The sequence below is a fragment of the Schistocerca gregaria genome, chromosome 4, assembly GCF_023897955.1.
Source record: "Schistocerca gregaria isolate iqSchGreg1 chromosome 4, iqSchGreg1.2, whole genome shotgun sequence".
Lineage (NCBI taxonomy): Eukaryota > Metazoa > Arthropoda > Insecta > Orthoptera > Acrididae > Schistocerca > Schistocerca gregaria.
In genome coordinates, this window is record NC_064923.1 from 142,757,983 (window position 1) to 143,911,415 (window position 1,153,433).

Below are 1,153,433 nucleotides of genomic sequence, written 5' to 3' on the forward strand. Positions count from 1 at the left end.
TAATTCACAGACTAATAATTGTAGCTATTGCAAGTCGCATGTTTTTATGTTGGAAAGTACTGACCCATGCAAAGAAAAAACCACCAACACACTAATGTGTGTACCTACTAAGAAGCCAAATACAAAAATAGCTGTACATATACCCATTACACACTGTATTGTACTACTAGAAGCACCTGTTTCTTTCATTGGCATTGAAAGTGAAATTTTTTGATAGGTCAAAAAGTAAACAAGTCTCAGTTTGAGCACCTACTAATGTACTTCCTGCATACAGAACCAGTCCATATTTAGTGTCATCTTGTCTGTAGTACGTGTGTCAAACATCTTGGCATGTCCTGTTTCTCTTTTGCTATTCTGTTGCTGCAAGTGGTGTGAGTCCACAGATGCCTCAATGTCTGAATTAGGGAGAATATTATTCTATAAGAAAAATTCAAATCACGTGGTTACGTCGTTGTTTCTGTATAAGCGTATGTGTGAGTGCGCGCGCTTGTGTGTGTGTGTGTGTGTGTGTGTGTGTGTGTGTGTGTGTGTGTGTGTGTGTGTGTGTGTGTGCGAGCGCGCGTGTATGAGAGAGAGAGAGAGAGAGAGAGAGAGAGAGAGAGATACTGTGGAAGAGACAGAGGGAGAGTGAGAGACGAATTTCAACAGAGGGAACCAGTCTACACATTTTGTCCTTCACATCAACTCTCACTTCTTAACATCTGTGAGTGTACTTGAGGTTAAGTTTATGATAGTTCGATTCATCTGCTCGAATCTATAGCATTTCGATGGTTCTGAAATCTTCCTTTGGCACAACAATGGTATTGTTCTCTGAATCGTGAACCCTACACAGATGGATGTGCAGTGCGGAAATAGATGTGATTAGGGACTATTTGTTTTCTAATTCTACATCTACATCTACATCCATACTCCGCAAGCCACCTGACGGTGTGTGGCGGAGGGTACCCTGAGTACCTCTATCGGTTCTCCCTTCTATTCCAGTTTCGTATTGTACGTGGAAAGAAGGATTGTCGGTATGCTTCTGTGTGGGCTCTAATCTCTCTGATTTTATCCTCATTGTCTCTTCGCGAGATATACGTAGGAGGGAGCAATATACTGCATGACTCTTCGGTGAAGGTATGTTCTCGGAACTTTAACAAAAGCCCGTATCGAGCTACTGAGCGTCTCTCCTGCAGAGTCTTCCACTGGAGTTTATCTACCATCTCCGTAACGCTTTCGCAATTACTAAATGATCCTGTAACGAAGCGCGCTGCTCTCCGTTGGATCTTCTCTATCTCTTCTATCAACCCTACCTGGTGCGGATCCCACACTGCTGAGCAGTATTCAAGCATTGGGCGAACAAGCGTACTGTAACCTACTTCCTTTGTTGTCGGATTGCATTTCCTTAGGATTCTTCCAATGAATCTCAGTCTGGCATCTGCTTTACCGACGATCAACTTTATATGATCATTCCATTTTAAATCACTCCTAATGAGTACTCCCAGATAGTTTATGGAATTAACTGCTTCCAGTTGCTGACCTGCTATTTTGTAGCTAAATGATAAGGGACCTACCTTTCTATGTATTCGCATCACATTACACTTGTCTACATTGAGATTCAATTGCCATTCCGTGCACCATGCGTCAATTCGCTCCAGATCCTCCTGCATTTCAGTACAATTTTCCATTTTTGCAACCTCTCGATACACCACAGCATCATCTGCAAAAAGCCTCTTTTGTTAGAGAATGCATATCTGGCTCCTGTAACAAAGGGCTCCAGATATAGAAGGGTTACGCAGAAGCAACGACACGATTGTAAGTTATATAAATGACACCATGTCACAGGAGACAGTGATCTCTGTTGCAATAATAAATAAACAAACACCGTCTGCATGTCTCCCATGCTTATGCGCTCTCTAATGAATTCATTATGCACAGGACGCTAAACACTGATCTCCTCACTCCCCTGATCTTTCATTACAGACTACAGGTTTTAATCTGCGTAGCAGATCACATTCATGTCTAGCGCTGCGAATTGCATTTTGTCAACTAACGTTTGTTGAAAAAATGCATTTTGCGGTGCCAGATTTGAAGGTGATCTGGAACGCATATTGGAACCTTTAGTCGATAATAAAGAAAGCAACCCAGATGTTTCTAGTGAAATGCAGTCAGACTGAAACTTTCTGTAAGGAAACACGAAGAACTACGAAAAAAATTTTTTTTATAAAAGCGTGGCCTTAGAAACGCGTTATTTAACAAAACATTGAAATAAAGTAAGAAATGTATACCTCCCTTACGATAATTGTGACACTGTGTCAGACAATCCACACCAGGGCCAAGAAATACGCGTTCCGGGTTAATGAGATATTTGCAATTGGTCAGAGGGCCTCGGATGGTGAACAGTAAGCCTCGAGATTGATAACGTGTCGACAAAAGGGGAAAGCTATTACCTATCATCACGTGCACACTAAATGTTGACTTGTACCTCATCACTGAGCACCTGTCATCATACTCTTACACAGTAAGTCAGTTAAAAAAAAAGGTCACCAGACTAATACGAGGCCACATACCACACTAATACTGTCGGATATCGAAGAAGATCGACTCATTTCGGCGCGGAACAGCTTCACAAGTTTGCTCAGGCACTGTAGGTACTCATGGTGGTTAGATTCTGAAAAAGGACCAAATATTGTTGTTGCACACAGTCCCGGATACTTCCTTTGTAGCTGAGATCGACTGATTCAGGGTGCTAGTTGACACGCGATAGGGTGCCTGAGTATTCGTGAAGCCGTGAAGGCGTATCCTGTGAACAAGGCTGTTGTTCTACTGAAGGCTGGGAATGTCAGTAGCATAAGCATCAAGACGATGTAGACGAAAGTGGAACACAATTTTGAAATAGTCATGGTACGGAAACACCGCCAAGGTACACAGAACCTCCAGCAGCATGAACTACTTCCTCTATACGTTGCAGGTTAAGGGGAGTCGTACCACCCTATCTTAACAGTGCTAAACTAGCGATATAAATGACCAATATATACAGGAACTATTGAGTACATAAATATGAGATTTTTGCTAGATGATCTCTCATGTTTTGTGAATGTTTTGCTGCACAATCACTTAGGATAAAAATTATAATTATAATATATTTCTTTCCTAAACATGATACTTTTCAATGTAAATTTTCACACTTTTAGTTTCTTGAATTTTAAGTTCTAGAGTACATGCTACTTAAGTTGACTTACATCATCACGGTATTATCATTATAATGCTGTAAATAATTCATAAGTGTAGTTTTTGAAGCTTCTGAGAAAAGGGGCATTTATGCAGAAAAATGACATTTTGAGTAAACTGCATTTTAAAGAAAAAATGTAAAACACTGTAAGCTGACACATAAAAAATACGTTAAAAACCTCGTTGCGGGTAGATCTCATCTCGTCCTTCACCTTCCTCACCCATTGCTCCTTGGGTCTGGCGTCTTTTGGCATATTGTTTGCTGCAATGTCTACCTTTTAGTGGTGTTTTAACTTTTATGACTTACAAGATACACCAAAACCTTTAGTTTCTCGGAGTAGCCATCGTTAACAGTAAGGCTAGAGAAGAAAACACTGTTCGAAATTTATCTATCAGCAAAAACACTCTTTGGTATCCTTGAACATACAACGTTGTTAAAAGAATGGTTGATATTTTGCTTTTTTTTTTATTTCAGACATTACTTTAACAGCTCTGGATAGGCAATACCTTGAAGCACCGGTTTCACAGCAAATACAACAGCATTTGGTACACTACTTTCTTGTGAGAAAGTGTCCAGTTTATCTATCTCTTTTGCCTTTATGTATTTACACCACTGAATGGACCACAGGTTGTTTATTGGTTCATCATTCGTAGACAGCTTATAGATATAAACTTCCCAAAACAGCTCTCTTCATGCCAAATAAATTACCCCTGTTACTTGTAAAAGGCATACTATAAGATTGTACAATCTGATCAATTTGGTTATCAGACACTTGGCACCTCATGCTTAGACCATCTGATATCTTAGTGCTTCCCCATTGCTATTTTAGCCTAGGCAGACGCGTTCCCATCCTATTCTGCGTATGATTCATGAACTCTAGTTTTGTAATTGTCCTCATAGGGTGTACTCCCCATCAATGATGACAAAACAAAGTTCTCAGAAATATCAGTGCACGATTATTTTCAAATATTTTTGGAAATAGTAAATATTCGAACATTTCAATAAAACAAACACCAAGTGAAATATCCAAATATAGATGTTTTCTTAATTTTCATAAATAATAAAAATGTTATATATTGTCATGTTTTTGGGGGTGGGGGAGGGGTACGGCACCATTTAAACGCTCCATTGCACTGTGGGTGATCTCGACGCAGTGAATCATTTCACAAGGGACAAAATCACGAAATCATTGGACTACAATACACACTTATAATCTGTTACAGACCAGTTTATTTGTTGACTGCTAACTGAAGACGTACCGCTTTATGTGTCGTTGTCAGCAATGTCTCTATTACATGCAGTTTCTTTCGCGACGTTCAGAGGGCCGTGCGTCAAGGACAGCAGCAATTCCTGTCCGAAGCCGATTTCCATTGACAAGACTTTTCTCCAGTGTCTGTCCGTTAGGATCGTTCCAAGACTATGGTTCTTACGCCATGATATACTGCTGAAAGCGGGGCACCATTCCCTGTACAGTGGGCAATCGGCGTTGATACACCAGCTTCATTCACAGTGTGGTCATGGGCACTTCCGTATAAATATCTCCACTGCATCGCCGATACATTTTATTGTGGTGATTGCAAACAGTTGGCTGTCACATGCACATCACTCCCATGACATAAGTCAGTGGTTGATGTTCATATTACATTCCGGTGTCAGATCAACAGCATCCACACAGCTCCAAAGCGACCAGAGTGCTCATTTAATGGTGACTGAGGATGACTAACGTTTTGGGCTAATTTCAGTCAGAGCATACGGTCGCAACAAAAAGTATCGTCGTGAAATAAGAACCACTGTTGTTGAGAGCTGTCAGACAGTTACCACTGTTGTGCATGTGTATTTTGTGGCTCACTGAATGAAGTAGGGACCATTGTTGTAAAGAGTCAGCAGTCAGTTACTAGTGTTGTGGAAGTGTATTTTATGGCACACAGAAATATTCCTTACAACTCCGAGCCAGTTTAAATCGATACGTGTTTCAAACGTACATATATCGGAGCTTCCATTCTTTTGTTGACAGTATTGCTATCCTGAGTGGAAGTGAAGAAGAACTACACGATCTACTGAATGGAATGAACCGTCTAACGAGTAAAGAATATGGATTGGGCATAAATCGAAGAAAGACAAAAGTAAGGAGAAGTAGCAGAAACAACAGCAGCAAGAAACTGACATGAGGACTGATGATCACGGAGTAAATGAAGTACAGTAATTCTGCTACATAGGCAGTAAAATACTCAACGATGGACGGAGCAAGGGGGACATCAAAAAACAGTACTTGCAAAAAGGGCATTCCAGTCCAAGAGAAATGTACTAGTATCAAACGTAGGCCGTAATTTGAGGAAGAAAATTCTGAGAAGTTACGTTTGGAGCACAGCATTGTATAGTAGTGAAACATGGACTGTGGGAAAACCAGAACTGAAGAGAATTGAAGCATTTGAGATATTGTGCTACCGACGGATGTTGAAAATTAGGTGGACTACTAAGGTAAGGAATGAGAAGGATCTGCGCCGAATCACAGAGGAAACGGAATATTAGGAAAACTCTGGCAATGAGAAGGAACAGGTTGATAGGACATCTGTTAAAACATTTTGGAATGACTTACGTGGCACTAGAGGGAGCTATAGAACCTAAAAACTGTACAGAAAGAGACTGGAATAAATCCAGCAAACAGTTGAGGACGTAGGAAGTGCTACTCTGAGACGGAGAGGTTGGCACACGAGAGTAATTTGTGGCGGGCCGCATCAAACCTGTCAGAATACTGATGACTCTAAAAAAAAATCATGGTAGAGATGGCAACTGTGTAAGCCTTCTCCAACTCCTTCTAGATATCCCTCATCACTACTTTCACCAAGTCGCGCTATTCACTAGCAAAGTGGAGGTCGTACCAATTAAGAACTGAGTTTAAGTATGTGGCGCTCACTCCGTGCATGAGCTTATGTTCGTAATGAGGGCAGAGGGCAGAGTGCAGTCTTCCGTTCACCGCAGCACTATGAGAGGGAGGCAAGCCCATCACACTGGCCTCTCTTCACCTCTATTGCTCAATTTCATAGCAGGCTCACTGGATGTGTTGCCATCCTTGAGTGTCAGGCACGAGGCAAATTACCCGGTCTTTCCATGCCGCAGAAACTGGGACCTCCAAGGCCCAGGTATGGCGATCTGCTCTATTGATCACTATGATCACAAAATTAAGTGAAATGTGAAATAATCATCCACGGAGAAGCTGATGAGAGGGCACAGTATTTAAAGCCCTGGAACCGCATTTTGGCTGAATCTGATTTCAAATCCACAATCACCCATCCAGATTTAGGTTTCCCGTGGTTTCCCCAGAATGTTTTATGAGAATTCCCGGATCATTCTTTTGAATGAGATAAGTCTGATTTGCTTCCACATAGCGGTTCCAACCGAATTAGTCGATCATTCCTAACTAGTCAGTTGCCGATGGGACGTTATAACCTAACCTCCTTTCCTCTTTGCTTAAGCCAGAGAATAACACTGAGCTTGGTTGGCAGCAGGTTGACCTGTGCCAATGCTCTATGAATTAGTTGTTTGCTACCATAATCGTGGCAGCTACACACGGCATGGTTAGTATTCGCATATTCGTAAACAAAAATCCAAGACCTGATCTCTCCTGCCTTATGATCACGTTGGAGACAGTTCATACTATGTTGAGCACGTGACTCGATCTCTGAGCCATCTGTGAAGGCTAAACAATTCATCCGTGCGTGTTCACTGGGATGAATACGTTTTTGTACGGTGAGCTTATTATAAAACATTTAATACGTGATGGAGAAGAACTGAGCACGATATAAGTTTGTCAAATACCTGTTCATAATTCATTGTTTCAAAATGTAACCTAATTTGTAAAGATAAATTCTTAAGTGTTATGTTCGATCGAAGTAGGGTTCATCAGAGATTTCCTGTAGCTCGATTAACAAATGAGTGGAAAACGTGTCAACTGCAGTTACAAGTTGCTTCCTGAAAATTGCATAACTTAGCTCAACAACTGAAAACCTCATATCAAAATTTGGATTGTTTTAGTAACGACTAACTGGTATCTTACCGAGTACGACGAGCTCACGCTATTGTCTTCCGTCCTGTGTTGTCGTGCTAGGTATGGCTGAGTGGACAAAGGAATTTCCCAGCGTCTTGTGCTATAAAACATTTTTTCAGTATACAAAATAAAAGGATGTTACGAAAAGTCACGGTTAGTTCGATATCTGGCGCTGTTGGAGACGGGATGAACTTTTACGTAACTGTCTTTGATACGTGTACGCAGTTGATACCATTATTTGCAACTGGATTTAGAATCCGATGGTAGGTCAAACGGTGTAAAAATTGTATGTTAAAGACTGATAAAAGAAAATGTACTGACGGAATATTTTTTATTCGGCATTACACATTCTTTTAATTAAGAATGTGTTCGGCATTACGCCCGATGGTCAAAGATATCACCTTATACTTTCACAGCCCAACAGAGGGAAAGCTTCATTCAATGTCTTTTAAAACATTAGTTTAATTTGATTTCTTGACCGGGAAACACAAGAAGGAGCATGAACGCAGTTTGATTTCGACTTCCAACTTTGGTTTATAGACAAAAAATGAAGACTGGATACTGCAGAAGGCCAACGATCCGAAGCACCGCAGCAGGCTTTGTGGAGACTGGGAACAGGAGAAGAGTGTGCAGGTACTTGTTCAGCGCTCACAGTCGCCTGACGTTACTACAATCGAGAATGTTTGGCCTTAAAAAATGTGTGGTCTTAAAAATGAAGCTACAAGGGAAAAAATTCTCCACTTTGAAACAGATGTTAACCCAAATTCGATGCATTTTTGAGTCTCTTCTATGGGCATACGAGGAAAATTAGTTTTCAAGCACGCTGGGTGTGACTGGGCGTGTTATTAATTGCAATCGGATTTTTCTTTTGTCCACATATGATGTATGTATATATTTTAGTTTGTTGTCAAATACATATTTCTACTGATTAACAGAGTAGAAAATGTTTCGACTGTTGTTCGCAAAGGTTTTTGAACAATTTCTTCTACTACATGGTGGCAATTGGTGTGGATACATGTTTAAGACTATTTCTATGTATTTAATTTCAAGACCTCTCATATTTACCCTCATATCTTGAATTGTTGCTTTGATGTCGTCCATAAGTTTGAGCCCGACGAATGTAAACAGTAGATTTAAGGTATAGCACAGAAAAGTTAGACATGTGTTCGGCAAATAAAAATTATCGCGTAATAAGTTAAGGATTTTAGGAAACAGGTATCTTAGCATAATCGCCAATATTATGGTGATGTGCGCTGTAGCGCTAACATACAGCAGCCACGCATCATGTTTCTGAATTCCGAGGTTAAATACTTGAAGTCTAGAAATTTTTTCAACGTGGCAACATAGCGTTTAATCATTAACGTAACCGTTACAACTTCCTGACAAAGAAGTACCATTATCGCCATCTCTGCACAAAAAATTGTCACTTTGTCTTCATTCACTAGTGTTTTACACAGTATTCGTGACGTAATATCAGACAAAAAACGGAAATTTTGTTCAATTTCGTTGACCCTCAAGGGTAAGCAGCTTCATTAGTTAGTTAGTAGATACTTCTGACAAGACTCACCTCGTTGTTCATTGTGTGTGTTTGAGTCAAAAGTTGTCTGTGGTCGTTACCATGCCGGTGGCTATTTTTGCCATATGCAATTGTCTGTAATTTCATTAATGTCCACGGATTTTGCTCGTAGTGGTGACCATGCACATGGCCAGAGCAAAAGACTGGGCTATACTCAGTTCTCGTTTTGTACCAACACTGAATCAAAATTTGCATTCCTTCGTTGGAAGCGTGTCGTTCTTTAATACAAACTACACCTTCTAGAGCACGTTGGGTGGCATGGGATACATGCGGACGTGCATTGTCCTGTTGGAACAGCAAGTTCCCTTGCCGGTCTAGGAATGGTAGAACGATGGGTTCGATGTCGTTTTGAATGTACCGTGCACTATTCAGTGTCCCCTCGACGATCACCAGCGGTGTACGGCCAGTGTAGGAGATCGCTCCCCCACCATGATGCCGTGTGTTGGCCCTGTGTACGTCGGTCGTATGCAGTCCTGATTGTGGCGCTCACCTGCACGGCGCCAAACACGCATACGACCATCATTGGCACCAAGGCAGAAGCGACTCTCATCGCTGAAGACGACACGTCTCCATTCGTCCCTCCATTCACGCCTGTCGCGACACAACTGGGGGCGGGCTGCACGATGTTGGGGCGTGAGCGGAAGACGGCCTAACGGTGTGCGGGACCGTAGCCCAGCTTCATGGAGACGGTTGCGAATGGTCCTCGCCGATACCCCAGGAGCAACAGTGTCCCTAATTTGCTGGGAAGTGGCGGTGCGGTCCCCTACGGCAGTGCGTAGGATCCTATGGTCTAGGCGTGCATCCGTGCGTCGCTGCGGTCCGGTCCCAGGTCGACGGGCACGTGCACCTTCCGCCGACCACTGGCGACAACATCGATGTACTGTGGAGACCCCACGCCCCACTTGTTGAGCAATTCGGCGGTACGCCCACCCGCCCTCCCGCATGCCCACTATACGCCCTTGCTCAAAGTCCGTCAACTGCACATACGGTTCACGTCCACGCTGTCGCGGCATGCTACCAGTGTTAAAGACTGCGATGGAGCTCCGTATGCCAAGGCAAACTGGCTGACACTGATGGCGGCGGTGCACAAATGCTGCGCAGCTAGCGCCATTCGACGGCCAACACCGCGGTTCCTGGTGTGTCCGCTGTGCCGTGCGTGTGATCATTACTTGTACAGCCCTCTCGCAGTGTCCGGTGCAAGTATGGTGGGTCTGACACACCGGTGTCAATGTGTTCTTTTTTCCATTTCCAGGAGTGTATTTATATGTTGTGACCTGTCGACAGTACCTGATTCGTGATGAAATCAAGTGGCTCCAAGGCGCGATGCATACTGTTATAAATCGTAATGAACGATTAGTGAACTAAGAATATATAAAGTCGCCCTTTACCACTATGAAGCCACCATCAGCTTTCAATTTCATGAAATGCAGTAAAGGAACATAGAACGTAAGTACCTGCTTCGCAAGGTAAATTAAGCAAATTAGTGAGCAAAGATGGGAAGACTGCTTTTCATCCCCTATTTATGTGGGTGAGTATAAGATTAACTGTTTCACACTACTTACTCTTTTCCAAACAGCAACCACGAATTCTTTTTGTGGCCTTTCTGCTGAGCAGAAGTTTCCCATGTTTCTTTTCTCCCCTGAATCAGAGCTTGCCTTGAGTTACACCAAAGTATTCGGAAACAGGTTTCATTTGTCAAGGTACTCCCAGCCCAGACAAAACAAAACATTGAACTTCTATTCTGGCAAAAAATTGTGTATTTATACATTCTTGTAATTGCGAGTAGCTTTTGCTACTCGAGGGAATATTTTTTCTGTATGTGTCATAAGCATCGAAATGATACCACCAGCTCAGGATTGTTGAATATACACTGAAGCGCCAAAGAAACTCGTGTAGGCATGCGTACTCATATACAGAGATATGTAAACAGGCAGAATGTGGTGCTGCCGTCAGCAATGCCTGTATAAGACAAGTGTCTGGCGCTGTTGTTGGATCGGTTTGTGCTACTACAATGGCAGGCTATTAAGATATAAATGAGTTTGAACGAGGTGTTAAAGTCGTCGCACGAGCGATGGGAAACAGCATCTCTGAGGTAGCTATGAAGTGGGGATTTTCCCGTACGACAATTTCACTAGTGTATCGCGACTATCAAGAAACCGGTAAATCATAAAATTACCGACAACGCTGCGGCCGGAAAAAAATTCTTACCAGAACAGGACCAACGACGATTGAAGAGGATCGTTTAATGTGACACAAATGCAAACCTTCCGCAAATTACTACAGATTTCAATGATGGGCCATCAACAAATCTCAATGTGCAAACCATTCAACGAAACGTCATCGATAAGGGCTTTCGGAGCCAAAGGCCCACTCGTGTTATCTTGATGACTGTACGACACAAAGCTTAGGACTCACCTAAGCCCATCAGCACCAACATTGGACTGTTGATGACTGGAAGCATGTTACCTGGGCGGACGTGTCTCCTTTCAAATTGTATCGAGCGGATGGGCGTGTACAGGTATGGGGAAAACCTCATGAATCCGTGGACCCTTCACGTCTGCAGGGGACTGTTCAAGCTGGTGGAGGTTCTGTAGTGGTGTGGGGCGTGAGCAGTTGAAGTGATATGGGAGACCTGGTACTCCTAGATATGACTCTGACAGGTGACACGTACGTAATCTTCCTGTCTGATTACCAGCATTCATTCATGTCCCTTGTGCATTCCTACAGACTTGGGCTATTCCAGCAGGATAATGCGACAACCCACACATCCGAAACTGCTACAGAGTGGCTCCAGGAACATTCTTCTGAGTTTAACACATCCGCTGCCCACCAAAATCCACAGACATGAACATTACTGAGCATATCTGGGATGGTTTTAACGTGCTGTCCAGATGAGATCTCCACCCCCTCGTATTCTTATAGATTAAGGACGTCTCAGCAGGATTCATGGTGTCAGTTCCCTCCAGCATTACTTCACACATTAGTCGAGTCCATGCCACATCGTGTTACAGCATTTCTGCGTGCTCGCGGGGGCCCTACACTACATTAGACAGGTGTAACAGTTTCTTTGGCTCTTCATTGTGAACGTATCAATTACTCTTAAGGTAAAATAATTGTTATCTCCGAGAATTTACCAGTAAAATGTAACATTGATCTTCGGGATATGGTAACAATTCGAAGTTTCTTATTATGTGCCTAGTTTACGAGCTTTCACCAAGATACGTTTGTAAATCTGTCGATGTACTCATGCGTCTTAGTAAGAGCCGGATCGAAGACTCTCTCACCTCCGCCGTGCAGTTCAGACACATTTCTTTGCTGGCAACTTTTAGTTGTCAGTCCGTTCACCGTTGCATAGCTTCAGTCTGTGTCAAGTATCGTGCACTCATGTACTGTCATCTTTGCCAGTCGTTTTAGTGATGTTGTTTCTTGGGCAGAATATATCAGAATGAATGATGTGGTGATTTATAGATTTTAAGACTTTTTAAGTGAATCAATGTATAAGAAGGAGGACTACAATTTTTATGTAATATTCTGTTAAGTAAAGTGAAAAATACAGAAACCATTGTCAATAAATGATCTATTGACTAAAGGCGTTTGAAACGATGTGATGTTCTCACCATCGTCGCTGAAGAGAAACCCGTAGGACCAGTGTCTGCAGGAAAGGAAAAAATTCTTTGCTACGTTTGTTTCGATTAATGTTTAATGTAAGGTAGGAGACCCACACTGCTATAAACTGCGGCTTTCAGACTCGAATTATGGATCTGAATAGTAAGCACAAGAACGTGACTGTTAAATGAATCGTTACCTATTTGTGGTTATGTGATCTCTGTCGAAGAAAAACAAAAAACTGGAAAAAGGATTTTGTAATGAAACCTTTCGTACACAGTGAAAATAATTCACGATGCAAAATTAACTTAATCGACATGCAGGCAAACCCAACCCGTAACTCGTAGTTAGTACTTGTTATCCAAGCACTAATTTCGAAAAGGACTGACGAAGCAGCATATCGTCTTCTGCATACTTACACTAAGTTCGATGCCCAAAATATCCTTCTTTCTGTTAATAGTTGAGAGCTCTGTAACCAAGTCATCCGAAGTTTTTATATGTTGTGGCGTGATACAACAATAATCCATGCGTTGCGGAGGCACAGTCAGTCTCAGGGATCAGTGGAAATTGCAAAACAAGGCACTGAAAATATGTTACACACATGGGTGGAAATAAAGTAAACTTTAAAATTTTCTGAAGGTTAAGTTTCGTCCAAACAATGAAAAATAGGGCTTATCATGAAGGGATCAGACGTTCACCATATGAAGCCATGTTTGGTGTTCCCATGAAAATGGGCATTTCCATATTTGGTATTCCACATGATTAAATAAAAACGTAACATCTGGAGCAGATTTGGAACCAATACTAAACACTATAATGAGTGACTAACAATAAAGAGGAGATGACGGTCAGGGAACTGATTTCAGTGAGTGAAATACTGGAACACATGGAATGCACGTAGAAGGTGCGGCTTCAGCAGTCGAAGAAGCACCTGATACACAGGATTTGATGAGAGTTAACTCCGAGATACCGGGAACAACTAATGGTTGTGACAAGACGCTGACATCTTCCAGCTGTGTTAATAAACAGAAGTTGGTCTGAGAGGTTTTCAAAGAAGGTCTTGAAATGAAAACAGAGGAAATGAAAGCAGCTTTATGTTACAATACTTCAAAAACTTCAGATGTACTGAACCTCAAACTTAAAGTACCGAATGTAGACTGTGCATAAATTGATGCAAAATGTGTTATAGTAGTGGTGATAAATATTTAGAATGACGACTTTTATCAACCTGTTACCAAAGCTACCAGACAGAGGTCATTTTGGACGTCAAAAATTGACATTGTGGAAGAGAAATTGTATGAGCGTCGAAGAAGTGGGAAAAGAAAAAATTTTTTTACGAGTATTAGTTGGAAAACTACCTATCGTTGGAGGACAAGGGTTCAAAAAATGCAATCGTTTAAAAAGGGTTCATCTAAAAATTGCTTGCGCAAATCATTTTCTATGACATGTAATTCTTAATCTCACAACAGTCAACCTTTTTGTAAAAAAGTTAACATTTTGATAACATTTTTTGTATAACAATAAAAATTTTCACTATTATTTATGTGGAATATTTTTCATTACTATGTGACAATGTTTAAATAACGTAATTTTACTATGTGACAATGTTTAAATAACGTAATTTTACCACCAGTATCAAATATTTGGATAGTTACTAATGTGATTTTTGTAATGAATACTGTTTATTATTAGTCTGGATGGTAAATACTAGGACTTGCCAATGTCTCTGTAAAAGTTCGAAATCTATGCATTTAATAAGAAATTTCGGACGATTACCATACCATTATAGCAAATGTTAGGTTTATCTGTCAATTCTCATATTGGCCAGTCATCTTACTTTTACTGTAACATATCCATAGAATTCAAACAATTCATGGGCTATAGAATTTAGAAATTATTGTTACACCAGAATTGTAATGTGGCTAATACCAACGATACGTGAGAGTATTTCAGCCACATCAACGTTCTTTGATCCCAGTTAGGACATACACCTTCAAGATGCATTTGAATAATCAAACGCCATTAAGAGCAGCCAAAATTTGTTGGCGTGTGTTGACAGAATTGTCGGTGACTATGAGAAGAACGATTATAAATTGCAACAAAAAAGGAAATGAAATTCGACTGATTGAGGAAGAGCAAAGTAGAAAAGAAATAACAATTTACAATCTGGATCATAAATGGGCTACTTTATAGTTTTAGATACTGTGCTGATAATCGTCTTCTACGTTCTAAACAGGATGAATTACGTGAATGGTGCCACAAAATCATCAGCACCTATTCTAAGCTAAAGAAACATACAATCAAATATTTGGGCTTTATACTTTGCTGCAAACGCAGGGTATTCCCTCCCTACTTCAAGGGGCGTATCTTCTCTCAAAATTTTTATTTTCCACATACTATTTGATAACGATATTCACTGTTACATGTTCAGTTTATAATTCGTATCAAATACCTATTAATTTTCGGCTACTGGTTTTGCAACAACTACGTGAAGTTTCGTGGTAGCAAATCAAAATCAAGTGAGTACGAGTATTTCAGTACTTCTTCCTTCCACTATATGCCGACTGAAAATATTTTTGCCTTCTTGAGTCTAGGAAGGTATTTCTTCTTTAATGCTACCCACGAGCAATATGATTACAAATTTAATATTTGATGCCGTGATTCGCAGAAGGAACATGAAACTTTTTGGCCTTCGAGCAGTGGAAATTTGGATGAGGGAAAGGCACGCTAAATTCCCATCAACACTCGGCCAATGTCATATGTTTTCCTTTTCTTCTCCTTCTAATGACGATAGTTGTCGTGTGTAATGGAAGTTAAATGTTCAGTAAAAACGTATTGCTTTGCTGTTTACGTATCACAGTGTGATGGATTTTGAAAACTTCCTGGCTTTCACGTACTATTAGCAAATTTTGTTTTATCTGTGCCAATTCTTAAGCTTTTTATAAGAATATGTCACTCGTAGCTATTTATTTCACGTATCTGCGTCACTGGTACTTGTCAGTCTCGAGTTTTGGCCACTCCTGGTTTAGTTTCCGGTTACTGAGCCATCCTGTTGATGATGCAAAGCTTGTTCCTTTGTTGAGAACCATCATTTATAAATAAGTTGTCATTGAGGAAGGCTTTGCTCTTAGCGAACCATTTCTGCTGTGGTCTAAATCACCTGTTTCTAATTCTACTGCATGTCTTGATTTGGTCGTCACAGCGTTTGTTAGCGCTTTTTACAGCCGTTCCTCCATTTAGAAACAACATGTAGAAGTTGCTCCCATATACCTAAAACATGTACACGCCTCGACATATTTTCTCTCACGCACAACGTAGTAAAAAAGCCCCGCATATCTCACACGCTTTGTCTTATAAATTTAAGTAACAGCTGTTTTATTGTTCCCAGCTTACATGCATGTCCGCACTGGGACTTTATCACTCGATAAATCGGTTTTGACTGATATTTCGAGCGTGCGGAGGTAAACTGACGAACATGAGTCATGATGGAAATAAATGGAAAGAGTTCCCGTTTCAGTAAGCTTCGTAGCATAATCCTTTCGAATTACTTACTTCACGACAGCACACGAATTTCAGGGTGACCGATCAGTAGGATCGTCTAGAGAATTATCTTATTAGACTTTACACTGCGCAGTGACATTTATATAGAATATCACCCGAAGTCTCATTCCCTCTCTTAAGATCTATGTAGATGTAGTTCTTTGCAGTGCTATGATAGAGAGGACTCTTGAATAGCAATTCTGTTTTATTGATCTAATAAACTTTATGCCTATCACCCAATTTTAGGATTGCAGAGGAGTGTCCGTTGAACTGTAATGTAGACGTTCAACGGTGACTCTGAAGCAGTGCCAATTGATTTGACAATATTATAATCATATCGACCCCTCTAAACACCTCCCACGTTCCTTCATTTTACTGTCTGCAAGGCTGTGGGACGGCTGAGAAACGATAGAAAAGTGAAACAAGGGTAGCTGCCCGTTAATTACACAAAACGACACAGATAGTGAGAGAACACGTGCTTTCATTGCTTCAAAAACGGATAAAATAAGAGAACCATTATTACAATTTTTCTGTCTGACATTACTCTTCTGATTTAGTGTTAAGTAGTAAATCTATGTATTATGATGCACACGGTTCAAGTTTCCGCCAGGCGTCGGTGCTGCAGTTGCCGAAAAAACGAAGATGGCTTTGTCGGGAAATTTAGAAATGCGAGGTGGTGGTGGCGGGAACTTTAATAAATTGCAAGATGATGGATCTAGTCCACTTGTACTTTGTACACCTTCCCCCGCACTTCATATCCCTCTTCTCATTTCCTCCCGCCCTAAACCTTTCCTCTTACTACTATTTTAGCTACCGTCAAAATTAATCAGTCTACCACAGCGTAGTACTTCAGCGTGCATTAAAATGAGGCAACCAATCATTTGAATTGTATAAATACGATACCACGCTCAAACTAGATAAGATAGTTCAGATAATTATTAGATGTCTTCATATTTACACACTTCAATAGCACACTACCAAACCACTAGACCAGCTATCGAGCCACTACACTGATAAGTGGTTGTTTGCTCGACCTGTGTCGGTTGCATAGTAACAAATTTCATTCATCGGATTATTAATTTCACTTCTTAATGTTGTTACCTTTAATTATTAAAGGTAAGTCATAATTTTAATGGTTCATACAGAATATAACTGTAATTTCATGGCACTCCAAACATTTCTTTTGGGACACTTACTATGTTAAAGCCAGTGTAGTAAAAGCAGCAGTATTAGCAGTGCAACTACTGTATCAGTGTCTATATTTAGGCAACATCAGGCAGCAACATCCATGTTGGCACTGAGTATATTGCCCAATTCCTGGCCGCCAGGTTTTTATGCTGCAGTATCTGAGTCAAAATATAAGTATCTGCGCCGCCGTTTTTTGTCGCCAGTCATCATAGGACTTATTTGTTTGATCTGCCACCTATCCACGCTAAGGCAGGTCAACGCCACAGTATCACAGTATTATGGCCTTCGGGTCTGTCCACCCAAATGCTGCAGATAGTCCTTAGCCAATAGGCACCTGGCTGATAGCATTCTCGCCATTGTACCTTGAGAGGTGGCTAACCACTCCAGCTAGCCACATCTCAAACATGTCAAAGGTGACAGGACGAATTTTCGCAACAGTTAAACTTGGCCCTTGCACTTGGAGTTCAAGTCAGGAATACGACAGTGATTGCAATAGCAGTACAAACTCTGTTCTTTTATATTCAGATTCGATCTCCTGCGTAGTGTAGTAATGATGTGTAGAGGCAGAAATGATACTGTCAGAGGAGAATGAGCATTGAAGAGAGACTGAGGACCATACGACGGCTGGCCTTTAGGATGCAGGAGGCGGTGTCCTCTCAAGCTGGATAGTGAATAGTGCTTTGTGTGAAGGGTTGGGCAGCCACCAGATAGGAACCAGGCCACAGACCAACAGAGCTGGAGGACCATACAGAGAGACACAGCTTTGATACTAAAACGTTACTCCTGTATCCATTGTTCCCTGAGTATAGCTTAATAGCCATTTCATACGCCACAGGTTAACGAGAAGAACTTGTCCAACATCTCTCAATAGCATAGCGTCCAGACGCAGGTAACATATTTAGATATCTACCCAAACACCACCGAGTTTTACTTCACAGCATAGTCGTCCAGTAAGTTGTCGTCAAGAGAGTAGGACGTATTCTTTCCTTCCTGTTCTCCAGCGATGACAAAATTGTGTCAGTGGGAATGCAAAATTCTACTTTGCTATACAGCTGTGACATAGGTCCTGGGTCAAACTTTTTAGCCAGAGAGGAGTGGTAATGCAGTTAACTGCGAGAGTAGTTTACAGAGCCACTGAAAGGAGGATGAAAAGAATTAAAAAGTATGCTACTGGCCTGTATTGGTAGTAAATTTCGTGAGTGGTTGGAAAATGTGGGACGCAGCTCCCAGGCTGAGACGAGTTCCGTTGTTAAACTTTCCGTAGGTGTGCTGGAGTGAAGACTCGATTGGCAGAGATGGGAGAAGACTGTCTTAGGCTATGGAAATGATATAGGACACTTGGGCTCTGTAGAAGGGGGGGGGGGGGGGAATGGTTCAAATGGCTCTTAGCGGGACGTAACTGCTGTGGTCATCAGTCCCCTAGAACCTAGAACTACTTAAGCCTAACTAACCTAAGGACATCACACACATCCATGCCCGAGGCAGGATTCGAACCTGCGAACGTAGCGGTGTCCTGGTTCCAGATTGTAGCGCCCTGAACCACTCGGCCACCCCGGCCGGCAGAAGGGGGGAGAGAATCCTTGTTTGTTGGAAGCTACAGTCGCAGATTCGAATCCTGTCTTGGGCATGGATGTGTGTGATGTCCTTAGGTTAGTTAGGTTTAACTAGTTCTAAGTTCTAGGGGACTAATGATCTCAGAAGTTAGTTCTAGGGGACTAATGACCTCAGAAGTTGAGTCCCCTGGTGCTCAGAGCCAATTGAACCAGTTTTTGGGAGCTGTGTGATGGATGCAGCTTACTGTAACCGGCAGAATAGTCCGGTATTCATATCGAAAACAGGCCAAGGTAGTGTTTGTACACGTCCAAGTGAAGGAAACGGTCGGGAGGCTACACAGATATACCAAACCAAGTGCTATCTCAGACACCAACCTCATCACACAACATTTCATGCCCTTTTTTGCGTTTGTGTGATCATGGGTCCTTTCAGATAGACGAACGTGCAGAGAGGCGGCAGACCATGCATACACCAGATCTGGAGGACCAGGTTCTGCAACGTATTGAGACAGACCCCAGTACAAGCTCCAGGCAAGTGGCCCACCAACATGGTGCAAGCCGAACTACGATTATGAGTATCCCATGGACGCCACTGTGAACATATGGAGTGACTTGGGTGCAATCCGACTCTGTACCGTGTTCTGGGCAATTTGTTGTCTTTGCACTTCCGGCCAAATGCTCATAGGACTCTTTTTCCTCCGTTTATAATCAGGAATCCTGCCCTGCAGTTTTCGGTTTTATTAATACTCACTCTGTACAATCACAGTATTGAAATTCCAGTAGTGTCGTGTACTGTACAATTATTACCATATTAGTAAAATAAATATAAACGACGCTAGTAACATTTATATTTATAATAATCTATAGCAACAGAAAGAAAAGCTCCTGGAAAATGATTTTTGGTTTCGGAAATATCTGGTACTTATAACTGGTCAAGTCTGATCAGTTAGTAACAGCTGATAGTTCCTGCCTTACTGGGACACATTAACACCTTCTGTCACAAGAACAAAAACTATTGCCGTATTAATTAGTCATTAACCATAATAGAAGTTCATCTTCTAAACCCTGAAATTAAGAGTGAAAATTCTGACTCTAGCCCTGTGCATGGTTATAGTAATTCGGTACAGCCTTATGCAGGGAAATTATTGATCCCCGAAAGTAATTTACAAGTTTCTGATTTACACTGCCGACTATGATTATAATGACACTGGAGAAATGTTAATTTAAACTAGGGGCATTGTAAATTATGAAAACTATTGACATTCTCTATAATGATTGACAATGAATCGTACTACAGAATTATGGAGAATTGCTACACATTATTGTCAGACGCGGATTTGTATCAGAGGGAAAATTGAGGGGAACACAGATCAGCGTGTGGCGGACTCTGAGCAGAAATAAATGAATGCTAAAATGTTAAATGTTACATACAGCCAGTTATATGTGTTATGGAAACTGACAGAGAGCACTAACTTATTTGCAGGAAGTACTAAAGACCATGAATGAGTTTGTAATGGGGTGATTACAGCTTCGGTATTTAAATGGAGTGTGGAACATTACCGGAGCTCTCTTTTCTGAAAGAGCAAACAGGATTCTTACACAAACTGAAAGAATGGCCCTAAATTAATTCATTATTGATTGATTGAAGTTGATGTACCGAGAGTACTATTAATTATACCTTGGCCTTAACTCTTCGCTAACCACGCTTGCAATTATATGTTTCTTACCAAATCAGCTTGCAGACTGAAGCAACTCCGCTGGCGAAATCTCTTAAGTCTTCCGTGAACCATCTGCTGCGTCCGACAATGACCTGACTTATGCAAAGCCTAGTATCTGTGTAATACCCTCTGCATCGACATTACTTTCTATTAACTGCCACTGCTATCTGACTTTTCTCTGCATTAAAGTTGTCCTTTATCATGCACATTTACTAATCTCTATTAGTTTCCACCGCTGTGTGACTGAACATACACTCCTCAGCAATCTGTCTGCACTATCTGTAACCCTATGACCATCTGCATCTCGCCCGCGTCTTTCGGAGTCCTAACTGACCAGTCCCCTGTCACGCTTCTCTGCGTCGTGGTGTAGCCCAGTCAGACCCCGACAAGAACGCTTTGAAATGCACCCTTTCAGCGCCCTTTGACAGAGCTATGAGATGCTTCGAGATGATTTTCCCGAAAGTCTGCAGAGCTAATGAAACACCTCTCATAAAAATTTGGAAGCGAGGCTCATTTCTATACTTGCGCGTGCTCTGCGTCACATCAGCCACACAGGAATGTGCAGTTGTTCGTTCCGCCGTTTCCTTTAGTGTGCCCATCGTGTTGTTATGCCACGAAAGCTAAAAGACGCTCCCTGCCCACCACGTCAGAGGAGATATTCGCCCCAGTGCTCAGATTAACTACTGCTTTCATGCAATGCAGTGAACAGGTACAGAGTACTCGTAGAAATCTTTGGTCAGAGAGGACCCTTAAAAATAAAATAAAACACAGTTTAGGCTGACAATTCCTCTGAGCATCGGTATCACCAGTTCAATTAGAAACAGGCGAAAAATTAATATGTTACCTAGCTAAGGCAATTATCCTAGAGCTAATGAAAAATTAGAAATGTAACACGTGCCTTTCTCTAGAAACACACTACTGGTACTTATGGCATACTGTATGATAGCGCTTGACATCAGCTTTAAATTGAATATATGTGTTGCACAACGGAACAGACTAGCAGGAAGTGATTATTATCAACAATTTACTGAATACTTTTTCTTCGAGTGCCAAAACAACGAGTTCTCCATATCTCCACTAAAAATTAGAAGCAGCATTAACAATGACCGTCACTATTCCATATTGTTTGTATTTATTTAATGTGAAAATTTAGTGATGTTATGTTGTATGAACACCAACTGACTAGTGCCATATGCAGAGGCATGATGAATTAACGTGAGAACATGACTATTTTACTGTAGTTCTGAATTGTACCGTAAAATAACTATCTAAAAACGTAACTTCATGTATACATAAAATTAAATAATGTGTTAATGGAATGCAAATGAATTGCAAAGATGTGTTTTATTTGTTTAAAATGGAATATGTCGAGAAACTTGAAAGTGAAATAGAATAGTGGTCTGGAACTTCCTGTGACGTGACTACATTGGTAATTAAGTGATAGAGTCAAAGACAGAGCTAGGAGAAACGGTAGACTATTTTTCTCCATACTTTTCAGGAGAAAGTGGTCACGGATATGAAAGTAGCTAGGATGATTGCAGGTACCGGTACTAGTATATGGTAAAAATGGCAGGAGGGTGTCCACAATGAAGAAATCAAAGAAAAACTGACCAGCATCCAGATGGACTGAGGTAGGGATGGCAGCCGATGGAGAAGTAATGGGCCCTATTCCGAGCATCAAGCCGTCCGAAATGAGTCAGTGGTATTCGGAAAGGAGGTCGGTTTAAATCGCCTTCCGGCAGCCTAGCTATAAGTTTTCCAGGAATTCACTAAATAGCTTAAGGCGAGTGAAGCGGAGATTCCTTTAAAAGGGTACGGCTGGTTCCTTCCCCATTCTTCAGTAATGCCAATATATCCCCCGTATGTTACAATCCTGTGGTTAAACTGTAATCTTATTTCGTTTTGGAATATACTAAAAGACGATTTATAAAAGCACTGCCTGATCAAATATAATCCAGTCACAAGTAATGATAATATTCAATTACTTGTGGAAAAAGAAGACAACAAGGACATCGATTAAGGAAGCTGTTAAAGGTCTGTAAAGGTTAAACATTCAGAAAGTTCAGATGTTGAGAACGATACCATGATTCAGAATTTGGAAGGATTTCAAGTTGAAAGAAGCAAGAAGACTGGAAGAGCCTGGGCGGATGAACAGAAGCAACAGCACAGAATCCTTATGAAGGAATACTGGAGAAAGAGGAAACCTCAGACAAAAAGGAAATGAAACTGTAGCGTGATCCTAAGTGGTCAAATCGCAAATAAAAGAAATAGAGGACAGTGAATGAATCTTTCGCTCACAGGTACAGTTGCTCCACTAGACTTAGAGCTTGAAAGAAATTTTTTATAGCCAAGATCGCATTCAAAACTTCTCTTTTACTGACGGATTTCGACACTTAAGACTGTCATCTTCATATTTGTAACATTGTGCATTTACCTATACACGCAGAGGAAATTATTAGTACACGAGGAAAGCCGACGTCGATCTCAATCCGATGACGGCATGAGTCATCTGAGAAATAGTAGATGTACTGATAATCGATCCAGCATCTTCTACCAACAGATAGTGTAATTGTGTAGCTGCCAGAGCTCCATCTGTGCCTTCCCTTCAACGGGGAATGCTCAGTGTAGTGCAGAAGTGTTAAGAAAGCAGGCAACCATGCCAAAGATACGCGATCGAGCATCCTACAGCCACGTGAGCGAGTTAAAAGGGGTCAAATTGTGTCCCTATCTTGTGTGTTGATCCTTTCGGAGAACTGCCACACAAGTTGAAGATGTTGCGTCAGTTTTGCATCGATGCAGTTATCAGTGATCCTTGGACATTGTCACATCCGTAGACGAGATTCCGGACGTCCATGCAGAGACGCCCCCAGTATCGTCGTATTGAAAGCGCAGCAGTGGCACATCATACAGCTACCGCAGTACAGATAGGAGGGCTTCTGAGCAGAAACGTGACAACACGAACTGTTGCAAACTGGTTATCAGAAATGGGATTACGGGCATGCACACCTCTAGCCCGTCTCCACTCACGCCACAGCATCCATGTGCACGGCTCCACTCGTGCTGTCAGAGGATCACCTGGGAGGTTGAATGCCTTGCTGTGGTCTTCAACAGCCCTCACGGTCTGGGGTGCGATAAGCTGCAGCTCTCGTTCACCTTTGGTGTTCCTCAAGGGGGCGCTAATCAGCACTTAATACACGAACAATGCTGTTAGACCAGTTATTTTGCCTTCCTTATGACAGGGAGTTGAGGAGTCGATGTGTTGTTCAAACTGGATAATGCTCGCCCACACTATCCAGGATATTCAACGTGCTCAACGTGCTCAGCAACTCAGGACGCGCTCTGTTTCTGCCCCTGTCTCCAGTGGAGCACTTGTGTGATGTGATGGGAAGAAAAGTGATTCGTGTGTCTCGTCATCCATGAGCTTATACAGAGCTATGTGAATAGGCCGATCAGGAGTGAAATAACGTACCCCAGAACTGCATTCTTCATCTGTAGGATCGACTCAATGCCAGAGTTAACGCCTGCATTGCCACCCAGGGAGATTACAGCACATAGTAAATACGTATAGGTAAGAATGGGTCGATACCTGGCACCTCAGAACGACTTGAGCTGTTGATCTGTGTGTGATGTCCTTAGGTTGGTTAGGTTTAAGTAGTTCTAAGTTCTAGGGGACTGATGACCATAGATGTTAAGACCAATAGTGCTCAGAGCCATTTGAACCACTTTGTTGATCTGTAAATGTAATCATTTCATGTGGTCCATATCTACTGTTGCAACAAACAAATCTGGAGTGAACTAGAAACCTCTAAAACGGTTCTCTAGATTTTTTCTGGGAGTTTATTTTCTCTGTCATCATTACTTTTTTTTAGAAATTGTAAATGAGGTAACAAGAGTAATAAATTTACGTACCTTTAAATATATTGCTACATCTATACACACCCAGTTCTCAGGTTGAGAGCCGGGTTACATGCATGCATGGCTACTCTCCCTACGCCCCCCCCCCCCCCCCCCGCACACACACACCTCTTGATACCATCTTTCTTGTTATATGTCTTGTTATTGTATTAAAAACACATGTGTCTAGTAGGGATATTAAGAAGGTGATGAGGAGAAAAATAGGTGGCGTATGTTCTAATGGTACACAAGGTGTTTCCTTAAGAGCGTGCAAAAATACTCCACTGAGATAGGGGGCGTGGAGTCAGAGAAGCCAGCTTAAGGAGATGGGGAAGTAAACTTGTCTACCGCTTTGTCTAGCATTACTGTTTTCCAGCTTATTTATAACTAAGATGCGTACAAATTTGCACGTACTGTGCTGTTTATGTGCATGTAAATATTTTATGTCCTGCAAGAAAACGAGGAGGACTAGGCTGATTACAGGAAGTTACGCTGCAGGTTTTCTTTACTTCAACATTCCATAAAGTGGCTCCTTTGTACGGTATTTACATTGTCCCATGACAGAACGAGCTACAAATCAACGACACATCCATTCATTACTCAGCGCTATTCGGGGATGTACGTTACAATACAGCATTTCTTGGTCGATGGATTGGAAGGAGAGCTCCTATTCCTTGGCCTACGAGGTCACCTGGCCTGAATACCCTTTATTACTTCCCATGGGTATATCTAAAGGCACTTGTGTATGAGACACCAATGGGTATGGAGAGGGAATTAGTTGTCAGTGCCTGTGCTGTGAGCCGAAACACCTCAAGGATATTTGTCAGAATGATTCAGAATGTTCGTCGATGTCCTGCTTTCATTGAAGTTGATGGCAGTCAGTTTCAGCACATTTTGTAAGATACTGTACAAATGGTACGTTCACTATATCAGTGAAGGAATCTGCGGTAAACTAATATAAATAAAAGAGTCAAACAGTAATGTGATTTTCTTCCTGTTATCTCCTTAAGCTGGTTTCTCCGACCACAGTTTCCCCGCAGCAAATTGTTCACTGGAGCATCCCCTACATCCTGTAGAATTTTTCCACACTCTTGCGAGGAAATACCCTTTATATTTAGTAATATCCGACTTATAATGCATGCGCTAGTAGTGGGGGTAACTATGAGTCAGCTCCCTCTGCATTGTTGCCAAATTTATTCAAGACGGTGACGATGACGTCATCCAAGATGGCGGCTTTTGGCTGGAAAATACGCCAATTGTGGTACAACCACTAACCTAACCTCCAGAAAAAATGGCGGGAAGTTTGAATTTTATCGGGAAAATAGACCAGTTGAGCTATGTCCACTAACCTAAGCCTCCAGAAGAAAAAAGGCGGGGAGTATGTGATTCCAACAGGATAATACATGCAAAACTGTATTCGTCTTTATTATTATTCATTATTATTGATTATCATTCATTAACATTAATTATCATTTATTATTATTAAACTACACTCCTGGAAATTGAAATAAGATCACCGTGAATTCATTGTCCCAGGAAGGGGAAACTTTATTGACACATTCCTTGGGTCAAATACATCACATGATCACACTGACAGAACCAGAGATCTTGCTGGCCAGGGTAGTCCACTTACACCTACTAGAGCATGTTGGGTGGCACGGGATACATGCGGACGTGCATTGTACTGTTGGAACAGCAAGTTCCCTTGCCGGTCTAGGAATGGTAGAACGATGGGTTCGATGACGGCTTGGATGTACCGTGCACTATTCAGTGTCCCCTCGACGATCACCAGAGGTGTATGGCCAGTGTAGGAGATCGCTCCCCACACCATGATGCCGGGTGTTGGCCCTGTGTGCCTCGGTCGTATGCAGTCCTGATTGTGGCGCTCACCTGCACGGCGCCAAACACGCATACGACCATCATTGGCACCAAGGCAGAAGCGACTCTCATCGCTGAAGACGACACGTCTCCATTCGTCCCTCCATTCACGCCTGTCGCGACACCACTGGAGGCGAGCTACACGATGTTGGGGCGTGACTGGAAGACGGCCTAACGGTGTGCGGGACCGTAGCCCAGCTTCATGGAGACTGTTGCGAATGGTCCTCGCCGATACCCCAGGAGCAACAGTGTCCCTAATTTGCTGGGAAGTGGCGGTGCGGTCCCCTACGGCACTGCGTAGGATCCTACGGTCTTGGCGTGCATCCGTGCGTCGCTGCGGTCCGGTCCCAGGTCGACGGGCACGTGCACCTTCCGCCGACCACTGGTGACAACATCGATGTACTGTGGAGACCTCACGCCCCACGTGTTGAGCAATTCGGCGGTACGTCCACCCGGCCTCCCGCATGCCCACTATACGCCCTCGCTCAAAGTCCGTCAACTGCAAATGCGGTCCGCGTCCACGCTGTCGCGGCATGCTACCAGTGTTAAAGACTGCGATGGAGCTCCGTATGCCACGGCAAACTGGCTGACACTGACGGCGGCGGTGCACAAATGCTGCGCAGCTAGCGCCATTCGACGGCCAACACCGCGGTTCCTGATGTCTCTGCTGTGCCGTGCGTGTGATCATTGCTTGTACTGCCCTCTCGCAGTGTCCGGAGCAAGTATGGTGGGTCTGACACACCGGTGTCAATGTGTTCTTTTTTCCATTTCCAGGAGTGTATATCTCTAGACGAATCAGTGCAATATTCCAGTCACCTTCACATCACAAGCGGATGTACAATACTAGCAAATACAGAATACCCCAGAAGACATGACAATGTAGCAAATATAATACATCAACAACTTACCATACAACATAATCTAATAAAACAACACGTTCCCACATACAAGAACGCACCACAAAATGTACTGGAGAATGATGAATACAAATTATACTGGAACAGAACCATTATAACAGATAAAACAACACCACATAACAAACCTGACATCATACTCACCAATAAAAAGAAGAAATTAACACAACTAATCGAAATTTCCATACCCAATACAACAAATATACAGACGAAAACAGGAGAAAAAATTGAAAAATACATCCAACTCGCTGAGGAAGTCAAGGACATGTAGCACCAGGATAAAGTTAACATTATACCAATTATAGTATCAACTACAGGAGTCATACCACACAATATCCACCAGTACATCAACGCAATACAGCTACACCCAAACGTATATATACAGCTACAGAAATCTGTAACTACTGATACATGTTGAATTATCCCAAAGTTCCTAAATGCAATGTAGCATATACCGTACAGTTAAAAGGAAATCACACTTGATCTAGGTCTACGTCACTTTCCATTTTTGACCAGACATTACGACTAAGAAAAGAAAGAATAATAATAGAAGCCAACTACGTCATCATGATGCTGTGCTGCTTTTGGTTAAATGAAGTGAACACGTGACCTATCAAAGTGCCCTCTAGCGGAGAACTCGTGAACTAGATCAGTTGGTCGTTCTGCTGGATCGGAGGCAGTCGTCTCTTGTGGGCTGGGAGCTTATATGTTGTTTATTATTGTGGTCTTCAGTCCTGAGACTGGTTTGATGCATCCCTCCATGCTAATATATTCTGTGCAAGGTCCTTCATCTCCCAGTACCTACTGCAACCTACATCCTTCAGAATGTGCTTAGTGAATTCATCTCTTGGTCCCTCTCTACAGTGCCCTCAAATGCTACATTTGTGATCCCTGATGCCTCAGGACATGTCCTACCAACCGATCCGTTCTTCTAGTCACGTTGTACCACAGACGTCTCTTCTCCCCAAACCTATTCAACACCTCCTCATTAGTTACGTGATCTACCCACCTAATCTTCAACATTCTTCTGTAGCACCACATTCCCAAAGCTACAATTTTCGTCTTGCCCAAACTCTTTATCCTCCATGTTTCACCTCCATACATGGCTACACTCCATAAAAATACTTTCAGAAATGACTTCCTGACACTTGAATCTATGCTCGATGTTAAATTTCTCTTATTCAGAAACGCTGTCCTAGCCATTGCCAGTCTACATTTTATATCCTCTCTACTTCGACCATCATCAGTTTTGTTGATGTTCATCTTATATCCTCCTTTCAAGACACTGTCCATTCCATTCAACTGCTCTTGCAAGTCCTTTGCTGTCTCTGAACGAATTACAATGTCATCGGCGAACCCCAAAGTTTTTATTTCTTCTCCATGGATTTTAATACCTACCCCGAATTTTTCTTTTGTTTCCTTTACTGCTTGTTCAATATACAGAATGAATAACACCGCGGAGAGTCTAAAACCGTGTCTCACTTCCTGCCCAACGACTGCTTCCCTTTTATGTCCCTCTACTCTTTTAAATGAAATCTGGTTCTGTACAAATTATAAATAGCCTTTCGCTCCCTGTATTTTACCCCTGCCACCTATAGAATTTTAAAGAGAGTATTCCAATCAATATTGTCAAAAGCTTTCTCTAAGTCTACAAATGCTAGAAACGTAGGTTTGCCTTTCCTTAATCGTTTTTATAAGATAAGTCGTAAGGTCAATATTGCATCAGGTGTTCCAACATTTCTACGGAATCCAAACTGATCTTCCTTTAGGTCGGCTTCTACTAGTTTTTCCATTCGTCTGTAAATAATTATGTTAGTATTTTGCAGCTGTGACATGTTAAACTGATAGTTCGGTAATTTTCACATCTTTCTTTGAGATTGGAATTACTATAGTCTTCTTGAAGTCTGAGGGTATTTCGCCTGTCTCATACATCTTGCTCACCAGTTGTTAGGGTTTTTCTAGGACTGGCTCTCCCAAAGCCGTATGTAGTTCTACTGGAATGTTGTCTACTCCTGGGGCCTTGTTTCGACTCAGGTCTTTCAGTGCTCTGTCAAACACTTAAAGCAGTATCGTATCTCCATATTCATCTACATCCTCTTCCATTTCCATAATATTGTCCTCAAGTACATTGCCCTTGTATAGACCCTCTATGTACTCCTTACACCTTTCTGCTTTCCCCTCTTTGCTTAGAACTGGGTTTCCATCTGAGCTCTTGATATTCATACAGGTGGCTCCCTTTTCTCCAATCTCTGGCTTAGTGAGTTTAACCAGGTCACATTTTGAAATTTCTTCAGTTTTGATCTACCGGTCATAACCAATAGATTGTGGTCAGAGTCCACATCTGCTCCTGGAAACGTCTTACAATTTAAAAGCTGGTTCCTAAATCTGTGTCTTACTATTATGTAATCTATCTGATACCTTTTAGTATCTCCAGGATTCTTCCATGTATACAACCTTCTTTTATGATTCTTGAACCAGGTGTATGATTAAGTTATGCTCTGTGCAAGATTCTAACAGAGGGCTTCCTCTTTTATTTCTTAGATCCAATCCATATTCACCTACTATGTTTCCTTCTCTCTCTTTTCCTGCTGTCGAAATCCAGTCACCCATTAAATTTTCGTCTCCCTTCACAAACTGAATAATTTCTTTTATGTCATCATACATTTCTTCACTCTCTTCGTCATCTGCAGAGCTCATATGTGGGCTTTAGAAGAGGTAGACAGTTCCAAAAGTAGCAGATGCTTTCATGAGCTGGGTAATTCATTTTTAAAGTATTTTGTTGGAGGGAATGTATTTGGGGGACTGTGTTCTTGTTCTTATTCATATGTTCCTGGATTAATGTACGTTTCCATTCAGCATGTAGGAGGTTATGAGAGCAGTCCTCTGTTGAATACTTGCAAACTACACTGCTGTTGAACTCATCGCGGTCAGACACCAATAACCCATCGATTGAACACATTCTGCAGGATGGTCTTCAATGGTATATACGTTGTATACGAATATGCTTATGCCGAAGCCAATTGGTGTCAACTGAATGTCTCTTTCGTTTTGTGAGAGTAAATGTTTGATGGTAAATAAGCCTGCAGTTTGCGCATGGGCCTATGCTGGTTAAGGGATGCATCCTGGCTCGATTCCTCTACTTTGCCGAAATCTGCTGAACAGAATTCTTGTATTAATTGCTCCGACGCTCCTACATTATCATATGCTTCTACACCTCATGTAGTGAACTGTGGCTACAGTTCTCCCTCGAAATGCAGTTATTGAAGGCTGCTCTATCACCCACATCCATCTCTATGATCAAACACATGGTGATGGTTTGACAACGACATCTCAGCAAATACTGAATGTGCAGGAGAATGGTAATGTTAGTTCTGTGGAGGTAGCACAATTGGCTTTCTTCCCGCCAAAATCAACCATCTTTAATGACATCATGGTGGCGCTCTATGGTGGTAGGAATATGAACTAAAACAGCTGAACTGCATACAGACATGTATGATATAAATAATAATAAATAATAATTAATGATAATGAATGTTAATAAATGACAATCAATAATAATAAATAATAATAAAGACAAGTACGCCTTTTCATGAATTATCCTGTTGGAATTTAAACATCCCATCCTTTTTCTTCTGGAGGCTTAGGTTAGCACAATTGGTCTATTTTTCCGCCAAAATTCAAACTTCCCGCCATTTTTTCTGGAGGTTAGGTTTATGGATGTAGCACAATTGGCCTATTTTCTCGCCAACAGCCACTATCTTGGATGATGTCATGTGCTGTTGCGAAGTCTACATGCTGCCGTCTTCGATGACGTCATCGCCCCCATCTTGAATAAATTTGGCAACAATGCAGAGTGTGATGACTCATAGGTTGCCCCACTACTTGCGCTGAATAACAGTTTTTAAGTGAACTACGAAAACATATAAAGTTAACACTTGTCTATCATAATACTTGTCAAATGTTATACTGTGAAGTGACTGTTTATATTGATGGCTCAAATGGTTCCAATATCTCTGACCACTGTGGGGCTTAACTACTGAGGTCATCAGTCCGTTAGAACTTAGAACTACTTAAACCTAAGTACATCGCACACATCCACGCCCGAGGCAGGATTCGAACCTGCGGCAGGAGCAGTCGCGCGGTTCCGGACTAAATCGACTACAGCCGCTAGGCCACCGCGGCCGGCTTTTATATTGAAAAATTTCTTGTAAATTCATATGTAAAGAAGAAGAATGTATGAACATATTTCATGAAAACGTACATAAGATCCCTTCATCAAGTATATGCATAACTTCTCCATGTATCAGCGCCTTTCAGCTGCTGTATGTTTTCGAATGATATGGATCCAAGATATGCTTCACTCGTGAACATACACATTGGCATAAATGTGTACTTGTACTATGAACTGTGAATTTTAACAACTGACAATCATCAGAGGAGTGATACGTACGAAGGTATGCCAACATTCGCTATGTGGATTTTAGCAGCGTACGTTTTTTCTTGTGACAAAACTGTTTGTAACTTTGTTTTTTGGCAAACCTATGTGGAATATGCAAAGTACTCTCCATAGAAATGTTAACACAGCATGAGTAATGAACGCATACTGGAACATAAGTTACAACCAGAAATGTTTGTATAGGCTGGAAAAGACTAACTGCCATTTCCTCATTTTTAATGTGTAACAAAAATAGCGATGATAGATGAAGTATACGCAAATGTGTAATGTGGTAACTGTCTTACCTGTCGAAACCGGCAATAAAAAACAGTTTTAAATGCGATCTTAGCTATACTAATTTCTTTAAAGCTCATACAGATCATTCCTTCTCTTTTCTTACTAGGAGAAATTCCATTTCATTTCGTGCTTGTGGAGCGATTCACTCACACGCTAAGTAAGCTGTACATTCCTCCTCTAGACACTGTCAATTTACTCTCTGTCAGTGGCATTACAGGCTTGTACCAGGTATGTAACTACAGCGAAATAAAAGCTATATGGACAGTGACGTCAGTCTCATAGATACATTTTAGCACGTAACTATAATTTTGTATGCAGTTTTGTTACTGCTTTCGGTTAGTCATTCAATTGCTCGATATTTGTGAATTTATTTTGTTAATCTCTCCGAAGTTATTTTCATAACATTACCATGCTACAGTAGCTTTCCAAACGACTTCGGGATACAAGGCAATATTTTGGTCCGTAACTCCCATTAAAGTACTCCATGGGCAGTAATTGCCACCGTAACAAATGATCTTCCTAGACTGTTCATCTGTATTTACTAACGTAAGTGAAACAAGTTTCACAGTTGCACAGCAGAGACAAATTAAATGGAAGCCACGAGCTCTGTGGTACTAGGAAAATTAAAAGCAAATTTGTTTACCCTTGTAACTAATGGCTTTAATTACTCAGATGCTAATTTCAAGAACTTCGTCCATATGCAAATGTTCTGTGTCAACTAGCGAAATAATTTCCAGAAAAAACCTTACGTTTGTGAGCCTAAAGGACGACATGTAGTGAGGCAAGGTGCCGTCAGTTAAGGCTGTTGGTTTATCTCAAATAAAATTGAATAAATGTCTCAGCGCTAACACTGGTTAGCGTTTTTTCTGCGTGTTTTCCTGCTGGAACAGATACACTGAACTTAACTTGTTCGCAGATGTGAAAGCGTTTCTCAATTAAAATGATGTTCACTTTCGGTAACTACCTTCAGTAACTACTTCACAGGAACTAAATCTTCTAATGGCTACAAGAGGCTGTAACAGTACGGGAATTGTTTACAAGTAAAAGGAGAATATGAGAAATTTTTCTCTTGTGGTTCTTTTTTTTTAATCTTCCATGCACTGTTTTCATTTCTACTCAACTTTCTAAAACAATAGTTTCGAAAGTCCATATTTTAATCTTCTTTTTTCTCCCTGTACGGAAATTAAGTCTCAAAAGTGTACCAACGTAAATGACGATCGATCCATATAAATGATAAAAGTATATATACGAACTGAACACTACATTAAAGAAACACAGCAAAGAGCACCATTAAAAAGGACTGGAAATATATGTGTACCCAGTTGTTATAGTTTCCATGTCTGTTCCTCGTCTTAGATTTAGGGTAACACACTGATGGGTCCTTTAAATACAGGGGGTAATCGAAAGAAAACGTTAAACAATAAAAATGTAGACTACAGCTGGTGTTCCATATGACGTAAATGTTTGCAAACAAATCATATATCATAATCACAAATAGCTGCTAATGAAATAACCTTTTTTTCTCTATCAGATTACATTAACCGATTATCATTTTGTGAGAGTACAAAGTTTTTTTTTACATCTGTCTGTATGTCAACCTTCTTACCGCGGTGTTAAAGAATCAAATAAAAATCCCTTCCTTCTTCAGTATCAATGGCAGTTTCGGTGCCGCAGGACTGTTTCTTTTGCGACCACGTAAGGAGAACGTTGCCAAACAATATTATGAAAATATTTTCATGGTACCTGATGGAAAACGGTTAATCGAAACTTGCAGTGAATAAAGATTTATTTCTTGACTAGCACATAGCGATTCCGAGTATTATTTTTGTCAGATATTGGCAGTGATGGCAAAGCTTACCGCCATCCAGAAAGGCATTTTGGAAGTTATGCTTATTGATTAAGCTCATTACAGCCACGAATAGTTTACAGTTTTATTTGCCTCCTTGTACCAGACAGATTCAGTGAATGAAATGAGAATGATCTCCAAACTTACATTAAAATGTTGACGAAGAGAATATAGTCAGAGTTCTAAAATTCGACAAAGAGCAAAATTCAATTTTGTCGAAGGCCGCTTCATTGGACTAATAATAATTTTCTCGATCTGATATTGATGCCAGACACAGACTTGATGTATTAATTACACGGATCCACCTTCGCTGTGAAATATTGTAGAAAGTGACATTTTCCTGTTGTAGGTTATATTTCAAACAACTGCTGATGGCTCAGAAATCCTGATAGGTGTCACAAAGCTCATGACCGATGTCTGAAGCAGGTCCAAACAGTGATACCATAATGAAGAACATAGTTCACTTACCCTTCTCCTCATCATTAATCTGGATATGGCATTCAATTTTGCGTTTGGGTGTACACTTCTATTGGGGGCGGAATTTCTGTCCTCTACAATTCAAAACACCATGTTCCACAAATATTTCCCTCACATTGAAAATCGACATACTCCAACATGAAATTAGTATATTCAAATTTAAAAAAAGCGTCGAAGATTTGATGTAGTAGCTGTGTTTTTGTTGGTTTTTTTCTTTTTTGAAGAAAAAAGAAGCACTGTGCGTCAGGGAAAGTCAGGCCGTAGTAAAGAAAAATCTTTCCTGCTGCTGCCTACAGATTTTCAAAAAATCTGGACTGTTTTGTGAATACTTCACTGACTGAAAAGTGTAGAACACCCAGAAGTAGTTCTGCGATGCAAATGAAAGTTTGTAGGCATGTTTCTTCATCCAATAGATGAAGTATATAGAAATATGGCGCCAGTCACATGAATGTGGCGCTAGTGATGCTATGAATTAGCATATCAGGTTGGCTTTAAATACACGCTGTATCGTTTATGAGCATTTATTACATTTGGGACTGAACTAAGTGAGCTGATGTTAGTCAAGAATGTTTTTATGATAATGACGACGCCATTATCAACAGCTCGCTGAATTTGAAAGGGGTCGCATATTAGAGAACTGTCTGCAGGAAGGCTTGGCAGCAATGTAGCTAGTGTGCTTGATAGTGCAGCGGTGGTCACGGGAAGGAACGGTAGCAAGTAGACCCGATTCCTGATGTCCACGGGGCTCTACCGAGAAGGAAGACCGTCATGTTCGCCGTAGTGTTGTGGCTAATCGTACTGCGCCAGCAGCAGCAGTTAGCGCCACTGTGACACAATCAACAGTTATAAATCGGTATTTCAGTACAGATTCAAACCAATGCTCTGTAGTGAGCATTTCGCTGACCTCACATCACCACAGTTTGCGACTTCAGTGGTGTCAAACGAGAGTTCATTGCAGGGTGAAGTAAAGCTCTGTTACGTTTTCTGAAGAATTCTGGATATGTCTCGCTGCCATTAACGGCCGTGTGTTGCTTAGGAGCAGGTCAGATAAGCGCCTGAAACCAGCCTGTCTTCAGTATAGACACATTGGACGTGCATTTGTGGTTACGGGCTGGGGTGCGATTATGTATGACAGCAGGAGGTCACCACGCAGCCTGACTGAAAATTTGTACGTCAATGTGGTGAATCGGCCTCTCGTGTTGCCATTCATAAATAGCATTCCGGAGGGTGTTTTCCTACAGGATAACACTTGCTCAAGTACCGCTGTTGTAACCCAACATCCTGCACTTACCGTCGTCATGTTGCCTTCGCATACTACATCACCATATTTGTCTCCTATCCAGCATGCATGCAGCGTCATCGGACAACACCTCCAGCGTCATCTACAAACACCATTACCGGGTCCTGTACTGACAGACCAAGTGAGACGGAATGGGATTGTATCCCAGAAACTGATATCCGGCAACACGTTTGGGTACTTACATTCAACGTTTTGGCAGTTACACCGATTATTCATGTACCAGCTTTTCCAGTGGCTTCTCACGCTGTCACGTTAATCTGTGATCTTGTATCGTAAATCACGTAAATTGTTATATAGCTGTGCAGCGTGGCCGATACCTACGTGAGTTGTCTTTCCTCACGAGACGATCTTTGTCTGGCGGACACTGGGCAGGGGAGACAGGTTATTTGTGGGGAGGACTCGAAGCTGACCGGTCGGTATGAGCAGAAGTGTAGGATCCAATGTAATCGTTTGTTCCTGAGGCATGGCCAGTATTTCAGGTACTGGAATTTCCCTAATGTAGTGCTTAGAGCCAGCGTTGCGGAAGGGAGCGGTGTGGCTGTCGTCGTCGGGTGCTTGGCGTTGCCAGTGCTGTCCCGGACAGGATCAGACCTGCGTCTTTCTTGGGTTCCCCGCGCGAGAACAGAGCCCCGAGACTGGCGCCACTGACTCCCCTGTGGGCACTGTTTGCGACAGTTCTCGAAAGATGGCTGCTTAGAGCCAACCAGCTGTTCCTATAAAACAGCGCCCCTCAACTGCAGAATACTGTAGCTGGAGAGTAGGGCTACAAAATTAGGTTTACTGAAGAAAAGAACGCGAAAAGGAATGCTGTGCATGAAATTTACAAGGGAGGAATCTCCATGGAAAATTTCATAAATATCATCAACTACGAAGATTACCCTACAAATTCTTCGAATACACATGAATGAGCAGAGGAGCATTCGACTATCTTATCAATCAATCAAGTATGAATGTTTTTTACGTCATCAAGAACTTTTAACAGCCAATAAATGCTGAAGAAAGACCACATGACTAACAACCCAAACTACATACATTAATATGTAGATTGAGGCGAAGACATAACAGCTAGCGGTGGTGTAGAGGTAGCGTTCGAGTCGCGATATAAGACATTGCGGGAAGGTCGTGTGTTCGATTATGGATTCCCTTTTATATTTTAACTGACGCAGATACAATTCTGTATACAAGATTTTATGTATACAGTTTACACGGCATCGCTAAGTACATTTTTAAGGCCTTGCCAAATAACTTGATCTTTAAGTGTATACACACCTATCCCAGTATGTCTCACATATTAAATTCCTAATAATTTACAATTAAAAATGAAATTTAAACATATTTGATGAGGCGCTGTGTTAAGGCCAAGCGTTTAAATTAATCTAAATAGTCTGTAAAAGTAAAGCGTACAAAATTTTTCAAAAGAAACTCAAATGTTTTCTATAATGATTTGCCTCAAAAGTTGTTGTCGTTGTTATGGCCTTCAGTCCTGAGACTGCTTTGATGCAGCTCTCCAAGCTACTCTATCCTGTGCAAGCTTCTTCGTCTCCCAGTACCTACTGCAACCTACATCCTTCTGAATCTGCTAACTGTATTCATCTCTTGATCTCCCTCTACGATTTTTACCCTCCACACTGCCCTCCAATGCTAAATTTGCGACCCCTTGATGCCTCAGAACATGTCCTACCAACCAATCCCTTCTTCTGGTCAAGTTGTGCCACAAACTTCTCTTCTCCCCAATACGATTCAATACTTCCTCATTAGTTATGTGATTTACCCATCTAATCTTCAGCATTCTTCTGTACCACCACATTTCGAAAGCTTCTATTCTCTTCTTCTCCAAACTATATATCGTCCATGTTTCACTTCTATACATGGCTACACTCCATACAAATACTTTCAGAAATGACTTCATGACATTAAAATCTATACATGGCCACACTCCATACAAATACTTTCAGAAACGACTTCCAGACATTTAAATCTATACTCGATGTTAACAAATTTCTCTTCTTCAGAAACGCTTTCCTTGCCATTGCAAGTCTACATTTTGTATCCTCTCTACTTCGACCATCATCAGTTATTTTGCTCCCCAAATAGCAAAACTTCTTTACTACTTTAAGTGTCTCATTTCCTAATCTAAGTCCCTCAGCATCACCGTACTTAATTCGACTACATTCCATTATTCTCGTTTTGCTTTTGTTAATGTTCATCTTATATCCTATTTCAAGACACTGTCCATTCCATTCAATTGCTCTACCAAGTCCTTTCCTGTCTCTGACAGAATTACAATGTCATTGGCGAACCTCAAAGTTTTTATTTCTTCTCCGAATTTTTGTTTTGTTTCCTTTACTCTTTGCTCAATATACAGATTGAGTAACTTCGGGGAGAGGCTACAACCCTGTCTCACTGCCTTCGAAACCTCTGCTTCCCTTTCATGTCCCTCGACTCTTGTAACTGCCATCTCGTTTCTGTACAAATTGTAAATAGCCTTTCGCTCCCTGTATTTTACCCCTGCAACCTTTAGAATTTGAAAGAGAGTATTCCAGTCAACATTGTCAAAAGCCAAGTCAAAGTCTACAAATGCTAGAAACGTAGGTTTGCCTTTCCTAAATCTAGCTTCTAAGATAAGTCGTTAGGTCAGTATTTCCTCACGTGTTCCAACTTTTCTACGGAATCCAAACTGATCTTCCCCGAGGTCGGCTACTACTAGTTTTTCCATTCGTCTGTAAAGAATTCGAGTTAGTAATTTCCAGCCGTGGTTTATTAAACTGATAGTTCGGTAGTTTTCACATCTGTCAACACCTGCTATTTTTGGGATTGGATTTATTATATTCTTCTTGAAGTCTGAGGGAATTTCGACTGTCTCATATATCTTGCTCACCAGATGGTAGAGTTTTGTCAGGACTGGCTCTCCCAAGGCCATCAGTAGTTCCAATGGGATGTTGTCTACTCTGGGGGCCTTGTTTCGACTCAGATCTTTCAGTGCTCTGTCAAATTCTTCACGCAGTATCGCATCTCCCATTTCATCTTCATCTACATTCTCTGCCATTTCCATAATATTGTCCTCAAGTACATCGCCCTTGTATAGACCCTCTATATACTCCTTCCACTTTTCTGCTTTCCCTTCTTTGCTTAAAAATGGGTCTCCATCTGAGCTCTTGATGCTCATACAAGTTGTTCTCTTATCTCCAAAGGTCTTTTCAATTTACCTTTAGGCTGTATCTACACTCCTGGAAACTGAAATAGTCCTGTGGAAAGGCTTGCAATGCGAGTTCCACCTGACGCCTCAGTTGGACCAGCGTTCGTGCTGGACGTGCAGACCGCGTGACACGACGCTTCATCCAGTCCCAAACATGCTCAATGGGGGACAGATCCGGAGATCTTTCTGGCCAGGGTAGTTGACTTACACCTACTAGAGCACGTTGGATGGCACGGGATACATGCGGAAGTGCATTGTCCTGTTGGAACAGCAAGTTCCGTTGCCGGTCTAGGAATGGTAGAACGATGGGTTCGATGACGGTTTGGATGTACCGTGCACTATTCAGTGTCCCCTCGACGATCACCAGAGGTGTATGGCCGGTGTAGGAGATCGCTCCCCACACCATGATGCCGGGTGTTGGCCCTGTGTGCCTCGGTCGTATGCAGTCCTGATTGTGGCGCTCACCTGCACGGGGCCAAACACGCATACGACCATCATTGGCACCAAGGCAGAAGCGACTCTCATCGCTGAAGACGACACGTCTTCATTCGTCCCTCCATTCACGCCTGTCGCGACACCACTGGAGGCGGGCTGCACGATGTTGGGGCGTGCGCGGAAGACGGCCTAACGGTGTGCGGGACCGTAGCCCAGCTTCATGGAGACGGTTCCGAATGGTCCTCGCCGATACCACTGGAGCAACTGTGTCCCTAATTTTCTGGGAAATGGCGGTGCGGTCCCCTACGGCACTGCGTAGGATCCTACGGTCTTGGCGTGCATCCGTGCGTCGCTGCGGTCCGGTCCCAGGTCGACGGGCACGTGCACCTTCGGCCGACCACTGGCGACAACATCGATGTACTGTGGAGACCTCACGCCCCACGTGTTGAGCAATTCGGCGGTACGTCCACCCGGTCTCCCGCATGCCCACTATACGCCCTCGCTCAAAGTCCGTCAACTGCACATACGGTTCACGTCCACGATGTCGTGGCATGCTACCAGTGTTAAAGACTGCGATGGAGCTCCGTATGCCACGGCCAACTGGCTGACACTGACGGCGGCGGTGTACAAACGCTGCGCAGCTAGCGCTATTCGACAGCCAACACCGCGGTTCCTGGTGTGTCTGCTGTGCCGTGCGTGTGATCATTGCTTGTACAGCCCTCTCGCATGTCCGGAGCAAGTGTGGTGGGTCTGACACACCGGTGTCAATGTGTTCTTTTTTTCCATTTCCAGGAGTGTAGCTTACCCCTAGTAAGATAAGCCTCTACATCCTAACATTTGTCCTCTAGCCATCCCTGCTTAGCCATTTTGCACTTCCGGTCGATCTCATTTTTGAGACATTTGTATTCCATTTTGCCTGCTTCATTTACTGCGTTTTTATATTTCCTCCTTTCATCAATTAAATTCAGTATTTTTTCTGTTACACAAGGATTTCTACTAGCCCTCGTCTTTTTTCCTGCTTGATCCTCTGCTGCCTTCACTACTTCATCCCTCAAAGAATCCCATTCTCCTTCTACTGTATTTCTTTCCCCCATTCCTGTCTGTTTTTCCCTTATGCTCTTCCTGAAACTCTCTACAACCTCTGGTGCTTTTAGTTTATCCAGGTCCCATCTCCTTAAATTCCCACCTTTTTGCAGTTTCTTCAGTTTTAATCTACAGGTTATAACCAATAGATTGTAGTCAGAGTCCACATCTGACCCTGGAAATATCTTACAATTTAAAACCTGGTTCCTAAATCTCTGTCCTACCACTATATAATCCATCTGTTACCTTTTAGTATATCCAGGGTTCTTCCATGTATACAACCTTCTTTCATGATTCTTAAACCAAGTGTTAGCTGCGATTAGGTTGTGCTCTGGGCAAAATTCTACCAGGCGGCTTCCTCTTTCTTTTCTTAGCCCCAATCCATATTCACCTACTACGCTTCCTTCTCTCCCTTTTCCTACACTCAAATTACAGTCACCCACGACTATTTAATTTTCGTCTCCCTTCACTTTCTGATTTCTTTTATTTCATCATACATTTCTTCAATTTCTTCGTCATCTGCAGAGCTAGTTGGCATATAATCTTGTACTACTGTAGTTGGTGTGTTCTTTGTATCTATCTTGGCCTCAATAATGCGTTCACTATGCTGTTTGTAGTACCTTACATGCATTCCTATTTTCCTATTCATTATTAAACCTACTCCTGCATACCCCATATTTGATGTTGTGTTTATAACCCTGTAGTCACCTGACCAGAAGTCTTGTTCCTTCTGCCACCGAACTTCACTAATTCCCACTATATCTAACATTAACCTTTCCATTTCCCTTTTTAAATTTTCTAACCTTCCTGCCCGATTAAGGGATTTGACATTCCACGCTCCGATCCGTAGAACGCCAGTTTTCTTTCTCCTGATAACGATATCGTCTTGAGTATTCCCCGCCCGGAGATACGAATGGGGGACTATTTTACCTCCGGAATATTTTACCCAAGAGGACGCCATCATCATTTAATTATACAGTAAAGATGCATGCCCTCGGGAAAAATAACGGCCGTAGTTTCCCCTTGCTTTCAGCCGTTTGCAGTACCAGCACAGCAAGGCCGTTTTGGTTATTGTTACAAGGCCAGATTAGTCAATCATCCACACTGTTGCCCTAGCAACTATTGAAAAGGCTGCTGCCCCTCTTCAGGAACCACACGTTTTTCTGGTCTCTCAACAGATACCCCTCCGTTGTATCGCTGAGGCACGCAAGCCTCCCCACCAACGGCAAGGTCCATGGTTTATGGGGGGGGGGGGCGGGTGCCTGCATGTATGAAATAAAAAAAATATTAGGGAAACGTTTCGTGCACCTCATTTTCTGTTCATAATTTCGAGCATCATTCAAAGGCACGTAGAACGTTTCCTGATCTACTTATCTCTTCTACACAAATCATTTCATAAAATATTTGACTGATTTCTTCTATTTTTTACTTTCAAGTTTAATTCAGAAAGTATTATCTTACAAACTTGTCGTTTGCCTTCCTAACGTACCTAATTCTAAGGAAGCCTTTTGACATTAAATACTGCACAAATTTATCATTTTATGTGACAAATAGCTAGTCCTTGACCAGATGAACTTTTTGACACTTCATTTACATAATTTGGCAGTAGCTTTTCGTGAATTATTTCAATTTTTCCTCAACTCATTAATTAAGTTTTCGTTAGTTACGCTGATTACTTTCAAGCAGTTAAATATTGGCATGCAAAGCTAGACCTCCCGATGGTTCCTTTGATACTACGTTTACCTGTTTCTCTCCCTCTGTTTGCCTATGAAAATTTGGACAAAGCCTGATGGTGTAATTTATAGGTAGTTTTGTTTTCGTTCTACTCACGCGGTTACAAAAACGCATCGAGTGTTATTCATACGATAAAGTAGTCCTTTCTGCACGATGCCATTTCCAAAAATCGTCAGTTGGATATCTTGAACTGTTTATCAAATACGGTGGTTTTTATGATCACTTGATTCCCGAAGCGAAGGAAAGTTTCGGACGCGCTGCGAAAGACCCGTCGGCGGATATAACAACCAATATCTCAAGAATGAAGAGAGATATCGTTCCGGTATCAATTTTTAATTGCAATTTATATGTATTGGTTACATTTCGTACTCAATAATGGATGGCCTTAAATAAACTATATGGAAACCCTACACACTGCAATTTTACCTTTCCAGATTCTTAAAAAATTCGTGCAGCACGGTAACCATGACGAATAACGAAAACAAATTCAGACGTCTATCGTTTAAAGATGTCAAGGTGTAAGATGCGGAAGATTAAAATTTTTTCACCGAACACTTTTCTTAAAATCGGATGATTAGTATTTCATAGCTGCTGTCACGTCTGCTCCACTGATTTGCCGACAAGACACGTGGCTGTCGCTGTGTGTCGCGCGTGCTGCACCGACAAGATTCAAACACGTTTGAATTCAAACGTCGCCAGTTGCAGCGGGAGACAGGCAGCAACACAGATGTCGCTCACGTAGGACACTTCCGTAAGTACACCTGACTGAAGCTGTCGTGCGCTGTCGGTCGTTTCTGTTGCTTTTGTAGGACGCGGCCTTACTATGTTGACTTCAGATTCCCTACGGGTCCAAAAGACAAATTAGTAATTTCTCTATAAGCAGCAACTGTATTTCTGTTTGTTGAGATAATCATCAACCAGTCAAACAAAATTAATTATATCCGTATACCGTTTGCAGCCACCTAGTGTCCTTCTTCAGAAGACTGCACAGAATTATATACACAAATAAGTAGAAGTTAGTGCACCTTTAGCTTTGTTTCCTTGACTGTATTTCTGCTAAAACGTATTGATCTCTGTACACCAGTTCAGCGATGTGTTCTATTGTCCAGTGCTAGTTTTTTCGAGTATATTACAATGATGCAATTTTGCCCAAACTACCTTTCCTCTATAGCTATTTTCTGAGACTTAATATTAACTAATGACTCAGAATTGTCTCTCAACTTATCCCTACAACTCCCAGCCCCATGGTGCACTTTATTTTCCCAGAAAGGTTGCCTGCTAGCACTTTACATACCTCGCTACAGTTGTTTCGGACATTAGTTCCCCAATTTCCCGTCTATAGGGTTCACTATCTTTTACATTAACTTATTTTATTTATAATAAGTTTATGTAATGTCTTTATTTTGGCTTTGGTTCGCAACTACCATACTGCCATCAACGGTTATAAGATGCGAAAGAAACATAATCGCAAAAAAGCAGAATACCACAAGATGACGAAGTTAACTGGGCTCAGGCCATATAAAAATGAAGACCTCGGAAACTCATCAATTAAATTAGGATGCCGGTGGCTCTCAGATAGTCTGCGAGTAAGTTATTCTTATATTTATGAAATCGGTAGAGTAAAACGGGAACACTCGTAAGGAGGGGGTACCTTCTCACAACCAATTTCTTTTACAAGTTTGATAGTGCAGTCGTGTACTTGGAACATGCCAATATGATGTAGTAAAGATCCGCTACTGCCATTATGTCCTTGTCGCAATGTCCAAACGAGATAATCCTGAACCGATATAGGTGCGCGGGGTAACATCCGGGTCACAGCGTGACGCGAATGATGTAAGCCATGTGGCATCTACAAAACTTCACCGAGGCGAACCATTATCGCGATCTTCGACTGTATGGCGACCAAGTGGCCGCTCTGAGGAGTGCTGAGAGACATCCCATTCACAGTTCCACGCGTGATAAACAGCCTTCCGCATCGTCGATGTGAGATCCGTATAAGGAACTGGCATTGGGACTAACTGCACCCATAAGGTTTTTGTAAATACGTATTCCGCTGCTCATGCGCACTAACACGTTCATTGATGCCTTATTGCAACTGCTGCTGCTGAAGTTACTGTTTCATTATTTCATCGTACTTCCACCGACCCTACCCTGAAACTAATTTTAAGATAGAATGTTTAGGATGTTATTAGCTGATTAGCTACAGTTCTGCCATGACTTCTGCATTTGTTGTTTAGTTTTCATATGCCGTTTTTGTTAAGACACTACGAACGACATCTAAGCATTTACCTGCTCTACTTGCATATGTGCATTGATTACTACATTGCATGTTGTTCATGTATTTTCTACGAACACAGCAGTATACTGCATACGTGTGACACTCGTAATAAGTGATATAGGTTAAGTATATACCACTTTTTTTCTTTAATTTTTAAATTTCTTTCTTATATTTTAATGTTTTAACTTCAATTCTACTTATTTTTGATATATTTCTCTGTACACCCTTTTGAAGAAGATCACTAGGTGCCTGAAACCAGTGAGGGAACAAAATATATTTTGTGCCACTTGTTTCCTGTCAACAAACAAATAAAATAAAATATCTTCTCTGGCTCGACTTACGTCAGCGAAGGTGGACTAACAGATATACGACGCACTACTAGCAGTAACACGTCATCAATAACGATCCGAATCCAGGGCTGTTGTCAGTTAACGTTTTTACTATCACTATTATAGGGGTGTGGTTGTTCTAATTAATACTGTATTAACAAGTGACAATATGAAAAACAAAAAACATATTTCTCGCAGCTTTCAATGCACCGAGGGGTAGGATGTAGATGGCTATTCACAGCAACTTCCGCAGTTTCAGAAGACCACAGCCCAGGAATTACAAGACACAGGAAATCCTTGATGTGTGATTAAATTTGCTTAGTAAACGACTTAGCCGGAAGGACAAAGGACAGAGGAAACCAGATTATTTATGTTAAGGACACTTCACTGAAAAAACTGTGATTACTTTGTATATAGATGTGTAGTAAGTGACGTAGGATGGAATGAAAGAAAGTATTTATATAAAAAAAGGGGCAACACTAATTTGTACTGTAATGCTTCTGCTTTCATTGTTATCAGGTACAGAATTTACACAGATTACACCTGTAAACGCAGTTACTTCCAAAATAACGGGCTTATTGTTTAATAAAATTATTCAACAGCTGGGAGAAAAACAGTTTTTACTTATATTTTTGTGTTGATACTCTATATGATTTTTGACAGTATTCGTTCAATTGGATTTCTGGAACTTTTATGTCTGTATTCTAGGTATCGATCTGTTGAAGGTAAGACATAGTTTTAATTTCCCGTTTTGATAGTTATAGTAATGTATTTGCAGTACGTTACATTCTGTCACAAAATATAGGAAACAGGCAAACACCATACGTCAACTTGCCCTCACACTGCCCATGCTTACACTGCTGCCGACACACATGCTCCTGAACATGTTGCAAATCTCACAAACCAGTCGACACAACATACTACAATATATAACTTAGATACAATGAACTAAATTAGAAGATGTATTTCAGTTCATACGAAGAAATTAATTTCACAAAACGAATTAATTGTAGAAGGTATTGTAATTTTATGCTGTAATCACAAATATATATAACTAACATGTCTAACAGTTAATTTTGAACGCTAGAGAATCAAAGACGCAGACGATATTTATACCATCTTTGCTTAAAAAGTAAGAGTAAAATGATATATGTGATTAATGCCTACGAGAAAGAGAAACTGAACTTACCGCTACGTCATGGTGATATATAATGAAACGACCAGTACTCGATGAAACGAACTACCGTACATGAAATTTATAACAGTTCACGGAAAATCTCAGTTATTAATCGGCAACATAGCCTGACGTCGGTTTAGAGTAATTGCAAACAGGATTTAAGTCGTTTTTATTAGATGCTCTTTACTCTTTCAAAAAGAAATTTTTTTTATTTCTTTCAGTGTCGACGTAAAGCAGCATTTGTGACACAGATCTAGCACAATACTCTCCCTGAATACACCCAGTTTCGATTCGAAACATTTTCTCCTAGAATGTGCCAATGCACAAAGCTTTGATGATAGGTGTATGTTCTCCATTAATTCTGCTAACATTTGAAAATTTGTTTCACTGCTTATGTATTACATCAGGTGGCTGCACAATGTTCCCTATTAATAACCCTAACATTTTAAAATTTTTTTACTGCTTATATATTTTATCAGGTGGCTACGAAAATGCGCATAGTAATAAACCTAATGCAACCGCACACTTATAACAAGTAATTCTCTGTGTTTACAGATGACAAGTCACAATAACTGGCATATGTGAAGTATTTTGTCACAGCAAAAATTTAGTTTAGCGGAGTATCATAGAGAATACATTGTAAGAAATTAAAATTTTTCGATTAATTACTCCACGCCCAGCCCCGAATCTAATTGCCTAATCAAATTGAGAAATATTGCTGAAAACGAAGGCCATCAAACGAACTTACTGTTTGTATAATAATTGATTGCGTCTACGATCACTTAGATACACAAAAATATTCACTTTATCAATTTAAGTAAATAGTCATAACCTTCAGATGTGCTTAATTCACAAAAAGCTTATCACAGACAACTAAATATACTTAAATATTTGAATATCATCAATTCATTTAATATTTCACAGAATGTACATATCGTCGACTTTTATCGTATTACGATACGTACGGTCATTGAAACGTTAAATGACTTGATGATATTCGCAATGCCTAACCATAATCCTTTGCATCCACGATGTCTTTCTGAATTAAGCACATCTGAAGATGGCACCTATTTGTCGAAACCGGTAAGGCGAAGATTTTTTAATGCATACAAGGGATCATTGACGTAATGAATTACTGTACAAGCATTACAAAGGTTCCATGCTTCCAGTTGGAAATACATCAATTTAAAAACAAAGTAAACTTACTGTGTAACAAATACTACAAACTGTCTGTATTGTCATTGCTACCGCCCACCACTTCAGTCCCTCTAGAACAAAACAGAATTCTGAAGGACGGAAACAATCAACTTTGAACATTTCTCGTTATATAGTACATTGTAGCGTCACAGATTTAAAATTCGCAGCTTTTATCCGTATTTAACGAGTGTAATTCAGCGCAGAATTTCTCGTTATTAAATGCGCTTGCTGTGGTACAAGTGCTTTTAATTTATTGCAGCACTCACAAAAGTACGCTGCGTACTTCAACCCATACACGTGTATCGTGTACCACGCTCCAAGTTAACAACGATAGGCACTCAACTAAAAATTTAAAAAAAGTACAAAAATGCACTGTGCTGCTGAGAGACAGGCAGAGGTGGCACGGTGATGAGGAACTGAAAACATCGTCGTGAGAGGGGCTGACTGACAGACTCACTCATTGATGTATCGTCGCTCAGCCCAAACCAGTGCGCATACAAACTTGAAATTAACTGAGGGTGTTGATCATATAATTTAGGCGTCGATTAAGAAGGGATTGTTCCGAATTCCAGTCCCCAAGAGGGTGAAATAGGAGATGGAATGTTTTTAGAAGATATGTCGCTATCAAGACAAATTAGAAGCTAGACTTGCAAAAATTAGTATCTAATTTCTCGGTCGAAAATAATGAAATACTTGTTTCAGAAATTTTTGAAATTCAACCCCTGTGGGGGCAAATAGTGCGTGGTAGTTGTTTTTGACAATAAATCACTGTTAAACAACTGCTAAGGTATTTTTAAACCTACATCTCTGAAAATTGGTATTTGACTTCTTGGTTAAAATTAAAAAATACGTATCTCAGTGTTTTTGCAAATTCAACCCTTGTGGGGAGTGAAATAGGGCATGAAATGTTTATGAAATACTTCATAGTGAAAGCACTTGTAAAGCAAAATCTATGAGAATTTGTGTTTGGCTTCTCTGTTAGAAATAGAATATTATGCGTTTCAGTATTTTTGGAAATTAAACATCTAAGGTGGATGAAATAGGAGACGAAAATTTTTATGGAAATATTTCATTATGAAACGACTTTTAAACCTGAATCTAAGAAAATTTGTATTTAGCTCCTCAGTCAGAAGAAATGTTTTTGTAAGTTTACCTCCAAACCAGGTAAAATAGTGGATGACACTTTCTGTGTAAATAATTCATCACGAAATCCTTTTTAAAACTAAATCTTTGAAAATTGGTATTTTGCATTTCACTTAGAAATAAAAGAAGTATGGGTTTCACTGTTAATAGGAAATTCGACAACTAAGTGGATGAAACAGGGCATTAGATTTTTTGAAAATATTTCGTTAGTTGTGTATTAAAACATTTTGAAATCAAAATCTATTAAAAGTAGTATTGGATTTCTAAGGAAATATGAGTAAGGGTACGATAGTTTCTATGGAAATACCGCCACAAGAGCTCAGAAGGCATGATTAACAAAGACCTCTCACTCTATCTACGAAAGCTGTTTTTTCGTGAGAAATATATTCGGAAAAAAGGGTACATCTATGGCCTTAATTAGCATGAAAAGTTTATTAGATGAGGCAATTTGTGAATAACATAAAACTTCATTGAAGATAAACAAAAATATCTGTACAGAGCACAAAGTCTACACCAGCGAAGCAGAAGGCTCTGAGCTAGTTCACTGGATACTTCCAAGTGAATCTTAGACGCGTAAAACTAACCCGCAGAAAACTGTGCTCTTGTTGATGTGATCTTCATTCCAAAGACGAATTTGCTACAGCTCCCCACATTAGTCTATCCCATGTAAACCTCTTCATTTCTGCCAACCTACTGCAACCTACTCTTTTTTGCGCCTGCTTACAACAATCAAACTTCTGTAATTGTCATACACCGCAGTTACCTTCACACCGTATTGTCGATTCTTCAATGCCTCGGAATGTCTCTTACCTACCGATCCCCTCTTAGTCAAGTTGCATCATACATTTACTTGTCCCCAATTGGATTTAGTACTTCTGCAGTATTTATTCTATCTACCTACATCATCCTCGACATGTATGGGTAGAACAGCATTTAATAAGTTTCTAATATCTTCCTATCTTAACCGTTGATCGTCTACGTTTCACTTCTGTAAAAGGGTGCACTTCAGAAAATATTTCCTAAAATTTAAATTTTTTCTAACTATTACCAAATAGCCAGATGGAGTGGCCGAGCGGTTCTAGGCGCTACAGTCTGGATCCGCCCCACCGCTACGATCGCAGGTTCGAATCCTGCCTCGGGCATGGATGTGTGTGATGTCCTTAGGTTAGTTAGGTTTAAGTAGTTCTAAGTTCTAGGGAACTGATGACCTCAGAAGTTAAGTCCCATGGTGCTGAGAGCCATTTGAACCATTTGTTACCAAATAACTCTCTTTTAGACATGCGTTGTCTGTCAACAGTCAACGTATTGTTATAGCTGATTATGGTTCCCAGATAACAAATTTTTTTATAATACGTTTATCTGTCATTTACTAATCTAATTCACTCCATATTGGTTGCTGTAACTCAACTAATTTTCATCACCCTTCGTCTACTTTTCTTAACATTCAACGTATAACATCTTTTGATGGCTCTATCCTTCTCGTTAAACTAATGTTCCAAGTTCCTTGCCGCCACTGACAAAAATTACAAGTGCAAGGTGCTAGGTGTGTGTGTGTGTGAGAGAGAGAGAGAGAGAGAGAGAGAGAGAGAGAGAGAGAGAGAGAGAGAGAGAGAGAGAGAGAGGGAGGGGGAGAGAGAGAGAGACAGAGAAATAAACTAGTACCACAAGCAGTTATAAAGTGCATTTCACTATTAACCTTTGAGGTAAGGTATAAAACTGCATGTTTGAGAAATCAAACTAAAAATGCTATCTGCCAAAAAATGTACACCTTAAGAGAATAGCACACATACATGCTTACGTAATCTAGGCGCAACTGAAAAGGACCTTGAGTAGCTACAATTCATACATTAGGTAGTGAGTAATGATTCATCAAGAAGCTTGCCAGACAGCAGCCAATGCTCTACATCCCTCAGTTTGGACAATAATACCATAAACAATATTTATTTTTAGTGGTTTCCACATGCAGAATGTAATAAATTCAGTTAACAGTTTTCACACCTTACAACAAATACGTGCCACATTCTGTTTCAACAAATGTACACAACGTACCAGCGTGCCTTCGTATAACTTCTTTAAGTAAATGTAATATAAATCCTTTCATACCCATGTCTAGAAGTAAGATCTTTGATTAAAAACAAAACAGCCTCTGTCCTGCGCACGAAACCCGTCCCGGCTGAAATTTTGATTAATGGTTCAAATGGCTCTGTGCAGTCCCCTAGAACATAGAACTACTGAAACCTAATTAACCTAAAGACATCACACACATCCATGCCCGAGGCAGGATTCGAACTTGCGACCGTACTGGTCGCGAGGTTCCAGACTGAAGCGCCTAGAACCACTAGGCCACATCTGCCGGTATTTTGATTAATAATCAGCATTGGTGGCAAAGGACTTCGGGCATAAGAAGTCACCGTAATTCTGCCAATGGCCTTGTCAAAGACTGCGGAAGAGCGGAGAGAGGTTCAGGGAACTCTCTTATTCTTGGGGTGGGTAACTGCCCCTAATGCTGCAACAATTAACTATGTTTAACGGCATCAGGATGCAGAAGGCAACCGAAACTCCTGCATTAAAGACACGTATCGTGTATCCCCAGGACATGTGACCTGTAACTGTAAAAGTGCCATTGGGAAAAGTTCCGGAATATTTCCCCATTCAAATATCCGGGAGCGGACTGCCAAGGGGGAGGTGAACCTAAGAAAAAGATTGGACAATCAAGGAAAGGATAACGTTCTGTGACTCGGGAGGTGGAATATCGGAGGCCACAACGTCGTAGGGAAGATAGAAAATAAGAGTGGACGACGAGAATGTAGTGCTCGGATTAAAAAGTTTTGAAGACGTGGATCTACCCTTTCACTCCATTGTTTAATATGTACATCAATGAAGTAGTAATAGAAATAAAAGAAAGGTTCAGATGTGGAATTAAAACACAAGGGGAAAGGATATCAATGGTACGATTCGCTGATGACATAGAAATTCTGAGTGAAAGTGAACAAGAACTACATGAGTTGGTGAATGGAATGAACAATCTAATGAGTACAAAATATGGATTGAGAGTAGGTCGAAGAAAGAAGAAAATAATGAGAAGAAGCAGAAATGAGAACAGTGACACACTTATCATCTGAATTGAAGGTCAAGAAGCAGAAGAAGTTAAGGAATTCTGCTACCTAGGCAAACGTCTTCCATTTAATAAACGGGAGCAACGTATGAGGTTCCATTTGGTCACGTGGAAAGATATCCTTTCGAGTCGGAATGGCGAATTCACATTCAAAATAGAGTAGCTCGTGGTTCCAAAATCATGAAGGCTTCTCGTTGGCGGCTGGACAAAACCGACCTCATAAGGTGTGAAATGACTCAATTGACAAACGAACATACTATTCGTAGAGCTTGACTGATCGAAGCTTGCTATAGAATAACGTAGAGCTTGACTGATCGAAGCTTGCTATAGAATAACAAGTAAATTTTTGCAATGATAATATCACTGTTGCTGAATAGAAAAAAATATAGTGCGCAATTAGTTGAAATTGCAAATGAACACTCAACTTTCAAATGTCATCAGTAAACATCTAAGTTCTTACATCTCCTACCTGAACTTTGGAATCCCTTTTCAAAACTTCTCCTGTGTTTCATTCATGTCTTCCTCCAACGGCGGATCGAATAAAATCCGGGCTAGGTTGTAAACTTTTTCGCTCTGTACTCAACCATTCCTTTTCTTATATGTCCTTCCAACCTTATAGCTGAAGTCTGGTTCAGTACGAGTTTTAGGTAACCCTTCGCTGCCTGCATTTTATCCCTGTGGTGTTAATAATTCCGATGAGTGCATACAAGCCAACATTGTCAGAATCTTTTTCTTGATCTGTGAATGGTCAAAATATATGTTCACTATGTACAATTATCATTAGGGAAATGAATCATTATGTCCAGCTAGGTACCGGCAAGCGACAAATTAAAACTCGATTTTTTTAAAAAAATATTACGCCATAGATCTGATGACCATGCTGGAAAAACACGAGTACGATTCAACAGACGCAATAGTCGGCAGAGGAAGGAGTCCTTGGACAAGAATCCGTAATCAGAATGTGCGGACTTTGCAGAGACAGTTATCTAGGGCTGCTGAAAAGCAAACCTGGGACATGGGAGTGGGAAGATACCGATACCGGTACCGGTATTATAGTTCTGAATAAAGGTTATTTTTCGATACTTGTTTGGTCTCAGTTATAACAGGATCTTCTTACATCATTTTATTTTTAGTTATTTATTCTTTTTATTAATCTGGTAAATAACCGGCCTTAAAAATCGCGCATCGCCTCAGTGATAAATTATTGGTTTGTAATTGTTTTTTTAAAAAATAAGTTACATTTGTTCGTAAAATTTTCATAGCTTTGAAGTATTTGGTGGCTACAGAAAATGGGAAAAATGAGGAGTCCCATTTTAATAAAATTGTGGACACTGGTAAACTAGGAAGGAACTCATGTCGCTGGTATCGCTAGAGATTGGGAAGACAGTGGTGTACCTGTTGCGCATAGCGTGGCCTATTAGACGGTACATTTGTACGTGTTGATTGCAAGGCTTGCTCGCACTTTATCTGTACAGTAGTTGCTTGCTGTCATTCTCGGACATCGGTTGTGTTATAGAATGGTACCAACCCTATTCCACAAGTTTTTTACAAAGTGCGGTGGAAGTAATAAAGGTCACTGGTTCTTCACGTTGTCTGCCACATCATTATTTTTTTACACAAACAGCTCACGCAAAATTTCGTTTAATTGAACATATGTCACGCTTTCGGTAATAATAATCTATGCGATACTAAGTCAAATACATTACGAATGAAACGAATATCGAAATATATTACCTGTACCAGGTTGCCTTGATCTCGAATTTCACGATATGATGTGAGAAAATTGCATGCTACGTTTTCGGATTGACGCCGGGATTCACCCTGGTAGACATGGAGGATATCATTCTGTTCGAGATCCCTCATTAAACTTAAGCTTTGAGTATGTTGATGAGAGCGTTATACAGCGTGCATCTGTTTGTATCGATAAATGCTTGTGCGCGAGAGATTTCGCTATTGTGTTGCTTGTTGGAGGATTTTGAGTCGTTCTGGCAGAGGGCATGCGAATACCTGCAGAGACCACTTAACGTCGGGCGCGCCTGCGCAAGTCGATCCCTCTTGGTCCGTTGGCTGGGTGGTTCTAGTTTGCTCCCACCTCTGAAGCTGTAACTATGCACTGACGAAATGCAACCGATGTACACTCATCAGTCAAAACATTATGACCACCTAGGTATTAGCCAGTATGTCCACCTCTGGCACGTGTAACAACGGCGACGCGTCGGGGCATGGAAACAAGGAGGCATTGGTAGGTCGCTGAAGAGAGTTGGCACCATATGCGCACAGAGGAGTCACATAATTCCTGTAAATTCCGGAGAGTGGGTCGATGATCTCTGACACCACGTTGAAACACATCCCAAATGTGTTGGGTTGGGTTCAGATCTGGCGAGTTAGGGGCTCGAACACCTATTGGAACTCGCCACCGCCTTCCTAGAAGAACTTCATCACATCTCTGGTCTTGTGATATGTTGCATTATCTTGCTGAAAAAGGTCGCTACCACTGGGAGACATGGTCGTCATAAGGGGTGTACATGTTATGCAACCAGTACGATACACCTTGGTGGTCATGGTGCCTTGCACGAACTCCATTGGACTGATGTACGCCCACGTGAATATCCCTCAGAGCATAACTGAGCCGTCGGCAGCTTGTCTCTGTCCCATAGTATAGGCGTAAAGGAACTTTTCCCGTGTAAGACGACGGACTGGCCACCAGCCATCGGCATGACGAAGAAGGTATCGGGATTCATCAGACCATGTGTCGCTCTGCCACTGCGCCAACGGTCACGTGCCAATTTCAGTTGTAGTTTCCGATGCCTGGTGATAACACTGAAACATGCATGGATTGTCGGCTGCGTAGTCCCATCGTTATGTGTGCTTTGTGCATTCTGTGTTCAGATGCACTTCTACGCTGCCCAGGATTAATGTGTGATGCTGCTTCCACCACAGTTCGCCACCTGTCCTATTTTACCAGAGTGGACAGCCCATGATGTCCGACATCTGTTATTAGGGGTAGCCGCCCAACCACAGGACGTCTGGACGTGGTTTCACCTTGGTTTCACCACGAAGACACTCACCATGAAGACTTTCACCATGAAGACACACCGCGAACACCCGAGAAGTCGTGCAGTTTCCGAAATGCTCGTGCGAAGCCTCCGGGCCATCACAATCTGCCCTTGGTGGTACTCGTGCCTGCCCCATTCAACATCGGACAACACGCTCACTGTTACTACATTAGCGGTGCGTGTGTCTCACTAGTAGTATTTCGTCGCCAGATGACGCTGCTGTCGCCGAGATGGGTTTATATCGATAATAGGTCAATGCCGATAATATTCTGGCTGATCAGTGTTTATCCCCATGTGAAATGGCGGGCTAAGGTGATGAAGAGTGATATTTACCAGTGGTCACTGCTTGTGTTCGGCGCACTGCGAACCGCAACGCTGTAGCCGAGCGGTTCTAAGCTTGAACCGTGTGACCGCTACTGTCACAGGTTCGAATCCTGCCTCGAGCATGGATGCGTGTGATGTCCTTAGGTTAGTTAGGTATAAGTAGTTCTGAGTTCTAGGGGACTGATAACCTCAGATGTTAAGTCCAATAGTGCTCAGAGCCATTTGAACCAATTTGTTAAACTTCAGCTAAGCACCTATTATTGCTTGTGGTCACAATTTGGAAAAGTGAAGTAAAACAGACAGTGTCTTTTATGTGCGTTTTGTTACACCAAGGTAACCTTATTTTAGATAAGCTGTTGTACGAACGAGGCCTTTCGAAGCTTATAAACATTTTAAACTATGGCCTAACCCGTGTTTGAGATGAAATCTGTGGTATACATTCAGTTATAATACGGATAACGATACATGGTTAATTGCGTGCAAGATGTTGTTTAAACTGCAGTTATATTCCGGGATAATTTGGTTTTTATTTTCATTGGTAATCTTGAATGTGTCCTCTTTGTGTTTTCATGTATATTATTTTTACAACACTGATCTCTTCTGTCCTAGTAAATTTAGCTGCTAGAGTGGCTCTGTGTAACTGAAATAGTAGAAGCAGTCTGCGAATAAGCTTATAAAATTTTTCTGGGAATGTTTTCTTTTGAATTTATTGTCTTTCTTTTGTTAAATTTAAAGATTGTAAACACTTATTATTAATGTTACAATGTAAAGTCAAGCGCCGGCACGCCAGAGAGCAGAGAGGGATGTGAAGAAGATATCAACCAACTGCACGGTGATCGATCCCTCTCCAGGAGGACAATGCGACAGCAGCGGCCTCTATGCGAAGGGGAAATAGGCGCCGAGCCCGACTGGTCGCGCTCAGTTCTACAGCAGCGTTGGGATTAGGCACTGGTATAGCAGAGACTTAACAATTGTATATACTGAAGAGATTCCTTATTTGGTCTGTCGCCCTTTGCTTGCGACAATCTATGTAACTGTGAAAGTTAAGCATTTCCATTTGTCTTATTGTAATAAAAGCACATTATTGCGATTTCTTTGAATGTTGTCTAGCGATCAGAGAAAACAGGTTTCCTAGACTCCCTATAATTGACGACTGGGCGGCATTCAACACTTGAAATATCGAATGTTGTTCCCTAAATTGTGCCATATTTCTTTGGTAAATATGTGTAGGAAAGAAGAAAATGTCCGATAGAATTTTGTATATTGTGACCTGGCCCTCTCGCTCTCTACTCCATACACAGCTAACATACAGCCTCACGTACGCAGATGTGAGATGTATGCTGCTTCAACCTTGTGGCCAAAGATTCCTTTTTTTAATAACATATACAGTAAATTATGATCAAAAGGCTGCTAACTTCCGTACAGGATCTGACAGAGATTTTGTCGAGGGTGTTTTTCACCTCTGGCGATTTTCACCGTTTCTCAAAGCTGATAATATGTTTGTAATTTACCACTGTAGTGATCCAAATATGAAACTGAACAGACCCTTTCATCCTCCATTTATTTTAAAGCCGTTTAACAGTACTTCTTTGGTAGTTCAGCAGTTATGGATGAGGATGACTTCTAATCCATTTAGGGGATTCGACGAATCCATGTTATTAGGCATGAATGCGCTCATCGCAGTGAAATGGGGTGCTAAACACTATCTTGTTAGTGTCTGGGTTAGTCATGACCGCGTACTTATATAATAGATTTCTCACCGATGGTATATATCTCACATCCATTACCTCTGATCTGCCTGAAATCGGATGTGTGTAAGAATGGGTGTCCGAAATGTAGGTTTCTGTAAGTGTACACTTTTATAAATTTCTCACTCATACCTGCAATGTTTCCCTAACGAGCCTATCAGGTAACATTATTCGAATTAACTAACAGAGGAAAAAATTCATTTAATATAGGGAATTCCTTTGGCGTTATTAGATATCTGATCAGTTAACAGGTAAAGCAATTTTGCTGTAACTGGCGAAAAATACATTGAAGAATTGTTTGTGGAAATCGGTCTGAAAAATTTAATTTGAGGGCCAAAGGACCTGATGATAAAACAACGTGTAAATAGGTTTCATTCTTTTTATTCTATTTAGTACGGAAACACAGTCGACTCTGTAATTTCTACACACAAAAAGAGTGATTCAGCGCTTGAAGAGTACAATATAAACTTCAGTTAACGGACCACTGAGAGATAAAGCACCACAGAACTAATTTCAAAGAGTTACCGTTCTGAGGAATGCTGTAATTTGGATTAAAATGTAGTATATTGGTCGAGTAAAGGAATTCATACCGTCATACTCCCTAATTCCTCACAAGGAATTGATGTTTTACATCGGAACTGAATAAGAAGCTACATTGAGCTGTATATTGTAATAGACTCAGGTGTATGAAATATTTCAGCGTCTGTTAAAGACAAAGAATTTTACTACTCGTCTTAATTCATCCGAAATATACAAAAGAAATCAGCATCTGCATGGCGTAAGCACGTTCAGATTTTCATGAATCTGCTCTAGAAATAACGTTCATTAAGTGAAACAGGTGCCTAACATACCAGAACTGAAATTGCTCGAATCAAGTAATTCTTGTATAGCGTTAGGGCGGTTGGTTGGTTGAATTTGGAAGGGGACCAAATAGCGAGGTCATTGGTCCCATCTGATTAGGGAAGAACGCGAAAGGAAGTCGGCCGTGCTCGTTTAAAAGAACTATCCCACCCTTTGCTTAAAGCGATTTAGCGACATCACGGGCAACCTAAATCAGTACTGTCGGACGCGGGTTTGGAACCTCGTCATTCAGAATGCGAGTCTAGTGTGCTAACCACTACGCCATCTCGCTCAGTAAGCAGTTATAAAAGAAAGAATCAGAGAGAATTTTACTATTTGCACCTTCATGTGATATACTAAGCACTCCGTCTACAGGCCGCAAGTGGCTTATCGGGTGCATCCGACCGCCGTGTCATCCTCAAGTAGAGGATGCGGATAGGAGAGGCGTGTGGTCAGCACACTGCTCTCCCGGTCGTTATGATGGATTTCATTGACCCTCTACTATTCGGTCGAGGAGCTTCTCAATTGGCATCACGAGGCTGAGTGCACCCCGAAAAATAGCATAAGCGCATGGAGGCTGGATGGTCACCCATCCAAGTGACGGCCACCCCCGACAGCGCTCTGCTTAGGTGATCTCACGGGAACCAGTGTATCCACTGTGGCAAGGCCGCTTCCGTGATACAGTAAGGCCACGAAGAAAATAGTTAATGATGACTATACGATGACTGGACGAATGTTGGATATTCACTCACTTTTTGGTTGGATCACTAGTGCAACATATAAACTGATCTACGAGACTCTCTCACACTTCGTCTCGTAGATAAAACGTTGCAAGACATGATTCTGACATTTTATAATAGGAAAGCAAGAGCAAAACTTATTTGCCCATGGAGTCCAACACTTACTAAAACTGTATGTTGTGTGTAATAACATCCAAATATGGCTCAAAAACACTACCACCTTCTGTGGGAATCACTGAATATATCACTTACAGAAAATTCTAACACTTGAAGATGTACATGGTGTCCATAAAGTCCCTTTAGAATTTCCAAATTTGATTACAACGGCAGTTGTTTAAATATTTTAACAAAATTCTTTTATTGTACTCACTGTTTACTACACTTTTTATCTACACTAAAATTTAGTTTTTCAAATACACTGTTGATGGAAGTAACTAAACCACCATAAAATGTAAACTCCTCAAGAGAAGGCACAATGTGTGTCCTGGTTTACTGAGACAAAATCGGATGTTCAGACTCCACAAAAATTCAGAACGAAGTATGTAAGAGATCCACCATCACGCCCTTCAGTCCGTGCATGGCACAAAAATTTTATGTAGACAGTCACAGGTTTGGATAAAGGGAGGAGTGGATGACCAAGAACATCCGAGGAAAACATCGATCGCGTCTTAAACGTCTTCACTTGTTCACCTACAAAGTTCGTCCGCATTTCTGCCAGACAGTTGCAACTACCACGTTAAACTGTGCATAAGGTCCTCCACAAGAACTTACTCTTGTATACTTACATAGTGCAGCTGATACAGACACTTGAGACAAATGGCAAGTCAAAACGAACAGAGTTTGCACTCGACATGCTGGAACGCCTTTTGGAGGAGGAAGCTTCTCTCAAGCGAGTGTTTCAGTAACGAGGAAACTTTTCATGTTTCTGGGACATTAAACAGACACAATGTGAAAATCTGGCGATCTAAACACTCCCATGTAAGTAGGGAGCTTCACCGAGGTAGTCCAAAAGTGAACGTGTGATGTGGAAGCATGTGTAACCGAATAATTGGTCCATTTTTCTTCAACGAGTCATCAATTACTGCAGATGTTACCTCGACCTTCTGACAGAATACGTAGCATCTCAACTGATTGACTTACAACCATCTATAATTTTCCAGCAAGATGGTGCACCATCACATTGGGGACTGTTTGTTCGTCGGTTCCTCAATGAAACATTTCCAGGCAGATGGATTGTGAGGGATGTGCCAATTCCTTGGCCACCACGTTCGCCAGATACCACTACCTTAGACTCTTTCTGAGGTATGTAAAAGATATCACAAGGATTCGTAATGCCATTGCCACCAATGATGACGCTATGCTACAGCGAAAAAGACAAGAAGGCGAGTGCCGTCTTGATGTGTTTCGTGCTACTAAAGGCGCCCATATAGAGGTCTATTGAACACTGTCAATTTTTTTTAATAAAAGCTGATTACAATAAAAGAAATGTTGTTAAAATAAATCAAAAACTGTAGTTGTAATAAAATTTTGAATTTGTAAAGGGGCTTCATGAGCACCCTGTATATTACGAACACGGGGAAAGTACGCTGCTTGTAGATGATAACATTCGCGGCTGTTCCAAAAAGCTTGCAATTGCTGTTCTGAGGTGAAAATGTTGACAGGAGTGGAATACGTGGTGGCCGCACCAAACAAGTCTGAGTTAACAAAACACATAAACAGAAATAAATTCAAAATGGAATAAAAAACAACAAAAACTAAACACTCTTTCCCAAAAAAATAAAGTTTTTACTGATCAAAATAGAAAGCAAGCAAACCACACAGTCTAAAAACGTCTGGTCAATCTTACTAACATACAACTAACTAACCAAGAAATGAATTTTCTAGAGAACGTCTTAAAATACTATGTCAATATACACATTACACACAAGATAGTGTACAATCTAATCACAGAAAGTGAGTACATCATAAAACAACAAGAAAAAAACAGTAACCCAACCTTCACGTCAGGTCTGACTAGACAATTTGTTGCAGAAGAAATGAGATGCATAAGGAAAACAAAAATAACATATTGACAGGAACAAAACCTGAAGAAGAGAAAACCTCCAGAAAAATAAAGGACAAACTTAAAAACAATGCGCCACTCATTACGGGATCAGACAATGGCAGCACCATGATAATATTAAAACAGGATGAATACAAGGAAAAAACCTTAAAATTTCTGGAAGACAATAACATGACAAAGCTAACTAGTGGCCCAACACAAAGATACCAGAAAAATATACTATCACTCCTAAAAAGGGTCTCACACACATTCACAAATCAAAAATCGAAATGGCTGAAACCAAAGAACCTCCAAGCACCCATGCTGAACAGCCAACTAAAGCTCCACAAGGACGGCATTCTGATATGCCCCGTTATCAATTTCAGAAGTGTACCCACATACCACTTAGGCAGAGAAATCTGCACATTCCTACAAAACATTACATATACACAAGTAACAGAAGAATGCACAACGCTAAAGAGCTGATACAAAAACTCAAATATATCAACATACCCACAACAGCCACACTCGCAGCATTTGACACTACATCCTTGTGCACCAATATCCCCTCCACAGAAACCATCAACATCATCGAATAATAGTTAGAACTACATACCGAGATTCTCCAATCCCATATAAAAGAAATAGCTTCCATTCTAAAACTAAACACCGAGCAAAACTATTTCTCATTTGACATTCAGTTATACGCGGAAGACGACGGGCTTCCAATGGGGTCACCAGTCAAAGGAACCCTAGCCAACATGTTTTCAAAGCAAACTGAAAATAAATTATTTGAAACAGTAGTAAGACTTAAAGAATACAGGATAATGAATTGGTATCGTTATGTAGATGACATCATATCCATTCTAGATAAAACACCAAGTCGCATCCAACAAATCCACAGGGATATAAACAAATTACATCCAAAAATAAAATTCACCAGAGAAGCACAACACAACAAAAAGTTAAACTTCTTGGACCTCACAATATACAGACATAGCAACTAACACCAATTCTCCATATTCAGGAAAGTGACCACCACCAACACAGCCATTCACAAAGATTCGAATCATCCGATTACACACAAACTAGCCAGCTTCCAATAAGAAGGAGGTACACGGCTCGTGTTGTTTGTAGTTCAACCATGACTAGATGGTCAGTACCGACTGCTGTTTGATCACTTTCGCATTCTTACTTAGCGCCAGGAAGGGCTGTCAACAAGGAAAGTGAACCAAATTCGGTGTGGTTCGGACATGGAAGAGATACCGAGAGTCAGGAACTGTCAATGACATGTCTCGCTCAGGCCGCTTGAGGTCTCGGATGAACCCAGACAGCAGTGCCAACATGTTAAACAATGCTTTTCGTGCATCTACATGACGTCGTGTTACGACGAAAACTGCGCGCAATAGGCTGCATGATGAGTAACTTCACTCCCGACGTCCATGGCGAGGTCCATCTTTAGAACCACGACACCATACCGATGGGCCCAACAACATGCCAAATTGACCGCTCAGGATTATCTCTTCACCGATGAGTGTCGCATATGCCTTCAACCAGACAATTGTCGGAGACGTGTTTGGAGGCAACACGGTCAGGCTGAACGCCTTACATACTGCCAGCGAGTGCAGCAAGGTGTAGGTTTCCTGCTGTTTTGAGGTGGCATTATGTGGGGCCGACGTACGCCGCTGGTCGTCATTGAAGGCGCCGGAATGGCTGTACGATTCGTGAATGCCATCCTCTGACCGATAGTGCAACCATATCGGCAGCATATTGGCGAGGCATTCGTCTTCATGGACGAGAATTCGCGCCCCAATCGTGCACAACTTGTGAATGACTTTCCTCAGGATAACGACATCACTCGACTAGAGTGGCCAGCACCCTACCGAACATGACTGGGATCGAATGAAAAGGGCTATTTGTGGACGACGTGAGCCACCAGCCACTCTGAGGGATCTACGCCGTATCGCCGTTGAGGAGAGGGGCAATGTGGACCAACAGTGTCTTGATGAACTTCTGGATAATATGTCACGACGAATGCAGGCATGGATCCGTGCTGCTGGATATTAGAGGAACCAGTGTGTACAGTAATCTGAACCCTCAAGTCTGAAAGTCTCGCTATATGGTGGTATAACATGCAATGTGTTGATTCTATGAGCAAAAAATAGGGCAGAAATTATGTTTATGTTGATCTCTGCTACAATTTTCTTTACAGTTTCCGGAACTATAGGAACCGAGGCGATGGAACACTTTGTATATATACATGGTGGTACATTTATCGTGACCGGGTCAAATATGTCACAAAATAAGCGTCAAACGACAAAACTACAGAGAACGGAACTTGTCTAGCTTGAAGGGGGAAACCAGAGAGAGCTATGGTTGGCACGCTATATGGCGCTGCCACAGGTCAAACAGATATCAACGTTTTTTTAAATAGGAGTCCCAATTTTTTATTTGACATTCGAGTAGTACGTAAAGAAATATCAATGCTTTAGTTGGACCACGTTTTTCGCTTTTTTATAGATGGCGCTGTTTTAGTCACAAGCATATGGATCACAATTTTAGACAAACAGTTGGTAACAGGTAAGGTTTTTAAATTTAAATACAGAACGTAGTTTCGTTTGAACATTTTATTCCGGTTGTTCGAATGTGATGCATGTACCTTTGTGAACTTACCATTTCTGAGAACGCATGCTGTTACAGCGTGATTACCTGAAAATACCACATTAATGCAATAAATGCTCAAAATGATGTCCGTTAACCACAATGAATTTGGCAATACGTGTAACGACATTCCTCTCAACTGCGAGTAGTTGGCCTTCCATAATGTTCGCACATGCATTGACAATGCGCTGACGCATGTTGCCAGGGGTTGTCGGTGGATCACGATAGCAAATATCCTTAAACTTTCCCCATAGAAAGAGATCCGGTGACGTCAGATCCGGTGTACGTGCGGGGCATGGAATGGTGCTTCTACGACCAATCCATCTGTCATGAAATATGCTATTCAGTACCGGTTCTACCACACGTGAGCTCTGAGCCGGACATCCATCACGTTTTAAGTACATCGCCATTCTGTCATGCAGTGAAACATCTTGTAGTAACATCGGTAGAACATTACGTAGGAAGTCAGCACACATTGCACCATTTAGATTGTTATCGATAAAATGGGGGCCAATTATCTTTCCTCCCATAATGCCGCACCGTACATTAACCCACCAAAGTTGCTGATGTTCCACTTGTCGCAGACATCGTGGATTTTCCATTGCCCAATAGTGCGTGTTATGCCGATTTATATTACCGCTGTAGGTAAATGAAGCTTCGTCGCTAAATAGAAAGCGTGCAAAATATCTCTCACCGTCCCGTAATTTTCAAAGTCGTCGCCATGCAATTCCTGGTGCATAGAAATATGGTATGGGTGCAATTGATGGTGATGTAGCATTCTCAACACCGACATTTTTGAGATTCCCGATTCTCGCGCTATTTGTCTGCTACTGATGGGCGGATTCAGCAAGGATAACAAAATTTCATGTTCGCAATTCTCCACTTAACCAAGGCAATGGAGGAAAGTATGACAAAATTTAATCTGCAACAGGACGAACTGAAAAGATATTGCTCGATATCCATATCAGCTTCCATTTCACAAAAATGATCAAATTGTCATCTTCCGTTTCACCACATAAAGAAACCATTGCAATTTCTGTACAGGGGGTGATGGCAAGATAACTGTAGAAATATTTTAGACAATTAGAACGCGAGTGTGAAATAACCGGCACATTAACTATTAATCACTAAGATAGTGAATGAAAAATCTCATCATATTCGTCACTGCAATATCACCGAACCATCTCGCACTGACACGAGGCGAAGCCAGAGACGGAAATGACCACACCGCCTCGTAAAAGGAAAATCAGGAGGAAAAAGACGAGATCTCATCCTAAATTATGTTGCCTTGTGGTTCTACACTCGAAATCGTTTTCCACCGACTTATGGCCAAACCATACCTCCATAGAGGCGAATTTTCCGATCGGAGACAGAAAGAGAGCTTGTGTCGATTAGGCGAACTTGATTAAAGAAAATAAAAAAGCGAGTGGTTAAGGAAAATAAAAAATATGAGTGTACAAATGAAGACGCAAGTTTCCGATTACTTAAAATAGGCCAAAACTATTCAAGGGAATGTTGCTGAGATAGGCCTTTATGTAAATTATAAATAATGTCCCATCGAGAAATCTCACATGAAATTTTAGTGTTTCACAACACTGAAAACAAATTACTCGCCCGACAAAAAGAAAAATTTTCTAAACAATTTTTATCATCTAAGGAATTAACTTAAAGGCGGATATGGGAAGCATAATGTTTCACCAATACCACGAACTTGAGACATAGTTATCATGAATGTCCGATAACCAAGAACATCACGAGGAGGTACTTGCTCCAAAGAGGTAGCAGTTGACTTAGTAGTTGTATCAATACGCATTATTGCAACTGTTAACAAGCACTGACCAACAGGAGTATCAGTAACAGACAAATTAAAATCAAAACGACCTCCTCGAATCACAGTCTGCCCTTTTAGTACATCAACTAAAACGGACGAAGGACATTCATGCTATATTCGATCTCCACATCTAAGATAGATTTTAAATTGTTGGCCTATCTTAGATGTCGAGACCGAATATAACATGAATGTCAGTTCGTCCGTTTTAGTTGGAGTACTAACGGGACAGACTGTGGTTCGAGGAGGTCGTTTTGATTTTACTTTGTCTGTTACTGATAATCCTGTTGGTCAGTGCTGGTTAGCTGTTGCAGTAATTCGTATTGATACAACTACTAAGTCACCTGATACGTCTTTGGGGCAAGTCCTCCTCGTGATGTTCTCTAGATCATACAGAAGCCAACAAATGGGGGCATTTTGCTCAAAACAGTGATCAAGCTGAAACAACCATTTGAAACTTCCCTCGTACCATAAGTCATGTCGTAGACTTCAGAAGACCTGAACCAGAGTGAGGAATTTCCCGTCTAAAGGAACGTCGCCTGGTCACTCGCGGACGTGGCCTACGCCGAGGCGATTTCGGCTTCGCTGTCGTGTGCGGGTGGTAGGTGGGTAGCGCACCATTCAGGCGCACGCACGAGGCATTACGCGGCTTGTTGGCCGTTTGGGGCCGTTCCGGACGTAATGGTGTCCGCTGATCCAGCTGAAAGCTGAGTAACTGCCCGGCTGCCGCGGCCGACCGCCGAATTTCACAGCGCGCGGCCGCGAGCTGCGTGCAAATTCAATTCCCCGGTTCCGGCGCTGCCGCTGGCCCCGGCTGCAGATGTGACCCACCGTGCCACAATGGCCCGGCCGTCAGGTGGTCGAAGGGTGGGGTCGCTCGAAAACTTGCAGCCAGCCAGTAGCACAGGCACAGGACGATTTTGGAACTACGCGTCAGCAAGGCAGTGCTGCAGCGACACGACCGCATCAGATTGTTTTAGCCGATGCCGCCTGCATTGTATGAACAGGACGCAACTACAGGTACGGATCCAGTGTTCCCGTTTGAGGAGAGTAAGGGGTTAGGCCACAGTTTGTTATCGTCTTTTCGCCACTCCCCCCCCCCCCCTCCCAACAAAAAACTGAACTTGTTGCAACCTTAGCTTTTAACGTCCCGTCGAATTTAATAATACTGACAAAAAGAAATGTGAAATGTTTTTCTGTAATAAAAATAGTAATACGCTCAGAACTTAACATGATCAACAAACAATAAAAAAATGTCTCTCAGTCAAAAATAAATGAAAACATTACAAGGTGGTGGTTCAACAACATGTGACATATGGAAGTCAAACTCTTTTCAAAGCACCCAGAAAAACAGAATCGACAAAATCCGAAAAGTAGAAAGATGAATAGTGAGAAAATGCATAAATAATATGTATGAAATTGATGGACGATGGCAAATAGCGTCAAATGATGTGGCTTAGTGCCGAATGTGGCCAATTACAGATTTTACACAGAAAAAAGTATCCCTTCATTTAGTCACATAATGAGAACACAAAATTCCAGACTACGAAGAAAAATTATAAAGAAATCTTGGAATATGACACAACAAGATGGATGGATGAACGAATCAGAGGGATACAAAATGTTTAGAGTTAACCCGGACGATTTGCGAAAGAAAACAGAAAATTTTTAAAAACTGAAAATCATAAAAAAGCGTTTTAAACCAATAATAGGCAAACAAGAAACAATAAAAAATGTTATTTACAGATGGGGAACCACGAAAAAAGGTCAGAACAAATATAAAGATGCTGGGCGATCACGAAAGAAAACATACTGATGCAGACGACCATAAAATGATTGAAATGGTCCAACGAGGCCGTAATAATAGCCGAAGAAGAATAGTAATTTGTGTTCAAAGTATAAAATGAAGATAGCATTTGTCACGTCTATTTTTCACTATGGTTTACAGAAGGGGGTGAGAGAAGTGAAGACACATGTCAATAGTTTATGCAACTAATCCGAATAAAATCATTACAGATTGTTTAGATTTTGCAGACGACGTCACACCAACTGCTGTTACACTGGATGTTGCCGAAGGATGAATCATGGTACTACAAAACCAAGAACCTAAAACAAAATAATATCCAAAAGACATTATTTAGGGAAACGTGTAAATAACAATTTATATGATAACACAGTAACAGAAAGCAAAGCACTTAAACCTGAATGCACATCCCACAATGCAAAAAGTACATCTAACAGAAAAGTGTGGCACATAACACAATATTCAGGAACTATAAAATTGTGATATGTCCCGAAACATTGTATGCAGCACTAACAATTAGTCTAACAAGATCTGGAAATCTTCACAAATGGTATAGTTCAATGTAGATAAATATGGCCTGCAGGAAATATTAATACTCCATAGAAATTAAAATACGGAGCTTTGTTTAAAATTGGAAAAGCTAACTGATGTAAGGAGAAAACGTAGATTACAGTTTTAGGAAGTACACACCGAATGGACAGTACCAAATCGAGGACGCACATCTGCAATTCACTACACACCTATAAATCAGAGATCATATGGTTCACTGAGACTGACTAGGAAATATGAAATATTGCACATAGAGAGGACATTACAGATAATGCAAAGTATCTTAGAGGAGACACACGAAAAACGGGGTTTCAGGAAGGAAGAGGTCAATATATGCTCGGAAGAGGACAAGGGAAGAACACGAACGACACTCTGGAAGGATGAAGAAAGCCTGACAGTAAATAAAGTTAAACACAAAGAAACATAGACATACACTATGCTCGTCAACCCTCTAATGGACTAATGCTGCCTGGTGTGCGATCCGTACCAGATGAGCTTACGGAAGACATTGAAAAAGTTGAAAGAAGGGCAGCTGGATTCATGTTATGATAAAATTGGAGAGACTCAGATGAATATTAATGCGAACCGGAGTGGGAGTTATTAAAACAAATGTCTTCTCGTTGTCGCAGGATCTTCTCATGAAATTTAAGTCAGCAAAATTCTCCTCCAAACGCGAAAATATTTTGTTAGTGCCGAGCTACATAGGGAAGAATGTTCGTTATAACAAAATAAGAGAAATCAGAGCTCGTAAGGAAAGACTTGATTGCTCGTTTCTCCCGTGCACTGTTCGAGAGTAGAACGGTAGAGAAAGAGCTTGAACGAGAGAGGGGGCAACACGTGATGCGTCTACGAGTATTGTCGAATCTGAAGAGATAGAATCTGCATTCTCTTTCCCATTTCCTACTCACTTAACTGTGACAGCAGAGAAAAATAGTACACCTCTATAACTGCCCATTTTACAACTTCTTTATTTTACCATCTACACCAACATTCGCGTTTTGGCTGAATCCATCGTCTGAATCTGGTAGACAAGTACGAAACAAATGAAAAATGCTTCCATAGAGAGCACACAATTTTACATACGTGTTCAGAAAAGAAAATAAAACATACCACAGTAAGGGCACATCTGAAAACAGTGACTGCTGAAATTTTAATGTAGATATATACCATGGACTAGTGCTAGCTGCTAAGTGAAGCAACGTGCTTCAGACGGGGTTGTCAGAAAAAGCCTGGAAAGCCTGTAAGGGTGTTTCAGGAAAGGTTGTGATGAGAAACAACTGTTAAGAAATCAGTTCGATACCCCGCGCCTTTTTCGAGTTAATTAGCACAGAAGTTAGCGCGAGCAAATTCAAGCGACCCACCAAATACATTTAGTTGTAGTTGTTCTCACAGCATAGATGAGAGCGGCCAATTTTTGTATCGCTCTCTTGTTCGGTTTTAGGAGACCAATTGGAAAACACGTCTTTCGCGCTGTGCTTCAGTTTTCGCGCTCAGTAACCTGACTGCCTAACTTCAATGTTAATTAGTTTGAAAATGGCGCTACGTATTGAATTTTACCCTAGAAATTATTTCTCATCACAATCAACCCTGGAGCAGCGATACAAGCTTTTCAACCTGATTCTCATTACCCTCAATAAGTAAATCTATGGCCCTTAGATGGCGTTAGTGCAATACGGTCTTTATGATAAAAAATATTTTTCATACAACCATTTCTTATAAATAAAATGTATAGACATATTAAAATGTGCTATGGACCAAGGCTGCTGTGGAATCACATTAATGTAGTCTTTGATATTATGTAAGTCTGTTCAACATAAGTACTTTATAACCACTAGACGTATTGTGTTAAGCCTTTGATAAAAGAGTTATGTGGTGCATTTCATATTTTTAAATTCAATCAATAATTACGTGAAATACTGAAAATCATAACTTTGTTATTGCTGATAGCTGTTCGATTGGCAGCTTTACATGCAGCTCTTGATCGTATGATCATTTAATTTAGTAGATAGGTAATTACAGTTTTATTATTACGATATCTAGTAAGGACGTTACAATATGAATTCTTAATCACTAGTCCGTAGCACATTTCTACAAATTTAATGAATTTCATTTGAATTACGTTACTGTGGGTAAAACATAAATAAAATGAGACGTTATGTTCAAACTTTGACAGAAAAAAGTTTCTTATATTTGTACTAATCACGATTAACGATCACAGTTTAATTTTATTTAAGGCACTTAATCATACTAAACAAGTAACAGCGGGTCCAAGGTAGACTTCTACATAGTGGTGGGACTCGATGTTGTGTAACGGTGTCCCTTTAACGTGTTATTTTTCATTTAATTTAATATAAACTAAGTTCAATTAAAATTGCAACGCAGTGAAATCAGAGTTTAACAAATGTCAGTTTCGAAAAAGTGTTCTACGTGCTTCCATTTGCAATGATTAGAATTTCGACAATACTACATGCAATGTTCAGGAGTAAGACTATCTTAATTCTGTATAAATGTCAGTGAGTTCTACATTGAGATATGGCACGTAAATTTCAGTAGTTTGTAAGAAAAATGTGTTATGTGTCTAAAAGAAGGAAAATCGAAGAGTACGTGTCAGAAGTCGATAGTGGCGAGATTGCAGCCTACTGCTACAGTTGTTTATTCCTGCGTAACTTTGTTACACGCGTTCGTTGGATTAGGCCACTGTCTTAAGGATATGAGCTTGACCGGTTCAGGATGGCCATATGCAAAGCCTTAGAGCAGGACAAAAGAACACTTGTGACATTCGTAACAGCACTGTAATGAGTCCTATCAAGTTTAGATTTACTTCTGAATATGGAGAAGGTCGAGCACATAGTACAACGCACACAGAGTACTATATGACTTTATTAAAACTTGAATAGTCTGAAATGCGTAACATGGAAAACATCGATGTCAGCAGGAATGTCTATCTATGTGTTTGTTACTGTCGATACACTCTGTAACTTTCCACTTGACATAATTGAGAACATTTGTCCTCAACGTAGAGTTAACTTTTTTTTTTTTTTTAGTCTTCACTCTTCCGACTGGTCTAATGTGGCCCGACGTGAATCCCTTGAACTCCTCTCCTGTGCTTACATCATCATCTCGGAGCAGCACATGCAACCTACGTCCTCAATTGTTTGCTAGCTGTATCCCAATCTCTCTCTTCCTCTAAAGTTTTAACCCTTTACTGCTCCCTCTAGTACCATGGAAGTGATGTCTTAAGAGATGCCCTGTGACCCTGTCACTCTTTCTTGTCAGTGTTCTCCAAATATCCTTCCCTCATCAATTTTGAAGAGAACCTCCTGATTCCTTACCTTATCAGTGCACCTAATTTTCAACATTATTCCGTAGCACGACATCTTTAATGTTTCGATTCTCTTGTGTTTTAGTTTTCCCACAGCCCATGTTTCGTCATATTACAATGTTGTGCACCAAACGTACTTTCTCATAACATTCTTCCTCAAACTAAGACCGATGTTTGATAATAATAGATATAGATGTAGCCTTTTCCCATACTGTGCAATCGGTACGTGGAAGAAACAACGATGCAAATAAATGGAAGGTCCAGGAGTGGAATTAAAATTCAAGGTGAAAGGATATCAATAATATTCGCTGATCTCATTGCTATCCTCAGTGAAAGTGAAAAAGCATTACGTGATCTGCTGAATGGAATGAACAACCTAATGAGCTCAGAATAAGGTCTGAGAGTAAATCGAAGAAAGAAGAACGTAATAAGAAATAGCAGATGTGAGAACAGCGAGAAACTTAACATTAGGACTGATGGTCACGAAGCTGACGATGTTACGGAATTCGCTTACCTTGGTAGCAAAATAACAAATGATAAACGGAGGAAGGAGGACATCAAAAGCAGACTAGCACCGGCAAAAAAGGCATTCCTTTCGAAGAGAAGTCAACGAGTATCAAACATAGGTCTTAATTTGAGGAAGAAATATCTGAGAATCTGCGTATGGAGCACAGCGTTATATGATGGTGAAACATGGACCGCGGAAAAACCGGAATACAAGAGAATTGAACCGTTTGAGAGGTGGTGCTACAGATGATTGTTAAAAATTTGGTTTACTTGTAAGGTAAGAAATGCGGACGTTCTGCCTAGAACCTGAGATGTAAGGAATATATACTGACAAGGATAAGGGAGAGGATTTGTTAAGAAACCAGAGAATGGTCACCATGTTACTAGAAGGAGTCGTAGAGGGCGAGAACTGTAGAGGAAGACAGAGTTTCGAATAATTCCAGCAAATAATTGAGCACCTATGTTGCAAGTGCTGCTCTGATTTGAAGAGGTTGGCACAGGGGAGAAATTCGTGGCGAGCTGCATCAAACCTCTTTTTGCCAGGAGTGCTCTTTTTGTCAGTGTAGTCTGCTTTTTACGTCCTCCTTTCTCCGTCCATCATGAGTTATTTTGCTGCCTAGGAAGCAGAATTCCTCAAATTTATCTACTTCCGGATCACCAATTACGAAGTTAAGTTAATTGCTATAGTCATACCCGCTACATCTAATTAACTTGTCCTTTCTTCAGTTTATTGTCAAGATTATTCATGTTGGTGTGTCGAATGTGTATCACTGACATTATACCATCGGACTTTCGCCAGAACATCATTCACGCTATTCTCAAGATTGCAAGAGTCTGCTGTTGCAGAGTCTGCTTAACAGCTGAAAAATCCTACTTGCTGATAAGAATAATACACAGAATAATGGAAAAAAATTGAGGATTTGTTAGACTTTGATCAGTTTGGCTTAAGGTAAGGTAAAGGCACCAAGAGAGACAGTTGTGACTTTACCATTGACAATGGAAGCAAGACTGAAGAAAAACCAAGACAGGTTCGTAGGATTTGTCAACTTCTAAAAAGCGTTCGAAATGTAAAATTGTGCAAGATATTCAAAATCCTTAGGAAAAAAAGCGGTAGGCTGTTAACGAGAGACAGGAAACCAATTTACATTACAAAATCAAGTGTACCATGTGGGTACCACTAAACCTCAGTACCAAATCCTGGTACGAGAACGGGCTTTATATGATATGGTAGCCAACTGGGGTGCATTTGAACAGATAGGAGCTAGAAGATTCCAGAACATTCGAGAGTATTCGAGAATATTCCGGAGCATTCGAGAGTGCTCGAGACCGTTCCACAACATTCCAGAATGTTTCGCAATGTTCTACATGGATATGCGATGTTCTCCAATGTCTGGGCATAGTCTAGAACATTCAGGAATATTCCAGAACATTCTGGAACATCCCAGGATATCCTAGAACATTGTGCAACATTACTAAACACTCTCGAATGATTTGGAAGATTGTGGACTATTCTAATCCTTTTCGGCATGTTTTGGAACTCGCCACCGGTGGGGCTACCCGTTGGCAGGAGTATATCAACCAAGTCCCGTCATGGTTAGAAAGTCAGTATGTTATCAGTGACGAAGGGAGAAGTGTTTGTATGTAATTCGACACAATTTGATAGACAAATACCTTACCGTCAGGCGAGAATCGCTGCGGGGGTAAGAACCACCTACCTGTCAAAGTCCTACCAAGTGTAGCCCGAGACGCACGAATTCGCAGAATTTTTCTATTCAGTATTTGGAAACGAGAACCCTTACCGACTTGCAACCATTTCTACGCATAATTTTTAATCTTTCCGAATGTTTTTCTCACAACTTGTGAAAAATAATGAGAGAAATAATGTTCATCGCTTATTACCTTTCCGCTCTTCGTGCAGTAAAAGTACCGCATGAAACATAACGTTACAATTTATTACTTTTTTACTAATAACTTTATTAACGTCATATTTTACAGACACTATATACATATGTCACTGTATGTAAATGTAAGATTATATCACTACATAACACATAGTTTAGGAGAAATCATTTAATAAACAATGAGGTGCGTGAAGAACTGCCGCATCGTAGACGATGTTTAAATTTATTATTTCTTTTCTACTTTGTTCGCAACAAATTTAGGAGACGGTATCCACATATGCCGCAGAATCTACCTATAATATTATATCACTGTACAACAGGAGCAAGGACATCATAAATATAAAGCACTAGGCCAGACGCTGCTTTGTATGGGCGTGAACGCACTGCGATAAATGAATACCTGGACAACGAATGGTTTCTCCGTTAGTGTGTAATACTTACTAGAAACAAGAGAGAATAATAAGAGTTGAAGACCAACAATGAAGTGGTCGGATAAAAACCAGTGTGAGATTGGAATGCAGTCTTTCGCCCCCGCTGCTCAATAGGCGTATCGAAGACGCAATGATGGAAATAAAAGAAAGGTTGAAGGGTGTGATCAAAATTCAAGGTGGAAGAGTGTCAATGCTGAGATTCGCGGATGAAGAATTATAGTATCTGCTGAATGAAACGAACAGTCTAATGAATATGTAATATGGATTTAGAATAAAACGACGACAGACAGTTGTCAATAAACATCGATACAGTTCTGAGTACTAACGTAATTCGAACTGCTGTATGTAAATTACGACTCTGCTGTCGTCGTGAACGAATACTGCAGACTGCGCTCTGACGTAAATTCACTTGCAGCTGTGGTGGCGTATGATACCTATTGAGGACGAGTCAGCCCTGCCGTCTTCCATTAGGTGATGCGTCTGCCTTTGATTGACATTTGCTGTTCCATCGCGATGTACCAACTTTGATGTGTGACCTCGTTCTTCGGACGACACCACAAAAGCGATTCAGGTTCTCAATGGGCCACGAGAGGATCATACAGCCACGCCACGGACCTAGAATCAGGATATGGGCCTGTTTACAGCGAAACAAATATCCACATGGCAAGTGCGATCACGTCTGGAACGATACGAACGGTTAGCACGGCATCCGCGGGCCCTTTCCTTCTACTCGCCAGTAGAGGCGTGGGGAGGGTAGTGCGTCTATCGACAGCACTGAACACTGGAACGGTACAGCGTTGGTTGCTCAGAATCCTAGCTATGCGTACAGCGTGGTGACAGGCGTATTCGTATGCGCCGGTTCCGAGGATAATGAAAGATTCCAGATTACGAACATGTATAATGATTTCATGCCCGGTATTGACTACTAGCTGAGAAACCAAGAGTCACCTGGGTGTTTATTTACAGCTGTGCCCGAGACATCAGTTGTGTGGAATTTACTTTTCACATAAACCTTTCTATATGGCACCTTTGTAGTAGTATGATTGGGGATTTGGACAAAGACCTTGTTTCCTCACTAAGATAGGGGATAGCTCCATAGGGCAGGCGATGTGAAACGCAAATCACAGTAAGGTCCAAGCCCGCAGTACACAGCGTCTAGCCTTGTCCTTACTTTACAGTCATTGCAAAATATAAACTCGCAGAGCACTGTGCAAGTTTAAACCTAAGTAGTAAAATTTTAGCAATAAATGAGATTTGGGGTATAAAACCTCGCTCACCTGCGACAAAACCCATCAAAATCTTTGCTTCTATGACGATATGTCGAGGCGCGCAGTCCGGAACCGTGCGACTGCTACGGTCGCAGGTTCGAATCCTGCCTCGGGCATGGATGTGTGTGATGTCCTTAGGTTAGTTAAGTTTATGTAGTTCTACGTTCTAGGGGACTAATGAACACAGCAGTTGAGTCCCATAGTGCTCACAGTCATTTGACCCATTTTTATGACGATATGTTGGTGAGAAGAAACTTCAAGCCTCTCTGAGCGAATGGTTCTAAGCGGCGCTCTAGATCGGATTTACGTCACATCTCGCTTTTGGAAGGAGTTTCCAAAGAGGGAGTTAAGACCTGACGTTCTCGAGCAGCAGCAAGTCTCGCCTTAAGTCTTCATTGTGTACGTGGGAAGCTGGCCGGTGTGGCCGAGCGGTTCTAGGCGCTACAATCTGGAACCGCGCGACTGCTACGGTCGCAGGTTCGAATCCTGTCTAGGGCATGGATGTGTGTGATGTCCTTAGGTTAGTTAGGTTTAAGTAGTTCTAAGTTCTATGGGACTGACTACCTCAGATGTTCAGTCCCATAGTCCTCAGGGCCATTTGATTTTGTACGTGGAACCATATAGTCTCCATTCTCTTAGCCGTCCTGGTGCATTCGCAAAGGCTACAACCGTTTCTAGGTATTTTTATTTTTAAACGAAACTATATCAAAACCTAATGAGTGCGCACCAAATTACAGGTTAAACTTAATAAATTCATTTCCCTCAACAAATTCTACCGTTAAAACCTTTCAAAAGAAGCAAAGCAACGCCGTTAATTTTAAGCATGTTCAATAGAGTCGTATGTCCGAGGTAAGTACATTCTCTGCTACGTCGCAAAGATTAGATTGTGGGTTATAATTCTGTCACAGGTGTAAACTTCCGAGTGTAAATCTACCACTGAATTAAAAATGCAAACAGCGGCTTCTCTTGGTTCTCTGGTGTACTGCAAAACTTACAGTGTCATCTATTAGTTCTTTGGTCGACTACGCCTTGATGATCGAACATACATACTACGAAGTTAAACAGACCATTGTATATAAAATTTTAATTTCGCTGATATGATTTTGATTAAATGAATCCTATACGTTTTCCCAAACTACTCTCAAGTTGACTGTGAGAACCCCATCAAAATTCGCCTAGTAATTTTGGATATTAGCTTGCTCAAACAGATAACCAGCAGATACGATGGTTATAGATGGAACTTTAAATCACTATATCCTTTACTGACCATGTTCCGACTTTAATTAAATAAAGGCTATATATTGCTCCAAGCTATGCTGATATTACCTGTGATATACCCATGTAAAATTTTGTTGTAATTTTGTAAATTATCGTGTTAAAAAAGAAAAACAGACGAACCCGACGGTTTTATAGTTTTGTTGTAGTACAGATAGAGAAATTCAAAATTTTTGTAATTCTAGCGATTTCTTTGTAAGGTGGCATAAGAAACCCGTATTGTTCCTGTCCCTTGCGAAGTAAAATCATAATATATACGTAAATTCGTCTACTTGAGCTTTCAGTGTAACGCCTTGCCGAAACCCTATCTTCCGTGTGCTAAGGGAAACTTTATTTTTTTCAGTTTTTTTACGATAAACCTCAAGGAATTCATCTGCAGATTCCTTTGCATGTACTCCAGCAAACCTTTCCAACAAAACATGTCGTATTAGTGACTGAAATCCACAACGGCCTAGACCTTCGCTAAAGCCGAAATGTTTGTAACTGGTGATGCAATACTTCTAATGCAGCAACGAATTAAACAAATTGAAAATGCTTTCATAATCTGTTGGTTGACATTTATAATCTTAAATTAACGGCTTTACACTTTATGTCGAGTATAAATGTTAAAAAAAAGAATATAGTTTGAGGCAGCGTAAATCTCAGTCCCAGTTTACTCATGCTATATTTTGTCAACTTTAGGGAACGAGAGCTTTTAGCTGCTTCTAACAATCACTACAAATAATTTCAGGCATTTCTTGAACTTTCTGAACATCATCACCACAAAATAGTGACAGCAAAAACTGTTATGTTTAACACTTTTTTGCTATTCAGGAAATAAAACTACAGCTATGAAGTTTTAATCTGTTACTTCTTTGCTACTTCAGCAATTCGCCTCACTTTTTGAACGAAATGTCCACATAAACAACTGAATGTACCTGCAAAATTATATAATTTTACAGTAAACAGTCCAGGACATACGACATCATAAACGGCGAGCTGTGACTTTTCAAAACTTGTCGTGTAGAAACACATAAAGAGATAATCACTTTTTGGGTGTATCAGTTTTGCTTTCGCCTTTTTCATATTTCTATTGATCAATTATCCGAAAGTAATAAAACTTAAGGGCCACGGCCTTGCCGCAGTGGATACACCGGTACCCGTCAGATCATCGAAATTAGGCGATGTCTTTTGCTGGAAAAACCAGAGCATGGCAGATATTCATAGGCACTTGCATGATGTCCCCGGGGATCTCTCTGCGAACAACAGCAGGGTGAATCGTTTTGCGAGGCATCTATCACCGCAAATCAGTTCGATCAGCAGCGTGCAGGCCAGCCGCACAGAGTGGAGACACCTCCAGTGTTGGAACGTGCAGACTCATTCGAGGTGATCGCCGTATCACAAACATCTCGCTGCACTACCGGACGTCTCTGTTGGCAGTGCTAAAACACTTTCCCACCAGTTACAGTACTCAGTAGCATGTGCCCGCTAACTTCTCGCCGTCTAGCAGAAGCCCGTAAAGAGGAAGGAAGAATCATGTGTGCTGAATAGCTTGCGAGTTATGGGGCTGACCGTGACAATTTTGTACATGATGGAGAGGTTAATGATGCAACAAGGAGTACACTCCGACAATGCGGGCGCACGGGCCCTCACAGCAAGGTGGCGTAAGGCCGTCGCTTTGAACAGAGGACTGTTAAAAAACAGAGATTTTTTTTAGACAAGACAAGTATAGAGGTAAGCAGCGCTTAATTTACTTACAATCAATTATTCAATATGACAATCGCATTATTTATTTTTCCTCCAACCGGTTTCAAACCGCGATGGGGTCATCTTCAGGACAATTTACACTGTAGAGTCATAATATTCGTAAGTAATTATGTACGAAATCTTCAAGCAACTAGTCAAAGTTATATAAATAAACAGATTTTTATACCCATTTGGTCGCTCGCTGGAGTCGTCACACTGCCTTTGCACGGGTGGTAAACATGTATGGTTGCCTCTCTGCATGAGCTTAAATAACGGCCAACAACACGTGGGCAGACAGTAATGCCCTCCACGGTGACCAACGGAAGTTATATGCTTAAGCAAGAAATCGTAAATTTTAAACTTTGTTCCAGTTGTAATATTAAACATAATAAATATAACAAATTAAACGTCGAGAATATTACAATTATTTAAAATTGCCATGGGAGATAGTATATATCAAGCGCCACCTAGCCTGTGTGGTTGGGCGGCTACCATGACGACAGCGTCTCAACCACACAGTTTAGGGGGCGCTTGATATATACTATCGTCCATGGCAACGGCGTTCCTACCACAAATGATGTGAAAAATGAAGGAGACAACAGTTACCTGAATTTTAAATAATTGTAAATTGCTCGAGGTTTAATTTGTTTATTATGTTTTATATTACAACTGGAACAAAGTTTAAATTTTACGATTTTTTGCTTAAGCATGTAACTTCCGTTGGTCACCGTGGAGGGCTTTACCGTCTGCCCACGCATTATTTGTCGTTATTTAAGCTCATGCAGAGAGGCAACCGTGCATAGTTACCAACCGTGCACAGGTGGGGTGACGACTCCAGGAAGCGACCAAATGGGTATGAAAATCTGTTTATTTATGTAACTTTGACTAATTGCATGTAGATTACGTACAAGATTACTTACTGATATTATAACTTTACAGTGTAAATTGCCCTGAAAATAACCCCATCGAGGGTTGATACCGGTTGGCGCCAAAATAAATAATGCGATTGCGACTGTCATTTTCAATAATGGATTATAAATAGAGTTTTGTAGCCAGAAGAGTGGGGAATAATATGGAGTACTGGAATCATGAATAAGTTCAACTTAATTTCACAAAAATATATGTTGCTTTCTTTATTTAAAACCCCTCGTATTTGAAGGTGTAATTACTTGTTATCAATAAATAACAGTATGTGTGATGGCTGCTTCTGGTAGTACAGTTTTGTGGGAAGACTATGCAAATTATTTATAATGAAGACATTTTGTAGTAAAGAGAATTCGTGATAACTTTTCATCAATTAGTTTAATGTATTGTAAATATGACCCGAATAAAGCTTTGTATGGTGGAGTGAAGCTAGTTTTCTTGGGCTGTCTTTCCGTAATAAAACATATTTGACTTAACTGAGAATTGACTTGAGCTCTGTAATGGTTCCAGAAACATTATTCACACTCTAGCTTTGGATGAGAGACGAACTTCAGATGGAAGAAAAAGTTAAAAGAAACACTGATCCCCAAGCCTGGAGTCACAAGTTGCGAAATAACAGGTATTGTTTGAAATGGACCTGAACTACCTGTTACAATAAGGTTCGCAGTGGAAATCTATTAGTGACCTACGAATATAGATATGGTAGTAACTTTTACATCTATGCATAATTTTATGTGGGTGTACAACTGATGGCTGCCTCTCAGGTTTCCAGTTTTGTGGCAGTATTCAGATACTGCAACGTATCCAAGAACGTCGACACATCTTCGGGAAAAGTGACGAATTATGGTTAATGGCCCTACGAGAGCTGTAGCCACTCTCTCTGCATGGGCCTTGACGTCAGTGTGTTACGCACCCATAGGAAAATCGAGGGGTAGACCGCCGTAGTCTATAAGTTCACAAAATTCCCAATAACTCCTTCGCTAGAAATCTCTAGCATGGCACTCATCGAAATGTCGCGTTATGCTTCCACCCGACTCCAAAGCCGGGAAGTTTTCGTCAAGGTTTGCTCTGCCACTGGTGAATATAGAGTGTATGAAAAAACAGCGCACAAAAAAATTTATTCTTTTTAGAGGAGACAAAAGGGAACGAATTTTTATGAGACTGTAATGTCAAAGGTGCATCGTTCCATACCGATGGGGCTTTGATATTGTTCTAGTGATGTCGCTGAAAACGTCGTCCGTTTATATTAGTTCACAACCGGCGTTTGATGTACGAGACACCGAAAGACACTCGAGGAAAACTGAAGCTCATCCGTTATTTATATATTCACGTGAACGGACGACATTTTCAGCAACATCTCTAAAACAATAGTCAGAAAATGGCAGCGCCGTACCTGAACTCCACTACCATCAAAACCTTGATGGACTCTAACCGGAGTCGGCGCACCTGTGACGTTGTTGTCACTTTAAAAAATCAGCGAAACGCAGTGAAATGTTGTATACGTATTATTTTTACGACCTTTATCTGGTGACAAGGACTGATAAGGCTCTGATTTGATTGGTGAAACTGCAAACATCAGTTATAACTTTTTTATATTGCACGAAGCCTCGTAAATTTCTGTCAAACAGTATAGCTGAATATTTAAGAAATCGGCAATGGGTTACGAGTCACTCCCGGAATACAACGAGTAGAAAGTTGTAATTATCGCCTAGTACAAATGAGGTTTCTTAGTCATTGGTTTGTTCATTCGTAGGGACATGCCTACAGTCATGATGGAAATGGGTATCAGCAGTACCGCAGAAAGTCCCTAGAGGAATCGAAACAAAATGGCGGAGCTAAGTCGCGTATCGTGCGGTAAATCGAAATTCCAATGCCAAGCCGGACGAACTCTTTATCCATCTCCACAGGTGTGTAACAGCTGCCACGGAGAAAAGAATGTTACTACAGGAGACTTCAGTTTACCAACTGCCTTCGTCATGTAGTTTTGGTGCCACTACCGGCTTGCCACGATACACTAAGCGGTTCCCATGACTGCAGAAATGCACTTGCAAGGGCGTGCTTAAATTTATGCCTAGGATTTCTTTTATTGTGTCCTCAATCTCAGTTAAGATATCACATGTCATGCATATTACTCGGTCGGCTTCTCCGCTTCGCCGACGGAAACTGCAACCTTCTGCACTTAGTGGGCTCCGAATTGTGACATGTTACATGGCAGTGTGTAACGTAACTACACTATGTGCCAATGCGTGAGAAACAGTGTGCTGTAATCGAGTTTGTACCTCCAGCTAGAATCCATAGAATAATCAAAGCTGTGTACAGTGATGATTTTATTGACATCAGCATGTGCGACGTTGGATTATCCGAGCTCGTAGTGAAGGAAATGATGCTACTAACCTCAACGTGTGTGACAGAGCGGCAAACGACGAGACTCATTTTAACTACGTTGATCAGATCACCACATAAAAGTCGGATAACACAGACACAACTGTCAGGTAAGTGTGACATATGGCGTGAACGCGTATAGGCGATCATTGGAGAACTCTACTAAAGAAAACTGTGTGCACGGTGGGTGACTCATATTCTCACTCCTGACGTGAAACAGACAGAAATGGGCACCTATTAACAATTTCCTTTGCGTTTTGTGCATGAGGGTGATGGGTGCCTTAACAAATTTCTGAAAGGCGATGGAAAATTGAGTTTATCATTTTGACCCAGAAACCAAGAGTGCACAAATGAAATTCCGCCATAAAGTACCACCGACAGCAAAAATTTTGAGTACCTTGCCATCAGCAGGCAAAATCGCGCTTACATTGTTCTGGGTGGTATGTCCATGGTGTGGAGCATTTGGAATTAACCTAAAGACACCACCTTAAACTCCGTAAGGTACTGCTACCCATCAGAAAATTTAAAGCGTAAATTCAAAGAGTTCATCCAAATATGGAGCACCCTCTCTTTCAGCATAACATTGGCAGATCACACACGAGCGTTGCGACATTTGCAACAATCCGACGCTGGCCTATGTGGCCGAGGGGTACTAGGCGCTACAGTCTGCAACCGCGCGACCTCTAGGGTTGCAGGTTCTAATCCTGCCTCGGGCATGGTTGTATGTGATGTCCTTAGGTTAGTTAGGTTTAACTAGTTTTAAGTTCTAGGGGACTGATGACCTCAGTAGTTAAGTCCCATAGTGCTCAGAGCCATTTGAACCATTTTTTGAACAATCCAAGGCACTACAGTGCCGACGTAGCCCCATCCAATTTTTCTCTGTTTCCGAAACTTACAGACACGCATGAGGACTTTCTTTGTACAATGCTGATAAAGTTTGTTTCATTTGAAAACCCTTATGAGTTTTCACAAAAAAATTCTGAAGCACTACCATTCAGTACCCAGTTCAAACAAACAGTTATAACTAATATAAGTTCGCTCGCAGTAAACAACAAAGAGTGTATCTATTTTAATACGATTCTCAAATTTACTTACTTTTTGATAATGTGTGCGTGTGAGGGATTAATTCTATTTCTCAAGTTTTCTTTATTCGTGATTTTTTTTGTCTTTCAAATCCATTATTTGGGTAAGATTTTTGTTATGTCTTACATTTACCGGACACGTCGTAGTTTTAAACAAGATAATCAGATCAGTTCACCATTCTGTCCAACTACATATTTTATTTTTTAAACAACAATGTTTTGAGTGACTGATTCGGCTTTTTGTTCGAGTCCGACTTACGACGTAAATGACGTAGAATCGCACTTACAGCAGCAACCAAACTGTTTAATTTTTATTTATTTTTAGTTTTAGAATAAACTAAGTCACAGATTAGCTACACCGTGAAAGTCAATTACGAATAGGGCATCGACTACTGAAGGATAAAGAAAGCTGCGTGTAATGTGTGTTATTTCCATCCACAGGAACAATTCAACGTACCTTGTGCAGAGAACCACTGTTCACAACGGTTGTTCGTCTCTAAATCTTGTTGTGAGGACACTTAAATTAGTGTAAACGTACCGAGCTGTACCCACCCCATTCTGTCACTCTTCCTGCGTTAGCAAATTGCTTCACCAGGAATACATAGCATTGGCACTCAGCCATAACATTATCTATCCTATCGTCCTTTGTTTCTCAGCTCCTCTTGCCATCGTCGTCAAGTGTAAGGGAACGCCTTTTTCCCAATTCGTGAAATAGATCCTAAAAGCGCTAACAATCCGAGCAAAGCAGCATTTATAAGGGACCAACCGAAGATGACAAAGAACCTGTTTAACGAAATATCAACTTATGACGTGAACCGGGGGAACACTCGATAATTGTAAAACCGTTTCTCATTAAGGCAAACCTTCCTCTTTTCGTGTCTGTTTGTATGTAAGAGCAGTCTGTGTAAATTATGTTATTATTGAACAAGGTAATATGTATGTATATATCGTTATCTGCTATTGATCATACACAATGCACAGCCTTCATTAAACCTTAACAAAAATTCATTCATGGTAAATTAACGTCTCAGGGCGTCCTTATTGTATTTCACAGTGGTATATGATTATTAGTAGAAATACGAGACTTCGGTAATACACGACGTGTTTCTGTCGGACAACGACCTTGAGTTTCAAGAGGCACCTCCGCAATACCATTTGCCATCGAGGAGAAAGTTGTAAGTGGTCAACAGGAACAATTTTGGTCGACTTCACTTAAAATGTCGCTTGTGAAGCTTAGTACGCATTGTGATACTTTGTTGATCGTCGCAATTCACTCTCGTGGACTATTTATGACAGACGTTTTCGCCGTCCGACCCTAAGGATCGCGTCCACATCTAGATGTTTCGTCCTAGTAAACTAAAAGCTGAAAATTGAGTCATTTGCTGCGCTGCTGAAAGAGCGTACTGTTTGTAAACAAAACCTTGCAGAAAAATGGTTCAAGTGGCTCTGAGCACTATGGGACTTAACATCTCAGGTCATCAGTCCCTTAGAACTTAGAACTACTTAAACCTAACTAACCTTCGGACATCACACACATTCGTGCCCGCGCCAGGATTCGAACCTGCGACCGTAGCGGTCGCGCGGTTCCAGACTGAAGCGCCTACAACCGCTCGGCCACCAGCGGCCTGCCTTGTTGCAGAAATTCTTTTTGGAAAACATATTATATGAAGCACAAAAACACACGTACTTTGGATTCATATGTTGTTTTTTGCCATTCAGTTACCTTGAAATGAGTGCAAGGAAACTATTGCTTACAATTAATTGATTATTTCAAATTGTAAATCTCAGATCACTGCCTGGCGATGAGGTGGCTATCTTCTCTTTATTAGTCATGATTATTATGAAACTTACTAACTCACAAGCTGAGTAACTGTTCGAAGAATTTGCAGTGAATTAAAAGTGCAAATTTCACCTTGTAATCTCAGGTAAGCAGAAATTGGCTGTCTTTAATTGTTGTCATATTTCGAAATACGTCCTTCACCCATTTGTAGAAGCATTTTGAAATCTTCTGGACTCATCTGCAAGCAATTTGTGAAACCCATTCTCAAAAGATCGTGCCCATACCATTCTGATCTTTAAACCGACCAAATCTCTTTCTCGTCAATATGCTTTTACTAGTGTACTGTATAATTCGAAAGTGTCGAAACAAATAATATCTTTCTCCTCACCATGCAGAGAATTATATTTGGCCCAAAGAAAGCAGATAGCTGGAAGCTGAGTCATCACCCGAGCTCCTTAAAATTTTCTTTATATAAACGGAGTAAAGATGCATCCCATGCTGCGTTTTACTCTAAGCACAAATAATAGGAAACCGCGGGTTTTATCCCTCGTGTTGTTTTCGCTATGCAATTGTTCTGAAACGATTGCAATCGCTTGGGTGTCACTTAGGCGACTTGCATACTCCTAAAGGTGAGATACTGAGTAACGTGGAATCCGAGTCACGTTTCGTTTCTGGCGATTCTTCATATCATTGAGAGGTCAACGCTTGGTTAAAAAGCAGAACGGAAAAAAGCGACCCAATCTGGTTACAGTCCTACAACCTTCCGGCCTCTAGCCAAACTTCTGCAACTAGAACATTACACCGGAGACGAATTTGGTCATGGTTTTGCTGCCTCAAGGCCTTGCTATTCGGTCGAGTTGTCTCTGCCGTTGGCAACATGGCAGTCGGATGGTTTGCACAACTAAAATCATAATTAAGACAAGTTGTACTCAATATTAACCAGATATATAAAAAACCTCCCTCGAAAATCAGCGTGTTTATTAGTGGAAACCTGATAAAAATCCCAGCAGGATTTCTTGAGACTGGCTTGTTTATACAGTGAGAAGCGAGGAGGCGATTTGAATTTATATATAGAGAAATTCTTGTATTTCCTGCGAAGTACGAAGAAGGTGGTGTTGAGGTATGAGGGTGCTTTTCGTGGTTCTTGTGTAATCCGCTTATTGAGGTTAAGGAAACGCTGTACGTAGAAGGATATGAACATATATTGTATGCTTGTGTACAGTTTACACTAGAGATGCAGTTCCCAAATGATGACAGTTTTTATGAGGATGACAATGCATCCTCTCACAAGGCAGACTCGGCTAAAGCAATGGTTTTTGGATAAAAGAGTTACTGAAATGGATTGGCCTGCTAGATCCCTGCGTGATCCCGCTGGAACACCTTAAACCGTCAACTTTGCTCCAGATCCTAATGGTCTACGCCACTGCCTTCTCTGTTTTTGGTACTTGAAGAGCAATAGGACGCCATTCCGTCGCAGGCATTCGTATACGTAAACACACATTTACACATCAACATTTGAATACATTGTGTATGTTGATATATTGTAATTTCAATAAATGTTTTGTATCTGGATAACGATGTTTGTTGTGTGTTTAACAATATTGTGTCTAATAAATATCCTGAAACAATGTGCACATAATAAATCCTGTTCTACCATTCCCATGTTGCTGCGCAGGACAATAAACTCTGCAACGTACCTCTTGAGCCTACGTCAACAAACACTGAAAACTGACATGAATGTCACCTCTGGGCTTCTGTCATTACTGGTGTACATTACAGACCACTACATGCACATGACCTCAGAGTTTAAACACTTGAAAGAAACCAGTGGATGACTCGGGCTCCCTTGACCTCTCTCATAAACACGGCACACCATCAGCAGATGATTGCTTTACTACCTCTCTTGGATACTAAGCAACTCCTCTCTTCGTCGTCTCTCTCAGTCGTTAATAGTGTCTACCTTCATTCGTTCGAACAAACATACACTCCTGGAAATGGAAAAAAGAACACATTGACACCGGTGTGTCAGACCCACCATACTTGCTCCGGACACTGCGAGAGGGCTGTACAAGCAATGATCACACGCACGGCACAGCGGACACACCAGGAACCGCGGTGTTGGCCGTCGAATGGCGCTAGCTGCGCAGCATTTGTGCATCGCCGCCGTCAGTGTCAGCCAGATTGCCGTGGCATACGGAGCTCCATCGCAGTCTTTAACACTGGTAGCATGCCGCGACAGCGTGGACGTGAACCGTATGTGCAGTTGACGGACTTTGAGCGAGGGCGTATAGAGGGCATGCGGGAGGCCGGGTGGACGTACCGCCGAATTGCTCAACACGTGGGGCGTGAGGTCTCCACAGTACATCGATGTTGTCGCCAGTGGTCGGCGGAAGGTGCACGTGCCCGTCGACCTGGGACCGGACCGCAGCGACGCACGGATGCACGCCAAGACCGTAGGATCCTACGCAGTGCCGTAGGGGACCGCACCGCCACTTCCCAGCAAATTAGGGACACTGTTGCTCCTGGGGTATCGGCGAGGACCATTCGCAACCGTCTCCATGAAGCTGGGCTACGGTCCCGCACACCGTTAGGCCGTCTTCCGCTCTCGCCCCAACATCAAAATGGTTCAAATGGCTCTGAGCACTATGGGACTTGACATCTGTGGTCATCAGTCCCCTAGAACTTAGAACTATTTAAACCTATCTAACCTAAGGACACCACACACATCCATGCCCGAGGCAGGATTCGAACCTGCGACCGTAGCAGTCGCGCGGTTCCGGACTGAGCGCCCCAACATCGTACAGCCCGCCTCCAGTGGTGTCGCGACAGGCGTGAATGGAGGGACGAATGGAGACGTGTCGTCTTCAGCAATGAGAGTCGCTTCTGCCTTGGTGCCAATGATGGTCGTATGCGTGTTTGGCGCCGTGCTAGTGAGCGCCACAGTCAGGACTGCATACGACCAAGCCACACAGGGCCAACACCCGGCATCATGGTGTGGGGAGCGATCTACACTGGCCGTACACCTCTGGTGATCGTCGAGGGGACACTGAATAGTGCACGGTACATCCAAACCGTCATCGAACCCATCGTTCTACCATTCCTAGACCGGCAAGGGAACTTGCTGTTCCAACAGGACAATGCACGTCCGCATGTATCCCGTGCCACCCAACGTGCTCTAGAAGGTGTAAGTCAACTACCCTGGCCCGCAAGATCTCCGGATCTGTCCCCCACTGAGCATGTTTGGGACTGGATGAAGTGTCGTGTCACGCGGTCTGCACGTCCAGCACGAACGCTGGTCCAACTGAGGCGCCAGGTGAAATGGCATGGCAAGCCGTTCCACAGGACTACATCCAGCATCTCTACAATCGTCTCCATGGGAGAATAGCAGCCTGCATTGCTGCGAAAGGTGGATATACACTGTACTAGTGCCGACATTGTGCATGCTCTGTTGCCTGTGTCTATGTGCCTGTGGTTCTGTCAGTGTGATCATGTGATGTATCTGACCCCAGGAATGTGTCAATAAAGTTTCCCCTTCCTGGGACAATGAATTCACGGTGTTCTTATTTCAATTTCCAGGAGTGTAGATAGTGTTTGCCTTTCTCTTGCGACTTCACGCAAGAATTCGGTGGAGCCTTTAGAACTGTGTTTATCCTACTTCCCTTATATTTGTTATCGACGTGAGCCCAGAGGTACCATGTAGTGCATGCTATGGCTTGTCATAGATAATTTTAGGTAGAGGAAACATTTATTTATGTGATTCAGTGTACTGGAAGCTATTAATTAAAAATATATTTTGTTTATTTGACCTGTTTAGAAAACACAACTTTTACCTGAAAAAGGGCCTATACTAACAGTTCTGAAAATTTCAATATTTCAATGGTGTTGTATTCCAATAACTTTGAGATCGATACCCACTACTCAGAACTGTCTCAAGTTACCTCCGAAGTTTCATTCATTCCACACAGTGAGGCAGGAGTGAGTGAATGAGTGTCTTTTAATAGGTTTCCCCCTCATTGTGTGACAGCCATTTTAGCCATTTCCTTCACATTCGTTTCTTCTAATATGTGTAAGCTTCTGACATACATATGAGATAGACACACGCCATTTTAGCCATTTCCTTCACATTCGTTTCTTCTAATATGTGTAAGCTTCTGACATACATATGAGATAGACATAAGCTACTCAGGACGTTGGTATCACGTTTTTTCATGCAAGTTTCATCAATTTCGTTTAGTAAATTCAAACACCTTTTACCTCAATAAAGCAAGTCTTAAGTTCCAGACGTATTCCGTGCTTTCGGCCGAAAAAGTGGCGATTTTCACAGCTCTCCAAAGTTCGCCATCCTGTCTGTTGAACTTTCATTCAACACATCTATTAAAAATTGTAGCTACTGATTACTAATTGTTGGAAGACCCATTTAGGATAACTGTTAATAACATAACAGTAGTAAAATATTTTACCTTGCTTTGGTCGTAAGACGGTATACAAAACAGTCAATTGCACTTCACTGATATTTCAAATTTTTGGTTTACGCTTACAAGTGTTACTTCTTGAATGATATTGTGACCATTTCAGATAGTGACTCTGGATATACCTCAAAATAAAGTCTTCCCCCTTCCAGCTGTGTGTACGCAACTTCCTGTGACATTTTTCTAAGTGTAATTGGTCAATTCGAGTCTTCGATACAAGTTTGTGTAAGAGTATGCGTTTGTTGCATCGTGGTGATAATGTGAAAAATACTGAATCGTAGCGCCTGCCACCTAGCGGCTGTAAATGTCATTAATGTTTTGCCCATCTTCAAATTAGTAGTTTAAAGTATAATTTATTTTACAAATGTCCAGCGTCAAACAGCACACTGTATGCAATACATGACTTTAACAGACATGATCTACCTGGTCATTCGTGTATTTCTGTAAATGTCAAACTCGTTGGAAAACATTCACCATCATTCTCGTGTGCTAGCGTGAAAGGAAGCAGATTGTTGATAGACAGATACACTAAGAACAATAGGCGAACTGTACCCAACGAAAACAAACAGAACAGTTTAGAATTGTGCCAAGCTCTGTAGAGAAACAACAATCATTTGCACCATCGTTTCTTTTCGTTCTGTTCTGCAATAGATGGATCGACCAGCACGACAGAGTATTCGTCGGAGCTCTTAGACAGTGGGAAAGTACACATAAAGGTCCCGCTTACTGCATCAACACAAATATATTAGATGTATGATTACATCATTTCTATCCATACCATAGAACCTCGCGCCGATGAAAGTTATTACTCCGGCAGGTCTATTTACTAACCAACTTAATTCGCTTTAGTTGTTGCTCCTTTTGAAGAAAACTGAACGTGAAGAATTCCGAATAGTAAGGGCAGGAACGTGAAACGCTTATGTCAATAACGAAAAGTTACTGTTACAGTATTAATAACGAAAATTTACTGTTACAAGAGAGAAAAAATCTATTTCAAATAAGATAAGTATTACTACACTCACTTAAATTAATCTGGACGTTTTGCCTACTATCACTTTGCTAGTTTTTCTGTTTAATTTCGTAATAACTTGAAGTCTTGCGTCTCAACGTGTTCTTCAGTGGTATGAGGAACTGAATTACTGGTCGTCTGCTCCCATCTTTTTCCGTTTAGGAAAATATTTGCAAAGGGCCTGATGGGTGGATAGAGAAGCAACAAATCTTCATTTCTTCTCCATTTCACTACAGTTGACGAATCTTTCATATATTAATATGTGCCAAAGTTGGTCTCCTTTGTTGATCTGTATGCTCATTTGTGATGTCCTCACACATAAGCAGACAACGATTATCAGTACAATAATATCTTATTTCTTTACATCAATTTTATTGACAAAAATACAACTTTCAAACGTTTATAAAACACTTTACATTTATTTACATCACATATTATTTTAACCATATCAATAAAAGATGAAAATATTTACAAAACGTACAATTTGAGTGAGTCATTCTTCTTTATATATGATCTTTACTTCAGGTAGTTTCACAACATAAGAACTGATACTTCTCTTTCAGTTTACACATATTACGTCTCTATAGTAATACATTGAACATTAATTGTTTTTGATCGTTGAATAATGGCATAACCAGTTTAGAAAACTGTTTGACGGTGAAAATAGATCACGGACGAATAGAAATGAAGTCATTAAGAGGAAATGAATTATTAGTTCAAAACGAATAATGTACATTTAAAGGAAGAACGTAGATTTCGCAAACAACAACTGATACTTCGTCCCAAGAGAATCTCCTGTCACCGATTTTCTTCCATACTGGCTTGCACAAATTTTTCTAGCACAAAGACATAGATTGCTGAATGTTAACATAGACTTATAAACACCAACAGCTGTGCCTTCATTCACACAGAATTAAACAATATCACATACATTTGTCTCACGAAACACAGTTAACAATGTTCATGATCCTTACACTTTGCAATTTTTCAAACATATGTTCCGTCCGTTAAATAGGCCTTGCAGTGAATATTACCGTATTGACTGCTCACATTTCCACAAAATATCAAAATTATTCTAATAAAAGGAATATTTCGAGGCATTTTAAAAGAGCGAAGCAAGTTCTCTTCTTGTTCTTACAGAGTGTTGGCTCAGGTAAGATGTCAGGGAGCTCTAATATTCAGAAAAGATATTTTTAAAGAAAATGATTTTCTGTTGTTGTTTAAGGATATGATTTGCTGGGAAATACTTGGCCATGATAGCGTCTTAATATTTTTGTTGATTCATTATGAAATAGCTTCGGCTTTTTTATATGTTCCAGTCTCCAGGAAAAAAATACTCTTAACGGCACAACAAAATTTGATAGGCAAACATAAACACAACGCTGATTAACAATTTAGAATTTTGATATTAGTTTCATCTCTTGGGGAGAAACTTTGAACTATCTTACGTAAGTTTCAACAGCGACTTCTCCGCATCTGGAAGTCTTTAGAAACTGTCTTGAAGCATGTAATGGGAACAAACGAGAGCAGAACGTTCATAACTTTTCGAGTATTTCAGTATTGTTTATATCTTTAACAGTAGGCTAACTGCAAACTCCAGGTTCTTAGTCAGTGACTTCTAGCTTTATTGAAATTTATGTTTACTTCGAGTATCATGATCTGAAGTAAGGAACTGAAATTTGACATCACATTAAGCGAGAATTGAGAATTTTTGGGTTGCATATATAAATATCTGTTACACCATATTCCTACACCACTTTGTGTTCCTTTCCTGAGAACCGGGGGCTTGTATTGCGTTGCATCATCACGCCAAACACCTATTCAAGTACACTACATACTTTTCCATACAAAATGTATCACTGTAGCCTACACTACAGTCAAATATAGATTCCAGTTCATCCTGTTCCTTCCTAACGTGAAACCCACCAATTCCTGAGGACTACTTCTCATCATCATTTTCTCGTAACGCAAAAATTGCTCACTTTCTTCATATTCAATCGTCTACAGCACTAGTTGTGCATCGGAACCCCATATCAACAAATATTACTAGTGGCATTCTCACTGAAGAGCCTTTATAACTAATGTGTCAGTATCTCTTGAAGTATTTTATTATCAGTTTCCTTTCTCCATCGAAGCTATATTTTACAACCTTTTGAAGCAGACCGATTTCGCCTTTGACTGTATGCTTTATTTCAACAACTGTAATTGCAGTTTATACATTAATTTCGCATGGAAAATTTAATGCTACACAGAGGGCAAACATTTAAACATTCAATGCCATACGTAAACGTTTCACGCCATTATCACCACAAGGCGATCACTGTAATCAGCTCCATCCACAGATGTAGCAGCACTTCAGTGTATTGCCGTGTAGCCATTATATTATTGCTGCAAGTGACAGAGTTTGAGCTGGCAGATGATATCCAGCAAACCGACGTAGGCCCACTGCTCTGTGGACGTTAATACTGTAATAGCAGCTGACGCCTGCTGTCCACCCCAACTCTGCCAATAGGAGGTTGTAATATTGATGGTTACAGAGCAATAAACTGGCTTACTGACGCCTGTGAGGATGTAGTTGGAATGCTGGCTGATTCCAGTTTTTAAGATTTGCTACTCATGGGTGAAATGTTTGAGTTTGGTACAGGATGTACGAAGCTTTAGGCACAAAATTTCCGGTTGTGGTGAATGAAGTAAATCTGGCAGTCAAGGCAGAGCAGGAAACGGTCCCTGAAATCTACATATCTCTGAAACATGCTCAAGAAATAAATTTCAGATGAATGTCTGGTGAGCTGATTCCTATCCATAACCAACTATCCACAAAGTGAAGAAACTGCAATGATGGAAAAAAAAGCATATGACTCCAACAAGTAATTTCCTGGAAACTGGCATTTATGTTTAGAGGTATAAGTTGCAACTTCGAGTTACTGATTATTGATTAGTTGCAGGCTAAACGGCAATTTAGTTTATCAGAAATGAGCAAAACAATCTCATAGGGGACGTGAAGTTTTTATGGATTAATTATTGGTTCGTGAACTTCAGCCAATGCCGCTGCAAACATATGTCCTTGTTTTATGATATTACGGTGGAAGAACGTCCTGTCATCATCTGAGAGATGCAGTGTGAGAGTATTGGTACTGGCTCAGAAGGTGACTAGTAGTTCCACTGCCCAAATATCAGAAAAGGAGAAAAATTAATTACGGCCGCATTCACGGAATTTCTGTGGTCATTTAGAGAACGTTAATAAACTGAGAAAGTACGCTTACTGGCTTTGATTTCACGTTATAAAACCTCGCGGTGGGAAGACCTCCACTATTGACAGGAGTGTTAGATATTCTCGACGGCCGAAATGCAAACAACCTAGGAAGACATGTATAAGGAAAATAAGCATGCATCAGAACAAGATTCTTCTCTCCAGACACATGTTAAACACAGACGGTAATATAGGCCAGCCTCAGACAGATCGCCCAACAGTCCCCAACACCGCGACGTCGAGCACCTGTTGGCCAAAGGTTTCCAGTGTAAGAAGCTGCTTCTTCGGGGCTCCCCCACACCGACGTACACCGTGCACCGCGAGTGCCAAGCGAGCAGGTCGCAGCCGTCATACGCAGCTCTCGGGGCCGGGGATGGAGTCCGAGATGAGGTGGTCCTTGCGCAGCGTGCCGTTGGACGCGCGGTTAATGGTCGTCGGGACGAACGGCGGCGTCACGGTCGCCGTCGTCGCTACGGGAGACGTGGAGGGGGCCGTGGACGCCGGCGACAGCGCCCCGGCCGGCAGCGTGGCGACGCCGCCCCCGGCGGACGACGACGACGGAGACGACGAAGATGTGGTGGCGGTGGCGGCGGCGGCAGCGGCGGCGGTGGCTGGAGCCCCGGGAGGCGGCCGGATGCGTGCCGGCAGCGGGGGCGGCGTCCGCGCCGGGCTCGGCGGATACACGGGGGGCGGCTGCTGGTACGCCGGGGGCGAGTGCTGGGGGCGGCCGGCTGCGGGGCGCTCAGTCTGTGGAAGAAGCTCTTGTCAAACACAACTCCTAACAGTAGAAAAAAATCACAACATTCTCTTTAAAGATACTAGAGCAACGGTTCCCAACCTATGGTTAATCACCCCCTGAGGAGTAAATGGAAATTCTCTAGGGGGTAAAAACAAAAGAAATCGATTGCGTCACGTTTATGAAACCACATTATTCTTCTAAAGATCATTATTGTTATCACTACTTCGTAAGACTCTAATACTGGTTACTAACTTACCAGTCCTTATCTTTTTTTCAAAGACGAACGTTAACCCGCTGCCCTTTTTGTTTGATATTGATCATTATGAAACTACTAGATGAACGTCTTCTATTCACATAGTCCACTATTTCCACAGAAGCTCTTTACTGTGTGCCACGAGAGTATAATATTAGATATGCTTTAATATCTCATCAAAATACCTCCTCTGCGCTGTAGGCGGTTCCCACAATGGACCACAGATTTGTATTGCATTGTATGTATGTTAATCGGGGACCTAGAAGCGACGAAGAGGCTCCGTCCCCGCCGCAGCCTCAGTGGTCCACAACCCCACGACGACTACCGCAGTCCACTTCACCCCTCCGCCGCCCCACACCTAACCCAGGGTTATTGTGCAGATTCGGCTCCCGGTAGTAGAGCAATGGTGGTGTACGCGCACGTGGAGAACTTGTTTGCGCAGCAATCGCCGACACAGTGTAACTGAGGCGGAATAAGGGGAACCAGCCTGCATTCGCCGAGGCAGATGGAAAACCGCCTAAAACCATCCACAGACTGGCCGATTCACCGGACCTCGACACAAGTCCTCCGGGCGGACTCGTGCCGGGTACCAGGCGCTCCTTTCCGCCAGGAAAGCAGTGCGTTAGAATGCTCGGCCACCGGGCGGGTGAACCACAGATTGTTTCATTATTCTTTTGGCAACAATTCATCTAGCCGACGGCACGACGTAACAGTAGCTGCTTAATATTTACTAAACTGCTGCAGCGTCTTACAGTGTTATTATTATTATTATTATTAGCAGTAGTAGTTGTTGTCAGAAATAAAGCTTTGGCAGCCGAGGTCTTCCAATATCTACCAGTTCAGAAGTAAGTAACCCTGTAATGAAGTAATTTACAAAGAGTATGTTTAACACACGTCCTTTAATTCGTCTGCTTTTAAATGAGGGTTTAGAGTCTGGGTATAGCTAGGGTCTCTAGGGAGACGACTGGTGCAGAGGAAGTATATTTTGTAACAAGTATCTACCTTCAATGTGGATAGTCAGTTTTCTTTTCTGAAGAGGAGCTATAGATAGCACTCGCGGTGCACTGCCAAGTGTTTCATCATTCTATAGATGATGACAGAAATAAGCAGAACCATTAGTTCATTATATAATAATAATGTCATGCGGCTAGGTCCTCCCGTCGGGCAGAGCGTTCGCGGTCCGTCAGTACACATCGGACCCGCAAGTCGCCACTGTCGATGCTAACAGACCGTGCGCCGACACTAGGTTGGTCTTACGAGACAAGTCAGAGCACTGGCCAGTTCTACAGCCGACTTTAATAGGAATTGTTCACTTGTTATAGCTTCAGAGATCTCATTTGCAGAGACGCTATTTAGCATAGCCTTCAGCTAACTCAGTAGCTACGACTTGGCAAGGCGCCACATACAGGTTATGCATTGACAATTGATCTGTATGCGTGAAGCAATCAGAATTGTAAATAAGTATTTGCAGTTCAGTCTATAGCTGCACTTGTATATATTATTGTACGAAGTCAAGATCGACGTTCACCGCTGATGCTGAATTAAAGCTAAGTATTCAATTGTATTCCTTGAACTAACTTTCTAATCACCTAAGATTTTCCAGATACATCCCGTCATGTATAGTTCATTTATCTTCACGTCAGCCTACGTAATCACCGAGTGTAATTAATGACCACACCTCGTGATCAGACTATCAAATTACGTGACATCCGGGTCACCCTTTTTCCATGAGATCCATAGTTCCGATTCATACAGAACAGGATCTCCTTTTGCCTGGCGTAGTGTGACAGTTCCATGGCATTAACTCAACAAGTTTTGCAAGTCACTTGCAGAAATATTTATCCTTGCTGCCTCTATAGCCGTTCAAAATTGCGAAAGCATTGCGGGCGCTAAATTTTCTGCACGAAATGACATCTCAAATACACCCCCTAAACGTTCGATGGGATTGATGTCGGGCGTTCTGGATCGTCACATCATTCACTTGAACTACCCAGAGTGTTATTCAAACCAGTCACCAATAGCTGTGCCCCAGTGATGCACCGTCGCCAGTACAATTGCAACGTTTGTTTGGCAAAATGAAGTCCATAAATGGCTGCAAATGGTCTCCAAGTAGCCGGACATTACCATTTCCACGTAATGATCCACGTAAACAGAAACTGCACCTTTATGGAGACACTAACAGCATGCTAAGTGCCTTGTTGACGACTTCGGTCCTTTGTGAGGGGTGCGCCACATGTGGATCCTACCGTCAGTGTGTTATCAATAGAAATCAGGACTCATCTGACGAAGTCACAGTTTTCCAATAGTCTAGGGTACAACCGATATGTCGAGGCGCGGCAGACAATGTCGTGCTGTTAACACACTTGCGTAGGTCTTCCCCTTCTATAGCCCATTAGCACCAAATTTCGCCACTCTGTCCTAACGGCAACGTTCGTCGTACGATCAACATTTATTTTATGATTATTTCACGCGGTGTTCAAATGTTCAAATGTGTGTGATTTCCTAAGGACCAAACCGCTGAGGTCATCGTTCCCTAGACTTACGCACTACGTGAACTAACTTATGCTAAGAAAAACACACACGCCAATGCCCGAGGGAGGAATCGAACCTTCGCGAGGGCCCGCGCAATCCGTGACATGGCGCCTCAAACCGCGCGGCCCCTCTGCGCGGCTTCATGCGTTGTTGCTGGTCTGTCAGCACCGGTAACTCTACGCAAATGCCGCTGCTGTCGGTCATGATGTGAAGGCCGTCAGTCACTGTGTTGTCAGTGGTCAGACGTAAAATGCCAGAAATTTGATATTCTGACACTTCTGGATCTATGGATCTTGCAATACTGGATTCCGTAACGGTTTTCTAAATGGAGTGTCTAATGCGTGTAGCTCCAACCATTATTACACATTCAGTGCCCATTAATTTCGGTCGTGCTGCGGTAATCATGTCGGAAACCCTTTCACATCAATCAACTGAGTGCAGATGACACCTCCGCCAACCAACTGCCCTTTTGTACTTTGTGCACGTGAAACTACATCAGTATATTTGCATATCGCTGTCCCATGACTTTTGTCACCTCATTGTGCTATAACATGTGAGAAGGAAAGCAGTAAGTGAAAAAAGATAAAAATTCGAAATAGATAATGCCATAAGGACATGGAATGAAGAAACTGAAGAAGTAATAAAAGAAAAAGAAAACGTATTTTGTAATAAATGCACCAGAAAATATGATGAATGTAAAATGAAGAAGAGTGACTGAAAAGCTTGTACTAGGACAGCTCATCAACAAGCCCAGGAGATTCATGTAAGCAATATCTGAGATGATATTCACGGAGTCAGTTAATAGCTGAAAAGTACTAAAACACCTTGACCCAAGGGAAAAGTCACATTAGCATTAATTATAATTGTTGATAACGCACGGAAAACCACTCCCAATGTCATAGTGTAGTGAGATCAGAAATGTAAAAGATAACATTGAGTGAGAATTAAACACAGTAACACTATCAAAGTTAAGACTGGTAATAAAAGAATTAAGAACAAGAAAAGTTTGCGGTCTACACCGAAAAAGTCTATTGCGAAAATATGGAGAAATTATTTAAACTGACATCTTGCAAATTAAGAAATGAATTTTGGAGGATGTGCGACATACCATCTGCATGACGAATAACTGAATTAATATTTCCGTTAATTGAAAACGATACAGAGGGTTTAGCCTTCTCAATAGAGAATGCCATATTATAATTAATAATCACCCTAGAGTAATAACTAATCTAATGTTGAAGAAAGAATAAGCACGATTCAGCCCGGCCGAGGTGGCCGTGACGTTCTAGGCGCTTCAGTTCGGAACCGCGAGACTGCTACGGTCGCAGGTTTCAATCCTGCCTAGGGCATGGATGTGTGTGATGTCCTTAGGTTAGTTAGGTTTAAGCAGTTCTAAGTTCTAGGCGACTGGTGACCTCAGATGTTAGGTCTCAAAGTGCTCAGAGCCATTTGAACCATTTTGAACCACGATTCAGGGGAGCTTGTTTATACACACGCAACATATTGAGCCTAAGACCAATAACGCGAACCATCGATAGTTCGATTGGGGATTTCATATTTCATGTGTCACTTTATAAGATAGCGTAACCACTTGTCTGGTTTCTAATTGCTTCGGTAGGAAAGAAATTATGTCGATCTGTCTCCATAGTGATCAATGAAGCACCTCAAAAATAACTGGCCAACGAAATTCATATGAAGATTCCAGCTGAGTGAAAAATAGGTTTCGCAACTTTTACTTGACGTCATTTGTCCGACTGCCACAACTCAAGCGAACAGAAGTATTGTTAGAAAAAGTCGCATGTTTTCAACAGCAATGGGACTGAGTGTCGGATGTTGGCAAAAGGATCTCGTTACAGGAGTAGTAGTTAATGGCGTTCTGTGTGTAATACAAAAGAGATGAGGCACTGGTAAATGGCTACACAGCTATATGACCGAAAATAGAAAAAGAGAGCTACAAATTTTTGACGATATATAACGAAAGAAATTTAACCTATTACGTAATGTAATTTTGTCTGGTAACACCACGGCCATTAACACTAACACTTTTGCTCCTGAACAGCCGTGTCTTGGCAGGCGGTCGTGTTGAGATATTTTGAAGGATCATGTTAAATGTAAGAGGCTGGTTAAGGTGACGGCGCACGCTACCAACCAGGCAGTTGTTGAAAGTAAGGTTATATAACAGGTCGCAAGGAAACAGTTGAGTCACGAACCGTCAGACGTATGGAAACAGCCATTTGTAACGGTACAACGAAACACGTGAATCGGACCGATGTAATATTAACGTTATATTGCTTGTGTCGTAGCAGATCGATACAGCATCTTATCACTTATTTAGTGGCAGCAAACAATATGAGATTTCTTCCAGTTCAGTATCAAAGTGAGGAGACTAGAGCTGTACATAGCGTCATACTCCTGATGACGACTTAACACAGCTATATCTTTGTTTTCACAGGACTGGTAAAAATCTGTTTGTCCCTAGAGCTTTGTTTCTGTTGTTGTAAGAATGATATTTTCATTCCAAATTTGCGCATACATAAAATTTCCCTTCCGACGGTAAGTATTTCAATATCAAGATCGAAAAATATATTCTAAATTTTAACGACGGATCAGTGTTTTAGACTTGTAATTGCATCATTTATCCACCAATTATCCATCAAGGATGTGCGTCGGCGAAAGATGATTCGAGGCAGTTTTATATACTTTTCATCCGTTACCTGAATGGTGTGGAGATCTACATAATTAACAGAAACACACGTTCCGCAGTGACATAATTTTTGTTAATTGTGCAAGGCATCTAGCTCAATAGTATTCATGGAAATTTTAGTCACGTAGATATGGAGTGAAAATTAATTTTAATCCCTCCGCTATGTCAGTCTATGAGCTCGAACGTAATAATGAAAGGTTTTTGTGCCCAGACTCATGTCTCCAGCGGACTTGTAATCAGTGACTTCAGTCTGACTGTGTTATTTTACAATACATCAAAATAAAATGTGAATAATTCTTTTTGGTCTACAGTCCTACTTTTCGTCAATTACTAGTTGCAGCTACAGAGATTAATTTTGTAGACGTCATAGATGCTGCCCCTGTCCCTCGCTTCCCACAGTCCTTGCCAGAGCTACGGCAGCGAATCGCAGTTACGATGGATTCAGTAACTACTCGTAACTGCCGATATATTATAGAAGAAAAGAAAAAAACCTTTCAAAGCTACTCTTTTAAAGGAAATGGTATGAAGGGAGCAAGTTGTACCATTTCTTTTGTCTGATTTTTTTAAAGAAATGAGTCGTTGTGCTTAGCCGAAATGTTCATGATGGGAAAAACAGATAAATTAGAGGTCGTAGTGAGTAATCATACTGCGTCGTTTTTATCTTCCCTCAATTCGAATACGCTGTCTTTGAACGTTTGCATTGCTTTGCTGATGCCCGATTTCTCTTCTCTTATCGTCTTCGATAAGAAAGCAAAATAGAAAAACACTCTCTCTAATTCAATTGACTAAAGCATGTTTACATGCAAACAGATAGAACCAGGCACTAATGACATTTGTTCTCAGGGTATGAAGAACTCTGAATATCTTAGAAGTTGTTGTATCTAATATATCAGTGGTTATCCAGGTCGTTAATCCAGCTTTTGTCTTAGAATTTTCTTCAGTTACGGTAGTTCAGGATTCCATTTCCGATCATGGAAAACAAGCCAGTTAAAATGTACAAGCAGAGTGGAAGCAATAAGTGGGCTACGGATGTTATACTTCATGGTAGTCGTTCTTCCATCGCACCCTTCGTTAATGATACGAAAGGAAAGAAAAGTGTCGGGGTAAGTGACGTATCGTACGACTCCACTAGCAATGCGTTTTCCAGATTGAAGAAGTAGTTGTGGATACAGATGCGAATGTAGACATAAATGTAGATATGAAAATAGGGACGAATTTAAAAAACTACACACTCTGAAAGAGTATTAAATTTTCAAATAATGTTTAGATTATACACTCCAGCAATGTATTTATTATTCGATGCAGACGTATGAAAGCGAGACAGTTAGGAAAGAAATATGTAAACTTCTTACTATTTCAAAAGTAATCACCATAACTGTTAAAACAATTATTCTACTGTGAGACAAGGCGGTCATTATGTTATCCATTTTCGTTAGACAGTATCGCAGCTGTTTTAGTGTAGGAATTACTGCGACTAACTTGTGGCTGGTTGCAGTATTTCTTACAGTGGAATAAGACGGTCATTGTCTTCGTGTAACTTGTTTGCAGTTACCTACAGAAACACGACTCTATCGAGGCATGCACCTCTTCACATCGACGGCCACGAATATCTTTCTTCAGGACTCCAAAAATATCTGAACCGCATGGGGAGAGGTTGGCGCTGTATGGAGAAGATGTAAGGATTTCTCAGTGAGACATCTGTGGTGTACTTGAAACAACGTTAACAAAATGTGGTCTAGCATTACCCTGGAAAAGAATGATGACACCCTTCAACATTTCTAGACGTTTGGATTTGATGCATCGCTTCAGTTTTTGGAAAATGTCTACGTATCACAGTGCGGTAATTGTGGCGCCTTGTTCCGGAAATTCAATGAGCAGCGGGCCCTTGTAGTCAAAGGTAAAGGTCATCATGGATTTCCCAGAGCTGGTGTGCGGGATAATGCTCACTCACATGTTGCCAAAGTCGTTTTGACAACGCTGCAGAAGATTCGCTGGGAAGCCCTTACGCATCCTCAAAACAATCCCGATCCCTCCCGACAATTTCCAGATTTTTGAGCCCTGAAGAAAGACATACGTCGCAGGCGATTTGCTTCAGACGAAGAGGAGCACACCTGGGTAAAATTATGTTTGCAAACATTTTCCCATGAAGGCACTAACCGTCTTGTGACGCAGTGGGGACAAAAGAATTAACAGTTATAGCGACTTCTTTGGAGATAACAAGCATTTCACTTACTTTTTTTCTTCTGTCTAATTTCCATTTAACTGCCCCTTATGCACTGTCGGAAAAAAGTGTTAGAGTGTTGGTACTCGATTTTAAAAGTTTCCAGTTCACTCAAGCTCTATTGCACCGCCAGTTTACAGGGCAATACCACAAGCCCTCTGAGGTTCCCGGTATCGACCCATGCTGAAACACCTATATTAGCAAGTTGTGTAGCTTCCACGGGTGCCATTGGACGCCCTGACGAAAGCGTCCAGCCGACGTTACAGATGGCGAATAGTGTGCTGAGTTACGTTATTCCACGCCTACTCGACCAGTACACGTAGTTCCCTAAGGGTTGCCCAGTCACACTAGTCATCTCTTGTCCTCTATCATTGCGCATTTGCTAGACTCGAAACAGGTCTGGAGATTGTGTTGGCCAGGGAAGCTGCGGCACGTCTTGTAAAACATGTTAAGTTTCACAGACAGTGTGCGAACGACCATTACCCTGTTGGAACAACACAGCACCTTCCTCTTGCAAGAACGGCAAAAGAACGAGTCTAACAACATTCGACATCTATCGATCGCTGGTTACTGTCCCTTCCACCAAAGGTGAACGAGAGTGGTAGCTTATCACAGCTCAGAACATAACGCCAGGCTCAGTCGCTGGTTAGTGTCCCTTCCAAAACACCAAAGGTGAACGAGAGTTGTAGCTTATCACAGCTCAGAACATAACGCCAGGCGTTGGGTCAATGTATTTTGTACGAAAGCACCGTAGTAGACTGGGCTCACCTGGTTTACGTCGTACGCCCAAATGACCACCATTTCCGTACAGAATTTGCTTTCATCGCTGAAAGCTATTCCATCTTTGATTACCTGGTGGCACAAGTCAAGCCGAGTACGTCGATGTTGTGGCGTGACTGTAAGATGGGCTAGAGGCGTGTGTGCCCGTAGTCCCACTGGTAGTAAGGTTCACTACAGTTCTTGTTGACACGTCTAGTATTACAAGCCCTCTTATCAGTGCTGTGGTGGTCTGCCACTGCCACCCTTAGAATACTACCATCCTGGCGGGCGTCTCTATGGCTTGAATCGCCGTTGCAGGTCTTTAAGATGAGGTAGCCACGTGAGCGTCGAGTCAAAAATGAGCCACAGAAACCTCACCGTGTCTTTAAAAGTAAGAATAGTGTCCCTCATCCGCAACTCAGGAAAGGTTAAAATCGAACGAGAACGGTTAACTTAAGGTTTTAAGTATTTTAAAATGTCTTAGCCACAGTACATGGGGAGCTTACAGGACTTGTCTGCTCCAGTTTTACAGGGCGTTTGTGCGATCTCGGCTCGACTATGGGTGCACGGTGTATGGATCTGCGAGGCCTTCTTACTTTAAGATGTAGGACGTTGTGCACCATGAAGGGCTTCGGTTGGCCACTGGGGCATTCCGAACTAGCCCCAAACCGAGCCTCTGTGCAGAGGCTGGTGAACCGCCACTTCATATGCGGTGTCAGCTACTTACAGTGCGCCAGGCGTACAAAACTTTGTCCACACCATACAGCCCTGCATACCATACCGTCGCTCAGCCTCCTCTGGCACAGTAATTTCATAACCGGCAACATACGACGCAGCCCTATGGGATTCGCGCACAGGATTGCCTCGCTGCGATGTCTATGGCTGGTCTTCGTGTTTTGCGTCGCGGTTGGAGCATGTCTCCACCTTGGCTCCTCCGGGGACCCAAACTTATTTTAGATTTGACTAATTTTAAGAAAGATCGCACACCAGATTTTACATTCCAATCCCTGTTTTTTAACATTTTAGATGTGCGTCACGGTTCCACTGTCGTTTATACTGATGGCTCCAAACAGGAGAGTTTCCTTGGCTGTTCTGTAGTGTTCCCTGATCAAGTTACCCGGATTCGCCTCCCTGCTGAATATACCGTTTTCGCAGCGGAGCTGCACGCGATCCTGAAGGCACTGGAGCAGATGAATCGTGTTCGGGGCGATCGATTTCTTCTCTGCTCCGATTCTCTTAGTGCCTTACAATCACTGCAGAAACTGTACCCGACTGAGGAGATGGTCCAGCTGATACATGACCAACTGTACTTGCTCCAACTGCGGGGTACAGAAGTATCCTTCTGCTGGGTGCCTGGTCATGTCGGCATATGGGGCAATGAACAGGCCGATCGAGCTGCTAAGGACGCCTGCAGAGAGCATGATGTGGTCCAGTGTGCTATTCCCTTGCAGTCAGTCATCACTGCATTCCACAGGAAGTGCATGGAGTTGTGGGAGGACGAATGGCTGGTGGTGACGGCCAATAAACTGCGGTTGATGAAGTCAACCACTCGGCCGTGGCGTTCCTCCTGCCGGTTGCTCAGGCGGGAGGAGGTGGCCCTCACAGGTCTTCGGATCGTGCACTGTCCTCTCACACATAGCTTTTTATTACTGCAAAAGGATCCTCCGTTTTGTGATGCTTGTGGTGTGCACATCTCTGTCCCGCAAATTTTAACAGACTGCATTTTATACCGTGATGCACGGGCAGAAGCACAAGTTGATGGGGATCTGCCTTCTGTTTTAGCTAATGATGAGACGTGTGTGTCTAGTGTTTTTATGTTTTGTTATGTGTCTGGACTCTGGCCTAAACTTTTAGGCTGGATGTTTTAGTGTATCGCAGAGTGGCTGACTCCTCCCCTTTTTTCCTTGCGGTCAGCCAGCCACTTCCATCTGCTACACGGTTTTAGCTCCCTCTATCATTTTCCTCCTGTGTTGTCCATGTTTTACTGCTGACGATCTGCTTCATCCCACGCTTTGGTGTGGGTGAGCACATGTTTTTCAACGAATGTTACCCATGTTTCCGTTTAGTTTTATATTCCTGTTCTGGGAGTTTTCTTGACACCGTCTCACTATGTTACTGAACGGGCGCTGATGACCTTGCTGTCGTGCGCCCAAAACCCCTCTACTACTACTACTACTACTGAGGCTTGGATGTTGAGAACCTCGTCTGAGGGTGTGAGACATTTCACAGGACCACTGATACTATCATCGTTGCACAACTGACGCTGCACGTCCAACTTGTGTGTCAGTTCTCAAAAAGGACCATGCCTTCACCCGAAACCCACTACTTGACCCCTCTGAGACGCCATCAGGTGTCTGTAGGAAGCATGGATGAGTCTCAGCGGCACAGTGCCCTGCTTGCTTCACATGCTTCCACCACACTATTTTATGACTGTGAGAACTCCCCAATAAAAGGAAGACAAAAATGGCGGTTGCTAGCTATGCCAATATGTTACCTGTTGGTGGATGACGCTGAAACCTTTATCAGTACATCTTCCATCTCTCAGGTGTCGTTATCGAGTCAAAATCAACGCCGTCTATCCAGCTGTAATAATATTTTATGCGCCAGTGTATGCTGTTCGATCGTTTCGAAAGTGTTTTCTTCCAAACAGAGTTCTTCCTCTAATCTATACTGGAAATGTACACCTGTAGTACTTACGTTGATTTCCGAGGGAAAGAAAGCGAAGATATACCGGGTGATCAAAAAGTCAGTGTAAATTTGAAAACTGAATACATCACGGAATAATGTAGATAGAGGGGTGCAAATTGACACACATGCTTGGAATGACATGGGGTTTAATCAGAACCAAAAATATGCAAAAGCTCAAAAAATGTCCAACTGATGGTGCTTCGTCTGATCAGAATAGCAATAATTAGCATAACAAAGTAAGACAAAGCAAAGATGATGTTCTTTACAGGAAATTCTCCATATTTCCACCATTATTCCTCAACAATAGCTGTAGTCGAGGGATATTGCGGTGAACAGCACTGTAAAGCATGTCCGGAGTTATGGTGAGGCGTTGGCGTCGGACGTTGTCTTTCAGCATCCCTAGAGATGTCGGTCGATCACGATACACTTGCGACTTCAGGTAACCGCAAAGCCAATAATCCCACTAACTGAGGTCTGCGGATCTGGGAGGGCACGCATGACGAAAGTGGCGACTGAGCACACGATCATCACCAAACGACGCGCGCAACAGATTTTCCGCGCGTCTAGCAACACTTGGTTTTTTTTTTAGTTGTAATAAAACCCCATGTCATTCCAAGCGTCTATGTGAATTTTTACCTCTCTATCTACATTATTCCGTGGTTTGCTAAGTTTTCAAATTTATACAGACTTTTTGATCATCCGGTATATATTTTTTTTAAATTTTCTGTTGCTGGCAGAAATATAATAATTGTGAGAAGTTTGCAGTTGTACAAGTCATTGTCTAGAAACGTTCGTGATAGTTCATACTTATCATTCTCAAATTCTCGGAAGGATTCGAGGCGAGAACTACAGTAATGAAAGTGAAATGGGCGGTCTAATCTTGGAGATAAGACGGAGGCACGCCAGGCGGTCGTTCCACGGCGCCGCTATCTGGAATGAAACATTTAGGAGAGGCGCGGCCGACAGGAAATCGAAGCGTCCAGGGACGGACGCGATGTTGACCCGCCATCAATAGTTGAAGCGCTGGGCGCAGGGCGTGCGCCCGTGTCTGGGCCCCGTGAGGTGCAAACTGTGAGCGTGTCACGTCCTGCAGGGCTTCCCGAAATGTCGCGGTTCGGGATTGCGCCCACTCCGATGAAGCTCGTCCTCTCTCTCGCTCACTGTCTGCTGTCTCACTGGATTTGTCTGGAGTGCCAACTGTGAAGTACGGAGAAGGTGGTGCTACGGTGTGAGGGTGTATTTCGTAATTAGAGTGTAGAAAATGCAAGAATATGTTAATATTTTACAACACTGCGCACTGTGTGCAGAAGAGGAACTGTTCGCGGAGGATATTAGCATGAAGGTGCATCCTGTCATAAAGCAGCATCTGTGTGGCAATGGTTTTTGGACAAGATCAATGCTGAATTGGACTGACCTGCCCAAAATCCCAACCTGAACCAGCTGGAATATCCTAAGGTCAGAACCTTGATTCCAGCGTCCATAACCACCTTCTCTGATTTCGCATCCTGAGAAAAAATAAGCAGGCATGCCTCCACAGACATTCAGAAACCTCATTGAAAGAGTTCACTGCAGAATTAAAACCGTCAGAAAGGCGAAGGTGGACGCACTCCATATCAGGGGTCTCCAAACTCTTTAGTCCGCGGGCCACATTGACTCCTCCACGAAGTAATAAGGGCCAAGATCTACCTAGTGGGATTAAAGCACCCTAGCAATCGTAAAAATCTGAAAAATGGCTCTGAGGACTATGGGACTCAACTGCTGTGGTCATTAGTCCCCTAGAACTTAGAACTACTTAAACCTAAGTAACCTAACGACATCACACACATCCATGCCCGAGGCTGGATTCGAACCTGCGACCGTAGCAGTCGCACGGTTCCGGACTGCGCGCCTAGAACCGCGAGAACACCATGGCCGGCGCAAAAATCCAAGGTTGTGGGAATAGCTAGCAGTGAAACGAACTACGATTTTTATTTAATTACATAATTTTGATTGGTGGACGTACCTGACCGAAATTCTGGCGTATTTCACTCTGGCGAATTTCACCGACAAAAAAGTATGTCATTGCACATTCTTCACGAAAGAGTCCTGCAAAGTTAACGAAATCTCAAAATCATTGTTAGCAACGCTATTACTGCTAGACGTAACAAAGGTTGGGTATGTCAACGCATTGTTATTTGAAGCGGCGCAACAATAAGTTTAGTTACGCATTGTTGTAGCGAGTAGCATAGCCAATGTCGCAGTGTTTTGGTCGCGATAGACCTCGAAACTCAATTGTTGGCAGTATAGGTACCACCTCAAATATTTGGTGGGCCGTATACCGGGGATATCCGGCCAGCTAACGCGGGCCGGTTTGCCAGCTCTCGCAGGCCGGTTTCGGCCCTCGGGCCGTAGTTTGGAGACCACTGCTCCATATCAACGGCAAGTAACAAATACCCGCAAACTTTTAATCAGGTTCTGTGTAAGGAGACTGTTGGCAGTACTGAAATAGGAAATAGGCTTAACCAAATGAAAATGTAAATTTATTCATCCAGGATGAAGTTGTCAAATGACATCGGAAAAAAGGTCACATCACCTTAGAAAACTTTTTTGACAGTTTTCCCACACGCGTCCGAAAAGTGACCCTTGCCTGGAAATGAAGCGCAGGAAATTAATTAGCTTAAAAACGATGTTGGAACCAAGTGGCTCCAGTTAAAGTGCAAGTACTCACAGCAGTCCAGCGTCGGCTGTAGGTATCACATGGCAGTGAAACGTGGTAGATACGCTAATGTGTTAATGCCGAACCGATTTAGGCTTGGAAAAAAATAGTTCAAATTTTGGCCACTAGGTGCACTATGACCGCTATAAAGCGGTATAGAAATATGGCAAACGTAATAGATTAGAAAATAACATGAGCAGGAAAGGTCAAACAAGCGAGAAAGGTGTAAAATTGATTTGTTCAATACGATCACTGATGTCAACAAAGCACCAGATTTATATCTGGTGGCCAAACTTGGAACTAATTTTTTTCAGCGGATATCGGTTTGCCATTTACGCATTAACACAGAGATCAAGTTTCGCTGCCATACGATAATTGCGGCCCATATTGGATCTTTGTGAGTAGCTGTACTTTAATTGTAACCACCCGGTACATAGCGATACTACGAGAGGATTCCCTCAGCGAATCTCACCAACAGAGCGAATACTGACGTTTTTTCGTGATTATCTGATGCGCCCTACATAAGCTGGAAATTAGATTGGTGGGTACTTACGATGGCTTCCGAATCTGGCGGGTTGCTGAGCCGCAAGCTCGGGTCCTGTCTGCGAGACGCCGCGTCAGCCAGTACCGAATCCGCAGCTGAAACAAAGTAAAACACTCTTTGCTGCAAAGTAGTACTTTGAGGATAGTACTCCTCACTACTAATGTTATCATAGGTAGTAGAAGTGTAGGTATTTAACATGCAACAAGGCACATCGGATATTGTCGTTTTATGGTTCCAAGAAACATCTTCGATGACATTCGTAGCATCTCTCTGCCCCTCTCCCTCTCTCTCTTTCTCTTACACACACACGCGCACACACACGCACACACACACACACACACACACATACATTCTCTCTCATAGGTACGTGCAAGTGAAAACGGAAGAGTGCACACTCAAGCACAAAAATACTCGCGTGGAGCTCTCAAAGACACATTATTCTTCGCTATACATATAATTACGGTACTCACCACACAATAGTTTAATGGCGCATCCTACCTTTCCACTTGATAATGGTTTTATTTTATATTTCGATTTATTTATTTTTACGAACATCATCGTTTTTTTAAATAAATCATTTTGTGGACGATAATTATCGTCTAGTAGGTGCAATGGTGCAAGGAATGACGAGGTAAGGGTGTCTGTTCCAAAATATATTTGTATTCGGAAGAGATGGAGGACCTTATGCCTGCCAAAAGATAGTTAGAACACGGCCATTGCTGTCCATTCATCATTCTCAGTACTCAATAACGATACAAAGGTCATAAGTAAAACAGTTGCATAGGCGCCTACGAACGTGTAATTTTTATTTCTGTTTTCCAAAACAATTACAGAAGCCCAAATTATATTAACTCCATACTCTCTTTCTTTCTTACATATCTACAACCTCCCCGACCCACCCCTCCCCCCTCCCCTCCCCCCTCTCCTCCAGTAAGAATTGTTTGCCAGTTTCCCATATTACTCACCTCCTGAAGTCGTTTGGAACTTCTACGGATGCGCTATGTATCTCGTCAACAGCTCCATAAAATTTCAAATGGCTCTGATCACTATGGGACTTAACATCTGAAGTCCCCAGTTCCCTAGAACGTAGAACTACTGAAACCTAACTAACCTAAGGACATCACACACATCCATGCCCGAGGCAGGATTCGAACCTGCGACCGTAGTAGTCACGCGGTTCCGGAATGAAGCGCCTAGAACCGCTAGGCCACCGCGGCCGTCACACCTCCATATCTCACCTCTGATAGACATATGTTATGCAGTTAAGAGAGACCGTTTTCGCTAAACTGTGACAGAAAACGTTGTAAATATCCTGATGTACGTAAAAATTATAACAGCCGAATGTTGACACAATTTTTTTCTTTCAAATAGAACTATATATTTTTTTCTGTTGGAATGAAAGAGCTCTGAAGTGCATTTCTAATTACGTAAGCTGTGTGGAACCTGATGAAGTAATGACAAGACGGTAACGCCACAAAATACTGTCTCTTCATACGAGAAAGTCGTTTGCACTCTTCCGAATGCAAGCAAACTTATAACTCACGTACGGTTGATGCATTTTTCATTATCACTCTCATAAAGGAGCTCAAGAAAAACAACATAGAATCATGCTCTAAGTAATTTCAGAAGGTCAATGCTGCAGGATAAATTTCATCTGGCACGAATTGTACAACATTTCTGGTCTTCGCGGGTAATCAATGCATCTTTATAGACTGCATCTTTCATTTTATCTACAGGTATAAATCAATATTAAGTTTTGTGTGTTTACAAGCGAATTCATCTTCTCTAAATGATCGATGAAAAGATCTCCCAATACTCTGTTAAGGAAATAGGCAACTGTATATGAAAAATAGAAAGAACAACATGAAATTTGATGCCACAAAGATTGCCTCATGTTCATTCGATAGTCTTCCAGTAACTGCAGCTCTATAGCTACCAGGAATCGTAGATACTTGTGACTCGCCAGTGATGAGATTCCTGAAAATCCATCACCACATGTTTGCAGACAGAGGGCACTGTGCATTCACTTACTGCGGTTCCATAAATTTTGCATCGACAGGTACTACATATGGCAATGATTGATATACCCAACGTAGATAAACGGTGTTTCATCCTTAAAGTGTCTTGATTGAATCTGCTGAGATACTTTCAAGTAGAAACCATTCAGAGAACTCTAACCATTGGATACTACACTTATTGTATTCGATAATTAACCTCTGAACTGAAATAAGTCAAATTCATGCTTATCGATTTTCTATGTGTACCAGGGACGAGAGAAGATGGAAATGATATAACATTCCCTCTGTACAGCAAAAACTTTGGAACAGGTTAATCTGAAACACAACAGGCGATATTGCATGCGTTTTTCGTTTAATATGGGGATAATTCAGTAACTGGACTGGAATCCAACACCAAAGTTTTTATGAAGATATCCAGATCACAGTGATTGTTGATACAGGACTCTTTGTAGTTTCCTTTCTTTCAATACAGCGCTGGACTCCAATGGTTTCTGGATGACTTCTATGGGTGTGAGACGGCTCAGAGCACTGGATTTAGGACAGGCAGGGCAGTGAAGGTAGAGAAAAAAGTGGCGTTTTTGCTGTCAGCCCAAGCTGTTTCGACGGAAACCAGGATGCCGTAGCCTGGCAAGAGGGTAGCAGTCCATCATCCATTTTTACAATCTATTCCTGGCCAGCAGTCGAAGTGAGGATGGGAGGCGAGTCCAGCAGCAATAGAGCAGTGGTTTCTCATGTTTGGCAGACAGCGTTTTGAAGACAAGTATTTTACAGTTTTCGAAGGAAACGTGGTTTGCCGAAAACAATTGCTAACCTCATGATCAGCCTTCTAATTTCAGAGGACCTCTGACACAAGACTAGTTTCCGGATACGAAAACGCATCATCGGTAAATTTATCAGACATGCCACGTAGAGGGGAGCTGAAATGGCAGTAATGGCAGTCTTTTAGGTGTAAGAGTGCGTTGTGGAATTTGACTGTCATTTTAAAACAATGAAGTGCTTGGCAGAATTTTGTGTGCATTAAGGAACCCCACTGCTGGGCGGACCTGCATGCATTTTTCGCTATTGTTGGGAGTGTATGATATGGCGTGAAAACTTCGGTGAGCGTAAGGTTCTGTAAAAATATTGAAGAGGAGGTGGATAGACATGAAAGAGACGGGACGTGTGTCCATGGCAAGACGTGCTAGCTAGCGCAACTTGAGAGTTTCTTTGGAGATTTCGAGCTTTGTGCATCGAAAGCATATTATCCGCGTGTCTTGGAGAAGAACAGTGCCGCATATTACCAGATTAGCGGGATCCAGAGTTATTGTGACGATGGCGTGACCTCGACCTATACTGCAGAATCATTCACATGATGGCGGCATTGTGTACGGTTGGCGGTTAACAATTACAGTGAGCAAAATTCGCGGTACTGGCGTGATAGGGCTGTTTCTTGCTCTGCACATTTTGAAATCAATACCATTAACAGTCGCTGGCCCATGACTGCTGCAATGAATGTACGAATGTTGCAGTTACTATCAGGTCAACAGTGACTCTTTGTTGTTTGATGTGTATGTACGAATTGATAAGGGACCAAAATTCTGAGGTCATCGATCCCTAGACTTACACACTACTTAAACTAACTTATCCTAGGAACGAGACACACACCCATGCCCACGCAATCCAAGACATAACCACTCCGCGCGGCTGTTCTTTGGGATTCACAAAATTAGAGAGTAAATTTCAGACAGCTATTAGTATAAGAGGGGCGTTACCTTTTTTGTTCAATTAACGACGTATATCAACATATTAATCAGCTGGAGTTCGCATAATGAATTTGTAAAGCATCTCACATCCCATTCATCGTCTCTGTGAATAATTATGTTTTACCGAATAACTTGCTGTGTTAATCGAGAGACTGTTTATCTTAACACCTATCATTAATAGATTAACACCTATCTTTCATAGTAAATAATTTATCTGTAGAAACCTCTGCTGTAGGATCTATACCTAAGGCCTTTAATAACACACACATTAAAAAACGATTTGCATCACCACGGTTCCAAGTGTTCCGGAACCTGTGCAGAAAATTGGAGTAGAGATCAACGTAAACACCATTTCCTCCCTTCTTATTGCATGTAGTACCATCATACAGTTAGACCTACGGAGGTGGTGGTACAGATTGCTGTACACACCGGTACCTTTAATACCCAGTAGCACGTCCTCCTGCTTTGAAGCATACCTGTATTCGTCGTAGCATACTACTCACAAGTTCATCGACGCACTGTTGGTCCAGATTGACCCACTCCTCAACAGCGATTCATCGCAGATTCCTCAGAGAGCTTGGTGGGTCACTTCGTTCATGAACATCCCTTTAAAATCTTTTCCAGGCGAAAGGCAACGGTTCCTAGGTCGAGTCTCGGTCCGGCACACAGTTTTCGTCTATCAGGAAGTCTCTTATCCAAGGCATGTTCCAAAGGGTTCATGTCTGGAGAAAATGTTGGCTACCCTAGTCAATCGATCAAGAAGGAAGTCATTCATGATGTGCACCATGGGGGCACGAATTGTCGTCCATGAAGACGAATGCCTCGCCAATATGCTGCCGATATGGTTGCACTGTCGGTCGTAGGTTGGCAGTCACGTATCATACAGCTGTCACGGCGCCTTCCATGACCACCAGCGGCGTGCGTCGGCCCCACATAACGCCACCCCAAAACAGTAGGGACTCTCCACATTGCTGCACTCGCTGGACAGTGTGTCTGTGGCATTCAGCCTGACCGGGTTTCCTGCAAAAATCTTTCCGACGATTGTCTGGTTGAAGGCATATGCGACACTCATCGATAAAGAGGACGCTTGCTAATCCTGAGCGGTCCATTCGGCATGTTATTGAGCCCATCTATACCGCGCTGCATGGTTTCGTGGTTTCAAAGGTGGACGTCGCCGTAAACGTCGGTAGTGAAGTTGTGCATCATGCATTCTATTGGCACAGTTTGAGTCGTAACACGACGTCCTGGGGCTGCACGAAATGCATTATACAACATTGTAGTGTTGCTGTTAGGGCTCCTCCGAGCCATAATCCATAGGTAGCGGTCCCATCTACTGCAGTAGTAGTCCTTGGGCGGCCTGAGTGAGGCATGTCATACTCAGTTCCTGTCTCTCTGTATCTCATCCATGTCCGAAAAATGTCGCTTTTTTTCACTCCGAGAAGACTGGACACTTCCCTCGTTGAAAGTGCTTCCTGTCACAAAGTAACAATGCGGACGCGATCGAACGGCGGTATTGACCGTCTAGGCTTGGTTGAATTACAGACAACACTATCCTCCTTCCTGGTGGAATGATTGGAACTGGTCGGCTGTCAGACCCCTCTGTGTAATAGGCGCTGCTCGTGCATGGTAGTTTACAACTTTGGGTGGGTATAGTGACCTCTCTGAACAATCAAAGGGACTATGTCTGCAGCCAATGTGTGTCTTCAGGAGTTCCAGAAACCGGGGTGATGCTAAACTTTTTTTGATGTATGCAATTTGCGTTATCCATTAAAGCTGTGCACACTAATTTTTTAAAGGTGAATCCGGGATTAATTAGTTTTCTGGGTCGCGGTAACATTACACATGCGAGGGGGTCATCAATTTTAGGACACACCACTTTAAATTATATTTATTGGTGGTCGTCAAGATGGTGGTGACCATTAGAATTCCTTGGTTTGAAGAAAGACTCCAGGAGCGCAGGAATCCATTACTGGGTGATAGTTTTCTGTCTGGACTTTCGAGGTGAAGGCAGCCTTACAAATTTGGAGAGTTCCCTCAGAACTCGCTGGTAAGAAAGTCCTTTCCTTTTGTAGGAATGGTCGTTTTGGGTCCCTATGGTGACAGTCTACTGCTTTCTTGTGATACTGAGTTTTTAGATACGGTCCAGCATGGTTACTGAGCAGCTATTTTGTGCATGTCCGTGTCGATCACAATGGACCGACATCCGCCTATATATGCCAGGCAGCGCACAATCAAGCTCAACTATTGCTCCTCATTGCTTGCGTTTCTCTCTCGTCTCAGATTTGTACGGATTTATTTCGTTACATGTTGATAATATTTCATCGTCATCATCTTCATTCAGTATATGGTCGTATTTTAGGATCAGTTCCTCTGGCTTATTTTGCCTCGAAACTCTTTAAGGGAAGTCCAGCGTTCCTCTTGCGATTGGATTCTTCTCTCTTCCAACATTAATTATCAATAACAAATGGTTCAAGTGGCTCGGAGCACTATGGGACTTAACTTCTGAGGTCATCAGTCCCCTAGAACGTAGAACTACTTAAACCTAACTGACCTAAATACATCACACACATCCATGCTCGAGGCAGAATTCGAACCTGTGACCGTAGCGGTTGCGCGGTTCCAGACTGTAGCGCCAAGAACCGCTAGGCCACCCCGGCCGGCTATCAGTAACATTTGTAATGGATTCAACATTTAGTTCTTGCCTAATATCGATGTTCCTTTTATGGTCAAACAATGAATATCCCGCTACAAAGCGAAGGGATTTCACCTCTCATGATTCAGTTCGTCGAATTGATCAGATGTTAGGGTCCAACATATTCAATTCCATATAGCAGCAAAGGCTACATTATTTCTTGGTAAGCTAAATTAATGTTTATTTTTTGTTCATTACGTTGTAATACACGTTGTATAACTCCTCTGAAATTTATAAATCTGGCCAATAACAGCTTTACATTATCTCACGTTGATAGTTTAAAACTGCACCCTACGTATTTAAACTCTCTTACTTGTTCAGTTATTTCTCCATCCATAACAATATTGGCTCTTGTGGATTCCAATCCTGAAATACCATCACTTTAAATTGATGTGTCGATATTATCACTCCGTATTTATCGGCAATTTGACTCAGTTTATGTTCTGAAATTTGAACATTTTCTGCAGATGCTTCTATCATAATTTCATCAGCCGTAAAAAGCATCGTCATAAAATCGAAATTATCCCTTATTGAATGCGTCACTTAATAAAACGGCCAATTTACAAATGGTATTGTCAACGTAAACATAAGAAAGAGTGTGGGACCGTGGGCAGCCTTGTCTTCTTCCTTGACTGATATCTGCAGATTTTGTGCCATTCCTCACATTACGGATTCTTATTTTATTATTTTTGTATAATGCCTCAATTTCTGTAATCAGATGTAATTCTCATATCATTTTGCGCTTTGCCTTGTCAAATGCCTTTCCATATTCGATAAAAATATATAAAGCTGGTAGCCTAAATTCCCTTCCTTTCTCAGTTACTTGTGCCAAAAGGAAAAGACAATCAGAAACCGGTACCTTTTCGAAAACTACGTTGCACCTCTAACACACCTGCTTCCGCCATTGGTAATATTCTGTTGTTTACGGTTTTAGCACAGAGTTTGTATTAGGAAGTTAATAGACATATTTGTCGATAATTTTTGAATTGCTCGATCCATTCGTCTGCCACATTTGTGCTCAGCCAGCATACAATCAAAATTTAAAACTCTGTGCTGTAGTTTATTAAAGGTAAATTTATCAACTCCATATTATCAGTACCTGACGACTGATTTTGTTTCTTTGATCACATTTTGTAGCACCTCTGCTGTTATCAGAACTTTTAATTTAAGTGGTGTTTGACAGGTGCGAACTTGATAAAACACTAGTGTATTATTTGTTTACAATTTCAGTGCTGAATTTTCGTGTTCTGCTGCTCTATATATTTTGAATGCAGAATACATTGCACTGAAAGTGTCGAAACTCTGTCCTTCCAGGTGTCATGATTGTGATACTGCGCTTCCTGTTCACCGACATCCCCATGATGATTTCGATTAATCAGATTCGCAACTACAGTTAGGAGAGTGCCAGATCCTTTCAAGGAGACAATGTAGGCCTTCACTTTCGTACAGCACTGTTCAGTTGCAGAAGCGCTGGGCACTGAAGGTGTAACACCACAACAGATTTTGTAAGTCATTGTCAGGAATGTGTACACGACATTGGAATATTATATTTTTGCATTTCGGTCTTTTTATTGATTTCTCCTACACATAAAGCTGCCTTCTACTGACATGTACTTTCCGTGTTACCGCCGCTAAAATACGAGGCGCGTTCAGTAAGCAATGTGGCCTTCAATAAGCAGCGTAGTCTTCCAAACAGTGCCTGAAACGGAGGGACTTTCCAAGCAGAGAGCTTTAACTGAAATTCTTCTGGTGGAAAGCCACAGAACTGAAGATCTTCATAAGCGCTTGTAGAATGTGCACGGAGAAGGCAGTGAACAAAAGCACGGTGAATCTTTGGGCGAGGCGTCTATCATAGTAGCAACTAACCTCTCTGATCTCCTGCGTGATGGTAGGCCGCACACAACTGTGGATCCTCCAATGTTGGAACGTGAAGGCACTGTCGTTCGAGACGATCGGCGGATCACAATCAAACACCTTGCTGCACAACTGGACTCTCTGTTGGTAGCGCTGACACATCCGTCCGCCAATTGCAGTACTGAAAGGTGTATGCCCACAGTGCTTCTCGCCGCCTAACACTTACTATGGATAGCAACGAATGTCTATCTGTGCGGAGCTTGTTGTGCATTACGAGGCTAGTCCTGACAGTTTATGTCGAACATCGTCACAGGTGATGAAAAACGGATTCATCGCTTCGAACTTGCAACAGAAGGACAAGCCGTGGAGTGAGGCAACACCACCTCTTCTTCAAAGAAAATGTTGAGAGCCGGACTCTCTGGCAGTAATGTAGTGGCCACGTTCTTGTGGGACTGTAAAGAGGCTATTCTGTTTGATGTCCACCCTCATGGAGCACTGATCAACTCTGAAGTGAATTGTGCTCGCCTCAAGAACTTGAAGAAACGGCTTCAGCTTACCCGTCGCCACAAAAATGAAAACGAACTTACCCTTCTCCGCCGGCCGATGTGGCCGAGCGGTTCTAGGCGCTACAGTCTGGAACCGCGCGACCGCTACGTTCGCAGGTTCGCATCCTGCCTCGGGCATGGATGTGTGTGATGTCCTTCGGTTAGTTAGGTTTAAGTAGTTCTAAGTTCTAGGGGACTGATGACCTTTGAGGTGAAGTCCCATACTGCTCAGAACCATTTGAACCGTATCCTTCTCCATGGCAGCGCAAGGCCACCATACAAGTCCACACACCAGAGAGGCGACCACAAATACTTCCTTGCACTGCCCTTCGTCACGCACCTTACATCACGGATCTCGCACCTTCAACTTCCATCTCTTTGGTCCAATGTAGTATGAACTATGCGAGAAGCAGGGCGTGGATGATGGCGATGTTTCTGAGACAGCAGGACTTTGGCTCCCAAGTCTGATCCTATAGTAACGAAATCGACCGACATACAAGCCCTCCCAGTGAGGTGGCGTAAGACCGTCGAATTTACCGGAGATTGTGCTGTGATTTTTAGCTAAAAAAGGGGAGATTAATATGGTGTATTGGAATCCTGACCAAAACCAGCCTGCTTTCATAAAAAAATCTGTTTTATTATTTATTGAACGTCCCTCCTATTACTTGCTGTTCTCTCATCAGTTGCTATTCAGTGTCAATGGCGTCTTTTATACCACACACTTCGAAGTTACAGAATTTTTTACGATGTTTCCAGAGAGATCGTGATAGCCTGGCATGCGCATGACACTTTTAATCAGAGAGATGCAAGCGCATGGCCGCTGTGACTGTAGGACGTCATTCACCATGAACTAAAATCAGTAAGTAGAGCAGTCGTTAGTAAGATAACATCTCCTCGCAGCGGGATAGTGGTTTCTGCTACTAATATCTTGTTACTGACTGTAAAATGTCAACTTTCACGGACGGAAAAGTCACCATAAATAAAATGTTCCGGCCTATTAAGCCTTGGCCGAATGGATTCCACCTTAAAACCCTACGTTTCGCCTGCGGAGGACATTTTCAAGGAGGTTCGTAGCTTCTTCAATGTCCGATTCCCACCTTGGCTCGCTACTGACTACAGCAAAATTCTGCCTCCAAGTGCGTCCGCGCGATGGCGTGACGTCACATATTACGAAAGCGAGAGCCGAGTTCGCCGTTTCTATCACCCCATGGAGGAAGATTGGTACATATCTTCTTCAGCACCGCAATCCAGATGTCATTCAGTTTCACGTCATCCTCCTTCCTATTGAAACTACGGGGTGTTTCACCATCTCTGTGTCCTCTCTGTATAACCTTTCATGGTACCCGCTTGTGGCTGCCATTACTTAAGTCCTACGAAAATGAATACGATTTTCTCCTAGTTACGAAGCATGTTCCACAGTAGATGATCCCTCAATCTCCCTCTTTCACACAGAGGCACACAGACCATTACCTACATCGGCATTCGAATCACAACCCACAACAAAAGCGAGACGTCATAAAGACGTAGGCGGATAGGGTGAGGAAAAATCTGCGAACCAGAGATGCTAGATGCAAAATTTAAACACCTTACCAACTCGCTGATGTGAACAGAACGTTAAGACCACCGCTTAGAAATCAATGCAATGCACAGGCGCCGGTCTAATTAAAATTTTCCTGTATTTCATTAAGGACGTTACAGGCCGTAAAGGAAAAATCTTGAAGAAGCGAAACGTATTGGTAATCTGCAAACCCACCTGTAAGATACAAGATCATCTAAAATCGGCCAAGAATGCTCGCCACTAGCTGGAAAAAGCAGGAATTAATAGGAATACGTGTGGTTATGTGGGGTGTATGTGCATACTACAGAAAGAACTGTCAAAAAGCGACGAGAAGAGCACGACGGTAATTGCATAAGAGAGGAGATCTACAGATCAGCTGTTGCGGAACATTTTTTTGAGCCAGGAGACCACCACATTCGTTTCGTAGGACTCAAGTACTGGTAGCCACAAGTAGATATCATGGAAAGTTGTACAGAGAGGCCATAGAGATTGTAAAACCCCCTACATCCTCACTAGGAAGAGGATATTCAGCCTTCTTTCTTCACCCATAATATGCGCGGTGATATGCATCAGTCCTTTCATGTTTAATAAATTCCTCGTTTCGCTCTCTGTGTAAAAGATCTTTCCTTCTTTTGTCTTCTCCCCAGTTACTCTCAGACATTGTCTCAGATAACATTCATTTCACTTTTTCGTAACCATAAAACCAACTAGTTTACCCCTCAGATTCAAAAACTGAAACCTGACACCTTTTTCCTATCTTTACTTTCCCGAACTCACATAGGTGTCATTGAACTAAACCCACCGATTCCCTTAACCTACATTTCCACAAAGTCAACGAGGGTCATCGTAGATAAAGATTAACTCCACTTGCTAACAAAGTAAAGCGGCGACAGAATTTTGTTTACAACAAGTCACTGTTAGCCAAGAAACGACTTTTCCTTTTTTAAAAAAAATATTCCTGCTGCGGAACTATATGTCAAGTCAATGTTTACGTGCATACTAATTTTGACGATTTCAAGGACGCACATATTTAAATCATTTCACAATTCGATGACGTTAATTTTGAAATTTTTTCAAGACTCTTGGCTAAGGAATCAGTTAAACTGTTTGTGTTTACCGCCATTTTATTGTAACTAAATGTTAATTAGGAGAAGAAAAGGGCTGTTCGTGGTAGAACAATCTCATCTTCAGGAAAAACAAATTCGAAGCAGTGAGGATTTATATACGTTGTCACCATGCAACACTTATCACCCATAAGATGTATCAGACGACCACGTCTGCGAACCTGTATAACGTTTATCGACCATCTTCGTTGAAGATGGCCACGTCAACGAGATGGTATAAAGTTTATCGGCCATCAAATGTACTAGACGCCATCTAAGTGATATGGTGCGGACGTAGATTGCTTTCAGTGTTGTTGACGTGGGGAATGAAAATTTACGCTAGCCGTAAAGAGTTTGTTCCTGCGGACGTTATGACTGATAAAACCCCAATCTGATGAGGCAGGCGAGTTTTAGCTTACATCAGTATCAAAAATCTACATGTGCGGCATATATTCCACAGTGCCGGAATATCCGCTAGGTCTTAGGTGCCGAGTGTGCGGTTTCGGCTAGCTGACAGTCACACTAAATACGTGATTCTAAATATAGTTAAAAATATGGCGTGGCACTTAGCTTGCAGCAATAAAAAGCTAACACTGTTTAAAATTTAACCGTTTCTCTCGTACATATCAAACACACATTCCAGTGTAAACAGTGCAATGGCGTCTGGCGACGTATTTGACACCATTCACAACAAGCCACAAGAAAAACAAAAGGGAACTGAGTAGCCGGGATTTTCATTCGTATATCTACTTCAAGAGCTTGTGATCAGCTCTTATACAGAGCGGACTACCGAGGTTGAATTAAGGGCGAAAAAGAGGCAAGTGAAAAGCTAGAGAAGAGGTTGATAAAATTGTACCATGCACACGTCTATAGACTGGCGTAAATAAATTATTCAAGTATGTGGCTTCCTTCCTTATAATGCACTGACACTACCTTTCTTGCTTTTATATAAGGGTTGATCAGAAAGTTTCCGTTAGAGGTGGTTGTTGCAGCGTATACGCAACGAAGCGCAACTTCGGTGCGGGTATATATGCAGCGACATGACGGCAACGGACTAATGTGGAATGCGTGCGGTGAACACGGAAACGTGAACTATGGCGACGCTACTACCAAATGCATCCGAACAGGAGCAACGTGATGTTATTCTTTTCTTGCTGCCTTAGGACAAGCTCCTGTAGATATCCATCGGAGAATGAAGAATATGTATAGGTATGCATGTCTGTCGGAAATCCTGTATGGAAAGATTTTGATTGCCCCTTACACTACAGAATCTCTAAAAGTGTAAACGTGATCCAAGACAATGTCAAGTCGGTGACTACCTTGGTATTGTTTGATCTTATATATATATATATATATATATATATATATATATATATATATATATATATATATATATATATATATGCTCGTAAGCCGCTGGATCTAGTTGAACTAAGCGTGGTAGACATGAAGACATGATAGTTAATACCTGGAAGAATGTGGACTGATAAGGGAAGGAATAAAGAGGTTCTGTGTAGAATCGGAGAGGAAGGGAATATGTGGAAAACACTAATAATGAGAAAGGTCACGGTGATAGGACTTCTGTTAAGACATGAAGAAATTACTTCCATGGTACTAGAGGGAGCTGTAGAGGGCAAAAACTGAAGAGGAAGACAGAGATTGGAATACATCCAGCGAATAATCGAGGACGTAGGTTGCAAGTGCTCCTCTGAGATGAAGAGGTTAGTACAGGTGAGGAATTCGTGGACGGCAGTATCAAACCAGTCAGAAGACGAAAAAAAAATTGAATTAATCACTATAGTGGTAAGAACCAGCTGTCTCTGAAGGGGATGGGGATGAGGGTCAAAAAGCAGTGTACCCAAGATTCGCGAATACCTGTACGTCATTCATCAATTTCTTGAGCTTCCACGGAACTTTACAGTTTCAAACCTTTACATTTTTTTTTTCGCTATCACCTAACACAAGATGATATAAGGAAAAGAGTTTATCGCATACAACATTATCGCTGCTTATGCAGGAAAAACGCAACATTAATAAAGACGATATACTTTACTACTACTTTACTGCTTACTGTATTAGCGACACACTTTGCGAGTTTCAGTCAATATAACACTGAATGTACTAGCAAAATAATATCATTGTACGAAAGATAGCTCAGGACGTATGACGTCATACACACAGAAACACGTTAAAAACTGCCACATCATGGACGACGTTTTAATCTGTTACTTTTTTACTACTAACTTTATTCGCAACACATTTCGGCAGACATTAGTCACTTATGCGACTGGGTGTACCTGCAAACCTATATCATTGTGCTACACATAATTCGGGAGGAGATACGAGTTTATAAACATTGAGCTGCGCGAAAATGAAATTGCTTAGCTGAAATTCGCTGATGAAGTTTGGTTTCCTTTGTGGTGGCGCTCAACTGTATTTACACAGTCCAATCTAGGCACTGTCACGAATGATGATGATGACAACACAAACACCCAGCCCCCGGGCACAAAAAATCCCAAACCAAGGCGGGAATCGAACTCGGGACGCCGTGATCCTCAAGCAACGCGTGCCACATTTTTCCCCCTGTTATGTATATTGCTTGTTATTATTCGTTGTATTTAGTCGTAGCGGTTGTCAGATGTCACTTGCTGAAGTTCGTTGTTGATCCCTTCATTCAGTTATGTATTACAGTGACCAGCCAGCTCTCTAACCGAACACGCTGAGCCTCTGTGGCGACGACACTAGACCAAGAGCTGTGAACTGGGATACAAGTTATCTCAAAATCCTGAAACGATATTATCTAAACTGATATAATTATTATTTATGATCTGGAGGGATATGCGAGTACTATGGTGATAAGAACCATAAGCCTTCTGTTGGGTTGGGGGAAATAACGAACAGAGAAGAGGAAGGAGGACATATTCTTTCGGGGGACGGGGAGATGGGAGGAGAGAGAGAGGAGAGATGGCGATGGCCAGAGAAAGGAAAGAGGAGGAGACGAGCACTAAGAAATGGTTCAAATGGCTCTGAGCACTATGAGACTTAACATCTTTGGTCATCAGTCCCCTAGAACTTAGAACTACTTAAATCTAACTAACCTAAGGACATCACAAACATCCATGCCCGAGGCAGGATTCGAACTTACGACCGTAGCAGTCGAGCGGTTCCGGACTGAGCGCCTAGAACTGCTAGACCACCGCGGCCGGCGAGCTCTGAGAGATGGAGGAAGTGACGGACAGGGAAAGCGAAGGAGACGGTGAAAGAGAGAGGAGGGGAACAGGAGGATATGTCTGGTATCCCAGCTCGGCATGTTTGAAAACCGCCGGATGGTATGCACATCGATGAAGTCTGCCAGGGGGCACTGTTTAATTGCGAGCGCTGCAGTCGTAGATGTAAGCGTCTTTATGGAACGCGTGATTTCGGCAGAAATACGTTCGACCTCCTGTGGGAATATCAGAGTAGCGAGCTTGGAAGAAATGGACAGGAAGAGGACAGGTGCCGCTCGGTGAGAATGTAGCTCAGACGCGAGGCGTGTCCTAGTAATCCCCACAGATACGATAGCCCTGTGTCCTGGATGGCGCAAAGGCTAACGCATGTGCCTAATAAGCAAGAGATTCTGGGTTCGATTCGAGGTGTGGTACATAATATCACGCGTCGTCACTGATTCCGTGTAATGTCCTTTCCTTTCTTTCCTCCCCACCTTCAATTTTAATGTAATGTTAGTGCCGCCATAAGCCACGTTTGTCTGGCGTACCTATCAAGGCTTGCGCCCGTCCTACAAAGACATCGGCGTGGCGTCCTACACATCCAGGGCGCCTGGCGCTCCATCCGTTAGTTGTGATTTCTCTGCGTGGTTGTATAGATGTCACTAAATATAGGTATCTTCGTTCAGAATTCGCTACATCTTAGTGTTGGATCTAGCTTTGCTCTTTGAACTTGTTATTCTGCTGTTTAACGATGCAAAATACGTTAGGGACAGTGGCTGAATCAGCACTCCACCCGGTATCAGTTGTCAGATGACACTCTCCATTGTCCCTTTTTCTTGCTAAAGAAGTTGTCTTCATTCTTGAGTACGGCTGTGCTCATGTTCGAAGAGAAGTGTTTGTTGCTGTCGAATGGTTATTCAGAAAGATTCCACGTGGTCCCATCGCACCTCGTGTACAATCAGTCCCTCCAGCAGCGTGATCAATCGTACCGCTCATATTTGACGGACTTGCGGCGTTTGAGACGACACTGTGATTCCACTTATACAAAGACGACTTGCAAAGCTTCATATGCTGAGTCACTTATCCGAGATGTTGTTGTCCCGTTGGCTCCCAATCCGGTAATAGGTACTGCAGCCTTCAGACTGGATATCCACTTGACAGACTATATTTTGGAAATCACGCCCAATTTGGGATCTTACAGGCTGCAAACGAACGCCCCAAGGTTAGACTTCAGGTAGCACCAGTTCAGCCACCGTCTCGGAGTCGGAATTCTCGTAAGTAATTTTCCCGTGATAATCGACTTCGGATGTCTCCATTGGCTCTGAACAGCTTGTTAGGCCTTGTCGAGTTACGCAGCGGGATTTACCATCATGTCCTGACTCCCACGTGTGGACAATTTGGACTGCTGGGCGCACTGCATCCTTTCTGCGAAACATTGGCATCTCCGCATTGTATGTCGTTAATTGTCGACTCAGTCCGAATTACCCGCCGCATGCATGACGAGTATATGCATCAACTTCAGAAAGTTGTTTCTCAGGGTGATCCTTCCACCATCCTTCCACTTCTAAGATGTTTATTACCTTCACATATATTCTTCCTCGCAATATACAATTTTAAACAAAAATTCTGTACACAATTATGTGGTGTTTTGTTTTATTCCTCGTTTGTTTTACAGAAACCAGGAATGTTATATTTATGGGTTATCGGCTCATGATCAGAATATTGCTACGGAATATCAATAGCCCCTACAGATTTTCATACTTAAACTATATCAAACACTATCACTGACATTACTATCGCGAAGCATCCAGCAGCTGGTGGGTTCTTTCATACCCCATCTGCCAGTGATGACTTACTTTTTCATTTTAAGCGACTTAAAATTCAAATCTACGTTTGATTGGGAATAAGACCCATGGTAAGAGAGAAGGAGGGGAGAGGGGAGGAGGGGAACAGAGGATGGAGTAGAAAATAGAAGATGGACAAAGAGTGGGGCAGGAGAAGTTGGACAGAGAGGGGGTGAGAAAAGAAGATCAGAAAGTGTACTCAATTTCCATACATATTTAGCAACTGCAAAGCTTTCTCGAGTTCACTGGTGTTACTATATGTTCGTTTATTTTAAGGATGTTGTTAGCCATTGTAGTTTCCACTGATGACCTGTTAATCATTATACCTTTCGTGACAACCTCTAACGACGTAACCTTCTCGAACTAATCTTCCCAGAATGCGTGTTAAATCCAAAGTAATCATCATTTAGTATTGTGGGAATCTTATTGGTTTGGATATTTCAAAAGTAGAGTTGTCAAGTTTTATTTATATATTCGGTGGCTTGAAATACTCGATAGTTCGATTCCCTGCAGTTCTGCTAGTTTTCTTTGTCACACACCATGTCTTCCACCATTGACTAACATTGACTACTATTGTTAAAGTAAAAAATGCAATGCCACGCCGTGATTCCCAGTCCATATTAAATAGCAGTGCCTACCTCTTTTAGCTAATGGGTAAGTTATATCACTAGTATTCAAGAGTCCAAGTGGTCACGAAGAAATCCTTTGGCGGAGCGCATGGTGTCTGTCCAAAGCGAACTGTCAAGGACTACCCACTTCTAGAAGCTTGGGTAATGGATGTTGTCAGTATGTCGAAAGATGTGTGGGAGAAGCATGTAAGAGCATGATCGACAGAATTCCGTAAAATGTGGCGAGAGTTAGCTTGCCGATATGAGCACGTGCCTGAAAGGAAGAAAAACTTGGGGTAACCACTGGGGTAGTCGTCTAAGCTGCTGGGCCGCTCCTGGAAGAGTCTAGTATGCGAGTTATCTTCCTGGAATAGGATGTGCCCCTAGGCATAAAGCACGGTAGGTACCCATACCTTTGCATGAAACAACACTATCCCTGGTCGTCAGGACAATGGGCAATCTCAGGCAGTAAAATACGTGCGGTAGAGGCTAGGCGTAAGCAGTCTCGTCCGTTGTTCATCAAACCTGCTGGGACAGTGGTGGTTATAAGTCAAATGGTAAGAGTAATAAACATGCACCAGAGTGCTAGTTCAAGTCCTGGGCACGTAACAATTGGTGCTACGGCTAAGAATCTGTGACTCACTTGGATTTGCTGCGTAAAACCTGATGAACTGCAAGATACCTCGACAGTCGGTAGGGCTGGGCATCTGCGAACTTTTATGGGCAGCAAATCCGACTGCAAAGCGTACTGTGCAGATACCGATGCAGAGGGGTGAGCAGTGTGAGGGCCGTCTACATGAGCAATGACTGGCAGAATCAACTCAGATTCTGTGTCTAAGTGCACCCCTCAGATTGTGAGTCTAATCTTTACAGAAATCGAGTTTCTGTAAGCCTGGAACTGCACGTGGTGGTGTAGCTGGACATTGGCTCTCCCCCAGTATCGATGCATACACCAGTTGCTACGAGTCAGGAGCACAACAGAAAGATAGCGATGGCGATCACATAGGGCAACGCAGAGGGAAGGTTTCCGGATGATTTCGTTCCTGGTTCTCTGTAGAGTCTTATTGTCGAAGTGTACAGGCAGCGCCTGTGACTTCACATGTGTGTCCCCAACTGAAATGTTACGCTGACTTGTCTGGAAGTGCATGTGGAATATTTGCGTACCTTCATTCACTTACTGGATTGCACCTGTAGTGTAAGGTAGATTTTCTGTTGAAGATGCTAAAAAGACATTTTTTTCTTTTAAGATAATTTGTTTGCCTGAGTATCACCAGTGCATACATTATTCTTATGTTACTCCTATTGGTAGATTGTGCCATACATGTTACTTGTGAATTTTTTCACTTTTTCTTACTCCTAATTGATATCATGCACCTTACTTAGATATAACCCAGTTCTGTTTATTAATCTATCTTGTATCTTGTGAAGTTGTTACCTAGATCTACTTGCGCTCACTCAACTCCCAGCACTTCCACTACATATACTATCCTGCTGCAAACCAGCACCATTTTTGTATGGCTAAGTCAAAGATATGCAACATCAAGTACGAATGTGCATAATCAAGTGCTGTATTCAAATCAGTCTATGGAATAACGATAGCTTTAAATTCTCATTTTGCGTATCTCGTGAATTTTGCATAATGGTATGCGAAACAATAGCTGAGAAACCGTGCGTACCCCTGGGAGACTTGAGGATGTCCGGCTGCCGGCCGTCGACGACGCAGCTGTCCTGGGCCGTTTTGAGGCGGTAGGAGACGACGTAGCGCTCGTGGCCGTGGTTGATCTCGAGCATGGAGCCGTGCTGCGGCGGCGGCGGCTGCTTCTCGAGCTGCAGGGCTGGCGCGGCGCCGCCCCCGCTGCAGACGCCGCCCCCGGAGGCGCCGCCACCGCGCGCGCGGCCGCCCGCCGCCTCGTACGCGCGCCGCCGACGCACGGCCAGCACGGCCACCAGCAATACGGCCAGACCCGCCGCCAACAGCGCCCCCGTCAGCAGCGCCGCCAGGGGCACGATGTCCCAGCCGCTGCTCTGCGTCAGCTCTGCAACCGGCACACGGCACGTACCTGACAGCCGCGGCTTCACGTACTCCGCAAAAGGTTACACCCTTATGAAATCACGGTTACGGTAGTGGCGAGTTTCCTTTTTGCCTCTGTGGCTGTGAGGGTTCAAACATGGCTATCAATCAATCTGTAAAATCCTTTCCAAAAATCTCTCGTAACAATACCCACTCCTACTTTTTCCAGCAAGTGCACAGGTTCCGCAACGATCGATCCGTTTACCACTCAATAACCTACCACACATAGACTAAATAGGCATGCATGTAATTAGGGAAGTAGGGGTTCTTTTCATTTGCTGGTACAAAGTATATGTGGTGAAGGGTAAATGGATAATGAGAGTGAGGTGTGGTTCTCAAGAGATCTCGGGGGAGGGTAAGACTTGGGAGACCTTTGATGCATTTTCTTATGTGAGGATGGGCCACTGAATAATTTTAGCTAAAACAATGTCTATATCGCAGATGATGCTTATTTTTGTGGTAAGTGGTTTCAATCGTTGACAAACCTTCTTCAGACCAGCATTATCTCCATTTGTCACGTGTGGGGTCGATGCATACTGTAAAGTAGCACCTGTTATAAACTAAGCAGTAGCTTCAGCGCTAGTTCCATGTACCATTTCTGTGCATCACTCATGAACAATTACAATAGAGATAACCCCATTGGTGACACAATCTAATCGTTTTTGTGAAATTACTCACAAATCGCTATTGGTTATAGTCAGGACATCAAAAATTGTCAGTCAGTACCTGTTAGAAAGCTTTGTGTCCTCGTGACCTCTACCTCACAATGGACACTCATCTGTTTCATCATACATAACACTAATAGACTCTATGTCCACTAAAACCTAGCCTGGACTCCCAATCTACTAACTGCTTAGATGGAAGCCTACAAAACTCCTCCGAAACTCTCCCAGACAGACCATGAAGGCCCAACGGTACCGACCGGCCGCCATGTCATTTCCGCCCATAGGTGTCACTGGTTGCGAATATGGAGGGGCATGTTCTCAGCATACCGCCTTTTCCCAGTCGTATGTCAGTTTTCGAGACTGGAGACGCTACTTCGCAATCAAGTATCTCCTCAGGTTGCCTCACAATGGCAACGTGCACCCCACTTGCCAACAGCGCTCGGTAGACTGGATGGTCACCCATCCAAGAGCGAGCCCAACCCGACAGCACTTAACTTTGGTGATCTGACAGGAACTGGTATTACCACTGTGACAAGTCCACTGGCCAAATAGAAACCTACAAAAACTAAAAGTACTAAAAATAATTCCTTGCTGATTATTGAGGCTGTGTCTTTCAAGTATTATTCCCAGTTAGAAAAATACCATTATTTGGCACAGACCTCCCAAGTCTTACCATGCCCTCAAAATTCCGCCCACTTACAATTCCCCACCTATGTTTTATACCGCTCATGAAAACCCTGGAACTCCCTCAGATACATGCATGCTTTACCAGTTTATGTCTCACAATAAGTAGCATAAGAGGACCCCATTTTATCCTCATGTCTTGAGATCTCTAGCCATCTGCTGCACATCTATCTTCATGACCCAAATACTTTACATCCCCATAGCGTTCCCCTGACATCACCTGTTACCAACACTACCTTATCCATTTACAAATATAAGCTTCATTCCACCCATCCATGCCCACTGCTTGAATACTGCTCAACAGTGTGGGATCCGCACCAGATAGGGTTGATAGAAGAGATAGAGAAGATCCAACGGAGACCAGTGCGTTTCGTTACAGGATCATTTAGTAATCGCGAAAGCGTTACGGAGATGAAAGATAAACTCCAGTGGAAGACTCTGCAGGAGAGACGCTCAGTAGCTCGGTACGAGCTTTTGTTAAAGCTCCGAGACCATATCTTCACCGAAGAGTCAAGCAGTATATTGCTCCATCCTACGTATATCTCGCGAAGAGACCATGAGGAAAATCAGAGAGATTAGTGCCCACACAGAAGCATACCGACAATCCTTCTTTCCACGTACAATACGAGACTGGAATAGAAGGGAGAAGCGATAGAGGTACTCAGGGTACCCTAAGCCACACACCGTCAGGTGGCTTGCGGAGTATGGATGTAGATGTAGATGTAGATGTAGATAATTGTTATGCTGCCCACCACACACCATCGCATCTCTTGACCGTTCCCAGTGCTAACGCTACATTCGCTCTGCAAAATTCTGGTATGCTTCGTGCTCCACAGCTTAATTTTTGAAAGACATGTTGCTGTACACTGCGAGCTGCGTGTTACATATTTAATTGCTAAGCATGTATTCAGGCATACAACCAATTATCAAACCCATATGTTGCATGTAGATATCAAATGACATGTACCTCTAGGATGTCGGAATTGATTTGGATCTCTGCGACACACAGGTATGTATACGTTAGTACTATGAAACGGTGGACAGCCTCGTTCTCTGGTCTCCCTGAACCTCCTCTTCTACTCCACACTTTATCCCCATGGGTGTTCAGTCCATTCACCACCTCATCGTCACAGCTTCCTATTTCCATAACTAGGCTCCCTTCATATTTAATTCATATCCATCATAGTTTAACCTTTTTTGTTCACTGAGACCGGCAGATGTACCGTTCGACAGATGTAACATGTACAGATGGCGACCTGTTGGCTTCAAAGGGATTTTATAATTGACATATATTTCATTTGATATGGATGTTGTGACGTTATTGACTCTGAGAGCCTTAGCGTTCACTCACATACTTAATAACTATAAAGATTTATTTTAGCTGATATGACGTAATGGCTGGAGTGAGATATAAACAATTTCATTCTTTTATAGGTAAGTTCTGATTTGATTGACAGCCATCATGGTGAAACTCATTAGAAAGAAATTATACACAACATTCATATTCTTTCAATTACACTGTTTTAGTAACTGTAGGCTTATGATTCAGTGCAGAAGAAGCGCTTTGTGTGACCTCAGGGCGACAACAATGATTTCAAGCTACGGAATTTGGAATGGAGTGTGGTAAGTGAAAGGGTGAGTGCCTACTTGAGAGTGGCTACGCGTTTCAATGTAGGCAATGCCGCACAGATTTGCCCACCGAGTATGTAAATATTAATACACCACGAATGTGCATACAATCCAGAACAGATTGAGAGTATTGGACTAATTTTTGTAATGTGTTATACACAAAGCTATTTGGGTTGCTGCTTCATTGTTAACAACTAGGAGTAGAAGTATGTAACCGGAATTTCCCTATAGATGGTGTTAGCCATCTGGAGCGCCATCTACTTCCTGTAACGGCTGACTATGAATGTCAACTCACAGTAAACCAAGTTCCATACATTGGTGTCTCTTTCAGACCGGTAAACATGTAAGAGTTTTGAGACTACGAATTACGAATTGCTGACAGCTTATGGTTTCTGTTACCATGTTATGATTTGAAGGAAACTGCTGCCGAATCATATCGAAATCTTGTTGAATTTGGGAAAACACAGTGTTTCGAGTGGTTCAAACAATACAAAAGTGGTGATTCTGACATGGGAAATCACAGAAAAAGTACAAAGACTACGAATTGGAGGACTTATTGGATGCAGATGATACTCAAACTCAACAGCAACTCGCGGAACAATTAAATATGACGCAGAAAGCCGTTTCTCTTCAGTTGAAAGCTACGGGGAAGATGCAGAGATTGGGAAAAAGGGTTTCGCGTGAACTGAATGAAAGACAGCAAGCAAATCAAAGGGCCACTTGTGAAATGCTGCTAGCTAGATGCAGAAGAAAGTCGTTTCCCTATCGAATAGTGACGGGTGATGAAAAGTTGATATACTTTGAGAATCCTAAGCGTCGTAAATCATCGGTGAATCCAGACGAACCATCGACATCCACTGCAAGATGAAATCGCTTTGCAAAGAAGACAATGCTCTGCGTTTGGTGGGATCAGAAGGGTGTCATCTATTGTGAGCTGCTAAGATAGTGAAACAGTTAACACTGATCTATAGCAACAGCAAATGATCGATTTAAATTTAGCATTGCGTGACAAAGGCAACACAAAGTCATATTGCTCCATGATAACATCCCATTACACATAGAAAGTCGGTTCAGGGAAACGACCGGTTGGGAAATACTAGGGCGTGCGGCTTATTCTACAGACTTGGGTCCGTCCGATTATCATCTGTTTGCATCACTGGGACATACTCTGTTAAACAACGCTTCAATTCGCATTAAAATATACGAAAATTTCTCGCTGACTGGTTCGCTTCAAAAGAAGAACTGTTTTTCTGGCTTGGTACTCATGGCCTGCCGAATAAGTGGAAGAAATGTGTAACTAGCCGTGGAGATTATTTTGAATAATATATTATCAGTTTCGGACAACAGACGTCTAATTAATGCAACCAAATTCCGGTTTCATACTTCTACACCTGGTATATGAACAATATAAAATGTGACTCTAAAGACGAACATTTATTATATCCACTGCAAACAGTTTTCGGCTTTGTCCGCTCTTTCATTCTGTATTATTACAGCTAACGGCTCCCCTAAAATTTAAACTGAATAGTTTGAGATCCATAATCAACTCACTACTAGCTTTCGTTGCCGCCACACATCAAGAGAGGAGTACAACACGACGTACAAGATCCTTCTGTGCTGGGATAACATAATCAGCACATCAAGTTGGTGGACTTTTAGAACTCTCGTGCGTCCTACCTTTACGCAATAGGACACAACTACGGTCAACAACACACTCTGCAATCAAAAATCAAATGTGGCACGCATGTGTAATCTGTGACAACATAGAGGAGGGAATAAGCAGGACGCTAGTCAAGAACGTTAACTATTTTTCATGTAAGGTTGGAAAGGTCAATGTGTTCTCATACAATTTTTATCCAGCACATTAGCTCACCCCCCCCCTCCCCCTCTCCTGATACTACCATGGATCCCTGGCAAGTGCAGGAAAAAGATGTACACATCATAATATTTCTCACACCGGCCTGCGTCCGTGAGGTGCTTCTCGTTTCGGGCCGCTGTTCAGCTCGATGAGAGCGATTATGGAGGCGACCATCGCACAGGTGTTGCAAAAATGTTATTCACCAGAAAAGTCCACACGTTTCTACTGATAGTCGGTCGAATCCCGATGGCCCCGAACACTCTGCAATCGTAACTGACGTTGTCGTTGGGTCAACATGTGAACAAGTAGGAGTTGTCTGCTGCAGAGCTCCATGTTCAACAATATAGGATGAACGGTGTCCTCCGAAACACTTGTGCGTGCATCAATATAGTGCTCTTGGGGTATAGACGCCACAGATCACCATCTGTCCTACTGTACTGAGCAGACAAGCCTCCGAAACCCTCGTTCTGTGAAGAGTCGTTGACGGCCACCCATTTTGCGCCTGGAGGTAACTGCACTGTCCTTCTGTGCATGAGAGCAGCACAAGCATTCGACTAGCTTCGCCATTTCCGCGATACTCGTTCACAGGCTCTGTGTAATAATAATCTGGCCCTTGGTAAAGTTTCTTATCTCAATGGATTCTCGCTAGAGTGCTCCCCAGCCAGTGTCTGCTCGGCTTACATACTTTTGTTACCGAGTCACTTGCCCGCAACACCACCAGGCGGCATCCTACCTCGTGGTGGGTGGTGGTCATAATGATTTGGCTTAACATTGTATATCCATCTTGGTTTAATCTTTTCCGTCAACTGGCCGGCCTCGGTGGTCTCGCGGTTCTAGGCGCGCAGTCCGGAACCATGCGACTGCTACGGTCGCAGGCTCGAATCCTGCCTCGGGCATGGATGTGTGTGATGTCCTTAGGTTAGTTAGGTTTAAGTAGTTCTAAGTTCTAGGGGACTGATGACCACAGCAGTTGAGTCCCATAGTGCTCAGAGCCATTTGAACCATTTTTACGCAAACCACATCTTCAGCCCTAACTTTAATTCTACCTGCGAAGAGTTCTTCCGGGTTGTATGGCCGTGGTCCATGGGACTCTCCTATCCCCGACGTTTCGTCCAAAGCTACGATGAACTTCGGAGGTGCTCCTGGTTGTGCTGAGTCTTGCCAACCGACGAGTCGAACGTCTAAGAACGGCCTAAATACCGTGGAAAGTAGGCGCGGTCTGGATTTCAGGCGATAGCAGAGATAAACCTTGTCAAGGATAAAAATAACTACCGATCATAGAACTTGTCATCAATTCTGTAGGGCCACTGCCGGTATATTCATGGCTTTTTCTCTTCTGTTAAAATTTTTACCATGTTTATATATCTCGATGGCGTCTCTATATAGTTGTGGATAATAGTTCGTCATAGTATATAAAACTTCACAGTATCGAAAATTTCACAACGTGATCACCCGACTGAAGTGCATGTTCCACCACGTTTGACTTGCCTGCTTTCCTTAGTCGGAAAGACTTTTAAGTTCCTTCAACCACGAATTAAAATATCTCTCTGTAGTTACATGGTAGAACCTACCACAGGTACACGGAATCTTGTATACACCACCTTTAGTCAGACGGAGACGTATATCATTGACCGAACGAAGTGCTTAGCCTACTTCCTTAGTTGGTCTGAAATTTTCGGAAACTGAAGTTTAATGTACTATGACAAACTATTATCCACGGATATATAGAGAAGCTATCGAAATATATAAACATGGGGATAATTTTAGCAGAAAAGAAGAAGCCATGAAACTCAGCGACATATGGACAGTGACACTACAGAATCGATGAGGAGTTTTTATCTTTCACATACTACGATCGATAGTTATATTTTATTCTTGACAAGGTTTATCTCTGCTATCACGTGACATCCAGACCACGCCCAGTTTCCACGGTATTTAGGCCGTACTTCGACGTCCGACTCGTCAGTCGGCAAGATTCAGCACCACCAGGAGCACCTCCGAAGATGTCCAACGTAGCTTTGGACGAAACGTCGAGGAGAGAAGAGTTCCGTGGAGCAGTGCCTTAGAAGCCGGAAGAATTCTCTGCAGTTGAAGCACTCGGTCTTGAAAGCCTTCATTGTATGTTTAATTATACCGCTACAACAAAGTAACATGTTTGTCTCTAACATCCACATCATAAACCCAAGAATAAACTTATTCAACTATACCCCAACCCAGCAACGCAACAATTGCTTTTATTCTAAGTAAAGGTTTCCATTAACCCCACCGCACAACGAAAATGACTTCCTGTAGCTTTCGCTAAACTGACAACACCCGTCCAGTGGTTGAAAATGGTTCACATGCCTCTGAGTACTATGGGGCTTAACTTCTAAGGTCATCAGTCCCGTAGAACTTTGAGAACTACTTAAACCTAACTAACCTAAGGACATCACACACATCCATTCCGGAGGCAGTATTCGAACCTGTGACCGTAGCAGTCCCGGGGTTCCAGACTGCAGCGCCTAGAGCCGCTCGGAAACCCAGGCCAGTCCTGTCCAGTGGCTCGAGGCGAGGTCGTCACCAATCAGTCATGGCGTTATATTATACGTTTCATGTAAGTTAGTGTCGTATGAAACCTGTCATCTTGTCTAAAGAATATGCGATAATTACGTTCAGAAACTTTTCATGGGGTCAGTTGACATAATCATTATTATTATTCATTCCAATTAAGTTTAATGGTTGTTTATATCGTTAATTCATTAATCTGAGGCTATAATTATCGATAAAATCACTTCTTACAGTTTCAGATAATGGAAATACCGTTAAAAATTCCAGTGAACTGCTGTGATTGCATAACATGTTCAAAGTTTACGAAACAAAATCAATCACCATATTAAAATGTTTGGAAGGTAGGAGACGGATACTGCCAGAAGTAAAGCTGTGAGTACCGGCCGTGAGTCGTGCTTCGATAGCTCAGTTGGTAGAGCACTTGCCCGCGAAAGGCAAAGGTCACGAGTTTGACTCTTGGTCGGACACACATTTTTAATCTGCCAGGAAGTTTCATATCAGCGCACACTCCGCTGCAGAGTGAAAATCTCATTCTGGAAACATCCCCCAGGCTGTGGCTAAGCCATGTCTCCGCAGTATCCTTTCTTTCAGGAGTGCTAGTTCTGCAAGGTTCGCAGAAGAGCTTCTGTAAAGTTTGGAAGGTAGGAGACGTATACTGGCAGAAGTTAGTTGTGAGTACCAGGCGTGAGTCGTGCTTCGGTAGCTCAGTTGGTAGAGCACTTGCCCGCGAAAAGCAAAAGGTCTGGAGTTCGAGTCTCGGTCGGGCACACAGTTTTAATCTGCCAGGAAGTTTCATATCAGAGCACACTCCGCTGCAGAGTGAAAATCTCAGTATGGAATCACCATATTGTCCACGGTGCTAAGTAAGGTCAGTCTCCAATGACCATATTTTCGACTGGAAGTTAAACCCTCGTCTTCTATATGCTATCTAAAGAGAAGTGAATTGATTCAGCTTACCTCGCGAACATATAGTTGATAGTAGTTCCCAATAGTCAACGTGTAATTTAATGTGTGGAAACTGTTTTTATCCTTCTCAATAAATTGTCAACCGAATTTCGATTTCCTACTATGTATTCATCAGCTCATGAGTGTTATTTGCTTGTGTCTAGCTTCTTGGCTGCATTCACTTCTTATTGTACCAGCCATGGATCCCTCTGGCCATTGTTGTCTCTTAGATACCTCCCTTCCATGTTATATTTGGGTACCCTTTTTACTCCTCACTTACGAAGTTCCACTTCAAAATTTTCTTTGACCAACTGTCATTAAGCATCTTCCCTAGGTCGACGATCCACAATATCTGTTTTGTTTGTATTGCATCGTTAATCTTCCTGCTAGTTCACGTTATACATATCTGCTATTGTATTCTTGTTCACATGGAAAAACTTCTAAGTGAACCGCTTCTTCTTCCAGTTCAGTAAGCCTTTCTCTGTCTCTCTGTTGTTCAGCTTATATGCTGTAACTCATATAACAACCCACAGAACGAGCTTTTAAAAACGCTTTGCTTCGTCCTTTCCGTTGCACTGATATTCTAGAAAACATAAAGATTTGTTTCAGCTTTGCCCTTCCATGTTTTGTTATTTATCTCGACTGTGCTTCTGCTGCTTGTGCTAATGGATGAGAGCGTTAATTCCGTATCTGAAATCATCAAGTACTTTTACTTTAGTCAGCTATAGGCCCACCTCTTCTACATTTTTCTCTTCTGCGGGTAAATATTCAATTTTATGAGTCTTGAAACTCAGTTCCCGTCCTCCGTCTTCTTTCAGCTTTCGCTTGTATCGTTCTTTCCCCTAGCTACATAAAACTGAATCTCAGCGAAGAGAAGGGTGAACTAAGTTATAACACTTCTTCCACCTTTAAAGGTCTTCCTATAACTAGATTTCTAGGAAGGTCGGTGCTGTAGGAAATCCTTGCTACTGCTCCTTGAAGACTGGGAAAGGCTGAGAAAGCTTTTCCACCTTAACCTGTACAAAATGGCTGTGTAGCTTTAACTAAGACGGCGTGCTGAGAAATAATCCCCTAAAATATTTTATGTGAAACCTTTTAAGACTTTTTGAATAAAATAAATGTTATCAATCTTCTGCATCTTTCTTCTTGGGGTCTACTATTAATTTATTAACATAGCCACGATGGCGACATACACTTTTCTCCCAACGAAAGACCAGTTTGTTGATTGCGTCACTGTAGAATATTTGACTCTGCTGACGGACCCTCAGTCTTGCACCTCTTCATCCCTATTTGTTCTAAGTTTTGGAAACAAATAAAAATCAAATTGGCTTAATTAGGGACTGTACGTTTGAAGGGTGATCGAAGACATTGCACACAAGGTGTCTGATTATTGCATATGTGGCAGCGCTCGTGTGAGGTCTGGCATTGTCCCGCTGAAGAAGACGGTGCTCCATGTATGGAGGATATCTTCGAATTCGAAACTCGTTGTACAACACTGTTTCCCACGCAGCATCAAAGTTACGTTATACACGGTCATATTACACGTTAAAATTTCGAGCTCTAGCGACAGAGGACTGCAAATATGTAGGCATGATGAATAAATGTTTCGAATGTTAATCAAGTTAGTTTTATCTATATGGCGTTAAGAGTTTTCACATTAAAAATGTCTAAGCCTTTCCTTTGCAGCACACCCTGGTATTTGTGCGAAACATATGCACTTATCACGTAAGTCCAAAATCTATTTCGTGGTGCGGTGTCATAAACCCTATAGCCCTTATTTCAGATCCCCTAGACTAAATGCATCACTATGCCCTTACTGTTTGTTTCTTCAAGAAATTCTGCCATATTAACGTCTAAACATGACCGTCGCGGCCTACATGGGTGCACGTCTGTTTCATGTACATCCAGTCCTTCTCTTAGTTTCAAAATTCGACCATGTTACAGTGTCAGCGTTGGCATTCCACTAACTGCTGGGTAGTTATGACAGTCTTGTATCCATTAGTTTCTTTTAGAAAATATGGAATACTGCAGACGAAAGCTTCGTAACGATTAAGGTCATAAACCGCAAAGTCGTGTTATGTTCCTAATACGGGAGGTTACAGTTATGAACGTACTTTCCACCACAATATGTATCATCAATAACACTTCCACTACTTGTATCTGTTACTGACTTTGCCCACTTGTAATTTGAACGTTCTTGTTAGTAACTCAGAAGTACGAAATAGGTCAGTGGTAGCCACCTCGCGAAGCTGCTGCGAATTTGAGATCTTGTCTAACCCTGTAATCTCCTGGAAAATTACAGGGTGCTTTTAAGTAGCCCACCGTATCTTCGAGAAAAATCTTAACGACTGTAGTTAGCCACACCACACTCATTTATCAAACGTTATCGTGTATTTGTTAAAGCTCCTATGGCTGGTTTCTAAAGACAATTTTTCTTTACTCCATACGTTTACGAGATATCACACGGTACTGCTCACATATCATATAATAGGTAAGTTCAGAACCAACACATATAGTGCGATTATAAGGAATTAGGGTAGGAGGAGAGGTGGGGGTAGTTAAAACTAGAAAATTATCAGCAGTGGTAATCTGATCCTCTGAGGAAATTGTCTGATTTTTTTTTTTTTTTTTTTTGGGGGGGGGGGGGGGTGTGAGAAGTGAATCTGGGAAGTTACTTGAAGTGTCTCGCACGGGTTAAAGAAAAGGACAGTTATGTTCTTTCTCGCTCATTTAGCTCCTTCTTCTTATCTTTCTACAGTCTCTGCAATTTCATACCGCATCAGATATTGATTGCTCATATACCATTGCTACCTGATGCATCATTGTTAATGGTGTCAGATGAAAGGTATTCAGAAAGTTTTATCCGATTTCACATGACTGAAGAGAGGAAGTGAGGTCTAATTTTGACTTACGCATCGAAAGTAGAGGTCCACCATGCTTCCAGCTGTACGAGTAAGTTGCAGGAGATTCACATGGTTGGGGATGGGATCGCTCCGTTGCTAGAACACGCGAAGAGTTTCATTTGTCAACACGATGGAGCTCCACTCCATTAGCACATGTGCGTGTGAGTAACTTTTAATTATCTCATTGATGAAATAGCGTTATAGACTGCAGGCAGTGTCCGGATCTTGTATTGCAGCATTGGCTTGCAAGTCACATAATCTTAAGGCGTGTGATTTTTTTTCTTTTGATTTTCTCCCCTTGCAACACCTTAGAGCGGACTGCCACGGTACGTCGTAACACCTGTGAGTAGCTGCCCGTACAGGAGCAGATTTTAGCTACAGACCATTGACATTTCTGATTCTGCTAACCCCTCAGGATTCGCTTGAGCGTTAGTGGAAACAAGGTCTGCAGTGCGGTACCTGCAGTTGTCGGAACTGGCGAAGCCGCCACATCCGCCGAGTAGACACGCTCCAGTTTCTGTGACGTCTGACGTACAAAGATAGGGATTTTTCCTGCAGTTTCCAGGTAAGAGCTAGTTTTGGTTCCTGTAAGCGTACTGAAGGAGTGGACCAATGATGATATCGAGAAAATTCGAACATTGTACACTGCAATACCTTGTTCATAGGAATGTCACAAACGCACTACACGTACAATGTTGTTAAAAATTAGGGCGTATAAAGAGATTGTTGCAATTTTCTTAAATGTTTTCCAACTGGGGATCAAAATGCAATAACATGCAAGGTACAAGATTTGAATAAACTTTCAGAAAAAGAAATTATTTATTTGCGTAGACATATTGTCTGCAACTGATTTATAATTAATGTTCGTAAATCCGTCTTTGCGACTACAAGAAAACGCGCATATTTTTATTCGAAAGCCTTTCATCTTATTGAAATAAAATATCGTCTTTGGTCTGAAAGAAATGTATTTACAATTTAACGTTCTTTCTAGATCCAAAACAGTTAGATACGAAAGATTTTTATTTTACTTTGGGATTCTCATGGCGGAATTTCGTTCATTTCAGGGAACACCACCTGCTTGTCCGTTTTCCTGGTACTCCGTCGTTTGGCATTGGTTTCTTTCGCATAACCCCACATTGCTTTGCACAATTACACATTTGTCAGTGTGAAACATGATGTGAGCCACATGAATCAAAGAACTCGGTAATGATCTTTAACTTTGCCCTCAGACTGTTGTTAAGCACCTAAATACGTTCTTTGCTACTGGTAAGGCACTAATTGCTGTTGCTGACGTGAAGAACGCTCGTGTGTCTACATAGATTCGCACGTCAAGCCACGTAATTTATAAATCAATAAAGCAATGAAACAATGTGGGAGTAGGCTCGAAACATTAATGACATTTTAGGGTATACTACAAAAAATTGCAACGAGACAGTTTCTCCTATTGCGTGAAAAAATCTGACATAAAATACCGTAAGTAAAGCTAACATTTCTGGTATTGAACTCTCTTTACTGCTTAGATGATGTTTCAGTTGTGATGACATGTTTTTGTTACACGATTGGTTTAGGAGATTGTTACTTCATCATAAGGTATCACACACTTCGACAAGAAGTGGAGGGCATCGTACAAAACGGCGTTAACATTATAGTACAGTTAAGCCTCTTATGGTACATCAAGTCGTCGGTGGGCATACGTCACATTAGGAAACCGCAACGGGAAACGCTACCAAACGGAGGGACACGCCGCAAATATAAAGCTGAAATATACTGACTGAAAGAAAATTGCAACACGAAAAAGTCATTAATGTAGAGTAATGAAGTTACGGGAATACATTTGTCTAGGAAACAAACAGTACTGGCCATTACAATTGCTACACCAAAAAGAAATGCAGATGATAAAAGGGTATTCATTGGACAAATGTAGTATACTAGAACTGATATGTGATTACATTTTCACGCAATTTGGGTGCATAGATCCAGAGAAATCAGTACCCAGAACCACCACCTCTGGCCGCAATAACAGCCCTGATACGCCTGGGCATTGAGTCCAACAGAGCATGGATGGCGTGTACAGGTACAGCTGCCCATGCAGCTGCAACACGATACCACAGTTCATCAAGAGTAGTGACTGGCGTATTGTGACGAGCCAGTTGCTCGGCCACCATTGACCAGACATTTGGTATTGGTGAGAGATCTGGAGAATGTGCTGGCCAGGGCAGCAGTCGAAAATTTTCTGTATCCAGAAAGGCCCGTACAGGACCTGCAACATGCAGTCGTGCATTATCCTGCTGAAATGTAGGGTTTCGCAGGGATCGGATGAAGGGTAGAGCCAGGGTCGTAACACATATGAAATGTAACGTCCACTGTTCAAAGTGCCGTCAATGGGAACAAGAGGTGACCGAGACGTGTAAACAATGGCACCCCACACCATCTCGCCAGGTGATACGCCAGTATGACGATGACGAATACACGTTTCCAATGTGCGTTCACCGCGATGTTGCCAACCACGGATGTGACCATCATGGGCTGTAAACAGAGCCTGGATTCATCCGAAAAAATGACGTTTTGCCATTCGTGCACCCAGGTTCGTCGTTGTGTGCACCATCGCAGGGTCTCCTGTCTGTGATGAGGCGTCAAGGGTAACCGAAGACATGGCCTCCAAGCTGATAGTCCGTGCTGCTGCAAACGTCGTCTAACTGTTCGTGCAAATGGTTGTTGTCTTGCAAACTTCCCCATCTGTTGACTCAGGGATCGAGACGTGGCTGCACGATCCGTTACAGACATGCGGATAAGATGGCTGTCATCTCGACTGCTAGGGTTACGAGGCCGTTGAGATCCAGCACGGCGTTCCATATTACTCTCCTGAACCCACCGACTCCATATTCTGCTAACAGTCATTCGATATCGACCAACCCGAGCAGCAATGTCGCGATACGATAAACCGCAATCGCGTTAGGCTACAATCCGACCTTTATCAAAGTCGGAAACGTGATGGTACGCATTTCTCCTCCTTACACGAGCCATCACAACAACATTTCACCAGGCAACGCCGGTCAACTACTGTTTGCGTAGGAGAAATCGGTTGGAAACTTTCCTCATGTCAGCACGTTGTAGGTGTTGCCGCCGGCGCCAATCTTATGTGAATGCTCTGAAGAGCTAATCATGTGCATATCACAGCATCTTCTTCATGTCGGTTAAATTTCGCGTCTGTAGCACGCCATCTTCATGGTGTACCAATTTTAATGGTCAGTAGCGTATTTAAGTGATTAAAATTGAAGGATCACAGGTTAGTGTAACAGCTATTGCAAATGTCAAATGCTGGTGCATTAATAAGGGCTTAACCGTTAGAATGTGTATGCAACCTTGCAGACGTACATCTAATGTGTTGTATAGATGCCTAATGTCAGACAGTGGGATGCAGTTCTACATCTGTTACATTTGATTGCTCAGTGCTGTTAATGGTGGTTGTGGATGACTCTTCAGTTGTCGTGCGATGATATCCCACATTTCGACGCTCTGCAGAGGATTTAGGTTACAACAGCGGTATGTTGGCGAGAGTTGGAAACAACTCCTTGAATGCTGTTCATGAATGGAAGCACAAGAAGTCGAATGGCCTACCAATTGGGAGTCAGGGTGCGTTTGATAACCACGAGACTGCTCCGTGCGTAAGCCCAGTGTGTTTAACCAACACCGACTCAAAGGAATGCCTCGGCTCTAGTTGGTGACGTCACGCCAGCTAGGCACGGCGAACGCCAGGTCTGTTGCTGGCAGAAACGCCTGGGCGTGCTTATCACTATAGATCTCTAATTTTGGGAAAAAACTTTTGGTATTGTTTTGGATTCTGCAGTTTTATTTAGATTGAAGTTCTTCTTACTGTGGTAAAGGTACAAATGTAGATCATAGTTCTGTATTACTGAATCCTGTCGAAACAAACGTAGATCAATGGGAGAAGATGCTTTGCCCCATTGCAAGCTTCGGAAATTTTACATTCAAGTAACGATATTTGCTTGACCCATTTTGCTATCGAAACTTACTCCAACCCCCTTACAATTAACTCGTTTCTTTTATTTATTTACTTATTTTCGTTTGACATCGTCACTGGAAATGTGAACTAATTTACATGTGTAAATGTCCAACTGTTACCAGTCATTAGATTACACGAAATAAAATAGCTTCAAACATCGAAAATACTGCTGAGCTTAAACTTTTTTAAACATGCACATTAGAAAAGATAAATATTCCCCTCTTGCAACTTAAAGGAGCAACTTTATAAGGAAAAAAAAATTCATAAAACCAGTATATCTAATTCGCCTCTTCTTCTGTCCCCCACCCCCTCCCCCAACTTGTACAATCTCAAGGTATTTCATTAATATTCAGTGCTCCTCACCCCATAGTCAACGAAGGTACCTAAAGAACAGCAACAATATCTTCACAATTTCTTGTAAAAGCAACCCAGTACAAACCCTACTTACTCAGATTTACAAATAAGGTAACGAAGCACAAATTCTGTTGCTGCTGGACCATGAAGTTGTTTTTGTACGTCAATCCTTAAAGTAGGTGGAAATTTAAGTTCAGGAGTACACCATTTGTTAAGAAGTGCAATGAATTGCAGAATTAATTGACTGCAGAAATCTCTCAGAACAATGTGTGCTGGTCAACTACCGCCAATAGTTTCACATTTTCCTGTGTCAGAGACGGAGACACCACCATTATGAGTATGCTTGCAACAGACCTGCCGTTCGCCGTGCCTAGCTGACGTGACGTCACCAACAGGCGCCGAGGCCTTCTTTTGAGTCGGTGTTGGTTTAAACACGCGGACAGGTTGGTTGCAGGCCCTCAACTGGCTTCCTTCTAGCCAATAATCTGGCACCGGTACCGAACCAGCTCTCATCAGAAAACAAAAAAAAAAAACGACGCACCGGAGCCATATGCCGAACACGATAGTCTTCCACCCCGTTAGTGCCACGTGGCTGTCTGGAGCCCGGTCTCCTAGCGACCGTACATTCTAGTCAACAACACTGCCAGCATACCTGTACAGTGGGTATATTCCTTCCAAAGTATATCTGAAATATCGTAACAGGAAGAACATCCAGCTTCTCGTAGCCCTATTACAGAAGATCGTTCAAACGCAGTGATGAGTTGATAATGACATCTTTGTCGCCTTAATGGCATTCTTGACTAACATCAACTCACCTCATCCAGTCTCAAGGGTAACGAAGGTTCATGTGATTTTCTTTCTCACTTATACTCCATACGAGTTAAGGAGGAGCCCGTCTCACCACTATACAGGGAACTAAATGATGAAATCTGTTGGCTTACCGGCTGGGCGTAGCAGCGCAGGAGACCGGTAAATGAAATGGTGTAAATGGAGACGGGAAGCAAACCGTGGAGGTTGTAAGCTTGCAGGATTAACTGGGCTGTTCAATTTAATTATTATAAGAAGCATACAACTAAGATGAAGTAGAACAATGGTGCAATGTAAAAGATGAGATGAAAATAGATGCAAAAGGAGTGTCATACAAAACGGAAACCAAATATTTAGGCAATTAAAAAGGGTAATGCATGAAAAAACAACACTCAACTGATAAAACGCCATATTTAGGCAACAATGCTGGGCTACGGAGTAGTGAGGTGGTGCAATGTACAGTATGCCTGTCTATAGTGCTCACAGGGACAAAGAAATGTAACGAACATCTGTTAACAATTAAGAGTGGGAAAACAGGCATGCGAAGCATGAGCCCATTGGCTGTAACATCTGCTGGCAGCTAAAATATATGCTCTGGTGGTCAAAATTCAAACAGGTATCAAACTCACAAGATCGAAATGTATGTACACAAATGTAAAAGCGCTTCGCTACGTGTCAAATAGGTATAGTTAAATCTAGCCTAAGCTGCGGCGCACTTGATCAGAGACACAAAAATATGAAAATACGGACACTAAAAGTGTATTATATTTATGACGTGACTATGTTACACTGACGTACTGCAGTAATAACCCATGAACACTAGACGACGTGTTGATATATAAGTTTGGGTACATTGTTAGACGTACAGTCGTCATATTATACCATACATTATTCTAGACTAGACACCGGAAACGTGAGAGATGTGGGCACCAACCTCTCGCCCCAATTTTTGGTCAAATATGGGTTTCTCACTTAATTACGACGATTGTTATGCGAGTCTTACCATTATACTTTGCGCATTACATCATGGTTGTGTCTCACCTTTGTTGTCTCGGCCTTATATTAATGTAAGCGAGGTCTCCGAATCACATAGAGCAAAAAATATATCGTTCACAATTGAAACGGATACATCAGTTAAATTAATACGATCCTCAGTTCCGGTTTCTTTTCAAGTCCCACTTTGTGCTATATACAAATAAAGCCTAATTCTAGATTTGTATCATTACAGACCAATAAAGCTGTCATATGACAATAAAGCAACACGGTCATTTTCTTGTGGTTGCAGAGACGGATCTAAAATAATGTCAGAAATTTTAGAATAGACGTCAGATAGTTGCAAGCCTCTTGAGAGAAGCGGATAAGGTGAAGGTGAATTGTACAAATCGCACTGTGGAGAGTGACCGTAAAAAGTTGCTTGAATTATGTTCATTACTGTATTGCCCATTATGATGCAGAGAAACTTTACAATTTGTAAAAACGAACGGGCTCTTCCTATAATATCGAACCTTCACGATTCTCAGAGGAATACCCACGGTTCTAAGTCATATCCATATATGTGATACTTGCCTTTCGTCATCTTCAAGACATTTTGTGTGATATCTCTTATGTTTCGAGAAATATTTGTCTACATAGCGTACAAATCGCTGGCGACTTCTACACTTGTCTTCCTACTATCGTCCATACCCCATGCTTTCGACGATATAAAGGAGTCAGGTATTCATACGCCAGTTATGTATAGCATAAACTCCTCGTTTTCCTTTCTAAATCGTACAAGTACTCGATAGCTACCAACAACCCATAGACAAAACTTTTCAGGATGGTTTTTATGGGATTAGCAATCTGTAAGGGGCTAGAAGAATCTGTATTGTATTCTATAGTTTAATTTTCAACTGAGGTATATGAGAAATTAATTTTTCTGCTATTTCTTCTGTTGTGTGATGTCCTAATCTTAGTTAGGTTTAAGTAGTTCTAAGTTCTAGGGGACTGATGACCATAGCTGTTAAGTCCCATAGTGCTCAGAGCCATTTTTGCTATTTATTTTTGAGTGTGTGAAATTTTTCAATCAATTTAAAGCATTTCGTTGAGAATGCAACAGAGGCCTGTAATAAATTTCGTGTTTACTTCAATTTCTGTTCTTGTGAGTTGTCCAATACACTAAATCCTCTTACGTATATATTGCGAAAACAGCGCACAGGTAAAAATTTGATTCCAGCTCACGCGGAGGCTTACCAGCAATCGGTCTTCCCGCGAACCATCCGTGACTGGAATAAAAAGGAGGTCATATTTCATACGTGTTAATACACCACTACCGACAAACAGAAACACAAGAAAGCAGCGGATTCACACATTTGAAAATGCATGTATGTAAATTATATTCTTTCTTTCTTTCACTGGTGCCGTGTATCGCACTGACGCAGGGTTGGCAAGGTTAGTATGAAGGGATGGCCCAATGCCCTTCCTGCCACCAGCCCATACCCCCCGGGATGGAATTAGTGTACCCCAGTTGTCTGCGTCTAGTGTATTTTATGGAATAGCGCGAACGTGTTCAGGTGTCGGCGAGTCGGGTAGCTGAAGCGGAACGTGGAGAGCAGCCCGGTATTCACCAAGCGGGATGTGGAAAACCACCTAAAAACCACACCCACGCTGGCCGGTACACTGGCCCTCGTCGGTAATCTGCCGGGCGGATTCGATCCGTGGCCGGCGCGCCTACCCGAGTCCAGGAAGTAGCGCTTTAACGCTATCAGCTATCCTGGCGGGTATGTAGGTAAATTATATACCGTTGTAAAATTGGATGGTTCTTTAGAAAACAACATCTGTGTATTCATAAGCGTAAATTGAATTTCACCCCAAATAGGTATCATCATTCATTTAGGAGTCATAGGCTTGTGAAATCGGATCAATGTTTTTAGAACACCTGTAACTGGGACAGCGAGTGACGTGCTTGTTCCTGTATTTGTTCACTATCATGTAAACAATCTCTTCCGTAAGTGTGGGATGCCGACGACCATTTGAAATTCTGTCAACCCTACAATTGTTTTGTGACGCTGGGCGTTACAGTTCTAAACAATGATATTCTTCTTTAGTATTATACTCGAAAACTATCGTGGAATACGTTCGATACATATCAGTATCGTTATTTGCACGTTGTGTTCGTGAAATATTCCTTCTCTGAAAGTACCATTATTTCTACGTTTTCATCTATAGCTCGTAGGTCTGCAACGTTCATTCAGCTACAAATGTACTACTTTTTTGGTTAACTTTATTGCATATCCAGATGCAAATTTCATCCAGAATGCCGGTCGGCATGTCTAGAAACTGTATTCCATATCGATTAGATGATAGAGAAAAGCAATTAAAAGGGCAACACTCTGTCGTAAATGCGTGGTAGCCAATAGTGTACAGTAGATGAAAGTTAAGTAATGGTGACGGAGTAAAGAAGTTCCAGATGGCAAACTTCAACCGCTTTGACGAATGTATGGGCTACTGGACATAAAATGTGGCATGGAGTTTTAGACGAAGCGTGTACACCAATGTGTTTGTCGCCTCCATCAGTACAAAGCACCATTTCGTAGTAATCTTTCCTCCAAATATATTGTGAGAATGCGCAAAATATTCCGTTACAACACTCCCTTTACACAATAAATTTACTGAGATAATATTTGATTTATGAGAACAGGAAGAATCGGATGGAAGCCAGTTTCACTGTCAAACAAGTCTCAGTCGTTGTACCGGCATTATCCCCCACAATGCCGACATCGGCGTATTCAGGACGATGCAGCATATGATGCCGGAAGCATCGACTCGCGTCAATCACGAGTATATTGTACACGCGCCGTGCTTCCACGTGGTGTACTGTGCGATGCCGAAAGCATCTATAGCCGTCAGTCAAGTCAATGACCAATATCCGTTGACGCCGTAGGTTATTAATCATATCAAGCCGTAGATGAACAGGGAACAGCTACACACATGGCTGGTTTTGCGTTATTATGAGGCTCAGTTCCCAACAGACTTCCTCACCAAAATTTTGACGTACAATCCATTTATTTACGGTTGTAGCTCATGTGTTTCCTGATATTTATCCCTATTTTTATGATTCGTTACTGCAACTAGAGTGTTCTCTATCCGAAATATTCAAAAAGATATTGTTCTTCTATTGACGTCTCTTACGTTGATAGCATTCTTATGCTCATCACCTTAAGCAATATTTAAGCCAAAAACCTTTAAATATTGTAATTTTCAGTTTTGCCCATAGTGTTTTCGTATTTCATCATTAATGTCCATAAAAACTGAACGCTATAAAATCAGAGTTAACCATAATAACTCAATAAGAAAAACGGGGTAGAGTCTTCCGAGTTTTCTACCAAATTTTCTGCCGATATTTTGTTATGATGAAATAGTTCAACACCTTGAGGTTTGGGTGATACATGTCTACCCATTAGTATGTTTACTCAGACCAATGTCTGAAACATTTGTTGATTATTAATGTGACAACGAGCAAGATGCCTGTCGTACAGTTTTTACTGTTAATCACTTTCGCAGACAAGAATTCCTTTGATATCAAACCGGAGAATCCACCATGAATCACATATTTTATGCTGTGAAGTTGTAAATCGTCTCAATAGATTTATGCGGCCCGACAAGATGTCTTCTCTGCCTATTTCTTCTTCTCAGTGTAGTAGCTCCATCTACAGCTACGACCAGTATCCTCAGTTACTCATCGTATTTATTCAGTTTTCTGTTTCCCTCCGTAATTATTCCTCTTGCTCTTACTATCATGAGAGGTAGTGCATCTCGTCTTCACACTTATCCATTCTTCTTACAGTTTTTTTTTTAGGATATTCCTCGACAATTCTGCCGACAAGCGCTTCATTTCCAATAAGTCAGCTTAAGATTCATCACGCTTCTGCAACAAACGTCAAATGCTTCAATTCTTCTATTCTCCACACTATATGATCCAGTTACTTACAACGCTGCACACCAGAAATACATTCTCTCAAACAACTGTCATAAATGAAGGCCCATTTGTGGTACTAGTCGATATCTTTGGTGAGAAATATTCTCCTTGTCTCTGATAACCTCATGTTGTGTTCTTCTTGCTTAGTCCTTGGAAGCTGCCTATCACATATGTCAACTTTCCGTTTTTACTATTTCCTGCTTTTGTTAACTCTCGAGATCAGTGCAGCCTATGTCGTTAAAAGACTGCTGTATTCCGAATAGGAGCCAGGCATTACTCAGTCTGGTCAGAAAAAGTCTGCTGTAATGCGGCAATCGGAAGAGGGAGGTTGGCTAGTTGCTGCTTGTGTCTGTATGTGCAAGGTTTGCCCTGGCACATTCCTTGTTAGGAACTGCGAGTTACAATGAGGTAACACGCTGCACTGGACAGCTGAACGCATTATTTCATGGCAAAGTGTTCACTCCTGTACTGAGGTATTACGAGTGACAGGGTTCAACATGGTCTATACAGTGATGTGCTCAGTCTCGGTTTCTCTGCATAGTACTGTTGTGCCGCAGAAAGATACTGAACATGGACAAAAGAGAGATTTCCTTAACGTTTCCTGCAGCTAGCGCTAAGCCAATTCAAACCAGACCAGCGGCCTGTAGAGCAATTAAAGCGACAAATAGACACTTTATGGATTTTTTTAAATAATAGATTTCAGCTGTCAGTCGTCCTTTTCAAATATTATTGTCAGATCTAGATTTCCGCTAGAAACTAGCCATTCTCAATGCACTATCATTTTTTATCAATGCACGTAATGCCTGTTGGTCGGGCTTCATCCACAGTATTTACTGAACTGTGGATGAAGGCTTATCAACAGGCATTACATGCATTGATCAGAAATGATAGTGCATTGGGAATGGCTAGTTTGTAGCTGAAATCTAAATCTGCCAATAAAATTTCGAAAGGACGATTGATAGCTGAAATCTATTATTTACAAGTCAATATAACAGTCGCTGCGTCCAGTATCCTTCTGAATGAAACGTACCTTGATGTTATGGGCTGTTTTGTGTGAGCATCGTGCTGAATTATACCTTAACAGCTTGTATGTCCCTTGATCAAACTTAGTTTTAAATTTTATTTTTACTTTTTCACACATTTCAAACACTAATTAATGCACATCTACGAAATTTCGGGAATAAATAAGTCTGGGTAACATATTTCAGTGATTAACACTGCAAGATCACAGGTTAATGTAAGTGCGAAGTACGTTATTGCAAATGTGAAACGCTGGTATATCAATAACCTTAATAACCAATGTAACTGCCAGTATGATGAATGCGTGGAAACGCGCATGAATTATGTTGTACAGGTACTGGATGTCAGTTTATGGAATGAAAAAAAAAAAATGGTTCAAATGGCTCTGAGCACTATTGGACTTAACATCTGAGGTCATCAGACCCCTAGAACTTAGAACTACTTAAACCTAATTAACCTAAGGACATCACACTCATCCATGCCCGAGGCAGAATTCGAACCTGCGACCGTAGCGGTCGCGCGGTTCCAGACTGATGCGCCTAGAACCGCTTGGCCATAGCGGCCGGCTATCGTGTCTTAAATGTCTTTGGTAAGTCTGAAGGCTATCTGTATTTAGCAACCGATCGCATTATTAATAATGTTCCTAATTACAAAATAATGGTTTTTGGAAGTATATCTGGTGATTTCATGATTATGTTACAAAATTCAGGGATTTGGGGAAGGGTAAATGTGTCGATCTGAGAAAAAGGGCGCTGGTCGGGAAAGGACAAAGTCGAAAATTTTAAGTGAAAATCGTTTTGCTACCTCTGACAGTGGCCCTCTTCCAGCCATAAGCTCTCCGCTTTCCATATAAAATAAGAATGTGTAGCAAACATGGGCTGTAAGGTGCCGACCTTAAGTGCTATGGGAACGTCTCTCCAGGTAGACGTTTTAGAGTCCATGTTTACCAGACAATGTTTTTCCAATTTTGATCCATACCACCTCCTCCGGAAATACGGCAAGAAAACAGCCGACAGTAGAAGAGGTCCACAGTAAGAGGTATCGGAACGATTTTCGCGTATAATGTTGGTCTCAGTCGTTTCCGGACCAGGGTCCTTTGCCTCAGATTGATACCTCTACACTTTTCCATCGCCCCTGCAAGTTTTTTACGTCAGTACGAAATTACCAGTTTTGCTGCCATCTTTATCTTCTTCTTTACTTTAACCTCTGTGTAAGATTCGGTAGTCTTATATATACAGGCATTTCATGCCGTTATTCAGCTATTGAGACAATTCCCGAAGTAGGCTGAGTAAACATCGCGCCCTGTCAACTAGACAAAAGAATCTTGAACATTTCGTGCTGAGGATTAATGCGACAACGAGCAAGACGGTTGCCCTATAGTTTTTACTGTTAATCACTTGCCAGACAACAATTCCTTTGATATCAGACTGGAGAATCCAACATGAATCACATACTTTATGGCTTTAAGTTGTCAATCTTCTCAATACGTTTATGGGGCCATTAAGATTTCTTTTCTGCCTATTTCTTCTTCTCAGTGTAGCAGCTACATCCACATCTACGACCAATATCCTAATTTGTTCATCGTATTTATTCAGTTTTCTGTTTTCCTCCGTAATTTTTCCTCTTCCGCTTCCTCTTACTATCATGAGAGGTAGTGCGTTTCTTCTTCACACGTGTCCATTCTTCTTACAATTATTTTTGGGATATTCCTCGTCAATTTTGCGGACAAGCGCTTCCTTTAATGTCAGTCAGCTTAAAATTCATATCGCTTCTGTCGCACACCTCAAATGCTTCAATTCTTCTTTTCTCCACAGTACGTGATCAAATTACTTACAATGGTGCAAACCAGAAGTACATTCTCACAGATAACTAACAAAATTAAGGCCTATGTGTGGTACTGGTCGATATCTTTGGTGAGAAATATTCTCCATGTTCCTGGCAATCTGCTGTTGTGTTTTTCATTGTTCGTCCTTGAAAGCTGCCTATCACATATGTCAACTTCCAGTTGCTGAGTGTGTTAAAAAAATCGCCAAATGCGTTATCATATGTACGTTACTACATCGAAATCGGTATCGTACTAAATGAACATCTTTAGGTGACAAAATATGTTGGAGCCATGACTAAAAAAACGCCTAATAGCCAGAAAAATCGCTAAAAGCCACATGATAGAGAGTACGATGTGGTCGATGAAGAGAATCATTGTGCTCGTCGCTGAGACATTTTTGTGCCATGGCACCGGCAGATTTTGCCACCTCAAGATAGATCATTTGGAATGAAATCGGCTGTTGCGTATTAGACATAAATGTAACAACAGCTGTAGCGGGTTTAACCAACAGTTGGCTATATAAAATTCTCCCATGACGTCCCGAGAGCAGAGAATTAGCTGGAAAGTAGCCATCGGAACCTGCGCACAGGTTGCTTGCAGGGCACTGGCTGGCTGCCCCAATTACGGCAGCCGGGTCGGCACAATCGCCGTGCTCGGCCATATTTCGTCCTCCCCGCTCCGACCCAGGGCTTTCAGTATTCACGTTGGCTTCCCCCCTACAAATCCGGACCGCACTTAAAAGATTAAGTCCCATTCGCGGCTGGCCCCTGTTAGCCCTGGAGGGTGTCCTCTGGCCCAAACAAACGGCTGGCCGCCAACTGCTGGAGCAATCTAATCACTGTCCGTCACCCTGATGGCAATAGCGGCTGTCAAACAAGTCGACGGAGGGACTCCTCCAACAATATCCACCTGAAAAGTTATCGAGCGCGCGCACTCAGCAATTACGTCCGCCGTCGAAAGCCCCACCAAATTGCCAGCAACGAGGCTGTCTCCGATTCGCTTCATCCCAATAATGTGGCTCTTTGCTGTCAACAGTACAAGGTAACAACAAGCTGAAGGCGGAAATGATAAACTACCGAATTCCTCAGCGCGCATTTCTGTCACTACTTGAAATACAATGTCACTCGTTCCTTACTTTCTAAAGCCCCGTCAATATTCACAAACTCTCCTCTGAAAATGGTGATTACGTAATTTTGAACCTACAGTAGCTGTGTATTAAACATGGAGTTATAATGCCCTGTCGGCACACCCAGAATACATATTTTACTGTGACCTCACTGTATAAAACCATTGGAGGCATTTATCACTATCTCTGAGGAACAACATAACTTACGTACTTTTATCATTCGGTGAACAATTGAAATCTTTAATATATGTACGTGCTAAATGGGCTTCAATTGTTATTTACAAAAAATATCACCAATGAAAATTTTCAGCAGATCCTTGTAATTGCTAAGGATTGGGGAAGCCAGTTTTTCAAATAAATTCATTTTAAGTGTTTTCCATGTTGTTCGATCAAAATGAGTATCGTGCTACTGCATTCAGGAAATGCACGGTTCCGTTTCTCATATAACTGTTAGGTGCCGTGAAAATGTGCAGCTGAAGCTGGTTTAGTACTTCAGTTGCCTAGCCTGAAGAACATTAGACAGAATAAAATGTTAGTTGCACAACCTGTTTAATAACTCTAATTAATTGTCAAACACTCCTTGAGTCACACAGTAATTAACTGATGTGAAAATTTAACTTTTGCTTGACTTGGTTGGATAAAAAAAAGACTTTCCGCAAAGTTCAAATTTTTTTATTTGCGTTATTCGTCCACACATGTTGGCATGATATTACGATTAATGATGATGTTGTAAGATGTGTAACGCACAGGACATAATATTCATCATAAACTTTAAATATGCCGTTGACAGTTCCACCCATTTGTTGAATAAACAAACTAGAAACTCATGTTTGAGCGATAGTTCATGAACAGTATGAAATTTAACATCTTACTTACAATAATTGATTCAAATGTGTGAAATGTGATGCAGTTCCTCTTTTCGATGTCATTATTAGGAAGTCCTTTCCTAATAAAGTAACTAGAAAAAATTGGTTTTTGGCCAGTGTAAGTAACATAACATGAGTTACATACATAAGAAATACCTGGGTAAGCACCGATGTGTACATCTGCTCAAGAATTAGCGGATACGAATTTGGTAATGAAAAATTCAACAATGGGCAAAAACGATCTCAGAATGTTTGAGAAAAATTACCGTCCTCGCCCCCTCTCTCCACCCTATCCTCTCACTTATGAATCCCTCCTGTCTTTTCCTCAGGCTACAACGACCTTAGTTTAAAATTTCCTAGTGTCTAAAGAAAAGAAAGAAAAAAACGCTCTTTGTCCTGTAACATGGTACCTAGCGCCGCCGTAGCTGGTCAGAAGCCTTTTCGCAAAAAAGAGAGGAAGGGCGAATCCTTCATCTAAAATTAAAAAAGGATACATCTGTTTCCAGATTAAAGCGCCCTGTAGTAGCTCCTTCGTATGGTTTCACTTAAAGAAGACCGAAGACTTCGCTGACTCAATAAAATGGTCACTTGTGCGGCAAAGGAAGAGGAGCAAGCAGGATTGTGACTGCAGATTGACTTTTTCTGGTCAGGAACAAAACTTCGAAATAGATTACAACAATATATTGTCTCTTCAGTTCCTATGTATAGCTGTCACTGAGACAACAAATAATAATTTTGAAATGACTCATCATACTACTTAGAAACCATTCTCCGTGAAGAGCATGGATGAGATTGCCCACAAGGAGGTCCTGCCTCAGTATCAAGAAAAGAATTAAACCGGAGATTATGTTAAGGGAAAATTTTGGGATAAGGAGAACAAGAGAACGTCGAGGCAGAAAATAAGAGCCCCATCAGTGATACAACTGACGAGAAATGAGGAGGAAAGTGCAAAATATAGAATAATTCTAGCAACAAGCACGGACTTCAATAGCTGACTAAGGTTTCACGTAATACGAAATAATCGATGAATTTTCTCACCTAATTAGGCTTTTGAGAACATTCGTGAAACCCGCGCAATTTGTTGTGGGTTAGCGTGTCACGAAAAACTATAGCGCTACTTTTACTCAGTATTCGAGACACCTCTCGACTCTCGGTTATTTCCAAAGGCTCCTTAGTGACAGTGCGAAATTTCAAGAGGAAGAAATCTCCGCAATTATTTCAAAAATTTACAGGAACAACTACTTCTTCTATTACACATTGGTTTATCGTTACGAAGTTATTCTCAGTTTCGTACAACCTGCTTCTAATGTAGAGATTTGTGCTCTTTAGACTTTTAAAACATGTATTGGTGACGTGTGTTCTAAAGGCATGTTCTTCGCCTGTAGTATACTAAGAGTTGCTTGTGAACTATCCGCGTCGTAAATTTACTTTTCATGTCCGTGGCAGCAGGGTTGTGGAATTTCTAGAGACCTAAGCTCAGAATATTCCGCGTCGGAGATACCCGGACGCAAGCACAGTATCTATAATGCAACACCTGAATCTACCTCTGCGTATAATCTGGTCCGGCGCAGACGGCATTAACCGAATGAGGACCACGGATTAGTGGTGGTTGTGGGCGGAACATGGACAGCGACGTACGTCACACTTGAGTGACGTCCTCTACGGACCTCTACTGACATTTCCACGTCGATGTCCACACCAAGACAAGGCCCAGATATAAATAAACAAAGCTTTTCAAGCCCCTGTTTGCACATCTCAAGTGCATAGGTAGGAAGCTGGTACTAGTACTTCCATCCTTCCATGTATGCTTTGGTGAAATATTTTCTGTCCCTGACGGCATATGCTATTCGATTTATCAATACAAGTATTCAAACGTACTTGTTATAACATGATGCATTCGTTCCACTTTGCAGAGACCAACTCGGACGATTTCCTGTAACACGTAACAATTGCTGTGGATAGCGAAGTGCGTCAGTAGCTAAGACAGTGACTCACATTGGGGAGTATCACGTCAAAACCCTGATTCTACCATACAGATTTAAGCTTTTAGGTGTTTCCCAAATATGAAACTTCCTGGCAGATTAAAACTATGTGCCCGACCGAGACTCGAACTCGGGACCTTTGCCTTTCGCGGGCAAGTGCTCTACCATCTGAGCAACCGAAGCACGACTCACGCCCGGTACTCACAGTTTTACTCCTGCCAGTCTCCTACCTCCCAAACTTTACAGAAGCTCTCTAGCAGGAAGTTTCATATCAGCGCACACTCCGCTGCAGAGAGAAAATCTCATTCTGGAAACATCCCCCAGGCTGCGGCTAAGCCATGTCTCCGCAATATCCTTTCTTTCAGAAGTCCTAGTTCTGCAAGATTCGCAGGAGAGCTTCTGTAAAGTTTGGAAGGTAGGAGACGGATACTGGCAGAAGTAAAGCTGTGAGTACCGGGCGTGAGTCGTGCTTCGCTAGCTCAGATGGTAGAGCACTTGCTCGCGAAAGGCAAAGGTTCCGAGTTCGAGTCTCGGTCGGGTACACAGTTTTAACATGCCAGGAAGTTTCATATCAGCGCACACTTCGCTGCAGAATGAAAATCTCATTCTGGAAATTTCCCAAATAGCTCTAGTTGCTCTGAGAAAAATGTGATCGATTTCTTATTGTGTCCTAGAATGTCCAACAGCTCCATCGATGAAGATGTAAAGATGATGAGTGAAGGATGTAAACATGTTGTGAGCAAATGTATCCGGACACCTGTAACTCTGGTGAGGAGACTGTCAGTGGGGTTTCTGAAAGTTGTGGTAGACCACTCTTCATCAAGAGCCGGAATCAGAAAAAGTAATGTTGCTGAAGTCGGGAGTGAAGTCGACTTTCTATCTTCCTAAATGATGTCAAAGGGGCCCCACTGGGCTCAGGTTGGCTCTCCAGGCAAGCTAGTCCACTTCCCTATGACACATTGATTCGTCGTTCCTATAACAATCCTTGTCTCCGAACTATTTCTCTACTGTACTCTGTACTCAATGCTGTCAAACGTGTTTATATCTATCTGCCTTTAGTGTTTTCTTAGGCGCAGTAAGCGGACAACACCCCAACCACAAAACACCCTCACACCATACACCACCTCTTCCGCCCTTTACGTGTGACATTATACATGATGACAAGTAACGTTTCTTCCGCATTCGCCAAATCCTAATTTTCCAGTCGGATTCGTAATCACTAAAAATCACTCGTTTCCAATCATTAAGTGTCCAATTTTCATGTACACTGCATCAACGTGTGAAATGAATGATCAACTAACACTTCTCATGACGTCTTGTGACGCGTTTCTACTGCATTTGCTTCAGTTTACAGGTTTCAGTGTATTTTTCATAATATTTGAAAGAAGAGTGGTTGCAATTATTAATGCAGTTTCCCAGGTTTGTGATTACATTTGAAAATGACGGCTCTGTGCGCCGAAACTAGTTTTGTTACCTTTTATAATTTTATTGCGTTTGTGGCTTGACGACCGTTTGTGGTGTCAAATAAACATTTTAAAATTCACCGTCAAGCTGCTTTGCTCTTTACAGCGCTTCAACCGTTGCTTAGCGTCAACAACAGTGATGTGTGGTTTCTGTGCTGTTGCCAAGGAGACCTCAGTGACTCCAGGTCGGCCATTGTATAAAAATCTGTTTAAAATGCTACTCACAGTCATTGTGCCAACTGGAATGCTGGTAGCACTGTGGAAATCACGGGTGATTCCTTCCTCTAAATTCATGTCATTTTTAACAACCACCTTTTAAAGAGCTCGCCAGTTTGGTTATTATTGCTCCTCTACTGACAGGACAACTCATCACGTCTCCTTTCACACTTGCTGTTCCGCGTCTCACATCACAACGATGACTTGTATGTTTGATTCTTTACAAACACTGCAGCTTTTTGAACAGGAAAGACTACAGATTCACTTACAACACACATGTATCCCCCGTTAACTCGATGAACCGAAATACTATCCTGTCAGAAAGAAGCGAAAAACCAGATTTATGGAATTCAATGAAACCAATCTGCCTGTCATGAAATTAATTCCAATAACAATCCAAAAAGCGCCATGGTGAGTCAAACACTTCCAGCTCTTTCGTGTACAATTTTCTAGATATTTCATGATTATAATCTGTAAGCAATATACCAATGTACTGAAGGTGCATGATGATCTATCCCACTGCGGTGTAGTGCAATGCTTATTGCTATAATGTCGTATACTGCAGCACCGAGTTTTACGAGTTAAATTTTGTTGCCTAACTGTTCTAATATAACTATGTAGCAGAGAGGTCAGTGCGGCTGATTGACAAGGAGGGGGGTTGGGGTTCGATACCTAGCCTGATTGGAGATTTAATCCGCAGATTTTTGTGTGGTCCTCATCATAAATTCATCATCATCGACGGTCTGACTGCCGCAATAGCAGGAAATGAAAATGCTTGCACTAGGCGGCCGAAAAGTGTCAAATGGATCCGCTGGCCAAAACTGCCATACGATCACTTCATTTCAATAGAATAATGTGTAACAGCTTTCCAATGAGGACTAATCAGTAAGAGCTTTTATTGGAGCATTCTGAAAACAATAGACGAAGATAAAATTCAAGACAATTTCGAATTAAGTACACAGCTAAAAGGAAAATGATGTAACGATATGCACTATCAAGTTCAGGAGCTGACAGAACTTTTAGAATTAATGGTTATGCAATAGAAAAGTAAATTCTATGTGCTGTTTTCTTTTCGAATCTCATAAAAGTTTCGTGTCTTCTGCTCTTTTAGAAACACGTCACATTTTCTATTAACAACGCACCAGTAACAGCCATCCTTCTCGTCATCGCTCCTTTGAAGAATCGAACTCGCAAGTATGAAACAGCTAGTTTTCCAAGCGGTTTTATGTTTATGAATTCATATCTTCTGAACTACGTGTAGCATTATGATATAACTTTTCAGGTAAACTGAGAGTAATAAAGAGGTAACAAATTAAAACATACCTTACGCTGAAATTTTACTTCAAGCACTTCTAGACCGTTGTAAGAGATAAACTTTTTCCCTTTCATTATTTTGTGAGCAATGTTAGCGGGAAAATGTTCCCAAAACCTTTGAAGTTATGTCCAAAGTTCGTTGGAAGTCGTTAAATGCTTTCATTCACGATTACCTGATGAATATACGAAGTTCAGTTACAAAAATTGCCCGCTTACTCATATAAAATTCATTATTTTTACTTTTTTATAACTTTCACATTACCTCCTTAAAAATACACCTCTCCAGTGTCCTTGAAACGCTCGATTCGAATTTTTCACCGCTGAAAGCAGTGTTTGAAACTATCTTCCGAAAGCGTGTTGATGTTCTCGGGCGCTTGTTATTTCACGGGTTCAGCTTTCTAAAACCTTGTTCGTTTCAGTGCTGATTTCATTTTCTCGAACAAAAAAAAAATCCACATGGAGCAAAATTTGGGGAGTAGGGTGGGTGTTACAACATATAGATCCCGCTCTTAGCCGAAAACGACTCGAAACACGTGACGCTCTAGACCTTTGTATTTAAAAAAGTTCCCTCGTTTGAAAATGTAAAATCTACACGAATGTTTCATTGTCGACCTGTAATAATACTCAGTCGACGGCTTTTTCGGAATAAATCCTCGGTTTTTTCTATGATTTCATCCGTTGTTGGCATCGAGTTTCGTCCTAGCCGTGACTCCTCTTCAGTCTCTTTTCGTACCTCTTTCACCCTATTAAACAACTCAGAAACTAGAGTACTTGGAATACATTTATCACCGTACCCTTGCTTCAATAAAGCTTCTGTGACTGTATTTCCAAGGTTCGCTTAAAATTTAGCACTAATCGGTTGCTCTTTACATTTTTTCGACTTGCAGCGAATTCGTGGACTGAGAAAAACGAACGCCACGGCATTGCTGAAGTGTCACCAAGTGAACACTGACTGATAAAAGAAAGTGAATTACGAAGAAGGCATGATAGGTTGTCAACTCAGCTTCCCAGATATAAACACCATTGGTAGATATGTAAAGTGTTAGATTTGTTACTATCCGTGGCTAGTGTTATCTATATTTAGTGTTGTTACCAAGTCTGGTAGGGAATATGAGTGGCGTGGACAGCGGCAGGTATGAAGGAGGTGCGTCATACTTGTGTGAGACATGGTTATCAGCACCGGATAGTCTTTGAATGGAGCCTCATTTAGTGAGATGGTCAAGTCATGCAGCTCCCAGTCTTGTGGCGTATATGGATGTGACAGTGGCCCATGCTGGACTGCATGTGAACATGAGGGTAGCCAAACCCTTCATCACTGTCTTGTGCACCAAGTGCACCACAATTCCTTCGCATTAGCGTTTGCCATCTGAGAACAAGTAGTGGACTACTTGTAACGCACTGCGTCATAAAGTACCATTGGTCACAGACTAGCAACAACCGGATTGGGGATTTACTGTCCCTTGGGTAGGATGCCGTGAGCGGCACAAAGCAATTGGGTGTGTTTGGACTGATACTCGGCTCCTTTTCTCCGCCTCAGGAAATACGACACACAACGTTCTAAGATTATAACAAACTGAGCAAAGGTTGCAGGATTCTCTGACCAACTGCACAAACGATTTCCACCCCGTACGCTAACTGACGAGTGTTGGGATAGAGCATCTGGTAAAAAAAACATTAAATTGACACAAATTTTCCAAACCACGAATGTGTTTGGGCTGTAATACCGAATAAGAGTTTGACAAAGCAAGATTATAACTGATTTTCCGGGCTGTCCTCAAACTAGCTCTATTATGTTCTTCCATTCTTTTTGAAGTTTGTCTACTCTAAACACAGACAACATTAACAGAAAAGGTATAAATATGGATAAGCTCTACTGTTTTCCACTTAACGATGTTTTCTTTAGGGAGAAGTACAGATTTTTACTCTCATTAGCAACCATGACAAATTTATCATAGGTTAGAAGGAAAACATCGATCAATATCTACTGTCTCAATTCTAAAACGAAGAATTACGAAAAAAACCTGTAAAATCGCACTAAATATCGGGCTTAAGTACTGATCCTATCCGAAAAAGAGAAATCTTTGAAAATATTCTGAGAAAGCTGCATTAAAGCATTACACATCCTAGACTAGTCTACAGACAGCAACTTGTCTATTTAAGCATTTTGAAAGAACATCGAATCAAAACTTATTTACAGAAAAGGCAAAACTTAATGGCACCTTCGGCCCAGGTGGAATCTAGGGGTGTCAACATTTGGCATTTGACATATTAAACCCACTCTTCTCCGCAAGTATCTTGAGTGAATTTTCTATCACCAAAGGTGTAGGTTTCTTCGGTCAAGTCTAGTATACCCCCATCAGGACAGGAATTTCATGAAGAAACGAATTGTTTAGTAGGTGAAATTTTCTTTTTGTGAAGGCCTTTGCTATTTCTACCCCTGCCCACTGGCCAGCCTCTCGCCCGGGGAAAATCTCGACTTCTTCTTCACAGTACTTTTGTCAAGCGATTTGTTCAACTGCAGCTTGTGTGGAGTTCCACTGATAAGGACAGCACAAGATACTTTGCGCCCCCGAGTAATGGGCCTGTTCCTAATGTTGGGGACAGAATATATTTTGCACGGAAAAAATGGAATTTAACGCCCCATGGGGGTATTGTGTTGCTTAAACGAGAGCCCGTTTACTCAACTTAAACAAGACGGCCACTACTACATGTAACAGAAAGGTGAGCGTAACTAAAGACGTGGACGTATTTTTAAATGTAGCTTGGGATTCTGCTTTAAGCATTCACTGTCAAGTTACCTTCTAATCATATGAAGACGCTCACATACCTAACAAAGGTTAACAGCCTGAAACAAACACAGTTCACAAATAACCGACGCTGCATCCACATTACTTAAAATCAATATTCCAACTGCTCACTGGTACAATTCACTGTTATGGCTACCAATCTAAATCATCTGCCATATCACTTTGAGGATGGTTGCCCATATTTAAACCTGTGTTCCAATTTACATCTTCTCCTCTGTGTATTAGGCAAAATAAAGACGTAGTCGATTAACACAAACCCTTATTTCAATTCCCAGCTTAATATACATGGCTGGATACAGAAATTGCTGCAATAGGAAGGGTAGCAGAGAAATAATTTTTTTACATATACAGTACTGAAGGAAAAAATATATGCTTACGTTTGCGCCCAACATAGACAGTGTTCACTGTGTGCGAAACTTCTTACGTCACGTCTGGTGCCAACGACTTTTCTAACCTGAGTGAGCAACACGTCAAACTGAACTTGGATGACAGAAACTGGTATATCAGTCAGCTTTTCTTCAGTCCTAAGAAAGAGTTCAACCGTGGTGGCTGACAACTGGAAGAAGTCAGACTCTCTCCAGTCCATGACTACACATTTCCCAAGGGCAAGCGTTTTGGAGCATACAGTGAAAACGGTAACAGTCGAACACCTTCAGCATAGTGGTTGGGTCAGAAGAGCATGACAGTCTCTCGCTATCATTTTGATGAGAGCCAACATCAGGGAAATATTCAATATATAATCCAGCCACCGGCGCTAACACATGAGAAATGTAACGGCTGCTCAAGTAACTACTGGCTAAGCGAATTAGAGGTGATCATGGTGTGTAGCCAGTAGCACCCCAGTACATCGGATATGACGATGACGAATGGAATCCGGCAACGCTCGTACTCGGAATCCCATAGCATCCACAGAGTCAAGACTAGTTTGAAAAACCGAAGTGAAGCCAATTGAATGTCCAGTGTTGGGTTTGTACGCCTCACCCCTTTCCTCCATCAAGAGATGTCACCGTTATGGTCATTTACGATGGTATGCTTCAACAACATCATCTCGGTTTACAAGCTGCGTTACGTTGAATAAAACGCGGGAGATTTCGATAGCTGTCTTTGCCATAGGCATTGAGGGTTAAAATCGTAGACTGCCCTAGACTGGCAGGGTATTCTACTTATGAAGTTGCAATAGCAGCGCCGGGAACCTTTCAGAGAGGGTCGGTGTGATACAGGCATGGAAGGAAGGTTGGGCAGCTCCTAGCAGCTCCGTCCCACCGTGGGAACAGGACGACCGCTTCAAACGTGACGGTACCTCTCCCATCGCCTCTCCTGCACATGTCCAACAAGATAGAAAGACTACAGGGTATGCATCACAGTACGTGACACTACAGCTCTTAGGAGCTGCTGCGACTGTTTCTGACAGGAAGTGAGTTACTACTTGACACCAATTTAAAACTTCATAGTTATGTGTTTAACCACTGTAAACCTCTCGACAACATGAGGCGAAGTTCAGATCTTGTTGTTATCTTTTAATTCACATGCCAGTTTCCTGTCTGGCCCTGGATGTAGCTGAGCATCCAAGGTGTTTTGTTGAGCTAGGCAACTATTGTGACGTCACAAGTCCACTGTGGGCCCATATTTTCATGGGTCCAAGTCCTGAGGTGAGACGGAGCTTCTAGGACCTGCCCAACTTGATATCGGTGTATACATCGCTCTGGCCCTCTTTGTAAAGTTACAGATACTCCCATTGCATCTATGCAGTACTTCTACGCCTTCAAATGTCACCTGCAAATTTGCATATTGTCCGCCCCCAGTAACTGAGTGGTCCGTGCGACAGAATGTGAATCCTAAGGGCCCAGGTTCAGTTCCCGGTTGGGTCAGAGATTTTCTCGGCTAAGATACCAGGTGTTGTGTTGTCCTAATCATCACCATTTCATCCCCATCGACGCGCAAGTCGCCGACGTGGCGTCAGATCGAAAGACTTGCACCCGGCGAATGGTCTACCCAATGCGAGGCCCTAGTCACGCGACATTTATATTTATTTACTTTCATGTTCTGTTACTCTCTAGACGCAGACTATTAATCCTACAATAAAAAAGAATTAACCTTATCTTTCTGTAGGAAATTTAATGCAGCTAAATTTTATAATGGAATACGTTTGTGTCGGAGGCCACATTTTTCGAATTATTCAAGGAATACACATTTGAAGGTAGTATTCTATGCTTTTCTTAAATATTTTGAGAAATGCATCTTCCAGAAAAAAAGCATCGCAGTAAAAAATATAACTACATCAAACTTCCAACGAAAAGGTCGTAACCGTTAATTGTTTGCCTGTAGTGAGGGAGAGAATATTTGAAGGTGTTGCAGGTTGCATAAAACGCAGAGGTAGGGGCAGCTGAGTGATTCTGTATAAGCATAACACCGTGACAGCCTCGGCAGTCAGTGATTGTTAACTCAAGATGACGATGGCAGGCACAGGTGTCGAACGCTCGAGTGTTTCGCTCGAACTGATGTGGCTCCTAAAATGAGAAGACTGAACGCTCGCTGCCTTAGCAGTCCACGGTGCTTGTGACGTTATTTCTCTGTCCTTGTGAATACATTTATTGCTACAATGAGGTCCTTTACCTTCGTCGCGAAAACTGACGTAGGTGTACGATCTTGCACTGCCACGTGATGAATGTGTTTCATCATTTCGGACGCTTTTCGGTAGGGGCTGTAGAGTATGACATCGATTGTATCCGTTGTGCATCTGTCGATACCATAAGCAAAGAACACTCATGGGATCCCGATTAAAACGAGCAGAAGTCTCGACAGGCGATGATCTTGCCGCTGTCAAAAGCTGACTTACGACATAGAACTATCTTTTCACATACATCCAACATACAAGTGCGGTTTCTGAGTGAGATGCCGGATGAGCGATCTGCTCTTAGTTTCAAAATGTACATGGCGTTACCTCTTGCTGCTCTGTGCGTCTTTGCTGAAACTGCTAATTATTTGCACGTAGTAGGCTACATGCCCGTCTTCTTTGCCACCTGCTTTGTGTTGCAAATTTTAATGTCCGGCGGGTATATGCACTTGCAGGGCCTGCCTCTGAATTGTGCACTTCCTTGTGTCGACGGCCGCGAATTTGTGCAGACTAACATAAATCGGAGCGCCTTCGGTAAACGGCAGTGCACTCGCCGTATCGACAGGAAGCTGATATACGCGTGCTCTGTGTGAGTACAGCTGTTGCCGTCTGCAAACAGGGTTATTGCGCTTCCACTATCGCGTGTGCCGAGCGCCAAAGCACGTTTTATGTGCTGCCTTCCACTGCTTCGATTAAAATAAATTGATATACTGATACCAATCACCATTTACTGAATTCTCTTCTCGAGCGTGGCACTTGTTTAAACAAGGACAGCGTAATTATCTTTTGTTGCCCTACAGTTCAGCGTTCTGATCATTTCACGGAATAGCGGAATACTGATCTTTTGCGGCGACACGCGCAATTTCATTGCGGCAAAAAACTGCACCGCACTAGCTGGGAACGGTGAATACGTGGCGTTAAATTGAATGCAAATATTCCTGTGACCTTCATTCGTTCCAATGATGTATTAACTTGGAATTATTTTACATTCATCTTACTCAAAAATTGTGAAAGTTCACCTTTAGAATTCATTTAAACTTTTCCATTTAATTTTGGGACAGATAGCATGTGTAATTATTCTTGTCAAATTAAAGGATGTACCTAAAATCCCCTATGTGAAATATTGTAGATGGAAAAGGAACAAAAATAAAATCACTCTGATATATCACAGTCTGACGTCACAGTCTGCATGACCATGTATCACAGTTGCTTCGCAGATGTGAATAACAGAACAAAGGAGAGGAAACGCAAGAGGCTTTATGGAATGAAGGGCAGGTTTACAGCGTCTTATCAGACGATTCTTTTCCACGACAAAGAAGAATATCCATACATACTTATGTATGTGTGTATGTTCCACGTCTCCTTTTAAACATCTGTACTGATTTCAGTTAAACTTCGTACACAAATCACATTTCACCACCGAGTCGGGAAGCGCAGTCGTATGCACACTGGACTAGCATCCGAGAGGACGACGGTTCAGTTTCCCTTTCGGCCATCCTACTTTAGGTTTCGCGTGATTTCCCTAAAGCGCCTAAGGGAACTGCCAGGACGGTTCCTTCACAGGGCGTAAAATAATGATCTTCTTTTGCTTTATTCAACCAGTGGTTGAGAATGAAAACACTTAGTGAATTACAACAAACTTTACACATAAATTCAAGTTTTTAAGAAATATTTTCTCGCTGACAAACGCCACAAAATTATGAAAGGAAATGTTTATCGCTTAATAGAATTTCGCTGTTCATGCAGTAAAACAACCACATCAGGCAAGACATTTTATTGTATTGTCTTTTTACTTCTGACTGTATTCACCACATATTTTGCACACAGTTTTCACATAGACCACTGTACCTGCAAAATTATATCATTATACGCCACATAGTTCAGGAGAGATGACGTTATAAACACTGAGATGTGTGAAAAACTGCGGCATCATGCAAGACTTTTAAATTTATCACGTCTGTACAACTGATACATTTTACATCAAGTTTGGCAGACAGTATTTAGTAATTATCTTCAGTGTACCAACGAAATTACATCGTTTTACTTCACATAGTTCAGGAGATACGATATCATTAACGCTGCGCCTCATGGAAAACTGTTGCACCACGCATGACGAATTAATTTATTACGTCTTTGCTGCTAACTCTAGTTGGAATAAATAAAGATAAACATATGCAGCGTGAGAAAATAGCATAAAATCAGACGGTAGGATTCAGGTCTGTACATTTTCAGAAACGAAAAATTTGAATAGAAATGGGGTCCAGCAGTAAGAAAATTGTCGCTGTTCTCGTAATCAAAGAACATCTTAAAATTGATTTTAATACAAATAGTATCAACACCAAGAAATACTAACAAAATCATTAAAAAGACATTGAGCAGTCCATCTAATTTTAGCAACTATTTAGACATATCAGTACCCCTGAATGAAATGTGCGCTGTGTTAACTTTGAAAGAAAGTGAAGTAGCTTTTCTAAATAGTTCGTTCTCTATATATGGCTCATCGATAAACGTTATTTCGAGGAGATGACATAGAATCATCTTTTACATAGTTGGTGTAGCAGTAACTATTTCTATTAGGATTTATTGATCGCTGAAATTCTAGTTTCACTCCTTTATAGCTAGTAACTGATATGGTGACACGTATTTTCTAGCAGGTGCCGGCCGGCGTGGCCGAGCGGTTCCAGGCGCTTCAGTCTGGTTCCGCGAGACCGCTACGGTCGCAGGTTCGAATCCTGCATCGGGCATATATGTGTGTGATGTCGTTAGGTTAGTTAGGTTAAAGTAGTTCTAAGTTCCAGGGGACTGATGACCTCAGATGTTAAGTCCCATAGTTCTCAGAGCCAAATGAACCATTTTTTTCTGGCAGGTGTTGGAAACAGACTTGCGAAACGTCACGGCAGGAAGCTGCATTTGACACATGAGGAGAACGGAGTTGCCAATAGAATTGCCTGAATTCTGCTCGTAGCCTAATTGGCAGAAAGACCTCAATTTTGACAGATAGTTGGAGCTCGCAGAGTCAAAAAGTCGGTCTGCCATACTCCTGAGTGTTGGAGGCACTCTAGAGTCAATTATTCTTTGTGAGCAGTAAATTTTTATTTCCATTACGGAAAACTTTCAGGAATTGAAAATTTGGTCCTGTACGGTGGTGTGATGTTACGGTTAGTTTCTTCGAGGCGGTTATTGCAGTTTCGTGAGTATTGAGATGATAGTAAAATGTCGAATCATTAGATAGGTTACACAGGTTGTTAAGGTGTTTCGAAGATGCGAAGATGACTGGATAAGACCAAGGCGTCATTGCTTTACTGCAACTGAAAGAATCCACCACGAATCCCACTGCACTAAAATGGTGTGCCTCATTGGTGAACGTCAGACGCTCCCTTGTAAGGAAATTTGCACTTCTGTAGCTAAATTGAGAATTTCTAACTCAATCATTCGTTGTATTCCCTCACAATTTACCATGAAATCAGTATCCATAGATTTTTATTTCACCCCATAGTTTGCGGACGAGCAACAGCTTATCCACTGAATCGCCAAACGACGGTTAGGTTGCTTTAACGACGCTACGCTGGCGGCTGCCTTTGGAATGCTGATGTACTTGGAAAACGTGTACACAATACCAGTACCAGAATCATGGATATCGAGTGACTGTTGCAGTATTTGTGGGCCAACTAACAACTAAACGTACATGTTCTATTATCTACTTTAAATATACCGATAGTGCACATTACAGAAAAAGGTTTATGATTGTATAATGCTGTAGCAAATGACCTTTCCTCAGGTAAGGTTCGTAGACGTTTGCTCTCATCCACGCATTTTATTACTTTTTCATTTCGATATTTACCCGTCTATTTTCTTTTTAACTATAGTCGAAGACACCACATTTCAAACGCTTGCAGTTTCGTCTTTTCTGGATTTCCAATGGTACACTTTTCAAACCTGTGCTCGAGACATTCACATTCACGAAATTGTTCGTCATCTCCGCATTGATATCTTACATCGGCTTGCCTATTTTATTGATGAGAGGTACGTCCCCTGTACTAATCTACTTCTGATATCTTTCTTGCTTCGATCATCCTACATAACATAACTTTTTAGTCAGGAAAGGTCTTTCACTTTTTCCACTACTGCGTCGTTTTCATCTTTGATGCGAAGCAAGTCGTCATTCCTCTTTCATCCACTCTTCCTCAACATTGTCTTTATTTTATCAATCCTTACGGCATATTTCTTTTTCTAAACATTTCCTCCACAGCAAGTGAAACATAGCGTACTTCAGTACGTCTTCAAACTGTCTTTATGAATATTATTCTTCACAACCATCTAAAAGCGTGACATATCCTACAGATCGTCACATTTATCCGAACGTTCCTTCTTTGGTAATGTGATAACAATTGTTTTCTGGAAATCTAATACAAAACACTCGTATTTCACTCTAGTTCAAATAATCTTCTACTTTGCACCTCCGATTAGTTTCACTAAGACTGTAGATGCTTGATCGACATTGGCTGACTTGCTTGAGCTCAGCAGCCTGTCAAATTCAAACTGCATTACTAAATCATTCATTTCTCCCATATCAGCTTTCTCCTCGTATCACAGTTTTGGAGAATTCGCTTCATCCCACAGATCTGGCACCTATTTGCCATTTATTGCACACTTAACAGTGACTTTCCATTTGAATTTCGTAGCTTAACACTTCTTTAATTTTTCTGTAGGCCGGTTAGACCAATTCGGTGATTTACTCATTTATTTTTTATGCTTCTCAAATCTACTATGAAACAGCCTGATTTCACTTCCAGCTAATTCAATCAATAACCAACTCATACTGCTGTGTTTTCACTTAATTCCTAAGATTTTTTACCTTGACTCATAAGCATCAATGTTTCCATTGACATCCGTTTCTTCCTCGCCTTTGCTTTCACATGCCTACCGTGTCCCGTCACGCCTTCACTTTTTCTGTCTCTATATTCCACGTCCCTTTCACTTAACTACTCTCAGCGCCTTTACTCAGGCCTCAGATGACTTCCAGTTCATCTTAATCTGTGCTAGACTCCATTTATCATATGCTCCTCTTTCTTCACTTTCTTCAGATTCATTCGCGGTTCGTCACTACTACGTTATCCTCCACGTCTGTGCATGGGTACTACTAGCAGTATCGATTTATGAACCCTGCTCTAGCGATATCCTAGCCCAATTGATGTTTCCCACTGTCCTACGGGCTACTTCAAGTAAAATAATTTCTCTTGTGGTTTTGGATGAGGGTGTTCACTACAATTACGTTGCGTTATTTGGAGAAGGAGACCAGACAGCAAGGTCGGTCTCATGAGATTAGGGAAGGACGGAGAAGGAAGTTGGCCGTGCCCTTTCAAAGGAACCATCCCGGCATTTGCCTAGAGCGATTTAGGGAAATCACGGAAAACCTAAATCAGGATGGTCGGACGCGGGATTGAACCGTCGTCCTACCGAATGCAAGTCCAGTGTCTAACAACTGCGCCTCCCCGCTCGGTACAATTAGGTGAAACCTAGAGCTGAACTCCAGAATCCTCTTCTTCCTCTCATTTATCTTCATCATCGCAATAAGAAAGTTCGGTTGTTAGTACCGACATCACAAGCAGGAAGTAACAGAAAAGAAACAGGACAGAAGTGAAATTATAGAGCAGTATCTAATGGGACTTGAAACCGTAATTATCGAAGGGAATTATAAATAATTATATATTTGCAGCAGAACTACTGGAGACTGCGGGTTTCGGTATTGAAATAAGAGATGAGTAACAATCTAAGAATTCTGCAAACAAATTTCAGCTACTTATGCCCTCTTCTGTGAACGCAAGAGGTTGGAATCCACTTGAAAGACCCCGGCAGACACAGTAAAGCTGAGTTACACACTAGAGCCACAGAGATTCAGAAACGTATTTAATGGTAAGGCGTGCCCAGGACCACGTATGGTCTTAAGTCACAGTTTAACAACGATCAAGAGGTAATGACGTTCAAAGAAACATTGACAAGTATCGGTGAAGCGTGTTTGGGGTATTAGTGAATGTATTTTGATAATCGGTACTTAAATATGTATCGACTCCAGTGTGTTAGTTGACTTTTCTTTGCTTCTAACAGTCTTCCCGCAAACACATCAGGTCATTTACTACCTAATGTTTTCTGTACTGTCATAGCTGTCCCACAAAGTGGACCACGCCTGTCAGTATAAACTGCCCCTTTTGTCTCCATGCGTCCACATGTCAGCACCTAACCTATTGCCCAGAGGGAAATAACGATTAATTGCTCGCTTTCGGCACTCTTAGATGAAGCTAGTAGCCAACCCAAAAACGTACTACTAGCAACAGCTACTGTTATTAGTACGGAAATTAATCTGCACTTATACTACTAATACTGTATTTTATGGTGTATCTGAACAGTACGCTGCAAATAAATTATTTTGGTAGATGTAGGATTCGAATTGCACAGTGTTGTAGTTTCCAAGCTTGACCATTACGAGAACGATCAATGTACTGGAAATCGGTACATAAAGTGCAAATCAAAATATTTGGTGCCACGCTACATGTATTGCTACAGGTACATTACCAAGGACCGAGACGTTGAACAGTAATATAATTGAGCCAAGTCGTTAGTCTTGTGAACAAACAAAAATCTGAAATACGACAGCGTATAAAAATATCCTGCTGACTTCTCGTGCAGAAGTTTGTGCACAACACGTGGATACGAGTAGCAGACTACAAGATTTGAACGAGAGAGCACATTTAACAGAGACTAAAGGACATAGTCCGAATGTCAGAAACTTTAGGAATAGAAAATGTTTTCCGAATTATGCGTCAGATTATGCACGAGGATATTTAAACGAGAGCACACTATAAGTACGAACATAAATGCGTTTTAGGAAGTTGCTACCCCTGTAGGACTCAGTTAACTTTCAGAAACAGACCAACGCTGTGAGAGTGAAGTCAAGTCCTTTACTTCTGTATTATTCACTTTAACATGTAGTATTTCCGCTGGAAGACAGTTGTTATTCTCAGACTGTAATACAACGCAAGGTTTACAAAGATATGAAGTGAAAAATCTTTGTTTTACGTTGGTGCTGTAAACAAGCACTGACTGCCACACGAAAGAACTTCCTTTCCTGTCGCTCATTTTAACGTAGAGTATTTATGGCCGTAGCTTACAGTGGCGAAACATAAAATCTTCGTTAATTACATACCACGTGAATGGACAAAAACCAGTGGCGTCCCTTTCCGTATTTACGTTTGCCAGTTAATGAATTTAATTCCGCTCAAAGTACGGACTGCGAGCGCAATAAACGCGTTCTGTATGGTAATCGCGGCAATTTTCTGGCTCGCCACGACAATTGTTCATTGTTATAGCAAGTAAATGGATATTCGCGAGCAATAGATTAGCAAACAATACTGATTGCGCTTTTGCATTAGCGGAATTTCATCAGCTAAAAGTACGCAGTACGGAAAATTGCGGATGAATATTTTCGCGCCGGCCGAGGTGTGTGTGGATACGCGAGACTCGGCGGGGCTCAAATGGAGATTCGCTTTTCAGGTCTGTAATTAAATTAAAGTCGAGGCTCATATCACTGCGAAATATAAAGTTAAAACGCTATAGTATCAAATGCATTTTACCCATTTTCTGCGATTAACTCCGTCCGCGTCAAAATTACTGGGATCAGATTTATTTCGAGCACTCGCTGCAGTGCGCGTATGCTGCTAAGAAATTAACTTACGTTATTTTATAGTCCAGGTGTGTGTTGTTTAATACATGATTTCCTCGCGGAAGATAATTTTAAAATGCGTACGGTGTTTATTTCTGCTTTATAACCTTTTTTTGTGTGACTTCCATTACAATTGCCTTTTACGGTTCTTATTACTGAAATAGGGCTGTTGTAATTCCTAGTTAGAATACAATTATCAATTTTCCAAAGAAGAATGTCAAGATCACCACATGATCATGGACTCGAAAATTTGAAAAATTTCATTTGCTGTTCTCTGAATGTGGCTGTTCTTCTACAGGGCTACAGCTTAACGTATCTGGCATTCGAACGGGAAAGTAGTGAAGATATACCTGTATGTAATGCAATTAACGAAAATCGGACTTGATTGGGACCAACGGGAAAAGTTACCGTAGTTCAACAAATTTTACGAGACCACGGTTGCAAGCTCCTTGCTGTTAGATTTCGAATTGTCGTTAATACTCCACGCAGCATAAAAACTTCGATATAATCAGACCAAAATGGTGTAGTTGATACCGTATACTCTAACATTCATTGCCATGAGGCTCCATCCATCACTGCAAGTATTTATGGCGGCGTTGTGATAATCCGTCTCTCCAACTCAACAACGCACCGTCATTGACGTAAATCCGTGATGATGGTGATGATGATTACGATGATGAGGCATGGTTTTGTGGGGCGGTCAACTGTGCGGTCATCAGCCCCCGTAGAAGGTCCCAATTTTTTCGTAGTCAAATTTATTTACACAGTCCAATCGAGGCACTGTCACGAATGATGATGATGAGTATGAAACAATAAGGACAACACAAACACCCAGTCCACGGGCAGAGAAACTCCCCACCCCTGCCGGAAATCGAACCCAGGAACCCGAGAACCAGGGGCACCAACGCTAGCCACTTTTCATTTTCACCTCATGATCTGTGTTCTTTCTTTAACATTTCTTTAGTATGTAACTTTACCCAGACATCACGTTTTAAGTTCTCCTCAATTACAGGTTATATAATTTTAGACATGTTTGCTACGTGATTCTGTATGCAGACAGAGTTACATGGTATCTGCACCCATAACGAAACACCAGATAAACCTGCCAGTTAAACATTGCAACTAGCGGTGCATCATCGCTGGAAGTGGCAAGATTTGTGTAATAAAATAAGCCTTACTTAACACATACGTTAATATGGTCCGGACCTTATGAAGAAGTGACTGTGAGCGACGGTCGTGTTCAATGATTGCTCCCTGAATATTATCCGTGACAGACTTACAGTTTTACCGTAGCCATAATGAGCGGACAACTGTCAATTAGAACACCTAACGATCGATATCGGGTGACCTTCAAAGCCCATGGAATCTCAACACCGTCAAATCCCCGGAAACTGAGTAGGCGACATTTCTGGTCATTAATCCGCACTCCCGTAAGGCGACAAAATACATCCAAAACTTCCTTCAGCAGTGGTATATCATCATGGGTACGGAGAAAAACCATAACGTCATCAGCATATGCAAGAACGGTAAATATTTCAACAGCAACCAGCCACCAAAACGAGTAGCTATAGAGCGCACTAAGGATTCGAGAAACAGCATGTAGAGTTAGATAGATAATGGACTCCCTTGAATGACGCCCTGACACACGGCGATGGGGGAAGTAAGACGGCCACTTACGTCAATTGACACTCGAATACCAGTAATTAGATAGCTAGACAGCCGTCGGGCAGCATCGTTAAAACCAACAGCCATCAATAATCGCATGAGGAACGCGGTCGAATGATGCGTAAAATATATGAAAAGTAAAGCGCTTGGTACGGATATGGTGGGTCGATGAAACTACACTAAGTAAAATACACTCATCACGCCCTTCTGTCCACAACTTCCGGAGGCGGTGGAAAGAAGGTATTAATCTAATCCCCCCTACCGGAAGCCGAGGAATCCTCATTTTTCTTTTTACGAGGCGCGGCTGCACGTGCAGGTTCAAAACTCTGTTTCACACCGCAAAAACATACACTCTTGATGTGGAAGAGCTGCTGTCCCATCAAGCTCCGATTTGATAGAGGAGCCATCGCCACTGCACTCATCGGAAATCGGGGAGCAGAACTCAGAACGACCAACAACAATATCAAGCACCGGAAAGACAGGTAATGCAAAGCCAGCGTCGGATGGCATCTCCTGATCATCAGGAAGAGAACCCGTAGAATCCTGTAGCTCCACCGTCTCAGCGTGGAATAGGGGTGGTACTTCACTTGAACACTCTAAAGATTGGCCTGCAGACAACGTCTCTAGTGGGAACGTCTGAGCTGACGGGAACAGTCTCGTCCACGGATTAAGCGGGGACGCAGATTGAACACACATTTCAACGTCAATAGAAGCAGATACATCATCTCTGGTAATACTAGAATCACAATTAACGTCAGTAGACAACTCATTACCGGTAAGAGGTGCACCCTCTGTCAACGCAGTATCAGAAGAACGAGTCTGGAGTGGGGCGTCATCTAAACGTGTACCGTCCTCAGTCCGCCGACGTTTGACTCGCGCTGCTGGAGCCGCCGTCCCCTCATGGGCAGAGGCCGCACTGGGACGCGCCGGTAACGGTGGAAATTCGCGAGGAGTACGGGGTAATATGGCCCTTACAGCGCTTAAGGCTGGAAATTGACTGACAGCTGAGTGGGATGACACTATGTCTGCTAACGTTAAAGGAAGACGTTTTTGATAAGACGACGTCAGAATAGTGGTACGGCGCGGACAATCAGATATGAGATGCCCGCTTTCGTTACAGAGAAAACATGTTCCTTCTTGCCCTGCGTACGTAACATGGTTTTTGTAACCACAAACAGTCCACAGTCCGGTTACCATTATAAGACTGGAAGCGATGTTGTGCTGACCAGCGTTCCCATAGGATATGCCGTATGACTCCAAACGCAAGCAACGCTGTTTTAAGAAATGAATCATCCACTTCAGGAGGAAGGTTATATTTCTAACCGGAGTATGCTCGAGTGCCGCATTTCCAAGGAAGAGTTGACTAGCGGAACCATCTCGATGCGTAAACAACACCTTAGAACCAACACGAGAGAGAAGCCGTTCTACATGAGCGGGATCATAAAACTTCACAAAGAAAGTATACAAATCAGAATCAAAGTAAGCAGTATCTACCCGGTCAGGTTTGACACGGATGACATCAGCCGACCACGCGTACTCTTGTCAAAACTGAAACGAACAGTAGCTGGACGAGGAACAGACTTAGGAGACTCGACAGACGGCACGGGGAGAAAACACCTCCGTCGACAAAAACGACAACAAACTCCGCTACGCAACTGCGATGTGGTTCCGGCCGATACTCCAACAAGACTGAGTATCTTCGACACTACACTCGTTCGTCCTCTGTTAGAATATTGCAGCGCGGTGTGGGATCCTTACCAGGTGGGATTGACGGAGGACATCGAAAGGGTGCAAAAAAGGGCAGCTCGTTTTGTATTATCGCGTTATAGGGGAGAGAGTGTGGCAGATATGATACACGAGTTGGGATGGAAGTCATTACAGCATAGACGTTTTTCGTCGCGGCGAGACCTTTTTACGAAATTTCAGTCACCAACTTTCTCTTCCGAATGCGAAAATATTTTGTTGAGCCCAACCTACATAGGTAGGAATGATCATCAAAATAAAATAAGAGAAATCAGAGCTCGAACAGAAAGGTTTAGGTGTTCGTTTTTCCCGCTCGCTGTTCGGGAGTGGAATAGTAGAGAGATAGTATGATTGTGGTTCGATGAACCCTCTGCCAAGCACTTAAATGTGAATTGCAGAGTAGTCATGTAGATGTAGAAGTGGCGCTGTGGCACAGGCTGAACTTTAACTACAACCAGTTCGCTAGACGCGCTAGGCGACTCTAACCACTGCTCCACGAGCAGCGCATGTAAATCCATCAAGAAATAATAAGCGTTCCCAAGAGTCACTTTTTACAATATGACTATACATTCTCACTGGAGTACGGGTAAATAAGACAAGCACGTACATATTGGAAACATAAAGATTGTTTCTGTCCTACTGTCGTACGACCTGCCGGAAACTTCGAGAAATATTTCACACTTGATGATTTTCCACAGATGAATATTTAAAAACCCGCAAAAGGCACTCCATTGGAATGCTAACCATTTCAAAATAAATAAATAAAAGAAAATAAAACCGCATCTTGGCATCGTTCTGATATTCCCGTACGAATATTACATTAACCTACTGTCAAATTATGTGCATCCGTTTAATCGCCTGCAGTATCAAGCGCCGGACCGTATCTATAGAGAGACATGGCACCAGTCTCTGCCAACGGCCTCATAAACACTACACATTAACATGATCATCTGGAAACTATGCTACCAAGCTTAAAGAAATTGGTAAGTACCTGCATATATCTATATTCAATATATGGCAGATACATGTATACGACCTTGAATTAACATCAGGAAGGAAATGAATGCTACTTAAGTTTTTAAGAAATGAGAATTATGGCTCTAGAGTATTGGCTGACGTCCGTTTTTCCGTAAGCCCTCAAAAACTATAATGCATCCCCACCGATCTCCCACAACCTAAGTAATCTGCTCAATTCGTACAAGCGCTAGCCAATTGAGTTTGGACGTCTATCTGAAACGGCATCTGGATTAAAAATTTAGAGGCCAACGGTATTGGTCTTCAGCCCTGTGGGAAATTCTTCCTATTGAGCATATCCCAGACTCCAATGGCCGATGTGTACGCTTTTCGTTTTCTTGTGAACCATTGTATTTGGTTTTGCTTGGCTGTACGTCTAACCAGGATCAGGATGTCGCCCCTTCAGTTTCGGCAAGTCGCTTTGCTGCTTCATCATGAATAGTGCTATAGAATACGAGGTAAACTGTACCTGCAGAAGAGAGAGAAGATCTCATAAAAAATAATCTATTAAGAAGTACAAAACTAGGACAAGCGGAAATCGTAGAACCTATAAAGCAACTGACGCTGTGTCGTACAGTTTCTGCTTTTTAGATGACAAGATTGGGAAAAAAATTTAAGTTTTCTCCTAAATGGCATATGATCGTCGTAGCACTTTCATTAATGTACATAATAGCTTAAAATTTACAATTGAAATCGAAGTAACCAATGGCATTAACGTTTTAGATATCAGAATAATAAATGCTAATAGTAAACAGGTATTCATTATATTCGGAAAAGAAAAATCCGATTGTCTTCTCGCCACTCAGAGAAACATAAACATGCCTTTCTCGTTGCGGTAGTCGATCGATTAATAATTAAGCTCCCTCTTTCGGATGATAATCGACGAGATTTATATATATTACTTTGTATGTGAAGATTTACTATATTTAATTCTGACATAGCACAGATATTATTTAACAGAACAATGAGGATTCGTGAAAACCGAAATTACTCTAAAAATATAGTTTGAAGAAAGAAAAACTAGTTCGTTACTCTTCCATATCTCGGGTAGTTATCCGATGAAACTGGGCACATTTTTCGCAATAATAATATTGTAGTAGCCTTCCATAATATCAACATCATAAGAAATACTATAGTACACACCATCGATAAACCAGTTCGATGAGTGACGAGTAAATTGAATTAATTGCAGCTATTGTGGTAAACTCTACATAGGAGAAGCCGGACTGGAAGTACGTATCCGACACTAAGAAAATATTTTCAGAAACGATAACAATCAGACCTCAATCTCTCTATGCCTGAAAAAAGAAAATCATTCTATTTCCAGTATGAAGAACAATTTAGAACCGATGTACAAAATTGACAGCACCACCGCATGGCTATTTTAGGAGGACTGGAAATTTACACAAATTTGGAAAAAAAGACTATACTTATTTTTAATGAGTAAAGCAATCTGAAATACAGGAATTTTACGGCCAAATTTCAAAGACATGCTCCAGAGCATGTAATGGTTCCAATAGCGACATCCATATTAACGCTCTTAATATTATTTTTGCAGCAAATATTCCATCTAGTTCACCCACATCGTATATCATTGATCTGTTTAAAGAATGAAAGAATGTAATTTCTCTGTTTTTATTCATTTTAAAAAGAGCTGTGAAAGTATCAGCAGTATGTGTTTTGCCATGATGCCTTACTTTATAATATGTTGAACGTGGTTAGGATGGCATGCTCACTGCACTTGATTTTCTTTTGATATGATTTATTCTGGTGCTCAGAGAACCTACACAAGAGCTCTAATTACATGTGTTATAATACGGAACATTTAGTGATCCTATATTATTTCACCCTCTCTGCAGCGTGGTTTTAATTCAGTGTACTGTTTTTTCTACTATGTTAAGACTTTCATTGGTCATACATAAGCGGCAATTCTTGTTTTAATTTCTTACGTGACATGTTGGTGAAATCAATAGTCTATATTAAAAGCGTTTTACATCTGTTATATCGTAATGTATTCAGTCAGTTCTTGTACGAATGCAGTTTATGTATCTGGCCTTGAATCATTGGGTTTATCAGCTTGTAGAAATAATAGGAAATATACTGTCAGCTCAGGTTGGTCGCACGTTTTATGCATCTGTTATTGTAATCAGTGACAATGTAATGTATTTAGGCCAACAGTGTACAAGAGAACATTGTCTTGTATCATTGACAGCATTCTCGTAATGGGTCCACATCCGAGTATACTGCCTTATTTATTTGGTATTGGTTCACCATGCATGTTACCATTTCGATTAGGTTATTGGGACCCACATTTACTGTATTTCATACTGTGTGGAGCAGGCGACTTATCATACTTCAGATTTAGTTTCTTGTTGTCGCAAGCACTGTCGGCTGAAGTATGGTTTGTTCCTCAAAAGTCGCCGGCCGGGGTGGCCGTGCGGTTCTAGGCGCTATAGTCTGGAACCGCGCGACCGCTACGGTCGCAGGTTCGAATCCTGCCTCGGGCATGGATGTGTGTGATGTCCTTAGGTTAGTTACATTTAAGTAGTCCTAAGTTCTAGGGGACTGATGATCTCAGATGTTAAGTCCCATAGTGCTCAGAGCCATTTGAACCTCAAAAGTCGCTGTATAATGGCACCAGTGCGCTTGTTGAACAGGGCTGTAGCTTGTTTGACACTGGCGTCTGACTGTGTATGTCGATCGTTTCTTTTATGCATTATGTTTCTGTCACCGCAACTGTGCTCGTAACACAAGTAAGTTGCTATCTGTTATAACAGTCACTTCTCTCATTGTAACGTACAACACACGAAGTATGTAATCGTAAGATGGAATAACACTGGAACTAACGACGTATACAGATCTCTAAATCACCTTTGGTTTAACTGGTGAATAGTGATCAGCTGTGCAACTACCACTATGAACAACGCCTTCGTACCTGGTGCTAATTCTGACTTTGTAACATGAATACAAATGTTGTGTGGAGCTATTCATTAATGACGGTGTAACTTATACCATTGTGTGACAAAAGGGTAACTGAGTACAAAGCCAGTGCTTGCTTACTTTCCCTTGAGGGGAATTCGTTTGACGTTTGTTAAGCTCTGGTTAACGTTGCTCTAGTCCTCCTTTAAATATTTATGTGACTTTAAGTGCCGCGCCAACGAACTTGACACCTGTCATGTCTGGTGTGTTGATGATACGTCGCTGTTATTTTAACGGTTACAAGACGGTCGGTGTTAGTAACATCAGCTGGTTCGATTCCCGTACATGCATATCCTATGAAGGGGCTTGCCTGTTGTTTCAAATACTTTTTTAATTGAGTATTAGTAACAGAGTGACGTTGCTCTTGCTTGCCTAGCAGCGCGTCCGGATATAAATTGCCTTAGTTCACCAAATAATATTTCACTGGCCGCTGGTGCTCATATTTATTGTTTTATCATAAAATTTGAATAAATGGTTATGTTTCGCTTGTTTTTCAGCTTAGATTTTACTGTGGGTCACTGAAGCTAGATATGAAGTTTTTTGTCTTCGTGTCTTTCGAACCTGTCACTGGTTGTTAGTTGCATATCATGGCTAAGGCCTTAATAAAATTAAAAAAGGTAGTGGAGCTAAAGCCCGATGCGGCTAAAGCAGTTCACTTGCTGTATTTAATTGTCGGCTTGTATGTTAGGTTATGCTTCAGCGTATGTGAATTTCTAAGTAAGTGGCGAAACACGTATAACCTTAAGCCCTGCAGAGCGGTAATGTGTGGCTGAATTGCCGTAGTTGGATGTTGGTTCTAATCATTGACTTAGGTGTTGTAATTAGAGGCCGTTCAATCATCGTGAAAGCGATAAACCTCAGCCATCCACTCAAGTAATGCTCGTGGAACAGAGCACGTGTTCCAACACTCATTACTGAATACCAGAGAATTCCACCCAGTGCCATAGCTGCATCCGGCTCTGTTGTTTTATTTCTGAGATAATCAGTACATGACACTTCAGTTCAGCTACCAGAAATCTGTCACCCGATGTTCATGGCGAAGGTGTACGTAAAATTCTACCTGGATTTCAGCTGTCTCCTCTTCATAGCTAAAAGCGCATTCCTCCCAGAAGAAGTTTACTAATATCAAAAATTGCCCTTAATTTGACGAAGAAATTTCTGAGCATTTACGTCTGCAGATCAGCTTTGTACCAAAGTGATTCATTTATTTATCTACTTTTTTTATTTATTTAACCTGATCTGATTACAGTCATCAAGCCACCTCCTACAATGGACCAGAGTTCCACACATACAGTACCCTCTTTACATCACAGTTACATAATTTTAATATAACATATAGTATTAAAATGATTTGAGTGTCAGAAGTGAAATGTGAGTAAGTAGCAACGGTTATGTACTAATAAAGTTAATACTAGGAGTAGTTGTACTACTGCGGCTACAGCCATTAATAGTGATAATAGTAATAATAATAGAAACAATGACAGTGCCAAATATAGAAAGAATTTATAGGGGTACAAAATAGATGCTTTCTGCTATAGTGAGTTCTGGGACAGGAAATTTAAGAAGATTGCACGAGCTAAGAATAAAGGGAGATGAGGGTAAACAAGAGTAACTAGTGCGTACAGGGGCAATGGTAAAGATTACTGCTGATTCAGTAGATATGTCATTAAATGTGTACTGAAGCTAGAGACGTCATTCATCTGTCTAGTATAATTATTCCATACTTGGATTCCTACTACTTAGAAGACTTCGAAAAGTGGCTGAACGATGAAGTGCGACAGAAAGTATTTTGTTCTGATGGGAACAGATTTTTCTGCCCTGTTGTTGAGACAAGAAAGTTACGGTCGAGGAGGTATATCAGGGACATTGTACGTTCAGTGTAGAAGACAGAAGGTATGTATATCTTTGCCCGCCTGCTTGGCGGTGCGGTCTACCGCACGGCTTTCCGGGCTGGAAGGAGCGCCTGGTCCCCGGTACGAATCCGCAAAGCAGATTTGTGTCGAGGTTCGGTGAACCGGCCAGTCTGTGGATGGTTTTTAGGCGGTTTTCCATCTGCCGTGGCGAATGCTGGCTGGCTTCCCTTATTCCGCCTCAGTTACACTATGTCGGCGATTGCTGCACAGACAAGTTCTCCATGTTCGGGTACACCACTATTACATAGGGGTGTACGGGTGACTCTCGTTTGGTGTGAGATGTTCCCCAGGGAGGGGGGGGGGGGGAGGAAAGATGTGCACCTGGGGCCGAACCGCACAGTAACCCTGAAAGAGTGGTTCGGTGTGGGGCGGCGAAGGGGTGAAGTGGACTACGGTAGTCGTCGTGGCGGGGACGGAGCCTCTCCGTCGTTTCTAGGTCACCGGTTATCATACAATCCAATACAATACAATGTAAATCTTTACGCTTGCCAAACAGGACAGCTGTGCATGTGATGATGAAATAAAACCGAAGAGTCGAACAGCAGAGATATGTCGAATACAGGCACACATTACCAGATCCAGGCGCGGTGAGCTTTCCTAAGAAAGACGGCGGAGCATAAAATTGCTTTAATCAATAACGTATTGGAAGTATAAGTGTACGCACAAGTTTCTTTTTCAGGTCAGGAAGAGGTTTTTAACTTTTTTGCAGGGCACCAGTCCAAGTTAAAATTTCACCTATTATTACTCTTAGTGTCTTTGCTGATGGAGGGAAGTTGGTATTTGTCCCATTTAGGATTAAAGATGCTAGGGATTCCCGATATTTGAGGCTAATGAGCCTAGAATGACCATCCAGTACCACTTGCGTTTTGGATGGAGTCAGCTTCAGCCCATATTCTGTGTCCACATGGATGGTGCACACAGGTCAGTTTCGAGATGATTAACAGCTGTCTTCAAGTTTATTGGTTTTGTACTTAGGTACAGCCGAGGTCATCGACGTAATCATGGTACTTGTAGTTGGACAAAACTGATGACCCATCATTGAAATATAGTGAAAGGAGTATAGGAAATAATGCCTAACTCCGGGGGATGCCTCATATTACCTGCTGTAGTTGTGACTTCATGGTGCCGGATGTCATGCACTGCTGGCGAGGCGTTAGGTGTGAGCGAAATCATTGCACTGCATTTCGCAAGAAATTTTTGCTCCTAAGTACGGCAAGTACTATTCGCAACTGACCTTGTCAAAGGATTTGCGGAAGCCTAAGAAGCACATGATCTGTGACCGAAGCTGAGAAGAAGAGAATCGATGAGTTTGAGATGTTGCGCTACAGAAAGATGCAGAAAATCAGGTCTCATAAGATAAGAAATAATGAGCTTTTATGCTTAAACAGCGAGATTAATTGACAATAAGGTGGGTTAGAATGAAAGGATACGTCTTAACAACAACAATAATAATAATAATAATACTAACGGCAGCGTACATAGTACCAGAGGGAGTTGTAGAGAGTAAGAAATATAGGGGAAGATAGAGATTGAAATATATCCGGAATGTTATTGATGACGTTCGGTGCTGCTGCTGTGGTCAAAGGACAAGGTGAAATGATCGATGACCACACCCTACCCTAAAAAAAGATTCACGCTTTAGTCAGCAGTTCGCAAGGACATTGAAATAATGGAGTATGTTTGGTAGAGACCTTTGAAGGTTTTCATTTACATTGTTGAGGATCGTCGGTATTTGCTTTGAACGGACTCGAAATATTACAGGCCAATATTCGTAACAACGGTTTCCTGCAGAATTCTTGAACATATTCTCAGTTGGACTATAATTTCTTTCCTTCAGGAAAATTTAACAGCCAAGATCGCCTTCAATACTATTTACTCGCGCTGATCGATTTCAACAATGATGACTGTCATCCTCTGATGGAAATTCTAGGTTTTCACAGCTGTAAAGAACTTGTTGTTATACGTACTATTCCATTATGGCAGCATTCTGCATGCCATGTTGCAGTTATAGTGGATAGTATTAAGCACATTCCAAAACAGGTTTAAAAAAAAATTCAGATCAGGTTCGTCTCTCACCTCCCCCAAAAATTAGACAGCTCTCAAGACTTATGTCTTGTTTTAGGGGTCTCTCGAGGATATTAAGTAGCAAGCGGAAAAACAGATACCGATAGTATGTATGTTGGTAATGTACATGATAACACAAATATTAAAATCCTGCGATGTCTGTAAAGAGTATTGTAAGCGAAAACTCTATGTGGAAGTGTATAAAGATTTATTACATAAAAGTCAGTATATTTTCAAATTTTTATGAATTTTTCTCAAAGATATTTGTAATTTTAAATGAACTGAAAACGAATATGCGGTTTGTTATAAATGTGCTATCTGGTTTTCAGGCACCTACGTAAGAGCCACCTAGTGGCTGCAGCTATTTGTAGAGCTACTTGATTGAGAAGTAGCGGCTCCGGTCTCGGAGACTGACATACGGCCGGGAGAGCGGTGTGGTGACCAGTGACACCTATGGATGAGGATGACACAGCGGCAGGTCGGAACCGTTGGGTCTTAATGGCCTTTTGCGGAGGAGTTTCTTTTAGTATTTTTAGCTGTATAATTTGTGACTAGATATTCTGAACATCAACAAGCTAGCAGCCTGCCTATTCCCTTTAGAGCGAGAACTGGAAGGAAAACGATGCACGTTCGCGCTTGGCGGTAGCCACTTTGCTGATAATGGTAACTGCGTGAAAGTGGCACAATAAAAGGTGTCCAATGGGGCAGTCGTTCGGTTTCGTTACATGTCAGGTTTGTCCGGAACACTTCCTGTCGACTTCCCTGTTTTTATTGTTTGTTTGTTAATGCCAACGCCAGCGCTCTTAGCATTAGTAGTGGCAAAACTGCGTGGTGAAGTTAGATGTTGGAGTACCTAACGCCGAGCGCTCATTACGTCCACATGTCACCGCCCACCGCAAAGACCAATCTCGTCATTTAGATTTTTGTTCATAATTTTCAACTGTTTCCGAACAATGCCCAAGTGAAGAAACAGCACACTAGTTGCGTTAAAAACTGTTTTCTTATCGACACTGATGTGATATTCCTTCACATCAGAAATCTTCTTGTTCCATTCACACCGCCATCCCCAGTGTAATTGGTCCTCTTCTTTCTGCCACATATACTTGCTTCACACAGTCAGAGAGAATGATTGGAAGCGATGAAAGCTCAAAAAGTAGGAAGACTCGTTCACACAGTGGAATTAAAATGATGTTCTGTTACTATTTCAAAAGAACAATTTGAAACACTTGCTGAAAATTGCGAAAAAATGTAATATGAAGTAAAACTATCGGGGCTCGTTGTGCCATTTCGGTGTCGATATATCGATACATAGCGAAAAGAATATCGCCGACCTAGATCTATGTTCCTGGAAATAGTACCGATATGTCGATATATCAATTTTTTACCAGCAGCCCAGTTCTGCAGTGACCACGCAGACGTCTAGGATCATAAATTTTTAAGCAACATAGTTGTGTGGAGATAACAGCGATTAAATTACTTATAATCAATTAATCAAAATGACAGTCACAATCGCATTATTTATTTTGCCGCCAGCAGATTTCAACCCGCGTTGGGGTCACCCTCAGGACAATTTACACTGTATGGTTATTATATTAGTAAGGAATCATGTACGTAATCTACAAGCAATTAGTCAAAGTTACTTAAATAAACAGATTTTTATGGCCATTTGGTCGCTCGCTGGAGTCGTCACCCTGCCTGTGCACGGTTGGTAAATATGCACGGTTGGCTTTTTTTCTTTATCATCATTATCATCATCATCATCATTTAAGACTGATTATGCCTTTCAGCGTTCAGTCTGGAGCATAGCCCCTTTATAAAATTCCTCCATGGTCCCCTATTCAGTGCTAACATTGGTGCTTCTTCTGATGTTAAACCTATTACTTCAAAATCATTCTTAACCGAATAAAGGTACCTTCTCCTTGGTCTGCTCCGACTCCTCCTACCCTCTACTGCTGAACCTGTGAGTCTCTTTGGGTAACCTTGCTTCTCCCATGCGTGTGACATGACCCCACCATCTAAGCCTGTTCGCCCTGACTGCTACATCTATAGAGTTCATTCACAGTTTTTCTTTTATTTTCTCATTGTGGACACCCTCCTGGCATTGTTCCCATCTACTAGTACCTGCAATCATCCTAGCTACTTTCATATCCGTAACCTCAACCTTAATGATAAGGTAACCTGAATCCACCCAGCTTTCGCTCCCGTACAACAAAGTTGGTCGAAAGATTGAACGGTGCACATATAACTTAGTCTTGGTACTGACTTCCTTCTTGCAGAAGAGAGTAGGTCGTAGCTGAGTGCTCACTGCATTTAGCTTTGCTGCACCTCGCTTCCTGTGGGAATATGCATCCTAAGTACTTGAAACTGTACATCTGTTCTAACTTTGTTCCTCCTATTTGACATTCAATCCGTTCATATTTCTTTCCCACTGACATTACTTTGGTTTTGGAGATGCTAATCATCATACCATAGTCCTTACATTTCTGATCAAGCTCTGAAATATTACTTTGCAAACTTTCAATCGAATTTGCCATCACAACTAAGTCATCCGCATATGCAAGACTGATTATTTTGTGTTCACATATCTTAATCTCACCCCGCCAGTCTATTGTTTTCAACATATGATCCATATATAATATGAACAACAGTGGAGACAGATTGCAGCCTTGTCTTACCCCTGAAACTACTCTGAACCATGAACTCAATTTACCGTCAACTCTAACTGCTGTAAAGACCTTTAATTGCTTGCAAAAGTTTGCCTCCTATTCCATAATCTCGTAGAACAGACAATAACTTCCTCCTAGGAACCCCGTCACATGCCTTTTCTAGATCTATAAAGCATAATAAAAATCCCTGTTCCAATCATAACACTTCTCCATTATTTGCCGTAAGCTAAAGATCTGGTCCTGACAACCTCTAAGTGGCCTAAACCCACACTGATTTTCATCCAATTGGTCCTCAACTAATACTCGCACTTTTCTTTCAACAATACCTGAGAAGATTTTACCCACAACGCTGATTAAAGAGATACCTCTGTAGTTGTTACAATCTTTTCTGTTTCCATGTTTAAGGATTGGTGTGATTACTGCTTTTGTCCAGTCTGATTGACCCTGTCCCGACTCCCAGGCCATTTCAATTATCCGATGTAGCTATTTAAGACGTGACATTCCACTGTATGTGATGAGTTCCGGCTTAATTTCCTCCACCCCAGCTTCTTTACTGCACTGCAATCTCTTGACCATTTCCTCCACTTCCTCAAATGTGATGCTATTTCCATCATCATTCCTATCCCATTCTACCTCGAAATCTGAAACATTACTGATCGTATTTTCACCTACATTTGCAACTCTTCAAAATATTCCCTCCATCTGCCCGAGGTATCCACAGGATTCACGAGCAGTTTTCCTGACCTGTTCAAAATACTTGTCATTTCCTTCTTACCTCCCTTTCGAAGACTGCTAATTACACTCCAGAATGGTTTTCCAGCAGCTTGACCCATAGTCTCCAACCTGTTTCCAAAATCTTCCCAAGATTTCTTCTTGCATGATGCAATTATCTGTTTGGCTTTGTTTCTTTCTTCAACATAACTTTCTCTGTCTACCTGAGTTCTAGTATGTAGCCATTTTTGATACGCCTTCTTTTTCCTTTTACAGGCTGCCTTGACTGTGTCATTCCACCAAGCTGTTTGCTTCATCCTACTTTAACACACTACTGTTCCTAGACATTCTTTAGCCACTTCTGGTACTCTATCCCTGTACCTTGTCCATTCCTTTTCCATTGACTGTAATTGACTACATTCAAGTGACTGGTACCTTTCTGAGATCGCTGTTATGTACTTGTGCCTGATTTCCTTATCCTGAAGTTTCTCCACACTTATTCTCCTACATATGGACCTGACCTCCTGCACTTTCAACCTCACAATCCCAATTTCACTGCAGATTAAATAATGATCAGTGTCATCAAAGAATCCCCTGAATACAGGTGTGTCCCTGACAGCCTTCCTGAATTCCTGATCTGTTATTATATAGTCAATTACAGATCTGGTTCCCCTGCCTTCCCAAGTATACCAGCGAATGTTCTTATGTTTAAAAAAGGAGTTTGTGATTACTAAGCCCATACATGGCACATATATCCAAGAGTTGTTTCCCGTTCCTGTTGGCCTCCATATCCTCTCAAAATTTACCTTTTCATACCCTTCTGTTCGATTTCCAATCCTGGCGTTAAAATCCCTCATGAGCAGAACACTGTCCTTGTCCTTTACTCTAACAACTACTTCACTGAGTGCCTCATAAATCTATCAATCTTACCTTGATCCGTCCCTTCACAATGCGAATATACTGACACGATCTTAATTTTCTTGCTAGACCCTGTCAAATCTATCCATATCAGTCGTTCGTTTACATACCTTATTGCAACTACGCTGGGTTCCATTCCTTTCCTGATGTAAAGCCCTACACCCCATTTTGCTATTCCTGCTTCGACTCCTGACAGGTAGACCTTGTATTCTCCCACTTCCTCTTCTTTCTCACCCCTTACCCGAAAGTCACTAACAGCTAACAAGTCCAGCCCAATCTTACTTGCAGCCTCTGCCAGCTCTACCTTCTTCCCAAAGTAGCCCTCATTGATATTAATAGCTCCCCATTTCATTACCATTTGTTTTCCAAGTCGTATCATACTAGTCCCTGGTTTGTCAGTTAGAGGTGGGAATCCGTCACCTCCAAAGGTCCGAGCATTTTGCTCTATTTGTTGCCAGCATCATATTTAAAGTACCAGGGAAGCAGGTTGATAGCCTTACTTGCCCCGAGTCACATTGGGTTTTACCCCTAAGGGTTGAGGGATTAACCGGTGGATTTCGTAGACTTTGCCGTATGAGCACAAAGGTGACCACGCCTCAGAATATGTCCAAGACGCCCAGCCTTATTTCAAAGTAACTGGTATCCCGACTGTCAGGAACACTTACTTGGCCACTCATACGTTGCCCATGGTTCATGAACTAGGACATGACTACAGGAACCCACACCATGAACCACCTCTTCTTTCTCACCCCTTACCCGAATGTCACTAACAGCTAACACGTCCAGCCCCATCTTACTTGTAGCCTCTGCCAGCTCTACCTTCTTCCCAGAGTAGCCTCCATTGATATTAATAGCTCCCCATCTCATTACCATTTGTTTGCCAATTCGTATCTTAGGAGTCTTCTTTATTGTTATTTTAAAACCTGTACAACAGGCAGCCTTTCAGCAGCGTTCTACGTTTCTCTTGAGTCATAGAAACACGGTTGGCTCTCTCCATGAGCTTAAATAACGGCCAACAACACGTGAGCAGACGGTAACGCCCTCCACGGCGACCAAAGGTAGTTACATGCTTAAGCAAGAAATCGTAAATTTTAAACTTTCTTCCAGTTGTAATACAAAACATACTAAATAATAAATAATAATTGTAACTAATTAAATTTATAATTATTTAAAATTCGGGTAACCGTTGTCCCATTCATTTTACACATCATTTGTGGATAGAGTAGAGCCCTCTACCTTTTGTGGTAGGGAAGTCGTTGCCATGGGCGATAGTATGTATCAGGACGCCCCTAGCCTGTGTCGTTGCGACGCTGTCTTCATGGTAGCCGCTTCGTATAAGTCGTCTGCTGTAATATCATCTTTGCGCAGCGTTCGTTGTCGTGGTAACGGCGTACCGTAACGACTCTTCCGCCATGTTGTTGTTAATCGATATCGTCTTTTGATGCTGCGTTATCTTGGCACAGCAAGCGTTGTCGTGGTGTGTTCTGGCTGCTATCCATAAAAGTTGTTCGTATTAACTAGTAAAAAACTTCAAAATCGGTGTATTCTCCGTTATAAAATTAATATTTTAGAAAAAAAATATATCAATTGCCCCTTAGCGTATTTGGCTATGATTCCGTCGTCATAGTAGCCTCGTCGTAAGTGTCGGCAGCTGTAGCACGGGATTCGATATCGTAGCATCGGTGTACCATAATCCTCGATTCATCATGCTGACGTCGATTTACATAATTCGTTATGTTACGGATACTCACCCACAAAGTTGTTTATGAATTATATATTAATATTTTAGAACTTATATAAAGTAATATTTAAACTTTGTAGGTCTTCATTATAAAATTAAAACACATTAATAAAATTAGTATTAATATACATCGTCACACAATATTAATGTAGCTGAGAAGGAGGAACAGTATCGTCATGAACTAATAATATTGGCGAAGATTTCAAAATAATTATCATCACAGTTCACTATTTGCTCATTAAAAATTGCCGTTGGATCCTGTTTATTGTGCAGGATGGTCTCTAAATTTTCTAAGATGTCCATAGTGGGTGCCTTCTGGGCTACATGCAACACCCTTACATTTTTTTTCTATATTAATTTAAGTGTGATTCTCGGCATCTAGGTGTTGTCCAAATAGTGATTTATTGCGTGCCATTCCCGTGATATGTTCTTTGAATATACACTCCTGGAAATTGAAATAAGAACACCGTGAATTCATTGTCCCACGAAGGGGAAACTTTATTGACACATTCCTGGGGTCAGATACATCACATGATCACACTGACAGAACCACAGGCACATAGACACAGGCAACAGAGCATGCACAATGTCGGCACTAGTACAGTGTATATCCACCTTTCGCAGCAATGCAGGCTGCTATTCTCCCATTGAGACGATCGTAGAGATGCTGGATGTAGTCCTGTGGAACGGCTTGCCATGCCATTTCCACCTGGCGCCTCAGTTGGACCAGCGTTCGTGCTGGACGTGCAGACCGCGTGAGACGACGCTTCACCCAGTCCCAAACATGCTCAATGGGGGACAGATCCGGAGATCTAGCTGGCCAGGGTAGTTGACTTACACCTTCTAGAGCACGTTGGGTGGCACAGGACACATGCGGACGTGCATTGTCGTGTTGGAACAGCAAGTTCCCTTGCCGGTCTAGGAATGGTAGAACGATGGGTTCGATGACGGTTTGGATGTACCGTGCACTATTCAGTGTCCCCTCGACGATCACCAGAGGTGTACGGCCAGTGTAGGAGATCGCTCCCCACACCATGATGCCGGGTGTTGGCCCAGTGCGCCTCGGTCGTCTGCAGTCCTGATTGTGGCGCTCACCTGCACGGCGCCAAACACGCATACGACCATCATTGACACCAAGGCAGAAGCGACTCTCATCGCTGAAGACGACACGTCTCCATTTGTCCCTCCATTCACGCCTGTCGCGACACCACCGGAGGCGGGCTGCACGATGTTGGGGCGTGAGCGGAAGACGGCCTAACGGTGTGCGGGACCGTAGCCCAGCTTCATGGAGACGGTTGCGAATGGTCCTCACCGATACCCCAGGAGCAACAGTGTCCCTAATTTGCTGGGAAGTGGCGGTGCGGTCCCCTACGGCACTGCGTAGGATCCTACGGTCTTGGCGTGCATCCGTGCGTCGCTGCGGTCCGGTCCCAGGTTGACGGGCACGTGCACCTTCCGCCGACCACTGGCGACAACATCGATGTACTGTGGAGACCTCACGCCCCAAGTGTTGAGCAATTCGGCGGTACGTCCACCCGGCCTCCCGCATGCCCACTATATGCCCACGCTCAAAGTCCGTCAACTGCACATACGGTTCACGTCCACGCTGTCGCGGGATGCTACCAGTGTTAAAGACTGCGATGGAGCTCCGTATGCCACGGCAAACTGGCTGACACTGACGGCGGCGGTGCACAAATGCTAGCGCCATTCGATGGCCAACACCGCGGTTCCTGGTGTGTCCGCTGTGCCGTGCGTGTGATCATTGCTTGTACAGCCCTCTCGCAGTGTCCGGAGCAAGTATGGTGGGTCTGACACACCGGTGTCCATGTGTTCTTTTTTCCATTTCTAGGAGTGTATTTTTTAAAATTTTTCTTGTCTGTCCAATGTTGAAACCGGTTGGCGGCAAAATAAATAATGCAATTGTGACTGTCATTTTGAATTATTGGTCTAGGATCATATATAAAGCTCAGTTACGGTACAATTCTCTGATCTGGACGCCGACAAAACAAAATCTGCCGCTTCTGACAACTGGCGACGCGACTAGTGGAGCGACTAGTTGCAGTGCCGGCCCGGCGACCGACCTGTGCGCATCTCGGCGTCGCCGAGCGCGATGTCGTCGAGCACGGTGGCGTCGCCGCGGCCGCGCGCGTTGGCGGCGTACAGCACGAGGCGCAGCGTGCGCCAGCCGAGCGCGGCCAGCTGCAGCCGGAAGCGCGGCGCCGCGCTGCTCGTGTTGAGCCGGACGCCGCCTCCGGCCGCCTCGTGCGCCTCCAGGAAGAAGCGCTGCGGCAGCCCGCCGTCGTGGCCCGCCACGCACTCCACCACCAGCTGCGCAGACGCCGGCGCGGGCGCCAGATCCGGCCCGCCGGCGGTCGACGCGTTCTGCAGGGCAGCAGCCGCCGCCGCCGCCGCGGCCGGCGAAAGCGCAGAGGCCGCCGGCGTCGCAGCCGCCGCCGCGCGCAGCGAGCAGTTGCTCAGCGCGCCGGGGCGCTCTGCAAAGTACGAGGTGCCACTAAATCAATATGTCCTGTGTATGTAGTGGTTCACAGCTTTTACACACGGACTGTAAGGAGGCAGCCTACTCACGCCATTTAAAGTTCATATGCTTTCCATTTTGAGCCAGCCTAGTCCGCTCTAACTAGTTATGACGTCACGAATGTTGCCCAATACCTTAAAAATAAAGTAAATAATCTGAAAAGTTGATAGCCGCGGGGGATTAGCCCAACGGTCTCAGGCGCTGCAGTCATGGACTGTGCGGCTGATCCCGGCGGAGGTTCGGGTCCTCCCTCGGGCACGGGTGTGTGTGTTTGTCCTTACGATAATTTATTTTTAATAGTGTGTAAGCTTAGGGACTGATGACCTTAGCAGTTAAATCCCATAAGATTTCACACACATTTGCACACGAACAAAAAATAATTTTGGTACCAATCCAGAATAAATCGTCATTCTCCTCTCCAGGGGGCACTGCCTTAACAAAGCACAGTCCTACGGGCGTGGAGGCTTACATGCACCTATAAGGCTAGGGACTAAGTGGACGATACAGGGTGACAATTATTGAACTACATGAAACAAAATCATCATAGCTTCTGAACGATTTGCCTTAGGACGTTGAGATTGCGAGGTCGCCCTCGAGGGATGATGGAAATCAGTTGCGCGTGATTACGCACCTTGTTTCATTTGGTTGGATTTGCAATAACCACATTTGGTGCATTTTGGGGACTGATAATCTGCATTCGCGATCGAGAACTCTCTCCACCCTCAAAGGGTGACTGTTTGGTGTGCAATGTCCAGTCATGGAATAATCGGTGCAACATTTCTTTTTGGTCTGGTGACTACCGAACGGTATTTGAAGTTTTTGGAAGATGATTTCATCCCATTATCCAAAGTGACCCTGATTTCAACAAGATGTGGTGCATGCAAGACGGTGCTCGACCCCATAGAAGCAGTGGAGAAGTACTTTCGGTTCCGCATGCTGCCTCTTGGGTACCCAGAGCCCACTGGCATGGGCCCCTATTGGCTATCATATTATCCGAATCTGAACACTACGACTCCTTTTTGTGTCTTTTCCTCATCCGCAAGTGCCGTTTGGAGAACAAAGTAACTCAGAATCTCTTGGCATCAACAGCTATTTCTTTCCCATCATCGTCAGAGTAGCCTATGAAGAACGTACTGGCATGCTGAAGCCAGTATTCTGAAAGAGGGAGAAACTTCAGGACAAATCCTGGTCTGGTGTGTCGGTGATTGTCCGATGGGTCGTCAGTCAGCTAAAATATCGAATAATAGGCCTCGTTTTTTGAATGGTTTTGGCGGAATCCGGCAACGGAAACTAAAACAGACTTGGCGTCTTCGTATGTGGAATAAACAGGGCATCCGGACTGTGCGGGAGGAGGCGAGGGGGGGGGGGGGGGGTTGGTGGGAGGGACCAAACAGTGAGGTCATCGGATTAGGGAAGGATGGGCAAAGAAGTCGGTCGTGGCCTTTCAGAGGAACCACCCTGGCATTTGACTGAAGCGATTTAGAGAAATCATGGGAAACGTGAATCACAAAGTCCTGAGGTGGGATTCAACCGTCATCCTCCCGAATGCTAGGCTAGTGTGCTAACCACTGCGCCACCTCGAGCATCCGGAATAAAGAAGATGTTTTAATGTGTTTAAGACGGCAATGCACTAACGTAGCTGTGCCTTCCGCAACAAAAAAAATAAGGTGCTGGTTGTGAATACCTGCTAGAGTTCACCCATTATTTTAGTGGCGTGGATAAAGTCAGCTGGGTGGGAAAAAGATTATACTCTATTCTAAAGAAACTATCATCAAAAAATTTATCCCCTTAAGTAGAAGTTAATGAAAGGTTGATCCAGCTCAGTCTGAGAGCTATATACACGAACATAGTGACTGTAGAAGTGTTTGCGCTCCTGAAAATCCGCCCATGAACGTAGAATAAGACTTTGAACAGATCAGATCCTGATACAGACTATATAAACTGACATTGGCGTAAACTTTTAAATACAGAGTAGGGAAAGAGAGGAATCATAATCACATTGGGATGTATGGGGAAGATGCTAGGAATGAACATGGGGAAAAGACGTGTAGATTCATTCGAACAATAAGAATTGGCTGGAAAATGCATGCCATGTTGACACAGAAATACATAAATTTATATTTTATAACCTCACAAGAGGGCTGAAATAAATAGCTGATTATCTAATCTTGAGGCGAAAGGTCAGTCTAAAAATTAAAAATGTCACATTTACGAGCAGGTTACGAAAGTGACAATCATCTGGTAGAATATAAAATTTTTATCCCCGGTACTTTCAGGAGCAGTGGCGAACACAAGAGGGTGCAACGTGCTGATCATTCTGAGATCATAAGACATAACTTGGACCATCTAAGGGGCATAGTATTAAGTACGTATACAAAAGCGAAGTCAAAAAATTTAAAGAATTCAGTGAAAACAGCAGGAGAGGAATATGAGCATAGTGAAGTTGCAAAATAAACACTTGGAGAATATGAAAAGATGAAGGAATCAGTTTGGTAGGATGTAGAAATAGAACAGATGACTGAAGAGAAAAAAAAAGCTTATTTTATGTTCTTGACTGTGAATGACAGTCAAATAGAGTCCGATTTACGACCCTAACTGGAGAAGTGTAGACAGAAATGTTAAAAAGGAAATACTAGGAGTGGGAAGAAACACGTAAGTATGTAGGAAGAATGACTGGTGTGGTTCGGAATGCTGAGGCGTGGAGAATAGTAAAGTCAGTGCGAGTATGGACTAGTGACAAGTTGCTTCAAAATAATATTGTCATGGTCAGTGGTGAAAGTATTCTAAGGATTTATTCCAGGCAAATCTGCGTGACTTTTCATACAGTTGTGAGGTGAGGATGTAGATACAAAAGTTCGTCGACAGGCTGTGAGGAGAAGTAAGACGAAGAAAGAACGTGGATATAGAACGAAATATCAGGAACTGGAGATCTCTGGATCAGCGAAATTATTGGAGATGCTAAGCAATCTGTTTGAAAGAGTACTAAATAAAGAATGGAAAAAATGTTACATAAGACAGGTGAATAAGAAAAGGTTACGTAATGACCCAAAATTATTATGACATTGACAGTGATACGTTTTACTGGAAGACGTTACTGGAATGTGGTTAAATATCTAATGAAAAAGAAACATGATACAAGTAGCAAGTGAAACAGAAAGTATTCCGAACAGGAAGACCGAAATGGAAAACATCTTAACGATGAAACTAATTGATTGATTTATGTGCCCACTAAGAGACTATATGAAATGCTGAAAGAGTTGTATGAAAGACTCCGAAAGGCTGTTATGAAATAATATGAAAATAATACAGCAAGAGCAAGACTGGATAAAGACGGACAGAAGAATTCGAGCCGAATAAATGTCTGTGACAGCCACTTGGGCAATATAGAGATAATTTCCCTGTATTTTGCCACTAACCTACTTGCACTCGAACTAGCAGAAATGACGATGATCTGAGTTGCATTACAAAAGAGCTAAAGGTGGAGTACATAAGGTTGGCCTGAGGATAAACATGAAGAAGTATGAGTTCCTGGCCTTTGATATGGCAAAAGTAAATAATTTTTTGGCGGACTTAGAAGTAAATTGTAGGTGTGGGAAAGGTGAATTACCTTGGGGTAATATTTAATAAGAAGGGCGCTAGAAATGCTGATTCCACTAGTAAGGACGATCTGTGAAATCGGCAATGATCTCTGCTCTGTGAAACAAACAGATAAGGACAACAACGAAGGAGAGACTGTATAAGACCATTATTCAGAGTCTGGGACGTTAAAAAAAAAAATAAAAAAAAAACCTCTTACCACTGAGACGAAGCTTGAGCTGCGCTAAAACGAATAAGACAAAAAATGTAATCTGACGAAGGATGAAGATGGATATAAAAATGTGTGACGATATCTAAGAGAAACATCAGATGTTGTTTGACCTATGAGCAAGATGAATGACGGCAGAATACCAGTATGAAACCACGATACATACCGTCTCAGACGAAGAAAAGCAGTCACCCACGACACATCTGTGAATGAATTAGTGGAAGTTACTTCAAAATAATATTGTCATGGACAAAGGAGAGAGCATTCTAAGGATTTATTCCAGGAAAATCTGCCTGAAGTTTCATACAGTTGTCAGGTGAGGATGTAGCAGTAATAGTTTTGGCCTGTAGATATAAAAGTTGGTCGACAGGCTTCGAGGAGAAGAAAGATGAAGAAAGAACTTGGATGTGCATCGATATATCCAGAATTGGAGACGTCTGAACCAGCGAAATTATAGGAGATGCTAAGGAATCTCTTTGAAAGATTACTAAATAGAGAATGGGAACAATTTTACATAAGACCAGTGAATAAGAAAAAGTGAAATAATGACAAAAAAATTTTATGAGATTGGCAGTCATACCTTTTACTGTAAGACTTTACTGGAATGTTGTAAAAGATCTCACGAAGAAAAGAACATGTTACAGATACAAGTAGAGCAAAATGGATTCCGAGCAGGAAGGTCGAAATGGAAAACATCTTAACAGTGAAACTAATACGTGAAAAACGCACAAATGGTGGACTATATGAGCACTGAAAATAAGAAGATGGCGATTAGAATCGGAGAAACGTTGCAAGCCGTAGACAACCCACAAAACGAAAAATTAGAAAAAGACATTATTAACTCTGTAACGAGTCACCGCGGAACAAAGGTCCATTATACCAAAGTAATCTGAAAATGTATCTGAGCAGCCTCCAAAATGTTGTCGGTGAATTATTGCTTCACTCTGTATACCGTGGATTTTCTTACTTGTCACTATGATCACGGGAACTAATACCAGTTCATTGTTGCGGGTATGGTTTCGGCACTGATCTGCAGTCCACATGGATACGAACATTTTTAGAACAGTTACATAATAGTATCTGTAATATTTGTATGTCGCTTCTTCGTTCAGCCGTTATCGAACTGCATCAGGAGCCGGCCTAGGATCACCTAGAGTATGGAGTCCGCTGCCGACTCCTAACACACAAATACAGCATCAGTGCAAGCGTCAGACATCAGTCCTCAATGCACATAACGATGTCCGCTCTAATCGATTCACAACAGAATCAAAATAGCCATTCACCATTTGTCTGCGGAAAATGAAGACTCAAGATGGCTTGTATGTCATCATTTAGTTTTTTTGGGGGGGTCATCAGTCTACTGACTGGTTTGATGCGGCCCGCCACGAATTCCTCTCCTGTTCTAACATCTTCAGCTCAGAGTAGCACTTGCAACCTACATCCCGATCTCTGTCTTCCTCTACAGTTTTTGCCCTCTACAGCTCCCCCTAGTACCATGGAAGTCATTCCCTCATGTCTTAGCAGACGTCCTATCATCCTGTCCCCTCTCCTTATCAATGTTTTCCACATATTCCTTTCCTCTCCGATTCTGCGTAGAACCTCCTCATTCCTTACCCTATCAGTCCACCTAATTTTCAACATTCGTCTATAGCACCACATCTCAAACGCTTCGATTCTCTTCTGTTCCGGTTTTCCCACAGTCCATGTTTCACTACCATACAATGCTGTACTCCAGACGTACATCCTCAGAAATTTCTTCCTCAAATTAAGACCGGTATTTGATATTAGTAGACTTTTCTTGGCCAGAAATGCCTTTTTTGCCATAGCGAGTCTGCTTTTGATGTCCTCCTTGCTCCGTCCATCATTGGTTATTTTACTGCCTAGGTAGCAGAATTTCTTAACTCCATTGACTTCGTGACCATCAATCCTGATGTTAAGTTTCTCGCTGTTCTCCTTTCTACTACTTCTCATTACCTTCGTCTTTCTCCGATTTACTCTCAAACCATACTGTGTACTCATTAGACTGTTCATTCCGTTCAGCAGATCATTTAATTCTTCTTCACTTTCACTCAGGATAGCAATGTCATCAGCGAATCGTATCATTGATATCCTTTCACCTTGTATTGTAATTCCACTCCTGAACCTTTCTTTTATTTCGATCATTGCTTCCTCGATGTACAGATTGAAGAGTAGGGGCGAAAGGCTACAGCCTTGTCTTACACCCTTCGTAATACGAGCAGTGGCGGGGATCGAACCCGGGACCGAAGACGTTATGATTATGAATCAAAGACGCTACCCTTAGACCACGGGTACACCCATTTAGTTTTATAAGGCAAATTATGGTAGTACTGTCGGAGAAACACTGCCATCCTATGTTCTAGGTGTATACATCTTCTACATGTAAATCATGATTAATCAGTAACTAACTGGTAGGGAGTAGTGGAATGTGAAATGGAAAACACAACGAAATTTAAGGCAGAAAACGCACACGCACGTAGTCAGTGCATCTAATCAGAACGACTGCTGCGCAAAAATCGAAGTGACAACACTCACCACATCTTGCACTCCCAGAGAGAGACTTTTGGTGTCAAAAATTTCGCTTGAACGTAGCTGTTGGAGTATATCGCCATAGAATGCACAAAATTGTACCTATAACTGCTCTGCTAATAGAGAGTAATGAAACTATGTAGTACCTGTATCTGAAGCGACGGTGAACGGATGAAGAGAATGGAGCATCAGTGTACCTACTCCTTGGTATGAAGATTTCCTGTAATGCTTTTCAACGCTTCAACAAATATTTAGATGTTTTATTGAGAAACGGGTGTGCATTCAGAACATTTTGCTGTAACACGTAGATCTCTCTTCAAACGTATATTTCCCATTTACATACTACTATCAGATTTTGAGTGTTTGACTGAGTTTGCTTTGACATAATATTTCAAGTAATTAACAAATGAATAAATTAGAACTAATTTCCTTAGGTATAGGCAGAAGAAAGGTAATTAAAATCTTTAAGGATTCTAGATTAGGAGCGAAAATATGATATATTTCGAAATTCACTTGCATTTCCAAAGAATAGTGAGGATACGTACGAGGGCGTCCTGAAAATAATGCCTCCGAATCTATCACTGTGGTCTCAACATCGGCTGAGATATTACATGTCATGATTATTAGTCAGTCGACTTTCCCGCTACGCTGATGCAAGATGCCACTTCCTGCAGCTATATGAGCCCTAATTGTGGGTTGTAATACGGCGGTGCTTGACATAACTATGTCGGTGTGTGAGAACGTGCTGTAATATAGTATCTAAACGCAGAAATCATGACTGCAACTGAAATTAAGAGATGAATTAAAGCTGTGTACAGTAATGATGTATCGACATCAGTAACGTGCTCGTAATTAAGGAAACGGTGGTGCTAACCTCAACTTGTGTGACAGAGCACAATCGATCACCGAAGACAAAAATGTTCAAGATTATGCCTTCACGAGGCAAAGTCATGTACACAGTGGTCGGGTGTGTTCAAGTTGTGAGGCATCTGGAATTTATGCCTAAAGGCACCACCATAAACTCCGGAAGATACTGTGAGAACCTCAGACAAATGAAAGCGCGGAATTCTTAGGTGGAGCCTCCTGTGCTATAACATCACAAAGGCTCATTACACACGAGCGCTGCGACATCTGCAACAATCTCATGCCATGGCTTCACTGCCATCAGTCATCCTTCATACAGTCCCGACTTGCTCCCATCCTATTTTCATCCGTTTCCAGAACTCATGAAGACCTTCGAGGACATAACTTTGATAGTGATGAAGCGGTGAAACCAGAGGTAAGGTAGTGGCTTCACCAACAATGTCAAACATTCGACTGTGACGATGTCAACAAAATGATCTCACATTGGGAGCAATGTCTTCGTCGCCAGGGTGAAATGTTGAGAAACAAGTATGTATACGTGTAAAAATGTAGCATGGTAATAAAGTTAGTTTTATTTAAAAGACTCTTAGAGCTTCCACATAAAATATTCTGAGGCATTATTTTTCAGCAATCCCTCGTAGAAAAACCATCGAAATTCAGCGTTTCTGTTTAGAGGTCCGGGTTTACGTCGAGACATGATGCACACATGAAAATATACATTACTTTTATACACGTTATATTACAGATTTAAATGTAGGTGCTTTTCATCGCAGTACGTTTCTCAGGCTAATACCTAACAACGAAATGCAGAAAAGGTGTACCAGAGTTGTGTCTGATATGAAGTGTACAATAGGTTAGCATTAGACCGACTGATTTCAAGGCAAAATGTCGTTCTTCCGTACTATTACCCGACGCCAAAATTAAAAATCTCAAAATTCAAAATATACATTTCTCAATTTGTATGAATGGTTTCAAATTGTAAAGTAATATTTTTGAAATTACGTGAATCGTTTCTCATTTTGTACCCGCGAGTATGTCGGTATCTCTGATTGGTCAATCGTTTGAAGGTTCTAGAGAGACCGAACACCTGTGTGATTATATTCACCATTGGAATTAGGAACCGGCTGTATTTTTCTTATATAGAATTCTGTGTATCACATATTATCATTACTGTAGCAGTACGCGAGAAAGTATGAAACTTGATTATTCTTTCCGCAATACCCTATGTTCGTATTTGCGTTCATCATGTTCGTTTAATGTCGCTATCAACGTATGTACGTAGCACAAAATCCATAGTAGGAGTAACGAAATGTGCTTTATGTTGAAACACACCGTAGAAAGCCCGGCGCTTAAAAAGTTCTAAAAGGAATATAACACATTTTCAGAGGAGACTGAGGCTGTCTTATGAATACCAAAGTCTTATGAGAGCAAAAGACATGTATGCTATGGAGAAATGTAACGTCAATCAGTGAAAACACAGTACTACGCCAGTCCTACAGTATATAATTAATTATTTTACTTCGTTAATTTTAATGCTTAATTTCCCTCGTATATAACTGCATTATCTTATTTTAAGGGCACAGGATTTACTTACAGTTATTCGAAACAGAGTGAGGATGATGTAAGTTATTTTACCAATAATACTCTCGTAAATATGCAGTGCATAACGTATTTCATTTTATAGAAAGCCATTAAGGATTTTCTGTGGATAAAAACCCGAATCTTACGATTATAGTGTCCAAAATACGACAGAAACACGGGAACTCATCACATTAACCACTAAGCTCTGCGGCCGAAAAGCACTCAGATGATCAACCACCGCAAACATTATAGCCGCCGCGATCGATGGATCTGACCTCAGCAGCGAGAAAATGGCGGCTATTTCCGGAGAATTAGGTACGGACAACATAATGTGATTTGTAGATTGCGCTTGTAGCTAGCACTTTGTAAAATAACATGTGAGCATATGTCCAGATCGTGAGAACGGAACACTTCACTGATATTCATAAATTACAGGAGAAAAAAATCAGTTTCGAAACAGACAGTGTATATAAAGGAACTGTTATTGACCAGGAAAAGTTCGTCATCATTATCTTCATCACCGTAATCATTATCACATTAATCGAAATTAAGAATTAGTGTTGTAAGAAACGTTTGCAAATGAAAGTTCTCAACGTTGGTCTTTTCGTCTTGTCTACGGTCTTCCTCTACTGAGAGAGTTCCCAAATCTTTAAATTGCACATTATTCTTGGGTAGAGATACTTCCTTCCTGGTTCTCGGTTTTTGTTTCCCTATCTTAATGAATTGCCTTCTTTGTCATGATTCCCAGCTCGCGATCTAGTGTTTAGGTTTGCTAGGTGCAGATCGTCTCATGTTAGCTTCCAGCTGGATCGGAAATTTTCTTCGCTCGGGGACTGGGTGCTAAGTTGTCAGGATCATTTCATAATCATCGAAGCGTTGGCTGCTAAAGTGACGTCAAGAAGAAAGGCCTTCTTTTGGCGTTCGAACTGCACCAGAGGAATTGACACGATCAATAAGGCAATACGATCATGTTTTTTAATTGAGACGTATAAATTAACATCCGTTCCATATTTCCCTGCTTCAGAAAATTCATGGCAATGAATTCAAGAAAAGAATACCTTTTTGCTGTTGGTTGCTTCAATCGAGTAACGTCTGTTGCGCTGACTTTCACGAACCACGGTACGATTAATTGACACAATACGCTTTGCTGAATTGCAGAAAACAAACTTTTGTTACACCAAGTTAACATCTACATCCGTGGAATGCGAATTTTTAGTGCTGAACGATTGGTGGCGAACTCATTTGTCCATTCTTTATCTACGACAACTTGAAAGGTGATCAATATCGAACAGTCTTGAAGGACGACCTTCCAATATTGCTTGAAAACATTCCCGTGGTTGTCCAGCACCTTATACTGTAAAAGCATGGAGAGTATCAGATATCGTGTACAGTCGTTGGTGAAGCGGAAGAGGTGGTCCAGTGTCTTTACCTGCAAGATCGCAGCCGGCCGCGGTGGCCGTGCGGTTCTAGGCGCTTCGGTCCGGAACCGCGGGACTGCTACGATCGCAGGTTCGAATCCTGCCTCGGGCATAGATGTGTGTGATGTCCTTAGTTTGGTTAGGTTTAAGTAGTTCTAAGTTCTACGGGACTGATCACCTAAGATGTTAAGTCCCATAGTGCTCAGAGCCATTTGAACCATTTTTGCAAGATCGCCACATTTCTCTTCGGCTAACTTTTGTTTGTGGGTTACTTGAAGACTGGAGTTTGTGATGAAGTGCTAACAACGCATGATAACATGATTCAGCGTATCACCAATGCATGTCAGTCGATTACATAGCTAACGCTTCTCATTTCTACCGACTCATTCCACGTGTGGATAAATACGTACTTCGGAAAAGGCGGCGGCATTTTCGAGTAAAAGCTGTGCAATAATCCTTACACACAATTACCTGGTTTGTTAGATGTGAGAAGACACACCTCAATCGGATAGCCCCTTGATGAGAGTTGAGTGACGTCAAAGAAGCTTCTTCCACACTTACTGAACACGCCTTATTTCCTTTCTTTTGTACTGTGCATACAGGTTTCGAACTTAAATGTGTTATTTTCGATTACAGCGCCAGCTATCGCGCAACGACAAAAGTGTTACATATTGAACGTACGTATTTTTCCCATATAATATGAATCTATAATAAAAGCAGGATGTTCCTATTTAGGATATCAAAGTTGCCCTCCACCGCAATGCAAGGTTGGCATCGCAGGATAGCATTTTTAAACAATGAACATGTGTTTTGCGCCATTTAATCCGTTGCGTAGTTTTGAGGTACTTCGTTGTCTCAAGAAAAAAAAATCACTTTTTATAACAGCCCTAGTATCCATGCATACGCATGTGCGTGTCTATCCCTGGCATAAAAGCTTTTGCTATAAAGGCAGAGGTTAATTTTGTTTCACTATTCCACCGTGCCTTAGCAAATTATTTTGCTTAACTTTGAACCGAAATCTTTTATCGCACCGAACATCGTGCTAGCGTGCCAAACTCGGAGTGATGAATGGAGAAAAACAGCATGTAGGTGACTGTTACTTCTCACTTCGATTAATCAATACACGCATGTGAGTTGGGAATTGCGTGCTTGGGTCAGATTTAAAGCAGAACTTTATGCCATTAGCGGAACGCTCTCTGATTTTCATATGTCAGCATACCTTGCATTGCGTGATACAGCACATGTTCATTGCACAAACCTTCAAGATTCAGTGAACTGTGGTGTGAGGCACAACTGTAATTAATGAAAGGAAAAGTTCGACGCTGTCGGGAAGCTCGAAATATTCTTTCACAGATACGGTACACAAAAGAGCGGTTTTATTGACCTGACATGATGCAGGTACACTGACACGCCAGAAAGCGAAAACATTGTGACCAACGTAGGAAGCGAAACTGAATGCCTCCTGAATGCTTGTGGGCCGGCAATGTTGTAAGAACAGTTTAAAAGGGGAGCAGAGGCGAATAAGGAATCATCCCACTGGTGATTCGGGCCAGAAGTGGGTACATACACAGACATAAGAGACTTCGACAATGGGTAGATAACTACGGTCTAGCGCTTGGCAACAAGCATCACAGAAACAGTAATGCCAGTCGGCTGTTTGCGAGTTATTGCGAGTACCCATAGAAAGCGTTTTACGGTCATTGAAACCAAGTTTAGGTCACAAGTTGCTGGGCATCGATGGTTCATCACAGAATGTGGGGGTCGCAGTCTTACCCACTCTGTAAGGCAACATACGCAGCTATCTGTCTCAGATCTGACGACATAATTCAATGCTTGTGCAGGAGAGAGTGCTTGGAACATCACGAATACTTCAGGGTGGGACTTGTCAGGAGACCAACCCTGCGTGTCCCCAGCTTGACTCAAAAAATGGCTCAAATGGCTCTGGGCACTATGGGACTTAACTGCTGAGGTCATCAGTCCCCTAGAACTTAGAACTACTTAAACGTAACTAACTTAAGGATATCAGACACATCCATGCCCGAGGCAAGATTCGAACCTGTGACCGTAGCGGTGGCGAAGTTCCAGACTGAAGCGCCTAGAACCGCTCGGCCACACAGGCCGGCAGCTTGATTCCAAGACATCGTTAATTATGGGTACGGTGGACATAGAATCATCGAGACTGAACAGTATTTGAATGTATAGGTGTCGCCTGGACACCCTTCATGAGACACCAGGTCGACAGTCGTTGCCAGATACGCTGGCATTCAGGCGAATAGCTGCTAGAGACATGCACGTTACTGAAAACCACCTCAACTGCTTCAGGCTAGACGATGGAAACGGCATCGTCCAGCAAAATAACTATCCGTTGACAAAACCAGATTACCGAAAATTTTGAGGAGCCTGGAAGGGAGCTCACGTTGATGCCTTGACCACCAGATTCGCCTGATATGAACACGACGTAAAGTATCTGGAACGTAACTGGGAGTCATCCGGAAACCACTAGCCCCGTCATTTACGGGAATAACGTGACAAGTGCATAGGCACCTGGTGCCACGTACTTACAAAAACCTATCAAGGACTTGTCGAATCCTAGCGGCGCAGAATCGATGCTGTTTTGCGTTCCCGACAGTGCACTATTAAGCAGTTGGTCAAAATGTTTCGGCTCGTCATTGTATTTATAGTTGATTCCATTTTACTACTGATCAGTTCATTAATTTTTGAAGAGTGGAAATACCATGAAGTAACCTTGTATTTGCTTAGGTTCCTGATCATCATTTCGTGTGTTTTAGTTGTATACAAAGTGTTGTGGGACGAATGGCCAGTATTCAGGGATACGACAGGGGCGTTAATTCAAAATCAAAAACTGTGGTAAACATGAACTGTAAAATTCGTATTTTAGGAGCTACGGTCATTTCTTCATCTTCGATACTGTGAAGTAAATCTCTCTTGTGGGAAGCTCTTTGCTTTCCATGTTGTGAGAGGTGGTAATATAGACCAGAACAAGAATAAGATGCCATTAAACATGGGCTCGAAACTGTATATCGTAAGAATTATGAGCGCTTATTCATCATATTGTAGTGAAACACATCTCTTGTACTGATTATGTGCTCACATCTCTTAAGGTACTGTAAGATGGCGAAATATCGGAATGGGGAAATATCGCACACAAGGCTTATTTCTGACGGGAACAGCTTTTGAAATTCTTCCAGTCCTTATGTGGCAGACAGCAAACAGGTGCTTAATAATATTGGTTAAAAAGAGTCTTGGTTGCAATTTCATTTTTCTATTTTTCAAACGACGCGTTTCGCCTTATTTAGGCATCTTCAGGTTATCCTCCCTAGATCGATGCGAGAGCCACCAAGATCTGCAAAACGCGTTCCCATTCATAGGAGCGAGCAACAGAGTAAGTGGGGGCTCAGGTAGTAAACACCATGCTGTGGTGCATTATGCTTACTACCTGAGCCCCCATCTTACTCTGCTACTCGCTACGGGAGCACGTTATGTAGATCTTGGTGCCTCTCGCGTCTATCTAGAAAAGATAACCTGAAGATGCCTAAATAAGGCGAAACGCGTCGTTGAAAAATAAAAAAAAATAAAACTGCAACTAAGACTGTTTTCAACCAACACTGGGGACTGCTTTTCTCTGTTCTTACGTTGGTATCACTGAATGCAAGCTGCTATTTCACACGCGCGTTTTGCTGTTTACACCTTACGTATTATCAAGCATACACGAACATGTTGCAGTTGGAAGTTGAAACATTGGTGTGTAGCGGGCTACAGTGCACTGTACAATTCTTGCTAGTTATTTTGATGCTAATACTTTCGCCATTGTAAAAGAAGAGAAAAGATTGGCAAGCTTCATTTGCTTATAGATTACTTGCTTATATGTTAAGAAGTAAACGTGAATACAGTTTGTCTCCACATATCACTTTCGCTAGTGTCTAGTGAACTATTTATAGCAAACCACACACGTTGGGATAGTATCGGGCAATGCCGCGTACTTACAAATGGATGATTGGTGCTGTTCCAAGTCGCAGCTATGTTCCTGAAAATATTGAAAAGGTGGTTGCTGCTATAACCATTATTGGAGGAGGCATAAAGCTTATTAGCTCAAACACTGTCGTTAGCTAGCCAGGGACGTGTATTATAATCAAATTAACTGGTGCATGTAACAAGCATCATCAAGGGTGTACATGGGTTTGATGGCTGCACTGGATTTCTTCATCCCTCCAAAAATTATAAGAAAGACCACAAAGAACATAGATATAGTACCATCTGATTTCAACTAATTCTATGAAGTCGACTGTCTATTTACCAAGACTACCGTACATGTCAGTAACTTCTGACAATACCCAGCGTAAATATCTCTTGGGTTCTGGACAGCAGTAGTGGTGGTTGTGGTTAGTGTTTAACGTCCCGTCGACAACGAGGTCATTAGAGACGGAGCGCAAGCTCGGGGTAGGGAAGGATTGGGAAGGAAATCGGCCGTGCCCTTTCAAAGGCACCATCCCGGCATTTGCCTGAAACGATTTAGGGAAATCACGGAAAGCCTAAATCAGGATGGCTGGAGACGGGATTGAACCGTCGTCCTCCCGAATGCGAGTCCAGTGTGCTAACCACTGCGCCACCTCGCTCGGTTGGACAGCAGTAATATCCAACATTAATCTAAGCTGAAGTTTGGAGCCAACGCACATTCATGGAAAATGGCTATCGAAAGAAGCGTGGTGATAAATTAATTCCATCTCACTGGAGACGTCAAGAGCTTGCCCAATTAGGATTCAGCATCCGTCACCTACAGAAACGCTACAGTCACAAGCGCCACTATTGACTGTAATATTTATTTTAAATTCGTTCTTAAAGTCATTACCATACGGTCTCAAACTGATTCGTAAATTCCTTCCCAATTTGTTTAAATAACTGCGTCAATCTGAACGATACAATAATTTTTGAATGAGAACCATGAAAGGTCATCGCAAGAGTATGCACCTGTAAAGAACATCTTTAAATTTATTTGTGTGGATATATAATTAGGTGGTCGAGTTACTAAAGCACTAATCACAGTCGTGGGATCGGTACCAAAAGGAGCAACAATAGCGCGGAATGACAAACCACAGCCCTCAGAGTCCACCAACCTACCACTGTCGAATTAAAACAAGCGCTGGCGGAAATTTTTCCATTTTACACGCCGCGTAACGCGTTCTCCTTGCAAAGAACCAACATTGCAACGCAAATTTTAAGTGAGGTATCCGCTGCGTAATCGTCGCACATGTTCATCTGGTGGTAGCATCGCTTGCAAAAAAATGGTTCAAATGGCTCTGAGCACTATGGCACTGAACTGCCCTAGAAGTTAGGGCAACTTATACCTAACTAACCCAAGGACATTACACACATCCATGCCCAGGCATGATTCGAACCTGCAACCGTAGCGGTCACGCGGTTCCAGACTGTAGCGCCTAGATCATCTCTGCCAGTCCGGCCGGCTATCGCGTGCACAGTGTGTAAAAGGACACTGTATTGGTGGTGCTGTCATTAGTATGCAGGTGAGTAAAGTAAAAAGTTTTCCGATGTGATTACAGCCGTACGACGGGAATTAACGGATTTTGAACGCGGAATGATAATTGACGCTGGACATATGGGGCACTCCATTTCGGATATCGTGAGGGTATTCAGTATTCTGAGGTCCACAGTGTCAAGAGTGGAACGAGTAGCCCGAGTTTCAGGCGTTTCCTTGCAGCACGGAATACACTGGGCCGACAGCCTTCACTTGAGAATCAGCATTTGCGTGTAGTGGTTAGTGCTAACAGAGAAGCAACACTGGGTGAAATAAACTCAGAGATCAATACGGGACGTTCGATGAACGTGTACGATTGGTCAGTGCGGCGAAATTCGGCGTTATTTGGCTGTGGTAACAGAAGACTGACACCAGCACCTTTGTTAACAGCACGACTTCGCCTGTAGCGCCTCTTCTGGGCCGGCAGTTGTGGCCGAGCGGTTCTAGGCGCTTCAGTGTGGAACCGCGCGACTGCTACGGTCGCAGGTTCGAATCCTGCCTGAGGCTTGGATGTGTGTTTGATGTCCTTAGGTTAGTTAGGTTTAAGTAGTTCTAAGTTCTAGTGGACTAATGACCTCAGATTTTAAGTCCCATAGTGCTCAGAGCCAGCCTCATCTGGATTCATGACCATTTCGGTTGGATCCTAGACGAAAACGGTGGCCTCGTCAGGTGAGTCTCGATTTTAGTCGGTAAAAGCTGACGGTAAGTTTCGAGCGTGGCGTAGCCCCTACGAGGCCGTGGACGTAAGCTGACAACAAGGCACTGTGTAAGCTGGTCGTGGCTCCATAATAGTGTGGGCTGTGTTTGCATGGATTGGACTGGTACAACTGAACCGATCACTGATTTGGGGACCATATGCAGTCATTCATGAACTTTACGTTCCCTAACAATGATGGAAGTCTTAAGCATGACAATGCGTCAAGTCACTGAGCCACGATTGTTCGCGAGTGGTTTGAAGAACAAAATTTCGGCCACCCAGATCATCTGAAATGAATCCTATCGAGCATTTACGGCATATAATCTAGAGGTCAGTTTGTGCACAAAATTCTGCGCCGAAACACTTCCACAATTGAGGAGAGCCGTGGAGGCACTGTATTGTTATATATTTTAACTAACTCTAGTAATTATATTAGATCATGACTTGGTAAATAAATTTACTGAAGTTCTTTCAATTACAGTTGGTGTAAATCTGTGCTGTGCTCCACAAATTTCTGAACATTGAATAGTGCAGGTCGATATGTTGTGAATGTCCCTTCGTTTAGTCGTCCAGGTGTGGCGTCAATTTTACAATAGAGACAGCATGGCTCGTTGTTTCTGCAGGGAACTTCCAACGAGTTGTTGAGTGCACGCCACGTCGAGGCGCTGAACTTGCCCGAGAGAAAGAGATCCGACCAAATGTTAGCAGGTGTCCAAAAACTTTTTCACTTCACTGTACAAGCCGAAGTTAAGATTTAATATTAGATCGTGGCATCAGCAAATAACGTTGGCGTACTTGATAGATTATTTAGAGGCAAGTGGACATCAGCAGCTGATTTTGCCAAAGGGGACCGAATAATTAAAGACATGATAAAGCAAGAGTAGACTTCAAAAACCGAAGAATAGTTAGTATGCAAAGTTTACAAAAATTTAGACACGTTTTGTTGACGGAGAACAAACGAAGGCTATGGGGAAAGAACGTAGAATGAAAATAAAACCAGTCTACAGAAAGCGATGGCATGTGATAAAAAAGAGATAGCCATAATTAGAATTTAAGAAGGTGTCAAGCTACTTGACCAAGGTGACACATTTAGTTATTTCTGAAGCCAGATCTATATAGATGGACGGATCAAAGCAAAAATCAGAAGAAGAACTGCTCAAATAAAAATTACCTTCAACGACAATAAGAACAAAACAAGAACTGCCTTCAACAATAAGAAGAAATCACCAGCACTGAAAATAGGAAAGGGAATAAACTGAATTAATTCGCGTGTCGATGTTATAGCCGCATGCTCGAAATAAAGTGGGTACGTCTACTTACGAAGTGGTTCTTAAAAGCGTGGTTGAGAAGAGAAGGATGTTGAACCCAGCTTTCAGAAGAATAACGCAACTTATTGGCCATCTAATGAGTCAGTGAGGACTCCTGAATGCAGTAATAGAGGGGAAATGGAACGTGACCGAATTCTAGAAACACAGACCAAATTATGAAATATCTGTGTGGTAACACCTACATACAAAGGAAGAGAAAATCTAAAGGACGTATAGTACGGAAACCTTCTGCCAAATTAACTGCCTCCAGTCACTCCTCGGCCTGGTTATTACAGGGAAAGAAAAATTATAGAAACCAGAAATATAGGGCAAGACTTTAACAGTATGGTACAGGGAAACGCAACTACTGGAAAGGCAGGAAATATGGAACCATATTTCTTTTTAATTATACATCAGTCTGAGTGGAGAGCAAGCTGTTATGAGAGTCCGAGATATATTAAAGACGTGTGTCAAGAGGGGATCGGTCCCAGACCTTTGCCATATGAGCTGTCCACATACACCTCACAGCCTCGTGTCACCACTGCCTCCTGCTACTCTGGAAAGTCAGCAGTACGTCTCCATGTCAGCTATTTACTTTGCAAGTAGTACTGCTCCGAAGGGAGTCATGTCGGAGGACGGCGTGTCACAGGTTTTGTTTACAGCATAAATATTTCGCTCCGCGTCCTACTGCTCGCTGGCTGATTAAAACAGTGTGGTGGACTGGGGCTGAAACCTTTGCGTTTCCCTTGTGTTGGCAGCAGTGTTACTGTGTAAACTACCCGTGCACTCAACGTGAACGAACTCACCGCTTTCATGTTTCAGTGCTTCTCTCCTCAAACGATACGTCAGGCATCGTCCACTATCCCATGAAGTTAACAGGATAGCTCAGGAGGAATGGTCAATATGCAGCGGTATCACACAAACGATCATTTGAACCAAAAGATTCATATGGACATGTGTCCTTTTTCGTATGGTTTAATAGACAAGAAAACATTTACTGTACATTGTTATTTATTTTTTGTATTGCTCAATACATTGTTCTGTACGAGGTGCGACAATAAAGTAACGAGACTGATGCGAAAAAAAATGTTGCTTAGCATTTTAGTCACGTTTAGTGTTGTTTCCTTCAAAGTAGTTCCCTTCTGATTGCACACACTATTTCCAGCGTTTCTGCCACTAATAGTAACATTTCTGGAACTCATCATCTATAATATCCTCCAAGACCCTCGTCACAGCTTTTTTGACATCTTCTGTTGTTTTGTAAGTGGTGTCCCTTGACAGCCGTTTTGACTCTTTTCTAAGAAAGCCGCACGAAGCTGTATCCAGTGAATAAGGTGGCTGTGGTAGTACTGAAATTTGTTTTAAGGCTAAAAATTGCTGTACGGACAGAGCAGTATGGGATGGCGTGTGATCGTGATCCAGAATCGAATTATCAGCAATGTTGGCAGGGACACGCAGAACTCTTTTACGAAGTCGTTCTAAAATTTCTTTGTAGTAATACTGGTTATTTGTTTGTCCAGGAGGCACACACTCTTTATGAACAATTCCCTGGGAATCAAAGAAGCAGCCGGCCGCGGTGGTCTTGCGGTTCTAGACGCGCAGTCTGGAACCGCGCGACCACTACGGTCGCAGGTTCGAATCCTGCCTCGGACATGAATGTGAGTGATGTCCTTTGGTTAGTTAGGTTTAAGTAGTTCTAGGTTCTAGGGGACTGATGACCTCAGAAGCTAAGTCCCACAGTGCTCAAAGCCATTTGAACCATTTTTCATGCGTTTCTTACCTGCAGCTTAGCACAAAATGCTTCTTGGTGTAAAAAGCAGTTTATCCCATCCGTCGATCGTTAAAATTTTTTGCTAGTTTTGTTATTTGCTGGAAGTTTAAACAATTTATGCACGGCACTATAATGCCGTTTCATACCAAACTTGCAGTACGTATTGACTGCACAATAGGCATAGAAAATTCTCAGCCCTCTCTCCTATCATTCCGATTCATTTTTAAGGTCTTGTGACGATAGATCGCTGGACTGCAACTTTTCGTGCAGACAGCCACTGCAGCTATGTACATCCTTCATACCACAAACAAACAGCGAACGGTAAAGAGCAATAACACCACGTTTCTGCCAGGCAGGCTCAGTACATCAACCACCACGTAGGCCGTATTGTATACACAAACACAGCGGCTACCAAAATTCTCCGCGTGACTATCACGTGAAATGTACAGTGCCAGTCTCACCATCCATGGTGCGCGTCATGTTGTCGTTAGCGGTGTTACATTCGTGGGCACCACTTCACGTTTGCAGACCACCTGTCAGCCGAGCACGAAACAGGTATCCGTCCACCGAGCGTGTTCATAAGAAGCTGCTGGTCAGTAATGTTCATCTGAAGAATGCTGCTGCCAATCTCCCGCCAGTCGAGATCCAGGGAGTATCCATATCACGAACCAGGGTGGCGAAATGCCCTAGGCAAAATACGCAAATGGTGAAAATGATTGTGACGTCAGGAGGACAGATCGCAGGAAGAAGTTCTTTTGGAAAAGACAGGTGAATCATACAGTTCTTAGAGTTTGTACGCGGCGGTTTTTCTGCGTGGGATTTCTGCGGAAGATGTTGTATTGCCATTGTTAGACTGAGTCTTCTTAAACTACTATTGGTTGTCATGTCTTATTTGGCGGGAATGAAGGACCAGGTTGTACGATGGAGTAGTTCGTCTTGGGTCTTGGCGGTGAACGTCACCGCTTAATTGATCGCTGTACGATGTGGTCTGGGAGTCCAGAGTTCGTGCTGATGATAGCACTACCATCGCCCTGAACTTCAGGGAGGCTATTGCGATGGCAACTCTCTCCACATCTCTTGATAAGTATTATTAGGAGTACTGGCATCTTAAGACAATCCTTGGTAGGAAATTTAGTAATGTCATTGCAGTTATATGTCCCACGTCCACCTGTAAATTGGTAGCTGCATGTGTTTCTCAGTCTGGCAGGTAGACATTGACTGTATTTGCTTGTCAGAAACTCAGATGACATTTTAAAATGTCGTTCGCATCTACACGGGCACGTCCCAAAACATTGGAAATCACTATTAGAACAAGCAGTTTCCTTAGTGTAAAGTATACATTGCAGTTTTGTAATGTTAATTCAAGAGTGTGAGTCAGCCTGATGATTTTCGTGTTTAAGTTTTAACTGAATAAATTAATGAGTTCATCTAAAGTCTTTTTCTGTTCACACGTTCAATGTATCCCTCATTTTTTTAATATTTTGCAACTGTCCGCTTTAGGATCCTCGATTAGGGTTTTGTTAGTTAACCCGTTTGCACATAATAATTCAGTTTGGGTCTGAAAGGTGTGTCTGTCTGGTAATAAACTATTTGAGACTGACATGGTGCGTATTGCAATTGTCTTTGTCACAAAGCCACGATCGTGTACATGATATTGAACTCTAATAGGTGACGTTACCACCAAATGCGCTTGATCTGAACCATATGGAACACATCAAGGGCACTGTGAGCGCAAGAGTAGTGTCAACAAACCACCGAACCATAATTTACAGGAATTGTTTGACGAGTGCACCGCATACAAATGGGAAATATATCGCCAGTCTACCACAAACCATACGGAATACCTACCTAGATGCTAGCATCCAATTTCGGAGGGATTTATGGATTAAAAGATGCAAGATGGAATAATTGAAGAAAATAGTAGTCCCGCCAGCCAGGAACAGTCATTGTGCAAAGAAAACAATGGATGGAACATGAAAACGCAGATTTCGATGTGATAACAGACACCTAAATGCAAGAATCTTAATGGGCACCTATCCTTGGCCAAACATTGCAGAAACCTTGGATCACTGATGGTTTTGTTACAATAATGAATTTGAAAAGTGACTAAAGCTAGATAGATGTTGCACCATATGAACGGAAAAAACAGCATTTTCGGCACGCTGGGTAGACTGCCAGTTCGGAAGAATACCATTCAGATTAGAAAATGCACATGCACCGTTTCAGAGATTGCTTGATGGAGTACTCAGAGGGTCAAAACCACGAGAATTATTAGTGCATGCGGTGCCACAATCCATTCGAAAACCTACCAAGAATTTGTCAAAACCACGCCACGCAGAATCTTGCGATCCACTGCTGGGTTAGGCCGCTATTAACGAGGTCGTCACAATATTTTGAGATATCAGTGTAGACATCTATATTTTGTATGGTTTCTACGCTCGTCCGAGGACTGTCAATGTACCGCTTCTCGCCCTCCCTGAGATAAGGGTAAAGGAACGGACAAATAGGCTATTCCGCAGTTGTTGTTGTTGTAGTATTCAGTCCGGAGACTGGTTTGATGCAGCTCTCCATGCTAGTCTATCCTGTGCAAGCTTCTTCATCTCATAGTACCTACTGCAACCTACTTCCCGCTGTATCTGTTTAGTGTACTCATCTCTTGGTCTGTTTCTACGATTTTTACCCACCACTCTGCCCTCCAATACCAAATTCGTGATCCCTTGATGCCTTAGAACAAGTTCTTCCAACCGATCTCTTCTTCTAGTCAAGTTGTGCCACAAAAATCTCGCGAATCCTGTTCAATACCTCCTCATTAGTTATATGACCTACCTATCTAAATTTTAGCATTCTTCTGTAGCACCACATTTCGAAAGCTTCTATTCTCTTCTTTTCCAAACTAGTTATTGTCCATGTTTCACTTCCATACATGGGTACACTCTACACAAATACTTTCAGGAACTACTTCCAGACACTTACATCTATACTCGAGGTTAACAAATTCCTCTTCTTCAGAAACGCTTTCCTTGCCATTGACAGTCTACATTTTATATCCTCTCTCCTTCGACCATCATCAGTTATTTTGCTCCACAAATATCGAAACTCCTTTACTACTGTAAGTGTCTCATTTCATAATCTAATTCCTTCAGCATCACCCGCCTTAATTCGACTACATTCCATTATCCTCGTTTTGCTTTTGTTGATGTTCATCTTATGCCCTTCTTTGAAGACACTGTCCATTCCGTTCAACTGCTCTTCCAAGTTCTTTGCTGTCTCTGACAGAATTACAATGTGATCGGCGAACCTGAAAGTTTTTATTTCTTTTCCATGGATTTTAATACCTACTCCGAATTTTTCTTTTGTTTCTTTCACAGCTTGCTCAATATACAGATTGAATAACATCGGGGAGAGGCTACAAACCTGTCACACTCCCTTCTGAATCACTGCTTCCCTTTCATGTCCCTCGAGTCTTATAACTGCCATCTGGTTTCTGTACAAATCGTAAATAGCCTACCGCTCCCTGTATTTTACCCCTGCCACCTTCAGAATTTTAAAGAGAGTATTCCAGCCAACATTGTCAAAAGCTTTCTCTATGTCTACAATTGCTAGAAACGTAGGTTTGCCTTTCCTTAATCTTTCTTCTAAGATAAGTCGTAAGGTCAGTATTGCCCCACGTGTTCCAATATTTCTACGGAATCCAAACAGATCTTCCCCAAGGTCCTCTTCTACCAGTTTCTCCATTCGTCTGTAAAGAATTCGTTTTAGTATTTTGCAGCTGTGACTTATTAAACCGATTGTTCGGCAATTTTCACATCTGCTAACACATGCTTTCTTTGGGATTGGAATTATTATATTCTTCTTGAAGTATGAGGGTATTTCGCCTGTCTCATACATCTTGCTCACCAGATGGTAGAGTTTTGTCAGGACTGGCTGTCGCAAGGCCGTCAGTAGTTCTAACGGAATGTTGTCTATTCCCGGGGCCTTGTTCGACTCAGGTCTTTCAGTGCCCTGCACCTAAGATAATGCCGTCGTTGATGCACTGAAAATGAACAGGTTTTACCCGACCGCATTCCTCTGAGTTAATCAGACAAGCGCATGGCTTCAAGAACTATGACAGGAAGGCGGTAAGTGAGAGTGGTGTGGAGGGGCCACTCACCGGCGGGCAGCACCTGGAAGACGCAGGGCTCGGCCTGGCGGCCTACGGCGTTGCGCGCCCAGCACGCGAGCGTGCCGTAGTCGCGGTCGGAGGCGGGGGCGTAGCTGAGTTCGCCTGCGGCGGGCCCGCTGGCGTTGCCGAGGCGCGCGGGCGGCACGCCGAAGCTCTCGCCGCTGTTGTTGAACTGCCACTCGAAGGAGACGTCGTCGGCCGGGTCGGCCGCCACCCGGCAGCGCACGCGCACCGCCTCTCCCAGGGACGCGCCCACCAGCAGCGGCTCCTCGTGCGCGCACACCGGCGCGACTGCCAACACAAGCACAAAGTGGTCAGCCACCTCTCCGACGTAAAGGAGGGAACAGTCCAAAGGATTTTACACCAATCACACTACTGTGCCGCGAAAGCAAACTGCAAGAGAGAATGATTCAGGAGTGCTAGTTCTGCATGTTTCGCAGGAGAGCTTCTGTAAAGTTTGGAAGGTAGGAGGCGGATACTGGCAGAAGTACAGCTGTGAGTACCGGGCGTGAGTCGTGCTTCGGTAGCTCAGATGGTAGAGCAGTTGCCCGCGAAAGGCAAAGGTCCCGAGTTCGAGTCTCGGTCGGGCACACAGTTTTAATCTGCCAGGAAGTTTCATATCAGCGCACACTCCGCTGCAGAGTGAAAATCTCATTCTAGTCTGTTAAATGATAATCAAAATATCCACGGGTGTACTGCCAGTCTATAGTGTCCAACGGACACAATATTTCGGGTATCAAACATGTCGCCATCATCAGGTGAACTGACGGACTGAGCTCCTGTGAACGTGCCGGCACGGAGATCCGTACGTTATGACTGTTCAGGGGGAACTGGGTTCGGTCGCGGCGGCGTCCGATTTAAATACCCTCCGCCCGCGGCGCGCTCCCTCCGCCGTCCGCGCCCCGCGCCACAGTAGCGCGGTGGAACAGATTGCGACGGCGTCTGAGATGACGTCGGTGTGATGGCTCTGTCCGCCGTGGTCGTCACAACTATGCGTTTTCTCGATTTACTCTTGATTAACCGAATCGCTGGTTCCCAAGCCTTGCTAAGATTATAGCCACAGTCACGGTTTATGAGGTCGTCATTGGTGCGAATTTCGATGGCCTCTCTAACAACGCTGTCCCAGTATCTCGACGTCTGTACCAGAATCCTCGTGCGGCCATACTCCATAGCGTGATTTTCCGACAAACAATGTTCAGCGACCGCCGACTTGCTCGGATACATCAGTCGAGTGTGCCTCTGGTATTCACGGCATCGATCCTCGACGGTACGCATCGTCTGACCAATATACGACTTGCCACATTGACACGGAATCTGGTACACGCCGGCCTTCCTCAAACCGAGGTCATCTTTGGCGCTCCCCACCAGTGCACGAGTTCTATTCGGAGGACAAAACCCAGTTCCGATCCGGTGTTTCTTCAGAATGCGGGCGATTTTGCCCGAGAATGCGCCTGTGTATGGAATAAATGCAGTGCCTACCTCCTCCCTCGTGACTTCATCCATCTCAACCGGTTGTGCTGCAGTGGTTGGGCGGAGAGCACGTTGGATCTGCCACTCTAAGTACCCATTTTTTCGAAACACAGTTCTCAGAAGCTCCAATTCCTGGGGCAGACTCTCTGTGTCAGAGATAGTGCGCGCCCTATGTACTAGAGTTTTAAGTACCCCATTCCTCTGTGAAGGTTGGTGGCACCTGTCTGCGTGCAAATACAGATCAGTGTGTGTTGTCTTTCGATACGCCACATGACCAAGGGTGCCGTCAGCCCTTCTCCTGACTAAGACGTCAAATCTGTCAAATGTTATTTGAGCCGCGGCGGCTAGGGTTTGATCTGTGGAACTTACCGCGTACAATATTATCGCGGAGGAAAGAGAGAAGTGGCGCCCCCTCGTGGGGGAAGTCAGCGATCCACCTGTGACAGTCGAGTCGTTGGAGTTCGGAGGGCGAGGAGAAACAGTGAGATAGGCAGTAGTGCGCGGAGCGTGAAGCCGTGTCTGCCGACGCCGTGTGTGGTGGAAAAAGGAATGTTTGCCGCGTTACCTGATTGTGTTTGGGCGTTTGCGGCGGACTTGGTGGGTAGAGGCGCCGATGCTGTCGGAACATACTGCTTCCTTGCTTATGATGGATTTACCGTTTCCTTCTAGTGACTACATTCTCGTCTCTATGGCTCTGTGACTGATGTGATGCCATTGCGAGCACGGTTGGTTTGGATATAAACAGCGTTTTGCTCTCAGTGTCCATCGTTCTGGCGATTACTGAGTGTGCTTGCCGTTGTGGTGTATTTATTGAGTAGTGTCCTTTGGACGCTTGACCTTACTATTAGGAGTCCATTGCGTAAGGCCGCGTTCAGCCTGTGAGGACTTGTGTTCTGAATTTAAAAACTTAGTTGTTGTCAGTCACTGAATTGCTCAAATGCATTCATACTTCTCTGCTTAAGTGTTACTGTTTCACGCCCCTCCGAATGTGAAAATGATAAATGGCCTTACTATTACTGACCTTCTTGTGTGCCACTAACTTTGTTGTGTTTTTCAGCCACGTAATTTGTGCCTTTATTGTAACGAACCGATGTCTGCTTCTGATTAATGTTTCCCTGTGACATTGAGTGTTTATCTTGTAACGAACACTGTTTTAGACATTTTAATCACTGTGTTGCAGGACATATCCTATTTGTGCCTCGCAAGCCGAGAGCGGAGGCGGTTTATTGGCCATGATGATGTGTTGGTAGATCCATTTGAGTCCAGGCGAGTCACCCGGAGATTTAGAAGTTGTATGTTGTGTTACGTTAATACTCCTTATTTTAAACGTAGTGCGCTCATGCATGAAGTTTATGTGTTTTTGCGCAGATCGCGCGGTATGTTTAGATGACTCAGAATTCACAGTGTTAAGAGGTGTCCTCTGAGGTGCTGGAAGTAGTGGACAGACAGCTGTTTTGGAAACGTTGTATATGCAAATAATTTATGTCCTTATTACGTTGGTTAGTTGTTTGCCCTTTGTGTCACAGGTGGTGGTAATTTCATTAATTTCGCCACCGGCCTTCGCAGAGGTTGCGGGAGGAACTGGCCCAGTGTGGCAAGCAGTTACGTAGTCGCGCCCGCCCACCGTAGCAGGCTTCGTTTCCTATCCCGACACCTTCCTGTACTGGGAGGCGGGAGCGTGTTGACTGGTTTCTTACGGCTTGCAGTCTGGGAAACCGTGCCTTTTGTGTACACGTGGAAGACTTATGTTTTGCTTCCAGTACCTCATAGTGGCTCTATGTGGGTAATGAGAACTACTTATGTTGTTGGTGGCTCAGGTCGAAAGTGGTTCATTTGCTAAACAGAAGATGTATACGCATTTCTTTCCCATAATTCTGTAAACATATTTAGGTGGTGGTGTTAATTTTTTATTTTTAAGTCAATTGAATTGTTGTTCAGAGGTTAACATGTGTGGCCATTAACTTACGCAGACAATTAATTGCAAGGATGTGTACTGAATTCTGGTTTCCAGTTGTGTTGACTATGTGGGGGAATTGCTTTGAACAGGCATTTAATTAATTAGTAATCAACTGAATGCTATTTGTGAGTTGAAGTTTACTGTGTTCCTAAACATATTATTGTCAGTAGTTCACTTACGTAGTTAGGCGATTTACAAGGCCTGTTGTGTTGTTTCCTTTGAAAAGTGTTATCAATGTTATTAATAAAGAAATGTGTTGTAAAAAGTAAACAGTGAATGAATTGCCTTAAATCCCTATGGTCCACACCTTCCATCATTCACTCTTGGTGGTATTAACAAACCGTGAAAGCCAATTTCATTATTGATACCTTGCTTATACCTCAGCGACCTCGATTCCGTATGGAAGATGGTTTGAAGCCCGCAGGGTAACAGGAGTGGTATTCGTCAACGTGACTGCAGCGTACGACACCGTCAATTACCAGTTACTGTTGGACAAGGTCTCCAATCTAACCGAATATTTCAGCCTCACCAGGCTCATCAATCTTCTGCAGAACCGAAGGTACTTCACCGAACTACAAGGTCAGAATGGCGGAGTCGACAGAAAAATGGGAAGTGTGTAGGCTCCAGTTCTGTTCATTATACACTATGTGATCAAAGGTATCCGGACAAATGGCTGAAAATGATTTACAATTTAGTGGCGCTCTCCATCGCTAATGCTGGAATTCAATATGGTATTGTCCCATAATTATCCCTGATGACAACTTCCAATATCGCAGGCATAGTTTCAATCAGGTTCTGGATGGTTTCCTGGGAAATGGCAGCCATTCTTCACGGAGTGCTGCACTGAGAAGAGGTATCGACGTCAGTAGATGAGGCCTGGCACGAAATCAGCGTTCCAAAACATCCCAAAGGTGTTCTATAGGATTCAGGTCAGGATTCTGCGCGGGCCATTCCACTACAGGGATGTTATTGACTTGTAACCACTCCGCCACAGGCCATGATGTACAGGTGTTCGATTGTGTCGAAAGATACAATCGCCATCCCCGAATCGCTCTTCAGCAGTGGGAAGCTAGAAGGTGCTTAAAACATCAATATAAGACTGTACTGTGATAGTGCCACGCAAAACGACAACGGATGCAAGCCCCCTCCATGAAATACGGCCACACCATAACACCACGCCTCAGAAGTTTACTTTTGGCACTACAACCCTCTTCAATGGTAGGCGGTCTCTGTCAGTCTACAGACGAGGTCAGCCTGTATCCTTCTGTGCTGCACGTATCCCTTCACGTTTCCACTTCACTATCACATCGCAAACAGTACACCCATGGATGTTTAGGAGTGTGGAAATCTCGTGTACACACGTATGACACAAGTGGCACCCAATCACCTGACCACGTTCGAAGTCCGTGAGTTCTGCGGAGCGCCCCATTCTGCACTCTCACGATTCCTAATGACTGCTGATGTCTCTGATATGGGGCAACTGGCAGCACAATGGACCTAATAGGAATAACCTATGTTTTTGGGGGTGTCCTGATACTTTTGATCACATAGTGTATATACTAACTACCAAGCCACAGTCCCCAACTGGAGGAGTTTCTTGTATGCTTATGATCTCGCTCTAGGAACCCAAAGCACAAACTTCGATCCAATATAGATCACCCTGAAGAGTGCTCTTAATCATCTCTCAAAATACTACAGAGTAAATCAGCCTAAACATAAACCATCAAAAACCCATGTGTGTGCTTTCCGTCTGAGAAACAAGAAAGCCACCTGCAAGTTAAAAGTAGAATGGTCAGGAATTAAATTGGAACACTGTGACAATCCAAAATACGTAGGAATAACCTATCACTTGACAGATCTCTGACGTTCAAAAAACACTACATGAATTTCAAATAAAATGTCTTCTCTAGGAGCAACCTACTGAGAAAACTGGCCAGATCGCAATGGGGCAATCAAGCTGAATCCACCTGCAATGGCATTATACTACTCCACTGCAGAGTGTGCCTGTCCTGTTCAGTATAACTCAGCATATGCCAGACTGGTGGATATTACCCTAAACGAACATGCCGAAATAAAATCGGCTGCTTGAAGTCAACTCCAATCGTGTGGCCCTACCAACTTGCAGAAATTGCACCCCCTCCTGTTCCAACAGTAATAACAGCAAACAGGGCAAAAACGAAACTGGAGCACTAAAAAAAAAGCATACCATGCAACCGTACCCACAACGACTAAGATCAAGAAAAGATTTCCTCAGAACATCGGAGAAACTAACAACCACTGATGAAGAAACCAAGCTGCAACTGTGGAAGGCTGAGACATCTCACCTCCCTGGTTGGAAAAGATTTCCAGTATTTTTACTGCCTGATCAACCTGAAAGTCCTTGAATAGGCATGGGTTAACCCATCCAAGTAGATATTCATTCATGACCATCACCAGGCAATGGAAAATGCATTGGAGTGGCAAAATTTTGGTCAAAGATTATATAAACTGTATTGATCTGTCAACAATTGTATAAAATGGGTTTTATATGTGCTTCTGACACGAGAAAATTAACAATAAACTCTCTGAGATCACCTCAAATACAGTGTGATCAACAAATGCCCCCCCCCCCAATTTTGAAACCCTGATCTCCTCAAATGCAGTATGATCAACAAATGGCCTTCCGATTTAAAAGTAAAGTTACCTCAAAACATAGAACTACAACTGGACGAAACAAACAGTTTGATTATTTTGAAAGCCATAAGAATTTTATACAAAGGTTTCGAAGTAGAACTTACAAAACTAGCCAAAAAATTATTCTAAAATCGCTAAGCATAGAGTCCGTCAATAACGCTCCTAAGGAGACAGCGATCAGTTTCACTACTGTTATGTGAAAGGAACTTGCGTACTAAAATCTAACGACATGCGCCAGAGGCAAGTGCTCACTGCCGGAATAGAGACACGTGGCGTAATACACTGGTGGACCACTATGTCAGGTCGACCACTTAAGTACCATGGCCAGTCTACCTGTTCAGTGACCGTAGAGTTAGCATAACCAGATACGCTTCGGCACGTGGCGTACCTGATGTTTGTGGCGGCCACTCAATAACTAAGCTGCATTTTCACACATAATTATTGGCGGACGCCCGAGACAGGGCGGTGAATCAGCGAGTCGTCGAATCAGCGTCCACAGCGTCCACTGTACTACTCTGTGGCCGCCACTGCTCAGCCGTCATCCTAAAGGGACCACCAGCCTGCGGGTCCATCAGCTAAACAGATGAGCACCCCGTCCACCTGCCAATCCACTGGGCGACCAACATCGCCAGAGCTCACTAGCCCAGATGTCTCTGTCGGCTTAGTCCAGGACTATTCACCAAACAGCTCTGATTATGGCTAAGTCCGATCGAGTCATATCTACCTACAGCATAACCAGCACCACCTGTAGCCTCACTGCTATACTGAGCCAGATGTAGTGACTGCCGACTGCATCTCCTCTACACACCAAGGACTGAGGGCCACATGTTCTATGATCACCATATGTCCATCCGTTTATTGGTATAAATATTGGGAAGTAAATAAAACGTTTTTACTGTCGTCTAGCCACACAAACACCTGTCAAAGACACCCACACACTACAAAAAGGGTAACGTTGAAATGAAGTAACCAATTGAACATTGTATGTTTTTCTTTCTAGCATGTCCCAGGTTAGAACACACTACTGCAGCAGCAAGGCTAAAACGTTACAATGTCACAAAGAAGCCGAAGTAAAAACCATTGGCAAGCTATTCTACAAATGCTAACCTTCAAGCAGTGTGTCTAGTCTTGTAGGGCACGTTGGCCTCATGTTATTCCTGAAGATGACGCCGTTAATGCTGGGGTTCACAAGCGTACGAGGAAATAAGCCGACAGAATTGCGAAAGAGAGATATCTTAATCATTCCAGCAAGTGCACGATATTTAGAAACAGTATACATATGTTTCCTTTCAAAATCGTAACTCACCAGATCATATTCGCAACCGCTGTTCAACAAAGCGCTGACTATGGAAACCAGAATCTCACAAGCATTAATAATGAAGAATTTGTTGTTGTCTATGTCAGGGGCACTGATGATTGGAATCGTGAGTGTACAAATCCCTATTTGTGAGAAACGAAACCATTGCATTCTCCGAATGTTATCGTTTGGACTATGGTATGCAGCGTAGGCATTGTCAGCCATTTTTTCATGCAGGAATACATAAGTAGTGACCATTACGTTCCACTGCACTGAAATAATCGGCACACGGCAAGGATCGATGGGTGGACCACCTGAAAAGCTGTTCGTGTAAGATGGCGCCTGACCATATCACACCAAGCAGGTGGTCTGCATTCTCGAGCAGAACATTGAGAGTAGGGTCATTCCGTTGCATTATCCCGAATTCGGTAGCGCTGGCATAGACTGGTCTCAGCATTCACCCAGACTCTTTGTGAACATACACTCCTGGAAATGGAAAAAAAGAACACATTGACACCGGTGTGTCAGACCCACCATACTTGCTCCGGACACTGCGAGAGGGCTGTACAAGCAATGATCACACGCACGGCACAGCGGACACACCAGGAACCGCGGTGTTGGCCGTCGAATGGCGCTAGCTGCGCAGCATTTGTGCACCGCCGCCGTCAGTGTCAGCCAGTTTGCCGTGGCATACGGAGCTCCATCGCAGTCTTTAACACTGGTAGCATGCCGCGACAGCGTGGACGTGAACCGTATGTGCAATTGACGGACTTTGAGCGAGGGTGTATAGTGGGCATGCGGGAGGCCGGGTGGACGTACCGCCGAATTACTCAACACGTGGGGCGTGAGGTCTCCACAGTACATCGATGTTGTCGCCAGTGGTCGGCGGAAGGTGCACGTGCCCGTCGACCTGGGACCGGACCGCAGCGACGCACGGATGCACGCCAAGACTGTAGGATCCTACGCAGTGCCGTAGGGGACCGCACCGCCACTTCCCAGCAAATTAGGGACACTGTTGCTCCTGGGGTATCGGCGAGGACCATTCGCAACCGTCTCCATGAAGCTGGGCTACGGTCCCGCACACCGTTAGGCCGTCTTCCGCTCACGCCCCAACATCGAGCAGCCCGCCTCCAGTGGTGTCGCGACAGGCGTGAATGGAGGGACGAATGGAGACGTGTCGTCTTCAGCGATGAGAGTCGCTTCTGCCTTGGTGCCAATGATGGTAGTATGCGTGTTTGGCGCCGTGCAGATGAGCGCCACAATCAGGACTGCATACGACCGAGGCACACAGGGCCAACATCCGGCATCATGGTGTGGGGAGCGATCTCCTACACTGGCCGTACACCTCTGGTGATCGTCGAGGGGACACTGAATAGTGCACGGTACATCCAAACCGTTATTGAACCCATCGTTCTACCATTCCTAGACCGGCAAGGGAACTTGCTGTTCCAACAGGACTATGCACGTCCGCATGTATCCCGTGCCACCCAAAGTGCTCTAAAAGGTGAAAGTCAACTACCCTGGCCAGCAAGATCTCCGGATGTGTCCCCCATTGAGCATGTTTGGGACTGGATGAATCGTCGTCTCACGTGGTCTGCACGTCCAGCACAAACGCTGGTCCAACTGAGGCGCCAGGTGGAAATGGCTCGGCAAGCCGTTCCACAGGACTACATCCAGCATCTCTACGATCGTCTCCATGGGAGAATAGCAGCCTGCATTGCTGCGAAAGGTGGATATACACTGTACTAGTGCCGACATTGTTCATGCTCTGTTGCCTGTGTCTATGTGCCTGTGGTTCTGTCACTGTGATCATGTGATGTATCTGACCCCAGGAATGTGTCAATAAAGTTTCCCCTTCCTGGGACAATGAATTCACGGTGTTCTTATTTCAATTTCCAGGAGTGTATTTTATGGAGCACACTGAAAGACATTCTTTGCTAGAACTATTGTAGCACGCTTCATAAATTTGAATCATCGATATGTGAGGCAAGTCAATCCATTTTCATTGAGGCACTACAAGATGGGATGGGAAATTTAGCTGCCCGTTTGCGCCACTTCTCTTCTGTGAGCGAAGGACATTTTGAAAAATTGCGATGTGAGTACGACGATATTTTGCAGAGTATGAGAGGAAGTGAGTGAGTGAGAGAGAGAGAGAGGGAGAGAGAGAGAGAGAGAGAGAGAGAGGGAGAGAGAGTGAGAGGGAGGGAGACAGACAGAGAGATACGAGTCAAACAGCGACTGCAATCCAGGAACATGTTCATCTGGGGACCCAGGTTCGCATCCGGAACAGAACATGGTAATGGAACAAAAATAAAATGAAACCTCTAAAATCTGGGCAGCCTCCCAAGAGAAAAGCCGTCCTCTGACAGTGATTTCACACTACACTACATAGTGAATTGTTAACACAAAGAAGGTGAAAGTACGGTGCTGTCAGACTGACGTGGAAAATTCGGACCTTCCAGATGAAGCAGAAGGCGAAGTGAAAGATCCTGATCACTCTCTGAAGTGTCGTCTGTTGGCTGAACTATTCACATTGCATATACAACTTTTTTTTTATAATCATCAAACTTCTTACTAGCTTAAAGCGGCTAGTCACGAATTCCTCTTCTTTGGAATCTCAGAGTAGCATTTCCATCCTAAGCCCTCAATTATTTGCTGGATGTGTTGCAATGTCAATGTTCCTCTATAGATTTTAACCTCTACATCTCCCTGTAGTGCCATGGAAGTCATTTCCTGATGTCTTCAGATGTCCTAAAATGGTTCAAAGGGCTCTGAGCACTACGGGACTTAACTTCTGAGGTCATCAGTCCCCCTAGAACTTAGAACTACTTAAACCTAACTAACCTAAGGACATCACACACATCCATGCCCGAGGCAGGATTCGAACCTGTGACCGTAGCGGACGCGCGGTTCCAGACTGTAGCGCCTAGAACCGCTCGGCCACCCCAGCCGGCTCAGATGTCCGGTCAAATGTTCAAATGTGCGTGTGAAATCATATGCGACTTAACTGCTAAGGTCAGAAGCGTACACACTACTTAACCTAAATTATCCTAAGGACAAACACACACACACACACACACACATGCCCGAGGGAGGACTCGAACCTCCGCCGGGATCAGCCGCACAGTCGATGACTGCAGCGCCTGTGACCGCTCCGCTAATCCCTCGTGGCCCAGATGTCCTGTCTTCCTGTCGCTTCACCTTGTTAGTGTTTTCGACATGTTCCTTTCCTCTCCCGTTCTGCGCAGAATCTCCTCATTCCTTATCTGAGCAGTCCACCTAGTTTTCAACATTCGTGTATAACACCACTTCACAAACGCTTCGATTCTCTTCTGCTCCGTTTTTCGCACAGTTCATGTTTCACTACCATACAATGCTGTGGTCAGAGAATTCTTTTTCAAGTACGGCCTACGTTTGACACAAGTAGACTTCTCTTGGACAGGAATATCCTTTTTGCCAGTGCTAGATGGCATCATTGCACCTTCCATCACTGATCATTTTGCTGCCTAGGTAGAATTCCCTAACTTCATCCATTTCGTGACCAGTAAGATACTCGATGTTCCCATTTCTGCTACTTCTCGTTACTTTCGGTTTTCTTCGATTTACTCTCAATCTATATTCTGTACTCATGACACTGTTCATTTCATTCAGTAGATAATGTAATTCTCCCCCTCCCTCCTTTGACTCAAAATACCAATGTGATCAGTGAATCATATCATTGATATCTTTTTATCTTGTGTTTTAATTACACTCTTGAACCTTTCTTTGATTTACGTAATTGTTTTTTCGATGTACAGTTTGAACGGTAGGGGCGAAAGTCCGCAACCCTGTCTTACGCACTTTTTAATCCGAGCGCTTCACGCTTGGTCGTCCACTATTATTATTCCCTCTTGGCGCTTTTATATATTGTATATTACGTGTCTCTCCCTATAGCTTACCCCTATATTTCTCAGAATTTCGAACATCTTACACCATTTGACACTATCGAACGCTTTTTCCTATGTATAGCTCACTGTATAAGGATAGGAAATTAATGTACGTACACCGCAGAGTTCTATGATAACAGGGAGTATGAGAATGCCGCGGTAGGCATCATCATCATTAGTAGACGGGTTCGTCGCTATGGAGAAGCTGAGGGACAAATAGGGGTGTCTGACGCAAAGTGGAGTTGCCGACCAGCGACTGCAGTGTCTTCAGACAACATACAAATTGAGTTGTTCTGGCTGATTGTTCGAACAGGAGTTCTGTCCAAAGCGTGAAAACACTCAGGAAGTTTAAGGCACGTCTACAGCGAGTAAGTCTATCAATTGCAACTGTGGATGTTCTTTTATTCCACGACAATGCAAGACCTCACATCATTAACTACGACACTAGTTATACTGCAAAAAATTTACTTTGAATTCTTGTCTCACCCGCCTGAGTGCCTGATCGTACAGTCTTCGAAGAACTCTAGATACGAACAAACAAAGTCCGAACAGGCCTTCAAGGCCATTCAATACCAAATAGTACTGACCAGCCTTCGTGCAATCCTCAGCCCTTAATCGTCACCTGATGCAGATACAGAGCGGCATGTGCTCAGCATACCACTCTCCCACCCGTTGTCAATTTTCGTGACAGATATCACTACTTCTCAAGCCAGCATTTTTCAGTCAAGTAGCTCCTCTGTTGGCCACACAAGGACTGAGTCCACCCCACCTGCCAACAGCTCTGGGAAAGCCCAGTCTGTGACCCATCCAAGTGTTAGCCAAGCCCAATAGAGCGTAACTTCGTTGATACGACGGGAACCAAAGTTACCACTGCGACAAGGCCGTCGAAAATGCAGATACTTAGAAAAATTCCGGGTGCCAATGGGTGAGGAAGCAGATCCATGGTTTTTACCACACACGTATACATGGTTTTGTCTCAAAGAATAAACAAACTGTGGAGAAAGGTGGTGATTACACTGAAAAATGGTAAATGAAACGTGAGTGTTGTTTATAAATTTGGAAATTTGTGGTAAGTTCCTTTGGGACCAAACTGCTGAGGTCATCCGTCCCTAGGCTTACACACTACTTAATCTAACTTAAACTAACTTTCGCTAACACAACATACACCCCCAAACCCGAGGGAGGACTCGAACCCCCGACAAGGGCAGCCACGAGAACCGTAGCAAGGCGCCCTAGACCACGCGGCTACCCCGTCATGAATGTTGTAGCTGTCATTATATGTGTAAGTTTGAACTCATAAGTGATTCTGGAATGCTGATGTTCAGTCCAGTACCTATTTCAGATATCCATGCAGAGACACCACGTGCAGGAATCAGGAGCTGTATTTATGGATCTAACAGCACCTTACGTTACAGTTAATCATAGAATACTTCTTATGAAGCTGTACAGTGCCATTGGAGACTCCCAGCTAACCTGTTTCATAAGGAATGTCCTTGAATATAGAAGATTTTTTACGTCAGGGCAAGAGAAGCAGATAGAGATCACAGAAAAAACGGATTACCCCAGAGAAGTGTGCTTGCTCCATCTTTGTTTAACATCTACACCAATGATCAACCACTACTTGAAGGAACACAGAGCTTCGTCTATGCAGATGATTCTGCTATCACCGCCCAAACCCACTGCTTTCATATTGTTGAAGAGAATCTGTCCAAAGCACTGAGAGGCCATCTAACTACATGAATAACCAGATGAGACCAAATCCTAGAATAACACCGTGTTGCGCTTTCCATCTTAAAAACCGGCAGGCAGCCAGAACCCTCAAAATCACCTGGGAAGAAACATCACTAGAACACTGTTCGTATCCCAAATACCTAGGGATCATCCTTGACAGTGCAATAACATATAAAAGGCACTGCCTAAATACCAAGCAAATAGTGGCAGCCAGGAAAAATATCTTCAGAAAGCTAACAGGCTCAACGTGGGGAGCACAAGCCAACACTGTGAAAATCTCTTCCCTTGCACTGTGTTACTCCGCCGGAGACTACCCAAGCCCAGTGTGGTTCAGTTCTTGTCATGCCAAAACAGTAGATCTCGCGGTTAATGATACTTGTCGTATCGTCACCGGGTGCCTGAAGCCTACTCTTCTGGATAAACTGTACAGTCTCTCGGGAATTGCAACGCCCGACATCCGCCGAGAGGTAGAAGTGAGAACAAAAAAATCAGAAACGTCTGCTGCTCACCCCTTATATGGCTATCAACCTACAAACCCATGACTAAAGTCCAAGAAGACCTTCCGCAGATCTACCGAGGCTATAGTTATGGCATCACAGCAATGCCGAATCGAACTATGGCGTGCAAAGCTTACCAGTGCTGTGGGATGGATTACACCAAGCGAAAGACTATCACCCGGCTATGCAGAGAATTGGAGTACATGAAGATCCCTCAACAGACTACGTTCGGGTGTCACGAAATGTAAGAGCAGTCTGAGTAAATTGGGTTTCCTAGAGGAGCTGCCACTCTGTGAGGCTGGAGCAACGCAGACGATCTTCCAGCTGCTCCAGTGTACCCAACGTCCGGCAACATGCACAACAGAAGACCTGCTATATCGAACGCCAAATGAAACTGAGGTTGCTAACTTCTTGGTGGCAAAAGTGTAAATAAATGTCTTGTAAATACATATACACACGACATGTAAATATTGTACTTTATTTTATACATTGTAAATGCTTCTTTCAAGAAGAAATAAATAAATAATATGTATAGGGGATTTACTTTTCTTGTACGATAAAAATAATAAAATAGGAGACGTTACGTCATGACTGGCCATCGTAACGATAAAGAGGATCAAGTTGGAGTGTTACTCACATCGCACCCTGAGGAAGACGGGGCGGCTGGCGGTCTCGCCGCGCTCGTTGGCGGCGACGCAGGTGTAGCTGCCGGCGTGGTGTCGTGTCACACCCTGCAGCACCAGGCTGTCCGTGCTGAGGATCACGCCCGCCGACATGTTCTGCACCACCGGCACGCCCTGCACCACACACGCGACACGCACGCCTCGTTACACACAAGTGTGCGCCGTTGCCAGGGTACATGTGGAGCCACGGGGCGTTAGGCGCATGTTATTTAGGGAAAGATAGGGTAGTCGTGAACATGGAAGCATTTTATTTAAAAATTCGTTAGAAAGTGGTCAAAATAAAAGTTGCACACTGTTTTCTTGTCAGTAATGTTCGAAATGCTCAAACGTGTGTGAAATCTTATGCGACTTAACTGCTAAGGTCATCAGTCCCTAAGCGTACACACTACTTAACCTAAATTATCCTAAGGACAAACACACACACCCATGCCCGAGGGAGGACTCGAACCTCCGCCGGGACCAGCCAGTGTCAGTAATGCACATAATACGATGTGTGTGAGAGAAGTAATGAGACTGGCAACACAGCGAGCGACCTGGCAGTGCTGCATTTTTCTATTTATGCAGACTAGTGTGATCATTCCTTCCAGAGGATGAGTCCGAGTTTCAGCTCCATAGACTCATCACGTGAGTTTTGAGAGCGCTATAACTAAAGCTGTGCATTTGTCGTGTGTTACAAAAATTGAACAGCGGAATTTAGAGCACCGTCCTTCATCGCAATTCGTATTGATCGTGAGGAATTTGCAAGTGCGACCTTTCAAAAGTTCAAACTGGCTTTTGGGGGACATTTCTCATCAATAGGAGAAGTTTTTCGCCGGCGCAGATAATTTTTGAGTGGCCGAGAACACGATCAAGACGGACATCGCCCAGGAAGGCCTTGAAATTCAAAAACAAAGCTGGTTTGCTTTTTTAACAGTATGGGTATCCTGCATAAAGAATTTCTTCCTACACGACAAACTGGCAATCAAGTAAATGGACATCGCCCAGGAAGACTTTGAAATTAAAAAACAAAGCTGGTTTGCTTTATTAACAGTAGGGATATCCTGCATAATGAATTACTTCCGCCACGACCAACCGGCAAAGAAGTATTTTACAATGATGTCCTTGGAAGGCACAGGAGAAGGGTGAATCGAGTGAGACCGGACATTGCATACAAGTGGATGCTGCATCCTGACAATGCCCTATGTCACAAGGCCACTTACATAATGGATTTTTTTATCTTAAAAGGCATTACTCTTCTTCCATAGTCCCCCCAACCCAATTCCTACCCAACTGATCCCAGTCCTCGCAAATTTTTCTCTTTCCTAAATTGAGAAATGTCTTAAAAGGATGTCAATTTTGGGCTACGGAGAATATTCAAAAGAATGTGAAAACATGGAAAAGGCTCTACCAGTTGAAGCATTCCGGCGTTGCTACCAAGACTGGAAACAGTAACTCCTCCAGAGTATAGCTGCCGAAGAGAACTACTTTGAAGGGGATATTATTGTAGTTTGAAACAAAATTGGTAGGTAAATCATTGACCTCATTACTTTTCTCATGCACCTCGTAGGAAATAAAACTGATTTTTTCTGTTGGGTACAGTTATAAGTAAACAATTATAAAGAATATAAACGCATTTCCACTTTATAAACACAAGGAAATAATGATAAAATAACCTTACAAAGGTTCCGCTCCTAGAACCACAAGTTCCTCTCACTAACATCTTGCATGACACTTTGTTTATAAACCTATTGGCCCGAGTCGTGGCTGGAGACGCTTTTGAATGCGATTACGCGTACTCGCTACGAAATTGTCGAGGTAAGCCCGGGTGATATAGTCCTACTCCTCTACAGCGACCTCTTTGATGCCGTGAAAGGTCTAAGATGTGACAGGACAATTTCAAACCGCTCGTTGTAGCATGCTCTGTACATTATCGATGCAGTGAAGATCAGGAGAATATGGAAGTCGTTCCATCCAGTTGGTGTTATGCTCCATTTTGAAGGTGTTGTGTCTAGGAATCCAGTATGCTCGGTTCACTACACTACTCCAATTAATGAGTTTTATTACAAAAGACATTTACATATACTTTACCTGGATATGTGTCGCAAGCAAAGGGCGACATAAATAATCAGTCTTCTTCAGACTAGAAGAACAAAAGTCTGTGCTACATGGAGATAGCTAACGAAGTGGCTAACGTTGAAGCTACTATCGAAGTGGGCTGCCACCATTCGGGCTTGTCGCTTATCCTCTTCACATAGGGGCAACTGCTGTCACGTTCTCATCCAGGAGGGAGGACGGTCAGTTTGCGATTGGCTGACTTCTTATCAAGTGATCAATACTATGTTACTTTGCTTAACAGAAGTATGAAACTTGATTTTCGAAAGTTGTTAGAGAAGTATTTTTCTCAAAATCTTTTAAAGGTCAAGATCGCAAATAAAAACGTATTAAATGACAACTAGTTGCAGCTGTTCATACAAGCATCTTCATATCTGCAATAATAAGCGTACAGAAAACTGCTTTAGGGAAACACTGAGTGAAGATATTGCAGGAAAATATTCTAAACAGGATCATGTGAACAATTCATTAACATATCAGTTATGAAAACACGTGTTGTGTCAGCTGGTAAAATGATACTACGACACAATGTGTGAAAAAGTAATTTCGCTGCCGAAAGGTTTTGTTAGCACCGTAAATGATTATAAATTTCAACCTGTCCATAAGTCCATCTTAGTTTGTCAAAGAGGTCTTATTTTCTTTAGCTTCATCACCTTGTGAAGGTATTTGTTGTTCAAAACAGGAATTACTAGAAGCCTGTACCCGTCTGTTTACGTCGTCAGCGGACTACCGATAGATGAAATTCGGAAACAACGGTTCTCATTTGCAAAATGATACACTTGTTCCTTTCAATCATCACATAAAGTTTGCGTCATCACACAATTGAAGGGGTCCACCCACACAGTGATGTGGTCCAAAAGTACGCCTGATAAGGGAGGTGAGCGGTGAATCTGAAGATACATTTCCGCAAACCACAAGGGGAGGAAGAGCCCTGACGAGTCTTTGGATTCCAGTTAGTAAGTGTATTAACAGTGTGCGTTGAACTTTTCTTTTTTTTACTTTATTGTTGTTAGCAGCAATTCTTCGCGGAAGAAACCATTAATACAAAAAATAAGTCAACACATCCTGTTCCATTAACTTTTGAAAGCGTAGTTTTTGGGTGTACAGGTTGATTCACACCCTTCTCGAACTCACGTGCTTCTTCCAAGATCGTCATCAATGCAAAACTTAAATCATTTGACTTTCCCCATTATTGGGCTGATAGACTTTGTTCGTCCTTCTTTTCCGTAACCTTGACCTAAAACACACACACACACACACACACACACACACACACATGGGCACGGGTTCACGCACACATACACACATGCAAGCACGCGTGTGCGCACAACACACATACATACACACACACACACACACACACACACACACACACACACACGCAGTATACAGCGTCTTCAAGAATGTTTACTGTTCATTAAACAGTCCCCATTTTCATAATTTTCATTGTGTCGTTTGTACTAACACAGCCAATACAAAGCTGAATAGCTCAGTAAATCTGTACTATGGAGCATATTAAGTAACCAGTATCTGACTGAAAGCACAGTATTTTCATCAAATCATAATGCACGTCTCACCGTTGACAACCTTCACAGTGCTAGACTCGGAAAAGTAGCATCTAAAATCCGCCTTACTTAGCAGTACCAGTGACTACGACCGAAATTACAACTTTGATGCTCCTTCTGGCCTTCAACTGTAGTTTACGAAACTGTCGCTTTAGTCGCGCCATAGAAATCTCAATGTGTGAATTATTAGTGAAAAGATCTTTTTATTTCTGCTAGGTAGAGGGAAAGAGTCTTACTTAAGTTGGTTTCATTCTATTAATCCAAAAATATAACAGGAATGTAGATGTGGTGTTTCATTAACCTACAGAAGTAGAAGCTATTCATACACTTTCTGAGCACAGCTGGGTACTTACGTCATGCAGCCACGCGATCCTGTGCTCCTTGGGGTTGGCGCGGATGGAACACTCGAAGTACACGTCGTCGTTCTCCTTGATGTCGTCAGGGTTCAGGGAGTTCCCCAGCTGCAGCCTCACCACTGGCGCATCTGGCAGAGTGCGAAAAGCAAAGAGACGTGAAGAGATCCAGTTCGAACAAGGAATGAGATTTTCACTCTGCAGCGGAGTGTGCGCTGATATGAAGCTTCCTGGAAGATTAAAACTGTGTGCCGGACTCGAACTCGGAACCTTGGCCTCTCGCGGGCAAGTGCTCACCAGGAAGTTCCATATCAGGGCACACTCCACTGCATAGTGAAAATCTCATTCTGGAAACATCCTCCAGACGGTGGTTAAGCCATGTCTCCGCAGTATCCTTTCATCCAGATGTGCTAGTTCTGCACGGTTAACAGGAGAGCTTCTGTGAAGTTTGGAAGGTAGAGGACGAGATACTGGCAGAAGTAAAGCTGCGAAGACGGGGCGCGAGTCGTGCTGGTGTAGCTCAGATGGTAAAAACTAATGCAATGACGTGGCTTCGTAGACATGCAGTGAATTATTTGTTTCAAGACGGCACTAAGGACACTTTAGACTTTTGGAACTATTTGCAGGAAAGACATTGCAAGATCCCCCGTAACCCAAAGTATCTACAATATTTTTCCAATTTTTTTTGTGGAGTGCGTTCCATGACCCTCCACGCAGCCGGAACATCACGGGTAAGAGAAGCTAAAATTACAATACGATGATAGAACACTACACGATACAACGTGGGATCTGCTTTCATCTTTACGAGAAGTCATACCTGGATGATACAGCAGATGGAGAGTTTCGTTGTGAACCCTCACACTCTGTAGCAGTATTTGCCCCATTTCCTCTTCTTGTCCCCGGTGCGAAAAGGTCTTCGCAGTTTTAGTTTTCCCATCCGGTGCAAGATGTAGCACTGGTTAATGGTGGTATGGATTCCACCCTTCAGTTTTTTTTCATGGTTTCCTTCGTCCCGCATTTTGCTCTCCTACTTTATGCCTTTTTCTACAACTATAGCATGGTTTTAGTTATGTGCGTCCCCAACTCGACGCAACGAGTGCGCTTACTAGTTTCCAGTTGCTTACAGTAAAAAAAAGTAAATAAAAACAATGAAACAATTTAAAAACAAATTAAAAATAAATAAATGAATAAATAAAATAAAAAATCACAATAATACACCAATTGCATCCTTTGTACCACATCACATACACAGGATGGGAGGGAGGAGACATCGTTAATTAAATAAAAAAAAGATGGATAGAGCGTAGGCAAAAAAAGAAGATGGTAGATCATTTGCCCTCGAAAGGCAAAGGTCCCAGGTTCGAGTCTCTGTCCGGTACACAGTTTTTAATCTGTCAGGAAGTGTCAAGGTTTTACACTTAAACGACTGTTAGGAATTTCGAAATGAAATTATGGTGTTGTATGGAATATAACTTACTTAAAATGTTCAATTTGGTCCAAAGGCAGTTCCTGTGAGCAGGTTATTAAAGCATCATGAGCGGCTGAATGAAAATATGGCGCGTCGAATCATGCAGGAAAAAACATTGAGTCCTCGCAGAATCGCGAAAGAGGAATAGGTTTTTTGAGTGCCCCAAGTTTTATGTCTTCTTCACAGACCATTATCATCAGGTAAGCTTACTATCACTTATTCTCTCATGCCTTTCATTCGCCCTAGTCCTCCCTCGCCATATCCCGCTACATGCTTCATTAAGCTTTGCAAATAACCTTCCCACATTCGGTGGAAGTATCCAAACCTCTTCAGCTGTTGATCTTAGACGTATTTGCCAGATGCTTTAGAACAAAATTTTTCCAAATGACTGTCTTCCGCATTCTATCGCTCGTATTGTTATTTTCTGTTTTCCTCATGTTTTCTAAATTTTAGAACTGACGTTACTCATTTTCCGAGACAGGCTGCCTTTGGTCAATGTCGGCTAACTGTACCCCTTCAGTATCTCTTTGCTGTCGAAAGGGGTTCATCTGACTGCCTCTTTTATTTCCCTAACTACATTTTCCATCCACTCATATGTATTGATTACAGACTACAAATACTTACATGTTTAAATCTCTCTTAGTAAGTTTTACTCACGTGTGTCTTTCTTCCTTGTAGTTTATTATTATTGTTTTTGTTTTGTTGAACCCAGCATTCAGGAGGACGACGGTTCGAACCCGTGTCTGGCGATCCAGATGTAGGTTTCCCGAGTTATGCTCAAGTCCCAGTGGTAGCAGCGGTTCCCGTCATTTCACCGAAGTTAAGCACTGTTGGGCTTGGCTAGATCCGGGATGGATGACCGTCTGGCCTGCCGAGCACTGTTGGCAAGCGAGGTGCACTCAGCGCTTGTGAGGCAGATTGAGGGGATACTTGACGAAGAAGTAGCGGCTCCGGTCGCGAAGGCTGAGAACCTCGGAAGAGCGGTGTGCTGACCACATGTCCCTCCATGTCCGCATCCAGTGACACCAATAGGCTGAGGACGACACGGCGGTGGGTCAGTACCGTTCAGTCTTTCGACACCTGTTCGGAATAGTGGTAGTAGTGATATCCTCAAGTCGGTCAAGGCACGCCCCGGGATCGCCCCTTTGATTGGACATTGCCGATTTCCTTTCACATAGTCGAAAAATTTCGGGCTTTGTTTATATTTATAGTGACCTCCCTTCATAATTGGCGATTATCAGTTTCTTTAGTTTTCTATCATATGCCCTCACTACGTAAAGTATCGCGCAACAAGCAGGGGATTGAGGCGACAGCTTCCTTGACCTGTAATGTACTCAGCAGACATCAAACGTGATTTAATTATTTAGTGTTCAAATGTGCATCAAGTCTCCGTATCGATCTACATAAAGTCTGACTAGCGGAAACTTCGAGAAATTCCATATATGAGCTGTCGTAAACCTGTTGGATAGCTGCTTCAGATTCAGAAATGAGGAATTCTTTTTATTCAGAAATTTTTGTTAGGTCTCCCACTATGGATGAGATCTTGGAGGCCTACAGTTGAGTAAGTGCCACTGTCTCCTCTAACTGTATTGGTAATTACATAAACGGGATAAGGCAAGAAATCTGTTAGACTGATTAATATAGGTTTCTTTTACGCCATTTCTGTAAAAGAATGTGATACATTTGTTGATTTTAAACGCAGGGTATACTACCACAGGCACAAGGGCGACCGTGCTCTGGGGCTAGAGAGAGACATGTGTCCTTCGCCCCCTCCCCTCTACTCAATAGCTCTCAGGGAAAGCAAACTATTTAAATGTTGATATTACGCAGTCTTTTTACAGGGACGGAAAGGGAACTTTTTTATGGCCACTTACAAGTCGCCATTCGTCCTTCAAAATATTACAAGTTCTTCATATCTCTATGTCTAGCATCTCCCCCTCCCCTACAAACTATCTTATCTGTGCCCTTGCGCAAGCAACCTGGCCGTTTCAGAAACAGAATAAGTTCAAATGTCCAAATGTGTCTGAAATCTTATGGGACTTAACTGCTAAGGTCATCAGTCCCTAAGCTCACACACTACTTAACCTAAATTATCTTAAGGAAAAACACACACATCCATTCCCGAGGGAGGACTCGAACCTCCGCAGGGACCAGCCGCACAATCCATGACTGCAGCGCCTCAGACCACTCGGACAGAATAAGTCAGCTGCGCTGAAATAATTGGATGGCGCGCACAGGACAGCCAATAAAGTGAGTTCCGGGGAATGGTGGATGACCTGATGTAGCAGACAGTTCACAGGAAAAAATAGTTATCATTGGTAAACGTAATCATAATGAACGTGATTATCGCCGAAATCAGAAAGGTGAATGTTTGAAAATATCAGCTGGGCCTGTAAGAAAGTATCGAGCCTCCACACAGGAGATTAATATCGGTAAGATGCAAAATTAGTGACAAGAAAGCATTACAGCCTGACCGTAAGCGCAGTCCACTAGTGATAACGGTCGTCTATTTGTTTCCATAAACAGGTGAAATGTAATATTAACATTAGAACAGTGGAAAACGTGATACCGATGGAACAGAGTGAAGGAGCTCTTCGACCCTGAATGATATTATCGTTATAAATCTACTACGGTGGTTAGAATAAGATCTATAATCGTTTATATTTTATGTCACGTAAACATTTCATTCAAAGCTTTACATCGAAGCTCGAACACCTTTAAACAACTGCTTTGTCACAATGCTTTGCTTATCTACCCCGAAATGTTACCTATTTCAACAAAAAACCTTGTTTATTCCCCTTGTTTGTTTCTAATTATTGAAACCAGAGTTTAACCTTTACTTTCACAATTGAATTCGGAACTTTTTTTATTTTACAGATCCTACAGCCGCTTCTTCGTTACATTGAGTTTCTTGTTTCTGTCCCGCTTTTAATTTCTCTTACTTCCCAGAGCTTCAGTGGCGATCAAATATTTCCAGCATAAGAAGGCACCCTCAGTGTGGCAACAGCCTTGTCAAGAAAGGTGGAGAAGTGGACAGAGATTCATGGCATTCTCTTGCACTTGCTGATGTTACGCGACTGCCCCAAAGAGGCGGCAGAATCAGTTATTATCAACGGCATGAGGATGCAGAAGGCAATGGTATCCTTTACATTACAGATACGTAACATGTACTCAAAGTACATATGGCCTATAATTTAAAACAGTTTATGATGATCTCTCCATTGGCAAAGATTCCGGACTAGTCGCGCATTCGGATCTCCGGGAGAGGACAGCCCGAAGAGAGGTAACCACGAGAAAAAGATTGAATAACTGACGATAGGGCTTGGCTCTGCGGTCGGGTCGTGCAGTGTCAGAATATTGAATATGGTAGGGAAGATGGAAAAACTGGAATGGGAGATAAGAAGATTCATTATAGATATGGCGGGGGCAATGAAGTGAAGACGAGGATTTCTACTCCGTTTAGTATGAGGCAATATTGACAACAACAGCAGATGATATAAAGGCAGTAGGATTCGTTATGAATAGGAAGGTAGGCAGAGAGTGAGTTAGCGTTTACAGCTCAGTGATAGGTTTTCTGTCATCAGAATCGACAGCAAACAAACATTGACAACAGTAGTTTAGGTATACGTGACTACGTTGCAAGCAAAGGATGAAGAGAGAGATGAAAATCTGTCATAGGAGGGTGGATTGGGGTTGCAGGGGGAGGACTAGAAGCAAGATGGACGGGAGACTAAGGGGCTTGGTAGCAAAAATGAGAGAGTAGAAGGACTAATGGAGTTGTGCAATAAATTTCAGCTAGCAGTAGCAAATACGCTGCCGAATAGTCTGTGCAAGAATCGCAGGAGAGAAGGTATACTTGGAAAAGGCCTGGAGTTACGCGAAAATTCCACTTAGATTACATCATGATCAGGCACAGATACCGAAATCGGTTATTTGATTTTATTGCGGGCCAAAACGCAGACATAGACTCAGATCAACAGTTTGTAGTGGTAAAGAATGGGTGAAGTTTACGAGATTATTCATGAAGAATCAATGCGCAAAGAAGTAGGATCCGGATGTACTAAGAAATGAAGAGGTGGGCTTGAAGAGACTCAAATTTTCGTAATAATGAATAATTCAGTAGGCAGTTCAGTTAAAGACGAATGCACGTTACTGAAACGGGTGCCCTGGGAATTTGGAAGGAGAAACATACGTATAATGAAGGTAAATGCGAAGAAACCATTTGTACCGGAAGAAATACTTCATGTGATCGTTGAAATAAGGAAGTAACAGAAAATGTTCAGGGAAGCTCATCAATATACTTCAACAAGTCACTTGAAAGCGAAATAAATAGGAAATGCTGGGAAATTAAAGCGAAATGTCCACATGAGAAAAGTGAAGAACTCGAAAATAATTCATAGTCCGGAAGACTGTCTCATAATATAAAAAAGCCAAAACAACTTTAGGCAGAATCAGAAGAAAGGGCGGCGACATTAAGAGGGCAACCGTAATTCCACTCTTAAATACAGAGGAGAGAGTGGAGAGAGGAGAGCCATGTAGTTGGCAAGAAAAATGTACAGTAGAATGGAAAAGAAAATTGAGGATATATATTTGATGTCGATCAGTTTAGCTTTAAGAAAGGTAAAGTCACCAGAGAGGCAGTTCTGATGTCGCAGTTGGTAGTGGAAGCTAGACTGAAGTAAAATGTACACAAGCCCATAGGATCTACCGATCTACAAAAAACGTTCGATAATGTAAAATGGTGCAAGATATTCGTAACTCTGAGCAAAACAGGGATAAGCGAAAGGTAAAGACAGGTAATGGTGCTATATGTACAGGACGCAAGGGGCAACATAAGACGGGAAGGCAACGAAGTGCTTGGATTAAGAAGGGTGTAAGCCAATGCTGTAATCCTTTGGTCCTACGGTTCAATCTATTCACCAAAGAAGCAATGACGGAAATGAAAGAGTTGAAGGATATCAATGATAATATTCGCTGATGATATAGCTATTCTCCGTGAAAGTGAAGAACAATTACAGGATGTGTTATATGGAGTGAACAGTGTGATGATAACAGAATATAGATTGACAGTAAATACAAAAGTATTTGGAGAGGTAGAAATGATAACTGCGAGAAACTGAACATCAGAACTTTGGATCACAAAGCAGACGTAGCTACGAACTCTCCTATCTAGATAGCGGTAGCAAAAAGAGTATTCCTGGCTATGAGAAGTCTACTAATATCAATTATGAGCCTTCGGAACAGAAGAGAATCGTAGCATTTGAGTTGTGGTGCTAGGGTGGATTGTTGACATTTAGATTGACTGATAGTGTACGAAATGTAGAGGTTCTCCGCACAATCGGCGAGAAAAGGAATATGTGGAAAACGCTGACAAGAAGAAGAGACAGGATGATAGAACATGTGTTAAAACATCAGGAAATAACTTCTATGGTGCTAGACGGAGCTGCAGAGGGTAAAATTTGTATGGTAAGATAGATATTGGAATATATCCACTAAATGACGGAGGAAGTAGGTTGAAATTGGTACTCTGAGATGAAAAGGTTGGCACAACGGAGAAAATCGTTGTAGGCTGCATCAAACCAATCAAAAGACTGATAACAGACACGCAAGAAGAGAATCATGTTCGTGATTCGTTTACCAGCTCAGTAATGACGAGCTTTTGGTTACCTGAATCTTCATTGCTAACTGATATTCTGTTGTTCTGTGAACAATGAGAGCCTAATTTCTCTTGGTGCACTTAATCACGGTTCTATCTGCCTTATCGAAATTTCCCAAAGTGGAGGTGGCATCTAAGTGAAAATTGTTACTTTTTGCACCGTTGCAGATTTCTCCACAAATCCTATTCATTGTTCTCATTAACGCCGTTTTTCTCTGTTGTAGTTACTTGGCAAACTGAATGGATGTGAAGCTGTCACTTTCTTTCCTTTGTTTATTATTGGATCCATGAGGTGCAGAACGACACATTGCCACTACGGCTAGGTGTTTGGTCGGCCTTCCACCTTACTAACGTACGAAAAACAATTTAAACGTATTGTATTTCACGTCTGAAGTTTTCTAAAGCTTCAGTCCGTATTTGAAAAGTTCCTGTTACAGAAAATGGATGCACCTGCACTTTGCTTTGCTCGGAAATAACGGCAGACCGGTTGCAATGTTTTCACCATAGCCGTAACAAAGGAAGCAGTTTTGCACCACCTTTATCCTAATTTCAGATATAAGAATGAACTTCTTAGTAGGAATGAGTTGAGTTTCCGATGACTTGTCATAGAAGCAGAGAACCATGGTAAGTTAGCTGAATGTGTCTCTTTTTATCCCCTATGAAATGAAACATCCGAGAAACATGACGAAAGGTATCCAGAAAAACACATGTAGTACAAAAAGCACCTCTGGCATTCATGATCCCAATCATTGTCAACGATATGGTGTTTCTCATTTTATTCTGAGCATTTTATTCTGTGCGTTCTTTAGTTTCCTCAAAAAAGAGACGGAAAGCACTAAAAGTAGAGTCTACCACTCGCTGATTGGTATGCGCAGTGCACCATCCTCCCCCTTTCGGGACGCTCAAAGCAGTCCAAGTGACAGCACGATATCAAACGTCCATCCCTTCCATTCCATCTATCACCTTCACTGCTGCACAAATTCATTCTTGGGACAGCCGTCAAAAGAACTGAAACGGGGTCATATATACTAACTCCTTTACGGTCTCCTTATTTCATCCTCAATGTTATCCGACAAAAATCCCCACTTGAATCCGGTAACATTTTCATATTCAGTATCTGAGTCGTCCATAATACACGAAATCTCTTCATTAGTGAGATCACGCTGATGCGACGCGGTTGAAAACGATTGTTAAAGGAAGAAACCGCTATCTAACACAAGCATGGGCAACTATTGGTGACCCATTTGCTTGACTCAGTTACTTAAGCTCACAAACTTGCTCACCACGTAGCGTGTCAGGCAATAACTAATTTTTATGGATCAGTGCACCGATATGAATGGTACCCATTTCCCAGCATGTCAAGTCAACAATTCGAACTTCAAAACACTTTATTTTGCGGGTACATTCATTTCATGTTCACTTCGTCCTCAGATGATTACGTTTATTTACATGTCGAAAACATTGCTTTTACAATGTTGTACAACAGATGTCTGAAAAAATCCCGCTGCAGAATTGTGCAACGCCGTTAGCAATTAAACAATGTCAATGCTAAAAAAATGTAAACATGTGAAGATGAAATACCAGTCATCTTCAAATGTCATCATGTAAGAACAAAGGCACTTAAAAGTTACTGGATGCAGCATATTCATTAGTAATTACATTCAGTTTTAACAGCTGCATTGTTGTAATGCGTCCAAAGAGGAAAGGAATTATTTACTAATTTTTATAGTTAAAAAGAACAGAAAAACAAAATACAACAATGAGAGATGCAATCTGAATAGACTTGCAGATAGGAATCAGTTTATCATTTTTGGCAACAGGTAAGTTATTTAGAGTGTTTAAAATTTAATGTGTTTCATCCAAAAAACGGTATTATCATTTTTTTCAAATATTTGTCCAAAAGCACTTAAGATGATTCATCTCATATTCTTGGCTTGATTTTGTAATACTGAATAAATTGAACCTTTTTTTGTTCATTTTAAAATGTGCATCGCCTGAACTTCGCGTTTATCCGCTATATTAGACGGAAGGCAAACTAGAATAACGCTAGCGACAGAAAGCTGAATATCCGAAATTGCGCCACGCACGGAGTACAGTGCGACCGCCTCTCCCTCTACAACGAATTTCTTCCGCCGGTCGGATTCAAACCAATTGCAAATAGGATCCGGCCCGTGGGCCGCCGGTCACTCATACGTGACCTAACAGATGAAACGAATAACAGCAGCAACACTTGAAATACGGCTGAAAAGTTAGGTCGCACGTTCCATTATGGAAACCTTCTCGGCAATACGTACGTCATTATTGGAAGCACGATTCTTGAGCAAAATATTGCAGCGCAAGTACCTTTGTAAACATTATGACAACAATATAGAGTACTAAAAAGCAATTACGCCAGCATTCACTTGACCGTTCCGTCTGTTGTAAGTATAGGAATGAAATTTCTACAAATTCGGAAAGTTCAGTAAACTGCAATAGACTACTGTTAAAAGTAGAAGAAATTAAGAAAAGTCACTAGTCTGGTGGAAATACGTTAAAACTTATTTATTTATTGCCCTAATAAAGGTATAAATGTTAATTTTGAACCCTTTCACTGTTCGAACTTTAACATGTACGATTCAATTTTTTCAGATGCAAGAAAGGTATTTTGAGAGAGTGAAGGTCTTACGTATGCAATTACACCTACAGAAACATACGCTAGAAAAAATGAACACGATATTCACTTCACAGTTTTGTAGATAATAAAATCTAGTCGACCAACGTTAGAGAGGGCAGTTTTAAGGAAATGTTCATCGAGATGCCATGTCATTACAAAGAGAGAAGTGAATAAGAAACAATTTGGTAATTCGTAAGCTGTAAGCTAGAAGCATGTTGTGCGATTGTGTAATCTGCTCTGTCACGGAGAATTCCCGGAATACGGATGGGAGTTGAATTAATATTGGAATAACAGCTAGGAGAAAAATTCCTTTAGCTGCAGGAATATATTCAGTCTTCCCCAGTACTCATTACTACGGCAAAACGATAAAAGAAACAAGAGCTTGCTCCAAAGTAATGCCTCAGATTCTTTTATATGAAAACTCTTCAAGCGTTTTAAATAAAGCGAACGTTTTATAGTGAAACATTGACCTGAAATGAGTGAGCAAGTAGCGCTAACATTGTTCTTTTGTTATGCCTTGATTAATACAGGGCGTCCTAGCACACCAAAACAGATGATGGTTGAAAAATACACTTCACAGAGTGTTTTCACATAATACGATCGATGCTGTTGTAAATATTACGCGAGTATGAGGAATATGCAGTAAAATGTAAACGAAGATTAGAATTTTAGGTCCTGTCGTCAATGAGGTCATTAGAAATGGACAACTATCTAGGAGTATAGCAGCATGAGGAACGAAATCGGTCATGCCTTTTCTGAAGGAACCACCCTGGCGTTTAAGTTAAGCGCCTTCGGGAAGTCGCGGAAAATCCTCAACTGGCTGGCCGGACGAGACTTTCAAGAGCCGTTCGGTAAGCTCTGTATAATGTTGCTCCGTTTAAAAAGGAAAATGGGAGCAAGTACTGTATACTTAGGCACCACCTGACTACTCTCATCAGCCTTGCGATTCACATTTGGTCGCTAGAGCATCGTGTAACATTCGCGATCCTTTAATGAGATATTTCTGCGTCCGATACTGAGAGAATAACGGCGGTAAGGACGTCGCGTCTGTTCTAGCCCTTAAGCCCACCCTTTACCTCGATCTGTGACGAAGGCCCCGTATTTTTAGTATGTAAAAGAAACGTGGCTTGGATGAAATTTAAAATGGGGTGTTGGAGGGGATGGACCACTCTGAAAAGTAGCTGTTGCTAGGAAATTAAAGTTATTGAGGTAGTATGTCGCGCTACTCACAGACTACGTTGAGGTGTAGCTGCGCCTCGAGACCAGAGGCCGGGATGCGCGGGTTCTCGGCGTGGCAGCGCAACACGTGGCCGTCATCGTCAGGCAGCGGTTGAAACGTCAGCCGGCTCAGCACCACCGTCTCGTTTCCGTCAGTCTCCACCTGCAGAAACAGAAATGTCCCGTGGCACTCTCAACCTGGCATGTGGGTTTCCGTGTATGCCAATTACATATACGAACAAGAAAAAGAAACGCCGAAAATTGGAGCAAAAAATCAAAAAAATCACGTTTTTAATAAAATTTACAATTACAATGATGTAAGTAAAAGTGGATATCACCTGAGTCTGTCGGTAAAAGACAGTGTTCATTTAGGAGAATTCTGTTTTATGGCTATTAAACCGTGGTCCAAGCCCTATTATTGTGCTCCTAACGCCAGAGACATGATCAACGGATCTAAAGACTAAGGTAGACGCTTCAAACGGAAACAAGTGTAGCAAGATAGAAGTTGAGGGTGTAACCATCAAAAGCTGTATCATTGTTGTTAATTAAATAGTTCGATAAAGACTTCGTAGAAGTTGAATCAGCCGTCTCCAATTTTGGTTGTATTCTCGCGATTTTTAGCTTTTGTTCAGAAACTCAGTTTTTAATTATTTTGTCTTGGTGTGCTATTTCAGGAAGAGTGGTGTAAGATTCCCTTGTAAGCCATACACGACTTGCTTTTACCCATTACGATAAGAATTGGAAGGGTTTCATCGACAACAGTTTTCCAATACCATATCAGGCATGGTAATGTGTTGTTTTTCGATGCTTTTATACCTTTGTCTACCCCCTTATATGATGCACACACTATAATGGCTGTATCAGTAATCGAAGTATTTTAAATTGTGAAAATCTTTTGCGTGATTTACAAATAAATAGTTTCAATTCAAGAAGGTTATCAGCGTGAAAAATTAAACCGAACGATATTCTGTAAAGTAAAAATATGTTTTAATGTAATAAATCATTAAACGTAATCACAATTTCATCGATGTCCTCAAAAATACAATTAATATTTATTTTAGTGAAAATACCCTCATACGTATTTCTGATTTGTATAAACTTCGGTGTTATAATTCGCACCTTTACTGTGATATTGTGAGTTGAAAGTTGGTTTCAAAACAAGAACTATGGTCGCTCATAGTTAGAAGCTTATTGCTATGAAACTACAACTTAAAGTATGAGTACTTAGAAAAATATATCTGGAAAAGTTATTCGTTATGACTTGTGTCAAGTGCAAATAGACAAGCTCCTTACTAGTTAGTTCAAAAATTGTGTCAGTACCGTGTCTTCTTAGCATTCTGTTGATGGAACGTTAATTGATATTCCGAATCATAGAAAAACTTTCCCTTAAGTTGGCTGCTCTAAATGTTTTAGGATGTAGTGGCCTGTTTGGTAGAAGTTCTTCTAAAAGTAGTTCTTAAGTGACCAAGATCTTCCTTCAGATGCTCACAGCAAGCATTACTGTAACTCCGTCCACCGCCAATTTAATAGCTGCTCTTTTCCGCTTGGAAAGTGTTGCGCTATGGTTTCATACTAATATTTCTTACATAACTTATTTTAACAATAGACACAGAGTATTGCATGCATCAGCTTCCTACTTTGTTGCGCGTTCAGATATGAGCTATAATTATTATTCCTATTGGAAATATTTTTAAGTCTTAAACCCAGAAACGGCCTACAAATGTTAATACTTTTTAATATTTTTTTTGTCAGAAAGGTAGCACATAACGCACAAAACATTAGTATAATGGAAAGAACTTAAGCTACTGGTGTAAAATAAGTACCAGCTTAACTACAGCTTTAGATTTTTATTTTTGGATGCCCTCTTTTGTGATGATGAAAACCATAAAACGAAAATAGTTACAGTAAGGAAGCTTTACGTTATCGAAGTACAGATCAGCTTTGTATGCCAGATTTATCGAGTACCTAGTTTCCACTACAGAAATGTGAGTGTGGTAGGGTGACATCAGCATTTCAAGTTAAGGGGAAAGTAGTTGAGATTGTTAATGGCACGAGTAAAACATCATTACAACGGTGGCACACAATTTCGCAATCAGGAAAGCAGGGGATCGGGGATCGTAAAAGTCGAAATGTTTAATCTCTTCATTGACTGTGATGCCCTCACTTCCTTTCACCTAACCGAAAGTTCCATATACTGGAATACGTTTGCAGTCCGCTAGAGCTCATGCGCACTAGTTAATCTAGACACTGGAATGAAAAATACTCCCTCAAAATGTGGTGACCCAAGTAGCATCATTACTTTGACTTCTTTTTTTACTAAGTGAAATTGTGAGAGGCCTATTCATACATTTTTATCTCGCTGTTTCAAAGATATGTTGGCCAATTTTAAGAAACGTTTTGCTAACAAGACTACTCGTCATGTTGTTGCAGTGAGCTAATACTTTCATCTACTCAGAATGATGTATACTTTTCAGACGACCTGCCAAGAGTCGAATACGAAAGATCAATAGCGCTGTAGGATAACGAAATTGTTCAAGATACTGTAACACTTGTATCTCCACCACCATTATCATCATCATTATCATCATCCTTCCTCGTCCCTCTCTATTTTAACCATTTGGTTGTATTGGAGTAATTCATTCCACTGATAACACTTCTTAATACTGATGTTCTGGGTCTGCCTCTTGAATTTTTCCCAAGATTTACCTTTCCTCATAAACTAACATGTCATATCAACTGTCCAATTAAATGAGATTGTCTTCTCTGTATCACGTTAACGAATATACTTTTCCTTTAATTTCTTTGGTATTTTGTCCATTGAATTTTATTTCAATACTGGGAGTCTCTGTGACTCTCATTCTAATCCTCTTCTTTAACGAATCTAATTTGATCTTGTCTTGTTTCCCCAAAATTCACTCTTCACAACCAAAACTTGTTTAATCTTTATTAACTTCTGTGTCGTCTCTAAATTAAGATGGTTGTTTGTTATTAAATTGTAGTCATTTCTGAGTACATGTTCCTTGTAATATTCATTACACTTTTGATGTTACTCATTATTCTACTTCCTAAGTAGAAAAATTTGTTTACTTTCGTATCATTGCATAATTTCATATTATAATACTTGTCCTTACTTGTCTGTAATCGTTATTTTAGTTCTTCTTGCGATTATCTTCAGTTTGTGGTTATCCAACGCTTCAGGAGAGAATTTTTAACTTATAGTTGGTATCCTTTTCATAATAAATGGGTCTGAGCACTATGCGACTTAAGTTCTGAGGTCATCAGTCGCCTAGAAATTAGAACAAATTAAATCTAAGTAACCTAAGGACGTTAGACACATCCATGCCCGAGGCAGGATACGAACCTGCGACCGTAGCGGTATCTCGGTTCCAGACTGTAGCGACTAGAACCGCACGATACTCCGACCGGCTTTTCATAATCAATTAGGACTAGGTTATCAGGAGCGAATTGAAAACAGTGGATTCCTTTGATTTTTATCCATTTGGTGCTACTTTTCTTTTTTTGTATTACTCTTTGTATAAATAAATTCAATAAATAAGGAGAGACTAGAAAATATTGCACTACTAGTGATTATAGAAACTTCTAGAACCAGTCGCAACGCTTAAGTATGTAGAAGAGTGTATCTAGTCATGCGTAAATCAGTTGAAAGATTCAGGGATGTTACAATCATCGTTTGGAAATGTAACTAAACCACGAAAGATGTCTCCCGCAAATCCCTAGTTAGACTTCTTTATTACTATTCGCCATACTACACTCCTGGAAATGGAAAAAAGAACACATTGACACCGGTGTGTCAGACCCACCATACTTGCTCCGGACACTGCGAGAGGGCTGTACAAGCAATGATCACACGCACGGCACAGCGGACACACCAGGAACCGCGGTGTTGACCGTCGAATGGCGCTAGCTGCGCAGCATTTGTGCACCGCCGCCGTCAGTGTCAGCCAGTTTGCCGTGGCGTACGGAGCTCCATCGCAGTCTTTAACACTGGTAGCATGCCGCGACAGCGTGGACGTGAACCGTATGTGCAGTTGACGGACTTTGAGCGGGGGCGTATAGTGGGCAGACGGGAGGCCGGGTGGACGTACCGCACGTGCCCGTCGACCTGGTACCGGACCGCAGCAACGCACGGATGCACGCCAAGACCGTAGGATCCTACACAGTGCCGTAGGGGACCGCACCGCCACTTCCCAGCAAATTAGGGACACTGTTGCTCCTGGGGTATCGGCGAGGATCATTCGCAACCGTCTCCATGTAGCTGGGCCACGGTCCCGCACACCGTTAGGCCGTCTTCCGCTCACGCCCCAACATCGTGCAGCCTGCCTCCAGTGGTGTCGCGACAGGCGTGAATGGAGGGACGAATGGAGACATGTCGTCTTCAGCGATGAGAGTCGCTTCTGCCTTGGTGCCAATGATGGTCGTATGCATGTTTGGCGCCGTGCAGGTGAGCGCCACAATCAGCACTGCATACGACCGAGGCACACAGTGCCAACACCCGGCATCATGGTGTGGGGTGCGATCTCCTACACTGGCCGTACACCTCTGGTGATCGTCGAGGGGACACTGAATAGTGCACGGTACATCCAAACCGTCATCGAACCCATAGTTCTACCATTCCTAGACCGGCAAGGGAACTTGCTGTTCCAACAGGACAATGCACGTCCGCATGTATCCCGTGCCACCCAACGTGCTCTAGAAGGTGTAAGTCAACAACCCTGGACAGCAAGATCTCCGGATCTGTCCCCCATTGAGCATGTTTGGGACTGGATGAAGCGTCGTGTCACGTGGTCTGCACGCCCAGTACGAACGCTGGTCCAACTGAGGCGCCAGGTGGAAATGGCATGGCAAGCCGTTCCACAGGACTACATCCAGCATCTCTACGATCGTCTCCAAGGGAGAATAGCAGCCTGCATTGCTGCGAAAGGTGGATATACACTGTACTAGTGCCGACATTGTTCAAAGTCTGTTGCCTGTGTCTATGTCCCTGTGGTTCTGTCAGTGTGATCATGTGATGTATCTGACCCCAGGAATGTGTCAATAAAGTTTCCCCTTCCTGGGACAATGAATTCACGGTGTTCTTATTTCAATTTCCAGGAGTGTAGAAGAAATTAAGGATTCTCGATGATGGCAACGGTTGTGAAAGAGCAGTCTAACGGAGTGGATAGTCTTAAAAAGAGATTAAAAGATAAACAACAACAAAAATAAAAAAGGGTAATGGAATGTCGTCGAAATAAATCAAGCGACGCTGCCGGAATTAAACTAGAAGGACGACACTAAGAGCAGCAGATGAATTTAGCTATCTTGGCAGCAAAATTGCAGATTACAACCGGTGTAAACATGATGTAAAATACAAACTGGAATCAGCAAGAGAAATGTTTTTGAAAAAAAAAAGAATTTGTTAACATGTAATACAAGTTTAAAAGTTAGGAAGAATTTTTTGTACTTCGGAGTGTAGCCTTGAACATGGGTAACACATGGGGCATACGCAATTCAGACAAGAGGTTGTTTTTTTTTGTGGTCGTCAGTCTACTGACTGGTTTGATGCGGCCCGCCAAGAATTCCTTTCCTGTGCTAACCTCTTCATCTCAGAGTAGCACTTGCAACCTAAGTCCTCAACTTTTGCTTGACGTATTCCAATCTTTGTCTTCCTCTACAGTTTTTGCCCTCTACAGCTTAGTCATTCCCTCATGTCTAAGCAGATGTCCTATCATCCTGTCCCTTCTCCTTATCAGTGTTTCCCACATATTCCTTTCCTCTCCGATTCTGCGTAGAACCTCCTCATTCCTTACCTTATCAGTCCACCTATTTTCAACATTCGTCTATAGCACCACATCTCAAATACTTCGATTCTCTTCTGTTCCGGTGTTCCCACAGTCCATGTTTCACTACTATACAATGCTGTACTCCAGACGTACATCCTCAGAAATTTCTTCTTGAAATTAAGGCTGGTATTTGATATTAGTAGACTTCTCTTGGCCAGAAATGCCATTTTTGCCATAGCGAGTCTGCTTTTGATGTCCTCCTTGCTTCGTCCGTCATTGGTTATTTTACTGCCTAGGTAGCAGAATTCCTTAACTTCGTGACCGTCAATCCTGATGTTAAGTTTCTCGCTGTTCTCATTGCTACTACTTCTCATTATCTTCGTCATTCTCCGATTAACTCTCAAACCATTATGTGTACTCATTAGACTGTTCATTCCGTTCAGCAGATCATTTAATTCTTCTTCACTTTCACTCAGGATAGCAATGTCATCAGGGAATCGTATCATTGATATCGTTTCACCTTGTATTTTAATTCCACTCCTGAACCTTTCTTTTATTTCCATCATTGCTTCCTCGATGTACAGATTGAAGAGTAGGAGCGAAAGGCTACAGCCTTGTCTTCTTAATACGAGCACTTCGTTCTTGATCGTCCACTCTTATTATTCCGTCTTGGTTGTTGTACATATTGTATGTGACCCGTCTCTCCTTATAGCTCACCCCTACTTTTTTCAGAATCTTGAACAGCTTGCACCATTTTATAATGTCGAACGCTTTTTCCAGGCCGACAAATCCTCTGAACGTGTCTTGATTTTTCTTAAGCCTTGCTTCCATTATGAGCCGTAACGTCATAATTGCCTCTCTCGTGCCTTTACTTTTCCTAAAGCCAAACTGATCGTCACCTAGCGCATTCTGAAAGTCAGATGTCGCCAGACTCATATATTCTACACACAAACGAGAATAGTCGTTTTGTTGCCACTTCCCCTGATGAATTTAGAAATTCTGATGGAATGTTATCTATCCCTTCTCCCTTATTTGACCGTACGTTCTCCAAAGCTCTTTTAAATAACGATTCTAATACTGGATCCCCAATCTCTTCTAAATCGACTCCTGTTTCTTCTTCTATCACATCAGACAAATCTCCACCCTCATAGAGGCTTTCAATGTATTATTTCCACGTATCTGCTCTCTCCTCTGCATGTAACAGTGGAATTCCTGTTGCACTCTTAATGTTACCACCGTTGCTTTTAATGTCACCAAAGGTTGTTTTGACTTTCCTGTATGCTGAGTCGGTCCTTCCGACAATCGTATCTTTGTTGATGTCTTCACATTTTTCCTGCAGCCATTTCGTCTTAGCTTCCCTGCACTTCCTATTTATTTCATTCCTCAGCGACTTGTATTTCTGTATTCCTGATTTTCCCGGAACATGTTCGTACTTCCTCCTTTCATCAATCAACTGAAGTATTTCCTCTGTTACCCATGGTTTCTTGGCAGCTACCTTCTTTGTACCTATGTTTTCCTTCGCAACTTCTGTGATGGCCCTTTTTAGAGATGTCCATTCCTCTTCAACCGTGCTGCCTACTGCGCTATTCCTTATTGCTGTATCTATAGCGTTTGAGAACTTCAAACGTATCTCGTCATTCCTTAGGACTTCCGTATCCCACTTCTTTGCGTATTGATTCTTTCTGACTAATGTCTTGAACTTCAGCCTACTCTTCATCACTACTATATTGTGATCTGAGTCTATATCTGGTCCTGGGTACGCCTTACAATCCAGTATCTGATTTCGGAAGCTCTGTCTGACCATGATGTAATCTAACTGAAATCTTCCCGTATCTCCCGGCCTTTTCCAAGTATACCTCCTCCTCTTGTGATTCTTGAACAGGGTATTCGCTATTACTAGCTGAAACTTGTTACAGAACTCAATTAGTCTTTCTCCTCTTCCATTCCTTGTCCCAAGCCCATATTCTCCTGTAACGTTTTCTACGACTCCTTCCCCTACAACTGCATTCCAATCGCCCATGACTATTAGATTTTCGTCCCCCTTTTCATACTGCATTACCCTTTCAATATCCTCATACTCGTTCTCTATCTGTTCACCTTCAGCTTGCGACATCGCCATGTATACCTGAACTATCGTTGTCGGTGTCGGTCTGCTATCGATTCTGATTAGAACAACCCGGTCACTGAACTGTTCAGAGTAACAGTCCCCCTGCCCTACCTTCATAACGAATCCTACACCTGTTATACCATTTTCTGCAGCTGTTGATATTACCCGATACTCATCTGACCAGAAGTCCTTGTCTTCCTTCCACTTCACTTCACTGACCCCTACTATATCTAGATTGAGCCCTTGCATTTCCCTTTTCAGATTTTCTAGTTTCCCTACCACGTTCAAGCTTCTGACATTCAACGCCCCGACTCGTAGAACGTTATACTTTCGTTTATTATTCAATCTTTTTCTCATGGTAACCTCCCTCTTGGCAGTCCTCTGCCGGAGATCGGAATGGGGGACTATTCCGGAATCTTTTGCCAATGGAGAGATCATCATGACACTTCTTCAACTACAGGCCACATGTCCTGCGGATACCCGTTACGTGTCTTTAATGCAGTGGTTTCCATTGCCTTCTGCACCCTCATGTCGTTGATCATTGCTGATTCTTCCGCCTTTAGGGGCAATTTCCCACCCCTAGGACAAGAGAGTGCCCTGAACCTCTATCCGCTCCTCCGCCCTCTTTGAGAAGGCCGTTGGCAGAATGAGGCTGACTTCTTATGCCGGAAGTCTTCGGCCGCCAATGATGATTATTTATCAAAATGTAGGCAGTGGCGGGGATCGAACCCGCGACCGAAGACGTTTTGATTATGAGTCAAAGACGCTACCCCTAGACCACCTTAAAAAGGTGGTGATATTGACGAATGCCGAAGGGTCTTTGAGTAGATCGTACTCACATCAAAAAATGTTCCGAGAGTTCCGCAACCTGTACGGAAAATTGGAGTAGAGATCAACATAAACATCATTTCCACCCTTTTTATTGCTTATGAAAACACACATTGCGTGTTATACTACCATACAGCAAGTCCTTCAGAGGTAGTGGCCTAGAATGCTGTACACACCGTTACGTCTAATACCTAGTAGCACGTCCTTTTGCATTGATGCTTGCCTGTATTCGTAGTGGCATACTATACACAAGTTCATCAAGGCACTGTCGTCCCACCCCTCAACGGCGATTCGGCGTAGATCCCTCAGATTGGTTGGTGGGTCACGTCGTCCATAAACAGCCCTTTTCAGTCTATCCCAGAAATGTTCGATAGGGTTCATGTCTGGAGAACATAATGGCCACTCTAGTCGAGCGATGTCGTTATCCTGAAGGAAGTCATTGACAAGATGTGCACGATGGGATAGATAGGTCATGAATGCCTCGCCAGTATGCTACAAGGTTGCACTATCGGTCGAAGGATGGCATTCAGGTATCGTACAGCCTTTACGGCACCTTCCATGACCACCAGCGGCGTACGTCGGCCCCACATAATGCCATCCCAAAAAAGCAAGGAACCTCCACCTTGCTGCACTCGCTGGATAGTGTGTCTAAGGCGTTCAGCCAGACTAGGTTGCCTCCAAACACGTCTCTAACGACTGTCTGGTTGAAGGCATATGCAACACTCATTAGTGAAGTAACGTGATGCCAATCCTGAGCGGTCCATTCGGCATGTTGTTATGCTCATCTGTACGCGGTGCATGGTGTCGTGGTTGTAAATATGGACCTCGCCATGGACGTCGGGAGTGATGTTGCGCATCATGCAGCCTTTTGCACGCAGTTTGAGTCGTAACACGACGTCCTATGGCTGCAGAAAAAGCATTATTGATCATGGTGGCGTTGCTGTCAGGGTTCATCCGAGCCATAATCCATTGGTAGCGGTCATCCATTGCAGTAATAGCCCCTGAGCGAAGCATGCCATCTCTGTATCGGCTCCATATCCGAACAACATCGCTTTGGTTCACTCCGAGACGCCTGGACACTTCACTTGTTGAAGATCAAAGTAACAATGCGGACACGATCGAACCGCGGTATTAACCGTCTAGGGCTGGTTGAACTACAGACAACACGAGCCGTGTGCTTCCTTCCTGGTGGAATGACTGGAACTGATCGGCTGTCGGACCCCTCCATCTAATAGGCGCTACTCATGTATGGCTGTTTACATCTTTGGGCTGGTTTAGTGACATACCTGAACAGTCAAAGGGACTGTGTCTGTGATACAATATCCTCAGCCTACATCTATCTTCAGGAGTTCTCGGAGCCGGGGTGGTGCGAAACCTTTTTTTCATGTGTGTTTAATAAGGAGGTGGTACAGAATCGAACTGTGGAGAAACGAAATTTACATCTCAACTTTTGTAAAAGGAGGGTTCACGGTATGAGACACAGCCCCAGGCACCAAATAAGAGTCAGTTGGGCAATGGAGAGACAGCAGGGGTAAAAGTTGTAGATAGGGACATAAGCATGAACACAGAAGCCATATGCAAATAGATGTAGAGGGCAGTAGTTATTTAGAAAGGAAGAAGCTTGCACAGGATAGACTAGCATGGCGAGCTGCATCATACCAGTCCGAAGACGGAAACAACAACAAGAACAAATACAGCTACATGCAATTACACTCATACAATAAAAGTTCAAGATATGTGGGTGGACTGAAACAACTAAACGCTAACGATAATTAAATCGTTGTCATCCCGTTCGAGCCTACACCACTACCATCCTGTGTCTTAGCAAGCTAATCATCTTTGACAAACAATAAAACGTAAAGTATTCAATAAAACTGCGTACTACCATTTCTCTACATCTATATTTCGTAGGCTTCATTGGCCGTGTTGCGGAGGGTAAATAATGTTCCAGTCTATTTTCTCCCTTCCTGTTCAGTCTGTACAAGGTACGTGGGAAAAGTACTGTCTTTAGTCTTCTACGTATAACTGAATATCTCACTCTCTCTGTCTTTGCGGTTATTATTCGAGAAATATGTTGTAGGAAGTGCTACATTTACTGATTTATTCTGTAACATCTACTCCAGGGTTCTGTAAGGTAGTTTTATATAAGCAGTGCCTTTATAGTAGTCTCACACTGTTTTTTAATTAGCATCTCTGTGGCAATCTCATTGCGACAAAACAGGTTCGTGACGAGCGTGATGCTCGTATAGGGATCTTCCCAATCTCTTCCATTAATCTTACTTTGTAGCTATTATACACTTCTGGAAATTGAAATAAGAACACCGTGAATTCATTGTCCCAGGAAGGGGAACCTTTATTGACACATTCCTGGGGTTAGATACATCACATGATCACACTGACAGAACCACAGGGACATAGACACAGGCAACAGACTTTGAACAATGTCGGCACTAGTACAGTGTATATCCACCTTTCGCAGCAATGCAGGCTGCTATTCTCCCATGGAGACGATCGTAGAGATGCTGGATGTAGTCCTGTGGAACGGCTTGCCATGCCATTTCCACCTGGCGCCTCAGTTGGACCAGCGTTCGTGCTGGACGTGCAGACCGCGTGACACGACGCTTCATCCAGTCCCAAACATGCTCAATGAGGGACAGATCCGGAAATTTTGCTGGCCAGGGTAGTTGACTTACACCTTCTAGAGCACGTTGGGTGGCACGGGATACATGCGGACGTGCATTGTCCTGTTGGAACAGCAAGTTCCCTTGCCGGTCTAGGAATGGTAGAACTATTGGTTCGATGACGGTCTGGATGTACCGTGCACTATTCAGTGTCCACTCGACGATCACCAGAGGTGTACGGCCAGTGTAGGAGATCACTCCTCACACCATGATGCCGGGTGTTGGCACTGTGTGCCTCGGTCGTATGCAGTCTTGATTGTGGCGCTCACCTGCACGGCGCAATACACGCATACGACCATCATTGGCACCAAGGCAGAAGCGACTCTCATCGCTGAAGACGACATGTCTCCATTCGTCCCTCCATTCACGCCTGTCGCGACACCACTGGAGGCGGGCTGCACGATGTTGGGGCGTGAGCGGAAGATGGCCTAACGGTGTGCGGGACCGTAGCCCAGCTTCATGAAGACGGTTGCGAAAGGTCCTCGCCGATACCCCAGGAGCAACAGTGTCCCTAATTTGCTGGGAAGTGGCGGTGCGGTCCCCTAAGGCACTGCGTAGGATCCTACGGACTTGGCATGCATCCGTGCGTCGCTGCGGTCCGGTCACAGGTCAACGGGCACGTGCACCTTCCGCCGACCACTGGCGACAACATCGATGTACTGTGGAGACCTCACGCCCCACGTGTTGAGCAATTCGGGGGTACGTCCACCCGGCATCCCACATGCCCACTATACGCCCTCGCTCAAAGTCCGCCAACTGCACATACGGTTCACGTCCACGCTGTCGCGGCATGCTACCAGTGTTAAAGACTGCGATGGAGCTCCGTATGCCACGGCAAACTGGCTGGCACTGACGGCGGCGGTGCACAAATTTTGCGCAGCTAGCGCCATTCGACGGTCAACACCGCGGTTCCTGGTGTGTCCGCTGTGCCGTGCGTGTGATCATTGCTTGTACAGCCCTCTCGCAGTGTCCGGAGCAAGTATGGTGGGTCTGACACACCGGTGTCAATGTGTTCTTTTTTCCATTTCCAGGAGTGTATTAGACGGCATCTATGGTTCCCCCTAGACATGCATGCATGTTTCTACCATCTTCTATTTCTCCTCTAACCGGTCCTGCTTAGCTGTTCTGCACTTTTTCGTCAATATAAGTTTTTATGCGTATTTATTCTCTTTCGCATGTTTCATGTGCGGCACTTTCCTGTTCTCTCTTTTCAACTGTTAAATTCAGTATATCGTATGTTAATCAATGATTTCTCCTCTTTAATTAATTAATTAATTTATTATTATTATTATTTACTTATGTGATTCAGTGGTGTCTTCACCACTTCATCCCTCAAAGATTCTATTGTATTCCTTTCCCTCTTTCAAAAGTTTTTGCAGTTTCTTTACTTCTAATGATTTAACGTGCAGTTCATAGCCAATAAATTAGTCAAAGGCCGCATTTACTCCTGGAAATGCCTTCCCCTTCATGAAACTGCATTCGAAATCCCTGTATTACAATTATGGAAATTTTCTGAAATCTTTCAGTCTTCCCAGATCTCTTCCGCCATACAGTCTCCTTAAATGGTTCTTATATCAAGTCCTTCCAATGAACAAAATCCTGCCAAGTGGCTTTTTGTCTCATTACTATCCCTCCAGTCGATTTTCTCCTACTATTTGTGCTTCACTTCCTTTACGTAGTGTCGAATTCCAGTCACCCATCAGAATTAAATATTTCTTCCTCTTTATTGTTTTAATAATTTTCTCTGTGTCCTCACATATTCTTGCAATCTCTTCTTCATCTGCAGAGGTAGAAGGCAAATAAACCTGTACTACGGTCTCCGTACTGGGATTCTAACCTGGTGCCTTTTCCTTTCATTGCAAGTGCTCCACCAACTGAACGTTCCGAGCACGACTCACCACCTTCTTGACATCTTTACTTCCGACGTTACTTCGTCTTTTACCTTCCGAACTTTACAGACGTTCTTCCGTCTAATTGTCAGGAATTTCACTCCTGTAAAAAGGAATATTCACAGATATGGCTTACGTACATTTTGAAAATGAAATTTTCAGTTTGAACTGATTCGAATCTATGTGCCAGATTAAAATTGTGTTCTCGAATGGGTCTCGAATTCGATACTTTTGCCTTTCGCTGCCATGTGCTCTAACAACCACGCTATCCTCATTGCCTTACTTCTGCCTGTACTTCATTATCTACTTTCGGGTGCTCCAGTAGCTGAATCTCAGTAATAAAAAAATTCTGTGAAGTTTTCATAGATGGAGTTGGAAAGATGTTATGGGACGTCCGCACCCAACTACTGGCGAAAAAAGATGGAACTATGAACAAGAAGAAAAATAAGTGGCTTGAGTACCTGCAGGCAGAAACGAAGGTCCAGGGTTCTAGTACCGGTCAAATACATAGTTTTAATCAGCCAGGTAGTTTCGTATAAGCACTGTAGAGCGAAAATTTCATCCTCTTAGTATTGTCGTGGGACTTGGATTGGCCTACGATAAATTTTGGCTAAGCTGTTCATAGTAAGTTAACCTTTTATCTGATTCATTCTGGAACCTTCCCCTGCAAGACCCGTTTAGGACTTTGTGCTGAAAGCCCTACACTGACCTGATCAGATGTCCCTTTCCGCCTGACATCCATTTCACTAAGTCCCACTTTATATAAATTCAACGCATTGTATCTCTGACCTATCTACCTCACTAATAAATGTAACGTTGCACGCTGCGTCCCGTAGGATGCCAGTTTTGTTTCTATAGATGACGAAATTGTCCTAAGTAGTCTCCACCAGCAGGTCCGAATGGGGAGACTGCCTCCGGAATGATTAACTAATGAAGAGGAGTGGTGTGCATACTGTAAGACCTTCCGTACACACACCATCAGATTATTTGACTTGTCGCTCTAATAAAGTAGGCGAGTGTCAGCAATATGTCTCGTGATATTATTGTGGCGTGTTTATCTTCTGCCGTTAGGCCAGCGATAGAAATGCCACTTGCATGCTTAGAGTAGCAGATTGACGGTGCCCAACTTTAAACCGAACTTGATTAATTTTCACGCACATTTATTAAAATAATAACAAACATAAACATAACGTAACTGGATTCTGGATGCTATTTACAATTGACAATCTGAAGTTCCTTTGGTCTTGGTACGTTAATCTTATTCTCAGATATCTCTGATACTTGACAAAGTGTCTATACATTTATCTTCATGGCTATGTACAGGAATATGATAATATTCTTAGGTGCAGACTGAAACTTGACTATAGACTGGTGCAGACTAATGCAGATTGGTGCAGACTGGTGCAGACAAATGCAGACTGACTAATCGGAGGTCTGTACACTCGTTACAATACCTCGTGTGTTCAGGTATCACTTTGCGAGTGTGATCCGTGAGGAGAAAAGGTTCTATGTTAGCAGCAATCTCATTGGCTGTGTTACATATTAATACGCGGATCGGCGGAAGCAGAATTTTGTCCGTCTCTAATGCAGCGCCATCTCTTAGTGCGGAGACGGACGAGCGCTGCGCCTGCGATGTTGTTCTTAGCGAGGCGCGCTCTAGTTCGAAAGTTGTGTACGCGCTGACAAGGCGAAACTATGTACACAACAGGAGGCTAACATCATTAACCCATATGACAGAGCAGCATAAACGCAGTAAGAAAATGAAAGTTGCAATTTCCCCTTATTTGCAGCAAAGCTATGCTGCCTGATGTTCCAAGGCAGATCAGCCAATCAGACCAGTTGCTTTTCAACCACTGAAACTCCTGCTGCCCTCACGGTGTTGTCTTGCCCCTTCACAGATAAGCATCCCTTGTGATTGCACCTACGGTACGGTATTTGTACCGTTGAGGCATCCAGAGCGCCCCACTAAGGCAAGATTGATGGTTCACGGGGGAAATTCGTGTGAAATTATAGTTGCTAGCACTGCAATTATTCTGAGTGAGTTAATTTGAGCTTACCTTGGAATTTAATGTCAGTATTCGGTTCAACGCCTAGCAAATTAAATAGAATGTATTAAAATGATTTCATATAAAAAGTGGACCTCCTAAAGTAAAACTAATGGCTGAGCACCGTCTGTCACTGAAACTTAGTTTATTATAAGGCTTTATTTATTAGTAAAATGAAGAGCCAAAGAAGTTGTTCCATATGATTGTGTTTGTGTAACCGTAATAATGGGATTAAGAAAATAATTTTATAGAAATGCTTCACCTAAATTTTGTGTGCATGATGAACCTGCCTTTCACGCAAGTTTCGTTTTGAGAGAATACATTTAAGGCATCGACTGCGTTAATCGACCACATTATTATTTCACATGGGAGTGAGTGCTGTTCGTTCGATTTATCGTGAGTATTTATCGTCATATTACACGAGGACCCACAGACCCACTTGACAGTATATGCACAACTGTTTTAAATCATTCACAGTACTAATATTTTCCTTAGTCACCGCTGTATTCGTTTAGTGTAACGTCATTACGTGTTTCCGACGACGGCCACAGGAGGCCAAGTGCAATTATATCATCGTTCGATAGTAACAGTGAAATGATTAACATATTTTCACAAATGGAGTCACTTTGCTATGGAGCCTAGAGCTCTGCAGGTAGCAGTGAATTAAACACGGTGGTGGCCCACTACATGGCAGCCTTTGTTTCTCTAAAAGGACGCTCTCTCTGACAGAACGCCATAAACCCAACTGACACGTTTAGGAAAGACAGCACTGCGGTAACACAATATTGGTTACACGTAATATTACTGCAAAGCATTATATCCATCACAAATCATGATACTCAGCAAAGCGTAATTTGGCAATTTGGGTCCAATTGTTAACTGAAACAGATAGCTGCATTAGTGACATTCTAGGTTGTCTGTAAATGTAAATGTCATGTTGGGGACATAAAGCAAAATGAAATAAATTTTGAAATAGTATTACGAGAGTTCTTTGCGTAATTTATCACAGATTAAAATAAGACGATCAACGCAGTAAAACAGTACTTCTTATTTCTGAGCCACGTGTCAAAACTGCTGAAAGTGTAGACTTCAGTACTGGCTCCTAAAATTTCTCTCAGCGATAAAGTATTTCCTGATACTTGATTATAGAAATTTGGAGACGCTGTTTTATACCGTCAGTATCAAATGTAAGTAGGTATGGTATTTTCAGAATACACTGTAACTTGTGACGCAGGAATCGGGTGTCTTACCTCCCACTTAAGTCACTTTCTTACCAGTAAATCAAACAACTTAATATTAACTTAATATTTTACTATTCATTCTACATTTGGTATAAGACACTAGTTACAGTGATCTCGTTGAAAGTCTGCTACTATAGTTAGGAATATTATACTGCGTCATTACGAATAGTGTAGAAAAATTAGTGGAAGGCAGTGTATCTAACTGAGTAGAACACAAGCCTTGAAACGTCCAGATCAACTACTGTGTCTTCACTCGAATAATGCGAGACGCTTATGGTAAACCTGGAAACTATTTTATTAGGTTCATACACCACTGCCTCAAAAAACTTTTTTCTTGTGGATCAGCGCATTTGGCAACCCATTGGTTTTACGATCACCTTAAATCGTCATTAAAAACCAGAGAAGAACAAGTTCATTTATGTTTGACTTCATAAAAGGATAATTTGTGTCGGATATTAAAATAAAGTAAATGCAGATCAAAATTCTTCGAGTGTTCAGAAACGCTCCAAGAATTGTGATCTGCATGTGCGACATTTTAATATGTTCAGAAAATGTTCTCTGTTGATCTATCGGAAAAATTTGCGTATCACCGTAGAAACGACATACACAAGACGTCAAAAATGGCTTACTTGCACAAAAAGAACACATTTCCTACCTATGCTAGACCTATAGCGTCCTACTTGAAACTAGTGAACGACTTATGCTGGTCGTACACTACATTATTTTGTCACGTTGAACTGGTAATACGGTACTGCTCACAAACCTATGATAGACAACTTGTGAATAATCTTCAAAATTAATATTTGAGGAACGTACTTCTTTCAGGTTGGACTACCATACGTAACACCCATTTCAGTGTTTCCATGCTAAGAATATGTGGATGAGCTAAAACACTATGCCCTGAAATGTTGTGAAAGTAGTTGTGGATCTGCACTTTGGAAATATCTGATTGCAGCTGCTTCTATTCCCTTAACCGTAATCAGTCTCTTTTACGAAAATTCTTCTACACTCCTCAAAAAGAGCTGTCGCCAGATTCAGCGGCATTTCCTACGTCTCTACAAAATTTTTACTAATATGAATTCGTGTGTCACCGGGGTTGGTCTACCGTTGTTAATTTTATTCTTTGTTTTTCAGTTACGAATTATCTGTGACAATTTAGTATTTTCCTTTTGTCCAGCAAATTAAAAAGGAGCGACAACTGTTGTGGCGTAGAGGAGACGCATTGTCTTGATGTCCTCTAATTAGCTCAGTGTCTAACAATGCCACTGTACCTTAAATATAGAGAGGGGGTGTTACTGAAACACCAGTGTTCATGATTTCTGATACAACTTCCAACTTTTATTGGGTTTTGAGTTTCTTCGCGTTATACTCAAAACGAATACTCATTGCAGTTGTTATGTAATACTCGCATGCAAGATCATACTAGCCTCCTTCCGAACCATCACACTGTCGCAGATCATATGTCGCTGCCAAATTAGTGGTAATGACACTCTGTGAACTAACCTAAGTACAACTGAGTGACGATTAAAGTGTCAAGCGTTTTTTAGAGTCTTTAAAATACACTGAATTAATAACTGATAATAACGTAGCATCCCTTTCTTACACCACAGAACGTCTGATATTTTTACCAAAATATTTCGAAAGCGTTGATCTGCGCATCAAAATTCCTACCACACGCTTCAGGAGGTTACAAGAGAGACACATTAAATAATATTTAACTTAGAAATTACATCACATTTCAGCTCTCATAATAACAAGTATCATACTACGAGGGCTGTCCAGAAAGTAAGTTACGATCGGTCGTGAAATGGAAACTACTATGAAAATCCGATAAAGCTTTGCAAAGATGTGTTGGGCAGTGTCTTTAGTGTGACTCTAGGTAGAATTATGTCGCTCTTTTCATTCCTGAGCTCTTAGTGAGCGCATAAAGATGTTATAGAAAATAGTTTCTCCCGCCAAGTACGAGAGCCTGGAGAGAATTTTCCCCTGAAGCTATGCAACCAACATTACATAACTGTCGTGCGGTTTCTTCTTCAAGAAAATTCTCAGCCTCATTCTGAAGGGGCAATGAAAATGTTCCTGCATCATATCAATTGGAAATGTTTGGTTACCCACAAGACAACCCGTATTCGTCTCCCACTGACTTTCAGCTGTGCTCAAACGAACCCCTGGCTATGAAGACAACATTTTGGCACAGATAACGAGCTTTAGGCCAGCGTAGAGAATTGGCGGAAAGCACTGGCTTCTGGCTTCTATGATGAGAGTATTGAAAAGTTGGTACAACGCTACGACGAATGTCTGATTCAGAACGGCGGCTACGTAGAGAAGTAGCTGAAAGGTGTAGCTAACTCTTACAAATGAAACATTTCTGATTTTCACAGTGATTTTCATTTCGCGATCAATCGTAACTTACTTTCTGGACAGCCCTCGTATAAAAACTGATTTTATGGTGACGTTTATGATCGTTATACGAATTGTCTAGGAGGTCCCTGGAAGAACGGATAATACTCAGGAATATGACAGGAACGAGAATTTGAAGCAAAGATCTTCATACAGACATATGCACTATTCCGAAGGCCTGCCGAGACAGAACACATTTAATGTACTTTGTTATCTATCTTCTGTATTATCCAGCACATCGTCGCAATTACACACGAATTACTGCGTTTCACAAGGTATCAATTGCGAGATACATACTATTTAACATTTTCACCCCTGATCATTTCGTGCACGTCACAAACTGTTGTACAGATGACAATAAATGCTCGAATGTGCAGTTGTGCACTCTTGAGAGAACGTATTGTTTTTGTCTCTGTGTCTCACTGCCTCTGAACTTTCCATTTGAAGCCTAATGGCCGAATCATCCACGATGCCAGCAAACAGTTCATCTCCAGTATTCACCTTTTGCCTTTATCCAGCTCGATTCACAAAAATCTAGTGGAATAAGATCTGGAGAGCTTGGTGGCCAATTAACTGTACTAAAATGAGAAATACAGCGTTTGCAATAAGTGTGGTCTGCATATTCCCTCACAATTTCTGGTGAAATGTGAAGGGGTTCCGTCAACCTCGAAGTACATTTCAGTCCTCTTGGTGAACGGAACGTCCCCAAGGTGTTCAACAAAAATGCAAGTAATTCTGTTCCGTCATTAGATTTTCTAAAGTCATTACATCCAGAAACATTTTACGGGTCATACTGTAGCTACTACTGATCAATAATTGAACTTGGAACTTGGTTTCCTCTGTAGCGTGTGGATTCTAGAGCGACCATCTATGATTATTACATGTATGTTTTATTCCACACAACGTTAACTTTGCTTCATAAGTGGAAAAAATCTGTGGAAGCCAATAACGATTGTCAATTGTTGTTGCTGTTGTTGTTGTGGTGTTCAGTCCAGAGACTGGTCTGATGCAGCTCCGCATGCTACTCTACCCTGTGCAAGCTTCTTCAACTCCAAGTAACTACTGCAACCTCCATTCTTCTGAATCTGCTTACTTTAATCATCTCTTGGTCTCCCTCTATGATTTTACCTTCCGCGCTGCCCACCAGTACTATATTAGGTATCCCTTGATGCTCAGAACATGTCCTACCAAACGATATCTTCTTCTGGTCAAGTTGTGAAACAAATTCCTCCTCTCACCAATTCTGTTCAGTACCTCCTCATTAGGTACGTTATCTACCCATCTAATCTTCAGCATTTTTCTGTAGCCACACTTTTTGAAAGCTTCTATTCTCTTGTTGCCTAAACCATTTGTGGCCCTCGTTTCACTTCCATACGTGGCTACACACCATACAAATACTTTTAGAACAGCCTTCCTGACGCTAAATCAATACCGGATGCAAACAAATCTCTTTTCTTCAGAAACGCTTTCCTTGCCATTGCCAGTCTACATTTTATATTCTCTCTGCTACACCATCATCAGTTATTTTGTTCCCCAGATGGGAACCACATGTATACTACTTTAAGTGTCTCATTTCATAATCTAATTCCCTCGGCATCACCTGATTTAATTTGACTACACCCCATTATCTTTGTTTTGCTTTTGTTCATGTTTATCTTACATCCTCCTTTCAAGACACTGTCCACTCCCTTCAGCTGCTCTTCCAGGTCCTATTCTGTCTCCGACAGAATGACAATGTCATTGGCAAACCTCAAAGTTTTTATTTCCTCTTCATGGTTTTTAATTCCTACTCCAAATTTTTCTTTTCTTTTCCTTTACTGCTTGCTCAATATACAGGTTGAATAACATCGGGGATAGGCTACAACCCTATCTCACTCCTTTCCCAACCACTGCTTCCCTTTCATGCCCCTCGACTCTTATAACTGCCATATGGTTTCTGTACAAATTGTAAATAGCCTTTCGCTCCTGTATTTGATCCCTGCCACCTTCAGAATTTGAAAGAGAGTATTCCAGTCAACATTGTCCAAAGCATTCTCTAGGTCTACAAATGTTAAAAACGTAGGGTCAGTACTGCCTCACGTGTTGCAAAATTTCTACGGAATCCAAACTGATCTTCCTCGAGGTCGGCTTCTATCAGTTTTTCCATTCGTGTGTAAAGGATTCATGTTAGTGTTTTACCGCCGTTGCTTATTAAACTGACAGTACGGTCACTGTCACACCTGTCAGTACCTGCTTTCTTTAGGGTTGGAATTATTATATTTTTCTTGAAGTCTGAGGGTATTTCACCTGTCGCATACATCTTGCTCACCTAATGCTCAGAGTCCATATCTGCCTCCGGAAATGTCTTAATCTGTAAAACACGGTTCCTAAATCTCTTTCTTCCACTCTCTGCAGGCCTCTTCCACGAACACAACCTCCTTTCATGATTCTTAAATCAAGTGTTAGCAACCATTAAGTTATGCTCTGTGCCAAATTCTACTAAACGGCTTCCACATTCTTTCCTTACCCCCAGTCCATATTCACTTATTACATTTCCTTGTGTTCTTTTTTCCACCCCCCCCCCCCCCCCTCTGAGGTTCGAGTCCTCCCTCATGCATAGGTGTGTGTGCTGTGCACAGCCTAAGTGAGTTTAAGTTAGGTTATGTAGTGTATAATGTTAGGGACCGATGACCTCAGAAGTTTGGTCCCGTAAGACCTTACCACAAATTTCCAATTTTTTTCTTTTCCTACTATCGAATTTCAGTCCCCATTTTACTTTCCCTTCACTATTTGAATAATTTATTTTATCTCATAATACCTTTCTTCAAAATTTTCGTCATCTGTGGATCTAGTTGGCATATAAACTTGTACCACTCTGGTAGGCGTGGTCATCGTGTCTATCGTTGCTACAATAGTGCGCTCACTGTGCTGTTCGTAGTTCCTTACAAAAGCTCCTACTTTTTTATTCATTTTTAAACCTGCTGTAGCATTTCATTTAGTATTTATAACCCTGTATTCCTCTGAGCAGAAGCTTTGTGTCTCCAGCCGCCGAACTTCAGTAATTCCCGCTATATCTAACTTCAACCTATCCATTTCCCTTCTTGAATTTTTTAACCTATCTGCACGATTGAGGGATCTGACATTCCACGCTCCGATCCGTAGAAGACCTGTTTTTGTTCTCCTGATAATGACGTCCTCTTGAGTAAACCCCAACTGCAGATCCGAATGGGGAACTATTTTACCTACGAAATATTTTACCCGAGAGGACGCCATCATCATTTAACCATACAGTAAAGCTGCATGCCCGCGGGAAATATTACGGCTGTAGTTTCCCCTTGCTTTCAACCGTTCGCAGTACCAGCACATTACACCAATGGCAACGCCCATGTTTCATGGGTGGGGTTTGTCATTTAACCAGTGATAGATTTCGAGTTTTGTAGCAGTGTCACCAATGTGAAGATTGTGGACAAGCTGTATGTGAAATGTGTACTTTTCATGTTACATCGTTAGGTTCATAAATCCGTCGTGTGCTGGTTGTAGGGCTACACTGCATCTTGTGAACAATTTATTGTGTTCCTGCGTTCAGGCGAAAATGGGAACATAAATGATTATCTCTTCTTGCATATGCTAAAGACTCTACGATTAGCAGTTCGACGTTTCGGAAAGCACTGATGCATTTTTCCACACATGCAGCAGCACTTCCGTACAAGAGTTATAAACGTACACCATATCAGCATATTCTTCATTGGTGAAAATGTGTGAAATATTAGGCAGCGCTTCTACGAATACGGTTAACTAATATCTCCCTCTGATACCCTCTCAATCTCTCACACTACTTGAATCACAACACACTAAGGACAACTGCTCGTTAAATGGGCTAGTTCAATGGCAGAAAGATGTGCCGAGCAAAGAGACTGAAAGGGACGATTTTGGTTCGGCTAGAATAAAACGTCAGTCTGTTGGGTGGGTAAGACACGCACATGCTCGCCGCTATCCCAAAAACAAATGTACGTTAACCTCGATTACTAAATCGTCTTAAAATTTACGACTACGTTAGGATATAAAACAAGGATTTGTACTTAATTTGGTATGTAACATTCAACTGTAAATTTAATATGTGTAATTAACTAATGGATAACCTATATATTATGACTTCTTCGAATAGAACGTGGAACAGTAAACTTTACGATGGTTCAGTAGCAATGTAACTTTTCCTGCCTTTAGTGTTCTAGGGTTAAATGTTTTTTATTTCTGAAACCAGCTCAATAGGACATACTAAAATATGAAGTTTTTTGCTTCAAATGAGCATTCCGGTCGTATACCCAACTATGGACCACTTCTCATGGGACGTCCTCCCCCTGCTCAGTAAAGACTGATGTTTACAGTGAGCTAATCCTCATTTTCACGCCGGCCGCGGTGCTCGTTCGGTTCTAGGAGATTCAGTCCGGAACCGCGGGACTGCTACGGTCGCAGGTTCGAATCCTGCCTCGGGCATGGATGTGTGTGATGTCCTTAGGTTAGTTAGGTTTAAGTAGTTCTAAGTTCTAGGGGACTGATGGCCTAAGATGTTAAGCCCCATAGTGCTCAGAGCCATTTTGAACCTCATTTTCACTGAATCACGACGCACCCAATATCATTGCAACAATGTTTTCGTAAATGATGCTGAATATGTGGGACTCTCCGGGAGAAGGCACCAAGCGAATAAAGTCTTACATTGCCTCTGGTCGTGACAATGGGTTGAGGTCGGCACCAAGATTTTTCAACTTTACTCAGGCATATTTCATGATTAGAACCCTTACGCCTACCTAACTACAGGTAAGTTGATGGACGAATCCACCCACTGTCCAAAGTCTCCTCAGATACTTTCTAAGTGATTAAGATCCGGTGACTTAGCAAGTGAATCGGCGTGCGACAGTTTGTCTGAGAATTCGTCAAATCAGAATTCGCTCTGCTTACGGCTGTTGTTATCTCCGAAGACAGGTGCGTCCACTGCACACTAATAATGAAGTAAGGTCTGCAGCTCGTTACTATGAATGGTTCATATTCACGGTAACAGGAATCCGTGGTGCCATATCGTGATAGGTAAGTCCAGCTCAAAATAATAAAATACTGCAGACAGGATAACCCATCTTTGCGAAATATTTTCCTTTTCTGGAACCGTTCATTTTTATTTGTTCACTATTTATTTTTTATCGAATTGCGCATGCTACATAAAATACTTAAAATAATTTACAGAAAGAACCAAGAACGCACAATTATTACATCTGCTCGATAAATTCATTGATTATCTCATGATGTGAGTTTGTTTACTTCGATTTCCTTAGCTCAATGCGTCTTTAGAAAACATTACATTAGTCGGCTGAAGTGACGAGACAGTGACCGCTAGGTAGGCAGGCGCACGCCAAGACAGGATGAGAAGATTATCGGATTACAGAACCTGTTTACGACCGAGCGCGAACAATCTCGGTCGTTGTTCACTTTGTAAGTAGGCTGTTTAGGTTTTCTTATTGGTAACGCCACATAGCGCTCTGTATGAAAAATCACTGACTGTGCTGTGCGCAGTCTGTGGCTAGTTTGCATTGTTGTCTGCCATTGTAATGTCAGGCAGCGGCAGCTGGATGCTAACAGCGCGTAGCGTTGCGCAGTTGGAGGTGAGCCGCCAGCAGTGGTGGACGTGGGGAGAGAGATGGCGAAGTTTTGAAATATGTAAGAATTGGTGTCACGAACTGATTTATATATTATAACTATTAAGGTAAATACATTGTCTGTTCTGTATTAAAATCTTTCATTTGCTAACTATGCCTGTCAGTAGTTAGTGCCTTCAGTAGTTTGATTATTTTATTTAGCTGGCAGTAGTGGTGCTCGCTGTATTGCAGTAGCTTGAGTAACGAAGATTTTTGTGAGGTAAGTGATTTGTGAAACGTATAGGTTAATGTTAGTCAGGGCCATTCTTTTGTAGGGATTATTGAAAGTCAGATTGCGTTACGCTAAAAATATTCTGTGTCACCTTAAGCACAGCCTTGTAAAATTTTTCTAAGGGGACGTTTCACATGTCGACCCTTAGCCGAGGATACCTCACTGGAATCTTCTGATTTTTTCCTTGTACTTTGTGTAATTAGTGTAGCTTTGGTTTATTGCAGGCGCGTAATCATAGAGAGAATTTCCTTTGTAGTTGCAGTATTTCATGGTTGTACAGCAAAATAGTTGTGGCATGCATGTAGAGTTGCACCAAGTATTTCGCAGCTGCGCTTACAATTAACTAGATATTATTTTCAGTGCTATGTTAATGTGTCCTCTTACCTTTGTTCTTCAAATTGTGTTTTTCTGTGTTGTCGTGTGAAAAATTGTGACAATAATGGCGTGTGAAAAACGTAATACTTGGCTCCAAAGTAAACTGAGAAATGACAGTGAAGACGAAAGCAGTGTGTTAGCGCCACCATGTAATGAATTAACTAATGTTCAAAGTAGTAATTTGGTAATTGTGTATAGGGAAATGGAGCGGGTTGCAAATAATGGTGTAGGCAGTGAAACAATTAGTGAACAGGGAAGCATTATCGATCGATCGGTCGGCAACAGCTTTCCTCAGGATTCCGAAATGACAGGACACAATATTGCAAATACTGTAGATTCAGGTTTTGTGTCCTCACCGTTTTCTCAAATAAGTCAAGACACATTTTCTGTTTTTCAAACTGCGAATATTGCCGGTGCAAATGCATTGCCCAACAGGACTAAGGAACATGTTTCAGACACCAGTGCATTGTTATTAGAATTAATGCAACAAACGGGACAAAAGCTTCAAAAGTTAGACACAATGGAACAAAATCTTCAAAAGTTAGACACAACGCTTGAACAAAATCAGAAACAAATGGGACAGAATAACTTAAGGCGCAAGGGTCCACCGCGCAGTGATAATTCAGGGATAAATTCTCCAACACTTGACCGACAAACAAGAAGCTATGTAAACTACCGACAAAACGACAGACCTGAAATCCATCAGAACTGGCGAACTTCAAACAGGGCAGGGCCTTCTCGTCAAGGTGAATTTGTAGAAGTTAGGTCTCCTAATCCCAATAACGGCGAGCGCCAACAAAGAGACAATGACTCGCACCGCAGGCAGCCGCGTGCTCCGGCTGGCGCAGAGAAAAATAACATAGACGCTAACCTTGAGCAAAATTCCAGTCTTCCTTACCGACGTAATCACATGATAATTGCTTTTCAGTTGACAGTCTGCGTGCTAAGAAGAGTAAAGGTTTACACCACATTTCACATGTAAAACCATTTATTGAAAGATAATCTGCTTTTTAACTTTGTCTTTGCCATAAAACATTTCACTTCACATTTCTAGTATGCTTTGTCACACTTAGAAACTGTTAACATGCAACAATGTTTTGAAGTTCACTATCCAGTCTAGAACCTATGGAACATATTTAGACAGTATTTACGATTGCATTGTTATAGTGAACAGACATCACTGTGTTATTTCGTGTGTACATTCTTGCTTGTTAGTTGCACGATTACGTAACGACTATAAGGCTCACATACTTAGAACATTTACCAGTATTGCTAATGAGATTTTAATGCAACATTATGGTTTACTTGAAAATACATTCTGGATTTAAAGTACTTTCTGTGAAATACCAGATGATACAGTGGTTAGTTTATGTGACAGCTACACGATTTTTTCACGACGCTACTAATGAGTGACAATTTACAATGTTGCTTTTGCAGTTTATCTGTTTTATATCGGCACAGTTTTTCTGAATTTTTCTGGAAAGTAAAACATGTTTTAGTAGTAACGTTTGTGGTATAGCTACAATGAGACAGCCTTTTCTGTAGCACAACAATACGTACAGTACAGTACTTACTTCATCACGGCAATAAGCGTAATAACTAAGATATCTATACGCAAAGCATTTCAATTTCGTTTATCATGAGGTAAGTACATTGACTTCTGCAGAACTTAGCTTTCGGAGGACAATAACTACGACACTTCCACAGAGATTGTCTTACAGCAAGACGCACAATTAGCGCTACAGGACACGCATTAAACTATTTATTTTTCAACATATTTGAATTACAAAGAAAGTTTTCCGTGATACATTTCATTCCAATTTCATTCCATTGCTGTAATCTGTAACACCTGAGGATATAATTACATTAATCCTCAGGGGGGTACACGCTTACTTTGTGTATCATGTGTTTGGCAAGCACAAGGAGCCCTAGCTAATATGGTATTTGTTTATACAACTTTACACATCGGTACCATATTTCTCTAACACATAAATTACACAGCTATCTGATCATTTAACTGAGAGAGACAAACATTTACTTTACTACATCAGTGACAGATGTTTACGTAATTACACCATTGGATAACTTCACAGTTACGAAGTTGTATTTTGTCTGTACTGTGTGAACCCTTCATATTTTTTTTCAGAACCATTGTGATGCTATGAGAGCTTTGAATGATGTATTTGGTATGGGATCATGATTTGTAAAGTACGTTTGAGGCAGATGACACTTTTGACATGAGCAGAGAATTTTTTTTAGGTTTTGAAATTATTGGAGGAAGCTACGGAGATTTTGAGAATTTGACTGTGGTGTTATGATGTTATTATTACGACGACGATGTGAATTATGCTGCTGAAGTATGCTTAAGCTGATGCTATATGAGTTATTTGGTTATGCTACGTATCTGTTATGATGACATATTGAAGAAGTGTCGACGAATATACATATGTGTAATAAGGTAAGGAATAATGAGTAGTGGTTAGGGACTCTGGTTTGCGAAAAAGGATGTTGGAAACCCAATAATCTTACTTTAAGAGTTATGAAATGTGTGTATACGCGTGAATGTATCACAAGGCCGCCAAAAATTTTTGAACACTGTTATATTTACAGGATTTTGTTTCTACATATTTGTAACGCAAATGCTTCACCTGTGAAATTTTTTATATGAGACAGCCACTGTAGCGGAAAGTGGTGTCGTAAATATTTCGGTAAGAAAGTTAAGTGACCACCTGGACGTAATGCGTCGAGGGCGCCCAGCTGGGCGACAGCCACCAGGAAACAAGCCATTAGTGTGTGCCTTTCAGAGGCACAGGTAAAAAAAAGGTGTCCTTATCCTCGCTGTTGACATTTCTTTGTAGAAAGCGTCGCAAATACGACACGCTCAAACTTGAAAACATATGATTACACTGTGGAGCTCTTAATTTATGATATTTACTAAAATGCCTAATGAAACGACGAGAAACATTTCATGGCTATTGTCCTGCTAGTTGAGAGAAATGCCATGTGGCTTGCTTTATGCATTTATTTACTCATTTTGTTTAATATCTAGTTTCTAACTGCACTGAAGCATTGGTTAAAATAGATTTTATGGATGTACTAATATAAATATTTTATGCCTGCAGATCCAGTAAATAATAACTTTATGATGTACTTTAAAAAAACAAAACGAAGTAGCACAAAAAGACATTTCCCTTCACAGAAATTGCATACAGTATTGTCTTTTCAAGTACATGGTAATATTTTTTTACAATAAATTTTTGTGGTGCACCACTTCAATTGCATAGACATTAAGATGTGAATAGACATTGTCCTTATCTACATTGTTGTCTTTAGTGTAACATTTTTTTCTGCTTGAGCTTTGTCATGTTTAGGTATAAGTTATAGCATTTGCTGCAGCTGTTTGCCATTCATAGTGCTACTGAATGTCACTTTGTATTACTAGGTTAAGCCAATTTTATTACTGATTTATTTTTCTTGTTTGCAGCGCATTGCCTTATATTAGTTGTAATATTGCTGCCTTTTTTTGCCAATTTCCATTTTTTTATCATTGCTGTTTGTGTAAATTGTTTTGTGCTGCTGCATTCCCTCGTCCCTTAGTTAAGCATCTGAGCTCAGTAGATTTAAGTTAGCTTAAGTGGGGGTAGCCTATATAAGAGAATGAGTTGCTATGGATTTGAAGAAATGCACTGAGAAGTTATACGAAAAAAGTACAAAAAGCAGGTATAGATAGGACTTTTTGGAAATAATGAAGAACGAAGGGAGATCTCCGAGAAGTAAAGAAAGTTTTGTTTGCAAAATACTGCAGTAAAACAAACCCTGTCCTTTCTTTGTGTTATTTCACTATGTGTTTGTGTACCCTTGTGTATTTGTTTTCTTCCTGCCTCTGTGTACTGTTTCATAGAATTTTTCTCTTGTAATACTAAGCTACATTCACTATGATGAGGAATACTGTTATCCTCAAATATAATTTGCATTAATAACATGTTATTTACTTTGTAAAGATGTTTACACATTATTTATTCTGTTTTGTTCTAATGCTCATGTGTGAAGTTGATGTTTCAAAAGTTATTCTGATCTTTTATGTACGTACTTATGTCGTAATTTTTGTAACACTGATGTATTAGCTATTTCGATTCTTTTGTAAAGCCTGTACTACTACAAATGTTATCTGTATTGTTATGTTCTTTAAAGATGTATTTTGTACCTTTGTTATTGTATTCTTATGTTATAAAATTGTAATTGACACCAGTTCATCAAATTAAGTAACTTGTAAATTACATTTCACAGCACACGATTCTGTTGGTCATAGTATATGGACAATATGTGAGAAGTAGGGACTGATAGTGTTTGCACATGTGTTAATAACTCAGTAAGGGACTGGATAACAGCATTGCTGGTTCTAAGGACATTTCAAAAACAATTTTTCTGAGAGCACAAATGGTGGTTATGGACTTGTTATATTATCCGCAAGACTCTTCAATGGTGATTGTCCGCCTGCACAGTCAAACAGATGGATGCTGGCCATCTCTACAAGGACTACAGTGGGTCTGCATCTTTGATGGCCCACCAATACCATTATTTCTACAAGGACTGCAGTGGGTCTGCATCTCTGGTAGCCCACCAATACCCTAATCTCTACCAGGACTACAATGGGTCTGTTCTGTGATGACCTAAGTACCAATAGTCTTCAACTTCGACTGACTCTGCTGTGGGTTTGCTCTGTTGTGGCCCATTACCTGTTTGCATGTCAAGAGTCAGCACTATCTTTCCGTTGGAAGGACAACACTACTTCTTCAAGACTGCATGGAAATCCACTACTTCCGTGTGCATTTTCTTTTATTACTCAGACTTTGAGAAAAACACTGCAATTTTACTTTTATGAATGATCAGGACTGTCTTTATGGACTGTGAGAAAATTTTAGCTTTTGACCAACATTGTATCGATAAGTGTGTGCATTTCATTTCTTTGTTATTTTCATTATGAAAAAAATTTTCAAATCTGTATTGGCCACTGCTGAAAATAATTTGTAAATTTTTTTGTGGGGAGCATGGGGGCTATGTAAGTAGTCTGTTTAGGTTTTATTATTGGTAACGCCACATAGCGCTCTGTATGAAAAATCACTGACTGTGATGTGCGCAGTCTGTGGCTAGTTTGCATTGTTGTCTGCAATTGTAATGTCAGGCAGCGGCAGCTGGATGCTAACAGCGCGTAGCGTTGCGCAGTTGGAGGTGAGCCGCCAGCAGTGGTGGACGTGGGGAGAGAGATGGCGAAGTTTTGAAATTTGTAAGAATTGGTGTCACGAACTGATTTATATATTATGACTATTAAGGTAAATACATTGTCTGTTCTGTATTAAAATCTTTCCTTTGCTAACTGTGCCTGTCAGTAGTTAGTGCCTTCAGTAGCTTGAATATTTTATTTAGCTGGCAGTAGTGGTGCTCGCTGTATTGCAGTAGCTTGAGTAACGAAGATTTTTGTGAGGTAAGTGATTTGTGAAACGTATAGGTTAATGTTAGTCAGGGCCATTCTTTCGTAGGGATTTTTGAAAGTCAGATTGCGTTGCGCTAAAAACTATTGTGTGTCAGTTTAAGCACAGTCGTGTATAAATTTTACAAAGGGGACGTTTCAAATTACGAGAAAAGTGTACAACGTCTTGCGTTGGGATTTTTAGCATGAAATAACTGAAAATACACCAAAATAAATAGTTTCTTTTTTTGTGCAAGTGTGTAAATTAACTACGCATCGGAGTAGCATACTATCTACAAGCGGGGTGAAGATTTATTTGGGAAAATTGGTCAGATGCGAGTAGGACTCGTGCACGAGGCTTGCGGATAAATTTACTTAAGTATACAGACAGTTCATACATTTAGGTACTCGAGAATCTCGTCTATTTTTGCCTCTTATCGACATTGATACTGGAGGGATATCGATCCCAGCGATTCTGAGACTCGGGAGAGCATTTTAATTTCTATAACATAAATGTGGCATGAATACGTGCTCGGGGCAGGTGACCATTATTATCATAAACAGCATTTCTACATTCAGGCTGATTAGGCCGCAATTTGCATGAATGGCGAACTGCTGATTGTTTTAATTGTTAGTCTGACGTCGGATAACAAATGAATAAAAAATTTCTCGTGGTATATAAATACAACTTAACAACTTTAAGACATTTCTTTTATCTACTCGTACGGTGAAAACTTACCTCTTGCCAAAGTTCATCATTGTAGGTCAATAGGAAGTACCCCATAAGTGTTGATGAGTGATTTTGCAAGCGTCAAAATATGTGACATAAATTACAATGCCTTCTGACTGCACTGACGTAGAAACTCACTTTTATTATACCGCAGATAGAGTGACTAAAGATTTAAAAATATGACTCAAATTTGGCGTTTATATTGTTGCCCATTTCTGAAAAAAGGTTGGACAGACAGATAATCATCAACGAACTACAAAAACACTTTTTTCCTTTGGTATGCAAATTTTCAGTTTTGTGATGTGAACGTAAGGACAGAAGACAGACAGGCAGGCAGGCAGATGGACAAAAAGTTGTCCTATGAAGGTTTCGCTTTTAGTGAGTGAGACACGGAACTCTAAAAATAACGGTTTCAGACGCAAGAATTGAGAAATTGCCTAATAAAATTAGAATTTTTTAATCAGCAAAAAGTGAAAGACACCAGCCTTTTTTTTCAAAACCTTAACAGTGTATCACACATTAGTGCTTTAGAGATCTATACCACTGAAAAAGATAGGGTTTGGTTAGCCGTCAGTTGATAGAGGGCCCAAGATTCATGAATGGAATCAATCAACTGTTAATTGAGAAAGAGAACTTCTGAGCGAGCACAGGTAGGCGTTAACAGACATGATGAAACGAATATTAAATTCAACAATTCAGTACATACACTCTACTGGACTTAACATATAAATTTTGCACACAAACGTATTTGAAAATAAGAGTAATGTTCACTGCTTGTTCACTACTGATAACTTTACGCACATTTCGGCCATTTAACTTACTATGGAAAAGGGAACAAAAAAGTTGTCAATGACACTCGCTCGTCTTTTTAGTTAAATTGTTAGTTTCTGTCACAACAGCATAACACTTTTAGAGGTTCTCGTGTTTCCTGAAAACACTTTGGAATAATTTATCTGGTATTTGCCTGAAGCCATAGGTTTCATAAGAGGATTATATTGATAATTCTTAATTAATTTCGATTCCTCTTCTGTAAGAAACATCAAGTATTTTTCCGTGCTCCAAGCGGATCCAGCATGTAAGATAGACGCCCGTTTATACCTTGAAAAATTGTGTATTCTATGACGAAGGAGAATTATAACAAGAAGTGACTGCCATTCTACTTGAACTTTCCTTGCCAGTATGTATGTCGAAGCATGATTCTGTGCTGCTCCAGAAGCAAAAGCTTAGAATTTCTATTTCAGAATTCTTTCGAAACATTATATAATATATCAGGTGGTGGACAACGATGTCCCGCATGTGGTTTTACGAAAACCGACCTTTCATTTAGGGCACCTGACCCCTGTCCTGTCGTTTTCACCTTCTGCATCAAAACTAAGAGCTGTCACTACAGTACTCTGAATAGTGAAGTAGAACCAACACGAGACAAGTAGGAATCGACAAAACTTAAAAAAACTAGGGCTAATGGACAGAGCGGTTCTTTCCTAATAAAATAAGATTATCTTTAAACAAATTTCACTTACGTGACAAGTTCCTTAAGATAGATTCTTCACAGTGGCATGCAGATAAATATGTCATCAAAACTATATATCCATTTCCTAAACTAGAAGTTGTAAAATATCGATCGGAAATTCAAGAAAGCAAACTAGGAACAAAATCTATATATACCTAAAGTTGTGTCTGAGTATCCACGTAAGGTTCCAGGACAACAGACAAAGACTTTACCTAGGAATAAGTATGCCTAAGCAAAATGTGATGTTTTTGGTTCGTTCTGACTCACTCATTTAGTAAACAGTAGGTCCATCCACATCTACTTCTATATCTATACTCAGCAAGCTACCCAACGGTGTGTGGCGCAGGGCACTTTAAGTGCCACTGTCATTACCTCCCTTTTCTGTTCCAGTCGCATATGGTTGGCGAGAAGAACGACTGTCTGAAAGCCTCCGTGCGCGCTCGAATCTCTCTAATTTTACATTCGTGATCTCCTCGGGGGGTATAAGTACGGGGAAGCAATATATTCGATACCTCATCCATAAACGCACCCTCTCGAAACTTGGCGAGCAAGCTACACAGCGATGCAGAGCGCCTCTCTTGCAGAGTCTGCCACTTGAGTTTGTTAAACGTAACGCTATCACGGTTACCAAATAACCCTGTGACGAAACGCGCCGCTCTTCTTTGGATCTTCTCTGTCTCCTCCGTCAACCCGATCTCGTACGGATCCCACACTGATGAGCAGTACTCAAGTATAGCTCGAACGAGTGTTTTGTAAGCCACCTCCTTTGTTGTTGGACTACATGTTCTAAGGACTCTCCCAATGAATCTCAACCTGGTACCCGCCATACCAACAGTTAATTTTATATGATCATTCCACTTCAAATCGTTCCGCACGCATACTCCCAGATATTTTACAGAAGTAACTGCTACCAGTGTTTGTTCCGCTATCATATAATCATACAATAAAGGATTCTTCTTTCTATGTATTCGCAATACATTACATTTGTCTATGTTAAGGGTCAGTTGCCACTCCCTGCACAAAGTGCCAATCCTCTGCAGATCTTCCTGCATTTTGCTACAATTTTCTAATGCTGCAACTTCTCGGTATACTACAGCACCATCCGCGAAAAGCCGCATGGAACTTCCGACACTATCTACTATGTCATTTATATATATATATATATATATATATATTTTGAAAAGCTATGATCCCATAACACTTCCCTGTGGCACACAAGAGATTCAAAAATGGTTCAAATGGCTTTCAGCACTATGGGACTTAACATCTATGGTCATCAGTCCCCTAGAACTTAGAACTACTTAAACCTAACTAAGGACATCACACAACACCCAGCCATCACAAGGCAGAGAAAATCCCTTACCCCGCCGGGATTCGACCCAGGAACCTGGGCGGGGGAAGCGAGAACGCTACCGCACAACCCACTAGATGCGGGCGCAAGAGGTTACTTTAACGTCTGTAGACGTCTCTCCATTGAGGTCCATGGATTGCATTATGGAAGTTAATGTAGCAATACGTAATTAATAAGTAAGTTAGAAATGTAAATGTATTTCGTTAAAATCGTACTTCTGAACAAGAAATTTGAGATAAAAAGTGGATACTACCTTTGCAATTTTCGAATGGAGAGGCACGCTTTCCCGTTTGCCTACTAAGCCAAAGTCATGTACAACTCACTTCTTTGTTTAATGAAACTAAACTACCTGTTACCACAAACCAAAATAATACCCTCCCTAAGTGTTGTCTTTTAATTTTTGAACAAATGCGAAAATCGCAAGTTTCATGTTAGCTTCCTTACAGTACAGTTTATAAAATGATTAAAAGTCATCTTAATAACTAGTAAGTGAAGCAGATCAAACGTATTTAAGAAATATTCTGAGAAGTAGGGAGAAATATTGTTCCTTGATTGTAGTGGATTACACTTTGTAGAGCGACAAAGCTTTTATTATTGTAGGAAGTAGGACCTGACGTATTGCATCACTTGATGTAACACAGGCATTAAATGCTACACCCCTAATATGGATCGTTCACGGAAAACAGCTGAGTAGAACTCATACTATATGTAAAGCTGGCGTTTGGGCACTGGGGGTTGGAGCTATTGAAATAAACCACATGTTTCAGGGCCGTAAATAAGGCGATCCGCCACAAAAATTTAACCGATATTCTTAGCATGAAAGAGTACTTCTGACATTATAAAGAAAAAGGAGAGAAACTGATGACACGAAAAAATACACACTCCACTGGAGAAACTGGTAGGCTTGAAACATAATAACTTAGCCTGAGTACAAGATATTCCCTTTGTGGTTGTGCATAAATGGTCGTCTGAGCACTGACCTTGCCTCTGTCTAGCTGGTAGTTGTCCCGCCACCAGGAAATGACGGCTTCCGGCCTGGAGCCGACTGCCTCACACTCCAGCACCACCGTCTGCCCCGCTTCCAGCACACTCGGCCTCTCCAGCAGACGAGTCTTCAAGGGCCGTACTGGAACAAACACACGACCACTTACACAGTGCCCGCTGGAGTGTCGAACCAAGAAAAACAGTGGTGCAGCTATGGCTAATATAGAAGCACACGCCCCGTGTACCCTCTCGCAGCATTTTCGGAAGAGTTATTGTACTCTAGGTGGAGTTGGTCATGATCAGCACAACGATGTAAATGGATGAAGGCGGAATTTAAGGGAGTTATCCACATATTTTCCTTATTGGTTTTCCTAAAACACGGAAATATCTAACAAGCAATTCACGATTGTAATAGAGGATTGGCGTCTAAATCACAAAGCATGGTGCTACTCGATGAGTCGTAGTACGAAAACTTGATGTCCCAGGAGGAAAAGTCAGTGTTCAGAGATTTGGCAGGAACGATTGTTCGAAACAAAATCGTCAAGTAAACGTGTTCTTCACCTTCAGTACTGTGACAAAAATATCTTCTACTGCAAGTTCTTTGCTTGACATATTTTTAGAGATGGTAGTAAGGACAAAAAAAGAAAAAGAAGACCAGTAAAAAAGGACTCAAATGACTACGCACTATGGAACGTAACATCTTAAGTCATCACATCAGTTCCCGACACTTAGAACTATTTAAACCTAACTATCCGAAGGATATCACACGCATCCATGCCCGAGGTAGCATTTGAGCCTGCGACCGTAGCAACAGCGCGGTTCCGGACTGAAGCGCGTAGAATCGCTCTTCCACCTCGGCCGGACGACCAGTAAACATGGGCTCTGAAACGCACACGCAAAGAGCTATAAGCACTTGTTCATCTTTGTAACGTTTATACACATCTTTTCTACTGAGCGATTGCTCATAGCTTTAAGGTATGCGTATACTTGATTTCTTTGCTCCGAATGATTGTCTCTGTCATACGCCGAAATATCAACCATTCCACCCTGGGAAACTCTGTGAATGAGTGACAATTGTTTGTAATTTTATTTCAGTCCCTGGCACAATGAAGAAATTACAGATGGAGACATACACTTCGACTTGATTCATGTGCATCCAGCGCAAATAATAACCAATTTCGGTTATTTTAGATCGTATTGAATCCCTAGATCTTTAAATGAAAATTCAAAGCTCTGAAGATAATCCGACGGAGAGAAACTTATTTACGAGTTAACACGGCCAGTCTCCAGCGAGCTAGCGTTTCAGATATGGGTGGAGTGACAGAATCGTTGAACTGTGCGATTTAAACCACATTTATCTTCTCCTGACGAACACAACGCGTGACCTGGCGCACACAATAATGTCTTCTACTAGGTAACAGTGACGTGCCACACATGATAACGGCTTACGGAATATGTGATATTAGTAGAATGTTATATTACCTGTCACTTGCAAGGCTACATTTGCATTTCATGCCTTCAAGATAAGATCAGTGACTTGCCGTCATTACGAGGTACATATTTAGATCGGGGCTTTTTTCATTACATGGCTTAATTATCCTCCTTATTATTCCTATACACTTACCAAACCTCGCAGTTTTTTTCCTGAAGTATCTACCTTCACCAAAAAGCGTTGTTTTAAAGCAATAAAGCAGTAGTATTTGCTACTACGGCTAAAAGTGTCTGTAAAATCAGTGCGTCTGTCTGTATATTTATATTGATTGGAATGTTACCGTATTTTCTCGATCTGAAATATCTAAATGTAACGTTCAAGCATTCGTTTGTACACGGTGATTATTCGTCGCATGTGGAGACGTCACCTACAGAAATTGCAGACAAGATATAGACTGATCCTCCATTTTCTTGTTTGACGTATGGATTAGTCATCAACTGACCTCAGCAATTTGCGTTCATAGGAATGACCTATGGGAACTAGATACTTGGAACAACCAGGAACGCAGGACACTTCTTGCTTCATGACGACGACGACTAAAAGGTGCGAGAAAAATGGAGTTCACCACATCCGCTTCATGACACTATCAAAATAAGGCATCCTGCCACGTCCGGACGAAGTACAAAGTTTCACAAACTACAACTGTCTTACACCTCGTTCACTACTGGAGCTTTCCGTGCATTTTGTGACGCATTTTCTTCCTTTAGAGTATAGGTAATTTACGTATGAGTTAGCTGGTTACATATTCATCTGGCATGTCGATCGCGAGCTACAGAAAAGCAGCTTTTTGATTCCTTTCAGCATTTCTCGTAAGTCATTACGTTATTCGTAAGTTTGCTTGACTTAGTAAATTAGATCTTGTGAAAAATCAACTATTTTGAAGGAAACCAATTTAAATTTAATATTCTGACAGCTATAGCATCGTTTGCAATCTAATATCATTCCATTTTTACAATCATTCTCCTGTATTGGTTAGGAACTGTAGCTGTTCTTCTTGTACAGACCAAAAGTGACGTATATTTCTTTTTTGCCTAAAGGCGTGCTTAGTTTTATTTTTCCGATTTTTAGTACCTGTTTAATGAGGTATGTTGTGCCGTGTCTTCGTAAATTTTCAATGCAGAGCTATATAAAAAATGTGTCAGGAACTTTAATGATTTGTTCGTGACATCAAAAAATTACAAAATGTTCAAAAGAAGATGGGCCACAACCCTTCTTTAGACTGTCATGAAAATAATTTTCTTTAATGAATTCTGGTCGTGTAATATATCTCAAATGTGCGTATTTTATTTGAACTTTGTCACGACGTCTGTATGTTTTTGTCTGATCGTCATTAGTTCTGTTTTAGAGCAGCTACCACCATAACATCGCAACGGTATACTGATTGTCCGAAATGACCCATATGCACTACATGTAGCAGATGGTAATGCAGACGCAGTAATTCAACTCTGTTCATGAGGGGGTTACTTTGCGCAAGAAGTTGGTAAGAAGCAAACAACGCTCACAACCGAAAGGCTCATACACTATTTGATCAAAAGTATCCGGACACACCCAAAAACTTAGGTTTTTCATATTAGGTGCATTGTGCTGCCACCCACTGCCAGGTACTCCATATCAGCGACCTCAGTAGTCATTAGACATCGTGAGAGAGCGGTATGGGGCGCTCCGCGACACTCACGAACTTCGAACGTGGTCAGGTGATTATGTGTCACTTGTGTCATACGCCTGTATGCGAGATTTCCACACTCCTAAACATCACTAGGTCCACTGTTTCCGATGTAACAGTGAAGTGAGACGTGAAGGGACACTTAAAGCCCAAAAGCGTACAGGCCGACCTCGTCTGTTGACTGACGGAGACCGCCGTCAGTCCGGAGTGGCCGAGTGGTTCTAGGCACTTCAGTCTGGAACCGCGCGACCTCTACGGTCGCATGTTCGAATCCTGCCTCGGGCATGGATGTGTGTGATGCCCTTAAGTCAGTTAGGTTTAAGTAGGTCTAAGTTCTAGGGGACTGATGACCTCAGAAGGTAAGTCCCATAGTGCTCAGAGGCATTTGAACAATTTGAACCGCCGTCAGCTGAAAAGGGTCATAATGAGTAATAAGCATACATCTATCTAGACCATCACACAGGAATTCCAAACTGCATCAGGATCCACTGCAATTAATTTGACAGTTAGGCGGGGAAGAGAAAACTTGGATTTCATACTCAAGCGGTTGTTCATAAGTCACACATCACGCCGGTAAAAGGCAAACGGCGCCTCACTTGGTGTAAGGAGCGTAAGCATTAGACGATTGAACAGTGGGATAACTTTGTGTGGAGTAACTGATCACGGTGCACAATACGGCGATCCGATGGCAGGGTGTGGGTGTGGCGAATGAACGGGGAACGTCATCTGCCAGCGTGTGTAGTGCCAACCGAAAAATCTGGAGGCCGTAGTGTTATCGTGTGGTCTTGTTCGATTGCATCTTTCAACACCGTCGAGCAGCTGTTCATAATGCACTTCCTGTGGCGGGGTGGTTACACTACAATGACATACCTGTAATGCACTGGCCAGCACAGAGTACTGACCTGAATCCTACAAAACACCTTTGGGATATTTTGGAACTACGATTTCGTGACAGGCCTCACCGATCGGTGTCGATACCTCTCCTCAGTGCAGCACTCCGTGAAGCATGGGCTGCCATTCCCCAAGAAACCTCCCAGCTCCTGACTGAAAGTATGCCTGAGACAGTGGAAGCTGTCATCAAGACCAAGAGTGGGCCAACACCATATTGCATTCCAGCATTACTGATGGGGGGCGCCACGAATTTGTAAGTCATTTTCAGCTAGGTGTCCGGATACTTTCTATCACATAGTGTATAATCAGGAGTTGCACCACGCTATGTACGAATGCGTCGGCTTGTAAAACGGGCTCTGTGGATGAATCTCCATCAGCTAGTACAAGGATAATTGCAAGAAACGAGGTCGTTAAGCACATGATGATCCAGAACATTCGGCATGAAAATCTTTAGTGCCCGATCGCCTTCAGCGGGTGTAATGGATATGTGAGACAGAAGTTGAGGCGAGAATGTCCTTCTGTCAATACACATTCGGGCAGTGTGTTGTGTTTCTGCATTTCTTAGCATTTACATCATTCACTGATGAGTCTGTCAATTCGGGTGATGGGATCTTCAGTTATCACAGACCTAGTATTGTGACAACCTATTTCAAGTGCGAGAAGAGAGAAGTCAACACAGATTTAGCCTCAACGTGGAGGTTGTAATTATTCACGATATCTTCCCGCAAACGTATCTACAGTTTCGCAAACATGAAGCTACTCAGGTACTTCATGATGCGCCTCTAGGCTTCATGAAACGAATGGCGTTCTACCTAACTAGTAATGTTTTGATGTGCAGAATAAATCCCTGAAGATTGACATATACGAGGGGCATTCAATAAATAACGCAACACGTTGTTCTCGGCCAATTTCGGTCAATAATCGGGAATTTGTTGTGCTACATCGTGGAATATTCCAGATTCAGCCCTCTTAGTTTCATGGTGTTCCGACAGATGGCGTCGCTATACGTAGCCTTAAAGACGGCGTCTGTAACGTAAGTGCGTTCCAAGCAGTGCTGTCATTGAGTTTCGTTTGGGGGAAAACCAGAGCATCGCTGACATTCATAGATCCTTGCAGAATATCTACGGAGACCTGAAAGTGAACAAAAGGATTGTGAGATGTTGGGCGACGCGTCTGTTATGATCGCAATAACGTCGCGCAAAGCTGTCCGATCACTTGTGTGCAGGCCGGCAGCACACAACTGGCCGCGTAACAGATGACCATAAAGAGCAGCGAAGGACCGACCATCTGTGCGGAACTGTTCGCGCATCACGAAGCTGATGGTAACAATTTTTTTTTCGAACATCATCATAAGCGATGAACCATACATTCATTACTCCGAAACGAAAACAAAACGGCACTCCGTGGAGTGGTGCTAAACGACAACCCGTACGATGAGAAAGTTAAAAGCCGCACTATCAATCGGTAAAGTGACGGCTAGGATCTTCTCGGACTCTGAACGAGTTATTCCGTTTGATGTCCCCATAATGGTGCAGTAATCAACTCTGCAGTGTACTTGGATACCACAGGATAATGATGACCCATTTTATTCGCAAAAAAAAGCATACGATCTTTTTCTTCTCCACAACAACGCAAGGCAAGACAAGGCAAGACTGCGCAACCGAGAACAATATTTCATTGGACTGTTTTTCCTCATCGACCCAATAGCCCTTCACTCTGTTTGCTCGATGAAGAATGCACTGTGTGGGAAACAGTACGTGGTTCATGGGAAAGTTACTGATGCAGGATGGTGTTGGCTCACACGTCGACCAGTGAAGTGGCACCAGGCCTTCCCGGTAACATTCCGTAAGGCCTTCGCATCGAACGGAGAGTAGGCTGAAAAACAGGGTTTTGTAGCAAAGGGTGGAAAATAATACGGCGTATTTTAATCTTAAATAAAAAAACCTGCTTTCAGAAAGAAAAGTGTTGCACTGTTTATCACTGAATAGCGCTCATATTTTATACACCATGTAGTTAAGAGATTAATTGCATCCTTGTCACACTTGAGACGTGCTGCTGCTCGCGTTGGTGCTGTTTGTAGGTTTCCGCCCTCTGTTGGAGGCCGGGTGGTATCGTTAAGATGGTATGGTTGTTGTTGTTTGTCTTCTCCTCGTGTTGACTGGCGCCATTCTGTTTCGCAAGCGTTGCCTGTCCGCTAGTGGCAGCAGCGGCTGTTATCGATATGTAGTAACTGTTGCCCTATCTTTGGGGCGACGTCGTGGTTATTCCGCGTCGTGTCGGTGGGCGAGTACGGTTGGGGGCTCAGGGGGAGCCAGATCCGCGCAGCGCGAGAACACACGGCGACCGCTGGCGGCACGCATGGACTGCCGGATGGGAGGGCTCTGTTCACGAGGGTGCACGCCCTCGTGGTAAACCGGATCCAGCAAGCTTTAAGATGAGTGCATTTCAATGCAAGTACAGAAATCTCCACCATTGTGATATCTCGCGATTATCCAGTGACTTGGGTTCGCTTCACTGCTCGTAGTGTCGCCGAGGCGAAAAGCAGCGAGTGGAGTGCTTGGGGAAGACGGATCTGATTAGCATTTCTCAACTCCTTATTCCTATTTACTGCGTTCAACTTGTTACAATTTGTTAATTCAACCAGCGGTAATTTTTCTTGCCTGGTGGCCGCTAACGCCCCAGTTACCTGCTCCGTGGGTTAGTGTATGTAACGGAAGTGGACAGTTCCTCGCTTTGCCGCTGCTGTCCGGTGAGGCGTGTAGTTTTTTGGTTGTAGACCGTTAGTAACTGATTACGGCCCCGTCCACAATAGTAAAGGAATCCTGCCTTCACTAGACTTCCAGGTTTTAACACTCCTGTAAGAGTCAATTTTCCACTCGATAATTTGAACTCGGGGACAACTAAAACACTTCGCATATGCTACAGCCATAAGTCGATCCACAGAGCCTTGTCGACGAATACAAGTAAGAAAGATAAGCAAGAAATAGACAAACTGCAGCCATATCAAAGGAAAAAAAATGTTTTTGCGTTCGTTGTGTGATTATCTATTTGTCCGTCCTTTTTCTCAGGAACGAGCAGCAGTATGAAGATTAAATCTGCATCACATTCTTAAATCGATGGTCGCTCCATTTGCGGTATAGTAAACTTGAGGTTCAATGTCAGAGCCATCAAAAGGCATAGCATTTTATGTCACGTATTTTGATAATCGCAAAATCACTCATCAAAACCTATAGGGCACTTCCCATTGATCTATAGCGATGAAATTTGGCAAGAGGTAAGTTTTCACAGTACGAGTTAATTAAAAAATCTGAAAATTGTTAATCTGCATTTATTTCGCACGAGAAACTTTTTGTTCATTTTTATCCGACGTCAAACTATCAATTAAAACAAAAATTATTGCACCAGCCGGAGTGACCGAGCGGTTCTAGGCGCTACAATCCGGAGCCGCGCGACCACTGCGGTCGCAGGTTCGAATCCTGCCTCGGGCAAGGATGTGTGTGATGTCCTTAGGTTAGTTAGGTTTAAGTAGTTCTAAGTTCTAGGGGACTGATGACCTCAGAAGTCCCGTAGTGCTCAGAGCCATTTGAACCAAACATTATTGCGGCATTCATGCAAGTTGCGACACAATCAGCCTGAATGGAGAAGTGCTGATTATGATAAAAATGGTCGCCGGCCTCGTGCACACATTAATGTTATAGAAATTAGAATGCTTACCTTATTTGAAAAATGTTACTGACCGAAGAGAAAAACACCTTTACCGCGTCGGGGTGCAGCCTGTCTTCTATAGTGGTCGTAGGATCCAGGGTGTGCTAGGCTCCACTAAGGACAAGGTTGATGCATTTTAAACTGTAGGCGTTTACAAGGTGGAATGCGAGTGTAGAGAGGCATACATCTGCGAGACTGGTAGGCCAATAGCAACGCGCATTCGGAAACGCGAGCGCTATATTCGTCTAGGGCAACACAACAAATCTGCAGTGGCAGAACTTCAGCAAGACTGCGAAAAAAAAAAAAAATCGGTGAAGCCTATGTGTTGGCAAAGAAGCCAGTTATGACGAAGTGCAAAATCAGAGAGACCATCGAAATACTTGGACACGCTACTAACATGAACACGGAAGGTGGACTCAGGCTTGCCCCATCTCGGCTGCCAGCAATCAGAGCCGAACAGACCGCACGCTCAGCCCATTCGACGTGCACAATAGACAACAGAGGTTACGTTCTCCCTCCACCGCTATAACCTATTAAAATAAAGTTCCCTCTCTTTCTTCGTTAACTGACCAATGAAACTAAGTACTTTTTTAAATTATGACGTAATGGCATACGCAGTGAACAGTAACAACAAAATTTAAAGGACACTGCATAGCTAGAACGCACTATTAGACCCAGAAGAAGGCCGTTGCAACCGTGGCCCTAACGTTAGTTTTTCTCCAGCAGCAGTAGTTTTTACATTATGACGCGGTATTATAGCTACCCAGAAAACTTTTATGTCAACTGACTGTGGCCGCGGAAGCCTACGCAATTATAGGAGAAGAAATTATGTAAAAAAAGAAACTTTGTGTCCAACAGTATTACTTGCATCCTCGTTTTATGTAGTATCTGAGTGCTGGGAACATCCATCTCTTTTCCAGTCGTGTTGCAGTGCCACGAGAGCACCTCTGCCCCTGTCCCCTTTCCCCACACCGCCCCTCGCAGTCGCCGACAGCCCCTGCATCTCCCCCTCCCCGCCGCTCACCCTGATGGCGGCGGCCGGCAGGCAGGTATGCATGTGTTCGCGTGCCGCGGGTGATTTATGGCTACAGTTACGAGTGCGTTTCGCGAGGCTATTACTATGCCGCCGCGGCTAGGGCGCCGGCGCTCTTAGGGCGCTGCTGAGGCGAGGCCTGGCCAGGAAGAAACGCTGCCCACTTTTATATCGCTGATAACATCTGGCGAAAGAAAGTGCTTCCAGCGCGAAAACGGCAAACGGCCGCCCGGAGACATTCCGCCCGGGAATGGAACTCTTATCTGCGACGCCGCTGCCTTACGTTCCGGGATGCTGCGCGTAATTTATGCGTGTCCCACACTACGGGCGCTCACGGACGATGGATGTTCGCCGTGTTTAATGCCAGTGTCCATTTCTAATGACTCGTTGGAGAATATAGGGGGAATATGCTCCAATGCAGGAATGCTGATAACTCTTTCTTTGTTAACAACAACAAGAATTCTATCCTTCAGCCGGCCGCGACGGTCTAGCGGTCCTAGGCGCTCAGTCCGGAACCGCGCGACCGCTACGGTCGCAGGTTCGAATCCTGCCTCGCGCATGGATGTGTGTGATGTCCTTAGGTTAGTTAGGTTTAAGTAGTTCTAAGTTCTAGGGGACTGATGACCACAGATGTAAAGTCCCATAGTGCTCAGAGCCATTTGAACCATTTTTGAATGCTATCCTTCTATCACTATTAGGTTAGCAAACGGGGAGTAAAATTCACAATTAGGAAATAAAGCGGGTCTGTTGAACCTCGCAATACCAAGTGCGGGAGGAGGATTTGGGGGAGGCGGGTACTTTATGCACACCTCTTGAACGGTTCTAGGCGCTTCAGTCCGGAACCGTGCTGCTGCAACGGTCGTCGGTTCGAATTCTGCCTCGGGCATGGATGTCTGATGTCGTTAGGTTACTTCAGTTTAAGTAGGACTGATGACCTCAGATGTGTCCGATAGAGCTCAGAGCCATTTGAACCATTTTGCTACAAATTCGTCGGGCAATAGACCACGCCGCTCGAACTGTCAACACAACTGGCACTGCTAAGAGTACCCTAAGACTTCCACCTCGCTGGTTACGGGTTATGCACATTGTTGGTGACTACTTTGAAGGTCAGTTAAACTTTGAAACACGTATCGGTTTTGTACGAGCTGTAAATAAATAGTTGTCACTATTAAAGTTTCAGCCCTCGTATATCCATTTTCTGTGGTTTGAATTTTGTTCGTTTGCCCTGTGTACGTAAATTGACAGCACATTTGCATAGAAATATTGTGGTTATTTATTCTTTCATAATCTTATTAGCATATTATAGAGCATTTTTATTGTATCACCTTGTGTGTCGTGATTGCTAGTCACTTACTTCGACGTCATGCATTGTAGCTCTGTTCACTCCTGTCCAAGATGTAGTTTCACAGGGCCGGTTGTTTAGTTTACATTTTTGGCTTTCTAAGTAAATTTGTTGAAGCTAATTTATTAAATATAATTATACAATTTAGTTTTGGCGTACTTCGATAACTACACCACTTGCCTTGTTAAGGATTACTACACAGATTCACAAGTCATTAAGAACAGCAGTTCAGTTTAATCTTGCTTCAGTTTACAAGATTAACCACAGGAAACTTACAAAGGACTGAAGTCACACTTGGAAATACAGCAGGCAGTGGAAGTGTTGTGTCTGTACTGGTGCTTTGCCTCGGCACTCAAAAGGGTGGGGAGCTAGAGCATCGTTATGAAATAGCCACACTATCCTTCATACCACAAGCAGAAAGCGCAAATACGCCTCGCCTTTCAGGTGTTGCGAAAGGATGACCAGTCCAACCAGGTGATCGCCAGTAACCCCTCGTACACAATGAGGGTGACCCCGTCCTGGCAGTTCATGCCACGGACAACCTGCATAACCGAGAGATAGATTCTGATAATATTGTAGATACAGCCGCTCGTAAATGAAGCATCATCTGTAAGCAGAATGGACGACAGGAATTGGTTCAAATGGCTCTGAGCACTATGGGACTTAACATCTTAGGTAATCAGTCCCCTAGAACTTAGAACTACTTAAACCTAACTAACCTAAGGACATTACACAACTCCCAGCCATCACGAGGCTGAGAAAATCCCTGACCCCGCCAGGAATCGAACCCGGGAACCCGGGCGTGGGAAGCGAGAACGCTACCGCACGACCACGAGATGTGGGCATGACAGGAATTCCAGCAACATGGTGGTCTGCGCGGCTAACCAGCAACAAAACAGTCGCTACGGAGGCAAGTCCACAGGCAATGAAGCCTGCTAACGTTGTATGTGGTGCGGACTCTGTAACATTCTTCGCGGAGAGTGTTCCACACGGTCGCCTGGCTTAACCCATGCTGGAGGCCCCTTCTTCCTGGTACTGACATCAGGGTCACTTTCACAGGTCTTTGATCTTTTAAATCAAGAAAGTGTACCTATTCAGAAACGCACGGAAATATGATGTATATTGCGCAGTGATGGTCTCCTGCAGCTTGTCCTCATTCATCAAAATCATTCTGTGTAGTAGGTCGCCATCACTAGACACGAGCTTTAGCCGCCTGTAGCAACGTAGTATGTTGCACTGGGTTTTGATGTATGCAATGTTTTACCAAGACGTGATTCCTTAATTACGCCGACGTACTAATATTTCTCAATAAGTCAATTTTTGTCACATCTGGAAACTTTTTCGTTGTAGTAAGTGAAGTGCTTTTTTCTTTTGGAGAAGTGCACTTCGAGACAAACAAGCAACACAGAGAGAATAACCCAGAAAACTACTATGTACTGCCTCATAGATATTGTCTGATGTGTTTTAATATGTTTTCTTGAACAGCACATATATATATATATATATATATATATATATATATATATATAGAGAGAGAGAGAGAGAGAGAGAGAGAGAGAGAGAGAGAGAGAGAGAGAGAGAGAAGTGAGTGAGTGAGTGAGTCACTACCACGACACTTTTTGGCTTTTTTCAGTTCTCACTCCTACGGAAAATTCTATTATATGATCTACGTCAAATACATCCGATCCTAATTTTGCGTTGGTCATTAATAAACCCCACTGATCCCCTAACCTAAGTTTCACCATTCAGCATCGTACTGTGGAAATTATGTTGTTTTGACATTGTGTCTAGGAAAGTTATATTTTTGAGTCATGTGTCATCTTTAGTGGGAGATCATTGATATATACAATGTGACAAGTCATGGGACACCTCCAGATGTCGTGTCGGACCTTCTTTTGCCTGGCCTACTGCGGACACTTAATGTGAAGTGGATTCAAAGAAACTGCTGGAAATCCTCTGCCTCTGTTGTCGTCCAGAATTACGATAGTGTTGCCGTTGTCGAACTTTGTGCACGAACTGACCTCTCAATTATCACTAATAAATGTTCGGTGATATCCACGTCGGGAGATATGGGTGGCCAAACCATTCGAACGAATTCTCCAAAATATTCTTCAAACTACTGGTGAACAATTGTGGAAAGGTGACATGCGGCAAACTTATCCGTAAATATCCACCGTTGTTGGTCTCCAAGTAGCCGACATAACCACTTCCAGTCAATGACTGGTTGAGTTGAAATGCAAACACATTGCAAACCACTATGGAGAGTCCGCAGCTCGTGGTCTCGCGGTCGCGTTCTCGCTTCCCGAGCACGGGGTCCCGGGTTCGTTTCCCGGCGGGGTCAGGAATTTTCACCTGCCTCAAGATAACTGGGTATTTGTGTTGTGCTCATCATTTCATTATCATTCATAAAAGTGGCGATATTGGGCTGAGAAAAGGTTAGGAATTTGTACGGGTGCTAATAACAGCGCAGTTGAGTGCCCCACTAACCAAACATCATCACCACTATGGAGCCAACAGCAGCTTGATCAGTGCCTTGTTGATTCCTTGTGCCCGTCTCTTCATGGGGTCTCTCACACACTCGAATCCTACATCAGCTCTTACTAACTGCAATCGGGACGCATTTGATCAGACCACAGTTTTAAATAGTCAAGGGTCAATCCATACCATCACGAGCCCAGGAGGGATGCTGCAGGCGATGTGTTGCTGTTAGTCAAGGCATTTGTGCCCGTCATTAGATGCCATAGGCCATAAACGCCAAATTTCACTGCACTGTCTTAACCAATACGTTCGTCGTACTTAGCACATTGATTTCTGTGGCTATTGTCGGCACGCTCTTGACACATGGGTCTCGGAATATTCAATTTGCTAACGATTTCCAAAATGGAATGTCCCATTAGCTCCAAGTACCTTCCCGCATTCAGAATCTGTTAATTCCCGTCGCGCGGTCACAATCACGTCGGAAACCTTTTCACATCTATCACCTGAGAACAATTGGCATCTCCGCCTGTGCACTGCACTTTCATACCCTGTGTACGCCATTCTACCGTCATCTGTACATGTGCATATCACTATCCCATGACTTTGTCACCTCAGCGTATATTGTCATTAGATTCAAGGTCGCGTCGGGGAGCTCCTCCGCTCGGAACTTCATTAACATTTCAACGCCACAGACTCTAATAATTGAAATCAGTTAAATAGAATAGGTGACCAAACTACCCAGAAGAGGACTCCCAGTTAATGATGACACAAACGCATTTAATTTATCTTCAGTGACATATATCATGAAATGCAACGTACTCAGAAGAGAACACATTGGCACACACCCTTTACATGACCGCAGTAGTATTCATTTATGTTCCTCGTTTGTTGAAAATGAAAGACAACTTTCTGCTTCCAGCATGATACAGTGCTACACCAGAGCCGGCGTGTGTGGCCGAGCGGTTCTAGGCGCTTCAGTCTGGAACCGCGTGACCGCTACGGTCGCAGTTCCGAATCCTGCCTCGGGCATGGATGTGTGTGATGTCCTTTCGTTGGTTAGGCTTAAGTAGTTCTAAGTTCTAGGGGAATGATGACCTCAGATGTTAAGTCCCATAGTGCTCAGAGCCATTTGAACCATTTTTGAAGTGCTGTACTTCAGACATGCACATCCTGGAACAAGTTCTCCATTATCATATTAATATTTGATAACGCAAGAACCATTTTATTGAATGCGTGATGCAGTACTGCCGTATGTATGTACTTTTAAAGCCCATGTTGAGGTCTAGGTGAGAAGGCTCATAGTGCAGCGAAGCTACAGCTCTGTTGAATGGCCACGTGTGGAGGAAGCCGCATGCAATATGCACGACGCCTAGCGTTGTTTAAACAGCCCGCCGCAGTCGAGCACCACTCAAGCGTTTAGGGCGCATTAGCGCCAACAGCTGCCCCACACCCCACACAGTTGTTTATGTCTGCCACCTGTCAGGCGGGTCTGCCTAACCGGCGGAGGCCAGACACGTCGCTACTCCATCTCACGGCATTAACGCGTCTAAACAGATTAGTGCCAGACTCCTAACTATTCGTAATGAAAACAACTATACAACCGAATCTAGTTCCCACACTTATTTCTGTCATAGAGAAACGAAATTTTACTAATTCTACGCATTGCGGCACGAGTATTCGTAAAGCCCGGAATAGGAAAGTGATAATAAGTGGTCCCTTTTCAATCAACGTGCTTACATATTCCTGTAATATATATATAGGTGTACTGGCTTTCGTGACTACTGTCTTTGAAGGTGGAATCTTCTGAGTTGTTACTTCGCATCGTGTACGTCTTCAAATTGCTTCTTACATAATGTTTGGCTCCCTCTGCAAGGAACTTTTTGACGATATACTAGCGTCCCCGGTTAAGCCCGCACTGTCAAAATTTGTATCTATCTAACAAATATAAAAGAGATTTCCCGCGATTATTCCGGGAAAATGGCCATCGTCATTGGACAGTCAACGAAAAAGTCAGGGAAAGAGGCTGAAGTATTTACCAATAGTTATTAGATAGGTAGTTAAAGGAGACAATAATTTGATTGTGATTGCGGACTGGAATTAGATGATAAGAAAAGGAAGGGAAGGAAATGTATTAGGTGAATATGGACTGCGAGAAAGGAATGAAAGAGAAACCGCCTCGTAGAATTCTGCACAGAGTACAATTTCATAGCTAATACCTGGTTTAAGAATCTAAAAAGAAGACACCGGAAAGTTTGATTGATTATGTAACGGTTAAACAGAGATTTAGGAACTAGATTTTAAACAGTAAGATATTTCCAGAGGTAGATGTATACTCTGATCACTATTTATTGGTTATGAAATGAAGACATTGTAAAGAGGTAGAAAATTACGTGGACGGGCCCCAGATAAGGTACAACAACCAAAGGTTGTTGAGAGGCACAGAGGCAGCGTTAGGCAACAGTTGACTAGAACATGGGAAAGGAATACAGCAGAGGACGAATGTATGGCTTTAAGAGATGAAATAGTGAAAACATCAGAGGATCAAATTGGTAAAAATACAAGACCTACTAGAAATCTTTGGATAACACAAGAAATATTGAATTTAATTGATGAAAGGAAAAAAAGGTAAAAATGCAAAACTGAGATTGACAGGAAGCGGAAAATGGCTATGTCGGAATGGCTAGAGGACAAATGTAATGATTTAGAACCGTGTTTGGTTAGGGGAAAGATAGATACCACCTACACTCAGTTTAAAGAGGCCTCTGGGGAAAAGCGAAGCAGCTACATGAATAACAAGAGCTCAGACGAAAAACCAGTCCTAAGCAAAGACGGAAAGCTGAGGGGTGGAAGGAGTACATAGAGGGCCTATGCAAAGGAGATGAGCTTGAACACAATGTCATAAAAAGGGAAGTAAACATAGCTGAAGAAGAGATGAAAAATATGATACTGCGAGAAGTACTTGACAGAGATCTGAAAGATGTAAGTCGTAACAAGGCCCAGGGATAGACGATATTCCTTCAGAGCTACTGATAGCCTTGGGAGACTCATCCACGACACAGCTCTTACATCTGATGTGCAAAATGTATGAGACAGGCGAAATACCCTCAGACTTCAAGAAGAAAGAAGTAATTCCAATGACATAGCAGTTGCTGACAAGGGCGAAAATTACCGAAATATCAGTTTAATAACTGACACGACTTATTTCAGAAAATGGAAAAGCTAACAAAGCCGACGGCCGGGAAGATCAGTTTGGCTTCCGGGGAAATGTAGGAACATCTGAGGCTATACTGACACTACGACTCATCTTACAGGATAGGTTTAAGGGAAAACAAACCTGTGTTTATAACATTTCTGGGCTTTGCTTTTGTAAATGTTGACGGAAACACTCTCTTTGAAATTGTAATGGTATAAAGGGTAAAATACGGGGAATGAAACGCTATTTACTTTTGCAGGAAGCAGACGGCAGTTGTATCAGTCGAGGGGCATGAAAGAGAAGTACTGATTGAAAAGGTAGCCTAGCCTATTCCTCACGTTATTAAATCTGTACAATTAACAAACAGCAAAGGAATCGAAAGAAAATTTTTAAGTATGAATGAATGTTCAGGGAAAAGAAACAAAACTTAAAGGTTTGGCGATGACATTATAATTCTGTCGCAGACAGCAAAGGACTTCGAAGAGCAGTTGAACGGAATGGACAGTGTCCTGAAAGGAGTGTATAAGATGGACACCAACAAAATCAAAACAAGGATAATGGAATGTAGTCGAATTAAATCAAGTGGTTCAATGGAATTAGATTAGTAAACGAGGCGTTTGATAGAGTAGATGAGTTTTGTTGGTTTATAGCAAAATAACTGATGATGGCAGAAGTAGAGACGATATAAAATGTAGACAGGGAATGACAAGAAAAACATTCCTGCAGAAGAGAAATTTGTTGACATCGAATATAGAGTTAGTTGTTAGGAAGTCTTTTCTGAAGGTATTTACCTGGAGTGTAGTCATGTATGGAAGTGAAACGTGGACAATAAACTGTTTAGACGAAAAGAGGATAGAAGCTCTTCAAATGTGGTTCTACAGGAGACTATTGAAGATTAGATGGATCAGTCACCCAGCCAATTAGGAGGTACTGAATATAATGGGGGAGACAAGAAATTTATGGCGCAACTTAACGAAGAGGAGGTATCGGTTGGTTGGACAAACCCTGAGACATCATGAGATCACCAGTTTAGTACTGCATGGAACTATGGGTGGCGGAGCGTAAAAATCGTAGAGTGAGACTGAGAGATGAATACAGTAAGCAGATTCAGAAGGATGTGGTTTACAGTAGTTATTCGGGGATGAAGAGGCTCGCACAGGATAGAGCAGCATCGAGAGCATCTTCAAATCAGTCTTCGGACCGAAGACCACCACAACAACAACAGCAACAACAACAACATATTACTGTCGTGACACAAAGGAGGCTTCCTGTTATTTATTTTCCTCCCGCACTGTGGTTGAGTATTTGCTTCCTTGTTGGTGGGAAGCTACGAAAGTGAAAGGCTGTGGCCTCCACCTCTATTAAAATTAGTTTTGTTCTTATAAATATCAACTGCTACTAGGAAATTTTTTCCATCAAGATGTTACTGTATGGACTACCGCACTGTGGCGTGATCAAATGCGACCGTTTTACGTCGGAAAAGTCTTATTTTCTGTCACGGAGAAATGACGTCCTTAAACTATTTTTGTTAAGAATTCTGCCGATGTGGTATAGCACTTGAAACGATCGGTAACCTAACAAAGGGAGGATGCAATTCCTCGTGCTCTCATTACCATAATTAGTACTATTTAGTTTGAAAACCCCTCCTATGGACAAACCATCACAGCCACAGGTCTTCAGCAGCTCCTTCAGGAAATTCAGTTGCGATTACAACATATTGATGTCACTGATTCGGAAGGTATCCGACGACAATGTGTTAAGAACTGCTTTCTTCTAGGTAGAGTCACAGTTCAAAGTAGCATCAAAATAGCTGTTTGTGTTATTAGGATTTCCACAAAGAAATGGTTCAAATGGCTCTGAGCACTTTGGGACTTAACTGCTGAGGTCATCAGTCCCCTAGAACTTAGAACTACTTAAACCTAACTAACCTAGGGACAACACACACACCCATACCAGAGGCAGGATTCGAACCTGCGACCGTAGCGGTCGCGCGGTTCCAGACTGCAGCGCCTATAACCGCTCGGCTGGCTTTCCACACACAATGTTTCTTAGAGTATGGCCACATCTACTGTAGACCAACATCTGTAGAAACGGGAGACACACCTTACTTTATATCAGTGGTTTTGCTCAGTGTTTACTCAATTTTATTATTTTTTTTTAAGGATGTATACTTCATGTTGTGTGATGAATCGTAAGAGAGCTTCTTTACCGTTCACCACTATCGGGATTTGCGTGTGACACGTGAGTGAATAAGCCAACTTGCGTACTCTACAATATTTGGCAATATCAAACAGAATTGTCTCAAAAATAAAAAGCAGTAATTGCTTCTAAAGACGATAACTGTGTACGAGTGACAGTATGCGCAATCAGTTTAATTTCTTTTCTACCTTGTGCTGTTGTTTTAATCTATACGTCATTAGCGCTCCCAAACAGAAGTATAATCTACTTTGTAGGTACTAGTCAATATTTACTGGCTGTTTATTCTACTCCATTATCCATTCTCACATCAGTTTAATTATTCCCGGATGCCGTAACTGCCTTTTCAGGCATCCATCCTCAAGTGCTCTTATTGGTACTTCTTTATTTCAGATTTCATCAGCCTACTTATTGTTTAAGATCATTTGACAGTATAAAATTTCAAATGTATCAACTTCCACCTGTTCCAGGTTTGCAGTCATCTACTTCACACTTACACACACTCGTTTTCTCCATATGTACACTTTCAGCAACTTTTCCTCGTTTCCGTATCAACATCTGAGATCAGTCGAAGACTTTCAGTGAAGAAACTTTCGATCGCCATTGAAGTTTTGCCGGAAAAATCTTACACGTACCTTTTGCCAAGAAATTTACATATTTTTGGAACCCCTAAAGAAAGACATTAGTAGTCGTTTATTTCTTCGGATGAAGAGGGCACATCTGGTTACAATCTTGGTTCCGTAGGAAACAGCAATCGTTTCTTCACGGAGACACTGACCGTCTTGTCTTACAATGGGTTAAACGTAGTAGCAGTTTTACACATTACTTGTGAAATAATAAGCAGTTTTACTTGCTATTTACCGAGCGAGATGGCACAGTGGTTTGTAAACTGGACTCACTTTCGGAAGGACGATGGGTCAAACTCGAGTCTGGCCATTCTGATTTAGGTTTTCCCTGATTTCATTAAATCGCTTCAGGCAAATGCAGGGATGGTTCCTCCATAGGGCACGTCTTTGTTAGTCCGAACACTTATTTCTTGATATCACATTCCGTGTGGGTTCTTGTGCACAATGTATATTGTAAGTCGTCAGGCTTTCTGACCCATTGCCATTGAAAACAAAATTTTATGAGATGTTAGCCCGCGTCACATTTCTTCTATAGGATAGACGTTTCAACCCTTGAACTGGGATTTTCTTCACGATTTTGTGGTGTTCACAGTTATCTGAACACGTTCCTTATAAAAGTGACCTTTTCGGCGCTTATACTCAAGATGTTGTCTTACTATGCAAAATGCCTGTGGCTCGGATTGGCAGGCCGTCGTCGTTCGGATAGAAATTGGTTTTTCCGGCGCTTATGCTGAAGCGGAGTTATTGATTGAAGTTCTTCCTGTTGCTGTTCGTGGAAAATCATTATCGGAAAGAAGATAAACGGTCTGCGCGAAAGAGGGAGTACGTTTATAAAAAAGCATGCAGTGCTCAACACACTGTCTTCATGTGCCATCCGCATCAATTATTGTAAGAGTTTGACGTTGGATTTGTTAAAGAAGAGAATGAAGGCTATTACAGTTTGACCACTGACAGGGCCACTGAACGAAATGCTAATTATGCTCATAAGAAGGAAGTACAACAACCTCCTGACTCTTGTGAGTTGCAGTTTATTTCTGGTGTCACTGATGGCATCAGCATAATTTTAGGAATAAATGGAATACAGACCTATTTCATCAGTCAAAACAAAAAACAGACCAAGTGGAAGCACCTGATTATCTCCATCCTGTGGGTGTCTGTGATTTGACATGTGACTGTGACGAAGGGTATGTAGGCGAAACGAAAAGGACTGTGAGAGAAATATCTCCACATGCGGCTCAATCAAGGTGTGAAATCTGTGGTGGCAGAACATCGGTGGAACTGCGGCCGTGTCACTGAAACCAGTGTTTATGGTAGTATGGCTCGAAAACGTGTTGAGATTTTCGAGGAAGAATGTAACTTTACCAGAGAGGTCGGCTACAGGCTTCCAGCTTACTGCTTTCCCGTCAAGAAGGAAGTGAACACGTGGCCACCTTACGCGAGCAATACAAACAACATCCAGGAAGCTATCTCTGCGGACAATCTCTTGCTCTCCCCGTAAACCTTCTACGATGACTTTGGCCGTCCACCAAACGCAGCCGGAAGAATTTCAATCAATAAATCTTCTTTAGCATTAGCAAGGGCAAAATCCCTTTCTATTCAATGGCGATCGCATGCGAATTACGCTCAAAAACACCCCTTCTTCAATATAAGCGTGAGACAGCTCCCTTTAATTAGCAACACGGCACTGGTCGTTGACAATGTTCAGTTAAGCGTGGACACCACAAGACACTGACGAAAGTCCGAGCAAAAGGGTCGAACGTCGATCGTATCGAAGAAATTTGAGGTGGCCTACGAACCCAGAAGGTTTTAGCTTCATATTCTATATTGTTCGTCCTTTCCTATAGTGTAAATGTGCTGTGGATTTAGAAAGTTTCGCGGAGAGGTTGTGGTGTGAGACTATGTTAACTAGCGATAATTGTTTCTGAAATGATGGCACGCCAATTACAATCTGTCAGAAAATTTTCTGTTTTTTTTCCATTAGTTCGCGATTACTTCACTTCTGTCCTCTGCCTTTTCCTGTGTGGTGTTAACATTTTCATCTCTACGCAGCTACTAACATCAAGTATCTGATGTTCATATTGCGATTTCTTTCTGCCCCCACAACCGCACACCTCAACTGCTCCTTGCAAGTAAAATGATCCTGTACGACGCAGAAGGCGTCCCAAAACCTGGACTGCTCTTCTCGTAAGGGACTTTCCTCAAATCAATCCTTTACGTATTCTTTTTAGAACTTAGACAGTTCGTAGATCATGTGCGCTATATTTTTAATATTCATTGATAACACCACATTTCAATGGTTTCCAGTCTCTTTATCTCATGATTTCCGATGGTCCAAACTTCACTTATATATGACGATGGACGTTAAACTTCAAGAAACTTCCTCATCATATCCGTATCACCAGTCACAACAGAGGAAAGCTATCTTCATTGCTCCATCGAACGTACATTTTCTTTAAGTCATCGATGCGCTGCAAACTTCGTTCCTCTTTCCTACTGTGCTGTTACATGTTGTGTGTAATTATTCCTCTTCCAACAGCTCTTCTACACATTCGGCATCGATTTATTTATTCTTAATTCACATTCTGTACTACTTAGGGACATTAGAAAGTTTCGAAATGTCTGTCCATTGTAGAACAAGTGTGGCGTTTTGTCATACTTGAGCACTAGTCCTGGGATTCCTTTGTGCTGTGTGTACATAAAACAGCGTTATCAGCTGAAAAAAAGTACTCAAACTTAGAGTACCCTGTTCTTGTGGAAGGGGGGGGGGGGGGGGGGGAGGGAATCTACATTGGACGCAGATTCAGCGTGAAAGTCTGGCGGTGTGTGGAGCAAATGCAGGGTCGCATCCTGGCGTTATGAGGTGGTTCCAACAATTTAATTAAGGCCGAAAAGTCGTAGATGGTGCTGTTTGGCAAGGCCGGACCTTCCACCATGCGATTTACACTTTTTCGGCAAGCTGAATGAAAGTCTGTGAAGGAAAGAAGTTTCCCAGCAGTGAGGACTTTCACGCTGCAGTTCTCGAACGGCTTCGTGACCAGTGAGCGGATTTCTATTAGGAACTGTACCATTGGTAGAATGATCCGACCGTTGTTTTCAGAGACTTGGTGACGATACCAGGGTTTTCACACTCCACCCTGTGTTCTAAAACACTGTGGAAAAAGTCGTAAGAATGCGTCTTTAAACACATAAACGCTGACAGACTTACGAGTACAGTATAAGCAGATAAAATGTTACAATCGTGGAGCTTCAGAAGTAGAAACTACGACACTACTCAAAATTAGACCACTGTTTCGAAGTTTCTGAAATGTGAACGCAAGAAAAACAACGTATAAATCAGATAACTATCAAGTGACTTCCTTGTTTCTAATATCTTTGAAATGTTTTTACGCAAGTGCTTTAATTCGGTATTAGTAAGCTGTCTCCTTGGCCAATGGTTCACTAGTAGTTGCAACTGTGAAATAAGATACTGTCTATAATTAATTATATTTACTACGAATTCGTTTCCTTTATAAGGTTGATTGTCAAAGGTAATTTTTGTAAAGCAGTCACAGCGGATATATAGCTTCTCGAAAATTTCTTATGGATGGTACTGAAATGAAAATAAGATCATCCATCCTATCTCTGCTCTCAAAGAAGGAACGATGTGTTTTTATTTTGTTTTCTGCTGCTGAAGGCGCCCAATTTTGGACGTTTTTTTCCGGTTAGCGTGACTGCACTTCTGGACCTGACTGTGTTATGCTTTAAAATGCTTCCGCCGTAAGTGGGCCACCTACTCGTAATACCCGCGCACGTGCACGGCAAGTTGTAGAAGGCACGTGATCCATCACCAAACAGTCGGACCGCCGCTGAGAGATCTGTTTGTATACGGCACGCACTCCTCATTGCCTGAAAGTGAACAAATGAAAAGGAAACAAAGTAACAGTTAAAACAATAATGGGCTGTCGTTGTTCCCGATAAATGTGAGTGTCGAAATTACATCAAATGAAATAATTTCTTGAGCACATATTTCATTTTCTTCATTATTAAACACACTTCGCTCCTTTTTTGTAATACTAATATTGAATTTTAAAGACAGAAGAGAGTGATGAGATACAGGTTATTATTTGGATAATATTAGAGCGGATCTCCCTGTGACTTGAAATCTTGAAATCGTTAGAAGTTTCATTGCCAATGTGTGTACGTTTAGGGCTCCAACACGTGAAAGTATTTATTCGAGTGAGTTCACCGGAAATGTTCACAATCCTACACAACTTGCGGGGTACGAAATAAGGTATTTTGAAGTTCGTACCGTAAAGAGCATTCAGACAATTATTATGTGATTTTTTGAGAGACGCGCCCAAATAAAAGGACTGCACTCCTTACGAAAGCACCATATCAACTGCAACAATATCTCCGTAAGTCAACAGATGTAAAAAATATACCGATATCCTTACGACAATTCGGTCGTACAATAAATAACTAAACTTCTTACTGTAATCAAGTAAAAGAAGTATTTTCCAAGGGCGAAGACAGTGGTAGAGTAGGTAAAGCTGATGCAAATATGTGGTGGCGGTGATACTTAATGAGAGTCAGGAAGTAAATTGATGAACTGGACTAGTTACCAACATTACCGTTATAACTGTATGGCATTGTACTTCTGAGCAATTGTAATTGTTAAAAAAGGGCTAGCTGCATTTCTTTATATTACAGTCTGAAACTTTTTCTGGATATCTATCCTAATACACTGCTAAAATACCTAACGAAGTACATGCACTAATAAAATCCCTAGATATCTGCATATCTTGTGTTACTTTCTTATTCGTTTTTTCAAAACACTTCGATCTTTTGGTGCTATGAATCTTCTAACTGATCTGATACGGCCCACCTTGATCTCCTCAGCACCTCACAGTAATAAACCCAACGTCACCAATTACTTGTTGTAAATATTCCAAAGCTGTCTAACAAATTATTGCCCTCTATTGTTCTTTCTAGTAACATGAAAATATTTCGACAGTGTCTTAACACATTTTCTGTCATAGTAATATTCTGTCACGTTCTTTTCCTCGCCATTTCTGCAAAGATCCCCCACATTTATTTTCTCCAAACTTAACTTCTGAAATGCTTCTGTAACATCAGAACTAAGACGGTTTGAGTCTCTCCTTTTATGGTTTTCCAACAGCCTACCAGCTTATAAGCTTCTCTTTCTCATGTCGGATTCGCCCATAACACCTCTTAGTGCATAACTGCGTGAAAGGTTAGAATAACCTACTGCTGTTATTGTGATCCTCAGGCTGACGATGTGTGTCGTGTATCTCTCCACGCTGTTTTATCCTCCTCCTACCTCTACAACTACTGCAAGCTACATCCACCTAGACTTTCTACCGCCAGTTACAAATACATAAACAGAGACAAGCAGATGATGAAGTCAACGGGCTTGCCACAGTGTCAGTACCGGATCCCGTCAGATCACCGAAGTCAAGCGCTGTCTGGCTAGGCTAGCATTTGGATGGGTGACTGTCCGGGTCTGCCTACTGCCGTTGGGAAGCAGGGTACACTCAGCCCTTGTGAGGCCAAGTCAGGAGCTACATGACTGACAAGTAGCGGCTCCGGTCACAAAAATAAGTAAATTAATTAAATTAAACTGGCAATGGGCTTTAGAGCTGTGTGCTGGCCACTCCATATCCTCATCCATTGACGCGAGTCGGCTGAAGATGAAAAGTTGATCGGTCAGTGGTCGTGGGCCTCTAAGGTATTTTAGGACGCAGGTAAAGGTAGGTAGCAGTGATGGAATTCCATAAAACTGAGTGCTGGCCGATATGTACTTCTCACTTTTGCGGTCTCCGCAGACATAAGAGTACTAGAACTAGTAGTACTACAACCAGTACAGATGCCAATGGAGTGAGAGGGTGGGGGAGATGTGCGTCTCTGGGCTGAAAGCAGAATGCTTCATGCTCATGTTGTCAAAATATATCACATTGTGTTTTGATCTCGCCCCTCACTTTCAAGCAGTAACACACCATATGTACCATATTTTCTTTAAACAGGTGATTAACGTCTGTAAAACAATTTTTACGGTTTTGACTTCTTTTAGTTATAGGAAATTAGTAAAATTTTTTGTGTGACGTTGTGTGACTATCATGGCAATTTTGCTAGTCCTTCCATACGTAGTATTTGCAGACACTATTAGCAGTGTAACGTGGATTAAAACAAGGGTGGCAATGTCCCTATGGTTGGAAAAGTAAAAGGTCTACACAAGACATGAGTACACCCAATACAAGACGCAGTCAGTTTAGACGTGACTGCCGAACAGTATTCAGTAACCTGCTGAAGGCTACTGTTGCGTCAAGGCTGTTGGGCAGCAGAAGCTATTTGCGAGCCACTAATCCAAAAAGCCTCAACTTTATAGGTCACTGAGATATGGGTTACTGGAAAAAAGATACGGTTCTGAGCCGCTCATTAAAGACAAAGCTTCTGATGAACGTCTGTGTGTGTGTGTGTGTGTGTGTGTGTGTGTGTGTGTGTGTCCTTAGAAAGAAGCAGCATCATGATAAGTTAAAAGATACTGTACGAGGAAAAAGAAGTGATATCATTTGCAATGGAGGCAACATGGAGCTGCTAATATAAGGGAGCTTAGCAGAAGTTTTCATGAATTATACATTGCATTCAGCTCAGCGTCTAGTTACTGTCAGAAAAATTAATGAGTATACCTGTAAAACGTATAGATCTCTGTTAGCAATAAATACAAGATTAGTGTTATTCTAGACTGTTGTGCAAGCATAAGCTAAGTCATTTTAACCTGGATAATTTCCTTATCCGCATCCTCAGAAGTGGGTTTATTAACAGTAAACTAAAGAAATTTCATTAGTAAGCCTAAAATAACACTTTCATTTACTTGTTAATTGTAAACCAGTAATTGCTTTATAAATGAAGTAAAAATTGAACTGATTATTGTAAACTGCTATAAGTGAAATATATTAATCATAGATTCTATGCCAAGTGTCAGCGTTGCTAATATCGTTACTACCAGAAAGACTATGTTCCATATCTCCTATATAGAATATAAAAATAATGTGTAATAATTAACTAGTATTGTGATAAATGGAACAATTTATTGTTAGAAAACAGGTTCAGTCTGACGTCTCATTGCATTTCCAATTCATTCGATGATTATTTTTCCTTGGAACTGAATACGTGTACTTCTTTCGCTACTTGAAGGGAAGTTTAAGAAGGTGATGTTATTATTACAGTAATTTAATGTTTTGGTCTAGTGCAGTTTCAGAGAGGAAACCTAAGTTCTAATAAATGTTCTAATAGAACTGGCGAACGTTTTTCTAACATTGTCGCAAAATACATGGCGTGTTTCGATTGTTTTACGGTTTCGGAACTTGTGCTTAACTGTATAAATGAGGTGAGTGTGATGTCGTATTTCCGTCCAATAACCAAGTTAACATAAACTCGGCAACAGGCGTTTTAAATAACAACCCATATAGCCGCAAAAATTTATACAACACGGTCAGTTTAAAGTGAATATATAAGATTGTTTCACAAAGACATTTTTAAAAATGTAGCTACAGATTCATTACACCAAAACAAGAGATGGGTTGTAAAACACATGACTTTATAACTATGAGCACTTGTTCGTGCTTGATACTGTGAAACGAATATTCTACTGCAAGTTCTTTGCTTTCCAAATTTTTGGATGAGGTGATATGCAGCAAAACAATAAAAAAAGTCCAGTAAACATGGACTCTAAAGTGAATACCTTAACATATGTGAGCCCTTGCTCATCTCGGATAATGTGAAATACGTCTCTTCTGCTGAACTAGTTCTCATAGGTCTTACGATATGCGTTTTATAGTCCACTTTTACGGGAAATATTTATTTTCCTTTTTTGTGTAAAAAAGCAGCCCCCAATTATTTAAAACCTCATTCTGAATCACCCTGCGTATACGTTTCAATATGGAAGTTGGAAAGAGTAGCCTGCCTCTATGGACAGAGCTCTGCCTGCTTTGACGGCAGAGATCTAGAAAAATGGCCATCAGCTGACACCTTGGTCGTATCATTCGAATCACTGAAACACCAATCGGAAATGTCATTTTAATAAAAAGAAAACTTTACTTTCAAATGTGTGTCTGGGTGCCTAGGTCGCAATAGTAAGGCGCATACCTCGCCATCACTGCAGTGCGACTTACACTATTGGCCATTAAAATTGCTACACCACGAAGGTGACGTGCTACAGACGCGAAATTTGCTGTGACATGCAAATGATTAGCTTTTCAGAACATTCACACAAGGTTGGCGCCGGTACCGACACCTACAACGTGCTGACATGAGGAATGTTTCCAACCGATTTCTCATACACAAACAGCAGTTGACCAGCGTTGCCTGGTGAAACGTTGTTGTGATGGCTCTTGTAAGGAGGAGAAATACGTATCATCACGTTTCCGACTTAATAAAGGTCAGATCGTAGCCTATCGCGATTGCGGTTTATCGTATCGCGACATTGCTGCTCGCGTCGGTCGAGATCCAATGACTATTAGCAGAATATGGAATCAGTGGGTTCAGGAGGGTAATATGAGACGCCCTGCTGGATCCCAACGACCTCGTATCACTAGGAGTCGAGATGACAGGCATCTTATCCGCATAGCTGTAACGGATCGTGCACAAACAGTTCGACGACGTTTGCAGCAGCGTTGGAATATCAGCTAGGACACCACGGATGCGGTTACCCTTGACGCTACATCAGAGAGAGGAGCGCCTGCGCCTGCGATGGTGCACTCAACGACGAACTTGGGTGCACGAATGACAAAAAAAATTTCGGATGAATCCAGGTTCTATTTACAGCATCATGGTGGTCGCATCCGTGTTTGGCGACATCTCTGTGAACGCACATTGGGAGCGTGTATTCGTGAGGGCCATACTGGTGTATCACCCGGCGTGATGGTATGGGGTGTCATTGGTTACACGTCTCGGTCACCGCTTGTTCGCATTGACGGCACTTTGAACAGTGGACGTTACATTTCAGATGTGTTACGACCCGTGGTTCTACCCTTCATTTGGTCCCTGCGAAACCCTGCATTTGAGAAGGATAATGCACGACCGCATGGTGCATGTCCTGTACGGGTCTTTGTGAATACAGAAAAAGTTCGGTTGCAGCGCTGGTCATCACATTCTCCAGAACTTGGCAGAAAATCGTAAGAAATTTTGGTCCTATGTCAAAGCGGTAGGTGGATCAAAACAAAATGTCCAGACACTCTGTGACCAAAATGGTACTGAAACAGAGGATGACAGACTAAAGGCCGAAATAATAATGCCTTCTTCGAAAGCTGTTTCACAGAGGAAGACTGCACTGTAGTTCCTTGTCTAGATTGTCGCATAGATGACAAAATGGTAGATATCGAAATAGACGACAGAGGGATAGAGAAACAATTAAAATCGCTCAAAAGAGGAAAGGCCGCTGGACGTGATGGGAAACCAGTTCGATTTTACACAGAGTACGCGAAGGAACTTGCCCCCCTTCTAACAGCGGTGTACCGTAGGTCTCTAGAAGAGCGAAGCGTTCCAAAGGATTCAAAAAGGGCACAGGTCATCCCTGTTTACAAGAAGGGATATCAAACAGATGTGCAGAACTATAGACCTATATCTCTAACGTCGATCAGTTGTAGAATTTTGGAACACGTATTATGTTCGAGTATAATGACTTTTCTGGAGACTACAAATCTACTCTGTAGGAATCAGCATGGGTTTCGAAAAAGACGGTCGTGTGAAACCAAGCTCGCGCTATTCGTCCACGACACTCAGAGGGCCATAGACACTGGTTCACAGGTAGATGCCGTGTTTCTTGACTTCCGCAAGGCAATTGACATAGGTGCCCACAGTCGATTAAAGAACAAAGTAAGAGCATACGGACTATAAGACCAATTATGTGATTGGATTGAGGAGTTCCTAGATAACAGAACGCAGCATGTAATTCTCAATGGAAAGAAGTCTTCCAAAGTAAGAGTGATTTCAGGTGTGCCGCAGGGGAGTGTCATAGGACCGTTGCTATTCACAATATACATAAATGACCTGGTGGATGACATCGGAAATTCACTGAGGCTTTTTGCAGATGATGCTGTGGTGTATCGAGACGTTGCAACAATGAAAAATTGTACTGAAATGCAGGAGGATCTGCAGCGAATTGACGCATGGTGCAGGGAATGGCAATTGAATCTCAATGTAGACAAGTGTAATGTGCTGAAAATACATAGAAAGATAGATCCCTTATCATTTAGCTACAAAATAGCAGGTCAGCAACTGGAAGCAGTTAATTCCATAAATTATCTGGGAGTACGCGTTAGGAGTGATTCAAAATGGAATGTTCACATAAAGTTGATCGTCGGTAAAGCAGATGCCAGACTGAGATTCATTGGAAGAACCTCAGGAAATGCAATCCGAAAACAAAGGAAGTAGGTTACAGTACACTTGTTCGCCCACCGCTTGAATATTACTCAGCAGTGTGGGATCCGTACCAGATAGTGTTGATAGGAGAGATAGAGAAGATCCAACGGAGAGCAGCGCGCTTCGTTACAGGATCATTTAGTAATCGCGGAACCGCTACGGAGATGATAGTTAAACTCCAGTGGAAGACTCTGCAGGAGAGGCCCTCAGTAGCTCGGTACGGGCTTTTGTTAAAGTTTCGAGAACATACCTTCACCGAAGAGTCAAGCAGTATATTGCTCCCTCCTACGTATATCTCGCGAAGAGACCATGAGGATAAAATCAGAGAGATTAGAGCCCACACAGATCAATACGCGACTGGAACAGAAGGGAGAACCGATAGAAGTACTCAGGGTACCCTCCGCCACACATCGTCAGGTGGCTTGCGGAGTATGGATGTAGATGTAGATGTAGAACTCTCACCAATTGAAAATGTCTGGTCAATGGTGGCCGAGCAACTGGCTCGTCACAATACGCCAGTCACTATTCTTGATGAAGTGTGGTACCGTGTAGAAGCTGCAAGAGCAGCTGTACCTGTACATACTATCCAAGCGATGTCTGACTCAATGCCCAGGCGTATCAAGGCCGCTATTACGGCCAGAGGTGGTTCTTCTGGGTACTGATTTCTCAGGATCTATGAACCCAAACTGCATGAAAATGTAATCACATGTCAGTTCTAGTATAATATATATGTCCAATGAATACCCGTTTATCATCTGCATTTCTTCTTGGCGTAGTAATTTTAATGGCCAGTAGTGTACATACCCCAGGCTCCAGCCAACTCGCACTTTTCAGACCACCACTTGTCACTTTCTTATTGTCACGACTTTAGAATGCGTAAGCATGCAGAATCGAGAGGGGAAGGTACTCACGCAGCAGGTCGAGCCGGACCGTCTTCTCCTGGGGCAGCACCAGCTTCGTGTTGGAGGCCTGGCACTTGAAGGCGGTGTTGAGCTGCTGGCGGGACACGCGCGGCACCTCCAGCCGGTTGACCACCACGTGCCGGCCCACCGCTTGTAGCTGACCCTCCGTCAGACGGTCGTCGACGAACCACGACACCGTCGGCGGCGGTCTGCCTGCAACACGCCTGTCCCTCACCAGCCGCTCGCGCGAACAGCAGCAGATCTCGCGGAAATCATCCACAAAGGAATGTTTCTGTTATTGTACTGTATTTTAACCGAGGGCCTAGAAACGACGGAGTGGCTCCGTCAACGCCGCAGCCGCAGTGGTCCACAACACCACGACGAGTACCGCAGTACACTTCACCCCTCCGCTGCCCGACACCGAAGACAGGGTTATTGTGTGGTTCGGTCCCCCGTAGACCCCCCATGCGACGCCTCACACCAGACGAGTGTAGCCCCCATGTTTGCATGGTAGAGTAATGGTGGTGTACGCGTACATGGAGAACTTGTTTGCGCAGGCATCGTCGACATAGTGTAGCTGAGGCGTAATAAGGGGAACCAACCCGCATTCGCCGTGGCAGATGGAAAACCGACTAAATATCATCACAGACTGGCCGGGTCACCGGACCTGGACACAAGTCAGTTTGGCGCATTTGTGTCGGGGACCAAGAACTCCTTCCCGCCCGGAAAGCAGTGCGTTAGCCTGCACGGCCAACCGGGCGGGCCAAGTTTCTGTTAACTCAACGTATGCGACAAAATTAATGTTCGATTACACTGACGAGCATAAACATTACGACCATCTCTGCATAGCCTCGTAGCATACCTTCGAAATACTATACTAGTTGTAGAAGTATGAAATCGGAATTTGGCTCTAATAACTACACGTCTGTTCTTTGAAACTGATAAACAATATTTTATTCGAAATGATCTCCACTGCTATTTATAAATTTCTTCCCAACTCTCCGGCGGGCTGTGAATGCCACGTCAAAAAAAACACTTCTTCCTTTGAAGCGAACCAGTCAGTGAGCCATTTTCGTACCTGTGAAGCAAAGAGATGATAATCGGACGGAGCCAAGTCTGGAGACTAAGCCGCATGCCTTAGTATTTCCCAACAAAACGCTTCGATCGTTTCCCTGACCCGTTTTGCTTTATGTAATGGGACGTTATCGTGGGACAATATGACTTTGTGTAGCCTTTTCCGTGTTCCGGTCGTTTTTCACATAATGCTCAACTTAAATTGATCATTTTCTGTTGGTAGTTTTCAGTTTTAAAGGTTTCACCAGCTTGTAGCAGCTCACAAACGCAAATCAATGTCTTCTTTCCAAAGCTATTTCTGGGGAAGTCGATGGTTTGCCAATATTCTCTCATGATTAACGACGCTTATGATTCTCAAAATATATCCGGTCTTCGTAACCTGTCACCATTCGATGGACAAAGGACTTTATTTTGTATCCGCATTTCACAAGTGGTCTTTAGATTTGCATGTTGTGTTTCATTCAGTTCATGCGAAACCCATTTTCCCACCTTCAGCATGTTTCCCTTAGTTTTTTACTGAAGAGAAACGGATTTATGAGCCACATTAATTTGTTCCGCGAGTTCCTGTTAAGTTTGAGTATCATCTTCATACAATGAGACCTGCAATTCTTTGTATTCGTACTTTTTTGGTGGTTTCCCGCGCTCGTCGTTTCTCACGTCAAAATCGTCACTTTCGAATTTCTGAACCACTTGAAACACTGTCTCTCCAAGAGCAGGTTCGTCGATAGCTTCGACCTTCATTTGATGCGATTCTGCAGAGGTTTTCTTCAAATGATAACAGAAAACCAATTCTGTCCGCAATCGTAGTTCGTTGGCACAAAACTTAGCATATTTACTGGGTTCCAACAGATACTGATGTATGAAACTTGGGTTACTGTATGTTGTCATTCGTCGTCAGCCGTTAAAGTAAGTAGATGGCGCTGCAGACGCGGTCTAACGACTGGCACCATCTATCGGGAAATACCTGTATCATACTTTTACACCTGGTACAGCTGCCATTCTGCGTGGCGTGGTTCGACAAGTTCTTTGTAGATTTGCGGAGGTACGTGGCACCTCATATCTTAGCACAGGTCACGCAATTCCCTAGTACTGAATGAGGAGTAGGCGACAGATAACTCCACGTAGGTGTTTCATCAGTTCGATGTCAGGGGGAATTTGGTTGCTACGTTAACTATCATGCTCTTCAACCCACTCTAGGACGCTTCTGGACTGACGTCACAGATAGTGGTTTTGATGCAAAATGCCATCGCTGTCAGGGAGTACATCAGGTACTATGATGGATGCTGGTTGTCCGCAATAATGTTCACAAAGTCCCAAGATCACATGATGCAATCGATTACTACCATAGGATGCATGGAAGTCCCCAAAGCATAACACTGTCGCCACTGGCACTGGGCATGTACCTAGCCGCTATTCTTAGGATGATTTCCTATCCGAGCACGACTACCGACGATTTCCGACGAGAAACATAATTAATCCGTCCACACGACTGGTTGCTGTTGATCCACGATCCAATTTCGATGAATCAGTGTTCACCGTAACATTAATTGACGATGTCGTTGGGTCAAAATGGGATTAGTAAAGCGTCGCCTGCTGTGTAGCCCCATGTTCAACACCGTTCAGCAGCGTTTGCCCTTTCAATTTTCGTAATGGGAAACAAACCTAACCTTCCTATCACAGAGGGCGTTGCAAGCGTCGCGTGATGAGCAGACAAGAACACCCGATATTCTTGCCTTACCACGTTATGAGCTCTCAACGCCACTGTTTGGAATTAAGCCTCGTGTTGGTCAGATTTTGGAACCTCAGCACAGTTTCTTCCGCTAAAAAGCGTCATTTATAGCTGTTAGTTATTTAAAAATGCATTCATCTCGCCTTCGAGTAGTCATGGTAGTCTCATTCTGGAATGGTTTCTCCAGAGAAAATGAATGGAAATAATGGGCAGAAAGGTAATCGACAAATTAGCCAATTATCTGTAAAGGATGTGATGTTTTGGTAAAGAAAGACAACTACCCTGAAGCATCAGAAACCTCAGAACAAGAAGTTTTCTGATAAATGAAGAATTATCTCCCTTTCTCTGTAAATCACGATGTTTAATACGAGAAGATAGATTTAAAGTAATAATTCATAAATAAAAAATACTGTTTTGTAATAAATTTTTGTTTTCTAGGAAGTACGTATCTGTAATCATATAAAACACTGAAATCCCGTCACAAGTGTATGGTGATAGAGGAGACCAAACTAAATCACACTGTCCGTTGACACAGTAGAATATAGTGCGGTAATAAGGGAACATCGTAGCAACTATGTATTCTGGGTTGGCACAAGGGCGTGCCGAAAAGTAATGCCTGCGAATTTTTTTCGTTATCTAAATCTATTGAGGTATTACACGCCATGCGAGTTACTCGATCGAATTTCCCGAGTCACGGACGCGAGTTGGAACACTCTGCTGCTAGACTGCTCGTAGCGTGTAACATGGCGTGTGTGAGAAATAACGTGCTGTATTCGAATAGAGTTTTCCTACATGGAACAACCTTTCCTTCAGCTTTACGGTGACAGACCATACATGGGTGCTGCGACGTGTACAAACAACCCGACGCCCCGGGTTCATTGTCATCGATCGTTCTCTATACAGTCCAGACTTGTTTCCAAAACTTAAAGAATACCTTCGTGATTTCAGTTTGATAGTGATGAAGTAGTGAAAGCAGAGATGAGGTTGTGGGTCCATCAACAAAGTCAAACATTGTACTGTTAGGGTACCAACACAGTGGTCTCCTGGGTGACTAGGTACAGAAATAAATATGTAGTCATTAAAAATAAGAATGTAGAACGTTAATAAAGTTTGTTTGAGTTAACAATCTGTAAGAGATTTCAGATAAGAATTTGGAAATATTACTTATCAGCATGCTCTTGTGTACGTCAATGTCAACAATGAACTATCTTAGGGCACAGTGGTTGGGTGGAGCCGACGCTCTCAGCAATCTCTTCACGCTTTCTAGTGCTGTTCAATTTTATGTAAATATAACGAAGCCTTTATATGTTGTATGCTGTCTACTTTGCCTTCTAGTCGTTACTTCAAGTTCTCAAGATACAGAGGCCCTTACGCTAGCAGAAATGACTACGCTATGCTTTAACGAAAACACACACAGCTGTGAATCAAGTATTCCAAGTATGTGAATATCCGTACAGAAATTTAAGGAAAATATACTGAATCCAGGATAACAGAAGATTTCAAACGTTATTATGTTTCAGAAAATTCATTTTGAGGACGGTTCAACAATATTGTACAACCAGCTTATTCTCTTACTCTGGAAATATTATAGTATTAAAGAAAAACTGTGTTAAAGGTATCAGATTTAAAACAACTAAATTCTTACATCACGTTCTGCGAACACTTTATTTTTAAATATGTCTTTCACGTTTGAGAGAAGAGAATAGAGGCAGAAAGCAGCACTTGTTCTCTCTGCAGTTGAGTACTTTTTTTTGTAATGTTGATGTTTGTACGCAGCATTTATGTAACTTGTGCGGGACAATTCTCCGTTAGAGAACCAAATACATTCCCCAATGTAGGTCTGTATGATATGGACGCGTCGCACCACTATTGCACAGAGAAAACTTTATCACAAATTAAATAGCAATTGGCGGTATCTGCGAAATTCTAGGATACCAAATGACGTAGATTATGCAGAACAATGTGCATATGTTACAGTGCTATCATTAGACTCTTAGTTGATAAATTATTTGAAACAAACATTAAACCACATCTGAATTAAACGAAAATGTGGTTCACACGCAGTGAACAATTGGGATTACTGAAATTTTTACATGAAAAGGGTACAATGCTTTTTTTTTAGGTTGTAACCTTCTGTATGTATTTCACAATTATTTTATACAAAATACGCACCCACGCCAGTTGATTCGTAAAAGCCTAAGACAAACATTCACAGTATCACCATCCTTTTGTAATGGTGATCGGTGAGATTACAATGTCAGAATACCAATACGGTTCCAGTGGGCACATGTGAGACGTCAAACACGTGTGAACTAAAGAAACGTTATTCGAGCTGATGAAAGGAGTGAATAATTTCTTATCATGTAACTTAAGTAACTTAAATTAATTTTAAGCAAAGAGGAACTTTGGGTAAAACAAAAGAAAAAACCTTTTACTAGAAATAAAACGAGGGAAAATGCAGTAGAAAAAAAATCATTCTGGAATGTCAAACTATGGTTGCACAAGAGTCATCAAATAACCTAGCCAATAATACGAAAAGTTTTATACATCAAAAGCTCCTGCTGCGTCAAATATTTCGTTATGGGCACAACATTGCATGTATGTCAAAAACCAAAAATGAAGAAGTCGGAACTAAAAGTGTCAAGAATGTCGTAGTGCAGAATATTTGATGAATTAAATACGTAGATAAACCACGAAATCAAGACTTATTAAGGAAAACCACTTAAGAAAGTATTAAAAAGGTATCAGTAGGATATTTTAATGCGAATGACGGGACACGTGGAATGAGATGTATACACTGGGTAGTATTATACAGATAACAAAACTCTAGGTGTTCATCCTATTTACATTTACGGATTTTCTGTGAAAGTTTTGTTACTTTCGGTGGAATTACCTGCGATGGTGTCTCAGGCGTTCCACACGTCATCCACACACATTATGACTAAACTGCACGGTGGTGCATAGCTTGGCATCCAATATGCAACAGAATCTCCGAAAGCCCGAGAGAGTACATTGATTTCCATTACAAGGCAGGACTGGAGTTTAATACGTTCGCGAAATAGTTATAAAAGCGAGATGAATCACGAAGGAGCTATTCGGTTTTTTTTCTACCTCTAAAGAAATTTCTACAGAAAAGTATGGTTCAAATCAGTTGTAAATGAACAAAGAAATTTCCGCAAACCTCCCAACGAAATTCGCAAATACATGATAAAAATTGTAATAAGGTAAGTTTCTTATATCAAATGCCTTCGGTATTTTATAGTCTAGCAGAAAAAGTGTTCATAGGGTGGTGTCAAGTTACAATATATTTGGTAGGATTGCCACAAAACTTTTATACATATGTGAGAACATAGGACGTTCATGTTTCAGTACAGATGAAGAATATGGGGCAGTGGATTAAAACAACTTAAGCCACAGTTTGATGAAATTCTCAGAAACTTATTAAGCATCAGGTTTGAGGATTTGAAGCTTCTGAGCTCAATTAAGGTATTTTAATTCTATTAACCAAAAGTTAATTTACTTTAGTTTCATAATCCATTAAAATCAAATACTGAAACATCTGCAACAGAGTGTCTACTATGCATGAAGTAAGGGATTGTATCACAGTTCTTTCAATTCCTTTCTCCAAAAGTTCCATCTGATAACTTCGATTTATTATGTAGATATGAAAGAACAGCATAACAACAAATTTATGAAATAAAAATAGGTGAATGAGTAACATTTTTGTCTGGTAATCATGAAGTCACTGATTCAATTCTTGATTAATGTTTATTATCGAATCGAAATGTTAGTTAACAAATACTATCGTGAATCATAACTTTTTATATAAAGAGTAACTTCATTTTTACATACCAATCATAGAAAAATTTAGTATTTATAATAAATTGTATATTTTTAGTAATGTTAAACAATACATTCACAAAGTCCTCAAATAAAAATAAGTTTTATGTTTTATTTAATGTTTCCCAGTTTTTCTCAAAAATATTAATTCATGAAGAATATCTTACAAAGCTTACAAATTAGATATGAACATGTCGTTCTGATCAAAATATTATGACTGAAAGAACGAAATAAGCTGTTTTCTACTCATCCCATTTACAAATTTGTTAAATAAAAATGTTAGGTAGAATATTGCCACATTTAGTAAATAATTATTTGGCTTTGGTACCCTCCAACAAGAATATACATTATGATTCGCATTAATACTTTTTAGTTTACACATTAGTTTGATAATAATTATTGAATTCAAAGTAGAGTTTCAATAAATAAGCTGCTAGCGAGAATCGAGCCAGTAAACTCGTGATTACAGGACTAGTAAAGAAACCTGAATAGCTTGCGATTGAGATAAAAGTAATTAATTTTTTTGCCTAACAACAAAAGGAAAACTTCAAAATCGGTTTTTTTGGTATGTTGCTAAGAATCGGATCATACTGCTATAGGAACCCAATATCCACTTAATGTACTCACTTTCAGGTCCAGTAAATATGTAGAAAATCAAAGAAAACCCCGTCTGCCGAGCCATCCTGTTAGATAGTGAACCGCTTCTATCACATAGCGCTGAAGAGATACTAACTTTCAGAAATGTGGTTTTACAAAATAGGTAAGTGGAGCGAGAAGCCGATTTAAGTAAGATTAAATAGGGCACACCAGGTAAATCAAAGGGGTGAAGATAAACGAAGAGGCAAGTTGTCTTAGAATCAGGTAAACAGTATTAAGACACAGAAATAAAGCAAGGAAGAGTTCCAGATGTTAGCATTCAAACAAGAAGGTTAAAAAGGCAATGCAAACACTGAAGGAAGTTCAAGTAATGCATCATGATCCTAACATTCTGATGAGAGGGTAGAAGATGTCTGCAGAGAAATATATATGCTCTTACATGGCAGTAAAATTGAACTACTGTGCTATGTGATAATAGATAATTGTCAGATTCAAAAGGCAAATACCGAAGTGGAGTTTTGCAATGGGAAATTTGGCTACAGCAAAAATATCCTGTTTTCCAGAATAAATTACATTTGTCAGTTGTAATTATACTTTTATTTCACTTTACCAATTTCGATAATGTAATTTGCCTCCCATGAACGATGGACCTTGTCACTGGTGGGGAGGCTTGTGTGCCTCAGTGATAAAGATTGCCTAACTCATTGGTGGGAAGGCTTGCGTGTCTCAGCGATACAGATTGGCAAACTACAGGTGAAACCACAACAGAGGGGTACCTGTTGAGAGGCCAGACAAATGTGTGGTTCCTGAAGAGGGTCAGCAGCCTTTTCAGTAGTTGCTGGGGCAACAGTCTGTGTGATTGACTGATCTGGCCTTGTTACATGAACCAAACTGGCCTTGTTGTGTTGGTACTGCGAATAGCTGAAATCAAGGAAAACTACAACTGTAATTTTTCTGAGGGGGGGGGGGGGGGCATGCAACTTTACTGTATGGTTACATGGTGATGGCGTCCTCTTGGGTAAATTATTCTAGAGGTAAAATAGTTCCCCATTTGGATCTCCAGGCGTGGTCTACTCAGGAGGACGTTTTTATCAGAGGAAAGAAAACTGGTGTTACTAATCGGAGCGTGGAATGTCAGATCCCTTAATCGGACAGGTCAATCAAAAAATTTAAAAAGGGCAATGGATAGCTTAAAACTAGATATAGTGGGAATTGGTAAAGTTCGGCGGCAAGAGAAACAAGACTTTTGGCCATGGGAATGCGGGGCTATAAATACAAAATCAAATAGGGTATTGCAGAAGTAGGTTCAAAGATGAATAAAAAATTGGAGCGTGAATAAGGTACTACGTACAGCATAGGGAACGTATTATTGTAGCAAAGATAGACACGATGCCCACGCCTACCACGGTAGTACAGGTTTATATGCCAACTAGATCCGCAGATGACGAAGAGATTGAATAAATGTATGAGTAGATAAAAGAAATTATTCAGATATTGAATGGAGAGAAAAATTTAATAGTCACAGAGGACTGGAATTCGATAGTAGGAAAAGGAAGAGAAGGAAAAGTAGTAAGTGAGTTTGGACTGGGGCTAAGGAATGAAAGACGGAGCGGCCTGCAAGAACTTTGACAGAGCATGCACAGAGCATAACTTAATGGTAGCTAACACTTGCTTTAAGACTCATTAAAAAAAGATGCATATGTGGAAGAGGCCTGGAGACTGGAGGGTTTCAGAAAGATTATATAGTGGTAAGTCAGAGATTTAGGAACCAGGCTTTAAACTATAAGACATTTCCAGATGCAGATGTGGACTCAGACCACCATCTATTGGTTATGAACTGTAGATTAAAACTAAAGAATCTGCAAAAGGGTGGGAATTCAGGGCGATAGAACCTCGAGAAACTCAACGAACCAGAGGTTTCAGAGGTTTTCAGAGAAAGCATTAGGGAACGATTGACAAAGTTGGGGAAAGAAATACAGTAGAAGAAGAATGGGTAGCTTTGAGAGATGAAATAATGAAGGCAGCCGAGGATCAAATAGGTAAAAAGACGAGGGCTAGTAAAAATCCTTGGGTAACAGAAGAGATATTCAATTTGATGAAAGAAGAAAATACAAAAATTAGGTAAATGAAGGTGGCAGAAAGGAGTACAAACGACTAAAAAATGAGTTCAATACTATGTGCGAAATGACTAAGCAAGGATAGCTACAGGACAAATCTAAGGATGTAGAGGCATTACAACTGGGGGCAAGACAGACAGAGCGTACAGGAAAATTAGAGAGACGTTTAGAGAAAAGAAAACCTCATGTATGAATATCAAGTACGCCAATGAAAAACAAGTTCTAAGCTAACAAGGGAAATCAGAAAGGTAGGAGTATATAGAGGGTCTATACATGGGCGATGAACTTGACATTAATATTATGGAAATCGATGATGACGTAGATGAAGATGAAATGGGAGATATGATACTGCGTGGAGAGTCTGACAGAGCACTGAGAGACATGAGTTGAAACAAGGCCCCTGGAGTAGACAACATCCTATTATAATTACTGTTGGCCATGGCAGAGCCAGCCCTGACAAAAATCTATAATCTGGGGAGCAAGAAGTATGAGACCCGTGAAATGACCCAGACTTCAAGAAGAATATAACAATTCCATGCTCAAAGTAAGCAGGCATTGAGATGTGTGAAAATTACGGAACTCTCAGTTTAATAAGTGACTGCTGCAAAATATTAAAACCAATTCTTACACAGGAATGGAAAAACTGGTAGAAGCCGACCTCGGGGTAGATCAGTTTGGATTCCGTAAAAATGTTGGAACAGATGAGGCAATACTGACCTTACGACATATCTTAGAAGAAAGATTAAGGAAAGGCAAAAATACGTTTCTAGCATTTGTAGACTTAGAGAAAGCTTTTGACAACATTGACTGGAATATTATCTTTCAAATTCTTAAGGTGGCAGGGGTGAAATACAGGAAACGAGAGGCTATTTACAATTTGTACAGAAACCAGATGGCAGTTATAAGAGTCGAGGGACATGAAAGGAAAGCAGTGGTTTGGAAGGGAGTGAGACATGGCTGTAGCTTATCTCCGATGTTATTCAATCTGTATATTGTGAAAGCAGTAAAGAAAAGAAAAGAAAAATTTGGGGTAGGGATTAAAATCCATGGAGAGGAAATAAAAATTTTGAGGTTTACCGTCAACATTGTAATTCTGTCAAGGAAGGACCTGGAAGAGCAGGTGAACGGAATTGACAGTGTCTTGAAAGAAGGTCGTAAGATGAACACCAAGAAATAAAATAGTACATAAGTTTTTGTATCTGGGGAGCAAAATAACTGATGATGGTCGAAGTAGATAGGATATAAAATGTGGACTGGCAATGCCAAAAAAAAAGCGTTTCTGAAGAAGATAAATGTTGTTAACATCGAATGTAGATTTAAGTGGCAGTAAGTCTTTTCTGAAAGTACTTGTATGGAGTGTAGCCATATAGGGAAGTGAATCGTGGACGTTAAATAGTTTAGACAAAAAGAGAATAGAAGCTTTCGAAATGTGGTGCTACAGTGGAATTCTGAAGATTAATGGGTAGGTCACGTAACTAATGAAGAGGTACTGAATAGAATTGGGGAGAAGAGGAATCTGTGGCACAACTTGACTAGAAGAAGGAATCCGTTGAGAGGAACCGTTCTGAGGCATCAAGGGATTATCAATTCAGTATTGGAGCGAAGCGCGGAGGGTAAAAATCGTAGATGGTGTAAGTAGACTGTTTAGGTTTTTCATATTGGTAACGCCACGTAGCGCTCTGTATGAATATCACTGGCTGTTCTGTGTGCAGCCAGTGGCTGGTTGGCATTGTTGTAATACTCGCCATTGCAGTGTTGGGCAGCTGGACGTTAACAGCGCGCAGCGTTGCGCAGTTGGAGGTGAGCCGCCAGCAGTGGTGGATGTGGGGAGACAGATGGCGGAGTTTTGAAATTTGTAAGACTGGATGTCATGAACTTCAATATACATTATGACTTTTGAACATTACTAAGGTAAGTACATTGTTTATTCTCTACCAAAATCTTTCATTTGCTAACTATGCCTATCAGTAGTTAGTGCTTTTAGTAGTTTGAATCTTTTATTTAGCTGGCAGTATTGGCGCCCGCTGTATTGCAGTAGTTGGAGTTACGAAGAGTTTTGTGAGGCAAGTGATTCATGAAAGGTATATGTTAATGTTAGTCAGGGCCATTCTTTTGTAGGGATTATTGAAAGTCAGATTGCGTTGCGCTAAAAAAATATTGTGTGTCAGTTTAAGCACAGTCATGTATAATTTTTCAACGGGGACGTTTCATAATTGAGACCAAGGCATGAATACAGTAAACAGATTCAGAATGATGTAGGTTGCAGTAGTTACTCGGAGATGAAGAAGCTTGCACAAGACAGAGTAGCATAGAGAGCTGCATCAAACCAGCCTTTGAACTGAATACCACAACAATAACAACTATTTGTCACCATCAGAAGCTTAGTATTGGTTTAGTGGATATCAATATCCTCTTCAGAAGAGCATAATGACATGACATGCACAAAAATTTACATGTTTTTGGAGATTATTGTAAAGGCAGATTAACTTTACATTAACTTAGTCACATCCATGTATTTTTTGGAGATTTTTAGTAAGTTGCTGTTGGACCAAACTGCTGCGGTCGTCGGTCCCTCGGCTTACACACCACTTAATCTAACTTAAACTAACTTACGCTAAGGACAAAACACACACATACACACACAAACACAGACACACACACACAGATACACAAACACACACACACACACACACACACACACACACACACACAAACACAGACACACACACACACACACACACACACACACACACACACACACACACACACACACACACACACACACACACACATGACCAAGAGAGGATTCGAACCTCTGACAGGGGAGCTGCGCAAACTGTGGCAAGGCACTGAGAGCTCACGGCTACCCCGTGCGGCCATTTATGTATCTGTCAAGCTGTTGTACCAGCAGCAACGAAAAGCTAAACTAGTACTAAGGTTCTGAAGACGACAGATTAATTTGTCTTCAACGGTACAGTCAAATAACAAATAACTTTATTCTGAAATATACCGGTTAGTTATAATTAAACTTTCTCTATTTAAGACGCTATAAAACGAAAACTAATTACAGTACGAGGACAAAACTTTGTAGTATTAATGTCAGGGACTGAAACTAAAACTCTTTTAATGAGCTGCTACGCTAAACTAGTCCATTACATACTCGTGCCATTACTGCTAAAAATGCGCTCAATATGGTGCCCATCAGTGTCTACAAGAGACTGAAAGCGTAGGATTATATTTTGCACAGCAGAACGCAGCATGTCCGTAGGTATGCTAGCTACCTCTCTTGCAGCGCTTCAGATCGGCACGTGTATGTATGTACGCCTGGTAAACACTGTCCTTCAGATAGCCTCACAACCAGAAATTACAGGGAGGGAGACCAAGCGATTGTGTCGGCCAAGCATTTGGAAACCATCGACTGATAATTCGATCGTTTCCAAACGTGTTTCGGAGAAGCAAGTGAACTTCACGAACGATGTGCGGTGGTGCCCTATCTAGCATGAGAATTATTAAGTTCTAGGCGTCTCTCGCCTCTAAGGCGTGTATGACATGCTGGCGAAACATATGGGAGTAGCGCTGACCAGTCACACTGGATGTTGTTGGTCCTTGAGCGTCGACTTGTTAAAAAAAAAGGATGGGGCAATGAGGAACGAAACGTGGACCCACACAATACGGTAACTCCTTCACCGTGCAGATTAATGTGTCACAGCGACTGGAGGTGAAGACCCGTACACTCGGTAATCCTGTGTCTTCACCTCACCCGCCAGTGAAAAATGAGCGTCGTCTGCCCATAGGATAGTCCAGGGCCAGCTCTCATCCCATTCAATCCGTGCGAGAAAGTGGACAGCGAGGTCAACACGCCGTTGTGCGCCCTGTGGTGCAAGCTGCTGTACAATATATATCTTGCACAGATACCATTTGAGAACGGTTCCAAGCGCCTGCCTCGCAATGGACCACGGGACGTTTAACTTGGTGAGACAGCAGGAGCACTGTAAGAAGAGTTGGAATTGCGTGTGTCTTTGTCTGCCATTGCAACAGCAATTCCATCAACCGCCTGTGGTGCAACTGTTCGTCGGCCTCCTCCCGGAGCGATGTCCAGTTGATCGAACTTCATCATGTTCTGCACAGTAGATGGAGAAAGAGGACCCTGCCGCATTACTGTTGTTTTGATAGTTCTTGCTTCACCAATAATGTTCTGCTTTTTTGTCCAAGCTGATGTTGACACGTCAACAAGTGCACTGCGATTGTTCAGGTGTGTGAGACTATGAGTCAAGATTACTCATCACGGCACCTGGTGGCCATAGTTGGAACTGGACGTTAGCGCTTTGACGCATGGACATCATGCACCCCATACTCTCCTACCAAGTTTGGTACTCGTATGGTAAATAGTTTCCATATTATAACAGGTTAAATAGGGAAAGATTAATTGTAACCACGCGGTATATACAGTTAATGAACATTATAGTCATGAATCAAATAATAAACAACAAATGCCATATGTTACTAGAATAGGCCAAGAACAATGTGTCTGTCCTTCGCACATTCTTTCTGAATAAATTCAATAGATAATTAGTTGAAGAAGACCTAATGGAAAGACAAATTAACTACATTTTATCAAGTAATATGTACATTGTAGAGAGAAGACAGGTGTAAACTCCGTCACAACTTCAATACACCATGTATTCTGAAGATTCAAGGAGAAACATAGATAAAAAGTTCCATAGGAACAATGAATGAAGCTGGGAAGCTGTAATTGATAATCATGATAATTTATCTCAGAATATGCATGCAAACGTGATCAAGTAAGAGTGTCAACATTTTAGAAAATAAGGAATATGCATAGAGGGACGAAATTGTCTTTTATATAATAAACTTAGCAAAAGTAGTTATGGTAACAGAAAACTTCATGATAGATACAAAGAAAGCAAAAAAAAAAAAGATGTCAGTCAGACCGCGACAGCTGACATGAATATGCGATATTATCATTGTGATTGGATGCACTGAATCAATCACAACTGTTCATGTCTTTGAAGCAGTTTATGTTAGAAAAGAACTGTACTTGGGCACATTGTAGTCAAATGTATCGAGAAATCTGATTTAGTAGAAAGGGATCCCAAAGGAGTTACAAAATTTAAAAATGTCACTCCTAAACCGTTTCGCTGTTGAACTACGATTTTATAAGTCAATATGGGTGAATGAAACAACAGTCCACTGACGATCAAAGTGACGACCGAGATGTGACGACATTCTTTCTCGTCATCTGAGGGAGAGGATGAAATTACAGTTACTTCCCTCCAGATAGTGCGAAGTACTGTCCGACATGACATTTTCTTTTGGCGAATGATCTACCTATATTTGGATGTTGCGGCTTAACTTATTTAAAAAAAAAGAAAAAAAACGTTTTAACAAATTGCGTTACATGCGCTGGCTACTAGATTGGACTAGGAAACCATCGTCTTTCTTTGTTAACGATGAGTTGAGTGTGTCTGTTCATAAATGTTTTAAGAGGTCTCTAATATATCAACATATTAGTTTACTGGATAATTAGGAATTGCAAAAATCGCGATGCCACATTATCCACAGCCGTATCCTTTACATTTCAGCCAGCCGTAGATTACACAGCATTCTGAGGAACATAAATACATAAGGTAACCCAGCAACATGGGCCGTATTATTATTTATCTTGAGTGGATTTACGATAATCAGCTAGAAAGTATTATCCACATTTTCTCGAACCGATGTGGTTTTGAAGAGAGCACCGATGAGCTAAATGATTACATCAAACGGTCATACGAATATGATTGGATACACTGAATTAATCAAAACCATTCCTGTTTATGAGACATTTAACGTTAGCAAATAACTATACTTGGCCAAATTGTAGTCAAGCGTGTATACCTCGGGATCGTATTTTACTGGGAGTCACCTGAACGCTATTGTGTAAGGATAATATCCTAGAAGCCCATGTGCAGTGAATCGAAATCTTCCAGTGGAGAAAGTTGACATATGTAGGAACTTTATAGAGCAGTTTAACATACCGTCCTACGCTAAGGTCATTACGCAACATCAGTGGTGGGTTGTCTGAAAAGAGTATATGTACCGCGTATCTTACAGACACAGTTTTGCTGTGCTACGGATAATAGGTACCATCACACTGTGGAAGTGAAATGGCGTAGCAGATAGAAACATATTCCAGTGCTGACATACCCGAGCCAATATGATTCATGTGGACAAAAGGTCTAAATTGTACACAAATTCACCATCAAATGGTGGTGTTATGTGGACCGAATGAAATGTCACACCCTGCCGCAGTGAGATGGTGTCAGTAATTTCATCAAGGCCGCAGAGACGCAGAAGATTCTGATCAGCCGTAACATCCATATGATGCACCAAGCGATTTCTATGTTTCCGGCAGTCTGGAACATTATCTGAGGGACACCTTGTTTCCCAAGGATACTCAACAATTCTCGAATGTCTGCGTGACCATGGAGAGAATTTGTATCGTCTATCAGCTGAACGACGGTTGGAATATTCCGACCGTTGCTTACTCAGATTTGGTGCCTATGTTGAAAAATAATGCCATGTCTCTATGACGCCGTGAAGCGGAGTTCAGCACTCAGTAAATGTTTCTTGGTCTCCCATGAATATGTGTAACTTATTTTTCAGCCAAAGAGGGTATTTTCAACATTTTGTCATTTTGAATTTTCTAGATATTTTTCGGCAGTGAAATATAAAGCATCGTATTATATATTCTACGCCTTGCTTATTTCTGACATGGTTCGTTCGACGCACAAACACAACTTCAGTTACCTATCAAGTTTTCAAAGCTAACCCTCAGAACCCCATCACGAAAATGAGCAAGAACCTAATTTGTTCAGCCAGAAACAGTAGTATGACCCATTCACATGCTAAACTGAATCTCTCCCCACGAGAGAATGATCTTCTATTCAAGCCCTTTAGAGAGGAACTGTGGTAACGTGGAGGGACAAAATATGGACATAATCCGGGACAGATCCAGAAAATTTTTCATACAAGTGATTTATCAATTGGCACCAAGCCTCCCACGCTTTCAACCGCTTCACATTTCCCTACTAACTGTGATAAGCACTGTACACAAATCTCGCAGCGGGGCGCATGTATCATCTTAGCGCCCCCGTGATGGCTTGTGTCAACTGGGTACGAAAACCGGCGGTGGATATAATCGGGCCAAAAACACGTCAATGAAGACAAAATATTCCTTAACTCTTGATGTGAGCTTCTATACACAATATAAGCTCTACATATGCATCCAACCACCATAAGGTGCGCGGCGGAGGGTACACTGTAAACCACACCTGCACTTTGAAGAATGAAAAAGTGTGAAAAATTGTCATGTCAGTTGGAAAAGTACATCGGTCAATTAGTGTAATTATTTTAAGCTGGGAAAAATGTATCCATTTCCCTTCCTGTTCCACTTGCAAATAGATCGAGGATAAAATGACTATCTATATTAATTCGTATGAGACCTAATTTCTCTCATGCTTTCTTCGAGGTCCTTACGCGCACTGTATGTTGGCGGCAGCACAACCGTGTGACAATCAGCTTCAAATGTCGGATGAGAGAAAGGTCGACTTCCCTCCAGGAATTCACATTTGAGTTCCCAAAGCTTGTCCGTAACACTTACGTGTTGTTTGAACCTACCAGTAGCAAATCTTGCAGCCCGCCTCTGAATTGCTTCGGTGTCTTCCTTCAGTCCGACCTGGTACGGATCCCAAATACTCGAGCAGTACTCAACAACAGGGAGCACCCACATCCTATATGGAGTGTCCTTTACAAGTGCACCAATCTTTCTTAAGATCCTCCCAATACGCAAAAGTCGACCATTGCCTTCCCTAGAAAAATCCTCAGATGCTCGTTCCATTTCGTATTGTTTTGCAATGTTACACCCAGGTATTTAAAAGTTGTGGTTTGACTTTTCTACTCATCCGCATCAACTTACATCTTAGCACATTTAGAGCTAGCTGCCATTCTTTACACCACCTATAAATTCAGCTTGTCCTGTACCATCTTATAGTCTCTCAACTTCGACATCTTATTGTACACCACGGCATCATCTTCTAGCTGCCGGAGATTGCTGCCCACCATGTCCGCCAAATCATTTATGTATATAGAGAACAACGTCGATGTAAAAGGCAATTACGACTTTGATTTACCGGTATCATCGTTTGAAATTGTAGTTAACGAGACGTCTAGTATTAGACTGCTTGAATCCGGAAGGTATACTGAATATGAAAACTTGCCCTTAGTCACATGAACTTACTGTTCTGTTTCACATTGCTTTGACAACTTCATCGATAAACCACACCTGCACGTTGAAGAATGGAAAAGTGTGAAACATTGTCATGTCAGTTGGAAAAGTACGTTGGTCAAATAGTGTAGTTATTTTAAGCTGGGCAAAATGTAGCCGTAAATGATGTCAATGAACTATGTGTGTTTTGTTCTGATAATATATGGACAGTTCTCTGGATCACGGGGTCCCAGGTTCGTTTCCCGGCCGGGTAGGGGATTTTCTCCGCCCGGGGACTGGGTGTTTAGTTTGTCCTCATCGTTTCATCATAATTCAGGAGAATGGCAAGAGTAGATTGTGTAATGATTGGAAATTTGTTCGGACCCTGATAACCACCCTGCTGAGCGCTCCACAAACCAAAATCGTAATATCACTTTCGCTTTTTCTTTGCATTACCGAATTTCTTCCCTTAGACCTTGAACTGGTGATTTTGCAAATGTCTCTCGTGGTAAGACGCGCAGTTTTTCATGCGAATGTCTCATGCCCCTGTTTCAGGGATGTGCGATTTATATTCTAAGTACATTTTCGTGCAGCACGAGCGTTCTAGGTCACGCACTTCCTTCGTTACGTACGACAAGTACAAATTCGTCACTCAGTTAGGGGGTACCAGCGTCTTAGCATGTAGAAACAGCGAGAGAAGCCGAGCAGGCCTCGACTCACCTCCGCGCACCTCGCAGGTTAGTACGAGGTCGTTGCCCTCCAGTAGGCCGCTGACGGCGCCCACCACCTCGCGGCCAGAGCTGTCGTACACCAACAGTTGGTGGGGCGGCACTGCAACAGTAACGTCACCGTGTGCTGAAACACTGTACGTCATGACGAGCAGCTGAACAGAAAACAAAAACTTTATTATTCATCTGTACTTTTCTTATCGACTGTATTCTCATAAGAATTGAAATCATGTACAGATAAAGGCGGCTAATACTGGATATGTACAGGAACCAAGGTAGACAGATAGGAATGGAAGTTGAAGGGAGCAGTTCTCGGACTGAAAAAGGGGTTATTTAGTCTTCCTTGTTTACTAGCTAACTAGCACATCGCAGAAGCAGAGGCGAAATGGAACAAACGATCAGGCGTTGGCTTAATATGAAAGAAAAGTGCCATCGGTGATAAGAACACTTCTGTCCTCAATGGCAGTGAGGGAGAGTTACATGACCTGTTGCACCGAATATGGGTTGAGATTAAGGTAGTACGAATGTAATGAGGATCTGTAGATGAGTGTAGTAACTTAGCCTCAAGGCTCGGGACCACGTGGTGGACGAAGAGCAGGAGTTCCACTACCTCAGAAACAAAACAGTGTATGACAGACGAAGCAAAAGGTTTACTGGTGCTTACAAGGTCCTCAATCTGACGAATAAATTTCTGAGCCCATCCGCCTCGAGCACAGTATTGTATAGTAGCGGATGGTGGACCGCGGGGAAACAGCAAAAGAAGAACCGTTTGAGATGAGGTGCTACATGAATGATCTGGAAATTAATTAGGAAAGTAAGGTTATAAATTTGAAGGTTCACTATACAGTCGGCGACGAATCGTTTAGGTGCAAATAGTGACTACAGGAAAGGACAGGACGATTGGACACGTGTAGAGATGTAAGGTTACAACGGTGGTGGAATACTGTATTTAAATTACGTATACCAACAATTGAGGATGATGTGTACAGGTGCTGCTCTGACATGAATATTCTGGCAAATGAGAGGAAGTCGTGGTGGCCAACATCCAACCAGCCAGAGGACAAGAGAAGAGTGAAAGATTTCAGAATGACAACATTTAAAGTCTATGGCGCCTTAATGGTTAGTGATGGCATCACAAAGCAATGTAACCTTATCATTCGTTAATTTTTACACCCTGATGAAAAATGTTGCACTGCTGTTTCTACTTTTGTGTTAAGCTCTAATCTCTTATTGGTAAAGTAATTCTTCAGTTTCGTGGTAATTTCTGTGCTCGTGATGTTGACATGACATTCAATTACTTAGCAAACATAAATACCTACATAATCCTTAACACTGTTACAAAGGTTTTAAAAGGACACAGCTTTAATGACGTTATTAGATGGTGAAGAGTCTAACAGTGTCGCTTCTGTAACACATTAAAGAAATCTTTTCTTGGCCATTTTCAACAAAAATTACTTTTCACTGGTTTTTCGAAATGTTTTATGTGAATACTGTGATGCAGATACAAGAAATGTTAATGACGTTCTATCAGATTTTCCAAGCTGTATTTCGTTAGCAAATTTCAGTTAAGATACTTCCTGGCAGATTCACGACCCGTTCTATCACCTTTACTTCCGCCAGTACCTCGTCTCCAACCTTCCAAAGTGGCGGAAGTGAAGCAGTGACGATGGGTTCTGAGTCATGCGTAGGTAGCACAGTTGGTAGAGCATTTGCCTGCGAAAGGCAAAAGTCCCGAGTTTCAATCTCGATCCAACACACTCTTTTAACCTGCCTGGAAGTTTCAATCAGTTCCCACTCCCATGGAGGATGAAAATCTCATTCTGGAAACATTATTGTTAGTTTTACGTAGTTGAATGTTACAATTAAACGGAAATAAATAAATGATATCGACTATATTATAACACTTTTCCTTTGAGGAATCATGTTATTATAAATGATTAAGAGTAGCAGACGAATTAAGTAGTTTGACACAGTTTCGTACATGGGATTGTTTGCACTCAGTGACACTCAGGTGGTGTTACATGAAAGCGAAGCCAGTTACATGGTGAAATACTGTGCCCGGTACGCTACTTTAAACAGAGTTCAGTCCGTCTTCTTTCTGTGTTAGTCGGGGGACTGCATGTGAGGATTTAGTGTCAAAATTAGTAGTAACCCAGAGTGAATCTCTGCAGCAGTAGTTGATGGCTTCGACATGACTTTTATTTTTGTTTTACAACCTGTGGAGCATGGCTTATAGGAAATGTTACTAATTAAGTATCATAAGTTTGCACCTCTTTCAACGCAGCGGATCCAAGAAAATATTACACACAGTGCAAAATCTCTCAGATATTACAACCAGAGACCAAAGTTACGGTGCAATCTCTATACGTTCCATCCTTCATCCACGTTCGTATGTTCAGTGTTAGCGGGGATCCAACTCTGTAAATTAAAATATTGTGCCTCTGAATTGCTTAGTGAATAAGGGACAGTTGACGCTAGGGACGAGCTTGGTTTCGAGTCCTATTTCTGCATGAAGATTTAATCTCTACGGGCTCAAAACGAATGAATGGGCTAAGGATGAAAGAATAAATATTAAAGATGTAACGACTTATGGATGAAGAGATCTATAGCCATGCGGCAAAATTTCGCACAACAGTGACGGAAAGAATTTACAGCGCAGCCTAGATTTCGGCCTAAGCTGTTGGCGGAAAAGATATTACTCGTAAACTGGAATGGCGGGACCAAGATATGAAGCCACGTCCTGCTGATGGCGAACCCAGTGCCATATTGACTGTACAAATATTCTGTTAATTTGCAGTGTACAAAAAGTAAAGTCGTCCTGAACTAGCATTCTGGTTTCAACACATCAGTGTTTCTCTCGTAGGCTATATCCCATCAGTTACTAAATACGCAAGAACCGACTTACCTACTATTATAGGGAGACCAACAGGTCAACGAGGACCCTAACGACGGTGGAATTATTCACATACTTAAATTGAACTGCGGACTACATCTTAAACGTTACGGTGTTAAGTCGACGATATATTTGCTGAGCCAATGAGCTGTCCTCAATGATACGTAACACCAACATATTACATTTAACAAATTCGCTGCATTAAAAGGGTAAAACTTACGTTTCAGTTTTAAAAACAATCTAATGCAATTGTGTAATCGTGATTTTCAGTCAATTCGGACACATTTCGGAGGTTAACAGTTTGCTGTAGGGTAGTTGTACAATAAGAATGTTACATGATTCTTTATCGATAATAATCAGAAAATTGAAAAAGTAAGTAAGATGAAAGGTAAAAATGATACTGTTATTTTTTCAGTGGAAACAAACAAAGGAGAATATCATTCTAAAACTATGGATAAAATTCTGCAAACAAGTCATAAGGCTAAATTATCGTACGCAGTGTAACGTAGTCGAGTCACGTCAATAACTTAAAATGTAAATTTCTGCTTTCTGGCCTTAGACGGACCAGTTCGACCTAAAAAAGCACCAAGTGACTCTCTGCCAATGACGTCATCTGATGCAATATGGAGGGGCACGTGGCCAGAAAACCGCTCTCCTGGTCACTCTCGTGTTTCTTGAACTTGGAACTACAACTAATCGGTCAAGAAGTCTGCCCCAAAAGCTGAGTGGACAAAAAAAAAAGTGGTCAGCGCGGTGGTCCGTCGCTCCAAGGGCCCGGGTTCGATTCCCGGCTGGGTCGGAGATTTTATCTGCTCAGGAAATGGGTGTTATGTTGCCCTCATTATCATTTCATCATCGTCAGTGGAAGGCAACGTGAAACCACTACTGGAATCACTTCCCTAGACGCTCATGCGGTCTACCTCTCTGACGAGGCTTCTCCCACGACAAGACCTGCCGTAAGGCAGAACACTAAGTTCTTCATCGGTCAAGGTGCTCCTCAGTAGGCATCGCTATGATGAGTGGCCCCCTACCAGCGTTCCCGCCTCGAAGAACGCTGACAGTATCGGTAAACTAAACCGGAGTCCACACATGTCAGTCAGCCACTCTGACCACGCAGCTACGGAACGAGGGGGAATGGACAGTCATGTCAATTGATACTGCAGAAATTATTCTAAAATGAGGAACTAAAATTACTATACGTCTTGCTATTTAGGTATCAAACACACTGACGATGATGGAAGCAAAGAGGATTTAAATAGTAGACTAGCAGTAACAAGAGAAGTTTCTCTGACAAAAAGAATGTAAAATTTAACTGTTAGTTAAGATTTGGAGTGAGGCGTTACGTGCAAGTACTAAAATGTGCACGATAAATAGCAGGTAAATATTTTCCCATTCCATAGCGGTAAGCTGATACAGCAATCTATTTAAAAAAAACGACCTCCTTTGCGGCAGAGACTCCTTTTGTTCTGAAAGAATAGTAGCTGTTGATATATGCAGCTGTATCGGGATACAAGTCATTAAATGGACAAATCGGATAAATTTTTAAGTGTTAAGAATAAATCTCCATGGGACAAACCGTATCAAAAGTACGTTGATAACACATCCTGAACATTATACATAGACGAATCGTGGAGTTATATAACACGTATACATAATAACGCAAAATAATCGCAACACCAAAAAAGTAATAAAAGTCGAGTAATGAAATTTAGCGAATACGTTCGTTTCGGTAACATATTTAACTCATGAACATCGCAAGATCGCTGGTAATGTAAGGGCCAGATAAACCAACACAAATGTGAAATCCTGGGGCATTAATTACCGATGCTACAGCCAGAATGTTGAATGCAAGCTTGAGAACGCGCATGCATTATGCTGTAGAGATGCCGGATGTCGGTTTATGGGATGGAGTACCATGCCAATTGAAATTGGTCGATCAATGCAGGGGCATTTAGTGGTGGTTGTGGACGAGATTAGAGCTGAAATCCGATGATGTTAATTGGTCACTAATCTGATGATCGAGCAGACTGAGGCAACATGTTGAAACTATGTAGAGCATGTTCGATTACAACAGTGGTATGTCGGCCAGCTTTAACCGGTTGGAAAGCCCCCCCCCCCCCCCCCCACCCCCTGGAATGCTGTTCATGAATGACAGCTCAATAGGTCGCATCACCAGACTGACGTACAAATTTAAGGTCAGGGTGAGTGGAATAACCACAACAGTGCCGCTGGTGTCGTGTGAAATCACACCCCAGACGATAGCTCTTGTCTAGTTTGTCTACACGCAGACACGTCGGTTGCAGGTCCTCATCTGACGTCCTTCTAACCAACACACGGCCATTACGGGCACTGAGGCAGAAGTAGCGTTCATCAGAAAACATAACAGACCTCAATCCAGGCCTCCAGTGAGCTCTCGCTTGACACCACCGAAGTAATAAATAGCGGTTATTTTGGGTCAGTGGAATGCACACTACAGGGCATCTGGATTGGAGCTGACCTTAAAATAACAGATTTGTAACAGTTCGTTGTGTCACTGTGGTACCAACTGCTGCTGAAGCTGATGCAGATGCACCACGATGCGCCAGATCCATACGCCGAACAAGATCGTCTTACCCCTTGGTAATGACTCATGGACTTCCGGAACCCGGTCGTCTTGCGCCAGTACATTCTCGTGACCACCGCTGCCAGCTGTCACGTACAGTGGCTGCATTCCCGCCATGTCTTTCCGCAGTATCGGAGAAGGAAAATCCAGCTTCTCATAGTCCTGCCACACGTCCTCGTTCAAACTTACGGGGGTGTTGGTAATGGCATCTTTGTTGCATTAAAGGCATTCTAGACTAACATCAGCTCAAGACTTGCAGTCTCAAAGGTAACTAATGCTCACGATCGTTACAGCGTGTAATTAAAGGAAACCTGATTTGCATCTTCATAACGACGCTACTAGTGCTACTCTGATCTGACAAGCGCGAATAAATGCTGACATCATCTTCCAGATATAGAAACACGCCTACCAACTTAAGTTTGTCACAAATTAGCTTGTTGTTGCAATTTTTTTCGCCAGCATATGTTAACACCAAACACTAGCTGTCACGAAATCGAGAAGAAGTGAAACGGAAAATGGTATGTCAATGAGAAGACAAGTGTATAATACGAAAATTACAGCATATTATGCGTTGGACCAAACCAAATCAAAATGTCTTTGAGGAGACGTGGGAAAGTAAACTCAAAATATGAAAAGAGAAAACACTGAAAGTTAAAGGCGTACAGAGAAATAAATAGGAAAACATATTCCGTTTCGTCTGTGTAGATGTCAGATACTACAGTAACTAACAACAGAAAGACACATTCATGAGTTTGAATAATGGGTTTGCATACCTCATTAGATAATCAATTTAAATGAAAACGCTATCATTCTTGCTTTAAGGCGATATGAGTTCTAAAACGTTAATCGATAAAAGAACAAAAGGAAGGCACCTATATACAGTGGCTCAACAACAATAACTGAAGGTGCTGAAATATCAGTATAAAAGAGACTTGTTAAATTATCAAGAGAAAAACTGGGGAAGAATTTCCCAAAAGAGTAACGATGCTAGTACTATTCAAATGATTCAAATGGCTCTGAGCACTATGGGACTTAACGTCTGAGGTCATCAGTCCCCTAGAACTTAGAACTACTTAAAAGTAACTAACCTAAGGACATCACACACATCCATGCCCGAGGCAGGATTCGAACCTGCGACTGTAGCGGTCGCGAGGTTCCAGACCGTAGTGCCTACAACCGTTCGGACACTCCGGCCAGCTAGTATTATTCTGATCATACGGAGGGAGGGAGACAAGAAGCACAAAATCGTTAGCCTTTTCTTTTGCGACGTACAGGACACGTAATGAAGATAAAAGAATCGAAACAAACAAGGAACGAATGGAATTCGGAAGTTAATTGAACATTTATACGAGGTGAAAGAAATTATAAAACCGAGATAGAGTATAAATTGCCACTTTGTCTCGAATTTAATGATTCTGGCAATATTGACATCAAGACATCGTATGTAATAAATGACGAATTTATTCATCAATGCCAAATCTTTCGTTACACCTACTCAGGCAAGTAAGACACTCAAAATTGAAACAGGAATCATTCAAGGATACTGAAAACTTCAATCCTATTCATAGTAGCTACCGACAAATTTTTGAAATTCTTAAACTGAGAACAAGATAAAGGAATTAAGAGAACGTCGCTGTACGAGCTTCATGTTGCTTATGACATTTAAAAAAATGGTTCAAATGGCTCTGAGCACTATAGGACTTAACATCTGAGGTCATCAGTCCCCCTGGAACTGAGAACTACTTAAACCTAACTAACCTATGGAAATCACAGACATCCATGCCTCAGGCAGGATTCGAACCTGCGACAGTAGCGGACCCGCGGTTCCAGACTGAAGCGCCTAGAACCGCTCGGCCACATCGGCCTGCGCTTAAGACATCATTCGGTATGTTTTTTAGCTAAGAATATACATCAACAACATATTCAAGAACAAGACAGGGTATAGTTCAAAGCAAGTTTAACCTAGCGACACACACGACGAGAAGAAAATTACTATTATTAACAACAATGTCATGGAACGTGCTGGTTCTATTTTGCATTCAGGCAGCTGAAGAAATCAAATGTGTGATTAGTATAAGAAGTGTGTGGTAGAACAAAACTTGTGTCGTTTGATTTTGGTAATCAATATAATGTTACCTAAGCTATGAGTGCGCTGTACCTGATTCGGAAAGTTTATAGTCTGGAGGATCATCAGTTTTGAGACATGACAGTGAAACGTCGACTTTCACGATGAAAAGTGTTCGTAAACTAATGATTGGTGATCTGCCTATGAAGAAACTGATTACATAATAGACTGGAGTGACAGTCGTTACTATGACTAACGAATGCAACGTGGATCTTCATGGGATTGGTTGCTACATACAAGGAAGACAAATGATTTGTGACGCAGGTAACATTTTTAGCTACAAAATCATTAAAGATAGCAAGTAAAGATATTTTACTAATTGTAGGTATACGACATAGTAGGAAGACTACCTGCTTAAATTCGTAGATAATTTATTTCGTGTGGCTCAATGCCCGATTAGGCCTCTTACAACAATTTGACGCAACTGCAGAGACTGGCGGGTCCCTAAGATGACACAGTTATCTCATTGGGGAAAGGAAATAGAATCTGACATGAAATCGTAATCGTGTATGGTTCCTAACAACTCCCCACATTACTGAGAGACGAAGAGTAAATTACAGACTGAAAATAGCCGTTGTCATTCGATCTCTCCGTTCCCAGGCACTCACTTTACTACATTTTTTGTGCACATGCTGTATCGCCTTTTTGTGCTTGTGTTTTTAAATTCTTGCTAGAAGACAAGACATATCTCTAAACGTGGGTCTTTTTTTTTTTCACGTACGCAACAGAGAACACAGTCGGCAGAACCGCCTTCCAAAGATATTTTACTAATTGTAGGTATACGACATAGTAGGAAGGGTACCTGCTCAAATTCGTAGATAATTTATTTTTTATTATTATAGGCCGCCACAAGATCTCTATTAGATAAAGGCCACACTTGATGACCACCGTAGACGTGAGATTAGCATGCTAGCAAAACCGTGCCGATAGCGAGACACTTGCGGGGCGTTGCAGTATGCGATAAGCGTGTACTGCTGAAACGTCAAAACTCATCTCCACCCACCCCTCCACATACACACAGGAACAACAAAATAATGTACAAAACGAGCAATTGACCAAAACACGACATTAATATTCGACTTCAGAAAGAAGGAGAATCCCGCTGCAGGATAATGTAGGTGGTATAAGCAATGACAGAATTCCTGGTGAAGCAAGCAAGAAGCAGGAATCATACCCCTAGACCAACGAGCCCCACAGCGTGAGCGCGAATTATTCCAGCAAACTGCATCCCTCGAAGTCGTCCAGGGTTCTCTTTGAATCTGGTGCGGCCGGCGGGATGAGGCAGGTGCTCTCTGCCGGCAGTGCTGTCCTTCGACACTCTGTGTAGCGACACAATGGGTCATGGGCAGCACCGTTCTCGGAGGTGGTCGGCGGCCTTCCAGGGCTATTGGCATCTTCCCGCAACCAGAGCCAGTTAGCCAGATGACCACTGCCGGTAAATCTGAGCTGGAGCGTGTCTAAGGAACCACATCATCTAGCTATGTCACTAAGTCGAACTCGGTGCAAGCGTTGATTGGTAAGCAATAAGTTATTAACGACTCTGTACAAGCCAGCCATTGTGGCCCAGCGGTTCTAGCGCTTCAGTCTGGAACTGCCCGACCGCTACGGTCGCATGTTTGAATCATGCCTCGGGAATGGATATGTGTGATGTCCTTAGGTTAGTTATGTTTAAGTAGTTGTAAGTAATAGGGCACTGATGACCTCAGATGTTAAGTCCAATAGTGCTCAGAGCCTTTTGAACCATTTGAACTCTGCACAAAGAAGAAGCACTTCCGTCGTATGAATCGGGAGACTGATGTTAGTCCATACAAACTTCCAAGGAACACGCGGTGATTACAGTTGTTCAGCGGGACTGGAGAAGATCGTCCCGTCCCCGACAGCATGCAGGTATCGTGTGGTGACCACCTGCCACCTCAAGATGTCGTTCTCCAGATAACTGGCCACAACATAAAAGTCTCGAAATTGATGCAATTTACAATGAATGCGAACTCACTCGCTGTACGTATGAAGGGTCGTTATGTCATACTATGCAACTCACGGTTAACAATTAGTATCATTCGACGAACATAAAGTGCAGACGCCTTGTGTGTGATAATACGAGAGAGACAAGCGTCCTTCCTCGCACGCCATCTTCATAATCCCAGTAACGTAGTTTGCCGCATTTTCTTCACTAACATTTTGGGACAGGAAAAGATCTGAGCGATATAATATGCCATTCAAAAAATATGACTCCAGTATCGGTACGTTCTGCAATAGACGATGAAGTCCGATAGTTTGTAAGTGACTTGAAAGTGCAATATGTGAGAAAATTAATAGAGAGATGCCGTCCAGTGGGTTGGCGGTTCTGACCAGGTCGGACATCGAACTGATCTGAGCCTGGATCGGTGGCTCCATTCCAGTTCAAAACTGCCACAATTCATCAGCCCTAGTGGCTACCAGTTTGTGGCTTGCCAGTCTCTCGGCAACGCAAAACCAGAAGGTCTCTATAAATTGGAGATCTGGAAAACGTGGAGGCCAGAGCTATAATCGGACACGCTACGTGTGGAGGTCCGTCTTGCGCTATCCTATTGAAAGACGTCGTAACGAAGACCCCGAACACAGTGCGCAGTCACCGGCCATCAGAAATTTAACGGATGCTGTCCAAATTACCAGTTACCCTATAGTAGCCATGATATCATTTAGATCCCCATCCTACTCCGGAAGCCACACAATGGTTGTGTGGCGGAGTGCACTTCTTGTTCCACTAACTGATCACCTTTTCCTGTTCCACTAACGAATGGCGATTATTAAGAACGACTGTCAAGTGGGGAGTGTCCCAGGGATCAGTTTTGGGACCAGTCCTGTTCCTTATTTATATAAATGATATGCCCTCTAATATTACGGGCCACTCTAAAATATTTCTGTTTGCTGATGACACTTGCTTGGTAGTAAAGGATGTTGTGTGCAACATTGGCTCAGTTTCAAATAGTGCAGTACATGACCTCAGTTCATGGCTTGTAGAAAATAAACTAACGCTAAATCACAGTAAGACTCAGTTTTTACAATTTATAACACACAATTCAACAAAACTTGACGTTTTAATTTCACAGATCGGGTATATAATAAGTGAAACTGAACAGTTCAAATTTCTAGGTGTTCAGATAGATAGTAAGCTGTCAAAGAAAGCCCACGTTGCGGATTTGTTCAAAGACTTAATACTGCCATTTTTACTATTCGAACGGTATCAGAAGTGAGTGATCGTTCGACACGAAAATTAGTCGATTTTGTTTATTTTCATTCGCTATGTTGTATGGTATTATATTTTGGGGTAACTCTTCCCATTCTAAAAGGATATATTTGGCTCAGAAACGGGCGGTTCGGGCAATAAGTGGTGTGTGTTCACGAACCTCTTCTCGACGTCTGTTCACGAGTCTGGGTATTATCACATGAGCTCTCAATACGTATGTTCTTTATTGTCGTTTCGTGTTACCAATGTCAGTTTATTCCCAAGAATAACCAGCTTTCACTCGGTTAATATTCGGCAGAAATCAAACGTGCATTTGGATCGGACTTCATAACTCTTGTGCAAAAATGTAGCAGTATACTGCTCCATCCATTTTCAATAAGCTGCCACTCGAATTCAAAAATCTTAGCAGTAATCCACGTGCTTTCAAATCCAAACTGAAGAGTTTCCTCAAGGATCTCTACTTCTATTATGTCAAGGAGTTCCTTGAAAAATTAACCTGATTCTTATTGTATTGCTGATAGCGCTTACTTAAACTTATGGACTGACTTTTTTAAGGTACATTAACATATTTTTTACAGTTATTATGTTTACGTTGTAATTTCATGTACTGACACGTTCCATGACCTTGGAGATTTGCTCCTCAATTTGGTCCTACGGAACTTGACGAGTATCTTCTTCCAGTTCCACTTGATAAAAATCTCATATTGATGAATAATGCTCAAAAATCGGTTGAACAAGCACCTTATAAGCCACTGCGGTCGTGCATGTATTGTGGTTGATTAAGATTCCTATGAATCTGAGTCGGGCATCTTCTTTGTTTTATGTGGTAATTTCAATTACTGTTGCTCTGGGTAGTTGCTGCTAGATATTTCACAGTATATACTGTTTGTAGCAGTTTCTCATCAATAGTGCAGAAGCGGATTTCTTTTTTCTGCGTGTGCATAAAATGTTACATTTATTTACGTACAGTGTCAACTTGCATCATTCATGAATCCTCAGCAGATCAGTCTGCAAATCTATACTGTCTTCTGGCGTTGCTACTTTGTTATAGACAATCGCATCAGCTGCAACGGTGTCAAAGGCCATCCAATGCTTTTTACTACATCACTAATATACAATGTAAAAAGTAACGGTCTTATCCCACTTCTTTGTGGTACTCGGGAAATTACCGTTAGATCTGCTGATTTTGTTCCGTTAAGAGGGATTTCTGGATTTCTATCTGCAAAGAAGTATTTGAAATCTGGTTTGGAACACGATAAACACGTATTTTGTCACTAAACGGCACTGCCATACGATGCCAAATACCCTCCATGACGCTAGGTGCTGTGAATAAATGTTATATTTAAATGAGGGTTCTGATGAAACCTTGCTGCGTAATCATTCCTTATATACACTGAGGTGACGAAAGTCATGAGGTACCATTTAATATCGTGTCGGAACTTGTTTTTTCCGTCGCAGTGTAGCAACTCGACGTCGCTTAGACTCAACATTTCGTTGGAAGCCACTGCAGGAGTATTCAGCCACGCTGCCTCTACAACCGTCCAAAAATGCGGAATTCGTCCCGGTACAGGTTTTTTTTCCACGAATTGACCTCTCAATTATGCATCATAAGTTTTCTATATTATTAAGTCGGACGATCTGGGAGGCCAAATCAAGCGCTCTAAATGTCCAGAATGTTCTTCAGAACAGTTGCTGGCAATTGTTGCTCAGGGATATGGCGCATTGTCCGCCGTTCTTTGGGAACATGAAGCCCATGAATGGCTGCAGATGATCTCCATGTAACCGAACATAGCCATTCTATTACATGATCGGTTCAATTTGACCAGAGGACCCAGTTCACTCCATGTAAACACAGCCCACAACCTTTTGGAGCCACCACCAGCTTGCACAGTGACTTGTTTACAACTTGGGTCCGTGGCTTCGTGCGGTCTGCGCCACACTCTAAGCCTACCATCAGCTCTTCCACACTAAAATCGTGACTCATATGACCAGGCCCAGGTTTTCCAGTCGTCTAGGATCCAAACCACTCACTTTCTGCCAAAGGCCATTAGCGGCATATTTACCGTACTGTTCTAACGAAGAGTTCCTTCGTACGTCCCACATTGATTTCTACTGTTATTTGGAGCAGTGTTGCTTCTCCGATAGCACTGACAACTCTACGCAAACACTGCTGTTCCCGGTCGTTAAGTGAACGCCACGGCCACTGCTTTGTCCGTGGTGAAAGGTAATGCCTGCAATGCAGTGTTTTCGGTACACTCTTGACACTGTGGATCTCGGAACACTGAATTCCATAACGGTTTCCGGTTTTCCTACGCGTCTAGCCTGAAGGTCTGCTAATTCCTGGAGTGCTGTCACAATCACGTCGCAAACCATTTCATTGGAGCACCTCAGTGTAAATGACAGTTCAGCCAGTGCACTGCTCTTTTGTATATTGTGTACTCGAACTGACGCCATCTGTATGCGTGGATATCGTTATCCCACGACTCCTGTTACCTCAGTGTACAGTCTTTAAATAGCTTTACCGCTAACAGCTGCGACCAGTAGTGCTGAAATGTTGATCATTTGCATATTAATGGCGAAGTACTTTACAGACCATTTCAGTTTTTTGCACTTAGCTGTAATGAAATTTCAGTTTAAATGGACAGGACCCTAGCCAGCAACAAGTGTAGCTTGTAATCAAGATGCGTGCCTACTGCCACAGGCCATTAGCGGCATATTTACCGTACTGTTCTAACGAATAGTTCCTTCGTACGTCCCACATTGATTTCTACTGTTATTTGGAGCAGTGTTGCTTCTCCGATAGCACTGACAACTCTACGCAAACACCGCTGTTCCCGGTCGCGTGAAAAGTCATCTAGAACAAGGTTGGAATTTTAATAGGCAACTATTTATTTACAGCTCGTGCAAAATAGATACGTGTTTCAAAGTTCTACTGACCTAGTCACCAGCATTGTGTATAGCCCGTTGCCAGCGATGTGGAAGTCGTTGGATACTTTTTGCAGTGCCAGTTGTGTTGACAGTTCGAGCGGCGCGATCTATTTCCCGACTAATTTGTAGAAGCACTGAAGCAAATTCCGTGAAGCGTTTCCTTCAGTTTAGAAATCGAGTTGAACTTATGAGGGCTTAAGTTAGGGGAGTGCAGTAGGTGGTATAGCACTTAGCAGCCCCATCAGTCAGAGAAATCAGTAACAGGAGATATTCTGTTTAGTTTGGAAGGAAGGAGACGAGATACTGCCAAAAGTAAAGCTGTGAGGACGGGGCATGAGTCGTGCTTGGGTAGCTCAGTTGGTAGAGCACTTGCCCGCGAAAGGCAAAGGCCGCGAGTTCGAGTCTCGGTTGGGCACACAGTTTTAATCTGCCAGGAAGTTTCATATCAGCGCACACTCCGCTGCAGAGTGAAAATCTCATTCGGGAAACATCCTCCAGGCTGTGGCTAAGCCATGTCTCCACAATACCCTTTCTTTCAGGAGTGCTAGTTCTGCAAGGTTCGCAGGAGCGCTTTTGTAAAGTTTGGAAGGTAGGAGACGAGATACTGGCAAAAGTAAAGCTGTGAGGACGGGGTGTGGTTAGCTTCGGTAGCTCTGTCGGTAGAGCACTTGCCCACTAAAGACAAAGGTCCCGTGTTCGAGTCTCGGTCCGGCACACAGTTTTAATCTGCCAGGAAGTTTCAAATCAGTAACAGCTTGCACTGTACGTACTTGAGCATTGCCCTTCAAAATGATGGTAAGGTCCTGCAGAAACTTCACTTCTGTCTCTAAGCTGGTCGTAGGTTGTGTTCCAAATATGAGCAGCACAGAGACATCAGCTATGACACTTTCTGCAGGACTTGCACATAATTTTGCAGAACATTACTCAAACACGTACAGTGCAAGCTGTTACCGATTTCTTTGACTGATGGGGCTGCTAAGTGCTGTACCACCTACTGCACTCCCCTTACTTAAGCACTCGTGAGTTCAACTCGATTTATAAACTAAAGGAAACACTTCTCGGCATTCGCTTCAGAACTGCTACAAATTTGTCGGGCAATAGACCGCGCCGCTCGAACTGTCAACGCCACTGGCACTGCTAAGAGTATCCTACGACTTCGACATCGCTGGCAAAGGGTTATACACAATGCTGGCCACTACTTTGAGGGTCAGTAAAACTTTGAAACACGTATCTATTTTGTACAAGCTGTAAATAAATAGTCGCCACTATTAAAGTTCCAACCCTCGTGTAACAGAAGTGATATCTGGCGTTCCCCAAGGAAATTTTGCATGTCTTCTGCTCTTCCTAATCTATACATACGACTTAGGAGGCTATCGAGCCGTCTCGTAGATCGTTGGCCAATGATACTCTCATTTTTCCTAGTACAGTCATCAGAAGAGCGAAACTAATTACAAAATGATTTAGACAGGATACCTGTATTGTGTGAAAAGTATCAGCTGACTCCAAATAACGAAAAATGTGTGGCCTTCCACAGGATTACTAAACAAAATCCGTTAAATTTCGGTTACATAATAATTCACGCGAATCTAAAGGTTGGATATTTAATTAAACACTTAGGAATTGCATTCACGAACAACGTAAATGCAACTATCACGTAGATAAAGTTGTGGTGAAGGCGAACCAAAGACTGTGTTTTATTGGCAGAACACTTAAAGGATGCAACAGGTCTACTAAAGAGACTGCCTACGCTACGTCTGTCCGCACTCTGCTAGAGTAATCCTGTGCTGTATGGGACTCTTACCAGATCAGATTGACGGGGGACGCCAAAAAACTAAAGAGAATTGCTGCTCGTTTTGTATTGCTGCTCGTTAGTATTACCGCGAAATAGGAGAGATTTGATGCCCTAGTTGATGTGGCATCCATTAAAGAGAGATGTTTTTAGTGATGCAAGATCTTTTCACAAAATTTCAATCTCCAGCGACTTACGCTGACTGCGTGAATACCTTATTCGTACGGAGAAGTGAATCTTTGTAATGAAACTCATCAGAGCTTGCATTCAAAGATCTAAGAGTTGTTTTCTCCCGCGCGCTGTTAGAGTTTGGAAGTAATGTGAAAGTGGTTCGACATACGCTCCACCGGGCAATTACGTGTGAACTGCAAAATATTCAAGAAAATGTAAATGCAAAGACAATATTTATATTTTAACTATAGTTCAGTCTTGATCACAACACTTATGTCTCAGTCACATAGGTGACCGGTTTCGGTTATATTTATATAACCATCTTCAGACCCATGGCTTCTTTGGAGGATAGTAGGCGGAGCTCTCCTCAGCTGCTACGAAGTCAACTGATCGTAACAGCTGAGGAATGCTCCGCCTACCGTTCTCCAAGGAAGCCATGGGTCTGAAGATGGTTATATAAATATAACCGAAACCGGTCACCTATGTTACTGAGACATGTGTTGTGATCAAGACTGAACTTTAGTTCAAATGTAATAATCTATTCTTCAGTGTATTCCTAAAATGTTTACCAAAATTGTATAAAGACAATATTAGTCAATAACTTAACGGAAAATGGGTATATAACATGAGAAAACATAGATTATCATTATAATACTGGAGGCTGTAATGAGGAATTTTCTAGCAACGGCCAGCCGGTGTGGCCATGCGGTTCTAGGCGCTTCAGTCTGGAACCGCGTGACCACTACGGTCGCAGGTTCGAGTCCTACCTCGGGCATTTATGTGTGTGATGTCCTTAGGTTAGTTAGGTTTAAGTAGTTCTAAGTTCTTGGGGACTCATGACCACAGATGTTAAGTCCAACAGTGCTCAGAGCCATTAGAACCATTCTAGCAACGAATTTGAGATGTTTGATAACTCTGAGGAATCTAAACGAAATTTCATGGGTTGAGAAGGTATGTGATCTTCATTCGTTGATTTGAAAATCGAAATAAATTTACAAAGAACTTGATTAATATGAGGGCACGTATCAGTATAACGTTGCACAACCTCTGGGCAGGATGGATGCACTGATTCTTTTGGGAAGAGTCATATAAAGCCCCTCATGAGGCAAACTGGCACTGCCTTTGCAACTCGTCCTTGGTATTCTGGGAACTAGCAGTTGTATCCCCTCATGAGGCAAGCTGATTCCACTTTTGTAACTGGTCCTTGATGTCCTGGAAACTGACAATAGGACAAGGTTGACGTTCGTGCCGGTACCGGACATGTTCCATCGAGGACTGATCTATGAAGGGGGAGGGCTTTCTTGTCACAGCAGTACTTCAACTCATGCAGACAGTTCATAGCGACACGAGCAATGTGTGGATGGGGATTGTCCGGTTGAAAAATGCCGTGGAGCACAAGAGTAGTCCACCATCAAGCCACTGTCGCTTTCCAATGCCCCACAAATCTGGATGCGGCACGATTCGACCACCCGACCATCTACATCTACATGCATCTACATCTACATCTACATGACTACTCTGCAATTCACATTTAAGTGCTTGGAAGAGGGTTCATCGAACCACAATCATACTATCTCTCTACTATTCCACTCCCGAAGAGCGAGCGGGAAAAACGAACACCTAAACCTTTCTGTTCGAGCTCTGATTTCTCTTATTTTATTTTGATGATCATTCCTACCTATGTAGGTTGGGCTCAACAAAATATTTTCGCATTCGGAAGAGAAAGTTGGTGACTGAAATTTCGTAACAAGCTCTCGCCGCGACGAAAAACGTCTATGCTGTAATGACTTCCATCCCAACTCGTGTATCATATCTGCCACACTCTCTCCTCTATAACGCGATAATACAAAACGAGCTGCCCTTCTTTGCACCCTCTCGATGTCCTGCGTCAATCCCACCTGGTAAGGATCCCACACCGCGCAGCAATATTCTAACAGAGGACGAACGAGTGTAGTGTAAGCTGTCTCTTTAGTGGACTTGTTGCATCTTCTAAGTGTCCTGCCAATGAAACGCAAACTTTGGCTCACCTTCCCGACAATATTATCTATGTGGTCCTTCCAACTGAAGTTGTTCGTAATTTTAACACCCAGGTACTTAGTTGAATTGACAGCCTTAAGAATTGTACTATTTATCGAGTAATCGAATTCCAACGGATTTCTTTTGGAACTCATGTGGATCATCTCGCACTTTTCGTTATTTAGCGTCAACTGCCACCTGACACACCATACAGCAATCTTTTCTAAATCGCTTTGCAGCTGATACTGGTCTTCGGATGACCTTACTAGACGGTAAATTACAGCATCATCTGCGAACAACCTAAGAGAACTGCTCAGATTGTCACCCAGGTCATTTATATAGATCAGGAATAGTAGAGGTCCCAGGACGCTTCCCTGGGGAACACCTGATATCACTTCAGTTTTACTCCATGATTTGCCGTCTATTACTACGAACTGCGACCTTCCTGACAGGAAATCACGAATCCAGTCGCACAACTGAGACGATACCCCATAGCTCCGCAGCTTGATTAGAAGTCGCTTGTGAGGAACGGTGTCAAAAGCTTTCCGGAAATCTAGAAATACGGAATCAACTTGAGATCCCCTGTCGATAGCGGCCATTACTTCGTGCGAATAAAGAGCTAGCTGCGTTGCACAAGAGCGATGTTTTCTGAAGCCATGCTGATTACGTGTCAATAGATGTGGTTCCTTTTAAACTGTCAGGTGTTGATAACTATGTATGTCCATGGCGTTCACAATCATAACTCAACATATAATGATCTTCACGTCTCACGCATACCCTACCAGACCTTGTAAGAACACTAAACACGAACAACATTAATGCTCCCTCGTGGTGTTCTACAGATTCGCTCATCATCGTCAGAACTCCATATAACTTTTTCCTTAGTTCTTGGCACTGATCCACAGCTTCTTCCTCTAATGACCTCCAAATGGCCGTTGGTGGCTTAAACCGATCATTTAGACTGGAAAATCTTATGTTATGGTACCTGGCAATAAAGAGAACGTTATATTTTGGTAGACTGTGTGTAATTCTCTCACTTTTTCGAAACAAATTAACACTTTCATTCATATTACTCCACTGTCCTTCGCCTAGAAATCGCAAACTTATAAATTACTCTAGGTGCGGTGCCTGGTGAGGGTAGATGAGTCAATAGGAATGAAATAGCAGCGACCGATGCTGATTGTTTTATAACGATTGTCGATATCGACCGGCATATAACACATTGTTGACTGCGTCTGTAGCTACGAACCCTGAAGTGGCTAGGCCGAAATTCTGTCTCTGACTGACTTTAAAATCTTTCTACGTGTTACCACGGCAGACGCCTTATCCCTAGAGATAGCAACGCATTTTCCGTAACGGCTCCTACCAAGGGGGGTGGGGGTTGGGGGGGGGGGGATATGAGAATGGCACTATATGCCCAACTCAAAAATATTTTAAAAATTCGTTATATATTGTTAACTTTTATTGGCAAAATCCTTTTTACACAGGTACTGATGTATGTACTGTAGGTATGATCCAGAACCCGGAAATATCCTTTAGCAATATCGACGCATTTTCCATAATGTGTGGACAGAATCGATGGGCCTTCATGATCATCAGTAAAAAGTTTTAAAAACATAGATTTCGTTAACAGTCGTTGAACTTTAGTCACAACAGACTAGATGGATAAGAAGCCTTCTGAACTTGAAAATATGAATATGACATTTGTTGTGGAAAGTCACATTCACAATTAAGACTTAAATTTTTGTATTACGTTTCGCTGAAACACTCTGAACAGTTGCAGAATCTAGTATAAGAAATAGTTACAAAGAATAAATAAGTTTTTAAATTTTTAAAGTATAATGTTCATTAATGGATCACAAGATTTTCAAACAAGTGGGCAGAAACCACAACCGTCCTTCCACTTTGTCGGTATTGCGAGTGTTAAACGATGTGTCATCTGCTAACGAAATAGGAAGTACCAACTGTAATCCAGTAGCATTAGTATTTCACTAGTTTACAGTTTTGTCTTCTAACAAATCGTTTTCGGTTGCCTTTTCCCCTCCCAAACCCATGAAAATAATAATACTCAGCCCCGCATAGATCCAGGGTGAGTTCTTCGTTACAGTGTTTGATGTTCCCAGAACAAAATTTTCACTCTGCAGTTGAGTGTGCGTTGATATGAAACTACTTGAAAAATCTAAAGTGTATGCCGGACTTAGACTCGAACTCGGAAACTTTATCTTTCCGGGCAAGTGCTCTGTCGACTCAGCTACACTAGCACGACAAATAACCCCTCCTCATAGGTGTACTTTAACCACTACCTCATCTTCTACCTTCCAAACTTCACACGACCTCTCCTGCGAAACTTGCAGGACTAGAACTAGGGGAATTACTTACCCACGAAGGCAATGGTCCCTAATACCACTCTCGGCCCGACACACAACTTGTTTCTGCCAAGACGTTTCTATGTTTGATGTTATTTGCAGTAATAGTATGTACATCAGCTGCTTCTGCCAAGATGTTAGAAAGCATAACAGAAGGATTCGCAACCAATAATAACTGCCACCTCCTTTCAGTTTGCACTTCATTAAAAGCTGGAAAATAACTCTGGCTATGGATCCTTATCGAAAATGGTGCTATTGAATAAAGCGCACATTTTTGGAGAAAAGTAATAATCTTTAAGTCCTAATATAAGGCGTTTTTATTCTTCGCATTACATTTGTAAATCTGCTTCACTTCTCGGTAAAACACTTAAGCGTAACATAGACGACTTCTGGCAAATAGTTTATGTAGGTAAATGGGCACACTCCCAAGTCCCTGTTAACACACAGTCGACAGATCAACAGGGCACGATCTTAAGGAGTATTCTCTCGAACATCTGAATGTTTCGAAGATTTTTCGGCTGACAGAACTCTGTACGATGTAATATTGGTTTAAATAGGGTTTAATTAAAATAATGCTCCTCAGTTAATATCAGTTGTAATTAGATCAATTTCATTGTACGACATTTTCTAATAAGTTTTGATTTCAAACCACAAATAATTCATGATACGCTTACGGAGACGGAAAACTGTCTTGAATTGAAAATCATCCTACGTTACAACATCGTTGAAGTTACAAACTGAAAGTGAGCAAACTAAGAGATATTACTGTAATGTCTCGTACGGTAACAGCTTGTTTCCGCCTTAGGGTCGTATGAAAGAGAAAAAGAGGTCATTTAATGTAGTGCATATTAGACGTTTAAAAGTAAGCAGTATTATAACAAAAAATCGATTGAAAGAAACTGAAGAGAGCATCACAACTGAAGGTAAGTGTATATATCAGAGCCTGGTCTCAAGTGTGATTACTCTACAGTCACACTGTACAGTGGCTATTGGCAGAACTAACGTGGTCCAATCAAACAATGTTATCTGGGGCAACAGGCAACTCAGTCAAATACATTTACAAAGCGTTTCCCTGAATCAATGGAAGAAAAATATACCAATAATAGTGGCGTTAATCACTTTATCGCACTTCCTGGCTGTTTACACAGTTGTCACTCGTATTATTTCGAGATGTGTTTGTACATCCGGTAGTGACACACAAAAGTAAACTCAATTTCATTTTGCAGCTAAATATTTATCTAAAATTCCTTCCCCGTAAATGGTACCAGATCCGGTTCTGCTTTTTCGTACTTCCACGTACTGCTGCTTCCTGTGCACCACATAACTGAAACATATCATACTGTTTGTTTGGAAAACATTTATTCTTTTGTAGAATGAAATGCACGGATATTTTTAACGTAAATGTACCTTTCCGTCTTTGTTAAATAGGCAGATGGCCCTGCTAAAATCACAATGCATACAATAACTTTGTACCAATATTTACCAGAAACACAAAAAGGTAAATCAAAGTAATGTTGTCAGTTTCCGGCTACGAGAGATGAAAAAATATGTAAACGTCACGTAGTTTTTAACGAATTTTAACTTCTAAATACGTTTTTGCAGTGCGCTGTGTTACTGGATTCCTGTGGAAATCTCAAGTTTAACGGAGGCGACATGGACAAAAATTATTACAGATAATTTGAATTCATCTGAAGTCGTCCTCAAAAACAGACGTTTCTTGTTTGCGGTTCGCGTGTCTCCTGAGCCTAACTTTCCTGTAATATTGTCGTCGCTGGGTTTCATCGTGACCTACTCTGTGACTGAGGCGTTCTCCGGAACCACGACTTAACTGAAATATGTTGTCATTTAGATACATAGCAACAAACGGTTTAAATAGTTCTATCGTTCCTTTCGAACACTAGAACATGGAGTAATCTTAGTCAAATTAAGCGGAAATATTGTGGCTGTAGAATATATTACGTATTATGCCAGAATTATTGATGATTTGGGTTTCTGTTTAGTCGTTGCTCCTGAGAACTCAGTTAATAATGCACAGCGATGTAAGTGTTTAAGACGCAGTAAACTTAAGCTTATCAGTCTACGAATTCGAGACTTCCGTATTTTAGTAAAGAAATAATGATGATTATAATAATTCACTTTTCAACCCATCTTTTAAATACTACAAAGAACAAAAGATCAATGGCTTCCACATCATTTACCTTGCCGTACACATGAAACGTCCCCTTAGAAAAATTATACATGACTGTGCTTAAACTGACACACAATATTTTTAGCGCAATGCAATCTGACGTTCAATAATCCCTACAAAAGAATGGCTAACTACTGAACTACTGAAGGCGCTAACTACTGATAGGCATAGTTAGCAAACGAAAGATTTTGATAGAGAACAAACAATGTATTTACCTTAATAGTGTTCAAAAGTGGTAATATATATATATATATATATATATATATATATATATATATATATATATATATATATATATATATATTCATGATATCCAATATTACAAATTTATTCTGATGGATACACGTCCAGATCATCTGCTGTTAAAATTCCGCCATCTCTCTCCCCACATCCACCACTGCTGGCGGCTCACCTCCAACTGCCGAACGCTACGCGCTGTTAACAGCCAACTGCCCCACACTACAATGGCAGAAAACAATGCAAACTTGCCACAGACTGCACACAGTACAGCCAGTGATTTCCATACAGAGCGCTACGTGGCGTTACCAATAAGAAAACCTAAACAGTCTACTTACACACGTATAAGTCCATTTCTTCCTACCAATGTTCTCGTTCACGGCACTAAGTAGCGACATGTACGAAGAACACGAACTCTACAAAAGTTTCTTGGCAGCCAGCCATGTGAAAGTAATAGTTCTGTGTGAGGGGCAACGTGATCTACAGCAAAATCTCACCATCTGTAGTTATGGGGTGCTGCAGAGGGAAACGCCGAGGCCACACCGTTAATCTTGGCAGCTACTCACAGACTGTCTTTTTTCCAGTTTGTAGAAAATATTCTAATGCCTTTTAATAAGAAAATAAGAAAATGTTAACAGTGCTTTCAGACAAATTTATGTTACCCAGAAATTGATAGCACTTCTCGGACATTACGTAGTTCACCTCCTCAGATGCCGCAGTAGTGAATTAATAAACTGTAAATGGTCGTCAGACCTTTTCGTCTGTAATTGATGCAGAGCATGCAAGTACTCACGACGTCTTTGATATAATGCCAATAAGTTTTATCAAAAACTGATAAAAGGAGTAAATATGTCACCAAAAGTTCCGCAGGTCAGCCTAATGCTGAAGCTGAGGGCAGGAGACACAATGTTTAAACACGAAATTACACACTTGATTGTGACGTCACTCATGGAAATTCTGTTACCATACTAATATTTGATGGCTTCCCCCCCCCCCCCCTCACTCCTCGAGTGAAATACTTCCAGTATTGGAAATACGAGGGGAAGCTGGAAAATAAGTTTCCCCTATCGACTGTGGTCAGAGTTGTGTGTGAAAGGGAAAAAAATGATACAATAAACATAAGACATATCTTTATTTTTCTACATAATTTCCAAGTACATGGAGGCATTTATCACACCACTTTATAAGCTTCAAAGAGCCTTCCAGGAAAAAATCAGGGCTTTGCATACGGAAGACGAGTTGAACGGCTAGTTTGACGCCAGCATTGCTGCCAAAGCGCCTTCCACCGAGAGTCTTCTTTAAAGCAGCAAACAGATGGAAGCCACTTGGTGTGAGATCCAAACTGTAAAGGCGAATGGCATAGGCGCTCCCAACCAAGAGTTGCAATATGGTTTTGCGTTGCCGTCGCCGTGTGAGGTCTCGCATTGTCATGCAACAGCAGAACGCCAGATCTGAGAAGACCAGGCCGCTTCTTCCGAATCACCCCTTTCAATTTCGACAGAGTGGCACAGTATCGCGCCACATTGATGGTTGCGTCCTCCAGAAGGTCCAGCACGAAAACTCCTTTGGCGTCCCAGAAAACGGTGCGTGGCACTTTACCTGCAGACACTTTTAAACTTCTTTCGGACAGGTGATGTCTGATACTTCCCATCCAAGGATGCGACCTTCGATTCGGGCGTGTAATGGTGCACCCACGTTTCATCCCCCGTCACAATCAGAAACAGAAGGCCATTGCCTGATTCATGGTAACGCACTAGCTGCTCCAGGCTGAACGCCATGCGTTGTTCCATGTGTGTCGGGATCAGTTGATGGTGCATCCATCGTGCTGACACCTTCCAGTATCGAAGAATGTCGTGGATGACCTTGTGAGATCGCTCATGTCCAAGTTCTGCCGCTACTCCATCGACGGTGATACGCCGGTCCGCTTTAATCATGTCATCCACCTTCCTGACATTTGCATCTGCATTTGCGCGTCCGTCCAGGTCTCGGTATGTCCAGCACTTGCTGACGTCCATCACTGAATTACAGGCAGCATCTCCGCACCATTTGCCTCGACATCACACCTGACCCATGCGCCTCAACAAGGCGGTTATGAATTTCTGTGCATGATACTCCACGTGCGCATTAATAGCGGATAAGAGCTCTCACTTCCACATTTGACCACGACTCTAAAACGCACCTTCTCTCCATAGCTCCGGAAACAGACTGTGCGGCTGGCCACCGCTTTGCGCAGGCACAATGACAGCGCCATGTGCTTGACCGCGGTCGACCTCTACCCAATGGGGTATCGGTGTCTTGCACGTGCGCGTTCACGTGCCGTGTCGTCTTTCGCCCATATGACACACCTCGGCCCATAGTTGAGAGGGGAAACTTCTTTTCCAACTCCCCCTCTTAATATTAAGAACACTCATGGAGAACACGGCATTAGGCCCACACTAAATTTCTTGTTAGCTTCTGCATAGAATCATTTTTCCTTGTCCTAGACTACTCATAACGAAAAGGGCAGGAAAATCTACGCACAAAGGTATAGATCAATAGCCCTAATTTCCATCTACTGCAGAGACCAATGTCGTATTATAAGCAACAAATGAGCTCGAATAAAGTTTCTCTCTAATTGCCAACCTAGCTACAGGAGAACCCAGTCGTGAGGAACAAAACCCAGTGTCTTTATGCACAACGTCTTGTAAGTAAATATATTTAGTAAACGTCTCAGTTCGATGTTTCCTAATGGCGTACGATCTTGTTTCATATCGTCGACGGATATCCAACAGGGCGTATGAGGGTGGTTAACTGTAAGAAAGAGCAATACTGTGTGACTGTTATCGATTTGTAGATAAACGAAGCAGCTGTTCCGCATTGTTCGCTGATAGTTCTACTGTCTACAGGTAAGAATCACTGCAAGTAGATAAAATTAAATCCTGATATAATATCTATTTACAGCTCGCTTGTAAACGTAGCTAAATTCATTACATTTCTAGTAAGAAAATTAAAATAGTGGAGACTGGAGTTAGTTAGCATAAGGGGATAGTTGGCAGTCAGCTTCGATTTCCTGCCACCGCTGAATTAAAGCGATTGTCACCGTGATGGTAAAGAGTACGCAAAAGGTGCACTATCCATCGTAACTTCAGCCCGCTTGGAAGAGTCACGAAGGAAATCACGTTTTTCGTTGTTTTTCTGACTGATGAGTATTTTTTTCGTAAAGTTGTTTCTGTTCTGGTGAAGCTGTGGATCGAAATGACGAGCTACTGATGGCGGTTTTTGAAAGAATTGTTCTTTGTCGTTGCACTCATGCATCGTAATCTTTTGTTTCTGTTGTCTGGAGTTGTGTACTATCCGTTTCGTTTTGATATCACCGTGGGGTACAGCTAGACACAGAGTCACTTAAAAAATGAATGAATACACATCACCCCAAAAGAAATTCGTTCTCTTCGCACAGCTCGGCGACAACAGAAGCGAAACCACGGTCGAATGAGATGGTTTTCAGCTATCCTAGCAGACAGACCCATGAAGGATAGAATCGAAACTGAAAGCGCCAATAACGTAAGACGCAATGAACAGTGAAATAGGGAGACACGGTTATGGTTCAAAAGTCGAATAAAAAAAATTCCAGAAAACTTCGATTTGAATTGTGTTCTGATGATTCTGATGGCGGTGTGTCACAAATTAGCTAGGCTGTACATGACGACAGCTTGATCTCCTTTAATGACAATTCAGAGGCTGGAAAACCTTTCCATTGCGAAAAGGTTTGACTCTCAGTCTCTTCGCTAGACGAAGGTGGGATTCAGATCAAACAGTTCTCACGAATCCTGGGGAGTCTTGAATGAATACCAGCAGACCACACAGAACAAGACCAACAACGAATCTCCCACAACCTGAAGCGTCTCCTGATCACCATGAATTCAACGTAAATAACTTTATTTGGTGTATTACCGTATTCGCCAGCACCGTGGAAATATTGTCAGAACAGATGCCAAAGAGACTGACATGTCCACCATCGTCAAAAGGAGTAAAATTGAGAATGGCAAGACAGGGATGATTCAGCTGTGAGGAAATCAAACCCACCTACTCAAATAAACAAATGGCTCTGAGCACTATGGGACTCAACTGCTGTGGTCATTAGTCCCCTAGAACTTAGAACTACTTAAACCTAACTAACCTAAGGACATCACACACATCCATGCCCGAGGCAGGATTCGAACCTGCGACCGTAGCAGTCGCATGGTTCCGGACTGCGCGCCTAGAACCGCGAGACCACCGCGGCCGGCTTCAAATAAACGAATAGTTGATTTAAAACTTTGAGCTGAACGTGTTTGAATATCTAACCGCTACAATAACAAGCAAAATTTATTTTCCTCGCAGGATTCATTGTTTGTTCCTACATTGAAGTTCATACTATTGTATACAAATTTAAGCGATTCTAATTATCTTCAAGTGTTTTCCTCCACGAGAAATTAATTTTTTCAACAATTTATTCTTCGAAAAGGCAGTTACCTGAAACTGTGATAAAATAAAAGGTTTTTTCTCGATAACCGCTGTGTTCCCTTTCAGTATCCCCATACATATCGGCTAATACCAAAACCCCCATAGGGAATCCCCAATTAACACCGCACCTGCCATTATTCCGCCTGGTTGCAAGCTTTTAAGAAAAGTGTGCGTGGTAACCTAGACACGTATTTAATTAAATAATTGAAAATGACTGTATCCAAAAAGTTAAGCTATCCGCCGCGCTTACCAGGATCTCTCCGGGTATTATGCACAATAGAAAGTCGAAAAACAAAATCTACGCCAACTACGATTCGGTCTCCATTACGCAACAGTATTCGATTACAAGTTTGTGGTCGTCCACTGTGGTCGAGCGGTTCTAGGCGCTTCAGTTCGCCATTTGAACCATTTAAACAAGATTGTGAACTTGAGTTCTATGTCGCATTGCATTAACTCCTTCGGGAGATATCAAAAGGAAATCCGTAAAAGGACAGCCAAATAAAAGACACAGCTTTGTTGGAAGCGTAATATGAAACATCGGTGCATCTGTAAACAAAATAATAGCTGGTGAATTAGAACTCCACTGAATACCTTTCAATGTACCTTCAGCGACATTTTCTAAGTTCCATGATGTAACAGAACCGTGGTCACAGGGACTCGTTGCAAAATAATTGAATTTCATTCGATTTCTCGGCCCAGTTTATCTTTGTAAGTGTGTTGCACTGAAAATATATGCACAACAGCGTAAATATTGACGGGATGCACAGTATGTTTCATTTGGAAACAAAAGCCGTTCCATTCGCTGGAGCTACTGTTTACAACATCGATGCCCACATTACTCTTTGCCCTCAAACTACCATTCAGTATTGCTCAGTTCGGTCATGGGTTTGTTTTTCTGCCCGTGTTAGTTAACATCGACACACCGCAGTAAGGACAGATGTACTGATGAAGAGTGGTCCTCTGTTGCAGCTCCTCTCAATGGTTTGACTTGGTGCAGTGATCCGTAACGACACCGAAGATCAAGAGGTGCTTTTAGCAAAATAGAAAAGAAACCACCTCCCCCCCCCCAACCCCCCCTCCCCCAGCTGGAACAGACTCAGCAATTCTGTGAAACAGAAGCACGTGAGACACGTTACAGAGTCCAACTTCTCGCCTACTGATGACATCATACTACTACACAAATAAAATTAAAGATGCACTGTCAGAAAAATTAGCCGAAAAAACAGCGTAAAGTAGATAGTAGAATTTAAACATTACTCTCTCAAAGAGCGATGACGTTGCCTTTGTGACATCTCTTAATCAAATCATGTTCAGCAATGAAATGGCTTCGGCTATAGAATCCTTTTATTCTTAGGGACTACTGGTTTCACAGCACTTGCAGCTGCCTCTTCAGGTGCAGACTGGAATCAAGTCATGATTATACATAACGTACTGTGTTGGTGCATAAGTTCGTAGCGTTTTTCCATCAGTTTGACAAGAGACGCACATAACAGAAATCAATGATAAATTATCCTTCACTATTTACAACAACATGCCAACTTCTGGGTATGTTTTCGGCTCCGCAACTGTAGAAATCATGTGGTTTCGAGGCGAAAAACTCATCGAGCTACGTCCGGAGCACGTTATCATCCGGAGGGGTGTTCGTTATAGATCGGAAAAGGTGAAAATCTGGACGCACTAGATCAGGTGAATAAGGTGGTGCGAAAGTGACTTCCCAACCGACTTCCTGTACGGTGCATTCTGCCAGAATAAGGGCGGGCGTTATCTTGGAGTCGCATCACTGAACACCGTCTTTGTGGTCGTTCTTCTTGGACTCCGTTTGCAAGACGTCTCAGTTGTTTACAATAAATGTCATCAGTGAGTTACGTGGATGCAATTCCTAGGACGCCACACCGTCGCAGTTTCGCTAGGCGCACAACATTATATTTTGTGAAGTTGCTACTTTGTTTGGCCTCAACCATTCCTTTCTATTCGTTGCATTAGCACAATAACACCGTTTCTCGTCACAAATAACGATGCAGAATAGGAATGGTAGGTGTTGTTCACTAGCCAATTGATGACGAGCAGGCAGAGATGTACACACAGCCACCCGCTGATTTTTGTGATTTTGCCTTAGACCAAGCAGTACACATACATCCTATTTTTAACCTTCCCCGCTGCATGCAAATCTCTCACGAAGGTGGAATTATCACAGTTTGTCACGCTTGTCACTTCTCGAGTACACTGACATGTTATTATTGTGGATTAATGCATTTAAACGATCTTCAGCAAACGCCGAAGGTCTACCTGAACGTGGATATCTTCCTTAAAACAAGAAAGCCATTTTCTTACCGTGCTCTGTCCAATGGCATTATCCACATACACGGCCGAAATGTTCCTTGCTGCCTCCACTGCTGCCAACCTCTACTGAACGCAAAGAGAAGAATATGTTAGAAACGTTCCTGTTCCTCCACTTGGCACTCCATTTTCTAGTTTCTACAGCTGCACTCACTAACTTCAAACTACAAAATGGCAACATTTAAACTCAAATAGCAACAGTGAACTACAAATTAAAATTGAAAATCAGTAAATAAATTCGTAGCAACCGGAATACCAACATACAAACAACACCGTTACGAACGTATGCACCAACCTAAGCATCAGCCGAACAGAAATGTGTACGAGGGCGCTTTTTTTTCCAACCTTCAATCGCATAGTATAGAGGCTACGTGGGCGGCAGAAAGTGAACATGAGCTGTAGGCTACTGCACAGCTCTCGCACTACACGCCCCCTCACTGCCGACCTCAAGGCATCACTCTGCTTTGCACAACAGCCGCGTTAACATGGCTGCCATCATCGTTGCTGTGTGAATTCCGAAGTATAATCCGGTTTCTGCAATCAGAAGGGAACAGTGCAGCAGAAATTCATCGGAGAATGAGCCTAGTGTTCGATGATAACTTCATGACTGATGGTGGTATGCGTGAGTGGTACCGAAAGTTTAAAGTTGGCCGAAATACCTTGCATGATGAAGTGGGCTAAGGACGCTAGTCTGTTGTTACTGCCGACCTTGCTGAAAGAGTTGACCGTACGGTTAAAGAAAATCGTAGGTTCACCATAACTGCTTTGTCTATAGACATTCCAGATTTTTCAAGATTTGTCGTACACTATCACTACTGGCCATTTAGGCTAAAAAAAACTTCGTGCTCGTTGGGTTCCAAAAATGTTGATGGACGCCCACAAAAGTCATCTAATGGCGTCAGCTTTGAATTTCCTTGGCCGTTATCATGGATGCATCCAAATTCACCAAACAAAGCAAAAAAAAATCAAACAAAAAAGTTATGGCTACCGTGTTTTGAGACCAAAAAGGTCTGTTGCTTGTAGAGTTTATGCAGCCCGGAACCACTATCAATGCAGCTACTTATTGTGAAACTTTACGACGTTTGAGGATAGCTATTCAAAACAAACTGGGAGGAATGCTGACTTCAGGATTTGTGTTAATCCATGACAATGTTCGTCCACACACTGCTGGCACAACCCAACGGCTCCTTGAACAATGTCAATGGGACATTTTCGATCATCCGCCGTACAGTCCTCACCTGGCACCCAGCAACTTTCACCTTTTCCCTGAACTGAAGATGTGGCTTTGAGAGCAGCACTTTCACACCAACGAAGATCTTCAAAACAACGTCAATGCTCATTTGAAACTATTGGCGGCGACATTTTTTGAGTAGGGTATTGCAAACCTTTTCCATAGATACGATAAGTGTCAATGTTTTCGGTGATTATGATGAAAGTAACCATAAGCCTACAAAACTATAGGTAATAAAATAATTGTTTTCTATGATATTGTCTTTTATTTATAGCTTATAGGACGTTGAAAAAGAATGGACCACCGAAAAATTGATGTAGACTCTGAGCTGATTTGTTGCAGGCCCTCAACTGGTCTCTTTCTAATCAACACACATCCATCACCGAGCACCAAGGCGTGACCAGTTTTTACTAGAAAATGTTACAGACATCCATCCTACCTGCACTGAGCTCTCGCTTGACACCAATGCATTCGCAAATGCCGGTGGTTTGTGGTCAGTAGAATGCTCACTACAGAGCTTTCCTTGAAGTAACCGACTTTTTACAAATCGTTGTGACACTGTATTGCCCCCTGCTGCTCAGATTCCTGCTGCAGATGCAGTAGACTGCATCAAAGGCATATGCTGAACTCGATGGTCTTTCCTCCTGGTAGACCCGCGTCGCAATCTGGAGTCTTCTTGCGACCGCACATTTTGTGACTACTGCTACCAGCAGTCAAATAGAGTGACTACATTCCTGTCAAGTCTTTCTGCAGTATCGTAGAACGAACATCCAGTTTCTCTTAGCCCTGCTACGCGACCTTTTACATAATAGCGTCTTTGTCTTCTTAAAGGCATCCTTGAGTAACATCAGCTCACCACGTCCAGTAACAAAGGTAACTAAAGATTACGACCGTTACAGCGCATATTTAAAGCAAACATGAATTATATCCCCATAATGGCGCTACAAGCGCCACTCTTAGGATGCTGGCACGAAATTTAAATAAATATCATCTTTCAGATACAGGAACACATCTAACATCTTTCGTTTACGTCGCACATCTTCATCTTGGTGTTGCGATTTTTTCCCTTCGGTGTATATGGTGTCCACCTTTAGGTGTACGTGTAAGTGCTGCGAAACCGGTAGTGCCCAAGGTTTCACAGCTGAAGCGATTTTATTATGCTACAAGATTATCGCTGATGAGGTTGACCAGAATATACAGGTTTTTTCTTTGATGAAAATTTAGTTAGGTGGTATTTGCCACAGTTCTGCTGCCTTTATCGCACAAACAGATTATAATAATAATATTATAGTATCGTTTAGGACGTGTATCGTGTCATATGCTTTGTATAAATCTCGCTTAATGTCGCCTGCATAGTTTTTAGGTACTCAATTTCTTTTTGTGCATCATTTTGGTCAGTGCTCTACAGCCCACTCAACATATATTGTTTAACAAAATCGAATTTCTCAGTTTCAAGATAAGCTACTTTCTCACGCATCTAAGTTTTTTGACGTCGTATCTGCTGTATCATATGCCATAGTATATTGTAATTTTACAGGAACACTCTGTGGTACATTTGTGAGCCGTGGAACCTCCAGTTCATTTTATTTCTGTCTTCCCGTTGCCTTCTTTCACTGGCGTGCCGATAGGTGGCGCGAATTCAACTTGCAGTTTTCGTAGACTATCGCTTGCTCAGGGAGTTTGAAATAGGCCGGCACTGGGTTGTGAGGTCAGAACGGGCAGGAATGACGCAGCGTTACGGTATCACGCCTGGGTTTTTGCGCACGTTAGTTCTGTTAGCGCCAAGGTCGACTTGTCATTGCTTTGGGTAGTGGTAATCATTTTCCTTCATCGACGATGTCCTCCTACAACCTTCAGTGGATTTGCACTTGCCTGTTTATCTATGCTTCGCGGACCTGGACGCTGGCAGTTTTGCCCTCATCGTTTCCATGTATGCAGGGACCATAACTGGAAAATTTTGCCTTCAGTACTTCTAGCTCTCTGATATGTGTGCCTCTGGTGTTGTTGCCTTATGGGTCAGTGGAATATTTTAATGTATTGTGATTACGCTTGGCCGCTATTGTCTTATATCTTTGCATTTTTCTCATCACTGGAAATTTTGGGTGTAAATTAGTGACTGTCCCTTTGTTGGCGATAAAGTGGACCAATGAGACCATTACTTGCTCTAAATTACCAAGGCCATAGTCCGTGAATCATTTTCACAATCAGTAATTTATTAGTGAAGCTAAACCTTCACCTTATGCGTATGGCGATTTGGAGTTTGAGCTTTGAGGTTTAATGAAGTTCTTTACTCAGTTTTATTAAGTTAGTCATGATCTATGTGGCATACACCCATTGCGTAAGGTTTGTAATTTTAGATTTTATTTATTTCAAGGCGAATTCCCCGTATTAATATGTGTATTTTCAAATTAAGTTCTAGACTATTGTAAAACCTGTGGACTGATTCAAGGAAACACTGTCTGTAATTCTTAGCCATGAAGCATTCCCTTGTAGGGTTAACTTAATCATTGATTTGCTCTATCTGTTTGATTCAAGTAGACACATGGCCGTGCAATTTTTTGTGTAAAATTTAGATAAATTGTGTGATAGTAAATTGTTTGAAAATACGTTATTTATTATATTTTTTTGTCCTTTACTAGTGATTCTGTTATGTTGACAGAAGAGCCAACACAGTGTTACGAATGGAGGCCGAAATGCACGCGTTTTAGCTCACGCAGGCTGGCGTGAGAAGGGAAGAACTATATTGACGTGAGGTCTGGAACATGACAAGGAATTAGAATTCAGAAAGAGGGCGTAATTTGTTTAATCCATTAATGATAAACGTCGCTCTTGACGCTAAATGATTCACAGTTTTATTTGTTCAGAATAGTACCTGAATATGGCGCTTCGCTGACGTAGCTGAAGGCTATGTTAAACTGTCGTCTCTGCAAATGAAAGCGTATGTAGTGCAGTGAACCATCGCTAGCAAAGTCGGCTGTACAACTGAGGCGAGTGCTAGGAAGTCTCTCTAGACTAGACCTGCCGTGTGTCGGCGCTCGGTCTGCAATCACTGATAATGGCGACACGCGGGTCCGACGTATACTAAAGGACCGCGGCCGATTTAAAGGCTTCCAACTAGCAAGTGTGGTGTCTGTCGGTGACACCACAGATTCCTCGCTGGACGACAATAACAAATTATCTCTACTGGTCAAGTTCGCAGAAAAGATGTATTTCCAGAGTTGCTACCCTCTTTGGCTTGATTCAACTGGGAAACCATTGCGTAATTTGCTACTGATGTTTCCATTTCGGCAAAGCAGTTCCATGACACTGTTTTAACGTGGTCATTTAAGGACTAAATTATTTGATTTACGCCCTTCCGACTAGGTAGCTGCTAACAGGTAGCTGCAAATAGGTAGCTGTGACATTATAAAAGTTGGTTAGCACGAAAAATAGTATTGTAAGACATACGTTGTTACCGAACCTCCTTCATTGACTGTACGATCGATTATTTTAACTTGCTAACATACTATGTTTTGTCCTGTTTTCATTTCTGTGGGATGTTACCGACGCCCAAAGGAAGTGTCCGCTTAACGTGAGCTTCAGTTATTAATTTTTAAAAAAGGACCGTTTCTGATCAGCAGCTGGTAAGTCTGTCCCAATTCACTATAATGCATGAGTACAAATGATTGTTGGAAGGAGTTATTCTCTACTTTGGTGTAAAGCCTTTTGTGACACAATAGTTGGACGGACATGCTAAAAACCTGTGGGGGCACCCAAAGGGACACTCCTTTGTGGTCTACCTGACTCAGTCGGAGTACACCGATGTAAATACGGACAGTGGCGCAAAATATTCTGGTGAGGCGTTTAATTGGCCCATCCGATTCCTTGGCAGAAGCTTGTAGAATCTTTCTCTCGGCAGAAGGGCGTAAAAGGCAGGAAAAGTGCCGTCTTGATCGGTGGAATGAATGGAGATAACTCTGGGGATCGAGGAGGTCAGTTCCTGGTAGGGTTGGGCAGTGCTGAAAGTGCGAACCAATATTTGAACAATTATAAGATTCACATAGATTGTGTTGAGGAATTATTGAGATGAAGAATTATTTCGTTGCTGTGTATTGTCAGCTAGTAGCTGGGAGTACGTGGGAGTAAATTTAGTGCTAGTGGTGGAAGACCACAGAGGTTCCTTCCGTCCGTCACTGTCTCAGTAAGTAGTAATGGTAAGAAACAAGCAATTGTAAGAGTCTTTAGCGATGAGTTGTTGACTGTAGATTGATTTATAGCTTCCTAATTATTTTCGTTTTATCTTCCTTTGAAAGATACTTTAATTATGAGACGATTTGGAATCATTGTTTCAGCTCGTGTGAGTATCTCATTAGTTCTTTCAAAAATACTATGTTACACAATAGTCCAATCTTCAACTAGCGGAGATCTAACTTACGTCCATCAGTTTGTTTCGTACATACCCCGCAACTTCATTTGTTCAAGTATCATTGTTCGTCTTGCTCTCCACAGTTTCCTTTAACCGAGCGTGTCTCACGTTTGCATGATTAATATCGCTTGCAATGCAGTACCCGTTTCCTCATTGCACAGCGGCCCTCCCACCCTGACTTAATTTCACTCAGTTGCGAAGGTATACGGGACAGTTCGATCAACTAAGTTTTCATTCTTTTGTAATCAAATTCCTTGTCAGTTGCCCAAGAGAATGTTAATAAATGTAGTCGTTTGCACTGCTTCTTTCCAATTACCACTTTCTAGTCGTACGTAACTGTAGTCGGTAGTACAAATCAGAAATTTCATCCGAAGACTAGGTAGTCTTCATGCAACGTCAGTACCAAGTTAGCGTTATCTTGGGTAGGTTCAAATTAGTGTATCCCCAACTAATTCATGGCTTAAATAATTCATTTGCCTATGGACAGAGCTCGGTACGGCCACTGCGCTTATGGTTGACGAACGATTTCTAACTATTACAAAACAGGCCGGGACGTCTTATGAGGCGATTATATCCTTTAAAAACTGCAAGGATATGTACTGCACTTAAACGTAATAAATCATCAAGTACCTTCCAGCGCAAAACTTTTACATTCATTTACAATTCTACGTTAGCCGTTTGATTTTTATTTTATTTTATTTTATTTTATTTTTTACATGTTCAAAAATCACCTTATGTAGCAATCCATCCCGATTGTCATAGGCTGTGAAACAATTTCGTTAGTAATTGCATGAAATATTTACTAGTCACAGTGAGTCATTAGGAAATTAAACTGAAGCGCCAAAGAAACTTGTATAGGCTTGCGTATTTAAATACAAAGATATGTAAACAGGCAAAATACATCGCTGCGGTAGCCAACGCTTATACGATTATCAGACATCAAGTGTCTAGCAAGGTTGTTACATTGGTTACTGTTGCTACAATGACAGGTTGTCAAGATTTAAGTGTCTTTGATTGTGGTGTTATAGTCGGTGCACGAGCGATGGGACACAGCATCTCCGAGATAGCGATGAAGTGGGGATTATTCCGTACGACCATTTCACGGGTGTACCTTGAATATCAGAAATCCGGTAATACATCAAATCTCCGACGTGGCTGCGGCCGGAAAAAGATCCTGTTAGAACGGTAGCAACGGCGACTGAAGAGAAACATTTAACGTGACAGAAATGTAGCCCTTGCGCAAATTGTTGCAGATTTCAGTGCTAGGACATCGTGTCACCGTGCGAACCATTCAACGAAGAATTATCGATATCGGAGCCGAAGACCCACTCGTGTATCTTTGATGACTGCACGACACCTGAGCTAGACCCGTCAAGATGGACGTTGGACTGGATGTTGCCTGGTCGGACGAGTCTCGTTTCGTATTGTATACAGTGGACGGACGTGTGCGGGTATGGAGACAACCTCATGAATCTATGGACCCTGAACGTCAGCAGGAAATTGTTCAAGCTGGTGGAAACTATGTAGATGTGTGGGGCGCGTGCAGATGAAGTAATATGGGACCTCTGATAAGCCTTTATACGACTCTTGACAGGTGACACGCACGTAAGCATGCTGTCTGGTCACCTGCATCCATTCATGTAAATTGTCCATTTCGACGGACTTGGCCAATTCCAGCAGGGCAATACGACCCCCCACACATCCAGGATTTCTACAGAGTGGCACCAGGAACACCCTTCTGCGTGTAAACACTATCACTGGCCACAAACTTTCCAGACATGAACATTGTTGAATATATCTGTGATGCCTGTGCTGTTCAGAAGAGATCTCCACCTCCTCGTACTCTTCCGATTTTATGGAAAGCCCTGCAAGATTCTTGGTGTCAGTTCCCTACAGCACTACTTCAGACATTAGCCGAGTCCACGCCACGTCGTGTTGTAGCACTTCTGCGTACTCGCGGGGGTCCTATACGATATAACGTAGGTGTAGCAGTTTCTTTGGCTCTTCAAAGTATATGTATATGACATTCCTCAGGTTACTTAAAAACACTGAACTACGTTTTCTTTTTAATTTGACACAGAAGACTTTTTCATTTATACACATATAATGGCATTCATACACATATAATGGTATAGATAGCTGTGTACTACAAGTGCAAAACTGACTCGTTCCACGTGACTGAAATGGGTTGTGAGTTATGATGCTTGTAAAAGTCAGCTAACCAAAGTGAACAGTCATGAACTATTCGTACAGTAGAAACGTAAAAATAACATGTGCACAAGGCATATGATGTTATAAGACCTCAAGTGCTTGGAAATTAAGGTAGAACGCAATGATAATAATTTGGGAACCATCTGGTAACATGCTGAATTCTTTTGTTTCACCTTGTTTCAAAAGCTTTCTTCGACCTCAAGATGCCTGATTTCAATAGCGGTATGCGATGTGGCAAACGTCGAGACAATCGTGGAAATCTGGTAAGAATTTAGGAAAATCAAGTCACTACATTATTAGACGACATTCCCTGTCCTCCAAGGTCAATTTTTCGGCTTAGGTTTCCTGCTTCTAGCGCAAAGTCAAGAGTTGGCTATCCAAGACTCACTCAGGGACAATGAATAAAAAATATATAAATAATTGCAATAGAAACTACTTAATATCCTTTCTTGGATGTTCTAGTGAATATTGGATTACTGGGAATGAATCCTTGAGCCAAATGAAACACTGCTGCTTTGAAATACTGTTGTTTTAAACTAGTAACGTCTTTATGTGTTCATCATGTAACATCTGTAGAAATTGGCTACCTTCCTCCGTTTCCCTCTCAACCTGTATTAGTGACGGAATGAGCTTTTCTGTTGGAAAGGAATTTCTATGTCTCCTAATACTTTCTCCAAAATTAGACAATCTGAAACAGGGGGCGGTGAGAGTAAGATTCGAAATTAATCTTTGTTCATCTCGTTAATCCAATGTCCACGACGGTTATCGAATGTTCTTTACAATTTATGGATATGAAATTATGTGAATATCAGTAAACTGTGTAGTAAGATTAACTAAAAATGAAATCGTGTTACTCTAACAATACTCTGTTCTGCGACGAGTAAGCAGCATCGGGCGAACGGTGTTGTCGAAGTATCGGGAAACGGAATCGAGCAAATATTTTAGTTGGTCGCAGTTGGCGTTGCAACTTATCCACATTCGAAGAATAACTGCATTTTCAAAATAATCTTTATTGTTTGATGAGGCCTTGGTACTCAGTATTCTGTTATACTCAGGTACTCATTTGTGACAACGTGTGACATAGAACCACATTGATGATATGGTACATGGGGGACAGCATCATCAACTCGTTACATACACACATCGTAGGGAAACTATTTCGAGACACTAGAATATGTGTTTTATTTATCTCCTTTAATATTTTAGTATATAGCATTTCTGTAACAAAGAACCACCAAGGAAATCGAAGAGAAACAAGTGAAATACAAAGCGGAATAAGAAAAATGAGGGAAGGGAAGAAGATTAGAGTTTAAAGTCGGTCGACAGCGCAGTTATTAGAGATGGAGCACAAGCTCCGAACGAATGGATGGGAAAGAAAATCGCCCTTTCCCGTATCAAACGAGCTATCCAGCCACTAACATGGAGTATTTGGATCGTCCTTCAGCGAGTCGAGTGTGTGCTAGCCCCTGAGCCACCTCGCTTGATAAGAAGTAAACTGGAAAAATCCTACGGCTGAAGCATTAGCAATTAAACCAAGAAACGGTCTTTAATAATTTGAAACTAAATCACAGTAAAGCAACACTTGTAACAGAACGTTTATATGCTTGTGAAGGTGTAACAGTGCCTAAAGAGTTAGATGGTAAAGGAAACCGCTAATACATCCCGGAATTACATTATCAAACCATGTCTACTCAAAATGTTCTGTTTGCAGACGATCGAATAACAATTCACTTTGTAAGTATGATGTTTAGGTTTTTATGTTGGTAACGCCATGTAGCGTTCTATATGAAAATCACTGACTTTTGCTGTGTGCAGTCTGTGGCTGGTTTGCATAGTTGGAATTTGTTATTGTAGTGCTGGGCAGTTGGCTGTTAACAGCGAGTAGCGTTGCGCAGTTGGAGGTGAGCCGCCAGCAGTGGTGGATGTGGGGAGACAAATGCTGGAGTTTTGAGAGCGAATTATCTGGACGTGTGTCCATCAGAGACAGTAAATTTGTAAGACTGGATGTCATGAACTGATATATATATATATATATATATATATATATATATATATATATATATATATATATTATTTAGCTGGCAGTATTGGCGCTCGCTGTATTGCAGTAGTTTGAGTAACGAAGATTTTTGTGTGGTAAGTGATTCATGAAAGGTATAGGTTATTGTTAGTCAGGGCCATTCTTTTGTTGGGATTTTTGAAAGTCAGATTGCGTTGCGCTAAAAAATATTGTGTGTCAGTTTACTGTTGATCAGAATAGGTAAAGAGCGAAATGTCTGAGTACGTTCAGTTCTGCTAAGTTGTTTGAAAATCAAATAGTGTAAGAGGTATATCAGCACAGTGATTCATAAATTTTTCTATGGGGACGTTTCAATTTGAGTGAGGCAGAGTCTACTTAAATCATATAACCTTAAAAGCTCCTATAGTAAAACGAAAATTATTGTTTTTAGAGGAAAGGGTCCACTCAGGTCAAAAATTGCCCTAGAAAATAACATTTAGAGCTGGAATTGAAGTTAATTGGCTAAGACATGAGTTTTTATAATGATAAGGTTGAGCAAAAAATTAGCACATTTAAAGCTGTAGGTGGGTTCATTCAAAGAACTTCTACAAATAAATGTAGAAAGACGCAAAACTGGATGTTATGAAGTAGTTGATTTACCCACATTCCCTTATGACAGTGGTGCCGACTCAAAAGCAACTAAGGAAAATGCAATCAACAGAAAAGACATTCTTCAGGACTTTTAAAGGATACGATATGAATATGTTAGGAATTAACTAAATACATAGTCAGCATATTCTACAATATTAAATAACAGAACTGGATCCATCGCTTATAAAGAATGGAAACTACTAGATAGCCTAGGCAGTTTTGGGTTACTGTCGGAGGGAAGAAGAAGTCGGACATGACCTAGGACACGCTGCAGGTAACTGTCAAGCTGGAATTGGCGCTTCATCCATGATGTACAGTGGTAGAGGAAAACTGAAAACGGAAATTACAGTGCAATCCAAGAGATCAAAAATACACTGCAAGACAAAAAATAAATAAAATGGCACAACACGAAGAAATAATCAAATGGGTCGGACAAAAAAATGATTACAATGTCGCAAAAAGTGGATGATTTATTCGCGAGAAAGAGTTTCACAATTTGAAAAGGTCAATAACACGTTGGTCCTTATGCAAGCAGTTACTCGGCTTCGCACTGATTGACGGAGTGATATAGAGCCGAATTCTGTCCAATTAGCGCGTTAGATTGTCAAAATCCCAAACCGGATGGACGGTCCTTCGCATGGGGAAAAATCCGACCACCTTGCAGGCCAAGGTACGGTTTGACAATCACGAAGGGAAGTAGCAGAAAATCTCGCCCTTTCTGCGCAAGCATTATCTTGCTGAATCGTAAGCACACGATGGGTTTCTATCAAGGGCAACTTAACTTGGTGTAGAACATCGTCGACGTACAGCGGTATTGTAAGGATCCGACGGAAGACAACAAAAGGGGTCTTTCTATGAGAAGAAATGGAACCCTAGACCTCAACTCCTGGTTATCATGCCTTACTGTTGGCAACATTGAGGCTGGAATCCCACCGCTGTCCGTGGCATCTCTAGACACTACTGGTCATAACGGCTCATTTCGATGTGGGTCTCATCACTGAAGACAGTTCTTCTGTAGTCAATGACATTCCAGGCCAAAGACGTGTCTGGAGACGCCTCGGACAAGAAAGCGCATGCTAACTGTCGCAATTCAAGAAAAATGATTGAAAATCTGGCGGCGAAACATAAAAGTTGTTATGAGTACACGGTATTCTGGTTTAAGCGTTTAAACAGACTCCAAAAAGTAATTATTGATAGGTACACGTGAAATCGGCCAGTCACATTCTTATTACAAACTTCTTTTCGTCATAATGTACCATCAGCTGCCGTTCTATCTGTACATATAATATGACGGAAAGTAGGTTCTTCATCATTTCACATTTTCAACCACAGTGTTGTTAGAGTCATATTTCACTGACATATCTGTTATTATTTCAGCTGTATTACGGAATTCATTGTTAGTCTGCCTCGTTAAATATTTTCAGGGAAATGAATCTCTGGTTTATTAATGCGGTAACACAATATTATGCGTAACGAAAGTAAATTCTGATGAAATATAGAAATCTATATTGAAAACTCATTTCTTGTTTGAGGTAATAAATGTGCACGTAATTGATATTTTTTGTAACTAATAGTCGTTTGTTGGACTCACTCCCTTAATTATGGTGACTCTTAATTTGATATATGTAGAAAACGAGCGAGAATGACTCTGCTGTAGTTGCTGTTTTCATGATATGTCTCATTTGTGAGTGATAAAACTGTGTGCCATTTTGAACTCAAACTCAGACCAATTGAAGTACTATATCTATAACTTTTCATAAAACTTTGCAAGCAACTATCAACATTTCTGTGGCAGCTTTGAGAAAGTGGGAGTAGAAGAGACATAGTTTCTACCAATACAGACAGTTCCTTCCCAAATGTCACGTACAATACCAATAATTCCCTAAACATATTTTAAAAAGACTGATATTAGGTATTTTATTTCTGTTTGTTAGTAAAGCAGCAACAGGGTAGGAAGCATAATACAAAACAGCATGTTTTATAACTTAATAACTTGCTTCCTTTAATTGAACACTGTCATTTACACATACTCTGACGTCAATAATTACGTGAAGAAAGATAATTTCATGGGATCTATTGTGAACCTATATTGTGTTGATATCACATGGTTGTTAATTTCATTTAAAATAATTCACCGTGTTTTGATGAATTGCGCCATCTCTTCCCATTGCACTAATATTCACTTTTATGCGTATCTATTAGACAGAATATCTGAATAATGTATTTAGAATTTGCAGATTCTTCTCTTAGTGCACATTAAGTTTCAGCCACTGCCAACATCTAACACCCAATTAACTGCTGTTGGATAGTGTAACAGACTCTTATTCTGATATTTGTGGTAGGTTTACTTCCCCCATTATTCCTTTCATCGTCTCTACATCTTTCACTTTGCTGAAAAATAAAATTTTAACGTCCTTGAGTATCAACTCCATTGAAATGTTTTTTTCTAATCATTCCCTATTTCTCTGTTTTTCAATACTTGCACTGTTCCATTATTTTAGAATATAATTTTCAGATACAAACTTAAAAGACCTGAAATGTTTATTCAATTCTTCTACCCATCGGCACTCAGCAGTGGGCGAAACTCAAGGACGGAAGTAACCTTCACATAATGTGTCACTTCCAAGTAACATAGCACGATGAAACTAGAATCATACATAGAAAGAACATTTACAATATTGTACAAACGACAACGGAAAACAATATAAGGTGAGAACAGCAAAAAAAAGACTATGATTCAAATAAAATAATTAAACTGAAGTCACCATTATTCACGACGACAATACGAAACACGGGAGATGGCTGTTAACAGGGTGTCTGATCACCACAGACGGCAATGCAAGCTATGCGGTGTGCTCCCATGTTGCTAACAAGGCAGGTAAGGAGTTCTTGAAGTAGAGTGTTCAATTACTCCACCAGCGCAACTGAAAACTGTTGGGTGCTAATAGATGTATGTAGACGTGCTTCGCCTGCGGCGGTGGTCTCGCGGTTCTAGTCGCGCAGCCCGGAACCGTGCGACTGCAATGGTCGCAGGTTCGATTCCTGCCTCGGGCATGGATGTGTGTGATGTCCTTAGGTTAGTTAGGTTTAAGTAGTTCTAAGTTCTAGGGGACTGATGACCACAGCTGTTAAATCCCATAGTGCTCAGAGCCATTTGAACCATTTTGTAGACGTGCTTCAATACCTGTCGCCAACGCATCCCACACGTGGTGGGTGAGATTTAAATCGGGAGAATATCCACGCCATTCAATTCGCCGAATATCCTTTCGTTTGAAGAAGTCCTCCACCATCGCTGTTTGATGCGTTTGTACATTGTCACCATTAGAAACGAAGCAAGGGACGAATACATCACTGAAAATACTCACATGAAGATAGAGTACAATGTCACAAAAAATTTGATCTGTGAGTGCACTGTGTAAAAAGATCTGCATGTCTGTGAAGCCTTGCAACACTAAACCTCCTCGCACTCTATCACTAGGGCGACCAAATCCAGAATCACTAATAAAACTGAATGTGCTCTCGTACGAGAAAAAAATGGTTCGAATGGCTCTGAGTGCTATGGGACTTAACATCTATGGTCATCAGTCCCCTAGAACTTAGAACTACCTAAACCTAAGGACAACACACAACATCCAGCCATCATGAGGCAGAGAAAATCCCTGACCCCGCCGGGATCGAACCCGGGAACCAGGGCGCGGGAAGCGAGAACGCTACCGCACGACCACGAGATGCGGGCCCGTACGAGAAGAGCATGTGATCTTTCCCCTCGTTGTTCCAGTCATTATGACCTTCGCTCCATCACAAATGGTGCCCTCGGGCAGCAGCAGCTACCCTTCAGAATGTTCGTATGCGCGTGAAACAATGCTGTGAGAAATATGGAATTTTGTGGGCCGCATTTGTCACACTTCATCTTTCTTCCTGTTTCCCGTGGATTAGACCCCGTGTGAAGTAATACAAATTTCGTCCCCGGGAAATGTTATAATGAAGAACACCGTAACTGCTCCCTGATTCAGATAGTTTTTTGCAATTCCTTCAGGTGGCTCACGTTTTGGGGCCAGCCTCATTTGCCACTACAGTCAGGCTGATTACTCGCTGTGTGCTGTAACACTTTCTCTGTGGACGTCTGTGAGACTTCTGATGACATACTCCCAGACTTTCAGTCATTCCCACTGAGCAATTAATGTGCTACGTGACATTATTTATTTCATCCTTAACTTCACAGAGCAGTGTCTCCCGAAAGTAGTCAAGCGCATTTTCGCTGGTGTTACAGCAGTAATGTGGAATTTCAGTTTTGCTTTATGTAGCTGGAGTGTGCAACAGCCAGGGTCAACAGCAACCGTCGATTGTTTCCCCTTAGCCCAGCGGTCTTAGGCGTTGATCCCGGCGGACGTTCGAGTCATCCCTCGGGCATGGGTGTGTGTGCGTGTGTGTGTGTGTGTGTGTGTGTGTGTGTGTGTGTGTTTCTCCTTAAGATAATTTAGGTTAAAGAGTGTGTAAGCTTAGGGACTGATGACCTTAGCAGTTAAGTCCAATAAGATTTCACACACATTTGAACATTTTTTTTATTTTTTCCCCTTACAAACAAAACGATTTTAAAAGCGGAATTTTATGTGTCCATTCTAGAGAACAATCCCAAATCAGTCTAGTCCGATATTCGTTTTACTATTACGTGTTGATCGGGACACTAAAACACGAGGAATAACCTCCACTCCAGCACTCTGCTGCTCGTCACCACTGAGCATGCAGCGCTACTAAGTCGCTGCTGGTTTTCTCTTTATTCTTAGTGTCTCTGTTAATACATATCAGTAGAATGTAAACCGGAATGGACGAATTTGGGAGTGCTCTATAGAATGAAGAAGCAAAATTCCGACTTTAAAAATGATTTTATTTGTGATGGGAAACAAGCCGACACTTTGTAGTGTCACCGGGAGTCGTGGGAAAGATGTGATAAGCAGTAACTGCTTGGGCTGACTCCAGCCATTCAATGCAAATACTAAATAATTACTGATATCTGCTCTCTCTCTCTCTCTCTCTCTCTCTCTCTAAGCAGTCTGTGGTCTGCTGTATTGCTACATTTTATGCCATGTCAGGGTCAGCCTCCCTTTCCGTCTCCCCACTCACCCATCTTCTTTCCTTTTGCCCCCACGAACCTCCCCCTGTCGTTTCCTTTTCCCCCAACCATCTCGTTCTATCCCCTCCTCCTACCAGTCTGTAGTTGGGTAGCTTATAAATGGAAGGAACTTCAAAGATGCATTATCCTATTTGGTCTAACAAGATAGGACAGCTTGTATGATTATCAGATATCTAGCTCCCACAATACTATGTCACACATTTTTTGTTACAATTTATGACCTCTGACAGTCTTTTAATGAGTTACCCGCTAAAATGGCTGCCAAGGATTTCTCTCTCCTCCCTCCAAAACAAGAACAAAAAAAATTAATGGACCAGTGAACTGGCAAAGCTAATAGTGTTGTCATATTTATTCTAAAATAAATGTTCCTATTTCCGTAAAATTGTGAACTGTGACACATTTCCTGCATCTGCACACATGTCATATATATGTCTGATGTTCATCTGTCAACATTTTTATGCATTTATGTGCAGTACAAATGCCTATACTTCTTTTATATATTTAAATGCAATGGTACTGGCATTATGACTGTGTTGAGGGTTCAAGGCATGGTTTGTAAATAATGCGCACATTAAATGGATGATCTCAGACTACATAACATAGTATGCACACTAATATTAATACAGACATGTACACTGTCTGGCTACTTACAAATAAATACATTAATTTTCTTAGTACCAGTCAAGTCGATAGTGTGCATATGGAATGGTTTAGATACTGCGAGTATAAAAGACACACTTTTTGTTATGATGTGACAGGCTAATTGTCAGTTGCAATAAAGTGTGTAACACATGATCAGGTCTTTGGATAGTAACGTGCTGCACCATATGCAGAGGAGGAGGTAAAGCTCCGCCAACACCACTATGCAGTCACTCTGAGTATCTTCATGCATGGAAACCATTGAGGTAGCACAGTACTCATTTAAAATGATAACACAACAACGTGTGAATGGTTTATGCTGCCGATGTTGAAATTGAACATTGGCATTTTGGTGGCACGAAGCACGACACTTTTCTTTACCCTTAGGTCTCAGGACTGGATGTCAATAATGGATAGGTAACCATCAAGTCACATAAAAGTATTATAATTTACATTTTCTTACAGTGTCCATCACATATGTTTGTTAGAAAAAGATTTAGATAATGTATAATGTATGACATGGATGTAGATTGTAAACTGGACCTTTCTATATATATATATATATATATATATATATATATATATATATATATATATATATATATATATATATATATATATATATATACAGGAAGTTTTAACTGTGCAGATGTGGTTTTGGGGCCACAACACTAAACTGACCACCATCACTCCACCCTGGTTCTTCGTCAGCATGGTCACCACACCATGGACCATCATGTTCAACGTGGACACAAACTCTTCTAGTTACAGTAACCCTCTAGCTAGCAGCCGTTTCCTAGCCCCTCCTAATGCAATACTTAGTTGTGCGCCATCTTTAACCTACTCAATAAAACCAAATGCATTTCAGGTAGGACCTTGTTTGCCCATACCGACAAGAGTGTCGTTGACTACTGAAATCCAATCCTTGTCTACCAGTTTTGGGTATCAGCTTCGCAAATTCGTGTACGATCTGCAGTACCCCACCACTGTGTGCTTTGAACTTGTGTGTGACAAACTGATGCACCCAAAAAAAAAGGATGGCGATAGTGGAAAGAAAGCTATTATTAATATCTGGCTGATTTTATTCGTGGATATTATAGATGTGATATTGGCCAATATCTGGTCGGCCACGGTTTGAAATATGCTCGCCACAAGTTACTCCCCCACATTTCCTACTGCCGCCACCATGGTATGAGAGCGGTGCCACCAACGACTCCTCCACTGCCAATGAATGCAAGCACCCCCTGTCCGTAGCTCCAGCAGTGGATGTAACTTAAGCTCGAACATTCATGCACTGAGTATTTCAGTGTTTCTCAATTGAGTAATACTTACAGACCTTCGTAGTGGCTGGGGTTCTTGATCTACTGAATAGTAATTGCATTGAAGATTTACTCTTTTATAAATGAGCGGTATCTGCGAGTGTTTCACCATTCTAAGATATTATTAGTAACTGAAGCTGCAACTACAGCAACAAAGGCTGTATTTTTTACTGTCTTATACTGGATATACCAAAATATCAGATTCAGGAACCTCATGTATAAAAAATGTTTACAACGTGAAGGTGAGCGAATCTGATGATGGTGTTCTTACACACAAAGATGTTGGACCCCACATTTCTGTGAATTCGTCAGTCATTGTCAATATCATGCAGATTTTCTGCCGTTATCTCACAGTGGGACACAGGACTGTTACTGGAACAAGGACATGTCCTCCCTTACTTCCTCGCAACTGATTTAGAAACGTAATAAACGAAGATTTTGTTCTAGTTATTTGAAACAACTTATTTCCAGTGAGCCATTAACAAAGTAGCTGATGGACTGCTCCACACAAAATCCGGTATGTGTGTATATGCCCACTGAATAAAATTAACTCTCAACATTTTAATAATTCCATCACCAGCAGCATACAGCATTTGTTGTGCATACTGACAGTGCTTCCCCTGTCCTGTCGTGTGTTTTGAGGGTGATTTCCACTGCCTCGTGTAGCACCTTCACAGAACAAAACATACCATTTGTGACAGTACAGCAGGCTGTGAAGTCTAAACGGTTTTGATTCATACATTGGATAAAGTCTTGTGACATGGCTGCTCCCTGAGCCTGAACAACTTGCAAGGGCATTTAATGAAAGTTACTGCACCAACATTCTTATGAACGAAATGAAAATTATGCCTTATTCACAAACATAGGTAATTGCTGTATATGTGGGCTGCCATCACATACAAAAGGAGAAACTTCACATAGGGGTTATTGTCATCCAACTGGACAGTTTCGAGATGATACACCCAATGCATGTAATTAGGACCACTATTATGTACAATGACACATACCATTTTTGCCCTAATTTCAGTGGTTACTGTAACTTCCGTGTTCAGACGTTCCGTGTTCCTGTACAACCTACAGTGTTTATGAATCACTTCGAAGTCAAGCTCATTTATTCTTAGGGCCCACTGCATGAGTCGGTGTGCATTATTTTTCAACTGCAACCGTCACTTTGGTACTGTACGATCAGTTACTTCCTTGAATTTCTTGCCACACTGATAGCATCTAAAATCTGTATCCTAGTAAATGAAAGTTAGCGTCTCCTTCTCGGATGGGGAGAAATTCCTCTCGACTTTGTTAAACTGCAATGAGGTATTTCCACAGGATGTTCCTCACTGTGTACAACACGACTCGAAACACACTCCAGTTCCTGGTTGAAGTTCACATGACAGTACAAACTCCTCCTCGTAATGTGTAAACATCAGTTGTGATTTGGACATCAGAGCCTCTTTCAGCCTCTCAAAATCTGGCTTGAACTGCATTGCCTAGTGAAAATTCACACCCTTCTTCAGTAACTAGAATATGTGGCCATGCAAGATCCATAAACCTTTCCACGAATTTTATATAGTAATTTGCCAGTCCAAAGAACGATTATAGCTTATTACTTATCTGAACAGCTGGAAAATCCTGTACTGCCTGTACTTATGGACAACCCATCTTTAACCCCAAACATCTAACCAAGTGTCTCAAATAAATAACATTGTGCAGGGCAAAATGACACTTCTCTGTATATATCGTAATATGTGCAAAACTTAATCTGTTAAAAACTTCTCTTTCCCACTGAATATTATCCTTCATATGCCGTGAAACCACATTTATATATTGTAAACGTACAGGATACGTTGTCGAGTTTTCGAACTCTTCAGGACAACACCCAACAGCGACTTAAACGTGGGCAGTTTTATTCTACACGAGACTGGCATGGGAATGAAAGTTGGCTGCTCTTCCAGATCCATGCCTAATTGATGATACCCACTCTGTAAACCTGTAACACACAAGTACTGGCGCTGTCCCAAAGTATCAAGGGTTTCCGTAACTTCAGATATTGTGTATAGATGATGTCGATAGTTGCAACATAACCCATAATTTTTTATTCCGCTCGTATAATGCGTGACAACTCTTTCCCAAAGCCCAGTACCATCCTGCATTATGCCATCTTTCACGTTGTTGGTTGATGAAGTTTTCCATAAGAGGCTGTAAATGCTCAAATACGTGACACACGTACTGGTATACAGAGACTTCATTGGTATAGCTTCATTGGTATAGTGGTCATTTGCTTATTATTATGGCTGAAACATGAAATTTCTAAATAATATTCACCCAGGACATCTAAACTTTCTGCCAACAATCCAATGTTCAGCTTCACCCAATCAGTGCCAAAGTTCCTGTTGTCCTCTAACAGCCCCTTTCCTGAGCATGTTCAACAGTTGTCTATATAAAAGTGTGATACATCCAATTCACATCTCTTCCATCACACATACCATTTTCATTGGTAGTTCCTGCTCCAAACGTATCCATGGTAGCTTTCTGGAGCCTTCTGACACTGTATCACACGAATTAAGTCTTAGTGATTCTGTCTGTGGTACAGCTGGTTTGTGTCTTAAGGTAGACGAAACTTGTGACTGTTTCATTATCGATAGCTTCTCCCATAAAGAACATTGTATCCGAGCTGTACAATATGTCGCTGATGGTCAGTTTTCGCATGATTGTTCAACAGAAAGTTACAAACTTTTGTCATTTCTGTGCCTCAACCTGCAAACTCAACATTGCTGAACCTAGTGACTTCTCATCACTGTCTCCCACAACAAATATGTAAGTTTCTTATCCGTTACAAATCCACGACCCTCCCCCTCGAACTGTGTCTCTGTAGCATTGAAATTTAGTGGGAACGCCGCCTGTCAATTTTGGAGTTACGTTTCACATTTGACGTCTGACCAGTCTGCTCTTGCCGTTTCTGTCACTTGCATCTATAATCTCAGCGCTGTTCTGCAACCACATCACACCACTCACATTGTGGCTGAATGCATTGCCTCCAGACATGCTCGGAACATACACTTGTATAACAAGCTACGTCAGTATATAAAGCACGTTGCCTGTTCTGCATCCCTGTCGCTATATCTATTTCCTTTAGCTCCATTCATGTCATGATGGCAGCATCCAGATCTTTTGGGGTATCTGCCTGAACTGTCCTTGGGACGTAAGGTGGCAGGCCCATCCAAATGGCACCTGGTGCTCTGTCCCCAGCCTCCTTGAGGATAATCTTATTCGCTTCACCGCTTCCCATTAAAGTATGTTCTCTGACTTGGCTAAACTCTCAAGTGACTCATTGAGCTTCAGCAACATTCAGATTAATTGCGCATAAACGTTCTTGCTATTCAGTTTCTTATAACGTTGGTAGACACCCTGCTTTAATTGCTCATTTCTTCTTCGTTGATTCTTCATAATATCTAACTAACGCTTTTGCCTCCCAGGTCAAACGCGATTTAATAATTTACAACAGCTGTCAGTCTGTCCAAAACCCAACCGTCACCACCGCTTCCATATCATACAGGAAAGGCATTGATTTGGTTTGCCGAAAATGGGGGAATCGAAGTTTCAGCGGCTGGAGTCATAAATGGAGGAGAAAACTGGATGAAGCCCTATCCTCGTTCACAACAATCAACTGCCAATGAATCTCAGGGTTATCTGCTCTCAGCTGTGCTACCTGATTTACTGACGACTGAATCACCTCCTGTCTTCAAAGATTCTATGTGTGAGACTCTGTCTTAGTATAACCTTTACCCACAATACACAGCCACGCAAAACTGAAACAAGAATACCAGAAAAAATAGCGTAAAACATTCATAATTACGAACACTAACGTTTACCTTACACCTATACCTACACATAGACCCAGCACATTGGCTAATAGTATGGCCTAAACCGTGGCACATGAAGCATTCTACCGATAGTGGTTCACCACATTCCTCATTTAGAGGTAACAGGCTGCACTGGAAGCTCCTTACTGGCAGCAAATAGTGATCCCTAGTGTTGCTACGAACTGTAACGCTACGGAGGTACGCAACTCGAGTTCCTCACCCGATTCTGTCAATAATTGACCAGTGGTTAATGGATACTGTGCTTGCACATAATACCGCTACATTTGTATTCCAGCGGTTTCATATCAGACGAGTCTCCCAACCAAAACATCTTCGTACATTTCCTGTCATGCTCTTCACACAAGGATGGTCTTGTGATGCAAACAATTAGTCTATTGGAGGATGCCAACACCACTGACAAAATCATGAGGCGTATAGGGAATGAAGTAGTCCGCTATAATGGTCACGTAGTCCACAGCAGTCATGGTGTCTTCGAATAGTGCCACACGTTCCATGGAACCCCAGGTTCTTGCTCAGGACCCACAACATAATAATGCCCCCACCCGTGAGCGTCCATGGTGTGACACATGTTCCGAGCAGCCGTTTACCTGGATGACAGCGAATCTGGACATGATCGTCCAAGTGGTGAACAACATAAGTGATTCTTCCGACCAAGTGACACGTTCCCATTGATCCACAATCTAGGTCTGATGATCACACACTCACTGAGATCTTAAATGTCTATGTAGTTTGATCAACATAGGAACATGTCGTGGTCATGCGCTGCGGAGTCCCATGCTCAGCAACATGTGCTGAACGATGTGTTCCGAAAAAACTTATGCCTATAAAAGCATTGTCAGATCTGCCATTAACCACGTATGTGCTGGCTTTCAGTAGGGCGTGTTAAAAGATCGACGTTCAGTACTACTCGCCTAATCGCGATTTCACCATCTTGCGACCACTTTCTACAGGCACTCAAGCTAGTAGCACGCGAACAAGTGATCAAGTTCGTTGTCTCTGAGCGTTTAGTTACCAGGCGCCGGACTATAACACACTGCCCTTAGTGAAAATCTGTCGCGGTAGTGGTTTTTCCTGTGTATGGCTTGTGTCGTCGCTGTAAGAATTCCCCATTCGTCCCTGGTCAGCTTATATGCTCTCTTTACATCATGTATATGTATTGGTATTCAGTCTTGCAGTGTTCATAACATTTTGGATAAGCACTGTATAAAAAAAGGGAAATATGCCGTGTCCTACATTTACCACGTATGTATCTGGACAGCTCTTGCGATACTTACTACGCAGTAGAGTTCTGCTACATCACGACGTTATTAGGTGTCGCATGATCGCTTTCCAGATAAAAGCTGCAAAGGACAGTGTATCCTCAGAGTGCTGTACAATAGTTGCTAACACATTGTCAAATTCCGAGACAGGAAAGGGTGAAACATGAAACTAATTCTTCCTTATGGTGTTGTTCAGCAGTCTCATTTATTACATGAATTACAGAATGGAGTCAGTGTAGAGGAACAATGTTTTCCATTGTAAACTGACTCCATACCAAATACGATCAAATCTGACAAATTCCTCTTAACTGGAGATGAGAGCTCCATCAGGGAACCTTTTATTCGTAAAGCAATGCAAAATCAGTGCTCCTTAGCTCTCACATTAACCAGATAACTAAACTCAAAAATGACTACTTCAACAAACTGAAAGTACGGTTGTATAACTGATACGATTTATGAACAAGAGATAGTAGGGTAACATTAGAAAGAACACGATTTACATAGGCTACCACAGGTTTCCGTTAGACCCGGACAACTACATCTTCACAGGGTGGTCATAAACAGTCTGAAAAGTTTGCAGGGTAGGTTGGGTTGCGGAATAATCTTTCAGAAGAAAATTAGATACGTTGATTCGTTTCCGAGGTAATCACCATCGAAGTTACCCAGTCAGACGGTTGCGCAGATTCAGTTAATGTCAGTTGTTCACATAACTCAGGCGACAGATCACAAAACTGTTCAGCCTTTGGCTCGGGTTCATCATTACTGCGATCTCATGTCCAATTCTTGTATCGCTATTTTGTCCGGCTTTGGGAAACCAAACGAATAACACGTTTGACGACACCGTCCTAGACGGCCCACTTGAATTCACTCGCGCAACGGCCTGATTGGCTAACTTCAAGCCTAATTATCTCGGCAACGACCCAACGTGTAGAACATTTTGCTGACAACTATTTCTCAGCTCTACGTACCCTCCGACACCCTTACAAGCTATTCAGGCTGTTTCTGACCGCCATGTATAAATGAATAACGCTGTCCTAATGCATTTCTATTTGTTATAACTTTCGGGCTACTGCCATCCTGAAATCAAACCCCAGAAACTGTAAAGCGAAATGGTTTCAGTTGCAACAGAACGTAATTGGGGAGTCTTTAATAAAAATATATTAAGCTACCTACGCATAAGTGTTCCTCAAACGAATCCATAATAATTACAGAACTGCTTAGGGAATTTATAGCCTTTATTGATAAGAACTACTACTGTTTTAGTTGATGAGAAATAATATGGTCTATCTAGAGTGATGGCAACTTCATGCGCCTACTAGTGACGTGATATTGATAGACTGGAAGTGAACTGTCGATTGCTTTTCAGTTGGTCAGGGAATATGATACATCTTAGTTGCTATTGTTGACGAAGTAACGTTTGTTATGAAAATAGTCACCATCTCACACCAACGTTTTAGCGCATAACACGACACACAACTTCAGTAAGGCATACGACACATAATATTGCTCACAAGATTTATTGCATCTGTATTTCATTTCCCGAACCAGGTGGCGCTAGGGCCAATACACTCAACTAGCATCCGGAAGGATGATAGTTTAAATTGTCATCTGTCGACATAGATTTCAATTTTCTGTGTCTTCCCTAAATCGCTCTTGGCAAATGCCGTGCTCTAGTTACGTAGTAGTGTGATCATGTAAAAGAAATGAATAAGATTCGGATTGTTCAAACTAAAGGCATGTTAAGTCTCATTTAGTAATGTCTATACAAAGTTAATGGGAGTCCTGAAATCCTCCATGCAAACCAAAAGTCATGAAACGTATGTAGCCACTAACGAGAACTACTGCCAATTGACAATCAACCCAATGTATACTGAAGCGCTAAAGAAAACAACTGTCAATTGACAATCAACCCAATATATACCGAAGCGCTAAAGAAACTAGTATACACTCCTGGAAATTGAAATAAGAACACCGTGAATTCATTGTCCCAGGAAGGGGAAACTTTATTGACACATTCCTGGGGTCAGATACATCACATGATCACACTGACAGAACCACAGGCACATAGACACAGGCAACAGAGCATGCACAATGTCGGCACTATTACAGTGAATATCCACCTTTCGCAGCAATGCAGGCTGCTATTCTCCCATGGAGACGATCGCAGAGATGCTGGATGTAGTCCTGTGGAACGGCTTGCCATGCCATTTCCACCTGGCGCCTCAGTTGGACCAGTGTTCGTGCTGGACGTGCAGACCGCGTGAGACGACGCTTCATCCAGTCCCAAACATGCTCAATGGGGGACAGATCCGGAGATCTTACTGCCCAGGGTAGTTGACTTACACCTTCTAGAGCACGTTGGGTGGCACGGGATACATCTACATCTACATCTACATCCACACTCCGCAAGCCACCAGACGGTGTGTGGCGGAGGGTTTCCTGAGTACCTCAATCGGTTCTCCCTTCTATTCCAGTCTCGTATTGTACGTGGAAAGAAGGATTGTCGGTATGCTTCTGTGTGGGCTCTAATCTCTCCGACTTAACCTCATGGTCTCTTCGCGAGATATACGTAGGAGGGAGCAATATACTGCTTGACTCTTTGGTGAAGGTATGTTCTCGAAACTTTAACAAAAGCCCGTACCGAGCTACTGAGCGTCTCTCCTGCAGAGTCTTCCACTGGAGTTTATCTATCATCTCGGTAACGCTTTCGCAATTACTAAATGATCCTGTAACGAAGCGCGCTGCTCTACGTTGGATCTTCTCTATCTCTTCTATCAACCCTACCTGGTGCGGATCCCACACTGCTGAGCAGTATTCAAGCATTGGGGGAACAAGCGTACTGTAACCTACTTCATTTTTTGTCGGATTGCATTTCCTTAGGATTCTTCCAATGAATCTCAGTCTGGCATCTGCTTTGCCGACGATCAACTTTATATGATCATTCCATTTTAAATCACTCCTAATGCGTACTCCCAGATAATTTATGGAATTAACTGCTTCCAGTTGCTGGCCTGCTATTTTATAGCTAAATGATAAGGGACCTATATTTCTATGTATTCGCATCACATTACACTTGTCTACATTGAGATTCAATTGCCATTCCGTGCACCTTGCGTCAATTCGCTGCAGATCCTCCTGCATTTCAGTACAATTTTCCATTGTTGCAACCTCTAGATACACCACAGCATCATCTGCAAAAAGCCTCAGTGAACTCCGGATGTCATCCACCAGGTCATTCATGTATATTGTAAATAGCAACGGTCCTATGACACTCCCCTGCGGCACACCTGAAATCACTCTTACTTAGGAAGACTTCTCTCCATTGAGAATGACATGCTGCGTTCTGTTATCTAGGAACTCCTCAATCCAATCACACAATTGATCTGATAGTCCGTATGCTCTTACTTTGTTCATTAAACGACTGTGGGGAACTGTGTCAAACGCCTTGCGGAAGTCAAGAAACAAGGCATCTACCTGTGAACCCGTGTCTAAGGCCCTTTGAGTCTCGTGGACGAATAACGCTAGCTGGGTTTCACACAACCGTCTTTTTCGAAACCCATGCTGATTCGTACAGAGTAGATTTCTAGTCTCCAGAAAAGACATTATACTCGAACATAATACGTGTTCCAATATTCTACAACTGATCGACGTTAGAGATATAGGTCTATAGTTCTGCACATCTGTTCGACGTACCTTCTTGAAAACGGGGATGAGCTGTGCGGACGTGAATTGTCCTGTTGGAACCTCAAGTTCCCTTGCCGGTCTAGGAATGGTAGAACGATGGGTTCGATGACGGTTTGGATGTACCGTGCACTATTCAGTGTCCCCTCGACGATCACCAGAGGTGTACGGCCAGTGTAGGAGATCGCTCCCCACACCATGATGCCGGGTGTTGGCCCTGTGTGCCTCGGCCGTATGCAGTCCTGATTGTGGCGCTCACCTGCACGGCCCCAAACACGCATACGACCATCATTGGCACCAAGGCAGAAGCGACTCTCATCGCTGAAGACGACACGTCCCCATTCGTCCCTCCATTCATGCCTGTCGCGACACCACTGGATGCGTGCTGCACGATGTTGGGGCGTGAGCGGAAGACGGCCTAACGGTGTGCGGGAACGCAGCCCAGCTTCATGGAGACGGTTGCGAATGGTCCTCGCCGATACCCCAGGAGCAACAGTGTCCCTAATTTGCTGGGAAGTGGCGGTGCGGTCCCCTACGGCACTGCGTAGGATCCTACGATCTTGGCGTGCATCCGTGCGTCGCTGCGGTCCGGTCCCAGGTCGACGGGCACGTGCACCTTCCGCCGACCACTGGCGACAACATCAATGTGCTGTGGAGACCTCACGCCCCACGTGTTGAGCAATTCGGCCGTACATCCACCCGGCCTCCCGCATGCCCACTATACGCCCTCGCTCAAAGTTCGTCAACTTCACATACGGTTCACGTCCACGCTGTCGCGGCATGCTACCAGTGTTAAAGACTGCGATGGAGCTCCGTATGCCACGGCAAACTGGCTGACACTGACGGCGGCGGTGCACAAATGCTGCGCAGCTAGCGCCATTCGACGGCCAACACCGCGGTTCCTAGTGTGTCCGCTGTGCCGTGCGTGTGATCATTGCTTGTACAGCCCTCTCGCAGTGTCCGGAGCAAGTATGGTGGGTCTGACACACCGGTGTCAATGTGTTCTTTTTTCCATTTCCAGGAGTGTAGATATGCGTATTCAGAGAGAGAGATATAAACAAGCATAATACGGCGCTGCGGTCGGCAACCCCTATGCAAGACAACAAGCGTGTGGCGCATTTGTTTGGTCGGTTACTGCTGCTACAATGGCTTTTTATCAATATTTAGTGTGTTTGAACATGGTGTTATACTCGGCGTATGAGAGGTGGAAAACAGAATCTTCAAGGTAGTGATGTAATGGGGATTTTCCCATATGACCATTTCACGAGTGTGCCATAAAAGTCAGGATTCCAGTAAAATATCAAATCTCCGACATCCCTGCGGCTGAAGAAAGATCCTACAAGAAAGAGACCAACGACGACTGAAGAGAATAGTTCAAGGCGACAGAAGTGCAACCATTCCTCAAATTACTGTGGATTTCAAAGCTGGGCCACCATCAAGTCTCAGCATGCGAACTATTCAACTAAACATAATTGATATGGGCTTTCAGGGCCAAAGGCCCACTCGTGTACCCTTGATGACTGCACGACACAAAGCTTTACACCTCGCCTGGGCCTGTCAACACTGACACTGATTGGACTGTTCATGACTGGAAACAAGTTGCCTGGTTGGATGAGTCACGTTTCAAATTGTATTGAGCAGATGGCAGTGTATGGGCATGGAGACAACCTCATGAATCCATGGACCCTACATGTCAGCAGGAGACTGTTCAAGCTGTTGGAGGTTCTCTAATGATGTGTGTCGTGTGCAGTTCGAGTGATATGGGACCCCTGTACGTCAAGATACGACTCTGAGGGGTAACACGTAAAAACGCATCCTGTCTGATCACCTGCATCCATTCGTTTCCTCTATGGTGTTAAGTGGTACTTAAGATAGGTAAATAGATTAGTGAAATCAATGTGAAGTAGAAATTAGAAAATAATTGAAAAACTTAGTTTAGTTTAGAAGAATTAGACACTGGCAGACAGCGAGCAGAGCAGCGGTGCCAATGACCATGAAGTCAGCACATTCAGGAGAAGCCATCGCCCTCCCCACATAATCGGACGCTGTCGATTCAGCCGTCAGGCCATAGCCGGAGCAGCTCACGTGTTTCTCAATTGTCCCATGTGATCAAAGGCCCTCTCCTACATTCCAAGAGCCAATGATCGACGTTAAGAAGATTCTTCGAGAAGCTTTTCAACGTGATAGAAGATGCAATGACCATGAAGTAGTTTACCTCCAGTGAACTGGTGTGAATAAATACGCGAGACGCAGTGGGCCCGAGAGTAGTTTTTCAGTTCAGTCGGTGCTGAAGACCGTCATGCAGGAAGAGACTACATCGTACACAGTAGCACCAAGTCCGCCACTGGCCTTCCCCCACCACGACGCTCTGCTGGCCGACGCACAACACACGCGGCCGCATAGAGAAGAGAAACACTGCGACGCCACATCCAACGTATCACCATCCGATCCACGACTTCGTTCTCGGTAATTAAACGGCCCATTTCACTATGCGCGTCTCCAGTCAATTAGGCGAAACAGCGAAACGAGATACACTCCGCCAGGCGTAATCAGACGCAATGCAACTGGGTTTTCTCTTTTGATGCTAGTCCGTTGTCAGGATGAGTATTTCTGGAACGGGCATTTAATTCTAAAGTAGGGCGAAAAACACTAAATACATTACGTTTTCTCTCTTAACAATATATGGGCAGAGAGGGTTCTTTCTTAGCTCGGGTATGAGGCAGAATCAAGCAGCATTTTTACATAAGATAACTTTTACCGAGAGGTTTGTACAATGGTTTCCTTACTGGCTTGTTCTGGCTGGGAGAGCGGCAGCTGTGTCATGTGCGAAGCCCTCTGCTTGCCTGAGCGGCGGCGTCTGTTTACGCATGGCGGTATGTGTCTCGTGTCGCTGTTCCGCCCAGTTGACTGGAGATGCGCATCGTGAGATGACCCGTTTAATTATTGAGAACGAAGTCTTGAATGGGATCGTGATACCTTGGATGTGGCGTCCCAGTGTTTCTCTTCTCTATGCGACCGCGTGTGTTGTGCATCGGCCAGTGGAGAGACGTGGCAGGGGAAGGCCAGAGCCCCAGACTCGAACAACGGACTCCAGCTTGCCAGTCTTCAGCTGCCAGATCTCCATCACAAGCTCACAGGTGACTGCTGATGTGGGGCTGTCTAATTCCCATCCACACGAGTCACCCGGGTACGCACAAATCAGTCTTCAAATACCTTCTAACTTCTGTCTTCTGGCGGGGAGGCTGCTGCTTGCTGTTCCCTTATAGGGGCGGACTTGGTGCGATGTAGTCTCTTCATGCATGACGGTCTTCAGCACCGACTGAACTGAAAAACTACTCTTTGGCCCCACTGCATCTCGCATATTTATTCACTTTAGTTCATTGGAGGTGAACGACTTCACGGTCATTGCCTCTTCTGTCACATTGAAAAGCTTCTCGAAGAATTTTCTTAATGTCGATCATTGGCTCTTGGAATGTAGGCGAAGGCCTTAGATCACATGTGACAATTGAGAAACACGTGAGCCGATCGGGCGATGCCCTGAAGGCTGAATCGACAGCGTCCGATTATATGGGGAGGGCGATGGCTTCTCCTGAACGTGCTGACTTCAGAGTTATTGCCACTGCTGCTCTGATCGCTGTCTGCCAGTGTGTAATGTTTCTAAATTAAACTAAGTGTTTCAATTATTTTCTAATTTCTACTTCACTTCACATTGATTTCACTAATTTATTTATCTATCTTACGCACAACTCTACAATGCATGCCGACGGACTTGGGCCATACTCACAGGACAATGCGTCGCCCCAAAAGTCCAGAATGCTACAAAGTGTGTCCGGGAACTCTCTTCTGAGTTTAAATACTTTCTCTGGCCACCAAACTATCCAGACATGAACATTCCTGAGCATAACTGCTAAGCCTCGCAAAGTGCAGTCCTGAAGAGATCTCTACTGCCTCGTACTGTTATGGCTTTATGGGCAGCCCTGCATGAATTGTGGTGTCAGTTCCCTCCAGCACTACTTGAGACATTAGTCAAGTCCATTTCACGTCGTGATGAGGCACTTCTGTGTATTCGCGAGGGCTCTACACAATATTAGGCAAATACACCGATTTCTTTGGCTCCTCCGTTTAAGGAGGAGAAATGTTCATTTATTATACGTTAGATAGATTTCATGACAGAGATAATCTAACATTTCCCCTATTTGTTTCCATGGTGTGACTAATCAAATTAAGTAAGAGCGGACGTTTGTAGAGTTTGCGAAGTAAATTTTTAAACAGCAATCCAATATCATAAAATAAGAGGGAGGTTAGCCGATGTGGCGACTGCGTTTGGCTTCATAGTGTAGAAGGGTGTGCTAAAGCTAAGGCCTTCGAATGTTTCATGTGGGAACTCTTAAGGCTTTCTAAATAAAAGTGACCTTATCAACATTCTACATCTTTGCTCTTTATGTTTACATATCCGCAGCCCCCTGCCGCTAGACATCTCCTTACTACAGCGTGTGACATTGGGGTTTGTAACGAAACCATGTCGATGTGTGACAAACACCGTGATGTAAGCTCGGTTTGAGATGGAAGAGTCCACACATAGAGCACTCTCAGGGTAGTATCAGGCCACACAGGAGCACTGCGACGTCTACAATAATCCGACGCCTTGGGTTCACTGTAATCGATTACCCTCCATACTATCCCGATTTGGTCCCATCCGATTTTCATCTGTTTCCAAAACTGAAAGAAGACCTTCGAGGGCCTCACTTCGACAGTGAAGAAACGGTGCAGGCAGAGGTGGGGTTATGGCTACGTCTACGACGCCAAACATTTTACAGTTACAGTGTCAACAAACTGGTCTCCCGCTGGAAGATATGTGTTAGTCACCAGGGTGACCATGTTGAGAAATCCATGTGTAAACACAAGAATAAATATCTATTGTATTAATAACGTTTGTTTTATTTAAGAAGATCTAGCAGTTTTCTCATAAAAAATTCTGAGGCGTCACCTATCAGCATGCCTTCGTGCATGTCATACCGTTAAGTAAGTGTACCAATTTCGAAAATGCGTCGCACGTACATTCTCTGGACGGGGGATGGGTGGCGAGGTGGTTTACAATATGTGGATGGGTTTATAATATTAGAGGCTGTGGGTTATGAGGTGCGAGAATTTCCCTGTATACAAGAGAGAGGATTAAGCTCAATCAAGTTTACAAAACTGCCTCGTTTCCAAAAAAGGGAAATAAAATATAGAAACTGAAGAAGCATTAATATCATAAAAGGCCATAAGGACTAGAGTTTTGTCTACATGTGAATGATACGTGATGTAAACCGAAAAGCCTTTCTCATGAAAGGGATTTTAGTAGGTGGTGGAGGCTTTGTACACTGCCCTCTGCTACCAACGTAAATACATTTAGAAACACTAAAAACAATTTTGAAACCCATGTTTCGACCTTCTTTGCAGCCGTCCTCTTCAGAGTGGGAATTTGGATCTGGTATTACTCTTCTCTATATACCGGCTCTGGAACCTCAGCGGACATTTGTAATTCAAAATTTCTTTGAAGAGATGGTCGCACCAATGAATATTGCCAGTCCTACCACAGCAGGTGGTTATCAGCTAACATCGAAACAGCAGCTTGTGCAGAAGGTCTGCAGCAAGACCTTCGAGTTTGCAAGACATTTATCTTGTGCCCACTTGTTTAATCTTTCGAGGCCGCCGTTGAGGAGACTCTGGCTCTCTACCGTTGGCTACATGCGTTATAGTTTCCATTATTATTGTGGCGTACCCTTTGTGCACTCGAAAAATCACATTATAGTATTTATTCCTTTGACTGCTTACGGTGCCTCTCCATTTGTGTGTTTCAGATGCTTCGCCGGGTGGTACGGTGACGAATCGATTACACTGACGGTTAGTGACTTACATACCACTGATATTTTTATTTCATATAAAGTATGATTCTAAAACATGGGGTCGGATCGTTTTTGCCTGTACTTTGACAGTTTCAGGAGTAACGCTACGACGAACTGTATGACGTCTTTTTCAGGTATGCGCTGGGACATCAATTAATAATTTAAACACTCAGATATTACATCTGCAGCTGCCTTGCTGATGGTCTGCATTGATAGGTCCACCGAAATGTGAGAAGTTTTTTGTGTTGGATGAGAATTTCCTTCCTTTATGTACAGAGTCCATAAATTTCACGTTTATCGGTTGTTTATCGATTCATTCGATTCGTACGATTCTTTGTGCAGTGCTTTGGCGAGGTCGTTCTAGTCGGTGCACCGTAATTGTAGATGCCAGATATAAAAGTTTTCTGAATAGCACTTTGCTGTTAAAATTAAAAGCCGGTTCCGTTGGCCGAGCGTTCCTAAGCGCTTCAGTCCGGAACCGCGCGACTGCTACGTTCGCAGGTTCGAATCCAGCCTCGGGCATGGATGTGAGTGATGTCCTTAGGTTAGTTAGGTGTAAGTAGTTCTAAGTTCTAGGGGACTCATGACTTCAGACGTTAAGTCCCATAGTGCTCAGAGCCATTTGAACCATTTTTCTTTCAAATTAAAATCTTTGTCTCACTAATGAATGGCCTGCATTTATTTTGATATTAATAGATTTTTTAGACGCTGGGCTTAGAATTACAATAATGAGGAATGCCAGGGAGAAAGATGGCGCTTAAAAATATTGGTCCTACCATTTGTCTTGTATTGGCTAAATTGGAACCGAATCTATGCCCGTGGTAGAGGACGTTGAATAGTTTTCAGACTTGGGGGAAGTAGAGACAACAAGAAAATGAGAACACCTGTATGGGAACAAACTTATTTCGACGCAGAAAATTTTTGCAAGAATGATGTCGTTCATCAGTGCAAGTAAAGAGCAGACGATTGTAACCCTTGAACATGCCCTGCACCAACAAATAAAACATCTGTCAACCGATGTTCATTCTCTCAGGAAAAAGCTAAATAATGTCAAGGTGATAGTACACTGACTAGACAGGAAAGTGGATGTGGTACTATCTAGACAGACACAAAATAAGTAGAGTAGATGTAAAAGCAATAGTCTTTACTCATCAGTTTTCTGAATGGTTTGTTGTGGCTCGTCACGAATTTCTCTCCTGCATTAACCTCTTCATCTCAGAGTAGCACTAGTTCCGTACTTTCTCAGTTATGTGCTGGGTGTATTCCACCCCCTGTCTTCCCCTACAGTTTTGGTCCTCTGCAGCTCCCTCTCTTACCCTGAAGATTATTTCCTGAAGTCTTAACACAAGTCCTATCATATAGCCAGTGTTTTCCATGTGTTCTTTGCTTCGTCAATTAAACAGAGAAACTCCTCATTTGTTATGTTATCTTTTCACCTAATTGTCAACGTTATTCTGTAGCACCACGTTTCAGACACATAGATTCTCTTCTGTTCCGGTTGTCCCGCTGCCCATAACTCGCTACCATATAATGCTGTGCTCGAGACGTCTATTCTGAGACATCAGCAGCAGAAAGAAATAAAAGGAAAGTTAACATTGAGAATTTTCATGTATAAATAAAAAGTTATAGAGGAAAACTTTACTGAGGTCGAATTTAGATTAGGAAATGAGGTAGAAGCGATAGAGCAGAATGTACTAAATTTATGTAATGGCTATTTTCAAGTTAATGACGTTGTGAATGAAGTGGTTGAAGCAGATGAGAGTATAGGCTATTTTCTTTTTTCTAAAGATGCGGTTATGTCAGGGAAATGCGTTACTTCAGTCATCCTGAGGAGATGAATTGGAATCAAAAGAAAGGACAACTCACTCACGAAACATGTTGTGTCAAAAATTACCGATCACTCAGTACTTTTCACAAATTTTGGAACCTTGGATTAATTTACGAAGCAGAATATCACCGAGAGGTTACACATAAGTAACGAATTTGTTAGGTCATTACGAGATTGTCACACAGATATTCAACCAATTATAATGGGGTGAGATGGTCTATAACAAAGACTTTGTGCGTTCCTGAGAAATTCCCTCGCAAAACAAGTTGGTAAAACATTATAAATAGTAGGTTCGCGCCTCATCATTTCGGCACTGTTAATGAAGTTTATCATTGGCACAATAGACTTGCTTCTCTTCATTATAATGGTGGATAAATGCACGTCGACCCGCACTGTCCATTCCATCCCACAGGTAGACTACCTCTACATGCACCTGCAAACAGCGTACTCTTAATTACCTAATTTAATCAGATGGAGGTGCGAGTTAACACTTCGTTACTCCCCCTCGTAATTGGAAAGCGTTTCCTTCCTGACCCTAGTAACGACCGTGGTTCGAAATTACAAAGCTCGGTTCCTGGAGTAATCACCTCCGGGCACCGATGTGGGTCAAGACCGGTCGGCGGCATTGCTGTTTATGTTGATAGCACCCCTCTATAACCCAGACATTTTGAACTCCTTATCGTTCGTGGAAACCATAATCTAGTATTTCAGCGCTCCGTAACGATTCTGTATATCCCAAACGGGAACGTTCTGCAACCGCACAATACTGGTCCGTAAATTATAAAGTGGTTTGTATATCTTCTTGATTACTCCGTAACGAACATTTAGTGTTTGTCAGAGGGTCCACAAATCCACTTTAAGAGTGTTTCTCGACTGTTCCACTCTCGAATAACACGAGGTAAAATTGAACATATTAATGTTTCCGTATGAGCAATTGCGTCTATCATAGTACAGCAGTCATTTCTTCGTATGTAGGTGACAGTAAACATAATGATTTAGTATTCGGAGGAGCATGTTTCTAATTCAAATTTCGTAAAATGATCTCGCAACAAAATACGTATTTGCCTTCTTAATTGCCAGTACCACCCGCTTAAATTTTTTAAAATCTTATGGGACTTAACTACTACGGTCATTAGTCCCTAAGCTTACACACTACTTAACCTAGATTATCCTAACGACAAACACACACTCCCATGCCCGAGGAAGGACTCGAACCTCCTCTGGGACTGCAGCGCCTGAGACCGCTCGGGTAATCCCGCACGGCGAGCCGCTTAATCTAGCCATGACACTCCCTCCCCAATTTCGCAATAATAGGAAAAGAAAAGGTCTTCTTTTAAAATTTTCATTGTCCTCCGTTAGTCGTATCCGGTAAGGGTCGCATACTGCGGAACTGTACTCCAGAAGAGGACGGGCAGACGTAACGTATGGAGTCTCTTCAGTAGATACGTATGTGTTCTGCAGTCTTTAGTTCGTCTTTCTCATAACATCTACATCTACATCCATACTCCGCAAGCCACCTGACGGTGTGTGGCGGAATGTTCCCATTTAAGTTGTTTCTAATTGCAATTTCTATGTACATAGTTAAATCAGCAGCCGAGCGGGGTAGCCGTGGGGTCTAGGGTGTCTTGCACTGTTCGGTCGGCTCCTCCCGTTGGCGGTTCGAGTCCTCACTCGAGAATGATGTGTGTTATCTTTTACGTAAGTTACTTTAAGTTAGATTGAGTAGTACGTAAGCTTAGGGACCGATGACATCAGTAATTTGGTCACATAGGAACTTACTGCCACCGTAGTTACATCAGCAAACGTAAGATTTTTGTGGACTATTATGTAACGGAATTATTTTAGTATGAATGTGGAGGACCTCACTTTTTTGTTTATGGTTGACTGTCACTTTTCGTATCATGCGGTTATCCTATCAAACTTATTTTGCAATTGTGTTTGACCTTCTAATCGGTTTATTAGACGGCAAATCACAGCATCATCAGTAAACAATCTAAGGCGGCTGATGGTATAGTTTTCGGAATGCTTTATATAGATTTTGAACAGCAGAGGCCCCATAACACTTTCTTAGGGACCTCCAGATATAATTTCCGGTAAACTACATGTTTCCCCTCAAATTACTACGAACTGTGATTCAGCCGCACAACTGACAACGAAACCATTGAGTGTGAGGCTGCCAGTTAAATTTTTAGTAAAGCTCATTTTAAAGTGTTGTGTTAACAATGGTGACAGGAAAAATATTAGCTGCTAATGATCCGCCATGTGCATCACGAGGGCGACAGGAAATGAATGTCCAGGAGGTGCTGACCTCAGCCTACTATGGGATGTATGTGTTACACTACACAAAACGGACAACGTTGGCATTCAAAAAAAATGTTCAAAACGAATCATTAACTTGAACACTGAACACCGAATGAAAAATGGCACGCCACAGTGATCATAAAGGTTAGCAACATCTAGATCGAAGGTGAACTTCAGTTTTTGTAACAAGTGCGCCTTACCTCCTTCGTATATTCGTAGTTTTTATTATACACTATACGTTCATACTATTCCGAAATTATTCGAAATTTGTACATAATTGTTTTTCACTGTGCTGCGGATGATCTTTCATATACGTAATTATGTACTACCAGCTCCTTGAACGATTGTCCCTTAATACGTTTCACTGTAGGTGGGATTTGTGGCTCCCTGTCCGACAAGGATAATAGACTAGCACGTATCGTCTTCTTTGTGCTCCTCATGTATATTGTCCGCACAGTGGAATGTTCACACCACAAATTCCAATGACTGATCTTGCAGATAAGCAAATATTTCATGTGCATCTTCTTTCTCACTCTGCGAAATTCGTTTGTGTTCCTCTCTGACGAAGCATCAACGTTAGAAACTGTTGTTGCAGATATAATGCAATGTTAACTCTGTTTATCGGTGACACTGTTCTATTTTGTTACAGCGCCACTAGCACTGTAGCGAGTTACTTGACCACTACATCTAGATATATAGCCATACTCCGCAAGCCACCTGACGGTGTGTGGCGAAGGATAGGCAGTATAGCTACGTAAACTGAAGGAGGAGCGGCGGAAAGTTATGTGAAGATTTGGTGTCTGTTCTTTATGAAATGTCCGAAAGAAAAGACAGCGCGCTTTCATATAATTGATTCGCTTCGACGGGCAATGAATCCACCACATTCAGTGCGGGTGCAGAATTACGTCCGAATTTTCTGCGGGAATGTCTGAGTAACGAGCATGGAAGATATGAACAGAGACTGCACGGCTGGGTGGGAATGTGGGTAGGCTGGGAGGTGTGCTAAGACATTGCCCGCAGTTGCATAAACACTGTGTTAGTGTGGCGCTGTTGTGAACGCTACTGCCAGGTACGTAGGAGATCCCAGGTTCGAGTCCTGACCTGGCACATACTTTCACTCGTCGCCGCCGATACCGCACATTCCCCTGATGCAGTTGATACCAGTACTCCCTTCTGTTTCCTTCCCTTTCTCGCCGTCTTCCTTCAGTTTACATAATATGTATAATAACTGCGCATTTCGCGTAGTGTCTGTTCTTTCAGACATGTCGGATACCTCCAATCCCGTCCCCTGTTGCCATCGGCAGCCAATACTGCGGTTGCTTGGTAAACAATATGTGGGTCGTCAAAAGCCGTATACATCACTGGCCTATTGCTACATCGCACGCAAGCGATTCCTTTTATGACAATTGTTCGTAGTTAGACAAAATTATTACAAGCTGTAGCTGGAAACGGGATATAAAAATTTTAGCAGAGTCGTGTGGGATTATCCTACTTGTTGTTATACCACTAATGACGCTAATAATATTTTTTTCTTTTCCTTTCCTTATTCCTTTACTTTAGTGTTGCATGTACCGTTTACATAAAATGGCTAGTTTATTATTTGCACAGAACTTTGATTAACTTCATTTTTCATAGTGTAGTTTCCTTATTTCCGCTGACAGCTGTATGTTTCGTTCAGATAGAGACATTTTATAGTTACAATTCTTGCTATCTGTGCATCTTGTGCAAGTAAAAATTCTTGCTGGTATATAATTGTCAGTTTTCACATTGCGTTGGCTATCTGAAAGTCCTCATTCTTCTCTTACAACCAAAACGTTTTACTTCTTCTGAAATATTAATATCTAACAAGATAATCGCATCCAAAATGTTCATGTTACAGGACGCAATTCTTTCGAAATTTCACTTGTTTGAAAATACTTGGCGAGCTTTGGGAATCTCCAGTGACGCTAAAACTTCCGTCTCATAAAATTGTGCGTTTTATTTTACCGTTTTGTAGTTATGCAGCCTTTGGTTAAACAAATTCGCTTCATAGCATTTTGTGTATTCGTGGCTTTAAATTTGTCTATATTTTACGTTTACTTCTGAAATGTAATAGTTTAGATTTTAACGATTTGTAATTTCGGAAATAAGGGCTTCTGTAAACGAGCGTTACCCTCGAAGCCACAGACAGTCGGTATCTTTCCAACAACAAGTGCACAGAGCATGTTCATTATCTAGTTGTCATCATGTAATTTTCAGTCTGTCGCTGTCCACAAGCCATTATTGAATCTTTTACGTCCTTCGTACACAATTGTGTAATGTTTCGTCTCAGTCTGCGTTCGGCAGTAAACGAATGGAGTTCTGCTCAAAACAACACGTGTAATCATACTGCCGGTTGATACAGCACATTAGGGTAATAACAGCCTACGCAACTTGCTGACCTGTGATGTTAAACCGTAATAGTTCAATTATCAATGAATTTCACCAACAGCCGAGCAATTGAAATGTTATTTTACTTTATTTTGACTACCAGTTTCGGCACTCCACTACGCCATTGTCAGGCCCCATATGCGTATCTCAAAAATAAACGATATTGTCATATAGTGTCATATATTCCAGGATGTGAATTGAAAACAGTACCCTACGCGCTTCTTTCTATGACCTACAGTAATCAAGTGTTCGAATGAAGGATCTGGTGTACGGTTTTGAATTCACGACATCGAAGAATATATGGGACTGTATGTCAATAACGTTTACTTTTGAGAGATGCACATGGGGCTGGATGATAACATAGTGGAGTGCCGTAACTGCTACTAAACATAAAATAAAACATCCAAATTACACATCTGTAAGCGAAAATCATTGATAATTACTGACTTCCCCTGTCCATGAGGAATCAACAGAGAAAGAAATACTTCTTCTCGAACATGTTCATAAACTACTGGCCATTAAAATTGCTACACCACGAAGATGACGTCCTACAGCTGCGCAATTTAACCGACAGGAAGAAGATGCTGTGATATGCAAATGATACGCTTTTCAGAGCATTCTCACAAGGTTGGCGCCGGTGGCGACATCTACAACGTGCTGACATGAGGAAAGTTTCCAACCGATTTCTCATACACAAACAGCACTTGACCGGCGTTGCCTGGTGAAACGATGTTGTGATGCCTCGTGTAAGGACCATCACGTTTACGACTTTGATAAAGTCGGATTGTAGCCTATCGCGATTGCTGTTTATCGTATCGCGAAATTGATTCTCGCGTTGGTCTAGATCCAATGACTGTTAGCAGAATATGGAATCGGTGGGTCAGGAGGGTAATACGGAACACCGTGCTGGATCCCAAAGGCCTCGTATCACTAGCAGTCGAGATGACAAGAATCTTATCCACATGGTTGTAACGGATCGTGCAGCCACGTCCCAATCCCTGAGAGAACAGATGAGGAGGTTTGCTAGACAACAACCATCTGCACGAACAGTTCGGCGGCGTTTGCAGCAGCATGGACTATCAGCTCGGACACCATGGCTGCGGTTACCCTTGACGCTACACCACAGACAGGGACGCCTGCGATGGGGTACTCAACGACGAACCTGGGTACACGAATAGCAAGAAGTAATTTTTTTCGGATGAATCCAGTTTCTGTTTACAGCATCATGATGGTCGCATCCGTGTTTGGCGACATCGCGGTGAACGCACATTGGAAGCTTGTATTCGCCATCGCCATACTGGCGTATCACCCGGCGTCATGGTATAGTGTGCCATTGGTTACACTATGAAACGTCCCCTTAGAAAAAATTATACATGACTGGGCTTAAACTGACACCCAATATTTTTAACAAACGCAATCTGACTTTCTAAAATCCCTACAATAGCCCTGACTAACAATAACCTGTACCTTTCACAAATCACTTACCTCACAAAAATCTTCGTTACTCGAACTACTCAATACAGCGAGCGCCACTACTGCCAGCTAAATAAAAGATTCAAAGTACTGAAGGCACTAACTACTGATAGGCATAGTTAGCAAATGAAAGATTTTGATAGAGAACAAACAATGTGTTTACCTTAATCGTGTTCAAAAGTCATAATATATATAGCAGTTCATGACATCCAGTCTTACAAATGTACTGTCTCTGATGGACACACGTCCAGATCATCTGCTCTCTAAATTCCGCCATTCTCTCCCCATATCCACCACTGCTGGCGGCTCACCTCCAAGTGCGCAACGCTACGCGCTGTTAAGAGCCAACTGCTCAACACTACATTAGCCAACAACAATGCAAACCAGCCACAGACTGCACGCAGCACAGCCAGTGATTTCCATACAGAGATCTACGTGGCGTTACCAGTATAAGAACCTAAGCAGCCTACTTAGAACACGTCTCGGTCACCTCTTGTTCGCATTCACGGCACTTTGAACAGTGGACATTACATTTCAGATGTGTTACGACCCGTGGCTCTACCCTTCATTCGATCCCTACGAAACCCTACATTTCAGCAGGATAATGCACGGCCGGCCTGGGTGGTCTCGCGGTTCTAGGCGCGAAGTTCGAAACCGTGCGACTGCTACGGTCGCAGGTTCGAATCCTGCTTCGGGCATGGATGTGTGTGATGTCCTTAGGTTAGTTAGGTTTAAGTAGTTCTAAGTTCTAGGGGACTGATGACAACAGCAGTTGAGTCCCATAGTGCTCAGAGCCATTTGAACCATTTGATAATGCACGACCGCATGTTACAGGTCCTGTACAGGCCTTTATGGATACAGAAAATGTTCGACAGCTGCCCTGGCCAGCACATTCTCCAGATCTCTCACCAACTGAAAATATCTGGTCACTGGTGGCCGAGCAACTGGCTCGTCACAATACGTCACTACTCTTGATGAACACGCCATCCAAGCTCCGTTTGTCTCAATGCCCAGGCGTATCAAGTCCGTTATTGCGGCCAGAGGTGGTCGTTCTGGGTACTGGTTTCTCAGGATCTATGCACTCAAACTGCGTGCAAATGTAATCCCATGTTAGTTCTAATATAATATAACAATGAATACCCGTTCATCATCTGCATTTCTTCTTGGTGTAGCAATTATAATGGCCAGTAGTGTATTATAAAGTACTTTTGGGGCAAAGTATACAAATGACGTTTAGAGTTGCTAATAGTCATCAAGAAGAAGGAAAGCAAAGAAGAGTGTGTGCAAGACTTAAGAGACATAAGAACCGATTCAGTAAGTTAAAACTCGTTCTGGAGAACCAGAAATATGAAACCAACATGAGATCCGCTGTATATAGCTCTCACTACTTTTTGTTAATAAAGACACACTTACGTTGCATAAGAACAATATTTTCTTCGTCGGTAGATGTTATGTCTCACTGACAGCTTTTTTCTTCAATGTATTTCATGTTTTAGGAACTCGGTTACACTACTTATGTCTTCAATGCAGGTCTTGACGACAAAGTTATACTAATTACTGAAAGCGCAGCAACATTTAAGCAATGATTCCTCCCACGCTGCATACGTGATTGAAAAGGTGGAAAAGCCTAACAGCTGGTGCCATGACAGGCAGTGCACAGTGGTTGGCAGAGTACGGATGTAGAGTTAAATGTTTCGAAGCTGAGTAAGTCGGATGGTGGACGTACCGATGACGGTGAGGTTGACCTGGAAGTTTCTCGTGGGCGAGTCCTTGAAGTCAACGCGGCAGCGGTAGACACCCTCGTCGTCCAGCGTCACGGCGTCGATGGTGAGCCCGGCGGGCGACAGCCCCGTTACGAAGTAGCCGCGCGGACCCAGCGTTTCCGCGTCCGACCAGTACAGCGCCTTCGTGAACGGCCGCCCGCGCACGTCGAAGCTGTCGACACACAGACGTGGCGTCGTAAGAATCCAGCTGAAATGCAGTGGCCACTGTTGATAAAATGGTATTTTCATTTATATGTCTCGCAACCTCATCACTTCTCACCCTTACTCCATCTGCCAGTGGCAGCTCACTCCTAAAACTGAAAGCGGTGTCCTTACTATTGAAATGTGAACATAGAAGGAATCCTAGCATCAGACTACATAATACAACCTTGCGACGCAAAAACTGACAAGATATCAAGAATTACAAAATGGTTCAAATGGCTCTGAGCACTATGGAACACATCAGGCTTACAACCGACAAAGCAGTGAAAGTAATGCATAAACTAGAGAGACTAAGTACTACAAAATATAGAGAAGCTTGCCCGGTTAGCCATTCGGTCTAACGTACGACTTTCCGGACTGGGAAGGAGCGCCTGGTCTCAGCGACGAAACCGCACGGCGGACTTGTCTCGAGGTCCGGTGAGCCGGCGAGCCTGTGGATGGATTTTAGGCGGTTTTCCACCTGCCTCGGTGAATGCGGGCTGGTCCCCCTTATTCCGCCTCAGCTACACTATATACTTATATGGATATCGTGTTTATTCTTTCGGACTGCAGCCATATAAGTCTATAGTTCTGGCAGTACCGGCCATGACCTTCTTCTGTGCGGATGCACACATATTCACCGAACTCTTTCGGGACTTAGTAAGATGTCTTCCACGAGTAATGACTATGTTGGGGTGGGACTTACGAATGTAGTGTGTGGACACACAAGGTGAGAGTATGGGTCTCGCGGGTGGCGTGCGCGAGATAGTCCCTGCAGTCGCACTATCCTCTGTGCCCTCGGTGGCTCAGATGGAGAGAGCGTCTGCGATGTTAGCAGGAGATCCTGGGTTCGAGTCCCAGTCGGGGCACACATTTTCACCTGTCTCCGTCGATATATATCAACGCCCGTCAGCAGCTGAAGGTATTAACATAAATCTAATTCAGCTACAGTATGTCGGCGATTGCTGCGCAAACAAGTTCTCTACGTACGCGTACATATCCTTTACTCTACCACTCCACACTCGTCAGGTGTGGCACGTTGCCTGGGTATAAGGGGGAATCCACTGGGCCGAACCGCACAATAACCCTGAAAGAGTGGTTCGGTGTGGTGGGGCGGAGAGGTGAAATGGACTGCGGTAGTCTTCGTCGGGTTGTGGATCATTGCGGCTGCGGGGGAGACGGAGCCTCTCCGTCGTTTATAGGCCCCCGCTTAATATAAAATACAATAAAATGCTACACAAATATAGACTACCCATAAAGACAATGCGTAGATATCACATGACACTATTCGAATTGCAACATATAAAACCTTTGTGAGACTTGCCCACAGAATTCTGCTCAGGACGACGAGGTCCTTCGGCACAACATCGGCGGAGGCACTATGCCTGGTGATGGAAGAGCGCCCCTCTTACATCGCCATTTGTCAAAGAGCAGCAGCGAATCGGTTGAAGAAAGACATAGCTTTTTGACTCAACACCGAGCTGTCAGTCTGCAGGGTGTAGTACAGGGTGGCCATAATTAAACTTTTGCTTCTTGACCGGATCCCCCATGAAATACGAGTGACTGTAGTGTGAGGTGGAGTGTTTGTGGTTGTAGTGCGCATATCTCTGAGATGCTAAATTAAACTCCCCTTGATCGGAAAACGGAGGTAATATTCCTATCCAGTCATGCGAATATACTTTTGAAAGGCAATGAAATAAATCGCGCAATGGATAACGCCAGAATTTAACAGTAGTAGTTCCACCCTTAAACGTTAATGCGCGAAATACACGGGTCAACCACAACACGACATCAAATTTTAGAGAAGGGAGATATCTAACTACTGGACGAAAATTCACGCTTCTAAAAGACGCTATTTGTTTCCGTTAATATGCCTTCAAATAGGAAAAACCTCAACGACATAACGCTGACTGTAAAGTTAACGAGACTGTAGTGTCTAATTCCTTTCTTGGTAGCAATTTTAGAATTATGAAACTTGCCAACAATCATGTGAAGAGCTTATCAGGAAATGCTAATGAAAAGTGAACTCGGAAGAACACATATGGGGGAGGGTTGTGGGAGCATTGCTTTTCATATATATATATATATTACTTAGTAGATAGTGTCCGAAGTTCCTTGTACCCTTTCGCGGATGATGCTGTAGTACACAGAGAAGTTGCAGCATTAGAAAATTGCAGCGAAATGCAGGAAGATCTGCAGCGGATACGCACTTGGTGCAGGGAGTGGCAACTGACCCTTAACATTGACAAATGTATTGTATTGCGAATACATATAAAGAAGGATCCTTTACTGTATGATTATTTGATAGCGGAACAAACACTGGTAGCAGTTACTTCTGTAACATATCAGGGAGTATGCATACGGAGCGATTTGAAATGCAATGGTCATTTAAAATTAATTGTTGGTAAGGCGGGTGCCAGTTTGAGATTCATTGGGGAATTCCTTAGAAAATGTAGTCCATCAACAAAGGAGACGGCTTCCAAAACACTCGTTCCACCTGTACTTGAGTATTGCTCATCAGTGTGGGATCCGTACGAGGTCGGGCTGACAGAGGAGATAAAGAAGATCCAAAGAAGTGCGGTGCAGGGTTATCTGGTAACTGTGATAGCGTTACGGAGATGTTTAGCAAACTCAAATGGTAGACTCTGCAAGAGGTGCGCTCTGCATCGCGGTGTAGCTTGCTGTCCAGGTTTCGAGAGGGTTCGTTTCTGGATGAGGTATCGAATATATTGCTGCCCCCTACTTATACCTCCCGAGGAGATCACGATTGTAAAATTAGTGAGATTCGAGCGAACACGGAGGCTATTCTGCAGTCGTTCTTCCCGCGAACCATACGCGCCTGGAACAGGAAAGGGAGGTAATGATAGTGGCACGTAAAGTATAACTGTAGATGTAGATGTTAATACATACATTGTGCATCCTGCAAGGCTAACAAATAACTGCGGTCGTCAGTTACCGAAACGACTAACTGCAATGTTATAAAATACTGTGCGCCCTGAAATAATGCATGGAAAGGCATTACTGACCGAATCTCACCAAACAACTTCCAGTAGCCAGCTGCGTGCCACAGCTGTGAGCAGAAGTTAATAGCGTGCGGCCCGCGAGGCTGCCAGCAAGACCCTTGTTCATGGACGCGGAACCCGGTTTCCACAAAAACTCTAGCTTCTCGTCCGCAGCTCGTGGTCTTGCGGTAGCGTTCTCGCCCCCGCGCAATGTGTTCCGGGTTCGATTTCCGGAGGGGCCAGGGATTGTCTCTGCCACGTGATGACTGGGTGTTGTGTGTCTTTCATTATCATTTCATCCCAATCGACACGCAAGTCGCCAAAGTGGCGTCAACTCGAAAGACTTGCACCAGATGAACAGTCTACCTGACGTGAGGCCCTAGCCACACGGCATTTTCATTTCTAGCATTTCTCAGTTTTGGAAAGGCTCCAAGTCATTCTCTAATGACGGTAGCGATTCTCAGCATCGTCCAACCTCTAGCCAAGTTCTGCCAAGTTTGTGACCACAGCTCCAATGAAATTTCAAGATTTCGTCCGAGCATAGGCAGAGCAATCACTGAGACGCCTTATCTTGAAGTTCCTATAAAAAACTTAACAACCACTGCTTCCTCTAAGTAAGGGCGACACTCCTCCTTCTTGGCATCACCACTTCGCAAGAACACTTTCTAGGCACCTGGCGCACTACCTCACGTAATATTAACACGACTCGTCCAGTGTGGCCGAGCGGTTCTACGCTCTTCAGTCCGGACCAGCGCTGCTGCTACGGTCGCAGTTTCGAATCCTGCCTCGAGCCTGGATGTGTGTGATGTCCTTAGGTTAGTAAGGTTTAAGTAATTATAAGTCTAGGGGACTGATGACCTCAGATGTTAATTCCCATAGTGCTTAGAGCCATTTGAACCATTTTGATCATTGACTGGGCCAGTTCTGAGTCGGGGGCACCAGCGAGGGTGACGGCTGCATCGACCCTGAAGACCATTTAAGGCTACGCACTTATGGCCGTGGCGAAGATCGAATGATTGCATCCCTCAGCCGTCTCTCTCTGTCTGCTACGCTACTGTGCTCAATAAAAACACAGCTTCCTGCAGCCTGAAATCAACAGCTAATTCTATTCCTTGCTTTACCATAGGCGATATGTGGAATTACATGTACTTTTTGCCTGTGGTAGTACGAATTACCTCCGTTACCCATTCATTATGTTAAAAGATCTTTGGAGTTCTATTAGAGCACAAAATATGAATAAAATACATACACCGGCGCTATATGAATAATTAAACCACGTTAGAGTGGGGCAACGAAACTTTGTAGAAACATTTGTAAAAGCATGCGGAAGAGAAATAACTAATAAACCATCGAAAGAAACATTTTTATTTCCACATGAGAGGGTTATAATCTGAAGATATTGGTGGTTTCATAGGTTGGAACGATCGGTGAATAATTCAGTTTGCTCCAAATATGTTACGGGGTAATCGAGTGACCTCATGAGCAACGTGAGGCGAGGCTCCGAAGTGCATCAGAATTGAATAGAAAACATCTCTCTCCCGTAGAGCAGCGATCACACGTTGGCGAGGCAGATCATAGTAACGTCTCAATTTATGCTGGATGTCCTTGGTGCTTTAGGTCTGATTTCCTGAAAGAAAATTGCACTAATATTGCTCCAAATATGTTACGGGGTAATCGAGTGACCTCATGAGCAACGTGAGGCGAGGCTCCGAAGTTCATCAGAATTGAATAGAAAACATCTCTCTCCCGTAGAGCCGAGATCACACGTTGGCGAGGCAGATCATAGTAACGTCTCAATTTATGCTGGATGTCCTTGGTGCTCCAGGTCTGATTTCCTCAAAGAAAATTGCACTAATCATGAACTGGGGGCGTTACCACTCAGTGACACATACAGTATGCAGGGCATCTTCATGAAAGTTCGTTGGCGGTGGCGATCCATGAATGAGAGAATTGTGAGTGTTCACTACACCAGTAAGCGTAAAGTGTACGTCATCAATTCCGAGGTAAACCTTGCCAATTTCATTTCTTTCAAAAAAGATTAAAGCAAAATCTACGCGAATTTCGGTGTCATGTGGCAAAAGTTGGTGAGTAATGCGAAGTTTGTACGGACACCAGTCCACAGTTGTACGAAGCATTTTGCAAACGACAGGTTCAGCTGTCTTGACACAGCTAGTGCAGGGTTTGAAGATCACACATTGCGAGCAGCATTCTCAGTCATGGTAACAGCAAATGGCGTAGTTCGCCGTTATCCTTGAATAATCTGATGTGGAAATTAATGTGTTTCTTTCAATGGCTTATTCCACTCCTTTTTTTTTTTTTTTTTTTTTTTTGTACATGGCTGCACGTTCAGAGACCGTGAACAGTTGAAAGAAAACTGATCTCGGTCACTATTTTTAACGAATTAATCAGATGTCAACACTGCTACGAGTGTCTTTCTCAGAATTTAAATCAAAGAATGGTCTATAACATGGTCACAAAATTACGACTAAAAACGTATGATACAGAGTATCAGTACAGAATCATCGTGCCTATATTTCACAACGATTCTGTACTTATATTCTGTATCATACGTTTTTAGTCATAATTCTGTTATGAAGCATTCTTTGATTTAAATTCTGAGAAAGACACTCCCAGCAGAGTCAAAACCCGATTAATTCGTTAAAAATATTGTCTTAGGGCTGTTTCCTTAAATTATAACTACTCCTTATTTCTCTTCCGCATGTCCTTACAAATTCCTTGATCACTCCTTTTTCGTAAGGCTCCTATGAAGTAGCAAAAGATTAGTAACAACAATTCAAAACATAAGGTCACGTTGGCTGTCTCGCAATCCTACTTGGCTCCTACATCTCAGCACGTTTCGCAGTATTCCCAGATGCACTCGTACCCAACAGAGCGATACCTCTTTCCCCTGCTGCTGTAAGAGTAGTACCTTGTCTTGTATTCGTTAGATCACTTTCCCTGCTACTTATTTTGGCAATGGAGGGTCGTGTTTGGAAGTGAAAATGGCAGTGGTAGGTTAAGGCTTGAATACAGGGAGACGGTTCAGATGGGTGTAGAGGCTTGTACGGAATACGTTAGCGAAGAAAACTGAATCAAAACCGTCTTTAATCTAAAGATTTCCATAACAAAAAAAGGTTCAAATGGCTCTGAGCACTAAGGGACTTAAAATTTGAGGTCATCAGTCCCTTAGAACGTAGAACTACTTAACCCTAACTAACCTAAGGACACCACACACATCCATGCCCGAGGCAGGATTCGAACCTGCGACCGTAGCGGTCGTGCGATTTCAGACTGTAGGGCCTAGAACCGCTCGACCACCACGGCCGGCTGCCATAACATTATGATTCACGAATGCCAAAGTTAATTCTATTTAACATTGTTAAATATTTTACGACTTTCGTAGTGCGTGCTGTTCTCAAGGGCCTCTTTAACCATAAAATCTCTCCATTGTGTAGTTTCCTTTTATTCCGTTCGTGTGCTGCTAATTTTTCCGGAGTTTGCCATTGGGGCTGTGAAGATCGTTTATCTTAAGCTGAAACAACAGCCCCGTGCTGTCAGCGAGTGGTTAAGCGCCACTGAATCGTAATATACGAGCAAGGACTTCCTCAATTCGTGTTTCGCATTTGTGGGGACGCGGCAGAAGCTCCGCGACGTTTATCTCTGACTCGGTCCATTTCCTGAGCCACTAATTTCGGCCGCGTGTGCCCGTCACTTTATCACGCGGCACCCCCCTCCCCCAACCCCCTTCCCGAGCCATTGCGTATAAAACACCGGTGGCTGGCCGTATATTGTCGCGGCGTTCCGTCGCGCGCGCAGGTGCGGCATTTATGGCCAGAGATGATCGAACACGCCCATCTAAACAAATGGCCGCTGCTGTGTTATGACGGCTGAGGGCCCACACTGCCCTGTGGAGCACTCGCCCTTGCTCCTGCCCGCCATAAGGCAAACACGCGCCATTACGCCAGCCGAGGTGTGTGGGCAACCACGATGCAGTACGCGGAGCGCGCACACGTGACCGGCACGTGCTTTGATCGCGTCCGCTCTGCCGTGTAGCAACGCAAGCTCTGTACCCAAGCAATTCTGCCGATAATATCTTCACGTCAGAGATAAACTGAAGGGGCCGGCAGAAGATAGTGCTTATCCGTAAGGTAGTATTTTGGGTTTTGTAAGTTTGATTAAATTCAAAGACAAGAGTATAAATACCCTCCAAAATAAAATCACATAAATTAACTGACAGTATTTTCTAACTTTGAAAAGTAGACTATTTGTCAACAGAATGTGATGCATTTGCAAACGCAACTGATTGCGTGAGAAGACTAAGCCTTTCTAAACAGAGAGGTTAGTACTTTCTACCTCTGCTGCATTCAATTTTCTCTACAGCGATATAAGGTTTCCAAGTTGCCATGAAATTTAATAACCACACATATTATTAAAAATGGAGGTTACGTACGTGTGTATGTCTCACATCTCCTTCTACTGTGTGGCCAGAATCGCTGTGAGAGTAAGAAGCATCCACCTACGTGTACATCCACGTGATTACTCAGCTATTCACAGTAAAGTGGCTGGCAGAGGGTTCACTGAACCACCTTCATGCTGTCTCTCTCCCGTCCCACTGTCGAAAGGCATTCGGGAAAAACGAGCACTTAAATTTTTCTGTGCGAGCCCTGATTTCTCTTATTTTATAGTGATGATCATTTCTCCCTATGTAGGTGGGTGCCAGCAGAATGTTTTCGCAGTCGGAGGAGAAAACTGGTAATTGAAATTCATGAGAAGATCCCCTTGCAACGAAAAACGCCTTTGTTTTAATGATTGCCACTCCACGTATCATGTCTGTGACACTATCTCCCCTATTTCGCGATAATACAAAACGAGCTGCCCTTCTTTGTACTTGTTCGATGTCATCCGTTAGTCCCACCTGATGCGGATCCCACACCGTACAGCAATACTCCAGAATAGGGCGGACAAGCTTGGTGTAAGGAGTCTCTTTGATAGACCTGTTGTGCCTTCTAAGTGTTCTGCCAATGAATCGAAGTCTTTGGTTTACTCTACATATTATCTATGTGATCGTTCTAATTTATGTTATTTGTAATATTAGGCCTGCCGTAGTGTCCTAGCGGTTCTAGGCGCTACAGTCAGGAACCGCGCGACCGCTACGGTCGCAGGTTCGAATCCTGCCTCGAGCATGGATGTGTGTGATGTCCTTAGATTAGTTAGGTTTAAGTAGTTCTAAGTTCTAGGGGACTGATGACCTCAGAAGTTAAGTCCCATAGTGCTCAGAGTCATTTGAACCATTTTTGTAATTTTAATCCCTAAGTACTTACTTGAATTTAAAGCCTTCAGATTTGTGTGACTTATCGAGTAATCGAAATTCAAATGATTTCTTTTAGTACTCATATGAATAACTTACCACTTTTCCTTATTCAGGGTCAAATGGTTCAAATGGCTCTAAGCACTATGGGACTTAACATTTGTGGTCATCAGTCCCCTAGAACTTAGAACTACTTAAACCTAACTAACCTAAGGACATCACACACATCCATGCCCGAGGCAGGATTCGAACCTGCAACCGTAGCAGTAGCGCGGTTCCGGACTGAGCGCCCAGAACCACTAGACCACCGCGGCCGGCGTTCAGGGTCAATTGCCACTTCTCACACCATACAGATATCTTATCTAAATCATGTTGCAAGTCGTTTTCATCATCTGATGACTTTACAAAACGGGAAATGACTGCATCTTCTGCTAACAATCTAAGACGGCTATTCAGTTTGTCTCCTATGTCGTTAAAATAGTTCATGAAAAATAGAGGGCCTATAACATTTCCTTGGGGAGCGCTGGATATTACTTCTGTCTTACTCGATGACCTTCCATCATAGTTCAGAAAGTACGAGATCGTAAACAATGAGATACTTGAAAAACTGTTGCATTATGGCCGTCGTTCAAATTTATTACTTCTATGCTAGCAACACTATTCGCAACACATTTTACGGGGAGTATCCATCTATTTCCGTAACGACGGGTAACTTCCTGGCAGATTAAAGATGTGTGCCTGACCGAAGCTCCAAACCTTCGTCTTTCGCGGGCAAGTGTCCTACCTACTCAGCTACCAAAGCGCGACCCACACACCCTCCTCCCGAGGTCAGGTCTAGGCCCGGCGCACACTTGTAATCTTCAAGGAAGTTACAGTACCAACATATAAAGCTGAATGCACCTAAAAATTATTTCATTTTTATGACACTGCTTTCAGCAATGGCGGCCAAAGGCTTGCGGTATAATTCGTCACACTCATTCTGCCAACAGCCTTGTCATAAAGTGCCGAGGAACAGACTGATGTTAAGAACACTCTCTTGGTATTTAGGGTGGGAAACTGCCCCGAAAAGGTGGAAGGCTCAGCAACGATCAACGGCATCATCCTATCATCCTCATCGACTGCAGGCCGCCGAAGTGTATGATTATATGATAGAGGAACAAACACGGGTATCAGTTACTTCTGTAAAATATCTGGGAGTATGCGTACGGAACGATTTGAAGTGGAATGATCATATAAAATTTACTGTTGGTAAGGCGGGTGCCAGGTTGAGATTCATTGGGAGAGACCTTAGAAAATGTAATCCATCAACAAAGGAGGTGGCTTACAAAACACTCGTTCCACCTGTACTTGAGCATTGCTCATCAGTGTGGGATCCGTACGAGGTCGGGCTGACAGACGAGATAGAGAAGATCCAAAGAAGAGCGGCGCAGGGTTATCTGGTAATTGTGACAGCGTTACGGAGATGTTTAGCAAACTCAAATGGCAGACTCTGCAAGAGAGGCGCTCTGCATCGCGGTGTAGCTTGCTGTCCAGGTATCGAGTCGGTGCGTTTCTGTATGAGGTATCGAATGTATTGCTTCCCCCTACTTATACCTCCTGAGGAGATCACGAATGTAAAATTAGAGAGATTCGAGCGCGCACGGAGGCTTTCCGGCAGTCGTTCTTCACGCGAACCATACGCGTGGAATAGGAAAGGGATGTTATGACAGTGGCACGTAAAGTGCCATCCAACACCCACCGTTGGGTGGCTTGCGGAGTATAAATGTAGATGTAGATGTGGATGCAGAAGGCAATTGAAGCGGCTGCGTTGCATCCACAGGACACGTTGCAAGTAGCTGGAAAAGGTCAAAATTATCTCTCCATTGGCAAGAGATTGCCGACTAGTCTCCCATTGGGTTCCGCCAAAGAGGATTGCCAATGGGGCGGTGACCACGAGGGAAAGACTGAATACCAGAGAAAGGATAACGTCCTTAGAGTCGGTGCGTGGAATGTTTGAAGTCTAAATGTCGTAGGGAAGCTAGGGAATCTGAAAATAGAAATTCTGAGGCTCAGCCTAGGTATACTGTGGATCAGGTGTCCGCCACCGGTAGCAGGATGGTCAGCGTGACGGATTGTCGATTCTCTGGGCCCGGGTTCGATTCCCGGCTGGGTCGGGGAATTTTCTCCGCCCATGGACTGGGTTTTGTGCTGTGCTCACCATCATCCTCATCGATTACAGGCCGCCGAAGTGGCGTCAAATTGAAAGACCGGCAGCGGGCGAACAGTCTGCCCGACAGGGTGCCCTAGCCATACGATTAAATTTTAAAAAAATTGAGGATGAGTGAAGTGAAATGGATAAAACGTAGTCGTATTAGGCATCACCGGCCAAAAGCTGCACACTGTGCAAAAGTGAGGAAGTGTGACACGGGTGAGCACATTTCAGCCAGCGAGCAAAGCGGAATATAAACATTGGGACTGGACACGTATACCAAATGAGTGGTGACGGTTCCGCTTCCTTGTTTACGTGGTACCAGGAGCACAGAGGCACATGCAGTCCTGCTTCCCTCTGGCGACTGAAGCTTTATATGAGACATACTGAGAAATGGCGAGTATCGCAAAAAAGTAAAGAACCGGGGATCTGTCTGCACAGTCATTTAAACGCGGCAGGTGAAACCTCACATTGTTTGCTGTGCCACCGAATAATAGGCGGATAGTACCAGGTTCACGATTGTAAGACACTACAACTCATTTGGTAAAGATGATTGTAGTGTACCATACAGTGAAGAACAGCAAGCCATATTCAATGCGCTTAAGAAAATGGATGAGGTACTTTAATAATAATGTTGTTGTTGTTGTTCTCTTCAGTCCTGAGACTGGTTTGATGCAGCTCTCCATGCCACTCTATCCTGTGCAAGCCTCTTCATCTCCCAGTACCTACTGCAACCTACGTCCTTTAATAATAATAGTCATAATAATTGATACCTCTTGAACTCTTCGTTTCTTGTGTTACATTCGCATGTGTTTTACTATACAATGTACTGTTCAATTTTTCAGAATGAAAAGCACAGTACATCTGGACTGCGAGTAAGTTTTAAACTTGCATTAAGAATAGCAAGATCCAGAAAACAGTTTCCCGAAGGGAAGTTTGTGGAAGACAGTCTCGTTCATGCTGCAGAAGTTTCATGTCCCACAATCGTTTAGCGGGTTTAAAGAAATCGGCCACTCCAAAGAAAAATTGACACGACGTATAAGTGTTGTGGTTGGCAATGTGAGTAGGCGGTTAATGAATCAGACTAAGGACTTCGTAGCTTGCTCTGTTGCGTTGGTTGAAGCAACAGATCTTACATAAAAAAAACGGTTCTAACGGCTCTGAGCACCATGGGACTTAACATCTTAGTTCAACAGTCCCCTAGAACTTACAACTACTTAAACCTAACTAACCTAAAGACATCACACACATCCATGCCCGAGGCAGGATTCGAACCTGCGACCATAGCGGTAGCACGGTTCCAGACTGAAGCGCCTAGAACCGTTCGGCTACAGCGGCCGGCAACAGATCTTAGAGATATAGCTCAGGTAGTAATAAACAGTCCAAGTATCGATAACGCTCTGCCTGTAACGGGAGACGGCCGGCCAGTGTAGCCGAGTGGTTCTAGGCGTTTCAGTCTGGAACCACGTAACTGCTCCGGTCGCTGGTTCGAATCCTGCCTCGGGCATGGATGTGTGTAACGTCCATAGGTTAGTTAGGTTTAAGTAGTTCTAAGTTCCAGGGGACTGATGACCGCAGATGTTAAGTCTCATAGTGCTCAGAACCATTTGAACCATTTGTAACGGAGGATGATTTGGACTTTGAGGCTTTGAAAGGGATTACGACAGGTGAAGATTTTCTCCAAGGCGTCGAGCAAGCAATTGATGGTGACGGTACGCATTGGAATTGGTCAATGTCTGTGACCACGGACGGAGCACCGGCAATGCGAGGCCATCAGAGAGGATTCATAGCACTGATGCGCCACAAGCTAGGACACACAGAGACATTGCATGGAATTCTTTGCATTCTACATCGAGAGGCGCTTTGTGCAGAATCAGTAACGTTAGAAAGTGTCATGCTAATTTTCATGCGTACTGTAAACTATTTGAAAAACACATGGGCTAACGCATCACAAGTTTCGTCAGGAATTGGAGGAATTAGGAAAGGAGGACGGTAACTTACCTTACTTACCGAAATACACTTGCTCAGTCGAGATACAATCCTGAAATAATTTTTTTGATTTATGTTTCGCCGTAGTACATTTCTTCCACGAGAAGGAGAAGAGTGAGTAGCAATTAGAAAATCCTTGCTGGGTACCAGACCTTGCATTACTCGTGGACGTAACATAACAGCCTGAACGTCAGTTTGCAAAGTGAAAATGACTTAATTTCTGACATGTTGGGAGAAATAATTGCTTTTTGTAGGAAGTTTTCTCTCTAGGAGCGCAAGCTATTCTCTGAAAACACATCACAATTCCTCTACCCTTGGTTTGGGCTATGAAAGTCCTAGTTTTCAAGAACACTTGTCAGTAGTTGCAAGGAATGAGGAACAATTTCGTGTACTATATGTAGATTTTACGAGTGCTTGTCTATCATTCGTTGCTTTGCACGACCTTTTTCAGCAACAGTTGCGGATGCTCCGATTCGTCTACAGATGGAACTGATGGACCCGCGGTGCAATACACGGTTGAGGGACAAATCCTTAGCAGTACGAAGTGCAAAAGAATTCTTCGAAAACTTTCCGCAGCAACAATTCCCATGCTTGCGTCACTAAACTGCGAGAGTTGTGTCCATGTTCGGATCTACTTATCTGTGTGAAAGATTCTTCTTCATAATGAAATGAATAAATCAACGTTTGGATTAATTATTGTCGGAAATCTACGCAACTGCTTGCGTTTATCAACTTGCCGTGAATTTGTGCCTTACATTAACATTGTCGTTTCTCATCATCAATGATAAATAGGTTACGAATTTCGTTCTATTTCTAATTAAAATTGTTATTTACTAATTGCGCTTCATGCAGCGCCATGTTACTTATACGAACATTGTTATCTGTAAAAATTGGTATTAAACCTGTTGTTCAAGCTGTACTTACATGCTTAAAAATTATCCTTTACTTACTGAGACATGTTCATACCACTGCCATCAAGGATATGTAGGTACCTATAGTGGGCATAAGACCAGTCCAGCATACTTATGCACCATTTATTTTCATGTTTTGTTTTATGAGCAAGACGTTTGTTGACAGGGCGATGTAATAACCACTAGCTTCCCAAGTCTGCATACCATACAGTGAAAAGAGCACGAGAATGCCCCAAGTACAGTGTATCCCAGCTAGTGGGTAAAGAGAAGCAGCGACATCTGTGCCTATAGGCATATACTAAATTAGCTGTGATTGTCCGTTTCCCTCTCTGCTTGTGTGGTACGTGTGCACACGGTGGGGAAGTTGAACATGTGCAGTAATTCCACGCGTATGCAGGATTTATGGCCGACCTTCGTTTGAAGTAATATCAACAAAAGCAAGAAATGGTGTAATGGGGGTAAGACTCCTTATAGATAGGAAAGTAGGGCAGATATGAGCTACTGCGAAGGGTACTGTAATACGGTTGTTCTTATCAGAATCTACAGCAAACAGGAACCGACAATAGTAGTTCAGGTATACATGGCAACCTCGCAAACACATGAAGAGATACAGAAAGTACCTCGCAAACACATGAAGAGATACAGAAAGTATGTGACGCTTCTGAACGGATAAGTACGGAACTGGAATACGATTATAGGGGATGGAATAGAAGGAAGGGTTACGGGAGAATGTTGGTTTGTTAGTAGGAATGAGAAAGGAGGAAGACTGAGATCTACAAGAAATTTCAGATAGTGATAGCGAACAGGCTTTTCAAGAATCGCAAGAGGGGGAGGTGCAGATGGAAAAGGCCGGGAGATGCGGGAATATTCCAGATTTCATAATTGTAGGGCAGGGATCTCTAAATAAGATATTGGATTATAAAGCATACCCAGGACCATATAATAATTCAGATGACAATACAGTGATTATGAGGAGCAGGCAGAGGTTTGATATAGTAGTTAGGAAGAATTAAAGCCCAACGAAGTGTGATACGGAAGTATTAAGAAATGAAGACATACACTTCAAGTTCTCCAAGGCTAGAGACTGCGATAAGCAGGCAGTTAAGTTGAAGAAAATGGAAGTTGGGGAAAAAAACGTTGGTACATGGAAGATAACTGTGAAGAAACCATGGGTAACAGAAGAAATACTTCAACTGTTTGACAAAAGAAGGAAGTATAATAACATTCAGGGAAATTCAGAAACAGAAATACAAGTCACTTAGGAAATAAATAAATAAGCACTGCAAGGAAGCCAAGACGAAATGGTTCCGTAAAAACAGTGATGAAACAGGAAAAGATATGTTTCTTGGCAGGACTGACTCATCATACAGTATAGTAAAAACAATCTTCGGCGAAATTAAAAGCTAGGGCGATAACATAAATAATTCCACTATTAACTGCAGAGAAAAGAGCGGATAGGTGGAAAGAGTACATCGACGGCGTCCACAGTCGCTAGGGAAGAATTAGGAAATCAATTATCAGGAAAAGAATTTAAAAGATCTTCGAAAGGCTTAAGGCGAAATGAGGCAGAAGAGACAGAAAATATACCAAAGGTATTTTTAAAATCATTGACGGCTACAAACCACTGTCAAGTTTGGTGTGTTGAATGTATTAGATAGACGACACACCACGTAACTTGCGGGCAAATTCATCGACACAATTCGCAATATTGCAAGAGGTGACAAATGCAAGAAGTATCACACATTCAGCTTAACCGATCAAGCATCCAAGCTGTGTATGTGTCACATGACGATCAGTATGTCTTTAGGGAAGATAAAGGCATCAGAGAGGCTGCCCGGACGTTGCCGTTGATATATAGGGTTAAGTATGGCGAACGGGGAAACACGAGCAACACAACATATATAATACGTCTAAGAACAAAAAATGAACAATGAACAATAAGCGTGAATGACCAAGAACGAAGTGAAGATAGGAAATGTGCTCTTTCGCCCTGCTGTTGAATGTAGACACCGAAAAAGCAATGACGAAAATAATAGAAAGGTGCAAGTGTGGGATTAGAACTCAAGATGAAATAATATCAGTGAGATGATTCGCTGATTGCATCGCTATCCTCAGTGAAAGTGAGGAAGAATGACAAGATAAGTAGAACGGATGTTGAATGTAATAAACAGTATAATGAGTACAGACTATGGTCTGAATGTAAATCGAAGAAGTAGCAGAAATGAGAATAGCGAGAAACTTAACACCAGAATTAGTGATCACAAAGCTATATAGTTTCTGAATAAGTTCGCAACTCCGAAGTAACTGAAAATACGCGAGGCATTTTGAATCCTGTGGGCGTATCTTGTGCAAATTCTTGTTTGTAGCCTTTGTTTAACACCTTTCATGTAAGCGGATTAGCTGACGAATAAATGTCAATAAAAGAAGCATCATTAGTTTACAAAGGCGCCTAAATGCCCTCATTATCTTAACACCTTAAGGTGGTAGCTCTGAACTGAAGTAAAATTATTAAACTCTGCATTAGAGTTTTTCCGATAAAATGTTGCTTTCTCTTACACTCGTAGGGAAATCTTTATCCATTATGCGTATCACACAGATAATGGAACTACCTAGAAATACATTACAGTAGTTTCTCCTTTAAAAAGATACTTTTGCTACTGAGATAGGCTTTCCAAGGATTTAAGAGGTGACCATGGTATTAACAGAGAATTTATAGTTTGTTCAGGAAATCATTAACACCCAAAATAACAAAAATACATCTGGCTGTTGATTTCAGATTATTAGTTTAATGTGTTCTTGACATTAAGTTTGTGTCAAAGTATTTTACTCCCATCAACTATGGGCGTCACGGATGGTGTTCACTATGTGTATGGTCTGGTGTAATGGATAGTTTTCGTGTAGATTTTCTATGTTGTTAAAGGTTAAGGTACTCACACAAGTATGAATTATGCGTACCCCAAAGTATCTACGAAACAGTATTCGTTCTTTGTGGTAAGCAACGTACGTTTCTAATGGATAAAAGCACAACAAGAAAAAATCAATTATAAATGTAGACGCAGAACTAACAACGCACACTGATAGCAGGAAATGATTTAATTTACACCGACAGAGCACAAGCAACCCCAGGAAAATTGTGCTGACAGTTCCTATGGACCTTAAGATAAATTAAGTAACATAGCCAAGTTGACACCAGTGTTTTTCAACAATGTATTGCTTACTACTGGAAAGCCGAGGTCCTTGCACAACCTATAAAGCGTTCGAATTTTTTTAGCTTAATAATTTTTATTACTTATTTTATTAGAAAAAGACTCCACAATTACGTACTTAGTATAATACTGAAAGAGTTCGTTGCGTATAACGCCAGACCGAACAATTAGGTACAAATTTAGAAGGAATGACCAAGTGTTCACTGTAGTCTGTGACTCAAGCAAACGGCACACGTCACGGGAACTACATACATTTTTTGTAGAACCGATTTCTTAGGACCTAATAAAGAGATTAATGAGAGGTTATGATATTCGTCAGGTGACCAATTTCGTGTTAATACCCATTTTCGAACCAACTTATGCACTAAATGTATAAATCACGATGTATAAAATCACATGTCTGCATTAAGTACGAGTGCAAAGCGTAAATGGATTGCATGTCGCAAACGGTACGTAACAAGGCTTGCACAGTCGTTCGAACGCAACTCTGGCTGTCTTTTCGCATCATAATTCAATAAGAGGTGTTGTCCCATAACATCCACCATGCTGTAAGAATGCAAATATGTAGATGATGTTAGGATCTCGTCTACTTACTTCGCCACTTGATCCATCTTCATACTCATTCCCAACATCGACATCTTAAAACACTGCAGACAGTAACTTTCTCTCGGGAAAACCCTTTCTCCCAAATCTGTTTTGAGCGGTTAGTTGGGGAGCCCACACGAGGTGCAAATGATCGTGATAGCATACTTGATATCTTAACAAAAACAAATCCTGAGAATGTAGGGAATATCATGTCTGATACATGGACAGGTCACCAAAACGTCTATGTAGCGAGACCGTAGCACCCAAATCCACTGAAACCAAAGGCAAAACTTATGTATCTCGTAAATCAGATTTAAAACTCGCTTAACCCCTTCCCTAAGGACAGTCTCAGTTTCTTCGAAACTTGTAATCATAGACAAAAAGTGGCTACAGGAACTGAAAAATTTATACCAGTCAAGCTAGTAAGAGAAGACGGGACTGTCCCTCAATGGTACGTAACGAAGATCAGACACTATTGCCGGAGCAACGGAAAAAGCGTTCCAAACTGAAAAGAGAACCAGGTCTCTAAGACTGGCGATGTTTCACAGAAGCTCGAAATTTAGCACGGTCTTCAATGCGAGATGCTTTTAACAGTGTCCAGAGCGAAAAAAATTAGAAGAGATTCTGGTTGTTTGTACACCAGCGGCAAGAGACGAAAAATGCCTTTGCTAGACGATAGCAGTAGTAATGTTAGCGATGACAGTGCAGCAAAAGTAGATTTACTTATTTGGGTGGAAATTAGTAAAACAAAGACTCTTTCGTTGCGGTGAGACCTTTTCACGGAACTTGAATCACCAACATTCTCCTCCAAGTACGAAAACATTTTGTTGACGGCCACCTACATAGGGAGAAATTATCAACGTCATAAAGTAACATAAATCAGAGCTCCCGCGGGAAGATTTGAATGCCTACTTTCCCCGCGTGCTGTACGTGAGTAGAATGGTAGGTAAAGAGTTTTGAGATGGTTCCACGAACTCTCTGCCAAGTACTTAAATGTGAATTGCAGAGCCTTCATGTAGAGTAGACCTCTTGGGCTCTAGCGTTACCGTTCAACAGCCGTTCGTGGCAATACCACTGCCTAGGTTGTGCCTTCCTTCTATTTCTGCTTTTCAGTATTTGTTTCTGCTTACATCTTACTCTCTCGTTTTTTATTCCTTTCTTCCTATTTTGGACATCCACTACACCGTCATTTCACTTCTCTTAGTTCAGACCATTTACATGTGCCTTCCCTGTCCAGGCAAATATCAAATACACCACTGGCCTCCACACTAATTTTCAACAATTTCTCCCATTTAAAGTTTTGTTTGTACCTCCCTATCTGACAGATCTTACGAACATTTCAGGTAACCATTCTGATTTCTTGCAGACACGGAACTATACATGCTTAAAAAATTATAGAAATAATTTTGTGAAATCTGCCATCACGAGACACACCAATAATAATCGGTAAAGGCTAGAAATATACACAACTCAATAAAAATTAAGTACATACTCAAGAAACTCAAATACCATAAATAAAAAGTTGGGTCTTCAGTGCAGAGACTGGTTTCATGCAGCTCTCCAGGCTACCCTATCCTGTGCAAGGTCCTCCGAGGAACTACTGCAACCTACATCCTTCTGAATCGCCTTAGTGTATTCACCCTTGGTCTCCCTCTAGGGTTTTTACACTCCATGCTTCCCTCCAATACTAAACTGGTGACTCATTAATGCGTCAGAACGTGTCTCACCATCCGATCCCTTCTTCTAGTCAAGTTGTGTCAAAAATTCCTCTTCTCGGCAGCTGTATTCAGTACCTCTTCATTAGTTACGTGATCTACCCATCTAATCTTCAACATTCTTCTGTAGCACCACATTTTGAAAGCTTCTATTCTCTTCTTGTCTAAACTATTTATTGTCCCTGTTTCACTTTCATACATGGCAACATTCCATACAAATACTCCCAGAAAGGACTTCCTGATACTTAAATCTATTCTCGATGTTAACAAATTTCTCTTCTTCAGAAACACTTTCCTTTGCCATTCAGAAATTGCTCTGATCACTATGGGGCTTAACTTCTGAGGTCATCAGAACTTAGAACTAGTTAAACCTAACCAACCTAAGGACATCACACACATCCATGCCTGAGGCAAGATTCGAACTAGCGACCGTAGCGGTCACGCGGTTCCAGACTGTAGCGCCTAGAACCACTCGGCCACTCCGGCCGGCTTTCCTTGCCATTGCCAGTCTACATTTTACATCCTCTCCACTTCAACCATGATCAGTTATTTGGCTCCCCAAATAGCAAAACTCATCGACTACTTTAAGTGTCTCATTTCCTAATCTAATTCCCTCAGCATCACCTTTATTTTTGTTGATGTTCATCTTATATCCTCGTTTCAAGACACTGTTCATTCCGTTCATTTCTCTTACAGGTCGTTTCGTGTCTCTGACAGAATTACAATGTCATCAACAATCCACAATATTTATATTTCTTCTCCATGGATTTAGTTACAACTCCTAATTTTTCTGTTGTTTCCTTCACTGCTGGCTCAATAAACAGATTGAATACCCTCGGGGATAGGCTACAGCCCTGTCTCACTATCTTCCCAACCACTACTTCGCTTTCATGCCCCTCGACTCTTATAAATGCCATCTGGTTTCTGTATAAGGTGCAAATAGCCTTTCACTCCATGTATTTGACCCCTACCACCTTCAGAATTTGTAATAGAGTATTCCAGGCAACATCGTTAATTAAAAATATCATGTTCGATGAGTTTCATACTATCTGCCCAGCTATACAAAAAAGTGAAGTACATTGCTTCTGCAAAAATAACTCTTGTTTAATGACTGTTCCGACTGCAAGACATGGGGGTAAATGGTACTAGCTTTGGTTTCGTATCAGTACACTGCTTATTTAAATATTTGTCAATAATAATAAAAAATACAGAAAGGTAATAAAGGAAAAATAACAATTGCCACAATGGTTATTACAGAAGTAAATACAACTCAGTATTTACAATGATTCGGTCCAGATATGTTTGAAAGAATCACTCGCAGTAACCGCGGAAATACTCTCTCAGAACGCAACTTGAGTGATATTTTCTCTACGTTCTGCTGCTCAGTTGAGAAAACTGAATTACAGTTTTCTCAGGAGAATATGTTTTGCAAGCAAATCTCAAAAATGAACGTAGTACGTTCAAAGTTATCCTCGCCGTGTTTACCAATTATTTCTGCACTTCGGATAAAAGGGACGCAAGAGCTCTACGCAAGAGTTTCTGATCTACAAGGCCCGCGCAAATACTAGGAGTGCGGCGTTTCACAGAATCGTAAAACTCAAAGGCTTTTGCAGCGGCCACTTTTGCCGACCTAGAAAGGCAAACACCAGTACGGTAGCCACCGACAGTTAATGCAGTTGGCGTGCACACAGAGTACGTACACTACAGGAAAATTTCAAAGTTCAGATGATTTGCCTGAGTCCCTGGTTTCGCTTACATCATGACCTTTAGCAATCCACTAACTGGGAATGTCGTTTATTATTGGTTTTCTTTTGCCGTAATTGGCACTGTGCTCTTTTTTTCGATAGGCATTTATTAGCATATTTTTGTGGACTGACTGTGACGATAATTTATAGACTCAAATTACACAGTAAATAAATTTCGGCATTATGGTTATATACACCATGCTGTAAGATGCAATTTACTTTGTATACCCTGGCTTTTTAATACAGTTTTCTTTTTTAATGGTGTCTCACACGATATTGATGGCAGAGAGACGGTCAATCTGACTTTTATGGCACCACTTTTGGAAGTGTCAATGAGGTTGTGTTAAAGCTTAACCTTGTATTTAGGATCCATGATTACTTATGGTCTACAGTATTGACAAATATCCGCATTTGTGGAAGTGTGGCATTAATGTAGACTGAAATAAAAGTCGAAGTCCCGATAAGACTTGGTGTTTTAATATTTACGTTTCAGTTTTTTTCGGGTAATCAACTGAACTCGAGCGTCGCAAAATTGAGTAACTATCGTTTAGGTATCTGTTATGTGAGAATAGGCTACTAAATGAATCTCTTCTACAGAAGTCTGTACACTATGTGATCAAAAGTATCCGCCAAAAACATGCGTTTTTCATATTAGGTGCGTTGTGCTGCCACCTACAGCCAGGTACTTTGTATCCGCGACCACAGTATTTATTAGACATCGTGAGAGAGCAGAATGGGGCGCTGATCGGAACTCACGGAGATGGAACGTCGTCAGGTGATTGGGTGCCACTTGTGCCATACGTCTGTACGCGGGATTTTCACACTCCTGAACATCACTAGGTCCACTGTTCCCGATGTGACAGTGATGTGGAAACGTGAAGGGACACGTACAGCACAAAAGCGTACAGAGCGATCTCGTCTATTGACTGACACAGATTTACGACAATTGATGAGGATCGTAATGTATAATAGGCAGGCATCTATCCAGACCATCGCATAAGAATTCGAAACTGCATCACGATCCACTGCAAGTACTGTGACAGGCAGTTTAGAGAACATACCTTCACCGAAGAGTCAAGCAGTATATTGCTCCCTCCTACGTATATCTCGCGAAGAGACCATGAGGATAAAATCAGAGAGATTAGAGCCCACACAGAAGCATACCGACAATCCTTCTTTCCACGTACAATACGAGACTGGAATAGAAGGGAGAACCGATACTCAGGGTACCCTCCGCCACACACCGTCAGGTGGCTTGCGGAGTATGGATGTAGATGTAGATGTAGATGTAGAGGTTAACAAACTTGGATGCCATGGTCGAGCGGCTGCTCATACGCAACACATCAAGTCAGTAAATGGCAAACGTCACGTTTCTTGGTGTAAGGAGCATTAACATTGGACAATTGAACACTGAAAAAAATGTTGTGTGGAGTGATGAATCACGATACTGAATGTGGCGATCCGATGACAGGGTGTGGGTACGTCGAATGCCCGGTGAACGTCATCTGCGATCGTGTGTGGTGATACAAATCAAATTCAGAGGCGATGGTGTTATGCTGTGGTCGTGCTTTCTATGGAGAGGGCATGCACCCATTGTTGTTTCGCGTGGTGACATCACAGCACAGGCCTACACTGATGTTTTAAGCACCTTCTTGCTTCCCACTGTTGAAGAGCGATTCGGAGATGATTTAAACACAATTGAGCAACTGTTCACAATGCACGGCCTGTGGCGGAGTGATAACACGACAATAACATCTCTGTATTGGACTGACCTGCACAGAGCCCTGACCTTAATCCTGTAGAACACATTTGGGATGTTTTGGAACGCCGACTTCGTGCCAGGCCTCACCGTCCGATATCGATACCCGTCCTCAGTGCAGCACTCCGTGGAGATCGGGCTACAATTACTGAATTTCAACATTACCAATGGAGGGCGCCACGAACTTTTGATCACATAGTGTATTTCTGTAAGACTCACACAGTAATCTAGCAGTAGTTAGAAGCTGCTTAACTAACAGCTACTAAGGCAACAAACATTTGATATTCTGCACTTCATGTAACTACTCGCCGAGTTAAAAAGTTTTTTTAGTTGTCTTAATCTTTCCATTAACAGGTATACTATTACGCTGAGAGCTCAATACAATAAGTGAAGCACTGAAGATGGAAACTGTCTATGTGTCTTCGAGCATTGCAGTAAAAAAGTGTGGGAATTCATGGATTACTTTTACCGAACTATTCTGACAACATTCCATAAAGACCATAACGAAACCTCTACCTGGCATCACACACACACTCGTACACACACACACACACACACACACACACACACACACACACAGACACTACCGATCGCTACGCTATTGCCTATGGAAGACAACCTGTTACCTACGTAGGCGCTGAAGCCACAGAGTCGCCGCTGGAGGGACACGTGTCAACAGAAGGATCACGTGCCATACTTCCACTGGACTCAGTACTGCGGAAAAGAGAGAAATTAAGCCTTTCAACGAACGAAAAAAGACTGTATAGCTCGTTTTCTGTTACAGCGAAATGAATGTAGGGAAAGAAAGTCCATCGAATGGAACGGAGAGCAACGCCTGTCCATTGCAATTCCGTCGCTCAGTCCGACCTCAGGGACATTGGTTGCCACCACAACTCGCCAGGTCTCAATAATGACGGCGTTTACGCGTTGGACAAAGGTTTCGGCAACGCAGTTTAGTGTTCCAGAGCGTGCATCATCGCTCAACAACATCCGTCCTTATTTGAATCGTTTGTGCCACGCCTTGACCCTTCGCTCACATGTGTCATTCTTGGGTGAATTTACTTTCCTCGCATTCCTTCCACTGTCACCTACTTTTGATCATCTTCCGAAGACTTCATTCCACCGTTTCCGGCAATACTGAGGGCAGCGAAAAATCAATTCGTGTACGTATTCGTTCTCTCGTCACGTGTCTGCGCTCCAGTGTCCGTCAAGCAGCGAGTTGAGGGGTCAGCGTCCTAATAGGACCACACGTTTTTCCGTCGCCAACAGCACTACGATCTTTTCAACTGTTTTATTTTACAGGTTCTGGGTCGTTTCATTTTTAATGCACCTTACAGGGTCCCCCACCAGTCTCTCGCAAGAGTTGTCAGCTGCATTTCAATGGTTCAAATGGTTCAAATGGCTCTAAGCACTTTGGGACTCAACATCTATGGTCATCAGTCCCCTAGAACTTAGAACTACTTAAACCTAACTAACCTAAGGACATCACACAACACCCAGCCATCACGAAGCAGAGAAAATCCCTGACCCCGCCGGGAATCGAACCCGGGAACCCGGGAGTGGGAAGCGAGAACGCTACCGCACGACCACGAGATGCGGGCCATTTTCAATGGTGTCTCGTTTTTGCATAGTAGCTGGATTCAGGCCACACAAATATTGCTCATGAAGTCATTCATGCGATGCCCATTGTCGACCCAAAGCGTCTGTACTTTCAACTTTAAATGAAAAATGTTTTTTTTTAAAAAAAGAGGAACATTATGCACCGAAGCGATAGGACACTCTCATATTAATCTAAAGTAATATTCGTGTTATGGACTTCAACAGCGACTGAGCAGCGCTGTTGCGTGGTGGTAGCAATCAGCACGTTCCATTGTGTGGGGACGGGGAGGTGGGGGTGCTGTCACTGCTGGAGTACTGCTTGAATGGGCGCATGAAACTCTTTTATTTAAAAAACAGGAAAAGATTTGTTCGTAACGGGAAGCAATATGTGCATAAAACTCTCCTTTTTCTAAACAAAATATGTTTGTAACGGGAAAGAAACAGTCGATTCCTACCAACATTGTGGATCCTATGAAAGGCTTGATGCGAAGCATTTGTTTCGAATGATTCCAGATACACATTGCTGAAACGAAGTTACAAATATCAGCTTAAACACCAGAGAAAATACTCCTGACGATTCTTATGAGACACACCCGGTACATCTCTATAACAGTGCGTATTAAACGTACAATATATGCGCAGAATGAAGCATTCACTCTGTTGTAGAATCCACTGGAATGGGAAATTTCATGACAGCAAAACTCTTTTCTAAACTTGGCTTCCAACCCAGAACTTTCTATAAGATAATTCTCGGGCGTTTCTTTCTCATCGGAGCCATTCAGTAACACTACACAAATTGAAATTGCATACCTCGATACACTAATATTCGTAGAATAAACAATAATGGGTCTCCCACAGTGTTGAGATGGTTTCTGGAATGAATATTTCACTCTGCAGCTATTTTTGTGCTCTTTTGTAAAATTTGGTGCTACATTAAAATGACGCCGCATGGATAGTCGAAGCCAGACTGTTGCCTTTCTCTGGAAACGCTCCTATTGGACGAACTCTCTAGGAAAGGCTCAGAAGGGACATTCACAGAGCCAGTTTTGTATTATTGGTCTCCGATTCTCTGAACCGGAAAACTGAAGCTGTTCATGTTGTGTCGGTGATGTATTAAAAGTTTTTACACCATAGCTCGCTAAAGGCAAAGCGTCGGAATTCGAGCCACGATCTGACACACAGTTGTAATGTGCCGAGGATGGGTGGTAGAGTCTCGAGACACGGCCCAGAATGAGTTCTATTTTGGGTAATACAAGGATATTTGGATAGGATATGAAATTGATACTGGTGTTATATCGTCAGGATACGACATGAAGTTGATTAGAGTCAAAGGGTCTAGATTCATATCCTGGTCTAGCACAAGATTTTATTCTGTCACAAACTTTAACATAAGACAGTATCTCCAGCATGCTGAATACGTCAGAAATTTTTATGTGGTTGCAATAATTGTACAAGGAACCGTCTTAATCAGATCATTCACGCATTACAGGCCACACAACATGAGGATATGACACTATACATTCTAGCGTCCACACGTGAACATCGCTGTGCGTCAAAACATAAAGCGCTTACGTTTTGAATTTCAACGATATTCTAGTGTGGACGCTATATTGTACAGTGTCACATTTTCATGTTTTGTGGTGTGTAATGCGCGTCTGGCTATAACGCAAGACTGACGCACACGAATGATATGACAACGAAAGAGCCGCCCGAAACTAGTCAAATGTTCAAATAAGTGTGAATTCCTAAGAGCCCAAACTGTTGAGGTCGTCAGTCAGTTACTTAAACTAACTTATACTAAGAACGACACACACGCCCGAGAGAGGACTCGAACCGCGCAATCCGTGACATGGCGCTTCTAACCACGCGGCCATACCGCACACCGCTAAACTAGTCCTCAATGGATAAATAACATTTCCTACGCAGCTTATGACGGTTCCCTTAACACTTAATGCTTAACGTAAGACTTTTTAAAGAGGCTGTAGACTCCAGTCGTTATAAGGTCTGTTTTCTGCAACTCTCTGGGTGCATCGGCGTTAAAAATAGGCACCAAGCTCTTAAAAAATCTTTGCCGGACACCAGCAGCGGCCATTAGCAAGATGTCCACGACGCTTTTGGAACGTATTCCCTCCTGATTTTCTGGTGAAATACCGATGTCCATGAAACTTATTAAAGAAACCAGAATACTTTTAATCAGTCCAAACCGGTACAGTTATCACAGGGAGACTCGTTACAACTGCTGTATGACATCATCTTCTGGCCACACAATAGCTAAAGCAACAAGTAAACCGTGGAAATGAAGAAGCTTCTAAGCTCCAAGTCTCACATTTATCAGACGACTAAAGAAATAATCTCTCTCTTTTTCTACATAACTGATTCGTATCCAAAATAATGTGCAGGTATTTTAATACCGCAGAATTACGCTGGCCGCTTCATCACTCCAAAAAATAATGATGCAGATGAGAAACTAAATAACCCTTCAAGAACCTTCTAACTGCCACTCCAAGAAACTGAGACTTCTAAGCACCAATAAGAAAGTTTTCGTTTCAACTGCTTTTAATACTTTTAATACTACGTTTTATGTCTGCAAGTATATAAACACGTTAGCTATTTTCACTAGTGTACCTATACCCAACAAAAAGAATTTCACATTTCTTTCAAACGTTTAACAAGATAAAAACAGTTAAATTCAAGGAAAAGCAGCCGTATTGATTTTTGTTCCTTATACAACCGCTTTCACGTGATCAGATGCAAGCCTTGCTGTAAAACTTCCTATGTTGGTGAAATGGTGGCATTGTTAAGAGGTAACAATACCAGACTAAATGAATGAGAGTTTTAACACGCATGGCATTTGGAACTCCGTTGGGAAGCACTGCTTGGTGCAAAGACCTTATGCTATCTAGCAATGAATGCGTAATCAATCTCTGAAATATCTGCTCCATGAATTGAGATCTGGGGCAAGTCCAGGGACATACAAGACAATATCGACAACACGACAGCACTGAAACCGCATTTAAAAAAGAAAAAGTGCTTAGATGGTTTCACATATCCACTCTTCAGATCATCACAGTTGTCTTACCACCATTTGCCATATTGGAAAGTGTTGATGGAACAACTGTGACGAGATGCTGTGATACGTATAGTTTTGGTTGGAAGATGACTGTACACACTTTTCGAACCCGTCAAATTATAGTGACCTAGACGCATCGAAACATTTACGCATCACGTTGGGACCCAACGTTCTTCAATTTGATTATGATAAATTTAATGAACGTACTGATGTGATGCAGTCTTTGTCCAGGCAAAAACCATCGACGGGTCCAAGAATTTAAATCCTGAGTGCCATCACATAACAATGGTTACCCCACGATATACAGCAACGCCAAGAATTTTGAACAGTATGAAACAGAATATACCGCTTGGTACTCTACATTTAACGTAGCTTACGAATGTATTAATTCATTCATTTACTTGTTACTAGGTGCACACAGCGCTATATACTGAAGCGCAAAAGAAACTGGTATAGGCATGTGTATTTAAATACAGAGATATGTAAACAGGCAGAATACGGTGCTGCAGACGGTAATGCCTGTATAAGACAACAAGAGTCTGGCGCCGTTGTTTGATCGGTTGCTGCTGCTACGATGGCAGATTATGGAGATTTAAGTGAGTTTGAACGTGGTGTTATACTAAGCGTACGAGACGTGGAACACGGCATCTCCGAGGTAGCGAAGAAGTGGGGATTTTCCCGTACGACCATTCCACGAGTGTACCGTGAATGTCACATCATACGAAACATCATAGATAGGGGCTTTCGGAGCCTACGCTCCACTCGTGTACCCTTGATGACCGCACGACAGAAATCTTTACGCCTCACCTGGATGCGTCAACACTGACACTCGATTGTTGATGACTGGAAACATGTTGCCTGGTCGGACGCGTCTGGTTTCAAATTTAATAGAGCGGATGGACGTGTACCGGTATGGAAACACAACGTATTGGAAACACTGAGAGGAAAAAGAAACAGGAAGGCAGTACATCTGCTACCACATCAGGTAATTACTCCTATGGCACAAGTGGGAACTGTTGAGGGTAAAAGCTGTAAGAGAAGGCAGAGATTCTAAAATGTCCAGCAAAGAAGTGAGAAGGAGGGGTGCAAGTGATACTAGATCAAGAGGGCAGGAATTAGTGACGGGTTGCATCGAATCCTCAGAAGACACTTGTCTTGAAAAAACTATTACTAATTAACCATCGTTTTCATTAGTGTTCCTTCCAATTGTGGGTTCATTTATTTGCTCGTGGTTGTCAAAATAATGTGGCCAGGCATTTGAAACTTTATTACCATCACATTTGTGAATTCAGTTATTCGCGATCTCTGGAAGTGAGAAAGTGTGTGTTTTGTATGTGTTATCAGCCTTCCGAATTGTTTGATGAGGCCAGCAGCCATTTACTTTTCTGTTTTAACAACCTCTTCATTTCAGAATAACATTTAAACCAACAGGCTCGATTATTTGTTGTTATCTCTACACCTGATTACCTCTAGGGGTCATTATTCAACCATAAGGAGTCACAAATCAGTTAGCACAACAACAGGTTTGTCCCAGAATATTTTCCTACCCCTGAGTGTATGCAACATGAACAAACAAATGGCGCAGGACAACCAACCATCAGAAATGTAAACTCTTCTGAAGGTGGAAACGTATTGCTCAGGAACCTTTACTGAAATCAGGAAAAGTGGTGGGGGCACTTCCGAAACAACTAATAAAAATTCGATGTCTAATGAGTTTGTGACCTAACATAGAAAATTCCTAAAACGATTTCTGAGAGAGATGTAGATGAAAGCGTTGCTAGAGCTATTTATGCTTGAGGAATTTCTGATCGTGATGTAAACCTTCTATAGAGTACAAAATGCCAACAATAACTATATGAACTTTCGATATTTACGCACGTAAACTGTACTTGCATCAAAAGTAAATGCTTTGTTCACATTGTTATTCCATATGAAATGCATTTCTCTACTTAATGCCGAATGGACTCACACTGACCGACGTCCAGATTTAAGTGTGTGGAAAACCAACAAAGAAAGACAAATCTTCGGCCTCCAGTTTCTGTCTTACACATCCGTTTGTGCTTCATTCAATACCGGCGACGCCAATACTACCCGTCATCAAAAATGGTTCAAATGGCTCTGAGCACTATTGGAATTAACATCTATGGTAATCAGTCCCCTAGAACTTAGAACTACTTAAATCTAACTAAGGACATCACACAACACCCAGCCATCACGAGACAGATAAAATCCCTGACCCCGCCGGGAATCGAACCCGGGCGTCGGAAACGAGAACGCTACCGCGCGACCACGAGATGCGGGCTACCCGTCAACCTACCATTTATTATGTTACTTATGTAATGTACCTACCCGTAGTTTTGGTAGAGCGTACCCTAATTCTTAGTCATCCTGTACGTCAGGTGTGGCTTTCTTTTGTAACGCCAACTTCTCGCTCTATGAGCGCTTGTTCCGAACAGTAACATCAAGGACAAAAAGGATCTATGACAGTCTTCGAACCTCGTTAATGAGGTTACAAAATTTGTGCTCTATAAAAGGCGACAGCCTCTTTGGAAACATTAAGATGGGAGAGGGATCCACGCTTCACGTCGTGGACCAGGTGTGGAGAGCGAACGAGAGCTGCCGCCTCTGTGAACGTCGCCGCCAATGGCTGGCTGTAAAGCTGTTCTGGCCCGGCCGTTACTGGATTTAAATGCCCGGGTGCTGCTGATGCGACAACGAAATGCAGCGCAGGTGGTAGGTTGCGCCGGGAGATTTTTACTGCTTGAGGATGAGACCATTAATATACGCCCGTACTAAAATTAATTCAAGTCCTTATTAAAACAATTCACACATCACCACCGTGCACGCAGTGTGTAAACTATTGGCAAAAGGCCTCTCCTCTGTGAGCATCTATTCATCCAGCTCACAAACAAAACACCATTATATTGAGATTCGCAAATGAGATTTTCATTCCTGCCATCATCATCTACATCGACAATTAAACCCTCTTGGCTTTTTTCTGTTTAAAGGATTTTGCTCTGTTCATATCTTGATGAAAATTCTGTATTCTTACAAGTTATTAGTCAGTTAGTTTGGTTAATTAGTTCATAGAACAAATTAACGTTTTGATATGGAACAAGTCAACGGAACAAACTTGTATACAAATGGAAAATGAACGTCAAAAATTAATGTTTACAAGACTCCATTTTCTTTACTCTACTCAAGAAACGGAAATGAACAAAATACACTGAAGAGCCAAAGAAAATGGTGCACCTGCCTAATATCGTGCGGGGCCCTCGTGAGCACTTTGAAGTACCGCAACACGACATGGCATGGTCTCGACTAATGTCTCAAGCAGTGCTGGAGCGAACTGACACTATCAATCCTGCAGGACTGTCCATAAGTCCGTAAGTTTACGAGGGGGTGGAGATTTCTGAAGAACACGTTGCAAGGCATCCCAGATAGGCTCAGTAATGTTCACTTCTGGGGAGCCTGGTGGCCAGCGGAAGTGTTTAAACTCAGGAAAGGATTCCTGGAGTCACACTAAAGCAATTCTGCAAAAATGGGGTGTCGTATTGTTCTGCAGGAATTGCCGAAGTCCGTCGGAATGCACAGTGGAGACGAATGGATGCAGCTGATCAGACAGGATGTTTACATATGTGTCACCTCTCATAGTCGTGTATGACGCATCAGGAATCCCATATCACTTCAAGTGATACATTACACCATTACAGAGCCTCCACCAGTTTGAACAGTTCCCTGCTGACAAGCAGGAACCATGGATTAATAAGGTCTGTTCCATACCCGTACTCGTCCATCCGCTTGATACAATTTGAAACGAGACTCGTCCGACCAGGCAACATGTTTCCAGTCATCAACAGTCAAGTGTCGGTGTTGATAGACTCAGGCAAAGGGTGAAGCTTTGTGTTGTACAGTCAAGGGTACACGAGTGGGCCTCCGGCTTCGAAAGTCCATATCCATGATGTTTCGTTGAATGGATCGCACGCTGACACTTGATGATGGCCCAGCATTGAAATCTGGAGCAGTTCAAGGAAAGGTTGCATTTCTGTCACGTTTAAAGATTCTCTTCAGTCGTCGTTACCCGTTCTTGCGAGGTCTTTTTCATGCCGCAGCGATGTCATAGATCTTGAGATTTTGCCGAATTCCTGAAATTCACGCCACACTCCTGAAATGGTCGTAGGAGAAAATCCAAACTTCATCACTACTTCGAATATTCTGTGTCCCATCGCTCGTGCGCCGACTATAACACCACGTTCAAACTGACTTCAGTGTTGATACTTGCCATTGTAGCAATAGTAACCGATGTAACAACTGCACCAGACGCTTGTTGTCTTACATAGGCGTTGCCAACCGCGGTGCCGTATTCTGACTATGTACATATCTATGTATTTGAATAAGTATGGCCATACCAGTTTGTTTCGCCCTTCAGTGTACTTTGTTCTCTTCACATTTGCATTGAGGTTTCAAAATTCTTGTAAGTTAGAAGCCAGTTAGTTTGGTTAAATTGTTGATAGATCGAATTCACGTTATGATGTGGAACGCGTCAGTGGATCAAAGATAAAACACTTACACGCAAATAAAAAATTAGAAAAATTTAATATAGTCATAGGACTGCATCCAGGCAAAATAAATTTTTTGTTTGACTCTACTCTACCCATCAACAGAAATGAACAATATGGAACCCTTAGTTTCGTAACCCACACTGCGATGATCAGTGATGGGTAGTGGGCAGGATTGATGCAGTGGTCACGGACGAGTAGTTTGGTTCTAGAAGAGTTATAGGCACGATAGCAACACTCGGCTTACGATTAATTGTTAAAGAAAGAGTGAAGAAAGGTCAAGACACATACGTATATTACCGTAATTGACTCAGAAAAGCGTTTGATACGGTAGACAGATTTTTAAGATATCGAAAGAGACTAGCGTAAGAAGAGTAATGCAGAGACTGCTTAGAGGAGAGTTGGCTGTGATAGGGTGTGGAGAACATGAAGAAGTAACTACTATTAAGCAGGGTGAACGACAGAGTTTCTCACTCCCTCCTGTCTTCTTCAATAGATACATTCCGGGGGCAACACATGACGCTAGAGAGAAACTAGGAGCAATAGGAGGAATTAAAATTCATGGTAAGAAGGCAGAAGTGCTGAGATTTGGTGATCATATTCCAGTATCAAGTGAAGATGCAGACCAATTAGCAGCCATGGTGCCCAGATGGCAACTACCTCCAGCTATTCCTAAAATATGAAATTTAATAAAGGTAAATCAAAATTCTTTGTGGTGAGCAGAAGAAACACCGTTGCCCAATACTCACTGAACAATGAGGGACTGGAGACAGTCCACTTCTTTGCCTACCTAGGGAATAAAATTAAATCAGACGGAAGGTCAAAGGCAGGATATTGCATGCCGAATCCACCAGGAAGAAGCCGCTGTTAATAAGAAAAGAAACCTTTTCGCATCCAACAACATTGACAAACATCTCAGGGAGACCCTCTTAAAGACATTCGTTTGGAGTGTGCTATTGTATGAGAGCAAACCGTGGACACTATTAGAAACAGAAGGACGTAAAACAAGCAGCTTGAGATGTCGTGCTAACAAAGAATGCTCAGTGTTTCGTGAGAAGACAACATATCAAAAGGAAGGTTTTCCACAGACTGGAGAAAGAAAAGCCATGTCTCCTGGAAGTACTCGAACACAATAGGGACATACGGGGCCTCTGCTGAGACATAATGGTACCATTGAAGGTGTCGTTAAGAGGGCGGCCGAAAAGAGAGAAATGCATGGCGAACTGGCTGCTGACCAACTTAATGCCTGAAGACTTAAGTAGAAGACTCAAGAATGTCGCTGTGCTATAGAAGGAGCTGTCAACGAGAGAGCGCCTGTGCTTTGAAAATACTTCTGCTATCTGCCAGACATTTTTCTTCCATGGATAGAGTCCCAATGAGTTTTATAGCTACTTGTTCCATAGTTACTCATTAAAGGTTAATGTTGATCGTATTTCGTTCTGGTGTTGAACTAGTCGATGTCTCTCTAGCTCTCGAGCTTAAATGGATTGTTGATAACAAATGTCATACGTGAGTAAATGTACTGTGAGGCTGTGGTTCATATTCCAAGTTTACTTAAACAGATGCATGCAAGATGTACGTGTGTTAACCCAACTCATAATTCTAGTTACCTTCTCTTGTACAAGAAATATTTTTTGCCTAAGCTAAGAGTTACCCCAGAATATTAATTACTAAAACTTCAGTGAATGAAAATATGCAAAGTATGTTAACTTACTGACTTCTGTATTCCCTAATTTAAAGGCATGGTAGCTAAACCTAAATGTTCTACCAGCACTACTGTATATGGTCTTTCAACTTAAAGTTATTATCAATAGGCACTAAACTCTTTGTGTTCTTCCTTCTATTCTCTTAGTCTACAGCAATAACTTTGGTGTTCTCTTTCTCACGCAATCCCGTTATAAAGCCTTTCCAATTGTTATAGTAATTCACAATCTTTTCATTCACATTAAATTCCTTCCGATATCTTCGTCTGCGTTCCTATTTACGGATCTCGGAAATCTTATCTGTGCATCTACTTCTAACTACATGTACATCCTTCCTCACAATCCTCCTCATAGTATGTGGCGAGGGTTACTTCCGGTACCACTAACTGAACCCCATTTCCTTTTCCACTGGCGAATGGTGCAGGGGAAAATGATTGTCGGTAAGCCTCTGTATTGGCTCTAATTTCTCGAGTTTTCTCGATGTGGTCATTACTTGAGATTAATGTGGAAGGAAGTAACATGATGTCGGATTCTTCCTGGAATGTGCACCTTCTGTCCTTCTTTCTTGTCGCTTAGTAAGTGCCCCTTTTTGAGAGCAGTAGGCTGCTGGTGACAAAATTGATTTTTGACAAAACGTAATTTTAATGTTAAAGAATATCCTTTTTTAGAGTAAAGTGTTCTTCACAGGAAGTAGACTAAAAATATTGCTGTACATTGCCACAGGCTACATTTACTCTTCGCTGGACACAGTATTTACACTGTCACTTCACGCAAAAGTGTTATAAATCTGAGATATGTTGTGTTTACATTTCGTACAAGATAATTACATAATTAGCTGATAGGCGCAATTACTGGAGTTTTGAGTACATTTCGTCTCAATGTCTTTGATATGTATAAGACCTTTGAGTGAAGTGATGGTGCAATTATAATGTGCAGTGGAGAAAAGATATCCATCAACTTAAATGTAGCCTTTTCTGAAAAGCCAGTTTATCAACAGTAAAAGTAGAAACATAACTTTTATTTGGTCTGATGCTGTCAAAAGGCTTCTGTCTCTACACTACCACCAGGAACTTTACACAACAACTGTCCACCTAAATATGATGGTTTGAACCATCGAAACTCCTGATAGGAAACTTAACAAGTGACAGACATAGTAAATTGCCTCACCCATATTCGTCTCAGCACTCACGACGTCTTCCTTTATGGACGAAAAGTTACATTAGTGACTGAGCACAAGCAGAGATGTGCGAATGATCGTTGTGGAAATGTTTTTTTTTTTTTTTTTAGAGATAAGCTCACCCAACAAAAAATTTTAGCACCCACCGATGATTCGTTAAGTCACGTGTTCAACAGCGCGTGCATTGCTCTACGTGAGCAATAGGCAGCAGCAATCAGTGAGACATTTATGTTTTAAGCGGACGTGGAACGTAAACATGCGTAAATGGAGATACGTGACAATGTGGCAAAAAGGTGTAATCGTAATGGCCCCTGTCTATGGCAATACGGTGTGTACAGTTGTGGATTTTGGGTAGTCTTTCTACGTTCCCACAAACAGTGCTACAATACACGTCGCAACGAAACACGTCGTTAGAATTGTGGTCGGTAAACGTTCCTGTTTGAGAGGCAGTGGAGACGCTTTTCACGGCTTGTTGATTAAAATCGCTTCCAAAACCGTTAGGTATTACGGCAGGCAATGAATGAAGATCCGTCCTAATCAGTTAGGGACTAAAGATTGTGGAAACTGCATGCGAAGAACATTTGGAGTCGGCCGCCTAGCAGGAGGCCACTGCTCATACATAAAGGTGACAACAACCAAGTACAAGGAATGAAAATAATTATGGAAAACACTGACACCCGAAACACCCAGATGTCAGACACTCACATCGGTATCAAACGTTGAGTGTCGATAGAGTATCGACCAGAATACCGATTTAGTTCGTGCTGTGTGCTGTCGACCAGTAGAAGATGCGCAAACGGTAATTAAAAGTAACACCCGAACTACGGAGATTAGAGAAAACGCACCTGTGGGCTACAGATCGTCTTGTTTAAGGTCCCGAATTGAAGACCGATTGACGCCGACTTAAAAAAAAAAATAAAAAAAATAAAAAAAATAAAACCAGTTTACACGTGGAACTGTTATAATGGAGTACATTTTTCTAAGATGTAAAAAGACGTTTTGGAGTTTTTGGCAATGCTCTTTCGACAGTCTGCTTCTGCTTCGTTAGTTAAAAGTACCAACCATATAGACTACGTTCGTGTAGACAACATCACTCCTATCCATACGAAAGTACTCCATAGTTCTGCTACTTTGAACTAACTGCGTAAGCAGACTGCCAAAAGAGCATTGCTACAAACTCCGAAACGTCCTTTTACATGGCAGAAAAATGTTTTCCCATTTAACAATTTCGCGTGTAAACTGTTACAAAAGATGTCGCAGTCAGTGGGTATAGAACTCGGGAACGTAAGTGTGACGATCTGAGGGTGTACCAATTTTTATTTTATTTCTTTGTCTCATTTTGTTCGTTACTGGTCGTTATTTTTGCTCGGGGCGGATTTCCTGTGATGCTTGTTAAAGTTCATGATTGATTCATTAACTCAGTTTATTATTATTATTATTATTATTATTATTATTATTATTACGGAAGGTAGCTAACCCTCCAACCGAATACGCTGCGCTACCGTGCCCACGGCCAACTCACTTACCAGAAATCTGAACGTTCCTTACCTCACAGGTATACTTTTCCTATACACCGTAGTTTGGGTGTTACTTTTAATTACCATTTGCACACGTTCTACTCGACGACAGCACATGAATTAAATCGATGTTTTGGTTGATACTCCATCGACACACAACGTTTGGTACTGAAATGAGTGTTTTACATCTGGAGGTTTGGGTGTGAGAAGACGAAAGGACAGGATGGTAGAACATCTGTTAAGACATCACTGGATATCTGCCATCCACTAGAGGGTGGAAACTGTAGCGAAAGTCAAAGATTGGAATACATCTACCAAATAATTGAGGACGTAGCGGGCCCCATCACACAAGTCAGAAGAGTACGGAAGTAGCTTGCAAGTGCTACTCTGAGATAAGTATGTTAGCACAGGAAAGGAATTCGTGGTCCGGCGGCTTAGAACCAGTCACAAGACTGATGATTCAAAAAATAAATTTTCACAATCTCTCTCTACAGTGCTCGACGGTTTCTGTTCGGAAGTACATGAGATATGCCTGGTCTTGGTTTAACTGAGGTTATTTCTTCGCGTTTCCACTTAACAGTTACATCAGTAACTGTCGATTAGACCGCCCAGCTAGCCGGGCAGTCTAGCGCACTTTTTCTCAAGCGGGAAGGTGTGCCTCTCCCCAGCACGAATCCGCCCGGTGGATTAGTTTCGAGTTACGGTGTGCCGGCCAGCCTGCGGATGGCTTTTGAGGCAGTTCTCCATCTACCTCGGATAAGGCGGGCTGGTCCTCCTTATTCTGCCTCACATACCCTGTGTCGTCTGTTACTGCTCAAACCCTGTCTCCACGTACGCCTACACCATAATTGCTCTTCCACGTATCGTGTTACACTCATTCCCGTGTGTTTGGTGGGTAGGGGGGGGGGGGGGGGTGGTAGGGGCGGTTCCACTGGATTATGTGTGGGGCGGCGGTGGGACAGGTGGACTGCTGTGGCCGTTTGTGGGGTTGTGAACCACTGAGGGCTACCGCGGGACGAAGTCACCCTGTCGTTTCTAGGTCCCCGGTTTAAATACACAATACACAACACAACGGTCGATTTGGGCAGCTGTAGAAGCGTTTAAACGTGCCTTACGGATCTGTTTTTCAGGTGACATTCGATCACTTGTCGAAGTCTGAAGTCACTGAGCACTCCTAAGTGGCCGAAACTGCTGTTGCTGCTTCTCTCCCGCCACATTACTTCTTGCTTTCTTTTGTACTGGCACCCCCGGCTCTCGTACCACCGAGCGAGCAAATCCGCTTTACATAGTATGATATCCGTAGACATTTTATCAGAAGGTGTATATAAATCGGAACTTCATGACAAGAAGGGCTATAAAAGAGGTAATTCTGAAGAAGTTCTGCCGCAAAAGCTGTAATATAATAGTTGTAATAACGGTATATACCACAATAAACTTAAAAAATAACGACTGTTGCCTTGTCTATATCTACAAAATCGACTGGGAAGAACGCAGTCGTGTGCGTCCGTGCTGGACTCTGAAACGCAAGGATTGAGAAAGAAAGGAAGAAACAAGTGTCCATTTCTTTCTTGAGTATCGCCGGGTCTAAGTTTTCATGAGAGCCGAGCCGCGAACGTACATTGAATAATACATGAAGCACGCCGGCCAGCGCCCTGCCAGGATTAAGACGCGAAGCGAGCGCAGCGCACCCGCGCGGAGGGCATAACGCAGCGATTAACGTGCGTGCCGCAGCGCGCCACGCGCCACGCACCGGGCGCCGCCCTACGCCGGTCACGCGTGCTGCCTACCCTTGTTTGTGGGGTGGTGGCAGGGGGAGGGGGTGGGGGAGCCGCTGGCCCGGATTAGGGGCAGGCCGAGCGGAATACGCAAACACAGGGGCGCGGTCACATGGGGGTGCGGAGCTGGGAGTTGCAAACCACGTGTGGTGGCTTATACTTGCGTCTCCAGCGGAAGCTGAAATATCATCAAATTTATACTTCTGCCTCGGTTCACATAAATTGTATCGTTAAGGCACTGACTTATCAAGTTTTCGCTAGATATTCATCAGCTGAGTTTTCATCCACTGATAACTTGATAAAACGTCGAAACCACTAATAAACCAATTTTTACCATAACTAAAGATGGGTGTAGGCCCGCAATGCATATTAGCTTAAATAAAAATACATAATGTGGTGGGCTACTGTGCTAACAAGATAATATTTTTTGTAACATGGCGATGAAATTATTACTGAAAGAACTGGAAAATGTTACACCACGGGGACATCAAACGGCTTTACCAAACTGATAAGTTACTCCCGTATTTACATGCCGATGAGATCTGTTCATTAAAACGTTTTCCTCATATAAGCTGATTTCCAGTACAGACTGTGATATTCCCCCTCTTTCCTATTTCCATCTGTTGGCCGCATTACTGTCCAGTCCAAGTAAATAATAAGCAAAGTCTTTTATGAAGATTTGAGAGGAGCGAAGATCACAATAAACTTTCTACTTTACTTAGCTTGTGATGTTGAGATGGCTCCATTTCTTCTTGTCTAGGAGTCTGATTCATAAGCTGAAAATCTCACGTCAGGCCCTCACGGTTGGTTTGAACAAAATAAATGTGGAGATTTAAGTTGCAGCATGTGTTTTACGCAAATATATATTCTCACATTTTAGTGTATCATACACTATTTTGATTCTTCACAATAACAAAGCCGGAATTGCATTGTTCGTACAAAAATACGTCCGAACACCTCAGAAGAATGCATACGAGTCTTACACTGTGCGGAAATAACAATATTCCAAAGGGTTTACAATTTTTCTTAACAAATGAATTTGTGCAGTTCTAGGCGCTTCAGGCCGGAACCACGCTGCTATGGACGCACGTTCCAATCCTGCCTCGGCCATGTGTGTGTCTGATGTCTTTAGGTTAGTTAGGCTTTAGCAGTTCTAAGTCTAGGTGACTGACGACCTCAGATGTTGAGTCCCATACTGCTTAGAGCCATTTGAACAAATCAATTTCTACTAGTTTCGGTTACAATTTCAATTATTATTTTATAATTGAATCCAGAAATAAAAGTAGTATAAAGGACAGGATTGCGTGATTAATAATAGAAGTTTTAAGTATTCCTATAATAAAAGCAATTTTTAATTTTAAAAATACTTGCAGAACTAGTACTTATCGATTGTAACTTCGTAACTAAAATATTTTATACTGTAATTCATTTTCAAAACCTTTAGCTTAAAATATAATATACTATGAATAAAATTATATTAAAGTTTTCAGAAAAACAACTGAGTTAATACTGTCCAGTCTAAAATTCGAAAAACAAAAGTGGTATCGACAAGTACTATCGAGGAAAGTTAATGTTAGAGGAGGATATCCCGCTACAAGGTTGTTCCAAATAATGTTTACAAACTTTATCACGTATGTTTCAGGGAGGGGATAAGTAGAAAAATGCCATTTGCAACATAATGTCCACTCACACGTTAATTATTTTCTGTTCAATTTACTTGCTGATGAAAATGGCACAGTGTGTGGCATACTTGACAGAAACTAAATCTGATATCCAGGTACAGTGCGACTTCCCGACCCCTTCCCGAAGTACACCATCATCACGTCCGGCCGTCAGACGTTGTGTCCGATTTCCATTTCTGCTACGTATTACGTTTGTCTTCATTGTCTACAAAGTCCCCGTACGACGTTATACGTAATAAATATAAATTCACAGAGGAATGTTACTTTAGGAAAATCTAAAAGTATATCACATATTCCCTGCTACAGTCCTTACATGCTGGTTCCATTTCACATCGCTTTGCAACGTTACGTCTAAACATTTAATCGACGTTACTCTCTCAAGAAACACACAACGAACGCTGTATCCGAGGATTGCAGGTTTGTTTTTCTACTTGTCTGCCTTGATCTGCATTTTCTCACATTTAGAGCTACCTACCATTCATTACACCAACTAGAAACATTGTCTAAGATACGTTGCATCATCCTAAGGTCACTATTACTACGACGTTCAAGGAATCCGGAAATGTTACGAACAGGGGGATGCATGACAGTAAAAATGAATGACAGTGAATTACGTATGACACGACTATTGTCTAAAGTCTAACATCGTTAGGTGAATATATATTCATTATGTACACTGATCAGCCAGAACGTTATGACCACCGGCCTACTTTTGATATAGACCCGTCCAGGCGATAGCATAATCACCTGGCAAGCAATGACTTCAAGTCAGACACAAGCAAGGTGCATGTTGTATCAGTGAGTGCGCTGTCGCTGTATGGAACGCGGAAGGCTCGCGATCAATCAGCGTTTGACCGAGGGCAGATTGCAATGGCACGGAAACTCGGCACGGGCATTTCGGAGCCTACAGGACTTGCTGGGTGCTCAAGGAGTGTAGTGCTATGGAGAGGACCGTCAACACACGGTGCAACCAAAGTGAAATCACGTCCAGATGTCTTGGGGTCATTACAGATGTGGAGGTCGTATAGGCTTGCCAGACTGGTAAAACAAGACAGGCGGAGTACTATGGCAGAACTAACTTCACACCTTAACGTTGTGCGGTGTACATGTGTGTCTGAACACACTGTGTACCCAGCGCTCCTGATAATGGGCCACTGCAGTCGACGACGACCCATGCTTGTGCCAATATCAAAAGTACGACATAAGTAGCTACAGCTGAAATGGGCACGTGACCATAGGAACTGGACGTAGGTGCAGTGGCATAGCGTTGCATGGTCTGATGAATCCCGATACCTTCTTGACCATGAAGATGGGAGGGCGAGAATCCGTCGTGCATCTAGTGCACTGTTTGCAGACAACGGGCACCCCTACATGAAGATCATGTTTCCCGATGGCTGTGGCACTTTTCAACAAGGCAATGCCGATGCCACAAGGTCGGGAGTGAGATTAAGTGGTTCGAGGAACACAGTGGCGAGTTCCAATTGATTTTCTGGCCTCCCCACGTTTGAGATGTGGTTGAACATGGCATCAGAGCTTGAAGCTTCCCTCGGAATTTACCGGAATAAGGTGACGTGTGTGTAGATATGGTTCCAACTCCCTCCAGCGACCTACAAAGGTCTCATTGCTTCCATGTCTCGACGCCTCGCCGCTGTTGTCCACGCGAAAGGTGCTTATGCAGGCTATTAAACAGTTGGTCATAATGCTCTGGCAGATCAGTGTATAACATTCAACATTAAGTTAATAGACTGTAGAATCATAATTAGGGCGTAATACGAAATACATGTAGCCTTAGGTATAATTTACGACGCTTGGAGCTTCAATAGTGGCAACTATTTATTCGCAACCGATACAAAACAGTTACATGTTTGCACTTGTTACTGTCCTTCAAAGTACTCACCAACGTTGTGTAAAACCCGGTGCCAGCGATGTGGAAGGCGTAGTACGCCGTTAGCAGAGCCTGTTCTGTTGATAGTGTGAATGGGGCGGTCTACTGCCTGTCAAATCTCTTGAACAGTACTGAAGCGAATGTCACGGACTGGTACCCTCATCTTCGGATTCAAATCAAAGTCCGGGGAGTATGTTGGATGGTACAGTATTTCCCAGTCCCATCGACCGAATAGAGCAGACACTGCTTACGCTGTATGCGCCCGCGCGTTGTCGTGCAAAATAATAGGTCGGTTGCGCAGAAAGTGTCGCCGCTTCTTTCGCAAAGCTGGTCGCAGGTGATGTTCCAAAAACGAACAGTAATACTGTGCACTGACGGTCTGCCGTGGAGGAACCTAATGTGTTAGGATAACACCATCACAGTCGTACACGAGGTACACCATAACTTTAGACCACTCCATTCGCACCATCAACAGAACATGCTCTGCTAACACATCGCTGGCAACGGGTTCTGCACAGCGCTGGTGACTACTTTGAAGGACAGTAACAGGTGCAAACATGTAACTCTTTTGTATCGGTTGTGAATAAATAGTGGACACTATTTAAGTTCCACGCCTTCTATTAATAACTACAGTCGTGGTCACGTATAAGGTGTTACTTTTTATTTTTAGATAACTGGTTTCGTTTTACAACCGAGATCATCATCAGATCTAAATTCCTTGGTGATAGTCGGAATCGCTGGCGCGAAGAAGACAGTGCGTGCTGGCGTAGAGAACACTGTATACAAATTTCACATACATTGACAGAAGAATATTGGACTTTAGAAGGTACCTACAGGTGCACCATACATGAACTGTCATTTTGAATATAGTTCAATGTCAATAGTGTCATTATTGTCATCAGTGTTTTTTGCTGTCAATGGTTTTTACGGTCACTACTGGTTCAAATGGCTCTGAGCACTATTGGACTCAACATCTTAGGTCATTAGTCCCCTAGAACTTAGAACTACTTCAACCTAAGTAACCTAAGGACATCACATACACCCATGCCCGAGGCAGGACTCGAACCTGCGACCGTAGCAGCCCCGCGGTTCCGGACTGCAGCGCCAGAACCAAAAGGTCACTACTGTCATTTACATCTATGTCAATTTACATACATCAATATCTACACTGCTGGAAATTGAAATAAGAACACCGTGAATTCATTGTCCCAGGAAGGGGAAACTTTATTGACACATTCCTGGGGTCAGATACATCACATGATCACACTGACACAACCACAGGCACATAGACACAGGCAACAGAGCATGCACAATGTCGGCACTAGTACAGTGTATATCCACCTTTCGCAGCAATGCAGGCTGCTATTCTCCCATGGAGACGATCGTAGAGATGCTGGATGTAGTCCTGTGAAACGGCTTGCCATGCCATTTCCACCTGGCGCCTCAGTTGGACCAGCGTTCGTGCTGGACGTGCAGACCGCGTGAGACGACGCTTCATCCAGTCCCAAACATGCTCAGTGGGGGACAGATCCGGAGATCTTGCTGGCCAGGGTAGTTGACTTACACCTTCTACAGCACGTTGGGTGGCACGGGATACATGCGGACGTGCATTGTCCTGTTGGAACAGCAAGTTCCCTTGCCGGTCTAGTAATGGTAGAACGATGGGTTCGATGACGGTTTGGATGTACCGTGCACTATTCAGTGTCCCCTCGATGATCACCAGAGGTGTACGGCCAGTGTAGGAGATCGCTCCCCACACCATGATGCCGGGTGTTGGCCCTGTGTGCCTCGGTCGTATGCAGTCCTGATTGTGGCGCTCACCTGCACGGCGCCAAACACTCATACGACCATCATTGGCACCAAGGCAGAAGCGACTCTCATCGCTGAAGACGACACGTCTCCATTCGTCCCTCCAGTCACGCCTGTCGCGACACCACTGGAGGCGGACTGCACGATGTTGGGGCGTGAGCGGAAGACGGCCTAACGGTGTGCGGGACCGTAGCCCAGCTTCATGGAGACGGTTGCGAATGCTCCTCGCCGATACCCCAGGAGCAACAGTGTCCCTAATTTGCTGGGAAGAGGCGGTGCGGTCCTCTACGGCACTGCGTAGGATCCTACGGTCTTGGCGTGCATCCGTGCGTCGCTGCGGTCCGGTCCCAGGTCGACGGGCACGTGCGCCTTCCGTCGACCACTGGCGACAACATCGATCTACTGTGGAGACCTCACGCCCCACGTGTTGAGCAATTCGGCGGTACGTCCACCCGGCCTCCCGCATGCCCACTATATGCCCTCGCTCAAAGTCCGTCAACTGCACATACGGTTCACGTCCACGCTGTCGCGGCATGCTACCAGTGTTAAAGACTGCGATGGACCTCCGTATGCCACGGCAAACTGGCTGACACTGACGGCGGCGGTGCACAAATGCTGCGCAGCTAGCGCCATTCGACGGCCAACACCGCGGTTCCTGGTGAGTCCGCTGTGCCGTGCGTGTGATCATTGCTTGTACAGCCCTCTCGCAGTGTCCGGAGCAAGTATGGTGGGTCTGACACACCGGTGTCAATGTGTTCTTTTTTCCATTTCCAGGAGTGTATATATGTCGCAAGCCACTGTAAGGTGCTTGGCGGAGGCGACCATACACCACTACTAGCTATTTCTTTTCCAGTTCCCCTCACAAATAGAGCGAGGCAAAAACGACTTCCTACATGCATACGTACAAGTCCAATTGTTTCGTATCTTCGTGCTCCTCACACGAGATATACATTGACGGCAGCAGAACCGTCGTGCAGTCTGTTTCAAATGCCGGTTCCTTTCCACACCGATTCCGTATGGAACCTACTACACTTACTATACAGTAGTAGAACAGTTGGGCAATCTGATTCAAATGCCCATTCTGTAAATTTTCTCAGCAGTGTCTTTCGAGAAGAGCGTCGCCTTCCCTCCAGGGATTCTGACTTGAGTTCTCGAAGCTTCTCCGTAATTCTTGTGTATTTTCGAAACTACCGGTAACAAATCTGACAGCCAAACTGTGAACTGCTCCGATGCCCTCCTTTAATCCAACCAGCTACAAATCCCTGCATTGGACAGCACCCAAGAACGGGTCTTATTACTGTCCTGTATGTGGTCTCATTTACAGAAAAACCAATTTACAGAAGAACCACACTTTCCAGAAATAATCACAATAAACCGAAGTCGACCATTCACCTTCCCTACTACAAACCTTACATTCCCGTTCCATTTCATATCAGAAGAACCACACTTTCCAGAAATAATCCCAATACACCGAAGTCGACCATTCACCTTCCCTACTACAAACCTTACATTCCCGTTCCATTTCATATCACTCTGCAACGTTACCCCCAGAAATTTAATTGACATGACTCTGTCAAGCAGCATACTACTTATTCTGTACTCTAAGAGTACTACTTACTTCTCATCTTCATTAACTCAAATTTTGCTACATTTACATCCAGCTGCTATTCATCACACCAACCACAAATTTTGTTCAAATGGCTCTAAACACTATGGGACTACGGGACATCTGAGATCATCAGTACCCTTGACTTAGAACTACTTAAACCTAACTAATCTAAGGACATCACACACATCCATGACCGAGGCAGGATTCGAACCTGCGACCGTATTAGCAGCGCGGTTCCGCACTGAAGCGATTAGAACAACTCGGCCACGGCGGCCGGCCCAGACATTTTGTCTAATTCATCTTGTATCCTCCTACAGCTTCTCAACGACGACACGTTCCCATACACCAAGGCACCATAACGAAACAGCCGAACACCTTGGCATGACTCAAGTCGGCAGGAACACTTCGTTTAGCAAATCTGACAGTAGAGAAATTGTAAAAAAAAAAACGGTTTGCTTAACAGGAAAATATTGGTGTGTTCCACTTTTAACCTCGTGATCTCACATTGATGAGCTGCAAATCTTTCTAGACGTAACTAAGACTGAAACTCAGGCAAGCGATGTTAGTTCGTTAATTCGTTGATCGTCGGCAGTGGTCATACGTCTTAAAGACGTTCTGGTAGCTATTTTCCAACTTCAGGACCAGTTCTGTCTCTTCTTTCACATTTCTCTCATTGAAAGTACAATCTATCATAGGACATTGTTAGCTACGGTTAGTCCATAAGGAATTTCTCCACTGTGAGTGGTCTTCTTACACAGAATGTCCAGTCTTTCGTTTCCTTTAATGACATAGTCTGCTTTTATCAGCGCGATGCTGATCTTTTGTTGACGTTTGAAGGATAACTTTAGCAGTTCATGTTCCTTGTAAACAGGGGGATAATTTTTTCTTTTGCAAAATCAGTGCACCGGGGGAATAATTCTTCTGGAATTCCTTAACGTAAAATTTAATCAGCACATTATCTTCTGTAAACTAATAAGATCTTCACACTGAGATAGTCACTGAGTGAATGAAGATGTGGTTTGTTTATCTACACTGGCAGGGCCTCCTTTGGAGTGAATATCACAGCAAATTCCGTTTACTTGCTCCTGCACACAATGTAACTACAATTCCAGGACGGCGAATACAACAATCCTATTATTTGGTTTTCTATCGAGGCAATGCGCTAACATTGTTCACAGCAGTCATACTTCATCTTAGTTACACAAACGAAGGAGAAACAGTTTTGGTTATGGGGATTGTTGTGGCTCTCCTTTACTCCGACTCTTTGTTACTGGAAATTAAAAATACACTGACAGCAATCAGGTCCCAAAAGAATGACTTCAGTGTTAACATTTTATCACCGCTTCCTGCAATTTTTTACTGGCGTGGAGACAGGGATATACTGCAAGAGAGCGAAAAAAATCGGTATTACGCTACTGTGAGCCTTTTGTGACTGCCGGTGACTGAAGCTATTTCAAACAAACTATTACCACGAGATTAAGTGTCCAAAAGTTTCACAACAGTATGGCTGGTTGCATAGCTGCAAACGAAGACAGAACTTCAATTTCTGGTGAAATAACAACTTTTTCTCGAGAGGAAACTACGTTGAAGAGATATATTTCATTGCTGCACGCTAGACAACAGTGACATAAATTTATCTTCTAGAGCGCAGGCGCTCTGTCCGGAAGGTATTTTTTCACGAAGAGGAATGGAGAAATGGGGGAGGAGTAGATATCCTCGCGCAGCTTTTCGCCATTTCTGCAATTCTTTGCTGTTATATATCCTCAGGAAAACAGACAAACGACATGTTTTCGTCGGAACTTCTAGAGTCATATTTCAGCTGTACCGAACGGCTCTTTGTACTCAATGTAAAAATGTGACTAAAGTGTCTCGAATAAGGCTGTAAAAATCTAGAATTTGAGACGATTTGTATAAGGATTGGTGGATATTTGCTCTGTTGTTTCTGTATTAATGTAGCCGTCAAGAATCTTCGAAATGTTCTTTTCTCATCTTCGGACTAGACGAAGGATGACACTATCACCTTAGAGATACAAAACGGAAAGCCCGCATCTCGTGGTCGTGCGGTAGAGTTCTCGCTTCCCGCGCCCGGGTTCCCGGGTTCGATGCCCGGCGAGGTCAGGGATTTTCTCCGCCTCGTGATGGCTGGGTATTGTGTGTCATCCTTAACTTAGTTAGGTTTAAGTAGTTCTAAGTTCTCGGGGACTGATGACCATAGATGTTAAGTCCCACAGTGCTCAGAGCCACAAAACGGAAAGAAAGCCGACTTTTCTGAGGCTTCACACGAAATCAAACAAGGTACTTCAAATAACACGACGGTACATTTTCTTGCATCATAATTTATTTTAAAATATGTGCTAACGTATTTTTGCCATAATACCGGTATTAGGTTTTAGAAAGTGATACTATGTTGTAGCAGTGGATTTCTAAATTTTGCTGTCCTTTAAACGAAATTTATGTGACAATATCCTTCTGTAAGATATTCTTGGTTGTCTTTCATACGAACTAGACCTTTCTAAGATAACTTACATCATCTTCGTGGCGAAATATCAAACTTTCCTATTTAGTGGTGTCATGAGTTCCATTCCGCAATGAGATTATAATCGCTGTTCCGGTTAGTTATTTTGTATCGAACGAAACAAAAGATTTGGTGAGCATATAAACATACTTGTGACACTGTCATGAATAACGTTGCTTGCGGAGTACATACACTCCTGGAAATGGAAAAAAGAACATATTGACACCGGTGTGTCGGACCCACCATACTTGCTCCGGACACTGCGAGTGGGCTGTACAAGCAATGATCACACGCACGGCACAGAGGACACACCAGGAACCGCGGTGTTGGCCGTCGAATGGCGCTAGCTGCGCAGCATTTGTGCACCGCCGCCGTCAGTGTCAGCCAGTTTGCCGTGGCATACGGAGGTCCATCGCAGTCTTTAACACTGGTAGCATGCCGCGACAGCGTGGACGTGAACCGTATGTGCAGTTGACGGACTCTGAGCGAGGGCGTATAGTGGGCATGCGAGATGCCGGGTGGACGTACTGCCGAATTGCTCAACACGTTGGGCGTAAGGTCTCCACAGTAGATCGATGTTGTCGCCAGTGGTCGGCGGAAGGTGCACGTGCCCGTCGACCTGGGACCGGACCGCAGCGACGCACGGATGCACGCCAAGATCGTAGGATCCTACGCAGTGCCGTAGGGGACCGCACCGCCACTTCCCAGCAAATTAGGGACACTGTTGCTCCTGGGGTATCGGCGAGGACCATTCGCAACCGTCTCCATGAAGCTGGGCTACGGTCCCGCACACCGTTAGGCCGTCTTCCGCTCACGCCCCAACATCGTGCAGCCCGCCTCCAGTGGTGTCGCGACAGGCGTGAATGGAGGGACGAATGGCGACGTGTCGTCTTCAGCGATGAGAGTCGCTTCTGCCTTGGTGCCAATGATGGTCGTATGCGTGTTTGGCGCCGTGCAGGTGAGCGCCACAATCAGGACTGCATACGACCGAGGCACACAGGGCCAACACCCGGCATCATGGTGTGGGGAGCGATCTCCTACACTGGCCGTACACCTCTGGTGATCGTCGATGGGACACTGAATAGTGCACGGTACATCCAAACCGTCATCGAACCCATCGTTCTACCATTACTAGACCGGCAAGGGAACTTGCTGTTCCAACAGGACAATGCACGTCCGCATGTATCCCGTGCCACCCAACGTGCTGTAGAAGGTGTAAGTCAACTACCCTGGCCAGCAAGATCTCCGGATCTGTCCCCCATTGAGCATGTTTGGGACTGGATGAAGCGTCGTCTCACGCGGTCTGCACGTCCAGCACGAACGCTGGTCCAACTGAGGCGCCAAGTGGAAATGGCATGGCCAGCCGTTCCACAGGACTACATCCAGCGTCTCTACGATCGTCTCCATGGGAGAATAGCAGCCTGCATTGCTGCGAAAGGTGGATATACACTGTACTAGTGCCGACATTGTGCATGCTCTGTTGCCTGTGTCTATGTGCCTGTGGTTCTGTCAGTGTGATCATGTGATGTATCTGACCCCAGGAATGTGTCAATAAAGTTTCCCCTTCCTGGGACAATGAATTCACGGTGTTCTTATTTCAATTTCCAGGAGTGTATATGCCGAACAGACTCTGCAATAATGACTTCAACCGGCACAGTTGTTATAGTATTACTAGCACATAATATCGCCCTCACGATGTTGAGAGACTAAAAAGAAGACGTTTATGTTTCAATGCGTGCCACTAGCAACTCAGACTTGAATACAACCACTGACAGCATGCCGTAACTCCATCATTCACTGGCCGTTCTTAAAGCCAACACAGGAGCAACTACGACTTTCATTACTCCTGACAGAGATTATCTTGATCATCGTCAGTATGGCGAGTTTTTGCTATTATTTACAACGAAAACAGTGGTTAGGGTGTTGCACTGTATAAATGTAGCTTGATGATTTGATGATTTCAGGAGTATGACTGCCTAGTTTTGTTACGCATTGGTTTTCTGCACAGAAATGTAGTGAAACCAGCGTATGTTTATTATTAGGGAAATAGTTAACAAAGAAAAAGATTTCCCACATTGATGAAACTAAACATGACACACCCGAAAATAAGAACTAGGAATGACTGGCAGACGCATTTCACTGTCGCTTTTAAGTTTCCAATCATTAGAACAAATCATTTTTCTGTCCATATTTTCCTGCCAAAGGGCCACCCTCATGATTTCACAAATGGCTTTGCATCTGCCGAATAGGGTCTGTAGCAAAAAGTAGCTGCGATGTAAAGACATGGTCATGCTAGAGAATTCAGAACACTGTCAGTCATCTCAACAGAACGAGAGCATACGGCACAACTGTGTGGCTCGGCTGGGTAGTGCGAGACTGTTACTTCAGACGAACGGGATTTGACCAGTGCCCGTTCTGCTAAAAACCCCGTGGTTCGCATGAAACTATAGGACCCCTACACCCGATTGGGTGTTCAGTGTTGGAGGAAGGCAAGGACAAACCAATCCAACAAGATTTTACCTACCGAAAAACAATGGCTTTTAAAACATCCTTCGGAATTAGAACAATTTTGCCTTTTTACTTTCCCACTTCGATTGAACTTGATACAGCATTAGCACGAAATACTATTTAGAGATCTGCCGCCAACGCAGTCTAGAGCAGAGGAGCCCGATGTGGAAGGCTGGCGGTTTGAATGCTGGAGGTAGAAATAATTGTCACTTCTGATCACAATACTTTTCACTAATATCCAGGATTAAATTCCGAAACCCTCCGCAATGAGTGAAAGAGCTAAGACATGTAACACTGTTGATGGTGATTCGTTTGTCAGATGTTTACGTTAAGCCCGGAAGCCCCCTTGGTTCTGTTGAAGAGGAATAGGCACTATCTCCCTTTCTCGCATCGTCATACAACACAAAACGTGGGGCCACATTACACATACACATGCAGTACACTCAACTACAGTCGGCAGATACAGTTAACACGCAACTCACCCTTCTGAACGAAAGATGACACTGTTCGCGAATTAAGGAAAAAATCTTTCCAACTAGGCATATGACCGTACCTCTCGGGATCTCCCAATCAAGCATACCATATGACTTTCTTTACAAACGGAATCCAAGTTCATAATACGTACATAAATTAAAGTCAAAGTGAACAACGCTCATTGCAACAAAAGAGATGAAACTAATGTACGAGGGTAATCCCAACAGTAAGGTCTATTTTTTATAGGTACATAGACCAGTTTATTTCTACAGTGGTTTACATCAGTTTACAGCTTGGACATTTAGCTATTTTCGACACAATCACCATTTCTGTCGATACATTTTTGTAGACGCTGTGGCAGTTTTTGTATGCCCATGTCATACAAGCTCGCCGCCATGGTGAAGAAGAATGCCGCCACTGGCGTGATTGTTGCTTGGTCTCAAGTGTAAAGTGGTATGTCCAGTTTTCGTTACACGTGACAGTTGAGTCCAGAAGGTTGTCCTGTTCAGCTGCAAGGCGGTGAAGAAATGCGCGGGAAGCTTCAACTCGTTGCCGCGTGTGGTTCTCAGTCAGCATGCGTGGCTCCCACCTTGCACAAACCTTCGGGTAGTTCAATATTTCCGTTAAAATGCAGTGAGCGGTGCTTCGGGAAATCTCAGGAACGAATGTGCAGAGATCATCCAGGGGAATCCGCCTATCTTCGCGCGTGCTTTGCTCAACCTTCAACACTGACCGAGCGAGGTGGCGCAGTGGCTAGAAACTGGACTCGCATTCGGATGGACGACGGTTCAACCCCGCGTCCGGCCATCCTGATTTAGGTTTTCCATGATTTTCCTAAATCACTCCAGGCAAATGCCGGGTTGGTTCCTCTGAAAGGGCACGGCCAGACTTCCTTTCCTAATCCGATGAGACCGATGACCACGCTGTCTGGTCTCCTTCCCCAAACCAACCAACCAACCTTCAACACTGTATCCTCAAAAATTCACGGTCTCCCGCTCCTTCTTTGTCGTGAATTTCGGTCCGACCAGCTGCAAACTTTCTACACCACTTCCGAACATTTTTGACATCCATGCATGACTCACCATATACTTCCGTCAATTGGCGATGGATTTCAATCGGGGCAGTTTCCTTTGCGTTCAAAAACCGAAGAAAGTCGCGAATTCGCACTTGGCGGTAACATCCAACGGGAGCTCCATTCTTAACGGTTGCCAAGCCAAGACTGAGCGCCTCAGCGAGGTGTGCGCATGTTTACACACAGCGCGTTAACCACTCTTCATAACAGTGTGACGAACTGCCAGACAAACATAGTTCTGTACTTACAAAAATAGGAGACCTTACTTTTGGGATTACCCTCGTAGAATGATATGTTGCTGGTATGTTACTAGAAATTTTCTACTGGTTGGCCGTTACCGCTGTTTTGTAGGTCGGAATTATGGGGCTAAAGGACATACAATACGTACATAGTAGCGAAAATTTTGACCTTTCCTAACGGGTAACCAAGCCAGATGCCAAAAGCGTTGCCAGCAGATCTAAGCTGCATGGTAATGGCGACTCAGGTGCCACGGACATGGATATAGGCAATCTCATAAGCTGTTCTTCATCCAGACGCCTTAGATAGGCCTAACTTTCCTGAAATGTTAATTGATATTGAGAAAACTTTATCAGTAGTATATCATGATAATCACCAAGATAAAATGTCGGCCGTACAAATATTTCATCTGACACCAGTGTTCATCACATATCAACAGGCGAATTTCTCACTGTACATAATACTGGAAACCATGATTTCGAAGCACCAGTCGGCTGCTGTCGCACGTCTTCGCATGCCCCTTCACTGTTTGATTACGCACAAATTAGTGTGAAGGGTTCACTACAAGAAAATGTGCCATTACGCTTTAGAATATCATCATCGGTTCTTTCATGGGCCGCTGCTTACTTTGCCGGAAAAAAATAGTACACCTGGAAAGACGAGTTTGATCCGATGACGGTCAATGCCACCTTGGGGATAATAGAAGCCAACAGATAGGCCAACAGTGCGCCGTCTAGGTCTATCATGTAACAGGGAATGCTCACAGTGGAGTGCGTGTCCCACCATTATATAGAGAGCGATGGTACTTGTAATAAAGTAAGAGAGGTCTGAAAAGAATCTGAAAAGACTGAAATTTTCGTTTTTACCGCGTATTCTTCGAGAGAGGAACGGTACGGCATAGCTTGAAGACAGTTCGACAAACATTCTGCCAGGTGCTTAACAGTGAGTTGCAGAGGAGTCATGTAGATGTAAAGCGGCATAGACGTCCTTGACAATTTGGTCACGAGCACATGGTGTCTTATCTGAGGAAAAATGAAATGATCGTATGACATTTATTCAGCCGCCGTATTGCAAGTCTTTTTAATTAACGCCACTTCGGCGACTTGCGTGTCAGTTATGATGGACACACAACATCCAGTCCCCTGCCGGGAATCAAACCCGGTCCCCGTTGTGTGGTAGGTGGTAACGTTACTGCTGTGCAACGGAGGCGTACTTCGCTAAGGAGAGCATAAGGGATCTTCATCTCTGAACTAAATTGTAGGGTCAGATATACTCAGACAATCCTCACACACTGAATGATCCACAGGCAGAACATCTAAAACCGTCATGTTGTTATCATGTAGGTAGAGCTTGTATGAGTATTTCATAGTTCCATAAATGGAACATAGCGCGGCATCGAAGTCAACGGTGGACATTTCAAGCATCTCCTGTGATGTTCATTAACAAGAGTCAATCCCGCGATGGTCTTTATGTAATCTTCTTCCAGGACAAATTCGTTTTGCTAACGTTGTAGTTGTTCGTTCATAATAATGAATTGCGTCAACAAGAGCACCAGTCGGCGACAAGATGACAGTTTTTGTTATTGCTACTGCGTGATTTCTTCTGGATACGGGACCTGCTAAACCGTTCTCAGTCATGCGTACCTTTCTAAATCTACCACTGATGTCAAACATTGTTGTCTTTCCTTCGTTAACGTGGGCCCATGAATCAGACAACATAGCTGATGAATTTGAGCAGTTGTAAATCCCTTTACACACGAAAATCGAGTTGTAGAACATAGATAGGGTGAAGAATGGGTTTCAGAACCACTGTTCTTGGCATTCACCCACAGTCAAACGACTAAGGAATTAACTCGTTCTGATGGCTCTGAGCACTATGGGACTTAACTAATGAGGTCATTAGGAGTAATGAATTAACTCTTGTGGCTTCATGAAACGTTAATAGATGACGATGTATTGTTGCCACATCGTTCTATGTTGCAAACAGTTAATTGTAAACATTTACTAGTCATCTTCCCGGCGTATTGCATTTCCCATCTTCCAGCCTCGCAACAGGATGACGTCGAAATTGCGACGAGGTAATAAGATGTCGACACCCTTCGAGCTTCAAGCCCGAAACATCATTGGCTGCCTACTACTTTTCAACACCAGTACGAACCTCTTAATTGTCTCCTATTGCTACTCAGAAGTTTGAAAGTTGGCACGAAGTTGCCTACAAACTTCCTCTGGAATGGTGCGAAAGTAAGGCGTTCTCCGACGTCACCATCATGCTGGGCGGCGCTCCAAACAGCAAAGTGTCGACAAATGCGAAAAAATGATCAGAGGTCGGAAGTTCATATAACGTAAGAAATTTTTTAAAGGAATCACATACCCGTCAATTTCTCGAAAATGGAAATACGTTTCTTGGTCACAGAGCAAAAATAAAAAATTTTGACGTGACAAGCGTTTGGAAAATTTGCGGTTGCTGCAGATGGCTTCCTCGAATTCCTGGATTTTTGAGTGTGTGGTCGATGTCCATGACTTTCCCCGCCGATCATCATTACCCACGCCTGTGAGGAGTCGCTCGATTTTTTCCTCACAATTTCACTATGGCTGAATGCGACTTTGCTAAATTTCATGGTGAATCCGTGTACCATTTAGACGCCTTGCTCATGCGAATCGTACTGTTCCTCGTACTTCAACTTTGAAATACGTTTCCAGTAGTGCGAATAAATACACGCCCACGATGTGGAAAGGAATTCTTCCAAAGCTGACCAGTCTTCCATTTCTACGACTGTAGTATGTAAGCGCAAATGTTTTCTAGAGGTCCAACTGCCATCGCTATTTACGATTAAAATGCCAGATACCGTACCTCTTGAACTACATTTACCAAATATAAAACTTATGCCCCAACCCAGTATCGTACCCACGACGTACTGCATGCTAAGCCAACACTTAATACACTGCACCAACTGCACAGTACAACCAATACGTCCAGACAGAGGTAGTCACCCTTACATGTAGTTACAGCGTTGCCACATTGTCACTCTTTAACGTAGTTTTTCATGCGGATGTACTCGCCAGACAAAATTTTGTGAGAAACATTTTTTTTTTTTAATCGCTGGCATGTGAGGTGTCGCAATTCGAAGCCCGAGGGCGTGGAAAGTGTCAGACGTTGATTGACCATTCCGAAGGAAATGGAATTGTCGCATACTTGTAAAAGACCATGTTAGCAGCACGTTAGAGAGTTTGAAAGGGCCTTCATCAAGGGTCTCCACTTGGACGGCAGATCAAATCGTGCAATATCTATATTTTTGGGTCATTCGGATGTTACATTTACCCGACGTTGGACTGCAAAGGAATGTAGGAACTGATCTATTAGCTGTTAAAGACTCCGATCGACCATGTTTGTCCTCCACCATGTAGGATAGCCTTACTTTGCTCCAAGCCCAGCGTTTGTTCTTCACATCTGCACCTGCGATCCAAGAACACGTAAAGGACTCCTTAAATTATTCTTTGTCATCCCGGAGTGGTGGTCGGAGTAAGGAATTACCGTCCTGTGGGGAGACTGCCTAGCAGAAAACAAAGGGCTGCGTTAGGAATGGTGTCATGACGAGGAAACATGGAGTGCTGAAGAATGAGTTCACATTGTGTTCAGCGATGAATCGAAATTCCCCTGCTGATAGTGACTGACAGAACTCTGACAGCACAGTGCTATTCGAGAACATCCCATGCGCTCGTGTGTTACCTTCATGCGACAGTATTGTGCTGCCATTTTTCAGCAGGACAATGATCGTCCACATATGGCATAAGTCTCTATGAACAACTTGCGTAATTTTAAAGCACTCGGGCGACCAGTATGGTACCAAAGTCAGTCCCGATAGAAGATGTGCGGCATTAGCACTACGTCAACTCTATCCTGATGTCAATATCAGGGAAGGACCAGCCACAATAGTTCTGGGGCACCGTGCCTTAGGAGAGGAAGGAAGCGACGGGTTTGAGACACGATCCTCAAACGAATCAGTACAGGCATTCAAGCCAGAAATGTTTCAACACCATACTCGGAAGTGCGCTAATACCGCCAATGTCTTCGCAGATTTGACTTGATCACTGAAATACCACAAACGCTCTCAACCAGGAAGTTCCAATTCGTTTCGTCGACTCCCTCGTCGACTGCAATTTCTTTTGTGAGCTAATATACACTAATGGCCATTAAAATCACTACACCATGAAGATGGCGTGCTACAGACGCGAAATTTAACCGACAGGAAGAAGATAATGTGATATGCAAATGATTAGCTTTTCAGAGCATTCACACAAGACTGGCCCCGGTGGCGACAGCTACAATGTGCTGACATGAGGAAAATTTCCAACCGATTTCGCAAACACAAACAGCAGTTGACAGGCGTTGCCTGGTGAAACATTGTTGTGATGTCTCGTGTAAGGAGGAGAAATGCGTACCATCACGTTTCCGACTTTGATAAAGGTCGGATTGTAGCCTATCGCGACTGCGGTTTATCGTATCGTGACATTGCTGCTCGCGTTGGTCGAGATCCAATGACTGTTAGCAGAATATGGAATCGATGGGTTCAGGAGGGTAATACGGAACGCCGAGATGGATCCCAACGGCCTCGTATCACTAGCAGTCGATGTGACAGGCATCTTATGCGCATGGCTGTAACGGATCGTACAGCCACGTCTCGATCCCTGAGTCAATAGATGGGTACGTTCCAAGACCAGATTCACGAACAGTTCGACGACGTTTGCAGCAGCATGGACTATCAGCTCGGAGACCATGGCTGCGGTTACACTTGACGCTGCATCACAGACAGGAACGCCTGCGATGGTATACTCAACAACGAACCTGGGTGCACGAATGGCAAAAGGTTATTTTCTCGGATGAATCGAGGTTTTGTTTACAGCATCATAATGGTAGCATCCATGTTTAGCGACATCGCGGTGAACACACAATGCAAGCGTGTATTCGTCATCGCCATACTGGCGTATCACCCGGCGCGATGGTATGGGGCGCCACTGGTTACACGTCCTGGTCACCTCTTGTTCACATTGACGGCACTTTGAACAGTGGACGTTACATTTCAGATGTGTTCCGACCCTTCGTTTGATGCCTATGAAACCCTACATTTCAGCAGGATAGTGCATGTGGCAGTTCCTGTACGGGCCTTTCTGGATACACAAAATGTTCGACTGCTGCCCTGGCCGGCACATTCTCCAGATCTCTCACCAATTGAAAATTTCTTGCCAATGGTGACCGAGCAACTGGCTCGTCACCATACGCCAGTCACTACTCTTGATGAACTGTGGTAACGTGTTGAAGCTGCATGGGAAGTTGTACCTGTGCACGCCATCCGAGCTCTGTTTGACTCAATGCCCAGGCGTATCAGGGCCGATATTACGTCCAGGTGTGGTTGTTCTGGGTACTGATTTCTCAGGATTTATGCACTCAAACTGCGTGAAAATGTAATCACATGGCATTTCTAGTATATTTCTCCAATGATTACGCGTTTATCGTCTGCAGTTTTTCTTGGTGTAGCAATTATAATGGCCAGTAGTGTATTTAGAGGTTGCTTAACAGATGTTTAAAACGTGATCAGACAGTCCCTTACCGACATAATAGAAATACCGTCGCCGTTAACCTAGACTGTCGTATGTAAGGTCACGAGGTCGCCGGCTGCGGTTATCCGAGAGTGATCCCGGTTTGTTGGGGCAGGCGTATCGCGTGGCAGCGTGCTGGCAGGTGCAGTAAATCACACCGCACTGCCGGTCCTTCCCTATACCTGGGCCTGTGCTGTAGGTAGGAGGCGACCGTAGCAGGTGCCGTTAATCCCAGGCTCGCGTCGGATATGCGTCACTGCTGACACCGGAAACGCAAATTTACACGCGAGTGCCCGCACAGCCGCGGCGCGTGCAATCCCAGTGCAACGCCGCCCGACCCTCGGGAAGAGTTCTCCGCTTGACACGACAAACGCCCCGCAGCGCCACGCCACGCCCAGGATACGTCGGGGCTTTTGTGTGTCCTGCGGTAAACCTAATGCCTCATGGCGAGCCGGCCGACAACGTTGTGGCCGACAGTGGAGGCGAGTTGCGGATTTAGACATCACAATTCCCGCCCGCCTTTCTTAAATGTGCGAAGTACAATATAATTTCGGATCTTTCTTCAAAATCAAAGGTAGCCCGGAAGAAAATACTGACTCGTTCTGAAGAGTATCTACTTATTTATTTACAGGCCTACTCGAAACGTTATGGTCATCGGGCTTTCTGTCAGTGTTTCCAGTTACGATTTTTCATTTACTCCAACTCTCTTTCGGAATTATCCCAAAAATATTCTAAAATTTTTTGAAATTCTTAGATTTAAGGCATATAATTATAATAAGGGGCAACACTCCTTCACGTAGCGAATAACATAAAATACCTATGCTACACTGTACAGAACATCAATAGATTTGCCTTACGGTGTGGCCGTACGGTTCTAAGCGCTTCAATCTGGAACCGCGTGACCGCTACGATCACAGGTTCGAATCCTGCCTGGATGTTTGTGATACCCTTCGGTTGGTTAGGTTTAATTAGTTCTAAGTGCTAGGCGACTGATGACCCCAGAAGTTAAGTCGCATAGTGCTCAGAGCCATCAACGGGATAGTAAGCTGAAGCATTTCGTAAACAGTCCGATGCTACCATATCTCGACACATGTGAGCAGCCCATAGTGGCTTGCCTTCTATGTACTCTATTTCAAAAATATTGTGAGTAAAAGTTTATCGCTCGATATCTAGTTTTATACGTGACATGCGAGTTTGACTGCTTTGCCGGCCGGAGTGGCCGAGCGGTTCTATGCGCTACAGTCTGGAACCGCGTGAAGTACACTCCTGGAAATCGAAATAAGAACACCGTTAATTCATTGACCCAGGAAGGGGAAACTTTATTGACACATTGCCGGGGTCAGATACATCACATGATCACACTGACAGAACCACAGGCACATAGACACAGGCAACAGAGCATGCACAATGTCGGCACTAGTACAGTGTATATCCACCTTTCGCAGCAATGCAGGCTGCTATTCTCCCATGGAGACGATCGTAGGGATGCTAGATGTAGTCCTGTGGAACGGCTTGCCATGCCATTTCCACCTGGCGCCTCAGTTGGACCAGCGTTCGTGCTGGACGTTCAGACCGCGTGAGACGACGCTTTATCCAGTCCCAAACATGCTCAATGGGGGACAGATCCGGAGATCTTGCTGGCCAGTGTAGTTGACTTACACGTTCTAGAGCACGTTGGGTGGCACGGGATACATGCGGACGTGCATTGTCCTGTTGGAACAGCAAGTTCCCTTGCCGGTCTAGGAATGGTTGAACGATGGGTTCGATGACGGTTTGGATGTACCGTGCACTATTCAGTGTCCCCTCGACGATCATCAGAGGTGTACGGCCAGTGTAGGAGATCGCTCCCCACACCATGATGCCGGGTGTATGCCCTGTGTGCCTCAGTCGTATGCAGTCCTCATTGTGGCGCTCACCTGCACGGCGCCAAACACGCATACGACCATCATTGGCACCAAGGCAGAAGCGACTCTCATCGCTGAAGACGTGTTGAGCAATTCGGCGGTACGTCCACCCGGCCTCCCGCATGCCCACTATACGCCCTCGCTCAAAGTCCGTCAACTGCACATACGGTTCACGTCCACGCTGTCGCGGCACGCTACCAGTGTTAAAGACTGCGATGGAGCTCCGTATGCCACGGCAAACTGGCTGACACTGACGGCGGCGGTGCACAAATGCTGCGCAGCTAGCGCCATTCGACGGCCAACACCGCGGTTCCTGGTGAGTCCGCTGTGCCGTGCGTGTGATCATTGCTTGTACAGCCCTCTCGCAGTGTCCGAAGCAAGTATGGTGGGTCTGACACACCGGTGTCAATGTGTTCTTTTTTCCATTTCCAGGAGTGTAGTTCTAAGTCCTCGGGGACTGATGACCACTGCAGTTAAGTCCCATAGTGCTCAGAGCCATTCGAGCCATTTGAACAACTCACATCTAATATAGGAGTCCACATTTAGAATTAATTACGACGTAGTTAGTGGAAACAGCGAACGGAATTGACAATGTTTGTAAGGGAGGTTATGAAACGATCATAAATTAATTCAAAGGAAGGATTAAATTAGTTGATGCTCAGGGATTTCGATTGTGTAATGAGTAATTGATGAGTATTATTACTTGGGCAGCATAATAAATGACGGCAGAAATGGAGGAGATGTAAAATACAGATTGGCAGTGACAAGAATAGCGTTACTGGAAAAGAGAAACTACTGAACAATGAATAAAATTGAAATGTCAGGAAGTCTCTGTTGAAGATTTGTCTAGAGTGTACCTTTGTACACAAGTCAAATGAGGACGGTAAATAGTTCTGACAAGCAGAGAATGGTAGCTTCCGAAATGGTGTTACAGAAGAATCTGAAAAATAGGCGGATATATCGGACATCAAATGATAAGATACTGAATACAACAGCGGGAAATAGAAATTTATAGGTCAACTAGAGTAGCAGAAGGGATTGTATAATAAGTCACAATATGAGGCATAAAAGAATGTACTTTAGGAATGCAAGCGAGTGTGAGGAGTAAACATTGTACACGAAGTCCATAGATAAGTAGAGTAAGAAGGTTCAAATGGATGTATCCCGCATTTTCTTTTCACCTTAACCGTGTTCTGTATTTCTCATAGCGAGAACATATGACAAAAAACTGAGCCCCGTCTTTATTCTTTCAGTATCTATCATCTTTTTCAGAATTCATATCGAAAAGCTTCATTCACTCAGAGATAGTTAGCCACGTCTGGTGTACAAATGACTGACACCTGAAGTGATAGCCGGCCGGTGTGGCCGTGCGGTTCTAGGCCCTTCAGTCTGGAACCACGAGATCGCCACGGTCGCAGGTACGAATCCTGCCTCGGGCATGGATGTGCGTGATGTCTTTAGGTTAGTTAGGTTTAAGTAGTTCTAAGTTATAGGGAACTGGTGACCTCAGAAGTTAAGTCCCATAGTGCTCAGAGCCAAGCCTGAGGTGATAAATCCGATTATAGAAAGTTATCCGATTTTTACCGTCCATGTGGCCAGTTTACTATTCGTCTACTGATGCTTAATACCGCCTTTACTATTTACAGCTGCCTATAATGGTAAACATTTTCATTTTGCAGTTGAAAAGGACATCGCAGCTTCTCGACTGTTTGAGGGCTAATAATGTGAGTAGAGGTTTTAAAAAAAATTCTCAATTTATTTCCTAGTGACACTTCGACAAATATTTTTATGAATTGTGTAAAACATTTTGTCCCTCTTTCATAAAATCCTATTCTAAAAGTTGCGTTTCAGTTAACAGCGCATCGCCTGTGACGCTGCCAAATGGGTAGTGTTCCCAATAAAGGACTACAAAACAGCTAAATCGGCCTGATGAGTTTTCATTAACTGTGAATTCCATCAATTCATAAGACGTTTTAGTGAAAAATTTTTGTTTTCTTCTTTTTAGTAACACCGTATCTGTAGATTCTATGTTATGATTGTATTGATTAGTTTGTGTGAGTGCAGCAAATTAATTGCTTAATTGTTTCCTACGTAAATTCTATCAATAGGAAAATTGTAGATATTACATGAAAGAAGTTGGAGTCATCAAAGAGGGTGTGTTAGCTCATCTTGGCTACGCAAAGAATTTGTAAATCTATGGAGAACAGCATACTGGCACTCACGTAGAAAGTAAATTACAAATCAGGTCGAGGTGGTGTGTGATTTCGGAAAGAGCAGTTATGCGCTACACGCAAGGTAAGAAGAAATTATGAATGAAACACACACAAGACTGGTGTAATGTTGTACAATATTTATTATTTGTTACACGAAACGGTTTTTGTCTGTTACACCATCACCAGGTACAAAGACAAGTATGTGATGCAGAGTAATATTGTTGGATCATAGATTTTAAACATGCGTATCTACAGAGTCTCTCCATTTCCAGGGATGAAAAATATTTGTGATAGAATTAGGAATAAAACAGGAGTTATTATTTCCATTTAAGTACGATGCAAGATTACTTTTAACTAAGATATAATAAGTGACACCTTAACTAATAAACTGTAGGCGAATTACAATTGTATACAGCAGTAATTAATTCAACAATTAACTTTGGTGATATATTCCAAAGACGTAGCTGAACAAAATAATCTTGTCTTTAATAGATGCTAAATTACAAAAAGATCAAATTTAATAGTGATACTGAGCACGTGACTGAAGCAGTAAGAAATTATGCAAAGTAAGAAATTGTAGAACAGACAAAAAGAGATATCTTTCTGCTCAGGAAAATTATTATTAACCTCAAAATGTAGTTCTGTACTAAGTGCAACTGTCAGAATAATAAATGCGCATAAAGTGGTATGCTACAAAGAAGAAAGTGAATTAGGTACGTCAGCTGTGCAATATAGCTCAACATGTCTCAGCATCAACGAACTAAGCCTAAAGCCCACCATTACGGACAACAAAAAGCAGCACCAGTAATTTATTTCCCTTTTTTTTTTAACACAGTGACCCCTAGCGCTAATGTCGAATTTGAAAGTATGTCACTTACAGCTTCTTCATGTTTAAGTGGCTGCTGATTGCCCCATTATCCAAGTTATTATCTGTAACGTATTGGGTATTAAAAAATTTCATTAATCATTTGGTCCAGTAATACTACAGAATGATGCAAAATTAACAAAATTGGTTCACAGCTATGAAGTTTAGTGTGCACTGCTAAAGTTCATATCTTCAGTTGTTTCTGTTCACTGAGTAAAACCCTGAGGGCCTTTAACAATGCATTATTCAGATATCTTAAATTCAATGAAGTTTAAGGATCAGTTCCAACACATATAAGCTTTGCAGCCTGCACTGGTAGCAAATGGAGTATTCCTGTTTTGTCAAAGTTCAACTAAGAACACAATATTCTGATTCGGAACAGCTTTAGAGTTTCAGTACAAAGTTCCTATAACATTTCCAAAAATATGAAACCTTTAGATGGATTACCTTGTGGTAAGAAATGACCTTTGTGTAGGCTAGTGTGTACTGGACAGCCACAAAATGGCGACTGTATCAAACAGTGCTAACGAAGTGATACGTGATGTAAGAATTGAATAGGAGTTGATCAGTGTGGGTTTGTGTCCTTTGAATTAGATTGTTTTGCCATAGTCTTAAGAGCTGTGAATAGTTCTGTATTTGGACACAGTGTAACTGTTTCATCAAATATTTCGTTAGTAATGCGAGAAAGTGGGGATTAATAGCACGTATCTCATTTTATAGCCTCTGTAAATTCATCCAAAAACTCATCTTAGGCGACCATATAGATAAAGCAATACCACTAAATCACATAAAAATAATAGCACAGACCATACAATTTCAAATAACGGACTTGACTTGCTCAATGTAAAACATGGAAAACAAAAGTATAAGATACAAAGAGAGCATGCTATACGACCTTGACGATTATGGTATGTCTATCTAATGTCACTTCACATTTCACATACAAAGCAATGAGCGAGTCTGTTCTGCGGTGGGGCATAGTGTTGGGTGGAAGTCATCGGTGGTTATTACTTGCGTCTGCAAGGTTGAAAGTTGGATAAATTGGCTATGAATCTGTATTACTAGACCAGTATCACGGAACACTGTAATACTTTTAGGTGGCCATTCTAACAACAAAAATTTGTTTTTCAATATTTCGCGTAGTTTAAAATTTAAAATCCTTTCACAATCTACTCCGTACGAGCTACAAACTTATGTTTAAAGTTTAACACAACGAGATAAGTGTTACAGTAAGCAACTGTGTGTTTGTCTTTAGGCAGAAAAGATTTCGGCTATATTTATCCAGTATTTGAGAATGAAAGCACTTAAGGACTCCGATAAACTTAACACATAATTTCAGACTTCTTCAACATTTTTAGTCATGTCTTCCTCAGTTGCACGTAATACTATGGCACATTAATATATATATATATATATATATATATATATATATATATATATATATATATATATATATATATATATATATATTACTTTTTGGACAGTCTACTGCAACTGCATGAAACAATGTTCGTGCAATACGCGTTTCGCCTTTACTCTCTGCAAGGCATCTTCAGTGCATGGAATATGTAAGTATTTTTACTATTTAGTTTACATTTTGGGGCCATGTACCTATAAGTTATAAACTGTTCTAGTGGCTGGTTTTTGCTATGATGTAGTAATATTTTAAATTCTGCTTACAGGCTGTCTGGACGATTTTCTACATAATACAGTTATGTTCCGAAAATGGAACATTTTCGTTGCCGTTCCTCATCTTATAATCGCCACTTGGAGTTTTTTCCACATTCTCAGCACTAGGAACTAAACACTTGTTTTGATGCAATGATTTCGTTTGTGTTGCCGTCTGTCGGATGTTATTTCCAAAGATCGAATGTTATTGCCAACTTTCGACTGCGATTTTTGAAGTCTCTTTGATTTGTTTGTGCATGCGTGCAGGCGGTCCAAAAAGTAAAAAATTATCAATATACCGTAATAATTTGAGACCTTTGCGAAACGTTTTCTCACTGACACATCCAGCAAAATGATGAAAGAACAAAGTTTACCGCTTACCACATTTTCATTGTTCATTCAGTCAAGATTCAGCATTCATAGTAATAGATCTATTGCACACAGTTTCCCCATATAGAACTAAATATACGTGGAGAAATGTATTATAGTATGACACGTAGTTGAGAAGATAAGATGTCATAAACATTTAGATACCTGAAACACATGGTTTTGCTTGGAACAGAGCTCAAACTACAATGATTATTTTCATCTTGTGTTTCATATTGAAAGCATATAGCGACTTCTAACACATTTTAAGCAAAATATGAAACGTTTCTTAAACCTTTCCTCGTTTACATGGTTGAAGACAAATATTTAACACTCCTATTCATTTGTAACGTAACACGACATCCGAAGCTGTTTTAGACTTGGGAGTTCAGATAGTTAGGAAATCAAGGGTTTACTGGTAAAAAATAAATGTTCATTCCTCTGTCATCATGCTACTGCCTTCACCAGATGAAATATTTGTTGAACAAAAGGTACTCTGACAGTTTCTATACATCTAAACTGTTTTGCCCGAGTCACAAGCGCATTACTTTTTATTCTTCGGTAAAGTTCGTCTGGGAAAATGAAATCAACTTCCATTGCTGGAAAAGCAGGTAGAATGCACTATTTAAGTGCGCACATCATTTCTGAAAATAGAGCAGTAAATAATGTTTACGGCAGCGTATGGTGGCTCGCTTCGCTGTGGAGTCTCATTATTCTTGTACATTTTTTAAAGGCCTTCACCCAAATTCTTTATTAATACAAATGAGTGAGAGCCCCGTTTTTGAGGATACGAAGTAATTATCGCTATAAAAGGTCTTGTGGAAAAGCCATGCAGCTGTGTCGTGATACTACGATATGTTTCGCATATCCAGTACATTCTTTTGCAATAGTTATTATTTTTGTTTATTCTCTGTCTAACTGTAGGCTACATTACGGGCGTATTGCTGTTGCGGGATTTCGATCACTTGATCTCCGCGGGCACTGTACTTCAGTCATAAAGTGTATAGACCCTTTTATTATTGGCGCATATCCTGGAGTAAGTCTAGAACAGAGCGTCGGAGGAGATGAGAACCGAAGACTATTGAACGGCTGCTTGGGACACTTTGCTGATCTTGAGGAGATGTAAGTAGCGTGATCGGTAACCTGAGTAGCTTCTTTCTCTTACGGTTTTGGTATGCATTAGTGTCAGTGACTTAGCCTAATTCGAATATGGTTTTGCATCCGTAATCTAATATCCACGAGCTACAGAATAATACCTGGGTGCCTCAGTCTCCATTCAGTCTTACTTTTATCTGGTACCTCCAACAATTATTCCGTCACGTTTTGGTCAACCTAATTCTTAATTCACTTAATTATGTTCCTTTCACGATTTTTTATTAAATTTTGTGGAACTTGAGAGTAAATAAAATTCTGCTAAAAGCATACTTGACATCCGTTTCAAGATTCTTAGATTAAAGTGATCCATTAGGAAAAGTAAATATAACCGAGTATAGTAACGAGCTGTGTGTTGCTTTACGGGCGCTGTCCTTGCATACGGTCGCCAAGTACAAGAACAGTTTGTCATTTTGAGAGAGCAACCAGTATTACACAAGCTCAGTTTAAGAGGCACTGTGGTACTCAGTAACGCTTGTTACACTCAGAAACCGAGAGAGGTGGTGCAGTGGTTAGACACTGGACTCGCATTCGGGAGGACGACGAATCAATCCCGCGTCCGGCCATCCTGATTTAGGTTTTCCGTGATCTCCCTAAATCCCACAAGGCAAATGCCGGGATGGTTCCCTTGAAAGGGCACGGCCGACTTCCTTCCCCATCCTTCCCTAATCTGATGAGACCGATGACCTTTCTGTCTGGTCTCCTTCGCCAAATAACTCAACCCAACAATCAGAAACTTTCACCTTTACCAGCCTATCCTGTGGTGACAATGAAGCTTTTTGTTACAAGCTGAGGAATGTAGGTACATGTGGTTGCTTTCATGTGGTACGTTTGTCACTGTACGATTCTGCCTGATGCAAGACAGCGCAAAGGTATCGTCTGTTGTTCATAAACAAAAACATAATAAGAAGAATTTGTAGTTTCAGTAAATTTCATGTTATTATCAAATTGTTTCCAAGAATACGGTTAATTCAGAAGCACAGTTCATATAGATGACGATACATTCAAGTCAGATAAGGATCTAACTAATAAAAATTTAAATCATTTGCCTGTAAGAGTCAGATTACCATCAATACAGCTAGGGGCAGTAAGTTCCCAGTATTGCTCCAGATACAAGTTTCATCAAGTTAATTCTGTTTGCTTAACTTTAGAGTACACTCATAGCTAAGTACAGAAATACAGCTCACATATTGGGAGTGTGTAAGCAGGATTGGCCACTATAAATTCACCGTTATGTTGGAACTCAGCGAGTTTGAGAATGTGCATCAGAAAATGTGTGTGAAGAAGAGTAATCTCCTGGCCAGTTTCAATGTGACGTCACTTTTTAGACAGGTACCGCCAGAGGACTCCTGGGCATTACTGCGGAGGCACTTCGATAAGGACACCTTGGAATTGTTCTGCCACGAGCTCACTACCACCTACTGTCCTACTGTGTAAAATGGTATGGCCACATGACGAAGAAAACCTACGAGAATTTCATGACCACCTTAACAGCAAACTCGGTAGTATAATTTTCACTCTGGAGGAAGAAGGAAACAGATGCCTACCTTTCCTCGATATCCTGATAGAGAAGAAAACTGATTGCCGGTTGGAATATTCTGTCTGTATGAAAAAGACGTACAAGTACCCGTACCTAGAAGCCAGTATCTGCCACCATCCACCAAAACGGAAATCCATGCTCACCACTTTGGTGCGCAGAGCACGAGACATATGCGCCGAGGAGAGTCTACAAACCGAGTTACCACATCTTTAGCAAACCTGTAGCGGGAACGGGTACTCGGAGACACAGATAAGACTTGTTCTCCGGCCGAACAAGAAAAAGAAAGCAAACGATCCGCAAGAACACGCAAAGCGTCTGACGTTCCTTCCATACACCACAGCATAAATTTCCAGCATTCTGGAGAATATCAGAACCATTTCCTTTTCAGCGGCTAAAATAAAAATACGCTCCACTCAATGAAAGACAAATTAGGATTACCGACTGCTTGACTCTGCGGCATCAGTTCCGAATATGGCAAACAGTACATCGGCTATTGATGAATTTCCCAGCATCAATCAAAACATATAAGAAGCATTCATCTCGACCAAACGGACAAACCTAGAGTCACAGAGCACAGCCTCAACGAAGATGATTTGTTTTACTTCGAAAAAACCTAGGTGCTGTGTCAGACGAACAGATTGTGGGACTTGATCATGAAAGAGGCAGTGAAGGTATCGGTCCGTGGCGATCTTGTCAACTGGGATAGCAGTTTCCAGCTGCGCTTTGCATATGCTCTGACGGTTGCAAGGATACGCTGGCAGTGCTCTGATGTATGGGCGACGATGGCAGCAGATGGAATAGACAGAGACCGCCACTACGCGACGTCCGGACCCTCCATCGTGCACCAGCTGAACCCCCCCCCCCCCCCCCCCCGCTTTATACATACACACCCACCTCGCAATTCTCCCCACCACCATAGGTGACATTCCTTCCGGAGGCGGGCGATTGGCACCCGTTGCAAAATGGCTCTGAGGACTATGGGACTTAACAAATGAGGTCATCAGTCCCCTATAACTTAGAACTATTTAAACCTAATCAACCTAAGAACATAAAAAATATCCATGCCCGAGGAAGGATTCGAACCTGTGACCGTAGCGGTCGAATGGTTCCAGACTAAAGCTTCTAGAACCGCTCGGCCAAACAGCCAGCCGCACCAGTTGCAGACGAGGCAAAAGACACACAATGGACGTGAACTCAACACTTCTCTGAAGATAACTAATAGGAAACTAGTTGAAACGTTGGCACAGAATGACGCCTTGATTTGGCTGATAACACGAGAAAACTTAATCATTTGTAAACGCCGTGAAAGTCTGCGTTACGATATTGTTCGACTTAGGAACTAAGAAACGTTGCATTCGTTTAAGTACGATATATTTTATTTCCAAAATGTTTTTATCCCACGAATCTAAGGTGTTTTTGCATGTAAATATTAATTGAGTGTGTGTCAATCACCGTCTGCGAAACATTTACTGAACACTAGCGACTTGAATGACCGTAACATATCCCAGTTATCAAACTTTGGAAAGTGAACTTACAGTTTAACGTGAAATCCGACATGTCTCGCTCTATGAAGGCTCCTCACATAGTTGAGGTGTGGAGATTAGCTCAAAAGAAGACGGAAAATTTAAGTGATCCCACCAGGATTTGATCCCACGAACTTAAACGCAATTTACCGTTAGAAAACTGGGATCGATATCTGTACACGCAGTTTTCAGTGAAGTGTTAATTCTCAGGTAAATTGTACATTTTCTATGTTGTGGTACTGTTATTAGTCTTCTTAGAGTAAAAAATCAGTGAAATCTGGCAAATAAAAGAACATTCGATTATCTGTAGATAATGTAAGTAATAAACACACTGTTGAGAGAAACGAAGTATAATTGTGAAACATGCACTCAAACGTCAAGGACTGTACAAATACTGTGTAGAACAACTAAATACGTTTTCACTTTACATCGCAACATATATAGGGTGTTTCAGATAAACTGTCCTTCTCTGTAACTTACAAAATATTATGTGAAATGAATATTTGTTTATTTATGTAAGCAAATGTGATAAGCCTTTCTGCAGAGCAATGAACAAAGTTTATTTCATTATTTTCCACCGCGGTACAGCAGAGACTCTTTTTCAAACATTATAGTTTACATTATGTAGCTGCCACGTTCTCTATCGGAACAGTTGAGGAGAGATGCAAGAAACATCGGCGACGCACCCAACTATAGGAACCCACTAAGTCAGCTGTCGTCGATCTTTGTCTCGAACGTAATCAAGAAATAAAATACGAAGAGACCAGTATCATGGGGTAAACCCAAGGCTCTAGGACAGCATAATTACGGTGTTTGTCGAAATAAAGATGTCACAGAACCTAATAAAGAAGGAGAGGGATGTCAGTTGATACAAATATTACGGTCTGGCGCTAAATTTGTTAAGATCAAATCCACCACAGATGGAGAAGTCTTATAGAATTTGAGTTTCCCGGAACATCAGGACAAGCTCTAAAATATGAAAGAGCATAAAAGAGCTTAGGAGAGATCGGATATCGAACCCTGCTTTAAATAGTGGCACAGAACTAACATTAATCAGCAGTCTCGTTGGAGTCCATGTAGCGAGTACATATAGCAATAAAACTCTCAGCACCTCAAGATAACGGTTGGGTCGGCCGTCAATATGTTTTGCATAAAATGGAAACAAAAGCTCGGGAGAACACCCGGACTCTCACTATTAATCAATCAGCTCGAGATTACCTGACAGATCACGTTACAATATGCACTAATGAGCCAGAAAAATTACTAGGCTGGCACGTGATGTAAATCGTCAAGGGATATGTTCAATTAATTTTTAGTGTGGAATCGTCTCAGATGAAATTCCCACTACTTAAGAGGTTCGGTGAGGGATTTGAGGTACACCACTTTTTAATTGACAATTTAGGAGTTTCCTTGGAAAATGTCAGTCATTTTAAATGCATAACGATGATCACACAGATATTCTGGGCTAGTGACTGAGCAAGCCAGGTATAATGCAAGATGGCTAGGAAGCTATGGTGCTCAAGTAACTTCCCACACGGTCGCCTGATTCAACAAGAGAACCTTTCTTTTTGTAGGGATAGCTAATTAATCGTGTTTATGTCACTGATCAACAGCGTACAGATCAGGTTGTCGCTTCGTGAGACAAGAAACTTTACATCTAGTCTGCAGGTTATTTAGAAGAAGCACCAATTAGTGCAATAATGAGCACTCTTTTCAGCTACTCACTTTAACGAACATTCCACCCCCAGAACACCCATCGTTGCGCATCTACTTATGCAAAGCACGTTGCATCCACAATTAAAACTTTGAACATTTCTGACTCCCTATATATAACTGATGGGCAACGGCCTTGACGCAGAGGATACACCGGTTCCCGTAAGATCACCGAAGTTAAGCGCTGCCGGGTGTGGTCGGCACTTGTATGGGTGACCATCCAGGCCGCCATGAGCTGTTGCCACTTTTCGTGGTGCACTCAGCCTCGTGATGCCAATTGATAAGCTACTCAACCGAATAATAGCAGCTTCGGTCAAGAATACCATCATAACGACCGGGAGAGCGGTGTGCTGACACCACGCCTCTCCTATCCGCATTCTCCACTGAGGATGACACGGGGGTCGGATGGTCCCGGTAGGCCACTCGGGCCTGAAGACGGAGTTCTTATCATCATTATATAAAACTGATAAAAGTTTGATTTAAGTGGGTTTAAATACATCAGAAACATGACAGAAATGATATATTCTAGTTAAAAATATACAGGGTGATTGCATGATGATGTTACAGTTTTTCGGGAATGATGGAGAAGGATAAATGTATCAATTTGAGGTATATTGGTCCAGAAATGATTGAGTCGAAAGATATAAAAGTAAATTTTTCTGATACCTCAAATAGTGAACCAGTTCTTCTAATCCAAGTTCTTTGCTATCAGTGGACCTTAACAAGAAAAAATTGTACAGTAAACACGTGCTGTAAAGTGCATGCCCTAAAAGCTATGAACACTTGTTTAACTTCGTTACTGTGAACAGCTATCTTCTACTGAAAAAATGGATCATAGATCTTAATTTATGCAGTGTAAAGCCAATGTTTGCTAGTCAAGTTTCTTTCCTTGTTTTGTTCCACACTATACCCTTCCAAAATGTGGAAACCAAAGGGCTCGCCATAGAAGAGCTCCACAGACAGAGGTATCAGAATGTCTCTCTCTTACAACTCTTATAATTTCCCGAACCAGGGTCTCTTACCTCAAATTGATATGTCTTTTTCCCCGTGGTCTAGGGTTCTAGGGCTAAAGGGAAAGAAAGGGGCTAGTGCGTCTGATTAGTTATCGGAACATCCTCTGTCCCGCATTCGAACCAAGCCACCTCTTATAATTTCAATAATAATCAGCATTGGCTGCTGAAGACTTCCATCATAAGAAGTCACCTTCATTCTGCAAACGGTCTTGTCAAAGAGAGCGGAGGAGAGGACAGAAGCGTAGGTCACTCTATTGCCCTTGGTTTGCGAAACTGACCCTAAATGTGAAAGAATCAGCAGTGATCAACGGAATGAGGATGCAGAAGGTAGAAAAAATCACTGCATAAAGACATAGGATTGACATCATTCCATCAGAAATTCTAAAATCATCGTGGATTGTGGCAAGAATACAACTATTCATTTTTGTGTTTAGAATACTTGACTCTGTAGACATACTATCCGATTTCCGGAAAAATATCATCTACACAATTCCGAGCACTGTAAGAACTGACATGTGCGAGAATTATAGCACCAGAAGTATAGCATGCATTCGAGTTGCCAACAAGAATAATATACAAGAGACTGGAAAAGAAAATTGAAGTTGTACTACAGAATGACCAGGCGGGCCTTAGGAAAGGTAAGGGCACGAGAGAGGCAATTATGACGTTGCAGTTGCTAATGAAAGGAAGATTATACATAATTAACGACACGTTCATAATATTAGACGAACTTGAAAAAGCGTCCGACAATGTAAAATTGTGCTAGATGTTCGAAATTCTGAGAGATACAGAAGCAAGCTATAGACAAAGACGTGTAATACACAATATTTATAAGAGGTTAGAGGGAATTGAAGCACTTGTGATATGGTGCTACAGGCAGATGCTCAAAATTAGGTAGACCGATAAAGTAAGGAATGAGGAGGTTCTCACTGAATCGGAGGGAAAAGGAGGATGTGGAAAGCACTCTGCCAGGCACTGAAATGTGATTTGCAGAGTATCTATGTAGATAAGGAGAAGGGACCTTATGACAGGACATCTGTTAAGACATCAGGGAATAACTGCCATGGCACTAGAGGGAGCTGTAGAAGTGTAAGTAGGCTGTTTAGGTTTTTTTATTGGTAACGCCGCCACCACGTAGCGCTCTGTATGAAAATCACTGGCTGAGCCGTGTGCAGTCTGTGGCTGGTTTGCATTGTTGTCTGCCATTGTAGTGTTGGGCAGCGGCAGCTGGATGCTAACAGCGCGTAGCGTTGCGCAGTTGGAGGTGAGCCGCCGGTAGTGGTGGACGTGGGGAGAGAGATGGCGGAGTTTTGAAATTTGTTTTAAGAATGGATGTCATGAACTGATATATATATATTATGACTATTAAGGTAAATACATTGTTTGTTCTCTATTAAAATCTTTCATTTGCTAACTGTGCCTATCAGTAGTTAGTGACTTCAGTAGTTTGAATCTTTTATTTAGCTGGCAGTAGTGGCGCTCGCTGTATTGCAACAGTTTGAGTAACGAAGATTTTTGTGAGGTAAGTGATTTGTGAAACGTATAGGTTAATGTTAGTCAGGGCCATTCTTTGTAGGGATTTCTGAAAGTCGGATTGCGTTGCGCCAAAAATATTGTGTGTCAGTTGAAGCACAGTTGTGTATAATTTATCTAAGGGGACGATTCAGAGGGATTAACTGTAGAGGAAGACAAGGGCTGGAATACATCAAGCAAGTAATAGAGGACGTAAGTTCCAAGTTGTACTCTGAGATGAAGAGATTGGCACAGGGAGGAATTCGCGGGCCGCATGAAACCAGACAGAGGACTGATGACACAAAAAGAAAAAAAAAAGTAAATAAATAAATAAATAAAAATAAAAAATCCTATTCCACCCTCCCTTGGAGTTTGTAACATTATCATGGAATCATACTATATAGCTCTTTGTTGTAACTCGCTTGAAAATAACTAAATGAACTATGTTCCTAACACCGAAGATAGAGTGACGTGTCTTAAGTTTACCTATCCAATCAAATATTCCTTTCCTATAGTTTTTTTGTGTACAACGGATTAATCTGTCTGCAACACCCGGTATTTGAAACGGACGATCATACAGGCAATGAAAATGCTTTTAAAATTGAAGGAAACGTATCAGTTCTGGCAGAGTAACGAACAGTCTTTTATATAGCCACAGAGATGGAATTTATATTTTGTGATGATATCTACATTCTATTTCGGGACAAAGGAACTATAGAAGGTACTTAAGAAAGATGGTATTGATTCTGCGTGAAGTGCCTAGTACAAAGAAATCCGAAATCCTTTGATCTGGCCGTCTTTTATATCCGACTTTAGCTTACCGATGGCAACAACCAAGGGGCGGGCTTTTGTAAAGAGAATTGGATGGGGCATAAAACTGGAAATTCTTGGTCTTTAGAAAGCCCGTAACGAAGCAGAAGTCTTTATTTAGGACTGGGAAATGAACCAAAATTCGCAGACGTGGAAAATAACTGCTGGTTCATCCTTGAGAGAGACGCGAAAGCCGCTTATGTCGTAAGCCGTGTGGGTGGTGACATAGAGCGAGTGGTGTAACCAGCGGAAAACGGCTCAGCACGGTTCTAAGGATCTGCCTGTTGTTCTCCCACGCTAAGCGAAATGCAGGTCGGCTCCTATGCCTTGAATCTTATCTGGAATATCTTCAAACTGCCGCGTCCACGACTCCATCCACTCTCATTGCCGCAGGTACAAAGTCGCAGAAGAAGCTGAGTAGCACAGTAGCACAGTCACTGTAGTGTAGTGGTGATGATACTCAGCTTCAGTGTCCAGCAAGGCCACTCCAAGAGTTTGTTAAAAGCCGATGCGAAATTTGACAGGGGTTGTGCTTAACAAGATTCTTTCAAGTTCTGACGTCTGATCTTGTAGTTGATATGTATGATGAGAGAGCACCTACAGAACTACACATATACCAGTGGGTATGGGGTCGGTGCTGTTCTGGTGAAAATTTCGGATTGAAAAGAGAAGGTTGTAGCCTATGCTCCTAGGATACTTACAAAAGCCGCGAGACACAACTCAACTACAGAAAGAGAATGTCTTCCTGTGCTCTGGGCCATATGCAAATTTCGACAGAATCTCTATGGAGGGCCATTCACAGTTGTTACAGACCATCACTCGCTTTGTTGGTAGACATGTCTTAAGGATGAAACAGGACGACTCGTCAGGTGGGCACTACCTCTTCAAGAGTATAATATTACCATAGTGTATAAAAGTGGAAGAAAACACCAAGATGCCGACTGTCTCCCAAGAAACCCTGTGCAAGACCATCAAGACTTTATGAAGATAGTATCTCTCTGCTGCTCAGAAGAAGGACGCCAATATATCTCAAATTATACTTGCCCTAAATCAGTCAGAGGATGTGAAAGGACAATTTATGGTAGTTAATCGGTTACTTTGCAAGAAAAACTTTGATCCGTTTGGAAAGAATTGGCTACTAGTGTTTTCTAAACACATGCGCTTAGATGTTCTACAGAAATTCCATGACACACCTGAGGCCGGACATTTAGGATTCATTAAGACATAAGATAGGATCCGCAAGAGATATTTATGGCCAGGTTTATTTAGGAGTGTCCGTCACTATGTGTCGCACTGTAGAGTATGCCAGAGGAGAAAGGCAGTTCCTCACAAAACCAACTGGCCACCAGCCGAAACACCTTTCCTACCTTTTGGAATTGACCTCCTCGGGCGATTTCCATCGTCTGCTAGTGGCAATAGATGGTTTATAGTTTGTACTGATTGTCTGACACGCTATGTCATTACAAAAGCCATGAAAACAGCCGAAGCATTCGAGGTAGCCCAATTCATCGTGGAAGACACTGTTAAAACACTGTGCCCCAGGGTCGTTAATTACGGATCGTGGGTAACCACATGACGACTGTCTACCATCCGCAAACTAACGGCTTACTGAAAGCCTTAATAAGACCTTGGCCGATATGCTATCAATGTTCGTCAACGTTGAGCAGAGCAACTGGGATGAAATGCTACCTTTCGTGACGTTTGCCTACAACACCGCCAAACAGGACACCAACGGATTTACGGCATTTTTCCTGGTGCATGGGCGTTAGGCGACAACGACGATGGACACTGTGTTCCTGTTACATTCTGATTATGTGGACGACGACTACATCGGCCAGGTGTTAATCAGAGTTTAGGAAGCTCGGCAGTTATTTCGACTCCGCACGCTGCAGGCTCAAGGAAACGATCGCCGAAGGTATGACGCCAGCCACCGACCTGTTGTCTACCAGCCCAGTGACCTCCTCTGGATCTTCACTCTTTTTCGGAAGATTGGTCTTTCTGAGAAGTTCCTCAGGCGCTACTTTGGATCTTATAAGGTTGCAAGACTGATGTTACTTATGAAGTTTACGATTTCGACCCCGACGCAAGACGACGGAAGATCAGAGGTACGTCCTTCGAATGAAGCCCTATAAGAATCCTGCAACCCAGGGCAAATTCGAAGCTCCAAAGACAGGGAAGAAGCGGAAAGGTGACGAATAGCGTAGTGGCAAGGGAAGTTGTAAGACGATCAACGCCAAGCTGAACATCAGTCATCGGGAGTCGGAGTATGCAGGACCGATGACTCGGTCCCGGACTAGGAGGATGTAACACTGATTCGCTGTTCTCTTAAGAGGGAGTAATGTAGCAGAATAAGCTGAGTATCATAGCCACTGACGTGCAGTGCTGACGATACTAAACTGTTGCATCGAGGGTCGTGAGTTCAAAACTCAATTGAGCTGTAAAATTTCAATTTCTATATTCGGTTCGAGAAGATTCTAGAAGTATCTACAAATGTTAAGAATCCTAGTACGGGAATCTTCTGTAACTGTATATATACCGAATGTGTTCCGACCGGAGGCAGTTCGCTCTGCGCTCTTGTATGTGCAAGTGCTGAATAAACCTTTGTTAAGTGAAGTTAGTGTTCGTCGTTCATCTAATTACACCCTCCTCTACGTGACAATATTTTCGTCTAGTTTCAAGTGTGGAAGCTGCACGGCACATTCCAACTTTCTGAAGTCCCATCAGGTTTTATACTGAGGTCTATTCACTTTTCAGGTGTATAGTGCCTTAAGGAGCTGTGATCTGTCTACAAAGAACAAGTTCATGAAACCTTTGAGAGATCAGGCAACTGTATCTGAGATGCTGTGCCAAGTGAGGCATTTCCATGGTTAGCGTTTTAACTCATGTCCTGGACGGCACTTGAATTCTCTGTCCGGCCATCAACATTAAGATTTCTCTAAATCTCTTAAAGCAAATGCTGCAACGGAAAGAACGCGGTCGACTATACTGGCGTCCAAAATTAAAAGCAACAAACGGCTATTTCCCCGTCCTGTGTCTAATACAGGATATAACCATACTAACTTCAAGCAGATGTCCATGTGGTCGTGTTCTGTACCGAAGATGGCATCCTGGTCAACAGATGACTATGCCAACGATGACGTCAGGGTACCTACGAAACGGGATAGTGTTTGCTGGGTAGCCCCACTACCACAATCGTTGTGTACACAGTCCAGACGGTGGAGTACGGCACAGAGAAAATGGCTACCAGATTCTCTGCGGTGGAGGGCCATAGAAACAAAGGACGTCGGAGAGTCCCTAATTGTTTTTGCCCGATGGCGTAATGTGAATCGTTCTGGTGTTTGTCGGATGTGACGACAGATTCTAGAGATAGAAACTGTATCGCGAAGAGCAGGGCAGGGCAGACCACGTGTGATTTCAGAAGAGAGAAACGTTGTTTGGTTGTAAGGGCACAATGTTACCGCCTTAGTACTGTATGGCAACTGGCATGTGAGCTCGCAGCATCTACTGGACGAGTTTTGTCGAGGCAAATGGTGTGCGTAAGGCTTCAGCAGAGAGGCCTTTATTGTCGGAGACCTGCTGTGTGTATACCTCTGACCCGTCTTCGCAGAAAGGAACGTCATAAACCTGCAACCTGTACGGTCGAACAATGGGCCAATGCTGTTTTCACCGATGAGTCCCAATTTAGTTTGGAGAGTGATTCTCGATGGATTCGCATCTGGCGGGAACGTGGAACACGATTCCGGGAACCAAACATTGTGGAAAACGAGATCGAGGAGAATCCCTAATATTGTAGGCAGGGATTATGTTTAACACACGAAACGCTCTTAATGAAAATGTACTGATCAATCGGCAAGGTTAAACTGTTGTCAGATATCGAGGTCTTGGACCTCACTGGCGGTTGCTGAAAGGTGCTGTGGGTCCGGAGGTCATGCTCGATTTCATAGAACACAGGTGGCTGATGTTCAACTGGAAACGGAAAACACTGCACAAATGGTGTGGCCTGCCAAGTGTGGGATGTACTAGGGAGACAGTTTGCATCACGTAAGCGTCCACCGACCACTCTCCAAGACAGGGAGCAGTCTCACGGGAAGAATGGGCGTGACTGACTCAGCATGAGATTGATGACATCATTCACAGCACATCCTGTCGTTGTCAGGCCTGTATTGCTGCCAGAGGTGGTCACACACCATGCAGAGCACATTAACCAATTGTCGGAATGTGTGTGAAAATCAGTTAAGTAAAAAAAAACAAGCACATTTTTGTCTACCTTTATGCGTACGTCAGTTGTTTACGTTCTGTATTGATTACTTTATATCTATTTTGCTATCACCTGTTTAGATTCTTTTGTAGCAAAATAAACGCAAACTAGAAAAATTTCCTCTTGTTGCTTTAATTCTGGACACCAGTGTATATTTATTTATTTCACTGACATAGAAATTGTCATGGGATAGGTGTCTAATACCACGTGGGGCGTCCTCTGGCCCTATGGACGTAGCTGACACCAAATCCTTTACAGAATAGCAGTTCGTGGGTGCAGACTCTAAGGCACAGAGACTGGGTTCCATGACATACCAGTTACGTTCGATGCAGTTCAGATCTGATCTCTGAGTCTTTGGATCTCCCCTGTATGTTCCTGGAACCATTCCCGGGTGACATGAGAGGGATATGGCGGCTTGTTATCTCCTTGAAACACCTCAGAACCGTCACGATGTTCGAGGGCCAAAAATGAGTGGATGTGGTCCCCGAGCAGCTCGACATACCGCGAACCATTTTAAGTCCGTTCCGGTAGAACTAGGGGGCAGACGCACCAACCGCCTTGTACCACACCTTATTGGCAGCTTGGATCCATCGATACGTGTGGTCTGCGCAGCAAACGTTGTCTTGCTTTGGCGTGGTGCCGTTGAAACCGTGATTCGTCCGACCATATCACGTTACGCCGTTGTTACAGTGTCTGTCTCTGGTGATTGACGACAAATGAAAGCTGTTGCGCCCGATTGCGTTGGGTTCTGTAGCTAACAAAACCGTGATTTGTTGCACTTTTGCCTTTCTGTCTCTAGTGACGATACGTCTCAGATATCGCCGGTAAAGGGTAATCGATAGTGGCTGGGCGACCGGTAGTTCGTCTGTTGTGGACTGTGACACAATTATTCGACCATTTATGATACACCCTCGGCAAGGCTGAACGTATGAAGCCGAATTCTTGCACCATTGTCGAAATAGAAATTTCCATCCGTCGTCACCGACAGCCATACTATGCTCAAACGGCGTCAGCTCGGCACGACTTTGCATGTTACACAAATAACATGCACAACCACTTCGCAGAAGGTCTCCTACACAACTGCAGCAGGCATGGTGGGCGCGTTGCGCGCATACAAGACACGTGCAGCATCTGTTTCTTGATTCAAAAAACCAACAGCTATTTTTTTGGTTTATTTTATTTTATATCTCAAATGCTACCAGTTTCGGCAACTAAGTATTGCCTCCTTCAAGCCCCGTACACTATTATCGTATTAACAGTTTCATCGAATGGTGCCATAAAACAGAAATCGTAAATCCTACCGTTATAAAACAGATTTCTACGGTCAATGGCAATTTTTGTTGTCATTCATTTAATTTTGCTGCTGATGAATTCACGGGCCTGCCCCAACACCTGGTATTATATATTCCGTGTCTTTCGGTCCATTATGGCATGGGGGACGTCGCCTGGTACGTATTTCTTGATTCAAAAAACTTTACATTCAAAAAAACTGTAGCAGTCTGTTGCATTAAGATTGGATTTACGATGCCAGTTTTATGGCACCATTCGGAAAGATTGTTAATACGATAATAAAGGTATGGAGCCTGAGGATGACAATATTGAGTTGCCGAAACTGGTAGCATTTGGGATGTAAAATGTAATAAACCAAAACATGCGGCTATTGGTGAAGTTTTTTGAATCAACAAATACGTCCCAGACGATGTCCCTCAGACCATAATTGACCGACAGAGAGTGCACCATCTGTGTCCCACTATCCTATGACATCTGCTAAGTCTGTGTATTATCATAATTCAAGTTCGTGTTCCATCTCTAGCAACTTGTCTTTGATGAAACATTAAACCCTAAGCATCCTCCTGATGCTGCTTTGTCGCCTAGCTCTGTGTGTCCCAAGTGCTGTGTATTTCCGTGATTTATATCAGTTTCGTGTTTATGCCCATCTTCATGTTATTATACACTCGTTTTGGTGTTTCCATACTCACTGTTTACATAAAGCTTTAATTTTATGATGTTGACTAAATAGACACACGTGAAGAAATGAACTCGCAACACTCAACGTGTTTACATGACCCACTGTATTTACTAATTAAACATGGTGTATGTAGCAAGTTCATGTCTTACTTGCAGTTACTAATGTCTAAAGTATCACTACTGCGTTAAAAGTTTATTATCGTAGTTCAATCATAAATATGCAGTTAACACATGAAAATTTAAATGTGTTTGTAAAACTGTGACAAATATACAATTACGATTTGCCTACTTCAGTTATATGTTAAGTACGCTAGTATTTTCAACGTGTATAACTTCGTCCCTTCTAGTACTTTCACTCGTATCAGTTTAGTGAACGTCACTTAATTCGGTTTTTATACAAACAGTGAACTCCAACAATTAATGTGAAAACATAAAATTGAATATATATAATCACCTGAAAACGGTCAGTAGCTCGAAACCTGTCGTGTGGAATCACTTTCAATTGTAACAGGTAACGGATCTTATTCTACATCCCTATAAAAGATTTGTCACAGAGTTGAACAGTAGACATTTTTGGATAAAATTTACTACGTCCGCAATCTGGGGACTTGATACTGCTATCCTTTCATATTTACGACCTTAGCATAGAGTCTACTACAGTGGAGTCTGTCAACTGTTTTAGATGGACAAATGGGATGAGCATTATGGATGCAACGGGAATGTATCTGGTAGTTCTGACATCAGACGAATATAAACGTCTGCATGTGTATGTGTATGTGTGTATTGTGTGTGTGTGTGTGTTGTGTGTGTGTGTGTGTGTGTGTGTGTGTGTGTGTGTGTGTGTGTGTGTGTACTGTTTACTGAGGTTCGTCTTTTTCACGATATGAAACGAATCCTGTGTATGGAGACTAGTAAACGATGTTATCAAAGCCAGCATACTTCAGCAGGCCACAACAATTTGAATACATTTTAAAATAATTGCTCGGTGTGAAAGGCGTCAACACTGTGGGTAGCTCCCCATTTAAATGTCAAACCTCACCTGCACGCGGGTTTTATTATTTACAGTCGTGGCCATTCACTCTAATATTTATCAACGCGTTCCGCTCTCAAAATCAAGTGAATAGCCACCTCTCAAACAGCAAACAAACGTTTTCGCTAACGCATAGAAAACTCCGTGTGACATTTGCCTCACAGTGTTTTCATATATACATTCTCCTATGATGCTACTGCCTTTGTCATCAAAGAAAGGTAAATAGTGCATGTTTGCCTCTTACTCGCAAAAAACCAGCAACTAGTAACCAACCGTTCATACTGGGTAACCGGGTCTCTTATTTATTCACTGCATCAGAGTAAAACAGTAATAGTTCATGACATGGAAATGTAATACCTACTTTATTTCAATAAATCCATTAACCTTAGAGTGAAGTGCTGTTTCAATAATGTATTCGTTCCATTACATGACGTTGTGTTTGATATGCCCAAAATGGATCAAGCCAAAGAAGAGAGACATTGTAGACAGTTAGCTGAACATTATCATTTTGAGAGTATTGAAGAGCGAACTGTTTTAATTGTAAAAAAAACATTCAACAGACAAGATAGCATCAAATATTTCTTTATCCAAGGAAGTGGTTTCAACAGACTTTTCTGTCATATTCAGGTCTTGAAAACTTTGGGTGTAAAACCTCACCCACAAGATATCAAACGGTTGAAATTTAACTATGACAAACTTTTTAAAATGTGCTTATTTCATCCACTCGTGAGTGAAGTTCAGCGTAAGACTAACGTGTTTTACAAGAAAAGCTTTTTAAGATCTGGAGGTGACAGCGAAGTCTCTAGAAACGGGTAGTCTTAAACTTTAAAAAAAAGTTATGCGATCCTGGCTGTTGAATGGCTTTTAGCAGTCAGTTACATATTGCGGTATCCATAATAGTTCAATTTTGTGACTTTCGAAGTGATATTATAGGAAATTTAAACAGTACCACTACAACAACATTCCGTCGCACTGCCCACGCAGCTACCACGGGGGGTCATTTGTAAAGTGGGCTGACAAAAAAATATACTATTAGCACACTGAAAATTACTATTTATAACTTTGAAGTACTGGTAGAAATTTTTTACTCTAACAATACCATATTGTAACAGTGTACCTCTGCGATGTTTTACAGCCAATCGTTTATTAAGTTGTAGAAACTTCAGTTCTGAGCAAGAAAAAAATACTTGGAGAGAGACGCTAATGTCACCTACGAAGAAAACAGGTGTGTTTTGTCTACCTACAGTTTCATTTATTTGTCTGTTAAATGTAGAACCAATGTCTGTCATTGTAAGCTGTAAAAAAAATTCAATGTTAACATGTCCACAGTATAACTGTTATGTAGCAAGGGCGTAATTTTTAAAGAAGTGAAGCAACACACATACTTTAATAAGATCTGATGTGTTACATTCGAAAATGCCTGTACGAATAGACTATGCAATGTGCAATTGATAAAGGAGCTATTCCATTTAGAAGGGATGGAATCATAACTCAGAAAAGAGGAGTGTCATAATTGACATTCATGAAACAGATGGAAATACAGTAAAAGTGGCGCCATAACTGGTAAAGCAGCCATACTCCAATTATGTACAATTTCCTCCAAGTACTGTCAAGATGAAACTCGTCCAATGTCTGTAGTCACACCTACATTGAAGCATAATTAAGAAAATCAGCTCTTTCAATGAAACTTGAACTTAGGTTGTTATTGTACCAGGACATCCACAGTGGTCGAAGTTTCTGCGCAACTGTCTGCCCATGACACAGAGACACTTTCATACCTTATAAGCAGTCCATGTTACAGTTAGTAGTCTCCTACTTTTGGCTTCTCATGCTAGATGACCTTTGCAAGTAAATGTCAAGAGAGAATGTGGCTAATTGCAAGAAATACTAAGTAGAGATACAAATGGGGGATGTATGACAATTCTTAATATATCATTATCACTCTGAATGGATGATACTGGCAGCTCATAATGCAAGCTACAAGTCATGTAATAAAAGTGGGAAAAGCAACCACAATGGTAATATCATGAGTCGACCTAATTGCTACTAATCTAAACTTACAAGAGACTGTTTCCAAGGCGATGGAAGCATCTTCATCTGTTTTATCTCCATAAAGTAGAGTTTGTGTGTTTATCTGTGTATGTCTGGGATCTACTCCCAAACACCTGGTTCGATTTCAACTAAATTTGGCACGCAAACAGCATGCTTCATAACTGTGGGCTTTCTACCTTCCTAGCCATAACAGGAGCAGAGATACTGGCAACAACTTGTTTTCCATCTCCTGGCATACAGGCTGCCTGCATGGCAATATTATTGGGGGAGGAGTTTAAGCCTGCTTTATTGTACTGTTTTGCAAGAGTTTCATGTGCCAATGAGAATTATAGAGGAGGAGACAGACAGACCGAGGGGAGGAGCAAATAAACAGAGAGAGAGAGAGAGAAGGAAGGGAAGATGCTTGAAGTGAGTGGAAGATGTAGAGTGGAATTGGCGGGTGGAAAAGGAAGACAGGCGGAGGGAATGGCCTGATAAGGGGATGGAGGAAGTGGACAAAGATGGGGGATGAGGCGAAGCAACAGACAGGTGTGGGAGGATGAGGTAGACAGAGGGAGGAAGAGGTGGACGCAGAGAGGGAAAGGAGGAGATGTGTTTCATATGTGTGACAAACATATATGAGGGTGAGCTTGTGGGGAGAAGGTCACTACCGCACAGAAATGTTATGAAGTAATATCTTCTAAGGTGTGCAATGGCATGGGGAACGGACTGTCGTCTGCAATGGAATGGGGAACAGAGGGCATCTCTCAGAGGTTTCGTGCACTCAGACACAGCACAGTAGAGTGTCTACTATAGGGAAATGTCATTCATATTGGCAGTATTAATAGGAGTGAAAGTGGAGACAGTTCCAATGACAGGCCGGCGAGACCATCTTGCATTAAGGTCAGTGATGATGTTGTGGCGCTAGCGCTGTGAATGCGTGGAAATGAGGCTACATGCATGACGGGGAAAGTGTTTAGCGAAAATCTGAACGTAACGGTTCCAAATACACTGAATTACACCATCTTGTGACTTTCTGAATTCATCTGATTGCGGGATATTAAGAACGATCTGCTGCTTCTACTCAATAACACCCTTACCTCAGCAACACTTTCGTGGGTTAATTGAAATTAATGTACGAATTTTCCAATTATGTTTATCGCCTTGTTAATTAGTTATGCAATAGGCTTACGGTTACTATTATTGGAACCGTAATTGTATGTTGATGTGTGAATTGAAGCACAAGTATTATATAGTTAAACATCCTTTCATTGTTGGGTTAGGACTGTAGTGGTGCTGGGGCTATTTTACGAGTGTTATACATGGAAGAAAATTCTCAAGTTTGAGAAATTAATTAAATTTAAACCGCTACCTCGGACTTTTCATTGGTACCGTATGCTGTTTAATATTTTTAGCAAATCGGAATGTTATTTTCTTATCGCTACATACTATAATATCGGTACTTCCAATGGACTGGTATGTGTAAATGTGTGGGGCCTTTTTTCCAGTAATCGTATTGGGTACATCCCTTTTAAATCTACCCAGCTTTTACTTTATTAATTATTAGTCTTTGGTCATGACAGCACATTGTGAGCAGTGTTTCCCTTTTTCAATTTTTTTCTTGCGTCATATACTTGATGAAACGCCCAGATTCCTGTTATGTAACATATTTAAATATTCATTATATCATTATGCACAACGTTTCAGTGTATTTAAGTTGCGAAAATTTGTTTCATTGTGTGTCCACTTCACAGCAAACGGCTGAACGGGTAGCAGAGACTGTGTGGCGTGGACTGGACGGTTTATTAGGTTAGACAGTCTCGGGAAAGATCAAAAAGGTCTCCAGTCTCAAAAAGTACAGGGCAAAGAAACGACGAGAATCAACCAAGCTACAGTCGGTATTGTAGTTGTAAATTGTCGTAGCCGTGTTGGAAAAGTACCAGAACTTTAAGCGCTGATAGAAAGCACTGAAGCTGAAATCGTTATAGGAACCGAAAGCTGGCTAAAAACGGAGATAAATTCTGTCGAAATTTTTACAGAGGCGCTAAACCGTGTTCAGATAGGATAGATTAGATAAAGTAGGTGGTAGTGTGTTTGTGTATGTTGGTAGTAGTTTCTTTTGTAGTGAAGTTGAATTAGTTCCTGCGAATTACTATGGGTAGAGCTTATACTCAACAGACGTACCAAAATAATAATTGGCTCCTTCTACCGACCCCCCGACTCAGATGATGTAATAGCTGACCAGTTCAAAGAAAACTTGAATCTCATGACAAATAAGTACCCCACTCATACAGACTCCAATCTACCGCCGATTTGTTGGCGAAAATAGACGTTCAAAGCCGGTGGCAGACAGAAAACATCTTCCGAAATTATACTAAATGCTTTCTCTGAAAATTACTTTGAACAATTAGTTCATGAGCCCACACGAATTGTAAATGGTTGCGAAAACACACTTGACCTCTTAGCCACAAATAACCATGATCTAATAGAGAGCATCATGACGGATGCAGTGATTAGTGAACACAAGGTCAATGTAGCGAGTCTCAAAACCGTAGCAACCAAAACCACTAAAATAAACGAAAAATATATCTATTTAAAACAGCAGGTTAAAATTCGCTTGATGCCATCCTGAAAGAGAGTCTCCATTCGTTCCAAGATAATTATATAAGTGTAGACCAGATATGGCTCAAATTCAAAGATATAGTATCGACAGCAATAGATAGATTCATATCGCAAAAGTTAATAAGAGACGTGACTGATCCACCATGGTCCACAAATCACGTCAGAACACTGTTGCGGAATCAACGAAAAAAGGAAGCAAAATTTAGAAGAATGTGTAATCCCCAACGAAAGCAGAACAGCTGTTGGCATGAGTGGCATAAAAGTAGATATCTTCGGTGTTGCGAAACAGCTCAAATCACTTAAGAAAGGCAAGTCATCCGGTACAGATAGTTTACCAATCACGTTCCTATCAGAGTATGCTGACACAATAGCGCCTTTCTTAGTAATCATATACAACTGCTCACTTGACGAAAGGTCTGTTCCTAAAGACTGGAAAGAACCACAGGTCACACCAATATTCTAGAAAGGAAGTACGAGTCACACCTATTCAATTAGAGAACAATATCACTGACCTCAGTTTGCAGTGGGATTTTGGAGCATATACTGTACTCGAACATTATGAATCATCATTCTTGTGCAACAGAGCAAGCTCTTTACTCCCACTGAGCAATGACTGCTGTCGACAAGGGATCGTGGTGATAGACGGTAAATCATCGAGCAGAACAGAAGTGCTATCTTGCGTTCTGCAGGGTAGTGTCATGGGCCCTCTGATGTTCCTGATTTACATAAATGATGTAGGTGATAATCTGAGCAGCCCCTTTAGACTGTTTGCAGATGACGCTGTATTTTACATTCTAGTAAAATCATCAGACGAGCAATTCCAATTACAAAATGATCTATAGAGAATTTCTGTAAGTTGCGAAAAGTAGCAATTGGCACTAACCAAAGAAAAGTGCGAGATCATCCACATGGGTGCTAAAAGAAATCCGATAGATTTTTGGTATGCGATAAATACTTAGGAATTACAGTTATGTGCAACTTGAATTGGGAGACCACATCGATAATATTGTGGGGAAGGTGAAGCAAGGACTGCGCTTTGTTGGCATAACACTTAGAAGATGTGACAATCCTACTAGAGAGACAGCCTACATTACACTTGTCCGTCCTCTGCTGGAATATTGCTGCACGGTAAGGGATCCTTACCAGGTAGGGTTGACGGAGGACACTGAAAAAGCTCAAAGAAGGGCAGCTCGTTACGTGTTATGGTTCAATAAGGGTGAGAGTGTCACTGATACGATACACGAGTTGGAGTGGCAGTCTCTGAAACAAGGGCGGTTTTCTTTGCAGCGAGATCTATTTACGACATTTCAATAACCAACTGTCTCTTCTGAATGCGAAAATATTTTGTTTACACTCATCTACGTAGGGAGAAATTATCATCATAATAAAGTAAGAGAAATCAGAACTCGAACGGAAATATGTAGGTGTTCCTTTTTCCCACCCCCCATTCAAGAGTGGAATGGTAGAGCATTTGTATGAAAATGGTTCGATGAGCCCTCTGCCAGGCACTTAAGTGTCAATTGCAGAGTAACGATTTAGATGTAGATGGAAAATTGCATAAGCATTTCCTGTGTGTTTCGGAGATGAGATACACGAAACTGGATAATTTTACCCTGTGTGTACGGTAGTGTTGTTTGATGCTGATTAGTTTCCATGTGAGAACTTCAACGGCACTGACATTGGATAAGTTCCTCTACATGAAAAGGAGTTCCATGAGTGTAAGTACACCTCTGCTCCGTGGTAGTCTGGGATTAGGATCAGCCTAGCAATGGAGACGGAACAGAGATCTCTACTTCCTTCAGGTGTAGTAAAAGTCATATAGTTTTAGCTTGGGAGCACCTATTAAGCGTAGCTATAGAAACCATTGGATAGTATGACAGGTCACACTTTTCTTACTGGCACCGGGTGTTTACGTTAAACCCGACAGGCTAACTGAGACATACTATGCAGTTTTTTATGGTTAAGGCCACACGGACCGTACGAGCCCGGTAGTCGGTGCTCAGTATGGATATTCGCCTCCACAGTGTGTTGGCAGGAGTTATGTACTGGAGGCTTACGCCGTCAGACTCGTAAGAGCCTGTAATATACACTGTGACGTTTACGGTAAGCTAAGAGTAAATTACCTTCATAAATTAAGCTATATGGAGATAAACAGCCGGCTTGCAATCTGCAAGCTACCTAACACTCCATCATTCTCCTCTGTCGCTTCTCATTGCTCGCATTTGTGTCTCTCGTTCGTCTCTACAACGTAGTTCCTGTTTACAATTCAAAATTTATTCAGTTTGTAGCATTCTGCTGGCTGACGTGTGTATGTGTCAGCCCGTACTCCAAGGGCCAAAAGAAAGGTCCAGGGAAAGAAAGACCTAAGTCCGGTTTTTTCGTTGAGTTTTCACCAGCACATGAAAATAGGGAAGAGATACAGTATTTCCTACTAGAGTAAGAGAGAGAATCCAAGTTTGTCATACAGTAAATGAACTCTGAAAAGAGCCTTCTTTACATTCAAAGGGTAAGTTTGAGTGGTTATTGGCGCACGACGGAATTAGCCACCTACGAATGCGGAATAGTAGCTGGAGTTAGATGCATGAGACACTGCATTTCGAAAAAGATCCAGAGCGTCAAGAGCGCACCAAGAATATAAAATTTTGGGCTTTACTTCTCAGAACGAACGACGAAGTGGCTGTAAGTCTTACTTAACTTACTTTTCAGTGCTAACAGACAAGCGACACTGCGTAAAATAACAGCAGAGTCAATATGTCACGTACGAGGAACGTAATCGTTAGGACAGTGAAGCGAAATCTTGCGTTAATAGGCTATGGCAGCAGACGAACGACGCGAGTGCATATTCTAACAGCACGATATCGCATGCAGGACCTCTCCTGGGATCGCGACCGTAACTGTTGGGCCTAGACGAATAGGAAACCGTGGCCTGATCAGATGAGCCTCGATTTTAGTTGGTAAAAGCTGATGGCAGGGTTCGGGTGTGTCACAGATGCCACGAAGCAGTGGACCAAAATTGTCGACAAGGCAATGTACAATTTGCTGGTGGCTGTGTTTACATGGATTAAACTGAGTCATCTGGTCCAATTGTATCAATCTTGACTTGAAATGGTTATGATCGGCTACTTGGATACCACTCGCAGCCATTCATGGACTTTATCTTCCCAAAAAGCGATGGAATTTTTGTGGATGACAATGAGCCATGTTAACGGGCTACAGTTTTTGGTGGCTGATTTCAAGAACATTCTAGACAATTTCAGCGCATGATTTCGCCATCCAGATCACCAGAAATGAATCACATCAAACAATAATGGGGCATAATTGGTAGATCAGTTCGTGCACACAATCCGGCTCCGGAAAACCTTTCGGAGGTATGGATGGCTGTATAGGCAGCGTAGGTCAATATTTAAAATATAAAGCTACAATTACGAAAATAAAAAGATGAAAGTTTACACATTAATCTTTCCAAAACTCTAGAGTCCTGCTGTCGCTGTCCCATGTCTTTGCCTTTGTACTATCTTTGGAATTAGTGTGACCTTTCAGAGGATGTTACTCGACCGCTGCCACGCTTCAACAGCTTTGACTCGATTTTAAGAAAGCTACGTTAGCGGATGCGTGGGTGGCTACCATTATGAAATGATTATGGTGCACATGGAACCCCAAATAACAAAAGCAAAAGTCCGACACGTAATTACAGCCAAAAGGACTCTTGCTGTGGCTACCGCACGTGAAGGAATACACATATCCATTTGAAGATGAAATACTCATTTCATCATTGTAGCTGGCCTGTTATCTATGTCCAAGAGTCTACATGGATATCGATATTTTCTAAAATCAAGAGGCTGCTGCCGAAGTGCATGTTCGGCCCGGGTTCGATTCCCGGATGGGTCGGAGATTTTCTCCGCTGAGGGACTGGGTGTTGTGTTGTCATCATCATCATAATTTCATCCCCATGGACGCGCAAGTCGCCGAAGTAGCGTCAAATCGAAAGACTTGCACCCGGCGAACAGTCTATCCGATGGGAGGCCCTTGTCACACGACATTTACATTTACCAGTGCATTATCTTGGGAACGTTTAAAATAATTGATATGGCGAAACCACATTTCCTGATGGTCTCTGTGAGTTTGTTTCAGCTGATGTTCAGCTTGTACCTGGTGAATCATGTCTTCATATTGTTTTTTTCCATGTTGGCTCTGCTGAACGTTCCTTAACTACGAGTTTGGATGCTTTCCCTTTTCATGATGTACTACACGCAAATAGTGCTTTTATGGTAACTCAAAGTGAAGTTGCTATTCGTTTGAATCCTCTTTGCAGGTATTTTTTCTCAAATCTATATGGGTACAGTCTTGATACATGTGTAAATTGTCGCCCACTTCATTAGCCCAGCGTGTCTGACAAACAGCAAGGGAAGCTGATATACAGATGAGGGCACTCACCTGTAGATGGGCTTTCCCACGTCGTCCCGGAACCAGAGAACCATGTACACGCGGTCTTCGCGGGTCGCGGGTTCGATGTCGCAGGGCAAAGTGACACTGCGGCCCAGTACCGCGTCCACCGCCTCGGTGCTCACTGTCAACACAGAAAAAGCCGTACCACGGTCACAACAATGAACCAAATATGCACAAACTTAACTGATATGGTAGCGCTTAATACATGTGCACGGCTAAAGTCATCTCTCAGCGCACAGCGGAACCTACTTCCTTTCAGGGCATTGGCTAAGTTGTGTTTCAGATGAAAGACTTATATGTTTTGATGTTAATTATTCTATTTATAAAGTAACGAACGCATTTTCCAAGTGTGTCACTGTATGTCAGTCAATTACATGATTGTTAAGTTAGTCTTCGGTTTAGTCCTCGAGATAGGTAACACTGAAAGCATTGTAATCGCACTACTATAATCCAATGAAATTCCACAAACATAAAGTGGCTTCTGCCATTTGTTCTGCAACTATTGATCCCTATTATTCTACCGATAATCACGGCACAATGTGTAACTAGTAAGGACTATAACGGCAATCTGTTCCAGAAATTGTTATTTAATGCTATTTTGTTTCTTTTACTGATTCTAACTGTATCTGAATTATTGTTTCAAGGACAAACTTGTGCCTTTTTAGACATCCGGTAATCACACATTTCGCAAAATTTTTCAATATAATTGATATTCGAATTAATTCTTACACGAATACATCTCTGTGTGCAACAAAAGGTGAATGAAATTCTGCTCCCCCAAGGCCAAGTCGTTCTACTGGGTGTTTTATGAGGCGCAGATATATCCCCTTATCACAAAAATTGTTCAAATGGCTCTAAGCAGTGTGGGACTTAACATCTGAGGTCATCAGTTCCCTAGACTTAGATACTTAGACCTACCTAAACCTAACAAACCTAAGGACATCACTTACATCCATGCCCGAGGCAGCATTCGAATCTGCGAACGTAGCAGCAGCGCGGTTCCGGACTGAAGCGGCTAGAACCACTCAGCCACACCGACCGCCCCCTTATCACATCTCTCAAGCGACACTACTGTGGTGCCATTTTTCAACAGGACAATGTTCTTAGACCCGTGATGTGTGTGTTTAAGAATTGTCTGTGTGATTCTGTGATTCTCCGATGGCGAGCTATGTCTCCAGGTCTGCCCCCGACTTGTGGGGCCATTTTGGACGTCACTCTGTCTCAGTGTCAGTACCTTTGATATCAAGTGCCAGTTAAAGCAATTGCGGGCCCACCTGCCTCATGAGAGAATACAAAATTAACGCACACGTCCAGATTAGAGGGGCTGCAACGCCATGTTGATAAGTGGATTCCTATTGTCAAGTTCCTTGAAAATTTGCCTCTGTAATAAATAAAATAACATCACGCACACATTAAGTTTCATTTCGCTCTTCCCTCTCCTTCCGGGTGCTTAACTTTTTGTTTATTTCTCTGTCTAATACGGCGGGTACCCATAACGTAAAAGACATTTCGAAATAAAAAGTTTAGAAAATTGAAAAACCAAATGTTATTGGATACATTTGAAGATACAATCATAAGCTGTTTTTCTACATATTCGTCATTCAGACAGAGGCATTTAACTGTATAAATCTGCTGCCTGTGATTGCAACAAATGTTTTATACCGGCATGCAGTTCGGTTTAGTATTGAAGCGTTGTGTAGTGAGACATGTCTTCATTGTTGGGAAGAGGTCGCAGTCCCTCGAAGCCAAATACAGGCTGTGTAGGGGATGATCTAACACCTCCCATCCAAACCGTCAAACCGTAGAAGGAGCTCTCAGGTATTATTGGCCGTGTGTGACTCTCGACGTCCTGGTAAAACAAAACTTTTGTGCTACGTTTCCCCCGCCTTAACTTTGTCAGTATTTGACGATACCTCTGTGAGATAAGTGGTGTGGTACGTTCAAGGAAATCAGAATAATTCCCTTAGACTCTAAGATTCCCAAAACACAGTAGCCATGATCTTTCTCGCTGACAGCTTTCGCCGAAACTTCGTTAGTTTCTTGGGAGAATTTGTATGTCCCTATGCCATCGACAAACTGTTTCACTAACGACATTCTCCACCAAAGTCTCACCACCATTTACCACCTAGCGCAAAATTTGTAGTAATCAAGCACTTCCGCCACAATTTCATTAACCAAACTCCGTGAAATTTGGGGAAACGTTGTGAAAGTCCCGTAATCGTGAAACGACAATATTCATGAATTTCGTCGTTGATTTTGATCATCAGTTCGTAAGTAACAAGCGTAGGCCAACCATTGCGGTCCTCATTGTGAACATTTGTACACCCATTTTTAAAGTCAATGCGTTATTGTCTCACTTTGCTTTAATTCACTATTGGTTTTCCGTACACACCACAAAGACGGTGATAAATTTCACCTGGTTTCAGTTCCTCCCCGGCAAAAACATAATCAAAGAACGCATCTCCCAAGTGGCGGGATTTTCTATTGAAACGCACATTTTAACACTTCACAGAAGGCAAAGTAGTACAAACACAGACCACATCTGGCATGAATACTGAGGGTAGGAACGTTATGGCTCCAAGATGGCGGCTGTGTCCCCACCTTCCGCCACGATAGACCAAAGTGTTTGCTACTTTGTGGATAGCGCTCGTAATACGTGGAATTTCTCAGTAATGCTCCTGCATATTCGCTCTGCAGGTTTCGGTTCCGTGCATGTTGCAAGTAAGCTAGGAATTCGCCGCTGTGGATGAGGCGGAACGGCATAGCTGACCTAGATTCCACTCGCTCCTCTGACGTTTGCGGAAAAGAAGTGCCGCCGTAGTGCTGTGAGTTTCTGCGGGACTTGCGGAAATAATAGGTCGGCCGGATGATGAGGGAGGCTGCGGCGGGTGGGTCTAAATCACTTCAGGACCCACAGATGTTACCCCGCCGGAATTTCCCGCGAGGGCGATATAGACGGTGCGTGAGCGTACCTCACAGCAGGAAGGACGAGGCTGCGAAAAGTTGGCTTCTCAGAAAGTGCATTAACGTCAGAAAGTGTAACTTAGTTGTAAACTAACCTAAACATAAGGAATGTTGCTCTTCTTACGCGAGTAAATATGATAGTAGATCGTCGCACATCCTCAATTTTATTTTCTATTCCTCTGTATGTTATTCTTGTCGGTGACTTGGATTCATGAACTGCTAAGCTGTTTGTGCGATAATTCACGGATCTTTCAGTCTTCGGATTAGTGTGGATGATGGTTTCCCGCAAGTTAAATGCTACACCGCCAGACTAATACTGTTTGCACACCGACGTGTATAATCGTTTTGTTACCACTTCCCAAAACGATTTTAGAACAGTTGACGGAAGAAAATCTGATGGAATGTTTTCTATCCCTTCTGCCTTATTCGATCTTAAGTCTTCCGAAGCTCCTTTAAATTCTGATTCTATCACACTGGATCCACTATCTCTTCTAAATCGACTACTATTTCTTCTTCTATCATGGTACCAGAGCCTTCAGTGTGCTCTTTCTACATACCCGCTCTCTCCTCTCCATGTAGCTGTGGAATTCTCATTCCACTCTTAATGTTACCACATTGCGTTTAATTCAGGCGATGGTTGTTAGGACTGACCTTTTCCAATTTCTTCAAATTTTTCCTGCAGCCATTTCGCATTAGCTTCCCTGCACTTCCTATTTATTTCATTCCTAAGCAGCTTCTTCAGTTGTGTTTCTGTATTCCTGAATATCCCTGACACTTTACTATTTCCCTCTGTCATTAACCAATTCAGTTATTTTTACTGTTACCCATGGTTTCATCGTAATTACCTTCTTCGCACATATGTTTTCTCTTCCGATTGCGGTGACTGTCCATTTCACAGATGTCCATTCCCCTTCAGCTGTACTGCCAACTGAGCTATCTCTTATTGCAGTATCTGTAGCCTTAGAGAACATCAAAAGTATCTCTTCATTCTTTGCGTATTGATTCATCCTGCCTAATCTCTTAAACTTCAGCCTGCTCTTCTTGACCATTAAACTGTGATCTGTCTATACCTGCTCCTGTGTATGCCTTACAATTCAGTATGAGGTAATCTGACTGAAAGCTTTCCATATCATATACAACGGCCCTAAAAGTATACCTCCTCCACTCGTGTTTCTTGAACAGAATACCGGCTGGAGTGCCCGAGCGGTTCTAGGCGCTACAGTCTAGAACCGCGCGACCGCTACGGTCGCAGGTTCGAATCCTGCCTCGGACATGGATGTGTGTAAGTAGTTCTAACTTCTAGGGGACTGATGAACTCAGAAATTAAGCCCCATTGTGCTCAGAGCCATTTGAACCACTTGAACAGAATATTATCTGTTACTAGCTGAAATTTGTTATGGAACTCAGTTAGTCTTTCACCTCTCTCATTGCTAGTACCAACCCCATACTCTCCCGTAACTATTTCTTCTACTGCTTCCGCTGCAACTGCATCTCAGTCCACCATGAGTATTAGATTCTCATTTCCCTGAACGTACTAAATTACCCGTGCAATATCCTTATATACTTCCTCTTGTACTTCATTTTGAGCTTACGACGTCGGCATGTATACCTGAACCGTTGTTGCCGATGTTGGTTTGCTGTCGTTCTGATGAAAACAACCCTATCAGTGTATTGTTCACAGGAACACACTCTCTTCCACACCTCACAGTTTATAAAGATCGCAGTCCCGTTATACCATATCCTGCTGCTTTCGGCATTATACTGCACTCACCAGACCAGTTGTCTTTGTTTTCGTTCCATTTCATTTCACTGGCCCCCGCTATATCAAGACTGAGCCTTCGCATTTCCCTTTTAAGATTTTCTAGCTTCCGTATCATTTTCAAGCTTTTGACATTCCACGCACCGACTCGCATAACGATATCCTTTCGTTGATTATTTAATCTTTTCTTCGTGGTTCCCTCTCCCCAAACCATCCCTTGGTTTTCCCATGGGGGTTCCGGGGGATGGTGGCGGAGGGGGGTGGGGGGAGGGCCACCCATAGATCTGAATGGGGGCCTATTCCAGAATCTTTCTCCATTTTAGAGATCATCATGACACTTTTTTCAATTACTGGCCACATTTACTGTGGATAAACATTATGTGTCTTTAGTGCAGTGGTTCTCACTGTCTTCTGCATCATCATGCCGTTGACCATTACTGTTTCTTTACGGGCAGTTTCCCACCCCAAGGGGAAGAGTGTGGCCTGGGTCTCCGTCGATTCCGATAGATATGAAACTCAACAATTCAGTAACTAACATATGAATCAATATGCACCAGGGTTGACAGCCAGAGTCACGAACTACCTTCGAATACTTCTTTTATGAAGATTGCAATGAAGTGTTCAGCAGTTGTCAGTTTGCTGTCGCTATTTTAAATATATTTATTAGGAGTGTTCAGCGACGTTCTACAGTACTTGTGACGCTTCTAATGTGGAAGTCCTTATAAATTCACTTCATTGCCACGCCGCGAACATGCTGATACATTGGAATGTGATGTATTGTGAAATATCAAATTGTCATGCAGTTATGAAGTATTTCAAAATAGTCATTTTTCATAGTGTACCAGAAGCCTTAACTGCACCGTATGTCTACTGTAGTCCAGGCTGGAGGTCTGCCGCTTTCTACTAATGGGGAAAAATCCATACTGTTGTCCACTGCTGACATTTCATTTGTCGGTGCACATGTGCGGTCCGGACAGTCCCAGCAGCCAGACCCCGTATCTCATGATACGTCTTGAAACTTCTCTCTAGCCGATCTCTCAAACATAACCGCTATGCTACATAAATTAGACTGCGGAGTTTATAAGTGCTGTGTCGTCAGAACAGAACAGAGCCAGGGTCAAATCACAACAAGCGCAAACATGCCAGCTGGTGCCAGTGCCATAGAGAATCGACCCTTGCGCGAGCTCAACTTGCGCCGCTGCGGCGGCGCTGATGATGAAGATATGAACTTCACCTCGACTAATTTTCGGCCGAGTATAATCTGCCAATGAGCGCGCGACAACGGACAGAAGAATACTCGGAAGACAGAGGAGCAACTCTAGCCAACTTCGTTATAGACCATCGCCCAGGGGTGTAAAAGAGAACAAAGAACGTCGTTTAGCGAACTCTTAGAAATGAACAGTGTAAGTAGGCTGTTTAGGTTTTTATGTTGGTAACGTCACGTAGCGCTCTGTATGAAAGTCACTGGCTGTGCTGTGTGCAGTCTGTGGCTGGTTGGCATTGTTGAAATATTTGCTATTGTAGTGTTGGGCAGTTGGATGTTAACAGCGCGTAGCGTTGCGCAGTTGGAGGTCAGCCGCCATCAGTGGTGGATATGGGGATAGAGATGGCAGAATTTTGAGAGCGGACGATTTGTATCACTAGATATCATGAACTGATATATATGATGACTTCTGAACATTTTTGTTCTCTATCAAAATCTTTCAGTTGCTAACTATGCCTATAAGCAGTTAATGCCTACAGTAGTTAGAATCTTTTATTTAGCTGGCAGTATTGGCGCTCGCTGTATTGCAGTAGTTCGAGTAATGAAGATTTTTGTGAGGTAAGTAATTCATGAAAGGTATAGGTTATTGTTAGTCAGGGGCATTCTTTTGTAGGGATTATTGAAGTCAGATATTCTGTGACAGTTTAGTGATGATCAGAATAAGTAAAGAGAGAAAAGTCTGAGTACGTTAAGTTTTGCTTAGCTGTTTGAATATCCAATAACGTTAAGGGTTTACCAGCACAGTAATTCATAAATTTTTCTAAGGGGACGTTTCAACAGACACTTGTAAATCTGTAAATTGTATTTGCTATGTACTGTGAAGCTGGCCTACGATTATTTCCACTTAACCATTGAGGATCTTTTTTGTGTTATGTTATACACAGTGTTGCAAACTTAATCATTCAATATGTCTCAATGATAAGTAAAGATTTTAACTCATTTGTGTTACTTTATTACTAATTTGTTGGAGTGTTCAAATGGTTCAAATGGCTCTGAGTACTACGGGACTTAACATCTGAGGTCATGAGTCCCATAGAACTTAGAACTGCTTAAACCGATCTAACCTATGGACATCACACACATCCGTGCCCGAGGCAGTATTCGAACCTGCGACCGTTGCGGTCTCGCGGTTCCAGACTGAAGCGCATAGAACCGCTCGGCCACCCCGGCCGGCTGTTGGAGTGTCGTAGAATCTTCGTTCTCCTAGCGTGGGGCATAATTGTGTAACAGTCGCAGGGAAAAATTGTCTTAATCGTCTATTGCACCAGGAGCTGTTTCATGAACTGCAAACTCGTCCTCCACAGCAGTAGCAACGAGGCTTTGACAAAACTGGCGACGAGAGTTTACAAAGGTAAGTTACGGTAGAAGCATTATTTCACTAAGCGTAACAGGCTGCTGAATATGATCAGCAGTTGTGAGCAACGAAAAACTGTCAGCAAAACACTAACCGTATCAGGGAGAAAGACGGGGTGGACTTTTGTGGACGTTTGAGCAGAGGAAAGGCTAGTTAGCCATTAGCGAGATCCTTTCCCCTCTTCAATGCACCCTTCTACTGATGCTCCAAACTTGCAAAAACCGCGTCGCTGTGCCCCCTTCGCGGGAGCAACATAAAAACGCGAAAGGAGAGTTAGCGACCTGTCCCCTGATAATGGGGGATTCCCCGAGTGTGATAGATGTAAATAGTGGGCGGCAGGCGGGGGCGGAGCTGCAGCTGCAGAAGGCTATCAGCCGTGATTGATGGCCGCGTGCCGCGTGCCTCGGCCTTCGTTTATCTTCATAAGGGTGTTACATTATTACTCAATTAATCACGTCCGCCGAGACAACGCTCTGCGCCCCCAACTCCGCCGTTGGCCTACGGGCGGCTGGAGATCGGCGACGCCTCCGCCACCGACGTCAGAGTTCCGCTCGCCTCGAAGCACCAGTTGGCTCTGCGGTTACCGTCAATAGCGACGTTTGTTCTCCGAAAGTGTTGTTTACGACCACTCCAAGTGCTTCCGCCAGCAGTCCTTTGTTCGCCCCGTTACCGCCCTTGCGATGCTTCGGATCGATATTGCCTCTCTAGCAACACAACACACAGGGGCGAGCGAAAAAACGTTCAACGTATCGCGTCTTCTTTGGTGCTTGGCCAGAAAATTCGTCTCTGAAACCCACAGCGAAACCGAAAATTGTGAGAATGCCATCCTTTGTAAATTCTTATCTGCCTGCTTTAGACAGTTAAGGGGGTAGGACGTCAAAAATTTTAAAAAAGGAATCGATTTTTCAAAAATATGCTTACTTTGTAGCTCACATCTTCCTGAATGGAAGATGTATAAAACATATACATTTGTGGAGTTATACTACTACTACTACTACTACGTGATCAGGCCCAGTGGACCGCACGCTTCTACAAGTTCCCTCTTTCACTGTATTCTGTCCAATGCAGCTATCCGCCATTCGTCCACATCTATTGACACTTGGTTTAAATCTTCATGGAGTCCATCCCTCCAACGCTTCTTGGGTCTCCCTGTCGGTCTCATCCCTGTAGGTGTGAAATCCAGGAGCTGTGATCCTCCATCTGGGCCACATGGCCGGCCCACTGCATTCGTTTGGCTTTGACAGTTCCTGCTATGTTGGGCTGCTGGTATAGTTCCTCAAGCTCTTGGTTATATCTGATCCTTCATTCCTCTGTATCTGCATCCAAAACCTGACCGAGGATCTTCCGAAGCACTGTTATCTCAAAAACAAGGAGCTTATGGATGCCCTGTTTCCGGATACTCCATGTCTCACAGCCATGTAGGACAACAGGCCAGATCAGGGTTTTGTACAGTCGAATCTCGAATTGTCTGGAGAGATATTTGGACCGAAGCAGTTGTGCTAGGCTGTGGTGAGATCTGTTTCCTGCTTGTATTCTGGCATTGATCTCCGCCTCACATGACGAGGTTGGAAGCAAGAAGTACGAGTGTCTGTGCTGGTAAGAAGTACTATAGAGGGTTCCCTTGGAGATGCATGTACCAGGTGTAGAAGTATGAAACCAGACTTTGGTTGCAATAATTACACGTCTGTTGCTTGAAACTGATAAAAAACATTTATTCAGTATAATCTCCACCACTGTTTATACATTTGTCCCACCTCACCGACAGGCTATGAATGCCATGTATAACAAAAACAGTTCTTCTTTTGAAGCGAACTAGTCAGCGAGCCACTTTCGTACATTTTCATACGAATTGAAGCGTTTTTCAGCGAGAGCGCGTCCAAGAGATGCAAACAGATGATAATCGGACGGAGACATGTCTATAGAAAAAGCCGCATGCCCTAGTATTTCCAAAAAAAGCCCTCGATCGTTTCCCTGCCCTGTTTTGCAGTGTGTGATGGGGCGTTATCATGGGGAAATATGAAAGGTGTTGCCTTTTCCCGTATATCAGTCGTTTTTCACGTAATGCTCGATTTAAATCGTTCATTTGATGTTGGTAGCGATTAGTGTTAGAGGTTTCATTCGTTTTTAAGCTCATAATAGATGGTACCCTTCTGATCCCACCAAACACAGAGCATCGTACATGAACAAGTAGCACGTCAGCCTCACTTTCAAATAGAAACCAATCTTTACCCAAGTTTCGGCCTAAATAATTTGTCCTTCATCAGAAGCCAGTGACACTAAACTACTGCATGCCAAAGTTTGGCCATGTCAAGTATAAAACTGTAGCACCGTAGTACCCAGTCATAAATCTATATTAGTTGGGCTGAAGAGAAACAGAAGGCCCCACTGTGCGGACGAAGTCGGTAGGCAGCGAGAACTGCGCCGGAACTGAACACAGCTGTGTACCGAGCATTCCTGATAGCCATGCGCATGCGCACGTGGAAATATACTGTAGATACATAGCGGTAGCTATCTTTCCATTTGAATTGGATTAATATAACCATTAAAACCTTTAATTGCGTAATATGTAAAAGATCTTACTTCTGAGGAGAACGATACCCCTATAACAGATTCATAGCCCGTTGGAAAGGCCGGCCGGGGTGGCCGAGCGAACCTAGGCGCTTCAGTCTGGAACCGCGCGACCGCTACGGTTGCAGGTTCGAATCCTGCCTCGGGCATGGATGTGTGTGATGCCCTTAGGTTAGTTAGGTTTAAGTTGTTCTAAGTCTAGGGGTCTGATGACCTCAGATGTTAAGTCCTATAGTGCTCAGAGCCATTTGAACCATTTTTGAACCGTGAGAAAGACTAGCTATTACTCGGCCAAATTATTTCTCAGTTTTCACTACATTGCTCAAACTTTATCTCGTTAATTAATAAACGTATGTGTGGCTGTTTACAGGAATGATTTGTAATATCGTGGAGAGTACATCAGTGTGACTAAGCATCAATAAAGGCAACAGCGCCTAAAACTTTTAAAAGATTAATTTGAATTAACATAGCATTAGTAGCAGTAATGAAGATTTTTGTGGGGTAGATAGAAACTGGGTAAGCCTGGCAAAACATACAGGTAGTAACTTAACATGAAGTATCACGTTAATCGTGGTAATACAAAAGTATCTCTTTATAAATTTGTCTTATAAAGCCGTAAATACAATGGAACAATGTACATGCACGTATACTGTGTCAAATTACATATTCTTGGTAAAACATAATGATTGATGGGAAGAAAGGCGGCAGTGCCTAAATACTTTGTACTTAAAAAATAAGTTAGTGTCCAGGTGTGTTAAACCGACATTGTCTAACACTGATTAATGGAAGAACAGAAGTTATCCACCAGTATCAGTAAGAGAGGGCGTGCAACGCCACAGTCCTCAATTATATTAATAATGTTTGACTGGCATTATATCAAATTTGCATTTAGGCATGTAAACACGCGATTCTGCTTGTGAATAAGATCTAATACCAGTGAAATTGGGCGTGTAACAGTAGGGTCATAACTAAAAGTCAAGGTTACATTTACACACTTAAATATACATGTCTGCCTATGAACGAGACGAAAAATATTGTCTCATTACGATTACCTAACGGCTAATGGCATGATGAATGAGTATGTATCCCACAGTCATATTCCAGGTTGGATACAAGTATCCAGACTGGCTACAAGTAAACAGATAATTAATATCCAACGTGTGTGACAAAAGAGATCGTTTTAGATAGGTAAGTATTGGCAAAAATTTAACAGCTGATGGTAACATGAGTGGGTGTACAACCCCAAGGTGTGGGTTTAAGAAGCGCCGTGGTGCAAGTACTTGAAAGAGTAGTAGAAATGTGAAGATACCACATAAATTGAGTATAACACAACCACTAACACTTCTAAATGCTACTATGTGGCGAAGAGATTGAAATGGGACACTCAAACTAGTTATAACATGAGGAAATGAAGAAATAAAGTAAAACAGTCTGTGATACGCATATGAATAAGGTAGCTCAAATCTCAATACAGCTACCTACAATTGAAATTGAAAACAAGCCCAAAAATCGACGGCAGCACACGATGTATTGAATACATGCCATTCCAACTTCTTATCGAGGTTCAGTATTGACAAGTACAGAGGAGAGAAGCACTTACGTGTCTATTAAGGGAACAATACGTCTTCTCGTGGCATTATTTGTTTTGTGGCACCGGAAATCATTAACTCAGATGACAAGATCGAGATATAAACCCATTTCTGGTTTATCGTCGTGCTTGGCCTCTCGAAGCATCGCCGACAGGAAACTTGAAAAGGGGGGGGGGAGGGGGGCAACAAGAGCTGACAAGTTAGAGGGCGACGGGCGAAAGAACCTGTCAGCAGGCATTGTCCGCGCTCAGCCTGAGCGCCCTGCTAATGGCAAAGCCTTGCTGCGCGACACTATACACAGCTCTATGGAGGCGGAGGAACCGGTCACACGAATTTAGCTGACACACTAAGCTAGTTTCGCACCTCAAAGTAAGATATTTCGATTCGTTCTCTTTACGTTACGTTTCACAGTTTCACCGAACTTGTTACAATCTAACATCGGTATTCTGCAAAGACTGCAAACGTTTTATCCATTAAGCGCAGCACAATTCGCCTGTTTCGTTCTTACATACCATTTTAAAGTGATGTACGTGTACATCTAAAATTTATGTTCTCCCATAAATACATCCTTCAAGTCTGATAGTGGCTAATCATAATATCTCAACAACAAAAATTGTACTATGACAAACCTACATAGTTGCGACAGGACGGTGGTTTTAACTGTTAAGAAGCTATTTCGTTTCTGGTTAGTGTTATTTATTTCACTTATTTCACAACATGTCGTAGTTAGTGATAAGTTATCGGCAAGAAAAGTAAACTTACAACAAACATAACAGAGCAGAACAACGGAATTGATCATAGAAGTAATGCAGAAACTCAGGCTTCTACGATATTCTACATTTAACTATGTTATAGTATTTTACCTAAATGCACATAGCATCCTGTAACTCATTTTCTGTTCTAGCATTAATGTCTGGCCCTTATGAACATAAGTAGTCTTCATCTGCTTCCAGTGCATGAGACGGTATCTCTCGAGTTTATTTCTAGGATTTTTCATATCATAAAATTAAATCCTAAGATCTCTCTTTCCTAATGTGTGTTATTGCGACATTCTACTTTGAAATCTGTTTTTTAAACACTGTTAAGCGCTTCCACTACTAGTATCTACAAATCAAAAATTTATCGACGCGTCATTCCTCTTCAAAGAAATGGCTCTGAGCCCTAAGGGACCTTACATCTGAGGTTATCAGCCCTCTAGAACTTAGAACTGCTTAAACCTAAGTAACCTAAGGACATCGCACACATCATGCCCGAGGCAGGATTCGAAGCTGCGTCTGTAGCGGTCGTGCTGTTCCAGGCAGAAGCGCCTAGAACCGCTCGGCCACAGTGGCCAGCCATTCCTCTTCTTTGAGTTACCTGGAGACGCTTATATTTTTGTCTTTTACTCACTCAAGTATTCCGCTCTATTATTGTATTAAATTTCTTCATTGCATGTTTTCTAGGTTCCTTGGTCAATGATACTCTTACAGAGACAAACCTGACTCCAAATTGGAGCAGCTACTGTTATCAAGAAGACACCTCAATCAGCAATAAGAGACTCAGAAAAAAAGTTAAAGACCAAGAACAGTCATAAGCTGCAAATGAGAAATCGAAATAATATTTTCTCGCACCGTAATCAAAACAAAGTACCAAGGACCTATATCAGCATATTTGTTACTGTTACTCTCACGATTCTGCGAATGAGGAGTTTTCGCTCTTCATTTGCTCAGTTTTGTCTGTTGTAATATGGAGTCCTTCCTGATAATTCAGTCAAGTGGTTAATGCGTTAAGTGCATTTGAATAATCTAAATGAAGCAATACTTGCCGCGTTTCCCACTGCTCCGATTCTTTGCTGATTTCCTGGCTTTTACTGACATTTTACACCTCTTAAGAAGTTTCGATACAAGATCAGTAAAAGGAAGATTTAAATTACGAAGTACTCAGTAAATGTTGAAATGCTGATTACGTGTTGTGGAACACGAATACACCCTCATAGAGCATTCTACGTCACTCGCCTTAACCCTCTGAAACTCTTATAACGATTATGGATTTAAAAAAGTGTACTTTAATATACTATAACAACGTTACTAGTGGTAAACACAACTATAACTGAGAGTATATGGCGTGATTACAGATGATTTTTTATCTGCGCAGCAACATTTTCGTGATAAACTCTGAAAGCCTCTAAACGCTCCTAGAAAAGCTGTACACTATTTAGATAGCATCTTCTTCTAGCGAGACATGCTTCTTGGTAAGAGGAGCGTTATTTTTCTCCACCCATTAAAGGCCACAGAAGATAGTATGCGCAATATTTCAGTCTCGGCCAGTTTCTATCTACAATCTCGAGCATCGACGACGTTCTTTTATGAAATAAAATGAAGCATTTGTGGTAACTCTTCCACAATAAAATCTAACCATATTGTGTTCGTATGAACGGATGATCTCGCTTCATAAGACGGTGTGACAGTTTTTTAATTTTGGGAACGTTTCTGAGATTTCTACGGAAGTTTGACACGTGCGTATATTCTATTACATTTGTCTTTCCGTCTGGCATGGTCAGCAGTAATAGAAACAGGGATCCTCTGCGGTAACGTTAAATACTATGTTTGACTTTGAATAAAGGTGTATGTAACATGACGGTGGCCGTTGCCACTGAGTAATTTTCAGATCACGAAACTAGAAAATGACCCCTTAGGAGGGTAATAAATAAAGTGACCAACAGAGATTAATCGTTCGGAAGGTGTGTTTAACTTCTACCTATCTTCATGTAAGGCAACGGGCGTTTTCTAAGCACTACCATCATAGAAGGCAAGACAAAATCAGTTCCCTACAAAGGCAGAAATTCTGGTGAGCAGCCACATCTCGCAAGTGCTGCGGTAGTTTCACGGAACCAGGATAGCCTCAGCTTTCTTACTGAGCTGAGCACACTATCTGTAGAAATAGCGGAATGGATTCCAGAGAAACAACTCGATGTTGAGATGAACGACCTAACTTGCGATTGTATGATATTCGGGAGATATATCTCGCTTTAAGTATTTATTAAAGGAAAAAATTATAAAGCGTTGACAATATTACTGACAAGTTGCGCAGAAATACGCATAAAGACGAGGGCATTCCTTTTTTGTGGGAGACGTTCATGCTACAACAAATTTTATAGAACAAACCACGATATCATACGTAGAAGTAGAGGGAACAAAGCTAAATAAACAATTGGACTTTGAGTTGAAGGATATGAACCTTAGTAATACGTTATTACCTATATTTGGTTTTTGATTAAAGGTTGTCCGTTGTGGCCGAGTGGTTCTAGGCGCTTCAGTCTGGAACAGCGTGACCGCTACGGTCGCAGGTTCGAATCTTGCCTCGGGCATCGATGTGTGTGATGTCTTTAGGTTACTTAGGTTTAAGTGGTTCTAAGTTCTAGGGGACTGATGACCTGAGATGTTGTCCCATAGCGCTCAGAGACATTTTGGTAAAAGAGTTTGAATCAAAGAAAAAATTGTAAAAAATGTGTCTCGTTTTACAGAGAAGTTTGCACAGAAATACACACGAAGACAGCACAGCACATGACTGCAGCGCCTGAGCCCGCTCGGCTAATCCCGCTCGCCGGCCGCGGTGGCCTGGTCTGGAATCGCATGACCGCTACGGTAGCAGGTTCGAATCCTGCCTCGGGCACGGATGTGTGTGATGTCCTTAGGTTAGTTAGGTTTAAGTAGTTCTAAGTTCTAGAGAACTTATGACCTTAGAAGTCAAGTCCCTTAGTGCTCAGAACCATTTGAACTATTTAATTCCGCGCGGCAGGGATGGATTTTTGTCTGGAAGTGGAAGAAAGAAGGTGCTATGAATATGTGCCCAGAAATGTATCGTTTTCTCAGTAGGTGGCACTGATGAATGACGGTTCTTCTGACCACGTGCCGAGTCTTCCTTATGTGTTGCAGGCTGTATGATTACCATAGCGTACTGGTCATATCTTCATGTCAGGAACAAACCGAAATGGTGTTTAGGTATGGCCAAGCAGATGTAAACGTTCGAGAGGCAGCACGGCTATACCAACATATGTACGCTCACAGTCACGAAACACATCACACAACATTTCAAGCCCTTTTTGGGCGTTTGTGTTATCATGGGTGCTTTCAGGCAGACGAACGTGCAGGGAGGCGGCGACTGTGCATACACCATATATGGATGACCGGATTCTATGGCGTATTGATACAAACGCTAGTATACTCCAGGCAAGTGGGCCGACAAATGTTTTAAAATAATACACGATTATGACATTGCATTGCGTACTATGGAGCTCACTTTGAAGATCTGTAGTGACGTGGATGCGATGCAGCTCTGTGCTGTTTTCCAGGACGAAATTTTGTCACTGCACGCACACCATCCATTTTCGGAAACATGTTCGTATGATCTTTTTTTTCTCCGTTTCCACTCAGGAATCAGTCCCGACAGTTTGTCGGTTTTATTAATATTTACCCTATATAGTGAAACATAGGCTGCCCCATACACACAGTGTTTTAGCTGTGCAGATACTGTTAGCAATCTAGTGATCGAACAGTAGTGGACCGATGTAATAACATTTCGTGTTAATTAAAACGTTGTTATTTCAAAATATCGGATTGTGTGTTGTGTATGGCTTCATACATGACAGGAGATGTCGACTACAGGGTGGGTTGGGAACTGTCGCCGTAGGAAAACTGGATTGGAGCGCAAGTGAATAGTGAACAAGTTAATCACAGTAACCAGAATATTTGTTGGACATGCAATCCTCCAAACGTGCAAAGACTCATAATATATGATGCATCAAGAAACAGAGTCCTGCCCATAAAATAGCGACAACAGTGATGTTGGAGTCGCGACTAGGTGGCGTCTGCCCGGCGTCCTTTCGTGAAGGGGCCCCGAGCGTGAGTGGTCTGAGTTGTGGGCACTCGAAGCACATAGTCACTGGAGTCTGTCTCAGCGGGCGCGCACGATAGGGTCCTCAAGGCGTCAGATAGAATCATGCAGTCCTGTTGCTGTGACGCTCGTATGTTGGTGTCGATATGTGATACCACTTCATAGATATTGTAGTTTACAGCTCTTATAAATCAAATTAAACGTGAAATATAACTGTCCATTTACCTGTACAAAATACGATAGCAGTAAGTGTATGTGAAGTAGAGCTGGTGTACCGGTTCCACTGCTGTATTGTGTGAGATTTCCTTTACAGATGTGTTGCAGGTTCCGGAGAACCTCCAGCAAATGAAATATTCCGTCCACCTACGCTGCCACAGACGTTAATTGCACGTTCCATTTCACATCGCTTCTAAGTATTTCTCTAAATGTTCAAACCAAGTGATGGGCCCTCCAAGTTCTCCACCAGAACTGAAATTTCCTCTCTTTGAGAGCTACTCGACGAATTAAAACTGACGTGCCTCGATAGCTCACTTTGCGGTCGGAAGAATATTTTAGCAAATCACGGACGTGTAAAAATATTTTTAGGTCTACGTGAGAAAGTGGGCGCACGATGGACACACGAAATACTGGACAACTGATTATATTGATACCTTCTGAAATAATCTCCTTAAACCTTTACTTCCTGTATTGAAATCTGCTACTTTGGGTACTTATTTTTTTATATGTTATGGACATTATCTTGCACTCCTCGACTCCTCCGGATTGGCCTGAATTAAATTCCAAACATTTCTCAAGTAGCTCGGAGTGTTTGGTTATGTGTCACACATACTTCCAGTGTTACCTACACTACAGAAAAATGCTTTCTCCAAACACGGCGCACGTTAAACTTTTAGATTTGGGCAACTGCTGAGCTACGGTGGCGTTAGGGTTACTAAAAGTATAGCTATGGTGTATCAATAATCCTAAAACCGATTGTAACTCAATAAAATAGTATGATTTTTTAGTATCGGGGGTAACACTTCTACATCTTCGGAACCTCAGTGACATCTACTGAGCCACATTGAAGTGAAAATGTCTTGACTCAAAGACCAGAACGCTCGCGTGTCTCTGATGGTGTTTCAATCCACATCACTTTCTACTGTGTATGTATGTGTGTATGTTTTCTTTCATAACATTGGACTTATTTTACTTAAATTTCATCAATTGCTATCCACATTGTTTAAATTATTTACATTCAGTAGTAATGACCTGAATAAGTCACTACGGGAACTGCTAAACTAAGGAGCTACTTTTGTATTTTGAAGCCAAATTGAACACAGATGAACTGCGATTGAATGACGCAATAGTATGCTATCTTATTATTGTAATTCAAAAGTTGACCTGTCATTACTTAAATAAACAACCCGTCGTAATACCTAAACGGGGAATCATTAAGTTTTTGCACCAGATAAAAAACTAAGCAAAAGTAACGTATGTGTGACACTGGTGATGCACACTCTGCCACATACGAACGTTACGTCTGTCAGCATTCTTGGTGCTGTCCCAGAACAGTAGTAAACATTATATTCTACGCTAGCTTTCACATTATACTTACGGCATCATAATGACAATATGACGTCTATCAACCCTTACCATTCGATTTATTTACCCTTATGGCTCTTGGACAGGTTTATACCTTCTCAGTTTGTCGTCATTTTTGTACGTGAAGTTACTGTTTAGTGTATTATGGATGCGTGTGAACTAAATCTAGAGTCATTTTTGTATTACTAATGATAACTAGAGAGAAAACGGAGGGTGAAAGCCTCTGGCGTCGCATAAATATCTCCACACGAGTAGCATCAAACAGAGCGTTGAGCTTAAAGACGCCGTCACCAAAGTTTTATATCTAGGTCTGAGTAGAAATATTTGATAATTAACCGATGACGTGGGCACATACTGTGATCAGAAATGTTACGCTCTCTTCTATCCTCCACTAGCTGACGAAACACTGGTGGAGAAAATGTATTGCACTCCCCGGACTAGAACTCGATAAATTGCAGTCGAGCGCCACCCAAAAAGCGGGAACTACTGACCTAGCTAATACAGAGCGGCATACAGTTGTCCATGTTTTCACTGTTTATTTACATACAAAGGAATTACACTCGCTCGAACGGCTAAGACCGAGTAAGAATAATATGACATTAAGGAGACGTACGTCCTCTACAATACATCAATTCTATTTATGTGTGAAGCTCGGCAACTGTGTACAAGTGACAATTGGTGGCTAAGGAATGTGAAGACTGGATAATTAGTCCTATTGCTGAAAATCTGCTATGTTGTGAGCTCTCCCGTATTTTTTCATCCAAGTGCACATGTCCATCTTCAGTGAAGTGTTCAAAACACATCCCACTACAACAGGTCATACTTGTTTTCTCGATCACTGGCTGTTGATACTAGACTACTGCAGGGAGGATATACCATAAATGAAATTTGAATGTTGCCTTGGAATGTGAGTCTACAGTTCCTTTCCCATGTGTTTCAGCGAACAATGATTCTGTGAGTTCCACATGTCATAATACGTAAGAATAAAATCCTAAATATCGATCGGAATGCATAGGAATGTTGTACACAAGGTAGAGAAGGGGTAAAGTAGACCAACGCGTTCATCATTAAGCGCGGATGCGTCACAGAGATGTTTATCGAAACCCAGTGGCAGACGTTAGAAGGAAGCGCTGTGCTGCAGGGTATGGCTTCCTGTAAAATTTGCGAGAGCGTACATTCCTAGAAGTGACAGGCAATAATCAGAGACAGTCGAGCTCCAATTGATGTCGATTAACAATCGTTTTTTCCTTCGTGACGCACAGGTAAGTGTGGTAGTCACAGTCTTACAGAAATTACCCTCCTCGCTAAATTATATTGCGGTTTTCGGAAGACAAATGTAGATATCTAGCAATTTCTTGCTTCTTTATTACAAACTAGCTGAATTCCCAGAGCTACACTACTCAGTCTTCTACTTCCCCCTCAGTGCATTTATTCCACACTGTCCTTTTCCTCCTCTCCGTCTCCCTGTCCATTTGCACCTCCCTCTCAATCTGCCCATTTCCACGTTCATCACCTCCTTCCCAACTCTATTTCCTGCCGACCCCCTGTCTCCTCCTCGCCCTCCTATCCCCTCCTTCCCCACTCTTTGTCCATCTCCCCATACCCCTTCTCTATGTCCATTTCTTCCTGCCCCTCTCTATGTTCATCTCTTCCATCCCTCTCCCTCTTTTCACCACCTCCTTTCTCTGGCCACCTCCTCCTATATCTCTCTCTCTTTCTCTCTGAAGATCTCCACTTTCTCTGTCCATTTCATCGTCGCCCCCCCTCTCTCTCTCTCTCTTCTACCTCCCAGTCCTCCTCATCTTTCATTTAACTATCTGCTCTCTTATCTGTCAATTTCCGCCTTCCGTTCTCTGTTTCCATCTCCGCTCCCTTTCCCTCACTGTCTAATTCCGTCTCTTCCATCCCCCCACTTGTCTCTCCACGTCATCCTCCCTACCTCAATGGGACGTTGCTGCATTATGTCCCCACAGTATGCAGATGGTCAGCCAGAACTTTGTGACCAACGACTTATTATCGATATAAACCTGTCCAGGCCATAGCAGCGTCATCTGGCGAAGAATGATTGCTAGCCTGACATACGCCGTGGTGAATTTTGTGGGTCAATGAACGATCATTCCGTATGTAGAATGGGGAAAGAGTGTGATCTATCTGAAACCAAAGTGAAACCACGTACAGACGTCGTGGCATTGGGCGCTACCCCTCATTGTAGATGTCGGACATTGTAAGCTGGCCAGACTGATGAAGCAGTACAGGTGGCGAACTGTGGCGGAACTGACATCAAACTTTAAAGCTGGGTAACTGTTAACTCTACAGCATACTCAACTACGACTGAAATGAGCACGTGACCATATTCGCTGGACGCTGGAACAGTGGTAGATCGTTGCATCGTCTGATGAATCCCTATACTTTGTTCACAACGTCGATGGAAGATTGCATACCCGTCGTATTCCAGAGGAACAGTTGGTGGCGGTTCCATTTTGCTCTGGGGAACATTAGTGTGACCATCCACGGATCCAGTGAAGCTCTTCAAGGGGTATCGTGCTCTGGTTGCACACCTCGCACACCACTTCGTGACGATCATGTTATCCGATCCAGCGAGGAGAGGCGCTACAAAAACCGAAACTTACCAACAAAACAATTGCTGTTAGCCTAGTCTGTGAAAGTTCGGCATTATGAAAAGTAATGGAAATCGGTTGGCAATAATTGTGTTTTACAAGATATTGTACAGTCAGTGAGTATTGCTTCTGTTGGCTTTAGATATGCCGAACTAGAAACTAGTTTGTAAACAAAGACAGAGTTTTACAGCTACAGTATCAGATCAAATGTATAGGTAGACACCTATGTATTGCAGAACTGACCACCACATGTCACGAGAAGCGTTCCCGAGAATATAAAAGGGGGGGGGGGAGCATTATTAGACAGTAGAGAAGCGTGAAAATGGGTTAGCGATGAGAGCTGAGTGCCTTCGACACTGGGTTTGTCACTACGTTTCAATAGAGTAACACAACCGTCAGGGACATTTTAATCCTGCCAAAGCAGCCCAAGACGACTAGTGATGATGTGATTGTGAAGTGGGGAAGCGAAGTAACAACAGACGATTAACCAAGATCAGGACGACCTCATATTCTGAAGGACAGGGACCATCGACTGTTGCGGAGAGTGCCCGCTAGAAAGTGCATGAAATCAGTGGAAGCGAGCACTCATTAGTTACAAAGAGCTACCAACAGTCCAACTGCCAAAATGAATGTGAAGGCAGTTAAAAATTAAGAAAACAGGGAGAATAAATCGTCTGTAAGTGCTACATAATGCTTGGAGCTGTGTAAAGATCGATGCCACTGGACGCTTTTCTTTTACTTGCTGCAGCTGTTGTGTGACCCACTGCCTAATTTCTTACGATGGGTTGTATGGCCTCTTAGCTGCTGTGTCTGGAAGTAGCGATTGAAAGAACCTGTAACTTGTACATAACAGTATCCAGCAACACCCATAGCCACACGCAGCATTGCCTGTGACCCGCCACTTGGAGGCGGCCCATACCAGTCTCCATCTTTCTTGTCTGTCTTCCATATTTTTATTTTATTGTCTGCAGCTTTATTTACCTTGGAAATAATATAACAATGAGGAAATTGAAAAATATAAAATAAGTGTTACGTTAAGAAAACGAGTATAGATGATTGGAAAGTGTTTGAACTGTTACTTCCATAACCTTAATACTATTACAATCCTTGAATAACATTACAATTTTGTTTAAAGTGCTGACAGATATTTCATAGGTACAGACATAGTTTCTCAATATTGCCTAAGATTTACAGACAGACAGACTTACTGTTTCATCCATCATTTCAAATACTGTTAGCGATAGTGTTTTATATCAATACGTCTAGAAAAATACCCTAATTTGAATCTAAAAATGTGCATTTCTTAGCGACATATGTGGTAGATGCATACATTGTGTTCTGTAGATGAGAAGGGCTAAATTACGGTGTTTCATGCTTGCTTTACATTTTGTAGGTATTCAGCACTGAATGAAAGTGCTTCATGGTATAATATTTTATTTTACATCATTATGATTTTTTTTTATCTGAACATTTACACTGATAGCTTCTACAATAATAGATGGGCACTTCTCGGTTATAATATTTTATAATAACATCTTTCATTTTATATTATTCTGTATTTTCTTGTATCTATTCTTGTTGGTCTACGTCGTCGAAATCTTCAACTGTCAACTTTCTGATAACGTGTATTAAATTTTTTAATGATTCCCAGAGCTCAAGGCTCTGACTATATTGTATAACCTTTCCTCTGCAAGTAATGTCATATGCCTATCTTGAGTCCCTGTAATTTCTACACTGGAAAACCTTATACTCTGGGGACTCATCTTCCCACATGTGCATGTTATTGTCTGCCTTTGGATCATGTGATGTAGGTGGGTTGTATACGGATCATTCTCAGTAAATAAATGAACAATTCCACGACTTGAATAAATGTGTTCTTAGCCTCTCCTTGACAGTGAGGAATATTTCATACACTTGTCGCCTTTAACGTCCATTCCGTACTGTTCTGTATTGATTCGTGCTAGTTTTTGTGAATTTATTCTGCTTTTTCTGTTACAATATTAATATGCTAATTAATTTTCGGCCGTTCACCAATGTGTGCTCCCAGATATCATGTGACTGTTGTTCTTTTGATGTTCGTCTCCAAAAGTTTAACGAGTCTCTCGTCAGAGAACCTTTCTTTAAAATATATGACTTATGGCGATTTGCTTTTGTGAGTTTTCCACTGGCACTTTCCTTTGCAATTTAGTATTTACTGAGATTATTGCCAGTAAATCTTCGATGTAGACCACTACTTTGTCAGTTCTATTATCGGCATCCTATACTGATGTCCCGGAAGATGGGGTCACATATTGATCCACGAGGGCATCCCTTGCATAGCCTTCTGATCCATTTACGACTGCCCATTCGCTACTCTACGATTGTATCCTTACAGTAGTCTACCAGATTATAGTACAGAGTTTGGGGCAGCACAACATCTGTGAGTCCCGCAAACAAAGCAGGCCACCACGGATTATCTAAGGCATCTGCCAAGTCGATCATTATTACAACTGCATATTTACATGTGGTTTCTCTAATACTCTTAAAGGCTTGATTTATTGTCTCATGGATTAATTCTCCTTCTAGGAAAACATACTTATGCTGATACCTGGCCTGATGCCGATTACGTGAGATTTTCTCTCGCGTTTTGGCCATTGCGTTGATTAGGTGAAATGGCCTGTAGGATTTCAGTTGTGCTGGGTCCTTATCAACGGATATTTTGTTGCGGTCGCATTGGCAGTTTTCCAGACAATGGTCGCCCTTCCCAATCGTAAGGCTTTATTGCAAAGTTCTGTGATGCATAGGACTATCAGTGGGCCAATCTAACTCCTCTGCTTGTCATCTTTTCATCTTCCTGTCTTGGTGCTCCTAGCAGTAACGGTGTTTCCCTGTTGGTATCTAAATGGTTCCCCCCAGATGTTTTCTTTTCTTAGTGTTGCACTGTAGTGCTTGCAGTGCGGTTTTTTTGTCACGTTCAGTGTAATCTTGAGTGTCTCTGTAGCTTGTCTACAAGCAACCAGTCGTAGTTGTAGGCGCCGATGCTGCCCTGTGGTGATAGTGTTGCAATTCCAGTTGTTTGTGTCCCGGTTTTCCAGTTGCCTAGGGAGCAACCGATATGGTCGTTAGCCCAGGAGAGGCGCTGAAGGTGTTGTCGTTCTCTTAGCAAAGGCACTCTCTTCTGCCGTCTGCTACCATAGCCCAATGGATACGTTCATCGCACGTCCCACCCTGATTTCCGCATTTCAGGCAGTGTTGCTTGTCTGTTAGCACTGACAATAGTCCGCAAAATCGGTCGTTCGTCAAGTGAAGTTCGTCGGCCACTGCGTTGGCCGTGGTGAGAGATAATACCTGAAATGTACTTGACACTGTCGATCTACTGGCTAGCGTTGCCACATCTGGCCCACGGGGTCCCTGGTTCGATTCCCGAACGAGTTGGGGATTTGCTCTGCCCGGCGACTGTGTTGTCCTCATAATTCCATCATCACTCACTAATGTGACTAGATTGGACTTTCTACAGAGTGATAATGTTTACGGCGCTGATGACAGCGCAGTTTAATGTCCGACAAACCAAACATCATCACCATATAGGAGTATTGAATTCCCTAGCTTCTTCCGAAGTGGAATTTCCCATGAGCCCGTTTCTTGAGTAGTGCGGCCGTAATCACGCCGCAAACCACCTCACATCAATCACCTGAGTACAAATGACAACACGGCAATTCACTGGCTATTTATACTTTCTACACGCGATAGTACCGCCATCTGTAGATGAGCATATCGCTTTTGTCACCTCAGTGTAATGGCCAGCGAAGTAGTATTGTCACGAGAAGTTGGCCGATACGGGCGTCGTTCTCCTTTAGTGGTTGAGTACCGGCGAAAGCGAGCAGACTTCCGATCCTTTGAGCGAAGACGGAGCGGGATACCTGTTCGGTACAGAAGACTTTCCGCCGAGGCCGCATATTTAGGCAAATTTCGCCAACTTCTGGCCGCAGCATCGCCTTGTGACGTTAAGTCAACACGGGGCCCGCGGGCCGATGCCGGCGCGGAATACGGAATGAGGGCATTACACGGTCGAGCGGTCGGCGCTGGTGCCCGCGCGCTCCCCGACAGACAGCCGCTCCAGCCAGACCGTCTGGCCGGTAACCTGCGCTGCCGCCGCCCGGCCCTGCTGTCGGCAAGCTGCCTGCGGTTCTGCGCCGCGGAATACTGATTTGCGCGCGCTCGCGAAATAACAAGATTATAATCAGCACAAAAGTAAATCAGGAGGCTAATGGCGTTCTTAACGTGGCTCGCAGAATAATAAGCGCCGCAGTTTCTCCTTTCATCAAAACGGAGCACCAATAGCGCCCCGCCACAGCTTCTTTCTCCCCATTGTGTGCGAATTTCTTTCCAGTTCAAGAATCGCTGTACTGAGAGAACTCGTATCATAACTTTTACTTTTTCCCAGACACCGGAGAAATCCTGTGCACTTGCATGCACGAGAAGTGAGAGTAGATTTAATTACGCCCTTAGAGTAAAGTGAAATTCTCTGAGGCGTAAAAAAAAAGGGGGTGGGGTTCAGTTGTGTTTCGGTCATGAAACTAAATTATTTATAAAATATCATTGCTATCACCACTACTTCGTAAGACTGTAATACTGACTATATGCAATGCAAAGTGTCATACTCAGAATAGGAGTGTAGGTGAAGAGATACACGACATTTGTCGTTCTTTTTCTCCGACCTATTATAAAGTTTCAAGTTGTTTCGGAGTCGTATGCATGACAATGATTAGTGCCTTGGACAGTTCCTGAAGGTAGCAGCAGTAAAATACAGGCACCGATAAGTTATTTACTATTCGTGCAAAAACAAGACAGCAGTTCAACAGTAAAGGAAACGAAAGAAAAATTTGGCGTGCGAATTAAGGCCCAGGGAGAAGAAAAAAAATACTTTGAGGTTTGCCGATGACTTTATTCAAAATGGCTCTGAGCACCATGGGGCTTAACATCTGAGGCTATCAGTCCTCTAGAGGTTAGAACTACTTAAACCTAACTAACCTAAGGACATAATACAAATCAATGACCGAGACAGGATTCGAACCTGCGACCGTAGTGGTCGCTCGGTTCCAGACTGAAGCGCGTAGAACCGCGGCCACACCGGCCAGCGATGGCTTTGTAATTCTGTCAGAGACAGCATAGGACTCGAAAGAGCAGTTGGGTGGAATGGAGAGTATCTTGAAAAGAGGAAGTAAGGTGAACATTAACAAATACAAAACAATAATAATGGAATGTAGTCGAATTAGGAGATGCTAGGGCAATTAGATTCGAAAAAGAGACATAGAGGAATAGATGAGCTTTGTTATTTGGTCAGAAAAATATTTGTTGATGGCAGAAGTCGAGACAATATAAAATGTAAAACGGCAATAGCAAGAACAGCATTTCTGAAGAAGAGAAATTTGTTAATACCGAATATGGATTTGTGATTTGGGAAATCTTTTCTAAAAGTGGTTCCATCGAATGTAGCAACGTATGGAAGTGGAACATGGACAGTAAACAGATTGGACAAGAAGATAATAGAGTATTTTCAAATGTGGTGCTGCAGAAAAAGGCTGAATATAAGATGGGTAGATCTTGTAACTAATGAGGAGATCGTGATTAGAACTGGGAAGAAATCAAATTTGTGGCACAACCTGACCTGACTGACACATCAAAGAGTCACAAATTCAATATCAGAGAGAAACGTATGGAGTAAAAATCGCAGAGAAGACCAAGAGATGAATATATTAAGAAGATTCAGAATTATGTAAGTTGCCGTAATTATTCGTAGATGAAGAGGTTAGCATGGGGTAGAGTAGCATGGAGAGCTGTATCAGACCAGTTTTCGGAGTCAAGACCGTCACAACATCAGTGTTATATTTGTGTTGTAAAGGACAAAAAGATGGGAGAGGATGAAACTCGCGAATAGCACGAAGGGGGCCACCGAACTTAACTTTCCCATCCGGCGAACGGACCATCCTCAGCAGTGTCACATGACGTCACTTCATGGGACACTGAAGGGAGGCTGAGGTTTGGAACTGAATTCAGACCATTGGCGCCAAGCCTTGTGATCAGGAACGTTAAGCCATCATTTCTCTTCCCTTTCAGGCCAAATACTCGCAAGGAAAATTTTTTCCAACACTAGAAACCGAACCAGCTTACTTGCGACTCGAGCATCATCGTTCTGGAGTGGGTTATAGATCCAGGATACGTCAGTTACCAATAATTACACCATTTTCTTTTGAAATACTAGGTCTATCATTAACGTGTGACACAATGTGATGAAGGTTACAGCCTGTGAAACGAATAAATCACCATCTTCTACACGCAAATACTTCGTATCATACATTTATGACAGTAGTAATGACTCATATATTGTACGTCACATATGCTTAAATACTTCTCCGAGTTGAAGGTAGCTATCGCGGTAGAGCAGAAACTGCTGTATCATTCACTTCGAAAGGATAAAAGGACTACTTAAGAGCACAGCACATCGGCAAGTTCCTAGCCGCTACTACACTGTTCTACGGCTCAAATTGTAATAGTACTATATTTAATATTATTATTGTTATTACTATTAATAGCAGTAGGTGGTAGTGGTGGTGGTGGTAGTAGTGGAGGTGGTTGTGATGGTGGTGGTGGTGGTGGTCAGACTTAAAGAACTGCCGCCTACAAACTTTAAGTTTCTGTCATTTCAGAAGTAAGGAGCCCCGCAATCAAGTGAACTGTAAGCAAAAAGAGCTCATATTTCACTTCGCTGTTTTCAAAGGGGTGTGCAGGGTGTAATTGAAGCAAGTTTCGCTAGGGAAAGAATAGGTGCATAGGAAGACGCTTCGTAACAAATATCTATCCTCAATGTGGGTAATTAACTTTCTTTTACAAAAGGTTTTTAGAAGTAAGCACTATCAATAGTTTCATTGACTGAATACTGGTTTAACAAAACGCCTACGAAGACTAAACGTCACTTATCTCTCGTCCTTCTAAAAATGAAAGTGTTCAGAGAGATTCCTTCCTCAATATAAAGCTTAGTTTGGCGCTAATGTTGATGATGGATAGGGGAGGGGGATGGTAGCGGTACGCACAACCATCGGTCGTGGTCGAGGACAGTACTTCAGATAAAGAACACGAGCTACACTCTTGCTATTATTTCGGACAGCCGACATCCTCGGAGGCATCCGTTTTGTGGGATTGATAGTGCAGCGTAAGGCCTTTTTTATTTTATTGAAAATCAATCCACATCGCAATAAAGAGGTGCAGGCACGTGACAGATACCAGTCTGTACTACACAGAGGGTTAGTGCTTAGGCTCCTCACGACATCTGGAACCTCGGTCTGAGTATTGTCTTATAGACTGAAACCAATAACCTGAATGAAAATTATAAAATTTATTGCGACACCTAAGATAGAGTACAAATGGTATTACATAAAGTAAATGAAATAAGTGCTAACTATTTTCTACTTCTACAAATAAAACGAAAGTCGCGATCTTTTTACCTATACTTCCAGTACAAATAAAATTAGTTCTCCACCATAAATCATAGAGGAGGTAGCACATTTCCTGTATTTAGGATGTGGTGTGTCATATAAACAGGTATTGATGTAAAGAAAAAAGGAACTAATACTTAACAGCTTATATGTAGCACAATAAGGAGAAAACTACGAAAGAAACGCAAATGATATTTTTAAATCTAGGGCGGTGCCCACTTTTTATGTGGGACGGGAATTTGGACGCTAAAAAACAATGATTTATCGCAAACAGAGGCATCAAAAATGAAATCTGTGAAAGGCAGTGCTGGGTGAGAAAAAATTAGAAATGCAGTAACAAAGGGATAATTGCGGACGTAGCCAATAGCGCCAAAGGCAAGCCAATACGAAGAGGAGAGTGGAGATCATGTACTTCGTACGCAGCCATAAAGACTTCTTAAATAGCAAGGGAATATACTAGTACACCGTGGAGCGAAAGACGTGTGGGAAGTCCGAGGAAGAGATGAGTCTGGCACGAATCCTAAACCTAAACATGGAGCAGATGTAGAAAACGAAATCTATTGTGATCTATACAGCCTATTATTCATAAATTAAGTATAATCGCTGTTGTTCCGTAGCGGCGTCAAAAAACAATTATAGAATAATAGTTACTAGCTTTTCAAACTTGAACTGCATTAAGAAGCAGATGTGAGCTTGACTTTGTTTAGCAAGCAAATACTTCTTTATAGCCTCTGAGAATGCCTCAAACATCCACAGCCGAAACGTTATACAAGAAACTTGTTTTAAACAATTACTTAAAACCCATAAAAAAGAAATCACCAGTTATCTTGAAGAAAATTTGATCGAACCATCATGAGTTGGTTGACCCATATTTGTGGACGTGCACAGCCACAGACTGTATTTTTCGAATTTGACATTTCATTGCCATAATCTATTTCGAATCTCCAATGGCATCTTCATGTGTTCCTGCAAATCAAAAATCGACTTCGGCCCGTACATCCACATTAATAATCTATACGCTGTATCTAAAAGCTTTTAGGAAGAATATTACTGTGACCACTGAATCTTCCTGATAGATGAAAATATCACAGACAGATTCTGCACCTAATTCATATGTTGCACGTCTCTGTCTATCGACAGTCTGCGAGAAACCATGTTACAAATCACAGCATTCTCAACCAGAACAGTTTTCAGTCAGGTGATGTTCAGAATCAAAACAAGGTGAATTGGATAGTACTATGGTGATTTATAGTGGTAGTAATTACCAAATTCGCCGTTAATCAATACTGTTTAATATCTCTGTCATTTTGTTAAGTGACATCGTAGAAGATAGGGACTATCGAATAGCTGAGTATACAGGTTTTATACCTTAAGCGATGAGTGTAAACCTATGTAACCGTAGTCAAGTATCAAAGGGTACGATGAATTGCTACTTTTCCCCTTATGCTGTTAGTGAGCTAGGGGCCAAATAAACGACAAAGACGTAATGATTTGAATCGATGAAAAAGGAAGACTTTTGCATAACTTGGCTAAAAGAAAAGATAGATTGATAGGACACAATCTGAGTAATAAACGAATAATTAATTTTGTAATGAACGAAAGTGTGAAAGAGGCCGTCCAACCATTTACTGTACAGTCTCATGTGAATATTGTCTGCACTAGTTGTAAAGAAATAAAGAGCTCTGCACATGATAGGTAGGGAACTTCATAGCAAACATAAACATAGCCAAAGCCTTAGAGACAAACAAAAATTACACGAAGCGAAATGTAGTGTAAGGGGGGCTGTGCGAGAAGCATTCAATGAATTCGAAACTAAAGGTCTATGTACTGACTTGGCACAAGATCCTAAGAAATATTGGTCTTACATCAAAGCGGTAGGTGGATCAAAACAGAATGTCCAGACACTCTGTGACCAAAATGCTACTGAAGCAGAGGATGATTGACTAACGGCTGAAATACTAAATATCTTTTTCCACAGCTGTTTCACAGAGAAATAGATGACAGATGAATAGAAAAAAATTAAAATCGCTCAATAGAGGAAAGGCCGCGAGACCTGATGGGATACCAGCTCGATTTCACACAGAGTACGCAAAGAAACTTGCCCCCCTTCTTGTAGGGGTGTACCGTAGGTCTCTAGAAGAGAGAAGCGTTCCAAAGGATTGTAAAAGGGCACAGGTCATTCCCGTTTTCAAAAGGGACGTCAAACAGATGTGCAGAACTATAGACCTACCTCTCTAGCGTCGATCAGTTGTAGAATTTTGGAAAAGGTATTATGTTCGAGTATAATGACTTTTCTGGAGACTAGAAATCTACTCTGTAGGAATCAGCATGGGTTTCGAAAAAGACGATCGTGTGAAAGCCAGCTCGCGCTATTCGTCCACGGGACTCTGAGGGACATAGACACGGGTTCCCAAGTAGATACCGTGACTCTTGACTTCCGCAAGGCGTTCGATGCAGTTCCCCACAGTCGTTTAACGAACAAAGTAAGAGCATATGGACTATCAGACTAGTTGTGTGATTCGATCCTAGAGTTCCTAGATAACGGAACGCAGCATGTCTATTCTCAATGGAGAGAAGTCTTACGAAATATGAGTGATTTCAGGTATATCGCAGGGGAGCGTCGCAGGACCACTGCTATTCACAATATATATAAATGGCTTTGTGGATAACATCGGAAGTTCACTGAGGCTTTGTGCGGATGATGATGTAGCATACTGAGAGGTTGTAACAATGGAAAATTGTACTGAAATGCAGGAGGACCTGCAACGAATTGACGTATGGTGCAGGGAATGCCTATTTCATCTCAATGTAGACAAGTGTAATGTGCTGTGAATGCATAGAAAGAAAGATCCTTTATCATTTAGCTACAATCTAGGGGGTCAGCAACTGGAAGCAGTTAATTTTATAAATTATCCGGGAGTAGGCATTAGGAATGATTTAAAATGGAATGACCAAATAAAATTAATCGTCGCTAAAGCAGATGCCAGGCTGAGATTCAATGGAAGAATCTTAAGGAAATTCAGTCCGAAAACAAAGGAAGTAGGTTACAGTACACTTGTTCGCTCACTGCTTGAATACTGCTCAACGGTGTGGGATCCGTACCAGATAGGGTTAATTCGAGAGATAGAGACGCTCCAACGAAGAGCAGCGTGCTTAGTTACAGGATCATTTAACAATCGCGAAAGCGTTACGGAGATGATAGATAAACTCCAGTGGAAGACTCTGCAAGAGAGACGCTCAGTACATCTTTACGGGCTTTTATTAAACTTTCGAGAAGATCTTCATCAAGGAGTCAAGCAGTATATTGCTCCCTCCTACATATATTTCGCGATGAGACCATGAGGATAAAATCAGACAGATCGGAGCCCACACAGAGGCATACCAACAATCTTTCTTTCAGCGAACAATACGAGAGTGGACTAGAAGAGAGAACTGATAGAGGTACTCAAGGAACGCCCCCCCCCCCCCCCCCCCCCAAAAACCGTCAGGTGGCTTGCGGAGTATGGATGTAGATGTAGATGTAGATAGACTATCCTTCGGACTGACGAACTTTACAACTGAGCATTGGTCGTTTACACCTCGAATGTATTCACTTCCTTCGCCAAACAGTCAGTACAAGCGTGCTTAAGAATGACAACTGCAGAAACTACACAAGTCTTCTTCATTCTCAATGTTCAACGTCCTTAAAGACAAAAACATTTTGCTAAATAAATACATATATTTCGAAACTTCCTGTGTCTCATTCTGGAGACATATTATGTTCTGAACTTGATGCATTTATAGAAGAACATTTTTCATATTCATTGAAAGTTTTCGTCACAATGGTTGCCTTACAAAGAAATATGTTTCAGAAAATATTTAGATTTACACAGTAAGTTAAGTACATTTCAGCAAATGAGCGCCTAACACAGAGAGAATTAAAACATTTTATCTTGAAGCAGAAATACAAGGCGAAGTATAGGTTTTCGTCATTTGTCGGTATGTCATTAAATTTATGCTACTTATACCACCGTTTCTAAATTGCGAGCTTAAACGAGCAAGATACTGTACTTCGAAGGTCCAACGAGCGAGGAAGAATAAAAAACAGATGCAAGTGAGAGACCAACTGCCGTTAGCTGTATAATTCCCTTGCGTGTATTAAAAGAGTAACATTAAACTCTGCAGAAGATTAACAAGATTTTGAAACTCGAGCGGAAAATAAAAACTGTGTACATAGGATCTATTCCATTTTTCATACTTTGGCCACAAGTACTCCCTCCTCTTATATGAAAACCATAAATCTGGATACTTGCGCCGATACGGCGCCGAGTTTTAATCTGCTGCCCGAGATTAAAAGCGGCGTGCTTCCGTACAGCCAATGAAAACCACATCTGTTTCTAGACCGCCAGCGTTTAAAGCCGTGTCTCTGTGTTACGTTGTCCACGCAGTGAAGGCAATTAAAACGATTTGTTGATGTGTCACCAGAAAGGAATTGTTCTGAGAGCTCTGGTGAACCATACAAAATTCTCCTCATCTAGTTTAGCTGGTTTCCTCTCTAGACTTCCTATGTTGGTGGCAGATATATCAAACAGGGCTCTCAGCTACTGCAGCGCGTCAGTTGCGGGGCGGGGGATTTAACACCATGATATTTAGAGGGAATCAATACAACAAGACGGGATCGAATGCTTTCTATGTGACAGTGGTTAGTTAGTCACCGAGTCTGTATACCTGTGACTCACTGATGATTCTCTGGAGTACAACCAACGATGTGATCTTAACTAACACAAAGCGAGGTCGTGACGTAACATATATCAGTGGTGCCAAGAAATGAGACTGCCAAGGGAGAGAATTTTGTATTGTATGGATAACTATCTAAACATATCTAAAATATTTCTGTTTGCTGATGACACTAGCTTCGTAGTAAAGGATGTTGTTTGTAATATTGGCTCGGTTTCAAATAGTGCAGTACATGACATCAGTTCATGGCTTGTTGATAATAAACTAACGCTAAAACACAGTAAGACACAGTTTTTACAGTTTCTAACACGCAATTCAACAAAATTTGACGTTTCAATTTCACAGAATGGGTACATGATAATTGAAACCAGTTCAAATTTCTAGGTGTTCAGATAGATAGTAAGTTGTCATGGAAGGCCCATGTTCAGGATATTGTTCAAGGACCTAATACTCCGATTTTTACTATTCGAACGGTATCAGGAGTGAGTGATCGTTCGACACGAAAATTATTCTACTTTGCATATTTTCATTCGCTATTGTCGTACGGTATTATATTTTGGGGTAACCTTTCCCGTTCTAAAAGGATATTTTTGGCACATAAGTGGTGTGAGTTCACGAACCTCTTGTCAAGCTCTGTTCTCTAGTCTGGTTATTTTGACATGGGCCTCTCAATACGTATATTGCTTATTGTCTTTTCTTGTTACCAATATTAGTTTATTCCCAAGAATAAGCAGCTTTCACTCGTTTAATACTCAGCAGAAATCAAACCTGCAAAAAGGTGTGCAGTATACTGCTGCATCCATTTTCAATAAACTGCTACTCGAATTCAAAAATCCACTCGCTTTCAAATCGAAACTGAAGAGTTTCCTCAGGGGTCACTCCTTCTATTCTGTCGAGGAGTTCCTTGAAACATTAAGCTGATTTTTACTGTATTGCCTATAGCGTTTACTTAAACTCATGGACTGACATTTTTAGATTCATGAACATTTACTTTAATCTGTTATTACGTTTAAGTTGTAATTTCATGTACTGACAGATTCCATCATCTTGGAGATTTGCTCCTCAATTTGGTCCTACGGAACTTAACGAGTAAATTAAAAAAAATCTTAAATTATTTTCTAAATAATGAGGAACATCTTTCTTTATACAGAAAAAGGTAATATGTTTCCTTGTGAGAAGCATCTGAAAGCCCTTGAGAAAGATGTTTAGCGTTATTCTGTATATTATGTACAGTCAGTAAACGTATGAAAATAATTTATACACTCGTTTAGTCGCCTCACTGATAGAAAGGCTCACAGAGTGAAATACTTAATTCGGTTGCTTGAAACTGTTACATAGCGAAAGATCGAACTGTGGTTCTTCCATTTAATCAATACACGAGCAAGGAAATTGTAGATACACTTTACATTACGACGTTGGATCTAAGGTATGCTCCAATGAGCTCTTGCAAAAGTCAGGTTGCTCTTTTTCCCACATGACATCCTGCGGACTATAGGTGAAAGGCAATAGGCATTTCCCATATTTTAAGATTACCGAAAAATGTTTGACACGGTGCGTCACTGCAGATTGTAAACGAAGATATGAGCATAAGGAATAGGTTCATAGATATGTTAGTGGCTCAAAGGCTTCTTATGTAACAGGACGCAGTATGTTGACCCACACGTCGAGTATTCACGAGAGACAAGGGTAACGTCAAGACAGCCCCAGGGATATGTGACAGGAGTGTTACTATTCTCTTTATACGTAAAAGGTCTGACGGACAGGCTGAGCAGAAAACTACGGCTATTGATGCTGTTGTTTACAGGAAGGCGTCGTCGTTGAGGGAATACATCAAGTTACAAGATGACTTAGACAACATTTCCAACTGGTATGATGAATGGAAGCTAGCTCTAAACCTAGAAAATAAGTGAGTTAATCCAGATGACTAGGAAGAACAACTCCATAATGTTAGAATACAGCATTGGTAGTATGCTACTTGACACAGTCATGTCGATTAAGTATCTAGGAGGAACTTTGCAAAGTGATAAAAAATGGAATGAGCATGTAAGGATTGTAGTGGGGAAGGCGAAAGGCCCACCTCCGTTTATTGGGAGAGTTTTAGTGCGGTTCACCTACAAATGTGTGTGTGTGAAATCTTATGGGACTTAACTACTAAGGTCATCAGTCCCTAAGCTTATACACTTCTTACCCTAAATTATCCTAAGGACAAACTCACTCACCCATGCCCGAGGGAGGACTCGAACCTCCACCGGGACCAGCAGCACAGTCCATGACTGCAGCGCCTGAGACCACTCGGCTAATCCCGCGCGGCTGCAAATGTGACGGCATATTTAACACTAGTGTGAACCATTTTCGACTACTGATCGAGTATTTGGGATCCCCGCCAGATCGGTTTAATGGAGGGCATGGAAGCAGATTAGAGGCGGGTTGCTGGAAATGTTACCGGTAGGTTCCATTTAACACACATGTATTACCCAGATGCTACGGGAAATCAGATCTTAATTCCTGGAGGAAAAGCTACGACCATTTCAAGGAAAGCTATTGAAAAAATTTACAGAACCGGCATCTGAAGCTGACAATAGAACGCTCGTACTGCGGCCAACGTACATTTTGAGTAAGGACCACAAACTTCAGATAAGAGAAATTAGGCCCGGACGAAGGTTTATAGTCGTTCTCCCCTGCTCTATTTGCGAGAAGAATTAAGGGAATTGAGTGAGTAGTTGTGGTACAACATTCCCTCTGCCACTCACAGAACGGTGGCTTACAGAGTATGTGTGTAGAGGTACATATACATAACGATAATTCGATATTGCTTAAGTTAATCTTTCGCGGAATTTTGGAACACATTTCATGGCCAGAAATAGTGACTTCGGAGACAACAGTCTCGTCTGTATGATTCAGCACACATTCCGCAAACCGTGAGTTTGTGAATTTCAGCTCAGTAAAATATAATTCACCACGAAGGACGTAAAACAAGGTCCACTTTCGATCAATTCGTGTGTTACTTATCTGTCTTAGAATCCTGACAGTCAAGATCAAAAGAAGAGATAAGACAACGAATATCACACTAGGCTGTCCACAGAAGGACAATGGACATTTCTAGAAGCGTCAACAATGGACTTTAGTAAGATGTAGTTACGACGACGGCAACTTAGAAGAAATTAAATTGATCGATGAAGGAAAGAAGGGCCTAAATGTTCAATTAAAGACACAAACATAAATATTTAAGTCACTTAGGAATGAAATAAATATTAATTGCAAGAACGGTAGAAATGGCTGCTGAGAAAATGCGAAGAAATTGGAGAAGAAATAGCTGTCGAAAGGCTGCTTCAGCGTATAAAAAAGATCGAATGAACCGTCTGTGAAATTAAAGGGACAGGCGTCAGCGCAATAGAAACTTTAGTATTATACACAGAGGAGAGCGCGAATGGGCGAGAAGAGTTTACTTGAAGGCCATTACGAGGGGAAGGAGCTCTTTGATGCTGTGCTAGAAGAGGAAAGGGAAGTCGGTGTGGCAGAGACAGACGATCCATCATCAGAGTCAGAGATTAAAATATATTTACAAGACTTGCGATCACATTCCTTCATAGTTTTATCGTGGAATGTGGCAACCGAACGACCATTTAACTTGTTTGGTATAATTTTTGAGCCTGGAAGTATTCCGTCAGATTTCCGGAAAGATGTCATCCAGACCATCCTGAAAATAGCAAGGTGAGGTAAATGCTTGCAGTATCGCACTACCAGCTTAACATAGAAAACTGTATGATGTATTACGAGGGGACCTGTCTGGCTTTAGGAAAGGCGAAAGCACGAGAGCGGCACTTTCAAGGAGACGCTTCGTAACAGATTCAAGGTTTAAGAAAAATAATTACACATTCATAGAAATAGGCGACCTAGAAAATGGGTTTGACTATGTAACATTGTGCAGGATGTCAGAAATTCTCAGAATAATAGATGTAAGCTAAGAGGGAAACATAGTATAAATCATTTCAAGATCCGAGAGAACAATAATACTGGGAAACTTAGAGTGAATTTCTCAGATTAAAATGTGTGAAAGACAGGGATGCAGTCCTTCGTACCTACTGTTCAATCTGTACATTGAAGAAGCAATAAGGTTCAGTAGTGGGATGAAATTCAGACGGAAAGGTTATCAATAAAAATATTAATTGATGGCACTGCCAACCTGAGAGAAAGTGAGGAAAAATTAAAGTAACTAGTGAGGGTAATGATCTAACGCCCGCACACCATGGATTGAGTGAATAATGAAGAAAAGCGGAAGTAGTGAGGAGTAGCAAAAATGAAATTAGCGATACTATAACAACAAAATTTGGTGACTATTAAGTAGATGAAGTTAGAAATTGTGTTTCCTTGGAGGTAAGGAGTTTATAAGAAGCAGACTGGTACAGCCACAGTCTGGTACAGCCAAGAGAGCACTCCTAGCAAACTCTGCGAGTATCAAATTCGGGACGTAATTTGTAGAAGAATATTCGGAGATTGCACGTCTGGTGCACAACACCGTATGGAAGTGAATCTTGGACTGTTTGACAAAGGGAAAACCCCAGTGTCAGTTGAACAGACGGGCAAATAGGGTGAATTCATGGCGGACCGCATGGTACCAGTCAGGGGCGGAGAAAAAGGACAGGTCCTGTTCTTTACCAGAGAAAAATATCTAGAAGAAGCATGGGAGCAAATAAAGGGAAAAATGAAAAGAAAGAGTCTTCAAATGAAGAGCCAATGGTGTTACACCTTTCTTATAACTAAAGTGACTGATAAAGTTTTTCAGTTAAAAATAACTTTTCTTTCGTGTACTTTACTTGTACATACGTTTCACTGTGAATATATTCGTGACTGATTTACTGGTTTACTCACTAGCTTGAACTATTTCTAAAACTTTAAATGAGAACCCTATGTATTAAAAAAACTCATGATTTTCCATTTCAAAGAACTGAATAAAAGGAAAACAATCATCCCAAATTGATTTACTATGTTTTCAATATTGCGCACTGCTTCCTAAATTATAATCTTCCAGCTCGCTCCAAAAAGTGTGAAGAAGGTGTCAATGCACTATCTAAATGACGGGCACACTACACAAAAAGACGTCTTATATCAACATTCTACATTATCTAGAAAGTTCCTTTAATATCTTCTTCATTGTGGAACGTTTATGATTATGCAGGTTGTTCATGAAACCTGTTCCAAGCTTTTCTTTTCTCCCACAGTCCATCACTGGGCATCTCCTCTTCGGTTTACATCGTTCTTCACCTGGTCACTCGATCCTGTTCGTGGTCTTCCAGTTGGTCTTCGTCCAGATTATGTCCATTCTAGAGCTGTTGTTGGAAGTCTTTCTGGTCCCGTGCTTTTAACGAGAACAAATCATATCAGCCTATTTCTCTTCGTAGTTTCTTTTAGAGACGTGATCTGAAGGTTCTTTTGTATTGTGTCTTTCTTTAACCTGTCCCTTCTCTAATTACCCTAAACACTCGTAGAAAGCACACATTATATTAAAAAAATACGCTGTGGCCGTTGCTTAGTCTTGCTTGTTGACATTGTTAACATTTTTCTTTACTAATATCCTACCATTTAACAAAAGTTCAAAACAATTTCGGGGACAACAGAAAATTGCTCGAAGTTTTATTATCGTGTATCTGTCGTAACTGGAAACTGGAAAACACCTACCAAAGCAAACATTATGATGTTAAAATGGCTTTAAGCACTACGGGACCTAACATCTGATGTCATCAGTCCTCTAGACTTACAACTACTTAAACCTGACCAACCTAAGGACATCACACATATCCATGTCCGAGGCAGGATTCGAACCTGCGACCGTAGCAGCAGCGCGGTTCCGGACTGAAGCGCCGAAAACCGCTCGTCCACAGCGGCTGGCCATCATGATGTACAGTTTTGACATGTGGGTCAGAATGTTGGACAATGAAAGTTCTGACCAGAACACTTAAATGAGTGTGTGTAGACTTCCACTGTCATTGTGACAGTCAACAAAATACTTCTGGATCTGTGACTACATTGTCAGAGTATGGTAACTACCTACGTTTCAGCCTGAGGAACACCACTTGCAATAGTGGCAGAAACGTCGGGAGTTTCACACACTGACACTGCAGTCACAGACCCAGAAGAATTCTGTCGACTGTGACAGCATCGACCGAAGTCTGTACTCACGCATTCCTATTGTTTGTGTTCTGCTCAGATTTTTCATTGTCAATGTCCAACATTCTAATCTATATGTAATACCTTTCCTCTGGTACTTATTTTCCAATTTGCATTAATGTCCGATACACGATAATAAAACTTCGAGCAATTGCTTTAATATTTTGCGTAAATTGTAAATAAGAAGCAAAGAAAAAATGAAAAAAGTCAAAAAGCTAGACTTTACGACAGTCACAGCGTATTTTTAATATAATGTCCTAGCCTATTAATTTACAACTACATTACTGGCCACTAAACTTGCTACACGAAGAAGAAATGCAGATGATAAATGGCTATTCATTGGACAAATATATTATACCAGAAGTGACGTGTGATTACATTTTCACCCAATTTAGGTGCATACATCCTGATAAATTAGTACCCAGAACAACAAACTCTGGCCATAATTACGGCCTTGATACGCCTGGGCATTGAGTCAAACAGAGCTTGGATGGCGTGTACAGCTACAGCTGCCCATGCAGCTTCATCACGATACCACAGTTCATCAAGAGTAGTGACTGACGTATGCTGACGAGCCAGTTGCTCAGCCACCATTGACCAGATGTTTTCATTTGGAGAGAGATATGCAGAATGTGCTGGACAGGGCAGCATTTGAGCATTTTCTACAGCCAAAAAGGCCCGTACAAAACCTGCAAAATGCGGTCGTGCATTATCTTGCTGAAATGTTGAGTTTCACAAGGATAGAATGAAGGGTACAGCCACGGGTCGTAACACATCTGAAATGTAACGTCCACTGTTCAAAGTGCTGTCAATGTGAACAAGAGGTGACCGAGACGTGTAACCAATGGCACCCCATACCATCACGGCGGGTGATACGCCAGTATGGCTATGACCAATACACGCTTCCAATGTGCGTTCACCGCGATGTCGCTAAACACGGATGCTACCATAGTGATGCTGCAAACAGAACCTGGATTCATCCGAAAAAATGACGTTTTGCCATTCGTGCACTCGGGTTCCTCGTTGAGTACGCCATCGCAGGTGCTCCTGTCTGTGATGCAGCGTCAATGGTAACCGTAGCCATGCTTTCCGAGCTGATAGTCCATGCTGCTGCAAACGTCGTCGAAGTGTTCGTGCAGATGGTTGTTGTCTTGCAACCGTCGCCATCTGTTGACTCAAGGATCGAGACGTGGCTACACGATCCGTTACAGCCATGCGGATAAGGCACTATTGATACGAGGCCGTTACGATCCAGCACGGCGTTCCGTATTACCCTCCTGAATCCACCGATTCCATATTCTGCTAACAATTGGATCTCGACCACCGCGAACAGCAATGTCGTGATACGATGAACCGCAATCACCATAGCCTACAATCCGCCCTTTAACAAAGTCGGAAACGTGATGGTACGCATTTCTCCTCCTTACACGAGCTATCACAACAACGTTTCACCAGGTAACGTCGGTCAACTGCTGTTTGTGTATGAGAAATCGGTTGGAAACTTTCAACATTTCAGCACGTTGTAGGTGTCATTTGCATATCACAGCATCTTGTTGCTGTCGGTTAAATTTCGCGTCTGTATCACGTCATCTTCGTGGAGTAGCAATTTTAATGGCCAGTAGTGTATTTTGTGTAAACTGTAGAACATAAGTAAAGTCTACCGGTTCTAGGCGCTCAGTCCGGAACCGCGTGACTGCCTCGGGCATGGATGTGTGTGATGTCCTTAGGTTAGTTAGGTTTAAGTAGTTCTGAGTTCTAGGGGACTGATGACCACAGAAGTCCCATAGTGCTCAGAGCCATTTGAGCCATTTGCCATATGTAAAGCAAAAAGGAAACCAAGTCAAGAAGCTAGACTAGACAGAGGCCACAGGGTATTTTCAATATAATGTCCGGACCTATTAACTTATAACTAAATTTGGGACCCAAAATTAAGAAGTATTTTTATTTAATCGCAGTTCGTATATTTAGTATAAGTGTGACAATAAAAAAAGCCCTTCTTGTGGATGCTCCTCCCTATCCGTTAAAGATGCCACACCCAATGCGAATTCTGTACTGAATTTCCTGTTTCCTCCCTTTTGTGCACGTTTTAAGTGATCCACAGATTAGAAACAGCATTTAACGTATATCATTGTCGCCGCGAGTGCTCTACGACATTTTACGTAAAGCAGCCTCACTCGGCGTCGTGTTTCTAATTAACCAGAAACTTGGAGCGTTCTCCGTCATATCGTCTGCAGTGAGCGCCGCAGTCCATAGCTTAAGTAGCCGCAGTAGGCGGCGAGGGCGCAAGGTGGCGGTGGGATGGGGTGGGGTGCAGGGTGTAAGGCGAGGCTTTTCCGCCGTTGTTTCCCGCCCCGCGCCGTTTTTCTTCCTCCTTAGACGCTCCGCAGGCGTCCCGCCGCAGCCCACCGCGAGCCGTATGAATATTCAGCGAACTCATTTTCATAATCAGGACGGCGCGGCCCGTAATTCAAGTGGAAGGGGGGGGGGGGGCGGGAAGAAGCCGTACGCAGTGGTCGTAGCCGCGACAGGTGATGACAAGTGAGGGCCCTTATCTATTATTCATCGCAGCGGGATGGCGCGGCGGCGCGGCGCGGCGTACACCTCTAAGATTACGGCTCGTATTTCACGCGGACAGGCATTCAGCAGGTCTCCTCCCCGGCTTCCGGGCCGAACTAATGGAAACACACGAGGATCGGCGGCAGATAAACTGCCGCTCGCGAAATGCAGATTATCTGGCTAAGTCCTCTTATAAAGCCGCCTGCTGTGTAAAAGAGAGCACCTCCATTCGCTTTCAGGCTCGAGTACCGGTGTCAGACCCTTGGCGCTGTAGAACCCCTCTGCGTGACGCATGCATCTCTGGAGAAGCTTCTAACTGAAATGTATACATTTGAGCCTGCTCAGATCAATTTTCTACTTACTCCTACACACACACACACACACACACACACACACACACACACACACACACACACACTTTTTCACACACACTGCAGGGACGGATTTTTGACTGGAAATGGAGGAAAAAAGGCACTACTAATATGTGTCCGGATATGCATCGTTGTCACGGTAGATGGCGATGACGAACGGCTCCTCTGACCACGTGCTGTTCAAATGGTTCAAATAGCTCTGAGCACTATGGGACTTAACTTCTGAGGTCATCAGTATCCTAGAACTTAGAACTACTTAAACGTAACTAACCTAATGATATCACACACATCCATGCCCGAGGTAGGATTCGAACCTGCGTGCGTAGCGGTCACGTGGTGCCTGACTGTAGCACCTAGAAGCTCTCGGCCACCCTGGCTGGCCCACGTGCTGTGTGGTCCTTGTGTGTTGCTGGCGCACAGTAAGCTGCAGAATGGTCCGGTATTCATGTCGGGAACGACAAGGTGTTTCTGTGCGGCCAAGCAGATAATAACGTTTGAGAGGCAGATGACAGAACGACTATTCGCTCACAGACACCAATTGCTGTACATCATACAACATTTAAAATCGTTTTTAGGCGTTTGTGTGATCGTGGGTACCTTCAGACAGATGAAAGTGCAGGGACACTAGATTTGGAAGACTGGGTTCTGCAGCATATGTTGACCCTTGTAGAAGGTCAAAGCAAGTGGCCTCCCAACACGGTGTGAGCCAAATTACGATTATGTGTATCCTGCAAGACAATCGCTACTATCCCCATCACCAGCAATCCCATAGAATCCACTTCGAACACCGTCAGTAACGTGGATGCGATGCAGCTCTGTACTGTTTTCCGGAACGATCTGTTGTCGTTGCACGCAAACCGTCCATTTCCGGACTCTTGTTTGTAGGACCGTTTCTCCCCCCCCCCCCCCCCCCCTATCCCGTCAGAAATCAGTCCCTGCAGTTTGTCTGTGTTATTATTGTTCACTTTAGTACTGACTCCCTAGCACGAATGCTAATTATATCAGAAACGGCGCAATGTATCGAATTTTTTTCTTGACTCTTACAATTTCTCAGCATAACCTACCGTACAACACCTTTACCAACTTTTCAAACTCTTTCTGGCAATGCTGTACATGCACAGGTTCATATACACAGTGTGCTTATACACAATGTACTTTAATGTAATAGGAAAAGGATGACGAAAAGAACAGAGTGTTCCATAAAATATTCGTTTGTAGCCGAAACGTTTGTTCTTCCTCTCTACAGTATTTCTATTTTATTCGTATGTGCATACCAAATTGTATGCAGAATCCACCTTCAGTACATTTTTAATTACTTTCCCGCGACCGTTTCTACTTTTTTCTGAAGTTGCCGTATGACGTGTATGGCTGGCTGGCGAGTGGAGATACTCAGTATTCCAGTTTTCTAACATCCCTTTGTCTTCCACCCCTCCCTCCTCCAATCCTCTCAAGTACTGGTTTGCGTCATACCCACACCCTCATATTGTAAGTATTGTAAACGGATAGCACTTTAATTAGAACATCAATGAATTGTCTCAATTTAATAATAATAAACGTCTTAGTCAAGTAATACCGAAATATGGTGGTGACTACGGTGCTAATAAACTAGGTACAAACAAGACGTAAACTGTCACTCGCTGTGTACAATAAGAGATTTTCTTACTGCAGAGGCCGTAAAATTTTTGAAGTAATCTCTTTATTCCATGCTACTGGCTATACAAAAGACTACTGTACAGTAAGAGATCTTGCTCCTCTCCAGTTGAAACACTTTATAACATGTGTCTACAGTAAAATGTTGGTTAAAATTGTAAGTGCCAGCTCATAATAATTTATGATCACAAGTAGTTTCTTTATTTTATTACTGAGCTCAGCCATAACGACTGTCTTCAGATTGTTATGAAGAAGAATATTTATGATAATAGCATTATATTATCAAAATTATAAGTAACAGCGCGATTCACAATGTCTGAGCAGGAACTAACAAACTTGTCTGTGTCCTTGAAGTTAACGAAAGGGGAAAATAAAATATATACCCATGAGTAGCATCGTCACATGGTATAAACACATAGTAAAACCATGGTAAACACTCGTTGCCCATATTGCGGGGCCGTAGTTAGCAGACTGTGCTTACGGTTGCGGTACAAACAGCAGAGGGGGGTTGGCCCATAAATGTCGCTGACGGCAAGCACTGTTGTAAGACGTGTTACGGGGTTACGGATATGGTCTTTAGCATTCTTCATGAAAAAATAGGTTGAAATACAATTAAAAACGACCTAGGTCTTCATCATGGGTCCACAGTAAAATGTTAGTCGAAACTATAAATGCTACCTATGAAATAGGTACATGCGACGTAAGCAGTACAAATAAAGGTAAATTGAAAACAGCATATCAAAACCCTATAAAAATCATTAGCACTACAGGAACTCGAAAACAGTGCCAAAGAACATGTGAGGTGCAGGACCGAACATAAAACTAATGGACAGAGTTACAAAATCACGACATCCAAGACCAGCAACAACCGATCATGGAATGAAAAATAAGCGCCCAGTGTAAATTGGAGTTTTTCATTCAGGGGTTTTGTGGGGTGGCGTTTCTTACTCCAACAGTTCACTATTTCATCCACAAGGTTCAATAGGCGGCCGTTTGGCTTGTATGTTCTAATCTACAGTACGTTAGGTACTATAGGTTTTGTTCAGGCAGGTGTTGTTAAAGATACACTTTTTTGTGGCTGTATATGTTCCCTAAACCTAATATTAAAACTTTCTCCATTACACAATTCCCCACAACCAACGGAAGGTATTACATAGACGCTCGCATTTGGTGATGGTCGTGTTCTTGAGTTACTTCTCTTGCTGTTAAGAAATTTTTCCATAACATGTCATCCCGACAGAACCTTTGTCTCTTTTAGTTGCTTCCTGCGTCACTACGTCATTGTGTTCTTTTCTCTTAATTTTGATATGGCCACATGAAAAACATTAGCGTGTAACCATTTTCCACGCTTATTTGTTTAAGTCCTTTATTATTTATTGACTGCATAACGGTAAGAAATAAGTCGGTAAATCGTTGCAGTAAGAAAAGGTTAGTTTCTACCACTAAGAATGACAGAATTTAGCATAAATAATTTTATCCATGAACGTAGATTTTCTGCAAATGCTGAACGTATGTCTGCTGCTAGTAAATAATTAATAGAGTTCTTATTTTCAGTTTCAGTGGTAAGAGTTAAATTTTCGGTGTACAGAACAAAATCTTTGCGCAAAGACAATGATATCGATGGCGCTACCTTTTAGCGCTAGTGAGGTAATGTCTACATAAAATTTAAAGTTGGTGACCTGATCTTTAGAGACGAAGAATGTATTACAAATTTTAGTTTCTGCGTCACTAATAAAGATGTTAGATGGTGTGCCAGCTAAGCTACTTACCATTGCAAGTCCTATTAATTAAAATATCAGCGTGTTTGACACCTAAGCAATTTCCCACTGCAAGACCCATGGCGGTTTTTACATATAACCGAACTTTGTACTGCAGTTATCGGCAAATTGACCATATCGACCTTCATCAACACCTTGTTACAGTAACAAAACTAAAATGCTTAAACACAGTCAGATTCCGGAATTTGCGCAAGACTCAAGAGAAGAAAACATGGATGAGAAGGAAACGAAAACGTTAAGAAAAATATTGAGGCTAGTAAAGCGCAACGGTGAATAAAGGAAAATGAATAATGAAGATTTGTTCAGTCACATTACCAACTAAATATAATGATGAGAAAACGGAGAATGATGTTGTACGATCATTTGGTTCGAATGACTGACGAGAGGAAGTGCAAGAGTATTTTTGAACATGTCGATGGAAAAAATCTCCTTGGTGGAAGTGGCTTCCAAAAATCAGAAGTGTTCTGAAAGAGATAAGCCAGAAGAATACGAGATTCTAAACAGGGATGTGTCTCGAAAGAAGGCTATATATAGATTCTCATCTCCTGGGAAATACAAGAAATGAGAACTGGGGCAAAGAGCCCAGAATTTCACAAGCTAAGCCACTCAGCAAAATTACTGGAAAAACCAAATTTAAATTAAAAGTAATTATTTACGACTCCATACGCGACGTAACTCCTTCCCTACACTATTACAGAGGGTATCTCGTACAGCTTGTAATGGAACTGGTCACTACATCTCTTTTTTCGTCACGTGTTGAAGAATAAGATACAAGTTACTTCACAACATGATCCAGTGAAATCGAAATTGTATTCGCGCATTTTTCATAATTTCGATGTTACAACCGAAGTAAGAAACGGGAATGAAGCATGAAACTAACACAAGCTGAATTATTTTATGAAAAATGTAATGATTGTTGTGTTTTTGCTGTATCTCATATTTATATTTGTAGTTACAACTGTTTCAAGTTCAAGTTATTATCGAAATAAATTATTATTTCTATAATTATTATGAAAGATATATTAGCAAGTATATGCTTTTCTCCTTGAAATATCACCTAACATTAACGCTTTGGTTATACTGATTGTATACACATATCTTTGTACTAAAATTTTTATATCTCTGTTCTTGTCAACAAGCATTCTGTATAAGTTTTGGGCAAGAGCCAGTTGTAACGGAATGGCTCTACTGACTTGTGAATCGTGAGTAGTAGTTGTTAACTGGCTGTCATGTAGTTACTGTTGATATGAAGTTGGTATGAAATTGTTAGGTTAAAGTGAATGGATGTATAAGGATGTAAACTGACCTGTAACAGTTTATTGAACTATGAGACGAAGAAAATAAAAGGACTCATGTATAAACAGAAGCAAGCAGTGTTCAGAATTCAAGAGCAAAGCCGATCATACCTTCTACACAGTTATTGGTTTCAAGGAGCCATATTTTCGACAAAGATCAATAGCAACCAGATGAGTACACTTCTGTTTCAAGTATTGTCTCGAAATTCCTTCTCGCCTAAAATGGCCACTGTGACTTCTTATTTTCCCAAAAAAAGAACACGTGAAAAACTGTTTTAATGTTTATAAGTAACTTAGGGATAGTTGATGGACGGTGACTAAATTTATATTATTATTCACTTCATTATTTAATCTGTTAAAGTCACCAGGTCATTTGACACTATAAGGGGCAACCAAAAAGTTGCCTTCTGAATGCTATACAGTCTATTGTCGGTATGCTAATAAGGCGAAACTGCCGCGAGCATCATCCCGCTGATGCACCATGATACAGTTAATCGTTTCGTATAACAGCGGATCCTGCTGCGAAACGAGGTCCTAAACTGCACGCTGCCCATCGACATCTGACAGAAATTGTCGACCCTTAATACATTTATTAAGGGACGCCAAGAGTTATAATCGCATGGGGAGAGGTCAGAACTATGAGGTGGGTGCTCTAGTGTCTGCCGCTTGAGTTAGCGAAGCTTTTCCGTTACGACATTTGCGGTATGGAGACGTGCATTATCATGAAGCAGCGGCATGCAGCTTGGCGCACAATCTAACAAAGATGTTTTCAAACAGAAATGCTGCCCCATACACATTCTTCATACAGAAATTGATATATATCTGTGTTTGTCCTTCAGCTGCCAAGAATAGACAAACAGCACGATCGTCCTTCTTTGACGCAGATGTTCCTGTTTCCTCATTTACAGATCGCACAATGACACAATGCCACACTGATTCCCTGGCAACTTGTCGATGCTTATGTCATGCTATAATGCAACAAGGCTGCCAAACGGAAAAGGTTTTCATCGCCCCATATATGAGCTACTAAGAGACACGAAAATTTAATTCCGGATGCGTAGTTTTGCAGTCCGTACTTCCCCTATTGAATGTAGTCGAATTAAATTGGGTGATGCTGAGGGAATTAGATTAGGAAATGAGACACTTACAGTAGTAGATGAGTTTTGCTAGTTTGGGAGCAAAACAACTGATGATGATCGACGTAGAGAGGATATAAAAAGTAGACTGGCAATGGCAAGGAAAGCGTTTCTGAATAAAAGAAACTTGTTAACATCGAGTATAGATTTAAGTGTCAGGAAATCATTTCTGAAAGTATTTGTATGGAGTGTAGGCATGTATAGAAGTGAAACATGGACGATAAATAGTTCAGACAAGAGCAGAATAGAAGCTTTCGAAATGTCATGCTACAGAAGAACGCTGAAGATCAGATGGGTAGATCACATAAGTAATGAGGAAGCACGGAGTAGAATTGGGGAGAAGGGAAATTTGTGGTAGAACTTGAAGAAGGGATCGGTTGGTAGGAGATGTACTGAGATATCAAGGGAGCACCGATTTAGTGTTGTAGGGCAGCGTGGAGGGTAAAAATCGTAGAGGGAGACCAAGAGATGGTTACACTAAGCAGATTCGGAAGGATGTAGGGTGCAGTTGTTACTGGGAGAAGCTTGCACAGGATAGAGTAGCATGGAGAGCTGCATCAAACCAGTCTCAGGACTGACGACCACAACAACAAAGACTTCCCCTATCCACAGTTCTGGATGAGAAATAATGGGAGTTTCTTAAGTCATCCGAGACTCAGACATATTTTATACCCGAATGGCACATATTCGGGTATGAATTTATTATCAAAGCTTTGTTTACGAAGTCTCCTCTACAACCCCAGAAGGTTGTAATTTGATTTACGAAATATGCTTTGTAAAACGAACGAAAAGTACCGTTTCCAAAATCACTCTTGTCTATTAATAGGTTTCTGCTACAACGTGACCACGATTTTCATCCGGTCCCTCGTTTTTTTTTTTTTTTCTTTTACTCTGCCCGGCTCCTTTCGTTGCCAACAATTCGTTACGCACACGCGTCGGCGAAGAGGCCTTTCGCCTGCTGTCCCCGAGTGCCAGCCTCCGTCTCGGCGACCGCGTAGCAGTGTGTCGCACAGTGCTTTCAAGTGGAACAAGGCAGCTGCACAACGGACCGAGTAGCCACTACACAAATGTCGCCGGGAGGCAGTTTTTTTTACGATCGCGGGCGGACGTCACCGTTCGCTCATGTAACGTTCATCGAGGAGAAGCCAGGCCTCAAGGTCTGGTATGGTGTGTGGACGCGGCTGCGTGCTGTGGACTGCTGGCCGTGGTTGGAGGGGGAGGGGGCTGGGTTGGCGGCTTTGGATGGGGGTTGGTATCGTAAGGGGAGGGGAGAGGGGGGAGCGAAGGCCAGCATCCGCGGCAGCCAATATCGACGCCCGCGGCGACGCACAACAGCCGCGACACGGAAAGCACAACTGAGGTGGGGGGGGGGGGGGGTGGCGGCGCCGGAGGCAAAACCCAACGACTCAGTGGACCCTACGCCAGTGATTTCCTCTCGCTACTTCGATATTGGCTCAAGAGAGATGTTTCGTTCCAAGTTTTTCCAAAAGACGAATTTCTCCCGCAAATGGTTCGCTATATTACCCTTATGCTTGGCGTAGGCCTCACAACGTCACAAGTTCACAGGTGTATACAGAGAAGTTGTCCGCATATTCGGTCGGCATTCCCGTCAAGGTTCTTTCCTGAATCAGTTCTGAAACAAAATCGTAAAAATTGCCGGAGCTTTCTTCGTCAGCTTTCTATACAGCGTTTCAGTCAATTTTTTACAATTACTAACGTACTGGGAATTTTCTAACGATAACAGCACGGATGATATTTTTCCTTCAAGCTGCGATGATAAATGAGGATAGAAAAACACTGAGGTTTCTTGGGAAGCCTCCCATTATCGTGTCGGACCGCCTTTTGCCCGGCGCAGTGCAGCAATTCGAAATGGCATGGACTGAGGTCGTTGAAAGTTCTCTTGAGATACTCAAACCATTTCGCCCCTACAGCCACCCATAATTGCGAAATTGTTGCCGGTGCAGAATTTTGTGCATGATCTGACCTCTCGATTAAATCCCATAAATGTTTGATGGGATTCATGTCGGACGATCTGGCTGGCGAAGTGGTTCTCTCGAACCGCCCGAAATATTCTCCAAAACAGTCGCGAACAACTGTGATCTGTTGACATGGCGCATTGTCGCAGATAAACACACCATTGTTGTTTGAGAACATGAAGGCCATAAATCGCCGCAAATAACGGAAATAAAAGAAAGGTTCCAATTTGAGATTAAAATTCGGGGTGAAAGGACATCAACTATAAGATTCGCTGATGAAATTGCTGTCTTCAGTGAATGTGAAGAAGAGTTATAGGAGGACTGAAAGAAACGAACTGTCTAATGAGACAGAATATGGATTGAGAGTAAACCGGAAAAAGAGAAAATAATGAAAATTAACAGAAACGAGAACAGCAATAAACTTCACATCACGACGGAGACAGATCTGTGGACTTGTGCTACCTTCTAAGTAAAATAACCCATTACAGACGAAACAAAGATGACACACGCAAGAGGGAATTCCTGGCCTAAGGGAGTCAACCTGTATACCAAACACAGACCTCAATTTGAGGAAGAGGTTCCTGAGAATGTACGCCTCGACGGAGCATGGTAAGGCTGTTGATCATGGACAGTGAGAAAACCGGAGCAGAAGAGAAACAAAGCTTCATAGATACGGTGCTACAGAAGGAAGCTGTAAATGACGTGGACTGAGAAGGCAAGAAATGGCAAGAAATGAGAAGCTTTTTCCGCAGAATCGACGAGGAAAATATTATGAACACTGACAAGATGACGGGACAAGATAAGAAACTTGTGTTAAGATATACGGAAATAATATCAATGGTACTAGAGGGATTTGAAGATGGTGAAGATAGTAGGGCTAAACAATGACTGGAACACATCTAACAAATAATTGTGAACGTAGGGTGCAAATGCTACTCTCAGGTGGCGCATTAAATGAATTCGTTGAGGGCCGCATCAAACCATTTAGGAGACCAATGTCTAAAAAAAACTCCGGCATTTTTATTGATTAAAGATGGTGGTTACTTAAGAAATATGTCCGTGGAGATGATTGCAACCCCAGACCACTTTTAAAGTGGGTTATCTTCAGCACTGCCGGTGACAAACCTCAATGCAGCTGCTGGGGTACCTGCGTGATACGTTGCTAGCCTAGAGAGCGAGAAGTAACTTTGTATCAAGTCTCTCATTACACATTTACTCTTAGTTTAATTATTGGAGTCAGTTACACAAATTAATTCATGAAATTGATAGTTAAAATTTTTTATTTAGTGAAGTTTCTTCAAAGTAATTAAGGAGATGCTTAATACAAATGTTGACATTAATGTCACTTATTTATGTCCTGTTTCAGTCCAGGACCATGTTACGGCCTTACACGAACTAAAACAAAATTTACAGTCAAATGTAGTGACCAGTATGACCCGAAAGGTCAAAGACTGCAGTAACGACATCCATAAGAAGAGACTTACGTTACCTACGCAATTGTAAAACCAGCGTTACATATTACACATTTTTCGAAATCCGTGGTAGATAATTAAAGTCAAGCAGAACCATTGTGAAAAGAAAAAGTGTGTGAAATTCAGCCGCTTATCACTACAAAGGAAGACATTAAACTGGCTCAGAATAGTCAACAAAAGACTCAGAATGATAACAGTTTCATCGTCAAGCATCAATGGAGAACAAAGATATAATACACATAGAACATACTCGTAGACATCAAAGATTACTATGTCAAAATGTGAAGCATGTTTACATTAAATACTACACAAAGTGCTAGAGTGTATGCTACGCAAAATATGTTAAAGATTAAAATACAAATCGAGGTCCTTGGAAAACTGGTAATAACATGATGTTTCTGGTGATGCTAATTAAATTGTTAAAAGTTATTTCGATTTTTGTGTCGTTAATTGTGATTCAAAGTAGCAGTAATCACTGAATAAAGCAAGTTTATCTCAGTTTACAAAATTTTATTAACGCTCAAAATGAAGTTGTATCATCAAAGTACCATGATCCTTAATACTTACGGTCAGAAGAAAAGTTTGGGAACCTTTTAGTTAGAGATTTCGCTTACTACTGATTGCTCTGTCCTGGGGTGAATAAGATACGAGATGTGTTTAACACGTCTGCATTTAGTCCAAAGTAATTCAAGAATATTTTTTTTGCGAGGTGAATAATGCAATTGCATTTTCCTCCTCTCGTGTTTCATTCCCCTGTATTGAGGAAGTGTTTCGCACTCGTTGGTCAAATGAAGCCTGTGTCGGCAGCTTCGATTCCTGCGTAAACTCAACTCTCTGTCTGAAGACTAATCCCTGATTTCAGCTGGTGAATTAGTAATAAAGAAGACCAAATGAGACAAAATCGTAGCAACCATGTAGTTACTGGCAGTGTTAGTCCACTGCACGATTACGAGGCTTGGCACAGGATCGCTTTCTTTCACCTTTATGTTTCGTTGTGAGTCACACTGAGATTAAGATCACAGGTAAGTGAAAAAAAATTCGGCTAACTCATTTGCGCTGCTAGAATGTTTACAGAGTGGTTCGATACAGAACAGCTGTTGGTAGGGCTGCTTTCAAAGCAGCCAGGAACCTTATCTGATTGTGCGTTTTTTCTTCAGTAAGTTGCGATTAAATACTCACTGCAATCAGATGTGTATTGATTATCAGTCCGTTGCGTTTGTAAGTTCAACATCCGATATTCGGCTTTTAATATTTAACTTTCAAGCGTAGTCAAGTGTTCTTTTGTAGTCATAGCAGTGAAATGCGTTTCTATGCCCAACATTAGTCAGATGTGTGTAAATATCAGCGTCAATCAGTTGCACTTAAAAATTCAGTATGTTTAAATAAGAGTAAACCAATTACAGTCATCCATTCACAAATACAGTTTCAATAGAAATCTTTCCACAGTTTAATGTTCAGTGCTCGTGCTGTTTCTGGCTCATATACCAACAGTCTAGCAAACCGAGGGTTGACGAAGAGATAAAGTTAGATTAGCACTACAGTGCAATCCCAAACTGTATAATCATCTCTCCCTTTAAGTAAACCCTGTTCTCGTCCAGTCAGTGAACTTGAACTTGAAGAATGCCAACAGGGAGGAGTCTGGGCCCCTCGCCAGAGAAGCCGTTCAGGGTGAGACGGAGGAGGGCGTAATCCTATCCAGGAAGTGCAGGGGTCTCGCGAGAAGTCGTTTACGGAAATAAAAGCTTTAGGAACTTAACTAGCGATCCCTACTATGTTGGAGAGACAGTGCTCCTGTCACCACGACAAATGGCATTCTTCAGCGTGTAAGTAGGCTATTTAGGCTTTTATATTTGTAACGCCACGTAGCGCTCTGAATGAAAATCACTGGCTGTGCTGTGTGCACTCTGTGGCTAGTTTGCATTGTTGTCTGCCATAGTAGTGTTGGGCAGCTGGATGTTAACAGTGTGTAGCGTTGCGCAGTTGGAGGTGAGCCGCCAGCAGTGGTGGATGTGGGGAAGTGAGATGGCGGATTTTTGAGAATGGATAATCTGGAGCTCTGACCATCAGAAACAGTACATTTGTAAGAATGGATGTCATGAACTGCTATGTATATTATGACTATTAAGGTAAATACATTGTTTGTTCTTTATTAAAATCTTTCATTTGCTAACTATGCCTATCAGTAGTTAGTTCCTTCCGTAGTTTTAATCTTTTCTTTAGCTGGCAGTAGTTGCGCTCGCTGTATCGCGGTAGTTCGAGTAACGAAGATTTTTGTGGGGTAAGTGATTTGTGAAAGGTATAGGTTAATGTTAGTCAGGGCCATTCTTTTGTAGGGATTATTGAAATTCAGATTGCGTTGCGCTAAAAAAAAAAAAAAAAAAAAAAAAAAAAAAAACATGAGGTGTCACTTTAAGCGCAGTCATGTATAATTGTTCAAAGGGGACGTTTCATAAGCGTTTCACGTGAATCGTGTGACGTCAGAGTGGTGACTTGAGTATCTGAAAGATGCGGAAATGAAGCGACATCAGCGCATTTCATACCGATGTGATCGTAGATGGCCGAGACAGAGAGATCCTTAGTTCGCCCAGGCACTGGGGTTTTCACGTGGCATCATGTTCAGCGTGTACAATCAGTACCTCTAACACTGTAGCCGTACCGGTGAAACGATCTGAACTAGAACTTGTTTATGACAGAAATCTTGAAAATGTCTAATCCTACATTATCTCCCACATTAGAACATCACACGCATGTACTGTGATGGGCACTTTGAGCTACACTCTCATGGATCGTCAGCTTACTGTAATGAAATTGCCGGCCGAGCGGTTCTAGGCGCTTCAGTCTGGAACCACGCGACCGCTACGGTCGCAGGTTCGAATCCTGGTTTGGACATGAATATGTGCGATGTCCTTAGGTAAGTTAGGTTTAAGTAGTTCTAAGTTCTAGGGGACTGATGACCAGATCTTAAGTCCCATAGTGTTCAGAGCCATTTGAACCATTTTGTAATGACATTATCACTGGCGAAAGGTTCCGCTGCAAACTCTGAACGGAACTCGCTGCCTCGACGTTATTTTGGTTACGTATTTGACCACGTTGAACAGCAAACTATCACCTAGAAGGCTAAAGTATCTTATCCGAGTTCTGTCGTCTGAAATTTATACCGGCGAACTTTCTAAAATTTGTTCAGTCGAACGAGTAGAACTAGTTCGTTGTCTAACTTGGGAATTTCAGACTCAGTTGAGTCATATTGACAGGATCCACACGCATCATTGTTTTCTACCTCACAAGATTCCGTGTGCTTTTGCTCTTCATATATTGTGTATTACAGCTATCTACAATGTAGGAGTTTTGAGCGTCACGTTTTTAGGTTCATTTGTAACATTTGCACTACGTACTAAATTGCTCCATTACCGTTCATTCCTACAAGTAGCGCTCTCGACCTTTTCATTGTGGGTTATTTTTGCGCCTGCGTGACTTACAGGTAACACTTCCTCAATTACTATAGACTGACTGTTTGTTAGTATGCTCCTTAGCGATCTTCCTACTGTTGATACCCCTCAGCTCTTCATAGAAAAATATTTCTCATGAATTAGCTCCGTTTGATCACTTCAGCTTAAAAGACGGATGACAGAGGCAGGTGTACAGTTCAGGGCAGTAAAGCATAAGGTAGTAAAGCTTTTTTTGTCTGTAGTGGGGGTGAGGAAAGGGTCATCAGCCTTCTTAATGGTTTGATGCGGTTTGCCAATGCCTCATTTCCCTTGTGAGGTTGTTTAGCAGCTATATCCAACGCCCTCAATCATTTGTTGGACTCATTCTAGTTAGTGTGTCCCTTACTATTTTCCCCCTCCACATCACCCTCTAATATCACTGAAGTTATTCCATGAAGTATGAAAAAACGTTTTATTATTATATTCCTTCTTCCAATTAGTGTTTTTCACATATTTCCTTCCTTACCGGTTATGCAAAAAACTTCCTCCACTTAATTTTCAGCGTCCTACTGTAAAGCTACATCTCACTCGATTTCCACCCAGTCCACTGGGTCCACAATTTGCTTCCCCATAATGCTGTGCTCCAGATCAACTTTCTCAGAACTTACATCTTCAAAGAAAAGATTTTGTCGGACAGTAGGGCCAAGAAGGTTTCTTACACTTGTTCCACAATGCTTCTTAAATATTCTTTGCTTCGAACGTCGTTTGTCACCTGGCTAAAAAAAAATGGATATGTCGTGTGACTAGGGACTCCCGTCGGGTAGAGTGTTCGCCAGGTGCAAGTCTTTCCATTTGACGCCACTTTGGCGACCTGCGCGTCCATGGGGATGAAATGGTGATGATTAGGACAACACAACATCCTGTCTCCGAGAGGAAAAAATCTCCGACACAACCGGATTCGAACTCGGGCCCTTAAGATTGAAATTATGTCGCACTGACTCATTTTATTCGCTTTCGTTCGTTGCATCTGCTCGTGCCGGACGTCGTGAAACACCCTTTTCAGTTTGTCGTTGATAGATTAATGCAGTTTTTTATTACAGAGGGCAGCTAACCCTCTGGCTGGACACGCTAAGCTACCGTACTCGCACCACTCAGGTACCGGGAGTGGACTTGCCATCTTGCTTTCCCGTTTTAAGTAAGTGTCCTAACGATGTCGAGAGGAATGCTATCTTCGTTGCTATTACAAAATGAAATAATCAATAATCCGGCCAAAGAAAGAAGGACTGAGATATTTTAGGAAAAGTAGAAGAAAATTCAATGTCACGCAACGTCATAACGAAGGAAGAAGAAAATTATTTCATGTCTCGCCCTCATATGACGGTATTGACGGAACTGATAACACTAGTCGTCGACTAAACAAAATCCTATTGCAAGTTCTCGGTCGTCATCTCATATTTTTTTCAGATACCGGAAAGCTCTCCGGCATCACCTGCTCAAAATATAAGTCGGATTGTAGTAACAGATTTTGATAGATCTCATTTTCGTTTGTGGCTATTCTCTAAACCTACCTGAATCGTACCATCCTCATCTTTGCCTAGGTATGGTGTGTCGTCTTTCGGAGCCTTGGCTTTGCTCTTCCAACGACTGGTCCGTTTGCTTTTAAATTTCGGAGGGCGCTGCGTTCTTGGGAGAGACCTACTGACGACAAGAGTATCGAGTGCTGCTGCTGTAGTGAGACGGGGTAGGTCGGCGAAGCAACCTCAACAGGCGAAATGAGAAATCCCAGCGAACCTCCGCAGTCTCTACACTGTCCTTTTACCCGTGATCCTGCAAAGGCTGTGACGACGACGAATAAAAAGAAAAAGAAGAGGATGATGATAAAGAAGAGGAAGGGGAAGAAGTAAGACAATGTTTCCTGTTTTTACTCATGCTCGAAAACCTCTGGATTCAATACGAAGACAGAGTATATAAGTAAAAGGTGGGATTGGGTAGCAAGCCCCAACAGTGCAGCGATTCCAGCACCTTCTCCAATCCTATCGTGACCGGTTCCCCACTTGGTGCAACCAGTGGTTTCTCAAGGTCAATCCTTCCAAAACCCAGGCGATCATTGTAGGCAAAACCACCCCTTCGTTCCGCTTCCTCAACTTCTATATCACCATCTACGGCCACTCTATGGCCCTCACACCCACCCTTAAGTATCTTGGCGCCACCCTTGACCGTCGCCTCTCCTGCACCTCCCATCTCTAGACGATCCAAGCCAAGGCACACTCCTGACGCCAAGTTCCTTTCAGGCCGTACATGGGGTCTGGACCCCTCCACCATCCTCCAAACCTATAAATCCCTCGTCCGCCCTATCCTCTGCTACACCCACCCTGCCTCGATCTCCGCCCCTCCTACCTTTTACAAATCCCTTCAAATCCTCGAACGCCATGCTCTTCGCCTCGCCTATCGCATCTGTGTCCCTCCCCCATGCGGATCCTGTACGACCTTCTCTTGCTGCCCCACTTTCACCTTTTCCTCGAGCGGATATGAATCTCTACACCTCCTGTAAGCCAGATACTCCTCACCCACTTGTCTCTCACATCCTCTCCCATCCCTGTCCGTTGCGGCCCTTGCATTCCCAAGTCCCACTTGCTCTCCATCTCTCAACTCTCCTTACCCTCTCCCAAGGCGGCTTCTGCCAGCTCCCCCTCCCAGGTGATGCCCTCCTCCCCTCCATCTACACCTCCTATCAACTTTCGTCCTCCCCTCCCACTTCCTGTGTTTTTTCCTAAGGGCACCCTCTGTCCCTTCTCTCTCCCTTCCCTCCCTTCCTCCCCCCTCCTCACCCGGCTTCCCCTACCCTCCACACCTTCGCCGGCCAGAGTAGCCATGTGGTTCTAGTCGCTACAGTCTGGAACTGCGAGACCGCTACGGTCGCACGTTAGAATCCTGCCTCGGGCATGGATGTGTGTGATTTCTTAAGGGGTTAGTTAGGTTTAAGCAGTTCTAGGGGACTGATGACCTCAGAAGTTGAGTCCCATAGTGCTCAGAGCCAGTTGAACCATTGGACTCATACCTTCACGCCTCCCCCCATCTCCCCTGCCATTGGCATCTCTGCTCTCCTCTCTCTGTCCCCCACCACCTTCTCCTCCATGGACTCGCCCACGTTAAGTGGACATTCGCCAGCCGGAGATCGTCGGCATCAGTCTTTCGTGTGTGTGCCGTCGTGTCTGTGGTTCAGTGTTTTTACCCACCCAGGCTCCTTCGTTCACGTGTGTCGTATAAATCATCAGTGTTTGTGCACAGTGCCGACAGTTTCCTTGTTTTTCGTCGAGTGTGAACTGCTTCTTGTTTTTTAATTATTGTATCTACTGCATTTTATCCGCCATTACGTTACTTTTCTGTCTTCATTGATTTTCTCTTTTATTGTACTGCTTATGGCTGAAGAGCCTCACCTTGTGTGAGGTGCAAAATGGCTATAAACGGAAAAAAGTCGGACAGCAACAGGCATAGGTGACAGGTCTCCAGAAGAGCGTAGCGTTCTAAAGGATTGGAAAAGGGCACAGGTCATCCCCGTTTTCAAAAGGGACGTCGAACAGATGTGCACAACTATAGACCTATATCTCTAACGTCGATCAGTTGTAGAATTTTAGAACACGTACTATGTTTGAGTATAATGACTTTTCTGGAGACTAGAAATCTACTCTGTAGGAATCAGAATGGTTTTCGAAAAAGACGGTCATGTGAAACCCAGCATGTGCTATTCGTCCACGAGACCCAGAGAGGAATAGACACGGGTTGACAGATAGATATCGTGTTTCTTGACTTACGCAAGGCGTTCGATACAGTTCCCCACGATCGTTTAATGTACAAAGTAAGAGCATATGGACTATCAGACCAATTGTGGGATTGGATTGAAAAGTTCCTAGATAACAGTACGCAGCGTGTGAATCTCAATGGAGAGAAATCTTACGAAGTAAGAGTAATTTCAGGTTTGCCGCAGGGGAGTGTCGTAGGACCGTTACTATTGACAATATTTGTAAATGACCTTGTGGATAACATCGGAAGTTCACTGAGGCTTTTTGCGTATGATGTTGTAGTATATAGAGAGGTTGTAACAACAGAAAATTGTACTGAAATGCAGGAGGATCTGCAACGAATTGACGCATGGTGCAGGAAATGGTAATTTAATCTCAAAGTTGATAAGTGTAATGTGCTGCGAATACATAGAAAGATAGTTCCCTTATCATTTAGCTACAAAATAGCAGGTCAGCAACTGGAAGCAGTTAATTCCATAAATTATCTGGGAGTACGCATTAGCGGTGATTTAAAATGGAATTATCATATAAAGTTGATCGTCGGTAAGGCAGATGTCAAACTGAGATTCAGTGGAAGAATCCTAAGGAAATGCAACCGGAATATAATGGAAATAGGTTACAGTACGCTTGTTCGCCCACCGCAGTGTGGGATTCGTACCAGGTAGGATTGATAGAAGAGATAGAGAAGATCCAACGGAGAGCAGCGCGCTTCGTTACAGGATCATTTAGTAATCGCGAAAGCGTTACGGAGATGAGAGATAATCTCCAGTGGAAGAGTCTGCAGGAGAGACGCTCAGTAGCTCGACACGGGTTTTTGTTGAAGTTTCGAGAACATACCTTCACCGAGGAGTCAAGCAGTATATTGCTCCTACGTATATCTCGCGAACAGACCATGAGGACAAAATCAGAGAGGTTAGAGCCCACACAGAGGCATACCGACAATTCTTCTTTCTACGAACAATACGAGACTGGAATAGAAGGGAGAACCGATAGAAGTACTCATGGTACCCTCCGCCACACACCGTCAGGTGGCTTGCGGAGTATGGATGTAGTTGTAGATGTAGATGTAGAATGTACTTTATCATTCAACCTCATTAAACTGGCGACTGATCATGGGACAATCTTCCAGAAGCAGCGGGATGGGGTTGCTGTGCCTCCCGCTGTCGGCGTGCCTTGTATGTGTACGTTCCGGTTTACTCACTGCCCATCAGACATGCCGGCGCCAAGTGCGGGCAGCCGCGACCCCTTGTCAGGGGAAGCCGGGGCTGTCATCCGGTGGCAGGGACAGACGTAATCCGCCGCGAGAAGTGCGCTGCAGCGTGTAATCCACTTAAGGTGGCCGGCCGGCAGCTGCGCCGCGCATGCGCGCTCGGCGCTCAGGCCGCGCCCTGGCCCGCGACCGGCTGCCTAATTACGTTTGATCTGCTGGGCCGGGGTGGCCGTTTTTAGCGCGCGCCCGTCGGCGCGGCAGCAGGAAGGATGGCCGGTGATATCGGTCACGCAGATGGAGTGCAAATGTTTGCCCGGGCGGGCCAGTAATTAACGAGAGAGCTCGCGGCCACTGCCACGGCACGGCGCACGCGATCGCCAGCTGCAAGCGGGCTAGCCAGCGGCGTCGGCTGCTCCGCGCTCGGCCGGAGGCACGTGGGCAGCGTATTTTTTCACTGGACCAACAGTCTGTAATAATATGGAGTCCAAAGTAACGAAACAGCAAAATAAATCAAAATGATCTCAGGCTAGGTACACTACTGGTCATTAAAATTGCTACACCACGAAGATGACGTGCTACAGACGCGAAATTTAACCGACAGGAAGAAGATGCTGTGATATGAACATGCTTAGATTTTCAGAGCATTCACATAAGGTTGGCGACGTTGGCGACACATACAACAAGTTTCCAACCGATTTCTCATGCACAAACAGCAGTCGATCGGCGTCGCCTGCTGAAACATTGTTGTGATACCTCGTGTAAGGAGGAGAAATGCGTACCATCACGTTTCCGACTTTGATAAAGGTCGGATTGTAGCCTAACGCCGATTGCGGTTCATCGTATTGCGACATTGCTGTTCGCGTTGATCGAGATCAAACGACTGTTAGCAGAATATAGAATCGGTGGATTCAGGAGGGTAATACGGAACGCCGTGCTGGATCCCAACGGCCTCGTATCACTAGCAGTCGAGATGACAGGCATCTTATCCGCATAGCTGTAACGGATCGTGCAGCCAGACCTCGATCCCTGAGTCAACAGATGGGGACAACTACCATCTGCACGAACAGTTCGACGACGTTTGCAGCGGCATGGACTATCAGCTCGGAGACCATGGCTGCGGTTACCCTTGACGCTGCATCACAGACCGGAGCGCCTGCGATGGTGTACTCAACAACGAACCTGGGTGCACAGATGACCAAACGTCATTTTTGGGATGAATCCAGGTTCTGGACATCGCGGTGAACGCACATTGGAAGCGTGTATTCGTCATCGTCATACTGGCATATCACCCGGCGTGATGGTATTAGGTGCGGTTGGTTACACGTCTCGGTCACCTCTTGTTCGTATTGACTGCACTTTAAACAGTGGAATTTACATTTTGACGACTTACGAACCGTGGCTTTGCCCTTTATTGGTTCAAATGGCTCTGAGCACTATGGGACTTAACATCTATGGTCATCAGTACCTTGAACTTAAAACTGCTTAAACCTAACTAACCTAAGGACATCACACAACACCCAGTCATCAAGAGGCAGAGAAAATCCCTGATCTCGCCGGGAATCGAACCCGGGAACCCGGGGCTGGGAAGCGAGAACGCTACCGCACGATCACGAGCTGCGGACTCTGCCCTTTATTCCATCACTGCGAAACCCTATATTTCAGCAGGATAATGCACGATCGCATGTTACAGATCCTGTACGGGCCTTTGTGGATACAGAAAATGTTCGACTGCTGCCCTGGCCAGCACATTCTCCAGATCTCTCACCAATTGAAAACGTCTGGTGACCGAGCAACTGGTTCGTCACAATACACTAGTCAATACTCTTGATGAACTGTGGTCTCATGTTGAAGCTGCATGGGCAGCTGTAACTTTACATGCCATCCAAACCGTGTTTGACTGAATGCCCAGGCGTATCAAGGCCGTTATTACAGCCAGAGGTTGTTGTTCTGGGTACTGATTTCTCAGGATCTATGCCCCCAAATTGCGTGAGAACGTAATCACATGTCAGTTCTAGTATAATATATTTGTCCAATGAATACCCGTTTATCATCTGCATTTCTTCTTGGCGTAGCAATTTTAATGGCCAGTAGTGTAACTCATAACTGTATGATTTGAGGTGGTTGTTGGAGTTGGCAATTGTAACTGATATGACACAACCTAAATCCGTTAAACAAAGAACTTCAAGGGAAAGACGATAAATTCGTGCCCTTATGATTTCTGTTGTGTCATGCAAAAGCTTCACCTTTTGAAAGCACATTTACAGAAATTAAATGTGAAATAATTTCTTCGAATACAGTCAGAAGTGTCGCAACTATTTCACATGTGTAATATTTTGAGAACTCAGTAGTATGCCTATAAATTTCGATGGAGAGAAAATTACCTATTACGTAGTTTGACTCTGCAAGCAATAATTATGCTAAGCTTGGATTTGAACAGTGTATCTACATCACATCTACATCTACATGGCTGCTCTGCAATTCACATCTACGTGCTTGGTGGAAGGTTAATCGAAACACAATCATACTATCTCTCTGCCATTCCACTCCCTAACAGCTCGAGGGAAAAACGAACACCTAAACCTTTCTGTTCTAGCTCTGATTTCTCTTATTTTATTTTGACGATCATTCCTACCTATGTAGGTTGGTCTCAGCAAAATATCTTCGCATTCGGAAGATTGTTGGTTACTGAAATTTCGTAAAAAGATCTCGCCGCGACGAAAAACGTCTTTGCTGTAATGACTTCCATCCCAATTCGCGTATCATATCTGCCATACTCTCTCCCCTATTACGTGATAATACAAAACGAGCTGCCCTTTTTTGCACCCTTTCGATGTCCTCCGTCAATCCCACCTGGTAAGGATCCCACACCGCGCAGCAATATTCTAACAGAGGACGAACGAGTGTAGTGTAAGCTGTCTCTTTAGTGGACTTGTTGCATCTTCTAAGTGTCCTGCCAATGAAACCCAACCTTTTGCTCGCCTTCCCCACAATATTATCTATGTGGTCTTTCCAACTGAAGTTGTTCGTAATTTTAACATCCAGGTACTTAGTTGAATTGACAACCTTGAGAATTGTACTATTTATCGAGTAACCGAATTCCAACGGATTTCGTTTGGAACTCATGTGGGTCACCTCGCACTTTTCGTTATTTAGCGTCAACTGCCACCTGATACACCCTACAGCAATCTTTTCTAAATCGCTTTGCAACTGATACTGGTCTTCGGATGACCTTACTAGACGGTAAATTACAGCATCATCTGCGAACAACCTAAGAGAACTGCTCAGATTGTCACCCAGGTCATTTATATATATCAGGAACAGCAGAGGTCCCAGGAGGCTTCCCTGGGGAATACCTGATATCACTTCAGTTTTACTCGATGATTTGCCGTTTATTACTACGAACTGCTACCTTCCTGACAGGAAATCACGAATCCAGTCGCACAACTGAGACGATACCCCATAGGCCCGCAGCTTGATTAGAAGTCGCTTATGAGGAACGGTATCAAAAGCTTTCCGGAAATTCATTCGAAGTTAAACCATGCGCTGCCAACGAATACTTATCCCTGCTGAACAACTCTGTCCATTTGAACAGGGTCGCATTGTGCGCCCCTGGAAATTGGATGTGTTGGGTATAATGTATCGGTGGTTTGTCGTTGCTTTCATCAGGGGCTGCGGAGCATTACCACACCCGTATAACAATGTCCTGCTGATAGAGCGTATCACCTTCTTGTCAAGGACAAGATAGAAACACGAGAATAACAATCTGTGCAGTGTAGAGAGCACTGTTTACCGTGAAGAAACACCAACTGTGACTACGAGTTGTAACTGATAGCCTCTCCCCCACCCCCCTGGCCAGTGTGTCGTTGACAAATACATTCGGAATAGGCCACCCACCGTGTCTGCGCCGTACACTAAGCCGTCCACACTCATCACTGAAGAAAACAGAAAGCCATTCCATTCTCCAGTCGACTCCTTCACTACAAAAGAGTATTCGAGCTTGACAGTATTGTGATGTCAGTGGTAGCTTGTTCAGAGCGAACATACACGTATTTCAGATGCACGACAAGATCGACGCACTGCGAGAGTAGCTGTGATCCATCGGACGTCATCCAGGGAAGAAATCTGGACACTTGTTGCACTTGATGTATCGCAGGGGACAATTGAGAACCATCTGTTTCCAGCATGAGTAAGATCTCGTGTACCCCTGGCCAGGCTACTGCTGACATCACAATACTGTCAAGGTCGAATACTCTTTTGTAGTGAAGGAGTCGACTGGAGAATGGAATGGCATTCTGTTTTCTTCAGTGATGAGTGTGGGTGCAATCTGTATGCGAGTGTGGACGGCTTAGTGTACGGCGCAGACACGGTGGGTGGCCTATTCCGAATGCATTTGTCCACGACACACAGGCCTCACCCACGTATTCATGGTGAGGCCAGGGGGGGGGGGGGGGGGTGTGTATCAGTTACAACTCGCAGTCACATTTGGTGTTTCTTCGCGGTAAACCGTGCTCACTACACTGCACAGATTGTTATTCTCGTGTTTCTGTCTTGTCCTCGACAAGAAGGTGACACGCTCTATCAGCAGGACATTGCTCCCACAAACACGGCTGCTGCGATACAACGTGATCTGCATTGGTGTGTGGTGAATTGGGAACCTACTCGTTCCCCAGGGCCTGCAAGAACCAGAACAGAATTGCAACAGAAGGTGTAGGCTGCTTGGGACAATCGGTCGCAGGATGTTATTGGGCAACTCTACTATCGTTCCCGTATGGGAATTCACGACTGCGTTGGCACACTGTGTGTTTATACGTTCGTTTGGGCATTGTTGACTGTGACATATGTAATATATTGAAAAATCCGTCTCAGTTGCCAAAATTTTCCGGTCCTTACCCAGGTTTTGGCTACAATAATTTAGCCTTCTTCAGAAGCATAAAATTACTATAACATGCCAGAGTAAGGCACAGTCAAGATTAGACGTTAAAAGTTATAGTACCGTGGTACCTTGTCGAATTAAAACTACTTAACTGAAGTATAGCCCCGGCATCACTTCACCACGCGATAGTTTGGCAGCAGCAAATACGTTGGCACTAGCAGGTTCAGTGCCAACGTAGACGAAACCTGATTATTCTAGCCAAAACCTGGGTAAAGAGCAGAAAATTTTTGCAACTCAGCAGGATTATTCAATATATTAGACCACCACAGTTGTTGACGGGGCTGCAATATGCAAAAAATTCTATGACGTATGTGTTTCACTTCGTCTGAATTTATCATATACTATTACAATGATCCGCTACGTGTCACATAAGCTGTGAATAAAAGAGCCTTATCCTTGAGCGTTTAATTTTGTTCATACTGTAATAGTAAAATAATATCGTGTGACTCAACGGTCTTTTCATTTGGATGCCAGTCTGGCGACTTGCGTATCCCTAATTTGCCCGAGTAGTCTTCCATAGGAAAGGAGACCTACAGTTTGACGTAGGATCTGAACCACTTGTTGTTCCTGGAGAATCATAATGCCACTGAGATTCGAAGTGTCTGTCTCTGTGTTTTGAAGAGTGTCTGCAACACTATGAACCGCACTATATAGTTATTTGTTAATGAATTAGGGTTTTGCATCAGACGGCACCAACATGTTCTCAAGACGACCCAAGGACACGGTTAGTAACGACTGCAGTGGGCGCGCGATCAGCGAGGTTGTACAACAGCTCATTGGAAACAAGACGCCCTGTTCGATGAATCACGTTTCATTTTACGCAAGGTCGATGGCCGTGCCCGTAACCTTGTAATCAAAGCAGTTTAAGCGTGGAGCGCAAAAGGGTCGTAAGCCGATGCGACGATACTGACCAGAAATTGCATAATAACTGTGGTAGATAGTGTCATCGTCAATGAACATTCGACCAAAATAAAGGCGTCGATTGGTCGGATGATTCACATTTATTGTTACTCCAGATCAATGATTCTGTCTAGATACGCCTTCAGGAGAACGGCTGCTCGAAATACGCACCATGTCACGGAAACAGTTTTCTATGGAGAGTATTCACCTGGATTTCCATAGGACCTGCGGTAGTCATCGATGACAACATGACCGCTATCGGCTTCCTGAACATTATTGCGGACCACCTCCATCCCTTTATGTTTTATTTCTTCCCCCGATAGGGCTAATGATGCCATCCAGCTTGATATCTGTCATATGAAGTTACACTACTGGATCTTAAAAATGCTACACCAACAAGAAATGAAGATGATAAGCGGGTATTCAATGGATAGATATATTATACTAGAACTGACATGTGATTACATCTTCACGCAATTTGGGTGCATAGATCGTGAGAAATCAGTACCCAGAACAACCACCTCTGGCCGTAATAACGGCCTTGATACGCCTGGGCATTGAGTCAAACACAGCTTGGATGGCGTGTACAGGTATAGCTGCCCATGCAGCTTCAACACGATAGCTTAGTCCATCAAGAGTAGTGACTGGCGTATTCTGCCAGTTGCTCTGCCATCACTGACCAGACTTTTCAATTTGGGAGAGATCTGGCCAGGGCACCAGTCGAACATTTTCTGTATCCAGAAAGGCCCGTACAGGACCTGCAACATGCGGTCGTGCATTATCCTGCTGAAATGTACGGTTTCGCAGGGATCGAATGAAGGGTAGGGCCACGGATCGTAACACATCTGAAATGTAACGTCCACTGTTCAAAGTGCCGTAAATGCGAACAAGAGGTGACCGAGACGTGTAACCATTACGGGTGATACACCGGTATGGCGATGATGAATACACGTCTCCAATGTGTGCTCACCGCGACTTCGCCAAACACGGATGAGACCATCATGATGCTGTAAACAGAACCTGGATTCATCCGAAAAAAAAGAGATTTTGCCATTCGTACAACCAGGTTCATTGTTGAGTACAACATAGCAGGCGCTCCCGTCTGTGATGCAGCGTCAAGGGTAACCGCAGCCATGGTCTCCGAGCTGATAGTCCATGCTGCTGCAAACGTCGTCGAATTGTTCGTGCAGATGGTTGTTTTCTTGCAAACGTTCCCATCTGTTGACTCAGGGATAGAGACGTGACTGCACGATCCGTTACAGCCATGCCGATAAGATGCCTGTCATCTCGACTGCTAGTGATACGAGCCGTTGGGATCCAGCACGGCGTTCCGTATTACTCCCCTGAACCCACGAATTCGATATTCTGCTAACAGTCATTGGATCTCGACCAACGCGAGCAGCAATGTCGCTATAAGATGAACCGCAATCGCGATAGGCTACAATCCGACCTTTAACAAAGTCGGAAATGTGATGGTACGCTTTTGTCCTCCTTACACGAGGCATCAAAACAACATTTCACCAGGAAACGCCGATGAACTGCTGCTTGCTGATGAGAAATCGCTTGGAAACTTTCCTCATATCAGCACGTTGTAGGTGTCGTCACCGGCGCCAACCTTGTGTGAATGCTCTGAAAAGCTAATCATTTGCATACCACAGCATCTCCTTCCTGTCGGTTAAATTTCGCGTCTGTAGCACGTCATCTTCGTGGCGTAGCAATTTTAGTAGCCAGGAGTGTAGATTAGCTTTAAGTCTGGTATCTTTAATTATTTGAATTGGTAGTTTTAATATAATTTATTTTGGCAGCTACCAACTTTATTGTTGATTTAATATTATTTCTTATACTTTAGCTTCGCCTTGTTTTGCTTCTTTCTTGGCTGAAGTTAACCGAACGCCCTTTCTACACTCCTGGAAATTGAAATAAGAACACCGTGAATTCATTGTCCCAGGAAGGGGAAACTTTATTCACACATTCCTGGGGCCAGATACATCGCATGATCACACTGTCAGAATCACAGGCACATAGACACAGGCAACAGAGCATGCACAATGTCGGCACTAGTACAGTGTATATCTAACTTTCGCAGCAATGCAGGCTGCTATTCTCCCATGGAGTCGATCGTAGAGATGCTGGATGTAGTCCTGTGGAACGGCTTGCCATGCCATTTCCACCTGGTGCCTCAGTTGGACCAGCGTTCGTGCTGGACGTGCAGACCGCGTGAGACGACGCTTCATCCAATCCCAAACATGCTCAATGGGGGACAGATCCGGAGATCTTGCTGGACAGGGTAGTTGACTTACACCTTCTAGAGCACGTTGGGTGGCACGGGATACATGCGGACGTGCATTGTCCTGTTGGAACAACAAGTTCCCTTGCCGGTCTAGGAATGGTAGAACGATGGGTTCGATGACGGTTTGGATGTACCGTGCACTATTCAGTGTCCCCTCACGATCACCAGAGGTGTACAGCCAGTGTAGGAGATCGCTCCCCACACCATGATGCCGGGTGTTGGCCCTGTATGCCTCGGTCGTATGCAGTCCTGATTGTGGCGCTCACCTGCACGGCGCCAAACACGCATACGACCATCATTGGCACCAAGGCAGAAGCGACTCTCATCGCTAAAGACGACACGTCTCCATTCGTCCCTCCATTCACGCCTGTCGCGACACCACTGGAGGCGGGCTGCACGGTGTTGGGGCGTGAGCGGAAGACGACCTAATGGTGTGTGGGACCGTAGCCCAGCTTCATGGAGACGGTTGCGAATGGTCCTCGCCGAAACCCCAGGAGCAACAGTGTCCCTAATTTGCTGGGAAGTGGCGGTGCGGTCCCCTACGGCACTGCGTAGGATCCTACGATCTTGGCGTGCATCCGAGCGTCGCTGCTGTCCGGTGCCAGGTCGACGGGCACGTGCACCTTCCGCCGACCACTGGCGACAACATCGATGTACTGTGGAGACCTCACGCCCCACGTGTTGAGCAATTCGGCGGTACGTCCACCCGGCCTCCCGCATGCCCACTATACGCCCTCGCTCAAAGTCCGTCAACTGCACATACGGTTCACGTCCACGCTGTCGCGGCATGCTACCAGTGTTAAAGACTGCGATGGAGCTCCGTATGCCACGGCAAACTGGCTGACACTGACGGCGGCGGTGCACAAATGCTGCGCAGCTAGCGCCATTCGACGGCCAACACCGCGGTTCCTGGTGTGTCCGCTGTGCCGTGCGTGTGATCATTGCTTGTACAGCCCTCTTGCAGTGTCCGGAGCAAGTATGGTGGGTCTGACACACCGGTATCAATGTGTTCTTTTTTCCATTTCCAGGAGAGTATCTCAATGACAGAATCGTGCTGTAGTGGTTTGAGGAGTCGATATCTTTGCCACCACATTCGTCTGGTCTGAATACGATCGAACATATCTGGGACACTGCGCGTGCTATAAGCACCAACCCTTCATCTGAGGGAATCGTCAGCCCTGCGTGTAGACAAATAATGCCACATCTCTTAGCAAAACTTCCAATACTCGTCGAACTCCTGTCACGCAGAATGGACACTGCAGTACATTTAAAAAGCAGGCGATCGTTATAGTTCAGCTCATTAATGGGTATTACGTGATTCTTTGTAGCCAGAATTTTCGGATTTTTGTTATGAAATGCAGGCGATGAGTTCATGGGCAAGTACTAACAACTTACCGTCAATATGAAAATTTGATTTAATTCGGTTTTAATAAATACCTCTTGCTATCTGAACATCATTGTTATAAAGTCTGGTACCCATAAGGTAAACAGTTTGCCGTCTACACTGGCTCAAGTACCGGAATTTGGATTATAATCGCTCTGTCAGACCACTATACTTATGACATCAGGGTTGTCGCACTCAGAGCACGATACACAGTATCTGTAGTGATGCCCCATGTACGTCAACGTTTCTTCGGCCTCAGCCTGACCTCTGGGCTCACTGTGTGGATACTGCGCAAAACTGAGACTTAAAATTTCTGCCGTTGAGCAGCAGCTTATGTTTTATTCAGCACTTGCTGTGGTTATCGTGATTGAGAGCGCGTCTGCTAAAATAGAATGGGGTCGATACGAGCCGATGGATGGAATCCTGTATTGTGGTTCGTTGGGCGGCAGATGTACTGGGCTGAGTGGTAGGAAGTCCCCGAGAACATTCCATTGCAGAAACTAGTATAACAAAAACATGTGACACAAACAACTTTCTGCGGAGCACAGCTACAGACAGCTCGGAGACATTGTGAAAACAATAGAAACACTCAACACGCAATAACCCTTCAAATTGTCATAAATATTATAACAATAAAAAAGTTAGGAATGATGAAGTTTTTCAAAAAGCCCCGTGGCTGTATGAAAGTGCTTTATTCACAGCTACCTGTTTCACGTCAGTACAGACGCATGTTCAGGTTTATAATGGTTATATGTCCATAACGTAGGCGGACCATTACCGAGTCCCAGTTTTCAATAAGTTATCCACGTTACGAGTCATACCACATTGGTGAGTTGTCATAATAAAATTGAGTAACCCAAAAGACGCTGGTCGTAATGCACAAAGCATGGCTGCTGAATGAGCCACGCCGGATAACGCCATGTAGGATGTAACGTCCAGTAGACACCACCTGTATAAAACCAATAACTTTAGACTTAAAATCCCGTCTAGTGCACATCTTTCCTCCCTATTGCTAACAGGTCGACGTTGTGTAATAACAGCATATGAAGGATAGCAATATACTTCACATCGGCCTGTTAAAATAGCCTCTCATAAAAAATTTTAAGTCTTACTTTATTTTTTTTATACAGCAGGTGTCTACTGGATCCTATAATATATCCTACGAGAAACTCGTAGTTGCGAACAAGGCACATTCGTACCGCTTTGCTGTTGCATTTCAATCACAACCATTGCCGTTGTGATTGTTATTTCTATTCATTGTCATTAAATAATTACTTCAGCAGCCCCGAAAATTTAGCGCAGTGCCGCCACACAACCACACTAGTGGCAGTCGTGTGTGTCGTAAGCTTTCATTCTTCGTGGTGACACTTGGTGGCTGGAGGAGTAGAAATGACGCTGTGTCATCAATATCCATCGACAAGAACCTAGAAGAATGTGTTCCATCGGCAGTTAAATTTATATCTTCTATCCCGTCGTACGGCGTATAGCGATGCATGTACAGTGTATCAGGAGTGTACCGTCACTTCCTGCTCCACGCGACTGTCAGAACGACTTTGCGAGAGGAATGGTCATACAGTTTTAATTACAAAAAGGGAAGTCCATGTTGCAACAAGGATCTTGGTTGTTGTGGAGCAAAAGCTCCACCATCGACAGCTTCTAATGTTTGTCCCACTTGACAGCCTCTCGTGACGTCATCAAGAAATTTCGGCAGTATGCTCCTATACAGCCTGACCCCTTCAAAGATAGTCTGTCTAGAGCACATCACAGGAGTCCCGAAGAATGCGCAGCATTATCTTGCCCAATCACATATTTTCATCATTTCAGCGGTTGCGACTCCACTTATTTCCTCTGCCTACTTTGCTCCTTTGTCTCACAGTGATACATCGTGCTATCGTTGAAGGTGATAAAATGGTTAAACAAGTCATCTAGAATGGTCTGAAACAGATGCAATATTCCCCGCAGAACCAAGAAGTCGGAAACCTTTGTTGTCCTAAAAATGTTACGCAGACTGTTGAAAACGGCTCCTTCATTCATAATTTCACTTTTTTCAGCGTCGTCTAGACTACAGAACATCGTTATACTAATCAGTGTATTAGGTTATATTATTTATTCCTCAAAATAAAAAAAAGTTGTGGTTTTCAGTACACTTCGATTTGTAAAACTTCGATTTAAGCGACAGTCAACTGAAAATGAAACAGATGGATAAAGTATGTAAACACCTTATTATTTCGAAAGTACTCGCAGTAACTGTTAACACATGTACCCCACTGTAAGACAAAAGGGTGTGTGCCTTCATGGAAGAATGCTTACAGTTGCATATGGAATAATGTTGCAGCCAGGCGGGCACCTCTTTGTTCGAAGCAAATCGGCGGCCACCAGTGCCTTTGGCTCAAATGGTTCAAATCGCTCTGAGCACTATGGGACTTAACATCTGAGGTCATCAGTCCCCTAGAACTTAGAACTACTTAAACCTAACTAACCTAAGGACATCACATACATCCATGCCCGAGGCAGGATTCGAACCTGCGACCGTAGCAGTAGCGCGGTTCCAGACTGAAGCGCCTAGAACCGCTCGGCTACAGCTGCACCAGTGCCTTTGTTCAGGGTTCAAAAAATATGGGAATTGCTTTCAGAGAGAGATCGGGATTGTGTGGAGGACATGTAAGGGCTTTGCACTGAAACTTTTGCAGCTAACCGAAAAAATTATGGCAACATGTGGGCCTAGGTACAACGTCGTTTATAATCAGTTTCACACAGTCTCATTGTTGTCTCCCAACGACAAGTTAACAGATCCTGGATGACGCTGTAAATGTTCCAGCAGATTGTCTGTTTTTCCACGATGGTTCTTCAGTATTACCTACTCACCCTTTCTTGTTAGTTCTTCATATTTTATTTATCCATATATTTTCTGTCATTCTCTGATGGCGTCAGACTTACATTGCTTCAAGATTTGTATGGCCACCATGTCACTTCCATACAATGCTGTGGTCGGGACATACATTTTCAGAAACAGTTTCGTTATTCCCACATCAGCATCTGGCTATAGTGTTAACTTCTTCATTATGTGTATTGTCAATAACAGAAAATTATACAAAACTGACACGAAGCAAAATATTCTCTGAATGCATCAGACAATGGTTCTGACGCTCTGTCTTGTGGCGAGTAAGGAAAAGCTGGTTGAATAAAGGTGGCTTTGTCCAAACCGATGTTATGGGGGAGCTCGCTAGGAAGCCTTCTGATCTCAGACACAGGGGTGTGTAAACACATGGCACTTTTGGCTTGAGCTTCTGACACAGATGCCAAACGGTCGCAACGGGAGAGACTACAAGCGTAACTGACAGACTGGCTACAAGGACGCAGTCATATCCAAAACGATGGTGCTAGTGAAGGACATAGAATTTAATGATATGATACTGCAGATATTCTTCAAGAGGAGAACTTGAAAGCTGTCTGCTATACACATTTCGTGCTAGGTATTAATACGCATATCAATTAGCACTTGCTGTTTCAGAGAATCTGTAGCACTCTTCCCTCTACTAGAGTATATATTCGGCCTTAAACTGAAAGGCCAAAAAAGAGGAATGTCCGTCAAGCTGAAATTGGAGAAGAGAATCTAGTAGTAAGGCCCGTGTGGCTTCTGACAAAGGGATACGCGATGGCTTGTGCTTGCTGCCTTCAACATGCTGTGATTTCTTGCTGGTTGCCACGTGCACGTACCGAGTTGTTTAATATACACGCTTTGTCATACTGAAATGAGTACAATGAAAGGACTTCGTCCAGGATTATTCACATAAGATACTCTGCAATGGTGTTTTATATGGGCAATGCTAGTTCTGTGTTGGGGATTGCATCATATTGTATGCAATGTCCAATATCTACTCAGTAACTCGGTTCTGAAAGATGCTTTTCTCATTGCTTTTCCACTCACTGAATACTGTATAGGTCACTAAGGTGACAAGTCATTGCTTAGCGGTATTCACACATACAGATGGCGGTGGTGGCCTGTACACAAGATATATAGGCGAAGTGAACCAGCGGAGCTGTCATTTGTACTCATCGGATTCATTTAAAAAGGCTTCAGGCGTGGTTATGGCTGCTCGACGGGAATTAGCAGACTTTGAATGCTGAACAGTAGCTGGAGCTAGACGCATGGGACTCTCTATTTCTGAAATCCTTACTGAATTAAATATTCTTGGATCCGCAGTGTCAAGAGTGTACCAAGAATACTAAATTTCTTTGACCACTGACATTTCTGTGACCGGCGGCCTTCATTTAACGACCGAGAGTAGCGGGGTTTGCCTAGTGATGTCAGTACTACCAGACAAGCAACACTGCTTTAAATAACCGAAGAAATGAATTTGCGATGTACGACGAACGTATCCTTTTGAACTGTTCGGCGCTAATGGGCTATGGCAGCAGACAACAGAACAGAGCGCCTTTGCTAAGACCACGACATCACCTGCAGCGCCTCTCCTGGGATCGTGACTATACCGGTTAGACCATAGGCAACCGTGGCCTGTGCACATGAGTCCCGATTTCAGTTGGTAAGAACTGGTGCTAACGTTCGAGTGTGACGCAGACCCCACGAAGCCATAGACATAAGTAATCAACAAGGCAGAGTGCAAGCTGGTGGTGGCTCCATAATGGTTTAGGCTGTGTTTAAGAAGTGAGTGGGTCCTCTGGTCCAACCGCAGCGGTAATTGATTGGAAATAGTTACATCCGGTACCTGGAGCTCATTTGCAGCCATACATCTACTTGAATTTTCCCAAATGACACTGGAATATTTTTGGGTTACACTGAGCCATGTCAGTAGGCACAATTGCTCACGATTGGTTTGGAGAATAATGGGCACAATTCGAGCGATTAATATGGCTACCTCGATCGCCCAACATAAGCCGCATCGAACATTAATGGGACGTGCTACTGCACAAAATCTTGTACCGACAACAGTTTCGCAATTATGGATGGTTAGCCGTGCTAGACGGCTTTCCGGAAGGAGTGCCTGGTTCCCGGCACGAATCCGCCTGACGGACTTGTGTCGAGGTCCGGTGAGCCGGCCAGTTTGTGGATAGTTTTTAGGCGGTTTCCCATATGCATTGGGGAATGCAGGCTGGTTCTCCTTATTCCGCCTCTGCTACACTATGTCGGTGATTGCTGCACCAAGAAGTTCTCCACGTACGCGTGCACCACCATTACTCTACCACGCAAAACAAATGGGTTACACTTGTCTGGTGTGAGACGTTCCCTTGGGAAGGGTTGGGGGGGGGGGGGGGGTTCCGCAGGGAGCCGAACCGCACAATAACCCTGAAAGAGTGAGTGGTTCGATGTGGGGTGGCGGAGGGGTGAAGTGGACTGCTGTAGCCATCGTGAAGTTGTGGACCACTGTGGCTGCGGCGGGGACGGAGACTCTCCATCGTTTCTACGCCCCCCAGTTAACATACAATGCATACAATACAATACAATGGACGGTTACAGAGACGGCGTGGCTCAACAAATTTGCAGGGGATTTTCAGGGAGTTTCTGAGTCCATGCCAAGTCGAGTTGCTGCACTACGCCGGGTAAAATGAGGTCCGCTACGATACTAGGAAATATCCCATCACATTTTACGCCTCAATTGAAGGTTATTTTTATGTCTTTTGTACATATATGGTCATGTAAAATAACGAGGGCTTTTGAAGGGCGCTAGACGTAGGACATAAGAATCTGTATTCATTTTTTGCAGAATACATAAATGGTTGTTGAGTATTCATATAATATGCGACCTAGGGACTGATTATATGAGCAGTTTGGTCCCTTAGGAATTCACACATATTTGAAGAAACTGTGATCATTATGAAGCTATTTTTCGCTCTTCTGATCTTTATTCAAATCCTCGCTTGTGTTCACTTAAGAACTTAGTTAACGAAAGAGCTGCGTCCGGTTTCACTGTATTGAAATACGAGAGATTATATGCTGCGTTTAGCAGATACATGTTCTTGTTTTTTAAATTAAATTGTCAACTAGGAAGGTAAGTGCATGTCGCAGTGGAGCACCAGTGCAAGTATTTACAGTGACGAAGACGTCGATGTTCAGAATACTCACAAGAAGTGATTCACTAACTCATATAGGGAGCAGCTACATGAGTTCTTTCGTGTTGCCTGTAGTTGCAATTTGTTTTGGTTTAACTTACGTCAAATCCTCTTTTTCTCACACCTTAGCGCTGTGAGTTATTTCTTGTTCACTGCTGCTATAAGGTAAAGGCTCCAGTTCATTTTATCTCTGTTTTCGCCGTGCCTTCTTTCACTGGCGCCGCAACCTGAAATTACCGTAGATTTTTGCTGGCTCAGAAAGTGTGAAATGGACGGGCATTGGGATGTATTGGGAGAACGGCCAGGAGGGGCACAGCATAAAGGTATCACGAGTGGGTTTTCGCTAGCAACGGTTCCTTCGGCCGTTAGTTCCGTTTGTGGCGAGATCGAGTTGTCATTCCTTTGTGTAGCGGTAATCGCACTGCCGTATCGACGGTGGCTTCCTACGGCCTTCCGTGGATTTGCACTTCCCTGTTGATCTACGCTCTGCGGACCTGGACGCTGGCAGTTTTGCGCCCATCGTTTCCACGTATGGAAATACCATTACTGGAAAAATTTTCGGTCAGTATTGTTTGCGCTTTGCCGTCTGTGCTTCTGCTGTCAGCGCCTTATGGATCACCGGAACTTTTTAATTTATTGTGATTAATCTTGCCCGCAACTCTGTTTTACCTTTCCATTTATCTCATTAGTGAACATTTTTGGTGAAAATTAGTGACTGTCACTGCGGTGGCGTTGAAGGGTACCACTGGGACCTTTACTTGCTGCGGATTACGAAGACCATAAGCCGTGCAATACCTCCAAAGTCAGTGTTTTACTGGTGAAACGTAAGATTGACCTTATGTATATGGCAGTTTGCTGTTTGAGATTTAGTGTTTAATCAAGTACTTTACTCAATTTTGTTACCTTGGCATGAGCCACGTAGCATAATTCCTGTTTACGGAGCGGAGTTTTTTTTACATTCTGTAAGGTTAGTAATTCTAGCTTTTAATTATTTTATGTTGAATCCCTGTATTAATATGTGTGCTTTGAAACTGTATTCTAGACGCCTGACGACTGATCGAAGGAAACACTGTCTGTAATGCTTAGTTACTGAACATTCATTTCGGGGCGTTTAGCTTAATCATTCATTTGCTCTGTCTGGTTGATTCTAGTAGGCTGCTGGCCGTGCAATTTTGGTGCTAAATTTACGTAAATTGTTTGGGGAGACGTTATTTATTATATTCGTATACTCCCTTGCGAGTTATTTAAAATCTTTTTGGGAGTAATGATGGATTTTTTGGACTTATATCTGTGATCTCTTAAGAAGGTGGTGATTGTTGTTCATGTAATTTGTATTTTGGTAGTCTATATCTGATCTGTATGGTATTTGTTAGCATGGCCTCATAGTCTCGTGTTGTACTAGCATGGCTTTTCGGCGGCGGCCGGCAGCGAGGACCTATTCCTGTTGTGTCGGTGCACGCGCCTTCCGGCTGCGTTTAAGGAGTGTCAGTGGTTCAAATGGCTATGAGCACTATAGGACTTAACATCTGAGGTCATCAGTCCCCTAGAGTTAGAACTACTTAAACCAAACTAACCTAAGGACATCACACACAGCCCTGTCCGAGGCAGGATTCGAATCTGCGACCATAGCAACAGCGCGCTTCCGGACTGAAGAGCCTAGAACCACACGGCCACAACTGCCGGCTAAGGCATGTCCGCTGTTACTATAGGGGAACTGTTCACCCTGGCGCCTTGTATTCCTTAATTTTCGCGTTTCCCTTCTTAAGGCTCTGATGTGCTTGCTTTAACTTCTTAATATTCTGCCTAAAGGCCTATATGTGAGCGATATTGTAATTATATTTTGAGGCCGTTCCTTTGCCAGTTAAAATATTTGCCTACATACGTGGTGTACTGAAGAAAATTTTAATCTCCTTACATTTGAATTTTTAACTATAACTCACTGTTCTTTGGTTGAGCTTAATGTGTATTTAAGAAAACTTGCCAGATCTCTCGTGCTTGGTTGTTTATTATAAATTATCAGTTCCTTACTTAATTACTGTGACCCGTTAAGAAGACCGTCCAAGACTTATGTTTTATGTACTTATTGTTTAAGGGAGGTTTTGTTACGATTCCTTCGGGTAGCAAGAGCTGAAAGTATAGTCATGTCAATCTGTCGTTAAAGTTTTAAAAAGTCTTATTTTCTTTTAAGAATCTCTTCGGAGATATTAGGTGATTATTGTATTTTATTTTGTTATATCTCCTGCATTGTAAATAAATGTGATAATTCAAAGGACAAACTATTCAAAAATTTTTGATCCACCTTTCTATGTTATTCTCTTTCAATTCCGGCCTGTATCTTGAGGTTTCATTATTTGTTTTGTATTCACTTGTGGGTCAGATTTCGTGTGAGGAAAATTCTCTCAAGTCATTAAAACCAGAGTTACAGTATGTTACGAATCTCACAGGTTAAGATTTAATGCACTATCGCTCCTTCAAACTTTCTTTGATTTCGATCGTATTTTTTCAGCCTGTAAAACGTTTACGTTACACTACAGCTACAGAAGTCGTTTAAAAGTCGGATTGACGGATGAAGGCACCGAGGTAGTCAATCAATCTTATAGACAGACCCAAAGAATATCTTGAAAAACACTGCCGGAATCCAAAAGCCACACACTTCATTCTAGGCTTGAAGTTAGAGTCTTCACTGCTGCACCGCATGTAAGCACATTTTTTATTGTGAAAGATGATGCTCCATCACAACAAGGAGCGAGAATCATGGCCAGTAGCCACCTGTCACGATCCAACCAAACCGCCGTTGCAAGACTTAGCTGACAACAGCATCTGTGGCTGCAGACCGATCATCGTCTCTTAATGAAATACACTTAACCACTCACCTCATTATCTGTCTTTCAACGTTTAGTTTGTCTCACAACCATAATAAAAGTTCTAACAATTCTCATTAAAGTAACGTGACAGCTCCTCTTTCAATTCTAAATAAATTGGCTAAATGCGAATAGCTTGGCCTCATCTGTGTTAGGTATAGTTGTACTACCTAATAGTGACATACGAAAATTTGTTCCGCGGTGGGATTCGAACCCAGATTTCCCGTTTATCACGAGAGGTCGCCTTAACAATTTCGTCAATCCGTGTAAGCCTCCAGGACTGACTCAAAGTCCCATATGCCTTACTGTCTACATATTTCCTTTTTCAGTATCGCTTTATAACTAGATTATGCGAGGAGTATCTGATTTTAATTAACCATGAGCACAAACACAATGTTTTATGCAAATAAAACGGTGATGAAGTAAAACACACATTAATCCACATTACATGAATCAGGATGCGGTCTCCGACTCTCTTAACAATTTTATAAACAAAGTGCTTTGGTACCTCAGTCATGTTTAGTTTATCTCGACGCATTAAAAAAAATTCAAAAGTGTATGAAATCTTATGGGACTTAACTAAATGGCTCTGAGCACTATGGAACTCAACATCTGAGGTCATCAGTCCCCTAGAACTTAGAACTACATAAACCTAACTAACCTAAGGACATTACACACATCCATGCCCGAGGCAGGATTCGAACCTGCGACGGTAGCGGTCTCGTGGTTCCAGACTGAAACGCCTAGAACCGCTCGGCCACATCGGCCGGCCTGGGACTTAACTGCTAAGGTCATCAGTCCCTAAGCTTACATACTACTTAACCTAAATTACCCTAAGGACAACACACACACCTATGCCCGAGGGAGGAGTCGAACCTCCACCGGGATCAGCGCACGGTCCATGACTGCAGCGCCCATAAACCGCTCGGCTAATCCCGCGCAGCGACGCATTTCGGTAGACAGGTTTCATCACATGCGTGTACACAGATATTTTTTTTTTTTTTTTTTTTTTTTTTTTTTTTTTTTTTTTTTGAAATACAGCGGTTACGATGTTACTGTTGCTGGGTGTACCAGACAGGTTGGGTGACAAAGTTGAATGAAGCGAAAACGTATTCCAGTTGCTGATGCATGAAGCTCTAGACAAGAACCGTAATATCACTTACAGTTCCACAAAGCTACGTAAAGTAAATTTACCTATCAAACGTAACTGAAGTCCCACAATATCTGATTTATAAAACATATTGTAAGGTACTGTATTTACGATTCCGTAGCTGGCGGACCTAATGACTCCATTTATTAAAATAATTGGAACTGCAGTACTAAAATGCTATTAATATTATGAAAATATCCGTTATTATAGTCGTACGTAGGGAAAGTGACGTCGAATGTGGGTAAAAAGTCATGCGTTAAAGCGTTTCATGTGGAATAACAACGCTCAATTAACTTCTTTCACGAAGTCTCTCGTCTAGTCTAGCATTCATTATACCGCTGCCGGTAGCATTTACTCGTGCAGAGAAGCAGGTTGATGAATTATGTCTAAGAAATAAAAGCTAGTGCGACGAGGGAACAGTCACGTAGTCGCTGGCGATAGGTCACACAGAATTGCTTAGAAGACGAATGAGGTGGCAATTTTCAAGAGCTTAGGAAGCCGTTACAGTTAAAGGGGGAGGCTCTACGTCATCCAAGGGGTTAAAAAGAGCCTACCCGGAATTAAAAGAGGGAGAGTGGTCACAGTATTGTTTACTATCACTAGGATTATTAACCACTTGTCGAGTTGAGTTGCAGCTGGGACAAGATTCCTACCTACGGATTACGAAAATTATGAAACATGTATGTACATCAGATTTATTCTAGACGCAGCCACGACTGGTACCGGAAATTATCCAGCAATGAACATCAATAAAAACTTCAAGACGTCGAAGTAGGCCTACTAGTTTCTGAATTTCTACTTTATGTGCTGTAGGAGTTTATAAATAGTGTATCTTGTATTGTAGCGTACATTAGCCAGGAAAAGTGCAATTACCGAGTAGCTGAGATTTATTCTGCTGTTAAACTTCTAATAATTCTTCTGTCGGATTGGAGGGAGTCACTCCTTCTCACTTTAGTCTGGTGTGCAAAAGCGAAGTACGAACGGCGTGTCTTGTAATTCACTGATTTAGCAGTCGAGTATATCACGGTTCGTCCACTAGATGGAGGACTCAGGCAAGCAAAACGAGCTGCATATTCAGCTGCGAAGAGGCATAATGCCTACGGGATTCTACACAACCTAGTTCTCTCAAAAAGAGGGGACTAGCTAAAACTAGCAATACGATACTGCATGATAATGTAGTAAATTGATCCCTTCCAATGTACTGGGTGATCAAAAAGACAGTATGAATTTGAAAACTGAATAAATCACTAAATAATGTAGATAGAGAGGTACAAATTGACACACACGCTTGGAATGACATGGGGTTTTAGTATAACCACAAAAATACAAAAGTTCAAAAAATGCTCGACAGATTGCGCTTCATCTGATCAGAATGGCAATAATTAGCATAACAAAGTAATACAAAGCAAAGATGATGTTCTTTACAGGAAATGCTCAATATGTCCACCATCATTTCTCAACAGTAGCTGCAGTCGAGGAATAATGTTGTGAACTGCACTGTAAAGCATATCGGGAGTTATGGTGTGGCATTGGCGTCGGCTGTTGTCTTTCAGCATCCCTAGAGATGTCGGTAGATTACGATACACTTGCGACTTCAGGTAACTCCAAAGCCAATAATCGCACGGACTGAGGTCTGGGGACCTGGGAGGCCAAGCATGACGAAAGTGGCGGCTGAGCACACGATCATCGCCAAACGACGCGCGCAAGAGATCTTTCACGAATCTAGCAATATGGGGTGGAGCGCCATTCTGCATAAACATTGTACGTTCCAGCAGGTGTTTATAAGCCAGGCTGGGGATGATGCGATTCTGTGCCACTCACCCGTCACGGTAGTAGTTTTGCTGTCCAGCGCCATGTGTCTGACATTTTGTGAACTTTGTTTTTTTTTGGCTCTAATAAAACCCCATGTCATTCCAAACGTGAGTGTAAATTTTTACCTCTCTATCTACATTATTCCGTGGTTTATTAAGTTTTCTAATTTATAATGTCTTTTTGATCACGCGGTATATCACGGTTCGTCCAATAGATGGAGGACTCAGGCAGCCAAGCCAGCTGCACATTCAGCTGCGTACAAGCATAATGAGTACGGGATACGACACAATGTAATTCTTTCAAAACGCAGGGCATAGCTAAAACCAGCAGCACGGAAGTGCGTGATAATGTAGTAAATTGCTCGATTCCAATGTACATTCAGAAAAGACGAAACCTGAACGAAATGATATAAGTGACTGTCCCTATATGGTACGGAACGAGACAGAAAACTGCCAGTGTGTAAATGGTAATTGCAGCTGTACAGAGAGGCAAACGGCGTGAAAATCAGGGTAGGTGGCGCGATATGAGGGCGAGGGGGTTGTGCCGGCATCCCGCATGCCCCCTCTGGCCGCTGGCCGCTGGCCGCCTCGCGTGTAATGTGGCCGTTTTATGCATCGGGGGTAACGGCGCGCGCGCTCGCGATATGCGGGCAGCGTGGACCGGCATAGCTAGGCTGCGAACCGACGGTCGCCCGGAGCGGTGAGGTGCGGGGCGGGGTGGGCACCGCGGTAGTGCCTGCCGGCTTCCAGACCACACTCAGCCGCTCACTTCTACCGCGGGCATCTCTCCACCGTGAGACTGGCAAAGTGTCACATGTTGATGTGGGATGTTTGCTTTTATAAGTATCCTTAGTCTTATGGTTCCTGTGTATAAAACGTTGTAGTCTTTCACCTTACTGTCCAATCTGTGCATAGAAACAATGGTGTAAATAAAAGAAAGGTTCTGGAGTGACATTGAAATTCAAAGTAAATGGATTCAGTGATAAGACTCACTGATGACATAGCTATATTGAGTGAAAATTAAAGAGAAATACACTACTGGCCATTAAAATTGCTACACCACGAAGATGATGTGCTACAGACGCGAGATTTAACCGGCATGAAGAAGATGTTGTGACATGCAAATGATTAGCTTTTCAGAGCATTCACACAGGCTTAGCGCCGGAGGCGACACCTACTAGATGCTGACATGAGGATAGGTTCCTACAGATTTCGTATACACAAACAGCAGTTGACCGGGTTTCCCTGGTGAAACGTTGATGCGATGCCTCGTGTAAGGAGGACAAATGCGTACCATCACGTTTACGACTTTGACAAAGGTCGGATTGTAGCCTATCGCGATTGTCGTCTACCGTATGAGCTCGCGTTGGTCGAAATCCAATGACTTATCAGAATATGGACTCGGTGGGTTCAGGAGGGTAGTACGGAACGCCGTACTGGATCCCAATGGCCTCGTATCACTAGCTGTCGAGATGACAGGCATCTTATTCGCATGGTTGTAACGGATCGTGCAGCCACGTCTCGATCCCTGAGTCAACAGATGGGGCCGTTTGCAAGACAACAACCATCTGCACGAACGGCACGACGTTTGCAGCAACATGGACTATCACCTTGAGACCGTGGCTGCGATTATCCTTGACAGCGCATCACAGACAGGAGTGCCTGCGGTGATGTACTCAACGTCGAACCTTGGTGCACGAATGGCAAAACGTCATTTTTTCGGATGAATCCACGGTTTACGGCATCATTATGGTCGCATCCGCGTTTGGCGACATCGCGGTGAATGCACATTAGAAGATTGTATTCGTCATCGCCATACTGGCGAATCACCGGGCGTGATGGTATGGGGTGTCACTGGTTACACGTCTCGGTCATCTCTAGTTCCCATTGACGACACTTTGAACAGTGGACGTTACATTTCAGATAAGTTACGACCCGTGGCTCTACCCTTCATTCGATCCCTGCGAAACCCTACATTTCAGCAGGATAATGCACGACCGCATGTTGCAGGTCCTGTACGGACCTTTCTGGATACAGAAAATGTTCAACTGCTGCCCTGCCCAGCAAATTCTCCAGATCTCTCACCAATTGAAAACGTCTGATCAATGGTGGCCGAGCAACTGGCTCGTCACAATACGGTAGTCGCTACTCTTCATTAATTGTGGTATCGTGTTGAAGCTGCATGGGCAGCTGTACCTGTACACGCTATCCAAGTTCTGTTTGACTCAATGCCCAGGCGTACCAAGGCCGTTATTACTGCCAGAGGTGGTTGTTCTGAGGGCCAGAGGTGGTTGTGACTTCTCAGGATGTATGCACCCAAATTCCGTGAAAGTGTAATCACATGTCAGTTCTAGTATAATATATTTGTCCAATGAATACCAGTTTATCATCTGCATTTCTTCTTAGTGTGGCAATTTTAATGGTCAGTAGTGTAGAAGAAGCAATGGTGGAAATAAAAGAGAGGTTCCGGAATGAGATTAAAATTCTAAGTAGAAGACCATCAATGATAAGATTCGCAGATGAGATTGCTATCTTGAGTGAAAATGATTGTGAAATACATGATCTGTTGAATGGAATGAACAAACTAAGGACTACGCAATATGGATTGAGAGAGAATGGAAGAAAGACGAAAGTAGGAAGAAGTTGCAGAAATGAGAACAGCGAGAAACCTAACATCAGCATCGATAGTCACGAAGTAGATGAAGTGAAGTAATTCTACTGCTTAGGCAGAAATGTAACCAGTGACGGACGGGGCAAGCAGGACTTCCAAACGTAGACTAGCGCTGTCAAAAATGGCATACCTGGCCAAGAAATGTCTACTAGTATCAAACATAGGCCTCAATTTGGGAATTAATTTCTCACAATATGAGGGGCGTTTGAAATGTTAGTGCAAAGTCCGAGAGATGGCACCAGTGGTGCATATCGAGGTCGTGTTCAGTTAGAAGCATCTTTGGAAAGAACGCACACAAAGCCATATTAGTCTATTTCTTTGTGTTTGGCATTCGTGTGAATCAAGGAAGTCGAGCGATTGTCAAAAAATGGACGAAAAAGAATTTCGTGTGGTGATGAAACATTATGAAAGGCAAAACGCTTCAGGAGACTAAACAGAAGCTTGATAAACATTACGGTGATTCTGCACATTCGATTAAAACAGTTTATAAGTGGTTTCATAATTTTCGGAGTGGCCATATGGGCACAAGTGATGCTGATCGTTCAGGACGCCCTGTGGAGGTCACGACTCCAGAAATCTTTGATAAAAGCCATGATATGGTGATGGATGACGGAAGAGTTAAGGCGTGTGAGATTGCTACTGTTGTGGGCATCCTGAATGAATGGTACATAATATTTTGCCTAAACATTTGAACATGAGAAAGCTATCCGGAAAATGGGTTCCGTGGTTGCTCACGCATGACCGAAAACGGAATCGTGTGAAGTGTTGCAAGGATGGTTTGGAGCTGTTCAGGAAGAATCAGCAGGACTATAAGTGTCGTTTCGTCGCTGTGGATGAAATATGGATACATTGCTATACTCCATCTAAACAAGGGGTTATCGAGGGAAAATTTGCACCAAAAAAGCCGAAGACCACTCCTTCGGCCGGAAAGGTTATGGCGACTGTCTTTTGGGATTCGCAAGGGATATCTGGAAAAGGGTAAAACTATTACAGGTGCATATTATTCATCGTTATTAGACCGTTTGAAAACCGAGCTGCGAGAAAAACGCCGCAATGCACCAGCACACACCTCACCAGTTGTGGTCGCAAAATTATTGGAAATAGGATTCCAACTCGTTTCACATCCCCCCTATTCTCCGCACTTCCCCAATTGGAAGAAGTGGCTGGCAGGACAAACATTTTATTCAAACGAGGAGGCGATTGCAGCAGCTAATAGCTATTTTGCAGACTTGGACAATTCCTATTATTCGGAAGGGATCAACAAATTAGAACATTGTTGGACGAAGTTTGTCAGTCTAAAAAGATACTTTTGTCGAAAAATAAAACGGCTTACCCCAAACACGTAAGTAGTTTTTATTTTTGCACGGACTTTTCAAACGCCCCTCGTATACGTTTCGAGCACAGCATTGTATGGTAGTGAAACATGGACTGTGGGAAAACAGGAACAGAAGAAAGTCGAAGCATTTGTGGTGTGCTGCTACAGACGAACGTTGAAGATTAGGTGGACTGGTAATATAAGGAATGAGGTGGTCTTGTGAAGAATCGGAGAGGAAAGGAGTATGTGAAAAATATTGACAAGGAGAAGGTACAGGATGACAGGACACCTGTTAAGACATCAGGGAAGACTTCCTTGGTATTTGTAATGGGTGAAAACTGTAGAGAAAGACAGAGATTGCAATGCAACCAGCAAATAATTGAAGACGTAGTTTGCAAATGTTACTCTAAAACAAAATACATTTTTGCATGCAGAGACATTGTTCCCTCACTTATTACTCCTATTAACTGCTGTCCCACGACTTTCATTCGATTTGATACATGACAAGAGGACATCACCAACTCGACCTTATATTTTACGGAGAGAAAAGCACGGTTGCTTTAATCGTCTGTCCAGTCATTTGCGAAGCGAGTGCTCTATTTCGATTTTTGGCGACAAAAGTCAAACAGTCAATTTTCCCAGTGTTTAAAAGTTGCATTTTCGTAAGGACATAATTATCAGAATTATGATCCAAATTTTGCAGCAGAGTCGATTGCTTAGGCTGATATCTTGCAAGTATTATTGTTTTTCCTTAATATATGAGGTCAAGTTCGTAAAGTTTCCTTGTGAGTCAGTCAAGATACCGTTTTGACTACAGACAAGTGCGGTCTCTCATTGTTTTGTTTGGGTCAATTGTCCCCTGACTTTTTTGCTGTGGTGCGCTACAACTTCCTCTACAGTATCAGTGTGTTCATCTCAGAGTAGCACTTTAGTCGAACAACTTAAATACCTGTATAGTATATTCCAATTTCTATCTTCTCCTGCAGTTCTCATTTTCATGTCCATTAACATCGAAAATCAACTCAAATGTAATATAAATTTTGAAAATAACTCTCAAAGTAGTTACTACGGGTCGAATACGCCTTCTCTTTTTCTGACTTGCGCTTAACATCTGCATCCCTGAAGGGGCTTGCTTCGTTCTGTTTCTGAGAAGGACTCTATTACCTTGTACTGAGACTATACTATATCTTCTCGTAAGTGTACCAAACAAGTACAGATTTAGTTTTTTTTATATTACAGTTCCATACCTGTACCTATGTATCAGTGCATTAGGTGCATTAACAAATAATTCATAACAATTGTTGAACAAGAAAAATAAATAGTTTTGTCAAATCACAATGAATCAAAAATCAAACTAAGAAAAATTATTTGTCGTTCGTGGTCTCCTGTTTCTGTTACTCTGCATTATATTCGTCTGCCTTCGGCTTATTCTCAATCAATATTCCGCGCTCAGTAGCCTCTTCATGCCATTCACAATGTCCTGATATTTTTTCCTTGCTATTACTAAGAGTAGCAACGTCATAATCGAAAAAGATAACTGAAGTTCTTTCGCCCTGAATTATAATCCCACCTCCTAACATTTCTATTATTTCCGTCAGTATTTCTTCTATAAACAGACTGAACAGCTTGGGACAAAGATTGCTACCCTATCTTACACTGTATAATCCAAGCACTTCGATACCGTTTGTCTATTCCTATTGGTTATTCCTTGTTTCTATAATTATTTTGTGTTACTCGTTTGTCTCTACAGATTACACCTATTCTTCTGAGGAAGTAGCCTGACCCAGCAATTGCTGACCTAGAGATTTAGTCCAGAACCCAACCTGTCACCTTCCTAACAGGTTCAAACGTTTGCAGATTACAGCAATTACTCCATTATTCCAAGTTGAGGATGCTTGTACAGGACGAAGTATCGAGTAGAGTTACATCAAACAAAACACTTACAAACATTATGAAGTTGTGTTATTAGAAGAGAAGTGAAGAACATGAGTTCTACCTCACCATGCTATATTTTCGATGTTAGTTACCCATTATCTCAAGGATGTTTAGGAAAGTTTCAGAGCAATATTTGATACAGTTAATGAGAAAACTGGGTGTAGTGAAAACTATATTTTATCAATTAAAAACACCCTTTTCCATATTTTGAGTCCATCACCACTGTTATCAAGCAATAACAGATTGTTCGACTTTCTATCGTCTTTCATTGCAGTTTTAGTTCAGACTTCAGCGTTTATACATTTTTCCGAGTCCACGTCATGAACGCCATACGCTGCATGTATCACTGCTTTGTCAAGTACACTCAGTTTACACACACAACAGATAACTGTTTCACTGAAACATGGCCAAAATATAGAGTCCCATAGGGTTATTGGTTATTTATCATTTTTTGCAGTCATCTCCTCTTAATTTCCAAAGGATGTTTTTTGTTTTAAGTACCGAAGAGGGCGGTGAGAGGATGGCATTGCACCTATCACAGCCACCAATCGCAGTTCCTTGTGCTGCTCTTAAATATCTTACTTTGCACACATACTACAGATTCCTCTTGATTTTCTTATTATTCTTATAAATAGCCAACAAAAAACTTCGACTGCAGCGTTAACGGAAAATACTAAAAGTGTCATTATGAAATTCGCAAAGGGAATCAAAGACCTCCGACAGGAAACCACCACGTAGAACGTATTGTCCACTACAAAAGAATTCAAACTACAGATTACTAGAACAAACAATTCTAGAAATATGAGTAGTCGATTGATTCAATGTAATTTTTAGGAGGTATATTGAAAATGCAAATATATAAAGAAATATAATAAAGCCGACGGTAATCCATTTCCTCACAGTAGGAGATGTGTAGAATTTTATGGAATTTCTGGGATTTTAATGTAACAAATATGAATAATAGGTTTGTTTGTAAATAAATAAATCTTCTGCTACCAGTCACAATTTTTTCTTTATTTTACTATTCGCACGACGCTTTTCGAGAAATAATTCCCACATTCAATTGCGGTTTTTTTTATGTGTGTTAAGCCATTTCTTTTGATGTTGTCAGTGTGTGTTAGCCTGCTTCATTTTGTTGACTTTTAAGTTTCTAATGGTCCATTTGTGTAGAGTCCCACACACACTTAACATCACACACAACTTGTGCACTTTACACATCGATAAATTATTTATTTATTTATAAAGAAATATATTGTATCTACAGTTGCAGGCTTTCAAAAACCATTTATAATGGATCAAATCAAATATGAATAATATTTTCTCATTCCCTGCCATTAGTCTCTCCTTAAGGCGTATGGAATCAGATATTGTAAATCAATACATCTTTCGAAGTTCATTACCGAACTGCCCGAGAATAGAACTTCAGTCGATGACAAGTGGTCGATAAAACATCTCTGAGGAAACTGATTGGCTCTAACTGGAATTGTTCGGGGAAAAAACTAAGCTTTCAGCCAGCGGGAACCAATCTGGAATACGTCCACTCCTAATGACAGTTTGCAAAGTGGCTGATGTGTGATTGATGCGCGAGCCTTGTGAGGCGCTGGAGCAGACCTGGATCGCCCCGTGTCGGAGTCAATAATTTAGCTGTCAAGCCGTCCGTCACGGGTGCGTAGGCGGGGCGTGCGGCCGACGCGTGTTCGCCGCTCCAGAAGTTCTGACTGCGCCAGCCCTGGAGGCCGTACGTTCCGGCGGCGTGTATCGACAGATCCGGAAACCAAACTTAGGCCGCCGGGAGAGTGGAGTATTACCGCGTACAAGTGGCGGTGGTCAGAAGCGGAAAAAACATCTCCTGCAAATGAATATGCCACTGATGTACCGATTCCGAGAGATATAATGTGGCATATGATGGAGAAATGTAGAATATAAACAAACGTGACTCATGTAAGACTTAGAAAAAACAACTTATAGCTAGGTATGTCCCCGTGCGTAACGACTGACGCATAAAGAGAATAAGTCGTCTAAGTACACAACAATTTCAGGTGTGGTACCGTGGTTGCATACGAGGAGTGTTTTTTAAGTAAGTACTGTTTTGAAGTTAAAAACTGACGTGCTAAGATATCTCAATACTTCTATTTTGCATGAAAGCCTGTACCTTAATCTACACTCCTGGAAATGGAAAAAAGAACACATTGACACCGGTGTGTCAGACCCACCATACTTGCTCCAGACACTGCGAGAGGGCTGTACAAGCAATGATCACACGCACGGCACAGCGGACACACCAGGAACCGCGGTGTTGGCCGTCGAATGGCGCTAGCTGCGCAGCATTTGTGCACCGCCGCCGTCAGTGTCAGCCAGTTTCCCGTGGCATACGGAGCTCCATCGCAGTCTTTAACACTGGTAGCATGCCGCGACAGCGTGGACGTGAACCGTATGTGCAGTTGACGGACTTTGAGCGAGGGCGTATAGTGGGCATGCGGGAGTCCGGGTGGACGTACCGCCGAATTGCTCAACACGTGGGGCGTGAGGTCTCCACAGTACATCGATATTGTCGCCAGTGGTCGGCGGAAGGTGCACGTGCCCGTCGACCTGGGACCGGACCGCAGCGACGCACGGATGCACGCCAAGATCGTAGGATCCTACGCAGTGCCGTAGGGGACCGCACCGCCACTTCCCAGCAAATTAGGGACACTGTTGCTCCTGGGGTATCGGCGAGGACCATTCGCAACCGTCTGCATGAAGCTGGGCTACGGTCCCGCACACCGTTAGGCCGTCTTCCGCTCACGCCCCAACATCGTGCAGCCCGCCTCCAGTGGTGTCGCGACAGGCCTGAATGGAGGGACGAATGGAGACGTGTCGTATTCAGCGATGAGAGTCGCTTCTGCCTTGGTGCCAATGATGGTCGTATGCGTGTTTGGCGCCGTGCAGGTGAGCGCCACAATCAGGACTGCATACGACCGAGGCACACAGGGCCAACACCCGGCATCATGGTGTGGGGAGCGATCTCCTACACTGGCCGTACACCTCTGGTGATCGTCGAAGGGACACTGAATAGTGCACGGTACATCCAAACCGTCATCGAACCCATCGTTTTACCATTCCTAGACCGGCAAGGGAACTTGCTGTTCCAACAGGACAATGCACGTCCGCATGTATCTCGTGCCACCCAACGTGCTCTAGAAGGTGTCAGTCAACTACCCTGGCCAGCAAGATCTCCGGATCTGTCCCCCATTGAGCATGTTTGGGACTGGATGAAGCGTCGTCTCACGCATCCAGCATCTCTACGATCGTCTCCATGGGAGAATAGCAGCCTGCATTGCTGCGAAAGGTGGATATACACTGTACTAGTGCCGACATTGTGTATGCTCTGTTGCCTGTGTCTATGTGCCTGTGGTTCTGTCAGTGTGATCATGTGATGTATCTGACCCCAGGAATGTGTCAATAAAGTTTCCCCTTCCTGGGACATTGAATTCACGGTGTTCTTATTTCAATTTCCAGGAGTGTACGCACTGGCACCATGACAGTCTGATTCTTCCTTCCAGAATGAGATTTTCACTCTGCAGCGGAGTGTGCGCTGATATGAAACTTCCTGGCAGATTAAAACTGTGTGCCCGACCGAGACTCGAACTCGGGACCTTTGCCTTTCGCGGGCAAGTGCTCTACCAACTGAGCTACCGAAGCACGACTCACGTCCGGTACGCACAGCTGCCAGGAAGATTCATATCAGCGCACACTCCGCTGCAGAGTGAAAATGTCATTCTGGAAACATCCCCCAGGCTGTGGCTAAGCCATGTCTCCGCAATATCCTTTCTTTCAGGAGTGCTAGTTCTGCAAGGTTCGCAGAAGAGCTTCTGTAAAGTTTGGAAGGTAGGAGACGGATACTGGCAGAAGTAAAGCTGTGTGTACCGGGCGTGAGTCGTGCTTCGGTAGCTCAGTTGGTAGAGCACTTGCCCGCGAAAGGCAAAGGTCCCGAGTTCGAGTCTCGGTCGGGCACACAGTTTTAATCTGCCAGGAAGTTTCATATCAGCGCACACTCCGCTGCAGAGTGAAAATCTCATTCTGGAAACATCCCCCAGGCTGTGGCTAAGCCATGTCTCCGCAAAATCCTTTCTTTCAGGAGTGCTAGTTCTGCAAGGTTCGCAGAAGAGCTTCTGTAGAGTTTGGAAGGTAGGAGACGGATACTGGCAGAAGTAAAGCTGTGTGTACCGGCCGTGAGTCGTGCTTCGGTAGCTCAGTTGGTAGAGCACTTGCCCGCGAAAGGCAAAGGTCCCGAGTTCGAGTCTCGGTCGGGCACACAGTTTTAATCTGCCAGGAAGTTTGATTCTTCTTTGTTTACGTTGTGTACTGACTGTTTAAGTTGCCTCCGATAATCGTGAATACCACCAACTGTGAATTACGGGCTGTTATAAGATTTCTTAGTGCTAAAGGCATAAAGGCGATCGTTATTCATAGTGAGATTTGTACAGTTTAAAGAGAAAACATTATCAGTGATTGAATGGTAAGAAAATGGGTGAGAGCATTTAAAAATGGCCACACAAATCTGCATGATGAACAACGGAGTGGGCGTCCTTCGGCCGTTAATGGAAGTTTGGCGCAGGAAGTGAATAAGGCGAGAGAAAACGGACGCTTTACGATTGCCTACTTGCGAGATGACTTTCCTAATGTTTCTCGTAGTGTTTTGTATGGCATTGTGATCGAGCACTTGAATTACCGAAAATTGTGCACACGTTGTTGGGTACCGAAAATGTTGACGGATGTGCACAAAACCAAACGTTTTAGCAATGCATTGACTTTCCTCGAGCGGTACCACAACGACGATGATGATTTCTTAAGCCAAATTGTTACGGGTGATGAAACATGGGTGGCCTACGTCACACCAGAATGAAAGCAGCAGTCCATGGAAGTTGAGCAAGGGCACCGTTTTTGCTGCAAGAGAATGCCCGTGCCGGCTGGAGTGGCCGTGCGGGTCTAGGCGCTACAGTCTGGAGCCGGGCGACCGTTACGGTCTCAGGTTCGAATCCTGCCTCGGGCATGGATATGTGTGATGTCCTTAGGTTAGTTAGGTTTAATTAGTTCTACTTCTAGGCGACTGATGACCTCAGAAGTTAAGGCGCATAGTGCTCAGAGCCATTTTGAACAATGCACGTCCGCATGGGACGAATCAGACCAAATATCTCATCATATCTTTTCGATGGGAAACTCTAGATCATCATCTTTACAGTCCCGATGTAGCACCCAGTGCACCCACTGACTACAATCTGTTCCTTCACTTGCAGAAACACGTGGGCGGTCAGCGTCTTCAAGACGATGACGAAGTCAAAACAGTGGTAATGCAGTGGTTAACAAGTTAGGCGGCAGACTTCTATGAGGAGGGTATTCAGGAACTGGTAGAATGTTATGACAAGTGCCTCAATATTGACGGACATTATCTACAAAAGTAGATTAAGGTACAGGATTTCATAAAAAATTAAATAATTGAGATATCTTAGCACGTCCTTTTTTAATTTTAAAACGGTACTTACTTAAAAAACACGCCTCGTATATTAAAGTTTAGTACATCCACATCAGCGTAGCACAGTAAATACCTGCACGATAATACGATATTTGCTTCAAATACGATTCATAGCAATTATATTAAAAAATAAGCACATGTTAGTTTTATTGGGCAGAAACGAAGACGGCATACCGCTATGCCGTATTCAGTCCGTCAGGCCTATGAAACACAAATTTCCGAAGTTCCCGTTAGCTGTGAACTGTGCCATGTCTGCCTGAGAAGTGAGAGAGAATCCGGGGCAAATGGCACGATCTGTCATGTCATTATGTCTTATGAAGAGTCAGACAGTCAGAGAAAGCCATCCCCTACGCAGTTTATTTCGCTATTACTTTTCTTTACATTATAAATCCAAACCTCGTTCGAACAGACATCTGAAGGTCCATCGGTACCGGCCTACCGCCGTGTCATCCTCAGACTATAGGACCACGGGATGAGGATGTGTTCAGCACACCATTCTCCTGCAGTTATCTCTTTCCATGGCCGGAGCCGCCACTTCTCAATCAAGTAGCTCCTCAATTGGCCACACAAGGAACGAGAGTGTCCAGCTTGCCAACAGCCCTCGGTAGACCGGGATGGTCGCCCATCCAGGTGCTGGCCAAACCCGACAACGCTTAACTTCAAACCAGGTAACCGGTGTTGGCAGTTTTAGTATCTACTCATATTAAATTCTAAATTTCTTCTCTTAGTGAGTCTTGTCCTAACGAAAGTTTCTATCTCTCTTTGGTAAATGCTAGGTTTCTGAGGAGGTATACTCGTATAGAGCGCAGCCTCCGCTACCTATCCCTTGACAGGATCGTTAGGCGACCTTGCTGCTCTCGGGAATCTGGCCTTCAGGATGGTAATTCCCGATAGCGGCGGTGTCTTTGATCTGCAAGTGCCACCGACAATGACTCACGGCAAACGACCTGCCCAACACAGAAACCAAACGCAAAGAATTCAAGTGCCTAGTTGCCTCAATACACTTGAATAGCTGGCCGAGCGAACAGTAAAGTTGCAACGGTAGGGTGACATTAAACAAACATTGTAACTTAAATGAAGCCTATAGTTAAAGACTGTTTACGGCCTTGTAAACGGAAAACTAGTTAATGTGAATAAAATAATTCTGAAAATATACAATATAGTGCTTTTCACCCATTACAGATATTTTAATCCACGAGTTGAAATCAAGATTTTGATTTTCCATGGCTTGGATCTGCTGCTACACACGCTGTGCGTACGTATCACAAGTAATACCATCTTCAATGCTATAGCCAAATTTGGAGCGTGTATGTTGGCACATGGATTGCACGATGGTTAAACGTTAATCTGCAAAAGCAAATAGCCAGGTGGCAGAAAGGGACTCTCGGAAATAGAAGTAAGAAAAGAGGGATATTTTATGAAAGAGACTGGGACGAAAAGTATAACAGTAGGTGTGTTTGCATTTGTCTTGAGTTTAAACAACGATTCACATGAAGTTTTTAAAACGTCTCGTCTGAATCACAATAAAGAAAAGACTTATGGCTTGCTGTGATCATACATGAAAGGTAAATAATTGCACAAAATTGTAAATTCGAAGAAAAATTTAAGCGAAGGGAACTGTAAGTCGGAAGTGGCGGCTCCGACCAAGGAAGCGGTGGTCTTCGCTGCCAGAAGATTTACGAGGCGCAGCAGCGGGGAGCCGACGTCAGGCCGCCCGCCACGCACGCTAATAGCAAGTGGCGGAGGTCGGTGTACACGGGACGGGACGCTGAAGGCGCCTTTTGAGATGCAGATCCGCAGGAAGCAATCGCCGGGGCCGTATTTCTGGCCTGTCACTCGTACCGCTGCGCACCGTCTGCTCCTGCGCGGACCCAGTACCAATTAAGCAGATAGCTCATAAAGGAAGCTATGAAAAGTTTACTATTCCGCCAGCTGCCGCACCCACCACAGCCGCTCGCACGCTCGTTAAGTCGATCGGCTTTCTGCGGCCATTCGTTTGCGAGGGACGTATTAATTTTCGTCTTGCAGTCTCTCTCTCTTCTCCGCCGCAAGAAGTTAAATTATTTCTCAGAAGTGAAGCGCAATGACAGGGCTTCAGTTGGCAAAGAGAGAGGCCCGTGAATGGAAGCGGAGTCGAGCCGTTCTGAAATCGATTCTGCTGAAAAGAGAAAGCCTTAATCAAAATGGTTCAAATGGCTCTGTGCACTATGGGACTTAACATCTGAGGTAATCAGTCCCCGTGAACTTAGAACTACTTAAACCTAACTAACCTAAGGACTTCACACACATCCATGCCCGAGGCAGGATTCGAACCTGCGACCGTAACGGTCGCGAGGTTCCACAATGAAGCGCCTAGAACCGCTCGGTCACAGAGGCCGGCGAAGCCTTAATCGAACTACAGGAAAGTTGTTCAGGTAGCATCATGGAACTAATGTTGAAGCAATTCCGTTAGAAGCAACGCAGTTAGAATTACAAAATCTTCGAATGTAAGCACACAGCTTCCTGCAATATATTAACTAACGTAATTTTATAATAAAGACGTACTGAAGTGGAAAGATTTGTGCTGGTTAACGTAATTCTAGTACAATAAAATAGCCACTCACGTACATCACTTCTCGCGCTTTCTTTTGCATTCGCAAATGATGTCTGCTATGAACGATATTCGATAACCTCTTCTATCGGCTCTAAATTGCCTGAATCTCTCATCGTGGTTATTTCTCAGACATATGGTAATGTAATTACCATGAAATGAATATCCCTAGCTGCATACAGGCGTTGAAAATTTGTGCCCCGACCGGGACTCGAACCCGTAATCTCCTGCTTAAATGGCAGACGCTCTGTCCATCTGAACGACTGCCGAGACTCCTATCCCCGGTCCCGTGAGACCCACATTCCCAACATCTTGTTCCGCACTATATTCGTAGTGCCCCTGCCCATTATACTCATTACTCGCGGCTTTTTCGCCGATTCCCGTAAGAGTTCGGGCACTGTTTGTACATCCACACAGAGGAAGAGGGTCAAATCGCCGGTGAGCTTTAACTATAAATATGTCCGAAAGAACAGATATAATCTTCACACGTAGGGTTATGTGACATGTTACTTGATTGTTTTTGGTTCGCATTCTCCATGAATTTTAACATTAAATATATCTGTCAAGCTAACCGATACTTTTGTAGCACACAGTCTCTACACTTACATGGTTTAAACAAAACAACGGAAAAGCGGAGAGAAATGGATGCTTCAATATTAATGCAGAGGCCTGCCAAGCCTGCACGATACCTGTTGTATTTATACGGTGACAGCACCTCTTCAGTGTCCTCAATACGCTGCAAATGTCCGTTTCTGTCAGAACAGTGTTCTGTCAAGACGTGAGTGCATTATGTCGGAGGTAAGTGAATTTGAAATTTGGCAGTTCTTGGTGAACGTACGGTAGGTCCTTCCGTAGTCAAGGTAGCCGAATGGTTTGATGTTGCAAGAGGCTACAATCTACATACGGGGAAAGAAGAAGAACAACACCTGTTAACTCACAACGCGGACAAAAGTGTGCGTTGAATGACGGCAACAGATTGGGATGAAGAATAAACGGCCGACACGTGCGGAAGTCATTGCAGAACAGAATGTCATACTCGACCATCTCGTCAGCACCAAGACAACACGAAGGTAGCTCCATAACCAGGAAGCTGTAGGACGAGTTAGAATTCCAAACTCAGTCATCAGTGATACATATGCCCATAAAAGGCAATGTGGAGCAGGATCCATAAAACCTGAACCGTGCAACAATGCAAGAAAGTTGCCAACTTCAGGCCGAGTTTACTTGTGATCTACGTCGCGCCAAGCCTACGAAGCAGACTACTTCCTGGCAAGAGTGCAACATGACGGTGGTTCCGTGATTGAATAGCCATATCAAGGTATTCCACGGGGTCACACTACTACCGAGTATTACGTGACCATTTTGGCTGAACAGGTCAATCTCATGACACAGTGTTGGTTCGCTGGTGGTGGCGCTGTGTACCATGATGACATGGCCCCTGTTCACATTGCTCGCATCTTCTAAGACCGTGCGTGTGGGCTCGTGGATGAATTGTTGCATTTGCTTCGGCCACCATATGCGCCAGATCTCAATATTACTGAGCCTTTGGGGTCTACTTCGGACAGTAGGATATATGGGGGGGGGGGGGGGGGGGGGGAATCGCCTGCCACGTCCATTATCATTACCTGAATATGCCACTGTTTTGCATGAAGATTGTTATAAGTAACCTTTTAAAACCATACAGAAACTTTATTAGTCCACTGGTTAGGCGATTGGAATATGTTTAAAATTCCAAAGTTTTTCCTACACCATATTAGGCATGGTAGTTTGTTTTCGGCGTTCCCATATTTTTGTCCATGTCCTGTATTTCTGTATCCTTCCGCTACAAACTACTGTGCACTGCATGGCAGATGGTTTAACACATTGTACCAGTTTCTTCCCCAATCAGTCGCGTACGGAGTGAGGGAATAACGACTGCTTAAACGCCTTTTTGTGTGGTATAATAATTTAATCTTATCTTCACAATTCCTAAGACGTCACACGGAAGGTGGCTGTATATTCAAACTGGAGTCATTCAAAAAGCATCGTGCCTGGGGATGTAAAATGAAGAGCTGTAAAGTTGTGGAAATGGCATTGCCTAGAAGTTGTGATCCCACTCAGTGCACTAAAGCCCATACCTCGAAGCTACAGGGTCACGGATGCACACAGAGTGATCATCTGTACGCGTCGAACGTCCACTGCACTCAGTCGTGCTGAAAACAGATGAATAGAGACTTCAGAATAAGAGGAAACGGATGTATTCAGTTTTCTGACAGTGGAAGGAACGCGGAGGACGGAAATTCATCAAAGTGTGACACGTGTGTACGAAGAGCATGGAAAGTATGTTCCAAGTGTCAACGCGAGTCACGAGAGATTCAAGGAGGGATGGATGTCGTAGGCCGAAGACTCACGATGTGGAAAACCTAGCCGCATTACTGATACCATTTCCCGGCAGAAGGATAGTCCCATTACTGAAGATTGGCGTTTAACGTTGTCGGCCGTTGCTCCAGAAGCCGGACTGGGATTCGCAATTGCAATTTAAGCATTCGCCTCTTTTCGCTTAGTAGACAAGTCATTTACAGTTGGTTTTTGAATCTTTCTAACTAGGATGTTTTGGAATAGTTTCTAATACTTAATAATTCCTTCTGTTCAGTATTTCCGTGGTGTTCTACCAGGAATCAAACAAACTCGCGAACATTCGAGCTGTCCTTCGTTTTCAGTATCCGCTGTTAATACTGTTTACTTTCGATACCTTACACTTGAGCAGTACTGAGGATAGGTCGCACCAGCGTTAAGAAACATCCTGTGCAAACTGATTGAATTTCCTCATAATTCTACCAGCGTTGCGAAGTCTGGTACCTCCTTTATCTAGGAGTGAGCCTACGCGATCTTTCCATTCCACTCACTATACATTGTTACTGGCAGATACAAGTACGATTTGATGGATTCCAGTTGTACATACTGATATCGTAATCATAGGAGCCAACTTTTTTTTTTCTTTTTGCAGTGTGCAGTGCAGTTTTACGCATCTGTACAAATAAAGGAAGTTGTCAGTCCTTGCACCACTTCGAAATTTTATTGAGTTCTGACTGATTATTAGTGCATTTCTTATGAAGCAGAATTTTGCTATAGGCAACTCAATCACCTGCGAAAAGTCTAAGATTCTATTTGTGTTGTCTGTTAGGTTATTAATACACAAAATGAACAGCAAGGGCTCTAACACTTATCTGCGGAACACACTAGAAGCCACCTATGCATCACTCAATGACTCTCCAACAGAGAACAAGAAATCCATCCCAAGAAATCTACTTCGTTTGATACACCGATCAGGCTGCACACGAAATATTGCATGTACCATACTGCCTTGATTCCATGATTTTTCACAGTATCACGTGATAAAAGTGCGACTATCACTTCACAAGATCGATGTTTCCGGAATCCTTGGTGGAAATAATTCTGTTCGAATACCTCATTAAATTTGAGCTAAAATTCTACAACAAATGTATATCAAGGATATCGAACTCTAGTTTTATGAATGGCTACTGCTACATTTCCATAGAATGTGTGACCTGTGACGTTTTCTAGCCACTGGCACGGTTTCTTGTTCGGGCAGTTTTCGGTACATTAAGACAAGGGCTAAGTCAGCTGCAAATTCAGTACAGAATTTAGTAGAGATTACATAGCATGCTGGAGTTCCGTTCGCCTTCAATAATTCAGTTGTCTCTCAGAGTCACTGACACCGGTATCTATTCCACTCATCTTGAAGTGGTATGAGAATTAAGGCCGCCATACTTCTGAGGTTTCGTTTGTAAAAGAATATTTGTAAATTGATTTCAGTGTTTCTGCTTTTGCTTCCCTGTGCTCAATTTCATGAGCGTCTCCGTATTTCTCTGGCGTTGCTGTTGTGTGTCTCTGCTCTATGCTCTCATTTTTTGCCTAACAAGGGCTCCAAACTCTTGAGCAATATTAGGTAGTCGTTCATGACTTACATGTCCTGATGATTCTTTCAACAAATTTCTGACTGAAAGTAGCCTCAAATCCTCTTCAATAATAGACAAATTCGTGTTCCTCTTAAAACCTTACTAGCTATAATATCGCTGTTGTAGTTGAATACATTTATATTAAAGAGATGACATTTCTTTTACTCATTAGAAAAAGAAATTTCCTCTCCACCAAAATTTATTTTAAAGTTAATTAAAAAATCACGTATGGTCAACCCTGCTGGAGATGGTCCATGACAAGGTATACTAAAGTCCATAGCATTCATGACATCTAAATGGCAATGTTGAAGCTGGCGCGGTGTTCTACAATGAGAGCACTGTCGAACGTTTGTTCTTGTTGATTCTTTTTCGACGCAGAAACCAAAAGTTCCAGTAACACTACAAGTATTTGTGTACAACGTTCCCTAATTCTGAGTTGGACGGATAATCGATGAGTTCGCAAAATTTTTCTTGAGGACAAATGGTTTAATTTTTTCTGTGGAATTTGCGGTTGAACAACCATTTTTAGTCCTTTTTGTCAACTGCGTGCAGCCGTAAATTCGTATTTCGGTTGCTGTTACGCAACGCGATGTTAACGCTTTTGGATTAAGTTTCACGCTTGCTAACACGAATTTGAAGTGTTGTTTGTATCGATCTAAATATTTCAGTATAAAAATACCGAAAAGGACGACTGATAGCTGACATCTATTATTTACAAGTCAATATCCATTATGGTTTAAATACAAATAGATACAATTCATACGCATATATTGATAGACATTGGTTACTGAAGTAAAATAATTGTATAAATTTCATCAGAACAAAGTGAGCTGCCCATTTTTTGTAATGGTACTTTCAAACAATGACTACAGACATAAGTTACACTTCAAGCGGAAACAACAAAACTTGTACATCATGGTCTTATTGTCTCTGTCGTCCATTTGAATGGGATTTTTTAAATTAATTTGATTTCGTACGCAGTTGTTAGTCGTTGTTCGTTATGCATCTATAATAAAGGTAATTATCACATCAAATATGGTAATGTGACTTGTTGCTCTATAATAAATAAACGTCGGAAGTTATAAGGGACACCAATCGTTTGTTTGCGAATCGTGATGTTGGCGCGCATCCATAAACATGTAACCACTGGTGTATAAACGCGTAATGCCAATGATAAACAGTGAACAGGGTAGAATCATTCAGCGTCTGCTAACTGAGGTGGAGGTACATAGTGGAGAACACGCGGATGTCAGGGATGTAAGGCTATTACAATCCATAATTAATGTACACAGCAGTAATGATACGACAACCACTTTTTCTGTGAATCGTGTTTAACGTTTTTGTTTATTATTGCTCAAAACTACGCAACGTCTCATAATGGAACTAAGCTCTACTTTATTTTATGAAGACAGTGACTTAACAAATGCAAAAATCACTTTCTACTTGAATTTTGACTTGGTAAACAGTAGTTTTGTGTAAATATATGCACAGTGGTAGGAATGTCACGTAACAAGAACTTTTTCTGACAATATTATTTTCGAATGCAATAAAATTAACGACAAGCAAATAGCGTCGATGAGCGTAGGAAGCAGTTCACTCAAATCCTCCATAAAACAAAGCGTCACCTGTCTGAAGAGGATGGTTATCAAACCTAAGAGAAGACGAAGTCCGTGCTCCATTGTGGTTATGAAAATAACTTTCATTCGAAGCCTGTCAGCATGAACCGTACATTATCACTTCAAGTCACTGCACAATGAATGGTGAAGGTTTTAACGGTACCCATAATGGCCAATTCCTGTCCTTTTCCATCCGCATTCTGCATGAGAGATACATGAATATCCACATATGCACGCGCTAGAAAGTCACTTACCTTATTCTGATGGTACGTATTCGAGAAATACGATGGTGACAGAACAACTGTGACACAGTCTTACTCGAATATCTGCACTCTACATTTAGTGAGTGGGGTTATAGGAGAGTGGGAAAGAAATATGAAGATCTGTTAGCAGACGATCTGATTGATTTTAGGAAACGTAGAGGCAACAGGGAGGCAGTTCTGACGTTGAAGCTGATAATGACAACAAGTCTTCGAAAAACCAAGATTCTTTTATAGGATTTTCTAAAAATTAGAAAATTGGGTCGATAATGTAAAGTGGTGCAATACTCAAGAAAATAATTGCAATGTATAGGAAAAGGTGAGTAATAAAGAACATGTACAAGAGCTTTGTGGCCAAAATAATAATGGAAGACCAAGTTCGAAGTTTTAAAAGTTTCAGGTACCGCGTTCTGGCCACAGACGGGCGAATCAGCCCCGACAGTTCGCCGTGTCATCCTTTTCCAATGGCGACATCGATTTCAGTTCGGAGGGTCATATGGTCGGCACACTTCTCTCCCTGTTTTTTCGGGCTTTTTGATCAAGAAACAGCTACTTTTCTCTCGAGTAGCTTCTATGTTTGCCTCAAAAGATCTGAGTGCACCCCGTACCAGTTCTACCACCAAGGTAAAATCGCTGACAGTACTGGAAATCGAACCTGGGTCCACCACATGGCAGACAGCCGCACTGAATACTTAGCTACGGAGAATGACAAGAACGAAGTACACAGATTAAAAAAAATAGTGTAAGGAAGGGTGCAATGTTTCGCCCGACTGTGTAATCCAAGAAGCAACTATGGGGTAACACAAGGATTCGGGAAGGAAATTAAAATTCAGTGTTGAACGATGCCAATGCTAAAACTCGATGATGAGGCAGCTATCCTTTGTGAATATGAAAAATAACTGTAGAACCTGTCAAATGGAACGAGCTGTCAATCAGCCCACACTATGGATTGAGAAGTAACCGAAGAATGATGAAAGCAATGAGGAGTAGCAGAAATGAGGTCCACGATAATCATAGAATTTGTTATCACGAAGTAGCCGATGCGAAGCAATTTATGCACGACGTATGAATCAGCGAGTATGTAAGAAGCAGACCACACTCCCAGAGGTCATTCCTCACGAAATGGTTCCAATGGCTCTGAGCACTATGGGACTTAACATCTCTGGTCATCAGTCCCCTAGAACTTAGAACTACTTAAACCTAACTAACCTAAGAACATCACACACATCCATGCCCGAGGCAGAATTCGAACCTGCGACCGTAGCAGTCGCGTGGTTCCGGACTGAGCGTCTAGAACCGCTAGTAGACCACCGCGGCAGGCCATTCCTCACGAAAGGAAGTCTGCTAATATCAGATATTGGCCTTAGTTCGAGGAAGAAATTTCTATAAAAGTACGCTTTGACCACTGCATTGTGTGGAAGTGAATCAAGGACTATGAGATAATCAGAAAAGAAGAGTTTTGAATTAGGTGTGGTGCTACTGAGCGATTTTGAACGTTAGATGGATTGATAAAATAATCAATAAATTCGTTATCCGCTGGATTGACGAAGAGAGGAAACTATGAAAATGGGGCACAGTATGTTAGGAAGGATGTGAAGACATCAGGCAATAGCTTCCATGCTTCTAGAGGGAGGTGTTACGATCTTGAAAGGTCGTGTTACCTCCGAAGATCTCCATATAAGCAGACGTAACCTCAATTAGGCGGAGCTTTGATGTTTACAGTCCCAAAAAAGGCGACAGCCACTCATCTTGTTACCCCAGCACAATGAACAAAGCCTGCCGCTTATGTCCACTAATCATCAGCGAGGTGTGGAAGGCTTTCGGACCTTAGCGTTGTCCACATCGAACGCTATGCACGCTCCTCAACAGTCGTTTAACAGAGGGCGTGCACTGCCTATCTTTACAAGCAAAGCAGAACTTTAGACGTGAGATATTGTGTAAGACACTGAGCTCGCCTTAGAGTTCGGAGTTTAATTTTTCCGTCGTTTGTGAAACATACAGTCATGTTCTCATCAGCAGTGTTTCTTAACTATCCGTTGACAATATTGTGCATTCAATTTCCCAGCGAATACTGAAAGTAACTTCGGTCCCTAAAGAAGCGCACAAGCTGAATGTCACAGATATACTCAATGGAGTTTTATTATTCACATTACAACGAAATCTTCAGGTTCCCTGTGAATGCTGAAAGCATCATGGCTCTCTAAAGAAACGCAGATGCTGAATGTCACAGATATACTCAATGGAGGATTATCATTCACATTACAACGAAATCTTCGTAGATGGCATCTTAAGTCAACTAGAGGAAAACGAGATATATCACTCGTATGAGTTGTATCACGCTTTCCAAATGTGCGGCTGGACATTACAACATGCTGATGGAAGTTACTGCTACACTGGACCTCCATTCGGCAGGAACGGGGTTCATATCCCCCCGATTTAATCCTTTTGCGGGCAACAGGACTACAGGACAAACCAAATTGCTCAATAAAATTCGAACTACGTACATACATCACTTTTTATAGAACATTCAAGTTAACAGCATCCTCAGACCCATAGGCCATAAAGAACTTGTTACGGAAGTAATGATCCAGAAATTCACATCGTTCCGTGCAAAGTTGAGGCAGCATTTTATATTCAACTTTGAACACACATTTAGGTAGAATTGTGACGCGTTACACTCGTAATAAATCATGAAGTCAAATTAAAACTGTGGTAATGACCGAAAATAATGATCAAGTAATATTTTACCGAATAAGGTTAAGGAACAATTGCTTTTCATGTTCACTAATGTTGATGTCAACTGCTTTGTTCACTACTGTCAGTTTTAACAATACATAAATTTGGTGATAAAGAAGACAAAATCTGCATTGTAGATTAGGTAGTATTTTCACATAGGAGATACACTCCTGGAAATTGAAATAAGAACACCGTGAATTCATTGTCCCAGGAAGGGGAAACTTTATTGACACATTCCTGGGGTCAGATACACCACATGATCACACTGACAGAACCACAGGCACATAAACACAGCCAACAGAGCATGCACAATGTCGGCACTAGTACAGTGTATATCCACCTTTCGCATAAATGCAGGCTGCTATTCTCCCATGGAGACGATCGTAGAGATGCTGGATGTAGTCCTGTAGAACGGCTTGCCATGCCATTTCCACCTGGCGCCTCAGTTGGACCAGCGTTCCTGCTGGACGTGCAGACCGCGTGAGACGACGCTTCATCCAGTCCCAAACATGCTCAATGGGGGACAGATCCGGAGATCTTGCTGGCCAGGGTAGTTGACTTACACCTTCTAGAGCACGTTGGGTGGCACGGGATACATGCGGACGTGCATTGTCCTGTTGGAACAGCAAGTTCCCTTGCCGGTCTAGGAATGGTAGAACGATGGGTTCGATGACGGTTTGGATGTACCGTGCACTATTCAGTGTCTCCTCGACGATCACCAGAGGTGTACGGCCAGTGTAGGAGATCGCTCCCCATACCACGATTCTGGGTGTTGTCCCTGTGTGCCTCACGCCCCACGTGTTGAGCAATTCGCCGCACGTCCACCTGGCCTCCCGCATGCCCACTATACGCCCTCGCTCAGAGTCCGTCAACTGCACATACGGTTCACGTCCACGCTGTCGCGGCATGCTACCAGTGTTAAAGACTGCGATGGAGGTCCGTATGCCACGGCAAACTGGCTGACACTGACGGCGGCGGTGCACAAATGCTGCGCAGCTAGCGCCATTCGACGGCCAACACCGCGGTTCCTGGTGTGTCCGCTGTGCCGTGCGTGTGATCATTGCTTGTACAGCCCTCTCGCAGTGTCCGGAGCAAGTATGGTGGGTCTGACACACCGGTGTCAATGTATTCTTTTTTCCATTTCCAGGAGTGTATTAACATTATGGAATGTGACAGGGAAGATAATTCGAAGCAAAAAAGTCAAATAAACTTGGGCTATAAAATGTATTTCTTCAGAGTTATCACTTCTCAATATATGGAACTCAAAGATCTGGCAGTAGAACAGATTTGTTTCACATTATCTAAAGCAAAGACGTGCTCATAGCTCTTACGGTATACATTTCAGAGCCCATATTTACTACACTTTTTTTGCTTCGAACTATCTTCCAGCGGTCGGCAACGCCTGTATAAGACAAGTGTCTGCCACAGTTGTTAGATCGGTTACTGTCATTACAATGGCAGGTTATCAATATTTCAGTGAGTTTGAACGTGGTGTTATAGTCGGCTCACGAGCGATGAGATACAGCATCTCCAAGATAGCGATTAAGAGGTGATTTATCCTTTACGACCATTTCACTGGTGGACCGCGAACATCAGGAACCCGGTAGAACATCAAATCTCCGAAATCCCTGCTGCTGGAAAAAGATGCTGCAAGAACGGAACCAACGACAACTGACGATAATTTTTCTACATGACGTAAGTCCAACCCTTCCACAAATTGCTGCCGATTTCAGATCTGGGCCATCAGCAAATGACAGCGTGCGAACCATTAAATGAAACATCACCGATGTGTGGTTTCGGACCAGAATGCCCACTCGTGTACCCTTGGTGACTGAACGACACAAAGCTTTACGCCTCGCTTGGGCCCGTCAACACCGACATTGGACTGTGGACTGGAAACATGTTGCCTGGTCGGACGAGTCTTTGTTTCAAATTGTATCGAGCGGATGGGCGGAAACGGGTATGAAGACAACCTCATGAGTCTATGGACTCTTCATGTCAGCAAGAGACTGTTCAAGCTAGTGGAAGCTCAGTAATGGCGTGGGACGTGTGCTATTGGAATGGAATGGGACTCCTGATACGTCGAGAGACGACTCTGTAAGGTGACACGTTAAGTATGTATTCTTCAGGCGTTAGTCGAGTCCGTACCATGGCGTGTTGCGGAACTTCTGCGTGCTCGCAGGGTACTGGAGACAAAGAAATCATGTCATAAGACACGATATTAGGCAGGTGTACCAGTTTCTTTGGCTCTTCATTGTATTTAAATTGCAGCTTTGATTTTCACCTGTGGGCAAAGAAAGTCAACACTACATATTTCTCGTTCTAGTGATTGGGTTTTGGACCACCATTTGGTGCATGTCGTCGATTCCGACGACTCACAACAGTTCATATCGGTGGTAGTTAACAAGCTCTCCATATTTTATAAGCTAGCAGCTAACCGTTGTTTTTGCCTGTTCGGGCTGCCCCTTTCGAAAACACAATTGTTTTACCGAACGGACTAAACGCCACTTCTACGCTTCTGTTTATTTATTTCCCTGTCCACACAGCCGTCGTCCCTGCTACCCTAAATACAGAAAATCATTATTTTTTACTTTAATTTTCTCTTCGAATGTTCGAGGTAAATTCTTTTAGGCCCACTGTAATTTGTGTTTAACGTTAATTGCTATTTCGTTATCAAAAATTCTTGTTGACATTTATCTGATCTGGAGACAAAGAAATCATGTCTTCAGCAAAACGCAAGGGGTTCCTTCAAAGCACATTCCATCTTCGTTTTCCCATTTTAACGATCTAAAATTTTCATCATGGTCTACTATGTTTATTGGAGCAGTCTACTGTATACATTCGTTGACTGAATGGAACATTAGTTCCCAACGACACAAATGCACTGTGGAGCGTTGAGAAAATTAGTTCCTCGAGGCCATATTATTGCTCTGGCTGATAGAGATGAAAATAAATATACTCTCATCCCAGAGAAAAGGTGCCTGCTGGCAGCGCACAAAAGGAGCGGCACGCGAACTTACCATTAGAAGCTTTCCCGCTCTCTTTACAATACTCGATACTCCCTGGAGATTCTTCTGACCGAGATAAATATTTTCTATTATATCGGACTGTAAACATCACTTAAAATTGATGTTATTATTTTCAGTAATAACAATCACAACGTTTCTGTATTAGCTTTTATGGCAAGGTTCCCAACGATCATCGGCTTTAGTGATTATGTAGCATCGAGTACGTGGGAGTTGGCAACAAATATGTAATTTTAAAAAAGGGGAAATGGAAACGGACGTCATCTCATAGTTAAGTCTCCAAACAAGTTTTGCTAAATTAAAAATAATTTTAGTTTTCATTTTTAAACTCGCTAAAATCCAAATGTTTTAGTTGAGGCTGGTTTTGTATGTCCAAAAAATTTGTTGACACAAATTATCAGTTTTCTTTAAATACGACGAACAAAGTCGTTTGTAGTTAAACTACACAAGGTTTAACGCGCAAAAAAGGAATGTTTCACAATGCAAGGGAATATATTTAATAAACAAATACTTGCCGCGCGGGATTAGCCGAGCGGTCTCAGGCGCTGCATTCATGGACTGTGCGGCTGGTCCCGGCGGAGGTTCGAGTCCTCCCTCCGCCATGGGTGTGTGTGTTTGTCCTTAGGATCATTTAGGTTAGGTAGCGTGTAAGCTTAGGGACTGATGACCTTATCAGTTAAGTCCCATAAGATTTCACACACAAACAAATACTTTGCCTTTTGTATGATATCACTAAAATAAATATTTATCCCGAGCAAGTAAAGCTCTCTCTGAAAAAAATAGGGCCTTTAATTAGCTAACTTCAGCTTTGTTTATGTTTACAAAACAGCTTGTTCTATGAACTATGCATTAGGTTGGACCTTGCATAGCCGTCTTACAAGGAACCCCTTGAGTGTGAGGTCGCAAAAGGCCAATGATGTTTACAGTATTCGACGCCCCACATACGGTCTACCGTGTAACAATGATATTGACTGCTAATGGCAACATGGGGCGGGTCTGGATGTAGCCAATGGTGAGCACGGCATGAGGCTACGGAGTGTCGTTTAACTGATAAGTGGACGAGTAACTCACAACAGTGATACAGTGTTAGTGGTGTTGTTACAAAGCAGAGCAATAGAAACGATAAACAATGCAAACATTGCATTATGTCTACAACAGTTTCTCCAGACAGAAACACAAGGTACTTCTAAGAGTGGGATGGAAGTGGTAGATGAAATATTAGCGTTTCTGCAAGATGAGTCAGTCGAATGTGTGGGCCGGCCGGTGTGGCCGAGCTGTTCTATGCGCTTCAGTTCGGAACCGCGTTGCTACTACGGTCGCAGGTTCGAATTCAGCCTTGGGCATGGATGTGTGTGATGTCCTTGGGTAAGTTAGGTTTAAGCAGTTCTAAGTCTATGGGACTGATTGCCGCAGATAGCAGTTCTAAGTCTAGGTGACTCATTACCACAGATTTTAAGTCCCACAATGCTTAGACCCATTTTATCGAATGTGTGGTGTCGTATACGCTTGGCTGTGCGGACAATGTGCATGAGTAGTATAGCGAAGAGATACGTGCTTAGCAAGTGAAAGTGATATTGAAACATGAGCCATATAGTTCATCATCCTTGTCGGGCAGGGAGCGACAAATCCCGTCTCCAGTGAAACACAGTAAAAGACAATCGTCCGAAGAGCGGGTAGTAAACATAATTAAGTACTTTCAGCATACTAATAAACCAATTATGAACAGGTTTCGAATAAGTCTGCAGCAATAAAATCGTGTAGTGCATATGAAAAACTGCGGGTATTTAACTAGACGCACTTGCTACAAAAAGTGGCGTTTTCGAGTTTCAAGGGTGCTTGATACAATGTAGAGGATGGGTATAATAGTGACCTACTACGCTATGCACAGCAAATTTCGCGCAATATAGGTTACAGTGATTTCAAAGGAAGCAATGGATGTTGGCAAAATTTTAAACAGTGTGACGGAACGGAAATACGTCAGATAACGGAATTTCGAGCAAAGCGTCAAATTGACGAAGCACGGCCAGAAAATTTGTAGATAGTTTAATAAGGAATTTATTTTCAACTGCGACCAGTCGGCATTTAAAGAGGAAGTACATATGAAAGGAACAGAGGGAATTAGAGTTACCAAGAAAGTTGCATCAAGTTCAACCAACATCAATGCCTTAACGCTTTCGTATACAATTATGCCGATTGTTAAACTGGATCGTAAACTACCTGTAAAGTTATTGTGCTGCGAGATGTCGAAGGTGTTCTGTCCCATAGATTCTTTCCCATGTGCATGGTCTTGCGAGGTTGAAGGGAATATTTACGTCACAGAAACGAAGAGTGGGAAAAGGGACGTAAGAGAACTACAACTATGGTAAGAGCACTGCTTTTTGCCAATAACTGGTAAAAATATATTTCTTTTTATTGATTCCTTGTCTGCGTATAAAAAGCAAACTCATCCAGAGCAAATTATCCATCCTGATAAATGTGTGGTTCAAATTGCTCTGAGCATTATGGGACTTATCATCTGAGGTCATCAGTCCCCTAGAGCTTAGAACTACTTAAACCTAAGGACATCACACACATCCAAGCCCGAGGCAAAATTCGAACTTGCGACCGTAGCAGTCGCGCGGTTCCAGACTGAAGCGCTCAGAATCACTCGCAATAAATGTGTGACATTGCAGTTCAAATCACCTGGAAGCATCGGATATCTGTTTTTTCGTGTCTATAAAACATATTATTGCACTATCAGTAACTGCGACTTAAAGAATACCCAGTTTCAGGATAATCTCAACGACGACAGTTTCGCATTCGATAGTATGTCACCACATTCCATCAGTTCTCATCGCCCCGTTACGCCAATATGATTCTGTTTCTAATTCACCAAGAACGGATACTTGAATGACCGTCCGCCACGATTAGTAACTATCAAGTAGTTCACCTTGCACCTTAATAAACGGTCACAATGCCCACAAAGTCCGAGGGACAGAGAGTTGGCTGAAACCAGATCTAAACAGTAACGAAATTTTAAACTCAGATTGGAATGTATACCGCAGAGACAAGCTGGAAAGTGAAGGGGGAGGCGTGTTTATAAGCATAAGAAGTGCAATAGTATCGAAAGAAATTGACGGAGATCCGAAATGAGAAATAATTTGGGAGAAGGTCACTGTTAAAGCGGGCTCAGACGTGGTAATTGGATGTCTCTATAGGCCACATGGCTCAGCAGCTGTTGTGGCTGAGCACCTGAAGGATAATTTGGAAAATATTTAGATTAGATTTCCCTACTCTGTTATAGTTCTGGGTGGAGATTTTAATTTGCCGGATGTAGATTGGGAGACTAAAATGTTCATAACGGGTGGCAGGAACGAAGAATCCAGTGATTTTTTTTAAGTGCTTTATCTGAAAACTACCTTGAGCAGTTAAACAGGGAACCGTCTCGTGGCGATAACATATTAGACCTTCTGGTGACAAACAGACCCGAACTATTTGAGACAGTTAACGAAGAACAGGGAATCAGCGATCATTAAGCGGTTACTGCATCGGTGATTTCAGCCGTAAATAGAAATATTAAAAAAGGTAGGAAGATTTTTCTGTTTAGCAAAAGTGACAAAAAGCAGATTTCAGAGTATCTGATGGCTCAATACAAAAAACTTGTCTCAAGTACAGATAGTGTTGAGGATCAGTGGACAAAGCTCAAAACTATCGTACAATAAGCGTTAGATGAGTATGTGCGAAAGAAGATCGTAAGAGATGGAAAAGAGCCACCGTGGTACAACAACCGAGTTAGAAAACTGCTGCGGAAGCAAAGAGAACTTCACAGCAAACATAAACATAGCCAAAGCCTTGCAGACAAATGAAAATTACGCGAAGCGAAATGTAGTGTGAGGAGGGCTATGAGAGAGACGTTCAGTGAATTCGAAAGTAAAGTCCTGTGTACTGACTTGGCAGAAAATCCTAAGAAATTTTGGTCTTATGTCAAAGTGGTAGGTGGATCAAAACAATATATCCAGACATTATGTGACCAAAATGGTACTGAAACAGAGGATGACAGTCAAAGGGCGAAATACTAAATGTCTTTTTCCAAAGCTGTTTCATAGAGGAAGACTGCACTGTAGTTCCTTCTCTAGATTGTCGCACAGATGACAAAATGCTAGATATCGAAATAGACAACAGAGGGATAGAGAAACAATTAAAATCGCTCAAAAGAGGGAGGGCCTCTGGACCTGATGGGATACCAGTTCGATTTTACACAGAGTACGCAAAGGAACTTGCCCCCCTTCTTGCAGCGGTGTGCCGTAGGTCTCTAGAAGAGCGTGGATTGGAAAAGGGCACAGGTCATCCCCGTTTTCAAGGAGGGACGTCGAACCGATGTTCAGAACTATAGACCTATGTCTCTAACGTCGATCAGTTGTAGAATTTTGGAACACGTATTATGTTCGAGTATAATGACTTTTCTGGAGACTAGAAATGTACTCTGTAGGAATCAGCATGGATTTCGAAAAAAAACGATCGTTTGAAACCCAGCTCGCACTATTTGTCCACGGGACTCAGAGGGCCGTAGACACGGGTTCCCAGGTAGATACCGTGTTGGTTGACTTCCACAAGGCGTTCGATACAGTTCCCCACAGTCGTCTAATCAACAAAGGATGAGCATATAGGCTATCAGACCAATTGTGTGATTGGATTGAACAGTTCCTAGATAACAGAACGCAACATGTCATTCTCAATGGACAGAAGTCTTCCAAAGTAAGAGTGATTTCAGGTGGGCCGCAGGGGAGTGTCGTAGGACCGTTGCTATTCACAATATACATAAATGACCTTCTGGATGACATCGAAAGTTCACTGAGGCTTTTTGCGGATGATGCTGTTGTATATCGAGGTTGTAACAACAGAAAATTGTACAGAAATGCAGGAAGATCTGCAGCGAATTGACGCATCGTACAGGGAATGGCAATTGAATCTCAATGTAGAGAAGTGTAATGTGCTGCGAATACATAGAAAGAAAGATCCCTTATCATTTGGCTACAATATAGCAGGTCAGTAACTGGAAGCAGTTAATTCCATAAATTATCCGGGAGTAGGCATTAGTAGTGATTTAAAATGGAATGATTATATAAAGTTCATCGTTGGTAAAGCAGATGCCACACTAAGATTCATTGGAAGAATCCTAAGGAAATGCAACCGGAAAACAAAGGAAATAGGTTACAGTACACTTGTTCGCCTACCGCTTGAATACTGTTCACTAGTGTGGGATCCGTACCAGATAGGGTTGATCGAAGAGATAGAGAAGATCCAACGGAGAGCAACGCGCTTCCTTACAGGATCATTTAGTAATCGCGAAAGCGTTACGGAAATGATAGATAAACTCCAGTGGAAGACTCTGCAGAAGAGACGCTCAGTAGCTCGATAGGGGCTTTTGTTGAAGTTTCGAGAACATACCTTCACCGAGGAGTCAAGCAGTATATTTCTCCCTCCTACGTAGATCCCGCGAAGAGACCATGAGGATAAAATCAGAGGGATTAGAGCCCACACAGATTCGTACCGCCAATCCTTCTTTCCATGAACAATACGAGACTGGAATAGAAGGGAGAACCGATAGAGGTAGTCAAGGTACCCTCCGCAACACACTGTAAGGTGGCTTGCGGAGTATGGATGTAGATGTAGATGTAGATGGTGCGAAACCTTGTGTGCACTGTGGCGCCCCATTTGCATTCTGTGTTCGTGGTGCAAGTTAATGATTTTATTTCTTTTATTTTTTTTAAACCTTTCTTGCATATCGACAATGTTTTTGAAGTGCATACATCCCATAGATGGTTGATCTCTGCACTTTCCGGACGCAGCTTCGTGGAGTGTCCGCTGGGTTTGAGGCGCCATGTCACGGATTGCGCGGACCCTTCCACCGACGGTTCGTGTCCTCCTTCAGGCGCGGTCTATGTGTGTTATTCTTAGCATAATTTAGTTTACGTTAGTTTAAGTAGTGCGCAAGTTTTTAGGCCATTGACCTCAGCAGTTTGGTCCCTTAGGATTTCACACACATTTGAACATTTTCTTTTTCCGGACGCTCTTTTTGTGTCACCCTCCCCTCTTGATGCACAAGGTGAGTCACTAGCAGCTAATATAAATGTTAACGCAAGACTAACGAATGAGCCTTACTAAAGAGTGAACTTGCGATCTCGCGCTTAAGGGTTCCATTGCCAGAGTAACATTTAACAGATGTGTTCAGGATGTGTTGACTTGACTTTTTTTACATGAGGGTGGTATTTCTGCGGATATTCTGAAGGAATTAACATTCTCGGCGCTACGTCCCTACATATATAGTCGGTATCGTCAATTTTCCCGGCATTTTCGTAAGTCGCAGCAATTATTTAGTAGATATTATGTGTTAAGTCTGAAATTCCGCCGACTTACTATTTCTGAAATATCTAGCTAGCGAGTTGCCCTGCATACACAGTGCTTCTTTTTATATTTTTTTATTTAACGACAAGATTTCTTAGTCTTCACAATTTAGGATTTTTCATAAATACGACAAAGTAATTTGTCTTAAACTTGTATCCATCACTTAAGAGTAACACTGTGAATGTAATGAACGAAGATTTCCAGAAGTGGCTGCAACCAATTATTTTTCTCCATGTTCAGTTTTTATTTTACCAAGATTGATTTAAAGCCGTCTAGTCTAGTACTCGTCATCAGATGGTATACACCTTTAATGAGTGTAGTACAGGGAAAGGGGGGAGGGGAGCGTTGTCTAGTTGCGGCAGGACAGAAGAAACGAAGCTATAAAAAAGCTGTAAAAAAGCTATTTTATAGCTATAAAAAAACCGAAATCACTAGACGTTAAAAGTGTGTACCATCTGATAACGGAGTCGCTAGGCAACTTGAAACTGGTCATAGTGTAACAAAAAAAGAACCTTCACGAAAGCCGACTGCTCACAGTTATTTCTGAAAAAGGCTTAATAAATTTTCGGCCAGCAGGGTAAGAGACAAATTTATACAGGGAAATTCGGTGATGACGTTACCAATTAGGGATAATGGAGGACGGGAAATGTATCAAAATGTCTAGTACACATGGGCACTAAAACGCATATCTTAACAGTTATGATCACTTCACCACCTTCGTTATTGTGTAACAAATCTCTTCTGCTGGAAACTCATAGATTTTTGATATTTTGAATGATGGTAGCATGAAAGATAATAAGAAAAATCCATGCAGTAAGTGCATATATTTAGAGCTACGGACACTCGTTCGTCTACGGTACTGTAAAACACATGTCTCCTACTGGTGAAGTGTTCAAAGATCTTAATTTATTTATGTTAGAACCTATGATTACTAGACATTTTTTTCTTGTATTGGTCCATACTGTCACCTCTCAAAATAAGGAAAGCAAAGAGGCTACTTTCTAAGAAACGGTATGCATTTTAGAGGAAATTTATACTAGACTTTTTCGAAACATCTACCCTTCTCCATCACAACTGAGACTGTTGTACATCACTTCCCACATTCTGCACTACAGGGGCGTCGCCAAAATATATCAGTACTAGACACCTTCGGCACAATTAATAGGTACAGTGTCTATGGACCAAAATCCATTGATTTACATTTGCTATCCCTTCTATGGAATTAGCCATGTAGGTGGGCCGTGTAGTTAACGTGGCACTAGCAATGAAGTAGCTGCTACCCAGTTTTATTCCAAAGTTGACAATTTATACAGTCTACAGTAATCTTGTACATAGAATTAGCTATATTAATGGCGAATCGTTAAATAAATACACTCCTGGAAATGGAAAAAAGAACACATTGACACCGGTGTGTCAGACCCACCATACTTGCTCCGGACACTGCGAGAGGGCTGTACAAGCAATGATCACACGCACGGCACAGCGGACACACCAGGAACCGCGGTGTTGGCCGTCGAATGGCGCTAGCTGCGCAGCATTTGTGCACCGCCGCCGTCAGTTTCAGCCAGTTGGCCGTGGCATACGGAGCTCCATCAGCAGTCTTTAACACTGGTAGCATGCCGCGACAGCGTGGACGTGAACCGTATGTGCAGCTGACGGACTTTGAGCGAGGGCGTATAGTGGGCATGCGGGAGGCCGGGTGGACGTACCGCCGAATAGCTCAACACGTGGGGCGTGATGTCTCCACAGTACATCGATGTTATCGCCAGTGGTCGGCGGAAGTTGCACGTGCCCGTCGACCTGGGACCGGACCGCAGCGACGCACGGATGCACGCCAAGACCGTAGGATCCTACGCAGTGCCATAGGGGACCGCACCGCCACTTCCCAGCAAATTAGGGACACTGTTGCTCCTGGGGTATGGGCGAGGACCATTCGCAATCGTCTCCATGAAGCTGGGCTACGGTCCCGCACACCGTTAGGCCGTCTTCCGCTCACGCCCCAACATCGTGCAGCCTGCCTTCAGTGGTGTCGCGACAGGCGTGAATGGAGGGACGAATGGAGACGTGTCGTCTTCAGCGATGAGAGTTGCTTCTGCCTTGGTGCCAATGATGATCGTATGCGTGTTTGGCGCCGTGCAGGTGAGCGCCACAATCAGGACTGCATACGACCGAGGCACACAGGGCTAACACCAGGCATCATGGTGTGGGGAGCGATCTCCTACACTGGCCGTACACCTCTCGCGATCGTCGAGGGGACACTGAATAGTGCACGGTACATCCAAACCGTCATCAAACCCATCGTTCTACCATTCCTAGACCGGCAAGGGAACTTGCTGTTCCAACAGGACAATGCACGTCCGCATGTATCCCGTGCAACCCAACGTGCTCTAGAAGGTGTAAGTCAACTACCCTGGCCAGCAAGATCTCCGGATCTGTCCTCCATTGAGCATGTTTGGGACTGGATGAAGCGTCGTCTCACGCGGTCTGCACGTCCAGCACGAACACTGGTCCAACTGAGGCGCCAGGTGGAAATGGCATGGCAAGCCGTTCCACTGGACTACATCCAGCATCTATACGATCGTCTCCATGGGAGAATAGCAGCCTGCATTGCTGCGAAAGGTGGATATACACTGTACTAGTGCCGACATTGTGCATGCTCTGTTGCCTGTGTCTATGTGCCTGTGGTTCTGTCAGTGTGATCATGTGATGTATCTGACCCCAGGAATGTGTAAATAAAGTTTCCCCTTCCTGGGACAATGAATTCACGGTGTTCTTATTTCAATTTCCAGGAGTGTAGTTTGTAAATAAAGAATACGTTTTTGACGTCGTTATACCTTTAAACTAACCTAAATCTATCAAATACACACTTCATCATGTTCAATGGAAATCTATTTTGACCGATGGCGCCGCGGAAAGATCTTGATTTATTACGGACATCGGAAAAGGAAAGAAGTTTTACGTTTTCTACATTTTCGATGTTCTTCTAGTAAAACTGTAGTATAAAGCGTTATGTTTTAGTTTATTACTCGTTTACTACTATCTCTATTCGCAACACATTTCGCAGACAGTGGCTGTACTTGCAAAAGTACACTCCTCGAAATGGAAAAAAGAACACATTGACACCGGTGTGTCAGACCCACCATACTTGCTCCGGACACTGCGAGAGGGCTGTACAAGCAATGATCACACGCACGGCACAGCGGACACACCAGGAACCGCGGTGTTGGCCGTCGAATGGCGCTAGCTGCGCAGCATTTGTGCACCGCCGCCGTCAGTTTCAGCCAGTTGGCCGTGGCATACGGAGCTCCATCGCAGTCTTTAACACTGGTAACATGCCGTGACAGCGTGGACGTCAACCGTATTTGCAGTTGACGGACTTTCAGCGAGGGCGTATAGTGGGCATGCGGGAGGCCGGGTGGACGTACCGCCGAATTGCTCAACACGTGGGGCGTGAGGTTTCCACAGTACATCGATGTTGTCGCCAGTGGTCGGCGGAACGTGCACGTGCCCGTCGACCTGGGACCGGACCGCAGCGACGCACGGATGCACGCCAATGCCGTGGGATCCTACGCAGTGCCGTAGGGGACCGCACCGCCACTTCCCAGCGAATTAGGGACACTGTTGCTCCTGGGGTATCGGCGAGGACCATTCGCAACCGTCTCCATGAAGCTGGGCTACGGTCCCGCACACCGTTAGGCCGTCTTCCGCTCACGCCCCAACATCGTGCAGCCCGCCTCCAGTGGTGTCGCGACAGGCGTGAATGGAGGGACGAATGGAGACGTGTCGTCTTCAGCGATGAGAGTTGCTTCTGCCTTGGTGCCAATGATGATCGTATGCGTGTTTGGCGCCGTGCAGGTGAGCGCCACAATCAGGACTGCATACGACCGAGGCACACAGGGCTAACACCCGGCATCATGGTGTGGGGAGCGATCTCCTACACTGGCCGTACACCTCTCGCGATCGTCGAGGGGACACTGAATAGTGCACGGTACATCCAAACCGTCATCAAACCCATCGTTCTACCATTCCTAGACCGGCAAGGGAACTTGCTGTTCCAACAGGACAATGCACGTCCGCATGTATCCCATGCCACCGAACTTGCTCTAGAAGGTGTAAGTCAACTACCCTGGCCAGCAAGATCTCCGGATCTGTCCCCCATTGAGCATGTTTGGGACTGGATGAAGCGTCGTCTCACGCGGTCTGCACGTCCAGCACGAACGCTGGTCCAACTGAGGCGCCAGGTGGAAATGGCATGGCAAGCCGTTCCACAGGACTACATCCAGCAACTCTACGATCTTCTCCATGGGAGAATAGCAGCCTGCATTGCTGCGAAAGGTGGATATACAATGTACTAGTGCCGACATTGTGCATGCTCTGTTGCCTGTGTCTATGTGCCTGTGGTTCTGTCAGTGTGATCATGTGATGTATCTGACCCCAGGAATGTGTCGATAAAGTTTCCCCTTCCTGGGACAATGAATTCACGGTGTTCTTATTTCAATTTCCAGGAGTGTATATCACTCTATGGTACACAGATCAGGAAATACCACGTAATTAACAGTGAGCAACGTGAAAATGAAACAGCAGTACGAATTTCGCTAGACACTCTCTTTCTCTCCCTGTGGATGCTTCCCTTTTTTTCTCTCAGGCAGCGTGTTTCAGACGCATGTTCGAACGAACGTTGAAGCGAAACCTACTGTGAAAATAAGTAAAGAGTCCAGTGGATTCATTCTACGATAGGGCCTGGTTTTAGAGTCGCAATTTTTTGTATTTACACAGCATTAACGCATTCGCGGGATCTTTCTTTTCTATATTAGCACATTTCTCGTATTCCTTTGCGGAAGGTTTTAACGTTAATAGTAGCAAGTATGTCTTCCATTTAACACATGTTCTTCAATACCTCTACTGATGAGAAACTACGTGCCACGCTACGTACCGTGCACAAAAAAATGGAGCAACTGGCTCAGAAAAGTATTTCGAGCACATTAAGATTGGCAACAAAATTCGCAAATGTTTTCAGTCCGTAATGACGATCCTCAGATCTACAATATACAAAATATATACAAGTAGTGAGCAGTGTGTCTTTCAACATAATACAGTAATACGTATCACAATATACTATCATACAAGCAGGAAATTGTACAGATAAAATACGGTAAAACGTACCTCTTTTACAGCATATCCTAAAGTAATAAGGCCATAAAGGCATCGTCGAAACATATAAATACAGTCAGCACAGCATCCTCACATATATCTAAAATAAGGTTATATGCGTGTTCTACACAGGGAAGAGAAGGGTCGCGCGCTCGACGTGTTGGAGATTTATAAAGACGAAAAGCACTTTGTTTTGTTTCATAACGTACTAAGATAACCATCCTAGCCTTAGTTGATGATTTATGTCGAGAACAGTAGGCATTTGCCTTACTTCCATACATTAATCGCTCTAGTCCTGTAACTGAATATGTCCTACCTATTATAGAATTTATAACCAGGCTATATAATTTTATTTATTGACTGTTAATATGTTGTTTAAACGTTTCCTGTGAGGGACATATCACGTTGTATGTAAAGAGCTCTAGTGGTTAAGTTCTTACGATCGGTGCGTGCCTACATAACATCTTGGCGGCCGACCCAACAGAGGTCGCTGATCACTGATCTGTCTCTTTTTCAGCTGTCTTACAGACGTTTTATCTTTCATAGACAATTTATAGGTTGCTACAGGCAAAGTATTACGTATATTAATTGTTGACCGTAAATTCACCATAAAAATGGACGGTCCTGTTCTCTTCATGTCTTTCATTTTAATTATTTTATATTGGTAACTGTATTCGTCTTTTAACGTATCACAATTGGTTTCTGTGATAGCTATCAATGTTAAAAGTCTGCTACATGTATTTCACCTAATGTGTTTTTATCAGCTTTTGTTTTTGCGTAAATGATGAGTCTACGTAAGCCCACAGTAGCGACATCTAGGGAGGATATAGGCAAACAGATTTCTAGTCGTTAGTGTACTTCAGTAGCCAGTTGCAATAATGACTGTGTGGACGATGTGGCCTATTCTACACCTTATTTTAGGTATGTCTGACGATGCTTATGTTTATATGTTTCGAAGATACCATAAGGCCTTATCACTTTAGGACATAGTGTAATAAGGTACGTTTCACCGTATTGTATCTGTATATTTCCCCGGTTGTATGATAGTATATTGTTATACGTATTGCTGTATTATGTTGAAAGACACACTGCTCACTGGGTGTATATATTTTGTACATTGTAGATCTGAGGATGGTAATTACGCACTAAAACCGATCATCGTGTAAAGAATTGATATTGTGATCAAAGACTGGAATAAAAAACATTTGAAAGTATTGGATCACTGTTTGTATACGCGCTATGTCGCAGTTCGTGAAACTAAATTTTTATCATCTCACTCGGGCGCGGGTAACGGAAGTTCGACTACACATCTTAAGGTGCATGCATTATTTTCCTGTTTTATTTTGCCCGCCTTTTATGACATTCGTTGAATACATCGTCTTAGTATTTTAAGTCTTTCGCGAAATAAAGATTCACCACTGTTTGCGACAAAGGTGATGCGCTCTTAATGGCCTTCGAGGAGGAGGTAGCACAAAACACGACGCGCCAGGTCAAAAAACTGGAGCAGCGGGTGAGTAACTTGGCATGCAGGGGGGCCCGAGGCCCGAGGCAGCGGCTGTGTTGGTTTCCTGGGGCGCGCCGAGGCGAGGCGACGTGTAGTGAGTGGATTGACTGGCGCTGCTCCGTGGGACAGGCCGGCAGCCAGCGCTGCTGGAATCTCGTAGACGGGACGTCGGGGGGAATCGATTGCTGCTACCTGCCCTGCGGGCACAAATGCCATCTCACGTCCAACACGTGTCTGGGGTCTGTAACGCGCCACAACCTCTGCGTACGCTTTGCGGCCACGAAGTTTAACTAATATCATCGTTTAACCCCCGCCGCCCTCCTTCCAGACACTTCACAAGGAAACTTTCTGGCTGATTAAAAATGTGTGCCGGACCGAGACTCGAACTCGGGACCCTTGCCTATTGCGGGCAAGTGCTCTACCATCTGAGCTACCCAAGCACGACTCACGACCCGTCCTCAGAGCTGTGGACGGGGAGCGAGTTGTTCTTGGGTAGCTCAGATGGTAGAGCACTTGCCCGCGAAAGGCAAGGGTCCCGAGTTCGAGTCTCGGTCGGACACACAGTTTTAATCTGCCTGGAAGTTTCATATCAGCGCACACTCCGCTGCTTAGTTAAAATCAAATTCTGGAACTTCACAGCGACCAGCCAATCGCCTCACCAATTTGCTAATGTTGTTGCTAAATACGGGTAACATTCAATAAGTAGTGCAATGAAGTTTTCCTTGTTCAGTTTCTGTTGAAAAAATGCGAAATTTCTTGTGGAACATGGTGGAACTTTCCCGCTTCAGCCCTTATAGTTTCATAAAGTTTCGGCAGGTAGTGGTACTATATGTAGCCTTCAAAATGGCGGTGTGTGACGGAGGTGCATTCCAAGCATAGAGCTTTTGACGGGGAACCAGAGCATCGCAGATATGCACAGGCGCTTGCAGAACGTCTGCGGAGACCTCGAAGTGAGCAAAACCACGACGAGTCGTCGGGCGAGGCGTATGTCATCATCGCTACCAATGTCGCGCAAACCTGTCCGATCCCCCGCCTGCCTGCCGGCCACACAGCACTGAGGCTCCTGTGATGTTGAAACGTGCGGACGCTCTTATTCGAGGAGATCAACGAGCCACAAACAACTCGCTGCACAACTGGACATCCCTGTCTGCAGTGCGGACGCACTGTCCACCAGTTGGGGTACGCAAAGGAGGGTGCCCGCTGGTTTCTTCCGCGCCTCACAGACGTCCATCAGGAGTAACGAAGGACCATAAGTGCTGAATTTTTTGCGCATTACGAGTCTGATCGTTACAAGTTTTTGTCGAGCATCGTCACAGGCGATGAAACATGGGTTCGTCACTTCGAAGCAGGAAGAAAGCGGTAATCGTCGGTGTGAGGCCACACCACCTCTCCACCGGTAAAGCCATGAAGACGGTCTTATGGGACGTGAAAGGTGTTATTCTGTTTGATGTTCTTCCCCAAGGTGCAACGATCATCTCTGAAGTACATTCAGGAAATTTAAGAAACAACTTCAGCGTGTTCGTAGCCCCGGAAATGCAAACGAACTACTTTCTCTCTTTAAATTTAAGGTCCCACGCACATCTGGCACCAGAGGAGCTTACAGATTTTCATTGGACTGCTATGTCTTATGACCGAGCGGTTCTAGGCGCTACAGTCAGGAACCGCGGGACCGCGGGCAGCCGTACGTCAATTAAGGAGGGTTTATTGATGCAGCTCCGACACCGACCAGCAGAGTGGTACGATGCGGCCTCACAGCTCCCCGTCCCAGTAAGGTAACATTAGGCCGTCAAACTGAACAGAGATTATGCTGAAAAATAGGCGTCTGAACCCGACAGAGTGGGGAATAATATAGTGTATTAGAATACCGAATAAAACCCAACTGCGTTGAGAAAGATGACGAGTTGCATAACTTATTGACCACCCTTTCTATTTCCCGTGTCAAGCAGTACAACTTGTTTCTATCTTTCGAAAATTATTGTCTGTGCTAGCATGAAAATAAGCATCAGATCGGGTATCGATCCGGGATCTCTTTTTACATAGTGTCAATGAAATAAATGCCTTACATGTACAAAATAAAAGTGACAACCTGCAGTTTGTTGAAGAGTTACAGAAGTTCAGGCTCAACATTTCACAATCCCATCGGATGGGTGATGGACTAGAATCTCAATACCTTCACCAAACAGTTGCCTTAGGAATGTCACCCACTGTTAGCACTATTTCATCTCATCAACTATTCTTTCTGAGAACAAATCGTCCGAAAAAAAAACCATTGTAATTTATCCTACTTGAGAAACACTCCGTGCTTCGTGTCATTATGATTTACGTAATTACATGTAGTTGTAATGAAACTATAGTTTTTTAGAGAAATATTGTTTACGGAGTGTAGCGTGTCTACAGGGTAGATCCATTTCAAGTGGTTATCTTAGGCCACATGTGGTGATTACTTTCAATGCTTCCAAACATCATTTCGATAAGGGGACGTGTGTAGCGAAAATGAAACATGTTAACATTCCTACATAGTGTCTTCCAAATAACGAGGTTCCACCTCAAAGCTGGTACCTCACGACGGAACGACAAGTAAGGATAGGTTCTGCCTGTCGCAGCAACCAATTAGAGACGTTGGCTTAGACACACCCTCAAGAATTTACGTACGCCGTCGCTACTGGAAGATTACTTACGTAGCGCAGTGCCGCTCAGCCTCATTCTACAATTATGCCTTCTTCTGACGACAGCATTGCCTTAGTCAGATCCAGCACCGCAAGTTCCATGACAAACCAAACCTGTATATCGCAGCTTAAGTCAACTGTACACTAAGACGAGAATATCATTTTGTAACACATCAAGCGATAACTTATGGTATCGCATGACATTAAAAAATACATAAATGTCGTTGCTGTGCACACGGATTATTTCCAGGTTAATCATTTCAGATTTGTCAAGTTTTAATAAAGTTATCTAATATTCTGTGTGTGTTGTAGTACCCGCTCGACCTCCTCTAGAAATAAACCTAGTCACTCTAAGAACGACTACAGTGCCGACGTATATCTCTCAGGTGTTTCTTCTTCCAGCACTAATTATTCGCTACCAGTGAAGCTGAAAGGTGTTTCCAACACTGTAGCGGAGTTGAAGCAGTGTACTTATTTTATGCACCTGTCGCTCCCAGACACTGGAAATAAAAATCGAAATATTTCTTAAAATTTATTATATCCATAATTTGTAGACATGTTTCACAACTTACACAGACGGCCTGGGTGGTCGTCCGGTCTAGACGCTACAGTCTGGAACCGAGCGTCCGCTACTATCGCAGGTTCGAATCTTGCCTTGGGCATGGATGTGTGTGGTGTCCTTAGGTTAGTTCGGTTTAATTAGTTCTAAGTTTTAGGGGACTGATGACGTCAGATGTAAAGTCCCATAGTGCTCAGAGCCATTTTGAACCATTTGAACAGCTTACACAAACATCATAATGTGAGTTCAGTCCATATAAAAAGTAGCTTCCCGTCATTACGCGTCAACTCGTATGCACGTACCTGTAGTTGATAATCCCCACACCTCTTTATATACATCTATTTACTACCTAGAATAAATATACCCAGTATCACACCTTAAAACTATTTCTAACAACAACAACTAAATTTTGTATTAATGACATGAGTAGTTTAGAGAGAGAAAAAAATATCTTTAAATATCTGCGGTCTTTAGAAACATGTAGGAGAGAATATCAATCATTCTTGAATATGACACTGGACTCAAAGTATCAACAGAGGCACCTCCTCCACTCTCGGAGGCACAGGCACCACGAACACAATAATAAGTAGCGTACTTTGATGTCAGTATGCATAGTCGTGAGTATGGTTCACAAACTCTACTTGGATGTTTAAGAGCCCAGAATGGTTGTAGTTAATATTAAGCTCTGTAAAAATTCGTAAATAAATCGTCGTATTGTTAATGAAAGAAAGCTTATCAGCATAAATTTTCGTCATTTATTCATCCGTGTGAGCCTCCACCGAGTTCATCTTAGTGACAAGAAGAAAAGAAAGATTATAGATTGTTCATGTAGTAGTGTGCGTGCGTGTGCGAATGTGTGCATGTGTGTGTGTGTGTGTGTGTGTGTGTGTGTGTGTGTGTGTGTGTATGTCCGCGTGCGCGCTTGCGTGCGTGTGTGAGTCAGAGAGAAATAGATAGGGGAGGCTACAGAGGGAGGCAGGGTGAAAAAGAGAGAGAGTGAGAGACAGATACATCGTGAGACAGGGAGAGAGTGCTTTTGCGTGCGTGTGGTGTTTACATGTCTGTCGGTGTAGGAAATCAAGTGCAATTACAAAATCAATGAGACAATCAAACTAGCTGTACTCAGTTAAACAATTAGTGCCGCTGCAGCAAAACGAACAGCTTCGATCAGGCTAGACTACTTGAATTATTGCGTCCTATCGACTTCCTTCGTTCAGCGCCCTTCGGTAATAACGAGGAAAAGTTCCGCGGTGAGGCACACGACGGAGTACGTTGAAATAGACCTGACATCGATCACGTGGTGTACGAGGTGTTCATTTTTTCATTGCTTCCCTCGTATTTAAAAGAATTTCACCGGCACTGCAGGCGGAATTTTACTTATGTGAATTCTAGACTTTTACCTCGCAATGTGTAGAACAACACTTTCACTTTCTCGAAGTAATAAAAAAAAACAGCGCAGTACTAGCTAAATTATGATTCAGCATCATAAATGTTAAGGAAAAGAGAAATAGGAAATATATGGTTGGCAGTTGGCAGGTACACTTCTATTTTGCACTAATACTCACCGACGCACAGTATGTGAAACTACTTTCAAATTTAATTGCCAAAAGTACTCGTATTTTACAATAAGGAGAAAGACGGTGACTGATATATTTGCTACTGAAGTAAATGTTACATAGCTATTGCCTATTACTGTCAGATCTCTTAAAGTATCATTAATGAAATAACTGATGATTACCTCGTTTTTATTTTCTCTGTTGCGTTTCTTGCATAATTTATCTTTTACTGTTAATGTACCACTTACTGCTGTGTGGCCATCTGTTCTTCAACGTACCTCAAATAACGTCTCGAGCAACATACGACTTTCTTACACTTTCTTTTGCAAACGATGCGCATATGTGCTTTGACTACCAAAAGAATCCCTTCATTAGCTGGCATTCGTGGCATTCTGATTGACAAAGTAATAACTATCATTGTTAGGCTGAGAGGACAGAATTTACAAGAACCTGTGATACTCGATTTGTTTGTTATTGCGTTGGAAAGTAGCGCGGCACCTAGGCTGAAGAAAGTGGGTCTTGAAGTATAGTCTAAGGCGCTGCAGTCGTGGATTGTGTGGCTGGTCCCGGCAGAGGTTCGTCTTCCTTCGGGTATGGGTGTGTGTGTTTGTCCTTAGAATAATTTAGGTTAAGCAGTGTGTAATCTTAGGGACTGATGACCTTAGCAGTTAAGTCCCATAAGATTTCACACAATTTGAATCAGAACTTGATGTATAGTCACCGATGATAAGATGTATCACCTTATATAATTCACTTTGTGCGGCATAAGACCACAAAATTAGGCTGCACAGTGAACAGTGCCCAACATTTCACATAAAAGAAGTGAATATTGGTAGCATTTCCAAAGAATCTCAATTATCATTCCTCACACACAAATAAAGAAAAGATGTTATGTGGACATGTGTCCGGAAATGCTTAATTTCTATGTTAGAGCTCATTTTAGTTTCGTCAGTATGTACTGTACTTCATCGATTCACCGCCAGTTGGCCCAATTGAAGGAAGGTAATGTTGACTTCGGTGCTTGTGTTGACATGCGGCTCATTGCTCCACAGTACTAGCATCAAGCACATCAATACGTAGCATCAAAAGATTACTGTTCATCACGAACGTGGTTTTGCAGTCAGTGCAATGTATACAAATCGGGAGTTGGCAGATGCCCATTTGATGTATGGATTAGCACGGGGCAATAGCCGTGGCGCAATACGTTTGTATCGAGACAGATTTCCAGAACGAAGGTGTCCCGACAGGAAGACGTTCGAAGCAATTGATCGGTGTCTTAGGGAGCACGGAACATTCCAGCCTACGATTCGCGACTGGGGAAGACGTAGAATGACGAGGACACCTGCAATGGACGAGGCAATTCTTCGTGCAGTTGAAGATAACCATAATGTCAGCGTCAGAGAAGTTGCTGCTGTACAAGTAACGTTGGCCACGCCACTGTATGGAGAGTGCTATGGGAGAACCAGCTATTCCCGTACCATGTACAGCTTGTGCAGGCACTGTCAGCAGCTGATTGGCCTCCACGGGTACACTTCTGCGAATGGTTCATCCAACAATGTGTCAATCCTCATTTTAGTGCAAATGTTCTCTTTACGGATGAGGCTTCATTCCAATGTGATCAAATTGTACATTTCCAAAAAAATGGCTCTGAGCACTATGCGACTTAACATCTGTGGTCATCAGTCGCATAGAACTTAGAACTAATTAAACCTAACTAACCTAAGGACATCGCACACATCTACGCCCGAGGCAGGATTCGAACCTGCGACCGTAGCAGTCGCGCGGTTCCGGACTGAGCGCCTAGAACCGCGAGACCACCGCGGCCGGCGTACATTTACACAACCAACATGTGTGGGCTGACGAGAATCCGCACGCAATTGTGCAAACACGTCATCAACATTTCTGTGAACATTTGGGCAGGCATTGTTGGTGATGTCTTGATTGGGCCTGATGTTCTTCCACCTACGCTCAATGGAGCACGTTATCTTGATTTCATACGGGACACTCTACCTGTGCCGCTAGAACATGTGCCTTTAAAAGTACGACACAACATGTGGTTCATGCACGATGGAGCTCCTGCACATTTCAGTCGAAGTGTTCGTCCTGTTCTCAACAACAGATTCGGTGACCGATGGATTGGTAGAGGCGGACCAATTCCATGGCCTCCACGCTCTCCTGGCCTCAACACTCTTGACTTTGATTTATGGGGGCATTTGAAAGCTCTTGTCTACGCAACCCCGGTACTAAATGTAGAGACTCTTCGTGCTCGTATTGTGGACGGCTGTGATACAATACGCCATTCTCCAGGGCTGCATCAGCGCATCATGGATTCCATGCAATGGAGGGTGGATACACGTATCCTCGCTAACGGAGGACATTTTCAACATTTCTTGTAACAAAGTGTTTGAAGTCACGCTGGTACGTTCTGTTGCTGTGTGTTGCCATTGCATGATTAATGTGATTTGAAGAGAAATAATAAAATCAGCTCTAACATGGAAAGTAAGCGTTTCCGGACACATGTCCAACATAACATATTTTCTTTCTTTGTGTGTGAGGAATGTTTCCTGAAAGTTTAGCCGTACCTTTTTGCAGCACTATATATATATATATATATATATATATATATATATATATATATATATATATATATATATATATATATATATATATATATTGAAGTGTTGCAGAAAGCGAATGGCCTTACCGGAGGTGGGCTCTAGATAAATTATAGCCTGGAATGTTCAGTAATAAGTTTAGACAACATAGTGTATGGAGGACATTAGTCTGATGCCGCATTTAATTTCTCTGCCTCGAGATGGCTGGGTGTTGTCTGATGTCCTTAGGTTAGTTTGGTTTAAGTAGTTCTATGTTCTAGGGGACTCATGACCATAGATGTTAAGTCCCATAGTGCTCAGAGCCATTTATTGCTACATTTAAGTTAAAAGGAACTATAACGTTCAGTTATTTACCGGTTTTGGCTTATGTAAAACCCGTCTTCAGACTTTTTGGCCACCTGTGGCTGGTGCTGGTGGTTCCTCGGCTTTCTCGTGATACTTCTACCGTGAGTGAACCATCGTGGTATTTCGACTGTTTAAAAAATGGCTCTGAGCACTATGGGCCTTAACATCTGAGGTCATCAGTCTCCTAGAACTTAGAACTACTTAAACCTAACTTACCTAAGGACATCACACAAATCCATGCCCGAGGCAAGATTCTAAACTCCGTAGCTGACACGCGGTTCCAGACTGAAGCGCCTAAAACCGCTCGGCCAAAATAGTCGACATGTCGACTGTTCATTTCAACAAGAATATTCACTGCTTCGAGAAGTTTGCGATCGTAGGGTCGTTTCCATTACTTATTACGTGGCTTAGCGCAAAGACATAATGTTCTTCAAGCACACGCTTGCGCCTGCATTGGGAGAAGAGGACTTCCGATAGCAACTGATTCATAACGTTCTAGCACCTTGACCACTACAGCAAATACTATTTCTTACGTATTGCTATTCTTGGAATAAACACTAACTACAGTAAATTTTTTGTGGGACGGAATTACTTGGTAACTAAATCAAAATTCTCCTTTTTTGACATAAGTGTGCTAATTTGATGATATTATATTTTTGACGAAGCAGAATTTTCAATAACTACGAATATAAGTACTGGTTCCGGAATCGTACATATGTGTGTTTGTATTCAATACCGAGGAAATCTAAAAGATATGTAGCCAAAGGGTGTTTCATGATACGGTCTAGATCTACTTCTTACTCCCGTTAAATACCGATTATTCGATTGTTCTGGCAATATTCCCTGTTGGTTACTAATGTTCTGGCGCCAACGGACTATTTTGATATGATCACTTCTATTTGCAGTCACTTAGAGTTTTCAGTACAGCCTCACGGACACACTAGCATTGCAGCAAGATGCCAGGGCGGAAGTGCTAATTTTTTATGCAGTTTTAACATTATTATTCCAGCTTTTAACTTTTCGGTTTCAGTATATTACCTCTCATTAAGACAACATTTTAATAATTTTATCTGTGCGTTTTTCACATGAAATGTATTGTCGCACTAAAAAAATAAAATAAAAAAATTTAACCTGCAGCCCGTGATTAATGCCCAACTACGAATTATAGTTTTTTTAACCGTCTTTTTACACTACTGACCATCAAAATCGCTACACCAAGAAGAAATGCTGATAATAAGCGGGTATTCATTGGACTGATATATTATACTAGAACTGACGTGTGATTACATTTTCAAACAATTTGGGGGCATAGATCCTAAGAAATCAGTATCTAGAACAACGACCTGTGGCCGTAATAACGGCCTGATACGCCTAGGCATTGAGTCAAACAGAGCCTGGATGGCGTGTGCAGGTACAGCTGCCCATGCAGCTTCAACACGATACCACAGTTGATCAAGAGTAGTGACTGGCGTAATGTGACGAGCCAGTTGCTCGGCCACCATTGACCAGACGTTTTCAAATGGTGAGAGATCTGGAAAATGTGCTGGCCAAGGCAGCAGTCGAACATTTTCTGTATCCACAAAGGCCCGTACAGGGCCTGCAACATGCGGTCGTGCACTATCCTACTGAAATGTTGGGTTTCGCAGAGATCGAGTGAAGGGCAGAGCCACGGGTCGTAACACATCTGAAATGTCACGTCCACTGTTCAAAGTGCCGTCAATGCGAAAACGAGGTGACCGAGACGTGTAACCAACCATTAGACCAGGTGATACGCCAGTATGGCGATGATGAATACATCTTTCCAATGTGCGTTCACCGCGATGTCGTCAAACACGGATGCGATCATCATGATCCTGTAAACATAAACTGGATTCATCCGAAAATATGACGTTCTGTCATTCGTGCATCCAGGTTCGTCTTTGAGTACACCATCGCAGGCGCTCCTGTCTCTGATGGAGCGTCTAGGGTAGCCGCAGTCATGGTCTCCGAGCTGTTAGTCTATGCTGCTCAAAAACTCGTAGAACTGTTCGTGCAGATGGTTGTTGTCTTACAAACGTCCCCATCCGCTGACTCAGGGATTGAGACGTGGCTGCACGATCCGTTACAGCTATTCGGATAAGATGCCTATCATCCCGACTGCTAGTGATACGAGGCCGTTGGGATCCAGCACGGCGTTCCGTATTACCCTCCTGAACCCACCGAGTCCATATTCTGCTAACAGTCTTTGGATCTCGACCAACGCGAACAGCAATGTCGCAATACGATAAACCACAATCGCGGTAGGCTACAAACCGACCTTTATCAAAGTCGGAAAAGTGATGGTACGCATTTCAACTCCTTACAAGAGGCATCACAACAACGTTTTACTAGGCAACGCCGGTCAACTGCTGTTTGTGTATGAGAAATAGGTTGGAAACTTTTCTCATTTCAGCACGTTGTAGATGTCGCCACCGGCGCCAACCTTATGCGAATGCTCTGAAATGCTAATCATTTGCATATCACAGCATCTTCTTCCTGTCGGTTAAATTTCGCCTCACGTAATCTTCGTGGGGTAGTAATTTTAATCGCCAGTATTGTAAAATTATGATTGGATTGTTCTCGGAATACTGTATTTTGTCTATTGTATTATGACTTCGTTGTAAGCGAATAATGATGACTGAAGACAGCTTAGTTATTAGTTTAGAGTGTTTTAGTTTCCACCGGGATATCAGGCGACCTATATACAGTTTGAACAGAGCACGAAACATACTGTATCCATTCTTCTAATGGTTGCTACGTTCTTCGTTTAAAAGCTTGACTCTATTTCTTGTGTAATTGCATTCCTGTAGGAATGGATGTTAAAGAGCACGTAAACTGACATTCTGTTTTCTCATATTATCAGCCTCACGAGGTATCTATTTGCTTATTCAAATTACTTTTTACACTCCTCGAAGACAAACTGAATATCTTTATGAAATTAACACCGCTATTATGTCAACTGATAACCGGCAGAAACATTGTCAGTGCACGATAGATTTGTTTGCTCCCCCCAATAGTTAATTCAAATATTGGCCTAAATTGACCTATTTCAAAAATATTTCTGCCTACGTCTCATATGTATCATTTACTAATACTCATCCCCACTAGTTCTTCTTCGTGACTTGAGCCACACTTGAAGGAATAAATGGCATTACTTCGATATATAACCACTTCTGAGCCTTAAGAATTGAGCTTGTTACAGAGAACACTAAATGAGTCTTCATTTTTCAGAAGAAATATTCAAAAATAATTGCGTTTAAGCTGTCCAGTTTAGCTGCTTTATGTTCTTCAACTTAGCCACTATAGCGTCCTTTAAGTTTAAAGCAAATCCATCAACAGACTCTTGTTTTCGTAATTTCTATGTGGTATGTGATTCTAATGATCTCCTCGAAATGGGAGAAAACAGTGTATTTATTCATCACTGCTTGATGCTCTCCAAGTTTTTTTTAATTATTTATAGGAAGTACTTGATAAATTAACGTGAACAGTGATTATAATATGGCTTGTGATAATAATATGGCTTGGACGAAGGATTAGTGCGTGATATCTGCAGCTGAATTTTGAGCAGTCACGAATGCTCACACGGGAGCTAAGTCACGAATACGTATTCCCAGAAGCTACGTAATAATATTAAACGGCTTAATCTGATCTTACTCTTCTAAAAACTTGCTGTGAAACAACTACAATGTGTAATAAAAAATTGCTTCTATTCTGTAGCTTTCATTCATTGATCTCCAAAACTCATACTTCTATGTGTTTTCCCCTTCTTGTGCATTTAATTAGCATTCGTGTATTTATAATAGCTTTCAGGCACATTTTGTTAATGACAACATAGGAGGCATCCTTCTGTCGATCTACCAGTAACATTTATCGATATTATTTCATGTTTGTAATGTTCGAAAAAAAAAATGAAACGGCTATCAAGAAAGAGTGAATTAGTGCTTTCTCGTAGGAGATATCATCGTCATTGCTACACAAGAGTGATATATGACAGCACCGACAAAGATTAGACATGGCGATTAATAAATCACAGTATCAACGAAAAGTGCCCTCAAGACAGCTATATCTAAACTACATACACGTTAATAAGCCAGAAGTCACTGCACATTGCACAAAACAAGGTATTTCGTACAATTATTATTGATTATGTGTCCCATTCTGTAATGACCGAGAAAAAAGTTAGAGTTATCTTATGCTAACAGGCAAACAAGAAAAAATTCTGTTGCTGTCGTGTAGTGCAGTACCTCAAGAGGTCCGATTTACAACTAATTCTATCGTCTCGTCATTATTGAAGTATCCACTGCTCATATTCCACATCTACATCCATACTCTGCAAAGCTGTGTAAGATAATAGAACAGGGGATTTCCCATTGTACCAGATATTAAAGTTTCTTCCCATTCCAAAGCCTCAATGCTCACGGCAGTTAACGTGAGATTGCCTTCGCGATCTCTAGTAGTGATACCTATGGGCTTGTGGTGTATTCCTGCATCCATCACTCTAAAAGCTCGTTTCTCAAACTTTGAAAGTGCTCTCGGAATAGTCTGGTTTTATTTTCATACGTCTGCCAGTTGCACACACTTGAGCAACGTTATAAGCGCAGGTGACTCTAGTATATCACAAGGATAGGAGAACGGACTCCCAAAATTAAAGATCAATATCCCTTTCGGTTTGCTGCACAATCCTATAACATATTCTCAGTTCTAATATAATAAACTTCCTTGAGCCTGAGCTTTTGTCCTTTGTTCATATGATATACTGCGAACTATGGATGAAGGGCAACAGACACATTCATATCTCTGGAGTACCTCAAAGCATTTGACACCATGTCCCATTGCAGCCTGCTAACGAAGGAACGAGCATATGGAATAAGTTCACAGATACATAAGTGGCTCGAAAACTTCTTAAGTAATAGAACCCAATATGTTGTCCTCCACAGCGAATGTTCGTGAGAGACATGAGTACCGTCAGGAGTGCCCCAGGGAAGTGTCATAGCACCGCTGTTGTTCTCTTTATACATAAATTAATTGGCGAACAGCGTGAGAAAAATTCTGCGGTTATTTGCTGATGATGCTGCGGTGAGCGGTAAGCTGCCGAAGTTGAATAACTGTAGAAAGATACAAGATGGATTAGGTGAAATATCTAGTTGATGTGATGAACGGCAGCTAGCCTCAAATGTGAGAAAATGTAAGTTAATGAGGATTAATAAGAAGAACAAAGCCGTAATCTTCGGATACAGTGTCCTGCTTGACATAGTCAAGCGTTTTGAATATCTGGCCGTAACGTTGCAAAGCGATACGGTGTGAAATGGAACGAGCATGTGAAAACTATGGTAGGTATGGCGAGGGGGTCGACTTCGGTTCATTGAGAGAATTTTTGGAAAGAGTGGTTCACCTGTAAAGGAGACCGCATATAGGACGCTGGTGCGACCTTTTCTTGAGTACTGCTCCAGTGTTTGGAATCCGTACCAGGTCGGATTGAAGGAAGAAATCGAACCAGTTCAGAGACGGGGTGCTAGATTTGTTACAGGTAGCCTCGAACAATACTTACGTGTTGCGGAGATGCTTCGGAACTGAAATGGAAAGCCCTGGATGGAAAGGCTTTCTTTTTGAGAAAATTTAGGGAACCAGCATTTGAAGACTGCCACGCGATTCTTCTGCCGCGAAAATACAATGCGCGTGAAAACCACGAAGGTAATATACAAGAAATTAGGGCTCATATGGAGGCATATAGATAGTCTTTTATCGCTCGCTCTATTTGCGAGTGGAACAGGAAATGAAATGGATAGTAGTAGTAGAACAGGGTACCCTCCACCAAGCGCTATGCAAGGACATGCGGAGTATTTACGTAGATTTAGATGCAGATGTAGATGGGTCGCATGAATGTGTTGTAAGCAATTGCCTTTGTAGAGTGAATGCATTTCCTAAGTGCTCTTCAAATCAAACGGTCTACCACCTGCTTCAACGACTACTGTGCCTGTTTGGTCCTTCCACTTCAAATCCCTACAAACTTTTAGATACTGGAATGAGCTTACCTGCTCCAACTGTGACACATTGGTGTAGTCGTGGGTTATCACGCGTCTTCGATGTGAGAATTGCACAGTTTTACATATATGAAGTTACGTAAGTTGGCCAAAAATGTAGGAACACCGCAACAATTAGATACTTGATCATAAATGCAGATTATAGCCAAGCTTTCAGGTTTTATGTTGTATTTGACAACGAGCGGCTGCCTTACACTGTCCTCAATACGTTACAAGAGTCACTCCTGGTCGGATCGGTGTTAGTGTAGTTGTGAGTCAATTATAGCGTAGCTAAATGAAGTGGAACGTGGAGAACTTATTGGTGCTCTTATGGTGGGTGCTTCCATAACCAAGGCAGCGGAAGTCTTTGGTATTTCAATAAGAGCACTACCTAAGATTTATAATGTATACGAAGAAAGATGAAAAACTTAACCCGCTAAGTGGTAACACAGACCAAAGTGTGTATTGAGTGGTCGTGACAGAAGTCAATGAAGAGGCCTATGACTGAACCTAATAGGAAGACAGCTGCAGAGGTCGCTGCAGAACTGAAATCTGCACTCGCAGAACCCTTCAGCACCAAAACAACATGGGAGCTCCAAAAGTTGGAAGCAGCTGGGCGAATTGGACCTCCAACGCCACTCATCTCTGATGAAAATATTCGTAGTCTGTGAACGTGGTGTTGAAGTCAAGAATCCTGTACTGTGGAGGGGTGGAAGAAACTCATTTGTTCGGATGCGTCTTGTTTTCGGCTTCTGGCAGAGATTACATCCCAAGAATGAAACATGGCAGGGGTTCGGTGATGGTTTGGGTAGCCACTTTGTATTCCATGAGCCCCAGAGGTACTCACTGCAAGCTCTCACTACTGCCAAGGTCTGTGTGACCGTTTTGGCTGACCAGTTGCATCCCTCGGTACGATGGTGGTTCCATGATGCTATGATGCTATGTGGCTATGTTCCAAGACCACACGACCCCTGTTCACACAGTTGAGATCATTTTGTGAGCAAGAGAATGAACTGCCGTATCTTCCAAGGCCACCACAGTCACTAGATCTCAATGTTATTGAGCTTTTGTGGTCTACTTTGGAGAGATGAGTGCCTTATTGCTGCTTGACCCGACCATCGATACCTGAACTTGTCACTATTTTACAGGAGGAAAGGTAAAAATACTATTGGAAATCTAGACGTCTAGCAACGGTTTTGATTGTCAATGGACTTCCTACATAGCAGTAGGCACGCTTACGTTTTATGGTATTTGGCGTTTTTGTCCATCTCTGCAGAGAAATACTTGCAACTATTTGCAACACTTGAAATCATAGCTATATGCGATTCAATATTTATGTAACTTTTCTGACCTATACTTCATCGAATTTATGCGCATCAGCTGCAAAAAATCCGCAAGGTCATTAATACGCAACATGAACGAGTGTGTCACCCAGTAGATCTCTCTGTGGCACGCCTTAATTTACACTACTGTCCATTGAAATTGCTACACCACGAAGATGACGTGCTACAGACGTCAAATTTAACCGAGAGGACGAAGATGCTGTGATATGCAAATGATTAGCTTTTCAGAGCATTCACACAAGGTTGGCGCGGGTGGCATCACCTACAACGTGCTGACATGAGGAAAGTTCCCAACTGATTTCTCATACACAAACAGCAGTTGACCGGCATTGCCTGGTGAAACGTTGTTGTGATCAGTTGTGTAACGAGGATAAATCCGTACCATCACGATTCCAACTTTGATAGAGGTCGGATTGTAGCCTATCGCGATTGCGGTTTATCGCATTGCGACATTGCTACTCGTGTTGGTCGAGATCCAATGACTGTTAGCAGAATGTGGAATCGGTGGGTTCAGGAGGGTAATACGGAACGCCGTGCTGGATCCCAACGGCCTCGTATCACTAGCAGTCGAGATGACAGGTATCTTATCCGCATGGATGTAACGGATCGTGCAGCCACGTCTCGACCCTTGAGTCAACATATGGGGACGTTTGCAAGACAACAATCATCTGCACGATGAGTTCGAAGACGTTTGCAGCAGCATGGACTATCAGCTCGGAGACCATGACTGCGGTTACCCTTGAAGCTGCATCACAGACAGGAGCGCTTGCGATTGTGTACTCAACAACGAACCTGGGCACACGAAAGGCAAAACGACATTTTTTCTGTTTACTGCATCATGATGGTCACATTCGTGTTTGGCGACATCGCGGTGAACACACATTGGAAGCGTGTATTCGTCATCGCCATGCTGGCATATCCCCTTGCGTGATTGTATGGAGTGCCATTGGTTACAACTGTTGGTCACATCTTGTTCGCATTGACTACACTTTGAACAGTGGACGTTACATTTCAGATGTGTTAAGACGCGTGGCCCTAACCTTCATTCGATCCCTGCAAAACCCTACATTTCAGCAGGATAATGCACGACAGCATGTTGCAGGTCCTGTACGGGCGTTTCTGGATACAGAAAATGTTCGACTGCTGCCTTGGCCAGCACCTTCTCCAGATCTGTCACCAATTGAAGACGTCTGGTCAATGGTGCCCGAGCAACTGGCTCGTCACAATACGCCAGTTACTACTCTTGATGAACTGTGGTATCGTGTTGAAGCTGCATGGCCAGCTGTAGCTGTACACGCCATCCAAGCTCTGTTTGACTCAATGCGCAGGCGTATCAAGGCAGTTATTACGGTCTGGGTACTGATTTCTCAAGATCTATCCACCTAAATTACGTGAAAATGTAATCTCGCGTCAGTTTAAGTATAATATATTTGCCCAATGATTCCCCGTTTATCATCTGCATTTCTTCTTGGTGTAGCAATTTTAATGGCGAGTAGTGTACTGCTACGTATGTCAACGACTTACTATCCAAGGGAACCAGCTGCGTTCTCTCTACAAGAAAATCATCGATCTATTCACAAATATCGCTTGATACGCGATGCAATCGTACCTTCAATATCAAGCGCAGGTGTAGTTCTGAGTCAAATGCTTTCCGAAAGTCTAGAAATACAGTATCTATCTGATTGGCTCCCGTGCAGTTGTACGCATTAACCCGACGAGCTTCGAGATGTAAAGAAAACGGATGGGTAATGCTGTATCGGCGTAAGCAATGAAAGTGTATTCACAATTTCGGCCTTTAATCCAGCTGCATCCGGCAAGTGGGGCGAGCGATACACATTTCCTGTTAACGGGAAGACCGAGCCGAACGGCTGCGAGCATTTAACAGGGACTGAGCGACCGTTGCGAGCGCCGCCTTACGATTATTCCTCCTTTATCAGATGGGAGGCGCGGCAGCGGCTGCGCGCGTTAACGGGAGCGAGGCGTCGTTCCCACCTGGATTGCATCAGGGAGGGCGGCGCCGTTCTGCCCGAGATGGGTCGCCCTACTCTCCGACTAGTTTAGCCGGTCGTTGGGCCGGTGAAACAAAAGCCCATCGGAACTCGCTACCGAGGCACGCGCTACGGGGATCAGCCTCGCTGGAGGAACAGGGGTGTTGTGTCCAAGGGGCGTGGACGTCCGGTAACGTGAAGGCACCAGAGATTTGGCCAATCGGCGAACGAGTGTTCAAGGAACGCTGTGGAAGTGGAACAGTATGCCAACGAGCACGGATTTCGAATACGTCGATCATGAGATCAAAGCTCGCCTTACCGTAACAGTATATCTTGAAAAGCTACGAGTAGGATTCCTTACTGATGATAGAAATCCTATCCGTTTCTCAAAGTCATCTAACCACATTCACAAACGTATCCCCAAGTCTTTGGTATGTATCCCTCAGTATTAAAGCACCATTGGGAAGGTCGCTGCTCAAAAGATAGGCTTGGACGTTTCGTAAGATTTCATCTGCTGAGGTCTGTACTAGGCGTTGAATATTTATTGATAATAAATGGCTAGAATATTATCAGCTCAAACAAAAATGCATTTTATTCTGCATCTAAGAGTAGTAGTAAACAGGTGTGTTTGTTATTTAAGATTGTGGTATGATAGTAAATACGTTACTACTATACAGGACGTTACAGCTATAATGCGGATATTTTTACTGGTATCTGTAGACAGTATACTGAACAACATTACATTACTATTTATTTCCTTTGCAGGCTAATTATTATAAACATTACATGTGGTATATTTTAAGGTTGTTCAATTTCCCTTGGGCAACAAGCGGGGTATTGAAACTTGGACATCATGACGCAAAGCGGATTGTCTAAGCTGACAGGCGTAGTCCACTTCACTGTAAGCAACGACGATGCAGGAAACATTACGTAGTAAACTGTGTGACGAATTTGTAGGAAGTCTATTAGACAAGGAGGAAAAAACAATTCCAGCTTAATGTTGACAATACGCAATGATCAATCCAGAGATACGCCTTTTCTGTGGAAGAAAGCAGCACAATTCGTGAACTTGAATGAGAGCTGGCCATCGGTGCGAGGCGTCTAGCGACTTTCAGTACGGAAACGCAGCCCGTCTTCAAAATCGCCTCAGATTCTCCAGAGTTCATCCGTCGGAAGAAAAGGGAAAGAACACAACAGTTGTAGTAACAAAAAACACGTTCCGTAACACTGAACCGGCAACGACAAGCGATGAGTACCGCCAATAATCTTGTACCAATACAGATTCCTTTGTCTCCAAAATTCGAAATACGGCACCCACTTCGCAAATGGCTGGAGGAACGATTAAAGCACCATTATTATTTGATTTCATCCGCACTTGAACGACTAATGAGTCAAAACAATGACTTGCATGGCTTCGTAACCAACTTTATACTGAATAGAGAATATATCTGTACAAGGAAACGGAAATCACTATCGAGCTACTGTCAATAACGTTATTTTTTCAAACAAGTTTAGCCGTTGCCAGTTTTTAAGCGAAAGGTTCATCTTGTCTGACCACCTTTGAAAATCGGAAACAGCCAGCAATGCTACCGTACTGCCGAAATCCGATGGAATTTTAAACGTCAGTGCCTGTATGGGCATTAACCTATCGGCTGAAATCCGGTGATGACAACCAAAAGTTAAAATGTATAACATTATTAGCTCTGACTGGTAGATATTTTAATTTTTTCGCAAGAATTAACACTCTCTTGATTTAGAAGAAAACAGTCTCAGGAATGAAGCAGATACAGTAAAGAGCATTGCCTAATTAATGGCTATGCTGCCAAAACAACCGACAATTTGGACAGACAAAAACACAAAAGTAAGACAATAAATGGCCACGCTATGAAAGAAGAGAAAATATTTGCCAGTATTCCATACCTTGTCCCCAAATCACAAAAAATCGCTAACTTTTTCAAAAAAACTAATGTAACAGTTGCGTTCTCAACTAATAATAAGTTAGGAAACATTGTCGTCTATAACACAAAATCAAATACACAAAAATTCAACAACTGTGGAGTGTACAAAGTATCATGCCACGGCTGTCCTGCCTACTGTGCACGGAAAACAGACAGAAACTTTAAAACCCGCTTTCAAAAACACAAAAATGGTTTCAGGATCAACCACTTCGAAAATTCAGTTATTGCGCAACATATATTGGAAATGAAACACGTCTTCAACGGTCTAGATAACAATCTGGTGGTACTACATAATGAACCAATGGTAAGACCCCAAATATGTTAAAACAACTGGAGATATATCTCCGTAAAATCAAAGAAACTAAAATCTATGTTAAATGAACCAACCGCCTTCGTACGCCACAGTTATTTCCGTAATTTTAAAGATCTTTTCTAATGTTATTACCTGTATATGCTAATTGTTTAAATATTAAATCTTTGCCACTACTAATAAATTGATCTTTTCTCACAACTTGTAAAACACCTTTCAAGTTTTTACAAACATGTGTATGCAAATGTGCTTCTTGAGTGGAGTGATATGTATGAAAAGGATGGAGAAAAGAATGTATGATGCCACTAAAAAGTTAAAAACGATTGTATTGGATTATGTGGTAAGTTGAACTTTTCATTGTTTCCACTATTTCGCACATATTTTCCGCATCTGACTTACGAAATTCTACATCAAACCTTCTCATTATAGGAATATGCATTTCACCTCATTCAAGAGAAAAAATAAATCATATGTTAGCCAAGTTACAGTCGACGAACGACCCACAGAGTCCTAAATGAGTCATGTATTTAATAAAACACGGAAATTTGTGATTGAAGGCGTTTTTTAATTCATACTTCTTGTGAAATAACACATACTTCGAGAATCCTCTGTCTCAACATGTCTGTTTTCGAGAAAATACCATAGTATTCTTTGATAATTTATAAAATTCGATTTTTTGGCTTAAAATATTCTGTAAGAGATCTGCTTTATTGTAGTGTTCATCTCAAGTTCGCCAGAAACTCCGTTATCAGGTTACAAGATGATTTGTGAAAAAGTGTGTCTGAAAAACTTTCGCAACGGGAAACAAATGGTGGACATGTAATTAAACGACGGGTAGCGGGCATTATGGAAATTTTGAACGTGCTTTAACTTGAGATCGGTCCAGCCTGTTTGAGCTTCTGCACAGAAGCGGATGAAAACCGTGTCGAGCAAAGAAAGCGGGGTATGACATAAGTTGCCAAACGGGGCCGTAGTTCCATCATTGTCACGATAAGATGGAGGAGGACCTCCTTTTGGATCTGGAAGGATTGCTGTATGGTCCAGGGATCGTTGACTAGGAGTATGTTTAATTTAAATATAAAAAATTTATCACAAGACTTTAAACGAAGGTTTTTTTTTCTCGAAACCATATTTTTTAGACTGGGAGAAAACATAACAGGGAGAACGATACTCACTATTTTGATCGAAATTTGGTGATATAGTTGTAAATTGAATTCTGTATGCAGATTTGCAGGTGTTTTGAGATATCTTGAAAAGTCTATTTTCGATGCATGATTCTGTCTCTGTTTTGTGGTCAAGGAAACTGACATTTCCTTGAACACGTCAGTATTCTGTCAGAACGTAATATTTTTCAATTATTCTAAGCATTCAGATAGGGAAAATACTGAAAACGACTTATACAAAACTTTTTTGTTACAGGTCCAAAAGGAGCGCTTCAGTAATCCCCACCGACGACCTGTAATTTGGCTGTAAGGGGCCCTTTCACCTAGTGCAGCGGTCACAAGGAGCGTACTATAAGGACACAAAAATGATTTATGAAGTTGTAAGGAATGAAACTATATAATCAGATTTAGCATTATTATTTATTGAAAGAAAATTACGTTTTCACAGAGGGATATTCCTTAAAGCAAACGAGCTCTGTTTATCGAATACAACTCGTAATATGACTCTTAGCATATGCTTTGTTCTAGCTTTTGAGTTGGTATCTTTCTTAAAAGTCCATTGTTGTGGGCTTTATATCTTAAGGCACATGTTGTATATCAATGCCTTTTCATTAAGTAAACCAAATTACATGTTCTTAATGCATACAATAGCTGACGATACTTGACCAATTAGTGTACTCCCGCGTAGGAATCCAGTCACTGGATACGCTACGGTCGCTGGGCGCTTACGAATATTCACGTTCCTTCGTGTTATTTCAGATCCCACACATTATCCATTAGAAACAGTTCGAAGTTTTGGAGTGTGAATACAGTCTACCACTTCCGTTCTTGCGGAAGAGTGCAAAATTCCCCGCTGATGAGTCGTTCTCCGGAAAGTGTGCTTCTAAAGGACTCTGACGCCTTTATACACACCTGTTCGGATAAAGAAGTTCGCGCACTAGCTTTGGGAGTTCTCTCGCTGGCTTACTTTACGCGCGAGTGCATGGCTGGCGCGCCCGGCTTCAGAGAACTGCTGCGTTTGACGATACGGGTGGTCTTGCAAGTGGACTGCAAATAAACGCCTGGGCGTGAGGAACTTCCGGTATATAGATTTTATCTCTCTGTACGGAGCAAGAGCGGAAGGCGGGTGGGGAGGTAGTGCCAAGTTGCGCCGCGGCGTATTTCGTAGATTGCCTCATGTTGCTCGCAGGGCCGGCACTTTGCCCGATCAAAGTGGAATAGATACTAAGCGGGCTCCGGAAGCTTTCACCCAGAGCAACGGAGAGAGGGGCAGTGCCACGCGCCGACCACGTTTGCGAAAACGTGTGTGTGTGTGTGTGTGTGTGTGTGTGTGTGTGTGTGTGTACATATGAAAGAATAGAGGAGAGATGGAGAGAGGGAGAGAGAGAGAGAGAGAGAGAGAGAGAGAGAGAGAGAGAGAGAATCGTTACGCATCGTTTAACGAACCTTCTCTGCTGTAAAATCTATGCTACGTGGGCCCCATCAGTATATTCAATTCAAGCCAGCAGTTCAATTTCGGTCATTACTGCAGCTGTGAGTGTGGACTAATTTAGAGATTGAGGAGCTGGTTATTCCCTATCACCTACTACAAAGCCAAAACGCGTGCAGTATCGTCATAGATGTAATCGTTTATTTGAATGTGTGTGTGTATGTGTGTGTGTGAGAGAGAGAGAGAGAGAGAGAGAGAGAGAGAGAGACGGAGGGGGGGGGGAGAGAGGGAGAGAGAGAGAGACAGACTGGTTGACTCTTTGCTTTAGCTCTATCCACGCAGTTCCTAACTGTATTTTGGATGGAGCAGCATGTACACCCACACTTGTGCGGATTTATGTATTAGCAGAAGTTGAAGTTAGTGTGAGGGAGATATACATACAGTGGCAGCAATGAATTCTCCATTAGCATATGTCACCTTTTAGCAGTTAGTTCTTTTAAAATGTTAACATTCAAAGCATAAAGTGATATTGTCAGTCCAAACATTCTCATAGTATGGGCGCACTTGAAGCCTATTACTGAAGTCTGCAAAACTCAGTCTCCTGGAGGTGACCAACCGACAACGTGATCTTTACCTTGACCGAAACTTAGATAATTTATATAATTAATGTTAGTTGGTGATAATGTGAGATGGATACGAAAACACCATGTTCCCATGTGACAAAGTACAAGACAAATTGTTAAAGTATTGTTTCGAAATACAGGCGTCGGAAATTTTCAGTCGCCATACTTCATATTTCACAAAGTAGCTCCACAAACGCTATTACCGTAGCTTTTACTACCGTGAACGTTTATTTCCATGTGTTTAAAATGGCTGAACCGACTGAAAAGGTCGACGGTTGTCAAATATACGCTGTTATTTAATTCTTAAATGCACGAGAAGTGAAATCTGTCGAAATTCATAGGCATATTGGTGACATGTGTGGAGAAAACAGTATGGCCGCTGAAATCGTCAGAAAATGGCTCACAGCTTTCAGAGATGGTCGCACGATTGTAGTCAATCAGAAAGGAAGTGGCGACTGTTAGTCATTACTGATGATCTGGTGTAGAAACTGATAAAACAAATGAAAAGGCCAGATACTAAACGCTTTCATCATTGTCTCATTGCTTTACTCGCGTTTCGTATAATGCTGTGCACGAACGTTTGACAGAACGTTGTAGAATCTGAAGCTGTGCACACGCTGGGTTGCAAACTAAGTGAATAAGTTGCACCACACCGAGCTTTTAGGCAGTTCAATGACTTCCCTTCGAAGTCACTGTATCGAAGGGAGTACATTTTACTTCAAATTATCAGAGGTGGCGAATAATGTGGCGCTCATATTACATTGGAATCAAAACAACAGTGCATGGAATGGAGGCGTTCAGTATTCTTCAACAAACTGAAATTCGAGCAAACAATATCACGTTCACAATGTTCTGGGAAGGCAGTACGTTTTGTTTGTCGATTTGTCACCATTACGTACGGTGTTATTGTGAGATCTTAGAGAAACGGTGATGTACCGGCCAAACCAAAAACATGTGTCGCTCAGTAGTTGAATCGTTTCATGAACAACAATGCCCATCTGCCTGTGGTTAATCGCATTCAGGATCTCATCGTACGGAGTGTTATCGAGAAAGGTCCTAGCGACTTCCATTCTCGTTGTAGCACCTACGGAGGCGCTATGGGAAGAATAACGATGATTTCGTCGAACGAGAATATAATGCACTTCATGTAAACAGAAATTATGATGGAAACTTCGTAATCTGTAGGAAGACGAAGTCATACGTAAACACTGTTCAAGATAGTAACCAAACTAAACAGAAATCTGTGGGAAGACGAAGTCTTACGTAAACACTGTTCAAGATAGTAACCAAACTAAACAGAAATTAAGATGGCAACTTCGTAATCTGTAGGAAAACGAGGTCTTACGATAGTAGGTCCAACGAGAATACAATGCACTTCATATAAACAGAAATTATGATGGCAACTTCGTAATCTGCAGGAAGACGAAGTCATACGTAAACACTGGTCATGATAGTAACCAAACTAAACAGAAATTAAGATGGCAACTTCGTTATCTGTAGTAAAACGAAAATTAATCCCCAATATTGTGGTGAACGGCATATAGCGACTGCGAGAATTGGGCGTCCCGTGCTGCGAATGCATCTCTGTGTCTCACCGAACAAAATATATTGTTTTTGGTACTCTTTGTGAAGAGGGATTGGACGTGTAAGAGGTGGAGAGAGACTGTATTGTTGTGTGACGCCATTACGGTATATAGTAGATGTTCGAATAGCTTTTCACAAAATAGAATTCAATAACTAACATCAAGTATTCAAGGTGTGTATATCTTCATAAAGAAGTTAGTTAATTATCACAGCACAAACATTACGAGACGTAGATTGCTCGGAGGTGAAGTTTGGAACTACAGTGCAAACCAGCATTTTCCATGTTCATAATTCATCGAGAGATTAGCTCTAAATTAATAAACTTTTACTTGCTAAATTGTGGGAGCTATCATCCAGAATTAAGAAAAAATGTGGATCACGGTTGTCTCAAACGATCTGCGTAGCGAGTCTGGGTTTTGGAGATTTCAGGTGGAACAGATAACGACAAAGAATCTTCGTGAGATCGCCACTGCGGAATACATCTCTTGCTCTACTGTGGTATTAAAAAGAAATATATTTATATTTTCTAGGTTTTCAGAAGAATGAAGCTAAAAGGAAATAAGGAACTAAACTAACCCAACTAAAACCAATAACTAAACCAATATTTAAAATAAAGAACACATAAAGGAAGTTTGTAATAATAAATAAATAAATAATATTTTTACTTAACTAATCAATAATAATATATTAAATACAGAAAAACTTGTATTTGTGTGCCAGGTTCGGCTGCAGCTATGAAAATGCACACGTTGACTCGCAGTTCAGAACATATTACATGAGCTGCCATTACTGAGTGCCGGATTGATACAAGTGCAGTACGGTCTACTATAGCTTCGCTACAGTCAATAGAAGCACAAGTTCGTAAATACCTGTTCACACAGTTTTGATAGCGTCGGCTCGTAGGCACAGTTCACAGGAGACGGAAGTCTCTTCACTCTCCGATGATTGACACGAGCTCTGTACGGTGTATATGCAGCACAACAACGTTACTCCTAGAAATATGCAGGATCAGACCTCGAATAGAACTGCCCTCCTGGCCTCTGGCGATGCTATTTCAGGACAGAGACGCGGTGGTAAATGGAAATGCCGTGTAGCTAGGGCCTCCCGTCGGGTAGACCGTTTGCCTGTTGCCAGTATTTCGAGTTGACGCCACTTTGGCGACTTGCGTGTCGATGAGGATGAAATGATGATGATATGATGATGATAAGGACAGCACAACATCCAGTCCCTGAGCGGAGAAAATCGCCGACCCAGCCGGGAATCGAACCCGGGCCGTTAGGTATGACATTCCATCACGCTTCCTATTCAGCTACGGAATCGCGGTGGTAATGCCTCGGAACTACGGGATGCACTGCTGATTCCTAACACCTCTTTGGCGCCTCATGATACCGCTTTGCTCTGCATAACATTGGCGGTGGTCGATACTTCACGTGATGTTGTCAACAGTCAACGACATCGCTGAAACTATATTGAAATAAATTTGTTATAATATCGTCTTTGCCTTTAGTTTCTGTTTAAAATGAACCCCCATAATTGACGTATACTTTCGTCTATTCTTGTTCGCTACACTTCCTCACAGTGAAGAATAGTCAGCCGTGTGAACTGTCATCGTAACACCTACTGGGAGGTTATCTCGTTGCTACTTAAAAGACATAAAAATTAATGACTGGGACTTTTTGAGACTAGTAATTTTTCTGTTCATAGTTGCAATTTAAGAAACAATTACATCTGTTAGCAAAAAATCAAGGAAACTAATTTGTAACGATTCTACAAGTGTTTGTAAGAATTGGACCATCGGAATTGCACGTCTGACCGCAGCTATGCTTATAAGGTGTAAGAACTACTAACGAGATGCCAAGAAATAAGTAATGGTAATCACAACAGCAGGAAAATGGTTATCCTACACTTCATTCCAGCTCATCATACGAATAAAACTGCGATACAGACATAAGAAATTTCCGAGCAGACGTTTAACTTCAATTATTCGACAAAGGTTGGAGCATGCAAGACTACAGTAACGCATGCAATTATGTGTTGCAGTGGCCTACAGTCTGAAGACTGGTTTGTTGCAACTCGCCACGCTAGTGTACCCTGTACAAGACTCCTCACCAGCGCATGTCTGTTTCAACCTACAACCTACATCCATTTGAACCTGCTAACTGTGCTCGTCTCTTGGTCCATCCCTGTAATTCATCCCCCCCCCCCCCTCACCCGCTACCACCCACCCACCAACACACATTTTCCACCAGTACTGAATTGACGGTTCCTTTATGTCTCAGATCGTGTTCCATCAACCGATACCATATTTTAGGCAAGCTACGGCGCAAATTTCCTTCTCCTCAGTTATGTTCTCTACCTCCTCACTAGTTACTTTATCTACCCATTTAATTTTCGCCCTTCTTCTGTTGCACCACATTTCGAAAGTTTTTATTTTCGTCTGAATGGCTTACCGTACCCATTTCACTCCCGCACATGGCTACACTCCAGACGAATACCCTCATCAAAGACTTCTCAATAGTTAAATTTGTATTCGCTGTTATCACGTTTCTCTTCTTCACCTACGCTTTTTTTGCCAGTCCACATCTTACATCCCCTGTCCTTCAGCAATGATCCTCTATTGTAATGACTACATAGAATGGCCGCTATTATCGGAAGTCTTCGGGCTGGGCGTTCGCCCACTGAAATAGTTCGATTCTTCGCCTACCGAAGATCACCTGTTTAAGATATTGTGGCCAAGTATAATGCTTCGGAGAAGTGACGGGGAAGGTTCTGCTAACCCGGCGACGAAACTTCATTAGTTGAACGCATGACACGAACAGCAGCCGTCACTGAAAAGACTGAGGCGCTTACCCCGGAGGACCTGGGGTATCGGGGATAAAACTGACATCAGTATTCAATTTCAGCGAGCGAACAATGCGTCAGATGGCAGATGAGAACGTAATACGAGCCATTTAGTGCAAAAGTTGCCCTCGCACAGCGTTAAGATGTTCTGGTCAAAGGAGGTCTGGCCCCCGAACACCCACGGATTTGAACCACCTCGATTACTATGCCAGCAGCGTAGTCAAAAAAGTTCCAATACGATGAGGCACCCCAATGTCGCATCTCTAGGCACCACAATCGAAGTAGCAAATGGTTCAAATGGCTCTGAGCACTATGGGACTTAACATCTATGGTCATCAGTCCACTAGAACTTAGAACTACTTAAACCTAACTAACCTATGGACATCACACAACACCCAGCCATCACGAGGCAGAGAAAATCCATGACCCCGCCGGGAATCGAACCCGGGAACCCGGGCGTGGGAAGCGAGAACGCTACCGCACGACCACGAGATGCGGGCTCAAAATAGCATTCGCAAATATGTACAGCGCTTCTTTGCGTGCGATCACTTCAGGTCAAGATCGGAGGCTGTCATTGAGGCTGAGGTGGGTTACATGCCACTGCTTACAAGTAAAAGGATTTTGTTTAGTAAATTAGCTTTAGAAAAACTGTTTCATTTGTCCGGATTTAAGGGCCGCACGCTGTATTTAGGACAGTGAAGTTCAATAACAGCAAGCAGCTCGTGATATGTCTAAAATAACTTCAAGCGCAGTGTACGTGCATCTTTCGTTGTAACAGTCTTTGGAAATGTTCCTCCGATAGCATCCTCGAGCCCCAGGTGCAAGCCCTCATTTGAAGTCGGAGCAGTGCATTCCAAAGGTGGTCTTCGGTTCCCTTGTTAGCCGGGCGACCTTTGTGCCGGAGGGAAGCCCTTTACAGGGCGATGTGATGTGACGCGATGCGATGTGCCGCAGCGGCAGCCGGCCGTGAGTTCGCGGCGCATCTCGCGTGGCGGAGCAGCGTGGGTTTCGCTGCCGCCCGGTCGCCCTGCAAGGGGCGGATAGGGGGCAGGCCGTTGATCCCCTCACAGGGCTTCACCACGGCACCCACCGTGCCCGAGGAGCACAAATTGGGGGCCCACAGACACTGCAATGTTTTCCGATTTTGTTTCCCAGTTCTGTTAGATGTCGATCATTTTGGCTCCAGGAAAGGTAGAGAGGCAATTCTGGCTCAGCGGTTCTACATCTACATCTACTTACATACTTCGCAATCCACCACACGGTGCGTGGCGGGGGGTACCTCGTACCACAACTAGCATCTTCTCTCCATGCTCAACTCCCAAACAGAAGCAGGGAAAAATGACTGCCTATATGCCTCTGTACGAGCCCTTACCTCTCTTATCTTTAGTGGTCTTTCCGCGAAATGTATGTTGGCGGCAGTAAAATTGTACTGCAGTCAGCCTCAAATGCTGGTACTCTAAATTTCCTCAGTAGCGATTCACGAAAGGAACGCCTCCTTTCCTCTAGAGACTCCCACCCGAGTTCCTGATGCATTTCCGTAACACTCGCATGATGATCAAACCTACCAGTAACAAATCTAGCAGCCCGCCTCTGAATTGCTTCTATGTCCTCCCTCAATCCGACTTGATAGGGATCCTAAACGCTCGAGCAGTACTCAAAAATAGGTCGTGTTAGTGTTTTATAAGCAGTCTCCTTTACAGATGAACCACATCTTCCCAAAATTCTACCAATGAACCGAAGACGACTATCCGCCTTCCCCACAACTGCCATTACATGCTTGCCCCAATTAATATCGCTCTGCAATCTTACGCCCACATACTTAATCGACGTGACTGTGTCAAGCGCTACACTACTAATGGAGTATTCAAACAGTACAGGATTCTTTTTCTATTCATCTGCATTAATTTACATTAATCTATATTTAGAGTAATCTGCCATTCTTTACACCAATCACAAATCGTGTCCAAGTCATCTTGTATCCTCCTACAGTCATTCAACGACGACACCTTCCCGTACACCACAGCATCATCAGCAAACAGCTGCACATTGCTATCCACCCCACCCAAAAGTTCATTTATGTAGATAGAAAACAACAGCGGACCTACCACACTTCTCTGTGGCACTCCAGATGATACGCTCACCTCCGATGAACACTCACCATCGAGGACAACGTACTGGGTTCTATTACTTAAGAAATCCTCGAGCCATTCGCATATTTTGGAACCAATCCCATGTGCTCGTACCTTATCTGCTGTGGGGCACCAAGTCAAACGCTATCCGGAAGTCAAGGAATATGGCATCCGTCTGATACCCTTCATCCGTGGTTCGAAAGATATCGTGGTAAAAAAGGGCGAGTTGCGTTTCGCAGGAGCGATGCTTCTAAAGCAGTGCTGATGCATGGACAGCAACTTGTCTGTCTCAAGCAAATTCATTATACTCGAACTGAGAATACGTTTGAGAAACCTGCAACAAATCAATGTTAAGGATATTGGTCTGTAATTTTGAGGATCCGTTCTTCTACCATTCTTATATACAGGTGTCACCTGCGCTTTTTTCCAGTCGCTCGGGACTTTACGTACGGCAAGAGATTCGCGATAAATGCAAGCTAAGTAAGGAGCCAATGCAGTACTCTCTGTAAAACCGAATTTGAATCCATCAGGGCCTGCCGATTAATAGTCGAAGCTAGACTAAAGAAAAATCAGAACACGTGCATGCGATCTGATGACGTAGGAAAAGCGTTCGACAGCGTGAAATGGTGAACGATGTACGAAATAGGGGTAGCTAAAGTGAGAGAGGGGTAATATACAATATATACAAGATCCAAGAGGGATACTAAGAGCAGACGGCCAAGAACGAAGTGCTCAGATTAAAAAGAGTGTAAGACAGGGATATAATCATTCGCACCTACTGTTCAATCTGTTCCTCGAACTAGCAATGATGGAAATAAAAGGAAGCTTCAGGAGTGGGATTAAAACTGAAGGTAAAAGAATATCAATGATCCGATTTGCTGATAATATTGCTATCCTGAATAAAAGTGAAGAAGAATTATGTGATCTGCTGAATGGAATGAACAGTCTAACAAGTACAGAATATGGACTGAGAGTAAATCGAAGGAAGACGAAAGTAATGAGAAGTAACAGAAATGAGAACAGCGAGAAACTTAACATCAGGATTGATGGTCACGAAGTAGGTGAAGTTGAAGAAGTAGTTGAAGTTAACGAATTCTGCTAACTGGGCAGCAAATCAACCCATGATGAAGGAGCAAGAACATCAAAAGTACACTAGCACTATTAAAAAGGCCATTCCTGGCCAGTAAAAGTCTACTAATATGAAACAAAGGCCTTAATTTGAGGTAGAAATTTGTGGATATGTACGTTTGGAGAACAGTATTGTATGGTAGTGAAACTTGGTCTGTGGGAAATCCGAAATAGAACTGAAGCATTTGAGATGTGGTGCTTCAGACGCATTTTGCAATTTAGGTGGACTGAAATTAAGGAATCAGGAGATTATTCACAGAATTGGAGAGGAAAGGAATATGTGGAAAATGCTGTCAAAAGGAAGGGACAGCATGACAGTACAGTTGTTAAGACATCAGGGGATACATTTAGAGGAAAAAAACTACAGACGAAGACAGAAACTGGAATGTATCCAGCAAATATGTGCTACTCAAATAAGTGCTACTCTGAGATGAAGAGCTTGGCTCAAGAGAAGAATTAGTGGCAGGGCTGCATCAAACCAGTCAGATATGTGATGGCTCAAAAATAAGAAAAAGCTATTGCACGATACTGCAGTAGAAAGCACAAAAACTGCCTAATTTGGACCACACGCAATACTCGTAGACGATGTTATTTGGCTACAGTACGGCTCGAATGCTACACTGTGATCAAAAGTATTCGGACACCTGGATATAAATAACTTATACGTTCGTGGCGTCCTCTATCGGTAATACTGAAATTTAATATGGTGTTGGGCCACCATTAGCCTTGATGGCAGTTTCCACTCTCGTACGCATACGTTCAAACAGGTGCTGGAAGGTTTCTTGGGGAGTGGTAGCCCACTCCTCACGGAGTGCTGGGATGAAGATAGGTATCGATGTCGGTCGGTGAAGCCTAACACAAAGTCGGCGTTCCAAAACATCCCAAAGGTGTTCTATAGGATTCAGGTCAGGACTGTCCAGGCCTGTCCATTACAGGGATGTTATTGTCGTCTCACCACTCCGTCACAAGCTGTGCATTATCAACAGGTGCTCGACTGTGTTGAAAGATGCAATCGACATCCCCGAATTGCTCCTCAACAGTAGGAAAAATAACAAGGGTTGCATGCCCCCTCCATGAGAAACACGACCACACCATAACAACAACACCTTCGAATTTTACTGTTGGCACAATATGAGTGTGCAGATGACGTTCACTGGGCATTCGCCGTACCCACGCCCTGCCATCGGTTCGCTACATTGTGAACCGTGATCAGTCACTCCATACAACGTTTTCCACTGTTCAGTGGTCCAATGTTTACGCTCCTTCACCAAGCGAGGCCTTGTTTGGCATTTACCGACGTGATGTGTGGCTTATGAGCAGCCGCTCGGCCATGAAATCAAGTTTTCTCACCTCCCACCTGTCTTAGTACTTGCATTGGATCCTGATGCAGTATAACATTCCTGTCTGATGGTCTGGATAGATGTCTCCCTATTACACATTACGACACTCTTCAGTTGCCTAATGTCTCTGTCAGTCAACAGACGAGATCGGCGTGTACGTATTTGTGCTGTACGTGTCCCTTCACGTTTCCACTTTTCTGTCACATTGGAAACAGTGGACCAAGAGATGTTTACGAGTGTGGAAATCTCGAGTACAGACTTATGATCAAGTGACACCCAATAATCTGATCACGTTCAAAGTCCGTGAGATCCATTGAGCGCCCCATTCTCCTCTCTCACGATGTCTAATGACAACTGAGGTCGCTGATATGGAGTACTGGCAGTAGGTGGCAGCGCAATGCACCTCTTATGAAAAACGTATGTTTTGGGTGTTACCGAATATTTCTGATCACTTTTGTAGCAAATAGTAGGGGGATACAGGAATGGTTGTAACGGTTCTACGATTAAAGCAGGGAATTACGTAACACGATCCTTAATATACACTCCTGGAAATGGAAAAAAGAACACATTGACACCGGTGTGTCAGACCCACCATACTTGCTCCGGACACTGCGAGAGGGCTGTACAAGCAATGATCACACGCACGGCACAGCGGACACACCAGGAACCGCAGTGTTGGCCGTCGAATGGCGCTAGCTGCGCAGCATTTGTGCACCGCCGCCGTCACTGTCAGCCAGTTTGCCGTGGCATACGGAGCTCCATCGCAGTCTTTAACACTGGTAGCATGCCGCGACAGCGTGGACGTGAACCGTATGTGCAGTTGACGGACTTTTAGCGAGGGCGTATAGTGGGCATGCGGGAGGCCGGGTGGACGTACCGCCGAATTGCTCAACACGTGGGGTGTGAGGTCTCCACAGTACATCGATGTTGTCGCCAGTGGTCGGCGGAAGGTGCACGTGCCCGTCGACCTGGGACCGGACCGCAGCGACGCACGGATGCACGCCAAGACCGTAGGATCCTACGCAGTGCCGTAGGGGACCGCAACGCCACTTCCAAGCAAATTAGGGACACTGTTGCTCCTGGGGTATCGGCGAGGACCATTCGCAACCGTCTCCATGAAGCTGGGCTACGGTCCCCCACACCGTTAGGCCGTCTTCCGCTCACGCCCCAACATCGTGCAGCCCGCCTCCAGTGGTATCGCGACAGGCGTGAATGGAGGGACGAATGGAGACGAGTCGTCTTCAGCGATGAGAGTCGCTTCTGCCTTGGTGCCAATGATGGTCGTATGCGTGTTTGGCGCCGTGCAGGTGAGCGCCACAATCAGGACTGCATACGACCGAGGCACACAGGGCCAACACCCGGCATCATGGTGTGCGGAGCGATCTCCTACACTGGCCGTACACCTCTGGTGATCGTCGAGGGGACACTGAATAGTGCACGGTACATCCAAACCGTCATCGAACCCATCGTTCTACCATTCCTACACCGGCAAGGGAACTTGCTGTCCCAACAGGACAATGCACGTCAGCATGTATCCCGTGCCACCCAACGTGCTCTAGAAGGTGTAAGTCAACTACCCTGGCCAGCAAGATCTCCGGATCTGGCCCCCATTGAGCATGTTTGGGACTGGATGAAGCGTCGTCTCACGCGGTCTGCACGTCCAGCAAGAACGCTGGTTCAACTGAGGCGCCAGGTGGAAATGGCATGGCAAGCCGTTCCACAGGACTACATCCAGCATCTCTACGATCGTCTCCATGGGAGAATAGCAGCCTGCATTGCTGCGAAAGGTGGATATACACTGTACTAGTGCCGACATTGTGCATGCTCTGTTGCCTGTGTCTATGTGCCTGTGGTTCTGTCAGAGTGATCATGTGATGTATCTGACCCCAGGAATGTGTCAATAAAGTTTCCCCTTCCCGGGACAATGAATTCACGGTGTTCTTATTTCAATTTCCAGGAGTGTAGTTTCACTGTAGCTCAATTAAACTGAAGGCCAGGAAAGAGAGCATGTAATGAAAATACACTTTACGTATTAAATACAGCAGAAGAAATACACTAACGGAAGTAAAAGCTACACACTCCGGAATACATTTGTCAAGGTAACATGTTTGAGCGATTAAGATTTGAAGGTCACAGTAAGCGCGAGAAAAGCAATTGAAAATGTGAAATGCTGTTACATTAATAACCGTTGTAGCCATCAGAATGTGCAATGCAAACATGGAAACGTGCTTGTAGTAAGCGCGAGAAAAGCAATTGAAAATGTGAAATGCTGTTACATTAATAACCGTTGTAGCCATCAGAATGTGCAATGCAAACATGGAAACGTGCTTGTATTGTGCCGTACGGGTGCTGGATGCTGAAGTTCCATGCCTGTTACACTTGGTGAGTGTAGGGACGGACAGCTCTATTTATAAGTTGTGCCGGAGTTGTGGTCCGTTGATGTTCTGGATTAGAGAAAGGTCTGTTGATCGAGCAGGACAAGGCAACGTGTCGACACTCTGTAGCTCAGGTTGGGTTAATACACAGGTGTGTGGGTTAGCGTTATCCTACCGAATACACCCCTTGGAATGCTGTTCGTGGATGGCCGCACAACAGGTGAATACGTAGACTGACGTTCGAAGTTTACAGACATTGTGCGTGGAATAAATTTACAGACATGGTGCGTGTAATGACCACGTGAGTGATCCTGCTGTCTACCAAAAAATGGCTCTGAGCACTATGTGACTGAACATCTATGGTCACCAGTCCCCTAGAACTTAGTACTACTTAAACCTAACTAACCTAAGGACAACACACAACACCCAGCCATCACGGGGCAGAGAAAATCCCCGACCCTGCCGGGAATGGAACCCGGGAAGCGACAACGCTACCGCACGACCACGAGATGCGGGCTGCTGTCTTTCGAAAACGCAGCCCAGCTCATAAGACTAGATGTAGGGACAGTGCATCTAGCACGAAGACGGGTTGGTTGCAGCCGTCATCTGGTCTCATTCTAACCAACACTCAACCATCACTGGCACCAAAGCAGAAGCAGCATTCATCAGAAAACACAACAGACACCCACACTGCCCACCAACGCCCTGTCGCTTGACGCCACTGATGTCGCAAATGGCGGGGTTTGGGGGTGAGTGGAATGCACATGACACGGTGTCTGGCTCGAAGCTATTCTTGAAGTAATCCATTTCTAACAGTTCGTTGTGTCACTGTGGTGCCAGGTGCCGTTCAGATTGCTACTGCAGTTGCAGTACGATGCCAGAACCATAAGCCAAACACAATGGTCTTCCCTCCCGGTAGGGACACGTGGCCATCCGGAACTCGGTTTTCTTGCAACCGTGCATTCTCGTGGCCACTGCTGCCAGCGGTCTTATACATTGTGTACATTCCAACCAAGTTTTCTGCAGTACCGCAAAAGGAACCAAAAAACATGGCTCTACGCACTATGGAACTTAACATCTGAGGTTATCAGTACCCTAGAGTTAGAAGTATTTAAACCTAGCTAACCTATGGACATCTCACACAGCGCCCAGAACCGCTCGGTCACAACGACCGGCGCAGAAGGAGCATCCGGCTTCTCGTAGCCTCAACAATTCTGTGAGGTGTTGACAACGGCGCCTTTGTCGCCTCAAAGGCAACCTTCACTAACATCAACTCGTCACGTCCAACGTCAAAGGCAACTTACGCTCATGGCCGTTACAGCGTGTATTTAAAGCAAATGTGATTTGCACTCACATAGTGGCGCTACTAACTCCACTCTCATGCGACTCTCTCGAAAATAGAACAGACATCATCTTTCAGATGTAGGAACACGACTACCAACTTTTTTCATGTACCACCGCTCCTTCTTGGTGCCTCGATTTCTTCCCATTAGTGTATACGATAAAGTTTATAGATCGTGTAGGGGGGCGGGGGGGCGGGGGGTGGGTGAAGGGGGGGGGGGGGTAAGAGAGAATGATATTGATCCTTGTTGCTACTTAGTTTGCTTCTGGCACCGACAGAGATAGTTGATATCACTGCTGCACGTATGATTTCCTCAGACACCTTGTGGACACCGAGAGCTCAGGCAGTATGTACATAGTTAGCGCCGGCCGAGCCTGTGCGTTGTGAGAGTTGGCCGCTTCCAGTTTAGAACACCGGGGCGGCGATTGGTGGATACAAATACGGCTGGACAGCAACACGCGGCCAGCAGCGCCACTTCCTTGATGTTGGACGAACTATTTGGTGAACGATTAACTGCAGATTCCCGACACAAGTCGCTCCTGAGTTGCTTTAAGTTACGTTAGTGCTCATCCATGGTCGCTGCCTAGAGGGTGCTTTGGACTATTACATATGGATTTGTGAGACCGTGATGGAGAGCATCTGTCCCTGGCAAAATCTTCTGAATCTGCTCAGAGACGTATGTCAATTTAATGCCACTGGCAGTGCTATAAAATTTATTTCCTCCATGCTAGTCTGCTTTCCCAGTGAAAGAGTGTTTACTTTTCTGACCTGGCACGTAACTAGTTGTTATTTGTCCCCCCTCCCCCCCCCCCCCCACCTCCCCGATAGCTGAGTGGTCAACGTGACGGATTCCCGTCCTACTGGCCCGGGTTCGATTCCCAGCTAGGTCGGAGATATTCTCCACTCAGGGTCTGTGTGTTGTGTTGTCTTCATCATCATCATCTAAACCCCATCCGACGCGCATGTCGCCCAATGTGGCGTCGAATGTAATATGATCTGGACTAAGGCAGCCGGACTTGCCCAGCTCTCTTTTCCATTTACCTTTATTTGACTGTTTTATGGAAACACACCATCCGTTAGTTTCTAAATTCGTGTTCAGCCTCAGCATACCTTTTATTGTCAATTGTACACAACAATGGTAATATTTTCTTGTCTATTTTGCACCCATAGTACAGCAATACCTATAGTGAGCTATGATCGCTGTTCTGTAAGCTATTTTTTCCCTATGTTGTAGTAAGCTGGGTGTTGTGTGTGTGATTCCTCGGGTGTATTAAGCTGGCTGTACTAACGGCTGTACAACTGTCTAAGGTGCAAACACAACGGCACCATTTCGCTCCTTCGACAAAAGCCAGTTTATTCGACAATCTGATTACTGTTTTCCATACTATGAAATTTTCTCGCTGTGTAACAGATGTATGTCTGTTAAGTGTATCAAAACATGTCTAAAATGTTATTTTAAAATCCATTGGAAGTAATGCTTTCGGAATCTTAGTTTAATCTGGTTAATTAAGATCTGTGATATTGAATATTGAAAGATTCATTAAAATCCATTTGCTTTAAAACTGGTTGGATTTTCTTTACTTTGTCTTTTGTTTTATCTGAAACCTTTATTGCAGTAACTGAATAATAACTGCGGCCAATTCATTGGTCTGGTGATTTAATTATTGTTAGTGAAAAGTTGATTCTATTTTGGAAATTGGGAATTTGTGGTAAGTTCCTACGGGACCAAACTGCTGAGGTCATCGGTCTCTATCCATACACACTACTTAACATAACTTTAACGTACGCTAAGGACAACACACACACTTATGCCCGAGGGAGGACTCAAACCTTCGACGGGAGGAGACGCGCTATCTGTGGCAAAGCGCCCAAAGACTGAGCGGCTACCCCACGCAGCAGTTGATTTCATGTTAGGGTCAGTAATGTGACAAACTCTCTTTAATAAAACGGGAGGGGAAAAGAAGAAAGAAAACGAGTCTTGGAAATAAATTAGTTACAGTTTAACAAAAATATTTTTCTTTTTGATAACTACCCTTTGCCACTTCCCTGCCCATGTCTTTGCTAACAAGTACTGTTTCAAAACATAGTACTTAGAGTTGCCACGTTTGGATCCAACAGTTGCTCTACCTCCTAGGGCCATCAATTTGAAAGGAGCCTTGATGACTGATACGTTTATTTCATTCCATTGTGCTTCACCGTATGGTGGCACAGTTTATATAGTAGGTGCCGTGTAGTGATATGCGACCCAGAACAAGATCATTCCAGTTAGAGAGAGATCTAGAGAGCATTATCGCCAGAAAAATAGTTGAACATCCTTTATGTCCAGATAGATCAGGGTGGCACGGACTGAATGGTGTCTTGCGTTATCTTGTAGAAAGATAATATTTAGGAGACCTACAGGACAGGGAAGGGTAACCGTTCTTAATATGTCAAAATGTAATGCCTGCTGTCCACATTACAGGCTATGCAAATCATTGGTGATCACGATGGGTGATCAGTTGCACTCCGTATCATCGTACCAGGAGCTGGGCCTCTATGAAGAATGCAGTATGGTAATGTTCGATCTCCAGTTCTGAGTCAATTTGGTCATTCACCCGGTCGGCATGTCTCAAGGCAAGCTCCAATAATGGTTGCCATGGTGAAAGTCTGTGATGCTCCTGCCGTCTCACTGTTCGTCTTGATTCATATCAGGTGTAAACATGCCAGATTCCTGGTCCAAGAAACATGACGAGACTCAGTGATCCTGAATGGACGAATGAACGATATACGTGTCTTCTCAGGTGCTATCCACGTAAGGCCATTGGGGCTCTACATAGTCCTCCTGAAGCGATCAATTCTGTGTCCACATGAGTGTCCTGGGGTCCAGATCACCACAAAAAGCAGCAGCGTGTAGTAATAAACTGGACTATCGATAGACCACAAACATGCAGCTATTGAATTCCGATCTCTGCCGGTAGAGGTACTTCTTTCTGGACGAGTCTTAAAACGATCTTCTCACAAAGTAACATTAAAACGAAATCTGCTGCTGTGGATTCTGTTACTCCTACGTATTCTGTGCGACTGCGATGAAATCTAAATCTTCTGCATATCAAAGAATGCCGTACACTCCTTCCAGTTTGACACCTATTGCTACAGTTTTAGTGGCCAGGAGTACTTACTAACTGCTGACAAACCTGTCGCGATGTAAGGTCATGATCGACGAAACACTTCTATTCCTACCGTTTCGCCCAGAACTGCGTTGCTTCTACGATGAGTCTTTTTTTGTTAGAGGACAACGACAATGTCATGGTTTCCTCGTTCGATTCCTAAAAAAAGGAGCTCAACATTCTAACATAACATCGGGCTTACGGCGAATATAGCCGACGATCGTACTTCGGGATCCGGCAATTTAAAACAATTTCGTAGCATGAAACAAAAGGGAACCAATATTTAACTAAAAATACCAGACGGTCATATAACAAAATCGATCGAGCAGTTCACAAGTGGGCTAAACCTTCGACCTCCTACACGAACGTTGCCTGTAATTTAAACATAATTTTCTTCGTCTCGGACGTAACCAGAAAGCTTAAAAGAGCGAAAAATCTGTCTGCAAATGATGTTTAATTCTTGAGCCCCGAGAGCATATTCGGAAACAAACGATGAAGTGAGCCATTTACGACAAATCCTGAATGTCCATCTGCACTCTCACAAACACAGCGTCGCTGACAGTGTATCCGAAACTACCTCATACTAGGAGGTTGAGCAACGTTTTAGTGCAGACTGTCAAGTGGGGGATACAAAAGTTACCCGTTTCTGGTAACTGTTCCTGTCGGACAACCCGAAACAGCAGATTTTGTTTTACAGTAATCAACCTTTTTCACTATTTTGGTGTTTGCTTGTTATTTACCCTTGTTGTAACTGTGCACATAAAATAATCATGCATACAATGAAAAAAATTAGGTTTAGCCATCAGCTCAATATTTAGTCATAAGCATAGAACTGGCGTCATATCACAACAACCACCAGATGGAATTACTAAATGAAATTGTTTTATTTGGTCAGCTCCGATATTTTTTGTTAAAGCTGTTTCTCTACTCGTATAATACACTATATCTGAGTTCACTGTTGAGACTGTATGGAGGAAGATCGATGATAGTGAACATGAGGCGGCGGTTGTTGCAGATGTCGCCGTAGTCGAGGCATTGTCATGCTGAAGGAGATTATTCTCTCCATGTGTGGAAGAACTGTTCGATTTCGAAAACCGATTACCGTACTGTTTCTCACTCACCGACATTCTTACGGTACAAATGGTTCAAATGGCTTTGAGCACTAAGAGACTTAACTTCTGAGGTCATCAGTCCCCTAGAACTTAGAACTACTTAAATCTAACTAACCTAAGGATATCACACACACCCATGCTCGCGGCAAGATTCGAACCTGCGACCGTAGCGGCTGCGCGGTTCCAACTGTAGCGCCTAGAACCGATCGGCCACCCCGGCCGGCTCTTACGTTACACAGCGTCATGTTACATACTACAAATTGGAGCTTTCTAGCGGCGTGGGATTGCAAATATGTGGACATGAAGAGAAAGCTGTGGACTGTTAATAACGTTTGTGATATTTAAAAGCTATAACAATTTTCACAAAATTCGGAGGCATTTCTTTTCAGCACACCCTCATTTATCCATGAAATAATTGAGGACGTTGAGTTATTGCCACTCTGAGATGAAAAAATTTCTACAAGACAGGAATCTGTGGCGAGCGCATCAGTCAGATTACTGAAGGCACAAAGAAAAACAGAGATCGATAAAACTGCCGGCTACGAATAAAATCTCTACTTGTGGTCATCAGGAGAAGAATATGCTCTGTTGAACACGAACTCATCCCAGTGTTTTCCAGGCTCAAAGCGTTTTTGTACGAATTCCACATGCTTCTCGTATCATGAGTTTCAACAGTAAAAGACAGCACATCAGCTGATAAAAATATCCGGGATAGTAGCCCAAATGTCAAACAGGACTCCTGTAAAAAAAATAGTGCCTAGAATCCTGCCGAACCGGTTTTTCGACTAACATCCAAGATACTTGCGGGAGCTTTAGTGGATGGAAGGCAGATACTGGAAAATATCCAAGAAATGCCTTTAAACGCTGGATGCATGCTCTAGTTTAACATAAGTTTTTTACACAGGGGAAGAGATCGTTACAACACATTAAAACAAAAAAAGCGTAAGTTTACGAACACTTTTTCTTTCCTCGAGCTATTCACGAATGAAACAGGAAGGGGCGAATAATACATCTACCGAGTAAGGCAGTTTTGGGAATGTGAACATTTATCATTGTATCGGGGTACGAAATTCATTAGGGGCATTTCCATAAGTCTAACCAGTATCACCCTAAATCGGTAGTGAAAGCGCTGATGATATACCGAACAATCCATCGCATAAGTAAAAATAAGTGCAGTGGCTGTGATACGAGATTACAGAACACGACTACTAAAGCGGTGTCGTGATATTTTTCAGTCAAAGTGGGCAACACCTGCCATGCACGCGAAAACGGCAGCCTCCGCATCTGCAGTAAGGGGCGGAAACGATAAACACGAGCCGGGTGACAAGTAATGAGGCGGCGAGAAGTTACCTGACGCAGATACCGATCGCGAAAATGCCTGCGATCGGAACGCCGAAACTCTCAAAACTCGAGAGCTGCACGCGAACGCCGTACATTTCTAGTGCTCGGGTGAAGAACCGATCCTCGAAGTCCTACTACTACAGCGACGAAAGGTGATAATAAGCTTTGAGGTACCGTACATATGACGGAGAGTGGTGGTGGGAGGCAATGTCGGAAAGGGGAAGGGCCTGGAGGGATTCGTGCAGCCGTAGCTATCGCGACGTCAGCACCTCTGGGTAAACAGTCCTCCAGGTTTACCTCTTCTCCAGCCCTTCCAGCACTTCCGCACGCCGGCGCGGAATTGTGACGCGTCACGCGAGTGGTACATAAATTACAGGGATATACGACGCGCAGCGCTGCCAACTTTATTTCTGAAATACAGTCCGCGCGCCGGTCCGAGCAACGGGGGATTACTGTAATTTGAGGATTTCGAGAGCGTCAGTTTGTATTTAATGGGCCATAAAACCTGTTAAATCGCGGGTTTTGTGTACCGTCGGGACCTCCTGGGACGGCGGGATACTGTGTCGAAATGCCCTCGGAAATAATGGCTATATATTTTCACATTTTTACACGTCCCTGTCGCGCTTTTGTGCGGCGGGCACCATGCAAGGAGTGCGACGACCGCGCATTATGCGACGTGAAACGGACAGTGATAAATGAACGCCGGTGCTTTATTAGAATTTTTTGAGGGGTGGGAGTTCAAAGGATAATGCGATCAGAACACGAGAGATACGGAATTTAAGCTAGATTCTACCACTGTTGCTAAGGAATGTATCATATTTTCAGCAGCAAAAATTAATTTCATCTACAAATGACTATTTTCCTTCGTTCAGATCCTCAGTTTTCAAAATATATTTTGAAGCTGAAACAGTCATCGAAAAATTACTACAACATCCCGAGTGAATCTCTCATTTCAGCTAGCAGTGCGTTACTGTGAATGTTTCTGATACAAATGTCTGGCGGACTGAAATTCGAGTCTTTCGCAGTAAGTTTCCTTCCCAGCCAACCTCTTCGGGTTCACCCCGCGACCCAGCCGAAACAATAACTTGCCTCTACTACACTCATCTTGTTTCCAAGTTATCCGCAGCATCCTATCTGAATGTATTGGCGCAGATTATACGAGGCACAGCACTGACTTCATGCTTAGCACATGCGCTGTATATTAAGTTGGTGCATAAGTTCATAATCTTATTGTTCTGCATTGTGGTATTCCGTCTGCCATGGCTTTATGAATCAATGGTTATTTTTCATTTGTAGTTCAGTGTTGCTATTTGAGATTACGTATCGTCATATTTTTCATTGGATAGTGATTGGAGCTGTAGACCCTAGAAAATAGAGTGCCAGGCGGATAAGCGGCAGCATTTGAGACGTATTCTTCTGTTAGTGTTCAATAGAAGAGTGACAGCAGCGGAGACCGCCAGATAAAATTCCGCCTTGTGTGAGGATTATATCACTGGACTTCTCGTTTGATGGAGGATCGGTTTGACATTGTGACCCTAAGCGTTCAGTAAGACATTCGGGATTTTAACGAATATCGTTTAAACTTATTTATCCACAACGACCCACGTCAGTTTACTCGATAATTGACAAATTTCATGAACTGTGATTATTACACCATCATGCGACATTCCCAAGCAATGAGGAAAATTCAAAAATTAAGTGTATGGGTACCGCATGCTCCAAGCCAAAACCTTAAAAATTAGAGAGTGGCTTTATTGTTATGTCTGCTTGCTCGTCATGAAGTGGCTGGTGACCAACACCGCCCATCCAATCCCATATCGTTACTGATGACGAGAAATGGTGTCTTTATCCTGCCATAAGGAGAAGAAGAAGAATGGAAATTAAACCTGAGGATCTGTTAGCTGACCATATGTCTGGACTTAGGAAAGGGAAAGGCACCATACGGACTGTTCTAATTTTGCGGTTGATCATGGAAGGAACTGAAGAAAAACCAAGACACGTTCATAGGCTCTGTCGACTTGGAAAAAGCGTTCGACGTTGCAAAGTGGTGCAAGATTTTTGAAATTCTGGCAAAAGTAGAGTATAGCTACAGGGTAATATAAGGTAAGACGGGTAATATATAATATGTGCAATACCCAAGAGGAAACAGTGAGAGTGGAGCAGCAAGAACGAAGTGCTCGGCTTAAAAAGAGTGCAAGACACGGATGTAGTCTTTTGCCCCTGCTGTTCAATCTATGAATCAGAAAGCAGTGACGGATATAAAAAGACTCTAATGCGGGACTAAAAATCAGGGCGAAAGGATATCGATGATGAGATTCACTGATGACATCGCTGTCCTTAGTGAGAGTAAAGAAGAGTTACAGGATTTACTGAACTGAATGGCTACAGAATATGTGCTGAGAGTAAATCGAAAAAGACGGAGGTAATGAGAAGTAGCAGAAATAAGAACAGAGAGAAACTCAATAACAGAACTGGAGAACACGAAGTAGATACAGTCAAGGAGTTCCGCTACGCAGGCAGAAAAATAACCTATGACAGAGAGAGGAAGGACGACACAAAATCAGGACTATCACTGGAAAAAAAGGGCCTTCCTTGCAAAGAGAAGTCTACTAGTGTCAAACATAGGCCTTAATGTGAGGACGAAATTTCTGATAATTGTATGGTAGTGTGGTTGTGTATGTTCCTACTAAACCGGAGACCTAGAAACGCCAGTGAGGCTTCGTCCCGCCTTCGCGCTCAGTAGTTCATAACGCCACACCAGGCCGCAGCAGTCCACCCACCCCACTGCCTCTCCGCGCCGAACCCATGACTATTGTGCGGTTCAGCCCCGAGTGGACCCCGCGGGGAACGTCTCATAGCAGACGAGTGTGGCCCCAAATGTTTGTGTGGTAGAGCAATGGCGGTGTAAGCGAACGTGGAGACAGTGTTTGCGCAGCAATCGCCGACGTAGTGTAACTGAGGGGAACCAGCCCGCCTTAAAAACCATCCACAAGCAGGCCAGCACACCGGACCTCGACACTAATCCACCGGGTGGATTCGTGCAGGGAACCGGCCCTCCATCCCGCTCGGGCAGCAGCGCCTTAGACCGCGCAGCTAAGCAGGCGGGCTTGTATGGTAGCGAAACATCGACTGCATTTTTTTAACCGGAATAGAACAGAATCGAAGCAATTGAGATGTGGGGCTGCAGAAGAAAGTTGAAATTCGGTGGAGTGATAAGGCAAGTTACGACGAGGTTCTCTGTAGAATAGGCGGGGAACGGAATGTATGGAAAATACTGACAACGAGAAGGGACAGGTTGATGTGACACCTGTGAAGACTAAAAATGGTGCCAGAATAACTTCCATGGTACCAGAGCGTGCTGTAGGGCGTAAAAGCTGCAGAGGAAGACCGAGATTGGAACACGTCCAACAAATAATTAAAGACGTAAATTGTAAGTGCTATACTGGGAAGAAGAGGTTTGCACAAAGAGAAAAATTGTTGGCGGGGCGCTTAGGAAAAGGAGGAAAAGGTGGTTGACACCAAACAAAACAACAACTCCTTGAAGTGTAACCATCACTGTTGATATTCATTGTCAACAACGGAGACGTGAAGCATACTTAATCCAAGGGGACTCCATGACAACGACCACACGCATTCTCGTAGAAAGACAAAAGGCAGGAGCTGACTTGGGAAGTCATCCTGTGCCCATGTTATTCACCTGATTTTGTGCCGTCAGATTTTCACCTTTTCCGTTCTCTTTCGAACAACATGCAAGTAATTTCCAGTCCTGATGAAAATGCAATCCGGACACGGCTCGGTGAGTTCGTAGCCGCAAAATTAGGTGACTTTTACTGTCACGGAATCGAAAAGCTACACCAGCGTTAGCAGACTGTTGTAAATTGTGAAGGATGATACATTATGGTCTAAGAGTCTCTGTATCTATTGTGTTTATTAACCTTATGGGAAACCGCTACGAACTCATTCGTTAAATTAATAGTATGTTTTATTGACATTTATTTAAGGAATTCGGGATATTCACAGTGCCTTCGCAATACATATATTCACTTATGAAATCTGTCATTAATAAGGCATTCCAATCCAAAAATAACAGCAAATTGCATAGCTACAACACTAGAAGGACGGATTATATTCACTATTCTGGATTGAATCTCACCTTGGCACAGAAAGGGGTGAAATAGGCTGCCACAAATATCTTTGGTCATTTGCCAAATAGTATTAAAAGTCTGACAGATAGCGAACCAATATTTAAAAGAATTTCCGAATGACAACTCCTTCTACTCAATAGGTGAATTCTTAGATATAATGTAGTAATTTTAAAAAAGTAATTAATTAATTATTTTGTGTAAAGAAAACTTATGTTAAAGTGACACGTTCCACATCATTACGAAATGTTATATTCATGATCTGTGGAACAAGGATTAATGTTTGTATGTATGTAATCATAACAAGCTCATGAGCGTCAAAGCGTGTGGCACTACGATTTCGAAGACTGTCACATTCACCATCTTCTGACGAACATGGCTGGCATGACACTCTTCATAACGTGGTAGTATTTTAATACTGCAAGCCGGCTGGAAACTAGAGAGCTTTTCGTCACTAACATATGCCGGGAAAGCCTATATTCACAGTATGTTTAGACTGGACGACCATCTTATGTCGCAGTTGTTATATAACTATTGTTACTAGTATTACATCTCACAAATTATCAGATTAATCTTTCCATTCACATATTAGTAGAACATAAAGAATTACGTCTCTCCCTTGTTACAAACCACCCACCCTCATCTCCAAGTTGCCTTCTCCCATACTCCCTTCCCCTAATCGCCTCTCCTTCAGCCAAAATCGCCTCCTTTCCCTTTCGCTTCCGGCCCCACCACCATCACACACACACACACACACACACACACACACACACACACACACACACACACCAAAGGTGTACTTCAAAATAGTGCATTCTCAATTATTGCTGTACCCACAATACGTTCGAAAAAGAAAGGGACTCACAAAAACAATGTAGAATGGATGTGTTATAGCAGATACTGCATGAGGGCAACTTCTTCGAAATTTTACGAACGTCAAGGAGAGCTTATGTTAAAGTGACACTTTCCACATCGTTACGAAATGTCATATTCATGAGCTGTGGAACAAGGGTTAATGTATGTATGTATGTATGTATGTATATATGTACTGATGACAAGCCCACGAGTTTCGAAGAGTGTGGCAGTACCATTTAGAAGACTGTCACATTCATCATCTTCTGACGAACATGGTGGGCATGACTCTCTTCATAACGTGGCGGTATTTTAATACTGCAAGCCGGTTAGAAACTCGAGAGGTTTTCGTCACTAACATATGCCGGAAAAGTCTATACTCACAGTATGTTTAGATTGGACGACCATCTTATGTCGCAGTTGTTATGTAACTATTATTACTAGTATTATATCTCACAAATTATCAGATCAATCTTTCAAATCATGTATTTATAGAACATAAAAAATAATATTAAATGTAAGTATATAATACCACGTCTCTTCCTTGTCACAGACCACCCACCCTCATCTCCAAGTTGCCTTCTCCCATACTCCCTTCCTCTAATCGCCTCTCCTTCTCTCCCTTTCGCTTAGGGCCCCACCCTCTTCACACACACACACACACACACACACACACACACACACACACACACCAAGGAATCCGAAGGTGTACTTCAAAATACAGCATTCTCAATTATTGCTGTACCCACAACACGTACGAAAATGGATGTGTTATAGCAGTTGCTGCAAGAGGGTAACTTCTGCGAAATTTTACGAAAGTCAAACCACGGGCAGAAAATTGAAATACACGAAAAGAGAAATGAAGCTTTCTTCAAAAATTATACTAATAATAGGAGTACAGTTGTGTTTCGAGTGTACGTAGTTTTATTTCGTGGAGTAACTGAATTTCCAGTATTAATTAGTGGAGCCCTCTGGTGTAGAAAATGTTAAAAGAACTTTTCTGTTGATACACGTTCTGTTCTCTTTTTATTTGGTTCTTAATAGTGTCTGCGTAGCTCTAGTTTTCACAGGGTAAATGGTGGCAAAATTATATGTAGCAAATTTATAGACATTTAGTCACAGAGGTAGTTAATCTCTTGCTAAGTATTATTTTATTGTTGTTCTTTAGACGGAGTATCTTTGTGTCAGTGTTGTCTCTTACGCGTTGCCGATTGTGCGTATATCGCTTGACTGATAGGTCAGTTTAAAGGCTTATTCTACACCACGGAGACGTTGCTATACAAGGGCAGTGCAGAACTACTTCCATGTGACTAACATATTTGATACCGAAACTGAAAGTAAGACGTAGTGCCAATATAAACGTATCCCTAAAATTCTCGCTGTGATTAAATCACGCCACATACGAAGAAAAAATAGAGCTATCAAATATGTCCATCATCTTCATCGACAATATGTGATGGAAAGTTTGTTATATAATGTAGTTCATCTTAAACTCCAATAGAAGTTATTAACGGATGCCGACGCGAAAGACTTGGCGGCTGTAACATTGAAGGATATTATCGAATGATTCCGCTTCTTTCCGTTACACGTAGGTAAACCGTCTCAGCATTAGGAATACCTACTGCGCAAACCAAAGAAACTATTTTTGTTTGTGCCCTAGACAATAACCCTATCAACTGGCTGCGGGAGAATGTGTGCCCTAATCCCATCGAGCCACATTCATCCGTAAGAGAGGAAGCTGTATCAAAACTAGACGAGCATTGCGAAGAATACTTTTCTCACCTGCGCGCACCCACCTTCTGAACATCAGAGCTACAAAATGGATGACATCACAAATACCGATGAAGGACTTCAGTTCTCCGTCAGATTTCGGACTCTTAAGGTACTCAAAGAAGATATCAAGCCCCACTGCAGCTTTCGTTTGTGATTTGACCGAAAACGCTCCCCGTATATTCTGCGATCACTTTTTCCTACACGAATCACATATTAAACGCCTATGTACTTTCCTCAATTAGCGGGTAGGTGAAGTACTAACACTGCAGGCCCCACCAAACCATTCATTATTAAGATACAAATGAAAATTAAGCAGATAAGTGAAGAGATACTTAAAAGTTTTCAGTAACTTGCACTTTCAGAGGAAGCCCGCCTGATACGTTGAAACACAATTGTGCACGTGATATTTTGGATTGCAGCAGGAGGACGTCGGCTTCTGGTTTCAATATTTCGGTTGAAAACCATTCAGCCAAGTTCAGGTGAGTCACACTGAAGTCTGGTGGTGTGCATCGTTAAGTTCATACCAAAAATTGTCGCCATATGAATTTAGCGCCGTACACCAGAAATCGGTAGTGTAAGACCCTCACATGAAGATAGCGTAATGGTTATCAGTCGAACTGTCGTAGCAACATGTCGACGTCATGAGGGTGCAATCCCTAAACTTCATCGAAAAGTCATTCCGCTGGTAAAATAAGAATAATAATTTTCCCAGCCGAACTACCGAAGCGCGTTTTTTTACCTCATCATTGAAACATGTCAACTGTTTTCTTTCGCTACTCCCTATCTGGTGGAACAATGTCTGCTTAGTAAGAGGTAAATATGTCTCTAGAAGATGGACGGTAATTTATGATAACGATCTGTATTTGACGAATGATTGGAGATTGCTCTTGTGTGGGAAGCTCGCTATAGCGTTGAGGAGTGATGCTAGAGTCGTGCTTAAGAAACCTAAAGTTTTCCAGAAGAGTCCATGGCGTCAAGCGTTGTTCCATCATCAGAGTGGGAGAGGATGATTCTGTTGTTAGTGAAGGTTTATAAACGCTGCAGCGAAAGTAACGAAAAACGTAGACTTTATAATGGGTAACAGTCTAAAAATATGTCGTATACATTTAGTCGTTAGTTTTACAGCTTTATACCACACATAATTCAGCAGGGGTGTGGTGTCAACTGCATAGAGAATGGATGCTGAACGACTTTTTCTACGATTATTCTACTAAAAGATAATACGAACCGATATCTTATACCTCATCTGTATTGATCCGGAGTATTGTTCTATTTTCATGAAAACTTTTACCTCGCAAATCTTTTTTTTCCTGGTAAGCGTTAGTTCAAGATAGACTCAAGACTGAGCTGATCAGCGCTCATTATTGTAATTAACTTGCTGACTCGATATGTTGTTACTATGATATCGCAAAAATAAGAAGATACATCTTTTGAATTCTTTTGTTCTCATTGAGACCATAGAATGGTCTATTCGTGCAGATACTAAAGTGTGTTGATAAAAATAAGTCATATTGTCCTGCCCAGAAATTCAGGTAGATGTGTAAGGCTCGTTCCGTTGAAAGCTTCTAATTAAAATATTTAGCGAAAAGAGGCGAGGATGCACTGCCACCGAAGCTACTTAATATACTTGGAGAATAACTAATAGGTAATGCCATAGAGGATGCTAGGTATTATGTAATTGGAGAAGGAATTATAAAGACTAAAAAATACGCAGGTGATCAAGCAGTGCAAGCTGAATCAGAAGAAGAGATATAGAAGATGGTGAAGAGTGTTGCAAAAATGTACAAGGAATATGGAATGAAGATAAACATAGGACAGATAAAAATGATGAGAATAAGCAAGGAGGAAGTTCCAATTAACATATTAGTAGGTTGAAAAAGGACAGAAAAAGTAAAGTCCTGTCTGTATATATGTTTAAAAGAGCATTTGAAAAGATCAAGCAGTAACTAAATTCTAAAAGAATTGTAAAGAATTCTAACAAAGCAGAGGAAAAGATTTGCTAGATGCTATGTCTGGAGTGTAGTGTAATACAGCAGTGAATTATGGACAGTTAACCCAGGGGCTGGGTGTTTGTGCTGTCCTCATCATTTCTTCATCATCATCATTCATTCATGACAGTGGCTAGATTGAAGTTTGTAAACAAAGGGGACTGTGTAAAAATTGTAACTTTGTACTGGCGCTGATGACCGCGCAGTTGAGCATCCCACAAACCAAACATCATTGACAGTTAAAAAGAAAGAGGAAGGATATTAGAAAGTTTTGAAATACTGCTAAGGAGAAGAATGCTGAAGGTGAATTGGACTGACAGACCTAAGACAATGAAGGAAATAGGGGAAGAAAGAAGATAATTGGAAGATTTCAGAAAAAGGAAAAATTCTTGGCTAGGAGATACAGTGCAAAGGAACTGCTTGCATCAAAGAATGATAGATGCAGAAATGCAAGTTACAAGAGTGAGAGGTACATGGTCGACTGGAATGATGGATAACATTAGAAGAGGTGAACAAAAACGTAAGAAGGAAGATGCTCGGAAGAGGAAACGACGGAGAGCCGCAAGTTAAAACCTGTCATAAGACAGATACACTAAAGGAAAAAAAAATCTATGCATTACAGCAAACGAATGGGATGATTTTGTATATCATATGAATTGTTTAAAAATAAAATCTTAGTGTCTGTTCCCATATGTTATAATTTATCCCAGTTTTCTACCATCACTTACTATAAAAATTGCTTTTTTTTTAAACAGTTTCTATACATTTCCAACACGTTATGCAGCATTTACTCATAATGACAGTGCCATGATAAGCATTGCAGATATTGTAAGGACGTACTAAACGGACCCATCTTCAAAGGACATAGACACTGCTGAAAAATAAATTTCATCTCTGCCACGTGCCACTGTTCCGAATTATACGACGAAATTGCAAAGTCAGAAATTAGATTCAGTGCAACAAAGTTGTTGGCAAATTCTCAATCAGCGACAGAAGAGTCTTCTTCAGCTTGTGTGTGTGTGTGTGTGAGAGGGAGAGAGAGAGAGAGACTGGTGGAAAGAGGAGGTGGAGGAAGGAGAAGCTGAGAGTGGGAGAGTGTTGGGAAATGCGTAACTTTTAGAGGGGTGAGGGTGGGGGTGGTGATCGCCTGATAGGAATTCGTGCTTTGGTGCAAGTTTGCAACACTCTGCGCAGTCCTTATAATACAGCGTTTCTGGCGATGACATAAATTGGCAATCGGAACGTAGGCAGTGAGGGTGGAGGTGTTGGAGGAGTTGGGAAGAGGACTAGGTGGCAGCAGGGGTTTGGAGTGGGGGGTTGCGAGAGGAAGACTTGAGAGTTCCAGCGGTCGCAAGGTGGAGGTTGTGGGTGGGGTGAGGAAGAGAGCACAGGAATCTGTTGGAGAAAGTCGCAGAATGGAGGACCTTCGCTGTGGAGTGGGAGGAGGAGTAGGGAGGAAAGGGGGAGGGGGAATGAGGGGAGGCATATGAAGCGCAGAGTGGGAGCAAAAATGAGCACCTCAGCGACCACAACGAACGACCACGGATCGGGATTTATTGTAATGCCGTCAACTCCGCGTGGCTTCTCCGAGAAAAAGAATTGGGGCGGACAAGGAAGAAGAGGCGGGAGAACGGCGCCGGTATTAAGGAGCAGAAAAGAGAAATTAAGTTAAACGAGTGCGACTTGAATGGGAGAGAATTGTGGGGTGGGGGAGCGGGGGATTTGGGTGGGGGAATGTAAGCAACTATCTTCTCTAAGATGTGCGACACACTTGTTCAATCACGAGGTAAATGCGGATTACAGCACTCCCTGCAACCCAGATGCGAAACGTATCGTGAAATGAATGATAACAGCTCTCCCATTATGTTTCGCTATCTATATCGTAAACGAGTAACGTTCCCGAGAAAAGAAAACCTCAAGGCAGCAGCTTCTACGCAGTATGGGCTCTACTTGCCGGAAAAAGTAAAATTAATTTTCATTTTGCTGGTGTTTGTATCTGTGATTACAAGAGAAATATGCAGATTAGTAAATAGCTATATGGTGAGCAGTCTATTTCTACTGTGCAACCATCGAACTTTCGCCCTTCTTACAGGCGTAGCAGCACAACGCTATTTTCGCTTTGGTGGGCATCATAGTCGGGTTGTGTTTATCGATAAACATTCTTTTTACCAGCCTTAGAGCTTGTTACATTAAGACTGAATTTGGAGTAAACAACTTTGCGGAAGAATATTTGTCGCTCGCGGTGGCCGAGCAGTTCTAGGCGCTATAGTCCGGAACCGCGCGGCTGCTACGGTCGCAGGTTCTAATCCTGCCTCGGGCATGGATGTTTGTGATGTCCTTAGGTTAGTTAGGTGTAAGTAGTTCTAAGTTCTAGGGGTCTGATGACCTCAGATCTTAAGTCTCATAGTGCTCAGAGCCATTTGATCCTTTTGAAGAATATTTTATTTTTATATTTAAAAAAACTTATATCTTCTTATTAGCTTTAAGTTACAATTGCAGTATGTAGATGTGTCTGGCGATAAGTACAGAATGGAACTAAACGTCACCAAGTGACGATTATACAAGTAATGAAACCTGTTGCACAGATCTGAATAGTGCTAAATAAGGGCTAGCTGCTTACACTTATTTACAGCTCTGCAGTAACACGGTGCATTGCAATCATTAATTATCGATTCCCAATGTATTTTAGTTTTCTGTTGCCATTACCGTTGATGTATATCTCTGGTCTAAAAGAACGAATGTTGCTATAAGTCTGTCTCAGCAGTCTATTTCATGTCGTAGAAACAGCAATGAGGCGAGAAATAACTTCGGTAAAAGAATGAAACTGCACAACAAACTATGTATCTCTTATGACTGACACAAAACTGTTTTTATATAATAGAAATAGAGCAAAAAATGTTGGCCGAAGATACATAAATCAAAGGCAACCGCGAGGAAGAGCAGAAGGAAGAAGAGTAGCGACATACTTAACATCAGTTTGATAGGAAAACTGACACCGAGCAGTGAGATTAACGGCCATCTACTTAGCAACTCTGAGGCGACAAATAATTATGGAGCTTATCACAGGTGCAGTTTGATTTACTTGTCAGTTTGAAGTTCGTTGTGACTGGAGTACTACTGTTTGTGCACTCACAAAAATATAAGCTACTGCCCTATGACTCAAAACAGAACATTGCTAAATTACGAAAACATGGGTTACAAATCGAATTCGACATGTGAAATATTGCACACCAAGCGAGGTTGTACAGTGTTTGACACACTGGACTCGCGTTCGGGAGGACGATGGTTCAAGCATTTTTAATAAAAGTAACGCTATTAACATTAACATCTAGCAGTCTCTGCCGCTAGAAGGTTCGGAATGGCGGTTGTAAGTAGCCTGTTTATGTGTTTGTATGTTGGCAGCCCTTTAGGCTGCATTAATATCACTGACAGCGCTGTGCGCTCTCTGTAGGGGACTCTATGGCTGGTCAGACTCGCAGTTGAGAAGAAATGCTCGGTGATAAAAAAGTCAGTATAAATTTGAAAACTTAATGAACCACCGAATAATCTAGATACAGAGGTAAAAATTTACACACATGCTTGGAATGACATGGGCTTGTATTAGAACAAAAAAAAGTATTGCTAGACGCGTGAAAGATCTCTTTCGCGCGTCGTTTGGTGATGATCGTGTGCTCAGCCGTTACTTACGTCATGCTTGGCCTCCAAGGTCTCCAGACATCAGTCCGTGCGATTATTGGCTTTGCGGTTACCTGAAGTCGCAAGTGTATCGTGATCGACCGACATCTCAAGGGATGCTGAGGACAACATCCGACGCCAATGCCTCACCATAACTCTGGACGTCCTTTACAGTGCTGTTTACAACATTATTCCTCGACTGCAGCTATTGTTGAGGAATGATGGTGGACATATTGAGCATTTCCTGTAAAGAACACCATATTTGCTTTGACTTACTTTGTCATACTAATTATTGCTATTGTTATCAGATGAAGCGCCATCTGTGGGACATTTTTTGAACGTTTGTATTCCTTTGTTCACTATGGGACTGAGCACTTTGGGACTTAACTTCTGAGGTCATCAGTCCCCTTGAACGTAGAACTACTTAAACCTAACTAACCTAAGGACATCACAAACATTCATGCCGGACGCAGGATTCGAATCAGCGACCGTTGCGATCACGCGGTTCCAGACTGTAGTGCCTAGAACCGCTGGTCACTCCGGCCGGCTCTTTCGCTCCAGTCGCTTAGGAGTGCGGCTAATAGCCTCTACGAGTATGAAAATCAGGTTTGCTTTAAATACATGCTGGAACGCTCGTGGGCGTTAGTCACCTTTGACACTGGACATGGTGAGCTGGTGTTAGTCAAAAACCCCTTTGGACAAAGACTTGGCAGGAATGTAGCCACTGTTCATGACTGCTGGCAGTGCTGGTACGTTCTCAAGTGGCTGGGTTAAAGACGGTCACGTGACACTACCTAGAGTGAAGATCATGATGTTTGACGTATGGCTGTGCCGCATCATACTGCATCTAAAGCAGCAATTTGAGCTGCAGCTGGCTCCGCTGTGTCAGAACCAACTATTGGAGATGGGTTATTTCAAAGACAGCTCGGAGACGGACGCATTATACGGTGCATTCCATCGCTCTAAGCCACCACCATAAGTCAGTGGCGTCAAGCGAGATCTCTTTGGAGGGGAGAATGTTGTGTTCCAGTGATGGCCAGCTGTTGGTTAGAAGGAGGTAAGGTGAGTACCTGCGACCTACCTATCTGGGTGCTAGGCGTATTGGGACCTACACCTGGAGCTATGGTTTGGTGTGCGATGTCGTATGACCGCAGGAGCACTCTAGTGCTTACCCTACATACCCTGACACTAACATAGTATGTCATTGTATCGATTTGATCTGATGTGCTGACATCCATGAACAGCACTACACATGATGCTCTCCAACAGAATAATGCGCAGCCAAATACTGCTGTTGTAACCCAACAGGCTCTAGAGATTGTCGAAATGTTGCCTTGGCCTGCTGGATCACCAAATCCATCTCCAGTCAAGGACATATGGGGCATCGTCGAACGACAGCTCCAGCGTCATCTATAAACTGCACTAATCATCCCTGTATTGATGTACAGAGCAACAGGCATGGAACTTCATTCATAAATTGACATCCGGCACCTGTACAACATAATGCCTTCAAGTCTCTGTATGTCCATCTTTCCAAAGATGGTTGCGGTGCTCAGCTGTTCGACACAGGAGGTCAAATTAAACAGCTTCCAGTCTTCAAGTATTTTATTTGGCTATCAGTTTCGGCAATTTGCTACGCCATCTTCAGGCCATTTGACCAGAACCAAGTTGGAATGTTCCTCTACACGTCGGTCAGGAGCCTGAAGATGGCGTAGTAAATCGCCAAAACTTGTAGCCAAAGCCGCGGGGGTTTAGCCGAGAAGCCTAAGGCGTGGCAGTCGTGGACTGTGCGGCTGGTCCCGGCGGAGGTTCGAGTCCTTCCTCGGGCATGGGTGTGTGTGTTTGTCCTTAGGATAATTTAGGTTAAGTAGTGTGTCAGCTTAGGGACTGTCGACCTTAGCAGTTAAGTCCCATAAGGTTTCACACACCTTTTCTTTGTTTTTTGTAGCAAAAGAAAATCGGAAACTTGACGACTGAAAGGTGTTTAATTTGACATCCAAGAATGCATTCACGTTTTCATGCCTACTTTCAACATTCCAGGGATACACCTGTTACTAGTGTAGGAACATTCCACGTTTGCAACGGCTTGTCTCACCTATACATTAACCTGTGATCTTGCAATTTCAATCACTTAAATGTGTTACCCAGACAATGTATTCCCGAAATTTTGTCACTTTTCTTTGTGTTGCGATTTTTTCCATCAGTGTGTAAGTGTTCTTTTACAATTAGCTCAAAATGTTCTGTTTGTATGCGTGTAGCAGAGCAGGTATCTTCGTCTGCGTAACGATGGATGTACGTACAAAGAACGCAGTTCACGCAGTACCTGACAGTAATTTCCAACGACCTCGAGATCTCCGCTGGGTACTGTCCTTGTCCTCGTAGCAGCGCGAAGTACATTTCATTTAGAACCCAGGAATGCGCGCCCACAGAGGAGCGAAAAAATAAGATAAAATAAACAGAAAAGCGTAAAACGGGAAATGGGCTGTGGAGCACGCTGGCAAAAAAAAAAATATTAAACATTCTTGAAAGCAGAGCCGTGTAGTGGCGAGACGGGGCCCACAGCACGTGCGTCTCGCTACATTATCGCAACATGCGTTACGGTCGCGGCAGCGGATTACGCGCCACAGGAAACTCTGCTCTGCAAAAACGGAGGCAAACGGCCTGAGAGCGGCAGGGAACGGCTGGGTGGGGGTTTGGTGTGTGTGTGTGTGTGTGTGTGTGTGTGTGTCGGTGGGGGGGGGAGGAGGGGAGGGGAGTAGGCGAGCGGGGTCGGTACCTCAGACTGCAAGGGCTTAATGGCCCCGCCGTGTATGCGACGCAGTTCTCGTTATGGCGTTATAACCAAACACACTCTGCATGGGAAGCCTACAGCAACTAGGTTATGATTTTTGTGCCACTTGGTGTACACTGTTTCAGTAAATCAGATTCACGTTACAGTAGATGAAATGAATGAACCGGGCAAAGGTGGTCTGCATCGATGTCCAAAGAAGTCAAGGATGATCTTTTATATAATTTCAATAACGTGAAAGGACTTAACATTACAAAAAACTATTGTGTTGCTGTACTACTGTTAGATTAGTTTGGGGCATCGGTTCGTAGCGTTTTCGTTTTGCATGGTTGGTATTCCGGTTGGTATGGCTTTATTTATCTATTCTCATCTTCTGTTTGTAGTTCACTCTTGCTTTTTGTGTTTTCATATTGTCATTTTGTTATCTGGAGACAGTGAGCGAGATGTGGACGCTAGAAAACGGAGTGTGAAGTGGAGGAATTCGAACATTTGAAAAAAAAAATCTGTTTGAGTTAGTAGAGTGGTAAACGGAAATGCCGTGTGGCGTAGACCGTTCGCCTGGTACAAGTCTTTCGAGTTGACGCCACTTCGGCGACTTGAGTGTAGTTAGGGATGAAATGATAAGGGCAACACAACAACCAGTCCCGGAGCAGAAAACACCTCCGACCCAGCCGAGAATCGAACCCACGCTGTTAGGTATGAATTTCGTCGCGCTGACCACTCAGCTACCAAGGATGGATAAGTAGAGTGGTGACAGCAGCGGAGACTGCCAGAAAAATTGGCACCGTGCTGAGGATAGTGCCATTGGGAAGATCACAGCAAGAAAATGGTATTTCCATTTTAAGAAGGATCGTTTGGACATTAGTGATTGAATACTTTCAGGAAGAACATTGGCCATTGCTGAAGATCGTTTGGATGCCATAATCCAGAATGATAGATGTCAATGTAGAACACAACTGATAGATGCAGTAAATTCTGATCATTCCACCACTGTACAACATCTGCATCAATGGGGAAGGTTGAAAAAATCGGTTGTTCGGATACGGCATGCTCTAAGCCAAATTACAAAAGCCGGTTGCCATATGTTCACCTCGGCCTGTTGATTATCAACTGTCTCGTGAACAACACCGTCCAGTCCTATCGCGTATCGTTCCTGCTGACGGGAAATGGTGTCTGTATGCAAACACAAGGAAAAGAAAGGAGTGGTTCAGCACAAACAAACCAGCAACTCCCCGTACAGACATCTGCTCGCATCCACAAAAGATATTGTTTTGCTTCTGCTGAAACAGTGACAGTCTAGTGTACTACTAATTATGTCCCTGACGTGTAACCACCATTGCTGACATTTATTGTCAACAACTGAGACGTCTTTCAGAGCCAATCCAAGAACAACGACCATTCTACCCCACCATAACGACCACCAGCATTCTGCTAGACTGGCAAGAAATACCATAGATGATTTGGGATGGAAATTCACTCAGCACCCACCTTGTTCACCTGATCTTCGCCCTCAGATTTTCACTTTTCCATCAAACAACTTCCAAGGATCTTCCTTTCCGGATAAAACTGAGCTCCGAACATGGTTAGACCAGGTATCTGCCTAAAAACGACGTGACTTCTACAATCAGGGAATCTAAAACTTTCCATTGACAGGCTGTTGTAAATAATGGAAGACGATAAACCAGGCGGTTGTAATTAAACTTTCCCTATTTAATACGTCATAATACGTAAACTAACTACCGTACGAGTACCAAACTTGGTAGCATTAAGAGTATGGGGTGCATGATTTCCATGCGTCACAGCGTCACTGTCCAGTTCCAACTACGGCTATCAGGTGCTCTGATCAGTAATCATGAATCATAGTCTTACACACCTGACCAGTCGTAGGGCACCTGTTATGTGTCAACATGAGCTTGGACAAAAGGAGTAGGGCATTAATGGCCAAGCTCCATTACCAAAACAACAATAATATGCAGCTGCACTCTGAGAATACAGCCGGCTGAAAGGATTATGGAAAGGTCCTCTTTATCCACGTGCTGTGCAGAGCATGATAAAGTAGTTCAAATTAACTGGAGAACTGAGCGTCGCTCAAGGAAGAGGCCGAAAACCGGTTGCACCACAGGTGGTTGATGATATCGCTGTTGCTGTGGCAGACAATGTTGCACCCAATTCCTGAACGTCAGGTAGTGCGCGTGCTGTGACCCGACAGTTGAACATTCCGTGGTCCTCTGTACGGAGGGTGCTTCGAACCATTCTCAAATGGTATCCGTACAAGATCCATATCGTACAATAGCTTGCACCGCAAGACGCACAACGACGTGTTGACTTCGCTCTCCACTTTCTCTCTAGGATTGAAACTGACGATGGCTGTCCCTGGACCATCGTGTGGACAGACGCTCGTTTTCCTCTGATGAGGTGAACACACAGAATTGCCGAGTGTGGCAATTTTCACCTTCAGTCACTGTGAATGAAGTTCCTCTATATGGTGAACGTTTCACAGTTTCTTGTGGGATTCATCGTGTGGACAGACGCTCGTTTTCCTCTGATGAGGTGAACACACAGAACTGCCGAGTGTGGCGATCTTCACCTTCAGTCACTGTGAATGAAGTTCCTCTATATGGTGAACGTTTTACCGTTTCTTGTGGGATTCATCGTGTGGACAGACGCTCGTTTTCCTCTGATGAGGTGAACACACAGAATTGCCGAGTGTGGCGATCTTCACCTTCAGTCACTGTGAATGAAGTTCCTCTATATGGTAAACGTTTCACCGTTTCTTGTGGGATTCATGGCTAGGTTCGTCATTGGCCCATTCTTTTTTCAACAGGTTGGCACTGAAGGACCAAAGACTTGCAGTATGAATGGCCTGCATCGCAACGATATGCTTCGCCAGCATGTCATACCCACCCTACAAGAGAGAGAGAGACGCATTGAACTCAACAAGTTTTCATGCAAGATGGGGCCCCACCGCGCATCACTCGCGAGGTTCACCTGCTTCTCCGTAACACATTTGGAAACGTTCGAATTATCAGCCGATCGTTTACAAATGCTTGGCCGGAACGATCAGCTGATCTCACTCCCTGTTTATGATTATGGGACTATCTGAAGGACAGGGTTTACCAGAGGAACATTCACAATGTGCTTACATGAAGCGGAGCTTATCAAGAGCGGCAGCCAGCATACCCATTGACATGCTTCGTTCTGCTGTGCAGAAGCCAATCCTGGGCTTTCAGACTCTTCAGGACACTGATGGATGACATATTGAGCCCCTTTCATAGAAGTAATGGTAGCGGTATGTAATGGTATGATGTACCGTAGCAGCACATTAAAGGTGTTTCAGATGAACTGATTCTGCATTATTTCTCTTCCTCATATCCTTGACATTCATGTTAGCAAGTTTGGCCCTCGTATGGTAATCGGTTTCCGTGTTATAACGTGTTAAATAGGGTAAGTTTAATTATAACCACCTTTATTAGTGACGGCGAAAGTCTCCGTTGTGTGCATCTATTGTTTTTATGAGAGTTACGGTAAATCGCTGCTAACTTACGTTCCGACCAATTAATAAAAGTGGTTTAAGAAAGAACTTCCCGAATGATCTGCAAAAGATAATTTATTTCCTCACCAACTTGCGTTTGACTTCTTAAAATTGTTTTACGCGACCAACTTTCTTGTCTCAGCTGAAAACTCGAGACAAATGAGTGTACGCGAAGTGACTTGTTAGAGCTGTCTGCTGAGCAATTTAACAGTTGAACGGTGAATGTGAGTTTATGGAGGACTATTTCTTAACGAAAACATCGGGATACAGTAGCAATATGTAGGCACAAGCAATGATAATAGAATTTATTAATCACCAAACTGTAATTCATAGTGGACGTTTTGTCAAAGGTCGTGTGGTAAATTCTTTACAGTACTGGCAACTTAAAGAGTTGGAGACATGTCATTTAATCTTTCAGATCACATAAATTTATTTTCTCGAGGAAATATACACTTGTAAACACGTCCAACAACATGAAGAATGTAATGAAACGCGTCTTTTCCGTTTTATCCTTTGTAACTTGTATTCAGGCTTAGTGCCCAATAATATCGAACATTATTTTTATCGTCAAACACGTCTAATTTTTTCACTGTTGATATAATTTACAATAATATTTGTTTATCTGTTTGCATTCCTGTTCTTATTTATGCTTAGTGAGGGCTTTTTTTCTGTGAAACGTAAATATGTTTTTGGTTTCAGATATTTCGTCTCTGTTGTAGGAGAGCACCAGTAGATAGAAATACTAGAATTTGTATAGCTTCTCCATGTGTCGCGTAAACGAAGCAAACAACACAATAAAGAGACAGAAGAGACTAAAACACAAAATTCATGTATATAATTGAAGTGAGCCCGGCCAGAATATGATAACTTCCGCAGCCGGCAGAGGCTGCCATATTCCGCTGTTTATGCGCATGTGCTGTGTGCAGCATACTCAGAAATTTAGAGCACCACACTTGACGTAATTTAAAACTAAGATGACCCGGGTTCGAGTCCTTGCCTTCGTACAAATTTTCATCTCTCACTTTGGTCTGCATATATACGTTATAGCCGTGTGAGACTGGAAAAGGTCGCTGGAATCCGATATTTTCATTTGATTAAAACAGATATCACTGAATTTAAGGCAGGATACCGCCTTTTGTTCGAAATGTGCTCTTCCTGGGCTATGCTGTTTTGAGTTTTAGGGGAATATCAAGTGGGAAAATCGGTGAACGCAACTGGATTGAGGGGGGTGGTCTGCTAGGATGATCCGTGCAGTAGGGGGAAGCCACACAGCCAAAGGTAGCGTAGACGATAACACATCTGTTAGTGAACAGGAGATCCAAGTTCGAATACCGGCTTTGATACAGACTTCCATTCGTTGCCTCATTCTGCACACGTACATAATGGAAGCTTGAGGCTTCGAAAGGGATCGGGAACCACATTTCAGTTGAGCATCCTTTTTCTTTTCGCTAAATTCAAATTCTAGTATAAATCACAGTATTTTTAGGTTATGATAACAATTATTTTTGAGCCGCACCATCCAGTGCCTCAAATTCTTAACCAATTCCAGAAACTCAGGCTGCTTTGCTACTTTCGTTTGCCTCGGTGACGGCGAACAAAATTGGCCAGTTTGGATACTAAATAAAAAATTCATCCCGCGCAAATGCGGGCAGAGGCGGCAGCAACATGAACGAAACCCTAAACTGAGCCTGCTACTACGCATCGGTGCGGCGGGCGGCCGAAAAGTAATTAAAAATAAAGAGGCCGTTAGCACGAGCAGAGCTCGCAATATTGAGTTAGCGACGCTGACAATTTACGCCGGGCGGCGGGGGCGGCCCACGCTCCAGCGCGCCGACCATGCAATATTCTCCGCGCTCCAATTAGCGAATCACGCTGCCACTGGCGGCGAGCGGCACCGGCCAGCAGCGCCGTGTCATAATTGATGTACAGCGCAACGCGGCGCTCCCCACCCCGGCCGACGGCTCGCTGTGTGACCCAGTTATGGCGGAGCGGCGCCCAGCTCGGCTAATCACTGTTGCGTGAAGATTCCGGGCGCCGTAATCACATAGCTCAGCGGCGCGCAGCCGTCGGCCCTTCTCAGAATAATAAGATTACCGCCCCCTAATGTCGCACCCGATATTAATCAGAGCGCCCGTTATTCGTTTACGGGAACTGCCGCGCGTCTGGTGACCTATAAGTAAGTGGGAGCTTCACAATCAGCAGTGTGGCCATTCGTAACTGCTCCCCCCGTATACGAGGCGTTCGTTCACAAATTCCGCGATACGGGGTTGGTGTTCTCATTCAGCTTTCTGGTGTAATCAGTTAATGCGTTTGGCCGGGATGTTCGAGAGACCGCCGACACCCACTGGGCTGGCAGCGCGGGATTAGCCGAGCGGTCGAGGGCGCTGCATTCATGGACTGTGCGGCTGGTCCCGGAGGAGGTTCGAGTCCTCCCTCGGACATGGGTGTGTGTGTTTGTCCTTGGATAATTTAGGTTAAGTAGAGCGTAAGCTTAGGGACTGATGATCTTATCAGTTAAGTCCCATAAGATTTTACACACATTTGAACATTTTGACACCCACTGGCAAGACCATTTCTTTAGCAAACTTCGTAAAAACTACACTCATGCTCATATATTAAGGATAAATGTGGTGCCACACTACGTGGCACTACACAAAACTGGCGCTAATAGCATAGGCACATAGGGAACACACACGACACAGATCTGTAGGCGCACATACTGGTGCAAAATGACATCCTGATATACTTGAACTGTTGGAGTTCCGCCGCGCGGAATTAGCCGAGCGGTCTAAGGCGCTGCGGTCATGGGCTGTGTGGCTCGTCCCGGCTGGGGTTCCAGTCCACCCTCTGGCATGGGTGTGTGTGTTTGTCCTCAGGATATTTTACGTTAAGTAGTGTGTAAGCTTAGGGACTGATGACCTTAGCAATTAAGTCCCATAAGATTTCACACGTATTTGAACATTTTTTCTTTGTTACAGTTCCTCTGCCACAGACATGCAGGGCTGTAAAGGCACAAATCATAATCCCACCTCACACCATCAAACCACGACCTCCATAAATGTCTCTTTCAAGGACATCAACTGGTTGGTATCTAGTTCATGGTTCACGCCAAATGAAAACCCGGCGAGAATCACTGTTCAGACCTGGACTCGTCTGTGAACATAACCTGGGATCGCTGTTGCAATGACCATGTACTGTGATCTTGACTCCAGGCTTTACGGGCTCTCCTGTGACCAGGGGTCAGTGGAATGCACCTTGCAGGTCTACGGGCGAATAAGCCAAATCTTTTCAGGCGTCTGTAGACAACTGTTCTAGTGACTGCGGTAAGGTCCCGAGCAAGGCTACCTGCAGTGCTCCGTGGCCGTCTGCGAGCACTGATGGTGAGATATACATCTTCTTGTGGTGTTGTACACTGTGGACGTCCCGTACACTAGCGCCTGGACCTGTTTCCTGTCTGCTGGAATCGTTGCCATAATCTTGAGATCACACTATGTGGCACACGGAGGGCCCGTGGTACGACCTGCTGTGTCTGACCAGCCTCCAGTCTATTCTACCCCTCATAACGTAATCATTATGTGATATTTGAGCCATATTCAACGCACAGTCACCATTAGCAAGTCTGAAAACGTTTGCACACTTACTCGCTGCACCGTACTCTGACATGTACCAACCACCGTGCGACGACCGCAGGTCAAATGCACCACTTGATCATACCTCGAAATGATTTAAACCGGCAAACCGCCCACCAGAGCGTTCTTTCATCATGTATCAGCATTATCCTCAATTTATGAGCTTGTATGTATATTCTCTGTTGAAATTAAAATTTTCTTCATTTTGGACTGCGTCATATTTTCTCTACCCCATCGACTTTTCGACTCGTCTGCTGTAGTCTTCTTCAGGATCTTGTGTTCTTCACTATTGATATAACACTGTCAGATACCAGTTTTCCCACGATTGTGCAGAAGAAGAGCGGTTATTGGGTAAAATTCTTGTGGCTACCAATGGTGAGCAACCATCATCGGACAGTAAGTGAAGTATTTCTGAGCTAATGTGGGAGGGTGGAGGGGGGGTTGTGCTAAATATATTGTGGCTACCGCTGGTGGGCCGTCGTCATTTGGTTAGAAGGGAATTTTTCCCGCACTTACGCTGCAGAAGAGTTATTGGTTAAAATTCTTCCTGCTAGCAGTGATGGACCATCATCATTGGTTAGAAGCGATGTGGCCAGAGTAAGAGAGGAGGAAAGTTTATTAAAATTATTGTGCACAGAGATGTATTCCTGTGAAACGGCGGTAGCGGAACATCACGAAAACTGTGGCTTTGACATCTATTTTAAAAACTTACGTGTGCTGGCTACGAAATGAACATTTATAGGAGAAGAGTCCGAGGAATCATTGAAATATATAAGAACGCATGTAACTTCGATAGCGAGGACAGCTATAGGCTTCCAGCATCTTGGCTCTCCGGCTCTGCGAAAACAATGTTTTGGGTAAAGGTTCCGCTTCTCTTGCTCAGCCAGTTTTGCTTCCGGCCAATGATGATGGACCAGCAATAATAGGAGGATATATTTAACCAATAACTGTTCTCCGGCATGAGTGCGAAAGAATTGTCTTTCTGACCAGCAGCGATGGCCGACCAACGGTAGCAGCAAGAGGTTTAGTCAAAAGTCCCATTCTTCAGCACCAACGCGGGAATACTTTACTTATTATCCAATGACGATGGTCCTACAGTGTTAGACAAACTTTTACTCAGTCATTGCATTTCTCCAGAACAAGCGCGGTAAATCTACTTTTGCCGTGCCGTGCACAATGTAGAGTCCCGAGCGACTGAAAAAAATCGCAGGTGACGCCTATGTATTAGAAGGGTAGAAGGACAGATCCTCAAAATCACAGACCACTATCCTTAACATTTGTTTGTTGCAGGATTCTCGAACGTATTCTCAGTTCGAATATAATGTATTTCCTTGAGATAGAGAATTTGCGGTCCATGCATCAGCATGGCTTTAGAAAGCATCGCTCCTGCGAAACACAACTCGCCCCTTTTTCACATGATACCTTGCGAAACATGGATGACGGGTATCAGACGGATGCCACATTCCTTGACTTCTAACTAAGGTACGAGCATATGGGATTGGTTCCCAAGTATGTGAGTGGTTCGAAGACTTCTTAAGTAATAGAATCCAGTACATTGTCCTCGATGGTGAGTGTTCATCGGAGGTGAGCGTATCATCTGGACTGCCCCAGGGAACTGTGGTAGGTCCGCTGTTGTTTTCTATCTACATATATGATCTTTTGGATAGGGTGAATAGCAATGTGCCACTGTTTGCTGATGATGCTGTGGTGTACGGAAAGGTGTCGTCATTGAGTGACTGTAGGAGGATACAAGATGACTTGGACAGGATTTGTGATTGGTGTAAAGAACGGCAGCTAACTCTAAATATAGATGAATGTTAATTAATGCAGATGAATAGGAAAAAGTATCCAGTAATGTTTGAATACTCCATTATTAGTGTAGCGCTTGACTCAGTCACGTCGGTTAAATATTTGGGCGTAACATTGCAGAGCGATTTGAAGATGAGGTCCCATACTCCGAGGAGCGTAGGAGACGATGCAGGAGACCCGCACCGCCGTACTGAACAAGAGCCTAGCAAGGGTGGCTTGCCATTGTCTTCCTCCGACGGTGATGTGAATGAACAATAATGATGAAGACGACACAACAACACCTAGTCATCTCGAGGATTTGTGATTGGTGTAAAGAACGGCAGCTAACTCTAAATATAGATGAATGTTAATTAATGCAGATGAATAGGAAAAAGTATCCAGTAATGTTTGAATACTCCATTATTAGTGTAGCGCTTGACTCAGTCACGTTGGTTAAATATTTGGGCGTAACATTGCAGAGCGATTTGAAGTGGGATAAGCATGTAATGGTAGTTGTGGGGAAGGCGGATAGTCGTCTTGGATTCATTGGTACAATTTTAGGAAGATGTGGTTGATCTGTAAAGGAGACCGCTTATAAAACACGCTTTCTCATGTTAACGACTGCTTTATATTGGTTCAAATAATTAACGCCTAATATGCTTCAACAGTAAGAGACGACACAATCATGAACATGGTACTAAACCTCTTCGCCTGGCACAAAGTCTACCTGCGCTTGTAACTTCTATTCTATACCTGAGTTCTACTCGAGCGTTTTGGATCCCTATCGGGTCGGATTGAGGGAGAACATAGAAGCAATTCAGAGGCGGGCTGTTAGATTTGTTACTGGTAGGTTTGATCACCACGCGAGTGTTACAGAAATGCTTCAGGAACTCGGAGTCTTTAAAGGAAAGGAGAAGTTCTTTTCGTGAATCGCTACTGAGGAAATTTAGAGAGCCATCATTTGAGGCTGACTGCAGAACAATTTTACTGCCGCCAACATACATTTCGCGGAAAGACCACTAAAGATAAGAGAGGTAAGGGCTCGTACAGAGGCATATAGGCAGTCATTTTTCCCTGCTTCTGTTTGGGAGTGGAGCATGGAGAGAAGATGCTAGTTGTGGTACGAGGTACCCCCCGCCATGCACCATGATCTATTGCGGAGTATGTATGTAGATGTAGATTAGCCGAGCGGTCTAAGACGCTGCAGTCATGAACTGAGGGGCTGGTCCCGGCTGAAGTTCGGTTCCTCACTCGGGCATAAGTGTGTGTGTTTGTCCTTAGGATAATTTAAGTAGTGGATAATCTTAGGGACTGATGATCTTAGCAATTAAGTCCTATAAGATTTCACACAGATTTGATTTTTGAAACTACTTTAAAAGAGAACGCGATACTGGTACCTGACAGTGTTCATTCAGCAGTGTCCACCACAGTATCATAAATATGATCCCAGCAGATGGGTCGAAACATCGTTCGCTTAGAAGAAATATGACGTGGCCTAACAGCCCAAAATAACTTCAGTAATACGGCCACGAAAGCCTGAAGACTTGCATATTCTCTGTTGTTTCATTTTTTGGAATAGTGCTATTGTCATAGCTGTTTCTGCTATGCTGCTCTGACCAATATAATTATCTATGCTGTCCATGCTTTGTCCCCCACCCCTGGACAAGATGAGCATGTAATGCGAAAGGAAAAATTGCCTTTATGTGTAATTCAAGGATATATGAATCATGGTAACCGCTGAGAAGTAGGCCTATGGCAGTAAACACTAAACACAAAATATATTACAGATAACGTATTACGATGCACTATGAAACCACAAAAATACGCAAACAAAACGTCATGGAAGGTACATGTGCGAATCAACAGAACTGAAGCAATTCAGAGCTGTAGAACTAGTAAGAATTGTACCAAAGAACAGAACAGAGCAAAGCTAAAACCGTCCCATAGGCCCGAAGTTCTATGTGTCAATTAACGTTGAATCAAACGGAAGAAATAAGGCAAGCTAAAACATACACGTAATACGAATACGAAATATGAACAGCAGGGACAGTAGGTTCGAGGAAACGTCGATGCGCATAAATTCCTCCGTTCTTACACACTGTGGTCTAACTCTTCCCAACTGGCATGCAATACCGGACCGACTGAACTTTTTTTCAGAAAGTTAGACTTTATAAATTTTAGAAGGCGACGAACACCTTTGGGAACGGTTACTCAAAATCTGCGACTCTACATGAAGTAAATACAGGCCTTTTACAAGCTTTCTATAACTTAATGAGATCTACGACTACCAAATTCATTTCATAAATAACACATATAAGAACTTTAGTCTCTTTTTAATATCACTATATAGAAACGCAAGAAGCGTTTCAATAGAATGCTGCGTCATCTGGTTCCCATCTACTAATGATACATTATTTTGTATGACTACATTTTCTACAAGTGCAATGATCTGGTTTTTGGCACACAGATCAATAATATACAATTGTCAGTTGTGGAAAAAATCTAGTAAGACAAAAAATTTATTAGTATAAGGGTGTCAGATGATGCAGCCTTCCACGATAAGGTTTGACATTAAACTAAATATTATTAAACCGTGAATGAAGCAGATACGTGTGTCGTTCATAAAGTTATCCGATATTGTAACAATACGTCTGTATGAAGCATCGGATAACTAACGATCTTCGGTAACACGTTATGAAGACTGAAAATAGAGTCTACAAAAAGAAATGCCTTGATATTTCCCTTCTTAAAGTCAATACCTATAACACCACCTGCCGTATGTAGTCTCGACGTATGAAGACTTAACTTTATTTTAATATACTTATTTGCTGCTCGGCTATTCGGCTACAGAGCCAGAGTTCATCAATTATTAATCTTTTGCCATATCTCTGTGCACTTATTCCATAGGTGTAGAAAACTTTAAAAAACATTTGGGAGCAGATTGCTGACAGAAAATCCGGAATAAATATTCATGTATATCGGAGAACCTTCATTAATTTAGTCAGCTATGGAATTTTACATGCAACGTGATTTCAAACAAAATTCTACAGCTAAACTTTGTGACCAATCACAGCATATTTCATTTCGTTGTGTAGGGGACAGATATTACTGTGTGACGGCAACTTGCATATACGTGCGTTACATTGCTATGGAGAAATGCTCATACTTTTGACATTTGTGTTCATTGAAGTAGAATATGTATCGAACGTTTCGATCTGTAGCAGTAGTGAAATACTCGGTAAGTTTTCTGTTTAACCAAGCGGGATATTACTTTCGTGAACAAGCTGGAGTGATTTTTATGACTGATCGCGCAAATTCTAATGAATGGGAGCGTCCACTGCTATATGAAAAGAGTTTCCATGGAGGAATCAGCCCATTAACAGATCAATTCTTCTCGTACATCATAGTGTCAGTTAGACAGGACCTTTTACACACAAACTGTAAATCGCAATAGATCCATATTCTGTGGTTCACATGGAGAGAAATAACTTCTTTTTCATGGTGCTGAAATTGAGGCAGCAGCAGTACCTGACTTGTCGTCATAACGTACTATAACTCAAATAATACCTCATGGAAGTTACTTCAAGCACATATCATGTACTCATATCATTTTCAATATGTGGAGAATGTTTCCCCTAGCGATCCCCGAATGCAGATCTTTAACCGATGGAACGTCGCACGAATTCAGGTATGTCGGTATACATGGTAACATTTGGAAGAGATGGAATAGCAAATTTGCAAGATCAATTTTTTTGGATAAATGAAACCAAGCTTAAACAAATAGGAAATATCTCCAGCAGCAGTGTTAACACTAATGTGTTGTTTCCTGTCTGGTACATCTGTGTCCCCGCAACATATGTTACAGCTGCTGTATACATGAGTTTTATTCTGACTACTTTTCGAGACTTGTCAGATGGTAAGATGTCAATTTCTGCATAGCGGAATTCCCTCACATTTCACTCATGCTGACCCCAGTTTCACTGAATTGTATCCGCCGTGACGGATGTCTGGAGGGAGAAGAATCAATTCCATGGCTACAAGTTTCACTGCCTTATTTCTTTGAATTACTATTAGTGACACTACATAAGAACAATAGCTTCATGTAGCAGACATTCCTGATACGAGGTTACTTCATCAATGAATTATAGATGCGTGTGAAATCATTTGACACGAGTTGTGTTTGAAACAGTCGGAGGAAAATTAGAACATCTATCTTGAAGTCCTAACGTGAGAACTACGTAAAATATTCCTTCAGTAATAAATCAGTGCAAACGATGCAGGTAAAGAGGTCTAGATGCGCTTTAGTTTATTACTAGGACTTCACGTCTAAGGTTCGTAAAAATTATTTGTTTCCTCACAACTTGTATACAGCGTATTCCAATCTTCTTTTACTCCATCTCCTCCTTCATCCTCTCTCTATACACCTCCTCTTTCATCTCCTCTTTGTCCATCTCTTCCATCTCCTCTCTCTGTCCACTTCAACATCAATCTCCCAGTGTCCTCCTGTCATCCTGCTCCTCTATCTCCTATCCCTCTGTCCACTTGTTCCTCCTTTCTCTCTGAGTGCACCTACTCCTTCCTCCTCTCTCTTTCGATGCGTTCAGTGGCCTTTGACCATCTTTTCCTTCGCCGTGTGTCCATTTCCCCCTCCTCCCTCCACCTCCTCCCACTCTCTTCGTCCTTCTCCACCCCTTTAACTCTGTCCTTCTGCACTTCCCCCATTGCACCTCCCCCATTGTTGTCCACCTCCTTCTCTTTCTTTTCCAATCTCCTCCTCACCACTCTCCCTTTCATATCCTCCTTTTTCTTTGTCCATTTACACCTCCACCTCTCTCCTCTCTTTCTCCCCACCTCTCGAGATATTTTTCCTCTCGCCTCTATCCATCTCCTCATCTCCCCTCTCTCTCTTCATTTCCCTATCCTTCGCTCTCTGTCCTTCAACACCTCCCCTGTCTGTGCTCACCTCCTAATTCAAGAGAAAGGGCCCTCAGAAATTGAGCATGTCTTTACACTTTTGTCCACCGCTGGTGCTTATGCTACTGTTATTCTGCTTGGAATTGATTGTGATGGTTGCTGGATGTCCTCCTGAGGGATTTTTTGCTAAATTCTGTTCAGCTGGCGAGTAAGATCATCAAAACCCAAGCCATAATCCTCCAATCGTTCTTTATTGGGAAGAGATCCGGCAACCTTGCTGGTCAAATTTCTGTTTCGCAGCCCGAAGTAAGGAGTTGAATCACTCGCCCTGTGTGAGCTGGCATTATCTTGCTCAAATGCAACCCCACGTAGGCTTGCCATGCAGGGCAACAATACGGGGTGTAAAATATCATCGCCATACCACTGTGCTGTAATGATGCCATGGATGACAACCAAATGCCATGTAATGAAACGGCAAGCCTTATCATCACTCCTAGTTGTTGGGCCGTATGGCGGGCGGTACTCAGGTTGGCATCCCTCCACTGGCTACGGTGTCTCCAGACACGTCTTCAATGATCATCGGTGCCCATTTGGAAGTAGGACTCATCACTGCGGAGAATTCTAGTGCAGTCAGTAAGATTCTTGGCCGAATGTTGTTGGTGTACAGCCGCCGCAAGAGGCACAGGGAGCACAGCCCCCTTCCTGTGAGCCACCTATTAATTACCTTTGTAGTCATTGAACCACCAGTAGCACGTCGAGTAGACGGCTATGATGAATCCGTGGCTCTGAGTGCTGCTCAGGCGATTGCTCGGGGTCCTCACCATCTGTCTTCAATCACATCATTGGTCCATGTTTCACCCTTTACTGCCAACAACGTCGAATGGTCGCATAGCTCGTATTGAAATTTCGAACAATTCACCGATCACACCAACCGGATTCTCTAGAACTGTCTCTCTGGCACCTTTACCTTTACGAAAGGTACTCATTTTCTTGCTTCATTCTTCTGAATTCAATGCAGTGTAGATCACAAAGCTTGAATGTTGTTTCTTTCTTTCAGTCTTCCGACTGGTGAGTGTAACAATGAGGGCTTTCATGAGCGGGTGTTTGAGCTGTCGAGAATTCTTACGGGTTGTAGGGCCGTGGTCCATGGAACTCTTCTATCCATGACGTTTAGTTCAAAGCTACTTTAGACATCTTCGGAGGTGCTCCTGGTTGTGCTGAGTCATGCTGAGTTGGCAAGACTCAGCAAAAAGCGGAGCGCCTCCGAAGATGTCCAACGTAGCTTTGGACTAAACGTCTGGGACAGAGAAGTTCCGTGGACCGCGTCCATACAACCCGTACGAATTCCTTCCCAGGGGACTGGTTTGATGCGACCCGCTCCTAATTACTCTCTTGCGACAACGTCTTCGTCCCTGAAAAGCACTTGCGAACTACATCTTCAATTACCGGTGGATGTGTTCCAATCTAAGTCTTCCTCTACATTTTGTACCATTTACAGCTCCCTCTGGAACTGTGGAAGTTACCCTCTGATGCCTTAACAAATGCCCTAACATTCTATCCCTTCATCTTCTCAGTGTTTTCCATATATCCGTTTCCTACTTAATCTGCGAAGAACCTACTCATTTTTTACCTTCTCAGTCCACCAAATATTCAAAGTTCCTTTGTAGCACCACCACTCAAATTCTAGATTCTCTTCTCTTCCGGTTTTCTACATCCAGTGTTTCAAAACCGTACAATACTGTGCTTCAAATCTACTTTCTCAGAAGTTTTTTCCTCCACATTTTTTTCCATCATTGATCGTCTGACTGCTTTGACGTGGCTCGCCACAAATTCCTCTCCTGTGCCAACCTCTACATCGTGGAGTAGCACTTGACACCTACGTCCTCATCTAGTTGCTCGATGTATTACAATTTCTCTCTCCCTATACTGATTTTGCTCTCGCTTGCCCCCTCTGGTACCACGGAAGTCATTCCCCGATGTCTTAAGAGATTTCCTATCGTTCTGTACCTTCTCCTAGTCAGTGTTTGCCACATGTTCCTGTCCTCTCCGATTCTGTGCAGAACCTCCTCATTCCTTACCTTATTAGTCCACCTCATTTTCAACATTCGTCTGTAGCGCCACATCTCAGATGTTTCTATTTTCTTCTGCCCCGGTTTCCCCACAGTTCACGTTTCACCACTGAGCTCCAGACGTAAATTCTCAGAAATTTCTTTCTCATATTAAGGCCTTTGTTTGATACTGATAGAATTCCCTTGGCCAGGAATGCTCTTTTTGCTAATGCTAGTCTGTTTTATGTCCTCCCTTGCTCCGTCCATCATAGGTTACTTTGCTGCCTAGGTAGCAGAATTCTCTAACTACATTAACTGTGGTCACCCATCCTGATATTAAGTTTCTCGTTGTCCTCATTTCTCATACTTCTCATTACTTTCAACTTTCTTTGATCTGTTCCCAATCAATATTCTGTCCTCATTAGCCTGTTCGTCCCATTCAGCAGATCCTGTAATTCTTCATTTTGACTGATAATAGCACTACCATCAGCGAATCTTATTATTGATGCCCTTCTACCCTGAATTTTAATCCCCCCTTTGAATTTTTCTTTTATCACAAGCTACGACATTGTTGTGAATAAAAGTGACCCGTATGTACAATACGTTTCCTTTAATTTACATGTATGGTCTCAAACTTTTAATTAACAGATTACCGGTTTCGGTCTGTAATGCCCATTATCAGATCTTTTTTATAAGAAACAAAGTCATAATGTAACATTTGACGCTGCCATTATAGCTGCAGTGCACTAGGACTATGTTTTTATAAAACAGATCTGATTATGGCCATTATAGAACGAAAGCAGTAATCTGTTAATAAAAAGTTTGTGACCATAGACGTAAATTAAAGGAAACTTTTTTTTTTATATCGGACAAGGCTACTTCGACGTAGCGGTATAGACTGAACAGTAGAGGCGAAAGACCTTTACATTACTTACACTCTTTTCAATCCGAGCAATTCGCTCTTGGTCTTCCACTGTAATAGTTCCCTCAAAAATGGTTCAAATGGCCTTGAGCACTATGGGACTTAACTTCTGAGGTCGTCAGTCCCCTAGAACGTAGAACTATTTAAACCTAACTAACCTAAGAACATCACACACATCCATGCCCGAGGCAGGATTCGAACCTGTGACCGTAGCGGTCATGCGGTTCCAGACTGCAGCGCCTAGAACCGTTCGGCCACTCTGGGCTGCCTATTGCTCCCTCGTAGCTCTTGTACATTCTGTGTATTACTCGTCTTTCCCTATAGGTTGCCTCTATTTCTCTCAGAATTTAGAACACCTTGCACCATATGACATTGTTGAACGGTTTTCCAGGTCGGCATATCCCATGAACTTAGAACGTGTGTTGATTTTTCTTTAGTTTTGCGTCCATTATCAGTCTCAACGCCACAATGATCTCTCTGGTGCGTTTACCTTCCATAAAGCTAAACTGACCGTCAATTAACATATCCTCAATTTTTTTCGTGCCTCTTGTTGTTGTTGCTACTGTATCCTGTGCAAGCTTCTTCATCTCCCAGACCCTACTGCAGCCTACCTCCTTCTGAATCTGCTTAGTGTATTCATCTCTTGGTCTCCATCTACGATTTTTATCCTCCACGCTGCCCCCCAATACTAAATTCGTGATCCCTTGATGCCTCAGAAGATGTCCTACCAACCGATCCCTTCTTCTAGTCAAGTTGTGCCACAGACTCCTCTTCTCCCCAATTCCATTCGACACCTCATGATTAGTGATGTGACCTACCCATCCAATATTTAGCATTCTTTTATAGCACCACATTTCGAAAGCTTCTATTCTCTTCTTGTCCAAACTATTTATCGTCCATGGCTACACTCCATACAAATACTTTCAGAAACGACTTCCTGACACTTAAATCAATACTCGATGTTAACAAATTTCTCTTCTTCAGTAACGCTTTTCTTGCCATTGCCAGTCTACATTTGATATCCTCTCTACTTCGACCATCATCAGTTATTTTGCTCCCCAAATATCAAAGCTCCTTTACTACTTTAAGTGTAACTTTTCCTAATCTAATTCCCGCAGCATCACCCTACTTAATTGGACTACATTCCATTATCATATTTTTGCTTTTGTTGATGTTCATCTTATATCCTTCTTTCAAGACACTGTCCATTCGGTTCAACTCCTCTTTCAAGTCCTTTGCTGTCTCTGACAGAATTACGATGTCATTTGCGAACTTCACATTTTTATTTCTTCTCCATGGATTTTAATACCTACTCTGAACTTTTCTTTCGTTTCCTTTACTGCTTGCTCAATATACAGATTGAATAGCATCGGGGAGAGGCTACAACCCTGTCTCACTCCTTTCCCAACCACTGCTTCCCTTTGATGTCCCTCGACTCTTATAACTGCCATCAGGTTTCTGTACAAATTGTAAATAGCCTATCGCTCCCTGTATTTTACCCCTGCCACCTTCGGAATTTGAAAGAGAGTATTCCATTCAACATTGTCAAAAGCTTTCTCTAAGTCGACAAATGCTAGAAACGTAGGCTTGCCTTTCCCTAATCTTTCTTCTAAGATTAATTCCTTTACTACTTTAACTGTCTCATTTCCTAATCTAATTCCGTCAGCATCATCCGATTTAAGTCGACTACATTCCATTATCCTGTTGTTAGTCACTTGATAATTGACACTGTCTCTGGAGACTGTGCACGGCACTCGCACAGTGTTTCTTACCAGACACCAGGCAGGGGTGTCGGTGCCAGCCGCGGCATCGACTCCACGACACGACGTGACGCTCCGGTGTTCCGCATCGACCGGCAGCAGCGGGACGGCAGCGGCTGCGAGGCACCCTCCCTCGCCGGCAGCTCGTGTTACGAGCCTCGGCGCCCCACACGCGCGTGCGAGCGCACACACACACACACACACACACACACACACACACACGCGCGCGTGCGCGCGCGCGCGCACGCACACACACACGGCGTGCCTGCTGGCCTGCAGTAGCGGCTGCTGCTGCGCCACCTGCAGCGCACTTAGCCTGGTGCCAGCACTACCTGGGGGTGGTACTCGCAGCGGCTCTACGGCCACTCTCCCAGAGAGCGACTCCGCCTGTTTTACACTCTTTTTCCCGCTGTGCCGGAAGCGCCCACCTGTGGCCCCCTGGGAGAGTGTAGTAACAGGGGAGTAGTTATGAAACTCGAGCGAATGACCGCATCCAAGTTCCCCACCCAGTGCATTCGAGTGAACTTACATCCAGCTACTAGCCACATCCAACTGTGTGTGTAAGCAGGCTCCCGCAGCCGGCGTCGATTTTCATAAAAATGTAACGACGCACTGGCTACTAATTTTTATACAGTTTATAGCACTCACCCCAATGTTATTCAATGTGTATATTGAGCAAGCAGTAAAGGAAACAAAAGAAAAGTTCGGAGTAGGTATCAATAAAAACTTTGATGTTCGCCGACGACATCGTAATTCTGTCAGAGACAGCAAAGGACTTGCAAGAGCCGTTGAACGGAATGGACAATGCCTTGAGAGGAGCATATAAGATGAACTTCAACAAAGGCAAAACGAGGATAATGGAATGTAGTCGAATTAAGTTGGGTGATGATGAGGGAATTAGATTAGGAAATGAGACACTTTAAGTAGTAAAAGAGTTTTGCTATTTGGGAAGCAAAATAACTCATGACGGTCGAAGTAGAGAGGATATAAAATGTAGACTGGCAATGGCAAGAAAAGTGTTTCTTAAGAAGAGAAATTTGTTAACATCGAGTATTGATTTAAGTGTCAGGAAGTCGTTTCTGAAAGTATTTGTATGGAGTGTAGCCATGTATGGAAGTGAAACATGGACGATAAATAGTTTGGACAAGAAGAGAATAGAAGCTTTCGAAATGTGGTGCTACTGAAGAATGCTGAAGATCAGATGGGTATATCACATAACTAATGAGGAGGTATTGAATAGAATTGGGGAGGAGAGGAGTTTCTGGCATAACTTGACAAAAAGAAGGACCCGGTTGGTAGGACTTGTTCTGAGGCATCAAGGGATCACAAATTTGGGTAGCTTGGAGGGTATAAATCGAAGAAGGAGACCAAGAGATGAATACACTAAGCATATTCAGAACGAGGTAGGCTGCAGTAGGTTCTGGGAGATGAAGAAGCCTGCACATGATAGAGTAGTATGGAGAGCTGCATGAAACCAGTCTCAGGTCTGAAGACCACAACAACAACAGCATGTTGTCCCTTTTCCAATAACCTCTAGACTTCCCAGCCTTGTTCGATTCCCGGCGGAGTCAGGGATTATCTCTGACTCGTGGTGGCTGGGTGTTGTGTGATATCCTTAGGTTAGTTAGATTTAAGTAGTTCTAAGTTCTAGGGAACTGATGACCATCGATGTTAATTCCCATAGTGCTCAGAGCCATTTGAACCATTTTCCCAGCCCCCTCCAGTGCGGCACTCCCAATCTTCTCTATACCACCCACTCAGTCTTCAGGCCACAAGTTGCCTACCGGGACCATCCGACCGCCGTGTTATCCTCAGTGGAGGATGCGGATAGGAGAGGTGTGGGATCAGCACACCACTCTCCCGGTTGTTTTGATAGTATTGGTTCAAATGGCTCTGAGACTATGCGACTTAACTTCTGAGGTCGTCGCCCAGAACTTAGAACTAATTAAACCTAACTAACCTAAGGACATCACACACATCCATACCAGAGGCAGGATTCGAACCTGCGACCGTAGCGGCTGCTCGGTTCCAGACTGTAGCGCCTAGAACCGGTTGTCCACTCCGGCCGGCTATGATGGTATTTTCACCGAAGCCGCTACTATACGGTCGAGTAGCTCCTCAATTGGCATCACGAGGCTAGTGCACCCTGAAAAATGGCAACAGCGCATGGCGGCCCGGATGGTCACCCATCCACGTGCTGACCACGTCCGACAGAACTTAATTTCGTCAGTCTCACGGGAACCATTGCGGAAAGGCCGATGCCCTCTCTATACTACCCAGCCACCTTAATCTTCTACATCTATACCTGCACAGATACTGCACAAGCCACGGTACCGAGCATGGTGGAAGGCACCACGCACCACTAATAGTCATTGCCTCCCCTGTTCCACTCGCTATTAGAGCGAGGGAAAAGCTATCTACATGCCTCCGTATGATCCCAAATTTCTCGTATCTTCTCTTCGCGGTCCTCACGCTCAGTGTATGTTGGCGGCAACAGAATCGTTCAGCAATGGGCTTCAAATGTCGGTTCTTATAATTTTCTCGAAAAGAACATCACCGTCCCTCCAGGGATTTCCATTCGATTTTACAAAGGAACTCCGTAACTCATACGTGTTGTTCGAACCTATTGGTAACAAATCTAGCAGCCCGCATCTGAATTGCTACGATGTCTTCCGTCAATCCGACCTGGTACGGATCTCAGACACTCGAGCCTTACTCAAGAATAGGTCGCACCAGCGTCCTACACGCAGTCTCCTTTACTTGTGAACCACACTTTCCTAAAATTTTCCCAAAAAACCAAAGCCGACCCCTCGCCTTATATACCACAATTCCAATTCATATAATTTTGGAACGTTACACCCAGATATTTAAACGGCTTGACTGAGTATCAGTACATCACAGGTTGTGCTTCCTAACCATACACATGAACTTACATTTTTCCACATTTAGAGCTAGCTGTCATTCATCACACCAATTATAAATTTTGTCTAAGTCGTCTTGTATCTACCTACAGTCACTCAACTTCGACATCTTGCCTTACACCACAGCATCATCACCAAACACCGCAGATTGCTGTCCCCATGTCCACCAAATGATTTATGTAATGAAAACAACGGCGGTCTTATCACACTTCCCTGGGGCGCTCCTGACTATTAGTTGCCCTACTGAGTGGTTACTCTCCGACTTCGCAAATAGCACCTTGTTTGATACTCGCTGTTCTTCCATTGTACGCACATATCTCAGCCATCGCATATTTCTAGCCTTTACAGCTACGCTAATTGTAGTATTCTTGTTTAGTTCTACAATGTCCTAAATCTCCAGGCAACATTATCGTACTCGTCTACTTCCCGATACATCTTTTTTTGGAGTACTTTGCGCCGCGCGGGGTAGCTGCGCGGAGTAAGGAACATAGCCATGGTCCAAACGGCCGACCCCGTCGGAGGTGCGAGTCCTCCCTCGGACATGGGTGTGTGTGTGGTTCTTAGCGTAAGTTACTTTAAGTTAGGTTAAGTAGTGTATAGACTTCGGGACTGATGACCTCATCAGTTTGGTCCCTTAAGAATTCACACAAATTTGAACATTTTCAGTACTTTGCGTTCTGATGCATACGGGGCTTTTGTGACTGGTGATACTGTCAACATTTTGGACCGATGGATAACAGTACGTCATTTCCAAGTGTCCTGAGATGTTGTAAGCCTGAAAAATGTTAAGGAAACTGTAATAGTACCTGCTCCTTCAGCTGTTTCCATCTTTGTTGGCACTGTATTATATACCTTATCATTCCTTGCAAATTCTTAAACTGATAATTTTTTTCAAACTATTTGAAAAGGTGGAGGTCCCTCACCTTGTCTTTTCTGGTGTTGATTATGTATTTCGTTTTCCCCTTGCTTATGACCAAGTCCAGCCAACCCGTTTTCCTAAACTACACTATTTTCTAGCACGTAGTCTTCCAAGCATGGCTATGTTATTCGCAAATCCCACAGTCCTGTTGCGTGGTAGTTTTCGTAGACAACCTTCAGAGCCAAGTTAAATAACGTCGGAGATCCAAAATCTCCTTCCTTAAGTAAACGGAAGATTGGAAAACCATTGCAATATTTGATATTACATTTTGCTTTGCAGCTGGTGTTCGTTAGTATCATTTTACCAAGTAATCATCTTTGATGGTATCCTCAGCTCCCGTTATGTCTTAAAAGGACAGTTTCTGTTGACACCGTCATAAGCTACTTTAATACCCACATACAGTTCATGCACGGTTATGTTTACCGTGTAACACTTTTCCCTTATTAGTTTAATTTATTGCACCTCTTTCCTCCTGAACCCGCACAGGTATTCCCTAACCATGACTTCTGCATAGAGTGAGCAACCGTTCACAGTTCTTTGTTAACTTGCTTAAATTATTTTTATATTATACCGTGTGCATAGGTGTGATCTCAAAATCAGGGGAAAAAAGAACACTTGTCATGAACCCACATAGACCTTAATGTAGACTTGGCATGTGTTGTGTACTGCCTTATGAGAAAGCACTTACTTTATACAAATTGGTGTTGATTTTAATAAATAACCTATTCTGAGTGAGCTTCACGAGTGTACAAGTTATGGACAACATTCTAATAACCATTGCAAAACAAGAACGAGTATCAGTCAGAAGACGTCAACCATTCAGATGAGCAGAGTGATTAGGTATGATAACAACGATCAGCACATGAAGTAAGCACTATCTCATGGTGTGAAAACGACCAAAATCAGATTCCGGGACAAAAAATGCATTAGGATGTATGTACATTTATATTTATTAGTGTACTGCCATTTTTCTGGCGAATGTTAGCAGTCTATAAAAATTTGTTAATGAATTATCGTAACGTTTTATTGCGTATAATTTTTTCTCCGTCTCCAGACCCCTCCTGACTGAATTGAAACACTAGATTCTGAAGTTATTCAAAGACTTATAGGACACCAGGTGACTATTCTAGCCTTTTAGCAACGTAGATAATGCTAGTCTATACCTTACGTAGGATGGGACTGTTGTAATAAAAACTTTTGTTTACAAAATTGTCTTTCTTTATTGGTGTTTGCGATACCAATGGTGAATTTTCCGATTTTGTGAACGGTGCTTATGTTGAACATGCTATGTGCAGAGAGTGGTTCATATCTGCTATATCTCCGGCATCAGACAGTGCTGTGGTTACCCTGCAATGTCTTATCAGCGACATCTCCGGTGGCCAGTAAAGGGTGCCAGTGAGGTACCGCAAAGGTCTGTTCGCTTGCATCAATCTGGAGGTAATAGCTGGGCGCTAGGCCGCTGCAATGCACTTCGATTCAACCAGTGGTAAAGATCACTGCCACTCTTACACCACACATTCGTGGTCTAGTTGTTTACTCTAATTCAAATGGATTGTGTTTTGGATTGCTGTTCGACAGGTTAGTGATATACTGGTTTGATCATCAACTACGTGGTTTACTCTCTTACAACTTCCTGGTACCCACTGCAGGTGTGAAAAAGCAAGTGAAAGTACTGTGTACACATTAGCTGTGTAACACATAATATGTTGCACCGTAGCAGGTGCAGTAATGCCCTTTATCAGACAGAGTGCAGAGGTGATGGTGTATGTGGCAGTCACTTGTGTTTGAGCAGTTCAAAGGAGATCAGTGACCGCTGGTTCCTGCAAGTTACAGAATCCGCATGCCCAATCACAGTAGAGCAACAGCCTTCTTAAATCCTGACATACTCGCTTTTCTCCATGGGAAGGTGAAATTATTCACACCAATCATATGTAGCAAAATTCTAAGCAACCGTCATCTCCAATTTGCAAACTGCAGCTCTTGACACCGAAGGTAGCATGTCGTGGCTGTTTTCTGCTGATTTCTTGATCAGTCACATTTGGCACATAGTCAACCTTTTAATATTTCTTACAATCCACTGTCTGAAAGACTGCGACATAAAGACGTCTAATCCCAGTCAGCTTTACTGCCCTACTTAATATATAGACGTCATTAGCCGTAAACAGTAGAAAATTTTATGTTAGAATCATCATATTTCTGAAACTAATTGGTGTATACGTATATTACTGGTCAATATCTTTAATTACTATGAAAGGAAATTTTTGTGAGCAGTATGTGGCAAAATGGTGCGAGATATACGCACAGCAAACAACACTAACAAAGGTATGTAGTTAGCCTTGGGGGGGTGGGGGTGGGGGAGTCTCAGAACGGATGTCAATGCCTGGTCTACTGCTAAATAAAAGTAGTATGTAACACGTAACGTGTATCCACAGGACATGTGGCCTGTAGTTGAAGAAGTGTCATGATGATCTCTCCATTTGCAAAATTCCGGAATAGTCCCCCATTCGGATCTCCGGGAGGGGACTGCAAAGAGGGAGGTTACCATGAGAAAAAGATTGAATAATCAACGAAAGGATAATGTTCCACGAGTCGGGGCGTGGAATATGAGAAGCTTGAACGTGGTAGGGAAACTAGAAAATCTGAAAAGGGAAATGCAAAGGCTCAATCTAGATATAGTAGGGGTCAGTGAAGTGAAGTGGAAGGAAGACAAGGATTTCTGGTTAGATGAGTATCGGGTAATATCAACAGCTGCAGAAAATGGTATAACAGGTGTAGGATTCGTTATGAATAGGAAGATAGGGTAGAGGGTGTGTTACTGTGAACTGTTCAATGACCGGGTTGTTCTAATCAGAATCGACAGCAGACCAACACCGACAACGATAGTTCAGGTATACATGCCGACGTTGCAAGCTGAAGATGAACAGATAGAGAAAGTGTATGCGGATATTGAAAGGGTAGCGCAGTATGTAAAGGGGGACGAAAATCTAATAGTCATGGGTGACTGGAATGCAGTTGTAGGGGAAGGAGTAGAAGAAAAGGTTACAGGAGAATATGGGCTTGGGACAAGGAATGAAAGAGGAGAAATGCTAATTGAGTTCTGTTACAAGTTTCAGCTAGTAATAGCGAATACCCTGTTCAAGAATCAGAATAGGAGGAGGTATACTTGGAAAAGGCCGGGAGATACGGGAAGATTTCAATTAGATTACATCATGGTCAGACAGAGATTCCGAAATCAGATACTGGATTGTAAGGCGTACCCAGGATCAGATATAGACTCAGATCACAATATAGTAGTGATGAGTAGACTGAAGTTCAAGACATTAGTCAGGAAGAATCAATACGCAAAGAAGTGGGACACGGAAGTTCTAAGGAATGACGAGATACGTTTGAAGTTCTCTAACGCTATAGATACAGCAGTAAGGAATAGCGCAGTAGGCAGCACAGTTGAAGAGGAATGGACATCTCTAAAAAGGGCCATCACAGAAGTTGGGAAGGAAAACCTAGGTACAAAGAAGGTAGCTGCGAAGAAACCATGAGTAACAGAAGAAATACTTCAGTTGATTGATGGAAGGAGGAAGTACAAACATGTTCCGGTAAAATCAGGAATACAAAAACACAAGTCGCTGAGGAATGAAATAAATAGGAAGTCCAAGGAAGCTAAGATGAAATGGCTGCAGGAAAAATGTGAAGACATCGAAAAAGATATGATTGTCGGAAGGACAGACTCAGCATACAGGAAAGTCAAAACAACCTTTGGTGACATTAAAGGCAACGGTGGTAACATTAAGAGTGCAACGGGAGTTCCACTGTTAAATGCAGAGGAGAGAGCAGATAGTTGGAAAGAATACATTGAAAGCCTCTATGAGGGTGAAGATTTGTCTGATGTGATAGGAGAAGAAACAAGAGTCGATTTAGAAGTGATAGGGGCTCCAGTATTAGAATCGGAATTTAAAAGAGCTTTGGAGGACTTACGGTCAAATAAAGCAGAAGGGATAGATAACATTCCATCAGAATTTCTAATATCATTAGGGGAAGTGGCAACAAAACGACTATTCACGTTGGTGTGTAGAATATATGAGTCTGGCGACATACCATCTGACTTTCGGAAAAGCATCATCCAAACAATTCCGAAGACGGCAAGAGCTGACAAGTGCGAGAATTATCGCACAATCAGCTTAACAGCTCATGCATTGAAGCTGCTTACAAGAATAATATACAGAAGAATGGAAAAAGAATTGAGAATGCGCTAGGTGACGAACAGTTTGGCTTTAGGAAAAGTAAAGGCACGAGAGAGGCAATTCTGACGTTACGGCTAATAATGGAAGCAAGGCTCAAGAAAAATCAAGACACGTTCATAGGATTTGTCGACGTGGAAAAAGCGTTCGACAATATAAAATGGTGCAAGTAGTTCGAGATTCTGAAAAAAGTAGGGGTAAGCTATAGGGAGAGGCGGGTCATATACAATATGTACAACAACCGAGAGGGAAAAATAAGTGTGGACGATCAAGAACGAAGTGCTCGTATTAAGAAGGGTGTAAGACAAGGCTGTAGCCTTTCGTCCCTACTCTTCAATCTGTACATCGAGGAAGCAATGATGGAAATAAAAGAAAGGTTCAGGAGTGGAATTAAAATACAAGCTGATGACATTGCTATCCTGAGTGAAACTGAAGAAGAATTAAATGATCTACTGAACGGAATGAACAGTCTAATGAGTACACAGTATGGTTTGAAAGTAAATCGGAAACGGACGAAGGTAATGAGAAGTAGTAGAAATGAGAACAGAGAGAAACTTAACATCAGGATTAATGGTCACGAAGTCAATGAAGTTAAGGAATTCTGCTACCTAGGCAGTAAAATAACCAATGACAGACGGAGCAAGGAGGACATCAAAAGCAGACTCGCTATGGCAAAAAAGGCATTTCTGACCAAGAGAAGTCTACTAATATCAAATACCGGCCATAATTTGAGGAAGAAATTTCTGAGGATGTACGTCTGGAGTACAGCATTGTATGGTAGTGAAACATGGACTGTGGGTAAACCGGAACAGAAGAGAATCGAAGCATTTAAGATGTGGTGCTATAGACGAATGTTGAAAATTAGGTGGACTTACAAGGTAAGGAATGAGGAAGTTCAACGCAGAATCGGAGAGGAAAGGAATATGTGGAAAACACTGATAAGGAGAAGGGACAGGATGATAGGACATCTGCTAAGACATGAGGGAATGCCTTCCATGGTACTAGAGGGAGCTGTAGAGGGCAAAAACTGTAGAGGAAGACAGAGATTGGAATACGTCAAGCAAATAATTGAGGACGTAGGTTGCAAGTGCTACTCTGAGATGAAGAGGTTAGCACAGGAAAGGAATTCGTAGCGGGCTGACTCAAACCAGTCAGTAGACCGATGACAAAAAAAAATGTAACAAAGAGCATAACAGTGGCAACACTTTGTGAGTTACTTTGAACTCACAAGGCAAATCGCGAAACTTCAAGTGCAGTGTGATGGCATGAGCTTAGTTGAATGGTTGTGATTAATTTTGATGACATGCTTGGTTTTAATTATATTTCCTGTAATCTTTTGAAATTGGTGGAATTACATTTGCAGCGCTGAGAGCTGCAGTTAAGACACAGTTAAGTCTCTCTACGTGGAAGCGATGCGGTGGTAGTTGTTCCAACATCCGAACGCGGACATAATGTAATTCATGGCGTTCGGATGTTGTTACTGATCTGCAGTTATGTGTTCGAGCGGGCTACTAGATGCTGGAGCTTTGTTTTCTAATATTAACAAACTAACAAGAATAATTTGAAACAAAAACGGTTATTTGATGTAAATCATGTTTATCCTAGAATTTTTTTGGACGATGTTATAAGAATTGTTATGGTACCACCTTTGTATCTCTTTGGCTGTAGCATAAATAATTTTCGTGTTCCTATAGCGTGCTCTTTAAAAATCTGAAAGTATATCTCCAAATCGGCTAACTTCTTCAACCGCCCCATAATGAAAAATTCAGAGAGAAAGAATAAGAAGTAAATGCGTGTCTTACTCTCTTTCCGTCCCGAGTTAACTTTACGAACTCATCTCCCCTTTCCCATTATTGCATAAAGCTCACTCGCAACTTTAACTTAATATTACTTTATTTCTCTCTTTGTTTCATTGACATTTTACGCAGAGTAAGGAAAAACCATCTTATCTACAACTCATAAGTTTCCTAATTGGTACTGACACACAGCTGAAAGTATATCAGTAAAATGGAAAGAATAATGAGAAAGTGTAACGAAAGATGTGAATTTAAGCAAGTTATTCTGTTCTTTCATATTATTTGTTGACGTGTCAACGTAACAGCTAAACAGCTATTGCAGGAACTAATCGTACCACAATATATTCGGAACGTAAATATAATAAATGATGACCGGGTACGTTAAGGCAGTTTTCAGAGGTAGAATGGAATTATTAAATTAATATTTGAAAAAACAAAGTGTCTCAGAAAATAAATAAGGGCAGTAGTGTACCTACATATGACGCTACAAATCTTACAGAGGCAGCTTTAAATCTTTTCCGTAGTCCCTCTTAGGATTTTGAAGTGTTTGCATTACATTTCGTACCCAACCTAGCACACAATAAAAGGAAATCGACTGTCACACGTTTAGAAAAATGCACAACCGTCAAAATAATAGGTGATAAGAAATATGTTTTTATGCTAGATGTGTCGACAAAGCAGAGAAAACATATGTATTTACTGAAAGTACTGCCAATGTAGTGGAAAAGAAACTCTAAAGAAGAAAATGAAATCAATTATGACCTAAGTTACAGCACACATTTCATGTGTGAAAAGTTATAGTGATATTAACGCATTACGGTATGGTCACACGATGTGTCTTCCTTCGTGCGTAGTCGCTGGAGTACGGGAATAAATAGACACGCATAAAAACTTAAGTAAAGTACGAATGTACGCTTGGGCGTCCTCGTGCACACACGTTACCTTACTGCACTAACATTCTGCTTAAAGGCCCCTTCTTCTCGCTTGGCAGCATGCGCTGGAAAGGTGACCAGAAAACGACTGTAGGTAGAGGAATATCTAAGTAACACAGGTAAGAGAAATACAAAGTGACGTTAGTGTTTTGTTTGCTAATTCAGATGGAGGTCACAGCGAGATTTTAGATTTTCCGCTTGCAAAACTGCCGCGATAAAAAAGCTGATCGTTAACTAGTAACTGGCGACTTAAATAGCAGTGTGAACTATTTCTTTCACATGTCAAATCAAAGCTTTTTATTGATTATTCCAGATAGTGAGAAATACCGGGTGATCAAAAAGTCAGTATAAATTTGAAAACTTAATAGACCACGGAATAATGTAGGTAGAGAGGAAAAAATTGACACACATGTTTGGAATGACATGGGGTTTTATTAGAACCACCCCATATTGCTAGACGCGTGAAAGATCTCTGGCGCGCGTGGTTTGGTGATGATCGTGTGCTCAGCAGCCATTTTCGTCATGCTTGGCCTCCCAGGTCCCCAGACCTCAGTCCGTGCGATTATTAGCTTTGGGGTTACCTGAAGTCGCAAGTGTATCGTGATCGACCGACATCTCTAGGGATGCTGAAAGATAACATCCGACGCCAATGCCTCACCATAACTCGGGACATGCTTAACAGTGCTGATCACAACATTATTCCTCGACTAAAGCTATTGTTGAGGGATGATAGTGGACATATTGAGCATTTCCTGTAAAGAACATCATCTTTGCTTTGTCTTACTTTGTTATGCTAATTATTGCTATTCTGATCAGATGAAGCGATGAAGCTCCATCTGTCAGATATTTTTTGAACTTTTGTATTTTTTGGTTCTAATAAAATCCCATGTCATTCCAAGTATGTGTGTCAATTTGTACTTCTCTATCTACATTATTCCGTGATTTATTCAGTTTTCAAATTTATACTGACTTTTTGATCACCCAGTACTTAAGGAAGTTCTCAGTCATTATGCAAACGTTAATTATCTTTCAACAGGTCATTTGTATTTTATTTTATAAAAATTGTTGTCTGCGCAATTTAAAACATGAAACATTATAAGTAGATTAACATCCTCGGACTCAACAAATTTCGGAATTTCATAGACACCAGAATAAACTAGAATGATGGTCATGTCCTCAGACGTGGTATATTTCGCATCATCATTGTCCTTCACTTTTATTACTTGTAATCTGTTGAGGAGCTCCACATATCCAACATTTCTTTTGCCAATCTTGTCAGCTGTTGTGGTATCATAACGCCTTAACAATAATAACCGTCCACAGTTTCCAAGTACATTTTTGATAAATTTTTCTACCGTGTTTTCCTGCTTTGAAACTTTTATCCAATTCTTGATGCTCAAGTAATCATATTTCAAATTTTACTCCAATAATACACTCCTGGAAATGGAAAAAAGAACACATTGACACCGGTGTGTGAGACCCACCATACTTGCTCCGGACACTGCGAGAGGGCTGTACAAGCAATGATCACTCGCACGGCACAGCGGACACACCAGGAACCGCGGTGTTGGCCGTCGAATGGCGCTAGCTGCGCAGCATTTGTGCACCGCCGCCGTCAGTGTCAGCCAGATTGCCGTGGCATACGGAGCTCCATGGCAGTCTTTAACACTGGTAGCATGCCGCGACAGCGTGGACGTGAACCGTATGTGCAGTTGACGGACTTTGAGCGAGGGCGTATAGTGGGCATGCGGGAGGCCGGGTGGACGTACCGCCGAATTGCTCAACACGTGGGGCGTGAGGTCTCCACAGTACATCGATGTTGTCACCAGTGGTCGGCGGAAGGTGCACGTGCCCGTCGACCTGGGACCGGACCGCAGCGACGCACGGATGCACGCCAAGACCATAGGATCCTACGCAGTGCCGTAGGGGACCGTACCGCCACATCCCAGCAAATTAGAGACACTGTTGCTCCTGGGGTATCGGCGAGGACCATTCGCAACCGTCTCCATGAAGCTGGGCTACGGTCCCGCACACCGTTAGGCCGTCTTCCGCTCACGCCCCAACATCGTGCAGCCCGCCTCCAGTGGTGTCGCGACAGGCGTGAATGGAGGGACGAATGGAGACGTGTCGCTACAGCCTTGGTGCCAGTGATGGTCGTATGCGTGTTTGCCGCCGTGCAGGTGAGCGCCACAATCAGGACTGCATACGACCGAGGCACATAGGGCCAACACCCGGCATCATGGTGTGGGGAGCGATCTCCTACACTGGCCGTACACCTCTGGTGATCGTCGAGGGGACACTGAATAATGCATGGTACATCCAAACCGTCATCAAACCCATCGTTCTACCATTCCTAGACCGGCAAGGGAACTTGCTGTTCCAACAGAACAATGCACGTCCGCATGTACCCCGTGCCACCCAACGTGCTCTAGAAGGTGTAAGTCAACTACCCTGGCCAGTAATATCTCCGGATCTGTCCCCCATTGAGCATGTTTGGGACAGGATGAAGCGTCGTCTCACGCGGTCTGCACGTCCAGCACGAACGCTGGTACAACTGAGGCGCCAGGTGGAAATGGCATGGCAAGCCGTTCCACAGGACTACATCCAGCATCTCTACGATGGTCTCCATGGGAGAATAGCAGCCTGCATTGCTGCGAAAGGTGGATATACACTGTACTAGTGCCGACATTGTGCATGCTCTGTTGCCTGTGTCTATGTGCCTGTGGTTCTGTCAGTGTGATCATGTGATGTATCTGACCCCAGGAATGTGTCAATAAAGTTTCCCCTTCCTGGGACAATGAATTCACGGTGTTCTTATTTCAATTTCCAGGAATGTATTTATTAGGAGCAGCATTCCATACGACTTTTCTTTGACCGTAATCATCTGCAAAATTAAGCAGGCTTTCTTTGGAGTCTTCAGACTTTATTGTAAGGCATAACCTTAACACACCACTGTGTGAAACTCACATGGGCTACAGGTGCCTGTCGTCTGATAAAAAGCGCTAAGATTTCCACCGGAGGCGGGAAGCAGTGCACTTTCCAGGAAATCCCCACGCATAAATGCGCATGCGTATTTACGCTGTTGGAAATATACCTGCATGCGCAAAGCTGAACAGAAAAGAGCCATCGTGTAGACGCACGTTCCACCAGAAGCAGCTGTGCTGCACGTGGAAACGTCCTTGCGTCCACAGCTCGTACATAACTTACAGACACCCTCACGTTCCCCTCCGGTTGCAGCAGCATCGGCATACGTCAGCCTAGTTAAAACAAAACAGACGGCCAATTGCGACGTCCCAGGACCGGAAACACGTAATTGACCCATCGCTGGTGATTTCCGGGCAGCGACAGCCGCGGCGCGCCCTCACGCGACCGCCTGCGTGCTAGTAGAGGACGCGTTGTCTCCGGTAATCACCGCCAGGCGGCAGCACCGCAGCTCCGCGCTCGTCTCCACTTTGGACGACGAGCTAAGTGGTGTGGGGTGGGGTGGGGGTTCCAGGGCGTTGTACCGCTGCCCGCTGGTGGGACCACGCCCACCAGTCTGTTGAGTAGGTCACTGGCCCACCTGTTACGAAACATATTCTCTGCTCCCTACATAAACGGTAAATTATATCATCTACGAATGGCTCTAAATGACATCGTTTGTGTATTGATAAATCGGATGGATCAGCTATTGTGACCTACCGTGCACTGTACATACCAAGCAAGCCACACACTTTTTCTGTATACAACATTCAGTAGGACATATATTTTTCTTGGTCTTACGGTCCCAAGATTCGATTTGGACAATGATGTAGAGTAGTATCCTTAGATTTTCTGTCCAATGCCAGAATTTGAAATTCCGTCCAAAATATTTCAAAACGTAGCTTCCGCTGACCCTCTAGCAACTGGCCTGGATCTGACTGACAACACGCGCTCTCTGCAATGGGTTAGAATTTTGAAAAGAACCGCTTTTTCGGTCTGCAGAGAGGAAATAATGCTAAGAGGCAAGAGCTTCACCCAAGGACAGTCTAAAGTATGGTGTCTCTGGAAGAGAAATGAGCAGACAAAAGCAGCTCTTCAACAGTGTAAATCCCAAATGGTTAACTGGGTTTGGCACATACATAATGCAGTACCACTTAGCAAAATGTTTCAAATGGCTCTGAGCACTATGGGTCTTAACTGCTGAGGTCATCAGTCCCCAAGAACTTAGAACTACTTAAACCTAACTAACCTAAGGACATCACACACATCCAGGATTCGAACCTGCGACCGTAGCAGTCGCGTGGTTCCAGACTGTTGCGCCTATAACCGCTCGGCCACTCCGGCTGGCTACCACTTAGCAGCTGGGAGAAATCTGTCAATACTCATCAAGCTTAGCTAGCACAGTATTCCTTTTTCAAAAGGAATCCACGGCCGTAAACATACCGTTTCCGTTGTACTGCAGTTCCGGTTCAGATGTTTAACTCATCCACTTGTGCTTGAGGAAAAGAATCAGGGGTGATGCAATAAAATTATTGGGTAACAATTCGAAATGAAACATAATGAAACATCCATTTGTCACTTAAGCAAATTTTTTATATTAACCCTTACACATTATGTGGTGTCTTGCCCACTCGTTGCGAATAGGGTGTCTAAAGAACGTTGCGTTCTTGGAATACTATACAACAGTTCAAGGAAATAACATTAGTAGTTTTATTTCTAGAAAGCAAATCGACAATACTTAACTTTAATTACAGCAAATGTCGCTAGCGAGAGGCGATATGAAAACAGTAAAGTCCAAATAAACATTTGATATGGATAACGACAATCTGATAGCTTAGCACAAACGTCCGTTGCAGACTGGGGCCAATCTGAGGAGCGGCGTTTATATTCACTTCGGTACATTATTGGCCGCCGTTTCCTCACCGCCTTCTCTGTTCTTGCGTTCCACATCTTCGTTCCGGTATTTGTGGTTACGCCAGGTCTACATTATTCCAGAACAAAAAAGAACCCAGCATACTCTACGTACGTAACAATACGTACAACACTGGCTCGATATGGCGACCACCAACGATGTTACACACACACACACACACACACGTAATCGAATTTGTGTGCAATCTTATGGGACTTAGCTGCTAAGGTCATCAGTCCCTAAGCTTACACACTACTTAACATAAATTATCCTAAGGACAAACACACACACCCATGCCCGCGGGAGGACTCGAACCTCCGGCGGGAGCAGCTTCACAGTCCATGACTGCAGCGCCTAAGACAGCTCGGCTAATTCCGCGCGGCAAACGTTGTTACAGATATTGTATACACGAAGTATATTTTGGTATATACTCTCCATTCCCTTGGTGTCTCTCCAGTCTTTAGTGCAGCGGTCAGAACTCGTGCCAGCAGAGCTTCCTCTATCTCTACCCGAGTCCCGGAAACTTCGTAAGCGACCTTACAAGCAGTAGTCTACATCACCCTGCCGACCTTATCGCTTACCAAGAGAATAACTCTGAGACTTTTCCCTTTCCCTCATCTGACGTGGACGTGTTACACATCTGAACTTAAACCGACGTAGAACCGAAACTACGATTCCGGACATGGGTTCCTGTTCAATATATTATGTACTCACCCCCCTCTACAATTCCTAGACGTTTGCAACCGGAATTTTCCAAAACTTCTGGATATTCCGGGAAAATAATTGTGATGTGCACAGGATAACTTCGTTTATACTACCAGATACCTTCTGCAGTTGATGATTTACACTTTCAGTGATAATATTAATCGTAAAAACAAGGGATATTGTTATTTTCTCAGCATCTTATTCACGTCCAGATAGCAAAATTTTAGAATTTTTATGATTGTCTTAAAGTTTATGTGCAAAACAGATTTGGTTTATATTGATGAAGGTTCTTTCCTATCTCTCAGTTTTGCTGTAAACCACGCGTAAGGCACCATTTCGCCGAATACTGTAGTGCTTTCGGCGTGTGACTTCTTTTATTCTTTCGATGGAACTGAAGCAGTTTTGAAGCTTTTTGTACAAATTATTTAGCTGTCGATAAAAACAGATATCAAGTGCTTTCACTAGCGGTGAACACTTTCGGAGAACCATTATATTAGTGTACGATTACAACCCTTAGAAATCTTGAAAAAATTCGTCGTGAAAATGCGGATCTGTTTGTTCTCCCCACGAGTCAAGTAACAGAAGACGTTTGTTTTCCTACACATAGGGTCCATCATATCAAATGCAGCGTAGTGAGCATTAGCCACGGTTTGCAGAGTAAATAATGTGAAAATTTGAAAGAAAAGGGTTTCCGCTTAAGGAGCCGAACCCAGGATCTTCGGGTTGGTGTTAAGTGCTCTTTCCGCTGCGCTAACCGTTGTCTGGAAACAAAGGTGACGTAAGTTCGAAAGGTTCAAATGGCTCTGAGCACAATAGGACTTAAAACAGCTGAGGTCATCAGTCCCCTAGAACTTAGAACTACATGAACCTAACAAATCTAAGGACATCACGTCACATCCATGCCCGAAGCCGGATTCTAACCTGCGACCGTAGCGGTCGCCCGGTTCCAGACTGAAGCTTCTAAATCCGCTCGGCCACAACGGCCCGCTGGTGACGCAAGTGGCTCATTCCTTACCCCAGAAATGTTCCTGTTTCCAAACGCTTGGCGATCTGTATTCTCATCTCTTCCACATTCATTTCTGGCCAAGCGCAAGTTCTATAATAAATTTCTAACAAATGAGTGATAACGACTAGGCGCGATCCCCTTGTTAGCAGCTGAAAGGTATAATATTGTAAAAGTGATATAATAAAAAAGCGAACAACGCAGATTACTACATTGTGTAGTGCAATTATGATAGAGGAAAGTTTTTCATATTTTACAGCTTCCTCAAGCGCACTGTAACAGTGCTGCCTCTCAATTATCTCCTTCTTTGCCTACTTATCCTCGTTTCGATGTACAGTAGTTACAAATGTGGCTCGATTTCGTTCCTTATGTCTGCATTCCTTCTCTCTTAGTGTCATCTCCTACACGAATTATACCTGACATAGTATTTGCTCTACAGCTTCGTTAATGAGCTCGAGTAAGGCACTAATATGCCCTAAAAACACCAGTGGCAAGCTACAAGCGAGGTCACTTTCATCACAGGGAGGTATTGCGTAGTATTCCTTAGAAGAGCTATGCAACATGAAACTTCCTGCAACCGACATCTCGCGAAATGACGAGGATGGGAAAAAGTGGGGACCTAGCAATAGTTGTTACCCCACACACCAATTACAAGTGGATGGAGAAAATAGCAGGACATCATAAGGTGGCTTGCAGAGAGTAGATGTGAATATACATTAACATTTATTATCGTTGCACGAGAATAAACCACCGCCCAAGGCACACATTTGGAAATGGAGCAGCGGACGGACGACTGCTTCTGCACCCCTATTTTATTTGGTTGACGCGATCTGTTTGGGACGCATAAGCAGGAAACTCATGAATATTAGTCAATTCCACCACTACATACGGTTCTTTACGTTTTCAAAGTAGCTAGTCGCGAGATGTAGGCAACCGTAAACTTTTTTCCATGAAGTAATTGATCGTCTTTCGTAACAGAGCGATAAATGATTAATAGTGGTAGTGATTACTTTTGAAATAAAGAGCAGTTTACTTACATTTTATTCATCTCTCACATTTTAATTTGATGGCACCTTATAAATCTGAGCGTGCGGTGTCGTTGCGCTTTGTTACTCCTCAAGGTTTGTATGAATAAGTGATTGGCTGTGAGTACTTCTGGTTCGTTAGTCTGCGTCATATAACCTAATCAAATTTCTTTACTGTTTGACGTATCGATATCAGATCCGGAATTTTTTTCCGGGCATCCACTAGTCTCCCAGATTGGGTGAACCTTCTTATAAAAGGCAGTTTATCCAGGCTTTTTCTGTGTAAAATTCTTCCGGTTGCTATTGATGCTTCGTCTTCATTGCTTGGATATAGAAAGCAGTTACTGACAGAAAGAAGGAGGAATCCAAAACACTACTGTTGTTGTGCCGCCTCCGAAGTTTCCTTGTAACTTTATATTCCTCACTGGCCACGTCCGGGCAGTTACTTTTGTCACAGCTGGTAGTCCCGAAGACTGAAGTACGTAGCCGTTTCCTCTATTGAAACAGTCATTCTACGATTTTTGCACTGTTTCACGGACTTTCCTCCCACAAATTCTACTTCTCTCCCTAGCACGATTATGTATTTGAAATTCTTCTTGGGTTTCCGCCACTACGGACTGCTATGTATTTTATTAAAACGTGTGTGGCGTTCGTGCTCTGAAAAGCGTTGTTTCATTGTCCTTCCAGTTTCGGCGATATGTACTACCTACAACCAAACGTCACTTAATACACACATCAAGCAAAGTTTTGCACCACCCCCGGTTCCCAGAACTCCTGAAGATACACGTTGACTGTGGATATTGTATCACAGACACAGTCCCTTGGACTGCTCGCTGATGTCAATAAACCCGCTCAAAGACGTATACAACCATGCATGAGCACCGCCTCTTAGACGGAGGGGGTCGGACAGTCTATCAGTTCCAGTATTTCCACTAGGAAGGAGGTAAACGGATCATGTTGTCTGTAATTCAACCATGCCTAGACGGCCAGTACGTAGGTTCTATCTCGTACGTATCGTTACTTTGTGCCAGGGAGAGCTCTCAAGAAGGGTAGTGTCCAGGCGTCTCGGAGTGAATCAAAGTGATGTTGTTCGGGCATGTAGGAGATAGAGACAGAGACTGGAGCTATCGATGACATGCGTCGCTCATGCCGGCCAAGGGCTACTACTGCAGTGAACCAGACAATCGTCGGAGACGAGTTTGGAGGCAACCCGGTTAGGCTGAACGTCTTAGACAAACTGTCCAGCGAGTGCAGCAAGGTGGAGGTTTCCTGCTGTTTTGGTGTAGCATTATTTGGGGCTGACGTACGCCGCTTGTGGTCTTGGAAGACGCCGTAACGGCTGTACGAACCATGAATGCCACCCTCCGACCGACAGTCCAACCATATCATCAGCATATTGGTGAGGCATTCGTCATCATGGACGACATTTCGCTCCCCCGTCGAACACGTCTTCTGAACGACTTTCTTCAAGATAACATCGCTCGACTGGAGTGGCCAGCATGTTCTCCAGACATGAACCGTATCGAACATGCCTGGGATACATTGAAAAGGGCTGTTTATGGACGATGTGACCCACCAACCACTCTGTGGGATCTACGCCGGATCGCCGTTGAGAGTATCCACATACGTATCTAATGCATGTATCATGACCAGACAGAGTTTCCGAAATCCGATACCTGATTGTAAGGCATACCCAGCTGCAGAGACAGACTCAGATCACAATTTAGTAAACATGAAGAGCAGTTTAAGAGAAACGTTCAGAAGAACAAATATGACAGAGAGTATGATACTGAAATGCTTAGGAATGTTGACATGTGTTTGACTTCGTTAAGGATGTAGATACCGCAATAAGTAGTACCAAACTTTAAGAGGAGTAGACATCTCTAAGAAGTGCAATCACAGATGTTGCACGGAAAACCATACGTACAACGATGGCAACCGCGAAGAATCTTGGGTAACAGAAGAAGTACTTCAACTGATCAACGAAAGAACCAAGTACCAAAATCTTCACGGAAAGACAGGAATGCAGCAATGTAAATCACATAGAGGTGAAATAAATAGGATGTTCAGGCAGCCAAGTCGAATTGGCCGCAGGAAAAACGAGAAAAAAAACAAAAAGTAATGATCGTAGGGAAAACAGTTTATAAAAAGAAGTCAAAACAACATTCGGTGATATTGAAAGCAAGAGCGGTAACATTAAGTGTGAATAAGGAATGCCACTCTTACAGGCGTAAGAGAGAGTGGACAGAATACAATGAAGGCCTCTAAGAAAGGGAGGACTTAACAGATGACGTGATACAAAAAGCTACTGAAATCGATTTATCAGACATAGAGGATCCAGTATCGGAGTCAGTATTTAAAAAGACCAGGAACGTTTGTGATCAAAGAGCGTAGAAGGTATAGGCAAGATTCCAACGTGATTTCCTAAGTCATTTGGGAAGATGGCAACCCAACCACAATTCAGTTTGGTGTGTATGATAGATTTGATATACTGCCAGACTGTCGACCAAATATTACCGCTACAGTTCCAGCGACAGTAAGAGCACATGAGTGCGAAGTCTGTCTCACAGCCAGTCAACAGTTCAAGCATCGAAACTGTTGACAAGAACAATAAACAGAAGAATGGAAAAAAAATTGATAATGAGTTGGATGACTTTGGATTTACTATTAAAGGGAAAGGCACCTTAGAGACATTTTCCACGGTGTGCTTGATAATTGAACAAAAAAAAAGAGATCAAGGATGCTGCACTTGGTCCCGACTGTCTATGCAGCGAAGATGCAATGACGGAATTAAAAGAAAGATACTAGAGTAGTTTAAAATTCAGGGGGAAAAGATATCAATCATAAGATTCGTGGATGACATTGTTGTCATCAGTGAAAATGAAGAAGAACTACATTTTCTCTTGGATGGAATGAACAATCCAGTTAGTAGAGAATATGGGCTAAGTGTAAACTGGAAAAAGGCGAAAGTAAAGGGAAGAGGCAGAAATCAGAATAGCGAGAAACTTAATATCAGTATTGGTGATCACAAGTTAGAAGGAGTTAATTAGCCCATGGGGGACGAAGCAAGGAGGACATAAAAAACCGACTAGCACGGGTAAACAGAGCATTTTTGACCAATAGCAATTTGTAGGAATCAAACATAGGTGTAAGTAGAGGAAGAAATATCTGAGAATGTACGTTTGGAGCACAGTACTCTATGAGAGTGAGTCATAGATAGGGAGCTAACCAGAACCGAAAGGAATTGAAGCGCTTGAGAGGTGGTGCTATTGAACAATGTTGAAAATCAGATGGACTCGTAAGACAAGAAATGAGCCGGTTCTCTGCAAAGTCGGCGAGGAAAGGAGCTAATGTAGTACACAGACAAGAAGAAGAGACAGGAGGATATGACGCGTGTTACAACATCAGGGAATAGTTTTGTTGGTACTAGAGGGAACTACAGAGTATAAAAACTGTTGGGGGAGACCTAGACTGTAAAGGACAAGATGAATAATTGAGGACGTGGGGTGGAAGTACTACTCTGAAATGAGGAGGTTAACACATGAAACTTGTCAGAAGACTGATGTCTCAAAAACAAAACAAAATTTGATGGACGAAGACCAACACTATCAGAAAGCTTAATATTTTTCATGGCGATAATGAAAGGTTCATTAAAACCGCTCGCACTGTAGATGTTAATAGAAGTCTAGTGCCGTATTGCACTTAGCGTATTATCAGTTGGTGGACTGTTTGAAGACGGCACAGTTAGGGACGAGTCTGCTTCGGTAGTCCTGTGGGTTTTAAAGGTCGCAGTCGTGTTACACAGGCGCCGGCTAACTTACGATTCAGGAGCGTAGAGGTAGCGTGAAATTACAGCTGCGACCCTTCTTGCGAGAGGCTATTCTGGAAATGGCATCTCGAGAGACTTCCTTGCATCTAAGCTAACGACAAGAGACTTCCCTGCAGTTCACCAGTGTAAGACGATAGTGTTACTAACTAGCTGGAGGACCTAAGACTGAAGACTAAGAATCTTACCTTAATGAACGTCGCTTATTATAGAAACATTGGTAATGCACAATATAAACTGAAACCAAGGGTCTGAATAAGAGCAGAAAACGAAGAGAACTCATTTCAAAATAGAGAGTGAGTGGATATTATTTGACAATGCAAGGTAGAATGGTATCAATGATTCAGATCCGCTTACGTCGCTGATCCGTAATGGACGATGTAAGGGAATTGTATTACCTTGGAAGCTGAATAACACATGACAGACGGCGCAATAAATAACTTTTAATTGGAGGAACGAATTTCTGAGACTGTAAATCTAGAACACTGTTTGTACGAAAGTGAGTCGTGGCCACTGGGAAAGTCAGAAAAAATGAGAATCCAAGCTTTTCAGATGTGTTGTAACTCAAGGGACCTCAAAATGAATTGAGCTGATAGGATAACAAATGACGTATTTATACGATGTGTGTTAATTTATCGGAGAATAACGTTTGTGGCATGGAATGGACTAACAAAGGGCAAAAACTGCGGATAAGATAGATTAGGTATACATTAAGTAATAGAATAAGCTAGGTGATTGGTGAAGAGGAGGAAAATCGACATCCACGTTATTAAAGATGGACGACACAGAGTTGCAAGGATGGCAAAGTAAGTCGGCCGTGTTATTTCAAAGGAAACATCCCGGCATTAGGCTGCAACGACACAGAGAAATTTTGGAAAACCTACATCACAGTAACCGAACGCGGATTTGAACCTTTGCTCCTCCGAATGCGAATCAGGTGTGCTAACAACTGCATCACCTCGCTCGGTGAAAGAAAAAGGGATTAGGACTCGGAAGGATATCGTGTTGAAAGGCGCAAAATACAACGACGGAAAAAAGTCACAACACTACAAGGATATGTGCGACGTAAACGAAAGTGTGCTTCTACGTTTGAAAGTTGACGTCTATTAAAATTTCGAACCAGGCGAGAATGCAAATCAGGTTTGCTTTTTACATACGCTGTAACGGTCGTGACCGTTGGTTACCTTTCAGATCGGACGTGCTGAGTTGATGTTAGGCAATAATGCCTTCAAGGCGGCAAATACGCCATTTTCAGCAGCTTACAGAATTTGAACGAGGCCTTGCAATCAAGCTACGAGAAGTTGCATGTTCCTTATGCCATATTGCACAAATGCTTAACAGAAATATTGCAACTGTGCGTGATTGCTGGCAGTGGTTCTCACGAGAATGTACAGCCGCAACAAGACAGAGCTACGAACGGCCACGCAAGAGCAAGAACCATCAAGTTCGGCGCATGGCTCTGGTGCATCGTACTTCATCTGCAGCAGCTATTTGAGCAGCAGTTGGCACCACAGTGACATAAAGCACTGTTAGAAATCGTTTACTTCAACGACAGCTCCGAGAAAGATGTCCTGTAGCGTGCATACCACTGACGCCAAACCACCGTTGTTTTTCACTTCAGTGGGCCAAACCCACGAAAGAATGCAAAACTGTAAGTAAGCGTCGACTCGATCTGTTGTGCTGCCATTCACGAACAGCACTCGAGAAGGCGTTTTCCAACAGGATAACGCTCACCCCCCATACCACTCATGTAAGGCATCATGCTCTGCTGAGTGTTGATATGTTGGCTTGGCCTCCTCCACCATCGAGTCTGTCTCCATTCGAGAACATATCGAACATCATCCGACGACAACTGCAGCGTCATCCGCAAATAGCATTAACAGTTCCTGTACTGACCGACGAAGTTCAGCAGACATGGAACTCCATCCTCGAGCTGACGTCCGGAACCAATTCAACACAATACACGCTCGTTTCCATGCTTACATTCTACATCTACATCCATACTCCGCAAGCCACCTGACGGTGTGTGGCGGACTATACCGTTTATTAATGTACCAGCACTTCACATTTGCTAAGGCTTATCTCACGCTTAAACTAACCTGTGATCTTGCAATGTTAATACCTATGCATTACTGATATTTCATTACTCTAATTTAAGTATTATAGCATGTTCCTACTTCTTCCCGTCCACCACCATATCAATAATGCTTTTCGTGTAGCCATAGAACGTCGTGTTTCTACTCAGACTATGCGCAATAGGCTGCAGGATGCGCAACTTCATCCCCGACGTTTATGGCAAGGTCTACCTACGCAACCATGACACCATGCAGCGCGGTACAAATGGGCCCAACAACAAGCCGAATGGACCGCTCAGTATTGGCGTCACGTTCTCTTCACCGATGAGTGTCGCATATGCCTTCAACCAATCGTCGGAGAGGTGTTTGTAGCCAACCCGGATAGGCTGAACACCTTAGACACACTGTCCACCGAGCGCAGCAAGGTGGAGGTCCGGTAATGATTTGGGGTGGCGTTATGTGGGGCTGACGTACGCCGATGGTGGTCATTGAAGGCTCCGTAACGGCTGTACGATACGTGAATGCCATCCTACGACCGATAGTGCAACCATATCGGTGAGGCATTCGCCTTCGTCGACGATAATTCCCGCCCCCTCGTTCACATGTTGTGAATGATTTCCTCCAGGATAACAACATCGCACGACCAGAGTGGCCACCATGTTCTCCAGACATGAATCCTATTGAACATGCCTGGGATAAATTGAAAAGGGCTGTTTATGGACGACGTGACCTACCAACCACTCTGAGGGATCTTCGCTGAATCGCCGTTGAGGAGTGGGACAAGCTGGATCAACAGTGTCTTGATGAACTTGTGGATTGTATGCCACGACGAATACGGGCATGCATCAGTGCTAGAGGACGTGCTATTGGATAGCAACCTTGACCACCACTTCTGAAGGTCTCGCGGTATGGTGGTATAACATACGATGTCTGGTTTTCGTGAGCAATGAAAAGGGCGGAAATGATGTTTATGTTGATCTCTATTCCAATTTTTTGTATAGCTTCCGGAACTCTCGGAGCCGAAGTGTTGCAAAACTTTTTTTATGTGTGTATACAGGGCGTTACAAAAAGGTACGGCCAAACTTTCAGGAAACATTCCTCACACACAAATAAAGAAAAGATGTTATGTGGACATGTGTCCGGAAACGCTTAATTTCCATGTTAGAGCTCATTTTAGTTTCGTCAGTATGTACTGTACTTCCTCGATTCACCGCCATGATTTCATACGGGATGCTCTACCTGTGCTGCTAGAACATGTGCCTTTACAAGTACGACACAACATGTGGTTCCTGCACGATGGAGCTCTCGCACATTTGAGTCGAAGTGTTTGTACGCTTCTCAACAACAGATTCGGTGACCGATGGATTGGTAGAGGTGGACCAATTCCATGGCCTCCACGCTCTCCTGACCTCGACCCTCTTGAATTTCATTTATGGGGGCATTTGAAAGCTCTTGTCTACGAAACCCCAGTACCAAATGTAGAGACTCTTCGTGCTCGTATTGTGGACGGTTGTCATACAATATGCCATGCTTGAGGGTTGCACCTGCGTATCAGGGAGTCCATGCGACGGAGGGTGGATGCATGTATCCTCGCTAACGGAGGACATTTTGAACATTTCCTGTAAAAAGTGTTTGAAGTCACGCTGGTACGTTCTGTTGCTGTGTGTTTCCATTCCATGATTAATGTGATTTGAAGAGAAGTAATAAAATGAGCTCTAACATGGAAAGTAAACGTTTCAGGATACATGTCCACATAACATATTTTCTACTTGTCCACATAACATCTTTTCTTTCTTTGTGTGTGAGGAATGTTTCCTGAAAGTTTGGCCGTACCCTTCTGTAGCACCCTGTATAGGCGAAACCGTTTGCTTAATAAATTAACCGTTGAAACTTAGACGGTTGATAGGAGCTTCGATCGGACATTTTCGGCTTAATGAACGTCCCCTTTAAAGGATTTCCTTAGGCCTGGTTTCCGCTCCTGTTTAAATTACAAACCTACGACAGGACAGGTTCGATAAGAAATGAATAAAAAAAGTCGGACGTAGTGGAGAAATTCCTGAGCAACCACCACGGCAGTAAACACTCTCGCCCCTTCGCTGCGCCACTGCAAAGAAAACAGAGCGGAAGGCGAGACACGTCGCTGCGGCGACCGCAGGCCGGCAGGCGAAACGAGAAATTCCGGCGGGTCTGCTCGGCAGTCTCCAGACGCCCCCTGAGCTCGGCACGTATCGAGCGCCCGGGCGCCGGCTGCGGCGGAGCATAAATATTTACCAGCGCAATAATTAGTGGCGAGTGGGCGCAGCTAACAGTCTTATTGCGTTCCGTTCCGTTCCGTCTCGGTCCGACGCGGCACGCAGCGCGCGGCACACCTTCCGGCCGCGCGTATTAATCAAGGCGGAGCGGGCGGCTCGCCGCGGCACGCGACATCGGGCGCACGCACGGCGCTGCGCTGACCCCAACTCTGTCCGAGTTGTCTCGCGACAGTTCTGGAGACTGATACTTCCCGCAGAGAGGCCATCATGAGTAAATAACAGGCGAGGGCAGAGCAGAAAAGGGACATCCACCGCTGAAAGTCGTCTGTCATATCATTTATCTTAACGTGAGATGCCACGTAGGACTAGTCGAGTGGTCTTAGGCGCTGCAGTCATGGACAGTGCGGCTGGTCACGGCGGAGGTTCGCGTCCTCCCTCGGGTATGGGTGTGTGTGTTTGTCCTTAGGATAACCTAGGTTAAGTAGTGTGTAAGCTTTGGAACTGATGACCGTAGCAGTTAAGTCCCCTAAGATTTCACACACACACACACACACACACACACATATATATATATATATATATATATATATATATATATATATATATATATATACCGTGATATACTACTCATTGGCGCCCCCAGGGGCTCAGCATTCACTTGCTGAGTACGGATTGGCGACCCCAGGGTCCTGAGCTGGGGACTGGTCAGCGCCGCCAGTCTCCTGTCACCGCAACCCCCGGACATGCTTCAGCGACCACCGTACGGCGCGGCGGTGCAATGATGTGTGCTGCGGGGAATGGTAATCTTGGCTTGACTGCCTGGATTGCGAGGAAGGCCAACCTCTATAAAAACCCCTCAATCTTTCGGTGTGCTCCGCACCTAGAAGACGCATGGCTGTTGGGGTGGAACAGTTGCAAACGGGCAACCTTTGGGGCACCTGCCGCACCCCAGTTGTATAAGGCTTACCCAGGCACGCGGGGCTCTGTCTGAGCGGACCTTTACTTCCCTAGCTGCTCGTGGGACCGCAATCGACCCTTCGACTTCTACATTTCCCCGTACCAGTGGCTTGGGTGGGCCACTGGCAGCAGGAAAACGTACCCCATCGAAAAAGCGGCTACGCGCTGCTATTCCTCCAGCGTCTGGTGTTGCCAGAGATTTAACAGACTGTCGTAACGGAGCACATGCCGATAATCAGAATGTGTTTTTGATTATTAAACGGAAGGAGGGTAGCTTTGAGAGGGTTTCTCCCTTTTACATCCACAAGGATCTTGAGGGAATTGCAGGAACACTGAAATCTGTGAAGCGACTGCGCAATAGGACTCTGTTAGTTGAGACTTCTAGTTCCCGTCAAGTCGCTTCCCTTCGGAAAGCAACCTGTCTAGGAGAGTACGCTATCGAGACCGAGCTCCACTCCACTTTGAATTATAGTAATGGTGTTGTGACGTGTAGACGAGTTAAAATCTGAGTGGGCTGACAAAGGTATTGTTGACGTGCAGCATATTATGGAACGAGTCGATGGGGACTTCGTGAAATCTGATTCGGTTATTCCCACGTTCAGTTGCCCGAGACTCCCACAGCATTTTAAAGCGGGGTTCTTACGTTTGCCAGTACGGCCATATTTCCCCAACCCAATGCGCTGTTTTAAATGTCAGCGCTTGGGGCATACTACGTTGGGGTGCAATGGGATAGCCACTTGTGGTAAATGTGGTCAGCCTGCCCATGACGGAGCCGATTGTTCATCGCCTGTGAAGTGCGTGAATTGCTCTGGGAGTCACCCTGTCTGGAGCCGGATCTGCCCCATCTATCTCGGAGAACGGAAGGTACAGGAGATTAAAACATCTAAGCGCATCCCCTATGGTGAGGCCAAGAAGCTCCTTAAGGCCACGCAACCTCCTGTGTTTTCAACATCTTTCGCTTCCGCTCTTAAAAAACCGGTACAAATGGCCACTGTTGCTAAGCAAACGGAGGTTGGTAGTATTAGCACTAATAGCTGGGCTTTCCAGTGCACTTGTGCTGCTGCGGTTGTCTTGCAACCTGCGGCTCTCCCCGCTAAGTCGGACAAGGCCGTGGTTGCTGACATTGGGGTACTTCCTGCCTCTCCCCATATGGCGCCTTCTGCCCAGGCGAGTAAAGCTCCAAGCTCCACAAGACAAAGACGCCGAAGGTGAAGGTTTTGCCACCTGAAGAGACTAGTCTGCTATCGTGCTGTCTGACATCTCCCGTGGGTCGCCATCGGAGCTTATGGACATTTATGTCGACCGGGGGCGATCTTCTAGCCCCACGAATAAATCTCCGGCCAGTACGGGCTCTCCTCTAAAGCACAGAGGCAGGGTGAAAGTTCAGCCACCCTGATCACTGGCTCCCATATTACAGTGGAACCTGAATGGGTTCAGGACGCATGTGGCCGAATTACTAGTACGAGAGTGCCCTTTGTCCTTATGTCTCCAAGAGACACATTTTCAGGCCACTGATGCACCTTCTTTAAGGGGGTATACCGTGCATCGAAAAGATGATATGACGGGGGAAAGGGCAAAGGGTGGTGTTGCGGTTTTTTTCCGTGACATGCACCCCTCATCTGAGCTCCCTCTCGTCACCGACTTGCAAGCAGTTGCAGTTGACATTCTTGTGGGTCGGAGGCTCACAGTCTGATCAGTTTATTTACCGTCTCAGGATGCAATAGACTCTGAGGCTCTCACAGATCTTATTAGCCAACTCCCCAGCCCATTTCTTTTTCTGGGGGACTTCAATGCTCATAATGTCTTATGGGGCTCTCCGACTACTTGCCCCAGGGATAGCATTCTGGAAAGCCTCATGATGTCTGAAGAGCTGTGCATCCTCAACTCTGGTGCTCCAACTCATTTCTGAACTGCTTCCGGGTCGTCATCGGCTATTGACCTTTCCTTTTGCTCTCCAGCACTCGCGGATTCTGCTCTGTGGGAGGCTGCTGCTGACCTCCGTTCTAGTGACCACTTCCCCCTTGGGATTCGCCTCCTGGATGAGGCTGTGGCATTACCAGTGCCGCCCCAGTGGCATCTCTGCAGAGCTCACTGGACACTTTTCAGCCAACTGGCTGTTCTGGAACACCGTGCCAGCGTCCACGAATGGGTAGACCATGTTACAGCTGTGATCTCCCATGCTGCTGAATTGTCAATCCCACGGTCATCCGGTCATCCCAAGAGGCGTCCTGTCCCTTGGTGGACCACTGATTGCCACTCAGCCATCCGATCCCGCCCTGCAGCTCTGCTCCGCTTCTAGTGCCGTCCCGCAGCTGACAATCTTGCGGCCTTTCGGGTGGCAAGGGCCAAAGCGCAACGAGTGATTAAAGAGAGCAACACACGGTCAATCGTTCTTGAACTCCATCTCTCGCTCCACTAGTTCTACGAAAGTATGGGAAGCCATCAGGAGGATTTCCGGGAAACTCAGCCAACTACCTGTCACGGCATTGCTGCATCAGGGATGTCTCCTCACGGCGCCAAGAGACATTGCCCAGGCACTGGCCATGCATTTTGCGGACTCTACCACCACTATTAACTGTGATCCAGATTTCTGCCACTATCGCACTGCCATCGAGAGGGGTCTCTAAATTCTGAACCCTACAACTGCCCCTTCACAATGTGGGAACTGGATTCGGCGCTGTCTGTGGCTCATGATACGGCGCCTGGACATGATCAAATCCGGTACAGCATGATTCGGCACTTGTTGCTGCCATCCAAGGAAGTTCTCCTGAACTGTTTTAATATGATATGGTTATCCGGCACGTACCCTGACTCTTGGAGGGAGGCGATTTTGATTCCCCTCCTCAAACCGGGGAAGGACCGAACGCATCCCAGTAGTTATCGAAGTATTGCTTTGACGAGCTGTGTCGGGAAGACGTTGGAACGCATGGTCAACCGTCGCCTGGTTTGGCTGCTTGAGACCAGACGGCTCCTTAGCCCCTCTCAGTGTGGCTTTCGGAGATGTCGTTCCCCTATAGACAACTTGACCCTGCTTGAGGCTGCCATCCAGCAGGCCTTCCTACGTAAGCAGCATTGTCTAGGTGTATTCTTTGACATTAATAAGGCGTATGACACTACTTGGCGCCGCCTTATCCTCAATCAACTCCATGAGTGGGGCTTTCGTGGCCGTCTCCCCCTCTTCATTCGGTCCTTTCATTCTCCCGTCTTGACTATGCTTGCAGCTTGTAAAGGTCAGAAAGGCCTTCGTATCTGAAGATTCTTGACGCAGTACACCTTGAGGGTATCAGGCTGGCCATTGGTGCCTTCCGTACCAGTCCCATCCCCAGCCTGTGTGCTGAGGCAGGGGAACCGCTGCTCGCCATCCTGCGGAAACTCCTCATGGTGCGACGGGTGTGTCATTTCCTTGCCTGTCCTACGTCCCCTGCGTACCCCACCGTTGCCCGACCGCCTATGGAACGTCTCTTTTCCAGTCGTCCCAGGGCAACGAGACCATTTGGGATTCGTGCCAAGCATTTGCTCGAGTCCCTTGGTGTGGAGCGCGTGCCCCCCCCCCCCCCCCCAAGACAAGGTTTTACTCGCCTACCTCCCTGGTTGCTCCAGAGACCTAGCATCCTTCTAGACTTGTCGGAGTACCGGAGGAGCAGCACTCCAGCGTTTGTTTTTACCTCCTTATTTTACGATATTTTACACCAGCATTCGGACCATGTACCTGTATTTACGGATGGCTCTAAACAGGGGGACTCTGTTGGTTGTGCTGTTGTTTTCCCTGATCGAGTCGTCAAGTTACGGCTTCCTGCGGCGTTTACCATCTTTGGTGCCGAATTATTTGCGATCTTGCGGGCTTTGGAGCAGATGAGACGTGTTCCCAGTCTTAAGTTCCTCATCTGTTCTGACTCCCTGAGTGCCCTTCAGACCATGCAACACTAGCACCCAGCGGATACGGTCGTCCAGAACAGCAGGGGAAGGAGGTTTCTTTCTGCTGGGTGCCGGGGCACGTGGGTATTAGGGGAAACGAACTGGCGGATGTGGCTGCCAAAGGTGGATGTTCCCTCCCTCACGTTGTTGAATGTGCCGTCCCCCTACATGCTGTTACCTCCCTTCTGCGTTTTCGTGTTATGCGTCAATGGGAAGAGGAGGGCTGCCAGTTGGTGACAATAAGCTTCGTCTGGTCAAGGCACTACGCGGCCATGGCGTACGTCCTACCAGTCGTGCAGGCGGAATGAGGTTCTCCTCACTCGCCTCCGTATCGGGCACAGTCCCTTAGCGCATGGGACCAGAGGGCGGTGGTTTCTTTGCCACCGGATTTGCCCTCTATTTTGCAAGACGACGGAACGACTGTGGTTAAGGTCTTACGGTTTTGTGTCCTGTCCAATTTGTTGCTTCGGATTTTAGTGAGAGGGTTTTAATGTGCTGCTGGGTGACTGGCTCACCCAAGTTTTAGGGAAGAGGTCCGCCAGTCACGATTACCTCCTTGTTTCCCTTCGGTTTCTGTTCTTTTTCCGTTGTGTTTCCTTTCCTTTTTTAGTGTGTTCCCTCTACTCTTGTTTGGCCTCTGTATGTGGGGATTTGGAACTGCGTCAGGTCTGCGTCTTTTAGTCATTCTGCTTGATCGGTGTTCGTCTTAGTCACTTCACTGCATGTGCTTGGGCGCTGATGACCGCGCTGTTTAGCGCCCGTAGACGTCAAACACACACACACAGACACTACTCATTGGCGAGATGCAAAGACAAACAGCGGAAGAGACATCTCAACCACCTACCTAATAGCTTGTGTGTACGTCTTTGGAGCGAAGTTTTTCACTGATTCTGTGTATCAGGGATGTGACAGTTTGTTCGTAGGTTTCTGGAGATATGTCGCATTAGATGTCTATGCGCAGATCATGTAACAGTCTAAATAGCAGGCCGCTGATTTGCGTACACGGTGATGTTTCCCAATAGTACCCACATGGGTTCCATAGGATTTACATTAGGAGAATTTGGTCGCCGAGAAATCAACTGGAGCTCACTATAAAGCTCCTCAAATCACTGTAGTATGGCTCCGCCTCCGAGACACGGACAGTTATAGTGCTCAAAGATAATGTCACCGTTGGGGAAGGCAGCAAGCGTTATGGGATGCGCCGGCCGGGTTGGCCGAGAGGTTCTAGGCGCTACAGTCTGAAACCGCGCGACCGCTACGGTCACAAGTTCGAATCCTGCCTCGGGCATGGATGTGTGTGACGTCCTTAGGTTAGTTAGGTTTAAGTAGTTCTAACTTCTAGGGGACTGATTACCTCAGAAGTTAAGTCCCATAATGCTCAGAGCCATTTTTTTGAAGGGATGCAGGTCGTTCGATTACTACCGTAAGTCCCATGCAAGGTCAGGAGAGTGTGTCCCATAGCGCAATACCGCTCATGCAAGTCTGCCTCCATGGCGAATTGCACGTTCCGACCCGCACGTTTCGTGCAGACGTTAGTGAGACGACCATCGACGCAAGTGTAGCAAATGTATGATTCGGCCTAAGAGCCGGCACGTTTCCGACGATTTACGGTCGAGTCCCGACGGTCCCGTGCCCTCTACAGTCGTAACTGACGATGTCGTCGGAACAACGCGTTAACACGTACGGGTGTTCTGCTGCAAAGCTCCATGTTCAGCAGTGTAACAGTTTACGATGAACGGGGTAACCCGAAACACTTGTGCGTGGACCAGCACTGTGCTCTTGCGGCAGAGATGCCACAGGCCACCATCGACCCTAATTTACGAAGGAGACAAGCCGCCGAACCAGACATTCTGTGAAGAGCCGCTGATGTCCAACAATTTAACACCAAGCGGTAGTCTCACTGTACTTCTGCCTCTTTCCGTAGATCCTCACTACAGTAGGACGTGAACGTTCGACCAGCTTCGCCGTTTCCGAGATACTCGTTCACAGGCTGTGCGTAACGATGTCAAATGGGCACTATCATAATATTTTGACTGATCAGTGTAGACTCCTTCTTGCACCCACGTCTGTAGAAGCTTTCTAAAGTATTATTCTTTCCATTGATATTTAAAATGACAGTGATTTGAAGCTAGTAGAATGCATTTGCCTTAACACAGCTAAAAGTATGAAAAAGAAGAAAGCCATTTTTTCCATCTACCACCCTTACGGTATGTACTATAAAAACATAAATACATATTAGAATATCTCTTATTTTGGTACTGTGTCGGAAAGAAGCGGTTGACAGTAGCGGAGAAAAATATCTTTTTTTCCTCTAATAATGGAGGTGAAAGGTAAAAGCATGAAGAAGAGTCTACAAGCTCTAAATTCGATGAAACATGCGTGTCTATAACGGCGCATAACGACTGTTCAATATGTTACGTAGGCAAACCGGTAAAGGTTTTAAAATTAGTTTTAAAGAACATCTTAGCGATTGTGATTCTAGGTCAGCATTAAATGCCCAGTTTCGGTTCAAATGGCTCTGGACACTATGGGTCTTAACTTCAGAGGTCATCAGTCCCTTACAACTACTTAAACCTAACTAACCTAAGGATATCCAACACAACCATGCCCGAGGCAGGATTCGAACCTGCTACCGTAGCGGTCGCGCGGTTCCAGACTGTAGCGCCTAGAACCGCTCGGCCACCCCAACCGGCCCCAGTTTCGAGAACAGGGTCGTACCGCTATTGATCCGAACTCAAACTTGTCCACTTTTCATTGGCAAACTGAAGATAACATCTTTGTATACTCGAGTAAGTGGAGACTATCTGATCCATTAAGCAGTTACCCGAGCAGTCTCTAAACGGCAACTAGAACTACGTCGTCCTATCACCGTGGACAACTTTTATTTTGTAAATAAAAATGTCAGTTAATATTGTCTCAACTGCACTGGATGATATCTTTAGTACTTCACCAATAACTCCGTTTTTTATTGCTTCAGTACAACTTACTTTATGGCTTATGGTTTGGATTTCGATATATATTTTATAACATTACTGATATTTAGCCTGTCTGTACTATTTAAGCAATATGTTACCGTTGTTCACTAAAATCTTCACTAACTTGCTTTGTTTACGTGCAATCCTAAAGCATCGAATGTACACCGACCAGAGCAGCGCCGCGAAACAGCATGAAGGCGGCGCTGACCCACGCGCCTATGCGAAGTGCGGGCAGCGCCACACCTCCAGGAAGACAGAGTTCAGCGCCCCCTGTGAACGCTGACCTAACCAGCCGCCCATTGCTGGTTGGCCCCAACAGACTTTGAGAGCATCGGTACTGAGTAATATCTAGACGACACTTAGCCAGCGTTCCGCGAGTAGTAATCGTGGATAAATGAAATTGCATGTAGGAGGCACAGGAAGCACAGTGGGTTAACGTAATCAGTATGTGATATGTACAGAGCATTTTGGATCCCTGCTACCGGCCATAATAACTTCTCTCCTCCTTGTTTGTGTTTGTTCTGACTCCCACAATACCCGACACAAGAATTCACGAACCACTTATTTCTTACAATTTGCTGGAGTAAGCACCTCGAATAGTAGTTTATGCGTTTATATTCTGATAATAATTTTTGCTAGGATTATTCTCAGTGTGTGCTTGATTGACACGTAACTGGAGTCGTTTCTGTCATTTTGCCTGGGGCGGCAAAATTTTAGAGATTTCAAAAAAAGCACTCCGTCTTCAGGCCACAAGAGGCCCATCGGGACCATCCGACCGCCGTGTCATCCTCAGTGAGGATGTGGATAGGAGGGGCGTGTGGTCAGCACACAGTTCTCCCGGTCGTTATGATGGCTTTCTTTGACCGGAGCCGCTACTATACGGTCGAGTAGCTCCTGAATTGGTATCACGAGGCTGAGTGCACCCCAAGAATGGCAACAGCGCATGGTGGCTGTATGGTCACCCATCGAAGTGCCGGCCACGCCCGACAGCGCTTAACTTCGGTGATCTCACGGGAACCAGCGTATCCACTGCGGCAAGGCCGTTGCCTAGAGATTGCAAAGGGCTTAAAAAATACACTCCTGGAAATTGAAATAAGAACACCGTGAATTCATTGTCCCGGGAAGGGGAAACTTTATTGACACATTCCTGGGGTCAGATACATCACATGATCACACTGACAGAACCACAGGCACATAGACACAGCCAACAGAGCATGCACAATTTCGGCAATAGTACAGTGAATATCCACCTTTCGCAGCAATGCAGGCTGGCGCCTCAGTTGGGCCAGCGTTCCTGCTGGACGTGCAGACCGCGTGAGACGACGCTTCATCCTGTCCCAAACATGCTCAATGGGGGACAGATCCGGAGATCTTGCTGGCCAGGGTAGTTGACTTACACCTTCTAGAGCACGTTGGGTGGCACGGGATACATGCGTACGTGCATTGTCCTGTTGGAACAGCAAATTCCCTTGCCGGTCTAGGAATGGTAGAACGATGGGTTCGATGACGGTTTGGATGTACCGTGCACTATTCAGTGTCCCCTCGACGATCACCAGAGGTGTACGGCCAGTGTAGGAGATCGCTCCTCACACCATGACGCCGGGTGTTGGCCCTGTGTGCCTCGGTCGTATGCAGTCCTGATTGTGGCGCTCACCTGCACGGTGCCAAACGCGCATACGACCATCATTGGCACCAAGGCAGAAGCGACTCTCGTCGCTTAAGACGACATGTCTCCATTCGTCCCTCCATTCACGCCTGTCGCGACACCACTGGAGGCAGGCTGCACGATGTTGGGGCGTGAGCGGAAGACGGCCTAACGGTGTGCGGGGCCGTAGCCCAGCTTCATGGAGACGGTTGCGAATGGTCCTCGCCGATAGCCCAGGAGCAACAGTGTCCCTAATTTGCTGGGAAGTGGCGGTGCGGTCCCCTACGGCACTGTGTAGGATCCTACGGTCTTGGCGTGCATCAGTACGTCGCTGCGGTCCGGTCCCAGGTCGACGGGCACGTGCACCTCATTGCTTGTACAGCCCTCTCGCAGTGTCCGGAGCAAGTATGGTGGGTCTGACACACCGGTGTCAATGTGTTCTTTTTTCCATTTCCAGGAGTGTTGTTTCAAATCAAACAACGCCAAAATTCATCAAATGAGGAGAAAAAATTGAAAACTGGAAGAATTGAAACACTGAATTGTTTTCAAAAGCATTCGGAACAGTTACGTGATAAGTCTTTACCTACTTTGACGAAAGTAAACACATTTCCTCTATCTACGTAACAGATAAAGCAGCCGCTACTGAGTACGAAACGGAAACAACGGGAACAGCTGCTGCCTTTAAACAACCACAAAATACATCCATCTCCGGGACTGGAACCTGGATGCATCTCGGGCGAATTATTGGAAGGCAATACTTTAGACCGCTGCGGCCAATAAACGTTATAGAATTCTCAATAGGAAATGCAAACAAGGTGTCATCTATTTTTTTAATCTTAAGAAAGTGTACGCTGAATAAATAAGTTACACTCCTCATAATAAAAATATTTCTGTTAGAACACAAACAACATAAAGCTACGATTATACGGATGACCTAGTCCAATGCTTCGAAATGTCTCCCATCAGTATACCATAATTTCAAAATTCAAGGTAAACTTCATTCGTATCAGAAAATAGTCCCTCAACCTTCATGTCTCTATTTCCTTGCAGGTAGAAGAAAAAGTAACTCATGCTAAAATTGAATGCTTTGGTATACTCAATTCAGTTCTAGTTTAAAATGTTCAGCACGTTCTTCATATTACAATTATCTTCGGAAATTTTAAAAATTGAGGACAAAGAATAAGAAATTGAGGACAAAGCATGAAAATTGATGATGGTCCCCGGAAAAAAAGGCTGAGTTTAATGATTAAAAGTATAATAGGAGGTCTGCATTGTTGTGCCTTTGACTGTTGTTGTTATTGTTGTTGTTATAGGGGGGAAGGAAAGGGGGAATCGGGAAGACTGATACTAGTAAAAACAGGGGGCGTCACTTTATAATTTTCGGTTAAGTCGATAACAGACCCAGCAGCTGCCCTGCATATGACAAATGAAGTACTTTCTGCTAATGATTCTTTGTCACCTGTAATTGTTGTGTTATGTAATTCGGGACAGGATATTAACATTTCTTGTCTACGAATGTGACCACGTCACTCACTTCTACACGTCATACTGCTCCCTGTACATATATGGACCACGTTTCTGCCACCGTCCGGCTTATCGCTCATTTCACAGCTGGCCACTTTCCCGCCCGTTTATCCGTTTATTGTAGTCTGGTGTATTTATGATATGTCATTTTCGCCCTAAATTCCCCATTGGCTATCATCTTTATACGGTTTTATTTACTAAGTCGGTTCTTGTTGATATCTCCTATGTTTTCATTAGTTGTTAGGCGCTCTGAATGGATTATGCCCTTATATCTAATGGTAAACCGACTTTGTCTATCAGTTTGGATTCATGGTAAGTATTTTTATTTTTTGACTAGGTGTCGTAGCTCGTTACTGGTCCTTTACCGCAATATGTAGATAGGATATTTATTGACGCTTCTTATACTAATTTTGTAAGAAAAAATTTGGCATGCTAGAGGAACCGTGGACCCATACATTCTGCTTAGCCGATGAGCCTTACATTTCGTCATTTATTGGTAGACGAGGAATGTTCAGACCCATCCATGTTACAACTTTAATGTCATGATTCACTATATACACTCCTGGAAATGGAAAAAAGAACACATTGACACCGGTGTGTCAGACCCACCATACTTGCTCCGGACACTGCGCGAGGGCTGTACAAGCAATGATCACACGCACGGCACAGCGGACACACCAGGAACCGCGGTGTTGGCCGTCGAATGGCGCTAGCTGCGCAGTATTTGTGCACCGCCGCCGTCAGTGTCAGCCAGTTTGCCGTGGCATACGGAGCTCCATCGCAGTCTTTAACACTGGTAGCATGCCGCGACAGCGTGGACGTGAACCGTAAGTGCAGTTGACGGACTTTGAGCGAGGGCGTATAGTGGGCATGCGGGAGGCCGGGTGGACGTACCGCCGAATTGCTCAACACGTGGGGCGTGAGGTCTCCACAGTACATCGATGTTGTCGCCAGTGGTCGGCGGAAGGTGGACGTGGCCGTGGACCTGGGACCGGACCGCAGCGACGCACGAATGCACGCCAAGACCGTAGGATCCTACGCAGTGCCGTAGGGGACCGCACCGCCACTTCCCAGCAAATTAGGGACACTGTTGCTCCTGGGCTATCGCCGAGGACCATTCGCAACCGTCTCCATGAAGCTGGGCTACGGTCCCGCACACCGTTAGGCCGTCTTCCAGTCACGCCCCAACATCGTGCAGCCCGCCTCCAGTGGTGTCGCGACAGGCGTGAATCGAGGGACGAATGGAGACGTGTCGTCTTCAGCGATGAGAGTCGCTTCTGCCTTGGTGCCAATGATGGTCGTATGCGTGTTTGGCGCCGTGCAGGTGAGCGCCACAATCAGGACTGCATACGACCGAGGCACACAGGGCCAACACCCGGCATCATGGTGTGGGGAGCGATCTCCTACACTGGCCGTACACCTCTGGTGATCGTCGAGGGGACACTGAATAGTGCACGGTACATCCAAACCGTCATCGAACCCATCGTTCTACCATTCCTAGACCGGCAAGGGAACTTGCTGTTCCAACAGGACAATGCACGTCCGCATGTATCCCGTGCCACCCAACGTGCTCTAGAAGGTGTAAGTCAACTACCCTGGCCAGCAAGATCTCCGGATCTGTCCCCCATTGAGCATGTTTGGGACTGGATGAAGCGTCGTCTCACGCGGTCTGCACGTCCAGCACGAACGCTGGTCCAACTGAGGCGCCAGGTGGAAATGGCATGGCAAGCCGTTCCACAGGACTACATCCAGCATCTCTACGATCGTGTCCATGGGAGAATAGCAGCCTGCATTGCTGCGAAAGGTGGATATACACTGTACTAGTGCCGACATTGTGCATACTCTTTTGCCTGTGTCTATGTGCCTGTGGTTCTGTCAGTGTGATCATGTGATGTATCTGACCCCAGGAATGTGTCAATAAAGTTTCCCCTTCCTGGGACAATGAATTCACGGTGCTCTTATTTCAATTTCCAGGAGTGTAAGTAGTTTGCCCTGTTTCTTACGACTGATTGTAACTATAATTCGACTACAATTGTGGCGAACGCTTTTTCTAATTTAACAGATCTAACCTGATTATATGGTTCCTAGGCTACGAAACCGGTCGTTAAGTAAGTTATTTACAAGAGCAGCCAAGAGGATGTTAGTGAAGATTTCTATTTATCGTTAATGAAATATTAGTGACTGGCGAGGTGCAGAGATACATTACAGAAAGGTGTCCCCCGTTACGAATACCAGAGTCGTTTTCTACGTGCATGCATAGTGAAGGTACATCTTTACGCCGTACTTAGGAAGAGTGATTATTTGACCAATGTGGTATCAGTATGACAGAGTTTGAGCACCATCCAACCGTATAGTACGGTTGGGCAAAGCATTTTGCAGGGGTATTGGGACTAGATACATTACGAGGATCTTACCTTAAATATTTTCATGACTTTGTCCGATGTTTCACTTCGCTGGCCATCCTATGTGCTGCAGCCTACAAAAGTTTATGGAGAGATCATGGCTTGCGTAGTCATATTCGCAAAATATTTTATTCGCAGCTTTTATGCCTTTATGCAGCTTTGTGGTGTTTGATTATTTTCCATTAATTAATTCTCTTAATTGTACTGGAGGAGAATGTACGGCTGGCTAATTCAGTATTGGCAACGGCCTTGCCTCCAGTGGATACACCCCTTCCCTTCCGATCACTGCAGTTAAACGCTGTTGGGCATGGCCGGAACTTGGATGGGTGACCACCAGGGCCGCCATGTGCTGATGCCATTTTTCGGGGTGCACTCAGCCTCGTCATGCCCACTGAGGAGCTGCACGACCGAATAGTAGTGGTTGCGGTCAAATAAAACCATGATAACGGCCGGGAGAGCGGGGTGCTGACCACACGCCCCTCCTACCCTTATCCTCATGTGAGGATGACACGGTGGTCAGACGGTCCTGATGGGCCACTTGTGGCCTGAAGATGGACTGCTACAATTCAGTATTAGAACTTTCAGTTTCCTTTACGTTGACGAGACGTGTTTATGAACAAACCTGTATGACTCAGAACTCCCCACGGTGTAAAACGAAACGAAGCGATACCCTGAAGATGGAGTGATATAATTCAGTATTAGAACTTTCAGTTTCCTTTACGTTGACGAGACACGTTTATGATCAAACCTGTATGACTCAGAACTCCCCACGGTAGAAAACGAAACGAAGGGATATATTTTTTCACATTGTTTCTTCTGACAACAGATTAATTAAAATAACAGCATATTAATATAGCTCACCCTGGACTAATAACTGGTAGTGAAAGGGTTAAGTGTATTTGTCGATAGTAGATGACTATGACTGATGTTTGTATAGACTACCGTCAACTTTATTTCGAATGATGATGAGAGAATGAAGGTTGAAACATACCTATGGCGCATAGTCTACTCTGGAATAGTACCAAGTGGGCCGCTAAGCTTAACCCTGTGCTTATCAGGAAATCTACATAACCTTACCTAACAGCCTGGTGTCTCAGGCCAATGTTGTTTAAACTGACGTAAACTGATACTATTTTCAGTACTGATAACGTGAACCACCACCGAAGAATAAATACTTTAAAATAATTTTATTTGTTTAAAGTCTACATTAAAAATAACACATTTTTTCGTTTACTGGTGGCTTTTGAAGGTTATGTAGTTTATTCTCATTCTATACCAAGTCTTTTTCTAATACAATTCTTACTGCACGTTTGTGCAGGGTCCATAAACATCAGCAAAATATTTCGAGCAGCCAGGCTTTGTGCACTTAAAACAGGTAATTTGACTTTTTCTGTGTATCTTCTCCATACAATATGTGCATTCTCTCCTTTTATTAGCTGGAGATTTTGTTGCCCTTCATGGATCCGATGCTGTATGTGACTACATTGACTTCTTTGCGAACTACTAGTTGCTTTCTCAAATTGAAGACGAAATTTGTTATTGGTAGCTAGTATCATCCGAATTACGTATGCATTTATTACATTTACACCCATCTTGTTGAAGAAACCACCAACGTTCAGCACCTTGCTTTTAACTTCGTCCTGCACCACCGCGTCCCTTGGTCCACCATGTCAAAGCCACATTTCGTGGCATTGTACGAATGTCATCAACGTTATCACCATCAGAAGTAAAGAATTCTGAAACTTGAATAAGTCATGAATATAGCTGAGGACAGTAGCGTCTCTATTCTTCTTAGGAACATAAAAATCTACCATCACTTGTCGTTAAAACCAAGTAATGTGGAATGTACTTCACGTTCTGTACGTTTAATGAAATCGGCAGACAGTTCACCTTCCTTTTTCCGTATAGTACCGAATAGCGTCAATCTTTTGACAGCACACAGTGGGATAAACGGGTGAGATGTAAAAGAATTATCACGGGTTGTATATCGTCAGAAATTTTCAGGCGATACAATGTGATGACTTAAAGTTCAATCAACAGGAATTTTCCCACATTTTATCACAGCTCTGGTTTCTTCTTCCTTACTTAAAAACAATTCCATCTTCTTGCAGTACATTCTTACACTGTCACGAATTGCACAGAACTTTATTTCATATCTATCAGGTTGTGGTGGCAAGTACTATCGAAATAGACAGCGACCTCGAAATTTGACCAAATGTTCAGACAAGGTCTGGCACCATCCTACCCTCAGGGTAGTTTTCCACATCTTAAAAACTTTCTTATTGGTTCCAGTTTGTCACTTGTTACTGCTGCTCTGACAGAAAGCAATTCTCAGAATACTATGGTAGTAATTTCCAGACATAATTTCAATGAGCAGTGAAATAATTCATCAAAATAAACACGTGCTTACCACAGTGAGGACTATTGAACACTGAAAGAAAAACAAAGCGAGTGAACAACAGCAAATGACGTAACAGACGCCTCACTGACAGGCATCTGGTTGTTTAAAAATGGTTTCCAAGCGCACGGGCTTACTATGCCCGTACGGAACCTAACTTGAGCCAACACTTTAACACAAACCGTATGCAATTTTTTACAATTATTTTCCAAAATATTCACCTTTGGGACCCGATGGTGGTTAAAGGTAATCCGACCGACGAATCACCACCGACAATAGCAAATGCCATCACTTCATCGGACACTGCGGAGAGATATAGTATTTAATCCTTGACAATGGCAAAAAGTCAGTTTGAATATAAGTATTTATACTCCCCTTACTTTCCGGACAGTTATTGTGTAAATTTCAACAACTTCAACGATTCAAACCGGTTACCATCGAGCCGCTCGCCCTCGCACACGAATGATAGCGGCCTCCGCTTTGAAGGCGACATTTTTCACTCCAACGTTTGTACTACGTAGGCTGCTGTATTTAAGTGTTGTTGCGTCCACCATTTGGATGTATAACAACTTTCGCAAATTATGAGATTGTAGCAAATGTCAACAATTCCGAAAACTATCACTGACTGTATGTCAGCAACTGAAAAGATTCTTATATCACTTGAAACTCGAGAGTTTCACCTGTGGCAAAACTTGCCTGTCGATGGATGCCGCGTCAGTTATTATTTTCCACACTGAATTCGAATTAGCGTTCTTCAAGACCTTTTCATGTGGAGTCCCAGTGTGTGTACACTACGTTTCATTAATAGTAATAAATTACGTACTTATTATTTCTTATTCTAGACGACTTGACTCTAGAAACAGTGGAACAATTTCTTTTTTAGAGCTACATCACGTAGGGAAAAATCCGTTCCGTCTGCAAGACAGTCACCGCTATGTAACTACAAAAATGTCAGTGGTTCATCGTAATAGTAATAAATGACGATTCTCCATCCCTTATAAAAGCATATAAATCTGTTTAAAAATTAAATTTTACCGCGTACCGTAGCATTTAAGTGTTTTGATTTAAATTTATACACTGAGCTATTTTGATTTGAGGTACTTTCCTATGTTCAGATTCCTGTAGTTTCGAAAAGTTGCAGCTGCGCCCTTGTCAGTACAAATCTTATCGCTGTATTATTTATCTTGTGTCTAGAAACTAAACACTACAGGTAGCTTTCAATAAACATTTTGTCATATCATTATGCTTCACGTTGCAAGCCTTACTGGCTTTCATTCGACATACTCGTGAAATTATTTTTCTTAGACTGTGTTTAACTGAGAATGTAAGTTGGGCGCTGATGGTATTATGGAGTAGGAGGTAGCGAAACACCTAGTACTGATTTTGGTTTCTATGTTCTCCGCTTTTCCTTCGTTGTTGATTTATTTCTTTTAATATCTTGTCTGATATTTTACGTTTGATAGTAAATAAAATACTTTGATAATCAAGATGCTTCACCATTTAGTGGAAATATGGTCGCAGATCAACTTCATCTTAGACCTTTTTTATCTAAAGTCGTTACAAAACACTTACATGCAACCGTCACCGGGGCAGTTCAGTCACCGGGGAGTTTAGGCATTCATTACTGGAGAAACTGAAAGCTAGAAATAAGCTCGATAACGAAGTAAAGAAATGTTATAGGCACTCTGCTGTCATCATCTGCTCACTTCTTTTTTCTCTCATTTTTCGTTCCTTAATCCCGTTGCCTCCCAATTTATATACATTGATTCCAAACTTAACATTTAATCGCTTGAGGTACTAACTGGCTCTGTATCTAAGAAGCTTAAAATATATCTGGGAATTAATGTATATCAAAGGTTTCTCATCACCGGACAGAGAACGTGACAAAACTGATTTTTCTTGTGTCAATATGAACAATGAGGCACTTTTCGCACTCCGAACGGCACTGTCCATCACATAACCTCCTCGGTGATGTGTGTACTATCTGATGGTCAGCTTTAAGGTATGTCAGTGTTACATGGAGCGTAAACGGAATGCCCCCACGGTTACACGTCCCGGTTCTTCTGTCGTTCGCCTAAATTCTTAGGGCCGGCCGCTTCTACCGCTGGGCCCCCACGTGGCCAGTGAGACGCGGAACGGCTGCCTTCCTCGGGGGTCTTCCGTTCCCCTTGCTATTCCCAGTAGGCCCGTGGCGTTCTTGCTGCTTTACCTCTCGAACTCCCCACCGCGCTTGCTCAAGAGTTTCATAGCTTTACGTGCGTTGCAGCTGTACTGGAGCCGACACAATTGTGTACTCTGTTAACATGAACTGTGTAATATGAACAAACAACCAAACGCGTCCGGTCGGGCGCTTAAGGCTCAACTATACCGACGGGCCCCTCAGAGTCACCGCACGCGGATACGGAGGGGCATGTGGTCAGCACATCGTTCAGTTTTCGCAACTAGTGTCTCTACTTCTTAGACAAGTAGCTCCTCAATTGGCCTCACAAGGGCTGAGTGCACCTCGCCTTCCGACAGCATTCGGCAGACCCAGACAGTGACTCATCCCAGTGCTAGCCAAGCCCGACAGCGCTTACCTTTGGTGATAGGACGGGTACCGGTGATTTGCTATTGCGAGACGGCCATTGGAATTGTATAAATGAGGAAGGAAAAACTATATATTTGTTTGCTCATCTGCATCTTGAATGCTGTGTCTTGAGGGTAACAATAAACATATTCTCTTGAAACGATTTTTTGTCTTTATTATTAATGGAACAATTTCCATCGAGTTGTGCTAACTTTGAACAGATTCTAGAACAAACAGCTGTCCATTCACTATGTGATGTTCATTAGATTCTTTCGACATGCGCTGGCGGAAAAAAGCCGTAATTATGATATTTCAGGAATACTCTTTTCTAGGTAAAATAGAATTGATCAACATTCTAAGATCACAGGTTAATGTTAGCGGGAGATAGGCCAATGCAAATGTGACACCTGGTACATCAGGTTGTAGTCAGATGATGTTCCGTATGTCCTCGACTGAAGACAGAACTGATGATGAAGCAGGATAACACAACATGTCAATATTCTGTAGAGCATGCTGGGTGATAACCGTCAACGGCCGACTGTTATCCTGCTGGAAAACACCCCAGGAATGCTCTTCATGAATGACAAAAAAAATGGCTCTGAGCACTATGGGACTCGGATTCCCACGTCTTACCCCTATGCCCGTTGCGGCTATTCTGCAAATCGGCTGTATTTTTCCGGTAGACTAGTGTGTGGTGGTTCAAATAGTTCTGAGCACTATGGGACTTAACTTCTGAGGTCATCAGTCCCCTAGAACTTAGAACTACTTAAACCTAACTAACCTAAGGACATCACACACATCCATGCCCGAGGCAGGATTCGAACCTGCGACCGTAGCGGTTGTCCGGTTCCAGACTGAAGCCCCTAGAACCGCTCGGGCACAGCGGCCGCCCATGAATGACAGCACAACTGGTCAAATCACCAGAGTGACTTTCAAATTTGCAGTCAAGGTGCGTGAGATGCCCACAGGAGTGCTCTTGCTGTCATACGAAATCGCACCTCAAACCATAACTCCAGGTGTAGAACCATTGTGTCTGGCACCCAGACAGTTTAACTGCTGGCCTTCAACTGGCCTCCTTCTAACCAACAAACATCCGTTACTGGCACCGAGGCAGAACCAGCTTTCATCTGAAATCACAAGAGAGTTACACTCTCCCCACCAACGAGCTCTCGCTTGATACCACAAAGTCGCAGGTAGCAGGGGGTTTGGGACAGCAGAATGCACGATACATGACATCTGTCTCAGAGCTGTCCTTGGAGTAACCTATTTGTAACACTTCGTTGTGTCACTGTGGTGCCGACTGCTGCTCAAATTGCTGCTGCACATGCAGCACGATGCTCCAGAGCCATACTCCCAACACGAAGGTCTTTCCTTTTGTTAGTATCTCTTGTCCGTCCGCAGCTCTTCTTGCGACCGTACATTCTCATGACCAGTGGAGCCCGCCATCACGTACGGTGGCTGCATTCCTGCCAAGTCTTCCTGCAATATCTCAGAAGTTCCTCGTAGTTTTGATAATGGCGTATTTGTCGCCTTAAAGGCATTCTTGACTAACATCAACTGACCACCTCCATTCTCTAACTTAGCTAACATTCGAACCGTTGCAGCTTGTACGAGGTGCATTCAAGTTCTAAGGCCTCCGACTTTTTTTTCTCCGGACTGGAGAGAGATAGAAACATGCGCGTTGTTTTAAAATGAGGCCGCGTTCATTGTTAATACGTCCCAGAGATGGCAGCACCGTACGGCAGATGGAATTTTACCGCCAGCGGCGAGAATGAGAACACTTTTAAATACTTAAAATGGCGACGTTTTCCTTACTTGAACAGCGTGGTGTGAAACCAATTGAAATTCATCGACAGTTGAAGGAGACATGTGGTGATGGAGTTATGGATGTGTCGAAATTGCGGTCGTGGGTGCGACAGTTTAATGAAGGCAGAACATCGTGTGACAACAAACCGAAACAACCTCGGGCTCCCACAAGCCGGTCTCACGACGTGATCGAGAAAGTGGAGAGAATTGTTTTGCGGGATCGCCGAATGACTGTTGAACAGATCGCCTCGAGAGTTGGCATTTCTGTGGGTTTTGTGCACACAATCCTGCATGACGACCTGAAAATGCGAAAAGTGTCATCCAGTGGGTGCCACGAATGCTGACGGACGACCACATGGGTGCCCTTGTGGCATGTTGCCAAGCAATGTTGACACGCAACGATATCATGAATGGGACTTTCTTTTCGTCGGTTGTGACAATGGATGAGACGTGGATGGCATTTTTCAATCCAGAAACAAAGCGCCAGTCAGCTCAATGGAACCACACAGATTCACCCCCACCAAAAATATTTCGGGTAACCGCCAGTGCTGAAAAAATGATGGTGTCCATGTTCTGGGACAGTGAGGGCGTAATCCTTACCAATTGTGTTGCAAAGGGCACAACGGTAACAGGTACATCCTACAAAAATGTTTTGAAGAACAAATTCCTTCCTGCAGTGCAACAAAAACGTCCGGCAAGGGCTGCGCGTATGCTGTTTCACCAAGACAACGCACTCGCACATCGAGCTAACGTTATGCAACAGTTTATTCGTGATTACAACTTTGAAGTGATTCATCATGCTGCTACTCACCTGACCTGGCTACTAGTGACTTTTGGCTTTTTCCAGCTATGAAAGACACTCTCCGTGGCCGCACATTCACCAGCCGTGCTGCTATTGCCTCAGCGATTTTCCAGTGGTCAAAACAGACTCTTAAAGAAGCCTTCGCCGCTGCCATGGAATCATGGCGTCAGCGTTGTGAAAAATGTGTACATGTGCAGGGCGATTACGTCGAGAAGTAAAGCCAGTTTCATCGATTTCGGGTGAGTAGTTAATTAGAAAAAAAATCGGAGGCCTTAGAACTTGAAAGCACCTCGCATTTAACGCAAACCTGATTTGCATTATCATAGTGGCGGTACTAGTACCACTCGTATGCGATTTGCGCGATGCAATGCCGAAACACGCCTGCCAACTTTCGTCTATGTCGCAGCAGGTCTTGGTGCTTCGACTTTTTTTTTTTTCAGTGTATGTAGTGTGTCATGGCAGCAGTACCGTCATAACAATCTTTGCTTATTTTTCGGTGGTCGGTGGGAGGGATGTGGGGTCAGTCTTCCATCTCATTCGTACCTTGATGGGGCCAGCCATGATTTTCTATAATGGTACTCTCTTCATTTCAGAGCAGCACTTGCAGTCTAGCTACGCAGTGATTTGTTGGATGTATTACAGTCTCTTCCTCCCCCTTCAGTTTTTTCCTTCTACGGCTCACCCTAGTAGCACGGATATTATTAAGTCTTATCAGCGTGCTATTTCTTCCTTTCCTTTCCACTTTATTAATACCCCTATACGCAATTTATTTCTGACTTCAGATAATATGCACGATTTTACCTTGTCGAACCATTTTTCTAGGTCGACTGATCATATGGAGGTATCTGGATTTTTCAAATCTTTTGCTTCCGTTAGCAATCGCAGCATCAGAACTGGCTGGTGCCTTCACAGTTCTCAGAGGCAAAATATTCGAATCTAACGGAGTGTCAGTTGTCCTTTCCACTCTTTTGTAACTTGTGTTATTCTCCACAGAATTTTCGATGCGTGACATGTTAGGCTGACGAGGCTATATTTCTAGCACTTACCAACCCAATTTTTGGTTTCAGGTTTCTGTGGATGATGTATTTCCAAGAGTTTCATGGAATGTGTCGAGGTTCATTGATTCTGCAGACCCTCTTGAATAGTTTTATTGCTACTTCCACCAATTATTTTTGAAATTCCGAAGAAAAGTTACAAATGCCTTCCTCATTATCGACGCGTTGTTAACATAAAATCCAGTGCCTTCCCATCACATTTGCCTACTCTATGTGTGATGAGGGCAACAGAACAGCTACGTTGTCTATTACTAATTATATGGTTCTTAATTCATTCAACATTCAACACGTTTCACGACGGTAAATTCGCATTACCTTTCAATAATCCTATTTAAGATCTTTGAATATTTCCGTTCCATTCAGGGAACCATTGAAGCTCAGGATTATTTTAAACGAACGTAAAGATGATATCTCCCTCATTCACCGACTCTTTCGCAAATGATTGTCTTAGATTCATTCCTCATTGCTTAACTCCGTTTTATGAGGTGGCAGATCTTTGCCCATCTTAATCTTACCTTCTTAATGGTCTCTCATCAATATACTTCTTTATATTCTCAGTCAATACGTTTCACAACGAATCTGTGCTCATTTCGAAGAAAATGTTCAAATGTGTGTGAAATCTTATGGGATCTAACTGCTAAGGTCATCAGCCCCTAAACTTACACACTACTTAACCTAAATTATCCTAAGGACAAACACACACACCCATGCTCGAGGGAGGACTCGAACCTCCGCCGGGACCAGCCGCACAGTCCGTAACTGAAGCGCCTGAGACCGCTCGGCTAATCCCGCGCGGCACTCATTTCGAGATCTATTTTCCTTCGCTCCTGCTTTTGACGTTACATTCTTCCTTCCAATGTGTGCCATATGTAACAGTCAGTATTATGTAACTAAATCCACATTTCACTTAACAAGGCGCCAGGAATATGGAAAACAAGAGAAATAAGATGTGGTACTAAAAAAAAATTACTTTTGGGAATTCTCTCAGCTTAGTGTGATTTACATATTGGCATAACGCACTTGAACTGTTACATGGTGTCGCCATGTCACATTATGGAGGACAACAGAGATTTCCTATTAGCATCGCCGGAGGTATCGGGTGAGTACAACTGTGCGCTGTATCAGGAAAATTCAGCAGAAGCAAAGAGCTAGCGAGAAGGAGCAATTACTGCGCTCAACTCGTCTGTGTTCTCAGAAGTAGTCAAAACGCAATTAACCTAGATCACAGAACTTCACGTATTAAGAATGACATTCGCAGGGATGTAGAGGTACCAGTTTTTAGCGAGCTCTCGAAAGGTTGTTCGTTAGTGGCAGCCAAGTTGAAAGCAACTATGCCGGCTTATTGTAGGAAATAATTGTAAACTGCCGATAGAATGTGAGTAAAAATACAATATTTATATGAGAACCCGTGTGTTAGTGTGGTTTGTCAATTTGTGGGTGGTAAAGGATGTGCGACGATTTATTTTTTTCTCGGAGCGTCAACGTATTAATAAATCGCTTTTGTTCCATCATCCAGCGTCTAACAGATGCAATAAAGCATTTGTTGTATTTGGCAATATGCAGTTTGCAACCAAATAACTATTGCAACAACTCCCATCATTAAACTACATACGATCTCTTTTCTTCCATAAACAGTCTGTGTATTATTACACTGTTTTCACAAGGTTAGAATTGAGCGTTTTATTATATAAGTTATTTCCCAACAAAACTAATAATAATTTGACTCACAGCGGGTTACTTTAATACAGATGGCAGATGAGAAGCAATATTTTGCTTCTCATCGCAGTTAACCTTAGCGGTTCGTAAATGATGTTCATGGAAACCGTGGATAGATTAAAACCTAATCAAGATAAGAGAAAACAGTGATACGATACCGTAAATTATCTGCATTACCATCGAACGACTATTCTCTAACGACACTGTTACGACTCTCCCTTCATTTCAGATCATTATGGTACCATGAATACGACTCATGTTTTCACAAACGTAGCACATCTTCTGCTAAAATACAAGTAACAGCAGACGTGAAGCTAGCCCTGTACAGACAACAAAAAAGGGAATGGCGGGAGATTGGAGTTTAAACGTGCAACCAACCGTAGGGTCATTGGACAGGGAGCACAAATTCTGATTATGAAATGACAGGGAAGGAAATCGGTAATGCCACTCTCAAAAAGAAACTTTGGGGGTGAGTCAAGCAAATGACTTGACGGGGATTTGAACCGTTATCCTCCCGAATGCGAGTCCAATGTGGTATAACAACTACGCCATCTCGCTGGGTGGTAGACAAGCGGAGAGTGGAACGTGCTGTTCGATAAAACACAAGCAATAACTATAGAACACAGAAGATACAGGGGAAGAGAAAGTAACTAGTTCAGTAAAAAAAAGGCCTGCTTATGTTTGAGCATGAAATACAGAAAACTCGATCAGAATGAATTTATCGCCCTGCAGCGGAGTGTGCTCCGATATGACACTTCCTGTCAGATTAAAACTGTCTACCGGAAAGAAACTCGAACTCGGGGGATTTGCCTTTCGCGGCCTAGCGATCTACCGACTTAGCTAACCAAGCACGACTCAGTACCCCTCCTCATCGCTTTAATTCCTACCTTCCACGCTTAATACAATATTTCTGCCGATATTGCAGGACTAATACTCCTTGAAGAAAAGATATTGCGGGCACATGGCTTAGAGACAGTATGGAGGATGTTGCCTGAATGAAATTTCCACTATGCAACCGATTGTGCACTACTAACAAACTTCCTGGCACACAGTTTGAATTTGCCACGAAAATCCAAATAACGTAATGTCATGAAAGTAACTATAATTTGTGTTTCGGTGAATGATGTTATGCCTGTGCAATAATGGCGTCATGCGTCAAAGTGTAGTGGGTATATCGTTAGTTTCTAAAGGAAAAACGGTCACTGGGGACGAAGCTTCATTTCGGATTGAGGAAAAAGGAGGAATGGAATCGCCAGTGGCATTTCATAGGACCCGTGGATTTCATATCAAGCATATATTAAGCATGTAACAAAATAGAATACAGTGTGAGAAAGAACGCGCTTTTCCTTTGCTATTGTGACTGTGAATGCCAGGTAGTTATTGACCTGCTAGCAGCATTGAAGGGGAGTGGCAAGTTTACTTGCGATGTGGAAGTGAAAAAATGGAAATGAGCGTTTGGCGTAATTGGCCGGGAGGCCCCTTGCGGGCAGATCCGGCCGCTTTGGTGTAGGTCTTATTACATTCGACGTCACATTGAGCGACCTGTGCGCCGGATGGGGATGAAATGATGATGAAGAAAGCGCAACACCCAGTCCCTGAGCGGAGAGAATCCCCGACCCAGCCGGGAATCGAATTCGGGCCCGTAGGACGGCAATCCTTCACGCTGACCACTTATTATTATTTTTTAATCTAATTTTGTTCGTTGTTGATTGTTGGGTTTGGTCGTTGCGGACGTTACAAGACATCCTTTGAAGTACGTTTGTTGATCTTGCCACTCAGTTTTTTAATTCTTTTTATTTTTTTAATATTTTTATTACAGAGACCAACCAGTTTTCTGACCCAACACGCTGAGCTACCGTGTCGGCATTCCACTCAGCTATCGTGGCGGACGATGTAGACGTGGAGTGGCAAGGCTATCCGAATGGTGAAGCTTTACGTCGAGACGAAGTCGATAACAGTAACAGAAAGAGGTTTCCAACCACGTAATATTAACCAAATGGTGCAACTGGTCAGACCACCATTCTGTCAGTGGACGAATTGCGTGAATGGTTTCCTGGACGTCTCATCTCCTGGTCTGGTGACGTTAATCGTAACTGACACCTCCCGATTTCTTCCTATGGAGGTATCTTAAATGCAGAACGTTCGGCATCCAACCTGATAACCTCTGCAAGCTGGAGGCCAACAGCCGTAAGGAAGTCACCGAAAATCATGTTGCTGAACTGGAGAACGCGTACCAGCCTCATAGCTCATCTGCATGAGTGCTCTGATAAAGATAGTGTTCGTCTGAGTGATGTGATCTGTAAGTAATGAGTGCTACACAACACAGGACACTAAGAAGTCTTACTAACACGTCTACAGCTGCAAATCACGAAGACCTGCGTGTTTTTGTTAACAGCTGGAAACGGGAGTCCTTTCTGGCTCACCCTGTATTTGGATAACCATCACGAACATCATATGGTTCAGAAGGCTCTGAGCATTATGGGACTTAAGAGGTCATGAGTCCTCTACTTAAACCTAACTAACCTAAGGAGATCACACACATCCATGCCCGAGGCAGGATTCGAACCTGCGACCGTAGCGGTCGCGCGGTTGCCGACAGTAGCGCCTAGAACCGCTCGGCCATCCCGGCCGCCTCTCGAACATCGCCGTATTGTCTTAACCTGTGAGCCACCCCGTGTTTCTACCATTTCCTCTTCGGCCACCTTCGGTATCATTTTGTAGTGAAGTCGTTGTGCTCGTCACTAATTGCAACACATGCACCTCAAGTGATGCACTCGACTCACTGCACAGGCAGGACGATGAACAATTTCCGCCAGAGCTCGCACTTGGGAGGGTCAATATTTGGGGTGGTAGCTTGACAGGCACCGTCCCAGCGCTGGCGGTGGCGCATTCTGCGAGCGCCAGGCGGCCGCGGCGTGGCTCGCTCACCCCCCTTCCACCCCTCCCGGCACTCCCGCACGCCCCAACCCACACCCTCAGCCTCACAACCCCGGCCGTGCAGGGTGCAGGGTGCTGGGGGCTGGTGGTGGCGCCGCCCCTGTCGATCGCGCAGGAATGCGGCTCGGCGCGCACAGCCCCGGGCTGGCTCCGGCCTCGAAGCGGCAGGCAGCGCAGCAAAGCCTGGTCGCACCCCACCTCTCGTGCTCCCCTGATGGAGAGCGATCCCGACCGCGGCCAGCTACATGCCCTTGCCATAAAACCGTGTCGTGGTACGGTATCTGGCAGATTTCCTCGGCTTTCATGTGTAATGGTGTCCCTGTGGTAACGGCGTGCTTCTGGTGTAATGCCTATAAGGTATAGACAATGTATCGGATACTACAATTATGTTTCAGAGGATCTATCCGATACTATAATGCGTTCGGAGCGTTTACTACAACTTTTCACGCTCAAATATCGGTAAATAAAACAATTAATTGATGAAATACACATCAGATTACTATCTTTGACATTTACACTTACAGAAATTTTTATAATGTTACTTATAATCCGTCTTGATTGCGAAAAGTTTTCTATTCATATGACCGGTTTCGGTTCATTCAGAACCATCTTCAGATCTGTAAAGACAATGATACTAATTTAGTATTTCACGAAAGCAAATCTTTTTCAGCCTATCTAATCAACATCAAATGTACCGGAACGTACCTGGTATTTCAGTTACAGGAGTAACCCGTCCAAATCCAGCAACTTTCACGTGCTGCGTCACATAAAATTGGTTGGCAGAATGCACGCCATTTATATTAATTATAACACTATTACCGACAGGTGGCGTCTGGTACATTTCTTACATTCCATTTGCACATATTGTATTCAGTAGATTTTTTTGATTAACATTTATTTCCAAAAGTACTTAATTAAAATCTGTAGATGTCAAGGTTAAAATCTGTACTTATCAAAATTAATTTGAACCATTTGTGACTTTAAAGCGAGTTTACGGAGCACATGCCTGATCTCTAACGTACTAGAAGGATGACCTGCCCAGTGAAATTTCACTTCTAAAAATCAAATATAAACAGCCTCCATCGCGTTTAATCGTTATAAACCGGTTTTGGCCCTGTCATCAAACCATCTTCAGGCTTTTCTCCGTCGTTATGCTGGAACAGTGACATCCTTACCTCTATGTATCTCGTTCCGTCTGCCTCCACCAGCAGCCATAATGGCGGGAAAAGCCTAAGGATCGTCTGATTAAAGGGCCGAAGCCGATTGCTAACGAACAAAAAATTTGAAAGCATCATCGAGATTACTTTTATTTAATTTTTAGCATTTTATACCAATCGCTACTTTGCTTCAATTGCAGTACGTTTTCTAAAATTTTGAATCTTACTTCGCCATATGACTGGACCATGTTGTAACTGTTCGTTCCTATTCTTCCAGTGTTATGAGTCTGTAGCGATTGCCTAAATGTTGTCACCATTGTGGGGTTTACTACTGGTATCTGGATTTTAAATGCCTAGTTTCTCACGTTAAAGCACCCGGTATCGGGACATGGAGAGGCGCGTCGGTCCCGGATAGAACGAAAGGGGCCGATGTGTTGTCTAAGAGGGATGGTGATTCTAGGCGGTTTGCCACATTTAAGCAGGTAAATGCCGCACTGGCACCATGCCCTATCTCATATGCACGACACAGAAACATGTAGAAAATGCTCTTACAATTGAACATGTGAATTGCTGGCGGAATGGGTACACGAATTCCGTCCCTGTGGGATAGAAATGGGGAGGGTGGTAGCGGGGAGGGAGCAGCGGCGTCTAGAAGAGCATCTGGCTGCCACCCACCTCTAACGTATCCAAAACAGTCTGCTGCTTCTCATTTTAAACCCATATATCTACCAGTTTCGGACCATCCTGACACATGAAGGGTTAAAATGATTTAAGTCACCATATTGCATTAGTCATTACTTAAAATGTGTAGTGCATGCCACTAATGTAAATATATGCCACAGGACTTTAAAAGAAAACATACAAATGCTAAATGTATACAGAGCAGTACTGTTCTATATACATGTAGATAAAATTTGTCTTCAGAACAAAATAGAAGATAAACTGCAGGCAGTAACAGTATGATGATGTGGAAACTTGTGTCCCTAAGAATACGACCTTTGCCACTAATGTGACAGTGCAGCGAACAAGCATGAAGAGAACGCTGTGGCAAGTGAGTAGTAGTATGATGAAAATAAGGTAAATCAGCAGCTGATCACCATTGCCGAACCATCGTTTATTCTAATCTGAAAAACTTACTTCTGAAACAGATCATTTCCACATAATGTACAAACGTATGCTGAACACGCGATTAATGTACTGTGTTATACAAAAGCTCCTTTTTCAGTTGCGAAATATGTGTAATACCTGGCTCGATCATATCCCCGCTTTGAATTCCATTTCACCTCGATGCCTTCCTTTCTTTGATTTGTATGGGCCGAAAGATTACATTGAAACGAAAATAATTGTTTTCTGTGTAATCATCTACGTACAGCTCTTCAGTAATGACAAGTCCAGGTTAATATGATGATTAATACCATAACTCTCCTTGCGTCCATCATCGAATGTTATCTTAATTTCGCCGTTTGTGTTTTTCTTGTCCTACGAGTGGCATGAAATCTTGTTTAGCAGCTTTCAGGATCATATGTATTGACATTCAAGGGTATGAAAACGTGGTACCACACCTTTATCTTTAACGCTAACTAACCGCTTGAGACAAACGATGACTAACGGTTCCCGTCATCATTCAATAGCATTCCAACATCATTCATGATCTAACTCATCGATATCCTATTCTAAAGTGACATGCAGTAGTTGCACTCAACACGGAAACAATTTAATACATAGTTATGATTAACTTCAAAATATTCGATCGCGCCATTGAATCATGCGTGGGAAATGGCACTTTCATTCACGTATGTACGGTATATTAATATATATTATATATGAAAAGTTCAATGACGTCCTTAACCACCGTTGTAAGGGTGCTGCGTACAATATTTGACCGATGTATATTTCTTGTGGTCTTCTCAGTTTTGGGTGTCTCCGAAAAATAATATCAGTAGCAGTGGAGTAGATTACGCCTGGTATATAGTTTCTACAAATGTGACACAGCTGCAGAAAGCTTCATGCAAAGATTTCGCGATTCAGAACATGTGAAACACAGGGCTGTCTTCCCATAACCAAACCTGTGCGCAAACTGCCAGTTAGGCAATTGACTTCAGCTTCGCAAGAGATTTAAAACTTAAATTATCCAAAAATTTTGTAAGGAGTAATGTAAAGAACACAAATGCTGCTCAGTAACACAGGCATCAAAAATGTAATTCATTTTCCTTAAATGAAGTAATGGAATTATTAGATGTGAACTGAGAGACACACATTAGTGTGTCTTATTCATATAAGTGCAATCCATTAAAAAACCCTAAATTTCCAATACAACAAATATTTGATGAAAATTTCTGTCAGACTTACTCAACCACGAAATTTCATTTTTAAGACGTGTTTGGTAACACTAACAGGTTAATGGTGTGGGGAACATCTGTTCTAGGTTAATGACAGCGAAGAGAAGGAACTGTTGCTCTTACTGTAATTGTGTACACAGCTGCAAATAAACTTTGACACTGTGACAGAAAAAGTTAGGGTGTCCGTTGCATAGTTTCGCAATGAAATGATGTAACGTGATCAGTAATACGTTACATTGCTCGTGTTAACTTTATCAGTAACGTGAGAAATACCTTAAACAGTCCGCTTCAAATAAAGTTTTCCCAGGGGAAAGTTATTTTCTGTATTGACATCCCCAATACTCACTCTCCGTAGTGGAATGTTACGCGGGACGAGAGCCATGCCCGTGTTCCACAGTTTATCCGTTGCAACGTATGTTGAAATTAAAATCAGAGAGAAATTGAGAACGACAACAGGAAATATTTTTCATCAGAAGTTTTTCAATTAACGCGGATTTAAACATCGAAATTTAATAAGGGTAGAGTAAAATTTAATTTAATCACAGGAATTTAGAACCGTGAAATGTCATATTTCATTATTTTTCCGATACATATTGTATCTGACGTGCGTATTTTCTATTTATTTCATAGAAATCTTTGCCATCTATCAGCGTATGTGAAATTATTTGCTTTCTATAAACATCAAAATAGTAAAATAACTAAATTTCTCTCCGTTTCTTCTTTTCTATTGTTTGGAAAGTATTTACAAATAACATGATTTATCAGTAACTGTGCACTGTTTATTATATCTTCACCGTGTGTGTCAAATGCGTTTGCGGAAGCAACATCCTACATAGCTTTAGCGACAGTGTTTCTTTGCTCCATTTCTGCTATTGTACTTCACGAAATGGTCGTGAGAAAAAAAATCAAAGAAATTCGAGCTCACTTCGTGTCTTACTTACAGTCCTTCTTCCCGAGCATCACTCGTGTTTGGAACAGGAAAGGGTGGGAGTACTATTGGTACCGAAGATACCCTACATCACACACCAAACATTGGTTAGTAGAGTGTGTAGAAGTGGGAAAGCTTAGAGACCCAAGCATACCATAGCTTCTGCCTTAAATGAGTTTTTAGTAGCTGTGGACGCCCAAGTAAAGTATTACATTTCCATAATAACCGAACGTTAGAATGTAGTTATAACGGCACCGAATTTGTTTCGCCAAATCAATTTTTGGTTGATGACTGCTTTCCCGACCAGAAAATGAAGCATACACAGTTTTCAGATGGAACTACGTTTGCTGAATCTCACTAAACCTCTTACCGGTGAACACTGAGGAGAGAAGCACATACGTTTGAAAAATCTTCTACGTGACACTTTCACAACACAGAGTCATCTCTCGCTTAATGTCAGAAACACTCTCGCCTATAAGGGGAAGCTACTGTCTGAGTAAGAAGGCATTTAAATTAGCTGTCAAATTAACCGTTTGTAGGAAGGCAGATCAGCAGTAGAATGTGATAAATTCCAAACTTCTTTAGATACAATATGTATGGTACAACGTCTGCTCAACGAAGTCGTAAAACCAAACACCCACCCACACACACACACACACAAACACACACACACACACACACACACACACACACACACACACACACAGAAGCCTGCAGCGTTGCAGATTCAATGCACTTCACGCTTCATTATTTGGACTTGGGGTGATGTATAAGATGCAATCAAATAGAAAAGTGCCGGAGGCTGCAAAATGAGGAACGATGAAGGGATCATTATGTCATTTAATACCGAAGAAGTTGTGGTCAATAACTTGCCGTTAGAGGGACATCGGCACTCGTCCACATGACGACAGAGCAAGAACGTCCCCACGTCATCACTGTACTCGGTAGTGCTTAAAACAGGGCCAGAAGGCTTCAAGAGAGGAGGAAACGGGTGTAGTGCCTTTCCTTACAGCAAAAGAAGTGCGGGGACGGAAACTTATCGAAGAATGGCACAAGTGTACGGAGAGCACTGCGCGTCCGTTACAATTCCGACACACTGTCCGATCTCTGGAGCAATGGATGCCAGTGTAACAACAATGAGGGCATCTACCTGCCGGACAATGGTGTCGGTAATGCGTTGTGCTGTTGCAGGTCGTGTGTCATCGGTCAACGATAGTCCTTCTTTGAATCGACTGTACACGCCTTGACCCATGCTTTGGACATGCAGTGTTCCTCGTACGCATGTGCAATTGCTCGATGAATTTCAGTTTTCTGCGCTCCCTCCGAGTAAGAAAAAGCATTAAATCCCCTCCTACATAGGGTGACATTTATTGAACTGTATGAAATAAAATGTCACAACTTCTGAACGGTTTGCATTAGGACGTTCAAACTGCACGGTTGGCCGCAGGGCATGATGGGCACTAGTATGAAACCTAGGTTAACAAGAATTACTTCACTTGGACAATGAAAGAAGAAGGAACAAGCAAATGTTAAGGAAAAGACTGCCACCAGGAAATGAAATGAATAGGAAGCCCAGAGACGGTAATCTGAAATGGCTGTAGGAAAATCATGTGGAAATCGAATTGCAATTGGTCGTTTTATGGAGAGGTTCAAGATGTAGAAAAATCTACATATTGGCGAACTCCACATGAAGCGCACCGTCCAAGGAGTATCTCAAAGAAATAATAATACTTACAAACTAACATAGCATACCTTACGCATAAATGCGAAACTGTGCATTGTTTGATACATTCGCTTCAGTACAGCGTTAATAAACAACACGATTACTCATGTGTAGATGGCGATGAAGGTACAGAAAATTTCGCTACTTTTACTAGGGAAATATCCTAAAATGAGCCACGCAAAAAATTCTATGCCAATACATCTTAACCGCGGAACATGATGGGCATTAGTATACGCAGTATGGTTTAGATTCGTCAATAAGCAAAATTGCCACATTCGTGGGACTGAGAAACCGCATATCGCGATCGGTAAATCTATTTACCCTCAGCCGTCCGCTGTGGCCGAGTGGTTCTAAGCGCTTCAGTCTGGAACTGCGCTGCTGCTACGGTAGCAGGTTCGAATCCTGCCTCGGGCATGGGTGTGTGTGATGTCCTTAGGGTAGTTAGGTTTAAGTAGTTGCCTAGGGGACTCATGACCTTGGATGCTGAGTCCCATAGTGCTTAGAGCCATTTGAACCATCTTCTCCTTCAATGGCTGACAGTGTGGCGTAGTGTGTCCGGTCACGGAATAATATTCCTTGATAGCACTGTGAATTCCGAACGGTAAATGAAGGACGTGGATGAAGATTTCACCCACATTCTCCAAAGTGACCATGATTCCGACAAGACGTGGTTCACGCAAGACTGAGCTCGATCCCATAGAAGCAGGAGAGTGTTTCATGTCCTGGAGGAACACTTTGGGGACCGCATTCTGGCTCTGGGATACCCAGAGGCCACTGGCACGGGCCTTGATTGGCCGCTATATTCTCCGGATCTTAACACGTGCGACTCATTTTTGTGGGCCTATATTAAAGACAAGGTGTACCGCAATAGCCCCAAAAATATTGCTGAGCTAAAAACAGCCGTTCCGACTCTTCATGCAGAATTCCGCTATTCGTGTGCACCAGATCATCGCTAATGATGGCATGCATATCGAACATGTCATAATCTAAAACTGAATATTTGTAGTGACGTTTAAAAGTTGAATAAACTGTGTGCACGCCGTAGTTCTGTAACTAATTTACGTTCTTTTTCACACAATTGTCACCCTGTGTAATTAAAGTGCAGCTACTCACAGAGTTTCAGTGTGCGCTGAAATTATAGTTTGGCAACGATAGTTGGTAGATGTTTTAATGCGCGAATGCGGTATCGATTTACGACGGAAAAAACCGTTCCAGTTTTTGCCATCAGGTACAAATCTGGCACTATGAATGCAAGAAAGACGAACAGAGGTATTTCTATGTGTAATGGGTTAGGAACTGGACAGGGACAGAAAATCTCAAACCAGTGAGAAAGACCTAATTCTGATTTTATTACGAGGCGTGATTTTTTTTAAATTAAAAAAGGACGTGCTAAGATATCTCAATAATGTTACTTTTACATGAAAGCCTGTACGTTGACCTACGCACTGAAGCCATTACAGTCTGATTCTCCTTTGTTTACGTTGTGTACCAAGAGTTTATGGTGCCTCCGGTAATCGTGAGTCCCGCCGACTTTGCGACCTGTTATAAGATTTCTTAGTGCTAAAGGTCTACAAGCGATCGATATTCATCGTGAGATCTGTACAGTTTACAGAGAAAACATTATGAGTGATGGAATGGGAAGAAACTGGGTGAGAGAATTTAAAGATGGCTGCACAAATGTGCATGATGAACAACGGAATGGGCGTCCTTCGCTCGTTAATGAAAGTTTGGTGCAGGAAGTGGACAATAAGATGAAAGGAAACAGACGCTTTACAATTTTCTCCTTGCGGGATGAGTTTCCTAATGTTTCCCGTAGTGTTTTATATGGCAATGCGACCGAGCACTTTATTTACCGAAAATTGTGCGCATGTTGGGTACCGAAAATGTTGACGGATGTGCACAAAACCAAACGTTTAGACAGTGCATTGACTTTCCTTGAACGATACTACAACGAAGGTGATGATTTCTTAAGCCAAATTGTTGAGGGCGATGAAACATGCGTGGCCTACGTCACACCAGAATCCAAGCAACAGTCCACGGATGTTGAGCAAGGGCATCGTTTTGCTGCAAGACAATGCCCGTCCGCATGTAAAAGATCTCATCACATCTTTTCGCTCCGAAACTCTAGATCATCCTCCAACCAGCCGCGATCTTTCGCCCAGTGACTACCATCTGTTCCTGCACTTGAAGAAACACCTGGGCGGTCAGCGTCTTCCAGACGATGACGAAGTCAAAACAGTGGTGATGCACTGGTTAACAAGTCAGGCAGCAGTCTTCTATGCGTAGTGCCTCAATATCGATGGAAAATATGTAGAAAAGTAGATTAAGGTACAGGCTTTCATGTAAAAATAAAATTATTGAGATATCTTAGCACGTCTTTCTTTAATTTCAAAACGGTACTTATTTAAAAACCACGCTTCGTATTAAGTGCAAATTATACAGTCGACGTGGTGCAGTATAGCGCTAGATTTGCACCTGGTGGTCATAATCGGCACAATTTTTTTTTTTTTTTTTTTTTTTTTTTTTTTTTTTTTTTTTTTTTTTTTTTGAGGGGAAGTCGGTTCTGCATTAACGCACAGCATACTGTTGTGTACATAGTTCCGCGTAGTCAGCGCGTACACAACTTTCCCACTAGATCGCGCCCCGCTAAGCACAACAGTGCAGGCGCAGCGCTCGTCCGTCTCCGCACTATGAGATGGCGCTGTCTCAGAGACGGACCAAATCCTGCTTCCGAGGATCCGCGTATTTATGTAATGCAGACAATGAGATTGCTGCTAACGTAGAAACTTTTCTCCTCGTGGATCACACTCACGCAGTGATACCTGAACGCTCGAGGTATTATAACGAGTGTACAGACCTCCGATTAGTCAGTATGCATCAGTCTTCATTAGTCTATAGTCAAGTTTCAGTCTGCGCCTAATAAGATTATCATATTCCTGTACAAAGTCATGAAGATAAATGAATAGACACTTTGTCAAGTATCAGAGATTTGTAGGAATAAGATTAACGTACCTAGACCAAAGGAACTCCAGATTGTCATTTCAAACAGCGTCCAGAATCAAGTTAAGTAATATCTATGATTTTTATTATTTTAATAAACGTGTGTGAAAATTAATCAAGTTCTGCTTAAAGTTGGTCTCCGTCAATCTGCTACTCTAAGCGTGCAAGTGGCATTTCTATCGTCTGACCTAACGGCAGAAGATAAACACGCCACGATAATACCACGAAACATATTGCCGACACTCGCCTACTTCGTTAGAGCGACAAGTCAAATAATCTGATGGTGTGTGTACCGAAGGTCTTCAAGTACGCACACCACACATACCTACCAAGTTTCGCTGCCATACGATAATTACAGCCAACATTGAACCTGTGTGAGCCTTAGCACCTTAATTATAACCACCCGGAACTAGCAGAATGTAGTATAAGGAATTAGTGATGACGCTGAAGTCGTTAGATGGGCAACTTGCAACTTGTATCTGATAACCGAGGCATTAACAATATTATGCGTCCTCATGACGTCGATGTCTTGTACTTCAAAGCTCCATATTGCCCGGTGCACAGCCTGACATTGTAGTATAGGGCGCTCATTTATGTTCCTGGAGACCAGACCGAGTGTTTTACATGGAAATACCCCGCCTCACTGCATTAGCGGCTTCTTTTGGAAATTGAAAGCGAGTGCCTCAAGGGTCATAACGCTTAACTTTTACTGCGGAGGGTGCGGAGGGCGTAGACACACACACACACACACACACACACACACACACACATACACACACACGCGCACGCACACAGTGAGAGCAGCCGGTGGAGCGCGGAGGCGGTCGGAAGAGCAGCGCCCGTGGAAGAAGCCAACAGCCACTCGAGGCGATAAAGCGCGTCCCGAGGACGTTGCGTGCCGAAATTAGAAACGTGCTCGCAACTACGCTGCGGTACTAAATGTATTCTTCATTTCAGCGGGTTTCTCCCCAGAGAGCCAACAAGCCCGTCTGGCCCCGGCTCCACGTGCCTTACAACGGGAATCCCCCCCGCCGAAAAGTTTTAATTTTTATGCAACACAGGGCTCTGAGTCATGTAACGTCCTGGTAACTCTACAGACGACCCTTGCACAGCAGAGGAGTCACGGTTTAATCCCTGTTCTCAGCTAGCAGCGAGTTTGTGACCGCTACTTTCTGGAAGATGGTGAGTCCGCATGCTTATAGTGAAGACTGTCTGAGGTCTCACATCTTGTAAGAAATACGACAGAGCTGCGCGGGTGTCTTCGACCTCCAACGGTAAATATTTGAGGCAGTTGCGGCTGGATCACCATTCCTCTAGACTCGCTGTACAGTTCGTCCTGATACACCAACAAATTCGACAACTGAATTCATGGTGTGCCTAGGGCACATCCAAACACGATAGATCTTTCCTGTCTTTAGCAAAACACCTTCACGTTTCTTTCTTATTACCATTTAACGATACAACGCTTCAAGGCCTATATGTCGTATTGCATGAGCACCATTGTCTACGAACATTATATCGTCCATGCTAGTCTGTAATTAGGAAATGGCAACATCTTCTAGTATAAAACACAATGTAAAAGAAATATCTGCGTAAGTCACTTTTTCTTTCTCTCATGATGCATATAGAGGGCTGACACCCTCGTATTCAGCTATATCAATGGAATACGTTCTCCTTGACGTAATAACTTCTTGTCATCATGTGCCTTCTGATCAATATCTTCATAACAAGTAAGAGACAGCAACGTCGACGTTTCAAAATGAAAACTAACATGGAGAAATACCTACATCCACGGAGAGAACTTCCAATGCAGTACATGATCCACCGTAAGTGTGTGTGTGTGTGTGTGTGTGTCTGTGTGTGTGTGTGTGTGTGTGTGTGTGTGTGTGTGTGTGTGTGTGTGTGTGCGTGTGTGTGTGTGCTTGTGTGTATAAGTCATCGAAACGCGTGGTGGAAGAACATGAAAGTTATTCATACGCATAATTGGTTTTGTTTGTCTATTATATTGCAGTTCATTTCTATAAAATATTATAATTTTGCGATAGTAAATAACGAGACTTACGGAAAATATGTCATATGAATCTAAACATTTGTTTCACAAACATACTTATGTGATTTATCCGTCGTCTTTTGCCAAATGACATATACCACATGAATGTTATTACGTGATTTGATAACTCACACTTCTGTGATTATACATACCTCATAAATCTTACAGCACGTAGTCTCAACTAGATAGTCAAGTCCACTGTTTTTCTTTAGTTTTCAAGATAATTTCTTTGTTCTATTACCTAATTATAAACTCAATGACACATTATACATCATATCTTCGTTTATGTTTCACTTCCAAACGAAACTAGGATTTATCTGTGAAATAACATTAGAATTTCAAAAGGAATGACGTCAGTTTGGCTATCACAAAACCTTGTCTCAAGACCACACAGACGCCCACACAGGTAATGCGCGTTGCACATTGCCTAAATTCAGATTTCGCCTCTTTTTCTAAACTGCAGGTCATGATGTTACTGTTGGACCCTCAAGTGGGCTATGCAGTCTACACATTTTTATGTTCGTTACAATAAGTCTGTTATAAGCTGTAACTAATATTCCACTCAGCGTTTAGAAATTTGTAAAACCCAAATAATGCATAAAAACCAACAGTTTATATTTGTTCATGACAAGCACTGCATTGATGGCAAGTTACAGGAAGGCACATTCCAACTCCGAACTGTAGGAGCAATGGATGTGATAGAGGTGGTGCAAGAGGGAGACAATGAGGAACGTGAAACACAGTTGATGAAGAGCCATGAAATGAGAAAGGAGGGTAACTGGGAGAAGACTGAAGCATCTGTTTCGCTGAAACTGCTTTGCAGCTTGAAGTAGCGTACCACACCGGGGCTCGAATCTGGGACCTACCTTAGATAATTATTAATGCAATGTTATCATCAATATGCGACAGTTAAAGCTGTAGTTTTTTTCTGAGAACGTATTTATTCCTTCAAGTCAGAATTTGATGACAGTGTTTGTGAACACGTACTATTTTTCAACGTAGTATCCAACACGTCCAATGATCTTAAACCAGGGTTGTGTAAGGTCATGTACACCTTGCTGATAAAATCTCTTACCCCGTGCTCGTAGCCACAGCATGGATTATCCCCTGATCATCTTCAAAGTGTGCCTCAAGTAAAGAATTCTTAAGTAGCCCAAACAGACGAAAGGCAAACTGGGCCTCGCCTATAGCGTGGTTCGCATGTGTTACCGGATTGTGAGGCTTGTGTGTGGGCGTGCATTGTCGTGATGGGGTAAGATTTCATTTGGCTTCTTGTCCCGACGAACACACTGCAGAAGGTTGTAGAGATTGTTCCGAGTTTTCAGATAAGATTTTGAATTAATGGTTGACCCTTTTAAGTACTGAGCCTCGTTAATGATACCAACACTATTCGAATTGACTGGCATCATGACTTAGTCAGCATAAGTAACTGCCTAGAATTACTCCATTTTTGGTGGCCGCGGTTGGTGCCAATCCACTGATCGGCGGTTCGTTTCCGGCTCAACGTGATGCAGCCCGATTTCGTCAGTTGTAAAGATCTGTGACGGAAAGGCGTCTCCATTAACTTCAAACTACTCCAACACTTCAATCGAAATGTGCTCCAATAGTTCAACGAAATGGCTATTCTTTAAATCTTGCTGTTGGTTATGAGCATTCAATGAACCCTTCTTGAGTATAGTTTTGAATATCCAACAGTTTCAATAACTCCACACGCACTTTTTCAGTTTATTGCGAGTGTTTTATCAAAGCGTGGGTCATCTGTAAATGAACTCGCGTATGGACCACTAATGTGACCGGTTTCTAATTACTGCCCGAGTGTTTGGAATCTCTAGATGGTGAAATCAGAGGAAGACACCGAGGCAGTTCAGAGCCTGGATGCTAGATTTGTTAATGGGAGGTTCTATCAACACACGAGTAGTACAGAAATATTTCCTGGTTTCAAGGGGGAATATCTGCAGGAAAGATGACATTCTTACTGCGAAATGATACTGAGAAAGTTAAGAGAACCAATATTTGAAGCTTATTTCTGAACGATCCCACTGCCGCCAAAGTACATTTCGCGTGATCATCACGATGATAACACAAGAAAAATTATGGCTCTCGAGGAGAGGCATATAGACAGTTGTTTTTCTCAGCTCTGTATATTGGGGGAGGGGGGGGGGGGGGGGAAGGAAAAGGAAACGACTGATGGTGGTACATGAAACAATTGCCACGAAACATACGGTGGCTTTTGGAGTATGAATGTAGATGTAGATACGATTTTGTCCATTATAAATGATTATTTTGAACGCCTGCGACATGGAAAACAATGAGTTAGTTTATAACGTTTCTGCTAGCATACAAGATTGTATTTCATTCATGTCTCAAATGACGCACTTCGGGAAGTTAATCCCATTTTAAAGTCTGATTTCCCTTTGTACTATGCCATTTTTTGTAATGATTTCGATATGGGAGGTTCTGCTTTCCTTTGTTGACTTTACTGCAATATGTATAAAATAGTGCTATTTTTAGTCAGTTAGTGGATTTTAAATGTAGTTAGTGGTGAAACTAAGAACTTGTACGTACTGTATTTTCGTGATCCATGTATGCAGAGTGTCACACTTATTAAATATTGCAGAATTTTCTGTGCACAGTGTACATCGAGAATAACTTACATAAACAAACAGTTAGAAACTTCTTTTTAGATGTAGTTTATCGATTTAATGTTACAGGGCCTTCACAGAGTAGCTACGATATGCTTTTGTGCAGAAGGTATTTATCTTAACAATACGGATCACAATTTGTTTATAGGTATTTTTACAATGGTGCTAAATTCTATGTGTTGCTGTTTTTGTTTAAGTTTATTGTAAGTTTTTCGTTTAATGGGCCTACTTTGTCTTCATATTTTCAGTAATGTTAAGATATATCCCGTTTCTCTATCAAACCCTTTATATGCCCGTAATTTACTCGGTGGTGTAATTTGGCATATTGCTCTACTTTCCCAAATGGGTGTACTGTATCGTGTGTGTGTGTGTGTGTGTGTGTGTGTGTGTGTGTGTGTGTGTGTGTGTGTGTGTGTGTGTGTATGTGTGTGTGTGTGTCAACTGCTGATGTTGTGTGTCTTTGGTGTGTGTAGATTTTAATTAGCTCTGTCTACAGGCTGAAACTTCAGCACCAGGTACACTTGTCAATGCACTTCAATAAAAATTGTAAAACGTTGAATTAAGCACAACTCTAAAAATAGATATAAGCGAAGTATGAACGACATTGTTAAGAGAGATACCCTCTGTGTAAAAGCATATCATTCCCCTTGGAAGACCTGCAACATTATCTCTGTCAACTACATCCAAAACTTCTTTGTAACTGAAACTTCCCGGTATATTAAAGCTTTGTAACTGTTTGTTTATGTAAGCTATTCACGATGTATACTGTGTACTGAGAGTTGCGCGCGATGTTTAACATGTATGAGAAATTGCATGAATGGACCATAAGAAAACTGTAAGTACAAATTCTTAATTTCACCGCTAACCACATATACTAAATAATTGTGGGTCTTTTATATATCGCAGTAAAGCCAACAAAACAAAGTAGAATCTATCATACCGCAAACATTACGTAGAAATGGCAAAGCACAAAGAGAAAACTCACTAGAAAATGGGAATCCTTACCCGAAATAAGGTGTGTAAATTATGGCTAAAAGAAAATTGTCACTGGCAACAGTAAAGTTATTTATAAACAAACTCAGATGTAGACGTGGATGACTGCAGCGACAAAAACGTTAAACTTCATCACTTCGTCTATTACATTCGTACCTCACCGTAAACATCTGACAGAGTGCTACTAAAGAGGCGATGCTGTGAGCCCTGAGATGCTCCCTCGGTAGAGGAATAAGCGCGTTATTCACGTAGGGCCACGAGAAGGGATTTTGCCGGAGCATGCGGGTGGCGCAGTAGCTAACCACACACATCCACCAAGCGCCAATGACAGTCGCCTTAAAATGGGTTCGGCAGCCAGTATTGCGGAATCAGTTTTTCTAATAACTTGCGGTGCATCCGCAGCCCAATACCGTTGGTGCACGCCACGAAAGGTAATTTAGCGGCCGACGTCCAATAAGCCAAAATGAAATACCCGTGCGGGGACCCTCCCTTTTATCTCCACGGAAGCCTGCCGCTATATAAATGGAATGCTAGCAACAAATGAATCCTTTGTTACATTCGAATTTAATTTAAACATTTGTCTATCCAGATATTCGTGCGCCATATTATCTGTAGTTACGAATCCCCACAATAAAACCAGAGGATAAAGGAACCTGAATAATATTTTGTGGTGCCGGAAAGGGATTCGAGATCTAACTTTCGAAGAAGCGGTCTGAAAGAAAAATAAAAACTAACGTACCGAACCGCATCTTAAATTTTCCATTGGTTTTCTCTGGTATCTTGCAATTACTGTTATACAGTGAAAAGTGTCTGCTATTCGCGTTTGATCATCTCATAATTATCTAACATATCGGAAGAAAAGGGAAAGACCCGTCGTGATTTAACAGCCATCTTAGAAAACTGATACATAAACAGAGACATCAACAAGGATTCAAGGGAAGTCGAAACCCATCTGACAGACAGAAGCAGACGAAGAGAAAATGAAAGTAATGAGAGCAGTAGGAGAAGCTTTCATTGACTTCGAATGCAAAATTTTGTCCTCCAACTTGACTACGAACCCCAAACGCTGTAAGCTGTTCGAAATCATCTATTCAGTCACTCAGTGAGCACACAAGCAACGAAATGGAGGATAACACTGCTAGGGCCGAAATGCTGTATTCCGTCTTCCGAAACTCTGTCCCCAAGTAAAATAGTAATACGTCCTTTCTTTCAATCATAGTACGAATGCCGAAATGGCAGAGATTAACGATCGCGGAATAGAAAAACAACTACAGTCTCTTACTAGAGGAAAGGTATGAGGTCCAGATGAGATACCTATAACATTCTACAAACGTCATGCGAAAAAACTTGTTCCGATTCGCGCAACATTTTCTCCGAGTTCGCTTGAGCAACGAAGAGTACCTTGCGAGTGGAAAGCGGTGCGAGTCATTGCTGTTTTAAAAAAGGGTCGTACGACAGATTCATATAACTATAGGCCTGTATCGTTGACTTCATTCTAGTGTAGAATAGTGGAACATGTTTCGCGCTTAAGAATTGTGACGTGTTTTGGAGACCTAAAATCTTCTCTATGGAAATGAAGATGAATTCCGCCCTCAGAGATATTGAGAAACTCGGCTCGCTCCCTTCCTCCTCAGGTTCATTCCGTGTTCCTTGACTTCAGGAACGCATCTGACATCATCCCGCACTGCTGTTTAGTGAAAAGAAAGTACGCGTCTACCGAGTATCAGACCATTCTTGCGGCCAAATTCTGGTCGTCCTTGCAAATACAGCTCAACAAGTCACTCTTAACGAATCAAATTAGACAGACGAAAACCGAATTTCACGAGTGTCCTAAGGAAGTGTTAAAGGACCGTTAATGCTTACAGTGTGTGCAAATCGTCTTGTGGAGAAAGTTCGCAGCAGCGCCAGAGGAGACATTATCGATTTGCAGGATGAAGTACCAAGGATTTATACATGGTGCAGTCTCTGGCTGTGGATAGAGTGAGGTGATTCAGTGATTAGCGCATTGGCCTCGCATTCTGGACGACGACGGTTCGAACTCGCGTCCGGTAATCCTAATTTAGATTTTTCGTGCTTTCCCTAAACCAGTCAAATGCCAGGCTGATTTCCTTCCACATCCTTCTCTTATCCAAGCTTGTGCTGTGTCTCAATGACTTCATAGTCGATGAACGTTCAACACTAATCTTTTTCTCCTCCTCTTCCTAAGGAAGTTGATCCAGAACATAAAAAAGTAATACATTCGCTTACATAGGAAAAGAAATCCAGCATTGGACTACTACAGTATTGATGACAAATTTCTGGCTGGCCGTTGTTGTGGCCGAGCGGTTCTACGCGCCTCAGCCCGTAATCACGTGGCTGTTACGGTCGCAGGTTCGAAACCTGCCTCGGACATGGATGTGTGTGACGTCCTTAGGTTAGTTGGGTTTAAGTAGATATAATTCTAGGGAACTGACGATCTCAGATGTTAGGTCCCACAGTGCTTAGAGCCATTTGAACCATTTTTGAACAAATTGCTGAGGAGCATATACCGTAAAATATCTAGCGGGAACTATCCAGAACGATCTTAATTGGAGTAACCACACAAAGAAATAGTAGGAAAAGCAGCCGCTAACCTGAGATTCACAAGAATAATTTTAAGGAAATATAATTCATCCACGAAGAATGTGTGTCACAAGCCACTTGTTCCATCGTTTCTTGGTTATTGTTCATCAGTCTGAGACTCTTACCAGATACGACTGAAAGAAGAGATAGAGAAGATTCAACGAAGAGTGGTGCGTTTCGTCTGGGAATCGTTAGGTCGGCGGGAGAGTATTACAGAGATGACCACTAAATCTCAATGGCAGACGCTACAAGAGAAGCGTAGTGCATCACGGAAATATTTGCTGTTGAAATTTCGAGAGGGTACTTACCTGAACCTGAAAGAAACATACAATATGTTCACTCTTCCCACATACATCTCGCGAAATGATCACGATGAAAAAAATCGTGACATTAAGGTAATACAGAGGCTTAACGACAATCATTCTTCCAACGTGTTTTTCGCATGTGGAACAAGGTAGGTGGGATCAGTTCACGGTACCAGATGTACTCTCTGCTCCATACCGTAAAATGTAGAGCACTCCACTGTATTTTCCAAACCGGGCCGCATTTTCGAAATGTGTTGACCTTATCTGGCAGCATGTTGGGTCTCCGCACTCGTGATGTTTTAGCTCTTTGACTACTACCAACCAATCAGGTGAGTTGCTATGGTTTTTCGGTATGAACGAAAAGTAGCGTCAAGCGGGAGAACACTATCTGTACTGTTCGGAAGCCAACAAAGGTTTCATATTTTCATTACCCTGCACTCGTTGGGTGAGATCGCTGCGTGCTCTTGGCTTAAAAAAATCTTCAGTTACTTTATTGTAGGACTTGTTCGTTATACAAAGTCGTGGTTACATGGGGTGCATTCGCATTTTTCTTTTTTTTGGGTCATCAGTCTTCTGACTGCTTTGATGCAGCCGGCCACGAATTCCTCTCGTCTTCCAACCTCTTCATCTCAGAGCAGCACTTGTAGTCTACATCCTCTTTTGCTTGATGTGTTTCAATCTCTGCTTCGTCTACAGTTTTTGCCCTCTACAGCTCCCTCATGTATCACGAAAGGCATTCCCTGATATCTATGTCCTTCATCCTGCTCCTTCCTTTGTCAGTGTTTCCCACATATTCCTTTCCTATAATATTCTGCGCTCAATCTCCTCATTCCTCACCTTATCAGCCCGCCTAATTTTCAGCATTGGTCTCTAGCACCACATCTCAAATGCTTCGAGTCTCTTCTGTTCCGGTTTTTCCACAGTCCACGTTTCTCTACCAGTGCTGTACTCCAGATGTACACTCTCAGAAATTTCATCCTCAAATGAAGGCCTATGTTTGTTACTAGTGTTCTTCTCTTAACGAGGAATGCCCTTTTTGCTAGTGCTAGTTTGCTTTTGATATCTTCCTTGCTCCATCTGTAATCGGTTATTTCGCTGCCTTGGTAGCAGTAATGTAATTCGTGACCATTAATCCTGATATTGAGTTTCTCGCTGTTCTCATTTCTGCTACGTCACATTACCTTCGTCTTTCGTCAATTTACTTTGAATCGATATTAGATACTCATTAGACTGTTTATTCCGTTGAGCAGGTCATGTAATCTTCCTTCACTCTCAACCAGGATACCAATGCTATCAGGGAATCGTATCATTGATATCCTTTCGGCTTGAATTTTAATTCTACTCCTGAATCATTCTTTTATTTCCATCACTGCCTCACAGATTCAACAATGTGCGCGGAACACTACATCCCTGTCTGACATCCATTTAAATCCGAGAGCATGATTCTTGGTTATCCACTCTCATTATTCCCTCCTTTCTCTCGTACATATTGTGTACTAACTGTTTCTCCCTGTAGCTTATTGCTATTTTTCTCAACATTTCGAACATCATTCACCGTTTTACTTTGTCGAACGCTATCTCCAGGTGAATAAATCCTCGCTTCCATTATCAACAACAACGTGAGAATGTCTCTCTCGTGCCTTCACTTTTTCTGAAGCTAAACTGGTCGTCATCTAACACCTCCTCAATTTTCCTTTCCATTATTCTGTATTCTATTCTTGTCAGAAACTTGGATGCGTGAGCTGTTAAGCTGATTGTGCTGTACTTCTCACGCTTGTTACCTTTTGTGGCCTTCAGAATTGTGTGGATGATATATTCGGAAAGTCAGATGGTATGGCACCTGTTCGAATGGTCGTTTTGTAGCCTCTCCCCAATTGATTTTAGAAATTCTAACGCATTGTTATCTGCCTGCCGGGGTGGCCGAGCGGTTTTAGGCGCTACAGTCTGGAACCGCGCGACCGCTACGGTCGCAGTTTCGAATCCTGCCTCGGGCATGGATGTGTGTGATGTCGTTAGGTTAGTTAGGATTAAGTAGTTATAAGTTCTAGGGGACTAATGACCACAGCAGTTAAGTCTCATAGTGCTCAGAGTCATTTGAACCTTGCTTTTAATTTCACTGAAGGTTGCTCTGACTCTATGTTCTAAATCACATCTTTCTTCCCCTATAACATCAAACTAATATTACAGATGTTTTCAGTGTACTCTTTCCACCTATCTGCTCTCTCATTTGCATTAACTAGTGGAACTCCTGTTGCACTCGTAATTTTACCACCCTTGCTTTTAATGTCATGGAAGGCTGTTTTGACTTTCCTATATGCTCAGTCTGTCCCTCTGACAATCATTTCTTTTTCGATTTATTCACATCTTTCATACGACTATTTCATCATAGTTTCCGTGCACTTTCCATTTATTTCATTCCTCAGCGACTTGTATTTCTGTATTCCTGAATTTCCTTGAATATTGTTACACTTCCTTCTTTCATCGACCAACTGAACAATTTCTGATGTTACACATGGTTTCTTCTCTGTTACCTTCTTTGTACGTATGTATTATATCAAACTTCTGTGATTGCTGTTTTCAGAGACGTCCATTCGTCTTTACTGCATACTGAGCTATTCATTAGTGCTGTATCTATACCCTTACGGAACTTCAAGCGTGTCACGTCATCCCTTAGTACTATCGCATCCCGTTTTCATTGTTCCTTACTAATCTCTTCAGCCTAATTTTCATCACTACTATATTGTTATCTGAGTCTATATCTGCTCCAGAGTAAACCTTACAATCCACTACCGGATTTCGGTAACTATGTCTGACGATGATGTAATCTAACTGAAATCTTCCCGTATCACCAGACCTTTTCCCAATATACATCCTCTCTTACGATTCTTGAAGAGACTGTTGGCTATTACTAGCTGAAATTTCATACAGAATAAATTAGTATTTCTCCTCTCTCATTCCTTGTCCGAAGCCCATATTCTCTTATAACCTTTTGTTCTACCTCTTCCACTACAACTGCACTCCAGTCCCCCAATGACTATTACATTTTCATCTCCCCTTACGTACTGTATTAATCTTTCAATACGCTAGCTCTTCTCAACTATCATTGTAGGTGTTGGTATGCTGTCGATTCTGATAAGAACAACTCTGTCACTGAATTGTTCATAGTAACACACTCTTTGCCTTATCTTCTGATTCATAGCGAGTGCGACTCCCGTTATACCATTTTCTGCTCCCGTTGATATTACCCTATACTCATTATACCAGAAATCTTTGTCTTCCTCTCATTTCACTTCACTGACCTATCATATCTAAATTGAGCCTTTGAATTTCTAGATCTTCTAGCTTCTTTAAAATATTCAATCTTCTGACATTCCACTCCCCGACTCGTAGAACGTTATCCTTTCGTTAGCCATTCAATCTTTTTGTCATTGTCACCCCCCCCCCCTCCCCCTTGGCAGTCCTCTCCCAGAGATCTGAATGAAGGCCTGCACCGAAATCTTTTGTCAATTGATAGATTATCATTACACTTATTCAGTTAAGGTTACATGTGGATGCACATTATGTGACTTTAATGTAGTGTTTTCCATTGCGTTCTGGCATTCCATGCCGTTGACGCATTTTTCCACCTTTAGCAGCTGTTTCCCATCCATAGGACAAAAGAGTGCGCTGAACCTCAATCCGCTGCTCCGCTATGTTCGACAAGGCGGTTGGCAGATTGAGGGTGACTTGTTATGCCGGAATTCTTCGGCCGCCATTGCTGATTATTAATCAAAATATAAGCGGTGGCGGGTTTCGAACCTAGGATCTAGGACGTTTTTATTATGAAGACATTAGCCCTACACACCAGGTGCATCCAACAATCGCATAGCAGCTGTTTTTTGCAATTGGAAAAGAACTTAAATTTTTATTCGTGATCAGTTTATACTCGTGTGTCCACGTAGACAGCAATATACACTAGTACGTTATACATCCGTAAACACTTGTGCTATTTATTTTCACTGATATTCAACAGCATGTGATCAAATTACTCTGGTAATATTACTTTTTTGAAGACTGGGGTATATCGTGGTCCTCTGTGTAATGACTAAGATTGTTTGCAGTCGTCTGTACATGGCTGCTTATTCTGCATCTAAAATCGTCAGCATTCAATTACACTTGTGAAAAGAACCTACATTAGTTAGCTTATTATGTTGAACTATTATTTTTTGCACCAAGAACCACGTGGATATGGGTATTCATTATTCATGTCCTGCACTGATCATATCATAATCCCTTGTCCTATTTAACTTCTTCGCTTTAAACAAATAATCCACACTTGTTGCAGCGTCGCATTATTTACATACGCGTATTTTACATTATATATCAGCTTTCTGGTAAACTCAATTAAAAGACCAGTTCTCGTAATAAGTTTGTCGAACAATCACTAGACCTCGTAGACTAATGTTTCTGAGAGTTTATTTCACAGTGTGTATAGACATCTGCTTTTGTGTTTGTTTATATTATACTGATTGTGCACTAAGTTTGCGAATCTCACTTGATGCTATTAAGTTCAAAATGTTCAAATGTATGTGAAATCTTATGGGACTTAACTACTTAGGTCATCACTCCCTAAGCTTACACACTACTTATCCTAAATTATCCTAAGGACAAACACACACACCCATGCCGGATAGGAGGACTCGAACCTCCGCCGGGACCAGCCGCACAATCCATGACTACAACGCCCTAGCCGGCAAGCGTAGCCGCGCGGTTCTAGGCGCTTCAGTCTGGAACCGCGCGACCGCTACGGTCGCAGGTTCGAATCCTGCCTCGGCCATGGATGTGTGTGATGTCCTTAGGTTAGTTAGGTTTGAGTAGTTCTAAGTTCCAGGGGACTGATGACCTCGGATGTTAAGTCCCGTAGTGAGCAGATCCATTTACAGCGCCCTAGACCGCTCGGCTCATCCCACGCGGCTGCTATTAAGTTACCCACTTCCTTCTGAAATGTAAAAAATAATATAATGTTCGTCTTGCGAAAGTTAGTCGTTGTCAATATAGATTTTAGAGTCATATTGGATTATTATATCGGCTTACCTCAAAATCGATTATTAATAACTGAAACAGAGGATTCAGATTTCTAATTCGACATTCAGTCTAAAACTTGAAGACAACAGTTAGCTTTCAACTCGAGGTTTTCACGAGGGCGTGCTGAAAATTAGTGACTTCAGATTTCTTATGTGAGAACGTTTAAGGCTTTTTAAATAAAAAAAAATTATATTAACGTTCTAAATACGTATTTATTCTTCATGTCTACAAATTTATTTCTCAAAATACGAGGCTGAGTCAAATGAAAACCTTAAATATTTTTTAAATATTATTTATTGAGCAGAAGTGGTACAAAGCAGTCTCAATTTTCAACATAATCTCCGCCACGCTCAATGCAAGTCCTCCAACGCTTACAAAGTGTATAAATTTCTTTAGATAAAAATGCTTTTGATAGTCCGCGTAACCAATCATGCAGCGCCTGGCGTACGTGTTCATCAGAACGGAACTTCTTTCCTCCCATTGCGCATTGCGTCTTTGAGTGGTCCAAACATATCGAAATCACTTGGTGATGAGGAATGGCGCCAGTCCTTGCTCGCTCTCTTGGAAGTGAACCCAGGTTTCATTCCCAGTAACGATTCTTGCAAGGAAGCCACCACCTTCTCTTTCAAAGCGCTGAAGTTCTTCACAAGCATCAACACGTCGTTCTCTCACTTCAGGAGTAAGGTGCCGTGGCACGCATCTTGCAGACACTTTGTGAAACTGGAGCACATCGTGCACAATGTGGTGTCTGACCCACGATTAGTCTGTAAACATGCTGCAATGTCAAAAGTGTCACTCGGCGGTTTTCCTTCACCATGGCTTCAACTGCTGTAATGTTCCGTGGAGTCACAACTCGTTGTGCCTGACCTAGACGAGAAGCATCTTCCACTAAAGTCACACCATTTTCGAATTTCCTACTCCATTGCCGCTTTTGCAAACATGCATCACTGTGCTGAACCTTCATTCGTCGATGAATTTCAATAGGTTTCACACCTTCACTACGCAATAATCGAATAACAGAAAGCTGTACTTCCCTGGTGCAAGTCGCAAGTGGGGTTGTATATTTATACTGATACTGCGACGGTATGTGTGCATCTGCACTATGCTGCCACTTACAGGCCATTCTGTACGCTATTAGAAGCACGCGATAACGCCGCGAAATTTCGATTTGTTATTACGAATTTAAGGGTTTCATTTCACTCACCTCGTAGTCACCGTGGCGACAACCACGTTTCTCCCAACGAGAGACCAGTTTGTTAATAGCGCCACTGAAGAATGTCCGTTTTTACTGACGAAGCCCCAACGTCAGTTCCGCTTGTATCACGGCATCACTATCGAAGTGAAGTCATCGAGGGCGGTTTTTAAGTTTCGGAAACACATGGAAGTTGGATGGGACGAAACCGGGATTGTATGAAGGATGGCCGGTGAGTATAATCCCAAGGCGTTAGACTGTTGCAGATGACGCATCGCTCGCTTGTTGTCTGGAATTGCCGTACTAAAGGAGAAGGTGTGGCACGTGTGGACGAGCGCTAAACTCAATTACAGCGGGCAGTTTCTCACGCACCGATATAGTTACGTTACACACCGCCATGTTACACGCTACAGTTCGTAGCCCTCTATAGAGGTGGAAATATGTGTACATGAAACATATCTGTGTGAAAAATGAAAACATTTGTTTTATTTCAAAACATTTTAAAAGTTTTCGCACTAAAACTTCGGAGGCACTACTTTTCAGCACGCCTTCGTTATCTCTGAGACAAAACCTTTTCGGTTATTTTCACAACTGATACAATGTCTTCCTGTGCATGCTCTCGTTTAACTCCTCCTAAATACAAATTTTAAGTGCTGTTTCCTATGAACCACTCAAATTTGAGGCATACAGCCAAATAATCTCTGATTTCTCTCATCTTTCGCACATTTCTATTACATACTTTGCTGTGACATCTGTTGGTCTCGTACGATACTCTTCTCTACAGTTTTAGAGAAATAGAAGTTCCGAGTTTTATGACTGCTTGAATACCATACGAGAACACTACCTCCAAGCAGCGGCGTTAGATAAAACGGCTGACGTGACTGTCTAGAAGTCAGCCCGTACTGTGTTCGAACCCCTATTTTTTATTCCCATTCTTCCACCCCAGAATTGTAAGAAGATTTTACGGTCGTTGTCTAAGACGGCGGTTACGGTTCCATTTCAGAAACAAAGAAAACACACTGCTGCAACGTCTGTTCAGAGGTTAAATGACACATCCTTAATTTCTATTATCGGATGAAATCATAAGCAGCACGAGAGGGAGAAAAGTAGGTAACTGTGGTGTGCGTACTGTAAGACCTTCGGTACAGACACCATCAGATTATTTGACTTGTCGCTCTAACGAAGTAGGCGAGTGTCAGCAATATGTCTCGTGGTCTTATCGTGGCGTGTTTATCTTCTGCCGTTAGGTCAGACGATAGAAATGCCACTTGCACGCTTAGAGTAGCAGATTGACGGTGACCAACTTTAAACAGAACTTGATTCATTTTCACACATATTTATTAAAATAATAAAAATCATAGATATTACTTAACTTGATTCTGGATGCTATTTACAATTGACAATCTGAAGTTCCTTTGGTCTTGGTACGTTAATCTCATTCCCACATATCTCTGATACTTGACAAAGTGTCTATACATTTCTCTTCATGGCTACGTAGAGGAATATGATAATCTTATTAGGCGCAGACTGAAACTTGAATATAGACTGGTACAGACTAAAGCAGACTGATGCAGACTGACTAATCGGAGGTCTGTACACTCGTTATAATACCTCGCGCGTTCATGTATCACTGCACGAGTGTGATCCGCGAGGAGAAAAGGTTCTATGTTAGCAGCAATCTCATTGGCTGCGTTACATATTAATACGCAGATCGGAGGAAGCAGAATTTGGTCCGTCTCTATGGCAGCGCCATCTCGTAGTGCGGAGACGGACGGACGCTGCGCCTGCGCTGTTGTGCTTAGCGGGGCGCGCTCTAGTGGGAAAGTTGTGTACGCGCTGACTACGCGGAACTATGTACACAACAGTAACACTGACCCGTTTCATGAACGCTGCTTACTCTCAGTGCTTCAGAAACAATGCCAACACAGTGTGCATTATTCGAAGTATATATATCCCGGTATAACAAGTCTGACAAATTTGCATGAATGGAAGGATAAATAAATATAGGGGCGCATTCGAAATGGAAAGATTGAAACGAAGTGAGCGTATGGCTTCGTTGGCCTGTAAAGTGCGACCGCCAAGTGCAAGTCTTATATCGGTCGACGCCACATTGGGCGACTTGCTCGCAGGTGATGAGAATGAAATGATGATGAGGACAACACAACACCCAGTCCCCGAGGGAAGAAAATTCCAATACCACCGGGAATCGAACTCGGGCCATCTTGTATGGGTGGAGAGCATGTTACCACCCAGCTAAGCAGACGGACTATGATTCATCTATAAAAAAAAGTACGTTCGTTCTAAAAAGCATTTGTTGTTGTTTTAGTTAACAACAAACTTTTCACTTTTACATGTGATCGCCGTTCACTTCTAAGCGACTGCTTTGACTTTAAACTTTCTTCTTCGATTCCTTCGCATTATTCTCTACGTGGGATCTAAACTAGACCACAGCGGCGGCCTAGAACTCCTTGACGTATTCCAGTAGTCATCAACTGATTGTTTGAAGTACAAGAAGAGATAATGGTGGCTTGGTACGGTGTCGAAACTTTTGGGTATTTTTCGAAATGTTCTCTTTCGAAATGCTGAGTATCATCCAAGGTACGGGCAGAGGTATGTGGACGCGCGTTGTCATAGACGAGGACTGTCTCAGGCGACAGTTTGTCGCACTGATTTAGAGTGGCAAGTCTCAGTTTGATATTTTCGACTAAGGAAGGGAGACTGCTTCGTTTTAGTTTTTTGCATAATTGAATGCGGCACTGTACTGGCTTTTCTTTTGGTCCTGCATTACTGCAGAACATACACATTTCGTTGGCTGTAACTATGCTGGAAGAGAAACCATCTCCCTTTTGTTGACAGTAGTCCAGAACTGTTCGTCCGCTAAACGGTCTATGCTCTTCGTGTTGGATGGTAAGCACTTTCGTCTTCCATCTTGAAAACAGTTGAGATGGCAGAGCTTTATCGTGACAGTCGAGTACTTAGCAGCGAGCCCAGCGTGAGGAAATTAATCAGCCGGAGCACCAGACGCCTATAATCGATGAGATCGCAGTTTGTTTCACTTGTTGCATGATTACGTCAGGCGGGATACCGGGACAGCCACTGTTCATTATAAAGCACATTTGAAAAGCCACCTTTACTCTCGACGTCACTGTATAACTTCTCTTTCAATCATTTTTGCACACAACATTCCTATCGAATTTAAGCTGTTGTTAATAATCCTGAACACACAAATCCAATTGCAAATTGCAGTTAACAAAATGATTTTTAAAACCACTGTTAGTTGCTTTTACAAACAGTTGGTCGACTACTCAACCAAACCAGTGATTTATGTGGGTTCATAATTAATCAGTATATGGCGCAGAATTTATCTGACTCTTTCCTTAACTATCGTAAGCTAACGGCCCTTACTCTTCGAATACACAAAGTACTTTCTTCACGGTGCCTTATAATACTTTCATTACATCTGACTGTACATATTCCACTACTATCTTTACTATTATGGTTACTTTACGAAGTAACGTGATAAGTAGAATCGATGCAGGTGTTTCCTGAAAGCTTAAAAAATTTACGACATTTAAGTGATACATGCAGATTTGTAGTCTAGCGCCTTAAACGGTAGCACTCACATTTCAACCCGATGGTTGTCGCTCTCTTACATTATTCATCAGACCCGTAACACTTTCAACTTTGTTATCGTAAAACGCTTGGGCAGTGCATAGTTCTAGAGCATCATTCGTTACATTTTACGATGTACCACAACCGTATGAAATGTAAGCAAAATCGGTGTCCTATTAGCTGTATCCTTTCCTTGTCACTAGGAAACATGTAAGAAAATGAAAGATCCATTGAACTATAAAACAGCAAACAATTTACACCAGTGTAAAACTGCTATTATTTTAGGTACAAAAGAAGCTGAAGATAGGACACACGTGATCGTTACATACCGAGCACACAGTTGGTTATAAGACAACGTTAGAAGAATGTTGGCTGTAACATTTTCAAAATAATGACGGCCACCTCCCTTATCATTTTAGGAAAACCACAGAAAGCCTATCCCACTTCACATAACCCTTCTAGTCATACGAGGTGGTGTGTACTTCCTTCGTCCTGTTTGCAGTGATAAGAATCAATGTTATGATGCCTACCAAATGGTTCAAATGGCTCTGAGCACTATGCGATTTAACTTCTGAGGTCATTAGTCGCCTAGAAATTAGAACTAATTAAACCTAACTAACCTAACAACATCATACACATTCATGCCCGAGGCAGGATTCGAACCTGCGACCGTTGCGGTCGCTCGGCTCCAGACTGTAGCGCCTAGAACCGCACGGCCACTCCGGCCGGTTATGAAGCCTATCAAGAAATTAGTGAACGATGTTTTTGGAAAAGGTACTAACTGGTTTTGCACAAATGGATTAGCTTTAAATTTTGAAAAATCGGAGCTCGATCAGTCAGCAATATTCCCCTTCATCGAACCTACTATGCTGAAAAGAAATTGTAAACATTCTAGAAAGCATAAGTTTATAGGTGTACTTACTGATGAAACCTTAAACTGGAACAATCATGTATGAGATCCTGTTTTTTGGCTTTACAAATTTCAAGCTCGTCCTGCAAATCGAGACCACGGGCTTGTAGCTCCCTGTGGAAAACGCACGTACTTTTCTCAATGCTCGCTATAGTATGGCCGGAATGAAAACAAAAGGAAGGTTTGTAACTTGTGGTATATGCTCCCTAAACCTTACATTAAAAGAGCGGCCACTTTGGACGATGTAATGCTTATGAGTGTTGTTACAATCGATTGTGTATACCCCACAACCGTAAAATTTGTCACGTGTACTTGTTGCTCAATGACGGTGCCACCATCTGAAGATGCTCATACCAGACATAAACCTTTAGTCTAAGGACCAAAGATTTGTGACCATTGGCGGAAATAAACGAAATTTGCTCTGAAGACTTGATTAGCAATATTTGTATAGCCTGAATACAGCTACACATTGCAAAAACGGAATTGCAAATATCTGCTGAAACACCTAGGAAAATGCAGCAAACGATTCTTGGGAGAGACACAGCCCTCATATTTAAGTTTATCGTGAGTTTGGTCTATGAAACGAATACCGTATTTTAAGGATTATAGGGCGCAATTTTTTTCGAAAAATTGGCTCCAAAATTTAGGTGCGTCCTATACTACACTGACAGTCTTAAAAATGGCCACATATTCGATGCGGACAGAGACGTATATCTCTTTAGAAGCATTGGTTTCAACTAGCAAGAGCAGTGCACCCATGCGACAAATACGAGTCGCGGGGGTGGGTGGTGGGGGGGGGGGGGGGGGTTTCACATGTTTCCTAACACGTTTCCCTCCCGCCATAACAAACGCAGAGCACTGTTTAGCCTACGATGCGTCATTGCAGTCTACAGTATCAGTGAACTTGAAAGTGCTTTGTGTTCTCAGTAACAGTACGATATTTGTGTTACTAGCTAGTTTCATATGGAAAAAAATAAAAGGTATCAGTATAACGTGGACTGCAAATTGAAAGTAAAAACATATGCAGAAAAACGTGGACACAGAGCAGCTGAGAGGCTTTTCGGCCCTCCACCGACAGAAAAACTGTTCGCGATTGGCAGGCTAGTAAAGAAGAACTGAAAAAAAAATGGGGAAGACTAAACTTGCAGATTGAAGACTGAATGCAAAATGGTCAAAACTAGAAGATGACGTATAGTATTGGATTGAAGGACATCGTTATTAATACAAAAATGATTCAAATACACGCTCTTAAGGTAGTGCTACAGTGGAACTTAACAAAGGATGGACTCCGTAGGTGCTACAGGTTTGTCAAGTGTCATTGACTTAGCATACGAACCAAAACCGAAATACCTTGGAAAATGTCACAAGAATCTAAAGAGAAAATGTTACCTTTCCATTGATTTATTATTCAACATCGAAAGAAAACAAGCGTGGAATTACGCCAAGTAATATGGACGAAACTCCTCTGACATTTGATGTGCCGAGCAACAGAACTGTTGCCATGATAGGTGCTAAAACTGTAAGAGTAAAAACAAATGGACATGGAAAAATGCGCTAGACTGCTGCTGTGCTGACAGTACTAAACTTCATACAAACATAGCTTTCAAGCGCAAAACAATGCCAAAACCCACTGAAATACCGCTGGGTGCTGTTGTTCACGTACATGACAAAGGTTGGATGGACGATGCTGATATGAAATTATGCATTAAAAGAGTGTTGGAGAAGAGGAAAGGTGCTTTACTGAGGAGGAGTTCTCGTGCTAGACCAGTTTAGTAGCCGTTTGAAAAATTCTATGAAAGAGAAATTATGGAAATACAGAGTTCCTGTTATTGCGCGAGAACTTACTTCAAAACTGCTGTTATTCCGGGAGGACTTACTTCAAAACTGCAACCACTTGATATCTCGATAAATAAAGCACTTAAAGTGTATATGAGTGAGGAGTGGAACAAATAGATTATGGATGAAACCCAACATGAATTCATGCCAAAGGGGGCTTTAAAACGACCTACAATCAAACAAGTTTTTCAGTGGATATAACAGTAGCAGTCTAGAGTGGGAGAAGACATAATCGTTCAAGAAGTGGGGCATAAGCAACCCTTCCAATGGCAATGAAGACCTTCTTATGTACGAAGAAGATAACGACAACGAAAACGACGAAGGGGAAGAAGAAGAAGAAGAAGAAGAAGAAATATAAAGTTCAGATGACGATTTTCAGGGATATTAAAGGTCAATTCGGTTTAATGAACTAAGAATATTTTTTAGTCTGGCTTCGCAATCTAACAACAAAAAAAGGAAAAAAGTTATCTTTAAAAAAATTGCTTAAAATTTAGGTGCGTCTTATAGGCCATAGCGTCTTATAGTCCCTAAAATATGGCTAATAAACTTAGTAACTTCACAAGATACCTAGACAGTTCTTATTTCATTGCAGTATTTAGTGTTTACATAATTACTACTTAAGATGGATCTCCCATTATCACCCAGTGACATAGCACAGCACATCTCGGTCACACAACAGACGGAGTTTCTCTAACATAACTTTGAAATGAATTGCATCAACATCTGCAAGCAGACGTTGCGGGAAATCAGACGGTGCCACTCTGATTTCGTCCGACAGCTTTTAACACTTAATCAAATCGCGATCTGCAAACTACTTGTTAATTGGTAATGACGCTTGTCTGCGAGCTTTGTATAAAACAGGCGTAGAGGGCACCGTGTCAGGTATAAGTGGCTTCCGTCGAGCTGTGCTAGTAATAGGGAGAGCCGTTCATGTGCCGAGTCTGGCAGCCGTCTCCGGAAGCGACGCTAAGCGCACGGCTAACGAAGGCTAGGAACACGCCCTGTACTGCCCTAACAGTAAACGGCAAACATCGACCATATTCATCAATACTGGCGCCTGTAGTGGAGCTGTGTAAACGGTCGTGACAGTGTCAGGTCAGAACAGCTAAACAAATAAACATTTCGCCTGGTAAGATGTCGCTGTAATTTATTCAGCATACATACCTGCTTCTGTCTATGTTACCTTTTGCGTATTACTTATCTGCCACCTGGTCTTCTTTCTTACTTTGGTAGACGTTGTGGGCGTTTGGCAGTTGGTAATGGCCAAAATCAGTCCTGAAGTAATCTCTCTGTAACAGGCACTCTTCATTTTTTAATTTTATCATCTGCCTACAACTGTGTCGTGAGGGACAAAGTAATCATTTCACCCGTCGTACAGGCTCAGATCTGTATGTCAACACAACCAAGCATGAGGAAAATGGAAAAAATGAGCGTATGGCATCGTAGGCCGGGAGGCCCCATCCGGGGAAGTTCGGCAGGCTTTCGTCGCCGTTGTCACTGAAGTTAAAATCTTCTGAGTTATTAGGCCGCGTCTTGTTTCTTCTAAAATTACTTCTGAATCATTATGGGAGTAGGAGTGATCAATGAGTTACAGATATTTACTATTAAAAGCAGTCTTGATCACGATTTATTTACTAAGGTAACCGGTATCGACCACTACTGTGGTCATCTTCAGACCATTGAGAAGGAACCTCTTCCTGCTGGAGAATTTCAACCGCTTCTCGGACCTTTCGTCTATAAATGTTTGAGGAACCGTCTTCTCACTCCGTCAGGCTACCGTTCGTTTCTGGGGTCATTGACTACTTAAGCAGAATTTGAAAGAAAAATGGTATTCAGACATCTTTCTTTAGTCAAAACAAAATAAAAGACTTTTTCCCACGCAAAACGGATGCACCTGATTACCTCCACTATGCAGGCGTCTATGAACTGTCATGTGGCTGCGGTAAAGTGTATATAGACGAATCGGGAAGAAATGTTAAAGAACGCGGTTAAATCAAAGTGCAAAATCGGCAGTAGCGGAACATCACGAGAAGTGTGGCTCTGACATCGATTTTAATAACGTGCGTGTACTGGCCAAAGAAAGAAACATTTATAGACGAAAGGTCTGAGAAGCGGTTGAAATATCTAATAATTCATCTAATTTCAATACAGAGGACGGCTATAGGCTTCCGGCATCGTGGCTGCCCACCATCAAGAAATAAATACGATGCGGCGGTGTGTCTGAGCGGTATAAACAACGCACTGCAAGTCACCTCGGCGGACAATAACATTTTGGGTAAACATTCCCCCCCTCTTGCTCTGTCCGTTTCGAATCTAGCCACTGCTGACGACCAACCAATAGTGGTAGCAGGCATTTCAACCAATAACCCTTCTCCAGTATAAGTGTGGAACAGTGCCTTTCTATCCAGTGACGATGACCGCCAATAGTATCCACAGGAGATGAGCCACCAACGCCCCTTCTTCTGTATTAGCCTATGACTATGGCCCACAAATGGTAGTCACACGTATTTTAACCAATACTGTCACTTCTCCAGCACGATCGCCACAAAATTCCCCCTTTATAAGAGGACGCCACACTCGTCTCTGAGAGTGTTTTAGCAGTAGTGAACACCAAAAGATCCTTAGGAAGATCCCAGCAGAGGGGTCGAAACGTCGAACATTTTAGAAAAAACATGACGCAGCCTAATAACCCAAAAGATTTTAACTTCAAGTCTTTTATCAGTCGGCGCCATATTGGGTGACTTGCACGCCGGTGATGAGGATGAAATGATGTCGACAACACAACACCCATTCCCAGTGCGGAGAAAATCTCCAACACGGTCGGGAATCGAACCCGGGCCGGCTTGCATCGAGGAAAGAAAATTTCATCAAAAATGATAGGTACTGACAGTGGAAATAATAAATATAACAATAAGGAATTTTCAACAGAAGTATACAGCGAGACATTAAAAAAATTCAAACGAAAACAGACGGTAGTAGGACTGCCGAAGTCTCATTCGACACTGACTTACTTTGGAAACGCAGCGGCAAGATTGTCCAGATAGGAATTATAGAACTGCGATTGCCTGGCATGAGAAGCTTCTCAAGGGATCAGACCACCGTTATGGTCGGCAATGTTTCTATATTTTGAACGGCACTTAACCCCTGGAACGATGGAGCAACATCCATGCTCTGTGGCGTAAGTGATGAAAGTTTTGTGATAGGTGTAGTTCACATTAATGTAGCCTACATCAAGATCATTATTCAATGTATGACACCGTGAGATTCAGCTGTTATCTAGCCCTTTATGGAATTGCTCATAACTTACTATGAGACTGGGTGTGTCCACTGAGCTTATGACAGCGGCATTAATTTAAAGGTTGTCCTCAATTCACGCGTATATCTTTCCTGATACGTCAGCTGCGCTTTAGAGTGTCGATAAACTCGTATGGAAAATGCGATTCTTATTCTGTTTTTGTGTTTTCTTTTACGTAAATTTTGACGTGTTTATTCGTTATAAAGTATAGTTACAAAAACTGGTCCATTTCACATGTTTGGTACAAATGTTATAAATACACCTGCGCCCAAAAATAAAGCAGCAAACCGCTGATTCCCCATTCTGTGTTTAATTCACGATATAATCATTCCAACTGTCAACAGATGTCCGTACGATCGTGTTCTTAGCGGAAGATAACATTTCGGTCAACGGAAAACCACGCCATCGATGCATCAGGGCATCTATCAAACGCATTAGTGTTCGCCGGGTAGTTCCACACCCACAATTGCCGTATATATTGTCACAGATGGCGCTGTATGGCACAGAGAAGACGCCTAGGAGACTCTCTGCTATAGAGGTCTATTAGAAGAACGGAAGCAGGACAGTCACGAACTCATGTGGCCTAATGGCTTAACTTGATTCGTTGTTTCTCGGATGTGGCGACGACTTATAGAGACCAAAACTGTCTCGAAGACCAGCGCAGGGGCGACATCAGAAAGAGAACCCTGTTATTTGCGACCTGGGAAAAAATTTTCACTAGCACAGGCATAGTCAATTGCTCCAAAATTAGTTGGAAAATACAAGGGCACTAGCCACACCAAAAGGAAGGCGCAAATATAGATAGAGACCAAACGACCATTCAAAACCAGAACTTGCGCTTAAGTCACTGTGAGCAACAGCAACGAATTGACACTTACGGCCAAGGAATGGTGCTTGGTTGTATATGTCTGGTTTAGTTTCTTTCAGCACTGGTAAAATTCGTCTCGCGCCACTATGACTCTCGTTCGTTCGCGATGGTAGGTGGGCAATAAACTGCACACGTGATCAGAAGGTAAAGGCTGCCGATTCTCGTAAATGTGCAAGCTCACACCGCCGGCCGCGGTAGCCGTGCGGTTCTGGCGCTGCAGTCCGGAACCGCGGGACTGCAACGGTCGCAGGTTCGAATCCTGCCTCGGACATGGGGGTGTGTGATGTCCTTAGGTTAGTTAGGTTTAAGTAGTTCTAAGTTCTAGGGGACTTGTGACTTAAGATGTTGAGTCCCATAGTGCTCAGAGCCATTTGAAACATTTTGCTAAGTGGTACTGCATTATGTATGTGCCAAATCTAGTTAACCGTTTGGGATTAACACTGTTGAAGAGCTGCTTTTGTCTGCTCATTTCTCTTCCAGAGACACCATACTTTAGACTGTCCTGGGCTGAATCGTCATAGGAGGAAAAGTGGACGGATAGAGTGGTGGAAAAATACTCTGCCACTTAATGGAAGCTCACAAAGTGGTCACTGTCACACACGGCTGTTCATTCGGGGTCGGTAGCACGACGTCCGTTATGACGAAACCTGATGAAACCGTGCTCAAAGACTGCACATGCGGTAACTGTTCCAAACTCGCCGCCAAACGTGTAGTAACCAAGTAACACACAAAACCCAGCCAAAACATGAGGGTGAGTCACCGCTGCTGATAGAGCAGATAGGCGCGAGTCACCGGTAGACGGCGTGGCGGAGAATTTAACTATAAAGATCTGTCTTTAGTTACCATTTGCTCAGTAACTTCACAACATTAAAGAGTTTTTTTGGCCTTTGCCATCAGTCTTCTAACTGGTTTGATGTGGCCCGCCACGAATAACGCTCCCGTGCCTACCTTTTCATCACACATTAGCATTAGCAACCTACGTCCTCAATTATTGCTGGATGTATTCCAGCCTCCGTCTTCCTCTACAGTTTTTGCCCTCAACGGTTCCCTCTGCTACGGAAGTCATTCCCTAATGTCTTAACAGATGTTCTACCGTCCTGTCGCTTCTCCGTATCAGGGTTTTCCTTTCTCTCCGATTCTGCGCAGAACCTCCTCAATCCATACCTTACCAATCCACCTAAGTTTCAGCATTCTTCTGTAGCGCCACACCTCAAATAATTTGATTCTCTTCTGTTCCTATTTCTCACAGTTCATGTTTCACTACCATACAGTGCTATGTGGCAGACGGACATTCTCAGAAAATTCTTCCTCAAACTAAGGCCATTGTTTGATACTAGCAGACTTCTCCTGGCGAGAAATCCCATGTTTCCCATTGCTAGTCTGCTTTTGATGTCCTCCTTGCTCCTTCCGTCATTGGTTGTTTTACTGCCTTAACTTCTTCTACTTCGTAACCATCAACCCTTACGTTAAGTTCCTCGCTCATCTCATTTCTGCTAGGTCTCACTAGTTTCGTCTTTCTTCGATTTATTCTCAATCAATATTCTCTACTCATTAGAGAGTTGATTTCATTCAGTATATCATGTAATTCTTCTTTACTTTCACTCTGGATAGCAATGTCATCAGCGGATAGTATCATTGATATCCTTTCACCTTGAATTTTTATTCCACCCCTGAACCTTTCTTACATTTCGATCATTGCCTCTTCGACGTACCGATTCAACAGTAGGCACGAAAGGCTTATCCTCGTCTGACATACGTTTTAATCCGAGTGCCTCGCTCTTGGCCATCCACTCTTTTATTCCCTCTTGGCTGTTGTACATGTTGTGTATTTTTGTGAGGTAAGTTATTTGTTGAACGTATAGGTTAGTGTTAGTCAAGGCCATTCTTTTTTAGGGATTTTTGAAAGTAAGATTCCGTTGCGCTAAAAATATTGTGTGTCAGCTGACCAAAATAGATAAAGAGGGAAATGTCTGAGTAGGTTCAGTTCTGTTCAGCTCTTTGAAAATCAAATACCGTAAGGAATTTACCAGCACAAATTAACTAATTTTTCTAAGGGGACGTTTCACCTGCACTTCCTATATATTTCATTCCTCAGAGACTTGTATTACTGTATTCCTGAATTTCCCTGAACATTTTTGTTCTTCCTTCTTCCATCGATCAACTGAAGCATTTCTTCGGTTACCCATAGATTCTTCGCAGTTACCTTCTTTGCACCTATGTTTTTCTTTCCAACTTGTGTGATTTCCCTTTTCAGTTATGTCCATTCCTCTTCAACTGTACCACCTACTGAGCTTTCCCTTATTGCTGTATCTATAGCATTAGAGAACGTCAAGCGTGTCTCGTCATCCCTTAGTACTTCTGTACCCCACTTCTTTGCTTATTAACTCTTCCTTACTAATCCCTTCAGCCTACTCTCCATCTGAGTCTATATCTCCTGGTTACGCCTTACAATCGACAATCTGATTTCGGAATCTCTGTGTGTAATCTAAGTGAAATCTTACCATATCAGCCGGCTTTTCCCAGGTATACCTCTCCCTCAGCTATTACGAGCTGTAGTTTCTTACAGAACTCAATTAGTCTTTCTCCTCTCTCATTCCTTGACTGAATCCGATATTCTCCTCTAACTTTTTCTTCTACTCCTTTCCCTAGAGTTGCATTCCAGTCTCCCATGACTATTAGATTTTCATCTCTCTTTACATACTGTATTACCCCTTCAGTATCCTCGTAGACTTTCTCTATCTCTTCATCTTCAGCTTGCGACGTCGCCATGTATACATGAACTATCGTTGTCGGTGATGGTTTGCTGTCGGTTCTTATAAGAACAACCCTATCATTGAACTGTTCACAGTAACACACTCTCTGTTCTACCTTCAAATTCATAATGAATCCTACTCCCGTTATTTCATTTTCATTTGCTATTGACATTACCCTATACTCATCGTACCAGAAATCCTTGTGTTCATTCCATTTCACTTCACTGACGCCTGCTATATATAGATTAAGTCATTTCACATTTTTTAGTTTCCGTAAGACGTCCAAGCTTCTGACATTCCACGTCCCGACTCTTAAAACGTTATCCCTTCGATATTATTGAGTCCTTTTCTCATGGTCACCCCCCGAAATTCCCCCCCCCCCCCCCCTAGGCAATCCCCTCATGGAGATCCGAATGGTGAAATATTCCGAAATCTTTCGCCAATGGAGAGATCACATTCATAACGAATCCTATTCCCGATATGCTATTTTCTGCTGCTGTTGATATTACCCTGTTCTCATCTGACCAGAAATCTTTGACTTCTTTCCATTTCACTTCACCGACCCTTACTACATCTAGACTGAGCCTTTGCGTTTCCCTTTTCAGATTTTCTAGCTTCCCTACCACGTTCATGATTGTGACATTTCACGCCCCGACTCGTGGAACGTTATCCTTTCGTTGATTATTCAGTCATTTTCTCATGGTCACCGCCTCTTTGGCAGTTCCCTCCCGGAGATCCGAATGGGGGATTATTCTGGAATCTTTTGCCAATGGAGAGACCATCATGCCACTTCTTCAATTACAGGCCTCACGTCCTGTGGATACACGTTATGTGTATTTAATGCGGTGGTCTCCATTTCCTTCTTCATCTTCATCTTCATGCCTTCAGTCCCCTAAAACGTAGAACTACTGAAACGTAACAAACCTAAGGACATCACACACATCCATGCCCGAGGCAGGAAACCTGCGACCGTAGCGGTCGCGCGGTTCCAGATTGAAGGGCCTAGAACCACTCGGCCACACCGGCCGACAATTAATTACAACATCGTCTCTTACATCAAACTAATTTTCAGAACAGAGGTATTTAACCTCCTGCTACGTACGAGATAGTCCAGTTGCTTCGAAAGATTGTTCTTAAAAATGACTAATTAATATTGCAGTGGTGTAGTATCATGCATACACCATGTTGCGAGTAGCTCAAGGTAGCTATTCCCCATGATGTGTATCCTCATATTGCGAACGAAAAGCTGTTGTGGATTTTTGTAAATTTTATGTAGTAATATTAGTGGGACATAATTTCTGAAGAAGACACCAAAAAGGGAAATCCTAAATCACTCGATGACTGCAGTTAGTATAAGTATTAACAACGTAATTGGAACAAAAATGGTAATATACTGGGTTGCAATTGTAAAAGAGCATGTTGGTCTACTATCGCTATTTATACGATTACCACCACAGCATTACATAACAATAATAAGGACACTTACGCTATACCACTGATTGATACAAAAACCTGTGCGATCAACAATATAAAGCTACAAAATAACTACTGAATTTAATGCTATGATATTTGCACTTTCACGCTTAACATCTGCCTACGAGAGAGAGGTTGATTCCCTTTCTATAACGTAACTAACAGACGTAAAAACTTTTTCTATGTTTCTGCAACAGGCGACATTTGGATGGGTTAGAAAAGAGAACAAAATACCTTTTTAAGAAACACGGCAAACGGAATTTAGTAGTGATGGAGAGTAGGCTGAAGATTAAGAGACTAGTCAGAACCAAACACATCGCAAAGAAGTGGAATACAGAAGTACTAAAGAATAAATAGATATGCTTGAAGTTCTCCAATGCTATAGGCACTCCGTAGGCAGTGCAGTTGAATAGGGATGAACATCTCTAAAAAGTGCAATCACAGAATTTGGAAAGAAAAACAAAGGTACAAAGAACGTAACTGAGAAGCATCCCTGGGTAGCATAAAACATACTTCAGCTGATCGATGAAAGAAGGAAGTACAAAAATTGTTAGGGAAATTCAGAATTACGAGAGTAATCCCAAAAGTAAGGTCTCCTATTTTTTTCTGACAACATAGATTACCCTCCTACAAGTCGCTTAGAAAATAAATAAATACTAATTGCATGGAAGCTAATGTGAAATGATTGCACGAAAAATATGAAGTTATCTAAAAAGAAATGACTGTCGGAGGAACTGATTTAGAATGCAGATAAGTTAGAGCAACCTTCAGTGAAATTAAAAGCAAGGTTCAAATGGCTCTGAGCACTATGGGACTTAACATCTGAGATCATCAGTCACCTAGAACTTAGAACTACTTAAACCTAACTAACCTAAGGACATCACACACATTCATGCCCGAGGCAGGATTCGAACGTGCGACCGTAGCGGTCACGCGGTTCCAGACTGTAGCGCATAGAACCGCTCAGCCACTCCGGCCGGCTAAAAGCAAGGTTGGTTACATTAAGAGTGCAATGAGAATGCCGTGGAGAGAGGGTAAGGGTGGAAACAGTGTCTTGAAGGCTTCTGTGAGGGGAAGGACTTATCCGATGATGTGTGGATGAAGAAACGGGAGACGATAGGGAATGTATAGGAGGTACAGTATCACAATCAGAATCTGCAAGTGCTATGGAAGACTTACAATCAAATAAAGCAGAATGGTTGGATAAAGTTCCATCGGAATTTCTAAAATCATTGGTGGAAGTGGCTATAAGATGACAATTTACATTGATGTGTAGAATGCATGGGACTGGCGATATTCAATGAGACTCTCGGGAAAATATCATTCAGACAATTATCAATTTTGAAAGAGTCGACAAGTGCGAGAGTTTTCGTACAATCAGCTTAACGTCTCATGCATCACAGCTGCTAGCAAGAATAATATACGGAAGAATGGACAAAAAACTGACGAATGCCTTATATGACAATCAGTATTGCTTTAGGTAAGATAGTGGCACCAGTGAGGCCGTTCTGCTGTTGCAGTGGATAACAGAAGCAAGACTAAACGAAAATGAAGAAACGTTCATAGGGTTTATCGACCTGGGGATGGCGTTCGACAGTGTCGAATGATTAAAGGTGTTCGAAATTGAGAAAATTAGGGGTGAACTATAGGGCGAGAAAGGTAATTAAAATATGTATAGGATTCAAGACGGAGTAATAACAGTGGAAGATCAAGGACGAAGTACTAGGATTGAAAAGGGTGAAGCATGTAGTGAGGCATGTAGTCTTTTTCCCCTAGTGTTCAGTCTATGCAACGAAGCAAAAAAACTTTTGGCTGAGCTTGTATCCGGCTTTGACCAGCTTTCAATGCCTGTAACGATTTCAGCATCAGTGCTTTCTATTAGCGTTTGGAGCTCTGGTACTTTCCCAACACACCTACGACAACTTACAACTGTGATACCGATGGTTCCTGTATCAACGTTCTTCCTATATTCGGCCTGCACCCTCTGTGACTAAAGCCCTTTTCGTGTTTTTCCGAGATCTTCTAACCTAAAACGAAACATCATCTATGTGGGCTTTCGGAGATGAACGCCCACTCGTGCACCCTTCGCACGACACAAAAGCTTTACAGCTCGCGTGGGCCCGTAAACACCGAAATTGTGCTGTTGATGACTGGAAACATGTGGCCTTGTTGGACGACTCTCGTTCCAGATTGTATCGAGCGGATTCATGTGTACGTGTATGGAGACTACTTCATGAATCCATCGACCCTGCATGCCAGCAGGGCGTTGTTCAAGTCGGTGGAGGCTTCGTAATGGTGTGGGGCGTGTGCCGTTGGAGTGATGTGGGACCCCTGTTACGCATAATTGGACTCTGACAGGTGACACGAACATAAGCGTCCTGTCTGATCACTTGCCTCCATTCATGTCCACTGTGCATTCTGACAGACTTGGGCAATTCCAGCAGGATAATGCGACACCCGACACGCCCACAATTGCTATCAAGTGGCTCCAGGAACACTCACGCTGGCCACACAACTCCCCTGATATAAACGTTATTGAGCACACCTGGGATGCCTTGCAACGTACTGTTCAGAAGCGATCTCCATTCCCTCGTACTGTTACGGATCTATAAACGTTGCAGCAGCATTCATAGTATCAATTCCTTCCAGCACTGCTTCAGACATTAGTCGAGCCCACGCGACGTCGTGTTGCGGCACATCTGTGTGTTTGGGGGAGCCCTACACGATAACAGGCAGGTGTACCAGCTTCTTTGGCTCTTCAGTGTAAGATTTATGTTAATAAACACTTTCAAAAATCTATTAATAAACTTAACGTTGTAATTACCAATTAGAGTAATAAGTTAAAAAATTGGAACTCAAAGTGTACTGATGTACTAATGTGTTGGTTTTTGTATCCCGCCGGGAAGGTGGCGCGTGGGTCTCCTCCTGTCAACTGAAGGGTAGGCCGAATGTAGGAAGTGAGTACGAACAGGAAAAGGTGAAAATGCTTCCGTACTGCGTTTAACATTACAGAACATTTAATAGGGAAGAGTAGTCAATGACAAAAGTAACTTTGCACTGAAGATAACATAGGTGCGAAGCTGGATAGCCATCAACGCTAATAGCCATAGTAGTCGGACAAACTATCATTGAAGTAATTGAAGTAACAAAGTCAGTAATGGCTAGCCCCCTGTGAAGTAGAAGCTAAGTTGCTTGGTCGTCGGCTCGGAATCAAATGGGCTGAATCGTGAGCTGCCCAAAGCCGACTAGAGGGCGCTGTCATCGGTGTCGGTGTAGTACCAACCTATGAACTTGCACCCACGCCGTGGCATCGTAGCTATCGATACCACATTGGTAGACATTTTTTGAAGGGAAAATGTAATTATAGTCGCTAGTTATCCTTTTTCTAACTAAGAAAATCTTAAATTTTTAGCAAATATGGAGGCATACTGTTTAGTTATGGTGAAGTAACACGTTTCGAAGAGTCTGTTTCTGTAGTTGTTGATCACTAAATATTCTCGTTTTTGGAGACTAAACCACCGTTGGTGAGTAACTAGTGTACTTAGACAGAACCCAATATGATAGAAGCAGCTTTATTTGGAAAACGTTTACTGACATAAGAAGCCAAAATACCCGCCGAAATACCCATGGATGTGAGTGCTCAACGTGTGGGCACCGTATAGACGTACAGGCAAAGGCCTGTTGGGCGCGCGGTATCTCGTGTCGCAGCCCCTGAGAGGCAGGCTGTACCGCCTCACCTCGCCCGGTGGCGGCGCGGTGCTGGGCTCTTTCGGGGCGACGCGGAGTTGCGGCAAGGATTACAGGGCTTTGTGCGGGCCGTCGCCGCGATAGCCGCAAGGGGACGGGACGCCGCGCAGAGCTCTACGTGGACAGAGAGGGCGCCTCTGCGTGCCGCGTCTCTCCGGCAAACTGCTGGCCTTCCCAAATACCCAACCTCACAAACCGCAGTGTACACGTACTGGTAAACAATAGCTCACCAGAATAAAATGCCTCTGAGTACATTTTGGATCAAAATGTAGCAGGGGTCCTTTACAGGGCTAAATCTTGAGATCTAACTGCAGCTGAGTCATTCTCCATTACAGCAGTAGTCGATACCGACGTTCTTTACACTACTGGCCATTAAAATTGTTACTCCACGAAGATGACGTGCTACAGATGCGAGATTTAACTGACAGGAAGAGGATGCTGTGATATGCCAATTATTAGCTTTTCAGAGCATTCACACAAGGTTGGCGCCGGTGGCGACACCTACAACGTGCTGACATGAGGAAAGTTTCCAACCGGTTTCTCATACACAAACAGCAGTTGACCGGTGTTGCCTCGTGAAACGTTGTTGTGATGATTCGTGTAAGGAGGGGAAAAGAGTACCATCACGTTTCCGACTTTGATAAAGGTCGGATTGTAGCCTATCGCGATTGCAGTTTATCGTATCGCGACATTGCTGCTCGCGTTGGTGGAGATCCAATGACTGTTAGCAGAATATGGAATCGGAGGGTTCAGGAGGGTAGTACGGAATGCCGTACAGGATCCCAACGGCCCCGTATCACTAGCACTCGAGATGACAGGCATCTTGTCCGCATGGCAGTAACCGATCGAGCAGCCACGTCTCGATCCCTGAGTCAATAGATGAGGACGTTTTCAAGACAACAACCTTCTGCACGAACAGTTCGACGACATTTGAAGCAGCATGGACTACCAGGTCGGAGACCTTGGTTGCAGTTAACCTTGACGCTGCATCACAGTCAGGAGCACCTGCGATGGTGTACTCAACGACGATCCTGGGTGTACGAATGGCTAAAAGTCATTTTTTTGGATGTGTCCAGGTTCTGTTTACAGCATCATGATGGTCGCATCCGTGTTTGACTACATCGCGGTGAACGCACATTGTAAGCGTGAATTCGTCATCGCCATACCGGTGTATCACGAGGCGTGATGGTATGGGGTGCCATTGGTTACACGTCTCGGTCACATCTTGCTCGCATTGATGGCATTTTGAACAGTGTGCGTTATATTTCAGATGTTTTGGACCCATGGCTCTACCCCTCATTCGATTACGCTACTGGCCATTAAAATTGCTACACCAAGAAGAAATGCCGATAATAAATAGTTATTCATTAGATATAAAAATATCATACTACAACTGACACGCGATTACTTTTTCACGAAATTTCGGGGCATAGAACCTGAGAAACCAGTACCCAGAACAGCCACATTTGGCCGTAATAACGGCCTTGATACGCCTGGGCATTGAGTCAAACAGAGCTTGGATGGCGTGTACATGTACAGTTGCCCATGCAGCTTCAACACGATACCACAGTTCATCAAGACTAGTGACTCGCTTATTGTGACGAGCCAATTGCTTGGCCACCATTGACGAGACGTTTTCAATTGGTGAAAGATCTGGAGAATGTGCTGGCCAGGGCAGCAGTCGAACATTTTCTGTATCCAGAAAGGCCCGTAAAGGACCTGCAACATGCGGTCGTGCATTATCCTGCTGAAATGTAGGGTTTCGCAGGGATCGAATGAAGGGTAGAGCCACGGATCGTAACACATCTGAAATGTAGCGTCCACTGTTCAAAGTGCCGTCAGTGCGAACGAGAGGTGACAGAGACGTATAACCAATGGCACCCCATACCATCGCGCCGGGTGATACACCAGCATAGCGATGACGAATACACGCTTTCAATGTGCGTCTACCGCAATGTCTCCGAACATGGATGCGACCATCATGATGCTGTAAACAGAAGCTGGATTCATCCGAAAAAATGACTTTGTGCCATTCATGCACCCAGATTCATCTTTGAGTACACCATCTGAGGCGCTCCTGCCTGTGATGCACCGACAAGGGTAACCGCAGGCATAGTCCCCGAACTGATTGTCCATGCTGTTGCAAACGTCCACGAACTGTTCGTGCAGATGGTTGTTGTCTTGCAAACGTCCCCATCTGTTGACTCAAGGATCGATACGTGGCTGCACGATCCGTTACAGCGATGCGGATATGGTGCCTGTCATCTGGAGTGGTAGTGCTACGGGGCCGTTGGGATCCAGCACTGCGTTCCGTATGACCCCTCTGAACCAACCGATTCCACGTTCTGCTAACAGTCACTGTATCTCGACCAACACGAGCAGCAATGTCGCGATACGATATAGCGCAATCGCGATAGGGTGCAATGCGACACTTGTCAAAGTCGGGAACGTGATGGTACACATTTAACCTCCTTACACGAGGGATCACAACAACGTTTCACCAGGCATCGCCGGTCAACTCCTGTTTGTGTATGAGAAATCGGCTGGAAACTTTCCTCACGTCAGCACGTTGTAGGTGTCGAAACCGGAGCCAACCTTGTGTGAACGCTCTGAAAAGCTAATCATTTGCATATCACAGAATCTTCTTCCTGGCGGTTAAATTTCGATTCTGTTGCAGTTCACCTTCGTGGTGTAGCAATTTTAATGGCCAGTAGTGTAAAACTATTGAAAACTCCTTACACGAGGGATCACAACAACGTTTCACCAGGCATCGCCGGTCAACTCCTGTTTGTGTATGAGAAATCGGTTGGAAACTTTCCTCACGTCAGCACGTTGTAGGTGTCGAAACCAGAGCCAACCTTGTGTGGACGCTCTGAAAAGCTAATCATTTGCATATCACAGCATCTTCTTCCTGGCGGTTAAATTTCGATTCTGTTGCAGTTCACCTTCGTGGTGTAGCAATTTTAATGGCCAGTAGTGTAAAACTATTGAAAACTCTACATTTGTCACTTACATTTACTTTCTTGTCACAGTAACTCGCAGACGGCTTCCTACTCCCGATTCGCTTTTAATAACGTAACTACATCACTACGACGCTGACACTGAACGAGGTGGGGCAGTGGTTCGCACACTGAACTCGCATTCAGGAGGACGATAGTTAAAGTCCCCATCCAGCTATCCTGATTTAGGCTTTCGGTGATTTCATTAAATCGCTTAAGGAAAATGCCGGGATGATTCGTTCGAAAAGGGTACGGCCGATTTCCTTCTCCATGTTTCCCTAATCCGAGCTTGTGCTCCGTCTGTACTGACCTAGCTGTCAACGGGCCGTTAAACACTAATCTTCCTTTTTTTCTTTTTTCTCTCTTTTACATCGCTGGCCTTTTATTGCTCTCAGGCTTATCCGCATGATAAAAATTAAGTTGTAGCAATTAGTCAGCTCCTGAAACCTATTGTAAATATTACATGTACAACTAGTCAGACACAGACTAATCTGGTTATTCGGTTGTACTCTCACATTATAGGTAGTAAGTTACACTCTATATCGAACTTAGTATTCTTCTACCCAAAGTGGACCAATGAAATAGGATACATCATATTACTAGTAAATCAAAAAATCGTTTATGCAGCTTGGAAAGAACCTTCAAATGCCCCGGTTCGTGCTTTAATTGGTATAACTCTGTCTTCACTGTCACCACCATGAGGATATGTAAGATTGTTTAGTACACATCTAGCTTTCTCACCTAGTACTTGGCCTCAAGTCAAGAAAATTTGTAAGGTGGGTTTCAACTGATAGGTGACATTAATCTTCACCATATTTTAGTCACTTGTCCGTGAGTCATACAAACATAAACAACAGTGCCGATCATCTTGGATGGCATAAGAGTTTCATAGACCGTCACTTTTGTAAACTAACGGTATTTTCCTTGTACCGTACCTGTGAATTGAAATGTGCCAATAGTTTCACCTACGAATTAGCCTACGTAATGATTCCATTTCAAGCTACAAGAAATTGCAACTGCCAGATATTTAGATGCACTGGCTAATTTGGATTATGACTAAGAGTAGTCTAATGAAACTACTTTCCTTCGTTTTTAAGACGCTCTGTTTTAAATTTTCGAATTTTGAAGTAAGTAGTCTATTTTTGCACCACTATGAAATCCAATCAAGGTGTGACAGGATATATGTGAATCAGTATCCAGGCAACATTTGACAGTACGTAATATTTCTTTTCCCAAGACTTCAAAGTCACTATTAATATATTCTGCCAGGTCCTTGATATACGACACGGACAGCAAGTGTGAAGCATACTTAACTGTGGCACGCCTGCGGCTGTTTCTGCAGCCGTCAATGACTCTCCAGAAGACAACATACTGCGTCCTAACTAACAACATATTCTCTGTAGGGACGCTAATTTTGAGATATAAATTAGTAAATGTTAGTGAGTCAAACGCCTTCTGGAAGTCAATAAATACTGCTTCCAAATGCAAAATGTAAAAAAAAAAAAAAAAAAAAAAAAAAAAAAAAACGCTCAGCGGTGTGAGCGTTAATGGGTAGACGTATGTATAAAGCTGGAAGTTAATCGCCTTCATAAAATTCAGATCGAGTTTCTAAAATAATCAAATGGCTCTGAGCACTATGGAACTTAACTTTTGAGGTCATCCGACCCCTAGAACTTAGAACTACTTAAACCTAACTAACCTAAGGACATGACACACATCCATGCCCGAGGCAGGATTCGAACCTGGGACCGTAGCGGTCGCGCGGTTCCAGACAGTAGCGCCCAGAATCGCTCGACCACTTCGGCCGGCCGAGTTTCTCAGAGAGAGGGATTACAGAAAAAGCGTGATCATAAGCACACAAAGAGCGTATCGCCTGAATTTCTGCACTGCATTGCCGTGGAAAGCTCACAGCGCAAACGACAATACACTTTACGTCACAACTCCAGTCAATGAAAAATCCATCGACATTGCCGTGCCGTGTTTGTTGAGCGCATGTTGTGTAACACACGTGTCGGAAATAACGAGGACTTACGCGCTCCATTAAGCTCGAAAACGGTGTGGAGGTCACGTACGACAAGCATTACATCGAACACGACGACCTCTGATGGACTGACATTTGTTTATCGACTTTTACAACGCAATTTCCACTTTTATGCTGTTGGTCGATTGCTCGCTGTCTTTTGAAACTGGGGACAGCCTGCACATACTCGACGACGGTGTAAACTTTTAGCAATTGCCTACTTTTTGAAGATGAGAACTGATGTCGTACATTATTTATATGATAAAAATAGCCAGCTAAGGCAGCCATTTTAAGCCTAAATGTCTAAGAAAAATAGGAGACAGTCGTTACTCATCCGTCATTAGAGTGCCAACGACAGTCGACTATTGTACTTCTGACGAAAGGTACGTTGTACGAACAATATAAGAAATCGTTTCTATCTTTAGTTGATTTTCGCGAGATTATCGTACTGAAATTGCACGGGTAGTTTTTCCAGTTTGATTTCTAAAGCGATTATCTGAATTTCCCGTAGAAATTACACTGATGAGACACAAACTCGCCGCTTGACGATGCTGGTTCTCAAGCGCGGGGCCACAACAGCCTCTGCTTCCTCAAAGTGCCAGAACCACGGTAAACCTATCACTAAAGATGCTAAGAAAATAAGTATCCCTTTCCACGGGCTGTGTGTCCGTGAACGCTGCAGCGAAAAAAGGATTTGAAGGAAAGGGAAAGGAAGGGGGAGCGGGCAGGGGAAGGGATGGTGTTAGGAGCGTAACCTTAGCCACACTAGCCCAGCATGAACAAACAAATTAATATGTTTTGTAAGCTGTGGCAAAATAAGCATTTATTACTCAGGTTTACTGCAAACGAGTTCCTGAAGTGGGCCACCATTAATTTCGGTGAAGGTACACTCCTGGAAATGGAAAAAAGAACACATTGACAACGGTGTGTCAGACCCACCATACTTGCTCCGGACACTGCGAGAGGGCTGTAACAAGCAATGATTACACGCACGGCACAGCGGCCACGCCAGGAACCGCGGTGTTGGCCGTCGAATGGCGCTACCTGCGCAGCATTTGTGCACCGCCGCCGTCAGTGTCAGCCAGTTTGCCGTGGCATACGGAGCTCCATCGCAGTCTTTAACACTGGTAGCATGCCGCGACAGCATGACGTGAACCGTATGTGCAGTTGACGGACTTTGAGCGAGGGCGTATAGTGGGCATGCGGGAGGCCGGGTGGACGTACCGCCGAATTGCTCAACACGTGGGGCGTGAGGTCTCCACAGTACATCGATGTTGTCGCCAGTGGTCGGCGGAAGGTGCACGTGCCCGTCGACCTGGGACCGGACCGCAACGACGCACGGATGCACGCCAAGACCGTAGGATCCTACGCAGTGCCGTAGGGGACCGCACCGCCACTTCCCAGCAAATTAGGGACACTGTTGCTCCTGGGGTATCGGCGAGGACCATTCGCAACCGTCTCCATGAAGCTGGGCTACGGTCCCGCACACCGTTAGGCCGTCTTCCGCTCACGCCCCAACATCGTGCAGCCCGCGTCCAGTGGTGTCGCGACATGCGTGAATGGAGGGACGAATGGAGACGTGTCGTCTTCAGCGATGAGAGTCGCTTCTGCCTTGGTGCCAATGATGGTCGTATGCGTGTTTGGCGCCGTGCAGGTGAGCGCCACAATCAGGACTGCATACGACTGAGGCATACAGGGCCAACACCCGGCATCATGGTGTGGGGAGCAATCTCCTACACTGTCCATACACCTCTGGTGATCGTCGAGGGGACACTGAATAGTGTACGGTACATCCAAACCGTCATCGAACCCATCGTTCTACCATTCCTAGAACGGCAAGGGAACTTGCTGTTCCAACAGGACAATGCACGTCCGCATGTATCCCGTGCCACCCAACGTGCTCTAGAAGGTGTAAGTCAACTACCCTGGCCAGCAAGATCTCCGGATCTGTCCCCCATTGAGCATGTTTGTGACTGGATGAAGCGTCGTCTCACGCGGTCTGCACGTCCAGCACGAACGCAGGTCCAACTGAGGCGCCAGGTGGAAATGGCATGGCAAGCCGTTCCACAGGACTACATCCAGCATCTCTACGATCGTCTCCATGGGAGAATAGCAGCCTGCATTGCTGCGAAAGCTGGATATACACTGTACTAGTGTCGACATTGTGCATGCTCTGTTGCCTGTGTCTATGTGCCTGTGGTTCTGTCAGTGTGATCATGTGATGTATCTGACCCCAGGAATGTGTCAATAAAGTTTCCCCTTCCTGGGACAATGATTTCACGGTGTTCTTATTTCAATTTCCAGGAGTGTATTTTGCGTTGTCTACTAAAACTTCGTCTAACCTCTAACAAGCTACTGTTCTATGCAGTGCAGCTGTTTTAGCACGGGTGCAGGAGAGAACAGGGTTAATAAATTTGTCAATGGGCTTCCTGATATATCTTTTTCCGTCGAGCTCCTGTAATAACTAAAGAATATTCTGACTGATTCCTTTTGAAAGTGACATATCTTGAGTTCAGTTAATGTATTTTACGAGTCTCCCATCATATATATTGTATCGCAAGCTGTTTACACGTCTTAGAAAGTCATAATAAGGCGGTTTTGTACTTTTGTGGAAGTGTTATACGCACAATTTTTACGAGTTACTGTGTATCGTATTCTATTGATCAGAAGATTAATTTCTAAAACATCATAGGCATCCATGATACAGTGCGTAAGAACCGAAGTTCGGGAAATAGAATAATTTGTTTATAAATGATAGCGTGATATACGTATTCTAGTAAGATTTACCATTCCATTTTCTTTCTGGAATTATATTTCAGGCAGAAATCTCACCGTTAATAACAAGACTAGGTGAAGAGCAAGCAGTTAGTTAAAATTTCCGACGTTGCACATTACTGTACATCAGATAGCTTCGTTATTTGTCTCGTTTGCTGTGATGACGTATTTCTCGATTTTCTCACTACATTATGCTGAAAGGCAAACAAGTTTACTTTCGACTGCATTCGACTAAAATAAAATTTAAACACTATTCATATCACTGAAAATATCGTACCATGGAGAAATTAAAACCGACTCCAGACTCGAGATCTACCATTCATATTTGCCCAGTAGTTTTATATTTGTGTTATTCAGCTTGATCTGATGTCTAGAATTGTAACTTCGTGGCGGATGTCGCGTGACTGAATGAACGTTGGCAATAGCGCAGTAACCTGACGTTACTGTTCAGCCGACCTAGAAAATGTTTCTAAATTTCGAGTGTTTTCTCCTGTGGACGCCAGTTCTTGCTGTAGCTGGTGTGTATATAAAGAAACGATGGGACGAGATGAAACACGTAAGTGAAGGGTAGGTTGCTTCTCTCCAGCGAACCACCACTCCACATGCCCTCACCGAGTGCAGTACAGTACAGTGAACTGGTCTGCGATTTTCCTTAGGAAATTATGAATCAGTATGGAGGTATGAGCGAGCATCTCCATACCCCTTTCAGATCAAACTGTGAAGTCGCAATTGCCTTTCAGATAGAGGATTTGAACCACTGTTACCCGCGTAGTATTAGCGTGCTTAAGGAAGCTCGAATGTGAGTGTGCATAGCTGACATGTCTGTCGCGGAAACTGTGTGGTCTTTCTGGGCACTTTGATCAGATTAATCAGTAGCTCTTCAGATCTACGTTGCCTAAGTTTGTTTAAATACTCCAGTGTGTTTCCAAACGCAACTATAAGCACTTCCGGCGTTCCGTTGCGCGCACACGTGTGTTTCACGATCGATTTCTTTCTGCCTAGGATAATTTTGTACAGTTCAATGTTTGCTTGGCCCCCTACAATTTGAACAAATCTCTGTCACCCAGAACTGGTGGGATTGTTTCGAGATATTTAAATTACACTGACACATTTGACGTAGAAAGTCACTAGTGTTTCTTTGTCAAGATATTTGTTGTCGCACTTTTTAGTGACGAGGCAACATTGCTGAGGCGTCAGAACTGAATTAGCTCGCAGCTGTCAAAAGTAGCTGACAAAAAAGTGAAACACAGTGATAAGGAATGAGATATTAAAGGTTTGCACAAATTATTCTTACAGGGAAAGTTCCTCGGTTCAGGCAGGAATTCGGTTTCCAACTGTATTTAGAGATTTTAAGTACCAATGTTATTAGTACCGTGAAAGCATTCGATAGTGTTCCTCTGGTCTGCCCACTATCAGGCTTCCAAAATATGTATGACGTTCCTCAACAAAATGCGTATAACAATATGCCGGATCACAATAGGCACATTTGTGGAAAGTAGTATCTGGACAATCCTCAGAACCACATTCCTGAGCTGCACAATCAAATGCCACTTAAATCACTTTCCTGGACCCAGCAACATGTGTCGGGTATTGTACTCAGCCGCTTGCTGGAATATTGAAGTATGGGCTTGTATACTGGAACAGAAAACTTGTTACGATTAAAAAATGCAATTTCATTACGAAAATTCTGCATCCTAATTTACTTTCAAAGTCTTCACAGAGTCTCCCTAGAGTGTCTGTTATCCTTCTTGCATAGATTTTATGCTACCGGATGAAGTATAGATTCAAAGAATGTGCATATTTAGTTTTCTTGTCATAAAAATAATCCATTAATTGTCTTCAATCTCAAATGAATCATTTAATACTGGTATGTGAGGAAACGAAAAAGGAAACGGTCTTTTGAAATTTTCTCAAATATCTGTTTGACGAAAAATTGTCTACAAATACCCTTTTTAAGTTTATGGCATGTATTTTTTCCCGGAAGACAAATAAACAGTTATTTTGTTAGCTGTCCACTCATTGAAAGCCAAAAATTTGTTGTGTAATTGTTAGTGGAACACTGATGAGCCAAAACATTACAAACACTGCCTACCGCGAGGCTGGAATCCGTCCGGTGGCGTTACAGGCGCGTGATGCGGTAACAGAAGTATGTAAGCAGAGCAGACACGAACCGGGGATCATCGATAGGCTGCAAATGGGGCAATCCACTGAGATAAGCAACAGGGACAAAGAGAAGATTATTGTCACGCACAGCCTCTGGATAAGTATCTCGAAAACGGCGAAGCTGGTCGCATGTTCACGTGCTACTGTCGTGAGCATCTACAGAAAGAGGTAGGAGGACAATGAGACAACCACTTGAAGTCAAATGATTCGTCGTCAGTGACTCTTCACAGAAAGTCGGCTTCGAACGCTTGTCTGCTCTGTAAAGTAGGTGAGCTGTGACATCTCTGCCTAAAAAGGACAGTGTTGGTGCACTCGCAAGTGTTTCGGAGCCCACCGTTCATCGTAGATTGTTGAAAAAGGAACTCCGCAGCGGATCACCCCATATGCGTTCACATCTTGATCAAAAAACATGGTCAATTATGATTGCAGTGGGCACTGGGCAATCGGTATTCGACCGTCTATTTATGGAAACATCTCGGCTCTTCTGGTGAATCACATATATGCTAAAAAAGGTCGACGGTCGCCTCCAGAAACACTGTCATGGAGGTGAACGGCGGCTCGGAACGTGCAATAGCCTCATACGCAGGTTTGAAGGAAAGTATTGCGCTATGGGAGACATTCTCCCGCTTTTGCATAGGACCTGTGGTAGTAATAGAAGACACGCTGACAGATGCGAACCATCTGCATCCCTTCAAACTTGATGTCGTCCCCGATGGCGATGTCGTCTTTCTGCAGTATAACTGTCTGTTCCTCGGAGAAAGAACCGTGCTACAGTCGTTTGGTGAGCATTAGGCACTATATTGAGCTCACGTTGATGTCTCGGCTACCAAACTCGTCAGATGTAAATCGTATGGAACCCACCTGGCTCGCTATAGTGCGCCATCACGGCGTACGCAAATCAGCAGCCCATTATTTACGCAAAATACGTGAGCTGTGCGTAGACATCTAATGCCACATACCTAAAAATCTTACCAACAAACTGTCGGATCCCTGATACGCAGAATCAGTGATGTATTTCGTTCCAAAGACGGAGAAGCAAGGTGTTAAACAGGTAGTCATAATGTTTTGGCTCGTCATTGGATTGTGTGCAGGCAACTGTTAATTTTTCTCCTGTTTCAGATAGTGTTGATCAGCGTCCTGCATACAGTGTTGCTGTATTTGGAAACTCGGTGTTTTCTGGTTTACTTCTTCGACAAAAGGGGTCTCACACAGGCGAATACCTAGGCATTTCTGTACATCTCTGGCTGTCAAGAAAGCTCTGATGTGTCTACGACACGTTCTATATTGTTTATTGAGATGAACCGTGAAAGCCGCAGAACATTTATACTTTGTGTGCGCAACTGCTCATGCTTTTCCCACAATCCAAAATTTCTGCTGCCAGTAATGGACATATTTTCCTTCATTCCTGCAATGCCAATTTGGGATATAATGTGATGATTTACTTCCAGTTTTTTGCCACGTAATCAAATATTACTTTGATGTTCGATGGGCTTTTTATAGATGAATGTCTCTCCAATAACAAGCTGTGTGTCGCAACTTTACGTGGAGATTTCTGAATTTGATCATAAACTTGTTCTTCCGAAAATTTTATTAAAATAGTAGCAGTATTGGGTTTCTTTTCTGTTGAAGGTTCATAGTTACCAAAGCTGTTAGCTTGTCTTTGAGGAATACTGTTTCCACCACTGCCACTAGCACTATAATCTTGGATAATACTAACCACGTTATAGTCTACAAAGTCGTTTTCTTCATCCACTCCCTTATCCAATGTAACTTCAATTGAGCAGTCAAATAATCAGTGACACAAAACCATTGTGAAAGTGTAACCATGTCCTATACCACCTTCCGTTGGATAAAGCCTTCTTGACTTGGATACCATAATATTTAAAATGTTACAAACATTAATGGTTTCGCTCATTGTTATTGAATTTGTGTGAAAATACTGGGACACGCATAATAAAAACGCCAGCTACTTGCTTGCCAAATTAGCTTTCGGTCCCCCCCCCCCTCTTCCAAGACTGCAATCGCTGTAGTGTACAAACAAAGAGCATCAAAATCAAAAGTCGTTGCAGGCGTAGCTATAAATGCCACATGAGTGTGTGTGCAAATGCTTAAAGACAAATTGCTGTTCCAGCCGAAAGATGTCCCTTGTTAGTGTATGAGAGAAAATACACTGGAAAATTCCATCAATTAAAGAACTGACCACATTTACTGCTAAAATTCTAAGCGCAAGATGCGTAAACAATGATAGAGGCGCAAACTGTTAGAAGATAGCGTTTGTGCAGTCGTACGATTGCGGGATTAGCATTCGCAGCAGGAAATATCTGCTTCAATATGGAAATAATGATTTAAAATCTGATTTCCCTGTTTATACAGTCTGTTGTTTTCTCCTAACTTGGAAATAAAAGAGAGAAAAAATACAACGCATTCCATATATTTTTCCGCAGTATCATAATTTGATTTCCGTAACGTATGTGACGGTTTACATAATCATTGGCTTCCGTAAATTATATTGTGGATGTGACAAACAGATTTTATTGACGACAGAATATTTGCATACGTTTCGACCAGGTACTATCCATAATTTTGCCTTCAACGAGGTAAATTTAAATACTGGCCAGCCGACATGTTGCACGTCCTCGCTTAACTGTTTCAGCGAATAATAAACAGGAAAAATATGTCAGTGTTTATACAAATCGTGAAGTACTGAAGGTAACCAAAGAAAATGTACTGATAACTTAGGTGTAATTTTATTAATGTGTAAATACTGATATGTAGAAAATGATGTATTGACTGCGTTCCAGAACAGAACGCTTCGAAACAGCTATTCTAGCAGGAAGCTACTGGAATGCAAAGATAACATTAGTCTAGACGTGTACTTTGAAAATTTCTTAACTTTCCTATGCTATGCACAGAATTTTATGAGCATTTCAGCTGGATTATTCAACATTAAATACTCCATCTGAAACATTTTGCTTGTAGGTATTATAAAAGCAATAAACGTGTGGTTCTAAAAACAAATTATTTCCTTCAAAGATACGATTAATTTCGGTAATGAGATCAGTGTAATATCAAACCTTAATCAAGCAAAAAATCTCAGTGACCCATCACGTAAAACGGTGATCACTTACACGTAATTACTAGTGAGTAACCTAGCGCATCTAGTAACTGGTGTAATAGACTGCAGTGCACTTGTCCTTCTTCCCATGCCATTGTTGTCTGAGGGTTTGTATTGATCGCGAAGAAACTGGCGCATTTAGTGACGAGTTATATTAATGAAAATGAGAATTTCACGCAATGACATATGCTAAGATAGTGGCATTGTGCACCACGGAGACGATTACTATTAGCATTCAGAGTGTATTCATTGCAAGAAGACTCAGTCAACACAACTTACATCTTGAAACACATCTCACGAGATGACCAATAAGGGAAAATAATCAAGATGAGCCCATTCTTCACGGAGTGCTGGGCTGAGGAGAGGTATCGATGTCGGTCGGTGAGGCCCAGCAAGAAGGCGGCGTTCTACAGATTCAGGTCAGGACTCGGTGCAGGCCAGTCCATTACAGGGATGTAATTGTCGTGTAACTACTCCTCCACAGGCTGTGCATTATGAACAGGTGTTCGATAATGTTGAAAGATGCACTCGCCATCCTCGAACTGTTCTTCAACAGTGGGAGGCGAGTTGCTTAAAACCTCAATGTAGACCTGAGCTGTGATAGTGCCACGCAAAACAACAATGGATGTCAGCTCACTCCATGAAAAACACGACCACCCGTAACACCATCGCCTCCGAATTTTACTGTTGGCAGTTACTTTAGCAGATGACGTTCACCGGGCATTCGCCATACCCACATCATGCCATTGGATCGCCACATTGTGTGCCGTGATTCGTTACTCCACACAACGTTTTTGCACTGTTCAATCGTCAAATTTTTACTCTCCTTACACCAAGCGAGGCGTCGTTTGGCATTTATCGGCGTGACGTGTGGCTTATGAGCGGCCGGTCGACCATGAAATCCAAGTTTTCTCACCTCCCGCCTAACTTCCATAATACTTGCAGTGGCTCCTGATGCAGTTAGGTATTCATGTGTGATGGTATGGACAGATGTCTGTCTATTGCATATTACGACCCTCTTCAACTGTCGGCGATCTCTATAGGTCAACAGACAAGGTCGGCCTGTAAGCTTTTGTGGTGTACGTATCCCTTCACGTTTCCACTTCACCATCACATCGGAAACAGTGGTCCTAGGGATGTTTAGGAGTGTGGAAACCTCACGTACAGAAGTATCACCTGACCACGTTTGAAGTCCATGAATTCCGCGGAGCGCCCCATTCTGCTCCCTCACGATGACTAATGACTTCTGAGGTCGCTGATTTGGAGTATCTGGCAGTAGGTAGCAGCATAATGCACCTGACATGGAAAAGGTATGTTTTGGGGAGGTTTCTGGATACTTTTGATCACATAGTGTATCTGATCTGCAATAACATTCATTACACCGCGTATATTTTATCTGTATAATGCTAAATTATGCACGTGCAGTCTCGCCCATAAGTCCCTTTTGAAGGTTGTAGGAAGTTCGATTTAACCCTCGTGTGAGGAGGTGGAATGTCTACGGCACAAATCGGAATTCAGCAATGGCAAGGCAGAGACTGCTGTATAATTTTGAGTAATATTATTGCATGCAAATATGGCAAAAATTGGGTAGGGAGAGCCGAGCTCATTGGCGTAGATCTCAGTGGCCCCACACAACTAGCACCTGAGAGTACAGATTGTTCACCTGGCAGTGCATAAAATTACAGCCACGCCACATACTTTCACTCGAAAAATTTTCTTGTTTGCAGGAACTTTTGTACGTACTATGAGGGGCAGGGCTTATCTGGTGACTTATTAAAACAAGAAGTCGGAGTCGCTTGAAGAGATATGTCGAAGACTTCAGAACAAATAAGGCATAAGGGATGGATAACGTTCCATCGGAGTTTCTAAAATAATCCGGAATAAGGCAACTGACCGACTACACCACCTGGTTTTAGATTCTGTGAGACTACCAACGTACCATCAGAAATTCGGAAAAATATTATACACCAATTCCGAAGATAGCACAAGCATATGAGTGCGAAAACTATCGCACGATAAGCTTAATGGCTCAGCTCATGTATCCAATTTGCTTCCAAGAACTATATTTTGAATGACGGAAAGGGAAATTGAGGAATATTTGTATGACGGTTTGGTTTTATGTAGGGTAAAGGCACTAGAGAGACAATTCTCACATTGCGGTTGACAACGGAAGCAAAGATGAAGGGAAATCAAGACACTTTCATAGCATTCGTCTACCTACAAAACGCTTTCTTTGATACAAAATGGTGCAAGACACACGAAATTGTGAGGGAGTTTTCGTAAGCTATAGGGACAGACGGGTAATATACAATATGCACAAGAACCAAGTGGGAACAAAAGGCATGGAAAAACGAAAAGCTCAGATAAAAGGGTTATGTCGGGGATGCATTCTTTCCTCCCTACTACTCAATCTTTTCATCGAAGAAGTAGTGATGGAAACAAATTAAAATTCAGGGCGTAAGGGTGTCAATGATAAAGTTCTCTCATAACATTTCTATCCGAAGTGGGACTGAATATCAATTACAGGAACTGTTAGATGGAACGAACAGTCTAATGAGTATATGAAATGGACTGAAAGTAAATCGGAAAAATACAAAGGTAATGAGATGTAGAAGAAATGACAATAGCGAAAAACTTTCTAAACTGGGGACCAAGAAGTAGACGAAGAGTCCTTATGGTACTTTGGAAGCAAATTTACCCCTGCCAGACAAAAGGATATAAAAAGCAGACTAGTGAAGGTAAAGAGGGCATTACTGGCCTTGTGTGAAACATAGACCTTTATCTGAGTAATATCCGAGACTGTATGTTTCTAGCACAGCATACTATGATAGTGAATCGTGGATAGTAAGAGAACCGAAACAAAAGACAATCGAAACATTTGAGATGTGGTACTACAGATGAATGTTGAAAATGAGGTGGACTGATACCGTAAGGAATGTGGAGAACCTTCTCAGAATCGGTGACGGTGTGAAAAACACCGACAAGAGGAAGAGAGAGGATGATGGAAGTCTTTTAAGACACAGTGAAATAACTTCCATGGGACTAGAGGGTGCTGCAGACAGTAAAAACTTTAGAGGAAGACAGAGATTTGAATACTTCTAGCAAATACTTGAAGATGTAGGGTGCAAGAGCTGCTATGAGATACAGAGGATAGTGCAGGAGAGAAAATCGCGGCGGACTGCACCAACAGTCAGAACGCCAGCAACTGAAGAACAAAAAAGTATCCAATTCCAAGGAGCGACGAAGACTGGAGCAGCACTTGCATCGCTGTTGCAGCTTTGTTTAAATGACAATCAGGTAACATGTGCACCGATAGTGTTGCATCCAACCACAAAGCTGAGTATAAAAGTGGCATCACGTCGTATTTTCGTAATGATCCTGGCGCCGCGTAATGGATCACTGTGTAGGTGTCCGTGTGGGCACGTTCTGAGAAGAACGAACGCTGACAGTGCATGTGTCGTTGTAATATGTGCCCAGCACATAGCGTGATGCTGTGGCGTGCCGCGCGTATGCAAAGCAATCAGATCTGGTTCGCACACCCGTGCAGTAGCTGTTACATTTATGACGTGTTTAGAGCCGTTGCATTACCCAAACTTGGAGATCTCCGTGATGTTATTTTTCAACAAGATGACACAAGATCACAGGTTGCGTTGCGCTGCCCTGACCAACTTCGACTACTGGCCTAAACGGTCTATTCTCCAGATCTCTCACTCACTGAAAACACCTGACCAAGGGTTGACGAGACACCTAGAAAACAACACTTGCCGGTCACTAAGCCTTATGAACTCTGACATATCTATACCCAGCCGAGTTATAGTGGTTGTCGCTGCCAGTTCTGGCAGCTCTGTGTGCCAAATCCCACAGACTATATACTCTCAAATGACCCACAAGTTCAATCACGTTTTCCTCTTTCTGAAGTCCGCCTCCGCAGCTCAATTGTCAGCTTAGATGGCTACCTTGTGGACGTCCCGTGTTCGATTCCCGGTACTGAGAAAGATTTCTCCTTGGTGGGAGCAATGGTATGTGGAGCGCTCAGCCTGGTGCCCCAACTGAGAAGCTACTTGAACGAATAGTAGAGGGTACACGGTCTGGAAAGTCAGCAAATTGGCAGGGAAGCGGTGGGCCTACGAAGTGCCCTGCATATCCACATCCGTATGACGCAGAGAGGCAGAGGATCACATGGAGGCCTGTAGATATCCCTTTGGCCATCAGGTTATTCTATCCCGTGATTGACCACTGCGATTTTCAAAATTGCTATGCTATCACTTTTTTGATACAAATATATACCAGTACCACTCTATGGTGCAGTATAGGTGAAAATAGGCAATCTTACAAAGTTTCCAAATTCCGCAGCTCTTCGCTCCTGTATTAAGGCACATTACTGCTAAGAATGTTTGACATATTGAAGGAACTCACCGATAACCATTAATACAGATATATAAAGTAACAAACGAAATTGTAACTTTATTTTGTGTCTTATGCTGGTATCAAGTTTAGGTCATTACAATCATCTTGATGGTTCCGAAATATACAATACGAATACACATAAATATTAACATAGAAGCAACATACCTTAAGGTGTCCAGATAAAGCAACAGATTCGTGATAGCAACTAGTCTCTCACGAACTTCTATCCAGAAAGGCCCGAACAGGACCTGCAACACGCGGTCGTGCATTATGCTGCAGAAATGTAGGGTTTCGGAGGGGTCGAATGAAGAGTCGTAACAAATCTGAAATTTAACGTTCACTGTTCAAAGTGCCATCAATGCGAACAAGAGGTGACCGAGACGTGTAACTAATGGCACCCCATACCATCTGCCCAGGTGATGGCGAAGACGAATACACGCTTCCAATGTGCGTTCACCGCGATGTAGCCAAACACGGATGCGATCATCATGATGCTGTAAACAGAACCTGAATTCATCAGAAAAAATTACATTTGCCATTCATGCAACGATGTTCGTCGTTGAGAACTATATCGCAGGCGCTCCTGTCTGTGATGCAGCGTCAGGGGTAAACGCAGCCGTGGTCTCCGATCTGATATGCCAGGCTGCTGCAAACGTCGTCGAACTGTTCGTGGAGATGGATGTTGTCTTGCAAACGTCCCCATCTGTTGACTCAGGGATCGAGACGTGTCTGCACGATCCACTACAGCCACGCGGATAAGATGCCTGTCATCTCGACTGCTACTGATACGAGGCCGTTGGGATGCAGCACGGCGTTCCGTGTTATCCTCCTGAATGCAGCGATTCCATATTCTGGTAACAGTCATTGGATTTCGATCAACGCGAGCAGCAATGTCGCGATACGATAAACCGCAATCGCCACAGGCTACAATCCGACCTTTATCAAAGTCGGAAACGTGATGGTACGCATTTCTCCTCGTTAGACGAGGCATCACAACAACGTTTCACCAGACAACGCCGGTCAACTGCTGATTGTGTATGAGAAATCGGTTGTAAACTTTCCTCATGTCGGAACGTTGTAGGTGGAGCCACCGGCGCCAACCTTGTGTGAATGCTCTGAAAAGCTATTGAATTACATATCACAACATCTTCTTCGTGTCGGTTAAGTTTCGCTTCTGTAGCACGTCATCGTCGTGGTGTAGCAGTTTTAATGACCAGTAGTGTGTATAACAAATAATGCAATATAATATCTATACCGTGTGGTACAAGATACCGCTTTCAGATCCTGTGTGGTACTGTCGCAGCACTACGGTCCGTACACTGAGCGGCGTCGCCCCTGGTCCACCTCGCAGACGACCTGACCTTAATTAACTGGGGCTGCCGTCCGGGACAATCCGGGTGATTAATTAGGTGCGGCCATTCCGCAGACTGGCTGCGGCCGGCTAAGACGCGGCGCGGCGTCGCTGTCCGTCCACTGCCGCCCCGTCCCGGCGGCAGCCCACTGCGCCGGCCTTCATTTCCTCCCGCGGCGCACCGGCACAGCGACCACCGCCAGATTAACACCATTAGCGGCTCCTACCTCAGCCCGTCTGGGGCGCCTCCGCGCGTCCGCCGCCGTGTTAAGCGCTGCTTTCCACCCGTAAAGCGGCACCGCGCGCAGTGCACTCCGAACTTGCTGCTCCACGCGCCAGTATTTCTGAGCTCTCTAAGTGTCTCGTCCCTCGGCCTCAATTTACGTCTATTGATTTATCGTCGAAGTTTCAGCACAGTGACTAAGACATTTGCACTTTTAGTAGGACCAAAGCAAAGATGCTATTAACACATGGAAAGCAGATCCATGTACACTACGTGAAATACACCATTGGCCATTAAAACTGCTACACCACGAAGATGACGTGCTACAGACGCGAAATTTAACCGACAGGAGGAAGATGCTTTGATATGCTAATGATTAGCTTTGCAGAGCATTCACACATGTTTGGCGCCGGTGACGACACCTACAACGTGCTGACATGAGGAAAGTTTCCCACCGATTTCTCATACACAAGCAGCAGTTGACCGGCTTTACCTGCTGAAACGTGGTTCTATTGCCTCTTGCAAGGAGAAGAAATGCGTACCATCACGTTTCCGACTTTGATAACGGTCGGATTGTAGCCTATCGCCATTGCGGTATATCGTATCGCGACATTGCCGCTCGCGTTGATCGAAATCCAATGACTGTTAGCAGAATATGGAATCGGTGGGTTCAGGAGGGTAATACGGAAGGCCGTTCTGGATTCCAACCGCATCGTGTCACCAGCAGTCGAAGTGATAGGCATCCGTAGGGCTGTAACGGATCGTCCAGCCACCTCTCGATCCCTGAGTCAGCAGATGAGGACGTTTGCAAGACAACAACCATCTGCACGAACAGTTCGACGCCGTTTGCAGTAGCATTGGCTATCAGCTCGGAGACCATGTCTGCGGTTACCCTTGACGTTGCATCACAGACAGGAGCGCCTGCGACAGTATACTCAACGACGAACCTGGGTGCACGAATGGCAAAACGTCATTGTTTTGGATGAATCCAGGTTCTGTTTGCAGCATCGTGAAGGTCGCATCCGTGTTTGGTGACATCGCAGTGAACGCACATAGGAACCGCGTATTCGTCATCGCCATACTAGCGTTATCACCCAGCGTGAGGGTATGGGGTGCCACTGGTTACACGTCTCGGTCACCTCCTGGTCGCATTGACTGCTGGACGCTACATTTCACATGTGCTACTACCCATGGATCTACCCTTCATTCGATCCCTGCGAAAACCCACATTTCAGCAAGATAATGCACGACCGCATGTTGCAGGTCCTGTATGCTGCCTTTGTTGATACGGAAAGTGTTCGACTGCTGCCCTGGCCAGAACATTCTCCAGATTTCTCATCAATTGAAGACGTATGGTCAATGGTGGCCGAGCAACTGGCTCGTCACAATACCCCAGTCACTATTCTTGATGAACTGTGGTATCGTGTTGAAGCTGCATAGGTAGCGGTACCCGTACACGCCATCCAATCTCTGTTTGACTCAATGACCAAACGTATCGAGGCCGTTGTTAGTGACAGAGTTGGTTGTGCTGGGTACTGATTTCTCAGTATCTATGAGCCCAAATTGCATAAAAATGTAATCACATGTCAGTTCCAGTGTAATATATTTGTCCAATGAATACCCGTTTATCATCTGCATTTATTCTTGGTGTAGCAATTTTAATGGCCAGTAGTGTAGTATCCGGACACCCCTAACTAGTGCGGAATCGATCACTCTCATTTCAGACCCAGGAATATAAAAGTCGAAGGCTAGTGTTGTGTTGCCACCAGAAAGCAATAACTATTAAACGATGCAGCCTGGAGAGGTCAGTGATATCGAGCGGGGCTTAAAAAAAAAAAAAAAGTCAGACATGCCTCAAGTGCCGGAAGGCCAATACCGACGATCATTAGGATGGTTGATATAAAAATCGCATGACGTTAGAGAAGGGTATCACTCATGAGTTCCAGAGTACTAAAAGCAGTTCATTTAGTACTGTGAGTCGTGAGTTAAAACGAATGGGGGTGCGATATTATATGCCACACATTTCTAAGTGAGTCTTGACGTGCTATAAGACCGACGGCGCTGGGCGTATACGACTAAAGACGAATAATTTATGATTCGGAATGATGACTCATGCTGTATCCTGTTGCAATCCCGCAGAGAGGTTTGTGTTTGCTGAATGCCCGGAGAACAATTCCTGTGTGACAGTGCCAACAGTGAAGTCAAAAGAGCCGGCCGTTGTGGCCCAGCTGTTCTAGGCGCTACTGTCCGGAACCTCGTTGTTGCTACGGTCGCAGGTTCGAATCCTGCCTCGGGCATGGATGTGTGTGATGTCCTTTGGTTAGTTAGGTTTAAGTAGTTCTAAGCTCTAGGGGACTGATGACCTCAGATGATAAGTCCCATAGTGCTTAGAGCCATTTGAACCATTTTTTGAAGACGGAAGAGGTGGATTTACGGTGTGGATGTGTTTATCTTGACTGTAGAACGTGCCCTCTTTATTGCGCTTACGAAAACACTAAATGTGCACAGTTATACCAAGTTTTTGGTCTGCGAAACTTCGGCCTTTCATGTACGTAGTAAATTGAAAAACGTATATGTGCCGATTTGATTTTACTTTATTATATTGCAACAAGTTTCGGTGACTCAGTATACCATCTTCAGGCCTTAGTGGACTGAGGGGGTGAACTCCAATCGTATACATTATCCCATCAGTGACCTACATCTATGAACTGGCTTCCACACAACACTATAAATGAGATGTATTGTCTGCAGCCGTCAACTACCGAGCCGTTGGACCCTCTCATTACAGGATGGTACAGCGAATGTTTAAAACAAGAAACGAGCTTACATGTAACACCAAACGTAATTTCACAAGGCCACAGCCCATCCCGCCCTCCGGATCGCAAGCATAAAAAAAAAAAAAAGATTTTCATCACCTCGGTTCCGAGAGTTCTGGAACCTGTACAGAAAATTGGAATCGAGATCAACACAAACATCATTTCCACCCTTTTTATTGCTCATGGAAACCACACTTTAGATGTTGTACCACAACACAGCGAGACCTTCAGATGTGGCGGTATAGATTGCTGTACACACCGGTACCTCTGATATCCAGCGGTACGTCATCTTGCATTGATGGATGCCTCTATTCGTGGTGGCATATTATCCAAAAGTTCTTCAAGGCACTGTTGGTCCATATTGTAACACTTCTCAACGACGATTCGGCTTAGATCCCTCTGAGAAATTAGTGGGTCACGTCGTCCATTAAGTCATTTTCTGTCCATCCCAGGCATGTTCGATAGGGTTTTCCATGAAGACGAATGCCTCGCCAATATGCTACCGATATGGCTGCTCTATCGGACGGAGGATAGCATTCACGTATTGTACAGTCGTTACGCCGCCTTCCATGACTACCAGCGTCGTACGTCGGCCCCACATAATGTCACCCCAAAACAGCAGGGAACCTCCACTTTGCTGCAGTGGCTGAACAGTATATCTAAGCCGTTCAGCCTGACCGGGTTGCATCCAAACACGTCTCCGACGATTGTCTGTTTGAAGGCATATGCGGTGAAAATAACGTGATGCCAATCCTGATTGGTTAATTCGGCATGTTGCCGGGCCCCTCTGTACCGCGCAGCATGGTGTAGTGGTTGCAAAGATGGACCTCGCCCTAGAGGTCGGGAACGAAGTTACACATCATGCAGCCTACTGCGCACAGTTTGAGTCGTAACACTACGTCCTGTGCCTGCACAAAAAGCATTGTTCAACATGGTAGCCTTACTGTCAGGGTTCCTCCGATCCACAATCCGTAGATAGCGCTCATCCACTGCACTAGTAGCCCTTGGGTGCCCAGAGCGAGGCATGTCATCGACAGTTCCTGTCTCTCTGTATCTCCTCCATGTCCGAACAACATCGCTTTGGTTCACTCCGAGATGCCTGGGCACTTCTTTTCTTGAGAGCCCTTCCTGGCGCAAAGTAACAATGTGGCACTGACCTTCTAGGCATGGTTGAACTGCAGACAACACGAGTTGTCTACCTCCTTCCCGGTGGAATGACAGGAACTGATCGGCTGTCGGACCCCTCCGTCTAATAGGTGCTGCTCACGTGTCGACGGGTTTAGTGACAACTCTGAACAATCAGAAGGACTGTCTCTGTGATACAATATCCACAGTCAACATCTATCTTTAGGAGTTCTGGGAATCGGGGTGCTGGAAAACTTTTTTTAGATGTATGTACAACACAGTAGCAATGACTACAACTAATCAACTATTTTTATGAATAAGGAACCTTTAAAATTTAACTTAAAATGTAATGTACTTATTGTCAGTTTGTGGCGTCACAAAATTACTGAGCAGGTACTTGAAAAAGGCAATAGGGTCTAGGGATACCCGTCCAAAAACGAACAGTTAAATATTGCAGTGATTAACTAATGGGCCAATGATTGAGAATTTAAGGTTCCTAAAAATAATTTGTTTCGATAAACTCGGCCCTTTAAGGTAATTCAACACAATGTAAACCACCCAAAAGCTTTAAGAGGAAATTAAACAGATGTTCGAAAGTAACGCATCTTTTTTTTATTTTTTAAGAAAACTGCACACTGACACACAAAATTTACGCAAAGCTAATAAAGCCGTGTGCTATTAGGAGCGGGGCAAAACACACCAAACAATTAAAGCACGGGCAATGAAAGTAATTTTTCAGATTTGCTTACCCATATCACGCTGGAGTAAAGCTCATTTCTGTTTACTTGCACGGGATAACATTTCCTTTAACGCCAGTGCCTTCCCAATGTGACAGCAACTAAAGGCGCTTAGCAATAATCGTATTACACTTTAGCGAATGAAATAAATGACGCTGCCCAGTACGGTTAAGCGGCAACTCAACCCGCTGTAACGAGGAACTACCTTCACGTCGAAAACCATTCCTCCACGTAAGCTCCTACACGTCGGCTTAATAACACTTCATAATGTTCCTTTGCTTCCACTGCTGTATACTACAAGTTTCAAAGTATTTATTTCTGCGCCAAACCGCCTCAAGCCTGCCGTGAACTCAGCTTCGCCGAAGCACAGAAATCAACACGGTGGTAAGCTGCGAAATTCGGCCATAACCGTCTCAACTGGTCCGCACTTTCCTCCCTTAGCTTCGGCGCCGGGCTCTGAGCACCTCAAGGCGAACAATATATCGTGTGCCGACAGTTAAGACTCTCTGCGGACCGCCTCAGTACTATCTAAGGGAAACTTCGTAAGTGCTGTCATACAGAACTAGACTCCAGGCGAGCAAAGCATCTGTGATAAAAACTATTCCATCTACTGGATTTAATTTTAAAAGGCAACATAACAAACGAACAGTGAATGTACTCCCAAAAACAGCATACTACATTACATTTTTCTAAAAAAGTGAAGCATGAGAATTAAAGAGGCCAATGGTTTATTTAGACAGATTGTGAATACAGACGCATTACATTGTCAATAAACGTGTAAAATTCAAAAGCGGCGATATAGTCTCGAATGGAACAGTGATCCGAGAGTGTAGAATAAATTTCTTTATTTCACGTCTATGATCACAAACATTGTAGGTCCTCAGATTGTCGGTCATTGCTGACCGAAACCGGTGTCTAAGGACCTACAATATTTGTGACCATAGACGTGATATAACCAATAGTCTATCAAATGTGAGATTTCCGAAACGTACTGCGAAATAACTGTCCCAGGAAACGTTTCATTGTTGTGAACGCGAAGTTTCGTATCACATCCAATTTTCCTGTATGACTATGACAGGAAAATTTCGGACTATCATACAGAAATGGCCGGAAAAATATTAAACTTACACAGTGATAACGAATAACCAATGTTTAACATAAAAGCACAACTTTTCTCATTAATTAACGAGCAGCAACACTACGCTTATTCGATTGACACAATTTTTCAAAGACATGGTTCCTCTCCTATTGCAACCACACAATCTACATCTAAATCCTACAGAACTGGTATGGAATCTTGCAAAGGATAAAATAAGTTGTCGTTATAAATAGTGAGTCTACCCGTAAAAATATAACGTGAAAACAAAACGGTTGATGCTTTCGTGCTCTTAAGAAAATGCAGTGTTTTATCCAGCGTGGTGAAAAGCCTTTCGAAGTAACTCTGCTTCAGCGACTTGTGGGTCAATTTCGATGCTTCTATATTCAAACGGCTCTTCATTTGGTCTCACAAGGCAGGGTGGACTTTCTCCCAGATCGTATCAACAGAGAAAAATTTGAAGTATCCCCAGAGAATCTAATCAGGTATCTCGGGGTTACTAGCCAAAATTACTAACGACTTGATCACAGAGTTATTTTGCTAGTGCTTCTGCAACATTGGTCGCCCCTGTTGTGATGTTACAAGACTAGACAGCAAAAAATTGTGTCATGACTACTGCAATAGAATACCCTGACTAACGAGGAAACTAAAAACACGATAAAATTGGTCGGCATACATTTCTACAAACGGTTGGTATTATCATTCAATACAGAAACATCAGACGACGAATCGACAGATGCAGCTGTGGAAAACAAGTGACATAACCGGGAGAGAGAATTTTACTGCTACTACCAGTGAACGGGTAGTCTCGTTGCGTTACGGATGTTTTAGAACATTCGTTATTCATTATTGAACGTAAATAGTGTACGATCGTGGTATCACGAGAAAACCGAGGAGCCGCCAGCACCAGTCATAGGGGTCCAAAAATTCTGAAGAAGGCTTTTACATAACACAAAACAGGATTCGAACCGGTGACCGAAGCGGTCGCGTGGTTCCAGACTGTAGTGCCTAGAACAGCTCGGCCTCACCCTCCGCCCAAAAAAGAAAAAAAAGCAATTAACATACATAGACAAACGACCTTGTTAGTGCTTCAAATTAGATGTTTGTTCTGTGAGCCGGTGAAGTTTCGAAAGGTTTTGACAGATGGCAGAGCCGTAGTACAGCGTGAAAATGGCGTCTACATACGACTCATGTTACAATCAGCGTACTGTTATTGGGTTCTTGTGTGCAGAAAAAGAAACAACGGTGAACATCCATTAACGTTTGTGTGCAGTGTATGGCAATGCTGCAGTTAATAGGAGTACAACTGGGTGATGGGTAAATAAAGTTACAGGCTCAGGAAATGCAGAAACGAAGCTCCATGACCAGCCACGCTCGGTATGTCCTGTCACAGCAACTGCACCAGAAATGCTGAATAGAGCAGATGGTATTAAGCGTGCCGACCGGCGCTTCCCCGCTCGAAAATTGGCTCTACAGTTGTCGCTCAGCATTGGAATTGCGTCTGCAATGATCGAATCTCTCGGATATTCAAAGAGAAGCAGAGGATTGGTTCCACGAATGCTCACAGCGGACAAGAAGATTCAAAGAAAGGCCATTCCATCTTGTTGGAGCGTTCTGAGGCTGACGGAGAGACCTTTCTGTCACAGTTCACGGAGTGGCTTCATCCTCATTCACCACAAAGAACATACTCGAGACAACCCCCACTGCCAGAAAATTTATGACAGTCTTCTGGGATTGTGATGGCGTCATTCTCGTAGATGTGATGACAAGAGGGTCAACCATCAATACTGAGGCATACTTGAAGGCTGAATAAACTCAAGAACCGTTTCCGACATGTTTGATTGGTCAAGAATCCAGCAGAAATCTTGCCCCAACACGATAATGCACGCCCACACACAAGTCTGAGAACCCGGGAACACATCGGCACATTGAGTTGAACGTCAATGCCTCATCTACCCTACAGTCCAGACCTGGAACCCTCGGACTTCCATCTCATTGGGCTGCTAAAGATTCTCTATGGGGAAAAACACTTCGAAGATAACGAGAGTGTCAGTCATGCAGTGAAAACGTGGCTACTCCGACAGGACAAGAGCTTTTGCTAGCAGGGAATACATGCTCTTCCACAACGTTGGCGTGTGGCCATAGAACGCGATGGAGACTATGTAGAAAAATATTACATGGACAAGACATGTTAGTATATATAGTCACCAAATTCTGATCTTAAAAATAAATATGTTCTGAGAAAAAAACAAGACATATTAGTATATATAGTCACCATATTCTGATCTTAACAATAAATATGTTCTGAGAAAAAAACAAAAATCTGGGCATTACTTATAGAACGACCCTTGTAATTTCCGGAAAACCATCTGAATATGGGCTTGAAAAGTTTTTAAAACCGGTATAATAATATTTTAAAAAGATGATTGGTTTCAATGTATTATAGTCTCGTTCCTGCTCTTGATCTAATTGGATAGTTCATTCACATCCGTGTACGATGGCTTAGTGTCTGATGGCAAGTAATATTAATGGAGTGCGTAGCGTTAATACCTCCCATTCCTGCTTCTCAGACGTAAATACGACAGCGATGTCACCATGGCCACGTAACCAGTTCGCATTGTCAGTTATTACTGCACTTACACGGAGCATTCATGGCGTCAAGTGCTAAATAGAAGTCAGTATCTCTTGTTTTCCCCGCGGCCGCTACATTATGTGCAAGTTTTAGGGGGAGAGGTGGTGTGGTGCCACTCCATGGATTGCCGGTTTGAAGTAGTGACCCAACCTTACATCGCCAGTGGCGATGTTCGACCAAAAATTGTCACAATGAGCCTCGTAAGATGCAAGCAATTCGCACAAATGGCCCTTCTCTATTTAGCGTTTTCTGTTTGGCGACGAATAACCTAGCGGAAACACATTTTTGAGTACCTCAACTGGTGAACGATAGTGTCAGCGCTACCAACAGCCACATACAGTTGATCAGTGGAGAGTATACACTGATCCGTCGATCACCTAGAATGAAGGTGTCAGCAAGTTTCAACAAGGCAGGAGTCACTGCTGCGTGCAGTCGCCCGCCACATGACAGATCAGAGAACTCCGTGTAACCTTTCTGCTTCGCTGACAGGCGCCTCGCACAACGACTCTCTGTGCTTTTGTTCACTGCTTGGTCTCCGTAACCATTCTGCGAGCTCCTACGAATATCTGAGATGCTCTGATTTTCCTTCACAAGAAACTCAATGTCGGCTCCAATTGCAACGCATCTCTATGACAGACATTTTGAAAGTTACGTACAGCGCAGCCACCTATCGGATACATGAAACAACAGGGAGTGAAGCGGGAATATTCCACGAAGTATCACAACAAATTTTACATATTTGAACCGAAATCGTCTGAGAAAAAAAAATGTAGCATTTCTTACTGAACGTCCCTCGTTTGAGCACAGTAGGCAAAAAAATTAAGTAACAGGACTGATAGTATAAAACATAATCATTTAAAATAACAGAATTAAGGGGTACCATCAAAAGTACAGCCCCAAAACACAAATAGAAATTCGGAGACATCAGCAAGGTAGAAAAAAATTTAGATACCTGCGTAAGTTCAATATCTGAAACTCACTGGGAAATATCGGACTTAAAAAGAAACGAATATGTTTACTACATATAGACTACCAAATGACGCCCACAGTCTATAACAAAAAATGCGTTTCATAAGACACTAAGATTTATCACTGTGAAACAATTCAGAAACCAGCAGTTTTATAGCCAGCAAAAACTCTATCTCTAAATGTAAATAAAAGCCTTACCGAAGAACTGGAGAAACATGATGCAGAATTGTTAGGGCACTCATAGGATTCAATAACAAGAACGGAATCCACGAGAAAATGGACCAGCAAGGCAGTCTATGGCAAACAATAGAAAATAACTGTTACATCCCGGAAAAGATGTCTACGACTTTACGGTCACCTCAAACGGATGGCCGCGGACTGGTTGACCATGAAGAGGATCTACAGTTTTTATTCGAACCTCAAAACTACAATGCGTGGTTTACAAACACCGAAGAAAACCTCTAACTCCTACAAATCAATCCCGAAAACAACTGTGGTAGGAATCTCTTCCGCAAGGTGTAGGTAACGAATGGAATACGCGGAGACGAGCAACCAAAAGAAGACGACTCTTTGGACGAGGAGCATAAACACGCCCACTCACAACGAATGAAGAAAATCTGAGCTTTCTAGAAAAGGAAGAAGAGAACGTAGGATCTGAGGCGAACAGGATACTTTTGATGAGGCACAATTAGTTTACAGGTGACGTTACTTTTTAAATATCCATGACTGTTAAACATCTGTGACAAATTTAAACTGCTGGATACGTTGAAAGGAAAACTATGTTTGGTGCAGGCAACAGATCTCAGTAAGCACTAAGGGACCTTCAGTATTGTCTTCATTAACATTCCTAGAAAACGGAGCCAAAGACAAGTCCGGGAAGACGTAACTACAACAAACATAAGAGTGAATGAGGTTCTACGCAGTTTAATATTTTAAGTGCAACGCTAACACCTCAGACGTAGCAATATCGTTAACTTTCCGGTAACATAGACACAACTTTTGTGTTGTGCAGTCTTCTCTTTACGGTTCTTTATGCAAGTGACTACGAATATTACTGGCAATCCTATGATACGATTACCTACGGATATTAAAAATGCTCTGTGCCACTGGTTATATAAATACGAGCAGGAGCCACTGTTCTCAACAACATTTTACGAATTGAATAGGTAATGGAAGATAACCACGCTATAATTTAGTTATGGGATAGAATTAAAAACATGAACGAGTTTTTCATGGCACGAACCTGTCAAAATCATCTAGAGTAATGAAGCATAGCATCACATTTCATTATACATAATTCGTAGTAATCCTTTTCACGTGAGTCGTACTAGTAAGGCTCGTAACCATATAACAATAGATTACTTTGCCCAATCTCGACAAAACAAACCCTCTGGACATGCAGCAGTTAATAGGGCGTTAGAAGCAAGACATGTGAGAGAAGTATAGCAACATTTAACTTCCAGAATCATACCGCACATTCCTTTCGTAAAGTCTTCGTCAACAACTGCACTTATTCCTTGGAGAATAGCTCATCGCACTTAATACAAAATATATTTGTTTGTAGCAACTTAAACGTATTTCTGCAATTAATGATCATTTTCGTTATACAACGCTACGTACGTTTTGCAGCACATTACCGGCCACACAATCTGGAACATAGCATCATAAACGACTCTCGAATACTGTTAAAATATCTAGATTTAGTTTATCTAGCACATAAATGTATCTGGTTTGGATCTGAACACCTATCGGTGTTATCATCACACCGTGGACTTATTTTGCGGAATTCGCTTATCAAGTTATATTAAACTGTTCCAAAGCGAGCTTCTTTTACTCTTAGCGAAAATTCTATACGTATCACATTTACTCCATTACCCAAACATTATGCATCTTTGAAGAATTTTTAACTCACGGGCGAAATATATGGAGAAGCCTATGAAATCAGTGTACCTATTTGTTAGCCATATGACATTACAACCTTGGAGAATACTGCAAGCTGTTTAAGGTAGAGCGTCAAAGGAACTTTCTTTTACTGCCAACATCAGCACCCGAGCTTGACTTATTTTCCTCTCACTGCATCTGAGGCTTAGTCATCACATTCTCGAACGTTGAACAAATTCCCAGACGTTTAACTACGATCTGATGAAGAATGTCGGAAGAGTCAAGAAATAGGCAAAAACTATAGGTATCAGTCACTCAGGACTGATCCTATAATGTTTCGTAAAACATTACCTTTGCCCTCTTCAATTCTAATGTTTCCTGATCAACTTAGCAACCATCAAGTAACTGAGAACCGGTTTAGTCAATCTAAGAAAAATTAGGATTTTTATAATTGCTCCACAAACTAAATTTCTCCGAAGCAATCGTTTTTAAACTTTTGAGAAATTATATTGCTACGTAATAGGCAGACTTTCTCGAAAAATAAACAGAATAACTGCTGTCACACGACATCGGCACAAAAAATTCTTCTCTGCATCCATATATTAGCACTTACAGCTGTTTATGGCATTCCAAAACTGGTAAACACCATCAAACATACTAGAAAATGTTAATATCACACACGGCTTTCTAAATAATTTAGCGCTACAGATATAACGTTTAGCTTTATGACCTACCTTGACCTTCCAGCGTCATAACTGGTTCTACTTTTGATAGTGGTACATGAGCGTGAAAAAATCTATAAAATAATTTTAGTGCTTCAAAATGAAGTTCTCTGTTTCAAAATATATTCACAAGGTATGAGAGTTTGATAAAATTCATAGAAAGCACTTTTCTCAAAAATTCTGGAAAAGTGAAGGAATGGTTTTTAGTTTTTAATGCAGTCACAGAGAAAAGAGGAGCACCAGTCTTCCACGTTTTCACGATAAGTCCACTATTTATTTTCTTACAAGTTTTCCTTAAGAAGTCGTATGTTACAACGGCTTATCGAGGTTGTGGAGATTCTTAAAGAAAGGTCGTTCACCTACAAGACTTTAGTTCAAACAGGCTGTAGGTGAGTATAGACTGGAGAGTCGTGTGTTATAAACAATAATATAGTCATGACATGGCAGTACGTAACTGCAAATGCGAAGCACTTGGGTCCAAATTTCGTTTCCTTAACTCTGCAGAGAGTTTCAATATTTGGAAAACTCGACTCTGTATTTTATGCAAGACTTTCAGTTCCACATACCAACTCATAGTAAAATAACAGCAGAACGTTATAATATTTTCAATGAAACAAGAGACATTATTTACTCTGTCGACATTACTAAATCACTGGAAACAGAATAATGACTTCATGAATTCTATAAGTGGAATTAGTGGGCTTTGTTCGTCTCTACTGGTATTCTATACAAGACTCTCCAAAAAATGGACATAAATATTTTTTTCGTTATAGCAGAGGCAGAGGCAGAGAAAACTTGAAATGATGCTCTATACCAGGAAATAGTTTTACGTGGTTAAAATTAGATGTAGTAAGCTAATTATTGATAAATAGTCTTCTGAGTTATTCTTATAACGCTCTCCCTAATCCAGAGTCAGTATAGGACATCGCCCAATTAATGGGCTGCGATAAAAAGAGACAGCGCTTTGTGGTGGTTTCTAACACACCACAGGGAATTGCGCTGTCAGATGGGACCACATTCAATGAAAGCAATGACCGGAACCTAATTTACTAGTAACACTGCGTATGATTATTCTTACTTTTGCAGTGCGATGTGCTACTAAATTTTGGAAACTTTAGTTCAGAATATGTACTGCACTTTTATTCCACATGTAGAAGTAGGAACAAATGAATTTTGTAATTGTAGATGTATTTCATATTGAGGTACTCGATCGCTTATCCGTAATGTAAATTGAATAACACGAAGTTCGTTGTAACAGAGATCAGTTACTCGTCTTAAAACGTTCTTTCCGCATCGGGTAAGAAAGAAAGCGCATACCGAGAACTATCGTTGGAAATTACTTGGAAATTCTGAATAAAAAAGAATACTAATGTGAATGACGATCTGTGGAAAATCAGAATGGAAGAATACGTCTCGCACGTACGGTTAGCGAGAAATGCGACTCAAATTGTTCCCCGCAAAGCGACAGCGCGTAATTCTACTCGTTTGTGACATAATCAATAACCATTGCGTTTCAAGGCGATGAGTACTGGAACAGAAAGTGATTAGGTTTCTGTGGCTCAGTTGATTGCTGATCGGGTCCTTGTCGAAATATCGCTGCAATTAATTGAACGACAAAGGACTGAAATTAAAAAAAAATTCTTCGAATATAAAATAGATTTTTTATGTTCAAAATTATTGTGATTTTATTTTCAATTTTGTTGTTCTTTATTTAGTATACGTGTTATTTGACTATCAAATAAACATAAAATCTACCTGTATTTGCCACATTATTAAACAAAGAAGACTACTGTGGAAAGAGAACTTGAAGTTCTTGCATTTAATGTGTTTTGAGGTTGGAATAATTGTAGATAAGTAAGCACACTGATGTAATATTTTCCGTTTCCACGGTAGACATTCAGTAAAGGCATATGGACAGGGAATGATATCGTAGTCGCAAGACGCTCTGCTTCTATTAGGCATGTTTGGATATAGTATTATCATAGTTTGGATGCCTTCTTTAATGTGCATGTATTATCCATCTCTGGTGGTTGCGTTTGGTACATTTTACTTCCTTTCCTGTAACTATTACCAGAATTAAATTGACATAAAAGCCGGAAACAAATGTGCTACATAAAAGGAGGCAAGTCAGTCATACATTTGGGCTGTAAATAAGAATGCAACAGAAAAAGTAGAAAACTTAATTTTTAAGAACTGAATTTATAACTATTGTTTCAATTGGAAACGCAAGGAACTGGCTATTTCAGGAAGGCAGTTGAAATTATTTAACTAGTATGGTCCAACGTAATTCAGACAGTTTTATGTGTCTGGAGGTGAATACACCTTACTGAATTACGGTTCAGTAAATGCCCACTTATATGGAACACTTTCTTAGGTTAGAACAACCAGTAGAGCACAGGCCTACTCAAGTATTCGTTACTCAAGCAGAAAAATTCACGATGAACGGTGTTCAAAATCTGTTACTTCATCTGAGCTCTGTTAAGGGTAGTAATTGTACTCACTAGGACTCGTAGAATGTCGTATATCAGAAAAAAGATATGTGTCATAATAGGAAATAACAGCACTACAATTGTTGTACACCTTGTAAAACAAATAATAAACCAGAATATCTCTACATAAAACCGGTACACGAGTAGAATGCGGATCACTTGTATATATTGAGAATTTCCGAAGGTCATTTCGTGAAGAGCGAGCTAAAGCGGTTGTTGTTCCAAATACAAGCTGTGCCAACGAGATTATTCGCAGATGTGGAAATAATTCTTGCAAAAAGAACGAAATAAAAGAAAAAACGTTTCTGACGGATCGAGTACAACATGTGTAAGACTCGAAAACACTGTCCTAGTGTCCTATCAGCTGGTGTAAGGACGCTGAGAAAATCTACCTAGTAAATGCAGAACTCCGTTTACAGCGACATAACAGGACAGCATCATAGGGGGAGAGGGAACTTGGATGTATTGGTTCGAGTAGGATATAGAACAGCTAACAACGAATGTGGTTTGTTCGCGTGACTCCTCCAAGAAAACTATACTTCTTTCTTTGGTTACTGTAGGCAGGTTGCGACCATTGTATTACAGACCTAAGAGCTGCTAATTTTGAATGGTGTAGAATAATTTGTTCATCGCAAATCAGTAATGAAATGAGAAACAACAAACGTAAAAGTTGCTCCATTCTCCGTCACGTTAACACCAGTCGTCATACACTATGAAGGAAAACAACGTCGTATTAATTTCTCGTTCACCTTATACGTATATCACCTAAAGCCTTCTTATTCATCCCGTAAGTTGAATAAAATTTTCATGAAGATAGAGTTTCCACGAAATTTGTTGGATCTTCCCAAAACGACGTTTCTGAAATATCAGTATTAAATTCTAAGAAATTCGTAATAGCGCTGTGCAGTAGTGCATACCTCATACCACATGGATTCTAGTCTTAAGTGAGAGGAAATCAACATCATTAAAAGATTAAGAGCACGACATACAGCTACTAACAAATCCAAAGTTAATATTTCTAAACTGCAATTGCTGCACAGCTGAAGGCTGACGTCCTGAATAATTTACTGGAGAGTATAAAGCCAACAAATATAGGTATGAAGAAATCGAAATTATAAATTTTTCACTTCGGTGGTTGAGGTATAAACATCAGAGGATATTAAATTGCAGGGGTCTTGGTACTAGGCTATCAATAGGCATATAACTCATAATGCACGGTGTCTTAATCTTTGTCTTTAGTGGACAGAAATATTCACCATCAAACGACGAAGATTATGCCACGTCTTAACCTACGAAAGTTATTACTCTTCCTACGTAGCAATTACTGCACAGTGGAGTGTGAAATATAAAGTCACAGAGGCATACGAGGTGGCAAAAACAATTTATCACTTCTCCCACTTTATTTAAAGATATCAGCATCAGAGCATATCAAACTCGAAGCAACTATGTCCTTAGCTGTCCTATGGCACATACCGCTTACACCAATGTTTCTTAATGCTGGTCTTATACTGATGGAAATTGTCGGCATTCAGAAATAAAGCGCAGGTCACATGGCCACCAACAACACAAGGGTTAATTCGAATTCTATACTTCCGTTAGCGTACATTTCAAGATAATATCCTGGATATTTTGTTCGTCTTCGTAAAATATTTAAAAAATTGGCAGACATGAATTGCTGATCACTCCTTACCTCAAATTTTAAGCTACGTACATCGTCAGAAACTTGTTACTGGTCGATCATCATACCTCACACTCCATGGTTTCTTAATTCTGATCTTCAGGAGTCGTAAATCGTCACCATTAAGGAATTAAGAGCAAGCCACAAGACTACTAAGAAAATGAAAGTTAAGACCTTTACTAAAGTGGTTACTGCAGAGCTGAAGGTGACACTCTTGATGTTTTATTGGAAAGTGTAGAAGACAACAACCTCGGGATTCTAAGATCCTTGTGCTATGAAACCTACAAAATAATGTATTTACACATCAACTGCTAAGGAAAATTTTAATACTTTATCACCTGATCGATTCCGTAACAGTTTATCGAAAAGCTTGACATTGAATGGTGCGATGTTGAATGGACTGACATTCAAGAAAATACAGAAGTGAACATCTATTAAAAATTTTATATAACTTCAAAACTACTTAAGTTTCCCTTACATTTCTCATTATACTGCCTAAATGTAGCAACCTTTTCTAACAAATGTCATATCAAATGTATCCAGAATGGGTTCAAATTTAGGTAAAAGATTATAAGTTTTATTGGCCAATTTTTAGTAGTAAAAAAAAATTCGAAATTTAAATTATACATACAGCGATACGGTTACTATAGTATGGAGACGATTGTTGGAGAAATTAAAATGAGAGATGGCAATGAGTTGCAAGATGCAGACATGAGGTTTCTAAAGAGAGAAAAGGACTGCGAAAGAAGAGAGTGAATAAAGAACGAAATGTTCGAAATGTATTAAATGCATGTGCCATTAATGGAAGTGTAACAGAGGTAGAAGGAATAGAATATGAGAATTATGAACTTCAAACCGAAATAAAGGAGACACATCGGTCATAACTTTGGGGAGATAGAAGCCACATATGGCAACTCCTGTTTGTACGATGACAAAGGTGAATCAAACGTTTTGTACAAACCAACAGATGAGTTGCTTTTATTGTTCTTGTAGCAAAACAACAGGCCATCCTCGTAAGTATGACACCTAAGAAATTGTAGCTTAATACACCAGGCAATGGAATAAAAAGCAGTTAGATTACGATTCGACTGTTTGCTCGGTAAATAGAGCTTCCATCGGACGATGCTGCAAACAGCTTCCAAAGGCTGGCGGTCCGGTAATGCAGTTACCGCCGCCTCATTTAACGACAAACGGCGGACAAGAAGCTACTGTGCGACTTCAAACATGCGAGCGGCGTCGAGCGTGAAAGGAATGCAGAGTGTAGGCCGCAGCTTACGGGCGGATCTGCCGGCCAGCTGCCGTGGCACGCCGGGTCTCGTCGCCGCCAAAGCCGCATGCGGAAACCCTCGCAAACCTCAGCGTTTCTGTGTCGGCGTGTCACGAGCGGCTGCCTACATCCCAGGCGGTATAGCTTTCGCTTCGTTGTCCGTCCGCATTCTTTCCCATATAAACTTCTGCCTCCTGCGTATAAAGAAAAGGTGCGAAAGCCGCTGTATAGAGACGTCGAAAGGTAGTTGTCACTGTCATTTTTTCCCACTCTAGCTTTTATAAGCTTCCATAAGAGTTAACTCCTTTCCTGTTGTCTCCAACCTTCTATTTCAATGCGAAGAGAGTATGATAGAAAATCTTAAAATGTTACATATTTCGAATGATATTACAGTGTACACTGACAGTGACAGAGACAAGAAACTATGGCCATACTGTAGTGCATTCCAAGCTCTCAGCTCTTAAAAAAAAGAGAAGAATTTGCCAGAAACGATAACTCTCGGTGCAGGTTGTAACGTTACTTTGGAGGGTATTTTAAGATTTATTTTTAATGTGATATGGTGCAGTTCTCTTTGACACAGCGAACTTGTGTGATAGTAATGGACAAGCTGACATCAATTCAGTTCAGAGTAAAAAGTGGACCTGTGTCAACAGAAGTGTCATTTTGTGTTGGTATAGCTTCGATACATTCAAATTTTACGACTAAAATATAAAATATCTGTGGACCACTTACCGAACACTACTGAAATTGTTTATGTGATTAGCACATCCATCCAAGACCGCAGAAGCGGAAAGCAATTTGTACTGCATAACAGTACTTCAAGGTCTGATTTAATTCTCTATGGACAACTGTTGGACAATTTTTCACTAATTTTGTAAGAACGACAACAGAAAATGGAGCCTATCTGAAGTGTCCCTCATACAGAATAAATAAAATGAAATAAATACAGAAGAAATAGAAGAAGTTAATTGAAACTGTTGTTGTTCAGTCGCTTCCTTGTAAGGGCACGAAATATTAAAGAGTGGAGTTAATATGTTTCCTTTTCCTTTTTTGAGAGTTGGTAGTAGCACAGATTGGTTAAAATTAGTATTGTTACCTTAACGGCTCTTCGAGGAATAAAGGATGTTCCGAGAGTATGTAACATAACCAAGCGACGACATGACTGTAGGTGGGTCGGATACTTTACCGTTAGTGTTCGCACGGGATTCATTAAAAAGTTCTGCAAGGCTGGGAATGAAACGTACTGATATGATTTGATTCCTGAAGAAACTGAAACGTATGGTACACGGTAGAGAGAATCAATAAAGGCAAGTGAAAAGACTTCGCACTAAAGACGCAAGAAAAGATAGTGCATCCATGAGATAAACGATACTGGCAGTAAAATAACTCAATTTCCGTCTAAAATTTCAGAGTTAAACATGGCTCAGATCGTTTATCAGGAACATCTTCGCTCTTGTGAAGATCAATGTGTATGATTTGAGACCGTCACTTGCTCTGACTGAATTAATAAGCAGTAACCTTCTGACCTACTTGGGTAAGGTTTGTGGCACACAGCTGAAGTCATTTGATTCGTATTGATGAAGTAAGAACTTTAGGAACGTGTTAACCATCACAGATTAAATTTACTCTATACGGTCGCTTCGCACGCATGCAGCAATGGTTCCTTTGTGAGATCGTCGCGGTTCCACACAAGCCCTATCATATCCGAGCAAGTAATGCATGCGTCCACGGTGAACTTGGTGGCCACGGTACGAAATAAACCAATTTCCTTTCCGATTTTTCTGATTTGGTTCGATCTCTTTGTTTAATCCGAACGTCTTAAAAGTACCAAAGAATAGGTAACAGTTAACTTTTATTCCGCTTCCTTGGAACTGAAAGTTCTCGGAATCATCGTTGAATTCCTAAGCCGACCCTTTCCTCTTTCTGCAGTTAACTTTCCCTACCATATCACGTTGTATTATGTCGTCTACATGTTTAAGCACTGCACTCTTAATTAACCGGGATTTCACAGCCACGTATACGCTTTCGTCCTCTTTTAAAAGAAAATGCCTTTTTTTGTATAGATGGACCTTCTCTCTAAGAATTTTCACATTTCTCTATCGATTCCATAAAATACTTTGATGTTCCCAGTCCCGACATCAGAATACAATCTTAGAGTGGCTCTGTTAGAGTGCAGGTGACGTTCTCCAGACGTTAGCCTTCATTCTGATGAACACTCGATATTAATGACACGATACTGCGTTTAATGAGGCATAAATACCTAGAACTACACACAATTTTGCGAAAATAATCAATACTTTAATACTTTTTTGGTATATCTTCAGAGTGAAACTTCATCAAGTGCTTTACGTTGCTCTGCAAGTACAGAACCTGATATTTCAATTACGTCTATTGCTTGTGAGACATCTCGTATAAAACATAACGTTCTATGCCTTAAATACATTTCCTATATTCATTTTGACGATGTTTCCCTTTTTATAGCAACGTCAAATCTTTTATCGTAGGATGTAATGACATTGATATAAAATTTTGCCTTTATATTCTTTCTAACTTCTCAAAATGGAGGTAACAAGCCTTTTATTACATTCAGTAGGAACTGCACGGTTCGTGAAAGAGTCACAATATGTCTAAGGGTCTCGAATTTCCACAGCGTGCTTATTGTAAAATACGATGACCGTGTTTGCAACCCCATCCTCATGTTCAACAGCCTCAGCTACTGGTTTGCTTTTTGCCTTCCTTGCTGCTTTTGCTACTTTCAAACACATCAAGACATTTAAGACGTCCCTTTAGACTTAGTCCGTGAGTGATTGACTGGTTTCAGTTATATGTTTCATTCGTAAAATTTAAATATAAGGAAGCAATATAAAAACAGTAAAAGCACTTCTGTCGATATCAGTTCACATTTCACTGTACATGGAGCCGGTATCAGCCGTTACTGGGCTACCTTCAGTATATGTGCTAAAAACAGAAATTTTTCAAGTTAAGTAAATACAAAACTGTGTTAATATCGCTCCACAATAACCTTGTAGCGCGCTGGAGCATTTCCTTTCTTATACTTTCGTTTGTGACACACTCCTTAATCATAGGAGAATGTGAAACAGCGTTGGTTGACTTGCAATAAGGACGTGGTCGTTATTAAAAAAGTAAACTCGGCATTGGCTAACGTGCCAAGCAACAAATTTCGACGCCGCCACATAATAATGATGTATTAAGTCGATGTCAAATTAGAAAAATATGTTGCACGCCACATGGTATGTCTAATTATTAATCCCGAGCATTTTACATGGCTCAGAACGACGACAGCTAGTGATAATAAACAATAGCAACCATTCATGTACTTCCGTAACTGATTAAACAGACAAGTTCACCAACATCTACTTTACGTTGTAGCTGTGTTTCATTCCTTCCACAATTATTGGACCATTCGAGACGTTAAAAGCCATTACTATTACTGAGTCAGTTTTTGTATTACTGGTACGAAATGTTGGTCTCAGTGAACAGGGTTGCTTACTTTAAGCTGTTGACAATCATTTGCAAAAACCTGTTGGCAAAAATAGTAATTCACAATATTTTTTCATCTTACTTACCAGAAAATTAACGGGGGTAATCATATCTGCCTCAAAAAGGTAGTAAATTAGTAAATTCATTCACATGTTTAGAGACAGTAAAATGCTACGATATGGTCACTGTAACTAATGTAATCCTATGGTAAGTCACCAGTAAGAGTTCATGTATACGAGGATAGTAGTAATGCGATTCCAGGTCATTGTAGCAGCTTCTCAGCTATTCTGCATACTCAAACAATTACCTTCATGAATATTTATCGCCCTTCTACACGTTATCCAGCTATGAACAGAGAGCAAGGAGAAGAAAATAACTTCTTCACCACGAACCATTATATTTCGCCACGAAGGTCGTAAGAGGTCATACAGTAGTGTTAGCGTACTTACCAGCCTGTAAATGACGTTGTCTAAGTGTCAACGAAGTGTCAGGAAATAATTTGTTTCGACGTCCATTACATATACATTATCTAGACTGCTTATGGATCATTATCTTTGCTCCAGTGTCGTCTTCTGGGACAAAACACGGTAGTATTTGTAGTAGTAATATTAGTAGAAAACCTGTTTCTCATAGAACCTTGCGACGTAAGTGCGGGTTACACGAGATTAAAAAAATTAAAAGGAAGTCTTCTCAACAATAAACGACTGCGTTTTGCCGGAATGACCTAAGATTTCGTGCCGATATGTTAAAATATTTTGCAGTGTTATTAATTTTACAGGCGGTAAAATATTAACAGAATTTCGTGGAAGGTGTAATGTTGTTGTCCACTAGGCATCCGGCGTCTTGGTTGTCTTACCTCGGTCATCATCATCTTCGTCCCAGTGCGCCCGAACTGCGAGACACGAACACAGTAGCAAGAGGAAAACCCCTGAAAACCGCATGTTTGCAACGCACTCGCGCCCCTAACTGTAAAACGCGAGGGATCACAGAGGGACTGCCGGATCGCTGATGTGAAAAAGTCCGTCGCGGGGATCGGAGGAGTCAGTGGCGGACGTCGGCGTCGGGTGCCGCTGCGGCTTCGGCGTCGGCGGCCGTGGTGGCCGCAGGGCGCGTCTCCATGCGGTGGCGCGACTCTCCGCGCTCGCACTGCCCGCCACTCGCTGCCGACGGCGGGCGCCGCGTCGCTTCGGCCCAGTCCGACGGCTCTCGGCTCACGACGGCGACAGCAGCGCCACGCGCGGACCGCGCTGCTACTACCACCAACGGTCGGCGGTGCCCCTGCAGAGCGCGGAAACGGCCGCCGCGCACGACACACACCGGCCAGATATCATTGTGGTGTTGCCGACTGCTGCGAATACATTACCGGTTCCCTCCCCTGGCAACGAATGTATACGTCTGTGGAGTGGCCTACAAAATTCGATCTACTTAATCGCAAAGAATGAGATTTGGGGTAAAGATGTATCTGCACGAAGATGTCTACATCTTTCTTGTCGTGTAGTGATGAATCCGAGGACTGGTTGGGAACAGATCACAACTCTTCATACCTTTCCGATTATCTCTTTATTTCTCTGACAGTCTTACACTCTTCATCTTTCACTATTTGGTGTATGTACTTTAGTCGTGTTCTTCCTTTGTTTCCATTAGTACTATAGTGTTTAGGAGTCCATCATGTTTCAAGAAATGGCCAATACGTAGCTCACTTGTTTTGACACCTGTCTTCTCATTAACTCTGTTAAGAACCTCTTTGTTTGTAGCTATATCATTCCACATAATCTGAGGTGGCTACAACACCAGATCTCGAAAGCATTCGGTTTCACCCCTTCGTATAGCACCATATCTCGAAAGAAATCAGCGTGTTCTCTCCTTCACTCCACGTTACACACCCTGATATGCCACGGTCAAGAATATAGGCTTCCAGGAATCTTTCCTGGAGTCAGAGCTGGTGTATTTTGATGTTACACTCTTATTATTCACTCTGTAGGCAGTTTTTGCTTGAGCAGTTCTACTCCTGGCTTCTGCTGTCCTCCATCCATCCCTTACTTCCTAACTATCAAAATGAGTCAGTTTCCTCAATTAGCTCGTTACGTACATAATGTCAGACCTTTCCTCTCTATTCCTTATCCCACGCCACCAATTTTATTTTGGTCCTTCATTTTTCATATGCAAGGTGTTCGGAGATTCCTGTACAGACTTCTAGGACTTGCAGAGTCGGAAGATAATATTTCGAAGTGGAACCCATGTCCGGAAGCGTAACATTACCCTGATACAAGTATTTGAAAACACGTTGGTAACGAGATCACTTTTACAATTAACTGATTTGGCTTGACTCAGTACATCGTTTGTTGTACAATTCCACACATGAACAGTGAAAGAAATTGCTCGTCTACTCGTTGGCGGATTCTTTTCCGTGTGATGCAGTAGGGTCCCGTCCCGTTCGCAGCATCTACTTGAAGCAACACAGCCACAGTTGCTGACGGTGAAGGTACCCTTTCTTTAATTCGTTGTGTGATTGTGGCGAAAAGGATATGCCATGGAGTATGAAATTTTGGAGAACGGCGTGGAAAAGGCGACGATCAGTCCTTCCATTACAGTCAGCTTCGTCACTCAGACGGATCATATCGGTGTATTCTACAAACATGTACCCAACCATGTTGTTCTGACACTAACAGGTACGTGAAAGAGACTCGATCCAGGTCAGAGAGGTAGAACAGACCTCAAGTGACATCAGTAAATCCGACGTAATATCCTCCACCATATTGGATACCTGCCTATCAATCATGTCTTCCAACGGATGTAGAGCAGAAACGGTACGTTTTCAAAGATTTGTTCCTATTCAAAATATTATGTACTCACTACGCTCTGAAAGCCCCAGGAATTTGTAACAGGAATTTCCGAACACCATGACCTTATCAATTGTATTTAACATGGCTTCAAGATCTCCAGTACTTTAAGATAGAACAGTTGGATCATCGTCATTTCGTATTTATTCTTTGGCAGTGCATTCCTGTATACTCTGAATCTTCTCTTATTCTGTGCATACAGGTGACATACGATTATAATGAGTGAAAACGCAGAACAATGCCGGACACAATTTCTTATCTAAACTTTTTGGTTTGTCCCTCCATCATTTTTATGAAAGGTTGTATTATTCGATATTAATAACCTATTTTAGCCTTTACCGATAACACTGAAGTTAGACTCATTGCCAGTTTCTTGTCTACAGCGTACTTAAGACGCAGTATTGCTTTTGTGGTTCCTCTGTTTCTCTGGGATCTTTTTTCACTTAATCAAATCATGACGGGATCTCTTAAAACAAAAGCCATCGCTTCTTCTCAACTTCCTTAATCACTGAGACACGGGCATACACAAGTCTGTAACTGAACTGTAATATTTTTTGGGACAAAATGGCGTGTTTTCAGAGGACTTGAGCTGAACTATGATCTTACTCCAATATCACGGGCTCTTAAAAATTGTTATATTCGTCGACGAAGAACACAATCCGAGATAGTAAGTATGATCAAAAGAAATAAGATGACTGAGGGGACACGCTCTCCGCGCCAGGCCTTACTGAACAACATCAAACTACGAGCTACAATGTGCCATTATCAACACACCTCAATACTATATGTTGCATACTAAGTGCTCTTGTTGACATTGTGGTCTTCAGTCCCAAGACAGGATTGAATTATCTGATCTTGTTAGTCTAGCCTCCGAACTACTACAACCTACAACCATTTGAACTGGATCCTGCCTGATGTATTCACTTTTGTCCATCACTAAATTATTTCTTGATGCCACAAGATTTTCCTACCAACCAGTCCCTCCATATAGTTATGTGTCCGCCCCGATGGTTGAGTGGTCAGCTGGACGGATTGCCGTCCCAGTGGCCCAGGTTCGATTCCCGTCTGGGTCGTGGATTTTCTCCACTTATTGACTGGGTGTTGTGCTGTCTTCATCATCATTTCATCCCCATCCGGCGCGCAGGTCGCCCATTGTGACGTCGAATTTAATAAGACCTGCAATAAGGCGACAGGACATGACCCGCAAGGGGCCTACCGGCCAATGACGCCAAACGCTCATTTCCATTTTCCCATATAGTTATGTTCTGCTACTGTATTTCTTTCTTCCTCCGTTGCATTCAGTAGATCCTCAATAATTATTCGATCTACCCTCTAATCGTGAACAGTCTTTTGTTGCACCACATTTCAAAACCAGTCTGTTTAGTTCGTCGTTGAACTGTTTGTCGTCCACGTTTCACTTCCTTATGAGACTACACCACACAGAAATATAGTTTTTGAATAATTTCCTATCACTTTTGAATTTATATTCATAGGGTGTTGTTCCAATAACTGGTGTTCATATCCAGAAGATGTGGTGGTAAATGTAAAACGAAATCAGTGGCACGCCCAAACAATCGTAACAAAGAGGTGGGACCCACAATAAAATTCCAAAGTACTTAAATTGGACTCATTGAAAGAAAAGTGGTAATTTACACGTAGAACAATGTGGCTGAAGTTCAGATAACTGATATACGAGCTAGAATGTCCCACTGTTCAGTTCCCTCAATCGTATTCCTTCCTTAGTTACGCCACGAGTAAAATATTATGGTGTAAGCCTTCTCCTCAAAGGTCAGATACGTAAACATTGTAGGAAATGAGAGTGCACGCTGCATTGTTTAGAGAAGTATGAAAGTATTCCAAATTACTTTTTGCTCGTTAAAGAAATTGCTTATTCCGTTTGATTTAAATGAGAAGTGGAAAGGAGCGCAGAGAAAAGACATCTTATTATCAATGAGATAAGGCATTAACGTTTCTAAATTGAGCTACGTTCATTTTTTAGTGTGAGAATAGTAAATATGTATATGACTAGTTATAAGTGTAGTCTTTATATAAGTCACACATGAAATCACGGAATAAACTTGCACGGAAAATGATGATTTTAATGTTATTCTTTTGCAGCTTTTATTCCAACTAACACTTCCTACGTGAAACCAGCACCGCTGTGGCAAGCGGTAAGTGTGAACTACGCCAATATGAACAGAGAGTCACGGGTCGAATGAATGGACGTCCGATGGTGTGACAACAGTACATAAATCTCCATATCGAATGTATTTTTAATCTTATTTCTTGTCACGACTATAAAAGAGCTATATCACTGAACTGATGGTATAATTTATTAATAAAACAGCATGAATGCCTCTCAATGATAAATGAAATTGCAAAACCCAGTTGGTCATTTTACAAGAGATGCTTTTCGAGATTTGTCTGGATGAAAAGAATTGGCAATCTTTGAGCCAAACGCAATTTAGGGTTAATATTTTTGGCATCTCGACGTCTTTGCTTCATACAACTCTGCAGAGGCATACCGGGAAGTAAAAAGGATCGGTATGACCGATTCCCTTTCCTATAGCAATCATGTATTATATCTCTATATTAAGAACTCTACAAACGCTCGAAACCGTCTTATTGTATCGCCTTCATGCGAAGGCCCCTGTACCCGAATAGCTGCTCTTTATAGCTCGTATACCAGGGGTCGAATTTTATCCAAGTGTGTTCTGCGAGGAGAAAGCTCCCGTTCCTAGGCGATTCCCAATGTGAGTGGCAATTTCGTGCCTGTTATTACGCCCTCTTACCATCATTTCGACGTGCCTCTTACTTCACTCAGCACCCCGTTTAACTTGATACCACACTCACGCATTGGAGTGATGTTCTTAAACAATTTACACTAGATTTTGCATGTGTTTTATCAGCATTTGCGCCCAGTTTCTTTGTTAATGACACATATGATTTTACTTTTAGTCCAGTGGTAATCTGGCTACTATTGTAATCTACAGCTTTCTGTGTGCTCCAGTTCCAGTGAATAAGGTAATTGCAAATATACACTGCGTCACTTCCTCACTAAGGTGAGTTGATTGATACTAGTAAAACAGAAAGCCATTAAAATTTCATCTCCAACATCTGCCAGAGATTGAACCATAATTAATGAATTTCGCGTTTTTATCACATACAGAGTTTGCCACTAGGTTATCTATGTTTTGCTTGGTTCCCAAATCCATGTTACTGTGTAAGGTAGCTGGCTGAGTAGTGTCTGGGAAATTTCTTCCATCCACGCCATTACTGCAGATAATGTCTCAGTTAAAGCTAGCCCAAATTCTCATCAGAGATGGGCTCGCAAATCTATAATCAGAATTAATTGAACATTACGAAAAATGGTCTAGAACTTGATGTTTGATGTATAAGTGGACAGCGTTAAGCACAAAACACAGAGGCTAAAGCTTTTACGGTCAGCTAATTGGCCAAATACCTCGTCTATACGATCTATAACATTCTAGAACATAAGAAAAAACACTGTACCTGGCAAGAAAATTATATTTACTGCATTTAAGAGTGAAATGGACAGGATAACAAGAAGAAGATACCAGCGTGCTCAAGATATTTCTTGGTAACACGATTCTATCGTACCAGGTTGTGTTTTGTAAGACAATAATCACAAGAACATCGTAATATTCCTAATAGTCATACACCTGGAAACTAAGCTAGTAGACATCCTACAGTCTCAAAGCTCTTCTAAATGAAACGTTAAACACCGCCGATTCTTAATATGTGGTAGATAGGAAATCTGCGAATTTCATTATGGAAAGAGAGAAAATACACAGGTGTACAAAACAAGGGTGAAAGCAACTTTCTTGTAATGTGTTACCGCCAAGTAACACTCCATGAAAATTGGACCATTCAACGAAGAAACTGCTACAGTTTAGTACCGAAGATAACTGAAAAAAATACGTAATAGGACAACAGAAACGACATTTTAATCAAAGACAATAATTACACTGAAGTTATTGCGATTTATGCTGGTCTCCTGGGCATTACAAAAGGTGACACATAGTTAGTAATAGGGTGTGTGATCACCACGAACAGCAGTACATACTATGTAAAGTGCTCCCTTTCTGATTACAGGGTTGGCAAAAAGTTCTTGCGGTAGGATGATCCATTCCTTTTGACAAATGCTGGATGGTCGTTGGAGCATGAGAATGAGCTGCTATATGTTTGTTTCATGCGTCTCACACGAACTTGATGGGATTTAAATCGAGGGTAACGGCAGGACATTTACCGAATATCCTCTCATTCTAAGAACTCCTCCACCTACGCCGTTCAATATGGTCGTGCATTGTCATGCGTAAAGCAGACGTCAGGGCCGAATGTATGTCTGAAGAGACGCATGTTGGAAAGGAGTAAGTTTCACAATAACGTTAATCAGAGCATTACGTGGTCCTACCTCTCGCCATATGAGCGTGCGTCCAGAATCCCTAGGCAGAATTTCCGGAGAAGAGAACGCTACCCAACTTTTCGCTTGTGTGGTCTATATGCACTTGGAACCATCGTTAAGAGTGCCACCGACGTGCAGAATTCAACAGGACGCCAAACACTGGTCGTTGGCCGCAGAGACCTCTACCAAGCAAATAGCCGTGCCACTGTGGCGTGTAAGATTGCGTGCTTTCCAGTCCTGTTAGATGTGGTTGAAATTCCAACCGCATTCACGACATTGTTAGACAAGGGAAAGAAGGAGCTCACTCAGGAATAATTCCTAGAAACACACCTTTAAATGTTCTGCTGTTTGCTTAAGACCTAATAATTATACGAAAGACAGAGGATGTTTTACAGTTTTCCCTGAATCGCATGAACTTATCAGACAAACTATGCAACTTGAAAATATCAGAAAATAAAACCAAAGTTTATGCTTTTAAAGGAAAATACTTAGTATATTCTAATAAATGATAAATGAAAAATCTAAAAAGACGTATCTCACTTTCAGTTATTAAGTTGTGGGATAGGTCACGAATATGATAATGACTTGTCCAACATGTTAAACAAGTTTCAAATGATATTGACACTATGCATAGAACATTAACCAGTAAAATTAGGAAAGACACAAAGGCAGTATTGTATCATATAATTGCGACAGCTACGTTCACATACAGAAGTGAGACCTGGACAGTAATTAATTAAAATCAACGAAGGGCAGAGACAGCTGAAACAAAATATTTAACGAAAGTACACGGAGAGATTAAATACAGAAATCCAAAATAAGGAAATAGTAAATTATATTTTGTATGAATGAAAGAATAGAATAAACGGTGTCAATATGGAAGACGGATTCTCTAATAAACAAATTACAGTTAGACATATAACAGACTATAGACCGAAAGGAAAGGGAGGAGGAAAATTTAGCGATTTTGAAGATAGTCCACTCCTTGATGTTAAGAAACACAAGAACTGCACCGGCTGTTTGATGATGGGCCCTCTTACCTGTAACAAAATGTAACGATCATTTGCTGCTATAGTTAACAGTGAAAGACCACCTCCAAAAAAAAAAAAAAAAATAAATAAATAAAAATAAAAATAAAGTTGTTCAGTGAGTAATTAAAAACTAACAGTAAAGTTTGAGTAGCCGAAATGATATAGTGAATGTATATAAATGGAAAATACAGGGTCAAAAGTGGGTAAAGTGTACTTAGTTTATTTGTTAACAAAAAGTTGATGTATATTTTAAACCATGCCCAAATGTAGAAACGGGGAGATCTTACCAGTTCTCATGCAAAACGACGAAAACAAAAAGAATAGGATAAAAACAAAACACAAGAATATCGCAAAGCACGTTCAAATTCACAACGTACGACAATGTGTAGCGTGAGAAGAAGAGAAACCGAAGGGCAACGAAATGAACGGACTGAAGAACCAAATATTGCAAACAATCGCATAATAAAAGACAAACAATCTAAGAAGGCTGCTCAGATTGTCTCCTAAACCCATACATATTACAAAAATGGATGTAAAATGGGTGTTAGTGTGTGTGTGTGTGTGTGTGTGTGTGTGTGTGTGTGTGTGTGTGTGTGTTTGTGTCTATGTACCACATCTGCTCCCAAACCACTGAACCGATTTCAACTACATCTGGTACACATGTGTCTTAGTGTTAAGCAACAGTCGCTGTTGGGTAAGAATCATCTACCTAATAGGGGGATGGGGTGGTGGTGCCAAAGGAGAACAGTAGAAAAGTACCGCATGAGCCTTGATGTTATAAGTTATTATTTCTGTAGTACTAACTGTATTAGCAACACATTTTACCGTTATACATCACTGAAAGTAACTGCAAAATTATATCATAGTGCGACACATAGTTTAGGAGAAACTGTCGCTTCATGCATGACCTCTAATTTATTATTATTCTTTGCTACCAGGTCCATTCACAATACATTTCGCAAGCAGTTACCACATATGTCGCTAAATGTATCTACAGTGCTACATCATTGTATGACACATAGATTAGGAAATATGGCGTCACAAACATTAAGTAGTATATCAGACGCTGTGTGATACGGACATGGACACACAGCTATAAATAAATACCTGGGAAACGCCGGGTAGCACTGCTAGTAGAAATGACAATAACAATAATAATGTATGGAGATATTACACAGTACGCGCTTATCAGACTCAGTGTTGAAAGACATAATGAGTGACTCCATGTTGATATGCATACAAATGACAACCAAGCCTGGAAATTATTTGAAATGCACCTACTTGTGCAGCTACTGGTAGCGTAAGACCCCAACGAAATGTTGTGGACCTAAACGTGGTAAGAATCACCTTTTGCAATAATCGATGGTTCCATTGGAGGGAACATGCACACAAATAGGTTTCTCGAGATCTAGTATATGCAGTGGTGTTAAACAATTTGTGTCCACGACGGCAAAAGGCTTCTTTGAATGGTGACCAATGAAAAGATTTACCTTCTATTTCTGTGCTCGTAATCCATAAATGAAATTTTTTTGTAGAAGACCAACAGTAATCCCTGTATGATGATTAAGACGCCAGATACCATACCGCGCAGACTTCATTTAGCAAATAAAAGAAATACACATCGACCCAGAATCGAACCCTCGACCTGCTCCACATGCACGCTAAACACTATCCAAGACACCAGCTACTCCTACAAGCTGCCAGAGTTAGTTACCACACACGTGGTGACAGTGTTGCCAGACTGTCAGTCTTCGACGCCGCTTTACTGCTGGCAATACACGCAGGACGAAATTTTGCGAGATACATTTTCATATTGATACTATGTGAGGAATCGCTCTGCGAAGTTCGAGTGTGCAATTTCTTTCTTCACCCAGTATATCTTCGATCACACAATAAATTTAGCTGCAAAAGAGTAATAGCAAAACGAATACAGTATTACATCTTCTGCAAAGTTGTTTCACATCTGGGTTATGATGGATTGATTTCACCGAACATCACTTTCGTTTTCAGCTGATCCATGTCTATCGTGAAGTAAAAGCCCTGTAGCTCACCTACTAACTGATACGTAGTCTGATGGTCATTTGAAACACGAAAGTTTGAGAAGTCATTCATGAAATCCCGAGATGCCTGGTATATACCACAAACGTATCAGAAACATATCCCGAAAGTACCAGATAACGGCCTCACCGCGCTAATAGCAATCAATCAATTTCAATTTCCTACTTTCTCAATTGTACCAGGCTGATAGTAGGAATGTTAACGTCAATGAGTTCCGTATATGCATTAACCTCAATTGTACAACTTTGTTAATAGGGACAAATTCGTATCTAAAGTGTGTTGCTGAACACAATTTGCCATTCCACTGAGAGCGTACGAAAAGTCTTATGGAATTTTCTTGGCCATATAATAACCTTCCCCAGTACGGAAGTAAATATAGAACCTTACGATGCAGAGGAGGACGTTGCTGGATTAATATGGCGAGCTTTCTGGCATTTTCAGTGCGGTAAGGTGCTGCCCACGCAGTAAAATACATAAACCATAGACAGAAGGCTAAAGTATAGCCTTCATCTCTGACATTCCTCAAAGAATTCCAGCGTCCAGTGTACGCCAAAGCAAAGAACACTCTCCTAATTAAGGTCATATGCTATTACTAAATGAAGAGCTTCAAAGTAAAGGTATTCGTCGCTATCTTGTGAGCTACTCCGTTCTTTGCATACTATGTGTGCTGTGTCTCTTTTAGAACAAACAAAGGTTGGAAACCGTGTTTAGACTTGGACTGATCTCGTCAAATAATTCTGTATCCGAGATCTGGCCTAAAGAGCAAAGAGCGATGGAGTGCACGAGTATGTACGGTGTCCGACTGTTCATTTGTCCAAAAAGCGGATCTTTGAACAAGCCTTTTAATCCACCGCTGATTGGATTACTTTTATCAATCGTTGGAAGCCACGACAATCGTTTAGTATTGCTGATTTAGTTTTCGAGTCCTACAATAGCTAATATCCTTTAAATCCCTCAAAGCCAGAGGAGACACATTTGGTCACTGACATGGTGGAAAGCCAAGAGAAATTAAGCTCGTAGAAAAGTCAACTTCATATCGTGGAATATCAAGAGAGACACATATCTGATCTTAGAAGACGTTTCAAGATACCGTACGACTCGAGACCAATTTCGATGTCCAGTACTTGGGGGATTTGGTGAATAGCCTTCGAGTAATTAAAACATGGTAATTACCACTGGGGCTCGTTTTTTCGAGTATGACCCATGTTCAAGTGTTGCTATTTGTTACTCTCTGCATGTTTAAAATTGTGAATTTTGCTTGAAAATGAATAATACTCGAAATTGCAAACAAAATAAAGAAAAATGTCTGATATCCGCAACTAGCGATTACCCTGTTTGATAATTCGATGTACTTGTCACATCTTTCGCGCTTTTTTCTGCTGATGCGCCTCTTAGTTACGGGATAAGCTAATAGATGTACAGTAAATCATATAAATAAGATACCTCTTGATATATTTCCAGAGTTTACATGGGTCTTATGAAATATTATCTTACGATCATTATGCATGACAGGACAGAAAATGTATTAAATTTATTACAATATTTGTTCAACACTTGGATACGCATTTTTTCTTACCCTTTAATATGAGTTTCACATTGTATTATCAATCATAATCTGAACCGATTATTGCTAGCAGTTATGAGAAACATAAACTACTCACAGGGAATATAGGGAAAGCATATGTTTTGCGGTATCTAACGCAATGCTCATTCCTTTTGGCGTTCATCAGCGTTTCTAAACAGATTTTCTTCGTAATGACCAAGTTAATGACTAGGCAGCAACTTATCACTCGGAATGTACACTGACAGTCGAGGAAAATGAAGCACCTAGAATAGGTGTTAGCATGACCATCTAACATCATACACGAGTACAGCATCGGCGGGTACGTAAATGATTAGATAACTGTGACAGGTAAAAGGTCCAGCAGACTGCGTTAATATTGTTTGTGTTTAGTATCGTAACCAGGCGTGGTATAGTTGTGTGAGAGATGGGATTAGTGTCAAATGCCAAGTAATCAGCAGAAATGCCACATATCCTTGTGAGACAGCGTTATAAGCACCTGGGAGAGTCTGAAAGGTATCTCATTATAAGGGTGTGGAGGGAGGAGGAGCTGTCCTGATCGGCTGGTCGAATAATGAAATATCCAGATGTGTGGGGCAGTGGCCAGACGTTGGATTGCATGGGAACGTGCTCGCAGCCATACTCGCCTTCAGGGTTCTAGTCAACCACAAGACACGATCGACGTATTTTGCGTCAAACTCATTGTAGCTCCTTCAGTTCTGCGCCTGCCGTTCCAGAACAAGTAAAGGTCTCCCACAAACTAGTGGGAGTCTAATATTAGCTGGAATGGGCAGCTACCAACCCAAGCGGGCCAAGGGAAAGCGGCCGTGTTCAGAGTGGTGCCGTCACCCGGAAGAATGGACCGCTCCAGAATGGCTTCGCATTGCATTCAGCAAGGAATTGTGGCTCTTTACTGCAATGAATGACCAGAAATGTGAGTAGGAGAATGCTATGGAGTGTGGTGTCATGCTTCACATATTTTTGGAGAGGTACAAAGATATTACTCCCGGTGCCATGGTGTGAGGAAGCAAGTGGTATGACTTAAGGTTATGTTTCATAGTGATAAGAGTCGTCTCTGAGGGCTCAACCGTCCGAAACGGGCAGCGTGTGTCCTCATGTGTTACCCCTCATGTTACACTATCGTGTACCATGTTTCAATAGGACAGTCTTCAACCACACATATCACTTATCTCTATGAAGTGTCGTGCGATGTGGGGTATTAACAGGGCCAACAACATCTCCACATCTGAGCCCGATAGACTATGAACGTCACCAGAACGGATGCTAACTCTGCCGCAGTACTTCCAGGATATCAATAACGAGTCAATAACAATTTAGGCACCGACCCCATGAACCTTGGACCTTTCCGTTGGTGGGGAGGCTTGCGTGCCTCAGCGATACAGATATCCGTACCATAGGTGCAACCACAACGGAGGGGTATCTGTTGAGAAGCCAGACAAACGTGTGATTCCTGAATAGGGGCAACAGCCTTTTTTTTTTGGTAGTCGCAGGGACAACAGTCTGAATGATTGACTGATCTGGCCTTGTAACACTAACCAAAACGGCCTTGCTGTGCTGGTGGTGCGAACGGCTGAAAGCAAGGGGAAACTACAGCCGTAATTTTTCCCGAGGGCATGCGGCTTTACTGTAAAATGATGATGTCGTCCTCTTGGGTAAAATATTCCATAGCTGAAATGGTCCCTCATTCTGATCTCTGGGCGGGGACTACTCAGGAGGATGTCGTTATCCGGAGAAAGAAGACTGGCGTTCCACGGATCGGAGCGTGGAATGTCAGATACCTTAAACAGGCGGATAGGTTAGAAAATTTAAAAAAGGAAGTGGATAGTTTCAAGTTAGATATAGTGGCAATGAGTGAAGATCGGTGGCGGGAGGAACAAGACTTCTGGTAAGGTGAATAGAGGGTTATAAATACAAATGCAGGAGTAGGTTTAATAATTAATAAAAAAATAGGGGTGTGGGTAAGTTACTGCGAACAGAATAGTGAACGAATTATTGCAGCTAAGATAGACACGAAGCCCACGTCAACCACAGTAGTACAAGTTTATATGCGAACTAGCTCCGCAGGTGACTAAGAGATTGATGAAATGTATGATGAGATAAAAGAAATTAGTCAGGTAGTGAAGGGATACGAAAATTTAATAGTCATGGGTGACTGGAATTCAAATGGTTCAAATGGCTCTGAGCACTATGGGACTTAACATCTGAGGTCGTCGGTCCCCTAGACTTAGAACTACTTAAACCTAGCTCGCCTAAGGACATCACATACACCCATGCCCGAGGCAGGTTTCGAACCTGCGACCGTAGAGGTTTCAGACTGACGCGCCTAGAACCGCTTGGTCACACCGACCGGCAACTGGAATCCGAGAGGAGGAAAAGTAAGAGAAAAAAAAAGTAGCTGGTGAATATGGAATGGGGGTAAGAAATGAAAGAGGAAGTGGTCCAGTAAAATTTTGCACAGAGCATAACTTAATCATAGCTAACACTTGGTTCAAGAGTCATGAAAGAAGGTTGTATACGTGGAATGGGATTGGAGGCAATGGAAGTTTTCCCATAGCTTATATAGTGGTAAGACAGAGATTTAGGAACCAGGTTGTAAGTTGTAAGACATTTCCAGAGGCATATGTGGACTCTCACCGCAATCTATTGGTTATCAACTGCAGATTAAAACTGAAGAAACTGCAAAAAGTTTGGAATATAAGGAGATGCGACCTGGATAAACTGACAGAACCAGAGGTTGTAGAGAGATTCAGAGAGAGCATTAGGGAACGACTGACAAGAACGGGGGAAAGAAATACAGTAGAAGAAGAATGGGTAGCTTTGAGAGGTGAAGTACTGAAGAGTGCAGAGGATTAGTTAGATAAAAAGACGAGGGCCAATATAAAGCCTTGGGCAACAGACGAAATATTGAATTTAATTGATGAAAGGAGAAAATATAAAAACGCTGTAAATGAAAACGCTGTAAATGAAGAAAATATAAAAACGCTGTAAATGAAGAATGGGTAGCTTTGAGAGGTGAAGTACTGAAGAGTGCAGAGGAATAGTTAGATAAAAAGACGAGGGCCAATATAAAGCCTTGGGCAACAGAAGAAATATTGAATTTAATTGATGAAAGGAGAAAATATAAAAACGCTGTAAATGAAACAGGCAAAAGGGAATACAAACGTCTCAAAAATGAGATCGACAGGAGGTGCAAAATGGCTAAGCAGAGATGACTAGAGAACAAATGTAAGGATGTAAAGGCATATATCACTAGGGGTAAGATAGATGCTGCGTACTGGAAAATTAAATAGACCTTTGGAGGAAAGAGAGCCACTTTTATGAATATCAAGGGCCCACATGGAAAACCAGTTCTAAGCAAAGAAGGGAAGGCTGAAAGGTGGAAGGAGCATATAGAGGGTTCCTACGAGAGAGATGTACTTGGGCGAAATAGTATGGAAATGGAAGGAAACGTAGATGAAGATAAGATGGGAGATATGAACTGCCTGAAGAATTTGACAGAGCATTGAAAGACCTAAGTCGAAACAAGGCCCCGAGAGTAGACAAAATTCCATTGGCACTACTGATAGCCTTGGGAGATCCAGCCCATAAAAAACTCTACCATCTGGTTACCAAGACGTATGAGGCAGAAGAGATACCATCAGACTTCAAGAAGAATATAATCCCACCCCCAAGAAAGTAGGTGTTGACAGGAGTGAAAGGTACTGAAGTATATGTTTAATATGTCACGGCTGTAAAATACTAACACGAATTCCTTATAGACGAATGGAAAAACTGGTAGAAGCCGACCTCGGGGAAAAGCAGTTTGGATTACATAGAAATGGTGGATCACGTGAGGGAATACAGAACCTACGACTTATCTTACAAGACAAATTAAGGAAAGGGAAATCTACGTTTCTAGCATTACTAGACTTAGAGAAAGCTTTTGACAATGTTGACTGGAATATTCTCTTTCAAATTCTGGACGTGGCAGGGATCAAATACAGGGACAAGGGTGTTTACAAGTTGTACAGAAACCAGATGGCAGTTATAAGAGTAGAGGGGCATGAAAGGGAAGCAGTGGTTGGGAAGGGAGTGAGACAAGGTTGTAGCTATATATAGCTTATTGAAGCTATATATTGAGCAAGCATTAACTGAAGCAAAGAAATTTTGGTGTAGGAATTAAAATCCATGGGGAAGACATAAAACCTTTGAGGTTGCCAATGAGATTGTAATTATGTCAAAGGCAGAAAAGGACCTGGAAGAGCACTTGAACAGAATAGCCATTGTCTTCAAAGTAAGATATAAGATTAATATCAACAAATGCAAAACGCGGGTAATGGAATGTAGTCAAATTAAATCATATGATGCTGACGAATTGAGGTAATGAGACATTTAAAGTAGTAAAGGAATGTTGCTATTTGGGGAGCAAAATAACTGATGATGATCGAAGTAGGGAGGATATGAAATGTAGACTGGCAATGGCAAGCGTTTCTGGGAAGAGAAATTTGTTAAAATCGAGTATAGATTTACATGTCAGGAAGTCGTTTCTGAAAGTATTTGTATGGAGTGTAGCCATGTATGGAAGTGAAACATGCGTCCACGCTTAGACAAAAAGAGAACAGAAGCTTTCAAAATACGGTGCTACAGAAGAATGCTGAATTATATGGGAAGATCACGTAACTAATGAGGAGGTATTGAACAGAATGGGGGAGAAGAGAAATTTGTGACACAACTTGATTAGAACAAGGGATCTGTTGGTAGGACATGTTCTGAGGCATCAAGGAATCACCAGTTTCATGTTGGAGGGCAGCGTGGACGGTAAAGATCGTAAAGTGAGACAGACAAAGAGATGAATATACTAAGCAGATTTAGAAGGATGTAGGTGGCAGTAGGTACTGGGATATGAAAAAGCTTGCGCAAGATAGAGTAGCATGGAGATCTGCATCAAACCAGCCTCTGGACTGAAGGCCACAACAGCAACAACAAGAACAACAACAATTTTGGGACATGTTGCCTCAGGAAATGACACAACTACTTCATGACTCTCTTTCAACCGAATCCGTGCATGCATCGGGGCCAGGGAGTCACAGCGCTATACCAAGAAATTGTCTCATACTGCCAGATTTGTTGTAGACTTCACTCGATTTTGAAATCACTTAAAGAAAAAGTCATATCCTTTGGTTTCCTTTTCCCCTTCCGGGTCATTCACTTTCCTTGTCGAGTATTGAATTATAAAGTCATAACCTCGGCAGCAAACGAAATGCCTTCGCTTTGTATACCAGAATATCTGTACATAATGTTTAGTACTTAATTTTTCTTTTTACTCTCAGGCAAAGGCGTTTCAGTACCCACTTGCTTCAGGCGTCGTCAGTAATTTTATGACGAAGAAATTATTTATATGTCCATTAGCTCTTTTGAAAACACGATTCCGATTTGTTTCATTTTGGCGTAAGAAGTGAAGTGTTGAATGAACTTGATGTTGCTGTTAATAAGCCCTCAATGATAAGTGGGACGTGCGTCCTAGGAATGTCTTTCTTCCCCACTTCCACAGGGACTTCCATGTAACGCTTCAGTGTTGTACTGTCATCTTTTCTTTGGTTTACGAACTATCTGAGGCCATTGTGTGACATCTTACCTTGCTTAGGACATTTGATGGTTTACGACTTTGGGAAGGAACGGCAGTTTATGATCTTTTGCTCAGAGTTGTACACACGCTCTGGATAACGCCTGGGACTGGTTTACCACTTCTCACCAGCTTCAACATTTTCGTATCAGTCTGGCCTGGTACAGCGGCCAATTCCAGGAAAAATAGGAGCACGTTATAATAACGAAATAGTGTGAATATGCCCGAGTATGTGAAGACAGTATTTGAAAACTGATTGCTTCCTATTGCGACTGGAGTGCCGTATTGACAATGTATTCCAACCACATGCAGTCCCTGTTCGACACTGGAGGAACGAAATGGTTACGTGCACTAAAACTGCGTCTTTGTTCTTCCTCCACTAGGTATGTCTATTCCAGCTCAATCGTTGTATTCTAAACCACGAATTCCAAACATTTATTGATTTGCTTTCTTCAAGTGAAAGGATGAAGTTTCTGGATGAATAAAATGAGGAACTAAACAGTACGTAAGGAGAAAAATTGCATATTGAGAAAATAACGACATGATAAATCCACTTACCAAGAGAATGTTTCTCTAAGAACAAAGCATGATACAGTCCCAGTCTCAGACTGCAGTAAGTCATGCGTGCAACTTACGATTGCAGCGCATGGCGATATGTGACTGCTTATTACCTTGCGCGATAGCGACTTCTAAAAGTGAGGGTCTTGCAAAAGGAATAATTATGGGAACAAAATGCTTTTTGGCATACGGAATAGCATTCGCTCTGACAACATTTCTCGGTTAGTGTTTTCCTGTTTGATAAATAATTTACGCAATTACTTGACCTGAAAAAGATCTCACGCAACTATAATGACAAGGAAAAGAGTAATGGAGTCGGAATCGTGCACGCAAAGCAAGATACGAGACAGTCTCAAATGCGCAAAAAGTTGGAATATTCCTCTGTTAGACGTATTGTTTTTCATATCGATACTAACATTTGAGAAGTGGTGTTTGTGAAGCGCAATTGTCTCTCTCCCCCTCCGCCCTTCCCCCCCCCCCTCTCTCTCTCTCTCTCTCTCTCTCTCTCTCTCTCTCTCTCTCTCTCTCTCTCTCTCTCTGCTACCCTAACAGGTTGTACTTATTTTTCCATTGTATATGGAACTGTGCTAAAAAGAAAGTATACAATGTCTATGATTTTATATGTAGTATTTTTACTATCGTTTTCAATTTGAGATAGTATTCTAAAATAATACCACTAACATAAGTGCAGTTCGCTCAATTCGGAGAGGCTGTTGAATTAAACCCCTGTGTTTAATGTTGACGATGAGAAATTAAACTGATGTATAACGATAAAAATGCAATCTCGAAGTGCTGTTTATTATTGAGAAAATAACAGAAACTAATGTTTAATGTTACATCGTCTCCCCCTTGGACAAAGAGGGAGGAACCGATCAAAGGAATCAATATTTAGAATCTCTTTACGTTGCTGTTTCTCAGAAGGTCTAAATTTCCTTTTATTTTGAACTATTTATTTGGATGTGGTTGATATTACGACTTTTTCGCCACATTCTTCCTCTTTTACTCATTTTCTCATTTTTTATTATCTTTTTCTTTTTTTTTACATCACCGATACAACTTTGTTCATAAAATTTTACGTGAAACAATGTAAGAACCAGTGCTACAAAAAAAATTTTCTTCATCTAACTAATTTTCCCTTGTACCTACGATTTCTCGAAGTTTCACAACTTTGTGCCATCTAGAAACTCATTTCACTTACATCACGAAGTAAAGTCGTCTCTACGTTTATTTATTGTCCAGAAATACATTGAACCGAAGTAGCTATGCTTTATCACTGAGAGTTTTCTCTTGCTTGTTCCTTTTGCAAGAGTGACTTATTTGAGTAATCCGTACTGAATCTTTGTTCTGAACATTTTGCTGCAGGAAGTTGTAGATGATTTTAGGCAAAAAGGAAATTCTTTAAATTACTAACCTTGTCAACGTGTCTAAGTACACAAATTTGTATGAAACATCTTGCAGACGTGCAATGGTATTTACAGGGTGGTTCAAAAATGACCGGTATATTTGAAACTGCAATAAAAACTAAACGAGCAGCGATAGAAATACACCGTTTGTTGCAATATGTTTGGGACAACAGTACATTTTCAGGCGGACAAACTTTCGAAATTACAGTAGTTGCAATTTTCAACAACAGATGGCACTGCGGTCTGGGAAATTCTATAGTACAATATTTTCCACATATCCACCATGCGTAGCAATAATATGGCGTAGTCTCTGAATGAAATTACCCGAAACCTTTGACAACGTGTCTAGCGGAATAGCTTCACATGCAGATGAGATGTACTGCTTCAGCTGTTCAATTGTTTCTGGATTCTGGCGGTACACCACAGTTTGGACCCTTAGGAATTCATACACATTTTACCACTTGAAAACGCCCAGGCTGTCATTTATATTTTAAATTTCATTTCGTCCAAGTACAGACTGAGTCCTAAGTTAAATTAAAAGAAAGAAATATTCACAACGCCACATAAAGAATAAAAAGAAAAGGTCTCAAGGAGATACTTTGCCTCTGTGAACGGTATAAGCCGATTTATGACCAACTGAAGTACTACATATTTTGTGCGAGGATTTTGAACACTGTCGTCTTCAGACGACTTATGACTGGCGACATCTAATGCTACCGCTGCATATCGCGTCGTATTGTGAGGCAGACTTTGAAGAGGTAGAGTTAAAGTGAGAGAAACTTAAACCAACAGGATGTTGGCGGTCATGGGACTTTTAAGTCTGTAGTCATGCCATATAAATAACCAGTTTTATTGGGAGTGATGAAAATTAATGCCTCCTAATTTTTAATGTAACTCTTGAGGCTTAATAAATAAAATAACATTTATTAACATTCCGCATCTATTCTCCAGGTCTACATATTTACTTCCCGGCATAGTCACGCAGGCGACGGGCACATTTCTCCCATCGAGAGACCATTTTGTTGATACCGTTGCTGTACATAGACTAACTTTGTTCACGGAGCCACAACCTCACATCCGCTTACAAGGCTTCATTACTAACAAAGTGTTCTCAAAGCTCTTCTTTTTGTTTTGGAAATATTTGGAAACCGTAATGATCAACTGACGTTGTCAAGAGTATTGGAGGCGATCTCAGAATCTAGACACAGTTGTAATTCTTATTGGGGAAGTTTATTCGTCCAGATCGCACGAAAAGACACAATGATTACTAGCTTCTGGCCGGCCGTGGTGGTCGAGCGGTTCTAGGAGCTTCAGTCTGGAACCGCGCGACTGCTACGGTAGCAGGTTCGAATCCTGCCTCTGGCATGGATGTGTGTGATGTCCTTAGGTTAGTTAGGTTTAATTAGTTCTAAGTTCTAGGCGACTGATGACCTCAGAAGTTAAGTCGCTTAGTGCTCAGAGCCATTTGAACCATTTGTTAAGTCCCATAGTGCTCTGATCTATTGGACCCATTTTTTTTTACTAGCTTAAGCAAAATTAAGTCGCCACTTCTAGATCGTTTGTTTAGAAACTTTTGTACACGCCCCTAATCCATTTCGTCGACTGTTCACGTTAGAGGTAGTAATAAGAACAACTGTGTTTAGATGAAAATTGGGCGGCACCAAGTCGGGACTACTTGGATGATGATCAATCACAGTAAACCAAAGGCGTTGGATTGATCCAGATGTCGCAGCGATTATGTGTGGTATGGCATTGTCATGCTGAAGGAGAGCTTGCTCCATGTGTGAAAGAAGCCTTCCAATTCGAAATTCGGTTAATTACAGAACGCTGTTTCTCACGGACCGACGTAGTTACATTCCATGCTTCTGTTCGGAGCCCCCTAGCGGCAGATGAATGGAGACATGTAGATACGAAGAATAAAGCCGGAGAATGTTATAAACATTTATTTTACTTTAAAACCGTGAAGAGCTGTCATATGAAAATTTCTACGGTATTACTTTTCGGCACGTCCTCTTATGTTGGGAGTAGAAAGCCAGTCTGTCCACCATTTCTGTACCGTTTAATCAGTCAAAAAGAGGGTGGATAGGTAAGAAAATATATTTCCCTTAAGCTCAAACCTACAGGTATGTATTTTCAGGCGTTGGCTGCACCACCTTTTAAAAACAAATGGCATACCGCGTACGCAGGAGGAGCGGACACATCTTGTGTTTGAAACGTTAAAGTGTTGCGTAACCTTCAACCTTTGTTCAAGGACAGTTGTTACTCCACTCATCAGATTTCCACAAACTTAGTGGGAAGTCCATACATATCCGAAGGTGAAAAGGATACATAAATTTTCTAGCCCACGACAATGACCCAACGTATCGGTAATGTACCTTCCAATTTAGGCAGCATTTTAAAAAATGTTTCACGTTAATTTTCCTCCATGCTTCAAGACCTGTGCTCTTTCGACTCACTGCCGCATCATCCCTGTTGGCGAACAGCATACGACGACAGCACACCGTGTCAATGATGCAAAGTACACGTAGGCCAAACCACATGCACGATAGAAGAAAGGTGTACGGAACAAGATTACCTCAATCTTCTGTCGCACTTTCAGCTGGGTACTGTTTGTATATGGGACAATCAATCGATTTCCCTGCCACGAAGATGGCCACGACCTGGTAACATTGGGAAGTCGTTATTAAGTAACCCCACAATCGATATGGTGGCTACCGACGAGATAAGGCCGGAAACAAAATCATTTAATTAATATGTTCATGAAAAAACACACGCCTAATACCACTTCAAACAAACTGTTGACAGCGAAACTTAACACAGACAGACGGTGATGAAACATCCAAGTCCTATGTGCTTATACGACCGCACCAGCTTTTGGTGTAAACGTACAAAGTACACCAGTAATCTCCAATCATATTTTCAAGTGAAATTGACTGCTTGGTTGTCAACGCATGTAAATATGTAAAGGAAACAAACGTAATGAAGGTAGCTGAATTAAATCAGGTGATGCAGAGGATAAGAGCTGAGGCACTAGAAATAACTGAAAAGCCTCTCTCTAACAGTGACAGGAATATAGATGATACAAAATGGACACAGGCAACAACAATAAAAACGCTTCTGATAAAGAGAAATGAGGAGGGGGGACACAAAAAATTTAAACATAACAAACGCAACTCATTACCGTGAGTTAACGCAGCTCATTACCGTACATAATACGGTGTAAAAAAACAGTTGGCATTCAAAACAGCTTCCAGTCCTCTTGTAATGAATAAACACAAGTGCTGTATTGTTTTCAGGTCCTGCAAAAATCGTGGCAAGGCAACAATGATGGATGTGGATAGCGGTCAAGCAAACCTCACTAATGTAGACAAGGTTCAATAGTAATGAGGTCACGCCAGCTGTGTGAGTAGATACCTCATCGTATTGGAAGACAGCATCACCTTTAAGGAGCAAACATTAGACCATGGGATGGACCTGTTCTCTCAAAATAGTCCCATGATCTTCGCCCGTAGCGCGACATTGCAAGGTAACTCCGAGTCCCACGGAACACCACAATATGGTTGCTTTAATATTCACTGAACCTTTAACTCTTACGTCGTAAACTGGGTCAGGGGTTGGAAACAGTATCAAAGAACACTCTTAATCGCCTATTACAAGATAGGCGTAAACAGTACACCTAAGCACCAGCGCCGCAAGCGTGTATATTTGTAAATACAGGCTGGTTCAGGTAGACCTACTATACCATCCATCCGGGATGTACCTGTCGTGCATGCGCAGTAGACAGTGATAACGCCCGAAACCCAAACAGAAGTGTCTGATCTCTTCTAAAGTCGTTCTTTCTATCGCGCGAAACGCAAGGGGGACCGTGTGATGTATTGGAATCTCATTCCTTCAAGTTACTTATGTGACTCAAGGTTCCTATCTAGTAAGAAAATTGTTTTTTATCATTATTTATTAAATAAACTACTGGCCATTAAAATTGCTACACCACGAAGATGACGTGCTACAGAGCGAAATTTAACCGATAGGAAGAAGATGCTGTGATATGCCAATGATTAGCTTTTCAGAGCATTCACACAAGACAGGCGCCGGTGGTGACACCTACAACGTGCTGATATTAGGAAGGTTTCCAACTGATTTCTCATACACAAACAGCAATTGACCGGCGTTGCCTGGTGAAAAATTGATGTGATGCCTCGTGTAAGGAGGAGAAATGCGTACCATCACGTTTTCGACTTTGATAAAAGTCGGATTGTAGGCTATCGCGATTGCGGTTTATCGTATCGCGACACTGCTGCTCACGTTGGTCGAGATCCAATGACTGTTAATAGGGTATGGAATCGGTGGGTTCAGGAGGGTAATACGGAACGCCGTGCTGGATCCCAACGGCCTCGTATCACTAGCAGTCAAGATGACAGGCATCTTATCCGCATCGCTGTAACGGATCGTGCAGTCACGTCTCGGCCCCTAAGTCAACAGATGGGGACGTTTGTAAGACAACAACCATCTGCACGAACAGTTCGACGACGTTTGCAGCAGAATGGACTATCAGCTCGGAGAGCATGGCTGCGGTTACCCGTGATGCAGCATCACAGACAAGAGCGCCTGCGATGGTGTACTCAGCGACGAACCTGGGTGCACGAATGGCAAAACGCCATTTTTTCGGATGAATCCAGCTTTTGTTTACAGCATCATGATGGTCACATCCCTGTTTGGCGACATCGCGGTGATTTACTATTCTGAATTACAGGCTCAACAGTTACTTTTATATTACATTTGCTTACACAGGTACATGTATTTATACAGTATTTTTTTTCACACGGAGGACACACTTGTTTCTGGAGGTATTGCGCTGGCAGTGACAGTAAATCTTCGGATTAGGACCGAATGACGACGACAACAACATGTATTTTGGAGCTTCGTGAGGATGGACGTGGCCTGTTTTGAGAAGATGCTGTCTGTGACCGAAGACGGACTTAGCGAGTGTGATACAGTCATGAGGGAAGCTGTCTCACATTTTGGAAAGTAAGAATCAAATCATATGTTTATACTTTTTATGAACATACCAGCCTATAACACGAATAAAACACTGGTAAATGCCTGGTTATGTTGCAGGCTGGTTGTAACGTTACGTTTCCTGGCTACTGGGGAATCTTAAAAGATTTAGGGTTTTAGCCACAGAATAGCACAGCTTACCGTTTCAAAATTCGTTGTGGATATATGCACTGCAATTTTCTACACTTTAAAGGATCAATACCTAAAGGAACACCTGTGCTATTTTTCTAAGTTTGGACTATATGTAAGTGCTACTCAGAGTTTTGCAGTCCTCGTATGTCACACTGGGCTAAACGACACGTACTTTCTCCCCTATCACTGCCAGTTTCTGTTTTCTGGCATTCTCAAATAAAGCAAGAGATGCAATCGAGTCAAACATGAACTTTCGTTAACTAAGGCATTACGGTACAAATCTAAAATCACCACATATCTTTATATGCATATTACTCAGAAAGAAACGATTGCCGACGTACCTCATTATGATACAGCAGGTCATACTTACAACTACCCTCGCTGTATGCCTGATTTAAGACGCTTAACTCCTCTTTGCTGCATTTCTTTTCTAGAACACAAAGCAATAAGTAGAAAAAATTCTTTCACGAACAGCTAGTATAAAAGAGTTCAGTGCAAAACAAAAAAGGTTTCAAAACGAAAAAGGTTTATTCTGAATTTATGAAAGCTACTTACTGAAAAAATGCAGAAAATTCCCAACACGAAGATCTGAAATTAGCCACTGACCGCCTTGCAATAAACAAACAATAAGCACAAAGCACTGTGATACCCCTTGTGCGCATGCGCGAGTTATCGCTGCCTACTCTGCATGCGCGGAGTGGAGCCAGTTTAGAACTGCTGTCTATTCTGGCTCGCGGATAAAGTGTGTGCTAACTTTCGTAGTTTCACCCGTTCTACCGCTGGATGGCTGTCGCGCCTGACCAGTACCGTTCGCAGCAAATAGTCAACCGACCGAATGACATCTTTCGACTGCTCCGTAGCCCAGGTTTTATGGCTTTGTCACAAAGTTTTCCTGTTACGGGTATTTGTGTCATCCTGTGATTCCCTGATTATTGAACTCCATTCGTGTTAATTTGGTGCTAACAAGGTTCATTAGTGGGACACGCATTTCTGTAATGACTTTTATTGCTATCGTTCTCCTGTGCTTCGTCAGAATCCTCGTCAATGACGTCCGTCATTACCATTTGAGCACACTTTCGTTCGTCTTGTGACTTAGCGGATAATGTTTTTCCGCTTCGCCTGTGGGCGGTAGAAATGTTATATGCGTTGTCTCCTGCCATGTGGGCACCAACAATTTGTCCATGTGCGAATGGACTCAGCTACGACATAATGAAGCCACAACTATAAAGAACATATTTCTGATCGCTACTATCACTTGCAACGTATTCAGACCATGTGGCAGGTGCCGTTCGTCGTCAAACGAAACAGTGCAGCTTCTATGCTTAGCTAGCAGCAACATTTATGTTCAAGCATGCATTTCTCACGGTGTTTCCATGTTTTTGTCCAACCCTCGTATGTTAACATGTGACGTAGATTCTTCTGTGACGAAGTCTGTACAGATACTATTTGTCACACAAAAAGAGAATTACAGTTTTGAAATATTGGGCTACACAAGATTAACAGGGTAAACCAGATAACTATTGATGAGATGAATTGAACCTTGGAGAAAAGAAATTTGTTGTACTACTTGACAAGTGGAATAAATGATTGGTTGTAAACGAACTGAGGTATCAGCGAGCAGATAATTTGGTAAAGAAGCGAAATTTGGGATGGATAATCGTTGAGGGAGACCAAGGGTGGAATGCAGTATGCAGGTGAAATTGACCGTACAGTGCAGAAATTACAAAGAGAGTGTTGTACAGTGTAGTGTGGAATGCGGAAACAAATTCTTCTTAGGGCTGAAAATCGAAACAAAACGCTACATCACCACCTGTTAGAAAGCATCGTGATCATATTTGTACATAACCTATATTTGAAGTTAAGCGTGTAAAACTCCAGTGGTTGAAGGTGAAAAACCCCAATTATGTTATCACACGATTTTACCCTATTCTGAGAGAATTTTTAAGAATCATCATCAGTAATTTGCCCTAGGGAAGGTCTTTGCATGTATCATTGAAAGCACTCCTGTCATTAGCCACCATCTTTGTTTTCTCATAGTTGTTACCTATTCTTATACCATCCAAAAACTAGTATCTTTTGTGTCATCTTGTTCTTTGACGTTCACCGTTCCCTCCGTAGCATCCACCAGTAAGCAATATCTCCTCAACCAACGTCCAAGCCATCTGTTTTTCCTCTTCCTGACTACCTTTAAAATTACTCTCTCTTCCCCCACTCTCTAGAATCTCCTCATTTCTGACTGTGTCCACCCGTTTTATTCCTTTCATCCTCCCCCAAATCCACAACTGAAATGCTTCTATTCTTCTTTCCCCAGTGTCCACGTCTCAGCTCTGTTTAATGCCAAGCTCCCTATAAATCTTTTCTCCAACCTTTTCCTCAGGCCACATCTACATATAAGCCTCCTCCTGTTGTTAAAAGTCTTCTAGGCTATACGTTTCTTCACCTTCTAATTACATCTCATGTTGTCTGTAATTAAGCTTCCCTTGGAAGCACTAACTAGCAGTTCTACATCTTCCTGTCTTAACTTCTCAGCTGTTATTTTTTTGCACTTGTGACCATGCATTTTGCCTTTTTCTTGTGAATTCTTATTCCTAATTCGGGGTCAAGGATTTTCTCTGCTCGTGATGGCTGGGTGTTGTGTGATGTCCTTAGGTTAGTTAGGTTTAAGTAGTTGTAAGTTCTAGGGGACTGATGACCATAGATGTTAAGTCCCATAGTGCCCAGAGCCATTTGAACCAACCCATTCCGAATTCCTCGCACATCTTATCTAATTATTTTAACATTCCGATCACAGATTTTTACTCTTTGCCAATAACTTCAAATCGTCCACATCTCAATACATTCTATCCTCCTACCACCAAGCTTCGCTCTCCTTTTTCGTTTCAAACATTTCTGAATAGTACGCTCCAAGTATATGTTAACTTTCTTGTGGAGAGACAGCACCTTGTCTTACTCTCCTTCGCAGTTCTGCTTTCTCTTGTCATCTCATTTACAATCTGTACTCGTTTTTTGTGTTGTGGTTATATGTTCCTAATTAGCCTGCTATTCTTTCAGTCGACATCATTCTTCCTTGGAATGTCTGCTGTACTCTATCAAAGGCCTTCTCCAAATCAACGAAAACAGCATAAACTTTTCTTCGTCTTTCTTTGTATCTCTCTTCTGTAATTCTCAGCAGTTCAAATGCATCTCTTGCACCTTTCACTCTTCTGGATCCATACTGTTCACCTGCAATACCCTTTCCCAGTTTTCCGTGAAGTCTGCTATTTATTATCCGTAGTAGAACTTTTCATTTTGGTTAGTAATCATATGGAGTACTAAAATCGAACATTTGATCCTTGTGGTAAAATTTAGACAGGCACTTTGCAACTCGTATTTGGTGACCGGTTTAGTAATATACGTTGTAGAGAGTTACTGTAATATTCGAATATGATACACATTCAAGCAAGGTGTAAACGTACGTTATGAAAGACATAGTTCAGCCAGAAAAGTTTCCTGTTTCATTTAATTGACCGATTTGTATTTGATTTTGTTTCGCGCAATAATTAAAGAGAATTTTATTTGTTCTCAACGTTATTGTGACCTTTTATCAGATTTTATATTACAAATCTCTTAAATAATCAGATTGGCCATCGACGACATAAGATGGTGGTTGCGCGGTATGTATAACAAACGACCAGTAAATAAAACAAAATTGACATTTTTTTCACTCGAAACTAAATTTCTGTGCTGCACCGACGATTTACGCTATTATAGGTTTCTTTGTGCATATGTTGCGATGGCGACAGTTTGAGCCATCCCAAAAACTGAATATCGGCAGCGGAAAGTGCGACAACACAGAGTGTGAGGTAGCACTCATTGGCCTGTGGTCGAATTGGGTTTCCGGCGGCACTGCAGTTCGTCGGCGTGAAATTGGCAGTCAAACTAGTTTGAATGAAACACGTGCTCCGCTTCGCCTTTTAATGTTATCGCACAACGTAATAACGGGAGGGATTCTAGATAGGAACACAGCTGCGCAACTAATGCCATTAAACTGCCGGGCTTATTTCGGCGCTGTTCAGTGTTTCGTGCTGCACGTTACGTTTGTACGCGAATAAACGAATCCGCTAGATTCACCGGGATTGAAAAGGGCCTATCTGCGACAGTAGCTGGACGGGCTTTTCTGTGTTGTACCCCGATAATAAGCCCGCGGTGCATGAATTTCTCCGTCTGTGGTGAAAAGGGGCGAGGCGGAGGGGGGAGGGGATACCGTAAACGTGGTCGCTCTTTGTTCTCGTACGTATTTAATAGTGGCTGTCAGCGAGTAGGAGGAATTAACTGCTTCCGTTGCAAGGTACGGCGTTAAGCTATTATAACGAAGCGAGTACGACAAAGGAGGGTTTTAACATATTTGAGCTTTCGTTTCTTTGCCAATTAGTTTACCGAGGAACGAAAATGTTACAGATTAAACGATGATATTTCACAATGTTGAAAATAGCTTCACGGAATCACTGTACCTATTCGTACAAAGCTCGAATGTAACAGTTTTTGTTAGTCTATTAGATATGTGGGTAAGTTTACGAATTACATTGTTTCGTAATCTGTAAGAGTGACATTACAATCACTGTTTGATTATTTTAATTTAGGTTCAGTATAAATAATTCTCAGTGTTAACAAAACACATAAACTTTTGTCCATTTAAGTTATTTTCATATATGTCTGTAAAGTCTTGGTCTAGTGCATAGTAGCAAAAAACTATAAATTTATAAAACGAAGTAAGCTGTCGTATGTGGACTTGTATTTTTGTGTTTATCTCTGCAAGGGTAAGGAAGACAACTGTAATAATGTAATGTTACAATAAAAATTGATTTTTACGCCATGTACTTTACTTTAATCTTTCATTTATTCCATTTCAGTGCAATATTTCAGTTATTATGTATTATTTCATTGTACTGAAATATGTACTGGGAGATGTGCGAATGAAATAGATTAACATATCTTTAGTGGGGTATCACAATAACCGATTGGCCATTTTAATGTGCGTTAAATTTAGTTTACCATCCGGTCAATGACAGCGATAGAGATTAATAGATTATAAATTTTTACTGTTTTATGATCTGTAAAAAATACAAGGCATTAGAAACCTTTTTTACTCGTAAGAACAAGGACGACGTTGTTAAAGATACAAAACTGCAGAATGAAATATACCTTATTGCTTGGTATTATACTTTTTATTTTATTTTATTTTTAAGTTATCTCCGTCAGCAAAATGATTTTTGTTTGTGTATTCTTTAACCATATCAGAACTTGATAATTTCTGGACGAAACCGTAAATCCTGTTGACTTTTCTCTGTGGCAACGAGTTACCTTCCTGGTCCTGGCCTGCATCACGTGGTCGTGCGGTAGCGTTCTCGCTTCCCACGCCCGGGTTCCCGGGTTCGATTCCTGGCAGGGTCAGGGATTTTCTCTGCCTCGTGATGGCTGGGTGTTGTGTGATGTCCTTAGGTTAGTTAGGTTTAAGTAGTTCCAAGTTCTAGGGGACTGATGACCTAAGATGTTAAGTCCCATAGTGCTCAGAGCCGTCCTGGTCCTGTTAAATACCTATATAAAATGGAACATCACGTACATTTTCCCAGTGACGAGAGCAACCATACATCTACATCTACATCTACATGACTACTCTGCAATTCACATTTAAGTGCTTGGCAGAGGGTTCATCGAACCACAATCATACTATCTCTCTACTATTCCACTCCCGAACAGCGAGCGGGAAAAACGAACACCTAAACCTTTCTGTTCGAGCTCTGATTTCTCTTATTTTATTTTGATGATCATTCCTACCTATGTAGGTTGGGCTCAACAAAATATTTTCGCATTCGGAAGAGAAAGTTGGTGACTGAAATTTCGTAAAAAGGTCTCGCCGCGACGAAAAACGTCTATGCTGTAATGACTTCCATCCCAACTCGTGTATCATATCTGCCACACTCTCTCCCCTATAACGCGATAATACAAAACGAGCTGCCCTTCTTTGCACCCTCTCGATGTCCTCCGTCAATCCCACCTGGTAAGGATCCCACACCGCGCAGCAATATTCTAACAGAGGACGAACGAGTGTAGTGTAAGCTGTCTCTTTAGTGGACTTGTTGCATCTTCTAAGTGTCCTGCCAATGAAACGCAACCTTTGGCTCGCCTTCCCGACAATATTATCTATGTGGTCCTTCCAACTGAAGTTGTTTGTAATTTTAACACCCAGGTACTTAGTTGAATTGACAGCCTTGAGAATTGTACTATTTATCGAGTAATCGAATTCCAACGGATTTCTTTTGGAACTCATGTGGATCATCTCACACTTTTCGTTATTTAGCGTCAACTGCCACCTGACACACCATACAGCAATCTTTTCTAAATCGCTTTGCAGCTGATACTGGTCTTCGGATGACCTTACTAGACGGTAAATTACAGCATCATCTGCGAACAACCTAAGAGAACTGCTCAGATTGTCACCCAGGTCATTTATATAGATCAGGAACAGTAGAGGTCCCAGGACGCTTCCCTGGGGAACACCTGATATCACTTCAGTTTTACTCGATGATTTGCCGTCTATTACTACGAACTGCGACCTTCCTGACAGGAAATCACGAATCCAGTCGCACAACTGAGACGATACCCCATAGCTCCGCAGCTTGATTAGAAGTCGCTTGTGAGGAACGGTGTCAAAAGCTTTCCGGAAATCTAGAAATACGGAATCAACTTGAGATCCCCTGTCGATAGCGGCCATTACTTCGTGCGAATAAAGAGCTAGCTGCGTTGCACAAGAGCGATGTTTTCTGAAGCCATGCTGATTACGTGTCAATAGATCGTTCCCTTCGAGGTGATTCATAATGTTTGAATACAGTATATGCTCCAAAACCCTACTGCAAACCGACGTCAATGATATAGGTCTGTAGTTAAATGGATTACTCCTACTACCCTTCTTGAACACTGGTGCGACCTGCGCAATTTTCCAATCTGTAGGTACAGATCTATCGGTGAGCGAGCGGTTGTATATGAGTGCTAAGTAGGGAGCTATAGTATCAGCGTAATCTGAAAGGAACCTAATCGGTATACAATCTGGACCTGAAGACTTGCCCGTATCAAGCGATTTGAGTTGCTTCGCAACCCCTAAGGTATCTACTTCTAAGAAACTCATGCTAGCAGATGTTCGTGTTTCAAATTCTGGAATATTCCATTCGTCTTCCCTGGTGAAGGAATTTCGGAAAACTGCGTTCAATAACTCCGCTTTAGCGGCGCAGTCGTCGATAACAGTACCATCGGCACTGCGCAGCGAAGGTATTGACTGCGTCTTGCCGCTTGTGTACTTTACATACGACCAGAATTTCTTCGGATTTTCTACCAAATTTCGAGACAATGTTTCGTTGTGGAACCTATTAAAGGCATCTCGCATCGAAGTACGTGCCAAATTTCGCGCGTCTGTAAATTTTAGCCCATCTTCAGGATTTCGCGTTCTTCTGAACTTCGCATGCTTTTTCCGTTGCCTCTGCAACAGCGTTCGGACCTTTTTTGTGTACCACGGGGGATCCGTTCCATCTCTTACCAATTTATGAGGTATGAATATCTCAATTGCTGTTGCTACTATATCTTTGAATTTGAGCCACATCTCGTCTACATTCGCATAGTCAGTTCGGAAGGAATGGAAATTGTCTTTTAGGAAGGCTTCTAGTGGTACTTTATCCGCTTTTTTAAATAAAATTATTTTGCGTTTGTTTTTGATGGATTTGGAAGAAATGGTATTGAGCCTAGCTACAATGACCTTGTGATCACTAATCCCTGTATCAGTCATGATGCTCTCTATCAGCTCTGGATTGTTTGTGGCCAAGAGGTCAAGTGTGTTTTCGCAACCATTTACAATTCGCGTGGGTTCGTGGACTAACTGCTCTAAATAATTTTCGGAGAATGCATTTAGGACAATCTCGGAAGACGTTTTGTGCCTACCACCGGTTTTGAACAAGTATTTTTGCCAACATACCGAGGGTAGGTTGAAGTCCCCACCAACTATAACCGTATGAGTGGGGTATTTATTTGTTACGAGACTCAAACTTTCTCTGAACTGTTCCGCAACTGTATCATCGGAGTCTGGGGGTCGGTAGAAGGAGCCAATTATTAACTTAATTCGGCTGTTAAGTATAACCTCCACCCACACCAATTCGCACAGAGTATCTACTTCGACTTCACTACAAGATAAACCACTACTGACAGACACCAACACTCCACCACCAATTCTGCCTAATCTATCTTTCCTGAACACCGTCTGAGACTTCGTAAAAATTTCTGCAGAACTTATTTCAGGCTTTAGCCAGCTTTCTGTACCTATAACGATATCAGCTTCTGTGCTTTCTATTAGCGCTTGAAGCTCAGGGACTTTTCCAGCGCAACTACAACAATTTACAACTATAATTCCGACTGTTCCTTGATCCAAGCACGTCCTGTAATTGCCAAGCACCCTTTGACATTGCAGCCCATCCCGCACTTTCCCGAGGCCTTCTAACCTAAAAAACCGCCCAGTCCACGCCACACAGCCTCCGCTACCCGTGTAGCCGCCAGCTGAGTGTAGTGAACTCCTGACCTATTCAGCGGAACCCGAAACCCCACCACCCTATGGCGCAAGTCAAGGAATCTGCAGCCAATACGGTCGCAAAACCGTCTGAGCCTCTGATTCAGACCCTCCACCCGGCTCTGCACCAAAGGTCCGCAGTCGGTTCTGTCAACGATGCTGCAGATGGTGAGCTCTGCCTTCATCTCGTAAGCAAGACCGGCAGCCTTCACCAAATCAGATAGCCGCTGGAATCCAGAGAGAATTTCCTCAGATCCAAAGCGACACACGTCATTAGTGCCGACATGTGCCACCACCTGCAGCTGGCTGCACCCTGTGCTCTTCATGGCATCCGGAAGGACCCTTTCGACATCAGGAATGACTCCTCCCGGAATGCACACGGAGTGCACACTGGATTTCTTCCCCTCCTTAGCCGCCATATCCCTAAGGGGCCCCATTACGCGCCTAACATTGGAGCTCCCAACTACCAGTAAGCCCAACCTCTGCGATTGCCCGGACCTTGAAGGCTGAGAATGATCCTCTGAAACAGGGCAGGCAGCTGCATCTGGCTCAGCCAGAGACAGTGCCTGAAACCGGTTTGTCAGACGCACCGGGGAGGCTTTCTGGTCAGCTTCTGGGGACGCCTTTCGCTGCCTGCCACGCCTTGGAACGACCTCCCAATCAACCACAGGCGAGGGCTCAGCCCCACTGCGGGCAGCAACCGGGGCAACCACAGATATAGATATAGATATAGATATAGATAAGATGAACATCAATAAAAGCAAAACAAGGATAGCGGAATTTAGTTGAATTAAATAAGGTGATACTGAGGGAACTAGATTCGGAAATGAGACACTTAAAGTAGTAAGTGAGTTTTGCTATTTGGGGCGCAAAATAACTGATGATGGTCGAAGTAGAGAGGATGTAAAATGTAGATTGGCAAGCACAAGAAGAGCGTTTCTGATAAAGAGAAATTTTTAACATCAAGTGTAGATTTAAGTGTCCTTTCAAAAAATATTTGTATGTAGCGTACCCATGGGTGGAAGTGAATCATGGACGATAAATAGTTTGGACAAGAAGAGATTAAAAGCTTTCGAAATGTGGTGCTACACAAGAATGCTGAATATTAGATGAGTAGATCACATAACTAATGAGGAGGTATTGAACAGAATTGGGGAGAAGAGGAATTTGTGGCACATCTCTACTAGACGAAAGGATAGGTTGTTGGTGCACATTTTCTGAGGCATCAAGGGATCACCCATTTAGTATTGGAGGGCAGTGTGGAGGGTAATGGTCGTAAAGGGAGACCAGGAACTGAATACCTAAGCAGATTCAGAAGGAAGTAGGTTGCTGTAGGTACTGGGGGATAGAGTAGCATGGAGAGCTGTATCAAACCAGACTCTGGACTGTAGACAACAACAACAAAAACCTCAACGTGTAACAGAGTTGTCACTAATTAGCATAGTGCGATATTAGTTTTAAAAATACGAATTAACGTGGGCATGGAATTACGCAGAATAAGCAACATTGTAGCAGCACCTGAGTAGCGAGCGATGCTGCATGGTGGTAGTGGATAGGTAACTCACGAGCCAGTCACTTTCAAACAGTTCTGCCAAAATTCTTGAACGTGTTACGAGGACAGTGCTGTAATAGTGCTACGGCGAAGCGACGATCGATCAGTCAGTCCGCTGCTCGTAGTCTAGTGGTTAGCGTTGCTGCCTCTGGATCACGGGGTCCCGGGTTCGACTCCCGGCCTGTTTGGGATTTCCTCTACCCGGGAGCTAGGTGTTTGTGTTGTTCTCATCATTTCATGATCCTCATCATCGTTTGTGACCGTGGCTACATTAGACTGCGAAAAAAAAAAGCTGTAAAAAATTGGAACTTTGTACGAGCGCTGATGACCGTGCAGTTTAGCTCCTCATAAACCAAACATCATCATCATCATCATCATAGATTAGTAAGACGTCGGCAACAACAGACAACGGGAGATCGCTAAACCTCTGTTTGCCACATCTTCTTTGCCAGACTTGCCCCGGTTCTTGTGCTGGCCTGCATCGAGCTACTCACTTGATGCTGGAGTGTTGGTTATTCTTCGTGTTATACTGTCCCCGCAAAGACAGTCGTTTTAGCTAACGTCGCAATGGACGAAATGTACATAACGCTATAAAACGCGTAGATAATGTGCCACTTGATAAAACGTCCTATTTCTTACAACAAACAGAATGAACAGTTGTAAATGAATCCATCTCCATATTACAAAGGTAAAATGGCAAATACCTGTCGACACACCAGAGAAAGTCAACATGAAGTTACTTGAGAGAGACACCCAGTATATATTCAGAGTTTTCTGTAGCTAATTGGACATGCGGCTAAAAGTCACTGTCTTAGTGGGAGGGAAATGTTAGTTTAACTGCTCCAGTATAAGCAGTCAGTGCTTTGTGCGTTACTCCCATTTAATACGGCATTTTAGTATTACTGCACAATATTCAAAGGAAGTGACGTGCTCCAGATCTCTGATAAAAATCGAGTAATCTGAGACTATCCGATGCTTTCCCTTTATTTTAGGCATTATCGTGCATCTATCGACATAAAAAAATTGCACAGGTGAGAATAGGACTAGCGCACTGAGGGTTCTGTTTGAACACTGTGTTCGGAAATTTCCTTTAGAAACTTCTAGGACTTGTAGAGAGGAGTGAATGGACAATATTTTGAATTTGAGCCCTTGTTCGGAATAGGTAAGCCGTTTGAAAAGACGTTAGTAACGTGACCACATTTATGAGTAATTCATTAGGAGTGACCCAATACATCACTTGATTTACGACTCCACTCATTAATAACCAAAGATGGATTACCTGCAACGTGAGGCTGTCCTGCCTCTTCTAATTCGGGTGTGTCATGACTGCTGACGGGAAGGTACCCCTCCCTCGAAGCCGCTGCGTAATTTTGGTGAAACAGGTACGCTACGGAGTTGGATGTTATGCTGATTACATTTATATATTTTGACGGTGCCATTATGGCCGTATCACTTTAGGACATGGTGTAAAATAGATCTGAGGATGGTCATAACAGACTGAAACCGGTCATCGTCTAAAGAGTTCATTTGTGATCAGAGACTAGAATAAAAAATATCATTTTACAGTACTGGATCACTGTTTGTACAGGCGATTATGTCGCAGTTGATGTAACTAGCAACTCTTCCACTACCTTGAGCTTCAGCATACAGAAGGATCACATCGGTGTATTCTGCCAACGTGTACTCAGTCATGCTGTTCTAATACTCTCAGACGCGTGACTGAGGCTCAAACCAGGTCATAGAGGTATGAAAAACCAAACGAACTCATCCGATGTGACGTAAGCACCCTCCCGCATGAACTACCCTGTTGCGTATCTACTCAGCAAACATGTTCTCAAAAGCTTGTAGTATGGAAATGGTACGTTTCCGGACATGGGCTCCAGCTCAAAATATTTTCTTACTCCCTTAGAAGTTAGAAACTGAAATTTCTGAAGCCCTGTATTCAGTGTATTCACTACGGCAAACGACAGTATTGACAGTTTTTGCCTGTTATCCACATTGACACTGGCAAGAAATCGGTGACAGGGGTTCCAAGACTCGAGATATTATTTTAATTTCAAGTCTGAAGTCGAACAACAAATGGGATATTTGACATGAAATATGACGTACCAATGTCCCTATTGAACACCTCGGCTACTTGAAGTGAGAGAAAAGCAATAGCAGCTCTGCAGTTAAATGCCTCCAGTCTTGCGACGGCCTTCACTGTATCCCTTGGATAACGCATGATTGCAGCAGTCACCCAACCGTTACCAGTGTGAAGTTAAGAACACATCCGCAAAACACTGGCGGCCCTTGCAGGACAACTTACGCTCCACTACTCATGGTTGCTTCCACACTTTCAGCGACCTTATAAACCACCTAGCGGGAACGCCTAAACCTCCTCTTACCCCGCGGCATTTCTGTTGCTTTATTTATGTGGTAAGTCACAGATTAAAAATTTCTTACTTTTCCCTTTAGTTGAGCGTTAAACCTTGCTGCTTAGGTTTTGGTGAGTGAGTTTGCAAGTATCAAATAATGTGAAATAAATTGTCATATCTGTTGACTCCAGTGATTTGGAAGCTTAAAGCTTTTACATCGCCACGGGACCATAGACCTTGTATTGCATTGTATTGTATTGTATGTTAACCGGGGGCCTAGAAACGACGGAGAGGCTCCGTCACCGCCGCAGGCACAGTGGTCCACAACCCCACGACGACTACCGCAGTCCACTTCACTCCTCCGCTGCCCCACACCGAACCCAGGGTTATTGTGCGGTTCGGCACCCGTTGCCCCCCCCCCCCCCCCCCGGGAACGTCTCACACCACATGAGTGTAACCCCTATGTTTGCGTGGTAGAGTAATGGTGGTGTACGCGTACGTAGAGAACTTGTCTGCGCAGCAATCGCCGACATAATGTAGCTGAGGCGGAATAAGGGGAACCAGGCTGCATTCACTGTGGCAGATGGAAAACCACCTAAAACCTATCAACAGACTGGCCAGCTCACCGGACCTCGACACAAGTCCGCCGGACGGATTCGTTCCAGAGACCAGGCGCTCATTCTCGCCCGGAAAGGTGTGCGTTAGACCGCACGGCAAACCGGGCGGGCTTTACCATAGACCTTAGTATGTGATATAAATTTCAACTACCCGTTCATGAGAAAAAAACGGCGACTAACAATCAGACAGACAGATTGACGGACAACGAAGCCATCCTCTAAATATTCCTTTTTGACAGTTTAAGGCATAGAACGCTAGAAAGGAAACTGTCATTGCTTGACAAGTCCCTCTGCATTTCATTAAGAACATCCAACGACGATGCTTTTTTGTGGATAACATCACCGTCGATGCACAATGCTCAGCCTTTCCTATTAACTGTTTCCGTTTAATGAGAAGTCCTGCAACGCAGTTTGGGACACGTCTTATGTTACTTTCCTTTTTTTTTTTTTTGGCCATTAGCCGTTCAGTGTAACGTAAAGTGTTCTATTATACTAAGCATCATCAACAATGTATCTGTGAACTCTTCAGACGTGGTCATATGTTGATTACTGGTCGATCAGTTTTTACAGTATCACACGCCTTCGACATTTAAAGGTTGGAATTTACATATTCACCTGCATCTGCTGCTTGCAAAAATACCGTATATGAATAAGGCGAGCTGTGCATCACAGAGAATCTGTGATACTGCAAGCACAGATCATGAGGCAGCCGTAGTGGGGACATGGAGGGGAGAGTTCCACGGGGCGGCAGACGTCACGAGATTCAATTACCGGCACCGCTCTCCCCAGGGAATAAGAGCCGCTTCGGCGGATACAGCATCGGGAAACTAAACTCCAGCTGAGCGATTCGTGATCGGCCCAATTCTGTCAATTTCCACATTAAACTCGCCCGGTGCCGGGCAACGAACGGAATCCGTGATACAAATAACCCGATTTATATAAATTATGGAAACTGCATTTTGCTGCAAGACATCTTCCACATCTAGTCTCGTTGTATATCCGCATCTACGTAGAGAACTCGAACTCTATTGACAAAGTTTTGGAAATTGTTCCAGGATATTTTCTTCGTAGTTTGGTACAGGGTGGGCGAAATAAGAATGACCCTTCTGTTAGGTATCCGAACTTATCACGGGAAGGCTAAACGATTCGGCTCAAATTTGACACGTCTCTTCTGTTCAACCTAAAATGAATGACTGGAAGATATTTTGTATTTACAACTCATCCTTTTTTCAGAAAACTGTCCCTGAATTTCGTGGCGGGCAGGATCGATAGATAATTGCAAATTCACCACTTCTCGTCATCGTACATGAGATCTGCAAACGCATATTTTCCTAGAAATCGAGGAAAGAAACTATTACGACGGCCTTTTACGTACCAGTAAGGTCCAGTTTCACAAAAGCGACGCTGGGGATTAAAAAAAAGACGATTCCTGTACGGTATTTTTATTTCTTCTTCTTGGCATATCGAAATTGGTCGCAATAGGAGGGCTAATAAGGTAAGTGCGTCAAAAAGGAATAACGACAAACTAGACAAATTTCTCAAAGTACTTTGATTAGTAAACAAAGTTTGAAGCCTCGTTGTATGAAAACAATTCGGGGTAAGACAGCGGCAAATTTGTTGTCTCGAGTGACTACAGACAGCCAACCGCGCAGTGCTTGCTTACAGTCATGGTTCTTCTGATGACCCAGCGGGAATTGGCAGCCGCGTGGATGCAGTAATGATCCATAGCATAATTCATCCTCAACAGACAGCAACTATTTTTAGGCGATTTTATCGTGTGTCTGGAACACGTCAAAATTAACTATCGTAAAACAAGAATTTTAAAGGCAAACCAAGTCAGTTTTCTGCAGGATATTCAGAATAAGCAGTATTGTTGCGCGAATGTTAAGTTTATTAGACGTTCTTTATGCCTGGGGTATACTTGGTAAGAGTGTTTATATGCCAAGTGCCTTCCACGTAACTGTTTGATGGAACGTGACGACATGTTACAGAGTGACCGGCAGAGCCGGGCATAAGGCGACCAAAATTAAAATTTTAATTGTCTTACTGATCAAAATCATTTTTCAAATTTGTTTGCCTATCATACTATAATTCTTTCTTGTTGCACTTATTAATCCTCATATTTACACCAAATTCAATCCAGGAAAAAAAACCATTAAACGAAGAAACCGGATTTTTCAGGCAATTGAACACGGGTTCCCACGCCTCAGCCAAATGCCTTTGCCGCTACGCCAGTGGCGCTATCGTTTTACGGCGTGAACCTTATAGATGCATAAGGGGCAATTATAAGAAATTCTTTCCTAGATTTCTAGGAAAATATGCGTTTGCCGACACGGTATATGATACAGGAAAATAGTCGGTTTCCAATTACCTATCGATCCCTTCAGTTTTACACGATAGCCTGTAATGAACATGAGGGGGGAGGAGTTCTCAAAAACGGAAGGGGCAGAGCCAAAACATCTTAAAATCTTTCATTCTAGATTGCACAGAAGCGACCTGCAATGCATGAGCCCAATCTTTTAGTTGTGTCTCAGGCCTTCCCTTGATAGACCATTCACATTCTCCCGGGTGTGTATACTGGGTTGCGTATCTTAAGGCACAGGAAATTTTTCTGGGTCTATTTTTTAACTTGTATAAAGGACAGATTGCATCTGGAGGCTTGTTGAAATGTAATAAATTTATTACGATTTATTCGGCCTTTTGTTCCTGTTCTCTTTGTTCCTATAAAAACTGCCTTCATTACAGTGGGAAAGCCTCTAATACGAAATCGCCAATAATTCAACGTAATATACAAAGTAATGCAAAAACTCTCGGACGTAACCCAAACACCTTTACTGTAGTGTGTTGCATTTGTTGTGTAAGTGTAAGGTACAATATGTAACAAATGCTGGAACTGTACCGTTACAGGTATTCTTCTAAATATCAGCTGCCAAGACAAGGTTAACACTGCAAAACACAATTCAAGAATCACTCTTTCGAAACCCAGTAGTTATTAAAATTTGGCTCAAATGTGTCTACAACCTTCCCCTGTAACGGTGCAAAAGTATGTAACCCTGCGTTGTCACCCTCGGTCTCGGCGATTCTTAAAAACAACAATGTGTTGACACATGTAAAGAAGGCCAGAGCTCAGAAGTTCATATGAGGGTGCAGGTGGGTTTACGATGTCATACTGACACCATATTTCACCATAATCCCGCCCAACACCCCCTTGTATCTGTCGCACGATGTGAAGGTCGTCGCACCCTCCCTTAACTGTTACCCCTTTTTTGACGCCTCCATGCCCAACTCAAAATCACTTTGTTCTTTTACTCTGGAGGTACGAATTGAAACACGCCATCAGACACAACTTTTAGTGTTTTATTAAGTACACGATGCATGGACTATACGAAAAAAAACTGTTTCTTTATGTGTGACCGAGGGAGACGTCTCTAACACATGGTCACCTGCTAGTAGACATGCCAGAATGGAGAGGTGTGAAGTGATTGCGCAGCACTCTTGTTATAGGTTTTTTTTCTAGGCACGTACATTTTTACGGAGTTCAACAAATGTGGGTATGTGGCACTGAGGGTGTTGGCGAACAGGAAGGCCATAGAGGGGCCGTTTGTCGTTTTATTCACATATTTTTCAAGGTGTTACACCTTGATCATGACACCATAGTAGGGCTCAAATTGCCGACCGGAGTGGCCGAGTGGTTCTAGGCGTTACACTCTGGAATCGCGTGAGCGCTACGCTCACAGGTTCGAATCCTGCCTCGGGCATGGATGTGTCTGATATCCTTAGGTTAGTTAGGTTTAAGTAGTTCTAAGTTCTAGGGGACTGATGACCTCAGAAGTTAAGTCCCACAGTACTCAGAGCCATTTGAACCAAGGACGCAAATTAGTACAGTACCGACCTGAGTCTGGTAAATTCGGCTCTTCACGTGCCACATATGTCGAACGGGCTGGCCAGGGAACAGGGTGACCAGTCCAGTACACTGTCGTCCTAACTATAAATCAGTGTTGGTCTTAACGTGGAGTGTGAAGGTTTTCGGCCGCCCATTATGATCAAAGCCCTGTACCGACGAATTTTCAGCTGCTTATGTCCTAGGTAATCTAGGAGAAAATATTGAAGGAGCCCTTTATACACGAAGTCACTCAGTTCATCGGGAAGTACCGAAGGTCTATTGATCCAGTCACTGATAATGCCATCGCACACGTTCACAAAGAAATTGTGTTGACAAGACAGACATAATAGTGGGTGTGGGTTTTCGAGTTTCCACGCAAGGCTGTTCCATTTGCTAGCCGTGTCCCCTCTTGTAAATATGGCGTCCTCTGCAAACAGCACTAAAACAGAGAAAACAATAAAGCAGAGAAACTGTGGTTTTCTCCTCATTCTTGTGGGAACCAATTTGTAAACTCCTATTGACATGAGAAGGCCTCTGGCTGCAACGACGTCGATGATGCAGGTGTGATTGTTGCTCATGTTATACTACAAGCAATTGTTGGGTCTGTGTTGATAGCACGTGCAGTGTGCGGCATACTAGTACCACCATTGTTAGAAATGGCGTGTAACTCATTCCTGAAACACCGTGCACGGCCGGAATCTTCCATCCAACATTGATTCCCAAAGATGTATATACACATATGCAAAGATACTACGATATGGGCACCTTTGCCAGAGGAGGATGCCGTTTCCAACAACGAGTACCGGGAACGAATGGAACAAGTTTGTTTGGAAACTAGACATTCAGCGCATGCTGTTGATATTAACTCTGTTTTCGTTTCAGTGCAACAGTGTTACAAAGATAAATGACGGTTAGAAATCAAACGAAATACAACTAATACTTCACGGGCCAGTGGAGACAATGGATCCGTTGTACCAAAATAGAAAATACGCAAGAGTAAGTATCGAATTTATGGCTGTAGAGCTCGAATCGACGCTGTATGGTCGTCTAGCCACTGTCCGATGGAAGGAATGCTTTTTGTAGCTCTTTGGATTACCCTATTCCTAATACCAACAGTGAAAGGCGCTCAAAAAGCATCAGTTAGCAACGTCAATGTCTCTAATCGCTCTTCTTTAAAAAATCGATCATACTCCTATGAAACTGCTTCACACATGTGATTACTTTAAAAATGATCTAACCTCTTCAATATTTCGCATTATGCTCGTAAAACATATACGCGTCATACAGTGAAATAATTAGATACTGTCTGCAAAATGTGTTGCTAACAGATTAAATAGTTATGTCCGATGCTGAACGAACAGTAAACTGTAGTAAGCAATAAACTTGTTTCCTTTCACCAGTTTATGGAACAATCAGCCGGAAAACACTTCATAAAGGTTTGAAATTGTGTAAAAAGTTTCTTGTATGTTGTTAAGTGCTGTCTTTCGCAAATACTAGATGAATATTGTCTGGATAATTTTGACGCCGTGAGTTACGCTCTTCGGAAGTTTACACAGTTACTAATAGTAATACTTCTCTTATTGCGTTAAACATTTAACATAATATTACTGCTGTAAACTAGTGGGTTATGATATCATTTTAAATTTATAAATTCGGTGATTAAGTATGAAATATTGAAAATCAAAGTTTTTTTGTCCGTGGAACCCGTTAGATATGCAATCTGCGACTGGGCTTCTGCCCCGGCTTAACACTTGCTCATTCAGATTTATCTGTTTTCAACAAATTTGATTTGATGATAAATTATGTTCTTTAATGTCCCACTGTTCTCTACTCTCCGACATTTGAGCCAAATTTTGTCTGAACTTTCTTATCTACCTATACGAACAAATTCCGCAAGTCGCCATGCGGTGTACAACGTACGGTAACTTGTACCATTGTTAATCTTTTCTTTCCCGCACCACTTGCTAATGGAGCGAGCGACAATCGACTACCTACATGCTTCCATATAAGCCCTGGCTCTTCTTAGCTAGTCATCATGGTGCATGTATGTTGGTGGCAGTAAGATATTTCTACGGTTCTCTGACTATAGTAATAGTGTTTATCGAAAACACAGCTGTCTTTTTCCTTTCACGTATTACCACTTGCGTTCACAGACCGTTTCTGTAATACACTTGTGCTGATCAAACTTACCCGTAAGAAAACTAGTAGCACGCATCCGAGTTACTTAAGTGTCTCCGTTTATCCGAAAGAGTTGAGCGTTACTCAAGTACAGGTCAACAGCTATAACATGCAAGCCACTTTACGGTGTGTCAGAGCTCACATTTTCCCCTTTCGTATGCTTCGTTACATGGTGCTTGGGAACGATGAAGGTCGACTAGCTTCTATATAATATCTCCAGTAGTGACGATTTAGCGAACTGCGCGGGGGAGGAGGTAATATGTTGCCCAACTCTTCTTGAAAGCTATTGTTCCGTAATTCTATTACTGACGCTCTCCATGACGAATAACGCCTTTCTTGTACAACTTACACTGGAGTATGATGAATATCCCCGTCACGGTCTCCAGCTTACTTCAAGAAATCAGGATGAAACGTGCCGCACGTCTTTGAATATCGTGTATCTCTTTAACAGCATCTGGTACTGATCCATGAGTGACAATACATACGAATTGGTCTGAAACTAATTTCGAAGGACTTTTCTTTTGTGGACGAACTACGTAAATTTTGTGTCAGTACTTAGGCAACTTCGGGTACATAATTTAGTTACGTCTTACTACTTGCTATTACTGCTATCTATGTGGATACTGAGTAATTCTCCCTTGCTGTCCGCCCTATTAATTAAGGTCAGAGCCAATAATTTCTCTCTTCATTGTAAATACCTTTTCAATTACACTGTGTAGAAGGGTAGCTCATTATATGCTGAACGGATGAATGGTAAAATAATAGGCTTCTCTACATTTAGCTTATTTACCATTAAGGAAAATATTTGTTTGAGGCTATCCGGCGACATGAATTCTCCAAATGTATTGTATGCTCTAATTCCCTCAGTGCTCTCCTCAGCCTCTGCGCGATGTACACTTGGCAGCATGGATTGAGGAACGCCTTCACTCATTCGCTGACGTTGACACCAGCACGCCGTGCGAATTATTTCTGTACACGTCGGCATGTCAGCGAATACGGCTGCTGTTGCTACTGGAACAGCTGCAAATCTGCGATCCAAGCCTTTTATCTGTTCTGCCCTCTTGGACGGTTACAGCGTAGCTGTACGCGGAAACGTTTCATCACTTTGGCACGAACACTAGTCGTCTCTCGGCGGGAGCAAGTTCAGTGAGATAAACCCATCCCTATGACTTGGCCGACTTTCTACTGTCCATCTCGCAGCGAGAGGATAACTTTAGCTTCATCGTTGTATCTGCGAAGAGTGTAAATAAAATAAAAGTTAGTACTAGTTTCGAAACACACGCACGTCGCAAGCAAACGTATAGTAGATGATTTATGTAGCACCACTATTCTTTTAGTTTACTATTCCACTTACAAATGCAGCGAGGGAAAAATAACTGCCTATACGCCTCCGTACAAGAACTAATATCTCTTCCGGGTCCTTGTGTGAAGCAAGGTCGACCGGCACTCGTCTGTGACACAGCAGCTTTCGGAATATTGGACGATCGTTGTAGCCGAGCGTTTCTAGGCGCTTCAGTCCGGAACGACGCTGCTGCTACGGTCGCAGGTTCGAATCCTGCCTCGGGCATGGATATGTGTAATGTCGTTAGGTTAGTTAGGTTTAAGTAGTTCTAAGTCTTGGGGACTGATCACCTCAGATGTTAAGTCCCATAGTTCTTAGAACCATTTGAACCATTTTCGGGATATTGTGCCTTAAAGATGATACCCCTCTTCACGTATAATCTTCTGAAAGGCTTCGTCGAAGTTTGGTATTCCTTGTACGAACAAATCTCTCAATGCGGTAGTAATTTTTCCGCTAGCGCAGTTTTCGGTTATTCCGTTGAATGAGTTTTGCGTCTATGATTTCAGATAGTCCCTGAGGAAGAAATGATAAACCTACTCATCCGGTGGTTCTGTGTGGTTAACAACATATAAATACTCGTTCACGGAACAATTTATGTCCAAGAACATCAGCTAAGAGCATCCCTTGCGAAAACGTGACCTTTGTCCGGACAATATTTTTGTCACCTTAGTCATTTTAGTGCAGTGACTGACGATGGAATCCAACAGATGAGTCGTGACACCTGGTAGAGTGTCAAGAATCCTCTATTTTCATCAGACCCTCATAATTTTAAAGTTAAGGTCGTACATGGAGGATCTGTAGATGTTCTCTTTGTCAGTTGTTGATTACACCTATTTAAATATCGGGTGTCCCAGAAGTGCTTCTCTGGTCGCAAACGTTCATAAGGCATAAAATATGACACGTAGAAAAATGCAATACTTTTTATCTTGAACAGCATGTGACATACTGGGAATTTTATGTACGTACATACTTACTATTTGTTTGTTGCAGAGTACAGGGACGCACAACAATAGTATCAGACACCATCTGCAAACAACATGTGGTCAAACCTCGAGAATACCCAATGTGACCTCTGGTATTCCGCATGGCATACCACACACAGCCACCAGACGTTAAAAGCATCAGGATGTGGTACGTGAAGTTTAAGGGAACAGGAAGCGTCCGTGATCTGCCCAGAAGACGCAGGCTTGGACCCAGTACGCAAACAATTCTGACAGTGAGAGGCGTTTTCGTGAGAAATCTCAAGAAGTCAATCCGCGGAACCAAACGTGAAGTGCTGATTCCGAGAACAGCGGTGAAACGCATCCTGCATAAAAAATTTCTTTTTCTGGCGCACAAAGCCCAGATTGTGCAGTCGCTCCAAAACAGCTCTTTATTACTTTGCTGTTGCCTTACTCGCTGAGATTCAGGAAGATAATGACTATCTAAAACGTGTCTTTCTCTTAGATGAGCCACATTTCATTTGAACGCTGTTGTCAACCGACACAGTAATACCATCTGGGGGTCCGAGAACCCCCACGCATGGTTTGAGACCCTCAGAGGCTGCCCTAAGCTGTACGTGCGGTGCGGTCTCAAGCATAATAAATCATAGAAGCTTTCTCTTCAGAGAAACGACCATCACAGACAGTACCTGTCGCGATATTTTGCAGTTATTTGCTGTCCCACAGATTCAGAACGATCAGGACCTAATTTTACAAAAAGATGGTGCGCCGACACATTGGGTGTTAAATGTTCGCGCCTGTTTCAGTACAACATTTCCGGCAAAATGAATCTGGCTTGGTGATCTCATCAACTGGCCTCCGAGACCACCGAACATAACACCACTCTGTTTCTTCCTTTGGGGTTATATCAAGAACCAGGTTTACGAAAATTTCACAACATTGCGACGCAAAATTAATGACGCCATTACATCCATTCCTGACGCAATATTGACCAACACGTGGTTGGAACTGAAATATTCCATGGATAGCCTTCTAGCAACGAAAGGAACGCACGTCGATATTTATTAATTGTGTGCGTTGGTGTGTGTGTGTGTGTGTGTGTGTGTGTGTGTACACAAAAACGTGAATATGTTACCTGCACACCAAGATCAAAGGTATGTGTCTATGTGCCATATTTTGTGCGTTGTGACTGTTACCAAGTAAAGACTTCTGGTACACCCTGTACTATATTAAGCTCAAAAGTTACTCCACCACGCTAAAAATTACACTATAGGCAAATTAGCATTTCTGAGTAACGGCTAGACAGAAAACTTTCTGCGTCACACGGAATGCTGTTCTGTGAACATTTTCTCATCTACTTGGAGCCTTAAGTTTCGTATCATCGGGTTAGAAACTCTCCATCGACTCATTCTCATAAACTGCAGGGAAAAAATTACCTTTTAGTTCTTTTATCTATGTTGTTTCTCTCGTAAACAATGTTTCTCTACATGTGAGTGTCCCATTCGTATTCGGAGATGTTACCTCAAAAGGTGCTGTCTTTGTAGGGAAAATTGTTACATACTGTATTCAAACAAGAATGGGAAATCTGATTGTTACATAAAGAGAGACCGAGAGGCTCCGTTTTCTTAAGACTACTGCTAGTATTCGAAAAGCGGAACGAAAATAATATATTCCTCCTACAAGCCTGTAGGTAGTGATTGATACACTGCTTTCTAACAACGGCGATGGATGATAGAGCAAGGCGTTTAGCTCGGAGTATGGGAATCGTACTTCTGAAGTAACTGGGGGAAGTAGATACCAGACGATTATTCAAGTGAGTTAGTAAAATCAACTCATCTGGAGAAATGCAATCAGACTTTTGGAAAAATATGACGCACACAATGTCAGGCAAGTGCGGGGACCATCGCACAATCAACTTAAGCTACTGGCAAGAATAGCACAAAGAAGCATGGAAAAGAAAATGAAGGATATGTTAGGCAAGACTCATTTTTTGCTTAGGTAAGGTCAAAACGCCATCGGGTCAGTAATGAACTGGCGATTGATTATGGAAGTAATAGTCACGTTCATAACATATGACGACCTATATGAGAGTGCAGGCTTCGCCTGAGGATAGCAAGTAAGAAACTTGCTGAAACGTTGCTGGAGAACAACGCATTGACTCCGCTGTCAACCCGAGAAGATTTTATCGTCAGTATGACGACCTGTTTCGGCAACGCAAAATGGGACAAGAAGATCGAAATTGTCACTGTAAGCTATAGCGCTTGATGGCTAATATACAATATGTATAAGAATCAATAGGGAGAAATGAGAATGGAAGACTAAGAACTAAGTGTTTGATTGAAATGGTTGAAGAACAGGGATACAGTCTTTCGCCACTACTATTCTGTCTATACATCGCAGTAGCAATAAAAAACTATCAATTGCTGGGATTAAATTCATCGTAGAAGGATATCAACGATTAGATTCGTTAGTGACTTTACCAGTCCAAATAACCGTGCGTGTTACAGCGCTGTTTCGAGACGGGCCCCACATCGAATAACCCCGGCGAATTAACGACGAGGGTCGGTCGGCAGCCAGCCTGGTTGTGGTTTTTATGTGGTTTTTCACATCCCACTAGGTGAAAACCGGCTGGTGCCCACGTCCCACCTCAGTCACACTATTCACAAACATTTAGAGAAATTTCGTTACTTTCACATCGCTAAAACTACATGCAGACGGTTGGCTTATACATATTGCGTCCAAGGAGCAACGGGGTGTGAGAGGAAGGGTCTCCGGCCACCCCTTAAATTAATCACTGTTGCGGGACAAACATAGAAGAAAATGTTGATAACGTTGAAGGTTCAGTGATGACATTACTATCTTCAGTGGCCGACTGGAGTTTCCGTGGGGTTCTATGCGCTACAGTCTGGAATCGCGTGACCGCTGCGGTCGCAGGTTCGAATCATGCCTCGGGCATGGATGTGAGTGGTGTCCTTAGGTTAGTTAGGTTTAAGTAGTTCTAAGTTCTAGGGGACTGATGACCACAGCAGGTTAGTTAGGTTTAAGTAGTTCTAAGTTCTAGGGGACTGATGACCACAGCAGTTAAGTCCCATAGTGCTCAGAGTCATTTGAACCATTTGAACTATCTTCAGTACAAATGAGGAAGAGTTGCACGTCCGGTTGTATGGATTCAACAGTCTAATTGGCACACACAGTCGTCCAATAATTAAGCACAGAAAAACGAAAGTGGTGCGAGGTGCCAAAAATCAGTCTGTCGATATCTTATTACCAAAATTTGTGGCGAAGCAGTAGATGAAGTGAAGGAATTATGCTACCTTCACAGCAAAATAACACTTGACGTACAAAGCAAGAAAAATATAAAAAGCGGACTAGTACATACGAAGAGGGCATTCTCGGGCAAAAGAACTGTTCTAGTATCAAACATAGGTCTTAATTTGAGGTATAAATTTTGTGGTAATTTATTTTTGGAGCACGGAGTTATATGGAAATGGGTCATGCATCGTAGGAGAATCGAAGCGTCTGAGCTGTGGTGCGAGAGTAAGATGTGGAAAACTATGTGGACTGATACGACAAGAAATGAGGTGACTCTTCTCAGAGTCGGCAAGCAGAGGATCAGTTGGAAAAGACTGACAGAAAGGACAGGATGATTCGATATATGCTCCGACATTAGGGACTAACTTACATGTTGCTAGATGGAGTTGTAGAGGATAAAAGTTTCAGGAGAAAACAGAGATTAGGATAATAAGAACGCTGAAAGCAAGTGCTACCCTGAGACATCGAGGCTGGCAAAAATGTGGAATCTTAAAGGGCTGCATTAAACCCATCAGAAGAAGTCACGAGTAAAGCCTGATTACTAAATAGAAAGACTCATTTAGCGTTGTTAGCGGAGAGGCCCCAGAAAATCCCTTCTCCCCATTGGCCCGTTTCATCACGGTGTGTGAGTACTGTGTCTTAAGTGTGGCTGTTCAGCGTTGATGGCTGTAATGGACGTGTGTATTATATAGTTTCACATCTTTGTTTTACAGTGATGAGAGAAGAAAGCATGGGAATCCCAGACCTGGCTCATAGCCTACCTAATAGCAACAAGGGGCCACGGAGCATCACGTCCATATATGACAGACAGATCTCCATCAGCTGTGTCGCGTGCCCTCACATCACTATATCACTTGGATTTTATTAGAAAGATCTGGTGCAAAGTCTGGTGATCAGGAAGTCTACGCCATCATTTTCACCGTCCTTGCCGGGCAAATGTTGAAATAAGAGACGCACTCCTTCCACGAACATTTTTAAGACGTTAATGTGATTACGTAACTTAATAAACGAGTTAAATGTTGCACTATATCAAGATCACCATTAAGATACAACAAAGCTGCTTTTAACCTGGAATGCTAAGTTATGCTTCATACATAATGCGGAAACTGTTGACGGGTACACGTCAAACAGGTTAATGATAATATGGTATACTCGGTTTTGAAAGAATAGTTACCATGCATTTGGTGTTTTGCAGAAGAGTTATCTAGCTATATCTCATAATGTATATCAGTGACGTGATCAGAATCGCTGGAGTTTTTTGCTGTCTTGTACATCTTGAGTATGAGTACCATCAAGTGTGGAAAAATTGTGCTCAAGAACGGTCAGTAAGGTAACGAAAACTAGAAAATATCGAAGCTACATCTGTTTGTTACCCTATATGCACCAACAATGGTTAAACAGTCTCTCTAAAAATGATAGTCACTGTCGTTTGGCAAGGATGTATTGGAAGTTTTTATTATTTTTCAATTTGAACGCCATTTAGAACAAAACAACGTCCGATATGAAACTACCTGGCAGATTAAAACTGTGTGCCATACCGAGACTCTAACTCGGAACCTCTGCCTTTCGCGGGCAAGTGCTCTACCAGAAGAGTTTCTGTAAAGTTTGTAAGGTAGGATACGAGGTACTGGCTGAAGTAAAGCTATGAGGACGGAGCGTGGGTCGTGCTTGGGTAGCTCAGTTGGTAGAACACTTGCCCGCAAAAGGCAAAGGTCCCGGAGTTCGACTCTCGGTCTGGCACACAGTTTTAATCTGCCAGGTAGTTTCATATCAGCGCACACTCCGCTGCAGAGTGAAAACCTCATTCTGTAAACGACGTCCGTTCAATTTGAGTTATTCAAATGCCACTTCTATATCAAAGACATTTAATCGATCGGTAAAGAGTGTACAGTTAAAGTGAATTCAGGTAAACGTCGCTATTCTCAACATGTTGACACGGTAAATATGTACACGCAAACAAGTTACCCCTCTAACCGTTAGTGCTGCCCTCAGATTATAAAATCGATAACCCGTCCGTAATTAAAGCTGAACCGTTCTAAACCGGGAAACAAATCTGAAAAATCTAGCAACTACCATGCATTAAGGAAATGACTCTGATCAACAGCTAGTTACGTGCAGATCATTTAAGGAATTTCGTTCCAATTAGAATACAAGGCTAGATTAACACACGAAAATTTATTCTTTAATGTCTAAAGAAAGCAAGAAGGCTTTTATAAATGGTTGTCCCAGTACCATATTCACTCTTATTGATATCAGTATGTATGACCAGTGAAAACTAGGAGTCAGGGTATGACTAGCCGGATGCGAGACTTCCACGGTTGACAGATAGTGGCTCTCCGAGTTCGGATAACAGCTGTGGAGCCTTCAACATGTCACAAATGACCACTACAGATTAAACTGTAATAGGAGCTAAGGTGTTCGTTATTTGAAGAACAGAGCGTACTGTACCATGGTACATTTTGTCTTTGCCCTATGGTAGAAGTTTAAGGTATTTTCTTATTCCATTTTCAAATGGGAGCGTTCACTTTCTGTGTGCTGTAGACTTTTTCTAATATTACGAAAATAACTCTAGCAAAGTAAGGTTTTACTAAATGTGAAAAACTGTTCCGAGGTACAACATGGTCATGTACCTAGGAACAAAAATTTCATTGAAATTTAAAATTGTTGCAAACAAAAAAATCTTGCCTTAACTGTATTTCACAGTCTATGTGTTACAGTGTTAACCTACTGCACACCAATAATCAGTATGTGAAATGAAATTAAGAAGACGTGTTATCAATAACCAAGTTAAAAAAAATTCTCAAACAAAAACTATTGGTAACTAACAAAAATTTCCTCTTTCGAGACTGCGGAAACGGTTAAGAGAGTTCACTCGCAAATATCGTTCCACGGTAGAAGATCTCCTTTCATTTCAGGGTACAAGATGCTGCACAACCGGCGAATTAGGGCTTAACAGTTCACACATTATGTAACTCATTTTCAAAGTATACTGAATTTTATCCAGCATAAATCTCTGTAGCTCAAGAAGTAACTGTACCCTCCAACTAGCTTTAATACACTGACGAAAAGAAAATCGCAGCACCCAGAAGAAGTTGTGCAACATCGACGAAAGTTGGTAGTTGTGTTTCTACATGCAAAAGACGGTGACTATTCAGATTTTGTGTCAGTGGCATAAAAGTGGCGTCAATAGGGTCACTATGTGGATGCAAATCATATTTTCCTTAAATCCACTCTGTAATGGTCATGAGCTTTGGTCACCTCTGAGACTCGATGAGGTGAGTCAAGAATGCCTTTAAGGTGACAAGGATGCCAATATCAACACCTCAATGAGTTTGAACGAGATCATGTAATATAGATACGAGAGGCTCGATATTCCTTCTGCGATATTCCAGAGAGACTTGCCAGGAATGTAGCCATCATAGCAACAGTAGTCACGAGAATTTACGAGTATGGTAGCAAGAAGTCCGGGGACCCGACGGTCACGTGGCACTACCGAGAGAGAGGATAGTCGTGTTCGGCGTATGGCTCTGGACCATCGTATTGCATCTGCTGCAGCAATATGAGCAGCAGCTGGCACCACAATGACGCAAAGAACTGCTACAAACTGCGTACTTCGGGTACACTGCGAGATAATGGTGTCAAGAGAGAGTTCATTGGAGGGCACAGTGGAGATCGTGGTATTCTGATGAAAGCTGGTTCTGCTTCGGTGCCAGTGACGAGTATATGTTGATTAGAAGAAGGTCAGTTGGGGGCTTGCAACCAACCTTTCTACGTGTTAGACTCACTGACTCTTATCAGTAGAATATAGTCTGGGGTGTCGCATAACAGCAGGAGTAATCTCGTCGTTACCCTTACACATCCTGACCGTAAAATTGGACGTCCGTCTCATGATTCGACCTGTTCAGTTGCTATTCATAACAGCATTCCGGGGGAGTGGGCTGTCCAAATAAGGTTGTTTTAATCCAACATGCTCTGCAGAGTGTCTATGTGTCTACGTATTGTCTTGGCTTGCTCGATCACCAGATCTGTCTCCAAATGAGCACAATTAGACGTCATCGGATGACAACCACAGCATGATCCACTAACACCGCTAGCCGTCCCTATATTGACCGACCAAGTGCTACAGGCATGGAACTCCACCCCACAGACTGGCATTAGGCAGCTGTTCAACACAACGCATGGTCGTTTGCACCTTTGTATTCAATGTTCTGGCGGTTACACTGGATTGCTCATTTGCTATAGCTTGTCTCGCGCTTACATTAACGTGTGCTCCTGTAATGACAATCACTTATACATTTTACATAAATACATTCTCGAAATTTCATTATTGTGCATTAATAATTATTTGGTGTTGCAATTCTTATTCCGTCAGTGTGTATTATACAGCGCTTCACTATACAGGACTCTTAATGTCTACAAACGCTGTGGAAACACCCTCATGTCACACAGCAACATTGTCAGTAGAAAAAGCGGGAAACTTTTTACGGCAGTTTGTAGCTGACTTTCCTTTATGTGATTCTAAAATCAGTCACTAGATTTAAATAAGTTTCCTTTAATTTACGTCTATGGTCACGAACTTTTTGTCAGCAGATTACTGGTTTCGGTCTTTAATGACCATCATCAGATCTGTTTCATATAAAAAAAGCCGTAATGGACTGCAGCAATAGTGGCATCGTCAAATGTGTTTATGAAACAGATCTGATGATGGTCATTAAAGACCGAAACCGGTAATCTGTTAGCAAAAAGTTTGTTACCATAGACATAAATTAAAGCAAACTTATTACATATACGGGTCACTGTTTTTTCCTCGACGATGTCGCAGCTTGTGAATCTAGATTTAAACACCGATCAGGAAATATGTAGTGTTTCTAGGTAAACTGTCCTCTAGGTACAGCGCTATCCTGTACTACCGTGGGTATAGGCAGTAATTATTTGTCTCCTTTTGTTATTCCATTTAAGACATTACTATAAAACCAGTGCTGCATGGCTTCATCATACTTATAAAGTATTCGAGTAAAAATATTTGTATTTCGTCTTCATCAACGAAATATAGGCCCTTTCCATACTCGTCTACACATTATAATACTCAGAAATTTTACAGCCAGTTTGCCCTGTATATTTTTATGCAGTCAGTACGCCTTTCATGAGATCTTCCTCTAGGTTTTCTCTTATTATGAAGAATCCTGCATGACTCCATATTCCATTTCTCATAATTCCTCCTCGCTATGTAGCCTCCACATCTCACTTTCGCAGCCGTCACTGTTACGACCATCCACAACTGCTGTCGTTCCTCTTTTATTTGTCTATCTGTATCTTCTTGTAATGCTCACGATGCACCTTTCAATTGCTCTTGAGTAATCCTAAATTTTTGAACCGTTTGAGCACCTTTCGTCCAGGTTTAACTTTCATCCGTTAATACGTGCAGTATGTATTGGGTGTAAAATTGTACATTTACTGTTTGAAAAACATTATAAATTTACTTCTAAATACTACATTAAGAGTCACAAATGAACATTAAGAACTTTTCAATCCCTATTTCATTCTTTTTAATTTCCCTCGCGCGTGTTGGAGTAAATTGTTCTAAGTAAGCAAATTCTCCGCAAATCGCTTTAAGTTCATTAACATTTTGTGAAAAACTATCGGCGTACTTTATTTTCCCTTTATGGTCATTAATCTTCAGTTCCTCAGTGCTTTGCTGAAGTACTTCTGTGTAACACGATATCATCTGCAACTCCAATGTGAATCAGGTCCTATCCGGTTGTGATCCTCATTAAAGCTTGTAAATATTATCCAAGGACGCAGAATTAGGTTTGATGAAATGGAGATACACTTCTCAGTTCTAAACTTAATTATATATACATTTCAACAAATTAACGTAGATTCGACTCCTTGGATATCAAGTGTTGCCAGCACAAGCTTTATTGTGACAGACACACACAACTTGTCATACTCTATAAGCTACATACGAATTAGTAGCTGATAATCGCAATTTTTTTCTATAACTTCGTTGACATATTGTAAATGCTTCGTTGAGCTATATCCAATTCTAAACCCAGCTTCCTTTGTCATGTTAAAGTCTAAATTTTTTTTCTGGACCTTTAGAGAGGATCCTTGTAATAATCGTTTGTGCCATTGACAAAAAACTAATGAGTTAAGTTAGCCGAATGAATAGTTCTGGCAGTGAGACTATTATAAACTTCGTACCCTTGCCTAAGACTGTCAAAACTCTTATCGACAGTTCTCTAGCATTTAAGGGTTCTTAAACTTTTGTCAGTCACACACCTTTTTTTCCTAGGGAAGCTATTTCCGATGGTACTCAACAGCAAGATGTGAAGCAAACATGGAAGACATCTGAAAATGAAGCTACGTTCAGGGAGATTAAACAAAAACTTTGAGGTGTGCCGATGACAGGATGTTTCCTACAGAGGCGTCAAACGGTTTGGAAGAGCGGTTTTGCTGAAAAGATGATGTCTTGGAAAAAGGTAATCAGATGTATAGCAGCAATATTAAAAAGAGCGTAATGAAATGCAGTCAAATTAATCAGGTAACGCTGAGAGAATGAGATAAGAAAACGATTGTTAGATTAATTTGGGTCTTTGGGCGGCAAAAAAAAAGAATAAATAGTTGCCTCAGTAGGAATATATAAAAAGCGGACACGTAAAAACAATGAAATAATTTCTCAAATAAATGTGCATCATATAAACTTATGCTGATATGTGATCCTATACGCATGTGAAACCTGAAAGATTATTAATTCAGACAAGACGCTTTCGAAATATACTGCCAGGGAAGTATGCAAAATATCAGAAATGTTCATCGAAGTATTAATAAGGAAGTTCTGAATCGAATTGGGAAACAAAGTTATTTATGGCAAGTGATCTTTGATGGATATATCTGGTGGGATCAAGGAAGCTTCACTTGAGCTGTGGAACAGAAGTATCGGGAGTACATATTGCATAGGCACACCAAGGCTCAAATACACTTACCAGGTTTAAAATGTATGTAAATTTGCAACAGTTATGCGTAGATGAAATAATTCGCACAGAATAGACATAGCTAGAACAAACTAGTCTTTGGACCGATGACCACAACAGTAACAACTATATATTTAACCTTTCTAAGAATCTGAACAGTGATGTGAAAAACAATAAATCTGCTCCAGATGTGAAGAACTGATCGTGAAGAGTAACAACTAGTTGTAAAATTAACGGAAGTGATTGTCCAATCCGTATTTCATTGCCGATTTTTCACCTCAAAAGAGAAGTAGCAGCTTCCATGTTTCTCCAAAATGGGTCACGAGGAAGTGATAAGAAAACCGCGTAATGTATTCTAGTCGTTTACTACAATGATTAGTAAGCAAGCAGCCCACTCATTAGAAACAGTCGGTAAAGTTCATAAGTATTATATACTACATCTGTCCTGTGATGGGACAAAGTTCGCAGAATTATGATGAGTAGAAAACACTTGAAAAATTATAAATGCAGGAAAACTAAATATTTATGACAGCATACACATATCAGCAATACATTACACCGAAAATCTTTCTGGGAGAAACTGATGGAATTAAAGGAAAGAAATGTCTGTAAAACAATGTTTCAAATTAATTTTAATATTTCAGCTGCGTTTTCAGCCTGTTGAAAATGATACCCGTAAAGAAATGGTCACCATTATGTGTAGCAGTTATAGAAATGCTTTCCAGGTACGAATTATTTTAACTTGTGTGACTTTCACTGACGGAACTATGCACTTCATATTTAATGAGTCTATATTTCTGATAGCACATTCTACGAGGAAGGATGCTTGACAGGTGGTAATTTTCAATTTTGAGACGCTTCAACAAGAACATTCGCGTATTCATCGCCTAAGACACCGCGTTCTGTACTCTGGTAACGGTACATGTACATGACGCCATATCGTGTGCACGAAGCTGCCTAGCTCCTGTGATATTCTGAAGACGAGTTTACTCGAAACGCGTCAAGAAAGGTTGAGTTGCTGAACTCTTAACTGAGTAAATATTTCTCCAACAATACTAAGAGCAGAGCAAAAAAAAATAAAATAAAATAAAATAAAATATAACTTCATATAACGGTGCGAGGCCACTTATCGATATGACGTTACATATCCTCTGGTCTGAGTCGATAAAGTGATGCGGTTGGGAATGATGTCATGAATCCTTTGTATCCTCACCTGTGGTAAGCCCTCATAACTGTTGTAAGTGGTCTTTGATACCCTGGATGCTGGTACTGAGACAGAGCTGACGTCTGAACTGCTCTCATACATGTTAATCGGGATCAGAAATGGGATTGCGGTGGTCATAAGAGAAACTCAACATCAACCAGACAGTTCATAGTGAAAGGTATGTGCTAAGGTCTTATCAGGGTAGCTCCAGAAAATAGTCGGTAATTACCAACCGCAAGGTGGAAGAGTATAATGTCTTTGAGTAGGAGGATCTTTGACGGTTAAGTGAGCCGAGCGCGCACAGTAAAAAACCGTGGAGTCGCAGGTAGGTGCCCAGAGGAAGCAGACGTGTGCAGACAGCTTTAAGGGAGGAGTCGCAGCTAGGTGTGCGGAGGAAGCAGACGTGTGGTGACAGCGTTAAGGTAGGTCGCTGCCCCTGACCAAACTTTAGCACGTAAATGAGAGAAGATATATAATCATTTCAAATTGGATTTTGTTAGATAATGTTCAGAGTTAGGATTTGTATGTCCAAGGTTTGATGCAGTAATCGTTTTGTAAAATTTTTAGTAATAGTGATTCGTGCTACGAAAATGTTTGAAATAGTACGTTTTGTGTATGACTTAAAAATTTAACAATATATATATTACGATCATTGTGTTTAAATCTAACAGCCTGAATCGTAATCCACATCCTTTGCTTGTGTTGAATATGAAAATGAGTAGTAAACTAAAGTTACCCACCAATGAATGAACCAAGTAAACATCAGGACCAAAAGTTAATTTTCCAGTAACTTCTTAATGCCAGTGAACAAACGGCATTATTCACTTAGACTTGATTGCTGAGTCAAATACACGTTGCACTTCTGTCAAAATGGAGGAGTGCAAGAAACAAGTTCATAGACGCAGTCAGATGCTAGTTTGCTGAATAATTAATTTAGAACAGTCTTTTCACTGATACTTTCACGGAATAAAAGGATACAGTTTTGGTTGGTTACTTTCAATAGAGACGCGTGTCGTATTAAAAAATGGTGCCATGATGTCGAACGAGAGCGAGCACCTGAGGATGCGAGATGTCCGTGGGAATTCAATACCAGCCATGACCTCGCGGTAGGTTCCCCATACGATTACCCCAGAGTAGCACCGGTGTTCCCTTCCAAAGCATTGCAAGAGTGAAACCTTTCCCAAGGTGGCCGCCATACTAGCCAGTGATGGTCACCCTGAGTAGCGTAGAACTGTAGTTCACTGATGAACACAATGCAACGTCACCAGTCAGTAGCCCTTGCTTCCCAGTGAGGGCATCACTCCAACTGCAGGCGTTTCTACCTCAATTTCGGCAGCCTAAGTCTCTAATCCGGCTGCTGCTCGTCTCCAACAGGTGACATGGGATGACACAAACTTATACATTTAATCTGTTTTTGTCCTTTGGTAGCAGGCCGAGTTGTCAAGGGGCTATGATGTGTTTGGTGAACAATACGGCGATTCTCCCTTGTGGTGGTCAGATGTGGTCGTCCGGAGACTGGACGATGAGTATGCCTGCCCTCACGTTCCCATCTAGCCCAACACGGGAGCATTCTCAATCTTAATGACCCACATTCCTGGTTGTTGCGTGGTTCGATCAGGCACTTAGATAGAGACAGACAACATTTCCCTTTGCAAATTTTGTACAGTAGTGATGGGAAATGTAGGAACACGCGACGCAATACTGACCCTACGACTTCTCATGGACCATAGATTAAGGAAAGGCAAATCCACGTTTATAGCATTTGTAGAGTAAGAGAAGGCTTTTGACAATGTTGACTGGAATACTGTCTTTCAAATTCTACAGGTGGCAAGGATAAAATACAGGGAGCGAAAGGCTATTTACAGTTTGTAAACAAACTAGATGGCAGTTATAAGAAGTTGAGGGACACGAAACTAAAGCGGTGGTTGAGAAGTGCGTGAGACAGAGTTGTGGCTTATCCCCTATGAGACAGAGTTGTAGCTTATCCCCTATCTTATTCAATCTGTATATTGAGCAAACAGTGAAGGAAACAAAAGAACAATTTGGAGTAGGAATTAAAGTCGAGAGAGAAGAAATAAAAACTTTGAGGCTGGCAGATAACACTGCAGTTTTGTCAGAGACAACAAAGGACTTGGGACAGCAGTTGAACGGAGTGGACAGTATCGTGGAAGGAGGATAGAAGATGAAAAAACGAGGATAATGGAATGCAGTCGAATTAAATCAGGTGATTTTGAGAGAATTAGATTAGGAAATGAGGCGCTTAAAGTGGTTCTGCTATTTGGAAAGCAAATCAACTGAAGACGGTCGAAATAGAGAGATAATTAAATGTAGATTAGCAATGACAAGAAAATCGTTTCTGAAGAAGAGATATTTTTTAACATCAAGTACAGACTTAAGTGTCAGAAAGTCCTTCCTGATAGTATTGGTATGGAATGTAGCCATGTATAAAAGTGAAACATGGACAATAAACAGTTTAGACCAGAAGAGACTAGAAGCTTTTGAACACGTGACGCAATACTAATCCTACGACTTCTCATTGAAGATGGGTTAAGGAAAGGCAAACCTACGTTCATAGCCTTTGTAGACTTAGAGAATGCTTTTGGCAGTGTTAAACGGAATAGTCTCTTTCAAATTATAAAGGTGGTAGAGGTAAAACTCAGGGAGCGTAAAGCTATTTAAAATTTGTACAGATCCCAGATGGCAGTTATAAGAGTTGACGGCCACGAGAGGGTGGTGTTACAGAAGAATATTGAAGATTGGATGGGTAGATCAAACTAATGATGAGGTGCTGAATAAAACTGGGCAGAAGAGAAAACTGTAGTAAAACCTGAGTAAAACAAGGGATCAGTTGATGTGACACATTATGAGGCACCAAGGGATCACCAGTTTAGTACTGGAGGGAAGCACGTGGCGTAAAAATCGTGGAGGGAGACCAAGAGATGAAAACAGCAAGCAGATTCAGAGGTGTGTCGGTTGTGTGTAGGTTGCAGTAGTTAGTCGGAGATGAAGGGGCTTGAGCATGAAGAGCAGCATCAAACCCGTCTTTGGACTGAAGACAACAACAACAACTTGCGGTAGTGATAATACTGTCTCTCATGATCACGAAGGATATAGCGTCTTACACGGAGCTCACACAACACTCGAAGCTGTTCACGTTTTTAATTATTGCCAGGCCTAATAACAACACTAACCACGAACGACACTAACATACTCGACTAAACGATATATTTGTCATAAAAAACTGCAGATCTATTAAAAAATGTTCGAATGTGTGTGAAATCTTATGGGACTTAACTGCTAAGGCCATCAGTCCCTATGCTTACACACTACTTAACCTAAATTATCCTAAGGACAAACACACACACCCATGCTCGATGGAGGACTTGAACCTCCGCCGGGACCAGTCGCATAGTCCATGACTGCAGCGCCTGAGGTCGCTCGGCTAATCCCGCGCGGCGCAGACCTATTCATTTTCATACAGGCGATAGTGTGCCCTCGCACGAGTTTACGCCGGCATCCAACCATGTCTCATTTGTGCTTCACTGTTTGTCAGGCTGTGCATTTTGATTACAAAATAAAGTTATTCTGAATTTTATTTAACTGGATGCTACCCGAAATTTCCGCGGATTAGGACCTGGAGCCTAAGCAATCATCAATACAAACTTCCGCCACTAGCTGCCTGTAGTTTGTCCTTTAACTGCCACTGTGGCATGAGGCGCCACAGTGAGTGCATAAGTAGTATAACTGTTGTAGCTTATCTCTTTAGGCTACATCGCGTTCTACTGTGTCACTGAATTCCTAAATAGCTGACTTGAAGGAACAAAAGATCTCCACGAAATTATTTTTTTAAATTTCTAATAAACTTCAGCTGAAAACAATTACGCGCCAAGGGAGACTTCTGCTGAGAAAACTTTGAACCAAGCAAGAACATCGGAGTGGTTTAAACGAATTAAAGAAGGGCGGGATTCTGTTAAGAATACAAGACAGTCGGGGGGGGGGGGGGGGGGGGGGGAGTTTTCTTTCACAATTCCGGTAACGATCGCGAAATAAAATGAACCGTAAGGACAAAAATCAGACTGTTCACAATGTTTATGAAATCGTTAAAATTCCATGCGGTATATATCAGCGCTTTCTAAATGATGAAATGAATATGACACGAGTTGCAATGAAGTTCTATTCACGACTTTTGAGCGCCAGATAACTAGATGGCCGACAGCACACTGAACAGTAAATAACAGCTCGAGATGATCAAAATTTCCTGTCCAGGGTCGTAAGTGCAGATGGATCATGGATGTAGGTTTATCACCCTTAAACAAAATGGCAGTGTTTCCAGTGAAAGTCAGTACTGATTAATTTTTTAACATTCGTGGAATTATCCTGCATACGTTCAGTCACAGGCAGCTTCCACTGAGATGTTTGGAGGATATGGGAGACGTCAGAAGCAGTGACCTGATAGACGGTAGTATGCTGCATCATGACAATAGACCTGTACCCACCTCGCTCATTGTGAATTAATTCCAACATGATAATGCCCTCCCCCACGCTCCTGCTCCCTCCCCCCCCCCCTCTCGTCTTCGCCACCCACGCCCTCGCCAACCTCAGCTCGTTGCGATTTCTTCCACTTTCGAAAATTAAATTTAAGTTGAAATAGCATCGTTCTGAATTCGCAGAAAAGATTTAAGCGTAACCGCTATTAATTTAGGTAACAGTACAGACATCGGTCTTCCGGCGCTGATTACAACTTGAAAGCCGCTGGTAGCTGTGCACACAAGTGCGAGGAGAGTGTTATGGAAGTGGCGTTGGAAATTAAGTTGTAAGGTCATTTCTGAGATTTTGACCGGTTTATTCTCGGAAAGCTATGGCACTGCTGCATATTACGCCCTGACCAATTTACCCTCCATGCTGGCATTGCATGCTTCCGATTTGCCATCAGGGAATGACTCTGGCTCCTTTGGTCATTGGGATACGCCTTCCAAAACTTCGACTACACGTGCGTTCTGTAACGGGAAAGGCCATGTTCCCACATCGTCTGGCTGCATACTGGAATGAAAGACATTTTCGTATAGTCGTACACTTTCAGTGTCGTGTTATTTTCCATAAATGGGACTTTCATGAATGCGGTAACAACGTTGCTTCCATATGCCTGCTCAGAGTGTATCAGCTGCATAAAAAGAAAGGAAAAAGGCAGCATCAGAGTTACTTTGCATTAAATCCCCTGCAAGAACAGTCACTCCACGTGAAGAACGGGAAATATTCTGTCACAATCCGCGACGGTTTCACGCCCGGCTTGATACAAACTTTTGCGGAAGGATATCTAACACTGTAGCTGGGGAAATGTCGCATTTGTTCGGCCAGGTATTGATTTCCGTGACCTTACTGCTGATCCGTCTGTTCTGTCTGCACAAGCATTCCTGTTTCTGATTGCGATCTCTGTAAGTCGACATTCAATACCAGGAGGTTGAAAGGATGAAGAATATGCCTTAGCAAACATTCTATTCTTATAGAGATCCTTATGCTATTTTATGGAGAAATCTTCAGATCAAGATGCTTTCGAATAAAAGAAACTGTTATTGAAATTATGTACCTTGCAGTGTTCGTCATACTTCAGTACCAGCTACAGAAGGAACGTCAAAGACGTCCCGAGAATTGGTCCTAATCATAGCTGCTATCTGGTCAGCCACTGCAAGCTACGACTGTGTGTCAAACGAAGGACTTTTTCCTATCGCTGGGATCACGAATGAGCAGGTGTCAATGACATGTAGACGTTGATATGCAACGGGAGTTCGGATGCATTTTTCTAAGTAAGGATGTATCTAGATTCAGAGTCCCATGGCTTCAGAATATTAGAAATTATCTACATGCAAAGTATCCCACAAAGATAGATGTAGTTTCATCATAACTTCTAGCCCTTGCTAAAGACGCTCATTGACTTTAACACTATGGTAAATGAGATTTAGCAGACAAGTTCATTATTTTTTTTTTACCGTACAGCATAAGTTATTTAGTAACAATGCATTGTCCATTGAATATCATATCAGCCATTGTGGTGTGTATGGTGTTGAAGGAGCCACAAAATGAGACGTGTCTGATTTGCGTGTTGGAAGACATTAATTCTCTGCAGTAGGTAGATTTAAGAGAAAACTAAAAAAACAACATTCGACGCATATACTCATACTTACGCTATTACGAAAGAAGAGGAAACAATTTTACATGAATCTCTGCTGTCAAATTTTCGAGCATTCTGATATAGTCTCCTTCTAACATACGTTATTAAGGAGCAGTTAAAATCATTAAATCTGCTTCTGTAACGAGTGCACTGATTTTAACAATTGCGTTATAAAAACTCTTACACCTATGACGTGATCAGCACACACTGTCAAAGTTTTCGCACCTAAATATACTGACAGCTTGCAAGGATTTACGTCACGTTCATACAGGAGGTCCCATGGCAGACCTCTGACGGCACTAGTAACATTATTATATCATTGTCTTGATGTGCATAAAAACATGTAATAATGTAGCTCGCAGATTTACAGCACTATTACTTTGCGAGGATCTTAAAGAATATATAACACACATTTTTTTATGAAAGTTGTGTGAATAGACTATTTACCCAATAATTAATTTACACGGAAGTTTGTTTTGTAAACGATGAATCCCACTGTTATATCTTTGATAGTAGTCGTACACTGATGTTCCTGTTGTTTAAAATGTAAGCATCCAAAAATGTTCATAACTTTTCAACGTGAGTTTCCAAACTAACAATGTTTCCTCCTTTAATCTTATTTTTAATCGTAAGTAGATGCGTTATTAAATTTTATACATGTCCTGGGACCCCCAGAATACTGCTAACAGGCTACGGTAGTAGTACACCTTTCTCATGTGACGACCTCCTGCCCATAATTTTTATCCTTTTTGTCGAGACTACAGGTAGTTTACCGAATTCGCATGACTTTCCGTTGTTTCATTTATGTTGCCACATCTTGTTCTTATGGAGACATCATTTGAATCTACGGAGGCAGAAAAGGATAACTGAGTCACCTGACTACCACACCTGATAATTTTGTTGTCTGTGTTTTGACGTTTTTTTCGCGTTTCAGTATTCAGTATCTAAGCCAAAAATGAAGATAAGGCCCGAAATTTTCATAAATGGGTTCGATGTGAGAAACATTTAAAAAAGCACTCACAAGTCGGCAGTTAAAATGGATAGCGGCATTTATGTGTGTCTCATTTAACTCCCTGTCCCGCAAACTAATGTCAAGCGCATTATTCAGTAGAAGAAGATTACTTTTTACGCAGATAGAATGATGAAAAATACGTGAAAAGTTAATAACGGATCAATAAAATCAAGGGTTGTGTCGGAATTTCTACCACTGATCTGGTTGTTAAAGTGGCTTTAAATGAGATGAAATACAGAATGAATGAACATTTTCTTAGTCCTATTACAGCAGCTCCTTTAGTTACAAATTACGAGTAAGTCATCACAGTTACAATGGGAGCTGCTTCGAAATACATTATTCGTCTCTCTGACACGGCATTTCGCAAAATTTCTCTCTTTGTTGAAACCTGGAAAGTACCACACGGTGATTAAAGCGAAGGGTTAGGTAATCGGCGCTTCATTCAGCAAGGCTTCACTATGTCCACAGCAGCCTTCCTATCCGTAGGTGCATTCGTTATTACGCTGCTATTCTTCTGTTTGTTAGTAGCACACGTATGTCTATATTGTAAAGTTTAGCAAATATGTATTTCCCTTAATCTCTTAGTATACGCTGTAGTGTTGCTTCGGTTTGTAGTAGTGATGTTACTTCACAATAAATACCTTCGCTTGCATTGTAGCTCAGAGCCTACATTGTTACATCAACTAAAAACCATTATTAGCTCTTCTTTTCGTTCCCTACCTCTACTGACCATGTTTGCATCATTTTCAGCGCTGTTTTCTCTAGTGCATAAATCTCTTCGAGGCTCCCAAAGAAACTGGTTATTCACATTTCAGTCTTGCTTGTAAAATTAGTTTCGCTTATAGTTCACTGACACGCGTACTAAGCAAAAGGCCACCCGCCGTCGTTGTTAACTGTCGTAATAAATTTTTGAGCGCTTTTGCCAGAACGTTTATCATCTTGACGTCTTACACGTGATACAGAGTTCTTTTCGTACGCTGATTACCTCGTTCTAGACCAGCTGAGAAATAAAACTACAGAAATCTGATTCAAAATCCTTCCATATGTCAATGTCAACGGAAGTTTCACGTCATTACGTTACTAATTTCAAATGAAGCATTCTATTTTCAAACGCACGGTAAATGTGACTACGTTGTGCAGTAAGCAAAGCCTATCGCATTATTGACTACACATCAGGCGTCTAATTAACACTTCCCATCCATATCAATCAACAAGCAGTCTCCCAGTAGTTTTGTTCACGCAACGTAATCAAAGGCAGCGAACCAAGCCCGTGCTGTCAGATTGAGCAAAAGCAACATGTATTGTGACTGTGTGAAGAGTTACTCCTCTTTTTAATTATATCCCTGAAAGACTAATGCCGTAGAGTGAGAATTACAGAAGATGTAGTGATAATAGCAACATCTGGCAATTTCAATAGCCAATATACGCATTGTTGGAACTTATGGGAGTAGAAAATGCTATGAATAAAGAGGTGGATTCTCTACCGTTTCTGTAAGGTTAGTACTCTCCTAACATACACTTCTTCTGGCCAGATATTCCATTTCGTTTTCGCTAATACCCTGAGCTCCAAATCAACTTGCATACACCATTCTTTGATGCAATGTTCCATTGATACAGGTCGTCCTTATACAATCAGCATAAAAAATACACTACTGTTCTCATCATTCATTTGAGACACATTTCAACATGTCAGTTATTTACTTATATTTTTACATAAAACACTTTATTTTGCATATGTATCGCGAATATACAAGAACACATTCTACTTCAACACTATACAGGATATGTCACATTTTCTTACGTGAGGTAACACTGGTCAAATTTGGTCTAAGGTCTTACATCTATATGCTTGGAAACAAAGACTTCTCAAAATATGTGACTTTTTGTTCTAGACCCACCTGTCTGTTGTCACTACAGGATGTGAGCGATGTGGTATCACTAAATCCTATTCGTCCTTCAGCCTTCCTTCTTAAATAATTCCGAACTCTTGCGAGCCTCTTTGTCGGTCTTGGATATAGTCACTTGCATGAGACACACACCCCTGCCAATGCGTGTGGAAGACGCAAGGTCTGCATATCTAAGAAACTTCTTTCGACATCGTAAGGAACGCAATATATTGAATCACGGACTTCCCATCTAAATTATTGTTATACGTCCTGATGAAGGCCTCTACTACACGGCCGAAACGGCAAATATTTTAGTATTGTTTGTCACCTACATTTAACCATGAAACAAAAAGGCACCAAGAAGCTACATACTTGTAGCGGTTCATTTAAATGTACACAATGCTAGAAGTCATAGGACTTAACGTTTGATGAATTCGGAGACCATGCTCCAAGCTCCACTACCAACCCATCGCTCATTCGATGTCTGCGAGGGTTGCGCCCCATGTTGCATAAATCATACTCATTGCCGTTTTGCAAAGGTAATGTTCTCAGACTACACCCATAATTTGTCGAACAGAAATTGATAATAAACGACGGCTATCAATTTGTCACTGATCTTAATGTGACTCCAACATAGCCTCAGAACAGATGCAGGAGACACGAACTTAACGCAGATGCAGTACACAGTCACAAAGACATGAGCAATGAATTTCAACAAGAGACAGAGTAAACCACTCATTATTCAACTTCCTTCATACAAGTAAAATGGCCCCTATTTCAACCTAGCCATATGTTTACAAATTCTTTCTAGATAACAGCAGTAGCCCCTCTTGTGGTACACTAGCTTTACATTTTTGACATGTGACGTAACTCTTGCAAAACAACAATCGTAGTAGTGGCCGTGATTACCTCGTTGACAGCTCTTCAACAGAACGCTTGAAGCAACAGCAATGAAAATACAAAAAGATTCTCTGACGTTTTTAAATGAACGCTCACATAATTTTTAATGGTGTACAGGTTTCGAAGAGGGTACTCATTATCAATAGCCAATAAATATTTGTTGCTCGATGGCTGCGTCAAAGCGTGTTTGGTCCCAATATTTCAGTTAGGCTCTCAATGGAGGATTCTTGTGAGAGCCTCAGTGAAATGTTGGCTCCTGGCATTCTTGTACACAGCAAAGAAATGTTTATGGGCTATTGAAAATGAAGACGAAGGGACCAAGTTTTGGAATCAGAATTTAATAGCAGTATGGAAGAATTACGATTAAATAAGAAGAAATTATAGATAACATTTCATAATAACTTTTAAAATCAGTAGGGGAAGAGGCTATGTATGTAAAATCTAAGTGTCTGGGGACATGATATAAAAGTTTCGAATAAATGTTATCCACACCATCCCAGATACAACAAGAGGAGATAAATGAGAAATTTATTCCAAATTCAGCTTTTCATCTCATGCATGGCACAAAATATTTGATCAGACGAACATCTGCAACTGATATAATAAAAATCCCCTTCAGTTGCCCGTAATTTCTTATACATTGCGCAACAGTTTTCGAACCCTGAAGCTTCATCTTCGGTACCACTTACTGCGATCAAGACGAGGAGCTGCTAGCGACCAAGCACTAAACGGACGTCAAGCCAAATGAAAGGTGAAGCAGTGGAAATTGGTGTACTAGCGTAATTATGTAATTATGTTCCCATAATTAGGTGTGAGTACACCACTGATCACTACTTCACCTTTCTTTCATTTGGTATGTCACCCGCACAGTGCTTGTTCGTTAGCAGCTCCTCCTCTTCTTCGCCGGTAGTGACACGTAAAAATGAAGTTTTAGGCTTCGAAAACGGTCTACACGAGAAATCACTAGCAACTCAAGCAGATCATTTTATTATTAAAGGCACATAGAGATAGCGGAAACATGGGAAAGTGCCACGAATTCAGTTAAATTCAGAAGAAATGAATATCAATGACAAAAGTGACTATTGTCATTCCTATCCTCGGTGAGAGTGAGCAAGAATTGCGGGACCAGTACGTGCAGTGAACAATCCAGTGAGCGTAAGTTATGGACTGACAGTAGACACAAGAAATATGAAAGTAATGGGGATCAACAGAAGTGAGATTAGTGATAAAGTTACCATCAGATCCGGAGAGTATGAAGTCGATGACGAGCTACCGTGAAAGCAAAATATCACGTGGCGGACGAAGCAAGAAGGACATAAAAGATAGACTGGCACGGCGGCCGGGGTGGTCGAGCGGTCCTATGCGCTTCAGTCTGGAACCGCGGGGCCGCTACGGTCTAAGGTTCGAATCCTGCCTCGGGCATGGATGTGTGTGACGTCCTTAGGTTAGTCAGGTTTAAGTAGTTCTGAGTTCTAGGGGACTGATGACCTTAGCAGTTAAGTCCCATAGTGCTCAGAACCATTTGAACCATAGACTAGCAGAGGCAAAGAGGACGTTTCTAGTCAAAGGACTGTGACGTTTCTGGTCAAAGGACTGTGCTAATACCAAATATCTGCTTTAATCTGAGGACTAAATTTGTGAAAATTTAATTTTGAAGCCAGAATTGTACGGAAGTGAATCATGAAGAGCGAAAAACATTAATAAGAAGATAACTGAAGCATTTAAGATGTAATGCAAGAGAAAGATGTAAAAAATTAGGTGGACTGATAAAATAAGAAATGAGGAAATTCTCCGCAGAAACGGTGAAGAGGGAATATGCGTGGATCACTGAGTATGAGAAGAAACAAGATAAATATACAATTAATAAATTTTCAAATCGCTAAAACCATTTATTTACATCGATGCGAAGATTCCAATAGAAAATTCCCGAAACACGTAATATTTGTCAAGAAATGATTCAGGCGATCTTGTCAAATGAAAGTTCATGCAAATTTCATCAAACATAACTTCCGTGGAACCATAGGGAGGATGAAAGCTGTAGGGAGAAGCAAAGTTGGACTGTACCCAACATATAAATGACGATATTTGGTTCAGGTGATACTCCGAAATGAAAAGCTTGGCACAGGTGAGCCATCTGTTGAGGTGCGCATTAAACTAGACAGAAGGCCCACAGTAAATAAATAAATAAGTATATAAGCAAATATTTGAAAGAAAGGTGATGACTTAGACAGTAGAAACTGGTACAGCCATTAAAAATTTTATTTGAGCTGTAGCTGAAATAACGTAGTGGTAAACACGTTTCACAAAATTCACAACACAGAGCAGTACTTGGTTCTTTCATTTTACTATCGGCTTCATTAATAAACTATGATCTGGTACGAATCTCGAACAAAAACACTTGGCAGATTACAAAAATACAAACACAGGATTGCAGCTGTTGACACTATCATTTACAAAAATGTGTTACGTTTGAGTTGAAAAATAACATAGGTGTAGGTTTATGTTCATGTATACAGCTCTTCTTGTCGGTTTCTACACATATATGTACAAATGTATGTATACTTATGTGTGTGCATATATACAGGTGCACTCAGAGGTGTGCAGCTGTTCTTGTCTCGTTTTAATACCCTAAAATGTTATTCAGCTCGATTCCGTTCGACGTATTTTTGTCAATAAATGTGTCAATAGCTACATTCCTATATTCTCACTTTCGTAATACGTAAGATGCTTTCGTTCGTGTTTCTAACAACATGATTCTTTATAGCCGAAACCTGTAGTACAATAAAAGAGCTGTATACAGCGTTGTGTTATGAATTTTGTGAAAAGTGTTTAAACTGTTGACAACTGCTCGAAGCAAAATGTTCGCAGACAATTTGCTCGCTGATAGTATCACTCAGTTACGAGGCAAATAGGAAAATACGATAGATGGATAAAGGAATACTTGATAAGGCGCGGCAAAGAGGGTCTCCACTCACCAGGATCGTCGTCGCCGCCTCCCCAGGACGCGAGCGCCGTTGCGGGCAGAAGACACAACACCAGTAGCACCAGAGGCGGAGGACGCGTCGTTCGCTGGCGCGCTGCCGCCATGGAGCCGCAGCCGTTAATGACTCCCTCGGCGCCTTGCACACTGCTCACGTATCGGGCTGGTATGCCGACTATTACGGCAGACTCGCATAGCTCCTAACGACGCACGTCAAAACGGCGAGATTTCTCGCCGGAGGCTCACTCCTCTTTATACGTACACAGAGGCCGCTTTGTGTTCCTTCCACCCCCGCTCGGAAAACACTTCCCGGAATCTTCAGTCAGCACTCCAACTACCGGCGGAGTTTGAAAGTACAGTAGCGCGCGCTTCACGTGTTTCAGTCTTCGAGAGCGGAACCCGTGCAGGAGCCTAGGGGGTGGGGGGTGACTTAGCAGCTGCAGCAACAAGTAGTAGAGTGTCTCTCTATTTGTACAGGACGAGTCTATTCCGTTAAATTCTGACGGGAGTAATACTGAATCGGTCACACGTGACAGTAGTTATGTAAAGCCTGGTCCAGCAATTTAGGCAGAAAAATCAGTATTAATATTTTTATTGCACATATGGCGCTATGTATAATGAATTTTCCCCTGTGGATAGGTAAACACTAGGCAGTGTGTAAATCATCTTCGACCGCAAACATTGGGAGCAACCTAGAAAAGGGAATCGGAGTTCATTGACAAGGAGCGTTGTTCGTTTTGCAAGTAAACACTGTGCGCGCAGCTCGCCGGCGAGTTTCACCTCCAGAGAGGGATGGAGCCCGCTCAGGACCGTGCGGCGACCACGGAGGCACTGGCCGGCCCGTGGACCTCCGCCCCCTACCTTCGCGCCACTTCGGCAGCTTCCGCCTGCGCTCGGCTGGCGAGGGCGAAGAGATCGGCTGCCGCGGTCAGCGCGCCTGCCGAGTCGATGCAGTGGCGTTTACTTACGCGACAGGTGACACTGGCATTTGAGGGCGGTACCGACCTGAATTGATGAGAGTTTGCTCAGCAGCAGGGTAATAATAAATTCCTTTAGGGTGAATTAGGCCGGCCGTTGTGGCCGAGTGGTTCTAGGCGCTTCAGTCCGGAACCGCGCTGCTACTACGGTCGCAGGTTCCAATCATGCCTCGGGCATGGATACACTGTGTGATATCCTTAGGTTAGTTAGGTTTAAGTAGTTCTAAGTCTAGGGGACTGGTTACCTCAGATGTCAAGGTACTTAGTTCTCAGAGCCATTTTTAAGGTGAATTAGTTCTCGTAGTACTTGCTGCGTATGGTTATGGAAAAGAAGGCTAGGAGAAATAAGGTCCTGTCCATGGAGGGTAGCACATCGGCCGATTATTTTCTCTTGTGTCCAGTCACATTAATGTGACTGCTGCCAATATACGACGTCAGTGACTAAAAACCACGGAAGGTAGCAGCATTAGCAGTGTAGGGGTATTCTCGTGTAAAGCGTGGCACGGACACCTGAAAACAATACAGTCGTTGTAGTAATGCAGAAACGTGGCGTTTTATCCGATGTCAAAAAGAGCATGTACATTGCCTTCTGGCCAAAGGTGGAAGCATTTCACAGAAGGCTAAATTGCATGCTGTCGTGGTTAGAACATACCGTGCATGCCAAAAGGCGAGATTCAAAACCTGGCCCAAGCACCTTTGGTGCACCACTGGCGATGATAGATGATGGGGATGAAAGATGGATGAGTGGATGCGGAGATGTTCGAGGGTGAACAGACATCCAACTGTTGACCAACTGTCTCCCTATAATAATCAAGGGGCTACCTACAGTGTCTTCTCAACGACAGATCAGTGAACGATCCTGCGTATGGATCTCTGCAGCAGGCCCCTGTTCATGCACACATACTGACTGCTCGTCAGCGAAGGCTGGCACGCGAAAACTACAATTGGACGTCCCCTGAGTGGCGACAAGGAGATCAAATCTTACCTCCATCGGACAGATGGTTGTTGGCGTGTACAGCGTGACACTTCTGAAAGCAAACATCTCGCACAAAACGTTGGAAGAATGCTGGCAGGGCCATTCTCTGGTTGATATCGTCATTATGGAAGGCACAGTGCATTACCACAAGTACGTATCTATCCTTAGGAACATCTTCACGCCCACAATCAGTCGGTTTTTCCCGGTACTATAACGTCTACCAGGGGGACAATGCATAGCGTCATACAAATCGCAGTTAAAGTGCTTAGATCGATGGGCCTTGGATGATTTTACTGTACTCTCCTGTCCACCAAATGCCTCTGATCTAAACCCAACAGAGAATATGTGAGACAACCTCAATCGAGTTGTTTTCGCCACGGATCCTCAACCTAGAAACCAGCGTAAATGGTAGCGGCACTGGATGGGCATGGGTCCACATCCTTCTCAGTACCTCACTGACTCTCTTTCTATGCGTCTTGTAGAGGTCCACGATCCAGAAGGTGGTTATTCAGCCGTCTCACAGTTAGTCACGTTAATGTAACGGTACGCATATGAGATGATTACTTCACAATGCTCTAACTGGATTCGAGCAGACACTGCCCATTTTCTGACTGAAGTTGCATGTTGCTAGAAGTGTCATCAACACTGAAGGAAATTGTGCAAGCGGGGTGAATTATATTAAAAAGGATAGGGGAGAGTGTTGTACCATGGAATTGTTTCCAGACCTTGGCCACTAGCTAGCTAGCTCTGAAATAGAGGTATAATATATAGTGTTTTTCCAATTTTAAATCATGGCAATCACTTTTACGTAAGGCAGCTTTTTTCTAAAATTAACTTTTTTCCGAATTAAAAACATGTTTCGAAGAACAAATATTCTACTGAAATGTCAAAGCAGTGCAGTCGATAAAACCTAGCAGCACCCTATTTAGTCGCCTATAGATTACATTATTACTCCGTTACATGCGAATAATCAGTAAAGGAAATTAGATTAAGATGAAGTATTATCGGAAACTAGTTACATGTTACATTCGTCTTGAAATTTAAGCTATTCGAAAGGAAAACAAATTTACATTTTTAAGAAAGGTTAAGATACTGCCATAACTCAATTTGCAAATATCCTATGTTACACGATGTTTCAAGGTACCAAATGGTGCAGGACCGACGAAGCATGGCTTTTCTGTCCCCAACTCATATAACAAGTTTTAAAAATACACATAAGTCTCTTACCCCAAAATAGTGTAAACGAAATATTAACAAAATGTTTCTAATAGTTCAAATTTATTACACAGAACCAAAATTTGTAGCACTCTAAATAATTGCAAATGCTGCACAAAACACAACTTTATAGATAATAACAAAAACTGTAGAGAAAACGGCGGAACTTTCTCTTGGTGGTATCTAGGGCGAATACCTTCACATGATGTTAAATTCGATGACTGGACCAAAGCACCGCAAAACACCAGAAACATATTCGCCGAAAAGGCGAACAAGGTATGCAGGCAGCATACACATCTCAGCCAGACCGGCTTTTCTCGACGGGAAGAAGGAGGTAGTTGTTCTCCAGGAAAAATTCCAGTTACAGGAAATGCAGATATGGGATCCTGGAACTGAAGACTATATGTAAGTAAACCCATTTTGCGGTCAAATTTTGGTCAACATTGGTGAAAACATAATTTTAGGTGCGCCATATTGGATTAGTCACTTCGAATTTTGGAAATCTAACTTCAGATTTGTGTTCATTGACATCAAAAATGTACACTAACACTGTTTTTATACAAATTGAACTAACACTGCGTATAAAAGATTTCCCTAATATTTAAACAAGTAATTCGCGATAAACGATTTTTTCAAAACTGCGTGCAGCGTAAAATAAAAAAACAGTTCAACCAGTCAACCTCTAACTTTCACTCCCAAATAAAACCACGTGACATTTTTGGTGTTTTCCGATACTTTCATCCATCATCGATTTTAGAACCATGTGAAGGTATGCACCCTAGAGAGCACCATGAGAAAGTTCCGCCGTTTTCTACAATGTTTGTGACAGTACTATCTATGACGTTGTGTTTTGTGCAGCATTTGCTAATGCTTAGAGTGCTACAAATTTTAGTGCTGGGTAATAAATTTAAAATGTTAGAAATATATTGTTAATATGTCTGCTATAGTATTTTGCGGTAAGTAAACTTAGGTGTATTTTTGAAAGTAGCTATATATGAAGACGGTAATGCCACACTTCGTCGGTCCTGCACCATTTTGTGCCTTGAAACAGAATTTCATCATTTAACATGTAATATTTGCCAGAAATATTTGCAAATATTTTTGCATGTATACTGCAATATAAATCATTTTGTGAGTGCGGGTCACACTACAAGTTCTATACGTGAACTGGGCATCTACGGGGGCCATGACACTGCTTCGAACAATGGACTGCAGAAACGTTTGTAACACACGGATTAGAAAACCTTTTCGTTCCAACATTCTAGGCACGTATACCTTTCAAAAATGAAATAAAAATTGAATTTTCTGTCATTTTGAATGAGAACCTGGCCTTAATGCAATTTTCAGTATTGTTGGAAGGAAACAGAAACTGCTTGCAAAAAACGCATTGTCCGTAGCTACCGAACTCTCGAATCCGGTTACGGCTTTCTGCAATCTTCGTCTGGCACGCCACAGGTACAGAAAATCAAAGTAAAATAGACTGATAACATCGAACTATACCACTGCTATTTCCATGAAAACACAAATTCAGTGCAGCATTTAAGGGAGTGATGCATATCCTCCCACTAATAAATATTCGCTACGAACTGGGTTTTGACTTCTCATGCCAAAGGCCTTGAATTTTGTTTCTTGCCCAACTTCAACACGACAGCCAGTCTGTGTCCCTAAGGCCCGACAGAAAATTCTGCCCCCTTCTGCAACAACATTACTGGATCTGCAAAACATCTGGAGTTGAACAAAATTAACACTTTCAAAGCAAGTGCAAAAAACGATGACATTTCCGCTTTACCGTTTCGAAAGTCAGTTGTGGCCAATTGATTAGAAATTTGGTTCTCTTTTATTCCACTTAGAATTGACTGATATGTAACATTGCCGTCCAAAACAAGGCATCGTTGTCCAGTTGAATGGGTAAATTAGGTGATCTGATTGCAATCCACTTTTTGTTCGTGAGTACTTCGAACACCTTGTCAATGATATTCATATCGTTTGCCCAAGCACACCATTACTGAAAATACGCTAAGCTTATGACGAGACAAAGTAACATGACACATTAACTACTTGGTGGAAATGAGTGACAGTGTGGGAAAATGTTACCAGAGTTTTCCTTGTCTCTGTCACGCACAGACAGTTGCAGACAGTTAGACGCCATATGGTTTGAAGTTAGAGTGACTACAGTGCCATATGGGTCTCGATCAGCGACACGACGCAGTTGAAAAAACGGGAAAAGACTGTGTGTGCGTGTGTGTGTGTGTGTGGGTGGGTGGGTGGGTGTATGCGTGTGCGTATGTGTCAACCAGCGTTGTGCTTCTTGCATGGCACGGAGGCAACGTCTGGATGACTTCACAAGAGGAACAATCATCGAGAAACGAGAAGAAGGAAGAACTGTGCCGAATATAGTCCAGGTGTCCGTTATTGCCCACAGCATGGAAGCTTTCTGAGCCACTGCCGCTGCTGCTCTAGGCAGAGGAGGTGGTCGATCGCGGCCTGCTACAGCAGCAGATGACCGCTACATTGTGCAACAGCCAAGAAGGGACTCACGTAAAACAGCGGGTGCAACTGCAACCTCATTTAACAGGGTTGCGAGACAAGTAATCTCACGCTACCGCGGTGACATAGCGACTGCAAGGGTGTGACCTCTTTGTTCCGTTGATACACACTCCGGCGAAAGTGCCTAGCGCCCAGGGACAGGATCGATGGACAGGGGATCGCGTTCTCTTCACGGATAAGAGCAGGTTCAATACGAATAGTAATTTCGAAGGCACCCTCATATGACGAGATATGGTAGCAAATAATGAAACCAAAATCATTCTAGAACAAGTTCATCTTACTGCGTGAGGTGGCGTTCTTGTATTGGGGTACTGACCTCCTAATCGTTGAACCCAGGCACACATTGGTCAACGTTATTGTGACACTGTGGGTCTTCCCCATGTGCGGCTTGTCATGGGTGCATTAGGCCCTGACTTAATTTTTGTGGATGACAGTGCGCGACCGCATCGAGCAGTGCATATGGGAGAGAGAACGGTAGGGCATTAGGAGTGACCCGTCTGTTTCACTGGTTTAAATACCATCGACCTGTATGGGATGCGGTCGGAAGACGTACAGCAGCACGTTCACATGAGCTAACTACCATCCAAGAGCTGCCAACCACTTTGGTGGAGAAATACGAGAGGCGCTCAATAAGTAACGCAACACATTTTTTCTCGGCTAGTTTTGGTTGAAAAAAATTGCTGAACTTGTCGTGCGACATCGTGGAATCTTCCAGCCTCAGCCGCTACAGATTGATGAAGTTACGAAAGATAGTGGACCAACAAGCAGCCTTCAAAATGGCGTCTGCAGCGGAGATGCGTTCCAAGCAGAGAGTTCTCATTGATTTTCTTTTGGTGGAAAATCTGGTCACGACGCTTGTTGAATGTCTGAGGATACGTAAGAGAGGAGAAAAGCACTTGAGTAGTTGGGCGAAGCGTTCGTCGTCCCTTTAAGAAGGTCGTGCAAGCCTGTTCGAACTTTCGAGTGCCAGCAGGCCTCACACATCTGTGAGTCCAGTTGTGGAACTTGTAGACGCTCTCATTGGAGGTGATCGGGGGATCACAGTCAAACACCTCGCTGCACATCTGGACGCCTCCGTTGGAAGTGCTAGCACACTCATCCACCAGTTGGACACTCAAAGCGTGTGCCTGATGGGTTCCTCGACGCCTAAAGAAAGCCATAAAGAACAACGAAAGACCATCTGTGCGTGAGTGCTTGCACGTTACAAGGCTGATCGCGACCATTTTTTTGTCAGACATGGCAGGCGATGAAGCGTTGTTTCATCACTTTAAACCGGAAACAAAACTGAAATATTGGAGTAGCGTCAAAACACCTCATCTTCGCAGAAAAAGTTAAAATCCGCACACTCAGCCTGTAGAGCCATTGGGACGGTCTTCGGGGACTGTAGGGGTTATTCTGTCTGATGTCCTCCCTCATCATCCACCGTTCAACCTGAATTGTATTGTGCTAACCTGAGAAAACTGAAGAAGAGACTTCAGTGTGCTCGTCGGCCCAAAAATGCAAACGAACTTCATGAGAAAGCAAGGCCTCACTCTGCGCACCTGAGAGGAGCTCGTAGAACTTCGATGGACTGTTCTTCCTTACCCATCCTACAGCCTGGATCTTGCACCTTCCGAGTTCCATCTGTCTGTCCCAGTGAAGGGCGCTGTCCGTGAGAAGAAGTAAGTGCGTGTTGGGGAGGCTATTGATGCAGCAAGACGTTGGATTCGACGTCGACCGTTAGAGTGATGTCATGCAGGCATGCACGCCCTCACAGTAAGGTGCCATATGGCCGTCGCGTTGAACGGAGATTATGTTGAAAAATGGGGATTTAATAGGAAAATGAATTGGAAATAATATGAGGGATTGCAAAAATGTGTTTTATTTCTTACGGTACAAAGTGTTCTCATTGGGATCATCATCGACTAACCTCAAGCTTGACCTTTTAGTCTCTTTAGCAGCGTGCTGCCCCGCCGACCGAGGAGAACTGTTCACCTCGTGACGTAATTGCCTACTGCGTTTTCATGATAATCCAGCTACGAGGACTGACCAACCCACAAATTTCTTTATTGACAAACCTATGTATATTCGTACTAGACGTATTTGTAAATTGTCAAAAGATGATTCAGTACCGATATTTATACGTGGTAGGGGTATTTGTATGAAACTTAAATTTATTGGTGATACACTGTTTATAATAGTATACAGAGGGGTCCCAAAAATGTATCCACTGTTTAAAAGTCCATAACTGGCAAACTAACTGACGGAGATGTCTCATCTTTGGTAGTGTAATAGTTTGTGGTTCCGGCCATGGCCACACAAGCGTTGTATGGCGTTGTTTTGTTTTGTCAGATGAAAGTTGCCAGCAGTCAGTGTTCTGTTTTTTGTTGCATCTAGTTACTCGAGTTAACATAGCTGGCGCAAGGCTTACATTCGATGAAATTAAGTCAGTTTTGAAATGGTATTTTAAGTACGAAAACATTAATGAGATTCATTGCCAATGGCGAAATGAGTATCAAACAGAGCCACCGACACGTTTAACGATTCGTCGCATTCGACACAAATTTGAAGCCGAAGGCTGTGTTAAACATGTACACAAACAACGATCTGGACGACCTGTAACAGTAACAAATCCAGCTAACTCCCGTCGTGTGTTACAATTCACTCGCTCACCACATAAGTCTGTGAGACAGTGTGCCTATGGAACTTGAGTGAGTAGCTCAAGTGATCGGTGAATTTTGAAGACAGCTAAGTGGAAGTGCTACATCCCACGATTGCTACACGCAATGAACGAGGAAGACCCAGATCGTAGAATGGAGGACTGCGAGTGGTTTACTAACATGTTGCGCAACGATGAAGAGTTTGCAGAGATGATTGTGTGGTCTGATGACGCACAGTTCAAACTCAATGGTACAGTAAATCGCCACACCTGCATCTACTGCGCCGCCGAAAATCCGAACGTCCATGTAGACCGTGAATTTGCCAGGAGTAAATGTGTGGTGTGGGTTGTCTTACCGGGGCTTGATTGGGCCATTCTTCTTTGACGGCATAGTTACCGGTGAGGTGTAACTTCAGAAGTTTCAGTCATCCATTTTACCTGCAATCCGAGACTTGTATGGAGACGGAAGAGTTTACTTTCTACAAGATGGTACCCCAGCACACTACCAAAATCGCGTTAGGTCGTATCTCGACGAAAATCTACCAGGAAGATGGATAGGCCGCAGAGTTGCTGTGGAGTATCCACCCCCTTCCCCAGACCTAACTCCTCTGGACTTTTACCTGTGGGGAACTCTAAAGGACGTCCTTTATCGACAAAAGCCACGCACGTTGGATGAACTTCGAGAATGCATCGTACATACATGTGCAAATATCCAACTGAACACGTTGTTGTAAGTACCTCGTGCAGCAGTTCGGTGGCTTCAAGATATCACCTACAGTGATATTTTGAAGCTGGAATTTAATCTACACTTTCACAAAAAAATGAGACAACTCGTCAATTAATTTGCAAGTTATAGACTTTTGAACAGTGAGTACATTTTTTGGACCCCTCGGTGTACAACGCGTCAGCCGAGTCTGGATCGCCTACTTCGCGAATCGGGGTAGTCGCGACTGAGATGTCGCAGCGAACAGACGTGGAGAGTGCGCTCGCGCGCTTCGCGAACGATGCGGCAACCGCAACCGCGCCGGCCGGCCGCGGTCCGGCAGGGCCTGCCCTGCCGGCCGCCCCGCCATCAGGCGGCGCATCTATGACGACTCAACCCGCGGGACAGGGAAGAAATAGTACCTCGACCGCGGAGACATACATGGACGCTGACATGGAATACGGTTCGGATTCGAGTGCCGCTACAGCGGAGGACGACAGAGTAGAAAGGAGGGGGTCCGCGCTGTACAGAAGAAGCCGACGAGACCGATCTTTAGAGCGTCACGCAACGCGCCGTGACACAACTACAGAGGGCTTCAAGCAGCCGCCGCCGAAGAAACAAGCCCGCGCGAAAAACCTTACGGTTGTAGCGCGAGAGCTGAACGTGAGCAACCGCTACCAGCCTCTGCAGGGGGAGGGGGCGACCCTAGAAGAAGCTGGCCGTTCCCTCGCCGAGCAGCAGAATCAGAGGGAGGAGCAACAGCATGCTGCCAACGCATCGCACCAGCAACAGGACGACGCTCCGCCATCGCCGGGCCAGAATGCAGGAAGCCGCGCACCGCCGCCTGGTCCACAGCGACGAATCCCGCCGATTGTGCTAGTCTACAAGGAATCATATACAGACTTCAGAAACTGGCACCATTCCACGTGTACACAGCCGTGCACCGTGCGTCAAGCCGGAAACGGCGACACGCTGAAGTTGCAACTGAACTCAATCGATGACTATGTGAAAGTCCACGACGAGCTTGGGAGGAGGGGCGTCCCGATGTACACGTTCCAAACTGTTCGCCCTCCAACTTTGAAGACGCTCATCAGACGCATTCCGCCGTCGCTGCCGAATGATGAATTAAAAATCGCCCTTGAAGATGCAGGGTTTGCAGCTTCAGTCGTTGACCACCATCGCATGCCGGGCACTAATGAAAAGACGGGACACAGAGTCGTTGTCCTGCCCGACACGCCAGCTCACAGGAAAATATTTGAGCTTACCAGGCTGTATGACTTGGACATCAAAGTTGAGAAGCTCAGGAAGTCAAGGGGGCCGGTTCAATGCTTCCGGTGTCAGGGCTTCCGCCACAGCACCATGCCTTGGCTCTGCGTCAAGTGCGGCGGGAACCACGACAGCCGACAATGCACCAGGGGCCGCGAACAACCCGCTACCTGTGGCCTTTGTGGCGGTAACCACCCAGCTAACTACCGCACCTGTGTTAAACACAAAGAAGAGAGCCGACGTCAGCGAGGTCTTCCACCTGCTCCGCCGAGGCCTCCCAGGAAACACAGACGCTGGCAGCAACTGCCACCACCAGCACCCCCGACGCCTGCTGTGACCAAAGCGTGGCTGTCGCTGATAGAGCGGAGGGCAGCTCGACTTCACTCGCAGCAGACTGCTACGGATGCCATGAAGCAGACACAACCACCCTCTACCACGTCGACTGCCCTACCAGGACCAGCAGCACCGCCACCTTCAAGCCAGCCGACTCATCCAGCACCATCAACATCACAGACTGAGCTGAAGGACCTATTTACACTTTTGACGACCATCGCGGCGTCACTGGCAGAGGTCACCAAGACGCTGGCCCAACTGCCAGCCACCATCACCGCCACTGTTGAAGTGTCTGTCAGCAGAGCCATCCAGGCACTCAGAGAAGGAAACGTCCACCATGCCTAGACACCTTCCTCTCGGCGACCTTCGTATCCTCGAGTACAATGCAGACAATCTCACTCATGACGTCGCAGAACTCCAGCAATTCCTCAGTGATCATAATATCGACATCTGTCTTGTCAATGAGACTTTTCTCAAACCGGGGATCAGAAGCAACGTGGCCAATTACTGCTGCTATCGCACGGACCGCCTTACCCATGGGGGTGGCACTGCCATCTACATACGTCGCTCCATCAAACATTACGAAGTGCAGGCGCCTACCACAAGGACCATCGAAGCAACAGCGATCGTAGTGGAAACAAGGACTGGACCTGTGACATTTGTTGCGGTGTACCGCAGCCCTCGTCGCCTACTCGACCTCGACGACGCCAGAACGCTATTACGGATGCCGGGAAAGTTCCTTATAGCTGGGGACCTGAATTCCAAGCACGCTGCATGGAACTCGCTACACACGAACATGAGCGGGCGTCTTCTCCTGCAGGCTGTTGAAGAAGCCCAGGCACACGTCTGTGGCCCTGAAGAGCCAACTTGCTACCCGTCCAATGGCACACCGGACATCTTAGATGTGGCAATTACTAAGGGAATTCCCCAATACATGACTGCGGAAGTGATCCATGGACTGAACTCCAACCATCTGCCGGTATTATTCCAGCTTCAGGTTGCGCCGGAACTTTCTGCAGGACGCCTCAACCTGAAGCACACGAACTGGGACCAATTTCGTGATTCTGTTGCCTTCTCTCTTGACGTCATCCACGACCCAGACGAAATCGACGAGACCTCCGTAGAACGGTTCGCCATTTCCATCACAGACGCCCTGGAACTGGCCACACCACCTCCAAGGCCACCTCATCGTCCACCACCGGATCTGCCACCGCACATATTGGACTCCATACGCACCAGGAATAGACTCTGCCGTGAGTGGCGCCTCACGCGCGACGCAGCACTGAAACAACGCATCAACCAACTTAGACGAGACATACGGGCAGCCATAATTGAACACCGGAACCAGCGATGGGCTGCGAAGCTGCGATCGTTTACGCCCGACCCGATGAACTTTAACTCCATCAGGTTCTTCACAAATAGACGAAGCCGGATACCGCCGTTGACAAATGATGACCGCACTGTGTACAAGTCGGAAGACAAGGCCAATATGCTGGCGGACGTTTTCGAAACGAACTTTCGACCGCTGGACGACGGAGTTGACCCCCAGCGGGTTGCAGACATTGAAAACGAAGTTACTACCATACTTCGTGCAGCCGACGACGACGCCGACAACGATGACGACCTCATCCCTCCAGTAACGCCTGCTGAAATCGACGCTGGCATCCGGGCCTTACCCGCCAGCAAAGCACCTGGCTGCGACGACATCACGGGAAGGACTTTAAAACAACTCCCGTGGACCGCGATTGTGCACTTGGCAACCATCTTTAATTGGATTTTTGCTACGGGCAAGTACCCAGCAGCGTGGAAACATTCTATAGTGGTGGCTGTCCCGAAACCTGGAAGAACCGACGACTACCCACCAGTTACAGACCGATAAGCTTGCTACCACACCTCAGTAAGCTCTTCGAAAGGCTCCTGTTGACGAGGCTCCACACCATCATGGACCGCCTCCAAGTTCTGCCACCGGAGCAGTTTGGCTTCCGATCTGGTCATTCCACGACACAGCAGATTCTTAGGGCAACAGAATATATTACGTCAGCCTTCAACAATGGAGAGTTCTGTGGTGCTGTTCTTCTGGACGTGATGAAGGCGTTCGATAGTGTATGGCATCAGGGCCTCATTTGGAAGCTTAGCGCCTTCGGATTCCCCAGGGCGTACGTCAAGCTCGTTGCCGCCTACCTCCACCAACGCACCTTTGCGGTCAGAGTAGGGGATGCACTTTCCACGGCTAGACCTATCCGTGCAGGGGTCCCACAGGGCTCAGTCCTCGGACCAGTCCTGTACTCCGTCTTTACATCGGACCTTCCGACACCACCAAGAGTCGACAAAGCCATTTACGCCGATGACACCATGATATACACGAGGGAGAAATGGCTTGAAGTCCTTGTCCCACGACTGCAGAGTGCCTGCTATGCCCTGGAGGAATGGGCAGGAAAGTGGCGCATCCGGTTCAACCCACAGAAGACGCAAACCATCATCTTCGCCAAGAGGAGACCTGGCCCTCGCCGACTTCGACATCTTCGGAACCTCCGACTTTATGGAACCGAACTGCAGTGGACGGACTCTGTTAAATACCTAGGAGTGACCATGGACAAACAACTTACATGGAAGCGCCACATCGACGACGTCCGCGCAAACGTGTCACGAAGGATAGGGGCACTTTTCCCCTTCATCAACGAAGGCTCGGACTTATCGATAGCCAACGGACTGTTGATAATCAGGATGTACATTCGCCCCATCTTTGACTATGCCTGTGAGGTATGGGGCAATGCAGCAAAGACACATCTTCAGCGCCTTCAATCGCTCCAGAATAAGATACTTCGCCGTGTTTTCCACGTTCCCCCGCAGTTTCCTCACCGATACATTCATGAAGCAGCCGAAGAATTGGAGGTACCGCAGAGACATAAGCAGCTTGCACGACGATTTTATGCCAGGACTGAAACTTCGACCAACCCACTGATACGACACCTTGGAGCACCGCCTCAGCCAAGGGAACGCTATGCGCGACCCATTGCCATGCTTGAAAGGTAAAAAATGTAAAAAGAAAACAATCCGAAATACGACGGAATCTGCACCCAAGATGGAAACTGATTCGTGCCCGCCCACACCCATGACACACAAACAAATAAAGATGTTCAACACAAACCTACCCCCCTGAGAGATGTAGGAAATGCTTACAAGTAAACCCTGCACCACCAAGCTGAAGCAGATCAGCCAGAAGAAATGCGGAAGTAGCGAATCGGGGTCTCAAGGATGCAACAGTTTTCTCAGTAAATTAGATTGTTCATTTACGTAAGCTTTTTCATTCGTATCGTCACCGACTGACCTCTAGCTTGACCTCTCTGTTTCTACTCATGTCTTGTCTAATCAATGACAATGCGCTATGCGGCTGCCGACTTTGGCCTCCGTTATCTCCGCGGCCGGCGGCTACTAAAGAGAGTGCGGAATTCTTCAAGTCCGTTATCAGTCTCTGACGTCATCCAGTTTGCGCATCACCAAATAAGTGATGATCTTACAGAAAGAAAATTTTACCAACCATATGGGCAGCGTGAAATCACGTTGCAGAGCATACATTGCCTTCCGTGGTTATCACACATGACGTTAATAACGTTTTGAAATGTGGAGAGGGCGATCATAAATCGCTGTCACTTTCGTGACTGAAATTGTCATCTCGGTTACCTTCTGTACTATACTGAGGCACTTCATTCCACATATGGCCCGTGTTTCATTGAACTAGGTCTATGGCAGTGACGCATTACACGAAAGTTGCTTTCGTCTCCAAGTTTTGCTCACCAGCGCATAAATGACGAATGAACTGAGGAGGTGCTCCACAAATATGTAGTAATATTCAAATGTGTAAAGGCACCAACTTCTCATTTTCAATGAACGACGCGCACAGACAATCAACTGCGTAAAATTTGTTATAATAATCCCTTACTAGGTTTTAGTGCAACTCTGAGTATATTCGTCAAAAGAAACAAAGTCATCTAAAATGTTCTAAGCACATTAGAAAATAAACGTCTAAAATAACTAATACATTGAGTACATGGAATAAAGAAGTTAGGAACATAACTTATTAGGATGAAATTATAAGCATTAATTACGAGATAAACTGCTAAAGTCAAACAGTAAAAATCATAGGAAAAGTACTCCATTAAAAACAGCAAGAACAACGCCAGAGCTACAGTTCATTACAAGAACCGGTATTGAGCTAAACGTGTGGTAATTAGTTGCGATACCAAGTAACTGTAGCGTAGGGAGTGCCACCTGTTGAGCGCTAGTGACTTGATTAACGCTCAACAGTATGAAATACGTAATTGGAGCAGTTATACGTAGGTATACTAAACATTTCAGTGTTTTAAGTACAACTAAAGGTACATTAAAATAACTACAATACGTAGCACAAAATGAATAAAATTGTTAACTATGAAAGTATGAGCTTATGAGAAATAATAAAGAACATAGTACACCAGAAGATAGCTAAGATGTTATAATAGGAAATAAAGGTAAATATTCTTTATTTAAACGAGAATACCGTATCATATGGTAATCTATCGGTAAGGAAGTGCCTAATTCTGTGAAAGCATTAGTCCTAAAATGTTTTTCTTCTAATGAAGACGTTATGCGTCGACAGAATTAGGGATTAACTCCTGTTAGAGATACGTGGATGATATTTTGCTTACATACAAAGGAGATAATGACAGAGTAGACCAACTTTTTTCAAATACTTAAGAGTCTTCATGAGAAAATTAGTTTTGTTTGCGAGTAGCAAAATGAAAAGCGTAAGGTAATTTTTTTTTATTTTTGTTTCACCACAATAGATGATAGAATAACTTCTGATATTTTCTGTAAAATTCACAAGCACCGAGCAAATCGTACCTTCTGATACCATACACCTTTAGTCCTATATGACAACTTTCTTTCATTTGGCTATTCACCGAGCTGTAGTAACGCATTTACCACCAGCAAAACTAAAGAAAAAATTTAATTTAGTAGTAGTCTGTAATAACAATATGGACCCCAAATAGTAAAAAAAAAAAATTTAGCGAAATATAATAAAAGTTCACTACTCTAGGTGACTGTAAAAATGGAGACAATCATAAAGAAAAATTTAACTGACTACCTTATTTAGCAAACTCAGAACATAGTATTCCGTCTTTGTTGGTGCAAAGCTACCTTCTTGGCAGAACTTGAGGGCATCTTTACTGATCAAATGTCTGAAGAAAAATTGGCTCTGAGCACTATGGGACTTAACTTCTGAGGTCATCAGTCCCCTAGCACTTAGAACTACTTAAACCTAACTAACCTAAGGACATCACACACAACGAAGCCCGAGGCAGGATTCAAACCTGCGACCTTTGCGGTCGCCTGGCTTCAGACTGTAGCGCCTAGAACCGCTCGGCCACCCCAGCCGGCATTTCTTAAGACCTTATTTTAAATGAACAGCTACAGGTGGAAACTTTAAGTTAATTTAACACATTTAAGCCACTGCTCGCAACTGCATGAGATTTTAGTCACATGACTTTTCACTTCCACTTCGGCAACTTGTTTTCCCTCTACTTAGCGGATTCTGTATTTCCATACTGATGGCTCGCCGAACGGCACTGTATTCTGCTACTGAAGGTTTGAGGTAAATAAAATTTTTATTTTTTCATTTCGTAACATCTTCTTTTATGTCCTCCTATAGTAGATTCTATATAATTTTTCATCACCATATATATTTCTAATTGACTTTTCTATTCATTTTGGGCTACATACTGTCGCAGTAACTTTTTTAAATTTTATTTCTTTTGTATTACCTTTTATAATGTGCTTGCTTTTACACTATGTACAATTTCTTCAGTTTAAAACACTTAAATGTATATTATATGGATGTATTACTGCTTCAATCACGTATTGCAGACGGCTGAGCGTTTACAATGCTACTAGTGCCTACCAGGTGGCGCGCTCTACACTACATATACCTTGCGTGGCAGCTGGTTGCCTCACGGTTAGCTCAATGTGTTCTTACAATAAGCTATATCTGCGCAGTAGTCCTAGTATTTTTCATGGATGCCCTTGCCTATGATTTCTGCTATTTCACTTTCGCATTTCACCTCACAACTAACGCTTCTGATTTTAACCTAATGTAAGCTACATTCACTGATCAGCCAAAACATTATGATCACTGCCCTCAGTGAGGTTGTATGCCGCTTGGTGGCGTTGCGAGCACGTGATACAGTAACAAAAGTATGTTAGCGGAGCAGACACGGACGGGTGATCACCCAAGTGGAGGCATCGGCAGCAAATGTGGAACTCCATTGAAATAAGCAACTCTGACAAATGGCAGATTATTATTAAGCAGAGCCTGTTGAACGAGTATCTCGAAAACGGTGAAGCTGCTCGAATGTTCACGTGCTACTGTCGTGAGCGTGTACGGAAAGAGGTAGAAAGTCTGTGAAACTACCACTAGGCGTTAAACGGTTGATCGTCAACGACACTTCACGGGACGTGGGGTTCGAAGACTTGTCTGCTTCATAAAAGGGGATAAATCGTGATCTGTGGCATCTCTGCCGAAAGAGGGGTGCACGCGCAAGTGGTTTGGAGTACACCGTTCATCGTACAATACTGAACATGGAGCTCGATAGAAAACCACCCCTAAGTGGTCACATGTTGACTCAGTGACATCATCAATTACGATTGCAGTGAACACGGTACCATCGGGATTCGACCGTCAATCAATGGAAAGGTATTGGTTTTTCGGATAAATCACATTTTCAGTAGACTAAGTTGATGGTCGTCTCCACAAACGCCGTCGTTTATGGAGGCTGGAAACGTACAGCACGCCACGGACGCAGCAGGCTCGTGAGTACAGTGTTACGCTTTTTCTCCTCGGTTATTTACTGGGTATATTCCAGTCTCTTATTTACTGGGTATATTCCAGTCTCTTATTTACTGGGTATATTCCAGTCTCTTATTTACTAGGTATATTCCAGTCTCTGTCTACCTCCACTGTTTTCACTCTCTACAGCTCCCTCAAGTGTCGTGGAAGTTATTCCCTGGTGTAGTAACAGATGTATTGTCCTGTCCCTTCCTTTTGTCACTGTTAAAAGCGGTGGCTCGTTTTTTTTTTTTTTTTCGAGTTGCTATTCCTTGCTGTAGGGGCTGTGATTTTTGATATTTTTGTCTAAACCAGCAAGGCAAAACATAGGCCACTGCTTCCACCACATCAAGTGGATTTAGTGCTCACATACTCACACTGCGACGTGAACACTTCCCAGTTTATCAATGGGGTATAGTTGAACATGATTACTACTGTCATGCGTGTAATGGTCGTCCAGGCGCGCCATATTGAATCTTTATACTATCGTTAGTGGCGCGAGACCTGCACGACCTTATAGCAACCGTTATAGTTCCTCATTATTCTGTTACACTAGCGGTGAGTTCACGTTAGGAAAGAGAGAGAATGTAAGATTTACGGACTCATTTATTAAACAGTTGAGAATCGAACATACAACCAAATGGGGATGGGGAGAAGAAGTAATCGAGTTCAGCAGCCTGCCCTAACGTTCGTTCATAACACGCCACAATACCAGGAGAAAAGGAATTTTAGTAACGATCGCCGTATTATCAAATAGAATCCCATTTAGTAAAGGAAGGTGTTGCGGGCGTGCAACGAACACCACCATGAATTAGCCAAAGACTGTGGTGAATCGCTCGCTAGCCTCCCGTACTAAAACAATAAAACACGCAAGACGCGAAACTATTCCCAATGACCTATCAGGTTCCCTCTGGGCCGCAGGGCGCGAATCTAAAGTGCACGTCGGCGCTCATGCTTACCGAACTTCATCTCCTGGAAGCGGCACCTCCAGTCTCCGGCACGGTCACACTAGAACTGACCTACTAGCCCTTTTTCCACCACCCATCCGCGGAGGGCGGTTGGCGCCCGCCCGCTTAAAACGGGCGCGCACCTCACCTGCCCGATGATAGTGCCGGAATTTCACAGGGAGGCGACCTCGCGACGTTAAAATTGAGCAGAAATAGCGGTTACAAGTTTGGTAAGGCAGGTTGGGGAACTGAGAACAGGAGAAACTTTGGCCACTTCTGAATGTTCAAACGACACCACGTTCTTCCCTGGCGGTCGGAAAGCGATGAGAAACGGGAAGACTGCTGCCCTCGCCCATAAATAAAGAAAATTTCTAGTACCAAGCTCCTCTCACAGATCAGTGTGAGACAAGCTGCAATAATCGTCAAATAAATCAGACTACCCATAGAAATTATAAATATTACCTGAATTATTACCTTACTGAGTACCAGAATGATGGCATTAGAAATACGAAATGCGAGCGTTGTATGGTCAATGAAGTGCGCGCCTTTCACTGCTTTTCACATATTCCTTTTCTATAAGGTTCTGGTCAGAACCTTCTCATTCTTCACCACATCAGTTAACATATATTCAACATTTGTCTGTAGCGCCACAGTCAAATGCTTCGATCTTCTTCTGTACCGGTTTTCCCACTTCAAATGCTTCGATTCTCTTCTGTTAGAGTTTTCCCACAAACCATGGTGACAGCAGGATCGATTTGTCGCCATGTGACCCCGCAGAAACAAGCGAGAATATCGGGCCAGCGAGTTCTGGTGACACTCTTGCAGGCTCCTGTCGGCCCGGTGGCGCGTGAGATCTCGTGCTGATCGTCTGCAGGCCTGTGGCTTCACTGTACAGGCCACTCTCATGGACGGCCGGAGTGGCAGAGCGGTTCTAGGCGCTACAGTCTGTAACCGCGCGACCGTTACGGTCGCAGGTTCTAATCCTACCTCGGGCATGAATGTGTGTGATGTCCTTAGGTTAGTTAGGTTTAAGTAGCTCTAAGTTCTAAGGGACTGATGAACTCAGAAGTTAAGTCCCATAGTGCTCAGAGCCATCTGAACCACTCCCACGACGCTGGCACGAGATGGCTGCTGGTACAGAGACGGCCCACACACAGCGCGTATATTATGAAAAGACAATCAAGCGGGTCTAGGTCACTTGGTTACTATTTAACTACGGCTGATCTTTCAAGTTCAAATTTTTACAGATGGTGTATGGAAAGACCCACCTGAGTCATTGGTTAGAAGAGGAGTGGTCTAGATTTCGGCTCGCAAGCTATGCTCTGACTCACATGCGGTAGTGTTCGGTCTGGCTGTACACTCCCCCCACAGCCACACCACACTGTGTGCACGGGAGGAGGGAGAAGATGGGGAAACTGAAAATGCACCGTATTCAGGTGGCAATGCTGTCCCACTGCATTCTTGATTTCATATGTCTCACCAAAACATTCGAATTAGAAATAAGTTCCATAAACCTTTTCTAGGTTGTGACCGCGTTGTCATTATATAAATGAAAACACCCTGAAGAAGTCACTTGCGCAACAGTGACCGAAACGTCGGTAGTTTTACATACTGATAATGCGGTCACAAACCCAGAAAACATTTTTGATTGTGACGATGACCACGGAAGAGTATGTTTGTGCAGAAATAAGTTGTTTCCACGTCTCGAACTGTCATACTTTAGGTAGTGTTCGGTAAAGCGTGCTAAAAATGCGAGGTGTGCAATCTATTCCGATTGTTCACATGTTCGTTCCTGTAACTCCTTCTTCCTTAAAAAATTAACAGCGGATTTATATCAAGAATTGACTTAATCTTGTTCAATGACATCTAAAATTGTTGCAACTGGATGTGGAATAATGCATGCGACTTCAGAAATTTTACTATTCGTGCCACGAGTATCGTCACGTGCTTTATGCCTGCAAATTTTGCTCAAAGTACATCTTGATGCACAAGGACAATGAATCACTGCTGTCGATCATTGTAACTTTTCGCTCATTTATCGTCAAGCAAAGCTTTAAATTCTTCCTGCATGGTACTGTAATGTCGTTCCATAGCAAACAAGCAATGAGCATCAGTTATGCGACTGCACAATAGATATTCTGTCATGCCCATTCATTTTTAAAGGCTTGTGACGTTAGGTCGGTAGACTTCCTCTTCTGTATAAACGTAAACTGGGCCCGAGAATGTTCTTTATACCGCGATAAGTAGTGAAAGGCAAGCAGCATTGACACCACTATTCTGTCGAGCTGAAGAGAGTTGTGGCAACCGCAAAATGCCACACCAAATGATTGCATGAAATGACTCGCAGTACTGGATACTTCCGAGAAGAACCGAGAAAAGACGAGACATGCCGAGCCCCGAACAGCAAGTTGCCACTCATCACGCTTGCGTGCTGTTTGGCACCCTTTGCGCTGCCGTTAGCAATACGAACGAGTCCCATTAAGTCGAGCATACGTATCCGCCAGAAACAAAGTACACATGATGTTTAGAGACAGTCTGAAAATATAGTAAGGGTGTTGCAGGATAGGTTGTGCTGATAAATAGTAAGGAAAGAAAGTTCAGTACGTAGCGCCGTTTCCGAGTTAATTAGCATTGACGTTAGCCAAGCAGATAACAGCGAAACTCAAGTAGGTTAAGCCAAAAGTGCTTTTCCTTTGGTTTGCTAAAACCGAACAACAAAGCGATACAAAAACTGTACATGCGACGGTAGTAAGGATCGAGCCCGTGCCACACGCTAAGTGTGGCATTTTCAGATTTTATATTTGTAAGCAACCGATTTCTGACCTTTCCTGAGATCAGCTTCAGGCTTATTACCGCCATTATGGCTGCTTGTGGTGGCAGATGGAGCGAGACCCGTACAAGAACGGTGACAAAACAACACACACGAAGTAACGAATACTAGCGACAGGGGTTCTCAAATAGATTCCGTATTTCTAGATTTTCAGAACGCTTTTGATACCGTTTTTCAAAGAGACTTCAACTCACGCTGCATGACCATGGGACAGCGCATCGCTTGTGCGACGGGATTCGTGAGTTCCTGTCAGAAATTTCACAGTACGTGGTAATAGACGAAGAATCTTCTAGTAACACTTTGACACCTGTCGTTCGCCAGGGGAGTTTTATGGGTCCTCTGCATTTCTGAATTTCTTAAATTATACAAACGAATTTGGAGACTAGCTGAGAAGTGTGTACATGGGTGCACGGGTGCGGGAGAGCGCGTGCACGCGCGCCCGCACGCTTCTGTGTGTGTGTGTGTGTGTGTGTGAAGCGCGCGCGTGTGTGCGTGTGTGTGTGTGTGTGTGTGTGTGCTATGTGTACAAGCGCGCGCGGGTGTTCGTGTGTGTGTGTGTGTGTGTGTGTGTGTGTGTGTGTGTGTGTGATTGGAGCTTACGGGCGCTCAACACAGAGGTCATCAGCGCCCTTACACGTATTAAAAGAAACTAATGTGGAGAAAATAACAAATTGCTGACGCATAGTGAGGAGGAAACCTATAAAATGACACTCATTCACTCACTCCTACCTCTCTTGTGTTGACCCACAAAATCACTCCATCTCAAACGCATTAAAATAACGGAGAAATGGTGAAAAGTGCTATATATGCGATTAAAAGAGAAGTAAAACCACAGAAGAGCTACAAGGAAGGTGTAAGGTAATGTGACTGGCTGACCACTGAAGAAAATCTTAAAACTCTCACCACATTCGTTTCAAAGTTACGTAAAATAGATAGCAGAAGTGTCGGCATATCTGCTTCTGCTCTCTGGTCGGAAAATAAAAACAGTCTAAAGAAATATGGCGCACAGTGACCTTTACACCACAAGCACCACAAATTAGAGGATCGTCTCGCCGGAGCGATAAACCATGCGTCATAGTGCTGTGACCTTTGCGAAGACGAATAAGGAGGACCTCGTCTCGTCGACGTAGCGGCAAAGAGGTAGGACAATGCCGAGTTGTGGTCCTTACTAGACGGATCTTATTCTCTGTTCCTTCTAGCCAGTCATATTTCCATCGACGCAAGTCTTTGTATCCTAACAGCGAGGCGATGGTATGCAGAATGTAAACTCTGAAATAACTGAGGATCACCAGACGCTTCCACAGCTGCTACATCGAACTTTCAGTCCCAGCAATACTAATATGCCCTGGTACCCAACAGAAAGACGCCTACTTCCCCAGTCGTTGTACTTGGGGGAAGGCATCCTGGATAATGTGTACTACTTTATCTGCTGGGTACAAGCGTTGTAGAGAGTGAAGGGCTCTCAGAGAGTCAGGGAATTCAGTATTCGAAGATCACTAATCTGTTTCAGTGCCCGGAAGATCGCATATAATCCCACGTCGATGACAGTAAAGTCGCGAGGCAATCAGACCTTGAGGATACAATCAGGGTAAACCACAGACCAACCAATGGAGTCCACCTGATTCGATCCATCCGTAATGACAGCTGAGAGTTTAGGTGCACAGCTAAAACGCCCTTGAACAACGCATTAGAAAATATGTAAGACTTCAATCTCTTCTATACTGCACCAAACGTAAAATGAATCTGCGTCTCTGCAGTAACCATGCTGGCAGGTCGTTAAACCCCTGGATTTGCAGATTCACGTGCTCCACACGAAGGGACTCCAGCACATTTTGGGTACGGATCCCAGACGGCACTGTTGCACGTGAACGATTGGAGAAAAGATGTTACAGGGGAGGACGAGCAACAGTACGGTATGCAGATGAATTCGGATCTGTACGGAACACACATGCCTCACGGACCATGAGGAGCTTCAATCTGATGGTGAGCGGCGGTCCCCCATCTTCAGCACAGAGACTGGGTGCGGACTGGTCCCTCAAACCTGGTGCCCAGCATAATCTCCCCATGGCGGATAGTGTCAATAATCTTCTGTTAGGAGGGCCTCGCTGACAAATACACTGTGATCCCACAACCTAGCAGTGAATGCACGAAAGCCCAGTAAAACTATAGAAAACATGTCCGGTGTGCTCCCCAAGACCTATGGCTAAGGCATTTTACGATAGTCAGTGCGTTCTGGATGGTAATCACGACAGTTTGAGGTCAAAAATGAGGCCCTGAAAACGCGTTCGGTCTTTGAAGTGTAATAAGTCAGCTAAATTAAAAACACAACGAGAGCGATAAAAATGAACACACGCACGCACGCACACACACACACACACACACACACACACACACACACACACACACACACACACACACCTGCAGAGAAATGAAAACTTATATTTGCAGCCCACTCGTCTAAACTGCCCACTGCAAGCTGCAACTGTAGAATTGCTGTTGCAACACTGGAAGTAGAACAGCAAAGAGCAAAATAGTCCACAGACGAGGACCACTGTATGGGACTCAGTACTATAGGAGTGATACTGTTCATGACTATGGTAAAGGGGGTAGCACTTAAGACACTGACCGACGGCACACAATTCTCCAACTCAAAACAAGCAGACAATATGTCGCCAATATGTGTTTTCTAAAATATCGCCGAGAGAGGAAAAACTGTATGAAGATAGTGCCTTTAGCTTTCCTATAGCTAAACTGATCGTCATAGTACAGATCCGCAACTTCCTTTACCATTCTTCTGTATGTGATTCTCGTCAGTAAGTAGGATCAGTTAGGTTTTAAGCTGATTGTGCGATAATTCTCACATTCGTCGGCTCTTGCAGTCTGCGGTATTGTGCGGATGACGTTCTTCCGGGAGTCTGCTGGAATATCGCCAGTCCCATATATTCTACATATCAACTCGAATAGTCTTCTTGTTGGCAATTCACTGCCAAATACTTCCAGAAATTTTGATGGAATCTTAATGCCTTCTACCTTATTTGATGTAGTATTGTCCAAAACACTTGTAAATTCTGATTCAACTATTGTATTCCCTCTCTATTCTCTGTCGACTCCTCTTTTTTTGTTCTATCACTTCATCATACAAGTTCTCCCCGTCATAGAGACCTTCAATGCACTGTTTCCACCCAGCCGCTGTCTCCTCTACATCTTCTATCACGTTATCAATCACTCCTTCCCCATCATAGTGGTCTTCAGTGTACTGTTTCCACCTATCAATTCTCTTCCCTGCAGTTAACAGTGAAATTCGCATTGAACTCTTAATGTTACCGTCCTTGCTTTTAGTTTCACCGAAGGTTCTTTCGACTTTCCTACAAGCTGAGTTAGTCCTTCCTACAATCACATCTTTTTCTATTTCTTCATATTTTTCATGCAGCCATTTCGTCTTAGTTTGCCTGTGATTCTTATTTATTTCATTCCTAAGTGACTTGTATTTCTCTATTCCTGAATTTCGCTAAACATTTTTGTAATTCCTTCTTTCGTTGCACAGCTGAAGTATTTTTCATGTTACCCCTGGTTCCTTGTAAGGATGTTTTTCCTTACAACTTCTGGGATTGCCCTTATGAGATACGTCCATTCCTCTTCAAATGAACTGCCTACTAATCTCTTCTTTATCGAAGTAACTTTGGCCTCAGTTAACTCCAAGAGAAGCTCATCATTACTTAGCATTTCTGTATCCTACTTCTTTGCTCATTGTTTCTTCGTGCTAGTGTCTTAAATTTCGGCCTACTCTTTATCAATATTAAATTGTGATCTGAGTTTATATCTCCTCCTCGGCACGCGTTATAATAGAGAATTTGATTTCGGAGTCAGTCTGACGTGATGTAATATAACTAGGATCTTCCTTCACCTTCAGGTTTTTCCTTAGTATACCCCTCCTCTAGCTGAAATTTATTGCAGAAAATTAGTCATTCCTACTACCAAACCCATATTCTACCGTAAACATTTCTTCTACTACTTCCCGTACAACCGCACTCCAATCCCCCATGACTATTACATTTTCAATTTCCTTTACGTACTGAATAATCCGTTCATTATCTCATATTCTTTCTGTATCTCTTCATCTCCTGGTTGCGACGTTGACATGTGTTGCTGTACCAAAGGTGTTAGTGTTGTTTCATTAACGATTCTGATGAGAACAATCCTATCACTGAAAAGTTCACAGAAGCCCGCTCTCTGCCCCCTTTTTACAATTCTCTGCTGCTGTTGGTATTAGTCTTTACTTGCCTGACGAGAAGTTCTTTCCTTCTCTCCATTTCACCTCAATGGCACCTACTACTATATCTAGATGCATATTTTCTAGCTTTCCTATCAGTTTCAAACTTCTGACTTTCCAAGACCTGATTCCTTGAACGTTATCCCTTCGTTCGTTATTAAGTCTTTCTCTTATGGTCACCTCTCCATGGCAGTCCCCTCCCAGAGATCCAAATGAGGGGGGGAGGGGGGGGGCAGTCCGTACTCTTTTGTTAATGGAGAAATCATCATGACACTTTTTCAATTATAGGTCACATGTCCTGTGGATGCAAATTATGTGTCTTTAATGCAATGGTTTCCATTGCTTTCTGCCTCCTCAAGCAGCTGATCACTGTTAATTATTCCGCCTTGTAAGGGCATTTCCCACCGCAAGGGCAAGAGAGTGCCCTGAACCTCTGTCCGCTTCTCCGCCCTTCTCTAACAAGGCCGTTGGCAGAACTAGGATGATTCTTATGCCGGAGGTCTTCGGCTGCCATTGCGGATAATATTTATTCAAAATGCAAGCAGCGGCGCGGTTCAAACTCGGGACTCAAGTCGTTATGATTATTAATTTAACACACCACCTCAACACCTCAAGTGACGGTAACGTCACAACGCTTTAAGTGTGACAGGCCGAATAAGGAGGAAATGAGTTTCCCTTCAGGCAGTTACTTCTAGCAGATCATCGCCAGCTAGGTCGTGCCACCATTTCCTTACCGCTACTACGGATGCCCTCTAAGTACGATACCGCTACATCTTCTGGGCTCAGCTGAATTTGTCGTCTCACCTTCTGTTCCAACATGAAATTTGATTCCATCAGCGGTACTCAGTCACAAGTCATACGGTTAGACATTTCTTCATAAATTGATCGCGTTAGTCCAAATGTCACAGTTTGCATGCTGTGAAGGACGCTACAGTTATGGACTTTCAAATGTGAGATTTTTTTAGTTGGCTTCTTTTATTTAGTTGTATTAATGTTTCATGGCCTGTAAATAATGTCACTTCAAACAAGGAATTTAAAATGAAATATAGCAATCATAAGAAGGGAAATTAAGAACATGGGACCTACATAAGTTGAAAGAACCAGAGAAGACTACCAGAGGGAGTATTAAACAAAAATTTACTGAAGCAGAGGTAAAGAAAGCAGTAGAGGACGAACAGTTATATGAAAGTGATGGCAGCAGACCATCAAATAGGTAAAATAACAAGATCCAGTAGAAATCTGGATGACGTAGAAGATACTGGATTTAACTGGTGAAAGGAGAAAATACAAAAAGTGCAGCAAACGGAGCAGGCGAAAGAGAATACACACGTCTGAAATATGAGGGTGACAGGAAGTTCAAAACGGCTAAGCGAGAATAGCTAGAGAACGGATTTATAGTCGTGGAAGCATATATAACTGGGGGAAAGATAGATATCGCTTGTATTAAAATTAAACAGATGCATGTAAAATGAAACGCAGCTATATGGATATTAAGAGCTGATATGAAAAACCAAGTACTAAGCAAAGAGGGGAAATAAACGTGGGGGCTATATGAAAGAAATTAACTTGAAAGCAAAGTTATAGAAGGGGAAGAGGACGTCGATGAAGCTAACAGATACGATACCCCGTGAAGAATTTGATAGAGCTCTGTAAGACTTAAGTCGATAGGACTGCAAAGAAAGCAACAGGGACATATGTGGACGTTTGCCGGCCGCGGTGGTCTCGCGGTTCTAGGCGCGCAGTCCGGAACCGTGCGACTGCTACGGGCGCAGGTTCGAATCCTGCCTCGGGCATGGATGTGTGTGATGTCCTTAGGTTAGTTAGGTTTAAGTAGTTCTAAGTTCTATGGGACTAATGACCACGGCAACTGAGTCCCATAGTGCTCAGAGCCATTTGAACCATTTGAACCATATGTGGACGTTAGCGAACTGTAAGTTGAATAAGCTATGGTTGCAAAATACTAATTCGAATTATTTACAGAAGAATGGAAAGACTGACTGAAGCAGACCTTTGGGAAGAAATGCAGGAACATGCGAGATAATACTGGCCCTAGGACTTATCTTAAAAGATGGATTAATGAAAGGTAGACATGCACTTACAGCTTTCGTAGTTCTGTAGAAAACTTTTTTACAGTGTAGATTGAAATAATTCTTTGAAATTCTCATGGTGACAGGGGTAAACTACAGAGCGCGAATGATTACAAACAACTAGTACAGAAAATAGAGACGAATTATACTAGTTGAGGTGCGGAAAAGGGAACAGTGTCTGAAATGGCAGTGAGACAATATTATATCGTATCTGGACATTGGGCAAGCAATAAAGGAAAGCAAAGAAACATTTGGAGGAGTTAAAGAAGAATAAATACAATCTTTGTGGTTTTTCAGTGACGCTGAAATCCATGCAGAGACAACTAAGGATAATGCCTCTGCACCGGTATTTATACGCGACACCGATTTAAGTATGAAAGTATCTATGTCTCCCACGCAACTGTGAGTGTAAGACATAGATATACCCTGGGACAGCATCGATGGTACTGTAAGACCCTTGTACTTTTCCCCCTCTGACAGACTTAAAATTCTCCCATGCATTCATGCACATTTGACAGTAATATACACAAATTCATTAGTGTGATTTGTAGTAAACATTAATAGTTTGTTTCCCTGGTGTTTCTTTTGACTAGATATGATATTTTACTAACTAATAATACTATTGTTCTAGAATTCACTTAGCATGTCATGCAAGAGGTATTTTGAAACTGAGTGTGACCACCGTGCTATCAAAAATATGCATCGCACCCTGTTTTTTTAACGAAATGACAGTGATATGCCCGCATCTGTTATTACTCTGCTTGTTTGACGCTACGTCCAATGTATTTCCTCTCTTTTCCTTTTATTATGGTGTTTTGTATGATTTTAGATATACTTGAAAACGGACAGTGTCTGAAAACAGAAGTGAAAATACAGTAACTTAAAATACAGCCTGGTGTACCGAGTACCTTATAGCAGGCCGAATGAAGATTGTCTTGCAACGAGGATATAACAAAAGCAAAAAGGTTTAATAGAATGTATACGAATTAAAACAGCCGATACCGAGGGAATTAGATCAGAAAACGGTGCAGTAAAGGTTGTAGGTAGAGTTGTGCTATTTAGGCAGCAAAGTTAATGATGATGGTCGAAATACAAAGAATACAAGTGTAGCGTGCTATGGAAGTCAAACGTGGACGATAAACAGCGCAGACAAGCAGACAATATAAGCATCTCAAAATGGCTTTGAGAGAAGAACGCTGAAGGTTAGATGGGTAGATAATGTAACCACAATGAGGAGCTACTGGATAGAACTGGGAAAAGAAAAATTGTCGCATAACTTGACTGGATTGGTTGACAGGACACATTCTGAGATATCGAGGAGTCGATAGTTTATCACTCGAGTGTATTGTGGGAGGGTAAATTGTAAAGGGTCACGAAGAAATGAATAAGCAGAGTGAAAAGGTTTCAGGCGCCAGTGGGTATTCGCAGATGAAGAGGTTTCCACAGGTTAGAGTACTGCAGAGAGCTGCATCAGTCAAGTCTATGGACTGTAGACCACAACAACAACAACAACAACGACGACACGGGTTAGACCGTTTCTGTAGGTTACAGCACCATTGTCCAACTGGTGCTCGACCTCTAATGTCCTTGACGGAGGTAGCGTTCCTTGTCATCCTGTCATCTCGGAGCTTCCGTGGCTTCGTGCGAAGTCGCGTCGCGTCGACGTGCGGCACGCGAGGCGAAATACGCGATGTGCTGCTCCGGAAATGAGTAGTAAACGCTTAATGGCGGAACCGGATTAATTCATTACACTGCTGAGCACGCAAAACGTGGGTCACATGTAAAATGATGCACTATGTTCCAAGTCGTCAGGAACAAAAGGTGTAAGCTACAACGAAACACATGTAACACATTACTCGTTTATTTATAAAGACGGACACGGAACAAAATTAATGGAAAAGAATGAAGTGCTTGAATGTAAGAGGTTGCAGCCTCTCTCCCGTAGTGATCAATCTATCCATCGGGGAAGCAAGGACAGAAATAATGGCAAGAATCAACAGTGGGATTAAAAGTCGGGTTATAAGAATATCAGCTCATTACGGAACAGTGATATTTTCCTTGTACGTAGTGTATTGTTGAGATCTTCCGTGCATATGTAGTTAAATTTACATAGTTGAAATTACAATGATAAATTTCTTGAAGGAAGTCATTGTCCTGCATGGGCTGTTTTTATTTCAAGCTTTTTTCGCTTTTAGTTAATTTGCTCCTTCCACTGGGCATTTTCTTATTACCTGGTAGTGAAATAAGTGACAATAGTTACAGTAGCTTCAAGAACTGAACAGTCACAAATATACAGGATGGTCCAAAAACCATGATAGAAAGTATGTTCAGTTCCTAATTTCATATGTATTGTAATAACACATATATCGGTATTTCAGGTGAATGCCTGATTACAGGAATTAAAGAAGAAGCAATGTGGAATCACTGATCTTGAAAGAACGATTATTCATCGTAAGAACGTTTTATGAGAATAACCGCAGTAGTGTCATCGTTCGACGGGCGCGTCTGCCAGAGCTATGAAAGAAAAGGGCATCTAGTGAAGTGTTTATCATGTGGCAAGTTATAGCACTCGAATGTCGTAGTGATTTTGAAGCCATCAGATGGTCGATGCTCTGGTCCTCATCTCACACTGAATTTCGTTGTTGACAGGTTTACGGCCAGAGTTGAATCTACCGGGAGTGTTTTGGATGCAAGAAGCAAGGCATCCGGACGAAAATCCTCAATCGTCACCAACATCAACACGTAACAAAATGTTATGAGAATAACCTAAGTAGTGTCACCGTTCGACGGGCGTGTCCGTTAGAGTTCTGAAAGTAAAAGCTATCTAGTGAAGTCTTTCTCACGAATGTCGCAGTGATTTTGAAGCCATCAGATGACTGATATTCTGGTCCTCATTTCACACTGTTGACTGGTTTACCGGGAGTGTTTGGGATGCAAGAAGCAAGGTATCCGGACGAAAATCCTGAGTCGTTACCAACAACAACACGAAGCGTGTCCGCGAATTCTTAGAGGATTAACCAACCACATCCACTCGACAGGCGTCCCAACAGTTAAACATATCCAAAACATCATTACGAGTGCTCGCGAAAGTGGCGGCGCTGCGTCCCTACAAGATCAAAATGCGCGAGCTACTGGAGCCGGGGGACACTGCGGCGGACAGATTTCACAAACCACGTGATCGAGAAACTTGAAAATGGTGCCATCAGTGAACACAAGATAAGGTTCAGTGATGAGGGACATTTTCAGTTGGATGGTTACATGAAGAAACAAAACCGTCGCCAGGGAGGTATGGGAAATTCTCATCTGAGCGTCATCTCGCAATTCTATTCACAAAAGGGTCACGGTGTAGTGTGCCACGTCGTGGAGTGATCGAAGCGGATCATTGGTCCGATATTCATTGACAGTATGGTCACAGCAATATTAAGAGTTGCTGGAGCGGTACTACTTTGGCCAAGAAGCGAACCGTCTCCACATGACTCGCTGGTACTGGTTCATGCAGGTTGGGGCTCGTCACCATGTAACTGCTGACGTCTTCACGTGGCTTGAAACAACGTTTGGTGAACGTTTGATTGCATTGGATGCACAGAAATTAAGAAGGCACGGGATGGAGTGGCCGCCATACAGTCCGGACCTCAACCCGTGCAACTTTTTCTCGTGGGGTCACATGAAGGACAGAATCTATAGGAATCTCCTTGAGTCACCTGATGCAGTTGAGTCCGTCACACTCCAGCGCGTTATGACAGAGTTTCGGTAAAGGCTCTATAATACTGTGGCCGGGGACGGTCGACATTTCGAGCACCTTCCACATCAGATGTCATTCATATCTTTTTTCAACGCAATAAGGTTCATGTACTTGCATGTTACCTCTTTTCCATAACGCTCGCGTACTTTCTATCATGTTTCTCGTGGTGTCACCGCAGGACACCACACTGGCTAGGTTGTAGGCTTCAAATCGGACGCGGTCCGTCAGTACACATCGGACCCCCGAGTCGCCACTGTCGACGCTAGGAGACCGAGCCCCGCCACTCGGCTGGTCTTACGAGACAAGATAGCGCACTGCCCAGTTCTACAGCCGCCTTTAGTAGGAATGGTTCACTTGTTATAGCTTCAGAGATTTCATTTGCAGAGATGCTAGTTAGCATACGCTTCAGCTAAGTCAGTAGCTACATACGACCTAGCCAGGCGCCACATACAGTTTATGTATTGCCAATTAATCTATATGTGTGAAGCAATCATAACTGTAAAGCAGTATTCGTAGTTCAGTCTATAACTGCAATTTAAAATATTATTGCACAAAGCCAAGATCGACGTTCATCGCTGTTGCTGAATTAAAGCTAAGTATTTAATTGTATTCCTGTCTATTAACCTCTAATCACCTAAGATGTTCCAAATACATTCCGTCAAGTATAGTTCATTTATCCTCACGTCAGCCTACGTGATCAACGAGTGAAATAACCGCCACGCCTTGTGATCAGACTAAGAGTCAAATTGCGTGACTCAGCCGGATCAACCTTTCTCCATGAGGCCCATAGTTTCACCTCCTACACAACATTTCTGCACCACCCTGCACATCAAAACTTCTGACACACCTCCATCACAGTGAAAAACTGTAATCACATATCCTATCTTCCACACATTAGAGTTGAGGAAGCTCCACCTACTGATATCCCTAATAAAGATTACTAGTGAAGGCTGTGGTAGCGAACAGAACCTGCATGTACAATGACGTGACCTTAAGTCATGGGATGCGCGCAAACACACATGGCGGTAGTGTCGTATACACAAGGTGTAGAAGGCTAGTGCATTGGCAGAGCTGTCAACTGAACTCAGATCATTTATGTCCTCCCCCGGTAGCTGAATGGTCAGCGTGACGTATTGTCAATCCTCTGGACCCGGGTTCGATTCCCGGCTAGGTCAGGGAATTTTCGCCGCCCAGGGTGTGGGGGTTGTGCTGTGCTTACCATCATCCTCATCGACTGCAGGTCGCCGAAGTGGCGTCAAATTCAAAGGCCGGCACCCAGCGAACGGTCTGCCTGACGGAGGACCCTAGCCATACGATAAAATAAAATAAAATAACGGTCATTTATGTGCAAACGCTTCCCACATGACTACAGCCGCACTTCGAGAATTAAAAGGCTTTAAAATCAGGATGATAGTAGGTAGACAAATGAGACATTTTGTTCCGGAAATATGTAGAGAATTCAATATTCCGAATCCCCAGTATCTAGAGTAGTATCTAGAGTGTGACGAAAATATCAAATTTCAGGCATTACCTCTCACCAAGGGCAACACAGTGGCCGACGCCTATCACTTAACGACCGAGAACAGTGGCGTTTGCGGAGAGTTGTCAATGCCAACAGACCGCAGAAGTGCAAATCAGCGCCAAATAATCACAGAAATTAATTTTGGACGTACGACAAACGTATCTGTTAGGACAGTGCGAAGAAATTGCGAGATAATGTGCTTTGGCAGCAAAGGACCGACACGAATGCCCTTGCAAACAGCACGACATCACTTGTAGCGCCTCTGCCGGGCTCTAGGCCTTATCTGTTGGACGCTAGTTGACTGGGAAGCGGTGGCCTGGTCAGTTGAGTGCTGATAAAGGTTGATGGCAGGGTTCGAGTGTGGCGCAGCCCCCTATGAAGTCTTGGACAAGGCACTCTGCAAGCTGGTGATGGTTCCATAATGGTGTGGGCTCTGTTTACAAGGAATAGCCTGGGTTATCTGGTCAAACTGAATCCATCTTTGACTGAGAATGGTTATTCTCTGATACCTGGAGACAACTTGCAGTAGTTCATGCACTTCATGTTCCCTAACAACGATGGAATACTTACGGATAACAATGCGAAATGTCACTGGGCCACAACTGTTCGCGAATGGTCTGAAGAACAATCTAGACAGTTCGAACGAATGGTCTGGTCACCCACGTAACTTAGCATGAATCTCATCGAACATTTATGGGACATAGTCGAGAGGTCAGTCCGTGCACAAAATCCTACGCTGGCAATATTTTCGCAATTATAGACGGCTATACAGGCAGCATGGTGCAGTAATCCTGAAAAGGGCTCCCAACGACTTTTAGAGTCCACATTGTGTCGAGTTGCTACACTATGCCAGACAAAATGTGGTCCCACACAATGTTAGGAGGTATCCCATAACTTTTGTCGCCTAAGTGTAGACAACTAATCAGTATAGGTCACATAAAAGGCTAAATAAGTATTACACTTGGTAAGACACGTCAAATGACGTTAGAACTTACTTACACAGATGTAAATTCCGTATAGAAGATGATAAAATGCAAACTTTAAGCGACTCTTCGTCGCTGTGCCAGCGCAAACAATATTAAGATCCCTTAGTTGACATATCAAATAAAACTGCACATAACTTGGTCAATGTAAAAAAAATCAAGCAGTATATGAAGGGCTTATTTCAATAGTGGTACAAGTTCATTACCTCCACTTATCTGTCTCTAATGCTTCTGACATTATTGGTCCAAACAAACAGAAAGAAAGGTTCATCACTAGCAAGAAGCCATATGCTTGAATATTTGTGGTATCACAAGTGCATTTTTTTCAGCTTTCATTTAACTTTAGGACTCTGTATCTAAGAATGAACAAAAATGGACTTGTACCACTATTGAAATAAGCCCTTCACATATATCAGCGAACTTCTCTAAGCACCTCCGACATTATGTGAATGACACAATTCCATGACGTTGGACTGAAAGAGGAGAACCCGGTGTCCTCCCAGGTCTCCGGACCTCACATCTGACCGCTTATATCTGTGGGGTTACGTAAAAGACAGCGTTTTTGTACCACCTATGCCCGACACTCTTGAAAGTCTCCGACTTCGCATTGAATTCGATAAAGTGACACCGGCAGGAAATGAGCCACAGTTTTGATATTTGTCGTGCAACACATGGTGTTCGCATTGATTGCATCACATTTGGAACTTTTCTCTTTCAAGGATCGATGGAATTGTGTTCCAATTTTTTTCTATTTTGGAAGCAATAAATGTTTAAGATCTGTTTCTGCTTCTTGAATAGCTCTGTAGTCATTATACATCCTTTATCTACTATGTGTAATGCATGCCGATTATGTCAGTGTCTTTAGTGTCATGGCTCTTGCCATGCAGATGAAACTTAAATAATGAAGGGTTGCAGTAGCCACGAGAAATGTGTGATGCTCATTTTTGATGACCTGCTCATCTAACACAGAAACTGTCATACGTACCACAGTCTATTTTATAAACCCCGACTGGGGAATGGGTTACGTTTTCGTATGGTGAGCCGTATTACCTTATCTAAGGAGTTGCTGTACCAAAAACTGAAGCGCACTTGCCCCAGCAACGTATTTCAGTATCGACAATTCCAAATTAATTTCTTCCGGCCTGAGGAGCAGTAAAATGGTTCAAATGGCTCTGAGCACTATGGCACTTAACATCGGAGGTCATCAGTCCCCTAGAACTTAGAACTACTTAAACCCGACTAAACTAAGCACATCACACACATCCATGCCCGAAGCAGGATTTGAACCTGCGACCGTAGCGTTCGCGCGGTCCCAGACTGAAGCACCTTGAACCGCTCGGCCACATTGGCTAACTGAGGAACAGTAAATGATTTATTATAAGATTTCTTATGTGGTTCTGTGAGGCTTGAGGAACTGGGGACGACTGCATCTGTTGTTCTTGGTTTCCTAAAAACATTGAAGTAGAGGCCACAGTTTCTGTTTCTGACTGTGGGTGAAAGGAAATTAATAACAGATTGTTCTCTATCACCACTCTAAATTTTGTACTAGGATGCAAGGTATTAAGTTAAGCATGGTGTGTGCCAAAAGTGAATAAGAAAAGCGTCTCGCCTACGTATTTCTTGCAGTAAATGATCTTTTCAGCTGTGCATGAGTATTCAGGATTTCATTGCCAGACAGCTTGAAAATGTCCAAAGTGGAGAAATTATCTAATAGGGAAGAAGCATAAAATGAATTGTTTATTCCAAAAATAAAGACAGCCTACGCAGGACAATGACTTCCTTCAAGAATCATTCAGCAACTGTGGTCAAGTACACACAAAAGCCTATTGACAGTGATGAGTACACTATTAAATGATCGTTCTAGATCTAACAACATAAAATAAATTGTTTAAGCATTGTATGACATCATCTATAACTGAAACAAAAGCGGAAAAGAAACATAGGAAAGAAGGAGCCCATTGAGCATGTAGACAGCCCAGTTTTCGTCCTTGCGTTTCTATTTGAGGAAATGGTTTTTACAAGAGGAAATTAGATTTAGGCAGACCCAGGTAACAGTTGTGAGGAGAGGGGTAACAGTTGGCCTTGTCCCGTTACACTTGCGGAACACCTGATACAACAAAAAAGCTTTATCGCAAGCAGACTGAGTAGGGCAGAAGTACCCAAACAGCAACTACAATGAAGAGTCGTATTTTATGGTGTGCTTCGCAAAACTTCACAGATTGTTCTATTATTTGCACAAAATATTAGAGAAAGTGAAGATGTGAATTTGTTCAGATGCTTCTGTAAACTACAACTAAAAGTTTCTTTGTAACTGTTTATGTAATTTAGTCTCAATATACACTGTTGTTTGTAATGTTTAACACATGTGAGCCTCAGCACAAATGGACCAAAACAAAACTCTAAGAACAATTTCTTCCTAATTTCGCCAATAACTACATATAAAAACCGATAACTAAATAGAAATTACCAGTTGTTTATACATTGCAGTAAAGTCAACAAAAGTAAACAGAAACTCAGTCATCGAAAACATTAACTAACCATGGCCTACTAAAACGAGAAAAAACATACTTGGAAATGGGAATCATTTCCAGAAACGCTTCGTTTGAAATATGAATAAAACAAAATCGTGACCTGTAGCGGTAAGGTATATATAAACATACCCACTAAGTTATTTCAGTAAATCGTCATTATTTCTACAGAGTGTTACTGTTTGATATCAAAATCCACTTCATTTTTCCTAAACCTCATGTTCCAATATAACGAAGGCAATCGTAACAGCAGCTCCAGTAGCAGCGACGTTGTCTGTCGTTTATGCTGGGTCGCTTCGACTTTCAGAATTATTTCCTTTAGAATGTGGCGAACGTTTGTAAACAAAAGCAACATTAAATTTCAGGAGAATTTAATCAAGGTGAGTTCAGTCGCTTCTTTTGTTCCATTGGTGAACAAATTCACTATGGTTAGTGGAACATTGAAGTGAAGGTGAGCATTCATGTACGTCGAATACTTTGTTGCTAAATACAGCGATCTGATATTTAAGTAAACTACAGTTAGGTAAACCTGCAGGCAAGAGATTAGTTAAAGAGTACATTATAGTTAAGTGCAAACGCTCTAAATGCAGTTATTATTATTGTCGTTTTGGTTCCCAGTTACACTTTTAGACATTAAGTCAGACAGACGAAGACGTAGGAAGGGCTCTCTGCACAGATGCTAAATGACGCTCTAAAAAAAGTTGCATAAATAGAACATTACACTGGACTGTAGGGAAAACGATATGGGGCCGTTATAAACTGTAAGATTTACTGGTGATGTTACTATCTTCGGTGTAAGCGACAGAGAACTACAGGATGTAGAAAAGGAAGTGGTCTACCAAACCAGGAATACGGATTGATGAAAACCATGAGAAATAGCAGAAATGATATTATTGATATACTTAACATCAATACTGTGGGCCATGCAACAGATTATGGGATGGAATTCTTCTACATTGGAGACTACATAAATTGTGACGCACAAAGCAAGGAGTACATAGAAAGCATACTAGCACACGCAAACAGGGAAAGCCTAGCCAAAGGAATTATGCTGGAATCAAACGTTAGCCTTAGTTTGAGAAAGAAATTTCTGAGAATTTACAACCAGAGAATTGAATTTTTTGTGAGTGAACCATGAGATACTGGTGAACCGGAGAGCAAGAGAATCGAAGCCTTTGTGATTTAGAGCTACAGATACGCGCAAAAAATTCGATATAGTGATAAGAAATGAGGGAATTATTCGTGTGGAGGATAAAAATATGTGGAAAATATTGACGAGGAGAATGAATAAGATGATAAGATGATAGGATATGTTTAAGACATCAGGGGATAAGTCTTATGTCCGATTACTGCATTGTAACATGTTCACCGCTAACAATCCTCTACCAACCGCCAAGAAGTCATGCCAGTAATACCACTAAAACGAAACGGGAACATATTCGATCTTACTAACTAAACCCTACCGTCCAGCTAGAGACTGACATCAAAATCAGTTGCAAAATCTATGAGCACTCACTTGGAGCCATCACTCGCCTGGATCAAAGGAAATTTAAACAAAATCCATGATCGTGAGCGGAAAAGTACGTCTGGAATTTGTAAAGAAATATCTTGGTTTATTACGAAGGGTCACCCTCCCCCAATTTTTGACATACAGCCACGAAACCATCACTTCCACTTCAGAGGGCGCACGGTTACTGCTTACTACAGCCACATTCCCCAACTCACCTCCTCCCCTCCTCACAATCCCGAAGGGCTGCCGGCTGGCCGCTGATACTGGAGCTAGCTTCGAAACCGCTCCACAAAACTATTAATTTTGGGACAATCAGCTTCCACAGTAGCATGTAGGCACTCCTACCGATTTACTGATAACGCTCATAGTACTTGTAAGGTGCTTCCTGCCGTCACTTTTACAGCTTTACATCCCAAAGCATGTTGGTTTTTTTTTTTTTTCGTCAGTACCTTTCTTGTGCAAATCTCTTGGCGATGAAATCCGCATGGAAGGGTTGGACCACAATGGACGTAGCTGGATTATGAGGAGACCGACCCATGATCGTCTTCAGGGAACTGGAAAACCGGCGACGCCGTGTGAAAAAAAAAAAGAAAAAAAACGGCAAACACTAGCCAGTGTGGTCCGCCTGTGTATCTGAGTTGTCAACGTGGCTGACTGCATCAAAGGACACGGGTTCGATGGTCCCCCTGTGTAGCTGAATTGTCAACGCGACTGACTGCCATCAAAGGACGCGGGTTCGATTCCAAGAGCTGCCAGCGGTCTTTCCTTGGTGGGAAGACTGGATCTGTCAGCAATCAGCCTCATGATGCCAGTTGAGGAGGCGCGTAGTAGCGGCTGGAGGTATCGAAAACTGACAAAGGCTGGGAGAGCGGTGGATGGACAGTCGCTGCTCCACACTGAATAAAATGACACATGGGTGGAGGATAACACGGGGATTGGTCGGTATCGATCGCCTCGACATGGCCTGTGGAGGGAAGTGCGTAATGCCCCAGAGCAAGTAGTAGTCGTGGGGCCACTCTTGGATTAAAAGGCAAAATAATTTTTTATGAAAATAGTACACATAATTTTTAATATTATAGTAAAATAAAATCAAATTTGCAACAGCTACCTGTCCGTTACATCACTACACATTTCAGACACTGCACGCAGAGGTTTTAGTTTCTAGCCAAAGACTTACGTGCTACAGCTTTCCACGACTGTGAATTATACACAAAGTCTTTATTTCTGAATAAATACTGCGAATAATGTACCTTGAACCTTATCAATGAAAGTAAGATGATGAAGTGTATCAAACGAATACGATGAGTGCAGAGAGGATTTTTTAGTAGACAGGACCCAGTTGCTATATTGGATGGAATGACGTGAACAGATGCATAAGTAATTCAAGACAGTCCTATGGAAGTGAGCTGTGACCCTTGACTTGATTTGATTTACGCAAGAAGACCAAACAACGATGGTCTTAGCTCTCTGTTGAATGCGTAGAAACTGTGTTTACTGAGCGGTTTCTGTTCCTCGCATTCACTTAAAACTAACCAGTATCATTAATGAATAGTAAAAGACACTTTACTAGGTTTTTAAGAGACACAGTGTCGTCAGGAATCAATGCTCCTAATATTTTGTGTATTCTGGCCTCCAATGCGAAACGTTGGATTATTAGATGTGGTGCGGTTTCATCCTTATTACCAAATGGTCTACACTTAGGGACTTCCATCTCTTTATTCTTCAGGTGCAGGGTTTTCCTGAAGCGCACTTGCCAGTTACCGATCATATCTCTTCTTCAAACTCAGAACATCTCTCAAAACATGGCTACGGCATCATTAGCTGGCCACGTTTTTGCTTCAGCTCCATAGTTTTTATTGTATCATCCCTTTCCTTACTAATGAATAAGACACATTCCAGCCCAGATATGACCCAAAATATTCACGTCTGAGTCAGCTACAGGACAAAAAATATTAAAAATAACCTCTGATTCTCATCCAGATGATGCAATTACCAATAACTGCGCTATACATAATGGATAATTATCAATATGGAAAGAGATAGATTCACAATTGGAAACAAGATAAGTAGCTCCACAACTGTATCGATGGTTCATTAATGGAAAAAGATGGACACGTTGACTGAGGAAATTATGGCAATATTTTCTCTTTCAATCAAACTCTAGCACCGTACTCCTCAAATTTTGAAGGTGAAGTTCAAGCCATCAGAACTGCAACGATTCAGGTAAACAACCATTTGCACACGTTCGATAATGCAGCTATATTTTTTGATTCCACAGCAACAATATAGGCAACTGTCAACACACAACATCCAAAAATCGATCAAGCTAATAAAGTCCCAGAAGTAATTAAACACAACAAAAATTGTAATTCAGTGTACACCCCCTTACTGCTGCTTAGACGGTAACGCAAAAGCAAATTTTCAAACCAAAAGAGGCAGAAAATTTAAACATATTGGAAAAACTAACAAGCGCTTTTCAGTGAAACGCGTTATTAGCAACACATTTGAAACAGAATAGTAACAGTCCAGTAAAATCTCACTTGAGGGAAAAGCTCAAGGACGACTTGGTAGTTGCTGATGGACCAAGTAGAGAAACAGTAGCGATTTCGTCTTGACAACTGGAAATGAGTGTCTCGTCGCCCATCTCCGCCGGCCGTTGTGGCCGAGCGGTTCTAGGCGCTTCAGTCTGGAACCGCGCGACCGCTACGGTCGGGCATGGATGTGTGTGGGGTGTAAGTAGTTTTAAGTTCTATGGGACTGATGATCTCAGATGTTAAGTCCCATAGTGCTCAGAGCCATTTGAACTATTTTCTTCACCCATCCCCCTATGATATTTATCCTGCCGTCTCCAGAATGTGTTCTGTGTCATATGGTTGGTTCGATCATTAACAAAGAACATATGAAACAGTGAAACTTCCTGTGTGCCGGATCGAGACTCGAACTCGGGACCTTTGCCTTTCGTGGGCAAGTGCTCTACCAACTAAATTTCGTATCAGCACACACTCCACTACAGAATAAAAATCTCATTCTGGATACATTCCCCGGTCTGTGGCTAAGCCATGTCTTCGCAATATCCTATCCTCCAGGAGTGCTAGTTCTGCAAGGTTCACTTATGTGACGTTTGGAACGTAGGAGACAAGGTACTGGAAGAATTGAAGCTGTGAGGACCTGCTGTGACTCGGGCTTGAGTAGCTCTGTTGCTAGAACACTTGCTCACGAAAGACAATGGTCCCGAGTTCGAGTCTCGGACCGGCGTACAAACCTGCCAGAAAGTTTCATATCTGCGCACACTCTGCTGCACAGTGTAAACCTCATTATGGACATAAAATAGTGTACGAAAGTAAGTGATTATCATTCAGACACAACACCATTGTATTGGGAAGCAAAAAATGGAATAAGTCAAGTGCATAATGTTAAATTAATAATAGTGAAGTAGGTAGGGGACATTGGTCCATTAGTTGAATATTGGGAAACTGAAATCGGTCTTCTAGCAAGATACCTCACAAATTATTGTGGAAGCTTTCAGTTGTATGTGAGCTGCCAAACTAGTCTGAAAGGACTAAAATCCATCTAGTTTGCATTCTAAGGATTATTTCCATAACGCACATGCTTATCATCAACATGCTACCGCCGCTTATGAAAATATGAGGGACGTTCAACAAGTAATGCATTTTTTCTAAAATCAGGTCAGTTTTATTCGGCATTTAAATACCATATTACTCCACACTCTTTTGGCTTTTCAATTTAATCTCCGTATAATACAACGGCCTTAGCCACCTTATAGGGAGGTCCTGTACGCCCGAATCATACCACTCTTCAAAATGGATCAAATGACTCTGAGCATTATGGGTCTTAACATCTGAGGTTATCAGTCCCCACGATGTAGAACCACTTAAACCTAAGTAACTTCAGGATATAACACACATCCATGCCCGAGGCAGGATTCGAACCTGCGACCATAGCAGCAGCGCCAACAACCGCTAGGCCATAGCGGCCGGCCGAGCCAACGTCGTGCTGCATCATTAACCTCTTCATCATCCATGTATTGATTTCCGTGGAGTGCATCCTTCGTCTGACGAATAGATGGAAGACGGAAAGATTGAGGTCTGTGCAGTAAGAACAACCCAGTGAAGTTACGTGAGCTCCTCTCGGGTGTGCAGACTTGTGAGAGGCCTTTTGTTGTCATGAGAAGTTCGCTTGCATCTTTTTGGCGATCAATATTCTGTAGTCGTTCGTTCATTTTCCTCACAATAGCACAATACAACTCAGAATGACTCGTTGCAGCGTCTGGGAGGACATCAAACATAACATCCTCCACAGTTCCAAAAGACCGTTCGACTGACTTTACGGGCTGCAGATGCGGATTTGCACTCTTTCTTCACTGGAGAGATGGTGTGCCGCCACTCCAGGGTTTTCCGTTTTGCTTCCAGTTCGTCGTGCGGAACCCATATTTCATTTATTGTGAGGATACTGGACAAAAAGTTTCATGATCATCCTCGGAACGCGCAAGCATTCTGCACATATAGCCCTTCATTGCTCTTTACTGTCTTCTGCCAAGAGGCGAGGAACGCAGCGAGCACACAACTTTTGAGTACCCCAGCTGGTGAATGAGTCGAGAAGCGAGATGATTGATTGGAATCTTTCTGTCACCTCGAATAAGAGTGTCAGCACGTTCCAAAACTACAGTAGTCACAGCTGGGTGCAGCCGGTCTTTTCCGCCTAAAGTAACTCCATAACAGATCTGTACCTGGAATGCATCTCCGTTAGAGAAGCCATTTGGAAGTACACGTACATCTCTGTCACCTACTGGATCTTTACGAGGCTCTAGGGGCTGAAACAAGAATATTCCACGATGTCTCACGATTAATTCCGTACTTCTTCAACCGAAATTGGTACAGGAAAAATAAACTACCCGCCATTAAAGTTGCTAAACCTACGGGAAATGCAGATGATAAACGGGTATTCATTGGACAAATGTACTACAACTGAGATCTGACTACATTTTCACGCTGTATGGGTGCATAGATCCTGAGAAATATATGCTGTTTGGGTGCATAGAACCACCTCTGGCCGTAATAACGTCCTTGATACGCCTGGGCATTGAGTCAAACAGAGCTTGGATAGAGTGTACAGGTACAGCTGTCAATGTAGTTTCAACACTATACCACAGTTCATCAAGAGTAGTGACTGGCGTATTGTGACGAGAGAGTTGCTCGGCCACCATTGACCAGACGTTTTCAATTGGTGAGAGATCTGGAGAATGTGCTGGCCAGGGCAGGAGTCAAACATTTTCTGTATCCAAAAAGGCCCGTACAGGAACTGCAACATGCGGTCGTTCATTATCTTGCTGAAATGTACGGTTTCGCAGGGATCGAATGACGGGTAGAGCCACGGGTCGTAACACATCTGAAATGTAACGTCCACTGTTCAATGTACCGTCAATGCAAACAAGATGTGACTGAGACGTGTAACCAATGGCACACCATACGATCGCACCGGGTAGTATGCCAGTATAGCGATGACGAATACACGCTCCTAATGTCCGTTCACCATGATGTCGCCAAACACGAATGCGACCATTATGATGATGCAAACAGCACCTGGATTCATCCGAAAAAATGACATTTTGCCATTCGTGCACCCTGGTTCGTCGTTGAGTGCACCATCACAGGCTCTTCTGTCTGTGATGCAGCGTCAAGGGTAACTGCAGCCATGGTCTCCGAGCTAATAGTAGATGCTGCTGCAAACGTCGTCGAACTGTTCGTGCAGATGGTTGTTGTCTTACAAACGTCCCCATCTGTTGACTCAGGGATCGAGACGTGGCTGCACGTTACAGCCATGTGGATAACATGAGTGCTATCTCGACTGCTAGTGATACGAGGCCGATGGGATCCAGCACGGCGTTCCGTATTACCCTCCTGAACCCACCGATACCATATTCCGCTAACAGTCATTGAATCTCCACCAACACGAGCAGCAATGTCGCAATACGGTAAACCGCAATCGCGATAGCCTACAATCCGACCTTTATCAAAGCCGGAAATGTGATGGAACTCACTTCTCCTCCTTACACGAGGCATCACAACGTTTCACAAGGCAACGCCGGTCAACTGCTGTTTGTGTATGAGAAATCGGTTCTAAACTTCCCTTATGTCAGCACGTTGTAGTTATCGCCACCGGCGCCAACCTTCTGTGAATCCTCTGAAATGATAATCATTCGGATATCACAGCATCTTCTTCCTGTCGGTTAACTTTGGCGTCTGTAGCATGTCACCTTCGTGGTGTAGCAATTTTAATAGCCAGTAGTGTTAATGTGTTGCATTACTTATCGAAAGCCGCTAGTAACCGATGCGTTTCGTATTTTGTAATGTTTCACTTTTCTTTTTAACTTTTTCACTTCTTTTCCCATCTTTGTCATTGGAGAATTGTGATCCTTTGATTTTGACGGCCCTGGTACGAGCCCAAGTTACGGCTGCATGACGGGATGTTAATACAAATCCCTTTTCCTCAAATTTTTCTGTCATTCCACAGCGTCAGCAGCCTCAACTGCAGAGGTGAGTTTCAGGGCAGCTCCGCGCACGGCGCCTGCCACTGCCGTTGGTGAATGCAACTCGAGAGGTTAGAGACAAGAGTGCGATGTGCAGCGTGCAGCCTACAGCGGGCGCGGCCCAACCTGCAGGGGCGACGCCGCTGCCCGGCAGGTGCCTGGCACAGCCTGCCGTTGGCGCCCCTCCCCCTCCCCTCGCCCTTGCTGTCGCAGTAATGGCAGCCATATCCTGCCGGCGCCCCACAATGGCAGCGCCTCGCCGCGCTACGCCGGGGGCGCCCCTGCCCCGCCGGCTTCAGACGCTGCTACGGCGCGCCCGGCCCGCGCGGCCGACCCGCCGACGTTTTATTCATTTCCTTCCTGCTAAGAGAGATCTCTCGCGAAATGATGAATGGCAGTCGCGGGGCTTTCCCCCGAGCCGCCTCCGCACAGGAAGTGCCGCCTGCAACGCGCTGTCTGCCTCTGCTCCTCGCCCGACCGTACCACAGCCGCGGCAAGGAGAAAAACCCCTCTAACGCGCTGTGCGAAAAGAAAAATAGAACACACATTCGTCACTGGTGTTTACCTTAGCTTTCCTTCTCACATTCGATTATTTTCGCTCTTCTTCGTTTCTGTTAACTCCAACGAAGATACAGTCCCTCTCTACACTGTTGTGTCAAAAATGGTTCAAATGGCTCTGAGCACTATGGGACTTACCGTCTGAGAACATCAGTCACCTAGAACAGAACTACTTAAACCTAACTAAGGACACCGAGCGGTGTGCCCCAGTGGTTAAACACTGGACTCGCATTTGGGAGGACGACTGTTCAATCCCGCGTCCGGCCATCCTAATTTAGGTTTTCCGTGATTTCCCTAAATCGCTCGAGGCAAATGCCGGGATTGTTCCTTTCAAAGGGCACGGCCGACTTCCTTCCCCGTCCTTCTATAATCCGATGAGACCGATGACCTCGCTGTCTGGTCTCCTTCCCCAAGAACAACAACAGCCTAAGAACATCACACACATCCATGCCCTAGGCAGGATTCCAACCTGTGACTGTAACGGTCGCGCGGTCCAAGACTGTAGCGCCTAGAACCACTCGGCCATTCCGGCCGGCGTTTGTGTTACCTCTTATTTTATTATTTTATTGAACATGTATTCTAGTAGGCATGAAAGAATCACCCACGTCGTTTAATATTTTTTGTGGGATCTAAAATTTAAAAACCTCTCTCACACCGGGTTCACTGATCAGGATAGTAAAAAACATGCGTATATTAAGGGAATTTTCATTCTCAAAGCACGCTTATCACATTCACACAGTTCAATACTGATCTATCCTGACTAAATTGAGATTAACTTAAATTCCATAAGGCAGTGAAGCGATTTCGAAGTCTCGGTGCGACGAAAATTGTCACTCGATCTCCTAAAAACATTTGTAGTAATTATTAACTTTCGGTGATCACATGGGGAAGACCGGAGATCTGCTGGTAAGACCGTGTTAGCCTATTTATTGAAAGTAATAATCTGGATATCTTGAGCATACAAAACTGCAGGTTCGTCCAGTGTAAATCAGACGTTCCCCAGTGATCCCGTGCAACACGGCGTAGTAAGCAGACACTGTCAATAATAATCAGTTAAACAATACGCGAACACACTTACTTTAGTTTAGTTCATGTATTAAATTCGTTCTCATACAGAATCTCATCAAGATTGCCATTAGCTCAACAATACATACATATACATCTTCCTTCTTCCACGACTAATCGGCAAGCACTCCTTCATTCTTTTCATAAGAGAAAACAGATAGCAGAGAAGCTATTCCATGGAGTAAATGGACGCTCCAAGGAATAATAGCGCTTGAAATTACTTTGCATTGATAATCATCGTATATTAAAGTTTAGGAATCGATAAGATAAGATGAGATATTTCGAGATATGTACTGAGTTATATGATTTGTAAAATTTCTGAAAATATGGCGGAGAGACCGCTGCAAGAGACATTACAGTCCGTCAAGCAACCTCAGTAGTTTCATTAATTTATATTTTCCCTGTAAGCACTCTTCTAAATTAATTTTTAAAAAATGAATTCCATGTTCTTCCTTTCTGACATGAGAGTGGTAGAGAAAAGAGGGGAACACGTCAGTGATTAAGTCACGCCATTTTCTCTGCTGGCAGTTACCCTAGAATATCTTTCTGTGACCGGCACAGACTGTATACAAGCAAAAATCTTACAAAGTTCTCAATGTTAGAAATCTTTTATTCACCTGAAAATTTGACCAGACTCATCTACAAAACCTATTGGTCCCTGGAGAAAAACTCAGGCATTTGATTACATGAAACTACACTACACGACATTAAAATTGCTACACCACAAAGGCGACGTGCTACAAACGCGAATCTTAACCCACAGGAAGAACATGCTGTGATTTGCAAATGATTAGCTCTTCAGAGCGTTCACACAAGGGTGGCGCCGGTGGCGACACCTACAACGCACTGATTTGAGGTAAGTTTCTCATTCACAAACATCAGTTGACCGGCTTTGCCTGGTGAAACGTTGTTGTGAGGCCTCGTGTAAGGAGGAGAAATGCGTGCCATCACGTTTCCGACTTTGATAAAGGTCGGATTGTAGCCTATCGCGATTGCGATTTATCATATCGAGACAATGTTGCTCGCGTTGGTCGACATCCAATGACTGTTAGCAGAATATGGAATCGGTGGGTTCAGGAGGGTAATACGGAACGCCGTGCTGGATCCCAACGGCCTCGTATCACTGAGAGTCGAGATGTCAGGTATCATATGCGCATGGCTGTAACGGATCGTACAGCCATGTCTCGATTCCTGAGTCAACAGATGGGGACGTTTGTAAGACAACAACCATCTGCACGAACAGTTCGACGACGTTTGCAGCAGCATGGACTATCAGTTCGGAGACCATGGTTGCGGTTCCCCTTGACGCTGCAACACAGACAGGAGTGCCTACGATGGTGTACTCAACGACGAACCAGGGTGCACGAATGGCAAAACGTCATTTTATTCGGATGAATCCACGTTCTGTTTACAGACTCATGATGGTCGGATCCATACTGGTGTATCACTCGGGGTGAAGGCACGGAGTGCCATTAGTTACATCTCTCCGTCGCCTCTAGTTCGCATTGACGGCCCTTAGAACAATGGGCGTTACATTTCAGATCTGTTACGACCCGTGGCTCTACCCTTCATTCGATCCCTGCGAAACCCTACAATTCAGCAAGATAATGCACGACCGCATGTTGCAGGTCTTGTACGGTCCTTTCTGGATGCAAAAAATGATCGACTGCAGTCTTGGCCAGCACATTCTCCACGTCTCTCACCAATTGAAAATGTCTGGTCAATGGTGGCCGACCAACTGTCTCGTCACAATACGCCAGTCACTACTCTTGATGAACTGTGGTATCGTGTTGAAGCTGCATGGGCAGCTGTACCTGTACACGCCATCCAAGCACTTTTTGACTCAATGCCAAGGCGTGTTAAGTCCGTTATTACGCCAGAAGTAATTTTTCTGGGTAATGATTTCTCAGCTACACCACGAAGAAATGCAGATGTTAAACGGGGATTCATTGGACAAATATATTATACCAGAACTGATATGTGATTACATTTTTACGCATTTTTTGTGCATAGATCCTGAGAAATCAGTACCCAGAACAACCACCTCTGGCCGTAATAACGGCCTTGATATGCATTGAGTCAAACAGAGCTTGGATGGCCTGTACAGGTACAGCTGCCCATGCAGTTTCAACACGATACCATAGTTCATCAAGAATAGTGAGTGGCGTATTGTAACGAGCCAGTTGCTCGGCCAGAAATTCACTAGACGTTGTCAGTAGGTGAGAGATCTGGAGAATGTGCTGGTCAGGGCAGCTGTCTAACTTTTTCTGTATCCAGAAAGGCACGTACAGGACCTGCAACATCCGGTCGTGCAGTATCCTGCTGATATGTAGGCTTTCGCAGGGATCGAGTAAAGGGTAGAGCCACGGGTCGTAACACATCTGAATTGTAACGTCCAATGTGCCGTCAGTGCGAGCAAGAGGTGACCGAGACATGTAACCAATGGCACCCCATACCATCGCACCGGGTGATACGCCAGTATGGCGATGACGAATACACGCTTCCAATGTGCGTTCACAGTGATATCGCCAAACACGGTTGCGACCATCACAATGCTGTAAACAGAACCTGGTTTCATCCAAAAAAAAAATGAAGTTTTGCCATTCGTGCATCCAGGTTCGTCGTTGAGTACACCATCGCAGGCGCTCCTGTCTGTGAGGCAGCGTCAAGGGAAACGCAGCCACGGTCTCCGAGGTGATAGTCCATGTTTCTGCAAATGTCGTCTAACTGTTGGTGCTGATGGTTGTTGTGTTGTAAACGTCCCCATCTGTTTACTCAGGGATCGAGACGTTGCTGGACGATCGGTTACAGTCATGCGGTCAACATGCCTTTCATTCGACTCTCAGTGATACGAGGCCGTTGGGATCCAGCACGGCGTTCCGTATTACCCTCCTCAACCCACCGATTCCATATGCTGCTAACAGTCATTGGATCTCGACCAACGCGAGCAGTAATGTCGCGATACGATAAACCGCAATAGCGATAGGCCACAATCAGTCCTTTATCAAAGTCGGAAACCTAGTGGTACTCATTTCTCCTCCTTACACGAGGCATCACTACATCGTTTCACGAGGCAACGCCTGTCAACTGCTGTTGGTGTATGAGAAATCGGTGGGAAACTTTCCTCATGTCAGGATGTTGTAGGCGTCGCCACCGGCGCCAACCTTGTGTGAATGCTCTGAAGAGCTAATCATTTGCATATTACAGCATATTCTTCCTGTCGGTTAAATTTCAGGTCTGCAGCACGTCATCTTCGTGGTGTAGCGATTTTAATGGCCAGTAGTGTAACAGATTTGGCCTATGTACAGTAAAACTTTGTATGATACGTTATATTCTTTCACTCAGTTGTACTCTGATGTACATGACATTATGATGTGTCATATCCTATATGTAAAGCTTCATACCTCCTTTCATATGTTTCTTTTAATTTGTTCTCCTACACTTTATTATCTGTGTTCTCATGACTTTCGTAACCTTTCTGCAGATATTCTAAACAATAGTTTACTTGAAACGCGTCATTAAAGTTCAGTTGCTGGACATCAAGTGACTAAATGTTTCCCAGGCGATCAAAACATCTGTGTAAAAAAAAGGGACCATATCTATACCCCTGGGAAGCCTATATACGTTACACATCAAAATTCACTTCCAACTCAGATATGATGTACGTCCTTCTCTAACTTCGCAGCACTTAAAAATAAATCATTCCAGTGTGCTGTACGTAAAAGGGCATTTTTTACTTGCGATTGACATGGAATTGTGTTGATTTCTAAATTTGCAGCTTAACAATATCACGATACTGTATTACGTTCCTATAACGAAAAGTTATCAGCTGTTCCTCACAACGTCAATAGAAAATGAATAGTTGAAATTTTAATACTGTGTACAATGTCTGACGGCAATACATGCGCACTTCTCTGAGGAGAGATGACTTTGGGTGTATTAGCAGCTGGTGACCGGGTCTTCGAAAGTGTCACATAGTATCCCGATGATCGTTAGTTATGTGTGAAACAGACCGAGTAATTTTTTTTTAAATTACAGTAGAAATATATGACTACTTTGAAACATAATGAATCTTGTCAAAATGCATTAGACAAAGATTTCGCCAGCTGCTGCGGTAATAGAGGGTCCTACGTCTCCCCAGATTCAACCGACCACTGTATGCATTTCAGATCAATCTTCATTTAATTAAATCAGAGTTGACATACGTTGTCCCTTGAAAGCTAATAGTTGTAAATTACTTTACAATAACTTTCTCAATAATTTATATTTTCTTTATATTGTGCTCGACTGCTTCACCAAATTTTTACCGACTTAGTTCTTTCCTCACCTACTTCTAATCGTCACCTCAGTTAAATTAGTAGAATGGACAACTAAGTTACAGGAAACTAGCTGCAAGAGGCGTCTTCTGGTGATCCAGACTAGGACTCCACAGAATACTGAGAGCCTAGGGGCACTCTCGTCTGTGTAAGCCTGAGACTGATTGAGAGTTAGACTCATTAGATACTTCGACCGAAAGTGTCTTTCTGGGCAGCAATGGCCCATGATCATCAACATATTTCATTGTCGTGCGAGTGCTACCTTAGCAGCCCCATCTGATGCTAAAGATTTCACTAGTTAATCCAGGCCAGCATTCAAAACTTTATTGGAACATTTCTTTTAATTTATAAAGAAAGGTAGTTTGCTGAATCTTCCGCACTATAAACAGCGTACGACACTTGGGTGTGAAACTGCGATTATTAACAGTGGTCTGAAGACGTTACGACACGAGCACTGCGGCGATATGTTTAAAAATTTCTGCGTAGTGTGTTTGAGTTTACTGTGTGAGTCTCTATACCCTCTGGTATTGTCTGCATCATTAGGAGACAGAACGTTACGTACAGAAATATGCCTTGAGCTATAGCTAAACATATGCAAAATGAAACTCAAAGACGCTACGACACTCTAAGAAAAACGAAAAAAAGACGCACCACGAACGAATTATCCAAATCGGACGGAAACCCATAGATGTGATGTGCATGTACAGACAAACAAATGATTACAATTTTACAAAAATTATAACATTCAATCAAAAGAGCTTCACAAATTGAGCAAGTTAGTAACAAGTTGGTACACATCTGGCCCTTATGCCAACAGTTATTCAAATCTAAATTACACAAATCTTTGAAGCAGACGAATATTTAACTAATTATGGGCAATATATATTGTATATGTGTAAGTTAGCAATTGTTGGAAAGATAGTAAAATCCCTATTCTTTAATATGGTATGGTATAAGATATGAGTATCGGCACAGAATTTTTTGCACAGCTCATTTCAGGTTATTTCCCTCATAAGAGTGGCGAAATTTTCTGTACCCTCACCGCCATCTATACATATGTAATTGTGTCCTTTATTAATGCTGTACTGAAGCGAATGTTTCATGTAGTGCATAGTTTCGCATTTTTGCGGAGGGAATGCTATATTAGTACACATATTTGTTAGTATATTATTATTAGTTTGAGATACTCCTTGGGCGGCGTGCTGCACGTGGAGTTCGCCAACATGTAGATTTTCCTACATGTTGAACCTCTCCGGAGGATGACCAATTCCATTTCGATTTCCTCAAGTTTTCCTACAGCCATTTCACATTACCGTCCCTGGGCTTCCTTCCCATTTATTTCATTCCTTGGTGGCATGTATTACTTTATTCCAGTGTTTTCCTTAACATTTGTTTGTTCCTTTTTCTTTCATCGTACAAGTGAAGTAATTCTTATTAACCAAGGTTTCTTCTCACGTTACCTTCCTTGCTACCATCCTCATGTGTCCAACTTTGGGACGCGAGGGGTAGCCGCTCGGTCTAGGGCGTCTTGTCACGGTCAGCGCGGCTGTCTCTGTCGGAGGTTCGAGTCCTCTCTCGGTTATGGGTATGTGTGTTGTCCTTAGTGTATTTACTTTAAGTTAAATGAAGTAATGTGTAAACTTAGAGACCGATGACCTCAGCAGTTTGGTCCCATAAGATCTTAGCACAAATTTTCATATTTTATGCCAACTTCGGTGATTGTTCATTTCAAAGACATCCATTCATGTTCAAATGGCTCTGAGCACTAGGGGACTTAGCGTCTAAGGTCATCAGTCCCCTAGACATAGAACTACTCCAACCTACCTAACCTAAGGACAGCACACATCCATGTCCGAGGCAGGAGTCGAACCTGCGATCGTAGCAGCAGCGTGGTTCCGGACTGAAGCGCCTAGAATCGGTTGGCCACAGCGTCCAGCTCCATTCGTCTTCAAGTGGACTAGCTACTGCGATACTCATTATCGCAGCGGTAGAGCGTAGACTATATAATTATCCCAAACCTAAAACTAATATGAACAGTATTAGAACATTTACTAGCTTCCAAAGCCACGAATTCCTCTCCTGTGCCAAATAGGAAATAAAGAGAAACAAATTACGATACACAGCTGCTAATTGTTTAATAATTACTCAAATATTCCACTGTGACCATTAATTCAAGTAAGTAAATGAACTAAAGACGATTGTAAATACGTCACAAGAAGGATCGCAGCGCAGAAGGCAAGCTATTTTATAAAATAGAGGTATCTGTTTTGTATCATGTAACAAAAGCAATAGGAAAATATATTGAAGTGTGAAATGTGTGTGAAACCTTATGGGACTAAACTGCTAAGACCATCAGTCCCTAAGATTACACACTACTTTACCTAAATTATCCTAAGGACAAACACACACACCCATGCCCGAGGGAGGACTCGAACCTCCGCCGGGACCAGCCGCACAGTCCATGACTGAAGCCCCTGAGACCGCTCGGCTAATCCCACGCGGCTATATTGAAGTACTTCATCAAATTTTTATTGAAAAAAATAAAAATAAAGTTGCATTCAGTGTACATTTGTTGTCCTTTTCCGGATTAAGAGCTGCTTAGTCCCGAAGAAACCGCACTCAAACAGGAACGGAGAAAATGGTTCAAATGGCTCTGAGCACTATGCGACTTAACGTCTGAGGTCATCAGTCGCCTAGAGCGTAGAACTAACTAAACCAAACTAAGCTACGGATATCACACACATCCATGCCCGAGGCAGGATTCGAACTTGCGGCCGGAGCGGTCGCTCGTCTCCAGACTGTAGCGCCTAGAACCGCACGGCCACTCCGACCGGCCAGAAACGGAGAGTAGGAAACTAAAAAGTACTGCATATCCCATATTCTCCTGATAAACTGTGCTCTCTGTGCCTTCCATTTCTAGACCTATTTTGTACCGTGAATTCGTCTAAGATTTTTTTGGTTTTATTACTTTTCTGTGGTTATGGAAAAATTTTATTTGAAGCCTGAATCCACTTTCGAAATCAATTATAATTTCCTTCATAAAGCTTGCACGATAATGGAATGCAATAAATTCATCTCTTCCGCATTTCCGACGCAGCCTCTAATACAGCGGAATAATTAGCATCACACACTTTTTTTAATTTCTGTGTTAATGGGATTTGTTTCGCAGATTTTCCTGCTGGCTTTCCCAAACTGTATATTGATTTAAGTAAATATCTCATAACTAGGTAACTTGGAGTAGAGGGTACATAAATTTGCCCGGGTGTTTTCGATACTAATAATTACGTATAATACTATTTTGTATCTAAATATCGGCTATACATTTCAATAAGGCTTGTATTTATCTGGCCAACGGTAACTACAGAAACTGTTCTTTTTAAAACTTTGAACATAGCTGCTAAGGTTGAATGAGCGTGTCAGAATTATATTAGAACAAATAAGCCCTCGGTCACAAATATTAAGTCAAAATTGACCAGATTTCGACGCTACTGTGAGCGTCGTCTTCAGAATTAGACTAACTGTTCTAAAATATATTAGGTATATAATACATTAATAAAATTAAAGTTTGTACTGACTGCAAAAAGATGCAGTAATTACAAGTCACATATTAAAACAGATCTAAGCCGGAAAGGCGACGTCATGAATAGTTGTGAGATGGCGAGCCGCTAAGGGCTGCTCGTAGTGTGAAACAAGGGTTGCAACAAGCTCACAACAACCTCGGAAAGACTACACTGGTGCATATCTGCAACACACCAGATTACCTTAAAGTAAAGTTTTAACAATTCACACAAGCACACAAAATAGGCTCCCGTAGGAGGGATGGAAATGGTACAAAACACTAAAATTAAATGATTAACTTTTCACCGAAGGTGCAACTTGATTTTAACTTCTAAGAAAAGTCTTACGGGGAAAGGGTGGCAACTTTATATACTAAAATGACCGTTTAAATAAAAGCCCATTAAATGCAATCTTATATAAAATTATGCAAGGTTGGCCATACAAGTTAACATGTTCTACAGTACACAGATACCGCCTCTCAAGATGATAGGCAAGATCACAACATATTTCAGGAATTAGGCCGTTAAACTCCAAGCAATAAATTCGTTAACACACTAAATCCGACAAACATGACAGAGGCAGCTATTAACGTACGGCAGAGAGACAGACAGACAGACACACAGACACTACCTACCTAACAAATGCGGACGAGAGACAGACGAACAAGCTGTGGACGAGAGACTGACCACGAAAACAGGATTTAACAAGTAAATGAAACTACATATCACGAGTCACTTAACTTCTAATAAACTGCGATTTCTGGTGGAGACCTGGCGCAGCATCCCCAAATCGCTCTCCCGAACCGTCCGTTGCCAGCCGCTTCAACGGACGCAGGAAGCCGCGCCGATCTCCCGTCTTTCCTGGTCCGCACCAACCGACCGACTGCCCGCTGCTCCGTGCGCGACTGCTGCTCCGTCACGACTGCTCAGCTGGTGCGTCTCGCACTCACTTCCAGACACACGACGGCAGAAATACTGGCTCGGAGCAAACCACACACAGAAAACACGCCCACTGACAAAACGACATCTCTGCAGGAGGAAAGGACCGAGCCAAGCTCCACAAGATGGTAACTGAAGGGGCCCAGAAGCACTCGGAGAACCAGTTCCACCACGGCGTCGCAGCTCGCACCGGCCAGACTGATATCGTGGATTGACTCCTGTTGATCTCGTGTCGACCGCGAAGCCATTACCCTCGCTATACAGCGCGGCCCCACTGGACTCACATGGCGACCTCACATGCGCCGACGCTCAAGACGGACAAGTCATCTTGTGTCTCATTGCGCGACCGACCAACCGATCGATCCAACCGGCCTTAAAGGTTGATCCGAACGACAGACATATCAGCATTCCGGACGACAGACAGACACTAACTGCCTCACAAATTCGGACTAGAGACCGACTAGCAAGCTGGGGACAAGAGACTGACCCAGACTCACTGCCTGACTCAGACTGGTGCAGACTGCTCACTGGCGATTTTTTTTTCCTTTATTGGTTTTCAATTCCCCCCGAAGGGGGCGGGCTCGCAGAAGCTTAGTGCTCTGCTATACACCTTACAGACTTAAAAAAAACGGAAGAAGAAAATAAACAAGAGAAACAGGCGATAAAACGGTGACTTAAAGTATAAAATGGAAGCAAAAGGCGGAAAGTTAAAACAGAAAGCAAAGGGGTTGGCAATGTTAATAAAATACACAGGAATCAGACAAGTAATACGATAAACACACAATTTTAAAAAAAAGAACATGGCGACAGTCTGGTTTCTGTTCACAAGAGATAGAAAAACACACCCAGCGACAGTAAGATGACCATTTGCAACACTTCCCAAAAGACACACAACACGGAACACTCGCTGTAAGACACTCACTGTAAAACACTGCACGAAAATGGCGGCACAAAGATGACACTCCCGAGACAAGGGCAGATTGGGGGGGGGAGGACCTGGAGGAGGGGGAAAAACAAGGAGGGAGGAGACGAAAAAGCGAAAAGGGGGGTGGAACCAAGGAGGGAGAGGACTCATAAGGGGGCAGAGGGCAGGGCAGATGCGAGAGGGAATGAGAAAAGGCAGAGGAGGGAAATTCAAAGGGACTCAGGGGAGAGAAGGGGGCAGAGAGAGGGGAGGCAGGGAAAAAAGAGGATGGAATGGGGGGAGCCTGGGAAAAGGATAGAGGAAAGGAGGGGGAGAGAGGATCGGAGTTGATAGGACGGATAAATGGAGGGAGAGAGGGCATCATCTGCGAGAGGGAGTTGATGAAAGCCACCTTGGAAAAGGAGATGAAGGGTGTAGAGATGGAGGATAGAGGGGAAACAACAGTGAAGACGTGGCAGGGGGTGCGGATGGGAGAGGAGCAATCAGGGGGGTGAGGGGGATCAAGGCGGTGGGAGGTGTAGAGGATGCGGATATGTTCGAGGAATAGGAGCAGATGGGGGAAAAGAATGAGGTCATAGAGGATCCACATGGGGGACAGGAGGCGTTTATGGAAGGCGAAGCAGAGTGCATGACGCTCAAGGATCTGGAGGGACTTATAGAATTTTGGGGGGGGGGGGCAGATATCAAGGCAGGACTGGCATAACAGAGGATGAGACAGATTAAGGATTTGTAAGTGTGGAGGATGGTAGAGGGGTGCCACCCCCATGTCCAGCCAGAGAGAAGTTTTGGATTAGATGGAGCAGAGATGAGGGATCCAGGTGAAGTGATGGTCAATGGTGAGGCCAAGGTAGGTGAGGGTGGGGGTGAAGCGGACAGGACGGGCGCAGACAGTAAGGGCGAAATCCAGGAGCCGGAAGGAGCGAGTGGTACGACCTATGATGATTGCCTGGGTCTTGGAAGGATTGATTTTCAGGAGCCACCGGTTACACCATGCAGCAAAAATGTCAAGGTGATTCTGGAGAAGGCGTTTGGACCGTTGGAGGGTAGGAGCGAGGGCAAGGAATGCAGTGTCATCGGCATATTGCACGAGGTGTACTGGGGGGGGGGGGGGGGAGTTGCGGCTTATCTGCCATGTACAGGTGGTAGAGGAGAGGGGAGAGGACAGAGCCCTGGGGCACACCTGCAGAGGGGTAGAAGGTGTGGGAATTGGCATTATGGATGGTAACATAGGAGGGGCGGCGGGAAAGGAAGGAGGCCATCAGACGGATGTAGTTGATAGGAAGGGCGTTGATTTGGAGTTTAAACAGGAGACCGGGATGCCAGACACGGTCGTAGGCCTTTTCGACGTCGAGGGAGACGTAGCGACGGGAGTTAAGCTGGAGGGAGAGAAGATGAGTGAGGCGGAGGAGTTGGTCATCGGCAGAGAAGGGAGGTCGAAAGCCACATTGGGTGTTGGGGAGGAGGTGGTGTTGGCGGAGATGGTGATGGATGCGCCAGGAAAGGATGGATTCCAAGAGCTTGCTGAACACAGATGTGAGACAGATAGGACGATAGGAACAGGCATCAGATGGAGGCTTGTTGTGTTTGGAGAACATCAGGATACGGAAGGATTTCCACAGGTCGGGATAGAAGCCAGTGGCAAGGATGACATTGTAGAGGGTGACAAGGACTGAAAGGAAGGAGGAAGGGCAGTGTTTAAGGTGGCGGTAGGTATGTAGTTGTGGCCAGGAGCAGGGTTGCCTCACTGGCGAGCACATAACGCCCCTTAAATGCACGTGAACAGGCAACGTTTCCCCTTTCCCACCAGAGGGAGACACCAAAGCTCCAATTGCCACAGCGGCGCCACCGCCAGAAACGGAGGGCGACTCCTTCACACTACGCGGTGCGGCGAGCTCTACAAAACAGCAATTTTTACTACAGCTCGTCTACATTTTTTTAAAAAAGAGCGTAATGTTATGCTCAGTGAGCAATCATGACAGATTACAAGTGACTCTGGACAGCAAACAAACGCCAGTAGACATGGAAGGAGGCCACTGTCGGCGTGGCTGGAAAGTTGGTTTTTCATAATGTGACACGATACCAATATCCAGACCACTTTTATGACAACCTGCGTAACCTAAATCTTCTGCAGATACAAGCTTGACGCCTGGTATCGACAGACTACGATACCAAGAATGAAATAGCGGTAGAACCTGACGCGAAATTTAACTAGTCATCGTTACTACAGGGATCAAGGGTCAGGGAATGAAATCATCCGTTGCCTTCCCAAAGGAATTAAACTGACTATGACCTAAGACGATTTGACGAAACATATCAGAAAATCTAAATATTGATCGCTGGAGTGTTATTTGAAGCATTTTCCTTTCAAATATTTTAGCGACTTGCCACTGGACCACGTTGGCCAGTAAGACAAAAGCTCTCCACATCTATAGTCCAAGTTAATCAATTTCTTACTCATTTCATTCAGCTCAACTTTCGTGTACTGCGAGCTGCTTCTCTCCACTCTAAGGCTTCATATTTCATACACATTCAAAGCACCTCGGAGGTTGCCCGGAAAGTAACGTAAAGTAATTTTATTTCTTCAACAACTCTTTATCGAACATAATGATAATTACACACACGAAACAACGGTGTTTTATCTAAACACCCTATTTTTTCGCTTAATCTCCAACCCGTTCTACGGTCCTCCTCCAGCGCGAAACAAGGGCGTGCATCCCCAGTGGGTACCAGCCCTTGACCTGGTGGCGGAACCAGTGCTTCACTGTGTTAATTACCTCCTCATCGTCCTCAAAATGTCTTCCTCGAAAGCCATAATTTAATGGCCCAAAGAAGCCGAAGTCCGAGGGGGCTAGATCACGTGTGTCAGGTGTGACAGCCATGGATGGCTCCCGACCGCAGCAAATCGTGGAGCTCCGCCTAATCACCTACTGGTGACTTCACCCTCCTTGCCCGGCGAATAACTGTACTTCTGTCCACAGTAGATGCTCCATAGACTTTGCACAAGCATTTGTGAATATTTCCTACAGTTCATTTCTCTGCAGTGAGCCATTCAATGACGGCGCTTTACTTGTAACGTACACCACCTTTAGTCACCATTTTGAAACTGTCCTGCAAGAACTGTATCTGTCGGAAGTAACGGAAACTTGGCGCCCTGTATCAGGAGACGTCAAATAATACAAACGTAACGTTTCGAAATCGTAGCATTGTTTTTGGTTGAGCAAAAAAATAGGGTGCGTTACTTTCTCGGCAACCCTCCTAGGTACCTATGCATTTGCCTTGCAAATCAAACGATATCAAAATTAAAAAAAATATATAAGACTTATGAAAGATAAAGAAAAAATACAAGTAAGCTGTCTCAGCTTTTTACTGATTTAAAAAGTGTTATTACAACAACTAAAGTGACTGGCTACAAAGAAAGGGTGCACTTCCAAAGTGAAACGATTTTAGCGACTGACTTCACCCCGAACAACGACACAGACCAGTGGCTGTCAACATGGTCCATAGCGCACGCAAGTGGAAGTTCCAACTTCCATGGTGGGCGGTAAGTATTTTAAAAACTTTTTCATTATGTATGCATAATATTTTAAGATATTTTAACATAAAATATTTGGTAAGTAATTAAAACTGTAATTGCGGGAACTCTGCTTTATAAATCACGATTACTGTGGAACCGGTGTGCGTTTAGAAGATTATATTGTTAACAGGGATACAGAAGTGGGCGGCAGGTAGGAAAGGTTGACTACCCGTGACACAGGCAGTAAGTACGAGCTGACTCAATACTGGTGGTCACAAATGCACACGTGTCTGCCGAGCTGAAGTCAGGTTTCGTCTTACCGCATATCATACCGAAATATTTGAAGAATCGCTTCTCTTCAAGTGACTAACTATTACAGATGTTTTCTTCTCCCCAGAACGAAACTGCTCAGGATTTATCAACTGGCATGTTACTACTGAAATAGAGGTGAGTTTTTTGTTATCGAATTTTTCCTGTATGGTTAATTAAACTTAGATTTTATGAAAACTAATCCATTAAGTCAAATTGCAGGTTTTATGAGAATACTTCATGTTTAGAGACCGATTGATTTTAATTCTATCTGGTTTTTTTTCGCAACGTGTATTTATTAATGCGTTCCATTTTTAAAGTTGTTCAGTATTTGTTTATTTTTTTGAGGATTACTTCTTGAATCATTACCTTTGCGCACAATTATCACTTTCTTTTATCAAAGGTATTTTTGAGGTCAGAAAATGTGACATATTTGTATTAGTTACATTTGAATCATTTTAGTTTCAGAATGAAGACATCATCTGCCGTTAAATGGTACTTTCCTGCAGTGCAGTACAGCAGTAGCATTGGTTGTTTCAGTCCTCAGCCGCTGCATTTGGATGAGCTTGCCACGAATTTCAGCACCGCGTGAGGTTCTTGAATTCTGGTTGTCTTTTTAAAGCATATTTAAACCTGGGTCGTATTATTATCGTGTAGTAGCTATTTTGTACTATTCCAGCAGTTGGTTTTGTTGTATATTTTCTGATTTTATTCAGACCATAGTTGATTGAGATGATGAATGTTGTTGTTGTTGTTGTCTTCAGTCCTGAGACTGGTTTGATGCAGCTCTCCATGCTACTCTATCCTGTGCAAGCTGCTTCATCTCCCAGTACCTACTGCAACCTACATCCTTCTGAATCTGCTTAGTGTACTCATCTCTCGGTCTCCCTCTACGATTTTTACCCTCCACGCTGCCCTCCAATGCTAAATTTGTGATCCCTTGATGCCTCAAAACATGTCCCACCAACCGATCCCTTCTTCTAGTCAAGTTGTGCCACAAACTTCTCTTCTCCCCAATCCTATTCAATACCTCCTCATTAGTTACGTGATCTATCCACCTTATCTTCAGTATTCTTCTGTAGCACCACATTTCGAAAGCTTCTATTCTCTTCTTGTCCAAACTAGTTATCGTCCATGTTTCACTTCCATACATGGCTACACTCCAAACAAATACTTTCAGAAACGACTTCCTGATACCTAAATCTATATTCGATGTTAACAAATTTCTCTTCTTAAGAAACGCTTTCCTTGCCATTGCCAGTCTACATTTTATATCCTCTCTACTTCGACCATCATCAGTTATTTTACTTCCTAAATAGCAAACTCTTTTACTACTTTAAGTGTCTCATTTCCTAATCTAATTCCCTCAGCATCACCCGATTTAATTTGACTACATTCCATTATCCTCGTTTTGCTTTTGTTAATGTTCATCTTATATCCTCCTTTCAAGACACTGTCCATTCCGTTCAACTGCTCTTCCAAGTCCTTTGCTGTCTCTGACAGAATTACAATGTCATCGGCGAACCTCAAAGTTTTTACTTCGTCTCCATGAATTTTAATACCTACTCCAAATTTTTCTTTTGTTTCCTTTACTGCTTGCTCAATATACAGATTGAATAACATCGGGGAGAGGCTACAACCCTGTCTCACTCCTTTCCCAACCACTGCTTCCCTTTCATGCCCCTCGACTCTTATGACTGCCATCTGGTTTCTGTACAAATTATAAATAGCCTTTCGCTCCCTGTATTTTACCCCTGCCACCTTTAGAATTTGAAAAAGGGTATTCCAGTCAACATTGTCAAAAGCTTTCTCTAAGTCTACAAATGCTAGAAACGTAGGTTTGCCTTTTCTTAATCTTTCTTCTAAGATAAGTCGTAAGGTCAGTATTGCCTCACGTGTTCCAACATTTCGACGGAATCCAAACTGATCCTCCCCGAGGTCTGCATCTACCAGTTTTTCCATTCGTCTGTAAAGAATTCGCGTTAGTATTTTGCAGCCGTGGCTTATTAAACTGATAGTTCGGTAATTTTCACATCTGTCAGCACCTGCTTTCTTTGGGATTGGAATTATTATATTCTTCTTGAAGTCTGAGGGTATTTCGCCTGTCTCATACATCTTGCTCACCAGATGGTAGAGTTTTGTCAGGACTGGTTGTCCCAAGGCCGTCAGTAGTTCTAATGGAATGTTGTCTACTCCGGGGGCCTTGTTTCGACTCAGGTCTTTCAGTGCTCTGTCAAACTCTTCACGCAGTATCGTATCTCCCATTTCATCTTCATCTACATCCTCTTCCATTTCCATAATATTGTCCTCAAGTACATCGCCCTTGTATAAACCTTCTATATACTCCTTCCACCTTTCTGCCTTCCCTTCCTTGCTTAGAACTGGGCTGCCATCTAAGCTCTTGATATTCATGCACGTGGTTCTCTTCTCTCCAAAGGTCTCTTTAATTTTCCTGTAGGCAGTATCTATCTTACCCCTAGTGAGATAAGCTTCTAAATCCTTACATTTGTCCTCTAGCCATCTCTGCTTAGCCATTTTGCACTTCCTGTCGATCTCATTTTTGAGACGTTTGTATTCCTTTTTGCCTGCTTCATTTACTGCATTTTTATATTTTCTCCTTTCATCAATTAAATTCAATATTTCTTCTGTTACCCAAGGATTTCTAGCAGCCCTCGTCTTTGTACCTACTTTATCCTCTGCTGCCTTCACTACTACATCCCTCAGAGCTACCCATTCTTCTTCTACTGTATTTCTTTCCCCTATTCCTGTCAATTGTTCCCTTATGCTCTCTCTGAAACTCTGTACAACCTCTGGTTCTTTCAGTTTATCCAGGTCCCATCTCCTTAATTTCCCACATTTTTGCAGATTCTTCAGTTTTAATCTACAGGTCATAACCAATAGATTGTGGTCAGAGTCCACATCTGCCCCTGGAAATGTCTTACAACTTAAAACCTGGTTCCTAAATCTCTGTCTTAGCATTATATAATCTATCTGATACCTTTTAGTATCTCCAGGGTTCTTCCACGTATACAACCTTCTTTCATGATTCTTAAACCAAGTGTTAGCTATGATTAAGTTGTGCTCTGTGCAAAATTCTACTAGGCGGCTTCCTCTTTCATTTCTTAGCCCCAATCCATATTCACCTACTATGTTTCCTTCTCTCCCGTTTCCTACACTCGAATTCCAGTCACCCATGACTATTAAATTTTCGTCTCCCTTCACTATCTGAATAATTTCTTTTATTTCATCGTACATTTCTTCAATTTCTTCATCATCTGCAGAGCTAGTTGGCATATAAACTTGTACTACTGTAGTAGGTGTGGGCTTCGTATCTATCTTGGCCACAATAATGCGTTCACTATGCTGTTTGTAGTAGCTTACCCGCATTCCTATTTTCCTATTCATTATTAAACCTACTCCTGCATTACCCCTATTTGATTTTGTGTTTATAACCCTGTAGTCACCTGACCAGAAGTCTTGTTCCTCCTGCCACCGAACTTCACTAATTCCCACTATATCTAACTTTAACCTATCCATTTCCCTTTTTAAATTTTCTAACCTACCTGCCCGATTAAGGGATCTGACATTCCACGCTCCGATCCGTAGAACGCCAGTTTTCTTTCTCCTGATAACGACATCCTCCTGAGTAGTCCCCGCCCGGAGATCCGAATGGGGGACTATTTTACCTCCGGAATATTTTACCCAAGAGGATGCCATCATCATTTAATCATACAGTAAAGCTGCATGTCCTCGGGAAAAATTACGGCTGTAGTTTCCCCTTGCTTTCAGCCGTTCGCAGTACCAGCACAGCAAGGCCGTTTTGGTTAATGTTGCAAGGCCAGATCAGTCAATCATCCAGACTGTTGCCCCTGCAACTACTGAAAAGGCTGCTGCCCCTCTTCAGGAACCACACGTTTGTCTGGCCTCTCAACAGATACCCCTCCGTTGTGGTTGCACCTACGGTACGGCCATCTGTATCGCTGAGGCACACAAGCCTCCCCACCAACGGCAAGGTCCATGGTTCATGGGGGGATGATGAATGTTAGGGACAAAGAAATCTTCTTATTTTCCTTGCTGTGTGAAGCCGCTATCTGACCGAGGCGTTTAGGAAGTCATATGTGCTCCTTTCATCTTACGGCTAGCATACCGTATCCTTACCATACTGGGAAGTGATGTGCAGACAAAGTGGGAAGGATGAGCGAAGAGTGAATACCTTGAGACAAGTCCGTCAGATTTAACCCACATACGTTTCTGCTGTTGTACTTCATCCATGTTCTCCTTTGCCACTCGTTGCCTGCGTGCGGAGCTAGCATACCTCTATGAAAGAAGTAAGTCGTTTCATTGATATTTACATTGATATTCCTGCATCTGTGTCCTTCCTGTATCTTTTCCTGTTGTTTAATCCAGTACGTATAACTTCGTAAGGGTGGCCAGTATCTGTTTCCCGCTAGAGTAGGTTTTACAGTAGCGCCAGCTTAGAAATACAGAGACCTTTAACGTGACCATCAGGACTGGTGTCCGAGAGGGTAGTCAAGGTTAAGTTGGTAAGTGTGTGCGGTGGTTATCTCTAGCGGCTCCTATTACATGGGATTGCTAAAGCAGCTACCACTCGTCTGGTACAAACACACATTCCCACTGAGATTGGTTATGAATGGACGTATCTTCGGACTGTCTTTGGATGGGGAAACTTGAATTTACTTAGTATATGATGTTCACATTTATCAATCTTTATTTCAGTATTTTGGTTACTAGAGGGAAATCATTCTAATTTTTGTAGGAGTAATTGTGGCTGTTGATTTGACATTATTCTAGTGTTTCTGCGTGTGAATACGTTGCCTGTAAGAGAGTTGCCTATCATGTCATATTCAGGACAAAGAGACTTTATTCTTCGCCAAGTCAGAAATCGGAAAATGCACTCAGTGTGTCATATAAATTCGACGAGCACAGCCGTGAGAAATGTAAGACTGAGTGTTAGATCTTTCTTGTATTTCAGGAACTTGAAAGACGATAGCTTTATTAAGCTAGGGTGCCATCTAAGCTCATGTATTATGTGTGTAGATGTCCAAATTTAAGTTGGTTTTTCTCATAGAAAGGATGATCCTTGTTCGATTACTGGTTACTCGAACTACATTTAAATTGAATAGATCCAAATTTGTGGAACAAAATGAATACCTACATGAGTGGATCGTCCCTTTTTTTCATTTTTCTGCTATGGAATTTAGTGGACGTTTCGCCGTTTGGCACACGTTCATGGTTCAGCCAAGAATTTTCTGTCGCTGTGTAAATTGTCGATATTGGAGAGTTACTTTCATGTCTATTTCTTTGATGAATGGGTGAGTGCGTGATTACAAGGTATTTGTTTGAGACCACGTGTTATTCTTCTCCTAAGGCATTCAGTATATATATATATATATATATATATATATATATATATATATATATATATATATATATGCCTTATGAAAGGAATATATATAAGGTAGGTGTAATGCACTGCCCCTTTTTTGGGTGATTCATGTTAAATAAACTTAACTGTTGCATTAATATATGGGGCGTAATCAGATTATTTCAGTCATAATTGGGCCAGTACATCAAACAAGAATTAACAAGAAGTATTAAAGGAATTAAAATAAAATTGATGAGGCTACCAGATGATACGTTTCTTATCTCACTTACTAGAATACAGAGAAATTTTACATGCCTCCTCACTCTAGGATATTTTTTGTTCCATTATTATTAGCACTTTATGTATAGCTCACCCGGCCAGAATACATTATTTCAGCTATTGCTGTAACGTTTTGCGTGTCGAAGACACGGAGTAGAATAGTAAGAGGATGGTAATCTTAATCTTTTATATGTCGAATCCTACTATCATATATTAGTTCAGGTATGATTAGCAAATACTAACCTTTCGAAAAGTACCAGACCTTCTGACCTACACACCAAGAAAACGTTCTAAAGTAGACTATGAGATATATTCCTTAGTATTTGGAGGACGCCATGAGCTCAGTGACACTTCTGACGAGAAGAAGCTGGTAGTTAGGACCAGCCAGATAAAGGCATCATAGCAGATCGCGCAGTGTTCCCTCGGGACTCGCTTGCAAAAGTGACCTCAATAATTATAGGAAGGTTCACTTAGTGTTGCAACAAAATAGTAACAATCCTGACAATAAGCTGTTTAGTTCATGGAACTGTAGCTTTAAAGCCGGCCGCGGTGGTCTCGCCTTTCGAAAAGTACCGGACCTTCTGACCTACACACCAAGAAAACGTTCTCAAGTAGACAATGAGATATATTCCTTAGTATTTGGAGGACGCCATGAGCTCAGTGACACTTTTGACGAGAAGAAGCTGGTAGTTAGGACCAGCCAGATAAAGGCATCATAGCAGATCGCGCAGTGTTCCCTCGGGACTCGCTTGCAAAAGTGACCTCAATAATTATAGGAAGGTTCACTTAGTGTTGCAACAAAATAGTAACAATCATGACAATAAGCTGTTTAGTTCATGGAACTGTAGCTTTAAAGCCGGCCGCGGTGGTCTCGCGGTTCTAGGCGCGCAGTCCGGAACCGAGCGACTGCTACGGTCGCAGGTTCGAATCCTGCCTCGGGCATGGATGTGTGTGATGTCCTTAGGTTAGTTAGGTTCAATTAGTTCTAAGTTCTAGGGGACTGATGACCACAGATGTTAAGTCCCATAGTGCTCAGAGCCATTTGAACCATTTTTTTTTTTTTTTGTAGCTTTAAATGTTACTGTGCAGAAGCGATCGATCTCACTTTGGCCGGTTTTCTTTCCACCACGAGACCCCTATACAGAGGGCGACAGTTACTACTCGAGGGACGTAGGCGAGTGGATGACGAACGACATAACACGCCATCATACTCCACTGGCCAATCACACTGCTCTCATATCGCTCTGTTCTTTCTTGCGCTCACGCTCTCTCTCTCTCTCTCTCTCTCTCTCTCTCTCTCTCTCTCTCGCTCCCTCTGTCTCCCTGTCTTTCACACAGACCCAGTATCCTAAGATACACAATCATACGAAATCAATAACAAATGATTAATTGTTCGCACCCATTAAAACATGGATACCAAATGTAGTGAATTCTATCGTCCAAAAACAAAACAAAAATTCCTTTGTTAAGTACATGCAAATCTATGGTGCACAACACATTCCACTTTCCAACCAAATTACGCCTCATATTGCTGTTATTAATAATGTACGGCCTATCCTGTTCAACCAAACCCGCACGATTAGCTTTGATAATGCCATATACTAAGTACACGAAGTATTAAACTGTGTTTTAAGACATATAGGGGTAAATGGATTGTTTTTTTTCTACTATTCTGAAAATGTTTCAAGCCTCTTGCCCTTCAGCAACGTTTCGACTCATGACCAATCTTTGGTAGACCTGCTACAATCAATCGAATGCACATGCATGACAGTTGGTGTCTCATGTCATTAAAACACTTCCCAACTACATGAAAGCAAGTCAGGTTTGTTTTTAGTTAAATTAGTATGACTTGTCATGATTTTAGTAACATGCGCCATGTGTTGCACGAGCAATAGACTGGTTTCATTACATGCATTAAACACAGATCGTGGTTTGCAAGCCCTAGATTTGAGTCAATCTATCACAGCGCCAAAGGTGATCCAGATATCTTTGTACATGTTAAAAGATAATAGTAAACCGCTGTAACACTGAAGCGGGACTAGAATTCATGGAGAAACATATCAATGATAAGATTCGCTGAAGAAAGCACTTCCCAATAAAAGTGTAGAAGAATTGCAAGACCTATTGCATGAAATGAACAGCCTAAAGGGACATGCTACAAGCTGAGGGAAAACCGAAAAAAAAACGAAAGTTGTGACGAGCGGCAGATATGAGATTAGTGACGAACTTAACATCAAAATAGGGAACAACGGAGAAGACAAAATGAAATAGTTCTGTTACATTTGTAAGAAAACACCCAATAACTCACCAAGGAAAGGTGGTGTAAAAGGCAGACTATCACAGGAAAACAGAGAATTCCTGGGCAAAAGAAGTCAATTTCTATCAAACATTGGCTCTAATTTGAGGAAAAAATTCTGAGAATATTTTCCTCGAGCAACGCATTGTATGGAAGTGATTATGGAGTGCTGAAAAAATGGTAAATGATATGGATGAGTTGAGATTTGGTGTTGCAGAAGAGTGTAGGAAATCAGGTGGACTGCTAAGGAACTGGGTGGTTGTTCGTAGAATCGAATGAGGAGAGGAACATGGGAGAAACTTTGACGAGAGAGGGCAGGATGTTACTAAATGTGTTAAGATGTAAAGGAAAAATTTCCATGACACTAGAAGCAGCTGTGGAGCGCAAAAGTTGGAATGTGTGCCATTTACTAATTGATGGCGTTGCGTGGAAGTGATAATTTGAGATGAAGAGCTTGGCACACGAATCGATTTGCTGGTGGGCCGCATCAAACTAGTCAGAAGACGGGCGGAAGAAACGTAAAGACGAACAGGAGCCCTTTCCAGAATGAGTCCCGAGTTCGAGACTCGGTCCAGCACACAGTTTTAATCTGCCAGGAAGTTTCATATCGGCGCACGCTCCGCTGCAGAGTGAAAATCTCATTCTGGAAGCATCCCCAAGGCTGTGGCTAAGCCATGTCTCCGCAGTATCCCTTCTTTCAGGAGTGCTAGTTCTGCAAGTTTCGCAGGAGAGCTTCTGTAAAGTTTCGAAGGTAGGAGACCAGGTACTGGCAGAACTCAAGCTGCGAGGACGGGGCATGAGTCGTGCTTGGGTAGCTCAGATGGTGTCGGCACGGTAACTCAGCATGTTCGGTCAGAGAGTTAGCTGCTCTCTGTAATAAAAAAAAACTGAGTTAATGGATCAACGGCAAACTTAAACGGGTGTCTTGCGACGTCCGACCCGAGTAGATACAACTAACAAAATGAGACTAATAAAAAAATAAGATGGTAGAGCACTTGCCCGCGAAAGGCAAAGGTCCCGACTTCGAGTCACGGTCCGGCACACAGTTTTAATCTGCCAGGAAGTTTCGAACAAGAGAACTGATACAGGTCTTCCATAATAAATTTTAAATAAATCCTACTAGATTAGATTAGATTAGATTAATACTTGTTCCATAGATCATGAATACGACACTTCGTAATGATGCGGAACGTGTCAGGTTAATAAAAGATGTCTGTACAAGATATTACATTACACAAAACATTGCATGACAATAATGTATAAGTTTTTTTTCCTTAATTTGTATCTAAAAATTCAGCCATTGAGTAGAAGAAGTTGTCTTCTAGAAATTCTTTTAACTTATATTCAAATGTTAGTTGGCTATCTGTCAGGCTTTTGATACTGTTTGGTAGGTGACTTTTGTGGCAGCATAATTTTTCCCTTTTTGTGCCAAAGTCAGATTTAACCCTGCATGGTGAAGATCATCCTTTCTCCTGGTGTTGTAGCTACGCACACTGCTATTACTTTTGAACTGGGTTGGATTTATTAACAACAAATTTCGTAAGTGAATATATATACTGTGAGGTTACTGTGAGGATCCCTAGATCCTAAAATAGATGTCTGCAGGATGACCATGGGTGGGCTCCAGCAATTATTCTGATTACACGTTTTTTTGAGCAATGAATACTTTTCTACTCAATAATGAATTATCCCAGAATATGATGCCATACGAAAGCAGTGAATGAAAGTAGGCATAGTAAGCTAATTTACTGACATTCTTATCACCAAAATATGCAATAACCCTAATAGCATACGTAGCTGAACTCAGCAGACCATCAATGTGTTGCTTCCAGTTTAACCTCTCATCAATGGATACACATAAAAATTTTGAAAATTCTACCTTAGCTACAGATTTCTGTTCAAAGTCTAAATTTATTACTGGAGTTGTGCTTTTTACTGTACGGGACTGTATATACTGTGTTTTGTCAAAATTTAAAGAGAACCACTTAATAATTTTGTGAAACACATCATTTACAATTTCATCAGTTAGTTATTGGTTTTTGGATGTTATTACTATACTTGTATTATCAGCAAAAAGAACTAACTTTGCATCATCATCAATGTGGAATGGTGAGTCATTAATGTATATCAAGAACAGTAAAGGACCTAAGATGGAACCCTGTGGGACCCTGTGCTTGGTAGAACCCAGTTTGAGGAATCAGCTGTTGTTTTAACATTACATGGACCACTTATTTCAACTTTCTGCGTTCTTCCAGTTAAGTATGAATTAAACCAATTGTACACTGCCACCTTTAAGCAATAATTATTTAGCTTATATAATATAATTAAATGATTGAGAGACTATTTGGCCGATAACGCCACTCTGGTGACTATGAAGTTCCTGAAATACGAAGATGACATGGGTCGCATAAATCGGTGCTGACGTTCCGCAAGCTGTGGTTGGTCCAACGCCGAGTACGAGTGGTGACGGTCGTGAATTCTGGCGGCAGGAGGCAGAGTGCAGCGCTGCTCTCCACAGCGGCTGTGCAGCGTGCACGGCGAGAGGCGCGCTGGATGGGCTGAGTCACGTGGCCGTGACGTATCAGCCCCGCATCTGGCGCCCCCTGCTGACGGCGCAGCGCGGCGGGCTATCTTGCCGCTCCTTCCCTCCGGGCCGTGTGTGGCGCTGTGTGCACTCGTGTGATTCACTTGGTGCACTTCCGGCCGCTCCACGGCCGCACGCGGCAGACCGCTTATCGCCGGAGTGGCCGGCTGCTTTGATGCTCAGAGACGGAAACTGCGGGGTGGCCGTGTTTCGCTGCCTACCGTCAGACACCATAACCGTCCAATGCTGTCATACGGGCAGCACTGTTTTCGGTAAGAGCGAGTTTCCGAATGCTGCCCACGATGTGTAGCGTAGTATTAAGGGTGGACGTTGATGAAATAGACGAGATATGTCAATTTTCGATTTATTATTTTTATTAAAAACTTTGAGGTTCATCGACGACACTAATTCTGTCAGAGACAGCAAAGGACTTGGAAGAGCATTTGAACGGAACGGACAGTGTCTGAAAGGAGGATATAAGATGAACATCAACAAAAGCAAAACGAGGATAATGGAATGTAGTCGAATTAAGTCGGGTGATTCTGAGGGAATTAGATTAGGAAATGAGACGCTTGAAGTAGTAAATGAGTTTTGATATTTGGGGAGCAAAATAAGTGATGATGCTCGAAGTAAGTAGGATAGAAAATATAGACTGGCAATGGCAAGGAAAGCGTTTCTGAAGAAGAGAAATTTGTTAACATCGAGTATGGGTTTAAGTGTCAAGAAGTCGGTTCTGAAAGTATTGGTGTGGAGTGTAGCCATGTATGGAAGTGAAACATCGGCGATAAATAGTTTGGACAGGAAGAGAATACAAGCTTTCGAAATGTGGTGCTACAGAAGAATGCTGAAGATTATATAGGTAGATCACGATACTAATGAGGAGGTACTGAATAGAATAGGGGAGACGAGAAGTTTAAAGGTTCAAATGGCTCTGAGCACTATGGGACTTAACATCTATGGCCATCAGTCCCCTAGAACTTAGAACTACTTAAACCTAACTAACCTAAGGACATCACACAAGTGATGAATACATAAAGCAGATTCCGAAGGATGTATGTTGCAGAAAGTACTGGGAGATGAAGAAGTTTGCACAGGATAGAGTAGCATCAGAGCTGCATCAGACCAGTCTCAGGACTAAAGACCACAACATCAACAATATTTATATGCTATAACAACTCATGGAGAATAAGTTCCCAAAGTTTCAATGTTGAAATCGCCGCCTAAATGCCTGGAAATAAATTACAAGTATGACGCGGCCTAACTGCCACGCCCATGTTTTGAAGCCGCACTTCAATACCAGCTCAGTGAACAACGATTTTGTGTTCACTACTGGCCATTAAAATTTCTGCACCAAGAAGAAATGCAGATGATCAACGGGTATTCGTTGGACAAATATATTGCACTAGAACTGGCATGTGATTACATTTTCACGCAATTTGGGTGCATTGATCCTGAGAAATCAGTACCCAGACAAACCACCTCTGGCCGTAATAACTGAATTGATACGCCCGGGCATTGAGTCAAACAGAGCTTCGATAGAGTGTACAGGTACAGCTGTCAATGTAGTTTCAACAGTTCATCAAGAGTAGTGACTGGCGTATTGTGACGAGCCAGTTGCTCGGCCACCATTGACCAGACGTTTTCAATTGGTGAGAGATCTGGTGAATGTGCTGGCCAGGGCAGCAGTCGAACATTTTCTGTATCCAGATAGGCCCGTATAGGAGCTGCAACAAGCAATCGTGCATTATCCTGCTTAAAAGTAGGGTTTCGCAGGGATCGAATCAAGCGTAGGGCCACGGGTAGTAACACATCTGAAATGTAACGACCACTGTTCAAAGGGCCGTCAATGCGAACAAGAGGTGACCGAGACGTGTAACCAATGGCACCCCATACCATCACGCCGGGTGTTACTCCAGTATGGCGATGACGAATACACGCTTCCTATGTGCGTTCACCGCGACGTCGCCAAACACGGATGCGACCTTCATGATGCTGTAAACAGGACCTGAATTCATCCGAAAAAATTACGTCTTGCCATTCGTGCACCCAGGTTCGTCGTTGAATACACCAAAGCAGGCGCTCCTGTCTGTGATGCAGCGTCAATGGTAACCGCAGCCATGGTCTGCGAGCTGATAGTCCATGCTGCCGCAAACGTCGTCGATCTGTTCGTGCATATGGTTGTTGTCTTGCAAAAGTCCACATCTGTTGAGTCATGGATCGAAACGTGACTGCACGATCTGTTATAGTCATGTGGATAAGATGCCTGTCATCTCGACTGCTAGTGATACGAGGCCGTTGAGATCCAGAACGGCGTTCCGTATTACCCTCCTGAACCCACCGATTCCATATTCTGCTAACAGTCATTCGATCTCGACCATCGTGAGGAGCAACGTCGCGATACGATAAACAGCAATCGCGATAGGCTACAATCCGACCTTTATCAAAGCCGGAAAATTTATGGTACGCATTTCTCCTCCTTACACGAGGCATCACAACAACGTTTCACCAGGCAACCCCGGTCAACTGCTGTTTGTGTATGAGAAATCGGTGGGAATCTTTCCTAATGTTAGCACTTTGTAGATGTCGCTATCGGCGCCAACCTTCTGTGAATGCTCTGGAAAGCTAATCGTTTGCATATCACAGCATCTCCTTTCTGTCGGTTAAATTTCACATCTGTAGCACGTCATCTTCGTGGTATAGCAATTTTAGTGGCCAGTAGTGTATTACTTTCAATCAAACTTGTGCGGGATAAATCTAGAAGGCCGTGATACATACTCTTTGTTTCTGTTCCATATGTAATATACAATAAGAAACTAGCTTCATCGTTGATGAAGAAACAAGTCTTTTTATTCCTTGTGATACCGACGGAGATTTATACAAATGTTCGATTCTAGCTGCGTTATGATACCACGATCACAAAGAGTGTATAAAAATGATAAGAACGTCGGGAGGATGAAGGTATTAGGAAAAATGGGCTTCCAGATAGGATATTTTACTCAAGACATCCTGAGAAAACAAATTTACAACGTGTCTCTGCAGGCGAAAAGTCAGTTGAAGACCTGCTAAAGTAAAGAAGACAGAGAACAAGAAAACAGAAGAGAAGCCTTGAAGGGAAAAACGACCCAGAGTACAAATGTGGAGCCTTCTGAAGAAGTGACATAAGGAAAAAAGGTAGGTTGAAAATAAAATTGCGTTTCCTGTAAATTTTGTTTTTAAAATTTTGTTAACCTCTCCCTCAGATTCTATGAATGCTAGAATTATGAAATTTTGTGCGCACATTTCTGTAAAGCTAATAAACGTTGTCTCAAGAGCAAATTTTGAAATTCCGATTGCAAATTGAGATATGGGGCAAAATACTTGGAATTTTGCATGAATTTAAAATTGTACTTGTGGAATTATAATTTAAAAATTATGTAAATTCTCCTATTTGACCTATTCCAAAAACCTAAGGAGAGAAGCTTACAAAACGAAAAGAGATGAAACAGAAAATTTTTTGTAGAAATCTCTTGCATACTTTCTGAGACAAAGGAACAAACATAATTTTTATAAAATAAAACTTCAAATTTCACTCAAAAAGGGTTCTGTATATATTATCAAAGAATTTTACATATAAATGTGTTACTTTCATGTAAGCGTGGTACAAAATGTCATTGCCATATCTCCAAAACTGTGGATTTGGTGCAGTTTTTAACTAGCGTGTGTTTTCCATCAACGTCCCCCCTTAACCTTTTCATTAATAAAAATTGTCGGCTGCGAATGATGTGTTTTCTACTTAACCATTGATGCTGTTGTGGTCTTCACTCCAGAGAGTGGTTTGATTCAGCTCTCCTATTCCGTGCTAGCTTCTTCATCTCTCATTACCTACTGCAACCTACATCCTTCCGAATCTGCGTGGTATATTCATCTCTTGTTCTCCCGCTACAATTTTTACCCTCCATGCTCCCATCCAAAACTAAATTGGTGATCCCTTGATGTCTCAGAACATGTACTAACAACCGATCCCTTCTTCTAGTCAAATTGTGCCACGTATTTCTCTTCTTCCCAATTCTGTTCAATATCTTCTCATTAATTATGTGATCTACCCATCCAATCTTCAGCATTCTTCTGTAGCACCACATTTCGAAAGCTTCTTATCTCTTCTTGTCCAAACTATTTATCGTAGACTTTTCACTTCCATACGTGGCTACAGTCCATACAGATACTTTCAAAAAAGTGTTACTGGCACTTAAATCTATACTCGATGTTAATGAATTTCTCTTCTTCGTAAGCGCTTCCCTTGCAATTTTCAGTCTATATTTTATATGCTCTCTACTTCGACCATCATCAGTTGTTTTGCTCCCCAAATAGCAAAACTCATTTACTACTTTAAGTTTCTCATTTCCTAATCTAATTCCTCAGCATCACCCGATTTAATTCGACTACATTCATTTATCCTCGTTTTGCTTTTGATGATGTTCTCCTTTGAATACACCGCCCATTCCGTTCTACTGCTCATCCAGGTCCTTTGGTGTCTCTGACAGAATTACAATGTCATCGGCGAACCTCAAAAGTTTTTATTTTTTTCCATGGACTTTAATTCCTAATCCGCATTTTCTTTTGTTCTCTTTACTGCTTGCTCAATGTACAGATTTAATAACATCGGGGATTGGCTACAACCCTGTCTGACTCCCTTCCCAATCACTGATAGTTCCGTAATTTTCACATCTGTCAATCATAGGAGTATGATAATTAGTGTTAGCAAAAGACCGAGACGAAAAATTCAAGGAACAAAATAAAAACTGAAAGAATACGATTTCGGATAAGATTAGTTTAGATTTCATAGAAATACAAACGCAAGGCAGTACTCATCTTGCGACTTACCACAGACAATAGATTTAAACAATATATGTTTATAATGTTTGTGGATTTAGAGACAGCATTTGTCTGCGTCAGGTGCCATACGTTCACTGAAATTCTGAGACAGAGGGAGCGAAAAGTTTATGCAGAAACGAGACTGCAGACACAAGAGTCGTATTTCATGAAACGGAGCGCAGTGGCTGAGAAAGGAGAGAGACAGTATTGTTGCGCACCCCTGATGTTAAACACTTTCTACACTGACCGAAAGGCAAAGAAAAGAAAGGAGAAATCTGAAATGGAAATTAAAGTTGTTGGGGGAAAAATAAAAACGTTCAGATTTCCAGACTTAATTGTAATTCTCTCAGAGACGGCAGGGAACCTCGAAGAGTATCTGAACGGAGCTAACTGTATTTTAAAAAGTGGCTATAAATGAACACCAAGAAAACTTAAGCAGGATAATGGGACGTAGTCAAATTAAGACGGGTGATAAATGAGGGAATAGGATTGGGAAATTAGACACTAAAAGTATCGTAGGAGATGAGTTTCACTGTTTGTGTGGGAAAACAACTGATAATGGCCACGGTAGGTAGCATATATAATACAGACAGGGAAGAGCAAAACAGAATTTCGGAAAGGAGATTTCTTGATATTTAATATGATATCGCAATGAAGTGTGTATTTGTCTGCAATGAAGCTTTGTTTAGAAGAGAAAAAATGTTCGATAACAGGTTCAGACTAGAAGACAATGGAAACTTTCGATATGTGATGTTACGGAAGAATCATGGCGATAAGGTGAGCAGAACGTCTAACTGTAAGGAGAGACTGATTGTAATTTGGGACAAAACAAATTTGGGAGCAACTTGGCTAAAAGGAGGGATCCATTAACCCCGTGATGTCAAGGAAACCTCCATTTCGTAATGGATGGGAGTGCCAGGTGTAAATACAGCAGACGAAAGCTAACAGAGGAATATAGGAAGTAGGTCAAAGAGGAATTAAACTGTGGTAGTAATTTGGGTATTAAAACGGTGAAAGAGGATGGAGTAGTATGAAGTCCAGTCTTCGGACTGAATACGAAGACAACAACAACAGCTACGACAACAACTATTTCCGAGTCAAAAACACCATCCTTAGCCTCTTCGTCATGGTCTAGCGAAGCTGGCGCATCTCCATTGCATGCAAATCTGCTTAACGTTTGACACATACCGTCACATAAAGGAAAGCCGATCGTTGTATAATGCAGTGGAGGATGCCCCGGCTGGTGATGATGCAGTGGCTCACTTAAAATCGATTGACATAGTATCAGTGTTACTTGAGATACGATATAGATGATCCTATGCAGTTTCGGACAGCGAGGTGGCGCAGTGTAAAGACAGGAGACTCATATTCAGGACCGTGATTCAGATCCCCTCCCATGAACACACGAGGCAGTACTCACCCTATGGCTTATCATAGACAATAAGCTTAAAAAATAAACATAAGCTTATATGGTCCGTAGGTTTAACCCTTTGGTGAGCGTGCCTTTCATACTTCCACGAGTGGTCGCATTGCGGCTTTTGCACAGCAATTAGTTTTACATTTTTAACCTAAGGAAAAATAACCATCCCATAAGTAATATATAGGTAAAAATGCATCAATTTCTTTTTCCGTAATTTCAGCACTTGCTTTTGGACCTGGCAAAACTTTTATGATGTTCTTGGCCTCCGTTTTAGAAGAAGAAGGAAGCGCTTCTCTTATCCAAATAGTTTGCTTATCTTTTCCTACGTAAATCGGTAATCTTGTATTTGTTGTCTCCCCTCTTCAACCAGGTGGTCATCTGTTTCCTCTGTTGATTGTTCGGAGTCACTGCTGTGGTTGTCTTCTTCAATATCTTCCTCTTCCAACTCAGATTCACATGAGTCTGACAATTCTTGTAATTCATCTTCTGACAGATCTCGCAGTACTTTCTCATAGTCTTCAGGACGTACAGTTCGACGGTGCCTGTCAAATGCCTTCATTTGCTCCATTTCCACGGTTTAATGAGACCTAATGAATCACATGTCTTTCTACAAGTAATATATTGTTGCAAATCAATGTCCTAGACTGTGAAAAGTAGTGAAAATTCAATGTTGGAACTTTGATTCGATTCGATTATTCATTACATACTAACATAAAAGAAACATTGCCTTGAGGCGATAGAAAAACACAAGTATAGAAAATACTTACATCACAAGGAGCGTAGCGGCAAACACACAACAAACGCAGCACTCACGTTGTAAACAACAATAGCGCAAATGTAGCAAGTGGTGACATCCGTAGAGAACAACAAATACGTATCTGGACGTGGACGCAACTGTAACGCTACCTGTGATCCTAACAGAAAACTAAATGTCGCGGCTATCTGCCGCAGGCGCGTCCACTGAAGGATTAAGGACAGCTGTTGCCAATGTCAAGTGCAGTACATTCAGAGGAATTCTAAAATTCAGGAAGCTAAAATTTATTTATAACTTATAAGAAACGTGACTGATGTCGTACAAGTCGAAGTACATGAAAGCGAAAGCACTGGTTGACAAAGGAGTGGGAGAGTATTGTAACCTATCTAGGATGGTAATCAGTCTGTAAATTGATCAAGAAGTTACGAACACAAAGGAGAAGTTTGGAAAGGGAATTAATGTTCTCGGAGAAAAATTAAAAGAGTTGAGATTTGTGGATGGCATTGCAGTTCCCTTACAAGCGTTTTACTAGGGTTTCCTTAATTCATTTTATTTAACACTTGGGATTCTTCATTGGGAAGTGCATGTATGGTTTCATTCCAAATTGTTTCCAACTCCTATCTTGCACTCCGTCTCTAATGACCCACTCGTCGACGGGACGTTCAACCCTAATCTTCCTTCTCAGGTTCTTCCCATACAGCTTGTCGTGAAATGTATACAAAATATATAGTAAGGAACAGTTTAAGACAGTCAAGATAATGTTATGTGTTTAGTGACATTAATGTGACCACCAGTCAGAAGCCTAAAAAATCACCTAATGCATCGCGGGCCGCTGCGAGATGTGTAGGAAGATAGTAAGTGAGGTTCTGTGAAGTACCGACAGGGATGTGCAGCCGAGTGATTCCAGTGACGTGGCCAACTGCGGTAGGTTTCTCGGTTAAGGATGCATGGGGCGAACGGCCCAATCTAGGTGGCCCCACACACTCTCAATTGGGTTTACAAAACCGGGATTTTGGTCGCAAGGAGAGTTCAGTAAAGGCATTCTGGTGCACCTTGAATCATGCTTGTATACTGCGAGCTGTGTGACACGCTTCCGCTGTCCTGCAGGTAGATGCCATCGTCTTGAGGAAAAAACAATGAGAACGCCTAGAGAATGCCACGAAAACATTCCCCACACCTCAATGCTTCTTCCTCCCGTCTTGACCCTTCCAACTATTGGTGCAGGACGCTTGCCTCCACATGCTTCACGCCGTGCCTGCGAACAGCCATCTGCCCGATGGAGCATAAAACGTGATTTATCTGACAAGGCCACCTGTCTCCATTCAGTGGACGCCCAGTTGCTCTACTGGCGTGCAAGTTCCAGCCTTCGTCACCGATGAGCAACAGTCAGTATGCGTGCATGAACCTGGAAACTTGTTGTGGATGCCCTTACGCAACAAAGTTCGCTTAACGGCATTCGAGGAGACATTCCTTTTAGCTCCTTGGTTCATGTGGGTAGTTGTTTCCTCAACAGTTGCCTGTAACATGTCCGCAGCCGTCGTTCGCCCCAGTCATCTATGCCCCATGGTACACCACATCAACGACAGTTTTGGATAATGCCATTTTTCCATGCATGGTATTTTTTATCCACGTACCACGACGCCAATCGATCAGTTTGCAAACATAGCCATTTCGGAAATGCTTCTATCATCGGCCCGAAATCTAATGTTCATGTCGTTTTGGTTGTCAGATAAATCGCTCCGTTTCCTCGTTACGACAATGACTGCAATGTTCGTTGTTCGCGCCTCCTAGACGTAGTTTATATACCCTCCACTGCTGATGCTGCCACATCCCACATGTGAGAGGTTATTTCACGTTAACGTTGAACATAGGGTGTGGTAATATTGACGTAACTGGACCATGTATACATAAAACTGTATAAAATTTTTGCAAAAGGATAACACGTTCGTAGATCGGTCATAACATAACACATCACATTCGTCGTTTGCGAATTGCTACATTGGCATCACCAAACCTTATGTGAAAGCGATCAGTGCGTGTCTTACTATAACCGACAAACACAATTATGTGCGAAGAGAAAAGGAGGATAAATACCGAGGAGGAAGTAGGCAGTTGAATTTACAAGAGGTGGAGAGGTTAGCAAGGGGAAGAGGAGGAAGAGGAAGATGAATAAGCCTAAGTTGCTGTTGTTGTGGTCTTCAGTCCAGAGATTGGCTTGATGCAGCTCTCCATACTACTCTATCCTGTGCAAGCTTCAGCATCTCCCAGTACATACTGCAACCACATCCTTCAGAATAGGTTTAGTGTATTCATCTCTTGGTCTCCCTGTACGATTTTTACCCTCCACGCCGCGCTCCAGTACTAAACTGGTGATCCCTTGATGCCTCAGAATATGCCCTACCAACCGATCCCTCCTTCTAGTCAAGTTGTGCCACAGATTTCTCTTCTCTCCAATTCTATTCAATACCTCCTCTTTAGTTATGTGATCTACCCATCTAATCTTCAGCATTATTCTCTAGCACCACATTTCGAAAGCTTCTTTTCTCTTCTTGTCTAAACTATTTATCGTCCACGTTTCACTTCCATTCATGACGACACTCCATACGAATACTTTCAGAAACGACTTCCTAGCACTTAAATATGTACTCGATGTTAGCAAATTTCTCTGGAGGAGACAGGCACTTTGGATTACAAAACACTGAGCATTTTCTTAATAAATATGCAAAACTATTTACGTAGTTCAAGTGACGTACGTACCAGAGTAAGAATGCTATTTCTGCAGCAATTTCTTTCTTGATAGTATCAGTAACGATTCTTGTACGAGTAATGAAGAGGAAGCAATCGTTCCTCGTCTTGGAGACATTCACGTTAATGTCGCAGATAACAAAGTACATCACTCAAAGAGCTTGCTGTCCAGGCGTATTTATTTCTGACTTGCTTGACACGAGCTGCTGCTGAACACAGTTCAGTGAGCCCTCACATTAGCAAGAGGTCTGGCTGTGTGCTCCTTTTTATACAGAACTAGATATCATGGCAAAAGCCTAGCATGTGGTAAACCATTTTATTTTTTGTCGTTTTCAGCTACTACCTATCTACGATTTATATCTGCGCTTATCAAGTGTTTAGTTTAGTCGAAAAACGGACTGCCCTTGAAATTAGATGACTTTAACCGCAAACGTAAAAGTTTACTGGCTTTAAGTGTACTCTTTATTCTATTTTTGTTCTGGTGCCTATAACCAATGGTTGACTTTTATGTTGTACGCTAATTAAGTTTTCGTTATTTGTATGCAGTTGATTGAATATAACTACACAACTGAAGTATCGTAGCATTCAAAATATACTCCAATGAGCCAAAACATTATGTTTAATAGCGTGTTGTTCCATTTTTCAAACACAACACAACAGAGATTCTGATTGGCGTGGATTCTACAAATTCTTGATAGGATTGTAGAGGTATGTATGATTTTGACCTTGCCACAGTGGAGTTACTCTGCTGGAAAATGTTATCACCGTAGGGATTTCAAATGGCTCTGAGCACTATGGGACTTAAATTCTGAGGTAATCAGTCCCCTAGAACTTAGAACTACTTAAACCTAACTAACCTAAGAATATCACAAACATCCATGTCCGAGGCTGGATTCTAACCTGCGACCGTAGCGGTCGCGCAGTTCCAGTCTGTAGCGCCTAGAACAAATCGGCCACCCCGTCCGGCACAACGAAAGTGAAAACTGAGCTATGCAGGTGGTGAGCAATAATGTTCACTTAGTTTACTGCTGTCATGATGCCTTCGATTTGCACCATAGACCCCATGGAAGCCCAACTCAATGTACACCACAGCATAATTCTGCCGTCACCGCCCTGCATCTGTGGCGCACTGTATGTTTTGTGCAGCCATTCGCCTGGATAATGGCGTGTAAGCACTACCCACCGGCCTGCTGTAACACGAAATGCGAGTCATTCAACAGGCGAGACGTTGCTATTGATCCACGGTGAAAACTCAGTGATGCAGTCATAACTGACCATGTCGTTGGATCTACACAGCAACACGTAGTGGTCGTGTGATGTGAATGGCCTTTCAACGGTGTGCACCGAAACAGTTATGCCTGCACCAGCATTTTACTTGTCGTCGTATATGCCACAAATCGCTGTCTATCCTAGATCACACAATGGGGAATCTTCCGACCTCTACGCTTTATGATGAAAGGTGATGATCCAATACCATAGCCCTACTCGCTGTTTTACCATCCAAACACCTTACAGACGCAACCCACAGAGATCATTCCTCTTCGTTACATACCTGAACGATCGTCCAACCATATCCCAAGAGGTACTCGCTCAGTTCACCAATGACACAGCCCGTACCGTCAGTGGTCTACGAATGACTGCAGTCATCTCGCTCTTACAATGGCAACTGACAATCACTGAACGATGGGCGAAGTAAAACTCTAAATGACACCAATACATGGACAGCAATGTCCACTCCGAAGCGTCCTGTGCTAGGTGGCAAATTGATCCTCAATAAGCAGGAAATCCCTTGACACAACAAGTAATTAGGAGTTATACTGGATGCTAAGCTGATGTATAATCTTCACATTCAGGACAAACGGCAGAAGATCTTCCGTCTCCTAGTCCGTCCCGGCGGAGGTTCGAGTCCGTCCTCGGGCATTGGTATGTGTGTTTGTCCTTAGGATAATTTAGGTTAAGTAGTGTGTAAGCTTAGGGACTGATGACCTTAGCAGTTAAATCACATAAGATTTCACTCTCGTTAGAACATCTGCTACTAGTCCAACGCTACCTCCTAATGGAGAGTGCAAACGTGCAAAGAAGCGTTAAGCTTCGTCTGTATCGAATAATGGCCCGGCAGCAATACACTACGATGTTCTACATGGGGGACAATAAGTATCTCAAATCTCAATCCTACCCAAGCGTTATAAAACCGCTGCCTTCGCCTAGTCCTAGGGGCTCGTACATGGGCGGAGGATCGCGAGCATCACGACGAACAGAATCAACCAACGATCCTGGGCTCCATCGTCCGGTACACGCAATAACATCGAAGCCTTACGTCCCACGTCTCGTCATCTGGAAAACACAGGCTCTGTCCATCCTGAACACTAGCACCGGGCTCGATTGCCTCGTGATACGATAGAAGTTCCGCAATAACAAATCAAATGGTTCTAACCACTATGGGACATCCTAAGGGCATTACACACATCCATGCCCGAGGCAGGATTCCAACCTACGACCGTAGCAGCAGCACGATTACGGACTGAGGGGGCTTAGAACCGCTCGGCCACAGCGGCCGGCGCCGCAATAACATGGCACCTACAGAAGAAGTAACATGATGTAAGGACTCAAGGACAAACAACCCAAAGTCCTTATGATGAGTAAATAAAGATGGTATTACCACACTCTAACATAACAGTCGCGAGACGACGTCTAGTTTTTGCTACCCGCACTAATAGCGAGTCCCAAGCTGCCAACAAGTACCACTTCTGCATACGTTATCGGATGAGTGCAAATTCTACCGTTTATATTGTGTTGAAGAAAATTCTTACAATAGGGAGTGTATGTAGTGCCATAAGAATCAATAATAAGTAAAAAATTACACCACACTTGTGACTTTTTACTGGTAGATACGAAACCGTGCCTTACATGACAGTTTAAGATTCTCTTGTAACGTAGAGACATTTACTGAGTAATGTCGTTTTCCTTTAATAACAAAAAATTGTTAATAACACCAGAAGACCTGACTTTTTACGGAAAGATATCGTTTATCTTCTTAACATAGCAGCGTTTTGTTCGCTACACTTTCAGTCACAGCAGTAGATATGTAACGTAGGAAACCTGTATGGAACGTAATATCTACATTATTTAATGTATCAAATAAGCGACCACAACTCCAGCTTAAGAATAAACCACACAAACGTGACAGCAAATCATCAAAAGCAATAAAACTATTCCCAACACAGAAGGAACCAAGTCCACAATTTGTGCTAAATTTGAGTCGCAAACGGTAATAATCTTCAACACATTCGATTCTGAAGCATAATCAATGACATTTACGAAAATATTCGTGTATTAGAAAGTCCAGTGAAGACCAAGACAAGTCGAATTATTAGACTCCATAAAAAAAGTTTCTTGTATCATGGAAAGTGCCGATGAAAATAACAACAGAATTATATGCTTCTCATGCTTGAAATGTGTTTATATTCTCTTGCTTTCAACGGCATAGGCTGCAAATATAGACACATTCGAAAATATTTCTTCATGAATGACTTATAACTTATGTAATTGAATCAGTGTGATTCGGCTGTTTTTACACATATTTTACGATAATTAATGTCTCTTGGTAAATTACCAACTCATGGAACACTAAAACATAAGAACTATTCCATTAATTTAGAACAAATAATTAAAAACAAACATTGCCGTTACGACGCACGTGACTGTCAGCTCTCTCACCGCTTCGAACGCTAGTGCCGTTCCAGCTGTCAAACAGTAACTACTTTCGGAACATAGAGTGCCATGAATGTATTTATTAAGCTATCATATATCTCACACACAGTCGGTACCACCTCACAGAAACCACACGTACACACACACTGCAGTAAGTTATGTGATTATTCAAGAATTTCCGGGTAGTGTCTGTGTAGCTTTATTGTGAAGAGTAACGTGCGTGTATAGTTTGCATTCGTTTCACGTTTTCTGTGTTTCTATACTTCTGTACAGTTAATTTTACATATTGTGCAGTAAAGTCGGTAAGTGATGTTTCTGTTTCCATTAGAGTATTTATACGAAATTCCTTGTTAGCAACTGTTAAAATTTGTCGTTAGAAAATATCGAAGCTCTTCAGTTTCTTATACGTTTCGTGATTTCCGCCACTATAACCTACGCCAGCAATTAACTTCGTGCTGTTTACATTCGCCTGCTGTTATATTCGCCTGACGTCCAGAAGTTCTCAGCTCATCTCACCGCAAGCTAAGTTACTTTCTGCTAATTATTAATTGGTGCGGAGGATTTGTTTGTAGTGTAATTTCTATTGTTTGTATTTGTGTTGTTTGTTTGTAGTGAAATTTTTATTGTTTAATCTGCCGCCATCTGTGACAAATATGTATGTTGTCCCAGATTAGTGAGCCCGGGTGAAATGTCATGATTCTGGGTTGTTGTTTCACTGAGGAGATTGTAGCGGGGAAACTGTTATGGTGCCAGATGAGGCTCGCCAATGGAGTTGTAGATTATGTAGCCGTGACAAGAAAATCGTGGAACAGAGGAAAAAGATTTGTGCCCGTCAGGCTGAACTAGAAATGATGCACTTTGAATTAGACAGGTTGAAGGGGGAAAGAGACAATGGGAGTTGTGAACACGTAACAAGTCGTAGTCAGAAGGAGAAAGCCTCAGAAATCACTTTTCAGATTCCAGTGAGCGATCAGTTTGATTTGTTACCTCAAGTAGAAGAGCCTCAAACAGGTTTTGAGCAAAGTAGGGTGCAGCAGACTCGTAGTAACAACTGTAATGCTAGGTCGGGAGTAATGTCAAGGAGAAAGAAAAGAGTCCTGCCGTTAAGTAGCAGTCACGGGAGAGGTGTAGGCCAGGATAGGCTAGGAGTCGAGTACCAGGTGACAAGCATTGTGAAACCTAGTGCTAAGCCTAGCCAGGTTACCGGAAACGTAGGGGCCTTGTGCAAAGATTTTGATGGCGAGGACAATGTTCTTGTAGTTAGAGGAGCAGGAAACTGCCTGGACAGCAATTCGGACCATAGTATTAGGTGTGACCTGGATGTTATAGTTGCAGCAACAGCTCACAGTAGTGTGGGGTTTGTGGATGTTTTGCAGCCTCATGACCAGCCCTGGGTTAATACGGCTGTCAACCGTATTAACAGAGAGCTAGGGCGGGGGTTACTGTTTGCAGAAACTAAATCTCATACCTGTGCTGTGTCTGTTGATGCAATTGGGAGGTGGGGTTACACTAGTCATGGCCTGCGCCTGAATAGGAGGGGCAAGGATAGATTAGTCGATCTTCTTGCAGAAAATGTAAGTGGGCCACATGCACACATGACAAAATATCTGTGATTACTTGAGTCAAAGAGACACATTTTTTAGGTTAGAGTGAGGTTACAGACAGAGAGTATTGAAAGAGATTAAAACAGAACAGTGCCATAGTGTCTGTAGCAATATTCAAAGAAATAAAAATTGTATGTTTCATCAGAACCTTAGAGGACTGAAAAATTAGATACATGAGCTTCTTGTATGCGTAGAAAATGGGGTAATTTCTGAAGGTATAAATGTTTTGTCTCTCTCTCAACACCCTGTAACCGCAGGGATGGAGAAGTTAAATTTAAGGGATCACACATTAGCATATTATTTCTGTAGAGTCAACATGGAAAAAGGAGGAGTTGCTACTTAAAACTGGACACAAAGTCAAAAATATTTCGACAAGTAGTTTTTTTGTAGATCAGATCCTTGAAGCATGTGCTTGTGAGTTGCTACTGCAATATACTTCTACAGTAATTCCAACAAACTACAGATCCTCTCGAGATAACTTTCAGCTATTCATGAAAAATCTTGAGGCATTATTGAGCTACCTGTCAGACAAAAAGGCGCAGTTTGTGGTTTGTGGTGGTTTTAATGTAGATTTCTTGAAAGATATTGATAGGAAAAATGAGCTAGAATCTTTGTTTTGTTGTTTCAATCTAGTATGTTGTAAATTTTCCAACTCGTGTGCAGCAGTATAGTAGGTCACTTATCGATAACATTTTCATAGACAGTGCTCATGGAGAAACAATTAATGTGTACCCAGTTATTAATGGGCTACCTGATCATGTTGCACAGTTAATGGGAATAATATATATATATATATATATATATATATATATATATATATATATAGAGAGAGAGAGAGAGAGAGAGAGAGAGAGAGAGAGAGAGAGAGAGAGCAGGATTCATGCAGGTTCACACAAGACAGAGAGGTTTATTAATTCGTACAGGATACAGAGCTTTAAGTGCAGCCTAGAAGAGATAGAATGGGATGAAGTACACACAGAAAAGATGCCGATGCGAAATTCAATTTATTCCACCGTTAATTTGTCTCAATATTTGAGAGTTGCTTTACTGAAACGTTATCCAAAAATGCCGTTACAAAGTCAAGTAAAACATGGATTACTAAGCGAATTAATATGTGTAAGAGTAAGAGAGAAATATATGGACAGGCCAGAATAAGTCATGATCCGAAGTTACTTGCTTAGTACAAAAGATTGTCTAATATTTTAAGGAAAGTCATTAAGAAGTCGAGAAGCTTACGTGTTATAACAGATATTTATCAAGCGGATAATAAGATTAAAACTATATTGAATATTGTCAAACAGGAGATGGGGCAGCCTGACAGTACACAGCATACCATAGCAATAAAGCTAAATGATGATGATGTGAGTGATAATTCACAAGTTGCAAGTATTTTTAACAATCACTTTCTGAATGTAGCAGCAAAAATTGGGTTAAAGGCTTCAGTTGCAGAAGCAAAAAAATATTTTAAGAATGTCATACCTCAGGACTTTAGGCCTCTAGAAATAGCACCAACATCCCCCACTGAAACTAAGGGAATTATAAATATACTGAAAAGTAAGAGATAATGTGGTGTTTATGCAGTCTCTAACAGACTTGGGGAATGGCAGCCAATTCTTCAGGAGTGCTGAACTGAGCAGAGGTATCGATGTCGGTCGATGAGGCATGCCACGAAGTCAGCGTTCCAAAACATCCCAAAGCTGTTCTATAGCATTCAGCTCAGGATTCTGTGCAGGCCAGAGGGATGTTACTGTCGTGTAACCACTCCGCCACGGGCGTACATTATAAACAGGTACTCCATCGTGTTGAAAGATGTAACCGCCATCCCCGAATTGCTTTTCAACAATGGAAAACAAGAAGGTGCTTAAAACATCAGTAGTAGTAGTAGTAGTAGTAGTAGTAGAGGGGTTTTGGGCGCACGAGAGCAAGGTCTTAAGCGCCTGCTCAGTAACATAGTGAGACGGGTGTCAAGAAAAATCCCAGAACGGGAATATAAAACTGAACAGAAAACATGGGTAACAATCGTTGTAAAATATGTGCTCACCCACACCAAAGCATGGGATGAAGCAGAGCGTCAGCAGTAAAACATGGGCAAGACAGGAAGAAAATGATAGAGGAAACTAAAACAATGTAGCAGATGGAAGTGGCTGGCTGACCGCAAGGGAAAAAGGGGAGGAGTCAGCCACTTTGAAATAAACTAAAACCTCCAGCCTAAAAGTTTAGGCCAGAGTCCAGACACATCACAAAACTTATAAACCCTAGACACACACGACTCATCATTAGCTAGAACAGAAGGCAGATCCCCATCAACTTGTGCTTCTGCCCGTGCATCACGGTATAAAGTGCAGTCTGTTAAAATATCCCGGACAGAGATGTACACACCAGAAGCATCACAAAACGTAGGATCCTCCCGCCGTAATAAAAAAGTTATGTGTGAGAGGACAGTGCCCGATCCGAAGACCTGTGAGGGCCACCTCCTCCCGCCTGAGCAACCGGCAGGAGGAACGCCATGACCAAGTGGTTGATTTTATCAACCGCAGTTTAGTGGCCGTCACCGCCCGCCATTCGTCCTCCCACAACTCCATGCACTTCCTGTGGAGTGCAGTGATGACTGACTGCAAGGGAATAGCACACTGGACCACATCCTGCTCTCTGCAGGCCTCCTTGGCAGCCCGATCGGCCTGTTCATGGCCCCATATGCCGACATGACCAGGCACCCAGCAGAAGTATACTTCTGTACCCCGCCGTTGGAGCAAGTACAGTGGGTCATGTATCAGCTGGACCATCTCCTCAGTCGGGTACAGGTTCTGCAGTGATTGTAAGGCACTAAGAGAATCGGAGCAGAGAAGAAATCGATCGCCCCGAACACGATTCATCTGCTCCTTCAGGACCGCGTGGAGCTCCGCTGCGAAAACGGTATATTCAGCAGGGAGGCGAATCCGGGTAACTTGATCAGGGAACACTACAGAACAGCGAAGGAAATTCTCCTGTTTGGAGCCATCAGTGTACACGAAAGCGAAACCGTGATGCACATCTAAAATGTTAAAAACAGAGATTGGAATGTAAAATCTGGTGTGCGATCTTTCTTAAAATTAGTCAAATCTAAAACAAGTTTGGGTCTCCGGAGGAGCCAAGGTGGAGATCTGATCCAGCCGCGACGCAAAACATGAAGACCAGCCATAGACATCGCAGCGAGGCAATCCTGTGCGCGAATCCCACAGAGCTGCGTCGCACGTTGCCGGTTATAAAATAATCGTGCCACAGGAGGCTGAGCAATGGTATGGTATGCAGGGGTGTATGGTGTGGACAAAGTTTTATACGCCTGGCGCACAGTAAGTAGCCGTGGCCGCATATGAAGTGGCGGTTCACCAGCCTCTGCACAGAGGCTTGGTATGGAGCTAGTTCTGAATGCACCAGTGGGCATCCGAAGCCCTCCATGGTGCACAACGTCCAACATCTTTAAGTAAGAAGGCCTCGCAGACCCATACACCGTGCACCCATAATCGAGCCGAGATCGCACAAGCGCCCTGTAAAACTGCAGCAGACAAGTCCTGTCAGCTCCCCATGTACTGTGGCCAAGACATTTTAAAATACTTAAAGCCTTAAGTGACCGCCGTTTCAGGTCTTTAAGATGAGGTAACCACGTGAGCTTCGAGTCAAAAATGAGCCCCAGAAAACTCACCGTGTCTTTGAAAGTAAGAATAGTGTCCCTCATCCGCAACTCAGGAAAGGTTAAAATTGAACGAGAACGGTTAAAAAGAACACAAACAGACTTCTTGGTGGAAAACTTAAAACCACTGTTCCGCGCCCAGTCATCCCAACGCCTAATCGTAAGTTGCAACTGACGAGTTGTCGTTCCAAGGCTTGAAGAAGAGCAAAACAAAGACAAATCATCCACAAACAAAGAACAATGGACAGGACTTTTCACTACGGACGTAAAGCTATTAATAGCGATGGCAAAGAGAGTCACACTTAAAACGCTACCCTGTGGGACACCGTTCTCCTGCTCAAAGCGATCAAACAGGACGTCACTAATTCGGTATCTAAAATATCGTGGCGAGAGGCAAGACTGAATAAAAAGAGGAAGACAACCACGAAAATCCCATTCGTGAAGTTGCTCCAGGATGAGACGCCTCCAAGTGGCATAGTAGGCCTTCTCAATGTCAAAAAATACACCTAGAAGGTGATGACGGCGCAGGACAGCTTGTTGTATAGCCACCTCCAGGAGGGCAAGGTTATCGAAGGAGGAACGAACCCTCCTGAACCCACACTGAAAGCGACTAAGAAGTTGCCGGGATCCTAACATCCAGACAAGGCGGTGGTTGACCACCCCCTCAAGGTCTTCCCTATGCAACTAGTGAGGGCACACTACGGTCTTTCCCAGGTTTTAAATCAGTGTAGGTCTGTGCTGTGATAGTGCCTCGCAAGGCCCCTCCATGAAAAACACAACCGCACCATAACACCACCGGCTCTGAATTTTAGTGTTGGCACTAGACACGCTGGCAGATGACGGTCACCGGGCATTCGCCATAAACACACCCTGCCATCAGATCGCCACACTATTTACCGTGATTCGTCACTCCACACAACTTCTTTTCTCTGTTCAATCGTTCAGTGCTTACGCTCCTTACACCAATCGCGACGTCGTGGCATTTACCGGCGTGATGTGTAGCTTATGTGTAGCCCCTCGACCATGAAATCCAAGTTTTGTCGCCTCGCGTATAACTGTCATAGTACTTGCAGTGGATCCTGATGCGATTTGGAATTCGTGTGTGATGGTCTGGAAAGATGTCTGCCTATTACAACTGTCAACTGTCGGAGGTCTCCACTTCACTATCACATCGAAAACAGTGGACCTAGAGATGTTTAAGAGTGGAAATCTCGCAAACAGACGTGTGACACAAGTGACATCCAATCACCTGACGTCGTTCGAACTCCGTGAATTCCGCGGAGCGCCACATTCTGCTCTGCCACGATGTCTAATGACTACTGATGCTGTTGATATGGATTACTTGGCAGTAGCTGGCAGCACAATACACGTAATATGAAAAACGTATGTTTTTGGGGGTGTACGGATACTTTTAATACCATAGTGTAGGCCGATATCCGACATGACATGCAAATGAGAGATGCAGGAGGTAATGACCAATATTTCAGTATGTAAAAGAAGATAAATCAAGTAATAATGGAAACTGAAACGCTACTGTACACCACAGAAGAAGAGGCAGAGCTACGGAGAATGAGTTATTGTTAAAAGGACGGAGAGTTGAAAAACTCCCTGCGTTCTGCAACAAATTCCAGCAGGTAGAAGCAAATACAGTGCTAAAAGTCACGTATGAATTTACATTCATGGAGCTGGTACACGTAATACAGATTTTATGTGAGTGCAATTGTGCATCTCATGTGTGAAATTTAAATCATTTTTGGTTTATATAGATAAAATAATAGTAAGAATGGTGAATTCAAGACATTTCTACAGTATTTGTCGACTTAACACAAACAATCTACATCCATAAATGACGTAACATAGATGTATTGCTACAAGCTACGGGGAAGTATGAGTGATATCAGTATGTACCGGATGTAGAGGAAACAATAAGAAACGTTGATTAAGTGAGTTCTTCCATTGGTTGTTTATTATATTCATTTGTGTACACTAATGAGCCAAAACAATATGACCACTGCCCACCGCGAGGCTGAATGCCTCCTGATGGTGTCCCGGCACGTGACGCAGTAAGGAAAGAATGTAACCGAAAGATATACGAATGGCCAGTCATTATAGCGAACATACGGGCCGCAAATGGTGTAATCCGTTGGTATAAGCTGTTGTTGTTGTTGTGGTCTTCAGTCCTGAGACTGCTTCGATGCAGCTCTCCCTTCCGTTGGAATCTGTATTTGGATTTTACGTTAATTGAATAATTCATCTCTCATCATAAGTGTGAAACATCCAGGAAATGTCTCTGGTTTATGAAGTGCCAAGCCAGCAGTGTGCGAAAGCGCTAAAAGTGAAAACAGTGAAGCGGCAAGAATAGCAGCAGTAATTTTACAATGCGGGGAAATAATGGGCGAGGTGGGAAGTAGCGAAGTGGCACTTGGACGCGCGCCGTGTTTCCCCGGCGGGAGGCCGGGTGGGTGGCTACGCCAGCGTGCCCAGCGGGAGAGCGCTGTCCGCAAGCCGCTTTCCGCGTCGCTCCTTATCTCGCGCCGTAGTATGCGCGGCACGCAACGCCGTCCCAGGTCACTTCCCCGTCGTGCAAACTCCACCAGCATAATCCGATTCCCTCGGAAGTATTCCCCTGCCGCATCCCATGAATATTCACCGCACACTTAACTCGCATTTGACGTATTTTAATTACAAGGAAGTATAATGGAACACAGTGGGATCAATGAGGTATAAATACCCTCCCATGCTCCATGTTTGGTTTCAGTCATGCAACTCAATCGTTTTAAATCTCTCTGCTGCCAACTGATTATGGCCGCCCTGTGGACATCCCATTAATCGTACTGTTACTTCAGGCTGCTTCCGAGGCTATCTGTGGAGTGTCATAATTAGTGTACATGACGAAAGTGATATTGACGTCTATGTGGACGTCTATATAATTCTCTGCAAATCACTTTTATGTGTTTGCCATACGATTCAAAATATCATTTTCAGGCCGGCCGCAGTGGCCGAGCGGTTCTAGGCGCTACAGTCTGGAGCCACATGACTACTACCATAGGAGGTTCGAATCGTGCCTCGGGATGTGTGTGATGTCCTTAGGTTAGTTAGGTTTAAGTAGTTCTAAGTTCTAGGGGACTTATGACCTCAGAAGTTAAGTCCCATAGTGCTCAGAGCCATTGGAACCATTTGTCATTTTCAGTCTCTATATCCCGACCGCTCCAGTATTGAATAGTACTTTCGGAAAAATCCACAGCTAGATCTGATTGTTCGAGCTATGATTATTATTTTATCACGTTGGTCATTTCTCCTTCCGTATGCGTCAGTAAATAAAAGATTTGGCCATTCAGAATAGAAAGTCGTAAGTTGAAAGTATGTGAAAAATCTCGCTGCATCGTGAAACTCCTTTGTTTAAATCTACGTCTACACAGATACTCCGCAAGCCACCTTAAGGTGCGTGGCGTAGGGTACGCTGTACCAGTAACTGCCATTTCACCTCCTGTTCCACTCGCAGATAGAACGAGAGAAAAACGACTGTTCGTACGCCGCCGTATGAACCCTACTTTCTCGTATCTTCGTGTTACTTACGCGCGCTGTATGTTGGCGGCAGCACAATCGTCTGGCAGTCAGCTTCAAATGCCGGTTCTCTAAATTTTCTCAGCTGTGTTTCCAGAAAAGAATACCGACTACCCTCCAGGGATTCCCATTTGAGTTCTCGAAGCATCTTCGTAACACTTACGTTTTGCTCGCACCTACCGGTAACAAATCTAGCAGCCCTCCTCGTAACTGCTTCGGTGTCTTCCTTCAATCCGAGCTGTTACAGATACCAAACACTCGAGCCGTACTCAAAAATAAATACGCACCAGCGTCCTATTTGCGTTCTTCTTTTTAGGCGAACCATTCTTTCCTAAGATTCTACCACTAAACCGAAGTCGAACACAGCCTTCACGTGCTCGTGCCACCTCATATCGCTTTGCAGCGTTACGCAGAGATATTTAAGCGACTTGACCGTGTCAACCTGTATCAGAATATTACACGTTTGTTCTTCCTACTCATCCGCACTGATTTACATTTTTTCACATTCAGCGCTAGCTGCCACTCATCACACCAACTGGAAATGTTGTCAAAAGCTTCTTGTATCTACCTGTAGTCACTCAATTTATACATGTTACCGTACACCATCCAAAAATTCTTTATCATAGCTGTGACACTCTCTCCCCTATTTCGCGGTAGTACAAACTTAGCTGCCCTTCTTTGATCTATCTCGATGTTCTCTGTGAACTTTATCTGTTAAAGATTACATACCGTGTAGAAGTATTCAACAGGAGGACAGATAAGTTTAGTGTAGGCAGGCAGGCTCTTTAGCAGATAAATTGCTTCTACCAAGAATTATTCCAATAAAATGCATTATTTTCTATGTGATGTTTCCAGTTTCAGATTTTGGCTTTATAAAGCCTAAATGTTTAGTTTCACGTAAAATTTCAAATTTTTGTTATTTATCGTATGTGAGAAAGTCTCAATAGAAACCATTCACTTGTACGAATTAGGATTTACATATGTAGTGTGCCACGGTTAGTTTATACTGGTTTCGTATGAAAGCTGGTAGGAGAGGGGTGGAGGGTGGATAGCATACACGAGTCCGTCTGGAAACGGAAGCTGTTTCACAAAGGTGTACTCAGCTTATCGTGGAGCGCCTTTTCAACAAGTGGCGATATTGGGCTCGCACATGCCAAGAAAGTTTATTTTTCACTAACTGCGTTAGCTAATCGCCAAATATTCACTGATCTTGCAGGGGTGGGACGAAATTTGAACTCCGTCTAACATTATTAAAAATCACTATATATATATATATATATATATATATATATATATATATATATATATATATGTGTGTGTGTGTGTGTGTGTGTGTGTTTTACTCTCAGTCGCTATGAAAATAAAACTATTGTAAATTAAAAAGTTCGGTAATTAGATACATAAATGGCAGACCATTTAATGTGAATTAATCTAACTCGGTAACTATGGCAGAATTTTGATTTAGTTTTTAGAGACTAGAACGAATTCTTCGTACGAAATTATTATTAACTGGTTTTAAAATGTGCAGTGCATATTTTTCATTGGGAACGCATACCTGAGACTAGCAAGCACATGGCAAGTGCAGTGGTAGCTACAAATTAGTGTTTGTGCATCAACAAAATGTCAATATAGATAATGGTTTCTATGTTTTTGTTGGAATGGATATAGTGGACAATGGCCTATTGGTAGACAAGCCCAGACATATCAAATATATGCCTGTTGCTAGAAAGCAATCACGCCGGTGCCAAAGAACAATCATGAAGTGGGCGGGCGGAAACCACCAACACAGATTGCTTCTTATTTTTATAATTTCGATGGTCCAAATGTTTTCGATACCACTTGGAGCTGATTCGAAATAGACCTTCAATCTCTGATTAATGTCATGTATCTTGTTATATTCAGCTTTCTCCTTAATTCTAATCTGAGCGAACTGATATTACTCCTCGTACGCCAAGAAAATAACTCATGTTTGCTGTGATTTGTGTAGTTGTTGAGATCGTAGTGAGATTGTATTATTACGGGAACGTAGGTTATCCAGAGAAAATGCCAGAGATGGGACATATTTTTAGTAGCGTTCACGATGTGAGCGTTTAGAATTTTTGAAAAGTTATCAGGAATTCACAGTAAAGTAATTGGAACTCTACACGGTTCACAAACATAAACAAGAAACAAATCTTCACTATCTTTAAAGGAAAAAGATGTGGGACTGTTTTTTATTTTTATCAGGTGTGCCAAAAGCTAGTAATTTCTCATCAATATTTTTCACATTTTGATAATGGCCAGGTCTGTATGAATAACTTATTAGTTTCTGAACCTAAAGAGCCCACTCTGCACCTTTGAAAAATGCTGTACAGAACAAGTAATCTGCTCCCATTTGTTCCCAATTGCGAACTCTGTATCTAACTATCACGCTGCCTGTTAAATGGCTGACAAGAACCAAGACTCTGAAATGGGCCGAATCTAAAATGGCCCACTCAGTTCTTATACGGAATTGAAAGTGCAAAAAAGGAAGTTACACTTCGGTTTTCAATCGAAACGGTGGCTAAATTACGAAATTTAGTAATCTGCTAATCTGGCATTGCACTACGTAAGCGAAATTATATTAAAAAAAACACTAGTAAAAAAAGTCTGAGTTCCATGTTTGGCACTTGACATTCGTAGCGAAATAAGCATTGTATGTGCCACAATATGACAGTCTTAAGTGCAGCAAATAGTAATTTCTTTAAAGAGAGCGTATGAATTTTACTTGCTTCAGCACGACTGTTTTACTACACTACTGGCAATTAAAATTGATACACCAAGAAGAAATGCAGATGACAAACGGGTATTCATTGGACAAATATATTATACTAGAACTGACATGTGATTAAATTTTCACGCAATTTGGGTGCATAGATCCTGAGAAATCACTACCCAGAACCACCACCTCTGGCCGTAATAACGGCCTTGATACGCCTGGGCATTGAGTCAAACAGAGCTTGGATGGGGTCTACAGGTACAGCTACCCATGTAGCTTCATCACGATACTACAGTTCATCAAGAGTAGTGACAGGCGTATTGTGACGAGCCAGTTGTTCAGCCACCATTGACCACACGTTTCAATTGGTGAGAGATCAGGAGAATGTGCACGCCAGGGCAGCATCCAGAAAGGTCCGTACAGGACCTGCAACATGCGGTCATCCATTATGCTTCTGAAATGTAGTGTTTCATGGGGATCGAATGAAGGGTAGAGCCACGGGTCGCAACACATCTGAACACATACGCCAGTATGGTGCTGACGAATACACACTTTCAACGAGAGTGCACCGCGATGTCGGCAAATAAGGATGCGACAATCATGATGCTGTAAACAGAAAATGAATTCATCCAAAAAAATGACTTTTTGCCATTCGTCCACCTAGGTTCGTCGTTGAGTATACCATCGCAGGCGCTCCTGTCTGTGATGCAGCGTCAAGGGTAACCGGAGCCATGGTCTCCGAGCTGATAGTACATGCTGCTGCAAACGTCGTTGAACTGTTCGTGCAGATGGTTGTTGTCTTGCAAATGTCCCAATCGGTTGACCCAGGGATCGAGACGTGGCTGCACGATCCGTTACAGCCATGCGGATAAGATGCCTGTCATCTCGACTGCTAGTGATAAGAGGCCGTTGGGATCCAGCAAGGCGTTCCATATTACCCTCCTGAACCCACTGACTCCATATTCTGCTAACAGTCATTCGATCTCGACCAACCCGAGCAGCAGTGTCGCGATACGATAAACCGCAATCGCGTTAGGCTACAATCCGACCTTTACCAAAGTCAGAAACGTGATGGTACGCATTTCTTCTCCTTACTCGAGGCGTCACAACAACGCTTCAGCAGACAACGACGGTCAACTGCTGCTTGCTTATGAGACATCCGTTGGAAACCTTCCTCATGTCAACACGTTGCAGGTGTCGCCACTGGCACCAACCTTGTGTGAATCCTCTGAAACGCTAATCATTTGCATATCACAGTATCTTCTTCCTGTCGGCTAAATTTCGCATCTGTAGCTCGTCATCTTCGTGATGTATCAATTTTAATAGCCAGTGGTGTATTATTCCTGGATTTGTGCGATCCAATTAACTTACAAATAACTATTGCTTTATTAGAATCTAATTGCTGTACATTGGTGCTGGTTATTGTAGAATCCCTATTGGGAGTGGCCGATCGGTTCTAGGCGCTTCAGTCTGGATCCACACTACCGCTACGGTCGCAGGTTGGAATCCTGCCTCGAGCATGGATGTGTGTGGTGTCCTGAGGTTAGTTAGGTTTAAGTAGATATAAGTTCTATGGGACTGATGACCTCAGCTGTTAAGTCGCATAGTGCTCAGATCCATTTGATTTTTTTTCCACTTTCACTTTCCACCTCTCTTCACATTCCACAAGTAGTTTTATTCTACACGTTGTCAGTCCACTTTCAGTATAAATCCATCATTTCGAACTCTTTGTTCGTTTTTCTCTCCCTGCATTCGAATCTCCTTAAGGTGCTACACACCGAAGTTAGCCTCCTTTCATAGGCAAACACTTGCGTCTTTCCTGCTCTATATGCATGTCAGATTATTGTTTCCAAATGGAAAAAGTCGTGCACATAAATTAGGTTTCTTCTGCACAAGACTCTTCCCAGATCACTGATGACTAGACAGAAAGAACCCTGTCCCTTTGTACTACATATTTAACTTCCAGGTTTTAGTATCATCTCCTTGACAAACCGTCCTGTAAGTAAGATGATAACAATGCAAACAAACAACAAATATGTTTTTTTTAAAGATATGTGAAGTATCCGAGACTTGGAACACTTCCGTAAGGAACACACGAGCATGTAGTTCATCATCAACATTTAAGAACACAAAAAATTCAACGCAAATTATCTTCGTTGAACGTCACAAACTAGAACGTCGTAACTAGTTCCTAACAGGAATTAAGTCCACAGCTATACTCAAGAACTTGGAACATAAGTCTTGGTTGGGGAAACTACACTATGAGAGCTTCTACAGAAGAGTTTGTTCTCCACTATTTGAGTACCATATGTTTACGTCCTCGCTCTCCTTGAGCTAACACGTGCTAACACGTAACTTACAATCTGTGCAATTTCATAGTTTCTACGGTCCTGCCAAATGAGTCTGACAGAATACCAACAGTCCAGCGAGAGATCCTTTGGTGGCAAAGATGGTGTGCAGTCGAGGTGGCGCTGGATCCAGAGCAGACTTCTTCTCTTGGCTGGCTACGTCGTAATTTCCGCAATTGGCGCGGGCGCTGTCTTAAATACCCACACGGTGGAGGCATGCTTCCTCCTGATTGGCTGCACGTGACATTGACTGCTGCAGCAAGAGGTTTGTGGGAAAAGCGATCTATGTACTGATGTACACGCTCTTCGGGCTTTGGTCCGGTATATGGGAAGTCCTTCTACAGGTCGCGCTTCTAATACTGGAGCCGGAACGTCCTGTATCGCAGGGGCTGAGCTGGTAGCCAACCCAACGTGGCGTTGGTGCCCGACAGCTTTTTTGACACGCCATTCCTCTTGTCGCTCTCAAGGTGACAGAGGCGAAGCCCTAGACAAGGTCACTGGTCTCCTCTTGGCTTGATCAAGGAGATGAAGGTGGAATGGGATCCACTTCCATAGGGGTGTCGGACTGGGACATCGGATGACTCCCATCCCATTAGAGATGCGTTGAGATAGATACTCCCAGGAAGCCCGTTGTAATTCTTCGTGTCTGGAACAGAAAACTGAGATAAGTGAGACAAATGGAATAGAGCTACATCGCAGCCAGACCTGACTGATGTGTTAGCAACCATGGTCGCCATCTTTTATGTAAATTTGTAGGACTGCACAACCAAGGATACAGTAAACTGTGAAAGGGACCCACTAAGGTTGACCTCAGGCATACTTCATTACCCACACTGGGTACTGCAAGGAAATGTAGTGCCGTCGGGAGTATGGTGTGTGCCACTGCAGTTTCTTGAAGAATGGAAAGAGAGGAGCGATGAAGTCATCCGTGTAAGCTTCCCATCAGGTAGGTCTCCGCCTTTGGAGTGGCCTAGTATGATGCCTAAATGATTGTATCATCCACAGAGTGACCACGACACAATTTTCCAATTTGGGTCTCGAATGTGCAGACAAATCAGTTGGCAAAGCCATTGGATGATGAAGGACAGATATTCCATTCATGGTACAAAAGGGAGGGACTTAGATGATGAAATGAGGTCCATTTTCTGTGATAGTGGTTTCAAGGAGACACTGTAAGTCAAAAAAAGTGTGTGAATGCGTTCATCACTTGCACTGTATATGAGCAGTCATCTTAATTAGAAATGGAAACCCAATCTCAGCATCGATCATGATGAACCAGGCCGCACCAATGGAGCAACCCACAAAATGGATATGAATGTAGGACCAAGGTGTGGTCATAGTGTGCCAGAAGAAGTAGAGCTGAGGCACCCTGCTTGCTCTAGCACAAGAAGCAGGCCGCGGCTATGTTGGTGATTACAGTGTCCCATACCCCTCAAGTAGACGTGTTGCTGTGCTAGTGGCTTGATGAATACCAGCCCCCCAGTGGCCCTCATGGAGGAGGTCATGGACTCATTTGTGGAGGTCATGCAGAATCACCATGTGCATAAGGCCATTGTCATTCTGGATGAGGTTTTACGCCTTGCAGTGTAGACAGTTCCTGTTAGTGTCCCCAGAACAACTGGGGTTCAGGATATGTTAGTGTCTTACCATTGGAAGGCCAGCCATGGTGGATGTAGTGCAGAACTTCTTGGAGAACGGAATCAATGGCTTTGTGCTTCCGACGAGGTCTACACCTAGTGGGAGCTGGGTCAACGCTTCTTCTGCTGCTGCATCCATGTGGAAACGAACTAAATCCACATCAGTGTCTGATTCTTGCGAATGGGCAGCCTGGAAAGTACGTCAGTGTTAGCGTGGAGTGGAAGGTGTTGTAAGCATAGTCTTGTGTTTGTGGAGATGGGGGTAGTGGACTGGGGCGAGGAAGCAGTGGCTTATTGTCAGTGAGAAGGGTTAACTGTTGGCTGTAGATGTAGTCGTGAAAATTCTTAACCCCAAAGATGATCGCCAGAGCTTCCTTTGCGATTTGACTGTAGTTACAATGTGGAGCATTCAAGTTCTTCGAAACAAACACAACTGATCGTTCTGTATCATACGCCACGTATCAACAGACTGGCCCCAAACCATAATCCGATGCATCAGTTACCCACATAAGAGGCTTTGCCAGGTCCTATGCAGTCAGGCATGTCGGCTGCAGGAATACATGCTGTAGGGAGTGAAATGTTCTGTCACATTGTGGCGATCAGTTTCGTGGAACATTTTTGTAGAGAGCTGGTGCAAAGGTTCGGCTAGTGCTGCAGCGTATGGAATAAATGGCTTGTAATAGATGTAAAAGCACTGGCAGTCCTTGAGTACTGGCAGTCCTTGAATAGCGTGCACGTACTGAGGGGTAGGGCCTTTTGAGGAAGCACTAAGCACATGTTCATTTGTCAGACGAAGAGAGTAACTTTTCCTTGTTACATCGAAACTGCATTTTAACAAAAAGGGTGAGAAGAGCAATCAAGTTATGTGCAAGGTCCTCAACAATTCTGCTGGCGACCAGGATGTCATCTAGGTAATTAGCTGTACCAGGTACAACACGGATTAACTGTTCAAGATATCCTTGAATAATGACAGATACACTCAAGATGCCAAATGAGTCATATGTATTGAAACAGTTCCAAAGGCATATTGATACAGGCACTCCTTGAGAAGCTGTGTCAAGTGGCAGCTCTAGGTAGGCCTCCCACAGATCAGTCCCGGCAAACACCTTACCATCTCAGAGTTTTATTAGGATGTCAGCCAACTTGGGGATGGGATATAAGTCTATTGCAACTTGAGAATTTCCTTCAGCATTAAAATCACTGCAGACCCTGAGAGACCGGTTTTTCTACAGTCACTGTGGGAGTAGCCCATCCACTGTTCAGCGTTAGAATTCACTCATCTTGAAGCTGTTGAAATTCCTGGCAGAGGCAGTCTCAGAGAGCTAACGGTGTGGAACTGGCCTTGCAGAACTTTGGAACTGCCGAGGACAAAAGGGTGATGAGTGCTGCGACACTGTTTACCCTGGAGGAAGGACTTGAGAAGATTGTTGGATATTTGTCACAAAGCTCCACTATGTAAGGGCCACCATCCATGACATTAGTGGCGGGATTAGTGTTGCAGATTTGTAAGCCTACGGCATGAAAGAGGTCCAGGCCCAGGAGGCGAATATCGCCAGGGTGGTTTACGACCAATATTAGAGCCATGAGTTACTTGGTTCATAATGGATGTGGGCCCAAAACGCTCATATGACAGAGATGAAGTCGTTACTGAAACTATGGTGGGGCGCGGGGTCCACATTTTGCATGGCGGCTTCTCCCAGCTTCCAATGTGTAGGCCACTCGATATCTGTAATAGAGGAGCCGCTGTCTATCTCCAGGTCCATGGGTACTCTGTCAGCGAGGATAGAAACTGACATCAGCTTCTAAGAAGGTGTAATAAAAAACTGTACCAGACAGACCTCAATGGTGTCAGCAGCATCTTCCATCCACTTGTATCGCCTTCGAAGACTGGCAAACTTCCTCTTTTTGGCCTCATTTACAAAGGGCGGCGCCTTTTGCCCGACACCGGCGGATGTGGCCGAGTGGTTCTAGGCGCTTCATTCTGGAATCGCGTGACCGCTACGGTCGCAGGTTCGAATCCTGCCTCGGGCGTGGTTGTGTGTGATGTCCTTAGGTGCGTTAGGTTTAAGTAGTTCCAAGTTCTAGAGGACTCATGGCGTTAAGTCCCATAGTGCCCAGAGCCATTTGAACCATTTTGTCCGTCCGTAGTAACATTGCTGGCGCTGGTGACGGACAAAGCACTGGCAGCAGGAAGGGAGATGGTTAGACCTAAGTAGTCCTAGCGTTACCTTATCTGAATTCCTGCTGGGGGTGAGAGAAACAGGAGTGCCACTAGCGAGGTGGGCAGCAGATACCAACAGTGGACCCTGAAAAGTTGCACACGAGGTCAGAAAGTGCTCAAAGGCGCAAATGGTAGGCAGACAACATTTCCTCCAGACACTGCCGCATTAACGTATACCTAAGGGGCAATCGACTTATTGGCCACCTTACGTGAACAACTCGGGCTTAGCGTCTGCAGCTGCATGCCGGTGGTCAATTTCTTTTTCTTTTCTTTTCTTTTCTTTTCTTTTTCTTTTTTTTTTTTTTTTTTTTTTTTGTCTAACACTGTACATAGCATGACTACTATGTGTTCCGCACTGAAGTGCTTGAAAATATGTTCTTCGCACCACCTTCATATTATTTATCTACTGTCCCACTGTAACAGTGATTGGGAAAATTAAGATAAAAATTTCTCTTTATGACCTCCGATTTCTCGTATTTTATTACGGTGATCATTTCTCCGCATGTACGTTGGTGACAGTAATATATTTCTCAGTCAGAGGAGAAAGAGGTAATTGAAATTTCGTGGAAAGGTCTCGCCTCACCGAAAAACGCCTTTATTCTAATGACTGGAACCCCAATACACTCATCATATCAGTGACGCAGTCTCGATTTCGAAAAAATTCTGATCTGTCTCCTCTTATTTAGGCTTTGCCAGTGTCCACTGTCAATCCGATTTGGTAAGGATCACATAGCGGACAGGAATACTACACCAGAGGACGGATAAGTGGAACGTAGTGTGTGTCTAACCTTCGGAGGGGTTCGCCGGTTTCCGTAACCGTTCAAACGAAGATTTGCAGAGGAAGGAACAGGACGGCCCAAATGATGATACGATCTCACAGTGACTGTGATATTCCAAATTACAATGTAAGTTTCCTTTCGTCGTGCATGGATATCAGAAGGGATTTTCCATCGTAATTTAGAATAACACAGGCATTGCAATATTGTATTCAACCGCCGACACCGGGCAAACAAGTTTCAAGTAAAATATCGCCGCTGGGAATATACATAACGGATGTACAAGTACACGTTGCAGACACAAGGTTGACGACATATGGGCCTGGATGTAAGTCGTGCTTGGATAGTGAAATGGTAAGGCGACCCTCGCGATAAACTGGAAATTCAAGTTCGAGTCCCGGTTGAACACAAATTTTCATTATCGTCATTTCTTTATACAGCTGATGGCTACCCATATCCGACATTGCGAATACATTTCTTGTGTACAAATAACAGGTCTCAAGATTCAGGAGAGATACAAAAGCCTCAGTATCGAGCTGGAAACGGAACAGCTGTTGGTGAATGAAGGGCATGCTGTAGATCTTGCCAGAAACACTGAGCTCTTTTCTGTACAGATAAAACAGCGTGGAACACCGTTAACTGTACATCCGCATGCGCGAGGACAGCTGACATACTCTTGTTTACGGCAAGCTGCATAGAGCGCTAGCCCCCGGTCCCCTCCCCCCCCCCCCCCCCCCCCCCCCACCTTTCAGTTATAAGCATCATTGACGAACGTGTCCACGGAAACAATCTGGACAGAAGTTGAAGCACCACCATACGATTGCGAATGGCGCAAACAAGATGATGACGGCGACGGTGTCAGTGGAAACGAACGCATAGAAACTAGGTCCATGACGTTCTAAAACTGTTCTGTCGCAGTCTGTGACATTTTAACATCGGGGTGGTAGCCAGCTCTTCCTGGACTGTAAGAATTTCTTTACAGAACGACTCCTGATGCACCTCTCTGTCCGATGCAGGATGGACAGTGACGTCACGTACACGAGAGTCGGTATAGGACTGTTTACAATAAGCACAAATAAATATGCACTACCTACATAAAGCGCGAAGGTCGGCTACTAACATTTCATAGCATTTGCCCACTTTCTTTTGCCTTTGATGAAACTCGATACTGAGAGCCACGACATGGGTTTGAATTATGCAGGGTAAAGATAATTAAACTTTTAAACCACTGTAGAAACAACATCACTGGGCAGAATGACGTCAAATAGCAACGGAATATTGTGTGGTTGAAGAAAAATAAATAGTTACAAAGCCGGCCGTGAGGCCGAGCACTTCTAGGCGCTTCAGTCTGGAACCGCGCGATCGCTACGGTCGCAGCTTTGAATCCTGCCTCAGGCATGGATGTGTGTGATGTACTTAGTTAGTTTTAAGTATTTCTAAGTTCTAGGGGACTGATGACCTCATATGCTAAGTCCCATAGTGCTCAGAGCCAAATAGTTACAAAATGTAAGCATAATAATTTAATAGTGGTCGACTAAAAATGACAATTGAAACATACAACAAAACAAACTGTGCTACTCAGTGTGAATGGGTATAGAGGTGTGATACTATTAGTTACGTAAGCCCATCAACCACAGTAAGGTCAAACCACATCGGATGGGAAAAATCGGTTTTTAATTGCTCCGAGGCCAGAAAACGCATAAAAAGCATCAATGACATCGGTTTTTAATCGACGTGATGCCGAAAACCACATAAAAAGCATCAATAGCATCGGTTTTTGACTGTCTGGAGGCGAAAAACAGCATAAAAAGCATCAATCAAAATCAAATCCGATTACTAATTTCTGTGTGACTGGCGCAAAACATGTTGAGTTTGCTATCCAACGTTTTCTGCAAGAAGTTGACATCGAGAAACAAATGGTTCTAATGGCTCTGAGCACTATGGGACTTAACAGCTATGGTCATCAGTCCCCTAGAACTTAGAAGTACTTAAACCTAACTAACCTAAGGACATCACACAACACCCAGTCATCACGAGGCAGAGATAATACCTGACCCCGCCGGGAATCGAACCCGGGAATCCATGCATGGGAAGCGAGAACGCTACCGCACGACCACGAGCTGCTGACTATCGAGAAACAGCATGTCACACAACTAATCGAATTGTTTCTGTGGTCACGTTCAGAATGTTTTGAGCAATGTGTGCCTCAATGCAACTAAGTTAGCAATCGGAACACTGAACACAGCATATTTCAGATAACACCACAACCAGAAGTCGCACGGATTAAGATCAGATGGTCGGGACGGCCAAGCTGTAGGGAAATGTCGGCTGATAATTCTAGCATTACTGAAATGCCGCTTCAGCAACTCCTTAACTGGATTCGCAATGTGCGTAGATGCGTAATCTTGCATAAAAATGATCCCACCCACACATCCACGCTGTTGGGGACCTGGAATGACGTGGTTGCGCAAAAGGCACTCATAGAACTTACCAGTGATGGTAAAGATAACAGGGCGGGAAGCACCTGTCTCTTCTAAAAAATATGGCCCTATGATAAATGATGCTGTAAACCTGCGCCATACACTGACTTTTTCGGGATGAAGTGGTACTAGTTGATTTGTGTGTGGATTACTCGTGGCCCATATTCGGCAATTCTGTGTACTGACATATCATGTCAGATGGAAGTGGGCTTCGTCTGTCCTCAAAATCTTCCACGGCTGCCGGCCCGAGTGGCCGTGCGGTTCTAGGCGCTACAGTCCGGAACCGAGCGACCGCTACGGTCGCAGGTTCGAATCCAGCCTCGGGCATGGATGAGTGTCATGTCCTTAGGTTAGTTAGGTTTAATTAGTTCTAAGTTGTAGGCGACTGATGACCTCAGAAGTTAAGTCGCATAGTGCTCAGAGCCATTTGAACCATCATCCACGGCCAATCATTGTCCAATTCCATTTGAGCAAGAAATTCTAAAGCAAAGGTCTCTCTTGCTGCCAGGTCCACAGGAAGAAACTCGTGCACATTGGTAATTTTGAATGGATAGCGAAGAACGATGTTTCGTATGGTTTTCGGCACCGTGCTCACGGGTATGTCCAATGTTCGGGCAATTCTCCATGCCCTACACGTTTGCACACAACCACTCGTCTCCTCCTCCTACATTGCTGTGGCCGCTGCTTCCACTGACGTCGAATCAATTCGTTTTCTCCCTCTACTAGGTTGCTCACCAAAAAACGCGCATTTTCGAATCTTCGGATCGTTTTCTCCAGACCCACTACAGTCGTCGGATCAACTTCTTTCAAATTCTTCATTGTCTGGATCTTATGCAGAGCGACGTGTGCACAGTCATCATTCTTATAATACAGCTTTACAAGCAGAGCGCGATCCTGCATTGAGAAAGTCATGGTGAAAGTCGCAGGTTCGAAAGGAGGAAAAGCCGTGTACCCGGCGTGTTTATACCAACTTCAATGGGTCATGCGCTTGACAGGTGTTTTCATTTATGTATTCTGACACATACAGCGCCGTCTATTGATCAGTCTTCGCACTATTTTTTTCCATCTGCCATACGTTTTCCCCCTTCTTCAATAATATTCCGTTTCAATTTTACATCATTCTAAACAGCGTTTAGAAAGTTTAACTGTAGCTATGATCACCCTGTATATTAATCATCGAGCAACTGACATTTTTCGTAAAATTACAGCGCCGCTGGATCCTCTGACGATGCAAATTTCCGAACCAAATGAAAATTTGCGAGGGTAAACGCAAAACAAGAAAAACTGTTTTTCAAAGATTGGTCCTCTGCCACTGCAAAGTACTGCTAAAAACACCGCACGTACGAGTCCCAATCTTTCTTCACACCTTTGAACGGTGTAAAAGCCGGAAGACAGAGAGCAGTGTTGGAAAGACCGTGGCATATTGTAAAACGTGAACGACTGACTAAGCAAGAGTAACTGTTGTTTTTATTGCTGTTGTTCCAACTGCTGTTACGACTGAATGTTGATTCAGCTGTTATTCAAATTGCAGGTGTTGATGTTAAAACTGCTGTTGCAATGCGCCGAATGCAATGTAGTCGCGGAGCAAGTGCGCAACGAAACAACTCCGCAGACGAAGACTGCAGTACTTAAAGCATATTGTTTGCTACAACCAACACACAAGAAGTACATACAACAGCGATGAAGAGAGCTCCAAAATTCCACAGGCACGTGAGAACATTCATAGAAGACTGTCACGCCAGAACAGGTCCGACAACGTCTTGTACTCGTCATACAAAATCAGGGGACTCTCCTAGTCGGTGTGCGAATCCTTTGCTGAGCGCCGCTGAAGCAGAAGAGAGAGAGGTCACACTGACAGCGTTCCGCAGGTACCGCTCGGCCATTCGTGGCCCTGAAAACGTGGGAAGCGGACGATCTCATTTCACCCTCTTGCCAGCGGCGCCAAATACGAATTAAATAGTCGTGGTGGCTGCGAACGTGGGCGCACCGCCACACGTTCGTACTATGAACTAATGCGGACATTTTCTTTTTGAGACAAGCTTTTTAATGTATTTGTTGAAAACTCGACCTTGTTTGGCCTAATAAAAACCGGTTGAGCTGGTAAATAACTTATTAACTGTGCTATAGCCCCAGAAGTGTTTCTCATATAGCTTTTTGGAGAAACTATACTTATACTCCGTATTGTGTAAGAAGCAACTGACAGCCCTGTTGGAAATTTTCAGCTGCGAAGCCCCTCTATGATGTCAACAGCCCCTTCATCTCAGGGTAGCGCTTCAAGCCAACGCCCTCATTTATTTGTCGGATGTATTCGGATCTCTGTCTCCCCCTGCCGTGTTTACGGTCTATAGTTCTCTTTAGTACCATGAAAGTTATTCCCTGGTGCCTTGACATATGTCGTATCATCATCCACTTTGGCTTTTCTACACGTATCATTAATCATCGATTCTGTGGAGAACCTCTTCATTTGTAATCTCATCAGTCCCCGTAATTTTCGATATTCTTCTATAGAACCACAAATCATGCACTTCGATTCTCCTCTCTTCCGGGATTCCAACCCTCCATGATTTACTACCGTCCAATTCTGTGTTCCAAACGAGTATTCTAAGAATTGTCATCCATAAAATAATGTCTACGTCTATGTTTAGTAGAAATCGTTTCGCCAGGAATGCCCTATTTGTTGTGCTACCTATATTTATGTTTCCCTTTCATACGTTCTTTCCATTATAGCAGAATGCCTGAACTTCATGTTTTTCACTTTCTTATTGGATAACAGTCTTAAAAAGCTTCCTTCATTTCCTCGTAGTTCATTTATGTACAATGTGAACAGTAACGATGCTATCACACTCTCTTAGGGTAGTCCGGGAATTACCGCTATATGTGTTGAATTTGTACCGTTAAGAGCGACTTGTTGAGTTCCGTCTGCAAGGAAGTCTCGTCCGATACCCAGTAAGCTCCCATTTTTATTGACTAAATGGCAGTGCGGGACGGCATCAACCAGAAAGCCGTTGTCACCAGCTCTGTGGACCTCATGAACAGAGCGAGCTTAGTTTCCCAGGATCCTTGTGTACGAAATTCATATTGATTTTTATAGTGTTTCATTCTCCAAATACGTCATAATTCTTGAAGGAAAAACATTATGGAATATTTTGTTCGAGAATATACTCATCCCGAACAGGCTATGAAGGCTCAATGGTACCGACCGGCCACCTTGTCATCCTAAGCACCCAGGCGTCACTGGATGTGGATATTGAGGAACATGTGGTCAGCACAGCGCTCTCCCGATTTCCGTGACCGGATCCGCTACTTTTCAATGAAGTAGCTCCTCAGTTTGCCTCACAAGGGCTGTGTGCACCCCGCTTGTCAACAGCGCTTGGCAAACCGGATGGTCACCCATCCAAATGTTAGCCCAGCCCTACAGCGCTTAATATCGGTAATCTGACGGGAACCGGTGTTACCACTGCGGCAAGGCCGTTGGCACTTGGAGCATATAGGCCTACAGTTACGTGCACCTTCTTGGAAACTGTCTAAAACAAACTGCTGCTGGGAGAGCATGACGTTATTTAGCAAATTTTGGCCCAATTTTATGGGTATCTCCTCTGGTCCAGATGCCTCTGCACTACTAAGCCATCGTTGTTGCTTTTCTTGATCGATTATGTCTATATCTGGCGTTTCGAAGTTCGTTCGATAACTGAAAGAGGGGTGGTGTTGCGATCTTCCGCAGTGAAACAATTTCGAGCCCCAAATTCAGTATTTGAGCCTTCTCTTTGTTAGCATTTGTTCCGGTGCCAATATGCACGCTGAGTGAGTTAATAGAAGATTTCTCATCGCTTGCGTATTTTACTTGAGACCAAAACGTTTTTACTATGAGTGGCCGGCCGTAGTGGCCTAGCGGTTCTAGGCGCTACAGTCTGGAGCCGCGCGACCGCTACGGTCGGAGGTTGGAATCCTGCTTCGGGAATGGATGTGTGTGATGTCGTTAGGTTAGTTAGGTTTAAGTGGTTCTAAGTTCTAGGGCACAGATGACCTCAGCAGTTAAGTCCCATACAGCTCAGAACCATTTACTTTGCGTGTTCGACAAAATTTTACCTTAAAAGTCACTGAACACTTGTCTCATTGTTCTACTTATTCTTGATTTCGCTTCGAACACGGCTATATTTGAACGACGGCGGTGTCTTCCATCCCTTACGACATTACTCGGAACGTATTTGTGAGAGGAATATTAAGTGATGCTTCTAATTTTTTTTCCATTTTTGCTCCGCATATTCGACCTCAGCACTGAATATTTGATGTTTACTGCTCAGCAACCGTGCATTTTCTAATACTGATACGTTGGTCTTCGTTAAATGATCAGACAAGTTCAGGTCTGTTTGGTGCTGGGTGATCTAAGATGTTACCTTTTAGAGTTAGATCTCTGTTTCTCTGCTGTAAGTAAATCATAAATCTTCAGAATAATTTCCCACGAATCCCTGTCCCTAACAAGACTCTGCCAATCTATACCTGGCAGCATGAAGTCACCCCCTATCACAAGAGCTTGTTCAGGAAAAATCAGTAACGTTTTTCTGCAAGTTCTCCCCTAGGCGCTCTAAAACTACAGATTCTGACCCAGGTGGTCTATAAAAGCACCGATTATCGTTTTTGATCTTAGCTTCACTCCAATTAATTCACATTCGGAATCCGTGATAATATCGCTAGATATATCGAATTCTTTACTGTAAAAAATACGCCGCTAGCATTAGCGACTAACCCATCCTGACGATAAATATTCCAATCTGAACTCCGGATTTGTTACTATTCAATTTACTTTATGTTTTCTATGTCATTGACTGGTTCCACATTTGTAGAAGATTTTGAACTATTCAGTTTTTTCTAATTAAACCGTATATGTTGAAATTACACATGAGATGCAAAACGTTTTCATTACACATCCTACACTTCAGTAATAATAATATTTTTTTTAGATCAAAGTTACACCACATAATGGTTTGTCTCCGTTGCGTTCGCACACTTGGTGATTTGAAGCTATGCGACTGAAAACAATTTTCTGTCATAAAGCTTTAGGCAACACTGATGCGTTAACAGAGGGACGTGTACAAAACTGTCATTTGTTTGCGAAACAGCCGCGCCAAGATACCTTTCACTATCAGGGCTCATCTACCACTGTACAAACTATATTAACAATGAAGGTTATGTTTGTGCACAAAGTTTAATAAACATTCCGTTATAATATTAACTTAAAATCTATATCGTTAAAAAAATGTAATGCAACACAACAGACAGTTCTTTGTTCTAATTGAAAAGCATGGAAAAGGACAAACGCAAGTTTAGCTTCACAGTATGAATCATTATTCATTAATGACCGTGAAGTCAGAAATCCTTGTCAGGTTCCATTACATTCTTACAAAATACAAATGGAAGGAATTGTCACAATTCGATGAAGTTGAATTCCATTGTAGGAGAAATACATTATTTATGCTTTGTATCCCTTAGTAAATAAATTCAACCAATAATGGTAGCTATTACTGAAATCTGCCATCACTTAGCACATCAAGACAATATGCATTCCGGTTATACGTAGGGCCTATAGTTTGATTTCATAGTAGTAAGTCATTGAAGCCGACGTTACTCAAGAAGGAAAATTAATTTACTTTTTATCTTACAATTTCACATCACAAGTTTTTTTAAATATTAGTATTACTGACAGGAGCCGACAATACAGACAGAGTCTAACAATAGAAAAGAATGTGCTTTTTTGGCTCCAGCGTTTAATGCCACTTTCGACACCGATATCGTAAGTGCTCATTTAGCGAACAGTTTAGAGTAGTAGACAAATTCATTACACCAAAGGAGGAGATTCTACAATTGCCTGTAATGGAATGTCCCTTCTTATATGGGCGGGATGCAAAAACTAAGTCGCCTAATGGGGAGCCATTATCTCAGCTCTTAATTGGAATTCCGATTGGTAATCAAGTTTCGGCCACCGGTGCAGTTGTCGCCGAACCAGTGGCACCCTTAAAGCTTCCCTTAGCAGTTGCTTCCCCAAAAGAGCTCAGTTAGTTAGGTCGCACTAAATTTATGTTGTGTCCGGTTATCGTATAGAGACTGTTTTCTTGTAGTACTTGGAATGTACAGCGCTACACCACGTAACTCCTCACAATTGCCATACATAAAAAAATAACAATATTAACGTAACGTTCCGTTAATCAGATTCTGCTACTAAACTCTGGAAACACTGTGAAGTGCATGGCAGAGGGCCCTTGCCACTTTACTAGGTATTATATGGAACAAGGTAGAATTATTACTTAAATGAATTTGAGGTGATTAACCTAAACTTTTCGTATCCGTCTCTACGGTGCAGAGTGTATCTAAATTTCTCACTCAAAACAGTTTATCGAAATTGTGTGAGTAGGGTGTTCGGGGTAACTGACGTGCATCTTCACTTTTATTAACATCACAATGACTGCCTGGCGAGGGTGAAACAAATCTGTTACAATTCGTACTGTCTTTCTTTATTGTGTATACACTCAATATTCCCTGTTAGTTCTGTTTTATATGGATGCCCCACGTACGACCAATATTGTGGGATGCACTTCATGACCGTTTTGCAATATGGAATTTACCAATGTCCAACAGTGAATAGCTATCAACCACATGCTTTTCCAAACACTAACTAATTCTATATCATCATTCCATTTGAAATCACTACGAACTGCTACACGAAGGTGTTTGGAGAAGTTGGAAGACTGCATTTCTCACTCACTTGGATTGAAGACACAATGTACTACAGCTGGAGGTGGGTGTAAAAATTTTTTCAACTTTTTGATGGTTCAAAATAAGTTACTAACATTGTGCCATTTTGAACCCTTGTTAAGCTCCCACCAGATATTTGTGCTGCTTTTTTACGGATAGCGCAGAGTTGCCAAAAATTCCATTAGGTGTCAAGTATTGTAAGTCACTATTAACACAATGTTTCAGGTCAATATTCTGCAAAATGTACAGCAAGCATGCTCACAGACATACCTGACGTAAGTTTGAATTTATTTTTACATTAGTCGATGACTAACGTAACATGCTGAGCCCCCCTTACCATTAAGTCTTCAATAAAGTCACTAATACTGTTTCTTTTTCTTTTATTCATCAATCTTGGGAGGATTTGATGCGGTCCGCCATGAATATCTCTCCTGTGCCAACATCTTCATCTCGGAGTAGCACTTGCTACCTACAACTTCAATTATTTGCTGAATGATTCTAATCTCTGTCCTCCTCTACAGTATTTATCCTCTACTGTTTCTTTTAGTGTCATGGAAGTTATTCCCTGATGTCTTTACAGATGTTCTATACCCCTCCCTTCTCCTTGTCAGTGTTTGGCGTATAGTCTTTTCCTCCCTTCTCATTACAAATCTTAACAGACAACTAATTTTCAACGTTCTACTGTAGCATCATATCTCGAACGTTTCGAATCTCTTCTGTTCCGGTTATCCCACAGTTCACATTTGACTACCATATAATGCTGTGCTCCAGTAGTACATTTTCAGAAATTTCTTCCTCAAATTAAGGCATATGTTTGATACTAGTAGATTTCCGTTGGACCGGAGTGCCCTTTTTACCAGTGCCAGCCTGCTTTTTATGTCCTCCTTGCTCTATGCGTTACGAGTTATTTTGCTGCCTAGGTAGCAGAATTTCTTAACTTCATCTACTTCGTGATCACCAATCAAAATATTAAGTTTCTCGCTTTTCTCATTTCTGTTACATCTCATTAATTTCGTCTTTCTCCGGTTTTTTCTGTCTGTACTTCATACTCATTAGGTGGTTAATTCCACAGATCACATCCTGTAATTCACCTTCACTTTCGCCAACGATATTAACGTCATCAGAGAAAATTTTAATTCCATTCTTGGACATATGTTTTATATCCGCCATTGCTTCATCGATGTACAGATTTAACAGAAGAGGTGAAAGATTACGTCGCTGTCTTACAGCCTTTATAATCCAACTAACTTGTCTACCACTCGTACTCTTCCCTCCTGGTTCTTGTACATATTGTGTATTTGCTGTCTTTCCATATACCTTTCTTTTTCATAATTTCGGGCATCTTGCTTCTTCGTGTTCCACAAAAACCGGTAAATCCTATGAATCCGCAACCTTGGAGTTGCCTCTCTGGTCCCTTTCCGAAAGCCGAATTCATCGTCATCTTACTGATCCTCAGTTTTCTTTTCATTCTTTTGTGAATCATTCTACTCAGCAACTTGGAGGCATGGACTGTAAAGCTATTTCCGAAGAAACTCGCATTTGTCGTCTCTTGCAAGGTTTCAGAATTGAGTGCATGGCGTTGTTCCGAAAGTCGGATGGTATATCACAAGTCTCACACATTCTGCACTTCAACGTGAATAGTTGCTCTGTTACCACTTTCCCAATGATCTTAGACGTCCCGATGCAATGTTATCTATCGCTTTTGCCTTGTTTGATCATCAGTTTCCTAAAGCTGTTTTAAGTTTTGATTCTAATACTGGATCCTCTATCTCTTCCCTGCTGATTCCTGTTCCTTGTCACGTCATTAGACAAGTCCTCCCTCTCACAGAGGCCTTCAATGTACTGCTGCCACCAAGTAGCTCTCACCCTGAATTTAATAGTGAAATTCCTATAACACTCTTAACTTTATCACCCTTCGATATAATTTACTGATCGATGTTTTGACCCTTCTATGTGATCAGACTGGTAGATGCAGACCTCGGGGAGGATCAGTTTGGATTCCGTCGAAATGTTGGAACACGTGAGGCAATACTGACCTTACGACTTATCTTAGAAGAAAGATTAAGAAAAGGCAAACCTACGTTTCTAGCATTTGTAGACTTAGAGAAAGCTTTTGACAAAGTTGACTGGAATACTCTTTTTCAAATTCTAAAGGTGGCAGGGGTAAAATACAGGGAGCGAAAGACTATTTACAATTTGTACAGAAACCAGATGGCAGTCATAAAAGTCGAGGGGCATGAAAGGGAAGCAGTGGTTGGGAAAGGAGTGAGACAGGGTTGTAGCCTCTCCCCGATGTTATTCAATCTGTATATTGAGCAAGCAGTAAAGGAAACAAAAGAAAAATTTGGAGTAGGTATTAAAATTCATGGAGACGAAGTAAAAACTTTGAGGTTCGCCGATGACATTGTAATTCTGTCAGAGACGGCAAAGGACTTGGAAGAGCAGTTGAATGGAATGGACAGTGTCTTGAAAGGAGGATATAAGATGAACATCAACAAAAGCAAAACGAGGATAATGGAATGTAGTCAAATTAAATCGGGTGATGCTGAGGGAATTAGATTAGGAAATGAGACACTTAAAGTAGTAAAGGAGTTTTGCTATTTAGGAAGTAAAATAACTGATGACGGTCGAAGTAGAGAGGATATAAAATGTAGACTGGCAATGGCAAGGAAAGCGTTTCTGAAGAAGAGAAATTTGTTAACATCAAATATAGATTTATGTATCAGGAAGTCGTTTCTGAAAGTATTTGTTTGGAGTGTAGCCATGTATGGAAGTGAAACATGGACGATTACTAGTTTGGACAAGAAGAGAATAGAAGCTTTCGAAATGTGGTGCTACAGAAGAATACTGAAGATAAGATGGATAGATCACGTAACTAATGAGGAGGTATTGAATAGGATTGGGGAGAAGAGAAGTTTGTGGCACAACTTGACTAGAAGAAGGGATCGGTTGGTAGGACATGTTTTGAGGCATCAAGGGATCACAAATTTAGCGTTGGAGGGCAGCGTGGAGGGTAAAAATCGTAGAGGGAGACCGAGAGATGAGTACACTAAGCAGATTCAAAAGGATGTAGGTTGCAGTAGGTACTGGGAGATGAAGCAGCTTGCACAGGATAGAGTAGCATGGAGAGCTGCATCAAACCAGTCCCAGGACTGAAGACAACAACAACAACATGTGATCAGTTAATCTATCCGACAATCAGCCATATCCGATATCTTCACATTTTTCAAGCAGCCATTTCACGTTAGTATTTCCTATTTATTTGATTCTTAAGTGACTTGTATCTTGGTCCTCATGAATGTCCCTGAACATTTTTGTAGTTCCTTGTTTCGTTAGTCATCGTTTCATAAACTAAATACTCTTGTAGCTATTATGAGGTCGAGGAGACGCAAGCGAAACACGTAACTAGCTGCCCTCACTTACAAAATTCTTGTAAGCAGGTACGCCATATCCTACCTTGAAACCTTCTGTCCACTGACCGCGGAGGCTTTGAACTCCTTTCGTGGCTTTCAAGTGTTTCTGTTGCCAGATTAAATGATATTAAAATGGCGTGATTGTGAATAGCTACAAACAAGTAACAGATAAGCAATTAAAGAAATCAATGTGTAATGATCATCAAACTCACTTTAATTTAGAGGTAGCTTTGTTACACTATGGTACAAAATAAACCCCAGTTTTGATTTAGCCCCCAGCATACCATTATTCTCTAGGAAAAGTTTTTGAGAGAATAAATACTATTAAACAAGAAAATAAAATCGTCCAGTCTTTGGAGATCTGTGCTAACTGAGATTATGTTAACTACTGGAGAGAAATGTAAATAGGGACAGTGGCTTGCCAAGTCACTGTACAGCTGCTAAGACTTTTCTACAAGTGTTAAACATCTCAGAAATTCGGCTGGGTTACAGGCGCACATGATAAGGATCCCAAGTGGGAGTCAGCCAACTTTCCATAAACAAGAACTCCCTACTAGTCGTCAGATAAACTGATCAGCCAAGACATTATGACCACTGCCCATCACGACTTTGGATGCCACCTCGTGGCGTTGCGGGCACGTGACGCATTAACAGATGTATGTGAACGGAGCAAACACGGACGGCGGGTCACCCTGGCGTAGATATGGGATGCAAAAGGGGAAATCCACTGAAATATTCAACTTTCAGAAAAGCCAGATTATTATTACGCAGGGCCAGCGTAAGAGCATCTCGAAAACGGCAAAACTGATCGAATGTACACGTGCTACTGTCGTGAGCATCTACGGAAAGAGGTAGAAGTACGGTGAAACTACCATTAGCGGCTAAATGGTTGGACGTTCATGACTCTTCACAAAACGTAGGACTCGGAGGCTTGTCTGCTCTGTAAAGAAGGGTAGATGGTGATCTGGTGCATCGCTGTGGGTGAATGTACAAGTGTTTCGGGGCACATCGTTAATTGTACACTGTTGGAGCTCCGTATCAGACCATCCTATGTATTCACATGTCGCCAAACGCTATCATCAACCACGATTTTAGTGGACACGGACCCTCTAGAACCGATCGTCGTTCAAAAGAGAAATGTCGGCTCTTCGGGTGTCTCACTCTTTTGCTACACTAGGTGGTCGCCTCCCCCAAACACCGTCATCGAGGCTAACGGCGGCTCGAAACGTGCAGCGCGCCACGGATACAGGCTGGTGGGAGCAGGATTACACATGGGACCGGTGGTAGTAGTCCATCGCTTCATGTTTGATGTCTTCACGGACGCTGATGTCATGTTTCAGCAGCATAATTGCCCGTGTCTCGGAGACAGAACCGTGCTACAGTGACTTGACGACAATTATAATGAACTCATGTTGACCTCTCAGAGGGCAAATTCGCTTAAGGGAAATACTATAGAATCCATCCGGACCGCTATCGGGTTCCGTCATTACGTACGCAAATCAGTGTCCCGTTATTTACGTGAATTAGGTTACCTGTGCGTAGACATCTACGGCCACATACCCACAAAAAAACTACCACCAAACTGTCGAATCCGTGATGCGCAGAATCAGGTGATGTATTTCGTTCCAAAGACGGACAAACAAGCAATTAAGCATGTAGTCATAATGCTTTGGCTTGTCACTTTACACGTCAGCAGCACCTACCGAAATATATAAAAAGATTACACAAAAAATAAACAAGTGCTACCATCGGGGACAAGTGCTACCATATTTACAAGAAATCACTAAAAACCTTTCGTAGCCAGTCTATCTCAGTACAATTTTTAGGAACCTATCCTATTTAGAATTTCAGGACAAGGTTATTTTGTGCGCTTTAAAACCGCAGTATGGTAATACTCCTACAATTCATCATCACAAAGTATGTATGTAATTTAATGAAACGAAATGGCTGTTTAAGTTGGTGTGTAGTGTCTATGAGACTGGAGACGTACCATCTGACTTCCGAAAAATATCATCCACACAATTCCGAAGACAGCAAGGGCAGATAAGTGCAAGAACTGTCGCACAGTCAGCTTGACAGCTCATGCTTCCTGGCTGCTGGCAACACACAGAAGAATGGAACAGAAAATAACGACCCGCTTGGTTATAGGAAAGTTAAAGGCACAAGAGAAGCAGTTCAGACATTGCGCTTGGTAATGAAAGCAAGGACGAAGGTAAATCAAGACATTTTCATTGTACAGGGTGTTTCAAAAATGACCGGTATATTTGAAACGGCAATAAAAAGTAACGAGCAGCGATAGAAATACACCGTTTGTTGCAATATGCTTGGGACAAACTTTCGAAATTACACTAGTTACAATTTTCAACGACAGATGGCGCTGCAAGTGATGTGAAAGATATAGAAGACAACGCAGTCTGTGGGTGCGCCATTCTGTACGTCGTCTTTCTGCTGCAAGCGTGTGCTGTTCACAATGTGCAAGTGTGATGTGGACAACATGGTTTATTCCTTAGAACAGAGGATTTTTCTGGTGTTGGAATTCCACCGCCTAGAACACAGTGTTGTTGCAACAAGACGAAGTTTTCAACTGAGGTTTAATGTAACCAAAGGACCGAAAAGCGATACAATAAAGGATCTGTTTGAAAAATTTCAACGGACTGGGAACGTGACGGATAAACGTGCTGGAAAGGTAGGGCGACCGCGTATGGCAACCACAGAGGGTAATGCGCAGCTAGTGCAGCAGGTGATCCAACAGCGGCCTCGGGTTTCCGTTCGCCGTATTGCAGCTGCGGTCCAAATGACGCCAACGTTTACGTATCGTCTCATGCGCCAGAGTTTACACCTCTATCCACACAAAATTCAAACGCGGCAACCCCTCAGCGCCGCTTCCATTGCTGTACGAGAGACATTCGCTAACGATATAGTGCATGCATGTGGGCAGCATTTGGTTTACTGACGAAGCTTATTTTTACCTGGACGGCTTCGTCAATAAACAAAACTGCCGCAAATGGGGAACCGAAAAGCCTCATGTTGCAGTCCCATCGTCCCTGCATCCTCAAAAAGTACTGGTCTGGGCCGCCATTTCTTCCAAATGAATCATTGGCCCATTTTTCAAATCCGAAACGATTACTGCATCACGCTATTTGGACATTCTTCGTGAATTTGTGGCGGTACAAACTGCCTTAGACGACACTGCAAACACCTCGTGGTTTATGCAAGATGGTGCCCGGCCACATCGCACGGCCGACGTCTTTAATTTCCTGAAAGAATATTTCGATGATCGTGTGATTGCTTTGGGCAATCCGAAACATACAGGAGGCGGCGTGGATTGGCCTCCCTATTCGCCAGACATGAACCCCTGTGATTTCTTTCTCTGGGGACACTTGAAAGACCAGGTGTACCGCCAGAATTTAGAAACAATTGAAAGCTGAAGCAGTACATCTCATCTGCATGTGAAGCCATTCCGCCAGACACGTTGTCAAAGGTTTCGGGTAATTTCATTCAGAGACTACGCCATATTATTGCTACGCATGGTGGATATGTGGAAAATATAGTACTATAGAGTTTCCCAGGCCGCAGCGCCATCTGTTGTTGACAATTGTAACTACTGTAATTTCGAAAGTTTGTCTGCCTGAAAATGTACTGTTGTCCCAAGCATATTTCAACAAACGGTGTATTTCTATCGCTGCTCGTTTAGTTTGTATTGCCGTTTCAAATATACCGGTCATTTTTGAAACACCCTGTATATGCCGATCTATAAACGGCTTTCCACATTGTAGAACGACACACTGTGTTAAAATTCTGAGAAAAGGAGGACTAAGCTATCCTGAAAGACGGGTAATACGTAATATGAACAAGTGCCAATACGGAACAATAAATTTGGAGGACCAAGGACGAAGTGCTATGCGTTATACGGGTGTAACATAGAGATGCAATCTTTCACCCCAACTGTTCAGGGTATACATCGAAGAAGAAATGACGGAAATAAAAGAAAGATTCGAGAATGGAATTGAAATTCAGGGTGAAATGATATCAGTGATGAGATTTGCTGATAACATTGCCATCCTTAGAGAATGTGAAGAAAAATTATAGGAACTACCGAATGGAATGAACAGCCTAACGAGTGCAGCATAGGGACTGAGAATAAAATCGGAAGATACCTCAGATAATGAGAAATAATGGAACTGAGAACAACGAGAAGTTTAACGTCGAAATAGACTAAGTTCAGCAATTCTGCTACCTTCAAAGCAAAATAAATCATGCCGGACGACGTAAAATGGACATAATTTCAGAATAGCACAGGTGAAGAAGGCTCTCCTTGTCAATAGAAGTTTATTGGTGTCGAACATAGCACTTAATTTGAGGAAGAAATTTCTGAGAATGTACGTTTGGAGCACAGCATTGTATGGCAGTGAATCATGGACACTTGTGAAATCGGAATAGAGAAGAATCGAAGCGTTCGAGATGGTCTACTGCTGATGGATGATGACAATTAGGTGGACTCAGAATGCAAGGAAAGAGGAGGTTCTCTGTAGAATCGACGAAGGAAAGAACATTTAGAAAACACAGACAAGAAGAAGGGAGAGGATGATAGGGAATATTTTAAACCATCGAAGGATAACTTCCGTGGTACTAGAGAGAACTGTAAATCGTAGGAACACAAGACAGAGATTGAAATAAGCCCAACAAGTAATTGAGAACATAGTGTGCAACCTGCTGCTGTCAGGTGAAGAGGATAGCTCCCCTGAGGATTAAAATGAAACTCTATGAGAGGTAAAATAATGTGGTTTAGAGGGAGGCATAGTCAGAACTATAAATTTAAAAAACAATAAACACTAGTGTGGTATACACTAATGTATAGTGGATCATTATCATCAACCATGTCGTAATGCTGCATAAAATTCTCCTCCAGGTATTTCCGAGAACTGCGACCTTCTGTGATAGGAATCTAGGTCACTCCTACACATTTTCTAATTGCATCTGCCTATCTTCCGTTCGTTTGTCCTCTCGGTCTTTTCTTATTTCTTGGAATGTAGAAAATTCCTTCCTTTTGACACGTATCATATATCTTCCTGGCTACTGTCCGACTCCCCCTCTATTATTTTTCATCACTATCATAATGTGTCACATAATGCATTCATTTCGATTCCTGTCTCTCCCATGAAACTGCAATATGCATCTCTTCTTAGGTCGCGAAACCACACTGCAATATTGAAGGCTCTTCGCATGTAAAACTGTTCATAAAAGTTCAATTTCACACGCAATGAAAAATTCACTTGAAGAACTCATTTGCTTTACCAAGAGCACTATCGACCATTTTAATTCTTCCTTTTCTTTCTTTCTCTTTTAATCTGGCAGTAGCAGTTACCATTCGTCACAGCTAATAAATACTGTTAGTAATAATTTCTCTGATCAGAAAAAATGAAAATTAAATATATTTGTTTTAAGGCCTGTTGGTGAATGAAGGAATCTCTTCAGATAGTGATACTCAAGCGGAAGTCCATTTTCGTGAACCTCGACAAGGCAACACACTACATACAGTGTGGTCACAAACAGTCTGAAATGCTTGTAAGGGAGTTACAGGGGGCTGTGCTGAGAAATAATTGTCAAGAAAATATTTCGATATTTCGCGCCCGCCAGACACGTGTCGCGAAACGTCGTTCTTAGTTTAGTTCCCTAAAACCGAAGAAGAGAGCCATACAAGAAGTGGACATGGGACGGCAGTAAGGATCGAACCCGAGCCGAAGACTGAGCAGTCTCGTGCGCTGTCATCTACTATATGAGAACCAATGACTCTAAATGCATATGGAGGACCACCTGACTTTGCACGTATAACGGCCTGTCTGGCTAACTTCATCTATGTCTGGGCTTCCCAACCTTTTCAGCTGGTGGCCCCCTTCTTCAATCGAAAATCCATGGCGGACTCCTAGTCAGTCAAGAGCATAGTAACTTTTAAATTCAGAGCGAATCCCATGGGAACTGAAAGCTACTTAATGCAAGTGCCTTGTTCCCAATGCCCCCCCCCCCCCCCTCCCCAGAAGTATCAATAGTCTTTGGTTTAGAGATGAATGAAAACAACTTGAAATTAACGATGCAATTTGAATTCCCACTGTATCCAGACACTTACTAGTGGATTTAATCCCCTTGTTCAACACACTATAGCCCGATTAAAATTACTTAGTAATTGACATTTCACACTTTGGAGCTGCCTTTCTGCAAGAGCAATCAACGTCACGTCCAAACTGTTCGCTGTTGACAAGCTGCCGCTTGTGGTCCGTTCGCTTCCACTCTTCGGCTACTGTTTTGTAAGGAGCATCCATATTTCGTAACAGTTCTGTGTGTGTGTGTGTGTGTGTGTGTGTGTGTGTGTGTGTGTGGTTCTTCGTGAAATCCGAAGAAAAATGTTCAAATGTGTGTAAAGTCTATGGGACCTAGCTGCTGAGGTCATCAGTCCAGAGTCTTACACACTATTAACCCAAGTTTAACTTTCGCTAAGGCCAACACACACACACACACACACACACACAGTAATACACACATACACATATGCCCGAGGGAGGACTCGAACTTCCGGCTGGAGCGGCCGCGCAGTCCACGACGATATGGCACCCCTGACCGCACGGCCATTCCGCGCGGCTGTGAAGAAAAGACGCAGACCCATGACTCGGGATACAAACACATCACGAAAGAAAAGAGGCCAAGGAATTGCCTTTAAAGGACTATTGTGACACCTGTTGTGCAATATGTGGGAATACATTCGCCCAATTTACATGCGTCTCCAAAACCGGATTTCGTATGCCGATGTCCCAGGTAAACACGTCAAAATCGATTCTGGAAATCTGCTTTTATAAAGCGGTTTTCCAGTTCCACAATCGATTTTCTTCCCCATGTAATCAGCTCGGAAAGTCTAGTTATTTTTGCGTCTTCGCGTATCTACTGAACGGCAGCTGTCAGTCCGTAGCCGGCAGCTAGCAGGCAGTATTGCAGTAGTGTTACTGTCAGTTGGTAGCCGGCAACAGGCAGGCGGCTTGGCAAAGGTTTAGCCACAGGTGATAACTTCAACTACTACATGGAGACTATATCGTGGCAGTCAGCCTTGAGAATGTAAGCAAATTAGGAAAAAAACAAACAGACTCGTATTTCTATATAAGAAGACAAAGAATTTGACAGAACGTAAGACATTTTTTCTCAAAGGAAACAATTCTGGCAGAGGAAGTTTACCTTTTACAAGGTGCCACGTGACAAGTCCACATTTGTTTACGCTCGCAGCCCGTTGCCACAATATAGTGACAGAGTAATAGCAAGCAATTGTAATTGAAGTATAGGCAGGACCATATTATTAACTGAGAGGACGGAATATCGCTTTAGAGGCAATTTTAATTTTCGTAACAAAAATATCAATGCCAACAGAATTCAATATATAATTATTTTGTAAATGATAGAAGACAAAAACAAAATTCCTACAGAGGTATAGTTCAGGTACGTTCACTGAGCATCTACAAACAAAAATACTTTCTTCTTTACTATAGAGAGTCTGTAGGAATAATGGTTCAAATGGCTCTGAGCACTATGGGACTTAACTTTTGAGGTCATCAGTCCCCTAGAACTTAGAACTACTTAAACCTAACTAACCTAAGGACATCACACACATCCATGCCCGAGGCAGGATTCGAACCAGCGACCGTAGCGCTCGCGCTGTTCCAGACTGTAGCGCATAGAACCGCTCGGTCACGTAGGCCGGCGTGTAGGAATAATAATGGAATCCTAATGTGATGGTTGAGAGTGCTTCTGCTGACACAACTTTGGAAAGTTAGGTTCAGTACTTGACAACTGGAGACAGACGTCTAGTTCCGCATCTAGACAGTTTTGTGGGCAACATAGATCGAGAATCCAGAATCACACATGTGTGTTGTGACAAACAGAAGAAGTACACATTTTGCCTTTTCAACTAGGGGGTAGTGTTTCTTGTCATGCAAACGGATGCAAAAGTGTGACTAACCGTCAATGTCAAAACTTGATGTCAAGGTAGGGCCTGTGAATAACTCATATTCATTTGATGATAGAATGTTCGGCTTTTTCGATACAGTGAATGGGTTGACCACCTATTCGTATGTCTGCAGCTTCTCATCTTTAGCTGTTGATGAACAATGGTCCAACAATGACATCAAGCTTCGGAGATGTTCCAGGATTTGTTGAAACAAATTATACCCATGCGCCAAGTTTAATATTTCAAAAATTCCTTGAGAAGAGGAAAACACTCGACCTTCCTCTCCTGGACACTCTGTACCCGAAAATGGATTTTCCTCTTGAATGCTCGGAATTTGTCGATAGCAGTGACGTTTGTTTCACATTGCCCTTGGAGTTAAATATTCATTCGTTCATTTTGGAGAAAATATCTGACAAATAGGCAAATATAAACTGCCAATTTTCGTCATTAATAAGGTCTGCTAATTTGCTGTTATGCTCCAAAAGGAAAGCTAAGACTTCCAATCTTAATTCGCACAAGCGAGAGAGTGCATTCCCACGTGACACCTCACTTCCCGTGTTTTGAAGGTGATGGAGAAATTGCACCCTTCTTCAATGATCCTAACTTCAGCCACCGACCTATGTTAGAAGTAATAAACTGGTCAAAAATCGACTTATAAAATAGGTAGTGCACTGACAAGGCGAGTTTAACATTTAATGACGCCTGGGGCCGTATACGTGCCAGCGAGCGCTGTGATTGGTCGACAAAGCTCGCTCCGAGCATGAGTAAAAGGTTTCAGCGCATCTACCGCCGTGAGCCGGCGCACAAACGAACCCCGTATTGTTGCGAAACAGTCTAACAGAGAAGCCTCATTCTCCGGCAATGAACTGTTTTTGGGTACTCACTTAGGAACCGCAAAGGCTGCTTGGGAATACGACCTGAAGTAAAAGTACACATGTTTAGTGATATATTTGATTTTCACATTTCTATTCAATAACTTTACTCATTATTTTACACGATTTGGTGAAAGGTGGCCGCGGTCCCACTAGAAAAAGCCGGCGGTCCCCTAATGGGTCCGCGGACCACACTTTGTGAACCCCTGACCTGTGTCTACATCTACATCGATTCCCAGCAATCTACGTTACTGCGCCTGGTGGAGGGTACCCTGAGCCCACTACTTAGTCATATCCTTTCCTCTTCCAGTCGCAAATAGAACGAGGGAAAAACCGATGTCTGTATGCCCTGGTATAAGCCCAAATTTCTCGCATCTTACCTACGTGGTCCTTATGCGTAGTGTATGTTGCAGGCAACAGAATCGTTCTGTAGTCAGGCTCAAACGCCGGTTCTCTAAACTTTCTCACTAGTGAAAATAACGTCGCCTTCCCTCCAGAGAGTCTCATTTGAGTTGCCGAAGCATCTCCGTAATACTTAGTTGTTGTACGAAGCTCCTAGTTCTAGCAAAAAAAAAAAAAAAAAAAAAAAAAAGTTCAAATGGCTCTGAGCATTATGCGGCTTAACTTCTGAGGTCATCAGTCTCCTAGAACTTAGAACTACTTAAACCTAACAAACCTAAGGACATCACACAAATACATGCCCGAGGCAGGATTCGAACCTGCGACCGTAGCGGTCGCGCGGTTCCAGACTGAAGGACCTACAACCGCTTCGTCACCACGACCGGCACAAATCTAGCAGTCCGCCTCTGAATTGCTTCGATGCTTTAATTCAATCGGACATGGTAGGAGTCCGAAACACTCCAACAGTACTCAAGAATAGGTCGCACCAGGGTCCTATATGCGGTCTCCATTACAGATGAAACACACTTCCCTAGAATACTTCCAAGAAACCCCAGTTGACCGATGGTAATTAACTCAGAAACGGCACAGCGTATTAAACTTTCCCTCGGGACTCGCTTGCAAAAGTGACCTCAATAACTATAGGAAGATTCACTTAGTGTTGCAACAAAATAGTAACAATCATGACAATAAGCTGTTTAGTTCATGGAACTGTAGCTTTAAAGCCGGCAGCGGTGGTCTCGCGGTTCTAGGCGCGCAGTACGGAACCGTGCGACTGCTACGGTCGCAGGTTAGAATCCTGCCTCGGGCATGGATGTGTGTGATGTCCTTAGGTTAGTTAGGTTTAAGTAGTTCTAAGTTCTAGGGGACTAATGACCACAGCAGTTGAGTCCCATAGTGCTCAAAGCCATTTTTTTATTAAACTCTTTCCCTAACAATTATTTCTCAGCACAATCTACGCACCAACACCACTGCAAGCATGTAAGACTTTTTGTGACCACCTCGTACTGAAACAGAGCGCATTATTTTACCGAAAGACTTGTGGTTACTAGCTGCTGTTATTAAAAGAATACCGATTCCACGCGCGACAACTTGCATGTGTGAAACTAGACATCCTACTATGGTAGCATACCAATAAACAGTGGACATGGAACGTGACTGATGGTGTGATATCGCGCACATCAAACAAAATACGAAAAACGATTTCTGGATATAAGCAAAACTAAACACGCAAGTACCTCATAACTTATTGAGTTAGAAAAACGTAGGAAACGGATGTGTTTCAACTGTTTGAATGTTAGCTATTAAGAGGTCGTGATGAAAAGTAATGCCTCTGAATTTCTTATGTGAAAGCTTTTTAAATAAAAGAAACGTGATTAACATTCTACGCCTTTATTCTTCATTTCTACATATTTATTTCTCAACATAGTCATGCTGGTGACGAACACATTCCTCTCAAAGCGAGACCAGCTCGTTAATACAGTCACTGCAGAATGTTTCAGGTGGTTCAAATGGCTCTGTACACTATGAGACTGAGGTCATCAGTCCCATAGAACCTAAGGAGATCACACACATCCATGTCCGAGGCACGATTCAAACCTGCGGCCGTAGCGGAGGCGCGGTTCCAGACCGAAGCGCCTAGAACCACTCGGCCACAGCGGCCGGCCGCATAATGTTTGGCGAACTCACCTCTCGGTGTACCGCTTCATCACTAAAAAAGTGAACATCTTCGAGGGAAGGTGTTCTTTAAGTTCTGGAAATAGTTGGAAATTGGATGGGGCCATATCTCCAGTAAGTAGAAAATGATCAATGACAGTGAACCCAAGTCGTCAGATCGTTGCAGACTCCGCAGCACTCGTGCCAGGTCTGCCGTTTTCATGCTGAATGAGAGGATGCTACATGTGTGGACGAAATCTTTGAATTCAAAACTCGATCACAGCATGCTGTTTCTCCCGCAAGAACATAGTTACGGTATAAATCGCCAAGTTGTACGCTAAAGTTAGCATCCCTCTAGCGGCAGAGGTCTCCAAGTTTGTAGGCACAAAAATGAAGATGTGGAATGCATTGTTTAATTTAAAGGGCTTTAAGGGCTTCCACATAAATAAGTAGGAGCCATTATTTTTCAACACGTTCAAAGACATGCTCTCGTTTCGCTCTCCTTTCAAAATTTATTACATTATTTAATCTTAAGATGGCATGATCCTGCTGCTCTTAATTCTCTTAACATTAGAATCGCACTGATACTTGAGGAGGATGAGTGCAAAGTATTTTCTTTTATTTTTCCTCAAATCAGCAGTATTACTGGTGTAGCCATAATAGTTTCCTCTTCACACCTTGACAGTTTAATCTGAAACCAGGAGTGAGTGGTTTGAATTCTTTGTAGAAGTCGAAAAACTCCCTTTGCTTATACTCCCAAGTATCAGTACCAACCTTCAGAACTACGCTTCTCGCGGATTTTTAATGTCGCAAAGAGATCTCCCTGCACCAGCTTTAGCTGACAGCGGGCCATCCCACCTCTTTCTAGTCGCCTATTACAACAGCAAGTAGCTCTAGCGGCTCTTCTGCCCATCCTCATTGGCCAGCGGAGCGGGCACCACATCACTCTCGTAAACAATTTACCCCCCGCTCTCAGCAAGGGAAGAGTTTGTGTCGAGGAGGCTTGTTCCACCCCTTGGTAAGTAAGCAAATGTATTCCTATTGGATACGAAATTAGATTAATCCGCGATGTGTTTGATAAGGATATCAGTAAACTTGAAAGCATCAGCGCTTCCTTGTTCCACTCTGAGTTCTTTGCATATATTCCTACTTATTGCGTGTGAGAATCATTCAGTATTTTGCATCCTTTGACTCTGAACGCGTGCTACGTCCGTTATTCAAGTTTCGTAGGCTTGGACCCACTGTATACATGCGCTAAGTAACGCCTTTCACTATTATTTCCATCATCTTTAGTGATTTTTCTACTTGTACTTTAGCTGGTGTGCTAAATGAAAGTTTCAGAGTGAGGGTTTTCCGGAGACACAATCTTCTCAACTTGTTCACTTCTTGCCGGCCTCTGTGGCCGAGCGGTTCTAGGCGCTTCAGTCTGGAAACGCGCGACCGCTACGGTCGCAGGTTCGAATGCTGCCTCTGGCACGGATGTGTGTGATGTCCTTAGATTAGTTATGTTTAAGTAGTCCTAAGTTCTAGGCCTCAGATGTTAAGTCCCATAGTGCTCAGAGCCCTCTCAACCTTTTTTCCTCTTCTTGAGACCACTTGGCGAAAAGCTAATCCGTAGTTGAGTTTGATGATAAATATCTGTGTAGAGTAGTAATAATTTTGCTTACCGGTGACCCGAGAATCGTCTGAAGAACTGTCCCTAAAGTTACCTAAAATTACGGACAGGTGACCACTTTGTTCGTTTAATCGTCCTGTAGTGAGTTCTGCGATCAATGTGTCTGTATGCTTACTATTCCGTGTTATTTGCAGTTACTACCGTAAGTTTCTTTCCGCAACGGCAAGCTCCCGCACGTACTATCTTTTTCCCGTATAATCATTGTACCGTATTCATTATGGATGAGATACAACTCCTGAGGAGATATCCAGGTGGATCAGATTATGTTGTTAGATGATATAATGAATTACAATAATTGGCTTTTCTTGTCATTTGCACTTATATGTAACACACTTTGTTAAAAAAAGTTTGATGTTTGATGATACCAGCCCCAGTGAGAGAGCGTGTGAGAATCTGCAAAGATCTTTTAAGAATGTGATAATACTTGTAAAAAAAAATAATGAGCATTGAATAATGTCGTCGTATGATCGCTGGGATCTTGCTTTACCATTACGTATTGTGTGATGAATTAGATTCATGACAGGGCTTAATTTCTTCTCCGATGCGACACGACCATTGCACATGCGACAGACATTTATAGATGACTTATTTGTCATTCTCATTCACCTAAAATTAACGTGTATCATTCCTTGGTACTTAAAATCCGCATGATATGATGAAACAGACTGCGTTATTAGGAGCGTTATCTTTAGATGTATAACTGTAGTTGTCTGAGACAGGTATTCTATTATTTCCATAAAATTTCATGTCCCATTTTGATTGAAAAGTTCTAACCCGTTCTAGAAACCCCATAATGCTACTTCTCAGTACCAAGCACTTCTCTTATCCATCTCCTACTAACGATTTCTCACTTTCAATATAGAAATGTTAACTTTTTACAGACTGATATTTAATTAGGATCCACACTTTGTTCAGGATACTGGCTGAGTTCTGGTGTTGTTCGAGGGTAGTGGTATCACAAACTTCGGAATCCACATACTCGTAAAAAAAATTGTACTCAGTTTATCAAGAAAACAATGAAGTTTAACCTAATTCAGAGATATTTATTGTCCTTCTTGATCTCACTGATTAATTTATCTGTGTAATGATAGATATGCATACACAGTCAAAGTTCGTTGTATTTAAGGCAATAGGGAAGACAGGTTAAGGTGTATAACACTTTTTTATCTCAGATTGACGAGTATCACTTTCTTTGTGCACAGGCTCAGCTGGAGCAGCAGGTGGACAGTTATGTAAGTCCAGGAGGGACTTTGGTTAGGTTCCATTCATGAAACGAGAGTACAACTGCTGTTACCCCCTGTGGCGGTCTCTCTCGTTCCTTTGTGTGAAGTGGCGGTGAACAGCTTAATGGGCAGCGGGCGGCGGCCGTCTCCCTGAAGTCGGAGTTTACTGCAATAATCGTCTCTGTGCCTCAGTGGACACTCTACACTCTACAGACTCTCTGGGGTCCTGTAGGCCTCAGTTGAACTCCCATCTCCTGCTGCATTGAACAGTTTTGCGATAATCAACAGTTAAGTCGCTTTAGGTTGACTTTACGTTAAGAGACTCACAGTTTGATCTGCTGACGACATACCAACGACGGTGGAGCAGATATGAGCACACCTCTCTGAGACTCCGTATTTGATGATCGTACATCTTACTGATAACAGTAGAAAAAACAGAATAAAACATTACATTTCCTTAAAATTATTGTCCGCGAAAATCTTGCTCCCTTGGTGACGTCACCCACAGATCCCCGAGTGGCTCACGCTCGTAATTACGCTATCATTACTACGATACCAAAAAACGACGTCTTCTTTGATTCAGCATTCAATAGTACTTACGCATAGGTGAGCAAAATTTGTGTACGAAAGAATCTTTCGCGTTCTTTGTCACTGCCAAATGACACAGCTCAATGAAACTTTGACGCACGTAGAAAGAACTGCTGAAGTGTAACACAGAAAGCAACTAAATCAAACATGCATTGAGACGAACAGAAATGATAATTCATTTTAAAGAAAATAATTCCCACAGTTCATGAAGCTCCTCTGGCCATTAGAAATGGCGGGGCAGTACGTCCAGCGTTGTTGAACGTGATCGTTTCTTTAGTCCAGGCGTCATGGTATCAGTATGTAAATGTTGAGTTCCAAATCCTTGAAAGGGCTCAATCATCGGCCAACGTTATTTTGATGCTGTATTCCTTCCTCATGTGCGTTTTTTCAGTGATGCACCCGAAACTGACTTCATTTTATGGACAGGAATGTGCGACTGCACCGAATAGCGTAGGTGTTCAAGCTCTTGTAAATTGAGAATAATCGGCGAATTGACTGGCTTGCTCGTTCACCTGAATGAAACCCATCAAGTTTGTGTGGGATGCACTGTTAAGGCGCATCACAGTATTCCACGTGCACCAGCGATCATCACCAGTTCTCAACCACGCTGGTGGAGAAATGGAAAGCCCGTACGCAACAACTCCTCACCGAACGTTGTGCCCAACATGAGAGTGTCGGTTAGACTGTCAGTGAGAGTGGACCGCGAGTTCCTGCTGCGAATAAGGCGAGTTCACCGTTCGTTTATTACATTTTTTTACGAGTTTCACATAGGAGCAACTTATTTTCTGTTATCTGTGTAATTTAGTTTTAGTTTTAGTTATGTCATGTTCCGTAGACCATTTTCCCGATAATTTGATCGATATGATGTGGAACAAATCATAAATAGTGCTGAAATTTTTAGTTCTACACATGCAACTACATTTAAAGGTAAACCTTTTTTACCGCATCTCAAACAGTAACTCGTTCATGAAGTAGAAGGAGTTGCCCAAAAACATTGTTTTATGCTAAATTTAAAACTTGATATGCTACCTGCCAAACACTTTATGTAGTTGGACAAATGATCAGAGATTTTTGTTGCTGAATAATGTACTCCTTTGTGAGCAACTGACAGCTTCAACGACGGATAGAGAAGGTCATTTTTCCCTCTAGTCTTGTGCGTGTGAACATCACTGTTCTTCACGAATTGAGAAGGATTATTTACAAAGATTTTCATTAGCGAATACATGTACTCAGATGGTGCAGTTAAAATACCTAACTCCTTGAAAAGGTGCCTACATAACGTCTTTGGGTGAACACCACTAATTGTTCTCACTGCTCTCTTTTATGCAATCAATACTTTATGTCTAAGTGGTGAGTTAACCCTGAAAACTATTCCATAAGACATTATTGAGTGGAAATATGCAAATTACGTTACGAGGCTGATCTGTTTATTATCAAGACTTGAAATTATACGAAGAGCTAAAGATGCTGAACTTAGTTGTTTGAGAAGCTCAGTAATATGCTTCTTCCAGTTCAAGATGTCACTAATGTGAACACCCAAAAATTTGGAGAAATCTACCCTGTTAACTGAGCCCTGTTCGTATACTACATCAATTGTCAGTATGACTGTATTCGGTGTACAGAACGGGATATAGTGAGTTTTTTCAAAATTAAGGGAGAATCCATTTGCTGAGAACCACTTAATAATTATTTGAAAGACATCCTTAACAATATCTTTAGCTGCTCTTTCTGGAATGGGATTTATTATAACACTCGTGTCATCTGCAAAAATTACTAGTTCTGCTTCCTGAACGTTAATTTGGAGGCCATTCACATGAATAAGGAACAGCAGAGGACCTAAAATTGAACTCTGTGGGATACCCTTTATGATAACTCCCCATTCACTAGAGTTTACCACCCTCCCAACATTATTTGTGGTATTCAGCACAACTTTTTGTTTTCTGTTCATTAAGTATGATTGAAACCAACTGTGTGTATAGCCTTCAATTCCATAAAACCTGAGTTTTCCTGTGAGTGTGACATGATCCACACAGTCAAATGCCCTGGAGAGATCACATAAAATACCAACTGGCGATAATTTGTTATTTACGGCTTATTATCTCAAACAAGTGATGCCAATATTCCCATAACACTCTAGCTAAGTTTCAGCGCAGGAAGAAAACTAAAATGGTCATGCATTGTAGAATCTCAAGAACAGCATGATTCTCCAGGAAATAAAAGCAGTCTTCTTTAAATAAAAGGCAGCCTTCTTTCAGTACATGGCTCCAGCAACCAGCATCCAACTGAATTCCGAACAGAATGCAGACCACAGTTAACCGGCGAATTCTCTTACAGACAAGAAGTATCTTATGGTCTGCAACCTGCAGACCATTGCCACTGGTCGAAGACAGACAGTCGAAAGAAGCAAACGTGTTTCAGTGACCAAGCAGAGAGGTTGTTACAGTAGTTCTACCGATTAATCGAAACTGATTCTAGGAGACTTAACTGCACAGACAAATATCACTATCTGCGTAATACACAGTATAACAGGAATAAATGAAAGCACCGAATTAATTGGAAACTTTCAACTTGAGTCACGATGAGTGACAGTTACAACTAGATAATTCTCTGAATGGATAATTTTAGTAACGTTGTTCGTGCTCTTACATGCTTCTCCTCAGTCAACAAGTAAACTAATGGATTCGGTGTATCTCTCACAGCCATTTCTTGTGGCAATAAGCTTATCAATGGGAGCAGTTGGCCTCCGCACTCGAACTCTCATTGGAGCCAGAAGCCACACCAACGGTAAAACAGCTTCCACGGAATTTTACAGCGCCGTTCACCGTCAAGGATTCGACTTCTGTCTCTTAACTCTGTTTATTTTGAAACTATTCTGGCAATATGTTTCTTTCTGTCTAGTTTTATGGAAGTAATTACTACTTTTGTCTCTACTGGACAGGCTGTTCGTCCTGACTGCCCTGCTTTCACTCGGACTGCAGGATTTTTGTACCCTAGTGCCAAATCGACTTTGTTCATCTTTCACGAGGTTACGTCGACTAAGATCCTCTTGAAATTCAGCTAAGGTAGAGACAATTTCCAAATAATGTTCAATACCGTCAGCAGGAACAATCATCAGCTCTCTTCTTCGACATTTAGACGTACTTCGAGAGATCAGTGGAACCATTTCTTACTGATCTATCGGTGATGTACTGTAAAGATATCACACAGAAAGAACCATCTGTGCTTTCCACCACGTGAAGTGTGGATCTGGCTAGTCATTAGGGAGCGTCTGACCCTCCACTGACCAGTCTGGTTCCAGTAATGTCGTCTCAGTTGCGTAATGTCCTCGTCGTACCTTCCGGCAATTTTTCAGTAAAGACTCACCTATAAAGCTACGAGATGGCAGAGCACGTTCGTTAGTTGGCGTGGACTAATATTTATTTTCTCACACCAGTTATCGAAGTTCTGTGGAGAGCCACGCCATGTAGACGCCTTGTGTCTAGGAAACCACCCGTTTTGCTCTGCAACCCATCACTCATGATTATGGAATTGTAGAAATCAACAACGGGCTGTCTCTTTCTTTCCTTCGCTCGTTCTCTCTCCCTCCCTCCTTCTCTTTCTCTAAATGGGTGGGGTCGCCACCAGTACTTTCCGGCAAGCATGAAAACAGCTTACCCTTTCGCCACTACTGAGGTATAGACCAAGTCTGGCTAAGGGTAGGTTGAGACGGATCATTTCTACGATACTGTAATTATCTCGGAGGCAGGACCACCACTCAATAACGGAAACTTTATCGGACACTGTCACTGTCGCCAAGTTTGTAGCGATAATAATTGTGGAGTCAACATTCGATACCACTCTTGTTAGGGATTGCAGTTACCGACCGCGGTCCGTAGAAGTATCGCTGGACCCGCGAGTCGAGACCAGCGCCGCTCCGCGGCTTGCAACAAGGCTCTAGCGTGCGTTCGGCCACTCTTGCTCGGACGTCAAGTGGGAAAGTAGTATAGCCTTCAGCTGATAGGAAGCAACCTCTAACAAGGCGCTCAGGCCCATGTGATGCCTTTGTAGCTCTCTGTTTGTAATTATATTTCTCCTGACTATGAAGACTCCGGTGCCATCAATTAAGTACCATATATTATTTTTTACCAACGCCTTTTAATTATTTTAGTCCTCGTAGACCCAGACCATGGAGCCAGCTCCTTATCGACTTCACTGACAGACCTGCTGTCTATGCAAAGAAGTGATTTGTATGCTTCTATTTAGCACTGGCCACCAGTCATTCATATTGGCGACGATTCGTTCCTCGTCATCACAACAATAATTTTGAAGAGATGCAAGTGGAGTACCTAATCAGCTACTCTGACTGCTACAGTTACCTGTAAACGGGCAAAAGAATTTATACCACTAAATCTTGTGTCCATTGACTGTAGGTGGATCACATAGTTTTTGAGGGACGTAGAGTAGTTTTGTTGCCATAATTAATGTTACTGAAATCAGTAATGAATGTCACTGAAAGCTACAAACCCATAACAGACAAGCAGTTAAAGGAATCAGTATATAATGGTCAACAAAAACAGATTAAATGCGAAGTTTGCTTGTACCGCGAAACTATACCAACACACAATTTAGTTCGCCAGTCTGCCGATGTTCTGTAGGAAATAATACAACACAGTATATACTGCAAAACAGGAATATAAGATTATAATGAAATCTAGACCTTTAGCTGCTTACAGGCGTTGATAAATATCAACGAGTTAATATAATAGCCCTTTCTTTGTTGTGGAGAAAATCAATGGTGATCGCAGAATTGTGTTGGATGCCAGGCCTGTGAAGAAGGTCATATTACAACACAGAGACAGACCTTAGAACCAAGAGGAATTATATGAAGATAGTGTCTGTTCTTTCGGTCATGTCCGAAGAAACAGATAGCATCTTGACATAGATAAGGCTTACCGGCCAATGGTCTTCTTCAGTGCGGATGCACTCATATTGCCCGAACTCTTACGGGAATCGGTAGATTGACTGCCGCGAATAACGAGTGTGTTGGGCAGGGACACTACAGATGTAGTGTGTGGACAGAAAGTTGGAAAGTGTGGGTCTCACGGGGAGTGTGTAAGAGATAAGTAACTGCAGTCGCATTACCAGCTGTGTCCTCGGTGGCCCATTCGGGTGGGGCGTCTGTCATGTAAGTAGGAGGTCCCAGGTTCGAGTCCCGGTCGGCGGTCGGGACACATATTTCTCAACGGTCCCCGTTGACGTTTATCAGCGCCTGTAAGAAGCTAAAGTTCTAGATTTCATTATAATTTCACTCTTCTAGAGTCGCAGTCGCATTACCAACTGTGTCCTCGGTGGCTCATTCTGGTGGGGCGTTTGTCATGTAAGTAGGAGGTCCCAGGTTCAAGTCCCGGTCGGCGGTCGGGACACATATTTCTCAACGGTCCCCGTTGACGTTTATCAGCGCCTGTAAGAAGCTAAGGTTCTAGATTTCATTATAATTTCACTCTTCTAGAGTCGCAGTCGCATTACCAACTGTGTCCTCGGTGGCTCATTCGGGTTGGGCGTCTGTCATGTAAGTAGGAGGTCCCAGGTTCGAGTCCCGGTCGGCGGTCGGGACACATATTTCTCAACGGTCCCCGTTGACGTTTGTCAGCGCCTGTAAGAAGCTAAAGTTCTAGATTTCATTATAATTTCACTCTTCTAGAGTCACAGTCGCATTACCAACTGTGTCCTCGGTGGCTCATTCGGGTGGGGCGTCTGTCATGTAAGTAGGAGGTCCCAGGTTCGAGTCCCGGTCGGCGGTCGGGACACATATTTCTCAACGGTCCCCGTTGACGTTTATCAGTGCCTGTAACAAGCTAAAGTTCTAGATTTCATTATAATTTCACTCTTCTAGAGCTGCTCCACTGAGATCCGTACAGATACAAGCTTAATATAGAATATAAGATTGTCCTTTTCCTAAGGAGTTGTATTCACTGCAAAGGCATGGAGTATTGGAGGTAAATGTCAACAAAAAATGTGATTTGCCATGAGAAATTTCGGATACGGGCACAATCGGGGCCAGTGCCGCAATTATAATCATGTCCGCACCGTTAAATACGTGATATTGCAGCGTGCGGTGCAAGCAGCCTATTCACGAAATAGACGCGGTCGGGTCAGTCACGAGCATATTACCGCAAAGCGACATGGCTGATACTCATTTGAATCTACATAAAGCTGTTTCCGAGGTCATGGAAGCCAGTTCATGTCAGATAAATATGACATCAAATTCCGCAGTAATATTTATAAACAAAATGATATCTTCTATAGTCTGCAGCGAAAGAAGGACCGACTCTGGCCTGCAGCGGAGTGGGATTCAGAGAACGTTTCTCCGTGATTTCGTGCTCTCAGTAACAGCTCAGCAATTTGGTTACACGGAGAGAACGTAGTTCCTATTTTCAGTTTCTCCGTGGCTGGCAATGATGACAGTTCCTGTGGCGTAGGACCAGTGGCGTGATGAGGGCTCCTGGTGTTAATACTGGAATAGTGATTGAGGGTGAAACTCGTCGACGCGCGAAACATGGCGTGTCTGTAACAGGTGGTCCTATACCGGGCCAACAAATCGGTGGGTCCATACGTCTGTAGAAAGCTGATAATTATGTATTAATTAACGATTTAAATCTATCTATTTCTCAGTTATTTGTGAATAGTCCCCGTAAATATATTGGTCATATCGGCAATCACAATGAACAATAGAAAATATTGTATGAAATAGTCTAGGTCGTATAAAAACAATTTTATTTTTAAACGGTGACCGGTTTCGAATCGATGTGGATCATCGTCGGGGAGTACAATATAATAGCGGGCAACATTAAGTTAAAAATAAATGATACGATGTTATACACACTGATGACACCCCGAAACGGTTGCACAGAGCAGGATCTGTGGATGCCACCGACTATTGTCATCTTCCGATTAAGTGGAGGTTTCACACATGAGTAATAAGGCCAATTTTTCTTCTAGCGTTGCAGATATGGTCATCCCTATTGTTCCCAAATTATTATGGATTATTTATGACCGATTTTACAGGGGAATTTAGATTTTGGTGCAACTAAAATGCTCGACTACTTTATAAGGTATCTCTATGACGACCACAGGTGGACACTACGTATTATTTTTACCGCTCTCTTTTCTGCAATCAACACTGTTCTGAGTTACCCCAGAAAATTATTGACATTATTGAGTGGAAATGTTCAAACTATGTTCTATGGTTGATTTGCTTATTTCCAAGACTAGTAATTATACGAGGCGGTAAAGTAGCTGAAAGTAACTTTTGGGTACCACAGTGACATGTATCTTCCAGTTCAAGTTTTCATCAATATGTAAACCATAAAATTTGTAGCAGTGTACCCTATTTACTGACGAAAGTTCATGTATTACATCGATTGTTAGTATGACACTATTTCTTTAACAGGTTTGAAAATAGTGTGTTTTCTCAGTATGTAGGGAGAGTCCATTTCAGCGAACCATGTAGTAATTATCTGGAAAAGATCGTTAACAATCAGTTCCGTAGGTTTCTCTCTAATGGAATGTATTATAATGCCTCTATGATCTAAAGGAAGTATGCACTGTATACGTAAAGAAAAGGAGTTCAAGATTTCAACACAATCACAATTTTTTTTTACACTTACAACATTATTCGAATTATTGAACATGACCTTTTTCATTCTCTCTGTGAACCACGATTCATACCACTTATATTAAAAGTCATCAGATCCTGAAATTAAAGTTTTTCTAAGAGATTAACAATATCTACGTAATCTAATGCCTCGGAAAAATCATAAGAAATAAAACTGGTGACATTTTATAATTTAAAGATGGAAATATTTGGTGACAGAATATATAAATATCATTCCTAGCTGAACAATGTTTTTGGAAACTGAACTGTGATATTCCAAGTAAATCGTTATTACTTAAATGTGAGACTACTCTCGAGTGCATTACTGTTTCTAATATTTAGGAAAAATACGTCAGTGAGGGAACTGGCCATTTATGTGTTAAATTTATTGGCACCTTTCTCATAAAGGGATTTAACAACTGTATATTTTAATCTGTCTCAAAATATTTTCTGTGCCTGTGATGCATCATTTATTTGACTAAGGTCATTACTCATACAGACAGAAGATCTTTCCAGAATTCGGTTCGAAATTCCTCCAACAGTATATGAAATTTTATTTCTTAGAGCTTTTATGTCTCTGTAATTCCATTGAAGGATGTTGATGTTGCTTCTACTACCTTAAAATTATGTGAAATGGTACTTTTAATATATTCTCTTGTGTCTCCAACGAAAACATTTCTCATTTTTCATTCTATATTTAGAAAGTGATTGCTAAAAATAGTAGTAATTTGTGATTTATCAGCCACACCATTGTCTTTTAGTTTAATTGTTGTAGTATCTTGTACATTGATGGATTATCCTGTCTGGATTTCATGACATCTCATATAGTCGTAGTCTTATTAACTGCATTATTAATTTCTATCACGATGCGGTTATTTCTGGACACTTTAAAGACTTCCGCAAAAGAATTACACTATTTCTTGTGAAATGAAAGATCGGATCTTGACTTATTCTGGTCTTTGTATAAATTTCCTTCTCCCTCTTACATGAGACTCTAATTCCCTTAATTGTCATTTTAATAGATTTTCTGGATAACTTTTAAGGAGAGCTACTTTCAAATATTGACAAAAATTTACTATGGAGTCAACATTAGCTTCTCTTCCTATATAGACTTCATCGAATACCACCTCTTTTAACTTTTAGAACCCTGTATCCTGTTCTCATTAATAAGCTTCATTAATCTGTATCAACCATCCTCTGAAATGTAAGGTTTTTACTGTTTATTTTAGGTAATTGTGGGTTATGTCCACATAGTCCATTAACTGTTAGGTGTACATTGTTCCAGACTGACACTGATTATAAAAGCGTTATGGAGCAAAGCTTGCTGCATACGAGTTCATATCACATCTACCCATGATGAAGTTCATCTAAGGCTGTTATGCACCTTACACACTGCCTGATGAGACCATGTCAACTGCTGCGTTGGCTAAGCCATTTGGATCAAATTCGTAAATAGTGTATGACGAGTCCTCATTTAGATTTTGAATTCCGTAATCTGCTCAAAATGAACACCCTTATGTTTCCTTCGACAGAAGATTACAACCCATTCAGTATTTGTAGCCATCCATAATTCCGTTCTTCTTTACCTTCTAATCAATGAGACCCATAATTGAAAATGGTCTTTCCCTCTCTCTATAGTCAGGACGTGTTTCTGGGCTCAGGGATAAAAATCATTAAAATGAAGTGAAACCAGAAGATACTTGCTATCGCTTACCTTTTCATTCTTGAAAAACGAAATATTTTAGTGTTGTTAATGAAAGATCCTTTATTAAACGAAGGAATAAAATCCAGTTTGAATCCTCCCTGAATCTGCCTATCTGTCAGAAAGAAAGACATGCTAGTAGAAATTACTGTTGTCATAAGAAACCAAAATAACGAACCGGTAGCTAGAGGTTAGAATGAGTTTCGCTCATTATAGTCAGTGAGTTCTAAATACCAGCGCAAGTGGATGAAGGTTAAGAGATAAGTCTGCCGTTGCAGTGCAGAAATATCCTTTCAGCTTTTGCTACAAGCACACTCCTATGTAACAGGCGTGTTGAGTCGCTGCCCACGCACTACTTTGCTAAATGGAAAGTGTTTGAGCCAAGTTCATTAGCTAAGGTTATTCGCTCTCGTGGCAACGGTACACTCGCAGGACACATGGAGCACCAAAATTTCCCATAGAAAAGCCACGAGAAAGGCAAAACAGCAAACGAACCACGTGTTTTCGGAGCAGTACGACGTTATATTACATGAGGATCGCCAGCTTTTTAACCGCCACGTGTCGCATTGTCGAAGTTTGACTATTCTGTGAGATCCACCTGACTCCAACTCAGTACTTTAAAAGTGTATAATAAAAGACAGGTTCAAATATAACAACTTTTATAAATTTGTAAGAACAACTGCTGGAAATGAGGTTAAAATGAAACTTATACTGTAACTGGCGAAAATGCTTATTCGTATCTTTAAAGCTCAATTTCATTTAACAAGAATGAAAGCAACCTTTTGCATGGGCTTCATAGTTATGCAGTAGAGTTAACTGGCGCAGAACTTCAGGTGTATCCCAAAGGCTTCTGTACAGTTAAGGGGGCTCCAGGTCAAGTACATAAAATGGGGCGCCCTCTCTTTCCTGAATACCAACGCTATCCCCGTTCCCCGGTCCCATTCCCAACTCAATATCACGTCGCTTCACATGACCTTTCCAACCACGCAACACTTCCCCTCATATTCCTCTTACTCATACCCACAACACAGTTCACCATAACAGCGGCCCCTCTCACATGAGTAAAAATTAAATAAGAAACAGTCTATTTTATTTTATATGCTTTGGTGATGCAAAATAGAATCTTAACAACTTTTCTCCGATTTATCTGTATATGAAACAGCTACAAGTCCCTGTATCATAACACATACGAAAGGCGGCACAGTACCCAACGTACAGATTAATTAAATACTAAAATAAACTGCTTCTTAAGAGAACATTTATTTAACTAGTAAGACAGTTCACAAGAAATACATAAGTGGTAAAAAACTGAGTACTGACAATAAAAATTTTGTGCAACATCGTACTACAAAAAAAATAAAAAATAAAACAAGAAGTTCAATATCTTTCAGAAACTCTAAACAGTTAATCACATGTATTTTCAGTACTTAAAACGAGTATTTCCTAGTTATTGTATGTTGCAAACAGTACATCATTTTTTAAAATCTACCTTTTCTTCCTAACTTGTACATGTACAGCGTCATAGCTGTAACTGTTTGATTGGGGATACCTGTAACTGCATCATACGTTGCATTCTGATCCTTTTTCATTAGCGGATGTAAAGTGGGTAGAACAAATGCTTCTGTGCCTCAGTGTGAGCTATTAGGCACTTAGTTTTATCTGCAACCTATGCGTGAAAGACGCCTAGGGAGATGAATATTGTACTTGTTTTCCATGGTAAAAAATGAGTCTAAGAGTTTTCCAGCCTGGCTCTTGGTAAAAATGTGGGGTACAGCTTTGAGTTACGCCAGTTAATATTTTAGAACATATTTGTTACAATCTCTCACCAATCAAACAAGCCCGTGGCCTTTCGCGTCACCTCTCACTATCAACAGTATTTGCATAAGGGATAACTATTCTTGACTCATTTTAACGTAAGGTTCTTTTACTTTTAGCCAGCTAATGAGTTCTCAGCTTTTGCAACAGTCGTTTGTTTTGTTAAATACATCAGGACAGCTATAATTAAAATTCTTATCAATTTTATCTGGAGTCAAAAAGAGAGAAATAGCATGAGAACGAGTCGTTGAGAAACTTAAGCGCTTCGTTTTTAAGGTCTCCACCACAGGCGGTAGGCATTAACAATAAGTATCATGCAGTGTATGTCTCTCTGACATTCTGCATTTCTAAAAACCCAAGTAATGAGTTGCGAATAAACGTTGTCAATGATTGACCATAATATTATTACATGAAACCTAGTTACGCGACGAAGGTTCAATCCCGCGTCTGGCCATCCTGATTTAGGTTATCCGTGATTTCTCTCAATCGCTTCAAGCAAATGCCTGGATGGTTCCTTTGAAAGGGCACGCCCGACTGCCTTCCCTATCCTTCCCTAGCTATGCTGCTGGCAGCTTTCGCCCTGGCAAAATTCGTGGAAGCATTTCACTACTACTTTAATTCGTTTGTTTGGTAACTCAGTTCCCCGTTCGATCTTCCAAATTGATATCTTCTGTGAGTCACCCCAATCGCTTGAGGCAGATGTCGGGGTAATTCCCCTTAAAGCAATACGACCAAATTCGTTACGCATCCATCTCTTATCCGCTACCTTGATAACGATTTCGTCTTCGAGGGAACGTTGAACCTTCATCCTTCACCTTTATACCTGACAGCGCCGTTGCTAGGGTTAGTCAGGAGGAATGGCACATGCTTTGAGGGGTAATAGTATTAATGACTCTGAACTTTATAGACCAGTTTGAGGTAGCATATTGAGGTAGCAATTTAAGACGAACAGTTTGACGCGGGACACTTGCGGTCTATCAAGTCGGAACACTACCTCAATTTGGAGTACAATAACTACGTAAACTACAGCGCATCGGCGTCGAGCGAGTTTTTTAACATCGTCGCGCTCTCTTCGCACAAAACATTAGTTGTAGAGAAAAATGAGAATGACCTTTTTATAGGAAAGTTAATATAGTTTAATTTTGTTCTGCGACACGTTTCCGAGTTATCAAAAAAAACGTAAAAAAGCGATATTTGATGTGATCTATATCAGAAACCATTCGGAATAGGGCATACGTCAGACTGAACATTTTTGTTCAGAATCACTAATAATATCACTCCTCAAAACATGTACCTCTCTTCAGATGGCCATACTATCATGCAACAATATCTTCGGTGCTGTTTTATTTATTCTAGTCTTTTTATAATGCTCAACGACATTGCCATAATGGTGACATCGGTTCCCGTCAGATCACCGAAGTTCAGCGCTGTAGCACTATGGTAGTACTTTGATGGGTGACTGTCGGTGTCTACTGAGAGCTGTTGGCAAGCGATGTGCACCCAGCCCTTGTGAGACTAAGTGAGGAGCTACCTGGCTGAGAAGTAGCGGCTCCTCTCACGATAAATTACCGGCGGGAGAGCGGTGTGCTGACCACATGCCCCTCCGTATTCGATTCCAGTGACGCCTATCGGCTGAGTGCAATGATGTTTTGTTCCGGTCTACATGAGCGAAAATGGTTATAAATTTCGTTTCTTATTATTTAAATATCAAAATAACTTAGTGAAATTTGGTGAGTTTGTCTGAAAGTGCAAGGGCAGTATGTGGTTAAAAAAGTTTTAAAATATTTTAAGTCATCTGGTCATGAACCTTAAGAGTTACATAATGTTCGGGTGCATGTGACCCGAGATTAATATGATTACTCTAAAGCCAAGAACTTCCTGGTTGTCTCATATTCGATGGGAGTAATGTCTTTCATTGTTCATAGTTACTCTCACCATTCAACAACTCAAGAAAGGCGGTGCGTTTATAAAACGGACTTGTCATTGCTGCTTGTCAACTGTTAGATTTATCCATTTTTTCGGGCCAGTTGGTGTTCTCCATTGTTTGTGATCAGTCTGAACTGTGACGTCATGGTGATTCCATAAGTGACTGATCCTGGGTTGGAAGAATTAGTAAGTAGCTCAACAAACGACAGATTCCTTTCCGAGTTCAAAGATCATGTTAGTAATGAATCTGAAATCGAGTGTTCTGACGACACTGATGACAATCCCCAGTCTGTTCAAAGTAGTGTACAAACTTCTATTTCAAAAAACAGAAAAAGATAATCGAATGGCAGCTGCAGCCACCACCACAACATGGCCGACTACATGCTTGCAACGACATCAGGAGTACCCCAGGGGTTATCATGTAGCCAAGCAGCGGAATAAGTGAAGTAAAATCTTCCTTTGAAGTATTATTTTTTACAGCACTTCGGCATGAAATTAAAAAGATGTCAAATATTGAGCGGCAACGAGTTTATGGTAAACAATGGACAAACATTGCTGATTCTCTTTTTCAAGTGTACTTTGGACTCCTGTTCCTTGCTGGTGTATATCGCTCACATGGGTAATCTACAAATAGTCTGTGGGATAAGGAAACTGGGTGTAATGTATATCGAACAGCCACGTCCCTAGAAACATTTGTGATATATCGCGAGTCTTGCGATGTGATAAGAAATCCACAAGACAAGAAAGACGACGTACTGATAAACTCGCCGCATATCGTAGTATCAGGGAGAAGCGCTTAGAAGTCCTTCCTAAATTGTATAATCCAGGGGAAAACGTTACCGTCGACGAGCAGCTGGTAGCATTTGGAGGCCACTGTCCACTCAAGCAGTACATCCCAATGAAACCGGCAAAATATAGGATCAATACATGGACTCTGTGTGATAGCAAATCTTCATACCTATTGAAAGCCCAAATTTATACAGGAGAGGAGAGTGGAGTGACAGCAGAAAAAATCAGGGAATAAGAGTAGTTGCTGATCTCACCTCTTATTTGCGAGGTCAGAATGTAGCATGTGACAGTTTTTTTACGTCATACTGGGACAGCTGCTGCTGAAAAGGTATCTGACTATGTTACGAGCCATACTTAAAAATAAGGCATTGCAGCCACAAAACATGATCAACAAGAAGATTCATAGCTGTTCATTTTACTTCATAAATGACACCACGTTGGTCAATTATATTCCTAAGAGAAATATGAGTGTTGTACTAATGAGCACTCTCCACCATAGTGGGGAAAAATCGACAGTGCTGATAAGAGGCCAAAAATGATTTTAGATTATAATTCTAACAAAGGGGCTGTAGACACAACCGATCAGCTACACTCCTGGAAACTGAAATAAGAACACCGTGAATTCATTGTCCCAGGAAGGGGAAACTTTATTGACACATTCCTGGAGTCAGATACATCACATGATCACACTGACAGAACCACAGGCACATAGACACAGGCAACAGAGCATGCACAATGTCGGCACTAGTACAGTGTATATCCACGTTTCGCAGCAATGCAGGCTGCTATTCTCCCATGGAGACGATCGTAGAGATGCTGGATGTAGTCCTGTGGAACGGCTTGCCATGCTATTTCCACCTGGCGCCTCAGTTGGATCAGCGTTCGTGCTGGACGTGCAGACCGCGTGAGACGACGCTTCATCCAGTCCCAAACATGCTCAATGGGGGACAGATCCGGAGATCTTGCGGGCCAGGGTAGTTGACTTACACCTTCTAGAGCACGTTGGGTGGCACGGGATACATGCGGACGTGCATTGTCCTGTTGGGACAGCAAGTTCCCTTGCCGGTCTAGGAATGGTAGAACGATGGGTTCGATGACGGTTTGGATGTACCGTGCACTATTCAGTGTCCCCTCGACCATCACCAGAGGTGTACGGCCAGTGTAGGAGATCGCTCCCCACACCATGATGCCGGGTGTTGGCTCTGTGTGCCTCGGTAGTATGCAGTCCTGATTGTGGCCCTCACCTGCACGGCGCCAAACACGCATACGACCATCATTGGCACCAAGGCAGAAGCGACTCTCATCGCTGAAGATGACACGTCTCCATTTGTTCCTCCATTCACGCCTGTCGCGACACCACTGGAGGCGGGCTTCACGATGTTGGGGCGTGAGCGGAAGACGGCCTAACGGTGTGTGGGACCGTAGCCCAGCTTCATGGAGACGGTTGCGAATGGTCCTCGCCGATACCCCAGGAGCAACAGTGTCCCTAATTTGCTGGGAAGTGGCGGTGCGGTCCCCTACGGTACTGTGTAGGATCCTACGGTCTTGGCGTGCATCAGTGCGTCGCTGCGGTCCGGTCCCAGGTCGACGGGCACGTGCACCTTCCGCCGACCACTGGCGACAACATCGATTGTACTGTGGAGACCTCACGCCCCACGTGTTGAGCAATTCGGCGGTACGTCCACCCGGTCTCCCGCATGCCCACTATACGCCCTCGCTCAAAGTCCGTCAACTGCACATACGGTTCACGTCTACGCTGTCGCGGCATGCTACCAGTGTTAAAGACTGCGATGGAGCTCCGTATGCCACGGCAAACTGGCTGACACTGACGGCGGCGGTGCACAAATGCTGCGCAGCTATCGCCATTCGACGGCCAACACCGCGGTTCCTGGTGTGTCCGCTGTGCCGTGCGTGTGATCATTGCTTGTACAGCCCTCTCGCAGTGTCCGGAGCAAGTATGGTGGGTCTATATATGAACGCAAAACCAACAGTTGGCCCATGACAGTTTCCTACAGTATTCTTCATGTCGCTGCGTATAATGCACGTCTTATGTACTTCGCTTGACCCTAACTAAAAAGCAAGAAAATTGACAATAAGGAGAATATTTTTGGAGGAACTTGGGAATTGACTGGTTGCAGAGCACGTCGCATCAAGGAAGCATTTTTCATTTTTGAGACTGTCAGGAGAACATCTCTGGGGTTAAGTCAGTCACAAGAAGAAACTCTAATAAACGTGCATGTTTTTAGTCCTGTGCTTCAAGAAATGACAATAAGAAGAACATGTTGTGCGGAAAGCGTAATAAACGTGTATGCAAGACACAAGTCACCATTTTTGTGTCCAAACCGCAGTGAATAAGAAGGAAAGAAGGTGATATGGGCAGACAGACAGATGGTTGTTGAGAACGGCTTTTTGTTGGAAATGTCTGTTGTTCCTAATATATCCTGCATAAATATTCAAAAAATAAATTTTCTTGTGTTAAGGTCTGTGTAATATTATTACTATTATTATTATTACTTTCATTAATATCGCTATGATCATTAACGACATACTGCAATATAACAAGAGACTCTATGGCTTACAACTATACGGAAAACGCATGTGAGTGGAATTTTTTTTCCGCATTTTATTACGTCTGGTCATATTGACCCAAACAGTACTTTTGAATAGCAAAACTGAGCAGAACAGCAGGGTTAATCTGGAAAGTGTGAGATTACAAGACCTACTGTTATACTTCGTTAGTTACGAGTACAAACTTGTTTTTCAGAGACTCAATAAGGTCAGTGTGTCTCTAAGTATATTCATGGTTCCATTTTCACCTGCTCAACGCGCGGCGTATGGCACTTAGAAGCAATCGTAGGAGAGTTCTTTAAGTCGTACCACATTAGTGCGCTACCACAAAAAATTTTGTAGATATTCTCATCTGTTTTGAAACACGGGACTGTTTCTTGATTAGTTTTATACTCTCTAAGGCGCTTTTCAGGAAGGAATTTAAATGTTGACACGATTCTTTCTTGCATACCATCGTACATGCCACGCTTGATGGATATTCCATTACAACTTTAACAGAAACACTTGCTCGCATCTAGTCCCTTTCAGTCTATACACAAGATGTTCGGAAAAATCCTGTTCCAAACTTCCAGGCCTCCTAGAGGGGAGTGAATACACAATATTTTGAATGGGAACTCATGTGCGGAAACGTACAGTTCCTGTTTAACGACTGTTTCAATTCGGATACTTAACCCACCCCCTTCTGCATGAGGAATTCCATTAGGTGTGACCGAGTACAATTATTAGGCAACTCTTCGAAAGGAAACATCAGGAAACTTCTATTTATCACTGAAGCACATTCTTCTGTGTTAACACATAAATGTTATGGGCCCAGATTATCCCAAAATGAAAAGAACCCAGCATACCATACGTACAAGACAGTTCTGATGCTTTAAAACAGCGGCTCGATTGGAGACCATCAACGTTGTTATAGAAGTTCTACCTGCGAAGCACATTCTCATACGCACTTGCCATCTCACATGGTGCCTCTTCAGTTTCTAGTGCACGGGCCACAACTCCTGCCAGTAGATCTTCCATTACCTCTACAGGAGTCTCGTAAATTAAGCTTTGCATATGACCCCACGACAAGTCGTCCACAGGAGTTAAAACCTCAAGTCCCAGCGGCAACGTGGTTGGACCACCTCCATCTATCCATCTTTCACCGTATCGTCTATTTCTATGTCTCCGAACCACACATGGGAAGTGAGGTCTTGCACCGTCATGCTAAAGCCTCATATACTGGAACATTCGGTGGCATAGCTTCCAAGAACGGGCCCGATAAGTTTGTTAGGAAGATAAGGATGCAGGACCAGTTATCTTGAGTGGAAGCAGATGTGAATGCGTTGCGCATCTTAACTGAAACCGTAGTAGAACGGAAACGGAACTTTTCCGTACATGCGTTACTTGTCAGCATGTTATGTACTCACATCCCTCTACAAGTGTTAGAAGTTTGTAATGGGGATTTCAAACACCCTGTATTCAATTAACTGATGTTCCCGTCGTAATACAGATTTATATTTTATCTAGGTAAAGGAGGTAAATAAGTGATTAATCTTTACATCAGAAAGATTTCAAAAATAATATTTTATTATTTTATACTCGTAATTGCGGAATACTTCTCTTGACTGTTCGACTTTCCTAAATTTTCCACTTTTCTTTCCCATTTCAATTTTTCCTCATTGTTTTCTTAATTTTAAATTCCACATTCATCTAATTCCTGGTCCTCACAGCCTAGCTATATTAACGCTCAGCACTTTCCTTCACTGTGCAGTAATGGGTTTCCACATATCTTCTGAAAGTAAACAACATACCACGTGGTGGCGCAGTACGGGCAACCATACAGTGGCCTAACCCGTTCCTTAGCATCCGTCGAGACGAAGCGACATGCGGACACCCCAGCAACATGGATGTGCGGCTGTCAAAATTCTAAGAAAATCGGAAACTGTAGTTGTAACATTAAGCAACAATTGTAGCCGCTAGGTAAATCATTAACAAACACCTGAGTTCTACAAATACTGCAACCTAAACACATGTGTCAAACCCACAGTACCATACACTGTACGCGCAGCATGAATTCTCCCAGGTAAATGAGAGAATGCAATCAATATAGAGATATCCGACACAGCAGTTATATCCAGAGTGATTTAATTGTCCACACTGATTACCCATACTAATGCAGCCTGTGAGTCGCGGGTCTAAATGACAGACTGATTGTGCATTTACGTTGGGTTTAAAGATTCCAATGCCGCAGTTTTCAACCATATTATGTGTATTCACCGTAATCTAATAGAGATTTCTGATAATCAACTTTGTTTTGGTGACTACTCAGTAAGACGGACTTGAGTAAACTTTGAATGTTATTAATTTGCTCAGCATTACGATCTGCACAATGCCTTTGACACTAAGTACATTAGTAATCGCCTGCGTATGCTCTGTCTGTTCTTCTATTTCAACTGTTTCAAATCTTATTTGCTTCACAAATGAGTTTTTCACTTCTGCACCGGATAGTGGGTTGATAAGAAACTGCTTGGCAGATTAAAAATATGGGCCCGACCTAGAACCGAACTTGGGACCTTTGCTCTACCAACTGAACAACCCTAGGAAAACATACAACCCGTTCTCACAGCTTCCACCAATACCTCGTCTCCTACCGGCGAAACGTCACAGAAGTCTCCTGCCAAACTAGCAGGACTGGTACTTGGAAGGCAGGAGATGAGGTATGGACGTAAGTAAAGTTTTGAGGACAGATTGTGAGTCTTACTTGGGTATATTAATTAAATAAACAAATAATAAATTATATAAATATATTATTATATAAATATAATAATATTTATAAAAATATAATTTTATATAAATAACATATAATATATATTATTTATATAATTATTTCCCTGATGCCAATATTCTTGCTGAGATGGCTTGGAGTATAACAGAGGATACAGGATTAATAGCTAAGTTCCTGTACGTAATATATATAAAAAGGTATGTAATTTTGGATGTAATATTGTATAAACACAATATCATATAAATAACCTGTGTTAATGTACATCTGCAATGCCTGTCGGATGTTATCATCGTCGCCGTATGCGGCGTTATGTTTCTGTGTATAGGTCATTGAAAGCAATAAATATTGATGTTACTGGGCAGTTCAATACGCAGCAGCGTATTGGTGGTCGACATTCCTTTCGTGGACTCAGAATGCAGTTCACCTGTGATGTTTCAGCTGTGTTAGGAAGCAGTACACTGTTGACAGTGGCTGTTTTATGGGGGAGTCATGCAGATTATGGTGGCCTTAAAGCTTTCCCTGATGCAAATACTCTTGTTAGGAAGACTTGGACTGCAACAAAGAGTACAGGATTACTAGCTAAGATCCTATATGGTTTATTGGTTCCAGATAACCCGTTTGTTTTGTGAACTAGAAGAAAGAAGAATCTCAATTCTGACGAGTATTTGTTTATTTGGACCAAAGTAGGCAATAACAATTGTAAAATAAAGATCGTAGGTGACTGTATGCTGTATTATAGACAATAAAGGTCACGAGTTCAAATCTCGGTCTGGTACACAGGTATAATGTGTCACGAAGTTTCAGATCTGCGCACTCTACACTGCAGAGTGAACTACTCACTCTCGGCACATCCCAAATGCCATGGCTAAGCCATGTCTCAGCAGTATCCTTTCTTCCAGGATTGCTAACCCTGCAAATTGGTTTAACAATATTCTCATTATATTGGTCACTTTTCTTTTACTCATTTCCATATACATTCTGTAGTTATATCATGTAAGTAGTATTGCGAATACAAGTGCTTTAATGCTAACGAGAATGAAAGATATCTCGTTTCGTTTTCGCTCACTTAAACGTTATGCATATTGTCAAGGGAAATTAATATGCATGTTTTGTTTCATGAATGACTATCTTCAGTTATTACAGGAAGTCGAGTTGTGGTCCTTTCTTCCCTGTGTGCAGGATTTATAAGTCATCTTCCATTCCCTTAATAGTATGGTCTATTTTGAACACATGTTTCACAACAGCTAATTTATTCTGAAAGCACATTTATGTTCCTTGTATCTGAACGAAAATATTCTTCCTCTCTGTCCAATGTAATCTCTAACAGAGGCCGATTTTTAGAAGGTGTTTCCCTTTTCACAGTCATCACGCTTCGAAGTTATACTTCACTACATTATTTTTCAGCAACACTGTTTGAAACCACTTTGCTGAGACTATCCATAATGTGGCCTAATGGGTATTTCATTATTTCTTCGTCAAGTTTCTTCTTTCTGTTCGTGCTACTTCTGCATACATTATTTTTAACAGTATCTTATTTTTAACCTTTATTACTTGCTATCTTCTAAAGGATTTTTAATATTGTCTCTTCATTCTTCTTCCTCACTAACTTTGTGACTGCTCTTGTGCTATGTAACAAAAGACTTTCTCTTTATAAGCGTGTGGTTTCCAAAATTGATTGGAAATTATACCACTTGATAATATGTTTCCTGTGAAGAGTAAACGAAAAACTTGTAATACTCGTCACATTTACATATTGATGGCCCCATCGCAAATTAATACCTTGCTTAGTCCTTATACTGAACATGGCTTTTCTTAAATTTAATAACTGACCTTCAGTAAAAAGCTTAGAAAAGTTATGCTTATCACGCCTCTTGGCATGACACACTGATTAATTTGTGTGAAAATGACTCTCCTTAAATTAATTCTTTCCCCCTTCAATAATGCTCATATACTTTCTTTAACCTTTATTACTATCTGCATGCATTTATTTACATTCACACAGTTTAATCCTACCTCTGTTATTGTCAAGCTTCTATGTGCTCAAATCAAATAAATCTAATCTGCTGTATGTCACATGCTCCAAGGTGAATTTAGCTTTTCTGTGGTATGTTTAAAGCTTTCTCTACTTTTTAAACATCTTCTTGATACCATCAAAAGCAACGCTATTTCGTTTATCGAATGGTTTTAATATACGATTTTACCCATGGTTTTCTTCTAATTTTAGAACCAGATCATTGATAGGACCTCAGTCATAGACTTCGAAAAGTTGTATCACACAGGTCTCAACCAATAATCACATCTGAATGTCGATTAGATGAAACGTATAATCAGCTATAGTAGTTCTACAGTTCTATGATTTAGGAGCTCGCTTTCTTGATTTTCTTTTTTTTTTTTTTTTTTTTTTTTTTTTTTTTTGGTATTCAACGATACTGAATCTGATCTCAGTCATTTCTTTAACCATAACTATAAAGTATAAATTATTAACATCCAGTGAAACAAACGGGGAAGAATAAGTGCCAAGTTATCTTTAATTTAGTTGTTCTGAACCATAGTATTATGCACAGGACAGTTTCTCTGAAAAACGAACAGTTTTTTAAAGAATTTGGTCAAGCAGTCTTATCCTTTTATAGGTTCTGTTTCTTCTATAGTTGAAACCCCTCTTACAGCAGTTGTAGACCAGAATTTTATAATTTTTCAGAAAGTAAAAATACTCCTTGTTTTATTTCGATAATATTAGTTTTACATTTCATTACGTATCATCAAATGATTCAGTAAGTATTGGAGAATACCAACATGAATTTAGTATAATTTACAATATTTAGAAAGTTATGTTAAATTCTGCACAGCTTTTCATGTAAGAACGCTGAATATTCTGTTAAAGTACGTTGTAAAACGATGTTGTATATAAAAAATATGTTTTGTTAAAAAAATGTTCAAATGTGTATGAAATCTTATGGGATTTAACTGCAAAGGTCATTAATCCCTAAGCTTATACACTGCTTAACCTAAATTATCCCAAGGACAAACACTCACCCACGTCCGAGGGAGGAATAGAACCTCAACAGGATCACCCGCACAGAATATGTATCGTTACTGTGACCAAAATAATGTAAAGTATTAACAAAATACATTATCTAACAAACTGAAATAACACAACTAAAATCCCAGTTCTATACAGAACAAGACACCAAGAGAAATTTAACGGAAGAAAAATAAATTAAACTCGTCACTCAGAAGATAAGATCAACTATATCGAACAAGCCCTCCTTTTTCTCTGCAGATAGAGGAAGAAGGTCTTTACACAACAAAGAAAACTTGGAAGTGGTATACCGCTGTTAGCGTGAGGCTTATTTCCAATTTGGTTTTTAGCAAGATAATTATACATCTAAGTCTGATAGACATTAAGGTTAAGCCACACTTACAAGGCATTTGGGTCATCTGCATTTCTCTTCAACCCTGTAAATGCGGTAATTTTCAAGTCTCAGTGACAGTTCATAATTCTTTCAAGAATATTAACAGGAAAAACGTTATTCATGCTCATTGTCTATGTAATAAAATGTATACTTAAGGAATCTACAGATGTTACGTACTTCTATAAACAGGTAATGCTGACAGCCACTACTCTTCGCGTTTCTTTCATTTAATGCAGACGTACTTAGAGGGCAGAAATCTATGCCCCAGAATTATGAACTTTTGCTCTACTGTTTGTAAAATATCCTGCCACAACAAGGTAGTTGTAAAAAGATAACATTTATGGGTGTTGTTTTGCCCACAGTCAGACCAAGCAATTTATTGTAGTTTAGACTGTGTTAATGTCACTGACAGCGCTCTGTGCCCTCGGCAAGAGATTCTGTGGTTGGGCGGACTAGCAGTTAGCGAGTGCATAGAGAAGTGTATGGACGTGTTTTTGTTACTGGAGACGCTGTGTGGGTAGGACACGCAATGTAAAGTGAGATGAAATTTCTTGTAAGAAAAGATGCAAGGAAAGGTATGTTAAGGGATGTATGGCTGAAAATGTTTGGGTAGTAGAATTATTGACAACTATATAATTTTTGGAACTGGAAGTCACATGAATAAGGAAATGTTATCCAAATATATTTTTTGCTCTTCAACAAAATCTTTCTTTTGCTAACCATATGCCTCCTAGCAGTTACAGTCTATAGCAGTTAGAATTCTTTTATTTAGCTGGCTGTTGTTGCTACTTGCTATAACTGCTGTAGCTCGTGTTATGAAGATTTTCGCGGAGTTATGAAAAATAATGGGTTTTCTATTATCGAGATTCGTGATTGAGATGAGTTTACGCAATTAATGGAGTTGGAGGCAGTTTCATATTTCTTTAAATTCATATTTTTTGGATTTGTATAATTGTTAGGATTTATTGGAGTTCAGGACAAATCTTTTGCGTTAATTATTGGAAGTCATGTTGTCAATGTATAGCAGTCAGATTGTGTTGGGCTTGTATATTGTGGGTAATAAATTAATACGTTAAGTGTGAGTTGCCTTTGTCAGGGAAAATTCTGTCGGTCAGTGTTCAATAAAAACATAATTAAAGACCTAGATTCAAATCTTTTCATCAAATTATTGGGAAAGGAGACGACGTCATGGGAAACGTTTAACAACACTACACAACTGCAGCTATGCTAACAGTAATAAAACGGACTGGTGATTACGAAACAGAATTTTTTATAAGGCTGTGTAGTAACAGATCTATTGGCAACGGTTCTAAATTCTATCTGTGAGAAGCAGCTGAAGCAGCACTAATTTTGAGTTTTTCAAACTGCGCATTAAGTGCACCGCAGGAAATGGGCTTGCAGACCGCTTGCGGTCCGTGGGCAGCGGTTCAACGAACGCTGGCCTATAGAACGATTGTACTGAGAGCTATCCGTTATCGCCCTCGATAAATGTTTCACTTAGTAATGGGGACACATTAATTTTAACTCGGAATGCAAATCGGTATGCAGTTTCCTATATTTGTCACATACGAAGAACTGACAGAGACTTAAGTGACGTTAACTGTCAAACACGTTTCTTCATAGAAGTAAGCACAGTGTGTTTCAATTTGTAACTTACAAAACGGAACCAATTCTGAATCATAAAACTTATTATTAAAGAAGTAAATAAATGCTCTTTTGCGTGCCAATATAGCTAAAGCAGAGAGTTGTGAACAACCTGTAAGCTAAGACTCATAATTGTCACAGACTTTTCGAAGGCGTACAACACGTGATGAAGCCCCAAGGGCACCCTGTTACAGTCCCTACCACAAAGAAAGGCAGACAAATAAAGCTAATTTCCTTATTTCAAACACAAATTGTAACTGTTTGCCAAATTTAAAATTCAATGAAAGTAATTGTGAACCTGAACGCCATTTCATTGTAAAGTCGTTAAACTACATCAATCACTATATACAATAAAATTAAGATTTTATGTAATAAGGTTAATATTCTGCAGCCAGCGTTACAGAAGTCAATGATGACACTTTATTAATAATTATAGTACAAAGTAATATATCCAGTTACTGTTACATTTTCAGCAAGTACACCACGTCCTTTGATCCATACATGTATTTTCTCGTCATTACTAACTTTTCTACAGGAACGAATATACAAAGTAAAAGGCATATTACTATATACTAAACTAGGTCTACTAGAATTCTTGGGATCGATTCCAAAATGCCAGGTCTTGTAGGTGATGACAAATCGGTCGGCGAAAGACTCGAGGCCAGGTAGCGACGAGTTTTCACAGCGGACTACGGCAAGTGTACACCAACCACCGCCAGCTGCTCCAGTAGCAACATCAAGTGAGGAATTCACTCGACAACCACGAAAGAACATGGGTCCATTCAGAATAACAGGCTTGCCTGCATAAAGAACCGTTGATCATTGGGGACAAAGTAATTTCCATGAACTCCGTCGTTGCGACGTGGCTGTCTGCCCAGTAGCACATCACGCCATGCGACTGTGCCAGTGTAGTGTCGGAGACAACTACACAAAAAAAATATTCCAAAATCATAACTGTATTTAATAGAACACTGAAACTGAAGATAAAGCTCACGTATAGCATGTTGTTCCTGACTTCTTGGTCATAGAGGTGGCAAATAATAATATAGTTAATTGGAACAATCTGAATAATTGGTGGTTTATTAATCACAACAACATTCATCTTTGCCCGTCAGGCTCGTCTATAGATACGAAACTGCGCAAGTGGACTAGCGGCTCACAACACACTAAATGCGTCGCGATTGCTGAGTGGGTAGCATCTGACCTCGATCAGAACTCCTGGTCTCTGGCGACGGTATTTCAGGGCAGAAGCACGGTCGTGGCACCTCGGATCTGTGGGAGGCACAGGTTCATCTAAGCATCTCATTGGCGCCTGTTCATGCCGGTTTGCCGTGCAGTATCTCTGCGGTGGTCGATACTTCCTGCGCCGCTCTCGATACTCGACAACACTCCATAACTGAACACAAATATCACTTTCTGAAATAGGTAACACCCACCTGACTTACAGTACGAGCCTGGTAATTTCTCTTACAAATCTGTACCTAGCACATTATACTCTGAGATGACTTTTCGGAAGTCCACTGTATTGGCGGCAACATTTTCCATTGATGATTGCGCAGCCGGCAGTTCGCTGGTTTCGTAGCATGGACTCCAAACATTGACCGAAGCATGCCGGGAAAGTGTTGTGTATCTTTACAGGATGATCAGAGGGCCAGTGGCGCTGGTTGCATTATCACTTCGGTAAGTAGGCTCCATGCGTGTGATAAGCTGCCGGCTACCATGATGACAAGCTGCTTATTCTCTCTCTGCATAACGTTATATCATCCGGCGGTTGACCGGCGTCTACAGAGGGCATGGTAAAGTAGTTCCGTCGACTGCGGTGCCGTATTGGGGCGGCGGGCGCTTTCAGCTTTGTCAACTGGCGGCGTTTGCTGACTATGCTACCGGTGACACAGCGATGTAACAAGGGTTGTCGTCTGGCGGGCGCCGGCGGATGTAGCAACCATCTAATTAATATACACTCCTGGAAATTGAAATAAGAACACCGTGAATTCATTGTCCCAGGAAGGGGAAACTTTATTGACACATTCCTGGGGTCAGATACATCACATGATCACACTGACAGAACCACAGGCACATAGACACAGGCAACAGAGCATGCACAATGTCGGCACTAGTACAGTGTATATCCACCTTTAGCAGCAATGCAGGCTGCTATTCTCCCACTGAGAGGATCGTAGAGATGCTGGATGTAGTCCTGTGGAACGGCTTGCCATGCCATTTCCACCTGGCGCCACAGTTGGACCAGCGTTCGTGCTGGACGTGCAGACCGCATGAGACGACGCTTCATCCAGTCCCAAACATGCTCAATGGGGGACAGATCGGGAGATCTTGCTGGCCAGGGTAGTTGACTTACACCTTCTAAAGCACGTTGGGTGGCACGGGATACATGCGGACGTGCATTGTCCTGTTGGAACAGCAAGTTCCCTTGCTGGTCTAGGAATGGTAGAACGATGGGTTCGATGACGGTTTGGATGTACCGTGCACTATTCAGTGTCCCTCGACGATCACCAGAGGTGTACGGCCAGTGTAGGAGATCGCTCCCCACACCATGATGCAGGGTGTTGGCCCTGTGTGCCTCGGTCGTATGCAGTCCTGATTGTGGCGCTCACCTGCACGGCGCCAAACACGCATACGACCATCATTGGCACCAAGGCAGAAGCGACTCTCATCGCTGAAGACGACAAATCTCCATTCGTCTCTCCATTCACGCCTGTCGCGACACCACTGGAGGCGGGCTGCAGGACGTTGGGGCGTGAGCGGAAGACGGCCTAACGGTGTGTGGGACCGTAGCCCAGCTTCATGGAGACGGTTGCGAATGGTCCTCGCCGATACCCCAGGAGCAACAGTGTCCCTAATTTGCTGGGAAGTGGCGGTGCGGTCCCCTACGGCACTACGTAGGATCCTACGGTCTTGGCGTGCATCCGTGCGTCGCTGCGGTCCGGTCCCAGGTCGACGGGCACGTGCACTTTCCGCCGACCACTGGCGACAACATCGATGTACTGTGGAGACGTCACGCCCCACGTGTTGAGCAATTCGGTGGTACGTCCACCCGGCCTCCCGCATGCCCACTATACGCCCTCGCTCAAAGTCCGTCAACTGCACATACGGTTCACGTCCACGCTGGCGAGGCATGCTACCAGTGTTAAAGACTGCGATGGAGCTCCGTATGCCACGGCAAACTGTCTGACACTGACGGAGGCGGTGCACAAATGCTGCGCAGCTAGCGCCATTCGACGGCCAACACCGGGGTTCCTGGTGTGTCCGCTGTGCCGTGCGTGTGATCATTGCTTGTACAGCCCTCTCGCAGTGTCCGGAGCAAGTATGGTGGGTCTGACACATCGGTGTCAATGTGTTCTTTTTTCCATTTCCAGGAGTGTACGTAGAAACCACGGGGTAAGGTGGCAAAAAGTTTGGGCCGTTAGATCCGAATTTAATATGGATCCAAACCGATGGCACTAATAACGCCCACATTCTGAGAATTGGTGCCAAGACAGTTCTCCTAGCTTATGAGCTAAGAGAGGATGTCTTGCCCCACCGGTCTGAGGGAGCAGCTTTAGGTCCACATTCACCGCCTATCATGTTGAGTATGGGAACCTTTCCATACTAATATACGCATGCTCCGGTGTGGCGTCCGAATTTATCAAAATATGAATATAATGCCTTCCGTCAGATGCAAATAGGAGTAGTGCGGAAGTTGCTTCCATTAACTTCTGAGCAGTCTTGTGCAAAAGCATCCTCGTTTCATAACCATTATTCATGATAAGATGTATGCAGCAACTATGTTGGTTGACATCGTGCAGTCATGTAGTTTAGACTGCAAACATCTTTAGTCGTAGTTCCACCGACTGATGTGGTAATCTTCAGCACGCAATCCTTGTCATTCTGACCGTATTTCGAATCTTTAATCGTAATTCCACCGATAATATTTTGCAAAAACAGACATAATGTCTTATGGGATAACAGCAATCAATGATTTTATAATGTTACTTAAAATCCGTCTTGATTGCAAATTTTTTATTCATATGACAGTTTTCGGTTCATTCAGAACCAACTTCAGATCTGATATTTCAGTTACAGTAGTAACCCGTCCAAATCCAGCAACTTTCGGTCCAGCAACTTTCACATGTGAATATGAATAAAAAATTTGCAATCAAGACGGATTTTAAGTAACATTATAAAAAAACTACCGATAATAGTTTGGTAAGCTTCATCACACTGCCCCTGCCTTTGTTATCGTATTTTCAATCTCATGGATAACTTCCTCCCTTGCGTTAATGTGTCTCAGTTCATCAATTCTTGTTCTCTCCAGGTACTTTAAATATTATTGTTTAGCTTTCATTGTGATTTTTTTGTTCTATTTCATTACTTGTCATACAGGAAAGTGGTAGCTTGCTAAGCCATTCAGGATTGTGACTGAACTCGATAAAATATTGTTACTGGACTACGTCACCCTTACGTCTTATTATTTTCGGTATCACTGGAGTTAATTTCAATTACTGACTATTATCGATCTATAGCTTTGCCACTGTCCTCGTTTCTTCAAGTTATCATAAATTTTGGCAACGAAACACTTGCAGTCAGTGAAAAAGATCGATGTCTGCGCGATCGTGGGGCAGATGATTTAACAGCTCACAAGGAAACTATATAGGAAGTACAGTTTCCGTGTCCATCCACTGCCGTACATGAATGACAACAGACAAGGCGCATTACCAGCTTGAGTCTCTACAGACCGAGAGTCACCGGTGGAAATACCACTAACTGCAGGTATGTCCCTGGAAAGTGTTTTGGGAACGAAGATTTTCATTAAAGAATTAATGACGAGTCAAAACATTTAACAGTATCCTCAGGCTTTTGTCAAGTGCTGCATTTATCTACAATGAATTACTATCTGAAGAAGTTGCACAGTTATCCTGTCAGATCTACATAAGATGTCAAAGTGATGCATTGGATAGGCTACTTGTTTCAAATGTTTGGAGGCGTAAATTCGTGCACCTCATACAAAGACGATGGTTATTCGTAAACTCGAATAAATACTCAAGTGTGATAATTTTTAGGTGTATGAAACTGAATAATCTTCATTATAGGCAAGCCAGGTTATTGGTAGGATACTAGAAGAATGCACTCAATCTACAAAGGAGACTGACTACCAATGTATTGTGCGTCCCATATTAGAATGTTGCTCATGGGTGTGGAATCTTTACCAGATGAGACTAACAGGTTGCTGATACTGAATGTATGCAAAGAAAGGCGATACGAATTTGTTCGATTCACGGAAGAGTGAAACGAAACGGCTGAAAAGCCTGATGTGGCAGACTTTTTTACATAAACGTCCATTATTTCGTGAAATTCTACCTACAAACATTAATGAATCAGCATGAAGTGAATAATACTGTTCATCCGTCCCTTAGTCACCGCGATAACAAGGTCACCCTGACTAATTATCACACAGACAAGGCAATTAAGAATATATTCTTCCCGTGCTCCATATGCTGTAGGAACTAGAAAAAATTGTAAAATTGTGTACTATGCTAAGTTGTCTCTACAACTGACTTCCCAATAGTTGTGAAGGACCCGTCTATGCGTACTTAACGAGACACATAGTAGGTCACGCTTGTTATTTGATGTGGTCTAATAGTTTGATGACTAATTCACTATATACATAGATATCATTGTGCGCGAGAAAATGTTTGGCTTAGGAGTAACTAACTCCACGAAACATTCGGGAACAAGTGGGAAATTAAAGCAGATAGGATACACGAATCTGCAGTTTCAGTTTTATACTGTGCTGTCTCTGCATAGAGAAACAACTAACAATGAGGCGATCAGAACCACAAACAACACATCCAGATAAACTCTTATTCAATAGTCGCTGTTCTGTCCATTAACGTTTCTTCGGGTGTCACGAGAAACCCTGACAATATAAGATTGCCTAATAGCTCGGTTCTAACTATTGCGTCCAGAATCTACTGGCAATATGATTGAAATCACACATACCACTTGTTCTGATCACAGAAGTTTTGGATGTAGTGAAAAGCAGAAAGAGCGCTGGAATTAATATCCAACCTACGCCATCAAATTAATTCAGAATCGGGAGAAGAAGGTTGCAGTGCTTCATCTTCCACATCTTTAGTGGTCGAGATTCAGTCACATCAAAACAGTACAATGGAGATGCAGCCTGATTTGGAAGAAGTGTGGTTATTGTGAAATTGTTGCAGGTAACTGTGTTGTGGAGAAACTGATAAACACTCCTGGAAATTGAAATAAGAACACCGTGAATTCATTGTCCCAGGAAGGGGAAACTTTATTGACATATTCCTGGGGTCAGATACATCACATGATCACACTGACAGAACCACAGGCACATAGACACAGGCAACAGAGCATGCACAATGTCGGCACTAGTACAGTGTATATCCACCTTTCGCAGCAATGCAGGCTGCTATTCTCCCATGGAGACGATCGTAGAGATGCTGGATATAGTCCTGTGGAACGGCTTGCCATGCCATTTCCACCTGGCGCCTCTGTTGGATCAGCGTTCGTGCTGGACGTGCAGACCGCGTGAGACGACGCTTCATCCAGTCCCAAACATGCTCAATGGGGGACAGATCCGGAGATCTTGCTGGCCAGGGTAGTTGACTTACACCTTCTAGAGCACGTTGGGTGGCACGGGATACATGCGGACGTGCATTGTCCTGTTGGGACAGCAAGTTCCCTTGCCGGTCTAGGAATGGTAGAACGATGGGTTCGATGACGGTTTGGATGTACCGTGCACTATTCAGTGTCCCCTCGACCATCACCAGAGGTGTACGGCCAGTGCAGGAGATCGCTCCCCACACCATGATGCCGGGTGTTGGCCCTGTGTACCTCGGTCGTATGCAGTCCTGATTGTGGCGCTCACCTGCACGGCGCCAAACACGCATACGACCATCATTAGCACCAAGGCAGAAGCGACTCTCATCGCTGAAGATGACACGTCTCCATTTGTCCCTCCATTCACGCCTGTCGCGACACCACTGGAGGCGGGCTGGACGATGTTGGGGCGTGAGCGGAAGACGGCCTAACGGTGTGCGGGACCGTAGCCAAGCTTCATGGAGACGGTTGCGAATGGTCCTCGCCGATACCCCAGGATCAACAGTGTCCCTAATTTGCTGGGCAGTGGCGGTGCGGTCCCCTACGGCACTGCGTAGGATCCTACGGTCTTGGCGTGCACCCGTGCGTCGCTGCGGTCCGGTCCCAGGTCGACGGGCACGTGCACCTTCCGCCGACCACTGGCGACAACATCGATGTACTGTGGAGACCTCACGCCCCACGTGTTGAGCAATTCGGCGGTACGTCCACCCGGCCTCCCGCATGCCCACTATACGCCCTCGCTAAAAGTCCGTCAACTGCACATACGGTTCACGTCCACGCTGGCGAGGCATGCTACCAGTGTTAAAGACTGCGATGGAGCTCCGTATGCCGCGGCAAACTGGCTGACACTGACGGCGGCGGTGCACAAATGCTGCGCAGCTAGCGCCATTCGACGGCCAACACCGCGGTTCCTGGTGTGTCCGCTGTGCCGTGCGTGTGATCATTGATTGTACAGCCCTCTCGCAGTGTCCGGAGCAAGTATGGTGGGTCTGACACACCGGTGTCAATGTGTTCTTTTTTTCATTTCCAGGAGTGTAACAGATACTGTGGGGAAGTGCTCACTCCTGACTTCTAAAGCAACTATCTACGTAAAGTGATAAAGAACTCTGTCTTCAGGCCACGAGTGGCCTACCGGGACCATGCTACAGCCGTGTCATCCTCAGTCGAGAATGCAGAAGGAAGGGGGGTGGGATCACCACACCACCGTCCCGGTTGTTATGATGGTATTCTCGACCGCAGCCGCTACTATTCGGTCGAGTAACTCCTCAATTGGAATCACGATGCTGAGTGCAACCCGAAAAATGGCAACAGCGCATGGCGGCCTGGATGATCACCTACCCAAGTGCTGGCCACGCCCGACAGCTCTTAACTTCGGTGATCTCACGGGAACAGGCGTATCAAATGCGGAAAGGTCGTTGCCTTACGTAAAGTGATAGGATGTGTAAAAATTAAACTTTAATTTATAAATACAGTGTTAAGATATATGTGTTGCATGAGAAAAATAATAAGGGTGGCTGGTTATCTTTAGTTAAAGACTACCGCGTTTTGGGACAGTCCGTACGAGCACTTGTGAGTTAGTCGTGGATATTGAAGCATCCTAAAGTCAGCACAGAGAACGGCTACATACATCCCAGGTGAAGGCTGCTAGTGATCCGAAACAAGGGGGTGGGGGGAGGGGGGAATACAGGAGACACTGGTAACACAGAAAACAGCGTAGTCGAGTTTCTGATCGTATTTGCGCCACTATCAGAAGAATGCTTCACCCGTGATCTGGGGGTAGCTTCTTTGATTATTAATCAGAAGTGCCTGGTGTGCCGGGTTCCAACCCGGTCACTGCTTTAGTCTTGAATAAAAATCATCATCAATCGCTGCCGAAGAATTCCACCATAAGAAGCAAAGAAGCATCCTCGTTCTGCCAACGGCCGTGTGAGAGAGGGCGGAGGAGCGGACAGAGGTTCACGGATCTCTCTTGCTCTTGGGATGCGAAACTGCCCATAAAAGGAAGAAGAATCACTAATGATCAGCGGCATATGGTTACAGAAGGCAGTGCAAACCCCTGAATTAAAGAAAAAAATTTAATTCGCAGAACATGTGACCTATAATTAAGAAAGATCCCATGATAATCCCTCCATTGACAAAAAATTCCGGGTAAGTTCCTCATTCGGATCTCCTGGAGGGGGCTGCAAAATGAGAGGTGACCATTAAAATATATGGAATGATAACGACGGGATAACATTCTACGATCTATAAGTCGGAGCGTGGAATGTCGGAAGTATGAAAGTAATAAGAAAGCTAGAAAATGTGAAAAGGTAAATACAAAGGTTCACTCTAGATATGGTGGAGCTCAGTGAAGTGAAATTTAAAGAAGGCAAGAATTTCTGGTCGGACGAATATAAGGTAAATCAGCAACATCAGTACATAGAAACCGGGATTACGTTTTGTTATGAATAGAACGGTGGAGTAGAGAGTAAGCAGCTGTGAGAAGTTCATTGATAGTATTGTTCTCATCGGTATCGACAGCAAACCAGCGCCAACAACGAAAGTTCAGGTATACATGTCAACGTTGCACGTTGCACGTGTAGAGATAAAGAAAGTACGAGTGTTGGAACTTTAATAGTGGCAACCATTTATTTACAGTGCGTACAAAATAGATGCGTGTTTCAAAGTTTTACGGACCTTCAAAGTAGTCACTAGCGTTGTGTATAGTACGTTGCCCGCGATGTAAATGTCGTAGGATACTCTTAGCGGTGTCAGTTGTGTTGACAGTTCGAGCGGCGCGGTCTGTTACCGGACGAATTTGTAGAGGTTCTGAAGCGAATGCCGCGAAGTGTTTCCTGCAGTTTAGAAATCGAGTTGAAATTACGAGGGCTTAATTCAAGTGAGTGCAGTTTGTGCTATAACATTTAGCGGCCCCGTCAATCAAACAAATCAGTAACAGCCTGTAGTGCTTGACCACTGCCCTACAAAATGATGGTCAAGTCCTGCAGAAAGTGTCATCACTTTTGTCTCTATCGTGTTCATTTTTGGAACACAACCTATGACTTCTTAGAGACAGAAGTGGTGACACTCTCTGCAGGACCTGACCATCATTTTGCACGACATTGCTCAAGCACGTACAGTACAAGCTCTTAAACGCTAAAGAGAGAACTCTAATGAAGGGTTTAAAGAAGAAATTGGAGTCACTGTGGATAACGTAGGGGATCGAGTATTAGAGCCAGAATTTAAAACAACTCTGGAACAAATGAGTTCAAGTAAGGGAGAAGAGATACACAATACCCCAGCCGAATTCATACAATCATTAAGGGAAGTGGTAACCAAACAAACTACTTAACCTGGTGAGTGCAATATATGAGACTGACGGCATACTATAAGACTTTCGGAAAAATATCATCCACACAAAGACAGCAAGGGCAGATAAGTTGAAAAACTGTCGCCCAGTCAGCTTAACAGCTCATAATCCTAGATGGAGACTAAAATAATAAACAAAGGAATGAAAAAGAAAGTTGAGGAATGTTATATGACTACCAGTTTGGCATTAGGAAGGATACAGCCACCAGAGAGGGTTCAGTTGCATTTGATATTGGAGGCAAGGTTGAAGAAAAATCAAGACCTAGAAAAAGGGTTCGAAAACGGTGCAAGATGTCCCAAATTATGAGAAAAATAGGGGTAAGCTATAGAGAGAAGTGGGTATGAAGAATATGTACAATTAACGAAGATGTGACCGTAAAACTGGAAGACAGTGCTTGGATTAAAAAGTTTGTAAGAGGGTAGTGCAGTCTTTTGACCGTAAAGTTAATTCTGTACATCGAAGATGCGATGGCGGAAATAAAAAGAAGGTTCAAGAGTGGGGTGGCAACGGCCTTGCCGCAGTAGATACACCGGTTCCCGTGAGATCACCGAAGTTAAACGCTGTCAGGCGTGGCTGGTACTTGGATTGGTGACCATCAGGCCACCATGCGCGGTTGCCATTTTTCGGGCCATGTGGCCTGAAGACGGAGTGCTTGAAGAGAGGGATTAAGAATCAGGGTGAAAGGATATTAATGATAAGATTGTACTGACGACATTTCTTTCCTCGATGAACGTGAAGAGCAATTACAGGATCTGCTGGCTACAATGAACAGTCTAACGAGAACAGAATAGGGATCATAAGTGCTCTGGATAAAACAAAGATAATGAGATGTAGCAGAAATGAAAATAATGAGAAACTGAACATCTAAGCTGTGAATGACGAAGTGACCGAAATTCGGCTATTTTGCTACCGTGCAAGCAGAATTACTCATGACCGACGAAACAAGGGGATTAACAAAGGCAAAGAGGGCATTCTTGTCCAAGAGTAGTCTGCTGGTACCAAACTTCGGCCTTAATTTGAGGATGTGTTTGGAGCGTAGCTTGTATGGTGGTGAATCAGACCCAGTGGGACAACCGGAATATAAGAGAATAGAACTGTTTTAAGATGAGGGGCTCCAGAAAAATATTGAAATCAGGTGGACTGATAAGATGAGGAGCTTTCCGCTGAATCAGCAAAGGAAGGAATACATGGAGTACACTGACAAGAAGAAGGGACAGGATGATAGGACATGTGTTAAAGCTTCAGGAAATAACCTCCTTGGCACTAGAGAGAGCTGTGGAGGATAAAAATTATGGTCGCAGACAGAGATTTGAATACAGCCAACAAATAACTAAAGACATTGGGTGCAACAACTTCTCTGAGATGAAACATTTAGCGCAGAAGGTGAATTCTGCCCACATGAAACCAGTCAGAAGGCTGGCGTCTCAAAACAAAACGATTAGAAAACCGAAATTTGTGTTATCAATAGTCCAGCGGTAAGGCACGTGCCTCAGAAACACGAGGCAGAGGGATCGAATTCCTGTCCAACCACAGATATTTTCAGTGTGCCTTTATCTCGCGACCAAAGTAAAGAGTCGCCAGGAATGGCATACGGTTCGCATTCCACGTTAAATGATAGGTCCCTTTTCCCGGGTTGGATAAATTGGACGCAAGCCCCTGAACAGGCGTTCAATTGAAAGACTTGCAGTGGCATATGAATTGCAAAATTAACTGTAGAAAAATTCTCCATGCAGTTTTTTAACTGTTGTAGTAACAGGTGAAAAAGTGAACTGACGGATATTCTGAATTGAAATGGTACTCCTTACATCCTCTCCTTTCTCCTTGCTCACAGCCACATTTCTCTCGCGAACTAATCATTGTTTCTGTTCGTAGACGGTGAAGAGAATGTCGTTCTCGCTTCTGGGAACTGGAAGCAAAGCACTGCACAAACAGCACCAGGTTAAATACTCCCGGCGATCAGAGATGTTCCAACAGCTAAGTGCCGGCAGCGAGGCAGCACCGTAAAAGTACCCTCTTTGTTGTAGAAAGTGCAGGATTTTGTATGCGGACGTGGCAGTACACCTCAAGAGTTTTCGTAAAACTGACGTCAGTGGAGGGAAACTACGTAGTGCGTTTGTATAGTTGCTGTTCGTACTCACGTGTTACTCCGCTAAACGATGCGTAAGCACGACGCTGTAGGCTATTTTAAACTAAAAACTGCTTGTTAGCAACTTTCTTAACGGCGTGTCTCACGAACGGAAAGATTAGCATTAACACTGTTATAAAATAGGCTTAAAAATTTCTAGCATGAAATGTAGGTGACCTATTTTTAAAGGAAGCACGAATTTCAAATGATGAGTGCAAAAGCACTGGCAGATAAGACGTCCAGGCTGTACGTTAGAAGAGTGATATGGACTTTTTTTCGATTGGACTAGCTTCAGTGACGTGCAATGTAGATACTTTTGCAGGATGAATCACTGCCCGTGACTTGCATACAAGCAAAACATCACTGCAGGCTCCACGCCTGCTCTTCTATCAATAGCAATTTGTTGTATTTTGTATAATAACAAACCAAACCTTCCAATTAATTTCAGAGAGCAAATGGCTCTTTAGCCGCTACTATAAACTCAAGGGCATTTATAGCTGACCCTTTAACCAGCGATTTTCCCTTAATCTGAGGAAAATGAGTCAGCTATTGAAACACATACCGTGACATCATGACAATTTCAGCTTAACCCTGGAACAGACAAACACTGTCAAAAATTACCGTACCGTTTTCTTTTATTAAAAACTCAAAACAAATATCCTTCCTTATTTACGATCATTTTTCTGTTTCTCTTCCACCTTATAAAGTAGTGAACTGTGCGTTTATGTGTTTAAAATTTAGCAAGTTGGAAAAGAATTACAACTTTTATGTACAAGGGCATATTTTGCCCTGAGTTAGTATTAACTGTGACCATAATTCAGTTGCGTATAAATGTCATTTGGCAACGTTGGCATGCAATATGAGCAGAAATTCATTCAGGAAACTGCTTTTCCTTCAAGTAATTTATAACTATTGCTTTATTGTGTTTCTGTACTATCTCCATGTGTGTATTCATGTACACATACTCGCCTGGACCAGGAGATTGTCCCCATCTGTGCTGGAATCATTGAAAAGCAACCATTTTGTATGCAAGGGGTAAATGTCGTCTTCAGATAGCAGTATTCTCCTCAGTTGAAGAATGTTTCTTGAAAGTTTTCAGTTCAGCGTAACCTATATTTGTGCAAGCGAGACAAAAATGTATGATTCAGTTATTAGATCAAACAGAGAACAGGAATTTTATAGCCTGTAGACTGTACGTCTCTATTTTACAAGTTGCGCGGAGTGGCCACGCGGTTTGAGGCTCCATGTCACGGATTGCGCGGCCCTCCCACCGAGTTTCGAGTCCTCCCTCGGCCATGGGTGTGGGTGTTGTGCTTAGCATAAGTTAGTTTAAATTAGTCTAAGTAGTGTAAGTCTAGGGACCGAAGACCTCAGCAATTTGACCCCTTAAGAATTCACACACATTTGAGCATTTCTACTTTATACAAACTTTCATTGTCCTAGTTTTTATCATTCTTGCTTGTTATACCTTTTACAACATAAAAATAGTATACTAACAGACACATTCCTGAACACACTAAATGTTCCAACCATTACGTTTTTAGGTATAATGTCACTGAACACTTTTAATCGGATCTCACATTGTAAATACAATAGCTGAAAGTAAGTACAAATTACAAGAATTACACCCTATTATGGCACAGGGAAATTTTTTCCCTCGTTACTGCTCCATATAAGTTAAATTAACTTGGTGCACTAGGGAAATGTGAGCCATTTCAATATGCTGATGACACATTTTCCTTCGCCGTCTATTCTACTCTCCATAAATTCCAATGATCACTCCAAATCTCCTAATGCATGTCAATTAGTTTACCTCTTGGAGTAACCAATGATAGCTTAAGATTAGCCCCTTCAAAACCCTGGCAATAGTTATAGGACGCATTATCTGCACCTTCCGTCTCCATGACCTCTACCTCATCATTTATGACAGTCCCATCCAGCTAACTAACACAGTTAAATAAATTGCACTAACCTTCCTCCTGCAACTAACGTGGAAACCCGATGTAGTAATCATCCAACAGAAAGCCCACAATAGACTAAAACTACTAAGTAGCCGAACATGGGGATAACACACTTTCACAGTACTTAACATGTGCAAATCCCCAGTCCGCCCCGTACTTTGCTATGCAAACACATGGAACTCGGCCACTCCCCAGTTCTATAAGTCCCTCCAGATCCTCGAATCCATGCACTCCACCTGCTTTCCGCATCCGTTTCCTCCACAAGGAGCCATAATCAACTCATGAAATTCCCTCCTCTCCTCACTCACATCATATCCCAACAATCTACACTATCAGCAAGCTCGATTCCAGTAATCCTATCGCTTCCCCTCTACTTCCAATTCATACATACTGTCTCGTCTTCCAACACACCCTCCACATACTGTCCCAAAGAAATTTCAACCATCTCCCCTTCCCAGATCATGAATTTCCTCCTGATATTTACCCCTCCTACCAGCTTCAGGATCAAACCACACAGTCCATTTTCTCAGGGTTCCTCTCCCTACCATCCCGATATGCCCTTACCCTCTTTCCTGTCTTTTACCTTTCTTTCTACACCACCCTTCTTTCTAACTACTATTAGTGTCGCTAATTCTCCCCTCTACTCAACCCACACTTCTGTCCTAATGGCCACACCTACCCCACCAGTACCATGCACTGGTCCTCCACATTCCTATCCTCTTCACTCATCAACTTTCTCCCCTTCAACAACTGACTTGCTATCCCTTGGCAGGTCCTTCCAATTTCTAGTGACAGTAAAGTGCTTCCTTGACGTATCAATGTTTCGTCAAAATGTTCTAAACGCGATTATTGTATTTCATTTTAGCTTTTATTGTTATTGTTCTAACTACCAGTACAAAAGTCATACATCGAATTATCTATAAACTTCCATTTTCTTTTTCACCTTTGATTAGTTTTAAATTCAGTGTATAGTATATATGCTATTTGTTTCTTTTTTTAGTCATTACTTTACTATTTTAATGTCTATTGGCTGAAAAGCGGATTACCTGTACCGCTGACAGCCGACTTCCTGCCCATCTAGGGTGCGGGGGATTACATAATAAAAAAAATACTGTAAAATCTGGGGTGCGGGGGATAAAATAATAAAAAGAGAAAAATATTGTAAAATTATCCGACCATGGAACCCCCCGCCTCTCTTTGCATATACTCATCCTACCAGATCCAAAAGAACTCTAGCGACCTCATGTTGTCAGGGCTCCCTTCCTCTGCGCTTCTTTCACCCAAATCCTAATGCTTAGCCTGGAACAACATCCTTCTTCACTCTCCCAAATCCCTCCTCCAGACTTACACCTCACAAATTCCCTCTTACACATTACTCCAACTACGACGTTCCGATGATAACACTCTCCGTGGCAATTTACGCCCACTCATCGCTTCACTCGTCTATGTCTATCTTAACCAGTCGACACATCGGCTTTTTAACTTTTAACTGATAAAACCGTCTATCTGCGTTTTGTAATTTTTTAAATTTTCATTTCTCACTTCTTCTGTGCAATATTTTAATTTATCAACAAATCAAACTCTTATATTTTTAATTATGTAACTTGAAAATCCGTCTATTTATTGAGTCAACAATTCATTTTGTCAATCACCATGTCCAGTTTTATAATATGTTTTAAATTTTTGACTGTCATGTGGCTAAAGAGCGACGAGTTGTATCCGCTGACAACCCACTTGGGGGAAGCAAAATTAAATGACAATAAAGTATAAATACTGTAAAATTTGTAACACAATATCTGTTACTTTTCCATGTTTATAATGGTTCATCAGAGGTGTGTGTGTGTCAAATCTTATGGGACCTAACCGCTAAGGTCATCAGTCCCTAAGCATACACACTACTTAACCTAAATTATCCTACGGACAAACACACACACCCACGCCCGAGGGAGGACTCGAACTTCCGCCGCGACCAGCCGCATAGCCCACGACTGCAGCGCCTCAGACCGCTCAGCTAATCCCGGGCGGCAATGGTTCATCAGATGATGTGTTCAGTCCCAAATGCTTCATGACAGTAAATAAATAAATGCAGAAAGAAACCAGAAACCTTTTTAACCAACCACGCCGTCTGTTTAAATTATTTCAAATAATTACATTCATAATGGCTGCATGCTTCTACAAGGCTTTAAGTCTGGTTTAGGATGTTACGTCAGTAGATTCATCCACTTTTGACTCGAATCATCGCTAGAACGATCCCCCAATTCGTCCATGCCGCACAGATATTCATTCCTCGCAGCGTCAAGTGCCCTTAACGCCCGAGGCGGCGTTCAGTCCCTCGGTTAGAAGTGGTCATATTGTGCTGGCTCATCATTGCATTTATTTTGTGTGTTCACTTTAGACTCTAATTCCTTTGATTATCACTGTTGTTAGCCGGCGCTGTGGCCGAGAGGTTCTAGGCGCTTCAGTCCGGCGCCGCGCTGCTGCTGCGGTCACAGGTTCGAATCCTGCCTCGGGCATGTCTGTGTGTGATGTCCTTAGGTTAGTTAGGTTTAAGTAGTTCTATCTCTAGGAGACCGATGACCTCAAATGATAAGTCCTATAGTGCTTAGAGCCATTTGAACCATTTGAACTGTTGTTACGCTAAGTCACTGATAGCGACATTAGTTTATTACGGACGTTGGACTGTTTCACTATCTTGATTGTGAGATGGAAGTGGCGGAGATTAAAATACATATGTAGACTCCTCTTCATTTAACGGTGATATGTTGACTGTGTAATAACAGAGATGCGTATGTATGGAGAATGCTCTTGTGTGTAGTTTTGTTGAGTGTTAATCCAAGAGTACGTTATATGTCACTTGTTTTATGGTGGTGAAGGGTGTTTTGGTACAGAATTTTCTGGGGCCAAATAGTACATTTTTACCAGAGGTGAGAGAAAAGTGAACTACTATAAGTAGGCTATGTCGTTTTTGAATAAATACTTTACTCAATTGTAACGGATTTGGTATGTCAAATAAGCCTATAGTCTATAGTAATAAACTTTCACTTTTTGGACAGAAAAACCGTGAAAATATCTTTCGGTCCACAGCGAAAGGAGATCAAGAGAGATACCAGACTTAAATTATGCAAAAAATAATGCTGCATCAGGTCTCCATGTGGGCGATTACTGCGTGTCATCAAAAGGAAGTGAGGTAAATGACAAGGAATATAAATATATTTCTGAGGAGGAAAAGAGGCTGATAACGAACAGAAATTACGAGGGTCGGTCAAAAAGTAATGCCTCCCATTTTTTTTCTACTTAAAAAAATTAAGTTAAGTGAAAAATTTGAATTTGGCGCCATTCCTCAAACCTTCTTCTGCAATCCACTGCAGTAGTAACTTTCTGTGTCAACAGGTGGCAGCACAGCAGAAGTTTGTAAGATGGCCGACATCGATGTTCGTTTGAGACAGCGTTGTGTGATTGAATTCTTCAATGCAGAAGGTCAAACGCCCATACGCATTCATGTAAGACTGAAGAAGGTGTATGGTGTTGTGACAGTGGATGTCAGCACTGTTAGACGATGGGTTCGTCGTTGTAAGGAAGCTGAAGGGCAAACACCGTTGACTGACGAAAAGCGGAGCGGCAGGCCGGTGTGAGCAGTGACTCCACACAACATTCAGCAAGTTGATGACATCATTCGTGGTGACCGTCGGGTGACTGCAGATGAAGTGTGTCGCATTATTTCTCTTAGTAAAGGCAGTGTGATCACGATTATTAAACAATTGGGGTACTCAAAAGTTTGTGCACCGTGGGTTTCAAGAATGTTAACAGATCAGAATAAAGAGGCAAGGAAAACAATAGCCTCCCAACACTTGCAGCGCTTCCGTTTGGAGGGAGATGAGTTTCTGAAAAAAATTGTGACCGGGGACGAAACATTGGTGCATTTTTTTGAACCCGAATCAAAGAGGCAGTCAATGGAGTGGTGTCACACAAGCTCGCCGAGGAAGAAAAAATTCAAAACTGTGCGATCGGCAGGGAAAGTTATGGCAACAGTTTTCTGGGATACAGAGGGTGTGATTCTGGTTGATTTTTTGGAGCAGGGATGCACAATAAATTCTGTTCAATACGTCACAACCCTCAAAAAACTTAAAGCACATCTTCAGCGAGTTTGCCCAACAAAATCAATGGCAGATGTTCTTCTTTTGGATGACAATGCAAGACCACACACCAGTCGTCACACCTCTGACGAGATTGTCAAAATTGGATGGGAAGTTTTGCCTCATCCCCCATACAGCCCTGACCTGGCACCATCAGACTTCCATCTGTTCGGGCCACTAAAAGAAGCTCATCGTGGGATTCATTTTGAAGATGAGGAGGCCGTCAAAACATCCGTGCGTCAATGGCTTAGGAAGCAGAGCTGTGATTTTTACCGTGCTGGGATACATGCCCTTGTTCAAAGATGGACCAAAACTGTAGAGATGGGCGGAGATTACATTGAAAAATGACAAAATGATCCTCAATGTTGTGGTTTTCAACCTATGTAATTGCATTTAAATTTCCTGACAATTAAACGTAGAAAAAAAAATAGGAGGCATTACTTTTTGACTGACCCTCGTATAATAGTCGACACATCAAGCTAAATGGAAAGTCAGGCGTTCATCGAGTACCGCATCCCTCACTGTGAGCGTTTACAGAGGAGCAGAGAATGTTCAACGATAGGCCTTCCAAATTACATGGCAGTGTTAACCTAGAAGCTGACACTTCGGTCAAGACATGGACAAATTTTTCCACCTAAACGGTCACGCCTTAAGCCTAAGACCAAAATGGAGTTCACGAACTTCGAAGTTCGAAGCTCTTACAATTGTGACTTTCCCACTGCTGTATTCCATAGTCTGTAGCATGAAAAATGTCTGTTTTCATTTAGAGTATTGGGCTGAAATCGAACATTGATATTCTTGGCTCAAACACGTATCTTCAGGACCTTGTGGTTTTGTAGATGCTCGCCATATTTTGAAATATGTGAATGAGAGAAGCAAGTGAATCTTTGATGATTTCCTCTTTAGACATGATATTGCACATTACCTTATTCTAGACATGAATTTCAAGAAGTCCATTTCCGACAGTGTTATGAGGAACAGGAACCTAGGCAATAGTTACAGGATTGAAACGCTGGAGCGTTTTGTGTACATGAAGTCACATCATGACAGAAATCAATGCTAGGTTCCAACCAGTAATATTTTTTTTTATTATGATCTCCATCTATGGAAGTAATGCTATTTGCCGAGAAACTTAGTAGCAACGCTCAGGATGCTGGTACAACCACTAATAGGGTATTTATGCAGACTAGAGTTTTGTAGCCTCCTGGTTTCGGGAGAAAAGTCTAAGAGAGAATATTTTGCTCTATGAAATAGTGTAATACCAACGAAGTGGCATCCTATCGATCAGTTGCAAAACCGCTCGACCTTTCCCAAAGAATAAATGATAATTGAAACACTCAGCTGCCGATAGGTGTTGACGATATACCTCGATGGGGACAGCTGAAAATGAGTGCCCCGACTGGGATTCGAATCCGGGATCTCCTGCTTACATGGCAGGCGCTTTATCCATCTGAGGACAGATGAATAGCGCGGCTGCAGGGACTTATGCCTTGCACGCTTCCCTTGAGACCCATATTCCCAAATGTCCACAATATACATTCGTAATGTTCCTAATATCTGCCCATCCACTCATTACTGGTGCCAACTAAGGTGACGATTCCCGTAAGAGTTCAGCTCAGATGATGTATAGAGCGTCTGCCATGTAAGCAGGAGATCCCGGGTTCGAGTCCCGGTCGGGGCACACATTTTCAGCTGTTCCCATCGAGGTATATTATCAACACTTGTCGGCAGCTGAGTGTTTCAACGAATTATCATTTATTCTAGAGAAGCTGCACGGTCATGAATGGTATCTGTTTTTTCGAGAACAGTTACTATCTTCATATATATTTCCCAAAGAAAGTCGGCCACGAGACCTGTTGCAGACTGAGATACAGAATGTCAGATCGCATAAAGCTGGAGGAACAACACAATGGAAGAAAAACCTTACAGATTTCGTCGCTCCCCTGGGCCTGATAGAAATGTGATGCTGCGGGAGTGAATTTACAACCGATCATGTTGTTCCCGCGGCATTATACCATGCCGCCAACCTTGGAGATAAGGCCTCTGTCAAAACGACCTAATTGATATCTTTTCTTCACTGTATGCTAGTGAAATTCATCGGATAACGACCAGATTCAATCCTAGTTACTACGTTTGTTTTTCGTATGTTTGGAAAGTTGACGGTTCCATTTATGTGCAAAATACCTGATAATAGTGGTCTAGGTGTTGTCACTCTGCACCCAGATTGTCAAGTATTTCCAAGTGCCAAACACCTTTCCAATACTTCATATTTGATTCATTTCGCCATTCCGTACATATTGGGCTTTCAGACTTATCTGCTGCAGCAACACTCGAACTTTCAACAAAGGTTTTGCAGAAAAAGAAACGTAGGACTGTTCCTAAAATTTTAATGATGTATGTTAGTTTGCAGTTACGTGGAATTCAGCTAGAATCCACAACGCTCGTAGAGTATTTGGATAGTTCTGAAACGTTTTTGAGAAGGAAAATGCTTCAAGCGGAAAGGACTGATGGAATCAGTAACGAAGAAGTACTTCTACGAGAAAGAGATAAAGAAAACGGCTGGAAATGTCAGTTCAAATCAAATGTTCAAATGTGTGTGAAATATACGAGACTTAACTGCTAAGGTCATTAGTCCCCAAGCTTATACAATACTGGTCAAAAGTTTTCGATCACGTATTACATTTACGCATTTATGGGTAAAACAGGTCTTTCTTTTCGAACAATCTATCATATACCTGTTATGGTTATAAAACAAGTATACACAAGGGCAGACTAAACGTCTCTTTTTTGTATCTAACAGGTTGTTCACATAGAGAGGCGCTAAAGGGTATCTACAACGACAATGACGTGCCTTTACCTAAGATAGTTCAATTCAAATAGTTCTCTTCCTTCCGCTGCTGTGTAGTAATCAGTTTGGGTTAGTTTACAGAACACTGTTTGCATCTACGGTGTGTTTGTGTACATGACCTGGTTCATACCACATTACCTCCTCATTGGATGAAAGCAGGAAATTTCAATTGAAAAACGTGCTGTAATTGTTTCACTGGATCAGGAAGGCCATTATGATAGGACAATAATAACAAATTGTTGGCGTAGCCCAATCTATAGTGACGTATACATCGCAACGGTTTAAGTAAACTGGTGTTTAAACAAACTGGTGTCAATACAAGTGTTTCTCGATCTGAAAGACTCCGAGTAACGTAATATATGGAAGATCAGTTCATACGCGTACACGGAAACGTCAGAGGACTAGCACTGCATCCGAAACCACAAGCATGTAAAGAGTATGCGAGCTGCTCCAATCTCTGTCTCAACAGTGTAACACCGTCTGCGTGAACAAAAGTTAAAGAGGTGCAGAACGGCCAATAACCATTTATTACGCAAACAAAATCAGGTGAAAATCTTGCAAAGGACCCAGCAACCTAAAAACTGAAGCCAACACCAATGATCAAAGCGTTATTCATCGATCAATGTAAGTTCCAAGTCCTTGGTAAACCTCGTCGAGAGTCTGTTCGTCGAGTTCGCTGGTAACGTGTGAAGACCCAGCTTGTGATGCCAGTGGTGAAGCTTGGTGCAGACTGATGCAACAATAAAAATGAAGTATGTCACAATTTTTTTTTTTTTTTTGCAGGAGGACAATGATCGAAAACACGCTTCTAAATTGTGCAGAGGATGCGTCAATAGAAAGGGGAACTGTACTTAATGAAAGTGAAAATACTTGTTTTGCGGTTCTACTTAGTTTTTACGATGTGTTCGTACATTGAAATAAAGTATAGAGTTCTTGCCATGGGTAATCGAAAACGTTTGACCGGAGATGTAGTTTAAGAAGAAATTACCTGCAATGAATATTTACAGATTGAGAGGCAAAGAGGAAGGCAAAGAGAAAGGTTTTGAGCGCTGTGTGACATTAAAATTGATCGGCGTTATCAGGTACATTAAGGAAGTCAGACAAAGCAGAAAAAGAGGAGAGCGGCCAGTGTATTCTTGTCGTAAGGTCAACATAGCGCGGAAGAAACAGATGAGTGTTGGGGAAATGTCCACGGCTGTTCCACCATACAGAGTTTTTCGTACCGCATCTGTCATATCTTAATTTATAATTTTAACATCACATCCTAACATACACTTCACAAGTTTTTGTTTGTGTACATCATATGTTACCGGCAGCCTTGAAATTCGACGTTGTATGAAATAACTAGGCAATATATACATCATCAAAGAGCATTAGACAATGTATGAAACGTAACTTCCTTGATACTTTGCTTAGGCATTTAACAGAACTCTGCTTACGTTTAAGTCAAGGTATGAAACAAGGGTAATTCAAATATTTTGACAGACACCAGATCCAGAGATATAGTTGAATTAGTTTCAGTTGAGTTCGTTTGAAGTTCAGTTGCATTAGAGAGCGCACTTTCGCTAACATGGAGGCTGCATGTGATGACTGTGGAAATGTTGTTGTTGATGAGCGCGGAAATGCAGTGAAGCGAGAATTTTATAGAGAATTGCAGGTAATAAGTAATTCTTCAGAGAAGCAGAGTTTTCTAACAAACGTGAATATAGCTAGGACTGTGGAAAAGAAGCCAGTTATAGTTTTTATAAATAGGGCATCTTAGAAGGAATTATAAAGAAATTGTACAAAATGTCACAGTTCACAGCATGCAAGAAACCTCTCCTGCAGTGAGAAGGTTTTGCGTTGGACGAGGAAGTATTGCTCCAGTCAGTTGCAACTCAGCAATCTGTCAGAACTGGACAAGGGTTTGCGAAGTGCATGTGCGGACATAAATACCAGAAGCTTAGGTGATTGTGTGAAAAGAAAGTTATCTACAATTTAAAATGATATTTCAGTTCTGCTTGCTGCAATCAATAAAGCATAAAAGAAATACAGTTTTGAAACACGTAAAAAGTTTAGATTTAGTAACTGTTTGTTACACATTTTGCTTGCTATTGGTATTTAGTTATTACTAAGACTTAAAAAATATTGTAATATGTAATTCAGCATAAGCCAAGTTTCAGCACACAGAATTATGATAATTTTCATGTTTTAATTTAACTTTCATTAAACAAATAAATTTATACTTTGAGCATGTTATTTCCCTGTAATGTTGTAATTTGCTGTGTACTTTCCGCATTTTATAAAATACCTTGTTATTTTATTTATTTCGTAGGAAAAGTATTAAATTAAACACCTTGACAGAAGTTCAAAGCATTCTATATATGGCCTAGGCATTCCATACAGTACCTTGATTTGACATTTGATCGGAAACTGTTCTGGTTTTTTTAGGTCAGAATTGCACCTTTCATATTTTAATGTAAAATGGGTCTAAAAGTATGCCACACAGAAATACACGAAAATATTATGCTTAAACGAGAATTCAAATGGATTCCCAATTTTTCGTTTTCCAGAAGGCTGTTGACACTGTAACTCACAAGCGGCTTGTAATCAAACTGCTTGCTTATGGAATATCTTTTTAGTCATGCGATTGGATTTGCAAATTTCCTGTCAGAGAGGTCATTGTTCATAGGGACTGATGGAAAGTCAACGAGTAAAACAGCGTTAGTCAGGGTTTTGTTATAGGCACTCTGCCATATCGATATAAACGATTTAGGAGACAATCTAAGCAGCCGTATTAGGTTACCTGCAAGATGATACTGCCGCGTATCGTCTAGTAAAGTCCACTCATGATCAAAGACGATTTCAGAATGATCCAGATAAGATATCTGCATAGTGCGAAAACTGGCAATTGATCCTAAATAATGTGTGAGGTTATCCAAATGAGTACTAAAAGTAATCCGTTAAACCTCGGTTACACGATAAATCAATCAAATCTAAAAACCATAAATTCAACTAAATACCTAGGAATTACAACTATGAACAACTTAAATTGGTTAGAACACTTAAAAAAGTAGGGAAGACTAAGTTTTATTGGCAAAACACTGAAGATGCTACGGATCTGTTAAAGAGACTGCCTACAGTGCGCTTATCCGTGCTCTTTTGGAGTGCTGTTGCACGGTGTGAAATCGCTACCAAATAGGATTAACAGAGGGCAGCGAGGAAGTTCAGAGAAGGGCATCATGTTTTGTATTATAGAGACACAGGCGGGAGCGTGTCAAGGACATGATACAGGATTTGGTGTGCAGACCGTTAAAACAAATGTGTTTTTCGTTGCAGACATTTCAGTCACCTACTTTCTTCTTCAAATGCGAAAGTATTTTGCTGACGCAGCCCTACATAGGAAGAAACAATCATCACAAAAAGTAAGGAAAAACACGGCAGGCAAGGAAAGATTTAGGTGGTCGCTTTTTCCGCGCACTATTCGAGATCGGAATGATAGGGAATTATTGTGAAGATGGCTCGATGAATCCTCTGTCAGACACTTAAGTGTGATCGCCGAGTAGCCATGTAGATGTAGACATAGACGTTATCTTAAATATCTTAAGGATCCACCTGAACCAAATCACAACACTTACAAACAAAAAAAAAGGTATAAGACTAAAAACATAGTAAGAAAAAAGTTCATGATTTGTAAAAACAAAAAAAGTCAACACTAAAAACGTAAAAAAAGCTCAGCAAGGTTCGTTGGACAGATTTATAAGTGCAACTAAATATGAAATTCTCTGGAGTAAACATTAAACGATAAGATATATTTATATGGTCCTTTTCCGTAGTTTCCAAACTGTGTTCATATTTCGTGACACTGTCTGTTTCACACTGATGACAGGAGTCTAATCCTGTGGGTACAATCTAACTGCTGCATCATTCGTAATGAGAAAATCGCTATTTTGCCATAAAAAGCCAAAAATTCGGAAATTTAATCGCCTACAAATTTTTGCCTCTTCATTTTATCGTGTAGCCACACAGTACACTTTTCAAAAATGGCAGGTGAACTAGAATGCATCTCAGTTATCCACCGGTAGATTTTATGTCTGTATTAAGACTGTTACTAAACATACACCCATGTTTCATTATGATCGCTTTACCAGATATATGTCATCCACTACCTGCCCCATGAAGTTCTACGATGCACCTTCACGACGCTGATGTTAATCCGACTTCATTCTGTGACTGTAGCAACACTGCAGGGGGTGTCAATCAGATACTGTTTATGTGGCGATATGGGAGAGACACAGATAATCGTCTTGGCACAATTACATCGTCTGAAAGCAGAGTTTCTACGACAGCCACCATTCTCGCTCATATGAATAATCCCACATATACCAGTTCCGATAGAGTGCCAAGGTATCTTCATAGTAAAATCGCAGCACTGGGATTTGTGTAAACAGTCGCTTCATGTTAGTATGTATTTTATACTGGCAGTTATTTCGGTTCTGGTGTCGACCATTTGTATTAAGTTATTTCTTAAATTTGTTGTGTCACATCTTTAACATTATTATAATATTCCTCTATGTTTTCCTTTGAGTTACAATTGTTCGATATTTTTCATATTTGTCAATCAACGTTCTCTTACTGGGTTACCAATTTATGTTTTGTATTCTACGTAAATTATTTACCTTTTAGCTGGCTAAATGGCCCTCAGATACTAAAGAGCAAATGAATATTAACAAAACAACCTCAGGCTATTACAAGTCTATGACGTGTTGCTAAGAAGAAAGGAAAGAGATACGACTGAAATCTTATAAAATCATGGCTGTATGGAAACAAGTCTAGGGTCACATATACCACCTGATCGGAAGTATGCGGACATCCCTGTGTAATGAGAGATTGACCACTAGATGCCAAGAGAAGCAGATCCTCCAGTACAAAAGGAGTCGGGGAGCACTGTGTTGTCAGTAGGAATGTAATAAGAGCCGAATGAGGCAGGCAAGCTCGGTGACTTCGAAAGTGGACTAATCACTGGATGCGTAAAATATCTATCAGGGACTCTTAAGCCCTTCCAAAGTTGCCCAAGTCGACTGATGATTATGTCATTATAAGGTGGAGGCGCGAAGGCACAGCCACAGTTGAACCTAGAGCAGGCAGATATGCAGGATGGTCGGAAATTCCCGTTACAAACTTCTAGGACTTATAGTGCGGAGTGAGTATATAATATATTGATTAGGGACTCATGTTCAAAACCATACATTTCCCTGCTACAACCATTTGGAAATCTGTTGATAATGCGGCTATTTTTACAAGTAGTTGACTTGGTGTGATCCAGTAAATCACTTGTTTTACAGTTCCACTCATTAGCAGACAATGAGACTGCTCGTGTACTTGTTGACGGGTTCTTATCAACGGGTTCCAGTTCGGGCGTGTGGGGCCTCCCTGGAGGCCACAGTCACGCCTGCTGCTGGTGAAGATACCCTTTCTCAAAATCGCTGCCTGATTGTGGCGAAAAGGGTACGCGATGTAGTCTGAAGTTGTGGAGAACGATGTTGATAATGACGATGAGCAGCCCTTCCATTGCCGTGAGCTTCGCCATTCACGAAGATCATGTCGGTGTTTTCTGCAAACTTGTACTCAACCATTACTTACGCGTAAATGAGGCTCAGCCTGGACAGTGAGGTAGGATAGGATGTCAAATGACATCAGCCGATCTGACGTGGGCACCCATCACTATGACTATCCTGTTGCAAACCTACCTAACAAACATGTTATAAACGGCTGTAGCACGAAAACGGTACGTTTACGGACATGTCTTCCTATTCAAAATATTACACACTCACTCCCCTCTACAAATCCTAGAAGTCTGTAACCGGAATTTCCTACCACCCTCTATATTGACGGGCAAGGAACACCGAACACTGCGGAGGGTGGTTCTAAGAATCGCATGTATTCAGCGAAAGGAAGCACTCGTGAGATCCAGGGAGCTACCACCAATCCAATCCAGCGGGCAGAATGACTTGCGCTGAATGTTAGAGTGGGGGCCAGCGATCCAGGAGATTCATATAAACCACACATATCTGTAGTAAATGCTAACTGAAGATTGAGTTGATTTGAAGAGCGACCCCTTTGGACAGTGATTGACGGGAAACGAGTGATTTGGTGTAACGAATGACGCCAAAGTGGTGGGGCACAGAGCTCGAGGGTTTGGGGTTTGGTTTTACTAACGTCTGGATAACGTTACCTTGCATGATGTGTACAACCAACACTGAATTCGGAGAATTTACTGTTATAGTGTGAGTATGTTTCATGTGATAAGAATTTGGTCCCCTTATTGAGCTTAAACAATGCGAAATGCAGAAGGATATGAACGCATTTTCTAGCGTTGAGTGTTGTGTGCTATAGGTAAGCAGTTCAGAGACGATGACATGGTATCTGCATGACAATACAGTCTGCCATAAAACAGCATCTGTGAGGCGATGTTTTGTAGACAACAAGATTCGTGAAATGGTCTTGCCTGGCCACAGTCTCCACCCGAACACAATGGAACACGTTTGGAACGAGGTGGAACATCGACTTGGCTCGGGATCCCAGCGTTCGACATCACTGACTTCTGTCTCTTAGGCTCCTGAGGAAGAATGACCTGCTATTTCTCCACAGAAATTGAAATACGCCATTGAAAGTGTCCCCAGCAGTGTTCAAGCCATCATTTAGGTGAAGAGATAATTTTGATTAGATAGTCCATTAGACAGATTCATGAAGATACCACAAACACGGTAATAACACAATGAGTTACCAGTCCAGTAACTAAATTTTTAAAATTATCTTTCTTAGACTAGTTCTACGTACTTCTTTAAACTTCAACGTCACAATGTGAATGTTTACATAACATGTTGGCATAGGAAACGTAACTAACACTTCTTTAAATGCATGATCATTAACTTCACTGAAAATCTGATGCTACTAATAGTGTTATTCATTGAACACGACATTTAGATTAACCAATAAATTTAACTTTAAAACTTTCCTAATTATCCATATAATCACCATTCTCGATTGTAAGGTAAATTTCTGCTTTTCGTCGGTTCTTGAAGCGTAATGGGTTTCGTTAAATGTAGCACACATATTACGTCCAGTATGTCTCGTACTAATCCGATGCTAATTACCACACGCAACAGCTGCTAAAGCCAAACATGAACTGACTTGAGCTGTAAAATTGATAGATCACATGAAAAAAAATTTTGGGGCCGTTTCATAAAAACTTAAAGTCATCAGTAGTTCACGTTAATCTTTTCGGAATAAAGTAGGGCTATTTGCTAGAAACAAACGTTTGTTGTCAAAGCAAAAGATCTATAAAACTTTGAGTGTAATCCATAACAAGTAGGCTAAGAACAATGTATGTACTTATCTTTTGTACTTATTCATAATACGTATGGTTCAAGGCACAACACTGAGTCCTAGTCAATTCCATATGATTTTGTCAAAGTCTCAGTGTTGTAATAATTATTAAAGTTTAATTACAGTGTGTCGTCTGCGTTTATTTGTAATTAGTATGCCGAACAAACGTTCTGATAATGCAGATTGAATCGCAGGTACAGTTTACTGGAGAAATTATTTATATTTCGTCATGCTGAGTCACATCACCCACATGTCGAGCGCTAAACGAGATGTTAAGTATTGACATGTCTGGCCCATGTCAGTAAGCTTGCGACACTTGCCCGCAGTGACACTTGTACGGACAGGTAGTATGTTGACATTTGCACGGAGCCTAGGACACAGTAGGTAGTGGACAGGGTGTTCCAGAAGTAGGATAAACCAGCCTGTCCGCCACTACCTCCGACGTATTCTGGAGAAGGCCAGAGTCCATATCCTGCACAAAGTTCTCCGTCCCCGCACTAGTTCGTAGTCTGTGTGGCTTTCAGTTTTCGGTACTGTAGTTGACCCTTGAAGGGCAAGTATTATTCCATGTTTTAGTGTTAAGATAACTGTGCTCACAGAAACCACCAAAAGGAAGCCTATACTGTTTTGCAACGGGTATCAGTATTATAGTGGACTATACAAACACACTTTATGGCTTTGTGTATACTTTAAAAAGAATAAATACAAAGGAAGATTAGCCACAAAACGTAACAAAGTTTTTGAGGAAGGCAGAAACGTTTCTGTTCCAGATGAAGCGGCAATGGAAGTGCGAAAACATTTTGCTAGCGCAAAGAGGCGGGCAAGAGAAACTGAGGCTGTAGTTTCATAAGTTTACGACCAAGAAACAGGGTAGCTCTTCAGTCGAGGAGTTACCATCACACAGTGCAAAACAATTGTTACTTTGCATTAGACGAAAGTATATGGGAACTACACAAGATTCCACCGATTCAGGAGAAATACTTTCCCAGGGAAATAATTTACTGATAATTGACTACCAATTTTTTCCTGCTTGTGGTAACAGGCGACCGAATGACGTAATACTGGCGTTTACCAGCGAAAAGGGAATAGAGTGTTTATCAATCTGTGAACCTCTCTTTCTGGACAGAACGTTCAAGAGTTCGAACAAGCAGTTTGGGTAGTTGTCTAGACTTCTCGCCGGTCTTAATAGTTCTTTAGAAGAACAAACACCGTTTCAGTTGTTTACGCTTTGCTGCCAAATAGAAAGCGGGAAACATATGAACACTTTTCAGGTAATTAAGACTAACGTGTCTAGATGGAACCCTGCATCTCTGATGATAGACTTCGAAATTGCCAAGGTGAAATAGCCATTGTTTCTTTCCTGGAACAGACATTAGTGGTTCCAATTATCATTTTAATCACTCTTTGTGGGAACAAGTTCTGAGTTGATGCCTCATTCCAGCCGATAAGGAAAACGCTGTCACGTAAGAGTGTGTTGTGCTCTAGCACATCTTCCTTGGAAATGTTGGACTATGGTTGGCTGTGAAATGAGGGAAGCATGCCCGAAAACCCAAAGATTCAGGATTTTTATTCTATTTCTTGGATCGGTGGGTCAATAGCGAACATATGCCAAGCGAGATGAGAAACGCAATGAAAGGCGTCATCGCGCTTCTAAAGTCTCAGAATGATGGAACAGAAAAATAAACGCATTAATAACTGAAGTTCATCCGAATGTTTACTTATTTGTGAAAAACCTTCGAGAAACTGCGTAATACCACGGCTACCACCAGTTTGGCCGACTAATTTTAAACTCTGTTGGGATAAAAAGATAAAAGGAGTGAGCTAATGGAAACTTAAGATAATTTCTGACGTGTGGAATACGCGCAGAAGTTACAATGACAATGAAAATTTTAAAATTTTTAAATTTTGAGAAGTAATTTTATATAACCATTGGCAATATTGAAAATATTGTAAATAAATTTAGTGGGGGACTGAAAGAGACCATCTCTTAGTACAGTTTCCTGGAAACGACACAAAGGCGGGTAAATGTCTCTTGAAATTTGTAAACCGTTCCTAATCAAGACTGACAAGACTACCTCAAAGATCAAGCCTTTTCTAGAGAACATTCGTAGCATTAGCCTAAAGAAGCTTCTTATAATTGAAATCTGTAGAGATAGGCACCGAACACAAAATCTTAGCAGCTTAAACGCGGGCAAATTATATGCAACTAAACCATACTTCCTCCCTCCGTTAGAAGGAGAAACCAGCATGAAACTGGTAAAGATAAAATAAATTACCATAAAAAAGTTATTCGTCGCACTTTTTCAACCTTCCAACATAGGTAAAAATAATTTCTAGTAATACATCATTGCAGCAGAGATGTTGAGGAAGCGGCTAAGTGAACAAGAGCGCTCACGCTCGCTCGTCGCCTGGTTGTGAGCACTCACAAAAAAATGGTACGGTCAGGCGTCGTTAAATAGCGCTGCATGTCCAACTGGCAGCACAAGAGAAGTGCAAAAAACGTGCTGGCTGCAGAGAAATGAACATGAATAAGTTCAGCGTTGCTTTAGATAGGAACATGCAGCATATAGACGTAGTGTGGAGGTGGAGACTCTACCCAAAAATTTAACTTTTCTTCTATTTTGTCGATTCCAACTAAATTTTAAAATTATGTCTATGTGATTTCCTATCAGGAAGGTCGCAGTTCGTAGTAATAGACGGCAAATCAACGAGTAAAACTGAAGTGATATCAGGTGTTCCCCAGGGAAGCGTCCTGGGACCTCTACTGTTCCTGATCTATATAAATGACCTGGGTGACAGACTGTTCGCAGATGATGCTGTAATTTACCGTCTAGTAAGGTCATCCGAAGACCAGTATCAGTTGCAAAGCGATTTAGAAAAGATTGCAGTATGGTGTGTCAGGTGGCAGTTGACGCTAAATAACGAAAAGTGTGAGATGATCCACATGAGTTCCAAAAGAAATCCGTTGGAATTCGATTACTCGATAAATAGTACAATTTTCAAGGCTGTCAATTCAACTAAGTACCTGGGGTTTAAAATTACGAACAACTTCAGTTGGAAGGACCACATAGATCATATTGTCGGGAAGGCGAGCCAAAGATTGCGTTTCATTGGCAGGACACTTAGAAGATGCAACAAGTCCACTAAAGAGACAGCTTACACTACACTCGTTCGTCCTCTGTTAGAATATTGCTGCGCGGTGTGGGATCCTTACCAGGTGGGATTGACGGAGGACATCGAAAGGGTGCAAAAAAGGGCAGCTCGTTTTGTATTATCACGTTATAGGGGAGAGAGTGTGGCAGATATGATACACGAGTTGGGATGGAAGTCATTAAAGTATAGACGTTTTTCGTCGCGGCGAGACCTTTTTACGAAATTTCAGTCACCAACTTTCTCTTCCGAATGCGAAAATATTTTGTTGAGCCCAACCTACATAGGTAGGAATGATCATCAAAATAAAATAAGAGAAATCAGAGCTCGAACATAAAGGTTTAGGTGTTCGTTTTTCCCGCTCGCTGTTCGGGAGTGGAATGGTAGAGAGATAGTATGATTGTGGTTCGATGAACCCTCTGCCAAGCACTTAAATGTGAATTGCAGAGTAGTCATGTAGATGTAGATGTAGATAAAGATATAACGACACCCCCCGCCCCAATTTTGAAGTCCATAACTTCAATGGCTTCCGAGTTTGGAATTTTAATATGAACTAGTGGTATTGTTGATAACAGCTTTCGGTACTCAAACCATAATGTTCACACTCCGGATTCTGTAGATTTATTCACAAGGCATAGTCCAACAGGTCTGTGCATGCATTTTATAAGAAATATAAACAATTTGTTTTCAGCTTTTATTTAAAATTTGAGCTTTAAATTTTCTTTACTTATTGGTAGATAAATGTGATGATAAAATAAATAAAGTACATTTTCGATAATAGTAATGCATAGAAGTATCCAAAGACATCAAGAAAACATCTCTTGTATACTGGTTAATTCTCATGATACAAAAGTTGGCACTAACCGTAGAAAAACAAACTTAAGTTAAAATGATTTTCAACATTTTATAAGAAAGTGAAAGTTACAAGAGCCACATACCCATTAAAAATTCACTGCCACCGTAACGTTTTCCCTTCTTCCCTGTAGGGTAGCCTTTCTCTTGGTTTTTTCTAAATAAAAATCTACTCTCAGTCTTCTTGAGGAGTGTTAGGGATATCTGATTCTAAGACAATGTCTCTTTCCGTAGAGCTTATTGATTGTACGGAACAAGACTTCAGTGCATTGCCTAAATTACATTTACACAGTCAACAGGCAAAGCAATTGATTTCTAACGACTGGTGGCCAAATGTTTCGCTTTATTTTATCTGGAAAGCTAGCAACGTGATTTTCCCAGTTTGAATTTATGCCAAGTTCGGAGTAAAGATGGTTCTGTTTTTATCAATTGAAGACATAAAGTGTGTATATGAGTCCGCAATTATTTTATTCTTAGCCCTTTTTTATTCACAAGACCGTCCTGATCACCGGTCGTATAGTGTAAAGAAATCTATGTGATCAAGACAAACTTGTGAAAATAGAAATGGTTCTGTTTGTTGGTGATAGGAATCAAACCTTATCTTTGGCATCTTTTGGTGTGTCACAGCCCGTTGTGAAATCTGTATTTTAAAAATTTCTGAGAAGTACTTGTTATTTGAATACAGTAAATCGTTTTGGGAGCTAAGGAAAATACACTAAATATGCGAACTATAGATTAATTTAAAAAAAAATGAAAACTGGAATGAGCTGTCTTGAAGGGGACAGAAAGTAGCATGACGGTCGTGTTAGGAACAGCTAGTTCAGTTAGTTAGTAAGTAAAATCCGTGAACAACGCAGAATGAACACGTTAATGAATTAATTTCCACATATCACCTTTTACAATACTACCTATTTACTAGCAGGTAGCTTAACATTCTGTCTCCATTAGACCAAGCGTCACGCAGTTAGGTTACGGGCGACAGGGGGGAAACGCTCGGTTTGACGACATCGGCCCTGGCGGGGCAAAAACGCCGCACAGCCCTCGAGTCCAGGCGGCGGTCTGGTTGGGTGGCGCCTGATGGACCCTCGTCCAGGGGACAGGAGGCCGCGTCATCGCCCGGTGGCGGCAATTTCCGGCCGGGGACACGGCTTCTCCATCTTGGGGCTAATGGCCCCTGTCTGGAGTGTGCGCGCCCTCAGCTCCGGCACCACAGCAGTGATTTATGCCCTCGCTAGTGACCTGTGTGGCTGCCGACACGAAGTCGCTGCTCTCCATACCAACAACACACTTACGTCGCATTCTTTTATTCACACGGAATGGTATTCCTGTTCTCAGATTCCCAAAAATAACACATGTCTGTCGCGGACAGAAAAGATACCTTACTGTACGTGTCATGTCACCAGCGCCTAGTAAGCATTGTTCATGCTCATTGCCATTGCCATCACTCCTTTCGCCGTGACAAAAGCCACCCTTCTCACACCTAGATTAGATATAAGACTTCAGCGAGCATGGAGATGACAGAGACCTTTCCAGAGGCCGTTTGGAGATAATATACATTTATGACATTTCGTCCGTAATACTTTCGATTATCATGAAAACGTCACTCTATCAATATCACGCAACTATATACGTATATGAAGTTGACATTTTATGTTTAACTGAGTTAAAAAGATGTGACTGTTTTCGTAAACGGTTAAAACTGGCAGTCGCTTGTACACTGAAACACCGAAAAAACTGGTATAGGCATGCGTGTTCAGATACAGAGATACGTAAACAGGCAGAATTCGGCGCTGCGGTCGGTAACGCCCATATATGACAACAAGTGTCTGGCGCAGTTGTTAGAACGGTTACTGCTGCTACAATGGCAGTTTATCATGATTTAAGTGAGTTTGAACGTGGTGTTATAGTCGGCGCACAGCATATCCAAGATAGCGACCAAGTGGGTATCTTCCCATATGATCATCTCACGAGTGACCCGTGAATATCAGGAATCCGGTAAAGATCAAATTTCCGATATCACTGCAGCCGATGAAAGATCCCGCACGAACGGGACCAACGATGACTGAATCGTTCAACGTGACAGAGGTGCAAGCCTTCCGCAAATTGCTGCATGTTTCAATGCTAGACCATCAACAAGTTTGAGCGTGCGAACCACTCAACGAAACAACATCGGTAAGCGATTTCGGAGCCGAAAGCCCACTCTATATCCCTGATGACTGTCGAAACAAAGCTCTGAGCACTATGCGACTTAACTTCTGAGGTCATCAGTCGCCTAGAACTTAGAACTAATTAAACCTAACTAACCTAAGGAGATCACACACATCCATGCCAGAGGCAGGATTCGAACCTGCCACCGTAGCGGTCCCACGGCTCCAGACTCCAGCGCCTAGAACCGCACGGCCACTCCGTCCGGCTTTACACCTCACCTGTGCCCGTTAACACCGGCATTGAAGCGTTAATGACTGGAAACGTGTTGCCCAGTCGGACGAGTCTCGTGTCTAATTGTATCGAGTGTATGGGTATGGAGAGAACCTCGTCAACTCATGGACCTTTCATGTCAGCAAGGGACTGTTCAAGCTGATGGTGACTCTGTAATGCTGTGAGGTGCTTGCAGTGGGAATGGTGGGCTACCCCTGATACGTCTAGATACGACTGTGACAGGTTAGCATCCTGTCTGATCACCTGCATCCATTCACGTCCATTGTGCACTCCGACGTACTTGGCAATTCCAACAGGACAATGCGACACCCCGGACGTCCACAATTGCCAGAGAGTGGCTCCAGGAACACTCCTCTGAAACAGTTTGAACACTTTCACTAGCTACCAAATTGAACATTTTTGACCATATCTTTGATGCCTTGTAACGTCCTGTTGAGAAGAGATCTCCAGCCCCTCTTACCATTATGGATCTATCGACCACCCTGGAGGATTTATGGTCCTCGTACCATTATGGATTTATCGACAACCCAGCAGAATTCATGGTGTCACCTCCCTCCAGCACGACTTCAGACGCTAGTCGAGTCCATGCAAAGCCGTGTTGCGGGACTTCTGTGTGCTCGCGGAGGCCCTACACGATATAAGGCAGGTGTATCAGTTTCTTAGGCTCTTCGGTGTATTTAATCCCAACTGTGATTGAAATAAACTGCTAGTTATAATCTAAGCAAGGACTAGAGACCAACCGCCTTTCCCAGAGGCCCACTCCATTATAACAAAAGAAATTTGTGTTTTCAACGTTTTTGTTGCTTGTTACTTCTTTTCACGGTTTAAAACGTAAGGAGTGATTACATAAATTGTCACCGTCCGAAAACCATGTGTAACACTTTCGTCCAGATCTGAACTTTTGTTTGTTCTATATTTTGTGATCGGTAGCACGGAAAACTAGTGTTTATATCAAAAACGGTAATATTTTTTCCGAATTTAGCAGCACTAATCTTTTACTTGAGTCTGTGTCCTTTTCCCATGTCTAATTATTGATCAGAAATAGAAAATGTTACTAAATAATCACGACTATCAATTCCATTACATTAAACACAAAGACAAATATACAATATTGATTAATCTTGGAGAATGTTAACAGTTTATGGTTCTTGAAGATGGACACATTTCCTCTAGTCTCGGCCGTGCCGTCAATACTTCCCTTGGTTTATGACTCCACTCAGTGACATCCCATTACCATGCAACACATTAATTTTATTCATACGTATAAAATTGCCTTAGTATTCAAATTGCATCAGATTTTAGTGGAAAACAATATATGAGCATCATCTCCGTCACCATGAGTTGAATGAAGGCTGGAATTAATAAGCGCCTCTTGTAGAGTGTGGCAACCTACTGGAAGATTGGAAAATACACACACAGGTACGTGAAACTGACAAATACAGACCACTCTTGTGTGTGTGCGTGTGAGTGAGTGTGTGTGTGTGTGTGTGTGTGTGTGTGTGTGTGTGTGTGTGTTTGTAGATGAACGGCGCTCAACGGCCGAGGTTATCAGCATCCTTACGTACTTTCAAAGAAACGAATGTGGATAGAATTATGTAAGCGTTGTCATAGTGAGGAGGAAGTCGATATAATGACACTGATGCACTCACGACCTCCTCAATCACGTCGACCACAGTATCACTCTGTCTCACACTCCCAAACAAAAGATAGAAAGGATAAGTACACGGAATTAAAAAAGGAATAAAGAAAAAGAACACGTTAAAAGAAAGATACAGGGAACTATGACGCTGACCGCATTCAAGAAACATGGGTGAGCCAATCACCCTGTTAACACGTTCAGAACGCCTCTCTAAAATTTTCGGAAACATGTTGGGTAAATCACAAAACCTTAAAACTCTCACCACTTTCGTTTGAACGTCACGTGAAATATAGGGCTGATCAATTGGCAAATCTCTGAGCTACCCGTTGGCGGAAAATAAAACACGATCTAACGAAATGTGGGCATAGTGCTCTGTACAGCCAGAGGCACTGCACGTTGTATGATCCTCCCATAGTGCAAGAAGCCATGTGTCATAGGGCTGTGCCCTACATGAAGACGTGCCGTCGACGTGACAGGAGTAAGGTTCGCTACGGCTGCATTGTGATCCATTTTAGACGGAGCTTATTGTCCCTCACTTCCAGGATCTCATCTGCATTTCGACGTAAGACTGTATCTCAGCCAGGCGATGGCACGGAGAGAACGGCATACGGAGATAACCGAGCATCGCAATACGTCTCCTTGACTGCTACATCTGCCCTTTCATTCGCCATAATACCCCTGTTCCCTGCAACTCAGCACAATGGCACCTCCTTCCCCAGCTGTTGTAGTTGGAGGATTGTGTTCTGGATATTATGCACCACTTTATCTGCTGGGTACAGAGTTGGAGAGAGTAAAGGGCACTCAGAGAATCGGAACAGACAAGGAATTTAGTTGTCGAAGAACCTCTCATCTGTGTCGGTGCCCGCAAGAATGCATATATTTCGTCATCAAAGACACTAAAGTCTCGACGCTGCCGGGCCTTGAGTACACGATCAGGAAAATCAACATACCAAACAACACAGTCCCCCTTTTTCGACCTATCTGTAAAAATAGGTTTTGAGTTGGGGTGCTCACATAAAACGTTATAAAATGCAGGAGTGCTGTCATACACCAAATATAAAAGTACCATGGTAGCGGATGGTTAAAATTTTCGACCTGGGGTTGTACCTGAGCCCAACACATGCCACACGCGGTTCCCAAACGGCGTTGTTGCTTGTGGACGATTGGAGAATACACATTAAAGAGGTGGGAAAGCAACAGCATGGTATGCAGGTGACTTCAGAGCTGCGAGGAAGTTACATGCCTGACGCACCATGATGAGCTGCCATCGTACTGTAAGTGGGGGCCCACCAGTGCAGAGACTGAGTGTGGAATCTGGTCTTGTAAGCGCCCATGGCCAGACGAATCCCCTTATAGTGGGCAGAGTTAATGCTCTTCAGATAAAAAGGCCTCGCTGGTCCATAGACAACACACCCATAGTCCAATTGTAAACACACAAAAGCCCCATATAGCTGGAGTAGATGCGCCCTGTTTGCTTCACAATGACCTGTGATAAAGCATTTTAAGGGTTTTGGCTTTGATATCTCTCATATGTCATAACCATGACAGTCTGGAGTCGAAAATGGCACCTAGTAATCTTACTGAGTCTTTTAATGTAGAATGGTATACCTCATATGCAAGTCAGGTAAATCAATCACACTTCTTTGCAACAATCTGAAAACTAATCTTTGCAGCCGGCTTCTCCAATCCTTTCTTCTTTTCTTTCGTTATTGCCTTTGTCCCGCAGTTTGCGCAGGATCCGCATTGTCACAATCGGATTTGGCAAGGTTAGTGTGAAGGCGTGGCCCGATGCCCTTACTGCCGCCACCCTGTACCCCCTGGGACGGAATCAGTGTACCCCAAATGTCTGCGTCTCGTGTAAATCATGAAATAGTGTGAACTCGTTTCAAATGTCTGTGAATCGTGTAACTGAGGCAGGACGTTGGGATCAGCTAGGTATTCACCTAGCGAAATGTGGAAAACCACCCGAAAACCACATCCAGGCTGGTCAGCACATCGGCCCTCGTCGTTAATCCGCCGGGCGTATTTGATCCGGCGCCGGCGCGCCTGCCCGAGTCCAGGAAGCAGCGCATTAGTGCACTTGGCTGACCTGGGGACCGCTCCTCTAATCTCCTCACTCTAATTTGTACCTAAAAAGTCGCTGCTACAATACTGGTGGAGGAACAGAAAACAGTAAAACAGTACTCAAATAAGGAGCTTTGTATGGGACTCCTAACAATAGAAGTGATACTGTTCATGGCTATGGCAAAGAGGGTACCACTTAAAACATTGCCTGCTGAAGTTTGTCTGACAGTGTGTCACCAAATCGGGACCTAAAGAACCACTTAGACAGAAAAAAACCATATGAGGATAGAGAGGTGATCAGGAAGTGACCTGTCAGCCGCATCAAAATAAAACATTAAAAGGATTACTTTGACACTGCTGGCAAGTGACGAAGCATGCAACACTGGGTTTGGTCGTGACCATCTTACCCCTCTACAGTCGCGCGGTAGGGGATAAATGCCGAAACCTGGCTTTCATTGAGGGTATTTTTGCAAAATTATCTTCAAGCATCTAAGCGATGTCTCCAGGTGCTGTTCGGAGATATCCCGCTTTCAGCACTGCTACTATTGGTAAACAGAAGTGTCTACCTAGAAAGCCGGACGTTGTGGCGAGCGGTTCTAGGCGCTTCAGTCCGGCGCTGCACTGCTGCTATGGTCGTAGGTTCGAATCCTGCCTCGGGCAGTGTGTGTGATGTCGTTAGGTTAGTTCGGTTTAAGTAGTTCTAAGTCTGGGGGACTGATAACCTCAGATTTTAAGTCCCATAATGCTCAGACCCATTTGAACCATCTACCAGAATTCCTCCTGATGGCTTCCCATACTGTGGTACAACAGGTGGAACAATTGATGGAGTCCAGAAACTCTTGCCATTACCTTTTCATGCTGTCCTTAATTATGCAACTCGAAATGCTGTGAGGTTGTCGCTGTCATGCAGTACTTGAACTTTCAAAATGGTTCAAATGGCTCTGAGCACTATGGGACTCAACTGCTGTGGTCATCAGTCCCCTAGAACTTAGAACTACTTAAACCTAACTAACCTAAGGACATCACACACATCCATGCCCGAGGCAGGATTCGAACCTGCGACCGTAGCAGTCGCACGGCTCTGGTCTGCGCGCCTAGAACCGCGAGACCACCGCGGCCGGCGAACTTTCAAAGAGCTGCATATCTAACCTCTACTGATGAGTGGCACCGTTCCATCAAGGTATAGCTTTCTGCATAACATGACTAGAAGACTTTGGGATGGATAAGTCAGTGGTATGATCAATGACTCGTGTAATGTGGTCCACCAATTGCTGGACATTATCACAGTGTCCAAACACAGCCAGATGGCTGAGAAACGTCCAGTCAGCCCTGATGACCATCCATTTTGGTAGCTTCTCTTCAGATAATGTTCCTGCCAGTATGTGAATGCAAAGTGGTAAGTGGTCACTGGAATGAAGGTTGTCAATGACGTCCTACTAAACATAGTCTACGAGGGTTGGAAATTAGAAAGTAAAGTCGATGGCTGATAATAACCCAGTAGCTTAATGTGTGCGAATACCAGTTTTGAGGATGCACAGCAGCTGAGATGTCATGAAACTCTCCAAAACCCGACCCCAATGGCAAATAGAGATCAAGCTCCACAAAAGTTGATGGGTATTGAAGTCTCCCAGTAGGACAAATTGTCAGGGGAGTTGCCCATAACATCTGTGACAGCCTCAGAGTCTATTGTATCCTGTGAAAGTAAATACAGGGAGCAAAAGTGATCCCCCGGCACACAAGAATTTCAATATCAACTGCTTGCAGATCAGTAGCCGAGCGAGAGCAATGGAGAGGTGTGCATTATATACAGACATAGCAAGCCCTCCCTTCACCCTTTACTTAGTCATATCATCCTTGCAATAGAGCACATAGACCCGTAGTAAGGGGGCACAAGATGCTTTAAATTGCATTTCCTGCAAACAAAAGCACAGGGGCGCTTTTGTGCTATGCGTTTCCTGTCCTCATCACGTGTCATGAACCCATCAGTGTTCCACTGTAAGATGGGAGGCATCTATCATGGCGGTAGCACTACCATCCTGACTTCCTGCAGGGGATTGTAGCTCACAATGGATGGAGGCTCAGTCCTGAGGCGAGATGAATGACCTAGTCGAACATCAAGGTCTGTCACCACTATAGAGAATTCAAGACAGACGTCAGAGATAATGATGTCGACGTCATCAGACTCTGTACTTGCTGCCTTTTCTCGTCTGAGGCGGCTTCGGAGCCACAACCGTGCAAATGGTAGTTGGAGTGGTGGATGGTTGGTTGAGTTGGGTAACTGGAACCAACACCAAGGTGATTGGTCCCATCAGGTTAAGGAGGGATGAGGGAGGTAGTTCACTGTGCTATTTCAACGGAACCATCTCGGCATTTGCCTGAAGCGTTTTAGGGATACCATGGAAAATCTATATCAGGATGGCTGGACGCGGATTTGAACCGTCGTCCTCCCGAATGCGAGTCCAGTGTGCTAAACACTGCGCCACCTCGCTCAGTAGCGCAAGACGGTGGACAAGACTTGATCTTTAGAGGGGCAGGGAGTTCCATAATGACAAATAGTTCTTGGGGGGAGGGACAACAACAAAAGTGCACTGACAATCACAGGTACTACCGCTGACACTTGCAACCTCCATCAGTGTAGCAGCATCGGCTTTGACACTGGCTGTTTAAGTTCTGAAAAACTAGACCTGGCGAACGTTGGCAGCAGTGCCGCTTGATACATCTTTTACATCTTTTTGTAATGGGTGTCCTTTGTGTTACTAAGCTCTTGCATCTTTTGTTCTTCAAGATATACGCCGCAGTCCAGCTCCAGACAAGACGAACACCAGAGCAATTCACACACTACAAAGGAGATGAACAAGCGAATCCTTCATGTTGGGCCATACCACATTTGCTACAAGTGGTTTCTCTGTGACACCCAAGATCAGTATGCCGAAAGAGATGGTGTTAGAAACAGCACCTTGGGTTGGGGACATAAAGCCGCACACTGAGGCGAAGAAAACCGGCCTTAACTGATTTTGGAAGTTTCATGCTGCTGAAAGTCAGGATGAAGAAGACGGACTCGACAAGATATCCATAAATCCTTTTCATTATATTCTGTACATCAACTACATCTTTTTGGGCCCATTCAGATTCCATTTCTTCCTTGGGAATGTCCACCAAATACTTGCATGTCTCAACAGTTTTGCTGTAATTCAACGTAGTGTGGATATCAGTTTCAGTGGCGTACTCCCCAAGGCATTTCGTATTCTTCAGGTTCGCCGTTTCCTGGGAATTAGAGGTTACGACCAATGATGTCCCATTTCTGACTGATTTTAAAGTCCTAGGAATGCCGTCTAAATCCTTTTGAATGTAAAACGGGAAGACTATCTCAGTTTCCTTCTCGTCTCTTAACCGTTGAAAATACATTTCGTCCTTGAGCATGCATTCTCTTACTAAATCCCAAATTACTTCCAACAACTCCAGAATCTCGAGAGCTCATCAAATGACGCCTCTTGCGCGATTGGATGTTGGTAATTTAAAATGGTACATCCATTGCACTGGCAGGAGGAAAAAGATTTGGAGGGATCCATCTAGGTTCCACGAGCAGCTAGGGAAATACAAGTCCACACAGACAGAGTCCCACGTGACTAGTTAAGCATTGTACATCTCAGGAGCGGCATATTTCCCAGCGGTTATCTGCTAACGACTGTTCCACCTCAACAGCCTTTCATCTCATCAGCGTGCAGCATACCTTGAGACTGAGTGTTTTTATAAAGGTTTTTACCATTCTCGCGATCTGGCTGTTCAATCAAAATCCCATTCCCTGTGACACGCAGCGTTCCACTTATATGTCATACAGCTGTCACTGAAGCATGCCCAGAGCTTACAGTGACAGGGAACTGGTGGCACCCAGCTAAAAAACCCTGGGTCCCCCACCGCGTGCTCTTCAAACGAATGGTGAGCTGCTGAGAGCAGACACTCGTACTCCAGCCTGAAAACGTGGAAGAGAAGGAAAATCTGGACAGCGCCTAGCAGCACTTCTTCACTTCAACATTAAGATAATAAATTTGTTCTACATAGAAATCTGTTTGTAATGCCTATAGAAGTTAATTCATTTACGTGTATTTGAGTCCCGACAGATCTAGTACAAAAACAGTTCGTACACTAACTCACACGAACTCACTGGAAGTTCCATACAGGTTGGAATCACCAACCCGTTATCCATCCGGTTGATATCGATTACTGGCGACATGGCTCAGTGACAGTTGAATCGGTCCAGGTACGTCAGTGCTTATCTTCTAGTTTTGCAGCTCGACGTGTGCTGGTGTGACTCAGCACGACGAAACACAAATAATGTCTCACACAAACTGCGATTGACATGCAGGAGAAAACGTTTCTTCCACATACAATTACAACTAAACGTAGAAGCCACCAGAGTTAGATTCAAACGATTTACAACAATGAGACTGTGGCGAAAACACAGCTTTGATGACGATGGACGACGATCGAGGACTGACTGCAGTGGCTTAAATCACATGTATTACATATTTACCTATTAATTGCTCATTTAACCTGTGATAGAAAAGGTAATCAGGGCATAGAGGAAAAGTACAGAAGAAGAAGGAATTATAAGAATCACAACTGGAAGAAAAGGGGTAATCTGAGTTTTAATTTTCTGGATTTTGTAGATGATCTTTCCAACTTTGCTGAATCTGTCGTAGATGCAAAAATGCAGATAAATCTACTACAAGAGACGGCATCAAAAGCAGGCCTACATACATCTTTTGAAAAAACAGAATACATGACAGATGTCAAGGAGGCACCGAAATAAATGAAAACTGATTACGGTTGTATAAAAAAAGGCTACAAAATTTAAATATGTATTTAAATTAATATAACAAAATGCTTTAGACAATGATGCTAACATAGCAAGGTCGAGGAAAACGGAGGTGGCCCTTCCACTAACAAAAAGCCGATGTAACAATAAATCTACTTTCGTAAATGTTAAACTTTGGCACTTCAATACTGCCATGCCTCAATGCGTCAGAATGGCTTTCTTTATGTAGTAGAAAAGAAGGAAAGGAAAAAAAGTTAGGAAAATCTTGCGACAAGATATAAAAATGGGAAATGGAAATTAAAAAGTTATACAGATGTTCATGAAAAGATATACCGAATGTCAGCCACGATTAGGATGGAAACAGTTGGATTCTATGGACACCTAAAAAGGCTAGATGAAAAAAGGATAACAAAAAGAATATCTAACATCTTTGACAGAAACCCCAACACATCAATGGTTTAAAAGTGTTTCAAACAGACATGAGGGGAACATAAATAGTTGAGGAAGAAATAGTAGAAAGTGAAAAGCACAGAAGAAAAGTAAAAGCTTGCGAGGTCTTCCTGGAGAAAACAAATAAAAAGACAGATGCAATGAGGATAAAAGAAAGAAAACAAAAACATAGGGAAAGAATGAAATATTACTGGAAAGAAAGAAATGAGAAAAGAAAGAATACATCAGTTGTTTCAAGCGGTACTTAGTGGGTCAAAATAATTAAAATAATAATAATAATGACATCTTGAGGTTTCGAGTATTCTGCCAAACATCAGTGTCATTGTTGCTTGACGTTTCGACAACCTGGGTCGTTATCTTCAGCAGTTGTTGAAATTTTGTGCATGAACAACTTTGATATCTGGTAGAATTGACGACACCACGAGATGTCAACAGATTGCCAGGATAATCTGAAGAATTAAATTAATAACGATAATAATGCTAATAATAAGAATATCAATTTACACTAACAATAATAGTAATAACAAGTATAGTAAAGGGCATTTAGAAAGATTACATTACATAAGCACATTTGAAACCAAGTTTTGTATTACCTAAAATGGAAGGGAGAAAGGAAGAGTAGAAGCTTGATATGACAGCGAAAATGGCTGCTGGGAAATAACAGTATAGTGCACTCTGCCAACAAGGAGTAGCGATAAGTTGTAAGGGAGAGGCAGTGACGAGAATGAGCTTCACAGAATGTGGTAGAGATGGCTTTTTGTGATAGGGGGACTATTATTTGTCTTTACAAGTTTGGAAGAAATTTAATTACTGCGATATTTTAGGAAAATTGTTTCACGTCAGAGAAGATAGCAATGTTTTGTGATAGCACAGATAGAATTTCTCTTTGTTGAGAAAGAGTATATGCTGTACCATTCAGATAGTAGTGTAAGGGTTCAAGAAAAATGAGAGGGAGTGAACTGAATGAGAAGAGGACAGAGCAAACATAATAATCACTACACTTATCGACACATAGCAATGATAATTTTTCATAGGCTGGTATGATATGGTCTACAAAGTGTACATCACAAATGTATTGTGCGCAAACATTCATCACCAACTCGAGACAGCTTGAGCTACCCTATGAAAGTATTTAGGGAGTGGCATCACCATAGTTAAGTATGTGGTCCATTATTCTCTCTCCGAATCCTTTTTCAAGTTATAAACAAAATATTTTTTTTATTTCTGTTATGAGTGAAGTGATGCTTACACTTTCAAAGAGACAGAAACTGTGTGATCCATCCACTCTAAATGAGGGTCCAGATTTAAGTCCAGATTCTTAGCAGAAGAATGGAGCTGTTATTTTTGTGCCTATTAGGATAAATGGTGGAAGAGATACTCTGAATTGAGGAATAGTAAGTCTATTGTGAGTGACTAAGGTTACTTGCGCTTTAGATGGGTTGAGTTTAAACTTATGCTCTTTACCCACACTGAAAGTGCAAGTAGATCGACATTCGTATGCTGGATGGCTGTGCACAACTTTGTTGGATTTGCATGTAGATATAATTGAAGGTTTTCAGTCTTTTGGTGATACTTGCATTGGGAGACAATTGTTGACACATCATTAACAAATAATGAGAAGAGTAAAGTGCCCAACGCTGACTTTTGTGGGATCCCTGCCACTATATAACTTCCTTGTGATCTTCTTGTTCTAATCGTTACACCCTGGTGGCGAGATAGGATCACTGTACAGCACCCCAATGAAAACTTTTGATTTGTGACTTCCTGAAATCCAAAAAGACATAATAGTTGTATGTAATTTGTCAATAACCTGTCTCCGTTTGTCTACAGGTTTATAAGAGCATCTTTTGTGCTGTAATTTGGCCAGAAACAAGACTGATACTTGTGTCTGCGTGGTTTGGGGATCTTATGGGAGCCAAACAGCGACGTTATCAGTGCCCTAACAATGATTAAAATAAACGAATGTGGATAAGAACGAAAACTGTCGTACATGCATGCACACGAAATGACCACACTATTACTATATCGCACAAAAGATTATTTGATGTTAAATAATTAATAAGATGTTGGAGAACTGTGTATCCGAAAGCCTTGGTAGAGTGCAAATGGGTCTGTATTCAGAAGGCTGTTTGGCAGATTCCATCTAGAGTGCTAACAATATTCTATATTAAATATGCAAAGTGTTGTTTGCCTACTTTTTATGAATACAGTTAAAGTTTAACAAAAGGTGAACAGTTGTTAGCGAATCAGTTTGTTTGTTGTATGACCTCCCTTACTGAACATCACATTTTCCTGATTTAGAAAGATTGGCATACAGTTTACGAAGATTAAATACAATGTAAAGTCAATAAACAGTGAATTACACGAAAATATAAATTACTTTAATATTGTGCTGATTCAGGTCTTACCAACATGCTTTTAATAATATTTTATTAAACAGTTCAAATATAACCATAGCTTATCTCCTTGAAAATTCTAAATGTTATAATGTTTGTGTATATTTACATTCTGGTAATTGTGATGTCCTTCAAATAACAGTACATATTTAAACTACAATGTTAATCAGCTAATTATAGCCAAACATGTTCCACTTGTAAAAGAATCAATGATACTATGTGAAATAGATGATTGAATATAATGTCTACACACAGTTGAGCAATATGAGTATTGTAATATGTGATAATGTTGACATGCTACTGATGTATTCTGGAGGTTATACATAACAGGAACAGAGATAACCATTATATATTAAAGTGATGATTCACAGAAAAGTCTTTTAACTTGCTACAAAGTAAAACAAATTCAGTAAAGTAAGACTGAGGTGTGTTTACATCGCCAATAAATTGTCACAAATGTGATACTACCCATTTCCCATTAATTTGATCAGTCAATTTCCACCCAACACATCAGGTAGTCTCTGAAACTATCCCTTGTCCTCATTACAAAGCGTCTAATCACAACACAATTAAAGATTAAAAATAAAAGTCTATCTAACAATAATGATTCTATGTAATCTTGTTGCTTCTATTTACAGGTCAAAATCAAATATATCTTATTTCTTATGTCAATTAGCCACATAAATTTGATCTTTCAAGAATAGAAAATTAATATTTAAGAGTACTACAACATAATAATAACTTATAGCTAAGTATTTAGGTAAATTAGTAGCACCAAAATTATGTCCTTTTTGCTACCAATGTACTCAAAGTAACAAAAATGTACACAACCAAATTTTGCACGTCTGTAATAACATAAATCTTTGACAGATGGGAAATACTAGTCATTTTCTGCCAGTGCTGTCTTCAGATCATAAGATCAGTCAAATTTGTATTACAATGAAGAGCCATATGTATCAGTATATGGTAGACATGGGCTAAAGTTTACAAAAAATACTAAGTAATTATAACTTCTACTGAATAAAGAAAGTAATACATGTTCACATTTGTATATGAATTGTATAATGCTATCAGTTCACCTTTGTCAAGACTCGACCTCACAGTCACATGAATCACCTCTAAAACAGGTGGCCCAGCAATCCAAGTGTAGCACATTTAGCCTATATAGAACAGCAAATGGTTCAATTAATAGGACAAAAAATGAATATCACTGAAGATGCCAACCGTGAATAGGAGAAACATTTCTTGTACACAGAACTAAAATCTGCTGCAAAAGAGAGTACTTTCATTGCCTTTGTTATAAGACATATTAAATATTTAGATTACTTTACCTGTTTCACCTACCTTATTAGTTTTTATTAGTAAAATACACTCCTGGAAATGGAAAAAAGAACACATTGACACCGATGTGTCAGACCCACCATACTTGCTCCGGACACTGCGAGAGGGCTGTACAAGCAATGATCACACGCACGACACAGCGGACACACCAGGAACCGCGGTGTTGGCCGTCGAATGGCGCTAGCTGCGCAGCATTTGTGCACCGCCGCCGTCAGTGTCAGCCAGTTTGCCGTGGCATACGGAGCTCCATCACAGTCTTTAACACTGGTAGCATGCCGCGACAGCGTGGACGTGAAACGTATGTGCAGTTGACGGACTTTGAGCGAGGGCTTATAGTAGGCATGCGGGAGGCCAGGAGGACGTACCGCCGAATTGTTCAACACGTGGGGCGTGAGGTCTCCACAGTACATCGATGTTGTCGCCAGTGGTCGGCGGAAGGTGCACGTGCCCGTCGACCTGGGACCGGACCGCAGCGACGCACGGATGCACGCCAAGACCGTAGGATCCTACGCAGTGCCGTAGGGGACCGCACCGCCACTTCCCGGCAAATTAGGCACACTGTTGATCCTGGGGTATCGGCGAGGACCATTCGCAACCGTCTCCATGAAGCTGGGCTACGGTCCCACACACCGTTAGGCCGTCTTCCGCTCACGCCCCAACATCGTGCAGCCCGCCTCCAGTGGTGTCGCGACAGGCGTGATGGAGGGACGAATGGAGTCGTGTCGTCTTCAGCGATGAGAGTCGCTTCTGCCTTGGTGCCAATGATGGTCGTATGCGTGTTTGGCGCCATGCAGGTGAGCGCCACAATCAGGACTGCATACGACCGAGGCACACAGGGCCAGACCCGGCATCATGGTGTGGGGAGCGATCTCCTACACTGGCCGTACACCTCTGGTGATCGTCGAGGAGACACTGAATAGTGCACGGTACATCCAAACCGTCATCGAACCCATCGTTCTACCATTCCTAGACCGGCAAGGGAACTTGCTGTTCCAACAGGACAATGCACGTCCGCATGTATCCCGTGCCACCCAACGTGCTCTAGAAGGTGTAAGTCAACTACCCTGGCCAGCAAGATCTCCGGATCTGTCCCCCATTGAGCATGTTTGGGACTGGATGAAGAGTCGTCTCACGCGGTCTGCACGTCCAGCACGAACGCTGGTCCAACTGAGGCGCCAGGTGGAAATGGCATGGCAAACCGTTCCACAGGACTACATCCAGCATCTCTACGATCGTCTCCATGGGAGAATAGCAGCCTGCATTGCTGCGAAAGGTGGATATACACTGTACTAGTGCCGACATTGTGCATGCTCTGTTGCCTGTGTCTATGTGCCTGTGGTTCTGTCAGTGTGATCATGTGATGTATCTGACCCCAGGAATGTGTCAATAAAGTTTCCCCTTCCTGGGACAATGAATTCACGGTGTTCTTATTTCAATTTCCAGGAGTGTACCAAGATGGTTACCTAAAAATGGCACATGTAGTACATAAAGCAGATAACTTCTCCGCAGAAATCGCATCAATATTGAATCTAATCTTCATATAATTGACTATTTCTATTTCTTACTCAATTGCATTTAGAATGAAGTGGAAGCTTTGCTGCAACATTAGTAACCGTCATAATAGGGCATGGACAAATTTTGCACTGCTGTTACGAGTGGTAACAGTATCTACAGAGTAACCATTTTCCACAGAAAGGGGCACATCTAAACCTCTTGTGCTTCCTCCTTCCCATATGCAACCTTCTTTGTCATGAACGAATCGATGTTAGACAATGCTGGACTATGAAAGGGTCTTGGTTTTCGTTTCGTACCACAGCAAGTAACGCACTCACACAGCTACAACTGCTGGAGGATATACACTCCCGGCTAGCAGAGAGATGTCTTTCTTCAAACACTGTACCAGTGGCGAAGCTGCAAAATAAGCATTCCCTTATTCTTTAGTTTCTCACCGCTCTCCGCACACACTGTCAACGATATGGTCACACCAAACATTGAGCGCAAGTACCACCCGCGTCTCCCGTGCCACGTCACACATTGGACCTTTGGTCTCTTGATGGCGGTTGTTTCACAAGTATCCATAAAAACGAGCTTCCATTGATCATTTGGGTCACTTCTACCCTGCTGTCATGCTAGATCCTACAACGTAACATTCCTGATCAGCTGTCACCCAGCCACCACCAATACGACTTCTAAAAAGAAAAGCAACAAGTAGTAGCTGTTTATTCATCATCATCATTTTCATCATCATCATTTAAGACTGATTACGCTTATCAGCGTTCAGTCTGGAGCAAAGTCCCGCTTATAAAGTTCCTCCATGGTCCTCTATTCAGTGCTAACGTTGGTGCCTCTTCTGATGCTGAGCCTATTACTTCAAAATCATTCTTAACCGAATCCAGGTACGTTCTCCTTGGTCTACCCCTCCTACCGTCTACTGCTGAACCCATGAATCTCTTCGGTAACCTTGCTTCTCTCATGCGTGTAACATGACCCCACCATCTCAGCCTGTTCGCCCTGACTGCTACATCTATAGAGTTCATTCCCAGTATTTCTTTGATTTCCTCATTGTGCAGACACTCCTGCCATTGTTCCCATCTACTAGTACCTGCAATCATCCTAGCTACTTTCATATCAGTAACCTCAACGTTATTGATAAGGTAACCTGAATCCACCCAGCTTTCGCTCCCATAGAGCAAAGTTGGTCGAAAGATTGAACGGTGCACAGATAACTTAGTCTTGCTACTGACTTCCTTCTTGCAGAAGAGAGTAGATCGTAGCTGAGCGCTCACTGCATTAGCTTCGCTACACCTCGCTTCCAGTTCTTTCACTATGTTGCCATCCTGTGAGAATATGCATCCTAAGTACTTGAAACCGTCCACCTGTTCTAACTTTGTTCTCTTATTTGGCACTCAATCCGTTTATATCTCTTTCCCACTGACATTACTTTTGTTTTGCCTGCCGCGGTGGCCGTGCGGTTTTGGCGCTGCAGTCCACCACCGCGGGACTGCTATGGTCGCAGGTTCGAATCCTGCCTCGGGCATGGGTGTGTGTGATGTCCTTAGGTTAGTTAGGTTTAAGTAGTTCTAAGTTCTAGGGGGCTTATGACCTAAGATGTTGAGTCCCATAGTGCTCACAGCCATTCGAACTTTTGTTTTGGAGATGCTAATCTTTATACCATAGTCCTTACATTCCTGATCTAGCTCTGAAATATTACTTTGCAGACTTTCAATCGAATCTGCCATCACAACTAAGTCATCCGCATATGCAGGACTACTTATTTTGTGTTCTCCTATCTTAATCTCACCCAACCAGTCCATTGTTTTCAACATATGACCCATCAATAATATGAACAGCAGTGGAGACAGGTTGCAGCCTTGTGTTACTCCTGAAAGTACTCTGAACCATGAACTCAATTTACTGTCAACTCTAATTGCTGCCTGACTATCTATGTAAAGACTTTTAATTGCTTGCAAAAGTTTGCCTCCTATTCCATAATGACGTAGAACAGACCATAACTTCCTCCTAGGAACCCGGTCATATGCCTTTTCTAGATCTATAAAACATAGATACAATTCCCTGTTCCACTCGTAACACTTCTCCATTATTTGCCAGAAGCTAAAGATCTGGTCCTGATAACTTCTAAGAGGCCTAAAACCACACTGATTTTCATCCAATTTGTCCTCAACTAATACTTGCACTTTCCTTTCAACAGTACCTGAGAAGATTTTACCCACAACGCTGATCAAAGAGACACCTCTGTAGTTGTTACAATCTTTTCTGTTTCCATGTACAAACATTTGTGTGATTACTGCTTTCGACCAATCTGATGGAACCTGTCCCGATTCCCACGGCATTTCAACTATCCTGTGTAACCATTAAGAACTGACATTCCACTGTATTTGATGAGTTCCGACTTAATTTCATCCACCCCAGCCGCTTTACTGCACTGCAATCTATTGACCATTTTCTCACTTCCTCAAATGTGATCCTATTTCCATCATCATTCCTGTCCGATTGTACATCCAAATCCGAAACATTACTGATCGCATTTTCACCTACTATGAGCAACTCTTCAAAATATTCCCTCCATCTGCCCAAGGCATCAACAGGATTCACTAGCAGTTTTCCTGACCTGTCCAAATTACTTGTCATTTCCTTCTTACCTCCTTTTCGAAGACTCCTAATTACACTCCACAATGGTTTTCCAGCAGTTTGACCCGAAGTCTCCAACTTGTTTCCAAAGTCTTCCCAAGATTTCTTCTTGGATGCTGCAATTATCTGTTTAGCTTTGTTTCTTTCTTCAACATAACTTTCTCTGTCTACCTGAGTTCTAGTATTAGCCATTTTTGATATGCCTTCTTTTTCCTTTTACAGGCTGCCTTGACTGTGTCATTCCACCAAGCTGTTTGCTTCATCCTACCTTTACACACTACTGTCCCAAGACATTCTTTGGCCACTTCTAGCACTGTGTCCCTGTACCTTGTCCATTCCTTTTCCAGTGACTGCAATTGACTACATTCAACTAACTGGTACCTTTCTGAGATCACTGTTATGTACTTGTGCCTGATTTCCTTATCAAAAAGTTTCACCACTCTTATCCTCCTACACATGTACCTGATCTTCTGTACTTTCGGCCTTACAATACCAATTTCACTGCAGATTAAATACTGATCAGTGTCATCAAAGAATCCCCTGAATACACGTGTGTCCCTCACAGTCTTCCTGGATTCCTAATCTGTTATTATATAGTCAATGACAGACCTGGTTCCCCTGCCTTCCCAAGTATACCGGTTAATGTTCTTATGTTTAAAAAAGAAGTTTGTGATTACTAAGCCCATACCGGCACAGAAATCCATGAGTTGTTTCCCGTTCCTGTTGGCCTCCATATCCTCTCCAAATTTACCCATAACCTTTTCATACCCTTCTCTTCGATTTCCAATCCTGGCGTTAAAATCACTCATGAGCAGAACACTGTCCTTGTCCTTTACTCTAACAACTACATTACTGAGTGCGTCATAAAAACTATCCATCTTATCTTGATCTGTCCCTTCACAATGCGAATATACTGACACAATCCTAATTTTCTTGCTAGACACTGTCAAATCTATCCACATCAGTCGTTCGTTTACATATCTTATTGCAACTACGCTGGGTTCCATTTCTTTCCTGATGAAAAGCCGTACAACCTATTCCTGCTTTGACTCCTGACAGGTAGACCTTGTATTCTCCAACTTCCTCTTCTTTCTCACCCCTTACCCGAATGTCACTAAAACCTAAAACGTCCAACCCCATCTTACTTGCAGCCTCTGCCAGCTTTACCTTCTTCCCAGAGTAGCCGCCATTGATATTAATAACTCCCCATCTCGTTGCCATTCGTTTGCCGAGTCGTATCTTAGGAGTCCCTGGTTTGTCAATTAGAGGTGGGACTCCGTCACCTCCAAAGGTCCGAGGCATTTTGCTCTGATTGTTGCCAGCATCATATTTCTAGTACCAAGGAAGCATGTTGCTAGCCTTATTTGCCCCGGGTCCCATTGAGTTTTACCCCTAACGGTTGAGGGACTAACCGTTGGATTTGGTAGTCTTTGCCGTCTGAGCACAAACGTGACCACGACTCGGAAAATGTCCGAGATGCCCAGCCTTATTCCAAAGTAACTGGTATCTCGACTGCCAGAACCACTTACTTGGCCACTCATAAGTTGCCCGTGCTTCATGAACTAGAACATGACACTAGGAACCCACACCATGAATCAGTGTTGTTTTTTTTTGTGGGTTGGTGTCCACTGGAGCCACAGTGGTTCCATGACTACGCTAGGTATCGCATGGACTTAGCAGCAGACACTGCAATCGATGAGGTAACTTCGCTTTGTACGGTGTTCCAAAGCCACTTTTACCTGAACGCTGAGGTAGTTCCACCAAGTTGCTGCAAAATTCGCACAGGGTTTCAGAAAGCTGTGCTGTTCTACAAGCAACTGCTACACAACAAAGCATGCCAAAATACGGAAATAGACTGAAACCATATGATGTCAGTGAGGGTACACTGAAATTTAAGAACATAATAGAAAAATCAGTTTACACTGAAGTGGAACACAAAAGTATGATATATGACATGATTAACCGGACATGAAATTCTAGCTGGCAGTTACCAACAGCAGGGTAATTTCAATCCGTTGGATATTTGCAGAAGACCAGTGGAAACTGATGGAGTGCGGAAAAATACTATAGTAGGACGTGACAGTATAGGCGCAGCGTAAGAAGAAGAGCCAAAGAAGACTGTGAACCAGATGGTATGCTAGAAGTTGCTTTGTAACGAAATTAACGGTGACTATGACAATTTGTATTGTATTTTGGAGTACCTGCACCATGCACCAGGGCACACAAGTTTCATGAGTGGAAGGATATATTCAGTTTCGAATACTCGACAAGTAGCAGTACATGGTAGGGACATGACAGCACAAGAGGGGAAAGGCCACGATGTTCAGTCGACATGCACAAATTCGGAAATCAGTGGGGATGTGGAAAATCGCACTATATTAAAAAGTGTTGAACATAATCAAGGGATTACACATTTGCAAATAGATTCAGTTGAGATGGGTGTAGCTGAAAAAACGCTCCAAAATACTTGTGAATTCACAACTAAGTGATGACAAGAGATAGGAATTTTAAAGCATTACTGATCGAGTGTTCCAGCGTATTGTAAATGTGCACGAGAGAAGTACACTGTTTTGAAGAGCAGCTGGATTTTGTAAGAGGATCGCATGAGATTCTCTTTTCTTTTTATCTCCTTTTTTCATCGGATTTATGTTTATTTTACTGGAAGACTCTATTCTGCAAATTTTCCAAGCGCCCACGTAGCATGCGTGCCGCGACGAGGGTGTGGAATTTCCACGTGGGTGTGACGAATACGAGAAGAGCAGAATTACTCGTATTTCGGCGGGAAAGCTGAGAACCTTCCACTTCGATCAGAAATGTGTGACTACTCAATGGAAAACGAAATAAAACTGGTATGGGGTTCACCCAAGGTGAAATACAAGTTCTAAAAATGTTGAAATAACTTCTTTGGCGTAAGAGCTCAAAACTCTGAATGAGAATCCTAAGGCGTACATTTAATGATATTCTTTATGGTAATCTGTTAATAACGTTCACAGCAGCCCTTGTAAACCTTATACTTCCACCAATCACTCTATTTTGTTTCGTTAGGCTCCACATGATTAGAACATTGACGTATTAAGTGTTAACTGCAAAGGTAAAATCAAAATTCGAATCACTGTTTTACTTCTATGTTTTTCAAGAGCAGCCGGTCTCTACGTCGTTATTAATACCATGTATATATCATGTACCTACAATTTATAACACAAATTTGAAGCCCATTTTCATATGCCACCTGACGGTTTATTCTGTTATTGGAATTATTTCCTCGCTATGACGATTTATTTCACCTCTACTACTCCAGCGGATAACGCAGTCCAAATTCTCTGAACTGTTGTTTGAACCGTATCAATGGTTACCTTACCATGAAACGTCTAGTATTGCCATTACAGTAGGTTCAGTTAGGCATTTGTGCCAAGATCCAAACATACATGAGCACCAACGGGTTCGAGTCCTCGCAAAAGAAATAGGATACTGTTTACACATTATGAACACGTTCTAGTCACTGTATTCAGTTCGTGTATTTATTTTCTTCAGTCATTTGAAGAACATATTCAGTATTGAAATCCATTAAAAATAATCCCACTTTTTCCAAGTTGCCGTCTGCCATGACAAACGCTCTGCAGACAAGTAAACTAGGCTAAAGATTAGGTGACCGAGTTACTGGATCCTCGAGGAAACAAGAGGTATTGTAACTACGTGGGGTCTCAAATGGCATACTTCAGTGCACAGGAAGTCAGTGAATTGGTGAAACTATTTTGAAAGAGCGTTGCGTTAATGCAGAGCAAAGTAAGTGTGACACAAATAGACTTGGGTCATGACAAAGTCAAGGACTGGTGTCCTTTGTCCATTAAACAAGCGGTATCTCAACTCTCAAAAGCCTCAAAATAAGTTAATTTAATGGAATAAATCAACTCTCGTAGCTGTCACACTCTACAGTAGTTGAAACTAGAGGTATATGCAACAATTCAGCAGTGTTACCTAGCTAATCAGCGACCTCCATCGTTCATGTCTGGTCATCTCGGCCGCATCAATAAGTATGAGTTATGACAATACTATTGCAAAAACGAACCGTTTCCCCCCTCTCTTCCTAAAGTAGGGCAGTAAAGGCAATGAGGGTGCGTCTTTCAAATTAGCCCATGAAAATTTCAGGCAATAGGCCAGTCTGCTTCGGGTGGCAGCTAAGGAACTGGTTATATCTCTGGTCCTGTTTAGCAACACCTCTTTTGTTTTGCCATATAGACATGAAACCTTACAGCCTCGGATATGCTAAAAGCGGAAGCTCTTCGCCGGGAATTTATGCATTTGAAGGGGTACGTTGACCAACCTGTAACGAGAAGGTGCAGCACGCCTTCAAGTTCCGTAAACCGGATTTAAATAGTTTGCTTACCTCGTGTTCCCATTTGTGAATTGGTCTTTTTCTCGGGAAGGTATAGATCCAAACGAGAACATAACTAACTGTCAATTAACAAAATGGCAAGGGGAAAAATCTCACCGTAACTTTTGTAAAAGTCTGTTATTATTGGGATGCAACCTTAGACTTTAATAATAAATGAGGAGACTACAGTCTCCAGAGATAGGCTAAGGGTAAGGCTTTATCGTAAATTAGTGGATTCTAATCATCATTCATCAAGCACCATTTCTAGTACAGACCATTATTTTTACACGACTTTAAAGTCATTTATAGTCGCACACTCGCAAATTGGCGTATAAATGTCCTCATGGGCGGTTTTAATCACTAAATCACCTTCGAATACATAATACCAGAACTAGTAAAGCACACATACTATCCACATGAAAACCTGTGACAAACACCGTAGTGAGTCAGCTTCAGTGTTTCGTTCCTGTGTGCACACAGCACGTTTCAGCTTGGTCAGTTTGCTCGGACAGTCTAAAATAAAACCCTAATTAAAAATGAGTGGTCTGTTTCGGAATTACTGATATCGTCCTTAAGAAGTCGTCAGTGTGGATAATGTCGATAGTCTAGTTGGTGTTGTATATAAACATTTAAACAGTTAATGAAAAATGTAGTGTATTTGCCGACAAGCCACGCAGTACTCTCCTATTTCTGTACGACGCCACTCCGGCTCACTCCTCTGTTCTTACATCTTGTGACCATATGTCGTTTTATGGGATGGGGTTGTCACAAATACTAGCTGGTTTTGGCCAGCGGCAATTTAAGTCTTTGTACACTGTGTGATGAAATCTAATAAATATGTGTCCACATTGTGCATAAAGGACGTGATACCACACATATAAAAAAATCTATTACGATACCACTTAGCTTACAAGAGTATTTCTATATATTCTAATGGAAACGTATTTTCATTACAGATGCGGGTTGATCTAAATTATCTAGAAACCTCGATGCAGTGCAGCGTTGACCACTAGACCTCATGAATGGTGAACCTGTCAGTTTGAAAGGATGGGGGTGAGTGTTACGTGGTCAGTAGAGAAGCATTATCGGCAGAATGGTTTAGTCACGACCAGTGACATTTCAGCCTTTCTAAACCAGCCTGTGTCACCTATTGTTAATGTGCTGTGAAGTGTAAATTCGAAGGTATAACAGCTAAATCATGACCAGACATACTTCTTGTGCGGTCTGATAGGGTCCGTCGAGCATTGAGTTAGATGGTTGCAAAAAGTCGCAAGAAATCAGCAGAAGGAATCGCTCATTTTTTTAAAGAGCTACCAGCAGTGCAGCATATTGGTTGTGTGTAGGCAGATATCAAAATGGGGTACAGTTGTCGACGAACAGCAACTCGTAAGCCACACATTTCTGTTGCTAGTGGTAAGAGACATTCGAGGTGGTGCGAAGAGCCACACCACAGCGGGGAGAGGATGACTGGAAACGAGAGATTTGGAATGATGACTCACCCTGCACTCAGTTACAATCCGATGGTTAATTATAGGTTTGTCGAGTGCCTGGAGAGTGTTGCTTGGCATAATGTGTATTGCGATCAGTGAAGTTTTATGGAAATGGAGCTCCTTCCGAGATTAGGGTGTGCTCCGTTAATTGCGATCAAGAAAAAGCTACTTGCAGAAGAATATAAAAACACTTTACAGTATTGTCTTCATCGTACAGGAAAGGAAAAGTTTCGAGACGATGACTGATAATAGCAGCATGACTCACTCTGCTCCTGCTGAAAGGGAATCTAATAAGAAACCCTAAAATTATGTAACGATGAGGAGAAGCGCTGTAACGAGATATCTAGAAGTATTTCTGGACGAACGTCCTTACATTGCAGATCCTGCAGAGAAAGCAGGCAGAAAAGGTAAAAACATGATGAATGACATTATAACCATTGCAAACACGCAATTCCGGATTCCCTTGAAGACAATCGGAGTACATCACCAATCCGTAGTAGCATTAGTCATAGGGTATGGTGCGAGTGTCAGGGCTCATAGATTACAGATAGTGAAGCCAGCCTCAGTAGTGAGATGAGTTCAACGAGGCGCGCTACTGAGCATAGCGGGCACCTATTTCACTACTGCACATGATGGATTGTAGGAGGGTGGACTTGAGATTTGGGAAGAGCAGAGCCTTTTACTGGTTGAAGGCCAATCAAATGGAAGCACGAAGGGTGCTTGCAACTGCGGCCGGTTCGAAAGAAGCAATAAAAGATCACATAGTACAAGTGTGGGAAAGTGGATGGGATACTTCAGGCATTGACAGGAGAACATACGAATTTCTCCCTAACATCCGGGAGAGATTAAAAATCAGATTCCTTAAGCCATCGAGTCAATTGATACATTAACTGACTGGCCATGGCCCTTATGCCACGTATCTATACAAAATTACAAGACAGATCAATGACAGTTGCGCCTGCGGCTGTGTGGGCACACCTAAACACACACTCTGGGACTCCACGCTCTATGAAGTTGCATCGGGTAATGGACGTCAGGTATTAAGGATATAGACTCCCAAAGCAGCACTAAGGAGTGAGTCGACCTGGCGCATCTTGGACGACATTGCAGCAGCAATATGCAGGAGGACCAACGAAGATTTCACGAGGCATTCAACCATAAGTCATCATTTTGCCATCTGCGTTTAATACTCTGCGGATGGAGGTCGACGACCACCGAATGAAATTATGTCTCGAGAATCTTCATTGCGTTGGTGCAAGTGACAATGTACATGTGGACTTTAAGATGTAACAGTGATGGGTGGAATTACTTGCTATAGTGTAAACGCTACTGACTTGCGGCCGGACGCACAAGGAATCCAGCAGAATACGAATGTTGACCTTGGTAGTACGAGGGCGGATCCAGTAGCGAAAATAACCGTCTATGAGTTACATGCAGCAAAATAAAAGAACTAAGAGAGAAACAAATTTTGTAGTATTTGTACTAGATTAATGTCTGGGTAATTGGATATGGGTTTTAATGTAGTTTTTTAGTCGTAGAATTAGTTGCAGTTTTTTGTCTCTTTTTTTAAATTATGCATCAGAAATAAATAATTAGTACCTAAATTATTACTATCAAAGTAAATGTAGTTGTAATGGCCTATTTTAGCTTTTCAGATAATGGACTGTAATTATAAAGAATAAATAAATAAACGAAATCGTTACTGCGTTTTGGCACTTGAGCAAATATTGCCTATCATTTCTCCATAGTCATTTTAACACCTCAGAGAAAGTATCCTCATCAGAATTCAGGCCGCTATGATGTCTAATGTGGACACACCTCATATTCTTCTCCAGTAGTACGTGTCCATATAGCTCTGATCTTATAATATATTATTTACATGCTGAGAAACTAGATAGTCACATAGCAAGAACGAAAACACGTTAATAACGTGCTCCGATATAAGGACATGTATTAAAACTCTAACATTTATGTATGTAACCATCGCAGCTGGAATATGCAAATGTCAGGTTTCACCGTAACACGTTAGAACAAGAAACGTAACTATTACAGTCCTATAAGTGTATAACTATTATTTTCATTTCTTTGAACACAACATTTAAGTTACCCTATAAATTACAACTTTCAGAAACTTCTAAATAATCGTATAGTTACAGTTTGAAGGGGTATGTGTCAGGTTCTGGTTTTCTTCAATCCTTCAAACATTAAGAGTTTCGTTGAATCTAGTGCACATTTTATGTCCACTATGCGATGACAGTAACCACATATAATATTGTCTTGTATAGAAACTGTCGGTGAATCTAATTGTCAACTGACCTATGTAGGAAATTTTCAAATCAAATGATAACCGTGATGATGACCTCGATGTTGAGCGCCCATAAGGCCCCCCCACCTCCCCCACACACACACAAATGATAACCATTATGGAACATTTTATACATGCTTAAAATCTTAAGTCGTTCACATTAATCAGTTGGGTATGGACTATCAGCTATAAACAAATGTTTGTTGTTGAGTGAAGAGAAATGGTTTCCGTTTCCTTTGTGATAATGTGGTATTTCCGTAGGCATCGTCCTTACGAGGTCGCTATTGCGGACTTTTTTAAAACGCAGTTTACCATTTATTCAAAACAAGCGCTATCGATGTTTCTTGAAAGTAGAAATATTTGGCGTTGAGGCTGCACACCATATAAATCCGGTACTTACTAAGAACCTGTGTTGTACCTACGTTTACGTGATCTGTAACCTAAGATCACCGAAGCGTTAACTATATAATCGGTGAATAAGTAATGAACAGTACTACAATATCAATCACTCTTGGAAAAATGATTCAAACTAGTACATGTACAGTTGTGAACTGACTCAAAGTGCAGTAAAAAAAAAAAGAAGAAATTCGTGCAGTGAATTAAATTGAAGGAGAAAGAGTAGCAAATGTAAATGTCAAATCCTCAATGTGAAAACAGCTCGGCAAATTTAATGGACAATTTACTGTTCCGCTACAGCAGCTTTTCATCGAGTTGAGGGCTCTACCTACTTTAGAAGATCACACACGTCTAGGGAGGGCTCGACTTTACTGCTTCTCAAACGATCTGAGAGACCGCACGATATTGCAGTAAAATGTTCTTATGGGGCCATAAATTCGACTTAGATGTAGCGCGCTTTCACTGATACTCCGTGTCACAGACTGTAATGCTTCTCAGCAACGTCAATTGGCGTTTATCGCTTGTGTTAACCAGTCACACAGAAGCTAAATTTTAATTTTATAATCCTTGCATGTTAAAAGCAAGTAATATACAACGTGGCGACACCGACATGTCATAGTTTGTGTTTCGTCACGACATAATTAGGTATGAGTGCAACATTTAATGATTACTCTTAAATGCATTGGAATGATTGACGCAGACGCAAATTTGATCGCTTTTATTGTCATACAAGTAGTTTAAATATTCACATTAATCTAGAACTGAGGTGCACTATCAGAACACACGTGTTTCAGATTAATTCGTGACCATAGATTTTAAGAAACGAATTAAAAGACGTAGTGTTGTTAAATATTTTCTCCAACTCTCCTGCATAAATGGAACATTTAGTTTCATTCCTAAACACAGGTTCATTTAATTTACATTCACATTTAGCCATCCTAATATTCTCCATGTAAATTGACGACACCAAAAAATGGTTGACGTAGGCTAATGAAATTCCAGATTCGAGAATACATTTGTCCAGGTAACATATTTCAGTGATTAACATCGCAAGATCACGGATTAACGTAGTCGAAGGTTAAGCCGTTGCCAATGTTAAATGCTGGTTGACAGCAAGCATGCAAACGTGCCGAATGTCAGTTTCTGGCTACAGTTCCATTTCTATTGCCGTTGGTTGGTTAATAATGGGACGGTTAATGCTGTTTGTGGGTGACACTGGGGTCCCATCCGCTGCTTCCCCATATGTGTTTGACCGGGGATAGGCTTGGTGATCGAGCAGGTCAAAGCAATATGTCGACATTCTGTATAGCATTTTGGGTTACAAAAGCGGTACGTAGGCGAGCGTCATTCTGTTGGAACACACCGCCTGGAATGCTGTTCGTGGATGGAAGCACAAGAGGTCGAACTACCCGACTGATGTACAAATTGACATGTCGATATTCTGTATAGCATTTTGGGTTACAAAAGTGGTATGTGGGCGAGCGCTATCCTGTTGGAAAACATCCCATGGAATGCTGTTATTGGTTGGCAGCACAATAGGTCGAACTGCATCTACATCTACATCTACATGACTACTCTGCAATTCACATTTAAGTGCTTGGCAGAGGGTTCATCGAACCACAATCATAGTATCTCTCGACTATTCCACTCCCGAACAGCGAGCGGGAAAAACGAACACCTAAACCTTTCTGTTCGAGCTCTGATTTCTCTTATTTTATTTTGATGATCATTCCTACCTATGTAGGTTGGGCTCAACAAAATATTTTCGCATTCGGAAGAGAAAGTTGGTGACTGAAATTTCGTAAAAAGGTCTCGCCGCGACGAAAAACGTCTATGCTGTAATGACTTCCATCCCAACTCGTGTATCATATCTGCCACACTCTCTCCCCTATAACGTGATAATACAAAACGAGCTGCCCTTTTTTGCACCCTTTCGATGTCCTCCGTCAATCCCACCTGGTAAGGATCCCACACCGCGCAGCAATATTCTAACAGAGGACGAACGAGTGTAGTGTAAGCTGTCTCTTTAGTGGACTTGTTGCATCTTCTAAGTGTCCTGCCAATAAAACGCAACCTTTGGCTCGCCTTCCCGTCCAGTGTAAAGCAGACGTTCCCACTGATCCCGTGGAGCACAGCGTACTGAGCAGACACTATCAATAATAATTAGATTAATAATACGCGAACACTCTTACTTTAGTTTAGTTCATGTATTAAATTCCTTCTCATACGGAATCTCATCAAGATGGCGACTAGCTCAACAATACATACATATACATCTTCGTTCTTTCACGGCTAATCGGCAAGATCTCCTTCATTCTTTTTGTAAGAGAAAACATAGGAGAAAAGCTATTCCACGGAGTAAATGGACGCTCCAAGGAATAATAGGGCTTGAAACTACTTTGCATTCATAACACCGTATATTCAATTTTAGAAATCGGTAAGATAAGAAGAGATATTTAAAGATATATACTGAATTATATAATTCATAAAATTTCTGAAAATATCGCGGAGAGACCGCTGCAAGAGACATTACAAGTCCCTGCCGGGTTTGGGATTTTCTCTGCCAGGGGACTGGGTGTTTGTGTTGTCCTCATGATTTCATCATAACCCTCATTCGTGACAGTGGTTGGATTGGAATGTGTAAAAAAAATTGGACTCTGTAAAAAATTGGGACTTTGTACGGACGCTGATGACCGCGCAGTTGAGCGCCCCACAAACCAAACATCATCATCATCATCATCATCTTTCCTGAGAGCGGTCTTCTTCCTACACTCATGGTTCGAGGTGACATCCCATACATGATCGGACTCACACGCAGCTTCTCTTCGTCGAAATGTCTTGGCTCAAACTCGTCTAGGGGTTGAACCGCACGTGTCTCATTACACGCCCTATGCTAGACACTTGTGACTCTTTGGTTAAATTTTCTGGCTGATGGCAAGTTTGTGAAATACAAAATAATATAACGTATAACAACAGTAATAACAATATTGGGAACTAAATTAACGACTCATAAATGACGTAGGCTACACAGCAGCGGTTTGGTTAGAATAATGTTTATTCGGAAAGCAAACTAATAACGAAAGTGGTCGTGTTTAGAGTTACTGTTACACTTGAGCGCAGTTCGATCATTCACAATCTCATCGCGAATTACAAGTCCGATAGTTCACACCAGGCGCGAGGCTGCGCACCGCTCAGAGACTAAGTCCTGCGATACCACACAACGTGAAATTTTCCACGTGATTACATTTCCTAGCTGCCTAATGACCGACTGGCCACTTTCTTGTCTCAATCCGAACTGTAACGTTTGGTGTCTCCAAGCCAGCTGCCCACTCTGGTGTCTATACCAGCACTGTAACTCTCTCTGCCCGTCTCCGGCCGCGTTTTCCCCGCGCGCCGAACATTGTCACTCAATTGACAGGGCAGTTCACTTTCCTGAAGTCATCCATCTGATTGACTACAGTTTATTCTACATAATTTTACATTTTAAGATATTTAAGTAATCAAAGATTGACCACTGTCACGTTCTAACTAAAGTAACAATAATGTGTTATACTCTTCAGTCCTGAGACTAGTTTGATGCAGCTCTCCATGCTAGTCTATCCTATGCAAGCTTTTTCATCTCCCAGTACATACTGCAACCTACATCCTTCTGAATCTGCTTTGTGTATTCATCTCTTGGTCTCCCTCTAGGATTTTTATCCTCCACGCTGCCCTCCAATACTAAATTGGTCATCCCTTGATGCCTCAGAACATGTCCATCCCTTCTTCTAGTCAAGTTGTGCTTCAAACTCCTCTTGTCCCCAATCATATTCAATTACTCCTCATTAGTTGTGTAGTCTACCCATATAATCTTCAGCATTCTTCTGTAGCACCACATTTCGAAAGCTTCTATTCTCTTCTTATCAAAACTATTTATCGTTCATGTTTCACTTCCATACGTGGCTACACTCCATAAAAACACTTTCAGGAACGACTTCCTGACATTAAAATCTATACTCGATGTTAACAAATTTCTCTTCTTCAGAAACGCTTTCCTTGCCATTGCCAGTCTACATTTTATATCCTCTCTACTGCGACCATCATCAGTTACTTTGCTCCCCAAATAGCAAAACTCATTTACTACTTTAAGTGTCTCATTTCCTAATCTAATTCCCTCAGCATCGCCCGACTTAATTCGACTACATTCCATTATTCTCGTTTTGCTTTTGTTGATGTTCATCTTATATCCTCTCTTCAAGACACTGTCCATTCCGTTTAGCTGCTCTTCCAAGTCCTTTGCTGTCTCTGACAGAATGACAATGTCATCGGCGAACCTTAATGTTTTTATTTCTTCTCCATGGATTTTAATACCTACTCTGAATTTTTCTTTTGTTTCCTTTACTGCTTGCTCAATATAGAAATTGAATAACATCGGAGAGAGGCTACAACCCTGTCCTACTCCCTTCTCAAACACTGCTTCCCTTTCATACCCCTCGACTCTTATAACTGCCATCTGGTTTCTGTACAAATTGTAAATAGCCTTTCGCTCCCTGTATTTTACTCCTGCCACCTTCAGAATCTGAACGAGAGTATTCCAGTGAACATTGTCAAAATCTTTCTCCAAGTCTACAAATGTTAGAAGCGTAGGTTTGCCTTTTCTCAATCTATTTTCTAAGATGAGTCGTAGGATCAGAATTGCCTCACGTGTTCCAACATTTCTACGGAATCCAAACTGATCTTCCCCGAGGTCGGCTTCTATCAGTTTTTTCATTTGTCTGTAGGGAATTCGAGTTAGAATTTTGCAGCTGTGACTTATTAAACTGATAGTTCGGTAATTTTCACATCTGTTAACAACTGCTTTCTTTGGGATTGGAATTATTATATTGTTGTTGAAGTCTGAGGGTATTTCGCCTGTCTCATACATTTTGGTCACCAGATGGTAGAGTTTTGTCAGGACTGGCTCTCCCACGGCTGTCAGTAGTTCTAATGGAATGTTGTCTACTCTCGGGGCGTTGTTTCGACTTAGGTCTTTCAGTGCACTGTCAAACTCTTCACGCAGTATCATATCTCCCATTTCATCTTCATCTAAATCCTCTTCTATTTCCATAATATTGTCCTCAAGTAAATCGACCTTGTATAGACCCTCTATATACTCCTTACACCTTTCTGCTTTCCCTTCTTTGCTTATAACTGGGTTCCATCTGAACTCTTGATATTCATACAAGTGGTTCTCTTTTCTCCAAAGGTCTCTTTAATTTTCCTGTAGGCAGTATATAACTTACCCCTAGTGAGATAATCGCCTACATCCTTACATTTGTCCTCTAGCCATTCCTACTTAGCCATTTTGCACTTCCAGTCGATCTCATTTTTGAGGCGTTTGTATTCCTTTTTGCCTACTTCACTTACTTCACTTTTGTATTATCTTCTTTCATCAAGTAAATTCAGTATTTCTTCTGTCATCCAAGGATTTCTACTAGCCCTCGTCTTTTTACCTACATGATCCTCTGCTGCCTTCACTACTCCATCCCTCAAAGCTACTCCTTAAATTCCCACCTTTTGGCAGTTTCTTCAGTTTTAATATACATTTCATAACCAATAGATTGTGAACAGAGTCCAGATCTGCCCCTGGAAATGTTTTACAATTTAAAACCTGGTTCCTAAATCACTCTCTCATCTATCTGAAACCTGTCAGTATCTCCAGGCTTGTTCCAAGTATACAGGCTTCGTTTATGGTTCTTGGACCAAGTGGTAGCTATGATTAAATTGTGCTCTGTGCAAAATTCTACCAGGCGGCTTCCTCGTTCATTTCTTACCCCAAATCCATATTCACCTACTATGTTTCCATCTCTCCCTTTTCCTACTATCGAATTCCAGTAACCCATGACTATTAAATTTTCGTCTCCCTTCATTTTCTGAATAATTTCTTTTATCTCATCATACATTACTTCAATTTCTTCGTCATCTGCGGAGCTAGTTGGCATATAGACTTGTACTATTGTCGTAGGCGTGGGCTTCGTGTCTATCTGGGATACAATAATGCGTTCAGTATGTTGTTTGTAATAGATACCCAAGCAATAATATCCATTAGATAAGCAAATTCTTTTTGTTGTGGTTGGCAGGAGAGCCAACACCATGTACTAGAGAAGGCCGAATGGCACGTGTTTTAGCTCACGCAGGCGGGCGTGAGGTCTGTAACAGGACAAGGAAATTAGAATTTACAAAAACGGACGTAACTGGTGGAATACTTAACTATAATCCATTAATGACGAACGTCGCTCTTGACGGTACATGATTAACAATATCAATAGAAACTGATAGTGGCGCCTTGCTAGGTCGTAGCAAATAACGTAGCTGAAGGCTATGCCAACAAGGGTCGACCTCCATCAGGTCGGGGCACTCGACGGGCGAAGACGACACATGGTCCGGAGCGGGCAAGAGTTCCATGTCGGAGGACAACTGGTCACGGGTAGCGATCGGCGTCGCGTGACCCAGGGAGGCGCCCGGCAGTTGCAGCAACGCGTCCACTGCGAGCGTCGCCGGCGGGAGAACAGGTGGCGGCGGCGGCGGAGGCGGCGGCGCGTTGCCATGGGGCAGGATGGAAGGCAGCGTCGGTAACACCTGGGGCTGAGGCGAGCCAGTAGATGGGTACCCAGGGCGCTGACTGGACGGCACCCTTGCTGAAAGCAGACGGCGAGCGGCAGATACCGTGCGACGACAGAGGCGCAGCTGGTTAGATGCCGGCGCACCTCACCAGAGGCCCCCGAAACCAGATACATAGCGCTGCCGAGGCAGCAAAGAATGCGCCCTTCGAGCCAACGCCGTGAACCTCGATAGTGGCGATAGTAGTCAACGTCGCCTGGAGCAAAGCAGGTGTCTGCTGCTGCGCAGGAACCTGATGCGGCGGATGTAGCAAAGACATCAAGGTTCTATGATGACGACCATGGAGTAACTCAGCCAGGGAGCGACCATCTCGAGGCTGAGAGCGATACGAGGACAAATAGAGTAATAACGCGTCCTCCCGAGAATGCGACTCTTTAAACTTCAACATCTTTGACTTGAATGTTCTGACCAATCGTTCAGCGGCACCGTCTGACTGTGGCGAAAACGACGCGGACGTCAGATGTTGAATACCATTGGCCTTGCAGAATGACTGAAATTCTGCGGACGTGAATTGTGGGGCACTGTCGGAAAAAATAGTCTGTGGAAGACCTTCAATGCAAAAGATAGCGGATAATGCTTGGATGGTGGCAGAAGACGTCGTGGAAGACATCGGGACAACAAAAGGAAAATTACTGGATGAATCTATCACAACCAACCATCGAGCGTTCCTGAATGGACCAGCAAAATCGATGTGTAAGCGTTGCCAAGGGGAAGTGGCTTTTGGCCATGCAAAGAGTTTCCGCGGTGGTGCTGATTGTTGTTCGGCACACACCATGCAAGAAGAGCACATATTCGTAATCGCGGCATCGATTCCGAAACAAGGACAGTGTTGACGACCAAGTTGTTTCGTTCTCACTATACCCCAATGTCCTTGGTGGAGAAGCTGTAAGACAGAGGACTGTAACGAACGTGGTACCACGACCCTGGACTGATCATTATCAGAACGCAACAGCAAAACACCACGTCGTACAAAAAGTCTCTCCTTGTGAGCAAAACATCGGCGGACCAACAGGTACCCGATCCGTGACTTTGACAAGGGCCATTGCGTAGCAATAAATCGTAGAACGGGAGCAAGGACAGGGTCGGCAGCTGTGGCTGTAGCTACACGACGAAAATCAATCGGAAACGATTCGACCACGTCATCGGTTTCCGCATCAATGAACATGCAAGCAAGTTCGGAGGAATCGATGCCCTAACCTCAGCAACAGGCAAGCGGGACAACGCATCGGCGTTTCCGTGCTTAGCAGTGGACCGATACAGGATATCGTAGCGGTACTGCGAGAGGAAAATAAACCAGCGAATGAGTTTCTGCGCTGTACGTGGAGGTATAGCCTTGGTCGGATGAAAAAGGTTTGTGGTCTATGATTATGGTAAAGTGACGACCATACAAGAAATCATGAAACTTTATAACACCAAAGACGAGAGCCAATGCTTCTTTCTCGATCTGTGAATAATTTCTTTGCGCAGAGGACAGTAATTTGGACGCAAAGGCAATAGGGTGATCGTGCGATCCATCTTTGTGCGCAAACACAGCTCCGATCCCGAAATCCTATACATCCACCATCAACAAAAGGGGCTTCTGGGGATCGAATGGCGTAAGGCAAGTATTGGAAAGCAACGCCGATTTCAACCGGAGAAAGGCGCGTTCGCATTCCGTCGTCCAGACGAACGGAACACCCTTACGGCGTAAGCAATGAAGCGGAGCTGAAATGGAAGAGGCATGCGGCACATATTTATGATAATAGTTGATTTTTCCCAGCACACTCTGTAGCTGCTTCAAATTCTGCGGCGACGTCAAGTCTTGTACGGCACGAAGGTGCGTGGGACTGGGATGTATGCCTTGGGCATTGAGTACATGTCCCAAGTACAGCAAGTCCCGAGCAAAAAACACACATTTGTCCTTCCGCAAGCGAAGACCATTTTGTCGCAAGACCTGAAATAATGTTCTGAGATTGGCCAAATGTTCTTCTTCCGTCTTTCCGGAGATCACAATATTGTCCATATAATTTGCTGCAGTAGGGACCGAGCACAAACAGTTTGCAGATATTGCTGAAACAATGCAGGGTCGGATGCACCCCGAATGGCAGTCGTTTGAATCGATACAAACCAAGATGCGTGTTAACCACCAAAACGCGCTGGGATTATTTGTCCGCCGATATTTGCAAGTACGCATCTGCTAGGTCCAACTTCGAAAAATATTTACCTGGGGACAGTTTTTCAAAAAGATCTTCCGGGCGGGGTAAAGGAAAATTTGCAATCACTATTTGTGGATTCACTGTTGCCTTGAAGTCCACACAAAGTCTCAACTTTCCGGAAGGTTTTAGCAATATTAATAAGGGTGATGCCCAGAAAGAAGCCTGCACACGTTCAATTACACCGTGTGATTCCAAATCGTGTAATGTTTTTGCGACCTCATCACGCAAGGCGTGGGGAACACTGCGCGCTCTGAAAAATTTCGGTTGCGCGTTTGCTTTCAGTTCTAAATGTGCTTTATAGTTCTTAGCACAACCGAGACCCGGTGCAAAAATGTCTGCAAATTCTTCAAATAGACGAGAAACACGGTCTGAAGGCACCGTCTGGTTCACTGATAGGACCTGATTTCTATAGACAAGTTAAACAACTGAAATAAATCGAAACCAAATAAGTTCACTGCAGAAGAAGAACGAAGGACGTAAAATGACACAAGTTTTGTTTGTCCTCTGCATGTTGCAAGAAGGTTGCACTGTCCTACCTTGACCTGAATAACTACTTAACATTTGCGGCACGCAACGGAGGTGTGCCCTGCAGTTTGTGAAACTGCAGCTCCGGTATCGAGCTGGAGTGGTATCAATTTGCCGTTAATGTCCAAGTCCACAAAAAGTTTATTGTCCTGCTGACGACAAGAGAGACTGTCTAGTGCAACATGAACTGACACTGGTACATAATCACGTGCGAATTGACTGGAGTTCCGGCGATGTCGACGCACACTATTTTTGGGACGAACACAGTCACTGTTAGAGTGGCACTGGGCGGAGTGGAATGAACTACATGAATTTCCATTGGCGAAGTATCGTGAGCCTGAGTATCCTTGGTTCGATTCCGATTCCGGGTTGAAGCAAAGGGCCTGGAACGGTTTTGAGCTTCCGATCTGAGCTTTTTCTGGCAAACACTCTGAACATGTCCTTTTTTATTACAATAAAAGCAAATAGCTTGGCGTGACGGTCAATTCTCACGCGAATGTTTAATAGCACACCGCGGGCATGATTTGATCACTGCATTTGCATGCCGGTGCGGCACACGTGGCTGAGAGCCTGGCGGCAGATGCGCGGCCGGGCGCGAGGGCTGTTTACTGCTCCGTGCAGCTCGCCCGGCGGGCCGGTTAACCTGACACACTGCTGGCGAAGTTTCAAATGATCCCTTAGCAAAGTCAAGTGTGTCCTGCCGATCCAATATGTCCATCACTTGTTGAAGGGAGGGATTTCCTAGTTTCAAAATCTGTTCCCTTATACGAACATCAGAAACGTTCTGTGCAATTGCATCGCGTACCATAGTATCTGAATAAGGGAGTCCAGATTGACAATCAAAAGCACAATCCCTAGTAAGGCCTTGCATGGTTGCAACCCACTCCCGATTTGTCTCACCTGCCGTACGGTTTGCACGAAAGAAGGCATACAGTTTGGCAACGACATTGACTGATTCTTTGAAATATGCATCTAATGCAGACAAAATTTCTTCGTAGGACAGAGTTGCTACGTCGCGTCGGGGAAATAGTTTGACTATCACACGGTACGTGGTCGCCCCTACTGAAGATAGGAGAAAAGGCTGCCGCTCGTTACCTTGAATTCTGTAGGCGGTGAGATGGAATCCAAATTGGCGTGACCACTCTGTCCAGCTTTCCAGTGCAGCATCAAAAGGTCGAAAAGTGGGTGCAACAGCGTGTTGTGGCTGCGTTAGCGGTGGAGCAGCTGCCGCCGCATCGTTTTGCATCGCACGTTGACCCTGGACGAGCTATCCAAGGGCATCCAGTAAGGCCTGCGTCTGCTGATTCTGTAAGCGATAAAATTCGGACAGTACATCTGGAGATTGTGGCGAAGCCATTACACAAATCAGGGCAGTTTAGAGAAGAACGCGGTTTTGCCTCGTCGCCAGTGTTGTGGCTGGTAGGAGAGCCAACACCGTGTTACTAGAGGAGGCCGAAAGGCACGCGTTTTAGCTCACGCTGGCAGGCGTGAGGTCTGGAACAGGACAAGGAAATTAGAATTTAGAAAAACATACGTAGCTGGTGGAATACTTAACTTTAATCCATTAAAGACGAACATCGCTCTTGGCGGTACATTATTGACAATATCAATAGAAACTTATAATGGCGCCTTGCTAGATCGTAGCATATAACGTAGCTGAAGGCTATGCTAACTATCGTATCGGCAAATAAGAGCGTAGAAGTCAGTGAACCGTCGCTAGTAAAGTCGGCTGTACAACTGGCGCGAGTGCTAGGAAGTCTTTCTAGACCTGCAGTGTGGCGGCGCTCGGTCTGCAATCACTGATAGTGGCGACACGCGGGTCCGACGTATACTACCGGACCGCGGCCGATTTAAAGGCTACCACCTAGTAAGTGTGGTGTCTGGCGGTGACACCACACTTTTACATAAAACCAATACAATTTCCTTCTTAGCTTTGAATGCCACAGCCAGTAGCCTAGCACTAATGTGCTTTCAGATAAATAAATAAAGAACGAACGTAACTATTGTGCTCTGAACTTTGCAACAATGTCATGCTGTCATCGGTCAATGTGTTTTGTACGGAGGAAACGATGATCTGATCCTTAACTGAAAATACTAATACTTTGAATATAATATATCTTTTAAACAAATAATGATACAGAATTTATATTTACAACATTTGGCGTTTTAATGAGGAACTTCTATATGAAATTTCGACCGTTAAATTCGACCAAAGCGTTCAGATTTTAGCATCCAGGTCTTCGTTACAAAAATTGTTAGTTTCACTTTAACACTAAATCCTAAACTATTACAGATATGATCAATATTCAAGTTTTATTGGGATCAGCATGAACATTTATGGGGGATGGTAGATTATAATTACTATGGCTTGATTCCCTGCATTACTACAGAATTAAATATTTTCCATGAATATTTCCCTTTGAAGCCGACCTTAGTTCCGCCATATTTAACACTGCTACGCCCCCTTGGCCACAAAGGCTTATAGTGGGTTTCCCTATGACGTAGTTTCTCGTCTGTCTCACTGACACACTACAGCGCTTAGACCTCAATAGACCACAGACGTCTGTGAGTTTCTCCACCTCGAGGTGAAGCTGTGCCCTTTGTGGCACGTGGTCCTGGACGGCAGTGTTCGTTTCGGAATTCCTGTAGGCTGACTCTTTCGGCCGTATATTTAAATGAGAGCGCAATGCTCGTTAACTCACAATATGCAGTGGCTACGTTCCTGCCAGGTCATTCTGGAGTGTCGCGGAAGAGACATCCAGTTTCTCGTAGCCATATTACACGACCTCGATCAAACACAATGAGGTATTGATAATGATGTCTTTGAAGCCTTACAGGAATTCTTTAGTAATTTCAATTCAGCACTCCCGATCTCAACGGTAACTAAGGCTGATGACCTTTACTGCATAGATTTCAAGCATCGTCACAGTGGCTCTACTAGCGCCATTTTAATGTGAACCGTGCGAAATTTGAGCTACCGCTATCTTATAGGTGTAGAAACACATCTAAGAATTTTCGTTTATGTCACAAAACTCCTTCTTCGTGTTGTGATTTCTTTATGTCAGTGTATTTTTTTTTATTAAAAGATTGAAACGGCCTTGATATGGTGTAACGTGTCAAACGAAATGCAAGATGGTTTTATTGAAATGACTTTCAAAGAAAAAGTGGTTCTATTTGGTCCATGTAGTACAACGAGTTCAGTACTCGTCTAGCTGGATTTAAGAAACCCACTAAACGCTCCACTCGAAATTTAATAAATAACGAGACAGAAGGTGGGCGCGATAATTGGTGACCGTTGAGTTTACAGGGCAGAATAATAAACGTGCCTCTCTCGTTATTCATTAAATTTCGAGCTGTTGTCTTATTAAATTGTAACCAGCTGCCACGAACGCTCTGTTGTTTGTTCTGTCAAGTCTTTTAAATATTCCATCACAAAAGTGTGTGTTGGTGCTGAAAATATTACACAGCTTTGCTTCTTGTGTCTTTACGTTGTAGCAGCTATACAGTTCCTCGATTTGTGACCCAATTTCTTCGATTTCATTTAAGCGTCTTCTGTAGCTCATTTGCTCAGTATGCTCCTTTCTATGACAATTCAAATGGCTTTTACTAGACAGCAATCTACTTTTGGGTTGTCATGTCCTTAAGCGACTGAAACCGCTATTTACTAATACATTCGTTCAATCCACTTTGTAAAGCAATTGCAGCAGATAATTCTAAATAAGTCTCATACTCGAATTCTTTGGTGTTTTGCGGATATGGAGTGTACCAGATGGATGGCCAATATTCAGGGATATAACAGGAACGATCAATCGAAGCAAGAAGTCTGGGAAATATGGCCTCTAAAATGCCAACCTCAAGAGCTATGAGCACTTATCTTCGCTAATGTGAAACAAACTTCGTCTACTGAACAAGTGCCCATATTCCTCAAGGTACTCATTTTAATGCCCATGTTTTTTTTTCTTTTTTTGCTCCATACTACCTCTTTCATAAACATAGGAAAGGAAAAGGGCTTGCACTAGAACAGGTATGTATCACAGTTTTGAAGGTGAAACGATGTAGCTCTGAAATACGCATTTTGAGCCCAAGGTCACTAAACATATTTGCTCCAAATGGTAGTTCATGCCATATATCCGAATACTGACCAGTCGTCCCGGGACTCCTTCTATAGGGCACTATCAATAGCATGCTCAGCATTGATTCACTAACTAGGACTGATAAGGACAGAAAGTTACTTCTACTCAGCTTGTGAATTACACTACAATGAACTCACATATTACGTTACCAGACAATCAATCTCCAACTAAACGCTGTTACTATGAGACACGGACAAACTGAAAATAATGCAATACAAAATAATATGTTTCTGTGTGTGAGTGTGTGTGTGCGAGAGCTCGCGCGCGGCGCGTATGTGTGTGTGTGTGTGTGTGTGTGTGTGTGTGTGTGCGTGTGTGTGTGTGCACCTGAATACATACTGTCTTATTATGCTTCTCTCTATCAAATACTCCTTGTAATTTACTTCAATGTTCGTTGCAAGGCATCACTTAGCTGTAGAGTCATTAATGGCAGCTCAGTTTTGGACTTGTAAGCCTCTGCTCGTTGGTTTTCATATATAAGGGGTGCGACAATTTTTTTGGGACGATGATAAGATAATCGACTAACTTTCTTGGGCGAACAACTTTCTCGCTTTGCTGCTGTGAATTTGTAATGATCTCGTACCGCCGATGTGCTGTCCTACGATATTGGGTACCTTTAATTCAAATAGGTGAAAAATGCTAGTTGTTATTTCCATTTATCTTCCAAGCAGAAGGCTGTTCCAAACAGTTTTACTGTCCTGGAAACTTCAAATAAGTGTACAGAATCATAGTTGAGTATGTGTGCGGGTATTTTATCAATACAGAACTCGTAGCATCACGTACTGAAGTTCATGGCAACTGCGCAAACTCTGGAATTTTGTAATTTCTATCTGCGCATTTATTACACAACCTCCGTCCGAACAGGCCTCAGAAAGCCCAACTGCACTAATAGTCCAGTGAAACTGTCAGAAAAAAAGCCTGTACCTTGCAAAAGGTGGGATAGAAGATTTAATTTTTTTAACTCGTTCATATTGCTGGAAAGGTTAGAAAACCAAGTTTTGTCAACAAAATTTCGCTTGGGAATACTTTCTGCAGTCAAAAAACTTCGAAAAGTTCGGATGTTTTTCAGTTTTTTCAAAATATCTCAGTTTCATTTGCTCCTATCGCTTTGACGTCTATTTTCTTTTTTAATGAACACAAAATTCTCTACAAACTTGATTATTACCATTTTCTTCTACTCCCAGTATCTAATGCTTTACAGCGCGTCAAAGAATGCCAATTTTTCAAATTTCGAGCAAAGAATAGTTGGTGACAATTTCCACGATGTAAAGTTCCGTAGAAAAGATAAAGTTCTGACTCTCCTGTCTGCGTTCAATTCTGTAAAAGCTGGGAGCACTAAAATTAGTCCTGTTGATGTTTTTAACTCTTTTCCAAAGGATTTGTTTAATGAAACAAAGTGAAGAAGAGTTAAAAGCCTTCCAGAAATATGAACTTGCTCCCTTACTCAATGACCCTATTCTCAAAAAAAAGGCATGCGAAGAGGAAAAAAATCTTCATTCTACAATTCCTTCGTTCCACTGGAAGATGTGAAGTTAGGTGGACCGAGTAAATTTTTTGTCATTGATGGAGGGTACCTTATCCACAAAGTGACTTGGACTCGAAATGTTTGCTTCAAGTCAATAGCCCAAACCTATGTTTCTTACCTGCAACGTCATTTTGGATCTCAATTTGCTGTTGTATTTGATGGGTATCCATGTGATGGAGACAAATGTAGCACAAAGAGTGCTGAGAGGATTCGTGGGTCCAAACATCATTCTTCGGTTGACGTTGTGGTTGAATCAGAGGTGGTGAACCAAGTCCCTCAGGACAAGTTCTTGTACAACGAACGAAACAGGATGCGTTTGATCAAACTTCTTAAAATGGAATTTATGGAGTGTAGCATTGAAGTGCACCAGGCACAATAAGATGCTGACGTTATAATTGTAACATCTGCCATTTCAAGAACCAAAGATTTTGGAAGTGTTGTCATTGTAGGAGATGTTGACCTGCTTGTGCTCATGACCGATATGGGGCAAGGCATTGAAAACTTATTTTTCTTAAAGCAAGGAAGAGGATGTGCAGAAGACAAATGGTTTTCCACTGCCTCTTACAAGTTTAACAGTGAATATATTCTGTTCACTCACGCCTTTAGCGGATGTGATACAACATCTGCTTTTTTTGGTCAACGAAAAATTAAGTTTTGCAATATTGCTGCGAAAAATTAACACCTAACCTCAGCGCTTTGCGCGTTCAATAAACCACATACTACCCGTGAATAAATAATAACTGCAGGAGAACAGGTTACTATCGCAATGTATACTGAAGGTGTCAGAAGTTCCCACACACTAGACCATTTGCGGTACCAGCTATTCGCCAAGTCTGCCACAAAAAGAACACTGAATCTTGTACGGTGGCCACCTACACAAGATGATGCACAACATCATTCGTTGCGGACTTACCAACAAGTCCAAAGTTGGATGGGGAACTGGGAACCACCTCCTGAGAAATGGGGCTGGATTCACAGTGACCACGGTCCAATACCCGTTGTAATGAGCCAAGATCCAGCAACTGAAGAACTTCTTCACATTGTTTCATGCTCATGCAAGCTGAACTGTGGCGGAGCGTGCTCCTACAGAAAAGTGGGTTTGAAATGTTCTTCAATTTGCAAGAAATGTATTGGGGTCAACCGTGAAAACGTGATAAAATTTTTATATGAAGACAGCGAAGAAGATGTTTTGGAGAGTGTTGAGGAAACCGCTGACGAAACCAACGAACTTGCTGAGGCTGACTCGCTGTTTAAAGAAGAGGTCAATCTGAGATCAACTCTATGTTCAGACCCTGAATCCGTAACTCAAGGTATTTCTGTTGACACTGAGGAACCTGGCCCATCAAAACATTGGAGGTGATGCTCATATCTGTCTCAAGTGCGCTTAAGTGCAATATTACAAGTATTACACACCCAGAACTGTCAACATTTTTTAGTAACCGACAGTGCATTTTAATTGTAATAAAGCTACTTATTTTTAATGTCAACTGTGTGGCTTTTATATACAAGAATAATTACCTACCTAATTAGGTTGCCTATTGCAGCTAATAATAGTTTCCTGAGACAATTTATTTTGTGTGTGTATGTGTATGTGTGTGTGTGTGTGTGTGTGTGTGTGTGTGTGTGTGTGTGTGTGTCTGTGTGTGTGTATATGTGTGTGTGTGTGTGTGTGTTTATGTTTCTTAATGATGTATTTTTATATTTATAGTTTTACAAATACCAGGGCTGAGGTGGCCCATAGTGAACTTCAGGTAGTGATGTAAGAATCACAATAGTTGGGCTCCCAGCTATCCTCATGTTGCATGCAGAGAAACTGAATACCCGAAAGTGAGGTGGTAAATTCCAACTTATAACATGATGTATAATGTATTTATACTACACAAACAGAAACTGAAGAAATAGTGTTAAAAATAAGGTATCTTGCCACTATGCTCAAAATTTTAAAAAATTGGTATTTTTTAAGGCGCTGTAGCGCCTGAGATATTGGGAGTAGAAAAAAGTGGCAAGAATCAAATTTGTAGAGAATTTTGTGCTCTTTAAAAAAGAAAATAGACGTTAAAGCGATAGGAGAAACTGAAACTGAGATATTTTGAAGAAACTGAAAAAAGTCCGACATTTTATAAGTTTTTTGACTGCAGAAAGTTTTCCCAAGCGAAATTTTGTTGGCAGAACTCGGTTTTCTAATCTTTCCAACCATATGAACGAGTTGAAAAAATAATCTCTTCTACCCCACCTTTTGCTAGGTATATCTACTATCTGACTGGACTACGACCGCGCGTCGTGTCATCCCCATCCTACAGGCGCCACCGGTTGTCTATACGGAGGGGCTTGTGGTCAGTGCGTCGCTCTCCCGAACGTTGAGTTTTCGTGACCGGAGCCGTTACTTCCCAGTCATGTATCTCCTCTATTGGCCACACAAAGCTTAGCGCAGCCCGTTTGCCAACAGCGCTCAGTAGACTCAAAAAGTTACCCATCCAAGTGCTGCAAAGCCCGACAGTGTTTAACTTTCGTTATCTGACGGGAAACGGTGTTACCAATGCGGCAAGGTCGTCGGGTCCCACAAAGGTCATTCTGAATGATAAAACACGCGCTCACAACAGTTTTACAATAAGTGACACCTACTGCGCTTCTTCCACGAAGCCGACAGCGATTATCTTTCATTCGTTGCACAACATTTGTATGTTTAATTTAGCACAAATTTCTACTACAAAAAGCACACTGCTTCGTGCATCTCCCGCACAATCGTCATTTAAGCAAAACGAATATGCAGTTGGAAAAGAAAAGCTGAACGAAGTAAAAATGAAAGTAAAGAGAGCACTGCGAAAAGTGTTCAATAAATTTACCAATCAATCTGGCAAAAATTCTTTGGAATTTCTGGTCTTAATATGAATTCAGTAATCGGATACAAATCATTTATTCGGTCGCTCAATGCCCGTATGGCACGGAAACGGAACATGAGGGAGAGAATGCCGAAATACTTTCTTCAGTCTTCTGATCTGATAAGATATCAGGGCAGTGCAGCCACAAAAATTTTAATGAGGACGCTTCCAGTTTACTAGACGTGACTGTATTCGAACACTTGACACAGATCTAAAAATACGGTATTTAATTTGGTATTGTTTCCTACAGTACTACGGTTTGTGAATAAAATGAGTGAATCGATGTAATCCATTTGTCTGTGGTTTCCGTGTTGATGATTTTAGCAGAGGAGTAATGTCTGGAAAAAGCTCATCGCCCATAAGAACAATTTACGTTCCACAACCTGCAGCAGTGAGATGTACATTATGCTGGTAACTATCGTAAAAACTGCTTTTGTAAACTCGGGTGTAACACAGTGTGGCGGAGGGGGGGGGGGGGGGGGGTGGAGGTAATTGGATGTTCAAAAATGGTTCAAATGGCTCAAGCACTATGGGATCAGGATTCGAACCTGCGACAGTAGCAGCAGCGCGTTTCCAGACTGAAGCTCCTAGAACCGCTCGGCTACAGCGGCCGGCTAATTTGGTGATCTGACGTTCAGATTGTGGCGCTTGTCATCGCACCAGTTCTCCGAATACAGACACAAGAGCACTACGTACGTGTCAGTGTGGCTGTAGCGTGAATTTGAAAGTAATGAGCCTGAACCTCCAAAGATTTTCGCCATCTCGTGAATTTTCTGAATTAACTAATTGATGTACATGAAAATTACCTTCTCCGCTCCATCGTTCGACGGTCCTCTACTGAGGTGAGCCTCGGTTGAGTCAGCTGACCGAGGTAAATGGACTTGAATGATTGAATTTGCTAATTAATGTTTTCTATTTTTTAATTAGCATGTGTATCAGCCTGTGACTACTTCAGATCCAATCGGCTGATTCATTTACTTAATCAGTCAAAATTTGTAATTAATTAATTTGTAATTAATAATTCTATTTCTTTCTAACGGGGCTAAATTGGGTATTTGTAGAAGTTTTTACATGTGTTGTATACAACTCAGAAAAGTCTCTGCTTTACAAGTGCCTTTCCAGGGGTTCAGATTGCATGCACAGCTGTCTTTGAAAGAAGTAGACTTTCCTCTTGTATCTTCCACTGGGCGGAGTAAGACTCAATAGGGATATTTATTTACAAAAGTAATATTTTAATGACAAATTTCAGAACATTCACACTAAATAAAGATTTAACGCAATTACACATAAAAAATTAATTTAAATCTAACTAGAGACTTTTCAGCTTCTATAATAATTCTTCTTTCTCTGCGTCGCAACAGATGTGTATATATAGCCGCCTGGGTAAACTCGTATTGATTTAAATACCATCTCCCCTCCTCAACATAATCGTTTCTACTTTCACTACACTCACAGGTAGTGGAAAGGCTGGGCAGCTGTAGAGAGCTTGTTGTGTTCTCTCAGTCAGAGATGAGGGTTGCTGACGGTCTGGAGTACCATCTTATACACTCCTGGAAATTGAAATAAGAACACCTTGAATTCATTGTCCCAGGAAGGGGAAACTTTATTGACACATTCCTGGGGTCAGATAAATCACATGATCACACTGACAGAACCACAGGCACATAGACAAAGGCAACAGAGCATGCACAATGTCGGCACTAGTACAGTGTATATCCACCTTTCGCATCAATGCAAGCTGCTATTCTCCCATGGAGACGATCGTAGAGATGCTGGATGTAGTGCTGTGGAACGGCTTGCCATGCCATTTCCACCTGGCGCCTCAGTTGGACCAGCGTTTGTACTGGACGTGCAGACCGCGTGAGACGACGCTTCATCCAGTCCCAAACATGCTCAATGAAGGGACAGATCCGGAGATCTTGCTGGCCAGGATAGTTGACTTACACCTTCTAGAGCACGTTGGGTGGCACGGGATACATGCGGACGTGCATTGTCTTGTTGGAACAGCAAGTTCCCTTGCCGGTCTAGGAATGGTAGAACGATGGGTTCGATGACGGTTTGGATGTACCGTGCACCATTCAGTGTCCCCTCGACGATCACCAGAGGTGTAAGGCCAGTGTAGGAGGTCGCTCCCCACACCATGGTGCCGGGTGTTGGCCCTGTGTGCCTCGGTCGTATGCAGTCCTGATTGTGGCGCTCACCTGTACGGCGCCAAACACGCATACGACCATCATTGGCACCAAGGCAGAAGCGACTCTCATCGCTGAAGACGACACGTCTCCATTCGTTCCGGCATTCACGCCTGTCGCGACACCACTGGAGGCGGGCTGCACGATGTTGGGGCGTGAGCGGAAGACGGCCTAACGGTGTGCGGGACCGTAGCCCAGCTTCATGGAGACGGTTGCGAATGGTCCTCGCCGATACCCCAGGAGGAACAGTGTCCCTAATTACCTGGGAAGTGGCGGTGCGGTCCCCTACGGCACTGCGTAGGATCCTACGGTCTTGGCGTGCATCCGTGCGTCGCTCCAGTCCGGTCCCAGGTCGACGGGCACGTGCACCTTCCGCCGACCACTGGCGACAACATCGATGTACTGTGGAGACCTCACGCCCCATGTGTTGAGCAATTTGGCGGTACGTCCACCCGGCCTCCAGCATGCCCACTATACGCCCTCGCTCAAAGTCCGTCAACTGCACATACGGTTCACGTCCACGCTGTCGCGACATGCTACCAGTGTTAAAGACTGCGATGGAGCTCCGTATGCCACGGCAATCTGGCTGACACTGACGGCGGCGGTGCACAAATGCTGCGCAGCTAGCGCCATTCGACGGCCAACACCGCGGTTCCTGGTGTGTCCGCTGTGCCGTGCGTGTGATCATTGCTTGTACAGCCCTCTCGCAGTGTCCGGAGCAAGTATGGTGGGTCTGACACACCGGTGTCAATGTGTTCTTTTTTTTCCATTTCCAGGAGTATATATGAGTTGGCCCTTGCTGAAGGCCTCCCTCACTTGTCTGTCGTGTGCCGTTGTGCCACGGCAGTGACCAGTTCAGGCAGTCAGCAGGCTGCTGTGACCTCCTGCTACAAGAGTAATAGACCTGTTATCGTTACCCTGCCCATGTAGGGACCAGATCCCATACTTATGGCTATCACTCTCTCTCTCTCTCTCTCTCTCTCTCTCTCTCTCTCTCTCTCTCTTTCTCTCTGTCTCTCTCTCTCTCTTTCTCTCTCTCCTGAATCACTTCACTCCCAGCAATTTTGGAAGCTCATTGCTGACAGAGGTTCTCTCTTTCTTCCCTCATCTGTCATGATTCTTAACTACCAGTGTTGGAACAGTTTGATAAAAAGTATATTTAATAGATATCACAATACCCGGACCATTGATAAAACCGAAGAAAAAGTACATCAATGTGTCACTCTTGCACCTATAATACGACGCAAAATCTGCTGGTCCTAGATTTAACTCAGCAATAACAACTCACAAAAATAACGATATAAATACAAAGTGGAAGGATTAATGAACAATTTTATGCTTCCAATATTCTGTATTTATTTCTCACCGCCAGTGGAGGGTCAACAGCAACACAGAAATGGTCGTCCGGGAGCCTCTCCGCTGTGTAGGGACCGTTGTACAAGACGTAAAATTTTGTTACCTTCTTTTCCACATAGTCGAACGAAAGATAGTTCCGGGCCTGAACCAAGTCTCTAACCTTAAAAACTGTTGCCGTCCTTGAGGTATGGTCATGCTGTTTGTTTCTCAGTGCCTTTCCTCCTAAATATCAAAGAGCAAGAACTAGTTTAGATCCTAAACCAATCTTATCAGCGTGGTTATAGGCCAATGCAAGATTAGCTTGGCCAGGGAATAATCAGATGTGTCGTATATAAAAATCTTGATTATTTCTTCAAAGTGAGGGATGTGTGCTACCCATATATGAGTAAAATGTTTCATGGACCAGTGTATGGCATCTAGCTTTCCTCAACTGCAGAAGAATCCCTCTATCGCCTTTGCTGCTGTGTGGTAGACGGTCATCCAGTGAATGGTGATTCCATGCTGCTGCATTTTTGCCACACAAGCGTGAGAGGTGAACTGCGGGCCGTTGCCTGACAAGACACCCTTAGGGTAGCAGAATGTTTCGGGCTAATACCGCAGGCATCTCATAAGAACGACTGCCAATTTTGTTCTCAAGTGATAAAATTTGCTGTGCTTTCTAAACATACCACACAGAATTATCTGGTTGGTATCAAAACAATTGAACACAATTCAGGGGCTCCCTATTCTGATGACGGTTATTTCTACCCAAAAATTATTCAGTCGGATTTTATTGTTAGTTCACCTCCCTTCATGAAACACTACATACAGCCTGTGAGAGTGACTTGAATGCGGCTATTAGTTACCCAAAGTAACTTTGTAACAGAAGCCAGTGCCAGTGCTGGCGCACACTCTTTGTCAGGTAGCAGACATCACCAGTCGTTCGACTTGTATTTCCTTCGCAAAGTGTTTTCTAAGTGCACCGACATACCATTCCTCTTGTCTAGGCTAGCTGGCTGGTAATTAGTATTCACATTTCGCCCAGATAGGTTATTTGTGAGTCTATCTCGGCCTTCTGGAATTGAAGTAGAGAAGCCTTCCGTGGAGCAAGTTCTCCAAATGTGGGCGAAAGTGATGTCCCTTCACTTAGGTGTGGTTGCGGCTTGAATTTGAAAGTGATGAGGGTTTCGCTATTTCGTGAATTCCTTTGAATTAATTGACTGGTGGACTTGATAGCTGCCCCAACCCCACCATTCTACGGCTCTCTATTCGGTTGGGGCAACGGTGGATTCCGTAACTAGAGAAAATGCATTTTAGTGCAAAAATAATCTGAATAAATAGAAACATGGTTTACATATAATTGAAACCTATTTCTTTGGAAGGGGTCTGGGTAGGACAGCTGCTGATGCTTCGCCACGTTTCTTTTTTATTCTATTAATTTATTTGTTGTATGTCTTAGAGAAGACCCCAGGTTACAGTCAAAGTGAATGTTTCTCTGTCCTCAAATATGGGTCAAGGGCAGGTCACACCAATTCCATATCATTTCCACAACCGCATCATGGATTTACCTATCTGGCACCTGCCAGAAAGGTGACGTAACGGGGAGCGCCATGCATTTCGTGCATCAACGTGTATGGTGGTTCACCAGCCCACGTGACTTATTTTTTGTGGACGATATTGCGCGACCATATCTGACTACGCAGTTGGAGGAACTAATGCAACCAGAGGATATTGGGCAAAAGAACTGGCATGCCACTTCCCATCGAGCAAGCGTGGAGAGGCTCAGCACGTTTAAATGCACCAACGACCATTTCTCGCCTTTTGTAATATTTGTTGTCTTTAAATAAATGTGTCTTTATGTTCGCCACATGGCGTGTTTGTTTCGATTACCTTCCGTACTATGCTGTGGCAGTTTCTTCTGTACGTAGGTATGGTGCAAACTTCGTCGAACTACATTTCTTGGCAGTGAGACATCATGCGATAGTTACTTTCATCCTTAAGTTTTCCCCATCAGTGCATTACCACTGGACAGTGATAACCTCATGTGTTGCACTTATGTAGACGGTAGGCTAACATGCCTCAGGGCTGGTAAAATTTTACTGCTTCTCATATACACAGCTGCCTGTTGCTGTATCCCAGAAAATGTCCAAAACATACAGTGCACATACCGCCTGCGATCTCCGGAATCATGTTGTCACACCACATGAGTATCTGGACATAGCAGAGCCGTTGCCCAAAACACACAACAATGGCATGAGTCAGGCACACTACTTTCAGTATTCTAGTTAGTGGCTTTGTTCTAAGTCACTATCAGCCTGATCACACTACCTGATTTTAAAGACACTCGTAGAGAAAGTGTAGAAGAAAGGACCACAGATAGAGACTGACATCACCACATTTTTCTTTCTTCGGATATGGTTTTTGACTCCAAGCGGCATGTGTTTTCGTTTAATCCTCCTATCTATTGTGCACAGAGAGATACCAAAGGAAGTATAGTTTTTATGTAAGTTAAAGGGGTTGGCAAACCACTAAAAAGTTGAGTACACTGATGTAACGATTGTTCATGTTGTTGTAACTTATAGCAAAAGTATCCGACAATGAGTTAAAAATAAACAGCAAAGCGACCTGAAACTTCCATTGCTGTGTTTCTGACTCAGTCGCTACACGCAAGAAAGGGATAGGCCTAAGCTGTTAAGGTAAAACAAGCTTCTTTCGGTTCTGCCTTACTCGACTTACAGGGCGGGACAAAAAATGTAAAGCACTCCGAAGACCTAGCTGAATGTCAATCCTACTTCGTAGACACACACGCCATCGGCGGGTACGTAACTGATTAAAGCTGCAATTATCTACGACAGGTAGAACGGCCCCCAGAGTCATCAGTATTGTTCGTGTTTGGTGTTGTTGCCAACGGTGGTAGGGTATGCAGGGCATCAATGACGACAGGTGTTGAGAGTTCACTATGAAATACAAAGAGATGCCGCGTACTCGTGTGAGTCACTGTCTGCAACATTTCGCAGAGTTTGGAGGGGGCCGCATTTTGGGTCTCCATTTAGCCGGCTGATCGAATTGTACAATATCCAGGTTTGTGGGACACTCGGACGTTAGAATGCATGCAGACGTCAAGGCAAGGACACTCTTCGTCAAGTTTCTTGACAATTACGTCTGACCACACCATATTGTACGCCAAGCATTTCGTAAAGCAGTATTGAACTCCCCGGACAATTCTGTGACATCCGGCAACATTGGTCGGAAACCAGCAGCAGCCGAACTAGGGGATTGTGCACCCAAATGTTGGTAGTCGTTAACACGAAAGAACAAACGACTGTGTTAGGAGTGGTATCGTTACCAGGAAGCACGGACTGCTGATGAATAGAGTAGCGTTGTGTTCAGCGATGGGCCACGATTCTATCTTGTATGTCGGCTAGTATGTCGGCCACCTTGGCAGAGGTACCAAACTTCCAATGTTTTGCAGAAGCACGGGGATGTTACTCCTGCCATCAGAGTGTGGGCCATCGAGTATGACTTCAAGTCACGGACATACGTGACAGAGGGAACCCTGGGGGCATAACGGTACGCCAGGGACAGCCCGGGCTCTTACCTCCCATACGACAATATCGTGATTCTCTTTCACACGTGGCACGTGGCGTGAACTGTAAGTGAAACTGCAGTGACAGCAAGATCCCCAGATCTATCCCCTAGAGTTCATGTGGGGAACCACCCGTCCCAGTATCAGTATCCAAGATATCAACAATGAGTTTCAACACATTTATGCCAGGATGATCCGGGATATGATGACGCCCTTCCCAAACGAATCAGTGCGTAATACTCGTATAGGCCAGACCGAGTAGAACTTCATTCTGATCAGTGAACTCATAACGTCTGGCTTCTTGTAGCTTCAACTCGATTGAAACAACGCTCACATACCCACTAAATCAGTGACATCATTTCGTTTCTTTCTCTCCTTCTGGGGCTCCAATTTTTTTGTCAGGCAGTGTAGAAACGAGGTACTGTACAAGTGGTGAAAATGGAACTATACGCTAACTTCCACCGTATCAGGAGCATAGGAAAACTATTTCAGACGTTTCTACGATTCGTGTTTAAGTAAACAGCTTTAGTGGAAACAAATTGACAGTCTAAGGGCTTGATACAGTGAGGGGGCCGGTGTGGGAGCCACACTTGGAAGAGTTCTCAGAGCAGAGCAGAGCAGGGAGGTACAGTGTATGCCGTTACATGAAAAAAAAAAAGAACCGACTTCCTTCTATGTCTTGGTATGATACAAGGGTTAAAGGATTAAGCAAAGAAAAAATTTACTTGCCCAACTGCACTAGCTGCTAACCTCAAAACATCTAGTTCGTGACCCTCTCACACCTTTAAAACTTTGATTCTGAAGACATCGGATATCATGCAAACTACTTAGAAGTAGCAGTGAGCTGTGTGATGACTAACAATTGTTTCACAGTGTTTCCCTGAAACCTTTAGGGGAAGTTCGCGTGACTGCAGTCGACCGTCGGCAGCGAGGACGTCAAGGGGAGAGACAGACAGAGCCCCACGCACGCCCGTCCCGATATTTCACCCCCACGAGCGGCTCCTTGCCTCCCCAACTTCCTGCTCATTCTCACATAGCCTGCCCTACCCGTCTCACATTCCTACCCTTAATTATCCGCCTTCTTCATTAGCCGACTACGGAGAATTTTCATTCCGGACGCCAGTCACCCTCTCGACCTTTCATCAGCCCGCGCGAGGCCACATTTCAGGGCCCCGCAGGAATCCGTATCAACAGAGTCCTGCTACCCACGCTGATCAGTAACCTCGTTAAGGTGCACAGTTCCAATGAAGATTTCAGTACAACACTATGCGCCATCGAATACTCCCCAAATAAAAACTTGAAAACGTAAATGAACAATACTATGGATTTAAGTTTATTTGATTTCGTATTTATTTTATTATGCAGTAATTGATTGCTATACCACCATGGCGTTGTTGTGATCTAAAGATAATATTTGTGACCATAAATTTGCTTCTGTAGTATAATAATTGGATGATTTTGTCAGTTTAGCAACTACCAGTAAAGAGTCGAACTCCCACGCATGAAACGACCTCAGACTTCTGATTACCTGTTCAGTTAATGTGCTAAGTATTTGACGTTGCACTCCTATGACAGAAAAAGATTAAAAAGGCCTGAAAATATTCTAAAGTTTTTTAGACGTCAATCATTATCATCGTGTATAGTCTAGTCAAGCTTTTCACGCATCTCATTGTTTATGACGTCCTGGCTCCTGAAACATATATCGTACAGTGATGTACTTCTGCAGGTACATTTATTGATATATCTGAACAGTGCGCCCAAAATTTATAGCGAATACAGTTGGTAGTAAAGAGGTAATAAATTATGTGATGCGACAGTTTTACTGCTCAAACAACTAAAATGTGGTGAGTGATAAACGTTTTACTTATCACCATTTTGTGTGTGTGTGGGAAGGGGGGAACCAGAAAAAGTTTCATGGAAGTTTCGAATTATGAGTAAAGTCTGTTCCTTGTCACTAAGTTATGTCAGTCTCAGTACTGAATGAATATAGTGTAGGTATTAGCGCGGGGTTTGTTACGGTTCCTCAAGACACATAAATAGTTTCTAATTCGAAAATTCGAGTTACGATTTTAAAGTGTTCCTTGTCACTAAGTTATGTCAGTCTAAATACTGAATGAATAGTCTGGGTATTAGCGCGGGGTTTGTTACGATTCCTCAAGACACATAAATAGTTTCTAATTCGAAAATTCGAGTTAAGATTTTAAATCTTTAAAGTAAGATTATGCCTTTCAATGACTGAGTCTAAAATGTAAAAGACTGTCATAATACAGACTTCTTCTTCTGCTTCTTGGGCCATTCCCCGAAGCGGCACGAAGTCGGCATGTTTAGCACGGTCAGTTTTAAAGGGATGAACGAGTGCCCTTCCTACTACCACTTTTTTAACTTCGATCTATAATAACATTAAATACTGTAAATTAACGTTTTATGGCGCTGGAAGCCGTTACATATGCAGCCTGCAACTGAGACTTGGTGCAACGCACCGGATTATTCGTTGATTAATACAGGTTAAAAAAGGACTATTCCGGGAGAGACATGGTTGACAGTAGCATCTGGGAAAGAATTACCGTTCGTAATTTGTCATGGACAAACGTTTTTTCTTACACCAAATACCCATTCCTAAATGACACTGAGCCAAGTGATTACTATCACAACAGAACAGAGTAAATCAACTAAAGTGCATTCTTACGCCATTCGTTACTTTTCTCCTTATTTAGTAGATGTGTCTTACGACAGCTATCCACAGAGTGCTCTACACTTCTCGGAATGGTGTGTGTCGTCGTCCTCTACATCTGCATCTACATACATACTCCGCAATCCACCATAGGGTGCGTGGCGGAGGGTACCTCGTACCACAACTAGTATCTTCTCTCCCTGTTCAACTCCCAAACAGAACGAGGGAAAAATGACTGCCGATATGCCTCTGTACGAGCCCTAATCTCTCTTATCTTATCTTTGTGGTCTTTCCGCGAAATGTAGGTAAACGGCAGTCAAATTGTACAACAGGCAGCGTCAAATGCTGGTTCTCTAAATTTCCTCAGTAGCGATTAACGAAAAGAACGCCTCCTTTCCTCTAGAGACTCCCACCCGATTTCCTGAAGCATTTCCGTAACTCTCGCGTGATGATCAAACCTATCAGTAACAAATCTAGCAGCCCGCCTCTGAATTGCTTCTATGTCCTCCCTCAATCCGACCTGATAGTGATCCCAAACGCTCGAGCAGTACTCAAGAATATGTCGTATTAGTGTTTTATAAGCGGTCTCCTAAAATTGTACCAATGACTCGAAGACGACTATCCGCCTTTCCCACAACTGCCATTACATGCTTGCCCCACTTCATATCACTCTGCATTGTTACGCCCAAATATTTAACGAGGTGACCGTGTCAAGCGCTACACTACTAATGGAGTGTTCAAACATTACATGATCCTTTTTCCTATTCATCTGCATTAATTTACATTTATCTACATTTAGAGTAGGCTGCCATTCTATACACCAATCACAAATCCTGTCCACGTCATCTTGTATCCTCCTACAGTCACTCAACGACGACACCTTCCCGTATACATAGCATCATCAGCAAACAGCCGCACATTTTTATCCATCCTATCCAAAAGGTCATTTATGTAGATAGAAAACAACAGCGGACCTACCACACTTCCCTAGGGCACTCCAGATGATACCCTCACCTCCGATGAACACTCACCATCGAGGACAACGTACTGGGTTCTATTACTTAAGAGTTTTCGAGGCACTCATATACTTGGGAACCAATCCCATACGCTCGTACCTTAGTTAGGAGTCTGCAGTGGGGTACCGGGTCAAACGCTTTCCGGAAGTCAAGGAATATGGCATACGTCTGATACCATTCATCCATGTTTCACAAGGTATCATGTGAAAAAAGGGTGAGTTGTGTTTCGCAGTAGTGATGCTTTCTAAAGCTGTGCTGATGCTTGGACAGCAACTTCTCTATCTCAAGGAAATTCATTATATTCGAACTGAGAATATATTCGAGAACCCTGCAAAAAATATTGGTCTGTAATTTTGAGGGTCCGTCGTTCTACGTTTATTATATACAGGCGTACTTTACGTTGTGCAAGAGATTCGCGATAAATGCTAGCTAAGTAAAGAGCCAAAGCAGTAGAGTACTCTGTGTAAAACCGAGTTGCCATCCCATCAGGACTTGACGATTTATTTATTTTCAACCCATTCAGCTGTTTCACAACCCCAGGGAAGACAATCACTATGTCCTCCATACGGGAATCTGTGCGAGACTCATACGGCGGTATGCTTGTACGATCCTCCTGCGTGAAAGATTTCTGAAAGGCTAAATTTAAAATTTCAGCTTTCGTTTGCTGTCATTCGTTTCCAGGTCAGACCGATCAGTGAGTGACTGGAGGGAAACTTTCGACCCGCTTACCGATTTTACGTAAGACCAAAATTTCCTAGGGTCCTCATCCTGATGGCAATTTCATCTTACTTTTCATCTACGACTGCATCACCTAGCACTGCAAGCTTTCTTCCTCAATTATTACCGGATTCTTTTCGCTAATGACTTTTCGCAGTAGACAGCTCTTCACACAACTGTTACTAGCCAAAATTATTTCACAGTTACTACAGTTTCAAATAGTCTCTCCTGCCTGTTTTGTAAAGCTTTTTATTTTAGTCCCTTTCAGTTCAGTACTTAAGGTAACTAAGTATTTAAGTAGTGCTCTAAAAAACGAGTTTTTAAAAAATCATAACATTTTTCTTCAGTTTTTTGAGTACACATGATTCATCTTCGGGTCCAGTTAGTATTTGGTTGAGAGACCATTTGACGACGCCAGGTGCCATTGGCCCAGGGACACCAAAGTCGCCGAAGCGGCGTACGACTCAGGGATTTACACCAGGCGGTTGGGTCATGCGAGATGTAGATATTTTACGTTCTGTTTCTTGTAAACACGTTGAAATTCCCATTTTGTGACATTCTAAGTTCCAAAATACATATTGGTTTGACAATTGTTGTCACAGCTATTTTTTTACAAAGTTTTTCTCTAGTCCATACTCATTTCAGTCCTTATCGACGTTCTCCACCAAAACTGTAGATTCTCCTCTAATTCTGCTAACACTGTTCGAACATCTGCATCCTTAATCATCATAAACCTTTCTCTTCCGTTAATATACGTCCTGCATTTTTATCACCATCTTGCTAACACGTGACTCGTTTCGACCCTTTCGGTGTACGAGCGTTTTGTTCAGCGATACCTATTTCTAGTAACTTACCCTCAGTCGCTCCAACAGGTTCTCCCTTCTACTATGATTTTAATTTTGACTGCGGTAACCCTTTCCACTCGACCTGCCAGCGTCTTCCTGTACGTGAACCTATCGTTGAACTCTTTTACATGCATTTTTTTCTCTTATTCAAATTGCTCTCCAGGTTTTGTTGATTTATTTCATCAAAATTTTCCCTATTAGTCATATTACTTTAATTCCATTTTTTTCAACATATTTTCGTTCAGCGTCATACAGGCTCAGCAGATCTTAATCTTCTCTCGAAACTAGTTTATGCTCCTCCATATGGCTACGTGTTAATCTATGCACTTAAACATCACTTTATTTTTCTTGCCACAACAATTGCTCAAAAATTTTAGTTCCTTCTTCTCCTGCCGTATAGTAGCTCCCGTGACCTAGGTGACCGTTTTTTCGCACATGAGACAACGGTTCTGGCTATCGATGTATGTTTTGTAAGTCTACCTTTGTCCCATAACGTTATGGTCTTACTTCTTTAGGCAACAGGTACAATATTCAAAGCTGACGTTGACAGTTGGCTAAAATACAAAATTCAAAGGTAACACAGTGTCGCTGCTATAGAAACGAAAAATTCTGAATCGTCTGACACATTTAGAATCAGGTCTGTCATATACATGAAGTAAAATACTAAACACAAATCTGCTTCTTCACAGTTTACAAGCGATTTCATTAAAGAAGCGCCCATTACTTGCCTTATAATTTTAAAATTCAGTATTACGCTATCTTGTAATTAGATGACAGTGGAGTTCACTTAAAATGTCCAGCAATTATACACACATGGCGCTCTGAAATACTCATTACAAACTTCTAAGATTTCTAGACAATGAGTAGACAATATTTGGAATTTGAACCCATGTCCGGAGACGTGCCGTTTCCGAGCTACACTGTTTGAAAACGCGTTTATTAGGTAGGTATGCAGCAGTGTAGTCACAGTGGTTGGTGCCTACGCCTGATGTGCTGATGTCATTGGACATCTACCCTCTCTTTCTAACATGATTCTTTGAGTGTTAGTGCAATATGGATAATTGCACGATAGGAGAATACATGATCCTTCTGTATGGCGAAGCACACAGTAATGGGACAGCTGCCCATCGTCTTTATCAAGATCTTTATCCACAATACCCGACTGCATCACATACGCTTTTCGCCACAGTTATGCAACTGCTTCGAGAAAAGCAGCTCGGGTGAACGTGGTGCTCTAACGAGACGCCGCACACCTGAATTCGAAGATGCCGGACTGTATCACGTTGAAAAAAAACGACATCGTTCGTAGCTACAATGTGTGCACCGAATTTGGTGATCATATCGAACCTTACTTGTAGTGGATCAGAATTCTAACCCTGCTTTCAAGAGGATGAGTTTGAGTATAAACAACAGTGTTTCTGAAAACTGATGAAGCGTTCTTTTTGTTTCTTGACTATTAATGTGTGTAATTGTAAAATGATGTGATTGGTAGCGTCTGATAAAGTACTTGTCAATGTGGTCAAGTTTTGAAGTGATTGTCGCACAGGAACGGAACGTTTCCGGACATGGGTTACAGTTCAAAATACTTTATATTCAGTCCTTCTGGTGTCCATAAGGGGAATATTCGAGCACTTTGTATATATATAATTTCAGCTTTATCGGACGAGGCTAATAACAAAGATTTTTGTAAGGTGCAAGATAACTCATTTCTGTTCGATCCGCCTGCTTCAAAATAAATATTTTGTAAAGCATTCTACGAATATAAATTAGGTAGGCCTACAACTTAACCACCCCGTCTTTCCTGCAGTCACTTCGTACAAACTGTTTCGTAGACCAACATTTGATTTTCTGCTTTATTATTTCAGTGAGGTTGCTCTTGACATTTAACAAGAATCACAGCTTCACTTAGCTGTAGAAATACATAAACCACTATGTTATTAAACAACCAGTCTCACAACGTTTTCAGATAAATATTTGTTCTTACAACACGAACACATGTTCGTACTGAAATGTTGAGCGAGGTCTCGTTTACCCTAATATTATCCTGTATTTGGCCTCAGACTCTCTGTACATCTTGCAATATACCGTAATAAAATCACGCAGGAATAGCACCAGCAACGCTGAGAATAATTACGGAATTTTTAAACATTATCTTGAACTAAATTGTTGTTCCCAATTGGCAATAGTTATCTCGTACACTGTTTTATTTTTTTTATTTATATGGTTAGCTTGCCATCTAAGAAGAACTATAAATTTAGAAACTTATCTGTTGTGAGAGCAACTCACATCAGTTTTTTTTTCTAAGTCAAATGTTTTTCGTCTGTCAAAAGTGTGTAGTATCGTGTTCATCAGATCAGTTGCACCAGTTTTCCGTCTGCTGTCTCGGAAACCTCTAAATTCGCTTAGAAATGTTTAGAAGATTTATCGGTTTTGTCTCTTCTGATTTTGTGACCATTTCATCCATAATCCTATCGGTTGTAATGTACCAAGGTATTATTGTTTGCTGTTACGAGTCAATGGCGTTGAAGATAAATTTCATATATTTCTCTTAAATCATTCTTCGTATGTGGCCATTATACTGCTATCCGCATTGCTACTGTTAATTCCAGTTATGGACACATTTCTTGTCAGCTTTTCAGATTCCCGAGGGTCGGAGTGGCCGAGCGGTTCTAGACGCTACGGCCTGGAACTGCACGACCGCTACGGTCGCAGCTTCGAATACTGCCTCAGGCATGAATGTGTGTGATGTCTTTAGGGTAGTTATGTTTAAGTAGTTCTAGGTTCTAGGGGACTTTGATCTCAGAAGTTAAGTTCCATAGTGCTCAGAGCCATTTGAACCATTTTTCCGATTCCATCCCACTTTTTTTATAATTAGGATCGTGCATACGGTTCAAAGTCTTTCTCATTTTTGATTCAACTTAAGCTAGTACATACTTCTCAGACGGAATAAGACAGATGCATGTAGATCTACAAGCTTTATGAGACAGCTTTATTATCGAATTTTGTCGTGTTTTTTTTTTTTTTTTTCAAATGTTTCATATAGTTTCCAATGTTATGGCCGTTTCTCCAGGGACACGTATTTAAAGTTATTCACATAGTGATCCGTTCTGTGGGCTGTAATAATCTTGATATTCGGCTTATTTCCATTTTCCAAGATAGTTTGTTACGTTTCTTGTTTCAGGAGATATATTCCATTCTTGTTCCTAACTTTTTGCCATAATATTTTCCTTTTTGTGCGAATGAGCCCATTCAGCTTACTACTTAGAAATATTTCTTTCTTCTCTAGCTTCCTTCAGACTAGATAACCCAAGGCTCTTTCCTCGCTCTTTCTTCCTGCTCCTCTCGCAACAGTTGATCTTTAACTTGAAAAATTACCATGTTGTGGACATCCTTTACGTATTATTTCCTAATTTTACATTATTCTTTAATTCTCCAATCCATTTCTGGGTCTATGTATACATTTTATTCATGGTTATCTAGTGTCACTGGGAATGCCTGCTTACTACTTGATTTCCTGATTGCTACAGTTGTTTGTATCACTTCTTCAATACTTTATATAGGGTAGTGCAAAACAGGTGATAGAAATTTTGTGTGTAATACAGTATAATGTGAGATGATACATTTTTGTATTCGTATTTATGTGCAGTAGACAACCTGAAAATTAATACACAAGGTTTTCAAAATGCTTCACTCTGCAACATTGAGTGGGTACAATCATAAACTGAATTTTGTGATGACTTTCTGGGAAACATTACTTTAGAGTGCATGAATCTCTCTGGAAATTGGAGTAACGACATCTTGGACTGTTACAGATACATCTTAGAAGACTCTTTCCTTCAGATAACTCATTGAGAAAGAAGCACACCGGTTGAGACCGGGGCTCTGAGGTGCCATTTCACACCATCTCCAGTGAATGTTAAGGTGTTCAGGGGAACGATCTGATTTCTGGATATCTCCTGAAAGAAGTCAAAGACGTTCGCAGTATGATGTTGGCGACCTCCGTCCTGCATGAAGCATCAGTTTCGCAGCACACGACCAAGCCATGCAGCCGCTACAAATTCATGTTTCAGCACCTATCTTTGTTTGTCCACTCTGACAGCACAGTCAATAAAAATTGGCCCAATACTGCACAGTACCTTAATTTGGCGGCAAACCGTGACTTCTTGTTGATGAGGGGCGCAACAACCTGGGCGTGTTGATTCTCAGCAGCTCAGTGGCGCCAGTTCTTTTCCTTTTTTTTTTTTGTTGATTCGTTTTTTGGACAGACTCATGGAGATGAATGTGTAAAAGTGTACCTTTTCACTAAACCAGTACTCACTGTTACATTATGAAGGCCTCAGTCAAACCATTTCTAAAAGAATACCGCCTCTCCAAGTATCAGTCCTTCAAAGGCAGGCTTCGTTAAATTTTTTTTATGAGAATGTTAATTTCTCCTTCGTTATCCTCTGGAGAGACTGTCGTGACATCGTTCTGTGTTGCGTGTCTCCTTGATGTAGTCGACTCCTCACTTATTAGTGCTCTCACTCGTTCCACATTCTCCAGGCATACAACGGAGGCTCGTCGTCATGACCGACCCCTCTTGAAACCACGTAGGAAACGGTTATTTCAAGAATATTCTATCAATCTGCTAAAGAAGCAGCGAATACACAAAATCTGTATCAGAGAACGTATAAATTTTGTCATCACAATTTGGCCTCAGCTTCTGTGCTATAATTTCACCGGGAAGTGGTCGCTCCGGATTTTCGCCGTCCTTGGGTATGTGAGTGAGCGTCTAATCACCACGATACGTCCACAATTTGTATAAAATGTCGTTGAGACCAAGAAACGCTCGTCCACTGTAAGTGCTTCCATACTGAACTGTAGTTTAAGACATTGATAGGCGAGCTATAGAATTTTCGGAACTACAATACAACAATATCATTAAAAAAAGCACTCCGTCTTCAGACCACGAGTGGCCTACCGGGACCGTCCGACTGCCGTGTCAACCTCAGAGGAGGATGCGGATAGAAGGGGCGTGGGGTCAGCACACCACTCTTCTGGTCTTTAAGATGATATTCTTGACCGAAGCCGGCACTACTCGGTTGAGTAGGACCTCAACTGGCATCACGAGGCTGAGTGCACCCCGGAAAATGGCAACAGCGCATGGCGGCCTGGATGGTCACCCATCCAAGAGCCGACCACGCCCGACAGCGTATAACTTCGGTGATCTCACAGGAACCGGCGTATCCACTGCGGCAAGGCCGTTGCCACAACAATATCACAATGAGAAAGCAATTAAATCGCAGTAGAGAAATACTTTATAACACCTATTTTGTGCCACCGTATACATGCTTCTCTCTTTAAAATAAATATTTCTGAAGTGTAAAGACGTTCTGGTGCAAGAGCAGAATACTGATGTTTGAGTATAAAGATTGTGTAGATACACTTTTTTTAGATACACGTCTGGCCATTAAAAAGACGGCACCATGATAGCAGCAGGCAACAAACTCCAATCAGCATTAAATGTACTACGTGCAGGGATATGCACATGTTTAGCACTTCAGCGCAATCGCAGAGAATACGTTAGCAGTAGATCCACGTGTGTCCTTTATACCATGAAAGCTTTATCATTCAGAGATCGCGTTTCAGTGCTGCTGGTTGTGACAGGATCGTGCTATGTTTCGTGTACGAAAGAGAAATGTCTTAAAGTATCTGTCACAATTCGACGTTGGCTATAACGTAGGTAGTCGGGTTTGCAGTTTAACGTATTCCACAGTATTACTACTCGCGATGAACAGGATCCCATGAATAGCTTGGAATGGGTGCCAGAGGGCTATGCGCTACTCGCAACGCCGCGCAGAATTTCAATGGCTCCACGCCGCAGGCGCCTAACAGAACAGACATACTCTTCGCTTGGCCCTCCAAGATTTGATAGCCACGTTGAGTACTTTGAGCCTGCAAATGAGCTTGTTTGCTGACACATATATAACCTCACGGAGAGAGCGGCTGTATCAGGAGCACCACAGACTATCAGCACGGCGGACATTTTTGTGGCTGCCCTTGATGAAGCAGCATAGACAGATGCGCCGACATCTCACTGGAGACAGAAGTGACACCACGTTTTTTTTTTTTTTTTTGTCATCAGTCTACTGACTCGTTTGATGCGGCCCGCCACGAATTCCTTTCCTGTGCTAACCTCTTCATCTCAGAGTAGCACTTGCAACCTACGTCCTCAATTATTTGCTTGACGTATTCCAATCTCTGTCTTCCTCTACAGTTTTTGCCCTCTACAGCTCCCTCTAGTACCATGGAAGTAATTCCCTCATGTCTTAGCAGATGTCCTACCATCCTGTCCCTTCTCCTTATCAGTGTTTTACACATATTCCTTTCCTCTCCGATCCTGCGTAGAACCTCCTCATTCCTTACCTTATCAGTCCACCAAATTTTCAACATTCGTCTATAGCACCACATCTCAAATGCTTCGATTCTCTTCTGTTCCGGCTTTCCCACAGTCCATGTTTCACTACCATACAATGCTGTACTCCAGACGTACATCCTCAGAAATTTCTTCCTCAAATTAAGGCCGGTATTTGATATTAGTAGACTTCTCTTGGCCAGAAATGCCTTTTTTGCCATAGCGAGTCTGCTTTTGATGTCCTCCTTGCTCCGTCCGTCATTGGTTATTTTACTGCCTAGGTAGCAGAATTCCTTAACTTCCTTGACTTCGTGACCATCAATCCTGATGTTAAGTTTCTCGCTGTTCTCATTTCTACTACTTCTCATTACCTTCGTCTTTCTCCCATATCCTCTCAAACCATACTGTGTACTCATTAGACTGTTAATTCCGTTGAGCAGATCATTTAATTCTTCTTCTCTTTCACTCAGGATAGCAATGTCATCAGCGAATCGTATCATTAATATCCTTTCACCTTGTATTTTAATTCCACTCCTGAACCTTTCTTTTATTTCCATCATTGCTTCCTCGATGTACAGATTGAAGAGTAGGGGCGAAAGGCTACAGCCTTGTCTTACTCCCTTCTTAATACGAGCACTTCGTTCTTGATCGTCCACTCTCATTATTCCCTCTTGGTTGTTGTACATATTATATATGACCCGTCTCTCCCTATAGCTTACCCCTACTTTTTTCAGAATCTTGAACAGCCTGCACCATTTTATATTGTCGAACGCTTTTTCCAGGTCGACAAATCCTATGAACGTGTCTTGATTTTTCTTTAGCCTTGCTTCCATTATTAGCCGTAACGTCAGAATTGCCTCTCTCGGGCCTTTACTTTTCCTAAAGCCAAACTGATCGTCACCTAGCGCATTCTCAATTTTCTTTTCCATTCTTCTGTATATTATTCTTGTAAGCAGTTTCGATGCATGAGCTGTTAAGCTGATTGTGCGATAATTCTCGCACTTGTCAGCTCTTGCCGTCTTTGGAATTGTGTGGATGATGCTTTTCCGAAAGTCAGATGGTATGTCGCCAGACTCATATATTCTACACACAACCGTGAATAGTCGTTTTGTTGCCACTTCCTCTAATGATTTTAGAAATTCTGATGGAATGTTATCTATCCCTTCTGCCTTATTTGACCGTAAGTCCTCCAAAGCTCTTTTAAATTTCGATTCTAATACGGGATCCCCTATCTCTTCTAAATCGACTCCTGTTTCTTCTTCTATCACATCAGACAAATCTTCGCCCTCATAGAGGCTTTCAATGTATTCTTTCCACCTATCTGCTCTCTTCTCTGCATTTAACAGTGGAATTCCCGTTGCACTCTTAATGTTACCACCGTTGCTTTTAATGCCACCAAAGGTTGTTTTGACTTTCCTGTATGCTGAGTCTGTCCTTCGGACAATTATATCTTTTTCGATGTCTTCACATTTTTCCTGCAGCCATTTCATCTTAGCTTCTCTGCACTTCCTATTTATATCATTCCTCAGCGACTTGTATTTCTGTATTCCTGATTTTCCTGAAACATGTTTGTACCTCCTCCATTCATCGATCAACTGAAGTATTTCTTCTGTTACCCATGGTTTCTTCGCAACTACCTTCTTTGTACCTTTGTTTTCCTTCCCAACTTCTGTGATGGCCCTTTTTAGAGACGTCCATTTCTCTTCAACTGTGTTGCCTACTGCGCTATTCCTTACTGCTGTATCTATAGCGTTAGAGAACTTCAAACGTGCCTCGTCATTTCTTACAACTTCCGTATCCCACTTCTTAGCATATTGATTCTTCCTCACTAATGTCTTGAACTTCAGCCTACTGTTCATCACTACTATATTGTGATCTGAGTCTATATCTGCTCCTGGGTACGCCTTACAATCCAGTATCTGATTTCGGAATCTCTGTCTGACCATGATGTAATCTAATTGAAATCTTATCGTATCTCCCGGCCTTTTTCCAAGTATACCTCCTCCTCTTGTGATTCTTGAACAGGGTATTCGCTTTTACTAGCTTAAACTTGTTACAGAACTCAATTAGTTATCATTCACGACGAATTCCTATTGCAGCAAGACTAGCACGAATGACATAACCATGTGCTTAAGTCCCCACGACGATATTTTCCAACAATGTAACTCAGAACCATATGTTGTCTGTGGTATTACGCATCGATAGCATCCTACCGGCCCATTATACACTACTGGCCAAAAAATTGCTACATCAAGAAGATATGCAGATAATAAGCGGGTAGGCCCATTCATTGGACAAACATATCATACTAGAACTGACATGTGATTACATTTTCACGCCATTTGGGTGCATAGATCCTGAGAAATCAGTACCCAGAACAACCACCTCTGGCCGTAATAACGTCCTTCATACGGCTGGGCATTGATTCAAACAGAGCTTGGATGACGTGTACAGGTACAGCTGCCCATGCAGCTTCAACACGATACCACAGATCATCAAGAGTAGTGACTGGCGTATTGTGACGAGCCAGTTGCTCGGCCACCATTGACCAGACGTTTTCAATTGATGAGAGAGCAGGAGAATGTGCTGGCCAGGGCAACGGTCGAACATTTTCTCTATTCAAAAAGGCCCGTACAGGACCTGCAACATGCGGTAGTGCATTATCCTGCTGAAATATTGGGTTTCGCGGGGATCGAATGAAAGGTAGAGCCACGGGTCGTAACACATCTCAAATGTAGCGTACACTGTTCAAAGTGCCGTCAACGCGAACAAGAGCTGACCGAGACGTGTAACCAATGGCACCCCATACCATCACGCCGGGTGATACGCCAGGCTCCAATGTGCCTTCATCGCGATGTCGCCAAACACGGATGCGACGATCATCATGCTGTAAACAGAACCTGGATTCATCCAAAAAATTACGTTTTGCATTCGTGCACCGATATTCGTCGTTGAGTACACCATCGCAGACGCTCTTGTCTGTGATGCAGCGTCAAGGGTAACCGCAGCCATGGTCTCCAAGCTGATAGTCCATGCTGCTGCAAACGTCGTCGAACTGTTCGTGCAGATGGTTATTGCCTTGAAAACGTCCCCATCTGCTGACTCAGGGATCGAGACGTGGCTGCACGATCGGTTACAGCCATGAGGATTAGATGCCTGACATCTTGACTGCTAGTGATACGAGGCCTTTTGGATCCAGCACGGCGTTCCGTATTACCCTCCTGAACCCACCGATTCGATATTCTGGTAACAGTCATTGGATCTCGACCAACGCGACCAGCAATGTCTCGATACGATAAACCGCAATCGCGATAGGCTACAGTCCGACCTTTATCAAATTCGGAAACGTGATGGTACGCATTTCTCCTCCTTACACGAGGCCTCACAACAACGTTTCACCAGGCAACGCCGGTCAATTTCTGTTTGTGTATGATAAATCGGTTGGAAACTTTCCTCATGTCTGCACGTTGTAGGTGTCGCCAACGGCGCCAAGCTTATGTGAATGCTCAGAAAAGGTAATCATTGGCATATCACAGCATCTTCTTCCTCTGGGTTAAATTTCGCGTCTGTAGCACGTCATCTTCGTGGTGTAGCAACTTTAATGGCCAGTAGTGTATTTGGCAACGGAACTGCATTTTTCTGTCCGAAGCCGATAAATGTCACGCGGGCTCTGGCTGACACAATCGTGCACGCCCCCAGAGCAGCGCCTCCAACCGCTCTGCTCCACGAGCGCTCTCTGACGCCGCATTATAGGACTGCCAGTAGCAGCCACTCAGCTCACTTGCGCTCGGAGCCACTTCTCTGTGGGATGCAACGCAGAAGCCGCCATGGCCACTACTGCGACCCCATCGTTATTGCCATTGCTAGGGCTGGACTTTGTTTCCAGCTGCATGACTTGAACTGAATCTTCAAATGGTTCAAATGGCTCTGAGTACTATGGGACTTGACTTCTGAGGTCATCAGTCCCCTAGAACTTAGAACTATTTAAACCTAACTAACCTAAGGACATCACACACATCCATGCCCGAGGCAGGATTCGAACCTTCGACCGTAGCGGTCGCGCGGTTCCAGACTGTAGCTCCTAGAACCGCTCGGCCACTCCGGCCGGCGCTGAATCTTCGTTTGCTTGGAAAAATACAACCCTTTTTGCTGCGCTAACTTGTTCGTTAATCATTTTTTTGCTCCTGTCCAGTTTTCCTACGACAACAGTTGCCACACCACACTGTGTCCCGCCTCACTTTGCGTCCCGTGATAGCCTGGTCTTTCTCGGTATGGATGATATTGGTCTGTTTCCTCAGCCAGCGTCTTCTCCATCTCTCACCTACTAAAAACGTATGGTACCGGTAGTAACAATCCGTCACGTAGCTATTCGCCAGCCTACAACGTTGGTGAGCTCTGGCGTAGATTTGAAGAGGTGAGTAACTTTGTACCCATGCCTGTCATCCTAAGTCAGTTCGAGTAGATACCCATTCATGTCAGAGCTGTCGATACTACCAGAAGTGTCACCTGTATACACTAAATTTTGCAGCCTGTATAGTCTCAAATGACACGTTTAACCGAGTATTCTTTGTGCTATACTGTAAGAGTGTAGACGAAAAGAAATACATTGAGAGTGATAATAAAAACATAAAATGTCACACGCGAACGAGGTTAATAAATAATTATTTTAATGAGTGTATTCTATTAACTCAAATTAATTTAAAAACAGAGAAGTAAAGATTAAGTATTTTAAATTCTAAAGTTCTATGTCGAGGTTTGTAGTCTCAAAATAAATCCAATAAAGAAAAGTACGCATTCAGGTGTTACTATAACAGACACAACACTGACTGCAAAAGATAAAAACATCAAGGATCAATAAGCATTTAGTTAACACATCAGTTAACAGTTGTAAGTAGAGCACTAGAGCAGATCATAAGAGACTACACATTTTTTTTTTCTTTTTTTTTCCATCATCATTCCGATTGCTACGATGCATCCCGACACGAAATCCTCTGGCCGGCCGTTGTGGCCGAGCGGTTCTAGGCGCTTCAGTCTGGAACCGCGCGACAGCCGCGGTCGCAGGTTCGAATCCTGCCTCGAGCATGGATGTGTCTGATATCCTTAGGTTAGTCAGGTTTAAGTAGTTCTAAGTTCTAGGGGACTGATGAACTCAGATGTTAAGTCTCATAGTGCTTACAGCCACTTGAACCGTTTTGAACCACGAATTCCTCTCCTGTGCCAACCCTATCATCTCAGATTAGCACTTGCAAACTGCGTCTCCAATTACATGCTGAAAATATTCCAATATCTAACTTCCACTGAAGTTCTAACCCTCTAGAGTTCCTTCAAGTACAATGGGGATTATTACGTGATGTCTTACCAGATGACCTATCATCTTGTCCTTTCTTCTTGTTATTGTTTCCCACATAATCCTGTTCTTACCGGTTCTCTGTACAGTCTCCTCACTCCTTATCTTACCAGTCCACACAGGTCTTCAGTGAAATATCACACACGTTTTAATTCTCTTATGTTGCCATTTTCTCACAACCCATGTCTCCGTACAATACAATGCTGTGCACCAAACGTACATTCTCAGATATTTCTGCCACAAATGAAGGCCTATGTTGACACTAATGGACTTTCCTTGGTCAAGAATTTCCTTTTTATCAGTGCTAGTCTGCTTTTTTCCTTGCTCCGTACGTCATGGGTTGTTTCTTGCCTAAGGAGGAGAATTCCTTAACATTATCTACTTCGTCATCACCAATTCTGATGTTAAGTATCTTGGTATTCCAGTTTCTCGCAGTTTTTCTTTGTGCTATTGCTCGTTACTGATGGCTTTTCGCGAGTTACTCTCAATCCGTATTCTGTAATCATTACACTGTTCGTTCAATTCAACTCAAACTGTAATTTATTTTCGCTTTCAGTGAGGATACCAATATCATTTGCGAATGTTACCATTCACCTTGAATTTCAATCTTACTCTTGAACCTTTGTTATATATCCGTCATTGCTTTTTCTGTATATAGGTTGAACAGTAACGGTGATAGACTAAATCCCTGACTTATGCTGTTTTTAGTCTGGACCCTTCGTTTTATCTCTCCCGCTCGTATTGTTGCCTCTTTATTCTTATCCATATTCTATATTATCCATCTTTCCCTGTAGCGTGTCCTCTTTATGTTAGAATTTCGAATATCTTACACCATTTTACACTTTCGAACACTTTTTCCAGGTCGACAAATAGTATGAGCGTGTCTTGGTTTTTCTTCACTCTTACTTTCATTTTTAAACGCTAGAAACTTGGATGATTGACCTGTTAAGCTGGCTGTCGAATAAATCTCGCACTTCGCTCTTCCAATCTTCGGATTTGTGTGGATGCTGTTCTTCCTACAGTCTCATGGCATATCGCTGTCTCATACATTCTGCACCCCAAAGTTACTAGTCGTTCTGTGGCCCTGTCCTTGATTTCACCGAAGATGGTGTCGACTTTTGTATATATTGAACCACTCATTCTAGCAATCATTTCTTTTTAGATTTCTTTACATTTTTCATCCAGCCATTTTACCTTAACCTCCCAGCACTTCTTATTTATTTCATTCCTAATTAACTTGTATTGCTGTATTCCTTTATTTGCCTCAACATTTTTCTACTTCCTTCTTTCGTCAAAAACTGAAATATTTCTTCTAATACCCATGGTTTCCTCACAACTACCTTCCTTGTACCTACATTTTTCTTTCAAAGTTCTGTGATTACGCTTTCTAAGGCTATCCATTCCCCTTCAAGTGAACTGCCTGCTGTGATTTTCACTTTCGCAATATTTATAGGCCCACAGAACTTCATTCCCTGGTATTATCGTTTCCCACGTCTTTGAGCAATAATTCTTCCTTACTAGTCCCTTAAAATTCAATATACTTTCCATCATTACTAAATTGTGATTCAAGTCTCTATGTGCCCCTGGGTGCGCCTTCAAATTCAATATCTGATTTCGAGATCTCTGTCTCATCGGGACGTAATCTAATTGAAATATCCCTATATTTCCCGCTCTTTTCCAGGTATTCTTCATTTTTTTGACATTCTTGACTCGATTATTCGCTATTACAAGCTGAAATTTATTGCGGATAGTCTTCTTCGTATTTCATTCCAACTACCAACTCTATTTTCTCCCGTTTCTTCCCTAACTCTTTCTGCTACCGCTTCTCCTACAACTGCATCACAGTCTTCCATGAGTGTTAGACTTCCATCTACGAGTTGATACTGAATTATCCATTCAGTACCCTCGTATACTTTCTCTATCTTTTCATCCTCTGCTAGTAGACCTAAACTACTGCTTTCGGTGTTGGTTTGCTGTCGATTCTGGTGAGAACAACCCTATTAATGAACTGTTGCAGTATCTCATTCTCGCTGTACCTTCCTGTTCCTAACTAGTCCTGCTTTCTAATGCTGCTGATATTACTGTATGCACGTCTGACCAGAAATCTTTGACGTTTTTCCCTATCACTTCATTGGCCACCACTATATCTCGAACGTGCCTCTATATTTCCGTGTCGGAGAGCCGCGGGGTCTAAGGCGCCTTGCCAGGCTTCACGCGGCACCCCCCGTCGGAGGCTGAGTCCTCCCTCGGGCATGGGTGTGTGTGGTGTCCTTACTGTAAGCTAGTTTAAGTTAGATTAAGTAATGTGTAAGCCTAGGAACCGATGACCTCAGAAGTTTAGTTCCATACGTCTCACCACAAATTTCGCAAATTTTTCCCTCTGTATTTCCCTTCTCAGATTTTCTAACTTCCCTACCTGAGATTCCACGCATCTACTCATAAAACTTTATCCTTTCCTGGTGAACTATACAAAAATGTTAAATGTGACCCTTAAAGTTAATCAGGGAAATATTACTTACTGTCAAAATTGCTCTGAGCACTATGGGACTTAACTGCAGTGGTCATCAGTCCCCTAGAACTACTTAAATGTAATTAATCTAAGGACATCACACACATCCATGCCCGAGGCAGGATTCGAACCTGTGACCGTAGCAGTCGCGCGGTTCCAGACTGTAGCGCCTAGAACCTCTCGTCCAACCAGGCCGGCACTTACTGTTAAAACAGGTAGAGATTGTATTATTGAACTAGCCCAACATGGCAGAATGGCAGTACCAGCCAAAAGAGAATTTATCAGTATAGGTAGCTCGACTTTAAATTGCAATGAATGAGAATAGGTTAAAAAAATTATAAATAAAATGTATAAAGCAACGTCCTCGTACTTTCAGCTAAAATAGCAGCTAGTAAATTAGAGCTCACATTAATACTAGGTACAAAATAAATTACGCAAAACCAACACGAATAATATTAATAAATCACTAACATGGCCTAAATGCTGTAGACAGGTGTAAGTGTGGCACAAACCATTTTTCCGTATAAGTTAGCCAAGTTGGACCCGGCGTGAGCACTAAGGTGCGAGCTAATCAAACAAGTCCAAAAATGCCAATGACTACTGCTCAGTAACCCGACTTTGCCAGTGAATTCTGTAGAAACTAATAGCAGAAAAAGCTCCTGTGCCGTCTCCCGCCAAATACGTGTGAGTTGCTTCTCGAGCTTGTAAATTAATGCCGCTCAAAGTGATGTTAAGCTTCTGCAAATGTTCATACCGTCCATGTCCTACAGGATTTGTTCTCGGATGGCCTTCCTGTCATCACCGGTGGGAAAAAAAAAAGAGTTACGTCGGCACTGCTGAGTGCGCGCATGCTCTCTGGTAAGACGCAAAGGACGGGCGGCTTCTTAGCTACACAGGGGAAGAGATTGTATCAAGCTTTCGATTTCATATAGAAGATCAGCAATCATCATGCACAATAAGTTAAATTTTTTTATTTGCTACCGTTCGTGGCATTAGGTACTATTTTAATGGGCATCAGGGATGACTCAAAAATGGTTCAAATGGCTCTGGGCACTAAGGGACTTAACATCTAAGGTCATCACTCCCTTAGAACGTAGAACTACTTAAACCTAACTAACCTAAGGACATCACACACATCCAGGCCCGAGGCAGGATTCGAACCTGCGACCGTAGCAGTCGCGCGGTTCCGGAATGAAGCGCCTAGGACCGTAAGACCACCGCGGCCGGCTATTAGGGATGACCTTCGTCTGTGCGAATATGCACAGGTCGCCCAAAATCTTACAGGAATCGGCACCTTAGTGGGCGCGAGTAATGAGTGGATGGGCAAATATCTATTGGGAGCATTACATATGTAGATTGTGGACAGTTGGGAATGTGGGTGTCACGGGAAGCCTGCAAGGGATGAGTACCTACACTCGGGCTTTCCATTTGTTTCCTCAGTGGCTCAAATGGATAGAGCGTCTGCCATGTAAGCAGGAGATCCCGGATTCGAGTCCCGATCGGGGCACACATTTTCAGCTGCCCCTTAGAGGTATATCAAAAACACCTGTCGGCAGCTGAGGGTTTCAACTAATCATCGTTTATTCCACGAACAGGGTCGTTGATAACTATGTAGGCGTGCAGTGATCCGAGCCTTCGTGCAGTACGTAGGGGTTGACTACATATTTTTGACAACAGAGATTTCGTATTCAGGCGCAAATCAAATAGCCAGAAAGGCGGTTCTCACGCTGCACCTCAGCCTCCACGAGGGAGAAGAAAGATTATTCAAAACTACAGCATTTATTAAAAGTTGCTGTCGATTTGAGTCAATTAGTACCTCATTTCAGAATGACGATAGATAAAATCTTTTTTCCAGATTTCCGTTCCTCGTTATATTGTGAATCATTGTCACAAAATTTCTTATCTGTCGGATATTACATTACTGGATTTTATCCCGTCTGAATATTTAAGGAACTTAGAGTAAAGTTGATAAGGAAACTGTGGATATTTATGTATATTTTTTGGCACTATACTCTCCTGAAGATGTCAACTGATTCCTACAAACCATTTCTTTGGTTCTGGTCTGTCACCCACGCGCGTTTCTCTCATGTGATGGTCCTGGGAAAGACCGTTCCCTAGCAGTGGTATGCTGCTCCCATTTTCTGGCATCTACATTCATCAGCTCCTTTTTTCGTTGACATAAACAAAAAACAATCACCAAGGTTAGTTTGATTCAGCTGACTTTGCGGCGGTACTTCGTTGCGCGTTCGCTGGAAATATTTGCATATAAGATCTGCAAATGTGGTATTCCCGACGTGTCTTTTCTAAGTTCAAATTGTTTCTGGTGTTTTGTGATGCTGCAACTGAAGACTACAAGATCGTTGACATCAAATAGGCAAACTGTCTATCTTATTATTAAATATGTCTATTTTTCCAGACATGTCCGAAAGACTAGAAACCACGTGTACGAGGGCGGTTCTATAAACAATAATCATAATTTTTTATGGTCATAATTTCTAGTGCAAAAATTTAATCTTATGATATTCTGTTAGTTTAATGTGCAGCGAACAAGCCGTAGTAGTTTCATTGTTGAGACTCCTGGTTCCCGCCTGTGAGAGGCAGGCAAGTTCTAATATGTTCAGTATCGCCTACCGCTGCAATAGTGGTAACACGGAAGGAACCATAAGAGGCTTTGAAATTGTGCATTCGTCTCAACAAATCTTCAGCTGAGGTCTATGCAATGTTACAGGAGGCCTGCGGAGAGTCTGTTCTTTCCTACACCAAAGCTAGAAGGTGGTTTAAAATGTTTAAAGATGAAGGCAAGATATTTCATAGGAGGGTGGACCTGATGCTCCAGTTACTGCTCTTAATGGAAGAAAGCATCAACACTGCTGCCGTCATTGTAAGAGAAGATGGAGGAATTACTTTAACATCACTATCTGAAATACTGAACATTTCACTGGGTGCCACCCACATGTTGGTGACAGAAAAATTACACATGACACGTGTTTGTAAACGATGATTTCCTAGATTGTTGATTCCCGAACAAAAGGACATTCGCGAGCAGGTCTACAAGCAGCTAAAGTTGATGTTAGTGGAAGATCCGAAGTTTCTTTCCAATGTAATCACTGATGATGAAACTCGGCTACATCATTTTGATCCTGAGAGCAAATAGCAAAGCTCAGTGTGGAAATCTTCATCACCAACCGCCAAAAAAGCAACAGTGGTCTCTTCTGCTGGGAAAGTTATAGTCATCTCATTTTTCGATATTCATGGAATGGTTTATCAGCATGTTGTAACTGCACACACATCAGTAACTGGACAACACTACACGGATGTCCTGAAAACATTGCAAGTCCGTATCAGGTGCAAAGGAGCTCACTTACGTGAAGCAGGCTGGATGCCTGATAATGCGCGATCGCATATTGCCAATGTTGTTGATGAATATGTTGCAAATATCGACGTGAAATGCATCCGTCCCTATTATCCGGATTTAGCTCCATGTGACATTTTTGTATTCCCTAACATGAAGAACCGCCTTTGTGGGAGGCATTATCAATCATCAGAAGAAGGGGTGAAGGCTGCGAAGCCGATTTTGAAGGAAATCTCAAAAATGGTTTCCAGCATGTATTTGAAGACTGGCAGAAACGCTGGGACAAGTGCATCGCATGCATGGGAGACTACTTTGAGAACGACCATCAAAATTATGAGTATGAGAAAAGTATGTTGTTAAAAAAAATTATGATCATTCCTTATTGAACAGCCGTCGTAATTAGGGGCCTCTATGAGACTACTGTGCGACAAGTTGTTCATTTGGTTTGAACGGGAGGCGTGCTCGGATAGCCGAACGATTAAGTCGACCACACGTGTAAAGCGGCAAATACAGGTTCAAGTCCCTCTCTGTCAAAATTGTCGCTAGTGCATTATTTCAGCTCCCTTATGCGGGTGACATCGGTATATCTCTTTCATCACTCTACACTGAGTTGACAAAAGTCATGGGATACCTCCCAGTATCGTGGCGGACCTCTTTTGACAGCCGATGTGTAGCACCTCGACGTGGCATTATCTAAACAGGTCGATGAGCCATGATGCAATCAAATTGGGTGCATATGAAGTATCGTCCCAGTGGTGTGACTGGATTCGCCATTTCCTCTCAGAGAGGTCACAGTTCGTAGTGATATACGGTAAATCATCGAGTAGAACACAAGTGATATCTGGTGTTCCGCAAAGTAATGTCGGCTGTTCCTGATTTACATAAATGATCTAGGTGATAATCTGAGCAGCCCCCTTAGACTGTTTGCAGATGACGCTGTAATTAACCATCTAGTAAAATCATCAGACTATCAGTTCCAATTACAAAATGATCTAGAGAGAATTTCTGTATGGTGCGAAAAGTGGCAACTGGCACTAAACAAAGAAAAGTGCGAGGTCACCCACATGGGTACTAAAAGAAATCCGAGAAATTTAGGATATACGATAAATCGTTCAAATCTAAGGGCTGTCTCAGTTCGACCAAATACCTAGGAATTACAATCGCGAGAAACATCAATTGAAAAGACCCCATATATAATATTGTGGGAAGGCGAAACAAAGACTGCGCTTTGTTGACAGAACACTTAGAAGATGCGACAAACCTACTAAAGAGACAACCAACATTACACTTGTCCGTCCTCTGCAGGAATATTGCTGCGAGGTGTGGGATCGTTACCAGATATGACTGACGGAGGACATCGAAAAAGTGCGAAGCAGGGCAGCTCGTTTCGTGTTATCGCGTAATAGGGGTGAAAGTGTGACTGACATGATACGCGAGTTGGGGTGGCAGTCACTGAAACAAAGGCGGTTTTCTTTGAAGCGAGATCTATTTCAGTCACCAACTTTCTCTTCCGAATGCGAAAATATTTTGTTGACACCCACCTACGAAGCGAGAAATGTTCATCATAATAAAATAAGAGAAATCAGAGCTCGAACGTAAAGATTTAAGTGTTCCTTTTTCCCACGCGCCATTCGAGCGTGGAAAGGTAGAAAAGTAGTGTGAAAATGGTTCGATGAGCCCTCTGCCAGGCACTTAGGTGTGAATTGCAGAGTTACTATGTAAATGTAGATAGCCTTTGAAGATATTACCGGTGCAGGGTTTTGTCCACGAACCGACCTCTCAATTATTTCACGTAAATGTTTGATGGGATGGATGTCGAGTGATCTGGATCGCCAAATTAATCGGTCGCATTGTCAAGAATGTTCTTCAGACCAATAACGAAGAGCTTCCACCTGCAGCATTTTCATACATAAATATTCCTTCGTTGTCTGGGAACGTGCTGAAAATGGTCTAACAGCAGTCATTTCAAGTCAGTGATCCAGTCTACTCCATGTAATACTACGATTATAGAGACACCGCCAGTTGCACATTGCCTTGTTCTCAACTTGGATAAATGGTTTCGTGGCGTCTGCATTACACTCGCATCCTAGCATCAGCTCTTACAGCCTGAAATCGTGACTCGTTTGACCAGACCATGCATTTCCATTCGTCTACGCTCCAACCGATATGGTCACGAGCCCAAGAGAGACTCTGCAGCCGACGTCGTGCTGTTAGCTAACGTACTCGCATCGGTCGTCTGCTGCCATGGCCCATTAACACAAAACTTCGTCGCACTGCCCTAACAGATACGTTCGTCGTACGTCCCACATTGACATCTGCGATAACTTCACGCAGTGTTGCTTGTCTGTTACCACTGACAACTCTTCACGAATGGCGCTGCTCTCGGTC

General features: G+C 42.7%; 1 protein-coding gene and 3 non-coding genes across 5 annotated transcripts; 2 read left to right on the top strand and 2 right to left on the bottom strand.

Moving 5' to 3' along the window:
- Positions 1-89,183: 89,183 nt before the first annotated feature.
- LOC126266984 (neural cell adhesion molecule 1-like) lies at positions 89,184-890,208 on the bottom strand. 2 transcript variants are annotated; one of them, XM_049971722.1, is made up of 14 exons: positions 889,371-890,208; positions 488,685-488,817; positions 398,632-398,840; positions 327,235-327,345; positions 308,901-309,104; positions 278,948-279,093; positions 243,681-243,831; positions 232,674-232,804; positions 228,619-228,778; positions 214,419-214,721; positions 190,273-190,683; positions 126,063-126,422; positions 107,226-107,311; positions 89,184-92,828 (listed from the first exon to the last, which is right to left on the bottom strand). In XM_049971722.1, exons 1-14 carry the CDS (start codon positions 889,480-889,482, stop codon positions 92,430-92,432), a joined length of 2,916 nt encoding a protein of 971 aa, XP_049827679.1. In that variant the 5' UTR covers positions 889,483-890,208; the 3' UTR covers positions 89,184-92,429. The 2 variants fall into 2 exon arrangements, with proteins under 2 accessions (XP_049827679.1, XP_049827680.1); XM_049971723.1 differs by lacking the exon at positions 889,371-890,208 and adding an exon at positions 819,657-819,948.
- Trnas-cga (transfer RNA serine (anticodon CGA)) lies at positions 579,214-579,288 on the bottom strand. The gene has a single exon. It is a non-coding gene; the product is annotated as a tRNA-Ser (tRNA).
- Positions 579,526-579,600, top strand: Trnas-cga (transfer RNA serine (anticodon CGA)). Its single transcript has one exon. It is a non-coding gene; the product is annotated as a tRNA-Ser (tRNA).
- Trnas-cga (transfer RNA serine (anticodon CGA)) lies at positions 579,826-579,900 on the top strand. Its single transcript has one exon. It is a non-coding gene; the product is annotated as a tRNA-Ser (tRNA).
- Positions 890,209-1,153,433: the final 263,225 nt, after the last annotated feature.

Bases quoted from the DNA above. Each gene is read 5' to 3' on its own strand.
- LOC126266984 (XM_049971722.1), bottom strand. From the start codon at position 889,482: ATGGCGGCAGCGCGCCAGCGAACGACGCGTCCTCCGCCTCTGGTGCTA. The intron at 243,832-278,947 runs GTCAGTGCTCAG...CTGTTTCTGCAG, and splicing joins ACCAGCTAGACAGAGGCAAG to GTGGAGACTGACGGAAACGA. The intron at 214,722-228,618 runs GTGAGTAACACT...TTGTGTTGGCAG, and splicing joins CGTCTTCCTCAGGGTGCGAT to TCGCGCCGGTGTGCGCGCAC.